The 1,153,433-nt window shown below is 40.7% G+C and overlaps 1 protein-coding gene across 2 annotated transcripts; it reads right to left on the bottom strand.

Annotated features, from left to right (window-relative positions):
* Nucleotides 1–468,148: 468,148 nt before the first annotated feature.
* aPKC (protein kinase C iota type) lies at nucleotides 468,149–1,019,720 on the bottom strand. 2 transcript variants are annotated; one of them, XM_067138622.2, is made up of 13 exons: nucleotides 1,019,606–1,019,720; nucleotides 1,007,566–1,007,845; nucleotides 882,455–882,505; nucleotides 815,059–815,144; nucleotides 806,798–806,978; nucleotides 806,615–806,713; nucleotides 798,847–799,019; nucleotides 775,454–775,688; nucleotides 766,304–766,484; nucleotides 757,908–758,026; nucleotides 746,722–746,891; nucleotides 672,542–672,657; nucleotides 468,149–471,466 (listed from the first exon to the last, which is right to left on the bottom strand). In XM_067138622.2, the coding sequence occupies exons 2-13, from the start codon at nucleotides 1,007,717–1,007,719 to the stop codon at nucleotides 471,379–471,381; spliced, it is 1,653 nt and encodes a 550-aa protein (XP_066994723.2). In that variant the 5' UTR covers nucleotides 1,007,720–1,007,845; nucleotides 1,019,606–1,019,720; the 3' UTR covers nucleotides 468,149–471,378. The 2 variants fall into 2 exon arrangements, with proteins under 2 accessions (XP_066994723.2, XP_068081793.1); XM_068225692.1 differs by lacking the exon at nucleotides 672,542–672,657 and adding an exon at nucleotides 672,278–672,393.
* Nucleotides 1,019,721–1,153,433: the final 133,713 nt, after the last annotated feature.

Here is a 1,153,433-nt window from a genome sequence, read left to right as displayed (position 1 = left end):
AGTAGGATCACTTGGTATTCACAGTCAATAAATTACAGCAAGTTATTTACGCTTACATGAAGGCACCGCAAATAAATAATGGACCACTAAACATTTAGGGAAATAAACGTTAAATTCTGCAAATGAACCGACCTTTGGTAGAATGTTATGAAATTAATGCTGCAAGTTGATCTAACATGGTGGAATCTGCCACCATCAACAATGAAGTGTATCACGATTGGTTTGTCCAGGTTAAGTAACAAGCGGCAAATGGAACTATGTTAAAAGGCGAGTTCATTTGGCTCATGTAAATACTGAAGCGTTTAGCCTATTATTTTTGTAATGTTTTGTCCAGAGCTATCACAGGAATTTAAGTTATATTATGGCAGAATATGTAATTTCTCACATTTCATTTCATTTCATTGTAAACACAGCCTTTTTGATTTTCGTTCAGCCACTGAAGGTAATTATGTGGCAAAGTTATATAAATTAAAAGTGTAATAATATCCAACTGAAAGAGTGTTCATGGTTCTTTTTTAAGGCATATCTTTAACAGTTTTGGAAACTTGTGAGCTTTGCAATTCAAGTGTAGATAGATACACATACATGTGAGTTGTCTCAGACTATTGCAATCAGTTAATTAGTTAATTAATTATTCAATTGACCTGTCTTCAAGAAGGAACCCATATCCAGAAACGCACGGCTTGGACACTGTAGCGCATGGAAGTGTGAGATGGGTTTGCGTTCCCCATGTTGCCAATAAACCAAATATTTGGAGCACATCGGGCTCATTAAAAATGGGGTTCGAACTGTGTACCTGCTACGTCATTGCAGACCCTACATCGGCGGTGCTGAGCCTCACGCCCAATACGTGCGGTTGTATTTGAAAAACTTCAATCGTTCCGTGGACTCGAGCAATAAGGTCCTCCACTGCAGTTTCAGGATTGTAATACACCATAATCTTCACACTACATACGTGGAGCTGCCCTGCTTAGTCGTCTCTCGATGGCCGCGAACGTGGAATGATGTGGGGTACGTCTGTTTGGAAAACGTCCCGCATACAATCTTGCCGCAGCTCTACCATTGCAATCTGCTTTGCCGTATGCAAGCACATTGTCAGTCATTTCCGCTGCTGTGTACTGGTTCATGTCGCACTGCTGCACTGGACTGGCAGACTACAGTACACAAGTAACGGAGTAAGATGTGCACCAAGCACTGTGTGGAGGAATGTAGCGCATGCGCAGGAATCTTATTAGGCTGGAGTCGTTCATCCGCAGTACACAGATGGCTAAAGGTCATTAAGACAGCAACTCGGAACATATTGACACAACCGTTCTCAGACGTCAACGCTCTCCAACGCCCAAACCGTGCATTTCGGGACAAGGGCTTCTTCTTAATGAAAACCGATCAGTCCGCCATCGCGCACAACATACTAAGCCTTGTCGGTGTTCCATATGGACACCCTGCAGAATGTTAAAACAACGGCTGAGCCATGTCTCATTTTCATTCCTTTCTTTGTAGTAATATGAGAATTTTGGCTAATGACATCTATGATTATCAGTAAAGCCCGGATTTTTATGCAGTGACAGGTTAGATTGCAAACTAATTTATTTAGCAGGGAGTGTCGGCCACCCGCTCTTCGATAATGTAGCAAGAGTAACATAAACCATAGGGGTTCTGATGGACTGTACCCCTAATATTTATGCAAACCCGATATCTTAATCGTTGTGAAGGTAGACTATACTTGCTACTCGCTTCAATAAATTTGCATTCTAATCTATTAATGCATAAAAATCCGGGCTCTAATTATCAGAAATTTATTCTTCTTTTGTATTGTAATACCTGAAGCCATCTCCTTTCTGTTTTGATTCAATTAATTTATAACTATGAGGTTCTTCAGTCTGTTGAAACTAAACTAACTTTGGGTAAATAAATTTGTAAACGATATGAAATAGAAAACAAATGGTAACAGAATTATACCAGAAAAATAAACAGCTTAATAAAATTAGGATGCCATGTTTCGTTCTTGAAAGAACATCATCAGATTTAGACATGTAGAAATATTTACATAAAGTTCCGTTTAAATCATTAGAAAATTTAAAATTTGGATCTTCTCTTAATGAACTCCTCATTTCTCTCCACTCTGTCATAGAATGCAAGTTGTTGCAATACCGTCACTCTGTTGTTGGCGCGAGTCCAGCTGGCTAGTCAATCCGTTAACCTTCCGCCAAGCCACACCCCTCGCCGTGGCTGGGTCATTGACACGCTGAACTTGAAGTTCAGATTTTTTATTTTTTGTGCTGCCCTCCTTTATTCTTTCGCTTCACCCTCTTTGGGGTACGTTGAGTCCATCATTTCCCTAGGTATTGCTCTTTTCTCAATGCCCAGTATTTATTAATTCTTTCCGATCTTCATTTCCTCTCGTTTTCCGACCTAATCGGTTTGGCTTTTAATCTAGGGTCTTGGAACCTTTCATTTTCGACTTTAGTTATTACTTTAACTGTTCGAATGAATAGTGAATTTTCTGTAAATTCTACTAGGTCTTTTTCAGTTTCATTAAACTAGTTACGTTTTCTTTTGAGGTTACGGAAGAAGTCATTTATTTGGTTAATATATTACAGTTCATTCTGAGAAGATGACCGTAAAACTATATTCTCCTAATTCGCATAGTATCTGAGAGTTTTCCTATTTTCTTCTACAGTGTCTCATTGTTGATGTATAAATTATATTATTATCCTGAAATGTTTGTCCTATGAGCTTTCTTAAGATTCTTTTGATCGATTTCATCCTTCTGGCCTTTGAAATTCATAGTTTGTGTTTCTGCTGCATATAGTGCTTCTGTTTTAATATCTGTAGTATAATGTTTAATTTTGGACCCCCATGAAAGGGATTTCTTGTTGAATGTATCTTTTGTTATTTGGAAGACCAGTTCAACTTTATTTTTTCTAGATTCCATTGCATTCCACAGCATCCTTCCTCCGAGATAATTAATTTTTTTAATATTCTAATATCTTGTTCTTGACTTTCAGCTCCTATTATTATTATTATTATTATTATTATTATTATTATTATTATTATTATTATTATTATTATTATTATTATTATTATTATTATTATTATTATTATTATTATTATTATTATTATTGTATGAAAATTGTTTTCTTAACTATGCAGGGTACAAAATGAGCATTTAATGGGCTACATCTTGAGGTATGACAGACGATATCCTCATCATACAGTAGCATCGAGCGCAAGGGAGATTGAGATTATCACGGACCAGCTCACGAGAGCCAGCGGGAAGTGTGGAATGGAGATCAAGTTTGGTAAGACAAAGGTACTGGTGGTGGATCGGGCACACCTGAAACAAATAGGATGCTTTGAGGTGGTGAACAGATTCGTTTATCTCGCTGCCCTAATAATGACACTCAATGTGACAGCGAAGATCGGGAAAGACAGGGACATCAATAACAAGAACAAACTCAGGATAGTAAATGTTCTTCTTTACTCCATCGCCACATCGCCGAAACCTTGACAGGAGGAAGATTGAAGTGATGGAAATATGGGTGTACTGCCTTGTTCTAGGAGTATCGTTGCTCGAGCACCGGACGGGCGCTTCTGACCTAGAATAACTCAGAATCAAGAATAGGCTCATGAAGAAGATTAGCCAGGCCCATTTGACACCTTTTGGCCACATATCAAGGAGGACTGAAGACACGGAGAGAAACTGATCGTGGAGGGCAAAGTTCAAGGAGCGACGAGCTCTAGCAAGGTGGATTGACCAGATGAAGGAGTTGAATGGGAGGTCTCTAAATCAAGCATCGCATCTAGCGCAGTATAGAAGAGAGTTTATACCGGCGATTTTACGTTATGCCATTTTACGTTTACGTTAACTTTTTTGGAACCTAATAGTTATAAAGAAAGATATTCTAATAGATTTTCTATCCCTGTGTCTTTTAACAGGCAAACACTAAAGGGATATAGGATATATTGAAATAAGCAGGCAAGGAAATCAATTGAAGAAAATATTTCGGATAATACTAAAAATTCTCGTTCATATTTGACACTTTGTTAAAAAATTAAAATCTTTCGAAATACCAATAATCACTAGGTTTTTCTGCATCATTCAAAAAACAATACAAGGATTAATTATTTTTAAAGGTCCGCCACTTTTCTCTTAAATAGTTTACCACCAACTGTGGGTGGGGTGCGGACACGATAATACACCCACGATATCCTCTGCCTGTCGTAAGAGGCGAATAAAAGGGGCGATCAAGGGATGATGTAATCAGAACCATTAGACTACTTGTGATTAGTAACACCTTGCGAGAAAGACCATGGATCTGCGTTACCTAGGATTAGTACCCTTATGTGAGGAACACCAGAGTCTGTGCGTTTTCTGTGGTTAGTACCCTCGTGTTTATCCCATGTACCCCACCGTGGCGGCGGGAAGGTTACTCGGCTGCGCGTACTAATGTCCATGCGAGAAAAGGTGCCGTACGCTGAGATGGAATGTGTCAGTTCCTCTGTATTCAGAATGGGTCTGACTTAGATATGAGTATTACCACCTTATGAAGAACACCATGGTTCTTCTTTACCAGTGATCAGTACTATTATGAGGGACCGGTGACCTGGATTTTGGGCCCCTTTTTATAAGAAGCATGATCATGGAAAAGAAGGCATTGTGAATTGAATCCACTGATTGTTTTGGACTCATTATTAGTTTTATATTTTAGTTGTGGACATATTTTGAAGTTATAATTACCGTTTCATTTCGTTGAATCTCGTACCTTTAGGAGCAGATGGCCTAGCTGTTAGGCCCCTTTGAACTATAAAAATAATCAAATAGCTCACTTTCCTTGAAGGAAATATTCGCTGCATATTAAATGTTTAACTATCCAGAATAAGAATTGGCTTATCCCGTTAACTCACGGTTTCATTCACAGACAGCATACAGATGAAAAAACAAGGGAAATACACGAACCCCACTCGGTGATGGGAAGGGTTCATGATTTAACAAAACAAACTTCAAAGGGGACGTGATTGGCTGTTTGTTTACATTTGTGAACGGATTGTGGGCGAGACATGCAACACCGATCTTCACAAATCTTGCATTCTAAGATAGGGAGGAGAGAAATGCGGACTTCATTAAGATAACTCTTAAATGTCAAGTTTTTAAAGGATTTAACTAGAAATAAACGCAAATGTTTAGCCGTCCTTCCGTTCTACTGGACCGGTTTGTTTAATCTTTGCTTTATTCCCTCCGGAATTATCTGCCCGTGAATCATACAACATTGATAGGTCTCTAAGTTCAGCCTACTTATAGTTATCATGAAATCAAATAAAATCACTCCAATAATTGCAGGCGAAGGCTTGCTTTGACCCGCAATACATTCTGTACTTAGAAGGTTGCTGAACGATTAACATTTTCATTAATATTCTGGTATAGATTTTCATCTTTATTAATGTCATTGCATGCAGCCAATTTAAATTAGTACCTGTCAGAGAGTATACACTCCCTCTGATCACGGAAGAATACTATTCCCTGCCAGAAAATATTTGATTTTCTAACCCTTCCCACCTTCTAAATATATTCAACAGATGGCAGAGCGTTCCTAACAACTTACATGCTGCTATGAGAAAAAAGTCTACGTACAAACAGACCCCATTATGACATACGCCTTAGACATTATCTAGGAACACCTATCGGAAGATAACCTAGCTACACTAGAAAGAGTGAAGGCCATGTACCTTTAAAAATGTTCTCTGCCTGGCAAAAAATGGTCCTTCGATACTAACCTATATGGAGGAACTTCTACGACACAACACCAAGCTTTACATCATGAACTGCAGGATTTAAAAAAAAAGTGAATATATGGATAGATCTTTACCAAACAGGCGGCATGATTACGTGAGAATGGATGTATTCTGACTACGAAGTGAGGCAAACCATAAGGCCTTTCTTAATAAATGTTCATAAAACCATTGGAAAGGGCAGGCTGGCACATATAGACAAGTTCTACGACCCATTTATAACGAATGTTGCGTTGCAGCACGGGTCCTGTAGTAGAACTTTAATTCGTTTTCGTGTATAATTCTGTCACCATAAGTTTTCTCTTTCAGATGCTTGTTATGACAATGCTACCAACGTAACGAACTAAGTTTACTCCACAAGGAAATGTAAACCACGACCTTCTTTTTCTGGTGGTTTTGGTTATCATCATAAGCACGCCAAAAATGGGTAATTTTGACTTTGTAAAAAAGAAAGTATGCTTCGTGAACGAGATTCATAAGAGGAAATATTAAAAAATCCTATTTGTGAAACTCACAACCTGACGTTTAACCCCGTTTATCAACATACTATTGCCTGCTGTCCATCTCACAACATTATCGAGGTCACGTTGCAGTTGCTCACAATCTTGTAACTTATTTATTACTCTATAGAGAATAACATCATCCGCAAAAAACTTATCTCTGATTCCACTTCTTTATTCATATCATTTATATATATAAGAAAATATAAAGGTCCGATAATACTGCCTTGAGGAATTCCCCTCTTAATTATTACAGGGTCAGATAAAGGTTCGTCTACTCTAATTCTCTGAGATCTACTTTCTAGAAATGTAGCCACCCATTCATTCACACTTTTTCTAGTCCAACTGCACTCATTTTTGCTAGTAGTCGCTCATGATCTACCCTACCAAATGCTTCAGATACACTGACTGACAGAGCAAATGCAACACCAAGAAGGAGTGGTCAGAACTTTATGCCAATTGCAGGGTAGACTGACGTCACTGAGGTATGCTCATGATGTGAAATGCGCCGCTGTGCTGCGCAAGTAGCGAACGATAAATGGGACACGGCGTTGGCGAATGGCCCACTTCGTACCGTGATTTCTCAGCCGACAGTCATTGTAGAACGTGTTGTCGTGTGCCACAGGACACGTGTATAGCTAAGAATGCCAGGCCGCCGTCAACGGAGGCAGTTCCAGCAGACAGACGACTTTATGAGGGGTATGGTGATCGGGCTGAGAAGGGCAGGTTGGTCGCTTCGTCAAATCGCAGCCGATACCCATAGGGATGTGTCCACGGTGCAGCGCCTGTGGCGAAGATGGTTGACGCAGAGACATGTGGCACGTGCGAGGGGTCCAGGCGCAGCCCGAGTGACGTCAGCACGCGAGGATCGGTGCATCCGCCGCCAAGCGGTGGCAGCCCCGCACGCCACGTCAACCGCCATTCTTCAGCATGTGCAAGACACTCTGGCTGTTCCAATATCGACCAGAACAATTTCCCGTCGATTGGTTGAAGGAGGCCTGCACTCCCGGCGTCCGCTCAGAAGACTACCATTGAATCCACAGCATAGACGTGCACGCCTGGCATGGTGCCGGGCTAGAGCGACTTGGATGAGGGAATGGTGGAACGTCGTGTTCTCCGATGAGTCACGCTTCTGTTCTGTCAGTGATAGTCACCGCAGACGAGTGTGGCGTCGGCGTGGAGAAAGGTCAAATCCGGCAGTAACTGTGGAGCGCCCTACCGCTAGACAACGCGGCATCATCGTTTGGGGCGCTATTGCGTATGATTCCACGTCACCTCTAGTGCGTATTCAAGGCACGTTAAATGCCCACCGCTACGTGCAGCATGTGCTGCGGCCGGTGGCACTCCCGTACCTTCAGGGGCTGCCCAATGCTCTGTTTCAGCAGGATAATGCCCGCCCACACACTGCTCGCATCTCCCAACAGGCTCTACGAGGTGTACAGATGCTTCCGTGGCCAGCGTACTCTCCGGATGTCTCACCAATCGAACACGTGTGGGATCTCATTGGACGCCGTTTGCAAACTCTGCCCCAGCCTCGTACGGACGACCAACTGTGGCAAATGGTTGACACAGAATGGAGAACCATCCCTCAGGACACCATCCGCACTCTTATTGACTCTGTACCTCGACGTGTTTCTGCGTGCATCGCCGCTCGCGGTGGTCCTATATCCTACTGAGTCGATGCCGTGCGCCTTGTGTAACCTGCATATCGGTTTGCAATAAACATCAATTTTTCTTCCGTGCCGTCTCTGTTTTTTCCCCAACTTTCATCCCTTTCGAACCACTCCTTCTTGGTGTTGCATTTGCTCTGTCAGTCAGTGTAGATCAATCACGATACAGTCCGTTTCCCCTTCTGAATTCAAGATATCAACTATATCTTTCTGGAATCTTACAAGTTGAGCTTCGGTGGAATAACCTTTCTTAAACCCGAACTGCCTTCTATCGAACCAGTTATTAATTTTGCAATCTTGCCTAATATAATCAGAAAGAATGCTTTTCCAAATCTCATACGCAATGCATGTCAAACTAACTGGCCTGTCACTTTCAGCTTTACGTCTATCGCCCGTTCCTTTGTACGCAGGGGCTGCTACAGCAACTCCTCATTCATTTGGTACAGATTCTTCATGCAGACAATAATCAAATACGTACTTCAGATATGGCAGTATATCCTAACCCATTATCTTTAGTATAATGCCATAAATATTATCAAATCCAGCTGCTTTTCTAGTTTTCAAATTTTGTACTTTATTGTAAATATCGTTGTTATCATAGGTAAATTTGAATACGTCTTTAGTACTATTTACCTACTCTATCTGTAACCAACAATCTTTACATACTGTTGACTGAATACTTCTGCCTTCTGAAGATCTCGCGCACACACTCGCCTTGTTCATTAATTATTCCAGTAATGTCCTTGTTGGAAGCTATTTTTGTTTTAAAGTACCTATACCTTGTAACCTTCCAGGTTTTACCACCCGTATATAAATTATTTATATAGACCAAATTACGTGATATCATACGATATCAAAAGATCTGCCAACGAGAATATTTAATTGACATCTGTAAATTTTATAACAGGCGATTGTTAAGCTATATAATATTGAAATCATTTATTATTTATATTATTACAGCATATTTTATTATTTACATAATATTTTAATTATGTTCTGTATTTTGGTCTATACTAGAAACCTACAATTGTATCATTTCACCCCATACTTTGTATAAGGAAGTGTTATTCTTGGAAGCCTGGGAAATTAGTATGAGTCAGTGGGTTTACCGCGAGCTTGTTTAATTAGACTGACACACTGCGCGAGGGGCTTGTGACGTGGAGATGTACACCTTGTGGGCACCTCTACCGCTCTGAAGAGAGAGGATGGAAAACATAGAATGGCTCGGAAGCAGTGAAGAAAGGAGATTGGATAGGAAGCAGAGACCCGGTGGCAGGGGAATGAGCCTATAAAATATCGGACTTAGCTATCATAGAAGAACAAAAACTGGAAGGAGAACTAGAACTAGAACAAGAACGGAGTTATTATGTTGTCGGAACGGAAATTATCATTGTGGAACTGACTTATGTATTTCACTATGTACCGGCAGTATTTCTGGGAACTTCATTGTTTATAGTGGTACACAGTACAGCGATACTGTGATACTGCCGAAACACGGTCATACTATATTATTCACGATTATGTGGACAAAGAACTTTATTTAGTTCGAGTCTACTACAGGCAGTACCGACTGTGTATTCTTACAGCGAAACAGTTTAGTTGGTGTGGATATTCAAATTAACATGGAAAAATTCATGATTCTGGATTTTCTCCAACCGAGATCATTTATAATCGTACTTCACTGACGTAGGGCCGATATCTAGCTTACAGACAAGACACATAGGGAGTGATAGGCCCAATAATCCTAAATGGATTACCCCAAGGAAGGAAGGAAGGATGTCCATGGAGCAGATCTACTGCGGTGAAAAGGGGAACGAGTAACCATGGAAACTCGAGGACATCATCTGAAGCAAATTGGTGAGCCGACGTTAGATAATGCAAGCGACGATACATTCCTTTAACTTCACATTAAATTTTTCAAGCTGAAAAGGAACTTTTCCAATTCATCTAATTTCTTTTTAGTTTTAATAAATTCAGTTAAAACTGAATTTGAATTAATCTCCTTTCTTGTAGCGATACTTAATGGTTAATATTTCATATCCCACCCCTGTGATTTTTAATCTGAGTCTCCATGTTATTAAAAATAAATGTTGTATTACAGTTCCTTTTAAACTCTAAAGCTGGCGCCTAATTGATAGATTCAATTTCCTAGTGTTTTTCTTCATTGTATCCTTAATTCCAGAGCCATTTCTAAGTCTACATACAGTACTCCCTTCATTCATACCATCCTTTGAGAATAAAATAACATACGAAATGACACCAAATACACTGACTGACAGAGCAAATGCAACACCAAGAAGGAGTGGTCAGAACTTCATGCCAATTGCAGGGTAGACTGACGTCACTGAGGTATGCTCATGATGTGAAATGCGCCGCTGTGCTGCGCACGTAGCGGACGATAAATGGGACACGGCGTTGGCGAATGGCCCACTTCGTACCGTGATTTCTCAGCCGACAGTCATTGTAGAACGTGTTGTCGTGTGCCACAGGACACGTGTAGAGCTAAGAATGCCAGGCCGCCGTCAACGGAGGCATTTCCAGCAGACAGACGACTTTACGAGGGGTATGGTGATCGGGCTGAGAAGGGCAGGTTGGTCGCTTCGTCAAATCGCAGCCGATACCCATAGGGATGTGTCCAGGGTGCAGCGCCTGTGGCGAAGATGGTTGGCGCAGGGACATGTGGCACGTGCGAGGGGTCCAGGCGCAGCCCGAGTGACGTCAGCACGCGAGGATCGGCGCATCCGCCGCCAAGCGGTGGCAGCCCCGCACGCCACGTCAACCGCCATTCTTCAGCATGTGCAAGACACCCTGGCTGTTCCAATATCGACCAGAACAATTTCCCGTCGATTGGTTGAAGGAGGCCTGCACTCCCGGCGTCCGCTCAGAAGACTACCATTGACTCCACAGCATAGACGTGCACGCCTGGCATGGTGCGGGGCTGGAGCGACTTGGATGAGGGAATGGCGGAACGTCGTGTTCTCCGATGAGTCACGCTTCTGTTCTGTCAGTGATAGTCACCGCAGACGAGTGTGGCGTCGGCGTGGAGAAAGGTCAAATCCGGCAGTAACTGTGGAGCGCCCTACCGCTAGACAACGCGGCATCATGGTTTGGGGCGCTATTGCATATGATTCCACGTCACCTCTAGTGCGTATTCAAGGCACGTTAAATGCCCACCGCTACGTGCAGCATGTGCTGCGGCCGGTGGCACTCCCGTACCTTCAGGGGCTGCCCAATGCTCTGTTTCAGCAGGATAATGCCCGGCAAAAAACTGCTCGCATCTCCCAACAGGCTCTACGAGGTGTACAGATGCTTCCGTGGCCAGCGTACTCTCCGGATTTCTCACCAATCGAACACGTGTGGGATCTCACTGGACGCCGTTTGCAAACTCTGCCCCAGCCTCGTACGGACGACCAACTATGGCAAATGGTTGACAGAGAATGGAGAACCATCCCTCAGGACACCATCCGCACTCTTATTGACTCCGTACCTTGACGCGTTTCGGCGTGCATCGCCGCTCGCGGTGGTCCTACATCCTACTGAGTCGATGCCGTGCGCATTGTGTAACCTGCATATCGGTTTGAAATAAACATCAATTATTCGTCCGTGCCGTCTCTGTGTTTTCCCCAATTTTCATCCCTTTCGAACCACTCCTTCTTGGTGTTGCATTTGCTCTGTCAGTCAGTGTATAACAACCAATTATTACATAGATAAGTGAGCCACAGTGCTTATTTATTTTCTTTATTATATGCTATGTGCACAGTTACATAAATGTCACTGTTGAAGATGTTGAAAAGGAGTTACAAATATAGTTCCTTTTTTGACTAAAATGTTTATTAAGCCTACTGTCAAATTTGCTTGCCATCATGTTATCCTTAACTGACTTCTTTGATAGTGAGTGAAATATCTCTTCTTTCAGACATTGGACACCGCTGTGTAAAACTTAAGGACGAAAGAAACATTCGCATGTTGTGTCACTGCCAAGTAACATAGCTCAGTGAAACTTGAACCGCACATAGGAAGAACTGCTACAGTATGGTTCGGTAAGCAAATGAAATGAATATGTGATGATACGAACAGAAATTACACTTTTATACAGAGAGAATAAATTACACTTGACAGGAGTTCCAATGGATCAAATATGAAAAAATAACAAGTTTCAGATTTGTATATGACGTTCAAAATGATTTATACATAATATTTTATATTTGTTATTTGAAAAACATGTGTAATAATTAAATAATGTAGTCCGCATTAGAAAACACTGAAAATTGGAACAATCTCTATGAGACAGCAAGAGTGAGAATAGGAGATGAGTTGAGTGACGACATTTAATTAGGAAGAGGTGTAAGACAGGGCTGCTCTTTAACACCGACACTGTTCAACATCTACCTCGAAGAAATAATCAATGAAAGTTTTAATGGAGTTTGTGTTGGACGTAGGAGAGTAGAATGTATAAGATTTGCAGGTGATATGGTTGTGATGGGAGAAAGCGAACGTGAACTGATACAAATATTAGATAAACTCAACATGAAACTAGAAGAATATGGAATGAGAATTAATAAGAAGAAGACCAAAAGTATGATAATTGGAGGAAAAGGTAGAAGTTGTCATATTAGTATAGGGGGAGAAGAAATAGAGCAAGTCAGTAACTTCAAGTATTTGGGAAGCATGATCAGAGATGCTATGTATTGCATGACAGAAATTAAGAAAAGAATTGCCATATCAAAAGAAGGCTTTAAGAAAAAATCAAAATTATTTTGTGGATCACTAAACAAAGATTTGAGGAAAAGACTTGCTAAGTGTTACATTTGGAGCATGGCGCTGTATGGCGCAGAGACTTGGACATTGAGAAAGAAAGATGAGAGAAGATTGGAGGCAGTAGAGATGTGGGTATGGAGGAAAATAGAACAAGTGAAATGGGAAGACCGGGTAAGGAATGAGGAGGTATTACGAAGAGTTGGAGAAGAACGAAGTGTGTTGCAAATCATTAGAAGGAGAAAAATGAACTGGATCGGACATTGTTTGAGGAGGGACTGTTTACTGAAAGAAGGAATAGAAGGAATGGTGAAAGGCAAACGAGGAAGAGGAAAGAAAAAATATCAAATATTGGATAATATCCAAGGAAATAAATATTCGGACATGAAAAACTTGGCGCAGGACAGGCAACAGTGGAAGAGGTTCATCCCATGACAAGACCTGCCATAATGCAGAATACCTAGATGATGATGGTATGAATTTCGTTTTATACGAAGGAAAATTATCTTGTACTGGGAGCTTTATTTTTTTCTGGAGTTGGCTACATTGTAATAATATCGATTCTCATTTATTTACTTCATTTTCATGGTAACATGTGTTTATTTATATGCAGTGTACTACAAGTCTGCAAGTGTGCAATATTACTGCTCTGTGTATTTATTCCACTGTTTAAGTATATTTTTGTCGAACGTAAGATGTTAAAAACTCATCAAAATGCCTAGAAGTGCGAAGGTATGTAGGCAGCCTCGAAGATGAAGAAAGCTGTACGGGCTGTGTATTTCCAGTTGCTTTCAACAGGTGAAAGTCCTCAACATATGTTGTGCCCACGAGGAGAGACGAGTTGATGCAATTACCGGAAGGAAGAAGTTTTAGGCCCAAGCTACAAACATAGCGAATATTCTCATGTTCTAAAAAGCGTTATGGCTGTGATAAAACCAATATTCAGAGACTTGGCTAACCCTGAACTGCTCACAATATGTGTCCAGAGCGAGAGTCAAAATCCTAATGAATCTCTGAACAGTTTGATTTGGAATTGATTATCCAAATCCACATTTATTGTTATCAAAACCTTATACATGGGTATGTATGAAGCTATAGCAAGCTTCAACAATCTTGGACCTCATCCAGCACACCACTGTACTTCAGCCATGCAGCGACTGGACTCATCTAAATCTACCCAACAGTTTCTGCGTGAAAGGGTCACGAATTTATTAAAAATTAACATTAAAAACATTGGAATCCCCCGTAAGTCACTGCGACTCATGATGGTCCCCACGACATCACAAAAGATCTCCGGCTCCCCCTGCTGCAGCTCCGGCTCGGGTGTAGGCGACTCGTTGTCCGCCGTAGTCACCACGATGTCCTCCGCTGCCCAGCAGTAGTGTGGTGAACGCCACACGTCCGACTTCTTCATCCTGGTCCTCCTAAAAATAAACACCTGAAAGAGAAAAGCGAGCACTGAGAAGTAAACGAAATTAAATTATACTTTATAATTTTTGCTGGAACATTAATCCTTAGCCAGAGTTTACGATTTCAGGTATAAATGCAACTGAGAAGACTGATGAGGAATTCTTGAAGTAGGGCGTTTCATTCGTCCACCAGCGCCGTTGACAACTGCTGGATGGTCGTTGGTGCGTGTGGACGTGCTGCAATATGTCTTCCCAACTTTTCTCACACGTGCTCGGTGGGGTTTAAGTCGGGAGAACGGGCAGGCCAGTCCATTCGCCGAATATCCTCTCCTTCTAAGAGCTCCTCCACATGCTCTGTTCAATGCAGTCGTGCATTAGTCACGCATAAAAATAGAAAAATGAAGACAGGGGTGAATGCATCCCCGAAAAGACGCACATGGGGAAGGAGTACTTTGTCGCAATAACGATGACCGGTGAGTGTACCCCGGTCTAAGATTAGGAGGTCGGTGCTCTCATGCAACATTATGCCTCCCCACACTATAACACCTGGGCTACCAAAATGATCATGTTCGACAATGTTCCTGGGTGGATTACGTGTACCCACTCTCTCCAGATGGGTGTATTTCTAAAATCCTCGTCGGGCCATACCTGATGCTCTTGGCACCATCGCAAACGGTGCCGCTCATGTGCGAATGTCAACGGAGCACAAGGTAATCGTCATCGGACAAACAGGCCACCCCCATGCAGTCGCCGTTCCACTGTGGTGCCTTGCAGTCCTGTTAAATGTGGTTACCATTGCACCAGCTGTTTGACGTGAGTCTCTTCTTTCCTGTTGCACAATGTAGCGGTAATCCGCTGCTGTAGTTCGGGCCAGACCCATTCGGCGCTATCGTAGTTGATACCTTACCTTGCTTCATGTATCTCGTCTTTACGTTTTATACAGCAGCGTGTATTTTGAGATTAAAATAATTCAAAGAAAGGAATTCAGTGCGTGTTAAAAACGGTTCGTTCGTTCGTTCGTTCGTTCGTAATCTGTTTACCCTCCAGGGTCGGTTTTTCCCTCGGACTCAGCGAGGGATCCCACCTCTACCGCCTCAAAGGCAGTGTCCTGGAGATTCAGACCTTGGGTGGGGGATACAACTGGGGAAAATGACCAGTACCTCGCCCAGGCGGCCTCACCTGCTATGCTGAACAGGGGCCTTGTGGAGGGATGGGAAGATTGGAAAGGATAGGCAAGGATGAGGGAAGGAAGCGGCCGTGGCCTTAAGTTAGATACCATCCCAGCATTTGCCTGGAGAAGAAGTGGGAAACAACGGAAAACCACTTCTAGGATGGCTGAGGTGGGAATCGAACCCACCTCTGCTCAGTTGATCTCTCGAGGCTGAGTGGACCCCGTTCCAGTCCTCGTACCGCTTTTCAAATTTCGTGGCAGAGCCGAGAATCGAACCCGGACCTCCGGGGGTGGCAGCTAATCACGCTAACCACTACACTACAGAGCCGGGCGTTAAAAACGGTACTTGCAGAATTTAGAATGTAATGTTTCTCCCACCGAGAATGAATACAACGAAACAGCAATGGACATCATGGAGAAAGATATTGAAATTACTATAACTGGAATTATATTTGGCTTAAACACACTAGGATTACAGAAATTGGAATTCAGAAAGTTTACATCAGTTGGCTTTGCAGTATATCACAACAGTCATCTCCAGGTTCTTCAGACAGCACGTTGCGAAACATCGAGAAACTTCTTTCCATATTAACGGATGTTAAGGGTACGTACTTGCTTTTATTTTGCTATTTGCTTTACGTCGCACCGGCACAGTTAGGTCTTATGACGACGACGGGACAGGAAAGCCCTAGGAGTGGGAAGGAAGTGGCCGTGGCCTGAATAAAGGTACAGCCCAAGCATTTGCATGGTATGAAATTCGAAAACCACGGAAAACCATTTTCAGGGCTGCCACAGTGGGGTTCAAACCCACTATCTCCCTGATGCTAACTCACAGCTCCGTGCCCCTAACCGCACGGCCAACTCGCCCGGTTGATATATATTTGAAGCAAGTGAGTTTTTCCTCTTCAAAAAAACACTCAAATAAAAAATTTCTCCCTTCAATACTTCACTTATTTTGCACATCATGTGATCCCATTTTTCCATTTCATTTAATTTTGATATTCTCTCTTATTATAAAAGCGATGTTTAAGAGGTGATGGGTGAACGAATGATTCGAATTGAGAATGGGCAGTAAAAATATGGACGACAGAAGGTGAACATGCGAAACAAGCCGCTAAGACCTTAAAAAAGGCTTAAGAAGACCTAAAAGACAGAAAAAATGCCAAAAAGACAAACAAAACTCACCATTTTCTGGCCTACAATAACCCAGAAAGAACATTTATTATGTTGACCTCGTCTTCGGACATTCGAGAAAAAAGATTTTTCCTCAGCTTCTGAGCTCTACTGACCAGTCTCTCTGGAATTTGACTGAATCCTGCTAAAAATTTGTATAAAAAGTTGTCATTAAGATGCTTAATTCAAGAGACATTTTTCTAAATCACTTGTCGAATTATGAATGTAATTATTTAACGGCTTTGCAGCAACAATCAATGTTACATTTGGACAAGGTGGGAATTCCTAAAAAGGTTCTCCCGGAATTATATTTACGAACAATAAAGATTCAATTTTAAAAGCACCAATGAACATATTCCTGTCTTTTAAGTGGATATTTAAATTAATCCCGTGGTTTGGAGTATCGACTAAAAATATTTTCTTTTCAAGAACCACAATTTTAGAATATAAATTATAAAGTTTCCAAAGTCCGCCTCTGTGGTGTAGTGGTTAGTGTGATTAGCTGCAACCCCGGAGGCTCGGGTTCCATTCCCGGCTCTGCCACGAAATTTGAAAAGTGGTACGAGGGCTGGAACGTGGTCAACTCAGCCTTGGGAGGTCAACTGAGTAGAGGTGGGTTCGACTCCCCCCTCAGCCATCCTGGAAGTGGTTTTCCATGATTTCCCACTTCTCCTCCAGGCAAATGCCGGGATGGTACCTAACTTAAGGCCACGGCCGCTTCCTTCCCTCTTCCTTGTCTATCCCTTCCAATCTTCCTACCCCCACCAAGACCCCTGTTCAGCATAGCAGGTGAGGTCGCCTGGGAGAGGTACTGGTCATCCTCCCCAGTTGTTTCCCCAGACCCAGAGTCTGAAGCTACAGGACACTGCCCTTGCGGCGGTAGAGGTGAGGTCCCTCGCTGAGTCCAAGGGAAAAACCAACCCTGGAGGGTAAGAAGATTAAGAAAGAAAGAAAGAAAGAAAGAAAGAAAGAAAGAAAGAAAGAAAGAAAGAAAAGATTCCAAAGCAGTTTGCAATGAAGTGTAGGCTACAGTAAATGGTTGGCGTAAGCACAAATCTTTATTACGTTTTCACACTATCAGTTAATATCTACGGGTTTATGATACAGGAGAGCCGTGAGACGAGGACTCTTCGTGCTACAGACCTTATGAAAATAGATTTTTGAAATGTAGTGGTGGCAAAGAATGTTACTCATACGTTAGAGAGCATTACCCACCATTGATTCCTTTGTAAAGCAGCCCAATCTCAGAATCACATTGTCATTAATATGTAAACAAAGGGTATGACAATTCTTTGGACAAACTACGCGACGCGGGAATGACAGCGTAGAAATACTGAGCATTTTTGGAAATTTTCCCGGCAAGAGAGATCGTAGACAAGTTATCAATTGATGGTCGATCATTATCAAGATTGTAATTGGGTTGAACATCTGGCGGAGGACCGCATGGCTACTGACCAATAGCCTCCTCGAAGATCACGGTCCTCAGAATATTGAGATAAGTATAAGAGAGAGATGATCTAGGTACACGATAAATATTCAACAACTTTCTTTCTAAATCTGTTTACCCTCCAGGGCAGTGTGACTTTGGATCGGGTGAATACAACTGGAGAGGAGGACCAATACGTACCCCACGCCGTCGAACTTTGCTCATGTATGGAAACACCGATGCATTTACTTCTAAGACAGTCTGTACAGCAGAAACTACTCTTCTTTATTGTGCAACGGACGAAGTGACCATGATTTATAATGAGATGATACCGCATTGAACCGCAGACCTTGGACACGCTGTCTACGCCGGAGAGTCTTTGTTTGGTACCAGGAAACGGACCAATGAATCACTCACTCGGACCTAAGCACGTGTGGAAGTGCAAGCTGGCCTTGGCCAATGCAGTCTGATGCATGCGTTAGTGATGTGACGTCGCCAATATGTCGCCACACCGCTGCACTGTAGGGGGCTCTGAACGGGACACAACATGCAGCTTGACCTTGTTGTTAGCATCTCGTGAACAAAGGAAGAATAACTGAACTTCTAGAGAGTAGAGAATGCATTATAAACAGGGCCTGAATGTTGACGACCAAATCGATGCCGAAATATTTCCTATAAAAGACTTAAATTGTGCGAGAAAATACCCAAAAATATGAAGGAAAGTACATATTTACCGAAAACAGAAATTAAGCGCAGAGAATATTTTAGTTCTGTTTACAATCAGTTCTCTTTCTTTCTTTCTTTCTTTATTTTTTAATCTGTTTACAGTCCAGGGTTGGATTTTTCCTCGGACACAGCGAGGGATCCCACCTCTACCGCCTCAAGTGCAGAGTCCTGAAGCGTGAGACATTTGGTCAGTGATAAAACTGGGGAGGAGGACCAGTACCTCACCCAGGTGGCCTCACCTGCTATGCTCAACAGGGGCCTTATGGGGGTATGAGAATATTGGAAGCGATAGACAAGGGAGAGGGAAGGAAGAAAATAATAATGTTATTGGTTTTACGTCCCACTAACTACTGTTGATATTTGTGCTGACGCCGAGTTGCCGAAATTTCGTCGCGCAGGAGTTCTTTTACGTGCCAGTAAATTTACCGACACCTTCAAGTACCGCCGGACTGAGCCAGGATTGAAACTGCGAAGTTATAGTCAGAAGGCCAGCGCCTCAACCGTCTGAGCCATTCAGCTCTGCAGGGGAGGAAGCGACTGTGGTCTTAAGTTAGGTACCATCCAGGTATTTGCCTGGAAGAGAAGTTAGAAACCACGGAAAAACTTCGAGGATGGCGGAGGTGGAAATCGAACGCCCTCTATTCAGTTGAACTCCCAAGGCTGAGTGGACCCTGATCCAACCCTTTGTACCACTTTTAAAATTTCGTGGCAGAGCCTGAAATTGAAGCCGGGCCTCCGGGGGTGGCAGCTAATCACTAACTACTACACCACAGAGGCCGACTACGTTATGTTCTTACAAGCAAAATAACTGAACACCTATACGATTATGGAGTAAGTTCAGCCGTCATAAAGAGCAGAATTACACAGGCAAAGGTCGTGCTTACATCAAGGAATACCAAGCAAGTTAGCCGTGCGGTTAGGGTCGCGCAGCTGTGAGCTTGCATTCGGGAGATAGTGGGTTTGAACCACACTGTCGGCAGCCCTGAAGGTAGTTTTCCGTGGATTCCCATTTTTACACCAGGCAAATGCTGGGGCTGTACCCTAATGAAGGTAACGGCCACGTCCTTCTCGCTCATAGCCCTTTCGTAACCCATCATCGCCATAAGACCTATCTGTGTCGGTGCGACGTTAAACCAATTGTAAAAAAGTAATGACATTAATGCGCCTGGATGCCATGAAAAGTGTTATCTCAACAACTACACTGACCGGCAAATTTACTGGATCACGATAACGCATGCTAAATTGTGAAACGTTTGTTTTATTATCTTGATTATTTTCATGAAAAGAGTCTAAGTAAGGGTATCAATAACAGACGGATAGCATTGATATTTTTCATGAAAATAACCTCTCTTCCTTCTTCCTTTCTTAATCCGTTTACCCTCAAGGGTCTTTCCCTCGGACTCAGCGAGGGATACAACCTCTACCACCTCAGGGCAGAGTCCTGGAGCGGGAGACTTTGAGTCGTGTATATACAACTGGGGAGAAGGATCAGTGCCTCGCCCAGGCGGGTGCACCTGCTATGCTGAACAGGGGCCTTGTGGGGGGGGGGGGAGATAGGAAGGGCTAGACAAGGAATATTGAAGGAAGCGGCCGTGGCACAATCCCAGCCAAGATACTTGAATCTTGTCACTCGCGGCAGGTCGTCACGTCTGCCTGATTGGTTCAGATAGCTTGTGAATCTGACGTCGTATATTCAGTTTTCTTTTTATTTAAGTGCGGGCCTTATTGTGCCAGCCGATCCCATTATCTTGGGTTTACTATTTCAAAGCAAGAAATAATTCCAATGTTTTGTGTAATCCGGAAACTTGTCTAACCGGGATTTATTTTTTTCCCTTGCGATTCCCCTTTGAGCAAGTTTTACTGTATTGAACTTCACTAGAGAGGAATATAGATGGTTCTGCTGTTGAGAGTACTTCTTACATGACTGTAGGACGTGTCTCCAGGGTCTTCTGAGCAATGAGGGTGGAGATGACTCGGATGACCAAGACGCATTCTTATTAGAAATGTAAGCTGTCTTCGTGTTAACTTCAAAACCTTGAACGAGACTTGGTTCGAGGTAGTGAACTGAATATAATATATTCAGAGTTAAAAGGGATAAAATATACAACTATCTCCCGTAAAACAGATGATGAGTTAACGTGTCCTCTTGATTTTATTCGTGTCATCCCTTGTCAGGCTACAGAACAACTAAATGGAAAAATAATTAATTAACTGGTGCTTTTAATCTACAGTCGTGACTCATGATGTGACACGGGAATACATTTTAAAAGCTTTCGTAATGCGATATTCTGTATCTCAGTTGGTGAACGCGGAAAACAACACTGCAATAAAAAATAAACAAGAACTCTCCTAACGTCGTAGGAGTGCTACACATGATCTGTATTGTTTCCCAATATTGTTAAATAAATAGGGAAATACCAACTGTAAATTTGAAAAATTAATGCAAAACACACAAGGCATGTTTATCGAGATTACTGACTCGATGATAAGATCCTCCGTGGCCCAGGCGGCAACGTGTCGGCCTCTCACTCCTGGGTTCGAATGCTTCGAATGCCGGTCATTCCATGTCAGATTGTGCTGAATAAAGTACAGGCGGGACAGATTTTTATCCCGGTACTCCGGCATTTCCTTCCAGCAACACTCTCAAATATCATTTCATTTCATCTGTCAGGCATAAATCACTGCCCAAGAGGAGTGTGACAGACTTCGCAGTCGGCACATTTCCTATGCTCGCCGCTAGATGGGGGTTTCATTCATTCTATTTCTGACCCGGTCGAATGACTGGAAACAGGCTATCGAATTTATTGACCGAATGATAATTCTCCCTGTTAAACGGTCAATATGGTGTAGCATCGGGTTGAAATTCTCACGTACCTGTGTGACATTTTTAGTCTAGGAAATAATTATATTTCAGGAATACGATTAAAAACCCGGCGTAGGAACTCGAATTTTCTGACGCTGGAAAGATGTGCAGGGAAGGCACTATTAAAGGACTTCTGGAAGTAAAATAAGTCGCGGAGTGGTGTTCGGTGGATGCTACAAAGAAGTTTCGGTTTAGAGGAGATTTTTATTCTTTTCTTATTTTGGATGAACTCTCCCCGAATGAATGTTGTTGAAAAATGTATTTCTAGACCACATCGACTTGATGACATTTGGTCTTGGGTGTATCCAGCTCTCTTACGCTCAGCGTCCAACATTTCGGCCTTGTTCGATTCTCTTGGACTCAATGCTGCATGTCTTCGTTTGTGGTAGGCTTGGACCTTCTTTATATCCAGATATTTAAGAATGATGGAAATTATTTGCCTGCTTAGCTGAATGGTCGGTGTTGAGGCCTTCGGTTCAAAGAGTGCTGGGTTCGGTTCTCGGCATCGGCGCCGTAAAACTTATCTGTGTTGGTGCGACGTAAAGTAGATTGTAAAAAAAAGGAAAAGTTGATTCAAAGAACATTCAAGGTCAGATGGCGCAATAGTGAGCGGCGCAAACATATACAATACAATACAATACAATACAATACAATACAATACAATACAATCAATACTGATCTGCATTTAGGGCAGTCGCCCAGGTGGCAGACTCCCTATCTGTTGTTTTCCTAGCCTTTTCAAGTGATTTCAATGACATTGGAAATTTATTGAACATTTCCCTTGGTAAGTTATTCCAACCCCTAACTCCCCTTACTATATATGAATATTTGCTCCAATTTGGCCTCTTGAATTCCAACATTACCTTCATATTGTGATCTTTCCTACTTTAAAAGGCGCCACTCAAACGTGCTCGTCGAATTATGTCATTCCACGCCATCTCTCCGCTGACAGCTCTGAACATACCACTTAATCGAGCATCTTGCCTTCTTTCTCCCAGTTCTTCCCAGCCCAAACTTTGCAACATTTTTGTAACGTTACTCTTTTGTCGGAAATCACCCAGAACAAATCGAAGCATGAAGTGTTCAGTAAAATTAGTACAACTCGGGATCACGTCGTGAGAGCAGGAACCATGAGGTGTCGTTTGTTTTGTCTATGCAAAATATATCGATAGCTGCAATTTTATTTGAGATAAAACATGTCTGTAAATGTGAAAAAAAGTGAAATATTTCAGCATTTTGTAAAAATTTCCGTTCTTCTTCTTCTTCTTCTTCTTCTTCGTCTCTCACCACATTTTCCATACCTTTCGGATCACGGATGCGAACTATGTCCTTGAGCTGGTCGGAAAATGAACCCACGGCCTTGAAATAAGAGATAGACACACTACCTCTACACTACAGGACTGGATTATTTATTTATTTATTTATTTATTTACTAGCTGTAGTACCCGGCGTTGCCCGGATAGTTTTTGAATGTTTACCTTTAATATTTGTATTACCAGTTAGTTAAGTGTGAAGTGAATGCTTATAGAATTCTTTTTGAGATGTTGATTTTTCGACTTATCATGTAGTTTTAGAGTTATTTAGATGTATCTGACTTCAAGTTTTAGGTTATTCAATTATCGAGTAAACACTAATCTCGGTCATTTTACACTATTTACTTTTAAGCCCTTCTCAGCTCCTGCCTCGATTGAGGCTGAACGTGGACTTAAACGCTATCCACAGCGTCAGAGTTCGTATCAGCGACACAAAAAACTGATTTCGACATTAATATTGGTTATTTTCCTTATTTTTGCACGTCAGCCCCTCTCATTCCCCAACACCAGCGGGGGCTAGGTGTATCTGACCTCCTCAGTAATGTTTTCTATATAGTAAGTTAAGTTTGATTGAGAGACATGCTAGACCATACACACATACATCCTTAAACTCTGTCCCTTTGAACGTTTTCAATTTTTTGCCAGTTCTCATCCGCCTGCCGAGTACGACTAAGCTTTATCTTAAACGGCATCCAGAGTGTTACAGTTTATTTCAGCGACCTCGAAAACTATGGATTAGACACAAATTTCAGTCGTTTTCGGTTAATTTTACATTTCGCCCCTACTTTAGAGGCTAGGAGTCTCTTACCCCTAAGACAGTAGGTCCAGTACGCACGCATGCGTCCATTCTCTCGGTCATTTTCGAAATTTTGTTTTTCACTTTTTCTCACCGCTATGCAAAAGGAGGCAGAAATTGGACTTCCAAAAAAATTGGAGCGTTACTATTCATCTCAGCGACCCCGAAAAGAATGGATTCGACACTATTTTCGATTATTTCTACATCTCATCCCGTCCTAGGTGTGCTAGGGTTGTCATACCTCCACGCACTTTGTCTCCTGATAGTAAGTCATAAGTGACCAAGTTTGTTTGAAATTGTTCCCGTAGTCCCGAAACGTATGGATTCAACACTAATATCGGTCATTTTCAGTCTTAATTACATTTCGTCCCATTATCTAAGGCTTCTAGGGGTGTCTTTCCCCCTTAGTATTTTTTCAGGTAGTAGGTAATATTTGTATTAAGTTCTGCTGACAGTTATACTGGAACGTACAAAAAACATCCTTAATCTCGGTCATTTGGATATTTTCTGTTCTTGACTCCTTCTCACCCGCCTGGCAATTGGGGATCAACTTGGACTTAAACGACAACCGGAGTGTCACTCCTCATTTAAGCGACCCCTAAAACCATGGATGTGACATTATTTTCGATTATTTTATCTCCCTTCCTAACCACCCACCATAAAAGGGGCCTTAATTTGGAATTTAAAAGTCCAGAGTGCCACTATTCATCTCAGCTACCCCGAAAACTATGGATTCGACACTATTTTCGATAATTTTATATACCTCCCCCCCCCCCCTTCCCCGATAGGGGCTGAACTTGGTTTAAAAGATTCCGGAGTTACACTGCTCATTTCAGTGGCCCCGAAAAGTATGGATTGGACAATACATTCGATGATTTTTATATATCAGCCCCCTCGCCCCCTCCCGCTCCTAAGGGCGCCTGGGGTGTCTTATCCTCACGTGGTTTGTCTCATGATACTAAAATTCCGGACTGCCGCTATTAATCTCAGCGACCCCAAAAACTGTGGATTGGACACTAATTACGATTATTTTTATATATCACTCCCCCTTGCCCCCCACCCAAAAGGGGGATGAACTTGGAATTACACATTTCCCGGGATAACACTGTTCATCTAAGCGACCCCGAAAAGTATGGATTCGACACTATTTTCGTTTATTTTTATATATGACCGCCTTGCCCCCCGCCCTAATGGTTTCTGGGGTGTCTTACCCCCACGTGGTTTGTCTCCTGATACTAAAAATCCGGAGTGTCGCTATTCACTTTGGCGACCCCGAAAACTATGTATTCGACACTATTTTCGATTACATGTATATATCACTTCCACCTCGCCCCCACTTTAAAAAAATTGGAGTGTCACTATTCATCTCAGCAACCCCGAAAAGTATGTATTCGACACTACTTTGATGATTTTTATATCTCAAGCCCCCTCCCCTCCACCCCTAAGGGTTCCTGGGGTGTCCTATCCCCACGTGGTTTGTCTCCCGATATTAAAATTCCGGAGTGTTACTATTCACCTCGGCGACCCCGAAAACTGTATATTTGACACTAAATACGATTACTTTTATATCTCACCCCCCTTGCTCCCCGCCCCAAAGGGGGATGAACTTGGACTTAAAAAAAATCCCGGGGTGTCGCTATTCATCTAAGCGACTCCGAAAGTATGCATTCGACTCTACTTTCGATGATTTTTATATCCCACCCCTTCGCCCCCCGCCCCAATGGGTTCCTGGGGTGCCTTACCTCCACGTGGTTTGTCTCCTGATAGTAAAAATCCGGAGTGTCAGTATTCATCTCAGCGACCCCGAAGAGTACTCGACATTCTTTTCGATTATTTTTATATATCACTCCCCCCTTGTCCCCCACCCTAAAGCGGGGTTCAACTTCGAATTTAAAAATTCCCGGGATGTCACTATTCACCTAAGCGACCACGAAAAGTATGGACTTGACACTATTTTCGATTATGTGTATATATATCACTCCCCTCTCGCCCCCACCCCAAAGGGGGCCGAACTTGGACCTTAAAAAAGTTCCGAGTGTCACTATTCATCTCAGCGACCCAGAAAAGTATGGATTAGATACTATTTTCGTTATTTTTATTTATGACCCCCCTCGCCCCCCGCCACTAAGGGTTTCTGGGGTGTCTTACCTCCACGTGTTTTGTCTCCTGATACTAAAAATCCGGAGTGTCGCTATTCACTTTGGCGACCCCGAAAACTATGTATTTGACACTATTTTCGATTATTTGTATATATCACTCCCCCCTCGCCCCCACCCCAAAGGGGGCTGAACTTGGACTTTTAAAAAAATCGGAGTGTCACTATTCATCTCAGCGACCCCGAAAAATGTGGATTCGACACCATTTTCGTTTATTTTTATTTATGACGATAACCAGCTCAGAAAAAAGGAGAATACAAGCCTTTGAAATGTGGTGTTACAGAAGTATGCTGAATTGAGATGGATAGATTGAATCTCGAATGAAGAGATACTGAATGGAATTGGTGAGAGGATATTGTTGCGGCTAAATTTGACGAGAAGAAGGGATAGAATGATAGGAAAGATCTTAAGACACTCAGCTCTTGTTCAGTTGGTTTATGAAGGAAATGTAGGCGGTAAGAACAGTAGGGTAGGCTAAGGTATGAATATGACAAGCAGATTAGAGCAGATGTAGGATGCAATAGTTACGTCGAAATGAAAATGTTAGCACAGGATAGGGTGGCATGGAGAGCTGCATCCAACCAGTCCACGGAGTGATGACTGAAACAACAACAACATGTATTAAGTGTTAGTGTGATTGTGTACCGTAATATACATGTGTGTGTGACCAGGGAACCGGCTATGTTATTTTGTTGGCTGACTGTAATTTATAGTGTGCATCGGTATGCGGTAGTCCTAGGTGGTCGCCCATCCAGGTACTGACCACGCCAAATGTTGCTTTGGTATTGTAACGGGACTGTACCGGTGGTATTTCGCAGTGACTGACATATTTATCATTTATGTGAGTGTGCAGATGATAAATTTAGAAAATGGAGCATATTTTGAATGAGCAGCGTTTTATTAGCTGTAAACCCGCCTCGTCATTCGAGAACTAGTGCTTTATCTGTTTTGATGGCGTTTAAGGCGTATTTAGAGGCCGTGTAGTGAGTTGTAAGGAAGTGAAATTATCCAGGATTCACTGCTTGCTCGATCTGCATCCGATGGCTGCAGGTATAAAATGCTAAAGGGGACAAATTATTAAGTTACCTTACGACGGCTGATATTTCTCTTGCCTTTTTGTCAGAAGTAGAAAAGTGCATCCTTTTCGTAAGGCTCCAAACAAACCAGGCACGAAACATAAATAAATGAATGATATTCCACAAAGCATGGAGAATACGAATCCTTCATATAAGGACTCTTGGTAAAAAATGGTCATAGGATACAAGACAGATTCTATCGCTATCTAGCGGGACAGAGTAGTATGACACTCAAAGACTCTTAAGATCTCATAGTCAGGTATGTAAATAGAAGCAATTAATGGAGTCAAATCCAATGAAAGAAACAAGAATCAGACAAGGTTGGTTCAAATTTTTTCGGACCTACAGTTTGTACCGAGGGGCCCGGAACTTGAACGCGACAACGTACGTATTCCAAGTCACAAACTCCATTCCGCTCTATACCATATACTACTACTGCGCTACTAGATGTTTTCATTCCTTCCCTGAAGAGGGAGGCGGGCCTCCTAGATGGTGACACCGTCTCTCAGGCCAAGAGACTTGCATCGGAGAAGGCGAGAGGGTTGGCGGCCGTGGCCTGTACTAGAAACTGTCAGGGCATTCGCCTTAGTGCAGGAGAATGCAAAACCACGGAAAACTATTCTCAGGACAGCCGACGGTGGGACCAGCCTCTTCCCGTCTCCCGAATGGAGAGGCGTAGAGCCACTGAAGAGCCGGCTCCTCAGACAGGTTTTATGGCGGCGATGGGATGAGAAAGGGTTGGGAGATGGAAGAAAGCAGCCGTGGCCTTAATTAAGGTACAGCCCCAGCATTTGCCTGGTGCGAAATGGGAACCATGTCAAACTATTTTCATGGCTGCTAACAGTGGGATTCGAACCCACTATTTCCCAGATGCAAGTTCATAGCTACGCACTCCTAACCGCACGGTGATATTCTATTACATAAAATGATCTCCTCAGGCTTTAGCTAATAAAGGGTAATTAATTAGATACTGACCGTGTTAAAATTTTCTTTCTTTCTCTCTTTCTTTCTTTCTTTCTTTCTTTCTTTCTTTCTTTCTTTCTTTCTTTCTCCATTTACCCTTCAGGGCTGGTTTTTCCCTCGGACTCAGCGAGACATCCCATCTCTACCACCTCAAGGGCAGTGTCCTGGAGCTTGAGATTTTAGGTCTTGGTATACAACTGGGGAGGAGGACCAGTACCTCGCCCAAGTTCATTAATCTGCTATGCTGAACAGGGGCCTTGTGAGGGAATGGGGAGACTGGAACGGATAGACAAGGAAGAGGGAAGGAAGCGGTCATGGCCTTAAGTTAGGTACCATCCCGGAGGAGAAGTGGGAAACCACGGAAAACCACTTCGAGGATGGCTGAGGAAGAAATCGAACCCCCCTCTACTATGTTGACCTCCCGAGGCAGTGGACCCCGTTCCAGCCCTCGTACCACTTTTCAAATTACGTGGCAGAGTCTCCGGGGGTGGCAGCTAATCACACAAACCACTACAGCACAGAGACGGACCCGAGTTGAAATTCGAACCAAAACCATCAGCGCAAGACGTGAGCACATAATCAGCTGTGCCACACGGTCAAACAATGGTATAGCCTTTAGTTTGTACCACGTATTGACTTGCATAGAGTATACTTGAACGAGAACTATTCTACAAGCCTGCAATTTGGCAGCAGAATATGAAGAAAGGTATCGAATATTCTCTCCGATGGCAGCTGATCTGAGTGTCAATTCGAATCTCTAACGTCCTGTACCGACTATCTCAAGTGCACTTGCTGAATCGCTGTATAAAGAAAGCAAAGCAAGTTAAACAGTAGCATTACGTGACTGTTGATATCTTCATCGTAGTCACTGGATATTCAGTGTTATGTGTAATCCGAACCAGTGGGGCGTGGATTTTCATTTCAGTATGCAAGACACACGACTGACACGGTCCCTCAGCAGATGTACAGTCGCTCAAAAATGAAGAGAGTGTGATATTGTGCAAATTCCTCGCATGTACACTTTTCCCAGAAACCACTGAACCTATAGATAGAATGCTTGTTGTAGATATTCTGAGGGGCTTTATGTACAAGGGAGGTGAATTGTATTTTGATGGTAATAAAACTCTCTTAATGCGTCCACCCTCCAGCGTTGGTTTTTTCCCCCGGACTAAGCGAGGGATCCTACCTGTACTGCCTTAGGAATAGTTGCCTGGAGCGTGACACTTTGGGTCGGGATGATACAACTGGGGAATATGACCAGTACCTCGCCAAGGCGGCCTCACCTCCTATGCTAAACAGGGGCCTTGTCGGCGGACGGGAAGTTTGGAATGGGTAGACAAGGGAGAGGGAAGGAAGCGACCGTGGCCTTAAGTTAGATACCATCCCGGCGTTTGACTAGAGGAGAAGTGGGAACCCACGGGAAACCACTTCGAGGATGACTGAGGTAGGAATCGGACCCCCATCTACTCAGTTGACCTCCCAGGGCTGTGTGGACCCCGTTCCAGTCCTCGTATCACTTTCCAAATTTCGTGGCAGAGGCGGAAATCGAACCTGGGGCTCCAGAGGAGGCAGCTAATCACACTAACAACTACACCTCAGAGACAGGCAATAATAACAATTCTGATCAAATATTAAATACACTGACTGACAGTGACAATGCAACACCAAGGAGGAGTGGTTCGAAAGGGATGAAAGTTAGGGAAAAAACAGAGACGGCACGGACGAATAATTGATGTTTATTTCAAACCGATATGCAGGTTACACAATGCGCACGGCATTGACTCAGTAGGATGTAGGACCACCGCGAGCGGCGATGCACGCAGAAACACGTCGAGGTACAGAGTCAATAAGAGTGCGGATGGTGTCCTGAGGGATGGTTCTCCATTCTCTGTCAACCATTTACCACAGTTGGTCGTCCGTACGAGGCTGGGGCAGAGTTTGCAAACGGCGTCCAATGAGATCCCACACGTGTTCGATTGGTGAGAGATCCGGAGAGTACGCTGGCCACGGAAGCATCTGTACACCTCGTAGAGCCTGTTGGGAGATGCGAGCAGTGTGTGGGCGGGCATTATCCTGCTGAAACAGAGCATTGAGCAGCCCCTGAAGGTACGGGAGTGCCACCGGCCGCAGGACATGCTGCACGTAGCGGTGGGCATTTAACGTGCCTTGAATACGCACTAGAGGTGACGTGGAATCATACGCAATAGCGCCCCAAACCATGATGCCGCGTTGTCTAGCGGTAGGGCGCTCCACAGTTACTGCCGGATTTGACCTTTCTCCACGCCGACGCCACACTCGTCTGCGGTGACTATCACTGACAGAACAGAAGCGTGACTCATCGGAGAACACGACGTTCCGCCATTCCCTCATCCAAGTCGCTCTAGCCAGGCACCATGCCAGGCGTGCACGTCTATGCTGTGGAGTCAATGGTAGTCTTCTGAGCGGACGCCGGGAGTGCAGGCCTCCTTCAACCAATCGACGGGAAATTGTTCTGGTCGATATTGGAACAGCCAGGGTGTCTTGCACATGCTGAAGAATGGCGGTTGACGTGGCGTGCGGGGCTGCCACCGCTTGGCGGCGGATGCGCCGATCCTCGCGTGCTGACGTCACTCGGGCTGCGCCTGGACCCCTCGCATGTGCCACATGTCCCTGCGCCAACCATCTTCGCCACAGGCGCTGCACCGTGGACACATCCCTATGGGTATCGGCTGCGATTTGACGAAACGACCAACCTGCCCTTCTCAGTCCGATCACCACACCCCTCGTAAAGTCGTCTGTCTGCTGGAAATGCCTCCGTTGACGGCGACCTGGCATTCTTAGCTATACACGTGTCCTGTGGCACACGACAACACGTTCTACAATGACTGTCGGCTGAGAAATCACGGTACGAAGTGGGCCATTCGCCAAGGCCGTGTCCCATTTATCGTTCGCTACGTGCGCAGCACAGCGGCGCATTTCACATCATGAGCATACCTCAGTGACGTCAGTCTACCCTGCAATTGGCATAAAGTTCTGACCACTCCTTCTTGGTGTTGCATTTGCTCTGTCAGTCAGTGTACAAGGAACATCATCATTTCTTGAGCGACTGGTATATCTCATTTCTTCTTCTTCTTCTTCTGTCACTTTCCCACACTCTTATGGGGTCACTGATTCAAACCGTATTGAGCATGTGGACTCGCCTCTGATTTACGGAACGATGTCCTTCATAACGCCGGTAACGCGGTGTGGGGGTAGTGTGCCTGCCTCTTATTCGGAGGCCCTGGGTTCGATTCTCGGTCAGGAACTTTTACCTGGATTTGAGGGCTGGTTCGAGGTCACTCAGCCTCCGTGATTACAATTGAGGAGCTATCTGACGGTGAGATGGCGGCCCCGGTCTAGAAAGCCAAGAATAACGGCCAAGAGGACTCACACAGGACTCATCACAGGAAGAGAAAGTTTGGAAAGGAATTGCACAATGTAGTATAATCGGTCCGTTACTTTTCTTAATATACGCAAATGATTTAGGGAACAATATAACAGAAAAAATAAGATTGTATGCAGATGACATAATTGTTTATAGGGATATAAATAACACTGAGGATTGTTCAGAATTACAAAGGGACCTTGAACCTATCCAACAATGGGTTGAAGAGAATAACATGAAGGTTAATGGGGGAAAATCAACTGTTACAACATTTACAAACAGGAGCTTTAAAACTAAATTTGAATGTACTTTGGATGAGGTAGTTATCCCGAAAGATGACAAGTGCAAATACTTAGGTGTGAGATTTGAAAGTAATTTGCACCGGAAGGGTCATGTTGATGACATTGTTGGGCAAGCATACAGATCGTTACATGTCATAATGAGGCTACTTAAAGGATGCAACAAAGAATTAGAAGAAAAAAGTTACCTAAGTATGGTTCGTCCATTATTGGAATGTGCAAACAGTGTTTGGGATCCTCACCAAGAATACCTAATAAAAGAAATAGATAGTGTGCAGAGGAAAGCAGCAAGATTTTGTAACAGGGGATTTCAGGAGAAAGAGTAGTGTATCAGAAATGTTAAAGGAACTTGGGCGGAAAACTTTAAGAGAGAGAAGGGAGAAAACTAGACTCATAGGATTGTATAGAGCCTGTACAGGAGAAAAAGCATGGGGAGAAATCCGTGAGAGGCTTCAGTTGGAAAATAATTATATCGGCAGAAGTGACCACAAGTACAAAATTAGAAGGAATTTTAGCAGAAGCAATGGGGGTAAATTTTCATTCATTGGTAAGGGCGTGAAGGAGTGGAACTGTTTACCAGGGGTAGTGTTTGATCCTTTGTTGCTACTCTTACCACTACTCTTATACCTTCATATCTTCCACACAATATAAATAACATTTGTTTGAGCGCCAGTTGCTTTTTTAAGAAAAACAACAAAATTTGGTAGAGCATACCTCTTATATCAATTATCTCAAGGCGTGAGGTGATAAACTCACATATTTGGCAATATACAGGGATATGGATCAGGACAATATTAAATTACTGCTGCATTTTCCACAATTGAGGATTGTACATGGAACTGGAATCACTTATTATAATTAAAAATAAAACTGAGTTTATGACTAAATTTACGTCACAATGAACAATCATTGACGTCTTTTAATTTAACAAAAGAAATATATCGTGAGATTTGCGGTACAAAGAAAAGGAAAATTTAATCTGAACAAAAAAAGCTATTGGCATGAACTTGAAGTGAGATGTGATATCGCCGCTGATTACATTCTTCTTCATGTTATGAATGCATAACATGTCTGATGCTTTAATTACCTGCTGTCTGCATACACCGCTGTTGAACTTGAAATTCTTGGGAAACCTGTGAGCTGAAGTCGGGAGCCGTCTGCTGTTATCTTCTTATATAACAAGGAGTTGGCCTACATACCATGTACGCGTGTAGGGAGCTCCAATGTAATTACGTCCACTCAATATATTATAAATAATTGGAAAATATTATTGAGACATCTTGTGAAGTCCATCCTCACAAGAAGATGATGTTTCTTTATCAGCATAGTACCCGTCTCTGCTCGGATACAACCACCACTTGTAGACCTCCTCGATTATTACTTCTTCAAAACACAACTCTTAGCTCTGACCATCACACTAAGACCACTTCTTCCATTTGATACATCTGACTGTTACATATGATCTGCACGATATGAACTGAATACCATGAACTGAGTACTATGAACTGAGTACTATGAACTGAGTACTGTGAACTGAGTACCTCTCCCTACCGTAGCATCAACTTATATCACCTCGCGATGACGACTCATCTCCCCACTCACTGTTCATCCCTTCCACTTCCACATACAGTAGCTGGCGAATACTGACACTTGGTCGCAATCACGTGTCCACGCACTGATGTCATCAGTCACGCGTTGTCTAAGCGTACCCAAGCGGACCGAGAATGACTATGCCGAATGCGTCACCGGGAAATCTCCTTGCACAGTTAAACATAGCCTCGATTGCAAAATACTATGCCAGCTCATCTAGCCAAAGTTACAAGCCACAGCATGACAATATGAAACCAACAAATCTCACTTACTACAATACAGAATAATTACAAACATATTTCACTTAACCTATGATTAAATACAATAATATACGTGATACCTAATTATTACAGTCTAAGTGATGAGAAACAGAATATATAAAATCTAATGAATCTGGTTAATAATAATAATAATAATAATAATAATAATAATAATAATAATAATAATAATAATAAATACTGAATGGAATCTGTAACCCTGTTGTACGGTTACAGAACGCCTCCCTCATGAAATAATCGATTAAATGAATCGATTGATTCATGAAATATATATATAATCACCTGAAATCGAGTACACCATAGATACATGTATAAAAATGCCCTTTACAAATTGGTTACATGTTATCATCCATCTGGATGTTCGTTGTTACACATATAAAACATTGATCAATTATCATGTTCACTTTGATTATACAGTATTATTTACATACAGATTACATTTCTTTCTCACTTCTGTCGTTTCAAACGTTCATTGAGTGTTCAAAAGTAATTCTCGAAGACATTTCATTATATACACTGTCTCCAAGCACTGGAGTTTATTGCACTGCCATGCTTCACTTAATATCACAACACACGCTAATTTCACTGAAGTCCTGTTCGCAATGCCAGCTTCATAAAACATGGTGAATTAACATAATAATGAAAATCAATCAACAAACTCACATGATATATTTCTTAAGATTTCTTATATTGTATGTGCCTACGATATTTCCTTCCTTGTCTTCTAATGAATAAGCACATTTCCCAATCCGTTTCACTACGGTGAAGTATCCCTGATATAGCAAGAAAAACTTAGAAAATTGACCAGCTTCTGCTGATGACGGGAGTGGCACTCTGAGTAAAACCTTGTCACCAAGCTCAAATTCATCCAATTTAGTCTTACAAAAATCATCATGCACAATCTTACCGTGTTATCCTTCTTAGGTATAATAACAAGTGGATTTAAATTAGGACTACATGATGGTTCAATTATATTATAATCTAGCATAATGTCAATCTGCTCTTCAACAGCGCCAGCGTATTTTAACGGAATGGGATATTTCGGTCCTACAAAAGTTGAGTTATCAATAACATTAAATTTGTGTTCGTAAAGATGTGTTCTACCAGGCCGGTCACTAAAAACATCACTATGTGATATCAATAATTCACACAATTCGTCCTTCTGACTTTCCGCTAAATTACATTTCTCCACTGTCTCATACAATTCATTTCTAGAATCTCTCTGTATAGACACATGGCAGACATCAAAATTTTTTCTAATATTAGGAATTTCACAAGATCCTTCCGTACTAGAACACACTTTATTCGCACTAATTTCTGACACAACATCATATGGTAAACTGACTTCCCTGCTACTCTTTCCCCAAATAAGATTGACATTACACAGATCAAAATTTAATTTAGCCTTGTGACACGTTAACCAGTCGGTACCTAAAATAACGGCATAAACTAAATTAGGCACAACTAAGCATGGTTGGAAAATACATTCTCCACTTATGTTAATGGGGACAGCTATTTGTTTATTCACTCTTTGAGACTTGTTTCCAACAGCTGTTACGATGAACGTATTCCTCACTGGAATTTCCGCTACCTCATACTTCTCTCTCAAAACTTCCTCATACAGCTTGGAATTTACACATGACTTCTCACTACCAGAGTCCAACAAAATCTTAACTTTTCTGCCCCATATCAGCAGTTCAATCGTCGGTGTAACAGTAACACTACTTAAATTATCCTCATTACATAATATAAGATCACTTAACAAATCTTGCCTTATATCTAAATTTAAATTACACTTATAAAATTTATTGTCTACGATTAAGTCGTCACTTAAAACATTTGAATTATTGCTACTTAGGTCACAATCATGTTCACTTACAACTATAGGCTGGTCGACATTGTCATACTTATCTACCTTATACGTGAACTCACCATTTACGGACTGTCTCAGTGACCTGTTTATACAGTCCGTTGCGCGTTTAAAGTACTTGGTTCGGTTACGACTTGTTGGTTACACACCTCAGTCGGCCTCCCCTGTTGCCTATTTCCTCTAGCTTCATGATTATTATTCTTATTATGGCCTGTATTCTCCCGCCTCCCAGCTTCTGGTTGATTACCATAATCACGCCTCCCAGTCCTGAAATTTTCCGAACTATTTTGATAATTTCTCTCCCTGTGGAAATTATTATTAGGTCTCTCCTGATATTCTCTTCTGTAGTTACGATTATTCATAGGCCTGTCCTGATTATTAGATTGGTTACCCCTTCCTTCTACATTCCTATTTAGTGTCCTACTATTATTCAAGCTACTACCTAAAGCATCAAAACTTTCCAACAAAATCTCCATTTCCTTAATAGTCTCCACTCTTTGCATACAAACAGCTTCTCTTATTCTATCGGGATAGTGCTTAGCCATAAGTCTAACTATATCAGCCTCAGGTCCAATACATTCTAAATTTCTCCACACCAAAACATGAGCTAAAAAATATTCTGTCATTCTTACACCCTCGTTAGAATTATACCTGCCAAACATAACTCTCTCTCTCTCTCTCTCTACTCTGAACACCTTCACTCCAAAATTTAGCCATGAATTTCTCCTTAAATTCAGTTAGTCTAGACATCGAGCTTTTATATACTTGAAACCAAGACTTAGTCTCTCCTACGAAAGCATTCGATAAGATCTCCAATACAGTTTCCCAGCTAATAATATTGTCTCTTAATTGAACAGCAAATTTCTTCTCTACTACTCTCATAAATTCCATCGGGTTAAATTCTTTCCCAGAAAACTTAGGTAAATCATGATCTCTAGTGATTAAACCATTATTTACAATTATCTCACGTACATTCTTACTATCACGCACTTCTTGCTGGAGTACTCTCTGGCAACTCAGAAATTTTTCTTCCACTGTTTCCTCAGTCTTTTCTTGAATTTTTCTTAATTCCTCCAACTTTTTTTCCGATTCTCTCACCTTCTGTGATAATGATTTCTGCTCACTCCCTAGATCACCTACTTCTCCAAGTTTTCTTTCCACAAGTTCTACTCTACTAATACATTTCCTAGTTTCTTGCCCCACTGTATTGGTTATCTTTTCAAACCTTTCTTCTACTAACTCATTGATTTCTCCTTTATTAGACTCGATCTTGGCGCCTAATTCATCAATCTGTTTGATGCATGTCTCACTAATTTGCTCTATTTCCGTATGGAGATTGCTCCGACCCAATTCCATCTCAGCTCTGATGTCACTACACTCCCTATTTACCTTACTTTCTAAATTATTAATTTGCTTACTTATTTCTAACACCTTATGATCTATCTTATTACTAACATCATCAATCTTCTTATTAATACTATTTATGACATTACTCTGAGCTTCAATTTCCCCCCTCATAATATTATTCTGAGATTCAATTTTCTCACTCATAATATTATTCTGAGATTCAATTTTCTCACTCATAATATTATTCTGAGATTCAATTTTCTCACTCATAATATTATTCTGAGATTCAATTTTCTCACTCATAATATTACTCTGAGATTCAATTTTCTCACTAATGATATTATTCTGCTCAGTCATTTTGGACATCAGCAAATTAAATAAACCCAGGTCAATCACCCCTTTACTTTGATCTTGCGTGACAGCGTTTTCCTCACTTTCTACTATTTTCTGACTTTCAGCAGGTCCCAACTTAGTCACCAACTTCCTATTTATGTTACCACCTTGGATTTCCTTGGACACAATAGCCTCAGCCTCATCACCTGACTGCATATTGCTATCCTTGTCCATCTTCGGTTTCCTACTAATTTTTCGCGATCTCAAAGCTATTTCCCCTTGCACTTCCTTTGACATTACCCCTTAAATACAAACTTCAACAAAATGACCTTCCTAACATTACTCGGTGAATTTAACATGTGCGTACTCATTAAAAGAACTGATCCATGTATATTGCCATTCAGAAACACTTTTTCTGAACCTTTCGAGTCCCACGTTGCTGGCGACACGTTGTAGCTACTCTTACCACTACTCTTATACCTTCATATCTTCCACACAATATAAATAACATTTGTTTGAGCGCCAGTTGCTTTTTTAAGAAAAACAACAAAATTCGGTAGAGCATACCTCTTATATCAATTATCTCAAGGCGTGAGGTGATAAACTCACATATTTGGCAATATACAGGGATATGGATCAGGACAATATTAAATTACTGCTGCATTTTCCACAATTGAGGATTGTACATGGAACTGGAATCACTTATTATAATTAAAAATAAAACTGAGTTTATGACTAAATTTACGTCACAATGAACAATCATTGACGTCTTTTAATTTAACAAAAGAAATATATCGTGAGATTTGCGGTACAAAGAAAAGGAAAATTTAATCTGAACAAAAAAAGCTATTGGCATGAACTTGAAGTGAGATGTGATATCGCCGCTGATTACATTCTTCTTCATGTTATGAATGCATAACATGTCTGATGCTTTAATTACCTGTTGTCTGCATACACCGCTGTTGAACTTGAAATTCTTGGGAAAACCTGTGAGCTGAAGTCGGGAGCCGTCTGCTGTTATCTTCTTATATAACAAGGAGTTGGCCTACATACCATGTACGCGTGTAGGGAGCTCCAATGTAATTACGTCCACTCAATATATTATAAATAATTGGAAAATATTATTGAGACATCTTGTGAAGTCCATCCTCACAAGAAGATGATGTTTCTTTATCAGCATAGTACCCGTCTCTGCTCGGATACAACCACCACTTGTAGACCTCCTCGATTATTACTTCTTCAAAACACAACTCTTAGCTCTGACCATCACACTAAGACCACTTCTTCCATTTGATACATCTGACTGTTACATATGATCTGCACGATATGAACTGAATACCATGAACTGAGTACTATGAACTGAGTACTATGAACTGAGTACTGTGAACTGAGTACCTCTCCCTACCGTAGCATCAACTTATATCACCTCGCGATGACGACTCATCTCCCCACTCACTGTTCATCCCTTCCACTTCCACATACAGTAGCTGGCGAATACTGACACTTGGTCGCAATCACGTGTCCACGCACTGATGTCATCAGTCACGCGTTGTCTAAGCGTACCCAAGCGGACCGAGAATGACTATGCCGAATGCGTCACCGGGAAATCTCCTTGCACAGTTAAACATAGCCTCGATTGCAAAATACTATGCCAGCTCATCTAGCCAAAGTTACAAGCCACAGCATGACAATATGAAACCAACAAATCTCACTTACTACAATACAGAATAATTACAAACATATTTCACTTAACCTATGATTAAATACAATAATATACGTGATACCTAATTATTACAGTCTAAGTGATGAGAAACAGAATATATAAAATCTAATGAATCTGGTTAATAATAATAATAATAATAATAATAATAATAATAATAATAATAATAATAATAATAATAATAATAAATACTGAATGGAATCTGTAACCCTGTTGTACGGTTACACCTTTTCCAAAATCTATACAGATATTCAAGAAGAGAATAAACAGCAACAGAGAAAATAAATGAAATGTTAGAGGGCATTCGACCAGTGCAGGTTATTGTAAATAAAAAATGTGTGTGAATAAATTAATTCCATCCTCTTGTCTATGGAGTTTGGACAGCCGAAGTAGGGGGTTGCCTGTAGGGGTGAAGTACAATGGGGACTTCAAGGGCCCTGGGACCGCTACGGTAGCTGTGAAGGCCCTTCGGGAACTCTGAAAAGTGGTGGCAAAAGGGCTCTTGTTAAGACGCAGCAGGTCGTTATGCTACTTAAGCTCCAAAATGGGTAAAAAGTAAATAAGTAAATAAATGCAATGTCAATTTTAATCTTATACCAGTTGCATAGTATTATTTGAAGTAATTTCACATACTGTATATGAGTTGACTATGTTTGTAAGTACAGGAGATATTATAAGTAGAATTTTGTAAACAATATAAATTTATTAAGGATGAGCTGTGTGTTTAATAGAAAAAAATGTTAGCGTAAATTGTACAATATTGTATTCTAGGAAAATTTTCCTCTTCTCCTGTTAATTTAAAATTTAGTGCTTGACAATAATGTATTTTAGTGTACCATTTTCCACCGAGATAGACACATCATTTGCAAATAAAGAGATTTTGATTTTGATTTGATCGTGCTGACCACACAACATCTCATAATTTGCTGGCCTTCTGACTGAGCAGCAGTCGCTTGATAGGTCATGGGCCTTCTGGGCTGCTGCGCTATGGGGTTTGCTTGTTTTCTTCATGACGCCAACCGTATGTCAAGGGAAGTATTCACTATATCGTGTTTTTGTCGTAGTTCTTAGTGTGGTGTGTCAACCACAAACCAGAGGAATTAAGCATATGCAGTTAGAAACCCTACTCGGCTAGGAATTAAACCCGGGACTCACCTAAACGGAGACCGTGAAGCTCACAATTCAGACAAGGAGTCGGGTACGGAACCTACAATTCCTGTCGTCAGCTCTGAAAATAAATGTAAAGAAAACTCTTAAATAATTTTCTAACGAGTTTCTAATCGCTTTCATATCTTCAATATTACCCCAGACCCTATTTCTCCGGCCACATATATGAAAACAACATTACTCGGTAAAAGGCAATACTGCATCTGCCTGCCAGTGTTTGTTCATTTGCTTTCAATGCAATCATCCACCTCATTCCAATATATTCTAAAAAAATAATGAATATTTATCTGTAAACATGGATGGATATTGAAATTTCAAAATGAATAACGTTTACTTTCCCAACCAATCAGAATATTTATGATTCGCAGCCACTGTTGACCATTTTGTGACATCTGCGTCCGTTCGCCCAGCGAATGCACGTTTAACGTTTTGCTTTTATCCTCAAAACTATGAAATTGTTTTGAACTGAACTTGCCAAGTATCTGTTATTGTAGATAAATGAGCAGTTAAACAATATTGGCATAATTGTTTACTGAAAGGTTGTGGAAGAAGAATCGTTTATAATATGAAATATTGAACATTTAAACATTTAAAATATAAATGTTCTATTTTCTTAAAAGAGTTTTCGGTTTCCAATAGCGTCCTCTTTGATTTTGTAAGGTTTCCATAAACAGCAGGAGATTTAAAAGGCCATGTGTAAGCGAACACTAAGTCCAGAAGAACGCAATAGATAAACGGCAGGGATTTTAAGACAACAATATCCTCTTTCGTCCGCCTCTGTGGTGTAGTGGTAAGCGTGATTAGCTGTCACCCACGGAGGCCCGGGTTCGATTCCCGGCTCTGCCACGACATTTGAGAAGTGGTTCGAGGGCTGGAACGCGGTCCACGTAGCCTCTGGAGGTCAACTGAGTAGAGGTGGGTTCATTCCCACCTCAGCCATCTTCCAATTGGTTTACCGTGGTTTCACACTTCTCCTCTGGGCAAATGCCGGGATGGTATCTAACTTAAGGTCACGGCCGCCTCCTTCCCTCTTCCTGGTCTATATCTTCAAATCTTCCCACCCCCCATAAGGCCCCTCATCAGCATAGCAGGTGAGTCCTCCTGGGAGAAGGGGGAAGTACCGGTCCTCCTACACAGTTTCATCCCTAGGCCCAAAGTCCCACTCTCCAGGACACTGCCCTTGAAGCCAGAGAGTACTGGGAGCGCAAGGAAGTGTAGCGAGATGTGCAGCCCAGGAGTTCTATCGCGTCTGTGGAGCTTGTGGACGGATGTGGATTTCTCGTAGACAAATACTGTCTTGACATCGAATTTCATCTTGTTAATTTCTTAAATTCATTAAATCTTGTGGCTATGGCTCCAAACAATCCCTACGTTTTTTAATTTGCTAGTCGTTGTGACATACTGTAGAGAAACTTGAGCACTGAAAGATGAGGAACCTTTAAGATGTGGTGCTGGCAACGTTCGAAAAGATGAGCAATGTGGATATACTCGAGCGAGTCGACGAGAAGCGACAAATAATGAATAAAATCAACAAAAGTAGAACAACATGCAACAAGGTAATTTAATCACTGAAATATTTAAGGACAAAATACCTGGAACACGCCCATGTGGAAGACCATGAAACACATTTTTTCAGTTGCACTGCTCTAATAAATTTTGATGAAGTTAAAATAACAGGCAAGGTAGATGAATTTAGAGAAGACAAACCGGTTGTAAGACTGATTACATGATGGTGGTTGTTTAGTGTCACGCTAGCACTAATAACAACGCCGCGGTGTGAAAAGTAGCAGCTAGTGATGGGATAATCGAATACAAATTAATCGCTTATTCGAATATTTTATTTTATTCCATTATTCTATTCTACTTCCCACACGATTCGTGTTCATGCTACCATGACAATAGGAAAATAGCTGCTCAATTAATATGGCATATTATTGTGCAATTTTTCTCTTTTAAGAGCAAAAATATACACCTACTTTTCAATGGCATTTATTCACTGAAATTAATAAAATTTCTAAGGTATTGATGTATTAAATAAACTCACCGAGTTTCGTCTTAAAATCATGATTATGTTTTGAAAAATGTGTACCTAAGATATACTGAATACAGGTGTCTCTGCAGCCTATTGTGTAAGCCGTAATATACTACAGTCAACAGGTATACGCATGAATTCTTCCACATTAGTGGACAGTACATGTTACAATATGTATAGTAAGTTCCAGATCACAAGATGCTACAGAACCAAACTTAATGCTCAGGAATCACTATATAAATTTCAATACGTTCACGATCAGGTACACTTAGTTTCCCAATAGTGAAACATCTGCACAGTTCAAAAACCTTAGGGGAACATCTTTTGTAACGTCAGGTATGTGAACGTTAATTTGGTAGATAGGTTTCCAATGGTCGTACAGCATACCTTGATACCTTAGCTACTCAGGGTATGTCAAATCGAAGTTATACTCCATCTGCAGGCGTAGCTATGCATTAAAATGTCAGGTGGCCCCTTAAAACAAAGTGAACAGTGGTGCGTCCGTGTGTCGTTGTGAGGTACACAGAATACTGCGGTCATCTGAGCACGTTGTACGTAAACCAGCACATCCCATGAGACATCTTAACGAGGTTAAAGTTGCAAGGGCCGTCACTTTGATCCAGGAAGGACGGACTTTTCGTCGTGTTGCTGTGGATCTCAATGTCTCTCCGTCAGTTATACACCGCTTGCGGAATCGCTACAATGAGACAGGCCAGTTCACAAGGAGGGTTGGACAAGGATGACCGATATCTGACTATCTGTGCGTTGCGGCGTCGTTCAGCAACTGCCAGATAACTGCAACAAAACCTCGGGAGGGTCACTGGAGTCACGGTGTCTGAGCAGACAGTAGGGAACAGGATAAGAGAAGTGTCCTTACGACCCATACGTCCTGTTCGAGTACCCCGTTTAACGCAGCAACATCGCACAGCTCTCCTTCTGTTTGCCCGTACCCACGTCAATTGGCAACTTCGCCAATGGAGAACTGTGCTGTTCACAGACGAGCCCAGATTTCCCCTGACACATCGTGATGGACGTCAACGTGTATGGAGACGCCGTGGTGAGCAGTACATGCCAAATGTTGTCCAGGAAGACGACCGATTCGGACAAGGTTCTGAGATGGTGTGGAGTGGCATCAGTATTGATGGCCGTACGGATCTTCTGATACATGTGATTTTCATCCTTAGCAATGTGATTGCATGCAGCTATGTTTGTCATGCCAGAGCGTATAGACTTCCTCTGATCACGGAAGAATACTCTTCAGTGCTAGATACTCTTTGATTCTCTAACCTTCCCCAGCTTCCAAATACATTCAACAGATGGCAGAGCGTTCCTAGTCACTAGACAGCAGATTTTAGGCAAATGCCTATTTTTTTCCTTAACATATACATGTGTCACCTTTTAAATTTACACGTTTCATGAAAGTTTAGGTCTATTTAAAGCAGGTTTATAATTCCTAAAAATGCCTATTTTGATGTTAGCGCCTATTTTCAGTGCCAATTTTCCAGTTTTACTAGTTTATCCTTCGTTATATTTCAATTTCCGTTTTAATTTTGATATTTTACACTATTCATAATAATGGCCTACTGTGCCACCAGTGATTCTTACGAACCTGTATAAAACGCTGGAAGGAGAGTCAGCAATTCCTTCTTCCTTCGCAGACTTGATAATCCCAGCAATTAGTGACACAAAACGAACGTCCCAATCTCTTTACCTTTATAAATATAACCTACTCAAATCTTGGAATTTCATCTTTCACTAGAACAACAGATGCACATCTGTTACGTGTGTACTGTTGGTCTTTAGAGCTCAACGTGTTCATTTGAAGGAAACGTAATGCCGAATATAAAATGATGTAAAGTATCATTAATTCGACACTGGCTCCTTGAATTCCCCGAATACTCGACAGAGTTGTAATGCTTTCTTAAAATCGGCTCAGTTATGTATTTCTGCCTATTATCCATCTTATTGCGTAAATATAACAGTTACGGAGCCTATTTTAGGCGCCTAAAAGATTACCCTTTAGAGCCTAAATATCCGCTGTCCACTAATAACTTACAAGTTGCTAAGAGAAAAGAGTCTACGTACTAACAGATCCCAACATGACATACGCCTTAAACACCTACCGACGGATAACCTAGATACACTAGAAAGAGTGAAGGCCGTATATCTTAAAAAAGTTCTCTGCCTGGCTAAAAATGCTTCTTCGAGATTAACATATGAGCTCACAAGACAATCGTTGTATATAAGAGAACTGCAGTTAAAAATACCATTTGCATTCTACGACACAATACCCAGCTTTGCATCAAGAACTGCAGGTTAAAAAAACGAATATATAGATAGATTTTGACGAAACATACAAGTTGATGAATTCTGAAGACGAACTGCGGCATACCATAACGCGCTTCATATTATAGCTACTGCAAAGGGCTGGCAATGCTATAGACTACGACTGGCGTATCAAGACGAGTTATCTGACCTATTTGTAGCGAATGTTGCGGAGCAGCGCGGCTCCTCTGGTATAATTCAACTTGATCGGTTACGAGTATATCAACAGTGCAGGGGTGTGTCTCACATCCACTAGCAGTCAGGTGTGGCTTTCCAGCTGATGAGCCCGTTGCCATACAAAGGAGACAACCTTGATATGTCACAACTGACGAAATTTAAAAAGCTTTGGAATTTTCAATTTTTCTGAAATTGTATTCGCGATGGGTTTAAAAAAAATATGGTAGTATGTTGGGAACTTAGTTTTTTAATAAAAGCCAAAGCATGGCATTTCTGGCATTCCAAGGTGCAGTTCCTTACCAGTGCACTCTCACTATATGTTAGAGATGAATAGGATGAATTAGAGACCATGACACTATGGCATGTAGCAACCGTCAGCGTTATCTGTCTGTATTTAGTTGTGCCAGGCTGAGTAGCTCAGACGGTTGAAGCGCTGGCCTTCCGACCCTAAGTTGGAAGGTCGATCCTGGCTCAGTCCGGTGGTATCGAAATTCCGGCACCTTGGCGTCCCCAAAAACCGTCAAAAGTGGTTGATGGGAAGTAAAAATGCAATAACATTATTATTTCACGTAATTAGAGGTTAGTGTGATTAACTGCCACCCTCGGAGGCCCGGGTTCGATTCCCGACTCTGTCATAAAATTTTGAAAAGTGGTAGGACGACTGGAATGCGATCCACTCAGCCTCGAGAGGTCAACTGAGTAGGGGGAGTCTATCCCTTCTCAACCATCCTTGAAGTGGTTTTCCGTGGTTTCCCACTTCTCCTCCAAGCAACTGCAGGGATGGTGGTGCCTAACTTAAGGCCATGGTCGCCTGGGAGAAGTACAGGTCCTCTTCCCCAGTTGTATTCCCAACCCAAAGTCTCAGGCTCCAGGACACTGCTCTTGAGGTGGTAGAGGTGGGTTCCCTCGCTGAGTCCGAGAGAAAAACCAACCCTGGAGAGTAAACATACTAAGCTACGAACCTACTACGCTGACGTAGTGGGGGAGAGGTGATACTCCCACGTGGGGCATCCCAGGTGGCGGAAAGGAGCATCCTGACCGGCTTGCCGGCGGACTTGAGCGAAATAAAATAGCTCTCGTGGACCAAACACACAACCCCCTGTGGGAAGGGGACGCAGGCGAAGAATACATCCATGGTAACCCCTGCCTGTTGTAAGAGGTGGCTAAAAGGTGCGACCAAGGGATGATCGAATTATAACCATGAGACTACTTGTAATTAGTACCATCACGCAGGGAACACCATGGGTGGCTTTTACTTCCGCGTAGTACCACTATGTTAGGTACACAATAGGTTTGTGATTAGTAGCGACCGTGTGTGAATCCGGGTGTGTTTTACAGTACCTGTGATTAGTACCACTACATGAGCGACACCATGGGTCTGGCTTGCCTATGATCACCTCAGGGGCTCTGAACTTTGGAGCGTGGGTTGGCGACCACGAGGCCCTTAGCTGAGTCCTAGAATTGCTTCCACTTACTTGTGCCAGGCTCCTCACTTTCATCTATCCTATCCGACCTCCCTTGGTCAACTCTTGTTCTTTTCCGACCCCGAAGCTATTAGGTTCGCGAGGGCTAGGGAGTCTTTCATTTTCTCCCCCTGTGGGTGGGGGCGGTAGAATAACACCCACGGTATCCTCTGCCTGTCGTAAAAGATGAGTAAAAGAGGCCCCAGGGGCTCTGAACTTTGGAGCGTGGGTTGGCGACCACGGGGCCCTTAGCTGAGTCCTGGTATTGCTTACACTTACTTGTGCCAGGCTCCTCACTTTCATCTATCCTATCCGACCTCTCTTGGTCAACTCTTGTTCTTTTCCGACCCCGACGCTATTAGGTTTGCGAGGGCTAGGGAGTCTTTCATTTTCACGCCCTTCGTGGCCCTTGTCTTTCTTTGGCCGATAGCTTCTTTTTTCGAAGTGTCGGACCCCTTGCCTTTTTTTTCCTTCTGATTAGTGTTATATAGAGGATGGTTGCCTAGTTGTACTTCATCTTAAAACAATAATCACCACCACCACCTTGCCTATGATTAGTACACACAAGCTGAGGAACACCACGGGATAGTACAAGCCTCCGTGATTAGTACCACTGCATGAGCGACACCATGGGTCTGGCTTGCCTATGATTAGTACACACAGTCTGAGGAACACCACGGGATAGTACAAGCCTCCGTGATTAGTACCACTGCATGAGCGACACCATGGGTCTGCCTTGCCTATGATTAGTGCACACAGTCTGAGGAACACCACGGTATAGTACAAGTTCCCTGTGATTAGTATTACTGCATAAGCGACGCCATGGGTCTGCCTTGCCTATGATTAGTGCACACAGTCTGAGGAACACCACGGGATAGTACAAGCCCCTGTGATTAGTACACACAGGCTGAGGAACACCATAGGTCTGTGTTACATGTGCGCATTACATTACCTGTGAGGAGTACCGTACTGTGTGGAATACCGCGAGTCTACACTACTTTTGATTAGTACCGCAACATGACAAATGCCATGGTTCTACTTTCGTAGCGGTAAGTACCATTATGAGCGGCCAATGACCTGGATTTTGGATCCCTTTAAACCACAAGCATCATCGATCCAGTATTGCGCTTTAGAAGCAGTCCCTTGGCCAGTAATACTATTGTTTAACGCTAGTTTCTGGGAATGTGGGGCACTGTGGATCGGATCCACTGATTGTTTTAAATTCATATCCATCCATTCATTCCTCGTCATCACGTTTTGAATTCTGTTCAGTGGATGATTTTGGAGTTTTTAATTGTCATTACATTTTGTCTCATTTCGTACCATTAGGAGCCGATGACCTAGATGTTAGGCCCCTTTAAGCAACAAGCATCATCATCATCATCATCAAATGTATTAAGAAAGAAGGAAAGAAGGATTTAACGTATTTAGTTCTAACTAGCTGATGTACCCGTGCTTCGCTACGGGATTCTCAGAAAGACTGACTTGGTGGTTTTCCTTACTTAATCCAACATAGGTCATTACAAAAACGTCAGTAGGGATGTAGCGATTGAAAGCAATGTTATCATATAAAATACTCGATCAAATGAAACACCCCAAACTTTCTCACTTTCAACGAACAGTACTACGGTGCCGATCTAAGAGTCCGAAGTTCCAGAGCTGGAATAACCAGGTCGCAGACTGCCGTGAACACTCCTCTGTCATTATTCCGTTAAACATGCACACTACTCATTCCAATCAGTGCCTCCGAGTAGGGATTGAATAGCTCGAATACTATGATGAACGAATGTGTTACGAACCAGATATATCAGAAAATGTGTGAACCAGAGGAATGGCATGCTACTTCCCGCCAATATACAGGCAGGCTGTTTCAGTCGGTACGACCAGGCGAGTTGGCCGTGTGGTTAGGGGCGCGCAGCTGTGAGATTGATATATAGGTATAGATTTATCTATACGACCACTAATGACATAAATAACTTATTTCAGGATTACATTTCAGGCCTTCCCCTAAACTACCATTTCACTCAGCGTGAATAAAATAATTTATAGCCTAGATTGTAGTGGATCATCACCCGACATTACATGACGATTTTCATTAAATTCTCTTCAGCCTTTTCCTCTTGATGCGTGTACATACATACATATAGACGGACAGACAGAAATTACGGGAAAGTAAAAAAAATGCATTTCCTTGTTACTGTAGACATGACAGATACAGAAATACCATTCATTTCAAATTCTGAGCAATGTACAGGCAAAACACTTATTTTATATATAGATTACATTTCAGGCCTTCCCCTAAACTACCATTTCACTCAGTGTGAATTACATTATTGATAGCCTAGATTATAGTGACCTATTCCCAGACTTTGCATACCAATTTTCGAGAAGATACGACCACTAATACAATAGATGTTTGACAATTAAATTTTAGGCCTTCCCCTAAACTACCATTTTTCTCAGCGTGCATAGCCTATATTGTAGCGACTTATTTCCAATGTTTATCTACTGATTTTCATTAAGGCACGACCACTAATAACATAAATATTTGAGAATTAAATTTCAGGCCTTCCCCTGAACTATCATTTCACTCAGCGTGATCAAAATAATTTATAGCCTAGATTGTAGCGGTTAATCACCCGACTTTACATTCCGATTTTCATTAAATTCTCTTCAGCCGTTTTCTCGTGATGCGTGTACAGACAGACAGACAGACAGAAATTACGGAGAAGTAAAAAATGCATTTTCTTGCTACTGTGAACATGACCGATACAGAAATACCATTATTTTCAAATTATAAGCAATGTACAGACAAAACTCTTATTTTATATACAGGGTGAAGCGAAATTCGCGCACTCAGGCGTCGCATCGCGACTGCTCACATGCCAGCAATAAAAAAATGTCTCTCACAAAAGTTCGTCCTTCGAGCATATCCGGCAGAAAAAGGGCGTTGAAAAGTGGCAATCTGGCAACACTGTAACCATATGTAGGGTAACTACCTCTGTCAGCACGTATTCTTCGTGCTGTACAGTTGGTGCAGTGGTTACAGTTTTGGGTTAGCATTCAGGAGGTCGAGGGATCGATCCTGGGTTGAAGCGTATTTTTTTTATTTCATAAATGTAGTCCAGGTGGTATGGTATCTGGCAACTTAATCGTCAACAGCCATTGCAGCGGGTCCTCTAGAAACCCTTTGCACTTACATGCTACGATCCTACAAATGGACGAACAATCGTTTCCCTTGGTCAGCTTTGAAAGACGTCCTTTCCACGTCGTGGGCGTGAATTTATTCGCACAAATTCATATACTAAATGCGAAACCTGTTTTCTTTCTACCGTCCTCCAACGATCTCATAGATTAGTAGCAACTGTTATTCTTGCCTCGTTCAAGTCCATTGTATTTCGTAAGGGCTTACGTTACCAGTAGGCCTAGCAAGGTATTTGTTGTGTTCAGCGTTACAAAATGTTGTAAATGTAGGATACATGAGACCTAAGGTACGGTGTCTTACTGTATTACAGTATGTAATATCCGATGGAAATTAGTAAACAAAAAATTGCGCCTTAACCCAGGATCGAACCCTCTACCACCTGCATGCCAACCCAAAACCCTATCCAATGCACCAACTGCTCCGCACGGATATATCATGCTGACAGAGGTACTTACCGTACATGTGGTTACAGTGTTGCCAGATTGCCACTATTCAACGTCCTTTCTCTGCCTGATATACTCGCAGGACGAACTTTTGTGAAAGACATTTTTTATTGCTGGCATGTAGGGAGTCGCACTGCGACGCCCGAGTGCGCGAATTTCGCTTCATTCTGTATATGGATTACATTTCAGGCCTTCCCCTAAACTACAATTTCACTCAGTGTGAATAACATTATTGATAACCTAGATTATAGCAACCTATTCCCCGACTTTGCATACTAATTTTCGTGAAGATAAGACCACTAATACAATAAATATTTGACAATTAAATTTTAGGCCTTCCCCTAAACTACCATTATTCTCAGCGTGTATAGCCTATATTGTGGCGACTTATTTCCCATCTTTGTCTACCGATTTTCATTAAGACACGACCACTAATAACATACATATTTGAGAATTAAATTTCAGGCCTTCCCTAAACTACTATTTCGCTCAGCGCGATTAAAATAATTTATAGCCTAGATAGTAGCGGTTCAACACCCGACTGTACATTCCGATTTTCATTAAATCCTCTTCAGCCGTTTTCTCCTGATGCGTGTACAGACAGACAGACAGACAGAAATTACGGAAAAGTAAAAAATGCATTTTCTTGTTACTGTGAACATGAACGATACAAAAATAGCATTCTTTTCAAATTCTGAGCAATGTACAGACAAAACTCTTATTTTATATATATAGATTACATTTCAGGCCTTCCCCTAAACTAACATTTCACTTAATGTGAATAACATTATTGATAGCCTAGATTATAGCGACCTATTCCCCGACTTCGCACACCAATTTTCGTGAAGATACGACCACTAATACAATAAATATTTGACAATTAAATTTTAGGCCTACCCCTAAACTACCATGTTTCTCAGCGTGTATAGCCTATATTGTAGCGACTTATTTCACATGTTTGTCTACCGATTTTCATTAAGACACGACCACTAATAACATAAATATTTGAGAATTAAATTTCAGGCTTCCCCTAAACTACCATTTCACTCAGCGTGATTAAAATAATTTATAGCCTAGATTGTAGCGGTTCATCACCCGACTTTACATTCCGATTTTCATTAAATTCTCTTCAACCGTTTTCTCGTGATGCGTGTACATACATACAGACAGACAGACAGACAGACAGAAATTACGGAAATGTAAAAAATGCATTTTCTTGTTATTGTGAACATGACCGATACAAAAATAGCATTCTTTTCAAATTCTGAGCAATGTACAGACAAAACTCTTATTTTATATATATAGATGTCAGAAACACACACTGCTTCAGTGTAGTAACGTACTTGTCAACTTGCATCGTGGCACAGTGGAGTTTCGTTTGGTCCTAAGACGTGAAAAGAATCGGGGTGATATTTAGCAAAGTGTGTCTGTGTTCCGTTGACATTAGATCAAACAATGAAGCCACATGGCGGTATGAACTTCAAAGGAGGGGTACAATGGTGTCCCACCACCGCACTAGACTACATTGTCTGGGAAAATGATATTCCAACTGATGAACGCGCTGCCGCACTGGGGTGAAACGGTGGTAATTTCGCGATGGAAGAAGCCTAAGTGCTCGAACACTTTTAATTATTTTATATATATTATTATTCCAAACCTGTCACAAGGAAGGGCATTTCGAGAAACGCCGAAATGTGCCATTATAAAATTGTTTTAAGTTCTTATATGCTGCGGAGACCTTACTGATGTACAGGATAGGCACCATGGATGACGTAGGTGAAGCTTTGTCTGACCCTGTAATAGTTGAGAGGGGAGTTCCTCAGGGCAGTGTTATCGGACCTTTATGTTTTCCTACATATATAAATGATATGAGTAAAGGAGTGGAATCGGAGGTAAGGCTTTTTGCGGATGATGTTATTCTCTATAGAATGATAAATAAGTTACAAGATTGTGAGCAACTGCAACGTGACCTCGAAAATATTGTGAGATGGACAGCAGGGAATGGTATGTTGATAAACGGGGCTAAAAGTCAGGTTGTGAGTTTCACAAATAGGAAAAGTCCTCTCAGTTTTAATTACTGCGTTGATGGGGTGAAAGTTCCTTTTGGGGATCATTGTAAGTATCTAGGTGTTAATATAAGGAAAGATCTTCACTGGGGTTATCACATAAATGGGACTGTAAATAAAGGGTACCGATCTCTGCACATGGTTATGAGGGTGTTTAGGGGTTGTAGTAAGGATGTAAAGGAGAGGGCATATAAGTCTCTGGTAAGACCCCAACTAGAGTATGGTTCCAGTGTATGGGACCCTCACCAGGATTACCTGATTCAAGAACTGGAAAAAATCCAAAGAAAAGCAGCTCGATTTGTTCTGAGTGATTTCCGACAAAAGAGTAGCGTTACAAAAATGTTGCAATGTTTGGGTTGGGAAGAATTGAGAGAAAGAAGAAGAGCTGCTCGACTAAGTGGTATGTTCCGAGCTGTCAGCGGAGAGATGGCGTGGAATGACATTAGTAGACGAATAGGTTTGAATGGCGTCTATAAAAGTAGGAAAGATCACAATATGAAGATAAAGTTGGAATTGAAGAGGACAAACTGGGGCAAATATTCATTTATAGGAAGGGGAGTTAGGGATTGGAATAACTTACCAAGGGAGATGTTCAATAAATTTCCAATTTCTTTGAAATCATTTCGGAAAAAGCTAGGAAAGCAACAGATAGGGAATCTGCCACCTGGGCGACTGCCCTAAATGCAGATCAGTATTGATTGATTGATTTGATTGAACTGCCCCAACAGTTGGAACCGGCTAACACAAGCATGCGACGTAGGCGGCTGAAGTTTTACCGACACTTTCTGAGAATGGACAACGAAGTTCTTCTCACTCATCAAAAGCTGCAAGACTGGAAGTATGTGACTGTTGTCTCAGATCGCCCCAAAGTTTGTAAAGTGGTAAAATACTGGCCACCACCGTTTCCTTCCAGAACTGGCACTGTACGGTGTGACTTGAGCCGTCGCCTAGTCTCACAGACCCATTTATATTTAAAAAAATATTATTCTAAGTTATGATTGACTGATAAGGCCTTGTAATAATACTCAATACGGCTTAGCTATGGTGATACTGCTACACAGCCGAAAGCAACGGGAAACTACACTCTTAACTAAGTCCCGAGGACATACAGGTCTCTGTGTATGAATAGAACGCTGGAGGTAGATCAAGGTATAAATATGACAAGCACATTAGATGAGATGTAGGATGCAGTAGTTACGTAGAAATGAACAGCTTAGCACAGGACAGGGTGGAATGGAGGGCTGTATCAAACCAGTCTATGGACTGATGACTCAAACAACAACAACAAGAACAAGAGCAAAACAGTTTTACGTATTTTAATAGTTTAAATGGTTAATAAATAATAAGTAAAATTATACATCAAAAACTTGTACGACATTTTACAGATGCACTTAAAATTCTAAAAGTGTAAAATTATGTAATGGTAGTCAATATGACATAAAAAATACTAGTGTATATCATCTGAAATTATTTTTATCAAACTGTGTTCTAAAATAAGGGCTGCCTGGCCGAGGCGGTAAAGGCGTGCTCGGTTCGCCCGGAAGGACGTAGTAAAATTTAAGAAACGAGATTTCTACTTCCGGAGGTGCATATGGCCCTGAGGTTCACTCAGCCTGCACAAAAAATGAGTACCAAGTTAATTCCTGGGGGAAAAGGTGGCCGGGCGTAGAGCTAACGACTCCACCCCACCCCATCACGTGCCGCGGTTAACAATGGTAGAAGCCTTTACCTTCCACTCCTGCAAGGGCCTTCATGGCCTGTACAGGTGACTTCGTCTTTTTATTTTCTAAAATATCGAAACACCGAATGCAAGATATTTCCTTCATAAATAATCAATCTGGGCTTGAAATTCTATTATTGAATTTGCTATTCATAAAGTATTTGGAAACCTGATACCCCGGCATGAAAACTCGGCAAAACTTAAGGCATAAAATCCTACAATATTTGCAATAGCCTTACTCCTATCCGGCACATGAATCACATTATCTTTCTCTTCGTTGTCTGATTCGTCAGGGTTTTATTCTAAATCGCTTTTACAGCCTCCTTCCAGTAACACACTTATACACTCACTTTCTGGTTCACTGGCCATAGTTCACTAAATAAAGTATCGTTTCTATACATAGTTTACGCCCCCCATTGGAGCACTTTAATCAGTCATATACATTAAAGTCTAATAGTATGAAATAAAGTCAGCCTTTCCGCTTCTTCTTCTGCTCCCTAAATTGTTCATCCTGTCTGACCTGTCTGACCTGGCTGCCCCTTGCTTTTCAGTAATGGTGTATTTCCTTCGTTCAAATGTTACAGTATGATTTTGTATCGTAAGTGTTTGCTCCTTAGAATTCTCTTCTCTTTTCTTCTCTTTTCTTCTCTTCTCTTCTCTTCTTACAATTATTTGGAGCACTGATAAATTTAATTCTTCCAAATCATTCATGATCTCTGTGAAACAAGCGTTCTCTGTTTTGTTTTTCCGGAAGTAACTAAATAACTGCTTCACTAGTCGGGTTTCTGGCAGTCTAAATACATGACAAGAAAGGCAATTCTTATTTCCCGCATTGTATCTATTATTGAATAGCTTTCACGATATAGCCAACGGCCGTAGCCATGTTGTAACACCGGATCCCGTGAGATCTCCGAAGTTAAGCAACATTGGGCGTGGTCAGGAGTTGGATGGGTTGCCACGCGCTGTTGGTGGGGGTAAGGGAATGGAGGAGCGGAAAGGAACTGGCCACCCTACCGCACGTAAACTCCGGCTCAGGAACACCTCTGCGGAGGTCGGACCTGCCTTCGGGCAGAATAACCCTTACTTTACCTTTAACGATATACCACTTCAAATAAAATTTCATTAATATAAATGATCGCACTAAACTCACCAAGAAGTAAGCAATGAACATTGGAAACATTATTTTTAATACCCCAATGCCCGTAGACGTAATTTTATAGTAATGTGTGTGCACTTAGATGTATAACACGAACACTGTCGCCAAGTCTGACAACTCGAAATGGCTGTTACTGTATTTCCGGTTCTATAAATGATCACGATGCCTTTGCTGGCGAGATGTAGTGTTTACAGTGCACTATGTCTTCTGGTATGGGCTATATCAAATTTATTACTTTCATTGACCTGTCTCAGTCTCATCCTTGGCTTTGACAATATGAAAGTGACTGAGGTATGAGTGTTGCTATTAATACCATTCCTTATGCGGCCAGTCCCTGTTATGAATGGTGTGGAAATATCGCTCAAAGGGTCCGTTGGTGCATGCATTTCAGTGGGCTTGGCAGACTGATATGTAATAGCAACTGCTGGTTCGGTGAGGAATGCAACGGAAAACTACCTCACTCCTCATTTCCCTAGTACGCCTCTTCAGTAATGCCTAGGCTATTTATGACAGGTGTTGGCGGAGCTGCAGAGGATCAAACCAGCCTTCGGGCTGAATACCCAACATACATACATACATACATACATACATACAAATGATCACGCAACCCGGGAGTGCGAATTTAAACTAGGTAAGGGAACAGGAAGGTACACAGTGAAACGGGTTTGCAAACCCCCATCATTCGCTCACAAGGTAAGAACACATATGGCAGTGGTAAAAGGCAGTATATATTACGTAACCAAAAATACCACATGTAAAACATTTCCTTAAAATCACTCTGGGTTTGAAATTCTATGAAACTGCTTGGAAATTGGATACCCCGGCATGTAAATTCAGCATGACTTAAGACATAAAAATATTCTACAAAATTTACAACAGCCTCTTTCACAGGAAAGGATGGAAAAACTAATATCAGGTCTCAAGAGGTATTTGGAACGAAAGCGAGAATCCAAATAAAACTAGTCATAAGCGCTTGCTTGTGGGCTTAACTCATTAATAATAAATGATTTCTAATTTTATTCCTCACCCAAAACATTTGTATACTTTTGTTAACGCACTAACAGGGTGAAAATGGCAAGTTATTTTGAGATTATCAAAATAAATGAAATAATTTATGATACACAGTACTACGTTCAATGCTTGGATGGCTTTCAATGGAGAGAGATAAAACTTCCGGACGTACTGTACGAGAAACAACAGTCCAGACGAAGAACCCATTCACAGGAACAAACTCACTGAGCCATTGCGATGCTCCACAGTTATTCACTTAAACGAAGCATTTCTGTTCTCAACTGCGTTACTTTTCCTCTGATATATGGTATAAATATTTTCAATTTAAAATTTATTCTGTCCCGTATGTTCCGGAACGAGGAACTACATCCCAATCGAAACTTCCTATCTGTTATTGCAGTGTTTACGGACGAAAACTTCCCCTGGCTCGTTGAAGCTCTCTATCTCTGGCGCCAGACACAGCAAAACTCAAACTCCAGCAATAAAGGGCCGTCTCATTTTCTGTGAAAAAGGAATCAGTATTCATAGCTGGGGTGAGATGGCATCCACCCTATCTATTTGTCCCTCAGGTCTCTGCCTTCCATTTATTTTATTCATTGTAAATATCAGCGTACGCCGCTGTGGTATAGTGGTTAGTGTGATTAGCTGCTCCCTCCCCCACTGGAGACCCGGGTTCGGTTCCCGTCTCTGCTACGATATTTTAAAAGTGGTACAATGGGCTGGAACGTGGTTCAGTCAGTCATCCTCGAAGTTGTTTCTGTGGTTTCTCCACAAGGTAAATGCCGGGATGAACTTAAGGCCACGGCCGCTTCCTTCCCTCTTCCTTGTCTATTCCTTTCAATCTTCCCATCCTCCTACAAGGCCCCTGTTCAGCATAGTAGGTGAGGCCATCTGGGCGATATACTGGTCCCTGCTTCTCAGGTGTATCCCCTGGCCTAAAGTCTCACGCTCCAGGACACTGCCCTTGGAACTGTGGAGGTGGGGTTCCTCGCCGAGTCCGATGAAAAACCAACCCTGGAGGACAAAGACATTAAGAAATAAAGAAAGACTGTTATTCTTCCTTGTGCAGCGGTCATGTGCACAGGAAAACCAAGATAAATAAATACAGTAAATAAATTGATGAATGAAATTTTTGACCCATAAAGATGTACCTCCCATTTTACCTTCTGCTTTTCATATTATATAGAAATGTGCACTGTTGCTACTGTCTAGGAAGAACCTACTAAAAATGCAATGATATCATGGTGGTGTTTCCACACTACAGGAGTTTTAAGAGGGTGAAGCCTTCTCTTGCACCGCCTCACACAGACATATATGCAGTCAGACATACGGAAATGTACTGGTCCAACTTAATAAATGTACGCCTGGATTAGGACGCTAGAGCGTCGCGCTGGCGCCGTTTGAACAAGTAGAGAACGGAAACTTGTCCCGGCGGAAAGTCGGGACATGCTGGAAGCCAATTACCAGAGCGGGAAGCAGCCTTACCCCTTGTTCGTGGCCCTGTTGTCGTGTCGAACGCTGTACAGGACGGAGCATAAATTGTGCAACGACAAATACACATTACTTTATTGGAGTGACTCTGGAGCAGTAGTGCAGAGCATTTCTGCTTGCTATGATCTTCTGCGAAAGCTGTAAAGGGGCCTTAAAATGATTAGAAATTGATAATACCGAACTACCGGGCGAGATAGCTGTGCGGTTAGGGGCTCGCAGCTGTGAGCTTTCATCCGGGAGGTAGTGGATACAAATTCTACCATCGACAACGCTGAAGATGATTTTCCGCACTTTCCCCATTTTCACACCAGGCAAATGCTGGGCTGTATCTTAATTAAGGCCGCGGCTGCTTCCTTCCCACTCCTAGGCCTTTCCTTTCCCATAGCCGCCGTAAGACCTATCTGTGTCGGTCAGACATAAAGCAAATTGTAAAAATTTATTTATTTATTTATTTATTTATTTATTTATTTATTTATTTATTTATTTATTTATTTATTTATTTATTTATTTATTTATTTATTTATGTATTTATTTATCTTGCCGGGATGAGTGGCTCAGACTGTTGAGGCGCTTGCCTTCTGACCCCAACTTGGCCGGTTCGATCCGGGCTCAGTCCGGTATTTGGTACTGAAATACGTCAGCCTCGCGTCGGAAAATTACTGGCATGTAAAAGAACTCCTGCCGGGCGAGTTGGCTGTGCGGTCGTGGCCGTGCAGCTGTGAGCTTGAATCCGGGAGATAGTGGGTTCGTGTCCCACTGTCGGCAGCCCTGAAGATGGTTTTCCGTGGTTTCCCATTTTCACACCAGGCAAATGCTGGGGCTTTACCTTAATTACGGCCACCGCCCCTTCTTTCCCACTCCTAGCCCTTTCCTATCGCTATCGTCGCCATAAGACCTATCTGTGTCGGTGCGACGTAAAACCAATAGCAAAGAAAAGAACTCCTAAAGGACGAAATTCCGGCACTTCGGCGTCTCCGAAAATCAGAAAAGTAGTTATTGGGATGTAAAATCAATAACCGTATTTATTTATTTATTTATTTATTTATTTATTTATTTATTTATTTATTTATTTATTTATTTATTTATTTATTTATTTATTTATTTATTTATTTATTTATTTATTTATTTTTACAATTCTGCTTTACATCACACGAACACAGGTAGGTCTTACGGCGATGATGGGATAGGAAAGGGTTAGGAATGCAACCATAGACTTGATTAAGTTGCAGGACCAAATTTGCCTGGTGTGAAAATGGGAAAACACAGAAAACCATCTTCAGGGCTGCCGACAGTGTGGTTCGAACTCACTGTCTCACGAACGAAAGCTGATAAGTACGTGACGCAGACCGCGAAGCCACTCTCTCGGTCATTCAATTATTTTGAGGTAAATATGTCTTATGGCTGGAGGTCTTCTGGAAGTTTGCGCCACGAAATTAACGCTACAGAATGAGGGACGCAATGTTACCTAGCAACGATGCAGGCTGCGATGTGAGGAACCGTTAGATGGCCAAGACTAAGAGAGGTATAGAAGACTCTTCTATCACAGAGGCCTCATCTCAATATACTCTAGAGCAACGGTTCTCAACCCGGGGAGGGGTTAGAGATTTTCAGAGGAGGAGTGATGAGCATTGAAAAAGACACGAATTTGATAAACAGTATAATGTTGTGACAAAGACAATATTTTACTACAAAAACTTATCTTCGTTAACGCTAAACCGTTCACGTAGAAGAAAAGGTTTTCCTAAAATTATTATACTTAATAGAACGTTGCGACCAGAAATTGGTATTTATGAATTGCGTTATGAAATGTGTTAAAATTATTAAAACGGGAAAATTTTTATCAAGTATAGTAAAATTTGTAGCATTTAAAGAAAAATGTTCACAATTTTTTCTAAGTGTATAAGTAATGTAATGAAATGACATAAATGAAAATCATCATCATCATCATCATCTGTTTACCCTCCAGGTTCGGTTTTTCCCTCGGACTTAGCGAGGGATCCCACCTCTACCGCCTCAAGGGCAGTGTCCTGGAGCTTCAGACTCTTGGTCGGGGGATACAACTAGGGAGAATGACCAGTAACTCGCCCAGGCGGCCCCACCTGCTATGCTGAACAGGGGCCTTGTGGAGGGATGGGAAGATTGGAAGGGATAGGCAAGGAAGAGGGAAGGAAGCGGCCGTGGCCTTAAGTTAGGTACCATCCCGGCATTCGCCTGGAGGAGAAGTGGGAAACCACGGAAAACCACTTCCAGGATGGCTGAGGTGGGAATCGAACCCACCTCTACTCAGTTGACCTCCCGAGGCTGAGTGGACCCCGTTCCAGCCCTCGTACCACTTTTCAAATTTCGTGGCAGAGCCGGGAATCGAACCCGGGCCTCCGGGGGTGGCAGCTAATCACGCTAACCACTACACCACAGAGGCGGACATAAATGAAAATACACTAAAAAATCTATTGATAATTATGAATGCATGACAAATTTACAAGAAATAATCTTAACATTTTTATTTCATTTACAAATTGTGTTGTTCAGTTTCCATCAACACACCTACTGTATGCGAATCTCAGTTTTCTACAATGGCTTACATCAAATCAAAATACCCAGCACGGCTAGATGTTGAAAGTGATTTGAGGTGTGCAATATCACAGTTCGAACCAAACATTAAAAAACTTGTGAAAAAAAGCGCCAGCCCTCTCATTAATCATTCATTCTGTTCTTACAAAATCAAATCAAATGGTGTACTTTGGAAAATCCTCTGTAATATACTTACTGTCATTTCTTTTATTCTCTTGTTGTATTGTTATTTGTGTCATTCATGACTTTATTTGGAATGTGAGTGCATTGTAATTACTACTTAAAAATATGTAATATTATGTATTAAGCACTCATAATTATTAATATAATAATAAAATCATTATAATTTTTTGAGATATTAAACCTGTCAAAGATTAGTTTTGTTAGTCAATAATTCATGAGGAGGACGTGAAATAATTAACGGGTGCAAAGGGGCGCACAAAGTGTAGACCTACAGCTGTAGAGATCTGATTATTTCATTCCTGGTCATTTCACAGGCTCTAGTAAGTTTCCTCCCTTCGACTCACTGACGCCTACAATAGTGAACTCCAAATTCCATACAGTTGTCTCCCGAATTCGATTCGTTAGATGCAAATAAATTAACGGTTATCAATTGGAGTATCATTCATTGATAGACATATTTAATATCACTTGATTTTCAAAGAAGTTTGATCCCGTCGTTGATGGGAGATGCCTGTGCATGATTATATTTTCGTTGTCCAGTTATTGAGTATACGACTATGAACTATGAAGTCGAAGTCACCTAGACAATATTTCTGTCCATGGACTCATGATCGGAGCTCGAGGCACAATCCCTGAATCTTGTACACGTATGGGATTCTCTCGGTCTCAGCCGGACACGACTTCACGACATCGCTATCGTCGCAATACGAGGCTCAGTAACCATAATCCGCAATCATCTATATAACATTTGAAGAACCATGCATCATGCCACATTCCAAATTCGTTCCAAGCGTATTCCTGAGCCTTGTGATGGTTATTTCTATCTGGAACACTAGCAAACTTAGAAGACAAAATACTGTGTAGTCAACATACTTTGTCCTTGTGGCAGCCTCCTCAGGGGAGAAGTTGTATTAATAAATTAATCAGATTATCATAAAATAGGCTATATATTACGTGTGTACTCAACTTACGTTACTTATCTGGTGATATCTTCCGAATGTCTAGTAATATAAGCATCTGGTGTCCAAATAACGTTTGGCGACTTTGTATCCATTGTAAGTGTAGCACGTCTTTTAAAAAATGTGCATTTAGACTATTTTTCGGAGATTTGGCACCAAATATAATGATTTATATCATAAAAGGTGATATTAGCGCATTTGATTCTCTTTCTGATCAGGCCATCATGAATGTCATCCTATCCTTTGACACGGATCAAAAAATCCAATGTAAAAACCAAGGATTAGGTTAATGTCCATCTCTTTGATGTAGTGGTTAGTATAATTAGCTGCCACGCCCGGAGGCCAGGGTTCGATACCTGTCTCTGCCACGAAATATGAAAAGTGGTACGAGCGCTGGAACAGGGTCCATTCAGCCTCGGATGGTCAACTGAGTAGATGAGTGTTCGATTACCACCTCAGCCATTCTGCTATTCCGTGGATTCCCACTTCTCTCCAGGCAAATGCTGGGATGGTTCCTAAATTAAGACTGCTTCTTTCCCTTTTCCTTGTCTACCACTTCCAATCTTCCCTTCCTCCTCAAGGTGCCTGTTCAGCAGGTGAGGTCGCCTGGGTGAGGTACTCGTCATCCTCCACAGTTATTTCCCACGACCCAAAGTCTCAGGCTCCAGGACACTGCCCTTGAGGCGGTAGAGGTGGGATTCCTCGCTGATTCTAAGGGACAACCAACCTTGGAGAGTAAACCGATTAACAAGGAAATAAAGAATCAGATTAATGTTAAACACGTACAGACAGATGTACAAATCCTTTAAAACTTTGCTAGGATGACCTCCATAACTACTCTCCACACAGCTAGTTAGTTTTTGGACTTAAAAATTCAACCTATCGTTACTGATTTTCCCTTTTCTCTATATCGGAAAATGTTACAAAAGATTAGCCAAAAAATGTAAATCAATAATAGAATAATAGAATAATAGGCAATGGCAACGGTAAATGGTCAGGGCATAAGCAGACAAACAAAAATGGTATGTGACTCATTGAAATCTGCAACAACCATGACTTTTTTCAAATCTACATTTTTCAAGAAAAAACCCATCTAAAATCAAAACGTTAATCTCTCCTAATCCACTATTAGACGAATACCAACTGGAGCCAAAACACAGTAGAAATAATGAATCTCGAAATTCTTAAAGGACTAGAGCTAGATTCAGATCATTACCCCACAAAATTCTCTTTGGACACCATTACAGAAGAGAGAAAGTTCGCTCACAAAACTCCACACCGTAAATACGATGTACAAAAGGTAAAAGGCAATGACCAGTTTAGAAAAGCAACACAAAAATTGAATCCACAAAACTGGCAACAACTTCAAACAGGGTTTGTAGAAATTGCGGAAAACAGAGCACCACAATCCAAGACATTGAAACACGCATGGTGGACAGATGAGTGTGATCAACTCATGAAACTCAGACAGAATTGGTTGGCTAAATCGGTCATGCAATAAAAATCCAAAACCTAGGCATGGCCTCAAAGATGTCAGAAAAATGCTCACCAAATTTATGAGAAAGATTCGTAAACACCACGAGGACACAAAATTACAAGAAATAGAATCTGACTTCAGGAAACACAATTCATGAAACATTACAGAACATTCAAACAAAAATTAGCCAAGTATTCCCCTCCGTCGCTCCAATTCAGGAATGTGTCCCCGTTTTTTACCATCAAGGTAATTTGCCCCAGACTAATCAGCCGATCCCAGGCGTGCTCAGTACCCCCTGGATCTTGATGGGGAACATATAACTAAATACGGACATGGTGAGGGCAATTAAAACTACAAATAAAGCACGGCAAAACATGACGTCAGTTTTGGAGGAAAATCTGTTTATTAAAATATACAAGATAAATATTTTAAAATAGCAAAAGTATCAAATAATCCAGATTTCCATGACTCAGATGGTTGTTTCCTTTTCAGCTGGATAAAGTCCATCTTGAGAATCAGAATATATTACAAATTTATAATGTATGCCGACACACACACTTAACAAATCAAATCTTGAAGTTTCATTCAACACATAGGCTTGCGTGCGTGTACGAATATAACTGGCAAGATACTATCTAATATATTATACCTTATCTTCACTACAATTCTACTGAAATGTGGTTATGTAATTATTACAGCTGGTGGATTACTATTATTTTCCCTACTCCACGAGACGGAGAATAAAAGTGTCCTTAATTAGGCCTACTGAAAAATACAAGCCAGTCATATTAAATATCAAACTAACCTATCCCCTTTTGCAACATCAAACACGTTCACACTCACAAAATTACATTAAAAACTCTGTACTCATCTGTTTTGTTGACTTATGGCCGCCCGTCCTCAGGAGACAGCCGACCCCATCTTGCTTTTAGCCATATCGAAGATGATGCTGCCTTCAGAAAAGACTTGGATCAGTCCTTTTGTCTCCATCGAGAGGTAGAAAGGTGGTGTCGTATTTTCCGTTGCTGCTTCTGCTTCGTGATGTCGTCTAAAACATGTAGAAAGTAGGTCAAGATCAACCTGCCGGTTACTAGAATACTACAGCCGGGGGGTAAATTCCACTGACCGTGAAACCACTTCCCATTCAGTAGCGGAACCGTTTCTTTTATCTAATCCCGAAACTAGGTCAAATATTTCCCATTTTATAAACGTCTGAACTGGAAATTGTAAAGATTATGCCCTCAGAAAACTATTTACACAGGCAGGCTACTATTCAGTTTGAAATGATTAAATGGAACTGTTCTCTCTTTGGTAATCGTAAGTTAAATGCCGTTCTCCCAATATTAGAAAACTTGAATAGATTAAATTTAGACTGAGCGTCTTCCAATGAAATTTCTCAAGTCCCCACACGATCACTCGCGTAAAAAAAAAACTTCTTCTTACTATGTTACCTGCCTAGAATATTGCCGAATAATAGGGTAACTAACTGACGCGGTCATCGTTTTTATTAACTCGCCCTCGAAGACGCCGTCGTATCCTCGATTGGGACCATCTCCTCCCTAGACCAATGCCTAGCCATATTGATGGTGGCTCTATCGTTTCATTGGCTCAACACATCGCGTACCTGACGCTTACTTCAAACATCTCTCATAAGCGACCCTAGCCTCTCGCCGGGCATCCGAAATGTTGTCCGTTGGAGTTCTATTGTTCTCCCTTGTTCGACTTTGTGTGCGTCATGTCGAAATTCCACCTTCCAAACTTAGCTGGTGAGCAAACAAACCCGAGCTCCAAAGTCCCTGCAGATATTGCGACATGTGCTGTTGAATGTAGACGTTTCCTGCCAGTTACTAGTACTTAATAAAATGAAATATTCTCTGCACATTCGAATAAATGACTTATTAATTAAATGAGCACTTCAATAAGGGCTCAAATGAACTTTGAGAAATGGCTCACAACGTCCGGCTCCATAGCTAAATGGTTATCTTGCTGTCCTTTGGTCACAGAGGCCCCGAGTTTGGTTCCCAGAAGAATCGGGAATTTTAACCATCATTGGTTAATTTCGCTGGCACGGGGGCTGGGTTTATGTGTCGTCTTCATCATCATGTCATTCTCATCACGAGGTACAGGTTGCCTACGGGCGTCAAATCAAGAGACCTCCACCTGGCGAGCCGAACATGTGCTCGGACAGTCCCGGCACTAAAAGCCATACGCCATTTCATTTCAATGGTTCACAACAACGCTGAAGACTGTGAAATTCTTGGGAAATACATTTTCAAATTATTAAATTTTGAAAAACTCCAAGAAAAATTCAAATTCTACTCAGCACAATGGAACGCTGACTCAGAACCACCCAGTGTACAGGAAATTAAAGAGATAGTTCACTCATTGAATCATGACAAAGCATCAAGAGACGATCAAATTAATGCAGAACTATGGAAAATGCAGGAGATAATCTCATCACAAAACGCAAAGAAGTTATGAATGAAATCTGGCGAACTGAAAAAATCCCTGCAGAGTGGAAGATGATGATCATACATCCACTGTACCGAAAAGGAAGCAAGACAGACCGCAAAAATTATCGTTGAATTTCACTGCTGTCAATAACCTATAAAATTCTACCCAAAGCTCTCTTGAAGCGTGCAGAATGTCAACTGGATCCAGAATTCGGCGAATATCGAGGTGGATTCAGAAAAGGAAGATCATGCGTAGAGCAAATTATAAATCTAAAAATCTCTATGAAATATTTCCCCTTAATTTGGACTTGATCAGAAAACAACCAACATTATCAAAGGAATACTCACGGAAACCGAATCCAATGTGAAGTTTATGGGAGAATTGAGCACAGAATTTCAAATACACATAGGAGTACGACAAGGCGATAGGTTACCCCCGTTGCTCTTTAAAAGTGCTCTTCAGAAAGTTGTACGGGAATTGAGAAAAGCTGATGCACCAACCCACCGACTGGGGCCAAAAGTGAAGGGCATACAGTAGAATTAGACTGCTTAGCATTTGCTGATGACATGGCACTAATTGCGCAAGATATATCTGACGTTCATAAACAACTTGAACTACTACAAGAACAAACAGCGAAAATTGGATTACAAATCTCGTTTGAAAAAACAAAATTTATGACCGACATCAAAATTGCATCAAATGAACTTCTAATCGGCAATAACATGATGTTTACAGTAAATGAATGGATTACAGCCAACTTTAATGAAATATATTGAATCGAGTCTTCAGAAATGGAGATTTCTTTTCAGTTAACAAAAAAATATATACAGCAAAATGAGCCTCTCCTGGAACTTGAAAGTCCGATATTATACAACTGTTATCAAACATGAAGCACTCTATGCTTCAGAGACACTATATCTTCTACCCAAAACACTAAAATACCAAATAGAAGGGACAGAACGTAAAATAATAAGAACACAGAAATATATTTAAAAATCCCAAAATACACAGACACAATACGAATGCGAATAATTCAATTCATGGGACACTTAGTAAGAATGGAGCCGAACAGACTAAGGCACAAAATACGTACATTCATAAAGAACAAGACTACGAGACCGAAGTGCTACAAGCTAACAGAAAAAGACCTGAAGGCATTAGGATCACCAAACCTACTTGACCGGAATGAAATCAGGAAAACCACTCACACACGGGGTTTCGTGGAGGAATAGAAGCCTACACAACATACATGGTCAGAGCAACGAAAACTGAACCAATCGTTGCGCATGAAGGAATACTGCTGTTGGTTTAGTGCAACGTACTGAACACAGAGTGCTAAGCGATAAGCTGATGGTAAATTGTGGAAAATACATACATTCTTTCACGTTGTCATGGTAACGGAAGTATTTTACCTTGTAGAATATGTTTCTTCATTAAGATTTCACTTCTAAATCAGCAATTACCTCATCGTAAAGGTAGAAAGGGAAGGGTGGAAAAATTCCGTCCAGAAAAGCTGATACAACTCCAAAGCGCTGTGTTGAGGATAATACATCTTGTATGTGCGGCGAAGATATAAAATCCACACCACTGTGAACGACAGCCAGTCAACATTTTCGAGGTCTCATATCCCACGCAAGTCAGCTGTCGTCAGGCACCTCTCAGCTTCTTCTATAGGACCCACTTATCGCAGACTTCGCAGCTCCCTTCTTGGATAAGAAAAATGAGGAAGGAGAAGAATGAAAGAGCGGGCGAGGGAGAGAGAAGTGTCACACATCGTTATCCCAGATATCTCTGGGCGTTCCTCCACAACTATAATACACTTTTATTAATATTTTTCTACATTTATTGATTTTAGGAACAATGTTTGTTCCGAAATAAAACTCCATTCACAGATATAACGGTGTTTACTTCAACTTAAAGTTAAATGAATCGGTTAGTTTTAAAACCCCGTAAGTCACATTTTTCGACAATTTCTTTTTTTGTGACAAAATTAATGGTGAAGTGTAGATACATCATTTTGTGTAGAACCCCCGTATGTCTGCTGTATACAATGGCCCTGAAGGGATCTTCGGTTTGGTTTCAAAACTTCGTAAGTCATTGCCTTGCGGGGTTTCCCAAGGAAACAGTGTTTTACCGCAAGAGTGTGCTGCCAGCATCATCTGTTGGTAACACGAATTTCGATAATCACGGAGAACACATTGTTTTGCGTTTGTAATAGAAGCATTTCCAATTGTTGTCCAAGCATGTGTTTTCCAGACGATATTAGTGTCAAAAAGAAAAAAAAGGAATTAGAAATACACATTTATACAAGTGTAACAAAATACAAATAGAAGAGTGAAACAAAGTTCATATGTGGGCTACAATGACAAAGAAGTGTATGCACGAAATACTAGTGCACCTTGCAGGTAGCGTGATATTTAACCTAATATTTGCACACTAATGATTCATAATGTAAGTGCAAATAACTTCTCTAACCATTCTAATTTGTCTTCTGGAATATTGTATATAACTGAAGCACCAATAACAAGAAGTGAATCGGGAATTTTCATTTAAGAAGCATACTCCATGCGTCACTATGTATTAAAATATTATATATTTTCTTGTACAATTTGGGCGGAATTTATTGGTATTTTAAATGCTTCGTGCATGAATAAATCAGATATACACATCAGTAAATTATATTTGGTTTTCCTTTAAGACAATAATATAGTGTTGTTCATTTGGATTTAAGATCCCATAAGTCACAGAGTTGCAAACTGATCTACAGGCAAAGTTAATAACGAACAAAACTTCATATCCTACTTCCATGATGTCTTTCTGTGAGTATTAATCCTCAGAGACAAAACAGTTCACAAATAGTTTCTAGTTTATTCACCAGTCACTTTTATCTGTTTTCTCACAAGTTTACATTTCTGACTTGCGGTGTTTCAAAAACCAACCGATTCAAATACGTCAACACAAGAATTCTGTGGGTGGTTCACTCTTCATATCTATATATATAATATTAGAAGGTGTAACACAATATCACACAAGGAAATCAAAAGAAGAATAGCTCTTACTAAACAGGCGTTTCACAATGAAATAAATCTTTTAAGAAATGCCCATATAAGTTTAAAAACTAGGAAACGCTTTTGCAAAATCTTTTGTCTGGAGTGTACTACCTTACGGTTGTGAGAGCTGGACTGTTGGGGGTAAAGGAAAGAGATTCATTCAAGGAACTGAAATGTGTATTTGTAGGAAAATGACGAGGATATGTTGGACTGAAGAAAAACGATTACTAGGAAAATATTATTCATTAAGTAATTTATTTCCGTAAAATAGTGATTTATTCGAATAATACTATGCTTAGGTGGTTACAGTAACTGTATTCGCCGGTAGATGGCTCTATGAAAGTTGTTTTCGCTAATCTTCCTATCCCACCAAGATAGAGGGACTGAAGGAAAAGACGAATCGAGATATTCTAAAGGAAAACGATGGACAGCGGAGGCTGATAAAGGATATGCAAAAGAGGAAGATAAAAATTGTAGGTCATATCCTGAGATATAATTACTACCCAGTAAACGTTCTCGAAGGAAAAAAATACTAGGAAATAAAGGAAGAGGAAGAACAAGGAAGACCTACTTCGAGGATGTGAGAAATTTGATGGGATGTAAAGACTACAAGGAAGTGAAGAGAACAGCAGGACTGAGAGGAGAATGGTTGCAGAGACAAGTGTATGATGATGATGCTTATGATGAACACAATATTGTGAGATAACCTCAATACTAACACCTATGTGTTATACAACAAAAGAAAGTTCTGCACCTCAGGATTACTAGGAAAATATTATTTATTTCATTAAGTCGTTTATTTCCGTAAAATAGTGATTTATTCGAATATTACTATGCGTAGCTGGTTGCAGTAACTGTATTCGCCGTTAGATGGCTCTATGAAAGTTGTCTTCGCTGATCTTCCTATCCCATCACGATAGAGGGCCCTGTGAAAGTTATCTATGCAGATCTTTCTATTTTAGTCCGATAGAGAGCTCTGTGAAATCAAGTCATCACCAGAATGTTAGTTGTTGCTTCATGTTGATTCTAAAAACCGGGAACAGAAAGAAATCCATCTCAGGATATTCTGTGTTTCAGAAAGTCCCTTATTATTTAACTTGCATTGAATTATTCACTGTAGGGTTACAAAATGAAATCTGTACGCTCTGCTAAGCACGACATTTCGCTGCGGAAATGGTAAATAGATATTTTAATTCGTGATGCCACAGTGGTTTGGTTTATTCTCTACAGTTTCAAGTAAACAACGTATTTAAAGGTATGATGCTACATGATAATGATTTCATGAACCATATAAGGCAGTATAACAGTATAACAGTGAATTTCACATATACTGCCAATCAATCAATCAATCAATCAATCAATCAATCAATCAATCAATCAATCAATCAATCAATCAATCAATCAATCAATCAATCAATCAATCAAACCTGATCTGCATTTAGGGCAGTCACCCAGGTGGCAGATTCCCTATCTGTTGTTTTCCTAGCATTTTCCTAAATGATTTCAAAGAAATTGGAAATTTATTGAACATCTCCCCTAGTAAGTCATTCCAATGCCTAACTCCATTTCCTGTAAATGAATATTTGCCTCAATTTGTCCTCTTGAATTCCAACTTTATTTTCATATTGTGATCTTTCCTACTTTTAAAGACACCTCCCAGACTTCTTCGTCTACTAATGACATCCCACGCCATCTCTCCGCTGACACCACGGAATATACCACCTAGTCGACAGATCGTCTCCTTTCTCCCAAGTTTTCCCCGCCCAAAGTTTGCAACATTTTTGTAACGCTACTCTTTTGTCGTAAATCACCCAGAACAAATCGAGCTGCTTTTCTTTGGAATTTCTTCCAGTTCTCGAATCAAATAATCCTGACGAGGGTCCCATACACTGGAACCATACTCTAGTTGGGGTCTTACCAGAGACTTATATGCCCTCTCCTTTAAATTCTTACTACAAACCCTAAAAACCCTCATAACCATGTGCACAGATTTATACCGTTTATTTACAATCATATTTATGTGATTACCCCAATGATGACCTTTCCTTAACACCTAGATACTTACAGTGATCCCCATAAGGAACATTCACCCCTTGAACGCAGTAATTAAAACTGAGAGGACTTTTACTATTTGTGAAACTCATAACCTGACTATTGATGATCATACCATTGCCTGCTGTCCATCTCACAACATTATTGAGGTCATTTTGCAGTCACAATCTTGTAACTTACTTATTACTCTGTACATAATAACATCATCTGCAGAAAGCCTTATGTCTGATTCCACTTCTTTACTCAGATCATTTATATATATAAGAAAACACAAAGGTCCAATAATACTGCCTTGAGGAATTCCCCACTAGGCAGTATTATTGGACTTTTATATTTTCGCAGCTATTGGTGAGACAGGCCACTAGTAACACGTGATTGCTACCATTTCTCCCTGTGAGTCAATGATAGAATGTCTACCTCCGGATCATAAGATATTGGACTCAAACTCGGCAGAGGTACTGGGAATTTTAGAGAGCCTAGAAATCTCCATTCACCACACCACATATCGTACGCTGTTAGCATGAAAATGATCTCTGGTAACACGTTCGGGGTTCACGTGACAAAATTAATCAAAACTCAGGAAAATTGCATTAATTATGATGTGATTAAATGTGTTCAAATGGTACCGGCTTTTTACGGAGGGCCATCCATCACTGTGACTCTTCCAACAGTGGTAGAGAATCGGACCATGGATCTCAAGATCCTGGATTCAAAACCGACAAAGGAATCAGCAGACATCTTTTACAGAGTGCTGAAGGCGCATTTTCTATACTTCAAAACTTTTGACTCCCTCTTCAAGGTTTGAAACTCTGATCTTTGGATCTGGTGGTGAGGTGGTCAGTTGATAATGTTTCTCTATAAGCTTGTTAATAATGATATAGATGATGTGGAAACATCTTATCAACTTCTATTATACCCACCTAGAAAACCGACAAGTAAATTTATGAACTTGTTTTTCTTGCCAAGAGTTAATACAAATAAACATTATAATAAATTGATATTGATTTATTTCAGGATAAAAAAGTCTGACTTGTTTAATTTTTGTTGACATTTATTACAGGTAAATTTAACGATGCCATGTTGTCTGTTTTTGTTGCTTTTGTTGGACTAATTTACTTCCCTTCTGTTTTATTCTCACCGGAAGTACATGACGGTGAATCGTGAGACATTCATAGGTCGCTAAGTTCATCCAGCTTTGAGTAGTCATTAAAAATCATTAAATTATCACTCCAATAATCGCCGTACATTTACTACTTAGCAGGTTGCTAAGCGACTGACACTTTCATAAATATTCTGAAAATACTCAAAACCGACACAGTATGTTTTTGCTTGTAAACCTAATTTATTCGCTCGGGAAACATAATTAATATACGCAAAACTGTTTGTTATGTCTTTACAGGAAATGTTATTTCATGGTGGTCTATTCTATTTTTATTTCATGATGAAACATGGGGTGTAACGTGAGCTAACCACGTTTGAAGCGCGGTTCCAACACCAGCAATTCCATTAACCCACAATCAATCATTGTGCAGCCCTACCAGGACGCCTGACAAGTGTTTACGTGGGTGTCCATTGTTAGTGATCGGAGGTGGAAGCAAATTGCTTCCGTATCCGCTCCTCGCATTAGTTAATAAGGAAACCACATTTCTTAGCACAATGATACAAATCAGTTTAATATTTTGTTATTAACATTTAAGACCATATTATGGGAGAGCGTCTCTGTTTCTTAGGGTTAGGCTCAGGTTTCGATACCTGATTTGTAGAAGAATTCTCATTTTCGTCTCTGGGTACGAACATTATGTTGTGAGAGAGTGAAGCTTGTAAAAATAGCAAAGTAATGCGGGCAAAATGGTCGTCAGTCTACTACTACTACTACGGCTTGTTTGTCAATCGCTTGTCTTGTTTCTCTACGGGGTGGGGTATGAGGTGAGATGAATCTGTCGCGGCGGGTTTTGATGATCGGATGCCCTCATCAGAGGAGTTAATGAGACGAAATGAATGACGTGATATATTATAGTAGGGAGAGGGTGAAACCCGGTGCCGGCACATAGCCTACTCCTGTCGAATAGCACCAAGGGTCTGCTCGAGGTTTAACGTCCCCATCCGACGGAAGAATCACTATCAACACCGTCATATGCCCTCACTCCATATGAGCACTGCTGAGAGGTTTGGAATTTAATCCAGGCTTTTCGCACGCTGTCTAGTGATTACAAATTATATACCACAATCTTCCCTACCCTGCTGTCCAACGTTCTGATGGTGAACATTTTATCGACCAATGGGACTCGAACCGGCTAACCACAGTATTAAACCGTTTAGACTTCAATGCCTTAACGATCAATGACCACAAGGCGGGCTAACTTCTATTATTATTATTGCTCCGGGAATTCTGTGGAAAGCAGAGGTGAAAGAAGATGTGGACATGAATGGGTGGATAGAGAAAAGATTAAATAGAAACTTAGAATAAAATTTTGGAATATATAAGATTAAATAGCAACTTATAATACAATTTTGGAATATATAAGATTAAATAGCAACTTAAAATACAATTTTGGAATATATAAGACTAGATAGCAACTTAAAATACAATTTTGGAATATATAAGATTAAATAGCAACTTAAAATACAATTTTGGAATATATAAGATTAAATAGCAACTTAAAATACAATTTTGGAATATATAAGATTAAATAGCAACTTAAAATACAATTTTGGAATATATTTATTTTCTCCATTTTTTGTTTTTCTTTTCAAACTTTACACTTTGGTAAGCAAATAACAAAATCAGGTACCAGGTCTAGCTCGTAAGCTTGAGTACCAATATTTAAAAAAATCTCGAATAATCAGATAACAAATATTTAACAACTTGAGCTTGAAGCTCCCTAGTTACAACATTTACAACCCAAACTCAAGGAGACGGGACTCCCAAGTTTTACATCAGTAGAAAGAGCGTCTTTGCTCCACACAGTTACTCACTAGGAGACTATTCTCCAAAGTTTTAACGTTCGAGGCTTATCAAACATTGAACAAAAGAAACGGTAAACACTGTCTTCATTGCTCAACAGCCTGATTGACCTCGACACAAAATGAAAAATAGAAGTTGACATTAACAGGGGTAACAAGTACCCATTCTACGTGGCCTTTGTTAACAAGAGGTTAAAGTTACTGGCCAAAAACCAAAAAATGTTAGGAGGCGTACACTTGGGACTCCTTGAAACTCACATGAAAATACTTAAAACCCTATGTGGGCTTATGGCCGGAAGTTACAGAGGCTAAGCCATACTACAGAGAGCAAGTTTACAAAATTAAGAGAATGAATAACAAATTTATCTTGAATTTTAATTGTCCATCCTCTCATCAGAGGGAGTACCAAGTTTGACAGTAGCCTCCGTCGAAAAATGTCCAAGTTTGACGACCAAGTTCTAGTTGGCCTTGTGAAAGGCACTTAATTTAAATCCACGGGGCGGATGTACCTCCGGTACAATTCTTCTTCTTATTCTTCTTATTCTTCTCCTTCTTGTTATTATTAATATTTTTTAGTTCTGTTTGAGCCTACTATGGACCACGTGGTTCTTATCTCTAGCAGCTTTCTTCTTTGACCAGTTCTCATTCATTCTTGCACTGTGAATGTCTTTTCGCTCCTGAGTCCATTTCACACCTCCTCCCGGACGTACTGTTTTTTCTGTTAGTGAATGGAGAGAGTTTGATGTTTTGATCAATGTTCTGTACCGATTGTCTGTCTGTCAGGTCAACAGCCCAGGGGCTGGTTGGATCCTCAAATAGCACCACCAAGGGTTATGCGGTTATAAGGAAACCCAAAAACCAATGGCAGCACCTAAATGAGGCGTACTAGGTAAGATGAGGCGTGAAGTAGTTTGCCATTCCTTTCCTCACTGGGTCAGAAAGTACTATTGCAGCACGACTGACCCTGTGAGCAGCACCTTTCATAACACTCAGATGCACTAGTCGTGCTCTGAATGTCATTACTCAGCACTACCCATACCCCAGCAGCTTCCATATTGTCACAGCCATGGATGTTAACTGGGACTTCGGTGGAAGTTACACTTTACTCTGGCCCGTGCCAAGAGATGGATGCAAAAGTACTGTATCCATCAAGAAATGACAGCAGGCACTGTCATAAATTTCACTGGGAGCAATGTCCAATTATTATTATTATTATTATTATTATTATTATTATTATTATTATTATTATTATTATTATTATTATTATTATTATTATACCGGAGATACACCCGCTCCCTGCATTCAGAAATAGCGCCTTGTAGAAGGCCCTCTAGCTCAGGGTAGCTGAAATTCGTTTCGGAGATAGTGTAAACATTTCTCAACAGATGTCTCCAATGTCAACCTATGTTATGCCCTATGGGGTGAAGATGGACTAATAAAATTCAAAATAAATTTTGTATGTTAAGGTTTCCTAAACTGAATTATTTATACTTTGTTTTCCGTATGGTAAAGTTTAAACACTTCTATCTCTTCCCGTCAACTTAAGATGTTGGCCAATTAAAAATGTTGTACATTTATCGTTCTGCCAATCAAAACCTTCTGGTATTTATTTTATTATCCAATGAGAATTGGGGATGTGTCAGAGCCTTAGCCCAGAGTTTTCTGGAACTTTCCTCTCTGCTATAAAAGCCGAGAGTTGGTGGGCCATGATGTCTTTGTAATCGCTCCAGTCTACAGTCTAGTGTGTGTTCATAACGGAGGCGAGGGTGCCTTGTCCAACTTCGGGAGGTCCACCAGCTCAAGGTAATGGCAGTTTCAGCTCAACTATGTGATAGTTCTTTAAAGATAGCTCGAGGGGAAGGTTTCCAATCTTTAGTTATGTAACTTTATTTTCTAAAATGTAAAACTTCAAACTTTAAATGTAAATTTCAAACTAGCCGAAAGAACTTAGACTAAATCAGGGAATAGAGATTGAGGTACACTCTCGTATTCCCTCTCAACTTAATTTTGAGGTAACTATGATTCTGTAACCTTTAAAATCTATCTTGTACAGTAATTTCTCCAACAATTTTTTTCTCCATCTAGTCACCTCCGTAGACTCTGTAACGTCGGGCCATAAGCCCAAATGGGGTTTTATGCATTTAATGTAAATTTTAAGGAGCACAAGTGTTCACCACCTCGCCATTTTGATTGTTGGGCAAGTAAATTTAACCTTTCATTTTTACCAAAGGCCTTGTAGAATAGATACTGGTTAACTGGTTACCCCTGTTAAACTCTATTCCATTTATTTCATGTTAAAGGTATCAGACTGTTGAGCAGTTAAGACAATGAACTCTATTTAATCCTGTTAAATGTAGGCTGTGCCTATGATAGGCCTGGAAAGTATAAATTGATAGAGCAAAGAACCTCTTACTATTGGTGTAAAAGCAAGTGGGAGATTCGTCTCCTTGACTATTGATTGAAAGGAGCACTAGTGTTCAGGTAAAAATTGTAATTAGGAGCTCCAAGCTCAGCCTGTAAAATTGTTGTCTGATTATTCTAGACATGTTAAGAGATAAATTTCTGTAATTGATTGTTAATTAATTGGCAAAGTATTAAAATTTGAAAAAACGGACAGGTTTAGAAAGGAAATAAAACTGCCAGTTTAAAATGTTTTAATTCAATCTTTCGATTTTCGTATATCAAGCTATTCAAGCTCGCACCTACTTTCACCACTCTGCTCCACAAAAAACACGGTAACAAATATTATAATTATTGCTTATTTTCTAAGCAAAAGGGTGGCGATTGACTTATTGACTTAATTCCTCTCGTTCCCACTGGAGCATAGGGCATCCGTGAAACGTGTCCATTGTGGTCGTCGACTTGCCATTTCTGTTTTGGGCCAAAGTTCGCCATCAAGGTATCCATCCTGTTTCGTTTCACTTCCGTTTCTTTAATAATAGGATTTAAGATGTGCCCACAGCACCCGAGCTTGGTGGTGGTGCTGCCACCTGAGCCTCCAAACCTGCCGTAGGGGTTGTCTCCCTTCGCCCTTGAAGATCGCTCTTCACCACAAGGCAGTGGTTTCCCCCATTTCTTCAACCCCGAGGCAAAAGGGTTGCCTCGTCTGCCAGATTTGCCGTTCCAAAGGTCTCCTTCTCCGCCGCATCTGCCATTGAGGAACTTCACCAGATCCCCGTTAGCCATCACTTTTCAGGGTTCCTGAAGGGCCTTCACAGCTACCGTACTGGTCCTGGGGCACACACAGTCTCCGCTGTACATCACCCCTACAGGCAATCCCCTACTTCATGCCGTTGCCCACCTCCCACGACGTGGGCGAGGGGTTGGACTTATGGGAGGCAAAGGGGTGGCGAAACTCACCCGAATTACTTCATGAACTGATTCTCACACTGATTTTACTACTGGTTCACTCTGAACAGCATAATACTTTCATCTGTTTCGCTGTTCTTCAACTTGTAAAATCTTGGCACACCTTATAACCTAGAATTTTATTTTTATCGTAAAGTAATTCGGTACTCTGGAAGAAGTCATCATTCTGAATGTTCAAAATCGTGCCCATCATGGTCAGAATCGATTCCCTCTTGAACTGCAGTAAATGTTCGGTACTTGCGATGTTTTCTTCACATTCACTTCATTCAATGTTCACAGATTCAGGAGATACTTCAAAAGAATCGTCACGATTTCTTTCATTGCACACAGCTACAAAATAATTAGCTACTTCATTCATTTCACTTCTCTGACTTGTGAACCATGTGCATCCCTTGCTCCTACTAAAGAATAATGAAGTTGCTCGCCTCGGTAGCAAAAGCAACTGTTTTACGGTTTTCAGATTATTTAAAAACAACAAAAGCAATTAAATGCAAACATACATTAACCCCAGATTAACTCTGACGGTTAGCTGTTTACTGCTATAACGGCACTTGGTGCAATGAGGATACCGTCAGATTGTCCTTGACAAGAAGAGTTTGCTGTGTGAGAAAACTAACCCCCTACTATATTTTGGAAGTACACGAAAGAGCAAGACGAAAATTATCTCTTTCTTTTTCTTTAACTCCGTACTGATGACCTAGGACAAGAATGATAATCTTAGAACGACAATCTTTTTTTGCTATGTGCTTTACGTCGCACCGACACAGATAGGTCTTATGGGGACGATGGGATAGGGAAGACTTGGAGTGGGAAGGAAGCGGCCGTGGCCTTTATTAAGGTACAGTGTGAAAATGGTTTGAAAATTGGAAACCACGGAAAAACATCTTCATGGCTGCCGACGGTAGGATTCGAACCCACTATCTCCCGGATACAAGCTCACAGCTGCGCGACTCTAACCGCACGGCCAACTCGCCCGGTAGAACGACGGTTTACATAAACTTCAATCATGTGCTCGTACACATTATATGTATAGAAACAACAGAAGTGTGACAGGAATATTCCGGCTAACATTCAAATCTTTTTTTTTTCCTTCGAGGAAATGGTGCTGGTAGTACCTACCGACGTGTACACCCCCCTCCCCTCCGAAGTTCTGCTTATACTTCTTCCTCTTAATCTGTTTACCATCCAGGGTCGGTTTTTCCCTCGGACTCAGCGAGGGATCGCACCTCTAGCGCCTCAAGGGCAGTGTCCTGGAGTTTCAGACTTTGGGTCGGGGGATACAATTGGGGATAATGACCAGTACCTCGCCCAGGCGGCCTCACCTGCTATGCTGAACAGGGGCCTTGTGGGGAGATGGAAAGATGGGACAGGCAAGGAGGAGGGAAGGAAGAGGCCGTGGCCTTAAGTTAGGTACTATCCCGGCATTTTCCTGGAGGAGAAGTGGGAAACCACGGAAAACCACTTCCAGGATGGCTGAGGCGGGAATCGATCCCATCTCTACTCAGGCTGAGTGGACCCCGTTCCAGCCCTCGTACCACTTTTCAAATTTTGTGGCAGAGCCGGGAATCGAACCCGGACCTCCGGGGGTGGCAGCTAATCACGCTAACCACGACACAACGGAGGCGGACGGTTTTGCTTATACACTGCTCAAAAAATTAGAGGAACAAGAATTTGATTGGGTATACCAGGTAAGTAGTCCATGATTAAAATATATACAGATTGTTGCTCTTAAACCTCCGATATGTGTTAAGAATGTAAGGAACCCTCAACGTTTCGTTGGAAAGCCATGGCTTTGTGTCAATAGTCAAATGTTTCGTGCTATGCCTCAGAGTGAAATGGACGAACAACGTCATCTAATGAGTGTAAGACAAGAGTACGTCTCTGTGGTGTAGTGGTTAGTGTGATTAGCTGCCACCCCAGCAGGCCTGTGTTCGATTCCCGGCACTGCCACGAAATTTGAAAAGTGGTTCGAGGGTTGGAACGGGATCCACTCAGCCTCGGGAGGTCAAATGAGTAGAGGTGGGTTCGATTCCCACCTCAGCCATCCTGCAAGTGGTTTTCCGTGGTTTCCCACTTCTCCTCCAGGCAAATGCCGGGATGGTACCTAACGTAAGGCCTCGGCCTCCCTTCCAATCACCCTATCCCCCACCATGGCTCCTGTTCAGCATAGCAGGTGAGGCCGCCTGGGTGAGGTACTGGTCATCCACCCCAGCTGTATCTCCCGATCCAATGTCTCACGCTCCAGCACACTGCCCGTGAGGCGGTAGAGGTGGGATCCCTCGCTGAGTCTGAGGGAGAAACCAACCCTGGAGGGTAAAGAGATTAAGAAAGAATGAAAGAATGTTGGACTCTTCGTGCACTGTCTACAGAGCTTAATGTGGCTTCACCTTTCGTTGGGAGGGTTTGGAAATGATTTAGTGAAACTGCTATATACACACGAAAGCCAGGACAAGAGAAAAACGGAAATCATCGGTGAGAGAAGACCGATATGTGGTGAATTATTCTCTCTATATCATTTAAGAGCAGCAACTAACTGCAGTGTCATTGACCAAACAATAATCAACAAACTCCAAGAGGCAGGTTTAACACCAAGAAGACATCATCAGGTCCCTCCATTAACTGTTCGGTACAATAGATTGACGTCGATTTGCTGAGGACAATGGGAACTGGGAGCTGTGTCACTGGCGCAGTGTATTGTTTACGGACGAGTCCCGCTTTCGTCTAACATGGTGTGACGAACGTATACGTCCACGAAATGGACAGATTTGGCTACTGCTCAGTCATGATGGGGGTGGCATCACAATTGATGGCCTATCGGACCTTCATATAATCAGAGGCCGACTTAATGCTCAAAGGTATATCGACGAGATTGTACTGGATAATGTTATGCCCATTGCAGTTGTAATGGGTCCCCAGCTTAGCCTGAAACATGACAAAGGGAGAGCGCATTCAGTAGCAGCCACCTTGGAAACTCTACAGGACTTTGCGATTCAATCATTAGATTGGCCTGCTCTGAGACCTGACCTCCATCCCATTGAGCATTTATGGGATATGCTGAACAGATAACTTCGAGCCCGTACTATAGCACCTCAGACTCTTGAACAACTTCCAGAGGTCCTTATTGAGGAGTGGGATAAAATTCCACAAGAAGCTGTTCGCAGACTTGTCAGGAGTATGCCTTGAAGATATGAGACAGTAATACGGGCACATGGAAGGTCTAACAGATATTGAAGTGTTTCTTTTTGTGCTCTATGTGAATAAAATGAAGGTATTATCACTTTGGTTTACTACATTGTGTTGAATTTATGGTCATAGAACCAACATTTGTGGTAAGTAAACAAGACTTTCCTGATAAAATACATGTTTCAATCCAACCATTCCGGTTTTTATAATGTTGTCCCTATAATATTTTGAGCAGTGTATTTTAATTAAAATAGCAGTTTCCCGCTGGCTCCGCCCGCTTTGTACAAAATATGGCGTTGTTCGTTACTATCCTCACGGATGTATTTGCAAAGTTTCGAGTTAATGAAATAAAGCACATGATCTGCTGTGGTAACAGAATGCAATATTGTCAACAAAACACTTGAAAATACATCACACAAAGAAATTGAATTAAAAGTTCCTTGGAACAACAGTACGCGCCGAACTGTTAAAAAGTCCTTCAAAGATCTTCGTCATGGAGACGAAAGATATGATTGCTTCAATGATAAAAAAATGTTGAAGAAATGAGACGTCAAATTCAATGTGCACTCATAACTTTCCTCAGAATTAACAAATTTGAATAGTTAAGAGCTGAAATGAAAGAGATTGATACACTGAGTGTTCTTAGGTCAAAACAAACTCCGTACCTCAAATAGAACCGAATATATAATTGCTTCAAAGAGACAAAAAATTGAAAAAATCAAATAATTTGAGGAAGGCGGAAGTTATTTATAGTATCTGATGACAAATCTGTGCATGAATACCTTTCAGTTAAAAAAAAGAATGAAGGAAATCGACCGGATAGAATGGCCGGACTGACTGACTTTAGTTTTCATCATTATTTTAAATATATAGATATATTAAAATCAAAAGACAAAACTGTGATATCAGTGACATCAGACACAGTTTAATGTCAACAATGAAGCTGCTTTCTCTGCAATGTGGGGTTTAATGTCTGATAGTTTAAATATTAAGTCACTCCAGACGACAAGATTAATCCCCAATTTTCCCGGAGATATCTGAGGTGGGACAATACGGTTGCATGCAATAATTAGAGGGGAGCACCATGAAACATTTCAGAGCTTCTGAGTTCTGAATAATCTATCATGACATATAACCAAAATTTCATAAAGTTGTAATTGCGACAACTGTAATTGTAATAGAGTATCAGCTCAAAGACCTACCAAAGAATAATCTTCTTCTATCATAAGTGTGGTTTTGGTTTATGATTCATGGATAGAGGCATGATATTTTCGCATTAACAATAAGCGCGACAAGAAATATTTTGAAGTAATTTTTATATATCATATGAATCCGGTTAAGAAATTACAGCGAATTAAAGCTACAAAGCTAGTATAAAGCGAAATTTTACATTTTTTACGTTAAGTGCGAAAATACAGCGATATTCTTGGAAAATAATGATCTTGAAATTTAATTCCAGTATCACGTGTATGAAGGGAAGCAGAAGACAGAAAAAGAATTTCTCATTTCGACAGAAGTATCTCTTCGTATTATTATTCTATAAAATCCCTTAATCGTATGGCCATACAGGGTGAAAGTGTAATTTGTTATTAATCATGATTAGGGATAGTTCTAATTAAGATTACATCAGGAATAATGAATGACTTTCAATACTGTCTCTCTTTATACAGGGTGGCCCACTTAAACGTTTCACCGCAGATACATCTGGAACAGCAAGAGATATTGAAAAATGACTCTCACAGGCATAAAGGCAGGGAAGGGGCTAATTAAAGTAAATACTATGAGCCAGTCTAAAACGTAGGAAAATTGTATTTTCAACATCAACTTACTGTTTTTTAATAGACACCCTATATTATTTCGTAACCAATCGTTTATATGAAAAATCACATAAGCAATGGCGTTTGTTTCATCGCAATAGGTCAATTACATCCCGAGATATTGCAACGTGAAGTTGACGCCTGAGATAAACGAAACGCGCAGCAGTTGCACATCCCGAGAGTCAAGCGCGCACCTCACGGTCCTCTTACTCGCGATGAGATTGCCGTCCTGCAATGCGACAGGCACTGTACTTAATCCTATTTGCACTGTTATCAAGAGGGATGAAAATAAGAGAATTTCGTTACAGTAACTTTGCTGTACGATTTATGTACATTCTGAAGTAGTACAGTACAGAGTATTGCAATGTACTGTGTAGGTAAATAAAACACGCAAGAGAGAAACCGTTATTTACATATCCTTTTGCTGTGGCAGGAAACCCTTCTCTTATTTTCATCCCTCTTGATAGCAGTGCAAATAGCATTAAGTATAGCGCCTGGCGCATTGTAGTACGGCAATCATATCGCGAGTAAGAGGACCGTGAGGTTCGCGCTTGACTCTCGGGATGTGCAACTGCTGCGCGTTATCTCAAGCGTCAACTTCACGTTGCAATATCTCGGGATGTAATTGACCTATTGCGATGAAACAAACGCCATTACTTATGTGAATTTTCATGTTAACGATTGCGCACGAAATAATACAGGATGTCTATTTAAAAAAACGTAAGTTGATGTTGAAAATACTATTTTCCTACATTTTTGACTGGCTCATAGTATTTACTTTAATTAGCCCCTTCCCTGCCTTCATGCCTGTGAAAGTCATTTTTCAATATCTCTTGTTGTTCCAGATATATCTGCGGTGAAACGTTTAAGTGGGCCACCCTGTATATCTATTTTCCACATAAATAATTCACAAATCTCACGATTACCCATGGTTTTCTTATCCACATGTTATTTTCGTCCAACGCCGAGGAATACTCCCTTGTCTTCAAGTGCAGTTGTTACAAAGGTGATTTGATGACGTTGAAGGTCTCCTTACATCTGGACGAAATCTGCCATAGAAGGGATTTGCTCGAAGATTTCAAAGTACGATTCTTGAATTCGCATCTCCATTATTTTAATAATTCTTTCTGTTTTATCACGAACACAGAAATTTGAGTAAATGGTAGTGTATTCCAGTTCCCCCGGACCTCCTTCAAAATTGCTGCCGTCCTCCGGGAGGCCTCGGTCCCCACTGTAGGCTGTTCATTTATAAATTTCGTGGTGTTCAGTTGAAGTCAACTGTAATATCAGTGAAATTCAAAATCATATGACATATGACGTCCTCTGAGGATCAATAGTCGAGTGCCACCTTCTGAATTCTAAGCAGATGACGTCACATTTTTGAAGGACGAGAAAAGTTCCATTCCAGATTCCATGTCATATGATGTCAGCATGTCAGCCACTGATCGCCCAACAATGATCCGATTTATTCTGCCATCTGTGTCATTTCGCAACAACATCGAAATTGACGCGCATTCAGCCTAAATGACGTATTTTTAAAGAGGCCACACGAGGTGACTTTTGTTGGTCTTTATCTATCACTATAATAATAATAATAATAATAATAATAATAATAATAATAATAATAATAATAATAATAATAATAATAATAATAATTGTACCGCGAGGGTACATCCACCCCGTTCATACAAATGAAACTCCTTGAAAAATGCCATCTTCAATATAAACTGGCAACAACTTGTGCAAAAGGTTTGGACTTTTCTTCACAGATATCTCTACAAAAACTGATGTTATGCCCTCTAGTGTGAAGAGGAACGATTAAGACTACAAAGTAATTTGTTATTTTTAAAGTTTTCTAAACTGAGTTGATTTGTCTTTGTTTTTTGTGTATCACAGATGTCAGCACTTCGATCTCTTTCCGCCAACTTCAAAATTAACCAATAAGAAATTTTGTATGTGTATTTTTCCACCAATTATGTTCAACTTCAACTTATTTGATTATCCACTAAAAATTGGGGATGTGTCGGGCCTTAGTCCATATCTCTCTAGAACCTTCCTCTCGGGTATAAAAGCTGGGACCTCCTTTAGCTACTTTGTCTTCTTGATCGTCCAATTTACTGAGTGTGTGCTAATAGTGGGGGCGGAGGCATCTCGCCCTTAATGGAGCGGTCCAGCGCAGTAAGATAATGGCAGCCATTTAATAACTAGGTGATAACCTCTAAAAGCTAGCTCAAGAGGAAGGTTTTCTCTTTAATAATGTAACTTTAAATTTCTAATCCTCTAAAATGTAATTTCCTGCTGTAAATTTCAAAGAAGCCTAAAAGCACTTAGCTTAAATACGGGAATAGAGAGTGTGACACCCTCTAGAGTTCCCTATCAAATTGACCTCGAGGTGACTGTGATTTTGTAACCGTTTTCCTGTCTGTAACTTAAATTTTATCTTTCTGGTCACCTCAGTAGTATAGGATGAGCCTCTGTAACGTCGGGCAGTGAGTCCAACTAGGGTTTTAAACTTCTAAGTGTAAGTTTCAAGGAGTACAAGTGTCTGCCTCCGCGTCATTTTGATTTTTGGGCCAGTAACTTTAACCTGTGTTTTTCTTCCCACAAAGGCCCGGAAGAATGAGTACTCGATACTCCTGTAAAACGTAGTAATTTGTGTTAAGTGGTTAGACCGTGAGAGTTTAAGGCAGTGAATTCTGTTTAATGTAGGTTGTGCCTCGAGAGGCCTGGAAAGTGTAAATTTTCGTGTGAACAAAGATGCTCCACTTGTAAATGTAAGAGGTTGCCTTGAGGAGGCAATGAGAGTATAAGGTTATGAGCGAATCCATAGAGCATTGACGTTCTTTCTAGTTTTGATGGAGCAATGGCGCTCAAGTAACATATCGTCCCTGCTCTGGCAAACTAACGAATATGAAAATTGTCAAAAGGTTAGGAGAGCTGAAAGAAGTTGTGATTACTCATGTCAAATCAATTTTTATATTTAATTATTGGTTTTATGTGTTAGGCATACAGAATGAGCTGCAGATGTGAGACTTTGTCAGAGGGTAGACAATATACAAATAACAAAATCTAGACCAGAACTTCAGAACTACAGATTCCTTAGTTTGTCAGTTTCGCTAGTTTTCCAGAGCAGGGACGATTTGTAAAATTGGGAGCTTCACGCTCAGGTGATTAATTGAAAACTTTTGTGGATTTTCTGATTTCTCCTCATTTGTATTTAAACTACTGTCCTTAAATCTTGTTCTGTCGCTAAGCGACGTGTTTTGTTAATAGTTGGCATTTGAAAAAGAAACAAGCCAAAATAAATTAACTATAATTTTAAAGCTTTTAATTAATCATTTGATTACAGTAGATAGACCCATTCATGCTCCGCACCTTCTTTCACCTATGTCCACCATGGAATCTCCGTAACATTAATAATAATAATCATTCTTACCGTGATTTTGTGGACAAGAGAGGTGGAAGAACGTGCCAGGTTGTTTGGGTGGACAGAGAAATGATCAGAGCATAAGTTAAAGCACTAAATTTTGAAATTTTATTTCTTTCCTTTTTATTTTAAAATTTGGTAATTTGGAAATCTGGATGAAGAACACTAATATAAAGATGCGCTCGTCTTGTCTTAAAGTAAAAATCAGGTACAATAGAGAAGATTATGTACACAATAGTTAACACGGAATGAGCATTGTAGCTCTGAACGTACACTATTATTATTATTATTATTATTATTATTATTATTATTATTATTATTATTATTATTATTATTATTATTATTATTATGTCCGGCTCCATGGCTAAATGGTTAGCGTGCTGGCCTTTGGCCACAGGGGTTCCGGGTTCTATTCCCGGCAGGGTCGGGAATTTTAACCTTAATTGGTTAATTTCGCTGGTCCGGGGGCTGGGTGTATGTCTTGTCTTCATCATCATTTCATCCTCATCACGACGCGCAGGTCACCTACGGGAGTCAAATCAAAAGACCTGTATCTGGCGAGCCGAACTTGTTCTCGGACACTCCGGGCACTAAAAGCCATACGCCATTTCATTTCATTTCATTATTATTATTATTATTATTATTATTATTATTATTATTATTATTATTATTCGTTTAGGCCTACGATGGACCACGTGGTTCTTAACTCTGGTGAGCTCTTTTCTTCCTCTTAGCCCAGTATTCCTTCATTCTAGCGCTATGGATGTCTTTTCTTTCTTGAGTCCATTTCACTCCTACTCCTGGACGCAGTGATTTAGTTATTAGTGACTGGAGAGAGTCAGATGTCTTGAATAACTTTATGAACTTATCACGGTTGTAAATGTCAATGTGATCAATGTTTAGGTATTGTAGGTCTTTCCGCACTAAATTCGTCCGTTTAGCATTTGTTGCTTTCCCTCTAGATATAGTGTTGAAGATCCTTGAAGTGAGTCTCTGGCTGTCCATCCTGACTACGTGACCATAGAACATTAGTCTTCTCTTCCTCATAGCTGTTGTAATGCTCTTTATTTTACTGTACAGTTCCTTGTTGTGCCTGATTCTGTAGCCATCTCCTTCTTTAATGGGACCCATAATACTTCTGAGGATCTTTCGCTCTTTCCGTTCCAGTTTTCTGAGTTGTCCTTTTCGGGTCATGTTTAGGCATTCTGAGGCGTACAGTACAGATGGTCTTACTACGGTGTTGTAGTGTCTAAGTTTAAGATTCAAGGAAAGGGATTTAGACTTGTATATGTTCTTACAAGCCGGCCCCGTGGTGTAGGGGTAGCGTGCCTGCCTCTTACCCGGAGGCCCCGGGTACGTTTCCCGGCCAGGTCAGGGATTTTTACCTGAACCTGAGGGCTGGTTCGAGGTCCACTCAGCCTACGTGATTAGAATTGAGGAGCTATCTGACAGTGAGATAGCGGCCCCCGTCTAGAAAGCCAAGAATAACGGCCGAGAAGATTCGTCGTGCTGACCACACGACACCTCGTAATCTGCAGGCCTTCGGGCTGAGCAGAGGTCGCTTGGTAGGCCAAGGCCCTTCAAGGGTTGTAGTGCCATGGTGTTTGGGGTTTGGTTTTGGTTTGGTATATGCTCTTACAAAGATGATAGGCTCTTTCTAATTTAGTGCATCTACTCTTCATTGCAAGGTCCTCATTAACATTTCGGGTTATCCATTCTCCAAGATATTTGAATGAGTTGGCCTTGTGTATTATTTTGTCCCCCAAAGAAATTAATCTGGGTGTTTCTCTGATGTTGGTCAGGAATTCTGTTTTATTGACAGCGATCTTTAGCCCTACTTTAGCTGCTGTGCGTTCGAGGCAGAATGGCTGGTACGTAGCTTCTTCCATACTTGAACCTAAGAGTGTGAGATCATCTGCGAAGGCTAAGCAAGTAACTATTAACTTGTCTTTTTTGTAGCCGATTTTTAATCCAGAGTTGTCAGCTAGTGTGTTCCTTCATTCCCGAATGACCTTCTCCAGCAGACAGTTAAACAGGATAGGGGAGAAACCATCTCCTTGTCTTACACCTGCTTTGATCTCGAAGCTTTTTGATAATATCCCTCTGAATTTGACTTTGGATATGGTGTTCGTTAGAGTAGCCTTCACAAGATTCAAAGTCTTCTTATCCAGTCCCATTTCAGTCAACGTCTCAAAGAGGGACTGTCTGTCTACCGAGTCGTAAGCCTTATGGAAGTCAACGAAAATTGCTCAATAGGGTGAGGTGCCGAGGTTTTTGTAGGTAAAGATAGTTTTGAGGTTCAGAATCTGCTCTGTGCATGATCTTGACTTCCTAAATCCAGCTTGGTACTCTCCTATGCAGGAATCTAATTGTGCCTCCATTCTTTTAAGCAATGCTTTGGAGAAGATTTTGTAAGTCACTGATAGGAGAGAGACCCCTCTATAGTTGTTAGGGTCTAACTTGTCTCCTTTCTTGTGCAGCGCGTGGATGATAGCTGAAGTCCAATCCCTTGGTAGTGTTTCTGTTCTCCAGATGTCAGTTATGATTCTATGGATACTGTCAATTGACTCTTCATCTGCAGGTTTCCATAATTCTGCAATGATGCCACCTTCGCCTGCTGCTCTGTTAGACTTCCCTATTTTACAAGAGCGTATTTTCTCCACTCACTTACATTCTAGGAGAGTGAGCTCCAGAATTTGCCTCAGTCCAGCCCCTCAGAGACACAAGCTTCTTAAAAAATTACGCCAGATAAACTTCAAAAACTGTGATCACAGTCACTTCTGCTCAACACTCATTTACACATTTGTCTATCAGTAACTACAGATTACATAGGAGCAATGCATACCCATACTAAATGGCCTTAATGAAAAAATAAAAGATTTCAGACGATCGGCCATGAACAAAACTCTTTCACTCCTTTTGAAAAACACTTCAAATTCTAAATGGGCTTATGGCCCAAAGTTGCAGAGGCTAAACGTTTACTACAGAGGGCTGACTAGATTCAAAATGTGAAGTATTTAAAGGTTTATAAAATCTTAATCACCCCATACCAAGTTGAACGGGAATTAACAGAGGGTGAACACTCTTTATTCCATAAATTACATGTTTCGCAGCGGGGATTTGAACAAAATCCTCACACTTGCCGGAAATTTACATTTAAACATACATTTTAGAACCTTACATTAATCAGTGCAGTTTGAAAGCTTCCCCTCAAGTTATCTCCCTGGAGCTATCACAATTTAAGACATTTCTGCCATTGCCTTCCGAATGCGTGCCTGAAGCCCCGGCCTAATTATTACGCCGTACACACACTACACCGGAGCGATGAAGACAGCCATAAAGCGCCCAGGTTTTATAGCAACTCAGAGGGGAAAGTTCCAGAACTCTCTTGAGCTAGACAGAGTGCCTGTACACACACCCAATTTCAATTGACTAGAGAAATATACACACAATTCCTGATTGGTTAATAAGTATGAAACAAGGAAACCGCAAGAGTGTTGACAACCTTAGCACATGAAAAAAAACAATTTACTAAAACTTAAGGTTTACAAACATTGACAATTCCCTTAAAAGGCCGATAGTAGAGACATCTTAAGGTTAAATGTCCAAGTATCTTGAATTATATTAATTCAGGATTCACAGGACAGATGGCCTTCCCTCTCCTCTTTCTGGTCCAGTGATGAAATCAATAGCAAACTGTCCCACTTCCGGCCATACCTCTTAAAACTGATTATGACACCACCATCAGTTTTTGTGGCTTTGCTATAACGTCATAAACTCTGGTCGTGCTATTTGAGGATCTAACCAGCCTTCGGGATGACGACTTAACAGACAACCTTTCCCAAGAACAGGACGCACATCGTGTGTTCACCGTTATCGGTTACAGTTTCTTTCCTTTGGATAAGAGTGTGAAACGCAAAGTCAGTGCAATCTATCACTGTTACTTCCCTTAAAAGGACAGGAACTATTTGACGTGTGATCACTGTGATTTCCTCTGGGAAGAAACTAGTTAACGTGTGGCAATTTCTACTGATCACGTTTACTTTCCCCGCCATGGAAAGTAGTTATCGTATGATCACCGCAATCTATCCTTAGTATAGGAACTTGTTAAAGTGTAGTCACTGCGATCGATTACCGTTACATTCCCTTACGGGAGGAACTATACAGTGAGTGCCGAAAAGTCATGGAAAGACACTCAATGTGATGTTCATAACGAGTTGCTCCTCCGCGAGCCTTCAAAACGGCAGCAAGGCGGCGGGATCTGGACTCACGTATCTTTGGTCTGCTACTCTCAATTGGTCTTGTGTAATTTGTGCGGGGTTCATAGAGCGTACACTAGTATCGACAGTATCGACTGGATTAAGATCGGGGGATCTGGGGGGCCAATCCATGGAGTGCTCCTCCAACCACCTGCGTGCCACCATACAGCGGTGACATGGCGCATTGTTCTCTTGAAACATGGCATCACCATCACGGTACTCCAGGGCCAAAAGGGGATGCAGATGGCCTGAAGGACTGTCCACATAACGTGCACCTATCAACGCTCCATGGAGCAGGACAATGGGGCCTAATTGCGACCTTGAGAACGCCGCCCAAACCAGAACTGAGCCACCTCCCGCCTAGACACAGCCTCGGAAACCACAATTCGCGTGTAATCCCCGCAATGCTATGACCCATGCGTCGTGCGCCGATGATCATCCCACGTTCAAAGTCGGTTAACTCGCGACGTATTGCCATCTTCACGACACTGGTGTCTGCGACAGACTGCTCAGCTACGCCGCAGCTAGCCGCAACACTCAAGGATTATGCACGGCACATGTTGTAATGGGACACCTCTTCCAGTGACCTTCTGTTTCCTTTCAGAATGACTACTGTAGAGTTTGTGTTCTCAGCTCGATAGAACTCCTCACAGTTAAGATCAAGTTAACTGCACTTACTTCCCAGATGAGAGAGCTCCTTATATTGTGCTTGGCTGCAGAATTCAGGGGACAAGACTCGCTCAAGTGTTCCCGTAACTCGACTCACTAGACAGGGAGTTATTTTTGTCCACGTGAAAGTTACGGTGTGAAAGTGCAACAGGAAGTAGGATCACAAAACATTTCAAAAAGCATCAATTTTCCGGGCGTATCATCATACTGAACAAAATATCGGAGGTCAATACCGAAGTCCATTATGAGTTTTATTGAATTTTAACGGCACTCAGATTTATTGCTACAATAACAGAGTTAAGCTTTTGTTGTCACTGCACTTGTTAATTGGCTTTTCATTCTATACACGGGGAAATTGACAAAACAGCACTTCATCAAATAAAACGCAGGCTGTTGGAGAGATGTCATTGGTTGATGCACAAGTGAAACCTAAAAATGAGTTGAATTATGATCAGGTGTGTAGGTTCCACTTTGAACCATTCCACACAATGTGCATGGAAACCTTTCAACAGTGAACATTTGAATGAGGGGCATACGCCTAATTCATTTTAACAGCCCTTAACTGCCTTTGTAATATGCCAGCTCTAGATAACAAGGAAGCGCATTGATATCGGTAATGAAATAAGTACAGTCAAATCGAACGAACAAGTCATAGTTCTTAATAACTCGCAGAGGTTCTCAGCCACTGAAAGTTCGGTAAATACTTTCTCTACCAGACAAGGCCCAGTCCCAGGAAGTGTACTCCTAAATACGTTCCCATTTCTTTTAAATTCATACTTCTAACTAAGGTAAGTATTAATAATTAAGTATGGTGTTATCTTGAAAGTACTAGTTAACTATGGAAACGAAGTGATATGCTGACAAATGAATGAATTCATTATCAGTCAATGAATCAATGACATTATTTAGCGTGTGTTGGTTTCTATATCGCGTAGAGGAATGGGAAACTATGGTACAAACGATTGAAGTAAGTACGGTAATCCAATCTACGACTAATACGAAATCTGTATAGGTTGGAATAAACAGACTGAGCGAAATACGCTTGAAAGGAATCAGTCAATACTCATTCCAGACAATAAATTGCTATATTGTATCGCAGTGGAAAAAGCGCCACCTATAAGTAATCATTTGATACACACTTATGGAATTGTGGCTAATATCCCAGAGAATAAATCACTACATTGTATCATAGTGCAAAATGCAGGGTAGTACCTACGAAGACTTTAGTTCCGTACATCTGTGGGAAGACTGATCATATTCCTTTCCATCTTCTATTTTTGCAAGCCGCCTTAAGTCGCGCCGACACAGAGCGATCTTATGGGAGTTGGAAAGATTGAGGAGTGGTAATATCGCAGCCGTGGTTTTAAGTAAGGTACAGTCCCAGGTATGACGGAAAACCATCTTCAGGGCTGATGACAGTGGGGTTCGAACCCCCCTATCTCCGGAATGCAAGCTCACAGCTGCGTGATCCTAACCGCATGACCAACTTGATCCGTACAGTAGTATATTCAGTACACAGGAAAAGTGCTTACCTCAAAGTTAATGCTACCATTTTGAAGACTGAGCTCGATAGCTGCAGTCGCTTAAGTGCGGCCAGTATCCAGTAATCGGGAGATAGTGGGTTCGAGCCCCACTGTCGGCAGCCCTGAAGATGGTTTTCCGTGGTTTCCCATTTTCACACCAGGCAAATGCCGGGGCTGTACCTTAATTAAGGCCACGGCCGCTTCCCTCCACTTCCTAGGCCTTTCCTATCCCATCGTCAGAAGACCTATCTGTGTCGGTGCGACGTAAAGCAAATAGCAAAAAAAAAAAAAAAACCATTTTGAAGGTTGAATACAATTCCTTAACTTGAAATTTCTCCTTTGAATTCCAGCTTTCAGCTTTGCAAACAGAAAATGAAACTGACATTCAAAAATAATTCCTTAAATCTTCTCCAGCTTCTGCTCTTTCCTCATTGACTGGATGGATTCAAATAAGACAATTTTTCCTTGTTTTTATTTCTTCGCCAACGGCCATAGCCGTGTTGAAACGCCGGATCCCGTGAGAACTCCGAAGTTAAGCAACATTGGGCTTGGTCAGGAGTTGGATGGGTTGCCACGCGCTGTTGGTAGGGGGTAAGGGAATGGAGGAGTGGAAAGGAACTGGCCAACCTACCGCACGTAAACTCCGGCTCAAGCGCTCTCTGCGGAGGGTCGAACCTGCCTTCGGGCAGAATAACCCTTACCTACCTTTATTTCTTCAGTGACGGAATAACCGGAGTGCAGTAAGTTTCGTCGATCCATTTTGTATCATTGAAATTTTGTTAATTACATTTTTTAAATTATACGTAATACAAATTCACCCCTTTAATACGCATTGGACGGAGTGAAACTTCAGTAGCCACAAACAAGTCCACTTCTTTCATCGAACTCCTTGCAAGTGGGCTGACAAACGGCGGCCATTTTGCCGCTCACTGTGTAAGCAAATCAATTTCTTAAGGCGGCCACAGTAAATATTCCGACGCCGTAAAATCCGCCAAACGTTTCTTAACTGCGTCAAGTAAGTCAGGAAATTAGGAGGTACTGAAACTCATCTGCTGTGCCGGCGTGTGCAGAGTGGGTCTCGGCTTCGTCCGTGGTCCGACAACTCTGCACTCCGATCGGCCAAGCGAGCAGAACAAGGGTGGCAACGGCTCTACCGTGGCTCTAGGACACTGCATTCGGGAGACAGAGAGGGGCTGGTCTGTCCTGTCTCCTGCACTAAGGCGAATGCTGGGACAGTTCCTAGTATAAGCCACGGCCGCCACCCCTGTCACCTTCTCCAGAAATCTCATCGAATTCAAATCTCCTGGACTGAGAGTCGGCGTCACCATCTAAGTGACCTACCTCACCCTTTGGGAGACGAATGAAAACATATAGTAGTAGTAGTAATTTGCTCTCTCACTCTGTCACTGTTTTCTCAACTAAGTGCAACGCATGCGCTTGTATCACTCGCTCGCAGGACTTGTGACCAGTACAGCGTAGTATACTCGCTTGGTTGCTGGAATTTCGCCCTGAAAACATCTTTTAATATGCTACTGTATAAAGTTCTCTTTAAATGTTCACCGATTAAGCTGGTATTAGACAAGACATTCTTGAGGAAAGATAGGGAAGAAAATCTAGCAACGCTCGACAACCAGCCAATACACAGTGTAGGCTAGCCCACTGAAGTTTAGTAAACTGGGGTTGCAAAGCCTATAAGCCCTTCTCAAAATTTATTATAACATTCCTTTTTTTGATAAGTTGGTAGATACACCCTAATGTTGGTGATGTATATTTTAGCCATACTAAACCGCTCAGTATGTCGCTCATATGGTCCCACGCGCTCTTCCAATTTCCTCATCATTACGAGGCCATCAGTTGCATTTCCTCTATCTGATTAGTGTGCTAATCATCCTGCCGTAACCTCCTTCCATCAGCGTGCTGTAACAGCTTCAACCAAACAGAGGTTTAAACAGTCTAGCACTAATTACAAGTTCTAAAATATAATATTTTAATTACCAAGTAGCCCTTCAAGGAAATAATAATAATAATAATAATAATAATAATAATAATAATAATAATAATAATAATAATAATAATAATAATAATAATAATAATAATAATAATAATAATAATAATAATAATAATAATTGTACCGGGCGGTACACCTCTACGCCGTACATTTAAATCTTGCGCCAATAAAACCTCCTCTACAGGAGAAACACTGAACTTGAAATTAAACCTACTTAAACTTTTACTCAGAAGATGTCACTACTTTAATTTTGTGATTGTGAAGCCTCCAGGACTGTGTGAATTACAACATGTTTTGGTTACCATTTATCAAGAATTTTTGACTTCCTACAACAGATGTCACTACAAAAACTATGATCATGCACTCTGGGGCGATGTGAAAGAACTTTTTTGAAGAAATTTTGTATTCATAAGTTTTCTCCTTACTAAATTCTGTTCATTCATTTGTGGGTTGGCAATATTTATCTTTTCTTTCAGCCAGTTTTGAATTTAGCCAATCCAGAATTTGTATAATTAATTTCTAACCAATCACTGGTTTCTTCTTCGATTTGATGTGTAACTTTAAGCTAACCAATAAAAGTGAGAGGGTGTGGCTTGATTATTCATGAAAGGTCTCGAACTTTGCCCGAGGGTTTATAAACTGCGGATTTTCATGTCTCTTGGCCATTTGATCAACATATGAGTGTGTGTATGTGAAGCAGGAGGCGGGTGGTGCCTCTTTCATCAGGCAGCAGTTCTTCAGCAAGGTAATGGCCGTTTAACATCTTTATTTCTTGCTAGCTAAGCAGTTTAACCCGCGAGAAAGGTCCGAAACTTTTACCATGTAACCTACTTTTCTATAAATGTAATTTTCTGCCGGCTTATGTAAAAACTTAATAAAATCTTTAACTGTAATCCGGGGATACAGACTGAATTACCCTCTCGAGCTCCCCTTCATCTTGGTTTGAGGTACCCGTTTGTTTCTGCAATGTATTAAAGTTATCTCCATTCGGGCTACCTCAGTATATTGGGATTAGCCCCTGTTTCATTGGCCAAGTGCCCCATAGGTCTTTATATTTTTTTGTGAAGCTCAATCTCCGACTCCATTCCTGTTGTACTCGGGCCGTTTATTGAACCTGTTCTTTTTCAGTAAGGCCCCGTAGGTTGGGTACTAGGTACCTCTGTGTAATAAGTTTCTATTTGTAAATAGTGCCTTGTAAGGCTAGTGACTATTAGATTTTCACATTGTGTTGCCTTGAATAGGCTGGGAACACTGAGAGCAGGTCAGCTCTTTTCAAGTGTTGTCAAATTGCCTCTGCGAGGCCTGAAACGGTAATTTGGGGAGCTTGGGGGATTTCTGCCCTTCGTGTAAAATTGTAATGTTTTATAAAATTGAGCTAGAAGCTCAAAATGGTAAAACTAAAGGGCTTGTAGCCCAAGAGAGTTAAAATTCTTGGATCCTTCTAAGTTTTGGTTTTAGATTGCTATGCCCTTGTAATTTCACTTTTTGTTGTCTGGAAAATATAACCTTTGTTAAAATTTTAAATTAACTTTGACTCTGTAGTTAGACCCATTCATCCCGGCACCTTCTTTCACATTTGCTGTTCCACAGATATCCCGGAATAATAATAATAATAATAATAATAATAATAATAATAATAATAATAATAATAATAATAATAATAATAATAATAATAATAATAATAATAATAATAATAATAATAAAATAGCTAGTGGACACGTGTTGTTCCGCAGCATTAGATAAAAATAGGTCAGATAACTCGTCTTGATCTGCCTGTCGTAGTCATATTGTTTTACCTCCCCTTTTCAACAGTTTCATGAATATTTAATACCGATAATGTAGTTTATAACACTTCTTGCCATACAGTGTTAAATGTGTTTCGACCATTTAGCCGTATCTGGATCTTAACGTTTTCAAACGATCTTTCCCGAGATAGTGCAACAATGGCCGCGGCTGAATACTGGTTCGGGTTACCAGACACCCACTTTATCAAGAGGTTGTCCCTGCGCTTTATTAGTGGTCATACAGAAGGCTAGTTGAGCTGATACCTTCCCATCAGTCCATACTTCGATGTGTTCTATTAGCAGTATGTAAGTTATTAGGGAAGGTCTGCCATCTTTTGAGTATATTCAGAAGCTAGGGAAGGCCAGAGAATCAAAGAATATATAGCACAGAATGATCCATGATCAGAGGAAATGTATACTCTCTGACTCCACAGGTATAATCAAACATGGCTGCATGTAATAACATTACTAAGGATGAATTTCATAATATTATATATCAGAATATTAATGCAAGTGTTAGTCGCTTAGCAACCTGCTAAGTACGGAATGTATTGCGGGTTAGCGTAACCCTTCGCCTGCAATTTTGGAGTGATAAAGTGCGCGGCCGAGCAACGGGACAAGCGCCAACTTGAGAAAAGTAGGAATTTTCTGCGGAACATTGAAACTGAGGCCTCTTCTGATTCCTAGACTTTCTGGTCGCGTGAAGTAGAGTGAAACAATGGGACACGTGCACAGTCTGTCCTAGTTGGATGCAGCATGAGCTGAAGTGTTTTCAGCCATTTACAATTGCCTCTCCTACAGATTTGCTCAGCGGCGCTTGTCCCGTTGTTCGCCCTCAGAATTCATTTAATGATTTGATTTTATAATTACTCAATGTTGGCTGAACTTAACAGACCTATAGATGTCTCATGATTCACCGGCAGGTAATTACGGAGAAAATAACACAAAAATGAAGCAAATCGGTCCAGGAGAACGCAGGGATGGATTAGCCAAAGCTGGTTTTAGTAAACTCATTTAATGTATAGATAATAATAATAATTTCTTACAATTGACTTTACGTCGCACCGACACAGATAGGTCTTACGCCGACGAGGGGACAGGAAAGTGCTGGGAGTGGGAAGGAAGCGGCCGTGGCCTTATTTTACACAGCCTGGTGTGAAAATGCGAAACCACGAGAAACCATATTCAGGGCTGCCGACAGTGGAGTTCGATCCCACTCTCCCGAATGAAGACTCACAGCTTGGCGTCCCTGACCGCAGGGCCAACTCACTCGGCAATAATAATAATAATAATAATAATAATAATGTAATGGTTATAGCGTCCGCCATGCCTACTTGTTACGGGCCCGGCTCGTCACCGTATTAGGCCCACCCCGTTACTTCATCCGTGCCAATCACGAGCAGCACTTAAGTGCTAGGCCAGCCCCACTCGCTTACACCCGCGGTCCCGTAGCAGAGGAGTATGGAAATGACTCCACGATTAATATGGAGTCTTCAATTTCGCGAGGTTCCTGGATCCATCGAGCATTCGGACTATTCTAGAAGGGCCAGCGCATGTATATAACAGAGAAACGATCTGCCTGCAGTGAGTGACAGTTAGTTAGTGAGTGAGTGAGTGAGTGAGTGAGAGTGAGATTGAGTTCGCTGGTGTGAGTTAGCGAAGAGCTCAGTCAGTGATAGCCTGGGCTGAGGTGTCAGCCTCATGGAGTATCTGCCTGTTGGAGCCGAGGACTCGTTCCTGTTTCCTTGACGTCGTGTGTGTGAGTCTCTTGGGCCGGCTGCTGGAGAAGAATCTTGGGTGTTCTGGAGCAGCGGAAAGGGAACAGTGGGTGACAACAAGTGCAGACTGCGAACGGAGTTCGACGGATTGAGTGAACAGCGTATACTACCCCGACCTGCGAGAGTGGCGTGTAGGCTGTGGACCGTGACAGCACTAACGAGTGTAACTGAATGGCTGAGTGAATGTAATGTGAATAATCGATGACTCCGTGTGTATGTCATTGTAGATAGAACCTGAGAAACTAAGAGAGAGAGATAGAGAGAGAGAGAGAGAGCGGGAACCGTGTAAGTGTACTTGTGTAAGTTGTAAGCTGGGCAATCGTGTGCGTGCGTGTGTAAATATGTAACTGTAGTGCTTAGTTAATAAATCGTAGAAGTAGGACGCTACCAGGTTCTGTACTAATTTATTTAATTTACCCCGCCAACACGTTACAACTGGCGTCAGAAGTGGATAACCTCTTACGTTAAAACTGGTATCAGAATAGAGTACCTGGTAGCGAATTTTGTAGTCGGCAGAAATTTTTACTAGCGAAATGAATTCCGAACAGCTCCAGATTTTTCTAAGTAAGTTCAGTGACCTTGAAAATAAAATCTTATCCAGCTATGGCGAACTCGTTAGTGAACTGAGGTCTGAACGGAATTCTAACACGGACCAACTGAAAACAGACTTAAGTGAACGGAAAAGTGAGCAGTTAAAGTCAGGAGACGAAGTGCGCTCTCTTGAAACCGAGGTCGATAATGATGATGTGCGGGATGACAACGGAGCGGACGAGAAGTGGTCCGAAGGGATGCTCGTGGTTGTGGAGTCCGGAGTTCGAGGCCCAGCGGTGGAAGTGAGTGCCCTGCATGCGGAAACGATGGCTGTGGAGAAGCGAATGAATCCTGCTAGCAGCGACGGCGGCTCCACCATCGTTAAGTTGGAAACCATACACGACGACGGGATTACTTCCAAGAGAACATGCCGGACCCAGTTCGAGACCGGATCGAAGTCCAAGAAGAGTGCCGAATACCCGATCGCCGGACTACGTGTACAGAAGATGATAGTTCAACGCAGCCCCCACCCAAGTTCGACCTACGAGGAGGTTGTGGGAGTGCTCGGCGTACGCTGCGGTGTCCACCAACCGAGAGCCGCCTACCGAGCCCAGCTGCAGGAGAGGACTCAGCGCACAGATATAACGCCGCGGATGATCGACGACAAGGTCGAGGGACTAGGCGATGGGATTGTGGAAGAGTTGTCCCGAGGTGACACCAAGCTCGAGGCGGCTGACGCCTGTGATAAACTACGTGGCGCTGAAATCCGTCCTGGGAGGACGATCGGCAGGAAACAGAAATGCGAAAAGGCTCTGACGAAGGCCCATGAGACAGAGGCAGCGATTGTATCGGCACGGCTGGAGGGACCCCTACTAGGAGACGGAGCACCAATGGAAGACGAACCGATGACCAATGAACGAGGATGCCACCTGACCAGGACACTTGTTCCGGCACGAAGCTGCGTGCCAGTACGAACATCAAATTCCGCACCCCGGAAGAAAAGGAAATTCAACAGGGCCAAATCTGGGACGAGCAAACCAGTCCCGGGCATCACAGCAGAGGACTACGAAGGAGCTCATGTCCTGAAAGTGGACGCGGGTGTGGAGGAAAGGAAAACCACTGAAGTTCCGGCTGCCACGCGAAGACGTGCTGATCGTTATCAACGAGAACGAGGACACCGTCACCCGCACACAGCGGATCCCCCATGGGAAGGTGGTGGCCAACCGAACAAACCGTCTTACAGTGCATCGTGGAGCAGCTCGGGACGAGCAGCCTTAAGGAGGGGGCAATGTAATGGTTATAGCGTCTGCCATGCCAACTTGCTAAGGACCCGTCTCGTACCGTATTCAGCCCACCCCGTTAATTCATCCGTGCCAATCACGAGCAGCACTTAAGTGCTAGGCCAGCCCCACTCGCTTACACCCGCGGTCCCGTAGCAGAGGAGTATGGAAATGACTCCACGATTAATATGGAGTCTTCAATTTCGCGAGGTTCCTGGATGCATCGAGCATCCGAACTATTGTATAAGGGCCAGCGCAGGTTTATAAGAGAGGAACGATCTGCCTGCAGTGAGTGACAGTTAGTTAGTGAGTGAGTAAGTGAGTGAGAGTGAGATTGAGTTCGCTGGTGTGAGTTAGCGAAGAGCTCAGCCTGGGCTGAGGTGTCAGCCTCATGGACTATCTGCCTGTTGGAGCCGAGGACTCGTTCCTGTTTCCTTGACGTCGTGTGTGTGAGTCTCTTGGGCCGGCTGCTGGAGAAGAATCTTGGGTGTTCTGGAGCAGCGAAAAGGGAACAGTGGGTGACAACAAGTGCAGACTGCGAGCGGAGTTCGACGGATTGAGTGAACAGCGGATACTATCCCGACCTGCGAGACTGGCGTGTAAGCTGTGGACCGTGACAGCGCTAACGAGTGTGACTGAATGGCTGAGTGAGTGTAGTGTAAATAATCGATGACTCCGTGTGTGTGTCATTGTAGATGGAACCTGAGAAACTAAGAGAGAGAGCGAACCGTGTAAGTGTACTTGTGTAAGTTGTAAGCTGGGCAATCGTGTGCGTGCGTGTGTAAATATGTAACTGTAGTGCTTAGTTGATGAATCTTAGAAATAGGACGCTACCAGGTTCTGTACTCATTTATTTACTTATTTACCCCGCCAACACGTTACAATAATCCGACTCCGTTCGATGTATTTTCTTTATTTAATCCCTTATCGTCCAGATTTGGTTTTCCTCTGGACTCATCGAGGGATCCCATCTCTACCGCCTCATGGGCAGTGTCCAGGAGCGTGAGAATTTGGGTCGGGATACAGCTGGTGAGGAGTGCCAGTACCTAGCCCGGTGGCCTCATCTGCTATGCTAAACACGGACCTAGTGGGGGATGGGAAGACTGGAAGGGATAGACAAGGAGGAGGGAAGGAAGTGGCCGTGGCCTTAAGTTAGGTACCGTTCCGGCATTTGCCTGGAGAAGAAGTAGGAAACCAAGGAAAACCACTTCGAGGATGGCTGAGGTGAGAATCGAACCTCCTCTACTCAGCTGAGTGGACCCTGTTCCAGATCTCGTACCACGTTTCGAATTTCGTGGCGGGACGAGGAATCGAACCCGGGCCACCGGAGATGGCAGCTAATCAGCTACTCACACTAACCACTACACTACGAAGGCGGACATACTCCGACTCTTTGGCTGAATGGTCAGCGTTGAGGCGTTCGGTTCAGAGGGTTGTGAATTTGATTCCCGGCCGAGTTAGGGATTTTAATCGCTCATGATTAATCCTTGTGAATCGGGGACTGTGTATTTGTGTTTGTCCCAACACTTTCCTCTTCATATTCAGACAATACACTACACTATCAACCACCATAGAAGCACGCAATAGTGATTACACATCTCGATATAGGGTTGGCATCATGAAGGGCACTCGTCCGTAAAACAGGGATAATGTCATATGTGTAACACAGTTCGCACCCGCAATCCCACAGATGTGGGGAAAAGCGGTGTAATAATAATCATAATAATAGTAAACTGGTTCGGGTAAGAAGACACCCACTTTATCAAGAGTTTGTCCCTTCGCTTTATTAATGGTCACACAGATGGCTAGCTGACTTGACACCTTCCCGTCAGTGCATACGTCGCTGTTTTCTATCAGCGGTATGTAAGTTATTAGGGAAGGTCTGCCACCTGTTGAGTATGTTCACAAGCTAGGGAAGTTCAGAGAATGAAAGAGTATATAGCACAGAATAATATTATTCTTACAATTGATTTTACGTCAGACCGACACAGATAGGTCTTATGCCGATGATGGGACAGGAAAGGGCTAGGGGTGGGAAGGAAGCGGTCGTGGTATTATTTAACATACAGCCTGGTGTCTTTATGAAGCGGAAACACTGACAAGGGTGGAAGACTCACTCCTTGAAAGAAGAGAAGAAAAATTCCTTCGAAAATGTTGTTTCAGAAAGACCATATTTTCCGGTTGAGATTGAACCAGAAACAGAACAAAAACATCGACAAAATTACGATAAGGAAAGAGAAACTCTCGTTTTATGGACACACTGAAGGGATCCCTGCAAGGAAAATGAAGAACGCAGCATGGGTAGTTTACACAGGTGCATAAGGACCTTGAAGAAGTAGGCCTATATCAACGAGGAAGAGACACAGGACAGAACAACATTTAGAAGTTAGCGGGGATGAAGTCACTGACCAAGGCACGGAACATTTTGGCGCGAGAACGACAAAGGAGAGTGTAAAGAGGACATTTTCCTACGCGATGGAAGGTAGGTAGATTGTGTTAAGGTGGCCCACAAATGGCCGAAGACCGTAACGATGAATTAACAATCGTCCGGCCTCAGTTAATGGTTTGTAGGCGTTTTATCTGACGCCATTTAAGTTGTCTATGTGTCATTTTCGTAGTTCCGTGTTATTCCACCAGATGGCAGAGAAACCGAAACTGTGTTGGGTGATCTATGGATGTTTGAAAAAATTTTGTAAGATAAACATAGAGCTAGGATTCGTATGTAATTACGTATTGCATTCCTTTACGTGTAGACAAATGGAAATGAAGAATGTCAGCAAACTCTGGTTCTGATATTGTTACACCTTTATACCTGTATTTTTACACATTCTTAGTAAATTTATTAGATTATAGAGATCGGAGAGTCATCTTCCAATTGCACAAGAACCAAAATGCACTAATAGGGCAGAGAGAAAAGAAAATTAAAATCACCAAAGGAATAAGGCAAGGATGCACTCTGACACCGTTACTTTTTAATATATACATTTATGAAATAATGTTTAAGAGTTCGCATCTGAATGCACACATGGGATGCAAATCAATGGTGAAAATATAAAAGAATACGCTTTGCTGACGACATTGCTCTGATTGCAGAAAATGAACAAGATCTAGAGATCTCTCTGAGGAAATTGAATGACCTCTTAAGAAGCATCAGTAACATGAAAATAAACAAATCAAAAACCAAGATAATGTTGTGCATAAGTGACGGAAATCAGACTAAAAATGTCTGCTTGGATGGAGAAACAGTGAAACAGTTCATATACTTGGGAAATCTCACCTCGTCAGATGGAAGATATAAAAATGAATGATGTCCGCTCTCGTACTGCTCAGGCTAAAGAAGCCTTCAATACGAAGAAAAGTCTACTAACATCAAAGGCTACTTTACTTTCAGTGAGGAAATAATTTACTAAAAGCTTTGTTTGGAGAACTGCATCGTACGGCCTCAGAAACCTGGACTCTGTTGAAGAGGGACAAGGCAAGGATAAGAGCTTTTGAAATGTGGTGTTGGCGTCGAGAACTATGGACAAGTAAGGTAACAAATAATGTAGTTTGGAATAAAGTGGGATAGAAACGCTCATTGTTACCAATTACTGAAAATCAACGGAACAGTTGGGTTGGTCATCTATTGTGACATTCATCGTGGTGCATCTCACTGATCGAAGGAAAAGTGGAAAGGAGAACAAAAAGAGGTCAACCAAGGGAAGAATTTCTAGATGACATAAAAAGAAGGTGCTCCTACCAACTAATTAAACACCTGGCCCAAGAGCGGAAATCTTTGGGAGAAGATCATGGTGCCCACCAACCTTCGGGTTAAGGAGACAAAGAAGAAGAAAAAGTTATATTGCATACTTTACCTATTATGTGAAAAAAATGTGACATTTTTGTACATATCTAGGTAATTATTAAAAAATAAAAATTGTGTCAGATGGTTTAATTTTCAGACTATAGTAAAATAATTGGCAAATTTCATTTCATATAGAATATATTTCAATTGCTAACATTGGTTTTAAAATTCCTTTAAATTGGAATTTCTAACCCTTTTTCTGTGACATAATTATAATACTGTATATCCGAGTGCCTCAACTGCGTACAAGAGCACTGATCATGTCTCAGAATTGGGATGACCGAGCTCGACAGCTGCAGTCGCTTAAGTGCGGCCAGTATCCAGTATTCGGGAGATAGTAGGTTCGAACCCCACTGTCGGCAGCCCTGAAAATGGTTTTCCGTGGTTTCCCACTTTCACACCAAGCAAATGCTGGGGCTGTACCTTAATTAAGGCCACGGCCGCTTCCTTCCCACTCCTAGCCCTTCCCTGTCCCATCGTCGCCATAAGACCTATCTGTGTCGGTGCGACGTAAAGCAACTAGCAAAAAAAAAAAAAAAAAAAGAACTGGGATATCTAGGTGCCAAACTCCATGCAGCCTTGAAACGAAATCCAGGTTATTCAAGCTCTCACTTTGATATTAAGTTACATAAATATCCGGCCTTAGTGATCAGAGACATTTTACATGCTGACCTCATGTTGCATGTAGTGCCGAAGGGACTTTCTTCTGCGCATCGAAATTTTGCTTTGAACCCATGACCCCGGGATGCGGTGGTCGACATACCATCACCGATCCACGTGTCAATATTAGTCCTTACAAAAGCCAGGCATTATGCGTGGCCTTCATACCCGCAGGTTGGTGGAGTTGATCCCCGCACATCCGGCACTGTTTGAAGGTAGATAATCTGGCATGTAAAAGAACTCCTCCCGAACAAATTCAGTCTCCTCGGTGCCTTCGAAAACTGGAACAGCAGTTGGTGGGATATAGAACCAATAGCATTATTATTGTTCTTATAAAAGGAAACAATTATTGTGATTCTTCTCGTTTTTATGCTAACTCTTATCCATGCATATTCCAGCGCCTGTTCGGTACAATCTTCACCACCCATCAGATGAGGCGGAGCGCACACTTAAATGGACAAGGGACACGACCCATGGGATGCGACAACAAGAGGATGCAGCACGTGCAATCAAGAGGAAGCCCGCACACTTATCGGTCAAGGCATCGACTGTCCCATGTGTCAGCGGGCATGTCCCGTTGAGGTATCGCCTGCTGCTTTTCATAGGACGTGTCCCATCACTTCGCACGTGAGTTTGGTGTACTGATGTAAATCTGTGCAGCTCAATAGAGGCAACTACTATAAATTTTATAGCGGAAGTGGAGAAACATGAAGTGCTGTATAATTACAGATTAAAGGATTATTCAAGTAGGTCCTTATGTTAAAATATTTGGCGATAAATAGGAGAAGCATGAGTGTTATCAATAATCTTTCAGCTGGTAGATTAGGACCCTCAAATTTGGTATATTTCTTCTCAAGTAGTGGTTTTACCATATGCAGTAACTCTTGAAACTTCTCCCTGGTCATTCTATAAAATATATGAAATTAAATTTCTTAAGTTTCTTAGCCAACACGAAATCAGCATTCCCTTGCCAGTTCACATTATATGAATTGGTCCAAAATCCTTTTTTCTTCTAGTCACCCATTTTCTTCGTAATTCTCGAAGTAATAACAAGTCTTCCAAATCATTAAATGACACCTTAACTAATGACCCACAGATGTGCATGTACTTGGCCCATGGGACACGCGTCAGGACAAGTTACTTCAGTTGTATTCCCTGTCCCATTTCGCATGCCCAACAAGTGTGCGCTCTGACTGGATGCAGTCCTTTCCTGTCCTCTTTGGACATTCATCTCTTCAGCGCACAGTGCATCAACTCGCTTTAAAACCAGGACCAAAAAAGAGCGTGTTCCGACCTTAGTCCCGTGCACTGGTGCATGCGTGTCCAATTTGATTTGATTTGAATGCATAGTTTTCGGGGTCGCTGAGATGAATTGTGACACTCTGGCCGTTTAAGACAAAGTTCAGTCCCAGTCGGCAGAGGGGGTGAGAACGAGTGAAGAAAAGAAAATGTCGAAAGTGACCGAGTTTACGGACGTACGTGTAAATGTTCAAGCACACCTCTCAACCAAACATGGTACATACATGAATTACCTGGAAGAAATTACTAGAGGGGTGCCATTCATCTAGCACCGCTAGCGGCGGAGTTGAGTTATAAAAAATACGGAAACAGGAGTGAAATATTAACATAATAAACCCGGATGTCTTTGAAGTCCATGTTCGGCCTGCAATGGCATGAGGATGAGAAGAAGAGAGAAGGAGACCAACCCAAACTTATGAAAAATACTTTTTTTTTTTTTTTGCTAGGGGCTTTACGGCGCACCGACACAGACAGGTCTTATGGCGACGATGGGATAGGAAAGGCCTAGGAGTTGGAAGGAAGCGGCCGTGGCCTTAATTAAGGTACAGCCCCAGCATTTGCCTGGTGTGAAAATGGGAAACCACGGAAAACCATCTTCAGGGCTGCCGATAGTGGGGCTCGAACCTACTATCTCCCGGATGCAAGCTCACAGCCGCGCGCCTCTACGCGCACGGCCAACTCGCCCGGTATGAAAACTACTAATGTATGTATGATTCTTCCAGCATAGCCCTCATACAGTGTTGGTACACATTTGACTTACTATCTGAAATAAATACTGTTGGAGGAAAACACCCCTAGCACTCCTAGGGGAGGAGGTGAAATATAAAAATAAACAAAAACTACTGATATCAGAGTTGAATCCTTTGTTTACGAGGTCGCTGAGTTGAACTGTGTCACTCTGGATGCTGGTTAGGCCATACATCAGGCGCAATCAGAATGGAGGTTGAGAAGATGTGAAAATTAATGTAAAAATAACCGAGATTATGTATGTATGTATGTGAGTATGTTCCAAAATAGCTCTCAACGAAAGTGCGTACACGTATGACTTACTATCTGAAAAATGTACTGTCGGGGGTAAATACTCCTAGCACTCCTAGGGAATGGAGGGTGAAATATAAAAATAAACGAACACGACTGATATAAATGTCGAATACATTTTACGAGGTCGCTGAGTTTAATTGTAACACTCTGGATGCTGGTTAAATCCTACTTCAGCCGCAATCAGATTGGTGGTTAAGAAGGGGTGAAAATGAATGTAAAAATGACAGAGATTCTGGACGTATGTGAGTATGTTCCAGAATAGCTCTCAACGAAACTTGGTATACATATGACCATCAGGAGAAAAGAAAAACGTGTACGGATGGAACATCCCGAGCCCCGCTACGGTTGGGGAATGGGAGAGGATGAAATGTAAAAATAATGGAAAATAACCTACATTACTGTAATGTCGTCCGACTCATTGGCTGAATGGTTAGCCTAGCAGCCTTCAGTTCAGTGGGTCCTGGTTTTGATCCCTGGCCGGGCAGGGTATTTTAATCGCTTGTGATTAATTATTCTAGTTCGGGGACTGGGAGTTTGTGTTTGTCCCAACACTTCTTCATAATCTGGCAACATACTACACTACCAACCACGACAGGAACACGCAATAGTGATTATGTTCCCCCATATATGATTGGTCTCAGGAAGGGCATCCTGTCGTAAAACAGGGCCAAATCCACATGTACGACGCAGTTCGTTTCCTCAGACCCACAGATGTGGGAAAGATGGTAGAAAAACCCATATTAATGTATTAATATTTAAATATTAAAAGTCCACGTTCAGCCTCCATTGAGACGGGGGTCTGAGATGGGCTCAAATAAACATTAAAAAATAACCGGGCAACGCCGGGTACTACAACTAGTAAGTAAAATAAGACTCATTTTGTAAGAAGGATGCAGTGTGTCCTACAATGCGCCTTGCCTCAAATTTATGTAATGTTGTTAAACAATCACGAGATTTTGTTGTATTCATTAGTCTATGATGACCTGAATAAATGGCCATCTGATTTGTTAACCATAATGGTATTAAAACATGATTACTCGCGGTACATAATCAACTTAATATAAACAAGTTACGCATCCAGGTTACATATAATCCTCTACACGTAATTAAATATCGCCAGGAGTATGCAGGACGTAATTTATCATGTTAATTATATGAAGTGATATTATTACTGTTAATGCCTTTACAAGCACATTATTCTTTTCATTTAAATATCCGCTTAACTTCCAGGGTTGGTGTTCACTCGAACTCAGCGAGGTACACCACCACCGCCTCAAGGGCAGTGTCCTGGAGCGTGAGACTTTGGATGGAGGGATACGACTCGGGTGGAGGACCAGTACCTCGCCCAGGTGGCCTCGCAATCTACGCTGAACAGCGGCTTTATGACAGATTGGCAGTCATAGGCAAGTATAAGAGGAATGGAAGCGGCCGTAGACTGAAGTTAGGTACCATCCCGCCATTTGCCTGGAAAAGAAGAGGGGAAACCACGGAAAAATACTTCAATCAATCAATCAATCAATCAATCAATCAATCAATCAATCAATCAATCAATCAATCAATCAATCAATCAATCACTACTGATCTGCATTTAGGGCAGTCGCCCAGGTGGCAGATTCCCTATCTGTTGTTTTCCTAGCCTTTTCTTAAATGATTTCAAAGAAATTGGAAATTTATTGAACATCTCCCTTGGTAAGTTGTTCCAATCCCTAACTCCCCTTCCTATAAACGAGCATTTGCCCCAATTTGTCCTCTTGAATTCCAACTTTATCTTCATATTGTGATCTTTCCCACTTTTAAAGACACCACTCAAACTTATTCGTCTACTGATGCCATTCCACGCCATCTCTCCACTGACAACACAGAACCCTATTCCTTTCCAATCTGCACCTCCTTCTTAGTCTCTTTATTTCTCTGTTAAAATAGAGTGGGTCTTTGACATTCCTTGCCACTTTTAAAAGTACAAACCTTTTTTCACATTTCTCAGCAATTGCTTTAAACCAATCCCAGAGCCTGTACATATTTATTTGCCGAATTCCACCGATCATAGTTACTTTTTTTAAACTCCCTCATGCCTAATTATCAGCCATACGCTACTGCCAAATAGTCTTACTTTTAAGACCTTCCTTTCTATCACGTTTATTTTAAACAACGACAGAAACAGGTTCATGATAACTAATACCATCTATTACTTATGTTTTCTATAGATCTCATGTGGTTAACCAGTATCACGTCCAAAACATTCTTCCCTCTAATTCGTTCCATCACTTTCCTAATGAGCTGTCCTTCCCATATTAACTTATTTGCCATTTGTTGGTCATGCTTCCTGTCACTCGCATTGCCTTCCCAATTGACATTTGGTAAATTGAGATCACCCGCTACAATCACGTTCCTCTCCATATCGTTTCCCACATAGCTGATTAGCTTATAAAATACAGCAATTCCGAATCAGCGTCAGTACTACAATTCCCCGGCCTGTACACTCCAAAAACATCAAGTTGCCTATTATCTTTAGAAATGAGCCTCACACCTAGAATTTCAGGTATGTTTTCTTTAAATTTTTCATAGCTTACACATTCTTCTTTCACCAAAATGAATTCTTCCTCTCCCATCATTCCTATCCTGTCTCTGAGATACACACTCCAGGTCCGGGAGAAAATTTCCGCATGCATTATAGCACTTCTCAGACATGATTCAACTCCTATTACAATCTATGGTAAATATATATGTATTAAATTACTTAATTCCAATCCTTTCTTTACAATACTTCTACAGTTGAGCACTAACAGTTTTATGTCATCCCTACTTGACTTCCAGATCCCTGTACCCTTATCACCGCTCCCTATATGAATGCACCTTGTAAACTAATGTCTTAACTTATACGTACCACTGCGGTTAAGTAAAGGATGGCTGAGGATGGCTGAGGTGGGAATCGAACGCCCCTCTACTCAGCTGACCTTTCGATGCTGAGTGAACCATGTTCTAGTCCTCATACCATTTTTCAAATATCGTGGCTGAGCCTGGAATCGTACCCGGACCTCCAGGGCTGGTAGTTAATCACACTAATAAACTGCATCTTAGAAGTGGACTCAGGGGTATTATTACGGAGAATTGTGTTCATTAACCCGTTGCAAATCACACGTTTCCACTCAATGTATTATCAAAGAGCCATTACATTATTATTATTGTTACGGGGTATCCGTGGAACGCAGAGGTGAAAGAAGGTGCTGGGGTGAATGGGTCTAACTACAAAATCAAAATTAATTTAAAACTTAAACTGAAGGTTATATTTTCAGAATTTCAAACATAACAATTTTTTTAAATGGCAATATTACAGGTACAAGTAGCAATCATTAAACAAGATTGGGGAAAACCCAAAATTCAGAACCATATCACTTTGGGCTTTAAGCCCCTAATTTTACAATTTTACGAAAGGAAGAGGTATTATTTAATGAGGGGCAGAAATCCCCTAATTCAATTACACTTGCTCCCTAAATCACAATATCTAGCCTCCCAGATGCACACTTTACAGTTGCAAAACTTGGAAAGGAGCTAACAGGCTCTCAGTTTCTTACTGCCTACTTAAGGCAAAATCAACTTACAAACACTGGCCTCTCAAGGCACAACTTGCGATATGAAAACTGATTTATACAGGGGTATTTAATACCCAAACTACGGGAGCCTTCATAGAAAAAGAACACGTTAAATAACTAGCCCTAAACACAAAATGAATAGAGGCACACTGTGCTCCAATACAATGAACTCTAAAAAACCTAAAGAGCCCTAGGCCGAAGGAAACAGGGGCCAATCCCAAGCTACTGAGGTGACTCGAATAGAAATTACTTTAACACATTACAGAAGGAAAACAGTTACGAAACGTAGTCACCTCAAACCAAGATGAAGGGGAGCTCGAGAGGGTACATCACTCTTTATCCCCGATTTACAGTTAAAGATTTTATGAAATTTTTACATTAGCCGGCAGAAAGTTACATTTTTAGAAAAGTAGGTTGCATTGTTAACTATTCGGACCTTTCCCTCGGGTTAAACTGCGAAGTTAGCAAGAAAGAAAGATGTTATGTTGCCATTACCTTGTAGATGTACTGCTGACCGATGAAAGAGGCCGCCCGCCTCCTGCTTGACACACACACTCAGTAAGATGTAGATCAATTGGCCAAGAAACGTGAAAAGCCGCAGTTTATAAACCCTCAGGGAAGATACGAGATCATTCAGCCACACCCTCTAAATTTAATTGGTCAAATTCAAAGTTACACTTCAGGATCGAACAAGAAACCTGCGAGAGGTAGAAAATTAATTACAGAAATTAGGGATTGGCTAGATTCAAAACTGGCGGAAAAGAAAGGGAAATAAACAAATGAGCAATCAATCAGTAAAAAACTTATGAATACAAAACTTCTTTGAATTATTTACACCTCGCACCAGGTTGCCTGATTATAGTTTTTAGTAGTGTCATCTGTGGAAGAATGTCCAAACTTCTTGATGGATAGCAAACAAAACTTAGTAGAAATTCAGTCAGTTCAGGAAACTTCACAATAACAAAATTACAATATATTTCTGTGGTCACATCTTTCGATTAAAGTTCCAAGTTGGTGTAGTTTCAGTTTCACTCTTTCACAATAGAGGAGTTCATTTAGGTGCTAGTTTTGAATGCACGGCGTACAATTATTATTACTATTATGTTAGTATTATTTTATTACTACCGTGGTTCCTTGGCTTACAGAGGATTGGGAAGCCCTGGGTTTAATGGTTGGGTAGGGTATCACTTAAAGCATACATTTACTTTAACAAATATTTGAAATTTTAATTCTCTTCTTTCTTAAATTTCGGAGAGCGTAATTTAATGACATAACAAGGAACAGCTGAAATATAACTTGGGTATATTTACATTGACAATGATGTAGTCAGCTCCAACAATGCATTGGACTTAGAAGTCCTTAATTAGGTACAAAATTAATTAGTAGAAACTTCCAGTCGTTTACTTACATAATTGTTCCTGAGAGGTACAATGTTATGAAAGAGCATAGGTGCTCCGAACAAGTACAATACTATAGGAATCTCAGCTCTATGATACCATAGAGGCTAGCCTCAATCAAGCAATCAGTTGCTACTTACAATCTCAGCACAATCGGTAAATCTTAGGGTGATCTCACTTCATAGTGTTCATACGCAGTTTGCCCTACGGTGGGCTTATCTATTACGAAGTATCACAATCAGGTTAAGTATTGTTCCTCACGGAAATCTAAATGTAGACACGGTTACACGAGGAACCATAAGGAAGAAGCAAGGGCATAATTACCCATACCGCAAGGCCTATAGAATAAAAAGGAAATGTTACACAAAATAGGTTATTAACAAAAGGCACGGAGGCGAAACACCAGCACGCCTTAACGAACATTCAGGAAGAGAAGAGAACATAAGTGGGGTTCAAGTCCCAATGATACGGAGGCTATTCCCATACTGAAAAGCGTTGCTGAAAGGGGAAATTTTAAATGCCGACACATGATTCCAAAATGTATAGGTTGAAAACTTCAGTCACCTAGCTCAGAAGTAGAAGGGGAGAGACCCGAGGGTCACCACTCGTGCTCCCTCACATTAAATATTTTCCCAGTAGAGAAAATAAATAGATTGAAGACCGCATAGAAGGTCCTTTATTTCAGCCCAAAAAGAAAAGAGTATATGTTAGATATTAAGAAAACTGTTGAAACATTCCCCTCGAAATACACGCCAGCACAATCACATGTTTGGGTAAATTCTGCCAATCATGTGATAGAGAGGTTACGTTAGAAGAGTATCAACAACTACGGAACAAAATACAATAACCCGAAAAGAAATGTTTACCAACTACAACACATGAAATGTATTGTGAAATTAATTTAGACTTAGTCCTGCAGATATCGCTAGAAAGTATATGCTAGAAACATCTAAGCATCGGAGAAAAACGTTTTAGAAAGTTTTTAAAAGTTCGAGTTCACTGACCTAGAGAAGGCGCGCAGTTTAAATAGCCGAAGAAGGTGTACCCCTGGTACAAGTATTATTGTTCCAGGAATTCCGTGGTTTACAGACGTGTGAGAAGCGGCTACGGTGAATGGGTGGACAAGGAATTAACTAAAGCATAACGTAGCACAACAAATTTTGAAATTTTATTTCTTTCCTTTGTTTTAAATGAAAGTTTGATAAATAGAAGATTTGAATAAACAATAACAGTTTGTGATCAGCAGCTCCAAAAACAATGACTTAAAGTCCAAAAATCAGGTACAAAACTTGAGAGAATTCGAAATGCAAATTTTACATCGAAAAGAGCTGGATTGCTCCTGACAGTTACCAAATTTGAAAGAGCAGGATTTACTCCTATCCTTCACACAACAGAGGAGTGTGAACTCCCACTATATAATCGTCCAGCCTCTCAGAGGCATCAGTTTCTAATTACGCACTTCAAACCTACGGGTTGGTCTTAATAATTAACACAAGGTAGACCCGAGGTGGGCTTGTCTCATGCTCAACAATTTATCACTTCCTGCTCCTCCAGGGAACTTCACACTAGAAACCATTCCACACACCACAATCAATTTACAGGTGCGAGAGAGCCCATATTAAATGACCTTAATGTAAAAACGAAAAAGATATTTGTAACCGGCCATAAACAAAATCAAAAAGTGGCAAAACACCTGCACTCCTTCTAGAAAACTTAAAACCCTACGTGGGCTTATGGCCCAATGATACAGAAGCTAAGCCTATACTACAGCGAGGTGACTGAGAAACGTTAACTACCAAGATAGAGTTAAGGATTCTAAAGGTTTACAAGCCTTAGTCACTCCACACCAAATTGAATGGGAATCAACAGAGGGTAATCACTCTTTGTTCCCTTACATTACATATTTCCCAGTAATGAATAGAACCGTGTCCTCAGAATAGCCGAACATTCTACATGTACACCGCCAGATTTGGAATTTTACATGAAAATAATAGAGGTTGAAATATTCCCCTCAATCTATCTTCATGTTAAGGAAATTCGGCCATTACCTTGTTTTTCCGGGCCTTCCGGACGCCGCACGTAGCCCCTGTGTACACGCTGCACTCAAATAACTGGAGCAATGAAGAAGACGATATGTCCCTAAAGTACCCAGCTTTTATAGTATTTTTGACGGAAGATTCCAGAATTCTTTACTGATAGGCTGGATTCCTGTACATTCCCCATTTATAATTGGCTAGAGAAAATATTTACAACATTCTGCTTGGCAGATGGATATTGGAGAACGAACCAACAGAAGTGTTGAAAACATAAAACAATATTAAGAACCAGGTTGAAAACCTCCAAATTACAAATTTATTTAGGGATTAATTGTAGTTTACCCCACAAGGTGGAGCAATTACAGTTAATGTAGAGACATCTAACAGTTGAAACCCAAACTATCTTGCATAACATCAGTTCAAGGTAGATTACTTAGATGGCCGTATAGAAAGAACTGGCCGGAGAACGTGTAACCACGTTACAATTATGATTCCTTAACGTGCCTTCAATTTCTTTGGATGAAAGAGGTACCGCGGCTGAAGTGCCAAACTTTTGCCCTGAAGGAGTTTTGAGTGTATTATTATTTTTAAAAGTCATGATGAATTGGATTACAAATACCTCTTAATTATATTGTGGTTTCTTTTGTTTGGTTCACAAGAAACACCGATATCATGGGGGAATCGAATTCGTGCGCACAGTCCACAGAAAATTTCAATATAAAACTTACTGATCATTCTTGAAGTTGCACGTCGATCTGCACAAAACAAACTTACCTCTCCGCAGTTTAACATGGACATTCCATCTGTCTTCTCCTTGGGTGGGCGTGCGTACGTCCGGGACGAGGATTTTACCATTACCTCGGAGCGAGGTCATACTTCTGCTATTTTGTGTGAAAGTTGCATCATTCACCTTTCTCTGACAGCGAGGGATCCTATAATTTGGATGACCATGTGGATAAAAGGATTAACAAACTGTACCAAATTACCAACACCACCAAAAGAAACGTAAAAATTAAAAATAAGAACGGACAGAAAATAATAAATATTTCATTTTGGGAATATTAGGTAGTGTAATGCTTATAATAATATGCTGACGCCCTGAATCCAATTGTGTCAGGCTCCTCACTGTCATCTATCCTATCCACCTCCCTGGGTCACTCTTGTTCTTTTCCGACCCCGACGGTATTATGTTTGCGAATCCTAGGGAGTCTTTCATCTTCACGCCCTTCGTGGCCCTTGTCTTCCTTTAACCGATATCTTCAATTTTCGAAGTATCGGATCTCTTCCATTTTTCTCTCCGATTGGTGTTATTAGAGGATGGTTGCCCAGTTGTACTTCCACTTAAAACAATAATCACCACCACCACCTTCGAACCTGCGACCAGGAACCTCTTCAGAGCAATAAAAATTACTGGATTGGCAACTGTCAATCCATAGTAAAAACACTCAAGATAGAGAGGCTGTATTAGAAATATAGTTCATTCCAGGACGTCCAGAATCAAGGAGAAAGAAGTTGACGAGTTAACAGTGGAGGGTATCCATGATCTACTCAGTATACATCCGCCAACTTTGATAAAATTATTCGGGTGTTTAGCAATTTCTACCGCCTCGCGAATGATTCTAGGTATGAAATTCTTCTCTTTATAAATAATTTTTTAATGTCACTTCTGTCGGAATTTTGTCCCACAGGAATTCTTTTATGTCTCTATAAATCTAGCGACTCGAGGCTGGGCTATTTATTTAAGTATTTCAAACACGACGGGAGTGAGCCGAAATCCAACCCACCAACTTGAGGTCAGCAGGGCAGAGCTCTACCGCGTGGCAATAATAATGCCGGGCTGAGTGGCTCAGACGGTTGAGACTTTAGCCTTCTGACCCAAGCTTAGCAGGTATGTTCCTGAAGATGCACAAATACATGGCCTCGTGTTAGTAGAATTACTAGCAAGTAAAAGATCTCCTGCGGGGCTAAATTCCGCCACACCTTGGCGTCTCCGAAAACCGTAACTTTTTTTTTTGCTAGTTGCTTTACGTCGCACCGACACTGATAGGTCTTATGGCGACGATGGGACAGGAAAGGACTAGGAGTGGGAAGGAAGCGGCCGTGGCCTTAATTAAGGTACAGCCCAGTATTTGCCTGGTGTGAAAATGGGAAACCATGGAAAACCATTTTCAGGGCTGCCGACAGTGGGGTTCGAACCTACTATCTCCCGAATACTGGATACTGGCCGCACTTAAGCGAATGCAGCTATCGAGCTCGGTGAAAATCGTAACAGTAGTTATGTATGTTCAGTCCGTCAGCGATGTCACTGGTGGGATCCTCAACAGCTCTGCCATCAGCTGTCATAGATGGCCTAGGCATCACTGAAGAGGCGTACTAGGGAAATGAGGAGTGAGGTAGTTTCCCGTTGCTTTCCTCACCGAGCCAGAGTTGCTATTACATATCAGTCTGCCAAGCCCACTGAAATGCATACACCAACTGACCCTATGAGCAACATTTTCACACCATTCATAGGGACTGGCTGCATAAAGATTGGCATTACTAGTATCGCTCATACCTCAGTCACTTTCATATTGTCAAAGCCAAGGATAAGACAGGGACAGATCAATGAAAGTAACAAAATTGCTCTAGCCTATACCAGAAGACATAGTGCACTGTAAACACTAGGTCCTGCCAGCAAAGGCATTAACAGTAGTTAGTGAGACGTAAAGCCAATGACATTTATTATGGTAAAAATGGGAAAATAAAAATTGTAAAACGCGTTTTAGGTTTAGGGCAACAATGTAATAATAATAATAGTTCGGCTCCATGGCTAAATGGTTAGCGTTCTGGCCTTTGGTCATACGGGTCGCGGGTTCGATTCCCGAGAATGTGGGGAATTTTAACAATCATTGGTTAATTTCCCTGGCACGGGGGCTGGGTGTGTGCGTTGTCTTCAGCATCATTTCATTCTCATCACGACGCGTAGGTCGCCTACGGGTGTCAAATCAAAATACCTGCAACTGGCGAGCCGTACCCGTCCTGTGATCTCCCGGTACTAAAAGTCATACGCCATTTCATTTCATTTTCAATGTAATAATAGCATGCTACAACCTTGTAGTCAAGAATAACATGAAACAAAACTCCACTAGCTTCGTACTGCGCTGCATACGCAAGGGAGAATTTGGGCCAGAACCTACCATAAAATTCACTTCAGTAAAGATTTACATCGCGGAATGGAACAACTAAGTAACCATTTAGGTTCTTCAAGCATTCTTTCAGTAATCCCTCTTCCACACCATTCATTATCATCCTCCGAAGTGAGATATTGAAAAGAATACTCTCTTATTATTTACATCGGGAGTTATCCACGGTTTTACGTCATGCCATTATTTTTGAAGGTAGGGAGTAATTCACTCATCAATGTCTTGTAGTGGAAAGACTGGGTACTTCGGTGGAATATAATAATAATAATAATAATAATAATAATAATAATAATAATAATAATAACAATTGTCCTGGAGGGTACTAGTTACTAGCCCTCTCTTGTCCTCCAACCTCAACGCTTGTTATTGCTTATGTTGTTATGCGGCCACTCTCTTACTAGGGCAGCAGGAGGCACGTGGGTGCAGACAGAGTTCGTAGTCATAGTAACGCTGCTCGATGAGCCGCTTTAGTAAACAGCTCTGTTTGTGTGCATGGCCCCGCATCTTCAACATCAAGCTTTCACAAATAATACAGGCATAATATAATACAAGAGAACCCACACTGCTCCGGAACATTCGTTATAAACAGGTCAGATAACTCGTCTTCATATGCCTGTGGTAGTTATATTGTTCTACCTGCCCTTTTCAATAGTTTTAAGAATATTTAATACTGGTATATAGGAACTGATTCGTTCGTTATGTAGTTTATAACAGTTTCTTGCATACACTATGCTTCGACCATTCGGCCGTATCCGGATGTTTTAACAGCGCAGGTGGAGGAGCTCTTCGAACGAGAGGATATTCGGCGAATGGAGGGTTGGGTTGCGTATGATCCTGTATTTCCTTTTATCAATCAATCACTACTGATCTGCATTTAGGGCAGTCGCCCAGGTGGCAGATTCCTTATCTGTTGTTTTCCTAGCCTTTTCTTAAATGATTGCAAAGACATTGGAAATTTATTGAACATCTCCCTTAGTAAGTTACTCCAATCCCTAACTCCCCTTCCTATAAACGAGTATTTGCCCCAATTTGTCCTCTTGAATTCGAACTTTATCTTCATATTGTGATCTTTCCTACTTTTAAATACAACAGTCAAACTTATTCGTCTACTGATGTCCTCCCACGCCATCTCTCCTCTGACAGTTTGGAACATACCACTTAATCGAGCAGCTCGTCTCCTTTCTCCCAAGTCTTCCCAGCCCAAACTTTGCAACATATTTGTAATGCTATTCTTTTGTCGGAAATCACCCAGAACAAATCGAGCTGCTCTTCTTTGGATTTTTTCCAGTTCTTGTATCAAGTAATCCTTTTTGAGGGTCCCATACACTGGAAACATACTCTAGTTGGGGTCTTACCCGAGACTTCTTCTTTACCATGCGATAAAGAGGTCATTAACTTCTGTGAGGTTGTAAAATTACTGATTTAGAAGTTGGCCTAAGTATTCTTATTCAATTGTTTTACGCATCTGCCCAATAAGCGCAGCATGGTATTGATACCATGTAAAACTATTGAAAATCAATAATTTTCGATTTTAGAGACTACGGAAAAACCTCTTCAGCGGAATGAAACTGGGAGTCAACTCGAAAATATCTGTACCAGTCCTTCGACTCGAAGACACTGATCAATGAATTACTCTGTACCTTCAAAAATAATGGTATGATGTAAAACCGTGGATAACCAGCAGTAGAAATGATAAGAGAATATTGTTTTCAACGTCTTATTTTAGAGGATGATGATGAATGGTGTAAAGAAAGAGTTGAGGGAAGAATGTTCGAAGAATTTAAACGGTGTTCTAGTTGAACCTTTCAATGATGGAAATCTTTACTTATGAGAATTTTATGGTAGATTCTGGGCCAAATTCTCCCTCGCGTATCCATTGCATTACAAAGCCAGTGGCGTTTTTCATTTGACTAAGCATAAAGGGCGTTTCTCGATTTTTATCTTCCCATTTTTACCATCATAAATGCTACAGACATTAGGTCTCATTAACTACTTGTACGGTTTTCGGAGACGCCGAGATGCCGGAATTCAGCCCCTCTGGAGTTTTTTACGTGCCAGTAAATCTACTAACACGAGGCTGACGTATTTGAGCACCTTCACGATCAAACCTGACAAGCATGGGTCAGAAAGCCAGTGCCTCAACCGTGTGAGCTACTCAGCCCGGCATTATTATTATTATTGTACCGGGAGGTACATCTCAAGCCCGTGTATTTAATGAAGCGCCTTCAAGAACGCTACCTAGCACATTAAAATTGAAACAACTAGTGCAAGAAGTTGGTACGTTGATCAAAAGATGTCACTACTAAAGTAGTGTAAAGTAGTAATGTGTTATTTTAAAGGTTCGTAAACTGACTGGATTTTTTTTATATCACAGGTTACAACAGCGATTTCCAGAAGTTTGGACTTTTTGCCATACATGTCTATATTAAAGAACTGATGTCATGCACACTGGTGCAAAGTGGAATAACTAGAAATTTAAAGAAAATTTGTGTTTATAGGTTTTCTGAACTGAATTGACTTTCCTTATTTTTATACTTAAAGGTTTGCAACACTTCTTACTCATCCCGCCAGCTTAGGAGTCTGGTCAATCATAATTTTTGTGTATTTAATTTTCAGCCAATCATAGGATTCTTGTAACTTTTTATCTGCCTAATAAAAATCAGATGACGTGTCCGGATTTAGTTCAGAGCCTTCTCGAACCTTCCACTCGGGTATAAAAGCTGACGCCTTTTCGAGCTAACTTGCCTTATTGATTGTCGTATTAGTGAGTGCGTGTGTCAAGAGAGGAGGCGGGGGTCCTCATTTTTCGGCAGGCAGAACACCATCCCAGGTAATGGCCACCATATTTCTATCTCAGTAGTTATCTCCGCAAGCTGACCCGAGGCGAATTTTCCCTATCCTTCGTAATGTAATTGTAAATTTTCTAAAATGTAAGCCTTTCTTTCTGCTCATGTAAAAGTTCAAGTTAATCAAAAGTACTTAACTGAAAACCGGGGATAGAGAGTGCGTTACGCTCTTGAGTTCCACTTCAATTAATCCTGAGGTGACTACGATTTTGTAACCGTTTCTGCTTGTAAATTGTAACTTAACTTTTATTCTAGTCACCTCAGTAGTGCGGGATTAGCCTCTGCATCGTCGGGCCACTAGCCCAAGTAGGGTTTTAATGTTTGATTTCAAGGAGCGCAAGTTTCAGCCTCCATACATTTTTGAGTTTGGGCCAGTAATTTAACCTGTTCTTTCTTTCTCGAAGGCGCGGTAGTATGGGTAATCGATATCCCTGTATTGTTTCTTAAATCCAACTGCTACAGTCTTGTCAAATGTAGGTTGTGCCTAGAAAGGCCAGAACTTGTGAAGTATTATGCAAAAGGTAAAAGTTAAAAGTTGCCTTCAGTAGGCCGTAAGTGTTTCGGAGTGTCGTCTCCTTGGTAGAATTGTAGAGCACCGGGCTAGTTGGCCGTGCGGTTAGGAGCGCGCAGCTGTGAGCTCGCATCCGGGAGACAGTGGGTTTGTACCCCACTGTCGGCAGCCCTGAAGATGGTTTTCCATTTTCACACCAGGCAAATGCTGGGGCTGTACCTTAATTAAAGCCACGGCCGCTTCCTTCCCATTCCTAGGCCTTTCCTCTCCAATCGTCGCCATAAGACCTATCTGTGTCCGTGCGACGTAAAGCAGCTAGCAAAAAATTATGTAGAGCATTTAGGTTATTTTCTAGTAATGTAATAGATATTTGTGTAATACTGTGTGGTGGCTTTTGAAGGCAGTAACTTGTAACCGTTGGAGCAAAGTCGTCTTGAAAATTGTGTCTTGAATATCCGTAAAAGAAATTGGGAGATTCATCTCCTGGCCCATTTGTCTGAATGCTAGATTAGTGATGTAGCGACGTCTGTAAATAGGGAGCTCAAATTGTAAAGAACCTTTTCAAGGTTTTCTCTTTTTCTACTCTGTACCTGAAAGCTATTGTTTCACCTCTTGTTGTTTGTTAAAATTTAACATCTGAAAAGAAATATAACCTTTATTTTAAAGTTGTAAATTAATCTTTGTCTATCATAGATAGACCCATTTCCACCAGCACTTTCTTTCACCTCTGCGTTCCCCGGAACACTTATTATTACTATTATTATTATCATTATTATTAGAGCTGCCCTATGCATAAAAGAATTCGTACGGTAGCATTATCTGTGTGTGATTACGGTAAGTGTGTGCATGAAGCCCGTCTGCTTGCTCTCGTTGTCCCCCAGTACCAGCCACCGCGAGCGGAACACGTACTGCCTGCTCCCTTGAGCAACGAGTTGTTTGTCTATCGTCTAGACAGTCTTACTACTATATGACTAAATATCCGAAGCAAAATTGTTGTATCTCATTTTTCAATTAGTTTAGAATTTTCTTTTTCCTACACAGGATGTCCCAGGAGCAATGGTCAATATTCAGGGATATGACAGAAACGATAATTTGAAGCGAAAACTTAATTTTGGCATATGCCGTATTCCGAATGGTTTCCTAGATTTAAAACATTTCCTTTTTTTTTTTTTTTTTTTTTTTTGGTAGTTGCTTTACGTCGCACCGACACAGATAGGTCTTATGGCGACGATGGGACAGGAAATGGCTAGGAGTGGGAAGGAAGCGGCCGTGGCCTTAATTAAGGTACAGCCCCAGCATTTGCCTGGTGTGAAAATGGGAAACCACGGAAAACCATTTTCAGGGCTGCCGATAGTGGGGTTCGAACCTACTATCTCCCGAATACTGGATACTGGCCGCAATTAAGCGACTGCAGCTATCGAGCTCGGTAAACATTTCCTTTTGGGCTAGTGGCGCGCATGTATGTTTCTTAACCAACCAACCTCTTTGACGTTCTATTCTAGCCCAACCCACCTCGTCGCTTTCAACCTCTTTGCTCGCGATGTCTTTCTGCCATTAAACTAGCCTGTGGAAAGCGCAGTTGTCCATGGTGTGTTGTGAATGAAGTAGTGCGAGGGATTGAGAGAAGTATCAGTTAACTGTGTTTGTACATGTGCTGGCTAAAATGCCACACATTTACACTAATGGTGTATGTTTACGGCTTCTGCGATGGTAGTGCCCCTACTGCTGTCGAGGAACACCGTCCGTGCTTTCCGACACGTCGTATTCCTGCTCGCAGACTGTTTACCAGAGTTTTCAGCTCATTACGTGAAACAGGTATTCTTCCAAGATCCCATTTTTCTTCTGAACGTATAGCTCGACAACGTGTGCGGGAACAGCAAACACGTGTATGGAGAACATTACATGCGGAAAACTTGTACCCATTTCAAAACGTCAAAGAGACTGGGTGGGTAGAACACATGCGTGCACGCCACTAGCCCAGAAACAAATATACGTTGAATGTGTTCTGTCTGGGAAACCATTTGGAATAGACTATGTCCATATAAAGTTTTTGCTTTAAATTACCTTTCCTATCATGACTCTGAAGATTGACTATTCTTCCGGGGACATCCTGTATATTTTGAAGGCCTTCTCTTAGACTCAAGCAATGTTTTATATCGGGTGCTCCAAAAATGCACGGCATTATTTCAGGGTTGGATTCCTCAAATAAAGCGAAGGAGAAAAGTCTATATATCATAGGTCTAGAAACGTGTATTTTACGAAATATAAGACATTTAAGTGGGCTAGAACCTCACGTGGTGTGGGCTGTCTTGTATGTACTGATGTACTCCGTTCATTATTTTACAAGAGGTACTGCCCACCTCCTGCCACACCACAGGCTTATGTTTGATGCTGCATGGAGTTACGAACACACTCGAATATGTCCGGTGGTGTATGTACCGCTTGAAAGGACCTAACAATTCTGCCGTGAAGTTTTGTTTCATCCTCCACAACAGTCACGTACACCAAAGACTTAGCTTAAACCAACACAAAGAAGTCCAACGGGTTCAGATCAGGTGATCGAGGAGCCCCATGTTCATATTGTACCCTATCTGGGGATAGGAACAACCTAGGACGATGCCTCCATATCCTGTCTAAACATCCGACTAAAGCTCATGTGGTTAGAGAGCGGGTTAGGTTGATGCGGGTAGCCTAAAAGTCGAAGTTTAAACTTATCTCTAAGTATCATGACGGGAATAATGGAGGTTTTGTCGAATGAAGAATACTAATATAAGGTAAGATAAATTTATTACATAAATAATCCGAACCATCAACAATAATAAAAAATCAAATTAAAAGGCCTCAAAACGGCACCAATATGAAATTAAATCCAACAAATTATCATGTTAAAATATAAATCAATAAATGTCAGCGCAAAACGAAAATGAAAAGGTAAATTCAAAATTACAGAATTAAATACTTGAAAGTTTCAATACGAATCAACGTGTTAGTCGAAAGTTCTTGTTTACATGAAGTAGCATCGTCATAAAATCGCAACTTGACGGATTTATATAATTTGGGAGGATTGGCTCGATACGTGTATCTACACGTAATCGAATTCAGTTTATATAGTGTCATGACTTTATAAAACACGAATAAATACTAATGGCTTCCCTACTCTATATTTACAACAACCATGACGGAATAAATAATCAAAGTATTTACACTGGATCAGGTGGTTGAAAAGCTTACATACTGCGCTGACTCGACATGTGAATCCCGGTTCACCAAAGATCTAGTCGGAACTAGAATAACCTTAATAATCAACTCAGCACTCGGGCTGTTCCCCATTAACAACAAGATATCAAACAAAATCACAATAAACCACACAAATTCACACTACTGTAAAGAAACGAATCAAGATAATTCAAAGTACATAAAGAAAACAACGGGCAACATTCCCGTCCATCATACTGCATCGGAGCACAAGCTAGCACCCTTCTTTAACTCCAGATTTCCTGCTTGACAATCAGTTGTAAATAATATAAGAACACAATACTACTCTCAAGGCTTGGTTGCTGTTTTGACAATGTTATTGCGCGGAAGCTACTCTTCACTTCACAACTGGGCTATAATTCTGCCTGATAAACTGACCTTGATAGCGAGCAAATATTTCAACAACCTCTGGCAAGCTCACATTCAGACATACACATTGCAGGCATGCTAACATTTTTCTCAACACATGTATAATATCTCTTGGCCTGACACTTCATTCACATCTTTAATTCTCAATAATATTTCTCCATAACAAATCACAGGCCGATTCTCGCTTCACATATTTCTCATAATATTTCCAAGCAAGCACATTGCCCGCACCATTGCCTTCATATATATTTCAGCATGCATTAAACTCACATATTTATCCTGCATTTTCATCAACCTTTCCATTATAAATTAGGATTAGATTCCCTGCTTAACGATTGTCCAAAACAGTTTCCAATCCATTATAAAAGATCCTTTTATAATTCAACGGCGTATATGTAGCTCCACACGTCTTGCAGCACCTGAAATTTCATGCAAACAATCACCCTATCTGAATGTAACTTCTGAAAATATAAATAAAAATTTAGTCCCAACGCTGCGAGTGTATGACTCTTGATGTTGATGATTTCAGCTATCTAATCCGTCTAACTGTATAAAATACACAGGAATAACACTAAACATAAATTCACATAAATAAAGATCGAAATAAAACCTATCACCTCCCTCGGTTTCATATCTAACTAATTATAATGCAATAAAAAGAAAGAGAAAACATGCAACCCAAACCTGTCCATATTTACAATTACAAACATATAAAATAAAATCAAGCCATCTGGCTGAAATTAATACTAAGAAAAATTCCTGTTCTAAACCTCACTAGTATTTGACGTATTTCACAAAACATGCCACTTAAATATCATATGCGACTTATTTTGGCAACTCCCAGGACGTCTTTAGCGAGTTACATTCTCGCTACCATAGAACTTTACTCCATTACTAACACACTTTTCACACGTGGATCCATCTTCTCTCTTCAATTGGTGAAGCCATCCTCTTGAAGCTGGTCCCTGTATAACAGCAACACATAAATATATAGTCAGTCATTCTTCACCGCTCTCCGTGCACGTTGCACCGAAATAAACCCCACTGTAGGCTGTAATAGAAAGGCAACGTGAATAACTTAGCACAAACAACTAATTCACAATCAAAAGTAAATGTTAGGGGTTCAATCACTGCCCATAGTAGCGGCCCGCGGATCGAATGGAATACGTACAGTCTCTCTCGAACGCGACCGGACCGATGGTAATGTACGGAAAAGCGTCTCTCGCTCTATTGCCAGACTGCGGCAGAAAATATAGTTTGCACAGTTAATGCACGAATATGTGCCATACCGCAGTTGGCAACTTAACATACTCAGTTTAAACGACACAGTTCACAAGTAAATTGCACTGTTCTGGTATATACGAACGTACAAAGTCAAACTTCTGCCCACGTGGCAGAAACTGCGCGTCTCGCGTACATAGAAGTTCACTACTCAACGACACACAGCAAAAGGAAGGACCATGTGGTGCGCTGAAGTACTTTTGCCTACGCCTTTAAGGCTCAGCCAATCAGAACTATTGTTTCATACAATGTCTTTCTAATCCACTGGCATTATTATCAAATGCACTCCTATAAGACAGATAACGGCTCAGGTAACTTTCCTGAATTTATTCATGAATATGTCTAGTTCTTTGACCTGTGGAAAAGCTTCAAATAACAGAACTGACCACTCTCTCTTGGTGAACACACCACACGTAGAACAATGTTCGTCATTCTGAAGTTCCACTCTGCGCTGTCCAATATTCAATGCAGCCACGACCTTGATTTCTTATTGGCTCAGCTCACCTCGCGGCTTAACGTTTCTTACACGTGCGGACAATGCTAACTTGAATTAAACCTGGAAGCTTCTCACGGTCAATGGAAAGTTTCTAGCAAGTGTCTAACGCCTCTCTGTCTCCTGAACTTCCGGTCTCAGCTGCAACCTGCAACTCCTGTAATATCCAACTTCAGTTTAGTTCATGACATTCTTTAATATGCTAAATGAGCCGTCAGGATACGGCGCAATACATACCTTTCTCCTTCTCTATATCTCAGGAATCGAACCTTAAAAAAGTATGTCACCAATTTTTGAAACATTATGTATAAATCTATACAGAGTGTTTTGAACTACAAATACTTTTCGCCGCTTAGTGGTAGAGTCCTGAAAAGATTTGACCTATTTTAAAAATGAAAACAATGAAGTTAAAAATTCGACGTTTTTAGTTCTGGTAGGAGTTGATGTTGAACGACTTAGGGCTTTGCTGAAACATTGCGATATTCTCCAGTGTGAAAGCTTACGTTTCTTTTATGTAGTGCAGTGCAGTGCAGTAGTAAGTTTAAATTGCGACTTAGACATTGCGCATGCACACTTCTTGAAGCGATGTACAGCGGGTGGTATAAACCGGGAGGCAAACGAAAGCTTCTGTACTTCCTACCTCACAAACATCGCACTCTTACTTCAAGCTCCACCATCCGACAAATCATTCTTTTTTTTTTTTACAAGCGCCAAGTGGTGAGACACAAACAATAGTTTATATCGCGCAAGACTATATTAAAGTTGCTCAGAAACAGCTATACACCTTCCGCACCACAATCACTTTTGGGTTAATAGTTCACTTCCAGAGAAGATTATCATATTCACTTGAGCCGTGTCAAGTCTTTATGGTCTCAGACCGTGGTTAGCCGGTTCGAATCGCGTTGGTGAAGACATTTTCGCCATCAAAATGCTGAGTGGAAGAGTAGGTGAGGTGGTGGTATACAATTTAGGACCTCGCATGGAGAAGGGTGAAAGTGCCAGAAACATATTTTCTAGTAAAAGCCGATTATAAAGTTTCCTTGCAAACTGGCACTTTCTCCCTTCTCTACCACAGGAGACAAGACATTTGAGGTTCAAGTACACTACATCAGATACATTCTAAATAATTACATAACAATATGTAGCTTTTAAAATTTTCATTTTATAAAATTAAGTGGCTCAGAAATTTGAAATTAGATGAGTTTCAATATGCTTATGGTACCGCGTAAAATCAAAGACAACATCAAAGTTGTGGGATATTTCGTTTACTTGTAATGTAAGTTTATTGTTAAATACTTACTGATTATGGTAAAATACTCAGTGACCAGACCTTAACGCACACGGATCTGCGTGAACAAACAACTAAACAATGGACAGCACAGCGCGAGACGCTGGCACATTCACCCTTCCTACAAAACTCAACTGGGCACATTGGACTGTAGCTTTACTTGTTGAAGGTCCTTCTTGTTCTTAATCTGCTTACCCTCCAGGGTTGGTTTTTCCCTCGGACTCAGCGAGGGATCCCACCTCTACCGCCTCAAGGGTAGTGTCCTGGAGCGTGAGACCAGTACCTCGCCCAGGCGGCCCCACCTGCTATGCTGAACAGGGGCCTTGTTGGAGGATGGGAAGATTGGAAGGGATAGACAAGGAAGAGTTAAGGAAGCGGCCTTAAATTAGGTACCAACCCGGCATTTGCCTGGAGGAGAAGTGGGAAACCACGGAAAACCACTTCCAGGACGGCCGAGGTTGGAATCGAACCCACCTCTATTCATTTGACCTCCCGAGGCTGAATGGACCCCGTTCCAGCCCACGTACCACTTTTCAAATTTCGTGGCAGAACCTGGAATCGAACCTGGCCCTCCGGGGGTGGCAGCTAAGCACACTAACCACTACACCACAGAGGCGGACGTTGATCAAAATAATTACCTCAGGCGCATGCACCGTTTAGCACCGTATGCGGCATGGCTATTATATCCCTCTATTAAAAAGAAAAACATATTGTCCATATTTTGGTACTTTCAACCATTTACATTGTTGGTCCTCAATTTCTAATCACTAGACTGCGTCTCACAAGCCTAGATTCAATTATAAACCTCCTCACAGTGTCCAAATGGAGACAAGGCATATGGTGGTGATTCATTCGTCGGATGTCCGGCTCCATGGCTAAATGGTTAGCGTGCTCGCCTGTGGTCACAGGGGCCCGGGTTCGATTCCCGGCAGGATCGGGAATTTTAACCATAACTGGTTAGTTTCGCTGGAACGGGGACAGGGTGTATGTGACGTCCTCATCATCATTTCATCCTCATAACGATACGCAGGTCGTCTGCGGGAGTCAAATCAAAAGACCTGCATCTGGCGAGCCGAACATGTCCTCGGACACTCCCGGCACTAAAAGCCATGCGCCATTTCATTTTCATTCGTCGGATGGAGATGTTAAGCCTTGCGCTGCTAGTACAATTGGGCACGCAGTATCACAGTCTCCCTATGTCATGGTTGCCAGTGCCACACACCGAGACGCGCTGACCACACTATATCTAACAATCACTTCAGCCGCGAGTTAGATAGCTTCTCTCCATTTAGCTGAACTACCTTCATGGTCGGCTGTTGAAGACAGGTACGACTGGTAGTTTAGCTACGTTAATGGTAACTAAAGATACTTAGCGAACCTTTCACAGCGTATAAACCGACTTCATTTGTCAAAGTGAGTCTCTAGCCGAATTATTTACAGAAATTGACGAATTTTATGACTATTGCTTTCCTAACGCCAATATTAAGTACATGATCACAATATGAAGATAAAGTTGGAATTCAAGAGGAAAAACTGGGGTAAATATTCGTTTATGGGATGGGAAGTTAGGGATTGGAATAACTTACCAAGGGAGATGTTCAATAAATTTCCAATTTCTTTGCAATCATTTAAGAAAAGGCTAGGTAAACAACCGACAGGGAATCTGCCACCTGGGCGACTGCCCTAAATGCAGATCGGTAGTGATTGATTGATTCCAGTCCTTCTTATTAATCAAAACCAAACCGCACGGCGCAACAGACCCGAAGGTCCATGGCCTACGAAGTGACCGCTGCTCAGCCCGAAGGCCTGTACATTACGAGGTGTCGTGTGGTCAGCACGACGAATCCTCTCGGCCGTTGTTCTTGGCTTCCTAGGCCGGGGCCGCCATCTCACCGTCAGACATCTCCTCAATTGTAATCGCATATGCTGAGTGAACCTCGAACCAGCCCTCATATGCAGGTAAAAATCCCTGACTTGGCCGGGAATCAACCCGGGATCTTCCGGGTAAGAGGCAGGCAAGCTACCTCTACACCGCTGGGCGGGTATTCTTCATCTTATTGGTTAGGCACAAACAAAGAAAGTTTTATATTATTCGAATTTCAAATTATATCAGAGGATTTGTGTTGATTAACAACGAGCTTTAACTGAATCATCACCACCACTACCTAGCCAGACGAAATGCAAAAGAGGGATGTTACTATTTATACTGTATTTTAGCCTCGTCGTGCCTATCATCAGATAACCTCGTTTGAGCAAAAAGACTGTTGAGTACTTGTCCCAAGTGTTTGTAATGTAAGCGTCAGGATGAACAACAGATGTATTCAAACAATTATTGTTCATTTACTGAGCTGAGAATGAGAGAAGTGCAGCACTGCAATCCACCCGGCGTAGCACGTACTAAATCTCAAGGCTTTCGGCATCTAAAGTCAGACAAATAGTCCTCTAGATGTGCGCCGGGGTATGCGAGAAATGTGGGCAAGAATGTTTCATTTCCACAAATCACGGATCCAAGGATTACAGATAAATAACAGCTCTATTTTATGATCCCGCGACACAGTGTGACGTCAGCTTTACCCCCAACTGACAGGCATTCAAAGTCAAATGAGCTCCCGTACCCGGTGCGCAGACTTACGGATGATAAAAATCATATAAAAATGATGTGCAACGATACCTTAAGCAGCAGAAAGGAGAGTGTTGCTTGCTAGAAACTCAGCAACCCGCCCCAAGAAGTATTATTATATAGCAGAATTAAAACCGAGACTGTGTAGATCAGCTAAATGCGACCATATGCTGTGTTCCTATTGGCCGGACAATGTTCGCGATGTATTCCTAAGACAAGCCTCGTATTGTCTCCGACAGAGCTCGCATCGTGTTCAAATACAGGACTGCCATATTTGCTACAAGTTAGAGAACCATATCCAGGCCAATGGTTTTGTCACTAACCTACCGTAACCTATCCAGTCCAATAGTGGTGTCACGCAGGATACTAGAGGCCTAAGGATCGCTTGGCGGCTCTAACCTGGGGGCTTACGGCTGCAGACCAACTTTACTTGTCCAGTCACTAGCCGGACCTAACCCATCCAGCGCAATGGTATTGTCACTAAGAATGCATAAGTTGGCAAGCCTGCAGAATGTTACGTGACGTCGCAGGAACCACGTCATATTGGATCTCTAACCTCACTTTCGGAGACATAGTACGTGTTTTACCGAGCTAAGCTATCAAACGTCATAGGATTGTTCCAGGAAATGTGTTTGCTATCATGGCTCCCCTCAACTAGCAAAAAATTGTCAGTGCGACGTAAAGCAACTTGCAAGAAAGAAAAAAGGGAACTAGCAAAATATGCATGCGTCTCCCGTCGTCGCCACATGACCTGCCTGAATCGGAGCGATGTAGAAAAAGTCGAAAAGAAAGGAGTCATTTTACAGGTCGATAATCTACCATCAGGAGGATGGCTTATTACTCAAAGACGACCGGGCTGAGCCTCGACCGAATCCACCACGTTGGGTTCAGAAAGCGAGCGATCTGTCGTCTAAAAATGAGCCCGACAAATGTGTGTGAATCCGGAATGTTAATCTGTATTAATACAGGGTGGTAGGAAACAACGTGAACGAAGTTTTTTAAGCGTTAGACGGTAGGTCATACTGATAAATAATTTTAAAAAAATTTATTTATCACACTGTTGTCAATAATCACTACAATCACTACATTTTATGAGCTGCTGAAGTTAGCCAATCAGGTCACATCGCGGGCGATTTCATATGGACTTTGTGCGGCACTGTGGCTAAATCTCCACATGATTTAAGAACGACTTGAGAGGCATCAAACACAACCACACTGTGGGTGTCACGGTAACGTGCTTACTTTGGTGCGATCCTCTCTGCTGCATGCAGAGCTTACTGTACAGTAAAGTCTAAGCTTGGATTTACCGAGCTCGATAGCTGCAGTCGGTTAAGTGCGGCCAGTATCCAGTATTCAGGAGATAGTGGGTTCGAACTCCACTGTCAGCAGTCCTGAAGATTGTTTTCCGTGCTTTCCCATTTTCACACCACTCCTAGCCCTTTCCTATCCCACCGTCGCCATAAGACCTATCTGTGTCGGCGGCGACTTAAAGCAATTTGTAAATAAAAAAGGAAAACGCTTGGATTTGAAAGATACTGACAGTTCTTGATACAGAGGTGTGAAAATCATGAGACCCAACAGTAATTTTTGGACATTTCAACCGTCGCATTAATTATTACATGCCTGCCCATAAAAATATTTTTGTACTGTAGCGGAACTCTTTTACGTGTTTTTTGTTGTCTCAAGTAAATTACAGAACATAAGTTATATTTTATTTCAATTACATCAGTGGTGATATTATAGTCAATATCAAGTTCCAATATTGAGGATTTTTAATCTTGAGCGAAATTAGATAAAATGGAATTACATGAAGTGGTTCTGTGATATTTTGCGTAACTTGAGCGCTGATATAATTCACCGCGCTTTGTAATATTTACTATCCAAACTCTTAGAAACTGATGCAGGATTATCAGCGGACCAAACAGAGGTATTTAATCTCAACGTAATATTTGTAAAAATACGAATAATGCAGTATTCCACAAAGTTTAGGAAGTTGGTTGAGTATTTCATTGAAGGATAGGGAATCCTAAAGAACAAATTAGAAAGACAAGCGAGGGAAAAACTAAAAATAAGGTAATTTAATTTCTTGTCTTCTGCTTTGATCTGATAACTGTAGATATCTTTGGTGAGGTGATAGGCAATTTTCATCTTATTGACTATTACTATTACTATTATTATATTTGGGAGGAAGACGGACGAGTTTTTCTGTAAGTGGAAAATCCTATTACATTTTGAAATACACCTGGTTTTCATTGCAAACCCTAGTTTTCTTAAAAGTCAACAGATTTCAAGACCTAATATTTTTTGGTATCTCATCCCTTACTGTCCTTCCAGTCCTCCATTTACATGTCATGTTTTAAATATCTTTAAATGTTGTTTTGTTAGAACAGGGGACGGATACGTCCAGCGTGTATGAAACAAAAAAGAGGAAATGGATGAAGTGTGAGTGGTGTGGGTCCATTTAAACCGAGAAGTGAACAATTTGTTACGGAGTTAATGGGGTGAGATATGGAGGGAGTGTTAAAATGCTCTGGTTGACTCATTCCATGGCCCTGGAAGTACAAGTGTGTGTAATGCATGAAATGTGTCAACATACAGCCATACGTAGCCTTCAACTGGGGAATATTTTCTCCCCATCGCGCTCCCGATCCTTGACTCTAAAAGAGGTTTGTATCGTCAGCAGTGAATACGCGAACAAATCATGTGTGCATCCTTCAGGAATTATCCATAGTTTTGTCCCACTCCTCAAAAGTATTGCATCACACACGCAGACATACTCTATGTAGAAATTGAAATCCACCTCCAACTCTCATAGTATTTCATCGTAAGACACTTCGCTTTCATCATTTTTATATGACCTTAGCCGGTAATTTTTTCTGCCCCCATGGTTTCCGTTAAATGAGTAGGGCAGCGAAAATGTTGCAAAACTTGTGGATGGGAAGACTTGGGAATAAGGATATGAGATGCTCGAATAAGTGGTACGTCCCGAGCTGTCAGTGAAGAGTTGGCGTGAATGTTTTTAGTTTTCATTATTATTATTACTACTAACAAATACATACCAATTGGCAATGATCACTTACAGCAGTGTGATAATAAAGGAAACTTAGAACATAATTACCTCAAATCAACAATAACAACAACCAGAGTACAACAAGAAATACCATGGAAAGAAAATATTATAGAAATACTACTAGTTTAACATTCTAAATCCAGCATCATCACATACGAATTCACATAGCACTTAAGTATTTCCAGTGCTTAACACTACGGCTTAAAATTCTATAGGATGAGCTCACTACTAGCTTAGCATTATAACACCGTCTTATACAATTCACGCGTATCTTAAGTATTTCAAAATTTTACACTATGGCTTACAACAAGAACAACAACAATAACATAGGTACCGAGCTCGATAGCTGCAGTCGCTTAAGTGCGGCCAGTATCCAGTATTCGGGAGATAGTAGGTTCGAACCCCACTGTCGGCGGCCATGAAGATGGTTTTCCGTGGTTTACCATTTTCACACCAGGAAAAATGCTGGGGCTGTACCTTAATTAAAGTCACGGCCGCTTCCTTCCCACTCCTAGCCCCTTCCTGTCCCATCGTCGACATAAGACCTATCTGTGTCAGTGCGACGTAAAGCAACTAGCAATAACATAGGTTGAGCTTAACATTACAACATCGTCATATACAAATTCACATGTACCTTAAATGCTACAATTTATGGTGGGTTGAGCGTTGCAGTGAAATATAACAGCATTACATGGAACTTTACACACAGTTTACAGAATGCTGGAGTCTATTCTTGAAGCATTTTGCATTTTGGGGAAAAGGCTCTAAGACAGCTGCAGGTGATGCATTGCAATCATCAATTCCCCGATTTACAAATACATTTTTACCATAGTTAGTTTACTGCGAGTCCGCCTCTGTGGTGTAGTGGTTAGTGTGATTAGTTGCCACCCCCGGAGGCCCGGGTTCGATTCCTGGATCTGCCACGAAATTTGAAAAGTGGTATGAGGGCTGGAACGGGGTCCACTCAGCCTCGGGAGGTCAACTGAGTAGAGGTGGGTTCCATTCCCACCTCAGCCACCCTGGAAGTGGTTTTCCGTGGTTTCCCTCTTCTCCTCCAGGCAAATGCCGGAATGGTACCTAATTTAAGGCCACGGCCGCTTCCTTCCCTCTTCCATCCCTTCCAATGTTCCTCCCCCCGCAAGACCCTGTTCAGCATAGCAGGTGAGGCCGCCTGAGCGAGGGACTGGTCATCCTCCCCAGTTGTATCCCCCGATCCAGAGTCTGGAGCTTCATGACACTGTCTTTGAGGGGGTAGAGGTGGGATCACTCGCTGAGTCCGAGGGAAAAACCAGCCCTGGAGGGTAAACAGATGGAGAAGAAGTTTTCTGCGATCTACCTTTTACTGTATGCAGATGATCGGTCCTATTTATCTAACGGGGCTTTTCTAGTCGACTTTTTAACTGTCCCCAAACTGGCTTATTAGTGTAGGCTAGTAGCTTTACGTCGCACCGACACAAATAGGTCTTACGGTGACGATTGGATAGGAAAGGCCTAGGGGTTAGAAGGAAGCGGCCGTGGCCTTAAGTTAGGTACAGCCTCAGCATTTGCCTTGTTTGAAAATGGGAAACTACAGAAAACCATCTTCACGGCTGCCGACAGTGGAATTCGAACCCACTATCTCTCGGATGCAAGCTCACAGCCGCGCGCCTCTAACCGCACGGCCAACTCGCCCGGTTGAATAAGTTTGAGTGAAACTTTTGAAGGCAGGAAAGATCATAATATTAAGATAAATGAGGAACCCAAGAGAACAAATTAGGGCAAATATTCATTTATATGACGAGGAGTGAGGAAATGGAATAATACATCAAGGGAATTGTTCCATAAATCTCAAAGTTCTTTGAAAACGTTTAACAACGAACTAATAAAGAAAGAAAGAAAGAAAGAAAGAAAGAAAGAAAGAAAGAAAGAAAGATATCTATATATATAAAATTGGATGTTGGTATGTTTGAAGCTAATAGACTTAAAAACTACTGGACCGATTTCGCTGAAATTTTCACAGTTTGTTCTTATTATATCTGAGAGGGATTATGAGTTTGAACGAAATCTGATTGGTAGTTTGGCACTAAGGGGTGAAAAATAAAATAGGGGGAAGATAAGCAAACCGCAAGACAAGTCCGATTAGCGGGTTGCCTAACCAACAGTATGTGAAGATTATATGGTGTTCCTTAAAACTTATTTCTGCTTTTATGAAATAGTGTGCGAGCAAGTCAACGTCTGTCGGGTTGTGCTAGTAATGTATGAAGTGGAACTGTACAGTAGTGTAGTTAGATACGGCACTGAACATCTGCCAGCATACAATAACAAAACTTTCTGAATGCAAGTAGAAGAGTTTATTGTAGATACTTACCAGATGGCTACATTGCGTTATGTGGGCGAGTCAGTACTATCTATCGAATGATACTTGAATGATATCGATTCCCTGATAGACGGCATGGTAAGCCCTGAGCTGAGTATAATATGTTCATCTTAGTATTACTGAAATAAAAATTAAATGAACATAGCATGAAGTAAAATATTCTACTTTACAAGATCGAAAGTGTTTCACGAACTCGTTTCGAAATTCCAAATTTTCAAGAACAAATACATGTAAATTCGAAATTTGAAACATCTCAAAGCATACTGTTAACTTCACTTTCGACCCTTCTAACGTAAATATATTTTATAATATTTCATTTTTCCTCCTCCCCAGTTGTATCTCCCCGACGCAAAGTCTCACGTTCGAAGACACTGCCCTTGAAGCGGTAGAGGTGCGATCACTCGCTGAGTCCGAGGGAAAAGCCAGCCCTGGAGGGTATACACATTAAGAAAGAAAGAAAGAAAGAAAGAAAGAAAGAAAGAAAGAAAGAAAGAAAGAAAGAAAGAAAGAAAGATTTAATTTCTCTACTCTAGTAGCTTTATACCCAATAACAACAATAACATGGGTTCGGTTCCAGATGTGGACTTTGCCCAGCTTTAAATCCAGATGCCCTTCTTGGGTCCATCCTATTTGGAGGGTTGAATTCACTGTTGCGCTGTTTGGAAATGAGGAAGTGTGTTTTAAATAAATAGTCAGTCACCGAGGCTATACCAGGCGAATTGGCCGTGCGGTTAGGGGCGTACGGGAGATAGCGGTTTCGAACCCCACTGCACGCAGCCCTGAAGATGGTTTTCCGTGGTTTCCCATTTTCACACCAGAAAAAGCTGGGGCTGTACCTTAATTAAGACCACGGCCGCTTCCTTCACACTCTCAGCCCTTTCCTACCCCATCGTTGCCATAAGACCTATCCGTGTCGATGCGACGTAGAACAAACTGTGAAAAAAAGAGGCTAGATATGAATACAAACTTCGTGTAGGCCGGGAATCGGACCTAGTAATCTCCGACGCAAATAAATACATTGGGACCACTCAACCAAAGAGCTGGACGTTAGATTATTATTAATATTTGTAAAAATGTCGTCCCCCTCTGTGGTGTAGTGGTTAGCGTGATTAGCTGCCACCTCCGGAGGCCAGGGTGCGATTCCCGGACCTCCGCGAAATTTGAAATTGGTACGAGGGTTCCAACGGGGTACACTCAGCCACGGAAGGTCAACCGAGTAGAGGGGGTTTGTAATCCCACCTCAGAGATCCTCGAAGTGATTTTCCGTGGTTTCCCATTTCTCCTCCAGCAAATGCTGGGATGGTACCTAACTAAAAGCCACGACCACTCCCTTCTATCTTCCTTACCTAGCCCTTCCAATGTTCCCATCGCCACACAAGGCCCCTGCTCAGCATAGCAGGTGATGCTGCCTGGGCGAGATATTGGTCCTGCTTCCCAGTTGTATCCCCGACCCAAAGCCTCACGCTCCAGGACATTGTCCTTGAGGCGGTAGAGGTCGGATCCCTAGCTGAGGCCGAGGGAAAAATCAACCCTGAGGGTTAAACGGATTAAGAAAGAAACAAACAAACAAACAAACAAAGATTAGGCTACTTTTCTTCTTCTTCTGAGTTGACCACGAAATGGCCCTCAGATCCAAATAAAAATACCAAACCTCGCCGGGAAATGAAGCCTGGGACTCCGAAGAGGAAGCACGCACTCTACCCCTAGACTTTGAGGCGTCGACTCCCACTGATACGGATACAATGCTTACAGAGAACGTCATATTATAAAATGCATTTAGCGAATCCTAACACGTCCATCCAATTCATAAGGATTCGCCTAACCGTTTGGAGGCTATTCGTTAGGGAACGTGCAATGTTCTTATAGTGTGTTTTTAGTAGAGAGGAAACGAAAAATGCAGAACACGCCTCGAAGTAAGTGCAAAGTCTATCTGAGATCGAGTTGCCAATCCCGTGGTTCCTGAAGAGCTTCCAGGCTGCAGAGTCATATCGATGTCATATCGATGTCCTCATCCTGGTAGAGATGATCTCCGCGGAAATTACGAACCATTGCCCCTCCCCCCACTGTAATATGCTTAGTGATAAGAGCAAACTCACTGCTCAAGGAAGTCCCAATACTGAAAGTGGCAGGACAATTTAAACTTAGACTACTGTCGAAGGTTATCGGTAAACAGTGTTTCATAAATACAACATTTCACTCGCACTGAAATCCCAGGTATCTGCAGTTACTTTTATATAGAATAAAATAGGGCGGGGTTTGTGATATACTTGTTCAGGAGTAGAGGTATGAGAATTTCCAGGGTCGGTTTTCCCTCAGACTCAGCGAGGTGTCCCACCTCTACCACCTCAAGGGCAATGTCCTGGAGCGTGAGGCTTTGCTTGGGGGGGAGGGGTGTTAAAACTGGAAAGGAGGACCAGTACCTCACCAAGGTGGCGTTACCTACTTTCCTGAACTGGGGCCTTGCGGGGGAATGGGAGGAAAGGAAGGGATAGACTCGGAAGAGGGAAGGAATCGACCGTGGCCTTAAGTTAGGTACCATCCCAGCATTTGCCTGGAGGAGAAGTAGGGAAACCACGGAAAACCATTCCCTTACCACTTTTCAAATTTCGTGACAGAGCCTCAAGGGCAGTGTCCTGGAGCTTCAGACTCTGGGTCGCGGGATACAACTGGGGAGGATGACCAGTGCCTCGCCCAGGCAGCCTCACTTGCTATGCTGAACAGGGTCCTTGCGGGGGGATGGAAAGACTGAAAGGGATAGACAAGGAAGAGGGAAGGAAGCGGCCGTGGCCTTAAGTTAGGTATCATCCCGGCATTTGCCTGGAGGAGAAGTGGGAAACCACTGACAACCACTTCCAGGATGGGTGAGGTGGGAATCGAACCCACCTCTACTCAGTTGACCTCCCGAGGCTGAGTGGACCCCGTTCCAGCCCTCGTACCAGTTTTCAAATTTCGTGGCAGAGCCGGGAATCGAACCCGGGGCTCCGGGGGTGGCAGCTAATCACACTAACCACTACACCACAGAGGTGGATTTATTTATTTATTTATTTATTTATTTATTTATTTATTTATTTATTTATTTATTTATTTATTTATTTATATAATTTGTGAAGGTACACAGGCCTGAGTCCAATAATTTTCCGTCATGACGTGTGAGATTAAAACTCGAAATACCTCAATACAAGAATAACAGCATTTGTAAACATAATAATAATAATAATAATAATAATAATAATAATAATAATAATAATAATAATAATAATAATAATAATAATAATAATAATAATAATAATAATAATAAGGATAAGAATAAACCGATTAATAAGAACACAATTTAAAATTAAAACTACAAATGACAATCACAATAATGTAAGTAGTAAATTGGCTATAGAAAATAGGTCTTCATTAAATGTCATCCAAAATTGTGCTACAAAAGTTGGGGCCATAATTACAAGGACATGTATGGGTTAGAATTCTAATAGTTGCATCTGTTTGATGGGGTCCGGAAAGTCGATCCCTGACTAGAAACATAACGCCAGATGGGCAAAGAAGAGGAGCTAGGCCTACCAAACACTGTCAAATAGCGTAAAATGGAATATTTAGTTTACATCATGCGAAACGAAGAGCGTAATCCAGGGGAAAATATTTGGGAGAAGAGGCCCAGAAATGTCCTGGCTCGAGAACCTACGACAATTGTTCAGACTGTTATACGCTGCAAGTTTCATTCCCCACATTGAAGGGGTGAGGTGGTCCACCTAGAAAGTAATACCTTCTGTGGCCATTTCATCCACTGAGCTCTCCTTGGAGCTCTCAACAAGAATAGGATCGCCATAATGATCGTTAACATCCGGACTGTACAGGGCTCAAGAGAGAGGAGGAGGAACAGGTGGATGACCTAGCCCTAATCTAGTAGAGACATTTTACTACATACTTCTTCATTATATAAACATGACCTTTTTATTTTTAAAACATTCTGCCACATAAAGTGACCGCGTTAAAGTAAACGGAGGATGCTGGCGAACATTCCGTAAAATTTGAAACAAAATTCATTGTGTACATCAAGGAAAAATGACACTTAATACAATAATGGCAACAAAAAGTTATTTTCTAGGAACTAACTGAGGCAGTTTGAGATTACCTTCTATGCATATTCTATCTGCAGACTGAACCCAAGACCTTAATGGGTTCAGTAAGAAGAATTAGCTTCCTCTTTTGCGAAAATATCCTATATTTTTCTGGAGTTTTTCTCCTCTGTCCTGCCGGCATTTCCACGCTCCTAATTGTCCTATCAGCAGCCGTAATTACGCCCTTCTTACATCACTACAATTGAAAAATAGAGTATTTAGTCCCAACCTTTTAAACATTTTACTGTGTTACTTTTTTGAAGGCTATAATAGAATCATACACCAAAATGCAACGTTTCCTGGCCCTCGAAAAGGTTTTACCCTAGAGCAGATTACATACTTACATTCTCGTTTAGATTCTGTATTTGACCATGGAGTAAGTTCTTCAACAAGTCAGAGAAAAATAACACTTTATACATCAAAAGGTAAGTTTTCGGTATCAATGTCATTTTTCCAGTTCGCATTTACGCCACGCCTATTTTCATTGTATTTAACGGTGTTTTTAAAAGTTGTCATAAATTTTATAACGTCATCTATTATATCACTGGAAAGTGGGGAGTCCCTATATTTATGATGTACCAAAAAAAGGCGAAAATTGGTAATATTCTAGATTTTTACCATTCCGGAGCCTCTTACAACCTACAGTTTTATTCACCCTTGTAGCCTATGACCTATTTTTTCTGGATGTTTCTACAATGTTCATATTCACAAACATTTAAAAAAATTCTGGACAACCATGCAACGTAATAAATAACAATATTGCTCTCTCTTGGCGTTTTACCAAATTTTTAAAAAAAATTCTGTTTTTTTTTTTTTTTTCTGTCCTGGGTCCTGCTGGCATTTCCACATTGTCCTATCAGCAGTCTTAATTACGTCCTTCTTACATGACTGTAATTAACCACACCCTGAAAAATACAATATTTAGCCCCATGCTTTTAAACATTTTACTGTGTTACTTTTTTGAAGGCTATAATAGAATCATACACCAAAATGCAACGTTTCTTTCGGTGTTGTTGCTTTTTTTCGTTGTTTTTTCTTTCACTCTTTATTTATTTATTTATTTATTTATTTATTTATTTATTTATTTATTTATTTATTTATTTATTTATTTATTTATTTATTTATTTCACCGGGCGAGTTGGCCGTGCGGTTAGGGGCGCGCAGCTATGAGCTTGCATCCGGGAGGATAGTGGGTTCGAATCCCACTGTCGGCAGCCCCGAACGGTTTCCCATTTTCACACCAGGCAAATGCTGGGACTGTACCTTAATTAAGGATACGGTCGCTTCCTTCACACTCCTAGGCCTTTCCTATCCCATCGTCACCATAATATCTACCTGTGACGGTGCGACGTAAGCAAATAGCAATTTCTTTATTTCTTCCACGTCATGCCTGTTTTAAGCTTAGGGTTTTCTTGGAAACTGCCGTGCACTTTAGGTTCCATCATTAGCGGGTTACACTCTCGAATATCGTCCCACGGATTTCCCATTCTTTGTAAAGTCCTTTTCACTTCTGAGAAGTAGGCCCTCCTTGACTTTTCTATAAAGTGGATAAGGATCCTGTTTGTCAATCTCACTCGGTTCATTCGTCCCACGTGACCAAAGAAATGAAAATCTCTTCCTTCAAATCAAATCAGATATTTCTTTCGCGTGTGTGTAGAGTTTGTGGTTGTGCCGTCTTCTCTATTCACGGTTTTCTTTTACCACGCTCAAGATTTTCCTCAGAATCTTTATTTCTTTGACTTCCATTTTCTCCATTAGACTTTTACTTTGCATCACAAGGCACCCCGCAGTGTAGAGGGCCCCTGGTAGGATGACTTGTAACGTCTGTGCTTGGCATTTAGGAATATTGATCCCTTGTTGTAGAAGCCCTTGGTTAACTGATATACCATTTCCCATCCCCTGTTCCGTGACGCGACGACTTCCTTCTCGGAGAAGTTGGGCTCCATCCACTCACCTAGGTATTGGAAATTGTCCGTTCGCTTTATCTCCCCTTGTCTCTGGGCGCCAGCTCTATATTTGAGATAAACACTGCTCAAATGAGACCTTGAGGCCAGCCTTTGGCTGGAATTATTTGATCTTCTTTATTATTATTACTATTATTATTATTATTATTATTATTATTATTATTATTATCGTCTTTGTGTGGGTCACAGAGGTGAAAGAAGGTGAGGGCATAAATATTATATATATATATATATATATATATAATTGCGTGTGGCTATTTCTAGCCGAGTGCAGCCCTCGTAAGGCAGACCCTCCGATGAGGGTGGGCGGCATCTGCCATGTGTAGATAACTGCGTCTTATTGTGGTGAAGGATAGTGTTATGTGTGGTGTGTGAGTTGTAGGGATGTTGGGGACAGCACAAACACCCAGTCCCCGGGCCATTGGAATTATCCAATGGAGGTTAAAATCCCCGACCCGGCCGGGAATCGAATCCGGGACCCTCTGAACCGAAGGCCTGTACGCTTACCATTCAGCCAACGAGTCAGACGCGGGCATGAATGGGTCGATATAAGACAGTCAGAAGATTAATTTAAAACTTTAAATTAGAGCTATATTTCTTTCTCTGTTAATTTTTTGTTTCTTTTCAGATGTTAAATTTTAACAAACCATTCGATAAGCGAAAACAAGATTTCAGGTACAACAGTGAGATATAGAAGTAATATATTAAATGACAAGAGCACCTTTGCTCCAGGAGACTACTCTCCAAACATTACACCATTCCAGCCTTCGAAATACACCATCCAACATTTACAGTAACGCCTTTACCTTAATAGAAAGAGCATCTATGCTCTATAAAATGTACATTTAGGAACCTATTTCCAGAAACGTCCGGCCTATCAAAGGCACAACCTACATTTTACAAATTCAAGTAGTATCATCTGTCTTGTCCGCCTCTGTGGTGTAGTGGTTAGCAGATTAAGAAAGAAAGAAAGAAAGAAAGAAAGAAAGAAAGAAAGAAAGAAAGAAAGAAAGAATAATAATAATAATAATAGTAATAATAATAATAATAATAATAATAATAATAATAATAATGACCTAATTGGGATAAAATGAATGGTGAAGACGTCATGAACACCCAGTCTCCAAGCCAGGGGAATTAAAAGTACAGGCGGTTGATTGTGAGAATTGAACCAGGGCCATCAGACCAATCGCAAGCATTCTATCCATTTAGCCACAAAGCCGGGCTTTTACTAAGGACTTTATTTTGCTAAACCTTAGGCTACCATCTCCACTGATCAGGGGTTGAGCATCGACAGTAACAGAGGCCAGGGCAGTAGGTTGTGAAGCAGCCTTGACAACACCAGGCTACTCCGTTGGCTATTGGCTGCAACTGAAAAAGCTTGAAACTTCACGTCACTAAACCAACCATCGAAAAGGGATAACATAAGCCTTGTGGTAACCCACGTCTTGATCCCAGCATACGCCACTGATACCTGACCATTTGACCGTTGAATACATTATTTCGGCAGTTGTTTAAGTTTAGTTGATCTACTAAATGTTACAAAATAAGAAGTCATACAGTCTTACACATCCGCCTTTGTAGAAGTATGTGCCTCTCGAGCTGTTCAGATTAGGAATGCAGTCTTTAGAGATCTATAAAACTTAATTTTGTGAATAGTATGTAATAATAAAAAAAGTAATGAAAATATTACACTCTCGCCCTTACTGAACTAAAGTACGGATATACACCAGACTTTTTCAATTGTTGAAGTTTACATTACGAGCATGCCATTTCCAGGTGACGTGTCTGACACATTTCGCCTCTGGGAAGTGACTGTTGCACCAGCTGTCAATCCTCCACTGCTACCGTAATTTCCGCAGGCGCCATAAATGATCCACGCTTCTTCCTGTACAGGATGTTCGAAAATTCCCATTACAAAGTCCTAGGGTTTGGACTGAGTAAACAACATTTTGAATAGGAATCCAATTTCTGTTCTACAGGTGCAATCATTTTACACTTCGTGTTATTTTTTTTGCTAGGGGCTTTACGTCGCACCGACACAGATAGGTCTTATGGCGACGATGGGATAGGAAAGGCCTAGGAGTTGGAAGGAAGTGGCCGTGGCCTTAATTAAGGTACAGCCCCAGCATTTGCCTGGTGTGAAAATGGGAAACCACGGAAAACCATCTTCAGGGCTGCCGATAGTGGGATTCAAACCTACTATCTCCCGGATGCAAGCTCACAGCCGTGCGCCTCTATGCGCACGGCCAACTCGCCCAGTACACTTAGTGTTAAAAAATGCGCCAACTTTCTTTTATTTTCTCAGGAAAAGGCACATGAGCCGAGGCTCTTAACGGTGCAATACAAGGATAAAATATTGGCGGAGTTTACAAATTCTTCACAATACAGTAATACTGTAGCTTATTTCTAAATACGGTCCAGCCTGAGAGAAGAGGAAACACGTACAAACATATAAGACCACTGCACATTGCCTGCTATGTAAAATTTACTACTAATTTTCTTCTATCCATTGATTATATACTTTTTGTTTAAATTTTGAAGTTGTTGCTGCCTCTTGTATATGTTTAAGGAGAGCACTATACACCTTCACAGAGTAGTTCCATCATGAGTTACTTACTAGATTTTACACATTCTAGACTCTCCCACCATTCGGGTGTTATATGAGTGTATGCCAGAATGTGTGGTACGGATAGTGTTTGTATGACGCAAATTGTGGTTAATCTATATACACTGACTGACAGAGCAAATGCAACACCAAGAAGGAGTGGTCAGAACTTTATGCCAATTGCAGGGTAGACTGACGTCACTGAGGTATGCTCATGATATGAAATGCGCCGCTGTGCTGCGCACGTAGCGAACGATAAATGGGACACGGCGTTGGCGAATGGCCCACTTCGTACCGTGATTTCTCAGCCGACTGTCATTGTAGAACGTGTTGTCGTGTGCCACAGGACACGTGTATAGCTAAGAATGCCAGGCCGCCGTCAACGGAGGCATTTCCAGCAGACAGACGACTTTACGAGGGGTATGGTGATCGGGCTGAGAAGGGCAGGTTGGTCGCTTCGTCAAATCGCAGCCGATACCCATAGGGATGTGTCCACGGTGCAGCGCCTGTGGCGAAGATGGTTGGCGCAGGGACATGTGGCACGTGCGAGGGGTCCAGGCGCAGCCCGAGTGACGTCAGCACGCGAGGATCGGCGCATCCGCCGCCAAGCGGTGGCAGCCCCGCACGCCACGTCAACCGCCATTCTTCAGCATGTGCAAGACACCCTGGCTGTTCCAATATCGACCAGAACAATTTCCCGTCGATTGGTTGAAGGAGGCCTGCACTCCCGGCGTCCGCTCAGAAGACTACCATTGACTCCACAGCATAGACGTGCACGCCTGGCATGGTGCCGGGCTAGAGCGACTTGGATGAGGGAATGACGGAACGTCGTGTTCTCCGATGAGTCACGCTTCTGTTCTGTCAGTGATAGTCACCGCAGACGAGTGTGGCGTCGGCGTGAAGAAAGGTCAAATCCGGCATTAAATGTGGAGCACCCTACCGCTAGACAACGCGGCATCATGGTTTGGGGCGCTATTGCGTATGATTCCACGTCACCTCTAGTGCGTATTCAAGGCACGTTAAATGCCCACCGCTACGTGCAGTATGTGCTGCGGCCGGTGGCACTCCCGTACCTTCAGGGGCTGCCCAATGCTCTGTTTCAGCAGGATAATGCCCGCCCACACACTGCTCGCATCTCCCAACAGGCTCTACGAGGTGTACAGATGCTTCCGTGGCCAGCGTACTCTCCGGATCTCTCACCAATCGAACACGTGTGGGATCTCATTGGACGCCGTTTGCAAACTCTGCCCCAGCCTCGTACGGACGACCAACTGCGGCAAATGGTTGACAGAGAATAGAGAACCATCCCTCAGGACACCATCCGCACTCTTATTGACACTGTACCTCGACGTGTTTCTGCGTGCATCGCCGCTCGCGGTGGTCCTACATCCTACTGAGTCGATGCCGTGCGCATTGTGTAACCTGCATATCGGTTTGAAATAAACATCAATTATTCGTCCGTGCCGTCTCTGTTTTTTCCCCAACTTTCATCCCTTTCGAACCACTCCTTCTTGGTGTTGCATTTGCTCTGTCAGTCAGTGTATATAAAATAAGAGTTTTGTCTGTACATTGCTCAGAATTTGAAATGAATGGTATTTCTGTATCGGTCATGTCCACAGCAACAAGTAAATGCACTTTTAACTTTTCCCTAATGTCTGTCTGTCTGTCTGTCTGTCTGTCTGTCTGTCTGTCTGTCTGTCTGTCTGTCTGTCTGTCTGTCTGTCTCGTTGGGTGAACGGTCAGCGTACTGGCCTTCGGTTCAGAGGGTCCCGGGTTCGATCCCGCCACGTTGGGGATTTTAACTTTAACTGGTTAATTCCAGTCGCACAGGGGCTGGGTGTATGTGTTGTCTTCATCGTAATTTCATCCTCATGACGATGTACATCAAAACAAATAAATCCAATCAGTTTAGGAAACTTTAAAATAACATATTACTCAGTTATACATCAGTGACATCTTCTGATTAATGTCCCAACTTTATGCAATAGCTGTTTCAAGAGTTGTTCCATAGATAGCGCTTCTTTTAAATGTTCGGCGTTGAGGTTCAGTATTCATAGAGGTTGGAGGCGGTCAGATATTTCAATTCTTCCGCCAGAGGTATCTGATTGTAGGCTTGGCTTAGATCTAAGATGGTGAAGAACTTAGCCATACGAAACCAGGAAAGTCATGAATGACAGTCGGGAAGGGGTAATGATTGTAGAACAATCTTAAGATATAACGCCCTGTAATCAATTACCGACCTGAAGCTTCATTGTGCTTATGGAACCAGAAATGTAGGTGAAGGATACACCGACTTGGAGGGTCGAATAATACCATCACTTCAGATAATATTACCTATAATTTTCTTGAGTGCCTCAATTTTAGGTGGATATTGCCCATAAGGTGGAAATCTTAGAGAAATTGAATCCGTAACTCCTACCTTGTATTCAGTTAAGTCAGTCGCCCCAAGATTTTCCGAAATTATGTCGGAAAATGACTGACATTATTCACGAATGCAGTTAACCTGATCCTCTGGTAGATGCAGAAGGTCTAATGTCATCTCACTCTGAAAAGGCGAAATAAGCGAACATGAAGCAGAATTACATGTCAAAATGGGTATATGAATATTATTGTCAAACTTGAATGTGCATGACTTCAATGAAGATCAAGCACCCGACCAGAGTTAACCATCAAATAGGGTCGTAATATTAAAAGGCATGACAAGGTTTTAGCAACAAACAACTTTATTTTCCAGGTAAATTTGGAGATACGAGTTTTCGCGTGGATAAATCCTAAGAATTCCAACGGGGAAGAGTTAGCCATAACACGTTTTACAGTAGAAGAAACACATTCAGGAAATGAACGAAAGAACTTTAACTTAGAATACCGTGCTTCAGAAATAATAGAATCTAAGAGGGCAGTAACAGTTTCATTGTTTATTTCAGTTTTGAGGAATGGAACAAATCCTAGCGTATCAGATGCAATTTGCAAGCATTCCTTTGGATCGTCAAAGATGGTCTTAGATGGTCTTCCTTCCTGATTGTGTGAAATAGTAGCATCGGATTTAAGCTGGTCTGAGCCTGGAGAGGACTCAGCCGGTCAGCTGCAGTTACTAGAGGTTGAACGCGGAGGAGTACAACTCTGTAATTTACAGGTGTGTAAATGATCCACGTTTGAAACAGCCTGAAGGAGACGAAGGCCCATTTGTTTTCAATAGAGGACACTTGTTTCTTAAGTGGTCCACCGGCCCACACTCATAGCATCTGCGGGGAGTGAAACTTTGACGAGGAGGTGACCGAGATTAGATGAAGGTGGTGGCTCGCGAGCGACTCTCAGAGCATCGGCATATTTTACTCCTTCCGCAGACACGCACATGGCCTCAAGATCGCTAAACGTTTGCGGACGGGAAGCAAAACACTAATATGATCTATATAGGACGAAATCCGTTCAAACATAGTTTGTACACTTCGACTCTCAGAATAGTGCATGCAGTCAGCCCTTGCACTCGGAAGTAATATATATGAATTAGAGGTGGCAGGGCTCTCGTAGGGATAAAGGTCGCCTAGACCGTCAAATAGAAAGACCTCCACCTGGCGAGCCGAACCCGTCCTGTGATATCCCGGCGCTAAAAGCCATACGACATTTCATTTTTTATTTATGTATGTATATTTATCTATGTATGTATGTATGTATGAATGTATGTATGTATGTATGTATGTATGTATGTATGTATGTATGTATGTATGTACGTATGTATGTATGTATGTATGTATGTATGTATGTATGTATGTATGTATGTATGTATGTATGTATGTATGTATGTATGTATGTATGTATGTATGTATGTATGTATGTATGTATGTATGTATGTATGTATGTATGTATGCACGCGCATCAGGAGAAAACGGCTGAAGAAAATTTAATGAAAATCGGTATGTAATGTCAGGGATGAGCTACTACAATCAAGGCTATAAATCACTGAGTGAAATGGTAGCTTAAGGGTAAGTCTAAAATTTAATTCTCAGATATTTATGTTATTAGTGGTCCTATCGATAAATACGACATAACTAAAGTAATATAGATTTAAATTTCCTATCACTTATGTCTTATATATGTAGTTTTACCGTATCGGCTATGATTACACAATATTCCTGAATTTGTATTTCTGTTGCTAGGTCCTTAGCAACGCCGAACCACGAGAAAATGGTTTAAGAGAATTTAATGAAAATCAGTTTATACGGTATAGTTGGGGAATAAGAAACTACAGTCTAAGCTGCAAATAATTTTATTAACCCTGGATGAAATTGTAGTTTAGGGGAAGGCGCCTAAAATGTTATTGTTAAATACCCATGATATTGGCAATATCGAAAAGTACTACATAACAAACGTTATAGAGATTACAATTTCCGATCACTTACGCGTTTTGTTTTTTTTTTACTTTTATCGTACCGACTACGATAAGAGTGGTATTTCAGAGTTGGAAGACAACTAAATGTGAAGGCCTACAATATCGAAAGCACATAACATTGATCAACAATAGCATCACGTTGACCAATGTTTGTTGTGATGTTCTTTGTCTCTTATGCTGCCACTCAACGCCGATAGATGGGATTACTGCTGCGTACCGAGTATAACAGCCTGCCTGAATATTAACGGAAAATAGCTGGGGAGTTAGAAAACTTTCTTTAGTATGTCATTCCTCTGGTTCATGCATTTCCTGGTACGTAACACACGGGTTCATCATAGTATTCCAGCTATTCGATCCCTACTCTGACGCGCTGTTTTGAATGGGCAGTGTGCACACTTAAGGCAGAGGCTCACTTAGTAGTAGTAGTAGTAGTAGTAGTAGTAGTAGTAGTAGTGGTAGTAGTAGTATGGCCTGGTCTAGAATCACAATTTAGGTCTATTCCAAATTATAGCACCACAATTCACTAAATAACTCAAACTTCAACTCTGAAAAGAGCCGTTTATTAAGAAGAGCTTCTTGCTCTTCACTTTAAATTCTACATTCATTTTATTCCAAATTAGCAGTGAAGAGGAGTTTTCTCTTCTGGCTTGGAGGACAAATTTGCCTCCAAGCCAGATAGACTTTTCCGCCGCCGGTGTAGTGAATTGAGATTTTCCGACTCATCGGGTACTCCTAGGAAACATATTAGTAAAAGGGCATATTTTTTGCCCGGGGACTCTCCACTATTCGACGCCCCTGCCGAAAAAATACAAAGAGTGTTCACGGATCACGGCTGTCTGCGGCCTGGTCATTCCAGCTCTGGAACTGTTAGATCCGCAGCGAAGTACTGTTCGATAAAGGTGAGAACATCAGAAGACAAAAGTAAGTTTTGCTATATATCTAAATGCCATGATAATAAAAGCGATTACTATTATTCCGCTTTAATCACTGTAACAGTATTAGTCAATGTAACATACTCCTTTATTCGCTAAATTAAGATACATCCGCATTCAAAGTCAATATCTTTTCTATAAAGAAGTATGCATTTTTAGCGCAAACAGTTACGCCGCCAGCGCCACGTGTCTAGCTGTGTAACTACCCCGATTACAATGCGTGGATCCGTTTGTCAAGGCCAGTAAGGAGCTAGCTAGAGCGACGCATCAAGTCGGTCGTGGTTCGAGCTTAATGTTGTCGTCAGCTCCCGCTTGTAGCGCTGTGCCAGCATACAGCGAGCCACCTGGTGATGAATGAGCGTACCACTACAGCTCCAATGGTAAAGCATTCTTAAATTCAAATCTTCATTATTGTAGAATTCTTCCTCGCGAGTAGTCGAGATTTTCTTCTGAAGACGCAGAGCAAAGTTCGCTGCGAAACATAAAGATTTTCACCTTATTTTCTTGACACGGCATACGCCCAAAAAGCCTACATCGTATCAATACAACAACGTGTTACGAACAGACTAGTACTGGAAATGCAGCATTAAATCCCTAATTAAGAGTAATTTCGATGCACCAATCGGTTGCTGTGACATTTCTGCTCGTGCGCAGTACATCGCTGTGTCAGTACGTGTGAGTGAATGAGAGGAGCCGACGTGTTTAGTGACCAGTTGAACGCATCAAAAAATGGTGCCCACGATAAAACACCGCAAGTTCATTGTCGAGTGTTATCCGAAGTACGATTCCTGGAGAACCTCCGCGGAACTGTTTGTGCAAGAGTTTAAGAATGGAAGTGTTTTGGCAAAACGTACGGTAACGTCTGCAATGTAAAAATGGCGTGAAACGAATAAAAATAAAAACCGTAACTATCGGAAAAAGTTCGAACACCAGAAAACATTGCTCAGGTGAAGGAAATCCTGGAACGAAGTCCGTCAAAATCTCAACGCCGTTTATCGGTGCAAGTGGGAATTAAGCGTTCGTCATGTCGAAACGTTATCAAAAAGGAGGTGCATCTGTATCCTTACAAATTTACTGTTGTGCGTGCCTTAAAGCGTCCAGACCAACCTTCACGTGTTGAGTTCAGCCGTTAGTTTCGGAGTGAAGTAGAATCGGGATTCTTCAGCATCTACTGTGATATTCATTAACAAGTGCTAATTCCGTGTCATTCCTATTGTAAATATTTCCCGGCCCAGTTTTATTTTACCCACCAGGTATAAGAGGAATTAACGCCATGCACAGCTCCAGGCTGCCGGCTCGACGCTCATGGTCTCTCACCGACAATGCGCATGTTCTGTTCCGTACCTCGATGCTCGCTGGCAGGTAGATACGGTAAGTAAGGCCGGAAAAGACGATCTCAGTTAACCCAGAAGGGCACGAGATCCATTTTTCGTCAGGAAGTATAAATATTTAAGAACGAGCCTTACACTTCTGAAACGGCACGTAGCTGCGAGGTTGACTCAGGATACACTGGACAAGAGTACCAGGTTCAATCCTGGGGTCAAACGTGACCGGGTATAGAGCAGACCAATTATTTCTGAGGTTACGAATAGTGGAAGGCTGTACCTTCTACTCCTCCAAGGGGCTTCATGATCAATATTCAACCCTCTAACCTTCCAGCATTTGAAATGTGGCACCGGTATGAGACAATCACAGGATCGCTGACTGGGTACTACCCACAGGGACATCTTCGAATATTACAAACTAACCTTAAATTATCAAGCAGGAAGGATAAGAGAGAAGATAAAATTTAATAAAAGGATCTGAATGAGAACCTTTTAGTAAAACACAGATTTATTGAAATGAAAGGCTAAACTTTGGCAAAATAACACTCCTACACAAATAAACAACAATTCGCACTGTACATGCATACGCCATTCATTATCACATTTTACACAATTATTTGTTTTAAGTCACTCCATACGTCATCATCTGTTACGAATTCATCAACCTATGTTATGAAATTAATGTGTCTTCTATGTCAACTATGACCATGAAAAACCAACAATCTCATCTATGAATTCAAAATTCATCCAAGTTAATTGAGTTCATATTACATCTCATTATCATTTATCAACATTACATTACTCCACTAATTCCTTTTACCTAATTCATCTCGGTTTTCATTATGTTTGGTTGACACCATATTTCAAAAATAATAATAATATTAATACAGTTGACCATCATTACATCCATCAATTTCATCAGAGACACCATTGAAATCCAAAAGAAATAAATTCAAAATACATCCATCTATTCATGAATTCATTAATCTGTATCCACTTTCCATAGTTTCAAAATTATTCAATTATTAAATTATAAAATCGGATTATAATTATTAAATTATTTAAAGTTACAATATTTTCCATCATGAAATCGTGAAGCTGTTTGAAATTATTAAATCCTAACATTTGTGATATCATTCATTAACTCCACAATTTACTAAATGAAAATCATTAAATCATTAATGATCATAAAGTCTGAGGTCATTGCACCATTAAAATAATTAAATCTGAAATCATTAAAATTATTCAATCATCCAATTTGTTAAATCATTACACTATTAAGTCCGCAAATTTGTTAGTTCATTAAGTTATTTAATCCTCCATTCTTTTGTTAACTCATTCTCAACTTTATTAAGTCCTCTAAAATTTCGTTAACTCATTCCTTTATATTTGCTTCCTCCTCTCATCTATGTACATTTAACACAGAACGTGACCGAATCGATAGTTACCCCTGACACGAATAAATTTAACCTACTATTTTGATTCATCATTAAAAGGAAAAATATTTCGCATACGCACAATCAGCTGTTTCACTAATTACGTTAAATAAACACAAACTCTGTAGCAAAGGACCTACAATAAATTGAACATCCACCAAACTTATTCTACACTGAATCTATGACAATTAGACAGAACCATATTGCCGCAAACATATCAACTATAAGTGAAATGAATTCACACATCAACCAAAAATTTGCAACTGCAAACCAGAATTTGCATTGCCAAATACATGGTAAAACACATATCACATATGCAACAAACACAACATCAGTCAAGTACATAATTACCAGGAAAATCATGTTCATTGACCTGGCCTGGCATCGATCTGCGACCCACAACATCGCAACATTACAGAGACCTATCATTCCCTCTATTACAATGGACTGTCACGAAATGTATCTAGCATTTTAATTTCAATGTGCTGTTCCTAAATCTCTCAAGCAGAATTGTATAATAAATGGCATTAATCCTTTCATTTTTAAGACCCTAATCAACGCAGTTTGAAACTCCTTTAATATACATGTCCAGCCGGTAAACGATCATGTTATCTCCGAGCGCAACTCATATGTTTATTCCACTGACACGGCAATCTTCTCGTCAACACAAAATGAATATCTCTCCGTCCTAATTAAATCCATATGTTTCTCTTAAATCGTCTTTCGTATAACTCAGCCTCTCTGGGCGATCATTAACAATTATTTCTAAGCATTCAAGGCTTTCAATGCACATTATTACTTCCATACATCACATATTTAATCGCACTCTCCTCACAGGATCCACTACATATTAAGATACACTTATATCACTTTGCCGGCACTATATTCACATATTACGCTCCACAATATCATCGGTTCGTTTCCTGCTGCTGGTGTTTGTATCTTAAAGATTTTACTTCGAAGCTAATCTCACTAAATCTCAATGAATTATATGATAGAATATCTATTCCCTCACAGCACATTTTCATCTACTGGTTAAAAATACGTGTCACTTACTGATGAAATAAACTCTAAAATTTCACAGTAATGTGCATGGATGGCCAATGGTTAGTATCTTCACGATGTCAATGAATTTTCTCTCAACGATCATGCATCATGCCACAACTATCCTATCCTATTCCCATGATTATAAAACACATACTGATTGCCATCTATATTCCTTAAGATATTTACACACACACGGATATCGTATCAGAAGATCACACACTAGAAAAATCATATTTCCACACACGCATCTTATTACTATAGAAGATCGTATTTCCACACACATAATCTTATTATTAAAGAAGATCATATCACAACACATGCTTCTTATTCTATATAAATCACTCCCCCAGGGCATCAGTATAGAAAATTACTCCCTACATCTTGCTACCCTTGCTACAGTAAAAGAAATATAAACTTTCATGCAAGACAATTATTTACAAGTTAACAGCAAACAGTGCATAGGCGGAATATAATGAATCAGGTGGTACTTATCGAGTTCGATGACGCCCCATGTTCAGCTACACAGCACCTTGACCTCAGGTCGGCCCCATGATGTGGTTTATTCCATCATACTGGTGGCATTAACATGTGCACCAATGCCTTTCTCGATACCCATGTTCTTCACTCTTGCTGGCTTTAACATTTCACACGGCTTCACACGCATTATCACATTAAAATACACAGAAACATATACATGAGTAACTTATAAGTGCACATTAAACACTTATGCACAAAATAAAAGTACTCCGTCTCTGCAATACTCTGCGATTCTCAACACGTGGCACTGCAAAGCGTCCCGCGGCTCGATATCGTTCGGGTCTTTACTGCCTCGTCAAAAGTTGATATCGTGAGACTATCTCTCCAAATTCTATACTATTTCCACTCCCAGTATCTAAGAGAAAATAAAATTCATCGGATCCTGTTATGCCTTATCAATTGTTAAAGTTATCAGGCTGAGAAATGCTCAAGATTTTGTTCTACAGCGAACACCATGCGCCTTCCGTCCGACTCGTCCCGAATCACGCAGCAGAGTGTCTCTCCCGAGCAGGGCGTGGCTCCTTCCTTGCACGCTGGCCTCCTGGTACGGAGTTCAGGGAATCCCCTCATCAGTGGTGCAATATCCCGTCGTATATAGCTACATTTATTAGTCGCGGGAGTTCATTAGGAAATTATCGTCTTAAATTCTCATCTATGTAAGAACCTGAAATTAATTCTACATTATCCTCCGGCGAAAATTTGTCAATATAGGAGGGCTTCCATGCTGGCGTCCATATTTCTTTTCCCCATCACCTCGAGCATGCTGTGCTCTGATTCGCTACTCAGAAGTCCTACCAACTTAAATCTGAGTACCTCGATCACACTTCTCTCTCACTCTAGCGTGGAATATTCCACTCCTTCCATATTACGCCATCAAATGACCCTGACACGTGGACTCTAGCTTCAAGCTTGGGCAAGCGGAATTGCAACAAATATCTGGCCTCTCATGTAACTTTACTCCATTCTCCCCGTAACTTTCTATAATTTACAATATTCTATGCCAATGATATGAACCGTTCAGGTTCAGTATTGATGTGGCTTTGCATTAACTACTTGGGTCAGTTTATTAATACAGTTTCAGTGATAACTTGTCTATAAAGTCATGTTTTCTGTGGTACGGACATATTCCTTTTAAGAAATGAGTTTTTCAGCCTTACTTAAAAGGACAAACGTAAATGCGTGTACCTCCACACAACGCCATTTCAACCCCAGTTTGAAATAAGATTTCCTAGGAATTAAAAGTATTTTAAAAATACTTTGTTGAAATGTGGCAAACAAGCAGTTTTTTCCAGTCGCCTTTTGCCATAGACCTTGGGAATGCAGGCAGATTCCTCACCCCTTTGTAACTCGCCCGAATTCTTGCGGTATTAACGGTACCTGCGAGCAGTCAGTGTCGACTGGAAGTTTCCTCTAAGTCCACGCATTTTAACGCAGTATGACTGCTGAAAAGAAAGTTTTAACGCTGGAAGGACTTAAAGTGACTTACCAAGTTGAGAATTTAGTTTAAAAAACTGATGCGACCTTGTTAATTCCACAGTCCAAACGATTTGGAAGAGAAAGGATAAAATTTTTGCTGCAATTGATCAGAATGATTCGAAACTTGAACGGCTACGAAAACGTGAACGGAGCGACTGGACTGAAGCCTATTCAAGTTCGTTACTTATTTTTCATTTTCCTCCTCCTCTCACAAAAATGAATAATCCTTTTATAATATATTACAGTAGTTCTACCTGTTGTGATCAAATTTATATTATTTATTCATGGGTTTTACATTTTATTTGAGGGGGCCCGAATGTTTATTTTGGCAGGGAGGCCCGCATTACATTCGTTACGCCCCTGTCCACCTCCTTGTTTTGTTGACATTGGCAAACTGGCCAGTGCTTTGCTATAGTCAGAGGTGGCAGTAAGACCACGTAGGTCTGGTTATTATCCGTCATCCTCACTTGACCTCGCCTGTACCCTATATTAAAACTGCAAAGTTTTGCAAACATGTATGTATGCACTGCGATCTTCAACATTGATTTGCAATTCACTGCTCTTGTGGCACTGATCTTTGTGTAGCGTCTTCAGTGCTTGTAAATTGTGTCCTCTACCTTAAAAGTACAACTGCAAAGAGCAATGAATGTGACATTGAGTTTAACATTCATCCTACGCAGTATTTTTGTTCACATATTTTGTACACGACCGCTAAACTTTTTCGTAGGCAGTAACGAAATCAATTTCACTGTGGCACTATGCGAAGAACTAAGGCATAGTCCAAATAATGCACCGTCATCCTAGTAATAAAATATTCTATCTATATTCCAGTGAATTTTACAACAAAGGAAAGAAAATGTCTAGAAAATACTATTCTCCTTGATTCAGTGTATTTTAAATTAAATTCCCCTGTGAATGTTTCTATAGATATTTAACATCGCCATATGAAATACTGCTGTTAGGTGGTTTTGAAAGCAAAATACCTTAATCTGAAGTTACTTAGTGGGTTTTATAATGTCCTCTGCAGGGTGTTAGAGTAGCTTCTTGGTATATATCACTTCATCAACAAGAACCAATTGCTTCAATCAATCAATCAATCAATCAATCAATCAATCAATCAATCAATCAATCAATCAATCAATCAATCAATCAATCAATCAATCAATCAATCAATCAATCAATCAATCAGTTAGTCAATCAATCAATAAATCAGTTAATCAATCAATCAATATCTCAATCAATCAATCAAATAACCAACCAAGCAATCAATCAACGCATCAATCAATCTATCAATCAATCAATCAATCAATCAATCATTCAGTTAATCAATCAATCAATCAATCAAGCAAGCAAGCAATCAATCAAACAATCAGTCAATCAATAAACCAAGCAATCAATCAAACAAACAAACAACCAACCAATCAATCAATTAATATATCAATCAAACAATCAATCAAACAACCAATCAATCAAACAAACAAACAAACAAACAATCAACCAAGCAATTAATTAATTAAACAACCAATCAACCAATCAATCAACCAACCAATCAATTAATTAATCAATCAATCAATCAATCAATCAATCAAACATCAATAATGTGCATTTAGAGCTGTCACCCAGGTGGCAGGTTCCCTATTAATTTCTCTTCAAAAAATTTCAATGAACTTGGCAATTTATCGAACATTTCCCTTGATAATTTATTCCAATCCTTTACTCCTCGTTCCATAAATAAATATTTGCCCCAATTTGTCTTGAATTGCAAATTTATCTTGTAAAAGCTCCTCTCAAGCTCTCTACTTATGTCGTTCCACGCCAACTCACCACTGACTGCTCGAAACATACCACTTAGGGCCGGTTCTACCACCTACTGGTAAAGTAGCGCGTAATTTGCCCTTGGCGTAAAAGGATGTTTCCGTCCGACCACTCCCAGGTAGCGCTATCGGCAGGATAAATCGTCGTTACCCGGCGCGTAATTTATCGGCCACTTCGAGGGCCCGATAAGACTTTACCTGCCGGGCAAGTTCTGAGAGCTGAACATTATTAGCTGTATTTCTGGTGATATGCAACTCAAATTAGCTTAGTATACTGAAAAAAGCAGTATACTGTAACAGTGATCGAAATTGTATTGCAGGATTTTGAACATTAATGCTTCCGTTTAGTTGCAACGGTCACACCAGCCTCTCGCATCGGTAGCGCAGGGAACACATTTTATACGTCAAGCTTTCGTAAAGAAACTCTGAAAGGATGTAAAATCAAAATCTATTTGGAAATCATTTCAAATGGGCTTTAATTTTCTACTTTTTCAGTTTTCGGACACGAGCTATATATTACTGTATGTATCCTACCTAACCAAAGAGTTTTCGTAGCGTAGTGGTTAATACGTACGCTTCGTAATACGAAGTGTGGAGGTTCGAGTCTTTATTATGACGAATCTTTTTTATTTCCATTATTAGCGTTGTGTTAATCTGTATGCCTCTTTTCATACGTTCTTTTCACAATATTATGTCTACTAGGAAAATTGCTTTATATGTATGCTACCTATAGCAAGTGATGTTATGATTAATAGCACATAGGACTGTCGCCCAGGTAGCAGATTCCCTATTAGTTGTTTACATAGGCTTGTAAATTATTTCGAAGAAATTGGAAACTATTCCATTCCCGAATTCCTCTTCCTATGAATGGATATTTATCCCGATTAGTTCTTTACATTTACAGTACCTTCCAACTTTATCTTCATAAAGTTAAAAATTAAAATGAAATGCTTTATCAATAAATGGAAGCATCTGGAACTAAACGAGGTCACAGAACTGGTTGCAAATAGAGCATCGCGGAGATACTTAATCAATTCACAGAAGCCTTCAGATAGAATGCTCAAAGGTAATAAGTCCGTAAAGAAGATGTGTGTATATACGAGATGGAAGCGCGTAAAAGAGAGTTAAGAACAACGGCAGGGAACGAAAATACACTTTAAAATGTAAATTAGAAATACGATGAAAACCTGCGTACCTTCTATTACGGAGCGAGCGACTTGACCAGTCTACTACGAGAATACCTTTCAAAAACGCTGCCTTGCATGGCAGGTTATAACTGGCGTAAGAAAATGCAATCTCGAGATTTTAATCCCAATTAGTTATTGATATTGAAGATCATAGATTAAAATCACGAAAGCTTGACATGAATCGTTGTCCATAACTCTTAAGACTCCCCTTATTAGGCTTTTTGGTGATAATCAGCAGACGCAAGCACAGGGAAATAAGACAATCGAAATGGGTTTCATGCATCTGACGATAGATAGCACCACACTCGAAAGCGAGAAATCGCTGAAAATCAGTCTAGCCAACTTCGTATATCGGTGTCTAGCTCCGCGGAGGTGGTTGGACGCAAGCCAAAGTACCAGCCGATTTACACCTCTAGGTAGTTTACCTCCCGGGCAGCTGCCAGCCACTTTAGCAGCAGCTGGTAGAACCGGCCCTTAGTCGAGCATCTCTTCTTCTTACTCCCAAGTCTTTCCAGGCAAACGTTTGCAACATTTTAGTAACACTACTCCCTTGTCGTAAATCTCCCAGAACAAATCGCGCAGTTTTCCTTTGATTTCTTTCTACTTCTCGTATCAAATAGTCCTGGCGAGGGTCCTATACACTGGAGCCATAATCTAACTGCGGTCTTACCAGAGACTTATGGGTACGCCCACTCATTTACCTTCTTATTACTTTGTACAACCCCTAAATACTCTCATAACCATGTGAAGAGTTGTGTAACACCCTCGTTAATATGATTACCCCAATGAAGATCATCCCTTATGTTAACACGTATGTACTTACAGTATTCCCAATGAGGTTACTATCATCCAGTGTTGCCAACTTAGCGGATTTTCCGCTAAATTTGGCGGTATTAGAAGACAGTCGGCGGAGAAATATACCATTTAGCGGACAGCGCATTTTTTGGCGGAATTCTAGATTTATTATAGCGGAATTTAGCGTTTTATCCATTTTACTTTTTTTAATTTGTACTCCAGTCTGTCTCTGAGGTATTCCGTATTTCTTGTCAGGAGCTAGCAGTCACATGAGGAAAACATGTTATTTGATTTGATGTTATGAGATCGTGGTATCATAAATTTGTAATGCGTGGGGAAAGGGTACTTATCTCTTAGTTGACGAATAACGACAGATAATGAAACTGTGAGAGAGTAGCATTTATATTTATGCTATGATGGAAGACCGTTTAATGAACTGGCCTGTTCTGTGTGTGGCCCTTGAGGTAGAGGATTCACTTAGTTTGTACCCGGCACTAAAACGCCTACAAGTTTTAGCTCGCTGACTCGCAGGCAGGGGATTAATCCCAGTGAAACTCACAGATCAGGTGAGTGCATACATTTACTTTTATTATTATTATTATTATTATTATTATTATTATTATTATTATTATTATTATTATTATTATTATTGTACCGGGCGGTACACCTCTACACCGTTTATTTAAAAGTTGCGCCAGTTGAAACTCCTCTTCTGGAGGAAGGTTGAACTTTATCTATTCTATTAATTCTCTACTTTCTCCGGAGATGTCACCACGTGGAAAATTTTGAGTTTTTGAACTGTGTCACTTTTGATGTGTTTTTGTTTCGCTTGAAGTAAGAAGTGTGAACTTTCTCTTCTAGAGGACACTACTGAAGAATTACAATAGTGCAACCTAGTGCGAAATCAAAGAACTATTTTGTTGGAGAAATTTTTATTTCAAGAGGTTGTTCTTTGTTAAATTTCTTTCTGTCATGGTTTAAGTTGGCTGTATACCCCTCTTTTTCCCCTTATTTTGGATCTAGCCAATCCCGAATTTCTTTAATTAATTTTCCACCAAAAATGTGTTCCTTCTTCCTCTATGTAGGGGTTTCTTTTCCCTAGCCAATAAAAACTTTGAGGGAGGGTGTTTTATTTCCCCTAACGCCTAGAATCTTCCGCGAGAGGATATAAACTGCTGATTTTGGGGTCTCCGGGCCACTTCTGTTCCATCTTTCTGTGTATTAAGTACATAGGAGGAGGCGGGAAGCGCCTCTTTCTTCGTCAGCCGTTTAACACCAGGTAATGGCCCATTAATAACTTCTTTTCTGGCTAGGTAGGCAGTTTAACACTCGCGGCGGGTTCGAAGCATTTCCATCATGTAACCTTTTCCTAAAATGTAATTACTCTTTTCATCTTTTTCTTGTAAAGCTACATATTGGGATAGAGAGTGCTAACCCTCTCGAGCTCCCACTCACATTTGTTTTGAGGTGAACTTATTTTCTCAAACTATTCTTCGTTTATGTAATGTAAAGTGTTCTTCTCTAAGTCACCTCTGTAGTATGGGATTAGCCCTTGCGTTAGCGGCCCAGAGCCAGATTAGGTTTTAAAAAACAAAGTGTATTAGGAGTGCAAGATCGCCTCCTCTCAAATCGTTATTTTAGAGGTCATGTAATCAACCTTCTTTTCATGTAATAGACCTCTGTAGGTTGGGTATTTTACCCCTGTGAATACGTCCTTAGAGGACAGCTTGAAGGTAGAGTTTGGTGTGGCCTTTGAGAGGCTTAAATTTTAAGAGCGGATCGCTCTTTTGAAAATGGAGTGTCATATGCCTCGTGGAGGCTTTTCTGTGTAATTCGGAGCCAGGGGCTCCTAGGGATGAATGGGGTTTTCTGCCCCTCTGTTAAAACTTGTGTTTGTGGTAAAACTGAGCTGATCGCTGAAGTTAGGGCGTGAAGCCCAAAACCTGTAAATATTGTATCTCCCCTTGTTTTGCTACATTGTACCTGCCATGTCTGTTATTGCTTTGTTTTTGAAAAGAAAATATAACCTAGTTAAATTTTAAATTAATTTTACATTAACCTTGATTCCGTAGTTTGAAACCCATTCACGCTCGCACCTTCTTACGCCTCTACCTACCGCTAAAACACGGTAACAAGTGGTAGCAGAGCGTGGTTGAATGGGTCTCAATTTAGCCCCTTTTGACGGCTAAACATTGCTTTGATTCGAACTCTAACAATTTTCTCAGTTGCTGGAATTTTTTGAGTTTTTCAAAATTGTTCTGTCATCATGCCCGGCCCTCGCGATGTTCTCCTCCTTAACTACTTGCGCAAAGAGGAGTTGATATACGAGTTAACTATCAGAAATGTGCAATCTGGAGGCACGGTTGCAATCGACACCAACAAGCTTAGAGAGTCCCTTGATTTGCCCATTTCCATCCCCAATTTGGGAGAGAAAGAAATTGATGACTCTCTTTCCACGATCGTCGAGAACATTACTGGGCTAGCATCTGTAGTCAGCTTTTTTGATGAAAACGATCCGTCTCCTAATCAAATTAAGCGTGTGCAAGGCAGGCTGTATCACTTTGCAAATAGAGTTAATGATCTGTTGTCTCTAAAGGTGAATGACGTTCAGAGGAAGGACGCTAATACGCTCCTTGAAACTATTTCTGAATTGTCTAATAAGGTCACTCAATTGCTAACCGGCGAAGTTCCTCCCAAAACCGATCAACCCGCCACAGTGAACGTAGGTAGTGATGAAGAGCCTCCTCAGGGAGAAGTCAATAGGATAACCGTTGCTGCTCAAACTATCTCTGCCCCATCGAACAACGAATCTGAACGCCGTGCGTCTTTGGGTAACATCCGCTCTGAATTAACTTCTTTGCCATTGAAACCTTTAACGACTATGTCACCTGGGTTCAGTAGCTTGCCTCATCCATTGGCAATGTTGCTTAGAGGTATCTCTAAGTTTTCCGTCAACACCACCAACGATGTAATTTCATTTTTAAGATTTCTAGTGGAATTTCAGGATCATGCTCTTGTTTTTTCTCTTTCGCCATGTCAAATTTTGCAAATTATCTATCCGTATGCTATTGGTATTCTCTCTGATAAAATCGTAAGAGCCATTGCCGAGCAATCATCTATTGAGGATTTCCATGCCCATTTGCTAGCTAACTTCATCCCGGCTAGGGCCAGGTCCTCCCTGATTCAGAAGTACTATTACCGTGTACAGCGCTTGGATGAAAACTTGGCTGATTTCATACAAGATATCAAATTCTACACTAGGGTGTTTGCTCTGCACTTTCCTGAAGATCAGATTGTGCAGGCTATTGTAGAAGGTATTTCGCCATCCTACAGGTCATATTTGTGTTTCGCGGCGTGTCCGCAAACCTTTTCTGAACTTGAAGCATTGGCCGTCTCAGCGGAAGGAGTTAGATACGCCGATTCTTTGCGTGTCGCGAAAGAACCCCCGCCTTCCTTTAGTAACACTCGGCCTCCACCTCGCCGACCAGTCAATCCCCGTAAATGTTATGCTTGCGGGTCGCCTGACCATCTGCGCAACAAGTGTCCACTGATCAAGCCAAGTGGGACTAGGAATGGAGCTGGTTCATCACAAGGCTGCTTTAAATGTGGGGCTTTCTCACATATCGCCAAGAATTGCCCAAACTCTAATAGCACCCCCTCCTGCTCAACTTCTGGGGCAAATTCCACCTATGCCAATAATAAAAAGTGACTAGCGGCTTCGGCTGAGTCGACTAATCCTGCTTTCCAAGGCTCAGCCCCGGGCAAAAAGGTCGAGAATTCAGGGAATGAGCAATCTTCAAATTCTTTTTTTGAATGCCCCAGAGAGTGTCTTAGGATTGCGGCGGATACCCCCGCACCTGTTCCTTTTCTTAAGATTGAGTTAAATAACGAGCCTATAACAGCTCTCTTAGATTCAGGCAGCGTTTGTTCCATTATTTCGGCTGATTGGTATTCTAAATTGAAATCTGTTTGTAAACTCCCTGACTATGACTCATCTCCTGTTAAATATGTTTCGGCTAATTCATCTCCATTAGAAATTCTAGGTTCCTTACATGTCAAAATTCGTGTTTTTAAATTTACATGGAAAATCAAATTGTTTGTGGCCAAGCATTTGTCTTGCCCCATCATACTGGGAGCGGACTTCATGTCTCACACTGGTCTGGTGCTCGATCTTCAGAGTAAGTCGTGCACATTCAAATTTGCCTCTAATTGTAAAATCCCTCTATTAAAGTGTAATTCTGCATCATGTTCATCTATTTCGCCTACCCAGGATGAGATGTTGTTAGACCTTAGACATCTACCTGAGGAGCAGGCTGATAGTATTCGCAAATTGTGTCAGTCGTTTCCCGAGGTGTTCTCTGATACTCTTGGTGTTACTGACCTTATTGAATACAAAATTGAGGTCACGGATTCGATTCCTGTCCGTTTTCCACCGTATAGGCTATCTCCACCTAAAATGAAGGCTCTGAAGGAAATCATCGATCAGATGTTGAAGGACGGTATTATTAGGCCCTCTAAGTCAGCGTATTCTTCGCCTATTTTTCTAGTCCCGAAACCCCAAGGAGGCTTCAGGCCTGTCATTGATTACAGGGCTCTCAATCGGAAGGTGGTGTTGCAATCTGTGCCCCTTCCCGACCTTCATTCTTGTTTTTCATGGTTTCGTAAGGCCAAGTTCTTCACGATCTTGGATTTGAATCAGGCCTATAATCAAATTCCCCTTGCCGAAGAGTCTAAACACCTTACAGCGTTTGCCACGGACTGGAATTTATACGAATACAACCGCGTGCCTTTCGGGCTCCCCACGGGGGCAGCTGTGCTCACTAGGCTACTAGATAGGGTCTTCTCCGACATCAAATTCGAGTACTTATATCACTACTTAGATGATGTCGTAGTATTTTCAGAGACTTTTGAAAAACACCTAGATCATCTGCGAGAAGTTCTCGATCGCCTTCGTAAGGCTGGGTTAACTGTTAAGTTGTCCAAGGTTGCCTTCGCTAAGCCCTCTATGTCTTTCCTAGGGCATATTGTGTCACCCGATGGTGTAGCAGTTGATCATTCTAGAACACAGGCCATCCGTGATTTTAAACCTCCCAAGGACATTAAAGGTATCGCCAGGTTCATTGGTATGGTGAATTTCTTCAGAAAGTTCATTCCTAACTTTGCTAATAGAGCGGCGCCCTTAAACCTTCTTCGTAGGAAAGGCATCAAATTCGAGTGGGGACCTTCTCAACAAGCCGCTTTTGAAGACCTTAAATTAGCTCTTTGTAATGCCCCTGTACATGCTATGCCTGATTTCTCGAAGAAATTCATCGTCCAAACCGACGCGTCGTCGTCAGCAGTAGCTGCAGTCCTTCTTCAAGAGACTGAACTAGGGAGGCGACCCATCGCCTATGCGTCTAGGACATTGTCGGCTCAAGAAGCCAAGTATTCCATCTATGAGCTCGAAGGTTTGGCAGTCTTATTTGCCTTAGAAAAAATCCGTCTCTATCTGGAACACGTTAAATTCGACCTGGAGACAGATAATCAAGCCTTAAGCTGGGTCTTAGGTAGGCCGCGTCGTACTGGTCGTATAGCCCGTTGGGCCATCCGTATTTCTGCCTTCCAATTCGATGTACGACATATCAGAGGTACTGAAAATGTTGTTGCTGATGGACTCAGCCGTATGTTTTCTAACGACGTCGAGACCCATGAACCTGTCGACAGTTCATCACCTTCCGAGTCCATACTATCTGAGGTTAATGCCATCCTAACCGATGCTCCCATGCTCTTTAGGGATATCGAGAAATACCAACGTGAAGATCCGACGCTGGGTCCGATAATGGAAACCCTTTCTTCTGGGGAACATGTCGTCCCTTATGTTCTGAGGAATGGTGTTTTATGTTGCCCATCGAGGCATGATAAGATGATGAAGGTTGTCGTGCCAGCGGTTCTTGTGCCTATGATCTTCAAGTATTATCATGAGACCCCATTAGGAGGGCATCTTGGAATCTTTAAAACCCGAGAAAAAATTCGTGAAATGTTCATTTGGAAAGGTATGGACGGTGAAATCCGTGAACTTATAAAAGCTTGTAAATCTTGTTTGCTTAGTAAACCCACCATGTCCACTAAAGTAGGCCTTTTGTCTTCTCATCAAGCGTCGCGCCCCATGGAACGCCTGTATATTGATTATGTGGGACCCTTCCCCCAGTCAAAGGGTAACGCTAACAAGTTCATCTTTGTGTGCGTAGATGGTTTTACCAGATTTTCTTGGTTATTTCCGACTAAGCTGGCTACCGCTCAGTCTACCATTACCTGCTTAAATTCTATTTTTGCTTCTTTTGGTCCGTGTCAATATATTGTATCCGATAATGCTAAGGCTTTTACATCTAATTTATTTCGTAAATTCTGTTTTGACTTATCAATCTCTCATGTAACTACTTCTGCTTATTACCCTCAACCATCTCTGGCTGAACGGGTTAACCGTAATCTCAGGTCCGCACTTATTGCCTATCATCATGAAGATCCTTCCAGGTGGGACACGTCCCTGCATTGGATAGTTTTTGCTTTGAATTCGGCGGTTCATGAATCTCACAAATTTACTCCAGCTTCTTTGATGTTTAAGTTCGTTCCCAACACGCCGCTCTCTAACCTCTGGTCTCTGAATGACATTCTGCCCGAGACAATAGATCCGGACAACATTAAAGATCTTTGGAAGAAGGCTAAAGCCAATCTTAAAGTGTCTCATGAAAAGGTTAGGGAAAGGTATGATCGTGGACGGAGACCCACCACTTTGAAGGTAGGTGACCAGGTTATGGTCAAAAATTTTGTTCCCGCGGGCAAGCTTGCCCCCAGATTTCATGGGCCTTGTATCATTCTCGATTTTCTTACGCCGGTTACCTTATTGCTAAGTAATCCAGCCACCGAGAGGATATTTAGAGTTCACCTGTCCCAGGTGAAACCGGTGTAATTTCTGTGTTAACTTGCTTCATATTATTTTGAAAGGATATGAAGGTTATATTTTTTTTTTTGAGTTTCACTTTTAAGGCATTCTGCCCCTTCTGTAATATTTTGGTTTTAGATGTAAGCCTTGTGTAAAACCTGCCCCGACCCGTTAAACTGCCATCCTGTTCTTGCCACGGCCATTACCACGCTCCCGTCTCCTGCTCCACCTTACACTGTGGCTTCATAATAGTAAATGCCATGGATATCTACACGCCGCTGGCCCCTCAACCTCTCCACAAGCCAGTACCCTCAAAGAAAATGATTGTCCAACACAATTCTGCCGCCTAGCTTTAATGTTTCAGCGCCCCCGCAGCCGCGCAGCGCCGTGCAGCGACTGGGGAGGGGGATGGGCCCCCTCCTCTCCAGCGAGGACGACATGTGCACGGCGAGCCGGAGCTCTCCTCCCGGCCAAGGCTGATGTGCGGCGCACGACCTGCTACATGCCCGCAGCCTGTATCTGTTCACCGCGGGCGCGGCGTACTTCAACACCTCTGCTCCCCTCATAGTGCGGGCGAGCGGTATCTCAGGGTACTTGAGGGGTCCGAGCGGCCTCCGTTGGACGCAAGCTGCAACGGCCGGTCCGGCCATTCGACTCAATCTACATCAACTACATGGACAGTCACCATAAGCAATAACTACACTTGGGAATTCAACTACAATATTTGGTGGACATTGCAAAATTTTTCTTCACCTTTAAGTATTAAAAGTTTATCTTCAGAAATTCAAATTCTACAAACATAAAGACTTTCATTCACCTGCAACAACAACATTTTGAAACTGAATTAAGAAATCTTGTAAATGCTTCTGCTATCTATCTTCGTATCAACATCATTACTTGGACTTTGTTTCAAACGGATTTCATGTGTCACCCCTGGAGGAACTTTTGGGGGGGGGGAGGTCTGTACCGGGCGGTACACCTCTACACCGTTTATTTAAAAGTTGCGCCAGTTGAAACTCCTCTTCTGGAGGAAGGTTGAACTTTATCTATTCTATTAATTCTCTACTTTCTCCGAAGATGTCACCACGTGGAAAATTTTGAGTTTTTGAACTGTGTCACTTTTGATGTGTTTTTGTTTCGCTTGAAGTAAGAAGTGTGAACTTTCTCTTCTAGAGGACACTACTGAAGAATTACAATAGTGCAACCTAGTGCGAAATCAAAGAACTATTTTGTTGGAGAAATTTTTATTTCAAGAGGTTGTTCTTTGTTAAATTTCTTTCTGTCATGGTTTAAGTTGGCTGTATACCCCTCTTTTTCCCCTTATTTTGGATCTAGCCAATCCCGAATTTCTTTAATTAATTTTCCACCAATAATGTGTTCCTTCTTCCTCTATGTAGGGGTTTCTTTTCCCTAGCCAATAAAAACTTTGAGGGAGGGTGTTTTATTTCCCCTAACGCCTAGAATCTTCCGCGAGAGGATATAAACTGCTGATTTTGGGGTCTCCGGGCCACTTCTGTTCCATCTTTCTGTGTATTAAGTACATAGCAGGAGGCGGGAAGCGCCTCTTTCTTCGTCAGCCGTTCAACACCAGGTAATGGCCCATTAATAACTTCTTTTCTGGCTAGGTAGGCAGTTTAACACTCGCGGCGGGTTCGAAGCATTTCCATCATGTAACCTTTTCCTAAAATGTAATTACTCTTTTCATCTTTTTCTTGTAAAGCTACATATTGGGATAGAGAGTGCTAACCCTCTCGAGCTCCCACTCACATTTGTTTTGAGGTGAACTTATTTTCTCAAACTATTCTTCGTTTATGTAATGTAAAGTGTTCTTCTCTAAGTCACCTCTGTAGTATGGGATTAGCCCTTGCGTTAGCGGCCCAGAGCCAGATTAGGTTTTAAAAAACAAAGTGTATTAGGAGTGCAAGATCGCCTCCTCTCAAATCGTTATTTTAGAGGTCATGTAATCAACCTTCTTTTCATGTAATAGACCTCTGTAGGTTGGGTATTTTACCCCTGTGAATACGTCCTTAGAGGACAGCTTGAAGGTAGAGTTTGGTGTGGCCTTTGAGAGGCTTAAATTTTAAGAGCGGATCGCTCTTTTGAAAATGGAGTGTCATATGCCTCGTGGAGGCTTTTCTGTGTAATTCGGAGCCAGGGGCTCCTAGGGATGAATGGGGTTTTCTGCCCCTCTGTTAAAACTTGTGTTTGTGGTAAAACTGAGCTGATCGCTGAAGTTAGGGCGTGAAGCCCAAAACCTGTAAATATTGTATCTCCCCTTGTTTTGCTACATTGTACCTGCCATGTCTGTTATTGCTTTGTTTTTGAAAAGAAAATATAACCTAGTTAAATTTTAAATTAATTTTACATTAACCTTGATTCCGTAGTTTGAAACCCATTCACGCCCGCACCTTCTTACGCCTCTACCTACCGCTAAAACACGGTAACAATTATTATTATTATTCTTTTATCGATTTCGGCCAGCTGTGGATCACATAAATAACTCCTCTTGATTTAAATTTTCTTTCGCGCCAGTACTCCTTCATCCTCCTGCTTGCTGCTTCTTTCCTTTCAGCCGTCTATTGTTCTTTCTTCTTGGTCGCTGTTCCTGGCTCTAGGAAACCCTTAAATGTGTGTAACTATTTGTGAAGGTGGTTCTATTGTAGATGTCTTGATGTTTGATGTTCATATCTTGGAAATCTTTCTTCGTGTTAACAAACCATTTTTCAAAAGAGTTGCCTTTCCTATTGGGCTTATTGAAGTGGTTAAAGATTTTCTTAGCAAGTCTGTCATCAGGCATTCTTGAAATATGTCCAAAACATTTAACTCTTCGCTTTCGAATGACATCTGAAATTATTATTATTATTATTATTATTATTATTATTATTATTATTATTATTATTATTATTATTATTATTATTATTATTATTATTATTATTATTATTATTATTGCTAATTATTTGAGATCGGATTTCTTGGCGGAATTTTAGAGGATTTTAAGTAGTATTTAGCGGATCTTGAAAATATAAGTTGGCAACACTGCTATCATCCCATCAACACAATAATTAAAACTGTGAGGAATTTTCCTTTAGGTAAAACTACTTGACTTTACATCCCATTTACATTCTTACCATTGTCTGCTGTCCATCTCACAACATTGCTTAAGTCCCCCTGCAATCGCTCACAGTCCTACAACTCATTTACTACTCTATACAGTGTAACATCACCCACAAATATCCTTATCTGCGATTCCAGATCTTTACTCATACCATTTATATACATAATAAAACATAAAGGTCGAATAATTCCGAATTGCGGGACCTCCCTCTTAATCATTACGCGTTCAGATAATGCTTTACCTTCTCTAATTTTCTGAGTTCTATTTTCTAGAAGTGTAGCGACCTATTCAACCAGTCTTTTGTCTAGTCCAACAGCCTTCATTTTTGTGAGTAGTCTCTCATGATCTACCCTATCAAATGTCTTGTATAGGTCAATAACAATACAGTCCATTTGACCTCCTGAATCTAAAAGATCTGCTATACCTTGCTGGAATCCTACAAGTTGAGATTCACAGGAATAAGTTTTCCCAAACTCGAAGTGCCTCCTATGAAACCAGTTAGTATTTTCGCAAACGTGTCTAATTTAATGGAAGAGAATGATTTCCCAGCACTTACAAACATCACATGTCAAACTGACTGGCCTGTAATTATCCGCCTTATGTTTGCCAAATGTCGATTTTAAAAATTAGGGAGTTGTAGAATTAGGGTCACGAAATATCCATTATATTGGAGGACGTTAAGTTGTAAATCAGTACATATATTCAGGTTCCTTATTGTCCAATTCTGGTGGTTCCAAAGATGAAATGAAACGAAAGATCGAAGTAGAAAGTATGCAATGATCCGTCTGAAGAAAATTTGGAAAGATGATAACATCACCATAATTACAAAACAGGAGTTCGTTGAATCTCCAGTCTTCTAGGTCTTTTTGTTTGGTGGAGAGACGTGAACCATCCTAAAACCCAATCGTGCACTCATTGTTTCGAAATGTCGTTCTCGACGAAAATGTTGAGGGTTCCTTGGACACTTCATTCCATGAACTTGTCGATTCTGTACCAACTTCAAATAAATATTCGTCTGTCGCGCTCGGTCTCTGAATGGATCATACAATAGTTGGACATATAATGCGCCGAGAAGGTACTGTAGCCATCAAAAGTTGACTGTTGAGTACCAAGTCCAAGAAACCAGTACCAACACTGTGGATCGAGATGGTGAATGGGCCCTTACAGAGTTCTCTGCTTATAACGAGACTGACGGCTTTGGACAGAGAGGAATGGCATAGCATGTGTCACGAGCTAGATGGTTGAATTATGATAGTCACAACGCCTCAACAATGAGGCAAAGTTAATGAGGAAAAGATGCCAAAAGATATGGAAGGAGTACCAACCTGCAAAATCCAAACAAGAGCCGGCAAGAAGAAATTACGTCAAAACCGGGAAATTTCCACCCAGATCACATGTTCATGTTTGATATGTATTTTTACGTATCTTATAACATTTTAATAGCGTATTTTATTGATCATTTTAAGTTATTTTCTAGGCCAAAACATCTCTACTTGACAGCAAATGACATCCAAATGGAAGAATGTTGGCAGTATTCATATTCGCAGCTGCGTCACAGGACTTGCAGTGCATCATGGGATATGGCACGGTCATATGAATTGCCAACACGGACACCAGGTGCTCAATTTTAAGTTTGCAAGCAGAGATTAGTCGTTGCATGCGCTGCATCATGCAAGTAGAATGAGTGCGGCGCAGTTGACAATAAATGAGGATCATTATTAATAGCGCATGCCTGTTTCCTGTATTTTGCCCGCTCGGTGTATCAGCAATGGGCTGTTTAATATATTCTGACCTTGCCGCCATGACAACTACTTTGCCCAGTTTATGTATGAGCCGTCTTCTCTCCGTGGCAACTGATCCATCATTGCCTGACCTAAGAAAGAATATCTTGGCAAGCTATTTCACACAGTATGAATTAAACGTTCTCTCTGAGATGAAGGAGGTCATTAGTATGACAGGGTCTCCGAATTAACCTTCTAAGTGCTAAGTATTTCCAGATCAACAAACAAACTATGCTCATCTCTTTCCTCACCACAAGATTGGTCAATTGAAACTTTATTCTGCTCTCCCAGCAATTAGAGCTTCCTTGAATTGACGAAGAATAGTAAGTCCATGGTGCTACATGCCTCATGGACGTTGGCCTATCAACCGTCCACTGTTCAGCCTAAGAGGCTTACAGATCACGAGGTGACTACTGACCAGCGTGGTGAATCCCCGCGGTCGTGTTAGTTTTCTAGACCGGCGTCGCTAACTCCCGGTCGGTCGGTCAGTCGGTACTTACGAAACACATGATACAACTACAGTGAACAAATTTCACCTGTTTTGAAAACAGACTAATTAACAAATGTAAACTTTCGTGATCAAATATAACAAACATAACAAAAGAAAACAAGACCAGGTACACAGCCTACTAATAACAACTGTCCAAATCGAAAACCATGATAATATGTTCATAGCCGAGTCGTCGTGCGTCAAAATGGTGATATAACCATTTCACATAAAGTTATCTTTAAGTGACTGTTTACACCCCTCTCGAATGTGCTTTTATTTGATGTTTTATTAAGCTCTTGTCTCCTATTAATAGTGTTAAAGATTAGGAAAGGTCATTGAAGTATTGAGTGCTGAGTGTGAGGAATGTGGAGAAGATCCTTGATTCTAGTGGAGTGGTAAGGAACACGGAGAGAGAAGTGTGAGACAAGATGTTCCGAGCGGTAGTGCTCATTTAAGATCTTGTGGAGAAAACTCAGGTCGGGTACCTGTCGCCTGATGTGCATCGGTGATACATTTATTACCCTTAATTCCTGCTGCGTAGACAGATTTCTGAGATGGGTGTTTCTGATCCTAACAATTGCAGCAAAGAAGGGACTGCTTTGTCAAACTGGTTAATATTGGAGGGGGAGGCTGTTGTTCAAATTGGAGACCAGTAGTTCAAGAGAGGTTGAATAATCGTGAGGAAGAACTGCCGAAGAAATTTCTGTGAAGCGATAGAGACTGCCTAGTAATTTCATAGCCTTGGTTGTATATGTTTATATGTGATCCTTGAATTGTAATTTTGTATCGAATATTGCACCTAAGTCACGCTGTTGCGTAACTACGGCGATGGGCTTGTCGAGTAGGTAATATGATGTCGGTAGAGGAGATTTTCTCTTACCCGGAGGCCCCGGATTAGATTCCCGGCGAGGTCAGGGATTTTTACTTGGAGTTGAGGGCTGGTTCGAGGTCCACTCAGCCTACGTGATTAGACTTGAGTAGCTATCTGACGGTGAGATAGCGACCCCGGTCTAGAATTCCAAGAATAACGCCCGAGAGGATTCGACTTGCTGACCACAAGACACCTCGTAATCTGCAGGCCTTCGGCATAAGCAGCGGTCGCTTGGTAGGCCAAGGCCCTTCAAGGGCTGTAGTGCCATGGAGTTTGGTTTAGTTTGGAGAAGATTTTCGTAGTGTTATGGTCATGTGGCTGCATTTTTGTGGATTGGGGGTAAGTTTCCAAGTACGGCACCAGTTCGAGAGGACCTAAAGTGAGGACTGTAGAAGAGCTGCATCTGCTGGATTCCTGATCTCCCTAAATATCTTACAGTCGGCAGCAAAAAGTAATTTCCTGTTTTGTTGAGTTTGGACGGCAGATCGTCCATAAACAAGGAAAGCAGAAAAGGGCCAAGAGCACTACCTTTCAGGACATCGGAGGTGACTGGTAACAATGAGGATGATGTGCCTGATATTACCATTCTCTGAGAACGGTTATGTATGGTTGGTTAGTAGTAGTAGCGGCCTGCCCGTAAGGTCTTCCAGACGGTGTCCTCCCTAGAGGACGAAAAGAGTTTTTGTCATTTTCTCTCGATATTTGAAGTCAAAACCTAGACTCGAATACAAAATTACAGTTCATGGTTAAACTGTAAATTCTCACCAATAAGCAAGACTGATAGGCAATATCAAACTTAGGTGAGTGACTTTTAGCGCGCAGTTCACTGGCAAATGTTTTCAGGTTGAAGATAAGGCACGGACTCTCGAACTTCCATCCTGGGATATAGTCAGGGTGAGGGGATTGAGATGTAAGGGGGAAGCACGCTGGTAGATGGTTTTGGAGGGACAAAGGGTGCGGGAAGAGGCTTTATACCCGGCAGAGACCGTAGGATTAAAGGCATCTTCACAAATCCCTCTACGAACATGCCTCAGCCATGGCTGCATATAACGACATTAAATAGTAATTTATGACCTTGTTTGCCCTATTTTTAATTATATTTGAAGACTAAAAAATGTATTATAATGAAATGTAACATTTGAGACCAGGAATGTTGATTCAAATTCCAAAGGTGAAGTAACACGATCCTTTGGCTTACATCCCGCTTTTCGTGAGGTGAGCGAGTTCGTTTTCGCGCGGAAGACTTGAATGAGTGCGGTGCTACTGATCCGTAGTAGTAGTCTTTAGTAGTAATCTTCCTTTACTACTTTATGTACGCTATTAAACTTTGAAATAGTGTGTATTAATTTATCGGTGCGGTTGTGATTTGGACCCGCTTGTGGTGATAATTATATCCTCGTGATTTCTTTATCTGTGTTTAATAATACCAATACTAATGATAATAATAACGGTCCTGTGTTGTGGAGTTGAATCTGGCGAGTTGTACTCACAGTGCTTAAATTTTAAATGTCCTTCCTTTTATAATTTGCATACTTAATCTAAACATGCTTACATCTTAGAGTGGTTAATTATTCCTGCTCTTCCTGAATTCTGTGGACGCTATTTTCAAGAGCGGACGTCCTTCTTTTGACAGTAGATTAGAACTGAGAAGGCTAGGACCTCCGAAAACTAATTTAAATATTACACAGGTTCAGAATCCTTGTAAAAGTAAAGCTGGCTGCACCAGAAAATTCAGTCGCACATTATACAAACATGCAGACTTGTTGTGTGGCCGTGAGATAAGAAATGCTTTCTTTTGCTACGTGGGTTTGGCTATGAATTCTCGTGATCTCGCTGGACATTAACTGGTAGTAAACACAGTGCCTTAATTACCAAGTATTTCGTTCAGTCAGTCTATCAGCTTGCGTGCAGAAATTGGAAGTGTTTATGTTAGGAAGTTGATAAGTACTGAAATGTATCGCGTGGGTTTGTAGATCGTGAATGTTGTTATATGTGGATGTGTATACACAAGTATGCACGTTCATGAGAAGGAGAATTTGAATATATTAGTTCCAATGTACCATTCAAGTTAATGAGATATTTGTGTAGTGTCAACGTTAAATACAAAATACAACGATTTCACTTCACGTCCCACGACCTACGTTTACGATTTTCGGAGTAATGATTTCAAAGCAACTGAAATATTTAAAACAATTACATCTATATATATATAAAATAAGAGTTTTGTCTGTACATTGCTCAGAATTTAAAGAAGAATGGTATTTCTTTATCTGTCGAGTCCACAGGAAAAAGGTAATGTAATTTTTAATTGTCTGTCTGTCTGTCTGTCTGTCTGTCTGTCTGTCTGTCTGTCTGTCTGTCTGTCTGTCTGTCTGTCTGTCTGTCTGTCTGTCTGTCTGTCTGTCTGTCTGTCTGTCTGTCTGTCTGTCTGTCTGTCTGTCTGTCTGTCTGTCTGTCTGTCTGTCTGTCTGTCTGTCTGTCTGTGCATCACGAGAAAACAGCTGAAGAGAATTGAATGAAAAATCGGTATGTAAAGTTAGAGAAAAAGTTTCTGCAATCTGGGCTATAAATAATTTTATACACGCTGAGTAAAATGGTAGTTTAGGGGAAGGCCTGAACATTAATTCTAAAAAATGTACGTTATTAGTGGCCCTATCGGTAAATACTACATAGCCAAAGTTTTACAAAGTTTAATTTCCGATCATTGATTTCTTATTCGTTCTTTTTTTTTTTTTGCTAGAGGTTTTACGTCGCACCGACACAGATAGGTCTTATGGCGACGATGGGATAGGAAAGGCCTAGGTGTTGGAAGGAAGCGGCCGTGTCCTTAATTAAAGTACAACCCCAGCATTTGACTGGTGTGAAAATGGGAAATCACGGAAAACCATCTTGAGGACTTCCGACAGGGAGATTCGAACCCATTATCTGCCGGATAAAAGCTCACAGCAGCTCGCCCCTATCCGCACGGTCAACTCGGCCGGTCTTATAAGTTTTTACCGTGCCAGCTATGATAGCAGAGATATTCATGAATTTCAATTTTTGCTGCCTAGTCCATATCAACTCCCAGCCACGACAAAATGGGTGAAAACTATTTCATGTTTTTCCTTCTATGTTTGTACACGTTGCTTTACGTCGCACTGACACGGATAGGTCTTAAGGCGACAATGGGATAGGAAAGGGCTATGAGTGGGAAGGAAGCGGCCGTGCCCTTAATTAAGGTACAGGCACAGCATTTTCCTGGCGCGAAAATGGGAAATCAGGGCTGCCGACAGTGGGGTTCCAACCTACTATCTCCCGAATACAAGCTCACAGGTGCGTGCCCCTAACCGGACGAGCAGCTCGCTCGGTGAATGTAATGAAAATCCGTAAGTAATGTCGTGAAATAAGGCAGTACAGTATAGGCTATAAATAATTTTATTCACGCAGGAGGAAACGGTAGTTTAGGGGAAGCCGCCTAAAATTTAATTTTTAAACACCTATGAAAGTCCAAGAACCGGTAACTAGTTCTATACACTGTAAAGAGAGTCGATATGGAGATCGTATCGATAACGTTTGAAAGGGTTTGTACATCTGACAATATTGTTTTTAATATTTATATTATGCCTGGAAGGAGGAGATCATACCAAGGTCATCAGCAACAATTAAAAGAAAAATGAAACTGCAAAGGGCCCGAGGGAACAAGACTGTCCCTCAGAATGTGGGGAACAACGTGAGGGTACACTTGTTATGTGATTGCCCCGTGAACGACAGGTAGGCGTACCGCAGCAAGAATACAGGATGTATCAGAACTGCACGGACAAAAAACGCCAGAGATGCTCTTCGTGTTGTGGGGACATACAATCTGATTGGCGGAGAATGTGTTTCTTTCCGAGTAAATGAGGATACTTTGTTACTTCAGAGAGCCAGCCGCTGCCTGTTGCTGTGCGTCAGAGGAGGGAAGAGAAGGGAGGGGAAGTGGGAAGTGGGAGACAGAAGTAACGCTCGGTGCGAATGTACAAGTTTATCGTTCCTATCGCTTCCCAGCCCCAGTAGGCAGTGTACAGTTTGTTCTGCACAAATTGACTACAATGCAAACCCCGTAGAAAGAGAAGATGAACTTGTACTAAGAATACAGCCAGCTTTCCAGGTCTTTTGCGACGCACCACACATCCTACTACTACACCGTTGTGAACTGTGCATTCAAGTAGGAGGGGGCATATTGAACATCTACTGTAATCAAACCATTGGGCGTATTGCTTCCTTCGTTCAGCATTTCATTCCACTTACAATATTGTGAGAGAAGGAATACACAATCGTGAGGCGGAAGCGTTGCATCTTCGAGCATGTTAAATAACAAAGAACGTTACTGCCACCAACAGACGAGAGGAGAAACGATCTGGTGCAATCCTTGACTGACAAGTGTGTCTTAATTACAGGGTGTTCTATTTTTATTTTGCTTTTTTTTTTACGTCGCACCCATATAGATAGATCTTATGGCGACGATGGGATAGGAAAGTGCTGGGAATGGGAACGAAGCGGTCGTGGCCTTAATTAAGGTACAGCCCCTGCATTCGCCTGGTGTGAGAAGGGGAAACCACGGAAAACCAACTTCAGGGCTGCCGACAGTGGGGTTCAGACCCACTATCCTGGATGCAAGCTCACAGCTGCTCGCTCCTAACCGCATGGCCAACTCGCCCAGTACAGTGTGTTCTTGTACAGTGTGTGTAGGTACGGCTGTTTAATAAAGGAACTGTGGATATTGCCTGTAAGAGAGAATCCTGTTCGAGTCGAACCAGGAAACTTGTGCAAACGCACGGGGCATTACCTCTGTCTCCATCATAGACAACATCCCCTCCCTCCCCTTCTCTTCCCTGAAGCACGCCAACAGCTTATGCTCTGGCATAGCAAATACGGCGAGTATCTACTGTAATCTCTGTTGTCATTCGGCATGTTTTCCACAGAGGAATACTTTGACGTGCTCCCCATTTATGGGGAAGCAAGACATAACGCGTGTGAAGCACTACGACTGTACCAAGAACGGTATCCCGACAGGCGATACTCGGCTGCTAGGACATTCCTCCGTGTTGAAAGACGCCTAAGGATAACAGACGTTATTTCAAAGCAGCCATCAATCCGCGATAGGTCCGTTACGTCGGGTGAAACAAAAGAAGTCGTTCCGAAGGCAGCTCGTAATAATCCATACATCAGTATAAGGGCTATTGCACAACGCGTGAATACGAGCCAGCCGTCCGTCCGACGAATACTGCATGAACATAAATTTCACCTATACCATCTTGAGCTTCACCAAGAGCTCCATGGCCGGGATTTCGAAACTCGAATAGAGTTCTGCGATAGCTATTAGGCAGCCTGGTCAATGAGGCAGCATTCGTATAGCACATTTCGTTCTTGTATGAATCGCGCTTTCACAATAATGGGAACATCAGTCGCCACAGCATACACTATTAGAGTCCCGGCAAACCTCACTGGGTGCGGCAGGCCGCCCATCAAGTACGATGGGGAACGAATGTGCGGTGTGGAGTCTTCGGGGATTGCCTGATTGGACCTTGTTTCTTTGAAGGCCACTGGACGGGCTCAAGAGTCAGGAACTCCCACTGCTGCTGGAGGATGTGCCCTTTGACGATGTGGTTGCAACGGAATGGTGCTCTGCCACATTCGACTTTACGCGTTCGTAACCATCTGAACGAGGAACTTCCGGGGAAATGGATAGGACGAGGAGGCTCTGATTATTGCCCCGCCAGGTCATCGGATTTAACGTCGTTAGACTTCTTATTGAGGGAGCATTTGAAGAACGTCGTTTACCTTCATGCGCCGGGAAACCCCGACCAGCTCCGGACACTCATCACGGACGCCTGACGAGCAATTACACCTGGAATGCTTCAGCACGCAAGACGATCTATTGGACACCGGGTCCGAATGTGCATAAACCAAAAAGATCATCACATCGAGTATTTTGCTGCGATAAAACATTCCTTTTATTTCCGATCCATATAATTCAAAAAAGACCGAAATTATGGTATGCAACCGCCAACATATTGCAGTCGACATCAGAATTAGTGATATACCACTAAGGCAAGTAAATGTCTTTACCTATTTAGGAAGTAAAATCACTCCAGATGGCAAAAGTTCAGTCGACATAAAGAGCAGAATTGCCCAAGCAAAGATTGCTTATTACAAGAAAAGGATACTACTTACATCAAGGAATTTAAATGTGGAGACTAAGAAGACATTTATTAAGTGCTATGTATGGCTCAGAAACGTGGACTATTAGTTCAGGTGATAAGAAACGTCTGGAAGCATTTGAGATGTGGTGCTGGAGGAGGATGGAAAAGATCTCATGGACAGCAAAACGAATAGATGAAAAAAGATCCTTTTTAGCAACAATAAGAAAGAGAAGAGACCAATTAATTGACCATCTCTATAGGCACAATGGTTTCATGGAAGGAATGATTCAAGGTAAAAGAGGAAGAGGAAGACCTAGACTGCAATATGCAAGACAGATCAGAGATGACGTAGGAGCAGGCTCATATGTGGAAATGAAGAGATTAGCGGATTACAGAGAAGAGTGGAGAAGACGAATTGCTGCCAACCAATCTTAGGATTGAGAATTAAGAAGAAGATGTGTCCGTCCTGCTAACTAATCGGTTCTTATTAGGGCCAAAAACACATTCATTCACACATAATTTGCATTAGAGCAGGTATGAAGATACATTGCGTGCGGTACGTATTAAACAAATATTTAAAAAATAAGGATTCCTCGCTCCGAACTGGAACCGCCCATCTCACACGTGATCTATCACCGCCGCGGCTTTACCAACTACGCTACGGTTCCGCATTGTGCAGCTTATAGCAGGTAATAGTTTACTTTAGTCACAATATTAATTCAGTGTTTCACCGGCGTGTCATGTTCATATGATCTAGAAGGCAACGCATGCCTTGCAGTGTTTAATATTAGTTTGATATTACGGTGTACTATCATGGTGAGGCGGAAAATACCAAGATTGTATTGTCTGAGCATACCGGCAAGGCGGATGTTTTCAGGATGGAGTGAATATTGCGGGTTGCATAAAAGTACATTGGAGGGGGCGGCTAGATCACATGGTAGAGACAGACACCCTCTTATCTAACAGATTCTTTCCAGTTGCTCCCAACCATTCATAACATCCCGATCAGAGCTGCAGCGAAACTAACCCTTTTAGATCCACCCTCTACAATAATACTTTTGTTGTCAGTACAATTCGAACATGGAATTCGTTGCCCAGGGACCTAAGGGGCAGCCTATCTGAACCGATATTTAAAAAGAAATGTTGGCAGTGGTACTTGGACGGATCAAGTTGAGTGTAAATAGAAGAATTCTGTTTTCCTGTTCTGTTATTTCATTCTGTGTACCACTAAGTTTTACTAATGCTTTAGTACAATTTTCTTTATTCTGGATTATTTAAGATGTTTCTTTTCTCTTTCCTTTATGTGTTTTATAACTATGTGTAATGTTTTGTGTTTTAGTGTGTGTATGTGTGCGCGCGTGTGTGTGTGTGTGTGTGTGTGTGTGTGTGTGTGTGTGTGTGTAATATGTGTAATACATTGTTAAACTCCATGTAAATTATGAGACATGGTCTGGCAGATTAGCAGGCTTCATAGCCTGAGTCACGCCATGTAAATAATAATAATAATCTGTCTGTTAGGTCATCAGCCCAGAGGCTGGTTGGATCCTCAAATAGCACCACCAAAGGTTATGCGGTTATAAGGAAACCTCAAAAACTAATGGCAGCACCAAAATGAGGCGTACTAGGCAAGATGAATTATATATATATAATATATAATATATATTATATAATATAATCATAATAATTTATTATTATTATTATTATTATTATTATTATTATTATTATTATTATTATTATTATTATTATTATTATTATTATTATTATTACCGTGTTTTGGTGGATCAGCAGAGGTGAAAGAAGGTACGGGCTGGAATGGGTCTAACTACAAGTCCGAAAGATGAACTTACAATTTAAATAAAGGTTATATTTTCAATAGACAACAAAATTTAACAATTTTTACATAGAATTTGAAAACTTAACAAGTCAACAGCTATCCAATACTCAGGTACAAGACCAGAAAAGCAAGGATTTAGAGACAAATTAATGATATGGGCTTCAAGCCCCACCTTTTACAATCTCTGAGTTCTCAGCTCACAACCACAAAATACCAAAGGGCAGAAAACCCCTAAAGACATAGAGCACTTGCTCCCGCCTAGTAATATCAAGCTTCCTAGAGGCAACTTTCCAAATACCAGAAAGAGCTGACCGCTCTCAATCTTTCAAGCCTATCAAAGGCAACAACCAACATTACTATCAACTGCCCTCAAGGCACACCTATCAAGAAACAGGGGTATCTAGTACCCAGTCTACTGGGCCTTCGTGGAAAGGAACAGATTAATTAAATGGCCCCACAAAAAATCAAGATAAAGGGAGGCGTGTACTTGCACTCCTACATGAAAGCTTGTTAAAACCTAAGTGGCGTTAAGCCGATACACAGGGGCTATTCCCATACTATAGAGGTGACTCGTATAAGAAAAATTTTAACACATTAGGGGAGAGAAGAAAATCGCTTATGAAAACGTAGTCACCTCAAATCAAAATGAAGGGGAGCTCGAGAGGGTAAAGCACTCTCTATCCCCGATTTACAGTTAAAGTAATAAGAAAATGTTTACATAAGCCGGCACTAAGTTACATTTTTAAACAGGTAGGATACTTTGAAAAGGTTTAGAACCTTCCCCGGGGGTTTAACTGCTGTGCAAGAAAGAAATAAAGATGTTAAAAGGCCATTACCTTTGCTGAAGAGCTGCTGCTCGAAGGAAGAGGCGCAACCCGCCCTCTGCTATACCTCCATACACTAAGCTAGATGTTGTTGAAGTGGCGACGAGCCATGAAAATCAGCAGTTTTTAAACTCTCGTGCAAGATTCTAGACCTTTCATGAATAATTAAGACACACCCACAGGCGTTTATTGGTTGCCCAAAATTTACACACTAAAATTGGAGAAGAAGGACACTATTGGTCCAAAATTAATTAAAGAAATTCGGGATTGCCTAAGTTCAAAACTGGCGGAAAGAAAAATTAATATTGCCAACCCATAGATGAAAGAACAAAATTTAGTAAAGACCAAAACTTATGAATACAAAAGATCTTCAAGAAAAGTTCCTTTACTTCGCACCAGGGTGCATGATCATAGTTTGTGGTAGAGACATCTGTGAGAGAATGTCCAGACTTCTTTATCAATGAAAAACAAAACAAATCGAAATACACGCAGTGACATCTTCTGAGAAACAGTTGAGTTGATTCGGTTTTTAAAGTTCAGAGTTTCTCCAGTAGAGAAGTACTTTAAGGCGGAACATTCAAATGTGCGGCGTATAGGTGTACCAACCGGTACAATAAGAAGAAGAAGAAGAAGAAGAAGAAGAAGAAAAAGAAGAAGAAGAAGAAGAAGAATACTCTGTGTCCACCTCTGTGGTGTAGTGGTTAGTGTGAGTAGCTGCCACCCCCGGAGGCCCGGGTTTGATTCCTGGCTCTGCCACAAAATTTGAAAAGTGGTACGAGGGCTGGAAAGGGGTCCACTAAGCCTCGGAAGGTCAACTGAGTAGAGGGCGGTTCAATTCACACCTCAGCCATCCTGGAAGTGTTTTCCGTGGTTTTCCCCCACTTCTCCTCAAGGAAAATGCTGGGATGGTACCTAACTTAAGGCCGCGGCCGTTTCCTTCCCTCTTCCTTGTCTATCGCTTCCAATCTTCCCATCCCTCCTCAAGGCCCCTATTCAACATAGAAAGTGAGGCCGCCTGGAAGGGTACTGGTCATTCTCCCCAGTTTTATCCCCCGACCCAATGTCTCACGCTCCAGGACACTGCCCTTGAGACGGTAGAGGTTGGATCCCTCGCCGAGTCAGAGGAAATAAACCAACCGTGGAGGGTAAACTGATTAAGAAAGAAGAAGAAGAAATATCACAATTTACTTTGTTCTGGATTATTTATGATATATTTCTTTTCTCTCTCCATTATGTGTTTTATAATTATGTGTAAATTTTAGTGTTAGGTCTATAGTGTGTGTGTACGTGCGTGTGTTCGTGTGTGTGAGCGTGTGTGTGTGTGTGTGTGTGTGTGTGTGTGTGTGTGTGTGTGTGTGTGTGTGTGATATGTGTAATACATTGTTAAACTGTAGGTAAACTATAAGACATGGTTTGGAAGATTTTCGCTTCTTTTTTTGCTGTTTGTTTTACGTCATACCGACACATTAGGTATTATGGCGACGATGGGACAGGAAAGGCCTAGCAATGGGAAGGAAGCGGCCGTGTCCTTGATTAAGGTACAACCCCAGAGTTTGCCTGGTGTGAAAATGGGAAACCACGGAAGACCATCTTCAGGGCTGCCGACAGTGGGGTTCGAACCCACTATCTCCCGGATGCGACCTCAAAGCTGCGCTCTCCTAACCGTACGGCCAACTCGCCCGGTGTCCGGAAGATTAGCGGGCTTCATAACCTGAGTCCCGCCATGTAAATAAAGGCATAATAATAATAATAATAATAATAATAATAATAATAATAATAATAATAATAATAATAATAATAATAATAAAACTCTGTCCTTGAGGTGGTAGATGTGGGATCTCTCGCTGAGTCTGAGGGGGGGGGGGGGAACCAACCCTGGAAGGTAAACTCCTCAAGGACTGTGTCGTGGAGTGTGAGAACTTTTTCGGGGATACAACCAGAAAGGAGGACCAGAACCTGGTCCAGGCGGTCTCACCTGGTATGCTGAACAGTGGTCTTGTGGTGGGTGAAAAGATTGGAAGGGATAGACGAGGAAGAGGGATGGAAACGGCCATGGCTTTAACCTAGGTACCATCCCGACATTTGACTGGAAGAGAAGTGGGGAAACCACAGAAAATCACTTCGAGGATGACCGAGGTTGGAATCAAGCGGCCTCTACTCAGTTGGCTTCCCGAGGCTGAAATCTATATAAAATAAGAGTTGTGCCTGTACATTGCTCAGAATTTGGAAATAATGGTATTTCTGTATCGGTCATGTCCATACTAACAAGAAAATGCACTTTTTTAATTTTCCGTAATGTCTGTCTGTCTGTCTGTCTGTCTGTCTGTCTGTCTGTCTGTCTGTCTGTCTGTCTGTCTGTCTGTCTGTCTGTCTGTCTGTCTGTCTGTCTGTCTGTCTGTCTGTCTGTCTGTCTGTCTGTCTGTCTGTCTGTACACGCATCACGAGAAAACGGTTGAAGAGAACTTAATGAAAATCGGTATGTGAAGTCGGGGAATGGGCCTCTACAATCTAGGCTATAAATCATTTTATTCACACTGAGCGAAATGGTAGTTTAGGGGAAGGCCTAAAATTGAATTCTCAACTATTTATGTTATTAGTGGTCGTATTTTAAAGAAAATGGGTATGCAAAGTTGGGGAATACGTTGCTACAATCTAGGCTATCAATAATTGTATTCACACTGAGTGAAATGGTAGTTTAGGGGAAGGCCTAAAATTTAATTCTCAAATATTGTTATTAGTAGTCCTATCTTGATGAAAATCGGTATGCAAAATCAGGAAATATGTCGCTATAGTCTAGGTCGTAAATTATTTTATTCAAGCTGAGTGAAATGGTAGTTTAAGGGAAGGCCTAAAATGTAATTCTCAAATATTTCTTATTAGAGGTGTAATCGATGAATGTTACATAACTAGGGTTATATAGTTTTCAATTTCCTATTATTCGTGTCTTGTAGATTGTTACCGTACTGGCTATGATCACAAAGATATTCATGAATTTAGATTTTTGTTACTAAGTCCATATCAGCGCCGAGTAACGAGAAAATGGGTAAACAATATTTAATGAAAATCGGTATGTAAAGTCGGAGAATAAGAAACTACAGTTTACGGTATAAAATATTTTACAAATCACAGAGTCGAAAGAAAACTAAATGTGAAGGCCTACAATATAGAAAGCTCATAACATTGATCAACAATAACATTACATTGGCCATTGTTTGTCGTGATGTGCTTTGTGTCTTCTGTTGCCTCTCATCTCCCGTAGATAGGATTACTGCTGCGTACAGAGTATTTTTATTTGATTTACGTCGCACCAACATGGATAGGTTTTATGACGACGATGGGATAGGAAAGGGCTAGGAGTGCCTTAGGCCTTAATTAAGGTACAAGCCCAGCATTTGGCTGGTGTGAAAGTGGGAAACCACGGAATATCATCTTCAGCGCTGCCGACAATGGGGTTCGAATCCACTATCTCTCGGATGCAAGCTCACAGCTGCGCACCGCTAACCAGACGGTTAAGTCGCCCAGTCGTACAGAGTGTAACAGCCTGCCTGAATATTGATGGGAAATAGCTGGGGAGTTAGATAACTTTCTTCTTTAGCATGCCATTCGCCTGGTTTATAAATTTTCTGATACTACTGGTACGTAAGACACTGGATCATCATAGCATTCGGGCTATTCAATCCCTACTCTGAGACACAGATTGGAATGAACAGTGTGCATATTTAGCGGAATAATAGCAGATGAGTGTTCATGGCAATCTGCGGCCTGGTCATCCCAGCTCTGGAACTTTGGACTATTTAGATTGGCACCGCAATCAAACCGCAGCACTGTTCGTTAAAAGTAATAAAACTTGCGGCTTTCCATTTGATCGAGTATTTTATATCATAGCATTGCTTTTAATCGCTACATTCATACTTACGTTTTTGTAATGACCTATGTTGATTTCAGTTAGGAAAACCACAAAGTCAGTCTTTCTGAGAATCCCGTAGCGAAGCACGGGTACATCAGCTAGTATGTGAATAAAAATAGATTCGAACTACGGGTAAGGAAGATGTAATGGATGTCCTGAGTTACTCGAAACCAATAACTTAAATTTAGACAATGTGGGGGAGAATGTGAAAATAAATTGTTATATTCTCATCGTGCTGATGCCGTTTCTGTCATGGGAGGTTTTCCTTGGATCCCAATAATTTTAAGAGAAACGTTCGGTCCTGTATATTGAACCTGGTGTATTTGCTTGCCTTTCAAGCGTTTTCTAGATTTAAGCCTGGGTGAGGAACCGGGGTAGCCTAGGTGTTTGGAGGAGGAGGAGGTAAGAACGGTAGAGGTAGATCAGAACATGAATTATGGCACGATAAACTTAGAGTAAATAATGAAAAACGATATTATCACAGGATAGATTAGCATGCATGGCTGAATCAAACCGGTATATCAGCTGATGACCCGAACAATAATGCTCCGCCCTGTCACTAGCTTGACAGCCGTCAGCGCTTCCGCTTGAGCGCTAAGTGAGCAGCGAATCATCCTTGCCCCAGTTCTCCTCCGCCATCCTTGACGTAACAGTTAACGTAGAGGGACAGGTGTTCTATTAACTACCAGAGTCAAAAGTAAATTACATTGTCTTCCCTCGCGCACGCCGGGTTATGGGCAGCGAACTAGCTCGCGGCCAGGGAATTCGTTGCGATTTCACCAACTCATCTTCAAGTAATTATAACTTTGCCTCACGCACGACTTCGTAACATGCCTGTTTTAGCGTGATTTATATTAGATTCATGTAACGGCAAAGTTTTCCATTACACCTGCTACACGCTGTTACATACAGTACTACAGAATGTAGAGCTTACGGCGTGAACCGGTGATAAACATTTCATTCAGGAATCACTTAAATGCGTTCAGACAAGTGTTATTGACTTACTCGATGTTCAGGAACGATTGATAGTTCTTATTATAACTTCGATCATCTGAAATATTTAATTAAGATCGAATGTGGGATTGTGCCATGTCAATAATAAGAATAATAATAATAATCGTCATCGTCATCATTATCATCAGAAGAAGAAGAATTTTACATGTAATGATGCCTGCTTTCAGAAGCGTACCACGTATATGGATGTTATATCTTTCTGGCTATTACTTACGAGTATCAACGTTCCAGCTAATCCACAACAGACCTGGTTACTCAGTTTAAAATCATATGGATTTAACCATTTATTATACAGGTGAGGCCCCGAGCTTTCATTTTGGTTTCTACAGCCGTGTCCAATAGATGGAGAGTCAGTGATTTCCCTACCCTACAACACCCTTGGTAAGAGATCACTATGGTCGTCAAAAATGTCGACGTTACTAATACAGCAAGACGCAATGAACCTTTTACATCAGCAAAACATTTCTTTGTCCACCTCTGTGGTGTAGTGGTTAGCGTGATTAGCTGCCACCCCCGGAGGCCCGGGTTCGATTCCCGGCTCTGCCACGAAATTTGAAAAGTGGTACGAGGGCTGGAACGGGGTCCACTCAGCCTCGGGAGGTCAACTGAGTAGCGGTGGGTTCGATTCCCACCTCAGCCATCCTGGAAGTGGTTTTCCGTGGTTTCCCACTTCTCCTTCAGGCAAATGCCGATATGGTACCTAACTTAAGGCCACGGCCGCTTCCTTCCCTCTTCCTTGTCTATCCCTTCCAATCTTCCCATCCCTCCACAAGGCCCCTGTTCAGCATAGCAGGTGAGGCCGCCTGGGCGAGGTACTGGTCATACTCCCCAGTTGTATCCCCCGACCAAGAGTCTGAAGCTCCAGGACACTGCCCTTGAGGCGGTAGAGGTGGGATCCCTCGCTAAGTCCGAGGGAAAAACCGAACCTGGAGGGTAAACAGATGATGATGATGATGATGATGATGAAAACATTTCCTTGAGCATTTACCAAAAAATAAATATAATAAATATAATAATATAATAAATATAATAAAATATATAATTTTTATTGCAAGCTGTTTTAACTCTGTTATTACCAATACATAATTTCTACAAGAGTATTCAAAATTAACATAAATATATTTCATCTACAAAGGACATTCAAAGGCTTTTCTCAAACATACACTAAAAGAGATCACACTGAAACTCATACACTCTATGGTGTAGGTCCTTGATGCTACGAATAACGAACAATCACCTACAAACTCAGTATTTTTTTGGATATCCGTTGACTCGTCTAACATCTCTCAAAAGGATCGTGCCATTACTTAGTTTATTTTCCGAGTTGAACCGTGTTGTTATCTGTACATTACGTACAGTTTGCCGCCGTTTCGAACACATTGCAGTATTCTTTGTCAAGGCGACTGAAATACCTTCTCGATGTGAACTGTTGTGCGCCTACGCGTTATCTTCAGAACGGGTTGTGATTTATTGTGAAGAAGAAGTGTGTCTGTGACAATGCCCAAAGAAAAGTCAGCGGTCGAGTCGCCTTTGCGCTTAGGGGAGCGCAGCTGTGAGCTTGCATCCGGGAGATAGTGGGTTCGAGCCCCACTGTCGGCAACCCTCAAGATGGTTTTCCGTGGTTTCCCATTTTCACACCATGTAAATGCTGGGGCTGTACCTTAATTAAGGCCACGGTCTCTTCCTTCCCACTCCTAGACCTTTTCCATCCCGTAGTCACCATAATACCTATCTGCGACGGCGTGACGTAAAACAAGTTGTAATTGCAAATAAAACTCGTCGAAGTCCTACTGGCTGAAGCGGTGGTCACAGGGGATCCCAATTTCACTACGGATGGAAGGGTAGTCTTCTGTCAAGCTTGCTGTAAGGAGGTAAGTTCGTTTGTTCCTTTTACCTTTTTTGTGACTGAACTACGATCGCATTTCATTGTAGCATGTATAGGCCTATTAATTCACGTATTGTGAAAATAATTTTTGTTGCAATGCTGTCTTAGTCGTGAATTTTCAATCATTTATATTGCTAAAATGTAAATAAACATTTAATTACTGAACGAGGAGTTAGAACGCCGGTGGTCTTTTGTCACAAATTGGATGAAAATTAAAAATCGGCATTTTGAACTCTGATTCGTTTCCTGTAAAAATAGAGATTTACAACTGAAATACAGTATTTTCTTTTCTTTCTTTCTTTCTTTCTTTCTTTCTTTCTTTCTTTCTTTCTGTCTTTCTTTCTTAATCTGTTTACCCTCCAGGGTAGGTTTTTCCCTCGGACTCAGCGAAGGTTCCAACCTCTATCATCTCAAGGACAGTGTCCTAGAGTGTGAGACTTTGGATCGGGGGATACAACTGGGAAGGAAGACTAGAACCTCGCCCAGACAGCCTCACCTTTTATACTGAACAGGGGCCTTGTGAAGGCATTGGGAGACTGGAAGGGCAGACAAAGAAGAGGGAAGGAAGTGGCCGCGTCTTTAAGTTAGGTACCATCCCGGCCTTTTCCTTGAGGAGAAGTGGGAAACCACGGAAAACTACTTCGAGGATGTTTGAGGTGGGAATCGCTAGGGGCTTTACGTCGCGCCGACACGGATAGGTCTTATGGCGACGATGGGATAGGAAAGGCCTAGGAGTTGGAAGGAAGCGGCCGTGGCCTTAATTAAGGTACAGCCCCAGCATTTGCCTGGTGTGAAAATGGGAAACCATGGAAAACCATTTTCAGGGCTGCCGATAGTGGGATTCGAACCTACTATCTCCCGGATGCAAGCTCACAGCCGCGCGCCTCTACGCACACGGCCAACTCGCCCGGTAGGTGGGAATCGAACCCACCTCTACTCAGTTGACCTCCCAAGGCTGAGTGGACCCCATTCCAGCCCTCGCGCCACATTTCAAATTTCGTGGCAGAACCGGGAATCGTACCCGGGCCTCCGTGAGTGGCGGCTAATCAAGCTAACTACAACACCAAAGAATCGGACTACAACTGAAATGTCATTTAAAAAAATTGTGAATGATTTTCACCAGAGTTATGTGTAGGTTCTAGTGAAGTCTATTACGCTTCCGCTAAGCCTTCGCGAAACATAGGTTGAAGATCCAATTTGACGCAGCTAGAACGATGTCACAGAGGCTAGACATACAAAATGGCACGGCTTGGACGATGTCACAGCATGTTTTACCAGGCTGCAAGGAATCTTTACAAGACCAGGCCAGTGAAAAGATCGTTGATCAGGTCTGGTGAGGTCCACTTAGTAACCGTTCTCCTGGGAGGTGGGGGAAGGCAAGCAAAGAAATTCTGGGCTGCGTAAGCTCTAGTATTCCATCTAGAGTCTTGCTAAATTGTGACAGAAAGTAAGGTTATGGGCGCATGCCACGACAATTTCAAATCAGGCAGTTTTATAATTTTCAACGAGGGTCGCAGCCTTGTGGGCACACATGATACAGGATCTATTGTAGGCTAGAGAAAATAGTCTTCATGACAGCTGACCCGGCTGACCAAAGCCCGCGAATAGCAACATAAAATGTTCAGAAATCTGAGATTTACAGTGCCTCCGTTTTAATTCTTGTATATGCGTAATAATACTGCTAGGGGCAGCTTGGTGAGTCCCTGGCAAGCATATAGGTAGGATCTCTCCTCTAGACTAGTCAGGTATCGTGAACTCGACAGGAAACTGCCAGATTATCACTGAACATTTTTGAGGACATATTTCCATGTAAATGACGAATTCTCTTGTTCCTACTTTAAGATTTTGTTACTTCTAGAAACATCACCTCTAAACGTCTGTTTTCTTTTTTTATGAACCAAATGCGTGCTTATACTAAGCATTATTGCCATTTAGCCCAGCTGTAGTAATTTAAGATATAGGAACATAGTAATTTAAGTCAATTTTATTATTTTTCAAGATGAAATGTGAAATCGAAACGGGGACCCCTGTGGCCAAAGGCCAGCACGCCATAGAGCCATGGAGCCGGACACCAAACAGTTTAAACAATTAACAAGTAAACTTACTCTGGCGTAATTACTACACGAACGCGATCACTTCACTAGAAAATTAAGATCGAAAACTAACAGATAAACGAATTTCGCTGTGAATGAAAATATTAGCTACTAACATTGTTACAACAATACGGGAAGGGGGGACGAGAAAAGCAGTGTGGCGGAGTTAGACAGGCAGTCTCAACAAGCGCACGCTCTGACACTGTAGACAACAATAATGCGGGGTCTTCAAAGCAATGTAAAACCTACCCTTTTCTATTGTAGTACAACACAAGAACATAAGGATAACCGCTAATAAATTGCAGCTGCTCTGCAAGTACGACCCGACATTTTTCATAGCTTATTTCATTTATTTTCGGCTTTTATATTCATTTAGATATTTTTTTTGCCAACTACGATCCGAACCTCCGTCCTGGGCCACCAAGACAGGCCTCAGAAAAATGACTCGAAAAACTCGGTCTGGCTACGGCCCTGAGTAGTAATCAAACATGGCTGCATGCAACGACCTTTCTAAGGATAAAGGACACATACATCAGAAAATAAATGAAAGTGTTAATCCCTTAGCAATGTATTGCTGGCTAGGGTAAGCCTTCGCCACTGCAATGAAGCCACTTCATCTGGTTTTATTTCAACTGCTTCACCTACCTCACTTCGTAGCACCCTGGCTACTTTTATCGCCGCCTTACTTCATGGATTCTGCTGCAGGACTTTTATGGAACTCCTTGCTGACAGTGGCTACATTCCCGGAGGTTCGGTCAAAACTTTCCCTGACTTCTTCCTCTTCACTTTTAAATTCTGCATTCATTTTATTCCAAATTAGCAGTGAAGAGGATGTTTCTCCTCTGACTTGGAAAAAAAATTTGCCTCCAAGGAAGATTTTACCCCGCCAGTGTCGTGAATTGATATTTTCTGACTCCTCTGGTATTCCTATTAAATAGATGAGTAAGAGGGCATAGTTTTTGCCCTGGGACTCTACACTATTTGCCCCCCCCCCCGCAAAAAATTAAAGAGTGTTCACGGCTCACGACTGTCTGCGGCCTGGCATTGCAGCTCTTGAACTTTGGACTGTTAGATCGGCAGCGTAGTACTGTTCGTTAAAAGTGAGAAAATGTGTGGTTTCTAATTTGGTCGAGTATTTCATCTGATAGCATTGCTTTTAATCGTGACATTCCTACTGGCGTCATTGTACTGATCTATATTGATTTCAGTTGGAAAAACCACTAAGACAGCCTTTCTGAGGTTGTAAAAAGGGCAGGCGGAGAGTGAGTAGGTGCCATAATAATGAAAACTCCCTGACTTGATAGTGACCGATGGTGGGGAAGAAGACCTACCATTACAATGAAAATTCCCTAATCCAGTCTTCATATAAGACAAGATTTTTGGTGACTTCTCCATCGCGTTTCTAGGGTAACGTTAAGAGCTATGCAGTTTAATACAATCTTGCTCACATGTACACTACCTAATCTAGAATTCAGTAGAGAAGCACGGTACATCACCTAGTTACGAATAAATCATTTATTAAGTACCAGTATTAAATGTTGGAAAGGACAGGCAAAACAATATGACCACGAGAGACATCTGACCTGCCGCGGAGCAGTATGGTCCACTACTTTTTGTTCTGTGTTTAACTATTTTGCTGAAGTGTGAGTTTCATCTGCAGTTCTAGGCAGATGCCCCATTCTGAATCTTGTTTATACCCGGGTGTCCTTTAAATCCACGCCAAAATCTTATTCACCTTATCCAGGAGATTCATTTGAGCTATGCAAATGCATTTCTGATTCCGAGAGTGCAAATGGTCTGTGTGATGGAATGCGCTTGAGAAGTGCAGTTGGTTACCATAGGAACCTGCTATTAATTATAGAACAGGCTGTCAGCCACCGCCCTTTGACGTGGGTCCATCGCTTCATTAGCGCTGCGGTTCACAGACACAGCCGCCAACCAGGAAGTTTATACGACATGGCTTCCCTGATTGCTTCCCTAACGCCCTAGCTTATTGACTACCGTTGATCGTTTTCACCTTTCAAAGGTAATCCACAACAACTTTGGCTAAAAGTCCTCTGGAAGGTATGCATTGTTCACATAAACAATAGACTTGTATGTGAACTAGTTACTAGCATTACAGCTTTACTATGGGGTTAATAATAATAATAATAATAATAATAATAATAATAATAATAATAATAATAATAATGCCGTGCGCGTAGAGGTGCGCGGCTGTGAGCTTGCATCCGGGAGATAGTAGGTTCGAATCCTACTATCGGCAGCCCTGGAGATGGTTTTCCGTGGTTTCCCATTTTCACACCAGGCAAATGCTGGGGCTGTACCTTAATTAAGGCCACGGCTGCTTCCTTCCAACTCCTAGGCCTTTCCTATCCCATCGTCACCATAAGACCTATATGTGTCGGTGCGACGTAAAGCCCCTAGCAAAATAATAATAATAATAATAATAATAATAATAATAATAATAATAATAATAATTGTTACCGTGGTTTGGTGGACCAGCAGAGGTGAAAGAAGGTGCCGGGATGAATGGGTCTAACTACAAGGTCAAAGTTAATTTCAAATTTGAACAAAGGTTATATTTTCCAAAAAAACGACAAAATGTTAACAACTTTTCACTGGGTGAAATAACAATGATATAGTAATTTAGGGATATCTCGACACGCTAAGCAAAAACCTGTAATTTTGATAATGCTTTATTTGCAAAATAGTTCAATTTTTACCTGGTGAATTTGTAGACAGTTAGTGTATGTTTTCTATTATTTATGGCCAAAAATAAAACGTCATATCATTGTAAATTAGAAAATAAATAAACGATGCAAAAATGTCCACTTCTCCCGCACTTAGGGAGAACCTGACACTAGGTAGGACCTCGGAAGAGTTACACAGCTATTGTACACAGTGGGCACATATAAACTGTTCGTCGTTTCCATTTTCTACACACATCTCGTGGAACCATTTCCTGCATTCCCCACTACACTGGACCCATGCCTCATTTCGGTTGTCGTCATAGAAATAGCCATCACATACTGCGCAGTAATTCTCAGAGCAATTAAGACTGCTTGAGGAACTAGCTTCCCCACTACCAACACGCCGAGTTCTCGTTGTTTTGTTTAGATTTGAGGGATTCTGTTCATTTCCGCGTTTCCTCTTCCTTAACTTTTGTCGGTAATCCTGAGAAGTCATCATGGCGGATTCTTGCACTCTTCTTCCTCTTCCTTTTCCAGATAGGAGTCTTAATATCGGAACAGGAGATAACTCCTGGACTGAGCAACTCGGAGGTGTAAATGCAGGTGAGGCTTCATGTTCCTGTGATAATGTAGGACTACTGGCCTTAGTTTCAACAGCAATATCTTCTCCAACATGTACGTGATTTGAACCATTTTCGTCTTGCACAAGGTCGTATTCAAAAATGTCTTCTTGGAGGATATCGGGATTGTACGGATAAATGACAGTGTCGGGATCTCCCACGCTTGTCATGTCGACATCTCCCCGAGTTACATTGGCAGGCAAGAGGTGGCAGCACTTACCACGCTGAATGATTGGCGATTTGGAAATGACATGGCCGCTTCTCCAAAACGTGCTTTGTGCGCCTAACCTCAAACATTGCCTTGAAAAATATCGCATATCTACGTATTTCGTTCTACAACCTACTCATTATCTTATAGTACGTTACTTTTACATCATATATCACTTACATACTCACCTTCAACTATTCAGATGTCTTGTATTTATAGTGATAATCGTCTGCTACCAGGATCACCATGAGCACAATACCCTACGGTTCCAATATATGAAGTTACTAGTTCGACCTGTAGAGTACTGCGGTTACCAAGGGCGCTAAGCTTAAAAGTGTCGAGTTCTCCCTCATGTCGGGATCTCCCTAAGTTACCTTATATCAATTAGAAACAAGACTTAGAAAGATCCAAGATTTCAGAATTTTAACACTCTTGAGCTACAGCCCTAGTATGATAATTTTGAGCTCCTAGCTCAACTTTTACAGGCGAGCACAAATTGTTCAAAGGGCAGAAAGGCCCTAATCCCTGGAGCACTTGCTCCCAACTTCAAATATCAAGCCTCCCAGAGGCACAGTTACCACACTAGAAAAGAGCTGACACGCTCTCAGTTTTTCAAGCCTATTTAAGGCAATACCAGAAACTTACAATTATTTGCCATTAAGGCACAACTTACAAAAAAGAAACAGGGGTATCTTGTACCCAACCTACTGGGCCATAACAGAAAAGGACAGGTTAAGTAAATGGCCCGAAACACCAAATTGAATGGAAGCGTGTACTTGCACTCCTAACTATGCACTTTAAAAGATAAAAGGCACTAGGCCGGTGAAACAGGGGCTATTCCCAAACTATAGGGGTGACTCGTATAAGAATAAATACATTACGGAAAGGAAGAAAACCAGTTACAAAACGTAGTCACCTCAAACCAATATGAAGGGGAGCTCGAGAAGGTAAATCACTCTCTATCCCCGAATTACAGTTACAGATTTTATGAAATTTTCACATTAGCCGGCAGAATTTACATTTTAGAGAAGTTGGTTACATATAAAAGTTTCGGACCTATCCCTCGAGTTAAACTGCGGCAAGAAATAAAGATGTTAAACGGCCATGACCTTGTTGAAGAACTGCTGCCTGCTGAAAGGGGCACCTCCCGCCTCCTGCTTCACATACACACACTTAGTTAGATGTTGATCAAATGGCCAAGAGACGTGAAAATCCGCAGTTTATAAACCCTCGGGAAAGGTTCGAGACCTTTAATGAATAATCAAGCCACACCCTCTCAATTTTATTGGACCATACAAAATTTACACTCAAATTCGAAGAAGAAATCCAGGATTGGTCGGAAATTAATTACAAAAATTAGCGATTGGCTGGATTCAAAACTGGCGGAAAGAAAAGATAAATATTGCCAACCCACAAATGAATGAACGAAATTTAGTAAAGAAAAAACTTATGAATGCTAAAATTTCTGCAAACAAAGTTCTTTCACTTCGCACCAGGCTGCATGATCATAGTTTTGTAGTGACATCTGTTGTAGAAAGTCCAAACTTTTTGATAAATGGTAACCAAAACACGGTGAAATTCACACAGTCCTGGAGACTTCACAATCACAAAATTAAGGTAGTGACATCTTCTGAGTAAAAGTTTAAGGAGGTCTAGTTCCAAGTTCACTGTTCCTCCAGTAGAGGAAGTTTTATTGGCGCAAAATTTAAATGTGCGGAGTAGAGGTGTACCTACCGGTACAATAATAATAATAATAATAATAATAATAATAATAATAATAATAATAATAATAATAATAATAATAATAATAGTTCATCATGTGGGTTACTCTAGTCACGTCTTCGTTCGTGAAACATGGCCAACGGCTGAGTGGCCTAGTAGGAGGTCCTGTTGCTATGGAAAAATAGTGGGCATCTCGGACAAATTCTGTGTCATGGCCCTCTTTGTGCTCAGACGGCTAGTACTATACAATTCACCTGTGGTCCATAACCCGTTAGAGGAGAGATCCTCACTTGGACTATGTGCAAGTAGGATAGCATCCTGCTTCATGAATTTACCAGCTCAGAACATTTTATGCAAGCCTCGGACCTATGGGAGTAACGGAGTCCCACTCCCATTTGACAGGCGAGGGACTCCTTGGAAACAACTTGGCGAACGAAATGGAATTCGATCGGGAGATATCAATATTAATGGGGCTTATGGAAGAAAGAAAATAGAACCGGCTGAGTAAAAAAGAGGATGCATCTGGATGTGCTAGGAGTAACTGATATTCGGGTAAAGGGAGATAACGAGGAAGAGAGAGGAGATTATAAAGTGTACTTGACAGGTGATAGAAAGGGAAGGGCAGAGTATGGGGTAGGGCTGTTTATCAGGAATACCATTGCACGCAACATGGATTCTGTTAGGTACGTAAATGAGCGAATGATGGGGGTGGATTTGTCAGTTGGAGGAATTAAGACTAGAATTGTATCTGTGTATTCACCATGTGAGGGTGCAGATGAGGATGAAGTTGACAAGTTTTATGAAGCATTGAGTGACATCGTGGTAACGGTCAACAGCAAGGATAGAATAGTCCTAATGGGCGATTTCAATGCGAAAGTTGGAAATAGAACTGAAGGATACGAAAGGGTGATTAGTAAATGTGGGGAAGATATGGAAGCTAATAGGAATGGGAAGCGTTTGCCGGACTTCTGTGCTAGTATGGGTTTAGCAGTTACGAATACATTCTTCAAGCATAAGGCTATTCACCGCTACACATGGGAGGCTAGGGGTACCAGATCCATAATAGTCGATATCTTAACCGACTTCGAATTCAGAAAATCTGTTAGGAATGTACGAGTTTTCCGGGGATTTTTCGATGATTTATTTATATCGTGTCAGAAGCATGCATAAGTTTAAAATTAAAGATAAGGAAAAACATAAAACATAATATCAATACTCCAATGGCGAAGAGCCACATTAAACAATGTGAGCTCAAAACCTTGCAACATCAAGTGCATTTGGCTTCGCTTTAACCAGGTCTTCTGTTGTGCAGCTGAATGGGCATGAACTGCATTGCAGCAAATGGGCTGTGGTCTGCTCTTCTCCACATACACACAAGGTACTGTCCACTTCGAAACCCCATTTCTTCTGGTTTACCCTGCACCGCTTAACACCAGAGCGCAGTCTGTTCAGTGCTCTCCAATTCACCCAATCTGTAACATGGCCAGGAGGGAGTTCCTCTTTTGGGGTCATCCATTGACTGATCCTCGTATGTTGACTCCTGAAGCGCCATTCTTGAATTCTTGCTTGCTGCGCTGTTCCTGCAAGTGTTTCGGTTACTCTCAAGAAGCTTTTCCTAGACTTAAGCCGCTGGCGTGGTGGCTCATATCCAAACAAAGGGTGGGCTTCCGATGTCAACACCTTTCTCTTTTCTTTCTTGGCTGCCACTTCACGGCGAATATCGGGAGGTGCTATCCCTGCAAGGCAATACACTTTTTTTTCGATGATACAGACCACTATCTCATCTGTAATGATATAAATACCTATAGGCCTATTATAGAGAAAATGAAATCTGTCAGCAAACGTACGTGTAGAAAATCTCCAGGACGAGGAAATTAAACAGAAGTGCACGGATATGATTACTGAAAAGTTTCGAACAGTGGACAGTAACCAGGTTCGGGATATAGAAAGAGAATGGGTGGCATACATGGATGCTGTAGTAGAACCAGCATGCCAATGCCTAGGAACAACTGTGTGTAAGGATGGGAAAAAGCGAACATCTTGGTTGCATGATGAAGTGAGAGCAGCTTGTAAACGTAAACGAAGGCTTATCAGAAATGGCTCTAAACAAAGGCGGATGCAGCCAGGGAATTTTACGTAGATGAAAGAAACGTAGCGAAAGAAATAGTTGATGAATCTAAGAAAATATTCGTGGGCAGATTTTGATAATAACCTCGAAAGGCAAGGTCAAGCAGCAGGAAAACCTTTCTAGACAGTAATAAAGATTCTTAGGAAGGGAGGGGAAAAGAAAATGAACAGTGTTTTGGGTAATTCCGGTGAACTCAATAGATCTCAGGGGATCACTGGACAGGTGGAGGGAATATTTTGAACATCTTCTCAACGTAAAAGGAAATCTTCCCGTTGGCGTTGCAAACAACCAAGCTCATGGGGAAGAGGAAAATGACGTTGGTGAAATTACGCTTGAGGAAGTGGAAAGGATGGTAATTAAACTCCATTGCCATAAAGTAGGAGGAACAGACGAATTTAGGCCCGAAACGGTGAAGTATAGTGGGAAGGCAGGGATGAAATGGCTTTATAGAGTAGTAAGATTAGCATGGAGTGTTGGTAAGGTACCTTCGGATGGGATAAGAAGCAGTAATTGCACCTATCTAAATGCAAGGGAACAGTAAGGATTGCAACAACTATCGAGGTATCTCATTGATTAGTATACGAGGCAAAGTATTCACTGGCATCTTGGAAGGGAGGGTGCGATCAGTGGTTGAGAGGAAGTTGGCTGAAAACCAGTGCGTTTTCAGACCACAGAGGGGCTGTCTGGATCAAATTTTCAGTATGCGTCAGGTAATTGAAAAGTGCTACGATAGGAATAGACAGTTGTGTTTATATTTCGTAGATCTAGAGAGAGCATATGACAGGGTACCGAGGGAAAAGATGTTTGCCATATTGGGGGACTAGGGAATGAAATGTAGATTATTAAAATCAATCAAAGGCATTTATGTTGACAATTGGGCTTCACTGAGAATTGATTTTATCTGTATTATTATTATTATTATTATTATTATTATTATTATGATGATGATGATGATGATTATTGTTATTATTATTATTATTATTATTATTATTATTATTATTATTATTATTATTATTATGTTATCTGTGATATTGTTACTATTATTGTAAATATCAGTTTTATTCAATTCGATTTTACAATGCCTGTTGCTTGCAAGATTGTACTTAGATGTATGCATATATACGTATGTGTAGAATAACATTAAATACCTGTACAGTGAGAGTTTCGATGTATCAGATGTGGAAGTGACGTTGTTATATTGCTATACCACTGGTGATTCTGCCAAGTCATCGCCACTTCATGGCTACGTCATCGTACTTATTTAGATATGTGCTCAGAGAGTCGGCCGCCCCGGGCTATTTCACCACTGTATGTAATATTTGCCGCGTTGTGGGAGTATGTCATTGTTATTTCTGGAGATTACGTAGCTGTGTCAACCAACGTCTATATAAGGTAGCTCCATATTGTAGCGTCAGTCATTACTTAAACGGAAGCAGTACAGTGAAGAAGTCTACTAGATCAAGAGGCCTCAGAGGGTCAGTCAACGAGTGTGAACGAGAGATGGAGAAGACTCAGTGAGCTATTAATCATTGGTCATTGAGAGAGTGAGGCCAAAAGTTAGTTGGTCCGTCACTTAGTGGAAGACACGGACGCAAGGGCTTACCATGAAGTCAGAGAGGGCAACCCTGGACCTGCCAAGAGCTAATACCATATTGACTTACAAAGAAGTCAGATGAAATGGAGAAGAAGCAGTCACAAGGATGTATCACCAAGTTAGGCGTGACACTTCTACAGTAAACACCAGATCAATGGATTACGTCGTAATTACACTTAAAGTGTTGAAGGTACAGTCAAGTGAATCAGTGAGGGAAATATTTCGTATAAATTGTTAAATGTCCGGTCAAGAAGAATTCAAATTCATGCCTAGTTTCTTTCAGTTGCAATGTCATAATTTCATATTTTCATCTGTTTTATCGCAACAAGACTCACTATTTTTTGATATATTATTTAAAGAATATATATTGTTCTATCAAACGAATTCATAGTTTCATTTCATTGACGGTAAAATATCTTAACCTCAAAATGAATGGGGAAACCGAACGCCAATCTCCTTTTCCCAGAACTTATATGGTATGTTGTCAAAAGTAAGCTTATTACCCCACTCCCTAGAGATAGTCAAGAGTCTCATTCTATTATTGCTGCACTGAGTGGCAGTTGGCGCCCTTCAAATAACGTATGTGTAAGTAAGCAGGTAACAAGTAAGTGTGAGTACAAGGTCCGACGAGTGTGTATTTTATTTAATGAATGTTAATTTTCATAATTTCCATTTTAAATGCAGATATTCAGATTTTTCAAGTTAAATGCAATTTTATATAATATTTGTAAATTTAGTAAGCAATTCAGGAAAGTTACAGTGGGGTCATCTGATGTGAATGGAGGAGGATAGGTTACCTTGGAGAGTAATGGACTCTTTAAAAGTAGGAAGGATCACAATATGAAGATAAAGTTGGAATACAAGAGGAAAAATTGGGGCAAAAATTCATTTATAGGAAGAGGAGTTAGGGATTGGAATAAATTACCAAGGGACATGTTCAATAAATTTCCAATGTCATTGAAATCATTTAAGAAAAGGCTAGGAAAACAACAGATAGGAAATCTGCCGCCTGGGCGACTGCCCTAAATGCAGATCGGGATTGATTGATTGATTGATTGATTGATTGATTGATTGATTGATTGATTGATTGATTGATTGATTGATTGATTGATTGATTATGGAGAGTAAGAGATGTAGAGCGAGACCAAGACGACGATGGTTAAACTCAGTTTCTAACGATTTAAAGATAAGAGGTATAGAACTAAATGAGGCCACGGCTCTAGCTGCAATTAGAGAATTGTGGCAAAGGTTTAGTAAATTCACAGAGGCTTGCAGACTGAACGCTGAAAGGCGTAACTGCCTATAATGATAAGGGGTATGTATAATAATAGTAATAATAATAATAATAATAATAATAATAATAATAATAATAATAATAATAATAATAATAGTAAAATAAGAATTATTATTATTATTATTATTATTATTATTATTATTATTATTATTATTATTATTATTGTACCGGGCGGTACACCTCTACACCGTTTATTTAAAAGTTGCACCAGTTGAAACTCCTCTTCTGGAGGAAGGTTGAACTTTATCTACACTATTAATCTACTAATTTCTCAGAAGATGTCACTACCTGGAAATTTTTGAGTTTGTGAACTGTGTCATTTTTGATGTGTTTTTGTTTCGCTTGAAGTAAGAAGTATGAACTTTCTCGTCTAGAGGACACTACTGAAGAATTACTATAGTGCAACCTAGTGCGAAATCAAAGAACTATTTTGTTGGAGAAATTTTTATTTCAAGAGTTTGTTCTTTGTTAAATTTCTTTCTGTCATGGTTTAAGTTGGCTGTATACCCCTCTTTTTCCCCTTATTTTGGATCTAGCCAATCCCGAATTTCTTTAATTAATTTTCTACCAATAATGTGTTTCTTCTTCCTCTATGTAGGGGTTTCTTTTCCCTAGCCAATAAAAACTTTGAGGGAGGGTGTTTTATTTCCCCTAACGCCTAGAATCTTCCGCGAGAGGATATAAACTGCTGATTTTGGGGTCTCCGGGCCACTTCTGTTCCATCTTTCAGTGTATTAAGTACATAGCAGGAGGCGGGAAGCGCCTCTTTCCTCGGCAGCGATCTACTACCAGGTAATGGCCTATTAATAACTTCTTTTCTTGCTAGGTCGGCAGTTTAACTCTCGCGGCGGGTTCGAAGCGTTTTCCATCATGTAACCTTTTCCTAAAATGTAACTACTCTTTTCTTCTATTCTCGTGTAAAGCTACATAATGGGATAGAGAGTGCTAACCCTCTCGAGCTCCCACTCACATTTGTTTTGAGGTGAACTTATTTTCTCAAACTATTCTTCGTTTATGTAATGTAAAGTGTTCTTCTCTAAGTCACCTCTGTAGTATGGGATTAGCCCTTGCGTTAGCGGCCCAGAGCCAGATTAGGTTTTAAAAAAAACAAAGTGTATTAGGAGTGCAAGATCGCCTCCTCTCAAATTGTTATTTTAGAGGTCATGTAATCAACCTTCTTTTCATGTAATAGACCTCTGTAGGTTGGGTATTTTACCCCTGTGAATACGTCCTTAGAGGACAGCTTGAAGGTAGAGTTGGGTGTGGCCTTTGAGAGGCTTAAATTTTAAGAGCGGATCGCTCTTTTGGAAAATGGAGTGTCATATGCCTCGTGGAGGCTTTTCTGTGTAATTCGGAGCCAGGGGCTCCTAGGGATGAATGGGGTTTTCTGCCCCTCTGTTAAAACTTGTGTTTGTGGTAAAACTGAGCTGATCGCAGAAGTCAGGGCGTGAAGCCCAAAACCTGTAAATATTGTATCTCCCCTTGTTTTGCTACATTGTACCTGCCATGTCTGTTATTGCTTTGTTTTTGAAAAGAAAATATAACCTAGTTAAATTTTAAATTACTTTTACATTAACTTTGATTCCGTAGTTTGAAACCCATTCACGCCCGCACCTTCTTACGCCTCTACCTACCGCTAAAACACGGTAACAAGTGGTAGCAGAGCGTGGTTGAATGGGTCTCAATTTAGCCCCTTTTGACGGCTAAACATTGCTTTGATTCGAACTCTAACAATTGTCTCAGTTGCTGGAATTTTTTGAGTTTTTCAAAATTGTCTCTCATCATGCCCGGCCCTCGCGATGTTCTCCTCCTTAACTATTTGCGCAAAGAGGAGTTGATATACGAGTTAACTATCAGAAATGTGCAATCTGGAGGCACGGTTGCAATCGACACCAACAAGCTTAGAGAGTCCCTTGATTTGCCCATTTCCATCCCCAATTTGGGAGAGAAAGAAATTGATGATTCTCTTTCCACGATCGTTGAGAATATTACTGGGCTAGCATCTGTAGTTAGTTTTTTTGATGAAAATGATCCTTCTCCTAATCAAATTAAGCGTGTGCAAGGCAGGCTGTATCACTTTGCAAATAGAGTTAATGATCTGTTGTCTCTAAAGGTGAATGACGTTCAGAGGAAGGACGCTAATACGCTCCTTGAAACTATTTCTGAATTGTCTAATAAGGTCACTCAATTGCTAACCGGCGAAGTTCCTCCCAAAACCGATCAACCCGCCACAGTGAACGTAGGTAGTGATGAAGAGCCTCCTCAGGGAGAAGTCAATAGGATAACCGTTGCTGCTCAAACTATCTCTGCCCCATCGAACAACGAATCTGAACGCCGTGCGTCATTGAGTAACATCCGCTCTGAATTAACTTCTTTGCCCTTGAAACCTTTAACGACTATGTCACCTGGGTTCAGCAGCTTGCCTCATCCATTGGCAATGTTGCTTAGAGGTATCTCTAAGTTTTCCGTCAACACCACCAGTGACGTAATTTCATTTTTAAGATTTCTAGTGGAATTTCAGGATCATGCCCTTGTGTTTTCTCTTTCCCCATGTCAAATTTTGCAAATTATCTATCCTTATGCTATTGGTGTTCTATCTGACAAAATAGTTAGAGCCATTGCCGAGCAATCTTCTATTGAGGATTTCCATGCCCATTTGCTAGCTAACTTCATCCCGGCTAGGGCCAGGTCCTCCCTTATTCAGAAGTACTATTACCGTGTACAGCGCTTGGATGAAAACTTGGCTGATTTCATTCAAGATATCAAATTCTACACTAGGGTGTTTGCTCTGCACTTTCCTGAAGATCAGATTGTGCAGGCTATTGTAGAAGGTATTTCACCATCCTACAGGTCATATTTGTGTTTCGCGGCGTGCCCGCAAACCTTCTCTGAACTGGAAGCATTAGCCGTCTCTGCGGAAGGAGTTAGGTATGCCGATTCCTTGCGTGTGGCGAAAGAACCCCCGCCTTCCTTTAGTAACACTCGGCCTCCACCTCGCCGACCAGTCAATCCCCGTAAATGTTATGCTTGCGGGTCGCCTGAACATCTGCGAAATAAGTGTCCTCTGATCAAGTCAAGTGGGACAAGGAATGGAGCTGGTTCATCACAAGGCTGCTTTAAATGTGGGGCCTTCTCACATATCGCCAAGAATTGCCCAAACTCAAATAGCACCCCCTCCTGCTCAACTTCTGGTGCAAATTCCAGCTATGCCAATAATAAAAAGTGACTAGTGGCGTCGGCTGAGCCGACTAATCCATCTTCCCGAGACTCAGCCCCTAGTAAACAGGTTGTAAATGCAGAGAACGACCAGCCTTCAAATTCATCTTTTGAATGCCCTAAAGAGTGTCTTAGGATTGCGGCGGATACCCCCGCACCTGTTCCTTTTCTTAAGATTGAGTTAAATAACGAGCCTATAACAGCTCTCTTAGATTCAGGCAGTGTTTGTTCCATTATTTCGGCTGATTGGTATTCTAAATTGAAATCTGTTTGTAAACTCCCTGACTATGTCTCTTCTCCTGTTCAATACGTTTCGGCTAATTCATCTCCATTAGAAATTCTAGGTTCCTTACTGGTCAAAATTCGGATTTTCAAATTTACATGGAAAGTTAAATTGTTTGTGGCCAAGCAATTGTCTTGCCCCATTATATTGGGAGCTGACTTTATTTCTCACACTGGTCTTGTGCTCGATCTCCAGAGTAGGTCGTGCACATTCAAATTTGCGTCCAATTGTAGAATTCCCTTGTTAAAGTGTAATTCTGTATCATGTTCATCTATTTCGCCTACCCAGGATGAGATGTTGTTAGACCTTAGACATCTACCTGAGGAGCAGGCTGATAGTATTCGTAAATTATGTCAGTCGTTTCCCGAGGTGTTCTCTGATACTCTTGGTGTTACTGACCTTATTGAATACAAAATTGAGGTCACGGATTCGATTCCTGTCCGTTTTCCACCTTATAGGCTATCTCCACCTAAAATGAAGGCTCTAAAAGAAATCATCGATCAGATGTTGAAGGATGGTATTATTAGGCCCTCTAAGTCAGCGTATTCTTCGCCTATTTTTCTAGTCCCGAAACCCCAAGGAGGCTTCAGGCCTGTCATTGATTACAGGGCTCTCAATCGGAAGGTGGTGTTGCAATCTGTGCCCCTTCCCGACCTTCATTCTTGCTTTTCATGGTTTCGTAAGGCCAAGTTCTTCACCATCTTGGACTTGAATCAGGCCTATAATCAAATTCCCCTTGCCGAGGAGTCTAAACATCTTACAGCGTTTGCCACGGACTGGAATTTATATGAATACAACCGCGTGCCTTTCGGGCTCCCTACGGGAGCAGCTGTGCTCACTAGACTACTAGATAGGGTCTTCTCCGACATCAAATTTGAGTACTTATATCACTACTTGGATGATGTCGTCGTATTTTCAGAGACCTTTGAAGAACATCTAGATCATTTGCGAGAAGTTCTCAATCGCCTTCGTAAGGCTGGGTTAACTGTTAAGTTGTCCAAGGTTGCCTTTGCTAAGCCCTCTATGTCATTCCTAGGGCATATTGTGTCACCCGATGGAATAGCAGTCGATCATTCTAGAACACAGGCCATCCGTGATTTTAAACCTCCCAAGGACATCAAAGGTATCGCCAGGTTCATTGGTATGGTGAATTTCTTCAGGAAGTTCATTCCTAACTTTGCTAATAGAGCGGCGCCCTTAAACCTTCTTCGTAGGAAAGGCATCAAATTCGAGTGGGGACCTTCTCAACAAGCCGCTTTTGAAGATCTGAAATTAGCTCTCTGTAATGCCCCTGTACTTGCTATGCCTGATTTCTCGAAGAAATTCATCGTCCAAACCGACGCATCGTCGTCAGCAGTAGCTGCAGTTCTTCTTCAAGAGACTGAACTAGGGAGGCGACCCATCGCCTATGCGTCTAGGACATTGTCAGCTCAAGAAGCAAAGTACTCCATATATGAGCTTGAAGGTTTGGCAGTCTTATTCGCCTTAGATAGGTTCCGTCTCTATCTGGAACACGTCAAATTCGATCTGGAGACAGATAATCAAGCCTTAAGCTGGGTCTTAGGTAGGCCGCGTCGTACAGGTCGTATAGCCCGTTGGGCCATCCGTATTTCTGCCTTCCAATTCGATGTACGACATATCAGAGGTACTGAAAATGTTGTTGCCGATGGACTCAGCCGTATGTTTCATAACGACGTAGAGACCCACGAACCGGTCGATAGTTCATCACCTTCCGAGTCCATACTATCTGGTGTTAATGCCATCTTAACAGATGCTCCCATGCTTTTTAGGGATATTGAGAAATACCAACGTGAAGATCCGACGCTGGCTCCGATAATGGAAACCCTTTCTTCTGGGGAACATGCTGTCCCTTATGTTCTGAGGAATGGTGTTCTATGTTGCCCGTCGAGGCATGATAACTTGATGAAAGTTGTTGTTCCAGCGGTTCTTGTACCTATGATCTTCAAGTATTATCATGAGACCCCATTAGGAGGGCATCTTGGAATCTTTAAAACCCGTGAAAAAATTCGTGAAATGTTCATTTGGAAAGGTATGGACGGTGAAATCCGTGAACTTGTAAAAGCTTGTAAATCTTGTTTGATCAGTAAACCCACCATGTCCACTAAAGTAGGCCTTTTGTCTTCTCATCAAGCGTCGCGCCCCATGGAACGCCTGTATATCGATTATGTGGGACCCTTCCCCAAGTCAAAGGGTAATGCCAACAAGTTCATCTTTGTGTGTGTAGATGGTTTTACAAGATTTTCCTGGTTATTTCCGACTAAGCTGGCTACCGCTCAGTCCACTATTACTTGCCTAAATTCTATTTTTGCTTCTTTTGGTCCGTGCCAATACATTGTATCTGATAATGCTAAAGCTTTTACATCAAATCTGTTTCGTAAATTCTGTTTTGACTTGTCCATCTCTCATGTAACTACATCTGCTTATTACCCTCAACCATCTCTGGCTGAACGGGTTAACCGTAATCTCAGGTCCGCACTTATTGCCTATCATCATGAAGATCATTCTAGGTGGGACACGTCCCTGCATTGGTTAGCTTTTGCTTTGAATTCGGCGGTTCATGAATCTCACAAATTTACTCCAGCTTCTTTGATGTTTAAGTTCGTTCCCAACACGCCGCTCTCTAACCTCTGGTCTCTGAATGACATTCTGCCCGAGACAATAGATCCGGACAACATTAAAGATCTTTGGAAGAAGGCTAAAGCCAATCTTAAAGTGTCTCATGAAAAGGTTAGGGAAAGGTATGATCGTGGACGGAGACCCACCCCTTTGATGGTAGGCGACCAGGTTATGGTCAAAAATTTTGTTCCCGCGGGCAAGCTTGCCCCCAGATTTCATGGGCCTTGTATCATTCTCGATTTTCTTACGCCGGTTACCTTATTGCTAAGTAACCCAGCCACCGAGAGGATATTTAGAGTTCACCTGTCCCAGGTGAAACCGGTGTAATTTCTGTGTTAACTTGCTTCATATTATTTTGAAAGGATATGAAGGTTATATTTTTTTTGAGTTTCACTTTTAAGGCATTCTGCCCCTTCTGTAATATTTTGGTTTTAGATGTAAGCCTTGTGTAAAACCTGCCCCGACCCGTTAAACTGCCATCCTGTTCCTGCCACGGCCATTACCACGCTCCCGTCTCCTGCTCCACCTTACACTGTGGCTTCATAATAGTAAATGCCATGGATATCTACACGCCGCTGGCCCCTCAACCTCTCCACAAGCCTGTACCCTCAAAGAAAATGATTGTCCAACACAATTCTGCCGCCTAGCTTTAATGTTTCAGCGCCCCCGCAGCCGCGCAGCGCCGTGCAGCGACTGGGGAGGGGGATGGGCCCCCTCCTCTCCAGCGAGGACGACATGTGCATGGCGAGCCGGAGCTCACCTCCCGGCCAAGGCTGATGTGCGGCGCACGACCTGCTACATGCCCGCAGCCTGTATCTGTTCACCGCGGGCGCGGCGTACTTCAACACCTCTGCTCCCCTCATAGTGCGGGCGTGCGGTATCTCAGGGTACTTGAGGGGTCCGAGCGGCCTCCGTTGGACGCAAGCTGCAACGGCCGGTCTGGCCATCCGACTCAATCTACATCAACTACATGGACAGCCACCATAAGCAATAATTACATTTGGGAATTTAACAGCAATATCTGGTGGACATTGCAAATTTTTCCTTCACTTTTAAGTATTAAAAGCTTATCTTCAGAAATTCAACTTCTATAAACATAAAGACTTTACTTCTCCTGCAACAACAAAATTTTGGAACCGAACTAAGAAATTTCTCAAATACTTCTGCAAGTTATCTTAATCTCAACATCAAAACTTGGAACTTATTTTCAAACAAATGTTTATGTTTTTCTGTGTTACCCCTTGGAGGAACTTTTGGGGGGGGAGGTCTGTACCGGGCGGTACACCTCTACACCGTTTATTTAAAAGTTGCGCCAGTTGAAACTCCTCTTCTGGAGGAAGGTTGAACTTTATCTACACTATTAATCTACTAATTTCTCAGAAGATGTCACTACCTGGAAATTTTTGAGTTTGTGAACTGTGTCATTTTTGATGTGTTTTTGTTTCGCTTGAAGTAAGAAGTATGAACTTTCTCGTCTAGAGGACACTACTGAAGAATTACTATAGTGCAACCTAGTGCGAAATCAAAGAACTATTTTGTTGGAGAAATTTTTATTTCAAGAGTTTGTTCTTTGTTAAATTTCTTTCTGTCATGGTTTAAGTTGGCTGTATACCCCTCTTTTCCCCCTTATTTTGGATCTAGCCAATCCCGAATTTCTTTAATTAATTTTCTACCAATAATGTGTTTCTTCTTCCTCTATGTAGGGGTTTCTTTTCCCTAGCCAATAAAAACTTTGAGGGAGGGTGTTTTATTTCCCCTAACGCCTAGAATCTTCCGCGAGAGGATATAAACTGCTGATTTTGGGGTCTCCGGGCCACTTCTGTTCCATCTTTCAGTGTATTAAGTACATAGCAGGAGGCGGGAAGCGCCTCTTTCCTCGGCAGCGATCTACTACCAGGTAATGGCCTATTAATAACTTCTTTTCTTGCTAGGTCGGCAGTTTAACTCTCGCGGCGGGTTCGAAGCGTTTTCCATCATGTAACCTTTTCCTAAAATGTAACTACTCTTTTCTTCTATTCTCGTGTAAAGCTACATAATGGGATAGAGAGTGCTAACCCTCTCGAGCTCCCACTCACATTTGTTTTGAGGTGAACTTATTTTCTCAAACTATTCTTCGTTTATGTAATGTAAAGTGTTCTTCTCTAAGTCACCTCTGTAGTATGGGATTAGCCCTTGCGTTAGCGGCCCAGAGCCAGATTAGGTTTTAAAAAAAACAAAGTGTATTAGGAGTGCAAGATCGCCTCCTCTCAAATTGTTATTTTAGAGGTCATGTAATCAACCTTCTTTTCATGTAATAGACCTCTGTAGGTTGGGTATTTTACCCCTGTGAATACGTCCTTAGAGGACAGCTTGAAGGTAGAGTTGGGTGTGGCCTTTGAGAGGCTTAAATTTTAAGAGCGGATCGCTCTTTTGGAAAATGGAGTGTCATATGCCTCGTGGAGGCTTTTCTGTGTAATTCGGAGCCAGGGGCTCCTAGGGATGAATGGGGTTTTCTGCCCCTCTGTTAAAACTTGTGTTTGTGGTAAAACTGAGCTGATCGCAGAAGTCAGGGCGTGAAGCCCAAAACCTGTAAATATTGTATCTCCCCTTGTTTTGCTACATTGTACCTGCCATGTCTGTTATTGCTTTGTTTTTGAAAAGAAAATATAACCTAGTTAAATTTTAAATTACTTTTACATTAACTTTGATTCCGTAGTTTGAAACCCATTCACGCCCGCACCTTCTTACGCCTCTACCTACCGCTAAAACACGGTAACAATTATTATTGTTGTTACTGTGGTCTACAGTCGGTGGAGGAAAGAGTAAAGGGCAGAAGAGCTGGATGAATGAAATAAGAATTAACACATGAAGGAAACACTCTAATATATTTAGTGCATCACTTCTTGTTTCCCTTCTTTTCTTCATTAACAACAATAGTAAGCGATCGATCACTATGAATAACAATTGGTAACAGTATATAACTTTTACAAGGTTTGAAAAGCATGTAACAAGTCCCGCACCCTCAGAGCCTCTAAGTAATAAGTGATAACATGAATTCCATTTCACAAGGCTTACATGCCTCCAGGTACTGGTTTAAACGGAATCAAACACTCACTGCCCTTTCGTCAGTAAAAATAGGCAATAACAACACAACATACCAAAGAGAGAGAATGTCCCTGTTAAACAGTAGCAAAGTCAGGCGAAGACTTATTTAAATTCCGAAAGATCAGAAATGGAAATTTAGAAAATCGGCCAACACAAAATAGAAAAGGGATGCTAAAATCTACCAAGAGATCCCATGATATTACGTTACAATGAAGTCTAGTGGGGTGCGAGGCCCAGGGTAACACAGGATGGGCCTATGCTACCTTGTGACTACCAAGATGGGGAACCTATAGCGGAAATATGAAAATTAAAATGAAATAGATAGAGTCCTAGTCACAAGAGAAACGTTTGAAAGGGGGAAACGAGGGTTCACACCCATGCTTACTTTTAAAATATTACACCAATTAGGGCTATTAAACTTGTTTCTCGAAGAAAATAGAAAGACCTACATTATGCAGTAATAATCAGTAAAAGACATCCCTACATTAAACGGGCCAGGAAACGTCCCTACCCTAAACTCTCTATTCTATGATGGGTCTTTACTTTCCTTTCATAACTTCTTACCTGAGAACAGTATTGATTATGGTATTATAAACCACAGGTGTTAAAACTTGGGAGCAAATGTCCAGATAAGTGTCTCACATTACAACCATGCAACCATTTTTGATTTGCCATCATATTACCCTAAATACCTTAATACTATTTTTTTTTTTACAATTTATGATGAATTTTATGATATATTTGTAAGGGTTTTTTTTTTCATTTTGTCTCAAGAGTATGCTTTTTTCGGGCATTTAAGTTTAATTTTGTCAAGAAATCCCGATTAGTGCCACTATCTCGTTAACTGTCTTCATTTCCGTTGATCACATGTTCTCTGCACATTTTTGCCAATAATCCTTATGTTTTGTGCATATGATAATCGTCACTTTTTGTACACATTCAATATTTCAATATTTACCCGTATGAAATGGACCACTACAATCGCCCTTTATCGAGCGACTAGCCTACATGGTATGGGTCACGCAGCTGTGAGGTTGAATTCGGGAGATGGTGGGTGTGACCCCCAGGCGATGTTGACGATGGTTTCCGTTGTTTCCCATTTAAATCAGGTTTCAATATGCTACCTTAATAAATAAACAATAAAAATGTTTGCACTTTGCTTTACGTCGCAGTGACATAGACAGGTCTTATTGCAATGATGGGAAAGGCCTGGAAACCATATTCAGGGTTGCCGACCTTGGGCGTCAAACCCACCAACTCCAGAATTCAAGCTCACAGCCTCGTGATATAAACCACATAATCAACTCGCTCTGTGAGGTGTTCTACCTGGAGAACAATTCTCACTCGTGGCAGTAGATGATAGTGATTCAATGGACGGTGAAACTGTGTGTTGGCCCCTCCTAGTTCGGTTGTTATGTTACCTGATAACTGCAGAGTTTCAGTTTTGAAAACTTACATAGAGTGTTTGTTCATTGCAACTCAGGGAATGAAAATGAAAGGTAACAACTATGTACGAATTGCATCTGTGCAGCTATTTAGATAAAATGGATACAAACTAAAATAAAAATGCCGTGTATTGCAGTGTAATGACAACATAGTCCAGACAATCGCAGGAGATCGGGCATGCGCATATAGCATATAGGAAGAGTAATGTGGCGCTGTTGTCGATGTGAATTGTGCATTTGACGGTCATCCAGTGAGGAGTGTTGTTACCTTTGTGGCACTGAAGTGAAGAGTGTGGATTTCATCGCTCTAGAGAATTTTTCAAACGGTGATCAGCGTTAGTGGATGAGGTTGCCCGTGGTAAAAATGCACCAGAATGTTATCGAGGATTACGTGAAGTCTGTGGCGAGAATGCATTACCTTAGAGGACGGTTGCACGGTGGATCAAGGCGTTTCGTGCAGGTTCGTGAAACTGAGGATTTGCACCGTCCAATCCTCGAGATCACATTGACATCGTGAGTGGTCTCGTTTCCGTAGACCATCGATGAATCGTGCAGTAATTATCCGTAGAGGTTGGTCTCAGTCATCAAACGGTGTGGCACATACTGACGAAATGTCTTAACATGAGGAAAAGTGCGTCTCGGTATGCACTGGCTGGCATCCACCAGCACAGACACCGCAACGAAGAAGATGCATTTCTGCAGCGTATTGTCACCATTGATGAGACGTGGGCACGAGTTTATGAGACTGAACTAAAGCCTCAATCGAATGAATGGCAACACCCAGGTTTGCTGCGTCCTGAGAAATTTTGACAGGAACCCAGTCGGGAGAAGCTTATGCTGATTGTCGCGTCCGACTTCGAGGGTATTATTTTTACGCTTGCCATGCGGAGCAAATGTCCACATTTATTGCGAAACGATCGCCCTATCGTGTGCATGACAACTCAGGTTGTTATGCCGTCAACAATGGTGGCATTGGGCTATCTTGAAACATCCTCCGCACTCACCGGATATAAGTCCTGTTTTCGAAGTTGAAGGAACCCCTCCGAGGCCGCCGAATTCCCAACGCAGCATCTGTGCTCCGGGCAAAAGGCGCTCCCTCACTGTCGTCAACAGAGAACGCCTTTCCAGCGGTCTCCAACGGCTTCCCGACATTTGGCAATAGACTTTGCGGGTGGCTACACTGAAGGAATGTTATGCAATTGTTCTTAGTTTAATTTCGTGTGGCTATTTCTAACCGAGTGCAGCCCTTGTAAGGCAGACCCTCCGATGAGGGTGGGCGGCATCTGCCATTTGTAGATAACTGCGTGTTATTGTGGTGGAGGATAGTGTTATGTGTGGTGTGTGAGTTGCAGGGATGTTGGGGACAGCACAATCACCCAGCCCCCGGGCCATTGGAATTAACCAATTAAGGTTAAAATCCCCGACCCGGCCGGGAATCGAACCCTGGACCCTCTGAACCAAAGGCCAGAACGCTGACCAATCAGCCAACGAGTCGGACATTGTTCTTAGTTCATTAAATATTGCGTCCTATCAATATTGATACTGCTGTATTTACAGCTCTCGATTTCTAATATCTCACGTTGTAACGTTCCAGACGTTACAGTGTAATTATGTTAATTTTATTATGTGTAATTAATTCAGGAATTTAACGTCATGATATTTATTTTAGTATGTAATTGTATTATAATTCATGTTTAATCATTTGCTCACTATCATTTCATTACTTTGTAACTACGACTTATAAACGAGGGCTGAATATTCTAATATTCACTTAGATTCTTGCGACATTTGTTTAAAATTAACTTGCAGTAGATTTCCGCTATCTTGCCACATCACCGAGGAGGGAGGAAGGACAAATTTAGACACCAAGTTCTGGGAAAGCGAGCACGTGTTCACGCGTCCCAACGAAAGCTACCGTATTTCGACCAGAATTATTCAAACGGATCAACGCCTATATTTTGAAAGGAGCGTCATATTGCCATGGATACTGAGAGAATGGACCAATAGAAGAACAGTTAATATCAGAGTTAAGACCCGTCAACTCTAATATCTGGAGTGGGGAGAGACATGTCATCTGATTGGACCACGTGTAGCGACCTGTAATTAGCGCCAGTGAAGGTTATAAAAGGGCGTGCTGGAGCTCTTGGCAGGGGCTTGCATCTTGCATCTTGCATCTTGGATCTTCTACGTGACCGGCTATTTAATCTTCTTCGTTTGATTCTGCATTAGTATTCTACATTAATTACTTCATTACCACGACGTGGTACTTAGAAATTCTGAATGAGGGAAGTATAGCCACTCTCATCAGGAAGTATGTACAGCTCGGCGACAAGACCGGTTTGAACCAGTCTAAGTCAATAGGTAGTATTAATCTAGATAGAAATGAAACTTCAGAGAACATTTTCAGTAAAGTTGGAAGGATTCTTAATTGAGTATCCTCTCCAAATAACCCAAGGTGGTTCTGCTAACTATGACTTAGGGCTTATCTCCAATATACGGGATAAAGCATAATAGGGAGTGTTAGTTTTGAAGTCATCTTCCAATTAGTGGTGGGTGCAATTTACAAGGCAGGAATGGTACTTAGCTGCAGATGAAGAGATCTCAAAGACGACCGATGATGTTCCCGCTACAAGGATGGAAGCTTTCCAAGGACCAGCAGAACAAGACTACATGGTGAGCAAGCGAGTTAAAGATATTGCAAGTTTTCGCGAAGTAGAGTCATTCAATTTTTTGTTAAATTCATTTTCTATTTTTAATTCAGTTCTCGTTAAACCGTCGTCATTTATATTAAATATAATAAATAGTATTTTTCTTGTTCACTTTAATCAATCTGCCTTAATTAGCCTTTTGATTTTTAATTCTCCTACTTAATGATTAGTGTACTATCACCCCACCCCTGTGATAAGAGTCCGTCCAAGCTTGATTATAAATTTTTATCTTTAAGTCCTCAACTTAAAGATTGGCGCCCTTTGCTTGCTTGGTTGCATTTCTCGTTTGATGATTGTTCTCCGAGAGGGGAAGTCACATAAATGCCGCTCCAACGTGTGGCGAGAAAATCATTAAGTACGGAGCAGTTAATGACAGTAACGATATCAGAATTCGTATTATGGGCAAAATTTGGATATCCACGTTTCATTAAGAGTGTTTGATTGTGGGAAGGGTCATGGCTGATCAGACGAAAGAGGAGAGGATGTTGCGCAGTGGACGGGCGATAAAAGGCAATAACGTATTGAGTTCAGAGGAAGAGTTGTGTAGTCTTGTAGAGGAAATTGAAGATAGAAGTGTAAGTAGTATGGAGAGTGAAGGCAAGCAGAAAGAAGTCAGTATGGAGTCAGATGTTAGTAGGATGGGGGGCGAAGCGGAAGTAAACACTAACAATGAAAGTAATAATAATGATCAGTTAATGGGAATGATGCAGTTAATGTTAAGTAAGATAGAGGACAGTAAAAATGAGCTTAAAAGTGAATTAGAACAAACTAACACTAAAATTGAGAATATTAAATATGAACTTAAAGAACAGTTAGAGCAAACTAAAGCTGAATTAAGTAGGGAGATGAGGGAAAATAAGGAGGAAGCGAATCGGAGAATGGACGAACACAGTAGGCAGTTACGCGATCTGGTGGTAAAAAATGAACATTTTAATAAGCGATTAGAGGACCAGAAAAGCGAATATGTACGACAAGGGAAAGAGGTAGAAGAAAAGTTTGCGGAACAGAGAAGTGAATTCTTGGAATTAATGGGGAAGGAAAACAACTCTACTAGGGAGGAAGTAATGAGGCAGGTCACTAGTATTGATAAGAGAGTTGAGACTCAAAGAGGGGAAATACGGATATTTAAAGACCACGTCCAACAAGAGATTGACACGGTAAAGCTTAGAATAGAAGATGAGACTCGGGCAAGTGAAGAAAGGTTTGCGATAGCTGAAGAGAATAAGATTGAAATTAGGACATTGAAAGAGAAGCAGGTTAATTTGGAGAGAGAAATTGATAGGAGAGACAGAGATGTAGAATGCCGGATGGAGAAAGCAGAAAATAAGTTAAAACAGGTGGCAAAGGATAAACAGGTTTTCACGGGAAGGCAATGTCTAGGAAATAGCTACATTAGGGAAATTGAACTACCTAAATTTAATGGGAAACAAACGAACCCGCTAGATTTCCTTAAGATGATAGAAAAACGATTTGAAAAGCGTCTAGAGGAAGGGTCTATGGACTGGGAAGACGTTATGGAAAATATTGACCATGCTTTTGTAGGAGAAACTCGGTCTTGGTTCATGGTATATAGGCAGACGATGACGAACCTGAAAGAATTCAGAAATAAGTTTAGAGAGAAATTCTGGAATGAAGCGATACAAGCTCGGGAGAGAGAAAGGGTGGTATTTGGGAGGTACAAACAGCATGAGGGAGTTACTATGACCGAGTACTTCCTGGCACATGTCATGATTTGTCAGAACTTAGATGGTATAACCGAGGGGTCTGATGTAGTAAGACTACTTTTGAGACATTTTCCGGACAGGGTGAGAGAAGCGGCCTGCATGCAAAAAGTTGGAACTATTCAGGAGATGGAGAATCTACTAGGCAGTTTTGATGCGTTAGGTAACCTTAGGAGTAGAACGGAGAATATTCAGAACTTTAGTCATCACAACGGAATGAGACATAACGGTAGAACACAGAATCACGAAGCTCGCAATCAGTTCAGACCTCAGCAGAACAGCAGGAGCGGAGTACCTGAATAGAGGACAGGAAATCCCCAACGGAGGCCAGAGCAATGTACTAATGAGTCCAACGTCAATACACAAAGGGAACCTTTAAACTAACTAGAGGCTGTAATGTTAGGTCAGAATTCCAGCCTAGTACGAAGGTAGCGAAGTGTCTTGCCATGAAAGTGTTACCATATGACCTAGATGTTAAAGACGATTTGTTGTATGAACCCGAGCAGAATAATGGAGATTCAAGTAATAATGTAGTCAATCCCGTTGTTAAATTGAAAGTCTGGGGGGCGTGGGTTAAAGTTTTGATTGATTCTGGTAGCCAAATATCATGTATTAGTTCTCAGTGGTATGAGTCATTAGTGAAACAGGGTATTCAGTTGGAGGAAATGCCTGTTAAGTCTACGTTTATCATTACGGCTGTTGGAAAGAAGTCTAAGCAAATTTGTAAACAAGTAGCTGTCCCGATCTGCATTAATAATTTTATTAGCGTTCAGATATGTTTGGTAATTCCGCATTTGATATTTGATCTTATCTTGGGATCTGACTGGTTAACGTTAAAATTGGCTCAGTTAAATTACAATGATCTAGTGCTAAATTTGAGGTGGAATAATGAGGATATCAAGGTCAAGTTTGAGGAGGAAATTCAGAGGAAAACGGAAGTTAGTACAGTGTGGAGAATGAGAGAGGTTTCTAAAGTAAATGAAGAGGCTAGTGAGGGCCTGAAGTTGTGTCAGTTGTGGATTAATGAGGATAAAATATGTGGCTTGAAAGAAGCCGTAAGTAGTAATGAGTTAAATGAAATCCAGAAGGACAAGTTATTTGAAGTGTTATGTGAACACGTGGAGATTTTCTCCGAGAAACCTGGTGTTACCCATCTGTATGAACATTCTTTTTCTGTGCTGGATAAGACTCCATTCAGCGGACCGCGGTATCCGATACCACACAAATATGCAAAAGCCGTAGAGGATCAAATTCAAGCTATGTTAGCAGACGATGTGATTGAATTATCAAACAGTCAATATGTTAATCCCTTAATTGTTGTGCCTAAGTCTGATGGATCAATACGTTTGTGTATTGAATGCGAGAGCGTAGTGAGAGTGTTAGGTTTGCCTGAGGAACCACCTCGTAATGCTGAATTTTACGTCCGACTGGCACGGGAGAACCTGATTAAATCTGGAGATAAACGTAAAAGGCAACAGAAACGTAAGGTACTTGATAACTTTGAAGTAGGTGATATGGTTTTGGTGAGAGTTCCCATGTTGTCAAATAGTGAGGATAAGGTAACAAAGAAATTTTTTCTGTTATATCAAGGCCCTTATAAAGTACATAGAAAACTAGGACCCTGTGCTTACAAGTTAGCGGATGGCGAGAGCGTAATGAATGGCTCATATAACATTAGTAGTTTACGGAGATACCTGTCGTGTGAGGTGGCTGAACCGGATTGTGAGATATAGGTCAGTAACTCGGGGAAGTTGCTACTTGTTATGTCAGACTACGAGCGGGATGAGTTTACGTCTCAATTGTGGTGGTATTTCCTAGTTGTGTTTGTAAACAAGGGAGGTGTTTGTGTGGCGGTAGATTTACGCTTGTTCAAAGACGATCGATCATCTGTTTTCCGTATGTGAGGCCATGAAATTTTATATATTTGTTTTCTGAGATGTTACAGAAGGCTAATTAAAGCTGACGACGGCAAATAATTAATTTTCCCGTATGTGCATTTCTAACTTGCAATAATTTTACCGTGAGCTTAAATCACGTGTGTATTCGAGTGAAGTGTATTGCATCCTGCTTCAAGATAAAGTTGAAACACTCGAAAGAGTGATAAAAGTGTAAATTGTTTGTATTATTTGTTTTCTATGTTTCTAATGTAAAAGATTGGAAGAGAACGTGTTATTGCTATCTAGCAAAGAATGTCGGAGAGATGTGGGGAGTAAAAGGACAGATAGACACTCGGCAGAGTCTGTAATCTGAATTGTATATATATTATGTTATATTTTCTAGGATAATCTTGTTTTTTTTTACAAAAGTGAAAAGTTGCTCATGTTGGGCATAATTTAGCTATACCTCAAGATGAACTGAAATAACAGACAGTCGCAATGGTAAGCAGTCTAAGAGAGATATGATGGAAAGAGTGAGATATAATTAATTGTATGAAAATAATGTCGCTCGTTATGGGCAGGTAATAGAGGTATTTCAAGTCAATGTGGGAGTAAGTGTGTGAGTTCTCAACTCATGTGATATTTGTTAAGAACTCATGGGGGCGTATGTAACGTTCCAGACGTTACAGTGTAATTATGTTAATTTTATTATGTGTAATTAATTCAGGAATTTAACGTCATGATATTTATTTTAGTATGTAATTGTATTATAATTCATGTTTAATCATTTGCTCACTATCATTTCATTACTTTGTAACTACGACTTATAAACGAGGGCTGAATATTCTAATATTCACTTAGATTCTTGCGACATTTGTTTAAAATTAACTTGCAGTAGATTTCCGCTATCTTGCCACATCACCGAGGAGGGAGGAAGGACAAATTTAGACACCAAGTTCTGGGAAAGCGAGCACGTGTTCACGCGTCCCAACGAAAGCTACCGTATTTCGACCAGAATTATTCAAACGGATCAACGCCTATATTTTGAAAGGAGCGTCATATTGCCATGGATACTGAGAGAATGGACCAATAGAAGAACAGTTAATATCAGAGTTAAGACCCGTCAACTCTAATATCTGGAGTGGGGAGAGACATGTCATCTGATTGGACCACGTGTAGCGACCTGTAATTAGCGCCAGTGAAGGTTATAAAAGGGCGTGCTGGAGCTCTTGGCAGGGGCTTGCATCTTGCATCTTGCATCTTGGATCTTCTACGTGACCGGCTATTTAATCTTCTTCGTTTGATTCTGCATTAGTATTCTACATTAATTACTTCATTACCACGACGTGGTACTTAGAAATTCTGAATGAGGGAAGTATAGCCACTCTCATCAGGAAGTATGTACAGCTCGGCGACAAGACCGGTTTGAACCAGTCTAAGTCAATAGGTAGTATTAATCTAGATAGAAATGAAACTTCAGAGAACATTTTCAGTAAAGTTGGAAGGATTCTTAATTGAGTATCCTCTCCAAATAACCCAAGGTGGTTCTGCTAACTATGACTTAGGGCTTATCTCCAATATACGGGATAAAGCATAATAGGGAGTGTTAGTTTTGAAGTCATCTTCCAATTAGTGGTGGGTGCAATTTACAAGGCAGGAATGGTACTTAGCTGCAGATGAAGAGATCTCAAAGACGACCGATGATGTTCCCGCTACAAGGATGGAAGCTTTCCAAGGACCAGCAGAACAAGACTACATGGTGAGCAAGCGAGTTAAAGATATTGCAAGTTTTCGCGAAGTAGAGTCATTCAATTTTTTGTTAAATTCATTTTCTATTTTTAATTCAGTTCTCGTTAAACCGTCGTCATTTATATTAAATATAATAAATAGTATTTTTCTTGTTCACTTTAATCAATCTGCCTTAATTAGCCTTTTGATTTTTAATTCTCCTACTTAATGATTAGTGTACTATCACCCCACCCCTGTGATAAGAGTCCGTCCAAGCTTGATTATAAATTTTTATCTTTAAGTCCTCAACTTAAAGATTGGCGCCCTTTGCTTGCTTGGTTGCATTTCTCGTTTGATGATTGTTCTCCGAGAGGGGAAGTCACAACGTGAATTGCCTGGGATACGAACTACAGCCTCCGTCATGAGAAGCTAGTGATATATTTACTTAACTATCATACCTCATAGTATGGTATTATGCGTTACTCACTTCAACATCTGTACTACCGTAAAGGATCTGCCGTCCCTCCTATGGAGGGAGCAGACTCACCTGGCAATCTTCAGAGTGAAAGACTTGGAGTCACCAGGAGTATACGTTACACTACTTGATCCGATTGCTTTGGGACTTGACATGTCCTCGAGAGAGTTAGTAAGCTGTACCTCGAGCAAGCGCACTCGGCGACAGACAAAACAAACAGGCTTGAATATTCATGTTCAGTGAGGAGTTGAAGTGTTTTCGACATCTTTTTGCTTCCTCTTCATCCTCTCTTGCTACCCTACATGACAAGGGCTTCTCTCTAATTGGCCCAAAAGTCGGCCCTGGAGAGTACTTCCACAATACAGCCGACGTTCCAAAATATTTTAACATCGTATGGCAGAAATTCTCCGACAGTGTACCTTACTCGCTCGTATGAATAAAAGAAAGTGATTCACCTCTGTCAGCTCTTTCGAAAATTTAGTGATGTAAACGGTCTTCATGATATTTGTGCTCATGTTGCTGTGTCCAGTCTTCAAAAACCCTACCCTGGCTGTCTATGTAAGAACTCTTCAAATATGCCCACAGATTTTTTTTTTTTTTTTGCTAGGGGCTTTACGTCGCACCGACACAGATAGGTCTTATGGCGACGATGGGATAGGAAAGGCCTAGGAGTTGGAAGGAAGCGGCCGTGGCCTTTAATTAAGGTACAGCCCCAGCATTTGCCTGGTGTGAAAATGGGAAACCACGGAAAACCATCTTCAGGGCTGCCGATAGTGGGATTCGAACCTACTATCTCCCGGATGCAAGCTCACAGCCGCGCGCCTCTACGCGCACAGCCAACTCGCCCGGTTGCCCACAGATTGTTTGATTAAATGAATACTGTATTTGTTTTCTTGAGGTTGCTGTAGAAAATCACGTACCGCCGTACAGGACACTATGAATCATTTGGCGATGTTTGAAAGGGGCTACATTAAGGAACTGTGGAACGAGTGCATGACTTGTTCTGCACATGTCTTACATGAAAATTAAAACCTAAAACCTGTTTTCCAGTCTTTGACCGGGTCAGGAATGGAATGAATGAAGCCTCCTTCCAGCACCGAGGCTGGGAGTTGTGCCGGCTGCCGAGACCTGTCGCACTCCCCTGGGGCAATGATTAATGAATGATTAATGAAATAAACTGACATTGGAGAGTGTTGCTTCAGTGAAAGACGGCAGAGAAAACCAGAGTACCCGGAGAAAAACCTCTCCCGCCTCCGCTTTGCCCAGCACAAATCTCACATGGAGTGACCAGGACTTGAACCACGGAACCCAGCGGTGAGAGGCCAGCGCGCTGCTGCCTGAATCATGGAGGATCCTTTCACACTTTTATAATGCATTTTCTTAATTTTTAGGTCATTTAATAAAGGCATTTAAACATATTGGAGCGCATTTTAATATCCCTTACGTCATCAACACCTGGGCCTTACATATTACTAATACTATTTTCATTTCTTTTACGATTTGTTCTACGTCGCACCAACACAGATAATTCTTACGGCGACGATGGGGGAGGAAAGGGCTAGGAGTGGAAAGAAAGTGACCGTGGCCTTAATTGTTACAGCCCCAGCATTTTCTTGGTGTAAAAATGCGAAACCACGGGAAACCATCTACAGGGCTGCCGACAGTGGGGTTCGAACTCACTATCTGCCGGATGCAAGCTCACAGCTGCGTGCCCCTAACCGCACGATCAACTTCCCCGGTACTGTTTTTCTGACCGGGACACAATTTACCAACCCTGTTAGGCATTGGAACACGTTCTTACGGCGTCCTCCACAAATCTTCTTGCTCGGTATCGAACGGCTGTCTTCATTTTTCCAGTCTTCTTATGGAGCAGTGGACAGGTGACCTCGGTTGACCCCGCACTGTACAGTATTGTCGCTATGGTGCTTGTTGTCGTCACACGGGTTGCTATGGAGACAACATCCTCTCCCGCTCACCTTTGTCTTCCACCGCAATGCGGGCGCAACCTACGCGCTTCCCAACATTCCTAGCATAGCCCTCGATACAGCTTCATTATGGCGTATTTTACAAAACAATAGATATCAAACAAAATTTAACTCGGTCCGAATGTATGACAAAATCTAATTACGAGATTACCCAGGACAAATATTTGTAGATCACTAAACAGTGTGTTTCAATAGAATTCCTTTGAACAGATGACAGGACTTGGACTGTTTGATTCCATGATACAGCGACCACTTCATCCCTTATCATTATTATTACTAGTATTATTGAAAAATAAATTTGACAGATATTTAAAGGATATATACAATGCATAAAATTATTAGTAGAAGATTTTCAAAAGCTTCATTACTATTTTATTATTAATAATAATACTAATATAATATAATGAAATGTAGTAATACTATTACTATTTCCTTTTCGTTTCCTCTCTTTGGGGTACGCTGAATCAAACATTTGTCTGTGTGTTATTTTCTTAGTGCCCATTATTTCTACATTTTCTTCATTCTTTCTGATCTTCGCATCCTCTCGTCTTCCGAGATAATAGGTTTGGCTTTTAATGTAGATTTGTCTTGGAACCTTATATTTTCTAGTTTAATTATTACATTAGCTGTTCGAACGATTAGTGAATTTTCTGGAATGTTTAATTCTACTAGGTCTTTAAACCAGTTGGGTTTTGTTTTGCGGTTACGGAAAAAGTCAAAGATTTGTTTGGTTAGCCTATTGGAGTTCATTCCGAGAAGATACATACATACATACATACATACATACATACATACATACATACATTATCATTATAGACTGTTATGCCTTTCAGCGTTCAGTCTGCAAGCCTCTGAGAATTTACTAAACGTCGCCAACAATCCTCGATTTGCAACTAGTGTTGTGGCCTCATTTAGTTCTATACCTCTAATCTTTAAATCGTTAGAAACCGAGTCTAACCGTCGTCGTCTTGGTCTCCCTCTACTTCTCTTACCCTCCATAGCAGAGTCCATTATTCTCCTAGGTAACCTATCCTCCTCCATTCGCCTCATATGACCCCACCACCGAAGCCGGTTTCTGCGTACAGCTTCATCCATCGAGTTCATTCCTAAATTAGCCTTTATCTCCTCATTCCGAGTACCCTCCTGCCATTGTTCCCGCTTGTTTGTAGCAGCAATCATTCTTGCTACTTTCATGTCTGTTACTTCTAACTTATGAATAAGATATCCTGAGTCCACCCAGCTTTCGCTCCCGTAAAGCAAAGTTGGTCTGAAAACAGACCCATGTAAAGATAGTTTCGTCTGGCAGCTCACTTCCTTCTTACAGAATACTGTTGATCGCAACTGCGAGCTCACTGCATTACCTTTACTACACCTTGATTCAATCTCACTTACTATATTACCATCCTGGGAGAACACACAACCTAAATACTTGAAATTATCGACCTGTTCTAGCTTTGTATCAGATGACCGTAAAATAAAATATCCTTCTTTTCCGCATAGTATCTGAAAGTTTTCAATTTTATTGCAGACTGTTTAATTCTTGATGGACATTACCTTATCCTGAAAATTTGGTCTTGCGATCTTTCTTAAAATGTTCCTTTGTTTTAACTCGAGTTTCTCCATCTGGCCTATGGAATTCATGTTTAGTGTTTCTGCTGCATATAGTGCTTCTGATTTAATCACTGTTCTATAATGTTTGATTTAGGACCCCGTGAAAGGGATTTCTTGTTGTATGTATATTTTGTTAGTTAGAAGGCCGGTTCAAGTTTATTTTTCGTGGATACCATTGCTTTGCATTCCACATCATTCCAACTAATCCATTCCCCGAAATATTTTAATTATTTTACTATTTCAACCTTTTGTTCTTGGACTTCGAGGTATTTATTTGCGTGTTTGTAGTTTGTCATCACCATTATTATTATTATTATTATTATTATTATTATTATTATTATTATTATTATTATTATTATTATTATTATTATTATTATTACGGGTTGAGTGGCTAAGACGAGTCAGGTGCTGGCCTTCTGACCCACCTTCTCAAGTTCGATGCTTGTTCAGTCCGGTTGTATTTGAAGATGCTCAAGTACGTCAACCTCGTGTCGGTAGATTTATCGGCGAGACTAAATTCCGGCACCTCGATGTCTCGAAAACCGTAAATAAAGTAATCAGCGGAAAGTAAAAATCTATTATTATTATTATTATTATTATTATTATTATTATTATTATTATTATTATTATTATTATTATTATTATTATTATTATTATTATTATTATTATTATGCTAAGAACAGAACAAGAATGGCTAACCAGAGACCAGTGGTATCCGAACCCACAGCCTCCCGATTTCGCGTCGGTTGCTGTGGGTTCGGATCCCACTGGTGTCTGGTTGGTCATTTTTGTTCTGTACTTAACATCTCTTCAACACGTACTAAATGTACGTAACACGACTTAATAGGCTGGAAGTCGGTTTCGAGTACAATGCGGACGTGAAATTCAATATTTATTATTATTATTATTATTATTATTATTATTATTATTATTATTATTATTATTATTATTATTATTATTATTATTATTGTCGTGTTTTTCGGAACATAAGACGCACCCTGATATTTTGATAAAAATTTAAGGGAAAATGTAATTTCACTGTATTTTTAAACAACGTTTTACAGAAATGACCTGTAGGTAGTGATATGCTGTATCGGTTACAAATCAAAATTACGTATTGACTCCCTGCTGCCCCATTACAGTGGAATTTTGCGTATTTCATCATTTTAATTTGAATGCTAAGGCGTAAAGGGCCAACGGCCGTAGCCGTGTTGAAACACCGGATCCCGTGAGATCTCCGAAGTTAAGCAACATTGGGCGTGGTCAGGAGTTGGATGGGTTGCCACGCGCTGTTGGTGGGGGGTAAGGGAATGGAGGAGCGGAAAGGAACTGGCCACCCTACCGCACGTAAACTCCGGCTCAGGAAATCCTCTGCGGAGGTTCGGACCTGCCTTCGGACAGAATAACCCTTACCTTACAAGGCGTACAGGAAACTTTTCTGTACAACTGACATTGTGTTCGGTAAATTATCACTACTGGAACTTGTTACTGATTACAAAGTGAAAGATTTTCTTTCCACTCTTCTTTGAAAGTTATGTATAACGGTAGTCTAAGTCACAGCACTTTGTGTTTGCCTGGTACGATAAGGAGTTGCGAGCCGTCTTGTTAGGAATTCCCTGGCAACTCGCATTTCTGTCATACAAACGCAGGTTAACCATAGCCCCTGTTTCTCAACTGCTCAGAGTATTATAAGGAGAAGTTGAGCATTGCTGTAGCAAACCACGTATACTCAGTTTCTACATATGATAGACATTTCTTTCTTTCTTTCTCAATCGGTTTACTCTCCATGTTTGGCTTTTCCCTCGGACTCAGCGAGGGATCCCACCTCTACTGCCTCAAGGGCAGTGTCCTGGAGTTTGAGACTCGGGGTCGGGGGATACAACCGGGGAGGATGACCAGTGCCTCGCCCAGGCGGCCTCACCTGCTCTGCTGAACAGGGGCCTTGGTGGGGGATGGGAAGATTGGGAGGGATAGACAAGGAAGAGGGAAGGAAACGGCCGTGGCCTTAAGTTAGGTACCATCCCCACATTTGCCTGGAGGAGAAGTGGAAAAAAACGGGAAGCCACTTCCAGGATGGCTGTGGTGGGAATCGAACCCACCTCTACTCAGTTGACCTCCCAAGGCAGAGTGGACCCCGTTCAGCCCTCGTACCACTTTTCAAATTTCGTGGCAAAGCCGGGAATCGAACCCGGGCCTCCGGGGGTGACAGCTAATCACACTAACCACTACACCACAGAGGCGGACTATGATAGACATTCCGACCATAATTTAGGCAGTATTTTTGTAACAAAGTACGGTACTTCTCTTGCACATAAGTGCACAGCTCTACCAAACGTGCCACGTGAACGGTTGTGAGCGATATATTCGACTTTATGAAACTGTAAAAAAAAAATTATAAAATGAGTTCGTTGCTCGTTTGACATGAGCTGCATCCAGTAATCTGAGCGAGGAAATTACACACAGATTACTGTCACTCTATATTCTAATATTTTGTGAATTTACATAATAATTTACATCAAATTCCGATTAACAGCCTATTGTTCTTCCTGCCTATCCTTCAGTCAAAAACCTACTGCATTTGTCATTTGGTATTGACGTTAACCGTTCTGCCACAATATTTTCAGGCCGTGTATGTAAAATTACATTTCTGTCTGTACTTTTGAATATTAATTTGATATGTGTTTTTCCACCAAGTGGGACAAATATGTGACTTCGTTCTAAAAGGGCATTTAAGATTTGAATTTCTGCTTATAATTTTCCAACTATTTTTCAACTTTACAATGTTTATATAGCATTTGAAAAAAGTCCAGCTCCGTAAATGTACATCGGTAACCTAGCATTTTTGACAAGAGCTTATTTAATTACATGTTTAATATTTTTTGAAACTGTTCAGTCTGCCGAAAGTAATTTTGAATAAATATTTTTATAATCTATACGAAAAAGAAAACACACAATAATAGAATTATACCTGAAAAAGAAAGAAATGATGATATATTGTGGCTACTCCAACCACTACTCATATACCTTCATATCTTCCACACAATATAAATAACATTTGTTTGAGCGCCAGTTGCTTTTTTAAGAAAAACAACAAAATTCGGTAGAGCATACCTCTTATATCAATTATCTCAAGGCGTGAGGTGATAAACTCACATATCTGGCAATATACAGGGATATGGATCAGGAAAATATTAAATTACTGTTGCATTTTCACAATTGAGGATTGTACATGGAACTGGAATCACTTATTATAATTAAAATAAAACTGAGTTTGTGACTATAATTTACGTCACAATGAACAATCATTGACGTCTTTTAATTTAACAAAAGAAATATATCGTGAGATTTGCGGTACTAAATAAAAGGAAAATTTAATCTAAAAAAAAAAGCTATTGGCATGAACTTGAAGTGAGATGTGATATCGCCGCTGATTACATTCTTCTTCATGTTATGAATGCATAACATGTCTGATGTTTTAATTAACTGATGTCGGCATACACCGCTGTTGAACTTGAAATTCTTGGGAAAACCTCTGAGCTGAAGTCGGGAGCCGTCTGCTGTTATCTTCTTATATAACAAGGAGTTGGCCTACATACCATGTACGCGTGTAGGGAGCTCCAATATAATTACGTCCACTCAATATATTATCAGTAATTGGAAAATATTATTGAAACATCTTGTGAAGTCCATCCTCACAAGAAGATGATGTTTCTTTATCAGCATAGTACCCGTCTCTGCTCGGATACAACCACCACTTGTAGACTTCCTCGATTATTACTTCTTCAAACACAACTCTTAGCTCTGACCATCACTCGAAGACCACTTCTTCCATTTGATACATCTGACTGTTACATATGATCTGAACGATATGAACTGAACGATATGATCTGAATACCTCTCCCCACCGTAGCATCATCTTATATCACCTCGCGATGACGACTCATCTCCCTACTCACTGTCCATCCCTTCCACTTCAACATACAGTAGCTGGCGAATACTGACACTTGGTCGCAATCACGTGCCCACGCACTGATGTCATCAGTCAAGTGTTGTCTAAGCGTACCCAAGCGGCTTGAGAATGACTAAGCTGAATGCGTCACCGGAAAATCTACTTGCACAGTTAAACATAGCCTCGATTGCAAAATACTATGCCAGCTCATCCAGCCAAAGTTACAAGCCACAGCATGACAATATGAAACCAACAAATCTCACTTACTACAATACAGAATAATTACAAACAAATTTCACTTAACCTATGATTAAATACAATAATATACGTGATACCTAATTATTACAGTCTAAATGATGAGAAACAGAATATATAAAATCTAATGAATCGGGTTAATAATAATAATAATAATAATAATAATAATAATAATAATAATAATAATAATAATAATAATAATAATAATAATCATAAATACTGAATGGAATCTGTAACCCTGTTGTACGGTTACAATATACATATATAATTTGAAAGTGTAGCACAAAGTTGTGAGAAAACCACAGTATTACCGCCTATGTATTATACATCAAAAGAAGGTCGTCTTCTCAGGATTACTAGTAAAATAATGTTTCTTTCATTAAGTCCTTCATATGCGTAAAATAATCATTTACTCTAATAATATGATTATCAGGCCATTGCCGTTAACTGTATTCGCCGGTAGATGGCTCTATCAAAATTGTCTCAGCTTATCTTTCTATGCCCGATAGAGGGATCTGTGAAAGTTGTCTACGCAGATCTGTCTGTGTAAGTCCAATAGATGGCTCTGTGAACTTATTACCAGAATGCGAGTTCGCTCCATGTGGTTCTAATAAGCGATGTATGCCAAAAGTATAAATTAGAAGTCATTACAGGTGCTTCCAAGAATCAGGCAATTTATCTACCTAGGATTGGTTTGGTGCCTACACCCGTAATATTAAATGAAGCGTTTTGACAAACAGAGATAGAGAGCTAGAGAGAGGAGCATTTGTTCGTTCGTTCAGACCGCTCAGAAGTGAGAAGTTTGGCAACTCCTCGCTTACAGCGTATTTGTTCGTTCGTTCAGACCGCTCAGAAGTGTGAGGTTTGGCAACTCCTCGCTTGTGGCTCATTTGTTCGTCCAGACCACTAAGAAGTGAGAGTTTTGGCAACTCCTCGCTTGCGGCTCATTTGTCCGTTCGTTCAGACCGCTCAGAAGTGAGAGGTTTGGCAACTCCTCGCTTACGGCCCATTTGTTCCTTCGTTCAGACCTCTCAGAAGTGAGTGGTTTGGCAACTCTAAGCAACACGAGCTGGCCTGCAGGCTTATCTCCATGGCACACGCAGAGGACCTGCCCACGTTTCGATGGCAACCATACCCCTACTCCCTTCTCCCTCTAACAAATGTCAGAACGCTTCTTTCAGTATTACGACCATACTGACAGTAACCTGAATTTCAAATTCGAAGGGAGGCAGTTCCCTCTACGACTTGCTTTCGCAGTGACTATTAACAAAGCACAGAGTCAATGTTTTGACAAAATACGTATTTACTTATCTCGCTGCGTTTTCAACCGTTGTCAGTTATATGCAGGCTTTCGTAGAGTTAAAGCTGCGAGGGATACCAAATTATAAGTACACAATAGAGATGACTGAAAAATAACGTAGCTGTTACTTTGTCACAGTTACAGGCCTGTCACTGTTACAAATGCAATGAGGACAAAAAATAACAGGTTGCCGAATAACGACAACAGAACGACGTACTAGTGGAAACAGTAACTGTGAAGTGGGAACTGTCACTAGTAGCAGCTTACAGAAACAGAATGTGACCTTCAGAGTTCAGATAGTACGCATGTCTTCCAAGTGAGAGCGCTTTCGTAGGAAATTGCTTTAGGTCAAATACACTATAGTGTAAAATATACTCTATATGATCTTGTGTAAGTTGCTATTGCCATCTGGTAACTAAAGTGTAAACTGTTATGACATATTCAACTGCTGAGGGGTAATCGCTGACTCAGACATCACGCAGGGCTTCCTACATTAGAATATTATTATAAGTTTCACCCGTATAATTTTAGTATGCTAACTTTCTATATTGATATTAAAGACAACATGATATTAGTTCATTTTACTTACTGCGGTTAGGAGCGCGCAACTGTGAGCTCGCATCCGGAGATAGTGAGTTCGAACCCCACAGCCGGCAGCTCTGAAAATAGTTTTCCGTGGTTTTCCATTTTCACACCAGACAAATGCTGGGGCTGTACCTTTATTAAGGCCACGGCCGCTTCCTTCCCATTCCTAGGCCTTTCCAGCCCCATCGTCGCCATAAGACCTATCTGTGTCGGTGCGACGTAAAGTAACTAGCATTTTACATAATCGATCCTCTTTTACAGGTTTGTGTCGAGGTTTGACAGACAGATCATCATGTTTTCTTGTCTTCTATCCTTGATCGGGGCATTATCAATCTCACTCCTCTAGATTTCAGAAAAGACGCTATGTTGTCTTCTCATTTCCTCTGTTGCCTAACTCTCGTTAACTGTGTAGCAAATAGGAATGCGTGTTTGGCTGCACCGACTTTCAACAGTGTCGTGATGCGTGCGCGCATGTGCAAGTGAATGAATGGGACTTCGCAACACAGCTGTAAGGAGACAAGCTTGAAGCCATGAATAAACTGTGACCAATAAAAGGTGAGTAACGTTGGATATTACTTTTAACTCTTACTTTTCACAGTTAGTTTATTGTAGCAGTGACAGATGTAGCAGTTACACAAAAATAACCGTTTGTCACACCTCCAGTATCAGGATCAGTTCTCCGAAACTAAAAGGTATTTCACAAGAAACATAGTTTACAATGAAATACTAAAATCAGTCAATGAATAGGACAGTCAAATGCAATCATTTACAGTGAACTGTAGCCTACCTTATGAAAGTGATTCATGACTGTTAAAAGCATGCACATGTGTGCACATATGTATAGTCACAACGGAAGTTTAAAGTCAAATAAATGGTCTTCCGGAGTTCAGTACTTTTCCGTTACTTTTCTCACGCTTCCTTTATCATCAGTTTCATTTTTGGTCTTTCTTCGAAGCTGTTGCTGTGACAGGCCAATATGAAACTCCACAGCCTGTTTCCAGTCATTCGACCGGGTCAGGGATGGAATGAAGCTCAATCTAGTGGCGAGGATAGGAAATATGCCGGCTGCCGAAACCTGTCGCACTCCTCTGGGGAAATGATAATTGACTGACAGATGAAATGTTAAAGGAGAGAGTTGCTGGAATGAAAGATGACAGGGAAAACCAGAGTGCCCGGAGAAAAACCTGTCCCTCCTCCGCTTTTACCAGCACAGATCTGACAAGGAGCGGCTGGGTATTGAACCACGGTATCCAGCGGTGAGAGGCTGCGCGCTGCCGTCTGAGCCAAGGAGGCTTCACAGGCCAATAATACGGTATAATTCTATTGCCATATTTAACCTAACAGATATAAATTAACTGAACCGGAACTGAAAATAAATCACGTAATGTTTAATATTTACCGGATAAATTGGCTCTTTTTATATGTGTAACCTCGGCACTGTGTGGGGTAGAGTGGTTAGCTCTACACCCGGCTACTTTTGCTCCCAGGATTTTTTTTTGGGGGGGGGCTTTACGTCGCACCGACACAGATAGGTCTTATGGCGACGATGGGATAGGAAAGGCCTAGGAGTTGGAAGGAAGCAGCCGTGGCCTTAATTATGGTACAGCCCCAGCATTTGCCTGGTGTAAAAAATGGGAAACCACGGAAAACCATTTTCAGGGCTGCCGATAGTGGGATTCGAACCTACTATCTCCCGGATGCAAGCTCACAGCCTCCCAGGAATTAACCTGGTACTCATTTTTGGTGCAGACTGAGTGAACCTGAGGGCCATGTGCACCTCCGCAAGTAGAAATCTCGTTTCTTAAATTTTTCGCCTTCCTGACGGCTAATCGAACCCACGTCTTTCCGGGTGAACTGAGCTCGCCCTTACCGCCTCTTATATGTTGTAGGCCAGGATAAATTTATTTAATGTGTAGATGAACCGACATTGGTGTTCTTAGTACATCACCAAAGAAATAATGGCGTATGTCGGGTTCAGTTCAACTTTCCTTTTTAGCTGTCTGTTACAGTGTCACGGGGAAACGGATCAGGACAGGGATAGGGAGTGTTGGAGTTTAGGGTAAAGAGAAGTACCAAAGTATGCATTGAATAAAAAATATATCAGGGAACTCACAAAAGCTTTCCGCACACGAAAGGGTCAATATTTTATGTTCATGTTAGACTAATATTTTGAACAAGTGGCTAAATCAGCGGTCACAAGATATAGCCTTATGAGACATGTCCAAATACAGAGATGTTATAGCATAACACTCACCCCCTTTCCCACACTCCCACCCTGCCCGGACCGTAGCAGAGGTATCGGCAGCGAACTTATTCTGTTATTCTGTGCTGTTTGAAGATCGATTGAAGACATACTGCCTTCTGAAATGTCTGTCTCCAAACCACAAAATCATCAAGAATAGTTTGTAGTTAGGACGGAATTTCGAGGATTTCTTAAAAAAAAATTCTGCATTCAAAACGAGAACGTGAAATGTTTACTGAGCACTAAAATATTAATAGTTTACTGTCATTCATTAATTCATACGGGCAGATAGCCAGATGTCAGCCTTCATGTACAGTTAAGAGTGTCCACGTATGAGGAACTCTCTAAATTAAAAAAGAAATGATGTTAAGTTTCCCTTGATGGAAAATGAAATGCTCATAAATATGGCTTTCTTCCATTCTTAATCTGTTTACCGTCCTGGGTTGGTTTCCCTTCGGACTCAGCGAGGGATCACACCTCCACTGCATCAAGGGCACTGTCCTGTAGCGTGAGACTTTGGGTTGGGTTATACAACAGGCGGCCTTATCTGCTATGCTGAAAACGGGCCTTGTGAGGGGATGGAAGATCAATCAATCAATCAATCAATACTGATCAGCATTTAGGGCAGTTGCCCAGGTGGCATATTCCCTATCTCTTGTTTTCCTAGCCTTTTCTTAAATGATTTCCAAGGAATGGGAAATTTATTGAACATCTCCCTTGGTAAGTTATTCCAATCCCCAACTCCCCTTCCTGTAAATGAATATTTGCCCCAATTTGTCCCCGTGAATTCCAACATTATCTGCATATTGTGATCATTCCTACTTTTAAAGACGCCACTCAAATTTATTCGTCTACTAATGTCATTCCACGCCATCGCTCCGCTGACAGCTCGGAATATACCACTCACAAGGGGGCATTCCCTACTCGTCACCACCGATTTCGCTCAAATTTAGAGAACGTGCAGGGCTTGGCTAGAAATGAAAGTACCCGAAGTGGTAACTCCAGATGGCCAAGCATATAGAAAATAAAAATACAAATGTTGACGCGGCTCTCGCACCGTATAAGCCACTTTCGTTAGTGCGCACGCCGAGCAGTTGTTGGTGTAGCGGTAAGAACTCGGACTGCTACTTCGCTGGTCATGCGTTCGACTCCCCGTGTGGAGACTGTTTTTTTCTGTCAACTTTTATATTATTCATTTCCCTATTGCGCAACGAGGTGAATAATTTATTTTATTTATTTACACGCAAAAGGCATAAAAAAGGTAAAAAATTGGGATTTCATTGTCAGACTTTTTTCTACCTGTGCCAAGAAACTATTGTTTGTGTATAATCGCCAGGAGCAACCTTCACTTGTCAGGTGAAAACGAATCTTATTGTGAAACGATCCGCCTCTGTGGTGTAGTGGTTAGCGTGATTAGCTGCCACCCCCGGAGGCCCGGGTTCGATTCCCGGCTCTGCCACGAAAATTTGAAAATGGTACGAGGGCTGGAACGGGGTCCACTCAGCCTCGGGAGGTCAACTGAGTAGAGGTGGGTTCGATTCCCACCTCAGCCATCCTGGAAGTGGTTTTCCGTGGTTTCCCACTTCTCCAGGCGAATGCTGGGATGGTACCTAACTTAAGGCCACGGCCGCTTCCTTCCCTCTTCCTTGCCTATCCCTTCCAATCTTCTCATCCCTCCACAAGGACCCTGTTCAACATAGCAGGTGAGGCAGCCTGGGCGAGGTACTGGTCATACTCCCCAGTTGTATCCCCCGACCAAGAGTCTGAAGCTCCAGGACACTGCCCTTGAGGCGGTAGAGGTGGGATCCCTCGCTAAGTCCGAGGGAGAAACCGAACCTGGAGGGTAAACAGATGATGATGATGATGATGATGATTGTGAAACGACTATTCACGTTTATGGCACATTTCCAATGAGGGGAGATAACCAGTAAAGGAGAAAAAAGAAGAATTTCTGTTTGTGCGCTCATTAAAATAATGACGTCCTATATGCCTTTTGCATATAAATAAATAAAACAAATTATAATAAATGATAATATAAAAATTTAGAAAAATATTGTCCACACGGGGAGCCGAATCCTCGACCATCGAATTACTACTCCAAGCTTTTACCGCTACGCCAACAACTGCGCGGCGTGAGCGCTAACGTAAGTGGTTTATATGGTGCGAGAGCCGCGTCAACATTTATATTTTTATTTTCTATATGCTTGGCCATCTGGAGGTCCCACTTCGGGTACTTTCATTTCTAGCCAGGCCCTGCATGTTCAATGAATTTGAGCGAAATCGTTGGTGACGAGTAGGGAATGCCCCCTTGTCAGTCGACCAGGTCGTCTTCTTTTTCTCAGTTCTTCCCAGCCCAAACTTTACATTTTTGTAACGCTACTCTTTTGTCGGAAATCTCCCAGAACAAATCGAGCTGCTTTCCTTTAGAATTTTTTCCAGTTCTTGAATCAAGTAATCCTGGTGGGGGTCCCATACACTGGAACCCTACTCTAGTTGGGGTCTTACCAGAGACTTATATGCCCCCATCTTTAGAACCTTACTACAACCCCTGAATACCATGTGCGGAGATCTGTACCCTTTATTTACAATCCTATTTATTGGATTACCCCAATGAAGATCTTTCCTTATATTAACACATAATACTTACAATGATCCCCAAAAGGAACTTTTACCCCATCAACGTAGTAATTAAAACTGAGAGGACTTTTCCTATTTGTGGAACTCACAACCTGACTTCTAACCCCGTTTATCATCTTACCATTGCCTACTGTCCATCTCACAACGTGATCGAGGTCATGTTGCAGTTGCTCACAATCTTGTAACTTATTTATTACTCTATACAGTATAATATCATCTGCATAAAGCCTTACCTCTGATTACACTTATTTACTCAAATCATGTATATGTATAAGAAAACATTAAGGTTCAATAGTACTGCCTTGAGGAATTCCCCTCTTAATTATTACAGGGTCAGATAAAGCTTCACCTATCGAAAGGGATAGACAAGGAAGTGGCCGTGACCTTAAGTTAGGTAACATCCCTGTATTTTCCCGCAGAAGAAGTGGAAAAACCACGGAAAACCACTTCGAGGATGGCTGAGGTGGAAATAGAACACCTTCTACACAGTTAATCTCCCGAGGCTGAGTGGATCCCATTCCAGCCCTCGCACCACTTTTCAAATTTCGCGGCAGGGCCTGGAATGAAACCCGGGCCTCCAAGGGCGGCAGCTAATCACACTAACCCCGACACCACACAGGCGTAAAATATGTCTATGAATATGTTAAATTCAAATTGGTAACGATTACTTTATTAACATGCAACGAATCGTTTTCTAGAGCCGTCTGTATGGAATATGAAGGACCTATGAAACTACCATGAATAACATAACAGGGCCTCTCAGGGTGCATGCACTGTGCACTGTGCAAAAGACTACTTCGCTTGGTTGACCAGAGTGCATACCCCCACTCCTCGATTTGGAGCAATAGCGCTGTCTCTCTCTTTCCCCACGCCTGGCTCGCTCGCTCCCCCTGTCTCCCTCTTCATCACTTGCTCCGTAGGGCTCCAAATCCGAGCAGAGCTGAGCAGCATTGAGCCGAGCTTAGATGAGAGACGAAGCGTTGGTCCGAGCCGAGCCGAGTGGGACCGATGCACTGTGCAGAGGAACTCTGCGCCGCAGTTTGCATGCACGAGATATTGGGCGTTTGAGAGGCCCTGCTCTAGAATATGACGAAATAAGACCTCTTCGATAAAAGAGCCTTCTTTATATCTCTTAGTCATGACCACTCATCACTTTTTTAATTTTCTTTCCACAATCTGCTTTACGTCGCACAGACACAGATAGGTCTTAAAGGCAACGATGGGATAGAAAAGGACTAGGAGTCGGAAGCAAGTGGCCGTGGCCTTAATTAAAGTACAGCCAAAGCATTTGTCTTGTGTTGTAACGGTCACTCACCTAATTACAGCTGCCATCAACGTGAACTCCACTTGACTTCCTCTACTCGCCGCTATTAACACTCATCTAACCGCCCTTGTACTTTCGCTGCCGCCTCGTCTTGCGTCCGTCCTGCTGAACAGCTCACTGCATTCTGGCTCACCACTGGATTACGTCACCTGCTGCGTCACTGTCTGATGCTTCTCGATGTTTTGTGTGCTTCTTTCTTGAACTTTCTGTGGTGGTATAAATACCTGGCCCACTCACTCGATCTTGAGTCCAGCGCTGATACCGAGTGAGGTTGGAGGGTCGTCTAAGAAGTTCCCAGTGTTCTGCTGGGAAACTCCATTTCTCTTCTACGATATTGGGTGAGCAACAGAGTACTTTAATTATTATTATCACCATTATTGTTTATCTAATGGATTTTGAATTACCTTTGTTGCTACGGCCGGTTTCTTTTTAGTTTGACTTGAGTGTTATTTCCCCTCAAAATATGAACTTCACTTAATCGTAATTTCAAGAGTTTATGAATGATTGAACACTGGCCTGGACTCAACGACTTTTAACATGAACAGATCCTGCACTCCGCAACTCAAAGTGTTCAGGCGACTCCCACTGTTGTAATCCCGTGCTTGCCCCTTCCTACTGCCTTCTTTCTCCTCTTGTTCATTTTTTTTTGGAAACTGTGTTAATTTATTCCGAGGCTTGCAGTTTGCCATGTCAGTTTGAACTGCCTTACGTTATAGTTTGTAAATGGTCTAGGGATTTTCCTGTGATATACATTATTCACGATGATTGTTTCATTAATGTATCATATTACGAAATCCTAAGTTGTGATTTGAGGTTAACTTTCAAGTAGAAAGAATACACTGTCTTGATTAAGCTTTATCATTGTTCTTCTTATTCCTTCCACTGACCTCCCATTGGTCCCAGCATTTTTCTCTTTGGATGGCCTGTCAATGAATATTTATCAATTACTACGTCATTGCTTGTTCTCTACGAAATGTTGGAATATCAAAACAAGTTTGATTCCTTCTACACTCCTAATTCGTAAGTGTGAAAATGGAAAACTACGGAAAAGCATCTTCAGGACTGCCGACAGTGGAGTTTGAACCCACTATCTCCCGAATACAAGCTCACAGAAGCGCGCTCGTACCCACACGGCCAACTCGCTCGGTCATCAATGATTCACATCATAGCCTTCACGGTTGCTAGGTAACATCAAGTCACATTTTCAGATGACCCACAGCCTTGAGACCAAGTGAGCTGAGAAGTATGTTCCTGCTTTCTTCATCCGGCTGTCCATCGGTTGAGACACGTCTTCGGTTCTTCAGTGGGTCAAGTAAAACTCAATAATTATACTAATGAAATAAATGCAGGGCAGGACTAAGATACAAAATTGTGAATGTTGAATCAAGATGTTACAGTTGGACAAAGTTTATTACGAAAAAAAAACAACAACAGAAATTCCCCTTTTTACGAATCATAAACATGATACCGAAATAATCACTGCAATAATGTATCAAGTGATGGGTCTGTTCCTTATACAAATATGGTTCATTACAAGTTTTACGGTGACGTGACGTTTCTCTTGTGGAATTGTGAACTTTCTAGTCTGAACAGATATGAAAATTTTCGTTTCTAAACGTTCATTAAAAAAGGGCACGGCTTATCAAGGTTCGCGCTACAGAATTCCCTTAGAATTAGGGACACAAATACATAAACAGTCGTCCAGGTCCATAAATTGATCCTCCAAAATATTCACCGACTTCTAATATGCAAATGAATGAATTCAGAAACTCGCATCGCTTCTATAAGCATAGGACTTGTTTCCCTTGAAATAAAGACACTACTATGACAACAGTCCGCCTGTGTGGTGTAGTGGTTAGCGTGATTAGCTGCCACCCCCGGAGGTCCGGGTTCGATTCCCGGCTCTGCCACAAAATTTGAAAAGTGGTACGAGGGCTGGAACGGGGTCCACTCAGCCTCGGGAGGTCAACTGAGTAGAGGTGGGTTCGATTCCCACCTCAGCCATCCTGGAAGTGGTTTTCCGTGGTTTCCCACTTCTCCTCCAGGCAAATGCCGGGATGGTACCTAACTTAAGGCCACGGCCGCTTCCTTCCCTCTTCCTTGTCTATCCCTTCCAATCTTCCCCATCCCCCGCAAGGCCCCTGTTCAGCATAGCAGGTGAGGCCGCCTGGGCGAGGTACTGGTCATTCTCCCCAGTTGTATCCCCCGACCAAGAGTCTGAAGCTCCAGGACACTACCCTTGAGGCGGTAGAGGTGGGATCCCTCGCTGAGTCCGAGGGGAAAACCGAACCTGGAGGGTAAACAGATGATGATGATGATGACTATGGCAACAATTATAAAAACAAAACCAAACACACCAAAGAAATACACACATTAAACACTGCACCTGTATATACACATAAAAGAAAATGCACTTACCTTGAGGAAGTAGGTAACATCTGGGTCATTCAGCCATCCCTTGGGAATGAGGTCATTGGCCTCCAGCAAGAACACAGAGAGGCAGGGCCGTCACCGAGCTCGTACATTGCTACCCTGGCTGTTTACATGAAACATAAACAAGGGAATTCCTAACAGGGCGAGACTTCACACAGAGACCTTTATCTTATCTCCGTGGTTATTTCTCAAGCACTCGACAACTACTATAAGGCCCTTTCCTCCTTATCCTCTGGATGATCTTAGCTCTCAAACTACCGTAACTTCAGACAAGGCAATAATAACATTGAAGTATAATATTGCAGTGACTCAAACAACTCTAACGCCTATTCCTCATATAACCAACTACAAACCAAGCAAAGCTATATGCACTAAACATACACGTGCAAGGACTAAACTAACACATGGTTTGCATGGGCACATTAATTATTTATTTACATTAGAAATTCGTGAATCTCGCTATTCTATCCCATGCTTATATCTGTTCAGACTTATCTTATTCAGATGTTGTCGCTCGGCCCCATCTTAAAAATGATCTCTCTGCTGGTCCTGAGATGTATCCTGCTGCTCACAACGGTCCATGGTTGTCTCGTTCACCGGGTCCTTTTGGATTACAGTTGGAAAGTCTCGTTTCATCTACTTGATGTGCGGTTTCTCGTACGCAGGTTTTTCTGGAAGATATCTCTAGCTTAGAATTAAACACTGTAAAAGATAAAAACATGTTCACTACTTCCGCCTCTATCTAGTTCTCCCTTAGCGCTTTATTTGCTTATTGTCCAATAGCGCCCTTCTATGTCTAGTCACACGCCCTATCCTAGCATACAGCTTCGTATTTGCAATTTTGACCTCAATTAAATTATCCTCTCTCCTAGATAGTTCAGAGACTGCATAGGTCAATTGCGAGTACTAGTACACTGCCGTGGTACGACTCCGCTTCTATTGTTGTATAGATTCGTATTAAGTCACGCGCACAACCTTCTTTGTTGAACTCTGGATCAGAATAGCATGCATAAACAGACCACGCGTCTCAATGGATATGTGGGCGGAGCCCGGATCCTTTGAGACATTTTAGCCATTCGACCTATCCGGTCTTCAGTGCTGCTTTCGACAAGTATAAATCTAGACTGCATTGATGTGTGTGGTGGTCGTACCTTGAACGGAATCGGACTGTTCAGAATATGACCTGCACCCCTAGGGGTGGTTTACGTTAGTATGGACTTGGGTCTTTTGTAGCGAAGACCCTCAGTTTCATAACGTCCTAGAGTAGAGATGAGGGGATTGGGGTTAGAGTTGAGAGCAAAATAAAAAAAATTTGAGGATTTTTGAATCCTTGGATGGATTTCCTGAATGTTAAGGTCAGCGTGAATGTCTAGATTCCGTTCAAACCACAGAGCACAGTTTTGAAATCTCTGCATTTGTTGCAGGTGCGTTTTGGCTGCGATCCCCCAGACGGGACTGGCTACTCGAGGATTGGCCGAATGGAGGATTTGTATAACAGAAGCCTGTTTTTCAAGTTGAGCCCATTGTCGGCTTTCAAAAGTGGAACAATTTCATAAAGACAGCGTAATGCCTGGGCCGAAATTTTGGCAACATAATGTTTAAACGTTAGACCTCTGTCAAGGGAAATACCCACGTATTTAGTAACATCGGATCACCGAATCACTTCACCGAAAAAATTCAGTGGTTGAGGTTCGGTCCTTGAACGCTTGGGAAAGAGAGTAGCACAACTCTTATTGACATTAATTTTAATTCTCCACTGTCAAAGCCATGTTTCGATAGTGGAGAGAGCATCTTGGAGGTAGTTTTGGTCTCTATATGTCTTTTCACGAGAGTTTAATCCTGATGCAAACATGGTACGTCAACGCCTCCGCCAAAGAAAGAGTTGTGATTCGCTGAGCGTGTAGTACCGACCTCCACCCCGTCAACATCTCGTGTTTGGACGTACAGGACTGCGCATCGCATACGATAAGAGTGCGAAAATCTAAACTTCTGAATAAACGACTAAACCTGGATTCTGTTAACTTAGTTTATTAAACTCATTCACATTGCACTGCTTGTGGTCACTTCTGAGCAGTTTTCCTCTTTTGTGCTTCACTACACACGATGGTCCTGCCCCTTGCTCCATTTCTCTCACTATGAATAGTCGCTGACTGCTGCTGCAAGATGCAACACCCCGCTGTACAGCTTGGGACTTTCCCTCACTACGAGAAGACTTCCTGTATTACACCGCGCCTTATGCCTTCATTTCTCGTTATTTAATCACTGTTTTATATTTAAAAACACATATATACCGGTATATATGACAACCATATTTTAAATTGATTACGTACTCTTCCCAACTCTCTAAATGTAATAAACTAAAATGAAATAAAATTAATGCCACGTACTTCTTTCCTTCGAGCTCGCATTCAGTCGAGTGAGTGCGACGGTTGCTTCTCCAATGAAATGCGTCCATGTCCACGTGAAAAGACATATACAGTCACTCCCATAAATATTCGGCCACTGATAAAATCCGCGAAAAAGTGATGACAATAACGCGCCCATGAGCCGAATGTGAAACCAAATGTGTCCAAGTTATGAAAATGCATTTGGTTGCTTAGGCCGAAGAGGAATCACGGAACATTGATGTACAGTTTGCTGTAAAAGAAAGGACATTGCGCACATGGGTGAAATAAGACGCCTCAAATATATTCGGTCACCCGGAAAGGCCGGGATTGCCGTTGTGTTCATTGACAGAGACAGGGCAGATAGCGTTGCAAAACGTTCAGTTCAGGAGTGCAGTGCCACGAGATACGTCGTGCAGAAATCACTTGCTGCAGTGTTGCGGAATGGTATTAAACGGGATGCAAAAGACAACACAGTACCACTTTTGAAGAACGCCAGCTCGTGATATTCCATCGTGCTCGAGGTAAATCGCATAGAAAGATATCGCAGATGCTTAACATAACCAGAACAACAATTGGAGATATAATAAGAGGATGCAAAAATTAAGACAGAATTGATTCAATTCCCCAGACAGGCAGACCAAGAAGGCTGACACAACGAGAGGAGCGGTTGTGCTTCAGAATGGAAAACGATATCCGAAAATTAGTGCTTCGAAACTGGCAACAGCTGTTTTAGAGGAGTGTGGAAAGAAAGTGGGTACTGATACCGTGCGAAGAGCACCGCGAAGGAATGAGTTCGTTCGGAGAAGAGCTAGGTGGAAACCATACATTAGTGCAGTAAATAAAAACAAGCGGCTAGAGTTCGCAAAAACCTTCGTACGCAAACCCAGTACTTGGTGGGAGGATGCGTTATTTGTTGATGAGTCAAAGTTCAACGTCTTCGGGTCCGATGGAAAGCAATTTGTGTGGCGGAAACGTCACGAGGAACTGAGAACAAGCAATTTACAAGCAACGGTAAAAAAATTGTGGAGGAAGAGCAATCGTGTAGGGATGTGTAGCATCGAACGGGGTTGGTGCACTGAGTTTCATTGAAGCTACTTTGACAAAACAGGGGGTATTTGGCTATCCTCAAAAACAATTTGCGACAATTTGCGGAACAACTTGGTATACAGTGTACTTTCATGTTCTACCAAGATATCGTACTCAAGCACAAGTCGTAACTTGTCAGGGAGTGGCTGTTATACAACTGCCCGAAGGTCTTGAAACTCCACCACAATCACCCGACCTGAACCCCATCGAGAAGGTATGGAGTCGAATGAAGGCAGCTCTGCAATTGCGGCGGCCAAGTTCCTTCAGAGACTTAAAGAGGAGACTGCTACAAGAATGGGCGTCATTAAGCCCTGATTATATCAAGAAACTTATCGCCAGTATGCCGAATCGACTGGAATAGGTCCTAAAACATCAAGGTGGACCTACAAAGTACTGAATGTGTAACAATGTTGTGAATTATGCAAGTTTATGTTGCTTTTTGTATAGTGGCCGAATATTTTTGAGGTGGCACTGGAATTATTGCTTTTATTTAATGTACGATAGAGGGCGTACTAATGACTGCAGAAGATTTTGAATTACATCACAATGTTTGTAGAACGTGTTACTATGTTTTCCTACATGTTTCGTTGTATTAAACGTTATCTTTATTGTGTAAGAATAACTACCCAATAAAAGTGTGTGAAAAATCAAACTGACCGAATATTTATGGGAGTAACTGTAGGTGGTTGCCAAGAGACAGCGGAAATAGCAGTGTCATCTGCGTACATGTAGTTATTCACGCGCGGGCGACGGGGTATGTCGGCCATGTATAGGTTGAAAAGCACAGGAGAAATAACCCCTCCCTTGGGGACCCCAGCCTCAATAGGGCGGGGTCCGACAGGGAGCGGCCCACTTCAACCTGAAATTTCCTATCAGAAAGATAGCTGTGAAGGAGTTGGACCAAGTAGCCGGGGAAACCGTAGAGGTTGAGTTTATAAATGAGCCCTTGTCGAACGCTCGTGAAATATCTAGAAAACAGACTCCTGTGTGCCTCCTGTGATTGAAATTCTTGGTGATTTCCTCAGTGATTCTGATTAGCTGATGAGTAGTAGAGTGATCACTACGGAAACCAAATTGCTCATCATTAAGGAGGTGATTGTCATCAATCATTTTCTGGAGGCGGGTGAGAAGAATTGATTCGAATAATTTAGAAATGATGGATAGGAGAGAGATTGGTCTATAATTTTGTGGGAAGGTGGGGTCAGCGAGGGGTTCGAGTATCATAATAACCTTGGCTAATTTCCAGGGAGAGGGGAAATGGGCATACCTGAATATAGCATTGAAAAGTTTGGTGATAAAGGTTAACGCTTTTCTGGGGAGGTTATTAAGAAAGTTGGCAGAAATGTTGTCAATACCAGGGGATTTTCTGTTTTTCAATTTTCGGATGGCGGCCATGAGTTCAGAGGGAGTGACGAATTCACTGCCTGCTCGATCTGCAGCCGATGGCTGCTTATACTGCCTGCTCATTCCATATTCAAACGTGTAACACGACTTACAAACAAACTGCCGCTAGATCGCAGCACCAGACGTACCCAGTTATCGCGTGAATACAGCTAGATAAGCATTCAAGCAAAATTTTAAATCTGAAAGTAACAGAGAGAGTGATAGCTTCAGGACTTTTCGAGAAAGAGATTTCGACGAATAAGAAAACCTGTAAACTTTGTCTGTATGGTACTTCCCTACATTACTAAGTAGAGGTTTCACGAATTTCGCCACCACAGTTTCTGACACAAGTTCCTGGTGCTTATTGTTACTAACACACTTTAAAATCTTACAGTGGCACAAAGAGGGTAGAGCCGGGCTGAGTGGCTCAGACGGTTAAGGCGCTGGCCTTCTAACCCCAACTTGGCAAGTTCGATCCTGGCTCAGTCCGGTGGTATTTGAAGGTGCTCAAATACGACAGTCTCGTGTCGGTAGATTTACTGGCACGTAAAAGAACTCCTGCGGGACTAAATTCCGGCACCTCGGCGTCTCCGAAGACCGTAAAAGTAGTTAGTGGGACGTAAAACAAATAACATTATTATTATTTAAAGAGGGTAGAACATAGTTTTTATAGTCTGGAGCAGACTTGCAGATTTCTTGCAGTACGGTAGAGCTGCCTCAACAAATTCTGTAGCCCCATAATTAGGCCAATACATCGTTGCTGGGGATAGCGCAGGCCTCCTCTGTCAGACTGTCTGATTAAGTTCATCAATGGGGATGCATTAACTGGGGTGGAAACGTTACTCAAGCACGTGGTGCATTGCTTTTTCTTCGATTACACGCACTAAATAACCACACCCTAATGCATGGGAAGCGATTTCTAAAGTGACACACACTGACTCAGGGGGCTCACGAACATCTTCCGGTACATCAAGTACATACTCAGCGGGCATCACTGGTTCTGGTTCGTCAAGTCCGGGAGAGGATACTGACGCAGAAAATTTTGAATTTTGCTTATGGATAACGTTAGCACCATCGGTGGATATTAACATACCGGATTTCAGAATTCTCTTCATAGAATTCTGAGCAGCCCGCGAGTCAGTCATGTCATTGCACCCTCCGCCCATTCTTATAGAACTAAACATGGCTTCAACTGGATCTCCTGAAAAAGCCCGTGTCATGGAATGAAATACCACGGTATTCTGGTTTCCCTTTCTTTGATTTGCAGAAAGGCACGCAGCAGTACACCATTTTCACTGTAAACAAATACAGTACTACTAGTACCCTATTTCCCGCTATTGCATTCCGACAGTTCAGGTGCCGGTTGGTGCTGCCACCTGCTGTGGGTATTTGTAAACGAAGTGTTTCATTTAGTGCCATGTTAAAATGTTGCAATGAGCAGGCAGTATGAGCAGCCATCGGATGCAGATCGAGCAGGCAGTGGACGAATTTGAAGTCGGGAGATATATCGTGTTTTTCTAAATTTTCAATTTCCTCCTCAACGAGGTCTATGAAGTCATCATCTGAAGTATTTACGTTGGGAGTACAAGTGGTTTCAAAAGTGTCCGCAAAGTTGTTAGCTTTGCCGACGTCAGAATGGGCCAATCCTCGTATTCCGTGGAGGGTAGGTATGCCAGTCCGCTTCCTAGTGGATCTTCTAGCCATCCTGCGCAGTGAGTTATCGGCCACATTTAACTCGGCTAATCTGGATCTCCAAGCTCTGATTTTATGGTTTCTAATAATTATAGTCAAATTTCTAGATTGCCGGTTCCAGAGGGACTTTAAGTGCGGGACTCTGTACCGGTGCTATAATTTGCGGGTTCGGTTCTTGATTTTGATTTGTTCTAGGACTTCGGTGGGTAGAATTTCCATCCTTGTCTTGGCGAAGGAAGGTCCTAAGGCGAAAGATTCAGCAGCCGCAATAATGGTAGAGGTGATTACTGTAGTTAGAGTATCAATATCCTGGGGCCCTTTGATGCTTGGGGTTGCCGTGAATGTTGGATTGGATATGATCACGGAAGGATTGCCAGTTGATTTTGCGGAGGTGGATGGGAATGGGTATGTGTGTGTGTATGGGGCTTGAGGCTATGGTCATGAGCACGGGAAGATGGTCAGAGTTGAGAGCATTGATGGTGGATAATTTGTAGTAATGACAGATATTGGAGGATATGGCAATATCGGGGGTGTCTGGAGCAATATTTGGGTTATGGGAATAGTAGGTATGTCGATCCGCGCCGTGGGTGAGGAGGAGTTTGTTGTCACAGTGGTGTGAAAGTTGATTGCCTCTTGTATTGGAAGTGCGGCTGTTCCAGCGAGGTTTCTTAGCGTTGAAATCTCCAGCAAATACATGTTGTTGTCTGTGGCGAATAATTTTATCCAGATCAGCTGGGTCAAATATGGCTTTGGGCGATATATAGCAGGCAGAGAGGCTGACGGGACTTTTGTGTGTGGCTACTTCTACGGTGGTGGCTTCAAGAGCAGTAAGATAAGGGGGGGGGTAGGAATACGCTGGTGGGAAAGGGTATTTCGGATGAAGACGGCGCTACCACCGTGTTCACGGTTGGGACGGTCGTTGCGGTATGATTTAAAGTTGGTAATGTCGAAGGAGTGACGAGGTTTAAGCCAGGTTTCACAGAGGAGGGCGAAGTCTACCTTCAGATCCTTAAGTAGCTCACACAGTTCGACGTGTTGGCGCTGAACACCTTCAGCGTTCCAGAAGAGGACCCTCAGCTCTCTGGGGGATGCCCTGTGGTTGGTTGCATTGTTCATCTTGGAACCACTCAAAGACTGCTTCTAGGAGGGCTTGTTTTTTAGCAGCAGGTGTGGGGGCGGCAATTATGCGGGATAAAGTCTTCTTGATGACGTTTATTATACTTTTGAGGGAGGGATCAGAGATAAGTTTAAAGAGCTGAAGTATATCGGAAGAATTGCTAGTCAGGGAGGGGGTAGACGGTGCTTCCCTTTCTGATTAGGGGGCCGTGGAGTTTTGGAGAAAAGGAAAATCAGCGTAGATGAAATTAATACCGTTGGAGGGAGGGGAAGAGTCTGCTCGGGTATGTTGGGCGTTATTGGCGTTGTCGTACGTGACGTTTGTTTTGAGTTTGTATCTTACAGGGAGGGGGAGCTTTGGTACCTTTGCGGGCGGAAGGGAGTCTGGAGTTGTATGACAGGACAAGCTTGATGTAGTGGCTGCAACCCCGGTAGTTGGCAGCATGCTGATCTCCGCAGTTGGCGCTGCGTGGTGTTTGGGTGCGGTCTCCTCTCTTGGGGCAGTCATTGGAGGCGTGGTAAGCTCCGCAGATGACACACTTAGGAAGACAGTGGCAACCTCCAGAAAGGTGGCCAAACCTCTGGCATTTAAAACACTGTAAGGGCCATTGGGGCTGTTACATTTTTCAACCTTGATGTCGGTACGAAGCAGGTGATTTTTGTCAAATATGTTGAAGTCATCTGGGTATTTAATGTTGTAGGTGACCAGAAACAGTGGTAGTTTCCCCTTGGTTTTCTAAGAGGTCATTTGAGCCACGGAAGAGATGCGGAAACCTAGGTCACCAAGTTCTTCAGCGATGTCGGCTGGATCTTGAGTAATATGTAGGCCGCGGATGACGACTTTCCTAGTTTGTCTGTCGACCAGAAGGCGGGTGTGGTATTGCCCTTTACATTCAGTGATAAGGGCCTTCAGGGTTTCGAAATCCTCAAGGTTGTGGGTTTGAACCCTGACAACATCATGGAGTACTTTGAGTGCGTACTTGATATCATTGGCTTTGAGAAGTTCGGTGAATTGATTGATGTCTTTAACATCCTTGGCATATACTTCCTGCGACGACGCCTAGATAGGGGAATCACTGACAGAACGGCGCTAACTCTTTTTTTTTGAATGGGCTTCTGTTTCCACGGTATGTTATATAATGCCAACATTTGAATATTGGACATAATAGATATAATCGACTGGAGATACTAGATAAATCCAATCAATATTCTCTGTTGTTCCAGTTTTCTTTCATGTGGCTCCTACGCGTAATTACGCGTTAATCTTGCAAGCATTCCACTACTGTTTCTTCCCGCTTTTTCATACTTGCAGTCGGCATATATGTGGCTCGGTTAGCAGAGTTGGAGACTAATCTATGAAATCCCGCTCGCGTTCTCCCTTCGCTGGTCTACCCGTCCCCGTTGTGGCTGGTGGCCTAGTTCTAGCTTTCCTTCTTTCACATCCCCAAGTTAGTTTTAATATGTGCATGAGGTATTAACTGAATGACAATACCACGCAGTTGCGGTACGGTACACGTGTGACAATCACTAATATAAATAATGAAATGATGAAACAGCAAAATAAGTGAATACAGATTAACTAATATTGGCCTAATCAAATCAAATGAAATCAAAATCTCTTTATTTGCAAATGAGGTGTCTACCACGGTGGCAAATGGTACACTGAAATACATTACTGTCAAGCATTAAATTTTAAATTAACAAGAGAAACTTTTCTAGAATACAATAATATACAATTTACGCTAACAATTTTTTTCTATTAAACAAAAAGATCATCCTTAATAAATTTACATTGTTTACAACATTCTACTTATAAAATCTCCTATACTTACAAACATAGTCAACTCATATACAGTATGTGGAATTACTTCAAATAATACTATACAACTGGTATAAGATTAAATTTACATTGCATTTATTTACTTTTCTTTTACCATTTTGGAGCCTAAGTAGCATAACGACCTGCTGCGTCTTAACCAGAGCCTCTTTTGCCACCACTTTTCAGAGTTCCTGAAGGGCCTTCACAGCTACTGTAGCGGTCCCAGAACCCTCGAAGTCCACACTGTACGTCACCCCTACAGGCAGTCCCCTACTTTGGCTGTCCAAACTCCATGGACCAGGGGATGGAATTAATTTTTTCACACACGTTTTTTATTTACAATAGCCTGCACTGGTCGAATGCCCTCTAACATTTCATTTATTTTCCCTGTTGTTGATTATTCTCTACTAAACAGATTTTCGTTCCTTCTTTCTGTCTTTCTTTCCAGCTCTATTGTAAAACATTTTTTTTAATTAATATTCGTCCTAGAAATAAAATGACAGCTGAGGATTACAGACTAAACGTAAACAACTGGGAACTGGATAAATTACAGACACATGACTGTCGAAAATATAACTGCCTTCTGGATAAACTAAATGCATGTGACTGACGAACTCATCAATGTTTTCTGAATACACTTTGAATTACTTCCGAAGGGAATAATAGCGAGAAAAACGTGCGTCAAGAAAACACGGTTTCGAAACCAAGGATTAGCAATGGTGCAACAGGTTAATGACAATACACTGGAAGAGTTTTACCACGGTTTCGTAAAGCCTGATATTTATCGAGAATGGAGCAACCGAGCATCAGTCTCAGAGCTTTGAGAGAAGACTTGAGTGCTAAAACACCTGCATCGAGGTGCCAATCACAAAACAAAGAAACACTAATTTTCCACATAAAACTCTTCTCTCTTTATAATGCGGCTCTCAAATATTCATCTGAGCTAACACACCGCACTGTACGGTAATTCAGCGGAGAGAAGGGCTAATCCCTAACAAACAGCCGTTCAAGGGTGGACTCTCGACACGTAGGAGCAAGTGCTCGACTTGAAGTTCACAAAGGGAATTCAGGAGCTAATTAAATCTGGGACTAGAGAGCTGGTGCTTGAATAATCCACGTCCTAAGCTAACGTCTTAACTCCCAGAACAACCTGTTCTCCCAGCCCCATCTCATGTGTAACCACAAGCTTCGTGTAGCGAAGTAAGTGCTCTTCAGGTCCCAGCTGATTACTGGTACTAAAACTCAGAGGGACCTGGTTCGACACTCATCGCCTGTCTTAACTGCGAGATAGCTTCCCGTATCGTCGACTCCAGCAAGTCAAAAACACTCATGAAAGAAAAAAATCTCGGCACCTCAGCGTCTCTTAAAATCAGTACCAAACGAATAATAACAATTATTATTATTATTATTATTATTATTATTATTATTATTATTATTATTATTATTATTATTATTCCTAGAGCAATGTTGTTACTTTCATTGGTCTGTCTCTGTCTTACCCTTGGCTTTGACAATATGAAAGTGACTGAGGTATGAGCGATGCTAGTAATGCCATTCCTTCTGCAGCCAGTCCCTGCTATGAATGGTGTGAAAATATTGCTCATAGGGTCAGTTGGTGCATGCATTTCAGTGGACTTGGCAGACTGATATGTAATAGTAACGGCTGGCTCGATGAGGAAAGCAACGGGAAACTACCTCACTCCTCATTTCCCTAGTACGCCTCTTCAGTGATGCCTAGGCCATATGTGACAGCTGATGGCAGAGCTGTTGAGGATCCAACCAGCCTTAGGGATGAAGACTGAACATACATACTGTACATATTATTATTATTATTATTATTATTATTATTATTATTATTATTATTATTATTATTATTATTATTATTATTATTATTATTATTATTATTATTATTATTATTATTATTTTCTTAATCCTTTTAACCTCCAGCGTTCGTTTCTCCTTCGGACTCAGCGAGGGATCCCACGTCTACCGTCTCAAGGGAAGTGTCCTGGAGCGTGAGACTTTCGGTCTAGGGATACAACTGAAGAGGAGGACCAGTACCTCGCCCAGGCTGCCTCTCCTGCTATGCTGAACAGGGGCCTTGTGGCGGAGATGGGAAGACTGGAAGGGATAGACAAGGCAGAGGGAAGGAAGCGGCCGTGGCATGAAGTCAGGTACCATCCCGGCATTTTCATGGAGGGCGAAATTCCTTGAAAGTGACATATCCTTGAATGCCACTGGCCTCAGTTAGTATCAAACCCGTAATACTGGGGACGGTACGCTAAAGACTAATTACTGCTACTACGTCACAACGAGATCATGAATTTCTCCTCTTCTGTACGACTTTCCTTGGTATGGACTTGGTCTCTACCGACCTTAATAAAGTTTTTAAAGGCTAGACTTTACCTATCTTACATGGCTTTTGCGATTCTCTGGCTCATATCTTCATACCTCTGTAAGATGAAACTCATATCCTTTAGGTGACCATTGTTAAGGCTTTATGACGCAGTAAAACCTTAGATTGCGAGCAACTTGGTCTGCGACTGTTTTACAAGATGAGCAAATTTCTTTAATGAATTCTAACGAGTGAGGTTTCGCACTACTAGTAGAATTGATCTGCATGCAGAGGGTCATCGTGCTTCGCTCATATCCGTACGATCGCATGCGTACACTACTGTGCTCTGTGAAAGTTTACAGAGCGAATAATGTTTTACTGCAAATCACTACCACATTCTCGCCTTTCTATTCTCCCTACTTTCTCCCAATTTTCAAAAACCTTGGTGTAACGACCTTAAAGGATTTATAAGTTTAAGACATCAGCGTTCCTTCTTACAAAATATTGTATACTTCGATTCCATATTATCTCTATAAAAACCCATGGCACTATATCCATGAAGGGCCTTGCCCTACCACGCGACCGCTGCTCAGCCCGAAGCCCCGGAGATTACGAGGTGTCGTGTGGTCTCTCGGTCGTTATTCTTGGCTTTCTAAACCGGGACCACTATCTCACCGTCAGATAGCTCCTCAATTCTCATCTCGTATGCTGAGTGGACCTCCTCGAGCTAGCCCTCACATCCAGATAAAAATCCCTGACCTGGCCGGGAATCCAATCCGGGGCCTCCGGTTAAGAGGGTAGCACGCTATCCCTACACCACGGGGCCGGTGTATTATCTCTATAGCCTATTCAAATTAATGAAGGCCATTCAGGATAGAAAGAAGAGATGCAGCTCATCAACACTTTAGATCAAGCTCCATCATAATTCTGCATAGGAGCCTCCGTGGCTCAGACGGCAGTGCGTCGCGTTCTCATCGCTGAATACCGTGGTTCAAATCCCGGTCACTGCATGTGAGATTTGTGCTGGGCAAAGCGGAAGCGGGACAGGTTTCTCTCTGAGTACTACGATTTTCCCTGTCATCTCTCAATCCAGCAACACTCTTCATTCTCATTTCATAGCATCCCTCAGTCATTCATAAATCACGTTGGGAGTGGCGACCCCATCATATATATGCTGCCCACAACGAGGCTCGCGAGCCGCATGCGGCTCTTGAGTAAGAATCGTGCGGCTCTTGACACCAACCTTGAGTAAAATTAAATTATATAATTAGTGGAAACTAACAACGTCTGCGGCCGGCAGCAGTCAGTAGCAGCGATGTGCGGCTTAACATTATTAGCGCTTTAGATCAGTGGTGAGAGATGGGAGGTGAAGATAGTTCCGGGGCCTTCCGTTAGATAGTGCTTTGAGCGGGAGAGTGTGTCAGTGAGTCATTGTCGTGAGGTAAAGCAAGTCGCGTTCACGTGTAGGCAGTAGCGAGTGCTGATAAATTTCTTTGTGCAGTTCTTGTGTGCTGTTTCAGTACAGTTGTGGCCTGGTGTCCGAACAGTTACGATGCTGCCTAAGAAGCGTAAATATGAAGAGGAGAATCGAGCTTTTAATACGGACTGGGAGGAAGAATTCGTTTTTGTAGAAAGAAATGTTTAGCCAATGTGTCTTTGCTGTCAATTAACTTTTTGTCACAGTTTAAGGCCAGTAATCTAAAACGCTATCATGACACTAATCACAGCGGTTTCAACAAAGATTTTCCTGTCGGCTCTCAGTTAAGAAAAACCAAACTGAAATCACTAAAGGAAAAACTTCATGATCAGAGTAGGGTTATGTCAATTTTACCAAGGAAGCAGATTTGACAACCGAAGCTGGCTTCATATTGGCTTTCAATATTGCAAAACTAGCCTTACACAGAGGGGGAGTTTATTAAGAAGAACATGGCAGAATTCATTTCTGTTTTAGAACCCGAAAATGAGAAACTGCAGAAACTGACCAACGAAATGCCCGCTGCTAGACACACAATACAGAGGCGAGTTTCTGTCATTAGTGCAGATATTTTATATAATTTACGAAAAAATCCAAGTAAGTGCTCAGCAGTAAGTCTGGCTTTGGACGAGTCTACTGATATCTGCAAGTAGTTATAAAAGTTGTGAACTGTATTGGCTCATGTGCCAAAACACACCGACAGTTCAAATCTTTTTATAGAAAATATGAACAATAATGAGCTTCCTGATGATGTATCTTGGTACTGCTTAGTAAGATGGCTATCAATAAGCAATGTTCTTGGCAGATTTGTTTAATTACTTGATCCAATCAAACAGTTTATGGAAGAAAAAGGAAAATCACTTCCTGAACTTCATGGCCCCCAGTGGTTGTTAGATTTGACTTTTTTTTCAGATGTGGTCCAGCATTTAAAAAAGGCAAAACATATATTTAAGGAGAGAAAAACTTATTCCTGATTTGGCCCAGACTGTATTAAGCTTTCATAGCAAGTTAAAGCTTTATGGGTAAAACCTTCAGACTACAAAATTTTCTCACATCAAATGTTTGAATAAAATTACTGAAAGCCTTCCTGAAGTTCAGGTGGATACAGAAGATTACATGAGTAAAATGTATAGCCTTGCTGAAGAAATCAATAGCAGATTTAATGATTTGAGATCACTTAAACCTTCATTGTCATTCCTGGAAAATCCTTCTTCGGTTGATTTTGTGGGCGATGGCTGTCCTGTTTCACCACCAATAACAAAGGATACAGCAGCTGTAGAGTTGGAGCTACTAGAAATGCAAGAGGACAAAGGACTTAAATAACTCAAAGTGGCGTATCTACCATAGAATTTTGGAAGAATGTTCCAGAAGAAAAATACCCACTAACAAAAGAGTGAGCCAAGAGACTTATCTCAATCTTTGGGACTACTTATGTGTGTGAATCGCTGTACTCAACGCTTAAATTCATTAAATCTAAATATCGATCTGAACTAACTGTTGAACATTCAAGTGAACTTACGCGAACTGCGCTTACCTATTATCACCCAGATTTCAAAAAACTAACAGCAAAAATGAACACTCGAAAAGGCACTTCTCAAAAATAAAATCTCATTCCTTGATGTGTACCTGAACAATATGTTCTGTGTTGTGTAGAAAATAAATGTTCCTTCATTCGTTATAAAATGAAGAACGTGTCTTCATTTTATAAACAATTTTCTAAACATACTCCCAATTTTGTTTCCTAAATTTGCGGCTCCCAAAATTAAGGTTAGTTGCCACCCCTGCTATATATGATTCATTCGTTACATCCCTGATCCGGTCAATGACTGGAAAACAGGCTGTAGGTTTTCATTTTCATAATTCTGTATATTCAGCCTTCTCCGATATAAGACTTAACTCAACAACAACAAAACTGAGCATGAATACAGCACTCAGTAAATACGTTTCTAAGTGCCTTTCAGTCTATGGAAACAATTCGTGAAGTAGCCTTTTGTATACTCCGTTTGCGAATATATCTAGTGGTCAATAATCTCTAAGGGGCAGTCAAGTGAAAACCGAACACCAGCCATAACACACATTCCGCGCTAAATGTGGCAACACTGTTGTTACGTCATCGCTTTGGTAGGAGAACTGCACAGTGACAACACACAGGTGCATGCAGTTGCTGGGTTACATCTTTGTTGGTGCGCGGACTGGTCTAGTGTGTTCGTCCAGCTGTAGAAATGGGGGCAGGCAAAGCACAGCAGAGAAGTGTGGTTCGTTTCCTGGTGGCTGAGGGAGCAGGAGTCATGGCGAACACTGCATGTCCATGACGAGAGTGCACAAGTGGCATAGGGCGCACATCACTGCCCAGGAAGGACCGATCGAACCATTACCCCTGATGTGATAGCGCAGACTGATGGCCTTGTCCAGGAAAACCGACGAATCACTGAGGAAGAAGTGGAGTCGGTTTCATTCGGATAAAGAAGTGCCAGAGCGGGTGAGGACCTGGATCCGTCAGCGACCTACCACTTTCTACAAAACTGGAATTGATCGTCTCCTCTCCCAGTAGGAGCAAATTTATTGTATCGACGTTTTTGGTAATTACTTTTGAATGAAATGTCGTATGGCTTTTAGTGCCGGGATATCCCAGGACGGGTTCGGCTCGCCAGGTGCAGGTCTTTCTATTTGACTCCCGTAGGCGACCTGCGCGTCGTAATGAGGATGAAATGATGATGAAACCCAGTCCTCGTACCGTAGGAATGAACCAATTAAGGTTAAAATCCCCGACCCAGCCGGACCCAGCCGGGAATCGAACCCGGGACCCTCTGAACCGAAGGCCAGTACGCTGACCGTTCAGCCAACGAGTCGGACATTACTTTTGAATAAAACCATTGCATGGTCACGTTGTAAAGGATGTTCAGTTTTCTTTCGATTGCCCCTTATAGCATACGTACATGCATACGTACAACCATCTCCATTATAGACTTATGCCTTCCAGCGATCAGTCTGCAAGCCTCTGTGAAGGGATTACGCTTTATGTGCTAGCAAGCTTTAAGAATCCTAGTAAACTGTTTTACTTCGAATCATATTCCTAAGCTATAGTCAAGAAAACCAAACTGCTTCCTCGTCGTCATCAGCAGTTCCTTATTGCAAATGAGTTAACTCATCTGAATCTTCGAGTTGATTTTGACCGTTGATATTCTTGAGATTAATTAGCTGTAAATGATTTTGCATGTACTGTACTTTACTTCGTGCTTTTAGTTCGAAATATACCATTGTTTGCACGTATTCGAATTTTTAATGATTAATTAAGTGTACATATCTGATATTTTAGTTAAAGTTTCGCTTTCACTTTGGTTTGAAATCATTGTACAATGTACACAGTACATAAAAGGGCTCAACTTTTGTGGTGAAATGTAATTATTAAATTAATATTTAAATAAGAGTTTATGTGGAGCGAGTGAGTTGCAAGAGCGATACAGGTCATGCAGCTATGAGCATACATTCGGAAGGTTGTAGATTCGAGTCCAAGATTGTTTTCATTACTTTCCCATTTTTCACGCTAGGAAAATGCCTCACTGTTTCGTATCTAAGGTCTAGAAAGCCAAGAATAACGGCCGAGAGGATTCGTCGAGCTGACCACACGACACCTCGTAATCTGCAGGCCTTCGGGCTGAGCAGCGGTCGCTTGGTAGGCCAAGGCCCTTCAAGGGTTGTAGTGCCATGGGGTTTGGTTTGCTTTCGTATCTAAGGCTATTGCTACTGCATTTTAGTATCCCACGCTTACCGAAAGCCTGCTGAATTGGGGGAACTTTAAATTAAAATTCCACACCCGGTTTCCAGTCATTCGACCGGGTCGCTAATGAAATGAAGGAATGAATAATAGAGTAATCTTCTCTCCCAGTGAAACTGGGAAGAGTATATTCATTCATTGTACGCAGAATATAATACATGCAATTAGTTTATTTTGGTAACAAACAGTATTTAAAAAATAATAATAATAACTTCGTGTGGCTATTTCTAGCCGGGTGCAGCCCTTGTAAGGCAGACCCTCCGATGAGGGTGGGCGGCTCTGCCATATGTAGGTAACTGCGTGTTATTGTGGTGGAGGATAGTGTTATGTGTGGTGTGTGAGTTGCAGGAATGTTGGGGACAGCACAAACACCCAGCCCCCGGGCCATCGGAATTAACCAATGAAGGTTAAAATCCCCGACCCGGTCGGGAATCGAACTCGGGCCCCTCTGAACCGAAGGCCAGTACGCTGACCATTCAGCCAACAAGTCGGACACATTTCAAAAATACAACCTTATTACAACCTTAGCCTCCTGAGGCATTTCCTAGATCTTAACCATGTTACAGAGTCCAGGATAACTAATTTTATATACTCCTACTACATGTGAACTGACGAAAACAATGAACAAAATCCCCCCTCACCCTCAGTCACGGATGACCATCAACTAATGATTACAATCGCATGTAACTATTATTGTTAGATTTTATAAAATACATATTCCAGTGCGGCAGTAAAACCACCTGTTCTCTACGCCTCTGAGTGTCTCGTGATAACCCTCTCAGAAAACCAGAATTCAAAGAAAGGAAGATCCTGAGGAGAATAATGGAACCTGTAAGGAAGGAAGGAAGCACTTACACAATTCGTCACAACGATGAGCTAAACAAACATCAGAAAGACATCGTTACTTGAATAACAAAAAGGCGCCTGGTCTTCTATAGGCACCTAACCCACATGAACACCTGCAGACTTACCAAAAGGATAATCACTGTGGCATCCAGAAACAAGTGGATCTCTTCCGTCAAGTCGAATCTGGAACAACTGGGGATACCGCCCACAGTTTCGGCAAGCCGTCCAGTGGGGAATTTTTCCAACGTCACTTACGAATAAGAAGAACTCAGGAACAGGCAGACCTTTGTGCACGAAGGAAAGAAAGCTGGTTCACAGCCAGAAAATGAACGAATACCGGAAGAGGAGAAAAGAGAAGGCCCAAGTAACGGGAAGATACGAGCCCCGTGGTCGTCAGTAAGCCCAAACGGCAAAGAAGAAGACGAAGAACCGTATTCTATTTTTTTAAGAAACTGCCACATCACGTGATTACACTAGAATACTGCTACATTACATTATATAACCTTAGCACTTGACTTTAACAATGTCGTATAATCTATGATGTTCTTACTACAAGCTACATGAATCTACTGTTTTCATCCTGTTTTATATTTTTCCACATACTTCTTATAATATTATACAGTTTTGCTAATCTCGCTAGTATCTTCCATTCTCTGTTTAGTAACTTAGCAATAGTGTAAAGTTCAGATTCATTTTCTATTTTACCTATCTCCTTCGCATCCATACAATTCTCTCTGATCTTTCTTGTTTCCTTACAGTCTTTTAGTCGGTGAGATAACTCCGTATTATCATTGTATAAAATGCATATATTTTACTCACATTTTGTCTTATAACTTTGTTCGTATAAAGGGGAACACGGAAGGACCCCCCCCCCCGAAGAGTGCTACATAAGGCATTCGGGCGTTCCCTGGGCAACGGTGGTACACCGGCTGATTCTTCCACGAAGGCGCTGCTACACAGCAACAAGCAGATGATAGCAAGTACTAAGTCCACTAACAGTCCTTTTCAGGACCAACCAGAACACATGTCGATCAGACTTGGTAACAATCTCCGCATTTGTCACTTAAATATCGAATCCATATCACCACCAAAGAGTCAGTATCTGTCTCGCCTTATGCTGGAAAACAACGTGGATTTGATAGCACTACAGGAAACACATACCAGTGACAGTGAAGATCTCTACAGAAGAGGAAAAATAGGTGGTTACAATCAATGATGAACGTTATGGGATCGCTACTTACATTAGGTCCCAGTTAACTGGTTTTAAAGTTGTTTATGAAGACAACTCAACAGATATCTCTGTCCTGGCAGTGGAAATCTCAGGCATTACTGTTGTGAATATCTATAAACCACCAGGAGTTAGTTGGTCCAGCCGTTCATTAAAAGTTTTTGATCACCCTGTTCTGTACGTCGGAGATTTCAATAGTCACAGCCCACCATGGGGATACGAATTCGAAGATGACAGTGGGTCAAACCTAATTGATGGATTGAAGCAAACTCCCTACAACTCGTCCACAATGCTAAACATCCTGGCACATTTCATTCTGGCAGATGGCAAAAGGATTATTCTCCTGACCTGTGCATAGTGTCACAGTCAACTCCTGAGAATCAACACATGGTACAACGAAAGGTCATCAGTTCCGTTCCTCACAGTCAACACAGACCGGTTATTATTTACTATGGCACTGAGATCCCTCTTGTGTCTTCAGTACCACAACCCCGTTGGAATTTTCGACTACCAAAGTGAGATAAATTTCTTATATATACTCCCATCAGCCAATAAATTATCACTCTCATTTCTCCCTTTTCTTAACCTTCAGTATTTCAGTCCTGATATTCGAGAGTGTTGCTGAAATGAAAGATGTCAGGGAAATCCGCAGTACCCGGAGAAAAATCCTTCCCAACTCCGGTTTGTCCACCAGAAATCTCACAAGGTGTGACCGGAATTTGAACCACTGAACCCAGTGGTGAGAGGCAGGAGCACCCCCGGCTGAGCTACGGAGGCTGGCAACGTGTAAATGAAATATGTTTAGTTCGTTGTCTACACTTGGGTGCTTTCCTTGATTCCTTCCTCATTAGTTTCATAAGTATCGATATACTGTACTCACATTTATAAACCACGTACATTTTGATAGTTCATATAGTGTCTGTTATAACTCTGGCGTGTCGGTCACGAGACAATGATCACCACAAATTCCCGCGATAGATTCGATAATGATAAAGCTTTGACTTCGTATTTTGATACATGATTTTATCTCGAACTGTCACAGTGAACAATAGCGGTCACCGATGTCCCACAACGTACACAATGGGAAAAACGATGCGCTGAACTTTCATAGAGTCCGTGACAAATCTGTGTAATGATCTGGGGATCAGTTTATGTCCGCGCTCTCTGGATTAACTCGGGGCTCCGCTTTGTACGAGATAACACAAAAGCTGTAGGTGATGTATCACACAGGCATGTACATGAACATGATCCATGTCTCTGCAATCACGTTCAGTAGTGTGGCAGTTTCCTTTCTTCAAACAGTAGCTTTGCTTTCCATCAACAACAACAACAACAATAACAATAATAATAATCATCCATCATGGTAGTTCAAATCATAATTACTTTATTTGCAAATGAGATGTCTACCTCGGTGGCAAATGATACCAAAAATACACTAAATTTGAAATTAATAAGAATGTTAGGCCGCCTCTGTGGTGTAGTGGTTAGTGTGATTAGCTGCCACCCCGGAGGTCCGGGTTCGATTGCTGCTTTCTTCTGCACAGCATCTATTGCTTTTATTAGGTATTCCTAGTGAGGATCCCAAACACTGTTTGCATATTCCAATAATGGACGAACCATACTTAGGTAAAATTCTTTGTTGCATCCTGTAAGTAGCCTCAGTATGATATGTAACGATCTGTATGCTTTCCCAACAATTTCATCAGCATGACCCTTCCAGTACAAATTACTTTCAAATCTCACACCTAAGCATTTGCATTTACCAGTAGTGCTGTAGCACTCGGCGGGGGGGGGGGGGGGGGGGGGGAGGCAGAGCAATGCCCTGTCCGAGGATAAAATCGAGTTGGCAATACCTGGAGTTGACATTGCTTTGCTTGTATTGTTTACAAAATTCTACTCATAATATTCTGTACTTACACACATAATCAACTCATATACAGTATGTGGAATCACTTCAAATAATACTATACAACTGCTAGAAGATTTAAATTTACATTGGCTTTTTTAAACCCATTTTGATGCCTAACATTCATAACGATCTGGTGCGTCTTAACCAGAGCCCCTTTTGACACTGGTTTCAGAGTTCCTGAAGGGCCTGGCCAAGACGATTAAGGCGTGCTCGGTTCGCCCGGAAGGGCGTGGGTTCGAATCCCCGTCAGGAAGTCGTAAAATTTAAGAAACGATATTTCCACTTCCTGAGGTGCATATGGCCCTGAGGTTCACTCAGCCTACACCAAAAATGACTACCAGGTTAATTCTTGGGGGAAAAGGCGGCCGGGCGTAGAGCTAACCACTCTACCCAATTACGTGCCGAGGTTACGAAGGTAAAGGCTTCCACCCCTCCAAGGGCCTTCATAAGTATAACAGTTAAAGATTATTTGAGTTGATGATGAAAATATCTGATGGTAAACGCAACTATTTGATGCGTATAACTTTTCCTTAAGCAGAGGTTCCTTAAACATCGCTATGTACTGTAAGTTAATACGTAACAAGTTTTTTGAGCGATATATTGTTGAAAATGACTAAATCAATTATTGTTTTATCACGAAGATGTTGATATGTCCACACATCTCTAATTTATCAGCTTGCATATGAATGTAGGCTTACGGTACAAGGTTACGTATCAGGGTGCGTACCAAAACAGCCGCGAAAGTTAAACACACTTTAATGAATTATCATAGATTACAAAGACAACGTTCCTACGTAACATTTTTATAACAGAGAGTGGAAATAAAATTGATAATAAACAAATTCAATTTTAATTTTAACATTGATGCTTTCACGGCCCGTACTTGTAGACATGATATGGGCTTTTGGGCTTATGCCGTGTCGAGAAAATAAGGTAATATTCTTTACGTTTCGCAGAGAACTTTACTCCGCGTCTTCAGAAGAAAATCTCGACTGTTCATGAAGAAGTCTTCTACAATAATGAGGGTTTGAATTTACAGTTGGAGCTGTAGTGGTACGCTTGTTCGTCACCAGGTGGCTCGCTATCAAGGTCTGTCTAGGGAGGTCAAGTCACGAATGCTTCTTATGGAGCCGCCATATTCAGTCTGTAAGCGAGCGTAACCAAAGGCAAGTGTATTCGAATTTAGAGGATTTCGGTGCCGTACATTGAAATAAAAACAGAACATCAACTATTTTTCGTAAAGAATTTAATTGGGCATGTACTGTTCTTGTATATATAACTGTATAACACTTAAATTATATTAATACATTCACAGCTATTTGCATAGGAAGATAATTAGCAGAGCCTGAATTTTATTTTTTTAAATTTTTTTTAGAAACAAGAATCAACAGGAAAGCTCATGTCCTACTCTTTTACTTCCTTACAACTTGGTCTTATTGTGTTTCCTATTAATATCATTTGTCAAATACGTAATCTTATTGACAGAAACATAGAAATCTGTACAGTACCTGTGTCATATTATGATTAACGGTAGGTTACATGAAATACTGAACTTGAAGTACTATACTTAAAGTACTAAGAGACAGTTGGAATAAATTACCTTCAGCATTTTCTTTATTAAGTAAGTAATTACCGATACTGCGTTTCTAAGGGGTTATCCCAGTGTGTTGACAAACACTGAATGTCTCTTGAGTTGAGTGCATTAAATGATATATGGTAACTGTTGTTATCCATTCATGTGGTATTTCTTTGGGTTCTAAGGCAAAAATACCCTGCACATGTGCAACAAGAGTGATGTTCTTTGCTACTCGTAACTAGTTTGTTGATAACCCCTGCAGCTTATATAGTACCAAGTGGTGGTGGTGATTGTTGTTTTAAGAGGAAGTACAACTGGGCAACCATCGTCTATAAACACTAATCAGAAGAAAACAAATGGAAGGGGTCCAACACTTCGAAAAATGAAGGTATCGGCAAAAGAAAGGTGAAGGCCACAAAGTGCGTGGAAATGAAAAACCTCCTAGGCCTCGAATGCGCTAATGCCGTCGCGGTCGGAAAAGAACAAGTGTTGACCAGGGGAAGTCGGATGGGATAGAACAGTGTGACCGTGAGGCCACAAATGAAAGAACAGGTGTTGGTGCGGCTTGTGTCTGCTTGTCGGCGAGATGGGGTGCGCGCGACCTTGACAGGGGCGAGAACGAGTTTTTTTTTGTGCAGAGAGCGGCCGACTGGCTAACGGAATAAAAATAAAAAAATGAAGGTTGGTGACTGGAAGGAGGCCAGCGCGTGTCACCTATAATTGCGAGGAATGACATGAATGAAATATTTGTAATATCTTTGGTGGCGACGTGCATAATTTACGGAAGGCTCAAGGATTCAAGTAAAATAAACTGGATAAAAGAATAGCACATTTGGAGGATATAAATTAAAAACTGAAATTTTGGAATAATTTGCACGACCTTGTGGCTAAGATGGTGATGAAGTTGTAGATTCGTACAGGAGAAGAATTTAGCCCCTCAATTGACTTTACTTCCGTGTATGTGCACCAGACATGACATTTAAGTCATGTGATACGAATACTCGTTCTCACACACCCTCTGGCGTGTCTTGGACTATTACCTTCAGTCGCTCAGCGTGGAACGTCGCTTCACTCCTGTGCTCTACACGTCTGAAAATTGGATATAATTTAGAACAGTGCTGTGATCAGACGTCGAATGTGCAGAAGTTAATCCCTTAAGTACGTGTCATTTCTAAAATACTGTTACGTGTGTGCTTGGAGCCTACTCTAAAACATTTTGTGTAAGTTTCAGCTGTCTTACGAGTGGACGCGGAAGACGTGGACGTGAATAAATCCCAGAAGAGGACGGAATCTCACATCATGGATTACCAGTGCTTCACCATGAGGTTCTAAACCTTTGACCATCGTTGGCGGCGCCGGGATGCAGATTCTTTCTTCCTGGCATGGCTGATTGAGAACCCAGACTTCCAGACATGAAGATTCATCTATAAGTTAAGTCGATTACGTCTCATTTATATCTGTTCTATGTAGTTTTGTTCTATCCTTTTCTTTTCTTCGTAAGCTATTTTGACACTTTTTTATGGCAGTTTATTTGCTCGAATACGTCATATAACTGACACATGTGATTATTTAATGACCATGTGGCCATGAATTTGACAGTGAGGGTTCTGACAGAGTTATCCATGTGTTATCGACATCATCTTTGCTTATTGAGTAAATTTCGTCACGAATATGAACTAGTTTATGTTTGATGGATTTAATGGCAGGATATTTCGTCCGTATTTTCTATATTTTTCATTGTATTTGAACTTCTACTTGTACCTCGTGTCTGAGACAACGTGTCATCGGGATATTGAGTCCGAATTCTATGTGCGAATTTAATGTGAACATGTGCATTGGAAGCATGTGATAATTAATTGGGTGGAATTAATCATCGAGACATTTTTAAGTGGATATTATGTATTTGTAGGACGATGGTAGGTCCTGATATTTCACGGCTACATATTTGAGATTAAGATGCGACACGTTAAAGTCGTCATCGTGGTATATTGTACGTATAGAGTATATGGAATAATTGGCATGAATCTTCGCGATACTGAGCTTTTCACATGTTTATGGATTATTCGCGATAAATGCAGTGTAGCCTAATATTAGTGTCTTCAGATGAAGAAAATGAAAGTCCATGTTTATCGATGTACTTTTAATTCGTGGGAATATCCCAAATTTTCTCAAGTAATCCAGTAATTTCAATCTCAAGGTACAGATGGATGTTCGAGAAGGCCTTAGGTCTAAAGAACAAGTCTTCGACGAAATATCTAAATAATGTCTGATTCGTGATTATACCAGCTCATTCGTTGATGTTATTTTTACTCTCATGTGATAACTCAATCTTTCTGTAACTCAATAAATTTGTTAATAGGAGAGTAAAACGGTTGATCGACACTCGTCGACATGTACATAGTGTAGATATTTTCTTCTTAGTACTCACAGTCTTCTTACCAATTTCCGTAGTTAGCTGTAGAAGTAGTGATTTGTTAGTATTTAGAGGGTTATTTCTTTTATGTGTTCTATTCTGAAACATGTGACACTGATATTATCGATTGATAGTGGACAGGATCTCCACATGGATGGTATTATCCCCATTTATTTTACGTTTGCAAGCCCAAGAGGCGTTTTATTTGGTTTAATCATTGGTCAAATACTTAACGTTCAATATAAATTCTCACGAAAGGAGATGTGAGATGACGTGAACAGGTATATCCGACGTCTCGGATTAACTTAGAGAAAACCAAGGCAAATTCAACTTTTCATTTTATCGTTAAGATAACGACTGTAAATTTTATTATTTTGTCATAAGTGTTAACTTTTTGAATCTTGGTTATTTCTTTACTAAATTCGTTCTTACAATTACTGCATTTTTTCCAGATTATCGATGAAGGCTTGGCCCAGACCTCATTTTTCTGAATGAAAATTTTTAATTCAACTTTAAACAAATTACTTAATAACTTTGAAGACGATAAAAAAAATCTTTACAATGTAAATACTCTGTTAGAATGTCAGGGAAACAACTGTCGTGTACCATCCCATTTGTGTGTGCCTAGGTTTGTTACATCAAGAGCCAGATAGAATTCCTTAACGTAACGATCATAATCACAATCATAGATTTCAGGATGGCCAATATTGCATTTAATTGAATAAAAGTGTCATATTTGTTTTCTACTTGGAACGCACTCATTTGATGAACCCTATGATAATCCTGCCACATTCATTTATTTTATAAGCCTACAGCCACCGAACTGAGCACCCCTGGGGTGTCTCGTGTTCGATGACTGACTAGGACGGGCACAACAGGTGAGAGCCTAACACAAGTGAAAGAAATGTCAAGACTCAGCTAAGGGCCTCGTAGTCACAACCCAAATTGATTTTCCCCTGTGGGCGGGGGCAATAGAATAACACCCACGGTATCCCCTGCCCGTCATAAGAGTTGACTGAAAGGGGCGTCAGGAGCTCCTAACTAGGGAGCGTGGGTTGGCGACCACGGGGCTCTCAACTGAGTCCTAACGTTCATACATATAATAATAATAATAATAATAATAATAATAATAATAATACCGAGCTCGATAGCTGCAGTCGCTTAAGTGCGGCCAGTATCCAGTATTCGGGAGATAGTGGGTTCGAACCCCACTGTCGGCAGCCCTGAAGATGGTTTTCCGTGGTTTCCCATTTTCACACCAGGAAAATGCTGGGGCTGTACCTTAATTAAGGCCAAGGCCGCTTTCTTCCCATTCCTAGGCCTTTCCTATCCATTTGTCGTCATAAGACCTATCTGTGTCGGTGCGACGTAAAGCAAATAGCAAAATAATAATAATAATAATAATAATAATAATAATAATAATAATAATAATAATAATAATAATAATAATAATCTGTCTGTTAGGTCACCAGACCAGAGGATGGTTGGATCCTCAAATAGCACCACCAAAGGTTATGCGGTTATAAGGAAACCCCCAAAACCAATGGCAGCACCAAAATGAGGCGTACTAGGCAAGATGAGGAGTGAGGTAGTTTGCCATTGCTTTCCTCACTGGGTCAGAAAGTACTATTGCAGCACGACTGACCCTAGCGCCTTTCATAACACTCAGATGCACTAGTCATGTGCTGAATGTCATTACTCAGCACTACCCATACCCCAGCAACTTCCATATTGTCACAGCCATGGATGTTGACTGAGACTTCGGTGGAAGCTACACTTTACTCTGGCCTGTGTCAAGAGATGGATGCAAAAGTACTGTATCCATCAAGAAATGACAGCAGGCAACATAATAATAATAATAATAATAATAATAATAATAATAATAATAATAATAATAATAATAATAATAATAATAGTGGTTAAGAAAATTACAGCCATTGTTAGACACGATTCCTTAAGAAATAGAAATTCAGTCACTATTAAGTTGAGTTAACCTAGGTTAGGCTATTTTAGGGATTACATTAGGGTATTATGTTAGGCTACGGTACGTTAAATTACAGTAGTTGGTTAGTGCGAGTGTTGTGATCTTTAAGTATTTGTCCAGCCAGATAATGTACTCCATAGAGCATTTAAGGTGAATGAAATATAGCTGTAAATAACTACAGTACCGTAAAAGACTGTTATTAACAATTATTGTTGTAATGAGTGCAAGCTGGACACAAATTGTTGGTTTGAAGAGATAGGCCAACGAAATTAACCAATTATGGTTAAAATTCCTGACCTTGCCGGGAATCGAACCCGGGACCGCTATGACCAAAAGGCAAGCACGCTAATCGTTTAGCCATGGAGCCGGACGCATGAAAAGGAAATTTTCATAAACAACAATACTACTATTACACATTTCCTGTTACTTTTCTTGCTTGTTTTGAAAGATAGTTCCCTTTCTTTGGGAGGTTTCCTATCATATGTCAAAGACTTGGGTGGATTAGAAACGTTGAAAATTGTTGGGATGGAATTCCACTTGAGTAGTTTCCGTCCATCTGCCCTCTTTAGTTCAAATAGCGATTCTTCAAAATTATGCTAGAAGAAAATACATAATAAGACCTATAAATATAAAACATCGTTCATACAAACATATTACTGTATTATTCAGGAATAATACGAGTGTATAAGTTCACAAAAGCGCGCACAAGACGGAATTACCTGTAGATTACCATTTGTCATGCCTACAGTTTTGTACCCACTGAGCTCCCTTTGCTTAAATTTCGGGAAGCGAAACACTCTAATTCCGTCAGTTGTCTTATTTTGACAATTTGGAGCGGCGGAGTATCCCATTTTCTTTCAAAATACAAGTAATAACTCACATCATTACATCGTGCGCGCCCACATAACAACGATATTTGAGACCCAATATGGCCGCCACCGCAAAGGATTGTGGTAGCGTGACCAGACCTCCCTGGACAGACCTTGCTCGCTATATGCTGGCACAGCGCTCCAAGCGGGAGCTGACAACAACAATAAGCCTGAATCACGGCCGACTTGATGCGTCGCTCTAGCTTTCGAACTAAGATGTTCTATTACACCGTGTGTGCGTGAGAAGTAACAGAGAGGACATCACACGAATCAGGGACGTATGCGGTAGCAGATATAAATAGAAACTAATAAAACAAAATGCAAGGAAGACACCAGGACAGAGTAGAATAGACCTGAAGAATGGAAAGAATGTGGAGAAGACGAGGAGAAGAATAATGATGTGAGACGGTGTGGGAGGATGAGGGCATAGCCGGTGTACACACGCATGAAAGTATGACATTAACACATAATACATACCTTGGAATAAAGCAACTGGCGACGACGAATGTATGAATTTCAAAAACACCCAATGAAATAACAATATAGAAAGTAAAGTTCTCTGCGAAACGTCAAGAGTTTCATCTTATTTTCTTGACCCGGCACAAGCCCAAAAGCATGTCTACAAATTCAATTTTGTATCGTTCTATTATCAGTCAGATTTACCGATTCCCGAACGTCAAACGTGAGGACAGAAAGGATAATGGCAGCACCTTCACTCTCTACTCATGGCTTGCAAGGATCACAGCTATCTTTCATTTAAGGAACCTAGGCAATGAATGGAGTGAGCAAAGATCATGAATAAGAGCATTACTGCGAACATCTGATAAGTTTCTAACCATTAACATTCTATGTGATAAATAGCAAAATCAGTACAGAATCATACAGCGGAACAAACTCGGAGCACAAATTAGATCAGAGCAAATTAGGGATGAAATTATATGTGAAATTAAATCAGTGCAGGAGGTTGGAAACAGGGAGATCCAGGAAGACAGAAAAATCAATGCAGAATGACCACATCTCTGCCGTATCAATGCAGGATAACTAATAGAGCGACTGAAACGCTAGAATACGAGACAGTGTTACAGCTGAAGATGAAACTTAACATATCAACTCTCAAAGTATAATTCAGCCATGAAACTAACTGTAGTAAATGCTGCCCGTTAGGTCATCAGCCCGGAGACTGGCTGAATCCTCAAATAGCACCACTAAAGTTTATATAGGGAAACCTCAAAAGCCGATGGTGACACCAAAATGAGGCGTACTGGGCAGGACGGGGTGTGAGGTAGTTCCCTATTGCTTTCCTCACTGGAACAAAGAAGCTGTTGCAGCGCAACTGACGCTGCGAGTAACACCATTCAGCAGCTTCCATACTGTCACAGCCATGGATGAGATTGGGACCTATACGATGATGATGATGGTGTTTGTTGTTTAAAGCTACAGCTAGGTCATAGGCCCCTAATGGTACGACGTGCAACGAAATGATTAAAATCTAAAACGAATGATGATGAAGCAACGACCATGAATCCAAAACAATCAGTGGATCTGATTCACAATGCCTCATATTCTGAGATGATGTTCGTTGTCCAAAGGGTCCAAAATCCAGGTCGGCGGCCCTCATAATAGTACTAATCACTGGTAAAGTGGCTAGATCCGCTGTGTTCCTCATCACTAATCACAGGCCGCGTACAGTACCATAGGCCGAGCTGGAGGTAGTAGTGATTATTGCTCTAAGAGGGAGCACAAGACTGGGACTTCGGTAGAAGCTACATTTTGTTATGATCTTTGTCAAGAAACAGATGCAGAAGTGCTGCATCCATCAAGAAATGGCAAGTAAATGCTAACTTTTGAGTAAGTGAATAAAAACCTGATCTGATTAAAAACTGTTCTGATCAAATTAAACGCTGACTCTGAAAGAAAACAATATGAAGCAAGCACTGATCAAAACAGCAGCACTTTCAACAAAAAAAGCTATTTCTTCCAAACATTTCAAGTTTATCGACCTAATACAATAAAAAACTAACGTCTTATATAATCAAGCCGATATTCAGTACCGTTTATAACTGCAATTTGTGACTATTGCTCAGGAATGTGTTATAATAAAAAATCAATTCGATCAAAAGTTGTTTAAGTATTTAGAAAATATTTAAGAGTTCCTTTAAATAAACGACAAAATCAATATTTTAACTGTAAATAGAGTGTGTTGATTTAATATAAATGCATAACGAAAATTAATATTGTGATTGCTGTATAGAAGCTTTTCTTGACAATTAGCTAAATAAATAAATAAATAAATAAATAAATAAATAAATAAATAAATAAATAAATAAATAAATAAATAAATAAATAAATAAATAAATAAATAAATAAATAAATAAATAAATAAATAAATAAATAAATAAATAAATCTGTAAGTGGAAAAGATGTACTTATGATTGTTCCACCGTTACTCGGAGACAGAGAGAATGGCTGCATCACGCAGCTAACAGCTTGCATTCGGGAAATAGTAGGTTCGAATCCCACTGTCGGTATACCAGAAAATGGCTTTCCAAGGTTCCCAATTTTCACACCAGGTTAAATAATTGTTGGGCTGTATTTTAATTAAGGCCACGGTCGCTTCCTTTCCACTCCTAGGCCTTTCCTATCCCATCGTCGCCATAAGACCTAACTGTATCGCTACGACGGCGAGAAAATTGTAAAAAAAAAAGTAAAGTAGGAATGTCGTATATAGGGAAATCCTTCAATAAACATTTACCCCATTGAGCGTCTTGTCTTGTTGGGTTTCAGCTAGTTATTTTTAAAATTAATATGACAAATTGAACACTTATCAGAAGATAAATTAGCAAATGGTTTTAAAAATGTAACTCGTAAACAGCCAGAGATACTTAAAAAAGATTGGGTATGCGTTTAGGTGTATACTTATTAAACACCAGGCTATATATTACACTGCTGTGCAAAACTTAAGGGCGAAAGTAACTTTCGCATGTTGTGCCAAGTAACATAGCTCGATGAAACTTGAACCATACACAGGAAGAACTGCTACAGTATGGTACGGTGAGCAACTGAAAGGAATATGCGATGAGACGAACAGAAATCGCACTTTTATAGAGAGATAAAGTCACTGCGACTCATGATGGTCCACTGGATATCACAAAAAAAGGGACATGGGATATGGTTCAAACACCAGCCGGTCGGCAACTTCAGGATGGTCGTTGGTGCATGTCTACGTGCTGCAATACGTCTGCCCAACATGGCTTACACGTGCTCGATGGGGTTTAAGTCGGGAGAACGGGCAGGCCAGTCCATTCGCCGAATACCCTCTCGTTCCCATAGCACCTCCACTTGCGCTGTTCGATGCGGTCTGGATTACCATCCATAAAATTGAAGTCAGGGCCAAATTCATCCCTGAAAAAAGGCACAGCTGGAAGAAGTACACTGTCAAAATAACGTTGACTGGTGAGTGTACCCCGTTTAAAAATTTGGAGGGCGGTACGCCCATGCAACATTATGCCACTCCACACTATAACACTTGGGCAGTGTTCCTGGGTGCATTACGTGTTCCCGCCTTTCACCAGATGAGGCTACATGTAGAGTCACTACTCAGACTCAATCTGCTCTCATCTGAGAAGAGCACGCGACCCCACTCCTCGTCGCTCCAGACCTGATGCTGTTGGCACCATCGCAAACGGTGCCGCCGATGTGCGGGTGTCGTCATGCAAACAGACCACCCCCATGCAGTAACCGTCCCACTGTGGAGCGTGAGATTGGGTGCCTACCTGTCCTGTGCAATGCGGTTGCAATTGCACCCTCTGTTTGACGTGAGTCTCTCCTTGCCTGTTGCACAATGTAGCGGTTATCTGCTGCTGTAGTTGATCGTGGTCGACACCCTCCTCTCCTTCGGACAGCATTCCCTTTGGTTCGGACTGCTCTCCATGCACGCGAAACAATGCTGTGAGCAATACCAAACTCGTGGGCTACACTCCTCCTTCCAGTTTCCCGATGATTCTTCCCCGTGTGAAGTGATCCAGATGTTGTCTGCGGGCCAAGTTGTAACGAATAACACCACCAGAGTGCACCGTAACAGCTCCTGACTGACTCACATTGTCTTGTTCGGTTCCTTCAACTGCCTCGTTTTGTGGGGCCAGACCCATTTGGCGCTACAGTCGCGATGACCTCGTGCCAGGTTTCTATGCACGTGTGTGAGACCTCTGGCAACATGTTACCACACTTTCATTCATTCTCACCGAGTAGTAGTATATGCTATGTTGCTTTATCTACCTCGTGTTTCACAGCAGTTTATAAAGATTAACCAAACGAGGCACATGCAGTGAAAGAAAATGTAAAGGAAATCGGCAAATAAATATTGATCTTAACCGTTTAAAGTTCTTGCACCCCCAAGGACTGCAGACAGAGCAACGAGGAGAAGCAAATTGTTTTTAGATCTTAAGTAGATGTAAAACCATGTAATCGAAAATATATCACTATCTCCTCGATAACTCACAATAAGCGTCTTTACGGTTTCCATGTGCACCGCCTACCTAAGAGTAACATGCTCGCCCCTGAAGATGAGTATATTTAGTGAAAAAGAAAAGGCCTTTTAGTGAAGTACATAATATTAATAGTTTTAGAGATGTCGCCTCCGAAACATTTAGAAAATTAAGCGCGTACTACCCGTGTATGTTTGGGTACAGTCGGTTTATTTCCTTTTACACTGAATAAGTATCTGAACTGCAATTTTTTTTCTGGTTATTTACTAGCTTATGTGATATGCCATGACAGCCCATATTTTTGCTTCACATTCTTTTACAATCTCAGTATACACTTGAGGTTTTACGTTTGGAACTTTTCTTAATTATTTGCGTACTTGAATTGCTTTATCCGAAGAGGTTTGAATAATTATCCAGATAAGGCAGATAAGGCAGTTCCTCAGTATAAGCTCCTACACTCACCCACGGATTATGAGGAGTGCTAGGCTTTCCTGGGTAAACAGTGGTGTACACAATTCCAGTGCTTTATTGGAAACAACGGCACTCTAAGTGTTAAGACACTCTACTTAAGGGGATACGGAACGGTTAAAATGGACAAAAATATCATTTTTATTTTTATATTTTATGAATCTCTGAAGTCTGCTCTTTAAAATGATGCATAATACATTATATTTTAACCACTAAAAGTTGCCACAATTTAAATTTAAACTTTCGCTAACAATGAGAAAATCATATGTGTGGAAAGTTTTAACTGCAGTTTTCTCAGTTTCCAATTTTTTCAAATGTATGTTCCTTTTTCTAGGTGACTATTTATCACAGAGCTGTGTAATTTTCATCATGAATTTGTCTTATATTGGTTAACATTTTAACGGAGGGATTTTCTGATTTATAAAAAACTGTTTGAGATTTGGCTGTTTATTAAGAAAAAATAATTCGATTTATTGACTGTTAAAAAAATATGTATCTGAGTCCACTTAAGTGGAATTACAAAAACGCTCCGTCAGTATGTCAAGTAAGGCTTGAATAAAATGTGACATAAATTCCATTTTCATAACTTTGTTAGATCCTGAGAGAAAGGAACATGAATTAAACAAATTTAACATTGGTAAGATAGGCGGCTCCGTATCCCCTTAAAAACGTATAATTGCTTTGCAAACAAGCTAATTGTTTGAGTTAAGACATTCTACTGAAGCATTTGAAATTGCTTTTCAAACAACCTAATTGTTATCGAAATAACTAAGAGCACTCCTCTTCATACTGTTGAATCAATATTCTTATGCAATGTAATCCATGCTGAAGCATCTGCATTAATATTAAATTAACACTTTTTGGTACTGCACCTTGGCATTAGCAAGTGCCTCATGACTTAGCGCCGTGGACTTCCATCCCTTCGGAGTTTCTCAACTCCGCAAATATCTCCCTAATCCTTGGTGATGTAACTTTAATAGCTTCTAAGCTCTTTACGTAAATCCTTCCCTCCCACCATATTACCGCGAACCACATGAAGGTACATCAAATAAGATTAATTTGAATCTCATGGCGCCATACTTATCGAAGTTACTTTCCGTGATTCCTTATTTAACAGTTATTTCCAACTGCTTTGAGAGGGATTATATTTTATCAATATTGCATGTGTAAATCTCAGGTTTAGTGCTTTTAATTCTGCAAGACGAGCTACAATGACGTGCATTTTTCATGGAGTTCGATGGAACATGATGGCTCGTTTCAATAATCCTGCATTCATTATTCTTAGGTCGGGCGCAGCTGATCTACTACGCATAGATTTCACAGCCTATTTATTCATTTCATTTATGAATTTATTTACTGCGCTCTACAGGATGTCTAATCCTAATTACAGTCGGATTGTTTACATGTGTTTATATTTCAGTGTTTCAAATAGTCTAATAGCCTAATATCTTATATATTCTAATATTATATTTACAATGAGAAAGAAACAGTATTTCATAGCAAATTTAATTTAATCTTTACAAGGAAGAGTAAAATAAAAAAACATAATTTCATACCTAAACTACAGTATTATTTTCTTCTAGTTCTAACATTTATGAGATAGGGCTTGATGTAGAAGGTTTGAAGTGCAAGTTCTTTAGTGAGTTATCGCGGAGATGGTGAATTGTTGTAGAAACAGGTCTAGGGGTGTACAAAAGTCTAAAGAATTTGTTCATGTAAATAGCTTGATGCACCTTTATCATTAGCCTTCGTTCTTAGTTTGCTGATGTGTCCCTATACACAGCACAGCATAAAAATAATGTTTCTGGTTTTACGTAATGCTAACGACTTTGACGATATTCAAAGACTCCGAGGTAGCGTAATTTTGTCCAGAAAGATTTCCTTCACGTTCCAGTATATCTACCGTCAAGAGGATCACGTACTTTAGCACTTTCCAATACTACCGGACTGAACTGGAATCGAACCCGCGAATTTGGAAACAGAAGACAACCGCTGTACCGTCTGAACTGTTCACCTCAGCGGTGAAGGTGATCAAAACCATCCTCAATGAGGATAAGGGACCAGCACTCTAGCTGACGTATTTGAGCACCTTCAAATACCACCGGACTGGGCCAGGATCGAATGTGCCGAGTTGGGCTCAGAAGGCCAGTGCCTCGGCTGTCTGAGCCACTCAGCCGGGCCTTTCATCCAAAATCAACGTGGAGAGAGTAACATAATTTACATGATGTATTTTTGCAACCATAATTTATCAGGAGAGAGTTAGACTCATTGGCTGAATGATCAGCGTTGAGGCCTTCGATTCAGAGTGTCCCCGGTTCGATTCCCGACGGGATCGGGCATTTTAACCACGTCTGATTGATTCATCTTACTAGGGGACTGGGTGTTTGTGCTTGTTCCAACACTTTCCTCTTCATATTCACACAACATATTACATTACCAAGCACCAGAGAAACACGCAATAGTCATTATATTCCTCCACATAGGGTCAGCGTCAGGAAGGGCACCCGTCCGTAAAACAGGACTAAATTCGTATATGCAACACATATAGCATCCGCAACCCCTCAGATATGGTAAAAGTGATAGAAGAATAAGAAGAAGTATTTATCAAGGGAGAATCTGAAGCGGCGATTCTACTTGTTTTTCTGTTTGTTCCGAACTACTGCGTCAGTTAAGGGAGTACTACATTCGTGCAAAAATTATGCGTTGGGTTTTTGACATATCTTTGCGTTTCGTGACCACAAGACTGAACCCATAATTCTACGATGAGAAAAATATTTTTTAGTTTCTCAATATTTATTTCAAATCAACAAGCTACTTTTATTTTTGAGGGCAGTCATGTTGCGCTCCTAAGAGCCTCGATGTCGCGTGGGAAAGATCTCACCCGCGGCAAGCTCATGAAATACCGCGACACCTCGGCGGACTTCGAATGCCCGATAATTCTTTAAATTCACGGAATTCTGCGTAACGAGGGATTTTTGGCAATGCAGTAAATAAAGAAATAAATAATCTAAATTATTCTCAAACCCTACGTGAAGACAGAGCCCCCAGGGTAAAACATAAATGCAGTTAAGCCTAAGTACAAGTCAGCGTCAGATCAGTGAACTAGCTCCACGTGCCAAGGTCAATGGATGAAGAAAACGCGCGAAACGTCCGGGCAGAAATAATTTATTTCGCCTGTTGTGAGTGTGGTAAAATTATGAGATTAACATCTAAAATAATTACAAGCCTGTCCGGAATTCTGGGACAAGTCTCATAAAAATAGGTCTATTGGACGCGAAATTAGCAGATAACGCAATCAAACTTAGTAGTGTGTGTAGCGTCCCTCCTAAGACTATAAGAGGAACCCCCCCTTGCGTATTTTTTCAGTGTCGATCTGGTTTTTGAAGCGGCGGTAGCTTACGTCCGTCGTCAGCAGAAAATTGTACCAGATTGATCTACAAACAACTTAGTACATGTTCGTGGCTGAGGTCCACCCAGTCGGTTAGAAAGGGAAGGTGACAGAAAATTTCTGAACTATTGCCGACAAACTGTGAAAGTATAGGCGTCTGTTAAAGTACACAGCAAATGTTACTGTATCACCTCATGTGCGTTTGAAAGTGGTAAGAGAATTGGGAAGCTAGTCAGAGCACTTCTGATTTCGTTATCTGTTGAACACCTGGTGTGTTGTGGGAGACAGAAAGAGACAACTCTGGGAAGAAAGCAGACAGTCGCAGTTGACTGCAGAACAAGGGAGGTTCGTGGTACAAATCATAACGAGGAAAGTGCGCGATTTGTGTTGTAATTTAATATCGTGTGAAAAAGGCAGTGTTTGTAAGATTGATATGTTGGAGAATATGATGTTATTTGTACCAATGTACGGCTAAAGGCACGAGGTCATCTGGCGACGATGTAGCCAGAATACTGAGGATGACTCCATTTTGCAGGTCTGTCTATATTTGTATTATGTTGTAGTCAGATTTCATTGTTCTGTCCCAACAAATTTTTCAGGATGATTGTCGGGTTGATATTTGCAATTATCAGGCAAAAAGTGTTATAATTTTGGTCAGCGTGTGAAAATTTTAGTTTGTAAATTTCACGTCAAGAAACTGTAAAAATGCGACGTTTAAATCTGGTGTTAATGTTCTATGAGATATTGTCCAAAGCGAGGAAATTTAGGAAAGCTATAATTGTAAAATAGTCGTGGCGAATGTCTTAATTTCAAATATCAGTTGAATTCAGAATTTTTTTTTTTTTGCTATTTGTTTTACGTCGCACCGACACAGATAGGTCTTTTGGCGACGATGGGATAGGAAAGGTCTAGGAAGTGGAAGGAAGCGGCCGTGGCCTTAATTAAGGTACAGCCCCGGCATTTGCCTGGTGTGAAAATGGGAAACCACGGAAAACCATCTTCAGGGCTGCCGACAGTGGGGCTCGAACCCACTATCTCCCGATTACTGGATACTGGCCGCACTTAAGCGACTGCAGCTATCGAGCTCGGTCAGAAATGTTTGTCGATAATAATAATAATAACAATAATAATAATAATAATAATAATAATGTCTACCGCGGGATAAAGAAATTTTTCTATGTTAAAAGCGCATTTAACCGGTATATTTTACAAGGATCGCAGGCACTCAGAATATTTCAGTGAAATTCGATAGAGTTATATTTATTCATGGGAAGTAAAATTTTGGGACATCGTGTATATCAATGATACGGAAAATCTCGGTGTGTTCTTGGATTCTCGAGGTCCGAAAGTCGTAGTAATAGTAAAATAAAGAGGTGTATTTTATAATGGCTGTTGTTTTCACTAGAGGATTGAAAAATGAAAAGGGTCTTGGAAATATAAGAAAAAATGGATTGAGAGCGAAGAATTTATATATGTGGATGATGAAAGGCATAGGAATATTGAAGATGAAAGGAAGCCTGGATTTTAAGTGATACCGCTGGGATAAGGCGAGGAGAATGAGTTTGAGACAGGCTATGTTTGCCGAGGAAGTATTTGTGAAACGGACTGTATTTTGACAGGCTGTAGAGTATTCCGCTACCAATCCGAAATTTGAGACGACTACTGTGTGAGGCATCGTAGATTTCTAGTAAGATCCCAAGTGAAAACGACTCTAGTAAAAGGTTAAAAATCATGGTGGTAAAAGTCAAGTTACTAGTTACGTAAAGCCCGTATGAATATTCAGATAATGCGACCTCAAGGATAAAAGAGCATTTCGAATACATGGTTGGTGCTGTATTGAATTTCGTTTCACTGGATATGTCATTGATATAAATATTTGGAATTGACGGTAGGCGACTGGAGAGTTTCTAATGCGGTAGTGATGATTATTATTTTGAATACATCCACTAAATGGTAGACGTGTGTTGGGAATTATCATTGCTTCCCTAAAAACTTCATTGCACAGGCTGAGATTGTGTTTGAGTTGGAGAATTGTTCGTCACGTATATTTATTTTCGAGTTCACGTATTGTAACGAGATGGAGACTTACTGCATTTTCCGACTTGCATTCGTTTAATAGTAAGAGACGTGGTTCCATGTGTATTGAAATGTCAGAGTTGGTTTGAAATTGTTAGTTCGCTTGATATGCTAAGGGATGCGTAGTACGACCCATTTTTACGCCCGACCATAGAATTAGGATGTCACGTGTTATCCTTGGAGTTACTGATGATGCGATGTCCTAGTTCACGCCCGACGATAGAATTTGGAAGGTATCGTGTACATAGAGGTTAGTGTTAGGATGTACAGATTTTAAGTGAGCCCGACGATAGGTCTGGGATGTCAGCTGTACACACTCAAGTCTCCGATTAGATGTTTCTTTTGTTTTTGCGAAGTGACCTGGGCGAAGGTAGCCTCTACAGTAAAATATGAAATATGAAGAGGGTTAGATCGATAACAATGAGGCCAACTAGTGCGTAGCTCCAACAGCTGAAGGGTGTTGCTTGAGATAACGGGGCCGCTATCGGTGAATGAGGGTTGCCCAAATATTGGATATCGACCTGATGGAGATTAAATATTTTTACTGTAATTCTCCATGCGTGTTGAGTTTTAATGACTTCGGTATGTTATTTTATTTTACGGACTTAATTGTTTTGTCGTTCTGACGTCCGTTTCGTTTTGATAGTGTGCATATTGACACTCAGTGTATTAGTGTGAGACTTGAGTTGCGAATGCGGTTTCGATTCGTCAGCCAGTAATATTATTTTATTTTCAATCTTTGTCGTACTTTCATTTTATTCGTAGTTGAATTCGATTAAGTAATCACTTTATAGGTAGTGTGTTGGGACAGACAATAAGTAGATGGATCTGTAATGGTAGTCATTGTTTTTCAAAGGAAAGAATTCCTTAAAGTTGTAGTATTTTTCAATGTGGACTGGTAATTTTATTAAGCGTAACAAAACCATTTCTAACCTAAAAATCGGTTTGATAATAATACTTTTCAAGTTATTTACCACTTTTTTAATTAACTTCAGTGTTTGGCATTTCTTCTAAATGCGTGATGAATAAGTGTTTCCTGCATTTCGCAGTTTTGTTCCTTTAGAACGACGTAACGTAAGATCCTCGCGGATCATGTTGTTGTTGGTTCCTTCCGAACAGCTGTTTGGGTGATGCACATTTAGCATCGGGATTACCTTATCACTTAAGGGTGTCATGAATGACAAATACATGGTGGAATTTTATTTCAATTGTGAATGAGGCTGTTAACTCGTAGTGAACACCATGCTTTCCCATAATATTTCGTAGCCTATCCAAAGCAACTGATAGTCAATTTGGTTCGATTAAGGGTCCATTCGGCGGGTGTTCCGTATCCGAAAAGGGTATTCGACTGGTGGATAACCTTAATTGAGAGGAAATCAGGCGTTCTACTTGTTGAAAGTCAGATTTTTCACGGATCATGTGGATTAATTCTCAGTTTTCGTTTGGAGTAATAGGTGCCCGGTTTTCAGGTCTTTCCTTTTTCAGTTTTTCAGTTTCGCTGTCCACTAATGTACTAATTTCTCCGAAGCAACTCTTCGATATTGTGAGAAATAAATCAACGCTATGCAATGTGACTGCGTTTGAAACATTCAATAATAAATAATTTAAATTTTTTTATTTCATGGATTTATATTAAAAATAATAATGTTGTCGTGTCATTTCGATTTTAATAAAAGTTAGTAAGCACATATTTGCTCCTCATTTCAAGTAGTTAGGCTCTCTTCTGAACCCCATCGTTTGGTTAAGATCGTGACCGAATTTATTCCCGCAACGACCCATGATTTAAGAGTTCTATATTGTTCTACTGTAGCAGCCGTGGCCGACCAACGATGGAATGGCAAGTTCAAGGGTTCAAGACACCGGAAAGTCTGGGTCTGGCGACATGGCGGTGATTAAATGCGTGGTGACGGTCCTTTCGGAGCACTTGGACAGCTGACCTCATTTAAAACGACATTCATTTCTTTGATGTAGATGTTGGTTCTCACAGGGAACCTGAAATATTTGTCCTGAATGAGCAAATTAATAATTCCGATATAAGTGTTCCGTTATTAGAAATTACAACTTTTTATTTTATTTTTTTGTCGAATAATGGGCCTTTATACCTATCTATATAATCTGATGGCCAGTCAGGCATCAATTCTTGTAGAAGAGATCACGTCTCTCATAGTGCACTGGCACTGTCTGTGGTAAGATATCCATTTGCAACACTGTCACACTCCAAAATATTTGGGAGTTCTTGCGTTCAAAACCCGTTGTAAGAGTAAGATGAAATTCTCCACAAAAACAATTTTATTCCCAAATTGGCAAGGACGCAGTGGGGGTCTCATCCTCAAACAATCCGAACTTTAGCAATGGACCTGTGTTTTTCTGCTACTGAATATCTTTCCCCAGTCTGGTACAGTTCATCTCATACCAGACAGGTAAATACGGTTCTCAATGAAACCTGCAGGTTGATTACAGGTTGCTTAAAGCCTAATTTGTCAGATAAGCTCTATTAACTGGCTGGAATAGCGCCACTCTGTATACACAGAGAAGCAGCTTCCAACAAGGAGAGGCTTCAAGTGGAAATGAGCAGCGCCCACCCACTGCTTGGACATAGTCCTCCTCAGCAACGGCTGAGATCCCGGAAGAGCTTCCTGAGGACATCTGAGGTGCTTGCTGTCTTACCAGAGAAGGCATGGCTGGAGCTGTGGAAGAAGAGGACCCCTCACCTCCAATGTTGGATATCCGGTTGTGTGTGTCCTCCGCATCGCAAGCTCTGCGCCTACAAGCTCCGCAACCCGCCGTAGCACCGTAGTTTCTAGCAGCTACGAGGTGTCTTCGCTGCGCCTGACACGCTCACCGGTGACGTCAGCGAGCGATATATAAGGAGCTTCGTTCCGAGCTTCTCCAGGACTACCCCAATGTTCGACGACCAGACCACACCGCAAGTCAGACACGGAGGCATTCCTCTTAAAAACGTGTTTTGAACAGGTGGACAAATTGCTGGCCGTGAGGTTTCACCTCTGAACATTGCCTCATTATCCTGATCCCCGTAGCCACGTCGAGCCGCGAGTATAGCATTCTGCTACTCCCTTTAGTCCTCACCAATGCTCCGACGTCCACCTTAGCATTCTGCTATTTGAATAAATTAATGCAAGTTCCTAGCAAGTATAAACCTAGTACCAGCATTCTGCCTCTCTCTACAAGTTACGCTTGTAATTTCACAGAAGATAGTTTTCGGCTATCAGGACAATTTATTAGTGAAACAGACTATCTCCTCAAGATAGAACTAAGTGTATATAGAACTTCCGTATTGTATAATTGTATATATGCAACAGACATTCAATTTAAGATTTAATTTCAACATTAACTGCGTGCATTCAAACAAGTTTCAAGAAGAATTCAGTTTTATTTCTTATATGTATTGTATCAAATCATTGAAACAATAAACTTTATGTTGTGTCACTGTATACAACATATCCAGCAGCTGAGCACTTACCACCTGGACATAATGAAAGCTGGCTGCTGTGGAAGTTCCTGAACATGAGTGGGAAGATCCAGGTATAACTTGAAGAAATGGGGATTCAGAACAAGGGATATAAGATGTGAATGTGGACAAGGACAAACCACTAGCCACTTGCTTCAGCGCCCAACATCTTGCACTGTCCTACAAGTCACTGGGCATGTGTAATATGATCTCACATGTTATGTTTTGTGTGCTTCAAACTGGCTTGAACATTAACTGTAAATGTGTAGGTTTTCCAGTCGAGTATAATATAATACTGCCTGTGGCTACAAGTAGCCTATGCAGTTGCCTCAACTTCCTGGCCAGAGAAAGGGCGTAAACCTTTAGGTGGCCTGCCTCACCTCTTCAGGGCGAGGAATGAAAACTGTTCAAGAAGAAGGCCTGCACTATGGTCGGCGGATACAGAGTGGGTATCGGCCCACAAGCAGCTCTGCCGTGGCTCTACGCCTCTGTATTCGGGAGACGGAGAGGGGTTGGTCCCAACCGTCGGCTGTCCTGAGAAAGGTTTTTGCATTCTCCTGCACTAAGGCGAATGCCGGAACAGTTCCTAGTATAGGCCACGCCCACCAACCCCTCACCTTTTCTGAACATCTCCTTGGCATGAGAGACGGCGTTACCGTCTAGGAGGCCCGCCTCCCCCTTCAGGAACGGAATGAAAATGTTTTAGTAGTAGTAGTAACCTCCACCATATGCACTAGCCAGGCGTCTTGGTAGGTCTGCTGCTTACCAACTGATGACCCCAAATTGGCACACTGGAACAAAACGTTGGCAACTAAGAATGAGTTAAAAAAGCAAAGCAAAGTCTTCTCCGTACAGGCTATGAAGGCTCCTGGAGGAGTGGAAGGTAAAGGCTTCCACTATCCGTAACCTCAGCACTTGAATGGGTGGATTGGTTAGCTCTACGCCCGGCTGCCTTTGCCCCCAGGAATTAATCTGGTACTCATTTTTGGTGTACGCTGAGTGAACCTCAGGGCCATCTGCACTTCCGGAAGTGGAAATCTCGTTTCTTAAATTTTACTAACTCCCTTCCGGGTGAACCGAGCACGCCTTTACCACCTCAGCTAGGTAGCCCCTGAGAATGAGTTAGCTATAAAAAATACTGTTCAATAACGGACCATTTATATTGGAATTATTGCCTTTTCGTCACACTTCAATCTGAGAAAAAATTGCCAATTAGAGATTTGGCCCGTACTCTCAGTTTAATTTAGAGATGGGCGAAGTTGTTCTCTTCCTGGAACAGTTCCGGTTGTTCCTGTTCCGAAAAACGACTATATTCCAAAATAATAACATTCAAAAGTTTAGACTGTGGGTAATTAGAACAGATCAACGAACGTCATAAATGCTAATTCGAAAGTTGATTCCTCACTGCTAGGTTCATGCTTTAGTTTCAATGTCTCCAGAAAACGCTAAGACGTGTGGGATTTTTTTTACCGAGCTCGATAGCTGCAGTCCCTTAAGTGTGGCCAATATCAAGTATCTGGGAGATAGTGGGCTTGAACCCCACTGTCGGAAGCTCTGAAGATGGTTTAAGGTGGTTTTCCATTTTTACACCAGGCAAATGCTGGGGCTGTACCTTAATTAAGGCCACGGCCGCTTCCTTCCCACTCCTCGTCCTTTTCTATCTCATCGCCACCATAAGACCTGTCTGTGTCGGTGCGACTTAAAGCAAATTGTAAAAAGAAAGAAACGACATGGCTTTATCACAACAAATTAGGTAGCAATAAAATCTGAAAAGGAAACACCTTACCTTTTCAGGTTTGTTCTGTGTTAAATGTTTTGTTTTTCATGTTTTTTATATATTTAATTTTATTATAAATTTGTTTTGACAGGGGAAACTAACAGTTACCGGTTAACTAAGGTTTTTATCTGACAAAGGAAGGCAGGAACAAGAAAAATATGAAATAGTCCTAGTTCAGTAACATTTGGTATTTTGACATAGCCATATCTTTATATACTGGTATGTATATAGTCTTCTAATGAATAAATTGCAGTGGATAGCACAGCACAAACAGTCTTAAATCGCGGTAAAAGAAAGATTTGAAGATGCACGTGGTTTAACGCAGCGAAAATTCACACGAACAAAGATTTAAAAAATAAAAAATAAAAAAAGAATAAAAATCAGTTTGATGCAGATTCGCTGTCTGTCAAAATGTTGACTAGATGCGCGCGTTTTACAGCTCATATTTCATAATAATAATAATAATAATAATAATAATAATAATAATAATAATAATAATAATAATAATAATAATAATAATAATAGTGTTATTTGTTTTACGTCCCACTAACTACTCTTTTACGGTTTTCGGAGACGCCGAGGTGCCGGAATTTAATCCCGCAGGAGTTCTTTTACGTGCCAGTAAATCTACCGACACGAGGCTGACGTATTTGAGCACCTTCAAATACCACCGGACTGAGCCAGGATCGAACCTGCCAAGTTGGAGTCAGAAGGCCAGCGCCTTAACCGTCTGAGCCACTTAGCCCGGCACATATTTCATAGGTTCCCATCCCGTACACTTGATACTCCAGTGCTGTTCATTGCAACCAATGACAAGTTTAAAATAATAATAATAATAATAATAATAATAATATTTGTTTTTCGTCCCACTAACTACTTTTACGGTCTTCGGAGACGCCGAGGTGCCGGAATTTAGTCCCGCAGGAGTTATTTTACGTGCCAGTAAATCTACCGACACGAGGCTGTCGTATTTGAGCACCTTCAAATACCACCGGACTGAGCCAGGATCGAACCTGCCAAGTTGGGGTTAGAAGGCCAGCGCCTTAACCGTCTGAGCCACTCAGCCCGGCAATGACAAGTTTCAAAGAACCTCGAAACAATGTAGAGAACTAGCATTCAAGTTCGCCCTCAGTTGGAACAATCAGCCAACCAGCGGAACATGCTTGGATCTCAAATACCTAGACCAATCAAGCCATGTGGAGTTGTTCTTGGACCAATCCAGCTGTGCGCAGGTGGTACAGAACACTGTTATTTCGGAACAGGGTGTCGTTATACCAACCTCGTTATAGTGGCGGCGATATGGAAAACTGGTATTTCGGAACAGGATGTTGTTATGCTGTACCAACCTCGCTATAGTGGCGGCGATACGGAAATCTTGTATTTCGGAACAGGGTGTTGTTATGCTGTACCAACCTCGCTATAGTGGCGGCGATATGGAAAACTGGTATTTCGGAACAGGATGTTGTTTTACTGTACCAACCTCGCTATAGTGGCGGCGATATGGAAAACTGGTATTTCGGAACAGGATGTTGTTTTACTGTACCAACCTCGCTATAGTGGCGGCGATATGGAAAACTGGTATTTCGGAACAGGATGTTGTTTTACTGTACCAACCTCACTGGAGTGCAGGCGATACGGAAATCTTGTATTTTGGAACAGGGTGTTGTTTTACTGTACCAACCTCACTGGAGTGCAGGCGATACGGAAAACTGTTATTTCGGAAGAAGGTGTTGTTATAATAATCCCGCACGAGCGCAGGCGATACAGAACACGGCTTTTTCGGAACAGCATGTTCATTTAAAGATCAGTTCCGAGTCCGGAACAATTCCAAAATAACTGTGTGTTATTTTCTGCCCCCCTCTTTTATTATTGGCCTGATCCAATTAATCACGGACCGTTATTATATGGGTAGATTTGGCAATTGGAGGACTTAGGACGAGAATTGTCCCAGTGTATTTACCATGTGAGGATGCAGATGAGGATGAAGTTGACAAGTTTTATGAAGCATTGGGTGACATCGTAGTCCGGGTCAACAGCAAGGATAGGATAGTGCTAATGGGCGATTTCAATGCGAGAGTTGGAAATAGACCTGAAGGATACGAAAGGGTGATTGGTAAATATGGGGAAGAAATGGAAGCTAAAAGTAATGAAAGCGTTTAATGGGCGTCTGTGCTAGTATGGATTTAGCAGTTACGAATACATTCTTCAAGCATCAGGCTATTCACTGCTACACATGGGTGGCTAGGTGTAACAGATCCATAATAGACTATATCTTAACCGACTTTGAATTCTCGAAATCTGTTAGGAATGTATGGGTTATCTGGAGATTTTGTCGATGATACAGGCCACTATCTGATATGTAGTGAACTCAGTATATCAAAGCCTAGAGTAGAAAATGTGAAATCTGTCTGTAAACGAATACGGGTAGAAAATCTCCAAGACGAGAAAATTAGACAGAATTAAATGGAAATGATAAGTGAGAAGTTCCGAACAGTGGACAGTAAGCAGAGTCAGGATATAGAAAAAGAATGGGATGCATACAGAGATGCTTTTTTTTTTTTTTTTTTTTTTTTTTTTGCTAGTTGGTTTTACGTCGCACCAACACAGATAGATCTTATGGCGACGATGGGACAGGAAAGGGCTAGGAGTGGGACGGAAGCGGCCGTGGCCTTAATTAAGGTACAGCCCCAGCATTTGCCTGGTGTGAAAAAGGGAAACCACGGAAAACCATTTTCAGGGCTGCCGACAGTGGGGTTCGAACCTACTATCTCCCGAATACTGGATACTGGCCGCACTTAAACGACTGCAGCTATCGAGCTCAGTCATACAGAGATGCTTTAGTAGATACAGTAAGGGAATATATAGGAACAACTGTGTGTAAAGATGGTGAAAAGCGAACATCTTGGTGGAATATCGAAGTGAGAGCAGCTTGTAAACGTAAAAGGAAGGCTTATCAGAAATGGCTTCAAACAAGGGCTGATGCGGACAGAGAATTGTAATTAGATGAAAGAAACAGAACGAAACAAATAATTATTGAATGCAAAAAAAAGTCGTGGGAAGATTTTGGTAATAACCAATAGGTCAAGCAGCAGTAAACCGTTCTGGGAGACAGAAAGGAAATGAACTGTGTTTTTGGTCATTCAGGTAAACTCATAATAGATCCCAGGGAATCACTGGACGGGTGGAGGGAATATTTTGAAAATTTTCTCAACATAAAAGGAAATCTTCCTAGTGGTTTCGCGAACAACCGAGCGCAAGGGGAGGAGGAAAATTACGCTTGAGGAAGAGGAACGTTGGTAAATAAACTCCATTGTCTTAAAGCAGCAGGAATAGAAGAAATTAGACTTGAAATGGTGAAGTATAGTGGGAAGGCTAGGATGAAATTGCTTCATAGAGTAATACGATTAGCATGGAGTGTTGGTGAGGTACCTTTGGATTGGACAAAAACAGTAATTGCACCTATCTATAAATAAAGGAACTGGAAGGATTGCAACAAATATCGAGGTATCTCACTATTTAGCATACCAGGCAAAGTATGCACTGGCATCTTGGAAGGGAGGGTGCGATCAGTGGTTTAGAGGAAGTTAGATGAAAACCAGCGTGGTTTCACACCAAAGAGGGGCTGTCAGCATCAGATTTTCAGTATGCGCCAGGAAATTAAAAAATGCTACGACAGGAAGGGACAGTTATGTTTATGTTTCGTAGGTTTAGAGAAAGCATATGAGAGGCTACCGAAGGATAACATGTTCGCCATACTGGGGGCCATAGGATTAAAAGTAGATTATTAAAATCAATCAAAAGAATTTCTACTGACAATTGGGCTGCAGTGAGAGTTGGTGCTAGAGAGTTCAGGGTACTTACAGGTGTTAGACATGGCTGTAATATTTCACCTTTGTTGTCCGTAGTTTACTTGGATCGCCTACTGAAATGTATAAAGCGGCAGAGAGGGATTCACTCAGGTGGAAATGTAGTAAGCAGTCTGGTCTATGCTGTCGACCTGCCGAAAGCCTGCAGGAACATGAAAATAGGTGCAAGGTGTATGGTATGAAAATTATCCTATTGAAGACATTGATGTCAGTAGGTAAGAAATCCTGGAGAATTGAATGTCAGATTGGTGATACAAAGCTAGAAGAGGTCGATAATTTCAAGTATTTAGGTTGTGTGTTCTCCCAGGATGGTAATATAGTAAGTGAGATTGAATCAAGGTGTAGTAAAGCTAACGCAGTGAGCTCGCAGTTGCGATCAACAGTATTCTGTAAGAACGAAGTCAGCTCCCAGACGAAACTATCTTTACATCGGTCTGTTTTCAGACCAACTTTGCTTTACTGGAGCGAAAGCTGGGTGGACTCAGGATATCTTATTCATAAGTTAGAAGTAACATACATGAAAGTAGCAAGAATGATTGCTGGTAAAAACAGGTGGGAACAATGGTAGGGTGGGAACTGGGAATGAGCAGATAAAGGATAAATTAGGAAAGAACTCAGTGGATGAAGCTGTACGCATAAACCGGTTTCAGTGGAGGGTCATGTGAGGCGAATGGGGAAATATAGGTTACCTAGGAGAATAATGGACTCTGTTATGGAGGGTAAGAGAAGTAGAGGTAGACCAAGACGATGATGGTTAGACTCGGTTTCTAACGATTAAAAGATAAGAAGTATAGAACTAAACGAGGCCACATCACTAGTTACAAATAGAGGATTGTGCCCACGTTTAGTAAATTCACAGAGGCTTGCAGACTGAACGCTGAAAGGCATAACGGTCTATAATGATGTATGTGTATGTGTATGTTATTATCGGACGATATTTTCCCTACACCCTGTATTACTTAGTACCGGGTGTTTATACAGTACTGAAACTTAGGTCGTTAAAACGCCAATATCTTGATATATTCAAAAAATGTATGTTGGTAAAGTATCATCGTACAGCATGAAGTTTTGTTCGTGTTGTCAATATCTCGTTTCTTGTCTGGAATGTTTTATGTAGCTTAGAACTATCGATATATTTCTAAAGTACTTGCGTTTTAATCAGCCACCTGCTCCAAGCTACCCAACTGTTTTTCAGCAATTAAATCTAACACTACCGTTTTGGTTTACGGCAAAATTCTGATCACCATTAAAGTGAAGGGGTAAATACTGACCCGCATCACATGTATCACAGAACGAAAATTAGATCATCTAGTTCATGAAATTCTGAAACTTAGATGACAGAATGTTTCTGGTTAGAGTTCTAAACTGAAACATTATAACACTGGGTGCAACGCAGACATGTTAACTGATTATTCACCTAAGTTTCACTGAAATTTGTCTGGTCCAAATCAGATAGTTTCCTTATCAGTTACGTTACCTAACCAGAGTTCACCTCATCTCAATCCTTCAAACTAATCTCTAATTCGTGGAAGAACTGGGAGTCGAATGCAAGGCAGCCGGGCGGCAAATACAGGACGTCTCCCAAAATCTTTGCGCACTGGTTTTAAACCACAAAGCTTCTGCTCTGATCCTGTCATGGCACGTGAGGTAACACAGAGAATCACGAGGATCCGTCAGCAACATACACACATTAGTTGCGGTCCCATTGGGATTAATTTCCGTTTCTAATTGTACCATCAGAAATGCACGCTCCCAAACTCCCCCATACACTGCACATGTTTCATGCACGCAAGACTCCAATCTTGTGTACGCACATTCAGCGTCATCCCCTTCATTTGCAGATTTGCAGAGAAAGAGAATGCGTTATGAGCTAGAAGGGTTGTCCCTGAGCCCTCAGTAGGGAGTGCTAGGGGCACGCACAGTAAACTAGAACAGCAGTCATCCCTTATGAAATGGTAGACCAGTGCCGATCGGGGAACGCCACTTTCATCAATGTATGATCACAACGTGAATCAGGCATAGAACAGTACTCCAAAGCTTTGCCTCTTATAATAAGGTAAGGTAAGGGTTATTCTGCCCGAAGGCAGGTCCGAACCTCCACAGAGGTGTTCTTGAGCCGGAGTTTACGTGCGGTAGGGTGGCCAGTTCCTATCCGCTCCTCCATTCCCTTACCCCCAACCAACAGCGCGTGGCAACCCATCCAACTCCTGACCACGCCCAATGTTGCTTAACTTCTGAGATCTGACGGGATCCGGTGTTTCAACACGGCTACGGCCGTTGGCTCTTATAATAATAATAAATTTAGATGACCTGCAAATTTAACTTGAGACATTTCAACAGTCCATAATCAGACTGAACTCCTGAAGGTCTGCGAAATATATCGGCCAATATAATTATTTTTGGGAAAAAAATACAGAATTACACGACTTTCCACAAACAAGCACCAAAAGCCATGGACAGAGTGTTGATGGTGATTATTGTTTTAAGAGGAAGTAAAACTAGGCAACCATCCTCCATATAACACTAATCAGATAGGAAAGATGGAAGGGATCCGACACTTCGAAAAATGAAGGTATCGGCGAAAGAAAGACAAGGGCCACGAAGCGGGGTGAAAATGAAAGACTCCCTAGGCCTAATAACGTCGGGGTCGAAAAATAACAAGTGTTTACCAAGGGAGGTCGGATGGGATAGATGAAAGTAAGGAATCTGGCACATGTAAATGGAAGCAATGCCGGGACTCAGCTAAGTGCCCCATGGTCGCCAACCCATGCTCTCAAGTTCAGAGCACCTGGGGCCATTTTAGTCGCCTCTTACCACACGTAGGGGATACCGTGGATGTTATTCTACCGCTCCCGCACACAGGAGGATCATGGAGAGAAAATAGACTTGTGAGAAAATGAAACGAGTATCACAATTTAAATATCTTAGTGAGACAATTCAGGAAAATTGGCTCGAAACAAAAGCCAACGAAATTCGATACCAAAATATGGAAACTGCACATCGACTAACCCAAAATATATACAACAAAAAAGTTGATCTCTAAGTACACAAAAAGGAAAAGGAACGCAAAATCATATCACAGTTTACAAAACATGTAGAAAAGATGTAAATCTCTGTGTATACATGAACGTGAGTGGACGTGAGTGTAAATATGTTTGTCCAACCCTTGTCCCGTTTCCCTACGGGGTCGGGTGTGAGGTGAGATGAATTTGTCGTGGCGGTTTTTTATGACCGGATGCCCTTCCTGACGTCAACCTCATCAGAGGAGTTAATGGGAGATGAAATGAATGACGTGATATATGATAGTAGGGAGAGGGTGAAACCCGGTGCCGGCACATAGCCTACTCCTGTCGAATAGCACCAAGGGGTCTACTCAAGGCTTAACGTCTCCATCCGACGGACGATCACCATCAACAGCGTCATATACCCTCACTCCATATGAACACTGCGGAGAGGTTTGGAATTTAATTCAGGCTTTTGGCACGCATTCTAGTGATTAGAAATTGTATACCACCACCTCCCCTACCCTGCCGGCCAACATTCTGATGGTGAAAATTTTTCGACCAACGGGATTCGAACCGGCTAACCTCGGTGTTAGACCGTTTTTTAGACTTCAGCGCCTTAACGATCATGGCCACCAGGCGGGCTACGTGAGTGTAAATATGTGAATAATATAATTATTGCAAATATTACCTTAGTGGGCCTGTGGAGCCGCTAATGGCCATCCATAAAATTGTATGATTTGTGGTAAATAATAATTAAATAAATAATAAATAAAACATACCCCAGACCTAAAACTCCCAGAGGGACAATACCGACTTGGGGGAAAATAAGAAATCAAACAATGCGCAAATATTCCCAGTGACGTTAGAAAACACCAGTTAAGATTCTATGGACGTATTAAAAGACTGTACCCAGACACTTACAAAACAAATAGTCGAATTCTATGAAAAGAGGAGTAAAGCCAAAGCAAACACAATGAAATGGACTGGCGAAATAAAAACGCACCTTAAAACAAGGCAGAAATTATACCAGTAGAGATCCAAAACCTGGTAACCATAAGATCCAAAATTCACAAATAACAAGTTGACCAAAAGGAAAGATCAAAGAAGGAGACTGGAATAACCTGGTCTAGAGAGGATGGACGTCCACAGTAAAAGAATGAAAGGAATATAGACATAATGAAGGACAGATGCACGTCTCCAAGTAGTTCGCGTGGTCGTAACGGGCCTATTCTCACATATAATAATGCAAAAATTAGACATTATCAAGCTGTAATTAGACCTGAAGCATTGTATGCAGCAGACTGTTTAACACTTCGATAACCATCTTGAAAAACTTCCTATTAAATTGAGGAGGATTATCCGAAAAATTCTTGGTCCCAACCTCAAAATGGTGTTTACACACTTCGGAACAACTTAGCAACATACACCCACACCGAAAATATATCAAGCGTAATCGGAAAAGAAGAAAGCTAAATTTATACACACATCTCTTCAGCTTGCCAGCTGAAAGAATCTGTAAACGTGTGTTATCCTACTTCAAAAGTCGCAAAATGATTCCTCCTTGGTTGGTGGATATCGATAAGGAACTTTCAAAGTATGGAATCACAGGAACAGACATTCATCTCCGATCATTTTCGATAATTTTTAAGCCAATTATTTTTCACAAGTCCTGATACTTTATCATTTCTTCAAATCAAAATTTTCTCAGATTTTCTCTGCTTGATTTCCTCGTAGAAATCCTTAATCAAATTCAAACGGCACTTGACATGGCGCGCTACCACGCCGCAGCCCAGAGATGCATTAACAGCAAGACTCACGCTCAGCGATTTTTGTACCTCAAGATGGCAGAGCTGTTGCGCAAACGATTCTGTTGTCTACAAATTATGTCATGTTTACATGACGCGTATTTTTTGTCAAAATATCCACGTAATGGTTTTTACGTCCCACATTTACACTTTTGACTATCACCGAAGCGACGGAATTTTCCCCCGCATAGGTTCTTTTACATGTCTAGAAATGTACAGACAAAAGGTTTGGGGTTCAAATACCACCAACCTGAGCCGGAACCGAACTCACCAGCTAAACACTTATGAGTTACCTATTTCCGACCTGCCTCCAGCAACAAACCTCCATACGTTCTTCCCACATTACTCATAACAAGTGCATTTTAGGTATTCATACTGCGTTCCTGACAATTGTGACAGAGACTAACCGAACCTCTCTGTATTTCCACACAGTAGCGACGCCCGAGCGCTTCTTTGCTTGCACAAATCAGAATTCATTTAAAGAAAGGTCTAAAACACAAACGCATGGACCGGTTTAGATCCATATACGAAGGGCGTGCTGTATTGTTTTACACTTTATATTTTTCTGCCAAAATGAACTGCATTACACATCAGTTGTTACGTCCACCATCTCAAAATACTCTTCATGTAACTGTATGCACTTTTGCCATCGATGTATCAGTCTCTCCACACCATCCTGAAACCATTCTTTCGGAGTGCTGCGTACCCATGCCATGATAGCTGTGTCCAGTTCTGCAAAATCCGCAAAATGGCGAGGGCGACCACGCAGAGTTTTCTGTTCCCGAACATGTGATAATCACATTTCTTTGGCGGTGGACTGCCCCTATGCTTCCATTGCATCGATTGTTGTTTCGTTAGTGGCTCATGTTCATAAGCCTAGTCATGAAGTCGGCTGGATCTTGATCATGTCGTTGCAAAAGTTCTCTGCACACGTCCACACGCGTCTGCTTTCCGTCGGCAGACAAGAGTCTAGGCACCCACGTGGATGGCACTTTCCCGAACTGTAAGTGGCCGTGCACGATCCGCTGAGGGTGTTCCTGCTAATTCCCGTGGCTGCCTCCTTTTCCATAAATGTGATGCATTTGTTTCCTTGGATGGCCTGTTCGACCCGGGCAATGTCACACTGTCACATTCCTTTCAGAACTAGTTCCCTTGTCCATCGATGTGCGCCCTATTTTCTTATCTTCCACCCAGTTGTAAACTATTTTCCGTGACGGCGCATGTTCTCCACAAACTGCCACCAAGCACCGATAAATTTCTCCAGTGGTCATGCCTTCTTCCCGTAGGAACCAAGTCGTATAGGGCTGTCCTTGACGGTTGCTTCCCATGTTGTCTGCTTCTACGCTGTCAGTGTTGTTATGAATTGACTATGACGAGTGCATTCGTTGGCCCCTGTGCATGTGCTGCTACCAAGCGGTGGAACAAGACACTAGTTCCACGTCATTACCTTCAGAAGTGAAATGTGAACCATACGCGGACGTACAAAAAATAAAGTGTAACACAATATAGTCCGTCCCTCGTATATTAAAATACGTATTCTGTCTGCAATTCACGATAGATCTATTAACAGTCCATTTAGATTGTCCAATTACTTTATAGACAGTAATATGGACTGTCGAAGGCTGGCGTATGTACTACATTTCTTTCTCTTCTTCTTTTCTTTTTTTTTTACACTTGGCTGTACGTCGCACCGACACAGATAGGTCTTACGGCAACGATGGGATAGGAAATGGCTAGGAGTGGGAATGGAGCGGCCGTGGCATTAATTAAGATACACTTGCCTAGTGTGAAAATGGGAAACCATGAAAAACCATCTTAAGGGCTGCCGCCAGTGGGATTCGAACCCAATATCTCCCGAGTGTAAGTTCACAGCCATGCGCCCTTATCCGCACGGCCAGCTCACTCGGTTTACATACCAGTAATAATATGAAGAACTCAACTAGATCGTAGTCCTTTTTTTTTGTTCAAATTGAAGGACAGATATACATTCAGAAAGATATGCACAGCATACAGATTATGTTCTCCTCTAAATATAGTTTACATTTGTATCATTATAGGTAATACTACTACTACTACTACTACTACTACTAATAATAATAATAATAATAATAATAATAATAATAATAATAATAATAATATTAATAATGTCCCTCCTAAGAAACACGTGGCACCACCAGATCAGATACTTCCTTGCCGAAGAACTGAGAAGGAAGGGATTGAATGTAAATGAGGGGTTACACGGACTGGCCATAAGCGGTAGTTCGCAAAGAATTGACATTATAGCCTTTAAAGATAACAGTTCTCAAGGATTCATCTTAAATCCAACTATTATGTTGGAGCACTATAGCGTTCAGCCAGAGGAGGTCAATCTAGAAAAGATCAAAACATACAAACCCACCATCCCTTACTACAAATCTAAATACCACCTTCAGGAAATTGAAATAATAGGGATAATGGTCGGAGCTCGTGGTACCGTACCTCGTTACTTTTTCACCACTTGGAAGCGTTTCCAACTTCCAATGAAGCTCATCGCCGAAATTGTGACTCTCGTCCCCCGAGGTTCCATCATGATCCTGAGACACCACCTCTACAGCTACAGCTCTGAAATGCCGCACTAATTATACTGTTTCTTTATAATTTAGAGTTTTCTTCAATTAATAGAACTGTACCGAAAATTTGATATGTTTTACCTTGTTCTTTGTGGCAGCCTGTAAATACAGGAGGTTGTTCCTAAATAAATAGAAGTGTATATAAAATAATAATAATAATACTTCGCCTTAGCTACCGAATTGCAGATCATCTGAAATGATGCCATCTACGGGGCCTGCCCATCAATTTCGAAATTCCAACTGCATTGCCATCTACCAACAAAAGTAGGATAACGATTCCTATGGCTGAGTTAATTTAATTTTGTCGTGGGCGCTGAGAATTTCACCAGAGATCGTTAACACTTTGACATCCAAAAGTAGAAGAAATGAAAAATAAGTATCTTGAACTATTTGCCTGTTTTAATTCCTTTCAAATATGTGATATTATCAACGAATAAATTATCATGCATCCTCGTGGCATAACGCGAATATAAACCAAACCATTGCAAAAGAACACAACGCAAAACACAACGTGCAATGGTCTCAGTTGACTCACAAAATAAATGGTGTCATATTTTCCTTTGGGAAAATCAAGTTATCATAAATATGTATTTCAATAAATGAAAATCAAATTTATTTGCATCTAACGAATCGTTTTCTTTAGATATCTGTATATAGTACGGAGGATTCAGTGCGACGAAAGGGCCAAAAGCCGGATTGAGTGGCTCAGACGGTTAAGGCGCTGTCCTTCTAACGCCAACTTGGCAGGGTCGATCGTGGCTCAGACCGGTGGTATTTGAAGGTGCTCAAATGCGTCAGCCCCATGTCCGTAAATTTACTGACACGTAAAAGGCTCCCTCGGGGCTAAATTTCGGCACCTCGGCGTCTCCGAAAACCATACAAGTAATTAGTGGAACGTAAAGCAAATAACATTATTATTATTATCAACGTACGAAATGCACTTTGGGCCTACGAGACTACCACGAATGAAATAGTCAGCTCTCTAGGGTGTGATGAGATGAGGCCTCATTGATAAAAAGAGCCTTCTACACGTCTCGGAGTCATGGCCATCCATCAACACTTCACATCAGAACCTGCACGGTTGCTAAGAAACATCCCGTCCAACATTTTTTGCTGCAAATTTCCTGACGAAAATTTTCAGATAAATCCCAGTCATAAGACATATTTACGTCATAAATCCTGGCTGTCCAAGTAATCAACGCATGGAACTCCTAACGTAGTGTAGGTTCTTAGAAGTACCAGTCACATTTCAATGAATAAAAGAAAATAAGCATAACCTAGTATCACCATCAGAATCAAACACAGTTAAATTTTGTGACTATTTTCAGCCAAAATGATATAAAACTAAGATGCCTGGAAAGAAAATCCACGTCTCGGTAACATTTGAGAAGTCAGTTCTGACTTCTTGTATCATATTCATGAATCTGGCCATATGAATGTTTCTATTGCCTTCATTAGATACTGCAGAGAACCATCAGAACTCAACGTTGCTGTGCCAACATTCTATGATTTGAATAGATCTGAATTTGAAGATGTGCCCGTCCTAGTCAGTCATCGAACACGAGACACCCCAGGGGTGCTCAGTTCGGTGGCTGTAGGCTTATAAAATAAATGAATGTGGCAGGATTATCATAAGGTTCATCAAATGAGTGCATTCAAGTAGAAAACAAATATGACACTTTTATTCAATTAAATGCAGTATTGGCCATCCTGAATTCTATGATTATGATTATGATCGTTACGTTAAGGAATTTTTAATCTGGCTCTTGATGTAACAAACCTAGGCATACACAAATGGGATGGTACACGGCAGTTATTTCCCTGACATTCTAACAGAGTATTTACATTGTAAAAAATTTTTTTTTTATCGTCTTCAAAGTTATTAAGTTATTTGTTTAAAGTTGAATTAAAAATTTTCATTCAGAAAAATGAGGTCTGGGCCAAGCCTTCATCGATAATCTGGAAAAAACGCAGTAATTGTAAGAACGAATTTAGTAAAGAAATAACCAAGATTTAAAAAGTTAACACTTATGACAAAATAATAAAATTTACAGTCGTTATCTTAATGATAAAATGAAAAGTTGAATTTGCCTTGGTTTTCTCTAAGTTAATCCGAGACGTCGGATATACCTGTTCACGTCGTCTCACATCTCCTTTCGTGAGAATTTACATTGAACGTTAAGTATTTAACCAATGATTAAACTAAATAAAACGCCTCTTGGGCTTGCAAATGTAAATAAATGGGGATAATACCATCCATGTGGAGATCCTGTCCACTATCAATCGATAAGATCAGTGTCACATGTTTCAGAATAGAACACATAAAAGAAATAACCCTCTAAATACTAATAAATCACTACTTCTACAGCTAACTACGGAAATTGGTAAGAAGACTGTGAGTACTAAGAAGAAAATATCTACACTATGTACATGTCGACGAGTGTCGATCAACCGTTTTACTCTCCTATTAACAAATTTATTTAGTTACAGCAAGATTGAGTTATCACATGAGAGTAAAATTACATCAACGAATGAGCTGGTATAATCATGAATCAGACATTATTTAGATATTTCGTCGAAGACTTGTTCTTTAGACCTAAGGCCTTCTCGAACATTCATCTGTACCTTGAGATTGAAATTACTGGATTACTCGAGAAAATTTGGGATATTCCCACGAATTAAAAGTACATCGATAAACATGGACCTTCATTTTCTTCATCTGAAGACACTAATATTAGGCTACACGGCATTTATCGCGAATAATCAATAAACATGTGAAAAACTCAGTATCGCGAAGATTCATGCCACTTATTCCATATACTCAATACGTACAATATACCACAACAACGACTTTAACTTGCCGCATCTTAATCTCAAATATATAGCCGTGAAATATCAGGACCTACCATCGTCCTACAAATACACAATATCCACTTAAAAGTGTCTCGATGATTAATTACATCCAATTTATTATCACATGCTTCCAATGCACATGTTCACATTAAATTCTCACATAGAATTCGGACTCAATATCCCGATGACACGTTGTCTCAGACACGAGGTACAAGTAGAAGTTCAAAATACAAGGAAAATATAGAAAATACGGACGAAATATCCTACCATTAAATCCATCAAACATAAACTAATTCATATTCGTGACGAAATTTACTCAATAAGCAAAGATGGTGTCGATAACACATGGATAACTCTGTCAGAACCCTCACTGTCAAATTCATGGCCACATGGTCATTAAATAATCACATGTGTCAGTTATATGACGTATTCGAGCAAATAAACTGCCATAAAAAAGTGTCAAAATAGCTTACGAAGAAAAAGAAAGGATAGAACAAAACTACATAGAACAGATATAAATGAGACGTAATCGACTTAACTTATAGATGAATCTTCATGTCTGGAAGTCTGGGTTCTCAATCAGCCATGCCAGGAAGAAAGAATCTGCATCCCGGCGCCGCCAACGATGGTCAAAGGTTTAGAACCTCATGGTGAAGCACTGATAATCCATGAAGTGAGATTCCGTCCTCTTCTGGAATTTGTTCACGTCCACGTCTTCCGCGTCCACTCGTAAGACAGCTGAAACTTACACAAAATGTTTTAGAGTAGGCTCCAAGCACACACGTAACAGTATTTTAGAAATGACACGTACTTTAAGGGATTAATGTCTGCACATTCGACGTCTGATCACAGCACTGTTCTAAATTATATCCAATTTTCAGACGTGTAGAGCACAGGAGTGAAGCGACGTTCCACGCTGAGCGACTGAAGGTGATAGTCCAAGACACGCCAGAGGGTGTGTGAGAACGAGTATTCGTATCACATGACTTAAATGTCATGTCTGGTGCACACGCACGGAAGTAAAGTCAATTGAGGGGCTAAATTCTTCTACTGTACGAATCTACAACTTCATCACCATCTTAGCCACAAGGTCGTGCAAATTATTCCAAAATTTCAGTTTTTAATTTATATCCTCCAAATGTGCTATTCTTTTATCCAGTTTATTTTACTTTAGTCCCTGAGCCTTCCGTAATTATGTACGTCGTCACCAAAGATATTACAAATATTTCATTCATATCATTCCTCGCAATTACGAGTGACACGCGCTGGCCTCCTTCTTCCAGTCACCAACCTTCATTTTTTTATTTTTATTCCGTTAGCCAGTCGGCCGCTCTCTGCACGAAAAAAACTCGTTCTCGCCCCTGCCAAGGTCGCGCGCACCCCATCTCGCCGACAAGCAGACACAAGCCGCACCAACACCTGTTCACTCATTTGTGGCCTCACGGTCACATCCACCTCTTACTGGGACAAAAATTTTTAAGCAAGGTTAAAAATTTTTAAAATCGTATTCATTCCTTAAAATATGGTCCGTATGCTGTCTACTTCACTGTTTAATTTTCCATGGTATTTATAATTTCAGGCATCTGTCAGTTTTCTGAACGGTAATCATTCTGCACGGCACAAACTGGTATTTCTTCGATAGCCGACCTGGGTCTTTTCTTTTTTTTCTTTCTTCACTCTTCTGCTTTACGGTAGAGTCTTAGGTTCGAGGCATTGAATATAAATGTTCATAGGAGAGTAATGGTTTGATCTCTTCACATTTGAGTCTTTCTTCTGGCGCCCTGATTTTCAGGTTGATATTGTGGTGCTGAGGGATTTAATCTATCGTCATGAGGTGAATTCCGATGTTGCTGGAACTGTGGGCTCTCGGCTCCCATCACATCTGGATCGGTGTCTTGATTATGAATGGCGTCCTTCCATTTTGAGCCTTTTTCAGTTTCCTTCCTTAATTCTTCAATGTACCTCATGCTTTCTCGATGACGGTCCTCCATTTCATCTCTGAAATTCCGGTAGTTACGATCTGAATAATATCTAGGTCTATCATAGGGCCTATTCCGTCTGTGGTCCTGTGGTCGGTCCCGTGTCCTGTAATTTCCCCTTCTTCGGACATTCTTCGGATCTTCCATCCTGTCCTCTCTGGGTCTCATTCTTCTCTCTTCCCATCGACGATTGTACGCTCTGGGATAGTTTTTGTACTCTTTAGGTCCACTCTGATTTCCGTTTTCAGGCATTGGAGGCGAATTCCGGTTTTTCGGAATGTCTATTACGTTGACCTGATAAGTATTGCTCCTTTGAGTTTTCGGTACTGTTAAGACATTCATGGTGTGGTCGAGCTGTCTGAGAATAGTCTCAGCCTGCACGGCGGTCTGAACATTAGCAGCAATGAGTAAGCGCTGTACTTCCACAGGAAACTGCTTTGTTATCGCCTGGACCAACTCATTTTCAGATGGTGGAGTGTCGAGGTCTTTCATTCGTCGTACTTGATTACAGAAGTAATTAGCGTACTGCGTTTGCCCATCTGTGGAATATTTTCGTGAATACAAATCCAACCGTAGTGCTTGTTGCAGATCCGCTCCCCAGTATCTCTGTAGGAATAAGCGCTTGAAACCTTCATAGTCTTCAAACGTATAACGGAAAGCGTGGTACCAGTTGAGCACGTCTCCCTCTAAAAATTTCTCCGCTGTTCGCAGATGTTTTTCAGTAGGGATCTTCTGTTCACGAATATATTCATCAAGGTCCCTAATGAAATTTTTAGGCGTGACCCCGTTTAAGTTGTTGAATTTTCTAGGCCTGTCCTCGCTCATTCGGATAAAATTAATGATTTGAGGTACGCTTTGTGCCGGTGTAGTACTGGGATTTACTGTGGGTTGTTCAACGTGGGTAATATTCTGAGACGATTCAGCTATGGGCGATATTCCTTCTGTTACAGTAGATTTAGCCTGTACGACCTCTTCGACATTACTCTGTCGGTCCATTAATGATGTCACTAAGACCCTAGTGCTCCTATCCTGCAACTTCAAGAATCCTACTTCTTTTTCTAATTTTTGGAGGGCGTCTATATTTTCCTCCATCTTCTGTTTCCCGGACTTGACATCTCCGGCAAGATTAATAATTTGCTCGAGTATTTCCGACTTGTCTTTGTCAATCATGCTCTTGATATCATCGAACTGGAGTGAAATATCTTGTATCTCCATTTGGTTGACTGAGATACTGTCCTTTACGGAACGGAGATCATCGTCGACCTTCTCTTTTATTTTCTTCAAGTCTTCTGTGACCTCTCCTCTAAGATTTTTCACTTGTTCTGACATCTCTTCTTGTGCCGTGGAAATCTCTACCTTTATAACATCTATCTCCTTCCTCACTGATTCAATGTTATTTCTGACTAGGACTACATCACTCTGAAGAGCGGTGACCTTCCCGGTGATAACCTTATTATCCTCTTTAATCTGGCTCGTCAAAGTAACAACTTGTTCCAGGGTTTTTTTCTGATTTTCCCTGCACTCTAACACGATATTGTCAATCCGACAACTAGTTTCCTCCAGTTTTGCATATAGTTCGTCACGGCCCTTTTTCGCCTCTTCCTGTATCGCAGCACCCATAATGTTCATTTTCTGACTCAATCGTTCATTACTATCTTCCTGAATTTTCCTAAATTCCTCTTTATTCTCGTCTTGTGCTCTCCTATTCTCTTCCTGTGCTCTCCTATTCTCTTCCTGTGCTCTCCTATTCTCTTCCTGTGCTCTCCTACCCTCTTCCTGCATTTTTCTGAGTTCCTCTTTATTCTCCTCCTGTGCTCTTCTACTCTCTTCCTGCATTTTTCTGAATTCCTCTTTATTCTCCTCCTGTGCTCTCCTACTCTCTACTGTCATAGTCTCTAATAACTTCCTAATCTCCTCGAGATCCATTCTATTATTCATAAAGTGACCTGTGTCAGCAAACGCCGAAATGCAGAAACTTTCCCCCCAGACATGTTGATTGTGACAAGGCAAATTCAAGTTTCACGAAGAAAATTCCTAACCCTCATTTTTCCATGTGAAACACATAATCTTAAGTAAAATACTCTGAAAATTCCGCGTACTCTGTTAGAATTCTACCTAACTGGGATGGCATTAAATCTGAAATGAACCTGCCGAACCGTGAATAATTAATAATTTGAGCAAGTCAATTTAAACCACGTGGAGAAGCAATTAATCAAGTTCCACGATGGATTAAGCCACATTTTTAAGCCACAAATCGAGCCCCACGGATGGGAAAAGCCACTAAGATGTGCCCGTCCTAGTCAGTCATCGAACACGAGACACCCCAGGGGTGCTCAGTTCGGTGGCTGTAGGCTTATAAAATAAATGAATGTGGCAGGATTATCATAAGGTTCATCAAATGAGTGCATTCAAGTAGAAAACAAATATGACACTTTTATTCAATTAAATGCAGTATTGGCCATCCTGAATTCTATGATTATGATTATGATCGTTACGTTAAGGAATTTTTAATCTGGCTCTTGATGTAACAAACCTAGGCATACACAAATGGGATGGTACACGGCAGTTATTTCCCTGACATTCTAACAGAGTATTTACATTGTAAAAAATTTTTTTTTTATCGTCTTCAAAGTTATTAAGTTATTTGTTTAAAGTTGAATTAAAAATTTTCATTCAGAAAAATGAGGTCTGGGCCAAGCCTTCATCGATAATCTGGAAAAAACGCAGTAATTGTAAGAACGAATTTAGTAAAGAAATAACCAAGATTTAAAAAGTTAACACTTATGACAAAATAATAAAATTTACAGTCGTTATCTTAATGATAAAATGAAAAGTTGAATTTGCCTTGGTTTTCTCTAAGTTAATCCGAGACGTCGGATATACCTGTTCACGTCGTCTCACATCTCCTTTCGTGAGAATTTACATTGAACGTTAAGTATTTAACCAATGATTAAACTAAATAAAACGCCTCTTGGGCTTGCAAATGTAAATAAATGGGGATAATACCATCCATGTGGAGATCCTGTCCACTATCAATCGATAAGATCAGTGTCACATGTTTCAGAATAGAACACATAAAAGAAATAACCCTCTAAATACTAATAAATCACTACTTCTACAGCTAACTACGGAAATTGGTAAGAAGACTGTGAGTACTAAGAAGAAAATATCTACACTATGTACATGTCGACGAGTGTCGATCAACCGTTTTACTCTCCTATTAACAAATTTATTTAGTTACAGCAAGATTGAGTTATCACATGAGAGTAAAATTACATCAACGAATGAGCTGGTATAATCATGAATCAGACATTATTTAGATATTTCGTCGAAGACTTGTTCTTTAGACCTAAGGCCTTCTCGAACATTCATCTGTACCTTGAGATTGAAATTACTGGATTACTCGAGAAAATTTGGGATATTCCCACGAATTAAAAGTACATCGATAAACATGGACCTTCATTTTCTTCATCTGAAGACACTAATATTAGGCTACACGGCATTTATCGCGAATAATCAATAAACATGTGAAAAACTCAGTATCGCGAAGATTCATGCCACTTATTCCATATACTCAATACGTACAATATACCACAACAACGACTTTAACTTGCCGCATCTTAATCTCAAATATATAGCCGTGAAATATCAGGACCTACCATCGTCCTACAAATACACAATATCCACTTAAAAGTGTCTCGATGATTAATTACATCCAATTTATTATCACATGCTTCCAATGCACATGTTCACATTAAATTCTCACATAGAATTCGGACTCAATATCCCGATGACACGTTGTCTCAGACACGAGGTACAAGTAGAAGTTCAAAATACAAGGAAAATATAGAAAATACGGACGAAATATCCTACCATTAAATCCATCAAACATAAACTAATTCATATTCGTGACGAAATTTACTCAATAAGCAAAGATGGTGTCGATAACACATGGATAACTCTGTCAGAACCCTCACTGTCAAATTCATGGCCACATGGTCATTAAATAATCACATGTGTCAGTTATATGACGTATTCGAGCAAATAAACTGCCATAAAAAAGTGTCAAAATAGCTTACGAAGAAAAAGAAAGGATAGAACAAAACTACATAGAACAGATATAAATGAGACGTAATCGACTTAACTTATAGATGAATCTTCATGTCTGGAAGTCTGGGTTCTCAATCAGCCATGCCAGGAAGAAAGAATCTGCATCCCGGCGCCGCCAACGATGGTCAAAGGTTTAGAACCTCATGGTGAAGCACTGATAATCCATGAAGTGAGATTCCGTCCTCTTCTGGAATTTGTTCACGTCCACGTCTTCCGCGTCCACTCGTAAGACAGCTGAAACTTACACAAAATGTTTTAGAGTAGGCTCCAAGCACACACGTAACAGTATTTTAGAAATGACACGTACTTTAAGGGATTAATGTCTGCACATTCGACGTCTGATCACAGCACTGTTCTAAATTATATCCAATTTTCAGACGTGTAGAGCACAGGAGTGAAGCGACGTTCCACGCTGAGCGACTGAAGGTGATAGTCCAAGACACGCCAGAGGGTGTGTGAGAACGAGTATTCGTATCACATGACTTAAATGTCATGTCTGGTGCACACGCACGGAAGTAAAGTCAATTGAGGGGCTAAATTCTTCTACTGTACGAATCTACAACTTCATCACCATCTTAGCCACAAGGTCGTGCAAATTATTCCAAAATTTCAGTTTTTAATTTATATCCTCCAAATGTGCTATTCTTTTATCCAGTTTATTTTACTTTAGTCCCTGAGCCTTCCGTAATTATGTACGTCGTCACCAAAGATATTACAAATATTTCATTCATATCATTCCTCGCAATTACGAGTGACACGCGCTGGCCTCCTTCTTCCAGTCACCAACCTTCATTTTTTTATTTTTATTCCGTTAGCCAGTCGGCCGCTCTCTGCACGAAAAAAACTCGTTCTCGCCCCTGCCAAGGTCGCGCGCACCCCATCTCGCCGACAAGCAGACACAAGCCGCACCAACACCTGTTCACTCATTTGTGGCCTCACGGTCACAATACGGTACTTCAAAGTACACCGAGCACACAAAGAGTTAAGTAATCAGCAACAATGGCATCCAATACAAGGATTTCCGACTGCCCTTCAAAGATTGACGACCTCAGCCTGAATCGAATCCTTGAACTTGGAATCATCAGTCACAAAGGCAGCTATTACCTGAAGTGTCAATAACTTACACGTGCTTTCTCCCTAAGCACCTGGTTTCAGTGTATCTTGTACCATGGACCTAGGTTGTCTTGATTAATTCTGATATTTATGAATCAGGACAACAACTTCCTCTGCCACCTGCCGGTTGCCATGGAACTATTTCTAACTTATCGTTAATTTCTCGTAAAGAAGACATTCTAGTCCTTTTTTCCGCACCAAATTTGCCCGTCTTTGTTCGTGATTGGTATGTTATTCATCCCATTACATTTTCTTATGCTATGCTATCACAAGGCCGAACATTGCAAAGAATAGGATTGTACTTTCCCAATCCCATGTTCTCGCGTGGACAACTTTATGTATCTTTCTATATATCAAGGAAAGCGAAGAAACAAACTGTCAAGGAAGAACGTTCGTAAAAGTTATTGAGAAAAACATTTCTGGAGCATTTTTCAAGTAACTTACATTGTAAATAAAAATTATTTTGTGAAAAATAAATGTTTCCTAAATATTAGTGCACAGCATTTGATTTAGATAAATAAATACATAAAATAACTAAATTAGAACCTCCGTGGCTTGGGCGGCAGCGTTCCAGCCTCTCATTGCTGTGTTCCATGGTTCAAATCCCGGTCACTCCATGTGAGATTTGTGCTGGACAAAGCGGAGGCTGATAGGTTTTTCTCCGGGTACTCCGGTTTTCCATGTCATATTTCATTCCAGCAACACTTTTCAATATAATTTCATTTCATCTGCTTCGGCAGCTGGCACAAATCCTATTCTCGCCGCTAGATGGAGGCTTCATTCATTCCATTCCTGACCCGGTCGAATGACTGGAAACAGGCTGTGGATTTTCAATCCATAACTAAATTCAAAGTAAAATGTATAGCCTATAAGGTTTTATACAAACAAAAACGTTTCGCTAACATCTTTTAGCCTTCGTGCGGATGTGAGGGGAAAGAGCCGGGTTTCTACATGCGAGAATTCTCGTACGGGTACGCTAGTACATTCCCGTTGAAATATAACCGGGACTTTTAAAAAGCTATTAAGCCCACGAAAACTACATTTTCCCGCTGGGCAAAATCTTGCTTAGTCAGAGTTATGTACTTATTAGCTGTTTAGCTTTTGAATTCCCCTGTTCGGCTCCTTTAAGGACATTATTCTATGCATCTTATGAATACCAGGCGACCTGATATCAAGTTTTAAGTCTCTAAGAAGACTATAATTCATATCTCTAAAATTTCCCTCAACACTTTCTCTGGGTTAACAATAACAAAGGCTCGGAAGTTGGAGACCAATGAATTGCCTAAAAAGACTCGAAAATATCCGAGAAAGGACCTAAAAACTGGTTACAGGGAATTCAAAATGCGATCCAAATCCATTCATAATTTCAGTTTTAATCACATATTTAATTTTTGAATGCAAAATTGTGATGGAATGCAACATGCACTGCAAAAAAATATATGAGTTAAATACTTGTTCTTTCAGGCATTAAATAGTTTTAGATTAATAAAAATTAAAAAAGAAATTCTTTTTTTTTTTTTTTTTTTTGCAGAATTTAGAATTAAATATTTTTCTACCTATAATGAATACAGCCAAACTGCAGTGGACATTCTATAGATAGAAATTGAAATTAGTATAACATGAATCATATTTCGCTTATCCACACTAAAGTTACAGAAATTATTGGAATATCACAATAGTCATCTCCAGGTTCTTAGGTATAAAGGATCGTCGTCTTCAGACAGCACGTTGAGAAAGATCGAGAAACTTCTCTCCTCTACAACGGATGTTGATGCAACTGAGATCTTCCCCTTCAAAAACACCCGCATCAAAATTTTCTCCTTTCAATGTTTCACTTATCTTGCACATAATTTGATACCCCTGGCTTTCTTCAAGCGCTACTTTCATTTTTCAACAGAATTGAATGTCAGATTGGTGATACAAAGCTGGAACAGGTAACAATTTCAAGTATTTATGTTGTGTGTTCTCCCAGGATGGTAATATACTAAGTGAGTTTGAATCAAGGTGTAGTAAAGCTAACGCAGTGAGCTCGCAGTTGCGATCAACAGTATTCAGTAAGAAGGAAGTCAGCTCCTGGACGAAACCATCTTTACATCGGTCTGTTTTCAGAGCAACTTTGCTTTACGGGAGCGAAAACTGGGTGGACTCAGGATATCCCATTCATAAATTAGAAGTAACAGACCTGATAGTGGCGAGAATGATTGGTGGTACAAGCAGGTGGGAGCAATGGCAGGAGGGTACTCGGAATGAGGAGATAAAGGCTAATTTAGGAATAAACTCGATGGATGAAGCTGTACGCATAAACCGGCCTCGGTGGTGTGGTCATGTGAGGCGAATGGAGGAGGATAGGATACCCAGGAGTATAATGGACTGTGTTATATGGGGGTAAGAGAAGTGGAGGGAGACAAAGACGATCTTGATTAGACTAAGTTTCTAACGATTTAAAAATAAGAGGTATAGAACTAAATGAGGCCACAACACTAGTTACAAATAGAGGAGTGTGGCGACGTTTAGTAAATTCACAGAAGCTTGCAGACTGAACGTTGAAAGGCATAACGGTCTATAATGATAATGTATGTATGCATGTATTCATTCCTTTTACAATATGTTCTACGTTGCACCGACACAGATAGGTCTTATGGCGACAATGGTATAGGAAAGGGCTAGGAGTGGGAAGGAAGCAGCCATGGCCTTAATTAAGGTACAGTCCCAGCATTTGCCTGCTGTAAAAATGAAAAACCACCGTAAACCATCGTCAGCGATGAACCCACTATCTCCCGGATGCAAGCTCACAGCTACGCGCCCGCAACCGCACGGCCAACTCTCCCGGTCAAGATGGACGAACTAATGATGAGAATGGGCAATTAAAATGTAGCCCAATGAAGGTCAAGTTGTAAAACATAGCCGTTAAGACCTAAAACAGGCTAATAAAAGGGACCAATAAACCAACAAACGCCGAAAAAGGCTAAAAAGACACCATTTTCTGGCCTACAATGATTCAGAATGAATATATATTATGCGCGGTCTTGTCTTCGGACACTCAAGAGAAAAAGGATTCTTCCCCAACTTCCCAGCTGTAGTGATAACAATTATATAGACGTTCTAAAAACTGAGATTGGCGTCAGGAAGGGGATCCCGCCGCAAAAATATGCCGTAAAATACCATCTCACCTTATCTCCTACACCGTGTCAGGAAAAGGTAGAGATACACATTAAGAAATGTTTAATCCCACTCAGTTAGAAGACACGTTGTTTCGCATCTGAGCCCAATTTTGAACATCCCTAGGTTCGGGGATGTTCAAAATTGGGTTCCCCATACTACGAAAAACGTAAAATTAAGCAACTTCCTCAATTGTGCCGAAAGTTGAAAGGCAAAAGCGCCGAAGAGGTTTCAAATTTTGAATCTTGAATAGATCTATCACACTAAAACAAAAACGAATTTCGAAAATCACTTCCGGTCTAAATGCAGTTCCGGAAAACTGTCTAGAATCACTTGTGCCTTTACTCGTTTTCATTTATATTCAAATCCTAGCCAAATTAGCTTATTTACATAACTCTTTCTGCAATGTGTTCTTCGGTTCAATACCTTCAGGCCGTTTTCTTTTTGATTTTTTGAAAAATTTCCACACCAGATATAATGTAACCGTACAACAGGGTTACAGATTCCATTCAGAATTTATTCTTATTCTTATTATTCTTCTTCTTCTTCTTCTTCTTATTATTATTATTATTATTATTATTATTATTATTAACCCGATTCATTAGATTTTATATTCTGTTTCTCATCATTTAGACTGTAATAATTAGGTATCACGCATATCATTGTATTTAATCATAGGTTAAGTGAATATGTTTGTAATTATGCTGTATATTAGTAAGTGGGATTTGTTGGTTTGATATAGTCATTCTGTGGCTTGTAACTCTAGGCAGATGTGTTGGCAGAGTATTTTGCAATCGAGGCTATGTTTAACTGAGAATGTTATGTGCAAGTAGGTTTTCCGGTGACTCATGCTGCATAGTCACTGTAATCCGCTTGGGTACGCTTCTACGACACATGACTGATGACATCAGTGCGTGGGCACGTGATTGCGACCAAGTGTCAGTATTCGCCAGCTACTGTATGTTGAAGTGGAAGGGATGAACAGAGAGTAGGGAGATGAGTCGTCATCGCGAGGTTATAAAAGTCGATGCAACGGTGGTGAGAGGTATCATATCTATCAGATCATATGTATCAGTCAGATGTATCGAATGGAAGAAGTGGTCTTAGAGTGATGGTCAGAGCTAAGAGTAGTGTTTGAAAAAGTAATAATCGAGGAGGTCTACAAGTGGTGGTTGTATACGAGCAGAGACGGGTACTATGCTGATAAAGAAACATCATCTTCTTGTGAGGATGGACTTCACAAGATGTTTCAATAATATTTTCCAATTTCTTATAACATATTGAATGGACCTAATTACATTGGAGCTCCCTACACGCGTACATGGTATGTAGGCCAACTCCTTGTTATATAAGAAGATAACAGCAGACGGCTCCCGACTTCAGCTCATAGGTTTTCCCAAGAAGTTCAAGTTCAACAGCGGTGTATGCAGACATCAGGTAATTAAAGCATCAGACATGTTATGCATTCATAACATGAAGAAGAATGTAATCAGCGGCGATATCACATCTCACTTCAAGTTCATGCCAATAGCTTTTTTTTTTTTGTTTAGATTAAATTTTCTTTTTCATATTACCGCAAATCTCACTAGATATACTTTTGTTAAATTAAAAGACGTCAATGCTTGTTCATTGTGACGTAAATTATAGTCATAAACTCAGTTTTATTTTAATTATAATAAGTGATTCCAGTTCCATGTACAATCCTCAATTGTGGAAATGCAACAGTAATTTAATATTGTCCTGATCCATATCCCTGTATATTGCCAAATATGTGAGTTTATCACCTCACGCCTTGAGATAATTGATATAAGAGGTATGCTCTACCAAATTTTGTTGTTTTTATTTAAAAAGCAATTGGCGCTCAAACAAATGTTATGTATATTGTGTGAAGGAGATGAAGGTATAAGAGTAGTGGTTAGAGTAGCCACACACCGGGCGAGTTGGCCGTGCGCGTAGAGGCGCGCGGCTGTGAGCTTGCATCCGGGAGATAGTAGGTTCGAATCCCACTATCGGCAGCCCTGAAAATGGTTTTCCGTGGTTTCCCATTTTCACACCAGGCAAATGCTGGGGCTGTACCTTAATTAAGGCCACGGCCGCTTCCTTCCAATTCCTAGGCCTTTCCTATCCCATCGTCGCCATAAGACCTATCTGTGTCGGTGCGACGTAAAACCCCTAGCAAAAAAAAAAAGAGTAGCCACAATAGATATAAGTACTTAAGTGAAACTCTGAATTGACTTACATTAGCGCTCCTAGTGGTAGAAAAAGCAGACTGCTAATCTAATCGACCGGAAAACGACGATTAAGAAAAAGGATTGTAATTTTTGGGGGTACATAAAGAATATATTCTCATACTTTATTATATTTTATTTAAATTTCGTAGCTCATATCCCTAGGATGTTTTCAACATTGATTTGCTTGGCTGAAGGGACTTTTCACGGATCTTCTGTAGTTCAAGGTTTTACGGTGTCTGGAAGTACCTCATTAATTCCTGTCTATTTTCATATTTTTCCCTTACTTTAAACAGTAAATCGCTACACTTTGCCCCCCATTTATAAGTATAAATAAGTATAAATAAATTATCGGACTCGTTCCGGATTCTGCTGGTCTCCCAGCGACCACATAGAAAGTGGAGCCCAGTTCCGAGAATCGGCTCCGTATTGATCATAGCCCTGGGCACGAAGCGCGCTAGAGAAAAGCCCCTTTTTACGTGAATGACAGCTCGATCCTGGATATGTTACGAAAGATGCACTTGTAAAGCTGCCTTCTTTAGACTGATGGAAACAACTTTCGATTGGTGGAATTTACTTTAACTCGTTCAGTTCCTTGCTCCTTTATTTTCTCCCCGCTAGCAGAGGACAGATGGAAAACTTTCTTCTCCGTCAAAGTAATTATCTTGAAAGTGTTCGCTTTCTTTCACAGAACGGCTGGTGGTGATGTTTCAATTTAAGGTCTGGAAACTTTCTGGTCAGCGGAATAAAGCAATGTGATCAATGTTCTATTTCATTATCATCATCATCTGTTTACCCTCCAGGTTCGGTTTTTCCCTCGGACTTCGCGAGGGATCCCACCTCTACCGCCTCAAGGGCAGTGTCCTGGAGCTTCAGACTCTTGGTCGGGGGATACAACTGGGGAGTATGACCAGTACCTCGCCCAGGCGGCCTCACCTGCTATGCTGAACAGGGGCCTTGTGGAGGGATGGGAAGATTGGAAGGGATAGGCAAGGAAGAGGGAAGGAAGCGGCCGTGGCCTTAAGTTAGGTACCATCCCGGCATTCGCCTGGAGGAGAAGTGAGAAACCACGGAAAACCACTTCCAGGATGGCTGAGGTGGGAATCGAACCCACCTCTACTCAGTTGACCTCCCGAGGCTGAGTGGACCCCGCTCCAGCCCTCGTACCACTTTTCAAATTTCGTGGCAGAGCCGGGAATCGAACCCGGACCTCCGGGGGTGGCAGCTAATCACGCTAACCACTACACCACAGAGGCGGCATGTTCTATTTATTATTCTTATTCTTATGAGACATCGCCATGCCAGTATTTTGCCTTTAAAAACTTTCTTAACGTGCCTGTGTCATGAACTTCTACATTTTAACACAGACAAATAACAATGCACTGAGCCTTGACTAAATCCCCGTAATCACCAGCACAGAAGCCGAGTACCTCGCCTGCTTGAATACAGTTGATTTTCCTTTAACTGTTCTTAAGTGGAAGAGTTCAGGATAATGGTACGATTCTTTAAAATCATTTTTTAAGGAAAACTTACGACATTCCAGTCTATCTTAATCCTATGCATGAATTATATTTCGTTTTCGTTTGGTGAAGAAAATTTCAAGCTTCAATGTTCATCTTACGTTCAGTGTTTTAAATGTACCAGCAATTCTTAACTGGGGCTAATAGCTTAACACTCGTATGTGGTGTGGATTGCCATAACGTGGTATATATACGATTTTTCACGATTTCACGCTAAGCTTTTAACATTCAAAGACCGAACATTACTGCCTACTAACTAGGGCGCAAGTACAACTTGCACGACCATAAGTCGGTAATGTCTTTGAGGTTGAGCCACCGCCCTCTCAATCCTATATACTGCCTGCTCTTTGCCATGGGGTTAACATGCTTCTCAGCGTGAGCTCTTAGTGTCACGAACCTCCGCTAGGGGCGCCAACTAACGCACCCAAATTACCCCCGTACCGACGCTATTGTGTTCCAGTGCGTTTGCATCAAACATTTATTTGTGTATGTCTGGTTGTAAAATGATTAATTGTAGTATTCCTCTCTGTATATCAAAGCAGGAAATCCAAATTCTTCAGGTGTGAGGACTCCTATTATCTCCCCAAGTAAAGAACTTTGGGAAAATTGGCTTAACGCTATATCAAGGCAAGGATCAACCAAGGGTAATCAATAATCCATCCGATTATTCTTGTGTTTGTAGCCTGAATTTTAGAGATAGAGATAAAACTAAAAGAAAAATATATTGAAGTGAGAGCGTGCCTAGTCGGTCTTCGAAGTATCCCCATTACCTTCAAACCAGAAAGAAAGCTCCACGAAAGACCAGACAGCGACAAGGTATTTCTTCGGAAGAAATCCCTCGTGAAACAAGCTCTTCAACTGCAGGAAATACATTGGATGACGAGTACGAAATTCATTTGAACAACGATGTATCAATCCAAGTCAATATTCCAACGAGTAAGAATGACAGCAGTGATGAGAAAATCAGACATCAGAGGCTCCGATCAAGAATTCTGAGACTGCGATAACAGATGATGACTAACCACAATGAAGTTAAAAGACTACAGAGACAATTCGAAGAAAACCCAGAAATTGATCGTCTGAATAAAATAAAGGAAGCAGCCAAATATAAAGGAAAAACGACCTTTTTAAAAAAATCAAATCCATAATTTTCCCAAGAAAAAATCCGGGCAGTCAGAACAAATCACGCAGTACTATGTGGCGTGAGGAATTGTATCCCAAACGGTTACTAATATGGCAGGACTCCTCGTCTAGTGTCAGCTCCGTCACAAAGTACTCTGGACAGGTAGCTAAATGGAAAATATTGATAGTGTTTGTCTGGATTTCCCAATTAGTGAAGGAAAGACTTAGAGCTGATTGTAAAACTCTCAGACCAACAGAGAGGAGTGTAACAATGATCGCCGATTAAATGGTTAATTAGGTACGGCTCCTCTACGACCGAACCAGTGTCAAGTTCGTTTGCGTGGTCAATATTGAAGGTGTATGCGGCACAGATATTGTAAAATCTCCTGTTCTCGCGAATCAACTGTTGTGTTTCCTTGTAATCCAACTTTCAAAGAAGTTATCTAGTCCTGCTGCCTATTTTCTCGTTAAAGGCTTACAAGTCTCCGATCTATCCCTTTTAGTTCAGTAATGATTACTGTAATGCGTTTCGTCAAAACAATCCAGATTGTGTATATTTCCATTCACCAGCAAAAAAAAATACTTACAATGGTTGAATGATGATTTCGTCGAATACGTTCAAATAATTCGGTTGGAATCAAAACGTGAAAAACTGAAATGTCTGACTAATGAGACGGCAGATGCTGTCTCTCTAAGTATGAAATCTATAGTGGAATGTGTGTCTTATCTCTTACAAAATCGGTTATTTTTATGTTCTCACTAGATAATTTTCTGGAGACGCAATAGTATTTCTGTTTAGTTCAGTGAGATAGGGTGGTGGATTTAATTACATGACGAATGCATGCACTGCATTATGTGCTATAAAACGTATCCTGAAAACTGGTCATGAATAAACGGTCAGCGAAATAGTGATAGAAATATTTTTGCGTCCACTGCTGGTAAATAACAGTAAGAAAAGGACTGAAAAAGTGCTCCGTTACTCGTGTCGAGAAAATTCTGAAATTTGTTTGTACCATGCAGCATGGGATGATCCTAACATATGTACTGTAACTTGTAAGAATTTTATATTTTACGTTTCTATATCTTAAGCCAAGCTCAAATATGATATGTTAGTTTCTGTATGTGCATTATCTTCTCAATCAGTGACATGTTAAGGATTATTTTTTATTTTGTATTGGTGTTAAGGACCAACTCCCATTTAACCAATATGTGCTCTGGGTGCGGTAAGTGCTGCCATCTGCAATGTCGCTGTAAACGCAATTCTCGCGGCACAGAGCAGGCAGTATATAGAGATTGAGACGGCGGTGGGTTGAGCCAGAGGTACTCCTGAAGCCTGTGCTAATGTGATGGGGAGGGCCCACGTAAAATAAAGGGTGGTTGGCATGCGTGGATGTTGACGGGGTGGAAGGAATACCTTTGGTTGTAGGGCTATTTTTTCTTATGTTATGTAAAAAAAACAAGGCATCGCTGGTATATGTCTTTAATTGACTGTACAGTTGAAGGTGTGCCGTAAAACTACCTCTGTCCACAATCTGTGTCCATTTACACAGGTGAAAAGTTATATGTTGCCTGAGGGCAACAGTATGCAGTTACAGCTCATTAAGGGCCTTTCTCAACTTGGTCAACTGTCCAACCAGAGGGCCTCCAGATAGTAGAGTGACACATAGTCAGCGTGACATCCTCAGCCCTATTTGTTTTACCAGATATGGGGCTTTCTCTTCAGAACACCACTCTGTTGGTCTTACCAGTCTGAGCAACTTGGTTCCAGTTCCCAGTCCAGGATTAAAACAGCCGAGTGCGCCGGAAACCGAACATGAGCACTCCATGTAAGAGGCATTCAACACATACACCACGAGGATGGCTTCCCAAACAACTACGGAGATGAGATAATTATTAAAAGATAACACACCTCCTTTCTTTTTCCTTTTTTCTTTTTCACTTTAATACTAGAGGACCCGCACTACTCCACAGAATTCGTTATAAATAGGTCACATAACTTGTCTTGATATGCGTGTTGTAGTCATATTGTTTCGCCTGCGCTTTTCAATAGTTTTATGAACATTTAGTAGCGATACATAATAATTTATTCATTAGCAATGTAGTTTATAACACTTCTCTCCATACAATATTCAGTGTGCTTCGACCAATCGACTACGACTACTAAATGTTCTCATTCTTCCCCTGAAGGTACAGGCGGGCCTCCTAGAAGGTGACGCTGTCTCTCAGGCCAGCAGATTTGTATCGGAGAAGGAGGTGTGCGGAGAAGATGAGAGGTTTAGCGACCGTGGCCTATACTAGGAACTGTTCCGACATTCGCCTTAGTGCAGGAGAATGGAAAACCACGGAAAACCATTTTCAGGACAGCCGACGATGGGTACCAGGCTCTCCCTGTCTCCCGAATACAAAGCCGTAGAGCCACGGTAGAGCCGTGGCCACCCCTCCTCTGCTCGGTTGGCCGGTCAGAGTGCAGAGCTGTTGGACCACGGACCAGCCGCAGCCACCTGAGAGCTGACACCCACTGTGCATCCACCGACCATTCGATGGCCCCGGAGCATTTTTCAGGTCAGCTTGGTGTCCTGAGCTCGTGCCTTTCCCGTGGCGTAATCCACGTACAAAACTAGCCTGACACTCTCTGGCAACGAGTTGTAATTATCCAGCCCGGTCCGCAAGCGCGTTTGACCGTTCCGGTATTTCATCCACATTCCTCCCAACCTCTACCCAACTAATTCTTCCCACAATGCCTCAAAAGCCAAGATCCCTGAACAAGCCCGGTGGATCGAGTAGCCGAGCCCGTGTTCAACCCTCAACCAGAAACTACCCAACCAGAAGCTACACAGCCCTCAATACAAACTCCACTAAAGAAACCCAGGTATCCCCTCCCCTAAACCACTCTTCTCAAAATTCTAGCCGATCCCCGCCGCCAGCACCTTCTTCCAAATCCGACACCACATCAAAACTTAACTCTAAAATAGAGGACCACAATTTTGAATACCCATTTACATATACAGGAAATAACTCAATGTTCCTAATCTCACCAAAATGAAGAATAATTATCATTCCTCTTAGCGTCGTCGGACCTGTGCCCCTGAATCGGTTGCCCTTGGTTCACGAACTAGGACGTGACTACAGTAACCCACACTATGAACCATAGATAAGTTGTAAATAAATACGGTTATTTTGTCTATGTTATCTTTCATATGTTTAACTCTTAATTTATCCATGCCATTTTTGTCCATTTTTTCTATTATGTTTGCTGTATCTTCTATACTTGCTAGTGGAAGGTAAAATTATGAAAGTCTCTCTGTATTAGGTAATGATCTTTTTTGTACCCTACATTCATGAGCTACCTTTTCTACCTGTTCTGAAATTGTTTTTGAAAAGTTATCAACTATATTTTCTAGTGGGTCTTGCCTTTTTAAATTATATTGTAAATTTCATTTTAGTCTTTAGCATATCATTTAATATTTCCCAAGTATTCTTCCTGTCTGCTCTACAACTTTTAAATTGCTATCTGCAGTACTTTATGTTTTCTTTACTAATATCAGCTATTATACCATTTCTCATTATTTCATATGCTCTTCTTAATATTTTCCTTATTTTGTGGATTTACATTTGATGCATATGATGGTTTCCCTTTTGCACACCAGGCAAATGCTGGGGATGTACCTTAATTAAGGCCACGGCCGCTTCCTTCCAACTCCTAGGCCTCTCCTATCCCATCGTCGCTATAAGACCTTTCTGTGTCGGTGCGACGTAAAGCAACTAGCAAAAAATAATAGTAATAATAATTTTTAGAATGTCATTAAAAGAATGGCATTGCTGAAAATGTTCTACTATGTATTCCCGTTTTTAATTCAAACGTGTTCGCTATATGCTGAGATATCACATCTAAGAGAAGAACTCTTTTGTATATCGATCAAATCCCGGCTGGACTTAGCTGATACAACCGGAGCTTGCTGGTGCTTCACAGAAAACGCTCTGCCTCTGATATACAAAAAGGAGAAGGAGCTGACTGTATCCGATGCTACAGTACAACGATCGCTTGCTACTGCCATCTCGAAGGTATTGTCTCCACTTGAGTATTTCCTTTATGGCAGCGCTACCAACTGAGTCAATGGCAAACTCTTCCACTACGACGACAAAAGAAAAAGGGATGGCACAGTGTTGTTTGTCGTCCGTATAACGTCCGGATTAAATAGGATGAGAGAATGGAATGCCTTGTACGACAAAGGGACGTTACTGTATAGCCTCCTTTGCGAATCATTAGTTTTACAAAAGGGCAAAATACGTTACTAACCTTCACTGCATCGTAATCAAAGAGTCAGTTTCATATGTCTACGACTTACAGAAAGATATTAAATTTAAAGTTTAGTTTAATTTCAATCCGTGGGCAATAACAGGAGGGTAAAAATGATAATCCCCGTCTAGTATTCATAGGATTATTATTATTATTATTATTATTATTATTATTATTATTATTATTATTATTACTATTATTATTATTATTATTAACAAATACATCGCAACTGGGAAATATCCCGGTGGCAACGGTGTGATAATAAAGCTAAGTTAAAACATAATTACACAACAACAACAACAACAATAACTATTACTATTACTATTACAACAACAACAAGAGTAGAATAAGCAATTCCATGGAAAGAAAATATTACAACAAATACTACTAGTTTAACATGTGATTATGATGGTGATGATGATTACCATGATGATTACCATGATGATGATGATGATGGTGATATACTATCTGTTCAGTAATCGTCATTGATGGTCCTTTTTTAATTCTGGCACAAATACCATCGAAGGAAGATTAACTGCAGCAGAAGATACAAATCACACCTCAAATAGCAACAATAGTCAGTTTAATGTTATTTAGGTCGTTCTCATTCAACTTGAACCAAGGAAATATAAAAATAAGATATAATGAAAATGTTAAATCGATTAGAAATGATAGAGGGAGAGTATGACATCACTAAGAACTTTTATAACAAGAAACGCTTATCTAATTTCTTAATATAAGACCCTACAACACAGTGGAGAAACCAGAATGTCTTTTCGCAAGTGAATGTCTAATTTTGAACTACAGTTCAGTTAACCTGGAAGTACTAAAGAGAAGAATCATGAGAAAAATATTAGGTCCAATGAAAACAACAGAACACGGAAAATAAAACAGAAACAATAAGAAGACATTGATATTTTCTGGACATATCTACAGAATTTCGTATGAAAAGAGGAAGTAAATGAAAGGGATTAGATGAACTTTCAACAATTAACCATTAATCACCAAATATGGAAATATCGCTCAAGTAGACAAATTTAAGTATCTACAGTAGGTGAAGTTATTGAACCAACAGGGTTAAATCAGCAAGCTAACAAAGAATTGAAAACTTCAAAGAGCTTACAAAATTACTTGGAACAGTTACAATAAAAGAACTATATCAAAAAAGGCAAACTTTCGACATTATAATACAACAGTTAAAACAGAAGCAATTTATGCATCTGAAACTATTATAATTGGTGGTAGATCTCGAATAAAGATGATCGAAAAACAAGAAAGAAATATCCTCAGGAAAATCTTAGGACCAAAGTGCAAAAATGGAATTTGGATGAAAACGAAATCACATGAAATCTATCAAGTTACAGGAAAAATCGCAGATATAATCAGGAAACAACGATTACAATTTTATGGCAACATATAGAATGGATAATAAGAGGCTCACAATGAAAATATTAAACGTAGCCTTATCAATGAAAAATCACAATAATTGACTGAAGGAAATCAGTGAAGACCTAAATGAAATTGGAAGTAATTCAAGATAGAATAAAATACACAATGCACAAACACGAATTTTCTGTAAAGCCCATGGAGGATGGAGTGAACAACGTAAAAAGGAACACAGCGAGAGGATGAAGAGATATTGGGAAGAGAAGAAGAAAAATCAAAAAGTGCTAAAACGTTCAAAGGCGCTCCTTAGTTGGGCATAACCACGGCTAAATTGTTAGCGTGCTGGCCTTTGGCCACAGGGATCCCCGGTTCGATTCCAGGCAGGGTAGGGAATTTTAACCATCATTGGTTAATTTCGCTGGCACGGCGGCTGTGTGTATGTATTGTCTCCAACATCATTTCATCCTCATCACGACGCGAAGGTCTCCTCCGGGTGTCAAATCGGAAGACATGCACATGGCGAGCCGAACATGTCTTCGGACACTCCCGGCAATAAAATCCATACGCCATTTCATTTCTTAGTTGGGCATAACGAATCAAAAAGGAAAGGATGCCAAATGACACCGAGAAGTGAAAAATTATTTGTCCGTAACTGACTTTTACGATGGGTGTGATAGGGGAGTGGAGTGGTAATTATTGTTTATTAAAAGAGAGTGCTACAGTAATCAGAGAGGAAAAAGGGAAAGGTCCAATCCTCCAAAAAACGAAGGTATCTGGAAAAGAAAAGGAAGGGGTACGAAGGAAGCAAAAATGAATAACTCCCTCGTGCTCAAATACTTAATACTGACGAGATCACATGAGTTTATTGTTTGCTTTACGTGACATGACGCAGATAGGTCTTATGGCGGCGATAGAAGAGGAAAGACCTAGGAGTGTGAAGGAAGCAGCTGTGGCCTTAATTAAGGTACAGCCCCAGCATTAGCCTGGTGTAAAAATGGGAAACTATGGAAGAACATCTTCAGGCCTGCCGACAGAGAGGTTCGAACCCGCTATCTCCCGGATGAAAGCCTACAGCTGTGCGACCCTAAGCGCACGGCCAACTCGCCCGGTCGGGTCGGAAGAAAACAAGAGTTGGCATAGGTAGGTCTGATAGACAAGGGAGAGTGGTATAAGAAAAGAGAAACGCTGCCAGACTCAACTAGGGCGCCCTGATCACCACCAACGCTCCCAAGTTGCCTCTTGCGACAGGCAGGGGATTCTGTGGATTATACTACACCCATCCACAACAGCTACAATAATCACATACTTCACCATTGAAGAAATACATTAAATGACAGTAAGACAGGAGACATATTTCATTTAAAAAATACTATACCGAGCGTAAAAACAGGCTACATCTTGAAACGAAGCGGTCGAATACGCCAGGTGGTCGTCAAGCCCCGTACTATCCACTTATAAGTGCCCCACATGCAACAGTGATGAATGGGATGCCTATCCGTTGCTTTACAAAGGAGCGCTAGTATTATTCTTTTCTGATATGAAACAAATAGCAGACATTTTGCTACAAACGTTTGGTAAAAGGATTAATTTTTAAATACGCCAATGATGCTGAAAATAACATTTAATAACTTATTATTTTATACAGATGTAGACAGTCCACTTTACCGAAGGCCTTGTATGTTCATTGAACGATCCATTAGCTCTTAAGCGGACCGATGACTGAAATTTCGTGATTTCCTTAGAAAAATTCGCAATTAGGCCTATTGTTAAAAACATCAATTCTTCTATTATAAAAAATGGCAAAATATTTCAAGTTCCGCCAATTTTAAGGGCCCGGACTTATCAATGGGATGCCGTGTGTGTGTCTCTGCCACACCCACCTCATCCTGAAGGCACTTTATCGTGTATTTTGGCAGTAATATTCCGTTTGAATTTGCCTCCAAGGTTTGACAATTGACGGTGGTATGGTGTCAGCGCTTTCTGATGTCCCACTGTGTACCTCATGATTTTTAAACAATAACAGATCTACTCAAAACTTCAGATGCATTTTTCTCATCTTCCATGTTTTTTCAGTGCTTTACTTCCTGCGAAAATCTCCATTTGCTGCAGTTCTTCTCTGATTGATATGAAGCATTCTGGAGTTATAATAATATATACAACTAACAAAATATACTAATAAGGAATGTTATTAATTGATTGGAAGCAATGTTACATGCATTTGGTTACGACTGTACCATTACGTTACATTAGCGGCCGTCAATGTAATGGATACAGTGGACAAAGATGGCGGACAGTAGCTTCAGGTGCAAGTACACAGAGTAGTGATCTAATAAATCGATATCGCCCGGCCGCAAGGGAAAAGAATTTCAAGAGTTAAATAATGGCGGACGGAAAAATTTGAAAAAGAACGATTCTTGACTACTTTGTGAAGATCAAGTTACAAGTTGAAGGGAAGTTGCACGGCGTATAGAAAGATTATAAAAAGTATCAACTCAACGTCAAATACGAAAATATTAGTATATTAACAGAATAGAAGACTATATCTGTAAGAACATAGTACGGAAAAAGACTAGATTTGAAAGAGATATTCGTCATTGTGAGATCTGAATTCAGAAACGGAAAGGAAGCTTCAGCTGAATTACACGTTGCCGAAATTAATACCATAGCGGCATAATTTATTGCTTCCAGGAAGGAGGCAATATCTGTTTAAGCAAAAGAAAGAGCAAGGAATAGGCCAGATTAGAAAAATCTATAAATTTAAAGAAAAGAATATTTTCGTCCAACTCGAATTTCTAAAAAACAAATATTGTGAATTGAATTGCCTATTATTCACCAGTATACTATGTATTCTACTATGTATTTGTTCTTTTATGATTGCATGATGACTGGTGACAAGATGGACTCAGATTAAACAGAAGGAATGTTTTGCTCAAGACTGATTAGCTCAAGCCAAGACCCAAGATGAAGCCGCAGATGACGTAGTCTTCGGATCGCAGTGGTTGCCTACTCCGAGATGCCGTAGTCCAGCAGAGATCCAGTGGCAAAATCCCGTTACGAGATAAGTATTATGAGTTGCATCGTAATGAATTTCAAATCAATTAATGAAAAATATTTATAGGTGTACAGGAGTGCTAGATATAAGAGATCAAGTGCCAATGAAAGGATATATGAATATAAATGCCAATTATTAGCCGATGAAATGTGCTATTTTATGCTATATAACTGCAGTGCTTATGTGATAATTTTAAGGTTATTGGAAGCTAGATCTGATTGAGTATTTGTGCATGTTTTGTGCCAATTAATACGTATAGACCGTGAAGCGTTTAACCAGTTATGGATGTATAAATATAAGCGAGATATAAGACGTAACCTAGAACTTCAGGTCAATATGTATACCAATCATGGCCAGTATGATAATAATATGGTAAAGAAGTGTTTGAAATATTATGAAGTTGCAGTGTATAAGAGAATAATCAGGATAGTGAATATTGCGTCCGTAACACAGAGGTTATTTTAGTGGAATTGAATGATGATATATCTTAAATATGGAGGAATATATATATACAGAGGAAATGAAGTGTTAATGTGGCATGTTATAAGTAGAATGAGGAGATATGTTTCTGTTCGTTATTTAAGAATGGGATAGATAACTGAAATGCGAATTTCTGTGTTACATATTATATTTAGATTTGGGTTAGCACTGCAAGTAAAGAAGATAGGCCATGTTGAGTTGAATGCATGTCTCGAGCCAAGCAGTATGTGTTTCGTTATAACTTTCGGAGGATGATAGGGAGAGGTTACGTGTTTGTTATGCATTACGTTATATATATATATTTGGGAATAGAATGAAATCTCGCACATTTACGTATTTGAAGGTCAGCACGTTAGCGCTTACACGGAGTACGGTTTGCTTTATCGAAATTATGGCACAGCGAAGAAATATTTGGGAGTATGTAAATATTTTGGCACATGACTAGGACTGTATGGTACGATTTTCGCAGATTAGAATGACGTACCGTCAAATCTATGGCACTCCGTACTAGTTTTATTTGGTTTGTGTTGTACATATGGTGATGTACTGATTTAATTTATTCATTTGGGTTATGATAGGAATATTGGTAACTGTATGGGTGTTTTGAACCCATAATTAAACATGCTAATGCTTATCTCGTAACGTGGTGAGTCACAAACAAGAATCCAAACATGTGTTTAAATAAATTTTTGGTCAAATAGACCGAAATATAAAATGAAACTTAACTTATGCCCCAATGAAAGGCCCAAACAACATTAAATGAAAAATATTCCACTCCTCCTTGATTTAATAAAGTTCTGATCCCTATTTTTCCCCTTATATGAATTTAATCATGGAAGATATGGTGTAATTTGATTATTAACAAATATGTAAGCAAATATGTTGAGGATATAAAGTTCTTTCAAATATGTTTATCCCGGAAACCAAGCATTTTGAGAATGATACTTATAATAGTATGATTTTCCTTTCCTTATTGCCAGTGAATATATATTATTCAATTTTATTATACGTTAGCATGCTAATAATAGATATAGATTTGATTTTGCTTTTCTATTCTTTATGTAGGTAGTAGTAGGATAGTTTACGGAATTATTGAGTTAGCTTACGCTGAATATTAGATGAGGATCGGATAATTTCTTTTGACAGAAGGATATGATATGAATGTTTCAACGGTCGGCGACTCTTCAACGGAATCCGCGATTTATTTAATGCATATAGGAACAAAGAAGCGAATTTTTACCCTGAGAAATGATTATATGCCATATGTTGGAACTTATGTTCATAAATACTATTCCAGTTTGGAATCTTTGTATGACTTGCGACCCGATACTTAGAATTTAGTGGCCGGAGCAATATTTAAATATGTGAATACTCAGTTAATATTCCAGTAACATAAGATAGAGGCATCGGGAAAGGTTACACTGATGTTAAGGCATACGACAGTATATTATTTTTCTATAGTTTCTGTAGAAATTAGCAAACAAAAATTCAAAAATGTTTAGTCTGATAGATATTTGAGGGTAAATTCATTTTTATGTAAGTTATGTTTATAAAAGTATGTAAACACCATTGTCAAATTTTGAAGTTATAGAAACCAAAATTATGTCCCAGGGAACTTTTTTCAATAACTCATAAGCTAACTAAATATCAAAAGATGATAACTGAAGAATATTGCATCAACCCACTGCTTTGAAATTTGGTGTAATAGGTAATACTTACTTCGTGAATGTGCTCACAAAATTTCATTCTGATATCTGCAAAATTTCAGTTATCGGTCCCGTTAATTGCAACTCTGTTTGGTGAAATACCTGTATAGAAGGCAAGCAGCTATTCGGAAACTCTTCCGCATGCCGTCTGCGAGCTTCGGTTGCACTCCGACCAGATTCTCCACAGATTAAATTTATCGTTGCTGAACACACAACCCATTATCGATTTGTTGACAGCAATTGAAATACTACTGTACCAGCCTACATTACGTTTGATAACGAGGCTTACTAACGCAACGGGACGCATTAGACGGATAGCGCTGAGGAACATGTAGCGAGCCCTCTTCGTGTTCTGACGTCATATTCCCGCAGGCAGTAATACCCCTGTGAAAATCAGTCATCAGGCAACCCTTTTCTTTACTAGTGCATGCGGGACACTTATAAGTAGAACGTACGGCGCTTGAGAGCCACTTGGTATTAGCGGAAGATTTTTAACAATTATGGCGTACAATTAATTTCCGTACTCCTAGTAACTTAGGTGGCATGTATAATTTTCAAACACAGACATATGCAGAAATTCAAATCAAGATAGGAGCACATTATCTATTTTACAAAATGGCGTCAGAATGCAACAAAATATTGTAGAATCGTTGAACAAATATAATTGTTCCGGGGTTATCTGTGGAACGCAGAGGTGAAAGAAGGTGCTGGTGGGAATGAGTCTATCTACGATAGTCAAAGATTAATTCAAAATTTCAAAACAAAGGTTATATTTCTTTTCAGAAATTAAATTTTAACAAACAACATTTCAGGTACAGGTAGTTAGGTACAAAATAGAAAAACGCGAAAAGCCAGAAAAAAACTAGTTTCAATTTGAGCTTCAAGCTCACAATTTACCAAGGTCCCAGCATCAACAATTGTTGCATTAGACAGATAGAAACGGAGAGATATCTCCCACAACACAATTTTCAAGAGCACTTTGCTCCAACGGTTACAATTTACGGCCTTCCAAAGGCACCACTCAATATTACACAATTATCTATTACATTACCAGAAAAGAGCATACAGGCTCTACAACTTCAAAAGGAGACTGTGCTCCCAACCCTTACAGCCTGATTCAGGCAACTTGTAAGTTACTTTAGAGATTAGAGCTTCTTTGCTCAATAAAATTAGATTTCTATGCCTCTCTAGGCACAACCTACAATTTAAAACTCCAGATTAATTACCCTTTATATTACACAGGGGCATCTAGTACCCATACCACCGGTCCTTCATGAAAAGGAACAGGTTACATTACTGGCCCAAAAACAAAATGTATGGAGGGGTACACTTGCACTCCTCGAAATCAGAAATTAAAACCCTACTTGGGCTTGTAGCCCGACATTCCCACTCTTAGATCTCAGATAAATAAATTAGTAAGGACGGCCAGGGCTAGGATCCTCTCGAACCACTATGCAGACCCTGGTATTTTACTTCTAAAACGGATCATGAGGACCAAGAAGCCGCGGACTCGTCTGAAGTACCGCGGCCCTTGGATCACTTCTGAATTGTTTTAATCAGAAAACAACATACCTTTCGGCCTTTTACAAATTATTAAACCCACTATCCATTAAATACCTCCAAAATAATCCTCTTTAAGGGGCCGTTTGTTAAGAAGGTTTTTATTTTATCAGCATAGCTCTCAGACTCATTATTTGATTTTTCCTCCCCAAGCGATGAGGGGGTTTCTTTTCTGACGGGAGGCAAATACCGCCTCTCAGCCAAATCGTTTTTCCCCCGCCAGTGTAGCAGTCCAGTGACTTTCTGCCTCGTCGGCATACTCCGAAACAGATGAGTAGAGGGGCAAATTTTTCACCCCGTGGCTCCCATAGACTTGCTCTCAACAAAAAAAAAAAAAATAATAAAAAGAGCTTCGAGAGGCCGATGTATCTGGAAGGGACGGGCCCATTATATAAGGTGACGGACAAGTGCGCATGGGTCGGTCAGTGAGTGAGCGAAGAGTGCAGCCAGTCTGTTGGAGCTGAGGATTCTTTCTGCCGTCTGACGTGTGTGTGTCTCTCTTGGACTGGCTTGCGTGTTCCGGTGTAGCGTGGAAGAAGACACTGGGTGTCCACAACGGGCTTTGAACTGAGTTCTACAGGAGTGTGGACAGTGAACATCTTCCTGAACTACAAGACAGCGCCAACGAGTGTGAATGAGTGGGAATGTATGCTAATGACCAGAGTCTGTATTAGTGTAAATAAACAGTGAGATCTAAGAGAGAGATCGCGAACTGTGTAAATGTGTGTCCTGTTCTACGAGTGTAAGTGTGTTCTCGCAAAGCCTATGTGTTTCTAGAATAAGCAACTAGATAATACATTTCAGAAGTAGAACGCTACCAGTTTCTGTACTCATTTCTTTACATCGCCAACCTGTTACAATGCCTTCGTTAATTGCTTTTAATGAAAATATTTCGGAGACAGGTAACTTATTTGACATCTGGTACTTATTTATAGTTAAAATGATAATGTAAAAATGCATTGTTACCTCCTGTATTTTATATTGGGAAATAGGTTTTTATTTTATATTCTTCTCAATCTGCTTACCTTCCAGGCTTGGTTGTTCCCACCTCTGCCACCTCAAGAACAGTGTCCTGGAGTGTGAGACTTTGGGTCTGGGGATACAACAGGTGACGAGGACCAGCGTCTCGCCCAGGCGGCCTCACCTGCTGTGCTGAACAGGGGCCTTGTGGGGGCATAGGAAGATTTTATTTGCTAGGGGCTTTACGTCGCACCGACACAGATAGGTCATATGGCGACGATGGGATAGGAAAGGCCTAGGAGTTGGAAGGAAGCGGCCGCGGCCTTAATTAAGGTACAGTCCCAGAATTTGCCTGGTGTGAAAATGGGACACCACGGAAAACCATTTTCAGGGCTGCCGATAGTGGGATTCGAACCTACTATCTCCCGGATGCAACCTCACAGCCGCGCGCCTCTACACGCACGGCCAACTCGCCCGGTCATAGGAAGATTGGAAGCGATAGAGAAGGAAGAGGGAAGGAAGCGGCCGTGGCTTTAAGTTAGGTACCATCTCGGCATTTGCCTGAAGTAGAAGTGGGAAACCACGGAAAACCACTTCCAGGATGGCTGAAGTGGGAATTCAAACTCCCTCTACTCAGTTGACTTCCCGAGGTAGAGTGGACCCCGCTCCATCTCACGTACCACTTTTCAAATTTTGTGGAAGATCCGGAAATCGAACCCGGGCCTCCGGGGATGGCAGCTAATCATCTTAACCACTACACCACAGAGGCGGGCATTTTGTTACATTAGGACAATAAATTATTAGTATGTTGGATGAATATTTTTAAGTACAATGACCGAGAGACCATAGAGGCTGTTCAAGTTAAATGAGAAAGACCCGGGTCAGCAATGTTAGGGTATTCGAGGTTAGGCTTTCAACCTCATCCCCCTCCCCCTCCTACTCCCCCCTACTCCTCCCATGGACCCTTTTATGAGTCTTCTCTCTCTCGTTGCTCGTCATTTCAAAAGTAATTTTCCTCATCAATAGGCGCTCATGACCACACAGTTTCCCTCCTTATAAAATCAATCTTGGAATACATTCTTCTTCTTCTTCTCCTTCGTATTCTTCTTCTTCCAAACGTCATCTCGTATCCGCAGGGGTCTGCTATTTTAATTTTGGAACGCCAGTTTGCACGATTAAGTGGTGTCCGATAATATCATTGGTATTACAGAATCATTACCGGTACTTGCGACCAAGTTTACCGACCGGACTGTCTTAAAATGTCAGAACCCGGATCCTAAAATCGCGGATTCGAATGCGAAAGAGGAAACTTCATTTGACACTCCATGTCGTATGATGTCGGCTAGTAAAATGTCTCTGATAACTCATTTACTGCTTACCTGATTTTTAAAAAATATCCACCATGGAGTGCCTCAGGGAGATCCGGTCTACTCTGCCATCTGGTGGAGTGCAACGGAACGTCGAAATTGACGCGCAGACAGCCTAGATGAAGCCAGATCAAGAAGCCTGCAAACGTTAGATGTAGCCGTATTATTATTATTATTATTATTATTATTATTATTATTATTATTATTATTATTATTATTATTATTATTATTATTATTATTATTATTATTATTATTATTATTATTATTATTATTATTATTATTACAACGGCCGTAAAGGCTGAGCCTGGGGCAGTGTTCAAGTCACTCTGCTCCGTCCAGAGTGTCCCAGGTTCAAATCTATATATGAAGGGTACACGGGAAAAAAGGGGAATGTCGGTGTAAAACAAAAAATGAATTAACACTACCCATATACATATTTAATGGTCAGGAGAATAGTTTAAGACAATGTACAACCAAGTAAAGGGAATTGTCACGGAAATATAACAAGTTTAAGAATACAGGGGAATGTCACCACAAACCAAGAAACAAAGGGGTAATGTCAGTTTGGTTTGTGGCAATAGCGGTGGATTTCCAAAAGAATTTATGCATACTACACCTTTCCACCTACCATTATTTCACTAATCTTTTCAATAACGGGGGTTAAATGCATAAATCATGTATGGTGGTAGGAAGTATATGTTCCAGCCAGCTACTCAGGGTAAAAATATCAACTTAGTCCATAAAAATGTGTTAATATAATCGTAGGTTCCGTTCAAGAGTAAAGACATTCGCATATCAATCATTCAACCCCCCATAATCCAGCAATTAACCATGATATCGTCCATATCATCTCATAGATTATTACCATTAGCATTTATATTATGACTACATATCATTACCTATTTTCAGAAAGAAAACGCAGAAATTATCCTAATTCTAGTTTAGTAGCATGCTAATATGATATCAAATAAAATAAAATCGAATTGAGGGCTGTAGAGAAAATAAAATAAAGTTAAGTTACATATTTAACTTGAATGCATGAATTATTTCAATTAACATAGTTGAAATTGGATATACTATATCCTTTCATTCATAGCATGTCATTAATACTTTGTTGAATCATTTCAGTTCATCACTTTTGCATAAAAATAGTTCATGGGGTAAATGGGGATTGATCCTTTATTTCAGAAGGGAGTAGGAATTCTTCATATTTAGTTTGGATTTTTGTATTTACTTTTTCGAGATACGAGATAATCAATAAGTTTCCTGAGTGTGGTATTATAACCTTCCAATGTATGCCAGGATGAGATTGGTGAACACATTGGAAGTTTATGTCGAGAAATAATGTCAATGAAACCTTATGTCCGGTTATCACACCTCCAGATGAATTAGAGAGCAGTTGATTTGTCTAATTACGTGAACGGCATCGCTGAATTGAAGATATCAGCGGATTGATAACAAGCTCTAAACCCCGTGGTATCTTGGAAATGTTGGTAGACAGTTAAACATTGTAAAACATAGGGCAGGATTATATGAATAATACGTATTCTTCAAGTAAAGTTTTCGAAATGCATGAACGGCAGTATATCTGCGACAGAATGTTACTGAGGGCCATGAAATATGTAAATAATAAATTCATATGAGAGGGCCATACCTTGTACATCTAGTCTCGCACGATCCAACGATCGAGATGAAGAAAAGAAACTGTCGATTACTAACCTAAATACGAGGCGGCAATTATTAAATAAGTTCCTTTGCTAGTACAGCTGATTTGTACGAGATCGTCTTGCATTATGTGTCAAATGTTTCCAATTGTCAAGAACATATGGGAGCTAGAAGCTGAGAAGAATTCTGAAAAGCAAACCGTCTGCAATTATTATGTTGTAGTAGAATCTGTTTTGTCTCTGAAGAAGTTGACACTCTCAATCTGCATCTCAGAAAGATCGGAAGCAAGAATTCATAGGGAAAAGATTGTATTGAAAGGAAATATTATAGAGATATTGGCATATTATAAACATATAATATTGTAAAACAAGATATCTTGTTATTGAATGAAAAAGGCAAGTGTATCATTTGAACTGTAAAAATTGTATTAAGGTGTATAACCTTGTTCTAATTGATATCTCTGAGTTTCAGGTAATATGGAACCGTCAGCAATTAAATATTCAGATGAAATGAATACACGTATCAACATGAACAACTAAAATAGAGGGACCTCAAAGGATCTGACCAGAAATGTGATGGACAATACTTGATAATGTTATTGAGTGAGAGCTGAACTCGGAAGGTGACACCGTCGTGGAGCAACAACCCAGGATGAGTACTTGAATATCTTATATATTCCGCCACGTAATTGCTTATTGTAGTTGTAGAGTAGTACTTATTTTGTTGTCGATTTGACATGAATAATTTTAACTTGAAAGCGACCGTTATTTGTAGGACATTGCGTTGTAATACTTATGATCGTTACGTCTAGTGTGCTGAGCCAGACTACGTTGTGATAATATGCGATGGTTGTGAAAGATTTCTTTAATATTTGTTAGCAAGGTTTTACGGAAAGACTTTTCGACATGGATGTTATTGGTATCGCAATGGTGTTATGGTATTGAACGTTAATTTAACCTGTAGCTCAGAATACCTCGGAGGAGCTCGGTATTTTGCGACGTGCGATTCTGTGGTCTTAAAAAATGTTATGTGCTTGTGTGGAAATACAGTGTTTTGATAATAGAAGTGTGATACTATTGTGGTGATATGAAGTTAATGCGGCAACGTATTTAGTAATTTTACGTAATTGCCTGAATAGATTGTTCTTTAGTATTGTGAATTCGCTGTGCATGACGAGTTGTGCGATGTAATAAGGTGTTAGTTACGGTAGGATCTTTGAAAGTATTTACGTGGATAGAGAGATGTGATGATTATAGACGTGTCATTATACTAGACTTAACTAAAGTTGGCGTCTGACAGGTAAGGTTGGAGGGAGGAGCACTGCACGTGCCATTTCACGATGTTGCCACATTCCAGCATTCCTTTCTACATGCTCTTACCCCTCGCTTCCGGCTCACTTGTTTCCTCCTTCAATCTGACCACTGTGATCTCTTGTAGACTACCTGGCCAGGCGGTGTCGTCCCATTTGCGATCACTCTTATACAAACAATCAGGTTCTTATCAGTGACAGTGACAGGTTTGGCAACTCCCAGCAAGACGAGCCTCCCAGAAGTTTTATCTCCATGACAACCGCAGTCGCCCCACCCTCGTTTCCATGGCAACCACACAGCCACTCCCTTTATCCCGCCTCGGCAGCAAGTAAACGGACCTCCCTCTACGAAATGTCACAAGCCATCTCTTATTATTAGCAGTATAGGATTACGAATTTTATGATGATGTTATGTGAAGGTCCTGATGATGGTATCGACGGTAGGAAATATGTTGGTCATGCGTGAATTTTGATGTTGTCGTGATGAATAATTTATTTAGGTACGAGGCCGTATTTTAGAATAATGTTATAGGATGTTGCACTCACGAACACTAGTAGTTGGTCGTCACATTTATCCTATTTAAATACAAGATTGACCAGAGCGCACGATATTAAAGGGATGTTTAGGATCTTCGCAAGATAATCGGTAACGTAAAGATATTGAGGTCATGTCGTAAAGGAAATATGATCTTCTTTGGTAAGTAAATCATTTCTTTGCTAGTTGGATTTTGTAGATCATTTGAGTTGACGCCTAGTGCTAATGTAGTATTCCAGGTCAAACGTCGCAGTGGTATCCGGAGGCGCAGAATCAACGTAGTTAGACAAGGGTATTGTAGACGTAGCAATGTCTTTTGATGTCTTTTATCTAGGCTCAGTCACCGATGAATGTATGGGAGGATCGAGTCTGTCTTTTTAAATGCATGATTTTGATGGATGTCATATTATGTTACGATCCTGTGTCTTTCAAACATTTCTATTGCATTTATGGTGATTTTATGAAGTTAGAATAACGGTATTTTTCAAGTTGCTAGATAGATAGATACCGACATATAATGCGGTGATTTTAAAAGAGAAAATGACGGAATATTATGAGATATTTGGGTAGAAAATAGCATTCTGAAGTGGATGATCCTATAATTCCCAATGATTTATTTTAGAAAAATGCAAGGTTGATAACTGATCTTTCACTGTAAGCCTTCAGCAGAGGGACACTTTGTCTCTTTTGTTTTTTCGATTGATGATGTTATAACTTATTTGTAACAAGAGCTTGAAGTTAGGTGTTTATTTTCTATTTAACATAATATTTTCCTTCCTATATCCGTTTGAGTTGCCATTAATTTGCTCTTAATGTAATTGATACTTCTGAAGTTATTTAAAAATCATTAAAGGGAAAATCCTTCCATAAATAAAATATTTTACGGAGTTCTCATTTAAAGTAGCGTAGGAACACTAGATTAGTTATTTAATTTAAGATAAGATTAAATGATGGTCAATGTATCTTAACGAATATGCCAATATTCTCGATCTCTTAATATTCTATTGCGAGATATTCACGTAATTTAGGCAGAAATGATGATTACATTCTTCGTTAAAAGCCACGATGATAACAGTCCACTTAATTAACCTGTGACCCAACTCGTCGGACTTGCACGTCTCTTGAGTGGAGCCTTCATGGATCTCCGACTGCATTGCTTCGCCGCGGCCTAACCCAACACTGAGATACAGAATTAAGATTTACAAAATGGTCACAGGAATTGCCGTCAGGGCACAGTATCAAATTGTCATCACACTTTAAATTACTATATCTATTATAATATTAAGTAAATATCGTCTACATACCAGTAGAAATCAAATATTTTATCAGTAAGTGCCATTAATAGAATAACCAATCAGTTCAAACTATGAAAGTCGTGCTGTACGATTATATATATTTATGTGCTACTGTAATTAACATAAACTCTTATATCATTTACCGCTGTGCCAATACTACGTTGTAATTCAATTCACCAATCTACATTCACATTGTGAAACATTCGTTCTGTAAGGCGATGTTCCTTAATATCCCTATATCTGCTCCATAAAGTATGTGATATTCAATTAACCCAGCATAATCTCTCATGTTATACTACCAATCGACCTTTAAACACCTGGACTGTATCTCTATATTCATACGAGCATGACCTCACCTCGCTGCTTGCGTCTTATTTATCATACAATAACCGTAACTAACACATAAATCCGTAACATCATCTTCCAACCATTTCTCACACAATGAACAATTAATATTCTCCAATACTATCATTACTTCATAATTCCCACATATCTCTTCTTATAAACTCATTTTCATACATAAATTCTCAACTCATTTCTTCTGAACAACCTCTTTGTTACGGTTTACTAATCCATCGACGACATTTTCTTCTTATTAACCGCGAATTCCCAATATTAATCCATTACTTCTTATAATACAGTCATAATGGCCATGTCTGCCGATTAGGTCTCTTCAATATCCAGATTTTACTCTGTAATTCATAGACTCTGTTCTTGATCTCGCCTAGTTCAACGCTAAATGATCTTTCCGAGTAGATTGGTACATAAACATCTATATACACATTCCATATATGTTTACAATAACCTAAAATCATCTTACGAGTGTGGTATAACTATTACTTAAATTGGCACACGCTTGCGGTTAACTTCTTAAAATTTAGCACTGACATTCATATTCATATTCATATTCATATTCATATTCATATTCATATTCACATTCATATTCATATTCATATAATTTAATAATTCATATAATTTCATATAATTTTATAATTTAATTGTAGGCAATTCTGCACTCCTACAATTACAGTATATTTCAACAACTACAAATAACTTGGAACTGGAAATTTATTACTTATCTTGTCTCGATTGGGTCAACTGCTGGCTCCTGCTCGTTCGTTATGCCATCTCGGAGAGATCAGCTTCGGTCTCCGTATACGTCACAGCCGGGCATCGGTCTCGGCAGTCTGGCTTGAGTCATACACTTCACCAGTTTAAGCGTGTTTCATCATATCGCCGGTGTCTATGCAAGCAGAAGACAACATTATTTGGGCAGAATACATAGCTAGATTTTCCATGATAAGCCTTCTAGCAAGTATGAATGGCTATTAGTATTTCTTAATACTTCGAAATTGTGCTCTAAATATATATATATATTTCCAATAAAGCTTATTCTTCTTAAAAAATATCGTCTGCTGAACGTTGACTTATGCTTCTAAATAATATCTTTGCTGTTTTGACGGTATGCGGCCACTTATTATAATGCAACTGGCCCTTTTCCCCTCAATCTTTTACTGGTCCGTAGCTTTCCTTAACTTCAATATTTTTAAACGAAAGTGTATGCGTTTTCCTCTTGTCTCGGCTTATTTTACAGGTGTAAATAACTAAATTCTCCGCTCGAGTGTATATTATCTCTCGGCTTTCTTCTCACACGTTGATAATACTCTTCTTGGCTCGCAGTAAAATTACTATCTTTTTAAATGCGATCTTCTCCTACAAAGTAGTTAAGAATTAGAATGATTTCAATTATTTTTTTAAGAACCACAGTTGTTCTGTCTAAGAAACTCTTTTCTTTTTTCGCCGGTCTTTATAAGTCTGCGCCTTCTAATTACGATCAACGTGCCTCTTGGATACATACTTGCGCTGTCTGAAGCTGCTCCGCGCCATTTTATCCGCTACATCTCCATGTTAATGATCATCTCAACTGTAACGTAATGGTACAATACCTAATTTATCCACTAACGACGTGATTACCGTAGACGGCTGTCACTGTTCTCCTTCAATATACATGTTTTGTCTAGTGGACACTCGGTATTCTATACATACCCAGGGACAGTTGCACATAAAGCAGCAGAGGAAGTGTGTTCTATGTTACATCATTTTATATTTTGTGAAGTTGGGGACGAGATAAAACACTTGACAATCTTCTGTGATTCTGCATGTGGACAGAACAAGAACTGGACTGTTTTCAGATTTCTCCACTTTATAGTACATCATGCCAAACGCCTCGAGTCTGTGAAAATAGTATTTCCAATTCGTGGGCACTCGTACTTGGAGTGCGATAGAAATTTGCAGCTGAAACGCCAGAAGACTGGGCGGATCATTTTAGAAGTGCCAGAAATAAGCCATTCCATGTAATCAAAGTTGATCAACCAATGATTCGTCTGTGGACCAAGTTTTTTATTCCCTTGTACAGAAAAGTAAGCCTTTTTAAAACAAGACCTATAAAGCAACTTGTCATCTCCATTGAGCATCCACGATTCATGGAATACAGATACAGTTACAATGGCCATTGGGAACGACCTGTTATAAATGCTCCAAAATCAACTCCACACTTCCCAGAAACACCAGTTGGTGAGTTTGTTCTTTCAGAGGCATGTTATGAACCTAAGTGCAAGAGTTAGTGTACATGAAGTTGCTCTATATTCGCAAACATGCTGGCAAGATTTAGATTTTAAATATGTAATTTATTTTTATTTCAGGTTTACATCCAGTCTCTACAGAAAAATTCTCTGATCTGCGCGTCCTTAGATCATTTTGTGGACCAGAGGGAAGCCTGATACACTTCCTCACTATTAATTGAAAGGTTATTTGTTAGAGATTTAGATTTTAAATATGTAATTTATTTCTATTTCAGGTTTACATCCAATCTCTACAGAAAAATTCTCTGATCTGCGCGTCCTTAGATCATTTTGTGGACCAGAGGGAAGCCTGATACACTTCCTCACTATTAATTGAAAGGTTATTTGTTAGGTTTTGTTAAAAGTGATATTCCCATTTAGTTTCATGACAAACGTGTATTTACTTCATTTTCCTTTTTTTTTCAATTATAAAACGTAATTCTATATTTTCATTACTAACTATTTACAATACCAATACATTACGCTAACGTTACATAATATAATACTTTATGTATATGTGTTATTGTAGACAGTATTAAAGGTTGAAACTTTCAAATTTAATTATCTCAGTTTGTAGAAGATATGACATCCCACCTTTTTCCCGTGTACCCTTCATATATTAAATGAAAAATTTCAACATAATGGAGTATGTTAACATGAAGGGCAACTTAGTATTAACTCTCCTTCCTAGTCTCAACCTCAACCTGGATGCTCCGCTGAATAACAAGATGACAAAAATATGTATACAGGAATAAATAAAAATATTGTAATTGAAAATAAAAATCCACAGTCTGTTCCTAATCGTTCGGCCGGGTCAGGAATGGAATGAACGAAGCCCAGCGTTGTTACCTCCGAAAATCGAAAAACCGTACATCATCATCATTATCTGTTTACCCTCCAGGTTTGGTATTTCCCTCGGACTTAGAGAGGGATCCCACCTCTACCGCATCCAGGGCAGTGTCCTGGAGCTTCAGACTCTTGGTCGGGGGATACAACTGGGGAGTATGGCCAGTACCTCGGCCAGGCGGCCTCACCTGCTATGCTGAACAGGGGCCTTGTGGAGGGATGGGAAGATTGGAAGGGATAGGCAAGGAAGAGGGAAGGAAGTGGCCGTGGCCTTAAGTTAGGTACCATCCCGGCATTCGCCTGGAGGAGAAGTGGAAAACCACGGAAAACCACTTCCAGGATGGCTGAGGTGGGAATCGAACCCACCTCTACTCAGTTGACCTCCCGAGGCTGAGTAGACCCCGTTCCAGCCCTCATACCACTTTTCAAATTTCGTGGCAGAGCCGGGAATCAAACCCGGGCCTCCGGGGGTGGCAGATAATCACGCTAACCACTACACCACAGAAGCGGACTAAAACCGTATATGAAATTCAAAATAAACTGCAATCTTTATCGTAAAACCGTGCAATGCTAATATCCACCCAAGTACACTAAAATTCAATAGAATGCGTTCAATAATAGCAAGTAATAATAACATCAAATAGAAATATTTAACTGAAACATATTACTAGAAGTAAGAAAATGCAACATAATACACTTTGCCCTTTCCTCACATGTTGGATCAGGACACAGCCACTTCTTATACGGTCTATACCCTCCCCGACTGCCTGTACTTTTTTCTTCTGGGTGTTTTAACACAAAGTTTTACTTTCTTTTGGATGTCGAAGGACCTGATTTATTTTTGGAATCAGAAGTTAACTGCAACTTTACTTATTTAACATTCAAAATTAAAACCAAAGAAAACAATATATATTTAATTAATACATAGTACGCTAACCGACAAGAAACTTAAGCACTGCACTGTCACGCAAAATAATTTCTGTAAGCACATCACAATATTATTCATAAATTTGGCGAAATCACGTTAACCGTAAGATATACAACCAGACGCTGCACTGTTACATGTTTGATGTTACACCACACTTTACACTGGTTAAGAAACGATTGACGGAGTTCGGTGTGGGCTCATTCAAGAGTGTGACTGTGAGCAAATATACGACTACGAGACCCACAGTTGATACAGTTTGAAGTAGGGTAATCCCGGCCGCAGAGTGAGACAGAAAAATCCCACGTGTCAGACTATTCAGGCGCTTCACTGGTTTATCTGAAACCAGCTCAAAGGTAAATCACAATATTCAAAGTTTGGGAGTCGCCTGAAGAAATGGAGGCCCCATCATACATGTCCAGAAAATGAGGTATGTTCAGACAGGAGAATCTGAACAAAACCTGAACATATCCACTAATAAGAAATTTTAATTAAAAAACTTCGCAGAACCGTATAAAACGGGCATACGGTTTGACATTCGAACCGTACACCTTATGTAGAGGGTTAAAGACCATAAATTTACGGTTCAAACCGTACGGTTGGTAACGCTGATGAAGCCTCCATCTAGCGGCGAGATTAGGAATTGTGCTGACTGCCGAAGCATGTCGCACTTCTGGTTAAAGACTGACATATGAAATGAAGTGATACTGGAGAGTGTTGCTGGAATTAAGGATGACATGGAAAACCAGAGTACCCGGAGAAAAGCCTGTCCCGCCTCCGCTTTCTGCGGCACAAATCTCACAGGGAGTGACCGGGATTTGAACCATGGAACCCAGCTGTGAGAGTCCGGCGGGCTGCTGCCTGAACCATGTAGGCTCGATAATAATGTTATTACTGAAATAAAAAGTATATTGACCTTTAAAGGTCATCAGTGGAATTGCACTTTCCGCCTGCTCGCTTATGATACTAAAACTCACAATGAGCAATCATGATTAGAAACTGCCACACGTAACATCTGGGGCAATGTGGAACAGGTGGAATCATGATGGAGTCCTTAAAAGATACATGAAATATAACTATCGAGGACATGATGAAGGATACTGAGAGATATAGGAATACTGGAGATAAGCCCAATACCCAGAGGGGGTCTCCGCTATATTTGATGAGCACTAAAAGGGCAGTAACGGACGGAAATGGGGGGTGATAGTAACGATCGTGACATTAAGAGCTTATCTCTTTCTTCTGTGGCTGCGGGCAAAATGGTTTATTGGCTCTGTTATGATTGTTATGACCAGACTTCGGATCGTGTTAGGGTGGTCTTTATGGTGGGCATAATTCTAAGTGTCTCCCCCAGGGGGTCCTGTGACGATTATCTCGTAAAGGGGGTTCAAATCGTAGAACACTGCACAGGCAGAAATGATAAGACAGCATGCTCAATCAGACTCTTTTCGTAAGGGATTTTACGGACCTTCCCCATGAATAACTGAGGTGATCAGAAAGGGCACATAAGACAAAACAATATTTGAGGAAAATGGAGATGAATATTTGTTTCTATTATTTCTCTGGTTTGTATTTCTTTAGCATGTTGTGGTATTTATTATTGTTTCACATTATTTTAATTGGATCTGAATTATTCAGATGAAATGTTACCGGGGTGTTAATATTGAAAACATTCCTTAGTACACTAAGTAGGAGTCCCCATGCTGCGTAAAACGTGAGATTAAGCAATTTACTCAATTGAACCGAACGTTGAAGGACTAAAGGGTCCAGAAAAGTTTCAAATTGTGAGTCATGGTGAGCTCTGTCAAATAAATTTCGAAAATCACCTCCAGCCTAATTGCTTTTACAACAAACACTATGAAGAGAGTGTTACAGAATAATATCAGCCGACCTAATGTACTTTGGGAAAACCTAAAGGGCTAAGTTTACCGTACTATACGAGAACGGAAGGCCGAAATAACACGCTCAGTACAGTCTATAACCGAAGTGGGATTACAGAACATTGCAAATAATTTGTTTAAACGATCTGAGGCATGTTTTACTGCGAAGGTAATTTTCAGCACTGCACGATGAGTAATAGCGGAAAGGAGCCTAATACCTTTATTATTTAATGAACACTTTCAAGATTATCATAAATTCATGTCTATGAATAGTATAGATTGATTGTGCAACTATTTCTCTACATTGTAACATCTGGGGCAATGTGGAACAGGTGGAAACTTGATGGAGTCCTTAAAAGATACACGAAATATAACTATCGAGGACATGATGAAGGATACTGAGAGACATAGGAATACTGGAGATAAGCCCAATGTTCCCTGCTTTGACTAGCGGCGTAACCGCTAGGTAAACACACCCCGTGCCTGCGCCCCAAATTCCCTCAGTCGACTTTGCCCTGTTATGTTGTGCGGAGTGTACCCTCGTGGGGAACGTGACAATAATCATAATCATAAAATACACGTTTCTAACTATAGCTCGAGTTTTTTAAATATTGAATTTGGATTCCTAATATGGGATGGTAGAGGTTCCCAATATGTACTGAATTTCTAAGGTAAATAAATAACTACAAGTACAGACAGTTACACAGAATAATGCATTTATTTTACACTATCGATGGGTGTACAGATCCAACACTCTAGGTTCAAAACCCGACAAGGTTAAATTTCCTTGTTGTTAGTGTTTGAGCATTCTTATATTCTTTTGTCCATTTTTTCCACACACATTTCACAGAGGAATCTGGCCAAATTATCACTTGCAGAAGCAGTATGAGCCCACTTCAGACATTACCTACACCTTATGCAGGTTTCCTAGAAAAGACCTGCACAATAGAGACACTCGCATCTCCGGCATCCTCACTTTCGTTTCTTCACTCGTCCTCCGACTCCAGAAGCACAATGTCATAGTCTTCTACGGATGATGGAGATTCAACCACAAGCTTTTTCGTCATCTTATTTGTTTGCGTTGCTTCTGTTTCTGTTTTTAAATTCCGTTTCTGTGAAGTCAGTTTTAAAGCTCATTTGACTTTCGGTGGCGGCATTCTTCGATTTCTACATCATGAGTTGAGCTTTGTACGGTGAACTTGTAATATCCCAAGATGTTCCAGCTCTGGACGAACTTGGGTCTCCCAATGTGTTCGTCCGTTGGTATTTGAGTATATATATTACACCCTTCCGGGCCTCGAATGGAAGACCCGCGCATGAGAATGCCTCCACATAACTGGGTAAACACCCACGGATGAGACTAGAGTAAGGGGGGCTCGACTTGGCTAACGAGCTTCGAACCGATCCCCTTCCTACTTTCTGTGCTGGCCGCGGCAGCTCGAGCACTTGGGGAGTGGTTACGTTCGAAAGAAAGAAAAAAATATTTAAGATGGAGCCTTAAGTAATATGAAAGTAGGATTTTCTGGGTTCAACCGTCTACTGGATACTGATTAACACTGCTACAAATGACAAGAAGCGTATAATTGGGGATTTACAAAGACTAATTTATTCAAAATATGGCATAATAAATATAGATACAACCCTATACAATGAATTCTCCGCATACAGGAGGAAAAGAAATTGTTAACACTTTAAAATTCGACTCGCCTATGGGCATCGTCTGCACAAAGGTATAACTGAGGTTTTGCGACCACTACCGTCTATCTTTCCCTCATTAGTTCATACCTTTGTTGATTTTTAAAAATATATTTCTGTCGATCACACCGTGAGATGTGCTGATGTCCCTACACCTATTAGTTTTGTTCTTAGCACGTAATTAACCGGTTCCTTCCCTATAGGATTACCATATTAAAGGATATATTTACATAATACATAGACAAAACACACATACCATTAGCTAAAATCCCCCCCCCCGGACGTCCCTTACCTGTCACCAAGACAAGACAACGTTGAACAATGGCTCTGTTTGAACTCAAAATGAAAGCACATTAACACTACACACACACAGATATATACACTTCATGCATAAAGGAGGCTATTCCTGTAACAAAAACATGGTCATCAGTATCTTCTGCCTCAGCCCATCTGACCTGGGCTCGAACATATGACTCCGACTGAGAGGTGCATCCCTGAAAGAAAAATCCCTAACTAGCTACGGTCTCATATCACCGGATATTGGGGGTAGATCCATGTTCATTTATTAATTACTTTTTGAATCACCGTGATATTATCGTTGACAGAAGAGTCTTAGGTGAACTAGTTAACAACAACAAGCAATTACGGGGAAGATCCACAGCCTCAAGCCTTAACTATAATAGCCCAGCGGGCCGTTCTGTCGCGAAGGGCGAGAAGCGAACACACACACAAAAAAAGAAGGGGACGGTCATTCACTGTCCTGCAACCATCACTCATTCATTAGCTACGCCGGATTCTTGACTCCTCTCAATTACAATGGCCAGCCCTCCTTTTCGGAGACACATATCTCTGGCCTACTTCATTTGTTTATTCATCTTATCGCAGAATTCCCAAGAAAATACTCATTTATTCCATACATTCTCCTCGTAGAGCGATCACTTCCGAATCATCTCATCATAAAACTATCTGGGCATTCGGCCCTCTCATTACGTCTCATATCACGTATCTTCTTACCTTGGGCATAGTACTCTCAATTCCTCTTCGCTCACCGCTCAAGGTTATGCACATATTTATATTTTTACCATCCATAAGACTCTGGCTTCCCTGGATCTCAGCCGGTTGCATACCAAAAAATTCCATACATTTCTGGTTAAATAATCAAGAATCACGGGAAACTCGCGAACTGTCCCTCACTATTATACCTAAAATAACATATTTTATGCACCTCTCTCTCGGTCAGGATTTCTTCTTTCTTGTTGTACATGCACTTATTATTTATGTGTAAATTACGCATGCATCGTCTGACTGACCCATGAGTTTTCCCCAGCAAATACGTTAGCCATGTTGGACATTAACTAGCAACCTCTGGGCATGATTTTCCTTGCTCATCTATTACTGTTCCAGCCACCCCTAGGGGAACTCAAATATTCTCCTATCCTTGTCTCCCTTACTTGCTAGGATATACTACATATTACTAAGAATAACCCCTCACTATAAACTAATTATTAAGAAGGAAACACATGGGTTGTCCGGGGAGTTAGCTTCCCTTGAAGTTACGTTAACATGATCAAGAACAATCAAATTTCCATATTAGGACATGCATTATTTTACAACATTTAGGTATTACAGAGGAAAGCTCATCCTATTACCGGTTCTACATGAACGTGCTAAGAAATTTATTTTATGACATCACTTATCTATTTGGTGGCCGTGGTTTTTCCTTCCACGGGAGACCCATGGCGGAGTTTACTGCTGCCTGGCCTCGGCACTGGAAACGGGCGTGTTGTCCATCACTCCTGGTCCATATAAGTCTGACATCCTGGAGATCTCGTTCACAGCTGAAATCGCAGAGTAATCCACATGTATAACACTTCACCACTCGTCATACGCTTTCTGTTCACCGCGACACGAACACAGAGTTTACACCACAAAAGAGCAGGTCATGCTAATCACAGCGAGCGCGTTCACAGCATGAATCGGGTAGCTCACAACACTTGAGCACCCTGACTTAGAGTAGCAATTTGGGTGATACCAATTTACTAATATCACGGACTCATTTAGGCCAGCATTGTACATAGCCAAACCCACTACTCGTTTATAAATTATGCTCGCAGCTTATTTAATGACACGCGGCACAGAGACATCCGCCTAGGCTCGCTTGGCTTCCCGTCCGCACTTCACAAAGGCTTCGTATTTCACGGCCGCGACAGACACAATAGCACTGTCTTAATATGCGGTCAGTAGCGTTCTGACTGTAAAAACTATAGCACAACGGGACACACTGTCCCCTCTCAACGACCCGCTAAGAACTGTCTTCAGCGAGGGTCAGCTCAGCTTTTATGGTATACGCACCGGAAGATAATGGGCGTAAACGATTCACGGTTCATTAAGGACAGCAGCTCCTTTCATACCGGGAATTCAGAACATTTAAATGGTGCACATTGTAACCTTCTCTTTGCTCTCTTATTTGAACCAGGCATGTTCTCCCGACGATCGGCAGATTCTCCGTAATTCGCTTCCCGCTTTTAATTATTCCATGAGCGTCATCTGGGGGGGTGGAGTCAATTTTTCAGCGCGACTCTTAGCTTGGGGGACGCTTTCTCGTTCACATGTGTTTGCAATCTGTTAAATCTGGACATCTGGTGACCTCCTTTCTTCCCCTGAATGAAGTATTACATATTTTTAGTCTGGGATATGCAGAAAATTCAGCTCTATTCATTGGTGTGTCTCACATAATTTTCCCATGTCTGGATCAAAATATCTAATTATCTTTACGCGCCAAAATTCGACGTTGGCACCCGTGAAACGTGCATAAAAAACCGGAAGTTCCTTCTGTTAGTTTGGATCCCTGCCAGGATAGGCCACACCTCAGGGCGTGTTTGACTACTCCAGCATCGCGTCATCTCTCCAACTCTCTCTGCAAGTTGAGAGGGTCTTTTCGCGGGGGCTTGGCTCTTGCTCAGTCTTCCCTTTGTTTTCCAGGCGCTCTTTCGCGGGTTCCGTTCTGGCCGGGCCCCGTCGATCCCCATCGCCCATACTACTACCAATGACGCGACCTTTAGAAGTGATTTTAATGAGGTAGAAAGGCACCTATAATTCCAATGAGCTGTACAGGACACTGTACGGTTTCAATATATTGTTACAATTAAAACTCCATCTGTTCCATTTCTCTAATTTATTTCAGGATGACCTAATAAATTCACACACACACATATTTAAACTCAAACAATTCTAACCAGTTATGAATGGCCACACACTAATTAACAGTATATTTACAAATCTCTCCTCTGTACCCAAACCCCGGATTCCCGGCCGGTTGCTACCTGGGAACGTGTATAATCCTTCCTTTTACCTTCCCCACCTCCAGTCATCTCCTACAGCTGTGCGTAGACAGCTGGATTTGAACACAGTGTCCCTGGCTATACAACCCACTGTTCGTCGGTTCGACTCCAGTGATAGTCCGATACTTCACACAATCACAGCTCAACAGTTTTTTTTTTTTGCTAGTTGCTTTACGTCGCACCGACATAGATTGGTCTTATGGCGACGATGGGGATAGGAAAGGCCTAGGAGTGGGAAGGAAGCGGCCGTGGCCTTAATCAAGTTACAGTCCCAGCATTTGCGTGGTATGGAAATGGAAAAGCACGGAAAACCATATTCAGGGCTGCCGACAGTGGGATTCGAACCCACTATCTCCCGCTTTCAAGCTCACAGCCGCGCGCCTCTGACCGCACGGCCAACTCTCCCGGTCTGTACAGTATCCAACAGCAGGACGATACTCACGACAGCAAATATCAACACACGTCCAATTATCCTCACACTCACGTTAACTGCTTCAATCGCTGATTCACGGCTGTCCTCACACAGTACTCACAGTCTTTCGTTCTGTCGCCTCCACTTCACACACTCACTGGTCTCTCCGACACCACAACAACAGCTCCTGGTTCTGACCTAGGTGGGACACTAGCGACAGCCAATACCTCTGTCGTCCTCAGTCCAGCCACCGAACCCCAGCTCACTGAGTGTCACACTGGCTCCACATCGAAGCCCAACTGTCGCTCACTCTAGCACTGACTCCCACACGGAGTCCAAATCTGACTCCCAGTCCAACTCTGACTGACTGTCCGCGGCTAGCCTCCCTTTTTATAGCTCGCGTGATTTGATCCAGAAATGTCACGATGTCACTGGAGGCAGAACATTCCCGTTGAATCTCAAAGAAACTCACAGGTAAGCTGGCCGCTGAGAAAAATACACGAAAGAGCCGGCCCCAACGCACAGGCCAGCTGGGAGATCAGAGGTCGTCTGAGTCACCAACCCCTTCCTGGAACTACCACGGGGCTGGCACGTAACAATATATATAATGTAGATACATTTTATTATTATTATTATTATTATTATTATTATTATTATTATTATTATTATTATTATTATTATTATTATTATTATTTAGCTAGTGGTCAGTTATTTTGCACACTGAATAAGCGGAAATCATTCTAATAACATTCGTATCAAAAGAAACAACGTGAGCTTCCTAATATGGGGTAGCCAATAAAACGTCCTCCTAACTACCCCATTATAGGGAACTTGCCATGTTGGGTTACTCAAGCTTCTAACTAAAGTAGAATTGCAGTTAGGCGAAGATATAAAGTGTTCTTACCGTCACTCAAGAAGGAGTTTGTTGCGAACAATAATGACCTTCCTAGGGGTGTAGGGAAAGACGCCTGTATCAACAAATTATCTCGAGGAGCGAACTTTTGTCTTCAATTCACTATAGCGATCTCAAATGCAAGAATGCGGGAGCATACTGGCAGAACGGGTCTCAGCATGCACTTTCGTAGTTCGTTAAGTCTCAACGTGATTTCAGTACCTATCGGCTGAGATATGTAAGTGCCCCATATTAAGAACCATACCATATTGTATACATCCTCAGCATTTTGAATAATGCTATATTATTTCGAGAGGTTATTGTATTCTCTGGTTAGCCCGCGCTGGTAGCCATGAACGTGAAGTCGTTGAAGCCTAATCGGTCTGACACCGTGGTTATCCGGTTCGAGTCCCGTTGGTCGAAAACATTTCACGATCAGAATGTTGGCCGACAGGGTAGGGGAGATTATGGTAAAAAATTTCTAATCACTAGATTGCGTTCCAAAAGCCTGGATTAAATTTAGGACAAACGAAAACAGTGCTCATATGGAGTGAGGGAATATGACGCTGTTGATGGTGATTCGTCCGTCGGATGGAGATGATAAGCCTTGAGCAAACTCGTTGGTGTTATTCGACAGGAGTAGGGTTCACCCTCTCCCTACTATCCTATATCAGGTCATTCATTTCATCTCATTAACTCCTCTGATGAGGTTGACGTCAGGAAGGGCATCCGGTCATAAAACCCGCCATGAGAGATACATCTCACCTCATACCCGACCCCGTAGAGAAACGGGATAACGGTTGGACGAACAACAACATTTTATTCTGTGGTTACTTAATGTCTTAATTAGCCGGTAGTAACGGAACACCCTCTCCGCCCAAAAGTGTGAACCGGGGTACCACTGTAGTCTTGTTTTGTTAGTTGTCACCTGGCTTCCCACACTCTAATGGAAGCCTGGTTGAGGATTGTGTTGCACATGTGGACTTTGTCCTGATTTATGGCCGATGTCTTCTTTCCGCCAATCCTATGTTGAGTGTTGGATTTACTATTACGTATTGCCATGGTTATTGTTAGTGTAGTGCCTTGTGTGCATTGAGAATAACAAAAACACCCAGTCCCAGAGCCAGAGTAATTAATCAGAGACGACTAGAAATCCAGAAAACGATCTCCGAGCAAGAGGAATTAATCAGAGACGAATAAAAATCCCAACAACGATCCCCGAGCCAGAGGAATTAATCAGAGACGACTAAAAATCCAGGAAACGATCCCCGAGCTAGAGGAATTAATCAGAGACGACTAGAAATCCAGAAAACGATCTCCGAGCAAGAGGAATTAATCAGAGACGAATAAAAATCCCAACAACGATCCCCGAGCCAGAGGAATTAATCAGAGACGACTAAAAATCCAGGAAACGATCTCCGAGCTACAGGAATTAACCAGAGACGAATAAAAATCCCGAAAACGATCCCCGAACCAGAGGAATTAATCAGAGACGAATAAAAATCCCAAAAACTATCCCCGACCCAGAGGAATTAATCAGAGACGATTAAAAATCCCGAAAACGATCCCCGAACCAGAGAAATTAATCAGAGACGACTAAGAATCCAGAAAACTATCTCCGAGCTAGAGGAAGTAATCAAAGACGAATAAAAATTCCGAAAATGATCCCCGAGCCAGACGAATTAATCAGAGACGAATAAAAATCCAGAAAACTATCTCCGAGCTAGAGGAATTAATCAGAGACGAATAAAAATCCCGAAAACGATCCCCCAACCAGAGGAATTAATCAGAGACGATTAAAAATCCAGAAAACTATCTCCGAGCTAGAGGAATTAATCATAGACGAATAAAAATCCCGAAAAAACTCCCCGAGCCAGAGAAATTAATCAGAGACGACTAAAAATCCAGAAAACTATCTCCGAGCTAGAGGAATTAATTAAAGACGAATAAAAATCCCGAAAACGATCCCCGAGGCACATGAATTAATCAGAAACGACTAAAAATCCAGAAAACTATCTCCGAGCTAGAGGAATTAATCAGAGACGAATAAAAATCCCGAAAACTATCCCCGAACCAGAGAAATTAATCAGAGACGACTAAGAATCCAGAAAACTATCTCCGAGCTAGAGGAAGTAATCAAACACGAATAAAAATCCCGAAAATGATCCCCGAGCCAGACGAATTAATCAGAGACGAATAAAAATCCAGAAAACTATCTCCGAGCTAGAGGAATTAATCAGAGACGAATAAAAATCCCGAAAACGATCCCCCAACCAGAGGAATTAATCAGAGACGATTAAAAATCCAGAAAACGATCTCTGAGCTAGATGAATTAATCGGAGACGACTAAAAATCCAGAAAACTATCTCCGAGCTAGAGGAATTAATCATAGACGAATAAAAATCCCGAAAACGATCCCCGAACCAGAGAAATTAATCAGAGACGACTAAAAATCCAGAAAACTATCTCCGAGCTAGAGGAATTAATTAAAGACGAATAAAAATCCCGAAAACGATCCCCGAGGCACATGAATTAATCAGAGACGACTAAAAATCCAGAAAACTATCTCCGAGCTAGAGGAATTAATCAGAGACGAATAAAAATCCCGAAAAAATCCCCGAGCCAGAGGAATTAATCAGAGACGAATAACAATTCCGGAAACTATCGTCAATCGAACCCAGGACACCCTGAAATGAAGACCAAGGCGCTGGTTGTTCAGCAACAATGTACAAACTAAATTGCGAGAGTTGTAAACAGGTATTACCTTGTGGTTATTATGCTGCGAACTGGCTTAGCTTCTAAACTGACAGTTCGCAAACTAAGTGACCAACGCTTGACCTGTTTTGCCAGCGCTCTACTAATGATGATGTAATTTGGCTTCGGTACATTACTTCCAAAATGCAATGCCTCGAAAAGCACATGAATATAAACACATGTTGTAAACAAATGCAAAATAAAATGAATACAGGCAGTGCACACCATTAATTGAATCTAAAACGAGAAATTGTAATTATCTATGTAAATATTTTAAATGTTCATCAATCACTCAGTCATCAATGATCTGCACTTAGTGCTGTCGCCCAGGTGGCAGATTCCCTATCAATTATTTACCCAGCTTTGTCTTAATAACTTTCAAAGAACGTGGGAATGTATCGAACAGTTCGCTTGATAATGTATCACAATCCTTTACACTTCGTCCTATAAATTAATATTTGCTCCAATTTGTCCTTTTTAATTAAAACTTCATCTTCATTTATTGTGATCATTCCTACTTTTAAAGACATCACTAAAACATATTCGTCTACTGATGTCATTCCACGCTAAATCACCACTGAGAGCTCGGAACATACCACTTAGTCGAGCAGCTCGTCTCCTTATTCCAAAGTCTTCCCAGCCCAAAGTTTGCTACTTTTCGTAACACTACTCCTTCGTCAGAAATCGCCCAGAATAAACCGCGCTGCTTTCCTTTGAATTTTTTCCAGTTTTCGCATTAAGTAGTCCTGATGAGGGTCCCATACACTGGAGCCATACTCTAGTTGGGGTCTTAGCAGAGGCTTATACTCCCTGTCCTTTACTTCCCTACCACAACCCCTAAGTAATCGCATAACCATGTGAAGAGATCTGAAACCTTCCTTAACAACCTCGTTAATATGATTACCGCAATGAAGATCACCCAGGTACTTACAGTGTCCCATGAGGTACTATAACCCCATAAAAACAATAATTAAAACTGAGAGGACGTTTCTTCCTGGTGAAATTTACAACTTGACTTGTCATTCCATTTACATTCACATCTACCATTATCCACTACGTCTAGGTGTCCCTGCAAACGCTCACATCCCTGCAACACATTCACTACTCTATACAGCATAACATCACCCGCAAATACCCTTATCTGTGATTCCAGTTCAGTATTCATATCATTTTGTCCCTACACTTCAAATTGTTGTATCCTACTTTGTTCGATCTAAAATTAGGTATACAAAAGTCGAAAGCAAGTTTAGTTCAATTTTTGTTTGTCCGTCATTAGGTCACGAGAAAACAACTAAACAAATTTCACGAAACACTATATTTGAGTTCAGGGAGAGCCAGATTGAGCATTAGGTCACCATAACATGACGCTACTCTAGGACTTCTATTCATGTGAAAACTTTGGAAATATGCAAGACCTTGTGCACTAAAAATACTGAAATATGGCATAAACCAATCAAAACGTATCATGTTCACCTCCGAACAAAATTGAGTTTCATGCATCTTACAGGTGAATCTTTCACGGTGTGTAGACTTATTTAGTTGATTTTCCGGGTTGAACTGTGTTGTTGTTGTTGTTGTTGTTGTTTACTGTGCATTACGTACAGTTTAGAATACATTGCAGTATTCTTTGTCAAGGCGACTGAAATACCCCTACTCGATCCGAGGTAATCAGTCTCCCAGGCAGCAATCACACTACAACACTGGTTCCTGACCTTGGTCTTTTATATCCTAGCCTTTTTGGCTGACGTAAGATACGAAACCTTTACGGGGAGGACATTCTTAAAGCTACAGGCAGTTCGACATCGTTCGAAAGAAGATGAGTAACTACCTGGCCTTTCTGAAACGCTGCAGGGACAACAGCATTATACCAGCATGTGTGAAACGAAAATATCACACCAAAACCGACGGTCAGACCGTATTCTCCACGAAATCAGCATTAAACTCCTCAGGGAAGGGACCAGATACACCAGACAGACTCTGGATCATCTCAACAATAAACTGAAAATGGAACAATTACTCACCGTTTCTACATACAGGAAAATAAGAACTCCTACCAACCGCATTAAGAACAAACTCCACATACTAGTAAAAAATTCCAGTATTCAAGCCGAAATACAGAAGAAGCTGATATCCTCGGACCCGATACCTCCTAAATTGTATGGCCACCCAAAAATCGATAAAGAAGGCATATCTCTGCGACCTATCGCGAGCGCTATAGGATCTCCGACGCACGATATCGCCCGTTACCTAGCCGGACTACTCCAGCCACATACAGGACACACTGAAACCTACGTGAAGGACTTCTGACATTTCATCCAGCTCCTTAAGGCCTAATCAATTGAAAGCACAGACTTGTTAGTAAGTTTTGATGTCACGTCGCTTTCCAGCAAAGTGCCGCTACAGAAGTATTTCCGCAATTAGACCAGAAACTTCCAGAAGACCTGTCAACACTAGCTAAAGAATGCCTAAATGCCACTTATTTCTACTTCAACGGGGAGTTCTACGAACAGACAGAAGGGGCCGCGATGGGGTCGCCGCTCTCTCCAATAATAGCAAACACGTATATAGAACACTTCGAAAAGAAAGCCTTAGCCACATCTACCCTAAAACCGAAATGTTTTCTCCGTTATGTGGATGACACGTTCGTGATATGGCCTCACGGGAGCAATAAACTGCAGCTGTTTCTCGACCATCTCAACTCTATTCACGTAAAAACTCAGTTCACCATAGAAATCGAAGTAAACGGAAGACTACCGTTCCTGGATGTCCTAGTAAAACGCAACATCAATGGGACTCTGAGTCACGCAGTATACAGGAAACCCACACACAGACAGACAGGTACCTGCACGCCTCTTCTCATCGCCACTTATCACAAAAGCAGGCTATTCTAACATCACTGGTTAAAGGTGCCATAGCGATATCAGACGCAGAACACCTTGAAGAAGAGAAAGTACACCTCACGAGAACCCTCAGGGGAAATGGCTACTCGCTCAATAACATCCGACAAGTCTTTAGAAAATCATAAGAGAACAAAGAAAAGGCCGCCGTAGAAGAAAACAACGGGAAAGAAGAACTGACCCGCCAGAAAACAGCGATACTGCCATACATTAAAAAGCAGTACAGACGGGATCGGCAAGATACTGGACAAATACGGCATAAAAACGATCTATAAACCTCACCAGAAGCTAGTCCGTTATCTACCACCAGTAAAAGACACAATAAAATTATTACAGGCTCCTGGAGTATATCACATTGAATGTAGCTGCGGAGCGTGTTATATTGGTGAAACAAAACGTCTGATCTCCACCCGCCTAAAAGAACATATCTGTCACACCAAGAACCAAAACACAGATATTTCAGCGGTAGCCAAGCATTCCTACGAAACAAGGCACGGAATATCATTTGACAAGACCAAGATCCTAGCAGCTGTATCTTGGAATCTGGAAAGGAAAATCCGCGAGGCTATCGAAATCAAGATACATCCGAAAAATATGGATTTAGAAGAAGGATATAAAATCAGTAATTCTTGGATGCCTATCATTCATAGTTTAAGACATACAGACCACAACATTAACAAGTAGGCCAGACTTCAAATTACGTAACAGCGCGGGCAAGCCCCACGACCTGCTGTGACACATACCTTCCAGAATTGTCACGGGAACAGCCAGGGGGGTTACGTCAGCCAGAAAGGCTAGGATATAAAAGACCAAGGTCAGGAACCACCCTTGTAATGTGATTGCTGCCTGGGAGACTAATTGCCTCGGATCGACTAGGGGTATTTCAGTCGCTTTTAAAAAGAATACTGCAATGTATTCGAAACGTCGGCAAACTGTACATAGTGCACAGGTAACAACAACACGGCTCAACCCGGGAAATTAACTAAATGAGTTTCATGCAGTTTCAGGGAGTGTTTTTCGTGCTCTACATGTTCCGCATTTAGATTGTATCTATCTGTATCTATTTTATGTATCTAGAATGTGAGAAAACTTAGTCACCCCACATTAATTTAGAGGAAGATTAACGAGGGTAACCACTTGTGCTTACACTTTTATTTCCGCGGAGCAGAGCGGAGAAATAAGCGTGAGGGGTAAATGGCTGGACAATGACTAACCAGACTTCTTTTTTACAAGTTGCTTTACGTCACACCGACACAGATAGGTCTTATGGCCACAAAGGGGCAGGAAAAGGCTAGGAATGAGAAGGAGGCGGTCGTAGCATCGATTAAGATACAGTCCGATCATTTGCTGGTGTGGAAATGGGAAACCACGGAAAACCATCCTCACTGTTGCCGGCAGTGGGGCTGCAACCGCTATCTCCCGGATGCAAGCTCACGGCCAACCCGCCCGATCTAACCAGACTTTAAGTACTGTTAACAAATCACATTTGAAGTTTATTTCTCTTCCTTCGCTGTATTAAAATTTTGAAGGTAATTAGAGAGATGCCTTTCATTCTGTTACAAGGAGCTGCGAAGCTCGAGAAACAAAGTTAGTTAATTCGGAAGCTGTACAACATCTGGACTTCGTAGGCTCAAAGTATTTACCATAATTCACGTTTCTAGCCCTTCAGTCAAGAAACTCAATTTTGGAAACATTCTAGGGATATGAGCTACGAATTTTAGGTAAATAAAATATAATAAAGTATGAGAATATATTCTTTATTAATTCCTGAAAATGGCAATAATTTTCTTAATCATCGTTATCCGGCCGATTAGAACAGCAGTTTGCCTTTTTCTACCACTACGAGCGCTAAGGTGAGTAAATGCATTGTTTCACTTAAGCACATTTTTTAAATATCAAAAAACGCCTGAGGGTACTGAACCACGGTACACACTAGAGAAAGAATGAAGTATATAAGTTAATTTGGCTAGGATTAGAACTAAAAAGAAAACGAGTAAAGAAAGAAGAGATTTTAGGCGGTCTCACTGACAAGTGGAGCCGCGCACAAATTGAGTAACATGTGAAAGCAACAAACAATTTGCGAAAAATAATCTCTTTATATAAAATTGGATGTTGGTACATTTGCGATTAATATACTCAAATACTACTGGACCGATTTCGCTGAAAATTTCACAATTTCTTCTTATTACTTATGAGAGGGATTATGAATGGTTTGAACGAAATCGAATAGGTACTTTCATTATTGTGAGTAATTTTATGTAATTTTATTAAATTGCAAAGCTGCACCACGATTGGATCGACTTGACGGACAGAATGTCGCTAGGCGACAGCAGCTTACGCTATATCGTGATAGTCCGGTAATAAATGCTGTATACAGGAGGATGGGAACACGCCGCCATGTTTTATAAAGTACCTTTCTTAATAGGAGGTTCATTCTTATTGTTATTTGGAAATAGCAATCCAACATGCCGTGATCGAGATGTACATTCATGTCATAGGATCAACATTGATAGGTCTGCCCAGTTTGAAGAATGTAGCTGTGTATTAGATGTGTAAAATATTTAAGAAACTGTGATAAATATAGAAATCAACAGTGGAATGACACGAGCAACGAAGAACAACTGGGGGTTCTCAACGAGGAAAGGCGAATCTATGTCATTTATCTATAGTTCTATATATATATATAAATGTCATTGTATGTGGATATGTATGCATTACATTTCTGAAACCACTGGAACGATTTCAACGAGACTTGTTACACTTGTGACTTACCGTACTATCAGGAGACAAACCTCGTGAGGGAAAGACACCACAAGCAGTTTTGATTATTCTTTGTTTTTGGTGCGTCAAAGTTTGCAACACTTCTATCTCTACCCGCCAACTTTGGATGTTGGCCAATAGAAAATTGTGTTTATTTATGTTTCAGCCAATTAGATCTGTCTTGTATTTATTTAATTACTTATTACGAATTGGGGGGGGGGGTGTCGGGCCTTAGCCCAGAGCTCTCCAGAACCTTCCTCTCGGGTATAAAAGCTGGCACATGTTTCGACCAGGGAGTCTTATTAATCGCTCCTGTCTAGTATAAGTATAACACGTCAAGGTAAAACATAAAGTAGAAATCTAGAGAGAAATGTACAATATAGAAATACGGAAATAAAAAAATAAAAAAATGATGTAAGGTAAAAGTGAATACATAAATTAAAAAATTAAAATTAAACTAGGATGTCCAGTTGCTGCAGCCACTGAATACCCATTGTTGAAGCTATCAGGAGGTCGTCAACAATTCCGTGGAAGGCTCTATGTAGGCATCTGAAGGTGATGTGTGGCATTGTCTGGAATTTTTGACCACAGTCACAGCTTGGAGAGTGTCACAGGCCCCAAGAATGCATCGCAGAGCCACTTTTTCCATGCGCAGTACGCACTCTGATTAGTGGGACCCCAAACACTCCGCGGGAGACGTAATCTGGACCGGGGTTGCGTAGGGTCAAAGATCGATCACCATTCGTGGGGGCCTTAGCAGTCTATTCCTCATTCCAAGTTCGCAGTCCACAGTGGTTTTCTTTCATCAATTTTTGAGCCAGCAGCAGAGGAGGGTGTCTGGATTTTAGTCGGGTTGACGCGATTCTTTGGATGTCTTGTGTAAGTGAGGTACTGGCCTGTATTTTACTTGCTTCTCGGATGAGATTGTTCATACAGCGTACATCTGGAGGAAGGATGTGGCTAAGAACTGGAAGCCAGTGCAGTGGGGTTGTTTTGATGACACCGCTGATAATCCGCATTGTCTGATTCAGGACGGTGTTAACTGACTAATGTTAGCAACTGATAAAATGACAACGAGGCGAGGTATCGAATTATTATTTTCCAATCCTTTATCAGTATGACCAACCTTCTAACGCTCAAATACCCGTTTCACGTTTTCTCGACCACCCTGTATGTGTGTCATACAACAGGTTTCTGTAGACTAAATTTATTTATTTATTTATTTATTTATTTATTTATTTATTTATTTATTTATTTATTTATTTATTTATTTATTTATTTATTTTATTGAATTTAGCAGTGGCGAAGTTAGGGCTCTGGCCCTCTCTTACACTTAGCCAGGTAAATTATAGACAACACATATATAAAAGAAATGCTATGAAATCAAGAGTAAATAATCTAAAAATTAAAGATTTGCAGAACATAATATGAAGAAAAAAGCAAACCAGAACAAATGAAAGAATAAAATAAAGTAAAATAAAATAAACTCGGAGAATAAAGGTAAAAAGAAAGAGACAAAGTCGTAATGAAAAAGTAAGATACAAAATGAAAAATATAATCAATGCATAAAGAGAACACGATACGTAACAAAGTAGTGGAAATATACGTATAGCCATAAAAAGTTATCTATGTAGATGAGTTGTGAGTTTCACGAATAGGAAAAGTCCTCTCAATATTAATTACTGCGTTGATGAGGTGAAAAGTCGTATTGGGGGTCATTGTAAGTATCTAGATCTTAATATATGGAAAGATCTTCATTGGGGAAATCAAATAAATGGGATTGTAAATAAAGGGTACAAATCTCTGCACATGGTTATGAGGGCGTTTAGGGGTTGTAGTAACGATGTAAAGGAGAGGGTATATACGTCTCTGGTAAGACCCCAAATACAGTATGGTTCCTGTGTATGGGACCCTCACCAGGATTACATGATTCAAGAACTGGAAAAAATCCAAATAAAAGGAGCTCGGTTTGTTCGGAATGATTTCTGACAAAAGAGTAGCGTTACTAAAAAGTTGCGAAGTTTTGGCTGGGAAGATTTGAGAGAAAGAAGACGAGCTGCTCGACTAAGTGGTATGTTCCGAGCTGTCAGTGGAGAGATGGCGTGGAATGACATTACTAGACGAATAAGTTTGAGTGGTGTCTTTAAAAGTAGGAAAGATCACAATATGAAAATATAGTTGGAATTCAAGAGGACAAACGGGAGCAAACATTCGTTTATAAGAAGAGGAGTTTGGGGCTGAAATAAATGACCAAGGATGATGGTCAATACATTTCCAATTTCTTTGAAATCATTTAATTAAAGGCTAGGAAAACAACAGATAGGGAATCTGCCACCCGGGCGACTGCCCAAAATGCAGATCAGGATTGATTGATTGATTGATTGATTGATTGATTGATTGATTGATTGATTGATTGATTGATTGATTGATTGATTGATTGATTGATTGATTGATTGATTGATTGATTGATTGATTGATTGATTGATTGATTGATTGATTGATTGATTGATTGATTGATTGATTGATTGATTGATTGATTGATTGATTGATTGATTGATTGATTGATTGATTGATTGATTGATTGATTGATTGATTGATTGATTGATTGATTGATTGATTGATTGATTGATTGATTGATTGATTGATTGATTGATTGATTGATTGATTGATTGATTTAAAAGCAAAACATTATGTATATTTACACTATAACAAAATTATAATAATTAATAACCTCATATTAATCAAAAGGAACAACAGCTTTTTTCAGCTGCACAGTAAAATTCCATTGTTACTAGCCTACCTACCACAATCACACAACCTATCATACGTCATCAATCACACGAAACAACCAGTGGGATTCAACAGATAATCTTTACATGCAGTCTTAAATTTTGATATTGAGTTAGAGTTCCTGACAGCAGCTTGAAGTGAATTCCAAAGTCGTGACCCATCCACAACGAAGGATCTATGATACATTGAAGAGTGGTTGACGAGAATAGCGAGGGAGTTACAATAATGAAATTAGGATTTAAAAAATGGAATTTTGAAGAAATTTATTTGGGTAAATATTCCTTCACAGTTTGATATATCAAAGTAAGTATATACAACTTCCGCCGCCTCTCGGGTTTCAGCCAGGAAAGTGCTGTGTACCTGGGGCTTACGTGAGCATCACAACTCAAGTTAAAAGCAAATCGAACACCAGAGTTCAATGCTCGTTGAAGCTTCATAGTTTGTTCTAGAGTTGCATCAACGAGGTCGCAATAGTCAAGTATTGGTAGTATCAAAGTTTGGAGAAGTTTTATCTTTACGTCATGTGGCAAAATGTCTTTATGTCGTTTCAGAGGGTGTAGCGTCGCGTACATTTTTCTACAAGTATTTCTTACTTGTGCATACCAATCAAGAATTTTAGTCAGCGTCACACCTAGGTCCTTCACTTATCTACTGAACGGGATTACGGTTGCATTTCATGTCACCGGAGGAATAGCATCATCTTTATTATGACGTTAAATAATTTCGGAGAACCGATTATAATTGTTTGAGTTTCTTGGGGGTTGAGGAGGCGAACTTCTTATCGGGTACGTCGACACTCGAGATCTCGCCGTGACTGAATCACTGGGTCTCTAATTAATGACGCTAAATAAAATGAGAATTAAAAACCCACTGAATATGAATCCTAAACCTACAGAGGATTGAAAACGGAGAGACAGGGAATACAAACATAATACGATGACGATGAAAATGGAAATGGTTGAAAAATAAACTACAGCCCGCAGCAATTCTCAAGTATGTTATTTTTCTTTTTTGTAATTTGCTTTACGGGCACAGATAGGTCCTATGGCGGCGAAGGAATAGAAAAGATCTGGGGGTGGGAAGGAAGCGGACGTGGCCTCAATTAAGGTACAGACCCAGCATTTTCTTGGTGTGAAAATGGAAAACCACGGAATCTCAAGTATGGATGAGCACGGTGAGCACTCTCAACAATACAACTGTAGCCTAGAAAAGCTTTTCCCAGAATGGTGCGCTCATTCTTCAGCTGGGCTGTTAACAAACGGACAACGACTTTGTACGTAATGAGCGTAGGTTTTCGTGACTCATTGTATTAACGTAAAGCAATAAATGAATACTGGATTAAAGCCACTATATATATTTACTTAATGAAGCCGAGCTTTCAGCCAAATTGCATTGGCCTTCATCAGGGCATGTAAAGTTCTGCCTCCGACAGTGATCAAAGAAATTCGAAGGAACGTGGAAGTCATGACCGTACTATCCACGGCCTCCTTGACAGATTGAGGCTATCAAATACATGGAGACCTGCACTGCAGAAATGCATGAATAACACCAACATGGCACAGCGGGAGGCACTCAGAGGGCGGTGAATCAGTAACTTCCCTCCCAGCCACCACAGCACAGCGTAACGATCCTTGAGTTCATTAGCAAAGGTCAATTCCGCGTCAGCCTTATACATATTTTTGGGGCCAGTTTTATTTTTCCGACCGGGTATTACTGTTAATTTTGTGTTCATTAGACATACATTGGCCAGTATTAAAGTTTAGGCCGCCTCGCTCAGAGGACGTGGAGTATGCCTACAAGTCATCACAGCCCCCTTCCTTGAACAATGCATTTTTACGACCGCTTTATACTCGAAATAGAAGAGATGTCAAGTACAGAACAAAATTGGCCAACCGGATACCAGCGAAAATTCAATATTCATTGAAATGGCACACAGAGAGCCTCCGTAGCAGCCTCTCACCACTGGGTTGTCCGGCTCGATGGCTAAATGGTTAGCGTGCTGGCATTTGGTCACAGGGAATTGAACTGAACATTTTCTCTACCTTTGCACGCCTAATACATGTGCTACCAACCTCCTCTTCATCTGGTTATTTTTAACCAAAAGGCTTGAAGGATTTTACTCTGGATTCACGTGCTATATAAAAATATATAAACGTTGATTATAAATAGCAACGGAAACAAAATGTCCCGTCTTAGTAATTCCATTATTGTGAGCGTCGATAATGAGCAGAATTATAATTAAGTTAATGAGAAGAGGTTGGCAATTCAGGTGGAGCAAAACAATGATTGCATAATCAAAATTTGAAGCTCGCCCGGTGTATTTTTGCCCAATTTACTGGTACGGCTTTAGACGATCTATATTGACACTTGAGCTCGCACCTAATTGGCTGGGAGATGTGACTTTTCGCAGAAGCAATTACAGTTGATGTGCATAAACCAATCAGAATGAAATCCAACCTGATTGCAGCGAATCCCCTTTGGTGATGGAACGTACGTTGGTGAATGCGATTGAAAATATATAACGTGGAAGTACAACGGCCGTGGGTTGGCGGTGGTGGAACTAATGAGAGTGAACAGTAATCCTGTCCAGAGCTCTGGAGTGGACGTCCAGCTAGGAGAAGAGTTACTTTACTATCGGACACACGGAAAACAGCTAAATTTCATAGAGCTTAGCGTGCTGGCCTTTGGCCAGAAGGGGTCCCGGGTTCGATTCCCGACAGGGTCGGGAATTTTAACCATGTTTGGTTAATTTCGCTGGCACGGGAGCTGGGTGTATGTGTCGTCTTCATCATCATTTCATCCTCATCATGACGCGCAGGTCACCTGCGGCTTTCAAATAAAAAAACCTGCACCTGGCGAACCGAAACATGTCCTTGGACACTCCCGGCACTAAAAGCCACACGCCAATTCATTTCATTGCATAGAGCTGTGTGGAGAGATCGAGAATAACAATACAAACGCAGTAATTTCCAGTAGGTTACTATAACCTGAATTTTTTTTTTTTTTTTTTTTTTTTGCTAGTGGCTTTACGTCGCACCGACACAGATAGGCCTTATGGCGACGATGGGAGAGGAAAGGGCTAGGACTGGGAAGGAAGTGGCCGTAGCCGTGGCCGTGGCCGTGGTCGTGGCCCCAGCATTTGCCTGGTGTGAAAATGGGAAATCACGGAAAACCATCTTCAGGGCTGCCGACAGTGGGGTTCGAACCCACTATATCCCGAATACTGGATACTGGCCGCACTTAAGCGGCTACCGCTATCGATCTCGGTATAACCTGAATTCAAAGCCACTCTTTTGAAAAGATTCTTTCTTTCTTTCTTTCTTTCTTTCTTTCTTTCTTTCTTTCTTTCTTAAGCCGTTTAACCTGCAGGGTTGGGATTTTTCCCTCGGACTCGGCCAGGGATCACACCTCTACCGCCTGAAGGGCAGTGCCCTGGAGAGTGAGAATTTTGCTCGGGGATACAACTGGGACGAGGACCAGTACTTCACCCAGGTGGCCTCACCTGCTATGCTGAACAGGGAGCTTGTTGGAGGGGTGGGAAAACTGGAAGTACAGATGAGGAGGAGGCAAGGAAGCTGCCGTGGCCTTAAGTTTGGTACAATCCCGGCATTTGCCAGGAGGGGAAGAAGGAAACCACCGAATATCACTTCGAGGATGGGTGAGGTAGAAATCCAACTCCCTTTATTCAGTTGACCCCGAGGCTTTGTGGATCTATTTGATTCAATCATCCAATAACCCGCTGACGAGTGTTGGACAATTGAATGGCATTACATTAGTTCACTCTCATACATCTCTCTCATTTGTGCTCTTTAGTTGCGTTTGGTATTGTTAAAGCAGACGTTCCCACTCGGATGAGCATGAAGTGTTCAAACCTGGCGAGTCTTGCGACCTACTGAGCCTCAGTGCGGAGCCAGACAGCAAGAGACGTCTGGACACGGGAAGCATTTTTGTCAAGGATTCAACTAGTAGTAAAGTTATTTTGAACTGACCTGACTCAACAACCAGCTGCTTGTAGCGCACTTGTATAGTCATTTTGAGTGACTCTGCCAAAACCGATCAAAAACATTCTGTGAGCAAGTGAATGCATAGTAGCTTTCGAACAAATTGAAAAAATGAGATTTAAAGTTTTATATCAAACTTGAGAGTTAAGAAATCAGCAGATATTTTTGAATGCAATAGAAAAGAATAAAATTGTGTATAACGTAATCCATCCAGAGGCTATCAAAATAGATAGCAATAACAGAGCCCATTCTCGAATTAAAGAAAGAACAGACACAACTTTATACATAGTGCTTCAGTTCTTTCATGTTTTATCTAACTATTCAATGTATCTTGATCTTATTATTTTTTAAATCTTTTAATCCGTTTACTATCCCGGGTTGTTTTTTCCTCGGACTCAGCGAGGGATCCCACCTCTCTCACCCCCAAGGGCAGTGCCCTGGAGAGTGATAATTTTGCTCGGGGGATACAACTGGGGCGAGGACCAGTACCTCCCCAGGTGCTATGCTGAACAAGGAGCTTGTTGGAGGTGTGGGAAAACTGGAGGTACAGATGAGGAGGAGGCAAGGAAGCGGCCGTGGCCTTAAGTTAGGTACCATCCGGGCATTTGCCTGAAGGGGAAGTGGGAAACCACGGAAATCCACTTAGAGGATGACTGAGGTGGGAATTGAACCCTCCCCCCCCCCTTCTAGTCATTAGTCGCCCAGAGCCCGAGTTAACTCCATTCCAGTCCTCGTACGACTGTTCAAATTTCGTCGCAAAGCCGGGGATCGAACCCGGGCCTACGGGGGTGGCAGCTAATCACACCAACCACTACACCACAAAGGCGGACTCAGTGTATGTTATTAATTGTACAAAATACATAGAAAGGTAAACTACGTTATATCTTTTAAAGAATGCTGGTTAACTTATCGATTTACAGTATGAGTATTGTGCCCTTTGAATCTGACATCTTACACCACACTTCAAATGACAAAAACAAGGAGGGTTTAAAGTCCTTTACGTCTCTGTGATATTGACCCTACAGGACGAGTTCCCCGTGCGGTTAGGGTTGCGCAGCTGTAAGTTTGCAATCGGGAGATAGTAGGTTCGTATCCCACTGTCGGCAGCCCTGAAGATGGTTTCCCGTGGTTTCCCATTTTCACACCAGGCAAATTCTGGGGCTGTACCTTAATTAAGGCCAGGACCGCTTCCTTCCCATTCCTAGGCCTTTCCTATACCATCGTCGCCATGAGACCTATCTGTGTCGGTGCGATGTAAAGCAAAATAGCATACATAATAGTTAAGTACAGTAGCAGAAGTGATGATGAACTTACGATAGCAAGCAAACTGTACTTGATTTCAAGTTCTGACAGAAGATGCAGCGCACATCCAATTAATAAGAGAAAGCAGAGATTGGGTGAATTCCATCATTTATACCAAGAAGTGTCAACGGCCGTAGCCGTGTTGAAACACCGGATCCCGTGAGATCTCCGAAGTTAAGCAACATTGGGTGTGGTCAGGAGTTGGATGGGTTGCCACGCGCTGGAGGAGCGGAAAGGAACTGGCCACCCTACCGCACATAAACTCCGGCTCAGGAACACCTCTGCGGAGGTTCGGACCTGCCTTCAGGCAGAATAACCCCTACCTACCATGAAGTGAAGAAAGACCCACAGAAATTTCACGACTATTGAAGAATGTCAATGCAGACATTTCAGTGTCCGACTCCTTGGCTGAATGGCCAACGTTGATCCCTTCGGTTCAGTAAATCCCAGGTTCGATTCCCAGCCGGGTTGGAGATTTTAATGGCGACATTAATTCTGCTGACTCGGGGACTGGTTGTTTGCGTTTGTCCCAACACTCTCCTCTTCACACTACCAACTACCACCGAAACACGCAATAGTAATTACATCCCTCCACATAGGGTTGACGTCAGGAAAGGCATCCATCCGTAAAACAGGATCAGTCCACATGTGTGATACGGTTCGCATCCGCGGCTCCAAAAGTTGTGGCAAAAGGCGGTAGAAGAAGAAGAAGAAGAAGAATGCAGACATATATTTGCTGAAAGGAATTGAAGACAATATGAGACCACGGAAGTACAGCAACTATCATGTCAATCATATTTCCATTGAAGAAGAACTGGTCATTACAATAACGTAAGCAGTAGTAATATAATATTATTCTCCACTTCAATAAAGCAATCTGTACTTCATCGAAAGATTAAATTTACAGAGTATAAAGATAATATTCAACAAGTAGCCTACTCATTTAATCTGGATATTTTACCTTCAATGAACGCAGGCCGATAATATTATGAGTAGACGGCCGTGGCCTTGAGCAACCAATCACAGAACAGCGCTCAAGAAACACATCGCTCCAAAATCAAACCGATTTGATTCTTGAGGGAGGAGCGGAGAGAAGAGGGATGTGTGAAGTGCCGGCATGAACACCACTATTGAAATATATGGGTTTGTTTTGCATCTCTCAGCTTCCTGTGTGAAGACACAGGAGTGATGAGCGCTGAGCGAGGAGTAATCCACTCGGCACGTTCGTACCCTAACACGTTATATTTTTCGGAGATGGAGAGGGGAAGTAATGAGAGCATAACGTAAAGGATGAAAGTGATACAATAAAGCTAATGACAGGGAATACAGAAGTATTGACGACAGTGTCCTATTTAATAAGGAAACGGGAGCTATACTCAAATAATAGCACAAACCACGCCTAAGACGACCGCACAACCTTAATGATATGGAATTTGGAGGTACTAAGAAGCGCCCTAAACCAAATGCCAATGAATATTATAGACACGGACATTGTAACACTTAGTAGAGACGTTTTTAACCGATCCATTATCAGTACAAGGATACTACACAACACACAGTCTGGCATAGAAAAGGGGCAAAAGGACGACCCAGTGGAGGAATATCTTACTTCGTAAAACAGAAACTAACTCCAATGAGAACTACATATAGAACACCGCAGTTTTTCTGGTCAAAGCCACGTTTACGTCAGTTACATGTGCATCTTTTCAGTATCTGAAGACACCATAATAGACTCACATAAAGAAGCAGTGCACATTATAGGAAAGAATGAACTCCTCGTCATAGCAGGTGATATAAACTGTCGCATAGACGTGCCAAATCAGGAAATACAACTGTTGAGAGAATACCTAGAATCTGAAGGACTTATGCTAATAAACAAGCCAACAGAACCGACGTACATCTGCCACAACGGGCACAGTATCATACATCTTGTCTTCTTAAACCAGAAAATCACCGTAAAATCTTTAAACTTAATAGATGATTCACCAACGACCCCTATCAGAAAACATCTACTTATCAAGATAATTGCAACCCTGAAACACTTTGGGCCGAAGAGCCAACAGGTGAAGACAAAATAAAAAAGAGTAACCATTCTAGCAGCCTTCCAGAAAATCACTCCAACGTTGGAAATTATTCAAAAAGATATAACCAAAGGCAACATAAATGAGCCATCCCAGGAGATAAAACACGTTATATGAATTGGAATGGTAAACGATTGAACACAGGACGAGGAAAGCAAATTCATGGTTTGATCAAGAATGCTATAATATTCGGAAAGATACTCTTATAGCGCTCCACAAAGCAAGATGTTCACGCAAAGAAAGCGAATTATATATTTATGAGATGAAGAGAATGATACATAAGGCTTTATTAAAAGAAAAAAGAGAAAACATATAGATGAAGAAGGAGAGTTACCCGTCGAAAAGGCAAAATTAAATCCATTTGTAGTTCTAAAACCAAGAAAGCCGCACTTCCCTCATGATATTGCCATAGAAGACTGAGAAGAGCATTTTAGGAAAGTACTGAACAAGGACAACTTATCTCTAACTACAACAGATAATATCGTACGTGGAGAACAAAAACTCTTTCAGGACTTCACCGAAGAGAAAGAGAAAGCTTGCGACTTGTATCATGTTGTGACGTGTACTAAAAGACAGATCGGACTAACCAAATTCTGTTCAATGTAATTAGAGATGTAAACGTATATTAATGACTATTGGCTGCAATAAAATCTGTTTCCCTTCTTTGATTGACCTCAGATAACAGAGAACGGTACTTAAATGGCTGAGAAAATACGGCAAGAAACTGTTTGACTAGCTAGTGACGAATAAACGTGATATTTCATTAATAGATAAAAACACATAGAAATAAATTCTGACCTTTCGTCATTATTACAACAGTTGTGTTCGGTCATGCTCTAACATATCGAAGGCTGTTGGCGACACCAAGGAATGGAAAGAGCTAGGGTGGGAAGGAAGCGGCCGTTGCCTTAATTAAGTTACAGTTTCTGCACTTGCTTGGTGTTAAAATAGCAAACCGTCCGCCTCTGTGGTGCAGTCGTTAGTGCCATTAGCTGCCACCCCCGGAGGCCGGGTTCGATTTCCGGCTCTGCCACGAAATTTAAAATGTGGCACGGGATCCACTCAGCCTCCGGAGGTCACCTGAGTAAAGGTGGGTTCGATTCCCTCTTCAGTCATTCTCGAAGTAGTTTCTCGTGGTTTCCCATTTCTCTTCCAGGCAAATGCCGGGACGGTATCTAACTTAAGGCCACGGCTGCTTCCTTCCCTCTTCCTTGCTTATCCCTTCCAAACTTCCCATCCCCCACAAGACCCCTCTTAAGCATAGCAGGAGAGGCCGCCTGGGTGAGCTACTGGTCCTCCTCTCCAGTTGTAACACCCGACCCAAAGTTTCACGCACCAGGACACTGCCTTTGAGGTGGTACAGGTTGGATTCCTCGCTAAGTCCGGGGGAAAACCAACCCTGGACGGTAAACAGATTAAGAAAGAAAGAGTTTTGAACCCACCACCTCCCGAATGCAACGTAACAGCAACTCGCTCTGTCAGTCATGCTCCACTCTTGAATAAGTGGATCTAAATCTTCGCGAAACGTGAGGCTTTCTTGCACTATGCTACGTTTCGCGCGTCATAGATTCAAAACACTGCAGTATCATCTATACTGCCGGGCTGAGTGGTAGAAACACTGGCCCTGTGAACCAAAGTTGGCGGGTTCGATACCGGTTCAGAGCAGTGGCTTTTTGAAGTTGCTGAGATTATTGTATAAGGGGCAATCAAACTCGATAATAATAATAATAATTGAAATAATAAAACAGACATGGGGAAAACCTCAGATCCGTTTGAAATCAAAACGGGAGTAAGAGGAGATGGACTCTTCCCTTTACTCCTATTGCGTCATTGGAAAAGTGATACAAGAATGGTTCAATCAGAAATTTGTTCTCAAAATCGACCGACCAATCACTGAGGCAGCGAAAAATGAGCGACAGATTGCCTAGCATTTGCAGATGACCTAGAAATCTTAACTCGTGACATATCAATAGCCCAAAATCACATTGAACTCCTGAAAGAAACTGCGAAGAAAGTTGACTTTGTAACTGTTTCCTCCTCTTCAAAACACTTGGGGAGATGAAAGTTATTATCTTGGGACACATGAATATTAAATAAAATATTTGTGACTTGCCCGCAAATTGCCACGCAAATAGAAACAATTAACATTCCATGGTTCCCCATTTCTCTATGTAATGTTTGGGCGCCATGGTTACAGTTTTAAACAAAACTGTAAACCAAAATTTATATTTACTAGCATAGAGACTTATACTTAGATCACAGGGGTAGGATTTTAAATAATTAACCATTAAGTATCGCTTAAGAAAGAAAATTAACGCAATATAAAATACAAATGAATTTATTATACAAAAAAATGAGATGAATCGGAAAAGTTTCCTTAAAGCGTGGAGGAATTTATAATTTAATTTACTGAATTTACTATTGCTTGCTTTATCTAATTGAAGCTCACCAATTGCAGCTTCCGTTGAAGTCATCTGGTTTCCGTGGTTACTCGTTCTCTTCTTCTCGATGTAGACTTTGCTCCATGGACATCCTTCCTTCCTTCTCTGATATGGTACGGGCTATCTGGACTAACAATCCCTATTTGCCTAGTCTTTAAATTAGACATTGGCCCTATACTTGTAAAAACTGATCAGCGTTGATCGTATGCGGAGAAAATTCAGAGATATGAATTTTTCCATATTAGTAGAAATCTCAATCCAACTGAGCTATACTATTTATACGGTACAGACTTGTACCAAAATTCCGTAGACTTGAACTTAAACATAGTTCTTCGTCCACAATATTTACTGAATATAACCCAAGCCGTAAGCTTGTTTCGTTTCACGCAGATCCGATAACATAACCGAAGCGATAACACATTGTACAAAAATACTTATGTCGCGGAGCGACCACACACTGTTTCAAAAATCAAATCACGTCGTACACAGTAGATGTTCACAGCAGAAGTAGTAGTGATGGAGTATCTCGTAGTTAGGTTGTAAGGTTGTAAGGTCGTAAGGTCGTTAGGTCCCGTTCTCGTGTTGAGAATCAGTATATATCCGGGCTCACCCCCACTCTTGGTAACAGTCCAATCTCAAAACTCATATACAACGAAGTATCTGATTCGATAGATCGAAGCATCAACTCCCCTTCTCTTCCTCGACAAGTCCAGAAGGCGTGGCGATGATATAGCTGACCAGCTTAGCAAGCCTCGCGCACGGGTCGCTGTTTACTAGCCTTGGTCATAAAATAAATCCATGACTCACGCAAAATCCCAAGCTTCAAGAATAACCCTCCGTATACACAAACATGAGATGAAATGAAAACAACTATGTCTCAACATATTGACCGTATTTACAACATAATGAATTCTTATCCTACATAATATAATAATTTAAATAATAAAACGATGTTATCATATATGCAATATGATTCCAAAAAAAGCCTTGATTACAAATGATTGACGTTGAATAAATATGTTATTACAAATAATTGCCGATGGCGGATAAACTTGATATCAAATGATATCGCGTAAAATGATATTATATTAAATTAGTAGGGCTGGAGAAGCCTGGACGGTTACAACTTCGAGATATCTTTTCAAAAAACAATACACGACCTGCAACAAACAAGTGGCAAATTAAAATGAGTATCAAAATGTAAATATCTTGGTGACGCCATTCAGAAAAATGAAATCGAAACGAAAACCCAAAAATATCTACAACAAAAAATATATCCCCAAGCACACAAAACTAAGGCATTACAATACAGTCATTAAACCAGAATTCTTTTATGGATCGGAAACGCTAATTTTGAACAGGAAAGCAGACATTGAAATCGATAAAAAGGAACGCAAAATCATAAGAATAATTATATGCCCAAAATTCGCAGATGGACAGTACCAACCCAGAACCAAATATAAAATCAAAGAATACACAAAAATTAGACATTAGAACGCGCAGTTTAAGATTTTATGGACATATTAAACGATGGACCCAGGGCATACTAACAAAACGAATAGTGTATTTCAATGAGAACAGGACTATATCCAAAAGAGACGCAAGGATATGGAATGGCGAAGTCAAAACTGATCTGAAACAGGCAGAAATTACAGCAGCAGATGTCCAAAACAGGGTAAACTCCAGACCGAAAATTCACAAATGGCAAGTTGACCAAGAAGAAAAACCAAAGAGGAAGACTGGAACAACCTGGTCTGAAGACAAAAATGAAGCCACTCTAAAATAATAAAAAATATGTGGGCACAAAGGAAGACGAAATGACTCCACTACTTTACGTAGTCGTAATTGGGTTATTCAAAATGTATAATAATAATAAGAAGAATAAGAATAAGAATAAGAATAAGAATATGTTCTTCAAGTTCGGTCACCTTCCATTTATTTTAGTGGACGTCGGAATGATGGTATTATAATCAGGAAAGTCGAACGATCAGTAGATCTAAAACCATAGCAGACGTTATTTCTCAGCATTAAGTGTCTGAAATGTCAACCTGCTGTGCCAAGAGCAGAACCCAGCACGTAGAGCGTAAAATACGAGCAGGTAAGCAGTCGGTCACCGTGAAATGAGTTCTAGGAGCAGATCACGACGTGGTCATGAACCTCACCCGGCTAGCGGCCTGGCCTACCTCAACATGGTCCACTGCGAGGACAGAGTATTTTTACCTGTGAGACAGGTCGTTCATCCTGTTTACGTTTTCTATAGTCTGTCAGCCAGCCGAGCTAATACAGAACGAGGTAACTTGGATACCGTCCATCTATAGCCTGATGATTCAAAACGCCGTTATTTTCGTGGCGTCAATCTGGCGGGCAATTCTCGGATATACGAGAATTTAACCCATGAATATTCACATGCTAGCACTTTCTACCTGAAAATTATTTTAAAACAATTGGCGGTAGACTGTCATTACTGTAACGGCAGCAGAGTTTTCAGAGTTTCGTAGACTTACTTATCTATACTAATGCTATAAAGAGAAAAAGATTTGTATATTTGTAATGGATAAACTCAAAAACTACTGAACCAATTTTTAAAATTATTTCACCTATAGAAAGCTACATTACCAGTGAATAACATGGTCTGTGTTTTATTTTCAAACAATTAGATATATCTACGAAAATTGAAACAATGTAACCCCAGGTGCCAATAATTTGCCTATAAAAGTCATTATAGGCTAATATAGACGAAATATGGAATTTGTCGCACAAGGACGAGACAAAGCTCAATTTAAGCCCCATGACGCGAAGAACAAAATTCGGTAAGACCCCGAAAATCGTGCTTTAAGGACCGAAAACCAACCGTTATGGAGATACGGGCACTGCACTACGAATCGGATGAAAAAATATCCAGCCGTAACCATGGCAACGTCAGCTGAAGCATTCTACAATAGAATACAAGCCTGGGTTCGAAGTAGGCACGCGCATAAGAGATTCTGCTAAACATAAGACTGTCTGGAAAAAAGCACTGTTGAGAAAGCCACCCCAATGGGTGGAGGGGCGAAGGGGGTGACACATAAAAATAATCGAAAATATTGTCGAATTCATACGTTTCGGGGTCGCTGAGATGAACAGTGACATTCTGCATGTCGTTTAAGTCCAAGCTCGGCACAACGGGTGAGAAGCGGTGAAAAAACTCCAAAATGGCCCAGATTTATGTGTGTGCACCTCTCTGGGCGGGGGTGGAAACGGGGTGAAGTATCAGTCAGCGTCACAATAAACATATCTACAGAAATTTATTTCGCACATAATTAGCAGCTAATAAAATACCTAAAAGCAAACTATCAATAAAATGCCCGGGCAGCACCGAGTAATGCAGCTAGTCTGTATAAAAGTGAAGCTGTGTGTGTGTGTTTTTTATCGAATGAACTCAAAATCTACTGGACCGATTTCGCTGAAATATTCACCATTTGTTCTTATTACTCCTGAGACTATTTAGGAAGTGGTTTGAACGAAATCCGATAGGTAGTTTTTTATTATGAGTAATGTTACGTAATGTATTTAACTCCAAAGCCGTGGATCGACTTGATGGACAGCAGCTTACTCTATATCACTATAGTCCTGTAGGAAAAGCTGTATATAGAAGGATGGGAACACGCCGCCATGTTTTATACATTGCCTTTCTTGCTAGGAGGTTCATGACCGTGCCTGTTATTTGGAAATACCAATCCAACATGCCGTGATCGAGATGTACTGTGCATCAGATGTGAAGAAATATTTAAGAAACTGTGAAAAATGTAGAATATCAACGGTGGAATGACATGAGTTATCACCCTGTACTAAAGAAGAGCAACTGAGGGTTTGGGGGCCGAGCCCCCAACGAGCAAACGCGTGTCTGTATAATAACCTAACCCCATGGCACTAAAGTCCTGAATGACCTTGGCCTACCAAGCGACCGCTGCTCAGCCCGAAGGCCTGCAGATTACGAGGTGTCGTGTCGTCAGCACGACGAATCGTCTCGGCCGCTATTCTGGGCTTTCTAGACCAGGACCGCTATATCAGATAGCTCCTCAATTATAATCACGAAGACTGAGTGGACCTCGAACCAGCCCTCAGATCCAGGTAAAAATCCCTGACCTGGCCGAGAATCGAACCGGGGTCTCCGAGTAAGAGGCAGAAACGCTACCCCTACACCTACTGCATATAATATAAAAATACGAAGGGCGTACTATATTGTTTTACACTCAGTTTACACCCAGTTGTTTTCCGTGAAGGCGCATATTCTCCACAAACTGCCACCAAACGCCGAAGAATTTCTGCAGTAGTTACGCCTTCTATCCATGGGAGCCAAGTCGTATAGCGCTGTCCCTGACGGTTGCTTTCCATGTTGTCTGCTCCTGCGCTGACAGTGTTGTTATGAAATGGCTATGAAGAGTGCATTCGTTTGCCCCTGTGTGTGTGCTGCTACCAAACGGTGGAACAAGGCACTAGTTACACGTCACCACCTTCAACAGTGAAATGTGAACCATACAAAACATAAAGTGTAAAACAATATAGTATGCACCTCGTATTAGGCCCATGTAGGCTATGAATATAATTTCACATCTCCTCCTAAACCATTGGAGTAATTTCAACCAAAACATGGTACACTCATACTATCTTTTTTTTTTTTTTTTTGCTAGTTGCTTTACATCGCACTGACACAGATAGGTCTTACGGCGACGATGGGACAGGGGCGGACTAGGAGTGGGAGTGGGAAGGAAGCGGCCGTGGCCTTAATTAAGGTACAACCCCAGCATTTGCCTGGTGTGAAAATGAGAAACCACGGAAAACCATCTTCAGGGCTGCCGACAGTGGGGTTCGAACCTACTATCTCCCGAATACTGGATACTGGCCGCACTTAAGCGACTGCAGCTATCGAGCTCGGTACATATAAAAATAATCATATCTATAATGTTAAGGGTCACTGAGACGAACAGTGACACTCCAGATGTCGTTTAATTCCAAGTTCAGCCCCCAACGGGATAGGGGTGAGAAAGGGAGAAAAAAGTCCAAAAACGACCGAGATTATGGACATATATGTGTGTGTATAGCTCTTAACGAAGATAGATCAAATGTGACTTAGGGTTATTCGGATCAAAATAAGCATTTTGTGTACTGCGCACTCAGGAAATGCATGTCAAGAGTCATTGCGAGCCAGAAGTTTGTGGGTTGGGCTCTGACTTCGAGCACGAGTTAACTATACTAATAGATCTATCACCATATTCCACCAATACTAGCTTCAATAAGCTGAAGTAGGAGACAGTTTTTGGTAATTTACCTTGATGGAATATTGGAGATGTAATTTTTATGACATTGTGTCTACTCGATTGAGAATACTTTAGTGCCTCGTTTGTAGGCGTGGGAAGGGGGCCTAGCACACTATCTACCATGACAGTTAACACATTCTATTGACAACATTATGAACTGTTAACATTTTAGTACAATCAAATACAGTAGAGACAATACACGACACTTATGGATTTCGCCTTGCTAATATGGGAGACAATTCGACGGTGGCGCTCCTAGTGACTTGACCTGAACAAATCGCGCTAAATTCAAATATCAATGGAAATGTATATACGGAAATGGATAAATAAATTAGTCTAGAAAGAAAGTGGTATTGAGATATTAACTTCGAACTTGCTAAAGCAATTCTGGATAAATGAATGAAGAATTATTTAAAAGGTTATTATTCAAAGACTGAAATTAGACATATAAACAAGGTGTGAAATGGACTGCTGTGAAATGGCTTGATCTTTCATTTATGCATTACTTTTTTAGCTTTAGCATACCTGCCTGAAATCTTACGGTTGGATTTGTCTTTTTTCCTCATTTAAAAACATTGTATCATCACATTAAGACATTTGTCAATAAAAATATCGGCACATTCCTTACACATATGATGCAATGAATTAACATTTAATAGCTGGACAATTTTCCTCTTAACATGAAGCCTACTAACAGAAAGAAAATCTATAAAATCCCGGCTTTAATCTGAGAAGAGGGATAAAAGAAAGAAAAGTTTGAAAATGTTGTCGATAGTGATACTTTGAGGAATATTTACGTACAATTAGAGTAAAAATGTAACATACCCTTGGCTGTATAGTCGAGGATTTTTAAAATCGCTGGCCTGGAAATGATCTGAACAGATCTTATAATTCTTATACAAGCGTAACGTCCCTTCTTTCTTGTACACTTTATCCAAATCGCTTCTGTGACATTTCAAAACCCACAGATCACACCTACAACAACACATCGGTATCGAAGGTTAACTGCTGCACTATACAATAAAATATGCGTATTATATTTTAAGCCCTTTAAAACATGGGTCGAGCAGGTCAGAAGATTATGAAGTACTATAAAAATCTCTGTCACTGGAAGAATATATATGCAAACACAATTACTTACATGTTCTTGTCACGAGGGAACCTGAAGAACGACCGCGCATTTTTCTCTACTTCGTAATTACTGCAGCCAAACACAGCACATACCTTTCCCCTCATGTTGAGAGGAGATATCAAGGAATGACACACGCTACTATTTAATTATGTCAACTCACTGAAAACGCATAAATAACACCAAAAACTTCACACAAAAATACACGTGCTCTTATGACAGAATCAGTACCGTTCAGGTCTATCCGCTAGAGTGCGCTCCAATAGCTGTCCCTCGATATCTCGCTCAGTGTCGCGTATTGTCTCTACTGTATTTAGTACAATGTTTTAGATGGCGCTATTTGAATCACCTTTCGCGGGCTATTTGAATGAGCATTTTTCAACGGGATATTAATATGTTCCGTATGGAAATAATTGTTTCTTTTACTTCAGTCTTTAATACTACAAAACACTAACAAGACTATTTCCTGCATAACATGTTCTTAGGTGAGCTTAAATTCATGCATCCGTGTTTATCTGGAAAAGTCTTGGAAAAGCAGTGATTATTCTTGTTAAGCATTACTTATGTATTACACATTCATTAACACCACCCGTATGAAGAATACAATATATTCATTATTAGTACGTCTTATTATTTCTAACATGGTGAGGAAATCATGATCTCAATGAACTATCTGAATCAATAGGAAATCCAGGACCGTCAACCTCTCCTACTGATGAAGCCAGTACATCTGCAAACAAAAACGCTCCCGTTGTACGCCTCTCTGATGCATTGCACCCATCACAACGAGAAACGTGTTCAGATAGTACTAGGTCTAAGCCAGTATTAAAATTCAGTGTGTAGGTTCTGCATGACGCTGTACTTGGAGCCAGAAACAGTCAAGATAGGCTAGTTACCGTCAGGCTAGTGTTGGAGCAGGTGAAAGAAAGCAGTTTACTTGCGATAAATATGTTTAGTGATCTGGGAATGGCAGGAAAACGCTTATGTGATGAAAGTTATATTTCAACGTGTTTATGTTACTAAGTTGTACGCACCTTAAGTGCTAGAAACTGGATGATCCAAGTTGCCCCATCTGTGATCCTATTTATCCCACAATATTGTAAAAGTGATTTTTTGCAATAGGTGTAATGTTTATATTTTTGCTTGTAAATAAATTGATCTTTCGCACTAATTATTGCATCATTTGTTGCCCGAAACTATAGAATACTAGATTGTATTTTGCCAGTACAGAAATTTGCTTTTTACATGCACTTCCATTCACTTAAGTCTGAAATGATTCAAATAGCTCCACCTTACCCTATGGAAAAAAACCACTGTGGGGGCATGCCAGCCCAGGCACCCCCAAGGAGATGGGGTCGAATGTAAAAGTAATCGAAACGACCTATGTTAGTATCGAACCCATAGTTTTGGGGATCGCTGAGATGAAGGGTGTTACTGTGGATGCCGTTTAAGTCAATGTTCAGCCCTAATCGGCACAGGGGTTGAAAAGGTTTTAAAAAGAAAATGTACAAAAATGACTGAGATGGACTTACGTATGTGTATGTGCGAGCATAGCTCTCAACCAAACTTGGCAGACATTAAATGACTTAATCTCTGAAAAAATACTGCTGGGATAAGGCACCCTTAGCGCCCCTAGGTGTGAATAAGGCCTAGCCAAATAAGCACCCGCGGATCAACTGAGGGAATGCGAATATGGTCAACGGCCTCGACGGCAGAAGACGATATATCCCAATGGCGGAGAGGGCGGATGAACTTACTGAACACAAACCATCTAGCAGCGTCTGTACCTCATGTTAGAGGCGGCTGTGAAAGGCGTCTGTACCCCATGTTAGGGGCGGCCTCATTAAAATCCTGGCAGTAGGTATAAAATGCAACCCATCATTGATGGAGGAAATGAATAATAGAAATGAGCCTCGGAAAAGGACGCTACCCGAGGGTCGTCGGGGCACGCTTGGAGCTGGTGCTGAGCGTGACAGCAGGCAAGCCACCAGTGACATGATGCTGATCAGGCGGGCACATGTCGGGTCACCCGAAAATTCTACAGCCGACAATTCAGCTAGGAGAACTCAACAGCTACCTACTCCTCCTGCCGAAGATGTTTCAGAAGTTCAGCTGACCACCAAGGCAGGTAAACCGAGGCAGCGCTTGAAATGGACAGATGATATGAATAAATTCATAATGCGCTCCTACTTTATAACTACGAACTTAGAGAAAGACCTTACAACGTACAGGAGAGATATGCACAGGTTGTTTGTGGACAAATTCCCCCAGTACTCCTTTGTCACAGAACAAAGAGTTGCAGACCAAAGACGTGCAATAGTAACCAACAACAGACTTCCTGCCACAATAATTCAAAACCTTAAGGAAGAAGCTGCTAAAATTCTAGCTACGAGGCCGAGCAGTGAAGACAACTCCATCTCAATGCCTCAAATTCATCAGGATGATTCTGGAAGAAAAGAACCACAGGAAGATAAATCTGTGGAAATAAGAGAAACTGGTGATTTCTCAGGTGCTGATGAAGCACGTCGTGCCGAAGACATGTTTAAAGAGGCGATGGCGGAGTTCGTGGGTCTCAAAATGAACTATAGACCAAAACTTCCCAAAATTCGAGGAACACCAATGAGCAAAAACCTTATGAGTACTGTAAATAACATCCTACAGCAGTATATAGAAGAATCCAGTAGCATAGAGGAAACAAACACCCTCGTTTATTGCGCAGCAGTAACTGTGGTTAGGATGAACAACCAAAATCTAATACCCATCTCCAGAAGCTCTTGTAAGAACGCAGATTCAGAATACATTCCACCATGGCAACGTCGATTACAAAGTGATATCCAAGAGCTAAGAAAAACCATTGGTCAACTTTCTGCATACCTCTGTAACAAAACGAAAACGAAAACTAACAGAAACTTGAGGAATGTGTTCAGGAAAATCAACACCCACACAAATGAACCCGAGCACAGAGAAAAGGTCAAAGAATACATTGACACCCAAAAACAAAAGTTGTGTGCAAAAGCAGCAAGGCTCAGGAGGTACAAAGAGTCTCGAGCTAGGAAAATGCAAAACAACCTTTTCTCCAAGAATGAGGGCCAATTCTACAGAACGCTCAAGCAAAATCGGCAAACTAAGGCAGAAGAACCTCCAAGTATGCAGGACACGGAAGACTTTTGGAAACGTATTTGGTGTACCAACACAGTCCACAATACAAACAAAACATGGATTAAGGAAGAGAAAAACAACAATGGTTATGCAGAAATGAGTTTTGATACCATAGAAGAAAGTCATGTGAGTAATGCTGTCAGGAGAACTCAAAGTTGGAAAGCACCAGGTACAGACAAAATACAAAATTTTTGGTATAAACATTTCACTTGCGTCCACAAGAAAATAGCCCAACAATTCACTTATCTCATGCATCATCCTGAAGAGTGTCCTGAATTCCTTACATCAGGAATTACATACCTCCTACCTAAGGAAGGTGGAAATGCAGAAGATCCATCAGCTTACAGACCAATAACTTGTCTACAAACGATCTACAAACTTTTTACATCCATACTCACAGAAGAAATGTATAAACATATCAGCAACCATAACATTCTGACTGAGGAGCAGAAAGGATGCAAAAAGTCATCACTAGGGTGCAAAGAACAGATAATCATAGACTCCGTTGTAACACAACAGGCAATACACTCACAAAGGAACCTGTACACAGCGTATATAGATTATCAGAAAGCATTTGACTCAGTCCCCCACTCATGGTTAAAAGAAGTACTTCATTTGTACAAGATCAGTCCTGCCATAATTCATTTTCTTGAAGTTACTATGAACAATTGGAAGACAATGCTCTGCACTAAGACAGAAAATAAATGTATCATGTCCGACACAATTAAAATTGAACGTGGTATATTTCAAGGAGATTCATTAAGTCCTCTGTGGTTTTGCCTTGCAATGAATCCCCTATCCAATCTTCTAAAAGCTACTGGTTTTGGATTTGATATTAAATATAACAATGGGAAACACAGAATATCTCATTTGTTTTATATGGATGATCTGAAAGTGTATGCCCACAACGAGACACAAATGAACGCCCTGCTGAATATAATAGACTCTTACTCATCTGATGTGGGAATGACGTTGGGAGTAAAGAAATGCAAGCTGCTAACAATTGAACGTGGTCGGTACACAAACTCCCAACCATATGAACTCCATACCGGATCTTTAATTGAGGGAATGACACAAACAGAAACATACAAGTACCTTGGATTTGCTCAGAATACAACTCTGGAACACAAGAAAATCAAACAGGAACTCACTGATAAATATACATCGAGGTTGCATCAGATTTTGCGCAGCTACCTAAATGCCAAGAACAAAATTAAAGCAATAAACACGTACGCTATTCCAACCCTTGTTTATTCATTCGGAATTCTGAAATGGTCTGCTACAGAAATAGACAGCATACAAAGAAAAACGAGAACTTTGCTCACCACCTATAGATTACATCATCCCAATTCATGCATGGAAAGGGTCACTCTCCCACGAAAATCGGGAGGCCGAGGAGTACTGGATCTTCAAGTCATGCTCCTGAATCAGATAAAGAACCTACGGAGATACTTCCATAAAAAGCAAGAAAACAGCCTTCTCCATAAAGCTGTAGTACTTACTGACAAGTACACTGTTCTGTATCCATACAATGCCTCTGACCCACATACAAATCACCAAGTATCCCTGCAGGAGAAAGAAAGGACATGGCGAGAGAAGACCCTCCACGGAAAATACTACAGCAATCTAAACCAACAGAGCATAGACAAGAATGCGTCATGTATGTGGTTACAAAGTGGGCGTTTATTTGGGGAGACAGAGGGATTTGCAGTTGCTATACAAGACCAAGTAATAGCTACAAACAATTACAAGAAGTACATCATCAAAGACACCAGTGTACTCTCCGACAAATGCAGACGATGCTCCATTCATCTCGAGACCATCGACCATATCACTGCGGGCTGCCCAGTACTTGCCCCCGTAGAATACACGAGACGACACAATCATGTCTCGGGAATCATACACCAGGCACTTGCTCAGGAAAACCAATTAATTCAGGAGCGTATCCCTTATTACAAGTACCATCCAAGACCATTCCTGGAGAACGAGTCGATTAAGCTTTATTGGGACACTGCTGTAGTGACAGACAAAACAGTCAACCATAACAGGCCAGACATCATACTGGTAAACAAGAAAACTGGGACGACTTTCATTATTGACATCGCTATCCCCAATGACACCAACATTGACAGGAAGTACAGTGAAAAAATCTCCAAGTACAAAGAACTTGCAGAAGAGATAAAGAGGATCTGGAAGATGAAACTGGTACGAATAGTTCCTGTGATTCTGTCAGTCAACGGCCTCATTCCACACACACTTCACAAGAGTCTGCGAGAACTGGGTCTTCCACCGAACATCTACAAAATTATGCAACATTCTGTCCTCCTGTCAACATGCAACATTGTGCGATCATTCCTCTCGCAAGAATGAAGATCCCGTGATCTACAGTTTTGTATATACCTGTACATCAACGTTTGTATTATAATGTGTAAATAGTTTAATTATGTAAGGCACTTGGTGCATCCCGTGCCCCATTACTACCCATATTTCCTGTGGAGAAGTGTTTGAATAATAATAATAGACAAATTCAAATACCTGGGTGAGATCACCATGAAAAATGGACTGGACAAAGAAGCACTTCAGGAGCGAGAACGCAAACTGGAAATAGCCTACCAAACATCCCGCACAATCTACAACAAAAAATGCCTTTCCCAAAACACCAAGATACGTGACTATGAAACAGTTCTGAAACCAGTAGTTCTATATACAGCCGAAACCCTGTCTCTAAATGCCAACAAAGGACTCCTTGAAGAACTGGAGAAAAGAGAACGCAAAATTGTGAGAGGAATCTTGGGATCAAAGTACAGAAATGGAATCCATCAAAAGAGATCCAACAAGGAAGTCTACAGCAAAATAGAGAAAATTACCGACACAATCAGAAAAAGACGGGCACGATTTTACGGTCATCTGAAAAGAATGGACGGAAGAAAGTTAACTAAAGAAATCTTTCACTTTTTGACTCAAACCCCAAAACCACAATTCCCTGGTTTAGAAATACCAAAGAAGACCTGCAAATGCTACATATCTCAGCTGAAGACGCCCCTAACAGAGATCTCTTCCGCAAGAAAATATTGACGAACGGGCTAAACCGAGACGAGCAACCGAAGAGAAGACACAGTGCCCCTTGGACAGAGGAGCGTAAGCAGGCCTACTCACAAAGAATGAGGGGAATTTGGATTCTAAAGAAGGCCAAGTTCAGTGTCAAATGCAACAAGACTTAACGTGGTCCTTGATGGCCCCAGCGAATTATATATATATATAATAATACAAGACGACCAATATTAATATAGAATCCATAGTTTTCGGGGTCACTGATATGAATACGAACATCCGGATGATATTTAAGTGCAAGTTTAGTCCCCATCGACATACGGGATGAGAAGAGAAGAAAAAAGAAAATATCGGAAGTGACAGAGGTTACGGATGGATGTGTGTCTTTTCCAACATAGCTCTTAACCAAACTTGATACACATACAATTTACTGTCTGGAAAAATTAATGTAGGCGTAAGAAACCCCTTAGCACCTCTAAAGGAATGGGTTGACATGTAAAAATTTCAGGAAATGACCGATATCAGTGTCGAATCCACAGGTTTTGTGTTATCTGAGATCAACTGTGACACCGTGGATGCCATTTGAGTCAAAGTTCATTTCCAGTAGGGATGAAGATTAGAAGTGGTGAAAAAGAATGTCGAAAATGACCGAGATTTTGGATGTACATGTGCATGTTCCAGCATAGCTCTCAATCAAATATCTTCAAACCAGGTACACATACGACGTATTATTTAAGAAAGAAGCCCGTGGGGTGAGACACCCCTTACGGGCGGTGGTGGAAAGGAGGGTCAAATACAAAAATAATAGAAAACCACCAATATTAATGCAGAATCCACAGTTTTCGAGATCACTCAGACGAATACTGGTAATCAGTTGTCGTTTAAGTTAAAAATTCAGTTCCCATCGGCATGTGAGTTCAGAAGGGGTGAAAGAGAAAATATACAAAATTTCTGATATTACGGATGTATGCGTGTATGTTCTTGAATAGCTCTCAACTAACTTTGGCACAAATATGACTTATTATATGAAAATTCCCTGTGGGGTTAAAAGGCACTAAGCACCCCCAGGGGTGCGTGTAATATGAACATAATCGAGAGAGATTAATATTAATGTCGAACACATAGTTTGCGACGTCGCTGAGTTGAACTGTGACATTCTGGATGCCGGATAAGTCATACTTCAGTCGCAGTCGAAATGGAGATGAATGAATTTAAAAATTACCAAGATTATGGATGTATGTGGGTACGTTCCGCTATACCTCTTAACCAAACTTGGTTCACTTATGATTTGCTATCTGGAAACAAATACTAAGGGGATAAAACACACCTAGCACCCCTAGGGCTGGAAGTTCAATATAAAAAATAATCGAAAACGACTTATATTTGTGTCGAATCCATAGTTATCGGGGACATTCCAGTTATCGTTCAAGTCAAAGTTCAGTCCCCATAGGCATGGTGGTTGAGAAGAAAAAATGCCCAGAAAGGCCAAGGTGACTGTCTTAACGACAGTTGGTATCGTGTACACCGTATCTATAGCCTGACGTGTAAATACATACATATAGGCCTACTTTCTTTTGAATGGATCAAATACTTCCCAGCCAATTCGGATTTCCACGAGGACAAAATTTTAGCCGAAAATACAATAATCTAAAACTTGAAATCAAACACATATAAATAACTTTAAACCTACACATTAGGTCGCAAAATATCAGCCATCGTCTCAATAAGGAATTTACAAAAATTCACTTTACAAATAATTAACGACAATACAAATACTAAAGTTAAACATTCAAACATTATCCGGGCAACACCGGATACTGCAGCTAGTTAGGAATAAAAGACAAATATTACGGGGATAATAAATTTTATTCGATAGAACGCGGTACACTTGGAATGTTGGTAAAACTCGGTGTAGTACGGATCTGTGATATGAGACATAAAATATGAATTCGATAACCGGGCGCTCTCGGGAAACACGTATCATATTGACTTCCCTCCCTCCTCCCTTCACTATCTACTCATTCTGTACGCCGCTTTCCCGCCATTAGCTCTTTCGCTATTGTTACCAAGTTTACACCTCTTCTTTACAATTGACTTCTCAATTTTTGCAAGGTTCTAATGTGTATGAATTGCCCAGTGCACTGGAATATTTGCTTGGCACAACATTCAAATTAAAATGGTTTGAGAAAATCAAATGCCTTTTAATTTCTTTGGATGTCCATATTAAAATCGGCCATCATGAAGATTGGCACATTAATATCAAACTCGTCATCAATCATTAAACTTGATTGAGAGTAACGCATGGGTGTACTAAAGAGAAACGTGTTCATATCACCAGAATTGATGGAAGGGTGAATATATACGGAGGCTAATACATTAAAACTACGAGAGCTCTTTTTTTTCAAACTGCGTTCGGCCATAAAAAAGACACATTGACTTAACAAAATGATCTTATCAGTAAAATTTTAGTAGTTTCATACTTATTTTTCCAAATAATCGCCAAAACGGTATAGGCATTTGTGGTATCGTGACACCAGTTTTCCGATCTGAAAAGAAGGCTGCCGCCAGTGAGGAAATGTGCGTCTGGACAGTTGTAGCAGAGCGAGGTCGACGTCAGACTACCAAACCACTGGCCCGTGTTCGATTCTTGGGCGTGCTTTTCTTTTGTTTTCATTCACTACTTCTTTCAGTGAATCTGCTAATATTCTGATAATCAGGATGGTTTTCTTTGCCCTCTTTCGAAGTAAAACGTCGGGAGGTGTGATTAATAATCTTCACCTAATGTTCAATATTTTTGCGACTTGCCTCTTGTAGAAACGTTCATGAGATGATTTTATCGAAAACACACAAACGTTAATAACTCTAGTATTATTAACTTTGGACCCCATAGTATGTAAATAAAACATGTTTCTAGACGATCTTTCGATGTATGGTATACCGGCAGATACACCTCAACGCCGCGCATTCAAAATTAGCGCCTAAAGAAACTCCTCTATCAATCAAAAGTGAAACTAATAACACAACAAGTTGGAACTTTATTCCGAACATGTCTCCACTGAAATATTAAGTAATTTGGTTATTGTGCAGTTTCCTAAACTGACTGAATTTCTCCTTGTTTTATTTTGATATACATCAAGAAGTTTGGACATTCTTCCACAGATGACACTACCAAAAAGCTATGATCATGCACCGTGGTGCAAGGTGCAAGAACTTATAACTTAAAGAAGTTTTGTATTCCTAAGTTTTCCATAACTGATCTATGTTCATTTATTTTTGGGTTGGCAACCCTCCTTTTTTCTTTCCGCCAGTTTTGAATCTGGCCAATCAAAAATTTCTGTAATTAATTTTCAACCTATCACAGGCTTCTTGTTCGATTCTGAGTGTAACTTTGAGATTAACGAATTAAATTGAGAGGGTGTGGCTGGTTTAGTCTTGAATGATCTCTAACCTTCCCTGAGGGTTTATAAACTGCGGCTTTTCACGCTTCTTGGCCAATTGATCGTCGTCTATCTGAGTGTGTGTTTAAGCAGGAGGCGGGCGGCCTCTTTCGTCGGCAGCAGAACATCTATAAGAAAATGGCCACATAAATTACATCTTTCTTGTTGTAGCTACATCCGCAGCTTAATCCGAGGGGAAAGGTTCGAATCTTTAGTTATGTAACCTACTTTTCTAAAATGTAATGTAACTTTATTCCGGCTAATATAAAAATGTCAAAATCTTTTACTGTAAACCGGGGATAGAGAGTGATGTACCCTCTCGAGCTACCCTTCACCTTGGTTTGAGGTGACTACGTTTTGTAACTGTTTTTTCTTCCTTTCTGTGATGCATTAATTGAACCTTTATTTGTGTCACCTCAGTAGCTTGGGCCAAGAGCCCCGTTAGGATTTTATTCTTCATTATCTAGGAGTGCAAGTGTACGCCTCCATTCATTTTGTGTTCGAGCCGTTTTTTTAACCTGATCTTTTTCGTAAAGGCCCTGTAGGTTGGGTACTAGATACCCCTGTATTAAACCTTGTTCTTTGTAATTCTGCGAGTGTAACTTTTGAGGTAATATTGCCTTGAGCAGGCTGTAAGAAATGGAGAACCTGTTTGCTCTTTTCAAAGTTTGTAATTGTGAAGGGTGCCTCTGGAAGGCTTGACATTTGTAATTGAGGGAGCAAGTGCTCTTGAATTAGGGGATTTCTGCCCTTAACTAACGGATTTCTTATTTTAATTGAAGTTCTGTAAACGGAATCCGGTATCACTGGCATTGTAAAATAGGGGCTTGAAGCCCAAAATTGTGAAAGTTCTGAATCTTGTATTTTCCTAGTCTTGTTTCAAGATTGCTTTGTACCTGATATATTGTCATGACCACTCAGTGAAAAATATTGTTAAGTTTGTTTTTGGAAAAGAAATATAACCGTTTAAAGTTTTAACTCAACTTTGATATTGTAGATAGACCCATTCACCCCGGCACCTTCTATAACCTCTTTCTGCTCCACGGGTAACCACAGAACATATAGCATTGAAAATATGGTTTTCCATCATCAATTTTGACCTCGATTTTTTCAAAAACTAGGGAGTGTCCAGCATAACTCCGAAACACGTTTCTCCTTGTTTTCAATATAGAACGTCCCTGCAAAATTTTAACAATATCGGTGAGGCACATGTCAGCTCAGTTCTGCTAAAAGTTTAAAAAAAGATATTTTCTTAGGATATTGCGTCTCTGGTATCCAAGCTCTATATATTTTCACTACATGAAAGCTACCGGCATTGAGTCGACATATGAGGATTTCCGGGAAGAAAACATGTTGATGAATTAATAAATTACTGACTCATTTCTAGTGCAACTTAACATAATTATGTACAGGTAAATACAATTACAAAATATGTCATTAGATTTGCTGAAATCTTGAAACCCTTGTAATGGACAATACACTTTTCCGAGCTGTACTGCTATTGAACTAAATCCTCGATAATACGTACTTTCTCATTGTGACGTAATGACGAAGGTTGTCTCGCACTATGGCTGACTGGTCAAAGCCATGGCCTTCGGGTATCGAGGTCCTGGTTTCGGTTCCCTGCAGGTCCGTGGTATTTTAAGCATGGATAATTTGTTTCCTTGGATCGAGGACAGGTGTTTGTACTGTTCTCAACTTTTCTACAACGCAGAAGCGGCAGACTCAGCCCACCTCGATGGAGAATCAATCTTAAACCGGCTGTACAACGTTAGTGTTTTCTTCTCTTCACATTCTTCTTCTTCTTGCAGTTCTTCCCACACCTGTGCGGTCGCGGGCGCGAGCTCGGTCGGACATGTGTAACTGGCCCTGTTTTAAGTCAGGATGCCCTTCCTGACTCCAAACCTTTGGAGGGATGTAATCACTATTGTGTGTTTCTGTGGTAGTTGGTAGTGCGGTGTGTTGTCTGAATATTAAGAGCAAAGTTTTGGGACAAACACAAAGATCCAATCCACGAGCCAGAAGAATTAATTAGAAGCGATGGAAATCCCCGACCCGGCCGAGAATTGAACCCGGGACCCTCAGTAATGAAGGCCCCAGTGTTGACCATTCAGCCAAGGAGTCAGACCTGTAGAAGGTTAGTATTAATCACCAGAAATTGTTGTTAGGAATCTGACGTTGATCCTGAAACCTCTCACATGTAACCGTTCGAGTATAAGTATAATTATAGGTTCAGAGAAATGTTGTAGATGTGCCTCGGCTTTATTCAACGGTGATCCATGAGATTCCACTTGCGGGCGTGCAAGTTCAATCAGGCACCGATTACAATTCATGGCAATCATTAGCACGTCATCATTGTCATTATGGGAATCTGTGCCTTTTAATTATCTGAGGCTATTCTAACTCTTAATATATAAATGACAATACTGAGGATCGATTTTAATTGGAAGGATGTTCCGTTTTAATCAAATCAATTCATTGATAAAATATGATTAGCAATAATAATAAATAAAATCTTGCAACATGGATGGATAAGTAAAATGCTGAACACAGTAATCTACACAGTTAAAAATAAATACTTGTGTACTTTTGTTTGGTTGTCATTTCTCACTCGTAAGGCCCTACAGTTTTATATAATCAAACAAATGTGTTGGCAAACTAATCTAACATTAAGTTAAACAAAGCAAAAGAATCGTTTTTGCCAACATGAAAATATGTACAATTGACAGTATAATTGTTTAAATTATTTATTTTGTCCGCCGCAGAAACATAAAGAAAATATTTATTCGTTCATATCTATTCATTTATAAATCAAAACCTTGTCCTTTAATATTCTATTAATGTAATATTATAATCGTCGCGTAGATCAACGAATTCTAACTAACAACTGGAGTGTTCACTACGAAAATGTGTGCAACGTTGTGGAACCTAAACTAAAACAATCATGGGCGTTCAAAATAAGATCCGCAGCTAATCTGAGATAAATAATCGCCAGAACTGTGAAATAAAGAACCCCAGTGTCCTCAGATCGCTGCAACTAAAATAAAGTAGACATTCAAAACTACATAATATCATCATAAACAATCATGATTTGAGATTATTAAGACACCGTGGCATCTCGATGCGTCCATAAGCTTTCTTCCAAAGATCTGAAATTCTACTAATATCTACAAGATGTGTGTACTACAACAACTGCTATTCTACAGGAAATACTAAACTGTAAATTACATGATATGACCCTAACTTCATTTCCAATCATTATATGACTCGTAAGTGTCATTTGTATAACACTGTCGAAGATCTTCCTATCATATTTATATATTCATTCATATAACATTCATTCAATAACCACATCTCGAATTAATATTATTGATGACTATTCACATGTCCAATAAGAAAATATTCTTCGGAAAAAATATCTTTGAAACATAATTATCAAATTCAAAACGCTTGTCTATTCCTCCAAATCATTTTAATATTCGCATGATGGGCATTTATTCCATTACCTTCACTATCAACATTATTGGGATTCTTCGAAGACGACATTACATTACAACTAATGCTTATTTTCCAACAAAATATTACAACATAACCATCGCGCATAACACCATTTCAATTACTTCGACGACCATATCATTCAACCATGTCATATCATTACATCTATGTATCATACTTATTCAAAATCCTTCTTTTAAATACACAAGCTCAGAATTGCCGAGGAAGACTATCTCGGTTCCAAACTTCACCATCTACATCAACGCGGTTTAATAAAGTATATGAAACATTGCTTTACAAGGAAACTTCTAATCTCGACACACATAACAAATATTTTATTATCATCCCATTAAGAACTATCCGCGTAGTGATTGGTACATTAAATTAGTTAGGAAGACCGTAATTCAAAAACGATCAATTAATTCCTAGTAAAATTCCCGTATCATAATCCATGGTTGTGTGCTCGAAACCAGATGAAATAGCGCATTATAAATTATGATTCCAATTACGCCAGTATTTAAGAGGATTATCGCATTCCACGAATATCATAAGATGCTTAGAGGTGATCTTACAGCGTCGCTCAAGTTGTATTTACATATAACACCTCACACTTATAAACGTGAGGGGGAATCTATAACTACGCAATGTACAATTCTAACAAAATAGGAAAAAGGACTAATTTTTGGTACTCATCGTATTTGACGAATTCTTGAAGACACGGCTCCATCATTCTGGTTGTTGGAATATTATCATTTTGTTTGTTTCAACGGTTTCAACTCATCTTCCCGACCCTTCAGGATTCCAACCCGGTTTAGGCCTGCATGACCATACTGGCGGATATATCAGTATAACAATTTTCCGTCCAACTTGACATCATGAAACCTGAAACTTATATAATAAGATTAGTAGAGTATCACAGATATATTAATGTTTTGATACAACGTTCGCCTTGTGGTTTTTCTATTAAAAGCTATGCTTTATATCTTTACAATTTACTTTTCTTATTAGCATATAATAACTATACAGATTCAATCAGTCTGCAGCCAGCTTTCATCTCACTCATGTATTTCACTGACGATGCTCATTCTTCTTCTCCCATTGTTTTTAATAAAAACAAAACCCTACTCTATACTAACAATAATATAATTGCGTGAGTTTTTATACTTGAGAATAAATCATTGCCATACAACCTCCTTTTTAATATTTCTGACGTTCGAGGAACATTCTCCTTGACATAAATTACTCTCACGATCAGGAATGCTAACAATGGTGTGCACCTAACAATTCATATCGTTTTCATCAATTGTGTCTTATCGATCGTTTCATAAACGAATTCTCGATCACTTGTTCATAGTATTCAGATAATGTATGAGTAGTGCAAATGAAGGTGAACTTGACATGTATCATTCACAATATTAAATTCAGTCCATGGCCTCCGTCGTATAAAGTAAACGTTGCGCATAAGACATCAGTTTACTCTCCCGTCGAATATAGTCCTTTTCATCCAACAGTAGTTGATTGCACTTCCATACTGAACTTCTGGACGTGAATTTGTTAGATACCACGGGGTTCTGAGCTTATGAATTCTCATATATTTAATTTTATTAAAGCTTACCACTCAATCGAGAGCGTTACTTCGAATTATCAAGGTATCTGGACGTAAATTGACTGGACGTATATTTTCACATGATTTCAAACAGCTTCCATACTGTCACAAACTTCAATGATTCCTTCATCTTCGACACAGAATCCATTGAAAGGTTACACACAGCAGCGTCAATTAGCCCCTAAAATATTTAGGCAGCATACTATCAGCGGGAGCCTCCGTGGCTCAGACGGCAGCGCGTCGGCTTCTCACCGCTGGATACCGTGGTTGAAATCCCGGTCACTCCATGTGAGATTTGTGCTGGACAAAACGGAGGCGGGACAGGTTTTTCTCCGGGCACTCCGGTTTTCCCTGTCATCTTTCATTCCAGCAACACTCTCCATTCTCATTTCATAGCATCTATCATTCATTAATAAATCACTTTGGGAGTGGCGACCCCATCGTACTAACAGCCTATATATCTGCTTCATTCATTCCATCCCTGACTCGGTCAATGACTGGAAAACAGGTTGTAGGTTTTCATTTTCATTTTCACTATCAGCGGGTCAGATAAAGGAGAGTCCCTCCTCATGTTCAAGAGAACGAAGAGGTTTGGCTGCACCGATTGTTCGAATAGTTGTAGGACGAGTTCGGGAGACTCTCCATCATCAGCAGCTCTGAAGATGTTTTTCAATTGTTTGAAGAAGCTGTCTTCTCTGTTAGCCAGTGCTCCTTGATTCGTCACCAGTGTTGCTCTTTTCTTCCATTCGTCCACATCTTTTCCGTCTTCATCTTCGACCTTTCTTGAAAACGCTGGATGATTTTATTAATTTCCTCCTGATTGGTTGCGTTCTTGTATATCTTCATAAGTGATCTCCCTCTCCTGTAGGTACTTTTCCGCCTCCTTGGTAAAGATCTGGTTCGATAATCGTTTGGGCTTCATTCTTAACAAGTGGCCAAAAAACGCAATTCTCCATGTCCACATGACATCAGAGATCTTTTGGACATGAGTACACAGCTCATGATTATGCCCAAGTCTACACTTATTGTTCTTAATTGGGCCAAGAATTTTCCAAAAGTCTTTCATTCTTTAATTTCCATTTTTTCTATCAGTCCTTTCTTCTTCATAGAAAGGCATTCCGCTACATATAAAGCCTCTGGTCTTGTGACAGTGCAATAATGCTTGAGTTTTGCGTTCAAGGACGTGGACTTTTTGTTGCAAATGTATTTGGTCAGTTGAGAAGCCATTTCCAATTATTATGCATGCGCGACGAGAAATGTATTTTTTCAGGGATGTTTAGTTCTATCCACTCACCAATATATTTGAAGTTATCTGCCTGTTTGATTGCCCCTTGTTTATTTTAGGCTCTCTTGGTGATGGCTAGATGTTAGTTATTATTATTATTATTATTATTATTATTATTATTATTATTATTATTATTATTATTATTCCGTGCCCTGTAGGTAAGATCATGTTTAATGGTGCTGCGCCTTATGTCGGGTTATACAGAAGAACTGTACTTCGTTTGTGGCTTCCGGGGAATAATAGTGGTTTAATTTTTGGCGCCAGAAGTGTATTAGTGTTACCTTGTGATTTTGTACTTCTATAACAGTGTTTTTGAGGTAATATTTAATATGAATTTTGTGTGCCATAAATATTCGCCATCATGGTAATTGCGACAATTATTCCATAGATAACGCTATCTAGATGTATCTCCATATATCTGAATAACACTTTTGATCGACTGCCCCATTTTGTTTTCCATGCCATTACATCCATAGAAACCACGAATAAGATATTATGCACTATTATTTCTATTCTCGGCGTTACCTAGGTCACACAGCCGGCTTCTATTGTCAGCCATCTTTAAGACAGGCAATGCGACACTTCTGTACTGGACAGCATACTACATTATTACCTAATCAGTTCACGTGGGGATTTAGTTCCGAACTAAGTAAGAGCTAAGCATAACCCTGCGTGAGACACTGGGAAAGGGCTCGCAATTGCTAATAGAGGAAGTTTCCTGTAGATATACAGGACAGGTGCGAATAAAAAATTGAAATGGCTTATGACTTTTAGTGCCGGGAATCGAACCCGGGACCCCTGTGACCAAAGGCCAGCGCGCTAATCATTTAGCCATAGAACCTAACTGGTGCGAATAAGATCTAGTCAAATAAGCACTCGCGGATCACCTGAGGTGAATAGAACTGTGGTCAACGGCTTCGATGGCAGAATAGGACTTGTGTCTCAATGGCAGAGAGGGCGGAAGAACCAAAAAAGAAATCCACTTCGCGTCTGACTTGGATCGGGCGGCAAAGTGGTCAGCGTCTGTTTACCTAGAAGGTACGGCTGTACAAATTACGTTCCAGAAACCTGCAATCCCTGGTCCTAAACTCTCAGTGGAAACACTGAACTAATCCTTGATTACAAACAATTATGATTCGTGAGAGTAATTACAAAATTACCCCAGGTGGTAACCAATTCACACTTCCATGGACGGCATTCAGGTTGTCGGATTCTGAGGGACCTGGGCTACCACGATCACAGAGAAAGAGTTCTCTGGCAAACTACCATCAAGGAAACCCACATACATCGGGACCTTCAACATTAACACGTTACTACTACCAGGCAAACTACACACCTTAACATCAGAACTAGATCGACAAAGGATACATATACTGGCTCTTCGTGAAATACGCCTTACACATGAAAGCATATTACACTATGGTAATTGCCGTATTTTCAAAAGTAAAACAGATAAACGAGTAGGAAGAGGTGGCTCCCTCTCTTGGGTATAGCTTTTGTAGTTCACAAAAGCATAGTTGATTCGATAAAAGAATTCCCTCCCATAAGTAATAGAGTAATGACGATGCACGTACAATGTGCGAACAAAAATACACACTAATTAATGTACATGCCCCCACGAACATTGAAAATGACAAGGACTTGCAGAAGGTAGAACAATTCTGGTCTAAACTCGAAAAAATCTTGGTAACAGTCCCCAGAGAAACAAAGATATTACTAGGTGATTTCATTGCACAGATTGGTAGGGATAAAGAACACGAAAAGACCGTAGGCAAATGCCCAGCTACCGGGCGAGTTGGCTGAGTGGTTAAGGGCGCGCAGCTGTGGGCTTGCATCCGGGACTTAGTGGGTACGAACTCCACTGTCGGCAGCCCTGAAGATGGTTTTCCTTGGTTTCCCATTTACACACCAAGAAAATTCTGGGACTGCACCTTACTTAAGGCCACGGCCGCTTCCTTCCCATTCCTAGACCTTCCCTATCCTATCGTCGCCATAAGACCTATCTGTGTCGGTGCGACGTAAAGCAGCCTGTTAAAAAAGCAAATACCCAGCTCATAAATTCACCAACAAAAATGGCATGAGATTTATTGAACTGTGTCAACAAAACAACCTGAAGGAAATGTCCACCTCTCTGAGGACGCATCCCCGAAAGCAGAAGACCTGGAGATCACTTTTACAATCACTTGGAGAATATCAGATCGACCATGTGCAATCACACATCCTTTACAGAAAGAAATTCAAGATGTCAAAGTTCGAAGAGGAGCTAATATTGATTCTGACCACTATTTAGTGCGTATCACTGTGAAATTTACCCCGAAAAGAATCCACTACAAGAAATCTCTTCTTCAAAAGTTCTAACGAAAAAGATAAAGGAAACTAACATAAAAGAAGAATGGGAAAAGGAAAAGGCGGACACCTGGCAACAGTTCCATGACAAGATCATTAAGAGAGTTAAAGAGACAGTTCCATTGAAGAAGAACACTAAACACCCATGGTGGGACTCTGCATGCGAAGAAGCACTGGAAAAGCGAAGAGAGCTTTTCAGAAATATAACTGTAAGAAGTCACTCGAGAATCAAAAACACTACCCTCAGACAAGGAAGGAAGTGCCAAAAGTAATCGGACAAACGAAGAGGAGATACATGAAGGACCAATGTGAATCTATAGAAAAAGATTTCCGAGATCACAATATGCGAGACTTCTACAGGACTTTCGCAGCAAGAATCCGAGGATACACCCCACAGTATTTATGCTTCCTAAAACAAGACGGAAACCTCACGCTGTCTAACCAGGATAATAGTAAGGAGTTAGCTCGATATTTCTCTGAATTACTCAATTACCAGGAGCTAACATTACGATGGCCCAGAGAAACTCCTGTACACGTAAACACTGAATCCAGAGACACATCTTCAGACTCAAAAATAACAGGGCGTCTGGAGAAGATGGCATAGTTGCAGAACTCTCAAAGAATATAGGCCCAAATACACTTGAGGAGCTCACACTGATAATCATGGACATCTGGAAAAAGAGAAAAGCTACCTGAAGAATGGAAATATGCACTTATCCATCCATTACACAAGAAAGGTGAGAGAACAGAGGGATTTCTCTCGTTCAAGTCACCTACAAGATTCTCTCCGCGTGTCTGCTTCAAAGAGTACAAGAACAGCTTGAACACAAAATTGGGAAAATTTCAAGCCGGTTTCCGACCAGGGCGTTCCTGTGCTAAACAATTTTTTAACTTGAAAACGATATTCAAATATTTAGCAACCCGAAACTCTCCGATGACTTCAAGAAAGCGTACGATTCGCTCGATCGACAATCTCTCTTTAACATTTTAGAAGAACAAGGACTTGATCCAAAGACATGAAATGAAATGGCGTATGGCTTTTAGTGCTGGGAGTGTCCGAGGACAAGTTCGGCTCGCCAGATTCAGGTCTTTTGATTTGACACCCAAAGGCGTCCTGCCCGTCGTGATGAGGATGAAATGATGATAAAGACGACACATACACCCAGCCCCCGTGCCAGCGAAATTAACCAATTATGGTTAAAATTCCCCACCCTACCGGGAATCGAACCCGTGACACCTGTGACCAAAGGCCAGCACACTAACCATTTAGCCATGGAAAGAAAATGAGATGTCTACAAATACAGATCTATAAACCCAATTCTGAATATATCTGTGAGATAAGTGGACAATAAATCATCTTGGGCCGTTACGGATAAAGAACAAGCAGTTCTCTCTCTTCAGCTTTGTATAAGTTAAAGCAATACATCTGATATGATTTTCATTACGAATACACTAACCAGTTGTATTCCTCAGTAATGCAACGAATCCTTTCCACTCGCAACCAATGTTCCCTTAAAACAAGAAGTAACTTTTGTCGCCTCACATGCTCTGCATAGAGCGACCCTATAGAGCTAAGTTTGTTGTTCTGTGTTCTGGCAATACAAACGGGATGTCAAAAGTTTATAGCACAGATGTGCTGCGTCACCATCAAGTCTCTAGCCTACTGTCTTCCAAGCACTTCTTCCAAGTTCGCTGAACTAGTTTCTCTACATGATATTCACTGCAGACAGTCACTGGGGCTGTATTCTTGTTCGATAAGTCAGAAGAAATGCGACCTCGCACTTATATCGACTAAAATTAACAATCCGATGAGAAAGGGGTCATGAGAGCTCAGTGACGTCCCCTCTAGCTTTATACCAAGACAGCCGCGGTTTGAACTCTGGCCAATGCCTACAAGATATTTTAAAATTCAGCGTTTAAATACTCATCAACCAATGAAGGATTATTTCAGGTCTTGGAATTTATGATGTATGGTTCTTTCTTGTCCGCCTCTGTGGTGTAGTGGTTAGCGTGATTAGCTGCCACCCCCGGAGGCCCGGGTTCGATTCCCGGCTCTGCCACGAAATTTGAAAAGTGGTATGAGGGCTGGAACGGGGTCCACTCAGCCTCGGGAGGTCAACTGAGTAGAGGTGGGTTCGATTCCCACCTCAGCCATCCTGGAAGTGGTTTTCCGTGGTTTCCCACTTCTCCTCCAGGCGAATGCCGGGATGGTACTTACCATAAGGCCACGGCCGCTTCCTCCCCTCTTCCTTGCCTATCCCTTCCAATCTTCCCATCCCTCCACAAGGCCCCTGTTCAGCGTAGCAGGTGAGGCCGCCTGGGCGTGGTACTGGTCATTCTCCCCAGTTGTATCCCCCGACCAAGAGTCTGAAGCTCCAGGACACTGCCCTTGAGGCGGTAGAGGTGGGATCCCTCGTTGTGTCCGAGGGAAAAGCCGACCCTGGAGGGTAAACAGATGATGATGATGATGATGATGATGATGGTTCTTTCTTTCTTTCTTCCTTAATCCGTTTACAGTCCAGGGTTGGTTTTTCCTCGAACTTAGCGAGGGATCTCACTTCTACCGCCTCGAGGGCAGTGTCCTTGAGCGTGAAACTTGTTCCTCAGGGCAGTGTTATCGGACCTTTATGTTTTCTTATATTAATAAATGATATGAGTAAAGGAGTGGAATCGGAGGTAAGGCTTTTTGCGGATGATGTTATTCTCTATAGAGTGATAAATAAGTTACAAGATTGTGAGCAACTGCAACGTGACCTCGAAAATGTTGTGAGATGGACAGCAGGCAATGGTATGTTGATAAACGGGGTTAAAAGTCAGGTTGTGAGTTTCACAAATAGGAAAAGTCCTCTCAGTTTTAATTACTGCGTTGATGGGGTGAAAGTTCCTTTTGGGGATCATTGTAAGTATCTAGGTGTTAATATAAGGAAAGATCTTCACTGGGGTAATCACATAAATGGGATTGTAAATAAAGGGTACCGATCTCTGCACATGGTTATGAGGGTGTTTAGGGGTTGTAGTAAGGATGTAAAGGAGAGTCCATATAAGTCTCTGGTAAGACCCCAACTAGAGTATGGTTCCAGTGTATGGGACCCTCACCAGGATTACCTGATTCAAGAACTGGAAAAAATCCATTCGATTTGTTCTGGGTGATTTCCGACAAAAGAGTAGCGTTACTAAAATGTTGCAATGTTTGGGTTGGGAAGAACTGAGAGAAAGAAGAAGAGCTGCTCGACTAAGTGGTATGTTCCGAGCTGTCAGCGGAGAGATGGCGTGGATTGACATTAGTAGACGAATAGGTTTGAATGGCGTCTATAAAAGTAGGAAAGATCACAATATGATGATAAAGTTGGAATTCAAGAGGACAAACTGGGGCAAATATTCATTTATAGGAAGGGGAGTTAGGGATTGGAATAACTTACCAAGGGAGATGTTCAATAAATTTCCAATTTCTTTGAAATCATTTCGGAAAAGGCTAGGAAAGCAACAGATAGGGAATCTGCCACCTGGGCGACTGCCGTAAATGCAGATCTGTATTGATTGATTGATTGAACTTTGGGTCAGGGATACAACCTGGAAGAAAGACCAGTACCTTGCCCAGGTGGCCTCACCTTCTATCCTGAACTGGGACCTTAGGGCGGGGGGGGGGAATTGGAAGTGATAGATAAGAAAGAAGGAAGGAAGGAAGGAAGGAAGGAAGGAAGGAAGAAAGCGACCGTGGCCTTAAGTAAGGTGCTATCCCGGGAATTGCATGGAGGAGAAATGGAAAACCACGGAAAACCACGCCCAGGACAGGTGAGGTGGGAATCGAAACCCCCTCTACTCAGTTGACCTCCTGAGGCTAAGTGGACCCCGTTCCAGCTCTCGTACCATTTTTCAAATTCGTGGCAGAACCGCCAATCGAACCCGGAGCTACGGTGATAGCAACTAATCACACTAACCACTACACCGCAGAGGCGAACTATGATATATATTCATAAAATAAATTACATCGATAGACTAAGCGCTTTCAAGTTTCAATCGTCCTGGGGACTTTTCGTAATTCCGAAATTCCTAAAACTTCCTTCTACTGGTGTAGCGCTGAAAAAAAGAAATACTTGATCAGGATAGCATTTAAATAATTATATAGCATTTATTAGCTGAACCATAATCAGCAAAGACAAAATAGGGCATTTTTTGTTTGCCGGGCTAAAGAACTCAACGGTAGGGTGCAGGAATTCAGATTCTAGGTTGCTGGGTTCATTTCCAGCCAGACCGGTAATATTTGGTCCCGTGGTGTAGAGGTAGCGTGCCTGCCTCTTACGCGGAATCCCCGGGTTCGATTCCCGGACACGTCACGGATTTTTAGCTGCATCTAAGGGCTGTTCGAGGTCCACTCAGCCTACGTTATTACAACTGAGGAGCTATCTGACAGAGATGGCGGCCCCGGTCTAGAAAGCCAAGAATAACGGCCGAGAGGATTCGTCGTGTTCACCACACGACACCTGATAATCTGCAGGCCTTCGGACTGAGCAGCGGTCGCTTGGTAGATCCTTCGGGGCTGTTGTGTCATGTGGTTTGGTTTGATCCTTTAATATTTGACGGAGCTCAAATACGCTGGCCGCGTGTTCATAGATTTACTAACACTCAAAATAACTCTCGTGTGTGGGGCGAGGGGGAGGGCACCTTGAGGAATCTGGAACATCGGTGTCCAGAAAGCTCAAAACAAATAGTGGAATGCAATAGCAATAAGGTGCTGCTTGGCCGAGGCGGTAAAGGCATGCTCGGTTCACCCGAAAGGGCGTGGGTTTCGAATCCCCCTCAGGAAGTCGAAAAATTTAAGAAACGAGTTTTTCACTTCCAGAAGTGCACATGGCACTGAGATTCACTCAGCCTTCAGCAAAAATGAGTACCAGGTTGATTCCTGGGGGCAAAGGTGGGCGGGCGTAGAGCTAACCACTCTACACCATGAAGTGCCGAGGTTACGGATAGTGCATTTACCTTCCACCCATCCAAGAGCCTTCATGGTCTGTACGGAGGTGACTGACTGAATAACAATAACATTATTATTATTATTATTATTATTATTATTATTATTATTATTATCTTCTTATCCACTCTTAATCCGTTTACCGTCCAGGGTTGGGTTTTTCTCGGACTCAGCGAGATGGTGGTGGTGGTGGTGGTGATTATTGTTTTAAGAGGAAGTACAACTAGGCAACCATCCTCTATATAACACTAATCAGAAGGTAAACTGGAAGGGATCCGACAATTCGAAAAATGAAGATATCGGTGAAAGAAAGACAAGGGCCACCAAGGACTCAGCGAGAGATCCCACTTCTACCGCCTGAAGAGCACTGTCCTGGAGCATGAGACATTGGGTCGGGGGCTACAGCTGGTGACGAAGACACTACTTCTCCCAGACATTGGGTCGGGGGCTACAGCTGGTGACGAGGACACTACTTCGCCCAGACATTGAGTCGGAGGCTACAGCTGGTGACGAGGACACTACTTCGCCCAGACATTGAGTCGGGGGCTACAGCTGGTGACGAGGACACTACTTCGCCCAGACATTGGGTCGGAGGCTACAGCTGGTGACGAGGACACTACTTCGCCCAGACATTGGGTCGGAGGCTACAGCTGGTGACGAGGACACTACTTCGCCCAGACATTGAGTCGGAGGCTACAGCTGGTGAGGACACTACATCGCCCAGGCGGCCTCACCTGTCACGCTGGGTGAATGGAAAGCTCGGAAGGGATAGGCAAGGAAGCGTCTGTGGCCTTAAGTTAGGCACCATCCCGACATTTACCTTGAGGAGAAGTGAGGAAAGCATGGAAAACCACTTCGAGAATGGCTGAGGTGAGAATCGAACCCCATCTACTCCCGAGGCGGATAGACCCCGTTCCAGTTCCCCTACAACTTTTAAAATTTCATGGCAGAGCCGCGAATTGAACCTGGGCCTCCGGAGGTGGCAGCTAATCACACTGAGCACTGAACCACAGAGGCGGACTTTTGCCATTGTAAGCGAACAAACAGACTCAGAGAGAGGCAAAATATTTTACGCATTGATCTTAGAGTTGTCTGAAACATTAAGCGGACTTGGCAGCCGAGTATGGTCACTGGCTTCTCACTAATTTGGTCGTGGGTCGAATACCGTCCACTACATGTGACACTTTTGTAAAGGAAAATTCATATTCATGTAATCGAATCCATAGTTTTCGGGGTCGCTGAGATGAATAGTAATACTCCCGATTTTTTAAACTCAAAGTGTAGCCCCCTTTATCATGAGGGGTAGGGGGAGTGAGATATAAAAATAATCGAAAAAAGTGTCGAATCAATAGTTTTCTGGGTCGCTCAGATGAATAGTAACATTCCGGATTTTTTATGTTCAAGTTCAGCCCCCTTTGGTGTAGGGGATGAAAAAAGGGGTGAAAAAATAATTGTCCGCCTCTGTGGTGTAGTGGTTAGTGTGATTAGCTGCCACCCCAGGAGGCCCGGGTTCGATTCTCGGCTCTGCCACGAAATTTGAAAAGTGGTACGAGGGATGGAACGGGGTCCACTCCCACTTTTATCCGCCGACCCTGTGTCTGAAGCTCCAGAACACTATCCTTAAGGTGGTAGAGGTGGGATCCCTCGCTGAGTCCGAGGGAAAAACCAAGCCTGGAGGGTAAACAAATAAAGAAAAAGAAGAAAGAGAATAGAAGCTTTCGAAATGTGCTGTTGCACAAAAATGCTGAAGGTTAGATCGATATATCGAATCACGAATGAAGAGATGTTGAATCGAATTGGTAAGAGGGAATAGATTTGGTTAAATTTTACTAGAAGAAGAGAGAGAGTGATAGGACGAAACCTAGGACTTGCGCAGTTAGTTTTTGAATGAAGTGTAGGCGGTAATAACGGTAGGTGTAGACCAAAGTAGGAATATGACGAGCAGAACGGAGCAGATGTAGGATGCAGCATTTAGGTAGAAATGAAAAGGTTAGCATAGGATAGGGTGGCATGGAGGGCTGCCTGAAACCAATCTATGGACTGATGACTCAAACAAGATTATGGCTAGTTATTTCGACTGTCCGAGACAGGCTTATGTACTCGTAACAGATAACCGTATAATTTCATATAGATAGATCAATATTCTATTAAGCGTTGACCAACTTCTCTGAGATATCGTTAAGTACAAATCCTAATCCCTCTCTTTTCTGCAAGCTCATGCTAAAGTGCATGAAAGTTAATTTTATTTGAGACATCGTTGTGGTTTCAGCAAGTCTGCCACGCAGAGTTTGATCACAACACGAAGGAACTGATGCATTTTATCATGCCAAATAAACCAGAATTGGAAATAATATTTTCTGTGTGAAGTTCGGTTAAACAAAATATCATTATCAGCCATGCCACTAGCAGTTTCTTTTATCGGTTCCATTAAAATGGTAATGTCATCACGGCTTCCTTTGTTCAGTCGATTAAAATGCAAATGCTTTCGAACTCGTATTGCTGAGTATTAGCGTAGAGCACTTCCCAATATCCTTTTCCAATACGATTTGCTTTATACTATGGAGAAATGCAAAATTTTAGGAATCAAATATTTCAATACTTATTTGACGTTCATTCTGAGCGCGCGTGTTGTGTGTGTGTGTGTGTGTGTGTGTGTGTGTGTGTGTGTGTGTGTGTGTGTGTGTGTTCAGTATTTATTGCGCTTAGATGCCTCTTTAGAGCTACTACTACTAAAGTTTACAACCCTTGGCTGCAGCACTCCAAAGGCTCCGGATTTGTGCCATTCTCTTCAGTTCTACATAAGATTGGCATTCCTGCTCCTCCACCAGCAATGTGAGCCTTCCCGTAAAATTTCTTCCTTCTACAGAGCCTTCCAGAATGAAGGCTAGTAAACACTCATGTCTGACTCAGCAGCCCCGTCCAATGTCGTTTGCTGCAGCCCAACTAATGTGTACATGGTTATAGGGGTGCTATCCTCCTGCTGGCGTACTGTATGGTACTAATGTTCTGTGAGTACATTTTGCACACGATTCTTAACCCTAACGAAATTTTATATCATCCGTTCGCAAAACATGACGCCCTGAAATCATGTAGCAACGTCCTTTTACCATGTAACTATGTTAATGTGTCGTGCCACGTGACCGGGTGTAATGAAAAGGGGAATCACTGCATAAAACTAGGTAACAGTGCAGTAATGAATGTCTTAAAAACCAAACCGGATGGCGCATGAACTCTGCTCTCATCGTACTACCAGAATGCTTCCAGCAATGTAGCGTAGCGGATGTGGTTAGGTGTTCGCCTAGCAATCGACGAAATGTGCCAGCGGCGGTTGGAATCCTGCATCGTTCAAATATTTTGCATCGATATGATGTTTGAATACGTGAACACAGGCCTACGTTTGCCACATTAAAACAGTAGAATGACTGTATTCTTCATCTTGTGCCCTGCGCATACTCCGCTGGTTAGGGCCTGAATGTACTGTAATCTCTGCCGTCATTCGGCATGTTTTCCACAGAGGAATACGTTGACATGCTCCTCATTTGTGGGGAAGCAAGACAAAACCCGTACGAGGCACTACGTCTGTACCAGGAGCGGTATCCCGACAGGCAACACCCGGCTGCTACGGCATTCCGCCGTGTTGACAGCCGCGTAAGGACAGCAGACGTGATTTCCAACCAGCCACCAGTCCGCGATAGGCCCGTTACATCGAGTGAAACAGAAGAGAGCGTTCCGGAGGCAGCTCGAATAATCCACACATCAGTACAAGGGCAATTGAACGACAGGTGAACACCAGCCGTCCGTCTAGCGAATACTACATGAACATAAATTTCACCCATACCATCTTGAGCTACACCAAGAGTTTCCTGGGCGCGATTTCGAAACTCGAATGCTATTGGGCCAGCTGGACAATGATGCAGCATTTGTTTCGCATATCATGTTCTCGGACGAATCGCGTTTCCACAATAATATGAACGTTAATCGCCACAACATGCACTATTGGAGTCCGGATAATCCTTACTGGGTGCGACAGGCGGCTCATCAAGTACGATGGGGAGTGAATGTTTGGTGTGGAATCTTGGGGGATCGCCTGATTGGAGGTTATTTCATTGAGAGCCATTGGATGGGCCCACGCTACCTGCACTTTCTGCATCAGTAACTCCCAATGCTGCTAGAGGATGTGCCCTTGTGTGGCTTGATGATGCGTTTGTAACAGGGTGGACCTCCACCACATTCGACTTTGCCCGTTCGTAGCTATCCGAACGAGGAACTGCGAGGGAAATGGATGGTACGAGGAAGCCTTGTTTCTTGGCCCACCAGATCACCGTATTTAACGCCGTTAGACTTCTTATCGGGACATTTGAATAACGTCGTTTATACTCAAGCGCTGGAAAACCCCGACCAGCTCCGGCACCTCATCACGGATGCCTGTCGAGCAATTACACCTGGAATGCTTCAGCGCACAAGACGATCTATAGGACACCGGGCCCGAATGTGCATAAACCAAAACGGTCATCACATCGAACATTTGCAGCGATAAAATATTGTCAGGGCAGTTGTGTTCCTATAATTTCCGGCCTGTATGTGTTCGTCCTGTTAACAAATCGGCCATTCTTACGGCCACAAACACATTCAATCACACATAATTTGCATGAAAGCGGGTATTGAACCTACATTGCGTGCGGTAAACATTAAACAAATATTTAAAAAATTTGTAGTCTTCGCCCCGGACTCGAACTTCCCACAAGACATGCAAGTCCGCTCCGCCACGCCTTTACCAACTACACTACGGTTTAATCAATCACACTAGACAGCTTGTAGTAAGTATTAGGTTTACTGCGGTCACAATATCAATTTAGAGTTTCGCCGGCGTATCAGGTTCATATTATCTAGAAGTCTTCCAGTGTTTAATACGAGTATAACATCTTCGTGAGGTGGTAAATACCAAGATATCCGGTTGTGTTGTCTGGGCATACCGGCAGGGCAGATGTTTTCAGGACGGAAAAAATATTGTGGTTTGCATAAAACTACACTGGAAAGGCTGCTAAATCACGCTTTATGTCCAATCTATGTATTTCTTCTTTTCTTCTTATTCATTGACAAGCTCTTTCCAACACTTCCTCATTAGTAACTCTAACTGTGCAAGGAATTTTCAGTGTTCGTCTATAGCATCATTGTACAAAGGCTTCTACCCTCATCCTCTCAGCCAGCCCTAGTGCCCAGGTCTCACTTCCGTGCATCTTATATTCATGTATCTTAACTGATTGTTTCCTCAGTTTTAAGCTGATATTTTTAGATATGAAGAGCTTTCTCTACATTTGTCAGGTTAATTCTACTGACGTCCGCCTCTGTGGTGTAGTGGTTAGCGTGATTAGCTGCCACCCCCAGAGGTCCTGGTTCAATTCTCGGCTCTGCCACGAAATTTGAAAAGTAGTACGAGGGCTGGACCGGGGTACACTCTGCCTCGGGAGGTCAGCTGAGTAGAGGTGGGTTCGATTCCCACCTCAGCCGTCCTGGAAGTGGTTTTCCGTGGTTTCCCACTTCTCCTCCAGGCAAATGCCGGGATGGTACTCAACTTAAGGCCACGGCCGCTTCCTTCCCTCTTCCTTGCTTGTCCCATCCAATCTTCCCATCCCTCAACAAGGCCCCTGTTCAGCATATCAGGTGAGGCCGCCTGGGTGAGGTACTGGTCATTCTCCATAGTTGTATCCACCGACCCAAAGTCTGAAGCTCCAGGACACTGCCCTTGAGGCGGTAGAGGTGGGACCCCTCGCTGAGTCAGAGGGAAAACCCGACCCTGGAGTGTAAACAGATTAAGAAAGAAAGAAATTCTACTGACCAGATATCTCATATTTCGGTTATCAGCATTTATCTTGCTTCCTAAATAAGAAAACGCTTCAGCGTTACTGAGCTAGTTCCCATGCAGAGCTACTTTTATTTGTCTATGTTGCTTACTTATCACCATTACTTCTGCTTTGTCTGAATTTATTTTTCATCTTATATCCATATGTGAAAGTACTGTCCATTACTTCGAGCATTGTCGTTAATTGTTCTTCACTCTTCCCTATTATTGCTAAGTCGAATTGGATCTATTCTCCCTGCTTGAATTTTAACACTACCTCTTTTTCCTAGCTTCTCCCTTCTTTCATCTAAAGCTTTCTGGATGTATCTGTTGAATAGTACTGATGATGGGGCACATCCTTGTCTTACACTCTGTCTTATGTTCCCTACTTGTTTTTTCCCACCGCAGTTTATCACCGCCACTTCTTCTTTGCAGAGACTCCAGATAACTCACCTGTCTTTATAATTCACCCCTGTTTCTTTTAGCATTTGAAATAACTGACACCATTCTACTTTATCAAATGCTTTCTCTAGATCAACAAAAGCAACATAGGTTTCTTTACGAGTTTTTTTTTTTACATCGTTATGCCCTACTTAGGAGCTCGATTGAACCAGCTTAGCTGATGTGTTGGCCTTCTTCTCCTCCCAAAATCTCTTCATCCTCTCGCTGAGCTTTTTCCTTCGTTCTTATGTCCAAGTTATAGAGGCTCTGATGTTGGGTTTGTCTTCAAACTGGTGATTTCGACTTTGGTTCTGAATTTGCATCTGTCCTGTACAATGTCTTCCGAGATGTTGATTTCCTGAAGAACTGTTTCAATTTCACGAAGCCAGCTGTTCTTCGTTTTAGATGAAAGAGGCCTGTTACTCTTCATTCTGATAATGTGTCCATAGAATTTCAGTCGTCCTTTCCGAAAAGTGTGAGATATTTTTTCAGAATGACAGTATATTTCCTGGGATGATTTTTTTCCCTCGATATTCCCTCTATACAATTCTGGCCAAAAATTTGTTTTAAATCTTTCCTTTCCTGTTTCTCTATGTCTTTGGTTAGATACCCACCACCAATGATTAAGGTTTCTCCAGGTATGATTACTGTATTATAGTGTCTAAGTTTTGCTTTCCGAGATATTGATGTTTTTCTGTACCTGTTCCAAGTGATCCTGTAAGCTTTCTGTGACTTGGAAATTCTTTCTTTCTTTTTACTTCGCGGTTTAAACCAGAAGGCTGAATAATTTCTACCAATTAATATCTGAATTGGTTAACCAGAAAGATTTTGCCGAATTTATTTATGATAGATTGTCCATCTAAATATCGCGAAGCTCTTTCCATGCATTGAGTTTTCGCATATGAGATCTTAAGTCCCGTTCGGATGGGAATTTCATGTAATTTTTCAATGGAATGAATTGCTTATTATTATTATTATTATTATTATTATTATTATTATTATTATTATTATTATTGAATTCGTTAAAAATTGAACCTGATGATCGTACATACATACATACATACATTTATTGAACATAACAGGCGACTTCGCCCCAATACATGTTCACATGCAATAATAATAATAATAATAATAATAATAATAATAATAATAATAATAATAATAATAACGATAAAATGAATAATAAATAATAATAATAATAAAATGGATAATAATAATAATAATAATAATAATAATAATAATTGTTACCGAGTTTTTGTGGTAGTTAAGCATGAAAGAAGGTGCTGGGTGGTGAATAGGTCTCAAGCTACTAAAGAGAAATTAAATTTTAAAATTTAACAAGGTTATATTTTCTTTTCAAAATTAGGTAACAACAAATAGAACAGGTACTTAGTAGCCGAAATACAACTTGAAATGTACAATTACAGGGATTAAAGAATTTGGGCTTCGAGCCCTGAAAACACAATTCTTGAGCAACTAGCTCAACTTTACGATATACCAATTTCAACAAAAGGGGCAGAAGACCCCACTCGAACCCTGGAGCCCTTGCTCCAAATTACACAGCAAAGCCTCCTCGAGGCATACAACTCTCAGTTTTAGAAAAGAGCCACTCGCTCTTAAAGTTAAGCCTCTCCCAGGCCACACCAAACTCAACTTTCAAATTGTCCTCAAAGGACATATACACAGGGGTAAAATACCCAACCTACTGAGGTCTATTAGGTGAGAAACGATTAATACGTGACCTCTAAAATACAACTTGAGAGGAGGCGAACTTGCACTCCTAATACACTTTGCATTTAAAACCTAATCTGGCTCTGGGCCACTAACGCAAGGGCTAATCCCATACTACAGAGGTGACTTAGAGAAGAACACTTTACATTACATAAACGAAGAAAAGTTTGAGAAAATAAGTTCACCTCAAAACAAATGTGAGTGGGAGCTCGAGAGGGTTAGCACTCTCTATCCCAATATGTAGCTTTACAAGAAAAAGAAGAAAAGAGTAGTTACATTTTAGGAAAAGGTTACATGATGGAAAACGCTTCGAACCCGCCGCGAGAGTTAAACTGCCGACCTAGCAAGAAAAGAAGATATTAATAGGCCATTACCTGGTAGTAGATCGCTGCCGGGGAAAGAGGCGCTTCCCGCCTCCTGCTATGTACTTAATACACTGAAAGATGGAACAGAAGTGGCCCGGAGAGCCCAAAATCAGCAGTTTATATCCTCTCGCGGAAGATTCTAGGCGTTAGGGGAAATAAAACACCCTCCCACAAGATCTTTATTGGTTCGGGAAAAGAAACCCCTACATAGAGGAAAAAGAAACACATTATTGGTGGAAAATTAATTAAAGAAATTCGGGATTGGCTAGATCCAAACTAAGGGGAAAAAGAGGGGTATACAGCCAACTTAAACAATAACAGAAAGAAATTTAACAAGGAACAAACTCTTGAAATAAAAATTTCTCCAACAAAATAGTTCTTTAACTCCGCACTAGGTCGCACTATTGTTGATCTTCAGTAGTGTCCTCTAGAAGAGAAAGTTCCCACTTCTTACTTCAAGCGAAACAAAAACACATCAAAAGTGACACAGTTCACAAACTCAAAATTTTCCACGTGGTGACATCTTCTGAGAAAGTAGAGAATTAATAGAATAGATAAAGTTCAACCTTCCTCCAGAAGAGGAGTTTCAACTGGCGCAACTTTTAAATAAACAGAGTAGAGGCGTACCGCCCGGTACAGACCTCCCCCCCCAAAAGTTCCTCCAAGGGGTAACACAGAAGAACATAAGCTTTGTTTCCAAAATAAGGTCCAAGTTTTGATGTTGATATTAAGATTAATTGCGGAAGCATTTATAAGATTTTAGTAATTTGGTTGGTTGCAATTTCAAAATTTTGTTGTTGCCGGTGCAGTAAAGTTTTTCTGTTGTAGTAGTTGAATTTCTGAAGATAAACCTTTAATGCTTAAAAGTGAAGAAAAGTTTTGCAATGTCCACCAAATATTGTTGTTAAATTCCCAAATGTAATTATTGCTTATGGTGACTGTCCATGTAGTTGATGTAGATTGAGTCGGATGGCCAGACCGGCCGTTGCAGCTTGCGTCCAACGGAGGCCGCTCGGACCCCTCAAGTACCCTGAGATACCGCTCGCCCGCACTATGAGGGGAGCAGAGGTGTTGAAGTACGCCGCGCCCGCGGTGAACAGATACAGGCTGCGGGCATGTAGCAGGTCGTGCGCCGCACATCAGCCTTGGCCGGGAGGTGAGCTCCGGCTCGCCGTGCACATGTCGTCCTCGCTGGAGAGGAGGGGGCCCATCCCCCTCCCCAGTCGCTGCACGGCGCTGCGCGGCTGCGGGGGCGCTGAAACATTAAAGCTAGGCGGCAGAATTGTGTTGGACAATCATTTCCTTTGAGGGTACAGGCTTGTGGAGAGGTTGAGGGGCCAGCGGCGTGTAGATATCCATGGCATTTACTATTATGAAGCCACAGTGTAAGGTGGAGCAGGAGACGGGAGCGTGGTAATGGCCGTGGCAAAGACAGGATGGCAGTTTAATGGGTCGGGGCAGGTTTCACAAACATGCTTACATCTAAAACCAAAATATTACAGAAGGGGCAGAATGCCTTAAAAGTGAAACTCAAAAAAAAGAAAAAATATAACCTTCCTATCCTTTCAAAATAATATGAAGCAAGTTAACACAGAAATTACACCGGTTTCACCTGGGACAGGTGAACCCTAAATATCCTCTCGGTGGCTGGATTACTTAACAATAAGGTAACCGGCGTAAGAAAATCGAGAATGATACAAGGCCCATGAAATCTGGGGGCAAGCTTGCCCGCGGGAACAAAATTTTTGACCATAACCTGGTCGCCTACCTTCAAAGGGGTGGGTCTCCGTCCACGATCATACCTTTCCCTAACCTTTTCATGAGACACTTTAAGATTGGCTTTAGCCTTCTTCCAAAGATCTTTAATGTTATCCGGATCTATTGTCTCGGGTAGAATGTCATTCAAAGACCAGAGGTTAGAGAGCGGCGAGTTGGGAACAAACTTGAACATCAAAGAAGCTGGAGTAAACTTGTGAGATTCATGAACCGCTGAATTCAAAGCAAAAGCTAACCAATGCAGGGACGTGTCCCACCTGGAAGGATCTTCATGATGATAGGCAATGAGTGCGGACCTGAGATTACGGTTAACCCGTTCAGCCAGAGAAGGTTGAGGGTAATAAGCAGAAGTAGTTACATGAGAGATGGACAAGTCAAAACAGAATTTACGAAATAAATTTGATGTAAAAGCCTTAGCATTATCAGATACAATATATTGACACGGACCAAAAGAAGCAAAAATAGAATTTAAGCAAGTAATAGTAGACTGAGCGGTAGCCAGCTTAGTCGGGAATAACCACGAAAATCTTGTAAAACCATCTACACATACAAAGATGAATTTGTTGGCATTACCCTTTGACTGGGGGAAGGGTCCCACATAATCGATATACAGGCGTTCCATGGGGCGCGACGCTTGATGAGAAGACAAAAGGCCTACTTTAGTGGACATGGTGGGTTTACTGATCAAACAAGATTTACAAGCTTTTACAAGTTCCCGAATTTCACCGTCCATACCTTTCCATATGAACATTTCACGAATCTTTTCACGAGTTTTAAAGATTCCAAGATGCCCCCCCAATGGGGCCTCATGATAGTATTTGAAGATCATAGGTACAAGAACCGCTGGAACAACAACTTTCATCAACTTATCATGCCTCGAAGGGCAACATAGAACACCATTCCTCAGAACATAAGGGACAGCATGTTCCCCAGAAGAAAGGGTTTCCATTATCGGAGCCAGCGTCGGATCTTCACGTTGGTATTTCTCAATATCCCTAAAAAGCATGGGAGCATCTGTTAAGATGGCATTAACACCAGATAGTATGGACTCGGAAGGTGATGAACTGTCGACCGGTTCGTGGGTCTCTACGTCGTTATGAAACATACGGCTGAGTCCATCGGCAACAACATTTTCAGTACCTCTGATATGCCGTACATCGAATTGGAAGGCAGAAATACGGATGGCCCAACGGGCTATACGACCTGTACGACGCGGCCTACCTAAGACCCAGCTTAAGGCTTGATTATCTGTCTCCAGGTCGAATTTGACATGTTCCAGATAGAGACGGAACCTTTCTAAGGCGAATAAGACTGCCAACCCTTCGAGCTCATAGATGGAATACTTGGCTTCTTGAACCGATAGAGTCCTAGATGCATAGGCGATGGGACGCCTCCCTAGTTCAGTCTCTTGAAGAAGGACTGCAGCTACAGCTGACGACGACGCGTCCGTTTGGACGATGAATTTCTTCGAGAAATCAGGCATAGCAAGTACAGGGGCATTACAGAGAGCTAATTTTAGATCTTCAAAAGCGGCTTGTTGAGAAGGTCCCCACTCGAATTTGATGCCTTTCCTACGAAGAAGGTTTAAGGGCGCCGCTCTATTAGCAAAGTTAGGAATGAACTTCCTGAAGAAATTCACCATACCAATGAATCTAGCGATACCTTTGATGTCCTTAGGAGGTTTAAAATCACGGATGGCCTGTGTTCTAGAATGATCGACAGCTACCCCATCGGGTGACACAATATGCCCTAGGAATGACATTGAGGGCTTAGCAAAGGCAACCTTGGACAACTTAACAGTTAACCCAGCCTTACGAAGGCGATCGAGAACTTCTCGCAGATGATCTAGATGTTCTTCAAAGGTCTCGGAAAATACGACGACATCATCCAAGTAGTGATATAAGTACTCAAATTTGATGTCGGAAAAGACCCTATCTAGTAGCCTAGTGAGCACAGCTGCCCCCGTGGGGAGCCCGAAAGGCACGCGGTTGTATTCATATAAATTCCAGTCCGTGGCAAACGCTGTAAGATGTTTAGACTCTTCGGCAAGGGGAATTTGATTATAGGCCTGATTCAAGTCCAAGATGGTGAAGAACTTGGCCTTACGAAACCATGAAAAGCAAGAATGAAGGTCGGGAAGGGGCACAGATTGCAACACCACCTTCCGATTGAGAGCCCTGTAATCAATGACAGGCCTGAAGCCTCCTTGGGGTTTCGGGACTAGAAAAATAGGCGAAGAATACGCTGACTTAGAGGGCCTAATAATACCATCCTTCAACATCTGATCGATGATTTCTTTCAGAGCCTTCATTTTAGGTGGAGATAGCCTATACGGTGGAAAACGGACAGGAATCGAGTCCGTGACCTCAATTTTGTATTCAATAAGGTCAGTAACACCAAGAGTATCAGAGAACACCTCGGGAAACGACTGACACAGTTTGCGAATACTATCAGCCTGCTCCTCAGGTAGATGTCTAAGGTCTAACAACATCTCATCCTGGGTAGGCGAAATAGATGAACATGATACAGAATTACACTTTAAGAGTGGGATTTTATAACTAGAAGCAAATTTGAATGTGCACGACCTAGACCGAAGATCGAGCACAAGACCAGTGTGAGAAATAAAGTCAGCTCCCAATATAATGGGGCAAGACAATTGCTTGGCCACAAACAATTTAACTTTCCATGTAAACTTAAAAATACGAATTTTGACCAGTAAGGAACCTAGAATTTCTAATGGAGATGAATTAGCCGAAACGTATTGAACAGGAGAAGAGACATAGTCAGGGAGTTTACAAACAGATTTCAATTTAGAATACCAATCAGCCGAAATAATGGAACAAACACTGCCTGAATCTAAGAGAGCTGTTACAGGCTCGTTATTTAACTCAATCTTAAGAAAAGGAACAGGTGCGGGGGTATCCGCCGCAATCCTAAGGCACTCTTTAGGGCATTCAAAAGATGAATTTGAAGGCTGGTCGATCTCTGCATTTACAACCTGTTTACTAGGGGCTGAGTCTCGGGAAGATGGATTAGTCGGCTCAGCCGACGCCACTAGTCACTTTTTATTATTGGCATAGCTGGAATTTGCACCAGAAGTTGAGCAGGAGGGGGTGCTATTTGAGTTTGGGCAATTCTTGGCGATATGTGAGAAGGCCCCACACTTAAAACAGCCTTGTGATGACTCTGCTCCATTCCTTGTCCCACTTGACTTGATCAGAGGACACTTATTCCGCAGATGGTCAGGCGACCCACAAGCATAACATTTACGGGGATTGACTGATCGGCGAGGTGGAGGCCGAGTATTACTAAAGGAAGGCGGGGGTTCTTTCGCCACACGCAAGGAATCGGCATACCTAACTCCTTCCGCAGAGACGGCTAATGCTTCCAGTTCAGAGAAGGTTTGCGGGCACGCCGCGAAACACAAATATGACCTGTAGGGTGGTGAAATCCCTTCGACAATAGCTTGCACGATCTGATCCTCAGGGAAGTGGAGAGCAAACACCCTAGTATAAAACTTAATATCTTGGATGAAGTCTGCCAGGTTTTCATCCAAGCGCTGTACCCGATAATAGTATTTCTGAATAAGGGAGGACCTGGCCCTAGCCGGGATGAAGTTAGCTAGCAAATGGGCATGGAAATCCTCAATAGAAGATTGCTCGGCGATGGCTCTAACTATTTTGTCAGATAGGACACCAATAGCATAAGGATAGATAATTTGCAAAATTTGACATGGGGAAAGAGAAAACACAAGGGCATGATCCTGAAATTCCACTAGAAATCTTAAAAATGAAATTACGTCACTGGTGGTGTTGACGGAAAACTTAGAGATACTTCTAAGCAACATTGCCAATGGATGAGGCAAGCTGCTGAACCCAGGTGACATAGTCGTTAAAGGTTTCAATGGCAAAGAAGTTAATTCAGAGCGGATGTTACTCAATGACGCACGGCGTTAAGATTCGTTGTTCGATGGGGCAGAGATAGTTTGAGCAGCAACGGTTATCCTATTGACTTCTCCCTGAGGAGGAGGCTCTTCATCACTACCTACGTTCACTGTGGCGGGTTGATCAGTTTTGGGAGGAACTTCGCCGGTTAGCAATTGAGTGACCTTATTAGACAATTCAGAAATAGTTTCAAGGAGCGTATTAGCGTCCTTCCTCTGAACGTCATTCACCTTTAGAGACAACAGATCATTAACTCTATTTGCAAAGTGATACAGCCTGCCTTGCACACGCTTAATTTGATTAGGAGATGGATCGTTTTCATCAAAAAAACTGACTACCGATGCTAGCCCAGTAATATTCTCGACGATCGTGGAAAGAGAGTCATCAATTTCTTTCTCTCCCAAATTGGGGATGGAAATGGGCAAATCAAGGGACTCTCTAAGCTTGTTGGTGTCGATTGCAACCGTGCCTCCAGATTGCACATTTCTGATAGTTAACTCATATATCAACTCCTCTTTGCGCAAGTAGTTAAGGAGGAGAACATCGCGAGGGCCGGGCATGATGACAGAACAATTTTGAAAAACTCAAAAAATTCCAGCAACTGAGAAAATTGTTAGAGTTCGAATCAAAGCAATGTTTAGCCGTCAAAAGGGGCTAAATTGAGACCCATTCAACCACGCTCTGCTACCACTTGTTACCGAGTTTTTGTGGTAGTTAAGCATGAAAGAAGGTGCTGGGTGGTGAATAGGTCTCAAGCTACTAAAGAGAAATTAAATTTTAAAATTTAACAAGGTTATATTTTCTTTTCAAAATTAGGTAACAACAAATAGAACAGGTACTTAGTAGCCGAAATACAACTTGAAATGTACAATTACAGGGATTAAAGAATTTGGGCTTCGAGCCCTGAAAACACAATTCTTGAGCAACTAGCTCAACTTTACGATATACCAATTTCAACAAAAGGGGCAGAAGACCCCACTCGAACCCTGGAGCCCTTGCTCCAAATTACACAGCAAAGCCTCCTCGAGGCATACAACTCTCAGTTTTAGAAAAGAGCCACTCGCTCTTAAAGTTAAGCCTCTCCCAGGCCACACCAAACTCAACTTTCAAATTGTCCTCAAAGGACATATACACAGGGGTAAAATACCCAACCTACTGAGGTCTATTAGGTGAGAAACGATTAATACGTGACCTCTAAAATACAACTTGAGAGGAGGCGAACTTGCACTCCTAATACACTTTGCATTTAAAACCTAATCTGGCTCTGGGCCACTAACGCAAGGGCTAATCCCATACTACAGAGGTGACTTAGAGAAGAACACTTTACATTACATAAACGAAGAAAAGTTTGAGAAAATAAGTTCACCTCAAAACAAATGTGAGTGGGAGCTCGAGAGGGTTAGCACTCTCTATCCCAATATGTAGCTTTACAAGAAAAAGAAGAAAAGAGTAGTTACATTTTAGGAAAAGGTTACATGATGGAAAACGCTTCGAACCCGCCGCGAGAGTTAAACTGCCGACCTAGCAAGAAAAGAAGATATTAATAGGCCATTACCTGGTAGTAGATCGCTGCCGGGGAAAGAGGCGCTTCCCGCCTCCTGCTATGTACTTAATACACTGAAAGATGGAACAGAAGTGGCCCGGAGAGCCCAAAATCAGCAGTTTATATCCTCTCGCGGAAGATTCTAGGCGTTAGGGGAAATAAAACACCCTCCCACAAGATCTTTATTGGTTCGGGAAAAGAAACCCCTACATAGAGGAAAAAGAAACACATTATTGGTGGAAAATTAATTAAAGAAATTCGGGATTGGCTAGATCCAAACTAAGGGGAAAAAGAGGGGTATACAGCCAACTTAAACAATAACAGAAAGAAATTTAACAAGGAACAAACTCTTGAAATAAAAATTTCTCCAACAAAATAGTTCTTTAACTCCGCACTAGGTCGCACTATTGTTGATCTTCAGTAGTGTCCTCTAGAAGAGAAAGTTCCCACTTCTTACTTCAAGCGAAACAAAAACACATCAAAAGTGACACAGTTCACAAACTCAAAATTTTCCACGTGGTGACATCTTCTGAGAAAGTAGAGAATTAATAGAATAGATAAAGTTCAACCTTCCTCCAGAAGAGGAGTTTCAACTGGCGCAACTTTTAAATAAACAGAGTAGAGGTGTACCGCCCGGTACAATAATAATAATAATAATAAGGATAATAATAATAAGAATAATTAGCAGTCATTAGCTGAAGCAGTTCACTCACTCAGTGTTCATCCAGTGTCCTTATTATGCTCTGTACTTGCGTCACATTCTTGTTACTGACCTACACCTGATCAATAATCAAACAACAACACTCAGCATTTCAGCACTTGCATTCCAGCTAACTTTAAAACAAACAGACCATGCAATCCTGTCCTCTTACCCAACTCCACCTAACTAAGTACTCAGTCCCTATATTCCCTAATCCATTAGAATTTTAACATACTATCCCCTTCCCTTATACAGATAACTATTCCACCCCCCTATTCCCCTGCCCACCCTCTAACTCACTCTCCTTCATTTTACTCTCGCAGGCCTTTTTTGTCGCACAAAAATACCTGTTCAATTCACCCCCTTTTTCCCATTGTTTAATAATCCATCTCAGTATTGCGTTCTCATCCCCTCTCCCCAATATTTCCCGATGCTCGGCACTCAATAATCCATGTCTTAACCCCCTCGTTACCTCACAGTCTCTTAGCAAGTGAAACTCATCATTCCCATCTCCACAAAGTACACACCTTGTCTTATCCCTCCCCTGTAACCAGCCTGTATTCCTTGGCAAACCTAAAAGCCACCACATCATCCCATATCGTTTTGACCTATCGACGTATCTAATATTCAACCCTGCTATCTCCTCTATTTTCGCCAAAACAGTCAGCGAATTTCTTAGTCTGCTTTCCCCCAATAATTTCTGCCTATGGATATCTCTAATTCTCCTTTCCAGTATATTCATCCCTCTCACTTCTGTCTTTGACCAAACCTCCCCCCACAGGTGTCCTAGTCCTATCCTCTCCAAATATCCCTTTATTTTTTCTAACCATCCACCCTTATACATGCTCTTAAATTGCTGTACATATGCTGCCTGTAATACTCTCCCACCTTCCTGTCTTTTTAAATTCATCCAGTATCTAACTATTCTTTTCACACCCTCTCTGATGATCATACGTAACTTAGTCTTTATCTCCTCGTTAAATCAAGAACGCTTGCATATTTATGCCATTGTTGACGTGAGTTTAACTTCGAGAATTTTAAATTCATTGGCCAGGAATGGAAATGTGGCCACCATGGTTAGAAACCAGGGATGTTACGGTATCTGTCGGCCAACTTGTCTCACAGCAGTCTCGTTAGGAATACGCTCATTCAGTTGTTCCCATCTGATCGCACCAGCAGTCATTTCGGCTGTTCTTATATCCATTACCTTCAGCTTATGCATAATATGGCGCTTACTCTCTCTTGTGCAGCAACGTCGGCTTGAAAACAGTGTTCTACGGAATTTAAAAGAAATACAGTACTTCTGTTCTCTTTCTTACATTAGAGTAGTACCCAAGTTTTCCTTTCTTTCTTTTTTTTTTTCTTCTCTCTCTCCTTCTTTCTTTCTTAATCCGTTTATTTTCCAGGGTTGGTTTTTCCCTCGGACTCAGCGAGAGATCCTAACCCTACCTCCTCAAGGACAGTGTCCTGGAGCGTGAGAATTTGGGTCGGGATACAACTGGGCAGGAGGACCAACACCTCGCCCCACCGTCCTCGCCTGCTATGCTGAACAGGAGGCTTGTGGGGGATGGGATGATTGGAAATGATAGGTAAGGAAGACGAAGGAAGTGGTCGTGGCCTTAACTTACATACCATTCTGTCATTTACCTGAAGGAGAAGTGGGAAACCACGGAAAACCACTTAGAGGATGGCTGAGGTGGGAATCGAACCCACTCTACTCAACTGACTTCCCGAGGCTGAGTGGACCCCGTTCCAGCCCTCGTGCCACTTTACACGTTTCGTGTCAGAGCCGAGAATCGAACCTGGACCTCTGGGGGTGGCAGCTAATCACACTAACCACTGCGCCACAGAAGGCTATTTATTTAACGATATGTATACGTGAAAAGACATTTGTCGCCATGATTTTTAGTGGTTCTCAAGCTGAACATTTCGAGCAACCTGTTTCCTAAATTGGCGCAAATATTCGTTTATAGGAAGGGGAGTTAAGGATTGGAATAACTTACCAAGGGAGATGTTCAATAAATTTCCAATTTCTTTGCAATCATTTAAGAAAAGGCTAGGAAAACAACAGATAGGGAATCTGCCAACTGGGCGACTGCCCTAAATGCATATCAGTAGTGATTGATTGATTGATTGATTGATTGATTGATTGATTGATTGATTGATTGATTGATTGATTGATTGATTGATTGATTGATTGATTGATTGATTGATTGATTGATTGATTGATTGATTGATTGATTGATTGATTGATTGATTGATTGATTGATTGATTGATTGATTGATTGATTGATTGATTGATTGATTGATTGATTGATTGATTGATTGATTGATTGATTGATTGATTGATTGATTGATTGATTGATTGATTGATTGATTGATTGATTGATTGACCAAAGCCTTCGACTTTTTAAGCAGGACGAAGCTGCTACAAAAGTTAGAAAACATGATGGGAGAAAACCATGTCATCACTGAAACGATTAACAATATTCTGGCCTAGAAAAAAATAGAAATCAAGGATCGAGTCTCAACATCAAGAGAAATAGTACAAACAAACGGAGTACTACAGGGAGACCCGATGGGCCCTATCTTATTCAATATTGCTACGACAGACATCACGAAAATATTAGGGAAAATCACCTCGGTCTCACTGTACTTATATGCAGATGACATGGTCATAAGCTCACCAAACAAGGTCGAACTACAAGAAACGCTGAACAACGTACATACTTGGGCGAAGGAAAACGAACTGAAAATTAACCAGACGGTATACATGGTATTCAGTAAAGTAGGGAAAACTGCAGCCACAGATAGAATGACACTGGACGGGGAAGAAATAGAGCTAGTAAACTCGTTCAACTAGCTTGGAATCACCCTGCAGACAACATGCAACTCATTCAGGAAACACGTCAAAGAAAGATCAACTGCCGCAATTAGGGGAATCTACAGGGTAAAGAATATTACCTCCCTATCACTACAAACAGCCATAGCCCTTTTTCTACGCGAAAATAAGCCCAGTCCTAACATACGCTCTGAAAGTAATGTGGGAAAACTTATCCCTGACAGACTTAAAGACCATAGAGAAAGTGAAAGCCCGATATTTTAAAATAGAATTAGGAGTAGCCAAACCGGCCCCATCAAGACTTGTTTACGAACTAGCAAAAGAGACATTCTATATAGAGGACCTACGACCCCAGTTATTCCTGCCATACACCAAGCCAGCGAAGACACTTATCGAGATTATAGAGAAGAAACGACGAGAAATACCCCTAGACTTCTATGCAACAGACGCTATGATATGTGTAATAAGAGGCAAAAGTCTATTGTTGAGTATAGCAAGACATAACCGTGTACACTTAAAATGAACCACGCAGTTAAATGAATACAATAGGGAGAAATGAGAACGCATAAAACTGTTTGAATACTATATATTGAATATTATAATTAGATACTATTATACAGAATAAGCTCCTAAAGAAATGTAATATATGTCATATATGTACCAATTTGGCCATTCGGCTGCAATATTTTTTTTCTAAATATATTACAAAATTTAAAGTTTTCAATTAATCTTCCATCTATTCTATATCCACCAATTCATGCCCACACCTTCCTTCACCTCTGCATTCTACGGACTCCCCGGAACTAATTAGGGCCCGGATGTTTATGACCTAAAAATGTGAAATAAGTAAGCATTTATTACCTAAAATGTATTAAAATATGACGATAAATGACTTAAACGTTTTTTGGTCACATTTTCTAAAACTTCAAAATCTTGCCGCTGTATATATTGACATTAAATTTAATATACTGTTACAATCTGAAACATTCAATGATAATAAATAATTAATAATTTTAATTTTAATATTAAGTTTTCAAATAGTAACAATCTTCTATTTTTACGCAACACTGACTTGTAACGGGGAGGAGACATCACAGGATGTCATTGGGGCATATTTGAAATAAGTCAAATCATTAGAGTTCAGTTGAGGCTCACTATTCTGACGCTTTATACGCATCTGTCTCTTTCTATATATCCCAGCCTACTATTTCACATAAATAAATATATCTAAGAAAGAAAATACCGGCCTACGAAAGGTTGAAGAGGTAATTTACGCTAATTTAGGTGTGCTGATTTCAAATACGTAAGCCGTTCTTGCCTATCACGTACAGTTTTTTACTATTTGAAATCCAAATTAGGCATATTGTTGTAATTTCGTTAGAAAACACCATAATAGAGAATATATGCCGTTTTAATGGGACATAATCAAATTGCAATGAATATACAAAAAAGTAACATGTTCATTGCTAGAATGTATTAATCTCACTACAAACACTATTGTACGCAGAACTTTGATGTGAATGAGCGCTGTGTTGATTTGTGTTTGTGTTCCTCAGTAGTGTTATCTCGCACTAGACACTAACAGTAATCTGACATCATGGAGACGTCCAGTCGCCCCTGATGCCTTCGTTTCGCTTCTTTTGGATCCTGATGGAACCGCTCGCCATGTTCCTCGCTGAATGCTTCTAAAGTTTCAGAAAAATAATCCAGATGACTGTGCAGGAAATATAATTTTAAGCTCATGCGACATCCCAATTTCTGGAAGTTGTAGAGCATGATTTCCACAATCTGTTGGTAACTGACATCTTTAACATTACCCAGGAATTTGCTACACACATCCTTAGATGATTCCCGTGTCTGAAGCTGTGTTCCTTTCATCGTCGTACTGAGTGTTGGATCCTTCATAAGCTTCCGATATCTGGGGCCGTCAAAAACACCTTAATTTGGCTTCCGACAGTCCTGGAAATTTCTGACAGAGATACCGAAAGCAGGGGCTCCCTCTATCCAAACTCTTCACGTACTACTTCATAATTCCCAATTTAATATGTAAAGGGGGAATAACACACTTTGAGGATCAATTAATGGACGACTTACAATGTTATTTTCTCCAGACACGAACTGTTTCCTCTTGGGCCACTCAGACACTAACCAGTGATGGTCCCTGTCCCTAGAGTCCCACTCAGACAGAAAACACGGGAACTTTGTACATCCTCCGTGCTGCCCTTATATGATACCGCACACTTTTAAATCATAGCACAGCAACCATCAGAGTTCATTGTAGTTCAGTTTCTGCAACACCATAGATAAATTGTGATAGTTTTCACTAAGAGATGTTGAATGGGAGACTGGCACTGAAGCAAGTTTATTTCCATCGTGCAGAAGAGCACCTTTGATACTTCTTTTATTGGTATTAATAAATAGACGCCAATCCTTTACTTGGTAAATAGTTCCAAGACGATGAATCAAGCCAGGGGTATCACAGCAAAATACAAGTTCGTCTTCATGAACAAATAACTGCCGGAATTCTTCCTCCCGATTTCTGTAGCAATATGAATTTGTGCCAGGAAGAAAAAAAAATTCTCTCTTTTAATCTTGATCCTAAAAGTTCACTCTTTTCTTTAGTGAGGCCTAGGTCACGCACCAAATCATTTAAGTCACACTGATTTTGATTATTGCGACATAGTTTACAACAACCTAGCAGTAGACTGGGGAAGGAAATTACAGTGCGCTCAGAATGCCTGTGTAAGATTTATCTGTGGACTTCGTTACGCTGACCATGTCACACCGTCTTACACGCGGCTCGGGTGGCTTCGCCTGCAAGAACGACGCACACTTCATACTCTTTGCTTCTTGCATACTATTCTTAAAAGTTCTCAACCAGCCTATCTCCGTGATCGAATGAAGCTCCTCTCCACAGACCATAAAAAAAAACCCGATCTTGCAGCACCATGTGTTTATCCCTTCCTGTACACAGAACAGCAATCTACACGAAATCATTCACCGTTACCGCAGCCCGACAATGGAATCTCTTACCAGTGGACGTCAGAAGCATGTCCAGCAGCTTAGCTTTTAAACATGCCTGTGTCGAAATACTAGGTAAACATGTATGAATCATCAAATTATGACCTGAAAACACCTACACCTACCGCCTCTTCATCATCATTTCCCTCTTCCTTTCACAGATATTATTCTTCTTCCTCTTCTTCTACTTCTTACTAATCCTTCTCTTCACCTCTCAACTGAAGGCGATATTTCGGTGTACTGTAGAAATGTATATATTTTCTAAACTTTTTCTTAAGTAGTTGTTATAGTAGTCATTATTCATAATGATATTCTTAGTACTCATTATTCATAATTATATTCTGCACTTTACGTACGATTTATATTATATAGATGATATGATCTTTTTTCTTAAAGTGTGGTTACTTTTGTTAATGGTATTACTGTTACTATTGTCCATATTATCATATTATTGTCATCAGTAGTTATTATTAAGTGTTCTAGGTTAAGACTGGTTAAGTGTAAGAAAAGGAGTACATCCCTAACTTTGCCAGGATAAATAAAACATATTACTATTACTATTGCTAGCAGCTTAAGTCGCACCGACACAGATAGGTCTTATGGCGACGATGGGACAGGGAAGGGCTAGGAGTGGGAAGGAAGCGGCCGTGGCCTTAATTAAGGTACAGCCCCAGCATTTGCCTGGTGTGAAAATGGGAAACCACGGAAAACCATCTTCAGGGCTGCCGACAGTGGGGCTCGAACCCACGATCTCCCGGATGCAAGCTCACAGCCGCGCGCCTCTACGCGCACGGCCAACTCGCCCGGTACTATTACTATTACTATTACTATTACTATTACAAAGACGTGGAGTTTTATCCTCAACATCCGGTACAGATTTAACATCATAACCATCCTCTGCTCTTGAAAATGAAGAAGACACACTCTCTGTTAACTGTATTGGTGGTTTTACGACAGGAATATCGGATCCATGTGATACAGGGGTTATGGTAGATGGAAGGCAGGGATACACAATGTGATTTTTGTTTTTCGTATTGAATCCGGACACTTTATATACACAAAAATAACATTCCTCAAAATGATTTCTTTGTTCCCGCCCAGCCATTGGGATTCCGATTGGCATTGACGCCAACAACCCATTGTACCATTGCTGCAGGTTTTCTACATACGTTTTACACACAATATGGGGTGCAAAATTCTTGTCCTGATCACCCAACTTCATGTTGAAATATGCTAAGTGCAGGCTTTTTATAAATGGCGTAATATTTCGCTTCTAGCCTTATAGTGGTCATATACAGTATATAACAGAAAGAGTTGGGATTGTTCACACATTTTTGCCTTCGAACATCATTGCCACTTGCTATTTTAACACAAACTAGCTCACTTATTCACTCAATCGACTTCAAGTGCACGTTGCAACTTGTAGACAAAGACATGACACGCGTTCTCAGATTCTCCTCTCAGACTACGGAGAAACGCGATCTTGGTGTTTTAACCTTGTCTGACATTGCGCATGCGCGAACTGCAACTGTTCTAATTGTTTTCTCCGGTGCTCCTCTATGATTTACCTGCTCCCCTTCAAAACAGAGCACATACAATATTTTCTCTCAGACATGTCCATACCTGCATTCCACACAAACCTCATTTACAACATGAGAGGGACTTGTGACAAATCTACGTGATACAAAACAACTGGTATATTTTTTTTCATAAGGACACTAAATGTAACGTATATCACATACAATTACTTTTGCTGGAAAATCTTTGTAGGCCGTTGTAATTCTAAGAAATTTCAGATAACAATTAGATGTGAAAAATCAGTCTTTGAGACGACAAAAAGCGGGTATGCAAAATGGAATTTAAAAAAATAGAAATATGACCAAGAAAATAAAATTTATAGGGAAATATGACCATAATATGAAAAAATACCGGAAAATGACAAAACAGGTTAAAAGAGCCAAAATATGACTTTATGACCCGTGAAAATTGCATAATTTTAGTCACCGCAGATAAAATCCTGCTTAACATGCATTTTCCATGGAAATAATATAAAAATTAAAATATGATACGTCATAAACATCCGGCCCCCTAATAATAATAATAATAATAATAATAATAATAATAATAATAATAATAATAATAATAATTGTACCGGGAAGTACATCTTAACTCCGCACTCAAAAGAAGCGCCTTACAGAACTCATTCTTCGCCAGGCAGTTCAACCTCCAAGGTAAGGGCCACCTGTCTTATTTTTCTGTAGCTACCTCCGCAGACTTACGCGAGGGGAAGGTTCTAATTTCTAACTATGTAACCTCCTGTTTTTTTATGTAAACCCTCTTTCGGCTAATGTAAAATTTCATAAGATCTTAAACTGTAAATGGCTGGATAGAGAGTGCGTTACCCTCTCGAGTTCCCCTTCAACTTAGTTTGAGATGACTGTGATTTTGTAACCTTTTCTCTTTTCTGTAAAGTGTTAAATTAACCTCCATTCTAGTTACCTCTGTAGCTTGGGATTAGCCTCTGCATCATAGGGCCGAGAGCCCAATTAGGGTTTTAATTTTCTAGGAGTGCAAGTGTACGCCTCCATTCATTTTGTGTTCGGGCCAGTAATTTAACCTGTTCTTCTTTCCACGAAGGCCCAGTAGTTAGGGTAATAGATACCCCTGTGTACAAATTTTAAATGTTAGGTTGGGCCTAGAGAGGCCGGAAGGTGTTAGATTTTGTGGAATATTGCCTTGAGTAGGCGGTAAGAGCGCCGTCTCCATGATTAATGCTGGAGAGCATGTAAGCTCTTTTCTTAAATTTCTCTAACATTGAGGGGTGCCTCTGGAAGGCTATAGATTTGTAACCTTTTGAGCAAAGTGCTCTTGAATTGGGAGATTTCTGTCCCTGTCTAAATAACACCACATTTGCGAAATTGTAAATTTGTAAACTAGGGGCATAAAGCCTAAAAATTGTTAAATTCTCTATTCTTGGGTTTTCCAATTCTTAAAATTGTCATTGTACCTGTGAAAAGTTGTTAAGTTTGTGATTTAAAGAGAAATATAACCTTTATTTTTAAAGTTTAATTTGATCTTTCATATAGTAGATAGACCCATTCCACCCAGCACCTTTTTTCACCTCTTTCTGCTTCACGGAAACTCCGTAATAATAATAATAATAATAATAATAATAATAATAATAATAATAATAATAATAATAATAATAATAATAATAATATCTATGGTGAATATATCATGAGGCATGCCCTCGACAGTTGGGAAGGAGGATTTTCGATTGCTGGGAAGAGAATTAATAACCTCCGTTTTGCAGACGACACCAGACTTGTAGCCAGCAGTGTACAGGAGCTTGTCGAGATAATTGATCGTGTACAACAGGAAAGTCACAAACTTGGCATGGAAATTAATTGGACCAAGACAAAACTAATGATTGTCAACAAAGGTGCAGAGATTCAACTGCCACAGCACCTGAACAATATCCAAAGAGTCTGTCACTTTCCTTATCTTGGTTCAATAATCGAGGATAAAAGTAGCTGCGAAAAAGAAATCAAACGTCGCATCATTCTAGGACGTACAGCTATGGAAAAATTAAAGAAGATCTGGCAAGATAGAGGAATGTATATGAATACGAAGAAAAGATAAGTCCATTCGCTTGTGTTCTCGATCTTCCTGTATGGATGTGAAACTTGGATCATAAAAGCTAAAGACAGGAACGGAATCAACGCCTTTGAAATGTGGTGTTGGAGAAGGATGTTGCGAATACCGTGGACAGCCAGGCGAACAAATGATTCTGTCATCCTGGAAATTGGAATACGAGAAAGTTTATGCCAAGTTGTGTACCAGAGAATCCTGCAATTCTTTGGTCACATTATGAGAAGAGAGGATGACAACCTGGAAATATGAATTGTCCAAGGAAAAGTTTCTGGTACAAGGACAAGAGGACGAGTAGCAAAAAGATGCGTTGATCAAGTAAGAGAGATCGTGGACTTACCATGGAGAGTTACTGTCCGGAAAACTCAAGTACGAACAGAATGGTATCAGCTTATAAAAGGAACAACAAAGTCCTTGGGTCACGATACTCAGTCATGAGTGGAACGACTGGAGAGAGAAAATAATAATAATAATAATAATAATAATAATAATAATAATAATAATAATAATAATAATAATAATAATGGTGTTAAGGCTCATGAACGAGTTTTCTAAGATTTTTGGAGACGCCCCGAGTCGTCGAAATTTTGCCTCATAGGAGCTCTTCTACGCGCCAATAAATTTACCGACACGAAGCTGACGTATTTGAGAACCTTCAAATAACACCGAACTGAACCAAGCTGGAACCTGCCAACTTGGGATTAGAATATCAACTGTCTACCGTGAGAGCCACTCAACCTGGTAGTCAACATAATAAAATACAAAGTGTTCTAGACTCCAAAAATATTTTTATCGGGCTGTGAAATGGCACAACAATCTTTCACTGGAATATAGCCACCTTCTTCAGAAGGCTGCAGGACATAAACTACAAGGATGTAATAAATCTTCACTGCCATAAAACAGCTCCACGTTACGAGTCCCAGTGGCACCTTAAGGGAGCGACAAATATATCTGGCACAATCAGAAGAAGCAGTATAGTGCGGAAAGTGTTACGAAGATTTAAATCACCTATAACACTTGCGAGGTAGCAATTCGGAGCATACATATTTGGGAGTCAACCGTACACTAATCCGAGTTCAATTATTGTCGAGTGTCAGTAGAGGAGCCTACTACAGTATTTTGATATGTATGTATCATGATTTTCTTTCATCTTTCCTCGCTGGCTTCCCCTGGGACTACATTGAACTTATTTTCCAGCAACCTCAGTAATACCTGGAATAAGCTAAAGAAAGAAAGAAAGAAAGAAAGAAAGAAAGAAAGAAAGAAAGAAAGAAAGAAAGATAAAACTTATTTTATGTTTTCACGAATTTCCGTCTTCCTATTTTCCTCATCTCGTTCCTGAGGTATTCTTATTCAACATTTGTATTTACTCATTTGGCACTCGCGGAGGCATGAACCCAGTATACTCAATTTTAGTTAATGATAACTAGAAGACCGGGCGAGTTGGTCGTGCAGTTAGAGGCGCGCGGCTGTGAGCTTGCTTCCGGCAGATAGTGGTTTCGAATCCCACTGTCGGCAGCCATAAAAATGGTTTTCCGTGGTTTCCCCATTTTCACACCAGGCAAATGCTGGGGCTGTACCTTAAATAATACCACAGCCGCTTCCTCCCAACTCCTAAGCCTTTCCTATCACATCGTCGACATAAGACCTATCTGTGTCGATGTGACGTAAAGCCACTAGCAAAAAAAATGTTAACCAGAAGGCGGATTTTGTCATATTTGCATGTTTTTTTAGTTTCAAGGTATATGTCCATTAGAAGTAAATTCGACTAAGTTTTATAGTACATATAAATGCATACATAATTAATGCGCGCATATTCTTGACATAAGTACTTATAAATTCAAAATTGAAAGTTTTTATTATTATTTTGTATAAAAAATATATATCGGTAGAAGAACGCAAATAAATGATATATAAAAATTCCAGTCGCCACCGGAAGCTACTACAATGCATTGCTGTTGACAGCCGACAGTAGGTACCATTCTTTTTTTTCTTACAATCTGATTTACGTTGCACCGACACAGATACAGTAGGTCTTATGGCGACGAAGTTAACAGTGTCACCAAGAGCTTGACAATAGGTACTTTTTTGTCGGTAGCATTTTGATATTCGATTCGAATGTTGGAATAATATAAAAATAATGTTTTACGATATGTGAAATAGTAGAGAGGAGAGATCCTTCCTCGATACTTGGCCTCGAACAACCTGCCCACCCCAAAACAATGTTCTTATCTGTTTTTTGACAAGTTCAATTCTTTGTACCACTCTTTAAATTTCGTGGCGGAGCCCGGAATCGAAACTGGCCCTTCAGGAATGGAAACTAATCACACTAACCACTACACCACAGAGGCGGCCATCTTGAGAAATATTTGATAAATATACATGTTCCTTTTCCTTTTTAGAAGATGTAGGAATATTTAAGGAATAAATAACTTTTTTAAGCACAATGCAGTAAAACCTTACGTAAAGCGGCCAGCAGTCAGGAGTGCATGTGGCAGCTAAACTAAATGTATGCAAGTTTGGAATCGGAGGACAGGTCTCCGGCTCCATGGCTAAATGCTGACCTTTGGTCCAGGGATCCCGGGTTCGATTCCTGGCTGGGTCGAGTATTTTAGCCTTCATTGATCAATTCCTATAGCTCGAGGGCACTTGATTTGCATAGAATCTTTCCGTGCATTTCTATATTTACACCAGCACACCTTTTTATTTGCTAGGGGCTTTACGTCGCACCGACACAGATAGGTCTTATGGCGACGATGGGATAGGAAAGGTCTAGGAGTTGGAAGGAAGCGGCCGTGGCCTTAATTAAGGTACAGCCCCAGCATTTGCCTGGTGTGAAAATGGGAAACAACGAAAACCATTTTCAGGGCTGCCTATAGTGGGATTCGAACCTACTATCTCACGGATGCAAGCTCACACAGCACACCTTTCAAAACATTTCATAAGTGTATTCAGATGCGGTCCTGTATTCTCGCCCTACTGTCAATAAGCGAAAAAATAGTCCACCCTATTCAAATATTATCCCGGCCATTAAAAATCTTTAAATGAGTTCACATACCGTCGGCTTATTCAGTCATGTCAGCCCATTCACTGTCCTGGTAATTTACAACTTTGTTTACTGGCAGGCCAAGGAGAAGAGGAGATGAGGAAGGACGCCTATTATTGTTCCCCAGAAAAAAGACACTTCAGTACTATTTAGATGGCTAGATGTGAAAAAGTAAGTTTGACTGTCTCAGGGATGAGCAAAATCAATCAATCAATACTGATCTGCATTTAGGGCAGTCGCCCAGGTGGCAGATTCCCTATCTGTTGCTTTCCTAGCCTTTTCCGAAATGATTTCAAAGAAATTGGAAATTTATTGAACATCTCCCTTGGTAAGTTATTCCAATCCCTAACTCCCCTTCCTATAAATGAATATTTGCCCCAGTTTGTCCTCTTGAATTCCAACTTTATCTTCATATTGTGATCTTTCCTACTTTTATAGACGCCATTCAAACCTATTCGTCTACTAATGTCATTCCACGCCATCTCTCCGCTGACAGCTCGGAACATACCACTTAGTCGAGCAGCTCTTCTTCTTTCTCTCAATTCTTCCCAACCCAAACATTGCAACATTTTTGTAACGCTACTCTTTTGTCGGAAATCACCCAGAACAAATCGAGCTGCTTTTCTTTGGATTTTTTCCAGTTCTTGAATCAGGTAATCCTGGTGAGGGTCCCATACACTGGAACCATACTCTAGTTGGGGTCTTACCAGAGACTTATATGCACTCTCCTTTACATCCTTACTACAACCCCTAAACATCCTCATAACCATGTGCAGAGATCGGTACCATTTATTTACAATCCCATTTATGTGATTACCCCAGTGAAGATCTTTCCTGATATTAACACCTAGATACTTACAATGATCCCCAAAAGGAACTTTCACCCCATCAACGCAGTAATTAAAACTGAGAGGACTTTTCCTATTTGTAAAACTCACAACCTGACTTTTAGCCCCGTTTATCAACATACCATTGCCTGCTGTCCATCTCACAATATTTTCGAGGTCACGTTGCAGTTGCTCACAATCTTGTAACTTATTTATCACTCTATAGAGAATAACATCATCCGCAAAAAGCCTTACCTCCGATTCCACTCCTTTACTCATATCATTTATATATATAAGAAAACATAAAGGTCCGATAACACTGCCCTGAGGAACTCCCCTCTCAACTATTACAGGGTCAGACAAAGCTTCACCTACTCTAACTCTCTGAGATCTAGAAATATAGCAACCCATTCAGTCACTCTTTTGTCTAGTCCAATTGCACTCATTTTTGCCAGTAGTCTCCCATGATCCACCCTATGAAATGCTTTAGACATGTCAATCGCGATACAGTCCATTTGACCTCCAGAATCCAACATATCTGCTATATCTTGCTGGAATCCTACAAGTTGAGCTTCAGTGGAATAACCTTTCCTAAAACCGAATTGCCTTCTATCGAACCAGTTATTAATTTCACAAACATGTCTAATATAATCAGAAAGAATGCCTTCCCAAAGCTTACATACAATGCATGTCAAACTTACTGGCCTGTAATTTTCAGCTTTATGTCTATCACCCTTTCCTTTATACACAGGGGCTACTATAGCAACTCTCCATTCATCTGGTATAGCTCCTTCGGCCAAACAATAATCAAATGAGTACTTCAGATATGGTACTATATCCCAACCCATTGTCTTTAGTATATCCCCAGAAATCTGATCAATTCCAGCCGCTTTTCTAGTTTTCAACTTTTGTATCTTATTGTAAATGTCATTGTTATCATACGTAAATTTTATTACTTCTTTGGCCTTAGTCCCTTCCTCTATCTCGACATTATCCTTGTAACCAACAATCTTTACATACTGCTGACTGAATACTTCTGCCTTTTGAAGATCCTCACATACACACTCCCCTTGTTCATTAATTATTCCTGGAATGTCCTTCTTGGAACCTGTTTCTGCCTTAAAATACCTGTACATACCCTTCCATTTTTCACTAAAATTTGTATGACTGCCAATTATGCTTGCCATCATGTTATCCTTAGCTGCCTTCTTTGCTAGATTCAATTTTCTAGTAAGTTCCTTCAATTTCTCCTTACTTACTTACAAAGTCGTGTACAAAGAGCTAGAACCCATTACAGATACTATGCGTAAGAGGAGACTGGGATTCTTTGGACATATCGTGAGGATGCAGGACTCGAGACTTCTGAAACAACTAGTACAACACAATCTCGTCTCAAAAAATACCACAACAGGATGTAAATGGATCAGAGAAGTAAGAGAGGATATGAAGGAAATAGGCCTTACAACAGAAGACACCAAAAATAAGATAAAATTGAATACAAAACTCAAGAATACAAACCTCCGCTTTACCCTTACACAAAACAAACCAACAACATGCACATTTTCAACTGAGGAAAGGGCACGAAGATCGGAGCGTCTGAAGAAATACTGGGAGGACCGCAACAATCCCTTCAAAGAGACCTGAACGACGGACTGACTAAAGTGATCCTATGTGGTCATAAACGAAGAAGAAGAAGAATAAGGTGGGTCTTTACCATTCCTTACCACCCTTAAAGGTAGAAACCTGTTTTCGCATTCCTCAACAATTTCTTTAAACCCATCCCAGAGTCTGTTTACATTTTTATTTACCGTTTTCCACCGATCATAGTTACTTTTTGGAAACTGCCTTATGCCTGCTTTATCAGCCATATGGTACTGCCTAACAGTCCTACTTTTAAGACCTTCCTTTCTATCACATTCATTTTTAACTACCACAAAAACAGCTTCATGATCACTAATACCATCTATTACTTCAGTTTCCCTATAGAGCTCATCTGGTTTTATCAGCACCACATCCAAAATATTTTTCCCTCTGGTTGGTTCCATCACTTTCTGAATCAGCTGTCCTTCCCATATTAACTTATTTGCCATTTGTTGGTCATGCTTCCTGTTGTTCGCATTTCCTTCCCAATTGACATCTGGCAAATTCAGATCTCCCGCTACAATCACATTTCTTTCCATGTCGTTTCCCACATAGCTCACTATCCTATCAAATAATTCCGAATCCGCATCAGTGCTACCCTTTCCCGATCTGTACACTCCAAATATATCAAGTTGCCTATTATCTTTAGAAATGAGCCTTACACCTAGAATTTCATGTGTCTCATCTTTAACTTTTTCGTAGCTTACAAATTCTTCTTTCACCACTGTATGGAATATGTCTGGCAGCTGACAGCGATGTGAGGTGACCGTTTAGAGGAGAGGATATCAACACTGGCCTTAGGGGTAAATTGATCGGTTCCAGAAAAGAAAAGGTTATTTAAACATTCTGTCAGGCGCGGAACGAGATCGGGGTCAATCAATCAATCAAGCAAGCAAGCAAGCAAGCAAGCAAGCAAGCAATCAATCAATCAATCAATCAATCAATCAATCAATCAATCAATCAATCAATCAATCATTACTGATCTGCATTTAGGGCATTCGCCCAGATGGCAGATTCCCTATCTTTTGTTTTCCTAGCCTTTTCCTAAATGATTTCAAAGAAATTGGAAATTTATTGAACATCTCTCTTGGTAAGTTATTCCAATCCCTAACTCCCCTTCCTATAAATCAATATTTGCCCCAGTTTTACCTCTTGAATTCCAACTTTATCTTCATTTTGTGATCTTTCCTAATTTTATAAACGCCACTCAAACTTATTCGTCTACTAATGTCATTCCACGCCATCTCTCCGCTGACAGTTCGGAACGGCGTATCATATTGATCACAGAATATTTTCATTTAATTTTAAACTTGTTTTGAACAAACTGATAGGCACTTACGTGGAGATACCTGTAAATGTCGTTCAGTTACATTTTAAAACCAAACATTTGGTTTTTGAACACAGAATAATCAAAATTACTGAAGATTACAAACATTTATTGACCGTCGTTGACACAGTCACTGTCATCTTGTCTAATTTTCTCATTTCTTCGCGAGTCTCAACGTTATCAAACCGGAGGCACCACATGATGAATTTGAAATGTTTGATGTTCTTTACAAGGCAGATTTTTTCAATACCATCCCCATCACTTCCTCACAGATCTTCTAAGCTTTGCCAGTTACTTTTGTTAACTCCAGCTAACAGCAAGAGACCAATAAATGCATTTAGTTCAATAATATCTATTGGCTTCTTGTTCCTGTAACGCTGAAATGCATTTTTAATTCTCTTGATATATTGATTTGTGTTCTGAACAGTGAGATACAACATACCTTTATCTATGAGGCACTCAAAAAGTGTTATGGCTACTATTGCAGCACCTATTGCTCCAGGCACTTTTCGAATACTATTGTAGCTCCTGAAGAGAACGCTTTGCGATGGAGGGAATTGAATCAATTTTGTCTCTTTTTTCTTTTTTCCTCATGGCGCAACAGCCCCAAAGGGCCATGGCCTACCAGGCGACCGCTGCTCAGCCCGAATGCCTGCTGATTATGAGGTGTGTGTGGTCATCATGACGAATCCTCTCAGCCGTTATTCTTGGCTTCCTAGACACATTTGTCTCTTTATACCGTCCTAAAAAGTAACTATCATTTCCCTCGGATACTTTCTCACCACTGCCACTGTCTTCTTCCCCCATCTCTGAATCTTCCTGGCGAATTTCAACTTCATCATCACAATTTGTATCTTCTTATCTTCAAAATTATCTTCCATTTTCTTTGTTTTCCTCTTCAAACAGAAGTTTTTGGATTTATTCAATAAATTGTGGGTTGAGAAGACTGTACCTCCTACTGAAGTTTGCCGTGATCAAGTATATCTAATCTAAAATATGAAAAGACCTATAAAATTACAAATTCATGCGCGGGGTATCAAATTGTATGGAAAATAATGCTCAAACTACTCCAAAAGAAAACAAGCACATTCTAAAGCAGTGTTGTATTACTCACCATGTCAGTCACTACTGATCTGTATTTAGGGCAGTCACCCAGGTGGCAGATTCTCTATCTGTTGTTTTCCTAGCCATTTCTTAAATGATTGCAAAGAAATTGGAAATTTATTGAACATCTCCCTTGTTAAGTTATTCCCATCCCTATCTCCCCTTCCTATAAATGAATATTTGCCCTAATTAGTCCTCTTGAATTTCCACTTTATCATACCGTGATCTTTCCTACTTTTAAAGACACCACTCAAATTTATTTGTCTACAAATGCCATTGCACGCCATCTCTCAACTGAGAGCTCGGAACATACCACTTAGTCGAGCAGCTCATCTCCTTTCTCCCAAGTCATACCAGACCAAACTTTTCAACATTTTTTTAACGCTACTGTTTTGTTGGAAATCGCCCAGAACAAATCGAGCTGTTTCAGGTGACCAAATAAACATACAGTCGCAATGAAATGGGAACGGGCGCAGTGTATCAAATTGATCACTTGGCGGACATATTTACAACATAGCAGTCAGTCACATTCTCCAGCCCTTGACAATTGAGAGAGGTGAGTGACAGGAACGTATTAGCGAGAAGGAACCATTGCTTCCGATTGTTGACAAACAATCGACAGAGAATTTCGACCTGTATCAATCTGATCGGCCGCACCCGACGAAATATTGTGACCGCTTAGTGAAGAAGGCCACTTAGGTAGGTTCCATAGTATTCCAAAATTCGTAAGTTTCTTTCCCGTTTGTATAACTTTTTGAAGGTTTTCATTAAGAAGGAATATGTGTAATAGAATGCTGACAGGTATTTTATAGTATTTTAAGTGTTCTATTTCGTGCTTCGGCTGACGGCTAAAGATCCAGTGTAGACCTACGTGTACTATCGCGGTGGATGGACCAGATCAAGAAAATCACTAAATTGTGATATGAGTTAGGATATAAGAAGGCAGTAACAGAGGAGAAATTTAGGCGCAGAGATTCTTCGGTAAACAGACGAGAAGATGACTTTTGGTGTTATTACTTAAGCCTATTATTATTTTGTTTATTGCATGGTTTACAATCACATCACAATAAAAGTATTTTAAAACTATTTACACATCTGAACACATCATGTCATAATGTCATAATATTGGTATCTCTTATATAATTAACACCGTTTTGAGTAGGCATCAGGGACTCGGCTGGATCTCCTGAGAAGGCTGTTAGTGGGCATTCTTGGATAATATTCTGAACAGTTTGTCTTTCAGCACCACAACTACACTCGGGAGATGGAATTTCCTTCCATTTATAAAGGGAGTCTGCACATCTGCCACAATTAGTTCTGATTCGGTTTAGAGTACACAAATTTTTCTGGCGAGCTCAAAACCTGGTGGCTTAGATGTGATGCATGGCATAGCTTGCTGTTCTGGTGTTGCAGAGGTCTTCCATAATTGCTTCCAGCTGTCAATCATGTTGAAATTACTTTCAGCAAGCTTCCTTGCAATATTCAATGGAGGGTGGCGAGAGCGAAATATATTCCTGTTAATAACAGGGATGTCAAGATGTACAGGAAGGGAAGAATTGTTGCATATATTATTGTACACCTTGATAAGTCCTTGTTTTCTTCTCACGGATGGAGGTGGTATGTGACTTAATGACGGCAGCCAGTATGTTGGAGTACATATGATTGTCGCTGATATTAAACGCATGGTTTGGTTGAGCTGAGTATCAACAAGCTTAACATGAGCGCTGTTTATCCAGATTGGTGCACACCGGGCGAGTTGGCCGTGCGCGTAGAGGCGCGCGGCTGTGAGCTTGCATCCGGGAGATAGTAGGTTCGAATCCCACTATCGGCAGCCCTGAAGATGGTTTTCCGTGGTTTCCCATTTTCACACCAGGCAAATGCTGGGGCTGTACCTTAATTAAGGCCACGGCCGCTTCCTTCCAACTCGTAGGCCTTTCCTATCCCATCGTCGCCATAAGACCTATCTGTGTCGGTGCGACGTAAAGCCCCTAGCAAAAAAAAAAAAAAAAAAAAGATTGGTGCACAATATTCAGCTACGGATAAACTAGTCCAAGGGCAGAAGTCCGAAGTGTAGAAGCTGTTGACCCCCACGTAGTGCCACACAGTTTCTGCAGGATATTATTTCTGGTTCTGAGCTTGGCGGCAGTTCTGCTAAGATGTTCTTTGAACCTTTGAGTCCTATCTAGAATTACTCCTAGAAATTTTGGGTACTTGGTATGTGAGAGTAATCTGCCATCAAAGTGAACTTTCAGTTCCCTGCGCTTGGCTGTAACCTCCAGGCACGAAGGTATCGCCCCATAGTAGATAGATCTCTGGTTAGAATATCCTCGGTAACTTGGAAGTCTATGTGGCTAACAGCAAGGGCCCAGTCATCTGCGTACCAAACTTCCAAGATGTGGTCTCTGGCATATCTGCTATATATAAACAGAACAAAAGGGTAGCCAGCACTGAACCATGTGGGAGACCATTATTAAAGAACTCGGCCATAAACAAAATGCTAGGAGGCGGAACACTTGCACTCCTTTTGAATTACTTAAGAACCTATCTGGGCGTATGGCCCAAAATTACAGAGGCTAAGCCTATACTACAGAGGGTGACTAGATGGAAAAAATATTAAGTTCCAAAATAAGGTTGAGATTTAAAGTTTTAGGAAGTCATAGACACCCTCATACCAAGCTGAATGGAAATTAATAGAGGGTGAACACTCTTTATTATCTTTTACATCTTTCCCAGCAGGGATTTGAATGAAGTCCTTAGTCTTGCATGAAAAATTTACATTTAAAAGATAATATTAAATTTTAGAATTTACGTTAAGAATGAATGAACTATGTAACCACTCCTCAAGTAACTATCACCTATTTAAAAGATGTCTTCCATTACCTTGGGCTGGTGGGCCTTCGGACGGCGAGCAAGGCTGCCTCTACAAAAGTATGCACTCTAGACTGGATCAATGAAAAAGACAACATGGCCCAAAAGCCCACAGCTTTTATGGCGGAGGGAAAAGTTCCAGAACCTGTACACACCCTCAGTTTTGATTGGTTACGAAATTAAATACAAAAATCTTTGATTGGTTAATAATTTAACAAGGAAGAGATAGAAATGCTAGTAACCTTAGCACACCAAGAATCAACCCATAAACACTTCAGTTTTATCCAACTTAACAAATTAATTGTCAGTGGGGGGGGGGGGCACATAAGTCGACAGTAGAGACATCTGAAGATTAAATTTCAAAGTTCTTCCAATAAACAATTACGGGTTTACACCACAGGTGGCCTTCTGAAAGGTGTTCACTTCAAATGCCCGGGGAAGGTGTACCTCCGGTACAATTATTATTATTATTATTATTATTATTATTATTATTATTATTATTATTATTATTATTATTATTATTATTATTATTATTATTATTATTATTATTATTATTATTATTATTACCGTGGTTTGGTAGATCGCAGAGAGGTGAAAGAAGGTGTGGGCTTGAATGGGTCTAACTACGACATCAGAAATCGGATTAAAACTTTAAATAAAGGTTATGTTTCTTTTAGAATTTCAAATTTAACACATTTTTTCAATGAGTGAACAACATGACAGGTACAAATAGCAATCTTGAAACAATAACTGGAAAACCCAAGATTAGGGAATTTTACAGATTGGGGCTTGAAGCCCTTAGTTTACAATTCTGAGATACCGGATCCAGTTTACAAAATTTTGCAAAATCTCAATGTTTAGACAACAATCATAATACACCAATTTAAGAGCTCTTGCTCCAACAACTTTACCGCCTTCCAGAGGCGCACCTCAATATGCAGTCGAATTTAGAAAAACACAAAAGAGCTTACATGCTCTCCAACATTAACAGCCCGTTCAAGGCAACGTTACACAAAACCTTACTATCTCTGGCCTCTCTAGGCACAATTAACAAAATTTATTTTACATAGGGCTATTTATTACCCAACCTACTGGGTCTTTGTGGAAAAAAGGAACAGGTTAAAAAAATGGCCCGAACAAAAACTGAATGGAGGCGTACACTTGCACTCCTAAATAATGAAGTATTAAAATCCTAACAGGGCTCTCGGCCCGATCACACAGGGGCTAATCCCAAGCTACTGAGGTGACTCGAATGAAAGTTAATTTAATACATTACAGGAAAGAAAACAGTTACGAAATCGCAGTCACCTCAAAACAAGTTGAAGGGGAACTCGAGAGGGTAACGCATTCGCTATACCCGATTTACAGTTAAAGACTTTATGAAAATTTTACATTAGCCGAACGAAAATTAACATTTTTAGAAAAGGTTGGTTACGTAGTTAGAAATCGGACCTTCCCCTCGGATACATTTGCAGGGACGGCTAAAAAGATATAATATTGGTGGCCATTACCTGACTGTTGTTCTGTCTGCCGATGAACGAGGCGCCCCGCCTCCTGTCTTAACACACACGCTCAGAAAGACGACGATCAATGAGACAAGGTAGCCAGGAAAGCCTCCGCTTATATACCCGCGGGGACGGTTCTAGAGGATTCTGGACTAATCCGGACACACCCTCTCAATTTTATTGGCAAATTCAGAGGTTACAAACAAGAAGCCTATGATAGGATCAAAAATAATTGCAGAAAATTCTTATTGGCCAGATTCAAAACTGGCGGAATGAGAAAGAAGTGTTGCAAACTTTGAAAAAACAAATGAAAGTTAATTTACATGAGAAAACTCATAAACACAAAATTTCTTTCAATAACATTATTTTACCTTGCACCAGAATGCATGACCACAGTTTTTGGTAGTGACATCTATAGAGAAATGTCCAAACTTCTTGATGTACAGCAAAAACAAAAACAAAATAAATCCAAACAGTTTAGGAAACTTCACAATAACACAATTACTCCATACTTCAATGGTGACATCTTCAGGTCAATGTCCCAACTTCATACGGTCGGTGTTTCACGTTTTGTTCGATAGAGGCTTTCATTATTCTATGTCAACAGCCTTGAACTTAGGAAATCCCAGAAACCTTCGTCTTCTACAATATTAGATGTCTCTACCACCGATTCAGTTGCTCCCTCTTCTGGACTAACGATTAACTACTGGATAGATTATTAATTATTTTTATTGTTGGCTAACCGTTTTTTTCTTTCTGAGGATTGTTTCGTTTATGTACCGAAGTAGTCAACACTTCTGTTTGTTCTTCATCGATTGTAATCATCCTATCAGATACTTGGGAATATGTTCTCTAGCCATTTTTTTTCTTGCTAGTTGTTTTAAGTCGCACCGACACAGGTAGGTCTTACGGCGACGATGGGACAGGAAAGGGCTAGGAGTGGGAAGGAAGCGGCCGTGGCCTTAATTAAGATACAGCCCCAGCATTTGCCTGGTGTGAAAATGGGAAACCACGGAAAACCATTTTCAGGGCTGCGGACAGAGGGGTTCGAACCTACTATATCCCAAATACTGGATACTGGTCGCACTTAAGCGACTGCAGCTATCGAGCTCGGTCTCTAGCCAATTAAAACAGAGGGTGCGTAAAGAAATCCAGCCTATCAGCAAGGAGTTCTGGAAGCTTCCCGTTAGTGTACTACAAAAGCAGGGCACTTTAGGGCCGTCTTGTCTGAATCGCTCCAGGCTACAGAGTGCGACTTGACGGAGACCGAAGGGAGGCAGGGTTTTAACCATTTCTATAAGGAGTCCTGGTGTTTCGCCTCCTTGCCTTTAGTTCCCCGGCCGGTTATGCGCAACCTTTACTTTTTACCATTAAGACCTCGTAGTATGGACAATTATGCCCCTGTTTACTTATTTCAGTGTGTAAATATTCCCTTGTGTTAGTTCCCCGGCCGGTTATGCGCAACCTTTACTTTTTACCATTAAGACCTCGTAGTATGGACAATTATGCCCCTGTTTACTTATTTCAGTGTGTAAATATTCCCTTGTGTTAGTTCCCCGGCCGGTTTTGCACAACCTTTACTTTTTACCATTAAGACCTCGTAGTATGGACAATTATGCCCCTGTTTACTTATTTCAGTGTGTAAATATTCCCTTGTGTTAGTTCCCCGGCTGGTTATGCACAACCTTTACTTTTTACCATTAAGACCTCGTAGTATGGACAATTATGCCCCTGTTTACTTATTTCAGTGTGTAAATATTCCCTTGTGTTAGTTCCCCGGCCGGTTATGCGCAACCTTTACTTTTTACCATTAAGACCTCGTAGTATGGACAATTATGCCCCTGTTTACTTATTTCAGTGTGTAAATATTCCCTTGTGTTAGTTCCCCGGCCGGTTATGCGCAACCTTTACTTTTTACCATTAAGACCTCGTAGTATGGACAATTATGCCCCTGTTTACTTATTTCAGTGTGTAAATATTCCCTTGTGTTAGTTCCCCGGCCGGTTATGCACAACCTTTACTTTTTACCATTAAGACCTCGTAGTATGGACAATTATGCCCCTGTTTACTTATTTCAGTGTGTAAATATTCCCTTGTGTTAGTTCCCCGGCTGGTTATGCACAACCTTTACTTTTTACCATTAAGACCTCGTAGTATGGACAATTATGCCCCTGTTTACTTATTTCAGTGTGTAAATATTCCCTTGCGTTAGTTCCCCGGCCGGTTATGCACAACCATTACTTTTTACCATTAAGACCTCGTAGTATGGACAATTATGCCCCTGTTTACTTATTTCAGTGTGTAAATATTCCCTTGCGTTAGTTCCCCGGCCGGTTATGCACAACCTTTACTTTTTACCATTAAGACCTCGTAGTATGGACAATTATGCCCCTGTTTACTTATTTCAGTGTGTAAATATTCCCTTGTGTTAGTTCCCCGACCGGTTATGCACAACCTTTACTTTTTACCATTAAGACCTCGTAGTATGGACAATTATGCCCCTGTTTACTTATTTCAGTGTGTAAATATTCCCTTGTGTTAGTTCCCCGGCCGGTTATGCACAACCTTTACTTTTTACCATTAAGACCTCGTAGTATGGACAATTATGCCCCTGTTTACTTATTTCAGTGTGTAAATATTCCCTTGCGTTAGTTCCCCGGCCGGTTATGCACAACCTTTACTTTTTACCATTAAGACCTCGTAGTATGGACAATTATGCCCCTGTTTACTTATTTCAGTGTGTAAATATTCCCTTGCGTTAGTTCCCCGGCCGGTTATGCACAACCTTTACTTTTTACCATTAAGACCTCGTAGTATGGACAATTATGCCCCTGTTTACTTATTTCAGTGTGTAAATATTCCCTTGTGTTAGTTCCCTTTTGGAACAGTGACTAATGTAAATGTTGAGCAAGAGGTAAGCCCACATCAGGGCAAATGTGTATGAATACTGTAATGTGAGGCCAACCGACAGGTTTTCAGGTGGAATTGTAGTGCGCTATAAGAAGCTGATGCCTCTGCGAGACTAGACTATGGTATATTTGGAGCGCAGACTCCTGTGTAGTGTAAATGATAGGAGCAAATCCTGCTCTAGTAAAATATTGTACCGGTTAAGAGCAATAATGCTAAATTACTAGTTTTGTACCTGATTTTCGGATTTCTAAGTCCCCGATATTGTTAGAGCTGACGTGCTCTGATATGGGCTATATCAAATTTGTTACTTTCATGCCCTGTCTCAGTCTCATCCTTGGCTTTGACCATATGAAAGTGACTGAGGTATGAGCGATGCTAGTAATACCATTCCTTACGCAGCCAGTCCTTGTTATGAATGGTGTGAGAATATCGCTCATAGGGTCGGTTGGTGCATGCGTTTCAGTGGGCTTGGCAGACTGATATGTAATAGCAACTGCTGGCTCGGTGAGGAAAGCAACGGAAAACTACCTCACTCCTCATTTCCCTAGTACGCCTCTTCAGTGATGCCTAGGCTATTTATGACAGCTCTTGGCGGAGCTGCAGAGGATCAAACCAGCCTTCGGGCTGAATACCCAACATACAACATACATATTGTCTGTTATTCATGCTGATTTTCTATCTCTCACTTTTAAACTGGGAAAAAGGAAAGGGGAAAGTAAAATTTACAAATTTGTTGTGTTAAGTTCTGCTCTAGTTAATTCCTTGTCCAGCCATTCAAACCAGGCACTTCTTATCCCTCTACGGAAATCCCGGAGCAATCATTATTAGTTTGGTTCGTTTTGGCCTAATGGTGACCACAGGGCCCGTCTTAATTCTTTTCTTCTGCTTTTTCTTGACCCAGTACGCTTTCACTTCCTGGTCTTGTGCCTGCTTCCTTCCATCCGTCGACTGAGGGTGGCCCCTGTGCTCTTTTTACTTGTTGTGGGCTGTAGTTACACGTCTTCCTGCTCTCGTACCTCAGTTCTTTCCCGTTTCGTCAGTACTCCATCACTCTCAGGCTCTCCCTGCTCGTTGTTCTTTCGATAAGTTCCTGTGCGTTCTCTCCGCTTTTTATTGGATAGATGATTCACCTCTGCAATTTTCGTTCTGTACACTTCTCAGTCATCTCTCTACATCCCTCATTTTCTTCTCAAACTTGAAGGACTTCTTTCATCCAAGGAACTTTCTATTCGCTCTATAAATTCTGTTCTTCTGAAAGAGAGAATATAACCTTTCTGGTTACATTCTACTGTGAAGGCTGCTCTTCATTGATTGTCACTGGCATTAATAAATATCTGTACGAGATCCGTATTTTTCATTCAGCAGTTTGCTTTACGTCGCACCGACACATATAGGTCAATTATGTTTGTTTATGATGTCCTATTAAATACATAATTTACGATTTTCGGAGACGTCGAGGTGCCGGAATTTACTTCCGCGGGAGTTCTTTTACGTGCCAGTAAATCCACCGATACGTGGCTGACGTATTTGAGTACCTTCAAATACCACCGGACTCAGCCAATATCGAACCTGCTAAGTTGGGTTCGGAAGGCCAGCGCCTCAATCGTCTGAGTTACTCAGCCCGGGGAAACAGTTAGGTCTTATAGCGACGATGTGACAGGAGGTGGCTAGGAGTCGGAAGGAAGCGGCCGTGGTCTTAATTAAGATACGGCCCCAGCTTTTACGTGGTGTGAAAATGGGAAACCACGGAAAATCCTCTTCAAGGCTGCCGACAGTGGGGAATTATCATTCAAGATAGCTTCAGTTACTAGGAGAGAAGTGTGCGACAGGCTTTCTATACACATACGTGACTACTGAATCCTTCTTGAGGTCACAACTCAAGAAATGAATTTAAATCAAACCAAATCATGATCAATGATCTGCATTTAGTGCTGTCGCCCAGGTGACAGATTCCCCTAGACGAAGATTCAGTGATGCCTTTAAAAGTAGGAAAGATCATAATATGAAGATAAAATTGGAATTCAAGAGGACAAACTAGGACAAAAATTCATTTGTAGAACGGTCCGACTCATTGACTGAATGATCAGCGTTGACGCCTTCGGTTCGGAGGGTCCCTGGTTCGATTCCCCGGCCGAACTGGGAATTTTAATCGCCATTGATTAATTCTTCCGGCTGGGGACTGGGTGTTTGTGTTCGTCCCAACACTTTCCTCTTCATATTCAGACAACACACTACACTACCAACTACCACAGAAATACGATATAGTGATTATTACATCTCTCCATATAGGGTTTGCGTCAGAAAGGGCATCCGGCCTTAAAACATGGCCAAATCCACATGTGCGACACAGTTCGCACCCGCGACCCCACAGGTGTGGCTTGTGACATTATGCACTCAGAGATCACTCATAACTCTATATTCTCGGGAACTGATTAAGATGTTTCTATGGTTAAATATTCTGGTTATCCTGGCCTTTCCTAAGCAATGAAAACAATGAATTAATTGTAATTTAATTGTGAAAAAATGTGAACGATGTAATCCAACCCCAATACGTATGGCATTCAAGTGTTTGATCACACTGACAACAATCCCATAGGCACAGTTCTTGAAACACCCTTGTGTCTCTGATGAACATAATTATTTAATGCCAGGTTATTTTTACTTTAGTTTTGAGGATAAAACATGATATTATTGTTGTTATTAATAATAATAGGAATAACAATTCACCCTATGGGGAAAAAGCTCAGGATTTATTTAAAATTCAAAGGCTTTGTAAAGGTGGAAGAAATGGTCATAATGAGAAGGAATATTTTATACCACGTTCCTGGAATTCTCTCCCGACTGAAATTAGAGACATAAGCAACCTAAAGCTATTCAGAAGAATGTGCTGGAAATTTTACCTACACTCAGATTGATTTACTCTTAGAAGTACCCTTAAATTTTAGATTATTAAGTTAAATGAATAAAATGTCAATGTAAGGTTAGAAACATTATAGTTTATATTTTTCGAGATATAGCTTTAATAATAGTAAATATTATAAATTAATTTTAAAATGTTAAAATGATTTTTATGATGCTTTACATTTCATACAAATTACATTTCACATTAACTTTAAATTATAATTATTTTTTAAGTAGTTATAATGTTCAGTATATTATGTTTATGCAGGTGCATAATTATATGGTTTGGCATAATAGCAGGCTTCATAGCCTGAGCCCCGCCATGTACAGAAAGACATAAATAAAAAAAATAATAAATAAATAAATAGTCCGCCTCTGTGGTGTAGTGGTTAGCGTGATTAGCTGCCACCCCCGGAGGTCCGGGTTCGATTCCCGGCTCTGCCACGAAATTTGAAAAGTGGTACGAGGGCTGGAACGGGGTCCACTCAGCCTCGGGAGGTCAACTGAGTAGAGGTGGGTTCGATTCCCACCTCAGCCATCCTGGAAGTGGTTTTCCGTGGTTTCCCACTTCTCCTCCAGGCGAATGCCGGGATGGTACCTAACTTAAGGCCACGGCCGCTTCCTTCCCTCTTCCTTGCCTATCCCTTCCAATCTTCCCATCCCTCCACTAGGCCCCTGTTCAGCATAGCAGGTGAGGCCGCCTGGGCGAAGTACTGGTCATACTCCCCAGTTGTATCCCCCGACCAAGAGTCTGAAGCTCCAGGACACTGCTCTTGAGGCGGTAGAGGTGGGATCCCTCGCTAAGTCCGAGGGAAAAACCGAACCTGGAGGGTAAACAGATGATGATGATGATGATGAAATAAATAAATAAAAAAATAAATGGTAGTTCGCGAAAAGAAAAGAAAAGTAAAAGAAAGCACGTTTTCCACCGTGACTAAAACAATGGAGTTGCACACAGTCGTTAAAATGCTTCAGTAGTCGGCGACTGTTTTCAATGCTTTTACTCTATATTCTTGCTAGAAGAAAATTTGGTTTTAGATAAGAAGATCCCAGAATGAGGGCACGGGAGAGCCTAAAAACTCGCAGAAAAGCAGGGAAAAGTAAGAAGACTACCATTCAGTTTCCGTTTTCCCCTGATTAGCTTCCTCCAATTATTTGTGTACCGGAGGTACACCCGCCGGCTCATTTAAAATAAGCGCCTTTTAGAAGGCCATCTATAACGTAAACCTTGAAACTGCTAGTGGATGAAGTTCGAACGTTTTTCGACAGATGTCTCTACTATCAACTTGGGTGTGCCCTCTGGGGCGAGGATGAAGAATTAATATGTGTAAGTAATTTTGTGTGTCAAGGTTACCTAAACTGATTTGTTTGTAAATTGTTTTTGGTGTTCTAAAGTTATCAACACTTCTATCTCTTCCCGCCAACTTGATATTTTAGCCAATAAGAAATTTTGTACATTTATTTAAGTAACCAATCAGAAATTCTTTATGTTTATTAAATTAACCAATAGGAATTGTGGGTGTGTCAGGGTTTCGGCCCAGAGAAATCTGGAACCTTCCTCTCCGCTATAAAAGCTGGGACATTTCGGGTCACGTTTCATTTGTGATCGCTCCAGTCATGAGGTTCAACGTGTGTTCGTAACGGAGGCAGAGAGAAGGGCTGCCACGTCCATCTTCGGGAGATCCACCAGCTCAAGGTAATGGCAGACTCTGTTTAACCATGTAATAGTCTTTGAAAGCTAGCTCAAGGGGAAGGTTTTAAATTTATTTCGCAATATAACTTTTATTTCTCAAATTCTCAGACAAGTCTAAAGAATTGAACCGAACTTGTGGAATAAAGAGCGATGTGACGATCATTTTGTAATCTTTAAAATCTATCTCTTAATTGTATAAACCTTCTCTCCACCTAGTCACCTCCGTAGTATAGGCTTTAATCCCACATAGGGTTTTAATGATGTTCTGGTGAATTCCAAAAGAGTGCAAGAGTTCACCTCCTAACACTTTGCTTTCGGCCAGTAACTTTAACCTTTTGTTTTTAAATAAGGCCACGTAGAATCAGCTACCTTCTACTTTTTTTCATTTTCGGTCTAGGTAAATCAGATTGTTGAGCGATTAAGACCAGTGTCGACTACTTGATTCTGTTTAATGAAGGTAGGTGCCTTAATAGGCTTGGAAGTTGTAATTTTGGAGGATAGCCTCCTAGGAAGTAACTGTGTAGAGCAATGGCGCTCTTACTACTGATGTAAAATTTGGAGCTCCGTCTCCTCGAGTGTGGATTGAAGGGAGCAGCAGTGCTCTTGTTAATGTTGTAACTAGCGAGCTTCAAGTTCAGGTTCTTAAATGGTTGTTATCTGATTTTTCTAATATTGTGTCCGGCTCCATGGCTAAATGGTTAGCGGGCTGGCCTTTGGTCACAGGGGTTCCGGGTTCGATTCCCGGCAGGGTCAGGAATTTTAACCATCATCGGTTAATTTGGCTGCCACGGGGGCTGGCTGTATGTGTCGTATTCATTATCATTTCATTCTCATCAGGACGCGCAGGTCGCCTACGGGTGTCAAATCAAAGGACCTGCAACTGGCGAGCCGAACTTGTCCTCGGACACTCCCGGCACTAATAAACGCCATACGCCATTTCATTTCTTCTAATATTGTTACAAAAGCTCACGAGCTCGACCTTGTGCCTGCTTTTTGTTATTTGTTTAGCAAAGTATAAAGTTTGAAAAGAAAAGAAAAAAACGGAGGAAAGAAATATATTCCAAAATTGTAAAGTTTTAAATTGCTATTTAATCTCTTCTCTATCCACCCATTCATGCCCACATCTTCTTTCACCTCTATGTTCCACAACCGAGCTCGATAGCTGTAGTCGCTTAAGTGCGGCCAGTATCCAGTATTCGGGAGATAGTAGTTTCGAACCCCACTGTCGGCAGCCCTGAAAATGGTTTTCCGTGGTTTCCCATTTTCACACCAGGCAAATGCTGGGGCTGTACCTTAATTAAGGCCACGGCCGCTTCCTTCCCACTCCTAGCCCTTCCATGTCCCATCGTCGCCATAAGACGGTGCGACGTAAAGCAACTAGCAGAAAAAGAAATATGTTCCACCAAACCATGCCAATAATTTGAATGGCTATAAAATTAATACTTTTGTGGAGTGTGTTGTTCAATATTATACAATTTTATACAAATACAATAATTTCCGTGTGCAGGAAGCGTTCATTTTATTTATTTACTTTTTTTTTTTTTTTTTTTTACAAAATTCACTCCTTTGCTTCTTTAAGACATTTTACTACGATACATGAATATAACGTATTTTTATTTGGGACAACTCCCCTACCATTATTATTTTTCTTTGGATTGTGAGGAATATTCTTCATTTACATGTCTTTGAAATGGAAGCACTGACTCTGTCTTTTATTTTTATACGTCATGTTAACCCATTTAATTTATCTCCCATTTCCCATAATTATATTAAGAAAAAGCGTGGTATGATATTTTAGTAAAATACTATGTCTTTAAATGAAACACGAATCGCCTTATTTTCTTAGTGAATGTTACCTTCCTTCATCCTGATTTCTTGCGTCCAAATTTGATATCCGTGCATATACCGTATACGTGCGAAATATATCAGCGCTTGTAAAGTTAGTAATGTAGAGTAATATAATAGGGCCTATATAGGCAAAAATAAGGGTCATTCTTTGTTTTACAATGGTCGGGCATAATGCCATATGACAATAAGGTCCTGGTCGAGACGACTGACATTTCAGCTATCCTTCGCACACAGGAATTAAAAAGAATCAGGAAAATTTGACCCTCAGTGAATTAACATACGAGCCCGTGTTGTTCCCCTCTCTACCGCATATTCAAGGTCCAGCCATTGGGGCGTGTGGGATGGCGGGGAAGCAAGTACCTTCACCTCTGTAGGTGTTTGGTTCATGTTAAATCACCCGTCATTCGCTGTGTCTACCTGCCCTCACTCCTCAGGTGTGTCCATGTGTTGTGCTTCCGCATGAATCTAACGAATAAGAGCGTGTAAGCTGGTATGGACGGTTCTGAGGGCTGTACTGATTTCCTTGTCTGAAATTATTTCTGGCCACGAGATTTTAATGAGCACTAGTGTACCAGAGGAGGTGCTAGGAATTGCATTAAGGCGAATACTATTACTTTGTGTTTCCAAAACACAGGCTTTTTCATTCTGTGCATTTATTCAAAAGTATAATTTTCATTCTCATTCAATCAATAACTCATATTAGCACATACAGAAAATATTAAAGAATGATTTTGTTTTTTAATTTAATAGATATTTAGACCTGTTGACACTTGGCAATACAATTAACTGTTCAATATTCTTGACTGAAACGAGAGCTTCTGCACAATTGACAGCTGACACACATTAAACCACCGTCGTGTGAACCACTCCAGAGCACTCTGTGAAACACCGTAGCGCGCGTCAGAGCTTGTAGCGTACTCTGTCAAACACTGTAGCGCGCATTAGAGCTTGTAGCGTACTCTGTGAAACACTGTAGCGGGCATTAGAGCTTGTAGCGTACTCTGTGAAACACTGTAGCGGGCATTAGAGCTTGTAGCGTACTCTGTGAAACACCGTAGCGCGCGTCAGAGCTTGTAGCGTACTCTGTGAAACACCGTAGCGCGCGTCAGAGCTTGTAGCGTACTCTGTCAAACACTGTAGCGCGCATTAGAGCTTGTAGCGTACTCTGTGAAACACTGTAGCGCGCATTAGAGCTTGTAACGTACTCTGTGAAACACTGTAGCGCGCATTATAGCTTGTAGCGTACTCTGTGAAACACTGTAGCGCGCATTATAGCTTGTAGCGTACTCTGTGAAACACTGTAGCGCGCATTATAGCTTGTAGCATACTCTGTGAAACACTGTAGCGCGCATTATAGCTTGTAGCGTACTCTGTGAAACACTGTAGCGCGCGTCAGAGCTTGTAGCGTACTCTGTCAAACACTGTAGCGCGCGTTAGAGCTCGTAGCGTACTCTGTGAAACACTGTACGCGCGTTAGAGTTTGTAGCGTACTCTGTGAAACACTGTAGCGCGCATTAGAGCTTGTAGCGTACTCTGTGAAACACTGTAGCGCGCATTAGAGCTTGTAGCGTACTCTGTGAAACACTGTAGCGGGCATTAGAGCTCGTAGCGTACTCTGTGAAACACTGTACGCGCGTTAGAGTTTGTAGCGTACTCTGTGAAACACTGTAGCGCGCGTCAGAGCTTGTAGAGTACTCTGTGAAACACTGTAGCGCGCGTCAGAGCTTGTAGCGTACTCTGTGAAACACTGTAGCGGGCATTAGAGCTCGTAGCGTACTCTGTGAAACACTGTAGCGCGCATTAGAGCTTGTAGCGTACTCTGTGAAACACTGTAGCGCGCGTCAGAGCTTGTAGAGTACTCTGTGAAACACTGTAGCGCGCGTCAGAGCTTGTAGCGTACTCTGTGAAACACTGTAGCGCGCGTCAGAGCTTGTAGAGTACTCTGTGAAACACTGTAGCGCGCGTCAGAGCTTGTAGAGTACTCTGTGAAACACTGTAGCGCGCATTAGAGCTTGTAGCGTACTCTGTGAAACACTGTAGCGCGCATTAGAGCTTGTAACGTGCTCTGTGAAACTCTGTAGCCCGCATTAGCGCTTGTAGCGTACTCTGTGAAACACTGTAGTGCGCATTAGAGCTTGTAGCGTACTCTGTGAAACACTGTAGCGCGCATTAGAGCTTGTAACGTGCTCTGTGAAACTCTGTAGCCCGCATTAGCGCTTGTAGCGTACTCTGTGAAACACTGTAGCGCGCATTAGAGCTTGTAACGTACTCTGTGAAACACTGTACGCGCGTTAGAGCTTGTAACGTACTCTGTGAAACTCTGTAGCCCGCATTAGCGCTTGTAGCGTACTCTGTGAAACACTGTAGCGGGCGTTAGAGCTCGTAGCGTATTCTGTGAAACACTGTAGCGCGCATTAGAGCTTGTAACGTGCTCTGCGAGACACTGTACGCGCGTTAGAGCTTGTAGCGTACTCTGTGAAACACTGTAGCGCGCATTAGAGCTCGTAGCGTATTCTGTGAAACACTGTAGCGCGCATTAGAGCTTGTAACGTACTCTGTGAAACACTGTACGCGCGTTAGAGCTTGTAGCGTACTCTGTGAAACACTGTAGCGGGCGTTAGAGCTTGTAGCGTACTCTGTGAAACACTGTAGCGGGCGTTAGAGCTTGTAACGTGCTCTGCGAGACACTGTAGCGCGCGTTAGAGCTTGTAGCGTATTCTCGGCCTACAGGCCTACGACAGCTCTGCATTCCGACGGACCAACCGAGCAGAGGAGGTGTGGTCACGGCTCTACCGTGGCTCTACACTTCTGCATTCGGGAGACGGAGAGGGGCTGGACCCCACCGTCGGCTGTCCTGAGAATGGTTCTTCCGTGGTTTTCCGTTCTCCAGAACTAAGGCGAATGCCGGAATAATTTCTAGTATAGGTCACGTCCGCCAAACCCCCAACTTCTCCACACATCTCTATCAAAACCACAATCTCCTGGCCTGAGAGACGGCGTACCGTCTGAGAGGCCCGCCTCCCCCTTCAGGGGAGGAATGAAAACAATTTAATAGTAGTCCGTTGTAGCATGACCATGTTGTACAACGTACGTTGCAGCGCGCGATGCAAAACAACGGGCGTTGATCGTGTACCTCGTCGATATAAGGACTAGTTCAGCTATAACCGGCGCACTGACATGCTTGTGTGACCGCAGATGTAACATCATAGTTACACTATTAAGTTTTCAGTGATGGTATGTTGGGAAACGGCTAGGATTTGAAAAAGTGGCAGCCATGGCCTTAGTTAACGTACAGCCCAATTATTCACCCGGATTGAAAATGAGAAACCCCCTTCAAAGCTGTCGACAGTGGGGTCCGAACCCACCATCAACCGAATGCAAGGTCACGGCCATAAAACCTATACCATTAGCCATCTTCTTGCTCAGTCTTACCATACGAACCATCGTGGCCAATCCTCACAAAAAAAAAAAAAAAAGTGCAAACCGTATATTTGAGTGGAGAGACGCGTTAGGTAAGAACTTTTCCGTGTATGCTTTGATGAGACGCGCTCTGACGACTTTACGGGAGTAATAAACCCATACAAAGTTATATCGCTCCTCTATTCCCGTCTTCAAACTTTGTTAGTTTTACCTGGCTTTGAATACAGCCTCCTACCAAGAAAAACTTCATTAAATCAATGTCTTTTGTATGGCTCCCCTCCGTATATCGGTGGATGGGTTTATCAACAAAATCGATCAGACGTTCTTGGCATACAAACGAATATGATAAGCTCAGATGTACGAAAAATGTCAGGGGATCATTAGCTAACTAAATAATATAGAAATATGCGGCACACTAGCTGAAGAGAACCGCTTTGCAGGGTTTTGTGTAGATCGTTGTGGTTCTGTCCATATATTACAGAAGACGTGCATTAAAATACCACTCCTTTTCTGTTCCTTTTCTTATTTTTATTCCTTTTTTTCGGGGTACATACATTTCTTAGCTAAGTCATTTCATAACAATACATTCTTATACACTACATTTGATGTCATGTTGTCTGAAGCATGCATAAAGAGATTTTCTGCTTGTCACACACGGGAGAAAGCAAACAGGCATCCTTCAAATTAACTCCGTAATTATTGTGGAACGTTTGACCTGAGCCTTATTGATAGTCACACTATTAAGCTAATCTCAATGGAAATTGTAATACTTTGAAACAAAATGATAAATCATATTAGATCAATGGAATTCTTGGTATGAAAACCGACTTTACTTTTTTCTTTGCCGTCTAGGATTACCGCGCTGCCTCAATGATATTGTTAAGGAGTTGTTTCAGTAAGTATCTGCTTTATATTCAAGAATTACAGAAAATACTCACAGATATACACAATCAGCAAACTATGATGGTTCTAGGATCACAATAGACCTGCGAGATGAATCAATGATGTATATAAAATCAAGGAATGCACATCACAGCATTCTGGAGTGCATTCTCACTCCAATCCTTCCAGTAGATTCTCACACATTTTAATACATTCAATGACGACGTCAGCCACTTTAAAGCCCCACATCTCCTACACCACCACAGCTGCAGACAAGCAACCACCATAGTGCATGACGTGAGACTCGTAGTTACTACTACACAAAAGCATCAGTGGTCTGCGGTGGGTAGTTTTGGTCGCAAGGTGAAATATACGAAGACATACGTCTATTTATATGTATAGACAGCTACTTTGAACACCCACATCTACCACACCATCACAGCTACCAACACACTACCACTATAGTGTATACGATGGGAGACTTGAGGCTACTAGCATACAAAGTCACCAGTGGTCTACGGTGGGTATTTGTAGCTCCAATTTGAAATATACGGATACACGTGTCTATTTTTATATATAATGGTCCACTTTCAAACCCCACGTCTGCCACACCACCACACCTACATACACAAAACCACTGCAGTGTACGATGGGGGACTCGGGGTTACTACCACAAACAAACACCAGTGGTCTGCGGCGGGTACTTGTTGCACCAAGGTCAATTATATGGACACGCACGTCTATTTTATATGTGCCTATAGTCGGTCATTTTCAACCTCCGCATCTAACGCACGACTACAATTTTTCAAACTTTTTTTTTTTGCAAGTTGCTTTACGTCGCACCGACACAGATAGGTCCTACGGCGACGATGGACGGGAAAGGGCTAGGAGTTGGAAGGAAGCGTCCGTGGCCTTATTAAAGTACAGCCTAGCATTTGCCTGGTGTGAAAATGGGAAACCACGGAAAACCATCTTCGGGGCTGCCGACGACTACAATTAACGATACGCAACAACTACAATGAACGTCGGGAGACTCCAGGCTACTACCGCACACAAACATCAGTGGTCTGCGGTGGGTAGTTTTGGATGCAAGGTGAAATACACGGGCACACACGTCTATTTTCATCTATACAAGAAGTCGTAAGACCGTGTGTCTGTATATTGACTGTTTTGGTGAAATTTCCGTACAGTTTTCTGTTTCAGGTGTAATAGTGACCAGCTGAATATTTTTCACCTTTGGTGTTTGTCTGTTTGAATTCTTATAACTTGAAAACTACTGGATATATTTCTACCAGACTTGATTTTTAGAATCCACCTGGCCTTGGATAGGTTTTAGGGCCAATATTATTCCTGAATAAATACATTTACTGGGGGTTTATGCGAAACCACGATTTTGCACTCCCACAAATTATAGGTATCCAAAATTAATGGAAATCTACCCTCCTTGATGAAAATCAATTTCTAAAACTTATTTCTCATGTGCATCATTTCGATATGAGGGTTAATAAGGGAGGTATATTTTTAATGGACGGTTTTTCAGCACCAAGCCCCAACGGACTTAACTCAAAAGTGGATGCGTATAAAACGTATTTCTTATAACTTGAAAACTACTGAAGGTACGTCAATCAAAATTTATATTTAGCATCCACCGTCCAAAAGTAGGTGTTAAGGTCCATTCCATTTCAAGTTGACGGAATGGACTGGGGGTTTATAGGGAATCGAAACAGTGATTTTCTTCTCCCACAATATATACAAAACGAGCCTGACTGGAAATCGACCAACCTTGATGGAAATCCATTTCTCAAACTTGTTTCACATGTGCATGCTCAGCGGACATAGCCCGAAAGGTGTTGTACGTGGAGCAGATTCCTTATCTGTATAAATAAAATCGTAACGACCGTGTGCCTGTACATTGACTATTTTGTCGAAATTTTCGTACAGCTATCCGTTTACGGGGTAATAATGGCCATCTGCATATTTTTAGCTTCAGTTTCCTGAAAGTCCTCATTTTTTCTCCCTCCCCCCAAAGTCAAGATTACACCGGGCGAGTTGGCCGTGCATTTAGGGGCGTGCAGCTGTGAGCTCGCATTCGGGAGATAGTAGGTTCGAACCCCACAGTCGGCAGCCCTGAAGATGATTTTCCGTGGTTTCTCATTTTCACACCAGGCAAATGCTGGGGCTGTACCTTAATTAAAGCCACGGCCAATTCCTTCCCATTCCTAGGCCTTTCCTGTCCCATCGTCGCCATGAGACCTATCTGTGTCAGTGCGACGTAACGAAAATGGCAAAAGAAAAAATCAAGATTGCGGCACAATTTGCCAGACGAGCTAGAAAATTGAAATTTGGCAAAATTATACGTTTTAGCCTGTAACTGACGGAAAACTTCCAAGATATTTAAATTTTTCATTTTTATCTCCGAAGAATATCGAAATATGGAGGCAATTTTAATGACGGTGCAGACCTTCATTTCGAGGTGTTTCCTGGCTAAACAGTAAGTCCTATCACAAAACGGACCGCACAGTCTCAGTTCAATTGGAGTGAACTACAACTTTGGTCCTATGACCTTTTCTCGCATTTCTATCCCTTCTATGTTACATTTGTCTCTATTTATCGACTGTAAGTAAACATTTTGCACTTTTTACACACATAATTCATACTTCGAATCACGTATAGGAAAGATAGAATCATCAAATTCTACGCGAACATTGCCCCATCCAGTAGCCACGCGTGAGCCTAATGCTACGTTTGTAGCTGTCACATAATTATCCGAAAAGTAATGCACTGTGAGACAATCTTACCCATATTTCACCCTATTCAACGTTTCGAACTTAATCTGACTCATGAAAAGATGAGATACGAGAATATATTTTAGGAACAGCATTTTGGATCGCTAAATTCAGCGTCTTATGGTACAATCCGTTTGTCGATATGACGTAACGTTTAGCAGCAGTTAATGTGTAAATGAAGATCTGCAATATTGTAAACATGCGTATACTTTCGTATGTTGATCTATATATATTCATTTATGTCGATTTGTAGCGATCGCGAAAGGGTGTGTCTGTTTTTGCAATCAGTACTCCTCACATCGACTTTGAATGGCAGTAGGAATGGGGTCCTTCTCCAACTCCTGTGTAACTGGCATTAGTAAGGATGGCCTACGTTTGTGATGAATAATTCCCCTGTCGATTTGACTTGCAGAAAGCAAGGGAGCATGAAATTTTGCTCAAAACTCCTCTACTCGATTGTGTTGGGCTGTAGGCAAGGGTGTCCACCAGTATAAACAAATGTATCGGTCTCAAATATGACTGGCATTAGGCATAGTGGCTTGCTATTTTAATGGAAACTCACAATTTCGGTGTGATAGGCAGTAAGCTGGCTGGCAGTAGGAAAAGGGGTCTGTCATTATAATGACAACACAACTAAATTTTCAATGGCAGTAGGGAAGTTGCCTGCCAAAATAACAAAATCTCCTCAACTGTAATCTGCCTAGAAGTAGGAAAGGGGGCCTGCCATTGTAACGAAAACTCCCCAAATAGATTGTGACCGCACAGTAGGCAATTGGGGCCTACCATTATAGTGTAAAACTCCCAATTCGATTGTTAATAGCAGTAGGCAAGTGAGCCTGCCATTGTCATCACAACTCCGCCTTTACATTGCCTATGCTGTTTGTTGGATAACGCTAAGAGACATGCAATTTAAAATATCTTATTCACTGCAGGTACAGTAATTTACTTCGATATGCTTATACAATATAGAATACCGTTGCGAAAACGGGTATATTTGCTAGTATATATAGATTTAACCAACTGAATCCTTGTGTCTTATCTTATTAATGCTGAAAACTTTTCTTAACGAAGTTGGGATCCCCATACCACGAAAAAAAGTAAAATTAAACAATTTCCTCAACTGTGCCGAAGGTTGAAGGGCTAAATGACCCGAAAGACTTCAATTACTGAGTTTTGGACAGCTCTATCAAACTAAAAAAAAAAAAAAATCGAAAAATCACTTCAGGCCTAAATACAGTTCCAGAAAACCAGCCTAAAATCGCTTGTTCCTTTACTCGCTTCATTTTTTATTCAAATCCTAACCAAATTAACTTATGTAAATAATTCTTTCTGTAATGTGTTCCTTGGTTCAATACCCTGAGGCGTTTTTTGATTTTTTGAAAAAATGTCCACACCGAATGTAGTTACAAGGGAATTGGTGAAACTCTGCAATGTCTCGCATTGGCGCTCGTAGTGGTGCTTAAGTGAAACTCTGCAATGGCTCACATTAGCGCTCGTAGCGGTACTTAGGTGAAACTCTGCAATGTCTCGCATTGGCGCTCATAGTGGTGCTTAAGTGAAACTCTGCAATGGCTCACATTAGCGCTCCTAGCGGTACTTAAGTGAAACTCTGCAATGTCTCGCATTAGCGCTCGTAGTGGCGCTTAATTGAAACTCTGCATGTCTCGCATTAGCGCTCGTAGTGGTGCTTAAGTGAAATTCTGCAATGGCTCACATTAGCGCTCGTAGCGGTGCTTAGGTGAAACTCTGCAAAGTCTCGCATTAGCGCTCGTAGTGGTGCTTAATTGAAACTCTGCAATGACACACATTAGCGCTCGTAGTGGTACTTAAGTGAAACAATGCAGGCTCACATTAGCGCTCGTAGCGGTGTTTAGGTGAAATTCTGCAATGGCTCACATTAGCGCCCGTAGTGGTGCTTAAGTGAAACTGTGCAATGTCTCGCATTAGCGCTCGTAGTGGTGCTCAAGTGAAACTCTGCAATGGCTCATATTAGCGCTCGTAGTGGTGCTTAAGTGAAACTCTGCAATGGCTCACATTAGCGCCCGTAGTGGCACTTAGCGCTCGTAGTGGTGCTTAATTGAAACAGTGCATTCTCACATTTGCGCTCGTAGAGGTAGAAAAACGCAAACTACTAATCTAATCGACCGAATAACGATGATTACGAAAAGGATTGTAATTTTATGAATAAATAAAGAATATCTTCTCATACTTTATTTACCTAAAATTCGTAGCTCATAGCCCTAGGATGTTTTCAACATCGAGTTGCTTGCCTGAAGGGCTAGAACTATGGATGGGGGTTGTGCCGTAGATTTTCCTGGGCTTCGCACACGTACACACAGACAAACCCTTCCGGATATTATGGACTGAATGTAGCTCTTCATGTCTGGGACCGAAAATGGCTTCCTACCCCACGAACTCAAAACGGCTAATTGACTTGTGTTCTCTACCTATCCTATGTTCGTTGCCTAGCGACAGTAAATCTATACATTTAATCTTGGTGACAGCACGTTGGATTACCGTATCCCAAGACGCGTTTTCCAACCGTTTTTTGTTCATAACTCATCAACGAAAGCGAAAATGAAAAATCCGGCTTGGAGGTGCATTCGGACCCCTTTCCATCTACCTATGTTCAAAATTCCAGATGTGTGCGTGGCGTAGATTTGGCTGGACATCGGGCACACAGACAGACAGACAGACAGACAGATATGCAGACAGACAGACAGACAGACAGACAGACAGACAGACAGACAGACAGACAGACAGACAGACAGACAGACAGACAGACAGACAGACACTCCCTTTTATTGTTACAGATTATTTATTTAATTCTGAAATCAAGAAGACTGGAATTTCCTCATCAGGTGCCAGCTGAACCAAGCTTTCAAGCTGTATTTTCTTTATACTTTCGCTTCTATCAAGACATTGTTTACAGAAATATATATTACCAAAATCTGAAGCACTACAGTCCAATGAACACTTTGACGACGTTTCAAAAGGTTTCTTAAATTTTATTTTTTATAACTCTTAGGTTCTTCAAATTGCCGAAACTAATTTTGAATAATAAGTTTAATATTTTGATAAGTATTATCTTTGGAAAATATTATATTTGGATAAGTATTATATCTGGTTAAGTATTACATTTTGAAAAGTATTATTTTTGGATAAGGATTGTATTTGGAAACGTATTATACAGGATGTAACTGGGAAATCTCTGGGGATTCATTAGAGGATCTGACAACAAGCAGAACATTAAAGCATTGTGTGTGGTCTACATAACACAGACCACGTTACTATGCAGGTTGGTTGGTCATTTGTGTAGGGCACACAGGCCACTTTTACGTTTCGTCCCTATTCAAGTCTGTGTGTATTTGTTTTGCATTCAAGGCCACGTGATGTCGGTTGTTTAGCAGAGTAAACACTTCCACTCAGGTCATAAGCTAGAGTGGAGTGATGCGTGTTGTCAGTTATTATTGAGTGCACGTACAGTACGAATCGTGATACAATGGGGTACGCGAATCAGGAGATGGAAGACATGCACCTTCTCTAAGGACGGGTTCAGTGTAACGCAAATGAAGCACGGCGTTTGTATGCGGAACACTTTCCTCATAGACGTTTACCGAACAACAAGACGTTCCAAAGAATACATGAGCGTCTTAGCGAAACAGGCTCGTTTAGCAGACGTGTTGCTGATAATGGACGACCTAGGAGCACAAGAACACCTGGCACAGAGGAACGAGTTCTCAACCATATTGAGGAAAATAGCAGGAGCAGCACCAGGGAATTAGCGCCAAGGGTGGATGTGAGTCATATGACAGGGAGGAGGGTTCTTCGAGTACAGCTCCTTTATCCAAATCACCTACAAAGTGTCCAAGGTCTTAGTGCAGCTGACTTTCCACCCAGAGCAGCATTTTGTACCTGGTTATGACAGATGTGTGTTCAGGAGCAACATTTCCTCTCAGCTACTCTGTTTACCTATGAAGCGAAGTTTACCAGAAATGGAGTGCGGAACTTTCACAATTCTCATGTCTTGGCGTATGAATATCCCGGAGAAGTTGTGCAAACCAGGCATCAACAACAGTTCAGAATTAATGTTTGGGCTGCAGTAATAGGTGACACATTAATTGATCCTTTCATTCTACCGGGAAAATTGACAGGAGCGTCATACTGCTCCTTTTTAACAAATGATTTACATGGTTTGTAGGAAGACGTTCCACTGGATTTAATTCAGCGCATGTGGTTCATGCATGATGGAGCACCGCGTCATTTTTCTCTTGCTGCTAGAGCAATTATACATCAGTGATACGAAAACAAATCTATAGGGCGTCAGGAACCGACACCGTAGCCTGCTCGTTCTCCCGATCTCAATCCTTTACACTTCTACTTATGGGGTCATTTAAAGGCCATTTTGTATGCCAGACCTATTCATAATATGGTAATGCTGAGTCAGCAAATAGAGCAATGCTGTCAGCAGATAAGACAGACGCCCGGAAAACGGGAACGAGTGTGACAGTCAATGATGCGGCGCAGAGACGCCTGCATTGCAGCTCGTAGTAGCCATTTTGAGCACCTTCTGTAGAGAACTGTACGTAGTAAATTACACTTTATCAACACAAATGACCAACCTGCATAGTGAAGTGATCTGTGTTATGTGCACTGCAAATAATGCCTTTAACACGGAAACGAAAGAAAATAAAGTATATGTTTACATGACGTGTTCTGCTTGTTGTCAGGTCCTCTATCAAATCCCCGGAGCTTTCCCACATATTTAGTTACATCCCGTATTCGGATTAGTATTATATTTCGACGAATATTATATTGGGATAATTATTATATTTGGAAAAGTATTATATTTCGAATAGTATTATATTTGTTTAAGTACCATATTTGAATAAGTTTTACATTTGGACAAGTGTTATATTTGGATAAATATTATACTGGGAAAGTATTATATTTGATTAAGTATTCTATTTGGACACGTATTATATTTGGATAAGTACTATATTTGGACAAGTATTATATTTGGAAAAGTATTATATTTGGAATAGGATTATATTTGGAAAAATATTATGTTTGTATAAGTATTATACTTGGGTAAGAATTATATTTGGATAAGTGCCCGCCTGGAGGCCATGATCGTTAAGGCGCTGAAGTCTAAACGGTCTGACATCGAGGTTAGCCGGTTCGAGTACCGTTGGTCGAAAAAAATTTCACCATCAGAATGTTGGCTGGCAGGGTAGGGGAGGTGGTGGTATAAAATTTCTAATCACTAGATTGCGTGCCAAAAGCCTGGATTAAATTCCAAACCTCTCCGCAGTGCTCATATGGAGTGAGGGCATATGGCACTGTTGATGGTGATTCGTCCGTCGGATGGAGACGTTAAGCCTTGAGCAGACCCTTTGGTGCTATTGAACAGGAGTAGGCTATGTGTCGGCACCGGGTTTCACCAACTCCCTACTATCATATACCACGTCATTCATTTCATCTCATTAAATCCTCTGATGAGGTTGACGTCAGGAAGGGCATCCAGTCATAAAAATCCGCCACGACAGATTCATCTCACCTCATACCCGTCCCCGTGGGGAAACGGGACAAGGGTTGGACAAACAAACATTATATTGGGATAAGTATTGTAATGGGAAAATTATTATATTTAGAAAAGTATTATTTCTGGATAAGTATTATATTTGGAAAAGTATTTTATTTTGATAAGTACTATATTTGGACAAGTATTTGGATAAGTATTATATTGGGTGAGAGTATTATATTTGGATAAGAATTATATTTGGAAAAGTATTATATATTGTATAAGTATTATACTTGGACAAGTATTACATTTGGTTAAATATTTGATAGGGTGGATCATGGGAGACTACTGGCAAAAATGAGTGCAATTGGACTAGACAAAAGAGTGACTGAATGGGTTGCTATATTTCTAGAAAATAGATCTCAGAGAATTAGAGTAGGTGAAGCTTTATCTGACCCTGTAATAATTAAGAGGGGAATTCCTCAAGGCAGTATTATCGGACCTTTGTGTTTTCTTATATATATAAATGATATGAGTAAAGGAGTGGAATCGGAGGTAAGGCTTTTTGCGGATGATGTTATTCTCTATAGAGTGATAAATAAGTTACAAGATTGTGAGCAACTGCAATGTGACCTCGAAAATGTTGTGAGATGGACAGCAGGCAATGGTATGTTGATAAACGGGGTTAGAAGTCAGGTTGTGAGTTTTACAAGTAGGAAAAGTCCTCTCAGTTTTAATTACTGCATTGATGGGGTGAAAGTTCCTTTTGGGGATCATTGTAAGTATCTAGGTGTTAATATAAGGAAAGATCTTCATTGGGGTAATCACATAAATGGGATTGTAAATAAAGGGTACAGATCTCTGCACATGGTTATGAGGGTGTTTAAGGGTTGTAGTAAGGATGTAAAGGAGAGGGCATATAAGTCTCTGGTAAGACCCCAACTAGAGTATGGTTCCAGTGTATGGGACCCTCACCAGGATTACCTGATTCAAGAACTGGAAAAAATCCAAAGAAAAGCAGCTCGATTTGTTCTGGGCGATTTCCGACAAAAGAGTAGCGTTACAAAAATGTTGCAATGTTTGGGTTAGGAAGAACTGAGAGAAAGAAGAAGAGCTGCTCGACTAAGTGGTATGTTCCGGGCTGTCAGCGGAGAGATGGCGTGGAATGACATTAGTAGACGAATAAGTTTGAATGGCGTTTATAAAAGTAGGAAAGATCACAATATGAAGATAAAGTTGGAATTCAAGAGGACAAACTGGGGCAAATATTCATTCATAGGAAGGGGAGTTAGGGATTGGAATAACTTACCAAGAGAGATGTTCAATAAATTTCCAATTTCTTTGAAATCATTTAGGAAAAGGCTAGGAAAACAACAAATAGGGAATCTGCCACCTGGGCGACTGCCCTAAATGCAGATCAGTATTGATTGATTGATTGATTGATTGATTGATTGATTGATTGATTGATTGATTGATTGATTGATTGATTGATATTAGTAGCATAATAAGCGGGTTCGGGCGCCACCTCCACCTCGGGCTCCCAGAGGCCACCTCCACCTCAGCCAGAGGCCTCCCAGATGCCTCCTCCACCTCCACCTCAGCCAGAGGCCTCCCAGAGGTCTCCTCCACCTCCCGCGGGAAATTTGAATTTGTAAACAAAGCCACGTGCTTTTTGACAGCTGTCATCGACAACAACGCATCGCTAACCTCAGTACTGCCATCTTGATGGGCCTAAACCTCAGTAGTACCAACTTAACCTCACTAGCGTGTAGTAAACAAAGCCACGTGCTTTTTGACAACCACGTGCTTTTTTGACAGCTGTCATCCGCCATCTTTGAGCACTGTGCTGCCCTCTTTCGTCACCTGTCATCGGCAGTGCTGCCATCATGACGGGTCTAAACCTTAGTGCGACCAACTTAACCTAACTAGCGCGAGGTAAACAAAGCTACGTGCAGCTGTCATCCGCCATCTTTAATCTATAGAGCACAGTGCTGCCCTCTTTAGCTACTTACCTTTGAAATGTGGTGGCGGATAATTTGAAAAATGCTTTTCTCAAGCAGCCATCTTTAATCCAGAGAGAACAGTGCTGCCCTCTATGTGGTGGCGGCAAATTGAAAAATTCCACGTGCTCTTGTTTGAAAACAAACTCACGTGCTTTTTTGACAGCTGTCATCTGCCATCTTTAATCTATAGAGCACAGTGCTGCCCTCTTTAGTTTGAAATGTGGTGGTGGTAAATTCCACGTGCTTTTTTGACAGCTGTCATCCGCCATCTTTAATCAACAGAGCACTGTGCTACTATCATGCGGGCAATTTCATCACCTGTCATCCGCCATCTTTAATCCACAGAACACCGTGCTGCCCTCTTTATGGCTACTACCTTAAGCACGTAGTAGCGGGCAATTTGAAAAGTTCTGTTAGCTATCATCCACCATCTTTAATTAAGAGAGCACTGTGCTGCCATCTTTAGCTAGATACCTTTGAAATGTGGTGGCGGCAAATTGAAAAATTCCACGTGCTCTTGTTTGGAAACAAACTCACGTGCTTTTTTGACAGCTACCATCCGCCATCTTTAATCAAAAGAGCATAGTGCTGCCCTCTTTAGTTTGAAATGTGGTGGCGGCAAATTCCACATGCTCTTGTTTGGTAAACATAGCCACGTGCTTTTTTGACAGTTATCATCCGCCATCTTTAATCCAGAGAGCACCGTGCTGCCCTCTTTATCGCAGTAGATGTAAATTCGTCACCTGTCATACGCAGTGCTGCTATCTTTAGCTAGATACCTTTGAAATGTGGTGGTGGATAATTTAAAAAGAAAAATTCTACAGCAGTCCTCTCTCGACGCTAATTGCATAAGATGGCGGCTATACATGACTCCTTAAGGGTGCTTACGCAAGATGGCTGCTATACACAGGTTCTTATGAGACGCCCTTGGGATGCTTGCGCAAGATGACAGTTATACAAGGCTCCTTATGAGACGCCCTAGTGATGCTTGCGCAGATGGCGGTTGCTCTTATGAGGCGGCTTAAGGGTCCTTGCACAAGATGACTAGAGACGCCCTAAGGATGCTTGCGCAAAATGGCGGACGCAAGATGGCGGCTATACACGACTCCTTATGAGACGCCTTAAGGGTGCTTGCGCAAGATGGCTGCGGCTCTTAGCTTAGAGGCTAACGTGTCATGCTAGTTCGATTCATTAAATTTGGGGCTTAAATGCAAAATGTTAAATATCTCGAAAACGGTGCATCGTAGAGCAAAACGGACAAAATTTTTCCGCCCAATACCTCGGTTCGCAGTACGAGGAACATGATAGCATAAGTCTAATGATGAGATCGACGGTTCGGTTCCTACTTAGGCCCTATGGCATTCACTCTGTTTTAGCTTGTATTGAAGCGAGTCTTCGTAACATGAACAGGTCTAGCTATGGTAGAGAGTATAACGTACCGTGCAGGTTCGATTCATTAAATTTGGAGGCTTAAATGCAAAATGTTAAATATCTCGAAAACGATGCATCGTAGAGCAAAACGGACAAAATTTTTCCGCCTAATACGTAGGTTCGTAGTATCAGGAACAAGAAAAAACATAGTCTAATGATGAGATCAACGGTTCGATTCCTACTTAAGCCCTTTGGCATTCGCAGCTATCTATTTCTACAAGATGGTGGCTGCTCTTATGAGAAACAAGATGCCTTGAGACGTCCTAGGGATGCTTACGCAAGATGGCAGACACAAAATGGTGACTATACATAGCTCCTTATGAGACGGCCTAGGGGTGCTCGCACAAGATGGCGGCTACTCTTATGAAGAAAGCTAGCTTAGAGGCTACTGCGCAAGATAACAGCTGCTGTTATGCATGTGGTGGAGGGCAATTTGAAATTCTATGTGCTTAATCAACAGAGCACCTTGCTGCCCTCTTTAGCTGAAATGTGGTGGTGGATAATTTGAAAAATTCTTTTGACAGCTATCATCTTTAAAAACAATGGCGACTATACATAGGCTGTTAAGGCCTTATCATTCTCCTCCTCCTCCCCCTCCTCCACCTCCTTCTCTACCTCCTCCTCCGCCTCTTATGTCAAGGCATAGCTTTATATCGAACAAGTTTAAACCTGCATCGCGAAGGCAAGCGCGTGCAGCGATAACATTATTGTGCATGTTTAGACTTTCGAAACATAAGAAGAGTAGAATCAAACGCTGTACTCGATACGACATGTGATCAGAACATTGATTGATGCGTTCAGAAAACAAAATAAGTGATCAAGACTAGAATCGAACAATGTACTCAATACATCATGTGTTTAGAATATGTCAGGGGATACGCTTGTTCTAAGAAGATCAGATTGAAACATAACAAGACTAGAACAGAACACTGTAATCGATGTTGTTAACTTCAACATGTGATCAGAACATTGATTGATGTGTTCAGAACACAAAATAAGTGATCATGACTAGAATCGAACACTGTACTCGATACAACATGTGATCAGAACATTGATCGATGTGTTCAGAACACGAAATAAGTGATCAAGACTAGAATCGAACACTGTACTCAATACAACATGTATTTAGAACATGTTAGGGGGTACCCTTGTTCTAAGAAGATCAGAATGAAACATAACAAGACTAGAATCGAACACTGTAATCGATGTTGTTAACCTCAAGATATGATCAGAACATTGTTTGATGTGTTCAGAGCAAAAGTACAATTTTGATGATTTGCGCAGCTAACTCGCTCGGTAAACGATGTGGCCAAAGTATAACTTCAAATTATTTACCTTCCATCATTCGTCTTGTGTGTAAAAATCAGTCGAACAAGTTATCGCATAAACATAGCTGAAAAAAAATCGTGATAGGGTATGGAACCCAGGGGTTACATCTTGTCAGAAGAGCAAAAAGGATGAAAGGACTCTTCCTCCTCCTTACCGCACATTCCTTGGCTAAAGGGCTAATGGGCTAAAGGGCTAATGGGCTAAAGGGCTAATGGGCTAAAGGGCTAATGGGCTAAAGGGCTAAAGGGCTAAAGGTGCAACAACCTCGTCGATCGCTATCAGCAAGAACGCTTGTACTTTGTAGAAAATTAATCTTTATTTGTAAATGGTTTCATGTTCAGAACAAGGAATGGAAAATCCCCGAGGTGCGATGAGTTACGTTTTTCGAACTAGTGTTTGGAACACTGAACTTTTCAAGATGATAGCAGAGAGTTTAGCAATGTCCTGTTGTTGGATTTTAAATTCCGCGCTACAACATGCATAAGGTGACAGCCTTGAGGTTTACCGCCGTAAAGATGGCAAGAGTGAGGTTAACAATGTTCTGCTGTTGGATTTTAAATTCCGCGCTATAACATGCATAAGGTGGCAGCCTTGAGGTTTACCGCCGTAAAGATGGCAGCAGTGAGGTTAGCGACGCTCTATTGTCCTTCAAAGTGAGGTTAGGGTTCGTCAAGAAGACAGCTGTCAAAAAAGCACGTGGCTATGTTTACCAAACAAGAGCACGTGGCTGTGACGTCACGGTCACGTAGTATGCCGAATCAGCATGCAAAGTTTAATGTCTACAACTACGTAGTAAGCATTCTGCTATGTTCACAAGATTTTTTACACATAACTATTCTTTATGCTTTAAGTTCATTCACATAGGCTATGCTAAGATAGCAGCACAAACACATGCGAACTTTGTACATTCTAATGGAATAAGTTTAGTACTATGTGCATCATGGATACATGATGTGTGCACGCATTTAAACTTGACTATACGTAATGCTGCTGCTTTGTTTACAAGATTTTTATACATTGCTATTCTTTATGCTTTAAGTTCGTGCACACACAAGCGATAGTCCTACGCTCTGGCAGGAGAAGTTTAGTACGACAGTCGATGCATACATTATCGATAGGTGATGTGTACACGCTTTAGAACATAGCTCATCTTTATGCTTTAAGTTCGTGCACATGGGTTTAGGATACACAAAAGCGATTGCTACATGCTCTAGCGGAAGAAGTCTAGTACGATAGTCGATGCATGTAAAATCGATAGGTTATGCTAAGATAGCAGCACACTTACATGATTTTAGCACAATCTAGTGGAAAAAGTTTAGTATGATAGTCGTTTCGTGCAAAATCATTAGGTAATGTGTAAACGCTTTGAAACAAGGCTATTCTTTGTACTTTAAGTTCATGCGTACAGGTTATGCTAAGATAGCAGCACAATCTAGCGCAGGAAGTTTAGTACGAGACATGCAAAATCGATAGTTGATGTGTACACGCTTTGAAGCACGGCTATTCTTCGTACTTTAAGTTCATGCGTATAGGTTAGGCTAAGATAGCAGCACAGTCTAGCGTAAGAAGTTTAGTACGAGAGTCGATGCATGCAAAATCGATAGGTGATGTGTACACACTTTGAAACATAGCTATTCTTTGTACTTTAAGTTCATGTGTATGAGTTATGCTAAGATAGCAGCACAACCTAGCGGAAGAAGTTTTGTACGAGAGTCGATACATGTAAAGTCGATAGGTAATGTGTACACGCTTTGAAACATGGCTATTCTTTGTACCTTAAAGTCATGCGTATAGGTTATGCTAAGATAGCAGCACAATCTAGCGGAAGAAGTTTAGTATGATATTCGATACATATATTATCGATAGGTAATGTGTACACGCTTTGAAACAAGGCTATTCTTTGTACTTTAAGTTCATGCGTCTTAGTTATGCTCGCGATAGTCGATGCATGTAAAATCGATAGGTTATGCTAAGATAGCAGCACACTTACACGATTTTAGCACAATCTCGTGGAAGAAGTTTAGTACGAGAGTCGATGCTTGCAAAATCATTAGGTAATGTGTACACGCTTTGAAACAAGGCTATTCTTTGTACTTTAAGTTCATGCGTCTTAGTTATGCTAAGATAGCAGCACAATCTATCTGAAGAAGTTTTGCACGAGAGTCGATACATGCAAAATCGATAGTTGATGCGTACACGCTTTGAAACATGACTATTCATTGTACTTTAAGTTCATGGGTATAGGTTATGCTAAGATAGCAGCACAATCTAGCGGAAGAAATTTAGTACGATATTTGATGCATGCAAAATCAATAAGTAATGTGTACCCGCTTTGAAACATGGCTATTCTTTGTACTTTAAGTTCATGTGTATAAGTTATGCTAAGATAGCAGCACAACCTAGCGGAAGAAGTTTAGTACGATATTTGTTGCATGCAAAGTCGATAGGTAATGTGTACACGCTTTGAAACATGGCTATTCTTTGTACCTTAAGGTCATGCGTATAGGTTACGCTAAGATAGCAGCACAATCTAGCGGAAGAAGTTTAGTACGAGAGTCGATGCTTGCAAAATCGATAGGTAATGTGTACACGTTTTGAGACATAGCTATTCTTTGTTCTTTAAGTTCATGCGTCTTAGTTATGCTGAGATAGCAGCACAATCTACCTGCAGAATTTTAGTACGAGAGTCGATACATGCAAATTCGATAGTTGATGTGTACACGCTTTGAAACATGACTATTCATTGTACTTTAAGTTCATGGGTATAGGTTATGCTAAGATAGCAGCACAATCTAGCGGAAGAAATTTAGTACGATATTTGATGCATGCAAAATCAATAAGTAATGTGTACCCGCTTTGAAACATGGCTATTCTTTGTACTTTAAGTTCATGTGTATAAGTTATGCTAAGATAGCAGGACAACCTAGCGGAAGAAGTTTAGTACGATATTTGTTGCATGCAAAGTCGATAGGTAATGTGTACACGCTTTGAAACATGGCTATTCTTTTTACCTTAAGGTCACGCGTATAGGTTATGCTAAGATAGCAGCACAATCTAGCGGAAGAAGTTTAGTACAAGAGTCGATGTGTGCAAAATCGATAGGTGATGTGTACACGCTTTGAAACATGGCTACTCATTGTACTTTAATTTTATGGGTATAGGTTATGCTAAGATAGCAGCACGATCTAGCGGGTGAAGTTTAGTTCGATGGTCGATGCATGTAAAATCGATAGGTCATGTGTACACGCTTTGAAACATAGCAATTCATACTCCTGCTCTGTTCCCAAGACTTTTAAGCATAGCTAACCCTAATACTGCTCTTAACGACGTCGAGCTAAGGATTGATTACGTGACCGTGACGTCACGACCACGTGCTCTTGTTTGGTAAACATAGCCACGTGCTTTTTTGACAGCTGTCTTCTTGACGAACCCTAACCTCACTTTGAAGGACAATAGAGCGTCGCTAACCTCACTGCTGCCATCTTTACGGCGGTAAACCTCAAGGCTGCCACCTTATGCATGTTATAGCGCGGAATTTAAAATCAACAACAGAACATTGTTAACCTCACTCTTGCCATCTTTACGGCGGTAAACCTCAAGGCTGTCACCTTATGCATGTTGTAGCGCGGAATTTAAAATCCAACAACAGAACATTGCTAAACTCTCTGCTATCATCTTGAAAAGTTCAGTGTTCCAAACACTAGTTCGAAAAACGTAACTCATCGCACCTCGGGGATTTTATTACGTAAGACGTAACCCCTAGGTTCCATTCCTTGTTCTGAACATGAAACCATTTACAAATAAAGATTAATTTTCTACAAAGTACAAGCGTTCTTGCTGATAGCGATCGACGAGGTTGTTGCACCTTTAGCCCTTTAGCCCTTTAGCCCATTAGCCCTTTAGCCCATTAGCCCTTTAGCCCATTAGCCCTTTAGCCCATTAGCCCTTTAGCCAAGGAATGTGCGGTAAGGAGGAGGAAGAGTCCTTTCATCCTTTTTGCTCTTCTGACAAGATGTAACCCCTGGGTTCCATACCCTATCACGATTTTTTTTCAGCTATGTTTATGCGATAACTTGTTCGACTGATTTTTACACACAAGACGAATGATGGAAGGTAAATAATTTGAAGTTATACTTTGGCCACATCGTTTACCGAGCGAGTTAGCTGCGCAAATCATCAAAATTGTACTTTTGCTCTGAACACATCAAACAATGTTCTGATCATATCTTGAGGTTAACAACATCGATTACAGTGTTCGATTCTAGTCTTGTTATGTTTCATTCTGATCTTCTTAGAACAAGGGTACCCCCTAACATGTTCTAAATACATGTTGTATTGAGTACAGTGTTCGATTCTAGTCTTGATCACTTATTTCGTGTTCTGAACACATCGATCAATGTTCTGATCACATGTTGTATCGAGTACAGTGTTCGATTCTAGTCATGATCACTTATTTTGTGTTCTGAACACATCAATCAATGTTCTGATCACATGTTGAAGTTAACAACATCGATTACAGTGTTCTGTTCTAGTCTTGTTATGTTTCAATCTGATCTTCTTAGAACAAGCGTATCCCCTGACATATTCTAAACACATGATGTATTGAGTACATTGTTCGATTCTAGTCTTGATCACTTATTTTGTTTTCTGAACGCATCAATCAATGTTCTGATCACATGTCGTATCGAGTACAGCGTTTGATTCTACTCTTCTTATGTTTCGAAAGTCTAAACATGCACAATAATGTTATCGCTGCACGCGCTTGCCTTCGCGATGCAGGTTTAAACTTGTTCGATATAAAGCTATGCCTTGACATAAGAGGCGGAGGAGGAGGTAGAGAAGGAGGTGGAGGAGGGGGAGGAGGAGGAGAATGATAAGGCCTTAACAGCCTATGTATAGTCGCCATTGTTTTTAAAGATGATAGCTGTCAAAAGAATTTTTCAAATTATCCACCACCACATTTCAGCTAAAGAGGGCAGCAGGGTGCTCTGTTGATTAAGCACATAGAATTTCAATTGCCCTCCACCACATGCATAACAGCAGCTGTTATCTTGCGCAGTAGCCTCTAAGCTAGCTTTCTTCATAAGAGTAGCCGCCATCTTGTGCGAGCACCCCTAGGCCGTCTCATAAGGAGCTATGTATAGTCACCATTTTGTGTCTGCCATCTTGCGTAAGCATCCCTAGGACGTCTCAAGGCATCTTGTTTCTCATAAGAGCAGCCACCATCTTGTAGAAATAGATAGCTGCGAATGCCAAAGGGCTTAAGTAGGAATCGAACCGTTGATCTCATCATTAGACTATGTTTTTTCTTGTTCCTGATACTACGAACCTACGTATTAGGCGGAAAAATTTTGTCCGTTTTGCTCTACGATGCATCGTTTTCGAGATATTTAACATTTTGCATTTAAGCCTCCAAATTTAATGAATCGAACCTGCACGGTACGTTATACTCTCTACCATAGCTAGACCTGTTCATGTTACGAAGACTCGCTTCAATACAAGCTAAAACAGAGTGAATGCCATAGGGCCTAAGTAGGAACCGAACCGTCGATCTCATCATTAGACTTATGCTATCATGTTCCTCGTACTGCGAACCGAGGTATTGGGCGGAAAAAGTTTGTCCGTTTTGCTCTACGATGCACCGTTTTCGAGATATTTAACATTTTGCATTTAAGCCCCAAATTTAATGAATCGAACTAGCATGACACGTTAGCCTCTAAGCTAAGAGCCGCAGCCATCTTGCGCAAGCACCCTTAAGGCGTCTCATAAGGAGTCGTGTATAGCCGCCATCTTGCGTCCGCCATTTTGCGCAAGCATCCTTAGGGCGTCTCTAGTCATCTTGTGCAAGGACCCTTAAGCCGCCTCATAAGAGCAACCGCCATCTTGCGCAAGCATCACTAGGGCGTCTCATAAGGAGCCTTGTATAACTGTCATCTTGCGCAAGCATCCCAAGGGCGTCTCATAAGAACCTGTGTATAGCAGCCATCTTGCGTAAGCACCCTTAAGGAGTCATGTATAGCCGCCATCTTATGCAATTAGCGTCGAGAGAGGACTGCTGTAGAATTTTTCTTTTTAAATTATCCACCACCACATTTCAAAGGTATCTAGCTAAAGATAGCAGCACTGCGTATGACAGGTGACGAATTTACATCTACTGCGATAAAGAGGGCAGCACGGTGCTCAAAGATGGCGGATGATAGCTGTCAAAAAAGCACGTAGCTATGTTTACCAAACAAGAGCATGTGGAATTTGCCGCCACCACATTTCAAACTAAAGAGGGCAGCACTATGCTCTGTTGATTAAAGATGGCGGATGGTAGCTGACAAAAAAGCACGTGAGTTTGTTTCCAAACAAGAGCACGTGGAATTTTTCAATTTGCCGCCACCACATTTCAAAGGTATCTAGCTAAAGATGGCAGCACGGTGCTCTCTTGATTAAAGATGGTAGATGATAGCTAACAGAACTTTTCAAATTGCCCGCTACTACATGCTTAAGGTAGTAGCCATAAAGAGGGCAGCACGGTGTTCTGTAGATTAAAGATGGCGGGTGATAGGTGATGAAATTGCCCGCATGATAGCAGCACGGTGCTCTGTTGATTAAAGATGGCGGATGACAGCTGTCAAAAAAGCACATGGCTTTGTTTCCAAACAAGAGCACGTGGAATTTGCCGCCACCACATTTCAACTAAAGATGGCAGCACGGTGCTCTCTTGATTAAAGATGGTGGATGATAGCTAACAGAACTTTTCAAATTGCCCGCTACTACATGCTTAAGGTAGTAGCCATAAAGAGGGCAGCACGGTGTTCTGTAGATTAAAGATGGCGGGTGATAGGTGATGAAATTGCCCGCATGATAGCAGCACGGTGCTCTGTTGATTAAAGATGGCGGATGACAGCTGTCAAAAAGCACATGGCTTTGTTTCCAAACAAGAGCACGTGGAATTTACCGCCACCACGTTTCAAACTAAAGAGGGCAGCACTGTGCTCTATAGATTAAAGATGGCAGATGACAGCTGTCAAAAAAGCACGTGAGTTTGTTTTCAAACAAGAGCACGTGGAATTTTTCAATTTGCCGCCACCACATAGAGGGCAGCACTGTTCTCTCTGGATTAAAGATGGCTGCTGTCACGTGGAATTGCCTGCCACCACAGGTATCTAGCTAAAGAGGGCAGCACGGTGCACAAAGATGGCTGCTGTCAAAAAAGCATTTTTCAAATTATCCGCCACCACATTTCAAAGGTAAGTAGCTAAAGAGGGCAGCACTGTGCTCTCTGGATTAAAGATGGCGGATGACAGCTGTCAAAAAACACGTGGCTTTGTTTATCTCGCGCTAGCGAGGTTAAGTTGGTAGCACTAAGGTTTAGACCCGTCAAGATGGTAGCACTGCCGATGACAGGTGACGAATTTTGCAGCTACTGCGATATAGAGGGCAGCACAGTGCTTTGTGGTTTAAAGATGGCGGATGACAGCTGTCAAAAAAGCACGTGGCTGTCAAAAAGCACGTGGCTTTGTTTACCTCGCGCTAGTGAGGTTAAGTTGGTACCACTAAGGTTTAGGTCCGTCAAGATGGCAGTACTGAGGTTAGCGATGCGTTGTTGTCTGTCAAAAAGCACGTGGCTTTGTTTACAAATCTGTCAAAAAGCACGTGGCTGTCAAAAAACACGTGGCTTTGTTTACCTCATGCTAGTTAGGTTAAGTTGGCACTACTGAGGTTTAGGCCCGTCAAGATGGCAGTACTGAGGTTAGCGATTCGTTGTTGTCGATGACAGCTGTCAAAAAGCACGTGGCTTTGTTTACAAATCTGTCAAAAAGCACGTGGCTGTCAAAAAACACGTGGCTTTGTTTATCTCGAGCTAGTTAGGTTAAGTTGGCACTACTGAGGTTTAGGCCCGTCAAGATGGCAGTACTGAGGTTAGCGATGCGTTGTTGTCGATGACAGCTGTAAAAAAGCACGTGGCTTTGTTTACAAATTCAAATTTCCCGCGGGAGGTGGAGGAGGCATCTGGGAGGCCTCTGGCTGAGGTGGAGGTGGCATCTGGGAGGCCTCTGGCTGAGGTGGAGGTGGCCTCTGGGAGCCTGAGGTGGAGGTGGCCGCCGAACCCGCCTATTATACTACTGATATTATATTGGGGAAAATATTATATTTGGATAAGTATTATATTTGGATAAGTATTACATTGGGAAAAGTATTATATTTGTATAAGTATTACATTTGGACAAGTATTATATTTGGTTACGTATTATAATGGGAAAAGTATATTTGAATAAGTATTATATTTAGAAAACTATTATACTTGGACATGTATTGTGTTAGGATAAGTATTATATTGGGAAAGTATTATATTTGGATAAATATTATATTTGGATAAGAATTACATTGGAAAAGTATTATATTTGGATAAGAATTATATTTGGACAAGTATTTTATTTGGACAAGTATTATATTTGGACATGTACTATATTTGGAAAAGCATTACACTCTTACAATACGTTTCCTTTTGCGGTTGTTTATACTTGGGGTGTTCAAAAATGATTGACTGTACAGTTTTTCGTGTTCACAGGAACCATTTACTGAACAAACGAATAAAAATTATATTACAGGTAGGCCTATTCCCCGCCAATGCCTATGCACTTTTTCCATCGTTCTGGGAGATTCCGGATTTGCGCAGCAAACCATTTATTGGGGGTATCTCGGTCCCACTGGTGGAGAATTGCATGAAGTTCTTCATTTGTGGTGAACTTCTTACCTAGCATGACCTGACCCCTTTCACTGCGTCGAATAGGGTATAGTCGTCAGGAGCCAGATCTGGCGAATATAGAGTATGTGGCAGCAAAGTAAACGCTAGTTCACGCGCGGTGGCAATGGTCTGGCGATTGGCATGTGGCCGGCGTTGTCGTGTTGGAGCAGAACGCCACGGCCCCATTTTCCGTGGTGGCGTTGTTGGTGCAGTGAATTACAGTACCGATCATTGTTGACTGTGGTCTTGGAGGGAGCTAATACACCAGCGGTATCCCTTTCTGATCCCAAGACACAGTCGCCATTTTCCTTCTGCACGAATAGACCTGGCCGTGTCTTCTTGGGACGAGGGCTCCCAGTATGTTTCCACTCCATAGACCGGCGTTTCTTTTCTGCAGTTTCGTGGAAGAACCATGACTCGTCGACGGTGACCAGACGCTCAAAGAACTCCGCTGGATCTGCACTGTACTGTTGGCACATCTCACCACGCTTCTGTTTCTGAGCAGTGGTGAGGGAATGGGGCACCCACTGTGCACACACATTTTTCTTCACAACCTCATGGATGATGGTGTGTCGGGTTCCCCGTGATAGATCTGTTGCCTTCTCTAGTTCATCAAACGTGATACACCTGTTCCCCATCATCAGGTTATTGATGCGCTGGACATTGTTAGGATTTTGTGCAGTAGCTGGACGCCCTGTACTTTTGCGTTTTTCAGCACAGTTCCTGCCGTCTCTGCACTCTGATACCCAACGAAACACGGATGTGCGGCTTGGTGCTGTTTCCCCACATATGGCTACTACGCTCTTGTGCAGGTCTGAAGCAGTCACTCCTTCCCTCTAGGGAAATCGCATTGTCCTTCGTTGCCCATGCTTGTCTGCTTCCATGTTATCTTATCGATGTCCACCAGCGTACTCGCAAGCCGGAACAAGTGCTGCTGCAATGCACCACCCATGGGAAGCAACAACATCTGGTGGCGGTAGACAGTACTATAGTCTATCACAATACATTTCGTTAGGAGGGAGTACCAATCAATACTAAACGCACTAAATAATTGTATTACTCAAAATTCGTTTCAGCACACTGAAGAACCTAACAATTATAAATTAACCTAGTTGAAACTTAAATGAAATTGCTTCAAATATTACAAAATTTTCCAGAAGTTGTAAACTAGGACGAAACCTTGGAAAGGGCTAAAAAATGCCGTGCACATTATAACGGGCACACAGTTACGGGGGTTTATCGACTGAATAATAGCAATACGACTCAATAATCAATTTAGTAATTGGAACCTTGATATTACTTTTAACATAAGTTGAATGTGTTATATTAAAAATAGGGCAATTGGAGTTAATAGGCTAATATTTGATAAGTTTCACTATACAAGTTGAGATCAAAGTAGCTTTCTTCGAGCATTTGTGGTCGGTTTACAAATTCGTTCTTGTAAGAACACATATCTCTGTCCTATACAAGTTTACTGCACTCAAATGATCTCCGGGGTGAAAACTCAATTTCCTACGTGTAATTATCAGCGAGTTAGCGGGTGGGAAAAGGTACCATTTACCGTGAAGATAAAATTCACTGAGTCGACAAGTATTAGACGTCGATAAAAAAAAACCCACAAAAATTATCGCAGGGCAGTCACCCTCACGCTAAATAGGTAAACATGGCAAGTATATATTTTTAAATTTGGTTTTGAACGTAATTTTCAAGAAAAAGGACGGAGAAAAGCCTAAAAGGCTGTTACATCCCACAAACTCCGCGTGCAACGTCCGAAAAATTGAGACCTATTTTCTCACTAAAATATAGCTACCCTCTAACAGAATCATACATCCATATATATTGCTATTTGGTTTTTTTTTACGTCGCATCGACACAGATAGATCTTACGGCGACGATAGGATAGCAAAGGCTTAGGAAGTGGAAGGAAGCGGCCGTGGCCTTAATTAAGGTAGAGCCCCGGCATTTGCCTGGTGTGAAAATGGGAAACCACGACGTAAATATTAAAACAGCACGTGAAACAAGTATACAAAGGGCGGCGTTTGAACAACGATGCCAATAAGGTTTGAAAAATTCACGCCCGAGTTCTTGTTACTCATTGAAATTTTTCAAACCTTATTGACATCGTTGTTCAAACATCGTCCTTTGTACACTTGTTTCATGTGCTGTTTTCATATTTACGTTTTGCACATCTGATCGGGAAGTTAAGGGGAACGCGCTAACTATACGCTGCCTGGCTGCTGGCGCAGCTCGACGCAGCCCGGTTGGTTCACGTCCGCTGCTTTGCTCCTCCCTACCTCCCCGCACACCCCGATACTCCCACGGCACTTCTAATTTTACGACTATTTATTTGTTCAATTTTGGCGTTTAAATTTGCGCTGGGGATATGCAGTTTTTACCTTAGCATTCTACTGCCTCCCACGAATATTCCTACCCAATTTCAACCGAATCCGAGTGTAACACATGTATGTGTTCCCTCGTTAGAAATTTGTCTCTTCTATTAAATTGTATAAATAGTGTTCAAAAGACGCCTGCCTCACTTGTGGTTTTGATATAACTTTACTTCACCGAATAAGGACGTAGTGCTTTGTTTTTAATTCTTATAAGAGAGGTAACGGGACCAAATTCAGTATAGTTCTAAAACAAGAACAAAAGAGAAAAAAATTGTTAAATGTTTGTATTATTTTTTTAAAATAAGCCTACGAAATATAATTTTAAAAAACATTGTTTTAGCTCTTTTGGACAAAACTCCAAAAGACAAACAGGGTTTTTAGTAGAAGTGGTGGGATTTGGCACCATGTTGTTCATGTGATTTGTATCATGAAATAGGGTCTACAGTTTGAACAAATTTTGTAAAGAAATGAACAACGTATGTTTTGTAATTTTTTGGGGGAAACCATCCCTCTCAACAATTTCGGGGAATAAATCTACAAACAACATTGTTTTCATTGTAGACGCCCTCTTTATTACATCAGAACAAAATACAATGTACAAAACCAATGAATACATAAAAATAGTACAATCATATTAAAAGCAAACATACACATCACTGTCATCCTCGAGTATAAACTTCTCATCAAAAAGAAAAAGTGTAACTAGCTTATAATATTAAACATAAAACATTCTTCTAAATTATGCTTGTAAAATCTAGATGAGGTTAAATAATATATAAATTCATATATCATTTCAACTAGTGCTGATTCTACATCATGCTTGAGAAGATCTTTGGGATCCAAAACATACAATAAGAGAGAGAAAGAGAGATTGCTCTATGTTCTACTACTGGCGATAATCAAGTTGTTCTCCCTCTCTTGCTAAATTATGTTCACAAACATATGCTGATACAGTCAGAGATGCAAAATACTCTTCTTAATACTGTAATAATTTATTGATGTACGGAAAGGCATAGGTCAGGAGTGCCGAGGCTTTCTAAAGCTTACTAGTATATTTATTTTGTCCACGATGTGTTTGAAGTTCATTGTGTCTACAAAGTTTTTTAGTTTTTGTTGCTGCATTTGTTTGGACGAAGAGGATTTAGTAGTTGTTTTTAAGCGTTTTGTTTGATAGCTGTACCAGCCACTCCAGTAAGTCCTACAAAAAATCATAACAAAGAATATCAGTTGCATTTTTCAAACTCGCCACAAACACATCATGGTGCAAACATATCCCTGGACAACAGAAAACCAAATATTAAGATGGATAGGATATCATGTAATACCAATGTTTTAGGAATAATATTTATACATTCTTCTTTGTTTTCAGAAAAATGTTCAATTCCTTCTTGCCTTTTCATCTTTGGATCTGGAGGGGTTAAACTGACCACAGTATTTGCTTCCTCAGTTCATTTTAACATGATCATTCTAAAATAGTGCACAAACATAAGAAAATCATTTCCTCGCGCCTAGAATAACATTTTCCGATGCTAGGTGCTCTCACAGATAACAAATTATTATAATTACAATTATACTACAATAATTTTCTTCAAATTATACATTTTAAAATAATACAGTGATGATATAAAGATTTATATTACATGGGCAAAAATCTCAGAGTAATAGTTTCAGTGACTTCGCTTGACGAAATTACTTCTTAATACTTTCTTGACTTTCCAAGGAATACTTTATTATTATTATTATTATTATTCTTTCTCTCAACAAGCGTGGAATGATTAAAAACAACAGAGCACTCTCCTTTACAGACATTCACACAATATTCTCTCACTGTCTTCTTATTCATCAACTTCCCCTTATTTTTTAAACTTGAATTAAGCACTTCTTTTCTCGTTATCCTTACTCTTCTCGTCCTCATTCTCCTTCTTTATCACTACTTTTTCCCAGTCATTTCATATTAAAGATTGAAGAAACACTATTTAGGCCTCAGCAAAATATCCACAATCAGACCGCAATCAAGAGAAACAATTCCCTCTTCACACCTCTTCACTCACGTTCCTACTTACTTATACTAAAGTTATATTGTAATATTAATAATCATAATGATGAGAATAATCATAATAACGATGATAATCATAATGATGATGACTTCCTCGCATGGATAGTGTGTTATGTATATATGTATATAGTTTATTCTTAATTTCTTTTTTGGAATAGCGTCACTAGTAGAGTACCATACTGCTAACAAATTCTAAAGACATATGAATAAAGACTATTAACAAATTTTGAACGTCAGTTTTCTCTCCCGTTCTGTTACACCAGCACACTCTAGTGAATCCATGTCACGAATGGATGATCAGATTGATTGAATTAGGGCAGAATATTCAGTACCACGCAGCCAAACATACAATTCACCCTTAATCGGATAAAATTACGATGTATTATTATTTACAACATTAAACACAACGAAACTAGTACTTTCTTACAAAGAATTTGCTTATCAATTGATTTTGAAATTACGGATGATGTGGTCGGGAAACCGCACATCTTTCGTATGCATTGCTTTGAATATCACACAAAAAACTATAGAGTTCAACAAAACCTTTACATAAAAAATATAACCAATCAGAATGTCGTAATCTCTTCATATAATTCAGAGAAGAGGTACGATTAATGAGACACAAATGAAAATTTCACTATGCTTTGAAATAAATACTCTCACATTTTGTTATACTGTTTCCTGTGAACAAATTGCAGAATATACCTTAAGAAAAATTTCTCAAAAATTATAGAGTGAATCGGAGAAGACAATAACTTATATAATAAGAAAACCTACTGACGCAGAAAATATTCATGGGCAGTGCTACCAACTGAAGCGAAACACCGCTATGCAGAACATAATTTGGTAGAAAGTGTGGTGAAATTTGCGTACTGAAAGAAAAAGGGACACTATCCTTAAATAGGTCCTGTCTTTAAGAAAAATTAAATATCATTTATGGAGTGTTTCAAGTTAATTCAAAACTGTTTGAGCAAAGTGCGTTTCTTCAAACGCTGCTACGTAGTGTAGTTATTATATAGTTGCGTACTAAACACGGAAACGTTGAAAAAAAGTTGTCTGCAATGGGCGATACGAAAAACAGGAGAAGAAACTTACACTACAAAGCAATATATAACTGAAAAAACATAGAGCAGGATTTTAAAATAAACAGAACAGTTGTTCTTGTTAAACCTGCCCAATATCTGATAAATATATCAAGAAATATACGAATTTATTTGAGAAAAAAAAAATGAAAACGGAAATATTTACTTCGTCTGATAGGTTTCTAAGTTTCACCTTCACTTATCATTTTCATCTGTATTTTACTGGCAGTATTCAAAGAGTTTATCTCAATCTGAGAAATAATTTATGGTGTAACAAGAACAATATCAATGCGAACGAATGCCGTTACTATATTCACATCAGCTTTAACATTTCACTCGCAAACCTCCTCGTGAACCTTAGTCTGGTAGGGGAATTTTGTTAGGGCCGTAGCCACATTTGAAGTCTTTTCTCGTTCAGAGGCAGGGTTAGCAGCACTGTATCATAGGCCTTCAGAGTAAGTGAGCAGTAAATGGTACGTAAGGATGCTCTAATGTAGCGGGAGACAGAACATTTGCTGCAAGATGCCTCCACGTCCACTGCCGGAGTTGGACCTCCTTATCTCCCGGGTTGGCGATCCCTCCAACGAGTCGCTGTCATTTTCGTTGTCGTGCAGAGGACAGGGGCCCAAGTCGTGATGTCACACACAGTCTTCCAACGACATGAGCAACGGATTCACATATTCGAAGCCCTCGAACTCGGTTTGATCAATCTTCTCAATCACCCGTCTGTAACACAGAACAAAGAAGCGACATTAACAATTTGTGCCGAAAAAAATAACTCACGTAACAAAACCACTTTTGTTTCACGGTAGGACACATGCAATAATGAAATTTCAAGTCATTTAAATAATAAGAAAACATCGCCCAGGTCTAGAAGTTAGCATTCCCCTACTCAACGAGTGCCTGGGTTAACAAGTTCTCTTGTACCTTACACGAATTTGTAAGTAAGTAACTAAGTAAGTAAGTAAGTAATTTAAGTGAGTAATTAATAATAATAATAATAATAATAATAATAATAATAATAATAATAATAACATCTTGCTAGGAACAAGAAAGGCATGGTAGAAAAATTGCAAATTAAACCATGAGCTGTACACTCATGTCCAGAAGATCTCTGATGTCATGCGGAGAAGGAGAATTGCATTTTATGGCTTTTGCTAAGAACGAAACCAACATGATTATCGAACCAGATCTTTACCTATTTTAAAGATAGAAAGACGAATCTGGCAGTAAGCGACTAATGCCAAGTGGGCAAAACTTGTCAGAAAAAAAAACTTCAAGAATTGGACCTTGCTCCCAGCGACATCTATGACAGGAATAGGAACAGAACGTTGATCAGAACATCAAACTCTCCAGTCACTAACAAAAAAAAAAAAAAAAAAAAAAACACAGTACGTTCGGGAGGAGAAAGCTGCTCGAGATAAAAACCACGTGGTCCATAGCAGGCCCAAACGGAACTTTTAAAAAAACAACAACATAATGTGGCCTAAACTACGGAGTGCAAGCACTTTAATTTCACGCCATCTAGTTGTCTGCTCGTCAATTTCGACGTTCAGTTTCACTCCAGGTCTACTAGATGGCAGAGTAAATGGAATCTCTCTTGGGCGTCCATGGCTGATTTTTTAATTAATTTTGTCGGGTGCAGACATCGTACGACGTGGAGTCCGCCGTTCAAAAATCCTACAACCTCTGCCGGGTTTGAACCCCCTATCTTGGAATCCGGAGGCTGATACTATACCACTGATCCACAGAAGTTGGTGTATTTACAATCTTAAGTTAACAGTAAATAATTGTATAGTGCAATCTACTGTATGATGCAGCTCTAAAACGTTGGAAACACTTACGTTGGTGTGAATTTGTATGCGATAGTGATGTATTTAAAACTATTGGGCTGACGCGTCTTTTAATTGAAACACCACCTTTCTGAATCTCCTTAATTTCTATCGGTACTTTTTACGTCCTTACGGCTGAGTAGTTAGTAAGTCTTCTTCTTAATCTGTTTACCCTCCACAGTAGGTTTTTCCCTCGGACTCAGCGAGGGATCCCACCTCTACCACCTCAAGGGCAGTATCCTGGAGCGTGAGACATTGGGTTGGGGATACAACTGGGGAGGATGACCAGTACCTCGCCCAGGCGGCCTCACCTGCTATGCTGAACAGGGGCCTTGTGGGGGGATGGGATGATTGGAAGGGATAGACAAGGAAGAGAGAAGGAAGCGGCCGTGGCCTTAAGTTAGGTACCATCCCAGCATTTGCCTGGAGGAGAAGTGGGAAACCACGGAAAACTACTTCCAGGATGGCTGAGGAGGGAATCGAACACCATTCTACTCAGTTGACCTCCCGAGGCTGAGTGGACCCCGTTCCAGCCCTCGTACCACTTTTCAAATTTCGTGGCAGAGCCGGGAATCGAACCCGGACCTCCGGGGGTGGCAGCTAATCACACTAACCACTACACCACAGAGGCGGACAGTTAGTAAGTAATGTTATTGTTATTTTTATGTCCTAGTAACTACTTATTTGACAGTTTTCGGAGACGCTGAAGTACCGGAATTTTGTCCCACAAGAGTTCTTTTACATGTCAGTAAATCTACCGACACGAGGCGAACGTATTTCAGCACCTTGAAATACCAAGATCGAATCAATCCGGGCGAGTTGGCCGTGCGGTTAGGAGCGCGCGGCCGTGAGCTTGCATCCGGGAGATAGTGGGTTCGAATCCGACTGTCGGTAGCCCTTAAGATGGTTTTACGTGGTTTCCCATTTTCACACCAGGCAAATGCTGGGGCTCCACCTTAATTAAGGCCACGGCCGCTTCTTTCCAACTCCTAGGACTTTCCTATCCTATCGCCGCCCTAAGACCTATCTGTGCCGGTGCGACGTAAAGCCACTAGCAAAAAAAAAAAGAAAAAGATCGAACCTGCCAAGTTGGGGCCAGAAGGTCAGCGCCTCAACCGTCTGAGCCACTCAGCCCGGCAGTAAGTATAAATAAATAAATAAATAAATAAATAAATAAATAAATAAATAAATAAATAAATAAATAAATAACACTACTTCTAACGGGCCGGAAAGCCTGCAGATAATGAAATTCCATGGAATTACCGTATTGATATCCGCAGCTGTATGTTTAAATGAGAGAGATATCGATCCCGGAGCTTGCACATGAAAGGGAGCTAGCTTATCCTATCACCACGCGGCTGGTCATAAAAGTAAAGGAAGAAAGAAAAAAACTTTTTCTCCACGTTCTGGCAGACATTTTATTCTAAATGAAACAGACAAACAGACGCAATTCGTGCGTTAGCCTACAGACCAGTAAGTAATTATAAGCCCTTTGCTTCGCAGAGCGTAATAAAAAAAAGGGCTTTTCCTTGTCACCTGTACAGCTGTCCGTCCATTGAAACATTTCATTCACGTGATTACACTCCGCATTACGCAAAAGGAAGGCTTACATATTTAGTTTACGCTCGCTGGAACCCAGCTCGTATCCTCCTTCCCTTTGCACATCATTAGCTTTAAGGTGGGTTATCTGACAAAACAGACTAACAGCTTAATAACAGGAGTTCAAAACCACGCAACCATCCAAGCCTTTGTCAAATAATTTAGTAACAAGTTGCAAGCACTTATCGTTTGCTCTTCTGTCATATATTCTGTTTACGCTGGCTCAAAGACAGTGCCATGGCATTGCACAGCATGTTCACTTTACCCTTACTTCTTCTTCATTATTAATGAGGAGATGACTGGATGTACAGCCTCAAACAAAATTTAAGGTCATTCCATCCCCTAGTAACTCACAAATAAATTATTGAAGAAAAAACACAAACAATAATTTACGTTATATGGAAGAACTGCAAAGGGAAACACTATGTCAACTGTATGACAAAGCTTAGCTGAGTGGATTAAACGGTCTCTTTGTAACTCATATATGAAGTTTTGATGAATAAACACAAGCAATGCCAGGCTGAGTTGCTCAGACGGTTGAGGTGCTGGCCTTCTGACCCCAACTTTGTAGGTTCGATCCTGGCTCAGTCCGGTAGTATTTGAAGGTGCTGAAATACGTCAGCCACGTGTCGGTAGATTTACTGGCACGTAACAAATCTCCTGCGGGACTAAATTCCGGCACCTCGGGGTCTCCGAAAACCGTAAAAAAAGTAGTTAGTGGAACGTAAAGCCAATAACATTATTATTAACACAAGCAATAATTTACGACAGCTACAAGAACAGCAAAGGGGTCCGCCTCCGTGGCGTAACGGTTATTAGCTGTCGTCCTCGAGCCGGGTTCGATTCCCGGTACTGGCAAAAATTTAAAAACGGCTGCGGGGCTGGTATGTGGCTGAAATGGTACATGCAGCTCACCTCCATTGGGGGTGTGCCTGAAAAGAGCTGTACCACCTCCGTACGAGGACACAAGTTTGTCCGACTCGTTGACTGAATGGTCAACGCACTGGCCTACGGTTCAGAGGGCCCCGAGTTCGATTCCAGGCCGGGTCGGGAATTTTAACCTTCATTGGTTAATTCCAATGGCCCCAATGTCCCCAACATCTCTGCAACTCTCACACTACACGTGACACTATACTCCACCACAATAACACGCAGTTAGCTACACATGGAAGATGCCGCCCACCCTCATCGGAGGGTATGCTTTACAAGGGCTCCACTCGGCTAGGAATAGCCACACGAAATTATTATTATTATTATTATTATTATTATTATTATTATTATTATTACTACTACTACTACTACTACTACTACTACTACTACTACTACTGTAAAGGGAACAAATATGCCAACTTTATGATAAAGGTTAGCTGAGTGGCTTAAACGGCCTCTTGTAACTCACATATAAAGTTTTGTTGAATAAACACAAGCAATAATTTGTTAGATGGAAGAAGTGCAAAGGGAAAAAATATGCCAACTTTATGATAAAGCCTATCTGAGTCGCTTAGACCGTAAAATGATGTTCCTTTGAGATCTAAGTTCACGGGTTCGATCCCGGCTCAGTCCGGTGGTCCCTTAAAGTGCTGGAATATTTCAGGCTCATGTTGGTAGAACTTCAACAGGACGAAATTCATTAACTCGGCGTCTCCGAAAACCGCAAAAGTAGTTTGTGAGACGTAAACGCATTATGAAATTTACAGCTAGAGTCGAAACCGTTTATTGCGACATCCCTTATTACGACATATCGTATAAAACGGTGTAATTTTATCACATTTTCAGAAAATGTATCGGCTGTAACGCCCAATGTTGGTTTTTGTTTGTTACGCGTTTGGGGATTGGTGAGAACAACACAAAGCTTATTTTGCACTCTTGTTTTCAGTAGAGTGTAGATTTCAAATCAGTCAGCCTGTTAAATAGTCAAGGCAAGCATCGCTATGAAGATGACTCAAAAGAAAGGGTAAATGTTTGATATTGAAGAAAAGTCGCAGATTATATGGCGATTACTAACTTAGGAAACAAACGTGAACATCGCGAAAAAACTGGGTGTAACAAACTCGAGGTTTTCTACAATTTGGAAGAACAGAATGTAAATACAGTGCTTATTTCTTGAAGTTTTAACTTATCTGTTAACTATACAAGTCAGCAGCCTAATACATATATATGCCTTTTCAGCAAAAAAAAAAAAAAAAAAAAAAAAAAAGAAAAAAAAGACCGCTTTGTGCGACTATCGCCTATAACAACCGGTAAATGGCGGTCTCTTCACAGTTGTTATAACCGGTTACCACTGTCAAAATTTGTTATTCAAAATATAAATGTTAGGAATTCTAACTCTTTCCTACGAGCTAGTAAGCTCAAAGGTAGGGGATCAACACGTGACTGGGGGCGTCATACACTCACTGACTCACCAAGGCGACCGCGATTCAGAACCCGCTCAACGTATGTGGATTTTTTAAAATTAACTTTTCTGGTCGGATTCCATGTAAAACTGAAGGACCTGTTGCTATAGTGTTGTTGTTTTTAAGTCCCACTAACTACCTTATGACGGATTTCGGTGACGCCGAGGTGCCGAAATTTTGTCCAGCAGGAGTTATTTTACGTGACAGTAAATCTACCGACACGAGGCTGTTGTATTTGTGCAGCTTCAAATACCACCGGACTGAACCAGGATCGAAACTGCCAAGTTGGGGTCAGAAGGCCAGCGCCTTAACCGTCTGAGCCACTCAGCCCGGCACGAACTTACTTACTACTTACTACACGAGTCAGGCATGTGTTGGAATAATGGGTTCTCAATGATTTTGGCATTAATTGCATTACTTGTGGTCCAGCCCTCTTTCTTACCATCATCCCGCTTCGACCTCGAGTTCTCTTCCCACCCCAATGGTACCGACACAGAGGTTTTCTAAACCTCGCCTTTCTTTAGCCGATACCCTCATATTTCGAGAAGCAGACCTCAGTGACGCAGTCTTCTGATTTTTGTCCTTTTCCCAAGATTATTATTATTATTGTTGTTGCTGTAGTTAACGTAGGACCTATTTCCGTGTTTTGTTGCATATGACCCTCCGTAAGTTATTGGAATGTCGTGATCGTTGATAGTACGGGTAGCTCCGAAGGTGCTGGATTTGCGATCAATGTTTATAGGAGCTTTCCTCTTTCGTTTGTTGCGTACTGCTTAATCCGTAAATAACGGAATCTTTTTCAAGGACAGCCTGTATAGTAACAGAGTTCCCAATACAGTCAGTCATTGTGGTGAACATAGTGAAAATATCGATTGGACGTGGCAGAAGATGTGTGTGGAGCAACATCTCGTTTAGGAAATCAACAGGCAACTGCCACACTTAGTATGTCCTTTTAGCGCCGTCTTGGCAACTATGGTAGCTGACATCGGGGAATCAACTAGCCTTCTGGCCGAGGACTTCACATCCATAGACCAATCTCTCCCTCTCTGACGTCAGTCTAGTTTTAAAATCTTGAAAGTTGGAGGTCCGCCTCTGTGGTGCAATGGTTAGTGTGATTAGCTGGCACCCCCGGAGCTATGGGTTCGATTCCCACCTCAGCCATCCTCGAAGTGGTTTCCCACTTCCCCTCCAGGCAAATAGCTGGATGGTACCTAACTCAAGGCCACGGCCGCTTCCATGCCTATTCCTTCCAATATTCCCATACCCCACTAATGTCCCTGTTCAACATAGTAGGCGAGGCCGCCAGGACGAAGTACTGATCCTCCTCTTCAGTTGTATGCCATAACCCAAAGTCTCACGCTCCGGGACACTGCCCTTGAGGCGGTAGAGGTGGAATTCTTCGGTGAGTCCGAGGGAAAAACCAATCCTCGAGGGTAAACGGATTAAGAAGAGGAAGAAGTCATTTAAACAGAAAATGTATAATCTCTCGAGTGACTGGGGTTAACTTTTCATGGGAGAGCTAAGTTTCAATCCAGCCTGCTTACCGAGCTCAGGACACACCTTACGAGTTTAGATTCTGTTGTGTTTAACTACTCAGAAGGACACATATTCTACTTTGTCTTAGAAGATAATTTTCCATCATTAAAATTAATCCACTTTTCTGTACAGTTTTGTCGCTTTTCTGCTTGCCTGTTGTACATGATGTAAACCGTCGTTTGTTCATCCCTAATTAAGGCACATCAACAGTGCAAGTCAACGGCTCAGAGGTCGTATTTACTTTCTCCGCACCGCTTTGTATGTCTTTCTCATTTCATTCTGTTTATCTCACTGCGTTGGTTGACTTGCGCTACCTCTCTTTGTTCTAAGTTCCTCTCTTGTCTTTATTGCATGCGTGCTCCAACTTCCGCACCTGACAAATGTCAGCTAAGTTCGTACAATACAACTACTGCCAAGTCTGCTGACTGCACTAAAATACGTATGTATACAGACCTAATCTGAGCTATACGCTAGAGGACCTGCTTGCCGGAACAGTTACCAATAGCGATCTTTGGTTCAGAGTACGTCGGGTTCGATTCCCGGGGATTATAATAGCGACTGATTAATAATTCCCGCTCGGGGACTGGGTATTCGTGTTTGTTTCAACACTCTCCTCTTCACATTCAGACGGCACACCACACTACAAGCCACCACAGAAACACGCAATAGTGAAGACATCCCTCCCCATAGGTTTGGCGTCAGGAAGGGTGTCCGGTGGTAAAACTGGGCCAAATCCACATGCACGGCGCAGTTCGCACCCGCGACCCCACAGCTATAGAAATAGCGGTAGAAGCAGAATCGATTCTATTTACGCTGTCAACATGCCAATTCCGTTTTAACCTGCCAGATGACGAAGATCACATTTTGATACTGAAAACAGTTCATAGCAGACAATGTGCGGGTCCCGATACTACAAAAAAAGTAAAATTAAGCAATTTCTTCAATTGTGCCCACAGTTGAAGGGCTAAAGGGCGAGGAAAGGTTTCAAATTGTGAGTCTTGGATGGCTCTATCAAACTCAAAGAACAAATTTTGGAAAATCACTACCGGCCTAAATGCAGTTCCGGAAAAAGCCTAAAATCGCTCGTTCCTTTACTCGTTTTGTTTTTATTTAAATCCTAGCCAAATAAACTTATTTACATAATTCTTTCTGTAATGTGTTCCTTGGTTCAATACCATCGGGCATTTTTTATTTTTTGAAAAGTTTCCACACTCATTGTAGTTATTTATAAGGGCTTAAGTGAAACTCTGCACTGACTCACATTAGCGCTCGTAGTGGTAGAACTGGAGAACTGCTAATCTAATCGACCGGATAACCATGATTAAGAAAAGGATTGTAATTTTTAGGAAAAAATAAAGAATACATTCTCTTATTTTAGTATATTGAGCTAAAATTCGTAGCTCATATCCCTAGGATGTTTTCAGTATTTAGTTGCTTGTCTGAAGGACTAGAACTGTGTTTTTTTTTTACTTTTTTAAAAAAATTACTGATTTAGACGTAGAGAAAAGGTTTCCTCTGTACTGTACAAATTTAAAAATTAATATATTTTCTTGCTTACACCTCATTTCTGAGAGGCATGCCGTGAAATGAGCATCAAACGGTGGGTTTCAGCCGATGTCACCTTAGCGCGCTTGCTATGGGGCCATCCTGTCAGCTCGGAGGTCTGCATTTTAATCCATTCCCTGGAGAAGATTATTTCTTCTATTGGCACTCTTAAGCCTGACCGCCTCGCTAACTTCAGCACCTGATAAAATGGTAATCGTGAGAGATATCGATTTATTTAAAAAATAATTTATTATGTTTTAGTATGACCAAACCATTTAGCCCTCATTATCACGGTTCACGCTATTTCCCACCATCCTGTATAGGAGTTAAATAAGCTGATATTAGAGCGTGAACTATTGGACTTCATATTCTTACTGTTTGGCTTAAGGAACAAAATACGAAGAAATGGAAATATGAGGGCTAAGGATAAGAATGTAAAAAAAAAAAAATGACTACAGACCTCAGAAACCTAATATCGACGTGATTAATAGAGACATGGACCTCAACAAGTGCGATGGGATAGTAAAATGAAAAGAGCCAAATACAAATCACTGGGAGAAAAATCAAATTCCGCAAGACCTCAGCGATTACCTTTCACTATTCTCCGAATTTGTAAGCCCCTGGGGGAAGTGAAGAGACTGCACATGTCTATGACGATAGTTTCTTAAAATGGTAATAATAATAACAATAATAATAACAATAATAATAATCTTTCTTTCTTAATCTGTTCACCCTCCAGGGTTGGTTTTTCTCTCGGACTCAGCGAGAGATACCACCTCTACCCCTTCAAGGGAAGTGTGTTGGAGCTTGAGACTTTGGGTCGGGGGATGAAACCGGGGAGGAGGACCAGTAACTCACCCACGCGGCCACACCTGCTATGCTGAATAGGGGAATTGGGGAGGATGGGAAGATTGGGAGGGGTAGATAAGGAAGGGTAAGGAAGCGGCCGTGGCCCTAAGTTAGGAGGAGGAAAAGTGAAAAGTGGAAAACCACGGAAAAACTTCAAGGATGGCTGAGGAAGAAATCGAACCCCCTTCCTCTACTCAGTTGACCTCGCGAGGATGAGTGGACCTCGTTCCAGCCCTCGTGCCATTTTTCAAATTTCGTGGCAGAGCCGGGAATCGAACCCGGTCCTCTGGGAGTGGCAGCTAATCACAACCACTATACCACAGAGGCGGATAATAATAAAAATCATGGCGTGTGGCCTGATGCAGGTGTTTCTAGTTGACGCCGTTTAGGCGACCTGCGCGTCTGCGAAGATGGGGAAAGACGAGGGCTGGAAAGATGAATTCTAATGATGAGGACGGCACACACACCCAGCGCCCCGACCGGGTGGGAATCGAGCCCGAGACCTCCGGGAGCAAAGGTCAACACGTTAACCATTTACCCATAAAGCTGGACTAGTGACTCTCGGCATATGAATGACTCTGTGGTTAATCCCGTCACCGACTAGGCTGAGAGTTCCGCAGCTATACTCAGGATCTTAGTCTTGTAACGCACGAAGTTGCTTCGTGTTTGTGTAGCTCCACAGTGAATTGTTTTACGGCCCCTGAGAGCACCAGCAAGACTTCTGCCAGAGCTTCATTTCCCAAGACAAGACTAGACCTCATCCCGTTCGCTACGATTACATTACACGCGACCCAATGAAAATTTCCAATTAAGTCGTCAGTGTAAGCGGAGATGAGACGAGACGAGACGAGATCTTTCCCGATTGATGAAATAACGTTTGAATGTCTGCGAGCAGTAATACGATCCTCCGCCAAACAATGCCTTATTAACGATCGAGTGACTCGACGTTTCTGTAGATCAAATAACGTATCTCCTCCTACATGTAAACAATTTCAACTAACTCTCTCGGTGCATTACAAAAATATATCACATTTCTTCTCATAGTGATTATAAATAAAACACAGATTTTGCTCCAAGAATAGATTTCCTAATGTAAAGGCATTTCAAGATAGGTATCAGGTAATCAATTATACTGGCATTATCAAAAAATATACTAATGATTAAAATTCATGATTCCCGAGTTTGAGCATTAGCCATGCACATGTCCACAATTAAGGAGGCCCTATTATTATTATTATTATTATTATTATTATTATTATTATTATTATTATTATTATTATTATTATTATTATTCTCGTGTCAGATACATCAAAAAAGAAAACAGTTACAATAATGTCAAGTAACATTTAAATAATCTTGGACCAATACAACGCTACTTCGAGTCCTCTCTTCGTAGCTCGATGCAGGTCATCTTGCGTGCACAAAGATGGACACAGCGGACACTGAAGCATATGCTGGATGGTTTGATCTTCTCCGCAGTCATCCTAAAGACTTTACACCTGTTACCCTTTTGTGTCATCTATATAAATTACTGGAAAGGATGATCCTAAATAGCATTCAACCCATGATTGACCCTCTCCTCGTACCACAACAAGCTGGATTTCGTCTGGGTAAGAGCTGCACTGAATAACTACTGAATCTTACACAATTCGTTGAGGATGGCTTTGAAAGACACAAGGTGACAGGTGTACTCTTTGTAGATTCGACTGCAGCGTATGACACCGTCAACCATCAACTTCTGTTAGTTGAAGTCTACAATCTGACCAAGGTGGCCCAATGAGAAAGAGGTACATGGCAGAACACCGTAAGAGGAATTTGTGTAAGCCTCTACTGTGTAGAAATGGGACATGGAACTGAAATTATTGGAACTGTTATTAAAAGGAACTACTTCACAACACAATCTGTTAAATGTCGGTTAAAATCTAATCACAACAGACCGGATTTTATGCAGTACTGTAGGTTAGAATGCAGGCTGACTGAAGCGGGTAACACGTATTGCCTAATCTGCACAACGGTTATGCTATGAGCCTTGTATAAACATTAGGGGTTCGGCCCATCGGAACCCCTAACATTTATGTTACTCTCACTGCATTACGAATGAGCGGCCTGGACGACGTCTCCTAATAACCGAATTAGTTTGCATTCTAACCTACTACCGCACACAAATCCAGGGTCGCATTATTATTATTATTATTATTATTATTATTATTATTATTATTATTATTATTACGTCCCACTAGCTAGTTTGACAGTTTTCGGAGATGCCGAAGTGCCGCCGGAATTTTACCCCACAGGAGTTATTTAACATGCTCATAAATCTACAAATATAATGTTGTGCACACGTGACGGAAATCAGACTACAAATGTCTGCTTGGACGGAGAAAGATTTAGCCAAGTGAAACAGTTCAAATACTTGGGAAGTCTCATCTCGTCAGGTGGAAGATGTGAAAATGATGTCCGCTCTCGTACTGCTCAGGCCAAGAAAGCCTTCAATAATGAGAGAAGTCTACTAACATCAAGAGCTATCTCACTTTCAGTGAGGAAACATTCAATAAAAGCTTTGTTTGGAGCATTGCAACCTGGACTCTGTTGAAGAGGGACAAGACAAGAATAAGAGCATTTGAAATGTGGTGTTGGCGTCGAATCTTACGAATACCATAGAGAAGTAAGGTAACAAATGACGAAGTTTTGAAGAGAATCGCTCATTATTACCAACTACTGAAAATCGACGGAGTAGCTGGGTTGGTCATCTATTGCGACATTCACCCTGGTGCATCTCACTGATCGAAGGAAAAATGGGCGACAAAAAAGAGGTATACCAAGAACAGAATTTCTAAATGACATAAAAAGAAGACCCCCAGCAGCTAATTAAACACATGGCTCAAGAGCTGAAGTCATTGGGAGAAGATCATGCTACCCCCCAACCTTCGGGTTGAGGAGACAAAGAAATACCATCAGACTGAGCCGGGATCTAACCCGCTAACATGAGCTCAGAAGGCCAACGGTCTACCGCCTGAGCTGCCCATCCCGAATGTATTGTAAAAGAGAAGGTTTTCGGAATACAGCACCATTTCAAATAAACTATTCGATTTTGAAGAAGGAACTATTTCTAATTTTAATGACGAATTAACGCTTGTCATTAAAAGAAGCAATAACCAGTCAATCAATGGTTGGTCTGTCAGAAGCTGGAATATATAGAGTTCCTAAACTCTGTTTCCCAGTGCAAAACTGTTTGTACAGTCATCAAATCTCAGCAACCTATAACAGGAAACATGAGGGGCTGACGGTTTCAGACGGCCATCTGACGCCAACGTGGCAGGTTCGATCCTGGCTCAGTCCGGTGGTATTTGAAAGTGCTCAAATACGTCAGCCTCGTGTCGGCAGATTTACTGGCACGTAAAAGAACTCCTGCGAGACTAAATTCCGACACCTCGGCGTCTCCGAAAATTGTAAAAGTACTTAGTGGGCCATAAAGCAAATAACATTATTAACAGGAAGGATATATAAGTGGTACAAATTTTTAGTATACACTGCAAAATCCATGAACTTACCAGCCTTTATTTCTCGTCTATTGGAATACTTTACAGGTAGGACCCAGTCCTCGATGCTTGTGTGACCACATGATTTCTGCAAATCTCCCGGTGTTATGCGAATATCTTCTGTATATACTACATTATTCTCCACCTAATCACATTAACTCATTAACCTCACTGCCTCTTGCCTTCATTTTGGATAATAATAAATAATATGGTCTATCCCCCTAACTACTTTTACGGTTTTCGGAGACACCAAGGTGCTGCATTTTTTGTTGCACAGGAGTTCTTTTACTTGTCAGTAAATCTGCTGACGTGAGACTGATGTAATTGAATACCTTCATGTACCATCAGACTATGACAGGATCGAACCTACCAAGATGGGCACAAAAGACCAGCCCTGTACCGTCTGAGCTACTCTAGCCGGCCTTCACTTTGTAAACTGCGTGAACAGTTTGCACAACTCTTTCTGAATTGTTTGCTTTAAACATGTTGGCCAGTGAAAAATGTTGTTTCATAAGGGTAGCTACGTATGTGGCATGGGTCTCTCTTCCCGTATAATTAACCGAAAATCATAAAGTAGACACTTTGTTCTGCGTATTTACAGGGAATGGGTACAAACTCCAAGGCAGTTAACTGACGATGGTACAGGGTACGTAATCACACAAATATCTCAAAATCACCAGTCTTGTGGCATGCGACTTTTCCACGGTGCCACTCAATTACAGGAGAAAAGCAGGTAGAAAGTTTGGAGTGGCGAGGACTTGGACGATATCCACCGCACACGAGATGACAAGCAGTCATCCCCTCGCCATCCATCTTATGAGGGAGAGTGATATGTCCTATCGTTTTTAACCGTAAAATGTTTACTCCAGTTATTTAACTCTTCTCGAAATTAATTTTATTTTTAATAACTCTTTTAGTCTAAATTAAGCTTCTAGCCATTTAACTATGCTTGTTAGCCGCTAATTTTACTGCAAGTTTGATCTTAGCTTTTAACTTTTTATAATACATATGAGTTCACTTGAAAATCAAAATCTTGTCGATTTTTTAAAATTCCTATTTTCTTCATTTTACGTAAAATAAGGTAGTATGAATCAGATCCCCCGATTATTACAAATTATACATATATACATCCAAGTCAGCGGGCACATTTTAATTTAACATTTCATTTTGTACCATTGGAAGACGATGACCTATATGTTAGGCCGTTTAACACAACAATCATACGAATTCCACTAGCGGCTATTCTTGAAATAATTCTATGAAAAACAAAACCCAAATCCCATGTCTCTCCAGCCCTAATGGACTTTGGCCTATCCAGCGAAGGCCTCTACACGATGGCTCTGAAATTGTACCTACTTCACGAGCAAATGCGTATTTTACATATATATTCATTCGCTAGGATCGTGTTACGTATTTATTGCACTTCTTTATAATTTATGACAAGTATAAGAGATTCCTTCCATGTTAAAGAAAAAAATATTTGCGTGCCAGTAGTGATTTTACTTCAAAGTTTTAATATTATGTAATAGATTCCATTTACTTCGATGGATGGCCAAACGGAACCACGACTAGAGAACACGTTGCGTATATATATTTTTTCTTTCATAAAACGTACGCACACACTGGAAATAATATGAGACGCGATTCACTGGTAACTGAAGAGTCTCTTGACATATTGAAAGGAATTGAAGAAATACTACCAGAAAGTTGGAGACCTTCCATAAACGTCTCTCCACGTGTGCCAATCTCACATAACTGTCAAGACTGGATTCGCATTTATCAAACAGGGAGATAAAATTATATCTTTCTAAGCAATCTAAAGACTGCCTTCACAGTCAAGTTCCCTAACATTTTACTGAAAAGCCTAGAGATATGCAAAATCCAAACTTCATTCCATTTGCAGTGGCATCTCTTCGAGAAAAAGTAGAAGGAAGACGACCCGCGGGAAGGCCACGAAGAAAATGGATAGATTTACGAGTAGTTAAGAACGATGTACTGCTTAGAGGTTATTATTATTATTATTGGGACAAGTTGGTGGAGGAGGAATGGTACAAGGACAGGATGAGATGGAGGAGGCTCATATACCACACTCGGGAAACTGGAGATGGTTTCGGATAATGATGATGATGAGAAATAGTATGTGCCCACTTCAGACATTACCTACACCTTATGCAGGTTTTCTAGAGAAGGCCTGCGCAATAGAGACACTCGCATCTTCGTCATCCTCACTTTCGTTTCCCCACTCGTCCTCCGACTCCAGAAGCACGATGCCCTAGTCTACGGAGGATGAAGATTCAACCACAAGCTTGTTTGTCCTTTTACTTGTTTGCGTTGTTTTTGTTTCTTTTATTGAATTCTGTTTCTGTAAAATCAGTTTTAAAGCTCGTTTGTCCTTCGGCAGTGCGGTGGCGCCATTCTTGGATTTCTACGTCATGAGTTGAGCTTTGTACGATGAACTTGTAATATCTCACGATGTTCCAGCTCTGGACAAACTTGGGTCTCCCGATGTGTTCGACTGCTCGTTCATCGTTGGTATTTAAGTATATACATAATATGTAACGGTTCAAATCCCGTTACAAGCATTCATCTGTATTATTATTGTATTATTATTATTATTATTATTATTATTAGTTGATTCAATTCTATAATCTGATTTCGCTATGTATTAATTAGTTATCGCTTGCTTCATTGTAGTTAATTTATTGTGTATATATATGCGTGTGTATATTAGTATTAAAACCATGTAGAGTGAGAGTTGCTCCCTAATATCAGATACGGATATGTTTTGTGAAACCTTTTGACATTGCAACATACGGTGTAATACTGTTACAGTAACCGTCGAGTCATCGCTCTGTCATTGTATGCTTGTAGCAATGAGATAATATTTAGGGAGTTCCAAATTTGCCTGAGGCTATTTCAACACAGTCTGTAACATTTGTAGCTGGATGGGAGCGATATCATAGCTGTTTTGAGAGATGACGTGGGTGTGACAACTTGTGTCTATATAAAAGGCTGTATCCATAAGCGGCAGTTAGTTGGAAGGAGTCAGTTGGACAGTTCAGTTGGTTGGAAGCAGTTGGTTGGAAGGAATTGAATGGAGAAACTTGCCATGAAGTCAATTAGAGTCAACTGGAAGGAGACGGGTGGAGAACCGATATACGGATACTTAATCGTCAGTGGTTAAATGGATTATATGCTCGGAGTGTGTTTCGTGTATCTGTTCGGTCGAGTTCTTGTGTCAGTTCAGTGACAGCCGAATAGTGAGTCGTCGTAATGCAGACTAACAGTTATTAGTGAATTACTTCGAAAGTTGATTGTGAAGTGTGAATATAATTTTAAGCCATGCTATATCTCGTTTGTGAAACTAAAAGGATACATCAGCAAATTAGGTTTGAGATACCTACAGCTGATACCAATTCAAAGGAATACGTCGTAATAACACTCAAAAGTGTTCAAGGTACAGTCAAGTGAAACAGTGAGGGATAAACTTCTTGTAAAACTTTTAAATGTCCGGTCAGGAGAATTTCGAATTTAATGCCTAGACTTTCTTTCAGTTGTAATTTCAGAATTTTATATTATTTATATTATCGCAGCAAACCTCTCCATTTATAAATCAAATACAATTAACTGTTTTATTTCACTGGTAGATCAGATATCCTCAAATTTTAATTGGGAAACCTAACGACAAAGTCATCTTCCGAGAACCTAAATGTTATGTTGTCAAAGTAAGCTTATTACATCACATCCTACAGATATTCAACATTCTCATTCTATTATCGTTACATTTATGTGTAGCTGCCGCCCATCAACAATTGTATGTGTAAGTAATCAGGTAAGTACTTAGTGAGAGTACATAGTCCGACGATTGAGTATTTTATTTCACGAATATTTTAATTCAGTTTCATTTTTTAATTAATGAGAAAAGCAAAGTGTTTTGTATATCCGCGCAGGACTCTACCAATGACGAGAGGATTTCTGAAATAGGTTGAGTGTTTCGCGATATCACCCTTCACAAACATATAAACTTCTTTCTCTGTATTCTAAATTACCGAAAGTCAAAATATTTAAAACGGAAGGAATGGTTTTTGAAGATTTAGGAAATACACGCACGCTCATATTCTGCTCAATACTGCCCAGAAATTGTAAGTGACCATCACAAGCAGTTGTGTGAGAAAATGAACAAAAAACAAAGAGAGCTTTGAAAATATTCGAATGCGTATAGCAACAGCTGCGTTCTCACGACAGCAATCACTAGCAAAAATAATAAACTAATTTGTCTGTGCACAGTAGGTGGTCTCCTTGAGCAGCTGCAGTAGAGTTCAGTGACTAGGACGGGCTTGTGATAAGCACGCCTTGCCTTGCACTGCCACTTCATTGCTTCTAAGATACATTAACATAATTACATCTAGGTTGTGTTAGGTCATAAGGCGACTGGTACATACACTATATAAACAACGTTTGCAGAGCTGGTGTCACTGACCTTAGGCTTACAAGAACACAGGCATTTTCTTATCTTCAGGCATGCATACATGTTTGTGTGGAGAGCCAGTGTTCTCTAAGCTACTGCTTCATTTAGCGGGGTAGACACTTTGATCATCACCGCCATGTACTTAGTGCACGTTAAGTTTTGTCTGGTAGCCCACGGTGATGTGATATGTGAAAATTAGCCGTCTGGACTTGAGGTGGGTTAAACAAAGCACGTTTACGATAACCAAAGGAGGGATTTTAGTGCTGCGTTCTAGACTGAACGAGCAATGTGCTAATCCCTTCGTGGCCGAGTTGGGAATTGAATGTTGTCGAGATGGGTGGATAGCCGTTAGACGACGGCGGACGATGGTACTACTTCACAACATGAAATAACACGCTGGGATCTGAAATTTAGCGATAACTCAGATTTGTTCGAAATGAGGGTAGCATAACTTCAACTCCTACATCACACAGTCCCGGTGGTGGTGGTGGTGGTGGTGGTGGTGGTGGTGGTGGTGGTGGTGGTGGTTGAAATAGTAACTGAGCTCAAAAAGTGAATTAAAATGCAGGGGTCAGAAATGTAGCACCAACTCAAATTTGCCCGAAATGAGTTTTGTAAAACTCATCACGTACTTGAGAGGTCTAAACCAGGGCCTCTCAGGGTGCATGCACTGTGCACGGTGCAAAAGACGACTTCGCTTGGTGGCCCAGAGTCCAGAACCCCACTCCTCGATTTGGAACAATAGCGCTATCTCTCTCTTTCCCCACGTCTGTCTCGCTCGCTCCCCCTGTCTCCCTCTTCCTCACTTGCTCCGTAGCGTTCCAAATCCGAGCCGAGTTGAGCCGAGCTTAGCCGAGTAGAACCGATGCACAGTGGACGGAGCTCTTGCACCCCGATTTGCACGCGTGAGATTTTGGGCGTTTGAGAGGCCCTGCTCTAAACCATCCAAGTGTGATATCCTTCTCTTCTCAAAAGATGAGGTGGTGTAAAGGGACTTATTCTAACATGAACTGAAGTTTTCAGAGCTCTGACGTCAAATAACGCAGGAATCTGAAACAGGATTTGCTGCCATGCACGCTATGCGAGAAAAGTCTGCAAACCACAACATTATAGGTTATACAAATACTTATTTCGCACTTATACTCGATATTTTTTCGAATTCCAGATTCATTTTATCAATTCTACCGTGATATTTAACCCATGGTGCACTAAGAACAGCACTCGAATGACCGCAATTCTCATAAACTCATAATTTGTTAATTTTCTTCATTCCTTCGAACGCACATTTTGCGTGTATCCCCTCAAAATCCTGACCCTTAGCAATAATTTTACATCAAAATCTGGAAACTTCGGCTCCACTCTACCAGAATGCATTCCGACCTGCCTCAAGTATCACGAAGTTAAGAGCCTAATAGGAGGGTGCAACATTGATTGATATCAACTCGTCTCCCCTCGTGCGCCCACGATGATTGATTACGCCCCAACTTAATATTTCACCGTCTGATATTAATCGTAACGATATACCAACATGGCAGCGGATGAATGACCGCATACTTGTCTTGCCTCCTTTAAGGATTACTTGTGATAATGATGATGCTTGTAGTTTAAAGGGGCCTAACATCGAGGTCATCGGCCCCTAATGTTACGAAATGAAATGGCAACCAAAAATCAAAATCATCCACTGACCAAAATAAGAAAATGTCATGAAGAATGAATAGATGGACATGAACCCTAAAAACACAAAAAAATAAACAAAGAAATAAAAAACAGTGGATCCGACGCAAAAAAGATCATAAATAATACTATTACCGACCAAGGGAGCACTTATAAAGCATAATCCTGAATCGAGGATGCTTGATGTCTAAAGGGGTCCAAAATCCATGTCTAAGGCCCCACAGAATGGTACATGTCGCGAGTAAAGTAGAACCATGGTATTTGTCATGTTGGGGTACTAATCAAAAGTAGCGAAGACTCACGGTGGTCCACACAAGATGGTACTACTCACAAGTATTGCACTTCGTACAGGGAACGCAGACCTATGGTGTTTCTCACACAATGGCGCCACTCATAGCCAACGCAAACCGATAAGGTTCCTCACCTAGGTGTACTAGTCACGGGTACCGGTATTCCCGTGGTGTTCCTCACATAGTGGGTACTCATCACAGGCAACGCAGACCCACGGTGCCGCTCATATAGTGGTCCAACTCACATGCAACGCCCAGACCTGCGGTGTTGCTCACATGGGTACAACGCATGGGTACTGGAAACCAACAGACCAGCCTCTTTGCTGCTACTAATCACAAACCCATTTCGTACCGGTACCTAATATAGTGGCACTACTCGCGAGTACAGGCAACCCATGGTGTTCCCCGCGTGATGGTACGAATCAAAATTAGTTTCATGGTTGTAATTCAATCATCCCATGGTCGCCCCTTTTAGTCGCCTCTCACGACAGGCAGGGGATACCGTGGGTGTATTATTCGTCTGCGTCCCCCACCCACATGCGGTAAAGAGAGAGAGCCGTCAGTTCGAAAAATGAAGTAAAGGACGAAGAAAGACAAGGGCACGAAGGGCGTGAAAATGAAAGACTCCCTAGGCCTCCAATGCTCTAATACCGTTGGATTCCGAAAAGAACAAAAGTTGACCAAGGGAGGTCGGACAGGATAGACGAAAGTGAGGAGCCTGGCACAAGTAAGTGGAAGCAATGCCAAGACTCAGCTAAGGGCCCCGTGGTCGCCAATCCACACTCCCAAGTTGAGAGCGCCTTGAGCCCCTTTTAGTTGCCTCTTACGACAGACAGGGGATACTGTGGGTGTGTTCTTCATCTGCGTCCCCCACCCACAGGGGATAGTGTGTTTGGTCCGCCAGAGGTATTTTATTTCCCTCAAGTCCGCCGGCAAGCCGGTTAGGACCCCCCTATCCGCCACCTGGGACACGCCACGTGGGAGTATCACCTCTCCCCCTGCTACGCCAGCGTAGTAGGTTCGTGGAAGGATTACTTGTTCTAAGGATACCCTTTCATCTCTTCAGTATTCGTACATCTTGTGGGAGATGTAAAACTATTTTGCTCACAAACTTGGCATAAACCTCCATTAAACCAAAAATAAGATATATTTTGTTATAATCATAATGTAAACTCGGATAAAACTCTGGTGAGGTAACAGTATTTACAGTGGAATGTATGCTACGGTACGGGCTAAAGCAAAATTTGTTACATTCATAGACTTGTCGCAGTCCCATCTTTTGCTTTAATAATATTAATAATAATAAGAAGAAGAAAAAACGTCTCAACAATTCTCTATTTGTAACTAGATCTGTAGCCATGTTTAATTCCAACGTTCTTATCATTAACTCATTAGAAACAGTCTAACCATCATCGTCTTGGCCTCCCTCTACTTCTCTTACCCTCCATGACAGAGTCCATTATTCTCCTAGGTAATCTATCCTCCTCCATTCCCCATTCCTAACTTAGCCTTTATCTCCTCATACTGAGTCTCCACGTGACATATTTACCACCTGTTTGTATCAGCGATCATTCTCGCCAATTTTATGTCTTGTTACTTGTAACTCTCGAATAAGATATCCGGAGTTCATCCAGCTTTCACTCCTGTGCAGGAAAGTTGGTCTGAAAACAGATCGGTGTAAAGATATTTTCGTCGAGGAGCTAATTTCTTTTTTACAGAATACTGTCAGGTCAGGGATTTGTCTCTCGATCTGAGGGCTGGTTCGAGGTCCACTCAGCATACGTGATCAGGAGTGAGGAGCTATTTGACGGTGAGATGGCGGCCCCGGTCTCGAAAGCCCAGAATAACGGCCGAGATGATGCGTCGTGCTGACCACACGACCCCCTCGTAATCAGTAGGCCTTCGGGCTGAGCAGCGGTCGCTGGGCAGACCAAGGCCCATTTAAGGGCGTTAAATGCGGTGGCGTTTGGTTTTCTTTTGTTTTTTGTTGATGACAACTGCGAACTCATTGGATTAGAGAATACAAATCCGAAATACCTGTTCAAGATTTGAATTCCAAACCTTTCATTCAATTCTCTTAGGTTTCTTCCCTACTGACATCACTCTAGTCTTGGAGTTGCTATTTCATATCATACTCACTGCACCTATTTTCAAGTACCAGGCTTTCTGTCATTAAAACTAGAGTACTGAGCAGTGTTGCCAACTTATGTCCTCACCTTCTCGATGTTTTCGTCACTAATGGCGGTCTTCCACTGCGGGGGTTGTCAGAAACACTTTCCCGGCCTCCTCCAAAACGGGCGAACCAGTCGCACAAACACCTCAAGGACAGTGCTTGATCTTCATAAACATGTACCAGCATCGCATGCGTTTCTTTCGGTGTCCTGCCAAGCTTAAAACAAAACTGTACTTGGATCTTTTGGTCGTTCATGTTCCTGTTCGCCGTTCAGAACCAAAGCACTAAATACGCACTGTGTCAAACATGTCTTACACGGAACAGACAGGATGCTCAACTGAACAACGTTGGGAGCAGGTGGTCAAAACCTGCGGCTACACAGGTGTATCGCCAGTGTTGCCGGATCGACCGTTCTGACTTCATTCGCCTAACTTTATTGTCACAGGTTGTAGGTCTTATAGCGACGAAGGGATTGAAAGGGGGAAGGAAGCGGCCGTGGCATTATTATTATTATTATTATTATTATTATTATTATTATTATTATTATTATTATTATTATCCAGTGTTAAAATGACACAAGTAGAAATACTATGTTTTTGTCCTTTGCTCCCGTATTGTTGCTCAAGAATAATTCCGGAATATGAGCACTTCACAAAGTAGCATGCAACGTAAGAATGTTTTCAAATCAGAAAGGCAGTATAACCTTCTTCGAAGAGCTGACCTAAATACGTCTAATGTTTTTTTAAATTCAAAAATTGCCAATTTACTGGACTCCTTAGTGACATCTCAATATATCACCGGTTACAAAATTAAGTATACAATTAAAATCTCTAACACATTCTGTGGTCACGAAATAATAATGATACTCTAACAACCATGCTGAATTAATATACGTCAGTCTGAATGATTCATGACACGGTTGTGATAGAATGCTTCTGTGTTAGCGGATTCTTTTTTCCCCCGTGTAACCATGAATAATAGCGCAATAACTATTCTCAATATAAAATGTCATTTGCACGTTTCAAATATATATTACAGCTATTATGGGATTGGGAATTGTACAGGTTACATTCCTACAGCAATATTATTGGACTCATTTGCTATCGAGAGACTACAGTATGCTATATCTAATAACAGCCCAATTAATCAAAAGCATACATAACGCGCGCACTTTTTAATACAATCTAATATAACATGTTTCTGTAACTGTTTTAAATGAAATATAACCATATGTGGCTATAATCATTAATGACAGAGGTTTAAAACACATAACGCATGAAGCATTTAGGCAGGTTTGTTTACCAAAAGACCTTTTGACACGGAACCCTCATCTCCATCATGGCAGTATTTTCGGGTTTATCCCATGAGATAATAATATTTAGAATTTTTTGGTTCGTTTTTTAAATAATATGGATTCAGCTACCAAATTGCACAACGTCTGGGTGGTATTATTGTCAATTTCGAAATTCCGATTTTTGCCACCAGAAATCTTTAACATAACAACAATGTTGCCAGTGGCCTACGGAGAGGCCTGGTGCAGGTATTTGTAACTGACTCCCATGGGCAACCTGCGCGTCTGTGTAGTGGTGGTGGTGGTGGTGGTGGTGTTTTTAATTGCTTTACGTCGCACCGACACAGATAGGTCTTACGGCGACGTTGGGATAGGAAAGGTCTAGGAGTGGGAAGGAAGCGGCTGTGGCCTTAAGGTACAGCCCCAGCATTTGCCTGGTGTGAAAATGAGGTACCACGCAAAACCATCTTCAGGGCTGCCGACAGTGGGGTTCGAACCCACTCTCCCCCATATGCAAGCCTACAGCTGCGCGCCCGTAACCGCACGGCCAACTCGCCCGTTGAGTATAGTAGTAGTAGTAGTAGTAGTAGCTTAGTTGTTTAGTTTTGCCCATATATCGAGCGCGTTAGAACTTGTTCATATCGGGCGAGTTAGCCGTGCGGTTAGGGCCGCGCAACTGTGAGCTTGCACCCGGGGGATAGTGGGTTCGAACCCAACTGTCGGCAGCTCTTAAGATGGTTTTGGGTGATTTTTCATTTTCACTCCAGTCTAATGCTGATGCTGTACCTTAATTAAGGCCACGGCCGCTTCCTTCCCACTCCTAGGCCTTTCCTATCCCATCGTCGCCAGTGCGACGTAAAGCAAATTGTAAAAACAAAAAACTTTTCCATTCGCTTGATGACTTTCGCCTTCCTATTCTTCCAAAATCTCTTCATCAACTCACTGAGTTGTGCCTTCCGTACCAGTCCTGCTACTAGTTTTGACCACAAATGTGTGTTTATTTACTGAGGTCGTGATGTCTTCCCTGATGTTCAATTTATTGAGGCCCCCCTCTTGTTTCTTCCAGTCAATTTATTCTCCTATTCTGGGAATTTATTACATTGAATAACCTTTTTGTGAGTCTTAATATCCATCCTAAATATGTGTTAAAAATATTTGAACGTCTCCTCAGTACAGTATTGATGAAACTATCTGTGTAACTAAAGAGGTCTGCAAATGGCCTTTTGATCCAAGTTCCATTTTTTTTCTATGGGGCCGAAACTTTTCCTAATAATTTTATGTTCTTGTTTTCCAGGATCTGCAATTTTAGAATGACCTCTGAAAGTTAATGTTTCTGATTCATATACAGTAGAGCTTCCGGTAGAATAACTGTTTTGCAATCTTGCAATTTTCTATTACATGACATTATTCGTTTATTGTAGTGATGCCTTGTCAGTCCAAATGTCCTCTGAAGTTTCGAGGCCTTTTCTGACGTAATAGCTTCTCAAGTAGGACGCCACAGTTCGTTTCTCAGGCAGTGCATGAGAGTGTTTCGATTTGGAAAGTAATGATTCTCTGAGATTATGCATAAAACAGCTGCAGACCGCGAGGCTTTTGACTGCACGACTCACAATCATGTGAAATGACAAAATTGCTTGCTTCGGTTTAGTGAAGTGCTCAGTTTAGTTTCCAGATGCGTAATTGGCTTTAGTTCCCAGGATGAGAAGACTGAAGACGCTGTCTAATTTCTGGAGTCTATATCGGGCTGTGCGGAGGCCCTGCGGGAAGGCGTCTCCAAGGCCGTGACTTTGGCACGGAAGTCTGATGCAGCCTGCACCGCATAATCCCCTGCTTTGTTTAGATAATAAACAGCTGCAAGCGAGCTTCATTAACGAGGAACTTGTTGGGCTAGGTCACTAACTCAGCAGGGGTAACCGACCTAGCCAACCACGCACGATGCAGACTGCGGATCAGAGAGCAATGGCACAGCTTGCAAAATTATTTCTGGAACAGATTTGGAACACGCTCCGGGAGAACAGGTAATAATAATAATAATAATAATAATAATAATAATAATAATAATAATAATAATAATAATAATAATAATTTCCTCTTCTCCGGGCGTGACAGCCAAGAAGTATTGTCTCTGATTTCTCGTTGAGGCGGCCGAAGTTCGAAACCCGGCTAATACTTGTAGGATTTCTTGAACTTAAAATAAACGTCCCTGTAGTTTGGATTCCGGGTAAAACTGGAGATTTGATGGCTATGATAACGAAATCATCAGCCGCGCAAAACCGAGAGTTTGCTTGTTCTCCTTTCTCCTTTTATAGTCGAGATTCCACAGTCTGCTAGGCCTAGCTCCTTCTTCTTTTTTCTTATTTTTCTACAGTAATAGCTGTAATAGCTTGGTATTATGCCACTACAGTGTGTCTGTTCTAGATTCAATCCATTTCACCCACATACCACTATATCTTCCTAATGTCTTCCATCTATATTTCCCTTGCTTAGTTTCCCTCCAATCAGTTCGATCTTCTTTTACTGCCTTTCTTCCCTTCTCGCTTCGTTTTATTCCTATTTCGTAACTGTACCAAAAGATCATTCGCCATTGTTTTAGGATTATCGTAGAAATTTCCCGTTTTGTTGGCTCGACGTCAATTTGATTTCTGTATTAACCAATCTGTCTAGTCCGAAGGAAGAATTATTTCTCCAAGATATTATTATTATTATTATTATTATTATTATTATTATTATTATTATTATTATTATTATTATTATTGCCAACTAAGGAGCGCGCTTGAACTTATTAGCATTTTTTCTTTTCTTTTCCCATTATCTCTTCATCCTCTCCCTGTGTTCCCTTTTACGTCCGGGTCGAATATTGAACATTTAGACCAGTGGTTCTCAAACTGGGGTACGCCTGAGACTTTTAGTGTGGTACGCAATACAGCCTTCAGAAAGAAAAAAAATTGAAGACCAATTGAAATATTGAAATAAGTAAGAAGAAAGTTAAATATGTATGGAGCCATAGTTCGCTTGAATGTTTCACTTGGCTTACGACACACCAGAAAACTGTGTCACGACATTAGGCACACCATCCCATTGAAATTCTGATAGTTAGCAATTAAGATAGAAACTGTTTCATCCTTATTAATCTGATGTATGTATGTATGTATGTATGTATGTATGTATGTTCAGTCTTCAGCCCTAAGGCTGGTTGTATCCTCAACAGCTCTGCCATCAGCTGTCATAGATGGCCTAGGCATCACTGAAGAGGCGTACTAGGGAAACGAGGAGTGAGGTAGTTTCCCGTTGCTTTCCTCACCGAGCCAGAAGTTGCTATTACATATCAGTCTGCCAAACCCACTGAAATGCATGCACCAACCGACCCTATGAGCAACATTTTCACACCATTCATAACAGGGACTGGCTGCAGAAGGAATGGCATTACTAGCATCGCTCATACCTCAGTCACTTTCATATTGTCAAAGCCAAGGATAAGACTGAGACAGATCGATGAAAGTAACAAAATTGCTCTAGCCCATACCAGAAGACATAGTGCACAATAAACACTAGCTCCCGCCAGCAAAGTGTTATTTTATTACCAGTTTTATACTAGATACAGACACAAACTCTTAAATTTATTGTGATGTGTTATAAAAATGTATTTAATTTACCAATCTTGTCATATTTACGATGTTCATTTAAAAGAATGTTTTATAATAAATTAAAATTGACTCAATAATTAACCAGGTTCTCATATTTTTAAACCTATAATTTATTGATTTGTTTTTCGTGGGGGTACATTGAACTTTATGCCCTGAGCAAGGGTCACAATCTCATAATAGGTTGGCAACTTCTGAGATTAGACAAATACTTCAACTTCTTGTCGGTGGAATTACTGGAACGCAGTAGCGGCGCGTTCCATATGTTCAGTGGTTCAGTGAACCCCCTAGAAATAGATAAGACCAGGTAAAATGGTTTATCGGAGCCTATTCCTTAAATTTGCTCTGTATATCAGGGCGCGTAGCAGTATTTTTGACATCAACACTTGGTTGCTGTCCGGAACCAACGAATAGGTTCAATTTCAGGACTGAAGGCGCAGAGCCGTGAGACGTAAGGAGGGTGCGCAAGGCGAGGGGTTATGAGAAGCAGGGAAAACATAGCCCAGGAATCGCTGGCAACAGGACCAGCGATAGACACGAGTTACATCGAGCAGTTCCGAAATTGGTCGAAGCATTGCCAGAGCGCGCGGTTAAAATTTGCAGTACGTCGTAGGTTTTGAAGGGATTTTAATTTGGCGATTTTGCCATTCTGATGTAATTAACCGCAATGAGCCAGAATATTTTGCTAACTACGGTTTGTATAGCATCAATAGGCGTACGTAGCCTAAGATCATGTAATTAAATAAAACTTTTCATTAGTAATACGTGTTTTATGAAAAGTAAACAGCAAAATACATCAAAACACAATAATAACAGTAGTCTGTCTACCACGTTCTTGAAGAAGTTATTCCTACGTAAGCAACGTCTTTAAAATGAAGGGGAATTGGATCAGCTTAAAGTACTGTAACTGCACCTCATATTCTCTGCCTTTCATTCTTCATTGTTTCGAGCTGTAACCGCAAAGTCGCGTTTCTAATCAAGCAATGTCACTATTTTACATCTATGTAAACATCAAGTAACAATAATAATCTGAACACGTTATGTTCCACAGCAGTGAACCTCCAGACGTTTTAGCCACTGCTGGAACGTTAAAAAATGACTGTAGGACAAAATCTGGAACCTAGGCACATCAGAAAACCACACAAGTAGTTTTTTAAATGCTATTTATTCGGAGCGTCGACCTAGACAGATTTTTTGCCCCTACTTTTCACCACATGTTATAAACCTGCGTGTATTTGGAAATTGCGGAAGTGTAAAGTGTTGAATGTGAGGAAAGGAACATTAAGGACGACACAAACACCCAGTCCCCAGGCCAGGGATATTAATCATTTACAATTTAAAACCCCTGACCCGGCCGGGAATCGAACCCGCGCCGCCGGATGACAGGCGGACGCGTTGCGCCCTACACCGCGAGGCCGGAGACACAAGTAGTTAGTGCGACGTAAAACCATTAACAGTACTATCAGCTGAGACAAACTATAAAAATATATTCTTAAAAGATACCGTACTGCCACAGCTATAAACTAGAAGGGCGACCAGCAGAAGATACCTATTGCTCTGGACTATGTTCAGAGACAGATGAAATGCAAAGATACTGCATCAATCAAGAAATATCATCAGACGGATCTTCCCATGAGCCCGTGCAATTTGACGATCGAGTCAGACTCCAGGTTGAATATTTAACAGATAAATAGGCAAGAAGTCAGAGAGGGTAGAACTTTATTACCCTAGAAACATTATTATTATTATTATTATTATTATTATTATTATTACTACAGTCCTACCAATATTTTAAGGACACCTGGATATTTCATGAACATGATTCCTGTCCTTAAGCGTTTGGTCTCAGACATAAGATTTTTTACAGGGAACTGATGCATATTTAGAGAAACATTTGCTGAAGTTTTCATTAAAACATAACTCTTTGTTTTTAAGTTATTAATGTTTTTGTTTATAGTGACTGAAAAAAAATAGATATTTTTAATAGTTGAGTTGAACTGGACAGTACAATATCGGGATTAAATTAATATTTTTTGTTGTGGAGAAACACAAATACTAAGGTTATAGGAGGATATTCTCGCTACAATGTAAAGTTGCGTCCACACTTGTATCAGATCGCCGTATCTGTATCATGACCAGGGAAGATACAGATACAGGAGCGTATCCCCGTATCATCACCTCGTGTGTTACGGATGCTCAGAGCACCCGTCACTCTTCCCTTCGCCCCTACCGTATTCACCGACCTTCCGACTTCGTTCAGATTAGCATGAACGTTTGTTTGGAGATCTTCCGATTTGAAGAAGAATGGAATCAGAGTGCTCTAGGGAAAAAGTTTCAACAACTGACAAGTTATTATCAACAAAAGACAATTCTGTGGAACCCAAAGGATCCGCACTATTGTCATCGGAATCGGTTGAAAAAGAATTGACACATGGGAGGAAATCGCGAATGGCGATTGATTGGGAAACCTATCGAATATTGAAAAAAATCTTCTCGCGGTTCTTAGAAGATCTAGCAGCAGCCAAATCTAGTTGGAGAGACACTGTTACTGTATTGGAGCCAACACACAAGAGATGAAACAAGACCGATGGGTGAAAAACTGACAGATACGCGTAGATGATACGGATACGTGATATAGAATGGGAAGCCTTGTCAAAACGCAGATCATAATCGCGTATCAATTCTTGATACAAATACGCTGATCTAATACAAGTGTGGACGCACCTTAATACACAAACGATCTCGGTAGCCTGAGGGGTTTCCTGTCTAGCTAAGGTCAAAGAATGTTTGTTTAATGACTTCTTTCTGTGGTTTAATTGCGAGCTATAAAACGGGGGATTTTTGTAATGGGAACATATTCTGTTGCTCTATTACACACAAATATTCTACAGGTATCTGTGTTTTCTGTAACAAAAATTCTTTATGTAATCACCTCAAGCATTAACCCTTTCAGACCTGAAAGAAAACTGGAGGTGTGAATTTTTGTTTGTACGTCAAGAACTGACTAAAATGCTCCTCAATACACATATTAATAGTTTATTTTACAAAAGAAAAACTAACATCCGAAAAACAGGACCCACACGATTGTGCGTATCAAAATTCAAAACCTCGTTGTATCACGTACGATGGTGTAGCTTCAAAATTTACGTTCACTAACCAATGTACACACTTCATTGAATATATTCCGGTATTCAGTAAAACTTCTAGATTAATATAAACGCAGTAAATAAATACTTACTTTCGGCACTAAAGCTTCCTGCCATCTCGCCGATCAACTGTGCTTTTTAAACTCTTCTTCCTTCGCCTTGGCGGTCAAGCGCATACTAAAATCAATTGAAATACACGCCACGTGTCCTGCACAATCACTGCAGTCCGGTGTAGCGCCGAAAAAACATCAAATACGGTCAGGGATAACTAAAATACGAACCCGCACAATTGTGCGTACTCGGTCTGAAAGGGTTAAAATAGCTATTTTCTTTCCAGTTATTAAAAACAAGAGTTAGTGGCTTCAAAACAATAATATTTTAATGAAAATTTCAGATGTTCCTCTAAATATGTACTAGTTCCCTGTAAAAATTGTAAGCCTGAGACCAAAAAATTAAGGACAGGAATAATGTTAGTGTCAAACTTTTGGCACGACCTGTATGATTACGAGAAGCTACTGTCACCGTTGGAGACGTAAGTTTTCATTCTTATCCAAGTCAAGCCAGGCCGGGCTAAGTTTTTGTCGTATCCAACCGAGGCCAGGCGCAGCGAACTGGCAGCTACATCAACCGATAATGAAGACGGAGCTCGGTTCTTCGACGCACGAAGCAGAAATAGTACGAAGCTAAAGGGATTCAGGGGTAACACATTCAAGTGAAAACCATCTATCTATAGTACAGCATATTCAAATGTTAAAAATGTGCGAGTTTACTAACTCACAAACTAGAGAAAGAAACCACACCGATTTTTGGTGCTGAATAATAATAATAATAATAATAATAATAATAATAATAATAATAATAATAATAATAATAATAAAGCTCGTGTCCTTGTCCTATGATGGTGCAACTCTCTTCAGGCACATCCCCAATAGAAATGAGCTGCATACACCATTATTTTAATCACATACCATTTCTAACCACTAGATTGCGTGCCAAACGCCTGGACTCAATTCCAAATCTCTCCGCAGTGTCCACATGGAGGGTACACGACGCTGTTGATGGTGGTTCCTCCGTCGGATGGCGACGTTAAGCCTCGAACAGACTCCTTGGTGTTATTCGACAAGAGTAGGTTATGTGCTGACACCGGGTTACACCCTCTACTTATACTATATCATCATCATCATCATCTTTCTTTACATCTTTACATCTCCATGATACTCGCTCAGTGTCCACCGAACAACCACATACCATCGATCATTTACTATCACCGCTTCGGGATGGTGGAATGCTCTTCCCAAAGACATCAAGGATGCTGCATCAAAAAGTATATTTAGACCTCCTACCAGCAGTTCCTCGTTAAGTGCTTCCAGCAAGGTACAGTACCTGTATGAGTGGAACGAGTGATTGTGTGTGAAAATGATATGAGATTATTGCACAATAAATTAAATATTGGTTTAATATGATAATTTAAATTAAATTAAAAACATCCACATTGTATTTACGAAGTAGAAGTAGCCTTAAAATAGCTAGTAGTAAGTACAGTATTTAATTTAGATCTAGTCATGCAAGGATACAATTAGTTAAATTTCATTTAATATTTTTATTAAGCTTACTAGTATTTTTACATTCGTATTTCTTTCGTTGTGTATTGACATTTTTTTTCAAACCTGTATTATGTAGGCAGTTACTTTTTCTTTCTTTCTTCTTTGCGTGTATATATTCATATTTTTGTCTTAAAAATTAGTGTTATTTGTAGTTCTTGGTATTTTAAGTTAATCAATGGAATAATAACAATATGTGTGTGTGTGGTTAAGTGTAAGAAAGGGCCAAGAGCCCTAACTTCGCCACAGAAAATAAAGGTTTTATCTATCTATCTATCTATCTATCTATCTATCTATCTATCTATCTATCTATCTATCTATCTATCATCATCATCATCTCCGCATACCTAGATACGCAGATTGCCCAGGGACGTCACATAAAAATGCATGCACCAGACGAGCCGAACATGTCCTCGGACACTCCCGGCAATAAAAGTCATAAATAACTACATACCAGCCCTCCCGCCATTCTTGAATTTCTGGCAATATCTGGAATCGTACCCGGGCCCATGGGACGCCAGCTAATAGAGCTGATCATTCAATGCGAAGGCGAATTTAACTTTTATTCTTCAATTCTCTTTACGTTGCTCCGACCCAGACAGGTACAGACGCAGTATATGCTTGGTGAGAAAATGGGGAACCACGAACATCCATTATCAGGTCTGCCGACAGAAAGGGTTCGAACCCAATATTCCCCTAATGAAAGCTCAAAGCTGCGCGGTCCTAACTGAACGGCCAACTCGCTCTGTCAATAATAATAATAATAATAATAATAATAATAATAATAATAATAATAATAATAATAATAATAATAATAAATCGTTTGATAGGATAATGAACTCAAAGCAACGCCTTGTCGCTGAAACTATTTCTCTCTTTTTCCAGCCGCTCTCATCATTACTGCGTAACTCTCACAGCCTTCTTAGCTTCACCAATGGATCATTTTCGGCCTTCATTTCTGTTCATCTCCAGGATCATTCTTTGTAATATTCCTTCCCAAAAGTCACCAGGCATTAAACCATGATCTACAAACTTAAATGTCTCATTTTAATGATTTCAAAACCAAATTTATTACTGTAATGGGTTTTATTTAGCCGGCCCCGTGGTGTAGGGGTAGCGTGCCTGCCTCTTACCCGGAGGCCACGGGTTCGATTCCCGGCCAGGTCAGGGATTTTTACCTGGACCTGAGGGCTGGTTCGGGGTCCACTCAGCCTACGTGATTAGGAGCTATCTGACGGTGAGATAGGGGCCCCGGTCTAGAAAGCCAAGAATAATGGCCGAGAGGATTCGTCGTGTTGATGACACGACACCTCGTAATCTGCAGGCCTTCGGACTGAGCAGCGGCCTCCCCCTGTGGGTGGGGGCGGTAGAATAACACCCACGGTATCCCCTGCCTGTCGTAAGAGGCTACTAAAAGGGCCCCAAAGGGCTCTGAAATTTGGAGCGTGGGTTGGCGACCACGGGGCCCTTAGCTGAGTCCTAGCATTGCTTCCCCTTACTTGTACCAGGCTCCTCACTTTCATCTATCCTATCCGACCCCGCTTGGTCAACTCTTGTTCTTTTCCGACCCCGACGGTATTACGTATGGAGGCCTAGGGAGTCCTATTTTCATGCCCTGCGTGGCCCTTGTCTTCCTTTGGTCGATACCTTAATTTTTCGAAGTGTCGGACCCCTTCCATTTTTTATTTCTGATTAGTGTTATATAGAGGATGGTTGCCTAGTTGTACTTCCTCTCAAAACAATAATCACCACCACCACCTGAGCAGCGGCCGCTTGGTAGGCCAAGGCCCTTCAAGGGCTGTAGTACCATGGGGTTTGGGGTTTATGGTTTTATTTATTTATTTATGTATTTAGTTAGTTATTCCTTTTTAGTGTGATTAGCTGCCTCCCCCGGAGGCCCGGGTTCGATTCCCTGCTCCCGCCACGGAATTTGAAAAATGGTACGAGGGCTGGAACGGGGCCCAGTTCTCCTCCAGGCAAATGCCAGCATAGTACCTAACTTAAGGCCACGACCGCTACCTTCCCTATTCCTTGTCTGTGTCTTCCAATCTTCCCCCCCCCCCCCCCCAACAAGGCGCCTGTTCAGCATACCAGGTAAAGCCATGTGGGCGATATACTGGTCCTCCTTCTCAGTTGTATCCCCGACCCAAAAGCCTCACGCTCCAGGACACTGCCCTTGAGGCGCTAGAGGTGGAATCGCTCTCTGAGTCCGAGAGAAAAACCAATCCTGGAGGGTAAACGGATTAAGTAAGACAGATGATGATGATGATGATGATTGTTTAAAGGGCTCAATATCTAGGTCATCGGCCCCAATAAGAAAGAAACAAATAAAAATAATGAGTATGTCAAATACTCAATTTCAATATCATCACCGTTCCCCGAACAAAGTACAGGACAACAGACTCCGTTTTCAAAAATATACACTAGAGTATGCTAATAACTCAAAAGGGGAAGTAATCCGCGAAGACTGTTGTCACACACCACCACTTAAAATAAATGATCCATGAGATTTCTGTAGAATGTGTCTGAACATCCTCTGTAACACGAGAGGCATTACGGATGCTAAAGGTCAAGCCAAATGTCAAATTCTAAAAGACGCCCACATTTCGAGGTTTTACCACATTCGTATTCCTCCCATCGACAGATACTTTTTGACCTGCCAAGAACGTGCAGTGGAAACAGACTTTTTTGCGGAAGATAACCGGTATAACGTACAGTGTTTCACGTGTTTCCATGGCAAATGGAACGGAAACATAAAAAAATAACGATATGCCAATATTACGAGCTTAATGTTGAGTGTAATGTAAGAAAAGTTGCAGTTAAACTTAAGTTCAAAAACAGAAACAGTAACACGACTGTGGTAAGTTGAGATTATGCGTCTTTCAAGACCATGAGCAGGCCAGACTAGCCATTGCTTCAGAACTATCCTGGTCGGTTGAAGAAAGCGAAATGGGTGAGATTAAGGAGAATTCAGCCTGCGGAGGAAAACAAGTCGTTACAGAGAAGCGGCACTGCACACAAGAATGGAAGAGTAGCAGTTCTTTAGAACTTGCTTTACGCAGCACCGACACAGATAGGTCTTATGGCGACGATGGGACAGGGAAGGGCTAGGAGTGGGAAGGAAGCGGCCGTGGCCTTAATTAAGGTACAGCCCCAGCATTTGCCTGGTGTGAAAATGGGAAACCACGGAAAACCATTTTCAGGGCTGCCGACAGTGGGGTTCGAACCTACTATCTCCCGAATACTGGATACTGGCCGCACTTAAGCGACTGCCGCTATCGAGCTCGGTACAGACAGGTCTTACGGCGACGATGGGACAGGAAAGGGCTAGGAGAGGGAAGGAAGCGGCAGCGATCTTAATTAAGGTACAGACTCACCATTTAGCTGGTGCGAAAATTTGAAAACACAGAAAACCACACTCAGAGCTGCCGACAGTGGGGATCGAACCCACTACATCCCGGAATGAACAGGAAATAACAACACGATTCAACCAGGAAGAAGAACCAAGTAACTATACACGCCGTGCACGCTTCATTTCCAAGATAAACCTTTAAGGGGAGGTAGATGGTAAATGACCCTAGAGGCAGATATGGCTGGATGAAGCAAGAACAAAATGGCCAGGCGAAGAGGAATTCCGAATAGGAGAAGATCCAGAAGGAATTCTCTATGGAGTGCGGGAGTGGAGAAATTATTATTGCTATTATTTATTTTTGTTATTAATTTGGGTGAGTGTGGAACAGCGCCGGAGAGGCGGTGGGGGAACTATGGCGAGAAAACACTTTTCCCTTAACTTGATGCTCATGAACCAACAGCACCCTAGCTCAGGAATTGTGGAATAAAGGCTCTCAATATTACCACTCCTGAAACATGGCGAGGAATTCTAAGATTGCTAAGGAATTAATGCAATTAATTAATTAAATTGAAGTGGGATTAAAACAACGGGTAGGAAGCAGATTTATATACTCAAGAGAATCTTCCTAATAAGTTATCCGTGAAATGTTGATAAGCAAGAAACCCTCCATGAAAGACGGATAGAAAGTGCGTGTTAAAACCCTACAAAGTTCATTCGAAGAGAGTGTGGTAAACATCAACAACAAAGTCTGAGAAACAAGATGATGAGGAAAGAGAAATAAGCCCACAGCTAAAGATAGCAGGAGATGGTAATTACAGGGGGTGGATTATTTACAATTCTCTAACAATTTAGAAAACATACCAGTATCTTCAAAAACACTCTCAGGGAACTTCCCAAGAGCCGAAAAAGAAAATATTTACACGCCAAACGTCACGCGTGGGAAGGGGATAGGGCATTTTGTAACGGGTTAATTACCGAACATAACAAAACTCTAAAAAATTCTTAAATTATCCTAGCCGGACAAGGTGTCTACTGTGCAACCAGACGACCTGCAGGTACTGGAGTGTCACGTGATCAGTCACACTGGTGGGAAACTATTTAAATGTTGTAAAGGACTAAAGATTAATTTTGTTAGTGCTTTAACGTCATCGAAAGTTTTCAGCGACACAAGGGTGGGAAAGGGCTAGGAACAGAGTCAGCATTCGCCTGGTGTGAAAAGTTGAAACCACGGAAAACCATCACTTCCCCACTCCATTCTCAGACGTAAACAAATAGCCTGCCTCGTCACCGTTTGAAATAGTTGTTAAATCATTAACCCTTCCCCACACAAGCTAGCGTTCGTGTATTTCCGTTTTTAGAATGACAAATCCTCAGGTTCAAAAATGGAAATGATTTACGATTACAATTTATGTCCGGCTTCAGGGATAAATGATTAATCTGTTGACCTTTGGCCTTAAGGGTCCCGGGTTCGATTCTCGGTCGGGTCCTGCATTTTAATCTTCATTGGTTAAACCGATGGTTTGGGGACTGCGATTGTGTATGCGGAATTCTGCATATACAGGCCGCATCCAGACAGAAGCGCACGTGTCCTACCAGGAGTCAACTCAAAAGACCTGCACTAGGCCTGTCCGAAGGCAACAATTTGTGAAAATAATGTCACATCATTATTGTTAACTTGTAACATTACTGTACTTTAACATTTTGTTAGATTATTTGACTATGTTTATAATATCGTGTGCCGAACTGTGATATTCGTTTGATATCAATTAGGTTTATATTATGCCTTTGCTGGCGGGACCTAATGTTTACAGTGCACTATGTTTTCTGGTATGGGCTAGAGCAATATTGTTACTTTCATTGATCTGTCTCTGTCTTATCCTTGGCTTTGACAAAATAAAAGTGACTGAGGTATGAGTGGTGCTCGTAATGCCATTCCTTCTGCAGCCAGTCCCTGCTATGAATGGTGTGAAAATGTTGCTCATAGGGTCGGTTGGTGCACGCATTTCAGGGGGCTTGGCAGACTGATATGTAACAGCAACTTCTGACTCGGTGAGGAAAGCAACGGGAAACTACCTAACTCCTCATTTCCCTAGTACGCCTCTTCAGTGATGCCTAGGCCATCTATGACAGCTGATGGCGGAGCTGTTGAGGATCCAACCAGCCTTCGGGCTGAGGACTAAACATACAGGTTTATATTAGTGACTGCATCTTAATATGTACTTTACAGTGTGTTATGTGTTTGAGACATCAGTCCATAGACTGCTTTGATGCAGCTCTCCATGTCACCCTATCATGTGCTAACCTTTTCATTTCTTCATAACTGATGCATCCCACATCTGCTTGACGTATTCATACTTTGATCTACCCCTACCGTTCTTACCCTCTACACCTCCCTCAAAAACCGACCGAATAAGTTTTGGGTATCTTAAGATTTGTCCCATCATTTTAACTCTTCTTCTCGTCAAATGCAGCCAAATCGATCTCCTCCCACTAATTCGATTTAGTATACCTTCAGTCGTCATTCGATCTATCCACATCACCTTCAGCATTCTTCTGTAACACCACATTTCAAAAGCTTCTATTCTCCTTCTTCCTGAACTAGTTATCGTCCATGTTTCACTTCCATACAATGCCACGCTCCAGATGAAAGTCTTCAAAACCACCTTTCTAATTCCCATATCAATGTTTCTTTTCTTAAGAAAGCTCTTCATTGTTTGTGCTAGTCTGCATTTTATGTCCTCCTTACTTTCGCCGTCGTTAGTTATTTTACTACCCAAGTAACAGTATTCATCTACTTGCTTTAAGACTTCATTTCCATATCTAATATTACCTGCAACGCCTGATTTCGTACGACTGCGCTCTATTACTTTTGTTTTGGACTTAATTATTTTCATCTTGTACTCCTTACCCAAGACACCGTCCATACCATTGTGTTATATCAATTAGAAATGTATCAAGACGAAATTTTTAACCACACCATGCTTCTAAATTCTTGTGCAGGTCCATATCTACACAGTGTGGAGGTAATATGTTTTCTTGAGGTTTAATCTTACAAACGGGCCGAGTTTTACTATTGGACTGACATCTCAAACGTGCGGTCGGTGTGAGTTGATCAACTTCGGGACGAGACAGGCTGTGCCTTCAAAAACGCCGATGTGCTGGAATTTTGTTCTTCCACAAGAGTTCTTTGACGTGCCGGTAAATCTAAGTACAAGAGGTGGGCATAAGTTATTAGAACAACTTAAAATACCACAGCACCGCTGCGGGATGGAACACATCAAATTTGGGCTCAGAAAGCAAGCGATCATGTCTGAGCCATTCAGCACGTTAATTATATTATGTCTTAATTAGGGGAGATTTCTTGTTTAGAATAGAACACTCCCTACCCTCCCCCAGTTTCGGATCACCTGATACATGCATATTGCAACATTAAATATTTACAATTCAACTTGTTAAGTTGGATTTCAAGAGGACAAATTGGGGCAAATATTCGTTTATAGGAAGGGGAGTTAGGGATTGGAATAACTTACCAAGGGAGATGTTCAATAATTTTCCAATTTCTTTGAAATCATTTAAGAAAAGGCTAGGAAAACAACAGATAGGGAATCTGCCACCTGGGCGACTGCCCTAAATGCAGATCAGTAGTGATTGATATATTAAAGAATGACTGAGTGCCTACATTCAATTCGCAGGCAGTTTAATAGTTAACTTACGAAAAAAGAATGACGACACTACAGTACAACAATTTATCTATTATTACATTTAATATTATATTTAAACGTACAAGTTATTATGTCTCTTATTCTTCCTTATTTTCGTTAATTTTTGTTTTATTTTTTCTTATTTCCTTTTGCCACTTACTTTTTAGAATACAAAAATTTTTATATTACTTCCCGGTGCAATTCAATCCTTATTCAATAATTTAACACTTGTGTAGAATTCTTTCTCCTTTTTCTATTTTTTCCTTTATACTCTCTTTCTCCGCCTCCGTCTCCCAACAAACTGTCAACAAATTCACCTCTTCCATTATTTCCCCATAAAGTAAACAACGGTCTCCGACCGTTATTCTCATACAGTCCCATTAACCACCACACCATACCTCTTACTTCTCTGTTTGGGAAGCCTTTCATTCTTAACTGCCATTTTTTTCAATAATTTCACAGAAGATTTATTGTTTACTAGCTGTTACCCACGGCTTCGCTGGCGATGATTTCGTAATTTGATAAAAATTAATTGTCCCTCGGTACTGCACTAAGACATTATCTGAAAATCCCTCACGTATTAAAACTCACCGAAAAATTGTATTTCATTTACCCAAGAACCTCTCTATAAACCACGTTTGTGGCACTGCCTTTTGGGTCCAAGATGACCAAGCTACTGGCAGAGCCAAATCTGGAACGTGCGACATGGAACTCTATATGTGAGAAGCAACCCAAGTCGAGAAAAGAAAGGGTTTCTTACTTTCTCAAAGAAATTCCAAATACCAATTTTCACGTCTGAAATATCTTAGTTTTTGAGATATAAGTATCTTAAAGAGAATTCAACTCCTTCACTTATTTTCGATCTCCAGTTTAAACTGATTTTATTTTTAAAGGAGATTACAAATACCAATTTTCACACCTGTAACATGTTAAGTTTATGAGATATACTGTAGATATACTCATTTTAAAAACTGCCCCACTCCTTGGTTGAGTGGTCAGCGTTGAGGCCTTCGGTTCAGAGGGTTCCGGGTTCGATCCCGGGTTTGGTCGGGGATTTTAATCGCGTGCTGGCTTGGGGACAGGTTATTTGTCTTCTCCCAACACTCTCCTCTTCATATTCACTCAACCACAATACGAACACGCAATAGTAATAACATCCCAACACATAGGATTGCCGCCGAGAAGGGCATCCAGCCGTAAAACAAGGTCAAATCCACATGTGCGACACAGTTCCCACCCGCAACCCCACAGGTGTGGTAAAAGCGGTAGTAGAAGAAGAAGATACTCATTTCAAAAATTCACCCGCAATTTTTTTCTTTTCACCCCGTTAAGTGGATTTTCAAAAAAAAAAATTAAAGGAGATTCCAAGTACCAATTTTAACGTCTGTAACATTTTAGGTTTTTGTGATATATTGTAGATAATGTCGCTGCTGTAGAATCCTGTAGTTGAGGTTACCATGGTTTTGGCAGTTCATTTCTTTATCAGATGCTTACAGCAGGGGTAGTGTGGTGCCAATATCTCCATAACGGTTGGTTTTAGGGCCTTAAAACATGGTTTTCGGGCCCGTAGCGCTTACCGAGTTTTGTTCTTTGCGTCAAGGGACTTAAATTGAGCATTGTCTCATCCTTGTACGACAAATTCGATATTTCGTCTATATGAGCCTATTATTTTTATATCTCCCCCCGTCGCCCACCCCCTCGAATTGTTTTGAAAACTAAGTACAGTCAATGTCATTCAGGGATAATGAATATTTACATTAGTAAAATGATCTTTAGTACCGATCCAGCAGTTCCTGTGATTAGCCATTACATACAAACAAAGTTTACCTCTTTATATATTATAGTATAGATAAACAGAGCCTAATATTTGAGATGATGTAACCGATGTTGACCGGGCGAGTTGGCCGTGCGGTTAGAGACGCGACTGTGAACTTGCATCCGGGAGATAGTGGGTTCGAATTCCACTGTCGGCAGCTCTGAAGATGGTTTTCCGTGGTTTTCCCATTTTCACACCGGGCAAACGCTGAGGCTGTACCTTAATTAAGGCCATGGCCGCTTCCTTCCAACTCCTAGGCCTTTCCTATCCCATCGTCGCCATAAGACCTATCTGTGTCGGTGCGACATAAAGCCACTAGCCAAAAAAAAAAAAATATAGAGAAAAAACTGATGTTGACTGAGCTCTAATCACGCTATGAGACTCCACCAGTATCTCGATAAATGCTCCGCGAGTGCCATCTTTCGGCTCGGTCGAAGGCTCAGACATGGCCTTACTCCACTTTATGAGCTGTTGGCGTAGGTCAGGCCCGTTCACCGTGAATATTTTAGTCAACTGTTTACGGCAGGCAGCCCCTGTGCCAGGAATGTGCAGCTCGGCAAATCAAGTGCACGACCTTCTTCTACGCAGGTGTATAAAGATTGTTAACGAGCCGTCTTTATTCGTGGCACACCATTAACAGGAACACAACTGTTCTCCCACTTTACAGCTTCCACTGAGCAGAGATGTTGACGTGATGACAAAATGAACAGACTGGACAAATCGTAAAAAATGAGACATAAAAATTTTTTCAGTCTGTCAAACACACAAAATTCAAAAAAATTATAACACTTTAAACATACCTGTAAAAATACACACTATTTTACAAAGAATGGCATATTTCGTTCAACAAGAACATCTTCAGTTGCGCACCTGCGTGATTGTTCAATTGGTAGAAGTGTTATAGTAAATTAATGAATAAAGAAATTTTGTGAATGCTGCAGTTAAGTTGGTAAACTGTCAACCTGTGCGAAATTCGCTCAGACAGCCTGTCTCATCTCGAAGTTGACCGACTCACACCGAACGTACGTTTTGGATGTTAATCCATTAGTAAGACTCACCACATTTGTAAGAGTAAACCTTGCTCTCACTCTGTGCAAGAAGATCCTCCGGGATGCACCGTATTAACATAATTAACAAAATATTGTACTTATCTGGATTGCCAAAGCTTAGTTCATTGTCTCCAAACACGGTGATGGTTGAGTTGTTCTAAAATCATTATTTGTTAATCCTTGTTCAATTTTTTTGCTAGTGGCTTTACGTCGCATCGACACAGATAGGTCTTGTGGCGACGGTGGGATAGGAAAGGGCTAGGAGTTGGAAGGAAGCAGCCGTGGCCTTAGTTAAGGTACAGCCCCAGCATTTGCCTGTATGAAAATAGGAAACCGCGGACAACAATCGTCAGGGCTGCCGACAGTGACCTTTGAACCCACTATCTCCCGGATGCAAGCTCACAGCTGCGTGCCCCTAACCGCGCGACCAACTCGCCCGGTACTTGTTAATATTATCACCTAATTCTCTATCACTGACAAGTTTACGCAACGTAAACAATACTGTAGGTATATACGCATGATTTAAGTGATCTGATAGAATCTGAGGATGTTTTTGTACAACGAAACATGTCATTCTTTGTATAATGTACTTTTTACAGGTATGTTTGTAGTGTTATAATTTATACTGAAATTTTGTGTGTTTGACAGACTGTAAAGTTTTTATGTCATATTCGACTAAGTCGACACTGAAAACTATGGCTTCCTTCTCAACAAAAAGAAATCGTACTAGAAAGCGCTGATCTTTTTTCAAAATACAGTGGTAGCCAAACGAAGAACCGGAAATATTATTATAGGCTCTAGTGAAATACGTACGTGGCCAGAAAGCGAAGATCTAGCTCCTCTCATATTATGTGTTGCTCCCTACTTCATTATAATTCTCCGCGAAGTCTAGCCAAGACAAAGCATTGTACCACTTCTTCCCACTGCAGTTGATATCAGCCATACTGCCCTAACATAGGCTGTAAGACAGCGAGGCTGGACGAACAGAGCACGTCAACACCCTAGGTATCAGCAGCGGCGATTAGGAATTAGACAACAAAAAAGTACCGGGATCCGGGTAATACAGCGGGGGGAGGGGGGAGAAAACAAAATGTTTAAAAGGCCACAAAATGGTAGGTTTCTTATGCTATTTCTACAGAGAGGTAAAGATGGACAATTTACCAACTTAACTGCAGTATTCACAGTTTTTTTGTTTGTTTTGAGATTTTGATCAACACTATAACACTTTTACCACCGGAACAATTACATATAATATGAGCAACTAAGGTTTTGTGCCATCAGATACCAATCGCGCTTCTACAAGCTTCTGCGCGAGTATCCGCTACTTGCTGTGGCGCTGCGTCGAATGACATTTTGTGCCTATTTCCGATATGGCCCTGAGGTTCACTCAGCCTACACCAAAAATGAGTACCAGGTTAATTCCTGGGGGCAAAGGCGGCCGGGCGTAGAGCTAACCACTCTACCCCATCACGTGCCGAGGTTAACAACGGTGGAAGCCTTTACCTTCCACTCCTCCAAGGGCCTTCATGGCCTGTACGGAGGTGACTTTGCTTTTGCCTATTTCCGATAAACATTTTCTTAATATTTAAAGAAATTAAAGGACATAATTTGGTAACAGGAAACAGGGTTTGTATAAAATGACTAATAATTCCTAGTTCTTTTTTTTTGCTAGGGGCTTTACGTCGCGCCGACACAGATAGGTCTTATGGCGACGATGGAATAGGAAAGGCCTAGGAGTTGGAAGTAAACGGCCGTGGCCTTAATTAAGGTACAGCCCCAGCATTTGCCTGGTGTGAAAATGGGAAACCACGGAAAACCATTTTCAGGGCTGCCGATAGTGGGATTCGAACCTACTATCTCCCGGATGCAAATTCCTAGTTTTAGGTGGCTAAAAATAGAGTAAAGATAATGCCCCTAACTCGCCGCGACTGCTAGGAATCCTTTACTAATAACGAAATAATGTTTACATCATCTTCAATCCTTCCATTATCATTAATTGCGATTCCTTAAATTGCCTACTTGTTCTAGTTATATTCCCGTTGGGTTAACCCTTGACTGGAGTTGTGGGGTCTTTACGGATACCCGTGAGTTTGTACAACCCTGGCCCTCCCTTCGTATTCCGTTCTGTTTATCGCCGTTCACTGTACCTGTTACTTCGTGCATGGTCAACTGCTACTTGGAGTTGTAGCGTTTAGTAAATATTGCTTTTCTCAGGAACTTGATTTAAATATTGTGTGGTGCCGTTTACGACCCCACAACAGCGTTTGTGTGACGGAGTTTGTCTCGACTTAAATTTTTGTAAGTGCTCACATTCATTCGAAGTGCGTGTTCGGAACTTTTTCTTCGTGTAAGCCTTGCTATGGCTTCTACATCTCGCCCTGGCGGGTCAGTGTGTGATCCTAGGATCGCAGTGTTTTAGAGGAAGATGCCGAAGGAAATGAGGACAGCGATCTCTCAGATGAAAATGATCCAGATTACAATTCCGAGCACGACACGGATTCGGAACAAGAAGAAGATGAGAAAGACGAAGAGGTATAATAATAATAATAATAATAATAATAATAATAATAATAATAATAATAATAGTAATAATAATGTTATTTGTTTTACGTCCCACTAACTACTCTTTTACGGTTTTCGAAGACGCCGAGGTGCCGGAATTTAGTCCCGCAGGAGTTCTTTTACGTGCCAGTAAATCTACCGACACGAGAAGACGAAGAGGGAAGTTTCACGGACAACCTAGACGTCCATAACCAGCCGTCATCTTTCTCTGGTAGGAACAGATAGAAGTGGTCAGCTACCGAACCCAAAAGGCAAGTGAGACGTCAAAGTCAGGACATTATCGTCAAACTTCCAACCCTTAAGTGGTTGTGATAATGATGTAAATGACTGGTAAATTCAGAAGTTTTATGAGTTTTGTATACTATAATATTTAAATATACCTTTGAATTAGCTTTGGAGCAATGAACATTTAAAATTTGTTTTCATTTAAGTTTAATTCATCGGACTGCGATTTTCTTCTAAAATCAGTGACGGTAAAACAATAGTGCATTTTCTCACATTCAGTAATCAGTAATGATATTAATTTCTCATTGTAGGTAATGAAAGAGGTATAAGGAAATATAATCGACATGTATTTATTTTTGAATCTTAAATAAAGGGTGTTTGAAGTCATCCATTCTATGGTATCATTTTCGACCCCACAACGCCATTTACGTACCAAAGTTTTCACAACACCAGTCGAGGGTTAATTACACAGGGTTTATGAGGTCTTCCTGGGATTATCTTTTGATTTCCTGATTTGTAACCATATTTCTCTTATTACGAATTCCGAGTTCACTATTTCCAAACGTCTCTGGAGGTATGTCCTTGATCTGGTAAACAGTACAGTGTCATCTGCATATATTAACTCACATATTGTTTCATTTTCCTGTTGTCAATAAAGAAATTCAACACTTCTGGTCCAGCTTCTTCGAAGACTTCGTCCATTAAAATTAAAAAATAAATAGGGTTATCCATACGGTAAATTTTAATTCTTCCGAGCAATTATGTCCTGTTCTGACGTAGGATTAGCTTGGTCATAGCTAAGGCGGCGAATGCACGAACCAAACAAACAGATTTTTATATAAAAATATTAATATTCTGCCATTAAGCATAGTTTTAATTTATCAATCCTTTGTTATTAGAATGATAATGTGTGGGTATTATTAAATTATGAGATGACCGTTATATTTTTCGGTAAAAATCGACTGTAATAGTTAAAATACTTCGATTTTTTTGCTTCAGACTGATGTACAGTATCACCTCTAGATATCCTGTCTTTCAACACATCTAGTTTGGTCATATGGAAACAAAGCTGACAGCTTACAGAGACGCGGCGATGCTGAGTAACATTGTATGTCATTGAGTGGAGATGTTTACTACAGCCATATATCCTTTCACACTTCAGTAACAAACGGCGTGACAGAACATTCAAGTTACGCCTGAAAGCTCTGCTTCATGGCACATCACAACAGTGATGAGGGAGATCGCTACACAGGGGCTACACGAACCGCACTCTTCGTACAAGTTGCGAAGAAATCTTTCAGTCTTCGATATGTCCATTATTAAAAGTACTTTCGATATCAGAAGACATGGTGATAAGAGAACAAGGACAGTATATTTATCATCTCCTTTTCAGAAAGTATTACACCAGAGGAGCAATTCCTCCCCCAAAACGAGTGCATTTATTCACCGAGGGTAGAACGAGCTGATACACTAATGTAAGATGTAACGAATAAGTATTACTATATACTTATTAAAATATTCAGATATAATTTATTGCATTACACTTTTACCAACGTTTGAATTTTACAACTGCGTAGTTCTAAGAATGTTCTCGTCCAGGATTTGAACGTAGAATTTACTATCGGGCTGGTATGTTGTCTTATTAGTTGTAGAACGAGTTCTCTGAAACTGGAGAAATTTTACCTTTTGTGACATGAACAACGCGTAGTCAGTCACAAGTGAGGGAATTCAAACGAGATAACAATTTTACGCGCTTGGTAACATCGCACTATAGCTTTGTAAACTCCAGTTTTATGGGGAATCTAAACCACAGAGACGTTGCCCTTCATTTCACATGCCCTACAAGCATTAATTTGGATATGAGCCACACCTGGCGAAGTCAGTGATGATGTTAATGAGCTACCATAGCCAGTATCAAGATGGACGTGTGCGTCCACTGAACGACAACCGGCCATTTATCACGAACTGGGCATATACTGGGACTGTCGCGAGTCCGCACAAGTATCATGCTTCACTGATCTTTAGTTATGTATTTACGTAACGTATTATTCTCATTCTGAAAATAATATGAGCAAGATGCAAATAACACTTAACAAATCCTTAAAAAAAGTAAACTAAAAATAAATATAAAGAAAACAACATTCATTATAGTAGACAAAAAGAAATCTACAGCTAGAAAACACTTACAATTAAATAACACACCGATAGCACAAGTCACAAAGTTCTCCTATTTGGAAAGTGTAATTACCCCTAATAACAAATCACTTTCAGAAATCAAGAAAAGAATAGTGGTAGCAAAACAAGCCTTACGAAATAAGAAAAACGTATTGCTAAACAACCGTCTCAGTTTGGAGGCAAGGAAATCATTTCTCAAGACCTTTGTTTGGAGTGTGCTACCGTATGGGTCCGAAACCTTAGGGAAACAGGAAGAAACAAAACTAGAGGCTGCTGAAATATGGTAAGGAGACATATCGTACTAAAGTTTGTGTAATTTTTACGTTCTAAAATTTTGGACTTAAAAATCCCTCCGAATTCAAAAAATTCTGCAATCAAAAATTCCATACGCAGGCTTCTTAATATAGCTGTGATACATCTACCATACAAATTTGGTTACATTTCGCAGAATATTATTACGGTATTCTTAGGAGACTTTGGAGGAGGAAAGCCTGTGGGAAGGCCACGTAACAGATGGGAAGATGGTGTACATCAGGACGCAGCACACATCCTCAAGATCCGGAATTGGAGAGTAGCTGCACGAGATCGACAAGTTTGGCGGAGAGCAACTGGGGAGGCCATGACCCGAAAACGGGCCGTCGCGCCATAGGTAAGTAAGGTAACATTATTACGGGAGAAAAATTGCATTTAAATGAGAAATTACAATTGGCAAACAAAGCATTATTACAGTGATAAATTGTTTGAATTCAGCGGAATAACTTCGTGACAAAAAAGGAACTCAATCCTTTCAATTTCAGTCATTAAAAAATTTCACCAAAATGACAAAAATACCGATTTTTATCTCCGGAGTGTCGCCTTAGAAAAAGGAGATAGCGAAATTAGCCCACGTAACGAAAATTTATAGCTAATAGCTAAACTGAACATTTTTAAGCAAAAGACTTCAAAATAGCTAGAACTAGCTATAAAATGGCTAAAACCGAGCTCGATAGCTGCAGTCGCTTAAGTGCGGCCAGTATCCAGTATTCGGGAGATAGTAGGTTCGAACCTCACTGTCGGCAGCCCTGAAGATGGTTTTCCGTGGTTTCCCCATTTTCACACCAAGAGAATGCTGGGGCTGTACCTTAATCAAGGCCACGGCCGCTTCCTTCCCACTCCTAGCCCTTCCCTGTCCCAGCGTCGCCATAAGACCTATCTGTGTCGGTGCGACGTAAAACAACTAGCAAAAAAATGGCTAAATTGGTAACACCGAACGTAACCTACATCGCAGGGAGTGAAGTTCCGCTTTACAGCGAGTTAAACTTTTCACACGCATGACAATTCGCGTGCACATTCTTTAGTATATAATTAATAGTCGAATAGTAATCGAATAATAATTAAGTCATACACAAGTATTAGCCGAACAGTAGAGAATACAGTTTGGGAAGCCCTGAAGGGGCAGACGACGGCGCATCAGCCACGCCACCAAGTGTCCGGCCTCTTCTTCTCCACTCGGCTTGCAACGAGCCGTGACAATTCGTCTCTCCTTTGAAGAAAAGGGACTGCAGTAATTGTGCTCTTTGCGAGTTGCTCTTCCGTGTTATTGGCCAATTGGGAGGGGGATTCACCCACGCGCCGTCTGTCTGGACACGTGGGCGCTCCTCACAGGGTGATATAAACCGTCTTGTCTTTGACAGGCAACGTCGACTATCTGCGTGACAAGGTGATGAGAATGACTTCATCAAAACAACGCTGTTTGTATAGTCCGCTACACACGTTCAGTTTGGTGTGTCAATTCGATGTGGTTAACTCCAAAACTTGGTCGTGCTTGTGTTTCGGAAATTGCAACTTAATGTTTTCGGACGATGAGTTATTAGTGATGTATGGTGCAGTGGCTTGTGTAATTGTGAAAAGAAGGCGTCAATTCAAGCGGAATGTGTGGGTTAAAGACTGGCTTTTAAAACTCCCATGTTAACCTTTTAAAAGAGCTTCGGTTTCTTCCCAAGGATTGGCCTAATTATTTGCGGATGAACGAAGAAACATATCTAGATCTGCTGTCCCGTGTTTCTCTGTTGATAAAGGACACTGATAACGAAGATTTGGACAATATTGGCACGTCTTATACCGTCAGGAATAACAATTGATCGAAGTACCATAGTTTAGGTACATACCCGTCGTCTGCACTCATTCCACTAACCAAACTGTCTGTTTTACACAGTTCTTTACGAAATGCAATTTTCAAATTGTTTATCTTCTTTGCCATTAGTGTTTTGTTGGCAAGAGGATCGATCTCTTTAACTTTTTGTACGAGCTTGTTATAAGCTGCCTCACGTTTCACTTTATGATAATCTTTAGAGGTAAATACATGTAAATAAAAAACTACTTTAGCAAAGCCTGGTGTCACTTGAAAAAGGGCTATCAATGTATTGAGTACGCACACGGCAAAAAAAAAATACGCGGGACACTTGCCAATCACTGGTGCGCATGCGTAGAACAGCTGATTTGAGGAACTGAACTGACACTCCCACACACACGATCAATTCGACTTGCCGTCAAGCCGATGTGTCAAGCAAAAATGATGAATTTCCATCATGCTATCAGTTCAAATTCCTGACTTGAGCACACATCGTTTGAACGAACTTTTGCATACACATGGTCAATTCGGCTTGTCCGTTCGGCTTGTTCACATCGAATTGACAAGCCGAATTCAACGTGTGTAGCGGGCTTATCATGCTCGAGTTCAAGAGAGTCGACATGTACATCCTGTATTGAAATTTTCAGTAAGCGGCAACGTTTTTGTTCCTTCAGACAATGAAATGTTGTGTGCGGGCAAAATTTAGGAAATCACCTTATTTGTAAATCTGAAACATATTACGAGTTTTTTTTTGGTTTTCCTGGAAAATGACCCAGATAGTGGCAATATAAATGTCGTTAGCTGAGGTCGTTCGGGTCACGCGCGCCTGCGCAGGACATACGGCGCGATAAGTACTTTAGGATTATGTATTAATCTGTATCAGTTTTATTAAAATGTTTTGTTTACGATTTATAATATAACTTTAAACACTTGAATACTATATACTGGACTGTGTAATATAGAAAAGAACAACATTAAATAATACGTGGATCAGGAGCGAGGCTTCGACCTGGGCTTATACCAGACAGCACTGTACGGTCAGCGCTGCCAATCCGTGCTCTCGATCAGACGTCGCTTCGCCGTTCCCATAGCCGACAACACCGCAGTTTTCCTCACCCGTCTAATTCAACACTGTCAACAATCACACCCTTACATTTCAACATTTAAATAAGTAAAGCAGTACCACGATTTCTATACCAAAAGACTATTAACAAAGGGACATTTTAAGATGAAGTCCCCTAATAACCCTCATCTAAAATGCAAAATCGAATGCTGTAAGAGAAGTGGACAAAGGCAAGGGACTACGGACTACCCACCGCACTATGTCAGGGTATAAGAGCCAAAGAGGCTTACAGGCTACCTTCAACCTTATCAGGAGGTCTGCAGCCTACTAGCCACCACAAGCCGAAAGCAAAGCACTCATAGAGCAGTCGTCAACAAGATAAGGGTAAAAGCCTGCAAAATTACTTGCTCTCTTAATTTCATAAGCTGGTTCTTCCAGTCAACGCTTTATATCTTATCGCAGGCCGCAATTTACGGACAAGATAGGCAATAACTACCGGCCACAAAACAGCAGCACAGGCACCCAAACTTTTCCAATCAACAGAAGCTTGGTTCTACTGTATTCCAGAACGATGCAGTCGGTGATGTGCTCAAGACATTCACAGCTTTCAAATATGAATATTAATGCATGTTTCACATTAGGACAGAAGACTAGTTCCATTCACAACGTTCGCAGCTGGCATTGATACAAGATCGGTCCAAATTTTCTTTAAAAGTTTCCCACAACTTACCTCTAGTTTAGAGTTAAATAATTATGAAGGAAGTCACAAACTACCACACTAAATGCACACAGCGTGTCTTAATGGTCATCTGGTTAATGTGTGTTGCACAAGGGTATAGTTTCTGCTTTACTCGACAGCAAGTGTTCCATGTACACCCAGAGAATCAGGTCATCTCAAATTAGAAAGGAACAGTTCTATCGTTCAATATTCCATCGTGAAAACAATCAGTTTGCTTGGCTTTTCTTTGACTGATTCTCCCTTTCTTCAAGAATACTGTTCGAACTTCGCCAAGCATGGTTCTTTTTTTTTTACGTCGCTCCGACATAAATAGGTCTTATGGCGACCATGGGATAGGAAAGGCCTAAGAACGGGAAGGAAGCGCCCGTGGCCTTAATTAAGGTACAACCCCAGCATTTGCCTGGTGTAAAAATGGGAAACCGCGAAAAGCATGGTTCTAGGTTTCTGTGTGCGTAATGCAATCCAGATGTTGAGAAAGAGCCGTATTTACCTACGAAAATTTTCTGTTGGGGCTGGGCTGATTGGCACAGACGGTTGAGGCGCTGGCCTTCTGACCCCAACTTGGCAAGTTCGATCCCGGCTCAGCCCGGTGGTATTTGAAAGTGCTCAGATATGTCAGTCTCGTGTCGGTAGATTTACTACCACGATAAAGAACGCCTGCGGGACTAACTTCCGGCACCTCGGCATCTCCGAAAACCTTAAAAATAGTTAGTGGGACGTAAAGCCAATACCATTACTTTGTTGGGATACCCAAACATTTTATTGAATTGTGAGGATGATCTTCACTTATGAAAGAACATTTCTCTTGGCACACACGTGGTCAGCGTAACGACATCTCACCCGAATTGCTCGGCTTTCTTGCCCCTCCAATCAAGCAGCTCATTATTTTTTTATATTTTTTTGACAGCTTGCTTTACGTCGCACCGACATAGGCAGGTCTTATGGTGACAATGGGATAGGAAAGGGCCAGGAGTGGGAAGGAAGCAGCCGTGGCCTTAATTTGCCTGGTGTGAAAATGGGAAACCACGGAAAAATGCATCCTCAGGGTTGCCGACAGTGGGGTTCGAACACACTATCTCCCGGATGCAAGCTCACGGCTGCGCGCCACTAACAGCATGGCCAACTCGCCCGATAGCTCATTAATTAGAGTTACAAGGGCGCGTGAACACTGTTCGGCCCTCAGACCAGGATTAAAGTCATTGAACTTCCCCAGAATCGAATATGGGGTCTCTGAATAAAAGGCAGACGAGCTACCTCGTACTATCCGGGACTAAGTAAATATCATGGCAGTATCTTATTTAACATGCCAATGAACCTAACCTAATGCGAGTGTTAAATTATTACACTTTGGCAAACTTTCACCGCACAATAATAAAATAGGATAAAAATTGGAACAGGTAAACATATAAGTAGTCAAAAAGGTAGTCACATCGAAGCCTGTAATTTCTCCGAAGTTAAGCAACATGGGCCTGTTGGCTATAGGAAAGGATACCTGAATGAATAGATCGCAAACGTTCAGGTTTCGATAATGCAGTTAATAATAATAATAATAATAATAATAATAATAATAATAGTTTTACGTCCCACTAACCACTTTTATGGTTTTCTGAGACGCCAACGTTCCGGAATTTAGTGCCGCGGGAGTTCTCTTACGTGCCAGTAATCTACCGACACGATGCTGATGTATTTGAGCACCTTCAAATATCACCGGACTGAGCAAGGATCGAACCTGCCAAGTTGAGGTCAGAAGACCAGCGCCTCAACAGTCTGAGTCACTCACACGCTTTTCCGCGTTCTTCTTCTTTACCTTTTATTATTCGTCTTTTCCCATTCATGCGGCGTCGACGTTTCCGACAAGTCGTTTCCGTTTCCCTCGGTCCCAGACGGCATTTGCTCTTAACTTCTTTTCCCTGAGATCCTCCCACACACAATCCATAAATCTTCTTCTGGGCCTACTTCTCTCCCTCCTACCTTCCATCTCAATGTCAAACATTCTCCTTCCCACATAATGTTCATTCCAGCGCTTAATGTGGCCATACCAGAGCAATCGCCTTTCTTTTACTGTGGGCTTTTTTTTTGTCTTCAGACCAGGTTGTTCCAGTCTTATTTGGTCTTTCCTCTTAGTCAACTTGCCATTTATGAATTTTGGACCTGAAGATTACCCTCTTTTGGATATCTGCTGATGTAATTCCTGCCTGTTACAAATCGTTTTTAATTTCGCCAATCCATTTCATTATGTCTGTTTTAGCCTTACGACAATTTCCCTAGAATTCAACTATTTGTTTGGTAAGACTGTCTGGATGCATTCTTTTAATATGAGTTATGACCACAGAACCTTAGCTTGCGTTTTCTAATGACACTGTGAATATTTGTGTATTGTTTGTTTTCCTGCCTTTTCTATGTTGTATTGTCCGTTGGTGAGTTTGGAAGCTGGAATTTTTCTTATGATCTTATGATCTTGCGTTCCTTTTCCTCAGTGTTTTCAATGTCTGCGCTCCTATTCAAAATTAACGTCTCTGATCTATGACTGCAGTGTGAATGCTCAGTTTTGTATGCTTGGAGATACATTTTTTGTTATAGATATCTTGGGTTAGTCGATGTGCAGTGTCCATCTTTTTGAAATCAACAAATGTGCAGACTAAATTTCTGCTACAAATTCTCTGATGTCTTAGGATTAGCTTTAGGTTCAAGATTTGCTGTGGACACGATCGGCCAGGTCTGAATACTGCCTAATATTCTCTGATTTGTGGTTCTAGTTATTATTATTATTATTATTATTATTATTATTATTATTATTATTATTACGTATACACATACAATAAATCACTCAATCAATTCACTAACCAGCAGGTTCTAATTCCCGACACAGTGTCCCTAAACAGCTTATTGAACGTCGCCTCTCCCAGTAGCTTCACAGAAAGCGCACTCCCTCTGTAACCTAATTACCGCACTGTGCCCCACACGCATGAGCCACGCTGCCCATATTTCAATGCTAGCTGATGCAAAATTTAACCACCATTCACCACATTTCATATGAAAACAAAAGGTCTGATTCTGTCGGAATTCAATATGGATTCGGCAATGCAAATAACAAAGCCAGTCGTGCGCTAAAACATCACGAAATGTCTGATCAAACGAGAGAGAGAGAGAGAGAGAGAGAGAGAGAGAGAGAAACCGCAAAACCACGAAACATTTACCACTAAAGCTGCTACATGGGATCAGGAGAAGATCCAATCTTTAACATTAAGTTCGTAGGTTCGATGCTGGCGGTGATGGACGATGCTTCAAGACGTGGTGGTAGGGATTACTGTTTCATGAGGAAATACAACGGGGTAATCATAATTTGTTGACACTATTAACAGGAAAAAATCGAAGAGCTACAAACACCCCCGCCCCACTCCAAAGGCGGAAGGCATCAATGAAAGAAAGAGTGGGGTCATTAAGGGCATAAAAATGGCCGCGGATTCTGAAGAGAATAAGGGTAATCCAACGGAGGTCGGATAGGAAAAGAAGAAATGAAGAGTCTGACACATGTAAACAATAATAATAATGATAATAATAATAATAATAATAATAATAATAATAATAATCCGGGAGATAGTAGGTTCGAATCCCACTATCGGCAGCCCTGAAAATGGTTTTCCGTGGTTTCCCATTTTCACACCAGGCAAATGCTGGGGCTGTACCTTAATTAAGGCCACGGCCGCTTCCTTCCAACTCCTAGGCCTTTCCTATCCCATCGTCGCCATAAGACCTATCTGTGTCGGTGCGACGTAAAGCCCCTAGCAAATAATAATAATAATAATAATAATAATAATAATAATAATAATAATAATAATAATAATAATAATATGGACAATGAAGACCAAGTATGGTGACATAAAGAGAGTCCAAAAATTCAAACATCTAGGAGAGATTTTGTCTCCTAACAACAACGAGAAGCCAGCTACCGAAGAAAGAGCAAGGAGGATGGATGCCAGGAAACTGAGAAGTCCAAATCCCTCTCATATCAAGCCAAACTCAGACAGTATAATACCGTGGTGAAACCCAAACGCCTCTATGCAGTAGAGACAATTGCCAGAAAGGGGATTACCGAAATAAAAAAGAAAGAGCGTAAATTTCTGAGGAAAATTCTGGGACCCAAGAAAGCAACAAGAGATGAGTTTGCCTTCCGTTTGAGATCAAATCAAAAGCTGTATGAAAAATGCGAGAACATATCAACCTCGATAGGAAAAAGGGCTACTGACTTTCTATGGACAACTGAAGAATGGGACCGGAACGCCTAGCAGATAAGATTCTCATATTCCACGAAAGAAGAAAGACCCAAGTACCATGGCTGAAAGAAGTTCATCAGGATCTCAAAAATGTGGCATTAAGGAGGGAGATACTACAAACAGAACAGTGTTCAGAAGGAAAATTGCGGAGGTGACGGATCTGTTCGTAGAGAAACACATGAGGACAAGAAGGATGTTCTCGGATGAGGAACGAGCAAAAGCGAGCCACAGAATGAAGGAGTATTAGCGTAAAAACAAAGAACATCAACAGTCAAGGAGGATGTGTAATCGTAACCTATAGGAGGTTTAAACTATCATAAATAAATATAATAATAATAATAATAATAATAATAATAATAATAATAATAATAATAATAATAATAATGGTAATAATAATAGAACAGATATAGCTTTTATAGATAAAAAACAAGAAACCCTGCTTCATAATTGACATAGTCTGCCTTAATCCTCACAACCTCCAATCAACACGTACAGAGAAGATATCCAAGCACACAGATCTGGCCACAGTAATAAAAACAATGTGGAATGTTATCATCATTTCAGTGGTGATTGAATGTAATGGTATTATACCAAATACACTACAGAGGAGCATTGGACCACTTAATCTCCACCCTCTCACTTACAGAGAATTGCAAAAGGCAGCAATCCTGGCCTCCTACCATATAGTAAGGAAGTTTATTGGTATGAAACACCCGCGATATCCAGAGGACTAATGAAAACAATCTACTAATAATTTTAGCTATTTATGTATTATAAATATCCTATAAATATCTGCCAAATTTATTTTTAACATTGAATGTACGGAGCATATGTGCGTATATACTGAACAGTAGGCCTACTTCTTCGATGTGCATTTTGTACGGAAGAAGCACATAAAACCAAATGTAGAATTGTCAATTATCTTCTATATAAATAAAATCGTAACGACTGTGTCTGTACATTGACTATTTTGGCGAAATCTCCCTACAGTTATCTGTTTCAAGTGTAATAATGACCATCTGCTTATTTGTTAGCTTCAGTTTCCTTATAGTCCTCGTTATCAACCGCCCCCCCCCCCCCTCCCCCAACGCATGATTGAGGCACAATCTGCCAGACAAACTAGAAAATTGAAATTTCGCAAAGTTATATGTCTTAGCCTGTAAACGACGGAAAGCTTCTAAGATCACTAAACATTTCATTTTACCCCCGAAAAAAATCAGAATATTGAGGCAATTTTAATGACGGCGCGAACCTTCATTTCGAGGTATTTCGCAACTAAACGGTAAGTCGTGTCACAAAACGGATGGCACAATCTCCAGTCAATTTGGAGTGAACTACAACTTTGGTCCCATGACGTTTCGTCGTATCTCTATTCCTATTTTTCTCTATTTCTCGATTATACCTACATTTTGCTCTTTGTACACGCATAATTCGTAGTTCGAATCACTTATATGAAAGGTAAAATCATCTAATTCTACACGAGCATGGCCCACCCAGTATCCATACGTGAACCAAATTCTATGTTTGTAGCTGTCATATTAGTACCGAAAAGTGAGAAATCCTTACCCAAATTTCACCCTATTCAACGTTTCTAACTCAGTTTCACCGATAAATAGATGAGAAAGGGGAAAATATCCTAATACCAGCCATTTAGAACGCTAAATAAGGAGTCTTGTAGTACCATCCGTTAGCCGACACGATGTATCGTTTAGCAGCAATTAATCTGTAAATGAAGGTTTGCAATATTGTCAACGTGCATATAATTCGTATGCCGATCTATATGTGTATATTCACTGAAGTCTATTTGTAGCGATGTAGAAATGGTGTGTTTGCCAACATAATTAATATTTTAGATCGATAGTGACTCTCAGGAGGGCGTCTGCGCTCGAAAGAAAGTTCTCTGCCAAATGTAGCAAGACTTAACGTGGTCCACGATGGCCCTAGCGAATAAATAATAATAATAATAATAATAATAATAATAATAATAATAATAATAATAATAAATTTAGTCCGACTCTTTGGATGAATGGTCAGCGTACTGGCCTTCGGTTCAGATGGTCCCGGGTTCGATTCCAGGCCGGGTCGGGAATTTTAATCGCTTCTGATTAATTCTTCTGGCTCGGGGACTGTGTGTAGGTGTCCGTCCCAACACTCTCCTAATCATATTCAAACAATATAACACCCTACCAACCACCACAGAAACACGCAACAGTGATTACATCCCTCCATACAGGGTTGGCGTCAAGAAGGGCATCCGGCCGTAAAACAGGATCAAATTGACAAGTGCGACTCAGTTCGCACCCGCGAGCCTACAGGAGTGGGAAAAAGCGGTAGCAAAAGAATAATAATAAATTTACGTCCACACTGATTTCTTTCACGGATTTCGGAAATGCCGAGGTGCCGGAAATTTCCCCGCAGGAGTTCTTTTACGTGACAATAAATCTACCACCACGATGCTTGCGTAGAGCACCTTCAAATACCACCGGACTGGGCCGGGACCGAACCCGCCAATCTGAGTTCAGAAGGCCAGCGTTCAGCCCGGCATGTAAATGAAACCAATGTCAGGCTCAGCCAGGGACTCTGTGGTCACCAACTCACGTTGCCAAGCTGTAGGATCAAAGGATAATCACGTGACTAGGAGGTAATAATATTCTAGTAATTCAATCATTCAATCACAGGATAAGTTGAAGGCACTATGTTACAAATATTAAATCTAATATTTCATGTTTCAAATTTCGAAACCTCACTTTTCAGGACGAAGTATATTTTAGAACAGTTTTAATTTAAAACATGTAACCCCCCACCCCACCCATGGCGCAACAGTCTCGAAGGGACATGGCCTACCAAGCGACCGCTCTTGAGTCCGAAGTCCTGCAGATTACGTGTCGTGTGGTCAGCACGACGGATTCTCTCGGCCGTTATTCTTAGCTTTCTAGACAGGGGCCGCTATCTCACCGTCAGATAGCTCCTCAATTGTAATCACATAGGCTGTGTGGACCTCGAACCACCCCTCAGGTGCAGGTAAAAATCCCTGACCAGGCCGGGAATCGAATCCGAAGGGGCAGGCATACTACTCCTACAGCGCGGGGCTGGCTAATTTAAAACATAGAGAATGTGTTAAAACGTGTTAATGGTAGTGGGTTTTTTTTACAGTCTTCAGGAATATCAGACCTCAGTGTTTAGGAAGTTTGAATTTATTTCATTGTAAGTTTTTCATCTGTGTTTGATAAAATGAAATATGATGCAAGCATACATGAAAACGAAGTGAAATATCGATACAGTTAGCATCAGGTCTGTAAGGATGAAAACGACGTAAGGAGATTTTTTTTAGAGTGGCGCCCCAGATCCTCCCCTCCGCCCGTTAGAGGAGAAAAAATATTCATTTCAGCCGGCTGAAACTAGGAATTATAAGAAATATTTCAAAAAGCAATTAGTACAAGCCTTGTTGTCTTATCAGCTGTTTCTTCCTTTATTTTCTTCAAATATTCACAAAGTTATTAGCGGATATAGAAGATGATGTTCCTCGCGGCTAACTGATTTGTAAAGCGCCACAGCAAGTAGTGGAGACATTGCAGGAAGGGCAGCAGGTTTTTTTTTTCATTTTTTTAAGGTCATGGACACAGGTATGGTTCACCTGCTTGTCGCGCTCATCGTCAGTCGGGCAGTCTCGTTAGTGTCTGTCAGTTTTTTACTGTGTAGTCAAATATTAAATGATTTTTAATTGTATAATATTGCTCCTTTGATGAAAGTCCTATTGTATATTATTGAATTAAAGTCTCAACAAACTGTTATTGCCGCACTCAAGTTGGTAAACCGTCAATCTTTACCTCTCACTTTAAATTCACTCAGAGAGCATCAAAATTTTACCATTTTGCAGCTTTTTTTTCAGGTCGCTGTGTCGGACAAACCCGAGTACATTTTGTCCTCCTCCCCGCACTCCTAATTCCTACCGCTACTGTTTATATGCTAGCTAAGTTCTCCCATTTCTCCCCGATCTAACAGTGTTATACTCTATGAACGATGTAGCTTTAGCTAAAATAACCACCGAGTAGAAACTGAAGTAGGCTTATGAAGAGGTGCAATGGTTAGAATATCGATAGCAACCCCACGAGACGTCCAGTCGTGCAACAAACAATGGGCTGCCACCCTCGTTCTCCCCCACCACCACACCAATTACCGCAGTCACCTCTGACTCAGCACTACCAACTCTCAAATCACTTGTTGAGAACAACGGAAAGGTCACAGCCACTTGAGTTAAGGTCACGACTGACGTGGATTGCTTCTGTTCTCGCAAGTTACAAGGTGTGTGTGTGTGTGTGTGTGTGTGTGTGTGTGTGTGTGTGTGTGTGTGTGTGTGTGTGTGTGTGTGTGTGTGTGTTTATGCTACTTAGGTTCCAAAATGGGTAAAATATAAATAACCGGGCGAGTTGGCCGTGCGCGTAGAGGCGCGCGGCTGTGAGCTTGCATCCGGGAGATAGTAGGTTCGAATCCCACTATCGGCAGCCCTGAAGATGGTTTTCCGTGGTTTCCCATTTTCACACCAGGCAAATGCTGGGGCTGTACCTTAATTAAGGCCACGGCCGCTTCCTTCCAACTCCTAGGCCTTTCCAATCCCATCGTCGCCATAAGACCTATCTGTGTCGGTGCGACGTAAAGCCCATAGCAAAAAAAAAAAAAATAAATAAATATGTAAATAAATTCAGTGTTAATTTTAATCTTATACCAGTTGTATAGTATTATTAGAAGTAATTTCACATACCGTACTGTGTATGAGTTGACTATGTTTGTAAGATATTTTAAGTAGAATTTTGTAAACAATATAAATTTATTAAGGTGTGTGTTTAATAGAAAAAATTATTAGCGTAAATTGTATAATATTGTATTCTAGGAAAATTTTCTTCGTCTCCTGTTAATTTAAAATTTAGTGCTTGACAATAATGTATTTTAGTGTACCATTTGCCACCGAGGTAGACACCTCATTTGCAAATAAAGAGATTTTGATTTTTGATTTTGAGAAAGGTACAAAACTGGGACTACATAAATAATTCCTTGTTTGTGCGCTCGAGTCAAAACTACGGGCAGATTAAGCATGAAATTCACATATGCTTGACAGATTCAAGTAATTACATGTAACAAGATTTAACAGCTTCAGTTTAGATAATAATCCCGTATTGACTATAAAATCCGGTAGCGAATATTTAACTTAAATATATTTAAATAGTCGGCCTATTCAATACATATATATATATATATAAGTTAATCTTATATTCGCTACTAGATTCAGGTCAGGCTACCATATAGTAATAATAATAATAATAATAATAATAATAATAATAATAATAATAATAATAATAATAAAATACAAGACCAAGTAACAGTTACAAAAAAAATACAAAAAAGTACATCATCAAAGACACCAGCGTGCTCTCCGACTAATGCAGACGATGCTCCGTTCATCTCAAGACCAACGACCATATCACTGCAGGCTGCCCAGTACTTACCTCCGTAGAATACACGAGACGGCACAATCATGTCTCGGGAATTATATACCAGGCACTTGCTCAGGAAAACCAATTAACTCAGGAGAGTATCACTTATTAAAAGTACCATCCAACACCACTCCTGGAGAACGAGTCGATTAAGCTTTATTGAGATACTGCTGTAATGACAGACAAAACAGTCAACCATAACACACCAGACATGAGATGAAAACCTACAACCTGTTTTCCAGTCAGTGACCGGGTCAGGGATGAAAAGAATGAAGCCCTATCTTGCGGCGAGGATAGGAATTGTGCCGGCTGCCAAAGCCAATCGCACTCCTCCGGGGCAATGATTAATGACTGACAGATGAAATGAAATGATAGTGGAGAGTGTAGCTGGAATGAAATATGACAGGGAAAACCGGAGTACCCGGAGAAAAACCTGCCCACCTCCAGCACAAATCTCACATGGAGTGACCGGGATTTGAACCACGAAACCCAGCGGTGAGACGCCGGCGCGCTGCCGCCTGAGCCTCGGATGCTCCGCCTTGTTTAATATGCCTTCAATTTGTTCATTTTTAGAAAACATTTAAATATCTGAGTATTTTGCCCCACTCCTTGGCTGAATGGTCAGCGTAGAGGCCTTCGGTTCAGAGGGTCCGGGTTCGATTCCCAGGCAGGTCGGGGATGTTAATCGCATCAGATTAATTCTTCTGACTCGGGAAGAAGGGGTTTGTGTTTGTCCCAACACCTTCCTCTTTATATTCAGGAAACACGCCTCACTACATTACCAACCACCACAGAAACACCCAATAGTGATTATATCCCTCCATATAGGGTTGTCGTCAGGAAGGACATTCAGCCGTAAAAGAGAGCCAAATCCAAGTTCGCATCCACGACCCTGCAGATGTGGGGAAAAAGCGATAGGAGAAGAAGATTTAAATATCTGAATTTTATAGTAAAAGGTGGTTCCTTAACATGGTACGAGTGCACATAAATATATTTAAATGCCAATCAATTACACAGGGACTCGTTTCCACAAATCAGTGCACAGAAGACGAGAGCCTCACCAGGTCAGGTTAACTACTTTTACGTTATTTAAAGACGCCGAGGTGCCAGTATTTTGCTCTGCAGGAGTTCCTTTAAGTGTCGTTAAATCTGCCGAAGCGACAAAGGCGTACTAGAGCACCTTTAAATATTACTGGACTGAGCTGAGATGGAATCCGCCGAGCTGAGCTCACTGCTCTACCGTCTGAGCCACTCAGCATGACGCCATTTTTAGCGACAAAATAACGACCCTAACAGAAATACGCCACAGAGGAGAACACAAATATGAGTTCAAGTTTTTATCTTGGAATGATCACATCGACTAATATCCCTTAAAACTCCAATAAATTAACTACAGAATGTAATTTTTACGCTTCAGCTATTCTGTTATCTACAGTGGCTTGCTTTTCAAGGAATCCTGCCTCGAATCTTCCCGCGTTAGGGAAGCTACTGCTTCAAGTATTTTGGAAGAACTAACTTGATTTCCTAATGAAGACATAAACACGGAATTTGGGAGGTCTATAAAATAAAGAGGGCCATAAAAAAGCTAGTCTTAAAGGGTAATTCAATGTTATGCGAACGAATGGTTAATAAATAATCTAAAAATCTCTTAGCAGCAGTAAAAAGAAAGTGTGATGAAAGCACGAAGGAGGGTGTAGATAAAAATAGGGTAGTATTCTGGAGACTTACTGGTTAGTGCAGTAATAAGGGGATTTTAAACTTAATATAGGATTATATGAAGTCCTTCCGTTACAGGCGGAGTGGTGTGACCAGTCTTTGGTTGATGACAATTATCCGAGCAGTTAACAGGCTATAAAGACTAACTGGGGAGATTCACACAAAATTCAGGAGTGTTATCACTGGCTCTAGTATGAATTATAAGGGGAAGTCAAATGAAAACCGAACACCCGCTACAATGTGACCTCGGAATGGCTTTATTCGAAAGTAATTACCAAAAGCATCAATACATTTATCCCACTCGGAGACGAGACGACCAATTCCAGTTTTGTAGAAAGAGGTAGGCTGCTGACGTATCCACAATCGCACCCACTCTTGCACTCCCTCGCCGACGATCACGAGTGTCTTTCTTCAGGTCGCCAAAAATTTGAAAATCACAAGAGAAAAGATCCGGGGTGTAAGGAGGATGGTGAAGTGTTTCCAAACCAAATCGCTGCAGCGTAGCCTTCGCCAGATTGCACGTATGAGGGCGAGCATTCATAATGTAACAGGATGACTCCGTCCGACAGCATTCTAGGGCGTTTTTACTTTGACACGTCACAGTTTTTGCAGTGTCTCTTCATAGTGCTGCGCCAGTAGAAAACGGACCAAACTTCTCTACCCTTCTTTGCTTGCCTCCATTTCTACAGCTGGACGAACACACTAGACCAACAAAGACATAACCCAACAACTGCGTGTTACTACGCAGGTACCACAACGATAGTAATATCGATACGTAACATCAGTGTTGCCACCTTTCACGCGGAATGTATGTTATGGCGGGTGTTCGGTTTTTATTTTACTAACCCTTATGAAAGAATGCCTATATAATGTTCCATGTCTTGTGGCGTTCATGCGTTTTTAAATAATTCGACAGATCTCATATATGTTCTCCCTCCCACCAGACCAATGACATCTACAGCAAGGCATAAAGAACACCCAAATACTGAATATCCTCTTCAGAACCAAGACCAAAAGAAATGAAAAAGCCGAACTCGTGTCTGCACGGTTTAGGTTACGCAGCAGTCATTCGGGAGAGAGCGGGTTCGAACCCCACTGTCGGCAGCCTTGATGATGGTTTTCCGTGTTCTCCCATTTTGACACGAGACAAATGCTGGGGCTGTGCCTTAAGACCACGGACACCTTCCCAGTCCTAGTCCTTGCCCATCCGTGTCGGTGGGACGTAATAAATAAATAAATAAATAAATAAATAAATAAATAAATAAATAAATAAATAAATAAATAAAATCACATGTCCTTCTTTCATTATGGATAATGATATAAGCAGCTCAGCTTTTCAAGTAGAAATATGTTTGTAAGATGTTATTCCTGATGATGTATGTGTGTGTACCCTAATAGTTGTAATGAATTGCAATATTTCGGTATATTATTGAAACTGTACATTAAATATTTTGCATGACGTGAAAATGAGGAGGCCTCAATAACCATCTTCAAGGTTCACGACAGTGGGGTTCGAACACACAATTTATCGAATGCAAGTCACAGTTACGAGCCATAAACAGCGTTGTTAACTCGCTTGGTGCATTGAACGTAACCATCAAACATGAGGCTGGCGAAGAAAAATACTTTGGGAGGTCGTACACTATAATCCAAAACATTAATTTCTGCCAGTATGGGCCTCCTCTCTTTAATGTATATAAATGATAGGAGTAAAGAAGTGGAATCAGAGATAAGGCTCTTTGCGGATAGGATAGTGAGCAATTGCAAAAAGACCTCGAGAAAAGAAGTAAATTACATTTTTTAGAACAACAACTTGGCCACCGTCCTCCGTCATGGGAATTAGGAGCATCAGGAGGAGGAGAATAAGAACGAGCTGAGTGAGTCAGATAGTGTACGTGTTGGCGTTCTAAGCCCAAATTCACGGGTTCATTTCCAATTCAGTTCAAAGATAACTGAACATGCTCAAATATTCCAGTCTCATGTCGGTAGATTTACCGCGACATAAAAGAACTTCTGCGGACAAAATTCCGGCAACCTGATGTCTCTAAAAACTAGGAAAGTTATTAGTGGTAAGCAAAACCAATACCATTGTTATTAAAAGGGATAAGAATGCATCGTTGAGTTTGGACAAATCATCGTGTAGTCTCTAAGATGCCGTTTCATGGTTAGTCTGATTATTTTATGGTATCTTGAAAAGTCTGTTGCTGGGAGTTAACCCAATTTTGCGCACCAAGGGAATCCGGCACCCGGTACGGGATCTCCAGCCCCCTCTGATACGTTAGCTTGCCAAATCCGCCGAAGTGGTGTTTTTTTTTTTACTGGAGCTCATTTTCTGCCTACTGTAACTCCAGGGCCCCGTTGAGACTGAAGTTAACCTTGTTATCATTCGCGCTAGCTTGTGATTCCCCGACATCAGCACTCAGTTACCACGGGTTATAGCTTAGTCGATGAATACAGTCGTACTTCGATATCTCGAACCTCCATTCGAATTTCCAGTATCTCGAAGTAACTTAAATTTCCCAGCCGTTCGTCCTATTCTTCACGTGTATTTATTTCTCTATTACTTGAAATTCGGTTACACGAACTTCTCGAAGGAAACATTTTCTCCCTTGAAGCAAAAAATATTCTGTAACTCTAATTTTGTGCAACATCAAGTTAGCAATACGGTATTTCTGGTCTGTGAGGAACAGTTAACACGTAAATAAACGGTTACAGTGATGCTGAAAGCTAATATGACGGGAACTGAAAAACTTCAACTTCTGATGATCGGAAAATTGGCGAAGCCTCGCTGTTTACCGGGTGTGAATTAATTATCGGTCACGTACGAAAGCAACTCGCGAAGCCGCGGATGACAAGCTCCGTGGTATTGAGGAGAAGTTTGAATGTGAAGTGAGGAAAGGTTAACAGTAAGAAACAAAAGAGACTAACGGATTTTTTTCCCTTAGGTGTTAACCGAGGTATGTTTCTTGTTTTACAGCTATTTGCTTTACGTCGCACCGACACAGATATGTCTTATGGCGACGATGGGATAGGAAAGGCCTAGGAATTGGAGGGAAGCGGCAGTGGCCTTAATTAAGGTACAGCCTCGGCATTTGCCTGGTGTGAAAATGGGAAACCACGGAAAACCATCTTCAGGGCTGCCGACAGTGGGGCTCGAACACACTATCTCCCGATTACTGGATACTGGCCGCACTTAAGCGACTGCAGCTACCGAGCTCGGTCTCTTGTTTAACAACTGTATCTACTGTATCCTGTCTTCTAAAATAAGCGTTATAATTAAATCTATGTCGTAAAATAGAGTCTGTTTCTATATATTTGAATACTGTTAAAAATAACGTATTCAGTATAAGCTCGTGGATAGATATGATTAAATTATATGCTATACATGCTCAAAAACGATATTCTCTATATCTCGAAATAAAATGTAGCTCCCGAGGTTATTCAAATTATGGAGGTTACACTGTAGGCTATATCTGAAAGGCACGAGAAGTCGCTATCTCGAGGATACGTTTATCTACACAGTAAGCAATTCAGAAAATCTTCGTACATCAGTGATGGCCAGGAACCTGGCAGACCATGAATGCCTTTAGGGTAGATCGCAACCTTTGTGTTTCTGGAAAAAATACTGATAGATTCATGTGAAAAGTAGATTTACTCATTTAGAGTCCAAATAGTAAAAAGTGTACATTTAATTGTGTCGCGGTGGGAAGTTTTAGGAAGGGCAGATAGAAAAGTGGAAAGTAAAGAGTTGATGATTTTTCAAGAAGTTTAATTCGGCAACCATCCACCCTTCCTTAACATTAATCACTGGAAAAATGTTAAGAGGTCCGAACCTTTGAGGAATTAAGATATAAGCAAAAAGCTCCATACCTTCATTTTCTCCGCCGTTCCGTGCATTAAAATTACTGTCCACCTCTCTCTTTATTCGAAGCTTTGCATATCCTTAGTGTAGTGAACTTGATCTGCTTCTATATTAATGTTTTCCACTTCCGTGCGTGTATTTTGTTAGGTGCCCTTAGATATGATAAAAAAACAAAACTCCAGTGCGTGAATGGAAGAGTTTCCAAAACTGAGCAGTTTCTGGAGACCGGTCAAGTTACATGCACTCCAAGTTCAGTCGTTTTGACTTACTTTAGGACTTACGAACTGTCCACTCATAGCCATATGCACTTATTTTGTGCGCAATAGTATTTTATAGTCTTTATTCTGTTTCTGTTTCAGAGAGTGAAATATAATTGCTTACTTTTACCACAGAGGATGATGTCACAGTTTAATGGAGAGAGAGAGAGAGAGAGAGAGAGAGAGAGAGAGAGAGAGAGAGAGAGAGAGAGAGAGAGGACGATGATGGCGATGATGCTCGTTGCTTAAAGGGGCCCGACATCTAGGTCATCGTACTCTACTGGTACGAAATGTAATGACAATTTAAAAGTTCAAAATTCAATCACTGGCCACAACTCAAACCGTGACGATGAAGAATGAATGGATAATAATGAATTTGAAACAATCAGCAGATCCAATTCACAACACTGAAAGTTAAAAATAATTCCAAAATAGATCCACCGACTAGAATTCAAATAGACGACGACGACCAATGATTATGAACCCGCAATGCCGCACCTTCCCAGATACTATCTTAAAACACTAGTTTTACTGATCAAGGGACTGCTTTCAAAAAAAACAATCCTGAATCGATGATACTTGTCTAAAGGGGTCCAAAATCCAGGTCAACGGCCGATCATAATGGTACTTATCGCGAGTAAAGTAGAACCATTGTATTTCTCATGCTGCGGTATTAATCACAGATATTGTAAACCCACAGTGATCACTCTCTGTTGCGACTAATCACAAACCTATTGTATACCTAACACAGTGGTACTACTCGCAAGTAAAAGCAACCCATGGTGTTCGCCGTGTTATGGGACTATGTACTAATCACAAGTAATTTCATGGTTCTAATTGCATCATCCCTTGGTCAACCCATTTCTCATCTCTTACAACAGGCAGGGGATACCGTGGGTGTGTGTTACAAGGAGATTCCCACATTCCCACAAAGAATGATACAGGCATTGTTCGAAGCCTCGTGTTGAACAATCGATACACCGTATGCACTTCCCTCAAAATATTTCTTATTAAGAAAGTTTCCACACATTATTTCCCTCATGCAGACGGGTTTCGAGTTTATCTACAGTTAATTCATCTTCCTCGGAGTTATTTGCCTTCCAGTGGAAGCAAAAGAAATTCAAATACGGACAGGTTAAAACAATTTCGCTTCTTTAAACACGCACTAAATTCACATTCATTTCAACATTTTGTTTGGAAAGGAAATTTCCCACAGCAAGAATCTTTCTGTCGTAAAAAATGACCAACTTTCTATTGTAAATTATACTGTGTTATCAACCGACCACCAGCCCTAGGAAGAAAACTGAATTAATTACCAGCCTGGCCAGTGAAATACTTATTTGCCTACCGTACAATTAGCGAGGAACAGGACCGAAAACTTCAGCTCTACTTAACATGGGATTTCATAATTTGTGGAATTTTTTGGTGAGATACTAACAATAACGTATGTTCTAAACCAGTGGTTCTCAAAGTGTGGTAAGCGTACCCCTAGTGACACGCATGAGACGTCTTGTGGGGTACATAAGCAGCCTTCAGGAAATAATTCAAATACGGAAATAAATAAGAAGAAACATAAATACGCATATATGGAGCCACTTTTCGTTTGAAAGTTTCACCTGTGTCACGGCATGCAGGCACATACATCCCATTGAAAGTTTGATGGTTGGCAATGTCTGAATTCCAGAATTAAGATCGAAAATATTTAATCTTCATTTATTAAAATGATGATACTGAGGCAAAAAATATAGCGTTTTGTGAAACTTTCGTACAAACAAGATATCCCGTGTTACTGTATTATTATTGTATTGTACTTCATAGCCGCTCCGCGGTTTAGGGGTACAGCGCCTGCCTCTTACGCGGAGGGCCGGGATTCGATTCCAGGCACGATCAGGGATTATTACCTGGATCTGACGGCTGGTTCGAGGTCTACTCAGCCTATGTGATTACAATTGAGGAGCTATATGACTGAGATGGCGGCCCTGGTCAAGAAAGCCAAGAATAACGGCCGAGAGGATTCGTCGTACTGCCCAAATGATACCTCATAATTTGCAGGCCTTCGAGCTCAGCAGCAGTCGCTTAGTAGGCCAAGGCCCTGGGGTTTATTACACTTGATACAGACACAAACTCTGAAATTTCTTGTGATGTATTATAATAATGTATTTAATTTCACAATCTCGTCTTATTTACGATGGGTATATAAAAGAACCGTTTATAATAAATTAAATTGCCTTAATAATTATCCAGGCACTCGTATTTTTAAACCTATCAATTAGCGATTTTTTGTGGGGTTCAGTGAACTTTTAGCCATGAATGAGGGGTACAATCTCGCAACAAAATGAGAACCTCTGCTCTACACGATGCTTTTGACATTTTCCCATGTAGACAGACAGGAGGAACAGTTATATAGATATATTTCGCGCAATACGAAGGAAAGTAACCAATTAAACTAAGTTTGTATACACTGTATGTTGACTCCCAGCCGGACGGGAGTAGGCTCTACAACAGCTCTAACATCAGCTGTCCTAATAGCCCATGTGTCTCTGAGGAGGCCTACTAGGGCTAGTATCCAGTTACTTTCCTCACTAGCAAGACTGTGCTGTTACTATGCCCACTGAAATGCACACACAGATTATACCTATCAATAACCCTTTCACACTATTCATGACAGGGATTGGGCGAATAAGGGAAGTAGATACTAGCTATTAAATAAAGAAATAAATGTGCTAAATGGATTAAAGCAACATATATATATATTATTTAGCAAAGCTAATATTTTTGCCAAAATATATTGGCCTTCATCAGGGCACGTGAAGGTCTACCTCCGACAGTGAACAAAGAAATTCTTCGTAGGAACGTGGAAGGCATGCCCGTACTATCCACGGCCTTCCGCACTAACTGGACTCAGGGATCGTCGCGCTGTACTCTGGTGGTTGGGAGGGAAGTTACTCATTCACCACTCTCCATCGACAGTTTCTTGACTGCATCGCGCTGTGCCATGGTGGTTTTATGCATGTATTTCTGGAGTACAGGTCTCCATGTACACTGACTGACAGAGCAAATGCAACACCAAGAAGGAGTGGTCAGAACTTTATGCCAATTGCAGGGTAGACTGACGTCACTGAGGTATGCTCATGATGTGAAATGCGCCGCTGTGCTGCGCACGTAGCGAACGATAAATGGGACACGGCGTTGGCGAATGGCCCATTTCGTACCGTGATTTCTCAGCCGACAGTCATTGTAGAACGTGTTGTCGTGTGCCACAGGACACGTGTATAGCTAAGAATGCCAGGCCGCCGTCAACGGAGGCATTTCCAGCAGACAGACGACTTTACGAGGGGTATGGTGATCGGGCTGAGAAGGGCAGGTTGGTCGCTTCGTCAAATCGCAGCCGATACCCATAGGGATGTGTCCACGGTGCAGCGCCTGTAGCGAAGATGGTTGGCGCAGGGACATGTGGCACGTGCGAGGGGTCCAGGCGCAGCCCGAGTGACGTCAGCACGCGAGGATCGGCGCATCCGCCGCCAAGCGGTGGCAGCCCCGCACGCCACGTCAACCGCCATTCTTCAGCATGTGCAAGACACCCTGGCTGTTCCAATATCGACCAGAACAATTTCCCGTCGATTGGTTGAAGGAGGCCTGCACTCCCGGCGGCCGCTCAGAAGACTACCATTGACTCCACAGCATAGACGTGCACGCCTGGCATGGTGCCGGGCTAGAGCGACTTGGATGAGGGAATGGCGGAACGTCGTGTTCTCCGATGAGTCACGCTTCTGTTCTGTCAGTGATAGTCACCGCAGACGAGTGTGGTGTCGGCGTGGAGAAAGGTCAAATCCGGCAGTAACTGTGGAGCGCCCTACCGCTAGACAACGCGGCATCATGGTTTGGGGCGCTATTGCGTATGATTCCACGTCACCTCTAGTGCGTATTCAAGGCACGTTAAATGCCCACCGCTACGTGCAGCATGTGCTGCGGCCGGTGGCACTCCCGTACCTTCAGGGGCTGCCCAATGCTCCGTTTCAGCAGGATAATGCCCGCCCACACACTGCTCGCATCTCCCAACAGGCTCTACGAGGTGTACAGATGCTTCCGTGGCCAGCGTACTCTTCGGATCTCTCACCAATCGAACACGTGTGGGATCTCATTGGACGCCGTTTGCAAACTCTGCCCCAGCCTCGTACGGACGACCAACTGTGGCAAATGGTTGACAGAGAATGGAGAACCATCCCTCAGGACACCATCCGCACTCTTATTGACTCTGTACCTCGACGTGTTTCTGCGTGCATCGCCGCTCGCGGTGGTCCTACATCCTACTGAGTCGATGCCGTGCGCATTGGGTAACCTGCATATCGGTTTGAAATAAACATCAATTATTGGTCCGTGCCGTCTCTGTTTTTTCCCCAACTTTCATCCCTTTCAAACCACTCCTTCTTGGTGTTGCATTTGCTCTGTCAGTCAGTGCATTTGATAACTTGAAGCCGTCTTCCCTGTTTATGTTATTTAGGCCTAATAATAATAATAATAATAATAATAATAATAATAATAATAATAATAATAATAATAATAGACTACTGTTATTGGCTTTACACCGCACTAATTACTTTTCGGTTTTGGATAAGCCGAGGTGCCGGAATTTTATCTCTAAGGAGTTCTTTTACGTGTCAGTAAATCTACTGACACGAGGCTGAAACATTTGAGCACCTTCAAATACCCTGGTCTGAGATTGGATCGAAACCCACAACTTAGGCTGTACAGCCTGAGGAGTCGAAGACCTAAATGTCAGGCCCCTTTGAACAACACGCAACATCATCTCTACTGTCTGACCCTCCCGGCCCGGTACTCCTATATCTCATTGGACGTTAAGGAAACAGTATTACTCTTATTGACTTACAAGGAGTGAACACACCCCCTCTGAGGCACCCGTAATTCCTCGTGATTACGGGATATTATACTGTGCAATGTATTATGAAAGATAAAAAGGATGAGGCATTTTTGCCCGTAAGTTATTTTAATAACTACATAACATTTTCTTTTCCATAAATATATTTGTAGGGAGGAAGCACAATGGCGGGAACAGCCATCGCTTCGTTGCCTTCCTTCGTTTTCCATCTTCTGTGTTGCTGTGGTACAAGCCTCGTGTAGTCCTTCACTCTGTGAACCGTCGGCACCTCATTTCTGTAGTGAAGTCATCTACAGTATTTATTTGTTGTGTGTGTGTGTGTTTTTAGGCTTTAAATCAGTGCGTACTTGCCTTGTGTTGAGTGAGAGTTATGCGATAAGCCTAGGTGTGCGATTTCTTTCTTTCACATTAATACTGTGATCTTTCGTAGAGTCATCTACAGTATTTATTTATTGCGTCGGTTTTTCTAGCATTTATTACCTGGAGAAATTTATTAAATGGAATTAAGTGCATCCCTCACCACGAACCCACAAACATTATTTGTCTATTTTCTCCCCAATTTGCCTTACATTTTAACGCTGAGGATCTGTACAAACCAAAAATATCCCCTGTAAATCCCCCGTCCTCTTAACTTCATAAACATAATTTGTAGCTTAGTTTCTTCCGATTTTTGTCTTGAACTTATTTCACAAATTTTATGTGCCACCGTTTTCCCGTGACGGTGTTGAGCAGAGCCGTTCGATATGGCAACCCTGTTGTCATAAGAGCAATACTGTTTTATTAACATGGAACCACCGGGCGAGTTGTCCGAGCGGTTAGGAGCGCGCAGCTGTGAGCTCGCACGCGGGAGATAGCGGGTTCGAACCCCACTGTCGACAGCCCTGAAGATGGCTCTCCGTAGTTTCCTATTTTCTCTGTGTCGGTGTAAAGTAAAGCAACTAGCAAAAAAAATTAACATGGAACCAACTCAACCACCCAGGCATGTATCAGGCAAAGGCAAGTGGAAACAGAGTGGACTGCATTAACCATCCACACTTCTGACAAAAATAGCTACACTGTGTTCATCCGTCATTGATCACAAAATAAAATCTGTGACGTGGCAGGTATATAAAAAGGTCCAGGTGAGAGCCCCATGCTCCGGTACGTCAACCACGGTTACCACTTAGGGCCGGTATTATAATAGAGGTTTAAACTGTTGGTTCAGTTTAACCTTCGGTTTATCTGTTAGTTGCGTATTATAAAACGCAATCTTAAGTTTAACTAGAGATTAGTTTTACTGCCACTGAACTACCATTTAAAATGGAGTTTAAGGATACATAATCTTCCAACATGGCAGAACGAATGTATGTCGAAGATATTTTTGAGGTGTTTGAAGAAATACTAAGCGATGATGAAGAAGTGGTTCAAATAGCATTGCGCTTTAATGCCGCCGGTAGTATGTTTATTACAATGGGAGATATCGAAGGAATTCATAGGGCCACTGTGACAGATGTTATAGCTTCTCTTGCTCCAAAGAAAACAAAATTACCAACAGAGGAAAATGACATGTCAGTAAGTAACAAACAGTTTTACAAAATTGTTTAGTTTCCCGGAGCGATTGGTGCCACTGACTGTACCAGCATCAAAATACAGTCCCCTGGAAGAGATTCTGCAGAACAATACAGGAACATGCAGGGGTTATTTTCATTAAACGTGCAGGTTGTAGCTGATTCAAATCTTTGTAGACGTATCTTAAAGGTAGACGTCTTCACATTTCCGTACTTTACTTGCAAATCTTTACCTGATCTGGCTATGCCGCCACTATAAGAATTTAATTCATCAGCAAGTTTCTTCCAGGCCAATTCTTTTTCTTTACATGTCGTAGCGTCTTGCCTTTGCACTCAATAATTCCACTGTATTTCTATACTCACTGTACAAGCAACTCCTTTCCTTACAAGTAAAATTAGGACAGCGTTTATTATTTTCATCAGCCATTTTTCGTAGAAGAAATAAACAAAACATTATCGACAGTCATCTTTCCTCGCAAGTCACTGCTACCAAGATCGTATATTTCCTTCTTCACCTCAGTTTAACTTAGGCCGGTTATTATAAGACTCAACATAGGTTTAAACTCCAGTTAGAGTTTAACTCAATCTTCAGTTTAAACCTTCATTATAATACCGGCCCTTATCCGTGGTAAAACGGATAGCTTGCCGTGGTCAAGTTGAATTCCTGTTCCATCAAGCCCGATTTCGAAATTTGTGACGTTTTACCGCAGTTAAAAGGTAACCGGTCGTGAGCGGGCGGTGTACGTACGCTACATAATCTCACGAGTAAGTCGAATCTTGGATGGCACAGGAGGGGGGAAGACCTGAGAGATCAATCCAGATGAGCCTGGGCAAACACACTACAGTCTTTCAAGCGGAAGTGAAGCTATCACAACATGTGTTGAAGAAAATATGAAAATGAACGATACGAATACTTTCATTTTTACGGACAGCCAAGCGGCCATTAAGGCACTAGAGGCAGTCCGGATAATATCCAGAATTGTCTGGTATTGCCATTCACTTCTCCTGAAGCTCTCAAAGTCCAACATTCTCAAAATAATATGGGTACCAGGGCATGCAGGTATAGAAGGAAAAAGGCAGATAAACTGGCCAGGAAAGGGACAGAAACACATTTTGTAGGCCCAGAACCTGTATGCGTTATTTCATATGGACAAGCCCGACACTACATAGGAAAATGGGCACAAAAGAAACAAATGGAGAACTGGAAAAATACTCCAGGATGCAGGCTTGCAAAGGAACTGATAAAGGGACCAAACAAGAAGCATACTAAAGAACTGTTGAAACTAAGCAGAGAAAATATAAGATGGGTAGTAGGATTGTTGATAGGACACTGCCATCTGAAAAAATATCGACATAGAATTGGAGCAATAAGAGATAATATATGTAGGAAATGCAATGAAGCAGAGGAATTAGCTGAACACATATGTTTCGAATGTGAGGCGCTGGGTAGAATTAGACTCTTCACTCTAGGACTACCAGGTGAAGAGAGAGAAAAAATCCAAGAAGACCCAATAGGAACAACCTGCAGGTTTGTGAAGGGAGCAAGTATATCTAGGTGGGAATGAAGGAAAAACATGGTAGCAAAAGATCTTAGAGGGAGACGCTAATTAGGAACTAATATTTAGAGGCCCCATGAAGAGAAGAAGAAGAAGAATTCGAATCTTACGTGCATCCAAAGTGTCGTGATCAGATTCTAAAGTTCACCGGTCGGGAGTGAGCAACATAACCTCACAGTGAAGATGATGAACAGAAACAGATTGTGGCGTCCTTGTTACAATTAATAGGTGACCTACTCGAGTTCCCAACTCATAGAAATAATCCTGTTTCGCCAAGAAGTAATCTAAGTCAGTGAGAATTTCAGTTTAAAATGCAGTAAAATTTGGCGTTCTCGTTCGCCCTTCCTTTTACATATCGGCTGATACTGATAACTTAACCTAACGGAACAAAATTCATTCATTTTCGAAAATAAAGGCCTGTAATAGGAGATATGATTAAAATGACTACAATGATGCTGACGAGGAGAAAAATGATTATAAAACTTTTTTCATAACAATGTAAAATAATATTCGTCCTAGAAATCAAACGACAGCTGAAGATTCCTCACAACACGTAAACAACTGGGAACTGGATAAATTAGAGACAAGTGATTGTCGAACTCATCACTGTCTTCTCAATACTACTTTGAATTACTTCTGAAGTGAACAGCCAGAAAAACGAGCATCAAGAAAGCGAAGTTTCGAAACCAAGGCTTAGCAATGGTACAACAGGTTAATGACAATACCACGGTAAGAGTTTTACCACGGTTTCGTAGCGCCTGATATTTACGGAGAATGGTGCACCCGGGCGAACACCAACGAAGAATGTAAACTGATTTGCAGAACATAATGTCCCTGTGGATACTCGCAGCTGGCGGGCTGTTGCGAATGGCTCATAAAGCACTTAGTGCTGGCTCATTAACTATGGAGAGACAACACTACGGGGAGTGATCGTCCAGGCAACACGTGTCTAACAATTGCCGTACTTCCACAACACGGAATTTTAATATTAACATCCACACTGGTCACAAGTTCATTTAGTTTCGAGTGGCGATGGTGACTTTTCTTTTTATGATTTCTCTTTTTATCGGTTAAAGAATAGCAAAACGTTTGCAAGATTATTACAAAAACCTGCAATACTTCCACAAAATAACCTAACCCGCAGGTGAGTAAATTCAATGTCGTCAAAAAGGTTTTAATAATAATGTTATTGATTTTATGTCCCACTAACTACATTTACAGATTTCGGAGAGACCGAGGTGCCGGAATTTAGTCTCGCAGGAGTTCTTTGACGTGCCAGTAAATCTACAGACACGAGACTATCGTTCACGCCACTTTGCTGCCTATTACTCCCAAGTTATGAATGAGAAATACTCGCTGAATAATAACGTGCAAAGGAAAATGAGCCTTACCGGGCCGCACCGTACGAGTGTATGTTTGCATGATGTATTTACGCACTTCTACAGTATATTATATTTAAGGTCAGTTTTCCTTTAGGCATAAACATAGGAAAATTAGTACAACGAAAATTGTTCTGTCAGATTGCATATCCATATCCATAAGGGAATCAGAGTTATAAACAGTTAAATTTCCCAGTACAAGATAATGAGACAACTGCACTGCAGAATGCTGTGAACTGTAATGACCAAACAGCCAGAATATATTACCGGGAAGCCAAGACACTCGGCTGGAAATGGGGTACAAGAATTCCAGACTGTTGCCAACAGTTCGATAAGGCACCGATCTATCACGTCTGAAAACCCGATATCTTTCTCTAAGGTACAGAGAGACGCACCCTCGTCTTTGTCAGCACATCACAATGAAACATGGCGGTGATCAAGCACCGAACGTATATTAACATTCCGCCACAAGAACTAGTCGATACGCCAGGATCAAAGAAAAAAAACCAATAACTCTTTCTTTACCCTCCCTCTAATCCAATGAAGACGAAGAAATGCTCTGCCCTGTTCTTCAAAAGAGACTGCACTCCATCTGAAAGGACAAACACACGCGGTGAAGCATAGTGAGACTGTTGCTGGGGGAAGTTATCCTTTCAAGGAATTCGGTAGATCGAACGTGTATGTGTTAGATGGTGAATGATTTGCTTTAGGGCTAGAAAGTTATCCACTCCCGTGTATCTGTGTGCGAAACCTGCCTAATAAACCCGTTAGGAACTCCAGTCCTACCCCATACTCCGTCCTTTCCTTTCTGACACCCGTCAAGTACACTTTATAATCTCCTGCCAGGCGTCACATTTGTACTTTTAAAGGACAGACCTGTTTCCTGCTCAAGTTTTCCGGGTTTGTAGGCCGAGGTCCAGAAAGGATGTTGTCCCCCCGACATTTTACCATTAATCCTGTTCCTTTTTCCGACGAGACTAAAGGGTTATTGCAGTAGACTCTTGGCTATCCGGCCTACTTAGTACTATAATATAATAAAACACTTCTTCAAAGCTTTAGCAAGTAGCTCCTGCTAGAACGCTATGTGGTCTTTCAAAATGTTTTATGCATATGTTGTACTTCTGGCACATGGCGAGCCACAATTATTATAAGGTACAGTACAGTACTGTTAATACGTATGTATTGAATAAATTACCGGAAAAATATCTTGAACAAACGACAAATAGAAGCCCACTTCCAGCGCTCACAAACAATAAACACACGTACAGAGCAGCTCTGTTGGGAACTCTGTGTTCTTTGTTTCGGAAGAAGTTTCCCAAAGTGCGTACAATGGTAACTTGTTTTGTGCGCTCCGTTGTGTTTTAATTTAAGATTTCGAAATGGATGATAAACGAAAATAGTTGTAGTGACTGGATGAGAAACTAAGTGCTATAATGCGACTAGATTCTGGGGTAGCAGCCTAAACTATTGCTTTGGAGTTAGGGCAGGAAAAAGTACAGTTGGAGACTGGAAGAAATATCGAGCAGAAATTGCTGTCCAAGGTAGTGGAAGAGGAATGAAAGTACGAAAAAGGATACTGAAAAGTTGAGAAAGCATTATTTTTGTGGCATGAACATTTTAACAGGAAAAGGCATGTCCGTTACAAGATGGCACGGCTGGGGTCGGAAGAAAGTACTTACAGAACTCCGGCACGTCAAAGGGCTGCCCAGAAGCGAGTGGGATGGGAAGAGAAGAAAGCAGAGTTGCCTGCCTTCTTTCAGTAGTGCTGCTAATAATAACACCAGCTATGTTCTCAAACTAACCAGCACAATATAAAACAAGGCAAGATATGGCAACACAGCGCGTCACTCCACGCAGACTTTACAAGAAACTGCCTGCCAGAACTCTCAAATTTTCAGTGGATACTGAAGGGTTTTCACTGGTGCGGCCTGAGTCAAAGATAACTTTCTCCTAGTCTATTGAAGCCGTCACTGGCGGGGTACAAGGCAAGGAACATCAAAGACGCGCTGCACCGAAACGTAAGAGAAGCAAATACGGTGAGTTCGTCAATTTTAATCGCGCGCCCGGAAGAAACAAAGTACAGTAGGCTACTCTCATTTATTCGAAAAGAAAAATGTTCTCCGCCAATTCGATTACCCCCACCATTCGTAACATAACACGAAGAACATCCCCAATTCTTTGTCGTTATATTTGTGAACCACCTTCTATGTGATATGTTTTACGACCTGATTCCCTTCCTGACGCCACCCAGTAAAACACACCTGTTTGCATCCTGTTCAAACTATCCAATATTAACCACAGACAGAAAGCGGACAGAAAAGTTTTCTTTGTGTGTGTATGTGCCATGAAAACGCAATATTGCACCGCTGAGTCCAAGAACGTTTCTGAATATATTCAATAATTAAAACCTACTAAAATGTTCTCCCAGTTGTGAGCCAAGAAGAAACAATTTGCATTTAGGTACAAGCAAGAACCGAGAGAAAATTGACTTTGCTGGTTAATTTACATAAATAATGAAGAAGTTACAGCCTGAAGCTCCGCCGTAATGTAAAGGGTGAAATAAATTCTAAAGTTCAAAAGAACACATCAGCCGCTACGTAGTTCATTACACACGGAAAATGAGGAAGTGACACAATGACTATAAATGCAAAAATATATAAGTTCAGCGTATTAATTTTGATCAACGCAGAGCGTAAAGGAAATTCGACACTGGAAATAAATTTGCTGCATTCAAAATTTCTCATCAGTACTCCCAGTCATTTCGTTAAGGACGATAAAGATTCAGAGAATAGAAAACTAATAATAAGGGGTGATCAAACGTTTGCGTATGAGGGCGTTGCTACAGCGGACATGCAACGTAGCGCGACTCTGATGCGGGTATGTAAACACGGACATGTAGGCAAAGGGAGTGGTGTAGCAGTCGTGCCGTGCCGAGGTGCGTGCGTTAAATGCGACCACGTGTACTATGGCGACGTAATTACCAAATGCGTCCAAACAGGACCAACGCGTTGTTATTCTATTAATGGCTGCCGAAGGACAAACACAGGTGGATATCCAACGAAGAATGAGGGTGTATGTGGCAGCATATCTGGCGAAAACCACCGTTGTGGGTCGCGTTTCGACAAAAGACGCCGGTCCATCCGGGAGGCCGCTAAGGTCGTCACGCAGAGGGTAAGTCAACTCAAGTGAGAGACACTCGAGCACCCACCCACGCCTTCGGTCCCCTCAAAAAGGCTTTGAAGGGTTGACGCTTCCTGTCGGAGGAGGATGTGCAGCAGGCGATTACGGACTTCTTCACGCAGCAGGACACGGCATTTTACCACACGGGAATCTTCAACCTGGTGCGTCGGTGTGATGAGTGCCTCAAAACTCTTGGCGATTTTGCCTCATTAGCATCCCGATTCCGGACTGTACTGCCATCGAACGGAAACTTTTGATCGCCCTTATAAGAAGGAGAAGAAGACATATGTTCACTGCCAAAAGTATGTTTCCAGTACAAGCTCCCACAAGTATCTGCTCTACTGCATACTGCAAGTGTTCATCACTCTTTGTAGGGTACTCAGTAATACCAGACACAAAGAAACTTTATGGGAAGAAATTCCTCCTAAGGTAGAACCTCCGTGGCTCAGGTGGCAGCCTCTCACTCTGGTTTCTGTCGTTCAAATCCCGGTCACTCCATGTCAGATTTATGATGGACAAAGCGGAGGCGGGAAAGGTTTTTCTCCTAATATTCCCATACCTGCCAACTTTTAGAAACCAAAAATAGGAAGATATTTTAATTCTTGGATTTCATCACATATATTTCACCACGGTCTACGTGAAAAAAGGTCAGGATAAAAGGCATACTTATCTACAGTTACAATGCAAATTGACCATTAAATTTAAAATCTTTAACTAAGAAAACATAAAAATAGTTACAAGAAAATGTACCTAATCACTCTCATTTATGACATTTACTTACGAATAATATTTGTCACACCGACACACGCAACAAAATGCATAATACTGTATTTTCTCGCGTAATTAACACACTTTTTTGACGAAAAATACAGACGAAAACTTCGGATGCGATTCAAGGAATTCGGATATTTACAAATTATTTACAATTAATTTACAAGATACATCAAATATAATCCAAACACAATTGGTTCAGCCCATTTGCAGTTATCGTCATTTGGCATAAAATTCCGGCGTGAGATTTTTTCTGAAAAGTCAAATAGGGTACATTAGATAAGTTAGACACGTGGGTTTGAAGTACGGTACCGACACTGGAAAATATTCTTCCCATTACGAGCTGACAATACGACCTGAATGACATACCGAAAAAAAACCCTGTCCAACACGAGAAGGGCCGGGCATCGAAGGAGGGACCCTGCTACATTACTCCAAACCGTTCGTATCCAATCTTGTACGAGTGACGTGTCCATCCACCCTTTTTCTTGAATACGAACGTGGATCACTCGCGGAAATTTTGCTTTAGGCATTGTTTTTCGTTTTAGAACAAAGTAAGGTGCAAGCTTTCTGCCATCAGCTATACAGCAAGCATTGCAGTACATCGTCGTTTTTTTGGTTTTTTTTGCTTCCGGTAGCGCGTGCGATAACACTGTATGTTCCTTTCTTATCGACTGTTCGACTTTATGGTATATGGAAACTGATTGGCGTCTGACCTGCGATTCCTATAAGGGAGATAAAATATTCCTTCACTTTACGCTTTTCAATCACAAAGCGCTGAAAATGGTTGAAATCATTCGTCACTTTTTGGCATAATGTTGTTCTTCATCGAAGAGAAAGTCCATTTCTCTTCATAAAATTAATTCAGCCTCGGCTAACCTTTAAATACGAGACAATGATTCCACGTGCCGCGGCTATTTCTCATTCTTTAAAATGCAGCATTTTGTGATAAACGGCTTATCCAACATTGCGTAACAAAACCATATAGTTAAGCAGATAATCCTCTACTTGCGGAAACATGCCGCTTTTTGGTCCGCGAAATGCTTTGTGAGACTTGTTGGCCACTTGAAGTGCACTTCTGTTACCGCGGTAGCGCATGTTTCATTTGGACACTGAAAACTTGCTGCCCGCTGCTCTATTCCGTTATATTTCGGCGTAACTGATCACCGCAAGTTCGTATGATGCAGTACTGTACCAGTTTCTTAGAGTACTGTGGACTGACAAACAGTTTTGAGATCACAGAATGTCCCGTACGCGAAACACTCGTAAAACTAGTGCAGTGGGATTTCCTGCCGGCTAATACAGCACGTTGCCCTGTATTTGGAATGCGCGCTTTCGCAATAGGAAGCCTGCTACCTGAGTACTTGGCGGCATCTTTATTTCGAAACGCATCCGGAGCTGAGTAATGGATCTTCGAAGTTGTGGGTGCGTCAAATTCCACTTTGGACCCAAAAATATTGGGATGTGTAAATTATGCAAGGGCGTCGATTACGGTACGCGAGAAAATACGGTAGTTTCCTTTAATAGCCGGTAAAATGTACAGAAATTTATAGGCATCTCTTAACTCTTGGAGATAACGTTTGTCATATTTTTTGGCCATAACGAGAAAAGAAAATACCAGAAACTGTCATAAAAATGCAAGGAAAAACACGTGGCCTACAACTCCGACGAAACTACGCACAGAAACGATGTTAACAGCGCGCGAACAACACAATAACAAACTCATTGTTTCGTCCCGATTAACTGAGTCGTTAGCGCGCGCTAGCCTCTTGCTTGCAGGACGATTGCCGCCCCGAATCCCCAGCTTAAAGCTCACACGCTGCTGTGGTGAGCGGGAAACACGATACACGAAGGCGAAATAAAGCATCAAATACGCTTGAAAATTAAGTTTCGTAAATTACACAAGCACATAAGAATAAATATTTTTTTTCTAGGGGAAGAGTATTGGCCGTACTAGAGGTTATATTAGTCAAAAATCGGAAGAAGTAAAAATAAATCGGAAAATCGGAAGACGAGTTAAAAACCGGAAAGTTTCCGGGTAAATCGGAAGGGTTGGTAGGTATGTTCCGGTTTTCCCTGTCATTTTTCATTCCAGCGACACACTACAATATTTCATTTCATCTGTCAGTCATTAATCATTGCCCCAGAGGATTGCGACAGGCTACGGCACCCGGCACAGTTCTTATCCTCGCCGCTAGATGAGGGTTTATTCATTCGTTCATTCCATTCCTGACCAGGCCGAATGACTAGAAACAGGCAGTGGTTTTTTTTTTTTCATTTTCAAAACTTCAAACAAAAACTGCTACAATGGTCTCAAAGTACGTGGGAAATTTAACCAGTGATAACATCTCAGAAGTTTTCCGTCAAGCACAGATATACCTTCACCACAATCAGCGAACTCTCCTTCTAGAAATTACTACGCTAGAGTTCTGAAAACAAAGACTCCGTTCTTCTACACACTATTTAAACCAATGGAGTTAGTTAATAACAGAGATATCACAAAGACAAGCATATATATTATTTCAGTAGTAAAAATCCCTTTTGTGGCGCTCACAATTAACCGATCGTGACAAATGAACATTGAAAAGAAAGATAATAGGCATTAGCAGTGACGAATTACACTCTCATTTCATAAATATCGATCATTTATTTTTTAAATGACCGTTAAAAATTGTACGAAGTGTGCGATTTGCAAATGGTGTTGCTGTCGGAAAATACGCGCCATCATCGCTGTCCATTTCACATTTTGGCCGCTGGGACGCCTGTTTTAAGTCATTATAATATGCTGTAATTATCAGTTAAGAAAAGAATGATAGTAAAACAAAAAAATTACTTCCGGAACATTCGTCTGTATAATAATACACTTGCATTTGCTTCCGTTCAAGTGGGTACCACAAATGTTAAAAAAATCAAAGATTGCATTAAGTGGCAAGTAAGGCGGTCTAGTATTGTACTGATTTGTGTATTTCTTGGTTCAAAGGGGCTACTCCACAACATATTTTGACATGCGAGATTTTTTGCACGGGTCCACTAGTTCTTCAAATTCGCATCGGTCATACCAATAAATTTAACAAATCTCTTGTTTGTACGGCATCACGCATTTTTAATTGCTTTAATCTGCATTGCTTCACAAATACTGTACCTTACAAAAAAAGTCCTTAACATCTTTCTGCCTCGAGGGAGAAAACAAAGGGCAACTCAAGATAGTTTGCTGAGAGCACGAGAACTTGTCTTTTTCAGTCAATAGTAGGATATTCTTAAAACTATTTTTATGGATTATATTTTTCTTCTTCTTTCTTTCGTTTCGGCCAACTGCGGACCACGTTAACTCGATACCAGCTGCTTCTGGGCTTTGATCTGCGCCTAGTAATCCTTCATTATTTCACTCTGCAACCTTCTTCTCTCTTCCGTCCAGGGTGTTTGGGTCCACAAACTAACTTTTATTGGAAACTCTTTGTGTTCTTCATTTTCGACTTGTAAGTTTCTCTGTTGCTTATTTCCGATCCTTGTATTCCCATTTCTGTCAGGTCCTTCTTCACTTCCTGATACCAGCGTACCACAGTTTTCCTGGTCTCAATAAACCTTACTATCTGGTTGGTCAGTCTTTCCGGATCCATTCTGTAGATGTGTCCAAAGAACGTGGCTTCTCCTCTTCCGGATGATGTCTGAGATCTTTTCTATCTTGCGGTACAGTTCTTGGTTTGCTTTCTTTCTGTACGATCCATCCTCTGTTCTTTGGGCTCCCAGTGTCTTGCTTAGATATTTCGCTCCATCAGTTCAAACATCTTGAACAATCCTACCTTTATTAGGTTAAAACATTCAGCTGCATATAAGGCTTCTATTCTTGTAGACAAAAATATGTAATTTTAATAATGCTTTGATTTCAAAATTACTTAAGAACTTATGTTTTAATTTAAACCAATTTGGTATCTGCATAAGCACAGTCTTATTATAAATCTGTTTTGTATTTACTACAGTCAATACATTAATGAGAAAGTATATTAATAGACCTGCGTCCCATTGCATGTAGACGTAACATATAGATGCTTTACAGCTTCAGTGGCATATAAACTCTCAATACATTCAATCTACCCCATCCCTCCCTCTCTCTCCCTCTGAAAAATATCGCAGAGAAAAATGTATTACTGTTCAATAAATGTCATAAAATGAGAACTTTTCTAACAAACATTCAAATATGCCACACAGCAGCATCAAAAAAAGATCTCTAAAGTCAGATTTCCTTTGCAGACAAGGATGAGCTGGATTTGCCAGGGTGAGTGGCTCAGACGGTCGAGGCGGTGGCCTTCTGACGCCAACATGGCAGGTTCGTTCCTGGCTCAGTTCGGTGGTATTTGAAGGGACTCAAATATGTCAGCCTCGTGTCGGCAGATTTATTGGCGCGTAAAAGATCTCCTGCAGGACTAAATTCCGGCAACTCGGGTTCCACGAAAATAAGACAATTGCCGAGAGATGAGGAATTCCGAAAATGTGTCAGCTTCCTCAAAACGGGAAAGGTATTATCTTATTTAAAGAAAACCTTTCAGCGAACAGTTGGATAACACACCATGATGGCTTGTCTTTCAGCGACTGGCGTGATGCTCTAAAGAAGACCGCTAACGTCGCAGCCGTTCGAGCCGCGCCAGGCAGATCTCAGGACAATTGCCACAACGAGATAGAAACCCTTTCTCATGTCCTAGGATACTGTCCGTACGGCGAAACCCTGCGACTTACTAGACACCACGTGATACGAAGTTCGATTGCTCAGTCATTGCGAGACGCTGGTTACACAACGCACGATGAGGTCCGTGGATTGTCGGAGAACGTCAGTACTTTTAGGATTGATATGATAGCCTTCAAAAATAACAACAATTGATATATTATTGATCCTACGGTTCGGTTTGAATAGCACGCTAGGCAGCCCAGTGAAGTACACGAGGAAAAGAAAAGCATCTACGACTCGACTACCCCTTCTACCGACGTGAATATGGATTGCATAACATCGAGGTTATAGGCCTCATAATCGGCGCAAAAGGAACAATTCCTAAGTTCTTCGAAGAATTCCGCTCAAGATTCAAACTATCAGATTTGTTGATGAAAAATATCGTTCTCAAAGCCTAGAAAGGTGCATTATCCATACTGAGAAATCATTTATATAATCATAAATGTATTTAATATACATCGTCCTCATGGGCAACCTCCTTATGGAGGAAGCGTTTATTCCCTGAATAAATGTGTATAAACAAATAACATTATTATTATTGTTATTATTATTATTATTATTATTATTATTATTATTATTATTATTATTATTATGAGCTGCATCTGAAAATGATTGTACATCGAAAATGTTGACAAAGATTTAATGATAGAAGAAACCAGCAGGGGTGGTGCGTGGTATTGTTGCAGTGTTACACAACTCCCAATAATTTTGCACATCATTTGCCGTCTTTTCTTCTAATACTTCAGTTTAATAACCCTAACATATATTCGAAAATACGTTAAAATCAACCATCTTTGGTCGTTCGCTGTACTAATGCTTCGTAACGGAACAATAAACGCCGCCGCCTCCGAATCAAATTCAAGGAGTTCGCTTTCCTACGGCAATTCCCTAGCGGACAGCGCGGCGCAGTATACCTCAGCAGGGACGAGCCCAAGCCTGTATAGCGTCAGGTAGCATGCCCGCCAGTATCGGTCTCGGGGAGTTGCACGCCTAGCAAGTCCAATTCCAAATGTCCCCGGTAGATTGCGCCACTCTGCGGAGATTACTTAATTCCTACTTTTTCTCCTCTCGCAAAGGCAATTTCATTTCCATTTTTTAAATTTACAATTTTTGTTTTACGTTGCCACCGACGCAGATAGGTCGTACAGCGACGATGGGATAGTAAAGTGCTAGGAGTTTGAAGGAAGCGACCGTGGCCTTAAATAAGGCACAGGCACAGCTTTTTCCTGGTGTGAAAATGGGAAAACGCGGAAAATCATCTTTAGGGCTTCCGACAGTGGTGTTCGAACACACTATCCCCGGAATGCAAGCTCACAGCTACGCGAACTTAAACGTGTGGCCAACTTGCAAGGTAATTTTTTTCCACGCCATACCAGACCACCCACAATATTACCAACATCTTGCTTCAATGAAAAACAGGAGGACAAATTTTCAATTCAAGTGAGCTAAGAATAACTGTGCCAGGCTGAGTGGCTGACACAGATGAGGCGCTGGCCTTCTAATCCGAACGTGGCAGGTTCGATCCAGGCTCGGTCCGGTGGTATTTGAAGGTGCTCAAATACGTCACCTCGTGTCAGTAGATGTACTGGCATGTAAACCGAACTCCTGTGGGACTAAATTCCGGCACCTCGGCGTCTCCAAAAATGTAGAAAAGTCGTTAGTGGGACGTAAAGTCAATAACATTATTATGATTAAGAGCAACTGTAGTTACAGTGTATAATTAGCCTATTATTTCCTGGATTGTAATTTCCAGATATATTTCAGTTTTAGTAGGAATGTAGTTCATTACGTAATGATAATAGAGTTTCTTGTTATTTCTGTAAGCTATAAAAAAATGTGACACTGAAAATCTTGGTGTAACACCCAGCTTCAGATACCAACAGCCGCCACAGGGTTTCCTGTCCTTAGGGGCCCCGTATTTTGAATGTGAGATGAAAGAAGTGTCCAATACAAAGTGCTTATATTTTGAAGTATCTATCCAGTATATACCTAAAGTAATACTTTGAAACCTACGTTCATTCTCTGCAGTATTTTTATAGACTGTCTTGAAAAGAAGACATTTAGGAGTAAATTAGTACACTATTTACTTTGTATTCATGGAACACCCACAAGCTCTAGGGCATCCGCCAAGTACTTCATTTCAAATTCATGACTCGGCAATTGAGGGGTTTGCCTTTATACAGAATTCTTATTGTCCCGGGAGCCTCGCCACTCGCTCCACTGCTCTAGCAGATAGCTCACGTAGCCGTTATCAACCAACCCTACCGAGATGTTATCTTTCTGTCGGCACAAAATATGAGTGGAGTGGCTGAAAACATTCCGCCCTTATCTGACAGCTCTTAAATTCATATCATGAAGTCAGACACGTGAGCGACCAATGTCATTATATTCCACTTCAGACAGACAGAGTTAACAACTGCTACGAAGAGCGAGGGAGCTCCTATAACCTAGCGACGTGAATTCTCATAAAACAGAAACACAGAAGCTTTTAGAGCCACTTCATTCACTCAGGATCGTCCACACAATAGATTAATTAATTCATTATTTTCAAAATGCAAGATGTATTACCCGGTACTGCCCGGGTACTATTTTGAATGTTCACCTTTAGGAACTATATTACCTGTTAATTATGTGTGAAGTAAATTTTGTAGATTATTTAATGGTGACGTTGACTGATATTTTGCGAATTATTTGTGTTTAATTTTAAGTACTAGTTTTAGACTATATCGTTTCGCGTTAAACTTTTTCCTTGTGATTGTGTGGGAAGTAACTGATAGTATGTATTTACGCGTCACGTCACGATTCCAACTGCGACTGGGACTGTCGCCAATCAGCCTTGCAGCCCCGAAAACACTAATCACGGTCATTTTGGACATTTTATTTTCACCCCTTCTCACCCTCCATGCGGATGGAGGGTGAACTTAGAAGGCATTCCTAGTGTATCACTTCATCTCAGCGACCCCGAAAACTATGAAATTAATATCGGTCGTTTCCGATTATCTTAACGTATCACTCCCTCTCCTAGCAGTGTTGCCAACCCATAAATCTTTCCTCCGCCAAATTCCGCTAAATTTCGAACTGAAGCAAAATAGCATATACCAGCAGTTTTAATTAAAGAGAACTCAACACTCACCAGTTTCAGAACAGGAGTTCATCATCTTCTCATTCCCGCACCATATGCTCTGAAGCAGATGTGCTGGGTTGAGGTCCTGTGGTTTCATATGAAGCCGCATGGTATCATTCTTTTTCAAAGTATATGCTGGTAGTTCACAGCAGCAAAGCACATACAGAAATTTTCAAATCTATTTCGAAAGTTATTTTCACTTTCATGACTGTTTTCATTGTTTCTGATAACTGCGGAAAGAAATGACGTCAAACAATTTCGCATTTATATTGCATTGCCAATAGATGCACTGTCGGTGTTTGGGATCACTCGGAAGCTCAACCAACTGATCTTTTAAAAGTTTAATTATTTAACCACTCTTTACGAAATATCTGACTACTTTTTAACCTATTCTTTTGACATATTGGCATACCGAATAGAACCTGATGTCAAAAGAAGCACGTTATCAAACACGATACTACCCGGCCCATCAAGAGTACAGTAACGATTGTAACAAATCCTGACTGAGGCTGTGGGCCAGAGCTGATCCAGAAAACGAGTCGTAGAGTATGCAGCGTAAGTTCAATACAACGGGAATAAGTAGACTATTATGCCCTACTTTTTCTCCTGGTGATAAAAGGTGATATTGTTACCACTGAAAACCGCTAAATAAAGTTTGAAAATCCGTCAAAAAGATCGCTGTCCGCATAGATGTGCCTTACCCCCACATTTTTTTTTTTTTTTTTTTAGATAGTAAGTTAGTAAGTCATATGCATACCAAGTTTGGCTGATAGCTATGCTGGAACATACACACTTACATCCATAATCACGGTCATTTCGGACATTTTCTTTTTTCATCCCTTTTAACCCCACATGCCGACTGGGGCTGAACTTTGACTTAAAGGTCATCTAGATGTCATTATTCACCCCAACTATCCCAAAAACTATGAATTCGATACTAATATTGGTCATTTCCCATTGCTTTTAAATGTCACCCCTTCCTCGCCCCTAGGGTTGCTACGCTTGTCTTGCCCCGACAGTATTTTTTCCAGATAGTAAGTCATATATATACCAAGTTAGGCTGAAATTGTTCGATGCGTTCCAGATCTATGATCGATAAGGCATACACACACATATATATAAGTTGACTGAACTTAGACACCTAGCAATGCTCGATGGTTCATCTGCAGATAATTCCGGAAAGAATAAAAAAGTTAAGCAAATTGGTCCAGTAGAACGACGGGACGAACTGGACAAAACTTTTTCAGTAACTGGTCAATTCTTGTTCTTTAGCGTTCCGACTGTATTAGGTTCGCGGGGCCTAGGGAGGCTTCATTTTCACGCTATTCGTGGATCTTTTCCTTCCTTGGCCGACATCATTTTTCGAAGTGTTGGAACCGGTCCATTCTCCCCTCTGATTAGTATTACTTTATCTTCAAACAACAATTACCAACACCAACACCACCTCTTCCGTCTCTCAGCCTGAAGGTATTTTCTCCCGCTCAAGGACAACACAATGGAGTTCTGTCCAGTCAGCCGAGAATGACAAACACACTAGGGAATGAGTTTGCGCAGTGTTAAATCATATCGTGTTAGATTATGCATGCACAGTGGTGAGCGCACTTTTTGGTCTGTGTAGCTAATGGGCAGAGGAATCGTCGAGATAGGCACGGCAATCTATCACTAGGAAGGGAGAATCCCGTCGCTCTCATAAATCGATAAAGACAGGGAGGCAACTCTCGATCCTCGGATGATGGATTGATTCATAACAGTTTCCACATACCCAGTCAGTTCGATGTCTGCTTGCTCACATACACACTGATGGGAGGACGAGCCGAACTAAACTTTTACATGCAAGAATTTATTACATTATGAAGAATGTTCCACTACAAACATCAATTCCGCCATTCTTTCACCCGCCGGCCATCTCCCAACAACCAACTTCCAATATCAGAATTCATATGTTAAAGGAGGGTTTAACTTTCGGAAAACTCATCATTCAAAAATTTACAGGTTGATGCATCGACAACTTGGCTATACCATATTCCTTCCTACAGCTCTTCAAAAGTACAGTACAACCAGTTTCAGGAGTTATTACCGCACGAGCATGCCGCAAACCATTATCAGGCGGTGAGGTGTTTAGAAAAGGCTGATTGTATTTTAAACTAACTGCTACCAAGGCTTCACTTTACAAGCTCGCGCTATCGTGGTCATCGACACACATTCTGGGTCATTAAATAAGTCGTATGGACTGCTTTCAAGACACCAGTATCTGTTCAAATTTTAAACGCTGCGAATGGGCGAGGTCCCAAGTTGTTTATTATTATTAATAATAATAATAATAATAATAATAATAATAATAATAATAATAATAATAATAATAATAATAATAATGATTTACAAGTCAGTTTACTGATTCCGCGCGTAGGAGAGGATTGAAATTTTATGGTTACGTCTATAGAATGGAAAATAATAGATTTACTAAAGAAACTATTAAATATAGTCACTTCAAAGAAGGACAAGATCAGCTGGTTTGAAGAAATTAAGCAGGATTTACAAGAAATAAACGCTAGAGACGATACTATAAACATCGCAAATTCCGTGCAATTCTGGTGGAAAATCAAACATTCGTGCAAGAAGCTTAAATAAACCACTGGAAAAGAGGCACAAGAACGGAAAAAAACACAACAGCGAAATCATAAAGGGATTCTGGGAGGAGAAGGACCTAGGACCTAGGGAATGTTTTCATTCCACCTAGAAGGTAACGCCTTCTCTCTGGCCAGGAGATTTGGCGTGTTTGGAGGAATGATGGGGTTTGAGAGAGGGGGGATGGAGCTTTGATTCGGTGAAGGAGTGGGGACGGGATTTCGACCTCTTGGCTAAGTGTTTATTGATTTTTTCAGTTTGTAGAGTAAAGTTACAATTCACAAATTTTGTGTTCACTGTGGAGGTCCGCGAGCTTAGAGCCTAACGTTAGCCGGAACCAAAACAATGAGGTGGCCATAGGGAAAAAGTCTCAAGCGTGGGATTGCAACACTGCCATACAACGTACTGTATAGCGATAAATACGCAACAAACAAAAGTCAATCATAGAGGTTGTCGATATAATGATAGCTAGCACCTTCTGGTATTTCTGATCCTCCACCCGCACCATGTGTCTGTTGAGCAGTTTGCATATACCTTAGGGGCACAGTCACTTACAAGTCTACATATAATTTAAAGTGTCTTATAGAAAAGTGGGTGCTCTAAGAGTTCATTCGAGAAGGTTGGAATCTAATCGATTATTTACACTTTTTATTTATCTGTTTCCATCTAATACGATTCATATCGTAAAATGAAATTCTCAAAAACGGAAAAAGAAACAATACCGAACCAAAAGAACTGAAATCTTAGTAAAATTAAACATATAAAAAATTAAAACATTAAAAGAACTGTTTAAAACATTTTCTAAAGGCTTATAATACCGAATGAGCGGATAGTGTTTGAGAAACAAACCAAAGGGGACGCAGAGAAAATGTTAGCCTAAGGGCTCCATAGGATTTCATAGGATGTCCTATCTGGAAAAGCTCCCAAGATGGAAAGCAAACACTCTATTAGAAAGAACACCTCATGGACCATCCATCATCAGGCAGACGCAATCACCAAACAATCACTTATTTAGGAGAACTGCTGACTGAGCTATCCCAGACTAACACCTTGCCCGCCTCCAGTCCTCCCCTTCTCTAGACTAAAAAAGGCGATTTATCGCCACACAGGCAGTAAATCTGCGTTATTCCGCGTCTGGAATGCGCAGGCTGGAGTTGGCAGGGTAATGGATGCCTCACTTCCAACCCCACAGAATCTATTACAATTTATGAGCAAACACAGCCGCTGGAAATAACACAATACATTACAATTTCAATCCTAGGAGCCAAACCAATCCTTGAATTGTTTACTAGAGCCAATGAGCAGATTAAATTAAAATTTTATTCTCAATTTTCCCTCGGGGCTAGCGCAATAGCTAACAGGTAGCGAATGGATGTATTGCAAACAATGGGGAATGCATCTCTTGGTTTAAAAAAAGGTATCTGAGTAAAGTATACCTTAGTTAATCTAGGATTTGTCACAATGTATATTTTATAATAATAATAATAATAATAATAATAATAATAATAATAATAATAATACGTACGTATGAGTAAACAAAATGGAAAGGAAGTTTCATATGACAAAAAATAGGTACAATAAGAAATCTCTATCCTGGAACTTGAAAGTAAGACATTATCAAACAGTGGCCGAGCCAGAAATTTTATATGCAGCAGGAAGTTTTAAACTTACAAGAATTGGGGATCTTGAAAAATTAGAAATAGTTGAAAGAAGTTTGTGAAAAATACTGGGACCTATAAGAAATAACAATGCCGAATTTAAACTACGATCAAACAGACAGATATATCTGAAAGCTGAAAACTGACAACTGTAATGAGGGAAAGAAGATTCCAGTGTTTTTGGACACATTTGTAGAATGAATAACAATAGACTAACTGAACAAATCTTCAAATTGAACAGTTACAAATCCAAGCCAACGTAGTTCATTGAAATTGAAAGGGATATGAAAAACGCTGGAATTAAAACACGAAAGAAAACAGAACACGTTTCAGAGAAGTAATATGAAAGGCAGAATTTCATGAGGGAAAGAAATTAACAACTGAAAGAAAACTGACTCAAGAGGAAAAGGAACAAAATTGTCGGAAAATGAAGGAAGTTTGGTAACGAAGAAAGTTAAATACAAAGAAAAGTAACCAAAGTTGATTTATCGTACACTCAAAAGGGTTATTCGAAGAAGAAGAAGAAGAAGAAAAAGAAGAGTAATACTGGTATTCCGAACGAGTTGTTGAGTGATTTAGGTTACGGAGAAGTCAGCTTGCAGTGGGCAGTCCTGAAGATCGTTTTCAATAATTTCCCATCTTTACACCACGTAAATGCTGGGACTGTATCTTAAGTAAGGCTGTGATTACTTCCTTCCCGCTCCTAGGCCTTTCCTCTGCCATCGTCACCATAAGACCTATCAGAGTCGGTGGGACGTACTCTTGTATCATGGTTTATTAACGAGCATTCACATACACTGAAATTTCAAAATCAACACATCTATGGTAACGAACTATTAACAAATATGAATATTCATCTTCTACCGCGTTTCCCACAATTGTGGGGTCGCGGGTGTGAAATGTGTTGCACATCCGGATTTGGCGCTGTTTTACGGCCGGATGCCCCTCCTAACGCCAACCCTATGTGGAGAGGGATGTAATCACTATTGCGTGTTTCTGTGGTGTGTTCTCTGAATATAAAGAGCAGAGTTTTGGGACAGACACAAACAGCCAGTCCCCGATCCAGAAGAATTAAGCAGACGCGATAAAAATCCCAAGACTCGGCCGGGAATATAACGCGGGAACCACTGGACTGAAGGCGTCAACGCTGAACATTCAGCGAAGGAGTCGGACACTAACAAACTTGACATCATTTGATATAAACATGGCTTAGAGCTGGAGGTCATCCGAAATAAAATGGTGTCGTGTAACAAACTGTGTAACGCGATGTAACCTAGCAACAGCACCTTGAGAGCTGCACAGGCCGTGGATCTGTATGTCATGGTCGTCCATCACAGCCTACACTACTGCTAGGTAACATTGCGTCACAAAGTTTCCAAAAGGGAAATTTCTTGTAATTTTGTCTGTTCACTTTTTAAGTAGAGCTAATATGTATGTAGATCTTTTGGAAGTTTGTGAAAAATGAAATAATCGTGAATATCTCAGTTATTATTCCCCATACGAGCATTAAAGAATATAAATATTTTGCACAACTTTCTTTATGTTTTTTGATACAGCTAATATTTATATACAAATTTGACATTTCATGTTTTGACCTCATTAATACAGCTATGCCACTATAATAATCAAGTAATACATAGCCTAGTGTACAACCCGACTACCGCTGAACTTGAGTAGTAAGTTTTGAGAAATTCTGTCGTTTTCCTGTGATGTCGTAACAAACAAAATTGGTCTGAAGATATTTTACAAAAACGAAGTACGAGACACAAATCTGATGTGAACAGACACAATTGTAACATTGCTCATACATATCTTCTTCTTATTCTTCTACCGCTTTTCGCACATGTGCGGGGTAGCACATGTTGATGTGGTGCTCTTTTACGGTCAGATGCCCTTCCTGACGCCAACTCTATATGGAGGGATGTAATCACTAATGCGTGTTACTGTGGTGGTTGGTAGTATAGTATGTTGTCTGAATATGAAGAGGAATGTGTCGCGACAAACACAAACACCAGTTCCCGAGTCAGAAGAATTAATAAGACGCGATTTAACTCCCCGTCCCGAACCCGGGACCCTCAGAACCGCAGGCCTCAACGGTGACCATTCAGCCAATGAGTCGCAAAATTTTGTTAATACAGATACACCCTTTTAAATGGGAAACTGCAAAAATGTTGTTAAATGCAATAAGGTAAGGTGTAAATAACAGGAAGTTAATAATAATAATAATGCTATTGCATTTACGTCCCACTAACTACTTTTACGGTGTTCGGAGACGCCGAGTTGCCGGAATTTAGTCCCGCTGGAGCTCTTACTTGTCAGTAAATCTACCGACACGAGACTGACGTATTTGAGCACCTTCAAATACCACTGGACTATCCAGGATCGAACCTGCCAAGTTGGGGTCAGAAGGCCAGGGCCTCAGCCGTCTAATCACTCAGGCCGACGATAGGAAGCTCATGCGGAGAAATATTAAATACCTACGACAAATTATGAAAACTTTGGGAGTACATTTCGTATTATCGAGATTCGATGGTGCTACTTTCTTCACTTAAAACAGTTTTGGCCTCGCGCCTGTAACATTCGGGATGTGATATAGAGGAGAGACGGTAGTTTTAATTTAACAGGGAACCTCCCCAACTGTCTCCGTTGAAGTAAATTTGTGTGTACGGAGCTGACAGTTGGTATTCCAGAGAATGTCCTAATGAAACATTGTTACGCCATCACATAACAGTGTATACATGGCATTGCCACTGGGAGCTGCTGCTATATCAACGAAGAGCCAGAGACTTCCTACCTGATGACAGTCCTGGGAATCCCAGATGCTCAAGGCATGCCTACCTTAGTCTGCAATTAGGCTGAGTGACAACGGGGGTAGGGGGCTATACTCCAATTTACGATGTCATGTAATATGACTCTCAAAAGCACAGTTCACTAAATATTACTCTTAATAAGTCTGAGAGACGAAGAAAACACTTTCTAGCAGATATTTACGTCAACAATTCTCACATTACGCAGAACTCTCATTCCCCGTCTCCTAACTTCCAGCCAGTGAAGGATTATTATTATTATTATTATTATTATTATTATTATTATTATTATTATTATTATTATTGTTATTCCCCTGCCTGGTGACTATAAGGGGTATATAAAATGCAATGGCTCCCTGAAAACCACGGGTCCCTAAGCTGAGTTTGGTACTGTTTTCACTTCTTTTTGTGAGGTTCCTCACGTTTAACCCTCCAATACAGTCCTCCCTTATCAATTTGTGTTCTCTTCAAACAGCGGCGGTATTAGATTTGCAAGGCCTAGGCCAACGATGGCGAACCTATGGCACGCCACACAACATACCAACATATTTTAATGTTTTTGTATGTAATAAATAGATCGAAAATTTTACAATATAGCATAGGCCTATTTCAACATTACACTTTAATAAAGAAGTATGTCACAATTAATTGTTTGGCCATATTTTTAATAACTTTTACTAGTTTAAAGCAAAACTATACCTTATTCTTGAACTTTACCTGTTTTTTAATGTAATGTGATATTTGCAAATTAAAACTATGAAACATTCAGACGCAAGTATTTATATGTGATGCAATACCTAAATGAAGTCAAATAAGGAGTTTCATGATGATTTTAAAGGAAAATAACCGATGGCACATTAGACACTAAGAAGTAATAAACAAGACTAACTGACACGCTAGTCGGTAAAGGTCTGCCTTCCCTGGAATAGGAAATCTTTTGTTTTCATACCATTCGTGGTCATTATTGTTCTTTCGCCGATGTCGAATAGGCAGACCTCTCCCATATTTTTCTCCGATTACCTGAGAGGATGGAGGAGTTGAAATTCCACTTAAAACAACAGTCAACACAACCACTTGGCATAATGGCCAGCATAGTGAGCTTCGGTTCAGAGGGTCCCGGGTCGATTCTAGCTGAGCTGCATATTTTAACAACGTCTGGTTCATTCCTCCGGCTTGAGTGTTTAAATACATACCCCTTTATTTATACACAATACAACACACCGTCAACCACAAAAGAAAAACGGAACAGTTAAATAAATCCTTCCACTTAGGAATGGTGTCAGGATAGATATCTAGCCGCAAAAATGAGCTAAACCCACGCATACGAGTACGATCGCACCAAGTATCTCAGTAGAGTGTGAAAAATACAGCGAGGAAAGAAAGATTTTTATTTATATGGGAATAAGCCCATTAAGATTACGCAAAGTACTTGCCTTTCTATGCGCCCATACTTCTTTAATCTTTTACTGTGGGTTTCCTTTCTGTCTTCGGACCAGGTTGTTCCAGTCTTCTTCTTTGGTCTTTCCACTTGGTCAACTTGCTATTTGCGAATTTTGGAGCTGAAGATTACCCAGTTTTGGGCATCAGCCGGTGTAATTCCTGCCTGTTTCAAATCGGTTTTAATTTCGCCAATCCATTTCATTGTGTCAGTTTTTAGCGCAACTCCTATTTTCATAGAATTTTACTATTTGGTTGGTAAGTCTGTCTGGATGCATTCTTTTAATATGACCACAGTCCATAGAATTTTAGCCTGTATTTTTTTAATGTCACTGTGAATATTTGTGTATTGTTTGATTTCCTGTCTGCCTCTAAGTTGGTATTGTCTATTGGTGAGTTTTGGGCCTAGAATTTTTCTTATAATTTTGCGTTCCTTTTTCTCAATATTTTCATTATTATTATTATTATTATTATTATTATTATTATTATTATTATTATTAGTTTTACGCCCCGTCAATTGCTACATAAATTAAGAGACTTTTGCTATGACAGAACAGTCCTAGAAGCCAACGATGATTCAGAATTGTCGCATTAAATTATCCGAAAATACCATCAACTTATTCTGTAGATGAACCGCATATCTTGGGAACAGAAAGACAATGACTAAACCACTGACGCACTGATGTCGGCCTTAATAGCGAACTTCCTTCAGATCATGCGAGGTATTTCTGCGGTCACTAGAGGCACCTTACTCCATTTGGACAGGGATTTATGACCGCATATCCTTCCTCGCACCACGTAATTTTTCAGATCAAAATTTCAACCTGGGGTGGATCGGAAGTGGAACCTTGGCCATCGCAATGGAAAGGCAGTAGGAAAGCAGCTATGGTAATCACACACCGTCGGCATTATCTTTATTATTATTATTATTATTATTGTTATTATTATTATTATTATTATTATTATTATTATTATTATTATTATTATTATTATTATTATTATTTCTAAATAGTAAATCAAGAAATTGCATCCTATGAAGATGACAAAAAGGAGATTCTATGTTGTTATTTTCTAGTGTACAAACGAAAAACTTACTCACGAAAGATATCCTACACACGACCAAATATCATCGAAAATTCCCAAATTTGCCCAACGGTAGTTAATTTTAATACAGAGCAACTTAGTCACTAGTGTTGATGGAGTCCTTGACCATAATCCAGACAGAGATATTTACAGTCTCCTGTTTCTCAATGCGATCTTAAAGCCGCGTGTCGACAGACTGCAAAGCAACGAGTGCCATGAATATGCACGACGATGCCACAACATGGCAATGAAAATATGCTTCAACATCTCCAAGACACTTGACATCAACACCGACTCCTACATCAAAAGGAATACACAAGATGTGTGGCTTGACAGGACTCCGACTTAAGTGTCATCGCGATATTTTGTTTCACTCCGCGACATAGCATATTCTCGAATACTTCTCAATCTGCCACGGATACAGAGCCAAATGTTGCAATGAGACACGATACAACAAAACGAAACAGTTGATTTACATCACTTATTCGATTAATTTACCATTCGTTAGCTTAGGTTGCAGCCAGATCGTAGCCCCCTGTGGGTCGGGGCGGTAGAATAACACCCTGCGTGTCATAAGAGGCGACTAAAAGGGGCCTCAGCGGCTCTCAACGTGGGCTGGCAACCGCGGCGCCCTTACCTGACCCCTGGCATTGCTTCGACTTGTGGCAGGTTCCCCATTTTCATCCATCGTTTCCGATCTCCCTTGGTCAACTCTTGTTCCTTTTACACCCTGACGCTATTAGAGCACTCGAGGCCCAGGGAGTCTTTCATTTTCACGCCCTTCGTGGCCTTGTCTATCTTTGGCCGATTTTTCATTTTTCGAAGTGTCCGATCCCTTCTTATTATTTTCTCTCTCTTATGGATGGTTACCTAGTTGTACTTCCTCTTAAAACAGTAACCGCCAACACCACCAGCACGCAGAGCGTACTTTGAAATGTAAAAAACAAGCCCCTGTGGTTTGGATACCACACAAAAACTGGAGATCTCGTGATAATCACATAAAACTGCAAAATTCATTATAAGGGGAGCTGTGAACAATGGGCGCAATAAATACACCAATAAACGAATAAATAAAACATGGTGTCAAACTTTTCTACGGGAAAACAAAAGATCACAGATACGTCTCACATGTCCCTCGGTCAAGGCCACCCATCAACGGTTGATAATTTCACATGACCGCCAGCCGTAACCTACACGGTTGCTAGATAACATTGTCTGGCCATCCATTCATACCTTACATCATAGCCTGCACGGTTGCTAGGCAACATTGCTTGGCCATCCATTCATACCTTACATCACAGCCTGCACGGTTGCTAGGCAACATTGCCTGGCCATCCATTCATATCTTACATCACAGCCTCCACGGTTGCTAGGTTACACATTTTGTTCCATGACACTATTTGGTTACATAAATTTTCGGACGACCCCTAAGACGACGTATTTATGTGAACAATAAAACTATCAGAATGGTGCATAAATCTAGAAATGGCTGATCATTTTCAACCCTTCCAGAGATTAAGAAGGTAATTCGTAATTGCTTCTATTTTGACACACGTATAATCGTAAAAGATGGTCGTATTTTGAGTACAGGAAATTAAATCAAAATCAGTATAATGTAATAGAAAAGGGATCTGTTGCAAAATGAGTACGAACGCCTTCGAATTCCACGGTCGTGTTCAACCTGGCAGAGGAAGTCGAGTTCTGCATTTCTGCAAGTGTATTACATATTTAAAACAGGACAAAGACAATTTTATACAGACTGAAATGAGAGCATACTTTATTTGGGAAACCGTCTTCTGGAGAGTTGTAAATAAAAGAAGTGACCATGCAGGAAAAATGAATTCTACACTCGTCGCAGAAAAACAAATTTTCAGTGGCAGTTGTCTTGACAGAGACATTCTCTTTCTGCACTTTCGTAGTAAAATGCTTGATTCCAAGACACAAACAGCCTTGTTTCTACGATAATATGAAAATCAACAGTATGATGGTGCTTCTGCCCTGGATCAGTGGAGTAGTGTTGGTCGAACGTATTTGAATTTCAGAACAGTAGAAGTTCGTCCGGAATTCCACGCCAGAGGACGCTGGTACGAAAAAGTATGTGATGAACTGAACATACGTTACTGGATATCAAATAGAAACAATTATTATTCTAATTTGTAATGAATACTACTTGAGGCTTTTCATTTCTTGTCATTGCAATATTAATCCTTTATTTAAAGCCTACCTGACAAGTCGTATGGTATGACAAGAAAAGCAATGGCGTGCGCTGTGTAGCCTAATCCTCAGTCAGCGAGCCCTGATGGGATACGTCGTACTCTCCCACAACCACTAATTGCGATCACAAATTGAGCCGCCAGAGGGGGCTGGTCCCGTGATGAACTGTGCTGTATCATCTATCGATCGTACTCCCCAACAAATATACGTACCAGCTCTTAAACTGCTTAATCGACACAGGCATGCTTCTTTATTATCAGATCACGGGCAGGCTATGAACACATTAGGCCCGATTCCCTCCGAGGGATATACCACATCCGTTGTATTTACGAAAATGAACCAAAGCGAATGTTATAATGCAATGATACGAGCGATGTATCTAACGTAGATCCAAGTCTTACCCAGATCTGTATTTGTTCAGCAATTATGGAAACACCTATCAGGAGACTCTTTTAATTCTGTCACTAAATAATTATACATTTCTTTCTATACCAACAATCGGTAACTGACTTATCCAGTAGTTTGTACCATCGTATTGGAGATGAAGGGATTCGGGGAGTTTATCAAAGTCTTCATTTTGAATGTACATTTGTCTTCGAAAGCTTAAAATGTGGGAGAATCCTGGAATTGACAAACCTGCTCTGATTGGGGTAATCCTAGACATGATTTTCACACCGAGTTTTAACAATTCCTCTTCAATAACATAGTTTGGGATCACAGGACAGACGTTGGATAATATAATACGCTTGTTTTTTGTCGTATTTCCAGTGATACATTGTTTATTAAGATCTTAGGGTTTGTCAATATCAGATCGACATTTTTCTTACTAGATAGAAAGATGCATATCCTTCCGTTCGATATACGTGAAACAAACCGAATGTTGCTAGGGGTTGTAAGTTTACCTATAGCTAGCACATAATCCTTGTTACTGATCCCGTCATGAGATTCGATTACAATAGCTTGTTCTTTGGAGGGGTACGACTGTATTGCAGCAGAATAGCTTAACCTTGAATTACGTTCGTTACTAGGCCTACTTGTGACGGTTGTCATTTGGTTACCTGATGCACTGTTAGGATGTGGAGGGTTATTTACGGTGGTGTTATTATTATTTGTTGGCTTACTTTGTGTCTGTTGAGGAAATAAATCATTGATTTTTTCATTCATTGAATTCGATAGGTGCCGACCACTATCAACAGAGGTGGCCATTTTGAGTGGGTCAACAAAGGGTTTTAGGTTATCTGTATAGTTCTTCACTTCTCACAAAGACCATGGAAATAATGTCAGGTATCTTACTTACAAGAATGTAGTAGGTGATCTAAATATTTACTTCTAATCACTCATGTAACGATTACGAACCTCTTATATAGCAAAACTTGAGCGAAGTAATTACCCGCGAACATCATCAGTCACTGTCTTGTCATTCAATTCTGTTCACCCATTTTCTCGTAGTTCGGCATTAATATGGACTTAGCAACAAAAATTCACAGTTCTAGCCCTTCAGGCAAGTAACTCAATGTTGAAAACATTCTAAGCATATGAGCTACGAATTTTAGGTAAGAAAAATATAATAAAATATAAGAATATATTCTTTGTTTATTCCTAAAAATTATAATCATTTTGTTAATCATCGTTGTCCGGCAGATTAGATTAGCAGTTTGCCTTATTCTACCACCGCGATCGCCAATGTGAGTCAAGCCCTTGTAATTAGGCTATATTCGGTGTGGACATCTTTCACAAAATCAAAAAAAAAAAAGCCTGAGGGTACTGAACCAAGGAACATATTACAGAAATAAGTTAATTTGGCTAGGATTTGAATAAAAAAGAAAACGAGTAAGGAAACAATCGATTTTGGGGTTTATTTCTAGAACTGCATTTAGCCGGAGTTTCAATTTTTTTTTAAATTTAGTGCCGCCTCTGTGGTGTAGTGGTTAGCGTGATTAGCTGCCACCCCCGGAGGTCCGGGTTCGATTCCCGGCTCTGCCACGAAATTTGAAAAGTGGTACGAGGGCTGGAACGGGGTCCACTCAGCCTCGGGAGGTCAACTAAGTAGAGGTGGGTTCGATTCCCACCTCAGCCATCCTCGAAATGGTTGTCCGTGGTTTCCCACTTCACCTCCAGGCGAATGCCGGGATGGTACCTAACTTAAGGCCACGGCCGCTTCCTTCCCTCATCCTTGCCTATCCCTTCCAATCTTCCCATCCGCCTACAAGGCCCCTGTTCACCATAGCAGGTGAGGCCGCCTGGGCGAGGTACTGGTCATACTCCCCAGTTGTATCCCCCGACCAATAGTCTGAAGCTCTAGGACACTGCCCTTGAGGCGGTAGAGGTGGGATCCCTCGCTGAGTCCGAGGGAAAAGCCGAACCTGGAGAGTAAACAGATGATGATGATGATGAAAAAAATTTAGTTTAATAGAGCTATCCAAGGAAACAATGTGAAACCTTTCCGGGCTCTTTAGCCCTTCAACTTTCCTTAATTTTACTGTGTCCACTAAGAAAATTAAAATCGAAATTCATAAATATCTCTGTTGTTATAGCCGTTACGATAAAAATGTGCAGGACATAAAATATAGGAAATTTAATTTTATATAACTTTAGTTATGTAGTATTTATCGATAGGACCACTAACAACATATTTTTGAGAACTGAATTTTAGGCCTTCCCTTAACTAAAATTATATCAAGCGTGAACAAAAATATATTATATACAGGGTGAAGCGACTCCTCGCATGCCAGCAATAAAAAACATATTTCTCACAAAAGTTCGTCCTGCGAGTATATCCTGCAGAAAAAGAACGTTGAAGAGTGGCAATCTGGCAACACTGTAACCACATGTAGCAGTCGTGCTGTACAGTTGGTGCAGTGGATAGAGTTTTGGATTAGCATGCAGGAGGTCGAGGGGTCGATCCTGGGTTGAGGCATATGTTTTTTATTTCGTAAATGTAGTCCAGCAGCGATTGCAACGGGTCCTCTAGATACCATTTGCACTTACATACTACGATCGTAGAAATGGACGAACATTCGTTTTCATTGGTCGGCTTTGAAAGACGCCATTTCCACGTCGTGGGCGTGAATTTATTCGCACCACTTCATCTACTAGATGCGTTACAACGTATTCAGCGTTACTAAATTTTGTAAAAGTAGGATACATGTGACCTAAGAAACTGTGTCTTACTGTATTAGAGTATGTAATGTCCGATGAAAATTAGCAAATAAAAAAGCGCCTCAACCCAGGATCGAACCCTCGACCTACTGCATGCCAACCCAAAACACCAGCCACTGCACCAACTGTACAGCACGACTAATATGTGCTGACAGAGGTAGTTACCCTACATGTGGTTACAGTGTTGCCAGATTGCCACCCTTCAACGTTCTTTTTCTGCCAGATATACTCGCAAGACGAACTTTTGTGAGATACATTTTTTTTTTATTGCTGGCATGTCAGGAGTCGCGCTGCGACGCCCGAGTACGTGAATTTCGCTTAACTCTGTATGTCGCCTAGATTGAAGTGCCTTATTCCTCGATTTTATATACCGATTTTCATTAAATTATCTTCAGCCATTTTCTTGTGATGCGCGTACAGACAGACAGACAGACAGACAGACAGACAGACAGACAGACAGACAGACAGACAGACAGAGATAACAGAAGATTAAAAATGCAATTCCTTGTTACTGTGGACACTACCGGTACAGAAATACCATTTTTGTAAAAAAAAAATCTGAGCAATGTACAGACAAAACTCTTATTTCATATATCGGATGCACTCATATTTGTTGATAATATTTCAAGTGTGATGTATTTACATGCTGCACAAAGCCAATCCTTCTGTTCCGAGGTCGTATTCTACTTGAATTCTACTGGTATTTGAGGAATGCTGTCGCTGTTACATGTGACGAGAGATTAAAGAGGCCAGTTTAGTGTCATGTTCGCAGACGGGTTTCACTCGTTCAATTCTCGAGGATATTAACAGGGTGTTAACTGAGTTTAATTGCTATTTAATGTTTGTGTGACCAACAGAGTAACTATTCACAGCCTTGCAAGTGATGAGAAGCTGTGATAAATCCTCCTCTGTCGTAATTCCACTTGGAGAACCCAATGAATCAAATATTTAAGACTACATTTTCTTCGCTTAAAATACACATTATGTTTACGTTGCGAAAATATCTCCAATATTGAAGAAGAAACGTAAAATAATGATTAACAAGGTTTTAGCAAGATCAATGCTAACCGCCGCCAGCTACATCTAATCACTCGCTCGCCAGCTCGGATAGGCGGCAGAGGTAGTGTAATGCATGTCTCTGAAACGTGGTCTCTATGAAGGACAGTTTGGAAGAAGAAATATGAGAGGAATTTTGGGCCAGCAGAAGAAAAGCGTGGAGAGAAAGATACAATATGAACTATGAGCCTGTTTAACAAACCGATATTGTAACAAATCATTAAGATCACGATGCTAGGATGGGCTGGACATGTACAACGCGCCAACGACAGTAAGAAGATATTTAGTATGCTGCCAGATGGATATCAAAAGGATAGATCAAAGTTGAGATGCGTTAAAGCAAAGCAATCTCCATACAGACCAAAGGCCCTTGGAGGGATGGAAGATAAAGGCTTCCACTATCCGTAACCTCGGCACTCGGTGGGGTAGAGTGGTTAGCTCTAGACCCGGCCGCATTTGTCCCCAGAAATTAACCTGGTACTCATTTTTGGCGTAGGCTTAGTAAACCTCAGGGCCAAGTGCACCTCTGGAAGTGGAAATCTCGTTTCTTAATTTGACTACTTCCTGACGGGGAATCGAAACCACATCCTTCCGGGTGAGCCGAGCACGCTTCTACCGCCTCGTCCAGGCAGCCCCATGAGATGCGTTACGACATCAGAATGCTGGGAATCCCCCAACAACTGTATGACGCACTTCACAAGCTGTATCATGAGAAAAGCGCTGTATAGAGATTTGAAGGATCCATACTCATAACATCTTCACTGTTTCCTAGGCTAGGGTGGTAATGTAACTGTACACCGGGAAAACCCAGAAATTTTAAAGAAAAATCTCATGAAGCTACAGCCCTGATTGGCCTTGGCCTACCAAGTGACTGCTACTCAGCCTGAACGCCTGTAGATTACGATGTCACGGAAAGTCAGAGTAAAGAATGCTCTCGCAGTTATTATTCTTGGCTTTCTGCACAGAGGTCGCTATCTCAACGTCAAATAGCTCCTCAGATGCTGTCACGTAGGTTGAGTGAACCTCGACCCCACTTTCAGATCCAAGAAAAAATTCCCTGACCTAGTCGGGAATAGAATGCGGTGGCTGGATAATAATATATATACAGTGGACATTGTTTATCGCTTTTAAGGACGTATTGGATATAACTGCGAAAGACAACGGTTCCGTCTAAATCATATATAAACACTGTATTTAAAAAATCGTTTAGTACGACATCTATATAAGTGTTCTGTCTGCACATTGCTTAGCATTTAAAAATAATTGTATTTCTGTATCGGTCATGTGCACAATAACAAGGAAATGCACTTTTTAGTTTTCTGTATTTTTTTGCAAAGGGCTTTACGTCGCACCGACACAGATAGGTCTTATGGCGACGATGGGATAGGAAAGGGCCAGGAGTTGAAAGGAAGCGGCCGTGGCCTTAATTAAGGTACAGCCCCAGCATTTTCCTGGTGTGAAAATGGGAACCACGGAAAACCATCTTCAGGGCTGCCGACAGTGGTATTCGAACCTACTATCTCCCGTATCCAAGCTCACAGCCGCGCGCCTCTACCCTCATGGCCAACCCGCAATGTCTGTCTGTCTGTCTGTCTGTCTGTCTGTCTGTCTGTCTGTCTGTCTGTCTGTCTGTCTGTCTGTATGTATGTATGTATGTATGTACACGGATCACGACAAAACGACTGAAGAGACTTTAATGACAATCGGTATGTAAAGTCGGAGAATAAGTTGCTGCAATATAGGCCATAAATAAATTTATTTGCGTGGAATGAAATGGTAATATAGTATAAACGACGTAATTTTATCACATTTTTGGAGAAATGCATCGACTATAATGTGCAAAGTTGAGTTTTGTTTATAAGCATTTGGGGATTGCTGACAACAATGCAAATCTTATTTTAAAATCCTTATTTTCAGTAGATTGTGATTGTGAATAGTCGCAAAAGAAAGGAAAAGTGTTTAATAATGAAGAAAAGTCACACATAATATGCCGATTACAAAATCAGGATAAAAACGTCAGCATTGCGAAGGAATTGGGAGTATCACACTCAACGATTTCTACGATTTGGAAGGACCAAGACCGTGTGCGACATTACTGATCAATTTACATTGTTGCTACTTCTTTCCATACTAAGTTTTTTTTTTTTTAATTTGCAGGCATAGGCTATTATGTGCTCTACGTACTGTGCAAACATTAGAAGAAATAGTGTATTCTAAATAGAGCAAAGCAAAGTCATGGAGGCGTAGAAGGTAAAGGCTTTCCACTATCCGTAACCCCGGCACTCGGCGGGGTAGAGTGGTTAGCTAGGCCCGGCCGCCTTTGTCCTCAGGAATTAACCTGGTACTCATTTTTGGAGTAGGCTAAGCGAACCTCAGGGCCATGTGCACCTCCGGAAGTGGAAACCTCGTTTCTTAGTGTATTCTAAATACAGTATAAATATGTCTTGAAGTTTTAACTTTATTCCGTTTATTAACCATATAAGTGTGCAGCCTAAACCTTGTAGATAATACATTTTTACTATAAAAAAGACCGGTTTGTGCGAGTATTGCTTATAACGACCGTTAATTGGCGGTCACTTCTGAGTCGTTGTAACCGGTTTAACGTCCCACTAGTCTTCGGGGACGAAACTATGGAAAAGGGCTAGGATTACCGGGCGAGTTGGCCGTGCGCGTAGAGGCGCGCGGCTGTGAGCTTGCATCCGGGAGATAGTAGGTTCGAATCCCACTATCGGCAGCCCTGAAGATGGTTTTCCGTGGTTTCCCATTTTCACACCAGGCAAATGCTGGGGCTGTACCTTAATTAAGGCCACGGCCGCTTCCTTCCAACTCCTAGGCCTTTCCCATCCCATCGTCGCCATAAGACCTATCTGTGTCGGTGCGACGTAAAGCCCCTAGCAAAAAAAAAAAAAAAGGGCTAGGATTGGGAAGTTAGCGGCCGTGACCTTGTTTAACGTACAGGCCCAGCATGTGTCTGGTGTGAAAATGGGAAACCACGAACAAGCATATTAATGGCTGCCGAAGGTGGAATTCGAACCTACCTTCTCCTGAATGCAAGCTCACAGCTATAGACTCTAATCGCACGACCAAAAAGCTCGGTTATAATAATAATAATAATAATAATAATAATAATAATAATAATAATAATAATAATAATAATAGCGGGCGAGTTGGCCGTGCAGTTAGGGGCGCGCAGCTGTGAGTTGGCATCCGAGAGACAGTAGGTTCGAATCCCACTGTCAGCAGCCCTGAAAATGGTTTTCCGTGGTTTCCCATTTTCACACCAGGCAAATGCTGGGTCTGTACCTTAATTAAGGCCACGACCAATTCCTTCCCATTCCTAGGCCTTTCCTATCCCATCGTCGCCATAAGACCTATCTGTGTCGGTGCGACGTAAGGACGTAAAGCAAATACAATATAATAATAATAATAATAATAATAATAATAATAATAATAATAATAATAATAATAGTCTAATAATGGATCTAACACATGTGATAAGTGGTTCAGGGAGGTCCGGAAGGATCTGGAAAAATTGTACTAAATCGTGAAGACATTCTTAACAGAACTAAGTACCGACAACAGAACAGCGGGTAAACAGGCTGTCAGAGAGAGAGAATGCAACGATACGGGGCAGCAAAGCTTCCAAAAATGTGTAAATGGTGCTTATTGTGGTCTCTGATGGTCATAAACATCTAAAGAAGAAGAAGAATCGTATGGCCTCAGATACCATGTGCAGACATTTCGATCTGACGCCATCTGGCTGTCTGCTCGTCAATTTCGACGTTCTGTTTTACTCTAGGCCTACTAGATGGCAGACCGAGTAAACCGAAACTCTCTTGGGCGTCTATGGCTGAGATTTAATGAATTTTGTCGGGTGAACACCAAATGTGTCACCAGAGGTCTTCTACATGGCGACATCATCCGACATGGAGTGCCGAATGGACTTTCTTCCGCCCTTCAAACATCCAACTGCCTCTGCCGCGTTTGAACCCGCTATCTTGGGATCCGGAGGCCGACACACTACTACTGATCCCCAGGGGTATCATAATCGTCATAATACGTCAATAACTAACGATAACCCTGCGATCAAAGCTCACAATCACAGCTGTGAAGAGAGTCGTATTACACTACCGGTTATGTTGTTCCTCAATTGTATTTCTGCGTTTCTTTCATTTTGCAAACAAGGTTACACTTGGAACGAATTTCTGCTCAATAGACCCAAGACGAAATACTGCCTCCAACATCCGCCTACACTCGGACTGACGTGGTGACAGACGGGCAGAATGAGATGACGATAAACAAAGAGCCTAGCAACGCGCAGAAAGAATATTACCACGCTGTCTTCGTCTTCTCCCTCTGGCGTTAAGATAAACAGTCAAACTCGCCTTTCCGAACTGACCATGAGTGTGTACGCAAGCTAGAATCAACACGAGCGAAATAAAATAAAAACTAACTCTCATCGCTCTATGTTGTGTCTCAAATGAGACGCGGACTATAAATATGTAAGTAAGTCTAAACACCATGACAAAGATAAAATGCAGCCATCATTAAGAATCATTATTTAGCAGTTACAGGTCTGAAATAAATGTAGACATAGAAATTAAAATCGGTGCGACGTAAAGCAAATAGTAAACAAACTAATAATAATAATAATAATAATAATAATAATAATAATAATAATAATGTTAATTGCTTTACGTCCCATTAATTACTTTTAGCCGGGCTGAGTGGCTTGGCTCTGACCTCAACTTGGCAGGTTCGATCCTGGCTCAGTCCGGTGGTATTTGAAGGTGCTCAGATACGTCAGGCTCGTGTAGGTAGATTTACTGACACGTAAAAGAACTCCCGCGGGACTAAATTCCGGCATCTCGGCGTCTCCGAAGACCGAAAAGTAGTTAGTGGGACGTAAAGCAAATAGCATTATTATTATTATTATTATTATTATTAACTACTTTTACGGTTTTCGGAGAAGCCGAGATGTCGGAATTTAGTCCCGCATGAGTTCTTTTACGTGCCAGTAAATCTACCGACACAGGGCTGGCCACAGGACTGAGCCAGGATTGGGTGAGAAGGAAGTCGCCTCAACCGTCTGAGCCACTCAGCCCGGCAATAATAAACTACCATTTGATTTTAGGTTGCCCAGATAAATTTAAGTCAAAAAGATTAAAGCAGATATTCAGTCACAAAACACCACAAATCTAAAGAAATATGGCCTCTCCAAGGATGTATCTGCTCTATACCTCTTTCAAACAAATAGTTCACACTGTATTTGTAAGTACAGACTATACCTGTATCTTCCAAAATGGGATAGAACATGTCTGTTACTTGCATCGGTCCCGGCCTTACCTTTGACAATTTAAAATTGACTGAGCTAAGAGCGATGGGTAGTAATACCATCCCTTTCACACGAGTCCTAAGGACACGCTTTTATAAATCGATTTTTGTGTATTTGAGGCCAAAAAGCTTGCTAACGTATGCAATCCATATTCTGAAAAAGAAATCTTTAAAGAATAATAATAATAATAATACAAAATATACAAAAATCGATTTTTTTTTTCTTTTTTAAATCCACAATTCTAGCTCGTCAGGTATGCAACTCAATTTGGAAACATCCTAGAGATATGAGCTACGAATTGTAGGTAAATAAAATATAATGAGGTATGACAATTTATTATTTATTTATTCCTAAAAATTACAATCCTTTTCTTTATCATCATTATCCGGTCGATTAGATCACGGCCGACTGGACACCTCGCTGTAAGGAGCTAGCTAGAGCGACGCATCTAGTCGGCCGTGATTAGATTAGCAGTTTGCCGTTTTCTTCCACTACGAGCGCTAATGTGAGTCAATGCATTGTTTCACTTAAGCACCACTACGAGCGCTACTTCTTTGAAGTTTTCTCTTGCAGAATATCGCTTGCATACGTTAGCAAGCTTTATTGGCCTTAAATACACAAAAATCGATGTTTTTAAAATGTATTCTTAGGACGTGTGTGAAAGGAATGGTATAACTACACTCGGTGTCGACATTCTTTAAAAAAAAACGCCCGAGGGTGTTGAACCAACATTACAGAAAGAATTACGCAAAATAATTTAATTGGGCTAAGATTTGAATTGAAAAGAAAACGAGTAAAGAAACAAGCCATTTTGGGCTGTGTTTTTTCCGAAACGGCTTTTAGGGAGGAAATAATTTTCGAAATTTCATTTTCTTGTAGTTTGATAGAGCTATCCAAGACTCACAATTTATAACCTTTCCGGGCCCTTTAGCCCTTCAACTTTCGCCACAATTGAGGAAATTGTTTAATTTGACGTTTTTCGTAGTATGGGGACCCCCTATTTTGCTAAGAATTTTTTTCAATATTAATAATTCACGCACACGTTTCCTTAAGATGAATGGTGTGGAGGTGTTGCATATCGGCGAGTTAAGTAGACTGGTAATGTGTGACGGTTCCATCTAGATCGATGAGAAATGAGCCAGAAATTACCTCATTGTTAACTTCCCTAGTCTGCCTCCTTAGTCATGTCTAGACTTCCGCTATCATTTCTGTCTTGTTGGATGTATTTCGGCACAGGCCAGAGAAAAATAAAGCTGCCACTGAAGTCTCAGTCAGATTTATGGCAACAGCTGTATCAGTGGTGCATGGCCAATGCGTCTGGACAGTATGAAAGGAGTTGATCTTAAGGCTGATCGTGCAAGCTAGCTCAGTGAGGGAAACAATGGGGAACTACCTCATTACTGCCTCGACATCGAATTTTCCGGATATTTCGCGATTTGGAATTCCAGCTAACCTATGAACTGAAGACTTAACTGATACAGCTCAGTGTTGACAACACATGTCGTACTACGTCCCTACATACCAATCAAAATATCCCTATATTCACTCAAAGTGAACAAGCAAAATGGAGGGTTATTTCATGAGACATTCACCTCAAGTAACACGAGATTTGTTACTTTTGTTAAAGTTAATAAGGGGCTCATACCGCAACTTAGTCATATTTGACATAACGTTGCTAAATAGATTTGTTCAGAACAGAAATACCATATTTTCTACGTTAACTTTTAACTTAGGGTCATTCCTATGGTTCGGAAATTTAAGACCTAAATATGTACAAAATATGCGAGAAAAACTGTCCGAAATATGACCTAAAAAGTTAAAATATAACATGCATTTTGGGGATTAGTAGAAATTATTTGAGTATTACCAACATTAAATCTCCTGGCCTGAGAGACGGCGTTACCGTCTAGGCGGCCCGCCTCCCCCTTCAGGGGAGGAGAAAAAACTTGATTAGTAGCAGTTGTGCTTTTTAGTATCTGTCGGCCTATGCCTTTCTCGGAATCATGTGTGTTAAACCTGCTACCTAGCCCATTTGTTTCGGGAAAACACAGAGAAATATATCTACTACAGTATTTCGAAAACCTGTGTTTAAAACTCTACCTTCTTGAAACCGACGCCTCAATTTCAATTTTTTAAAAAGCTCAAAATATAACTAAATATGACCCTATTACACTAAAATTAGCAAAATATGACCAAAGGAATAAAAATAGTCGAGATATGCATTTATATGCAAGACAAAATTGCTTCAAACAGGGCCGGGAACCCATCATTCACACTTATTTTTCAGATTTCCGGTAAAATGAGATCAGGAAAGACATATGACTTCGCCTTAATTGTGATTATGTTGAAAATCGGACAAGTACTTCTCGAAAACAAATTCCTTTTGAAAAATCAAATGATAATAAATATGTCTTTCAATAAAAGGTGTGACGTGATGTTACCTAGCAACCGTGCAGGTTGTTACGTTAAGTACTGATGGATGGCCATGACATACACATCTATGCTCTGTGCAGCTCTCAAGGTACTGTTGCTAGGTAACATCACCTCACACATTTTGTTACATGACACTATTTCGGTACCCACATTTTCGCATGACGCCCAGCTGTAAGACATAGTTATATCAATAATGGAATCTGTTCAAATGTGCTTCATTTGTCAATTGTTCGATTGAATCACAAACCAGCCGGCCAAAAGACGCGCTGAGCTGTTGATCAAATTCGTTCCAGGGAGGAGCTGAACATCCCATTCTGTCCTCAACATTTATCATCATTCATCTATCGGCGAGCTTACAGGCAATGGAACAGAACACGGGAAGAATCGCTATCAGCCAAGAGACATCAATACAACAATATCCCCCAGGACGCCCATGGATTTCCAAGTGGCACCCCCAACGAAGATATATAACTTCAATCATTCGTATGTTTAACCACAACAGTTCCTGAAGCCATCTATTTCAGGGGGTTGGAACACTTGCTCGGAGTGATATATACACGAAGTGACACTTACACTAAGCCCTTCATTCTTGGTGACTCAGAAGATTTGCATGGTGTGGTACTAGCACGGAGTCTCAGTTTTCATATACTCCGGTATTACTACACTTCTCATAGCCTCGACTGAAGAACTGGCCTACTCCCTTGGTGTAAACTGTTTCTCTGTTTCCCTCGCTATTTTTTTTACTACACTTCTTCTCACATTATTCGCCGCTTCATCCGGAATGCAAACACGAATTCCTCGCCTCTTGTTATTCTTCCTTTATGTTTACCTTCCCTGAAATCTATGCACTGACAATAAGTCACTTGAATATTTTTTTAATTTGTTTTACGTCGCACCGACACAGATAGGTCTTATGGCGACGATGGGACAGGAAAGGCCTAGGAGTGGGAAGGAAACGGTCGTGGCCTTAATTAAGAAACAGTCCCAGCATTTGCTTGGTGTGAAAATGGGACACCACTAAAAAGCACCTTCAGGGCTGCCCACAGTGGGGTTCGAACCCACTATCTCCCAAATACAAGCTCACAGTTGCGCGCCCCTAACCGCACGGCCAACTCGCCCGTTAAGTCAGTTGTAAAAATGTTCTCTAGGCTGGACCTGTGCCGCGGCTCCTAATTACATCTGACTGTAGATCTTTTGGGGATCCCACAAGCCTTCGGGCTCAAGTCTGACGGTATAATTTTACCTTATATTTTAAAGCCATTACAACGACACTGTTTTTTAATGTAAGGCGGAAGATAAGCTCCTTGCTGATGTCTGGTACGTCCTATAAATGCACACTGCCACAGTAGCACAACCAGAAAAGACAAAAATGATTTGAATCTCATATTTCAATTACATCCTCTTCGTAATAAATTAACTGCCACAACTGGTAGTGCGGTGGAACTCAATCGTCCATTTCCTCCAAAGGAAGGGAGGTGTGGAGAATTATCTAATTGACCGTACGGATTCTGGGAGAGAATGGTACAGACAGTGAAAAGCTGTTTGAAGAAAGCCTTAGGAAGCAGGCGGTTCGATGATGAAGAAATTTACACAGTTCTGGTCAGAATTGAAGCAACAATCAACAGTAGACCCTTGACGTATGTGGAAAACGATCCTCAGCATCGTGCGCTGACACCAGCACATTTTCTTATTGGTGATAACACAACAAGGCTACCAGACAGAAAGACCAATGTTGAAGATAGTAACAAAACAAAAGAAGAAATGAATCAGATGTGGATAGAAAAACAGTCTGCACTGAACACATTTCGGAAGCAGTGGAGGAACGAGTATCTATTGGATCTAAATCGTTTCCATGAAGTTCAGCAATGGAACCAAAATCGTCCACTTCTTCAACAAGGAGATCTGGCGCTGCTAAGCGACGATAAACTACCAAGGCAAATTTGGAAGATAGCTAGAATCTCCAAACTCATCATGGGACGAGATGGGAAGATCAGGTCCTGTGAGCTGACTGACAAAGAGGGGAGAGTGTTCTGAAGACCCATTCAACTGGTACATCCATTGGAGTTGAGCAACCGTGATACGGCTCAAGGTGGGGAGTGTGGAGAATTATCTAATTGACCGTACCTGTTCGCTACACAGGTAAGGAGTTTGAGCCTCCATGGACGTTAACATACTCTTGCTATCTACTTAATATGGACTCCATCAAAGTAATAGTATAGTAGTCATGGTGATGTTTTGATGATATAGTAGCAGAGGATGATTCTTTGTAAGAATAAATCAGTAACCTATGACATTTCAGTGTTCTTATGAAGTAAAACATTACAGGAGGTTGTTTATTCGGTAGTAGCAACGGTAACTCCAGTTAATGGAGTATGATGAATAAAAATCTACTTATTACTAGTCCACTTCAAAATACGGCAGCAAAAAGGATTAATCGTATATGAACGTTTTTTTTTGGGGGGGGGGGAAACCGACAGAATAAAATAAAATCAACTGAATTACTTCAAGTGAAATATTCTTGAGTAGAGCATGTTTGACAATATGTGTAAAATCTGCAGAAGGTGCTGGACAAAAACGACGTGGAATCGGCAGGGGGCGGGCGATTGTGGTTGACCGCCGGACCAATTTGTAACCCCAGCAGAGACCCTCCCACCAATGCCACAAGCTATTGATTACCCAGCATGCAGTAACGCGGCCAGCTTCTGAAATAGTCACCTCGGTCCTTAACTCAATTTACATCCCCTGCCACACGGTAAAATAACCTGGCGTGTCAATCATTTCGCTCGGCTCAAAACAAGCCGTCCTATATAGACAATGCACATATTATTTAAAAATAGTCGGGCTGGTCATGTTTCGCAGACGTTCTCTGAATGTAAAATGGCATCAGCAAGGCTCCGTAGCTATGAAACTGTGCCTTCAATGAGCTCTTATCGTGGAAAGCCAAGCAGAGTGGATGCTGAGGCCAACATCGAGGGTTTTCGATCCCGACTTAGTCTCGTGATGTTTGAAGATGCCTCCTATCCAGGGTTTTGCAGTTATGCATAGAATACGATAACAGTTATTTACACAACAGCAACGGAAAATAATCGTTTACGTTACATCCCGAATTTCGAAAGGAATGACTTATCAGTTTAGAGGCTGCTGCGATTCCATATCACAATAACGAATTTACTCATTTAAAATTAAATGAATTTAATTCTGTATAATTTTGAGTCGTCGCGACGCCGGGCTGAGTGGCAAAGACGGTTGAGGCGCTGGTCTAACCCCAACTTTGGAGGTTCGATCCTGGATCAATCCGGTGGTATTTGAAGGTGCTCAAATACGTCAGCCTCGTGTCGGCAGACTTACTGGAACGTCAGAGAACTCCATCGGGATACAATCCTGCATATCGACCTGAAAATGCGAAAAGTGTCCTCCAGGTGGGTGCGAACGTGACACAGCAGTTTCTTCGTGAAAACAACTTCTAAGTGATTTCTCATGCTTCCTACCCACCTGACCTGGCTCCTCGAGAATTTTGACTGATTCCAAGAATGAAAGACACATTCCGTGGCCGCGCATTAACTAGCCATGCCGCTATTGCATCAGCAGATTTCCAGTCGTCGAAACAGACCTCTAAAGAAGCGTTCGCAACGGCTATTATTATTATTAGGCTATTATTATTATGATTATTATTATTATTATTATTATTATTATTATTATTGTATAATACCAATGGAATCAAATCAACTCTGAAGAAAGATAATTTCTGTGCAGCAATGAAGATTTCGGGGACTGGTTTCCAAAGAAGAAACGAAGAGCTTGTTGAAGAGGTTATTCTACAGGAGCCATTAACCAGTTATATTCCGCGGGAAGTACGATGAGTTGCCGCGTACTGAAGGAACACGTTCTTACCTGTTACTGACAGAAAATCACTAACTGCTACCGCCATGAAGTTTTCAATATCACCGTAGGTAAACAGGTACTGAAGTGCACAACATTTTCCTGACGTGCTACTTAGGGACAAATCTCTGCTGATAAAATACGGTATTGTTCACCTATTTCATACATATTTACCTCAAACACACGAGAGGATAACACGTATGTTCCACGTCAATAATCCTTACAGTTTCACAGGTCCACTGCTATGTGTCTAAGTGTTTTCTGAGTAGTGAGTTGCCTAGGTTCGTTTCCCGGCTTTATTACCGTCTGAAAGAAGATTTCCGAGAAGAGTGACCGGTGTGAGAAGTGGGTTTGACTCTCACTCATTCTCCACGTAACTACCTGCTGTTTTTATGACCAGTTCAAACCAATGCTAGGATGATTGATACATATCAAACTTACCATGATCAAGCGAGTTGGCCGTGCGGGTTAGGGGCGCGCAGCTGTGAGCTTGCACCCGGGAGATAGTGGGTTCAAACGCCAACCAATGCTAAGCGCTGAAGATGGTTTTCCATGGTTTCCCATTTCCACACCAGGTAAATGCTGGAGCTGTATCTTAATTACGGCCACGGCCACTTCCTTCCAACTCCTAGACCCTTTCTAACCCATTGTCGCCATAAGATCTACCTGTGTGTCAGTGCGACGTAAAGCAGATTGTAATAATAATAATAATAATAATAATAATAATAATAATAATAATAATAATAATAATAATAATAATAATAATAATAATAATAATAATAATAATAATTTAGTGCGCTATTGTTAGCCTGGTGTAGAGTTAGGAGCGCCTGCAGAGTACAGAAAGGCCTGCTCCCACCTAGTGGAATGGAATGGAATCGAACCGAACAGAATTTGTTTTTTAACCTGTGTTTAAATGGGAGATAGAGATGGCGATCGCCACGAGTCGAATCGAATCGAACCGAACGGAACAGGATTCTCTGCCAAGAATATTTTTCGACTAGCGGAGCGGAATCGAACAGTATTGTCAAGATTTATGTAACTTCGTAGACGGTCAAGTAGAGATCTTTCGGACGACCATTTGGCGGCAAATGTGTATCAGTTTCAGCTGGAAAGTCACCTGTTTCTTGGGTACGGTCTGGAACGTTCTGTTTTGTGAGAGTTTATTTCAGTCATTAATACTAGACACGGAAAACTTATCAGTTTAGTTCAAAAAATATAATTGCCTCTACTGCAGGGCCCACAAGCATTACTGCAACAACATAAAAATAATGCCTGGGAGGAAAAAGGCAAGACTATGAATAACGAAACTTATTAAAATACGGTATTCAATTTTGTGGTAGGTTACTGTAGTCTATATACAATTTATTTCATAATTTTTGTTGACTTCATCACAAAGTCATGTTATGCTTGAGTCGAAATACAGTATATCAGTACGATAATTGACCTCACATCTCACATGGGATGTATCTATAAGTGTTATACAGTGAACGATTTCGTAAGTGGCATTCCCTAGGTTTCAAACTGTCGTATATATACGAAATTGAACAGCTGTGGACAATAAATACACTTGATGGTCTTTAATTAATGTTACAGAGGGTAGGCCGTGCGGTTAGGATAGAGTAGGTGTGAGTTTTCATTCGGGAGATAGTGGGTTCGAAACCCAATGCAGGCAGCCCTGAAGATGGTTTTCCGTAGTGTCGCTATTTTCACACCAGGCAAATGCTGGGCCTGTACCTTAATTAAGGCGACGGTCCTAGTTCTTTTCCTATCCCATCGTCACCATAAGAGCTACCTGTGTAGGTGCGACGTAAAACAAATTGTAAAAAAGATAAATCTACTGCATTAAAGTAGTTTTAAAAATGATCACGGACTCGTATTGCATCTGAGGTAACATTTCCTACTGTAAAACTGAACTTTTCTGTTAAATTCTACCATCTGAAATAATTGTTGAAATTGCAATACAGTAACTCTAAAGTAGGCCTACCGTCGAGACTTACATTCATCGCGCAATACACATCCAAATAAGTTTGAATACTCTCCGTTTGGCTCTCTTGTTAATTTCATCCACCCAGAAACTTCTCCGATCGCTCGTAATTTTCTGCCTCCTCACACCTTCTATCTGAAGTTTCCCGTAGAATCCCGTTCGATTCTGTTCCGCTAGATGTGAGCGGTAATGGAAACTTCGGCTGTTCGGTTCGGTTCGATTCGATTCCACTAGGTGGGAGCGAGCCTTATAAAGTAGTAGAGAGTACTCTTGTGTAAGCTGGGAAGTGAACCCGGCACCTGAAGTCAGCCATGGGGCGGGTGTAGGTGTATATCATTAGTGTACAATTATACTGTAAAATTAAAAAGCGTAACACCATGTTTATTCCTTATGTGAAACAATAAAAATAATTTCCAAGTGCTGACCTTGGAAATGGTAGCATGTCATATCGCTTTCATTTGAGTACAATGCACTTTTACTCCATTTCTTTGAAAAGTAGACAATGGCAGACACAGTGGAGAACACTGTCACCAATACAAGGCCAGGTTCCTCGAAAATGTCGACCAGACGGCGACGAGGTCAGCCTAACCACAAACTTCTGGGAACACTCCGTGACGTGGTGTAGCAGTTCACAGAATCCTGCAGTGTCAGCCGGTCTATCACGTGGTAGACCAGACCAGAAGACGCCACACAAAAAGAGGTCACCAGCATCAAGTCAGAGTTTGAAAATTAACTTCTTTTTTTGTTTTTTACGTTTTGTTTTAAGTCGTACCGACACAGATACGTCTTATGGCAACCATGGGATAAGAAAGGGATAGGAGTGCGAAGGAAGTTACAGTGGCTTAGTGTCAATATGGGAAACCACGGAAAACCATCTTCAGGGCTGCCGACAACGGGGTTCGAACCAGGTATCATCCGAATGCAAGATCACAGCTGCGCGGCCCTAACAACACGACCAAATCCCTTGGCCAAAATTAGCTAATGTAACAAATAAATCAGAATTCTTTTATCGCAAACAATACATCAATTTTAGAAACAAAGAAAACTATCTTTCACTATTTCTGGGAGTAATTACACTTTCACGGGTCAATAATTAGCACTTTTTCGGTATAGAAAATGTTTTTCTCTTCAATCTATTCGGAAATAAATATCTACACTACTTCAAAAGATGTGTTAGTATGTACGTCGCTTGCTATGTCCCATCGATTCCATGTCTTTTTTCCTATTACAATCTGTCTAATGCATTTTGCCTTCTGCAATTGACTACCCTTTTTTGCCTTCTATATTTTGCCTACTCCAATTTTTCACTCATTTTCCGCAATTATTATCTTTACCATTAAACGTTCGGATTTTAAGGCAAAGTCATGTTTTCTTTCCTGATCTCATTTTAATGGAAAGACGAAAAATAAGTGTGAAGGAATTTTTATTTTGCTCATTTTAGTGATATAGGGTCATATTTAGTTACATTTCGAGCTTCTTAAAATTGAGATTGGGGCGTCGGTTTCAAGAAGGTACAGTTTCAAACACAAGATTTCGAAATGCTATGGTAGATAAATTTCTCTTTCTTTTCCCGAAACAAATAGGCTAGGTAACAGGTTTGGCAGACATGATTCGAGAAAGAGATGATGTACATAGGCCGACAGAGAATGCTAATACTTCGTTTTCTTGTTCTGTTTTAGAAAATCCGAGTGAAAATTGAGCCTCAAAGCTTTGATACTGAATGATTGTAACGTTTTAACATACTGTAGCTCTGTCAGTTTGCACAGTTAAATATGTATTATCGTTAATCAAGTTTGAAAATGAAAATTATCAGCCTGTTTTCTAGTCATTCGACCGGGTCAGAAATGGAATGTATGAAGCCCCATCTAGCAGTGAGGTTAGGAATTGTGCCGGCTGCCGAAGCCTGTCGCACTCTTATGGGGCAATGGTTAATGACTGACAGATGAAATGAAATTATATTGGAGAGTGTCGCTGGAATGAAAGATGACAAAGAAAACCGGAATACCTGGAGAAAACGTAACCCTCCTCCATTTTTATCTCCTATTTGCTTTACGTCGCACCGACACAGATAGGTCTTACAGCGACGATGGGACAGGAAAGGCCTAGGAATGGGAAGGAATCGGCCGTGGCCTTAATTAAGGTACAGCCCCAGCATTCGCCTGGTGTGAAAACGGGAAACCACGGAAAACCATCTTCAGGGCTGCCGACAGTGGAATTCGAACCCACTATCTCCCGGATGCGAGCTCACAGCCGCGCGTTCCTAACCGCACGGCCAACTTGCCCGGTCTCCTTCACTTTGTCCAGCATAAATCGTACATGGGGTGACCGGGATTCGAACCACGGAACCCAGCGGTGAGAGGCCAGCGCGCTGCCGCCTAAGCCACGGAGGCTATCGCTAATCGCGTTTAATGTTGACAATACTCTAATACTTGCTAGTAATAATTAAAAGGCATAAGTTATATTTTAAATTTTTAGGACATATTTGGCTAGTTTTAAGGTCATAATTGGCTAGTTTTAAGGTCATAATTGGCTCGTTTTTAGGTCATATTTAGCTATTTTATGGCATATTAAGATAGGTCATACTTGGCTAGTTTTAAGTCATATTTAGCTACTTTAGGGCATATTTAGATAGTTTCAGGGCATATTTAGCTATTTTATGGCATATTTAGGTCATACTTGGCTAGTTTTAAGTCATATTTAGCTAGTTTTAGGGCATATTTAGCTAATTTTTAGGTCATAATTGGCTAGTGTTATCTCATAATTGCTAGTTTTAGGTCATATTTAGCTAATTGTAGGCCACATTTAGCTAGTTTAGGGCATATTTAGATAGTTTTAGGTCATAATCGGCTAGTTTTACGGAATATTTAGCTAGTTTTAGGTAATGTTTAGCTAGTTTAGGGCATGTTAAGCTAGTTTCGGTCATATTTAGCTAGTTTTAGGTCATATTTGGCTAGTTTTAGAGTATATTTAGCTAGTCTCAGGGCATATTTGTTTGCATATTTTGTACATCTTTAGGTCTTAAACTTCCGAACTTAACTTATATGAACTTTAGCATAGTAGTGTATTTTATTGCGACGAAACTTCCGGTTTCAAACTTAACCACAGGGCGTAATGCTCGATTAGAACTAAAAACACATTCATTGATTGAGTTTCGAACTATAGCCACCTTGGTAAGAGACCAGTGACATAGCCGCTCCGCTTTGACAAGTACAGGTAAATGTAGCATACACGAAAATTAATGTTTTAACAGAAAGTAAAGACACCGAATTTGTAATTCCTTTCCTAACTATCTAAACCTTTTAGAACATCTCAAACTAATATTAAATATTACATTTAAAAAATTATGGTTAACTTTCTAGCACACTCTCTTCTTCTTCTTCTACCGCTTTTCCTACATTTGTGGGGTCGCGGGTGCGAACTATGTCGTAAGTAGATATTTGTCCATGTTTTACGGCTGGATGCCCTTCCTGACGCCAACCCTATGTGGAGGGATGTAATCAATATTGCGTGTTTTTTGTGATAGTTGGTAGTCTGGTGTGTTGTTTTGGAGCAAACAAACACATACGCCCAGTGTCTGAGCCAGAAGAAGTAATTAGACGCGATTAAAATCCCCGACCAGACTAGGAATTGAACCCGGGAGCCTCTGAAACGAAGGCGTCACTGCTGACCAATCAGCGAAGGGGTCGGACAACTTTCTAGCACACATTCCTCTAGAAAAATGGTGTATTTTTCCTGCTGTACTATAAAATTAGATAAAGAATTATTTAATGAAATAGATTAGTTCAAAAGTTCGAACAAGTCAACATGTTTTCAAGGGGAACAAAATTAAAACTACTCTCCTACGGTCCAAAATAAACACCTTTACAAGGTTTCATGGAATATATAACATCATAATGAAGAAATATTACATTTTCTCAATTAAAATAGTATTCCAAATAAACAATAAATCACCATCCTATGTTATGTTTGAATCACTGAGGGTAATATAATATTTGAGACATAAATCTTTCGCCGCTGTGATGTTTACTTGTTACACATGACAAGGTAGGAACGAAATTCGACTTGGCAAGCAACATGAGCAATATATCAGAGCCGCACAGTTTAGCTAAGCAGTAAATAATGAAAGAATGTTGTGCTTCTTAGAGTATCAAATATATTGCAGTATCTTCTCGACTTATCGTGTAGTTTAAGACATCGATGTACGGGGAAAGGTAACATTCCTTCATCTCATACACATCAAATTCATGTGTAGGTAATGGGGTTTAAAGGTCGTGGAGTGGAACGTATAATGTCCCATGTAACCAAATTTTACAAAAGTCTTGCCCAGAAACATTTCTGAAGTTCAAAACATGTCTTATGCCTATTGCTCACGGTAAGATGTTTCGTAAAATTTGTTGTACAATTTTATAAAAATTTGGTGAAAACAAGTTGTGTTACTCACGGTAAAATTATTTTATAAAATCCGGGGAAGCATCAGGATGGCCATCTATGAACTCACTTCTGAACTATGACGTGTATGTCCTGCCATCTATCGATAAATTTTAAACCAAGAATCAGCTGTTCAACTTAGTGTATTTAAGAGTATGGCTCCAACAAACAAAGCAAAACTTGCTGCTTTAGCTGCAATTATATGTTGCACAGTGGTAAAAAGGAAGAAAAGAAATGCCAGGAAATGCTGGATACGGAATTGGATCAAAAGAAGAGAAGAAGGTAGAGGATTACTGTCCTTGCTCGAAAATTAGTTGAGGTTAGAATTCGGCGATTGTGTTTTCTGCCCCTCTTCTTGCATTTCTGTTGTGGTAAAGTGGTGTTTTAACTTCGTACAGACAAAGATATTTCTGGTATTCGTCCAGTAAAGCACTAACAACTTCCTTAATCCGCCCGCATCCTGCTATTTTAGAAAGAAGTGTTTGTTTACAATCGAGCTTCACAATCTTCTCACGACGTAGCGCCAGGCATCATCGTGATGTCAGCTTCGCTGATTGGTTCGTTCCATAAAATTAATTTTACGGAATAGAACATGTCCTATTTTATGAAAAGTTTTATCAAATGTTTTATAAAACTTTAATTTGACCGTGAGCAACAGAAATTTTATAAAATTAAATTATTGTACAATAAATTTGACAGAAAATTTTACCGCGAGCAACAGGCATTAGCAGCAAACGTACGGGTCATCATACTACGAAAAACGTATAATAAAGCAATTTCCTCATTTGTGCCGAACGTTGAAGGGTTAAAGGGCCCTGAAAGGTTTCAAATTGTGAGTCTTGTATAGCACTATCAAACTAAAATACAAATTTCGAAAATCGCTTTCGGCCTAAATGCAGTTCCAGAGAAGCAGCCTAAAGTAGCTTACTCGTCTTCTTTTTTTATTCAAATTCTAGCGAAATTATTTCTGTAATGTGCTCCTTGGTTCAATACCCTCAGCCTCTTTTTGATTATTTAAAAAATGTCCACACTGAATGTAGCTATAAGGTTTTAAGTGAAACTCTACATTGACTTATATTAGCGCTCGTAGTAGTATGTATGTATTATGTATGTTGGGTATTCAGCCCGAAGGCTGGTTTGATCCTCCACAGCTCCACCAAAGGCTATCATAGGCGTCACTGAAGAGGCGTACTAGGGAAATGAGGAGTGACGTAGTTTCCCGTTGCTTTCCTCACCGAGCCAGAATTTGCCATCACATATCAGTCTGCCAAGCCCACTGAAATGCATGCACCAACCGACCCTATGGGCGATATTTTCACACCAATCATAACAGGAACTGCCTGCATAAGGAATGGTATTACTAGCATCGCTCATACCTCGGTCACTTTCACATTGTCAAAGCCAAGGATGAGACTGAGACAGGTCAATGAAAGTAACAAATTGCTCTAGCCCATACCAGAAGACATAGCGCATTGTGAACACTACATCTTGCCAGCAAGGGGTCCTCGTAGTAGTGCTTAAGTGAAACAATGCACTGACATTAGCATTCCCAGTGGTAGAAAAAGGCAAGCTGCTTATATAATCAACTGAACAACGATGACTAACAAAAGGATTGTAATTTTTAGGAATAAATAAAGAATATATTTCCATACTTTATTATATTTACCTACAATTCGTAGCTCATCATCCATGTTTCAATTCTATACAACGCTTCTATCTATCTCATTTGTTCAATTGACTTGGACATTTATCGCGCACTGATCTTTTGAAAATCAGATCAGGCTACACTCAAAGTTCTGGCTGCTAAACAAAACCGAAAGTGTTTATTCTTCTCCCTTATAACAACAATTATTATCACTACTATCATACACCAATCTGGGCCATATTGAGCTGTGTAGTAACCCATTTCGTGTTTAGGCATACTTTGCCAAGCATTGAGCAAGTGGTTCCACGAAAAGTAACCACTGGGTGGGCCAGACTGACGCTAGGACGGGGCTCGCGTGATAACGACTGGGCACTGACCTTTGAGAATATATGACCTTGATTCAAATGGAAATGTTATTCAGTTCACCAGAGCCTTAATTTCCTCTGTTCTGAAAAGGAAAGTTCTAACAAAATACTATGTATCTAGACAAAAACATCTTCAATACATTCCTTCCCAAAGGAAAACAAAATCCTTGAATGCAGTATATTCTTTCGTCGGAGGAAGTTTAAATAGAAGTACGTAACCCTATAAAGAAAAAGTTCGTTTCCGTCCGCAGTAAGCAATCTCCCGCAATGGGGCGATCGTACGTTTCCTTATCACGGACTGCCACAAGTATACGGCCCACATACATATGAAGTAGCCAGGGTAGCAGGACACTTCCCAATGCATATGCAGTTTACTGATGAAGTCAAAGAACAAAATAACAGGGGAAAAGGGATACTCTGATATGTAAAACACAGCTCCATTATAGAAGTTCTGCAGGAGGTCTGCGTTTAAACACGATAAAGATGAAAGTAATGGTCATAAGCAAACATGTCATTCAACCTGTTAACTTGACAGTAGTTGGCACAGGACATCAAGTCCAACGCTTTAAACATCTCGTCAGCATACTTGATCACAGCTGGGACAATGATGTTGAAATTAGGTTCCGGATTGAACAGGCAAGGACTGCATTCAAAAGAATGAGCAAACTTCTCTGTAACAGAGACATTAAGATCAATCTCCGTCTTCGTTTACTTCGGTGTTATGTATTTTTTGTCTTATTTTATGGTGTCGAGACTTGGGCCCTAACAGAGAACACCACCAAAAAACTTCCATCTCTTGAGATGGGGTGCTACGGACAACCGCTCAGAATATCATGGGTTGATAGAATACGTCCCACTGAAGTACTCCAACGCCTGAACAAAGAGCTACTGGCCATGCACATCCAAAAGATGAAATTTGAGCACCTTGGTCATATCATTCGAAATGATGAATATAGACTCCTTCAGCTTGAGGGAAGGAGAAGTAGCGGAAAAAAGGAGAATTGCTTGTCTGTGGAATCTACGAGAATCGTATGGACTCAGTACCCTCAAAACATTTCCGAGTTGCTGAGAACAAGAAACAGATCGCCCTGATGACAGCCGACATACAATGAGGATTTGGTTCGAGAAGGAGAAGGAGAAGGAGAAGAAGTGTAGCACAAACGGGGAAAAGTAACGAGAGAAGGCAGGAATTTAAAATTAATCAAGATAACGTGGAATTATGTCAATAAATTAGTTGTATCTACATATACAGTCGAAACAGTTTATAGCGACATCGCTTATAACGACGTACTGGATACAACGGCGAAATCTAACGGTCCCGTCTAAATCCTATATGAACACTGTATTTAAAAACTCGCTTAGTACGACATCGCTTTTTACGACATATCGTATAAAACGATGTATTTAGATCACATTTTCAAAAATGGTTTTTTTTTGCTATTTGTTTTACGTCGCACCGACAGAGAATGGTCTTATGGCGACGATAGGATAGGAAAGGCTTAGGGACGGGAAGAAGCGGCCGTGGCCTTAATTAATTAATTTACCTGGTGTGAAAATGGGACACCACGGAAAGCCATCTTCAGGGCTGCTCACAGTGGAGTCGAACCCACTATCTCCCGGATGCAAGCTCACAGCTGCGCGCCCCTAACCGCACGGTCAACTCGCCCGGTTCAGAGAAATGTATCGGCTATAACGTCTAATGTTGATGTTTGTTACGTATTTGGGGATTGCTGAACATAATGTAACGCTTATTATTGTAGATTGCAACAGTCTGTCTGTTTAATAGTCATCGCTGTGAAGACGTCACAAAAGGAAAGGTAAACTGTTTAATTTTGTGGAAAAGTCACACATAATATGGCGATTAGAAATTGAGAAACAAACGTCAGTAGCGCGAAGGATTTGTGTGTATCACACTGAATGATTTCTATAATTTCGAAGGTCAGAGAGAAAATCGTGTGTCTTTTTCGGAGAAAAGGATTTACAAAATTAAGTGTGCCACAATATTTGAGCACAGAAATATTGATGAATCTTAACTTAAGGTTTAAGCAGCAAAGAACAAATAATGTACCGATCAATGGACCTGCTCTTCAAGTGAAAGCCACTGAAATTCTTCGCAGCGCCACTCCACAAATACTGGTCTGTAAATACAGAACTTCTTTCACTTACATTTTCTGAAGATTTAACTTAATTCTGTTAGTTAACCACGTAAATGGCCAGCCTAAAACTTACAGATATGACCATTTTAGTAACAAACCCAAAAAACCCGGTTTGTGCATCTATCGGCTATAACGACCGTTGATTCGGTGTCGTTATAACCGATAAATGAATGTTTCTCTTTTTGTCCTGAATGGACTCAAAACCTACTGGACCGATTTTGCTGAAATTTCTTTGAACGAAATCCGACAGGTATTTTTTTTGTTGTGATGAGTAATTTTATACCGTTTAAGTCTATGTCCTGCCCCCATCGCCAAGGAGAGTAAGAAGTTCAAAAGAACATTTTCAAAATGACCGACATTATGGATGTATATGTGGATATTCCAGATCAGTTCTCGACCAGACTTGGTACACGTACAACTAGACGTCGGATTTTTAGGCTGTAATAGGTTAAAATGCAAACCAAATTAGGTAATAGGAAGTGTCGTGCAAACCGTTCTTCCATAATGTAAATTCTAGGAGTTCTAGAGGCCGTACCCCTAACATCTACCCATGTGCTTCTCGCAGTTTTTCGGCCGAACGTACGTCACGGGCTAAGAGAATTCTCTTTTTGATGGACCTCGTGTTTCCTTGATTGCTGCCACAATCTGGTGGCGAAATTATAAGTCTTAAAACGGTGTAGTCATGGAACAAATAGTATAAGGGAACTGATGCTCTATCATCATCTTTTCTATAAACCTCCATAACAAAATAATATCGGAAATGTCGAGGTATTCCTTGGAGCCCCAGTGCAGATGTCAACATGGCGCGGCGCATGCAGTTGCTAATAGATTTGAATATTTGTGATGAATTATGTTCAGACCGGTTAACAGATGTACCTAGAGACAGTGAATTGCATATTTCTAATTACGTGTGTGATTCTGACAGTGCTTTTGGTCCTTCTACGTTAAATCACGGACAACAATCTTGTGTGTTGAAATGCAGCAGTGACTCAGATGCACTCAAGTGGAGTATATATAGCACTCTTGTAGTATATAGTAGGTACAGATACAACCAGCGGCTTCTCAGAAGATAATCCAGTTCGTAATTTAAAAGTGTGAGATCGATATTTAGGATAGTTGTCGCGTTACACGAGTTTGAGTGCAGCAGTATAAATTTGTTCTTGCGAAGTTAGTGTCTTGGTGAATGCAAACTGTATCCCAGTGCGGATAATTTTGCTGATCATTTGTAAATAATGAAGTTTATTGATTTTCACTCAGGTATACCGTTATTTTTGCTTGTGGTTATGTGACATAGATATAGGAGAATGGTGATACATAAAGAGCGTTGAGACCATAAAACTGTAAATCTGACCTAATATATTGAAACTTGAAAATAGGCCAATGAATACGATACGAAAATGAGCCAAACTGCTTATTACATTTTCGCCGTTTCTACACCTCACTTACCATCCTGGGAGAACACACATGCTCGATACCTGAAATTTTCTACCTGTTCCGGCTTTGTAGTCTCCTTTTCAATACCCGCGCAGGGCTCAAACTGTGCCTAAAAATTCGGACTCCGTATATCACTTATTATCTGAAAAAAAAAAATAGCTCTGTGGTGTTAAGACACCCCTAGCACTCGTAGAGGAGGGGTTGACATGAAAACAGTATCCAAAACGACCGATATTATTGTCGAATCAACAGTTCTCGGGATCTTCTTCTTATTATTATTCTACTTCAAGACGTCGTCTCCGTACGGAGGTTGACGATTCACACGGACCTCCTCCGATGTACAACAATGCCATCTTCGGATATCCCTCAACCACGAGTTTCTTCGTCTTCCAATAGTTCCCATGAATTTTTCCTTCAATAATTAATTGTAGTAACTGGTATTTCTCGCCTCTCATAATATGACCCAAGTATCTTGTTTTTCGTTGTTTTATAACAAGCAATAGTTCTCTTTGCTTTTTCATCCAGCGAAGGACCTCAATATTCGAAAATTTCAGTATCCATGGTATACGTAGAATACATGTGTACAAATACTTTTCAAATGTCTCAATTCGTTTCTCAGTAGTTGGGTCCAAGGTTCAACTTTCACACCCGTAGAAGAGGACAGAGAATCTGTAACAGAAGATCATTCTGATTCTCTGATTCTTTGATCGTTTGAAGAATTTTCTCATATCAATGAATTGTTTCCGGGTTTGTTCTATTCTGGATTTAACCTCTTTCATAGAGTCACGTTGACTGTCCAAAATAGTGCCTAAATATTTGAAGGAGAATACTTGCTTTATTATTGTGATGGTTATTGGGGTTTTCCTTTTAGAGAATACTTGGTTTTGGAAGGGTTAAAATAAATAGGCCGCATTCCTCACTGCATTGAACTAGGTGGTTGATCATGCGTTGAAGGCCAGGTAGCTCTTCTGCTATGACGACAGTGTCATCCGCATATCTAATGTTGTTAATAACTTTTCCATTCATCGCGATCCCTCCATAATGATCCGCCAATGCTTCCTTGAAGATTGCCTTAGAATAAATACTGAACAGAAGAGGAGATAGTACACAACGTTAACGGGATCTCTCAGTTGAATTGTGAAACTCTGAATGTCATTCACGTCGAAGTTCACCTTTCATAACAATCGTTTGTAAGATGTCAGTCAATAATAATGAAATCTACAAAAATTCACTTCACACGTAATTGTCGCATGAAGCTGGCGTATCTCGGTACCTTCGAATACCATCCGATTGAGTCGGGATCGAACCTACTACCTTGGCCTCAGAAAGTTAGTGTTCTACCATCTGGCCCACTCGAGCTTGCAAAATCAAGCATTCTTATGCTATTTAGAAAGGCCTAATATATTTTGAATCAAACAGAAGCGATCCGATATCAGCACGCATTTGTTTTGAAAGTTGAATTAAACAGTCGATTAGATTTACCTTAGTCCAGCTGACTGCTGACGCGCGACCAATGCTACTTGTCTCTCGCTGAATAAACAAGCAGATTGGAATGAGACGTGGCCGGATGGCGACAGTAACCTGGCTAGGTAGGGTGTAGGTGAGACATAATTAACGACCCCAGACAGCACACCCTCGCTTAAAGGGGATATGCCAGCTCGGTAATTCAATCGGACATACAGGTCCTCCATCCTACCATTAATGTTTGTAAAACACCCTTTGGTCCGTACAGAAAAATACAGTATTTTGCACATGTACAATGAGTTCTTGGTTCAAGGTACATTAGACTAGGCTGTAATCGTTCACGTTTGTTGGATCATATACTGAGAGGGGTAAAGTGACAGGGAAAGATTCAAAGAGGTGGAAATGTAATAAGCTGTCTTGCCTATGCCGACGACTTTGTCTTAATGGCAGATTGTGCCGAAAGCCTGCAACCTAACATCTTGAAACTTGAAAATAGGTGCAATAAGTTTGATATGAAAAATTAGCTTTTCCAAGACTAAATGATGTCAGTAGGTGAGAAACCTAAGAAACTTGAATGTCAGGTTGGGAATACAAAGCTGGTATTAGTAGATCATTTCAAGTATCTAGTGTGTGTGTTCTCCTAGGATGGTAGTAAAGTAAGTGAAATGTTATTTCTGACAGATAGTGGTGGTGTTTATTGTTTTAAGAGGAAGTACAACGAGGCAACCATCCCTTATATAACAACTAACAAGAAACAAAAAAATGGAAGGGATTCGACACTTCAGAAAATGAAGACAACAGCCAAAGAAAGATAAGGGCCACGAAGGGCGTGAAAATGAAAGACTCCCTAGGCCTCGGAAACCTAATGTCGTCAGGGTAGAAAAAGAACAAGAGTTGACCAAGGGAGGTCGGATAGAATAGATGAAAGTAGAGAGCCTGGCACAAGCGCCAGGACTCAGCTAAGGGCCCCGTGGTTGCCAACCGACGTTCCAGTGCAGTAAGTGAGATGTTATTTCAGACCTATAGAACGTTCAGTAATATGTATTTATTGGGTACTGCACTAAATGTTACTGTGTAAAAGGAGCAAAAATTCCAAGTCCTACCGAACTCGACAGCTGCAGTCGCTTAAGTGCGGCCAGTATCCAGTAATCGGGAGATAGTGGGTTCGAGCCCCACTGTCGGCAGCCTTGAAGATGGTTTTCCGTGGTTTTCCATTTTCACACCAGGCAAATGACAAGGCTGTACCTTAAATAAGGCCACGGGCGCTTCCTTCCGACTCCTAGCCCTTTCCTATCCCATCGTCGCCATAAGACATCTATGTCGGTGCGACGCAAAGCAAATAGCAAAAAAAAAAAAAAAAATCCAAGTCCTTTTCAAATTATATTAAATACGGCTTGATGGAGACTCGAACCTGTGCACCTAACAATACGGAGCCAGCGTTTCAATCACTGCATTACGACAAAATTTCTCTCAATGACGACGGCTTATAACGGGTGTTCGAAAATTGAAAAGCTAAAAATCTCGAAACTTTTAGTCTTTTGGAGCGAAATTACCATACAGGTGTTGATTTTGCACCCATGCAGATAAGCCTCACGAAACTGGACAAAATCGGTGTTTGTCATACTGTAAGACTCCTCTTCAGAGCAATATTCTCTACCGAGCTCGGTAGCTACAGTCGCTTAAGTGCGGGAGATAGTGGGTTCGATCTCCACTGTCGGGAGCCCTGAAGATGGTTTTCAGTGGTCTCCCATTTTCATACAAGGCAAACGCTGGGGCTGTGCCTTAATCAAGGCCATGGCCGTTTCTTTCCTACTCCTAGCCCTTTCCTATCCCATCATCGCCATAAGACCTACCTGTGTCGGTGCGACGTAAAACAACTTTTAAAACAGAAAGAGAGAGCAGTTCTCTCATAAACGTGCGCCGGACCAACGTCAAAAGGGTTACGTGCCAGATGCGACCAGGCCATTATCGTGCCAATAGCGACCGAGTGGATAAGCATCGTGCCGCATGCATCCCATCAACCACTTACAATTGATCTGCATTAAGGACTGTTACCAAGTGGCAGATTCCTTATAATTAGCTAACTTGGTCTGACACCGTTGTTAGCAGGTTCGAGTGCCGTTGGTCGAAAGAAAAATATAATAATGTTGCTGGCTTTACGTCCCAGTAACTACTTTTATGGTTTAAGGAGACGCCGAGGTGCCAGAATTTAGTCCCGCCGGACTTATTTTACGTGCCAGTAAATCCACCGACACAAAGCTGACGTATTACCGGACTGAGCCAGGATCGAACCTGCCAAGTTGGAGTCGGAAGACCAGCATCTCAACCGTCTGAGCCACTTAGCCTGGATGAAAAAAAAATTCACCAACAGAATGTTGGCCGGCAGGGTAGGAAAGTTGGTGGTAGACAGTTTCTAATCACTAGATTGCATGCCAAAAGCCTGGATTCAAATCCAAATCTTTTTGCAGTGTTCAAATGGTGTGAAAGGATATGATGCTGTTGATGGTGATTCGGCAGTCGGATGGCGACGTAAAGCATTGAGCAGACCCCTTGATATTATTCGAAAGGAGTAGGCTACGTGCCGAAACCGGGTTTCATCTCTCCCTTCTTCATTATCATAATCCTACATCCAGACGCCCAGGTCGCCCACAGACGTCAGGTAGAAAGACCTGCACCAGGCAAGCCGAACACGTCCTCGGACACTCCTGGTACTAATAGGACACGATAAGTAAGTAGGCCTAAGTCGGAAGTAATTTCAGAGAATTAGGATTTTTTATTTTATTTTGCTAGTGGCATTACGTCTCACCGACAGAGAGAGGTGTTAAGGCGACGATGGGATAGGAAAGGGCTAGGAATAGGAAGGAAGCGGTCCTGGTCTTAATTAAAGTACAGCCCCAGCATTTGCCTGGTGTGAAAATGGGAAACCACGGAAAACCATCTTCAGGGCTTCCGACAGTGGGATTCGAACCCACTAGCTCCCGGATGCAAGCTGAGGGCCGCGCGCCTCTAACCGCATGGTCAACTCGCCCGATGGGAAAAGACGTAAATGCATCACCATGTTTCGCGTTGTAAAAGAGTTTCCTCCAGAAGTGGTATGTAAAGTAGGGACAGTAGCTGCTTATAGGACTTATTGAAATGAAATGGCTTTGCACTTCGTTTAGCTTACCTTATCTTGGGTGATGACACAACTTATCAAATGACAATTTGCTTGTCAACGCCGGTCGCATCCGGCACGGTCGCATCTGGCACGCCACCGTCAAAAGACAGTAGTATAGGCTACCCGCTGAACTTTCCTGACAACACCCTGTAGAACGGGCATGTATATTCCGTAGGGGGAGGAAACTTCGTATTGTATGTGATGGCGTAGCTGCTGTTTATACACGAGAGTATATATCTAATAATCTATATAAATAAAATATTTTGTCTGTCCATTGGTCAGACTTAAAAAAAAAGTATACCCGTGTATATACAGAATGTACTTGTGATTATGGAATGATAGAAGGAAAAAATGGAATGGCGTATGGCTTTTAGTGCCGGGAGTGTCCGAGGACATGTTTGGCTCGCCATGTGCAGGTCTTTTGATTTGACGCCCGTAGGCGAACTGCGCATCATAATGAGGATGAAATGATGAAGACGACACATACACCCAAGCCCCCGTGCCTGCGAAATTAACCAATGATGGTTAAAATTCCCGACCATGCGGGGAATCGAACCCGGGACGCCTGTGACCAAAGGCCAGAACACTAACCATTTAGCCATGGAGCCGGACATGATACGAGGTAGCTTTCAATGTCCGGAATGTTCCGAATGATAGCTAGCTAGGAACTTTAATATTATTGATTTCCTTAACAAAATTCTATATCAAATATCTTACTACCGAGCTCGATAGCTGCAGTCGCTTAAGTGCGGCCAGCATCCAGTATTCGGGAGATAGTAGGTTCGAACCCCACTGTCGGCAGCTCTGAAAATGGTTTTCCGTGGTTTCCCATTTTCTCACCAGGCAAATGCCGGGGCTGTACCTTAATTAAGGCCACGGCCGCTTCTTTCCCATTCCTAGCCCTTTCCTGTCCCATCGTCGCCATAAGACCTATCTGTGTCGGTGCGACGTAAAGCAACTAGCAAAAAAAGTATCTTACTAAAAAGACAAGCAAATAAGGGAAATGAAGAAAATGGGGCTTTAGAAAACAAATCCATTTACATTCTTTAAGTTATTAGTGTGGGCCTTGACGTTGCTATGGTAATGTTTGTACTCATTTCAGCTGTAGGACAGTAATTTTTATTTCTTTACTTTCTTTTCATCATGAAAAGCCGAAAATCAAACAGGTTCCTTCTTGCGGGGTCATCTTACAAACCTAAATTTACGATGCATCAAAGAATCGCAAAATGACCTACTGGCAAGAACAATAACTCACAGTCAGAAGCACACCGGGCAACGCGTGAGACAGTTCATGGCACACCATTGTCATGCCTATATTGAGAATTGTGGAAGACTTTTCGAACATTTCCTGAAAGTGATACTGATATCGTAATGTAATAAATGTAATGTAATAAATCAACATTATATGCATTAATAATTATACTTTTAAAAGGCTCATGTCAAAGAAAGTGTTCCCAGACATCAGTTCCGCTACGAAAATAGACTCCTTTTCACCCCAAGTTTGAAATTAAGTCACAGCATTCTGCATAATGAATACTATATTAATGAGGCATTGTATTATATCATGGACATCATCGCATATCCACCAGCCAACAACAAGACTCATATCCAGGGTAGGAACGAGATACTTGCCTCAAACGTTAAGTACCAGTTCAGTCTCTTAAACTGCTGATGAGTTCCTCCGTAATACTGTAGATGTCCGGCTCATCACGCAATCTTATGCCTGGCTGCTAGTGTTTTAATACGGACCATGTCTACGCTACGTGCAGGAGGTCACTATTATTAAAACGGAAATGACATTCCAGTTAATGGAGAGGAGGAAGGGCATAAAACTGCCGTGCAGGGAAGTAATTTCAAGTCCAGGCCAGTGTAATTGTACGCCAGGCCATAGCAGACCAGCAATACTTTACTAATTGACACGACGTGGGGGAGATAGAACAATCGCCCAGTTTAACAGCTAGCATGGCGGAACAAAGACATCAGGATATAATCTGCCAGCTGCGTACCTTACCGACGCTCATTTTCTCATTATTTATTGACAACAAAACGGAAGTATTCCGAGGAGCGAAAGTAAATGTTTCCGATATTCCTAACCTAAGCTCTAAGCAGGGAAGAAAAGTTATCTCCATGCCGTAAATTGTCCCCAGAAAGTAATTAATTTCTGCAGCGTAGACTGAGTGGGAAAAAATCTAAGTCATATGGGTACTCCATTCCCACATCAGCCCATTCCTTCATCAGCTGTCGTGGTTAAGATTATGTGATAGACGTTACGTACCATGCTGCTTCTCTTCTGCAAAATACTGCACACAGGTAAACCATATTACCTCAGAATAGATTTCAACTACCTCTCCCCCTCAGATAGAGCAACCTCAACGTCATCAATACGACCTCTGTTGTCCATCCCCACTCATCACTGCAGTCCATATAACAACTCATTTGTACCGGGTACTATACGTTCCTGGAATTCTATCCCGGCTGAAATTAAAGACATAAGTAACCTAAAGCTATTTAACAGAAGGTACTGGAAGTTGTACCTGAATGCGTTGATGGGATGAAAGTTCCTTTTGGGGATCATTGTAAGTATCCAGGTGTTAATATAAGGAGAAAATCTTAATTGGGGTAATCACATAAATGGAATTGTAAATAAAGGGTACAGATCTCTGCAGATGGTTATGAGGGTATTTAGGTGTTGTAGAAAGGATGTAAAGGAGAAGACCCCAACTAGATTATGGTTCCAGTGTATGGGATCCCCACCAAGATTGCTTGATTCAAGAACTGGAAAAAATCCAAAGAAAAACAGCTCGATTGTTCTGGGAGATTTCAGACAAAACAGTAGCGTTACAAAAATGTTGCAAAGTTTGGGCTGGGAAGACTTGGGAGAAAGGAGACGAGCTGTTCGACTAAGTGGTTATGTTCCGAGCTATCAGTTGAGCGATGGCGAGGAATAACATTAGTAGACGAGTAAGTTTGAGGGAGATGTTCAATAAATTTCCAATTTCTTTGCAATCATTTAAGAAAGGGCTAGGAAACAACAGACAGTTAATCTGCCCTAAATGCAGATCAGTGGTGATTGATTGATTGATTGATTGATTGATTGGACTGATTAATGACACTAACGACCATCTCAAAAGTTATCTTAAATAAATATTATGTAAATGTAACATTAGTAACATTATAGTTTAAATTTTTCTAGATTTTGTTTCTAATCGTAGAAAGTATTGTACATTCTTTTAATAAATTTAAACTTAGCTTTTTATGATAAATTAAAATTCAATTATATATATTAAATTTACTTTAAATTTTATATAGCTATAATGCTAAATATATTATGTGTGTGCAGATGTGTAATTATATGGTTTGGCATAAAAGCCGGCTTCATAGCCTGATCCCCGACATGTACAAAAAGTCATTAATATCTTTTTTTTTTAAATACAAGCCATGAAGGTCTGTAGAGTGCAGAAAGGTAAAGGCTCTCACTATCTGTAACCTCAGCACTTGGTGGCGTATAGTGGTCAGCCGCATTTGCCCCCAGAAAAAAAAACCTTTTACTCGCTTTCAGTGTAGGCTGAGGGAACTTCAGTGCCATGTTCACCTCGGGAAGTGGAAATCCCGTTTCTTAAATTTTTCTAATTCCTGGCAGGGAATCGAACCCACGTCCCTCCGGGAGAATTGAGCACACCTTTATCCCGTCGGCCAGGCAGCCCTGAAGATGAGGGGAACCTAATGAAATGCGCATTTCTGAAAGTGACAGCACCATTTCTAAATTCGAACTTTAGTATCTAATTTGCCATTTAACTGTGGGCACCACTGACGTTCATTTTCATTTATTTAATTTTAAGTTATTAACAGCATTTTTTAAAATCGCCAACAGGTCATCCAACAGAGTTCCAGCTTGTGTTTCATCTGGTAGAGAAAATCAGAATGTCGAAATTGACACGCAGGTTGAAGAGATGTTAAGAACAAACCCATAACGTCCCGATTTCGCGCCGGTTGCTCTTAAAACTCAAAATCTCTCCAACACGTACTATACGTACGGAGCACGATTAAATAGGTTGAAAGTTTATTTGGATTACAATGCGGTCATGGACATTCAATATTCATTGACACGGCCCATAACGGGCGACTTGCACGCACTCTACAGTGTGACTGATAACAGATGGCTCCTTTCCAACCAAACAAATATGGTCTAGTTCACCACAGCCCTATTGATAAAGCAACCGACGCGAAATCGGGAGGTTGTGGGTTCGGATCCCACTGGTGTCCAGTTGGCCAGTTATGTTCAGTACTAAACATATCTTCAACATGCACTATATGTACGGAACACGATCAATTAGCCTGAAAGTGTTTTCGCTAACTAAAGTCAATTTTAACTGGAGGAACATATTACAGAAGGAATGATGTAAATACGTTAATTTGGCTAGGATTTGAATCAAAAAGAAAACGAGTAAAGAAACAGCGGATTTTTCCTGAACTGCATTTAGGTCGGAAGTGATTTTCAAACATTTGATCTTTTAAAAGTTTTATAGAGCTATCTAAGTCTCACAATTTGAAACCTTTCCGGGCACTTTAGCCCTTCAACTTTCGGCACAATTGAGGAAATAGCTTAATTTTACATTTTTCGTAGCACTTCGCTAAGAAATTTTCAACATTTAAAAAGTGCTATTCTAATGAAGCTATAGTTTTCAGATTTATTGCGGATACACAGCGAGTATAGACATTTTCCCGAAAACAAATCCTGCCACTAGAGATAATTTTCTTATAGTATTATAAACTATTTTCAGGTCACAAACGGAGATGTGAGTGATGAAAGGCCATGAGCTGCTGGACAGAGCAGCAAAACAAAGAGAAGACAAGAGTCTCCTGGAGTTGAAAGGGAGCGAACGTCAACATACGGTGAGGAGAGGCAGAGAAAACAGCACCGCCCTCTTTAGAAGATGACTCTTACTAGCTAGAACGTAAAAGTGCTGCAAAAATGAAGAGCAGCAGCGGCAAATAAAAATACTCCGAGAAATTGGCTCAAGAGAAGAAAGCGCTTAATGACATGTCAGAGATCTGCTCGGTAGCTTTAGCTGAAGGACTCTATGTATTGTCGTGGTAACGAAAAAGAAAAGAACAAGCTGGACAACAAATGTTGCCACGTGGAAACTAAAAATCCACAGTTCTAGTCCTTCAGGCAAGCAACTCAATGTTGAAAACATCCTAGGGACATGAGCCACAGATTTTAGGTATATAAAATAAAGTATGAGAATATATTCTTTATTTATTCCTGAAATTTACAATCCTTTTCTTAATCATCGTTATCCGGTCGATTAGACCACGGCCGACTGGATCCCTCGCTGAGCTCCTGCCAGTTAGAGTGACGCATCAAGTCGGCCGTGATTAGAAGAGCAGTTTGCCTTTTTCTTCCACTACGAGCGCTACTGTGAGTCAATGCAGAGTTTCAGTTAAACACTTAGAACTATATTCGGTGTGGACATTTTTTTTAAAAAAACTGAGGTTATTGAATCAAGGCACACATTATAGAAAAAAATTATGTAAATAATTCAATTTGGCTATGATTTCAATAAAAAAAGAAAACGAGTGAATCATGTCCCTAGGAAGTTTTCAACTTTTAGTTGCTTGCTAGAAGGGCTAACTGTGGATTTTTCCTTTTCTCAAAAGCAGTTGCTATGATGGGATATGAATGTTACAGCTCTGTGTATTTGGAACCTGTCTGGTTACTGTGGAATCCATGTTATTATAGTCTATGCTCACGTAAATTATTGTTGAGGACCTTGAAATAAAACACCAATGAGTGAGGAAACTACAGGACTAATCACACACACACAAACACACACAGAGGTCGGTCAGCTCCCCCAGTCCAAGCAATTCCTAGAGAGACTACTGCTCCTTGGAGCTTAGGAAGTGTTACGGTTGTCAGTACCTAAATCTGGTAGTTCACAGTTTCACACCCTTCCCAGACCGCTCAGGGAGGAGGGTGGCAGGGGGTTAAATTGGTATGAGTTTCTCCAACAGCAGCGGGATTTGTTAATTACGACAGAGAGGGTGGGCAAGGCACGAATGACCAACATTCCGAGCCACCACCAGACGCTATATGTACTTTACGAGTCACCCAAGCTCTTTTTCAACTGCAAGCACAAGAATATTACGCAGCAGCCAAGAATTAAGAGACATCACCCTGGCATAATTCCTTTATTACTCTCCAGAGCCAAGGATATGCACATGGAAATGGGTAGTTACTATCCCCTCACCCTCCCACAAAGCCAGATACGTAAAACGCTTACCAGGCTCGTATTAAACTTGGGTTTAGCACTGCCTTCGCAGTGAACAAGGAAGCGAGCCACAACAATGTTTGCTGATAAAGTTATATAGCCTTCAATAATGTATTCAAACTTCCACTCAACACACAGTGTTGCTTTCAAACAATCAACGTGTCGCCGAGTTTACTTGTCCCTACGTTTAACAATAATACACACTGCATTCAAATGCTGAAATAATACCGAACACACAGTTAGACTTGCGGGGAGAGGTATCTTCTTCTTGATGATCATGATGCTCGTTGTTTAAGGGGGCCTAACATCTAGATCATCGACCCCTAATGGTACGAGATAAGACGAAATGTAATGACAATTTAAAATTCCAAAATTCATCCACTGACTAGAATTTGAAAAGGCAACGATGAACCACGATTATGAAATTAAAACAGTCAGTAGATCCGACCCGCAATGTCCCACCTTCCATAAAATATTGCATTAGTTCCGAAACTTCAAAGTTACTGAAAAAATGAAAATCCACAGCCAGTTTCCAGCCATTCGATCGGGTCAGGAATGAAATGAATGAACACCCCCATCTAGCGGCGAGGATAGGAACTGTGCCGGCTGCCGAAGCCTGTCGCACTCCTCTGGCTGGGACTGACAGATAACTTTTAATTTTAATTTCGTGTGGCTATTTCTAGTCAAGTTCAGCCCTTGTAAGGCAGACCCTCCGATGAGGGTGGGCGGCATCTGCCATGTGCAGGTAACTGCGTGTTATTGCGCTGGAGGATAGTGTTATGTGTTGTGTGCGAGTTGCAGGGATGTTGGGGACAGCACAAACACCCGGTCCCCGAGCCAAGGGAATTAACCATTTAAGGTTAAAATCTCCGACGCGGCCGGAAATCGAACTCGGGGCCCTCTGAACCTAAGAGCACTGCGCTGACCATTCAGCCAGGTGAAATGTAATGATACTGGAGTGTGTTGCTGGTAAATACCCGGAGAGGAACCTTTCCCACCTCCGCTTTGCCCAGCACAAATCTCGAAGTTATTATAGAACTTAAAGTAAGACAAATGTTAAAAAAATATATGGGAAACATATAATGTATCATATCCTATTGAAAATATAATGGCGTGCTGGCTGGTCATGTGTTGTATTAAGACGAATACAAACCCCCAGTCCTCGAGTCAGAGGAATTAGTCATACGCAGTTAAAATTCTTGGCCCGGCGGAAATCGAACCCAGAGCCTTCTGAACCGAAGACCACTACGCTGATCATTCAGCCAAGAAATCATAATAATGTACTACTACTGCCTCAGGTACCATGGGCGGGCATTTTGATTTGGCACCTTTTATGCTGCATGCATGTCAATTTCAACGTTTCATTTCCAACTGCCAAATGACAGAAACCAGTACTTTATTCGGGCAACCTATGGTCGAGTATTAATTATTTTTGTCGCTTAAACACCGTGTGTGTCACTAGAGATACATATATATATTTTTTTACTTGCCTGCACCGTACGAGTTAGTGCGTCCAGTAAACTTCCTTCCACCCTTATAAAATCTATCTCCGCCGGGCTTTAAACCGTAATATTGGGATCAAGAGGCCGACAGTCTGCCACTTAATTTACCTGATTTACCTGTTTTATAATATTACTAGTACATACGCCTGTCTTCGATAGTCGAAATTACTATCTACGAGGGTCGAGTCATAAGTTATGGCAACTATTTTTTTCTCGCGAACAGGAGACATCACGGAAAATCTAAGATATGCATTTGAAAATATAGGGCATGTACTTAATGAATAGTGCCTGAAGACAAATTCTGACTTCAGGAGATTCTCGTAGGAAAGTAACAGAACTCTGGCCATTGGTAAACATTGTTTTATTATAGTATAGACAGCAAATATACAAGACTACGTACGAAGGACAGATCTCCACTGGTTACAGATCTTCGAAATAATCACACAAGTTTTCCACTGTGCGTTGCCAGCGGTGGGGCAGGGGCTGAATACCATTCGCTGCATGTGTATTGCTAACGTGTGACACCTCTCGACGAAATGCTGTTACGATGTCCTCCTTGTTAGCAAACCGTTGTCCACGTAATGGCTTCTTGACTTTGGAGATTAGAGCATAGTCACATGGGCTCAGATCAGGCGAATAAGGCGGGTGTGGAAAAAGGATCGTTGCTCCTGCTTGTTGACTTCCATTTTGTAACGCTCTCACTCACACACTGAACTTGGGGGCATGCTTAGACCCACACTGTTGTTTACATACACCATCTAGTGGCATCACACGCAAGTACATACCGTACGTTTCCAAATGCATTTCTTAAATTTTCCGCGTTGTCTCCTGTTCGCGAGAAAAAAAGGTAGATCTTATTCATACGGTAAAAGGAACAGACATGAAAGTCGACACGATTGTCGGTACAAACTAATGGGAATAATGGTAGAAGGGTACTCGGAATGAGGAGATGAAAGTTAAGATAGAAATGAACTCGATGGATGTAGCTGTACGCATAAACCGGCTTCGATGCATTGACTCACATTAGCGCTCGTAGTAGTGCTTAAGTCAAACAATGCACTGACTCACATTAGAGCTCGTAGTAGTGCTGAAGTCAAACAATGCATTGACTCACATTAGCGCTCGTAGTAGTGCTTAAGTCAAACAATGCATTGACTCACATTAGCGCTCATAGTAGTGCTTAAGTCAAACAATGCACTGACTCACATTAGCGCTCGTAGTGGTGCTTAAGTCAAACAATGCACTGACTCACATTAGCGCTCGTAGTGGTGCTTAAGTCAAACAATGCACTGACTCACATTAGCGCTCGTAGTGGTGCTTAAGTCAAACAACGCACTGACTCACATTAGCGCTCGTAGTGGCGCTTAAATCAAACAATGCACTGACTCACATTAGCGCTCGTAGTAGTGCTTAAATCAAACAATGCATTGACTCGCATTAGCGCTCGTAGTAGTGCTTAAGTCAAACAATGCACTGACTCACATTAGCGCTCGTAGTAGTTTACAAAAGAGAAATGCTAATATAGTCGACCGAATAACGATGTACGATGTAATGAAAGTTACACTTTCGGGGCTTTATACGGCATTCGAATTGAATCAATACAGGTATTGTAGTATTGTAGTTTCAGCTCGGAGTTGTTCTTTGACATCTGTGGACCTGCGTACGCTTGAGAAAGCTACGTGGATCATCATCAACAGCGTCATATTCCCTCCCTCCATATGGGCACTGCCGAGAGGTTTGGAATTCAATGCTAGCTTTTGGCACGGAATTCTAGTGATTATAAATTTTATAACACCATCTCCCCTACCCTAACGGCCAAAATTCTGATGGTAAAAATACTCTCAACGAATGGGACTCGCACCGGCTATCCACTGTACCATACCATACAGACTGCACGTGTTAACGACCATGGCCACCTGATGCGCTGCTCTATCTCGTGCTTATCGATAGAGATAAATCCCAGAATGGAAAAAAAATCATTCATTTAACTTTTTTCTTGTTAGTGGCTTTACGTCGCACCGACACAGATAGGTCTTATGGCGACGATGGGATAGGAAAGGCCCAGGAGTGGCTGTAATTAAGGTACAGCCCCAGCATTTGCCTGGTGTGAAAATAGTGGAAAACCACCTTCAGGGCTGCCGACAGTGGGATTCGAACCCACTATCTCCCGGATGCAAGCTCACAGCCGCGCGCCTCTAACCGTACGGCCAACTCACCTGGTCATTCATTTCAATGAAGGGTAGTATTTTTCACTGAACAGTTCAGGTATATTGGTCATCATTACATTGTTCTTGTAACCCATAACTGGTACCAATTTGTCTCTCAAATATATCTGTGTAAGGCAACAGAAGGCAGGACGTACGCAGTTCGACATCATGCCAATAGATATAGCTGTGTACCTACGTCATGAGACGACGACTTCGCTGATAGAAACGTATTTTTCTTTTAAAAAGTCGTGAGAGATTCAATGTACTCTCCTTGTAAAGAACTAAAACCAGTACCAATTTCAGCTGTTGAAACCTCGTTTTCTCAATATCGCTGTGAATGACAGACCGAATTAGGGGTGTTATATAATACATCGATTATGTAACATTATCTTTCTGCACTGGCAATATTAAGAAAAAAAGCTCAACAATAATAAACCAACTGTGATTCATACCTGAAGCGAAGTACACTGGTACCACTAGTTACACTGGATTGGAAGGCGGACGACACAGTGGGACAATAGCTATCAAGAAATGTATATTTTCTCTTTACCCACATGCTGACAGAAAGAAATAATAACAAGAGAAAGTCAGAAGAAAAGATCTAGCGCCCTTATTTCACAGCGGAGATTTACGAAAGTATTAAAAAGGAGAGCTACTATTCATACATTCATATTTATAAAAAAATGAAAGCAAAATTCCTTGTTAGCATCCAGAACAAAACGTGAAGCTGAGGAGCGGTTATATAAAAACTCTAATATGGAATGCTTGTCCTATTGAAGCTCGTCCTACTAAACAGTCAGAGAATGTTTCCTAACAACGAGAAGTGGAAATACATCCGGTGTGTATTGTGCGAACAGGACGGCACGTATACAAAATATCTTCGTTATTGGTATTGAAATGGAATGTGCAGCCCCACGAGGGTCGTTCATTGCCTGCTTCCTACCTTCTCGTTTCGTTGTTCTCTGCCAATTAATTCAATGCTATTTGAAGCATTAAAATATCCGAGGAATTCGACTTCATTGCATTTTAATATAATTATTGAAAGTTATCCTACAGAGGCAACACGGATATAAGTATGCATACAGACTTACAAAATATGGTATGGTAGTCTCTGCATTTAATGAACCTCCGTGGCTCAGGCGGCAGCGCGTCGGCTTCTCACCGCTGGGTTCCGTGGTTCAAATCCCGGTCACTCCATGTGAGATTTGTGCTGGACAAAGCGGAGGCGGGACAGGTTTTTCTCCGGGTACTCCGGTTTTCCCTGTCATCTTTTATTTCAGCAACACTCTCCAATATCGTTTCATTTCACCTGTCAGTCATTAATCACTGCCCCAGAGAGTGCGACAGGCTTCGGTAGCCTGCACAATTCCTATCCTCGCCGCAAGATGGGGCTTCATTTATTTATCACTAATCACTGAGTGCCCCATTAGGTGGCAGATAAGCTTCCAGCTTTGAGTAATCATATTACAAATACGATCTTAACTTTGTAACTATATGTGAGTCAGTCATAATTCGATGGCTGTTATAATGTCAATTGAAATGCATAAATAGAACTCTACGAGACTAGAGGACCATCTGCTATGTATGTATGTATGTATGTATGTATGTATGTACACTGCCGGCCAAAACATGTGTGCCCGCACGAATATATTTAATGATTGCTTAATGACTGAATATACTACTGTAACCAAGTTTCGAAGGTTTTCGGGCAACGACGACGAGGTTATGTTCGACGTTCAGCATCGGGAAAAGATGCATCCTACTATATAACACCTACAGTGAAATATGGAGGGGCTCTGTTATGGTTTGGGGTTGTTTCACATTCAGTGGAGTTGGTCGAATGCACCGAATTCAAGCAACACTGGATAAAAACGGCTACCATTCCATCGTTTCTCGTTATGCTCTCATTATGTCTGGACAGCAACGTGGGTTTGTCCTCCATCAAGACACACGTCTCCCTATTGCATGAATTATCTGCAAAACAAACAAAAATTTAAGGAATTCTTTTAATGGAATGGCCCCCGCAATCCCCGGAATTAAATCCAATTGAGCTGCTGTGGGAGGAGTTGGATCGGCAAAACCGAAAAGAGTGTCCTCCTTCAGGGGAAAACGTGTGGGATATCTTGCAGAATGCCTGGCAAAGTACGAGGACGGTTTGAAAAGTTCTCGGAATCACCGCTAGATGTCAGTGCTACAGCAACGAGGTTCCCGTGCAATACTCACACATCCTTTGTGAGTGAACACGTGGCGCGTCAGTGCTCTAGCTGCAGGAGTGTGGTAGTGACGACTCTTTGTTGTTGTTCCCGCGTAGTGATTTGTGACAATGGAAAAAAATGAGATTCGAGCAGTGATTAAATACTTTGTAAAGAAAGGTATGAAAGCAAAGGAAATTCATGCCGACTTTCAGAACACACTGGGGGACTCTGCTCCTTCATTTTCAACTGTTGCCAAGTGGACCGGCGAGTTTAAATTTGGTCGGGAGAGCTTGGATGATGATCCGCTCAGTGGACGGCCAAAAAGTGTTACGACCCCAGAATTTATCGCAAAAGTGCATAAAATGATCATGGAGGATTGTCGACTGAAAGTGCGGGAGATTGCTGAAGCTGTAGGGATGTCTTCTGAATGGGTATATTATATTTTAACCGAAGAATTGGGTATGAAAAAAATATCCACAAGATGGGTGCCGCGGCTCTTGACATTGGACAATAAACGCACCAGACTGGAAATGCCCGAACAAAGTGTGGCCCGTTTTCAGTGCAACCAACAAGATTTTTTGCGCCGGTTTGTGACTACAGATGAAACTTGGGTCCACTACTATACCCCAGAGACAAAACAGCAGTCAAAGCAGTGGAAACATGCTGATTCACCACCACCAAAGAAAGCAAAGGCAGTGCGTTCGGCCGGAAAGGTCATGGCCTCAGTTTTCTGGGATGCAAAAGGCATTCTGCTGATAGGTTATCTTCCTACTGGCCAAACAATTACGGGACAATATTATGCAAACCTCCTAGACCAACTACAGGAAAAGATACGCGAAACAAGGCCTGGTTTGGCAAGGAAAAATGTCATCTTTCATCAGGACAAGGCTCCGCCGCACACAAGTGTTATTGCCATGGCAAAACTTCATGAATTGGGGTACGAATTGTTGCCACATCCACCTTATTCACCTGATTTGGCACCATCAGACTTTCATCTATTCCCCAAGCTGAAAATTTTCCTCGGTGGACGGAGATTTTCTACAAGGGATGAACTGACAGCCGAATTGGAGAGGTATTTTGCAGACCTGGAGGAATCTCATTTTCGAGATGGGATCAAGGAATTGGAACATAGCTGGACCAAATGCATTAGTCTACAGGGAGACTATGTTGAAAAATAAAAGCAGTTCCACCGAGGTAAGATACTTAATTCTAGTACACTCCGAGAACTTTTCAAATCACCTACGTATACCTGCATCATTGTCAGAAAAACTTGTTCTGAGAATTCCGAGAATAGTTGAAAGTGTACTTGCAGCAAATGTGTACAGATTGTCTATTTCTTGCTGAGATGTAATGTAAAAACGTAGTTTTGTTGTAAAATATTAATTTTAGAATATATATTTGTCAATTCCTTGCAGAGGTATGTTGTTTTCTTTTAATCTTAGTCCATTCTTTAACAGTTCAATGCTCGTCCGGAAACTGTTGGCCGGCAGTGTACGTATGTGTGTACGTATGTGAAGCAAAGTTCCAGCCAAATTAAGTACGTCATGTAGTAGAGAGAAAAGTTTAAATGTAGCCTTACTGTATCTGAGAACGAACCGAATACATTCACCTAGATATTTCATATAAGCTACTAGAGTTATCGCCCTCCTTTATGCTACATCTGCCGCACGGGTTCAAAGGAAGGAACACGCTAAAGTCGGAGAAAAGTTTTCCTTGATCCCGATTCTTTCCCTTCCTAACAAGGCTACACGAGTTTCCATATCCTAGCGAGGAGGCTCCAAACAATATTATTAGCGTAAAGTTTGATTGGTTGCGAGGGGTGGGGGGCGGCGATACGTATCCAAGGCGACCCCGCTGCTCACCATAGCGACCAAAGGACGTCACACAGCATAGCGGGGATAACAAATACTACGAGCGTGCACCGGTCTGTCTTCTTATCATATTCGACACGTGTCACCTCAAAGGCTAAAACTTTCTTTTCAGTATTTTTCCTCTTGTTACGCACCTCTCCGAGAATGTCTATTCAACTAATGTACACAAAGGCAAATTTTAATTATGACCATATTGTGTGGAAGGAGCATAAATATCTGTCAAATAATATTTATTTCCTTTCCTAGACTTTTTGTAATTTTCTTGGGGGTGAATGGTCCTCATGTACGTTCTGGCCGGATACCCTTCCAATGTACAGGGATGTACTGTAGTCACTATTACATGTTTCTGTGGCGGCTGGCTGGTAGTGTGATGTCGATGTGTAACAATAACTCCTTCGGTTCTGAGGGTTTTGATTCCAGACCTGGTCGGTGATTTTAGCCGCTTGTGGTTAATTCGTTTGCCTCCGAGAGAGGATATTTTTGCATTAATCTTAATTCACTCTCACCGGGCGAGTTGGCCGTGCAGTTAGGGGCGCGCAGTTGCGAGTTCGCACCCGGGAGATAGAGGGTTCGAACTCCACTGTCGGCAGCCCTTAAATTTGATTTCCTTGGCTTCCCATTTTCACACCTGGCAAATGCTGGGGCTGTACCTAAAATAAGGCGACGGCCGCTTCCTCCCCTCCCCTAGGCCTTTCCTATCCCATCGTTGCCATAAGACCTATCTGTGTAGGTGCGACGTAAAGCAAACCTATAAAAAAAATAGTAACAAACCCAGCTCCTTGGCCGAATGGTCGGCATTGGAGCCTTCAGTTCTGAAGGTCTCTCGTTCGATTCTTCTACACACGGTCGGTGATTTTAGCCTTCTTCATCTTCTTCTTCTTCTTCTTCTTCTTCTTCAAGTGCCATATCCGGTTGCCCAGACGTCGGCGATAACTCTGGAGAAAGTTTTTCTGTCTTCTGCTAGTCGGAAGAGTCTCTCAGTTGTCTCAATACCGGTCCACTGCTTGAAGTTGTGTAACCATGTTATCTCTGGTCTACCAACTCGCCGTTTGCCCTCTATTTTACCTTGGAGAATGAGTTTTATGAGGCCATATTTGTTTCCTCTTAATATGTGGCCTAGATAAGCTGTTTTGCGAACTTTTATAGTTGTTATTAATTCTTGCTTTGTCCTAGCTCTCCTTAGGACTTCATCGTTTGTTATCATATCTGTCCAGGGTACTCTAAGCATTCTTCTGTGCAACCACATTTCAAAGGCGGCAAGTCGTTTGATACTTGCGGCTTTTAAGGTCCATGTTTCTGCTCCATATAACAGTACTGACCAGATGTAGCACTTCATTAATCTCTGTCTGAGCTTCATATTTAGATTATTATTACAGAACAAAGAGCTCATCCTGCGAAATGCAGCTCTAGCGTTCTCAATTCTGCATCTGATTTCCTTATCTGGATCCATACTCTCTGTTATTATGCTGCCGAGGTACTTGAACTGGTGGACTTGTTCTATTTTACGGTTGTTTAATGACAAGGTGACATTTGCATTACTATTTCTGCTAAATACCATTAACTTAGTTTTTTCTTGTATTTTGTATTTCTTGTATTTCTTATATTGAGACCATACTGTAAACCTCTGACATGGATTCTGTTCAGGAGTTCTTGAAGGCCTTCTATAGTGTTGCACAGAATCAGAGTGTCATATGCATATCTCATATGATTTTAGCCGCATGTGATTAATTCACTTGCCTCGGAGAGAGGATGTTTTTGTATTAATCTTACCTCATTCCTCTTCTGTCACACTACCAACCATGGCAGAAACACACAATAGACATCTACATGGGGTTGACGTCAGGAGAGTCATTCGGTCCTAAAACACATGCGTGATCCACATCCAGCTTGTGGAAAAAGCGGAACAAGAAGAAGCAGTTTAGACACTTAACCTTCAACCTCAGTGGCCAGGCCTCAACTTTTGGCAAGAATTTTCACCAGAACCAGTGTGCGGTAGAAGGCAGGCCATCAGGTTTTATATCCCAGAGTCACGACTTAAATTGAGATGCTGAGATAAAAAACGGGATACGTCACCGAACAAATGTTTTGAGATACATCAATTTTGTATACAATTCCGTATAATACTATTCCTACACCTTATTTTTAACCCTACATGCTCATTAGGAAGATTAAATTCGTATACCAAAATATATCGTGCTCGGTTCACCCGGAAGGACGTCGGTTCCATTCCCCGTCAGAAGTCGAAAAATTTTAAAAACGAGATTTCCACTTCCGGAGGTGCATATGACCCTGAGGTTCACCCAGCCTACACAAAAAATGAGTAGGAGGTTAATTCCTGGGGACAAAGGTGGCCGGGCGTAGAGCTAACCACTCTACCCCACCAAGTGCCGATATTACGGATAGTGGAAGCCTTTACCTTCCACCCCTCCAGGGGCTTCATGGCCTGTACGGAGATGGCTTTGCTTGCTACCAAAATATGTAATAATATAATAAAAACACACACTAGGAAATTGATACAGAAAATGACTGACACGTCCCGTTCTTTAATTAAACAAGACTCATTTTACCAAAAATAAAGTTTAACTCAAAAATTAGTACAATTTTATAGCAAAATGTGTTTTTAATCATTTAGGCTTTGAATACGTATTCGAAAGAATTGTATAAACTTGCGTCATATAACAAAACAAACATATCAAATCGACGCTGTCATGGGAAGACAAGTCAATAACTTACCAGCTTGTAACACACAAGAGATAATACAAAAGGTTTTCTTACTAAAGGTCCCAGATTATTTAGTCAAACAAGTATGTTCATATTTGATTTAGAGGCCAGATTTCACTTCTGATCACTGTCCCAAACTTCACTTTCGCACTACACAAAATTTCAACTCTAATTTACACAGGGAAGGAATTCCTGAACAAGTTCCATTATAGCATCAACAGTTGCGGAATCATATAAAGATAAGAAACAGTAATAACTCATATATCAAAAAAATGATGCCATGGTACTGTACATGCTGTCAGAAATGTGACAGGTAGGAAAGTGCTTTATTCCAAATTAGAAAATTCATCTACATCAGGAATGGAAAACCTTTACTGACTAACGAGTCAGTTAATGTCATGTTTGTTATTTTTTACTGTCTAGTGTGCGAGATAGCCATGCGGTTACGGGCGCGGCTGTCAGCTTGCATCCAGGAGATAGTGGGTTCGAATCCCACTGTCGGCAGCCCTGAAGATGATTTTCCGCGGTTTCCCATTTTTCACACCAGGCAAATGCTGGGGCTGTACCTTAATTAAGGCCACGGCCGGTTCCTTCCAACTCCTAGGCCTTTCCTATCCCATCGTCGCCATAAGACCTATCTGTGTCGGTGCGACGTAAAGCCACTAGCAAAAAAGTTATTTTCCTTTAGAATCGTCATGAAATCAATCATCCCAAGGTATTCGTTTACATTATACATAAATCTCCATTCGACTGAGTGTTTTTCATGATTTTATTTTGCAAACACCAGAGAAAACTACATTTTTAAGAACAGGTAAATTTTCGCTAACGGTTCTCATACCACGCGAGATGTCAAAATTTCCGGTTTTTTGTTTTGATTGCATTTATATGAAAGATCATGCCTTTCTTAGTAGATCTGTAAAGTTTCAGAGCTAAATTCGGCATTTTGGCAGAGATATACTGTAGCGTATTACGTGAGACAATGTGCACATCTGCAGTACGAAGTGTTGAACTTTCAAAGCTATCTTCCCGAAAGTTTGCTTTTTCGAGGGAAAACGCAATATCTGTGGAACTATTTGAGAAAACTGCATGAAACTTGGCATAAATGTCCCTATCAATGATCTCTACAGGATGAAGCACGTTCATGATGTTACGTTTTAAAATAACTAATACTTGGAAAATTAAACGAAAAACTGTTAAATTTTAAAATTTTTAACTGTAATTTCCATTATAACATTTATAGTGCTTCATCCTTTAGATTTAAGCATTTTCTTTACAGGAAAACAGAATCAATCAATCAATCAATCAATCAAAGTCGTGTTTCTTGTGATTTATAAAGTTAAAACAGTCACATTTTTTTTACCAACTCATGCAAATGCTGTTCCCATTCATTTATGAAGTGGAAGCTCTATGTGTCTGCTACAGCTATGTCAGTTTTCTTAACTCTATGTTGCATACTAGTGAAGATATGTGACGTACTTCTTTATTAAAGCGTAATATTAAAATATCCTACGTTGCTAGATTTCCGATCTGTTTATTACGTGTTAAAACATTCAAATATATTAGTATGGTGTCTGGCGTGCCATGCGAGCCACTTCGTGACACGGGCGTCATAGGTTCACCATCCCTGATCTAGATCATTCAATATTTTTTTCTTTTCAAGATTAATGTTCGTACAAGTGCCGATTGCGACACATATTGTATCCTGTTGCATCAGATTGGGACGTTTCTAGAAACTCTCAAATGAACTTTGCATCAGCGAGAAAAGAGGAATAACATGAAATATGATTGGTTAATCGTCTTCCGCATTCTTATTAGGTATGCAATTTTGATGAGATAATTTTCTGTTTCCCCTACTCGTTCGCGGTAAGTGGTATTCCTAGCTCATGTGGATTTTCTGTGACTGCTGGTTCAGAGAATGACATTGTACATGATTATACATGATTTGGAGAAGTTGATTCTTGCACCTGAGGCCTAGGAAAATGTATCCAATATTTGTTTGACTTCTTCTACCGCTGGGGAGCGCCGTAGTGAAGTTGGCATCAGGAAGGGTATGCAGGCGTTAAACAGAGCCAAGGCCTCATGTGCTGTAAAGTTAGCATCCGTGACTCGACAAGGGTGTGGGAAAGGCGGTAGTAGTAGTAGTACTAAATCTACCGACACGAAGCTGGCGTACTGAGCTGGAATCGAACGTGTCAACCTGGGCTCAGAAAACAAGCCCTCTACCATCTGCGTCACTCAGCCTAGCTGTAACTTACTTGGAGCTTGTTCTGGAGCGAATATCTAGGCAATGAATAAATAATTTTATGTACATCTCAAGAATTGTATCATTGCTGTCTGAGCCCCTCTTTCAGACGGTGACAAGGCTTGCAGTTGTGGAAATGTATTTTATATTAACAAATCACTGAAAAAGTTGGGATTGAGAAATGAACATATATGAGACCCTCCACGGCTCAGACGACAGCACGCTGGTCTCTCACCGCTGGTTTCCGTGGTTCAAATCCCGGTCACTAATCCATGTGAGATTTGTCTGGGCAAAGTGGTGGCGGGACAGGTTTTCCTACGGGTATTCCGGTTTTCCCTGTCATCACTCATTCCAGCAAACAAACTCCAACACCATTACATGTAATCTGTCAGTCAATGAGCATTGCTTCAGAGAAGTGCGACAGGCTTCTGCAGTCGGCACAATTAACATCCTCGCCGCTAGATGGGGGCTTCATCCATTGTATTCCCGATCCGGTCAAATGTCAGGAAATAGGCTGCAGATTTTCATTTTCAAGTGAACGGAAGACGAAGAAGCAGTTAGATTCACGCTTGATACGGTCTGGTCAATTTTACGACGCCAAAAGTAACAATGAAAATGAACTTGCCAAATTGTCGTCCAAGAGAACTGCCAGAAATGAAATAAAGAATATACTGCAGCGTGCAGACGTTTGCGGTAGTGACAAAGGTGCGACAAACAACTCCGTGTCGGAAAAACAAGAAGAAGAGGTGAAGCTTTCACGGTGTGTAGAATTATTTAGTTTATTTTCCGCGTTGAACCGCGTTGTTGTTTTCTGTACATTACATACAGGTTGCCGACGTTTCGAATACATTGCAGTATTCTTTATCAAGACGACTGAAATACCCCTACTCAACCCGAGGTAATCAGTCTCCCAGGCAGCAATGGAATAGGTTTCGGAGGCGTTTCTGACAACTGGAGTATCACTGTGACGAACTTGAATACCTATAAACACGCAGCTCACTTTCATTAAATGGCAAAGGTTGTACCTTATGCCTGGGGGACTGATTACCACGGATCGAGTAGGGGTATGTCAATCGCCTTGACAAAGAATACTGCAATGTATTCTAAACTGTACGTAATGTACAGAAAACAACAACACGGTTCAACCCGTAAAATAAACTAAATAAAGAAGACTCATCTTTGTCATCAGTGAGCAACTGCAGAAAGACCTCGACAATGTTGTGAGATGGACAACACACAATGGTATGATGATGAACTGGGTTAAAAGTCATGTTGGGAGTTTCATCAATACGATAAGTCCTCTCAGTTTTAATAACTGCGTTGATGGGGTGAAAGTGTCAAGGGGATCATTGTAAGTACATACTGTAGGGGTTAATATAAGGAAAGGTCTTCATTGGGGTAATCACATAAATGGGACTGTAGATAAAGAGTACAGATCTCTGTACATGATTATGATGAAATTTAGGGGTTATAGTAATGATGTAAAGGAGAGGGAATATAAGTCTCTCGTAAGACCCCAACTAGAGTATGGCTCCAGTGTATAGGACACTCATCAAGATTACTTGATTCGGGAACTGGAAAAAAATCGGAAGGAAAAAAGCAGCTCGATTTATTCTGGATGATTTCCGTCAAAAGAATAGCGTTACAAAAATGCCGCAAAGACGAGGCTGGGAAGACTTGGGAGAAAGGAGACGAGCTCATCAACTAAGTAGTATGTTCCGAGCTGTGAGTGGAGAGATGGCGTCGAATGACATTAGTAGACGAATAAGTCTGAGTGATATATTAAAAAGTAGGAAAGATCACAATATGAAAATACAGTCGGAATTCAAGAGGACAAATTGGGGCAAACATTCGTTTATAGGAAGAGGAGTTAGGGATTGGAATTATTCACCAATTCTTTACAATCATTTAAGAAAAGGCTAGGAAAACAACAGATAGGGAATCTGCCACCTGGGCGACGGCCCTAAATGCAGATGAATGCTGATATATTGATTGATTGACGGATTGACTGATTTTGAAGGATTTTTTTTTGAAAGTTTAGGAACATGACAGAAATCTCTTCTAACCACAGCTGCGCCGGTTAAATGTCCCGATATTTCCAGTGAGAAATATGGGCACTACAGTTTAAGTGTTTCCTTCCTCGAGCGGAAGATGCTTCTATTCACTGTAAAAAATGACAAATGTGGATAAGAAAATGTACTGGAAGACTAATGGACTCTCATTCAATGCATGGACTCGGTTTGTTATCAAGATAAAAATTATAGGCATTCAAAAATGCTTGTAGTTGGGACACGATATTTTTCATGAGCCCATTCTAGCCTACTTTATATGTTATTCCCGAAAGAGAGAGAACCCAGAAACATCAGCTCGGCACAAGCAGTGCCGTTAAGAATGAAACACAGCGTGTCGTTACTGTATTTTAAATGCTCCAGGATCTTTTTAATGGCTGCAATTTGGAAGGCAGTGCTTATCGTGTACTAACTGGCCCTATCAACTTTATTTATGTACAACACTGGTCTCGGAGGAGCACAGCGGCAGCAGACGCCGCTGTCATTAGCGCCTACGAGAACGGCCGGCGCCTCAAGGCGTCTCGTCTCGTCGCGACGCATCTCGCCTCGCCTCCCCGTGTTATCGACGCCGGCCGCCGTGGCGCTCTTCATTGTTCACGGTGTTTTATTATGCGCCTAGCTACACATATAAACACACAAGCTGCAGTGATACATGACATTTCCTCTCCCACAATAAACAGTGCTATGGGTCGTCATGTGTGAACTTGGAAGACCGCGTGCAATACTGTCGTTGCCTCCTCTTATACGGGAGAAAGTAGACATGTCTAGAGTTGAATTAAAGAACCATTTGTGTTTTTTTTTTGTTTTTTGCTAGGGGCTTTACGTCGCACCGACACAGATAGGTATTATGGCGACGATGGGATAGGAAAGGCCTAGGAGTTGGAAGGAAGCGGCCGTGGCCTTAATTAAGGTACAGCCCCAGCATTTGCCTGGTGTGAAAATGGGAAACCACGGAAAACCATTTTCAGGGCTGTCGATAGTGGAATTCGAACCTACTATCTCCCGGATGCAAGCTCACAGCCGCGCGCCTCTACACGCACGGCCAACTCGCCCGGTAGAACCATTTGTAGCAGTGTGAGAATTGTCTCGATATTTCAATGGTGAAAATATTTCTTAGCAAAGCAGTGATCCCCATACTACGAACAAAATACAATTAAGCGATTTCCTCAATTGTGCCGAAAGTTGAGGGGCTAAGGGGCCCGGAAAGGTCTCAAATTATGAATCTTGGATAGCTATATCAAACTTTTTAAAAAGTCGATAAACACTTCCGGCCCAAATGCAGTTCTGAAAAAAAACAGCCTAAAATCGCTTGTTTCTTTACTCGGCTTCCTTTTTTTTTTTTTTACTCAAATCCTACCTAAATTAACTTATTTACACAATTTTTCTGTAATGTGTTGTTTGGTTCAATACCCTGAGGCATTCTTTTTTGCTTTTCTTGAAAAATGTCCACCCGAATGTAGGGATTAAGAGGAACTCTGCATTGGCTTACATTAGCGCTCGTAGTGGTCATTAAGTGTAACAATGTATTAACTCACACTAGCGCTCGTAGTGGTAGTAAAAACAAACTGCTAACCTAATCGACCGGATAATGGTGACTAAGAAAAGGATTATTAGGAATAAATAAAAAATATAAGCTCATACCTGATTATATTTTATTTACATAAAATTCATAGCTCATATCTCTAAGAGGTTTTCACCATTGAGGTGCTTGCTTTAAGGGCTAGAACTGTAGATTTTTTTTTACAAGTTCCTTTCCGACGCACCGACACAGGTAGGTCTTATGACGACGAATGGATAGAAATGGGCTAGGAGTGGGAAGGAAGCGGCCGTGGCCTTAATTAAGGTACAGACCCAGCATTTGCCTGGTATAAAACCATCTTTAGGGTGCCGACAAGAGGGTTCGCTAGGGGCTTTACGTCGCACCGACACAGATAGGTCTTATGGCGACGATGGGATAGGCCTAGGAGTTGGAAGGAAGCGACCATGGCCTTAATTAAGGTACAGCCCCAGCATTTGCCTGGTGTGAAAATGGGAAACCACGGAAAACCATCTTCAGGGCTGCCGATCGACAGTGTGGCCGCAAGAGTGGTTCACACAGCAGAGTTCTGGTTTCTGAGCCTAAGTTGGCGGTTTCGTCCCCGACTCTGCCGGTGCTCAAGTACGTCGGCCTCGTATCGCTACATTAACCAGCACTAAAGAAATTCTACGGAACACAACACTGCGGAAATCGTAAAAATGTAGTTACTGGGAAGTAAGATTAATCACATTCTTCTTCATCTTCTTCTTCTTTAGTAGTAGTAGTAGTAGTAGTAGTATTGTACGCGCACTTTTTAGTGATAGATTTTTGTACTCGGTTGAGGAGTAAGAAGGGAGCACTGCCGGTTCCGGTAATACTGCCAACTGAATGGAAATAAAATCTGAATTGAATCGATAATATGATCGATCGATCTGAATTTTCTAAACCTTTATTATCTTACGCCAACAACTGTCTCACACACACAATATATAACACTATATAACATTTCCCGATGCGAAACGTGTTCCCAGCATGAATTCTATAGTTTGGCTTTGCTGTGTAAACAACAACAGTACGAATACGTAAAGTGTATGCCAGATGTCGCACAACGATTCTTAGTTTTTGTTTCAAAGGTTGCCAATTCGAATCTCGAAGTCGACCGATTCAGTACTAGGGTGTAAATCTATCGCTGAATAGTAGTAGTAGTAGTAGTAGTAGTAGTAGTAGTAGTAGTAGTAGTAGTAGTAGTAAATTCTCCCAATATTGGAAGATGATAAGCCAAAAACTGAATCAGTTCTTCTGCGGGTTCTCCTTGTTCTAATAAGCTTTCATTATTTCCGAGAAGGCTTGTTTACGTTCTTCCGACCACTTTGGTCTGTATCGTTTTTGTTGCGGTTGCTCTCACGTAGCTTCCCAATTGTTTACTTCGTGTCTGAAGATGTATTTGAGGTCCTTTCCAAGTTCGTTAAGCCAGGCTGTTGAGTTCTTAAATGAGGTTACATAATTATTATCCTTTTTATCAATCGATTTTCTGGTAGTCTCGTGAGATGACTGAAGAATTTCATTCGTCTTTTTCTAATGTCAATTTCGATGTTGAGAACTTTCTTGTTGTTCTGATTGATTGTAACCTGCAACCGTCTTGGTTGTATCTTGCTCCTAAGATTTTCCTAATAACATTCCTCTCTTCTTTTTTGATTTATCCAAGTTCTTGTTTTCTGTTGAGTGCCAGTATTTCACTTGCGTAAAGGACTGTTGGTTTTATGACTGTGTTGTAATGCCGAATTTTGTATGTCTTGACATGGTTATTTGTTGTAAATGTTTTAGACAAACCCTAATGATTTTTTTTTAATTTTTTGGAGACGAGTTTGTTGTGAAATCTTTTCAAGGCCTGTCAGTTCGATCAACTTTTTGAGGTACTTAAAGGGACCCTATCAATTGTAAAATATTTTGTTCTCAGGCTTTTGATATCTGTATTTTACGATAAGAATTTAGTTTTCTCAAACGATATCTGTAGACCCACCTTTTCTGCACTTTCTTTAAGTATCTCGCGCTGTTTAATGGCAGTCTCCTCATCCTCTATTAGTACCACCAGATCATCTGCAAAAGCGAGGTATGGTATGTAGAGGTCTTCTGTGGGAAAGCCCAGTCGGACTGGTTCCAAAACTCACATTGCTTGTGTTCTTTCTCCCATTCTTCTTCTTATTATTATTCTTTCTTCCTCCGTTATGGTCTTCTAGGAACCACGTGACAATTTCAATGCTTCATCCTTGTTGTTCCATCTTCTTCCTCCTATGCTCCTTCATCTGCTCACTATGCCTTCTTGTCCTTTCCTAGGACCATTTTGAGCCTGTTTTCTTTCCCTCCCGACATTGGAATCCTCCCATTTTTAACACTTTCTAAAAATCTCTCTCTCTCTCTCTCTCTCTCTCTCTCTCTCTCTCTCTGAGGCTTCTTCTTCCTTTATGGTGTTTCTTTCCAAATCTTTCTTGACTTCATGAATTCAGATTGTTGTTGACTTCTTGTTCCAAAAATATTTGAAGATCTGTTTGGTTAACCTGCTGTCATCCATTCTCTATAAAAGTCCAAAAGATATCAATCTCCTCTTCCTCACTGTATCGGTTATGTTTTCTATGTTCCGGTATATTTAATCATTACTTCTTGATTTCCAGAGTTCAGTAGTTCTTAGCGGACCGAGTATTTTCCGTATAATTTTTTTCCAGTACTTCTAATTTGTTCAGTAATTCAGTACTCGCGTGTAAGTATCCCGGTTTGACTACTGTGTTGTAGTGTTGTATTTTGAGGCTTTTAGATAGACACTTTTTGGTGCAGGCCTACATATTACTAGTTATACCGTATGCTCTTTCCATCTTGTGTATACTTTCTTCTACATCGGATTTTATCCAAATCGTTTTCTTGAATGTTTTTTTCCCAAAAAATTGAATTTCTTTACTTTCCTTATTCGAACAATTTCTGTTATTAGAAATTCCGGAGCATTTGTTATATTTGTCATAATTTTTTTACAGAAATTCTTAAACTTGTTCTGTTGGGTATCTCGTCCATATTATTATTATTATTATTATTATTATTATTATTATTATTATTATTATTATTATTAGACGACCACGAGATTTCAGCTGTCTTCTCTGGGCTCTGATCTTTGCCCAGTCCTCTTTTCTTTCCTCCGTCCACGTCTTTCTCGTCTTCAACTTCGGCCTTTTTTGAAAACCCTGGTGGTCGTTTAGGTTCCTCCTGAGTGGCTTGCGTTCTTGTATATCTTCGCAAGTGATCCCCATCTCCTGTAGGTCCCTCTCCACCACCTTGAACCAAGTTGGCTGGGTCTTCTTACCTTTACAATAGGCAAAGAACTGGTTCGATAATCGCGTGGGTTTCAATCTAAGCAAGTGGCCATAAAATACAATTCTCCTTCTCAGCATGACATCAGAGATCTTCTGGACATGAGTGTACAGTTCATGGTTATGTCGATGTCTATATTCATTTTTGTCTTTAATTCGGCCAAGAATTTTCCTTAAGATCTTTCTCTCTTTAATTTCCAATTTTTCTATCAGGCCTTTCTTGTCCATAGCAAGGCATTTCGCTGCGTACAAAGCCGCTGGTCTTAAGGCAGTGCAGTAATGTCTGAGTTTTGCGTTGTTATTATTATTATTATTTCTTTTGATTCGTTGTGCCCAACTGTGGAACGCGTTTAAACTTATTTTACACAATGTTTCTTCTTCTTTTCTTCCCAATATCTCTTCATTTTTTCGCTGTGTTCCTTTCTGCGTGTTTCTGTCCAGCCTGTATTTTTTCTTGTTTGTTTCTCTGCAAATTTATGTTTGTTTACTAAGCTTCTAAATTTCATTCTATCTTGAATGGTTTCGTCCTCAATACCCATTTCTTGTAGATCTTCATGAATTTCTGCTAACCAATTGTTGCGGATTTTCAGGGTTAGAGCTAATTTAGAATTTTCTTTGTCAGCCTGTTGTTATCCATTCTGTGTAGGTGTGCGTAGAATTTTAGTCGTCTCTTTCTGACGGTATCTGTGATTTTTTCTGTGAATTGAAAAATTTCGTGTGGTTTCTTTTTCATCCAAATTCCATTTTCGAGCATTGGTCCTAGGATTTTTCTGAGAGTTTCCTCTCTTGTTTCTGAATGCTTTTCATTATTATTATTATTCTGAGATATAGAAGAGAAATTAGGCAGAAATCTTGATGATTACTTCTCTGCAACATCTTAAAAACAAAATCTCTACCCAGTAACACCGAGACGAAGATACTACCACACGACAGACTGCTCTTTACAGCTTTGAAGCTTGGCCAGCGAAGGAGGGCGAATCTAATAAGCTGGATATATTTGAGAGAAAAAAATATGGAATGTAATGGGATCCGTCGGAGAAAATGAGATTTTGAAGCAAAAGGGAAATGATGAGATATACGGAAACATGAAAGTAATCAGAATTGCGTGTCTAATTGAGATGATATGAATACAGTGCGTCCACAATGTCAAAATGTCAGGAAGTTCAATACCTAGTAAAGGAAGGATTTCCAGAACAAGATGTAGCAGGATCAGGATTAACTAGGACTGGATACAGTTAACGAAGGACCGTAAGATAAAAGGATAATACTGTAGGGCAGCTTGTGACCATATGGTTGATGAGGGCTGGACATGTACCTACATATTTTATGCCAAAGGTGATGGATAATTTTCGTAAATTTAATTAATTATTTTGGACAGTTTCCGGTGGTCACAGATCACGCCCTTGAGGATTACACCATTAAAAAAAGCCATCATCCTGCTAAGAGAAGTACACGAGGGTAATAAACACGATCTCCGACGCCTCCCTAGTGAAACAATAACAGCAAGATGAAAAAAGCTCTTGAAGTTTCACTTTCTCTGTAATCCGAGTCGATGTTCGGCGACTACGATACGATGTAAGAGTATTAACCATGTCTCGGAGAGATTGAAAGAGTAGTGAGAAACAAAACCCGGATTTATCAAAGAATAAGAGTAATCAGGTGGAGAGGTCCATTACGGATATTGTCTGAAGACAAGACAGATGCTGTAGCAGGCGCCACAGATCCGCCAGACTCCAGTGCGCCACGCCGCGGTTCAGTCAGGTGAGCATTTCCACTCACCTAAAAATATAACCTACGAATGGTAAGCCACAGTTACTAAACTAATTAGAGAGATGCGCATGCGTGCTTACTGCATGGAAAAACTCGCTGAATCACACAACAAGGTGAAGGTAACTTTAACGTCTTCCAGTCTATCAAACACTAACGTGAAACAGAAACTGCCACTTCGAGAGCTTTCTTAATCTTGATAACACGCCAACGAGTTTCGAATCTGAGGTCACGGTTGCACAGATGATTTCAATTCAGAAACATACTTCTTGCAATACCGACTCTGGTTTTTAACATGGATATGTTTCGGGGCTGGGGTCAAACTGTAAATAGTGTCATCAACTTTCCGTAAACAGAAAACTGACACCGTTGTAACCAGCCAACCAATGTTCGTCACCTCCCTCACTTTATTACCGTGTGCCAGAACTCTGCCTTCTATATGCAACAGGTACAATTAGCGCTGTTACCACTGCCTTTGACTAGCGTTTCGTCTAAATCACAGCAAACCACATTACACATGGTAACCTGTGGGTGGGGGCGGTAGAATAACACGCCTGCCGTAAGAGGCGACTAATAGGGGCCCAGGAGCTCTGTACTTTACGTGGGTTGGCGACGGGGTCCTTAGCTGAGTCCTGGCATTGCTTCCACTTACTTGTGCCAGGCTCCTCACTTTCATCTATCCTATCCGACCTCCCTTGGTCTACTCTTGTTCTTTTCCGACCCCGACGCTATTAGGATTGCGAGGGCTAGAAAGTCTTTCATTTTCACGCTCTTCGTGGCCCTTGTCTTCCTTTGGCCGATATCTTCGATGTCGGATCCCTTCCAATTATATAGAGGATGGTTGCCCAGTTGTACTTCCTCTTAAAACAATAGTCACCACCACCACCTTACACATGATAATGTCACCGAAGGCAGCAGAATTTTTCTCTAACACGTATCTAGCGAATATACCGTATATGGTGTTCTTCAGGGTTCAGTGCCGGGCCCGATTTTATTTCTAAACTGTGTGAATGATATAGGATCCCTAAAAAATATAAGGTTAACTATCTCTTTTTGCATATGATACAAATTGTTTTACGTAGGAATTTCTGTTAAAGAACTTGAAGTAAAAATGCACTATGACATTAGTTTATTACCAACTTGGCTTGGAAAGACCAACTACATAATTTTTCACTAGCCCTCACATATAACTCATCTTCATCGTAGATTAACATTTCTTGATCATCCTTTACCAAGAGTGCAATTTACTAAATTTCTAGTTTTGAAAATAGATGAAATGCTTGGCTGGAACGAGCAAGTTAAAACTATATGCAAATACTCCAGCAATTGGAATGCTTCACAGACGCAGATATAAATTCAATCATATGTTTTAAATATCTATTTATCATGCTCTCGCTGAAAATCAAATAATTTATATGATTCATATTTGGGGATTTTGCAATAAGGAACTCTTTGAGAAAGTTGTCATTTTGTAAAATTGAACAGTAAAGATACTTTATAATTTACCGCCTTTAACGCCTACGGATTATTTGAATGAGAAATGCAGATTTCTTCCATCCTATATGTGAGGTGACACAGCCTCTGTTATGCTGGCATATACAATTAAGTATACAAACACTATCTGTATCATAAATTCTCGCATACACTCATTCAACACCCGAGGAGCTGAGAGAGTAAAAACTAGTAAGTATGGTTGTAACTAATCTGTGAAGGTGTACAATGCTCTCATTAAACATATATAACAGGTAGCAACCATTTCAAAATTTAAACAAGCAACTCAATGTTGAAAACATCCTCGGGATATGAACTACCTACAAATTTTAGATAAACATAATAAAGAATGAGAATATATTATTTATCCTAAAAATTACAATCCTTTTCTTAATTACCGTTATCCGGTCGATTGGATTACCAGTTTGCATTTTCCCCGCTACAAGCGCTAATGTGACTCAGTGCAGAGTTTCACTTAAGCCCTTATAACTACTTTCGGTGTGGACATTTGTCAAAACTCAAAAAAATAAAATTTTTTTTTTAAAAAAGCCTGAGGGTATTGAATAAAGGAACAGCTGCAGAAAGAATTATGTAAATAAGTTAATTTGGCTAGGATTTGAATCAAAAAGAAAACGAGTAAAGAAACAAGCGATTTTAGGCTGCATTTCCGGGCCCTTTAGCACTTCAACGTTCGGCACAATGAGGAAATTCCTTAATTTTACGTTTTTCGTAGCATCGGAACCCCTACTTTGTCCGCAAAGAAATGTATTCAACTTCTTCTTATTCTTATTCTTCAGCTTTTCCCACACCTGTGGGCTCGCGGGTGCAAACTGTGTCAGACATATGGATTTGGCCCTGTTTTACGGCCGGATGCCCTTCCTGATACCAACCGTATATGGAGGGATGTAATCACTATTGCGTGTTTCTGTGGTGGTTCTTAGTATACCGTGTTGTGTGAATATGAAGAGGAAAGTGTAGGGAAGAACACTAACACCCAGTCCCCGGGCCGGAAGAATTAATCAGAGGCGATTAAAATCCCCGACGCGGCCGGGCATTGAACCCGGGACCCTCTGAACCGAAGGCTTCAACGATGACCATTCAGCTAATGAGTCGGACAAAGAAATGTATTCAACATTAAAATTAAATAATCAATGCAGAGAAGAAATTGAGCAGTAAATTTACATGCCAAGCAATGTACATAAAGGTTTCCTTTTCTTTCAGGCTCTACCGTATTTGGAAATAAGGAGTTATATTGTGAATAATTGGTAAACTCCGCCAATATTTTATCCTTGTATTGCGCCGTATTGCCCTTTCTTGAATAAATAATAAATAAATCTGCGACCAATTTGTTGGACGTAGATCTTGACATGTAGGGCCATCTTGTTACATGGCGTGGAAATGTTGTGCACTGGATCAGCTGTCATATTGTTGGATGTTCCCTTTCTTCGATTTATCGGAACTCTTTATCTCCCCAGTGGATGGAGTGAAAGGATGCCCCTCTGTAAGAGGCTACTAAGAGGGGGACAACTAACGAATCTGTACTCACAGCAGCCCGTCGAGCGCCCAGTATGGTTCTGCGGAGGCGACGTGATGTCCGCTCGTTAAACAACTGTAATCTTCCCGTGAGGTGGTTTACGCGGGTGGTAATATCCTCTCTGCGATATTGAAGATCCACCCTCCACACTGCTGACCTAGGAAACCCGAATTCGCGTGTAATTTCCGCAATGCTATGGCCCATGCGTCGTGCGCCAATGATCATCCCACGCGCAAAGTCTGTTAACTCGCAACGTGCTGCCGTCTTTACGACACTGGCGTCTGTGACAGACTGCTCCGCTACACCGCAGCTAGCAGCTGTGCTCAGGGGTCATACACGGCACATTTTCTAATGGGACAGCCCTTCCCGTGATATTGGCCATTCAGCGTATATCTTTTAGTTTTCTGACAAAGAATTAGTTAAGTTAAAATTGCATGCGCTATTCAGCCGAGCTTTGCATCCAATAAGAAAATGGGAGTTTTGTTCTTGAATTTATTCCTTTGCTTCCAAGTTTACAGCATAAACTACGAATATTGTTAGAAATACAATGGTGGTACATTGCGCGCCTTATTTTCGGGACTAGCAGAAACAACCTGTGCTGAACTAGATCCCTATGGTGCCACAATTCTTGCCAGCATCTTGCACAGGAGTTAATCAACTGCTGCATACTCATTCGCCGCCTTCCCAATTTATGGCTCGTAAAGTCTTAAGAGGGAGAAGGCCTGGAACCTCTTTAAACACCACGACGAGATAAAATTTAATTTTAAACTTTATTGTTTTACATAAGTAACACATCTCTACACTACCGCTATAACCTGCCCCTGAAGTAAGCAGCTTTCATTACCCCTTTACCCTTCATTGTTGTCTCTGGGTCGCAGTAGGTTAGGCTGTAAAATGTGAACTGTCTCCTCCATGACAAGAAGTTCTGCAAGGCAGATTAGTCTGTTCGCTGTCTTAAGCAGACACTTTATTAAATGAAACCCTGCATTCAAGGATATATCTTGCAGACTAGTAGTTTGTTGCTCTTAAGCGCACACTTTATTAAACGAAACCCTGTCCTTTGCGGATATATCTTCAGTTAGACTGTTTTAGCAAGAAAATGTGTAGCAAAATATGAAAATTAAGTATTCTCTCAGGTTTCATAAAATTGAAGATTACCTATTGCAATTAATAAATGGAATGCATTATATTTTCATTACAGCTCTCTCTGTGGATCAGTGGTGAAGTGCCAGTTTCCGAATCCTAAGATCACGAGTTCAAACCCGGCAGAGGTAGTCGGATTTCTGAGGGACTGATAAACTTCATTCGTCACTCCAAGTTGTTCGATGTCAGAATGTAAAATTAAAAAAATAAAACAAATCCCTGTGACACATTTCGAGTTTACCGGCAAAATAAACCCAGCCATAGATCGCTGAAGAAAGATCAGGTTAACTCTGTCATCTGGTAGAGAAGAACGGAACGTCGAAATTGACGGGCAGGCAACCTAAATGGCATCCATGTAAAATAGCTCCAAACGCTCAGGTCATGCGATTTATTTTTATTATTATTTATTGTTTCACTTATCACTACGTGGAATCGAGTACATTTACTGTACGAGAAGGGTTATGAAGCTGTAAGGTTACATTTGGAAGGAGGTGATTCTAATCCCTCCGTCGTCAGCCTTCAAGATGATTTGGTTTCAAACTGTAACTCCCCTCCTCTTCTTCTTATTCTTTCTAATACATTTCTGCTTATGCAGGTCGTTCATAACTCCCTACTGATACTTCAAATTCAAACAACGCTTCTCTGAATGAACCTGCAAGTAGCACTTCGCACGATAAAATTACCCCAGGTATTAATATAACGAAAGATCTTCATTGGGGTAATCACATAAATGGGATTGTAAATAAAGGGTACAGATCTCTGCACATGGTTATGGGGGTATATAGGGGTTGTAGTAAGGATGTAAAGGAGAGGGTATGTAAGTCTGTGATAAGACCCCAACTAGAGTATTGTTCCAGTGTATGGGACCCTCACCAGGATTACTTGATTCGAGATCTGGAAAAAATCCAAAGAAAAACAGCTCGATTTGTTCTGGGTGATTTCCGACAAAAGAGTAGCGTTACGAAAACCTTGCAAAGTTTGGTCTGGGAAGGCTTGGGAGAAAGGAGACGAGCTGCTCGACTGAGTGGTATGTTCCGAGCTGTCAGTGGAGGGATGGTGTGGAATGACTAACTCCCCTTCCTTTAAACGAATATTTGCCCCAATTTGTCCTAAGGTACAGCACTAACATCTGTCTGGTGTGAAAATTTGTCTACCTCTGCCGAGTTGAGTGGTTCAGACGCTGGATTCGCTGGCATTATGACCCCAACTTGGCAGGTTCGATCCTGGTTCAAAACCATGGTATTCGATGGTGCTCAAATTCGTCAGCCCCGTGTCGGTAGATTTACTGGTACGTAAAAGAACTCCTGTGGGTCAAAATTTCGGCACGTCGGCGTCTCCGAAAAGCGTAAAAGTAGTCAGTGGGACGTAAAGCCAATAAAATATTACTATTATTAAAATTACCAACCACGGACATCCATATTCTGGACTGTGTATCTGTCACATCTCGAATGCAAGCTTACGACCCGTGCCACGTAGCAACCTGTAAGCTAGGCTGTTGCTGCTGAAGAATATCAACGTTATATGCAATACTCCAGGTCGGACAGCAACTTGCATGCGTACTAGACAAGTTCATCCTAGGGTAAGGTTGCATAGGGGAAACCATATTAAAAGTTACATGTTTAGTTCCCTTTCATATTACGAGGTCACATGCCTGCAAGTGCTTCAACAGGCAGTTATTCTTATGTTTATGTCGGCAAAGAAAACCGTTCTATTATGGTTTCTTAAGGTGCTTGGAACAGTTGCCAACATTCGTACTCGTATAAGAAGCCGCGCATATTGCCGTCCATCTCTTCGGGAATGCCACTTTATTGCTGCATATTACTGTGCCACACTACGTTATATTTTGAAGAAATTCCTGAGTGACTGCGCTGTAGAAATGTGAATAGAACCAACTACAACAATAAAAGTTTTTATGATGGCACATTATTGCCATCTAATCGCACATAGAACACTCAAATTGTACACATGCATTATTTAGCTCTTCTTTAACCCGAAACAAAAATAATGGCATGATGTAAGCATTCATTTCTAGAAAAAAAATCATGTGTAAAATATTATTAATGTATTTTTCTCTAAAGGTGCACTTTTCGCTGAATGTGGCCCGGAGAAAGCAGTTAAACTTCATACATATGTATAGACGTAGATTTACATACTAGGCGAGATATTATAACACTTTCTTTAACAACTTGGTCATAAAAAATATTAAACTTGAACCACCATATTTTGATATATTTGTTTGTATCTGATATTTTTTCTGATCAACATTATACTTATTTTCAATAATTTTTCACCTGTTGTATAGCTACTATCCCTGTGGATACCCTCAACAAATATTACTTCAAATCGTTCTACGGTTTCAGACAAAAGTGTACGTTTAGAGAAAAATACATTTTAAAAATAATATTTTGCACATGAAAATAAAATTGTTTTTGGGGGGAAATGAATGCATAAGTCATGACACATTTTTCTTCTGTATTATGTGTAAAAGTTGAGTGTTCTATGTGTAATAGGATGGGGTCCGGCTCCATGGCTAAATGGTTAGAGTGCTGGCCTTCTGTCACAGGAGTCCCGGGTTCGATTCCCAGCAGGGTCGGGAATTTTAATCATCATTGGTTAATTTCCCTGGCACGGGGGCTGGGTGTATGTGTTGCCTTCATCATCATTGCATCCTCATCACGACGCGCAGGTCGCCTATGGGAGTCAAATAAAAGGACCTGCACCTGGCGAGCCGAACCCGCCCTGGGATCTCCCGGCACTAAAAGCCATACGACATTTCAATAGGATGGGAATAAGGGGGCATCACATATACATGCATGAATTGTTGTCGTTAGTTCTATTTCAAACTCTACCCTGTGTCCTTAAGTAATATTTTAACTTACTTTCCGTACATTTTGTATGAATCCCTATGCGATATCTTGTACATATCATATATACTTGAATCAGCAGGAATTTTCTTTCTTTTCCTCTTTCTTTAAAAAAAAATGACGTTACGTCACACCGCCACTGATAGTCTTATGGCGACGATGGAATAGGAAAGGGCTAGGAGTGGGAAGGAAGCGCCCGTGACCTTAATTACGGCACAACCCCAACATGTGCTGGTGTGAAAATGGGAAACCACGAAAACCATCTTACATTTAACACGACCACCAGCTGATTTCTTCTGGCCAACTCAACACCAGCTACTGTTAGAACGACGAGTATTAAACAGTAAAATAATACCAACTCTACTCTCAAAATCAAGAAATCGGTCTCAGCAATCAGGGGAATGTGAGGGAAGGATTAAAAATCGCGATTTTCCAGCTGAGATCGCGAGATTTGGTACGACGGTAAGACCTAATGTAATATGGGTGCTTTCCTGCCAAACAACGAACAAAACTCAAGGTTTCATTTAATGGACAAGTAGTCACTATACTCTTGTGATGTAACCGAGACGATATCCTCTTTAGACCCAAAGCCCACGTTTGTGGACTGCTAAAATGACCATCTCTGGAACTAGTTGGCATTTGTATAAGGAAAATTTACAATTAAATTTGTGTACAAATTTGTACATAGTTGTGTACCATGTTTTTTTACCTAATGTTGACGTAAGTAGACAATGTTATTTGCTTTACGTCCCACTAACTACTTTTACGGTGTTCGGAGACGCCGAGGTACCGGAATTTAGTTCCGCAGGAGTTCTTTTAAATGCCAGTAAATCTACCGACACGAGGCTGACGTATTTACGTATCTGAGCACTTTCAAATACCACGGACTGAGCCAGGATCGAACCTGCCAAGTATGGGTCAGAAGGCCAGCGCCTAAACCGTCTTATCCACTCAGCTCGGCAGAGGTAGACAAATTAATAATACAGGATTATTTCAAGACCCAAAAATCACCTGTTTAGAGAAGTGCAATTTTAAAATAAACGAGAGTAAAATTCAATTTTATTGCAGGACCAAACAGTCTCCCTGTGGGGCCAACTCTTTACACATGAAATAGCCATCATTGTTCAATAAAACATATTTCTTGATTTAGAGTTAAGACCTGCAATGAGCAAGTAGGTGGTTTACAAGGCGAACATCACTCACGTTACCCCACTATTTTCCCCTCAGTAAGGACTGTATAAACATAGCATACGGATTGATTCTCCACTCGTCAGGACATATAACAGGAACAGTAGACGATAAGTGTCTGCCTTCTTCTCAGCCCAGTTCGAAGTCCACCAAAGATGTAACAGAATATACATGATGTAGGCTTTTTGGGCTTATGCCGTGTCACAAGAAGACGCAGACCAAAGTTCTCTGCGAATCGTAAAGAATTTCACCTTCTTTTCTTGACGCGGCATAAGCCCGAAACGCCTACATCATGTCTATAAGTACGGGCAGTGAACGAGTCAACGGTAACATGTAGCAGAATGAGATGAACATCATTGAGAACATAAATATCCTAAATAATTTTAAAAAATGCGAATTGCATTGAAGTAAAAGACTGAAGTATGTCTGTCCTTGCACTTGGACATTGGGTGTGAAGAAGATATAGAGCCTGCCAGCAAGACTTTGCGACTATAGTCACTGAAATCCGCTAAGTAGTGTAATGGACGTGGCTGTAATTCTCAGGCTCAGTCGACAATGTTGCTGAGTGACGCACGCTATCCATCCACTGTGGCCTTTCCAGTCTGGATAGGCGGGCGATATGTCGGTAAATCTCCCCTAACCTGCCGTAATGGGGCGCGCCGATTAAGCCGAATTACAGTACAGTCTCGCCGCGTCGGGTAGTCAGGTGCGGGAGAACGGTCGATACTACAGAGCAACTACTCAAGCGAGATCATTCCTTCTCGTGCGAGCGAAGTGGATAACTTCCTAGCTGTTTCTCTGCTACTCCAGTAGCATACACCTTATGAATGGCGGGTGACAATAACGGAGCAATGTTTCCATTCAGGCTGCTTGTTCCTCCCCGATCTTCCTTGATCTAGTCAACAAGTTGTCGAACTTTGCGGGCTACTCCACTACATAAATTCATCGTCAGTGCCCCCTTTCCGTAACAGACCCAAACACATATTCAGAAAAGACATACATACAACCGACGACGAAGGTTAATACCATTTTTAAAGCAAATTTAACATTTACATCTATCTCTCTCTACAAAAATTAAATTAAAAAAAGAAATGATGCCTGCTGCTTGCTTTCTGAAACATCACGTCTAACACACTGGATGAAAGTTCATGAAATTTCTTACAAATAGTCTCAGAGGGAACTGTCACATGGCGAACTGCCTTTTGCTTTAAAGTACTGACCTAAAAATGTGGTATTTTTAACAATCGCGTAGTTTGAAATCATATAGTGTCTCTTTAGTTCTCGTTCGATTTTGAAAACCGAAAAGGTAATTAGAAGGATGTACAAGCAATTTCTCACTTGATCATGCCTAAATTACTCCACCAATTGAGCTGATATTTGGTATGGAAATACCACGGATATTCTGTTCAAATACAAACCTGCTCTGAATTTTCAATAATAATTAACATTTTTCTAAATGGTAGTTATCAATGGAGGTATTTAATGAACTATTCATGTCTTATCCAATAGAACCCAAAAATTGGAAATGGTTAGTCCCATCGCCAAATCATGCCTGGCATTGCAGAACTCAAAAGTCGGTATTCTACAAATAGGCCATACGCATTTTCTTTCTAATGGTTTTCCGGGTTTACCTGCTAAAGCATGCGTTCCAGAGCACCCGTCGCATGAGCGGTGTTTCGCCCGTTCTTGGCAGCTCCTGCCAATTCAGACCGTACACCGGAATATGCGAAGGTTGTTGCTTAAAAATTAGCCGTCAATATGGGCGCAAACAGGAATCAAATGGCATCTCCAACTATCAGCCTATCAATGACGGTTATGTTCTGTAGGTTTAAAATTTAAAAATATGTAACTTTAATAGCAACTTTGCATTATTAAATTTGAATAAACATTGTATTATAATGACATTCGCCCGAGTCCGAAATCAGCGTTGAGGTCTTCGGTTCAGAAGGTCCCAGGTTCGATTACCGGCCGGGTTCTTGTTTGATTAATTCTGCTGGCTCGGGGACTGGGTATTTGTGTTTGTCCCAACACTCTCCTCTTCATATTCAGACAACACACCACACTACCAACCTCCACAGAAACACGCGATAATGCTTACATCGCTCCACACAGGGTTGGCGACAGGAAGGGCATCCTGCCATAAAACAGGTCCAGTTCAATATGAGCAACACCGTTCGCACCCGCGATCACGTACGTGTCGGATAAAGCGGTAGTAGAAGAAGAAGAATTATACTGTAGTGCTGTTCAATAACAGCTATTGACCTGAATGCTCAGAAACTCCGTAATGTGATGGAAGGGATTGATTTAGAGATACCAATTTTCAAATGTTTCGTTTAAATCAACTCTATTTCTGTGTTTCGAAACAGTTTCTATGACAACACTAAAACCATATTCCATCAAAAATGATTTTGGAAATACGAGGACCTTCTTAACCACTCCCCATAATAAAGGATACTCATGAAAGATCTATTTCTGTAACCAAAACTCTAGAAAAGATTTCCTAAATTTTACATTCAGCCCTCTTCCTACCCTATGTTGCCTTGTCTCGTAGCGGCCCCTAAAGTAACCCTATCACCCACTTCGGGAACCCACGGTCTAGTTTTATCAGGCAAGGGTTAAATTAACCTTGCCACTTATCTTTGTCCTTTCATTTCGTTTCCCTATAAAAAAGATAATTACTACCACAGCTTTATCCTAAGGGCATTCTGGAGAGCCGTGGTAGGTGCCTACTATGAGGCAATCAGGTGAGTGTTGTTATTTTCTCTTGCACCTTACATTCGGTTCATATTGGTAAAAAAAAATTCATTCCACGTAACTTAAACGCTGTAAAGAATGTTCCATTGCTCCTCTAAGCTTGCGAAGCATTCTTTCGACCCACACACACTCCTACTTCACCTAAACCTCTTCACCTAAACCTCTACGTTGCACAGACATAGATAGGTCTTATGGCGACGATGGGATAGGAAAGGCATAGGAGTTGGAAGGAAGCGGTCGTAGCCTTAGTTAAGGTACAGCCCCAGCATTTGCCTGGTGTGAAAATGGGAAACTACAGAAAACCATCTTCAGGGCTGCCGACAGTGGGATTCGAACCCACTATCTCCCGGATTCAAGCTCACAGCCGCGCGCCTCTATCCACACGGCCAACTCGCCCGGTTTACCTAAACCTCTCATCTCAAAATCTTAAAAGATCTTTATTTTTTTATTTATTATTATTTTTTTTTTGCTTTACGTCGCACCGACACAGATAGGTCTTATGGCGACGATGGGAAAGGGAAGGGCTAGGAGTGGGAAGGAAGCGGCCGTGGCCTTAATTAAGGTACAGTCCCAGCATTTGCCTGGTGTGAAAATGGGAAACCATGGAAAACCATCTTCAGGGCTGCCGACAGTGGGGTTCGACTTAAATCTTTATCCGACGTTCCCCTTATCCTACATTTTTCGCATTTAATCTCTGTAGTTGCTATTTAAATTTGTTATATTATTAGTGTAAAATCGGCTGTATCTAATAATTCATCAAAGAAGATCATTAGTGCTAGTGTAAAGTCAAAAGTAAGAGTTGTATACGACGGACACTGAATTTGTGATTTTCTGCTGGATTTAGAATGTTAAACTAGTAGTATTTCGTGTCACATTTTCTTTCCATGGAGTTAATTGTTGTACTCTTGCTGCTGTTGTTTTTCTTGTTACTGGGTAATTATGATACCTTTACTTTATTATTACACTACTGTAAATGACCATTGCCACCGGGATATTTCCCATTTGCGATGCATTTGTTAATAATAAATAAATAACAAAATTAATAAAACTCGTCAGGCCGAGTGACCTAGACGGTAGATTCTGGATTTCTGAGCCCAAGTCAGCAGATTCGATCCAGGTTCAGTCCAGTGGTATTTGAAGGTGCTCTAATATGTCAGCCTCGAGTCGATAAATTTGCCAGCCTATTAAAAGAAACTCCTGCGGGACAAAATTCCTGCAACTTAATATCTCCAAAAACTGTAAAACTAGTTACTGAGACGTACAAACAATACCATGAGTTTGTGCGACGTTACACACCCAGCGGAGAAAAATACACAGTTCTAGCCTTTCAAGCAAGCAACTCAATGTTAGGGAAATAAAATATAAAGTATGAGAATATATTTTTGATTCCTAAAAATTACAATCCTTTTCTTAATCATCGTTATCAGGTCGATTAGATTAGCATTTTCCCTTATTAATCACTATGAGCGGTAATGTGAGTCAATGCAGAGTTTCACTTAAGCACCACCAAGAGCGGTAATGTAAGTCAATGCAGAGTTTCACTTAAGCACCACCAAGAGCGGTAATGTGAGTCAATGCAATGTTTCACTTAAGCACCAACAAGAGCGGTAATGTAAGTCAATGCAGAGTTTCACTTAAGCACCACCAAGAGCGGTAATGTAAGTCAATGCAGAGTTTCACTTAAGCACCACCAAGAGCGGTAATGTAAGTCAATGCAGAGTTTCACTTAAGCACCACCAAGAGCGGTAATGTAAGTCAATGCAGAGTTTCACTTAAGCACCAACAAGAGCGGTAATGTAAGTCAATGCAGAGTTTCACTTAAGCACCACCAAGAGCGGTAATGTGAGTCAATGCAATGTTTCACTTAAGCAACAACAAGAGCGGTAATGTAAGTCAATGCAGAGTTTCACTTAAGCACCACCAAGAGCGGTAATGTAAGTCAATGCAGAGTTTCATTTAAGCCTTTATAACTGCATTTCGTGTGGACATTTAACAAAAAACAAATCAAAAATGCCTGACGGCACTGAAGCAAGGAACACATTACAGAAAGAATTATGTAAATAACTTCATTTGGCTAGGATTTGAATCAAAAAGAAAACGAGTAAAGAAACACGCGATTTTAGGAACTGCATTTAGGGCGGAAGTGATTTGTTGTTTTTTAGTTTGATAGAATTATCCAAAACTCACAACTTGAAACATTTCCCGGCCCTTTAGCCCTTCAACCTTCGGCACAATTGAGGAAATTGCTTAATTTTACGTTTTTCGTAATATGGGGACGCCTACTTGCTAAGAAATATTTTCAAAATTAAAGAAGAAGAGTAGCAGGTTAGTTCCCAGTATGAAATGCGAGAAAACACAGTGCTCATCACTCTAATCTCATGTTACGGATAATCTATGCTTTCCACTAATCCGTGGGTTTCCATGGTATATAACGTGGCAACACTAGCCTACGGCTCCCAAATCTTGTCGGCAGTTACCAGAGCAGCTAAATCGGGCCAGCCTGTATATTTCAATATATTTCTGGCCGCTAATAATGCAACAGACCTTAAGCTATTAACAGCTGGAACATTACCATGAGGACATCAAACAGCAGCTTAGAGTCCGGATTCCAACTTTATTCCCCCCCCCCCCCCACCAAAAAGCAACTCATTACATTACTGCGTTACTGTGAGCCGGGACAGCACAGAGCGAACAAGATTTTGTGCTCGCATCCAATTAAGACAGGATATACCGGAGCAGGAGGTGAATCATGGGATCGCCTGCCTTCCATCCGGTATATAACGAGAGTACACATACGGGACGAACTTGCGCCTATACAAACAAACTCCAGGTTAGTTTAATCCTTTCCTTTCGGTGTGTGAAAATCACTGGGCGTTTGATCGGCTTTGGGAACTCGAAATAGGCTGTTGCGTTATAAACGCGCTTCATATTGTTTACAGAGCCACACACGATGACACGAATTATTAACGAACGGATTTAATTCAACATTTATTTAGGAAGTGATGTTGATTCCTTAACAGTGAAACATGTATGGTACAAGCAGAAAATGTATGAACATTTTAATATCAACCAATTTGAATTGTTCAAGTACGGCTGACGTCGCAATGCAAGAAAGAGCGGCTGGCTTCCGAAGATCCGAGGTTTGATTCCCCGCAGCGACGTTGCTGATTTTTGCCTCAACGGGATATGCAATAAGATAACCATCCCCAGCCTCTAGCAGCGACACAGGCTGCTTTCCAGTGATTTCCATACACTTGCTAGAGGAAAATAGTACGAAGGTACCATTCATCAACGTACTATTTTACCTAATGCCAAACTATAATAATAATAATAATAATAATAATAATAATAATAATAATAATAATAATAATAATAATAATAATCAGAGAAACCTTGAGACAACTTCATGTTTGCCAGCGAATGCCTCTCGATGAATTACAAGATGGAGAAGCTGGAGATCCTAGAATGAAGAATATTACGGAAAATCTTGGGCCCAATCCAGACTGAAACCGGCTGGAAACTTCGGAACAACAATCAAGTCTACAAAAATGTGGAGAGAATTTCAGAGACCATGAAAAAGAGAATGGGCAAAACCACATAAACCAAAAAGTTATTCGACTACCTGTGGAAAAAGGAGACAACGACGGCATAGATTAAGGAAGATCTAGAGACGTCCAACATCCAGGAAGCTCAGCTGTCAAGACAGAAATATATTTCGAACGATGATTCAAAATGTGGAAGGGTTTCAAGTCGAAAGAACTGCAAAGACGGGAAGAGCCTGGATGGAAGAACAGAAGAAACAGCATAGCGCCCATATGAAGGAGTACTGGAGGAAGAGGAAACTTCAGACAAAGAAAAAATGAATTGTAGCGTGATCCTACGTGGCCAATTCAAAAGTATATAAAATGTAATAATAATAATAATAATAATAATAATAATAATAATAATAATATGGATATGATTGGGAAAGGTGGGCTTGAAGGTATCGGAGAGAGTGAAAGAAAGACGCTCAGAAATATTCTAGGCCCAAATATTTAAAAAATGGAGAGAGCAGACTCAAATCTAACAAAGAAATGTATCGAAAAACAGAAGGATTGGTTGAAATGACGAGGAAGAAAAGTGTACAGTTCTATGGATACTTGATGAGGATGGACAATAACAGGCAGACGAACAGAATCTTTGGATTCTTCAGGAAAAGGAAGACTTTTTTACAACTTTTTTTTTACAAGTTGCTTTACGTCGCACCGACACAGATCGGTCATATGGCGACGATGGGATATGAAAGAGCTAGGAGTGGTAAGGAAATGGCCGTGGCCTTAATTAAGGTATAACCCCAGCATTTGCCTGTATGAAAATGCGAAACCACGGAAAATCATCTTTAGGGCTGCCGAAAATGGTGTTCGAACCCACTCCCACCTAGCAAATGCGCGACCCTAACCGCACGATAAACTCACTCGGTGGAGCTGAAATCGTTTCCAGATGTGAGGTTGGACTTAACGAAGATGGGTGTTAAGGAAGGTGATATAATGAACAGGAATTGATTTAGAGAAATCGTCAACACGTTTCGCGGTTTCTAGGAGACTGGGAAGGCACTAGTAAGAAAAGGAAGTTCCTATGCAGAGAAAGGGAATAGGAGAAAGTATGAAAAAATACTGGCTGAGAGTGAAGGATATAATGCACGGATTGGCAAACGTGGTCCAAAGATGGCCGAAACGAAACCAATAATAACAATAAAATTTATGGAGTATGGATGAAAAGAAATCTCCTGAAATGTATTGCCATACTGAAAAAATCTCAGACACTATCAGAAACAGGAGGTTGAAGTTCTATGGTTACATTTTCAGAATGAACAATGATAGACAGACCAAAAGAACTCTAAATCTTGCCCTCACAATGAAAGTCAAGAACAACTAGCTAAATGAAATAGAATCAGATCTTCAGGAAATCAACATCAACCAGGAAACTGTGAAGAACCATCGTTTCGCGGAGCCAAAAGCTAGAACTAATAAAACCTGGACAGAGGAACGTAAGAAGAATTTCAGTGAGAGGATGAAGAGATTTTCGGAAGAGAAGAAAGCAAAATCATCAGCTAAATAAGTTCAAGCGTGCTCCTCAGTTGGACATAAAGATGTGAATAATAATAATAATAATAATAATAATAATAATAATAATAATAATAATAATAATAAATTTAATTTAATTTAATTTAATTTCGTGTGGCTATTTCTAGCCGAGTGCAGCCCTTGTAAGGCAGATCCTCCGATGAGGATGGGCGGCATCTGCCGTGTAGGTAACTGCGTATTATTGTGGTGGAGGATAGTGTTATGTGTGGTGTGTGAGTTGCAGGAATGTTGGGGACAGTACAAACACCCAGCCCCCGGGCCATTGGAATTAACCAATGAAGGTTAAAATCCCCGACCCGGCCGGGAATCGAACCCGGGACCCTCTGAATCGAAGGCCAGTACGCTGACCATTCAGCCAACGAGTCGGAAATAATAATAATAATAATAATAATAATAATAATAATAATAATAATAATAATAATAATAATAATAATGCCTTTTCCCTTCCTCCGCGTATACCAGTTATATAATAACAATACTGCAATAATATTAATGTTAGTTTCACGTTCCAGTAACTACCTTTAACCCTTTGAGCCCCATGAAAAGAAGTTAAAGTTGAAAATTTATTTTATTCACAAGATGACTATACAAGAGCTACACAGATTCATAAAGCACACTCAGTTTGTTCGTCACAAATATAGGGTGTCCATACCAGGCGTGGTTTCATCAGGAAACCACTGGGAAGATAATGCACTTTTTCACTTCTTGTGATACTCGCCAAAGCAGTTTCTTTCATTGTTCAGGCACAAACCTACATCACATACAAGACATGCCCATTTGGTTCGGTGGGAATTTGATGTAGTACTGCAATAAGCACAGCGTCGTGATTTACATTTAGTTGGCATGTGGTTAGCTTTGTCAAATCGCATTTCTGGTGCCACGTACTTCTTGAATTTGTTCTCCACCCGTGGGGTTTTCTTGCCTCTAGTTGGAGTTGATCCGGCCCCAATCATTCCCGCAACCACTGACATTCGGAAATTTTTCAGAGTTAGTGTGGCACCACCTTTACTTCTCTCCTTGAACAGGATGTAAGCATTCACAATGCATACATCAACGAAGTGCCAGAATATGCGCAACCTCCATCTCTTACCTTTACGGTTTACTTCATATACCGACTTCAGCATATCAGCCTTGTCCACAAACCCCATGTTCGAGTTATAATCTGAAACCATCACCGGACAATTGACAGTAACTGTTGTTCCATCTTTCATTTCTCGTGAAACGGTAGTTTGCTGCGACGGGTCATGAAAGTTTGAAAGAAAAAGGATTCCTTTCTTGTCCTTCCAAATAAGTGTCACAATGCCACTACTAGTATATCTAAAATCAGAAGCACCACGTTCCACTTTTTTTCGTTTACTAAATCTTTTGGCATTTGTACTTTCCCTTCCTCACCGTACCACAAACATAAACTTTTTTCCTTGCAGATTTGTATTAGTGCTACGCAGGTGAAATAATTGTCAAAGTAGGCCTGGTGGTTACGTCCCTCGAGCTTGACAGTGACCCACTGGTTTCAGGTTGAAACCACGTATATTTCACATAGAAATAGAAAATATTTCTATAATTATAAACTGAAATACACACAAACTTGTTAATTAGGATTTTAGTAACAAGAAAATGAACAAATATTTACGGTTCACTACCACACAAGTTGTTATTTATAATCGTAATGAAGAGCAAGTAGGCAAGACGCCGTTACATGAATACCTCCATGAACTAAACACTGTGCGCCAACTGCCAAAAAACTTCAGCTCCCTTAGATACGTGAAACAGACAGCAGATGGCTCCAGTTAACAGAGAGGCAACCCGGTTTCTTATGAAAACCAGCAGGAAGCCAGGCAAGTGAACTTCTAAACATGGTTTCACTGCGAAACCACTAGTACAGAAAGGGTTAAGGTAATCGAAGTAATGTGTGCGAGAGAGAATGTGACACATGAACTGGTCGCCGCCCCACCTCTACCTGCTTCCCGCCGCTCACTCATGTCTACGCGGTGCTTATATGAACAAACTGTGGCACCCCAAAACACTTGTCTCGATCACGTTCTGAGCTATTACAACACACACCAAGCCAGTCAGTGCTGCCACTTTTTTGGCTGTTTCGCCCGATATTTGCAGTGCTGACAACTCTATTTTTGTGATAACTGAAGCTACTTCTTTTCAGTTTCGACTCAGGTAATTTAAAACTCTTATATTATTCAGTCTGCTGAAACTAAATTTGAATAAAAAATGTTTAAAATAGTGTCCCTGAAAAAGTACAGATTTGCCACAAAGTTTAGAGATACACATAATTTGAACACAGAGGACGCTGTCGCTGTATTGTAAGGTTAAATAACAATGCTTTTAGCAGTTAACTAACAATGGGATACCAGTATTTGTTTCGCCCAAACAAGGCGTTTCCACGACGACGGGCATTTCTTCTAGAACATTTGATAGATTTTTAAGCAAACAAAAAAATGTTGACTCTCTGACTGCAAATTTACTAAATAACTAACAATTGTGATGCAAGTTTGATTTTTTGCTGGATTGTTTCTAACATTCAAATTAGTACGGATGAAATATGACTTGAAAAATGATTTTGCAAAATGCCGAGCATTATCTGAGTTTTGTTTTTTCTAGACAAGGTTGGGGGAAATCACGGTATAAGTTGTTTGATATAACTTTCCTACAGAAGCACCTAGCACATGCAGAACTTATCTCTCCTACAGAGCGGATCCCAAGGAACGCAGTGTACTACATGATTCCATTAAAATGTTTTATCAAACGACGTATACCACGATTTCCCCCTAAAAAACAAAACTCAGAAAAAGGTTAGCCATTTGCAAAATACTTTTTCAAGGCATATTTTAAGCTGACGAATTTAAAATATAGAGTATTAGAAACAATCCAGGAATAAATCACACTTGCATCGCAGTTAGTTATTCAGTAATTTTGCATTTTATTGTCAAAAATGTCAAAACTTTTCCCTTAGTTACAAGTACATAAAATTTTCTAGAAGGAGTACCGATCGCCGTGGAAACGCCTTGTTTGGGCGAAACAAATACTCGTGTCCCAATGTTAGTTAGCAGCTAAAACACTGTCATTTAATCTAATAATATAGCGACAGCGTCCCCTCTGTTCAAATTACAGTGTGTCCCTAAACTTTCTGGCAAAACTGTAAATGCATGGTAACAGAATCATACTTGAAAAAGAAACAACTTACTTAAAATAGAATAAGACGTTTCGTTCTTGAAATAACATCAGGTTGTATCGAATCACACTCAAAAATATTTAAGTTCAAATTCTGTTAAAATCTTTAAAAACTTGAAATTTGGAACAAGACAATGAAGTCCTCACCTCTCTCCACTGTAGCATGGATACGTTTAAAAAAGAAATTAAACTTACATGTTTACACATTTTGAAAATATTTTTGAGTGCGTTTTGATAGAATCTCATGATGTTATTTTACGAGCGAAACATGTGGTTATATTTGAATTAAGCTGTTTTCTTTTTTTCAGGTAGTTCATAAATTTGTTTATTCAAAATTCCTTTCAGAAGACTGAAGAACATAAGAGTTATAAAAGAAAAATAAAAAACTCCATTTTTAACAACCACAAGCTGAATTATTTGACAAGTCAAGATTTCTGAAACATGCGGCGGTACGCCCTAGATCAGAGGTTCTGAAACTATTATGAAATTGTACCCCCTCACTCATGGCTAAAAGTTCAATGTACCTCCACGAAAAAATCGCAAAATGACAGGTTTAAAAAATGAGTACCTGCCTAATTATTAACACATTTTAATTGATTATAACTCATTCTTTCAAATCATCATCATCATAATACACTTGTCGCTGCAACCAATCTCGTCTCAATCCTGCTGTTCTTTTTACTTCCTTGTAGTTTTTACATCCTATCAAGTTTCCCACCTCCGCGAAGTATGTCTTTCTTGGTCTTCTTCTTCCTTTCTTTCCTAGTATTTTTCCACTAGGAAGTCATTATGTCTCAGGACATGACCCACAGTATTACCTTCCTTCTTGGCATATCCTTTAATCAGTCTCCCTTCTTCATTGATTTCCTTTAGAACATCACGATTCGTCTTTTCTTCAGTCCAGCATGTCCTTGTCATTTTCGCACAAATCCACATTTAAGTTGTATCCAATGAATCTCATTTTTATTTTGTTCAAGAGTCCAGCTCTCACAACGGTAAAGCAGTGAACTCCAGACAAAGGATTTTACAAAAGCGTTTCTTGCTTTTAATCTTATATGGGTATTTGTTTAAAAAAAACTTTATTTTATTCCTTTAAATGCATATCGTAAACAAGACGAGATTGTGAAATTAAATACATATTTATTACACCACAAGAAATATAAGTTTCTGTCTGTAACAAGTATAATACATCGATAACTAAGTAACACAGGACCGGGCGAGATGGCCGTGCGGTTAGGAGCGCGCAGCTGTGAGCTTGCATCCGGGAGATAGTGGGTTCGAACCCCACTGTCGGCAGCCCTGAAGATGGTTTTCCGTGGTTTCCCATTTTCACACCAGGCACATATTGGAGCTGTACCTTAATTGAGGCCACGGCCACTTCCTTCCCATTCCTAAGCCGTCCCTATCCCATCGTCGCCATAAGACCTATCTGTGTCGGTGCGGCGTAAAACAAATAACAAAAAAAGTAACACAGGATACTCTGTATTAAGTTTCTCAAAAAGCTAGATTTTAGTCTCAATATAAAAAAATAAGCAAGGATGAAAAATTTATGATCTTAATTGCAATACCATCAAATTGTCAGTGGGATGGGTTTGAGCATGGCGTGACATAGTTTTCTGATGTGTCGTAGCCCAGGTGAAACTTTCAAGCGAAGCATGGCTCCATATATACATATTTACCTTTCATCCTAATTATTTCCATATTTCCATTTCTTCCCTGAAAGCTACTCGCGTACCCCACTAAAAGTCTCAGGCGTACCCCTAAGGTCTAGATGAATGTATGTGGTATCCTTACGAAGGTGGAGGTTGAATCTGTTGGTACACAGTAAGTGATATATAGAGGGAGATAAATGACTCACCCTGTTCAGCAGAGCCCGTATTTTAACATGGCAAGGAATATGAATTTAATCTCTGATCGACATCCGTTTTGTTTGCCGATGTGCACACATGAATCATTTACAGAGTGACCGGTGGACGCCACAATGAATTACTGGTGACAGCTGGGGAGGGAAGTACCACATCATTTATGATAATATTCCACGAGGACTGGCGCACACGCTTATTTCCATTTGAATGACGCTACACTAACAGCAAGACGAGCACTTCAGAGTGTACGATTATCTTCCAAGTACAACTAGATTAGCAAAGCTCAGCTACTGTGTGAAGAAATTTTTAGTTGACGCTATTTAGGCTGCCTGGGGGTACATTTCTATTTAACTGGCCCAGTGGCTGAGCATTAATTGAATCATGACTTGTTAAAAGGGCTTGAGTCCAGGTTTTAGCGATTCTGAGTTAAGTATCAATACAAGGTCTACAGACCTCAATACACAATGTTATGTTAAAACAACTTCAGTCCTGGAATCCTACAGCATAACATTGAAGATGCTCTTCTGAGATGAAGTGTTAATAGGATTTTAAAAAACAACAATATCACTGGAAACCATGAAACGTTCTGTCCCGCATTCTGAGAAGATAAGCTTTAAAGCTACAGAGTGCATGGAGTTCAAACACTCTGCAACAATGAAAGCTTGTGCAGTTACTTCTCCATACATCAGCGGTCCTGTTTGTCATACCTTCAGACTTGCACAGCCAGGAGTACAAAGACTTCAGCATACCCACAGGGTAGTGTTTCCATCAACACAAAAAAACTAGCCGATATTCAACAGGCGCTACCGTACATTCCTTGTGGTGCAGAAGAAGACACATTTTACCAGGTGGAACAATGAAGACAGAGGGGGGTGATATTAGGGATGTAGACTAGTGAAATAATATTGTCACGCTCATCACTTCTCAAGTAGTTAGCCTTTGATGTCTTAATACCTTGCAAATTACAACATTTTGTACTAACCTATTAAGTACTTTTACCATTTGTCACATGTCTGTAAAAAGTATGTCTATGTCACCTCAATGGTATTAATATTAAAAAACAGGCGTGATGAAACTATATACATGTGTATGGTTTCAAACTATCTCAGATACTAACAATATTCAAGAATGAATTGTTAAAAGGACTTGAGTCCATGTACTTTCAACACCTTAATCTGTATGTAAAATTGCACTAAAATTAAAAAACTTATATCCTACATGTTATACATTACAGGTTGAATCATGAGAATAGTGCAATTTGCAAGGGCAAAATTAACCGGTTGATAAATAACGTTCTTTTATGTATGAATATTGAATTTGCATTGTAATCGATCGTGTTACGTACGTTTAGTACGTGTTGAAAAGATGCTATGTACGGAACAAAAATGGCCAACCAGACACCAGTGGGATCCGAACCCACAACCTCCCGATTTCGCGTCGGTTGCTCTACCAATTGATCTATGGTGGCCTAGGCCATCTTGGTTCTGTTGGAAAGGATCTGAGGGACAGGTCTGGTACTACTACCATCACACTGTAGAGTGCGTTTAAGTTGCCCTTTGAGGGCCAAGTGAATGAATATTGAATTTGCACGACCGCACTATAATCGAAACCAACTTTAAACCTATTAGGTCGCGTTACGTTTAACGTTTAAGGTTAAAAGTCGGTTTCGATTCTTTTATGTACATTAAGGTTCTATGGACTTACGCTCTTTTAATAAGTCATGATTCAATTACTTTAGTCTGGTAAACATCAAATGTATTACCCGATAGCATTTACATACCGACATTGTACAAAATGGAATGCCAAATGGGACTTTTTCCACCCTTCAAAAATCAAATTACGTCAGCCAGATTTGAACCTGTGATCTGGGGATTCGGAGACCGACACACTACCAATGATCCACACAGGGAGCTACCTACACTATATTAGCAGAGGTGATGTTATGGTTTTAAATCCACGAATACTATTCATTTCTGTGTGCTCTGTTCCCACCTGCTGCTATTCTTTGACGGAAAAAGCGTCCAAGGAGCAGAGAAGGATACGAACCGAATGAATGATGAAGTTCCGAGAAAATAAGAAAAGACTGGTCAAAAAAAACCTAAAGTTTTACGCGGTCCACACTTCAGCAATATATTTTGTAAATATATATTTTTTGGCTTTCGGTCTTGCGACCATGCAGCCACCACACACACATATACATGAATAAAGCAATGAATGGGATACATAAGAGAAGCATGCGATAAACAAATAAACGACTGAAAGTGAAAACACTTAGAAACATATTAAATAAATATTTAACACTTTCTGATGGTCCCAGAAACATTCACATGGTCAAATTTGTTTCACAGAGATACTGAACTAGAACTACAGTACCGGTCAAAAGTTTAGGAGCACATAAATAAATCACGAAATGTCATCTAGAACCTAAAATTGTGCCACTAGACTTCTGTAATTTTCTTTCTGAACTCTCACATCTAATAGGATATATGTCGCCTGATTTCATTGAGTTAGTCCAAATACTGTAGAAGTTATCAATTTTTAACTTTTGGAAGGTCACACCAAAATTCAAAAATTTTGGTAATTTAATGTAATACTTTAATTGGTTGCAGGTATAACCACCAAGATTCTTTTTGTAGACATAGCAACAGGTGGGGGCCATTTTAGTATAAATATAAAAATTCCGTAAATATGCGGCACAGTTTTTTACGTGTTTAATTTTTTTTTTTCGAACCAGGGCCAAAATGTTTGATTTGTCTTTGCATTTGTCATGTATGACCCAAGGACTCAGGACGAGCCATCGGCGTAAAACTTATCCGCCCAGATAGCTTCACTTGCACTCTGCGGATGGTATCCAAGTACACATTTCTGATGCCGATAGCTCACACTGAGACCTGTGACAGAAACAAGGAAAAATTGACCATTTTTGCGCTGGTTTGAACAAAAAGTCAACGCACAAAAATCGGTGCCGCATTTTTTTCAGAATTTTTATATTTACACTAAAATGACCCCCAACTACTGCTAAGTCTATAAAAGAATCTTGGTGGTGATACTTGAAACCAGTTAGAGTATATAGTACATAATATTTCCAAAAATATTGACTTTCTGATGTGACCTTCCAACAGTTAAACATGTATAACTTATACAATGCTTGGCGTAAATCACTGAAATCAGGCGACCCATATCATATTAGATGCGAGAACTCAGCAAAAAAATACAGAGGTCTAGTAGCACAATTTTAAGTTCCAGATGGAACTTCATGATTTTTTTAATGTGGCGCTAACTTTTGACCGGTGCTGTAAATAGACTTCGCGCTTAAAGGGGATAGTAGCACTGTAACACTGGTAGGGAGGGTGATTCGAAGTTCGTGTAGCCTTTTATACAGGCGATTTTGAGCAACTTGATGGTGTTTACAAGCCAATATTATGTGGTTCAGATCTGCAACACTTCACGGATCACAATCGCACGCGGGAGAGTTCAACACACTGATTCTATGTAAATGGCTGGGGTAACAGCAGTGTCCCAGACGCATGCGGATGATGGATGTAAGGTGGCGTCTCTGAAGACGTAAATATTGAAACCAGTGTCTTGTAGGAATTGCTGGTTGGATGATTGCATAATGTCCTCCTCTTTGAGTCTGTGAATCTGTCCACTCAGCCGACGACTTTACGACAGATCGTTGACGTAGTGATGGAAGGAAGTCCATATAGGGAAGCTGGATTCCGTCAAACGGACCTTCAGTAATACTCAGTTTTTGCAAGATGGTCAGCTCGTTCATTGTGTTGTATTCCTGTGTGTCCTTTTATCCATAAGAAGTGTATCGTGATTCCAGCGTTTCTCGCACATCTTACCATACGTAGGATGTCATAAATATATATGGGGGGGGGGGGGGGGTTTATAGACTGCTGTGGATGTTATAGTCGCTGATGAGCGCTACGAGAATAGCAAAGAATAAGGATTTTAGAAAACCTCTGGGTAATTCCATACTGTACAGCTGAACGTATGGCGATCATTTCACTTCGGCAATATCAGTCTTGTTATAGTGAGAGAGAGAAACGCGTAGAATCTCGATGACTCCTCGAAAGCTTAAAAACATACTTGCACTTAACATATTGACGTCATTTCAGTACGGCGTGAAGGACACGAAGAGCTAATAATTTATCTTCGAGGCACTTCACCTAGTCGGTCAATTTCAAATGCAACAAGCTGCAGTTGATATACTCTTAAACATTTTTACTAGCTAGATAAACACATCTGTTTTCAAATTTTTTGCCCTAGTATGAGGAACTGTCAGAGCGCTTAATTTGCCGGTATTTTACAGAAATATAACAGAAGCATTCGCATAACTGAGCAGATGTAAGATAAATATAGTCGCAGCGCTGTAAACAGCCAATGTATCAATGTTACTACGCAACATACTAAAATATGTACCAGCCAGGTCGTATTCCCATGTGAGAACACATCGCTTGAAATTGCTTCTGTTTATACATGTACAGTAAATGTTCGTCCAAGTGAAAGAACTGGTAAAGGTCACACAACTTTGCATCGAACAATCGATCACTGTGTGCATTTTCTCAGAATACATCAGTATTCAATTAAAATTACTACAATATATACAAAGTGAAGTCTGCCCGTTTTCTCCGCCAGTTTGAAATCGCTATCTCAGGAAGTAGTGAACAGATTTTATTCAAGTTTTCACCAACGGGTAGTGTGTCTATCGAGGAACATTTGTGTGTATAATTAATTAATACATATATGTTGTATAAATATTTGCTTAAAATTTTTGCCCTAACTGTCACAAATTTTGTTTCCTTTTTCTACAAGACAAAGTCATGGTTTATATGAAGCAAGCAAGTCGTATAGTTTAGAATTTGACCGCTGGCGCTGCCTCAAAGACGAGATCGCATCATATGAGTTTCGTATCTTGCAGTGAATGATCGAGCTGAGCAGTAATGTAAGGCCACCCGTGCGAGGCCGGGACGGGTCAGCTGATGATGATGATGCTTGGTGTTTAAAGGGGCCTAACATCTAGGTCATCGGCCCCAAATGGTACGACATGAGACGAAATTTAATGTAAAAGTCCAAAATCCTCCACTGATCAGAATTCAAAACGTGAGGGCGAAGAATGAATGGATGGAAATGAATTTAAAACAATCAGTGGATCCGACCCACAGTGCCTCACAGTCACAGAAACTGACGTAAAACAAGAGTATTACTGACCAAGGAACTGTTTCTGTAGCATATTACTGAATCGATGACGCTTACAGTATAAAGGGATCCAAAATCCAAGTTATCCGCCCCTCATAACGGTACTTATCGCTAGGAAAGTAGAACCATGGTATTTGTCATGTTGCGATACTAATCAAAAGTAGCGGTATTCCACACATTAGGCGGGTCAGCTAGTACAAAATAAAGCATAATTCAAAACTTACAAATCCATTCATAGCATTTTCATAATCTTATTCTATTGTTCCCTGTTCAATGTTGTCTTAAAATAATCAATTATTCCGAAACATCTGGGTCTTCTTAAAAGGGGATCGACCGATGGGGACCTAACACTCGCGTATTCTATCCTCACTAGTATTATGTCCATAATATCCCTACGGAATAATCTCAGGACAAAATTAACTTCAATTCTTACTTCCCAATATTTGTCATGTTGCGATACTAATCAAAAGTAGCGGTATTCCACACATTAGGCGGGTCAGCTAGTACAAAATAAAGCATAATTCAAAACTTACAAATCCATTCATAGCATTTTCATAATCTTATTCTATCGTTCCCTGTTAAATGTTGTCTTAAAATAATCAATTATTCCGAAACATCTGGGTCTTCTTAAAAGGGGATCGACCGATGGGGACCTAACACTCGCGTATTCTATCCTCACTAGTATTATGTCCATAATATCCCTACGGAATAATCTCAGGACAAAATTAACTTCAATTCTTACTTCCCAATATTTGGATAACACAATCGTATTATGCAAGAGCTCATTTATTACTGGGCCAAATACGAATTCTCAGTTCTCTCCCAGCGTTATTTAAGACGTTCAAGGATATTTACCAGTAAATCCAACCTAATTGCCCCACTGTGTTTAAACGGATCCTCAGTACGTATACAAAAGCGGGCAGAGTTTTCCTACATGTACCACGGTAGTAGTATTACAAAATTCGGGCATATTAAATCGGCCTAAAATTAAAATAATCACAGTATATTGTCACACTGATACACAATTTCAATTTCTTACGGTTTCTTTACAGATTATGTGTACAACCCGATTAGCGACATCAAAATCATTTGAAAGTTTTTTAGCGCAATTTATGTATGGGCCAAATAATTTATTTTCTGTAAAAGATATACTCACGAGAAACAAAGTAACGTTTTTATACTTGCCAAGTTAAATTTCCATAATCGCATTATAGTAAGAAAATTAGTCACTTTCCACAGGATCTTATGATTTATAGTCTACGTTTTCTGTTGAAAGTGAATCTCTGAACTAAATAGATAAATTAGCGCTTTTTTCACCCTTTGTTAGCAGTGTCCGTTTAAACAATTCGCAAGTAAAAATACGCCGTAGTTAATCTATAACTTTTACTGGGCATTCCACCTTCACTACAAGCCTTCATATCATGTGGCAGCCTACAGACTGTTAAACCAAAACCTTCACACGTACACCGTATGAATGAAATAAAGATTAACAAAATAAACAAAAAAAAAGAGGGGCAAAAAAAAACAGGAACTGTAACCCACAGCCCACACTCATTTCACCTTAGCATTACTGCTACCCTCAACACCTCAAAAAAATTAAAAAACAGCAGCTTTGTGAAGATTATTTCACAGTAATTTTAGTTTGCAATAAAATATAATTCAAACCCAAGAACTATTTTGAATAAAAAGTTGTCAAATTCCGCTCAACATTCAAGAAAACTATTTCAACATTCAATATTTGATATGGAACGTACAGTGAATGTTCCAGGATGTTCCAAACCTTCTCAATAATATTACAGGTAACAATGATTCAAAGTGTTGTCTCCTTAATCCATAAATAGCAATAGAAAGCCGATGTTTCATCCTCTTCTGTCTCCCATAGCAGAAAGGGAAATATTTAAATGCCACTACACGATATAATATCGCACAATATTTTATCAACAGCATGAACTACATATAGCAAAGTCCATAGCTTCATGATACAAGATACAAAAAATTCAAAACACTCTTGTATTTCACAATGAAAGCTAATAACAAATTATTATCTCTACAAGTCTAATGTAAATAAGCATACGTAATATACTAGAATAATTCAGAGAAATGTGCCATCAGTAAAATGACAGCATGCGACAGAAGAGTTAATAAAAATGTATAAACTTGTCTAAATTTAGCATAAGGGGAGTTCGCTACCAGCTGAACTAAATGCTGGAGTTTATGTCTTCTAGTAACAAAGCAGGATCACACCACGGATCGTAAAGATGACAGAGCCATGCTAAAAATAAGCTAAAACACTATATTTTACCAAGTTCCCCGCAAAGTGGACGGGAAAACACTATACAAAAATAACACTATACAAAAACATCTCTACGGCTATTATAATTATTCCTAGCGAAAACGAATTACTAGGAGTTTTATTCAGACTGCAACCACTCACATCTTCACGGGGAACTAGGTGAAAAAACTGTATGTATACCATAGCAATAGCATAAACAATACCGAACAATATCGTGTAGAGCCCAAAAACTTAAGAATACCCTAAGTAAATATTTTATAATGTACTGTTCCCCATACCAGACACATGGTGTACCATTAAGAATGCTCCTGCGCATTCCAAAGTTGAATAACATTAGTTTTAAATCTTCTGATGGCAATAATTACAAATGCTGAATGACACTACAATATTTATGGTATCTCGATAAGGCGTACAAAACATTCAACTAAATTACATCATGCACCAGTAACACTGAGTGAAATCGGAATTTAGCTCATAGGAATCTTAGTAAGAGCTGGGAACCTTATCTATGGGGGAGGATTGCGGGCGAAGGAACTATCCATAAAATATCTCTTAAGATGGATCTTAAGCTTCAAACGGGGCTTATTTCTCTGCTATCAATGAATAGATAAACCTCCAGATGAACAAGAAGTTAAAATAAGATCTGATAGGGTTTGAAATGAGCGCATGTTAACTAGTAGAAAATGGGGCAGCATCTAGCATCCATTTCTTAGCAGAGGAACAAGACAGGAAATGTGCGCGCTATATCCACGTCATCAATTTTTTATAAAGGAACTAAGAATGTAATGTAATTCAGCTGTGCCGAGAAATCCGCATATCAATCTCTCTCTCTCTCTCTCTCTCTCTCTCTCTCTCTCTCTCTCTCTCTCTCTCTCTCTCTCTCTCTCACACACACACACACACACACACACCGTGGGGGGATATGTGAACGAATCGTATCCATGAAACTTCATTATAATGTTTGTCCTAAATGGAAGGTAATAATTGCGTTTACGCATATTTAAAGTAAAATTAGTGGTAAATTAATAAATACCGTTATTACCAGAGAAATATACTGTATACATACATTCATTGCTACAATTACGACTATGAATTCCAATACGTCATAGCGCTTCAGTATGTATTTTGCTCATCTAACACTTTTGTTTGTGAAGTCTTTGCTCACGTAACTTCTTTGAATTTCTTTATTTTGCTTGATGTTACTTAGTGGGGCACTTGTTGACTTGCGCCTATAAATTCACAATTATTTATTTATTTTCCACCTAGTCGAGACAATGATTGCTTAAGGCAGTTTTTAATGGTCAAAAGTGGTACATGTTTCGTATATTATCAACATCTTCAGCCACATAACTGTCAACACTGACACTGCCAATCTTAATTTTAAGGACACTTTCTCTAAAGCATTACTTTGTCAATTTATATATTTTTCATCTAAACAGTGTTATGTGGCTGAAGATGTTGATAATATACGAAACATGTACAACTTTTGACCATTAAAAATTGCCTTAAGCAATCATTGTATCGACTAGGTGAAAAATAAATAAATACTTAATTGTGAATCTACTGAAGTGCGATACGGACCATGAAGCTGATTTTATTGTGCCTATAACTCATTAATTAATATAATTATCGGTCCAGGGATCATGGTACTTTTCTTGAAAGAAAAATCATTTTCGTGTTACGATAAACTTTTCACCTCCATTCTCCCGTCTGGAACTGCCCGCGCTAGTCATGATGGACAAAGATCTTGAAAATTCACAGACAAAGCACTTCCATTAGTCGGTGCTGGACCTCGGGAAAGAAATAATAGACGGCACGATGAAGCGGAATGTTACAGAAGAGCGTCGTGTCTACAGCGAAATAGACGTCACAGTTACGCATCAATATTTCTCTAGTGAAACGAAAATCCACAGCCTGTTTCCAGTCATTCGACCGGGTCAGGAATGGAATTAATGAAGGCTGCATCTAGCGGTGAGGATAGGAATTGTATCGGCTGCCGAAGCCTGTCGCACTCCTCTGGGGAAATGATTAATGAATAACAGATGAAAATGAAATGAAATGAAATGATAGTGGAGAGTGTTGCTGGAATGAATTAAGACAGGGAAAACCGGAGTACCCAGAGAAAAACCAGTCCCGCCTCAGCTTTGTCCGCACAAATCTCACATGGAGTGACCGGGATTTGAACCGCGGAACCCAGAGGTGACAGGCCGGAGCACTGCCGCCTGAACCACGGACGCTCTACTTCACTAGTAATGATGGCATTTATTAATTTTCAGCGAATCCTACTGTTGATTTGCGTGAGAGCAATTATTTCCCTCCAGTTAGGACAAAAATTACAATGAAATTTCTTGGATACGATTCACGTTCACATAACCCACCGTGGGTTTCAACCATTGTCACCGCAGCGCGATCCTGTCAGCTCGGAGGTCCGTGCCGTGTTCACATCCCTCCCCCTGTTGAAGTATTCCCTTCGATTGGTGCTTTCAAGGCACGTGCAGGTTCAGCAACATCGCCTAAGAAGTGATCTGATTGGCTAACTTCAGAGAGCGAGATATCGAATTATGCTTTCCAAATTATTCATCAGTACGGTATGGCGTCCGACTCCATGGCTAAATGGTTAGCGTGCTGGCCTTTGGTCACAGGGGTCCCGGGTTCTATTCCCGCTGGCACGGGGGCTGGGTGTATGTGTCGTCTTCATCATAATTTCATCCTCATCACGACGCGCAGGTCGTCTACGGGAGTCAGCTCAAAAGACCTGCATCTGGCGAGCCGAACTTGTCCTCGGACATTCCCGGCACTAAAAGCGATAAGCCATTTCATTTCAATAGTATGGCAAACCATTTAATATTCATATATCTAGGGGCCTTAGTTTTTGGTGAAATAAAACTGTTGATTTCGGTGTTAAAACTGACACTATTTCGGTAGGTATTTCGTGAAATAAATTGTTATACTGATCGATGTTTCCTGCGAAATCTTCCTTGTAGTAGCGTATGGGGTAAATGTAACTAACTTTTTGATAAGGGGTTTTAAAGTAAACCCTTGTAATGTATGATTATTATTAAATCTTAGAAAAACCAAATATGCAAATTGTTATAGAAATAAATATATAAATCGCTGATAATTTGAAATGAAGTTAGGTGATCTGCCCTGTGATATACATTTATACATAACCTACATTTTTAGATTTTGAATTACTTGTCTCCAAAGTACAAACTAAGCATGGTTTCAACAGTAACAGCATGCAGAGTTGTGCGACAGTCAGGAAGTGTCTTTGTGCAAGCAGAGAAGCTCCTCTCGCTGACCACATTAGATGTCGGAAATCATAATGCTTGCGAACACTTGGATGCAAATTCACGGTGGTCTTTTATAAAACCTCCTAAAACTTTGCTAACACTGTCTTCTTTCACTTCCTCAACCAGATGTGCTTTCATTGCATTTTGCAAAGTCATATAGCTCTGGAAGATGTTCATGGATATGCTCTTTTTCCCCGGTCGGGGATGAGTATCTCAGATGGTTAAAGCGCTGGCTTTCTGACCCCAATTTGGCAGGTTCGATCCTGGCTCAGTACGGTGGTATTTGAAGGAGTTGAAATATGTCAGCCTCGTGTCAGTAGTTTACTGGCACGTAAAATAACTCCTGCGGGACAACATTCTGGTATCTCGGCGTCTCCGGAAAACGTAAAAGTGGTTAGTGGGACATAAAAACAATAACATTATTACTACTCAAACAGGCGATTTATTTACAATAGGCCTACCAATACCGTCATATTTTACAGTAAAGACAGTATTATTTACCTTTCCTTTTATATTCATTCTCTTCCTAATCCAGGATTATCCTATTTTTCTAGAGGAATGTTGGCTTGCATGAATGCTTTTTTTGTGTCTATTACAAATTGCTCTCTATAATTTTTCAACACCTTTATGATCTGTAAAGTGTCGTCGATTGTTATTTGCCGCTTAGAATTATGTTCATTTGCTTCATTCTGATTCTCTGCAGTGTATATCGCACGTTTCCACTTTACGAATAGTACCGGTACACTATTGGTACATTAGAATCTTTCTTGCAGCATCAAATATAGTACGCGAACCTTTTCTTGAGCCCTGAACTCCATAGTGCTGAATGGGAACTAGGGCTCAAGAAAAAGTTCGCGTACTATACATAGAACCCCTCACTGTTGTATTCCTAGGCCCTCGAATAACCTGTTGTGACTTCAGTTTTCGGCATTTTTATACTTAATTGCTGGACATTTGTCGGTAAATGTTTGTAAGTAACGAACTCTCATTGCGCACTGCTGTATCTATGACCGGTCTTGTATCTTGTTACGACCACAGCGCTATTTGCTGTAATCGATAACAGATATTGATTTTTATCGACTGCTTTACAGATCACGGAATTAAATACACATACTTTCGACACACAGTGCGTACCGTTCGACACACAGATCACGGAATTAAATACACATACTTTCGACACACAGTGCGTACCGTTCGACACACAGTGCGTACCGCTTTGTGTGCATTTGTGAGGAGAATATACTGAGCCCAATTGGCTCATATCATTGTCTTTAAAAATATTAGAAATTAAAAAAATGGCATATGAGGGAATAGCCGCAGTTACATTATAGGCCGGATGTGTGGCGCCATTTCGCTTGCCCAGGTTTAAAGATAGTTCCACGTGTCAAGGTCATCTTATGATGAAATGGAAAGCATTGGAATATTCCATGAGGTGTGATGACAAAAGTCACCAGATTTAAGTTGGCAACATTTTCAGGCAGCGAATCGCAGCAGAGCAGGTTTTGGAATGATGGGGGTAAATTAAAGATGGGTGCCACATAAATGACTTCTAAAATAATTAAATCCACCAGGGGATAAGGTGAAAACAAGATTAAACCATTTTGAGAACAATAATTAAAGACGGCGTATTTGCAACAACTTATTGGAATAAATAATTGCAGGCATATGTGACGGGACGTTACATCATTGTTAATGGGGTTCCCCGAGCTCTATCCAGGATCCGGCGTGCATGGAGAGGACGCGAGCCGCTAAGAACAGACACTCTGCTACGGAAATTTGAACGTGTCGGACGTACGTGTATGTGGTTCACGAGAACCCTAATCTAGAGCATTTCCTATCAAATAACTAGCTGTCGAAGATACTACGGGTCCGATAGACTTTGCATTTAACCCAATAATGACCGAAATTTTTGTAAATTCAAGAAGGTGAATTTTTACAACATTAACTGAAAATTAGGATCGGAGCGAGATCAAACAAGGACGCATCGCAGTGCCACGTGTAAACTCGCGGAAAGCAGAGACAAAGTGTATATTACAATTGTGAATAAGTATATGTGCTAGAATAATTTAACTATATTTGTGTTTTTTTTATATGTATTTTAGTGTAGTAAGGAGTGATGAGCGTGTGATTTCATGAAAGCAACGAGAGTGAAGACCATGGTTGTGAAGAATGGTATGGGTTCAGGTTTTGAGGCCGTTAGCATGATGGCTTAAGTACATCATGGGGCCGACCTGAAACCATGAGGCCGTGGAGCTGAGCATGGAGCGTCGCCGAGTCGATAAGTACCCTGATTCATTATCTAGCATGTGCATGATTAGCTGTTAACTGTAAATAAATTAATGCATGATTATTCGTTTATTTTCCTTTTTAAGTACTGTAGCAAGGATAGTTAGGTTTTTTTTTAGGTTTATTTTATGCTGATGCCTAGGGGGGTGTACATATTGTGATATTAGCGTGTGTTAAAATATGGTCTTCGCGAGTGTGGAAATAATGTGTGTAAATAATGATTTTCCATTACGGGTGTGAAACATGGTTTTTTTTTTTCTCAGTGCGTGATCTTCTAGCAAATATTAGCGTGTGCGTGTGTGAATATTTAATGACGTAGGAGGCATCAGTAAGGATTAGTTAGAGGGAATAGATAGATTAACCTGGCATGTCGCATGAAAAGTTCGTCAAGAAAATTTTCACTGACCCAAGTTTCGAACCCGGACTGTCTGGCACATTACAGTGTGATTTTGGAAAATATATGTCATCAGTAAGTAACGTGCACCGTTAATCAATGAGAAATTTTGTGCTATAGGGAATAATTGTCATCCTAAAATTTTTCCGAGAAGTAGTTAGCTAGTGTTGAAATAGGGACCTCTAAGACACAAAATGCCGACCGCAAGAGTCGAACCAATGATTGTGTAGCGCCATATATATATGTAGATACCGGCATAATGATATACGTGTTCCTGATAATGGAGTGAGAAATGTAGAATAATACGTGAAATATGAAATGAATAAAATATATTGAGAGTATTATATAATTAGTAACTGTTCGCACAGGCGCATGATATTGTGGAGGAACATATGGCTTCATTTAGAGTAGAGAGAGAGAGAATTTAAGTGGGTGCGAACATGTTAGAATGCCGTGTCAATGAAATGAGTCGGACGTGAGATAAGGCAGCAGACCAGGACGGCGCGTTGTGTATTAGAGAGGCTATGGCAGCTGTAGTAAGGTCTTATAAGTAACAAAATATCGCATTCATCCGTAAGAAAAATTCTGTTTGTGGAACTCAGGACAGCACAATTGGATTAAATAATGATAGCTAGATTTCGTGACAGATCATTGCGGCAAGTGTAATGATAGGTCACTGTAATGATGCCATGTTGAGGGTCGGAGTTCGTTGTCCGGCCGAGTCAGTGGATAAGGATTTCCCCTGTGACTATATGATTGAAATTATGTTGTGTTTGTTTATGTTATATGTTCTTCAATATGTGGGCAATGCAAATTTTGATTTTGCAGTTGCAATATTTCTTGTGATGTTGAATTTAGTTCATGTGGTTGTATGTACTTGCGACAATGAGGTTCTGACCCTTGTCTGTAGAATCAGTGTAGGTTAAGATGTATTTAACATTATAGTATAGGGTTTCTTGCTACAGGGTAGGCATATGTTTTGTGTATGATAAAACAGCTAATTAAGCATATGTGAGATATTTATCATTTTAATGAATCGGTAAATTAATTTAATTTATTTATGTCAGGGTTACTTTTCGATTTCGTGCGTGCGTTCCATATTATCAGCATTATATGAGGAAGGATGGTACTGAGAAAGAATAAGTTAAATAGTTTCGGACTCAAATAATAATAGGGACTATTTTTTTATATAAAATTTGTGATGAATAATTTTATGATATATAAAATTTTGGATTGAATTACCAAATCTAACAAACGTGATTGGATAAATTTATGATTTTCAAGGTAACAATTATACCGACATTGATAACTGCGAATTTGTAAATTATAATGAATTTAATGGATTTAATTAATTAAAGATGAGTTGTGAATTACACGGCGGATGTTGCTTAATGAATTTACACAGCCTCATACATTTCATTTTGAAGAGTGTATTTAAATAAATAATTTGGTATCTAGTAAATGGTAACTACAAGGTTTGTAATATGGTGAGGAAATAACTTAAAGGTATGGAGAGCAAATATGAATTTGTTATTCAAAGAATGAACGGAAGAAGTTTTGGTTGTATTAACATTTTAAAAAGGTACTTTGACAAATTAACAAAGGTCATGATGATAGATTATTATAATATTTTATTACTGAAAATTTTGAAATATGGTGGTACCAAAATATGAGTGGAATGGAATTGGATTAAAAATTTTGAAGTACTGAAGTAGAGTTGATGAATAAGATGAAAGGGAATTGTAATAAAGATGAAGTAATGTGTTTAGAAGGATTTGAAATCTATGAGTCATGAGGTTGATATTTTATAGTCGAGGGTGATAGAGGTTGTGAACAATATTTGGTCCGAAGAGTTTATTGTTTGTATAGAAGTATATTGCTTTGCCAAAGTTTAGCTTTTTCAATAAATTTTGCATTCGTAAATGTTCTCATTCGGATTTTATTTAATTATTTTATTTCTTCTCTTTATCCTTCCCGCTTGATTAATTTAAGGTTAGTTTATAATATCTGAAGATATCTCTGAGGGTAGTACCCAGTCAGCGACCCTGGGATGTCTCGAGCCGGCGCCACATTTCAAAGGCAGGAAGGGTAAAGGGTTGAATACAGCGCTATCAAGTAAATGAGAAGGAAACTACAATAGTCAAGTTCTCAGAAGCATTTAAACATTTATTGGAGAGCTCTTCCGGTGCCATTTCGAATTTTTCGCTCCAAGTGGTGTATATTTCGTGATTGTTTGCGCAATTCGCGCAATAAATCAAATTTCGCGATATTTCGCGAGTTCATTTTGCTAAAATACGGTGTTTTTAGTACCTGGGAAGGCATATATAGACAAGAAAGAAGATATATAAAAATCTCGTGCATATCGTTATTACCAAAAAATACGGCCCCTACATATATCCCGTTCACGTTGATTCCAACCATTCTGTATATTCACTCAAAAAAAGAATGTTCCACGCATTCAATATTTTATTCGACTCAATTATCACGCCCCATTCAGCTACAAACCCTGTACATACCCACAACAAACATTATAAGTTCATTTTTAAGAGAAATGTGTATCTCCGAGGAATCTACACAATACCATCCGCTCATACATTTTTAGGAAATGAATGTACTTGTTGTAAGCCTACCAATTAAACTAACACGACGAAACGACATGATAGTTGGGGTATTAACATAAATGGGATTGTAAATAAAGGGTACAGATCTCTGCACAAGGTTATGAGGGTATTTAGGGGTTGCAGTAAGGATGTAAAGACGATGGCATACAAGTCTCTGGTAAGAACCCAACTAGAGTATGGTTCCAGTGTATGGGACCCTCACCAGGATTACTTGATTCAAGAATTGGATGAAATCCAAAGAAAAGCAGCTCGATTTGTTCTGGGTGATTTCTGACAACAGAATAGCGTTACAAATATGTTGCAAAGTTTGTGCTGCTATGGCTTGGGAGAAATGAGACGAGTTATTCGACTAAGTGGTATGTTCCGAGCTGTCAGTGGAGAGATGGTGTGGAATGACAATACACGAATAAGTTTGAGTGATGTCTTTAAAAGTGGGAAAGATCACAATACGAAGATAAAATTGGAATTCAAGAGGACAAATTGGGGCAAATATTCGTTTATAAGAAGTGGAGTTTCCAATTTCTTTGCAGTCATTTAAGTAAAGGCTACGAAAACAACAGATAAGGAATCTGCCACCGGGGCGACTGCCCTAAATGCAGATCAGTAGTAATTGATGAAGTTCTGAAAGGACCCGGTAAATGAACAATTTGTAACATGCACTCTACGACACGCTTGGATTCGTTCTATGTGCGCCTTGGATCCTGAAAATTCACTTTCCATTGCATGATGTAACTCAGTCGTAAAATATTAATTATGCATTATTAGAAACTATTGATTCCACTAGAAAATGCATTCTGAAAACAGGATATGAGGAGAATAAGTAAGGCTTATCATTATTCAGATGATCATCAAATGATGCAACATAAGAAAATAAAAATTATCCCATTGTGATTAAAATTCTTATAATGGCACCTGGCAACAAAACAATCATTCTCACAGTTTTATACTCTGCGAGGTATAGTGACTTGCTATGATCACCCCCATATTACACTATAACAGCATATAGGACCACATTTATTACAATTCCAGTGTATGGTATGAGGAAACTTATCATCTAATCATACTGCACGACAGAGATACAACTTCAGGGACTTCCAGAGCTATTTTTAGGTGCTACTTTGCTTTTCCTCTACACTGTTACAGAATCTACTAAATCTTCCAATCCTTGTTTTCAAATAGCCTGTGTACTAGAAAACTGATGTAACTATTTCATGACAGTGCCCTATTTTCACTCCATTTATCTTTCAAATAAATTAGCATGGTGACATATCTAGAGCGAAAAAAGTTGAAGTTCTCAAAGAGAAGGAAATGCAGCCCTTCGGACGTATTTATAACTATTACGACAGATACTACATTCCAAAGAGCACATGCCGATCTTGAGAATTTTGCACAATTGTTTAATATTCAGTTAGAATAATGATGATTCCATCGCAGTATTTTGTTTATAGCAGAGCCAAGAACTGTATTTATCGCACCATGAAACGAAGTTCTAATGAAGCGGCTGAACTTCAAAACGTGTGAGACAAAATGATTCACTGCAAGGCGACATCATTTTCACTTCAAGGTCAAGACTTTTGTTATAAAGACCATCTAGTAGGGTTAAATTTATAGCTAGACAACAGTGCAAAACATACTACCCGCTACAATGTGAATAAATGGGTCATACGCTGACAGGTAAGTGAAGTCTGAATTTTCTAACAAAGAAACAGAGAACTGTGACAAATGGGTCACTAAATTATGGGAACAAGCATGTGGCTGCTATAACAAATCATCATCAACATCATCATCATCATTATACACTATTATGCCCTTCAGCGTTCAGTCTGCAAGCCTCTGTGAATTTACTAAACGTCGCCACAATCCTTGATTTGCAACTAGTGTTGTGGCCTCATTTAGTTCTATACCTCTTATCTTTAAATCGTTAGAAACTGAGTCCAACCATCGTCGTCTTAGTCTACCTCTAATTCTCTTACCCTCCATAGCAGAGTCCATTATTCTCCTAGGTAACCTATCCTCCTCCATTCGCCTCACATGACCCCACCACCGAAGCCGGTTTATGCGTACAGCTTCATCCATCGAATTCATTCCTAAATTAGCCTTTATATCCTCATTTCGAGTACCCTCCTGTCATTGTTCGCACCTGTTGTACCAGCAATCATTCTTGCTACTTACATGTCTGTTACTTCTAACTTATGAGTAAGATATCCTTAGTCCACCCAGCTTTCGCTCCCATAAAGCAAAGTTGGTCTGAAAACAGACCGATGTAAATATAGTTTCGTCTGGGAGCTGACTTCCTTCTTACAGAATACTGTTGATCGCAACTGCGAGCTCACTCCATTAGCTTTACTACACCTTGATTCAATCTCACTTACTATATTACCATCCTGGGAGAACACAGGACCTGAATACTTGAAATTATCGACCTGTTCTTGCTTTGTATCACCAATCTGACATTCAATTCTGTTGAATTTCTTACCTACTGACATCAATTTAGTCTTCGAGAGGCTAATTTTCATACCATACTCATTGCACCTACTTTCAAGTTCCAGGATATTGGACTGCAGGCTTTCGGCGCAATCTGCCATTAAGACCAAGTCGTCAGCATAGGCCAGGCTGCTTACTACATTTTTACCTAACTGAATCCCTCCCTGCCAATTTATACCTTTCAGCAGATGATCCATGTAAACTACGAACAGCAAAGGTGAAAGATTACAGCCTTGTCTAACACCTGTAAGTACCCTGAACCAAGAACTCATTCTACCATCAATTCTCACTGAAGCCCAATTGTCAACATAAATGCCTTTGGTTGATTTTAATAATCTACCTTTAATTCCATAGTCCCCCAGTATGGCGAACATCTTTTCCCTCGGTACCCTGTCATATGCTTTCTCTAGATCTACGAAACATAAACACAACTGCCTATTCCTCTCGTAGCATTTTTCAATTACCTGGCGAATACTGGAAATCTGATCCTGTATTCAATAAATCGCTTTTAAGCAACAATCTTACAAAAAGTACTAACTCTGTTCCTAGGTACAGTATATCCCTTTTAGAGGATACGACCCCTACACACAGCTATACGACACAGAGGAAGCATACTCCTTCACAAAGAAAGGGAAAATTATAAATACGATACAGAGATGGAATTTCCGAGAGGCATGTAACAGAAAATAAGGAGAAAAGGAGTGAGAAATTAAGGTATGCACGTTCATTTACTGATTCACGTACAGTACAATAAGTAGTCCTTGATCTTCGCGCGACCTACAAGCCTCTTATGTATGGTGAAATAATTGCAAGTGTAAAATATATGCAATTAAAAGTAAAATCATGTAATTTATTATTGGTTTACTGTAGCCTAACGTACAATTAAACTGTAGGTTCTAAATGTTGCCTGAAAATGGCAGGCAGGGATTCACTTAGGTGGAAACGTAGTAAGCAGTTTGGCCTGTGCTGACGACTTGGTCTTAATGGCAGACTGTGCCGAAAGCCTGCAGTCTAATATCTTGGAACTTGAAAATAGGTGCAATGAGTATGGTATGAAAATTAGCCTCTCGAAGACTAAATTGATGTCAGTAGGTAAGAAATTCAACAGAATTGAATGTCAGATTGGTGACACAAAGCAAGAACAGGTCGATAATTTCAAGTATTTAGGTCCTGTGTTCTCCCAGGATGGTAATATAGTAAGTGAGACTGAATCAAGGTGTACTAAAGCTAATGCAGTGAGCTCGCAGTTGCGATCGGCAGTATTCTGTAAGAAGGAAGTCAGCTCCCAGAAGAAACTATCTTTACATCGCTCTGTTTTCAGACCAACTTTGCTTTACGGGAGCGAACGCTGGCTCGACTCAGGATATCTTATTCATAAGGTGATAAAAACAGGTGGGACCAATGGCAGGAGGGTACTCGGAATGAGGAGATAAATGCTAATTTAGGAATGAACTCGATGGATGAAGCTGAACGCATAATCCGGCTTCGGTGGTGGGGTCATGTGAGCCGAATGGATGACGATAGGTTACCTAGGAGAATAATGGACTCTGTTATGGAGGGTAAGAGAAGTAGAGGGAGACCAAGACGACGATGGTTAGACTCGGTTTCTAACGATTTAAAGATAAGAGGTATAGAACTAAATGAGGCCACAACACTAGTTGCAAATCGAGGATTGTGGCGACGTTTAGTAAATTCTCAGAGGCTTGCAGACTGAACGCTGAAAGGCATAACAGTCTATAATGATAATGTATGTATGTATGTATGTATGTATGTATGTATGTCTAAGAATCAGCCTTCGTCTACCGGTTCGTTCTCAACGACGTGGTGTTTGCCGGCATTAAGGATTGCTTATCAAGTGGTTTGGCGTTTGCCCATACATGGTATACAGGTGTAAAAGTGAATAACCGAGATGGCCATGAATTACAAAAAGAGGAAGAATGAAATACAAAACAAATCACAAAAATACAAATGAATGGAAAGAGAGGCCGGAGAAGACCAATATTTGGCGAGCTGATTGGCTCAGATCGCAGAGTCCAAGTAGGCTGATTCAATCCTGACTCAGTCTGGTGCTGTTCGAAGGTGCTCAGATACACCAGTTTTGCGCAGATAGATTTACCAACGTAAAAGAACACCTATATGAAACAATTCGGTACCTCGCTGTCTCAGAAAATCGTAAATTAGTAAGTGGGACGGAAAAGCAATATTAGTATTATTTAAAGAGCAGAGGATATGTAACGAATGAAAGAACTATCCCTATCGCGAACTAACTCTATCTAGGTAAGATAAAATAATTAATATCATCATCAAATTAGATGTATCAAACATCGTTTTAACCAGCCAGAGAAACAGACAAGACATTATTTTGAGTTTATGTCGAATGAAAGATGTTGCTTTTAGTATCATAATTAAATATTTTAGAAATTTTCCACCAATGACAGAATCATTATTAACGGAACATTGTGTGTCTTATCAGTGCCATTTGATGCAGTACTTTTTTTTTAATTCAACCCCTTATCCAAAGAACTACCATCAAGGAACTATACTTCTGAATGCCCCGCAATTATGAATTTAAAGTCATATCCATGATGTGCAGTAGGCTATCATGCTAAAGTATATTTTTTCAAAAAGTAGTACTCACGTGTCGTCAGGAGTCAAATGAACCGGCTCATCAGTGAACTCTGGCGGGAAGTTGGCGAGGTCACGATCCGACTCCAGGCGAGGTTTGTATGGCGGCCCCACTTGTTTCTGTTCAAGCTGCGGACCAACAAGATGCAAGGCTACACTACAGGGCAGAGCTACACTATGCTAAAGTCTACAACAAGTCTACTGGATGCAAGCTCGGACCAGCGGAGAAACTGGGGGTAAGCGAACGTTCCTTCGCCCAAAAGGACGAGTCACTTACGCATCATCCGGGGTCAACTGGACTGGCTCCAAGGTGAACTGGGGGTCAAAATTGTCCAGATCCAACTCTGACTCCAGAGGGGGGCGGAAAGGGGGAGGGATTTGTTTCTGGTTGAGCTGTAAGAACAGACAGAAAGTAAGGTTGATATGCTGACACCCTGACACAAAAGGAAGGGAAAAATGAGATAATTCTGGCCCATACACTTCAAGAAGGAAGGTAAACAGCAATTGTTACCAAGTAATCACAAAATCAACAGCCATTTTACAGGACGAAGAAGAAAAGCCTCGGCATCTGCATGGATCAGGGTTGGTCTGCGAGGCATCTGTTTATCCAATGGTAAACTATACTCTGACTCGGAGAGCGGGAGACTTCTTCGAAACAGCACTGCAGTACACAACACCAAACTACATTTTAAAAGATTACAAAATTATTTTGAAAAAGAAAAACTAACAAAATTATACTCTCTGACCCTACCTTCCATCAGTTTCACAGAGACGTAAATAACGCATAACGCACACACAAAAATATTAGTCAGGTCTTAGTCATTCACAATAAACGCTATGTGATAGGACTGTGTTTGTAAGGGAGCCGTTGTAGCTAGTGCTCTTACGTAGCTACTGTGGCGAAATTCTTCACGAGCATGAATAGCCTTAGTTAAACATAACATGATCATTATTAATAAATGTGAGAACATTCCACGCACATTATTTGCACTCAGTACCTTTCAAGTGCAACTAGTTGGTACATTTTCTAACTTGAGACGATATTGGCAACCAACCTTCTGTCCGACTTCCTCCGACATATTTTCTCACTTCATCATGTGTCCGACTCGTTGGCTGAACGGTCAGCGTACTGGCCTTCGGTTCAGAGGGTTCCGGGTTCGATTCCGGGCGGGGTCGGGGATTTTAACCTTAATTGGTTAATTCCAATGGCACGGGGGCTGGGTGTATGTGTTGCCTTCATCATCATTTCATCCTCATCATGACGCGCAGGTCGCCTACGGGAGTCAAATAGAAAGACCTGCACCTGGCGAGCCGAACCCGTTCTAGGATATCCCGGCACTAAAAGCCATACGACATTTCATTTTTACTTCACCATGTCTCACTCTCTGGGACACGGAGAAACCCGAATTGCTGCACCGCTGGCATTGTTTCCCCAATTCAAAGGCTGCTTGGATACTCATCATTAGCTGCCAACAGTGCCTTAGCCCTATTAAAGAGGTGTACTAGGGAAATAAGGAGTTGAGTAGTTTTCCGTTGCTTTTCTCAGCGAGCCAGAAGGAGCTGTTAAACATCAGTCTGCCAAGCCTACGGAAATGCACATACTAACCAACTATCTCACACCACTCATCACAAGCATTGCCTGCATAAGGAATGGTGTTCGTGCCTCGTCAATGCCGAGAGGAGGACAAGACAGGAAAATGGAAGTAACAAAATCTAGTCCATAGCAGGACACACAGTACAATGCGGATTATTCACCTCACCACAGATTGATCTAGGCAATAGAGTCCATAGTACCGGGCGAGTTGGCCGTGCGCGCAGAGGCGCGCGGCTGTGAGCTTGCATCCGGGAGATAGTAGGTTCGAATCCCACTATCGGCAGCCCTGAAAATGGTTTTCCGTGGTTTCCCATTTTACACCAGGCAAATGCTGGGGCTGTACCTTAATTAAGGCCACGGTCGCTTCCTTCCAACTCCTAGGCCTTTCCTATCCCATCGTCGCCATAAGACCTATCTGTGTCGGTGCGACGTAAAGCCCATAGCAAAAAAAAAAAAAAGAGTCCATAGTCTGACGTAAAATGCAGCTGAAATGGCTTAATGATTTAGTTTACACGGGTTTCTGTAAGAGTTATGCCTGATTCTAGTCAGACATGACGGAAAATGAAAGAAACAGACATATATTTGGATAGGGTTGCTCCAGGGACCCCAGAAATATTTTATGTAAGCTGAACAAAGTCCTTTTTAACTATTGTTTAGAGGGATCGATAATATGATTATTAAGTAGCCATTAATGCAAATGCACATTAATCAAGTCATTTAGATTTACATTTTTTTTTTTTTTTTTTTTGCTTTACGTCGCACCGACAAAGATAGGTTTTATGGCGACGATGGGATAAGAAATGGCTAGGAATGGGAAGGAAGCGGCGTGGCCTTAATTAAGGTACAGCCCCAGCATTTCCCAGGTGTAAAAATGGGAAACCACGGAAAACCATCTTCAGGGCTGCAGACAGTGGGATTCGAACCCACTATCTCCCAGATGCAAGCGCGCTCCTAACCGCATGGCCAACTCGCCGGGTTTTAGATAAATTTTGAGATTAGAAATCAAGAGAAATAATCAAGCTCATGATAACTTTTAAGTATCAAAATAACAAAAAATGATACTTAAAGAGTCTTCTTAGACTGTACCATTTAAATACGAGGGCAAGTCAATAAGTATCTGCAATCAATTTTTATAATTTATTACTAAAAGAGTACACACTTTTTATTGATATAATTTTTCAACATAGTCACCCTGCTTTTCAATGCACATGATCCACCGTTTCACATGATTTTTAATACCCCCTCTGCAAAAAAGGTTTTTGGTTTCTCAGCAAGCCACGTATGCACCGCTTCCTTCACCTGTTGATCGAAGCTGAATCGACGTCCTCTTACAGCATTTTTAAGTGGACCGCGTCATCAACAGTCACTCCTCTGTTATTCATATCACGCACTTGTTCATATCGGCATCAATTACGGCTGCAAATGGATGCCCGGATCTTCCCTCATCCTTCACGCTCGTGCGACCCATTTTGAACTGTTCAATCCACTGGTAAACACTTCGCTGTGGCAAAACATTGTCCCCGTATTGTTCTGAAAGTCTTCTATGAACTTCCGCTCCTGGTACACCCTCAGACCACAAAAAACCTATTACGGAACACTGTTCTGCCTTGGTGCAAACAGAGAGTTCTTTACGACGCAACAGCGCAAGCTGTACTGATCTGATAACTCTGTGGCTTGGTTCTAAAAGGGCCAATGTCATTTTTAATCGAGATATTAACTGATACAAACGTGTTTTATCCTGGCTCGCAGCATGTTAAAAGGGCCAATGTCTCGGTTAAGTACAAAACGAACATTTAACGTTTAATTAAATAAGCCCTTGGCAATAATGTTAGATTACCAATAAAGATTAGAGACCTGGAAATTTTTAAAAAATATGATAGAAAAAATTAGCGTTTAATAAGGTGACTTCCACAAAGAAAGTATAAAGTTATTTAAAGTTGGTTGTTGAAGAAAATAATTGGAAAACTATAAGCAAAACTTCAAATGCTCATAGCTCAAAAACAGGTTTTTTTGACATTGGCCCTTTTAGAACCAAGCCAGAGAACTATGGAAGTGTGCAAGTGACTGGGTCGAACTGCAGGCATCTCTCACTCAGAGTCCATTCCCTTCCAAACACGGATGCGTTCTCTCGCACTACTTATCTCTCTTCCCCAATGCTTATGTAGTTAAAACAATGCCCCTACAGGTATAGTCAGTTTCGTAACTGATGAAAACATAAATAACAGTAATACAGTTTCCATTTTTTTAACGCTTGTACCTAAAACACAAAGAATTACGCAAATTTGTGAGCTGTTCCCCTATTCGTAAGTACGATTCTTTCAAAATATGAAAGTTGCTATTCGGTTCATGGTCTAAATTTATTTTGTACTGCTGCAACAAAATTAGAAAATGCCAGGCATTACAGTCCGACTATCAAACATAAAATTCCTCATTTTTAGTATAATGAAAAAACTTTGAAATGAGAATATTTTAAAATTGTCAGTTCCTTCAAAATAACAAAATATTCAACACATACAGTTGCTATATTAAGTTTTATAATTTATACTATATTTAGTTTTGTTTCACCTATTCGGAATATGTCGGAAAATATAGTCCGACTTAGAAACAATCTTAATAATTTATTAAGGAGCGCTCGAAAGAGCATTACTTAACCTAGTAAAAAAACATTTACAAATTAGCAATTTTTATATTCTCAGTTCAAAACTTTAGAGTTTTCCCTACTATATTCGCTAATTGATTTCACCCTTTTCGGATATTCCGTTATATGATATAAACTGCACTTCTGATCACAAAGGGTGCAAACGCACTCATTGTTTGGTTTTTGAAAGGTGGTATTCCTGCAAATACAGTGATGAAAGCCTGGTAACAACATGCCTTTGCTCTTGAACTTCTTTAATCCAGTTTCTGTCACATATAGCACTTGCGCTGTAGAACTCCTCTTCTATCTCTTCTCTCTACGCCTCTCTCTGTTGTTGAAGCTTCTGGCTTGATCTAGTAGCTGGCAAAGAGTGTTTTAATCGTATGTCTTCTATGAAGAAAGTTTCCCTCATAAGAACATAAACTAGCCTAGAAGGGGATGCCTTGCTCGCACCCATAACTCTCTTCATGAAATACGCCTTCACCTTCTCAATTTCCGTTAAGTCACTAAATGACAGCTTTTCCCATATTATTTCAATACCATGGGTGACTATTGCCTCTATTGCACTGTGAAAGAGTTTCATCGCCGTATCAGTTGACAGCTGAGTTATATTTCTTATTTTATAAGTGGCTCTGATGGCCGCTGAGGATTTTTCCTGAATATGTATCCCGAAGGAACTTCCTGTCGGTTGAATGGTGATTCCTAAGTACTTGTATTTCTTAACAACTTGGTTTAAAAGTTAATCGATAGATGGCAGCACATACACATCTTAGTTCAGAAGTGATTCAAAGATGGCCATCCTGATGCTTCACGGATTTTATAAAATAATTTTACAGTGAGCAACACAACTTGTTTTCACCAAATTTTTATAAAATTAATCGTACAACAAATTTTACGAAACATTTTACCGTGAGCAATAGGTATTAGACCAAAGCTCATCGATGCTGGGCAGGAGAGTTCCAACCCGTGCACGCGTGAACATCAAACATGCACACCGCATTGCACACTGTCCAATGTGCATGGCGTGTGCATCTCTGGTCTAGAGATTGCTTATCTGTTTTGAATATCAGGAAAATGTTCCGAAATAAACTACAGTGAGAGCAGTGAACCGGGTTGGACATGAATTAGAAACAGTAAGTCAATACATTATTCCTTCTAACATTATATTGTCTTTTGCTGCTCCTAATCTGAATACCATTTGGACAGTTTTCTCCTTATTTATATTAAGATGGTTCACCTCAGACCATTTCTCTAGTTCAGCTATTGCTGTTTGCACTTCTTCTTTGTTTGATGATCCAATCATCATGTCATCTGCATACATGATCAAAGTAGCCCTCGAATAATCGTTTATAATTGATTTGACATCTGCCGTTAGTATATTAAACAGAGTAGGACTGATAGGATCAGCCTGCATGACACCGTTGGTTTGCCTTATTTTCCTTGATCTTATAATCGTTGTTACTAATTTCAATGTAATTGTATCTCACGATGTTTTGTATTATCAAGGTGATTGGGTGGCTTTCCCCTGTAACGTCTCTCAACTTTTCAATTAGCGTTCTTCTGTTTACTAGGTCAAAGGCTTTTCTGTAATCTATGAATGCTGCATAGTACTTTCCCTCGGGATGTCGCAATGCTTCTTCTACATCCTGCATTAGAAGTTTCGCAATCTTAAAATTCTTAAATATGCAAGCAAATATGTCCTAAAAACTAACCAGATATGACCTAAAACAGATAAAACATAGGTAGCAAGTATTACTAAAATTAAACGTGCCAAAAAGTTATTAGCGATAATATAAGAGAAACATTTAATCATTTAACTATAGTAGGTAGTGAAAACTTTACATATTCATGATAACAGCCCAGAGGCGCAGTTCTCGCTATACTGTACTTTCCTAAAAGAGAACCGAGGATGAATTATTAGCATACTTTTTGTATCTGTCGGTGTACGTTTGTACAGCATCTCTTTCTCGGAATCATGTCTTCTAAACCTTCTGCCTATATATTTCGGGAAAAGAAAGCAAAATACACCCACTACAGTATTTCAAATCCTGTGTTTGAAATTCAATGCGGATAACGTGTACCTTGTTAAAAACGACGCATCAATTTAAATAGAAATGCTCAAAATATAACCAAGTATGACCAAATGAGCAAAATATAGCCAAAGCAATAAAACGGCTGAAATATGCTTTTATGTGCGACATAAGGATGCTTTAAACAAGGTCAGAGACCGATCATTCATAATTATTTTTCAGATTTCCGGGGAAAATTACCTTAGGAAAGAAATATATTTTCCTTTAACATCCGAACCTTACCTATAAGATTCACATCTCCTCTTAGTGCGTTTTAGAACAAAAAGGTCGTTGCTGTCGGAACGGGTTCAACAAAACCCTCCTTCCTTAGGCTAAAGCTCAAGATAAAATTTTCTGTCACATTTATTGTACAATAATTTAATTTTTATAAAATTTCTGTTGCTCACGGTCAAATTCAAGTTTTATAAAACCTTTGATAAAACTTTTCGTAAAATAGGACATGTTCTATTCCGTAAAATTAATTTTACGAAACGAACCAATCAGCGAAGCTGACATCACGATGATGCTGGCGCTACGTCGTGAGAAGATTGTGAAGCTCGACTGTAAACGAACACTTCTTTCTAAAATGGCAGTATCCGGGTGGACTAAGGAAGCTGTTAGTGTTTTACTGACGAATACCAGAAACATCCTTGTTTGTACGAGGTTAAAACGCCACTTTACCACAATAGAAATGCAAGAAGAGAGGCAAAAAACACAATCGCCGAATTCCTATATGAATGCTGGTCTTTTAACCTCAACTAATTTTCGACCAAGGACAGCAATTCTGTATCTTCTTCTCTTCTTTTGATCCAATTCCGAGTCCAGCATTTCCTGGTATTTCTTTTCTTCCTTTCTACCACTGTACAACATAAAATTGCAACTAAATCAGCAAGGTTTGCTTTGTTTGTTGGAGCCATACCCTCAAACATACTGAGAGTTCTTCTTGGTTTAAAAGTTTATCGATAGATGGCAGCACATACACATCTTAGTTCAGAAGTGATTCAAAGATGGCCATCCTGATGCTTCACGGATTTTATAAAATAATTTTACCGTGAGCAACACAACTTGTTTTCACCAAGTGTTTATAAAATTAATCACACAACAAATTTTACGAAACATTTTACCGTGAGCAATAGGCATTAGGCTAAAGCTCATCGATGCTGGGCAGGAGAGTTCCAACCCGTGCACGCGTGAACATCGAACATGCACACCGCATTGCACACTGTCCAATGTGCATGGCGTGTGCATCTCTGGTCTAGAAAATGCTTATATGTTTTGAATATCAGGAAAATGTTCCGAAATAAACTACAGTGAGAGCAGTGAACCGGGTTGGACATGAATTAGAAACAGTAAGTCAATACATTATTCGTTATGTGATTGTGGTTCTCCACAGACAACAGCTTATCTTCTCCGATGTAAACTGTGTCCAACTACTTGTACTATGGAAGACCTCACGCAAGCAACACCTGAGTCCCTGAAAGTGGTTAACTATTGGTCAGCAACCATATAAGCGTGTTCTTCTACCAAGTTCTGTGGTCTTCATAAACTCTTCCATTGTAGTTCGTCATTTCTAAAGACAATCTTCACATTAAGGAACCAACGCAGCATCTACAGTACTTTTACAAACACCGTGCTCGACAGGAAGTCACCTATATAGTCCAGATTATCACATAGGGACCTTTTTTAAATGTTATGATTGTTATGTTGTTATATATTTGTCTTTTGGTCGTACAGTTTGTATGTTTATAAATATAGTGCTTCTGATGCGACAAATAATAAATACATTATCTATATGCATTTGCTGGCAGGACCTATTGTTTACAGTGTACTGGGTCTTCTGGTATGGGCTAGAGCAATTTTGTTACTCTCATAGATCTGTCTCTGTCTTATCCTTGGCTTTGACGATATGAAAGTGACTGAGGTATGAGCGATGCTAGTAATGCCATTCCTTGTGCAGCCAGTCCCTGGTTTGAATGGTGTGAAAACGTTGCCCATAGGGTCGGTTGGTGCATTTCAGTGGGCTTGGCAGACTGATATGTAATAGCATCTTCTGGCTCGGTGAGGAAAGCAACGTGAAACTACCTCACTCCTCATTTCCCTAGTACGCCTCTTCCGTGATGCTTAGGCCATCGATGACAGCTGATGGCAGAGCTGTTGAGGATCCAACCAGCCTTAGGGCTGAAGACTGAACATACATACATACATACATACATACATACATACATACATACATACATACATACATATATACAAACATACATAGGTAAAGAGTTGATTTCCTTCTTATTTGTTCGTGTAAGGTACTCTGAACATAAAGATTGTTAAACAATATAAAAATATACTGTTTCACTATTTTTGGCACAGCTTTTCATCACTCAATATGTAAAGTACGAAGGTCGATCAAATATATACGGGATTTTTGTTCCTGAACATCAACAGTTGGTAGGGCTGGCCCCGCGATCCTGCTATGCTTAGGCGGGACCGTTAAGAATGGGGAGAGCGTGTTAGGTATTTCCCGCTGATTCGTCAGTAATGCTCACAATGTCGGTGAAACAGGTGTACCCCTAAACTGCGCAACGCATAATTATAAAATTATTGCTCGTGAAAAAGTTACAACGGCGGAAATTTGCCAGAAATTGACTGCACAGTTCGGTGATCAAACATTGTCAAGGACGCGTGTGTCAGCCTGGCATAAAAAGTTCAAGGAAGGACGAGAACGTGCGAAAAATCAGCAGCTTATTTATTTATTTATTTATTTATTTATTTATTTATTTATTTATTTATTTATTTATTTATTTATTTATTTATTTATTTATTTATTTATTTATTCACGAAGCACAAGATACAGCTACACTGAGCAAATTTCACTTGCACTGTACACAGACGATTTAACAAACGTAAACTTTCACAATAAAATATAACAAACATAACAAAATATAACAAGATCAGGTACACAGCCTACTAATAACAACTGACCAAATCGAAAACCATGAGAATGTCCATGTTCATAGCCAAGTCGTCGTGGGTCAAGATCGACGGGCATGAGCGACACACAATCAATACTGCTTACTACTGCGAGCTGTTGAACAAGGCGAGGGTTGCATATCGCCGCAAAAGACGAGACCAACCGATTCGACAGGTCATTCTCCTCCACGACAATGCGCGGCCCCATACTGCAGCTCTGTCTCCAAGCTACAGGAAATTCACTGAAGTACACTTGATCATCCTCCTTACATCCCGGACGTATCACCCTGCGATTTCCATTTGTTTGGACCGCTTAAAGAAGCTGTAAGAGGGCAACGATTTGAAGATGACGAGATTCTGGAAGACTTCGAGCGCAACTGGCTGGTGACACGAGCCTGTTCTTTTTATGAAAAGGGCATCAAACTAGCTGCCCATACACTGTGACAAATGCATTTCCAAAGCAGGATACTATGTGGAAAAATAAATTGTAATTGTCTTATATTGTTCAATAAATGAATTTAAATAAAAAATACAATCCCGTTTATATTTGATCCCCCCTCGTACTGTAGAAATTACAATAGCGTAGACACGTATTTTTAACAAGTATGAAAGTGTAAGGTTGGTCAGAAACAATGTGAGCCGACTATATGAGTGTTAAGAGTGTTGGTCACACTGATCAATAATATGAAATAAATAATTCGATATTTCGCACCGCTGTCATCTTATCAGCTGCTCAAGTTAGCAAATCAGATCACTTCGCGGGCGAATTCAAATTGGCTTTGCGGGTTGTGTTGATAAATCTGTACGTGGCTTAAGACCGCCATGAGAGCCCCAGTCGAAGAATAAAACTTCGCTAGAGGAGGGGTTTGACTATAGACATCCGAGCTGACAGGATCGCGGCGCCAAGCAAGTACCCACGGTGACACTGGTGTGTTTCTGATCTTGATTCCTCGGCATGGCTCTCAAGCCGTTCTTTTTTTCCTTTTTTAATTGACTTTACGTCGCACCGACATAGATAGGTCTTATGGCGACGATGAGATAGGAAAGACCTAAGAGTGGGAGGGAAGTGGCCATGCCCTTAATTAAGGTACAGCCCCAGCATTTACCTGGTGTGAAAAAGGGAAACCACGGAAAATCATCTTCAGGGCTGCCGACAATGGCGCTCGAACCCACTATATCCCGGATGCAAGCTCTGTAAGTCTACTAGAGACGTGACTAGGTGAAGGGGAGGAGTTTACATGCAGAGGGTTTGTGATGAAGAATAAGACAAAAAGGGGTGACGGGCAAGAAACCCAAGTGGTAGCGTGGTCTTAATAAAGGAAGAGATGAGTGACAGAATACATCGAAATTGAGATAGAGGATGTGATTTGGATCAGATTTAACATGGCGGAAGGAGGAGAATGTTACGTTTGGCCTTCCTACAGGCCTATAACCTTCCAAAAAATTCGTCCTACACGAATGACAATTTTTTCGAGGATCTTAGGCCTAGGAATGGGAAGGAAGTTTTCTTTTCTTTTTTTTTTTTTTTGCTAGGGGCTTTACGTCGCACCGCCACAGATAGGTCTTATGGCGACGAAGGGATAGGAAAGGCCTAGGAGTTGGAAGGAAGCGGCCGTGGCCTTAATTAAGGTACAGCCCCAGCATTTGCCTGGTGTGAAAATGGGAAAGAACGGAAAACCATCTTCAGGGCTGTCGACAGTGGGGCTCGAACCCACTATCTCCCGGGAGAAAGCTCACAGCTGCGCGCCTCTAACCGCCCGGCCAACTCGCCCGGTCAAGCTATTCTTAAGTCACGCACACATTTAGCAACATTGCCGCGCAAAGCCCATTTGATTGGCTAAATTGAGCAGCTGATAAAATAACAACGGTGTAAGATGTCGAATTATTTCTTTCAAATTCTATATCAGCACGTCCAACCCTCTTACGCCCATATATCCGGTTCGCGCTGTTTTCGACCACCCTGTATATACGTCCTACAGAAACATTTTCGTTCTCAACCAGAGAAATGGACCGTTGTATCTTCAGCCTTTACTACAATGAAACGTAAATGGAAAGAAAGGCGCAGTTAAGCTTGCAACTACTTCTGTCTGATCATGACATATCTGCAGCACTCAGAAAATAAAATAACATACTTAGGAATACAGAATGGTATCTCAAAAACAAAACTGGCACAAGTAATTTCTCTCAGCGTAAATTTTTAACCACAAAACAAAATAATTCCCACGTGGGGCCTTCCTGCTGGTGACAGGTCAAAATTTCTTAGAAGAATTCCAAATTTCACTTAAAAGACACTGTCCAGACATCACTAACATGAAGCACTGCACCAGGCAAAAATGCTTACTGAATACCATATGAAATTTAACAGAATGGTCTCTAAACATGCTAACAAGGTTTCTACTCTAGCTGCAGGCTAATTTACTCATTAAAAAGGGTTACAAATATGAGTCACTCATCATCATCATCATCTTGACCATATGTTAACATAGATGACTCTGGTTAACCTTACTTCATGAAACACAACGTATTTGCCTTGTATATGAGAAAGATGATACTTGAACACACTACTAGGGAAATTAACTCTTGAAGGGACACTCTGGTCATCACATGTAGTACTTAAGGGGATATACATGTAGGATTGATTTCAACACATCCTTCATAATAAAACATGTCCTTCTATTACCGAAGAATTATACACAACTCGTATCAACATATCAGGGCACATATTTCCTCAAAGACTTCCTGTTCAACTTATTTACTGGCCTACCACTTATCTACATTCTGTCACTTACCTACTGGCCGGTATAACATGTATTTCATCGAAGATATTACAACCACTTATCTATTGGCCTGTATAACATATATTTCATCAAAGATATCATTTGAAACATCATAAAGGCATGTATTGTATCGAAGAATGCTGGGATAAGCACTAGCCTCCTGCTACAACCTACAACAAGGTTCTACACTGAATTAACACTATAATAACCTCCCGAGTGATCACACTACAACATCATGGCAAGAAGAAAACATAAGCCTAACCTGAAAAGTACTTAATGAACATGACATAGCTGAAAACAGGTTTAGAACGTACAAATCTTGGTCGTAAATTATTGAATTAGATATTAAATTTAAGACACTTTAAACAACAGCACAGCTAATACTCTGTCCTATCCATCTTCACTCTGACTCAACCAGTTGACCACTCAATACCTAGCCTACGCTCGGACACCCAAACTGACCATTCCAAAAGGTAGAAACATGCAAAAACACACAATGAAATCCATATACAAATCATACTGCCCACATGTTCTAACTAAAATGAAAACCCAATGGCCTTGACTTGGCACAGATATCAAAGTGATAATGAACACAGACAATTTTAAAAAGTGTGCACTTACAGCTGTGAAATATAGTAAACATGGGTTACTCACATTGCATTAATGCCCTCAGGGATCTATCATGCAGATAGCTACATGTGTCTCTGATGCAGACTTGCTTTAGCCTGGGATTTTAGCACATCACAACATTTACCTTCACACTTGTTGCATGGAAATTACCTTGGTGGATACATAAACCGGCCTCGAAACTTCATCATTATTTAGCTGACTACACAATCACATGACACTTCAAATATATTTAGGCTGGTTTACCATTAAAAGGAAAACAACACAGAATTTGCTATATTTTTCACAAGACTTCCTACTTCCGTGGTAACCAGGAGAAATGGATCACTTCCGTGTCTTAAAATGTTTTGTTTTACGATCATTTCCAGTCTTTATAACCTCCAAGTGTACTTTTACTTCTACATTTAAAATATCGTGGAGATCATCAATGTTATTTTCCATTCTTTCACTGCGTGCTTCTCTATTGGATAAGTTGGATATTTTACCGCAATTATATTACTGCAGACTATAAATACCACCAAAAGAATACACTAATCACTCGTTCCTACAGAACGCTTATACAGGGGTCCTGTGTTCTGTTTAAGCAATCAGTGAATAACTATAACAGATGTACACACCGATATACGTTTTATTAGTAACAAATTGCACATAAACGGTGTATAAAAGTTATACACTTTTTATTAATAAGACAAATAAATATGCTCACCGGGAATTGCATTGAATTCATTTTCAATTATTTTCCAGGTCTCCAGCTTCTTCTTTACAGTAACTCCGTCCGTCTTCTTGTTTTCAACATCCTTATATTTGACAACTAATTCAGTCAAGATGTCGGTCTCAAAATCGGTATAATTTGCACATCTCTTCCTTTTATTTTCTTCCGTTTGGAACCGTTTGCTTATAATACGTGTACTTTTGATACGCGTATATTCGTTTTTCCCACCAAGACAACTGCCGAACGAAATACCCATGAGCGCGTTCAGTATCGTGTTTTCGTATGATCACTGATTAAATCTCACGCTAACTAAACAGTACTAAGTAATCAATGATTACGGTTGGTGCACCGCAATCTTCTTAAACGAAGGTTAAAATGTAAACAGACATTAAGTAATCTATGATTAGCAGCTCGTTAATCGAGATTGATGCACTCGGCCATCTATCTACCGTACTTAACTGTAATGAAACAGAAGTATTAGTCAAAGAACGCAACATTAAAGTATCTAAATTACACAATGATTAAAACAGTTAAAACGAACACCTCTGGAGTAAAAATGGCATCGGATTAATGGATCAGGAGCAGCAGCCGTGTGGAAATGTAAATGGACTGAAAAGCAACAGACGAAATAAACATGCAGTATCACATATTTTAATACATTATTCCGAGAAAATGAAGCACAATAACAAAGGGATATTTCATCTTGTTCAATAATAATAATAATAATAATAATAACTTGAAGGTATTGGGGAGACTGACTGTAATCAATCTCAATGTTACAACTAAGGTATTGAGCCTTAGGGGTTGCCTCAAGATATTTTGTGGCTGTTATTTTACTGTTTTTAAGCTACCCCTCCTACTTCCTCCAGACTTGGGACCGGCAACAACAACTACTGAGCTACTCAATCCACTCAGCAGGTACCGACACCATCAGAAAAGACGATTAAAGTTTTATGGCCATAATCTCAGAATGAACAATGACAGGCTCACCAAAAGGATTCTCAACCTTGCTCTATCAATGAAAGCCATGAACAACGGGCTTAGTGAAATAGAAAAAAGACCTTCCGGAAATTGGCATCCCACAGGAAATAGTTCAAGATCGACTCCAGTTTTAAAAAAAGCAGTCAACAACCATCATTTTACTGAGAAAATGAATGCCAGCACCAATAAATCATGGACTGAAGAACGAAGGAATATGTTGAGTACCCAGATGAAGAATTTTAGGGAGAAGAAAAAATCAGCATTAGCTAAACAAGTTCTATCGCGCTCCAAAGATGGACATAACACTTATAAAAAAAGGTCTGGAAGACGCGAGGACCTTGAAATTACCTGAGTAATCTCAGCAATAAATAGGACTAAATTATGAAAAACGCCTAAGTCCAAAAAGCAATGTGATGATGATGATGGTGATGGTGATGATGATGGATAAAGACTATATGGATTCGCAGACATTGCAGTGTACAGTGAGTGGTTCAGGTCCACGTTGATGAGTTCGATCTTCAGTCGTGTGGTATTTGAAGGTGCTTAAATGCGCCAGCCTCGTGTCGGTATATTTACCTCCTCGTAAAGGAACATCTGTTTGACAAATATCCGGTACCTCGGCGTCTCCGAAAATCGTAAAAGTGTTAAGTGGGACGTAAAACCAATACCAATGTTCCTTTGCATTCTGTTTAGTGATCAATTATAAGGAAGCAGATCTTACACGTTGCTTTACGTCGCACAGATAGGTCTTACGGCGACGATAAGATAGGAAAGGGCTAGGAGTGGGAAGGAAGCGGCCGTGGCCTTAAGGTACAGCCCTACCATTTGCTTGTTGTGAAAATGGAAAATCACAAAAACAATTTTCAGGGCTGCCGACAGTGGGATTCGAACCCACTATCTTCAGAATGCTATATACTGGCCGCACTTGAGCGACTGCAGCTATTGAGCTCGGTAGAAACAGATCTTGTACGGATACGAAATTGTCATATTTACACTCATAAATGTCACTCGACAGGGATCAGAACGGTAATTTGTGAGAAGTTACTCCGTGCCCTTCGCTTCCCGAAGGTGGTGGTGGTGGTGGTATTATTATTATTATTATTATTATCATCATCATCATCATCATCATCATCATCATCATTGCTGATGTCATTTACATAGTAGCAGACTCTGGGAAGGAATTAAATAGAATGTTGAATGTTCTGTATGATACACTGAAACATTGCAACAGTAAGAAAACCAAAATTTTAGTAGTGAGCAAAGATGGCAGGGGGACTAATACGTACGTAAGAATAGGAAATTCCAAAGTAGAAAAAGTGCAACATTTCTGTTACTTACGGAAGCATTATAAATGAGGACAATAGATGCGCCAAAGAAATTAAAAGAAGAATTGCTCTTGCTAAACAGGCTTCAAAAGAAGTATTTTAACAAATACCCACGTAAGTTTAGAAATAAGAAAGGCTTTTGTAAAATCCTTCGTCTGGAGTGTATTACTTTATGGCTGTGAGAGTTCGACTATTGGGGAACAAAAAGAAAGAGAGATTCACTGGAAGCAACTGGAATGTGGATTTGAAGGAAAATGATGAGGACATTCTGGACTCGTATAAAAGACGAATCGAGATGTTCTAAAGGAAATCGATGAACAGCGGAGACTGATAAAGAATAACGAAAGAAGGAAGCTAAACCTTGTAGGCCATATACAGAGACACAATGACTTCCTAGTACATTTCTTTGAAGGAAAAATATAGGAAAGAAAGAAAGAAAGAAAGAAAGAAAGAAAGAAAGAAAGAAAGAAAGAAAGAAAGAGGAAGACCAACGAGGACATACTTCCAAGATATAAGAAACTTGACGGGATGTAAAGACAACAAGGAAGTGAAGAGAACAGCAGGATTGAGACGGGAATGGTTGCAGCGGCAAGGCTTGGCCTTTAGTGTGTTATTAGACCTGTTTTATATGGTGGCAAATTTAGATATGGAGACAATCCGGAGAAAATACGGACAAAAAAACAAATTAATAAGTGGTTTGAATTCTGAGCATTTCTGTACACTTGCTGCTGCTATTTTGATTATAGTAGTGAGCGCACCGTTCTGTAAAATTTTGCTGTTTTCATATTTCGAATAACTGGGGTATTCGTGCGTAGTACAGTCGGTCATTCTACACGCGAACGAAATCATTCTAAAGGTCTCATTTCAGAAAATATTTTCTTAATTCCGCCTCTGTGGTGTAGTGGTTAGCGTGATTAGCTGCCACCCCCGGAGGGCCGGGCTCGATTCCTGGCCCTGGCACGAAATTTGAAAAGTGGTACGAGGGCTGGAACGGGGTCCACTCAGTCTCGGTAGGTCAACTGAGTAGAGGACGGTTCGATTCCCACCTCAGTCATCCTCGAAGTGGTTTTCTGTGGTTTCCCGAGATGGTAACTAACTTACGACCACGGCCGCTTCCTTCCCTCTCCCTTATCTATACCTTCCGATCTTCCCATCCCCACACAGCACCCCTATTCAGCATAGGAGGTGAGGCCTCCTGGGCAAGTTATAAGCCCCCGACCCAAATTCTCACTCTCCAGGACACTGCCCTTAAGGCGGCAGAGGGGGGTATCCCTCGCTGAGTCCGAAGGAAAAACCAACCCCGCTGGGTAATCGGATTAAGAAAGAAGGAAAGTAATTTCTTAAATTCACTATATCTGGTGATTCTGATGTAAAATCAACAGAGAAAGGCAGATTGTTTCAACATTGATTTGTAAATTACGAAGGGACTGCGTAAAGGGCGGTAAAGGCGTGCTTGGTTCACCCGGAAGAATGTGGGTTCGATTCCATCAGGCGAAAAATTTAAGACACGAGATTTCTACATCCGCAAGTGCAGAAGGTCCTGAGGTTCACTTATACCAAAAATGAGCACAAGGTTAATTCCCGGGGGCAGGGACGGCCGACCATAGAGTTAAAAACTCTACCCCACCAAATGCCCAGGTTACGAAAACCGGAAGCCTTTACCTTCAACCCTTCCAAGGGCATTCATGGCCTGTAGGGAGATAACTTTTTTCTTCGTAAATTATGAAGATAATAAATACGGGTATTTTTATGGCCCTGTCTAGTCTGGCTCTGGGCATAAACACTACAGACAGACCTTAGTCGTGAATAGTTATTTGCCGAGAGAAGCGTGTTGATGATTGCTGTTGGTTTTCAGGGGAGTGAGTGTGTATTTTAAATAGATTTATAGAGTCGTGCCCCTCTTGGTGTGTTGGCAGAATGTCATGTAGTTAAGCCGACAGCATCTTTACGACTTTCAGGTCAAGTAAATACTCCCATGGTGTTGATGGTATTTTGGTAACAAAAGTCATTAAGATTAATTCGAGGTTAGAACTGCAAGCAGAACTTTGTTTCGTGCATCATCAACTTCTTTAGGGAGACGAAATGGACACTTAATCACGAGTAAGAGGTACGAGTTCTCATCTTGCTCTAAGTATGGAGGTCCTACATGAATCTTTCCTACTTTGTATGGTTGAATAAATCACGCTATAAATGTCATCTTGTGATTTGTTGCGGGTGGACATCAAAGAAGAGCCAGTCCTTTGACATCGTCTGAAGGAAATTGCACCGTAAATACGAAATATTTCTACAGCAACACACGTAATTCTTCAGTAAATTACGTTCTTGGTAATTGTGCATACCCACGTGAGGAAACTGCACATATATTAGCGATACAGTTATAGAAATGCTGGTGGATTTTGCTGCAAACTCTGAAAAATAATAATAAAATAAGAAGAAATACTAGACCCACAATTAGGAGAGTATCAAGCAGGATTTAGAAAGGGAAGGTCATGTTCAGAACAAATCTTAAATCTAAAGCACATAATAGCTATGAGGAAGATCAGAAACTGTAAATTTGTAATCACCTTTGTACACTTTAAAAAGGCCTATGATTCAATTGATAGAAATACTCTATTTGATATTTTAAAGCAATTTGGACTTGATAATAAAACAATTGAAATAATTAAAGCAACATTGATTAACACAACATCCAAAGTAATTTTTTGGGAGAACTCTCAAAACCATTTGAAATAAGATCAGGTGAATGACAGGGAGATGGTTTGCCACCTCTACTCTTCAATTGTGCATTAGAAAAGGTAGTTCGAGAATGGAGGAAAGCCATCAATACTAAAGGTGTTCAACTAGGAAGAAATCCAAATAAAACCATTATATGTTTAGTTTTCGCAGATGACATGGCGGTAATTACAGACTCATTAGATAATGCTCAAGAACAAATACGAGAATTACAGAAACAAGCGGCCAAAATAGGATTGCAAATATCGTTTGAATAAACAAAGTTCATGGCAAACATCATTAATGCCCCTCAAAATATCACAATCAACAATAACATAATATCTCGGACAGATTGCTTTAAATACCTGGGAGAATGGATAACAAACAACACAAAAGAAACGGTAGCTATTGATATAAGAGTAAACAAAATGGAAAGGATGTTTCATATGACAAAAAATATATACAATAAGAAATCTCTATCCTGAAACTTGAAATTAAGAGATTATCAAATAGTGGCCCAGCCAGAAACTGTATATGCAGCAGAAACCCTTAAACTTACAAGAATTGGGATCTTGAAAATTGAGAAAAAAATTGAAAGAAGAATTTTGAGAAAAATACTGGGACCTATAAGAAACAACAACGCTGAATTTAGACTACGATCAAACCGAGAGCTGTATTTAAAAGTTGAAAAAACTGACCACTGTAATGAGGAAAAGAAGACTCCAGGTTTTTTTAAATTTTTTTTTACGCATTTATAGAATGAATAACAATAGTCTAACTATACAAGCCTTCCTTATTGAACAGTTACAAATCCAAGCCAACGTGGTTCACTGAAATTGAAAAGGATATGAAAATTTTTTTTGCTAGGGGCTTTACGTCGCACCGACACAGATAGGTCTTATGGCGACGATGGGATAGGAAAGGCCTAGGAGTTGGAAGGAAGCGGCCGTGGCCTTAATTAAGGTACAGCCCCAGCATTTGCCTGGTGTGAAAATGGGAAACCACGGAAAACCATCTTCAGGGCTGCCGATAGTGGGATTCGAACCTACTATCTCCCGGATGCAAGCTCACAGCCGCGCGCCTCTACGCGCACGGCCAACTCGCCCGGTAAGGATATGAAAAACGCTGGAATTGAAATAGATACGATAGAAAGCAGGACACGTTTCAGAGAAGTAGCATGAAAGGCAGGATTGCAGGAGAGAAAGAAATTAACAACTAGAAGAAAAAGGACTCAAGAGGAAAAGAATAAACATTCTCAGAAAATGAAGGAAGTTTGGAAACGAAGAAAGTTAAATGCAAAGTAAAGTAACCAAAGTTGATTTATCGTACCCCCTAAAGGGTTATCCGAATAATAATAATAATAATAATAATAATAATAATAATAATAATAATAATAATAATAATAATTGCAATCGGTCTTGCGATCTAGCTGTTGTTGATGAAACTCGTTGGTCTAAGATTCTATGAAGTGAGTCTGCAGCATCGGCTGCGATAAAGGGGTATCCCCTAGCACACATGGCACTACACCAATCAATCAATCAATCATTGATTTGCATTTAAGGCTGTCGCCCAGGTAGTATATTCCCTAACAATTGCTTACCAAGTCTTTTCATAAATTATTTCGAAGAATTTGGAAATGTATTGAACATTCCCGTTGATAAATTATTCCAATCCCTAACTCCCCCTCCTACAGAAGACTATCTGTATTCTTTTTTTCTTTTTTTCTGCTGGCTTAACGTCGCACTAACACATCGAAGATTTCTGGCGACGGAAGGACGGGAAAGGGCTAGGATTGGGAAGGTACCGACCCTGGCCTTACTTAAGATACAGCCCCACATACTGTCTCATGTAAAAATGAGAAACAATGGAAAACCATCTCCAGCCCTGCCGAAGGTAGGCGTGATAAAATGAGGATTTCAAACGCTTCAACACTGAGCAATGTTTATACAATGTTGCGCTAGATCGCGCGGCGAGCCAACCGCTAGTTGTTCTGTAACCTCAGCCTTATTCCCAAGTCTTCCCAGTCCAAAGTTTGCAACATTTCTGTGGCGCTGCTCTTCTGTCGAAAATCACCCGAAACAAATAGTGCTGCTTTTGTTTGGGCCTTTTCCAGTTCTCGAATCAAGTAATCCTGGTGTGGGTCCCATACACTGGAAGCACACTCCAATTGAGATCTTACCTCTATATCAGGGCCATCCAGCCATTGCGCTCCGAGAGCGCGCCCGCGCTCGGGGAGCACTGGGCAATCAGACTAGCGCTCCTTCCCCTACCACCACTACAGTGTGGCAGCGAGGAGACCTGAGACAGACGATGTTCAGACTAGCGCTGTTAACGGAGCGGTTGTTTACGGAGCGGAGGCTCCGGACGCTTTCAATCGTTTGCCTCCGGAGAACCTCCGATTGAATTGCAAGCGCGTAGTTTGAACTTGGTACGGGAGAAATGGAAGAGCATTTTCTCAGGAATTGAAAACTTGTCGCTACTATTGTGCGAAACTAGGCCCCTCAGTTAATACCTTTACTATTTATCGATATTACACATAGCATTCTTACGTACAAACATAATTATGTATTTTCTTAAATATAAACATGTTATAATTTAGGCCTTGTCCGTGACTGTAAATTACTTCGTTATGAAATAATTAATACTATTATCATTGCATGCCGGGCTGAGTGGCTCGGACGTTTGAGGCATTGGCTTTCTGACCCCAACTTCGCAGGTTCGATTCTGGCTCAGTCCGGTGATATTTGAAGATGCTCAAATTCGTCTGCCTCGTGTTGGTAGATTTAATTACACGTAAAAGAACTCCTGCGTAACCAAATTCTGGCATCACGGCGTCCCCGAAAACCTTATAAGTAGTTAGTGGGACGTAAAGCCAATATTATTATTATTATTATTATTATTATTATTATTATTATTATTATTATTATTATTATTATTATTACTAGCTGATGTACCCGTGCTTCGCTACGGGATTCTCAGAAAGACTGACTTGGTGGTTTTCCTATCTGAATTCAACATAGGTCATTACAAAAACGTCAGTAGGAATGTAGCGATTGAAAGCAATGTTGTCATATAAAATACTTGATCAAATGAAAAACCGCACACTTTTTCACTTTCAACGAACAGTACTACGGTGCAGATCTAAGAGTCCAAAGTTCCAGAACTGGAATAACCAAGTCGCAGACTGCCGTGACCACTCTTCTGTCATTATTTCGTTAAATATGCACACTACTCATTCCAATCAGTGGCTCAGAGTAGGGATTTTATAGCTCGAATACAATGATGAACCAGTGTGTTACGTACCAGATATATCAGAAAATGTATGAACCAGAAGAAAGTTATCTTACACCCCAGCTACTTCCCACCAATATACAGGCAGGCTGTTACAGTCGGTACGACCAAGCGAGTTGGCCGTGTGGTTAGGGGCGCGCAGCTGTGAGATTGCATCCGGGAGATAGTGGATTCGAACCCCATTGCCGGCAACGCTGAAGATGGTATTCGGGAGATGATGGGTTCGAGCCCCACTGTCGGCAGCCCTGACGATGGTTCTCCGTGGTTTCCCATTTTCACTCCAGGCAAATGCCGGGACTGTACCTTAATTAAAGCCACGGCCGCTTCCTTCCACTTCCTAGACCTTTCCTATCCCATCGTCGCATAAGATCTATCCGTGTTGGTGCGACGTAAAACAACTAGCAAAGAAAAAAAAACATTGAATGAGAAGCGCGTAGTGTGAACTTCATACGGGAGGAATGAACGAGCATTTTCACAGGAATTTATGACTTGTCGCTGTTTTTGCGCGAAACTGCACTCCTTCTTTAACTTTTTTTAATGCTATTTGTTCGGGGCGTCGACCTATGAAGATCCTTTGCCCCTATTTGCACCATATATGAGGAAACCTGCGTGTATTATGTAAATGGCGGTAGGGTAAAGTGTTGAATGCGAGGAAAGGAACGTTAAGGATGACACAAATACCCAGTCCCCAGGCCAGGGATATTAATAATTTACAATTAAAAAACTGACCTGGCCGGGAATCGAACCCCGGGCCGCCGGGTGACAGGCGGACGCGTTGCCACCTACACCGCAAGACCAGTGGTCAGGAGTCATTTGTGCCATGTTTTACAGAGCAGCATTTACAGATTTGAACCGCTTGAACTCCTCCCTCCGCTCGTAAATAATCATCCCTTACTTCTGCCACGTCTTTCACGTGTTTTACATATGTCCAGAAATTAAAAAGGAATTCAAATTTAACTTGAAATTACTGTATTCTAGCGCCAATATAATGGGAATATTTCCATAATAATGATAATAATAATGAACGAACCACTGTGTAAGTTCTGCACAGGTAGGGCCTGTACTTTTCTGAGGAACAACTGAACCTATGAAGATATATTGTTTGTTGTATCTACAGGGTTTATACCTACAGGTATATGGGGTATGTATTATATGTCGATATAATTGCTTTTTCTTGATAACAAATTAAAGGATGCATTAATTATTCTGAATGACTATACGTTCTTTGTTAAGGGGTATTGTATGGAATATCGGTGATATAGATCAATTTTTGTTTTATGTAGGTAACGATTTTTATAGGGCGCCTACATTCATGGGCGTAAGTTTGAAATTACAGCCCACTAAGTCCTTACACTCGGAGCTACTGTTGCGAATAGAGCTGGGAACGGAGCAGTTGCTCCTATGATCGCAATCGGTAGTGCGAGTGAGCGCTCCCTCCGTTATTCTCCGGTAGTAAACTGTTGCTGGGAAACCAATCGGTGCTTCGGCACGCGAGCGGAGGGCGAGCGGAGGACGGAGCAACAGTACTGAATGTGTGCCTCGCTTGCCGTTCCATCCGTGGTGCGCAACGGATGTGCTAGCGACATAGTAAATACTGCTTTATAAGTATGACGAAGGAGAATATAGGAAATATATACATTCTCATTTATCGTTCGTGTTTCATTTGTCGATTACTTTTGTAAAAATTTGCTTTACGTCATGCCGTCTTATGACGACGATGTGATAGGAACGGCTAAGGAGAGTAATTTCTAGGCGTGAAAATGGAAAACGACGTAAAACCATCTTCAGAGCTGCCGACAGTGGGGTTCGAACCCACTTTCATCCGGAAGATAGTGGGATCGAATCCCACTGTCGGCAGCCTTGAAGATGGTTTTCCGTGGTTTCCCACTTCTCCTCCAGGAAAATGCCGGGATGGTACCTAACTGAAGGCCACGGCCGCTTCGTTCCCACTCCCAAACCTTCCCTATCCCATCGTCGCCATAAGACTTATCTGTGTCGGTGCGACATAAAACAAAACCCAAAGTCTCACGCTCCAGGACACTGTCCTTGAGGCGGTATAGGTGGGATCCCTCTCTGCGTCCGAGGGAACACCCAACCCTGGAGGGTAAATTGATGGAAGGATTATTATTATTATTATTATTATTATTATTATTATTATTATTATTATTATTATTGTACTCCCATAACCACTTCTGTGGTTTTCTGTGACGTTAAGGTGCTGACATTTTGTCCCACAGGAGTTCTTTCATGTGCCGGTACAGTAGCGGCGATTAGGGAGGGGGGGCGAGAGGGGACAGTCGCCCCCCTACTTTGTGGAGAAAACTTTGCATTTGTATTCCATTTTAGCTGGATGAAACAAGGTATTATAGGAATTATTAAAACAAGCAATTTGTACAAACCCTGTTGTCTTATCAGCTAATTATGTGCTTTAATTAATAACGAAATTATTAGCGGAAATACGCAACAAAGTCGTTCACGCGGTTAACCGATTTGTATAGCGCCACAGCGAGTACTGTAGTGGAGACTTTGTATGTGCTGTGAGGAAGGGTACGCGTGCATTCGTTAGTCTGGCAGTCTATTTAGTGTCAGTTAGTTTTGTTTTTTTAGTTTGTAGTCAAATACTAAATGATTTTAATTATATAATCACGCCGTACGTCTATTTAATTGTAATACATGTGTAATATTGTTCCTCTCGTGAAAGTTTTATTGTATAGTATTGAATCAAAATCTCAAATAAATATTATCAACACAGGTGTTGGTAGGCTGAGAATCTTTACCTCTCTGTCGAAATTCCATTTAGTAGCTTTTTTTTAAGTTTTAATGTATAACGTATATACCCCCCCCCCCCCGCTATATGTCTTTACATTCCCCCCCCCCCTACTTCTAATTCCCAATCGCCGCTACTGCCGGTACACCTGACCACCTTCAGGTACCGCCGAGCAAAGTCGGAATTGAAACCGCAAGCTTGAGGTCAGAAGGCCAGCGCTCTACCGTCTGAACTACTCAGCCCGGTACAGCATATAACCAGTTTCAATCAGTTCGTACTCTTCAGTAAAAATTGAAATGGCGTATGACTTTTAGTGCCGAGAGTGTCTGAGGACAAGTTCGGCTCACTAGATGCAGGTCCTTTGATTTGACGTCTTTAGGTGATCTGCGCGTTGTGATGTGGATGAAATGATGATGAAGACGACACATACACCCAGTTCCAGCGCCAGCGAAATTAGCCAATTAAGGTCAAAATTCCCGAACCTGCCGGGAATCGAACCCGGGACCCCTGTGACCAAAGGCCAGCACGCTAACCATTTAGCCATGGAGACGGATGTACTATTCCGTAATAAATGAGCTACGAGTATAATTAATGTAAGAACATCGTATATAATACATGTTTACATGCAATGGAATATAATTACCACTTAAACTATTTTACTACCAGTATTAATAATATTGTTAACGCATTTGCAACAGTATAATATATGCCAATATTCAATCTACAGTATTCTATCCACCTGCACCTATTGCAAACTGAACGTCAGCAGATCAAAATCTGTTATTCATAACGTAACAAATAATGCGGCGATCTTGAAACGACTACATCATTTGAATGACAAACGTAGGGGAACACATGCATCTGTGGAATTAGTACTGAAATATAAATTGTAATTCCTCCTAAGATCACCGTTGCAACATTGCCCACATCAAAGCATTTGAATTTTCCGCCAGTGAATTCAATCGGAGGACTACCGGAGGTCTCCGGAGGAGCGCTGTAATCGTATTATCCGATTCAATCAACAGGAGGTCCGCCTCCTCTTCACAGCGCTAGTTCAGACCGCGCTGACCAGATACGTACGTACAGTCTTGCGTCCGACGGCTTTTGTGGGTTTGTTGACATCATATTGATAGGGCTATTTTGCCGTAAAAATATACCGCATCTACAAATCGAAAGGTACTCCGATGTATGGAATATGCAGGAAATGAAATCAAGTGCTAAGTAAAGAATACAGTAATGTGATTTATTCAAAACTGAAATTTGAACATATCTGAGAGGAAAATTCAACAACGTTTTACCGATATGAACAGATAGTACAGACATTGAGTGACTTTTGGTCAGTCGTTTTCACGAGCTTTTACTTTTGGAGCAAACAATTGAGTAGGCCTACAATATATCTGGACACAGCTATTCTTAAACAATTGCGCAAGTTTCTATCGCTTATTGTTGCACGATGTTTACTTTTGGTAAACTTAAGAACCGAAAGGAACACTCAAAAATGCACGTTGAGCCGAACATTGACAGAACTTTACATGCATGTTTATACAAAAGGGGGTATTCTTCTTGCGGAAAGCCGCTGCAAAATTCTTTTAAACTTCGTGACATTACAAAGCGGTCTTTAAGACGAATATTACACTGCAGTTTAAGCAACTCTAATTGAAATAGCTGTGGAGCACTGTCTGCACTACGAGAAAATGGTCGAATAAATACATCTAACACCGCTTGGAGTTCTGTATTCTGAAAATCTCTTTTCAAACTCTTTTTGTAATTGGCGAATTACCTGCAAATACTCATCAAAGTCGACACCGTATTTCACTGTTTCAAGCAATGGAAAATGTCCTGTGTTCCTTGCACGCAACTGGTTCTCCCACAAAATTAATTTTCTTTCGAACGCTTGAATTTTTCCACCAAATCGGAGATATTGTGCTTGTCGCCCTGAAGCGAAGTGTTCAAAGTATTCAGATGGGCATTAAAGTCACTTAAACGGGCCAAGTCCGCCACCCACTTAGGATCACGCAAAAGAATTTCGGGCCACCCTTTCATGTCATAAAAGGTATCTATTGCATTCCGCAAGCAAAAAGCTCTATGAAGCACTTCGCGTGGCTCAGCCATCTTACTTCTGCATGGTACGGGATATCCGGATACTACGCTTCGATGTCATCCAAGAACTCTGATTTTTTTCATTTGTTACTTGCTTTACGACGCACCGACACAGATAGGTCTTACGGCGACGATGGGACAAGAAAGGCCCAGGAATGGGATGGAAGCGGCCGTGGCCTTAATTAAGGTATAATTAAGGTACAACCCCAGCATTTGCCTGGTGTGAAAACGGGAAACCACAAAAAAACCATCTTCAGGGCTGCCAACAGTGGGGTTCGAACCCATTGTCTCGCTATTGCGAGCTCACAGCTGCGCGCCCCTAACCGCACGGCCAACTCGCCCAATCCTCTTTGAATTGACGGTGCGTGAGTTCATGGGAGCGAAGAAAATTTACCATTCGCACAACTGTTCCCATTATGTCTTTAAGCTTGGCGACTTTTGCACAGATTGCCTCCTGGTGTATAAAGCACTGGATCGCCGCCATTAGGGTACTACTGCTCTCAACCATGTTTAATTTTACATAGCTGAGGAACCCCGTGCGTAGACCACGTAAAGCAGGAGCTCCATCCGTCGTTACACTCGTCAACCGCTCCCATGTTCATCCCATTGACTCAAAGACACCCTCCACTGCTTGGAAAATATCGAAACCGATAGTGGTGTCTTTGAGAGCTACCAAGTCTAGGAAATCCTCGGTAACCCGAAGATCGTCATCCACCCCTCAAATTAAAATAACGAGCTGAGCTTTGTCCGCAATGTCGGTTGATTCGTCGAGGGCGATGGAAAAGGATACAAACTTTGCTGCCTTCTCCATTAATTGCTGTTCCATATCAACGGCCATGTCGTCTATTCTGCGAGCCACAGTTTGTGGAGAAAGAGAGATTTTATCAAATTTCTCAACTAGCTCCATAGGACAAATACATGCCGCCGCATCCATTAGGCACTCCTTGATTACATTCCCTTCCGTGAAGGGTTTCCCAGCTTTGGCAATTCGCGGCGAACATTTGTAGCTTGTTCGTAAAATGGGTCCACCAACCTCGCTCTCCTCAATCATCTGTCAGACAAAAATACGGCAAGTCACAATTTTAGTATTTTTTAGATAATTCAATCATTTCTTCATTCCCGTTTGTAAATAAGCATTTAAAAATTAAAACAATAATATTTACAGAACAGTGCTGCTTGAAATTTTCTTTCAATTCTTCCAACTTCGATTGGCGACTGGCGTCTGTCAAATCACCGTAATCATCCCTGTGTTTGGCACTGTAGTGCCGTTCCAAATTGTGCTTTTTTAAAACACATTAAATCTCGGTGGCACACTAAAAATTTGGCATGCCCTTTATAAGCTGTACAGAAAAATGAAATTTCCCATTCTGCTTTGAAGGCTGCTGCTTCACCACTCCTTTTTTGTATGATGTTCAGCCATGACAACTGCGAAACTGATTTAGTTATTTAGTTACACGCTGTTAACAAAGCGCATTGGACTAGACTACAGTGACACTACACTATATGTATAGAGTCACTGTAGACTAGACTACGACTGATAGATCGACTGCTCTCTTCGGCGCGGCGGGCAGACCGCTCGCTCAGCCAGCCAAGCTTCTCCCACCACTCCCTTCCCCAAAGCGCTCGGAGCACTGGCTTGGAGCGCGGCCAGAGCGCTAGCGCTCGGGGAGCGCTGTTTGGATGGCCCTGCTCTATATCCTAGCTAGCTGATGTACCCGTACTTCGCTACGGGATTCTCAGAACGACTGTCTTTGTGGTTATCCTAACTGAAGTCAACACAGGTCATTACAAATGTGTCAGTAGGAACGTAGCGATTAAAAGCAATGTTATCGTATAAGATACTCGATCAAATGTAAACCGCACATTTTCTCACTTTTAACGAACAGAACTACGGTGCCGATCTGACAGTCCAAAGTTCCAGTGCTGGAATGACCAGGCCGCAGACAGCCGCGAACACTCCTCTGCCATTCTTGCTTAAGTAAGCACACTGCTCATTCCAATCAGTGTAGGAATTGAATAACTTGAATGCTATGATGAACCAGTGTGTTAAGTACCAGTAGTATAAGAAAATTTATCAATCAGAAATATGGCATGCCAGCTACTTCCCGCCAATATTCATGCAGGCTGTTACACTAGGCACGACCGGGCGAGTTGGCCGTGTGGTTAGGGACGCGCAGCTGTGAGCTTGCATCCGGGAGATAGTGGATTTAAACCCACTGTCGGCAGCCCTGAATATGGTATTCCGTGATTTTCCATTTTCACACGAGGCAAATGCCCAGGCTGTACCTTACGGCCAAGACCGCTTCCTTCACACTCCTATTCCATCGTCGCCATAATACCTATCTCTGTCGGAGCGACGTAACGCTTTTTTTTTAAATACTCGGTACGCAGCAGTAATAGTATCTATCGGAGATGAGTGGCAACGGAAGACACAAAGCACATCACAACAAACAATGGTCACTGTAATGTTAGTGTTGATCAATTTTATGAGCTTTCTATATTGTAGGCCTCCACATTTTGTTTTCTTTCGACTTTGTGATATTAGGGCGTCTTATAAAATTATTTATAGCATAGACTGTAGTTCCTTATTCTCCGACTTCACATGCCGATTTTCATTAAATTCCGTTTACCCATTTTGTCGTGACTCGGCACTGATATGGAATTAGTAACAAAAATCCAAATTCATGAATATCTTTGTGATCATAGCCGGTACGGTAAAACTGTATAAGACAAATGGTCGGAAATTTAATACTATATAACTTGATTTATGTAGTATTTATCCATAGGATCACTAATAACAAATATTTGAGAACCAAATTTTAGGCCTTCCCCTAAATTACCATTTCACTCAGCGTGAATAAAATTATTTATTGCCTTGATGGTAGCGACTTATTCCCCGACTTTGCATACCGATTTTCATTAATATAGAACGACTAATAACATAAATATTTGAGAATTAAATTTTAGGCTTTCCCCTAAACTAGCATTTTACTCAGCGTGAATAAAATTAGTTATTGACTTGATTGTAGCGACTTATTCCTCGACTTTGCATACCGATTTCCATTAATATAGAATGACTAATAACAAATATTTGAGAATTAAATTTTAGGCTTTCCCCTAAACTACCATTTCACTCAGCGTGAATAAAATTATTTATGGCCTAGATTGTAGCGACTTATTCCCCGACTTTGCATACCGATTTTCATTAAATTTTCTTCAACCGTATCTCATGACGCCTATACATACATACATACATACATACATACATACATACATACATACATACATACATACATACAGGAATTACGGAAAATTAAAATTAAAATTAATAAGTGCATTTCCTTGTTACTGTGGACGCGGCCGATACAGAAATACCATTCCTTTTAAATTCTGAGTAATATACAGACAAAACTCTTTTATATATATATATATATATATATATATATATATATATATACACACACACACACTACAACCTCTAAATCTCCTCATAACCATGTGCAGAGATATGTACGTTTTATTTACAACATCGATAATGTGATGTGGATTTGTATACTACATTTTATATAGCGAACCTTAATTAAGGACACGGCCGCTTCTTTCCCGCTCCCTATCCCATCGTCGCCATGAAACTTCTGTGTCGGTGCGACGTAAAGCAAATTGTAATATATATACTAGCATGTGCCCGCGGCTTTGCCCGCGTTTAGTAATTCAACCGTTAGATGTTTCTAAACTATTTATTTAAAAGCAAATTAAAACATTATATTTATTAACTCACATCGTTTTGACGTAAATTGCATGAAATGCGTTATTTTATTTTTATTATATTGTTACTTCCAATGCTTAAGATACCAGCTTGATGGATGGTACAGATAATATTAAAACATTGTAAAAGACCATGTTATATAATACAAAATATATTGTTTCCTTAGAGCTTCGGAATAAAATATAATAATGTCCTTCCTTTTGGAGGTAAGATGTATACTGTATTGCGTTTGCCTTTCGAACTCTTGAACAATCCACGTACAGTTGACAATGGCAAAAGCACCGTTTTCGAAGATGGAGTCCTACAACTTTAAGCGATTGTCCTATGTCAAAATTTCAGATCTCTGTGTGTAGCAGATTTGATTGGGCTTCGCATACATCCACACAAACACTTCCGAATATTACGGGCTGATGGCTCCTCGTGTCGCGGGCCGAAAATGGCTTCTTATTGAATGGACTTACAGTCCGAAGAATACTACATCTCCCGCGGCATGCTCAGTCATGATGGGGGCTTCAATAATATTCGTCATCAGTTTCAGAGCCGATGTTCATTGCAGAGGGAAGGATTCATATTCCTGAGAAGAAATCTCTGTAGTGTAGTTGACAGCCTCATCTGTATGACATGTGTCCATAGACTTTCAATTTATAGGAAACCGGATAATTCTTGGGCTTCATGTCTTGGAGCAAGAAATGTTTTCAGACACAGCCATGCGTCTTAGGTGAAAACCTGTGCTCACCTATTACACACATTTTAGATCTTTGTTTGCCGTGGATTTGACTGGGCATCGCACACGTGAAGACATACATATAGACAGACATCATGGATTGAAGGAGAATGGCTTCCTATTCCACGGACTTACAATGGCATGATTTATGTATTATTCCTTGTTTATTATTATCGTCTATCTTGTGTCATATATGTTTCCTCAAAATGTATAAGTGTCCAACCCTTGTCCATGGGGTTTGGGTATGAAGTGAGATGAATCTTCGTAGCGAATTTTTACGACCGGATGACTTTCATGACGTCAACCTAATGAGATGAGTTAATGAGATGAAATGAATGACATTATATATGATAGTAAGAATGAAGAGGATGAAACCCGGCGCCGGCACATAGCCCACTCCTCTAGAACAGCTCAAGACTTTACATCGCGATCCGACGGACGAATCACCATCAACAGCGTCACACCATACAAGACCAAAATCGGTTTCCTACGCCCCACAGTGGGTAATTTCTAGCATCCAGCCGGCCAAAAATAATATTTTCAACCCTTGTCTTTGGTGCGCATTTTCTGTGAGTCGTGTTTATAAGACTCTTGGGTACAGTAATTAAGTATTGAAAAGTCGCGCTGTCTGATTATCTATTCTCACCGAAGGCCTAAAGTGGCTCTCCTTCGTTAGGGCATCATATTCTGGCGAGGTGAGCGCGCAGTTATTATTATGTGAGGGTTCAGTAAAGACATCAGAACTAAATATTTCTTTAGCTTACAATGTGATTATATTATATGAAGGTATGTATTTTTATGTAGTATGTAGCATTTTCTGAAAATTACTCTATTGTTGCCCGAAATATGCACTTAAAATTCAAGTACACGGTGTCCAAGCGCTATCTAATCATACAAATATTTGAGTTGACTTTCAAAATGGATTGCCTTTGATTTCCGCAATGAAAGTCTTTTAGATGAGTTATATATACTTCACTGAATAGAAAACTGTGACTTTTTGCTGCGACCAGGTGCGACCGTGAGAGTAATTAATTATTTTCAGAAGCCATGTACTATGTAACCCGGAGGTCGGTTTTCGAACTGTTGAGGAACAGCAGGGAATATAAGCGGAACGATGATAATGTGAATGGTGTAATTGAACATTTAGGCTTCGAGGATTGTTCCGAGGATATATCCAAGTCAGTAAGGAAATCTGTCAGTATTTTGTGTGCTAAAATTCGATCACGCTGGACAAAATATGGTAGAAAAAGGGACAAATTGCTGAAGTACAATAAAAGTTGGTTCGAGCAGAGAATGAGCCTTGCAGAAGGACGTGCATCACAAAAATGTCAGGATGAGCTTGCCATTAGCCTACTATAGCTCATTCCATGTTAAGTAAAGAGTATTGCTCTTATGACAACAGGGTTGCCATATTGAACGGCTCCGCTCAACCCCATCACGGGAAAACGGCGGCACATAAATTTGTGAAATTCAGTATGCAAGTTCAAAACAAAAGGCCAAAGAAACTAAGCTAAAAATTACATTTATGAACTGTAGGGGACGTGGGGTTTACAGGGGCCACTTTCGGTTTGTACAGAATCAGAGGTAAATTACGGCACATAAGAAACTTCAGCACTGAAATATAAGGCAAATTGGGAGAGAAAATAGACAAATAATTGTTATGAACTTGAAGGGCGGGTGATGTATTTAATTGCATTTAATAAATTTATCCAGACAATAAAAGCTAGAAAACAGACGCAGTAAATAAATACTGCAGATGACTACAAAAGATCACAGTATTAATTTTAAAAAAATAAATCACACATGTAGGCTTATCGCATAACTCTCATTCAACACAATACATTTACGCACTGATTTAAAGCCTAGAATACACACGCAATAAATAAATAAATAAATAAATAAATAAATAAATAAATAAATAAATACTGTAGATGACTTCATTACAGAAGTGCAGGGAGGAAACGCGTCTATTGTTTGATATCCGAAGGAACGTGCTGGCAATACCAATGATGGAAACCGTTAGAAGATTCTTCAGATAGGCTTCCACTTCTGCGGATGTTACTGGAGTAGACATAAATTTAATAAACCATCTACGTGCCATCGTAGAAAAACTTTCGTGTAGGTATGCCATTGATAAAGTAACATTTGGCATGTACGCAACGGAAACTATACAATTGTACTTACAAAAATATAAATCGTACTACATGCCTGTAACTTTGCACAAACTCTTGGGTCATGACACTGTATTATACCCATTGGACACCTCTCCGAGGAAGCCCAGGAATAAAGATAATAGGAAACCTTCCAGAGAGACACAAATACTGACCTTTTCCATAGGCTTCTCATATCAACGGACCCTTATATTACCAGCTTAGGAAAATCAAGGAGGAGAAAGTTGATTCCGCTTTCACGAGAAGTGCTCGACTTACTGTCCGAGCCTCGTGTATCTGGTTCTGCCGAAGGAGTAATGAAAGTGACGATATCGATTCTGATGTAACTGCATCTAATGAATAAATTGTTTGGCAAGTACATGTATTTCTGTATCTGTTTTAAATATTCTAAACAGCATGTTCCACTATTAACATCTATTTAATTTCTTAAAGCTATAACGAAAAATGATTAAAATTACAAAGGTTACTCATTCTATTCCTGGCGTAGTAATTTGTTCTTTGTACTTGATTGACCACACACTTAATTATCTCGAATAATAGCAGTTACATACTAAGTTTTATGTAAATCGGTCCATTAGTTTCCGAGATACGATTTTTGGCCGGCTAGAATCCCGAAATTACGCACTGTGCGCCCTGGACTTAAAATGGCTCCTTGAATATTGTGTTCTCTGCCTATCTTATGTACGTTGCCTAGCAACAGCGACTCTATGCATTTGATCTTGGTGACAGCACGTTGAGTTGTCATATCCCAATGCATGTTTTCCGATGGTTTTTCGTTCATAACTCACCAACAAAATCGAAAATGAAAATTCCGGCTTCGAGGTGCATTCGGACCCCTTTCCATCTACCTATGTTCAAAATTTCAGATCTCTGCGTGCTGTAGATTTTGCTGGCCATCGCGCACAGACAGACACAGACAAACACTTCCTTTTATAATATTACAGATATCCACAGTTCTAGTCCTTCAGGCAAGCAACTCAAGGTTGAAAACATCCCAGCGATATGAGCTACGAATTTTAGGTAAATAAAATATAATAAAATATAATAAAGTATGAGAATATATTCTTTATGTATTCCTAAAACTTACAATCCTTCTCTTAATCATCGTTATTCGGTCGATTAGATTACAAGTTTGACTTTTTCTACCACTACGAGCGCTAATGTGAGTCAATTCACTTTTTCACTTAAGCACCACTACGAGCGCTAATGTAAGTCAATGTAGAGTTTCACTTAAGCCCTTATAACTACGTTCAGTGTGGACATTTTTCAAAAAATAAAAAAAAATCGCCTGAGCATATTGAACCAATGAACACATTACAGAAATAATTATGTAAATAAGTTAATTTGGCTAGGATTTGAATCGAAAAGAAAACGAGTAAAGAAACGAGCGATATTAGGCTGTTTTTCTGAACTGCATTTAGGCCGGAAGTATTTTTCGAAATTTGTTTTTAAGTTTGATAGAGCTGTCCAAGACTCACAATTTGAAACCTTTCCGGGAACTTTATCCCTTCAAATTTCAGCACAATTGAGGAAATTGCTTAATTTTACGTTTTTTGTAGTATGGGGACCCCTACTTTGTCTGCTCAGAAATGTTTTCAAAATTAAAAATTCAGATGTATCTGGGAATCGCGAAAGCGTACATTTTGAATTCTACAGTTACTATAACTTACCGTACTGTACATCATTGAATAAATCAAAAAGTTGTGAACGAGAGAACTCCAACAGTTGAAATAAACCAAGTTCGACAGTTAAAATTCCACATGAACATTTTGCTCCAATCAATTTAACCGGCATAATACTCAATGGCAAGGAAATGAAATAGATTTTAATCCGAGCAGATTGAGCAGAATAGAATCCCAGTGAAATTGACATTCTCATACAAGAGTGAGAGTTTGCAGCACCATTTATAAGTCAGCCAGAATACTAAAAGCTATTGATAGGAAAACTTTCTAGTCTACATCTCCCGTTTACGATGTTGAAGTTCCAATGACCAGGCTATAAATGGATTTGGGAATTACAGAGGAAGGAGGCCAAAGTTGCTAGTTCAACAGCAATAAACAGAAACTTCAAGACGTGTCCTATTACCACAAAATGAGTACTGTGCTTAATGGTAAAACTAGTCAGTATTAACGTGTGGCTGTTAGCTGGTTTCATCTGGTCTAGGGACTAATTGGCGCGTCACTTTCTTCACGATCGGTAGCACCAGACCTCAACCGGCCATTACGTCCTCGAATGGAAAATAATTCTTCTAGAACACGTTTCCAGATGGATGGAATCTGCTACAAAACGTTTGGAATTTAAACGATTGCATTACTTAACGCTACCACAGTTCGTTCATAGTCCCAATATTATTATTACTTCTTCGATTTTGGCCTACTTTGGACCATGGTAAACGATTGACTTGCTGGTTAGTCTTTTTTCGCTGATGTTCCTCTTCCTCCCCTCTGACCACATGTTCTTGGACTTTTCATTTTAATTTTCCTGGAACCCCTTGAATTTATCAAGTTTAGGTCGAAACATGTCTTTATTAAAGATTTCTTTCGGACTAATGCCAACTTCCTCCATGTCTTTTCTTGTTTCTTCTACCCATTTAGTAGTTGCTTTTAATTTGATGATGTAGTTAAAGATTTTCTTTGTTAGTCGACTCTCGCTCTTTCTTGTGACGTCCCCGCGAAGCTTCAGTCCCCTCTTACGTATGGTGTCTGTGATCTTCTCTGTCTGCCTGTACAGATCATCATTTCTCCTATTCCTCCGTGTACCATGCTTTCTTTTTTTTCGGGTCCTAAGATCTTTCTCAAGATTTTCTTTCTTTCTTCTCTACCTCATCCATTTCCCCTTTCTTATTCAGTAGCAGATCTTTGCTCTGCTTCGTTATCAAGCCCATTCGGCTGGATCCATTCACCAAGATTTTTAAATTTATCTGGCCTCTTGAATTTCCCATACTTCGATTCTAGATGCTTTTAGTTATTATATTATTATTATTTTATTATTATTATTATTATTATTATTATTATTATTATTATTATTATTATTATTATTATTATTGTCGTTTTCTGAAGTGTTATCACACTGCCTTTCCACAGTTTGGAACACACACTGCGGGTGATTTCAGGGTTCTGAATGGCGAAAAAAAAATGGTTCGAAGCTGAAAACACAATTTCAGAATTTACATTATTTACGTGAAGTGCACGTCCGCCTCTGTGGTGTAGTGGTTAGAGTGATTAGCTGCCACCCCCAGAGGCCCGGGTTCGATTCCCGGCTCTGCCACGAAATTTGAAAAGTGGTACGAGGGCTGGAACGGGGTCCACTCAGCCTCGGGAGGTCAACTGAGTAGAGGTGGGTTCGAATCCCGCCTCAGCCATCCTGGAAGTGGTTTTCCGTGGTTTTCCACTTCTCCTTCAGGCAAATGCCGGGATGGTACCTGACTTAAGGCCACCACCGCTTCCTTCCCTCTTCCTTGTCTATTCCTTACAATCTTCCCATAGGCCTCTGTTCAGCATAGCAGGTGAGACCGCCTGGGCGAGGTACTGGTCATCCTCCCAAGTTGTACCCCCCACCCAGAGTCTGAAGCTCCAGGACACTGTCCTTGAGGCGGTAGAGGTGGGATCCCTCGCTGAGTCCGAAGGAAAAACAGACCCTGGATAATGAACAGATAAAGAAGAGAAGAAGAAGAAGAAGAAGTGCACAAAGGCATGCGCGTTCAAGAGTCGGAAGAGGGTAAAACTATACTTACGATGGCATTAAAATGCCACGCAGCGAACTTCAAACCACCAGACCTTGCAAGCATTCCAACCAAGCTGTCTAACTATGCGTGTGATTCCTCAACATCGCGATATCCAAAACGGTACAAGTAGAAAGCAGAAAGATGTAGAACACTATAAAGCTAAAGTCGAACCTCAATATCTCGAACCTCCATTACGCTAATTTCCAGTACCTCGAAAGAACTTCAACTTCCCTGCCGTCTGTTCTGTTCTTCAAGTGTATTTATTTCTCTGTTACTCGAAATGCGATTACACGAATTTCTCAACTTCTCGAACCAAACGTTTCTTCCACAGACGCTGAAATTATTATGTAACACGAATTCTGTACAACATTAACTGTGCAATAAGGTATTTAATGTTGTGTGTTAGTGTTCCTTAACGTGTATCTGCCTACTCGTGGTGCGTTGACCATTCTATTCCCGGATCGTCACTAGACCAGGCGTTAAATGCGCTGACTATTCTTCCATTCTACATACACAGTCAGTTGAATACAAATGAAGATGTCTTTACAAAAATAACTGCTGTTGAAAAATATGTGGAAGAAAAGAGGCTTGAGAATGAAAAACATATTCCTCTACTGTAAGTATTCAGTCTTCAACGACTTGCTATAATACAGTAAGTGTTGTAATGAAAGTTACAAAATACTTGGAGTTTGTTTTCATGTTGTTCAATAGACTTGGGAGAAAGGAGACGAACTGCTCGACTAAGGGGTATGTTCCGAGCTGTCAGCGAAGAGATGGCGTGGGAGGACATCAGTAGACGAATACGTTTGGATGGTGTCTTTAAAAGTAGGAAAGATCACAATATGAAGATAAAGTTGGAATTCAAGAGGACAAATTGGGGCAAATATTCGTTTATAGGAAGGGGAGTTAGGGATTGGAATAACTTACCAAGGGAGGCGTTTAATAAATTTCCAATTTCTTTGCAATCATTTAAGAAAAGGCTAGGAAAACAACAGATAGGGAATCTGCCACCTGGGCGACTGCCCTAAATGCAGATCAGTAGTGACTGATAGTGATTGAACACTCATGACAGTATCAATCCGTAGTTACACGTGATTCGAAAGCATGCATACCTCAAAGGCGGGAATTCTCTACATCTCGAAATTTCGATAAATCGAAATAAAATTCAGCTCCCGACGTGATTCGAGATATCGAGGTTCGACTATATATATCCTTATACGCGAGTCTCCACTGTAACCCTGGCTGGAGCCTGAACTGCACTTCAGTTACGGAATGTACCGTACATCCCCAAGGCCGTATCATATTGAAATAACCCAGAGATGATCTACAACCGTCCTTAAAATTTACGGCTGAGAACACTTCCACGCTCAAAGGAGCTTGCACAATGGCATGGTGAACACACAAGACATCGTAATTTAAACATGTCAAGCAAAATACGAAAATTCCTTTAATATAGCGATGAAGTATGTGCAGCTATCTTCAAAACAACATTGATTTGTTTCAACTCCGTTCCTCAAGGCTAAGAACACGCGAGAAAAGTGTTGCTATCACAGCGTACAGGCTGAGCCTGGCAGTGTTTCCACTTGTGTCAGATTTCTCCAGGTATAATTTCCGCTCAATATCCCGCATTGAACGCCCTTAATATCTTCGTTCTTGGGGCAGCATTAAACCTGCGACGCTTGAGCGTTCTTTTTCTTTCTTGAGGAATATCGAAGGACAGCTAAATCCTGTTTCTTTACGTCTTAAAAGAACAATCACCTCCATCACCATTTCTTTGTTTCTTTTATCTCACTTCATTTAAATGTAAACCTTTCCAGGTCGTAATCATAAGCGATTTTAAAATTAAAGTGATTAGAGACGCACATGCGATGAGCGCGTGCAATCGTGTACGCAGTATCCTTTACCTTCTAATTCTACAAACCGATAGACTGGCTGGACTGAATGGCTCGGACGGTAGAGTGCTGAAAGCGACTCGACTCAGTCTACTGATATTTGAAAGCGGTCAAGTACGCCTGGAAGTAGAATTATCATCAAATGACCTGTTTTTATTATTCAACTGCCTAACCTATAAACGCTTGCCTTTTTTCCTCATTTCTCGTAGAAAAAATTCAACTTAAGTAAATAGGATTCATCGCATTAAAATATTTCTCTTCCCTGGTTGCCGGTGTTTTTCCAACTGGGTAAATGTAAATCCACAGGTTTCCAGTCATTCGACCGCGTCAGGAATGGAATGAATGAAGCCCCCATCTAGCGGCGAGGATAGGAACTGTGCAGGCTGCCGAAGCCTGTCGCACTCCTCTGAGGCAATGATTAATGACTGACAGATGAAATGAAATTATATTGGAGAGTGTTGCTGGAATGAAAGATGACAGAGAAAACCGGAGTACCCGGAGAAAAATCTGTCCCGCCCCCGCTTTGTCCCGCACAAATCTCACAAGGAGGAGCAGGGATTTGAACCACGGAACGCAGCGGTGAGAGGCCGGCGCGCTGCCGACTGAGCCACAGAGGCTCTCTCTTTCCAACTGGGTATGAACGAAAAAGACTTAATTCCAAGAGTTGAGTAAAAAAATACAGCAGAAGACGGACACACTATCGCATAAACCAAGAAGTAATTACTACCATTAAAAAATATTATCCCGCAGGTAAAAATAGTAAACCGCCATGTCGCTTCTGTAGACTGTCAAGTATTAGAAATTTCTTCAAAATATGAATGTAAAACGAGCATCCTGTCACACTAGAAGCTCTTACATTTTCGAGATTAGCCGAAACATGTTCATTTTAAATTTTTAACATATATATTTTTTTTAAGTTAAACATTATAATGGATACCGGTTTTTTCTGAATATTTCATAGTTTACCATGTTTCTACAGATTTTCATGTGTTTACAGACTTCTCTGCTTCATTTTTCGAAAAATATCGCCATCTGTCACAGCGCGGTTAAAGTAGAAGAATGAATGAACAGCAGCCATTGCAGACATGACTTAGAATACAGCAGGCAAGACATCTCCATTCTTCCTCTATTCAACAAGAACTAGATAAAAAAAGACAATGACACCTTTCACTGAGACAAGTTTTCTGCCAGAGAAGAAAAAATTAGTCTTAAGTGTTTTACCATACCCAATTGATAAGCCAATGCTGCCAGTTCCAATTCTGCATAAAATGAGAATGAATGGGCTGAAACGATAATAGGCAGCCATCAAGCAAAGGAAAGTAATGTAATTTTGTTTTTGTTTAATTCGAATAAACAAAATAAGTTAAGTAACCTGTCCTCAAACTGGGTGAGCCAAAATTCAATATTCGATAGTAAAAGAAACGAAAGAAGAAAAGGCTTCCAGCAACCTCGGCACTTGATGGGGCAGAGTGGTTAGCTCTACGCCCGGCCGCCTTTGCCCCCAGCAATTAACCCGGTACTCAGTTTTGGTGTAGGCTGAGTGAACCTCAGGGCCATGTGTACCTCTGGAAGTGGAAATCTCGTTTCTTAAATGTTACGACTTCCTGACGAGGATTCGAACCCACGTCCTTTCGGGTGAACCGAATACGCATTTTCCGCCTCGGCCAGGCAACCCCTAAAAGGAAAGAGAGAAGTGCGATTAAATACGAGAATATATCAAGAAAATATAGAAAGAAAAATTTACTGTAGAAACTGAACGACGTAAGAAAGAACTGTCTAGTCAACGTGGAATATCCTGAAACATTCCCCACCGGGCGAGCTGGCCGTGCGGTTAGAGGCGCGAGGCTGTGACCATGCATCCGGGAGATAAAGGGTTCGAATCACACTGTCGGTAGCCCTGAATATGGTTTTCCGTGGTTTCCCATTTTGACACCAGGAAAATACTAGGACTGTACCTTAGTTAAGACCAAGGTGCGACATAAAGCCACTAACAAAAAACATTCCCGCTAAAATATTCCCCATGACATACAAGCAAATGACATGCTGATAATTCATATCTGGAAGGGCCTTAATAAAAATTACTAGTAAACTGCTCGATTACCTTCACAAAGAAATACCAAATAGCAGAGAGCCTTTTGTAGCTAGTAGCCACATCCTTACGGCTTTACGAGCGCTAATTTCCAGCTGACACTTTGTATTACAGTACATCATAAAAGGTGGAAGTGCCTTGTGAATCACGGTCTTCACTTTTTAACCAGGGTACACTCTAATTAAATCTTTTATGTCCTTAACTTTACTCATGAATCTCTTCCTTTTATAAATATATTTCTCCCTTCCTTTCCTTGGCGTCTACTTCCTTTGCCCTTAACACCCTACAATGGCAGTGTACATTCTTATGAAAGCTGTGATGGATCACCTCCGATAAGTCTGGAAATATATGCAGAGCATCAAGAGTACTTGCGGCATACACATGGTGATAATTACAGCAGCCACGGAAAGATAACGTCCGGAATGTCGAAACGTGTGACGGAAACTTATCACTTCAGTGGCTGTTACGTACAAAGTTTTATTTCATTAGAGAATGGGAAGGAGAGGGAGGGAGAGAAAGAACAATTCAGGGTTGGGGCACAGAATGAAGGGGTGAACTTCAATTGCCTTGACTTTGCAGATAATCTGGCTATCTTTGCTAATAGTGTCGAGTCAGCAAGTATCAGTATTATTTGTGAAACTGCTATGACGACGGGCTTGCAGATCTCTTTTGAAAAAAAAAAAAAAAAAAATTAGGACAAACGTCGAACCAGCGCCAAACTCATGAACACGACAGGAGGGAAGGTAAAAAAAAGCCAAGAGCTTCAAATATCTCAGTGAACAGGAGGCAATCAAGGCAAAAATCAGAAATATTGAATTAGCGTACCAGTTGACGAAAGACGCGTACAATAAGAAATCATTAAGTCTGAGAACAAAACTAAGGCACTATAACTCCGTGATCAAACCAGAAGGAATGTACGCTGTTGAGACCTTCGATTTAACAAGTAGAGGACTCCTGGAACAACTGGAGAAGAAACAAAGGAACACCCTAAGGAAGATTCTGGGATCTATATATGTTGGTGGACAACGAAGATTAAGACCTAACAAACAGTTATACAAACAGACTGAGGGAATTATATAGTCGACGAAGCAGAGACGAATACAATTTTATGGACATCTCCTGCCTATGAATCAAGAAAGGTCGACTCAAATACTCGTTACGCATTTCGAAGGGGAAAAAAAATTGTTCCCAGGTGGTTTATGGAGATACATGCTGATATGGAGAGAATGGGAATTAGTCATGAAGACCAGTGTTGCCAATCCATAAATCTTTTCTCCGCTAAATGTTAGTTAAATATCCGCTAAATTCCACTAAATTTCGAACTGAAGCAAAATAGCATATACCAGCGGTATTAATTAAAGAGAACTCAACACTCACCAGTTTCAGAACAGGAGTTCATCATCTTCTCATTCCCGCACTATATGCTCTGAAGCATATGTGCTGGGTTGAGGTCCTGTGGTTTCATATGAAGCCGCATGGTATCATTCTTTTTCAAAGTATATGCTGGTAGTTCACAGCAGCAAAGCACATACGGAAATTCTCGAATCTATTTCGAAAGTTATTTTCACTTTCATTACTGTTTTCATTGTTTCTGATAAGTGCGGAAAGAAATGACGTCAAAAAATTTCGCATTTATATTGCATTGCCAATAGATGCACTGTCGGTGTTTGGGATCGCTCGGAAGCTCAACCAACTGATCTTTTAAAGTTTAGTTATTTAACCACTCTTTACGAAATATCTGACTACTTTTTAACCTATTCTTTCGACATATTGACGTACCAAAAAAGAACCTGATGTCAAAAGAAACACGTTATCAAACACGACACTACCCGGCTCATCGAGAGTACAGTAACGATTGTAACAAATCCTGACTGAGGCTGTGCGCCAGAGCTGATCCAGAAAACGAGTCGTAGAGTATGCAGCATAAGTTCTATACAACGGGAATAAGTAGACAACTTTTTTTTTTTTACTAGGGGTTTTACGTCGCACCGACACAGATAGGTCTTATGGCGACGATGGGATAGGAATTGCCTAGGAGTTGGAAGGAAGCGGCCGTGGCCTTAATTAAGGTACAGCCCCAGCATTTGCCTGGTGTGAAAATGGGAAACCACGGAAAACCATCTTCAGGGCTGCCGATAGTGGGATTCGAACCTACTATCTCCCGGATGCAAGCTCACAGCCGCGCGCCTCTACGCGCACGGCCAACTCACCCGGTAAGTAGACTATTATGCAGTACTAAGTTCTATATTACTTTTTCTCCTGGTGATTAAAGATGATATTGTTACCACTGAAAACCGCTAAATAAAGTTTGAAAATTCGTCAAAAAATTCGCTGTCCGCTAAATGAAAAATTTATCCGCTGTTCTATTTAAAAATCCGCCAAATTTGGCGGAAAATCCGCTGAGTTGGCAACACTGATGAAGACATCCAAGAGGAACAACTTTCGACAGTGAGTTTCAGACTTCACAGGCTTCAGAGAAGGAGAAAAGAAATCTTCAAAAGTGGATTTTTTTTTTTTTTGAAGAAAGAAGAAAGCAAATAAGCCAACGAATGAAGCTATATTGGCAGAAGATCAAAGCCAGCAACCTGCTAAGTACAGAGTGCATTGCGGGTTAGGGTAAGCCTTCGCCTGCAATTATTGGAGTGATCATTTAATTATTTGGTTTTATCATTACTCAAAATTGGCTGAAGAGACCTATCAATGTCTCATGATTCACCTGCAGGTAATTTCGGAGAGAATAAAACAAGAATGAAGCGAATCGGTCTAGTGGAACGGACGGACGAATTTGCCAAAACTGATTTTAATAAACTCTCTTAATACATAGATCATTTTGATTCGTCGCAACGCAAATCGCCCACGTCTGATCCGCGCACTGACGCTTGCTTTTTTGTTCATTTCTTGCAATAAAAGATATGAGGTGTGCGCATGGGGTTATGTTGTAATAAAACAAACAGTAATGTTTGTAAACATGGTCCTCTGGAGCTGGATTAATGAAGGTAATGCGAACTTTATGATACATGCGATATTCATCTGCTGGAGATGGGTTAAGCAATTAACCGATGCATGAGTCAGCATTGTGATGGCGGCAGATTACTTGAGTGGTAATGCAGAGACGCCATTTTTTGTGTAGATGAGTGCGGAACACGGTGTTGCAATGAGGCGGAGAGTTTGGTGTTTTCTGATTCATGATCACTCTGACTATCCTGTTTATATTACTGTGAAGCGGAGTTCAACCAATCAGAGATGATTTTTTATAAAACAGGGTGGAAAGAAATTGCGGTACGATACAGTGTCATATTGCGTTATAGGATGAAGTAAGATATATTTCAATTTAAGATAAATCGGTAATTTGAAGAAAAAGAAACGGGCAGTAAATTCTACGTAAAATCAAGCATTCTTCGGTTTTTCAACACCATTTTTCCACGCAATAGGGACGAAATGATATGCCCATTCTGTAAACCAACTAATTAGTCCAGATCAGTCTCATGACAGACCAATAAAACTAGTGATGCGCAATACACTCGCTCGAGACTCTCCCAAAACTGACGTCACAGATTTCGAGACTCTCGCGAGAATCTCGAGACCGATTCTCCTCTGCCTCCGTGCGACCTCCCAGTAACTACGAGCGTAAACTTCATAATACACTGACTGACAGAGCAAATGCAACACCAAGAAGGAGTGGTTCGAAAGGGATGAAAGTTGGGGAAAAAACAGAGACGGCACGGACGAATAATTGATGTTTATTTCAAACCGATATGCAGGTTACACAATGCGCACGGCATCGACTCAGTAGGATGTAGGACCACAGCGAGCGGCGATGCACGCAGAAACACGTCGAGGTACAGAGTCAATAAGAGTGCGGATGGTGTCCTGAGGGATGGTTCTCCATTCTCTGTCAACCATTTGCCACAGTTGGTCGTCTGTACGAGGCTGGGGCAGAGTTTGCAAACGGCGTCCAATGAGATCCCACACGTGTTCGATTGGTGAGAGATCCGGAGAGTACGCTGGCCACGGAAGCATCTGTACACCTCGTAGAGCCTGTTGGGAGATGCGAGCAGTGTGTGGGCGGGCATTATCCTGCTGAAACAGAGCATTGGGCAGCCCCTGAAGGTACGGGAGTGCCACCGGCCGCAGCACATGCTGCACGTAGCGGTGGGCATTTAACGTACCTTGAATACGCACTAGAGGTGACGTGGAATCATACGCAATAACGCCCCAAACCATGATGCCGCGTTGTCTAGCGGTAGGGCGCTCCACAGTTACGGCCGGATTTGACCTTTCTCCACGCCGACGCCACACTCGTCTGCGGTGGCTATCAATGACAGAACAGAAGCGTGACTCATCGGAGAACACGACGTTCCGCCATTCCCTCATCCAAGTCGCTCTAGCCGGCACCATGCCAGGCGTGCACGTCTATGCTGTGGAGTCAATGGTAGTCTTCTGAGCGGCCGCCGGAAGTGCAGGCCTCCTTCAACCAATCGACGGGAAATTGTTCTGGTCGATATTGGAACAGCCAGGGTGTCTTGCACATGCTGAAGAATGGCGGTTGACGTGGCGTGCGGGGCTGCCACCGCTTAGCGGCGGATGCGCCGATCCTCGCGTGCTGACGTCACTCGGGCTGCGCCTGGACCCCTCGCACGTGCCACATGTCCCTGCGCCAACCATCTTCGCCACAGGCACCGTGGACACATCCCTATGGGTATCGGCTGCGATTTGACGAAGCGACCAACCTGCCCTTCTCAGCCCGATCACCATACCCCTCGTAAAGTCGTCTGTCTGCTGGAAATGCCTCCGTTGACGGCGGCCTGGCATTCTTAGCTATACACGTGTCCTGTGGCACACGACAACACGTTCTACAATGACTGTCGGCTGAGAAATCACGGTACGAAGTGGGCCATTCGCCAACGCCATGTCCCATTTATCGTTCGCTACGTGCGCAGCACAGCGGCGCATTTCACATCATGAGCATACCTCAGTGACGTCAGTCTACCCTGCAATTGGCGTAAAGTTCTGACCACTCCTTCTTGGTGTTGCATTTGCTCTGTCAGTCAGTGTATTTGAGCAGTTATTGCGTACAATAACGTTCTCATATAGAAACGTGTGTGCAGATAATCGCCCGGTAAAGTACTACATGTTCAAGTATGTGCTCCTTAATAGGAGGGCGAATCAAAAAGTAAGTTACACTTCCAAGTTATGGCCATTTATGAAACCACCTACACATAGACAACACGGCTATGACAACATACAATGGAGGGTCACTTTTCCACATAGTCCCCAAGAGACTGTAAACATTTCTGGGAATATGGTCAACCAACTTTTCGATCACCTCCAGCACTATGTAACCACTTAGAAACAGCTGCTTTCACCACCTCATCGTTTCGGAATCGTCGTCCACTGAGATCCTTTTTCAGCTTACCGAACACATGGTAATCGCACGGCGCTAAGTCTAGACTGTATGCAGGATGTTCCTATGTCTCCCACTCGAATCGCTGCAGTAGTTCGGACGTTTGGCGGGCCGTATCAGGTGTTGCGTTATCGTGCAACACAATCACACCGGCGCTCAATTTTCCCGCTGCTTTTCTTTAATTGCCTTACGCAACCAATTCAACGTTTGACAATACGAAGCAAAGTTGATTGTCGTGCCTTTCGGCATAAATTCCACGTGCACCACACCCTTCATGCCAAAGAACACTGTCGCCATTACCTTCCCTGCAGAAGGTTGCACCTTGGCCTCCTTTCGTGGTGGTGATGTGGTGTGCACCCATTCAATTGATGTTCTCTTTGTTTCGGGGGTGAAGTGGTGGACCTACGTTTCATTCCCTATGATGATTCGCCGCAGAAACTCCTTGCCCTCCACAGAATATCGTTGCAAAAATGCCAGTGACTATTGGAAAAGTTGTCCCTTGTGAACATCGGTTAGCAGACATGGGACCCATCTCTGACACAGTTTACGAAATCCAAGGTGCTGGTGAACAACGGAGAACACACTGCCATACGAAATGTTCAGCATGCTGGCAATTTCCCGCCGTGTTATTCTCCCTAATGATCCCATCCACACGGTCAACATTTGCAACGATACTGGACGTTGCGGGTCTGCCTTCGCGATATTCGCCCGTGAGATCCGTGCGTCCGGTATTAAATTGCTTACACCACTTTACAATACCTGGGCGAGAAATTGCACGCCCACCATATACAGCAGTGATTTCACGATGAATGTCCCTGCGTTTTGCACATAGAAATCTGATCGTTTCACGCACCTCCAATTTCGAGTAAACATCCAGTTGACGCGCCATTGAGTCTCGCCCGCTCTGCACACACAACACGACGGGATACCACAGCAACCTTCCTACCGGACCTGTCAGCAGTTACTGTAGCATGCTCCGCATTGTTCACGGTCACGACACACAGAGTACTCTCGCGGCGAGCTAGTGTAACTTACTTTTTGATTCGCCTTCGTACCATTATTGAAAGTGAAAAGAATATCTTTTAAACGGTTCACAAGTTATTTGAGGTGAACATCTTAGCTGAATAACCCTGTATACCTCGCAATTGTTGTCGGCAGGGTGGCTTCTTGTGATTCAGACCGGGCCGGAGATGTTCTCTGTGACGATTCCCCTGTAGTGATATTATGTGTTTTTACGTGCCGGATCATCCCAGAAGTATTTCTCCTGACGTATTTTACTTATTTTGAACAAACAACACAGCGAGCTGTGATATCTGGCATCTCTTCAAAATAATCTCACGTCCACGACTTAGTTGCGTTTCAGACATCGTCTTAAAGTTGTCACGTACAATTAGATACAATTATACATTGCACCGTCATACACGGAAGTGCCCAATTATGACGCGAATATTCTATAACATTGTAAGGAATTATTTTCTTCGTCACCGTTATATCGGTAAACACAAGCATTGGCCAAATGGATATTGAATGTGGGGTCTGATAAATTGTGGGTGATAAGGATGTACACCTACAGTAGCTTCTGGTTTGTTTTTGTACATTTTTTCTGCTAGTGGCTTTACGTCCCACCGACACAGACAGGTCTTATGGCGACGATGGGACAGGAAAGAGCTAGGAGGGGGAAGGAAACGGCCGTGCCTTTAATTAAGGTACAGCCCTAGTATTTGCCTGGTGTGAAAATGGGAAACCACAGATAACCATCTTCAGGGCTGCCGATATTGGGATTCGATCCCACTATCTCCCAGATGCAAGCTCACAGCTGCGCGCCCCTAACCGCACGGCCAACTCGCCCGGTAATTCCTGTACTTAGCCTGCTCATTCGTGTACTTATGGCTGCATGCAATGCCAGAATGCGTATCCCTTATAATTATCTTATACGTATTGATTCAAAATAGACCTCGGTAGAAATGAATGATATGAACACCCTAGTCGCTTGTTGACACGTATTTAGGGAATGGAGAAGGCTAGCTATTTGCACACTCGGCACAAACAACATTGAACTCAGGTTACCTGTAGGCCTACGACATGCTGTTTGGTGCACAAAGCGGGGACAACGCTCTCGAGATTTCTCGAAATTTCTCGCGCTAGTCTCGAGAAATCTCGAGACCCAATCTCAGACTGCTCACCACACCAAATACCACCACTACGCCACAATCCTGAAGTCTTATATGCCACAGAATACTTGGCCCTCACTCACCACGGGGAGTTAGAAAGGATCCAGATAAAAGAGGAAATTCTTAGGAAATATCCTCAAACTACGTCGAAATTCTTAGCGTAAATATCGCCTGAGATTAAGCGCAAAACTGTACTCAAAATATTAAAAGTTATCGCTTTCTACAGGGAAGCGCCCCCTTATGTTTCAACGTTTAAATGCGTGTTCGGTCCACCCGCAAGGACGTGGATTTGATTCCTCGTCAGGAAGTTGAAAATTTTAAGACACGATATTTCCAGTTCCGAGGGGTACATTATATGGCCGTAAGATTCACTCAACCTACACCAAAAATGAGTACCGAGTTTTTCTTCTTTTTACAAGTTGTTTTTACGTCGCACCGATACAGATAGGTCTTACGCTGACGATGGGACAGGAAAGGGCTAGGAGTGGCAAGGAATCGGCTGTGACCTTAATTAAGGCACAGCCTAATGAGAAAATGAGAAACCACGGAAAACAATCTTCAAGGCTGCCGACAGCGGGGTTCGAACCCACTATCTCCCGAATACTGAATACTGGCCGCACTTAAGCAATTGCAGCTATTGAGCTCGGTACCAAGTTAATTTCTGGGGGCAAAGACGGCCGGGCGTCTCACCAAGTGTCGAGGTTACGGATAGTGGAAGCCTTTACCTTCCACCCCTCCAAGAGCCATCATGGCCTGTATTGAGATAGGCCTAATCGAATACTTTTAATAATAGAATAACTCCATCCGATTATTAAAAAAGATCCGGTGCAACGTAGTCTGAAGAGCGAAGACCCGCATTCTCCACAAAGATGAAGGAGTACTGGAAATCCAGACTGACGAGTGTTAACTGTAGTCATACGTGGCCGAAACGACATGTTAGTAATAATAATAATAATAATAATAATAATAATAATAATAATAATAATAATAATACCCCTTCCATTACTCTCGGTGTGAAGAGATACCGGAATTCTGGAATTCTGTCTTCTTAAAAATCACTCTATTGATTTCGACTTAACGCCACTGTAATTGTATCAGATACAGATCAGATTGGGATCAGATACAGAGAACGAAAAATTATCTACAATCTGTATAAAAATCAGTCTGCAGTGATATGAATTGAGGGCTTTGAAAAAGAAGCAGCAATCCAGAAAGGAGTGAGGCAAGGTTGCAGTATGTCGTCCCCCCCCCCCCCCTCCTTTTCAATGTTTACATGGAACAGGCAGTAAAGGAAATCAAAGAGGAATTTGGAAAGGGAATCACAATCCAAGGAGAGGAAATCAAAACCTTGAGATTTGCCGATGATATTGTTATTCTATCTGAGAATGCAGAAGATCTCAACAAGCTGTTAAATGGTATGGACGAAGTCTTGGGTAAGGAGTACAAGATGAAAATAAATAAGTCCAAAACAAAAGTAACGGAGTGCAGTCGAACGAAGACCGGTGATGTAGGAAATATTAGATTAGGAAATGAAGTCTTGAAGGAAGTAGATGAATATTGTTACTTGGGTAGTAAAATAACTAACGATGGCAGAAGTAAGGACGACATAAAATGCAGACTAGCACAAGCAAGGAAGAGCTTTCTTAAGAAAAGAAATTTGCTCACTTCAAATATTGATATCGGAATTAAAAAGATGTTTTTCAAGACTTTCGTGTGGAGCGTGGCATTGTATGGAAGTGAAACATGGACGATAACTAGCTCAGAAAGAAAAAGAATAGACGCTTTTGAAATGTGGTGTTACAGAAGAATGCTGAAGGTGAGATGGATAGATCGAATCACGAATGAAGAGATACTGAATCGAATTGTTGAGAGGAGATCGATTTGGCTCAATTTGACGAGAAGAAGAGATAGAATGATAGGACACATCTTAAGACACCCAGGACTTGTTTAGTTGGTTTTTGAAGGAAGTGTAGGTGGTAAGAACGGTAGGGGTAGACCAAGGTATGAATATGACAAGCAGATTAGAGCAGATGTAGGATGCAATAGTTATGTAGAAATGAAAAGGTTAGCACAGGATAGAGTGGCATGGAGAGCTGCATCAAACCAGTCTATGGACTGATGACTCAAACAACAACCACCCTTAATCAAAGACCAACTTAAAATCGACAGTCATGTAATACCAAACAAAAGACCACACTACTCAAAAATACACCTGGAAGTAAAGAAATTCCTTCCAAGACACATATGAACCAAAGGCTTTCAATCTAAAAATGGATCATAATTTTGAAGTTTTAACCAATGGCAGTGATTAACATAAAATCCCGAGAACAATATTGCTAGGAATGTAATACGTCAGCCAGCGGAGCAATTTGTATATATTTAAAAAACGTTCTTTAAAACAGTAATAAATACGAGTTATATTCAAAGGAAGAGGCATGGCAGGCAATCTACTGCGGTGATAAATGATGCTTTTAAAAGTTGGAAATTTTAGTTCAGAAGCACCATTATAATTATTCATTTCGCCCAGCAAATATAATGACTGCAGGTAATGTCAGAGGCGGGTCGAATTATGGACACTTAGGATCATCATATAACAAAGTTTGGAAGTAGTTCACAAATTTAAGGCTAAGTACAACTTAACGAGGGTGAAACAGGGCTTCAGAGTTTCTGGGAGAATTATGGTGTAACTTACAACGAGGTCATGAAATGAGTACATAACAAGACAAGGATAGAATAGTTGCTTCTGAAGTAAGTATCTAAACTGTCGCAAACATAGGCGTTCCCTTCCTGAAACAAAATGTATCATTATTTCGTAATTTCGCAACAATTATATATAGGAAATGATGATGATGATGATGATGACGAATTTGTTTGTTAATGGTAATTTTAATACAGACACACGGAACCGAAAAATACTTTCCTCCCAGTGGCGGCGATAAGGACCCCGCAGAACCCGCGCGGCGGGGAGCTTAGCTTGTGAGGGACCCATCACTGTTTCTTACTTCAGTAGCTGAAGAATGATTTTTATGGTACAGCACACAGCACAGTTTTATTTGCATTACAGACGGTTACTCCTAACTTAGACGGTCGTAGTGCAGAACTTTTTTCATCAATAGGAGTACGGTAGTTATTTCTGAAAGAATGTGAGTTGCCCAACCTGTTCCAGTAATAACCACCCCTTGCTGCCACTCGCAACAATCAACAAGACTTTTGAAGTAATCAGCCAGTTCTGAGAACCCAGTAGTCGGTGAATATGCGATAATAAAGACATCCTCATTATCTGAACTCTAAATAGTGAAGTTTGGAGCCTGTTTATAACTCTCGGCAGTCAGTGTAGCTAAGTAGTAAATTATTTGGTCCTAGGAACGAGATTATTTCTTAATATTGTGAAAGTCAGCGTGTTTTGGTTACTATAATTGGAATATCCCTTTATATTTGTGTGTGTGTGTGTGTGTTCGTACCATATAAGTGTATTATTTTTATTCCTTCGGATTTGAAAACTAAATTGTGTAACATTATTATTATTATTATTATTATTATTATTATTATTATTATTATGCGTGAATGGTCCCTTTCGGAACACACGAAGCTTTATTTATGATTTCGTTTGCGGAGGATCCAGGATGCTTTCATCTGTTGACTAAAGATCCTCTTCCTTTCTTCCGTCCACTTGGTACCTGCTCTTTTTGGTACTTCATTCTCTGGAGTAACTTCCCAATTGTCAATTTTCTTTCTACATATATTTCGATTCAAAATGTCTTCACAGAGAATTTGTGCATTCTTCGTGTCTGCTTTTGTTTGTTGTATCCAAGGAAAATTCTTCAGTTTGTCAACTCTTTCAAGAACTTGGTGGGTTAGTCTAGTTTCTGGAAGCCTCTTAACATGTCCATAAAATTTTAGCCTTTTTTTCCTGAGGTCTGCCACAATATTAGATAATTGTTCTGTGAATTTCCGGGTTTGGAGCCGGTACCCTTCTCCCGTGTGTCTTGGTCCTAAAATTTTCCTCATGATTTTTCGCTCTTCTTTTAGGATATTTTCCAGTTCGCCCTTTCTATGAAGCGTTAGAGTTTCCCCTGCATATAAAGCCTCCGGTTTGATTACAGTATTGTAATGTTTAATCTTAACGTGGAGAGACATACATTTTTTGTTGTAGATTTCTCTTGTTCTCCCATAAGCTCTTCTGGGTTTTTGGACACGGTTATTTTGGGCTATTTTCTCTTGTCCGGTTGGTTCGAGAATTTCGCCCAGGTATTTGAAGTGAGGGACTCTGTTGATTTGTCCGTGTTTTGTATTGAGACTATGGATGTCTAGTTTTGCACAGAAAAATTCAGTTTTCTGGAAGGAGATATGAAGTCCAACCTTTCTGGCACATTCTTGGAGAATTTCAACTTGCTTTATTGCTGTGACTTCATCGCTGGACAAAAGGGCCAGGTCATCCGCGAAGGCTAAGCATGGAATTTCAAGCTTGTTTTTTCGTGTCCCGATGTTTACTGGGTTCCAGCTATTTTGTGCTTTCAGTTCGTTTTCCCATTCCCTCATCACCTTATCTAGTACGAGGTTGAAGAGGAGGGTTGATAGACCATCTCCTTGCCGGACACCAGTTTTTATCAGGAATTTGTCTGAGATTTCTCCCATGAATTTCACTCTTGACTTCGTGTCAGTGAGGGTCTGTTTGGTCAAGTTTAGCGTTTTGGAGTCTAGTCCCTGTTCTTTCAGGATGCTGAACAGAGATTGACGATCAACTGAATCATAAGCCTTCTTGAAATCTACAAAGGTACAGATGATTGGAAGGTTTCTGAGGGCCCTGAATTTTAGAGCGGTTTTGAGGTTGAAGATCTGTTCAGTGCATGATCTGTGAGGGCGGAACCCAGCTTGATATTCACCAATTTTATGCTCTAGTTGTTCTTGTATTCTTTTCAACAGGCATGCAGAGAAAATTTTGTAGTCGACTTCAAGGAGGGAGATTCCCCTATAGTTGTTCACATCAGTTTTGTCTCCTTTTTTGTGAAGTGGGTGAATCAAGGCATATTTCCAGTCTTCTGGGAGTTTTTCATTTTTCCAGATTTTCTGTATGATTTCTGTAAGTTCCTTCAGTGAATTTGGACCAAGATTCTTAAGGAATTCTGCAACAATCCCGTCTCTTCCTGAGGTTCTGTTGTTCTTTAGTCGTTTAATGTGGCTCTGAATTTCTTCCTGGTTTGGTGGAGGTGATTCTGGGTGAGTGAAACTGGATGCTTCTTCAAGAAATCTTTTAGTGGGTTCGGGGCAGTTAAGAAGTTCTGAGAAGTACCGTGCAAGTTCTTGGCAGTTTTCTTTATTAGTAAGAGCCAATTTTCCGTCTTGTTTCCTAAAACATAAGTTCTGTGGAATGTATCCTCGGATTTTTTTCTGTGAATGTTCTGTAGAAATCCCTTGTGTTGTGGTTTCTAAAATTTTCTTCAATTGACTCCAGTTGTTCTTTCAGGTGCTTTCTTTTCTCTTGCCTGATGGTTTTGGATACTTGTTTTCTGGTCTCATAACATTCTCGTTGAGTTTTCTGGGATTTTCTACTGTTGTGTTTCTGAAACGCTGATTTTCTTATCTCTAGGGCTTGGTTGCATGTTGAGTTCCACCAGGGGTGTTTTGCATTCCTTTTTAAGGGTACCATTTCTCGTGCCTTCTGTATGATTTTGGTGTGGAATTCTTCCCATGTTTTCGCTGGTTGATTTTCCCATGCTTCTTTTAGATCCGTAACAGGAATCTGTTTTATGTCAAATTTCTGTTGTTGGATTTTCTTGGGGTGGTATTTTCTTGGAGTAAATTTTACTTTAACTCTTGTGAGATAGTGATCAGAGTCGATGTTTGCTCCTCTTCTCACTTGTACATCATGTACCTCTTTCTGTAGCTGATACGAGATAGCTACATGATCAATCTGAAATTCCCCAATGGATTCAATGGGGGACCTCCAGGTTTTTTGTTTCTTGGGATGCTTCCTGAGGGATGTGGACATGATTTTAAGGTTGCACTGTTGACATAGCTCAATGAGCCTTGAGCCGTTTTTGTTCGTAAATTTGTGCGCCGGGTAGAGTCCGACAGTTTTCCTGTGTTCCTTTTCTCGGCCGATTTGTGCATTGAAATCGCCTAAGAGGATTTTGACGTCATCCTTTGGAATTTTTGACATCACTTTTTCAAGTCTGTTCCAAAATTTGTCCACGTTTTGGGGATTCTTCTTGTTGTCTATATTTGTAGGGGCGTGTGCATTTATTAATGTATATTTTTTATTGGCACACTGAATCCTCATGGTCAATAGGCGATTGCTGATGGAATTAACTTCTTGGATCGAGTTCAGTATACTTTTATGTACTACGAAGCTCATGCCAAATAAAGGGGTCCTATTTAGAATCTTTTGGTCTGTTTTGCTTTTGAATATATGGTAATTTCCACAATCCAAGGTAGCATCATCAGTAAATCGAGTTTCCTGCAGGGCAAGGATAAGAATTTTTTTGCCGATCAAGTTCTGTGACTAAATTTAGTAATTTTCCTGGTTGTATCAAAGTGTTGATATTGCATGTACCAATGTACGTGGGGGTTTTGTGGGATAGTTTACCAGAGAGCTCCGACTCTCTCCCATGTTTTCGTGGTTGTCCAGGCTCCCCAGAATCCGAAAGCCTGGTTGCCGTCTCAATGCGACGGGTGGATTGGATACCACCTGAGGTAATGTTGTTAGTACGCTCACGAATCATGTTTGGCTTGTAATAGGAAATCCAGCAGTGCTGGGTGCTTAGAACCAGGGATTGTTAGTTCCTGGAGCTTGGTATTGCCGCCGCACCTACAAGGTGACAGAAGCGGACCAGGAAGCCGGTGGATACCACTCAGACGCACCTGGATTTTAAACAGGCTTTTTATTACTATCCCAAAAAGCAAGGGTGCCTCATCCGCCAGTTCCGCCGTACCAATGATCTTCATCTCCGCCTTCACTGCCGTTGAGGTATTATTATTATTATTATTATTATTATTATTATTATTATTATTATTATTATTATTATTATTATTATTATTATCGTCGTTGCTGTTCTTTGTAATAATATACAACCTTGTACTACGAAATAAACTTGTAACTCTCCTTATCAAGAAACGAGGGGCCCATTTCAAATAATTGCGGGGCGGCCCCGAGCTTCTTAGCGTTGCTATTGTTTACTCAAACGAAACGTAGTCACCGTAAATACTTCCTAATGATGATAAAAGAGGGCAGGTCTGAAGATGATAACTGCTACGCAAAACAGAGACGGCTGGAATAACGAAAGAGAAACCAACGATCACTTCTGTGCGAAACAAAGAAGAAGAAGATTAATAATAATAAGAAGAAGAAGAAGAAGAAGAAGAAGAAGAAGAAGAAGAAGAAGAAATAAAACATTCTTCCCATGCGGCCCCAACTGGGCCTAGCATTGCTATTGCATACTTCTGCCAAACTCTATTCTTTCATCGTTCGTGTCTGACCTTTCTTTAACTCTTGTTCGGTTCTTAATTTGAACGTATTAAGTTTGTAAGGTCTCCATCATCCTGCCTTTCATGGTCACTCTCTTAGCTGTTAAGTTCATTCCTGGAATGATGAGGACTCGCACCTTTCAGTTAAGAAATTTTACCACTTTACTCCTTAGAAGAAATATTAATCCCTGCCACTATCAACCACCACTGAACAAAAACAACAATAATAATAATAATAATAATAATAATAATAATAATAATAATAACTGTTTTGTCAACCGACATTTCCATCACGCTAACAAGTTGAAGATAGTGGGGAGATCGATCGAAGTCTGTCTCAGGGATACAACTAAGGTACTGAGCCTTAGAGGTTGCCTCAGGACGTTTCCTGGCTGTTATTTTACGACAATCCTCTCCAACAACAAACAAGAAGCACTCCAGTCCGTAGAAAAACAAGTCTGCACATTTCATGTGAAAAGACAAAGTGTATGGAGGGTACAAAATCAGGATTTAACAACCATCCTCTATTCACTAGATATGGGAAAATCTCCCAAGTAGATAAACTGAAATACCTAGGCAAAATTATACAACCAAACGGGATAAATCAGCAAGCAAAGAAAAAATTACAAAATTATAAAAAGCACACAAAATTGTTTGGAGCAGATACAACAAAAAATCTATATCGCAAAACGCAAAATTACGACAAAACAACACATTTGTCCAACCAGAAGCCCTTTATGCATCAGAAACTCTGATCATTGGTGGCAGATCACAAATTAAAAACATCGAAAAACAAGAGAGGAAAATTCTCAGGAAAATTTTAGGACCTAAATGCGAAAATGGTATTTGGATGAAAAAGGAAATCACAGGAAATACATCAAGTAACAGAAAAAATCACAGACATCATTAGAAAAAGAAGATTAAAATTCTATGGTCACCTGGTCAGGATGGATAACAATAGACTAACAAAAAAAAATACTAAATCTCGCAGTCTCTCTAAAAAATCACAACAACTGGCATATAGAAACATTGATTTTCAGAAAATGTGTATAAATGAAGAAATATTGCAAGAGAGAAAAATTTCAGAAATCTAATAAACAAACACAAATTTCCTGTCAACGTAAAAGACAAGCTACAGGATGGCCGGAAGAACGTGAAAGAAGCTCAGAGAAAGATGAAGAGATTTTGGGAAGACAAGAAGAAATGTTGGGCTAAATAAGTTCACACACGCTCGCTAGTTGGGCATAATGAATCAAATAATAATAATAATAATAATAATAATAATAATAATAATAATAATAATAATAATAATAATAATGACTTTCATGGTTTTAGAAGATACTGAGGGGCTGGGTATTTCATCCCACAGGAATTCCTCTACAAGCCAATAAATCTACTGTTTAACGCAAGATTATAGCAGGGTTATGTATTTTCCACTCTGCTTCTGAATATTGCACTGGAGAGGGTCAAACTTATGAGAAAGATGCAAGGAACAATATTAACTCAAATGGTTCGAGACCTTGCATATGCAGATGATGAAGGTGTCATCTATAGTTCATTCCATTTCAAGAAAACAGTATTGCTCTTATGACAACAGGGTTGCCACATCGAACAGCTCTTCTCAACACCAACACGGGGAAACAGCGGCAAATAAATTTGAGAAATTCAGTATTAAAGTTCAAGACAAAATGTAGAAGAAACTAAGCTGCAAATGATGTTACGAACTAAAGGGGATGGGGAGTCTACAGGGGTTATTTTTAATTTGTACAGAATCAGAGGTGAACTAGGGCACATAAAAACCTTAGTAATGAAGTGTAAGGCAAACTGGGGAGAAAATAGAAAAATAATATTTTTATGGGCTCGAGGGGTGAGGGATGCATTTAATTGCATTTAGTAAATTTCCCCAGGCAACGCGGGGTACTACTGTGCTGTCATATCACTCACAAAAAACAATGGTAAAAATTAAATGCGGTCGTGAAAAAGTGGTAAAATTAAAATGCGCATAAGAAAGAACATCTAAATAACAAAACCAAGCACAAATAAAACACACGGCAATTTGTTTTATCAGTACAAGTTATGCCATGATGTATCACTGCAACCACAACACCAGTATCTTCAGTAACAACTTCTGTAGAGTACAAAAATAATAGAACACACATAAATATTATGCAATATACAACAAACTCTCACTCAACACAAGACAAGTATGCAGTGATTTGAAGCTTAAAAACACACACAACAAATAAACACTGTAGATGACTTCACCATAGAAGTGAGCTGCCGGCAGTTCACAGAGTGAGGGACTACACGATGCTTGTACCAGAGCAACACAGAAGAAGGAAAATTAAGGAAGGGAACAAAGTGATGGCTGTTCCTGCCATTGTGCTTCCTCCCTACGAACATATTTATGAAAAAGAAAATGTTATGTAGTTATTTTAATAACTAACAGACAAACATACCTCATCCTTTTTATTTGTCTTTCATAATACATTACGAAGTACAGTATAATACCCTTTAATCACGAGGAATTATGGGTGTCTCAAAGTGGGTGTGTTCACTCCTTGTAGGTCCATAAGAGACATACTGTTTTCTTAATGTGAAATGAGCTATAGGAGAAGACAGGATATTGCAGGAAAATTTAGGAAAATATAACAACATGGAAATGAGATAGGATTTAAGATTTATAAGTTAAAAACTATGTTATTGACTAGGAGGATATATAGAGAACAGAATACAGCTGTGGAACAAAAATGTTAATGATTACAAATGCTGTCACAGCTTTATACATCTTGAACTTAACAGATGCATAAAAGGATAGTTGCTGGTAATAGAAGTTACTTTGTCCTAAGCAAAGTATTCAAAAGCAAGAAGTCTTAACAGAACCTCGAAGTTGATAGTGCATTGTAGTTTGGTGAGGCCTGTAGTGATGTATGGTACAGAGATCTGGACAATGCCATACATGGTTGAGAAACTGTTACGGAGATGGGAAAGCAATGGAGAAGTAATGGAACAAATTAGGGAACTATACAGTACACCCGATATTGTGCCAGAAAATAGAAATAACAGACTGTGGTTGTTCGGCCAGGTCATAAGAATGCCAGAGGATACGATGGCCAAGAAGTTTTTTAAGGTGAAACCAAGAGGAATGAGGGGCAGACCTACAACCAGGTGGCTGAAAAGTGTGCAAAAGGGTCTGTGGAGAATGGAATTAGAACATAGCAATATAAAGCAAGGTGTAAAACATTTCTCCTTATACATGATGTTGCTTCAAAAACAATTTGATTGTCAGTATATACAGTATGCTCTGCCACAGCAAAACTTTCTGACTGGCAAAGACATAACTGGCTGTGATATTCTGTAACCCTCACTGCTACCTTCCTATACTCCATTTTAATTGTTATATGTCTTTTTCAGGTACGATGATGATGATCATCATCATTGACATCTACAGTTGCATGGGTGAGGCATACAAGCTCCCTGTTCATGAACCGCTGTCCTCTCATGATCTTCTTCTAATCTTGTCCTCTCTCCTCAACATCCTTCTTTACCAGATTGGTCCATTTTCCTCTGGGCCTGCCCAGTGGTTTTTTCCTTCTACTTCTCTTTCATATTCGCTTCTTGCAGTCATGCTTGCACTCATCCTTTTTACATGGCCATACCACTTCAGTCTTGCTTTCTGGATCCTCTGTAGTAGGGAGTCTCCTATTCCCACCTTCTCTCGGACTTTTTCATTCCTGAACTTGTCCTTTCTGGTCTGTATCATGGTGTGTAGGAACTTCATTTTTTCAGCTTGGAGTTTTGAGTTGTCTTGTCTCATTAACGTGGTAGTTTCCAAGCTATACGTAAGGATGGGTGTATGATAGATTTGCCTTGCTAATTCGACTGTCCACCTCATATTTTGCAAGGTTGTCTTTTGATACTGTACTACCGAAGTACTTTAACATTGGAAAACTGTCCAGTTTGGTGTCATTTATTCTGATTTGTGGTTTATCATCTCACATCTGTAACTTCATCACCACTGTCTTAGACTTGTTAATATTTAAATCATCTCTCTTAAACTTTTGACTCCATTTCTGCAGCTTTCTCCCCACATCATTTTCAGTTTCACCCCAGTTCACCACATCATCTGCAAAGATGAAAGCTTGCAAGTCCTGCCGCTCCTTCCTGTTTAGTGCCTTTATTATGGCATCCATCACAGTGATTTGGAAAATTGGTTAAACGTTTTCTTTTATGAAGTATTTACTAAATGAAGCTATCACGGATGCTGCTTCTAGTCCATAGGTCAAGACTGTTACTAGGCAGTATTTATGTAATGTAACCTTAGCAACCAAGGGAAGAACCACCATCCCCACAGGAGGAAACAAACTTGACCAACTTTCATTTAATTCCTTTTACTTTGTACAGAGCAATACTAACACTACTAATGTTATTGGTTTTATATTCCACCAACTATTAATACAGATTTTAAAGATGGCAAAGTGCCAGAATTTTGTGGTGCAGGAGTCTTTTATTTTTGTGTGTGCCTGTAAGTCTGCTGACACAAGGCTGATGTATTTGAGTACCAATGGACATAGCCCGGACTGAACCTGCCAACTAGGGCTCCACCATCTGAGGTAATCAGTCAGGCCATACACAGCACAGGGCCTCCAAGAATGACCATCTCTCTGAGGTTACAGCCGTGTTCTTCACTAATCTTAACGATCTTCCAAATTTCCAAGTTTCTTCCTTAATGGTAAGTCTTGGCCGTGGAACCTCTATAGGATTCCAGTCTCTAGTCATCTTTTCAACAGCTCCATATGGTTTCATTAACAAGCATTCAATACAACTCCATTCCCTCCATTTAATTTTTACTTCTATAGGTGGTCAATTCACAGTACATACACGGGCATAACGTCAGGGCCCACAGACTCCTCGCAATTTTTTTTTTAAGAATTGGCTTTAAGTTGCACTGTCACAGATAGGTGTAATACCAATATAGCTGGAAAATTTATAATGTCCAATAACATACCAACTATATTGGTATTATAAATTTACTCATTCGGGACAAATATCTCAGGTTCACTATGGGAACCATCAACATCTTTATCAACAGATAGGTGTTACGGCAACGATGGGATAGGAAAGGGCTAGGAGTGGAAAAGAAGCAACCGTCACCTTAATTAAGGTACAGCCCCAGCATTTACCTGGTGTGAAAGTGGGAAAGTACGGAAAACCATATTCAGGGCTGCCGACAGTGGGAGTCGACCCACTATCTCCCAGATGCAAGTTCACAGCTGTGAGCCCCTAACCGCACGGCCAACTTGCCCGGTCCTCGCAAAAAAAAAAAAAAACCACACAGAAATAGTAAGGGTGTTTTTGTAGAATCAGTCGAAATAGTTTGTTTTATAATCTGACATAGAGGAACAATTGCCAGTGGTGTATTGTTGGCATTTGGCATTTCAGTGGCTTAAACTATGGGGGCAGTCAAATAAAAATCTATTAAACAAAATTTTTACCTGTTGGGATCAAATTTATATTAGTTATTCATGGGTTTTACATTTTATTCGAGGGGGCCCGAATGTTTATTTTGGCAGGTATTGCATTTGCCACGCCACCGAGTACATATTGGTAGAGTTGTAATGCTGCTTGTATTCTATTTTGAGCCACTAGATATAAAATTCATGGTTTCCGTACTGAAAGCTATAATAATTTTGTGTGGCTATTTCTAGCAGGGTGCAGCCCTTGTAAGGCAGACCCTCTGATGGGCGGCACTTGCCACGTGTAGGAAACTATATGTTATTGTGGTGGAGGATAGTGTTATGTATGGTGTGTGAGTTGCAGGGATGTTGAGGACAGCACAAACACCCAGCCCCTGAGCCATTCAAATTAACCAATGAAGGTTAAAATCCTCGTCCCGGCTGGGAATCGAACCTGGGACCTCTGAAGTGATGACCAGTACGCTGACCATTCAGCCGACAAGTCGGATAGCTAACTTGGTTATATAATAATTTTTGCAAAGTTTTCCTCCTATTAAAACAATATATATTTGTATTATGAGTTTGTTAATGATGTGGAAGAGGCATACCTTCCTACATGTAGGTATTTGATACTGTCGACTGAGCAATTGGCCGTGTGGTTAGGGACACACAGCTGTGAGCTTGCATTCGAGAGATTGGGCTTCGAACCCCATTGTCGCCGGTCCTGAAGCTGGTTTTCCGTGGTTTTCCATTTTCACACCAGGCAAATGCTGAGGTTGTACCTTAATTAAGGTGATGGCTGCTTCGTTCCCACTCCTAGCCCTTTTCTATCCCATCGTCATCATACGACCTATCTGTGTTGATGCGACATAAAGCAACTTGTAAATATATATATATATATATATATATACCGTATTGTTGATGATGCCTATGTTGTTTGCACCATGTTGGAGGTGAATCTTTTCAGATTTTCTGCCCACTGCCATATAAATGTAAAATATCTATTTCCACCAGACTCAAGGACATAAGAAATTTACACATGTGTAGAGTGCCTACACCTGTTCTTTTCAATAGGAGTTAAAATTACAACTTCTTTCTTGGAAAGCACATTACATGAGTAGAAATTCACACACATTAAGACTTGAAGAAGGAGTAGCCAATAAATGCTGTTACAAACTTGCAGCAATAAAGTTGTATTAAGACAGCCAGATCTGGCAATGAAGGGTAAGTGGCAGCAGTGAGTGCCATTTAATGACTCACCTATCAGCATTGAGTGCACAGCTGCAGTGAAAACAGTCAGCTATAAACTACATGTGTGTGTGTGGACTCTGCTTCACAGCAATAAAATTACCCATAAAGTATATTTTGTTTATATATTTAAATAAGATGGACATAAAAATGTCAGCATTGACATCTTCATTACATACTCAGTATAAATAAGATTACTTGAAGTTCACACCAAGCATAATGTAAATCTCCTACATGCTAGGTCATACAGACCATCAGACCTAGGTGTCAAAAAAGTGGTCGCACTTGAACAGCCAATATATCCCATGTTCCACTTCAGATCCCAGTGCTGTTATACGATGCATGCTCTTGTAGATGCACAGTAGAAGCGCTGAAAACTACGCTTAACTAGGTTATTTAAGAAGGAGTCATTTGATATCTGCTTCTCATGGAACAGCGGTATAACGCACACTTAATTATTCACAGGCTGCGAGTTCGAGCCTTGTTCAAGTTATCATTTATATATTGTGCCATCATTCTTCAGCGATATCAAATAATATAAATGTTATGTTTGGAACAATACAACTGCATAATATTAGTACCTTCTTGTCATATTATTACATTACCATATACTATAAAACAACAATCATAATTATAAAGCTGGATTTCCCACCTAATCACTACCTTTTTATTTATTTTAATTTTGTTGAGTACACAACACACTCCCGACCAGCACGCAAGCGACCAGCTGGATAAAACAAGAGATTATTCCAAGACACCTTATTACAAGTTTCCAACAGATAACAATTTATGTAAAAATGGAATGTTCTCACCATATTACTGTACTCCAAAACATTGGACATTAAACTCACAAGACAATCTGATTTTGACCAGTAATCAACTACATTAGAAGATTTTAATTCATTTTATTCGTTTCACCAAAGTTTGCATCTTTTATTTAAACATGCAAAATATTTAGTTTTAATATAGAAACGTACAATTCATTAAGACCACACCAGTGACACTTCACAAATTAACTTTTAGATACAATTTTAGACCTTTATAACCCTAAACTGAGGCAAGTTTTATTAGAAATGGTATCTTTTAAACTTTGAAATAAGTCATGTTTAAACTTAGAATTACGTAGTAGTAGTAGTAGTAGTAGTAGTAGTAGTAGTAGTAGTAGTAGTAGTAGTAGTAGTAGTAGACCGAGCGAGTTGGCCACGCGGTTAGGATCGTGCAGCTGTGAGCTTGCATCCGGGAGATAGTGGGTTCGAACCCCACTGTCGCCAGCACTGAAGATGGTTTTCCTTTGTTTCCCATTTTCACACCAGGCAAATGCTGGGGTTGTAACTTAATTAAGGCCACGGCCGCTTCCTTCCCATTCCCAAGTCTTTCCTATCCCACTGATGTCATAATACCTATCTGTGTCGATGCGACATTAAGCAAATAGCAAAAAAAAAAAAATTTTTTTTTAATTAAGTGGTGTTTTAACATTATTGTATGTTATTTTACCAAATTAAGGTTTTTCAGCAGCTAAGGATAACCTATAATACAGGCCGAAACCAGTACTCCAAAATGTATTAAATACATCAAAATAAATTTAAAAAGTATTGCGTAGTTGGGAAATCCAGCTTTATAATTGTAACTGTTGGAACTATCAATATGGGGCTAATGAAGCTAATAAACTATGATACTGTACTACAAAGCAAAGCAAAGTTATCTCCGTACAGGCCATGAAGGCCCTTGGAAGGGTGGAAGGTAAAGGCTTCCACAATCCTTAACCTCGGCACTTGATGGAGTAGAGCAGTAGCTCTAAGCACGGCCACCTCTGCCCCCCCAGGAATTAACCTGGTACTCACGTTTTGGTGAAGTATGATGTTTAAAGAAGGAGTCATTCAATATCTGCTTCTCATGGAACAATGGCATAGACACTTAAGGATTCAAAGGTTGCAAGTTCAATCCTTGTACAAGTTATCATTTTTATTATGTTATCATTCTTAAGCAATATAAATAACACAAATGTGTACTAGTGTTGGACTTTTCTTCTTTGTATATTATTGCATTTTTATTATCATGTAATGAAAGAGAATGAAAAGGAGCGATCAGGATTTGAATCTGTTGAGCTACAATGGGATTTACTGTACTTTGTACTGATGCAATTCAATACATTTGCAGATTATATTCTGAATATTTAATAATGCTATTCAAATGGGTTTATTTTATGACAATATTATTTTGTAGTTTTAGTAGCAGAGATGTAAAGGAATTATCTACAAGACTCATTTGTGTGCCAGTTTTGACGTATGGATCAGAAACGTGAATACAAGCAGTGGAAATGAAGTTTCAAAGGTTTAACAAGAATGGACAGAGTAAGAAATGTGAGAGTTCAGGAAATGGAAAATGAGGTACCCCTACAGGAATAGATAGAAAAACCAAGCTCAATAGCTGCAGTCACTTAAGTGCAGCCAGTATCCAGTATTCACTGTCAGCAGCCCTGAAGAGGGTTTTCCGTGGTTTCCCATTTTTACACCAGGCAAATGCTGGGGCTGTACCTTAATTAAGACCACGGCCGCTTTCTTCCCACTTCCAGCCATTTCCTCTCCCATCATCATCATAAGACCTATTTGTGTCAGTGTGACGTTAAGCAAAAAAAAAAAAAAAAAAAAAATAGAAAAATCAAGGCTGCAGTGGTATGGACATGTTAAGAGAATGGGAGAAGAGAGGATACCAAGAAAGATGTTAGAAATGGAGTGAAGGGAAGGAGACCTAGAGGAAAACCAAGGGATAGATGGCTGAAAGCTGTAAAGAAGAGCAAAGAGGCAAGAGGAGAGTACAGGACGAGAGTGAGAGAAGATAAGTGGTGGATGGACAGAAAACGATGGAGACACTTATGCTCCAAGCAGATCCAGCCTGTGGTTGGAAACTGCTCCAGATGATGATGATGATGATGATGATGATGATGATGATGAAGAATAGCAGTAGTTCTTAACTTATAACCAAAGCAAAGATTAATCAATTATTTTGTGGATACAGTTACTCTCTCAAAGCAGGTCTTCAGAAAAATTTACAGCTCTGAGGTCGAGTTTATGAAGTACATTTTCTTTTAAATCTTTGGAATTTATGCCTGCAAATAATATATCATAGTACAGGAAATTAGGTAATAAGGCTCTAGATGTAATTCTATTATTCATTTTAAAGTTCAAGAAGTTGGAAACATCCACGTTGATGGTGAAAATCTACCACGAGTAGAGAAATTTAAATATCTTGGCTCCACAATCTCTGACGATGGCCGACTTACTGACGAGGTCAACACAAGGACACACGCAGCTTGGATGAAGTGGCGAATAACAACGGGCGTCGCCTGGAACCGCCAGATGGAGAACCATCTGAAATCTAAGATCTACCGGACTGTTATCCGTCCATTGCTCTCTACAGCACTGAGTGTTGGTCTGCCACGAAGGAGGTAGAATGTTGACTTAGCATCATGGACACAAAGATGCTTAGGTGGACACCTGGCATCACCAGACTGGATCATATTTCAAACGATGATATTAGGAAAAGTTTTGGTGTTGCACCGATCCAGAAGAAAATGCAGGAAAACTGTCTGCGCTGGTTTGGACATGTCTTGCGTGCAGAAGACAATACACTGGCAAAGTCACCGTATATATTGGAAGTTGCTGGAAAGAGGCCCAAGGGACGACCAAGACAACGATGGACCGATACAGTGCACAACAACCTGAAAGCTATAAGACTACATTCAGACATGGCCCCAGACCGAATTAAATAGAGACAATGAATCCACACAGTGGACGCTGCCACCAGGTGGGACAGTTTTTCTTTTTTTCGCTATTGGCTTTACGTCGCACCGACATAGAAAGGTCTTAGGGTGATGATGGGACAGGAAAGGGCTAGGACAGGGAAGGAAGCGGCCGTGGCCTTAATTAAGGTACAGCCCCACCATTCGCCTGGTGTGGAAATGGAAAACCACGGAAAACCATCTTTAGGGCTGCCGACAGTGGGGTTCGAACCCACTATCTCCCGAACACTGGATACTGGCCGCACTTAAGCAACTGCAGCTATCAAGCTCGGTCCAGGTGGGACAAACGCTAAAGAAGAAGAATGAGAAGAAGAATTCTAAAAATCTATATTTGAGCCGCTGAGAGCCAAAGTGGTCTAAGTCAATTTTTTCTCATTCTGAGAAATTAAAGGTTTCATGTTTCGTTTCATGTAAATTCAGGCTTTACAAGAATTCGTGATTCATTTGACAAAATATGCAGATGATATATTAAAATTATATCTAATAAAGACATTTTAGTTATTTGTTCCTTAAACTGCTTTTTATTGTTCCTAAAATTTGGAGTACCACTTTTCCTGTCAGCAGTTTACTCATAGCAAAAGGTAAAGTGTTACAAATCAAGAATTGTACTACTCTTCCGATAAATGTTTTGGTGAAGTTGAGTAAAAGGAAAATGTATAGATTGTGTTTTAACTTCTAATATGGCAATGTATTTATAACGTAATTGTTAACGAAACATAATGTTGTACAGTAGATGTGAAACTGCACGTTCGGCTTCCATTTCAACTTTTTCTCTCACAGATTGAGTTAAAATAATAGCTCTGTTGTTAAATGCTAGCTACGCAATCTGGTCTAATATTTCAGCAGTACGGACACTCATGAACTATAAATAAATTGTTTTGCCAAATGTCAAAATTTCTGAAAATTAAATTATCATGCTGAAATTTAAACAGACTTTACAATGGAAGATGCCAGTTTACTCAATTTCACATCTACATCATCTTCCTCTTGTAATGAGTCGACACAATCAGGTCCATACTCCACAGCCCAATTCATAGTTGTCAGTTGATTGAAGAATGTGTGGTGTACCAGAGGGATGTATGGCTGAAGGGGTCATCATGTCTCTCTTCTTAGCCTCGGTGACAGGTCGCACAGCGTAGTTGAGAGGCATGAGCTGAACACCAGACAAACAAGGTTGGCCACGAACACGATGTGAAGGAACAAAGTCCAAAGTTTTGAAAGAGATTCCTTCATCGAGAGATTCTGTGTAGACAATGAGATGAAGAGAGTCTTTCTGAAAAAGAAGCCATCGAACATGAAGCCAACGGAACTTTTCACGTTGCGCGTTCATATTTCTAAATGTTACACTTTTCTCTACGTTTTTTGTTGAGACAAAGTCATTCAGAGTCATTCTATATAAATGGCAAAGGGTTGTTTTCTTCTTGCCTTTTGAATGGTATTACACCAATCATCTGGAGTGAAAATTTGAGCAGTTCTTGATTTTCTCTTGATAACTCTGAAATCCTGATCATTTGGAAGAAAGGAGTGTCCTGATAGCATGAACTTATGGTCAACTACTTGGATTTCATTTCTTGATTTCTTTACAATCTCTATCCACATTAGTACAAGTTTGGAATTCCGATTTTGACCAGTTGCTGAGTCACTGTATGCTATCACATGATGAGCATCATGGGCATGGAGTTCAACATGCTTTAGAAGGCAGGAACCTACTTCTTGGGAGCCTTCTGATGGCAATAACTTTAATAACACCTGAATATTAAAAATCTAAATAAAGAAAACAATACCGATACTTACTAGCACAGTTACAAGGACTTTTTCATTTTAGAACCTAAATAACAACAATAATGAACACAGAACAACACAAGCACGTGGCCGTGATGCTTGACTTATACCACTATCCCTGTAAATGTGCTCCACTCTGGCATGATGGGAAGAATGCATCTAGCATTCTCAAGCATCTCCCATGGGAGTTATCATTATACCACTTCTTCACAATAAATTTTCATGCGTTATAAGTGCACTGAGTGGTATTACTAAAAAAACTGACATTTCTTGACTTTGACCACTTTGGCTCTCAGCAGCTCATTTGTATCATTGTGAATACTTTGCCATTATTTTCAGATCCAGGTAGAGGCTAACACTCTATGAGATAACTAACGGTGCCATTTCTGCCCGAGATTTTGCAGTTGATTGTTTGACTTGGCTCCACAAAGTGGTCAAGGAATGGAAGAAAGTGTAATACAGGCTGTGACTGAACTTAGTTTTTCGGCATCCAAAGCAGCTATGCATTTTCACATTTCAGAAAGGACAGCTTGGAGATGGAGACAAATTATAATTGGAAGAAAGGAGTGTCCTGATAGCATGAATTTATTGTCAGTAAATCTGGCATCATGTTGTGGTGATAAAATTTTCATTCTACCACTCCCAGCTCTTTGAACCTTTGTAGAAACACCATTCCATGAAGACCTGAATTTTCAACACTTTGATTTTGTTCTGTTTTGAATTATCAAACTAAAAAATTTTAGTGCAAGAGGTTCGGAAGCTCACTATTAGCACTTACTGTTTTTTTCCGTCTGTTATCTTTTATTTTATTTTATTAGCTTTTGCACATTTTTTGCATTCAATTAAGTTTTATATTAGCCCTTTGTTCACTGAATTTGTCTGAGTGAGTTATTTATTGCTCCATCTAGTGATGTAAATATTGTATATTGTTATTGTTTTTATTTCCGTCTGTCACTTTTGTTTTTCATTTGTTCCTTCATTGTGTTTTTAGCACATTTTTAGCTTATATTATGTAGATTACTTTAATCCCCCCCTTTATTTCACTGAAGATGGCTCAAACGAGTCGAAACATGTTTGAATTTTATTGAACCCTGCACTAGTTGAGTGTGTCTCATGTTGGAGTGGATATCTCATCATGGAGTTGCAGAAGTCCATCACATTTGCAGAAAATTTAACCAGCATGAATATAAACAGTTGCTGGAACATTAGACATGCTAGGTTTTTGTATTCCAATGGAATTCTTCATCTTTCAGCAGGATAAGCATCCAGTCCATACAACCCCATTGATTCAAAACTGGATTGCGAGAAGAGAGTGTACAGAATTGAGAGCTTGGCCTCATTGCTTTCTGGAACTGAAACAACTGAGAATTTGTAGGTAAAAGAAAAGAAGCAAACACAAAAAAGAAAGGCCCAATCCCCTTCCAAAACGTCCTGATGATTTTTGGAAGCTCACTTAGGATGCCTGGAATGCCATGGTTGAGAACAGTCATTATTTGAAAAGACTAATTCATTCCCTGCCCACTTGACTGCATGATATGAATGAGTGGGAGGAATACAGACTAAATATTAAATCATGGCTTTTTTTTAATTGTTTGATTTTTCTAAGGCATATGCCATTAAGTTTCTATGAGACCATCGCCAGCTACATGTAACACTGCATGTCTACAAAGAGTAGCAAAAGGACCCAAAGAGGACTTACATTCAAGACATCAGCCACTTTTTTAATTATCTGATATTATAGCCATGCATGGTATAGACACGACACCTGTCAGACAATCTTGGCTTTTCAAGTTTAAATTCCAGGTGCAGCTGTCCTCCAGCCCTGTTTTGATTCTGCGCAACTTCCCACAGTGTGGTTATTCAGTGATCCAGTTTTTGTCCAGAGCTCAAAACTTCTAAAAAATATAAGCAGAATATTCTTGACTGTATACAGCTCTGCTGAATGGGATATATTCCGTGAAACATGCAATAAAATGTCCTGCTTAGCTGTGTTGAAATAGTGAATTTTATGAGATACGCAAATTTAGAAAATGTTGAGTACGGTCAGATAATAGTCTTATGCAACTCCACAAGAACTAGAAAGACCTGCAGAAACGCCTACTGCAACAGAAGAACAGAATAGAAAAAACAAGAATAGATGCCGTGTATTCCAGCGACATATCTGCAAAGAACACTCAGCAGTGACATGTGTTTGGTGTGGTACGGAAAGTCAAGAATCAAGTGATGATGCAGAATGGATGTAAATTGTTAAACATCCAATTTTTGTATTGTTAAAACACCTTTTGACATTATTTACAAGTTGGTTCGAAGTTATTTACTATTTTTGTAACATTAAAAATAGTTTTTCCTTAATTTGTGCCAGTTTTTCCAGACCCGGTCTAAAACACAGTGCGCGCTTCCTCACGGAGTTATTTTTACGCGCCCTCTCCAGGGTTAAAGACAAAATGACTATGATCCTGCTAACCCTAGCCTACAGTGTACAAGGAATGATGCAAAGAAACTTATACTCCCAATGGATGTTCACATTTTTAAATTTCAAAACTGAACAGATTCTCAACCCTTGACGAGTACAGTAGAACCTCGATTATGTGTTCCCGGAAACTGTTTTTTCCCATATTATTCATTCAAATTATGTGGTCCCGCGAGCACCCTAATTAAATCATGTTGTAAAAATCCTGCATTATCCATTCCTCAAAGAAACGACTTCCCAGATCGACTGTCCAGAAATTTCAGTCCCATCAATGCTAAATCCTCAATCACGCATTTTTTCAGAAACTGCATCTCACGAAAGGATGGCTACGGCATACTTACGGATCTTGGTGTTAACGTCCCATCATTACGGTAATTTGAGGAAGTACTGTACTGGAAAAGTGATCGGCAATAAACTTGCATACGGGACCATCTTAGCATCGCATTCGGGTGGTGTTGTTTAGAGATTCCTCGGAAATCATAAAGCAGAGAGGGCCCGTTTCGAGAGCTCTACTTGAAGACGGAACGAGTTTCATCAAATGTTCATACTTGCAAAACGTCTACATTATGTCCAGGGTTAGATGTTTACTTTTATTACTTTTTCGAGTGTAACACGGAACAAGTTTTCGGCACTTCCCTCAGAGCACCATATAGTCACTGGGCTTTCAGGCAGCAATCGAAACTGCTCCTTCTTAAGTAGGGTAACACAAATTTAGTATTTTAATATTACCCAGTGGGGAAGTGTGCTAGTATCCATTGTTACCACTGGTAACAGTTTGAAAATATAAAAATTTAATATTCTTTTAATACTAATATTCAGTATTCTTGTTTCTTCACCTGGACGTTCCGCGAGAACTCTACTGCAGTAGATCGTCACCGTCAAAGCTGAGCGAGAGACTGTTACCACTCCGTAAAGTGGTTACGCTTTGAATCTCTTCTAACAGCTAGACGAGTATTACTGCACCTGCACCAAGCAAGGCCCCTTTCCCCTCGACACATAGATGTATCCTGCAATGTTCTCCGGTCGTGTTACGACAATGGAAAGTGAAAACAAAAGCTTATAGCGTCAGTGCTGAGCTGTACTGTCCGTTCTTTCCGCCGAGCTCAACAGTACATTATTTTGTTGTTATTGTTTTCTATTATAATACAATGTGACTTTTCTTGTTAGTGTGAATTTATGTTAGGTAAGGATAGCCTATAGAACTGCACAATGCATTAAACATTAAAATGAGTGCTGTCACTTCCACCTCAAAAATAAGTGAGTTCATGGGCCCACAATATTCATGTATAATAGAAAGCATAATAAACACGCCATTTTCGTTAAGAACTTTTGAAGAAAAGAAAAACATAATTGAAAAAGGTAGACCCACGGCTTCTTTTAAAAATTTAGTCAAGGAATCGAAAAGAACACTACGATATTTTCATGACTCGTGGTACACAGATCTGGATTGGTTACGTGATTGTGCATAAAACTGTATTGTTGGCCGTGTGTTCCACTTTCCTCAGCAAAGGATGCTTGGAATAAAAATGGTGAGGACAATTTATATAGTTTGAGTTTTAAAGAGACACCATGAGGTGTCTCAAGCACACATCGCCGCTGTTGCCGATATGATTCAGTTTGGGGGGTCCAGAATAGAGTACAGCTCACAGAAAGAAAATTAACGAGCGTAATGAGCTAGTAAAAATAACAGTTATTTAATAGATACTGGATTACCTTTCAGTAGTCATCGAGAAACTGAAAAATCATATATATATATATATATATATATGTTGATTCCCAAAGGGAACCTGTCCTCAGGACAAATATTTCAGGTTCCCTTTGGAAATCAACATCTATATCATCTGATGGCCAGGCAGGCATCAATTTTTGGTAATGAGAGAAAGTCTCTCATAGTGCATTGGCACTGCTGGTGGCTCCAAGTGGCCACGCAGTGGCCTCCATGGTAGACACTAGCCATGCATCTTGGTGGGTGTGCTATTTGCCAACAGATGAGCCCAACTTAGCACACTGGGGCAAAACACTGGCAACCAGGAATTAGTTAGTTGAAAAATTTATTATGTCCAATAACGGACCATTTATATTGGTATTGTAAGTTTACTCATTCAGGACAAATATTTCAGGTTCCCTTTGGGAATCAACATCTATATCATCAAACTAAAGAATCTGATAACAGAGGTAATTACAGGGAGTTCTTTCTTTCCTTCTTTCTTAATCTGTGGAGTCAGGCAACTACAGAATATACAAAGGTAAATCAGCAATTCCAATCCTTAACACATCATTGCAATTTGGCACTAGGTTTGCAGTAAGAAAAAATATCACATCTCCCTCTAAAAAAATGTAAGTCAGGAAATAAAGCATATTCACCAATCAATGCTCATGCACCTACAAATAATTACAACCAAAAGGACCCAGAAAAGGTGCAAGAATTCTGGGTCCTACTAGAAGAAACAGTAGTCCAGATTTCTGAACATCATGTCAAAATTCTGATGGGAGAATTCAATGCACAAATAGGCAAAGAAAAGAAGTACAAAGCAAAGCCACCATAGGACTCTACCCAGCCCATAAAAGAACCAATAAAAATGGAGAAAGATTAATCAACTTTTGTGAGACTTATGACCTTCAGGAAATAGGCATCACATATGACATTGTGTTAGACAGATATAATTTCAGGAAATTAGCCGACAATCATCACTTTACACACAATCCAAGCACTACTACCAACAAAACATGGTAGAAGGTTGCAAAAAAAAGCCATAGCGAGAAGAGATTTAGGGAGAAGAAAAAGGCAATGAAATCAGCTAAATAAGTTCAGTCACACTACTTAGTCGGGCATAACGAAGAAATAATAATAATAATAATAATAATAATAATAATAATAATAATAATAATAATAATAATAATAATAATAATAATAATAATAATATCAGCAACATTCACACACGTGGAAGACAAATGCAATACCCATCAGCGAGTGATTACCTATAATGATGAATGATGTGTGTAACAATGGAACTTGACCTCTCTAATCAATATGCAGAACATTTAGGGTCCACAGATTGATATTGTCCTAACATTATGTCTACCTATAGTCGACTATGAAACCTCCCAAAATCATGATTTAAAAAAAATCAATATAGAGGAATTATTTATTTCAAATGTAGGCTTCATTTCATCAAACATTGTCAGAGATAGTAGGTTCGAATCCCACTATCGGCAGCCCTGAAAATGGTTTTCCGTGGTTTCCCATTTTCACACCAGGCAAATGCTGGGGCTGTACCTTTAATTAAGGCCACGGCCGCTTCCTTCCAACTCCTAGGCCTTTCCTATCCCATTGTCGCCATACGACCTATCTGTGTCTGTGCGACGTAAAGCCCATAGCAAAAAAAAAAAACCAATGTCAGATGGATTTGATCCACTATGGTTCTGAGCCCCTCATATGATTAATATATTCGATTTAAACTCTTAGAATAGGATCTCGAGTAAGCCTGCAAATTGTTATCAGAAAAAAACGAATTTAATGAAAAATCATTAAAATGTACAATTCCATGATGATAGGAGCCTTCTGCAATTAAGCTGTAAGGAAGATAAGCTGAGTTAATATCTGCACATATTTTATGAACTACATAGTCAGAAGAAGTACATATAAATACTAGTCTATCATGAAAGAATGATACAAAGTTTACTGTTTATAAAAATTAAAAAAAAAGATATTTTGACAGAAAGAAAGTCTGCATGCTTACCAGTTCCCAGTCAATACTCTTGAAGAAGGGATGGTTGGCAATGTCGAGGAATCCAGTCTCACGATGACAGCCTAACCGGTCTGCGGGGTTCTTGTTGAGGAATCCCTTGAGCACAGATGCAGCTTTGACAGATAGGGAACGTGGAATACGAATCGTTTTCTCCAGAATCACTGAAAAATAATGATGACAAAATGTAGAGTTACAAATCTGAAAAAATATGCCATTGCTGAAGGCATAGTTTTAATAGTATGGAGTTGTGGCAGCTTAACTCTAGAAAAGAGAACAAGTTATTACTTTTTCTTTGCTAGTGGCTTTACGTTGCACCGACACAGATAGGTCTTATGGCGACAATGGAACAGGAAGGAGCTAAGAGTGGGAAGGAAGTGGCCGTGGCCTTAATTAAGGTGTGAAAATGGTAAACCATGGAAAACCATCTTCAGGGCTGCCAACAGTGGGGTTCGAACCCACTATCTCCCGAATATTGGACATTGGCCGCAACAAGTTATTACTAAGCTGAAGACTTGAAAATATTAAAATTATTATTTAAGACAAGTAGCAAAGCAGTAAACTTGCCTGCTTTGAAAAATCAGTAATTTTGTTAATCAGTGATCATGGCTTCAAGTTAAACCTCAGCAAGAATCGTGACACTTAACCAGCATTGTGAGGTCCGAGGGACCGCACATGTTTAAGGCGGAAAAGGTCTTCAGTTTCTGAAAAATGATATTAGACTAACAATGCTGTGTTATGTTATTATTCATTTGTCGGAATTTCACTAAGAAATAACTCCGTAAGGTAGTTATTAATAAGTTTTTGAATTATCATGTAGCTAATGTCTACTTCAAGAAAGTATGTCAAAAATATTCTAATGAACTACTTAAAGACACACAAAACATTTCTAACTGTGTAATCGCAATATCAACAGAGATTCCAACAATGAAATTATGAAATGATTTATTCAAAAATATAATTATGTGAAAACCAGCAGATCTTACATTTTAGGTACTTCCGTAATGTTTTTCACATGGTCGTTCATGCAGACACTTGAAAAATTAAAATAGATCCTACTCATAACTCCATTCACCTCAATCGAAAGCTAAAACATAGTTTAATTTGAAGATCATCTGTAAGTCTGAACTTGAGCTGTGGTCACTTTGTATGCACTCAGTACCATCACTGGTCCATTCATCCAATATCACTAACGCATGTTCAAAACTCTGATGGTCTGGGTTTAGGGATAGCAGAAAACTACCTATAGTAAATATTCATTTGTAAATCAGGGAATTACCATTGGAATGCATTAACTGCAGCTGTCTTAGAGCCTTTTCCCAAAACTGGAAGATGCTTCAAGAATAGACTCCAACATTTTGTGAATTGTGTGTAATTTTCTATGTGATAGTGTTGTGTTTTAATGCAATGCTCAACTCAATGTAAATTGTAGTAATAAAGTAGAGAAAGTGATCCAGGACCATAAGGATGGGCTGTGATCAAATACTGTCTGAGGCACTGAAGGCCTTAGGGAAGGGTGGAATAGTTAGAATTACAACTCTGATCAATAGAATATATGACAGGTATCTGGCCTGAAGATCTCCTTAAGACCATATTGGTTTCTTTACCAAAGAAATACAACGCCAATCAATAGGACAATTAGTTTTAAATGTCATATCACCAAGGCTGTGACCAGAATAGTGCTAAGAAGAATGGAAAAGAAAATAGAGGAGAATACAGGAGAAAATCAGTTTGGATTCAGGAAAGGAAGAGGGACCAGAGATGCAATTGGGTGTCTGCAGATGATGTCAGAAAGGTTTTTTAAAGTAAATGCAGATGAAGATTCTGAAGGATACTGGTATAGATTGGAAAAAGAGAAAGTTGATAAAGCAACTGTATTTGTGCCAGAAAGTGGTAGTTCAAGTAGAAGACGATCAAACTGTAGAGACCGTACTGGAAGAGTGGTGAGACAGGGTTGTTGTATGTCACTGACACTTTTCAATATGTATGCTGAAAAACTAATCAATAAGGCCTTGGAAAAATCAAAAGGACTTGTAGTGGGAGGAGAAAGAAAAAAATGATCAAATACGCTGATGACTTGCCTGTGCTAGCAGAAAGGCAAGAAGAAGAGCTCCAGGTAATGATAGAGAATATTGTAAATGTGGATAAAGAATTTGGAATGAAACTGAACATTGGCAAGACCAAAGTGATGAAAATAGGAAAAGGAGACGACACAATTAATATATCAATAGATGGAATAGTATTAGAACAGGTTCAATCATTCCAGTATTTGGGAAGCTTGATAACTTCCAGCAGAAGTTGTACTGAGCAAGTGATACACAGAATATCCATGCAAAAGAGGCTTTTCGGAGAGTGAAAGGTTTGCTGACAGCTAGAAGCACACCTATCAAACTTAGGAAGAGATTCGCCAAATGTTTTGTGTGGGTGTGATGTCTTATGGTTCTGAAACGTGGACTGTCAAGACAGAAAGAACAAAAATATTTAGAAAGTTTTGAAATGTGGTTATGGAGAAAGTGAAATGAACCAATAGAGTAAGAAATGAGGAGGTGCTGAGCAGGGAAGGAGAGGAAAACATCTTGGATTGGTCACATATTATGTAGAAATTGTCCACGACAGGGAATCATGGAGGGAAAAGTTCAAAGGAAAAGAGGGAGAGTACGAAGAAAGTTTGGAATGCTGACAGATGTGAAGATAGGAAGAAGTTACAAGCAAATGTGAAGGAAGATGCTCAGGACAGAGAGAAATGGAGGACAACCAGTAGATAACTGCCTAAGGCACGATTTACTGAAAGAAGAATTTGTATACGAACATGCTGTATTTAAATGCTAAGATAATAATAACTGGAAGATGTACAGGATGAACAAACCGAGGAGACTGTGAATAGACCATAAGATAATTCCGATACACAAAGAACCCAATACCCTCACTGCGGTGGATATTTTCAAGGAACAAGAGGTGTAAACATTCACATTAGTCACTCTCATCCACAAATACATTGAACTACATTGTTAACCAATTTCAGTCAATGCATATCCCAATCAGCATCAATATCCTTTTCAAGAGGAGACTACTTTCCAGTCAGAATTAAAGGAATGGAAGAACAAATTCATTCAGTTCTCCAGTGTAAACGATTCTGATTTCGACACACTCGTGTGGGAGTTATCGGAATTTCTGAGTAACTCTATCCATATCTTACCTGGTCCAAAACACCCTGCTACGAAATATTACGAAGCCAGAAGGAAACAACGTCTCGGACATCAAGGTAAAACATATAGCAAGTCCTCGAATCCACAACGTGGGACCAAGAGAGAACGCCAAGAAAAAAAATGTAAATATGACTATCAGCTCACTCAGTTTCAGTTCTACAATCAACGAAGGAAAGCCGTGCGGAGGGTACCGAATACAAAATCCGAATCCTGCAACGTTGATATTTCCAAAATATCTGCCACTTACTCCGATCTATTATCCATTGAAAATTCCAATATAAGGCATGATTACAGCTCCAAAATCAGTGACATAAACCGTGTGGAGCTAGATGAAATGTACAGGCCCAGAATCACAAAAGAAGAAATCTCCGCAACAACATGTTGAATCACAGTAGATACCGCTCCTGGTCCCGACCGTGTCTTAGTACGTGTCATCAGGGAAGACACAGTATCTGAAATCACAACAATCATTGCGACTCGAATGCTTTCAACAGGAAAAATAGCCCAGAGTCTATAGAGTGCTAGAACCGTGTTGATACATAAGAAAGGCGATGTCGAATGTCTGTCAAACTGGAGACCGGTAACGATCTGTTCGGTAGTTAGACGTGTCATTGAAAGGGTATTGGATCAGCATTTGCGCTCCTTTGTAACTTTCAGTGAACACCAAAGAGGCTTTAACGACCAGCCAGGATGCCTTATAAATACTTCCATTCTGTCTGGCTCCATGGCTAAATGGTTAGCGTGCTGGCCTTTGGTCACAGGGGTTCCGGGTTCGATTCCCGGTAGGGTCGGGAATTTTCACCATCATTGGTTAATTTCGCTGGCACAGGGGCTGGGTGTATGTGTTGTCTTCGTCAGCATTTCATCCTCATCACGACGTGCAGGTCGCCTACGGTGTCAATTCAAAAGACCTGCACCTGGCGAGCCGAACATGTCCTCGGACACTCCCGGCACTAAAAGCCATACGCCATTTCATTTTTACTTCCATTCTCAGAGGACTCCTCAAGACAGCAAAGACAGATAAGCAAGACGTTAGCATGATTTTTTTAGACATATCCAAAGCCTTCGACAACATCGGACATCAGCACCTAAATCTAACACTAGCTGCCGAGCCAATTTCATCTAAACTGAAGGAACTAATCATCAATCTACAGACTAACAATACAACACAGATCAAAACTACCAAAGGTAAAACGAAGCCAATTCACTTGCTAAGAGGACTTATGCAGGGATCACCACTATTGCCAGCATTCTATAACCAGACCACAGATTCCATTTTTGATGAGATAACAGAACAAAACCTACTACAAGCATATGGCAAATCAGTTTCTGCAGAATTGCCCCCTCTTAGTATTATAGGTTTCGCCGACGACACAGTCATTGTTGGCAAAATCAAGGAAGCAGCTCTTAACTTGACACGCATCGCTATCACTTCGTTCCAGGAAATCGGTCTACAGATAAATAAATGCCAATAAATGTGTGGGCATATGGATTGAAAAGGGGAAACTCATGGACAGAGTGCTTGATATTCATGACAATTTTAAGATCAGTACTATGAAAGAAAGAGAAGAAATTCGATATCTCGGCATCACTTTTAACGAAACACTCACCTTTGATCATGGGCGCCCATGCCCGGAGACAATGCGGGGCCGCGGCCCTCCCCTAGCTCTCAGGGAAAGCAAAAATCTAATGTAGTCAGGTGTCTTTCTTTCAATAAAATGATTTAAAAGTTGGTATTACTTGGATGTGGTAGTACCGCCCTCCACACCCAGGTAGGGAATACTGTGGGTGTTATTCTACCGCAGAATACAAGTCGCCATTCATCTTCCAAAATATTAAAAGTACTACAAATCCCAGGTCTAGACCCCACCCTACAAAGTTCCATATGGGCACCCATGCCTTTGACGCAAACTCTTCTCTAAAAACCTTGCACAAGAAGTTAGATGTGCTTACAGCCTCACCTTTGTTAAAGGCAGATCAAAAGTTCATTATTTTGAACAAAGCAGTCAGCCCTACTCTCGTATATGCTTTTCAGACCGCCAAAATTAGACAAGTACCGCTTAGCTTCCAGAAAACCGGTGACAAAATGGTAAAGAGCTCCCTAACTCAAATTTTGCAATTACCCACGGATACAAACGATAGTGCTCTGTATTCTGATTTATGATTCAAAGGCCTCAGCCTTTTCAAAGCAACTTGGGAAGTACATCTGCAACAAATAAGCGCATGCAACGCCCTTCACCGAGCCAGCAATAGCTACATTTTGAAGATACGTGATCTGACATCTGAAACGACGCATAGTCTACAGCCCCTCAACATCATAGATATTAACCGATTCTCCAATAAAGGCAGTGACCTTCCAAATCAAAGAAAAATACGCCAAGAACTAAAAAGTCGTAAAATGACAACTTGGTACTCTTTGCCTCAGAAGGGGATCGGTGCAGAGTTATATAAAGAATACGCTCCAGCCAATAATTGGATTAGGCATCACCCGAGACTTTCTTGTAGCGAATGGCGAGAGGCAATCAAGATGACATCAAATGTTTCTGCAGTACGAACTATCCCGGGCAGAACTCAGGGCATAAACCTCTGTCGCAGATGCGTCAGAGAGAAAGAAACACTGGCTCACGTTCTGGGTTCTTGCACCTACAGCGAAGTATTGAGAAACTTACGTCGCCACAAGATAAGATCGCAGAGGAACTCCATAGCAAAATCTTCCGTGTACATCAAGAACTCCACGGTTTGTCTACAACAGGGAGTACAAGACAAACTGACATAATTGCCTTTAAAGATAACAACAAGGAAGGCTTCATTATCGATCAGACCATCCGATTCGAACACCATATAGACCAGTCTACTGAAGTTCATCTTGAAAAGCAGAACATTTACGTGCCCACCATCCTGTTCTGCAAAGATAATACCAGCTGAATGAAGTAGAGATTATCAGCCTAATGGTTGGCGCTCGTGGCACAATACCTGCCTTGTTCACAGAATTCTGGAAGAAGTTCAACCTTCCTATGAACAGCATTGAAAGAATATTTACCCCACCACCATACGTGGATCTGTACACATCCTGAAATCTTACCTCTTCAGACCTCAATATTTTAAAAAATCCGTATCACCGCTATATGTTTATATGATAAAACATTCTCTATCCCGTTACTGCGGGAAGTCGTTGATTCGTTCAATAAATGTATAATACAAGCTAATATGTCTATCATAATCGACAACATATAACGTGTCCCTGCAAAGGAGAAGCTAAGTATGGCCATGCGTCGGAACATAAACAACTGTGTAAGTGCGACCCCATATGGAGGCGCACGTATGTGTACAATTTGTAATTACCGATAAAACCTCATACGGGGTCGCAATATTTGACCTAATATACATAAGTTAATCTAATATGTCACAAATGTATCCTCATTTCAGCGATCACTTGCCTGGTTAAGCCTGTGAAAGTTTTGGCACCAGGGAGTAACTCAATGTTATTAGCTCATGGCACTAGACGGCAATCCCATGAATTTTTGTCTGACACTTAACGTGTTAAAATACGTTGAACCTTCCTTGGGAAATCCTCTAGGCAACAGTAACAAACCACATAAGAATCTGCCCAGTAGTTCTCAAGTTATAATGGGACGCCAATACATACATACACTGAGGTTTGTATATGTAGATATGTATAACTTAATAGGTGCCGTTTTCTCCTCCTGCATTTGTTCCGAGTATAATGACTCTTACCATCTGCAGAAGAAGTTTTCTTGTGTTTTTTTTTCTTTTTTCCTCTCCACACAGAAAGACTTAAAATCGCTCAAACATGGCCTCTCCAATGAAAGTGGATGTCCACATCCAATGAATCATTTTATTAATTTCACGTCCCACTAACTACTTCTGCATTTAAAAAATTCTTTTTGGGAAAGCCAAGGTGACAGGAAACCTAGCACTGTGAGGCTGGCATATCTGAGGACCTTCAAGAACCAGCGGACTGAGCCTGGATGAAACCTAGTAACTTGAGCTCAGAAAGCAGTGCTCTATGACTAAGGTCACTCAGTTGCTTTACGTCGCACTGACACAGATAGGTCTTATGGCGACGATGGGATAGGAAAGGCCTAGGAGTTGGAAGGAAGTGGCAGGCATTTGCCTGGTGTGAAAATGGGAAACCACGGAAAACCATCTTCAGGGCTGCCGAAAGTGGGGCTCGAACCCACGATCTCCCGGATGCAAGCTCACAGCCGCGCGCCTCTACGCGCACGGCCAACTCGCCCAGTAAAGGTCATAATACCAATATAATGATCCATTATTGGACATTATAAATTTTCCAGCTAACTCATTCTTGGTTGCCTGCGTTTCGCCCTCGTGTGCTAAGTTAGGCTCATCAGTTGGGACTTAGCACATCACCCAAGACGCAAGGCTAGTGCATACCGTGGAGGCCACTGCATAGGCTACTTGAAGCCACCAGCAGTGCCAATGCACTTTGAGCGCTATGTCTCATTTCCAAAAATTGATGCCTACCTGGCCATCAGATAATACAGATGTTGATTCCCATAGGGAATTTAAAATATTTGTCTTGAATGAGTAAATTTATAATACCAATACAGTAGAAGTCCGCTATAGCGAGTACGGTATATAACGAGAACTCCGTTATAGCGACGACTTTTTTCTGTCCCTTCAAAATTCCTATATTAACTGTGTATCGTCCTTCGGTTACAGCGAGAACCCTATCACTGGCGCATCCGTTATTACGAGCGATTAAGCGCGCGCGATTTTTTCCGTTACCAATACTTATACACCCCAGCGATGATATTGCATGCGATAGATTACCTTCGGCATCGTTTCCTCGTTATGTGCACTAGCGATTTATCTCGTCTACATTCGAAGGCGATGTCGGAGTCGATTAGTAATACCCGTTGACAGCTGTTCTGTAAACAAAATTCTAAATGAAAGAGAACATATTTTCGTAATAAATGCGTAAATAACGTGTCCGAAAACGGTTGTTAACTCGTTAAAAATTAAGGCTGACTAAACTACCGCTTAATTTTGAGACTAAATACTGCAATTAAGTAAGAATGGGAAAAACCTCGAGATACGGCAGAGTGCTTAATTGATTTCAGAGGTTAGTTTATATTTTGTTGCGTCTGGTTAAATTACGGAAAGGCTATTATGAAAATTTATAGCGAGAAAGTTATAATTTCTCTACTGGCGCTTGAAGTGTGTTTTCATCATACGTATAGTACGGTTAAGTTAGGATACGTGGCGCTGTTTGAATAAGAAAACTGAAACGTTTGCAACAAAATGCGATCGATCATCTTCGGTACGGTATAGTTTTCTCACTTTGTGCATTTGCGATCTCTCTCGTTGACATTCAAAGGCGATGTTGGAGTTGATTAACACCCATCAACTGCTGTTCTCTAAAGAAAATTCGAAATGAAAGAGGATAACACGTTTTCGTATTAAATGCGTAAATAACGTGGCCGATAGCAGTTAACTCGTTAAAAATAAAGACTGAAGTAAATGATATCTTCATTTTAATGTTATATACGGAAATTAAGTAAGAATGTGATACACCTCAAGATATGGCAGAGTACATCACTGATTTTAGAGGGTATTTCATATCTTCTCACGTCTAGTTACGGCTATTTACATGTAAATTTTTTGCGTAGAGGTTATTTCTCTACATGCGTTTCAAGTATGTTTTCATGGTAGGCTACATATACGGTTAGGTTAGGAGACGCTGTTTGAAGAAGAAAGCTGAGATGTTTGCCACAGAAATCTCTGGAGTGATACCGTACTTTTCCGAATCCAAGACTTTTTTTCTCAGAATCTCATGCGAAAACTTACGGGATGTTGCATTCGCGGCCTAACAGTAAGTTAATTGATACAACTGGCAACTACCGCGGTAACCACGCTGCATCTTTTCACACGCGCACAGAACTCGTTGACAATAAAGAACCGCCTCTTTACTACACATCGCTAGCCGCGACAACCGGTTGTGCAGTGCCTGTGTGCTTCTCAAATCTGCAGAATGGCATCAAAACATGCGACCCTTCGAATTCATAGAAAAGCCATGGCTACTCAGTGGCAGAGTCATAACGCGCCTATTGTACTTGACTCTTAGTAAAATTAAGGTTTATAGACAGCAGGAATATTTTCGTGATGGATAGTCGTATTGTAAAGACACGTGGAAAAGGTATTGTCGGCAAATTTTCAACAGGTTCTAGTCGATATTATGATGCCAATTTCAAGTTAATGTTTATTAAACACTCAAAAATGTAAACTAATTGTGCAGCCGCAAGAAAATACGGCATAGGCCTAAAAGGCCAATATTTGGCATTAGCGTGAAGACAAAGAGCTAAAAAAATATGTACCGGTACTGTACAAAAAATGCATTCAGTGGTCCGCAACAAGGTCACTTTAAAGAAGTTGAAGATGAAATTGTGAGGTATGTGCACGAAAAACGCAAGCGCGGAATGGCCATACCGTGGCGCAATAAACTCGTTCGTTGACTTTCAACGTTCGCGATTAGGCCTATACATCGCTAGCCGCTGAATTTGGCCAAACCCGACTAGCGAGACGTGCGTGTAGCGGCAGCCGGTTATATCTGACGCTGCGTAAAAGTAACAGTTATATACACAGCAAGAATAATTTCCTGATGGATCGTTGTATTGTAGAGGAGCATGGAACAGGTATTGCCGGAAAATGTTCAATGAGTTCTCTTCGGTATTATGATGCCAATGTTAAGTTAATGGTCCTTAAACCCGCGAAAATAAAGAAGAATTGTGCAGCCGCAAAAAAAAGAAAAGAAAAGAAGAAGAAATACGGCGTGACGAAAGTCAATGTTTGGCGTCTAAAAATAGTCTAAAATGCGTAGGCCTACTGTACAACAAGGCATTCATATGATTTTACAAACTTCTTTTTGAGCCTGATTTAAATTTTTTGAAGGGAAAAGTAGGGTTCATCTTGGATTCGGAGAAATACGGGACTATATTTTTTTCACAATGAAATTAAACATACACTTTCATGTAGTATCTGATTACGAAAAATAACAAACAAGTAAGCCGTAGTGTGGATATCATCTGCGGAAACACAAGTTTTGAACAAAATGATTGCTGTTTCATACTGATTTTAATGTGCATAAAGGGTTTTCTGACTTTTATACAAAATCGGATGTAATGACAATCCGTTCTAGCGAGTAAATTTTTCGCTGTTATGAATTCTCGCTATAACGGACTTCTACTGTATACTGGTCCGTTATTGGACATTATAAATTTTCCAGCTAACTCATTCTTGGTTGCCTGCGTTTCGCCCTCGTGTGCTAAGTTAGGCTCATCAGTTGGGACTTAGCACACCACCCAAGACGCAAGGCTAGTGCATACCGTGGAGGCCACTGCATACGCTACTTGATGTCTTGGGTGGTGTGCTAAGTCCCAACTGATGAGCCTAACTTAGCACACGAGGGTGAAACACAGGCAACCAAGAATGAGTTAGCTGGAAAATTTATAATGTCCAATAACGGAACATTATATTGGTATTATAAATTTACTCATTCAGGACAAATATTTTAAATTCCCTATGGGAATCAACATCTGTATTATCGGTCAAGGTCAATCAGTCTGGCTTCCTATAATGAAGCTGGGAAGCAGATATAGAAGAGTTTGGGCCAAAAAGGAATGTAACTGGGAGAACTGAGATTATCCAGAAGTATCTGAAGAGGTCATTTGTCCACTGCTCATCAGAATTTTCATTTTTATTCCAGCCTGTTCTTTCTTTTTCTCCCCCTGCCCATATTAAACTATCAAGCTTATCTTTTGAAAATGTTCTCCTCTCCCCCTTCTTAACTTTGGTGTACAAAATTTGCAGAGAAATGTTACTATGTAATCATCCCGACGGAGTGAAAAATGTCATAAGTGGTAATACAATACTGTATTAGGTATACAAGACGCAGTTCTATCCAGAAGCCACAATCATTAAAAACAAGGATACCTTGGAAGAGGTAGTCTTCTGTATTCTGGTCCGGGTTCTCAGAGGCACCAGCAATATCAAACGGACTGCGTCCAGCGAGCATTTCATAGAGGAGAACTCCAAGGGCCCACCAGTCCACACTGCAAAGAATACAAAGAGTGTAAAAGATCTTTCTTTGTCCTTGGCAGGCACTCTGAGACATACGGTAGCAATATCTACCCTTTCACCTTATGGAGTGTGTTTGGTAAGTCACATTATATGAGGACTCATGACCAAGAAACCTTATTTTGTTCTTGTTATTTCATTTCAAAGTCTACAATAATTTTGGTCATCAGCCCAATGAACTTGTGAGTAAGCAAACTTCAATGAAAGAAACATGTTTTCCTTTAAAAAGTACAAAAATTGTGGTCATTAATTGTTCATTGTATTTTTCTGATGATGATGATTGTTGTTTTAAGGGGCCTAACATCTAGGTCATCAGCCCCTGTGTATTTTTCTTGTAAAGAGATAACAGTCTACAGTACCTAACAGTACCTAACAAAAGACGATTAGTGAAAATCAGTTAATGAAATCCTAGTCCTACATTTATTTTATGAATTGGTCTGCAAAGTATCTTGTGGCTTACTCGTGTTAATATACACACTATTAAGAACAACCTTTGAAATATTGAATAAAGTTTAAGAGTTATAATTTTTCAAACATTTTGAGAACCTATAAAAATACTCTGTCGAGATAATGGATTGTGTACAACAGGAAATTCACAATCTTGGCATGGAAATTAATTGGAACAAGACAAAACTAATGATTGTCAACAAAGGTGCAGAGATTCAGCTGCCACAGCACCTCAACAATCTCCAAGAGTCTGTCAGTTTTCTTATCTTGGTTCAATAATTGAGGATACAGGTAACTGCGAAGAAAAAAAAAAAAAAAATCACACATCGCATCATTCTAGGACGTACAGCTATGGCAAAATTAAAGATGATCTGGCAAGATAGAGCAATATCTATGAATACAAAGAAAAGATTAGTCCACTCGCTTGTGTTCTCGATTTTCCTGTAAGGATGCAAAACTTGGACCATATAAGCCTTTGAAATGTGGTGTTGAAGAAGGATGTTGCGAATACCGTGGACAGCCAGGCGAACAAATTATTCTGTCATCCGAAAAATTGGAATAGAAGAAAGTCTATGCCATGTTGTATACTAGAGAATTCTGCAATTCTTTGGTCACATTATGAGAAGAGAGGATGACAACCTGGAAAAATTAATTGTCCAAGGAAAAGTTTCTGGCACAAGGTCACATGAATGGGTTGCAAAAAGATGGGTTGATCATGTAATTCCAGAGGAGTGGCTACAAAAGGCGTCTGTCTCCATGTTAGGAGCGGACTAAGTTTGAACCTGGCAGTAGGTATAAAATGCCTTTTGGTGTGGTGAGCCCATCGCAACAATAGCCTATATGCATAAAGCAGATATGGTACCTCGGAAAAGGTACGACACATTATGGTAACAACTACAGGCAACACAAACTCATGGCGCTCTTCACATAATTAAACTACTCTCAGGTAACGTAGACCCATGGTTTTCACATGTAGTGGTACTTACCATGGGCGCCAGTCAACCCGCAGTGTTTCTCACAGACAGCGTAGACCCATGGTGTTTGTTATCAAGTGGTACTACTCATAGGTTGCACAGATCCATTCTGAACACAGGGGAACCGACATATGCCAGCTCAGCGTTAGGGCACATGGCCGCTACCCTGCTTTGGTGGAATACACACGATGGTACTAATCACAAGTAGCCTCATAGTTCTAATGTCATCATCCCTTGGTCGCCCCTTCTGGTCGCCTCTTACAACAGGCAGGGGATACTATGGGTGTATTCTTTGTCTGAGTACCTCACCCACAGGGTGTAGATTCATATTTAGTGAGTTTTTAATTAATATATTGTTTGTGTCAAAAACCACTTTAATACTTCCTCATCAATCTGTATGAAGAATGAGTATTTAAACTAGTTGTTCATAGTGGTAATGGATGTAATAGTGAAGGAGGTAAAGGAAACACAATATGGGGACAAGTAATATTTGCAGATGACAATGTGTTGAACGGATCAAACGGGAAGAAAGTACAAGATTTAGTGGACATACTGAGCGAGTACCTATATTCAGGTAGGTAGGGGAGGGTACATGTGGGTATATGCTGTACGCACTCTGCTTAACTCCACACATTAGCGTACGCCCTCTGAATTCTTGCATATACCTTCTACTTTGGATTCTTTTATTGTAATTTCTCCACTCTGTCCATGAGTTTTCCCTCTTCAACTATGCTCTTAGTCGTGAACATCAGAGGTTCAGCTTGATGAATAACATATCAGATATCATCAGTTATTAAAGATCACCACTGTTCATTGCTCATGTAAGGTTCCATTGTAATGAAGATAAAGTTGAAATTCAAGAGGACAAATCGGGGCAAATATTAATTTATAGAAGTAAAATCTATGCTCTTTGCTGATGATATTGTAGTTTGGGGAGATAATGAAGAGGAAGTACAGACACAAGTTGATTTATGGAATGAGGAGATAAGAAATTTTGAAATGAAGATTAGTACTACAAAAAGTAAGATTTTGATCATGACGAGAGGCAACAGAAAATCCAGGGGAGTGATAAAAATAGGAAATGAACCTCTTGACGTAGTGAAAAATTTTTAATATTTAGGAAGGGTGATGTCACAAGATGGAAATTTGGATGGAGAAATTGATTTAAGAATACAGCAGTCTGCAAGTTTCTACCAGTGTGTGAAAGACATTCTATGGAACAAAGATGTGCCAATGAAGTTCAAGAAGGTTTTATACTCGTCCTATTATAAACCTAAACTGGACATTGACTAAGCGGAACCAAAGTAAGATACAAGCAGCTGAAATGAGGTTCTTGAGGAGCATACAGGGAAAGACAAGATGAGATAGAATATGAAATGAGGAAATAAGAAGCATGGAAGTGTCTAAACTTCAAGAAGAGATTGGTATAGCAAAGCTAAAATGTTTTGAACATATGATGAGAATGCCAGGAGAGAGAATACCAAGGAGAACATTCATGGATACAGAGACTGGAAAGAGGCCTAGGGGACGGCCTAGAATGAGATGGAGGAGCTCTGTTGTGGACTGTATTGCAAATAGAGGGGTCGATAGCAATAAACTACTAGAAGAGGAATGTTGGAGAGCTTTGGTACACTACCCTACCCAGAGAAAATCTGGAAAAGGGAATGGAAGAAGAAGAAGGAAGGGGAGTTAGGGATTGGAATAATTTACCAAGGGAGATGTTCAATAAATTTCCAAATTCTTTGCAATCATTTAAGAAAAGGCTAGGAAAAAAACAGATAGGGAATCTGCCACATGGGCGACTAAATGCAGATCAGTAGTGTCTTGATACGTCTCCAGCCTTATATTCATACATTCAAATGCATCACCACTTCACCAATTTCAGTCTCAGAAATACATGAAGACGTGGCTACAAAACCATAGTACTGCAACATACACCAATTCAAGAGTTCGAACCAGTGAAAAATACGATCGCAAATCTAAACAGTAGGTCCAGTAGAAAACTACTGTGTAAGCAAAGTAAGATTTTCAAACTAGTTCATTGAAGTAAGGATTTCTTCTTTGTCATCATGAAGTATCTTCTATTTACCTGATTTACGCAAAACTGAGGGCAGTTTGTTGTTTCTGATTTCATTTGATTTGATTTAATTAAAATGTTCTTCCCTCAGTAAATATTTATTAATTTGATATAGTTACTACTCAGCTGATTTCCCTAGCATTATCACAGATAAGCATCCCTTTCTTTTAACTTGTGTTAATGTGCCCCATGCTTCCCATTATTCTTATTGTGTTTGCTGAGACACTAGTCCCTTTCAAGATTACGAGATTGGCGCCTCAATTTTGAAACAGTAGGTTATTTAACTTTTTTTTTTTTTTTTGGTCACACTCTACGACAATGAATTATTTGGAGCTTAAAACCAGCCATGTGGCAGAGAATGACTTTGACCATCTACTTCAGCGCGACAACACTACAATCGACTCCAACTGAAACTCAAAGGTGCAACTTTCAACATACTCGCAACCACCGAAAGATGCGGATGCCTGTCCACTTACTGGATTTTAATTTCGTCTTCATTAGTCAGTGATTTCATGACCTTTTTAGCATCCATATCATGCTAATCAACTTCACACGATTATATTCCTAATCAGTACATAGGCTATCACACGACAAATATTCGCTACACTGCATTACTAAACAAAGAAAACATTTCTAAATTCTGAATGGAATGCGAAACACAACCACGAAGAGGCTTTCTGGGTTATTCAGCAATGTGTATGTTTAGTCCTCAGCCCGTAGGCTGGTTGGATCCTCAACAGTTCCGCCATCAGCTGTCATAGATGGCCTAGGCATCACTGAAGAGGCGTACTAGGGAAATGAGGAGTGAGGTAGTTTCCCGTTGCTTTCCTCACCAATCCAGAAGTTGCTATTACATATCAGTCTGCCAAGCCCACTGAAATGCATGCACCAACTGACCCTATGAGCAATATTTTCACACCATTCATAGCAGGGACTGGCTGCAGAAGGAATGGCATTACTAGCATCACTCATACCTCAGTCACTTTCATTTTGTCAAAGCCAAGGATAAAGCTGAGACAGATCAATGAAAGTAACAAAATTGCTCTAGCCCATATATCAATGAAAAACAGAAAGCAAAATTTAACTTTCCTGAGGCTAACGGCTTGCTTCCCGAAGATGTTATTTACCCTGTAAAGTTCATGAATTCAAGGCCATTTCCAGTTTTCACGCAACTTTTCCCTACCTGCCTCCTGTGGCAAGGGCTCTAATCTGCGTTGAAAATCATGTTCCTTTCAGAATGGATGACAAAGAACATTTTCAGGGCTAGGAAAAATGAGATCATATTAAGCGGCAATAGCAAAAACTTTGTGACATGATGACATATTTCTATACAGATTTAATACAATGTGAATCGGGACTTCGAATTTCCGAAGTGCTAAGCGGGAAATCATCTTAATGAGTAACACAGTAACGATGTTTCACTGTACTTCTCGCGTCTGATTAAATTCCGGGAAGGGTATTTCCACGTAAATTTATAGCAAAAAGGTTATCATTACACTACTTCGGCGTGAAATATATTTTCATGATTCATATGAGGTTAAGTTAGATTAGGTGATGCTGTTTGAATTAGGAAACTGAAACATTTGCCGTGTGATACCACTCCAGTTTTTCAGAATGAAATTGAACATATGCTTTCACATTGTCTCAGAATTTAGGAAATAACAAACGTGTAAACTGTAGGATGAAAATACGTTAAAATGCAAATTTTGACAAACTGACTGCCATTGCGTACTGATTTTAATGTGCACAATGTTTTTAACAGACTTTTATGAAAAAAATCAACTATAACAAGCAAAATTTTTGCAGTTATGAATTCTCACTCTTACGGACTTCACTGTCAATACAGTATGAAAATAAGCTTGGAGAGAATTTCGACAAAGGTGTTGACTACAGGCGAAAGAGAACGGAAAGAGGGACAAGACTTCAAAATTGTGGACAGCTTCATGTAATTAGGAAGTGAACTGATACAGGATTTGATATGGGGATCAGTAAAAGAATAAAATAGGGAAATTAATTTTACCAGAGTGCGGCGAACTTGACCTGGAACAAGGAAGTGTAAATAGGTGATGTATAAGATATATTAATGCCCCATACTGACATATGAAGTCGAGGCCTGTGTTGTGGTGCCGGTATTGGAATCCCGTGCGGCGCAGCTTGTATCCCGTTCTCACCGGCAGAGCTGGTCAGGCAACCAGCTGACACTCCACATCACTGCTCGAGACCATATATAAGCGAGTGGACCGGGAGAGAAAGCAGTCAGTCGTCCAAGGGCTAGCTACACCTTACTTCAAAAGTGCGGAGGATGCTCTGTATAAGCAACTTATTGAACAGGTGGACAGAAGCTAGCTCGTGAGGTTTCTACCTCTACCTCGCCGATATCTCTCCAAACTTTACATTCTCAAATGTTCGGCTCTTGAATGAGCACTTCAACTTTGCAAGTCAGTTGTTATGCAACATTTCTCCCTCAGTGAGTCTTCGTTCAGTTTGTGTACTGGTAAAGTGTAAATATTGTATACTGTATATCTCAAATGTTGTAGTGATCTGTTTATGTGACAAAAACGTCCGTCCGTTCTATGAAAAGACGTTTCTTCAGCAGGAGCTGGACTTTGAGTTTAATGTGCAAGTGGTACATATTTTGCAATACTGTATCATTGCATTTTTCCTTTAATAAAATTTTGTTTGTGTGTGTGAAATAACTCTCTTAATATATAACAGCCTGGACACTGATAAGAAGACAGCAGATAACATCCAGGCCACTCGGCCTCTGCCACTGCACTCTTCAGTAGCCCAGCTCCACTCCTTTCAACAACTGCGCCAACACACTGCTCAAGGTCTCCACGGTTCCATATCGAACTGGGAAACATAACATTGGGTCAAACACGACCACACTGTTTGCTTCAGAACCATCCGAGTTATGCCTGTTGAATACCACAGACTACGAGAACAAGTTTTATTCGTCCCAAGGACAACACATGTTTTGCAGTTTCTTTTTAACAAGACTAAAGATACATTTTATGATATGTATGTCTCAAGCTGGACTATTTTCTTGTGTATCTAGACTTAACAACTGAGTTACCATCTCAGATTTTATAGAATTTTACTCTATGGTCAGACGCACCATACTCTCATCATCTTGTACCACAATTTTAACTTGTTACAATTTAACACTTGTCATTGTACTGTAGGTGCTTGTCTTGCATTTTTTTTTTTTTTTTATTAGTTGTGATTTGCTCAACTGATTCACTGGCTGATGATGACACGTAATGAGCATCAAAACTAGTACCAATCTTTATAAACGATATGCGACCTGACTCACATCAATAAATTGTCATTGTATTGAAAAGGTGGATCCTTAACATTTTCAATTTACTGTCAACTGTCTGAGCTACTCAGCCCAGGAGGAAGAAAATCAGAGTACAAAAGCTTTCAGACAGAATTAAGAGAAATAAACTGAGATAGTTTGGTCATGCTAAGAGGATGGAAGAGGAAGGATACCAAAGCAGATAATGGAAACGCAAAGACTGGAGAAAGAAAAACAAGATGTAGACCCAGATTAGGTTAATAGATCTCAATCAAGAACAGCATAATAAGAAGGAATATGGATAAGAACACAGTCAAGGAGCAGCAATGGCGGTTGGAGAGAAGAAAATGGAAAGCTGCCATTAACACATCGACCAGGATGGAACTGAATCAACGATGACAACGACTATTATTAATATAAGAAGATGTACAATATTAGAAGGATCCACCTTTCAATACTCCGTTGTAAGTTGAACAAAAAAGAAGTCACAACTTGTTTATTGGGACCGGTTTCGACACATTACAAGTGTCATCATCAGCCAAATAGTAAAGTAGGGCAAGATATAAAGATCTTAAAACAACTAACACATTGAACACAGGCAAAAAATTAACATTGATTCAAATCGTAGCAATTCAGTTAATGTCCAAAACACAATGATTGCAGTCAAGAGAGTAAACAGAACTAGGCAGGTCTTGTAGGCATTTGTTTCTCAGGCCGAAGAGTAAAAGGTGACGTAATTGAAGTCTTAGGAAAACAGTGTAGGATTTAAATTTCGTCAAATTCAAAGTAGATATATAAGTTTGAAAATAATTTAAAACATTAAAAAGAATAAAGTCAAATAAAAATATATTAAAAATAGGAAGAAATAATAAAAGAAAATTGCAATGTGAGGTTCAACTCGAAACAACTTGCCGTAGTAATTGATAGATGAATGGGAGATGATAAATAGAAAAAAGGTTGGGGAACGTTTATTAGAGGGTGGTAGTGGTGGTGGTGGTGATTATTGCTATTAGAGGAAGTACAAATAGGTAAATATCTTCTATATAACACTACACCGAGGAAAAAAGACAGGAAGAGGTCCGACACTTCGAAAAATGAAGATATCGGTAAAAGGAAGATAAGGGCCACGAAGGGCGTGAAAATGAAAGACTCCCTAGCCCTCGCAAACCTAATAGCGTCGGGGTCGGAAAAGAACAAGAGTTGACCAAGAGAGGTCGGACAGGATAGATGAAAGTGAGGAGCCTGGCACAAGTAAGTGGAAGCAATGCCTACATCTTGTTTTTCTTCCTATGTCCTAGGCCTTTCTTCAAGCTGCTGCACATGTAGGAAGAATATTGTATTTATAGGAATTTATATGCAAAACCCAAAACAATTTTTCACAAATAAGAAACAGGGGAAGTGAGAGAGGATAAAAGTAAAGCAGAGAAATTAAATGAAAACAAAATGATCTCACCTGAAACCATAGTCTTCCCCTCGAAGAATTTCAGGTGCAATGTAGTTGGGTGTACCACAAAACGTGGAGGTAGTGTCACCCGGCCTGATGCCTTCTTTGCACATACCATAGTCAGTCAGCTTGATGTGGCCTTCATGATCCAGCAAAACGTTGTCCAGTTTCAGGTCTCGATAGATAATACCTGTAAATTGATATCACTCATTAAAAATACAGATCTTCAAACCCAATTAGTGATCTCACCATTGCACTGAATTTCTCTCCTCTCAAATGATATCACAACAGTATATAAAGTATTTTGATTTAGTGCTTCATAGACCATAAATACTGGATTTTGACCCACTAAGGCATACATACAGAAAGAATTCCCCCAGTATTACATTTGAGACGTAAAAAATTGGATGTTCTTGCAGTAATGTTTATTCTGGGCAAACTTGTAGATTCACAGGGACTGGTATCAATGAGGATGAAAAGAATATCTGCCCCAATCAGACAGATTAGCAACTGTTGAGCATGCCATACTTTTGGATCATGATGTCAAATTTGATGACGTTCTAGCTATTACCCACATGGAGCGTAGTTGGTTTATGATAGTTTAATACACATTTGAAAACTGCAACAACAAAAAACAAAAAAATCATAATTTCAATGAGGACAGCTAAAAACTGGTTGCTATCCAATAAGTTGCTATCCAGTCAGTATATTCAATACATCCTAGGCCTTTCTTCAAGCTGCTGCACATGTAGGAAGAATGCCCTCCTTACAAAGTAATCTGTGTCAACTTACTCAAACCACCTCAGCCTCAATTCTCTCACCTTCCCCAATACTGGGGCACCTCCAGGGGTGTTCTGCACAGTTTCATTCCTCACATGGTCGTGTCACGAGATTCCAAGTAACTATCTGAGGAACTGCATCTTGGCTGTGCGGAGCATCTGCTCACATCTCTTCGTCACAAGCTACCATTACAAGTCGTCCATTTCATGACCGTATCGATGAATATAATCAAGAAGTTAGTAAAATAACCACCTAATCAATACTTTATTATTGCCTCAGGCAAAATTGAATATAAATTAGCACTTACAGGACATGTTTCGACCACTTAGTGGTCCTCTTCAGCTGTATAAAGAAAGAATTGAGAAGAAAAAGCATTAAGACAATAAGCACAAATAATAAAAGTTCTTTGGAGACTCCTTTGTTAAAAAATGGAGGTCATCAGAACAGGACATCTTGCCTCTCGTTCTTGTTTGGAAAAGATGTTTATTCTGCGCTATCTAGAGGGTTTGTCTTTGAACGCGACCTGGTGAAGTCAGACTGTATTACATCATTACTTCACCAGGTCGCGCTCAAAGACAAACCCTCTAGACAGCGCAGAATAAACACATTTTCCAAACAAGAACGAGAGGCAAGATGTCCTATTCTGATGACCTCCATTTTTTAACAAAGGAGTCTCCAAAGAACTTTTATTATTTGTTTTGTGCTTATTGTCCTAATGTTTTTTCTTCTCAATTCTTTCTTTATACAGCTGAAGAGGACCACTAAGTGGTCGAAACATGTACTGTAAGTGCTAATTTATATTCAATTTTTGCCAGAGGCAATAATAAAGTATCGATTAGGTGGTTATTTTACTAACTTCTTGACAAGCTACCATTACACAAGACAAAAGAGTGGTTGAATGGGTGGCTACGTTTCTCTGAGAATTCGAGTAGATGAAGCCTTAACTGATCTTGTAATAATTAAGAAGGGGGAATTTATGTTGTCTTATATATATATAAATGATATGAGTAAAGTGGAATCACAGATAAGGCTATTTGCAGATGATGTTATACTGTGTAGAGTAGTAAATGCGTTGCAGCATTGTGAACCATTGCAGGGGGACTTAAACATTGTAGTAAGATGGACAGCAGACAATGGCATGAATATAAATGGGATGAAAAGTCAAGTTGTAAGTTTCACCAAGAGGAAAGTCCTCTCAGTTTTAATTATTGCATTGATGGGGTGACAGTACCTCATGTGGAACAATGTAAGTATCTATGTGTTAATATAAGGAATGATCTTCATTGGGGTAATCATATTAATGAAGTAGTTAAGAAAGGCTACAGATCTCTTCACATGGTTATGAGAGTATTTAGGGGTTGTAGTAAGGATGTAAAGGAGAGAGTGTATAAGTCTGTGGTAAGACCGCAGTTAGAGTATGGCTCCAGTGTATGGGACCTTCACTGGGACTACCTGGTACGAGAAGTGGAAAAAATTCAAAAGAAAGCAGCATGATTTATTCTAAGTGATTTCTGACAGAGGAATAGCGTTACGAAAATATTGCAAACTTTGGGCTGGGAAGACTTGGGAGTAAGGACACGAGATGTTCAACTATGTGGTATTTTTCAACCTGTCAGTGGAGAATTGACGTGGAATGACATAAGTAGAAGAATACGCTTGAGTGGAGCTTTCAAAAGTGGGAAAGATCATAGTATGAAGAATAAGTTGGAATTCAGGAGGACAGATTGGGGCAAATATTCATTTATAGGATGAGAGGAGTAAGGGATTAAATTATCAAGAGAAATGCTTGATAAATTTCCAAGTTTGTTGAAAATATTTAAGAAAAAGCTAGGTGAACAGTGAAACCTCATTAGTGTGTTCCTCACAAACAAGTTTTCCCACTTAGCATGCCGTTAATTAGAAACCCTGATTCTCATCGTATTAAATCTATATAAAAATACCTCACTTAACACGTCACAAATTTTCACTATTACCGCTTAGTACAATCACATTTTTCCTAGCCCTGAAAATGTTATTTGTCATCCCTTGTGATATAAACGTGATTTCCAATTCTCAACAAGAATTCAAAAACTTCACATTCTGCACAACAATCAACTATGCAGCCCATCAACATGGCTTGGTTACTCAATACACCAACTGCCAAATTATCCGCTTACGCTGATACAGTGTTTAGTAGACTCTTCTTCCGAGAGTATCAACTATACATTTTGTTACTCAGACATTGTACATACCTGTATATTTTTATATATGTGTCAATTTACTTTGTGTTCATTCTTATTGCCATAGCACTCGGTCCACAACCGTTATGTATCTCCAAGACCTACTGAATTCCATGAGTCTATAAATTTTAACAACACAGAGCACCTTATTTGTACTTTTGTTCCAGAATTCTTAGCATGTATAATGTACTTGTATTAAGAATTACTCACCTACATCACACATAATATTTCATTTTCATTTGCAACATTTCAACCACACTTCATATTGTAAAACTATATTTTTCCTAAGACTCTTACTGCTAGAAAACATGTTTTAGGATTTTGCCATATATTTTGTGTATGTTTTAAAACGGCTGATGATGACCCCGAGAGGGGTTAAAACTAGCCCCATGTAATGTAAATACTGTAAACAGAACTTAGTATTGTGCATTATTTATATTTTAACTTGGATAAGATCCACCGCAACAGTTGTGTGATAATGGAAAAAGGCCTTAAATTCTTGAACTTCACAGGATAAGTTGCATGTTCAGGGAACAAGCTGGTAGCCTCAGGAATGTTCAATTTTGCTTGCCGATTAGCAGCAAGATTACTGAATAACACAGCGAGTCTATTTGTGCTTGTATTTCACATTCAATTCAGAAGTTAGAAATTTATTTTGTGTTGAGTGGTACAGTGAAGTTTTTTCTTGTGATACTGTAACCTATCAGCCGATATAGTTGGGATGGACAGTTAGGAACACGCATCGATTATATAATAACAGACCAAGAATGGGGAAGATACGTCATGAATATGAAGATAAAAACCAGTGAAAGTATGGAAGGTGATCACAGATTACTAATTGTGGAATGAAAACAAGTAAAAATTCCTAAAATTGTATTGAAGAAGAAACCAAAGATCAGGATTTCAAAATTGGAGAAGGAGGATACAAGAATGGCATTCCACGATTGTATAAAAAGGAAATTGCCTAACGCAGAAATAAGAAGTGGAGAAGAAGAGTGGGACAGACATCTGCGGAAGCAGCAATTGAGGTATGCGGGAAAACAAAAGCAAAGGTTAAGGGAAAGAAGACACAGTGGTGGAAAGACAAAGTAAAAAAAGAAATTAAAGAAAGGAACAAGGTAAAGAAAGAAATAGATAAGGAAAAACAAAAAATGTATCAGAGGGATGAGATTAAGATAGATAGGTTACATGTGGAACACAAAAGATTGAAACTACAAGTACAGAGGAGCAAACGGAGAAATGCTGGAGAGAGTTTACCAACAAAATTGAGCAAGGTAGTCGAGGAAATTGGAAACTGTTATAAAGAGTAATAAAATCGAAAAGAATAAATCAAGAAAAAATCAAGGCATTAGAGAGAGAAGATGGATCTATAGTACATGACGAAAAGGGTCTTCAGAAGCTGATGGCAAAGTATTTTGAAAAACTTTATAATGAGGATGACTGCTCGGAGGAAGAAGGAGATAAGAAAATGGAAATAATAGGTGGAGAAAAAGAAGAGAACCCGATAACATGGTGGGCTTGAAGGGGCAGTGAAGCATTGGAATGCCATATGGAAGGATGAAAGGATACCTGAAGATTGGCAACAAGGAAGCATTGTACCACTGTTCAAGAAAGAAAACAGGAAGAGATGTGAAAATTATAGAGGTAAAACCATACTATCACGCGGGCTAACAATAATGGAGAAAGTCATAGACAAAAGACTGAAGGATATAATAGAAACACAGAGGAAGAATAATATGGCTTTAGACCAAATAGATCAACAATAGACTTGATATTTACAGTGTGAACGATAATGGAAGAACATCTGGAAAAGAACAAGGAAATCATATTCATATTTTTGGATTTGGAAAAAGCTTATGATGCAGTTAAGAGAAAACTGTTGGGAATGCCTACTGAAAAGGAATGTACCAAAATCATTAATTAAACAAGATAAAAATGTTGTATCATGAGAGTAAAAGCAGTGTACAAGTGGGGAGTGGTGACTCAAACATTTTGTACAAAAAAGGGGTCTCAAGCAAGGAAGTGCACTGTTGCCATTATTATACTGATGGATGAAATCATGAAACGTGTAAAACAGAGTATCAGTAGTGATGAAGTGAATGCTTTGGTATTTGCAGATGATGTGGTGATTTGGGGAAAGGGAGAAAAGGAAGTACAAAGGAGACACAGGATGAGAAAGTACCCAAGAGAACAAAATTAACATTATATAAACAGTATTTCATACCAACTGTAACATACGGAATAGAAACGCTGGTAACTAACAAGAGACAAGACAGTAAGATCCAAGCAGTAGAAATTCAATTTCTAAGAACATCGGTTAAAAAGACAAGAAGAAATAGAATTCAAAATATTAAAAACAGAGAAGAGCTGAGTATAGAACTCTTAGTACAGAAGATACAGAAAGCAAGAATGAGATGGTTCGGAAATGTAAAAAGAATGGGTAGCAAGAAAGGAATTGGAAAGTGAAGTTAAGGGAAAGAGACCGGTTGGAAGACTGAGAAGAAGACGGATGGATCAGATATGGAAGGACATTACAGGAACTGGATTGGATGTGGCTGAAGTAATGGAGCAGGAAAAGTGGAAGGACAGAAAGGAGTGGAGGAGGCTTGTAAACCACACGCGGGCGACTGGAGTGGGACGTTGATGATGATGATGATGATGATGATGATGATGATGATGATGGTGGTGGTGGTGGTGGTGGTGACGACGGTAGCCTATATTAGGAATATAATTGTGTAAAATTGACTAGCATGGTGCATATTTGTCTTGTGATAGCCTAGGTATGGAAACAGAAAAAGTGAAATTCCTTTCTAACAAAGACAACATTAAAATCTTTCAGAGCGTGGACTGGCATCTGCATCTTTAAGCGCCCAGAGGTCATGAATGTTGAACTCGCACCTTCGAATTTTGACTCGACCGTTCGATTTGGTCCTTGGTCGAAGTTTTTCAAAATGGCAGTCAATGGCCCGATTCCTTTCGGTCGCACATGGCCGAATCAAATCAAAATCAAAATCAAAATCTCTTTATTTGCAAATGAGGTGTCTACCTCGGTGGCAAATGGTACACTAAAATACATTATTGTCAAGCACTAAATATTAAATTAACAAGAGAAGAAAATTTTTCCTATAATACAATATTATACAATTTATGCTAACAATGTTTTCTATTAAACACACAGCTCATCCTTAAAAAATTTATATTGTTTACAAAATTCTAATTATAATATCTCCTGTACTACTTACAAAATATAGTCAACTGATATACAGTATGTGGAATTGCTTCAAATGATACTATAAAACTGGTATAACATTAATATTTACATTGCATTTATTTATTTACTATGTTTTTTTTACCCGTTCTGGATCCTAAGTAGCATAACGACCTGCTGCATCTTAACCAGAGCCCCTTTTGCCACCACTTTTCAGAGTTCCTGAAGGGCCTTCACAGCTACCGTAGCGGTCCCAGGGCCCTCGAAGTCCCCACTGTACTTCACCCCTACAGGCAGTCCCCTACTTTGGCTGTCCAAACTCCTTAGACCAGGGGATGGAATTAATTTATTCACACACATTTTTTTTTTTTTTACAATAACCTGCACCGGTCGAATGCCCTCTAACACTTCATTTATTTTCTCTGTTGCTGTTTATTCTCTTCTTGAATATCTGTACAGATTTTGGAAAAGGATCAAACACTACCCCTGGTAAACTGTTCCACTCCTTCACACCCTTCCCAATGAATGAAAATTTACCCCAATCGCTTCTGCTAAAATTCCTTCTAATTTTATATTTGTGGTCAGTCCTGCCGATATAATTATTTTCCAACTGAAGCCTCTCACGGATATCTCCCCATGCTTCTTCTCCTGTATAGGCTCTATATAATCCTGTAAGTCTAGTTTTCTCCCTTCTCTTACTTAAAGTTTCCCACCCAAGTTCCTTTAACATTTCTGATACACTACTCTTTCTCCTGAAATCCCCTGTTACAAATCTTGCTGCTTTCCTCTGCACACTATCTATTTCTAATATAACCTCCAATTCATTGTCTAAGATTGAGACCAGAAAATAATGTTTCATAACTCACTGCTCTGAAATAAAAGGCTTCTGCTAACATCTGTTTAAGAAAAATTGTGATGAGCAATAATACTTTGATATTTTTATTGGCTCACGTCCATGTGTTGTTTGGTGTTTTTCACATCGTTCAGTGCACTTTTATAAGCCCCAGCAGAGAACGTTTTTGTATTTGTTCTCTCATGTTTTCGCACCTTTTAATACCTACTTTCCTCTCATCTTGAGAAATGGCAGATTTAGTTTTCACTGTACTCACGGATGCACGACGTAAAATGCCTTCATGTATGTTTTCTTGCTTAGAACATTTGCTTTTGTTGTCCCCTGCAGAAATAGGAGTTAAACAACTGATAGGCAATCTAACCTAAATGCAACTGACTGACTGACTGATTTGATTGATTGATTGATTGATTGATTGATTGATTGATTGATTGATTGATTGATTGATTGATTGATTGATTGATTGATTGATTGATTGATTGATTGATTGATTGATTGATTGATTGAAATGTCATAGTATGCTACTGGACAGTTTCAGTAGAAACCTGTGACATAGCATCATTTCAAATAATCTGTACCAACTCCTTGCTGAGTCACTGCAAGTATATTCCAAAAACTTTCTGCATAACAATTTGCTACATAGCATACCAGCTTCCTTCTATCTTTATTGTCAGTAGAGTTCCATGGCATTTAAATCTTGTACACTCTTTAAGAGGACTAATGTGTGACTTTTTTTTTCTTGTTTTTACAAGTTGCCTTACTTGTGATATTAGTTTGATTTTCCAAATTGATATCATATAGTTTACAATTACAAAATTAGATGTTCCCACCTAATCAATACTGTATATAGTGTTGAATATATTTATTTATATTTAAAATGTATACATATGCAAGACTAGTTTCAATCCATGGATAATCTCAGGTGCCAAATCTCATCGTTAACAATTAAAATAGCACATTCACTGTTTTTTGAAGCCCCTTTTCATCACGACATTGATGTACAATATCAACGGAAATGAACTGCGCACTTGTCGTTAGATTTTAAAACTGTGAATTTATGATAGAACTTTGAGAAGAGTGGCTTTCAAAGCAGCGTGACTGGTACAAGCAGCCTTTTTCTTGTTTTGACGTCGCACCGACGCAGATAGTTCTTATGGCGACGATGGGACAGGAAGGGGCTAGGTGTGGGAAGGAAGCGGCCCAAGCATTTGCCTAGTGTGAAAATGGGAAACCACGGAAAACCATCTTCAGGGCTGCCGTCAGTGGGGTTCAAACCCACTATCTCCTGAATATACTGGATCCTGGCTACAGCAATCAAGCTCAGTCACAAGCAGCCTTTTGATGCCTCATTTATGGAGACACTGATGTAGCAAATCAACAGAAATGAATTACGAATTTGGCATTTGATTTTAAGACTGTGAATACATGATAGAACTTTGAGAAGACTGACTTTTAACAACAGCGAATGTGCTATTTTCTTTGTTAGTGATGTGATATAGCAGCTGAGGATGATCCAGGATCAAAACTAGTGTTGCATATGTATTCATTTTAAATATAAATAAATATATTCAACTCTATATAGAGTACTAATTAGGTGGCAACGTCCAATTTTGTTATTGTAAGTTGTCCGGCTCCATGGCTAAATGGATGGCATGCTGGCCTTTGGTCACAGGGGTCCCAGGTTCGATTTCCAGCATGGTCGGAAATTTTAACCATTGTTGGTCAATTTCGCTGGCATGGGGGCTGGGTGTATGTCTTGTCTTCATCATCATTTCATCCTTATCGCAACGTGCCAGTCGCCTACGGGTGTCAAATCGAAAGACGTGCACCTGGCGAGCCGAACATGTCCTTGGACACTCCCGGCACTAAAAGCCATACGCCATTTCATTATAAGTTGCTTTACATCGCACCAACACAGACAGGTCTTATGGCGACAAAGAGAGAGGAAAGGGTTAGGAGTGGGGAGAAAGTGGCCGTGGGCTTAATTAAGGTACAGCCCCAACATTTGTGGCACACCATACAGGGTAGTACTGTGTAGATTTCTACAAGATAGACAAAAGGTAATGAACATTTGCACAACACCTGCTTGATTTTAGACTTGCCTTTATCGTGAAGGAAGTTCAATGCAAGACTAATTTCAGCAGCATAGAAACGGGCATGCTCTTCAGGCAACCGTCGTTGCCGCTGCATGTGAAACATGAGGTCTCCACCACGAACAAATTCGATTACAAAGAACAATCTACTAGGTGTCTGGAAACATGAATGTAGGCCCACCAGGAAAGGATGATTGGAGGCTGTTTCAAACACGTGCTTCTCCGTCTGGACCCAGTCAATATCCTACAAAGGAAGAATGGAACAAAAATTAGTACAGATTACCCAACACAAAATCATTCATCATTCAGTTCTAGGGAATATAGCTTTTAAAATCATTAAGCTATTTTGAATTTATACATAAATTTTGTAGCATTTAAGATTTTCTTGTAGCAAAATTTGAATATAACATTGTTCAATCACAAAATCTAGAGCAGTTATTTATAATTACTACCACAAAACTAAACAATAATATGAAACACCATTAAATACTACAAAAAAAACTAAAAAGAAAGGAATGAAAACCTCAATATACGCGCACGATTAGAAAAGAGGAGTATTTACTGTCAAGATTCAAAATTACATATTTTGATGGGGTCAGGAAAAGAACCTATTTTTCAACTTTCTATGGACTAACCTCCACTTTAAAAATGCATAAAATAAAAGCTTGCTACATGATTGTAACCAAATTTTAACACTATGTAGCTTCAAATGTCCTTAACAAGCTTCTGAAGTTATAGACTTTTAAATTTATTAATAAAAATCTGCTCTCAATTTAGTGGAGAAACATTTTCTCGATACCAGAAACTCAGACGAAGTCATACTAAAGTGTTGCTGCAAGTTCTCCAATGTTCTTATAAAGAACAATTATGGAAAGTTGGAGGATCAATGCATTGATTTTACATCAAATTTTATTTGATAATGAAAGAGAATGAGCACTGTTCAGTTAACACAGCAAAGATCGGACTGGCTATAAAATGCTGTGTTGCCACATTCAGCATTGATACAGCACTACATTCTGTACTCCTGTCAGTAATACAACACACACTCCTTATAAAGGTACAGTAAATAAATTTATAATGCAATTATATTAAACATTACCCATCATAATTTTTACATAAGGGCCATCAATTGTTATTTGGTTTCTTAAGAGCATATTTGTATATCACATTTCCATTACATATTTACAGTTTTTATGAAATTCTCCTACTCACAAAATAGCTTATATTTAAATGATGAATTGCTATCTTTGAATATATCAGAACTGCCTACACTTACGTATTATAAACAACTCCATGCAAGGAATTTCATCAAGAAATTCATCCTTCCCCAGCAATAATCTTCAATTTTCTGGGTATGCTGAATAAATTTCTTCCACAACTCGATAGTTAAAGGTCATTCACAGATTCACAGATTTAATTCGCACAACATAGAAAAAAAATTGGAGGAGAATATAACAACAGAAATTGGGAATATTACCGAACAAGAAATTGGGAAAATTACCGAGTAAGAACTTACCCGTGTGAACCGTACTTTATTAAACGATATCAGAACTGTGTGGCAGTAGACGGACATCAATTCCAACATCGCCTATAACAAGGCAACTACTGTGTAGACTAATTAATTAATTAGTTAATGTGTCTTGGTAGCACTGTAATATACACAGTGGAAGCATACAAAGAACTGATTCCCGCCCGACAACGTAGCTAGTGCCCAGCAAGTGATGCTTCGATCTTGACTGGCGTGTTTCAAGCCCACAAGTGACTAGTGCCAGGCAAGCGAGGTTTCTCCCGGCCCCACCTGTAAGCGAACACACTGTATCATCATCATGAATTCCTTCCAGCGAGCCGAGTAGGATGTTTAAGAACGATTTGCCTCCATTTATTATGGTCTTGGTACGCTTCTTTTCTCTCTAGGGCATCCCTCTCATCTCTAAGTCTTCTCTTCTCTGATCTGACCACCTTTTTCTAGGGCATCCAATTGGTCATCGTCCCAGAATGATCTTTTCAAAATACTTCCTTGGTGTTCGAGTCACCTGCATTCGTTTAAATGTGTCCTAGCCACTTCAGCCTTGCAGCACTCAGCCTTTCTTCCATGGTCACGCTGACCTGCAGATCTCTTCGTATCTGATCCTTCCTTGTTTTCTGTACAGCTGATATAAGGAACTACATTTCAACAGTTTGCAGTTGACTTACTTCTCTATTATGTAGATGCTCATATAATGGGAAAAACATGTCCCTATAATTAATATGACAAGGTATATTTCTTAATCAGGGGCTGCCTGGCCGAGGCGGTAGAGGCGTGCTCGGTTCGCCCAGAAGGACGTGGGTTCGAATCCCCGTCAGGAAGTCGTAAAATTTAAGAAACGAGATTTCCACTTCCGGAGATGTATATGGCCCTGAGATTCACTCAGCCTACACCAAAAATGAATACCAGGTTAATTCCTGGGGGCAAAGGCGGCCGGGCGTAGAGCTAACCACTCTACCCCATCACGAACCGAGGTTAACAATGGTGGAAGCCTTTACCTTCCACTCCTCCAAGAGCCTTCATGGCCTGTATGGAGGTGACTTTGCTTTGCTTTGCTATATTTCTTAACTCTTAGAGTGCCGGGGAGCGCTATCGCATTCCTCTGTAGCCTAGCAAAAAGTGCCAGGAGCGCGATCGCGCTCCGTGTTGCAGCTATCTACGTAAGTCGTAATAGTTTGCACATATCTGACAGATGGGAGCTCCAGTAGGCATCACTCTGTAGTAGATACTACATAGTTTCTAAATCTACCACCAGAATCTCTGTGCGACATGTTGTGTTGATGTTATGATTTTTTTATATTTCAGCTGTTTGGCGCGTACCTGTAGACCATGTGTTCGTAATAATGGCGGCTAGTTCTCGTATTGTGTTTGAAATCGATGACGATTTGGTACAGTATATTGATTACTTGAGTGATGATTCTGATTATATTGAGTCAGGCGATGATTCAGATGATACTGAGAGTAATAATAATGCTGGTAACGTTTCAAACAATGACGATAGTGGTTATGTTATCCGACTTACTCGTGTGACAGTGATGCATGTAATTTCCGATAAAGACGGTAATGATAGTGACAGGAATAATGATGGAATTGACAGTGACAGTAATGACAATGATGACCAGATTCCCGATTTCCGTAAAATTCAGTTCGATCACGACGTGCAATTTTAGCCCTCTCCTGCATTCGTTGAGACGCCCGGCCCTAAACGTGCACCCCCTCCCGATGCTAGACCAAATCAGTATTTTAATCCATTTTCACAAGAACTATTACTCTTAAAACACTGATATTTTACAAACTAGTAAACAATGCATCAGTATGCATGGGAATAACAAATTTAGGTGAGTACGATGAAAATATTAGGATGTACTGAGATCCAAATTTGAATTTTAAAATTTTTCCAAAATTGCATGAACAAATTAAATTTTTTCCTCGGAAGTATGGATTATTTTCGTGATGTTAATGTAATGAGTGAAGAGAGAGATCATTTAGCTACAAGAAAATGTAAACTACAATGAGATATCTTGAAAAGTGAGGATAGGATATGCTTTTATCTTCGGTGCTGCATAATAGGCATTTTCTCTCTGGCATTCTTAGCAACCACGGCAGTAAGGGAGCCGGCACTAAGAGGGTTAATCACAAGAACTCACTTTGTATTGAAGAGGTGGAAATTAATAAACACTTGTAACATTCTTTGTCTTAAGTGGTATGATCCAAGTTGTCAGTGGAGAGATGGTGTGGAATGACATCAGCAGACAAATAAGTTTGAGTGGTATCTTTTATAAAGTAGGCAAATGTGCATTTATATGAAGGGGAGTTAGGGATTGGAATAAGTTACCAAGAGAGATGTTCAATAAATTTCCAATTTCTTTGCAATCATTTAAGAATAGGCTAGGAAAACAACAGATAGGGAATCTACCACCTGGGCAATTGCCCGAAATGCAAATCAGTGGTGACTGATTAGTAACTTGTAGTCATTTTTAAGATGTGAATATTTTCCCAGTTACTTACCTTCACATCCTTTATTTATAATAAAAGAATATCGTAAAAAATGATTGATAACACATGCAAGCTTAAAGTAAATACAAAATTTTAATATTCCACCTTCTCAATACTAAAAAATCATGTGATGTTTTTACAAAAACATTACAATGACATTAAAAGGGTACTAGTTTCGGTCCACTGTGGACCATCATCAGCCTAGCCAAATTACAACAGTAAAAGACATAGTGATAAAAATAGTATGGAGAAATGAGAGGATCTAAAAGGATGGGATGGTGGTGGAATGACAGATAAAAGTGAAAAAACCGTATTTGCAAATAATGATAAAAGTAACAGAAGTGTTCACAATGACAAGTAAAATCTTGTGAAGTCACGTAAAAACTCTTGATGAGATAGTCAGGTTGGCAGTTGCTCCTCTGTTGCACGATTGACATATATAACTACGTATATGCTTCTAGAAAGTTGTAGATGTGAGTTCCACTTTTGCGTAGAGGGAAGAATTGTCCAATGAGACTAGCACCAGATTAAAATTGACAAAATTGAACCTGTTCTATGGTGGAATTAAAGGCTTTCTGTGTTGAACAGAAGTCTCAGTTCAATCGGGACCGCAATGAACCTGGGGAAAGAAGATGGTATTAACGCGGTAATCAGATAGAGAACAAGCGAGGCACCGGAAAATATAAACGATGACTCACCTTGCGCTGCGTGGAACAAATTTGCTGGATTGAATGCAACTTACGGAGTGAGCGTAGCGCGGAGTAGATCAGCAGAAAAGGGGTAGGTGAATACGGAGGGGAGGAATGACGTAAGTAGTGGAGGGTGGGAGGGATGGGAAGGTTCAAGGCGGAGTGGACGGGAGAGGAAGTGAAGGTGTTTGTACTGTCGGGGGACCCTTGATTGACTTAAAGAAAGAATTTTGAACGACCGATTTGTTTTTTCTGTAATAAGTAATGAAAAGGTCAAATAAAATATTGGGTTTCTCAGTTATTTCGTTAAGGTTATAGTTGGCATTAAAGTATTGATCTAAATGAATGTAAAAGTTCTCTATTATATTGAGTAGAGGTCCTTTCTTAGCTATTTTGAGAATGTCCATGTCTGTTTCAATATTCGTGAATTTGTGGTTATAGTCGACCATATGTTGGCCGATAGCTGAAAATTTGTTGTATCTGACTGCATTGAAATGTTCTAAATATCTAATGTTGAAGCTCCGGCCGGTTTGCCCCACATAAGAAATATTAGAGCATGTATTACATTTAATCCTGTAGACGCCTGATTTTGTGTACCTATTTATTTTATTAACACGTGATGTGTTATGTAAGATTTGTGTGTTGTTGTTGTTGGTTTTAAAGGCTATTTTCATACCTTTTTTCTTTAAAACGTTGGTGATCTTGTGAATTCCATTGACGTAAGTGAAGATGGAAAAAGAGTCATGTTTAGGTGGTTCTTTTTTAAGTGTGGTTTTGGGGCGAAATTTATGTTTGTTAATGATGTTTTCTATGAAATGGCTATTGAAGCCATTGAATCTGGCGATGTAGCGGATAGTATTCAATTCGGTATGAAGATCATTTTTATTCATAGGAACGTTGAATGCTCTATGTACAAGACTGTTATATGTTGCTTTTTTGTGGGGGAGGGGGTGAGCTGAATCTTGTCGGATTGTGACGGCCGATTGGGTGGGCTTTCTGTAGATCTTGTAGGTTAAAGATTCCTGTTGTCTAGTGATTGTAATATCCAGAAAATTGATTTTTTGATCTACTTCTGACTCCAATGTGAATTTAATATGCGGATCGATGTTATTAAGTGTTTGGAGTGTGGTGTGAGCATCTTCCAAGTTCTCGTTGATAACTACTAGGACATCGTCGACGTACCTAGCCCAAAGGAGAATATTGTCGAATTTATTGTCGATTTTAGTGTTCTCGAGAAAGTCCAGATAGATTTCTGCGAGAATGCCTGATGCAGGTGAACCCATTGCCAGACTGTTTTGTTGATAGATGGTATCATTAAACGTAAAAAGGTTCTTATTTACGACTAATTTCAACAATGTAATGAAATCTTGAATTTCCAATTTACTCAAATGACTGTTTTTGTATAAGTTACTTTTGATGATGGGAATTAATTTAGAAATTGGAATGCTTGGGTACATGTTTACGATATCAAAGGAGTGAAGTGAGTAATGAGGTTGCATATTAAATTTATTAAGTTTGTCTATTAATTCAAAGGTATTTCTAACCGATTTATTGGATGAAAAACGGTAATTTTTGCTTAGGAAATTTTGAATAAATTGTGCGGTTTTATATAAAGGGCTCGGTCTAAAATTGATGATTGGACGAATGGGAGCACCTGCCTTATGAATTTTTTGGAAGAGCTCTAGCCGTAGGAAGCCCAGGGTTCATACTTATAAGCTGGCTTTTTTCATGTTCAGTGAGTAGGAAGGAGGAGTTTTTTAAAGTTTGTTTAAGGAGTCTTTGGACTTTTTGTGTGGGGTCTTTTTTAATTATGGAAAAGGAACTATCTTTAAAGAAATCTGATGTTTTACTGATGTATTCATTCTTATCAATGATTACGGTCGTGTTGCCTTTATCGGCCTTGGTCACGATAAGGTCGTTGTCCTTAATTTTTTTGTTTAGGGTGTGCAGGAGCTTCAGATCGGTCAGTACATTCCTGTTATTAGAATTGACGGGAAAATTAGGTGAATTATTGCGAAAAAGGATGTTATTAAGTTTCTTTTTGATGTCATATCTTAATTCATCTTGTGTGTCTAAAGGCGTTTTAGAGATAGCTAATTCCGATTCTGTTATCATTGTAATAAGTGAATTGGTTGTGTTCAAATCGGGCCAGTTATGTTTGGGTCCCTTGGCTAAAATTCCTTCTTCATTTGGATTTAGGGGAGTATTGGATAGGTTAATTACGGGTGGATGAAAATGGTTACGATCGTCTGCTGGTCTACTATTGCGTCTAATTTGATAATCTTGCGATTTGGATCTCTTTAATTTCTCCAATTTATTATCCAAAATATGTTGTTTCTTGGTTAAGTCTATAAATAATTTATCTTCAACTGATTGGAAGAAGATTGTCCAATGCGCTTTAGATAACAATTTTGTTGCCGCAAGGTGAGACTCGTATAGTTTGAGGTTAAGGAATGATTTTTTCCTATAAAGAAACTTGATTTCATCTTTCAACCAAATTTTATTAGTCTTAGTTTGAGTTTTGGAAGTTTGTGACGTGATACGATGTTTCTTTTTGTTGTGTCTTAAGAAATTTGGCGTTAAATCAAACCAAATGCACTGTTTGAGAAAATCTATGTCTTTGCCTAATTTGGCTATTTTCAACTTAACGCCTAGATATTGAAAGGCTTTGTGTTTAGCTTGGTTAGCGTCATCATTAAAAGTCAAAAGTCAAAAGTCAAAATCAGGCGTCTACAGGATTAAATGTAATACATGCTTTAATATTTCTTATGTGGGGCAAACCGGCCGGAGCTTCAACATTAGATATTTAGAACATTTCAATGCAGTCAGATACAACAAATTTTCAGCTATCGGCCAACATATGGTCGACTATAACCACAAATTCACGAATATTGAAACAGACATGGACATTCTCAAAATAGCTAAGAAAGGACCTCTACTCATTATAATAGAGAACTTTTACATTCATTTAGATCAATACTTTAATGCCAACTATAACCTTAACGAAATAACTGAGAAACCCAATATTTTATTTGACCTTTTCATTACTTATTACAGAAAAAACAAATCGGTCGTTCAAAATTCTTTCTTTAAGTCAATCAAGGGTCCCCCGACAGTACAAACACCTTCACTTCCTCTCCCGTCCACCCCGCCTTGAACCTTCCCATCCCTCCCACCCTCCACTACTTACGTCATTCCTCCCCTCCGTATTCACCTACCCCTTTTCTGCTGATCTACTCCGCGCTACGCTCACTCCGTAAGTTGCATTCAATCCAGCAAGTTTGTTCCACGCAGCGCAAGGTGAGTCATCGTTTATATTTTCCGGTGCCTCGCTTGTTCTCTATCTGATTACCGCGTTAATACCATCTTCTTTCCCCAGGTTCATTGGGGTCCCGATTGAACTGAGACTTCTGTTCAACACAGAAAGCCTTTAATTCCACCATAGAACAGGTTCAATTTTGTCAATTTTAATCTGGTGCTAGTCTCATTGGACAATTCTTCCCTCTACGCAAAAGTGGAACTCACATCTACAACTTTCTAGAAGCATATACGTAGTTATATATGTCAATCGTGCAACAGAGGAGCAACTGCCAACCTGACTATCTCATCAAGAGTTTTTACGTGACTTCACAAGATTTTACTTGTCATTGTGAACACTTCTGTTACTTTTATCATTATTTGCAAATACGGTTTTTTCACTTTTATCTGTCATTCCACCACCATCCCATCCTTTTAGATCCTCTCATTTCTCCATACTATTTTTATCACTATGTCTTTTACTGTTGTAATTTGGCTAGGCTGATGATGGTCCACAGTGGACCGAAACTAGTACCCTTTTAATGTCATTGTAATGTTTTTGTAAAAACATCACATGATTTTTTAGTATTGAGAAGGTGGAATATTAAAATTTTGTATTTACTTTAAGCATAGTCTCAACTCAATACGGAACCTAACAATGAAGTTTATTACTTTTAACACATGCAAGAATGTTCAATATCATAACACAGGACATAAACTGCAAATTCATGCTGTCCATTCAATCTCTTTGTCAGGAAGACTTTTTTCAGCAAAGATGAAACTATACATTAAATAGCTCCAAACTTTTTAATGACAAATTAAGGAATTAAAGTATCTGAAAGATCCTTAAAGTCCTACGCTTGAATCTTTGAGTGTTGTCCGCTCTATCTGTTCTATCTATCCGCGAAGTTAGTGTCTTGGCAGATATAAACTGTATGGCGGTGCAAATAATTTTGCTGCTAATTTCTAAATAATTATGTATTGATTTGGTTAGGTGACCCTTGACACTGGTATGGGAGAATATTGATATATAAAGAGCCCTGAAACCATAAAGCCGTAAATCTGACCTCAGCCTGACTGGCTCCTGCCCTCAATTAATGGAACGAAGGAACAAAGGTCAATACGTTGGTAGTTGTCACAAGAGAAAATCCTCATAAACCTGTGACTGCAGGGGTTTTGGTGCCAGCTGTCAGGCCTAATTATTGTAATGGTTATAACGTCCGCCATGCCAAGTCGCTACGCGCCGAGCTCGTCACGAATTGCCCCACCCCCTTACGCTCGAGCGCGCCAATCGCGAGCAATACTTAAGTGCTGGGCGGGCCCTTCTCTCTTCTGTCCGTGGTCGCGCCGCATGGGACGACGGAAATTACTCGACGATTAACCTGGAGTCTTCCATGTCACGAGGTTCCTGGAGACATCTAGCATCCGGACTATTCTGGAAGGCCCAGAGCAGGTATATAAAGAGAGGAGTAACATGAAGTTACAGTCAGTGAGAGTTAGATGGAGTTAGTGAGTAAGAGTGAGTGAGAGCAAGATTGAGTTCGCTGGAGCGCAGTCAGTGATGGCCTGGGAGAGTGCAGCCTGGTGGAGCCGAGGAATCGTTCCTGTTCCCCTGACGTCGTGTGTGTGTGCGCATCCCTTGTGGCTGGCTGCTGGAGAGGAACCTTGGGTGTTCTGGAGTGGCGAAGAAGGGAACAATGTGTGACGACGTGTGTAGACTGTGAACGGGGTTTGACGGGTTGAGTGAACAGCGGATACTATCCTGACCTGCGAGACTGACGTGTAGGCTGCGGACCGTGATAGCGCTAACGAGTGTGACTGAGTGGCTGAGTGAGTGTAGTATAAATAATCAGGGACTCTGTGTGTGCGTGTCATTGTAGATGGGACATGAGGAACTAAGAGAGAGAGCGTGAATAGTGTGTGTAACCGTGTACGTGTGTAAGTTGTAATCTCAGCTATTGTCTGTGTGAGTGTAAATCTGCAATTGTAGTGCTAAGTTAATAAATCATAGAAATAGGTTGCTGCCAGGTGCTGTACTCAATTATCCATTTATTTACCCCACCAAAACACGTTACAGTATTATGTTAACACATCTACCCATTTCAATACCTTGGGTGTAATATACTGTAGTTAAATATTTAAATTATCCACTCACCGGTGGTCCATAACCCGTTAGAGGAGAGATCCTCACTTGGACTATGTGCAAGAAGGGTAGCATCATGCTTCATGAATTTACCGAGCTCAGAACATTTTAAGCAAGCCTCGGACCTATGGGAGTAACGGAGTCCCGCTCCCATTTGACAGACGAGGGACTCCTTGGAAACAACTTGGCGAACGAAATGAAATTCGATGGGGAGCTATCAATATTAATGGGGCTTATGGAAGAAGGAAAGTAGAACTGGCTGAGTCAGCAAAGAGGATGCATTTGGATGTGCTAGGAGTAAGTGATATTCAGGTAAGGGGAGATAACGAGGAAGAGATAGGAGATTATAAAGTGTACTTGACGAGTGTTAGAAAGGGAAGGGCAGAGCTCTTTATCAGGAATACCATTGCATGCAACATAGTTTCTGTTAGGCACGTAAATGAGCAAATGATGTGGGTGGATTTGTCAGTTGGAGGAATTACGACTAGAAATGTCTCAGTGTATTCACCATGTGAGGGTGCAGATGAGGATGAAGTTGACAAGTTTTATGAAGCATTGAGTGACATGGTGGTCAGGGTCAACAGCAAGGATAGAATAGTGCTAATGGGCGATTTCAATGCGAGAGTTGGGAATAGAACTGAAGGATACGAAAGGGTGATTGGTAAATGTGGGGAAGATATGGAAGCTAATGGGAATGGGACGTGTTTGCTGGACTTCTGTGCTAGTATGGGTTTAGCTGTTACGAATACATTCTTCAAGCATAAGGCTATTCACCGCTACACGTGGGAGGCTAGGGGTACCAGATCCATAATAGACTATATCTTAACAGACTTCAAATTCAGGAAATCTGTTAGGAATGTAAGAGCTTTCCGCGGATTTTTCGATGATACAGACCACTATCTGATCTGTAGTGAACTAAGTATCTCGAGACCTAGGGTAGAGAAAATGAAATCTGTCTGCAAACGAATAAGCGTAGAAAATCTCCAGGACGAGGAAATCAGACAGAAGTACATGGATATGATTAGTGAGAAGTTTCGAACAGTAGACAGTAAGCAGGTTCAGGATATAGAAAGTGAATGGGTGGCATACAAGAATGCTGTAGTAGAAACAGCAAGGGAATGCCTAGGAACAACTGTGTGTAAAGATGGGAAAAGGTGAGCATCTTGGTGGAATGATGAAGTGAGAGCAGCTTGTAAAAGTAAAAAGAAGGCTTATCAGAAATGGCTCCAAACAAGGGCCGAGGCAGACAGGGATTTGTAGGTAGATGAAAGAAACAGAGCGAAACAAATAGTTGTTGAATCCAAAAATAAGTCCTGTGAAGATTTTGGTAACAACCTGGAAAGGCTAGGTCAAGCAGCAGGGAAACCTTTCTGGACAGTAATAAAGAATCTTAGGCAGGGAGGGAAAAAGGAAATGAACAGTGTTTTGAGTAATTCAGATAAACTCACAATAGATCCCAGGGAATCACTGGAGAGGTGGAGGGAATATTTTGAACATCTTCTCAATGTAAAAGGAATTCATCCTGGTGGTGTTGCGAACAGCCAAGCTCATGGGGAGGAGGAAAATGATGATGGTGAAATTATGCTTGAGGAAGTGGAAAGGATGGTAAATAAACTCCATTGTCATAAAGCAGCAGGAATAGATGAAATTAGACCTGAAATAATGAAGTATAGTGAGAAGGCAGGGATGAAATGGCTTCATGGAGTAGTAAAATTAGCATGGAGTGTTGGTAAGGTATCTTCAGATTGGACAAAAGCAGTAATTGCACATATCTATAAGCAAGGGAACAGGAAGGATTGCAACAACTATCGAGGTATCTCATTGATTAATATACCAGGCAAAGTATTCACTGGCATCTTGGAAGGGAGGGTGTGATCAGTCGTTGAGAGGAAGTTGGATGAAAACCAGTGTGGTTTCAGACCACAGAGAGGCTGTCAGGATCAGATTTTCAGTATGCACCAGGTAATTGAAAAATGCTACAAGAGGAATAGGCAGTTGTGTTTATGTTTCGTAGATCTAGAGAAAGCATATGACAGGGTACCGAGGTAAAAGATGTTTGCCATACTGGGGGACTATGGAATTAAAGGTAGATTATTAAAATCAATCAAAGGTATTTATGGTGACAATTGGGCTTCAGTGAGAATTGATAGAAGAATGAGTTCTTGGTTCAGGGTACGTACAGGGGTTAGACAAGGCTGTAATCTTTCACCTTTGCTGTTCGTAGTTTACATGAATCATCTGCTGAAAGGTATAAAATGGCAGGGAGGGATTCAGTTAGGTGGAAATGTAGTAAGCAGTCTGGCCTATGCTGACGACCTGGTCTTAATGGCAGACTGTGCCGAAAGCCTGCAGTCTAATATCTTGGAACTTGAAAATAGGTGCAAGGAGTATGGTATGAAAATTAGCCTCTCGAAGACTAAATTGATGTCAGTAGGTAAGAAATTCAGAATTGAATGTCAGATTGGTGAAACAAAGCTAGAACAGGTCAATAATTTCAAGTATTCAAGTGTTGCTGCTTTCTGATGGCAGATTGTTGTTTAATACGAGGTGTACCAGTACCACCCTTCTGACATCTCGTGTAACCTATTCCTTTCAACATTGGTCTCAGGTAGGCGAATATAACTTCTCAGATTTTTATTTACTGGAGTGATTATTGATATGTTCATTATCTTCTGTAAGATAATATTTACAAACAAGTTCACATCCTTTTTCTTTCGACAGGAGCCTTCACATTCTGACACACCGGTGACACAGAAAAGAAAGATTTAGAATGGCACTTGATCCCGAAAAAATTGCTCATTATTTGGAACAAAGTTGAAGGACCTGCATAAGCAGAAACGTATCAGGACGGAGAAGATGATGATGATGATGATGATGATGATGATGTTTTCCCAGGATGGTAATATAGTAAGTGAGATTGAATCAAGGTGTCGTAAAGCTAATGCAGTGAGCTCGCAGTTGCGATCAGCAGTATTCTGTAAGAAGGAAGTCAGCTCCCAGACGAAACTATCTTTACATCGGTCGGTTTTCAGACCAACTTTGCTTTACGGGAGCGAAAGCTGGGTGGACTCAGGATATCTTACTCATAAGTTAGAAGTAACAGACATGAAAGTAGCAAGAATGATTGTTGGTACAAACAGGTGGGGACAATGGCAGGAGGGTACTCGGAATGAGGAGATAAAGGCTAAATTAGGAATGAACTCGATGGATGAAGCTGTACGCATAAACCGGCTTCGGTGGTGGGGTCATGTGAGGCGAATGGAGGAGGATAGGTTACCTAGGATAATAATGGACTCTGCTGTGGAGGTAAGAGAAGTAGAGGTAGACCAAGACGACGATGGTTAGACTCGGTTTCTTAGCATTTAAAGATAAGAGGTATAGAACTAAATGAGGCCACAACACTAGTTGCAAATCGAGGATTGTGGCGACGTTTAATAAATTCACAGAGGCTTGCAGACTGAACGCTTAAAGGCATAACAGTCTATAATGATAATGTATGTATGTATGTATGTATGTTCCATTCATATCGCTTCGGGTCATCCTGTGTTCGGATTGTTGTCTAACTTATATTTTTAAACCGGAATCGCTTGCACGGTTATGGTCAATAAGCCTAAAGTGTTGCTGCTTTCCGATGGCAGATTGTTGTTTAATACGAGGTGTACCAGTACCACCCTTCTGACATCTCGTGTAACCTATTCCTTTCAACATTGGTCTCAGGTAGGCGAATATAACTTCTCAGATTTTTATTTACTGGAGTGATTATTGATATGTTCATTATCTTCTGTAAGATAATATTTACAAACAAGTTCACATCCTTTTTCTTTCGACAGGAGCCTTCACATTCTGACACACCGGTGACACAGAAAAGAAAGATTTAGAACGGCACTTGATCCCGAAAAAATTGCTCATTATTTGGAACAAAGTTGAAGGACCTGCATAAGCAGAAACGTATCAGGACGGAGAAGATGATGATGATGATGATGATGATGATGATGATGATGATGATGATGATTTGGAACAAAGTGATAACAGTGACGGTGATTTCTCTTCAGTGTCTGTTAATGACCCCACGTACAACCTCGTCTGTTGTGGTATTATCTTGTTACTAAACATAATAACGAATATTCCCCAAAACAGATCAATGAACGAGAAACTAACATTACTTCTGAGGTCATTTCTGGGTCACGCACTTGTTGAATCGGAAAACTGTTGCAGAGGTAAATATTGGAATGTCTCCTCAATAATAAGGCACACAACAAGTGCTCCAGCATTGTTTTGGATTTCATAGCAGGGACTAACCAAAGTCAAAATCGCCAGGTCGCCGGTGACCCAAACTGATAATAAATAAAGTCAGCATCAGGTCACCGTTGGGCCGATACGACGTAAAATTAAGTCATCAAAATTCACTGCCACAAGAAACGTGTTAATTAATGATAAATTAACTACTGAGAGATCAAAAATGCAAAAGTTATGTCAGCTGTTTTGTTAAATTAACAAACTTTCTTTTATTATTCGATGCTTCACATCTATAAGACATAAATAATTTCTTTTTATAATAAATCCATTTTAGCCCACTTCTTAAATTTTATTTCTAGTAGTAATTAGATTTCCTTATGCTACCCGCCGATTTATGTCAACAAGTGACTGAAGAGCCCGGAACCCCTGAGATTAGAAGAGTCTACTTCAGTAAGAGCCAGAGGCAGGTGTAAGCAAGGATGCAATACCAACAGACTCAGTGCACAATATCCCACCAGAGAGGGAACTTACAAGGATTCAAATGATCAAGGAACAGGGCAATAAACACTCTTTAACTGGGTTAACTCATAGCAGATCATGAGGATGCGCTGACCAGGTGGAAGAATAATTTTACAGTCCTCTTCAAAGAGATTGGAAAGATATCTGCCAATGTGTTGTTGTTCTTATTCTTATTATTTTTCTTCATATTGGCCTTTATACCAGTTACTTGGGCTTGACACTACACGTGGATTAGGCTCTGTTTTACGGTTGGATGTCCTTCCTGGCGCCACTCTGTTTGGAGGGATGCATTCTGTGTTGTATGGTTTCCATTTTTACACCAGGAAAATGCTGGGGCTGTACCTCTATTGCATGCTTCTGTGATGGTTCGTAGAGTGTTGTTTTCTGTGTAGATTCAGATGTACTAAGACGATACCCAGTCTCCAAGGTAGAGGAATTAACCACATGCGGTTAAAATCTCTGGCCCGGCTAGGAATCGAACCTGGATCCTTTGAACTGGGGGGAAGGGGGTACTACGCTAGCCATTTAGTCAAAGAGCTAGGCATCTCTATTAATGTCTCCCAACTGAAAATTCACTGGGGAAACATTCAGTGTGGGAACTGTATTCTTGTTGAGAAGAGTCTCTGGTAAGACCCCAATTAGAGTACATTTCTAGTGTAAGGGGACCCACACCAGGACTGCTTGATATGAGAACTGGAAAAGATCCACAGGAAAGCAGCACAATTTGTCCCCCACGCACAAGGGTTGCCAGAAATTTAAGAATGGTAGGAGGGCTAGTATGTGGTTAAAATGGTACAAGGATACAAGCAGCTCACTTCCAGGGTGAGGGGGTGTGCCTGACAAGAACTACATCACCTTGGGATGAGGACACAAGTTTACTTTAACCTAAAGCTCTCTAGATGATTAAAAGTTTCAATTATCTTCATAGTGTGTTAGTTTGCATCTGGAAGATAGTAGGTTCAAATGCCACTGTTGGAAGCATGAAAATGGTTTTCCACAGTTTCTCATTTTCACACTAAGGCAGTACCTTAATTTAGACCATGGTTGCTTCCTTCCCAGTCCTAGCCATGTCCAGTCCCACAGTAACCATAAAACCTGCCTGAGTGCTGGCAGCATCTTGTAAGGGCCCCTTGCCAGGGTTATGGTGAAGTCCGTAACGGCAGCTCTGGCGGAAAAGAACACCTTCAGAATGGTCCATGGCCACTTAAGCATTCTGATACTCAATATGCTGCCTTGTAGATGAAGCAAAGAGCTATTAAAGGCCAATGAAGTTCATCCTGACAGAAAACCCTCAACTGACACATAGTAAGTGGAAAAGGAGGAATTGCTTTCAACAATAATAGAAAAGGCCTCAGAAGAATGCTGGTTTATTCCCCCATCCAGCCTACACTTTTGTTATCGAGCTTCAAAACTTCATTCTCCTTTCCAGATTTGGACACAGCAACATTATAGGAAGTTACTTTCCATACTGAACACTATCAGTCTACTTCATCTGACAAGAAAATTCCCCCTTTGCATTCATATCAAGAGTTGAATGTCACAAAAATTTGCTTAGCTGTACACTGTTGTTTCATTTATTTACAAAAAAAATGAAAGATCCCTTTGTCTTGGGATAACTTTTCAAGTGATATTTTATGTATAACACATCTTTTACATCATGAGATGTCAACTAGTGACAATGAAGAAAAAAACCAAAGATTCGTTACCTTTCATCTTGTCAAGGACAACTTGTTTTTTAATATAGAAGTGGTTAATTGTGTTTTACTTATGTAACCTGTGTCTTTGTGCATATTTTAACTGTAAATCAAGATTACAGCTAACACAAATGTAATAGACTGATATAACTTGAAAACAATAATAAATAATGCAAGTATTGAGCTTGAATTATTATTATTATTATTATTATTATTATTATTATTATTATTATTATTATTATTATTATTATTATTATTATTGTTGTTGTTGTTGTTGTACCGGGAGGTACACCTCAACGCCGCGCATTCAAAATTTCCACCTAAATGAACTCCTCTATTGGGAAAACAGTGAAACTGAAACTGCACCAACTTGGAACTTTAATCAGAAGATGTCACCACTAAAATATTGAGTAATTTTGTTATTGTGAAGTTTCCTAAACTGACTGAATTTCTCCTGGTTTTGTTTGCCATTCATCAAGAAGTTTAGACTTTCTTCCATAGATGACACTACAAAAACTATGATCATGCACCCTGGTGCAAAGTGTAAGAAGTTATAATTTAAAAAAGTTTTGTATTTCTAGGTTTTTGTAACTGATTGATGTTCATTTATTTTTGGGTTGGCAATATTTCATTTTTCTTTCCGCCAGTTTTGAATCTATGGTTCATGGTGTGGGTTACTGTAGTCACGTCCTAGTTCATGAACAATGGGCAACGGCTGAGTGGCCTAGTAAGCGGTCCTGAGAGTCAGGATACCAGTTGCTATGAAATGGGAGTGGGCATCTCGGACATATTCTGAGTCATGGCCCTCCTTGTGCTCAGGCGGCTAGGACTATACAATTCACCAGTGGTCCATAACCCGTTAGAGGAGAGATCCTCACTGGGACTATGTGCAAGTAGGGTAGCATCCTGCTTCATGAATTTACCGAGCTCAGAACATTTTAAGCAGGCCTCGGACCAATGGGAATAACGGAGTCCCACTCCCATTTGACAGGCGAGGGACTCCTTGGAAACAACTTAGCGAACAAAATGGAATTCAATGGGGAGCTATCAAGATTAAGGGGGCTTATGGATATTCGAGTAAGGGGAGATAACGAGGAAGAGATCGGATTATAAAGTGTACTTGATGGGTGTTAGTCTAATGTCTAAGTAACATTTACGTACACACACACACAAGTAGACACTCTCGAACACCTTTAATATTTCTAATTAATTTAATTTACCTCTTACAGATAGTTATCAGGTGTCATAGACCGGAAGAGGGCCACCTACAACATCTGTTTTTACACACCAGTGTATCCTGCTTTTTTCAAGATTAACAACTTCAGCAGCACACACTCATCTTCAAACCAGAACACTTTAACATATTTTAAAAAGTAAGCTACACAGTGCTTGGACTCTATGTAAACATTATATAATGATGCAAATTGCCCCATATGAACTCAGCATGTATACGCAATGAAACAAATGGCCCATATGAGCTCAACATATACCTTCATGAATGTTTACACTTTTCATTTGAATCATTAATAGACGTTTGCATCTTCGAGTGTACTTTTACCTTGTGTGCAATTAATGTGTTTTACATGGTTCATACTTAATATGTCAATCAACACAGTTTTTAAGTTACCTGTTTTACTATTATTATGAGCGTAATATGTTTCATTATGTATATGTCAATCTAACTTCCGATACATCTTTCTTCACTTGACAAGGTATAAAGCCTAACACAACATCATGAGAGCTTATACAGCTGTATTCAAGCATATTATCTTTTCACAACTGACGAATTGATTTAAGAATTTGTTTTATCTGTATAACTTGAAAGGTGATAGTACAAATGTACATAGCAATGTGTTTTACCAGATAATGTAAACTTTTAATGTGTTTCAAATAGTTATCTTTTTATTATTAGTCTTCTAACAAACTGAAATATACGAACAGGATAACCACTCGAAAACATGACTAAATGTCATTCAATACAAAATTGTTTTAAATTTGGCAAGGTATTACTATTGAGAATGTGTAGTCTAATGTAAATGTATGACAGCTGAAGATGACTTTGTGAGGAGTCGAAACTGGTTCTGTTTTTTAAAAAAAATTAATAAATAAGTATTGATCAGGTGGATCTCTCTTTCTTTCTATGATATATGATAGATATCAGTACGGAACATAATGAAATTAATTAAACAAGATATCTGCACAACCTTGTGTCCTCACTTCCTAACTGTATCCAGGCAGTATTCAAGTCCAGAGGCAGTTACACGGTATTAAAAATGATTCTTGTAATGATATCTCCAGGAGTGGCTAACTTTTTGTCCAGTGAACGTATTATAGAAATATTTAGTACTCTTTTAGAAGAAGTATTTAGAGGTCCTCATCACTATCTATAGAGATATAAAAACATTTCAAATCAGTAAATAAACAAGTTTAAATTTGCAATGATATCTATATATATATAAAGTAGCTTGTCCTGACTGACTGACTGACTGATTCATCATCGCCGAGCCAAAACTACTGGACATAAAGAAATGAAATTTTGGGGATATATTCATATTAAGATGTAGGTGATCGCTAAGAAAGGATTTTTGGATATTCCGTCGCTAAGGGGGTGAAAAGGGGGGTAGAATTTTAAAATGACTGTGTTTATATCTCAAAACTTTAAAAGTTTAGAGATGTGAAAATTGGTATTTAGAATCTTCTTTAAAAATAAGGAAACACGTATTTTTTTGTTTTCAGACAATCGCAATAGGAGGGGTGAAAAGGGTGAAAAGGGGGTTGAATGCCTAATCAGGATACCGGTGCTTATATCTCAGAAACTGAAGACATTACAGACCTGAAAATTGGTACTTTTGATCTCTTTTAAAAATAAAGAAACACATATTTTTTTGTTTTTGGAAAATCCAGTTAATGGGGGGGGGGGTGAAAAGGGGTGATTTTTTAAAATGAGTGTATCTATATCTCAAAACTTTTAAAGTGTATGGATATAAACATTGGTATTTAGAATCTCCTTTAAAAATAAAAAAACACGTATTCTTTTGTTTTCGGAAAATCCCAATAGGAAGGGTGTAAAAGGGTGAATAATGGGTTGAATGCCTTTAATGAGGCTACTTATATTTCAGAACCTGAAGATATTACAGACCTGAAAATTGGTATTTGGGATCTACTTTAAAAGTAAAGAAACACACGTATTTTTTCGTTTTTGGAAAATTCAAATATTGGGGGGTGAAAAGGGGGGTGTTAATTTTTTAAAATGAGTGTGTCTACATCTTAAAACTTTAAAATTTACAGATGTAAAAATTGGTAGTTAGAATCTCCTCTAAAAATAAAGGAACACGTAATTTTTTGTTTCCTGTAAATTCCAATAGGAGGGGTGTAAAAGGGTGAAAAATGGGTTGAATGCCTTTAATGAGGATACTTATATTTCAGAACCTGAAGATATTACAGAACTGAAAATTTGTATATGGGACCTCCTTTAAAAATAAAGAAACATGTATTTTTTAGTTTTTGGAAAATCTAATTAATGGCGGTTAAACAGGAGGGACAAATTGGGGTGAATTTTTTGGAAGGCTATATCTACAGAATATCTTGGAAACGTAAAATGTTACAGACGTAAAAAGTGGGTGTTTGGAATCTCCTGTAAATGTAAAGAAACATAGGTGATTTGTTTTTGGAAACTCCACTTAAGGGGAACTCAAAGGGGGTGAAATTTTAAAATGAGAATTTTTACAGTATATCTAAGAAAACTTAACATGTTACAGAAGTGAAAACGAATCGTGTATTTTTAGTTTTCGGAAATACCACTTGGGTAGTGGGGGGTGGGTAAAAGTGACTGAAAATGATGTTGAATTCTTTTAATTAGGCTACTGATATCTCAAAAATGAAGATGTTACAGACGTGAAATTTGATATTTGCAATCTGCATTAAAAGTAAAGAAAGACGTATTCTCGGAAAATACAATAAAGGGGGGGGGGAGTGAAAGAATTGAAAATTTAATTGACATAATTGTATGAGAATGCATACATCTAATAAAAACTAAAGTTGTTACAGACGTGAAAATTCGTATTTAGATCTCCTTTAAAAACAAAGAAAAACGCGTTTTGGTGGGGAAACCATCTTGGAGGGTGGGAGTGTAAAGGAGTTGAATTCCTTTCATGGGGACACATAAATCAAAAACTGAAGAAGTTAGAGTCGTGATAATTGGTATTTAGAAGATCTTTTACTATTAAAGAAACAAGTATTTTTTGCGGGAAAATTCACTTGGGGGGGGGGAGGGGAAGAGTAGTGTGAAATGAAGTGAAAAAAGTGAATTATTTTTATGGGGATACTTATATCTCAAAACTGAAGGCAATAGACGTGAACATTGGTGTTTGGAATCTCCTTTAAACCTAAAGAATCAAGCCTTCTTTTAAATTTCTTTTTGGGGGACGGGGATGGCGGTAAATAAACTTAACGGCGGTGGGGTGTAGAAGGAGGTGAGACCAATTGATTTTACTGTTCTTAATGTACTTATAAGTATCCTCCGTTGCTCAGGCGGCAACGCGCCGGCCTCTCACAGCTGGGTTCCGTGGTTCAAATCCCCGTCACTCCATGCAGTGGCGGCCGGTCAGTACGTGCTACCGGGCTCCAGCACGTAGCTTGGAACTGCAAGGAATATTATTTATGTACAGTACAATTATCCTGGTGCCTTTTCGTTGTTTTGAGTACGATATGAATTTGTGTTTTGTGAAAATCAGGACGAGATCCGTCGAACACCTAGCGCCGTTCTCCCGGGGAACAAGGCTCGTGCTCATGTGAAGTGAGCACTTGCCTGTAGCCTGAAGGAAGCAATACGCAGGCGCAGCCAAGCTTGCAACACTCCCCCTAGCCGGCAGAGTATACCGTAATCCGGGATCAACTTTCACTGATCCCGTTTATAGTTACTTCCTCTCCCGCAAGGGGGTAGAATTACTCGATGTCTCCTGCTACCCGGAGCGCAGCGAGGGATCCAGTCGACCGTGCTTATGTTGAACGTGGTAAGCGAATCTGCCACTAGAGAGTAGCATCGTCTGGGTTCGAAAGTAAAGCGTAACTGGAGGCAATCTCACACATACATATTAAAATATCCATCTTCCTTTTGTGTCAAAAATAAGGAATTCGTAGGTGAGTCAAAGAATCTTTGACTGACCCTAAATGTTATCCCGCATTACAATGTAATTTACTCTGGTGAAATGAAATATCGTATGGCTCTTAGTGCCGGAAGTATCCGAGGACATGTTCGACTCGCCAGATGCAGATCTTTTGATTTGACTCCCGTAGGCGACCTGCGAGTCGTGATGAGGATGAAATGATGATGACGACAACACGTACACCCAATGATTGTTAAAATTCCAGACCCTGCCGGGAATCGAACCCGGGATCCCTATGACCAAAGGCCAGCGCGCTAACCATTTAGCCATTGTTAAAATTCCAGACCCTGCCGGGAATCGAACCCGGGATCCCTATGACCAAAGGCCAGCGCGCTAACCATTTAGCCATGGAGCCGGACATTTACTCTGGTAATAGGGGAGGTCTCAATGAATCAGTTGGCAGCTCTTTCAGTTGCTTTGTGCGGTTTTTAATCTCGCGGTTATATTACTGGTGCATGTTTTTTTCTGTCATTGTGTTAGTGCTAAAGTTTATACGAAGATTTATCAAATTATTTATCCACTGCAGTGTATATAAAGTGAAATTAAATTAGTGTTCTTAGTGGGGATCTATATTCCCACGATTCTATTTGCACTTATGTAAGTTGCGCCATTAGGTTAGTAAAAACTATATTTCTCCAATGAGTTGTCGAAGAATTCATCTGCTTCCAATTTAATGTTGTTTTTGTTTGTTCTGAGTTATAAATTGTGAGAAAAGTTGTATTATTATTATTATTGTTATTGTTGTTATTATTATTATTATTATTAGTAGTAGTAGTAGTAGTAGTAGTAGTAGTAGTAGTAGTAGCAGTAGTAGTATTATCACCAAGTTTGAAGTATGCGTTGTTCATCATGGCAATATGCATATTTAAAACAGCGTATTTAGCTTGTTTTTTGTAGCACGTAGGACGATTTTTTCACGAGCCGCCACTGACTCCATGTGACATTCGTGCTAGAAAAAGCGGAGGCGGGACAGGTTTTTCTCCCGATACTCCGGTTTTCCCTGTCATCAGCCATTCCAGCAACACATAATAATAATAATAATAATAATAATAATAATAATAATAATAATAATAATAATAATAATCATAATGTTCCGGACCGTTGTCAAATGTGCGGACCGCGCTGGAAACGGCTCCTGGATGGGTAATGACTAAGAATGTAGTCCGGCCGCGGGTTCAGTGCCGCCAAAGCACCCAATATGACACCAAGCCGGATCTCCTGAAGGATTTTATACATATTAAAATGATTATAGGAAAAAATGGCAAAGATTTACGGACCCAACTGACCGGGAGAAATACCTGAGCCTAGCCCGGGGAGTACGAAATCAATTGCTGGAAAGGAAGATTGAAAAATGGGAGGAAACGTGGCGTAATCTAATAGAAAACGAGTCAGATCGGGAATTTTGGTGGATTCTCGCAGAAAACGAGTCAGATCGCGAATTTCGGCGGATTATATGTCTAAAACAATAAGCATTCAATTATAAATTTCAGTATAATACCGTAGCGAAGCACGGGCATCTTGCTAGTCATTTATACAGTAATTAAGAAAATATTGAACTCGTACAATACAGAAAATCTCTAACTAAAAGTATTCACAAATTTGTTGTACAAAGCCAAATGTTTTCTCCTTCCTCCTCACCTCATCATCTGTGACAAGAGCTTTCTTGATAACTTTCATTGCATATATCCGACGTGTCTTCTTTAATTCCACCATGAGCACCTTAGCATAGCTGCCACGTCCGATCACTCGGATTAGCTCGAAGTCGCACAGAGAATATTGCCGTTGTGAACCTGGTTCAAGGGATTCTTCAACTGTGGACAGTTGATGAAATATATACATTTTATTGATTATAATATAGATGCATATTCTTTTATAATCCCTGTAAAAGAAAGTTAAAAAATACTATTAAAATCAATCAGCAACAAGGTATTTAGTTACGATCTTCAATTTAAGTTTTCATACTTTTAATAATTATTAAACTGTCATTTGTTATTAAATCACATGCAAGTACTGTACTTTGGATAGGAATACAGGAACTGAACTAATTTAAAGGGGAAAGAAGACAAGTAAATGTAACACATTATTATCCTAATGTTTGAATCATAGTGTGTGTTGAAAACTTCAATATCTTAAGAGTTCGCTGTGGCATGTACAGACATCATTCTGAAAGACCATCATTTACCACCGGCAGTACACGTCATTCTCAGGTCGTCATGTGCCACCAGCGATACACACTTATGTAATGATCTTTCTGCTCTGTTGACATGTTTTCCAGGGAATTCTATTCATGATACACGCTTCCTGGAGGCGTCAGAGTATAGTGTGACTATCTGTTGCATTGGCGATAATAATGGGACATACAGAAATGAGAAATAACTCCCAAAACCATCCAAAATGGTCAAAAAACAGGAGAAGTGGACAAATCTCTCCAGGCTTACCAACAATGTTAAGAATTACCAGATGAATCAATACTCCTGTCTTTCAAAGTAGACTTCACTGCATTATTTATTGGGACCTGCAAAATGTGACATTTATATCCTAACACTAAGGAAACACTTAAACTCTAACTCTGGAACTAGTAATGCAACATATACGACACCTTACTGTCAGAATGACCGAGCTGATAAAAATGAGAAGAAAAATATGCTATTCAACTGAATCGTCATCTGAAGCACAGTGTGAGGAGCAGGCAGAGTTGTTAACAGGGTCTTAATTGAATGCCATGTAATTAATATTACAATAATGCACCACATTATTTCTGAAACAGAACAGTCATTTGATATCCCTTCTCTATCAATTAGTATTACGTACATATCCAGGTTTCTTATCATCAATAAAAAAATTTATATATAAAAAAGACATTTCAAAAGAATAAAAGGGACACACTGCAAAAAAACAATTCAAATATTACTTTGTGGAAATGCTGCATTACCGAAAAAATTAAAAAGATCAAATTCATATCAGAATTAAAGAATGTAATAAAAAAGAAAATTTATATCACTTATCTGGCAATAGAGGAAACAAGCAGTGTTGAAGGGCTTAAGACAACTGGAACTGTTGTAAATAGATCTCTATACACAATTTTAAGTATTGCATAATATTTATAGATTTGTAAGCAGAAAAAATATAATTTGTAAAAATGTTATTAAAAATGTTTGCACAAGCAGAAGAGAGAAAGTATTATTAAAAGTATAGAGAAAATAACTCACAATTACGAGCAAAACATGTTCTACTTAGAAAAGGAATAACAATTATGGTTAGAAAATTCTTACTTGTTATTTTAATAATTCTGTTTAAAGAAAAGCTGTTGAATACTGAGGAAGATTTTTTTATGTAGTAGTACATATCTAAATATATTTTAAATTTTGATAATATTCTACCAATACAGCACATTTCTGCACATGAGCAACGACATTTAGTGTACTGTTATATGAAATACTAGACAGTTTAAAACAGCGGAAGATAACTTAGTAATCTTGAAGTTCTCTTAAACATAAATTTATTCACAAATATTTACACATTACATTGAAAGTAACAGTGAATGCATAAATCCCACGTGAGATGGTAAGCAATTTATTCTGACATACTGTGCTCTATACCAAAAATTAAAAAGAACTGTGGTAGAAAACATATTCTTTTTAGATCATAGGACCAAAAATCTTTCTGGTGATACAGAGAAAAAAACTCTCATTAGCTATTCGAATATAAGGACCATAAAAATAAACTAAAAAGTAACAACAATGACAATTTTAAAAAAGAATAATTTTATATTGTATAAGTTAAAAATCAAGCAACCTACACAAATTATATAGAAATTAAAATGTAGACTTTATTAAAATACCAAAGTGCTGGGGAACTGATGCTATTCGACAGGAGTAGGCTGTATGGCAGCACGGAGTTTCACCCTCTCCATTCCTACTACCATACAGTATATCAGATCATTCATTTTATCTCATTAACTCCTCCAAAGAGGTTGATGCCAGGAAGGCCATCCAGTCATAAAAAATCACTATGAAGATTCATCTCACTTCATACCCAATCCCGTAGAGAAACAGGACAAGGGTTGGGCAAGACCAAAATGCTGGGGATAAAAGTCCAATAAAGAATAACTGAAAATAAATGTAGCAAAAAATATAAAGTTCAGATGGGTTTCCAAACAATAGTATAAACCAAAAGGAATTAATGTCATTGGAAAATTAATTCTTCCAATGTGAACCGCATCTAAGAAAATACCAGCTTCCAAAACCAATCTTAACAACCGATGAATGACATAATTATATGACCACAACAGAATCAACTGTGGAGAAGTCATACAATGAAGAAAACAGATTCAGATTAAAGGTCATACATTTCAAATATCAAACTAACAGTATTGGAATACAATTCCTCCCACATCAGTATTTATTATTATTTACATTTTATGGTATTCATTGGACCACTCTAGCCAATTTTATACAAAGAATTTTTCAGTTTCATGTCAGCCCAGTACTTCTTCATTCTCTCGGATCTTATCTTTCTTTCTTCATCAGAAATCATCCTTCCTATTGTCGATTTGTTGATTTTGTTTTGCAGTCTGGTTTGTTTGTCTGTGAGTTTCCTGATTTTGTCAGTTTTGTTTCTTAGGTCTTCCACTGTAATTTGTAGTGCATCCATATCTTCCTTGATTTCTGTAATCCACTAAATGTTGCACTTACTATTCCATAATTTTTCTATTAGTCTCCTGATGGTCCTGTTCTCTGGTGTCATGATTAGATGTCCAAAAAATAAAATGTGTTTCTTCCTGATTATGCTCATTACTGGTTCTATTTCCTTATAGACTGTTTCATTAGAAGCTACTCTCCAGTGCCCATCTTCTTGGTACGATCTCTTGATGCACGTTCTAATGATTCTTCTCTCTACCTTGAGTATTTTGTCTATTTGTGCAGTGTTTGTTGTTTTGAGGATGGTTTCACTTGCATATGTTATTTCTGGTTGAGAGACTGTTTTGTAGTATTTTAATTTTGTTGCTATTGACAGGCCCTTTTTGTTATAGGTATTCTTGGTGACATTGTATTCAGGTCAATTTGTTTATTCTGTTATGCCATGTTGGCTTCTTGTTGAGGTTATATGTTATGATTTCTTCCAGACATTTAAATTTATCTACAATTTTGATTTCTTGGTTTCCTATGGCAATTTTGTTTATGAGTGGTGGATCAGTTAACATGATTACTGTCTTTTCAAAAGATATTCCAAGACTAATTTTCTGTGCTCTTTCCTGTAGTGATATATAACTTGTCTGGTTTCCTGAATATTGTTGGACAAGAGAGCATGGTCATCAGTATACTTAAGTACAGGATTTTTAACTTGTTCATTCTGGAATTCAGGAGGATTTGTTTGGGATTTTTACATCCGAGAAGCATCCACTTTCCCTTATATTATTCATTGCTGAGACATCTGTAAAATATGACACCTTCAGTATCAAGTATTTCCTTTTCTCTACACCATCTCCACAATCTGTCAACAACCGTCAACTTCTTCCTACTATGTTCGGACAACGGACTACTGGTATTTTACATACCCTTTTAAAAGAGTTTAAGTCATATATCAGAGGAGATCTGCTCAGTATGTGGTGGCAGAAGTGGTTTTGGCAATTTATTAGTCACCCTGGGCATCTCAAGGTGTTCGTCCCTTTCAGGAATAGACTAGTTCTTACTATGTACAATATATATACTGCAGTTAGTATTTTAAAAAACCAAGAAACGAGACCTGCAAAGAATACTATGAGACAAAGAAATATCAGGAAATAAAAATCACAAAGCAAAGAAACTTAAATTTAAGAAAAATCATGTAAATAAATTGTACAAATTAAATTAGCTTTGCCTATTTAAATCTAATTTGTCCATTTTGGCTTCTCCACTTTCCTTAAGAGTCTCATTAACTTAATGAGCATTCTGAAAATATAAATATTAAATATCCGTGGAAGTAAAGAAAATACACCTTTGATAATAATTATCTAAAGCCTAAACAATAAATCCCCTCCTGTATAAAACTGAAGCCCATAATTTTATCAATGGAAATTATTTCACCATTGCATAGAAATTTCAACATATTGTGAGGTTACATTTGCAGATCTAAAAGTGCCTGTAGAGAGGATGTATCACTGATTTACGAGCAAGACACATTAAGTCAAAAAACATATGAGCAAAACACGTCTGAAAGTTTTTACTGTCCTTCACTGCAAAAATCTGTTCTCAAAAATAAGAAAGTTTCTATTTAAAATTATGTAAAGTGTATTTAGAATAGTGCTGTGTGGTTGAAACTATGTGTATTTTATCTGAATGAAATTCCTCTCAATGATTATTAAATGATGATGATGATGATGATGACTGTTGTTTAAAGGGGCCTAACATCAAGGTCATCAGCCACAATATACATATAATCCTTTATTTAGGAAAGTGTCTCAAGACACAGCATTGTACAATTTTTATGTCTTGGAATATAAATGTTTCCTTAAAAAAAGCACAGACCCACACATTACCACCTCGGCAATCCTGGCTAGGTAGCATTCCTTGACGGCACAACTCAACCATAACACTTCGCCTAATTCAATCACACATCATAGTGTTAATAATATATTCATAATGTTCTTACTGCTTTGAAACATATTTTAGGATTTCATCAAATATTGTGCATTGTATAAATATGGCTGATGATGATCCCGAGTAGGGTTGAAACTAGTCCCATGTAATGTAAATACATGCACTGTAAATATAATTATGTATTGAATAGCTGGAAAACTTTTCTGTTTATAATTTTTTATGTAATCTCAGTTCAATACGGACCAACAACATGAAATTCATAACCCTTGCTGAAATTCAAATACCGGGCAATCATGGGTTGATATTTTCATCTAAAAAATCATGTAGTGTCAGGAAGGAAATCCGGCCTTAAATCCATGGCAAAAAAAAAAAAAAAAAAAAAAATGTGCCTGAGTGGCTCCAGCAAACCCTGAAATACCTGTGATGAGCTGAAAAAAAGTAGTAGCCAACAGTGGTTATGAAGGTGAAATATAAATATTAGTAAGAAAGATTTCTGATTTGCAGCTCTGGAGTGAAGTAAGATGAGTATGCATGTAGACTATGTCTCAAGATCCTGATTGATCACTGTAATGCTGTGAAAGCAACAGTGTGGACAATATCTCTGTGGATTTTGAGTCTGTTTCAGAAGTTGACTAAGAAAGATGTAAGTGTGTCTGGCTCCAAACATAAATCCCACAACTTCAAGATTTCTCAGGTGTATTTATTACGATAGTTGGCAATACATCAACTGTGTACATTCTTTTTCTCTTTGTCACCTTCTACTGGCTGCGTTGCATCAGTCTCATAACTGATAGTTGGTTGGATTATATACCAGTTCCTATTTCATCATTGAAGGCAATCGAATCCGACAGTTGTGTGAATTATATACCGGTACCTGTTTTGTCATCACAGGCAACGATGTCTATTCGAAGAGTGCTGCCAGTAGCTGCTAGAATCTTTCAATCCCTTGGTCAAGATGGAACAAATGCTGTGGTGTCCGGCATTAATGTACCTGAGTTCCATTGTGCTTGCAATGTCCCAGGATGTGGGGGAGAGTTTCGATCTCATAATGACAGCGTCAGCTTAGCAAAGAGATAAAAATTAGAAAAATTCAGAAACCTCTTATGACTTAATGGACATCACATGTGAAAAAAAGTGGAAAAAAATATCCAGAAGACAGTGAGAAAATGTCAAAAATTCAACATCAAAAAACTCCTGACTTATGTGCTTTGCTTGTAAATCATAGATGAGTATAGACAGGGTCATTTTTTTAAGACATACAATGGATACAATATGTAATAATAATTAAAGAATATTATATTCAATAAAACTGCACAACAAATCAGAGAGTATGTTTCTAACAGTATTATGAATTAAAATATGGACAATGGCAATAAGGACAAAATTCTGCAATGTGTAATAAGTTACAGAGACTTAATAAACACAGAAATAGAGATATGACTAATGCCAACAAAAACTATAGTATTAAACCTAAATGAAAAGTAGCACACTGTATGTAGCAAAACATGTAACAGGATAAATATGATGTAAGGTTAAAGTGGGAAGAGAAGGCAACAGAAACAGAAGACAAGGACGCATGAAAACACAGGGCCAGGACAATCTCTTCATCAATCTCAATTCTTCTACTGTACATCCATTTCTTCTTGGTCCGTGACAAGCTCCTTTCTGTGTTCCAGTTTCATAGTAGGCAAGCTTCAACACTCACCGAGGGATCAATTTGACAGATCTGTAGTTTTGATGTGGAAAGTGTAGGGTAAGATGAAAGCTGGATAAACACAGGATGGGGAAAGAGACAAACATATAAAGATGAATACAGGAGGTAAAGGATAAAAAACACATGACAAGCACAAGAGAAAATAAAGAGACCAATTGGTCAATACAAGTACAAGAAAGGAACATACAAGTAACAAATTAAGTCATATACAAGATGTAGGAGTCCGGATCATTGTCTGAATGGTCAACACAGTGCCTTTTGGTACATAGGGTCCCAACTTCGATTTTAACGGCACAGGATTAATTTCTCTACCTCAGGAGATTAGGTGATTGTGTTTGCCGTAATACACATTTTCGCTGACATGCAACACATCACACTACAAATCATGACAGGAACACAGAAAGGTGAATATATCCCTCCACATAGGATTAGTGTCAGTCAAGAAAGGCAACCGACAGTAAAACTGGGCTAAATCCATACAAAATGCCCACCCTGTGTGTTGGAAAAAGCCCAAGTAGAAGAAGTAGAAGAAGAAGAAACAAGAAACAAGGTGTTTCACGAGAAAGAGTAAATATGTTAGGAAGAAGCATGGACTATTTTGAGCATAAAAAATACGTGTCTAATTTGCAATGTGTTCCGGTGTAGGTTTGTGCATCATTAGACAATAAAGATATTGAAAAGGTGAACCATTCATTTATAATTATTACTATTGCGATCACAATTCAATACAGGTCATATATGAAGTTTATAACTTATAATTACCATACAAGGAGTAGTAATTCCACATACACTGAACACTGGACACATTTATATGACCTTTCTGTACATCGAGTCCATGCTTTCTGCCTCCCAACGTATTTGCTATTCTTTCTGAAACACCTTATATAGAAAGACATTCATTTCCTGTTTTTCTACATATGACATGATTGTTCACTCATCTGTACCTTTCTGTTACTTATGAATGAGAAAGTAAACAGAAGAGAGGATTTTCTTGTAATAAAACAAAAAATTCAATTCATATTGTACAATAAATAGGCTTATAAGTTGGATATAACTCCTCTTAATGTGGATGCTACTACAGGGAGTTTTGGTATCGAAATAATGTTGGTCTCACCTTTGGTAGGATCCTCAACAGGCACAGATTCTGACGATAGGTCCAGAGGAGGTTCCGGGAATGCCTTCAAGTCTGGCAGGAGCTCTGAAGTAGGAGTACCTGCACAGTATGCGACATACAATCACAGAATTCTGTAGGGTGTGCTCGAAGTTAAGAACCAAATATATCGCAACAGACACATACTGATAGTCGGAGTCTCGCCGTTGTGCTCCTCCTTGACGATAGGCTCCACCTGCTCATTGCTACACGGTTTCTGCACCAGCTTGTGACACTTCTTATGCACCAGCAGCTTGCACTGTATACACTTGAAGCCCTGTCGACCCAGTCCCCAGATACGATCTTGGCAGAAGGCACAGAATGCTCGCTGTAACAAAGAGGAATTGGATACTACTATTTAGCTTTTGTATGTGCAAATACAATATCAACACTTTAATAGCAATAAACTTCATGTACTTGATGTTATATGGCAAGAGTAGCTTGTAGATCTAAAATCAGATTAAGGGCTAACAAGAAAACAAGTGATGTAAGAGACATGCATTTACTATCACCACTATCTATAGATATTATATTAGTATTTGGACGGTTAATGCACGGAGTCTTCATGAATAGCGACCTAAAACTGCATACCAAACTCATGGAGTACAAAGCTGTTGTAATTTCCACGCTGCTCTATAGCCGTGAAACTTGGACACTATATCACCATGATATCAGAAAACTTGAGCACTTCCACCAACAGAAAATGAGATGCATCTTGAATATTAAGTGGGAGGACTATGTGACCAACAGGGCAGTTCTCAATAAAGTGCAGCTAAATAGCATTGAGGCAACAACTGAGATGGTTAGGCCATGTTCACCGCATGGATGATACCAGGTTTCCCCGCCAAATTCTGTATGGTGAACTTTGCTCCGGCAGTAGGCCTCACGGAGCCCCTCTTAAGCGTTTTAAGGACCAGCTGAAACACATCATGAAGACAACTGGTATAAATATACAGGCATGGGAAGAATGTGCTGTGGACTGCTCACTGTGGCGGAACACTACATCCACTGCTGTCAACTTGTTTGAAAGAGAACGCTGCAGACATCAATAGGCCAGGCGACAAGCAAGAAAACTCCATCAATTACAGCCCCGTCCTCCTGCATCCATCCAGTTTGATTTGTGTGGACGTATGTTTTATGCAGGATTGGTCTGTTTAGTCATCGCAAATACATCCATAAACCTAGCTGAACTGCTCAATGGATGCAGGAAGAAGTTATATATATCGAGTTACAGCCGACAACGAGTACTTGGTAGGTAGTGTCTCTGTATATTTGAGTGAGCTAATCTCAAGAATCCCAAACAAAGTGTTTTCATAGTTGAATAGAGCATTCATTGAGGAAGGTTTAGGTTGAACGAAATATTTTTACAGCATTACATAGGCTAAAAAATTCTTTGTTTAGAGTGTACTACTTTGCGGTTGTGAGAGCTGGACTATTGGAAGAAAAAAGAAAGAGATTCATCGGAAGCAACTGGAATGTGGATTTGGAGGAAAATGACAAGGGTATGCTGGGCTGTTAAAAAAGAAGAATCGAGACGTTCTAAAGGAAATCAATGAACAACGGAGACTGATAAAGGATATGGAAAGAAGGAAGATAAAACTGAGACATAATGACTTCCTAGTAAACGTCTTTGAATGAAAAATACTAGGAAAGAAAGGAAGAGGAAGACCAAGGAAGACGTACTTCGAGGATGTGAGAAACTTGATGGGGTGTAAAGACTACAAGGAAGTGAAGAGAACAACAGGATTGAGTAGGGAATGGCTGCAGCGGCAAGGATTAGCCGAAAGTGTATGATGATGAGGCCATCAAAAATTGTAGATACAGTACAACTGTGAACGAGCTACGAGAAACCAACGAGGCGTCCTGTGCGGTATCACACCGGCAGCTCTGACAGCCGTAGCTGCTGCTACTAGTGTACTATGAAGTAATATACCCTCATTTGAGCTATGGAATAGTTATCTGGGATTGTGTTGCAAATGAATATTTTGAACGACTTTTTATTCTACAAAAGAAAACTCTAAGGATCATCTTTCGCAATCCGAATCGAAGTACTTCCAAACATTATTTCATGACTCATAATATTATGATATTTTCTTCCAAATATAAGTCTATTCTGTTTATTAAGCACAACAAAACATTGACTAGAAGTAACAGTGAAGTTCACGATTATAACACAAGAATTAGGAATGATTACCACATGAGTTTCCACCACACTAAAAAGATGGATCATAGCCAAAATGTAAAGGGTTAACAAACTGCCTACGGATATAAAAAAGTCTCAAAAATCATTAAACGATATTTTAATAAACAGCTGCTTGTATTGCAGGAGACAAGTCAGGCAGGAGCTGCCGGAACAGTCAGATCTACTTAGCAATACTTTGACGAACAATACCCTTCTCAAAGGCTAATAATCACATCTACAAGTAAGAATATTCACACACGACTGTTCGTAACGTCAATGACACAGCTCAACAATTAAACAGTAGCCTAAATCTGGAATTGTGACACCGCTTTACGCGACAACCAACGATCATTTTTTTAAATTTACAACATTTGAATCACAACACTCAACATATCTAATTTATTCTTAAATATCCAGCTGTTGTTTATAACTAATGGACATTGTTTTTATCAAGTTCAGATGCAGAACAATTGGGATTAATGTACCCAAAGAAGATTACAATCTTTACTCAAGACTGTTACTATCCCAATGACCTGCAAATTCTTAATTTTCATTTTAATTTTTTTTTTAAGTTTCCATTTTCATTGTTAATTTTTACGAGTATAGACAATATCAATACTCAATACTCTTAGTGTGTACTGTGGCAATTTTTTTATATTACAACTGTAACATGTTAAGATGTTTATGATGCTTGTTGTTTTAAAGGGCCTGACATGGAAGGTCATCGGCCCCTTAAGATGTTTATAATGTGTAATGTATTTTGCAGTGTAATCCTTGTATGAATAGATAATGATTCAGACATTTGACCTTACGGTTACCTACAGGCTGACGATGCCCTTAACAAGGGGCGAAACATACCCCTGAGAAGTGTATGCAGTATTACGTAGATTTCACCCAAGTAGCGCGTGACTTGTATTGAAGAGATGGTGATAATAGAATAAATTACTTTTGTGATAATCTGCTTATAGCTGTTTGCATTGCATAAATGAACTGTAAATCGCATAGTTTTCATTTGTACATAAATTAGAATATATGTTTTGTGTTGTATATAGGGTATAGCTTGATGTCTGACAACTGTAAAGTTCTACAGACAATAAATAAAAATTGAATTTAATTAATTAGTCTACGACAAACGGGAGCCAAGCAGTGGCGATTTTACTGAAGGATTTCGTCCAACACACGTCAAGTAGGAGTGAAAGAACTTTTAAGCATAAAAAGCTCTGCATAGTAGTAGTTCGCGACGATATTTACCAACCTGTAGAAGGCAGCCCTAATTAAGCGCTTTTATGTTACCGCAAAATCAATCACTACTGACCAGCATTTAGGCCATGGCCCAGGTGGCAGATTCCCTATCTGTTGGTTTCCTAGCCTTTTCATAAATGATTGCAAAGGAAATGGAAATTTATTGAACATCTCCCTTGGTAAGTTATTCCAATCCCTAACTCCCCGTCCTATGAACGAATATTTGCCCCAATTTGTCCTCTTGAATTGCAACTTAACTTCATATTGTGATCTTTCCTGCTTTTAAAGACACCGCTCTCCGATGTACGTCTTTCAACAATGGGAAATGTTGGCGCGGTACCGTAACAAGTCGCGTAGCTGATCACTGTTTTCAGTTCTAGACGAACCGGTTTACAACAATGGCAAGTTGTAGCGCACAGAACTAACAACTGCCATTGTCAGTTTCTCGTATGTGCCGCACTCGTGAAGTAAAGACATCAATCAAATGTCTTCTGATGCCGACAAGTACCTCAGTTTCAGAATTGTTAGGTTATGATATTTTTACACTCACACTACATCTTAAATACTACTATGTCCTTAGTTAACACCGTTTTGACACTCTCCGTATCTAATTATAATAGTTTAGCTGGGTGAATCCGATCATACGAGGCTATAAGAAGACTTTTGGGACTAACTCGAAAATCACCACATTTCGAACAATTTGTGATTTTTCTATCTCACGTGCATGTCGTTTCCCACAAAAACAAAGTAAACTTTACTATCAACAACTTCCGTTCTCAAACAATGTTATTTCATATGTATCAACGCTGCCAACAAAACAAAAATATCTAACTTTTTTTTGTGTGTGTGGAGACATTCTTAAGTGAATCTTTACGGTTGGAATTTGACTTGACAGCTACATTTTGCTGGACGAGACTACTAATAATGTTACTTGCTTTACGTCCCACTAACTACTTTTTACGGTTTTCGGAGATGCCGAGGTGCCCGAATTTAGTCCCACAGGAATTCTTTTACGTACCAGTAAATCTACCGAAACGAGGCTGACGTATTTGAGCACCTTCAAATACCATTCTCAGATGTCGAAAAAGAGATCAATCAGTAATCCAATATATCAACGATTAAAACCGTAATAATGTGCTAGCACAGTTTGTGCACACTTCATTAATAATAATAATAATAATAATAATATAGATTCTACCGGAAGCTCTGTATGAATCAGAAACCTTAACTTTACGAGGTCATTGATATTGAAAAACAAGAACGTAAAAGTGTTAGAAACATTTTCGGCCCCATAGAAGAAAATAGAATTTGGATGAAAAGACGAACTGCAGACCTCTATAGTTACACATATAACTTCATCAATACTGTACGGAGGAGACGTTTGAATTTTTTGGACACATTTTAAAGATGGATAATGATAGACTCACAAAAATATTATTCATTGTAATCAATAAATTTCCAAATTCTTTGCAATCATGTAGGAAAAGGCTACGAAAACAACAGATAGGAAATCTGCCACCTGGGCGACTGCCCTAAATGCAGATCAGTATTGATTGATTGATTGATTGATTGATTGATTGATTGATTGATTGATTGATTGATTGATTGATTGATTGAATAAATTCCCAAAACAGGAAAATAAACTGGCTGGAGGAAACAAGATGGGACCTGAAGGAATTGAACATCAGGGAAGACGTCATGAAAAATCGTGAAGTCTTCTGGACCTCAGTAAATAAACACTAGCAGCAGCAGGCCTGGTACAGAGTGGTCAGGAGAACGGAAGAGGGAATACAGCGAATTCATTAACAGATTTTGGAAGAATGGGAAGACGAAAGTCATCAAGCCAATGAACAAGTTCCAACGCGCTCTATGAATGGGCGTAGCGAAATAGAAGAAAGGAAGAAGAATCCTCTTTTTGTAGGAAAGTTTACGGTGGCGAAATCATAGACCTACTTTTATTTCAGTACTCTCTTTATCCTCCTTTTCTATTTTCACGATTAGGTAATATGAAGGTAGAAGGCGCGGTATAGTCTATTTATTACCATAAATGATGATGATAATGAGTAAATTATCCTTAACGTTCAGAGTATATCATTTTACCGTTTGAAAATCGTGCGCTGTAAATTTGTTTGGTAATCGGTCTCTCCTGCTTCTTCTTCTTATTCTTCTTCTGTGGGTCGCGGGTGCGAACTGCGTCGCACATGTGGCTTTGGCACTGTTTTACGGCCGGATGCCGTTCCTGACGCCAACCCTATATGGAGGGATGTAATCACTATTGAGCGTTTCTGTAGTGATTGGTAGTGTAGTGTTTTGTCTGAATATGAAGAGGAAACAAACACGAACACCCACTCCTCGGGCCACAAGAATTAATCAGACGCGATTAAAAGCCCCGACCCGGCCGGGAATCCAACCCGGGGCTCTCTGAACCAAAGGAGTCAACGGCCAATGAGTCGGACGTGTCTGGGATTTGTCCGTAATTCAAATAGTTTGTATAACACTACTTTTGGAGTTAAGTGTATTGTAGGCTAGTATCTTTACAAAGTCCGGCTCCATGCCTAAACGGTTAGCTTGCTGGCCTTTGGCCACAGGGGTCCCGGGTTCGATTCCTGGCAGGGTCGGGAATTTTAACCATCATTGGTTAATTTCGCCGGCACGAGGACTGGGTGTATGTGTCGTCTTCATTATCATTTCATCCTCATTACGACGCGCAGGTTGCCTACGAGCGTCAAATCAAAAGACCTGCACCTGGCGAGCCGAACATGTCCTCGGACACTCCCGGCACTAAAGGCGCCATTTCCCTTTCATCTTTAAAAACTAAGACTGTAATGAGATTTGATACATTGGTATAAATGTTTAACATACTTTTCAAAACTCAAAACAGTGATGGGATTCCCACGTTGGTAGGTTAATTTCGTTCTATATGCAAAATACATCAGTAATCGGATTCACCCTACCTTGTGACGCGAAACTGATCACCAAGGAAAGAATAGGTGAAAATATGAACAAAAGATAAATTTGCGGATCTAACATCATCAAAGTTTATTAGTAAAAAAAATACATTTACATTACGAACTAACTGCAGTGCATTGAGTTTATTTTTAAAGCCAAACGTTTGATCAGATTCACCCCATTTTATGCCACAGTTTGCAGTGAAAGCATCAACCTTAAAATTATAAACCATATTCTGAGCCTATTTGGGGGACATTTTTCAGGGCTACGGCCACTCCTGATCTAAACCTTGCTCCAATAATTAGATACACACTCTCCAGAACAGGCTTATGTTTTGTTTATTTCTTAAACTGGATCAGAGTTCAAACAGTAAACAGATCTACGCAAGATTATTCCACGATGCTCCAAGGCACTAAAATACAACAACAACAACAGACTTCGGTGGCGCAAGCACACAATCGTTGTCCTTCTGTTCCCAAATTAGTGGGTCCGATCCCAGGTGAGGTCGGTGGCATTTGAAGGTGTTTAAATGTGACAACTGTGCTCCGTTTGCTTCCGAACTTTAAATGAAATCTTCTAAGACAAAATTCCGACACATTAAGATCTTAATCCCTTAAAATGTATAGCAACTGAAAGATCAATCAATCACTACTGATCTGCATTTAGGGCAGTCGCCCAGGTGGCAGATTTCCTATCTATTGTTTTCCTAACCTTTTCTTAAATGATTGCAAAGGAATTGGAAATTTATTTAACATCTCCCTTGGTAAGTTATTCCAATCCCTAACGCCCCTTCCTGTAAACGAATATTTGCCCCAATTTGTCCTCTTGAATTCCAACTTTATCTTCATATTGTGATCTTTCCTACTTTTAAAGACACCACTCAAACTTATTCGTCTACTGATGTCATTCCACGCCATCTCTCCACAGACAGCTCGGAACATACCACTTAGTCGATCAGCTCGTCTCCTTTCTCCCAAATCTTCCCATCCCAAAGTTTGCAACATTTTTGTAACACTACTCTTTTGTCGGAAATCACCCAGAACAAATAAGGCTGCTTTTCTTTGGGTTTTTTTTTGCCTACTGTCTATCTCACAACATTAATGAGGTCACCCTGCAGCCGCTCACAATCTTGTAACTTATTTATTACTGTGTACAGAATAACATCATCTGCAAAAAGCCTTATCTCTGATTCCACTTCTTTACACATATCATTGAGATATATATATATAAGAAAACATAAAGGTCCAATAATACTGCCTTCTGCTGGTTTACTTATGTACTGTACGTTTCAATGATTTTGTACTGTTACTTTTTTCTTGTAAATATTTGTTCGTGACGTCGACCTATGAAGAACTTTTGCCACTACTTGCACCGTTTGAGAGGAACCTACGTGTAAGTGGAATTGCGGAAGTGTAGAATTTTGGATTTGAGGCAAGGGACGTTAAGACGACACAAACATCCAGTTCGCAGGTCAGGGATATTAATCAATTACAATTAAAAACCCCTGGCCCGGCCGGGGATCCAACCCGGGGCCGCTATTGTTACGTTAATGACAATTTGTTCTAGTTTAGTTACTTTCGAAACAATCTATGTCGTATTCCCTGCAACGCTGGTTGTATGCTTTAAACAAAGCTCAGAATACTTCAACTTCGTATCATTAAAACTTGACTCACAATTAGAGCCAAGTAAACAAAGACTTCGATATCATGCAAGTTTCAAAGAATCTTAGCATCCCGTATATTACAGTTTGATCTATGCTTAACGTTTTCGAAAGAACACGCATTGTAACAGTATTCTAATATAAATAACATGCTATCGTACAAAATCAGCATGGTAAGTTGAAGTTATAAATATTAACTACTGCACAAAGAAATCTGAATGGAAGTTTGAAAAACACAAAAGTACGTTTTTAAGAAAATTCTTCACAATTTCAAGGCAATACAAGCAGATATGAAAATGAATGTGATGAGGTTCAAATATTTGTTTTTTATAAAGATCAGTTACTTAGTATCAATAATTACGTAAGAATACTCACTCGGTTGAACCGCTTGGCCTGGAAGATGTGACCATTGACTCGATAGAGTTTCCGCCATCGTCGAGCACCCCTCCTGTAGATACTCCCTACAACAGAAGAACAACAAGGGGTCACTCACTATTTTAAAATATAATACGAAATACACACACTCACTCAAAATTCTGAACAATTCTGAAATACAAGGGTTGAGGCAAACGTCAGGGCAACTATTTTTCTTCACAAGAAATGCGGGATCTACCAGACAAATGGAAATGGGACGCGTAAGGTGCTGTACACTGTATGAAGAATGCCGAGTAGATTTACCAGGTGTAGGATATAAAGTGAGGAATCTGTCAGCCACGAAATCTTTGTGCTACATAATGTTTATTCTCAGAGACTACAGTAGCCTTAACAGTAAACCCTCGAAGTAGTTCCTTAGGTCGTTCACTAAACGTTGCCAACGATGCAGGAGACGTCGGACACCAGCCGCCTTACCATGTGTGAATTTTGCAATCTCATGTTTCACAGTCTTGGTAATGTCCTCTCGTGTTCCAAACCGTCCACCACGCAATGCTTGTTCAGTTTGGGGATGAGGTCAAAATCGCACGGAGAAAGATTAGGTGAGTAGGGCGGAGGTACCAGCACTTCCCATCCCCACAGCTGAAACTGTCTCCGTACAGCCTCTGCTGCATGCGGTGTGGCGTTGTCATAGAGAAGGATGCCAATGTTGAGAAGAAATGGCCGTATCTCCCTTTTAATGGCATGACTTAACTGTCTCCGCAGGAAGGTTCCTGTAGTACGTTGCTGCCACCGTCGTCTCATGTGGAACAAAGTGACACACAATCACGCCTCTGACGTCGTAAGGCAGAATGGCCATCAGCTTTACGAGGGAAGGGTTTTGTCGGAACTTCTGTCTTCGAGATAATCCTGCATGTCACCATTCTGCAGACTGGCGATTGGGCTCTGGTTCATACGAAGTGCCCCAAAATTCATCCGCGGTCACTATTCTTTCAAGCATTTGTTTGCCTTTCTGTCGGTAGTGGTCAGAGCATATGGGATACCGTGTCCATGTCCACCGTGATGCAATTTAACGCAGAATAAGCTCTTCCCGTAAAATTCTGTGGATGGTTCGTTTTTCAGTGCCTGTTTCCGCTTGTAACTCAAGTAGTGTCCATCTTCTGTCCACATCCATGCACGGGGTAATTACTGCACGTGATACCTCCGTCCGGACACTAACACGTCACTGCTTGTTTCACATCCGTGCTGAAATACAGCTGCCCATCTCCCAACGGTTCAGTACGGAAGGACATTATTCCACACAGCTTCCACAAGCTCTGTATGACATTCCTTGGCATTGCGACCCCGGCGAACGGCCAGTTTCATGTACACACGCTATGCTTGTTATCCATTCTGCAAGGAGCCTGGCTCACTACTGCAGTCCCATCGCCCCTGTGGGTGGTACCTCTCCAGAGCAGCGCCATCTCGTGTTGTTTCCAGGTAAGTACTACGAGTGCCACGCATTCCAGAACATATGGCCATTATGTAGTAGGACCGTGCAAATGTGAGAAAAAAGCATTGAAAATAATTTCCCTTTGGGAATAATCGAAACATCATAAATATGGCTTTCAACAACATTTGTGACGTGATGTTACCTAGCAACCGTGCAGGCTGTGATGTAACGTACTGATAGATGGGCATGACATACAGATCATCGGCCTGTACAACTCTTAAGGTACTGTTGCTAGGTAACATCGCGCCACACATTTTGTTCCATGACATTATTACATTACAAAAATGTCCGGATGACCCCCGAACTCTAAGACATATTTAGATCAAGACAGCTGCCATGATTTATGCACCAACCCTCGTATTTCTGCACTGAAAGAGTAACGAAACTGTAAATGAGTTGAACTGGAAGTACGTTATCTTGGATGCACATTTTATTCTATCTACATCCAAAGCAGATGCACACTCACTAACCATATTTAGTACCATTCTCCTATCAGTGTGGGAAGAGAACAAATACTTAACAACTGTACTGTAACGATGGCAGCAGTAATCTGGCAGACCAATTACGGACTTTATGATCGCCACACACTAAGTTGAAAGATCCAGAGTAGTGGAAGGCAATACACCACCTTAATTATGTCTGAAGTAACAAGCCACAGACGACATTGCAACGTGCCTGAGCGCCTACTGCACAGTCCTCGCGATATAAAGTACTTTCCAACATGCTCTTCATTGTACGTACATGAATGCATTCACGTATCGCTCTATCCGCATGCGCTGACTTGGTATCATTTATGAATGGAATGCGTTGGAATGCTTTATCGTATCGCTTAATGGACTGGTATGGAGGAATGCCTTTTTCCTCTATGGCACTTTAGTAACACAGTATATAAATACATTCATTACTTGATTGATGTTCGACTCCATGGCTAAATGGTTAGACTGCTGTCCTTTGGCTAACTCTTAGATTCCCGGCGATGTTGGAGATTTTTACCTTCATAATTCCGATGGCTCGGGGGCTGGATGTGTCCGCAGTCTTCAGCATTAGAATTCATCATAGATCTGCACCAGACCCCTTCAGAGGTCACATGCAATTAATCATTTGTTTGATTACCTTAATAATTATGTTTGCGAAAATAGCGAATCCTCTTCATCTTCAATGGATGAAGATTGTAAAAAAGTCGCTGTCACTTTCCATAAGGTAACCTCAATAAGGCGTGTAATAAAATGCATCACACGGAAGAAACGTCAGGAGGCAGTGATTCAGTTCTCCGCGCATGTCACTGAAATGTACGACTCAGTGCATGCTTAAAACCAACCTCCAACTATCAGCGATTGGTGCCAAGAGTTATTTGGAAAGGAGGACTGTAAGTCAAGGACGAATACCTACATTAATGCACGTTTGACTGGGTTGGAAAGCATTTCTCACGTTGCTCATGATCAAAAGAGACCCTTTACTCGTACAGGGACTGTGTTGAAAAAAAAACTATAGCAATTCTGTCCGGGATGGTTTTGTTCACGTAGAGAGTCCAGTACGTTACCCAGAATCGAAGGCCAATGCCTTAATTTATCTCGATGCAGTTATTCTAATCCAACGGGACCAGTCTCCCATCCACATGTCCCAACTGATTCAAGAATAGTTCACATATCGATTAGCAACCTTGCGAAACTTACTTCAATCCTAAATCGAGAATGTGTGGGCAGCATTATAACAGGCATTAGCCGTTGAATGGTGTAGCACCCCACTAGCAACAAATGGAAGCCACAGCGGATGGATGAGAGAACGTAGTAGATGGCGAAAAACACGCTGCCATACTGGCCGATTCTCCACCACAAGAGGATGGTTACCTAGTTGTATTACCTCTTAAAATAATCACCACCACCACCTCTCTATCAGGTGCAAGGCGCTCTTTAAGGCTCTAAGGATCAGCCTACCTTTAAATCCCCAAATTAGCTATATTCTGCTCTCATTAGTGCATTATTTCGATATTTCAAATACTGCATGTCTGTGCTGACAACCAATAGCTATTCAGCTCATCTCAGCCCGCTGCGCGCACAAGAAGTAACAACTACTTGGAGGGCGGAGTGAAGATGGCATCTCGCTAACATGAGCGTTTGGGCTTGCCTAAGGAGCTACCGGTTGTTGTGGTGGGAGAAAGCCACAATACTTGTTGTCCAATGGCAGATTGCTGGTAACTACTGCATTCTATGGGTGTTTGAGAGAACTAAAACAGCACAGCGCAGTGCATAATGAAACATAAGGGATACAGGGTTATCAACGATGTTTAATACAAGATAGCCTTGTTTTCCGATATGTAAAATTATTGAACATGTGACAAAGCTGAGTCCGCCTCTGTGGTGTAGTGGTTAGCGTGATTAGCTGCCACCCCCGGAGGCCCGGGTTCGATTCCCGGCTCTGCCACGAAATTTGAAAAGTGGTATGAGGGCTGGAACGGGGTCCACTCAGCCTCGGGAGGTCAACTGAGTAGAGGTGGGTTCGATTCCTACCTCAGCCATCCTGGAAGTGGTTTTCCGTGGTTTCCCACTTATCCTCCAGGCGAATGCCGGGATGGTACCTAACATAAGGCCACGGCCGCTTCCTTCCCTCTTCCTTGTCTATCCCTTCCGATCTTCCCATCCCTCCACAAGGCCCCTGTTCAGCATAGCAGGTGAGGCCGCCTGGGCGAGGTACTGGTCGTTCTCCCCAGTTGTATCCCCGACCAAGAGTCTGAAGCTCCGGGACACTGCCCTTGAGGCGGTAGAGGTGGGATCCCTCGCTGTGTCCGAGGGAAAAGCCGACCCTGGAGGGTAAACAGATGATGATGATGATGATGATGATGATGATGATGATGATGTTGATGATGATGACAAAGCTGAACAGGATCCAGACGGGAAAAAAACGCGCATATGATATGACAGTCTCATTGGATGTTATTTTAAAATACATAACTACATCTGTATAGTTGGGCCCACGAGAGTTGAAGTCTGACATTTGAGCGGCGAAAGCAGTAAATACGAAGTACGCTACGTTGCCATAGTCACCTCATTCTGCGGCATATCATCCTTCCATACAGACTGAAAATTTAATCAAATACGTTTTCCTCATGCAATTCAATAAACTTTGACCAGTTCCTAAGCTCGTGCTAATAATTCCGGCATTTAAGACAGAACACGTTATTGCCGACAAATATGTGATTTTATATTCACTAAACTGACAATAACCTCAACGAATGCACATGTTAAATAGAGAATAGAACTGTAAAACTAGCTACCGATTTACTCACAAAAAATAAACTAACACCGAAAATAATCTTCAGGAAACAATCATTTAAATTATTACATAAACCAGCAACAGCTAACACTGTACTACTCCGAATAATATCACAATAGTGACTGAGAGCAAGCCAACCCACGTGGCTATAGCTTCTTAAAATGTGGCATTTCTGTTATCGTTGCCATAGCAACAGATCATTTTCGAGCAGCGTTAGTCAACTTTTTCTCGCCGATAGCGCTAAACGTTAGCCTTAAACTCTCGTGGGCCCAACTATAGATTGAATCGACCCATCCCGTAAAATCTAGCTTCTGAAAGTAATTTTCGAGGAACTGCGTAAGCTACTTTGGGGATTCATTAAACCTCAGCCTACCCTGCAAAATATTTTAATGACCCATTTTCTAATACCGCTATTTAAATTATTTACAGTGTTCGCTTTCGTTGATATGAAAAAGTTACATTTTTCGGTCTCAATCTTTATATGTTTAGCGCTCTATTTTCAAATCTTCAATGCCCTAAAACAAAACAATTTAAACGTAAACGTTGGTATTTTTACAAACATGTAAATATCACGCCTCGATTCTTTTTTTTTTTCTATTTGCTTTACGTCGCGCCGACACAGATATGTCTTATGGCGACGATGGGATAGGAAAGACCTAGGAAGTGGGAGGGAGCGGCCGTGGCCTTAATTAAGGTGCGGCCCCGGCATTTGCCTGGTGTGAAAGTGGGAAACCACTGAAAACCATCTTCAGGGCTGCCGACAGCGGGGCTCGAACCCACTATCTCAGGATTACTGGATACTGGCCGCACTTAAGCGACTGCAGCTATCGAGCGCGGTACGCCTCGATTTAGAGAATACAAAACAAAGAGTACTGCAGTGCCTCCATACCAGGGCAGTATTGGCAACGTGTCAACGGCGCTTCCGCCGACTGAACTGATGCTGTGATATATAACCAATACATGAACGAGAAGGGACAGAAAGATTTGTTCCCACGAAAGTAAAGCAGAACATGATCCATTACGAACTGCTTAGCGGTAGCTTTGAGAAACAAGCGTTCACGACGTGACAAACCAACAGGATAACTGACTTCCCATCCTTCGTCCTTTGTAGGAAACATTAGAAACACGTTCGAGTTTCAAGGAATCTCAGCAACTCATAACATAAACAGGTATTTGACTTTTAAGCTTGATATTTTTGCGATTACAGCAATAAAAAATATTATAAAATATAGACCAAGTTGAAAAGACCATGATCAAATAGTCCAAGTTGCAAAGTTTGGGCTGGGAAGACTTGGGAGAAAGAAGACGAGCTGCTCGACTAAGTAGTATGTTCCGAGCAGTCAGTGGAGAGATAGCGTGGAATTACATTAGTAGACGAATAAGTTTGAGTGGTGTCTTTAAAAATAGGAAATATCACAATCTGAAGATAAAGTTGGAATTCAAGAGGACAAATTGGAGCAAATATTCGTTTATAGGAAGGGGAAATAGGGATTGGAATAACTTAACGAAGGGAGATGTTCAATAAATCTCCAATTCCTTTGAAATCATTCAAGAAACGGCTAGGAAAACAACAGATAGGGTATCTGCCTCCTGGGCGACTGCCCTAAATGCAGATCAGTGATGTATTGATTGATTGATTGATTGATTGATTGATTGATAAATTGATTAATTGACTGTTTGAAGTCAGTGCTCTTCCAAATCTGCAGTGTTTCTCTTTAGGAAGGCACCGAAGTTTCGCAGGGAAAACTTCATACTTGTTCAATAAAAACGATTTTAAGAGTGAATAAAGATAGTGTATAAAGCTGGTATACAAATAACTTTACCTACAAAACGATTCGCAATTCCCTTTACATTAAATACTTCTTTCCCTGTATTTCTTTTTTTTTTTTTTTTTAGGCTAGAGGTTTGACGTCATTAGCCCGGCTCCTTGGCTGAATGGTCATCGTTCTGACCTTCACTTCCGGGCTGCCGGTGGTAGGGAAGGTTCGAACCCACCATCTCCCGAATACAGGAACCAACCATGGAACCACGGAACCAACTCGCTCGGTGATTTGAAAAGAACCGACACAGAGGAAGAGGAGATAATTACGATATTATCTAGAATTGCATTACCTGGTCATGTTGTGGCGAGCTTTATGCATGCAGATATTGCTATAAGATGCAGTATGAACAGTTCCAAACATTGTTTGACATAGATATGTCTTATGACTGGGGGTTATCTGAAATTAGCGACACAAAATTTGTGACGCGATGTTATCTAGCAGAAGTGCAGGACGTATGAAATTAGTGATACTAAATGTGAGACGCGATGTTACCTAGCAGAAGTGCAGGCCGTATGAAGTTAGTGATACTAAATGTGAGACGCGATGTTACCTAGCAGAAGTGCAGGACGTATGAAGTTAGTGATACTAAATGTGAGACGCGATGTTACCTAGCAGAAGTGCAGGACGTATGAAGATAGTGATACTAAATGTGAAACGCGATGTTACCTAGCAACGGTGCAGACCGTATGAAATTAGTGATACTAAATGTGAAACGCGATGTTACCTAGCAACGGTGCAGGACGTATGAAATTAGTGATACTAAATGTGAGACGCGATGTTACCTAGCAACGGTGCAGGACGTATGAAGTTAGTGATACTAAATGTGAGACGCGATGTTACCTAGCAGAAGTGCAGGACGTATGAAATTAGTGATACTAAATGTGAGACGCGATGTTACCTAGCAGAAGTGCAGGACGTATGAAGTTAGTGATACTAAATGTGAGACGCGATGTTACCTAGCAGAAGTGCAGGACGTATGAAGATAGTGATACTAAATGTGAAACGCGATGTTACCTAGCAACGGTGCAGACCGTATGAAATTAGTGATACTAAATGTGAAACGCGATGTTACCTAGCAGAAGTGCAGGACGTATGAAATTAGTGATACTAAATGTGAGACGCGATGTTACCTAGCAACGGTGCAGGACGTATGAAGTTAGTGATACTAAATGTGAAACGCGATGTTACCTAGCAACGGTGCAGGACGTATGAAGTTAGTGATACTAAATGTGAAACGCGATGTTACCTAGCAACGGTGCAGGACGTATGAAGTTAGTGATACTAAATGTGAGACGCGATGTTACCTAGCAACCAGCTGCCTCTGTGGATCAGCGGTAGAGTGTCGGGCTCCGGATCCCAAGATAGCGGTTTCAAACCCGGCAGAGGTAGTCGAATTTTTGAAGGGCGGAAAAAAGTCCATTCGACACTCCATGTCGTACGATGTCGGCATGTAAAAGATCTCTGGCCTCACATTTGGTGTTTACCCGACAAAATTCATTAAATCTCAGCCATAGACGCCCAAGAGAGTTTCGGTTTACTCGGTCTGCCACCTAGTGGGGGCCTACAGTAAAACGGAACGTCGAAATTGACGAGCAGACAGCCAGATGGCGTCAAATTGAAATGTCTGCACACGGTAGCCATACGATTATTATTATTATTATTATTATTATTATTATTATTATTATTATTATTATTATTATTATTACCTAGCAACCGTCCAGGCCGTATGAAATTAGTGATACTAAATGTGAGACGCGATGTTACCTAGCAACCGTACAGGCCGTATGAAATTAGTGATACTCAATGTGAGACGCGATGTTACCTAGCAACCGTACAGGCCGTATGAAATTAGTGATACTCAATGTGAGACGCGATGTTACCTAGCAACCGTACAGGCCGTATGAAATTAGTGATACTTAATATGAGACGCGATGTTACCTAGCAACCGTACAGGCCGTATGACATTAGTGATGCTTAATATGAGACGCGATGTTATCTAGCAAAAGTGCAGGCCGTATGATATTAGTGATGCTTAATATGAGACGCGATGTTATCTAGCAAAAGTGCAGGCCGTATGATATTAGTGATACTAAATGTGAGACGCGATGTTACCTAGCAACCGTGAAGGCCGTATGAAATTAGTGATACTAAATGTGAGACGCGATGTTACCTAGCAACCGTACAGGCCGTATGAAATTAGTGATACTAAATGTGAGACGCGATGTTACCTAGCAACCGTACAGGCCGTATGAAATTAGTGATACTAAATGTGAGACGCGATGTTACCTAGCAACCGTACAGGCCGTATGAAATTAGTGATACTAAATGTGAGACGCGATGTTACCTAGCAACCGTACAGGCCGTATGAAATTAGTGATACTCAATGTGAGACGCGATGTTACCCAGCAACCGTACTGTGATGTTAAGTACAGATGGATGGCCATGGCTGAGAGACATCTAGTAGGCTCAGGCCTCATCTCATCATTCGTGGTAGTTTCATGTGCCCTAAGTTAGTTTTCCTCTTTCCATGCACTGAAACCTACACTTGTCGACTCCAAACTCCACACAAATATCCCTCCAAATCGATTCGTTAGATGCAAATACATCAATCGTTGTAAATTTGAGTTTCAATTTTTGAAATAAATATTTATGATCTTTTGAACTTCCCAAATGAAAATTTAATATCATTTTTCAAGATATGAATATCTCATCACAGACTGAATTAACACTGGCTAATGACACTGAAATTGTTTTACTTCCAGGGCCACATTATTTATGTATTTATTTATTTACTACGACCCACTCGGGCTTTGCACGGGAGCCAATTTGGTTTTATGTTGATAGGCATTGTAAGATTTCCTGGCACACGACATTATAGCAGTCGCTTTTCCAACTCATGTATGTACCTAGACCAATGAGACGTTTCTCCGAGTTGTCTGATCACATGCCTGTTAGCTAATTTTCTTCCCGTACGATATTTAAGCCATTCTTGCGCTTTCACTACAACAAGAACTCTTAAACCAATAAAACTACACATAGTAAAGAATTTTTAAATATTAATAAGAATACCGTGGTGAGTAAAATTTCATTAAGGATGATTTGATTGTATCAAGTCTACGTTTGTTGAGTATTCAGTCCGAAGGCTGGTTGGATCCTCAACAGCTACATCGTCAGCTGTCATAGATGGCCTAAGCGCCACGGAAGAGGCGTACCAGGTAAATGAAGAGTGAGGTAGTTTCCTTTGTTTTCCTCACCGAGTCAGGAATTAGTACGTCAGTCTGCTAAACCCACCGATATGCATGCACCAACTGACACCGCGTCACCAAAATAATGGGCAAACTATTACTTTTATCAGAAAAAAGGAAATACGTTCGGAATTGAGAACTGAAGTTGCTGTAAAATTTCGTATTCATTTTCTTCTTACCTGCTGTAGAAAGGTTTGCCGGGAGACTACGTTTTGTGACGTGTACGACTTTGTTAATGAACTATGAAGCAGAATATGTGACATCTCCGTGAGGCTGTCATCAGGTGTTCTGCGTAAGAATTGGCATCGCTCATACCTCAGACACTTTCATATCGACAGAGACAGGGGTGAGACTGAGACAGGTCAATGAAAGTAACAAATTTGTTCCAGCCCCTACCAGAAATCAAAACCCACTGTAAACGCTATGTCTCGTCACTAAATGCAGACTATTTGATCAATCTCAAAATATGTTTGTTAATTTAAAGGTTGATATTATACTTCAAACTATAATATAAAACACCTAGGCCATCTATAACAACTGACGGTGGAGCTGTTGAATACACAATCTGTAATCCTTTTACAGATAGGCATATTCTGGCATAGTCGGCCCTGTAGTACGCACCCAGAGGCCCTGGGTTCGATTCCCAGCCAGGTCAGAGATATTTACCTCGGTCTGAAGGCTGGTCAGAGGTCCATCTAGCTTACACTGAGGAGCTATCTGACGGTGAGATGGAGGCCCCGGTCTAGAACACCAAGAATAACGGCCGAGAGGGTTCATCGGGTTGCGCAGCGGTCGACTGGAAGGCCAAGGCCCTTCAAGGCTGTAACGCAGTGGGGTTTGTTTATATGCCCAACAATTCTTCCTCGTATACTAATCTTGGTGGTCTATTGTTGACGGTGGAGGCAATGTAAGCCAATAAAGTGGATTTTAAATCATTGGTTTCCCATATACAGAAACCACAATATTCTCATTAAACTGAGTGTGTAGAACGAGGTCAGGAACTATAAGACAATAAAACATTATTTCACAAGATCTGTGTACTCATTCCTGCAGAAGTTAATTCATTTAATTTCTATTCTGTGCTGACTAATGACAAATTTCCATCACTGGCATTTGATACATAATATCTACCTACATACTGTAGCTTGCAGTTTCCCTTTCGCCTAGACGAAACAAAACATAACGCATGATCTGGCCCCTGATGAATTTTTAAAATTAAATTTGGGCCTAAGTTAACAAACCCTGCGTTGAATCCTCACTCTTCGACAAACAGAGGAATAATGAAATTGAAATATCTCACGGTATAACTCCACTTACCTAAACCACATTTTTCATGATACATTATCCAAGGCACTGTCCATGTTACACACCACTATGGAAATATTGCGATATATTCCTTATACAGACTCCGCTGTACTTTCAATATAACATCCATCACACATACTGAGTGGATTACAAACTCCAATATACTCTGGAACATGACGATAAATTTCACGGAGTCTATTTCATTAAAATGATTTGTTTTCTCCATGGGGCAGCACAAAATTCCTAAATTATAGCACGGCAGCGCTTGGTCAATGGTGCAGCTCTCGATAAAACAACGTCCTGCCTCCACAACAGAGTTGTGCGCAAGTTTGCAGCGTACTTTTTAGCGAGTTACGACTTTCAGGACAACCTAACGAGAAACGACCTACTTAAAGAAATACCGCATTTAAATATAAAACATTTTTATAAACTAGTGACATCTTAAGGAACGTCCACGCCTTAACTGTCACTTAACATGAAGAATAGTTATAGTTGCTGGTGTTATATTTGTTTTCGTTCACGAAAAGGGCTTGGAAAAATTCATTCCAGTAACACTCTCCAATACACTTTCAGATCTTCATTGGAGTAATCACATAAATGGGATTGTAAATAAAGGCTACAGATCTCTGTACATGGTTAAGAGTATACTTAGGGGTTGTAGTAAGGATGTACACGGGAGGGCATGTAAGACCCCAACTAGAGTATGGTTTCAGTGTAGGCCTACGGGACCCTCACCAGGATTACCTGATTCAAGGACTGGACAAAAAAAATCCAAAGAAGAGCAGCTCGATTTGTTCTGGGTGATTTCCGACAAAAGAGTAGCGTTACAAAAACGTTGCAAACTTTGGGCTGGGAACAGTTAGGAGAAAGGAGACGAGCTGCTCGACTAAGTGGTATGTTCCGAGCTGTCAGTGGAGAGATGGCGTAGAATGACATTAGTAGACGAATAAGTTGGAGTGGTGTCTTTAAAAGAAGGAAAGATCACAATATGAAGATAAAGTTGGAATTCAAGAGGACAAATTGGGGCAAATATTCGTTTATAAGAAGGGGAGTTAGGGATTGGAATAACTTACCAAGGGAGACGTTCCATAAATTTCCAACTTTTTGCGACCATTTAAGAAAAGGCTAGGAAAATAACAGATAGGGAATCTGCCACATGGGCGACTGCCCAAAATGCATTTCAGTAGTGATTGAAATCTGCACAAACCGGTATTTCATTTCATTTCATTTCATTTCATTTCATGTGTCAGTCATTACTAATTAATCATTGCCCCAGAGGAGTGCGACAGGCTACGGCAGCCGGCACAATTCCTATCCTCGCAGCTAGATGGGGCATCTTTCATTCCATACCTGACCTGGTCGAGTGCCTGGAAACAGGCTGTGGATTTTCATTTTCAAGGCTTTTCATGCAGGTTAGCTGGAGGGAAGTGTAAACTTTAAATGGGGAAAATCACCGTTAAAAACATTACTGATGATGGATATTTCCTCAAACTGAAATGTGAAAGTAGGCTCTCTGTGGTTAATTGTGCACCTTTGCGTTAAGTAAATCATTCAAAACTCGTCACGTTTTGACTTTCGATTGAAATGTTTAAAAAAATTAATGATTATGCATTTCTTTTAAAATGAAAGAAATATTTAAAATAAATTATCTATTGCGCATTGAGTGATTAGCTGGCTTTACACTCGGATCTCAGAGGTGCGCCTTCCGGTTGATCCCGCGTTGGAATTTTCACTTAAAAACGTGGCGTCAGAAAGAGTGCAAAGCCCCGGCTAAAACCAAAATAAGCATGAGTGGCTGCAGTTGGGATAAGATGAAGAAAGTTTGGCTGAATGGTCAGCGTCCTGGCCTTCAGTTCAGAGGGCCCGGGTTCGATTCTGTTCCGGGCCGAGGATTTTATGTGCTTCAGGCTTGTGAACTAGGCGTTTGTGTTCGTTTAATACACTTATCTTGATCTACGTACAACACATCACATTACTAACCAAAGAGTGAATACATCCCTCCATGACCGGGCGAGTTGGCCGTGCGCGTAGAGGCGCGCGGCTGTGAGCTTGCATCCGGGAGATAGTAGGTTCGAATCCCACTATCGGCAGCCCTGAAGATGGTTTTCCGTGGTTTCCCATTTTCACACCAGGCAAATGCTGGGGTTGTACCTTAATTAAGGCCACGGCCGCTTTCTTCCAACTCCTAGGCCTTTCCTATCCCATCGTCGCCATAAGACCTATCTGTGTCGGTGCGACGTAAAGCCCCTAGCAAAAAAAAGAAATCATCCCCCCATGCACGGCTGGCATCAGCAATGACACGCGGCCAACTCCACACCAAGTATCAATCCCAATAAACTGGGAAAAAGGTCAGGAAGTATAAGGAGACTGCCATGCGAGTTGACTACGCGGTATGGATCACATAGCTGTGACACTGCATTCGGGAGATAGTGGGTTCGAACCCCACTATCGGCAGCTCAGAAGGTGGTCTTCCATGGTTTCCAATTTTCACACCAGGCTGTATAGTTATTAAGCCTACGGACGCTTCGTTTCCATCCTCTCCCATCGTTGCCAGAAGACTTATCTGTGTCGGCGCGAAGTAAAAATAAATGTTCTTTTAACTTAGATACAGAGTGTATCAGAACTACACCGACAAAAATTAATCAGGTAAGCTCTTCGTTTTATGTTATGAACGATGCAATCGAATTAGCGGAGAAAACGTTTCTTTTCGAAAAAATAAGGTTACTTTGTTACTTTAGTGCGCGTGATTCAAATTGACGAACTCGTCTTATTTGCTATGCCAGAGAGCCAGCCACTGCCTGTTGCTGTGCGTTAGAGGAGGAAAGGGAAGGAAAAATGAGAATGGTACGCTTCGGTGCGAGAGCACCAAGTTTTTTGTTCGTTTCGAATAGTCGCGTCCTAGCCACAGCACAAATTGACTACAATGTGAACCCCGTAGAAAGAGAAGATAACTTGTAACAAAAATTCAGGCATTTTTGCAGGTCGTTCGTGACACACCACACATCCTACTACTACACCACTGTGAACTGCGCATCGAAGTAGGAGGGGGCATATTGAACATCTATTGCAATCAAACCATTGGGCGTATTGTTTCCTTCGTTCAGTATTTCATTCCATTTACAATGTTGTCAGTGAAGGAATACACAATCGTGGGACGGCAGTGTTGGATCTTCGGGCATGTTAAATGATGAAGAACGTTACTGCGACCAACAGACCAGAGGAGAAACGATCGGGTGCATTCCTTGACTGACAAGTGTGTTCTGGTACTGTGTGTGCAGTTACGACCGTTTAATACACGAACCGTGGATATTGCCTGTAAGAAACAAGTACAATCCTGTGCGAGTCGAACGAGGAAACTTGTGCATTATCACTGTCTCCATCATACACCCCACTTCTCCTCCCTCCCCTTCTCTTCTTTGAAACACGGCAACGGTTGTGCTCTGGCATAGCAAATACAGCGAGTTCGTCAATTGAATCGCGCGTCCGGAATTAACAACCCAACCTCATTTTCTCGCAAAGAAAATATTTTTTCCGTCAGTCCGAATGCACCATCATTTTTAACATGAAGAGCAACCCGGGTGTTTTTTTTTGGTCGGTGTGGTTCTGCTACACCCAGCATATGAGAGACAGTATTCGGGGCAATTCGTAGCGAATGTTATCATTTCAACCCGCGCTAAAGCAAAATGTACATATTCCTCCGTATATTACACAGGCAAGAAATCTTTGTGATAATGTGCTCTTTTTCTATCGGTGGTGCTTGTAATCCGGCACTCAGGAAACATTTATCGACCGATCATTCTTTGTGCCAGGAATTGTACTCTACATCAAATGATCAGTATTGTTCCATGCAGCACAAGTAGCAATCACTCCTGGCGAGTGTAGCGATTGTCTTTAGAGTGATGACTAAAGAGACCAATCCTCTGTCGTAATACTAATATATCAATTCTACTTCAGCTACTTCTTACAGCACAACCTGACGGTTTCTTCTCTGATTTTCTCGCAGTGTTACACAATCTCGTTTATCGGACACTGCGTTCATCGCTGTTGTTGGCCCTAGTGGACTCACGTCACACCCTTCCAGTGGTAGAAATCAGTTTAGCACTTCTTATATATAATAATAATGTTATTGTTTTTATGTTCCATTAATTACTTTTTTGACGGTTTTTCGAAGACGTCGACGTGCCGGAATTTCGTCCCGTAGGAGTTAACACTTCTTCACCTGTATCTGGGCGCTGGTGAGAACAACTGAGGACCTATATGGCGGCGAGATAGCGGTCCCGGTCTAGAAAGCTAAGCTGAAGAGAATGACCACGTGTCAACTTGTAATCTATTGGCCTTCGGACCGACTTCGGACGCTTGGTATGCTTAATTTCACAAGCGTTGTAGCGCCATAGCGTTTGTCCTTCACCACGTTTAGTTTCATACACACAGTATGGCCAATGCATACAGAGGGGTCCGGCAAAATGTAGACACTCTTTTATAGTTAACTAGCTGTAGTACCCGGCGTTGCCCGGATAGTTTCTGAATGTTTACCTTTAAGATTTGTATTACCAGTTAGTTATGTATGAAGTGAATGTTTATAGAATTCCTTTTTGACTTTCAGATTGATATGTTACGATCTATTATGTAGTTTTAGAATTATTTAGATGTGTTTGATTTCAAGTTTTAGATTATTTAATTTTCGAGTAAAACTTGGTCCTTATGGAAGCTCGAATCCACTGGTAAGTATGTGATCCTGTAAAAAATTAGTAAGTGATAACTACAGCCCGGATTTCCATGCAAATCCATGTTTTTAAATAACCTGGTTACAATTCTCAAATGCCTTAGCTGGCAGGACCTAGTGTTTACAGTGCACTATCTCTTCTGGTATGGGCTAGAGCAATGTTGTTACTTTCATTGATCTGTCGCTGTCTTATCCATGGCTTTGGCAATATGAAAGTGACTAAGGTATGAGCGATGCTAGTAATGCCATTCCTTCTGCAGCCAGTCCCTGTTATGGATAGTGTGAAAATATTGCTCATAGGGTCGGTTGGTGCATGCATCTCAGTGGGCTTGGCAGACTGATATGTAATAGGAACTTCTGGCTCGGTGAGGAAAGCAACGGGAAACCACATCACTACTCATTTACCTAGTACGCCTCTTCAGTGATGCCTAGGCCATCTATGACAGCTGATGACAGAGCTGTTGAGGATCCAACCAGCCTTAGGGGTGAAGACTGAACATACATACATGCATACATACACAATTCTCAAACTTTGCAACTATTCGTTTTAAGGCTTAACGACTTCAAATAACCGTTCTTTTTCCTTGCATGTTTGCATGTTTTGGTCTTTTTAGGACAAAATTAATGCATATGCATATTTTGAAGATTTTCGTTTTAATAGAGAATATTTGGACGTTTATTATTGCATGATATGACTTTTCTTATGACTTTGGCGCATATATAGCCTACTGTTAACTTGCTTTTATGAATGTTGGTTTGCAGAATTTGGGGCCCTTTTTCCACGTTATAAAGTATGTCTATTATTGAGAGACGGAGAGAATGTATTCCTGGCATCGTATGTGACAACCAAATTTAGTACACAATCCAGTTAACACTAACTATATGACAGTGTCATTGACAGTTGAAATCCTGTACATCGTATCTAACATAGTGCGACGGCTAAATACATAGTTATCACTTGAGCCCGGATTTCCATGCACTATAAAATCTCAGAATATGCTTGCATTCACACAACTATAATATAGCAAAACATGCACGATAAACTGGAAAATATGCGCTATCAAAATTCAGATTCTTTTGAAACATTGTACAATAACTAATTTCTCCAGATAGTCTTGACCTAAGTTCATCCCTTTATCTGTCAGCACAGAAAATGATCTTTCTACGTCACAAGAAGTGACAGGTCATACCTGCCAAGGTATAATTCTTTGCCGTGCAGAAATGAAAAGAGCAGACAATGGAGATCTATTTCCTTGTTCAGAATTCAAATGGCGGATAAGAGAATGGCAGGCGTTCTAACCGATGAGAGGGGTAATCATGCCATACCCAGCAGACGAACATCTGCTGAGAGACCTATGCAGAAGAAAGGCGAGTGTGGTGTGACAATGACGATAGATAACATCTCCCACTTCACGCCGGCGCTCGCTCTGGTAATGGCTGCCGAGAGCTAATCTCTTTCACGAGTTAATAAACCCTCAACTCCATTACCGAGTGGCGGGAACAGTAATCGTTAGAGCGGTCCGCAGTCACCACATCCGCAGTATCTGTCAGGCTTCACTTAAAATACTTCTTATTACACTCCATTTCTATTAAAGTATCGATATCGTCCAACATACAAGTGTGAAAATCCTCGAGCGAAAGCATTAAATAAAACTTAATACTGATGGACAATAATAATAATAATAATAATAATAATGATAATAATAATCAAACCAAACCCTATGGCGCAACGAGGTCACGGCCTATTATGCGACGCTGATCAGCACGAAGGCCTACAGATTACGAGGTGTCGTGTTGTCGGCACGACGAATCCTCTCGGCCGTTATTCTTGGCTTTTTTTGACCAGGGCCACTATTTCACCATTAGACAGCTCCTGAATTACAATCACGTAGCGTGAGTGAACCTCGAACCAGTCCTCAGATACAGGTAAAAAAGTCCCTGAGTAGTCCCGGAATCGAACCTGAGACCTCCGGGTAAAAGGCAAGTACGCTAAACCTGCACCACGGGGCCAGAGCCATATTATTATTATTATTATTATTATTATTATTATTATTATTATTATTACTGTTACGAAGTTACCCGTGGAGCACAAAGAGGTTAAAGAAGGTGCCGGGGTGAATGGGTCTAACTACAATATCAAGAATTGATTTAAAACTTTAACATAGGTTATATTTCTTTTAGGACTTCAAACTTAATTTATCATAACAATGAAAGATCAGGTACAATGACAAACTTTAAACAAGACATGGAAAATCCGAAATTTAGTGATTTTACAAATCCTGGGCTTCACGCCCCACGCTTTACAATTTCTGAGCTCCTAGCTCAAATTTATTCAGGGGCAGAAATCCATTAATTCACGAGCACTTGCTCTCCAAAATACAAAACTCTAGCCTTCCAGAGGCACTCTTTACTATTACAAAATTTGAGAAAGAGCTAACAGGCTCTCGGTTCCATACTGCCTACTCAAGGCAACATTACATCAATCTCGGGTCTCTCAAACCACCATTTACAAAAGGAACTTATTTTTACAGGGGTATTAAATACCCAACGTACTGGGCCTTCGTGGAATAAGAATAACAGGTTAAATTAATGGCCCGAACACAAAATGAATGGAGGCGTATACTTGCACTCCTAAATATGAACACAAAAAAAAAAAAACCTAAGGGGCTCTAGGTCGATGAAACAGGGGCTATTCCCAAACTACTGAGGTGACTCGTATAGGATTTACTTTAACACATTATGGACGGAAAAACAGTTACAACGTAGTCACCTCAAACCAAGATGAAGGGGAGCTCGAGAGGGTACATCACTCACTATCCCCGATTTAAAGTCAAAGCTTTATGCAATTTTTACATTAGCCGAAGATGATTTATATTTTAGAAAAGTTTGTTACATAACAAAAGATTCGGACCTTTCCCTCCGGTTAAACGGCGGAGGTAGCAAGAAAGAAAGAAAGAAAGAAAGAAAGAAAGAAAGAAAGAAAGAAAGAAGTTATGTGGCCATTACCTTGTAGATGTTCTGTTGACCGATGAAAGAGGCCGCCCGCCTCCTGCTTTGACACACACACACTCAGTAAGATGACGATCAATTGGCCAAGAAACGTGAAAAGTCACAGTTTATAAACCCTCAGCGAAGGTTCGAGATCATTCAAGACTAAACCAGCCACACCCTCTCAATTTAATTAGTCAATTTCAAAGTTACACTCAGAATCGAACAAGAAGCCTGTGATAGGTTGAAAATTACAGAAATTTTTCATTGGCCAGATTCAAAACTGGCGGAAAGGGAAAGGAATTATTGCCAACCCAAAAATGAATGAACATCATTCAGTTAAAATAAACTAGAAATATAAAACTTCTTTAAATTGTAAGTTCTTGCACTTTGCACCAGGGTGCATGATCATAGATTCCTGGTAGTGTCATCTGTAGAGAAATGTCCAAACTTGTTGATGTATAGCAAACAAAACAAGGAGAAATTCAGTCAGTTTAGGAAACTTCACAATAACAAAATTACTCAATATTTTAGTGGTGACATCTTCTGATTAAAGTTCCAAGTAGGTGTAGTTTCCGTTTTACTGTTTTACCAATAGAGGAGTTCATTTAGGCGCTAGTTTTGAATGCGCGGCGTTGAGGTGTACCTCCCGGTACAATTATTATTATTATTATTATTATTATTATTATTATTATTATTATTATTATTATTATTATTATTATTATTATTATTATTATCGTTATAAGGGCAAGATGAGTAGACGGAGACCAAGACGACGATGGTTACACTCAGTTTCCAACGATTTAAAAGATATAGAACAACACGATGCCGCAGAACTAGTTACAAATAGAGGATTGTGACGGCGATTAGTAAATTCACACAGGCTTGCAGACTGAACGCTGAAAGGCTAAACAGTCTATAATGAATTTGTATATAATAATAATAATAATAATAATAGCCTTCGAGGCTCAGGCGGCAGCGCGTCGGCCACTCACGCTGGGTTCCGTGATTCAAACCCCGGTGCTGTACAAAGCGGAGGCGGGACAGGTTTTTCTCCAGGTACTCCGGTTTTCCCCGTCATCTTTCATTCCAGCAACACTCTCCACTATGATTTCATTTCATCTGTCAGTCATTAATCATTGTCCCAGAGGAGTGCGACAGGCTTCGGCAGCCGGCACAATTCCTATCCTCACCGCTAGATAGGGCTTCATTGATTCCATCCTCGACCCGGTCACTGACTGGAAAACAGGTTGTGGGTTTCCAATAATAATAATAATAATAATAATAATAATAATAATAATAATAATAATAATAATAATAATAATAATAATAATAATAATAATAATAATAGTATCGTCGTCGCCGTCGTATGGCCTCGGCTACCGAGTTATAGAAATTCTGAAGTTTTGCTATCTAGACGGCCTGCCTACCAATTTGAACATTCCGATGATGTGGCTGTCTGGAAACGAAAGAGGAATTCTATTGGATAGTTTAATTGAGTGGGGTGACAGTGAGTGTGTCACCACAGATCGATAGCATGCCAACAACTATGATATTGAGTGCTAATATGTTTGACTGCCAAATTAAAAATCGACTACCTCCGTCAGGAACGAACCAGCGAACTTTGAATCATAATGCACCGACGGAGAATAATAATAATAATAATAATAATAATAATAATAATAATAATAATAATAATAATAATAAGATAGGAAAGAAAGTTTCTCGGAAATATTTTGAGTCCTAAAAAAAGTGTCCGAGGGTCTTGCCTTCCACCTGAGGTCAAACAAGGAACAGTCAACGAGATCACCACCGTTACGAAAAAATAAAATACGAAGGCTAACCTTTTATGGTAACCTGAAGATAATGAACACGGAGGGATTGGTGCATACATTACTCACTTTCCAGGAATAATGGAAATCTCATCCCCGCTGACTGAAGGTGGTGCACAAATACATGCGGGTAAATGATCAATCAGTCACTACTGATCTGCATTTAGGGCAGTCGCCCAGGTGGCAGATTCCCTATCTGTTGTTTTCCTAGCCTTTTCTTAAATGATTTCAAAGAAATTGGAAATTTATTGAACACCTCCCTTGGTAAGTTATTCCAATCCCTAACTCCCTTTCCTATAAATGAATATTCGCCCCAATTTGTCCTCTTGAATTCCAACTTTATCTTCATATTGTGATCTTTCCTACTGTTAAAGACGCCACTCAACGTTATTTGTCTACTAATATCATTCCACGCCATCTCTCCGCTGACAGCTCGGAACATACCACTTAAAACAGAACCGATGTATGGCTTTTCAGGCGTTTGCTCTATTAACCAGCGTTTCGTCTTAGGTCTGACACTAGACTCATCAGAGTGGGATGTGGATGTAAGTCCAGAAGACATAAGGAGAGGGCCAACTTTGGGGGGAAAAATTGAAGGTTTGAGGGATGATCCAGAGAAAGAACCTACAAAAGGCGGAACATTTCAGTGGAAGAACGACTGAAAATACGCGTGAGGTTGAGAAACATGTACACAAAACAGTGGAAGCTTAAGAAAGAGTGTCAGGTAGAGGTAGCTGGTGTAACCGTAGTCCACAGTTGGCTGTATCGATGTAAAAATATTAAATAATAAAGCCTACTGAAGCAAGTTAAATTCAATTTCTGTATTCACGTAAGAATACGCCGAAGATAACATGCCGAGGACAGAGCTCGTAGAAATAATGTGGTGCTAGCATCCAGCCCGGTTTTAAGCATTGTACTCATTAACGTGATGAGCTCATACTGGATTAAATGAGGCAAATCAGATTCAGTACATTACATGGTAGGTTGAGATAGCTTAATTAAGTCAGTTAAACTCGCTTAACTCATCTAACTATTTTGATTATCATCTCCATTTAGGTAATTCAACAAATAATTTAGCAGATTAAATCAGATTAGAACAATTATTACATTGCATGACCTTGCCAACGACTGGTGGCAAACTTATTGCTGCTTTCTGAGTAGACAAATACACCCGTCAGCGTTTACTCCTATCCCAATTACGTATCGGTTTTAAAGTATTTGCCTACCTGGTGGGCATGATCGTTAAGGAGTAATGTCGTTATATAAGATCATTCCGGCCCGGTTTCATCAAGGGAGGTTAAATATTCTCTAACCCTGGGTTTATTAATTTTGCATTAATATTTTAACTCGTTCTCGTGAGTCACGCGTTTTACCGAGCAGAGGGTTAACTAACAACGTATTAACCCACGCCGGAAACAGCTACCTTACCAATCAAGGAGGCTGCGACTGAAAATTAGAGGTTATGAACACACTTCCTTTGTTTCTCTGAAAGCAATGATAAAATGGAAAGAAATGGAAGAGGTTAAGAAGAGAAACTGAAGCACTAATAAGACCAAGTACCAAATCGTTATAGAATCCAAAATGATGTTAAAAATAGAGCCACACGGAAAGAACTTCCAGGGAAATTTTATAGCATTACCCACTTGACAGTGCGAACATGCAAACAACTTAAACAGTTCAACAAAAATATTAATGATATAATAGCTGCAGACACTTTAGAGACCATTATGCTGACGGTAACTGTTGATACCCCAATATTATCTCCGACCATTACAGTGTATGAAACGACACTGTAGCGTAAAACCTTAATGTAATTATTACCTGCAGTATAGTAAAAGAAGGCTGTTTGTGTCTGTTATGTATTCTAACCTTTCGCGAATTTCATTGACGTCCTTACTGACGCCGGTTGTCCTCATAAATTGTTCCTCGGACAGATTTTGAAAATAGTTGCTCCTAATAGGTCCATTTTTGTTTGCAATCAACACATCATTTACAGCAGCCATTTTGCTTTAAGCTTCAGGTTAACAGTTTAACCCAGGTGAAAGGAGGGGTTAACTTACCTCCGACCTTAGCATGGAGTTAAAACTAACCTTCCTTGATAAAACAGAATGAAGAGTCAAATTCAGAGTTAAAACTGTGTAACCCGGGGTTAAGGTTTAACCCACGTTGATGAAATCGGGCCTCCATGTTAAGAAAACAGTACTGCTCTTATGGACCAACAAGGAACGAACACACCTCCTCTTAAACATCCATAATTACTAAGGTATATTGTAATGTACTTCGAAAGAAAGAAAGAAAGAAAGAAAGAAAGAAAGAAAGAAAGAAAGAAAGAAAAGTCATTATTACCCATGTGTTATTAAAATAACTATTGAAGCTGTTCTATTTATAAATACATTCGCAGGGAGGTAGCACAGTAACGAGAACAGCCACTGCTTTGTTGCCTTTTTAAATGTTTCTTCTGAGCCGCACTGGTACATGTAACGCGTAATCCGTTACTCTGTGAAACCTGGCAGCTTATTACTGTTGTATAGAAGTCGTCTATTTTTGTGTTGGGTATGTTTCTTAGTCTTTGTATTAGTCCGTACTTTTCTTGCGCGGAGTGAGTGTTATGTGATTAGCCTACGTGTGCGATTTCTTTCCTTAATACAGCGTTTTGTTTACTTTACGGATGAGGCCGAGGAAGAAACAAAAGTATGCTTAATTTGCAGCTTATTTTCTTCTCCCTTTTGTGCTGAACTTAAAAACCGAGTTTCATCAATATATGTAACACCGTTTCCCCGCGATGTTGTTGAACAGAGCTGTTCGATATGGCAACGCTGTTGCCACAAGAGCAATACTGTTTTCTTAACATAGCCTGACAGCGTGGTAGGCCGGTTCGAGTTCCGTTGGTTGAAAAAACATTTTCCTGTCACAATATTGAAGACGGTGTAAGAGAGGAGGTGGTATACAGTACAATTCCTAATGACTAGATTGCTTGCTAACAGCCTGGGTTCAATCCCAGACCTCCGCAAAGCTCTTATGACTCTGTTGATAGTGATTCGTCCATCAGTAGGGGACGTTCAACATTCGCGAGACCCCTTGATGTTCTCCGACAGGAGTAGGCTATGCGTCGTCACCGGGTCTCGCTCTCTTTCCACCTCATCACACCATACAACACGTAACATGCAATTGCCTCGAACTGAACGATTCCGTCACAGAATGCAAAAATGACACGCGCTGCAACATATGTGGTAATCGTCACCACCAATCTGTATGTACGGTTCCACGGGAGCAGGCGAAGTGCGTGAATTACCTCGACAATCACGCAGGTTCGTATCCTGGCTGCCCCTTCCTTACGCAGGCTATTAGGGCGCACTACGCCAGACGTCAGCTTCTATCAAGACTGCCACCACAATCTAAACCTCCCCCGTCTTTCCTAAGCCTCAAAATAAACAACCCTACACCCCCTAACGCAACGAACCACATCCCTCAGCCTCACTCTACTATAGACACTCTAAAGTCTCTACTTTCCCTCCTAACAAACACCTGCTAACACAGACAACACCCCCCCCCCGCCCCTTTACAACTCTGCATGCCATAACTCAAACTAGTTTTCTTTTACCGCGCGAGTTGGCCGTGCGCGTAGAGGCGCGCGGCTGTGAGCTTGCATCCGGGAGATAGTAGGTTCGAATCCCACTATCGGCAGCCCTGAAAATGGTTTTCCGTGGTTTCCAATTTTCACACCAGGCAAATGCTAGGCCTTTCCTATCCCATCGTCGCCATAAGACCTATCTGTGTCGGTGCGACGTAAAGCCCCTAGCAAAAAAAAAGTTTTCTTTTATTCAAATCCTAGCCAAATTAACTTATTTGCATAATAATTTGTGCGCTATTAAATAAATAAATAATAATTATTTCTGTAATGTTTTCCTTTGTTCAATACCCTGAGGAGTTTCTTTTTATTTTGTGAAAAATATCCACACCGAATGTTGTTATAACTGCTTAAGGGAAAAACTGCATTGAATCGCATTAGCGCTCGTAGTGGTAGAAAAAGGCAAACTGCTAATCTAATCGCCCGGATAAAGATGATTAAAAAAGGATAGTCATTTTTTGACTAAATAAAGAATATATTATCATAATTTATTATATTTTATTTACCTAAATTTCGTAGCTCATATCCCTAGGATGTTTTCAACATTAATTTGCTTGCTTGAAGGGCTAGAACTTTGGATTTTATAAGTCGCTGTAACACAGAAAATGCTTTCGACGAAAAAACGATGACATAGGTCTAGGACTGAGAAGGAAGCGGCCGTAGCCTTAATTAAGGCACAGCCCCAGCATTTACCTGATACGAAAATGGGAAACCACGAAAAACCATCTTCACGACTGTCGACGGTGGGGTTCGGCCCGACCATCCTCTGAATGCAAGCTCACAGCTTGCGTAGCCAACTCTAGGATAGGAAATAGACGCACATTTTAAGAAATGACACCGTTTCTTCCGCATTATAGAACGAATATATTACGGATACCTACGGTAGCAGACGAACTTTTTGAATTGCATTGCACCCTTCACATCTTATCGCTGTCCTACTAAGGCATGTTCAAAATATCTGTTTTGAGATAACTAACATTTTCCGAACAAACATTAAGACATAATTCTCGGAGTGTGAACAAACTACAATTCAAAACAGAACTAGACAGAACAAAAACAATGCGCTAGATCCTCATCTTCTTTCGCTTCACCCTCTTTGGGATAAGTTGAATCAATAATTTCCCTGTGCGTTGTTCTTTCCTTATTGCCCAGTATTTCATCATTCTTTCTGATCTTCGTTTTCTCTTGTTTTCGAAAATAATAGCTTTGGCTTGGAACCTTGCATCTTCATTTTTAGTTATTACTTTAGCCGTTCGGTCGAATAGTGAATTTTCTGTAATTTTTAATTCTACTAAGTCTTTTTCAGTTTCTCTAAACCACTTGGGTTTTGTTTTGCGGTTCATTTTAAGAAAATGACCGCAAGCATTTTCCCTCCTTTTACGCACAGTATCTGAGAGGGTTTTTTCAATTTTCTTATACGGTGTATAATTATTGATGTATCTTATTATCCTGAAATTTTGGTCCTATATCTTTCTTAAATGCCTTTGCTGGCGGGACCTAATGTTTACAGTGCGCTAAGTCTTCTGGTATGGGCTAGAGCAATTTTGTTACTTCCATTCATCTGTCTCTGTCTTATCCTTGGCTTTGACACTATGAAAGTGACTGAGGTATGAGCGATGCTAGTAATGCCATTCCTTCTGCAGCCAGTCCCTGTTATGAATGGTGTGAAAATGTTGCTCATAGGGTCGGTTGTTGCATGCATTTCAGTGGGCTTGACAGACTGATATGTAATAGCAACGTCTGGCTTGGTGAGGAAAGCAACGGGAAACTACCTCACTCCTAATTTTGCTAGTAGGCCTCTTCAGTGATGCCTAGGCCATCTATGACAGCTGATGGCAGAGCTGTTGAGGATCCAACCAGCCTTAGGGCTGAAGACTGAACATACATACATCTTTCTTAAACTGTTCCTTTCTTTTAGCTCGAGTTTGATGATGATGATGCTTGTTGTTTTAATGGGCCTAACATCTAGGTCATCGGCCCCGATGGTACGTAATGAGACGAAATGCAATGAAAAAAATAAAATCCAAAATCCTCCACTGACCAGAATTCAAAGCGTGAGGACGAAAAATGAACGGATGGATATGAATTTAAAACAATCAGTGGAGCCGACTCGCAATGCCTCAGTCACAGAAACTGACGGAAAACAATAGTAATACTGACCAAGGGACTGCTTCTATAGCTCAATACTGAATTGGTGATGCTTGCAAGCTAAAGGGGTCCAACATATAGGTTATCGGCCTCTCATAATGGTACTTATCGCTTGGAAACTAGAACCATGGCATTTGTCATGGTGCGGTACTAATCAAAAGTATCGTAGACTCACGGTATTCCCACATTATGGTACTACTCACAGGTTATGAAATTCGCACATGTAATACAGACCTATGGTGTTCCGCACATAGCGGCGCCATTTACAGGCAACGCAAACCCATGGTTTTCATCACATAAGTGTACTAACCACAGGGACCCGTACTATATATAGTGGGTACTAATCATAGGCAAGCCAGAACCCTGGTGTCGCTCATATAGTGCTACTAATCATAGGTACCGTAAAAGCCTGACCGCGCGGTGCTCCTGCGTGCTACTAATCACAAACTTATTTGGTACCTAACATAGTGGTACTACGCGCAAGTAATAGCGAACCATGGTGTTCCCCGCGTGGTGGTAAATGAAATGTCGTATGGCTTTTAGTGCCGGGATATCCCAGGACGGGTTCGACTCGCCAGGTGCAGGTCTTTATATTTGACTCCCGTAGGCGACCTGCGCGTCGTGATGAGGATGAAATGATGATGAAGACAATACATACACCCAGCCCCCGTGCCATTGGAATTAACCAATTAAGGTTAAAATCCCCGACCCGGCCGGGAATCGAACCCGGGACCCTTCAGCCAACGAGTCGGACCCCGAGTGGTGGTACTAATCACAAGTAGTTTCATGGTTCTAATCCAATCATCCCTTGGTCGCCCCTTTTAGTCGCCTCTTACGACAGACAGAGGATACCGTGGGTGTATTCTTCGTCTGCGTCCCCCACCCACAGGGCGTTGTGTGTGTTTGGTCCGCGAGAGGTATTTTATTTCCCTCAAGTCCGCCGGCAAGCCGGTTAGGACCCCCCTATCCGCCACCTGGGACGCGCCACGTGGGTGTATCACATCTCCCCTTCCTACGCCAGCGTAGTAGGTTCGTGGTAGCTCGAGTTTCTCCATTTGTCCTTTGAAATTCAGGTTTAGTGTTTCTGCTGCGTATAATGCTTCTGGTTTAATCACTATTTCATAATGTTTAATTTTGGACCTGCATGAAAGGGATTTCTTATTGAATGTATCATTTGTTAGTTGGGCAAGGCCAGTTCAAGTTCATTCTTCCTGGATTCTATTGCTCTGCATTCCACAGAATTCCATCTAATCCATTCTGCGAGATATTTGAATTCTTTTACTATTTCAATATTTTCTTCTTGGATTTTGAGGTATTTATGTGGGTGTTTGCTCTTTGTCATGATTTTTTTCGAAGGAGATAGAAGACCTATTTTAGCTGCTTGTAACTCTAGTTCAAAGATTGCTCCCTTGCTTCCTCCATTATTTCAGCAAACTAGGCCACATCATCTGCAAAAGCAGTATAATTGATTTTAAGGTTCTTCTTTTTGCAACCCAGTGTAATTCCACTTTTTATATTTTCGTTCCATTCTCTACCTGCTTTCTCAAGCGCACAGTTGAACAAGAACAGCGAGAGCCCATCCCCTGTCGTACTCCCGTCCTTATTTCGAAGATGTTTCTTTATATATCAAAATTTCTTTCTTCAGATGTCTTGGTTCAGAATTAGGGCAGTGACATGTCTCTATCAACGACTCTTTCACAGCTAGTGCATGCCATTACTTGCGAGGGAAATGAGGGATTATACCATTCATTGGATAGTTCTAGCTCAAAAGAGTATATCTTTATTTCATCAAGCGTGATGATAAAATCAAGGAAACCACGATGTTATTGATGTAAAGTACCAAACAGTGAAATGCAAGAGCGTATAGCTACCTTTTCTTAACGTATGCAACCCGATGAAGCACTTCTTGAATTTCGCCGTGTAACACTGTAGTCTGGATTGTACCAAGCTCTACAGCTTAATTTCCTCACGGTCACTATATACCTCTAACAATGACAATCAACTCAACGTAACATGCTTGGATTCGAGGACAATTCCACGGCAAATCCTCCACGCCTAACATAACTCTGTCCGTCGTTATTGTCACGGGGACCGGTATAAAATTATTCCGCCTTGGTAACAAGCGAAGTCTATCGTGGGCTGTATGAGTCATTCATTCCTTATTTGTATTTTTACAACTGAAAGTAATCGCTCCAGCATAGCTTGGCGAATGTATCCTTTAAATTGTAACATACTGCTACAACAGAGAAAAAATATCCTAAACTAATAATAATAATAATAATTCGTTTTAGGCCCCCACTAACTAATTTGCGGTTTTTGCAGACGCAGAGGTACCGAAAAATCCCGATTGAGTTCTTCAATCTGCCAGCAAATCTACTTTCAGGAGGCCGACGTATTTCAGCACCTTTTAATACCAGCGGATTGAGCCGCGATCGAACCTGCCAAATTGAGCTCAGAAGACCAGCGCTCATATCACCTGATCTATCCAGCCCCGCTAGCCTGCAATTAACGAAAAATATAACGCATTGAATTTCTACCGCAGTGTTAGAACTTCCGAGACAATATTTTGAAATAATAACAAAAAAGAATACGACAGTAAATCCTTTTGGTTTTGTAATACCAAAGCTAATTCCTCGTATTACATTAACACAATTTGCGATACATTTTTTTAAAATAAACAACACAGTGACGAACAATGTTAGTTCATTCGCAGCTCTTCTTCCACAACTTAGAATAAATAAAAATGACATTCTGTATTATCTTGGTTAAATTTACGAGTCTGAAGAAAGGCTTTTAGACCGCTATGGGTGATGATATCCATAGGCCTATTGATTTCCTCAATTTACAAACAAATATTTGTCAAACTTTGCTCTCTTTACTATTTTATTTGCAGCAATTTCCTGTTACACTTTCCGTATGCTGAGTGTTCCTACACACATTATATATTCCCTGTAATGTAAGCGTACACACTAAGGGTTCAACCTTACTCTTTCTTTCCTATTAATACTGAAAGTAGTGATTTTTAGTTATTTTCTAAGTGCTGGGATCGATTCAGTGTCGCTAACCATACAGTTTAGGGACACAACTTGCTGATACAACGTCTGACAGTTACTGTCAATCTGGCACGTTGGCACTACACAGTCATGGTTCGTTGTTTTTTCGAGACTTGCGAGAGTTTGGCATTGCCACCGCCGTATTATGAATATCACTAGTGTTACATTTGCAGTTTACGTACAGTAAACAATGTTTTCTCTCTCTGTAGGATTGTAAATCTGTTTGACTAATACCAGGTAAGTAGAATTGTGGCATTTTCGAATAATGTATTTAATAACGTAGTTGATGTTAAATGATGAACGCAGCATTTTATTAATACGGTTTTATTTCATTCAATTCGTATGTAGAGAATGCAATTAGGATGTATATGAAGCAAGAAAAACCTGCAAGAACTCTACCGGAAAGGAAACCAAGAATACCTCTTTTATAAAGATCAGTTCAGTTGAAACGGAAGGAAATTTCTTTATCAACCTAACCTAACCTAACCTAACCTTGTCTTGTCTTGTCACGACTTTGGTACGGTTTGGAGATATAGCCTTTGTGTACTCTTATTGACTTACGGCATATGTGCATGTAATATTTTTGCTTGTGTGTATTATTTCAGCGTGGTTTCACCTAAGTCCGAGAAGTAATAGAAAATTTCAAGAAGGGAGCTGAATTATTTACGCCAGGTAAACACCAAAGAATACGGTTATAGTAATGCCTTTATCAAAATAAAGGCAGAAAAATTGAGTGAGGGTGAGAGTGAATATTTCCTTAATTCCTCATTAATCTTGAAACCCGACTTAATTATGAAAATCACCGAGCTCGATAGCTGCAGTCGCTTAAGTGCGGCCAGTATACAGTATTCGGGAGATAGTAGGTTCGAACTCCACTGTCGGCAGCCCTGAAAATGGTTTTCCGTGGTTTCCCATTTTCACACCATGCAAATGCTGGGGCTGTACCTTAATTAAGGCCACGGCCGCTTCCTTCCCACTCCTAGCCCTTTCCTGTCCCATCGTCGCCGTAAGACCTATCTGTGTCGGTGCGACGTAGAACTACCAAATAATAATAATAATAATAATTATTATTATTATTATTATTATTATTATTATTATTAAAATATTAATTGGGTAAGGGAACCTCCCTTATTGATGCTTACATTAGGTCAGTTTCTTGATGGTTATGTCTCGTAATTTCAGTATCTAACTAGTCACGTTGACAGCAGTTATGAACCATTGAAAAAAGAGAACAAGGCGGTGTTATTTGCTTTCTAGTGCAGAGACTTTCATGAGGAGTACTTAACACGCGACAGGGCCGGATTTACAGTAGGCCTACCACAAAAGAGCCCTTAAAACAAAGCCTAACACCTTCCCCGCTCCTTCGTTATTCGCACTTAAAACAGCAACAGCCCATCTCCAGTCTCATACCATCTACGCTTCATCTTTATTCATATCGCCATCGTATCTTCGTCCGAAGCTCCGCTATCTAAAACCGAACTCGCATCACTAATTCATGCAGAGGCCTAACCATGACACAGCTGAGCGGTCACGAACGGGGAGGTATAGAAGCAGGATTTTTTTAAGGCGAGACAAGCTATGAATTATTAAGTTAAAGTCAACAAGACTTTACTCAATTTGTCCATATTGCTCCCTTAAGTGTATCCAAGCATATGGAATAACAAAGTGCTCTTCTTAGTTTGTGCATTTGAGTTCAAGTTACAATTCCGCAACAAACAAGAAGAGAAATCCTCCCAATGAACTTCTCTCTTGAACAACCTTTTGAAGACTTAAATTTATATTCCAGATACAATATTAATAAAGAAAGTCAACCACTGTTACTATTTTTGTTAGAAATTCTGTGTATGTACGTTGAATCCTCAGCTTGAAGGTTAATTGTATCCCCACTAAATCTCCCACTGTCTGTCAACGAAATCTTCAGCGTTGCTTTATTCACTGAGGCAGACGGTGGGGTTACCAATAAGTCTGCCAAGTCCTATTTAAATGCTAACCAAGCAGGTAGAGAGGTAAGGAGGAACAAGCTAGCCGTGATAGCGGAGTACGTACTAGCCGGGTTGGAACACTTGTACGGAGTCGTTCACTCTAACAGTTCTTGGCGAGTCAGAAGTAGGATGGTGACATTTGCACGGAGTGACACTAGCACGGAGTCTCAATATGCATACACTGCCTACCTCTTCGGCGTAAAATGTTGAAATCATACGCTATTTCTCATTTCATTCGCCGCTTCATGTGGAATGCAAACAGCACTTGCCTCGCTTAAAACTATATTACTTTTTCTTGTTACTCTACCTTTATATTGAAGCTTCTTGAAATCTGCGCACCGCCAACAAGTCAGTTGATCTTTATTGGTATAGTCCACAGTGTACTGATGTCCGTTGTAAATCAACAAAGGGTCCCCTTGGTGGTCTTGGTAAACTCCTTAGCTGTAGAACAATTATCACCAGTTCAACACGGAACACTAGTTGTCACCAAGTATCAACTGCAGCAGTGAACTCTCAAGGGATCTATCTATCTATCTATCTATCTATCTATCTATTTAAATCAGTGGCGTATATAAGGGCTACCAAGGCTATCAGTGAAGCCCAAATCTCAATTGAGAATGATGGAAGTCTAAAGCACATTGCAATGTAATCATCTGAAACATTGTTCCATTTACAGAACTTGAAAGCAGTGAGAAAAAACGTCGCACATATTTCTGAGAGCAAGGCATCGGAGACTGATATTGCAGCCCAGACTCTCGCCCCTCTCTCCACGACCCACCACACGCGGCTTGCTGCTAGGTATCGGATAGGAGCGTGACCGGCGGAGGATAGGTGTGCTAGGCTTCGTCCGTCAGACCGCCACTGCTATCAACCATGCGTTACTCATCTAAATACAGTACTTCCTCACCTAATACTTCTGACTTAATAAGAGAGTAGCCTAGATAAGAGAGTGTGCGAATTCCTCGGACCCCTTTACTTCTACATCCTTGTAGGAAGAGACTGCAGGGCTGCTGTTAGAGGAGGAATATAGTTTTATTTTTATTGGTAGATCTGCTAAAATAAAGTGCCATCTTTCAGGTTTAGTGTTTTCGTTTGTTGGTTGGAATCGAACCAGTGATCATGGGTCGGATACCACCACTGATCTCCCGAGGAAGCTAATTAACCAATGAACAATGGGTACGACCGCTGAAAAATTCAACATTTTTATTTAATAGTGCCGGTAATAATAATAATAATAATAATAATAATAATAATAATAATAATAATAATAATAATAATAATAATAATAATAATAATAATAATAATAATAATAATAGGGTATGGCATCAATATAGGCTTGGTATTGACCTTATGGGGATAAAATGAATAGCGAAGACGTCATAAACACCCATTCCCCAAGCCAAGGGAATGACCAGTATGAAGGGGTTGATTCTGGAAACTGAACCGGGGCCATCGGACCAAAGGCAAACATTCTATCCATTCAGCCACAAAGCCGGACTTTCATTTGCTAAACCTTAGGCTACCATCTCCACTGATCAGTGGTTGAGCATTGGCAGTAGCAGAGGCCGGGGCAGTAGCCTGTAAAGCAGCCTTGACAACACAGCAGGCTTCTACGTTGGCTACTGGCTGCAGCTCAAAACGCTGAAGGCTTGACGTTCACTAAACCAACCATCGAAAAGAGGTAACCTAAGTCTAGTGGTAGTCCATGTCTTAATCCCAGCATACGCCAATGGTATCTTTATCTATCTACGGCATCTACCGTTTTACCGGATAGAGCTTCACCTCATTTGCTCCTGAATTGCAACCCTTCTTGGTCCTCCGTGCAAGTGTCACTGTTTGACACACCCATGCTTAGTAATTTCCTGGAATGTTTGGCGTTCCGTGCAGTGTCAACAAGTATCATAACTTCGTACGAGCTTTCCGCTTACTCACTTTCGTCGCCAGGCTTCATCGTACTCATCAGTACAGCCAGGCCACTACTTTTTCAAGAGAGCATTGTCATTAGTATGTTTAAGTAGGCTACACCCTAAGAGCACTTTCAGCCAGTCACTTACCAGTGCTACCTCTCTTCCAGCCTCTAATTTCAGGTACCAACAGGAACCATGGCAGACAGCACGGTTATCTCCCCGTTAGAAAAGGTGAAGTTCCTCTCCGCCATCACCGCGAGGAACTTCAGGTTACAGGCTGTTCACACTGACACGGAGCTACTTGTGTCTGAACTACGATAAGCAGGTACAGACGGACGTTCTTCATATTATATTTCATATTATGATATTTCCTACCTTTTAAAACACCACTCAAACTTATTCGTCTACTAATGTCATTCCACGCCATCTCTCCACTGGCACTTCGGAACATACCACTTAATCGAGCAGCTCGTCTCCTTTCTCCCCAGTCTTCCCAGCCCAAACTTTGCAACATGTTCGTAACGATAACATTTTGTCGGAAATCACCCAGAACAAATAGTGCTGCTTTCTTTTTTGGAATTTTACCAGTTCTCGTATCAAGTAATCCTGGTTTGAGTACCATACATTGGAACCATACTCTAGCTGGGGTCTTATCAGAAACTTATAACTACCGAGTTTGATAGCTGCAGTCGCTTAACTGTGGCCAGTATCCAGTAATCGGGAGATAGAGGGTTCGAGCCCCATTGTCGGCAGCCCTGAAGATGGTTTTCCGTGGTTTCCCATTTTCACACCAGGCTAATGCCGGGGCTGTACCTTAATTGAGGCCACGGCCGCTTCCTTCCACTTCCTAGGCCTTTCCTATCCCATTGTCGCCGTAAGACCTATCTGTGTCGGTGCGATGTAAAGCAAAAAAACCCTTACTAACGGTTTTGGAGACGCCGAGTAGCCGGAATTTAGCACCACAGGAGTTCTTTTACGTGCCAGTAAATCTAGCGACACGAGGCTGACATTTGAAACCTTACTAAAACTCATAAAATCCTCATAACTATATAAAGATATCTGTAACCTTTATTTATAACCACGTTTATGTGATTACCCCAATGAAAATATTTCCTCATATTAACGCCTATTTACTTACAGTCATCCCCAGAAGGTACATTCACCCAATCAATGCAGTAATTAAAACTCAGAGGACTCTTGTACTTGTGAAACTCACAACCTGACTTCTTACCCCGTTTAACATCATACTATTGCCTGCTGTCCATCTCACAACACTGCCAAGGTCTTTCTTTGCTTTCCTTTCCAATGTTTCCCATTATCTTCCTCTTATAAAATAAGACGCTTGCGTTAACCGGCACGATGGGGTGGCAGATTTCGCGCCCCTCCTTCCCCCGCCCCCCAACAACCTTAATTTAAAAAAATAATGTTTGAGCATCTTATTTCTTAAAGTACCAGGTGCATGCATAATTTTTGCCGGTTTTTGTGGTAAGGAAAATACGTAATTTTCAAGGGAAATTCATTTTTTGTTTATTCAAAATATTGGCCATCGGCTTCTACACACTTCGCCCATATTTCGGGTAAGTTATGAATATCATACCAGAAAAACTGCTTGTCTTTTGCGACAAAAGATTCGTCGTGCCATTTTCCAACCTCCTCGAAATTGCTGAAGTGCTGCTCTGCGAGCGCGTTCCCGATTGATGCGAAGAGCTGATAGACGGCGCCAGGTCGGGAGAGTACGGCGGGTGCGGAAGGATGTCCCATCCAAGCGATTTCAAGGTGTCTTTAACTGGTTTTGCTGTATGAGATAGCGCACTGTCGTGTAATAAAATCACTTTGCTATCTCTTCTGGCCCATTCCGGTCGTCTTCCGATCAATGCGTGATTTAAATTTATCATTTGTTGGCGATAGCGTTGAGCACGAGATAGACCATCATCCAGTAACGCCTGCAATTGTTCGTCTTCGCACTTTTGTGGTCTACCAGAGCACGCACTCTCATATTGAAAACACCACGTTGAAATTGTCGAAACCATGTCTCACATCTTCTAAATGATGGAGCGTGTTCATCATATGTTTCTACCAGGAAACTATGACTTTCCGCAGCCTTTTCCTTTTGATTGAATAAGAACAGCAGTGCGTGCCGCAAATATTCTTTTTCAGACACAAACGTCGACATGATCAGTGAACGATACAACACAGACGCTGGTGTTTGGCGGACTCAATTTGTGTGTTGGTAGGTGAATGTCAGACGAACAATTTGTGTGTTGGTAGGTGAATGTCAGACGAACAAACTGACGTATGTGTCAACTTCATACGCTGCGTACTGTTCGCTGGTGCTATCTCTTAGTGAAACCAGAAAAGACTTATGCACACACCTGGTAGTTGTCTGCATTACTGTAGTTGTAGTTCCTCTTTACACAATAATTACCACTATCACCCCCTCTGTATGACTGCGTGTTTATGAATGAAATGCTCATTAACTGACAGTACAAGAGTGTGTCTGTAGATACTATTCCCTTCATAATTGTTGGAACGGCAGTCTGTTTTATCTGGCCAGCTTGGGTACTGTTGTATATACACTAGATGTTAACAGTTGACAAAAAGGTACGGACGAGACTCGCCACAATTATGGCATGCGTTTGAAAAACACAAGGAAGATAACATGTATTCAAAAATACTAAGAAAATGCCAAGCATAAAATCAAAACGAAAATACATAATTATTAGCCTACACTTCTCAATACAGTTAAATTTCTCTAAATGAACTTGTTGGTAACATTTTACGCACCTGGAGACTTTCGTAGAACACACTGTTGCAAATCATCACGTTCACCTTGGAACACTATCATGGTGATTTCAAATTACAGAAATAATCAATCGTAGGAGTTGGAGTTATAGCACTGAATCTTCTTTCCTCGTGATTTAGCAACAAAACCTGTCAACCTAATTCGATCTTGTTGAAATATAATGATGGTAGGTACAGTCGTCCTTCTCACTATGCTGTTTCACCGACGATGAAAATAAACTGAATGGGAATCAGGTATTCAAGAATGTAATCCACAAAGGATATTATTTTCACTACAATTACAAGCCTGTAATGGCATGGCAGAACTGAATGCTTAAAAAGCAAATATCTACTATATACAGTAAAGATTCAACAAAACCAGAAACTCCAATGGTTCTTCAGTTATATGATAGAAATACAACAAATTAAAGGATCAATTAGGATTACTAATTGAAACATTAGATGGAATATAATCGAACACATAAACACTAATGAGAAACCGTTAGAAAGAAATAAGAAAATATAGGACTTAAAACTGCATCTAGTTTACTGTGCCATCTAGCTACAGCTACTTCAACAGAAAAGTTCAGTACACACGTGATTGTTAACTGTATTCTTGCTGTCACCTTAGATACGAGATGTGGTCTTTTGGAGTCAAATTGTAGAATTATTCACAATACCGTGTGGCATAGGCTAACCTACACTCGTGTCTGTATTTTGTTGGGAAGTGAAGGCGACGTTAGGCCGACTGCGTGAACATGGACGATGTACCAGGTAAGCTGATCCGTTAACTGGCATATTTCAATAACGAGGGTACCGCCAAGTGTAAGAAAACCGATTTGCCAGAAATTTCGCTCAGTGAAAGAGGGCTCGGAATAAGTGAACATATGTTTCGGCTTATCCGTAGACACTCAACCGTTTCCGAGAAAGTAACGGTCGAAGTTTTTTCGACGTGCTTTACGTGCCTATCAGCCCGGTGGCTTTCGCCGCGACCTCACACTTTTGCGCCCGGTGTTCAAATCCCGACGAATATATTTTTGTTTCACTTAGGCCCTATTTACTTTTGTCCACTGACGATTATTATACGAATGATTATTTAATGTCTTTTAAAATATCGTTGATTTTTTGTCTATTAATGTTCTGTCTGGTAAATGAATTTTAAAACATCAAGTAGAGGACATCATAATGCCGTCTCATTGGTAAAACTCTATCCATATATTCGCTTTTTTATCCTGCAGTTCTTGATGTAAAGCTTGGTATTGTGTCGTTGAAGGCAATGGTATTTTTCATCACAGTTCTTCTATTTAGAACGGTTGTCTTGTGAGCTCATATGTTAGTCTCGGAGGCATCTTTTTTGCCAGGCAGAGAACTTTCAAAATACATAGCTTTCACTCTTTCTACTGTAGCCAGGTAATCCTTCGATAGGTGTTCCCAAATAATGTCTAAGGCGTATGTCATGATGGGGTCTGTTTGTATGCCTACATATTTTTCTAACAGAATGTACGTTATTAGGAACGCTTTGCCATCTGTTGAATATATTTGGAAGCTGGAAAGGTTAGAAAATCAAAGAGTATCTACATAGCAGGGAATAGTATTCCGTGATTACAGGAAGTGCATACTCTCTGGCTTGACAGGAAGTAATCACACATGGCTGCATGCAATGACTCGTTACTACCGATGAAAATCACATATATCAGAATATCAATGAAAGTGTTGGTCGCTTAGCAACCTGATTTGATTTTAGGATTACTCGAAGTTTATTTATTTATTCAGGATCAGCAACAGCATAACGCCGAATTACGAAGATCCGAGCTATGTAAAATAGATATGAATCTAAAATGAAAGATATATAAATATTTACAAAGAACACAAATATACTCAATAAAACTGTACAATCATATATGATACACATTTACATAAACAACGATATTAACAAAGAAAAATACATTTACAGTAAATACAGGAGCAGAACGGGAAAGAACAAGAAGGAAAATTAAGTTAGCCTATATTAGAAATATCATGACAGAAGGAAGGAAACGTTACGAAGATGTCTTGAACTTGAAGACCTATCTATGTCTCATGATTCACCGGCAGGTAATTCCGCAGAGAAGAACACAAAAATGAAGTACATTGGTCCAGTAGAACGGACGGACGGATTTGCCAAAGCAGTTTTAATTAACTATTTTAATGTATAGATTGTTACTAGACGCGATATAATAAAAATCCACGGATTGATTCATAAAAAATTGCAAGCGACAGGTTTTGGAAAAATTATCCGTTATGCGTGGTTTGTCGCAAACTTATTGCCAACACGTGGAATCTTCAGTAATGTTAACGACGTTTCTCTCCCGAGTGACATTCTCACGCCGAAATGTAACTGCGGCAAACGTGATTTCGCGGGATACTCGTGGTGTGTGAAATGTGTATGTTTCGAATATTTTTATGATCGGTATCATCCAAGGAAATGCACCGTAACTCCCTGAAGCGTTAATAGTAAGAATGAACTTAGAAAATATTGTAGTCCCTGAAAAATACCATACTTACCAACACTTCCTGTGAAACCCCGTTGTGATTCTACAGTCAACATAACACCCTTTGTATCCCCTAATTTGAGGAAACATTGATGTAGCAATCGTCAATGGACATCTTCTATATACAGTAATCCGTTTCAGGTGTAATAATGGCCACCTGCATATTTTTTAACTTTGGTGTCTGTCTGTCTGTCTGTCTGTCTGTCTGTCTGTCCGTCTGTTTGTTCGTCTTTCCATAACTTGAAAACTAATGGACATATTTCCACCAAACTTCATATTTAGAATCCACCTGTCCTTGGGTAGGTTCGAGGGCAAATACTGTTTCTAAATCCCTGGGGTTTATACGAAACCGAAACCGTGATTTTGTACTCCCTCAAAATATACACAACCTATCTACCTGCCTTAATGGAAATTAATTTATAAACTTTTTTCCTCATGTGCAACATTTCGATACCAGGATTAATAAGGGAGATATCATTAACGGGCCGTTTTTCGGTACAAGTCCCACCGGACTTAACTCAAGAGCGGGTGTGTGTAAAGCGTATTTCTTAAAACTTGAAAACTACCGCAGATATTTGAACCAAACTTTATATTTAGCATCCACCTGTCCAAGGGTAGGTTTTAAGGTCAATGCCATTTAAAATTCCAGGAATGGACTGGGGTTTTATAGGGAACCGAATGGTGATTTTACTCTCCCACAATACACTGTATATAGTACAAGACCAAACGGACTGGAAATCGACCAAACTTGATGGAAATCCATTTCAATTTTTTTTGCTCATGTGCTTTTCTTCCGACAGGAGGATTAATAAGGGAGATATCATGAAAGGTCGGGTGAGGGGTAAAAATGACTGAAACTGGGGTTGAAATATTTTCATTCGGATACTGATATCTCAAAAACTGAAGATGTTACAGACGTGAAAATTGGTACTTGGAATCCCCTTTTAAAATAAAGAAATGCATATTTTTGTTTTCGGAAATCCAATTAAAGGGGGGAGGGAGAATTGAAAAATTAGTTGAATTATTTGTATGAAGATACCTCAAAAGAAAAATGTTGCAGACGTGAAACTTGGTATTTGGAATCTGCTTCAAAAGTAAAGAAACACGCATTTCTTTGATTTTGGAAAATCCAATGAACGGGGGTGAAAGAATTAAAAACTTAATTGAATTAATTGTATGCGAATACTTACATCTAATAAAAACTAAAGTTGTTACAGACGTGAAAATTGACATTCTGATCTGCTTTAGAAACAAACAAAAATGTGGGGGGAAACCATTTGGGGGGCGGCGGGGGTGAAACGGAGTTGAATTCCTTTTATGAGGGCACACATCTCAAGATGTTACAGTCGTGATAGTTGGCATTTAGAAGATCCTTTACTAATAAAGAAACAAGTATATTTTTCCGGAAAATTCACTTAACGGGGGGAGTGTGAAAGGAAGTGAAAAAAGATAATTATGTTTATGGGGATACTTATATCTCAAAACTGAAGATAACAGAGGTGAACACTGGTATTTGGAATCTCCTTTAAACATAAAGAAACACGCCTTTTTTTCTGGGGGGCGGGGGAGGGGGTAAATCAACTTAACGGCAGTGGGACGAAAAAGGAGTTGAGACCAATTGATTTTACTGTTCATAATGTACTTGTTTCTGATCATAAACCGATCATTTTTAATCTTTCCTGGGCTCGTCTTCAAGAGCAATCTTTTTCTTTGAGAACTTAAAGTTAGATTACAGTAGATTCTCCTGGCATATAAATAAAAATTTTAACACGCTTGAAATAAACGATAGGAATGATATTTACCGTGCAATTGTTCACCTCTATAATAAGGTCAATAATGCACGGAAGTACATCATTCGTATCGTCAGAAATCCCGCGCACTTGCCTACGCGCGACAATGGCGCTGGTCACATTGTCAGCAATGACAATGGTAGCAGATGTAATTTACCGCCAAGTAGCGGTCTTGCATCTTGCTGCAGGGTCCAGAAAATCAATAATAATAATAATAATAATAATAATAATAATAATAATAATAATAATAATAATAATAATAATAATAAATACGGCTTATACGGCTTACGGCTAAAAACCTACGCATATTCAGAGAAATCGAAGTAACTCGATGTTAATGGTCTTTAAATCGAATCACCAGTCAATTGTATTAATCAACAAACATGTCAGGCATTACAGTACACATGAAACAATGACAATAGCATTAAGAGTAGTTCTGAAAATTTATAAAACGAATACTAACCTTTATTGATGTAGCTATAATGAGGCATCCCATGTTATCCAAGACAATACTGGGATATACCTTACTTTAAGTCCCACATCACCTACCATAATTCTAGACCTAATAAGTTACAATACTGTACACACATGCACAGAAACTGTGTCCCGATATAAACAAAACATGGCGTTCCCCCGCCTCATCGCCGCACTGCTGCAGGTAGACAGGCCACTACAAGACTGTTGTGACTAAAATGGGCACTGTGGTGTAGTATAGCAATGCACACACTATCTTCAGCACTCCCTGTTCACTGTACTGAAGTGGCCTTCAACACTACCCCTTCACTCCCTCATCTCCTCTTCAGTACTGGAGTGGCCTACAATACTACCCCTTCACTCCTCTTCAGTACTGGAGTGGCCTACAATACTACCCCTTCACTCCTTTTCAGTACTGGAGTGGCCTACAATACTACCCCTTCACTCCTCTTCAGTACTGGAGTGGCCTACAATACTACCCCTTCACTCCTCTTCAGTACTGGAGTGGCCTACAATACTACCCCTTCACTCCTCTTCAGTACTGGAGTGGCCTACAATACTACCCCTTCACTCCTCTTCAGTACTGGAGTGGCCTACAATACTACCCCTTCACTCCTCTTCAGTACTGGAGTGGCCTACAATACTACCCCTTCACTCCTCTTCAGTACTGGAGTGGCCTACAATACTACCCCTTCACTCCTCTTCAGTACTGGAGTGGCCTACAATACTACCCCTTCACTCCTCTTCAGTACTGGAGTGGCCCTCAACACTACTCCTTCACTCCTCTTCAGTACTGGAGTGGCCTACAATACTACCCCTTCACTCCTCTTCAGTACTGGAGTGGCCTACAATACTACCCCTTCACTCCTATTCAGTACTGGAGTGGCCTACAATACTACCCCTTCACTCCTCTTCAGTACTGGAGTGGCCCTCAACACTACTCCTTCACTCCTCTTCAGTACTGGAGTGGCCTACAATACTACTACTTCACTCCTCTTCAGTACTGGAGTGGCCCTCAACACTACTACTTCACTCCTCTTCAGTACTGGAGTGGCCTACAATACTACTACTTCACTCCTCTTCAGTACTGGAGTGGCCTACAATACTACTACTTCACTCCTCTTCAGTACTGGAGTGGCCTACAATACTACCCCTTCACTCCTCTTCAGTACTGGAGTGGCCTACAATACTACCCCTTCACACCTTTTCAGTACTGGAGTGGCCTACAATACTACCCCTTCACTCCTCTTCAGTACTGGAGTGGCCTACAATACTACCCCTTCACTCCTCTTCAGTACTGGAGTGGCCTACAATACTACCCCTTCACTCCTCTTCAGTACTGGAGTGGCCTACAATACTACCCCTTCACTCCTCTTCAGTACTGGAGTGGCCTACAATACTACCCCTTCACTCCTCTTCAGTACTGGAGTGGCCTACAATACTACCCCTTCACTCCTCTTCAGTACTGGAGTGGCCTACAATACTACCCCTTCACTCCTCTTCAGTACTGGAGTGGCCTACAATACTACCCCTTCACTCCTCTTCAGTACTGGAGTGGCCCTCAACACTACTACTTCACTCCTCTTCAGTACTGGAGTGGCCTACAATACTACCCCTTCACTCCTCTTCAGTACTGGAGTGGCCCTCAACACTACTACTTCACTCCCTTCCCTCCTCTTCAGTACTGGAGTGGCCTTCAACACTACTCCTTCACTCCTCTTCAGTACTGGAGTGGCCTTCAACACTACTCCTTCACTCCTCTTCAGTACTGGAGTGGCCTACAATACTACCCCTTCACTCCTCTTCAGTACTGGAGTGGCCTACAATACTACCCCTTCACTCCTCTTCAGTACTGGAGTGGCCCTCAACACTACTACTTCACTCCCTTCCCTCCTCTTCAGTACTGGAGTGGCCTTCAACACTACTTCTTCACTTCCTACCCTCCTTTTCAGTACTGGAGTGTTGATTGTTTATGTCGGGATACCATTTCTGTGCATGCGTATACCAACTCAACGACACCCAGCCACCATAGTGACACTAGTTATCTGACAGGCTTCAACACACAAAGTAAGTACGCGAGGGTGATCAACAACTGACTGATTTTAGTTAACTGAGGTGTGCTTTACTTCTGAAGGGATGATAACAGTACGTTTCTTCTAATTCTACAAAAGATAACCCGTCAGCGGCGGGTACAAATACTGGTTAACAAATAAAACAAAGGGGATGTTTTCGGTGAGTTTTCTTCAAATTACGGCACAGTGCTAGGGTGCACTTACACAAAACAGTTTGCCCTCTCTGAGTTGACATCTTGAGTTGCAAATGCATTTCTTCGAGATATTCCTCACTCTGGTGAACTGGATCTACTTCAGATGGGTTCAATTGGGTTTGAATCCCAGGGGTATCCAATAAATTCATACCCCTTCCTTTTAGGACTGATGCGGATCATTTTAAAAAATACAGAAGACATTTCTGAAGGATGTTGCTAGATGATGTCCGGTGAGGTTCCAGTTCGCATAATGTATCTTCTCTACGTCGTTCTAGCAGGAAAATTCACTTGGGCCGCAAAGACTCGGACAAAAAATATTGTCCTATAAGTTCGAAAAAATAGCATGAACCAGTCGTACAGGCGCACCGAGGTTCCTGTCAATCGCGTGAATATGTAGCACCTAAAACTCTTCTAATGATGATTAAATTATGTATAGAAATAATTTTTGGACAGTAATTCTACTACAGCGATGAAATTGTTCATAACAAGAGTTAAGAAGACATGAAAAAAGTGTTTCAAAGAGGACAAATCAAAATGTAGTTTTCTAAATAAAGTGATTAATTTTCGTGTTTTCTATTCTTTGGTCTAACTTAAGACAGTTATAAAAACATTCTAACAGTCTTCACTATTGAGAAATAATCTATATCCCTTTCACCTGTGCCCATTTTCAGTTGTCTATTTTATGGAAACACTTTATCTGTTCAATGAAGCGTTAAAAATGCACTTACATAACTTTCAATAATTCGTCTTCTTTTTTCTTTTAGAAAGAAAATATAGCACTTTTATACATCTAAAACTTTTCTTATTGAGGTAAGTACACGGTGAATACTTGGGTCCGCTGTATGAAATTCCATCCAGATTACGTCTCTTTTCTTCACTCTGTCCTGCATTAGTTTCTCCCAGGGGTATGCGAATGATAGCCCTCTCTTCAATACATATTTAACAGTAATAACATACAAGAGTGTATTAATTCATAAAAACTAATCTAATAGCACGCATGGGAACTTTTTTTGTGCTTTGAAATTGTAGAACTCTTAGAGGAAAATGAAGATATTTAAACCACCTAGTTCATTACGAATTGATCATAATACTCCGAATAAAATCATTAGGTTATTTTTAACAACACTATTCAAACATAACTGACACAACTTTTGCAAGTATAGGGCACAAGTGTAAAACTCATTGCCCTAGAGGTTCTCAACGTGGAACTGTGGATTGTCGATCATGGGATTCCCAGCTGAGCCTAGTACTGCTTCCACTCACATGTGTTTAGCTCCTCACTATAACCTTCTCGGTCGGATCTCTCTCAGTTATCTGCTGTTCTCTTCCGATTCCAACGGTATTAGTATGCGACGCCTCGGGAGTCCTTCATTTTCACGCCCTTTGAGACCATTCTATTACCGATACCTCGATTATTGATTCTTTAAATCTCCTATGATTATTTCATGCTTACTCCTTTCCTTCTTTCTTTTTAAATCCGTTTAACCTCCAGGATTGGTTTCTCCCTCGGACTCAGCGAAGGATCCCACCCCTACCGCCTCAAGGGCAGTGTCCTGGAGCGTGAGACTTTGAGTCGTGGAATGTAACTGGGGAGGAGGACCAGTATCTCACCCAAGCGGCCTCATCTGCTAAGCTGAACAGGGGCCTTGTAGGGGGTTGGGAGACTGGAATGGATAGACAAGGACGAGGGAAAGAAGTGGCCGTGGCCTAAAGTTAGATACCATCCGGGCATTTGCCTGGAGGAGAAATGTGTGGGGGGGGGGGTACCACGGAAAATCACTTCGAGGATGGCTGAGGTGGGATTCGAACCCCCTCTATTCAGTTAACCTCACGAGACTGAGTGAACCGAGTTCCAGCCCTCGTACCACTTTTCAAATTTCGTGGCAGAGCCGGGAATCGAACCCGGGCCTCCTGGGGTAGCAGCTAATCACACTAACCACTACACCACAGAGGCAGTCCTTCTCATTTCATTTCATACAATAATCATCACCATCAACACTTCAGAAAATAGATATATATCGAAAAGCAGTGGGATGTTGCCAATTTCTGTTCCAGATAACACGGCAGGTGGATCAGACGACGGTGGGTGGCTCTGGGAAGCACTTGGCATGGACGCCATCCTGATCGTACTGACCACGATGAACCTGCTGACTGTAGTATACCTATACTGGACCTCATCTGGCGCCACAAGACGCATAGCCGAAGAAGAAGCAGCCACAGCAATGGAGCAGGAGAATGGTTCTGGGTGCATTTTCACAAGGCTGCTGAAAATTATAGGAAATGTCGGCGACAGAGGGGATGGGCACGACGTCAAGGCTGACGTAAAAACAGATGAAACAGATTCGAGTGAAAGTCTCAAGGACGAACTTGACGACAAGAAATGTGATGAAACAGGGGAGAATGATGAGAGCACAGAAAATTTTGACAGTTCCACTGCGGATATCGAATTCAATAAAGAGAAGGGCCTTCACCATCGTCAACCAGCGGAAGAGTCGAAGTAGAACGAACAAAGGTACCACAGTAACTCCAGGACAGGTTATTTATACATATGTAATTAGGAACTCCCAGAAGAGGTAAATTTTGTATCCTGTTATTTCATTAAAAAAACATAAAATTCCACAAACTTTTCTTGGATTAATTATTTGCACTGTATAGAAACGAATAAAATTCCGCCCGGAATGACAAAACATGTACATTTGTTTTTTAGGCATTCGTAGCGAATTCTTTTACCGTACGCCAATCACAATCCTTCAGTACAACACGGCTAACCAAATAAACGACTGATAACCAACAATAAAGATGCTTCGTAGAACATCGTGATCTCATGGCTCACTGATCTCGTCACTCGCTTTATGAATCAGCCTGTGCTAATCAAAGACCAGTACATTTTAAATACAGTATCTATTTAGGTAATTAGAATATTTTAGATTTTGAGATGAAATGGACTGTATCATAATTGCCCTGTCCAAGGCTGTTTGACAGGAAGATCACGGCAGACTACTGACGGAAATGAAGGCTATTGGACTAGACAATGAGTGAATGAATGGGTGGCTCAAGATAAGGTAACTCAAAGAATTAAGAGGAGGTGAAGCATTATCTCATTGTGTAATGTTTAAGAGAGGTCATCCAAAGTAGTATTATTGAACCTTTATGTTATACAGAGGCCTCTGCTGGCGGGACCTAGTGTTTACAGTACACAAGTCCTCTGGTATAGGCTAGAGCAATTTTGTTCCAGTCATTGATCTGTCTTATCCTTGGCTTTAACAATATGAAAGTGACTGAGGTATAAGCGATGCTAATAATGCCGTTCCTTATACAGCCACTCCCTGTTATGAATAGGGTGAAAATGTTGCTCATAGGGTCGGTTGTTGCATGCATTTCAGTGGGCTTGGCAGACTGGTATGTAATAGCAACTTTTGGCTCGGTGAGGACAGCAACGGGAAACTACCTCGCTCATCATTTCCCTTTCAGTGATGCCTAGGCCATCTATGACACCCGATGGTGGAGCTGTTGAGGATCCGACCAGTCTTCGGGCTGAGGACTGAAAACACACACGCGCGCGTTATACAGGGTTGTTCAGCTTCGCCCACTTCAAATAACTCGCAAACCGTTCAAGATATCGACATTCTGTTTTCACTTTCAGTCGTGGTACCAGGAGGCTGATAATCGGAATTACATCACTTTTTCATGGCGTCAATGTCATTTGAGATAATGGTACTAAATTCGTTTTTTCAAATGGAACTACACTGTCTTGTAAACATAGCCTTAAACCTATGAACATTGCAAAATCAGGACCACGATTATTTTGAAAACTGGATAACTACTTCTCGAGAAAATATAATGTATTCAAACGTGCTTCATTTGCCAGCTGGGAACTGCCTTGTTCGATTCGCGCTACACGTAGAACATGAGTTCGCTGCTGATAGAGTTGCTTCATCTTTTTCTGACAGACAGCTATTCTCTCTACTGTGTTCATAAATAAACTGTGACAAAATGTATGGTTTAACACCTTCAATATCGCCGTACGTAACGCCATTTTGTCCCATGAAACAAAAATCATAGGCCTGCATACACAAAGAAGAGAAGGTTAGGTGAACTTATGCTTCTTAACAATAATCACCATCACCACCGCTATCAATATATACTAACTTATGCCTTTCAACATCTCCTCCTTCTTCGCGAATTCTGAGAAATCTCTAAGATCTGTCACTTGCAAGTAAACGCTAGTAGTAGGTTTAACTAATAACTTAACATTTCAGACGTATCGTGATTACAGTGGAACATCCACACCTGGAATCCCTTGTTGCATGAGGCGGATAACTGTAGTCGCTTGTTACGTCACGTCATGTGGTTTTGATATCGTGTCAGTATAAAAAAGACTCTCATTCGTCCTACGTTTTAAGAGCTAGTCTTCATTCTTAATCATTAGAGGGCATTTCTTAATTATTTCAGTTAAAATATAATAAGCAGAGTACAGATATGCAAGTGTTCTGGCTCCCGTTTGAGGATACTTACGAAATTCAAATTTGCCAGAATAATCCGAAGATAGCGAGTTCGAATTCCTGATGGAGACAGTAAGGGAAGTATAAACAGTAAAAATGGCAGGGGTAGACCACGGTATGGAGGTGACAAATATATTGGAGTAGATGGAGGGTGTAGTAGTTACGTAGAAATGAAAAGGTTAGCACAGGATAGGGCGGCATGGAGGGCTACATCAAACTAGTCGAAGAACTGATGACCCAGTCACCATTCGCTGTTGTAGCCATGGACTTCCAGTGTTTCCCTGAATCAGTCGTCAAAGATCTGCATTTAGGCAACACCTCCTAGATATATAAGGCCTCACAACTGTTCTGGGAATATACTGTGACGTCAAAATCGGGAGGCAAGCTTGAACCTTTTCAGTAATAACACAGCAATGAGTTTGGCCATGTAACGCTGAAATTAGAAGAGTTTTAATTCGTTTAATGGTGCCAATTGTTAATACCGTTGTACGTAATGGTACTGATGTGTTGCGTACTCAACTTTAAGGAGAATTTCGGCAGTGATAACGAAGTGCATGCATTAAGTTTACGAAAGACGAGGTTATGCGGCAGATATGTTTACGTGCAATTCCAAGACAAGACTACAGATTTACTAATAACTCAATGGTGAGTAACTATTATTATTACATTCTCACACAATCATAATGAGTATAGGCCTTTGACGTATTTAACTACACGCAACAGCTGGTGATATGTAGGCATATTTACTCTTTAATGATATAAGGTTATGTTAGATCACAATCATGGGATACATTATTTCAACGGTATTATTATTATTATTATTATTAATTATTATTATTATTATTATTATTATTATTATTATTATTATTATTATTATTATTATTATTATTATTATTATACGCATTAAAACATACCACCTACAGGAGCTGCTGGTGTAGGCCGATTCACTCTGTAAATGCACGAATTTCGCTCACGGTGATACATTATTTTACAGGTATGCCACAGACATTTCAAAGTCGGTGATATTTTATGGGAAGTAACTGGTACTGATCCTGCCAGAATGTGACTATAAATATGATGGGCAGTTGGAAAAGATATAAGCCACTGCTGTCTCTGACAATCATGGTCTTGGAAGAGGAGTAGTTAAAAGAACCAGGCAAAAATGTAGAATAGAAAGGAGCAATAAACAGAGCCATTGAAGATAGTACATATCTCATACACAGAATTTCAACACAGCTGAAAAGTACAATAAACACGTTGTTACCTGATGGTTGTTGTACTGTGATGAAGGGAACGTAATTTTTCTGTACGTCGATACATCAAGGCAACCATACCGCATGGCATATGTAATCATCTTATAAGACATGGCCTTTATTATAAACGGGTTTTATTAAAGTAAAAATAGTTCTAATGTATATGTGGACAAAATTTCTAATATAAATGCGGTATATTCTTTAGTTACAAAACATCATAGCTGCATCACAAGGAATGAGTGTAACAATGTGTAGAAAGATTCAATAAATAAGTTAATTCTAGTCCTTTTTGGTGAATTGGACACCGAGGATGATGTCCCCACAGTTAATTTAATAGCCATTCTTAGTTCATAAAGGAGTATGTGCATGATTTTCTTGTTATTTGTTCAACCTTCTGTCTGATATCTCCTCATGTTTACAAATTTATGGCCGACCCCGTGGTGAGGGGATATAATGCCTGCCTCTTACCCGGAGGCCCCGGTTCGATTCCAGGCCAAGTCAGGGATTTTTACCTAGATCTGAGGGCTGGTTTGAGGTCCACTCAGCCTGCGTGTTTACATTTGCGAGCTATCTGACGGCGAGATAGCGGCCCAGGTCTAGAAAGCCAAGAATAACGGCTGAAAGGATTCGTCATGCGGAACCCAAGACACCTCGTAATCTGCAGGCCTTCGGGCTGAGCAGGATCAAGGCCAAGCCCTTCAGGGCTGTTGCGCCGTGCGATTTTTACAAATTTATGAGACAGTAGCAATTTAATGTTGCCACAATATGTCAATACTTTTAAAAGAGTAGGCTCCAGTCCGAATGGTAGTCCAATATTAGGTTAGAAACTTACATACTTTCTGGAATACATAAAGGTTTCGAACAGAATTACAAATTAGTAACATCGATGGTAGGTGAAATTCTCATTAAACCATACATGAACTTCAAGAGAGGAAACATTGTAGGCTCATGTGCAAATACTGCCAGTGATGCTACATCAGCTTAGATGTTAGGCCTATGCTAATATTATACGTGCTAGTTTTCTTTTAAGATCACGTAATATCTATTTAAATTGAAATATGTTTGTAACATTCTGTTGTGATGTTAGCAATTCGGCCTAAGTGAGTTAACATTGCAAAATGCTGTCGTGTTTTACAACTGTCTGCTGTTTATCTTTAATGGCAGAGTCACTAAAATACGGTAATAACGACAGTATAATTCAATATCCTTCAAATTTGAAACGCTATTTGTTAGTAAATAAATTATTCCATTGGCAAAAAATATTAAATTCATGTCTGTGTTTAACTATGTTCCGCGTTTCTCTGCATTGCCATCGCCTCCGTAGCGTGACGTCACTACGCTGTTGTTAGGCCTTATTATCTAGGAGGTGTTGATTTAGGGCGGTCGCCCAGGTGGCAGATTCCCTATCAATTGTTTACCTCATACTTGCATTTATTTATAATTGTTTACCTAACTTTTTCATAAGGGGGGATGTCCGGTTGAGGTCAAAATTTTAATTTTGTTGTTGTTTTACGTCGCTTATTATGTTTTCTTCAATGTATGTGGATATGGGAACTGGAAGCTAATGAAAATAAATAATGTATCAGTGCGTAGGTACTTCCACGCCACCCTTTATGTCAAACAAGATTCGACGCTTCATGTAATCTATACATACAATCCTATCACTTATTGAACCATTCCCATGGTCTATCTTACTCCAAACTTTCATTCTCTATGTTGTGAAGTACACTTTCTTATCTCCAGATGGCTCTAGTATCGCAAAATATGGCAAAACGTAAAATACTAATGAAAGTTTCAACCAATTAGTATGGAACACATGCTCTAAAACCACATTTTGTGGCATAAATGTGTTGAACATTGCTGTGTATGATGCTGTACTCTGGTATAATGAAGGGAACCATAGTAGGATTCATGTGTTGCAGAAGGCTGAACTAGAGCCAGGAGTACACACAATAAAAATCTTGCACGACATTGATCAAAGACGGATAGCGGAAGCAGAGTCAAACATACAGTAACTGCAACAAAAAGCAAGGCAGGACAGAAGATCTAAAAGGAAGAGCCAGGAAGCCAACGAGGAATATGCATATGGTGGACACTGAGACTTTCTACCATCTGTAGAAGATGATTGTGTTTTAGAAGTAAGAGGCAACTCTAAATGCGTTTTTCCATACCTTATATTTTCAAGCTTTTATGTTCCTTTTTCCCAGGAACTACCCAGTGCAAATGCATGGAATTTTCAGGGTTTCATTATAACTCATGCCTCGAATGTCCTCTAAAATGGATTTAAAAAGAATCTTACCAGCTGATATATGGTTCATAACCCACTCTAAAATCGAGTGCAAAAACAGTCCAAGATTGAACAAATTAACAATTTAAAAAATAAACATCTTGCATCAAAGGGGCTAGTGGTCAGGACTTATCAAGGCGACGGAAGATAACAACATTAAAACCAAAGGAATTGCGCCATGGGTAACAGAGAAAAAGGAACATGTTTTTTCAAATTACAAAAAAAAAAAAAAAAAAAAAAAGTCGAAAATTTTGATAAACCTATACAATATTTTTATTTAACATTTATTTTAAATAGTGTATTATATACGTGTTATGCACATAAAATTTGAAAGAGTTATGATTAAAACTGAGATAACAGGAATTATTTTAATATATTCATGCTTTTTGGGTTACATCCCCCCTCAAAAATATTTTCAACGAACTTGGAAATTTATCGAACATTTCCCTTGATAATTTATTCGAATCCCTTATTCCTCGTCCTATAAATTAATATTTGCCCCAATCTGCCCTCTTGAGTTCCAACTTTATCTCCATATTATGATCTTCTCTACTGTTAAAAGCTCCACTCAAGCTTATTCTTCTACTTATGTCATTCCACGCCAACTCACCACTGACAGCTCGAAACATACCACATAGTCGAGCATCTTGTCTCCTTACTCCCTAATCTTCCCAGCATAAAGTTTTAGTATAACAGTACTCCATCGTCGGAAATCACTCAGAACAAATCGTGACTGCTATCCTTTAAATTGTTCCAGTTCTCGTTTCAAGTAATCCTGGTGAGGGTCCCATACACTGGAGCCATACTCTGTAACTGCGGTCTTACCAGAAACTAATACGCCTTCTCCTTTACATTCTTACTTAAAGAAACCATGGCGCAAAAGCCCCGAAGGACCATGGCCTACCAACCGACTGCTGCTCAGTCCGAGGGCCTGCAGGCTGTGATGTGTAGTGTGGTTAGCACGATGAGACCACTCGGCCGTTATTCTTGGCTTTCTAGACCGAGGCCATCATCTCACCGTCAAAAAGCTCTTCAATTGTAATCACGCAGGCTAAGTGGACCTCGAACCAGCCCTCAAATCCAGGTAAAAATCCCTGACCTGGCCGGGAATCAAACCCGGGGCCTAGGGGTAAGAGGTAGGCACGCTACACCTACACCGCGGGATTGGCACTACATCCTTACTGCAACCCCTAAATACTCTCATAACCATGTGATGAGATCTGTAACTTCTGTTAACTACCTCGTTAATATGCAATTCGAACTACAAGGACGGGACTTTTCAATTAAGAAATCATCGCGCATTGGCCTCTAAATGTGACCGCCTTAGAGTCACCCCCTAGATCTCAGACACCCCGTACTGTTGATGGAAATGAACAAGCGTTGCGCAAAGGAGGATTGCATGGAGACACACAAGTAAATGAAAACAGTACCATATTCAGGTAAGGGCCTCGTCGTTGGCTCACAAATTCAGAGCCCGTGGCAAGACAGTTGAGATTTGAACTTGGGACCTCCTCATTTAAGACATGAGAGGCTGCAGCTATTTAATTTCGAGATAAAAAACTTACATTAAGAATACCTCGGTTAGAAGGCAGAATTAGAAATTGAGGCGTCTGCCAACTTCTACTTGTGTAAGCTCCTCACTTTTATCATTATAGTCGTACTGAGTGGCTCAGACGATTGAGGCGCTGTCCTTCTGACCACAACTTGGCAATAATTTCAGAAAAGGCTAGGGAAAATACAGATAGGAATCTGCCAACTGGGCGACAGCAGATTAGTGATTGACTGATTGATTCATTTGTTTTAGAGATTTTTAACCCACCTTGCTATTTACTGATACTTGGGATTTTCTTTTGTTAGGAGCCCTGCCGTGAATGCTGTAACTGTTCTTGTCAGTAGACGTAGTAGAATGCCAGATAAAAATTGTGTTGCAGTGCTTTTGAAATGTAGTTAAGGTCTACTACATGGAAACGCTTTTATACGACTGGCGAAAGTGACGATAAAGATAATGTTAATATATTTAATTATTCATACTGAACTTAGTGCTCTTCTGTTTTGACGTGAACTCCATTTTATCATCATCCTCTACAAACCAGAAATACTGACCTACGCCTGAACTTGGTTTTAAATTATGAGCAAAGAGCACAAGTTAATCATAAATAAACACAAATGCACTCTCACTGCTATTTAAATGAAAGTTAGGTGTATAATGTTAACTGCAGTTTATCGTGCTTTAAATTATTTTTAAACACATGCAATTATAAATTGCCTCAAGATAAAAATAATGTGAAACATTGCGAAATGCAATAACTTAAAGCACGAACGTTGAAAAGTAACTGTGAATAAAATGCAGGTCGATGTTTGATCAGTCAAAAAACAATTAACTGCGTTTTTTAAAAATCACAGTGCGCATTTACTATTTGCCAGGTGGCAGACAAATACTCACGAGATCCAATGCAGAATTGAGCAGGCCAGAACTTCTTTCCAGAGACTTAGGAAAATTTTGACAAGCCGTGACCTTTCCATTTCACTACGGTCACGACTGCTCCGGTGCTACGTTTTCAGCATTCTGTTGTACGGCGTTGAGGCATGACTTTGACTTTGACTTTAATTTATTGAATTATTGATCATGATTTACATGCCACTGAGACTGAAAAGCCCCTTTATGCAGCGTCTTCTTATAATACAATGCAGATCAGTAACTACATTTTATAATATTAAAGTATTAAACTAAACAAGAAACTTTAAAAAAAATGAAAATACAGATACCAAATCCAGTAAGGTTAAGACATACATTATATAATAAGTAAGAAAGTAAATCATTAAGCCCTTCTGTTATTTTGGACTGTGAATAAAATGCAGGTCGATGTTTGATCAGTCAAAAAACAATTAACTGCGTTTTTGGACACTAACTGAGACCATGTGCAAGAGATTGCAAGCATTTGAAATGTGGACGTACCGAAGGATGCTGAAGATACCTTGGACAGCTAAAATGACCAATATAGACGTTTTGCACCGAATGAACAAAGAACCAGAAATTCTCACTACCATCAAGAGAAGGAAACTAGAATACTTTGGTCATATGATGCGGAACTCTAAATACCACCTTCTGCAAGTAATACTCCAAGGGAAAATTAATGGAAAACGTGATCCGGGGAGAAGTAGGACATCATGGCTCGGCAACGTGAGCCAGTGGTTTGGGGTGACAAAGCTTACTCTGTTCAGAACAGCTATGAACAAACAACAGATCGCCAAAGTTCTGCGAGGACATGGTATATGAAGAAGAAGAAGAAGAAGAAGAAGAAGAAGAAGCAGAAGAAGAAGAAGAAGAAGAAGAAGAAGAAGAAGAAGAAGAAGAAGAAGAACAAGACAAATACAGAAGGGATGTGAACACACCTTCACACAAATAAGTTGTGGTAAAGGACAGAATATACTTAGCCATCAAATAGTTATTCACGCAACATACATAGAGAATGGAAGAAAAATCCTCGCCAGGAGGGGAATTCAAACACGGCCCTCCAATCTGTCAGGATTAGTAAGAATGCTGCGGCGACACCGGTGTGTTCATGTTTGAGGCTGATTTCTCAGCATGGCTCTCAAGCCGGTACTAAGCTACGAGCACAGTTGGCAGCACCACCTCACAAAGCTCAATTGAATTCGCCTGCGAAGTGATCTGATTGGCTAACTTCAGCAGATGATAACATGACAACGGTGCGATATATCGAATTATTTCTTTCAAATTGTTTAACAGTATTGTTTAACAGAATTTGTAAGCTACGAAAAAGTTAAAGATGACAAGCACGAAATTCTAGGGGTAAGGCTCATTTCTACAGATAATAGGCAACTAGATGTCTTTGGAGTGTACAGACCAGGAAAGGGTAGCGCATATGCTGATTCATAATTATTTTATAAGATAATCAGCTATGTGGGAAACGATAAGGAAAGGAACGTGATCGTAGCGGGTGATCTCAATTTACCAAATGTCAATTGGGAAGGTAATGCGAACGACAGGAAGAATGACCAACAAATGGCAAATAAGTTAATATGGGAAGGGACCTGATTCAGAAAGTGATGGAACCAACTCGAGGGAAGAATATTCTGGATGTGGTGCTGGTAAAACCAGATGAGCTCTATAGAGAAACCGAAGTAATAGATGGTATTAGCGTTCACGAAGCTGTTTTTGTGGTAATTAAAAATAAATGTTAAAGAAGAGATTAAAATTAGGACTGTTAGGCAGTACCATATGGCTGATAAAACAGGCATGAGGGAGTTTTTAATAACCAACTATGATCGGTGGAAAACGGTAAATATAAATGTAAACAGACTTTGGGATGGGTTTAAAGCAATTGTTGAGGAATGTGAAAATAGGTTTGTACCTTTAAAGGTGGTAAGGAATGGTAAAGATCCACTATATTATAACAAGGAAGTAAAGATACTAAGAAGGAGGTGCAGGTTGGAAAGAAATAGAGTTAGAAATGGCTGTGGAAGTAAGGAGAAATTGAAGGAACTTACTAGAAAATTGAATCTAGCAAAGAAGTCAGCTAAGGATAACATGATGGCAAGCATAATTGGTGGCCACACTAATTTTAGTGAAAAATGGAAGAGTATGTATAGGTACTTTAAGGCAGAAACAGGTTCCAAGAAGGACATTCCAGGAATAATTAATGAACAAGGGGAGTGTGTATGCGAGGATCTTCAAAAGGCAGAAGTATTCAGTCAGCAGTATGTAAAGATTGTTGGTTACAAGGATAATGTCCAGATAGAGGAGGTGACTAATACTAAAGATGTATTAAAATTTACCTATGAAAGCAATGACATTTACAGTTATATACAAAAGTTGAAAACTAGAAAGCTGCAGGAATTGATAAGGTTTCGGGGGATATACTAAAGACAATGGGTTGGGATATAGTACCATATCTGATTGATTTTTGTTTGCATGAAGGAACTTTACCAAATGAATGGAGAGTTGCTATAGCAGCCCCTGTATATAAAGGAAAGGGTGATAGACATGAAGCTGAAAATTACAGGCCAGTCAGTTTGACATGCATTGTATGTAAGCTTTGAGAAAACATTCTTTCTGATTATATAAGACATGTTTGCAAAATTAATAATTTGTTTGACAGAAGGCAGTTTGGGTTTAGGAAAGGTTATTCCACTGAAGCCCAACTTGTAGGATTCCAGCAAGATATAGCAGATATCTGGATTCAGGAGGTCAGTTGGACTGTATTGCGATTGACTTATCTAAGGCATTTGATAGGGTAGATCATGGGAAACTACTGGCAAAAATGAGTGCAATTGGACTTGACAAAAGAGTGACTGAATGGGTGGCTCTAATTCTAGAAAGTAGAACTCAGAGAATTAGAGTAGGTGAGGCTTTATCTGTCCCTGTAAAAATTAAGAGGGGGAATTCCTCAAGGCAGTATTATTGGACCTTTATGTTTTCTTATATATATCAATGATATGTATAAAGAAGTGGAATCAGAGATAAGGCTTTTCGCAGATGATGTTATTCTGTACAGGGTAATAAATAAGTTACAAGATTGTGAGCAACTGCAAAATGACCTCGATAATGTTGTGAGACGGACAGTAGGCAATGGTATGATGATAAATGGGGAGCAATGGTATGATGATAAATGGGGATAAAAGTCAGGTTGTGAGTTTCACAAATAGGAAAAGTCCTCTCAGTTTTAATTACTGCGTTGATGGGGTGAAAGTTCCCTTTGCGGATCATTGTAAATACCTAGGTATAAATATAAGGAAAGATCTTCATTGGGGTAATCACATAAATATGATTGTAAATAAAGGGTACAGATCTCTGCACATGGTTATGAGAGTATTTAGGGGTTGTAGTAAGGATGTAAAAGAGAGAGCATATTTGTCTCTGGTGAGACCTCAACTTGAGTATGGTTCCAATGTATGGGACCCTTACCAGGATTACTTGATTCAGGAACTGGAAAAAATCCAAAGAAAAGCAGCTCGATTTGTTCTGGGCGATTTCCGACAAAAGAGTAGCGTTACAAAAATGTTGCAAAGTTTGGGCTGGGGAAACTTGGTAGAAAGGAGACGAGCTGCTCAACTAAGTGGTATGTTCCGAGCTGTCAGCGGAGAGATGGCGTGGGAGGACATCAGTAGACGAATAAGTTTGGATGATGTTTTTAAAATTAGTAATGATCACAATATGAAGATAAAGTTGGAATTCAAGAGGACAAATTGGGGCAAATATTCGTTTATAGGAAGGGGAGTTAGGGATTGGAATAACTTATCAAGGGAGATGTTCAATAAATCTCCAGTTTCTTTGCAATCATTTAAGAGAAGGCTAGGAAAACAACAGATAGGGAATCTGCCACCTGGGCGATTGCCCTAAATGCAGATCAGTAGTGATTGATTGATTGATTGATTGATTGATTGATTGATTGATTGATTGATATGACCAACCCTCTAACGCCCATTTACCCGGTTTACATTGGTTTTGAACAACAACATGCAGAATTCTGTTAATTTCACATCAGACATCTTAAAATATCTCAACATTATAACGTAAATGTTAAGCATGCAAAATGCTATTTTTAAGTACCTTGTATCTGTAGTTGTTGAGCCATCAAAACTGGAACTTACCGCTATTAAGTTAGCGAAAGGTGTACCTCTCTCTTTAGATCCAGGAACTCCCATCTTGAAAGCGTGGGTTGGAGACCACGGAACCCCTAGCTCAGTGTGGCAATGCTCCCACTTACCTGTACCAGTCCCCCCACTTTCATCACTACTATCCGTCCTTTTTTGGTCAAGTTCTTTTCTCTTCCGACCCCGATAATATTAATTTTCCGAGGCCTTAGTAGTCTTTCATTTTCACGTCTTTCGAGGATATTCCCTTTCTTGTGCCGATATCTTTATTCTTCGAACTATCGGACATCTCTTTCTTTTCTAATTATACTCCGCACGGCTTTACTTCTAAATTGGCAGTGCTAAGAGAAGATGGTTCCTCTTAAAACAATCATCACCACCACCACTATCTTTATATCGGTATTTTTATACCTCAAGTAACGTTTCCACATATCCTTCCTGAATCGCACCATGTAACGCAATATTGTGACAAAATTGCAATACTAACGCCTATGTGTTATACACCAAAAGAATTGTCTCCATCTTAGGATTACTAGAAAAATATTTTTATTAAGTACCTTACTTACGTAAAATACGATTTACTCAAATGATACAATGATTAGGTCACGGCCGACTTGATGCGTCGCTCCAGGTAGCTGCTCAGCGAAGAATCCAGTCGGCCGTGATTAGGACATTGAAGTTTACTGTAATAGCCGGTAGATTACTCTATGAAAGTTGTCTCGCGCTGATCTTTCTATCTAGCACGATAGAGAGCTCTGTGAAAGTCGTCTATGCTGATCTTTCTATTTTAGTCCCATATATGGCTCCGTGAAATCAGGAAACCACCAGAATGCCGGAATGGTAGTTGCATCATGTTGGTTCTAATAAGCGAGAAACAAAAAGAAATTCATCTCACGATATTGTGACATATTCTGACTATATTAGACAAGCTTGCGAAATTAATAACTGGTTTGATAGAAGGCAGCTTGGGTTTAGGAAAATTTATTCCACTGAAGCTCAATTCGTAGGATTCCAGCAAGATATAGTAGATATCCTGGATTCAGGAGGTCAAATGGACTGTCTCGCGATTGACCTATCTAAGTCATTTGATAGGGTAGATCATGGGAGACTACTGGCAAAAATGAATACAATTGGACTAGAGAAAGAGTGACTGAACGGGTGGCTATATTTCTAGAAAACAGAACTCAGAGGATTAGAGTAGGCGAAGCTTTATCTGTCCCTGTAATAATTAAGAAGGGAATTCCTCAAGGCAGTATTAATGGACCTTTATGTTTTCTTATGTATCTTATATAAATCATATGTGTAAAGAAGTGTAATCAGAGATAAGGCTGTTTGCAGATTATGTTATTCTGTACACAGTAATAAATAATGTAATGGTTATATAGTCCGCCATGCCAACTTGCTACGGGCCGAGCTCGTCACCCATCGCCACACCCCCCTTACGCCCGACCGCGCCAATCACGAGCAACACTTAAGTGCTGGGCCGGCCCTTGTCTCTTCTATCCGTGGTCGCGCCGCATGGGACGACGGAAATGACTCGACTATTAGCCTGGAGTCTTCCACCTCGCGAGGTTCCTCGATCCATGGAGCATCCGGACTATTCTAGAAGGGCCAGCGCAGGTATATAAGAGTTAGTGGGACTTAGTGAGTTAGTGAGTGAGAGCGAGATTGAGTTCGATGGTAAGAGTTAGCGAAGAGCGCAGTCAGTGATAGACTGGGCTGAGATGTCAGCCTGATGGAGTATCTGCCTGTTGGAGCCGAGGACTCGTTCCTATTTCCCTGACGTCGTGTGTGAGTCCCTTGAGGCCGGCTGCTGGAGAAGAACCTTGGGTGTTCTGGAGCAGCGCGAAGGAAACAATGGGTGCCGACGTGTGCAGACTGCGGAGCTCGACGGATTGAGTGAACAGCGGATACTATCCCGACCTGCGAGACTGACGTGTAGGCTGTGGACCGTGACAGTGCCAACGAGAGTGGCTGAGTGAGTGTAAATAATCGATGACTCTGTGTGTGTGTGTGTGTCATTGTAGATGGAACATGAGAAACTAAGAGAGAGCGCGAACCATGTAAGTGTACTTGTGTAAGGTGTAAGCTCGGCTATCGTGTGTGTGTATGTAAATCTGTAATTGTAGTGCTTAGTTAATAAATCTTAGAAATAGGACGCTACCAGGTTATGTACTCATTTATTTACTTATTCACCCCGCCAACACGTTACAATAAGTTACAAGACTGTGAACAACTGCAAAATGACCTCCATAACGTTGTGATATAGACAGTAGGCAATGGTATGATGACAAACGGGATTAAAAGTCCGGTTGTGAGTTTCACGAATAGGAAAAGTCCTCTGAGCTTTAATTACCGCGTTGATGGGGTGAAAGTACCTAGAAGTTAATATAAGGAAAGATATTCATTGGGGTAATCACATAAATATGATTGTAAATAAAGGGTACAGATCTCCGCACATGATTATGAGGGTATTGAGGGGTTGTAGTACGGATGTAAAGGAGAGGGCATATAAGTCTCTGGTAAGACCCCAACTAGAGTACGGTTCCAGCGTATGGGACCCTCAACAGGATTACTTGATTCAAGAACTGAAAAAAAAATCCAAAGAAAAGCAGCTCGGTTTGTTCTGAGTGATTTCTGACAAAAGAGTTACAAAAATATTGCAAAGTTTGGGTTGGGAAGACTTGGGAGAAAGGAAACGAGCTGCTAGACTAAGTGGTATATTTCGTGGTGTCAGTGGACTGATGGCGTGGAATGACATTAGTAGACGAAAAAGTTTGAGTGGTGTCTTTAAAAGTAGGAAAGATCACAATATGAAGTTAAAGCCGGAATTCAAGAGGACAAATTGGGGCAAATATTCGTTTATAGGAAGGAGAGTTAGGGATAGGAATATCTTACCGGGAGATGTTCATTAAATTTCCAATTTTTTTGCAATCATTTAAGAAAATGCTAGGAAAGCAACTGATGCAGAATCTGCCACCTGGGCTACTGCCCTAAATGCAGATTGATTGACAGATTCTATTTCAAAAGTCCCTTATTACGAAACATCTTGAATTATTCAGTGTAGGGTTATTAAATGAAATAAGTACGCACTGCCAATCACGACATTTCGCTGCGGAAAAGGTAAATGGACATTTTAATTCGTGATGCCACAATGGTTTGGTTAATTTTCTACAACCTCAAGTGAACGACATACTTAAACGTATGATGTTACATGAACAGTCCAATGTCCTTTACGTTCTTCTCTGCTAACCGCAGCCACATCCCAGGGTCCTGACTGTTTTGAGATTTAGGGGATGATTCGTAGGCGAATTTCAGATTTACTGTCTACTGAAAATTGCCGAGCATTATACGACTAGCTTAATGAGATCAGAATTCGTTGTGAAAATTTTATACATTTCTAAGGTTCAAATATTCCGAATGCATAGTCACAACGTAAGTGTAATTTTAAAGACAGATAATGGTCTTCTGGAGTTCAGTACTATTTGCGTTATTTTTCCTCATTTTTAAATTTAGTTGCCGACCCCGTGGTGTAGGGGTAGCGTGCCTGCCTCTTACCCGGAGGCCCCGGGTTCGATTCCCGGCCAGGTCAGGGATTTTTACCTGGACCTGAGGGCTGGTTCGAGGTCCACTCAGCTTACGTGATTAGAATTGAGGAGCTATCTGACGGTGAGATAGCGGCCCCGGTCTAGAAAGCCAAGAATAACGGCCGAGAGGATTCGTCGTGCTGACCACACGACACCTCGTAACCTGCAGGCCTTCGGGCTGAGCAGCGGTCGCTTGGTAGGCCAAGGCCCTTCAAGGGCTGTAGTGCCATGGCGTTTGGTTTGGTTTGGTTTGGTTTTTTTTAAAAAATTTAGTCTTTGTTCGCAGCAATCGCTGCGACAGGCCACTAGTCGAAATAAATTTTTCTGCATGTGCCGCAGTAGAATCCGGGAAAAGGTTGCTTGATGAAAAATAATCTACAACCACAATAACCGTCACTGTTAACAACTAAAATATGCAAAAAACAAGATGGAGGTAGCCCAAGTGAAATACAGATTGGTAGACACATTGTCACTTCGAGCGTAGACCTCCCTCATTGCACCCTCAGCTCTGCCTGGGGTTAACCAATAACGTCCGTTAATCAAGGCTTCATACAACCGATGAAGTTCAATGAAGAGCTAAAGTGCACTCACACTTCTATTGAACTAACACTCTTTATGGAAGGATATAACGTAATGAATTTAGTACTCGGTAACTACGTGGTGAACAATTCAAAAATATGTCTTCTCTGTAACATAATGTTCTTCCTATTCATAATACTACTCTCCTTCCCAATTACTTCTCTGCTTTGGCAGTCAGCATGCCCAGCTCTTAATCTGCAGGTCATATGATCAATCACTGGTCTGTCTCTCCTTAGGAGATTGGGAGTACAGAGTGTAGAGCATGGGGCACCTGATCTGAGCCTGACCGGGTTGCTGGCCTTCGGGTCTCGAGGTCCCTCTTTAGATTCACGGATGGGTCATGGGATTTTAACAGTACGGGTCTAACTCTCTAGGCTCGGAGTCAGCGTGCTTGTGTCGTCGCTAACATAGCTCATCGAAGGGTCTCCTTAACAAGCATTGCATCTGGCTGTAACAGCAATACGAAATTGTTATTTTATTAAAGTGCGTCCACACAAAGAATTTGTCAACTTTGTTAATAAACACGGTTAATCAACAATGTTCATGAATATTCTTTACTGTTGATAAACAAGATAGCGTGTTTCCAAACTTTTCGGCCATGTTTATAAACAAAATATCTATAACTTTTTCGAATGAAAATTTTCATTAACTTTCCGCGTTTCCGCAAACATTTGGGTTCGCATGTGGGTGAAGACGAAATTAGAGCATGCAAATTCGCCGCGCGGAATATGTGCTTCGGTATTTATTCTAAAAATTGACTATCAAATCACAAGCGAAAGTTATAATATACAGTATTTTAAATTTTGCATTATATTCTTTTAGCTATGTTCTAATGTAGTTTCGTTTCCTTTACTCCTTCAACTGAGCACTCTACGGAGATGTTTCTTGAGGATATGACGTAACTTAGGTGTAATGATGTAAGAAATAAACGAAAGCAAACAAACAAAAAACAAAAATGTAGTGTGGAAAATCTGCGAACTCCATTCAGCTACTGGGAACTGTCGTACCTGTTTACTGCTAAACTTCAATCTCCCGACTTCTACAATATCAAGACGTCCACTTACTACATTACTAGCCATCAATGACAAATATGACAAACCCATATATTCAGAGAGATTTATTGGAAAATTTAGTATTAACAAGGCAAGCAGCACGCAATACAAACAGCAGCATGACATATTGTTCAATAATCGACGGAAAAAAAATCAGGAACAAACTTGTCTATCACGCAGATCAGCAAATACAGAAGCAATAGTTGGAAAACAAGCAGCATTAATTATGGATATCTCCCTTTAACTAACTAGGAACAACAATATATTAGGTGCACACATCACGAAATAATTTCATACAAACCTGAAAATAAAATATACTCAGTGCTATCTAAATACAGGTGGAGGATAAGTAACTCCTCAATGTTAAAATTTTCTTGTACGAAGACACTATAACAAGTCGAAACACATGATAAGCGGTGAACCCATCGCTCTCAATCCTTACATAGTTTTCTTTTGAGGCTTCTTTCTGAGTGAACCAATATGAACATTTGAAGAAAATGTTTACTTCTTCAGAGCAAGGTAAATATAATTTTATGCAGTGCATCTATCAGTAAAGCGATCTAATACACTGTATATTGACGTTAGAAGCCAGAACATATTTGTTTTTGCTGATTTGTTTCTCGTTTCATAAACGAGTGTAGAACACAGCTACCAAAAATCACCCCTCTCAACCTGAGAATAAAGCTATTCCTTTCTACATCTTACCCACAGACTGAATGGTTAAAGGAACTTTCTCGATTTCAATCAAACCTTAGCAACTTAATCCCCAGACGAGACACGCATTCAGCACCGAAGATACTACAATACCCATGACCAATATTCCTTCATTGAAAGAACAACTCAGGTAAGGAAATTCTCAAATCCAAATCTTCTAAATATTTTGTCAATATTTTCTATGTTGTATTGTTTTTAACTAGTTCAGAACTAAGTAATTTGAAAATCGACATTTGGATCAGTAAGAGTGATACATGGCAAGTGCTAACACTTTGAATGTAAGGAAGACTGCAAAATACACTGACAGGCAAAATTAGTGGATCACTTACATTTTCAAACGAAAAATCATGTTAGATTCTGTAACATTTGTCTTATTATTTGCATTGATTATTTTCATAAAATGAACCTCCGGGGCTCAGGAGGCAGCGCGCCGGCCTCTCACCGCTGGGTTCCGTCGTTCAAATCCCAGTCACTCCATGTGAGATTTGTGCTGGACAAAGCGGAGGCGGACAGGATTTTCTCTGGATAGTCCGGTTTTCCCTGACATCATTAATTTCAGCAACACACTTTCCAATATCATTTCATCCGTCAGTCATTAAGCGTTACCCCAGAGGAGTGCGACAAGCTTCGGCAACCGGCACAATTGGTGTCCTTGGCGCCAGATGGGGGCTTCATTCATTTCATTTCTGACCCGGTCGAATGTCTGTAAACAGGCTGCAGATTTTCATTTTCATGAAAAAAATTATCTGAGTAATGTTATCTATCTGTTATTGCTACCCTTAGTTACTTACATATATTTTCATGAAAACAATCAATATAAATAAAACAAATTTTTCTCAATCTGAAATGCTTTTTCCTCTGAAAATTCAAGTGATCCATTAATTTTGCCGGTCAGTATATTTTCTTTCTTGTAAAATCAAGATTATATTAATCGACGTGTTCGGATGACTGATATTTGGATCTTTTTTTCTTCTTTTCATTTCCTAACAGGAAAATAACTTGTCAAAACAAGAGCGTCGCTAATTCAGGCATTACTTTCTTGTTTTCATAATTCGTACACATTTCTGAAACAGTAACTGCCAATCAATAACAATATTATTTGAACGACACAGATCAATCAGCACATTCTTTTTAGACCATGTTTGTAGTGCTAATGCATTATTTTCCGTCTAGATTATTCTAGCCTCTACTCATTTTGGAGTTGTCCTTGTTCTACCTGGACACTTGTTCTTACTCAAATGACATCGTTATTCCAACTGCTGCTCTCTTCCGATGCCGGTGGTATTTGGTTTGGGAGGCGCTTTCAATTTCGCACCCTTTGTAATCCTCCCCTTTCTTTTCCCGAAACGGGGGAGGTAGTCGAGTGGAACTGTCACTATCTTCTTCCCACGGCAGCCGCGGCTCGAATTCCAGCCAGTGGACATAGGAATTTTAAAATAAAGTGCCACACCCCAACAGTTCAGATCCCACGTTGAGATCAAGTCACGTAAAACTATGAATTTGCTTCTTTTTCTTTTACACGGACTAAATTTTCAGATTTTCTTCGACCATATTTGTAGTGCTAGTGCATTCCATTTCATCTAGATTTCTCTAACTCCTATTTTACTTCTGATTAGAGTCAAAAGGCGATGACTGCCAGGATGTTGGCTAGTTCCCTTTTAAGGGGACACTATAGTGAAATTTCATGAATATCAAGAAAAATATCGAAATTGGGTTTCGGACACTAAAAAGTACTCTGACGTTTGCTTATCACAAACTACTTATTTTTTAAATGTCGCCAGTTTTGAAGTCCTTAACGCCTCCTTTAAACAGCGCTGCGCCGGCATTTAATTCTCCCATTCTCTAATGGACACGCCCCAATAAAGGAGGAAAAGGAGCTCAGGTGAAAGGAAAGAGCTGAGGAAAAAGAATAAGGTGATGGAAATATCAATGGAGGAGAGAAGAAAGAAGTCTGAAGGGAACACTTACTCCAAAGTGAGGGAACTTGCCTAAATTTTTATTTTGCATTTTACGGCTTAGCAATATCTTAATGTTTTCTTTCATAAATGAGCCCTTATCATGCAATTTTTTGTCTAATGTAGGTGAAATTTTACACAATAGTAGTTAGATAGTTGGTGCATAAATGATAACGCCCATTTTACGGTGAAAGGTGATTCAAAATTATTTTTCACTTACGAAATATGGTGTGTACATATATTTAAAAAAATCTACGTGCCAATATATTTCTCAAACAACAAACTCTGACCCTGCGACTTGTTAGCGTAACTACCAGCAGATTTGTGAAAAATTTGGTGCTAAATGAAAACACATTGTGATGCCAGGGCCTTCTTTTAACGATGCTGATAAAATGAAAGTAAAAAATTCCCATTCAAAAGGTTTTATAAGTACAATATTGAAAGTTGGCAACATTACTATATAAGAGGAGATATACCTCAGATGAAACAATGGTAAAAATTCATTGAAAAATACAGAAGTTAGAAACTTCACTATAGTGTCCAATTGCCACCAATCGCCAATTCATTTCAGGATTCTTAGAAAGCTAGTACTATGGCATCGAGTAAAAACTGAAAAAAGAAGTTAAAAATCTATTATTTTCTAAATTTTCCAGTGCAAAATATGGAGAACGGAAAATTTCTCGAATAAATTTTTTCAATTTTAGGCAAACGATTAACCCAGGAAGTAGTGTCTTCTTCCTCTTCTTCTTCTTATCCTTGTTGTACCATATTCTCATTGGATGTCGGCTGTCGTCAGGGCGATCTGGTTCTTGTTCTCAGCAACTCGGAAAAGAGTGGGGTTACTGAGCCAATACCATTCTCGTAGATTCCGAAGCCAAGATGATATTTTTCTTCCACTACTTCTCCTTCCTTCAATTTTACCTTCTAAGATAAGCTGAAGGAGTCTACATTTATCATTTCGAATGGTATGGCCAAAGTACTCAAGTTTGATGTTATGCATCACCTCTAACTCTCATTGTTCAGACATTGCAGTATTTCAGTGTTACGTATTCTGTCAACCCATGATATTCCGAGCACGTGCCGGTTGCACTACATCTCAAAAGATCGAACTTTTTTGGTGATGTTCTCTGTTAGGGTCCAAGTCTCGGCACCATAAAATAAGAAAGAAAATACATAACACCGAAATAAATGGAGACGGATATTGATCTTAAAGTCCCTGTTACAGAGATGTTTGCTCATTCTCTTGAATGCAGTCCTTGCCTGTTCAATCCGGGACCTATTTTCAACAGCATTGTTCCAGAGCTGCCGAGATACTTGCTCCAATGATGTGCCAGCTACTGTCAAGTTAACAGGTTGAATGACATACTTGCTTATGACCATTACGCTGGTCCTTTTCGTGTTTAAACGCAGACCTGCTGCAGCACTGTGTTCAACCACACAGTTTAGTAATGTCTACCAAAGATAAATTTCGAATGGTTACATTAGGGAGTTACTTATCACAGAGAAAGGTTACAAAAGCGAAATGTTATACAGCGAAAGAGATAGAGACAAGAGAGTTGGGATCCCAACACCAGGAGGCGATAGACACCCATACACACATGGCTGTGCTTTACTTACTGTCTTCCCCCTGGCAAGGCATCCCCGGGGCTGACGGGACATTGGGGAAAACTGAAACAAAACAAGAAAAGGTTTGTCACTCACAGTACCAACTTCACAGCAAGGCGATTCTCTTCAGATCGTCTCAAAGAAGGAGAATAGATCGAAGCTTTACGGCAAGCAACAACCAGGCTGAATGAAGACAAATGAAAAGAAAATATCACTCAATAGCACTTCACCATGAGTTACTGACTGCAATCAGCGATATTCATGTGTTACCAACAATTTATGTGGCATTATTTAAGTGGTAGTCTTTAGTGCAGCTGTACCACTGTGCTGAAACTTTTCGCACACTGCTTCACAAGTTCCTTTTATTCTGACAAAAAAAAAGAAGAAATGTTATAAAGCAACTACATAACTGAACTTCCGCTTTTTAATTTAATGTAGTTTTATTTATTTATGTATTTATTTATTTTATTTTATTTATTACAGTTTATATTGCCAAGATTACAGCTACACAAATTTCCTTAAATTCTTATTTATTTGTTAATGATCAAAGGTATGTTATTTGTTCATTTGATGGACAGGATTTTTTTATACTTTAACACTTTTGTTATTAATAAAATAAATGTTTATATTACGCTATGTACCGACGATCTGAAAATGAAGGCCAGGGTACCACAATGCCTTCCTTGTTTAACAGTCTCTAAGGCATTGTAAATCTCATCTCCTTAATTTCAGTTCGGTTTTCTTGAGGAATTCAGTCTCTAAGATCAAATGTAATATCACATTTTTGCCGTGTTTGATGTACATTCTCTCCTTGCACAACAAGTCTACGTTTCCCAGAAACTCAACAATACGACTCTACGGGATGGTATTAGGATGTGGTGATCGTGGACTCTCACATTTAGTCCTTTTTTAGTTTATTTTCCGGGTTGAACCGTGTTGTTGTTTTCTGTACAGTTTGCCGACGTTTCGAATACATTGTAGTATTTTTTTGTCAAGGCGACTGACATACCCCTGCCTGGGAGACTGATTACCTCGCTTCAACCCGAAAAATAAACTAAATAATTCTACACACCGTGGAAGCTTCGCCTCTAAAAATTCAGTCCTTATGTCAATCTCTCTCTGTAAACTGGCTGAGTCGAAAAGGAACGTCGTCTTCAAGTTTCTCGAGACCCGTTAAGGATGTTGGAACATTTTCATTTTCCTAAGAAGTATTAAGGGGCTCGTGACAAAATATGCGTCTCTTTTACGTAACATTATTAATAATGGAAACATCGATACAATTTTTGTTATTAATGTTGAAAACCTTTTCTAGCAAAGTGGGGGTCCCCATACTACGGAAAACGTAACATTAAGCAATTTCCTCAATTGTGTCGCAGGTTGAAGGGCTAAAGGGCTCAGAAAGGTTTCAAATTGTGAATATTGTATAGCCCTGTATGAAAACCTACAACCTGTTTTCCAGTCATTGACCGGGTCAGGGATGTACTGAATGAAACATATATAGGCTGTTATTACAATGGGGTCGCCACTTCCAAGGTGATTTATTAATGAGTGATACATGCTATGAAATGATAATAGAGAGTGTTGCTGGAATGAAAGATGACAGGGAAAACCGGATCAAACTAAAAAACAAATTTTGAAAATCACTTCCGGCCTAAATGCAGTTCCAGAAAAACAGCCTAAAATCGCTTGTGTCTTTACTTGTTTTCTTTTTCTTATTCAAATCCTTGCCAAATTAACGTATTTACATAATTATTTCTGTAATGTGTTCCTTGGTTCAATACCCCGAGGCGATTTTTGATTTTTGAAAAATGTCTACACCGAATGTAGTTGTAAAGGTTTAAGTGAAACTCTGCACTTTAGCGCTCGTAGTGGTAGACAAAGGCAAACTGCTAATCTAACCGACAGGATAACGATGATTAAGGAAAGGACTGTAATTTTTAGAAATAAATAAAGAATATATTCTCATACTTTATTGTATTTTATTTACCTAAAATTCGTAGCTCATATCCTTAGGATGTTTTCAACATTGATTTGCTTGTCTGAAGGGAAATTTCTTAATGGACTGTATAGGTTTCATCCGGTGAACGACAGTGTTAAATTAGGCTAATTCAGTAGTTTACTTATTTGTAACCTAAAATAATTCGTTTGAGTGCAAATCAGAATTCTGAACTATACTCTTTCAAACGTATATAGAGCCATATTGCCCTTTCAAGTGAGCGCACACACAATGTTACGAGCATACTCAACAAAGAAGGCAATGTGGAATATAAGAGGATGAACAAAACAACAAGGCAAAGAGATTTCAAGTTTATATCATCGTAAGGTAACGAAGTACATAAAATTGATTAAGACACACACTCAAAAGAATTGATAAAAATCATACTCTAAAATTAACAATTTAAAATTGAAAATACAACTGCTCATACAAAATAATATAAACACAAAAGGTTATGACGCTTAATGAAGCTAGAGTATAACGATTTATGGTACAAAAAACAGTATTCAGTTTTCCTTTTGACCTCTCTTTTAAGCACTCGGTCACCTGTCAATTTGTTTCCTAAAACATTTCTCACACTCACTGGTTTTATTTTTAAATTACCCACTACGACAGGTCATCATCATCATCATCATCATCATCATCATCATCATCATCATCATCATCAACTGAAGATATTTAGACGTCCGGCTCCTTGGCTAAACTGTCAACAGACTGGTCTTCGGTTCAGAGGATTCTTGATTCGAAACCTGGCCTAGTCGAGGATTTTTACTGTGTGGTTGTCCGGCTCCATGCCTAAATGATTAACGTGCTGGTCTTTGGTCACAGGGGTCCCGGGTTCGATTCCCGACAGGGTCGGGAATTTTAATCATCATTGGTTAATCTGGCTGGCACTGGGGCTCGGTGTGTGTGTCGTCTCCATCATCATTTCATCCCCATCACAACGCGCAGGTCGCCTACGGGTATCAAATCAAAAGGGCTGCACCTGGCGAGCCGAACATGTCCTCGGACACTCCCGGCACTAAAAGCTATACGCCATTTCATTTCACTGTGTGGTTAATTCCTCTGGCTCGGGGACTGAGTACTTGTGTTCATCTCAATATATTTCTATTGATATACACACAACACACCAGACTACTAACCAGCACTGAAACACGCAAGATTATATACACTCCCCATATACGATTGGCGTCAGGAAGGGCATCCGAACGCAAACTGGGCCGAATCAGTATCACATGCCGATCCCTAGAAATCGGTGAAAAGGCGAGAAGAAGAGAATATGAATAAGAAGAAGCGGTTTATTCCATTTTATCCCGCTGAAACTAGGAATTATAGGAGTTATTAAAACAAGCAATTTATACAAGCCCTGTTGTCTTATCAGCTAATTCATTATTTCCTTTATTTTAATTAATTGTTAACAAAATTACTAGCGGAAATACGCACAAAATATTGTTCGTTATTTAGCCGTGAAGCTAATGCATGGTCAAAGGAAGAGTTTTCAAATATCCAATCTTTTCGCACGGCAGTTCCAAAATATGGTAAATAGAAGCCTCAGCAGCAGCATGAACTTTGCAAACTTCGGTAATGCAAGAATTTACAGCTAGATAAACAGCATGCTGTGCACACTGACCAACATAATACTCTTGTAAAAAAACAAAATCTTGAAATTTGAGTACGTATGCGATTTCTCAAAGAAACAACCCATGAAATTCTATCCGTCATAAAGCCTATGAAATCAGACTAAAGCAGGTGATTTGTGAAGTACTAAAATCGGCAACATTCGTGGCGATAATACCAGCAACCTCAGCATCTGTAAAAATAACGTTTTCTTCCATAGAGACGATAAAGTCATATGGCCGTTCAACGCAGACACAAGAACGTTTATGCGGTTTGGCATTAATGTCAGTTGAAAAGCCCTTTCTTCAGAAGTTTCGCAAGTGGCCCGACTACAACCTCATTGACATCATGAAGTAATGTTCATCCCAAATTAGACGTCTCTATGTCTCATACAGAGAGATGAGATTTTAAAATATGTAATTTAATACTGTGTGTATTACGAAGCTGTGTGGTAGCCTAGATCTTCAGACCAGTATACGCCAATGATATAATTGATGCACAGAGGGAACCATTCAACAGTGAGTAATAATAAAAAATAACATCTTGTGTAACTTGAGCTAAGTAAGCAGATGGTAATACCACACTAAGTGCAGCAATTCATCATTCTTATAACTCCGTTCACTTCACAAATTATTTTAACGGATTTGTGGCCCACAAAGAACTTTGGTAATTCCACTAACAAGGGAAACAACAACACATCCGTCAGCGGATTTCGTTTATAATCTTAAGTCTATAAATTACGTACAGCTATATCTCCAGATAAGTGAGCCCTCACGGAACTCACGGTTGAAATTTTGCTAGTTCCTTCCGACCATCAGACGTTTTGTAAAGTATAGAATCATCACTGAGAGCAGCGGTATTGCTATTAGCTGGAAGCAGCAAGTCCTGTGTTCAATCCTAGAACGTCAGTCAGTGCTGTCTGGTTTTGGACTTCAGTCCAAAAACTAAAATCCATTGATCTAGGTGGACTAAATGACTCCTTCACTCCGTAAAGACAAGTGGGAAGTGTCCTGGCATTCGATACGTGCAGAGGAAGTTCCTCTGCATCTCCAACTACGTCAGGCCTAGCCAACTTGTCCATAGTGTGATGTACCCAGGGGCGTTTCATCTTAAGGATCACATGAGCACGTGAACTCTTGACATTTACACGTTACTGTATGATGAGAACAAGATTTATGTACGGTAAGAACGTATTTACGAAGTTGTGATTCCCGATTCACTTTCTGTTTCCATTTGAATCACGCGCCACGCCAGCCGACAACAACTCCGTTTTGAATTACAAACTTCGGTGTACTGCATAGCTAGAAGTTGAAGATGCAATGCTGTGGGTATAGCGAATATGATCACAGTTTACTGCACTGCTTGCCCGCTATGCATCCGATAGCTGCTTCATACCGAGAAGACAGTGGATTACGGACCGCTAACGCGCTTCCAATGCCTTCTCTAAAAGTTCTTTTCAAATCCCAAAGAGGCAGCACGTTTTGCTTAGTCCGTGCCAGTGGTTAATTAACTAACCGCATGGCGCTGTTGATAGTCGCACGTGTAACATAATATTGTTTATGCTCGACGATGCTGAAATATAAATATTATATGCCAGAAAACTGAATCTTAATGAGGCTCATAGTTCAAGTTTCATTACGATACAGGTTCTCCACCAATCAGAGTTCACATTTTCATTATGGCACAACTGTTTGACCAATTTGGCAAGGATAACATCGCATCCGCGCTCAACGCACTAGCTTCGCATTTGTTTCCAAAATCAAACATGTCGGACACACATATTAACATCAATGCACCTTCTACTTCCAATATTCCACAACCACACGGCACATTCCCGAAAATTCACTTCACCAAATGTACAATAAACAATTTGTATTTGAAATAAAGCCAGCTTATGATAATCTTGTATCAGAGCTTTGAAAACATGTGACATTCTCAAGGTCTCTGATCCACTCACGGAAAATCAATAACCCAGCGCATGCGCTCTGTTCAGTAAACTCAACTATAATGCGACATCTTGACAGAAATTTATGAGAGTTATAATTATCGTCGAGCATAAACAGTCGTATGCAACTCGCCTATAATGGTAATTAAGACACTCGTATGAAAATTTTTACACGTGTCTTAATTATTGCCCTTATAGGCGTGTTGCATATTGTACTATTAATGAACCAAAAAGGCGACACAATATAGGCTGAATTCCTGTTAACGTACTGACCGACTGAGGAGCAACTTAGACCTATACATCGGATTTTCTTATCTACTGTCTGCTCTATGTGAACATCGAAAGATTTTAAGCACGCGATGCCACTGGATGTACCTTTTCCCATCGCGACTTATTAACCCTCATCTCAGTACCACAAACACAAAAATATACTACATGCAGTATCAAAATTGATTTAACAACTGAAAAATGCTGAAACAATCTGAAAAAAAGATAGTGACGAAAAGAAGACAGTATCCCTTGGAGAGAGGAACGCTAGCAGGTCCAATCAAAAAGAGTGACGGAATTCTGAGTTCAAAAGAAAGCAAAGTTTACTGCCAAATGTAACAATACTTAACGTGGTCCTCGATGACCCCAGCGAATAAATAATAATAATAATAATAATAATAATAATAATAATAATCACATTCAGAGATAGATACTATGTCAATAAGAGGAGGGATTGTGGTTTCATGTTATCTACCATAATCCTAAAACCAGACGTGTTATTGTGACCGGGTCAAGCTCAAGGAAAATCCTTAATCCAGATCCGTTAAACTGGAGCAACGTTCTTTTATCAATCAGATTCAGGCCTGAAAATTCAAATTCACACAAATATTTGAAGCAAAGTAAGAATAGAGTATTTCACTGCATTTTTTAATATTTGTACAAGAAGAAAGATCGCGCCAGGGAAATGAGTCATCCACAGGGGTCATGTTTGTTTTCCCTGCGGTTTTATTTGTACCCCGGTTTGTCTGAAACGGAAAGTAAGACTTTGAACAGGCGTTTAGCGATTGTCATGCTGTCCATGCCTATTCCACATCAGTGGTTCTCAAAGTGTGGTACACGTACCACTAGGGGCACGCGCGGTCGTCTCAAGGGGTACCAAAACTTACCGTAGCCTATTACGCAATGAAAATACCAGGAACAGTTCTGCGACCATTGCTGACCGCTCAGTTTTGGACGTCTGCAAACTTTGTTGCGAAGGAGTTACGAGGTTTCCCTTGCCCTGGGACATTTGAATCAGCCATTTAAGAAAGGGCAAATGTCCCTAAAGATGAGTCGATTCTTGAATGACTTCTTTGCTTCTAGAAAGGACAAGCTGTCTGCTCTTTGGTCAAACAGTTGAGTACACATTCACTTGTTTGCTAACTTCGATTACCAAGATTATGGCATCGGTTAACGCAGTTTCTGAGTGTTGTGGTGGTAGTAAAAAGCATAAGAAAGGCGTAAGAACTTCACTGCATGGTGGCGAAATTTTATAAGAGGGGAGGGCTGTTGGATGAATCTCGAAGGAGAGGAGTGCCTACCATCTAAAAAAATCGTTTCCAGCCAGCAACATTCACGGACTTGCTTTACTCTGTCAAAGATCCAATAATTAATAATTAAGAGGGGAATTACTCAAGGCAGTATTATTAGACCTTTATGTTCTCTTATATATAAATGATATGACTAAAGAAGTGGAATCAGAGGTAAGGCTTTTTGCGAATGATGTTATTCTGAATAGAGTAATAAATAAGTTACCAGATTGTGAGCAACCGCAACATGACCTCGATAATGTTGTGAGATGGACAGTAGCCAATGGTATGATGAAATGTCGTATGGCTTTTAGTGCCGGGATATCCCAGGACGGGTTCGGCTCGCCAGGTGGAGGTCTTTCTATTTGACTCCCGTAGGCGACCTGCGCGTCGTGATGAGGATGAAATGATGATGAAGACAACACATACACCCAGCCCCCGTGCCACTGGAATTAACCAATTAAGGTTAAAATCCCCGACCCAGCCGGGAATCGAACCCGGGACCCTCTGAACCGAAGGCCAGTACGCTGACCGTTCAGCCAACGAGTCGGACAATGATATGATGATAAACGGGGTTAAAAGTCAGGTTGTAAGTTTCACAAATAGGAAAAGTCCTATCACTTTCAATTACTGCGTTGATGTGGTGAAAGTTCCTTTTGGGGATCATTGTATCTAGGTGTTAATACAAGGAAAGATTTCATTTGGGTAACCACATAAATGGGATTGTAAATAAAGGGTACCGATCTCTGCACATGGTTATGAGGGTGTTTAGGGGTTGTAGTAAGGATGTAAAGGAGAGGGCATATAAGTCTCTGGTAAAACCCAAACTAGAGTATGGTTCCAGTGTATGGGACCCTCTACAGGATTACTTGATTCAAGAACTGGAAAAAAATCCATAGAAAAGCAGCTCGATTTGTTCTGGAAGATTTCTGACAAAAGAGTAGCGTTACAAAAATGTCGCAAATTTTGGGCTGGGAAGAATTGGGAGAAAGACGAGCTGCTCGACTAAGTGGTATGTTCCGAGCTATCAGCGGAGAGATGGCGTGGAATTACATCAGTAGACGAATAAGTTTGAGTGGCGTCTTTAAAAATAGGAAAGATCACAATATGAAATTCAAGAGGACAAATTGGGGCAAATATTCATTTATAGGAAGGGGGGTTAGGGATTGGAATAACTTACCAAGGGAGGTGTTCAATAAATTTCCAATTTCTTTGAAATCATTTAAGAAAAGGCTAGGAAAACAACAGATAGGGAATCTGCCAGCTGAACGACTGCCCTAAATGCAGATCAGTATTGATTGATTGATTGATTGATTGATTGATTGATTGATTGATTGAATGAATGATCCAGAAAGCGTACGGTCAAAAGAGTTAATCAACGGCCGTATTGAACTCACCTTCCTTTTGAAACTACACACCAACGTCCAACTTCCTGACGAACTAGGCAACGAAGAACCAATTCCTACTGACGGAATAAGATGGATGACCTAAAGCGTCTAGAAGTGCACATTCTGGGGAAGTATAAAGACTTTTTCAACGAAATACTTGCGTGGCCAACTACTGACGATGATTTTGACTGACTTATCATTCAAATTATTATTATTATTATTATTATTATTATTATTATTATTATTATTATTATTATTATTATTATTATTATTATTATTGTTGTAGAACAACGCCACAGTGTGTCCAAATTATCTGAGTAAACAATATAAGTTTTTGCTGCATTATAGAAAGCACATGCCCATTTTATCTGCCTATTTCTATAAAGTCCTTCATCTTTACTCCACAGTTTATCAAGTAACCTAACCACAACCATTAACGCTAACGGTCAAAACACATATATTTAACGTAAATAGCAAGACTGGCTTTTAAAATAGTTTTTCGCTCCTCCTGAAAAGTTCCATTTCTGGACATCTGCCTTTTCTTAAATGACTGATTCAATTATATACAATGCATTATTGTTGTTATTGGGGAACAGGATGGCGTAGCGTCTTAGCTGCTTGTCTGTCACACCGGCGACCGTGCTTTGATTTTCGAGTCTTGCTGCGACTGAAAATCCCATGGTGTTAGGAAGGGCATGTGACCTGAAATCCCCGGCCACGACTCTTTCATGTCTCAGTACGTGCGGAGACCCTGAGCAAGCGGGATAAGCTGCGGAAGATGATGATGATGACTACTACAAAAATGTTTTCATTCCTTCACTGGGGCTCTTAGACGGTGACGCCATCCCTCTGGCCAGGAGATTTGTTACGGTGAAGGAGATGCTCGGAGAAGGTGCGGGGATTGGCGGTCGTGACCTATACTAGGAACTGTCCCAGCATTCGCCTTAGTGCAGGAGAATGGAAAACCATTCTCAGGACAGCCGAGAGTGGGGACCAGCTACTCTCCGTCTTCCGAATGTATAGGCGTAGAGCCGCGGCCACCCCTTTCCTGCTCGGTTGGTCGGTCGGAGTGCACAGCTGTCCGACCATCCGAAGTCCACTCTGCATTGTTAGGCATCTAGCAACAATCATTGTATGTATGTTCAGTCTTCAGCCCTAAGGCTGGTTGGATCCTCAACAGCTCTGCCATCAGCTGGCATAGATGGCCTAAAGAGCATCCAGAGTTAAGAAAAGACTACAGGCCTTATGGGCCTGCTGTCTTCCAATCGCTCACTCACCGCGGCTCGGACACTGCTTGTAAAATACAGTGATGACATAAAATTATACGTCGCTTGGTACAGCTGCCGGATTATCTCCAGTCATTAATGAAATTATAGTCATGAAATTTCGTTTTGCCATAACGTTTCTAAGGATAACAGCCCACTGACTGTATCATTAGAAACAGAGAAAGAGTTTGACCATGTAGGGATGCGAACTAATTATTAATAATAATAATAATAATAATAATAATAATAATATTAATAATAATAATAATAATAATAATAATAATAATAATAATAATAAAACATGCGTGTCCAGAAACCGAAATTATTGTCTCGTTTTTATATCTAATAAAGTTTCATTAACGTTGTTGCTTTAAAGGGAGCGCAGTGCTGAGTCTACTAGCCCCCAGAAACATTTCACTATTAAGGAAAATACTGTGCGGTTACAACACAGGAAGCTGACGGCGAGATATCTCAATCTCGGTGATGTATCCTTCAGCTCACTCCAGATAAATTTACTCGTAAGTGACAACAGATGCAATGGCTTCATGTTTATCACAAAATACGATAACTTAAATATTCTTCCGCAACACAGAATGCTGAATGACCTATTCTTATGATTTCTTAAAATCAAGTAGTTCGGGGTTGCTGTTTACGGAAGTGAGGATTGTGTTCCGAGTTGGCGGTTCATCTCTTAAGTAGAATTTATGAACAATGCGCTGTATTCCACTTCTGACAAAATGGAATTACCGCGAATTAGCTTTTTCTTTTCCCGCTTCTTGCTGGGAAGCTGGAGTGGCCCTTCGCTGGCTTCCTTCCTTATTTTGAAGAAGTAAGACCTCGAAATTCCTAAAAACTTTGCGGTTTCACCTACTACCCAGCTTACGCTTTGTCCTGGATGCTTTGTTTTCAAATATGAAAATGTATTAAGCACCATTTGCCGTTCCTTTCTCCCGACAACTTCACCACTTCTCCTTTGCACATGTTCAGCCATAATTTAAATTTATTACTCGCTGATTGATTATATAAAATACTAAACAGACAAAAACAATACACCATACACACAACCAAAAGCAATGCAATACACGGTAAACGAAACACAAACAAAACACTATGCGGCCCAGAAAGACGATCACTTCAATCTGCGGAATATCTCCCTTACATAAGCAATCACTGTAATGAGTGACACGCAAAACGGGAAACACGCCGCGCTGACCTCACCAATGATGATTCGCAGTAGTTACGCTGAGTTATTACACGTGTTGACTATTGAACACACTTCCACACTACACGCTCAAATGTGGCGCGCGATGCGACAAGCATGGCCGGCTGTTCCCTGTACTGAACCGCATATACATTATCTTTCATTTTATCCTTTTAAATATCAAAATGATTTTACGTCTTCTTCAGTATTGTATGGCACAACCAATGCTTGTTTCATAAGAAAAAAATATACATTTTGATATGAATTCATTATAATTCTTATATACATGTAGAACTAAAGTGGGTGACACCAATAGAAGTAAAAGCCCTTAAGACCTGTAGTCTTTTCTTAACGCTGGATGCTCTATAGGCATCAATGAAGAGGCGTACTAGGGAAATGAGGAGTGAGGTAGTTTCCCGTTGCTTTCCTCACCGAGCCAGAAGTTGCTATTACATATCAGTCTGCCAAGCTCACTGAAATGCATGCACCAACCGACCCTATGAGTAACATTTTCACACCATTCATAGCAGGGACTGGCTGCAGAAGAAATGGTATTACTAGCATCGCTCATACTTCAGTCACTTTCATATTGTCAAAGCCAAGGATAGAGACAGATCAATGAAAGTAACAAAATTGCTCTAGCCCATACCAGAAGACGCAGAACACAGGTCCTGCCAGCAAAGGCATCAACAATCATTATTGTTGTTTAACTGTTAATTACTCGTACTTCGGAGGTACGAAGGAAAACAATTGGATTTTGGGGGTGTGCCAACCAAACCGTCTAAATACCACTGCTCTAGATACATGATTTAAACACTGGCACTTCGGCGAGACCATTAAGAACATTATGAATGTAACATTTCACGATACAGCTTATGGAATTTTCGTTTTACTGCCCACGCAGTACGGCACTACACACCTTCTAAGGACATAAGATTAAAAACATGAACAGGAATTAAAAGTGTGGTTTAAAATACGATCTCATTGTGGGGAGAAGTGTCATCTTAAATTAACCGGCTTATTCTCTCCTTGTACCACAGCCACTCTGCAAGGGACCACAATGGCAGTCGGGATAATTACAAGGCGGGAGGGGAAAAAAAAGAGGAGTATTCTTTTCGTAATCCTCCTTCCTACCTCCAGTAACGCACCGGTAGTTAAGTAGAGCACAGGAAAATCCACTACTCTCAGAATGCACTGACAAAAATAAAAAAAGCAGTGAGACATAATCCTGCATGTAAATCTTATAATACAAACCAAATCTGAATTGTTCTGCTAATAACAGGGGATAGAGAAGAATTCCCGGGTTATATGTTTAAAGCAAGAAGTAGACAAACTGCGGAGCTATAATGAAAAATCGTTTGGAAGAGCGATATTGTAAAACTGAGCCGTTTCTGCTAGTATGAGTCAGATTTTTTACTTCGACACTACACGAGACTATTTTATCCAATAGCGATGAATAATGAATGCCTCTTGCCATTATGTGGGTGGGAGCGGTACAATACATTCACGGTATCATCCCCTACGTATCGTAAAAGAGGATTAAAAGGGATACCAGGGACTCTCAACTTGGTGACCACGGTTACTTTAGCCGAGTTTGACATTGCTTCCACTTTGCTATGTCAAGTTCCTCACTTTCGTCCCTCATATCCGACAAATTGCTCCCCCTGTGTGTGGGGGCGGTAGAATAACATCCACGATATCCCCTGCCAGTCGTAAGAGGCGGCTAAAAGGGGCCCCGGAGGTAATTAACTTGGGAGCGTCGGGTGGCGACCACGGGGCCCTTATCTGTGTCCTGGCATTGCTTCCACTTTGTGCCAGAATCCTCACCTTCAAGTCTCCTATCCGATCTACCTTCGTCAACTCTTGTTCTTTTCCGACCCTGACGGTATTAGAGCATTCCACCCCTAGTGTATCTTCCATTTTCACGCCCTTCGTGGCCCTTCTTTTCAGGCTAATACCTCCATTTTTCGAAGTGTTGGGTCCCTTTTTTCTTTCATCTTTTCTTCTGATTTTCTTTTCTTATTCTTTACTTCTTTTTTGTTTTATTTTCTATTTATGGACGACACACACGCCCAGTCCCCGAGCCAGAGGAATTGACCAATTAAGGTTAAAATCCCCGACCCGGCCAGGAATCGAACTCGGGGTCCCTTCAACCAAAGGCCAGCACGCTAACCATTTAGCCATGAAGCCGGGCAGCTTCCACTTACTTGTACCAGAGTCCTCACCTTCATCTCTCCTATCCGACCCTCCTTAGTCAACTCTCGGTCTTTTCCGACCCCGACGGTATTAGAACATTCTAGGCCTAGAGTGTCCATTTTCACGCCCTTCCTGACCCTTGTCTTTTCTTGGCTTATAACTATTTTTCGAAGTGTCGGATCCCTTCCCCTTTTCCCCTCTGATTTATGTTAATAAAAGAGAGATGTTCTAAAGGTAATCAATGAGCAACGGAGACTGATAAAGAATACGAGAAGAAGGAAGTTAAAAACTTATAGGTCATATCCTGAGACATAATGACTTCCTAGTAAACGTCTTTGAAGGAAAAGTACTAGGAAAGAAAGGAAGAGAAAGACCAAGGAAGACATACTTCGAGGATGTGACGAAGTTGACGGGATTTAAAGACTAGAAGGAAGTGAAGGGAACTGAGAGGAGAATGGTTGCAGCGACAAGTGTATGATGATGATGATGATGATGATGATGATATTGATTTCTAACAGCAATGAAATTACAAACACTCTGAACATCCTTAGGCGTGTCGTTTAACAGGAAAACGGATTTTCAGCCTACCCCGATTTACGACAGAAGATACAGCCATTTCTGTGCGCTTGAGCTAATCTGGTTTCATCAACAACATCTTCGACAACCTACAGGACTGTTATGAACAATGTATGAGACACAAGGGTGTACCGACGTACCTGTTGCCGTCGTCACCCTACATGTTATCATAACGAATCTCGATGTTTAGTTTGTATTTTCAGTACTGTTTGTTTTCCCGCATACAGTATACAATTGATTTACGCGTTTTAATTTTTAATATTTTTCAATTCTGTAACTGATAACGAGACGAGCAAAATGTAATTATCTGTGTGTTTGAGTCATCAGTCCATAGACTGGTTTGATGCAGCTCTCCATGCCACCCTATCTTGTGCTAACCTTTTCATTTCTACGTAACTATTGCATCCTACATCTGCTCTAATCTGCTTGTCATATTCATATCTTGGTCTACCCCTACCGTTCTTACCCCCTACACTTCCTTCAAAAACCAACTGAACAAGTCCTGGGCGTCTTAAGATGTGTCCTATCATTCTATCTCTTCTTCTCTTCAAATTTAGCCAAATCGATCTCCTCTCACCAATTCGATTCAGTATCTCTTCATTCGTGATTCGATCTATCCATCTCACCTTCAGCATTCTTCTGTAACACCACATTTCAAAAGCTTCTATTCTCTTTCTTTCTGAGCCAGTTATCGTCCATGTTTCACTTCCATACAATGCCACGCTCCACACGAAAGTCTTCAAAAACATCTTTCTAATTCCGATATCAATGTTTGAAGTGAGCAAATTTCTTTTCTTAAGAAAGCTCTTCCTTGCTTGTGCTAGTCTGCATTTTATGTCCTCCTTACTTCTGCCATCGTTAGTTATTTTACTACCCAAGTAACAATATTCATCTACTTCCTTTAAGACTTCATTTCCTAATCTAATATTTCCTGCATCACCTGCCTTCGTTCGACTGCACTCCATTACTTTTGTTTTGGACTTATTTATTATCATCTTGTACTCCTTACCCAAGACTTCATCCATACCATTCAGCAACTTCTCGAGATCTTCTGCAGTCTCAGATAAAATAACAAGGTTTTGATTTCCTCTCCTTGGACTGTGATTCCCTTTCCAAATTTCTCTTTGATTTCCTTTACTGCCTGTTCTATGTAAACATTGAAAAGGAGAGGGGACAAACTGCAGCCTTGCCTCACTCCTTTCTGGATTGCTGCTTCTTTTTCAAAGCCCTCGATTCTTATCACTGCAGACTGATTTTTATACAGATTGTAGATAATTCTTCGTTCTCGGTATCTGATCCCTATCATCTTCAGAATCATAAATAGCTTGGTCCAATCAACATTATCGAATGCCTTTTCTAGATCGACGAATGCCATGTACGTGGGCTTGTCCTTCTTGATTCGATCCTCTAAGATCAGACGTAAAGTCAGGATAGCTTCACGTGTTCCTACATTTCTTCTGAAGCCAAATTGATCTTCTCCCAACTCAGCTTCAACTTGTTTTTCCATTCTTCTGTAAATAATACGTGTTAAAATTTTGCAGGCATGAGATACTAAACTAATGGTGCGGTAGTTTTCACACCTGTCAGCACCGGCTTTCTTGGGAATAGGTATAACAACATTCTGCTGAAAATCGGATGGGACTTCTCCTGTCTCATACATCTTGCACACTAAATGAAATAACCTTGCCATGCTGGTTTCTCCTAAGGCAGTCAGTAATTCGGAGGGAATGTCATCAATTCCAGGTGCCTTGTTCCTATTGAGGTCACTCACAGCTCTGTCAAACTCTGACCTCAAAATTGGGTCTCCCTTTTCATCAGCATCAACAGCCTCTTCATGTTCCAGAACCAAATTATCTACATCTTTACCTTGATACAACTGTTGGATATGCTCCTGCCATCTTTCTGCTTTGTCTTCTTTCCCTAGAAGTGGTTTTCCATCTGAGCTCTTAATATTCATACACCTAGATTTCCTTTCTCCAAAGGTTTCCTTGATTTACCTGTATGCAGCATCTACCTTTCCCAGGACCATACAGCCTTCAACATCCTTGCATTTCTCCTTCAGCCATTCTTCCTTAGCTGCCTTGCACTTTCTATCCACTTCATTCTTTAATCGCCTGTATTCTTTTCTGCCCTCTTCATTTCTAGCATTCTTGTATTTTCGTCGTTCATCAATCAGGTCTAGTATCTCCCGAGTTATCCACTGATTCTTAGTTGATCTTTTCTTCCTTCCTAACATTTCTTCAGCAGCCCTACTGACTTCATTTTTCATGACTCTCCACTCTTCCTCTATAGTGTTTCCTTCAGCCTTTTCATTTAGTCCTTGTGCAACATGTTCCTTGAAACAATCCCTCACATTCTTTTCTTTCAACTTGTCTAGATCCCATCTTTTTGCATTCTTTCCTTTCTTCAATTTCTTCAACTTCAGATGGCATTTCATGACCAACAAGTTGTGGTCAGAGTCCACGTCTGCTCCTGGGAAAGTTTTGCAATCCAACACCTGGTTTCTGAATCTCTGCCTAATCATAATGAAGTCTATTTGATACCTTCCAGTGTCTCCAGGTCTCGTCCACGTATACAGCCGTCGTTTGTGGTGTTTGAACCAAGTATTGGCAAGGACTAAATTATGATCAGTGCAGAATTCAACCAGACGACTTCCTCTTTCGTTCCTTCGTCCCAATCCAAATTCTCCTACTGTACTACCTTCTCTTCCTTGGCCTACCACTGCATTCCAGTCTCCCATCACAATTAGATTCTCGTCACCTTTTACATATTGTATTAAATTTTCTATCTCCTCATATATTCTTTCGATTTCTTCATCATCCGCTGAACTAGTAGGCATATAGACCTGCACTATTGTGGTGGGCATTGGTTTGGTGTCTATCTTGACGACAATAATTCTTTCACTATGCTGGTCGTAGTAGCTTACCCGCTGCCCTATTTTCTTATTCATTATTAAACCAACTCCTGCATTTCCTCTGTTTGATTTTGTGTTGATAATTCGGTAGTCACCTGACCAAAAATCTTGTTCTTCCTGCCAACGTACTTCACTTATGCCAACTACATCTAACTTTAGCCTATCCATCTCCCTTTTCAGATTCTCTAACCTACCACAACGATTCAAACTTCTAACATTCCACGCTCCGACTCGCAGAATGTCAGTATCCATCTTCCTGATGATCGTCCCCTCTCGTGTAGTCCCCACCCGGAGATCCGAATGGGGGACTAGTTTACCTCCGGAATATTTTACCCGGGAGGAAGCCATCATCAGTACATCATTCATACAGAGAGAGCTGCATGTCCTCGGGAGTTAGTTACGGCTGTAGTTTCCCGTTGCTTTCAGCCGTGTAGCAGTATCAACACAGCTAAGCCATGTTGAGTATTATTACAAGGCCGTATCAGTCAATCATCCAGACTGCCGCCCTTGCAACTTATTTCACGGAAGGGGTTAATCACAAGACTAGCACATCTATGCATATCTAAAAAGAATAGGCCAGCTTTGCTGGTTTTATCACTCAACACATAAATAGCAAAAAATATGGAAATAGCTCGTCTTTGCTTATAACAATTTGTAATGGGGTGATCTCACTGTCTGTGGCAAGCTAGCATTAGGCAAACACTGTGTGAGTACGCCTACAAGATCAGCACAAGACAAATAACAAGCGACGCTTAGTTCAGCATACCGAGTGTAACACAATGCAATTTATCCCACGAAAGACAAATTACAACGCTTGTTACATACGTAGTGGCCGTATGAAAGTATACTATCACGTTTATTATATTAACAGGAATCCAGAGTAAGGTTAATACGCCTACACTAAATACCATGTCATTAGCTTAATGCCAAATGCCTATACAAATAAAATTAACATTTTGTCTCCACAGTTCAAATGTTTGCCTCATACTTATTTCGGATTACTTACACAAAAGTCGAAAGTGAGGTCAGTGTTGAAAACATTTCTTAGCAAACAAAATAGGAGTCCCCATACTACGAAAAACATAAAACTAAGTCATTTACTCAATTGTGCCGAAAGTTGAAGGGCTAAAGGCACCGGAAAGGTTTCAAATTGTGAGTCTTGGACAGCTCTATCAAACTAAAAAACAAATTTCGAAAATCACTTCCGGCCAAAATGCAGTTCGGAAAAACAGCGTAAAACCGCTTGTTTTTTACTCGTTTTCTTTTTTATTCAAATCCTTGCCAAATTAACTTATTTACATAATTCTTTCAGTAATGTATTCCTTGGTTCAATACCCTCAAGCGTTTTTTAATTTTTGAAAAATGCCCACACCGAATGTAGTTATAAGGGCAAAAGTGAAACAATGCACTGCCGCACGTTAGATCTCGCAGTGGTAGAAAAAGGCAAACTGCTAACCTAATCGACCGGATAACGATGATTAAGAAATTGATTGTAATTTTTAAGAATAAATAAAGAATATATTCTCATACATTATTATATTTAATTAGTATTGTGACTGAAGACCTCCACTCTATAACAGATATAAAAGCTCGAATTGCCTTAGCCTAGGAAAGCTTCAACAAGAAGGAAAACCTGCTTTGTGGCCCGCTAGAGAAAGATCTGAGGAAGAGACTTGCAAGGTGTTACGTATGGAGTATAGTTCTGTACGGTGCTGAAACATGGACATTAAAGAAGGAAGAACAGAGAAGAATAGAGGCATTTGAAATGTGGATTTGGCAAAGAATTGAAGGAGTAAAGTGGGAAGATAAAATATCAAATGAGGAAGTTCTGAAGAGAGTAGGAGAAGTGACGAGCATACTGACCGTAATCCAAAATAGGAAGAAAAATTGGATAGGGCATAATCTAAGACACAACACTTTACTACGAGTAGCAATTGAAGGGATGATAAAAGGAAAACAAGGAAGGGGAAAGAGACGATACCAGTTATTAGACAGCATTAGAAATAGAAAGGAAGATTACGCAGAAGTGAAGAAAAGGGCACAAGATCGAGAGATATGGAGGTCACAGCCATGGCTGGATCTGCCGGATGGCAGAACAACCTATGGTGATGATGATTATATTTAATTTACCTAAAATTTGTAGCTCATATCCCTAGAGCGTTTTCAACACTGAGTTACTTGCCTGAAGGACTAGAAATGTGGACATTTTCATTATGTGCTCAAGGTGGAGGACACGAGAATAAGTGTGTTGCTCCACTGAGAAGTGTATGTTACTTACAATTAACTACAGCTGTCGAAAGTTACGAAGAGCCTGGTTTGAATAGCTCAACTGCGAGTTTTCATCCTCTAACTGTACTTGTCTAAGGAAAAATAGTCATAGACAACGAGCGATTAGTATTCACTGGAATGTTACTGGAACCCAGCCTCTCAGTAAATTAAATGGAAGAAATTTCTCTCTTGCTCTAGAGAGCATTCAGACGTCCTTAACCCAGTTATTACTAAAAGCTCTAGCTCCAAGGAAACGAGAAGGGTCGTGATATTTTTCTCATCGATCGAAGGCAGCCTCGCTACATACGATCTGCATAGAGATGAGTTTCTGCAGGGCACGGCACCTCCTGCCTACCTCAGTTCCTTCTAGTGGAGCAACTTGACTTTAATCATATAATGGAGAAAGATTAAGGTGCTTAATGAAAGAATTCGAGATGAAAGGGATTTCTGCTGTCGAGTCATTAACTGAAATCTTAATGAGTCATCGCCTTAATCACTTACTTCACGAAAAGTAAGTACTGAAAAAGTTTCCACATCATTGTATAATTTCTAAATATGGACAAAAAACAATCTAGCAATAAATTACTGAAACATAAGTATGTCTGTCTGCCTCTTGCCAGTTCTTGATGGACGCAGTAATTTTGTTATCCATTTCGTAGAATGGGACTGAGAAATATGTAGCTTCCAAAGAAGTCTCAGGCTCGCTTACGGCAACGGCAGTGCGGAACTGCTGAAGTATGGGTGGTGTTGAGTAATGGAATTCGAAGCGCGACTGGTACGCCGAATATTATGAAAGGTTAATTCGTGTTGTAGTAGCTGGTTCTGTCTCCATGAGGGAAGCGTTGGGAAACTACCCTACACCTCATCATGCCTAGTACGCCTCATTATAGCGCTGCCGTCGGTTTTTGGTGTTTTCTTATAACCTCATAACCTCCGATGGTGCTATCTTAGGATCGATCGGGCTAAGACTTTACATACTTGGTTTCACCAAAAGGTAACGTCCTCTGTTTTAATTATTGTGTTTATCGGATGATAGTACCTCATGGGAAACACTGTAAGTGTCTAGGTGTTAATATAAGGAACGATCTTCATTGGCGAAATCATATTAACGAGGCTGTTAAGAAAGGTTACAGATCTCTTCACATGGTTATGAGAGTATTTAGGGTTGTAGTAAGGATGTATAGTTGAAACAGTTACTTGAAGTTAATTACACGTAGGACTGTAGGTCCCTTTCACTGCCACAACAACTTAAACGATTAGTATGAGATAATCTAAATAAAAGCAATGGAAAACGTATAAAGGAACTTACGTCACATTTTCATAATGAAAATAAATTACCTACGATTTCGTAATTTTTAATACAGTAGAAGCTCGATATAACGCTGCTGATAAATAAAAAATGACCTATACAGCGATAGAAGATTGGGGGAAAATAATAGGGCATAAGAGAACACAGTTTTATATCTAAAATACACACATTCGACATTCCACTCTTCACACGATCATGTTCAACGTATCGTTCGCAAAATACGCTTTTCTTTGTGACATCACAGTAATATTTTTTGGCTATATGACAAAGATAGGCCTTCGGGGCTGCCGACAGTTGAGTTCGAACCCACGACCTCCCGAAAGCACACACACAGTTGTGCGATCCAAACCGCACGGTCAAATCGCCCGGTCCACCATCATAGGACGAGTCTATATAACTAAGTTACGTTCAAGGGCAACTTATTCCAAATGTATCTTACGAGGTAGAAAGTAATTCAGCGGATGATAAGAACGTCTTGGATGGAACCAATATACAACGACAGTTAAATGCTTCATCAACAATAAGACTAATATAACAACTATTAATGCTATTTAGATAAGCATTAGTAAGGACACGTGTGTGTGTGTGTGTGTGTGTGTGTGTGTGTGTTACAGGGGCGTAGCCAGGTGGAGGATTAGAACTAGTGATGGCAAAACTTTTCGAAATATTGATATATCGGTTTTTCGATACATCGGTATTAAAATATCAATGCCCATAAAATATCGGTCTTCAAAATATCGATATATCGCCGATATATATGTTTTTTTAAATATTGGTGCTATTATCCATTATTGTAAGTCTAGCTTTATATCTAACACAATGATTAAAGGATTCGTTAGGTTTAATAAGTCTTGACACAGATCAGAAAACAAGTTTAAAACAATGACCAAGTAACATGACCTTTTCACTACAATGGCATATTATAAACACATTTACAGCCGAAAAATGTTCTGATACATAGAAAACATGTTATTCTCAACTTCTTCCTCAGCACTGCAATTCCATTTGTTCGTGGAAAAAAAAAAAAGACATGGTGATGATCTTAGGTCACTTTCCAATACCTCTTAGGTCGGCCATTTAGAAAAAGCAGCTTGTTTAACATTTTGCCATGTAATCGGTTTCTCTTTTCCGTGATGCTGTTACCGGCCTTTGAAAACAGTCTCTCTGCTGGGACAGAGGTCGCTACAATGCTCAAGTATTGCCTGGCTAACGTGTATAGCTATGCATACAAGGTATGCACGATGAATAAGTTGTGATATTATCACTGTATTTACCGAAGTGAATTGAGAAATGAAAATGCAAATCTCGTAACTGTACCACGCAAACATTGAAAGGGTCTGAAAAAGAATCAGATCGTAGCCAAAAGTATTAAATTAGACAGAAATACCGATATTTTGGGCACAAAATATCGATTTCGACAATATATCGGACCTCAAAATATCTGTCAATATATCGATATTTCCATCTCAAAATATCGACATTTGTTTGCCATCTCCAGTTAGAACAAGACCGACTACAATATATCAGACCGTAATATCAAAACCAAGATGGTGGACGTCGTGGGCGCAGTAGCTGCCGACTGATGAAGGTTAGGGTAGCACGCAATAACTTCATTTCGACGATAAACCAACTCACGATTTTCGAAGATGTCGGAATTTAGTGCCGCAGGAGTTGTTTTACCTGCCAGTAAATTTACCGACACGAGGCTGACGTATTTGAGCACCTTCAAATACTACCGGACTGAGTCGGAATCAAACCCGCCAAGTTGGGGTCAGAAGGCCAGAGCTTCAACCGTCTGAGCCACTCAGTCCGGCGTCACATTAAATTATTGTGCTGATACCACTGAAAGAGCTACACAATATCTGGTTCAATCAGCCAGAAATTACGAAAAGATCACGTACATATTTTGCAAACGGTGGTAGGTAATCTAACATGATAAATGTAACATCATAGGGAAAATCACTGTTGCACCGATGAAAACGCTTCGCGAACAACTACTCATCACATGTGATCAACTAGAATCACACATATTGTGCTAGAATAGATGGACAACCCCACAGCAAAAGAGAACAACAAGCTGATTATTTCGAAACTTCACTTAGTCAAATAACGTTTTCTCTTAGATTACACTTCGCTGGATAGATGGGAATACATTATAAAACTGTTAAAATGATATTTATAACATCATTTGGAATGTTTAAAAATAATTTAAGGTTCGAAATTCCTCAATTTATTCACTCCCATAAGAACTCTGAAACATAACGTGTTGCCTTAGTTTCGAAGTGGTGGACAATGTCTAATGTTCAGCATTCGATGAAAATGAAGTACACCCGAAATGATTACGCCAGCTCAATGAACAGCCCCGGTGATGTTAAACCTTCCTTACTGGAAACTCTTAAATCGTATGTTGACATATGATATAGTAGCACTTCCAACCATGATGGTAACTTAGAAATGAACTGTTCAAACACTAAAGATATAATAGGATTTTCCCCATTGAAGAACATGAGTAAAACAACTCTATTGACTCTAAACAATGATGTCTTTAACCTAGATGGACGAGCTAAAATTTGGTGTAGACTGCTTTCTTATTCATTCGGAGTAATTTCATGTAAGTTGACAATAAGTATTAGTTTCTTTGTAGAATATAAGTGTGTGAGTGTATTTATATGGGTCAGTGGTCACTAAGATCTGTAATTATACGCAGTCATGTGAGAATATGTTTGTTTTTGATCGTGTTGTGAACCGGATTTAAATCGAACTATGGCAATGCCTCTCATACATCTATTCTTAAGTTCGCTAAGGAATGAAACATTAAGAGAGAAGTGGATCAGGAACATAGGCCTACATCGTGAATATTTCTACAAAACAGTAGTGTGCATATGTCATCTGACAGTAAGTTTGAGATTAGGGTAAACTATTTTTCTAATTCTAAATGGTGGACCTATTCGTATTCTTCTACAAAAAAAACAACAACATTTAGATAGTGATAATTGATATGGTGTCTATGTGTTTCAAAGTGTCGTGCGATTTACATGCAATTGTATTTTGAAAGAATCTGTGTTTGCCTGCGGGAACAGTTTGCTAGATCTTGGTGTATAATGAAACTTATAGTGTGACAGATGGAGCAATCTGTACACTGTTACACAGAAGAAATAGTGACTTGCAGGGATGGTGGTGGTGGTGATTATTGTTTTAAGAGGAAGTACAACTAGGCAACCATCCTCTATATAACACTAATCACAGAGAAAGAATGGAAGGGGTCCGACACTTCAAAAAATGAAGGTATTGGCCGAAGGAAGACAAGGGGCACGAAGGGCATGAAAATGAAAGACTCCCTAGGAATCCATACGTAATACCGTTGGGGCCTGAAAAGAACAAGTGTTGACCAAGGGAGGTCGGATAGGATAGATGAAAGTGAGGATCCTGGCACAAGTGGGCCAGGACTCAGCTGAGGGCCCCGTGGTCGCCAACCCACGCTCCAAAGTTCAGAGCCCCTGGGGCCCCTTTTAATCGCCCCTTACAACAGGCAGGGGATACCGTGGGTGTTATTCTACCGCCCCCACCCACAGGGGGGACTTGCAGGGATTAACTTTGTTTGTAACTCAGGTTTTTTTTTTGGACCAATACCTTCCGATTCATGCTGTGGATATCTGCTATCAAGCAGTCTACACCAAATTTTAGCTCGTCCATCTAGGTTAAAGACATCATTGTTTAGAGTCAATAGAGTTGTTTTACTCATGTTCTTCAATGGGGAAAATCCTATTATATCTTTAGTGTTTGAACAGTTCATTTCTAAGTTACCATCATGGTTGGAAGTGCTACTATATCATATGTCAACATACGATTTAAGAGTTTCCAGTAAGGAAGGTTTAACATCACCGGGGCTGTTCATTGAGCTGGCGTAATCATTTCGGGTGTACTTCATTTTCATCGAATGCTGAACATTAGACATTGTCCACCACTTCGAAACTAAGGCAACACGTTATGTTTCAGAGTTCTTATGGGAGTGAATAAATTGAGGAATTTCGAACCTTAAATTATTTTTAAACATTCCAAATGATGTTATAAATATCATTTTAACAGTTTTATAATGTATTCCCATCTATCCAGCGAAGTGTAATCTAAGAGAAAACGTTATTTGACTAAGTGAAGTTTCGAAATAATCAGCTTGTTGTTCTCTTTTGCTGTGGGGTTGTCCATCTATTCTAGCACAATATGTGTGATTCTAGTTGATCACATGTGATGAGTAGTTGTTCGCGAAGCGTTTTCATCGGTACAACAGTGATTTTCCCTATGATGTTACATTTATCATGTTAGATTACCTACCACCGTTTGCAAAATATGTACGTGATCTTTTCGTAATTTCTGGCTGATTGAACCAGATATTGTGTAGCTCTTTCAGTGGTATCAGCACAATAATTTAATGTGACGCCGGACTGAGTGGCTCAGACGGTTGAAGCTCTGGCCTTCTGACCCCAACTTGGCGGGTTTGATTCCGACTCAGTCCGGTAGTATTTGAAGGTGCTCAAATACGTCAGCCTCGTGTCGGTAAATTTACTGGCAGGTAAAACAACTCCTGCGGCACTAAATTCCGACATCTTCGAAAATCGTGAGTTGGTTTATCGTCGAAATGAAGTTATTGCGTGCTACCCTAACCTTCATCAGTCGGCAGCTACAGCGCCCACGACGTCCACCATCTTGGTTTTGATATTACGGTCTGATATATTGTAGTCGGTCTTGGTTAGAACCCCCCTCCCGCCAACAATGGAATGTTTACAGGATGTATTTTCTAAGGAGCCTCGAAAATTGGATTTTAGATTGTAAACTATACATAAAATTCGCTGTAAAACGGTTGGCAATAGATCGTATTGTTCTCGATCTCTATTTTATTGTAAGACTAGCAAATATACCCGTGCTTCGCTACGGTATTCTACATTGTTATACGGATATCGAAGTAAATTATTGTACATTAAGTGAATAAGAATTTTTTAATTGCATGTCTCTTGGCGTTATCCGAGAAAAAGTATAAGGAGGTCCGCAGACGTTGTTTCCAATGTAAAGTGCGAGTTGCAGAGTTGTGATGATAACGACAGGTCCATTTGTCTACCGCAATTCACGTCAGTCACATTTTAATGGGTAAATTTGTTTATAATCGGGGGCACCCTTGCAAGGGGGCACCTATACCTAATTATAAAGAGAAACAGTAAAAAGAGTTTTGAAAAAATGCACGCTCCCTTGCCTTCTGCTAGTCAAATCAAGAAGGGAATTATACATTACAATGGTACACAGGCGTTGGGGAAGGATGCCATTCCTATTGCTAATTAAAGTGGATGTGGGGAGTACTGATTAAAACAGCAGACGCCCTCCTGCTGACAGTCGCTATTGATTTGTAAAGTATTAATTACAATGTCAGACACACCCCTTCTAGATCGCTACAAGTCGACTTAAATTTATAAATGTAGATCGACATACGGAAGTATATGCATGTTTACCTCCATTTACAGAATAACTGCTGCTAAACGGTGCATTCATATTGAAAAACGGATAGTATGAAAAGACGCCTCTGGCCTCATTTAGCGATCTAAATGGCTGGCCCTATGATATTTCCTCGTATCTCATCTATTTAAAGGTTATATTGTTTTAGAAACGTTGAATAGGGTGAAATTTGTGTAACGTTTTCACACAGTGAATTACTTTTCAGATACTTATGCGACAGCTTCAAACATAGAATTTGGCTGGGTGGGCCAATATTCGTGTAGAATTTGATGATCCCATCTTCCTATAAGTGAATCAAACCATCAATTATACGCGTACTAAGTGCAAAATTTAGATAAATCCAGAAATAGAGCCAAATTTAACATAAGGGATAGAGATACGACAAAAAGTCATAAGACGAAAGTTGTAGATCACTCCAAATTGAACCGAGATTGAGCCATCCGTTTTGTGATACGACTTACCGTTTACCCACCAAATACCTCGAAAGGAAGGTCTGCACCATCATTAAAATTGCCTCCATATATTGATATTTTCCGGGGGTAAAAATAAAATGTTTAAACTTCTCGTAAATTTTCCGTCAGTTACAGGCTAAAAGCTATAATTTTGCCAAACTTCAATTTTCTAACTCGTCTGGGAGATTGTGCTGCCATTTTGATATGGGGGAGGGGGTTAAAAATTAGGACTTTCAGGGAACTTTATAGCCCATGAAACCTATAGGTTATCGTTCTGGATAAATATCACCGACTGTGTTCTTATGCAGATTTGAAACTCCCAGCGTGTCCCCCTCAGAGTTTGAGAATTTTAGATTTTCCTAGGGATCCTGAAGTTATAAGCTTGTCTGGTACCAAGTTTTAAGTTTCTAGGATGCCTAGAATGGTCTCATTAATTCACGTGTATTTTCATTTTTATGCCTTAATTTATATATATACAGTATATATAGATCGCGCCAAACTGACTTCTATTCATTAATACGGATTATATTTCACCCGCTTCTGTAGTGGTTCTAGGGGCGTCTTACTCCTACAGTATGTTTTGCAGATAGTAAGTCATACTTGAAAATCATACTGGAGCATACACACGTCTATTATCTTGGTCATTTTTGACAATTTATTGTTTCACCCTTTCTCGCCCCCTATGCTAAGGAGGCTGAAGTTGGACTTTAAAAACCCGGAATGTTACTATTCATCTCAGCGACCCGGAGAACTATGGATTAGGCAGTATATTCGATTATTATTATATCTCACTCCCCCATCCCCCCACCCTAAGGGGGATTAAACTTTGAGTTTAAAAAAATCGGGAGTCTCACTATTCATCTCAGCGACCCCGACAACTATGGATTCGACACTAATTTCGATTATTTTCATATATCACTCTCCCATCTGCCCCACCACGAAGAGGGCTGAAATTGGACTTCAAAAAATTCCGGAGTGTCACCATTCATCTCAGCGACCCCAAAAAGTATGGATTCGACAATACATTCGATGATTTGTATATCTGATCCCCCTCGCCCTCCACCCCTAAGGTTTCCTGGGCTGTCTTACCCCCCACGTGGTTTGTCTTCTGATACTAAAAATCCGGAGTGTATAATTCACCTCGACGACCCCGAAAACTATGTATTGACACTATTTTCTTTTAATTTTATATATCACTCCCCCCTCGAGCCCCACCCAAATGAGAGCTGAACTTTGACTTTTAAAAAATCGGAAGTGTCACTATTCACCTCAGCGACCCCAAAAACTATGGATTCGAAACTATTTTCGATTACTTTTTTACCTGACACCCCTAATCCCCCAAGCCTAATGGGGCTTTAGGTGGCTTACCCCCACAGTGCTCGTCTCCAGATAGCAAATAATCAGTGAACAAAATTTGATTGAAATTACTCCGGTGGTTTAGGAGGAGATGTGTCATTTACATACAAATATGCATCCATTTTTAAGATATAGTATAGACTAGTATAGAAGTATAGATTTTGTAGTGTACTGCAAACTAAATATCAGCTTTATTAACACTTTTATCATTGTCCTTATAATGACAAGTCATGGATGCGCGCATCACACACGCACCTTCATTGTGTGTGTGTGTTTTTTTTTACAAGTTGCTTTACATCGCACCGACACAGATAGGTCTTATGGCGACGATGCGAGAGGAAAGGGTCTGGGAGTGGGATGGAACTGACCGTGGCCTAAATTAGCGTACATCCCCGGCATTTGCCTGGTGTAAAAAATGAGAAACCACGGAAAACCATCTTCAGGGCTGCCCGCAGTAGTGTTCGAACCCATTATCTTCCGAATACTGGAAACTAGATGCAATTAAGTGACTGCAACTATCAAACTCCGTGACTGTGTTCTATCAGGATTTTTTAATTATAACACCCCACCACCGCCGATGCAATGTTGTGTTATAATAAATTAAGATTTTAACTATACATGTTTTTAGCATGCGTTAGTATTAATCGATCTTAGAATATGGGAAATTTTATTTTGAAATGCCGAGCTAGCTGACGAAGAGAGACAGAGAGCATCTTTCGAAACATGTACGAGTAATAATTATATAAACTTGCGAATTTTATAATAAATATTGACAGAGCGGACACAACAACTAACCGTGGTATCAGTAACGGCGGTTGGGAAAAAAAGTGCGGGGGCAAACAAATGCGCAGACAACAAACAGTACACGGGTTTGTGAGATATAGTGGATGGGTGGAGGGGGAGGGAAGAGAGAGAGATATACATCAAAACTGAAAAGAAGAAAAAACCTATATACAAAATGGTAAGATTTTTCATGCTCTCTGAGCGAATTTCGACAGAGAGTTAAACGTGTTCACCTTCTTAAGATTTTTGAGATTTTGATTCAATACTCTGCAATTAAACTTTCACCATTTATTGCAATTAAATAGAAGCACGGCGTGATTAAATAATAATAAAATTAGTATTTGACCACGCACTAAGAAACTGACAGACAGTAAAGAGACTGCCAGACTTACGAATGCGCGCGGCAAGCGGGCGAATCATACCTCAGTATCCATGATCTCAGCAAAAACGTATACCCTTGCTACCGTCCACTGCTTGCTGTGGCGCTATACAAATCGGTTAGCTGGGACGAACGACATTTTGTGCGTATTTCCGCTAATAATTTTTTTAATAATAAAAGAAAATAAAAGGAAAGAATTAGCCGATAAGACAACAGGGCTTGTACAAAATGCTTTTTTTTAATAATTCCTAGTTTCGGCCGGCTAATATGGAAATACAATGTATTTTTTCTCCACAAAATGGGGAGACGACTGCCCCCTCCCCCACCCACCCTCATCACCGCTACTACGTGGTATTTTTCAAGAGTTTACTCAATACGGGCCGGCCCCGCGGTGTAGGGGTAGCGTGCCTGCCTCTTACCGCAGGCCCCAGGCTCAATTCCCGGTCAGGTCAGGGATTTTTACCTCTATTTGATGGCTGATTCGAGGACCACTCAGCCTACGTCATTACAATTGAGGAGATATCTGACGGTGAGATGGCGCCCTCGGTCTAGAGAGCCAAGAATAGCGGTGGACCACACGACACATCATCTGCAGGCCTTCGGGCTGAGCAGCGGTCGGTTGGTAAGCCATGGCCCTCTGGTGCTGTTACGCCATGGACACATCCAAAACCAAAAATGGTTAAATTTATAGTTTCTACTGTAGATGGATTCCAGCGCCCCCACCCACAGATGGTATACAAGGCTGTGATAATGGTTACTTCTAGGAACGTATTGTTGAAATATTGGCGACATGCGAGCTGAGGTCACATCCTTCCTGTACCAGCACTGTTGTACAGTACGGAGATCCGTACCGTGTAGTGCTATAAGCAGCCACATGTGCTCCCATCGATCGCACCACACTGCAGCCACGCCCGGCCCGCTGACCCGGCCTAGCGCGACCCTTACCCGACCTTGACCCACCACTCTCATCACCATCGAAAGAAAAACCCACATGATCTATTCCTTAACACTGTGGGGAAGCGAGTGGGAGTGAACACTCAATCATCCAACTGCAGTCTATGATAGTCATAAAAACTTCTCTAACAGCACGCGGTGCACAGCAGCGAGGCAACGTATCCAGCCAATTAAAAGCTTTTAAGGCCGCCACACACAGAAGGCTAAGATAAGTTACGTTAAGCTATGCTATGCTAAGCAATGCCAAGCTATGTTGTGCAAAGCTAAGTAAAATAAACTATGCTAGGCCGATGTAGTGATGGGAATATCGAATATTTTAAACTATCGGTACACTACCGATTGTTTAGCGTGACAATCGAATGAATAGTATTTATTCGGTTTGAAATTGGTTAGAAAGTAGTAATATGCGTTTTGTACTGCGGTGCTTGACTCCAAGTAACCAGTAATACACTGACTGACAGAGCAAATGCAACACCAAGAAGGAGTGGTCAGAACTTTATGCCAACTGCAGGGTAGACTGACGTCACTGAGGTATGCTCATGATGTGAAATGCGCCGCTGTGCTGCGCACGTAGCGAACGATAAATGGGACACGGCGTTGGCGAATGGCCCACTTCGTACCGTGATTTCTCAGCCGACAGTCATTGTAGAGCGTGTTGTCGTGTGCCACAGGACACGTGTATAGCTAAGAATGCCAGGCCGCCGTCAACGGAGGCATTTCCAGCAGACAGACGACTTTACGAGGGGTATGGTGATCGGGCTGAGAAGGGCAGGTTGGTCGCTTCGTCAAATCGCAGCCGATACCCATAGGGATGTGTCCACGGTGCAGCGCCTGTGGCGAAGATGGTTGGCGCAGGGACATGTGGCACGTGCGAGGGGTCCAGGCGCAGCCCGAGTGACGTCAGCACGCGAGGATCGGCGCATCCGCCGCCAAGCGGTGGCAGCCCCGCACGCCACGTCAACCGCCATTCTTCAGCATGTGCAAGACACACTGGCTGTTCCAATATCGACCAGAACAATTTCCCGTCGATTGGTTGAAGGAGGCCTGCACTCCCGGCGTCCGCTCAGAAGACTACCATTGACTCCACAGCATAGACGTGCACGCCTGGCATGGTGCCGGGCTAGAGCGACTTGGATGAGGGAATGGCGGAACGTCGTGTTCTCCGATGAGTCACGCTTCTGTTCTGTCAGTGATAGTCACCGCAGACGAGTGTGGCGTCGGCGTGGATAAAGGTCAAATCCGGCAGTAACTGTGGAACGCCCTACCGCTAGACAACGCGGCATCATGGTTTGGGGCGCTATTGCGTATGATTCCACGTCACCTCTAGTGCGTATTCAAGGCACGTTAAATGCCCACCGCTACGTGCAGCATGTGCTGCGGCCGGTGGCACTCCCGTACCTTCAGGGGCTGCCCAATGCTCTGTTTCAGCAGGATAGCCTAATGCCCGCCCACACACTGCTCGCATCTCCCAACAGGCTCTACGAGGTGTACAGATGCTTCCGTGGCCAGCGTACTCTCCGGATCTCTCACCAATCGAACACGTGTGGGATCTCATTGGACGCCGTTTGCAAACTCTGCTCCAGCCTCGTACGGACGACCAACTGTGGCAAATGGTTGACAGAGAATGGAGAACCATCCCTCAGGACACCATCCGCACTCTTATTGACTCTGTACCTCGACGTGTTTCTGCGTGCATCGCCGCTCGCGGTGGTCCTACATCCTACTGAGTCGATGCCGTGCGCATTGTGTAACCTGCATATCGGTTTGAAATAAACATCAATTATTCTTCCGTGCCGACTCTGTTTTTTCCCCAACTTTCATCCCTTTCGAACCACTCCTCCTTGGTGTTGCATTTGCTCTGTCAGTCAGTGTACGTCATGTGTTAGTAACTGCATAGATCGAATGTGAAATGTGGATTGTTGTATTATGTACTACTGATTTGTTTGTCTTGTTGGTAGTGATATGAGCGGAAATATAGAGACTAGTAACAAACGTAACCCAATGTTCCTGTGAGCTGATTGAAAACTGAAACACGTTGTCTATAAAATAAGATAAAATTTCCCGATTTAGGTCATTGTGGTCATTATGTTTCATTTTAAATTAAATGCATTTTTGTTTCCCTAAGCACAAGTTAATGAATGTATGATCGTCTGTTCATAAAATAACAAGTGTTACGTAACTGCAGACGAAGGTTAGGTTTACACCTTATTGTAATGACACCACATATTAAAACAAAGTGAATACAGCAAAATAAAATAAATGAAAAGACGACGTATTTTCCTAGGACCAAGTAATACTGCATATATTAATTTAAAAATAATTCCATTCAGTTAAGGTTATTGTTCAATCATTAGAGGTTCATGGTCACTACACGGAAAGTATTTATAAAACTATAACATAATTATCTATTTATAACGATCACAATAATACACTTTCATTTATCATTATACAAATTTCAGTCAGTCGGTTGTAACGGTAGCGGACGACTATCGAATAATTCGGTAGTTTTCATTCGATAGTCCTGTCACTAGGCCGATGGCGGATTAATTGAAGAGGGGGCTCTTTTCCTGGCCACCGCCGTGGAAGATGAAGAAAGAGAAAGGAAGAGAAAGAAGAGTCTGTATACGTGAACTGGAGAGAGAATAATTCACGGCGAATATCATCAATTGATTCATACATTGCATGTAAATGAAAAATTAAAAAGAAACATTTTCGTCCAAATCAGGAACAGCTATATGAATTTATCCGTATTACTAAGGCGATAATTTTTTTAAAAAATGAATAAGAAGTACCCAAATTATATAATGTAGGGTAAAAATATATGTAAAAGCAATAAATGACATGTACAATCAATTTCCAGAGTTTCATTTATTAACTGCCAACAGTTGCCTTTCATTATTATCTCTCTTTAATAATTTGACACAGAAGTATTTTTCTGCCTCTCTTTAATCAGTAATATATCCTTTGGTTTGCCTTCCATGATAATTAAGAAGTACAAACACAATTAAGCAATACAATAGCTGCTGTACTGAGGTAATTCACGAAATCCACACACACACACACACACACACACACACACACAACGGCCGTTTGTTAGAAGCCGGGCAAAAAAAAAGTGATTGTCCGCATGCGCGAAGCCAGTAACAGCTACGAAAATCGTCTCCTTGGCGATCTGTAAACAGCTTGGCATTGCTTAGGATAGCGTAGCTCAGCATAGCAGGCTGTGGGTGCCATTCTACGTAGCATCATTGGAGCCAACGAGCTAGAAAGAGGACTTCAAGCTTATTAATTGGAGCGATATTTTCCGTTGGGTTGCATAACATAACGTAGCTTAGCATAGCTTAGCTTTCTGTGTGTGTGGTGGCCTTTACGTAATAAAATGGCTTGAAAGGGCTTCAAGAATAAAAACATCGCTCCGTAAGAACTACCGAGCAAATAAAAAACGCGGCACGGGTCGTGGAGCTGCAAGCTTTCATTCAAGAGATTCTGGGTTCTTACTACACCGTCGACTGCCTTGAAGATTTCTCTTTGATTCATCAATTTCACATGAAGCAAATGCCAGGGCTGTATCTTAAGTAAGGTCAAACTCAGCTACCGTCCCAGTCCTAGTCCTCTCCCATCCTAGCGTCACTGCGTTAGTATGACATTAAATCACTACATATACACACACCATTACAGACAAGCTTTCAGCGTTCAGTCTGCAAGTCTCTGTCCCTTAACTAAGCGCCCCCACAATCCTCTATTTGCAACTAGCTCTATGGCCTCGTTTAGATCGCTAGCAAATAAATAAATAAATAAATAAATAAATAAATAAATAAATAAATAAATAAATAAATAAATAAATAAATAAATAAATAAATAAATAAATAAATAAATAAATAAATAAATAAATCACAAGAGGTAGGACCTCCGTGACACATGTGGCAGCACGCTGGCCTCTCACAGCTGTATCCCGTGGTTCAAATCCCGGTCAATCCATGTGAGATTTGTGCTGGGGAAAGCGGAGGTGGGATAGGTTTTCCTCCGGATACTCCGGTTCTCTCTGTCATATTTCATTCCAGCAACACTCTCCCGTATCATTTCATTTCATCTTTCAGTCATTAATCATTGCTCCAGAGGAATGAAACAGGCTTCGGCAACCGGCACAATTCCTATCATCGCCGCTAGATCAATCAATACTGATCTGCATTTAGGGCAGTCGCCCAGGTGGCAGATTCCCTATCTGTTGTTTTCCTAGCCTTTTCGTGAATGATTTCAAAGAAATTGGAAATTTATTGAACATCTCCCTTGGTAAGTTATTCCAATCCCTAACTCCCCTTCCTATAAATGAATATTTGGCCCAATTTATCCTCTTGAATTCCAATTTTATCTTCATATTGTGATCTTTCCTACTTTTAAAGACACCACTCAAACTTATTCCTCTACTAGTGTCAATCCACGCCATCTCTCCACTGATAGTTCGGAACATACCACTTAGTCGAGCAGCTCGTCTTCTTTCTCCCAACTCTTCCCAGCCCAAACTTCGCAACATTTTTGTAACGCTGCTCTTTTGTCGGAAATCACTCCCAAAAAATCGAGCTGTTTTTCTTTGGATTTTTTTCGAGTTCTTGAATCAAGTAATCCTGGTGAGGGTCCCATACACTGGAACCATACTCTATTTGGGGTCTCTCCTTTACATCCTTACTACAACCCCTAAATACCCTCATAACCATGTGCAGAGATCTGTACCCTTTACTGTATTTACAATCTCATTTATATGACTACCCGAATGAAGATCGTTCCTTAACACCTGGGTACTTACAGTGATCCCCGTAAGCAACGTTTACCCCATCAACGCGGTAATTAAAACTGAGAGGGCTTTTCCTATTTGTGAAACTCACAACCTGACTTTTAACCCCAATGTATCATCATACCATTGACTGTCCATCTCACAACATTATCGAGGTCATGCTGCAGTTGCTCACAATCTTGTAACTTATTTATTACTGCATACAGAATAACATCATCTGCAAAAAGCCTTACCTCTGATTCCACTTCTTTACTCATATCATTTATACATACAAGAAAACATAACGGTCCAATAATACTGCCTAGACGAATTCCCTTCTTAATTATTACAGGGACAAATAAAGCTTCGCTAACTCTAATTCTCAGAGATCTATTTTCTAGAAATATAGCAACCCATTCAGTCACTTTTGTCTAGTCCAATTGCACTCATTTTTGCCAGTAGTCCCCCATGATCTACCCTATCAAATGCCTTACACAGGTCAATCGCGATACAGTCCATTTGACCTCCTGAATCCAAGATATCTGCTATATCTTGCTGGAATCCTACAAAATGAGCTTCAGTGGATATATATATATTTTTTTTTCCAAGCTGCTTTACGTCGCATCGACACAGATACGTCTTATGGCGACGATGGGATAGGAAAGGGTTAGGAGTGGGAAGGAAGCGTCCGTGGCCTTAATTAAGGTACAGTGAAAATGGGAAACCACGAAAAACCATCTTCAGGGCTGCCGACAGTGGGGTTCGAACCCACTATGTGTCGAATACTGGATACTGGCCGCACTTAAGCGACTGCAGCTATCGAGCTCGGTCTTCAGTGGAATAACGTTTCCTAAACCCGTACTACCTTCTATCGAACCAGTTATTAATTTCGCAAACATGTCTAATATAATCAGAAAGAATGCTTTCCCGAAGCTTACATAAGGGGACTTCATTCATTCCATTCCTGGCCCTATCGAATGAGCGGAAACAGGCTGTGGATTTTCATTTATCATCATAAGAACTACCGAATCAAAATGTTTTATTACTACTGCACAGGCACACGCATGAAGGTTAATAAATAACGTAACTAGATTTATGCCCTACTAACTACATTTACTGTTTTCAGAGAAGTTCGCTTACGTGCCGTTAAATATATCGCAGGAGGCTAACTTATTGTTGTTGGTTGCAGAGTGGGCTTCGGCTGGTCCGTCAGCTCTGTACTCCGACCGACCGACCAAGCAGAAAAGGGGTGGGCGCGGCTCTACCGTGGCTCTACGCCTCTGCATTCGGGAGACGAGGAGGGTCTAGTCCGTACCGTCGGCTGTCCTGAGAATGTCTTTCCCCTGCACTAAGGCGAATGCCGGGACATTTTTAAGTTTAGGCCACGGCCACCACCCCTCTCACCTTCTCCGCACATCTCCTTCACGGTAACAAATCTCCTGGCCTGAGAGACGGCGTCACCGTCTAGGAGGGAATAATGAAAATATTGTAGTAGTAGTAGTTATTGTTACGTCCCTGCCCTGTGGTAGCACCTTTCGGTACTTCTTGGAAGGGACCAGCGAGTCAGGTGACCGGGAAGTTCCCAGCCAGCCTGGAGGTCATGACTGGCATTTCCGTGTACTGTTCTTGTCGGCTGACATAACTGTGAGTTTCTTGAAGATAGAACGAGAATAGTCCGTCTCTGGCTACATCACGAACATTCTGATGCACATCGCCCGAGCTATAAAAAGGGAGGCTAGCCGCGAAGAGTCAGCTGGCGTTAGATTCGGAGTCATAGTCGGACTCGGTGGTGGAGACAGTGTGTGTTGGTGTTCGGTGGCTGGGCTGAAAGCGACAGAAGTGTTGGCTGTCGCTAGTGCCATCGAGGTCTGAACGGGGAGCTGTGGTTGGTGTGTCGGCGAGTTCAGTGAGGAGCTGGACTGGAGACGGCGTACGGAGAGTACACTTCATTAAAAATACGACATGGTTCCGTTCTCATCAGATTCTATGAAAACTACTCTGAAATATTTTTAAATGCATAAAAATGTATGTTCATTTCTGTTTAAATATTGGAAATCTGGAAGTTTCTGACTTTCTCTTTTCTCTCTTTCTAAGTATAGAATAAGATGTTTCTTTTTCAGGTAATATACCGTTAGCATGTGTTTTCTTTTGTGGGTAGTGTTGTATGTCCGTCGCTCCCTTCTCGATCCGCCAGCCAGCTACACGCGTGCCAGTGTGTTATTGTTCGAGCCTCGACGCGCAGCCCTCAGTGCGCGTGCCTGGAACGTCGTGTGTGCTATAAAAAGGAGCTCCTAGCCTGTCCAAACGCCCACTGACCCCGGTGTCCAGCTCCAGAATACACCCTACGTCGAGCACGGAGGCTACTCCTCTTGAAAATGTGCTTCGGCCAGGTGGACTGAGTTTCTGGCAGTAAGAGGTCTCACCTCGGGTCACCGCTCCTCTTGCCTGTTCCGCTGTCCATGCCCAGTCTTACCATTATATGCCACTATCATTCCCTAGCTAATGCGAGCTCCCATTATCAACTTAGTTTCGCTAAGTAGGAACTCTTCAGTCATTGAACTTACGTTAATGAACTCAGACACTTCAACAAGGAAGGACTCTCTGAGATATTTACGTCAGTGCTTCTGATAGTCATTGAACTTACGTTAATGAACTCAGACACTTCAACAAGGAAGGACTCTCTGAGATATTTACGTCAGTGCTTCTGATAGTTTTCGACTATCAAGAACTTTTCATGTCACAAGGACTATCTTTCCGAAATAGTAGTGAATGTGAATACTCCAACATGTATATAGTGTACAAAGACAGACTCTTTCTCCAAATTCATAGTTCATTTTGCTTCGAGATAACTTTCAGTTTTTTTTACATGTGAAGCAAATAAAGAAGTTGTGTTTTTTGTAAACCCAACCTTGTTTACAACAGGTAGTTTATAAAGTTATTACTCAAATTTAGTTTCAGCAGACGGAAGAACCTAACAGTAATAAATAGAAGGCGGGTTCTTATGCAATAAAAACGGCCATATATGCACTTAGGCCTATATATGCTCCATTGCATACTCTGCAAAATGCTTGTTTTTCCTCTACGTATAAGGTTGATACTTGAAATATTCACCGCTGAAGTAAAATACTTGTATCTGCTTTTTCTTTTGGTATGGTTTCTAGTGCTTAGTGGTCTTCATACAACGAAGAAATTAAAGTTTAGGGTATACAGTAGTTCCAACATAGCGGCGGCTCCGACAAGCTTGCAATGCAGTGAAGAGGCTTACCAACGTCGGCGCATTATCCACAGATGCTGAATAACACGAAAGATGAATGACAAAAATGAAAGGCAGGTTAGAGCTAGAAACTACTGGTCTGGATGGGTTAGGTCCAGCTAGTGGAAAAAACCATAGGAACAAAGAAAACGGTGGCATTACTTGGTTCCAGGCTGTCTCTGTCGCAATTCGTCTATGTAAGTAAGAATACTTATTTTGGGGCAGGCAGGTTGGTCTCTGCCAAGCGTCGAGGAAGGAACTGTCCTTTCTACTATTTTTCTATGATTCTAACATCCGAACAGAATTACAAAAAGCCACCAACAAAAATTTACCTGTAGTCAAAATGTAAGGATGTATTCGGTCCGAAGGAGGGTCCGAACCTCCGCAGAGGTGTGCCTGGCCAGTTCCTCTCCGCTCCTTCATTCCCTTAACAACAGCGCGCGACAACCCATCCAAATCTTAACCACGCCCAATGATGCTTAACTTCGGAGATCTCACGGGAACCGGTGTTTCAACACGGCTACTACCGTTGGCTGCCTATAGTCAAGCTCTTGTTAATACTGTCGATCGTCAACAATAATGTATTGTAAAGGCTTCTGGCGACGAATGGAATTTTCTACATATTCATTTCTTTGCATTGCTGAACCAATTTGAATATGTTTTATCTTTTGTTTTTGTTCTATACAAATTAATATTACTAATAATAAATCATAATAATAATTGCAATTATGCACTTATATGCACGTATGTCAAGAATATGAGCGTTTTACGTACATATGCATGTATATAACTTTATTCACACCGAATAACATGGTAGTTCAGGGGGAGGGGCCTATAATTTAATTTTAAATACCTATGTTATAATGCAATTTAATGAAATTTTATTCACAACGTGTTCCAGACTTCATCTAGAATTCTGTATACAAATATATATATAAATATAATTATGGCATATTATATCTTGAAACAAACAAAACATCCAAGTATGACAAAATTCGCCCTCAATTTATAAATTAACTGAGTAGAAATTAAAAAAGAAATGGCTCCAGAAGATACCAAAATGTAAACCGTACGTCGTGAATACATAATCCAGTGAGGATCTATAAAACAGAACAACCAAGATGAAGTATTTTCTCCTCCTACAGTGAAGCATACATAGAGGAAAGTAAACGTCTTTCTACATTTACAGATGAGCCGCAGAATTGGAAGATAAATTCATAAAGCATGGATAATATTTCAGATGCAATATCCCCACTTATTGGCACTAATAAAAACATTATGGCTTCCTCAGGTGAGATGATGGCACCACAGTGCTTTATGGGCTCCATATCGAGCATTCGATAGCAAACTAGAGGACTATTTTAAAAAGTCTTACTCCAGTTTATGTCTAATGAAAGTTGTTTTACTGCCCTGAACGAGACGCAGCGGAACCATAAAACAAGGACTAGCTGGTCGGCATGGCGTCTGCTGTTGCTCGCCCACACTTATAGCCCGTTTGAATTGAAGAGGCATATTAATACAGAGCATCATCATTCATCATCATCAGCTTGTAAAGGCATTGTCCTTTTAGGGTCAGCATGAGGACTGCATTCCAACCTGTTCGTCATGTGTTGATGTAGGAAATTCTCGGCCAATCTCGTTGTTCCCCTTATCCAGAAACAACTTCACCCTCAATGCTAGACTGGAGAAAAGTAGGCTATCAAGTCTGAATGTATGCCCAAGAAATATGGCTCTTCTTCTTTTTATACGCAACTAAACTCTGTTTCACAGCACTTCATTAAGAACTGCTGTGCTGTATTTTTTAGCAATCACTTTTTTTTTTACAAGTTCCTTTACGTCGCACCCACACAGACAGGTCTTATGGCGATGATGGGACAGGGAAGGGCTAGGAGTGAGAAGGAAGCGACCATGGTCTCAATTTAGCTACAGTCCCTGCATTTGCCTGGTGTGAAAATGGGAAACCACGGAAAACCATCTTCAATGCTACCGACAGTGGGGTTCAACCCAATATCTCCCGAATACTGGATACCGGCCGCACTTAAGCGATTGCAATTCTTGTTCGTTTCCAACCCTGACGGTATTAGAGCACTCGAGGTCTAGGGAGTCCTTTTCACGCCCTTCATGGCCCTTCCATTTTTTAAACCGACACCTTCATTTTTCGGAGTGCCGGACTATTTCCATTTTTTCCTTCTGATTAATGTTAATAAAGGCTGGTTGCCCAGTTCTACTTCCTCTTAAAACAATAATATTCCTGCCACCTCGAATCCTGATTCATACAATTTGCATGTCTCACGTCCGCCTCTGTGGTGTAGTGGTTGGCGTGATTAGCTGCCACCCCCGGAGGCTCGGGTTCTATTCTCGGCTCTGCCATAAAATTTGAAAAGTGGTCCGAGGGCTGGAACGGGGTCCATTCAGTCTCAGGAGATCAACTGAGTAGAGCGGGGGTTCCATTCCCACCTCAGCCATCCTCAAAGTGGTTTTCCGTGGTTTCCCACTTCTACTCCAGGCAAATGCCATTGGCGATTCCTTCTCTCTTCCAATCTTCCCATTCCTCAGCAAGGCCCCTGTTCAGTATAGCAGGTGAAACGGCCTGGGTGAGGTACTGGTCCTTCTCCCCAGTTGTATCACCGACCCCCAAGTCTTGCACTCCAGGACACTGCACTTGAGGCGGTAGCGGTGGGATCCCTCGCTGAGTCCGAGGGAACAACCAACCATGGAGGGCAAACAGATTAAGAAGAAGAAGATCGTCGTCTCACAACCGTATGAGAACAAAGACTAATATGATTTCAGGTTCGATCCTGACTCAGTACGGTGGCATTTGGTGGTGCTGAAGCACGTCAACCTCGTGTCGGTAGATTTATTGGCACGTAACAAGATCTCCTGCGGGACTAAATTCCGACACCTCGATGTCTCCGAAAACCGTAACAAAGTAGTGAGTGAGACGTAAAGCCAATAACATTATTAATATGATTTCAGTTCCATGCGAAGGAATTTTCATTTAACGTCATTTTGGCTAACGGGATATCAGTTTCAACGCTCCATTTTACTTCTCTACATGGCAGACAAACTGGCACTTTTTCATTAATTTCGTCGGGCGAACACTAAAAGTGTCACCAGAGAACTTCTGGTGCGACACCGAGCGATATGGAGTGCCGAATGGAAGTTTTCTTTGTCCTTCAAATATTCCATTGCCTCTGCCGGGTTTGAACACAGCTTCTTGGGATCCTAACGCCGACAATTTACTTATAATTTTGAAACGAAACGTAAAAGAAATAATGTACTTTGTGGTGTAATGAACAATGGTGTGCCAGAAAAGGTGTAACTAGAGGAATGATTTTTACCCATTAATTCATGTTCAATTTCGCGAAAAGAAAACAATTGTTCGCGTTATTTCGCGAAATAGGGCTGACTCCATCGCTTTAACCCTTTAAAATGTTTAATCCGTGTGATCTGTGAATGATTTATGTGAAAGATAGATCCATATTGAAGCAATATTGATAATCATTTATAATATAACCCTAACCAAGATTGCATAACAAATTACCCTTTCGCCCTACATGGTCGTAGCTTTCACCCTTGTATGGCCATACTATTAAGGGATTGTAGTATAAAATATTATTACGAAAAGATACTTATGTCGAAATGAGAAATCCTTATTCTGTTTTCTGTTTCCCTTCATACACGTGATAATAGACTACAGTTGCAGGATTGTTATTTTCTATGAATTTCGTTGTATTTTTGCACTTATCGTGAAATAAGTAAATTCCGCTTTAATTCGCTGTAATTCGCGAAAACAAAATCAAGAATTTCTTGACCAGAATCATATGATTCATTAAGATATTTGAAAATTGCTTCAGAATATTTGTTGTCGCGTTTGTCGTTAATGCCTCTAGGTATAACCCTTCTGTATAGAAGGATCAAAATTCGACGCTTGTTAAAAGCTAGAATCCTTCCTTCAATACACAACCTCGTGCTTGCCGGCTGTGCCATCAGATTTAAAGAGCAAAGCAGGATATTATCAGCTTTCTCAGAGAGAGAGAGAGAGAGAGAGAGATAATGCTACCCAAAGGTTGGTGAATCATGGTGTCCATACCAGAAAGCTGTGTCTGAGGGATCTGTACAGCAGTATACTCATAAGAACACTATTGACCCTGTTATAATGGAGGCAATAAAGCCAGTATTCAAAAATCTTGTTCAGACAGAGTTGCTAAGGAGGTGTGTCGGTGGTTACACCCAAAATAATAATGAATCGTTCAACTCCAAAATTTGGTAAATATGTCCAAAAATTGGATTTGCTGGGAGAAAAACTGTTGAGATAGTAGTTAGTGATGCCATAATGACCTTCAATGATGGGATGAATGCTAAATTTCAAGTGATGGAGAAGCCAGAAGGAGGGCTTAGTTTATGCGACAGGAGCTTTTGAACTAAATTCTACACTTAGGTAAGTTTGAAGCTCGTTCCCCAAAAACTTTATTTTCACACAGCGTTTACATGATAACTCAAATACTATTCATGATATCTCAATGAAATTTTGCATCATTGTGTATTTTACTAAAATCAACAACATACACCAAAATATTTTGTATAGCAAGCATACTTACCACAAGAGAATACTTTTTACCCAACAAAAGTAAAAAAAATATACATTTATTAGAGTAAGAATATGAAAGAAAAAAAATCCTGAATATGTGTATCCATTATGTTTGTGTATGTTGTAGCCGTGAATGTTACTAACAGCTCAAATGAACATTCATGTACATGTTTTAAATTGTGGGGTACTTATCATGTAAACGCTGTCCAACCGTATAAAAAAAAGCTGAACGTTTGGTGGTATAACAATGCATGACCGCAAGCATATTATACAATGTGTTTTGTGCATAATAATGAGTGAACTGTGTTTAAAAATCCTGCAAAGTTTTATTTCTTTGCAACGTGTAGTTTATGAGATTTTTTTTCTTTTACTCTGTAGAAATTGTCGTGTGAAAGGGTTATTTGATTGGTGCTGACCAAATTTATAATGTAATTGTCACTGTGCCACCCCCCCCCCCCTCTTAATCAACGGCAGTCGAAGCGTTCCGTATTTTCATTATTGTAATCTGGTCTCCCTATGCTAACATCACTCTTAGTTTAAACTCTGAAAACCGCAGCTAATTACTCAAGGAATTCGCAGATACGAGTAACGAGCTTACTGTATCAATCCTTCGCCAACTCAATAGCAGAGAATTACAATCGAACCCACGGTCGTGCGTACAAGAAGCGAGCATGATAACTACTCGACTATTACCGCCGACTGTAGAGAAATGAAAAGTGACGAGGAAATGGTAAAAAGAAACCAGCTTTTATTCAATTTTCAGAGAACAACATAGTGCTCACTTGATTCAAGTTCCTGCCTTTCAGTTGAAGTAGTAATCCGATTATATACAGGTGACAAAGGAGTGAATTCTCTACAAGGAACAGTAAGCTAGAACAAAAGTTAATGCTTACTATCCGATTACTTCATCTCCATAGACAGCTTTCGTTCGCACTCTGAACTCAAATAATGCCAAGTCAGGGATAGTACAATGAAGTAAATCACTGGAGAGGAAACACAATAGGATGGAATACAGAATATAGGAACTGGGCGGTTACAAGTGAAATAACACATACTCCTGAAAATGTGACATAAGAAATGTATGGTACTAAAAATTATATTATTATAAAGGGCACATAAAAGGGGCAAATACTACCGAAGCTCGAAACTACCCACGCCAGAAGTATAATAATAAAAGGAAGAGTGTGTTTAGATGTAGATGGAAGGGGAATGAAATGCACCTCCAAGCCGAATTTTTAATTTTCGCTTCGTCGGTGAGTTAAGAACGAAAAACCGGCGGAAAACACGTGCTATCACTAGGATTAAAGGTATAGATTCACTGTCGCTAGACAATGTACTTAAGATAGGTGATGCTTCAATGGTGTATATTTAAACCGTGTGGATATGATCAATGATTTATGTATGATATGACGCAATGCCAATGGCTTATCCTTCCAGGACGATATTGATTATATAACAAGGAAATCTTTTAGATTTCTGGGTTTTCTTAAGAGAAATTGTAGGGATTTTGTTTCTATTCGAACCCTGAAAACTCTATACTTCCTATATTAGGTCAGGGTTAGAATATGGTACCGAGATATGGATTCCATTCCAACAATATTTAATTGACTCACTAGAGTGAGTGCAGATAAAATTTATGAAGTGGGTGAGTTACAGCACTGCCTTCGTGAGGTACAGGCCGTACTGTAGGAAGCGCGCCAAGCCGATCGTCTGATCCATTAGGGCGACCTAGATGAATGTTATGAATGGTACTTGTGGATCTAAAACATAGTAACTCAGAGCATTCTATGGATAACTGTGCCCGTTGAATGACATTTCTTTATTTTTAAGTACATTGTAGGTCTGCACTCTAAATTGATCACATCAGGATTTACATAAACAGCTCTTACTGAGATAATGAGACCTCGTAGTTTAGGTTAGGTATGTTATTTTCATGTGGTGAGTAATCCGAATTCAAGAAACGTAATGCTTCTCGTGGAATTTAATCACTGAGTTGTTACCGCATTGTACATTTTTATGGAAATATTATGTTAATTATTTAAATAAATTGCCACATTGCCAGAATGTTGAGCACATCATGACGAATAACCAACTATACAAGTGACTGTACACCAATATTCTCATTTCATTCAAATGAGGGTAGGAAAAACTTATGGAAGATGAAAATCCCAGCCGAAAATGTAACTATTACGAAGAATATAGGAGTATGTTTCACTTAGTTTCCCGAGCTTGAGGATAAGTTCTGCTTTTGACTTTCTTCTTCTTAGGTAGACATATGGTAGTGCGTTCTATTATTGACAAAGTACAATCCTAAAAGTAACATAGATGATCAGTAACCAAGTGAGCCTACATTTGTGTTATTTATTAGGTTAGGTAATGTTGAGAACCTGTAATAAAGGCGGAATCAAGTTCAAAATACAGTATATAACTAACTGCAGTTTATAAACCCCAACCTTCTATTAAATGATTCGTTATACGTACACTTTAAACAATTTAAATTAAACTATTGCTAGTAGACAATATTTCGGTATATCAAGCAATGCAACTTAATTCCTTCCAGGATAGTGCCAAGAGTTCCAAGAAAAGAAACTCATGAAAGCTGCACTGTATTTAATGATCATGTATAGGTATGTTTTTGTGTACGTTCGTTGTGGCTATATTTTCATTAATGCACACTTTATTATGATTTTTTTGGTATACAGACGAGTAGGCCTACATCAATCATTATGAATTGACCATTTTCATCACATCTGAAGTCTCCGTCTCCCGATACCGGTAGACCCAACTTACGAGATATCAAACGATTACAGATGTTAATGATCCAACCTGTTTTTCAGAATATTTCTCAACTACAATACATAGTCGTATGGAGTGCTTGCAATACACGGATCGGACAGAAGAGACTGTCCTGACGTCATCCAAGCTACACTACGGCCTGTACATTACGAAGGCAGTGGTTACAGGGGCTTCGGAATTAAGATGACATCTTCATTATGTGATGAGTTTTGCCAACAGCTGCAAATGGAGAATTTATTGCTGCGTCGCAAATGTGCTATCGCAGTGTTATCAATAAAATGCATACCAAATACAATCGATTGTCCCGAGCTCCTGCAGCTAATACCACTTCATGTGCCGGTACGAAACACAAGACACAGAATCACCTGTCATGAGATCAAGTATAGAACTGAACACCACATGAGTTCGTGGTTAATTCAATCACTGCAGACACTGAACAGTGTTGGGGAATCTGTGGATTACTTTTTTACAGATATAAAGACAATTAGAAAGACAGTATAACATACGGCAAAATGTTAATTTTTGAACATTATAGTTTGTGATTATTTCTAAATAATATGTAATTATATGTAAATAATAATAGCCTCAATGGCTCAGGCGGTAGCGCGCCGGCCTCTCATCGCTGGATACCGTGGTTCAAATCCCGGTCACTATGTGAGATTTCTGCTGGACAAAGCGGCGGCAGGACAGGTTTTTCTCCGGATACTCCGGCTTTTCCTGTCATCTTTCATTCCATAAACACTCTCCATTAACATTTCATTGTATCTGTCAGTCATTTATCATTGCCCCAGAGGAATGCGACAGGCTTCGGCAGCCGGCACATTGCCTATCCTCGCCGCTAGATGGGAACTTCATTCATTCCATTCCTGACCCGGTCAGATGACTGAAAATAGTCTGTGGATTTTCATTTTCATGTAAATAGTAAGTTAGTTGTAGGAAATAGATTATAGGTGTAGTACACTATATGTAATTGGAACAGCCTGTTGGTGCTTAATAAATCTATCTATCTACCTGTCAAGGAGCCATTTTAAGTCCATAGCTTAGGAACCCATTTTCGGTCCCCGACACGAGGAGTCATATTCAGTAGGAAATGAAATGAAATGTCGTATGGCTTTTAGTGGCGGGAGTGTCCGAGGACAAGTTCGGCTCGCCAGGTGCAGGTCTTTTGATTTGACACCCGTAGGGGACCTGCGCGTCGTGATGGGGATGAAATGATGATGAAGACGACGCATACACCCAGCCCCGTGTCAGCGAAATTAACCAATGATGGTTAAAATTCCCGACCCGGCCGGAAATAGAACCCCAGACCCCTGCGACCAAAGGCCAGCACGCTATCCATTTAGTCATGGAGCCGGACATATTCAGTAGGTAATATCTGGAACTGTTTGTCTGTGTGTACATGTGCGATGCCCAGCCAAATCTATGGCAAGCAGAGGCACATTCTTAGATGAATCTATATACAGGTTATTACTTTTTATCGTTCCAATTATTTATTCTATGGGTTAAGCTCAATATTTTTCCGATTGTCATTTCATTCACTTCAAATTTATACGCATAGCTGTGTCAAAGAGCAATTCTTGCTCCGAAAAATGGAGCTGTGGATGTCATCAACAAGCAACTTCTAAAGAATTACCCAGTAATGTACAAGTCTATCGACACGACATGTAATACTGTACAGATGAGGCTGTCAGCTACTAGTGATGGGACATTCGATTCATTTTACTGAATCGATTCATTTGATTCCGTTCACGTTACTGAATCGATACAGTGATCCGATTCACGGCTCACTGGTCACCGCTCCTACTGCATCTGTGTAGTTTGTGCTGGTAAGACAGCAGCAACAGCATTCAGTGCTCGCAGCTGCCATCTGGTCTTCGTACTATGAACTACTTTCTTAGAAAAAAAATGCTAGTCACTCTAATACATCGAAGGTTTCCGGCGACGCAGGGTGGGAAAGGTTAGGATTAGGAAGGTAGCAGCCATGACCTGAATTAAGGTACAGTCCCAGCATTTCCTGGTGTGAAAATGGGGAAACTACGGAAAAACCATCTTAACGGCTGCCGACGGTGGGATTCGAACCCACCATCCCCCGAATGCAAGCGCATAGCCACGCGATATTAACCGCACGACAACTCGCTCAGTCATTTTTTTTTAAAAAAGTATTTTTCTATCAGCTGAGGATTTTTTTTAATAGTCATATTTTGTATAGGCTACCCGAGATGTACAGTAGCCCGCTGGTTTTCTGATTCAACATACTGTTATTGCGTCTGTCCACATATGATTGAAGTCTTGTGCAACGATGTGACATATGAACTGAGAGAATACTGAGCCGTTCTTCCCAATATAAAACAGGTACTTTTGAGTGGTCATGAGCATGACTCATAGTCATAGGGCAGGCTAGAGTCAAGTTTAATTGTCAAATGTCAACTAAGTTATAATACTAAGATTCATTAAACTAATAAATAGTATAACCTAATAGCCTACCTACTTACTAGCTACTTCAGAATTACGTTGTGACTACCTTTTTAACACCGCAAATAAATCCATCTATTATTTAAACCTCCCTGTAAGAAGAGGACAGTGAATGCAAATGGGTATTATTTTCAAATGAGCTGAGCTCGAGAGTCCATTATAGCATACGATTCTTTCAGTGTAGCATTGTAGCATGGCTCACTGTATGCCTCGCTGCAGTGAGCCGATAAGGAGCCGTGTGTATCTTGTGTCTCACTGAGCCGCGCTCGTTCGCGATTCTTTCGATGTGCCATGATTCACTGATTCACTGTCTCGCTGCAGCGGAAGCTCGGCTCCCCGGCAATGTCCAGTGAGTGCGCCACTCAGCACTGTCCGCTGGGAGTAAGCTGAATCATGTGCCGTGAGCTCGCCGTTCCTGTGAATCGATTCACTCGGACACTTGAATGAATCGATACACTGCTTCGAATCATACATTCAGTAGCCAACACTATCAGCTACACGACAGAGCTTCTGAACAACTTGGAATCATCTGGAGTACCTTCGAACATCGTCAAGCCGAACATTGTCGCACCGATTATCCTTCTCAGGAATGTGAATCCTCCTTCCCTTTGCAACGGAACACGACTCTCAGTCAAGAAACTATATATATTTTGTTTTTGCTATTGGCTTTACGTCGCACCGACACAGATAGGTCTTATGGCGACGATGGCACAGGAAAGGGCTAGGACTGGGAAGGAAGCGGCCGTGGCCTTAATTAATGTACAGCCCCAGCATTTGCTTGGGGTTGAAAATGGGAAACCACGGAAAACCATCTTCAGGGCTACCGACAGTGGGATTCGAACCCACTATCTCCCGAATACTGGATACTGGCCGCACTTAAGTGACTGCAGCTATCGAGCTCGGTAGTCAAGAAACTGATGCCGAATATTATTGAAGACACCATCAAGATGGACATACCGTGGGCGATGTAGTATTCATTCCTGGGATTCAAAACGTCACTTCGGATATAACGTTTCAATTTAGACGTCTGCAGTTCCCCGTATCTTTGAGTTTCCCTATATGCATCAACAAGGCACAAGGACAATGGCTTGAAGTTGTAGGACTCAATCTTCGGAAATTGTGCTTCTCTCACGATCAACTGTACGTGGGTTGTTCAAGAGTTGGAAATGCAAACACTTTATAAATCTTCCAAATGGAAGGACACTTAATATAGTGTATTCGAAAGCTCTAGAAAGAAAAATCTGTTTGTTTTTATACAATATGGTCTTTTATATTGTTTTAATATTATCTGTAACATCCACCAACCCGGTATCTAAATCGTTGAAAGTAACAATAGCCTATATTTAAAAAAGTGTAATTCATGCAATTTATGTAAAAACTATGTGTGTTAATACAAATAATGTTTTCTTGCTTTTAAATAAAAAAAAAACATCTAACGACAGAATTAATAAACGTACCCGAAGCTGTGAATGCATACTAATAATAATAATAATAATAATAATAATAATAATAATAATAATAATAATAATAATAATAATAATAATAGTTACCGCATGAGCCAGCCCCGCGATGTAGGAGTGGTGTGCCAACCTCTTACTTGGAGGCTCTGGTTTCGATTTCTGAGTCGTCCAGGGAAATAAATCCTGGACCGAAGGCTGGAAATAAGTTAACTCAGCCTCGTGAAACTAACGGAGGAGTGACTGATAGAAGAGGCAACGGGTCCCGTCAAGAAACCGAAGCAATGCAGCAGAGGATGTCGAAGCGGTGACCACGGACCAATGCAATATCTGCAGGCCATTCGGATGGGCAGCAGTCATATGACACGATTATATCTTATAAAAAAAATACCGGACCAGGGTACTTTCTTTTGCTAGTGGCTTTACGTCGCACCGACACAGATAGGTCTTATGGCGACGATGCGATAGGAAAGGCGTAGGAGTTGGAAGGAAGCGGCCGTGGCCTTAATTAAGGTACAGCCCGAGCATCTGCCTGGTGTAAAAATGGGAAACCACGGAAAACCATCTTCAGGGCTACCGACAGTGGGATTCGAATCCACTATCTCCCGGATGCAAGCTCACAGTCGCACGCCTATACGCGCACGGCCAACTTGCCCGGTGGGCCAGGGTCTCTCAGAAGTTAAGAATCCTAGGTTAGATTATTTTATCCAAACTATTACTTTTGTTATTGTTAACATACTTTTTCTTCCTCTTCTTCTTATTATTATTCTGTAAGAGTGTATTAGGTTAAGACTTATTAACTGCAAGCAAGGGAGTTCATCCCTAACTTTACGAAGATAAATAAAACATCTTAACTTCTGCAACCAACTTCGCTACTCAACCGGCCAATATACAAGTGGGATATACTACCTTATTCTTGTTAGAACAGTCGCTGAACCGTTGGGCAACTCTCACGAAATGTAATTTTGATCTCTACTGAAAAGAGCAAATTGCAAGCACTAACTCAATTTACTGCCTCCTTCGTCCACACTCGCTTCGCTTATTCTTGGTTATTACATGCAGCTTTCGTCAGATTAAATTATGATTTATCCCCAGCGGGAGTACAGCAGTTTCCCCAATAACAAGTAGCCAGGGAATTTCAGAAAGCTGTGCATTGTACTTATATAAATGCTACAGCTAAAATGGGAAATCCGTCAATAAACGACCTTATTAGGGAATTCTCGCTGTAACAAAGCTAGCGCTCTCTCTCTCTCTCTCTCGTTGATTTTAGTCTGACCAGTGTAATTCACTTCAAAGTAGAATGTACTGATTACTGTTAATTAATTTCTATTGTAACGTTTACAACAAGTTCAAATCTGACCTCGAAACTGTTAGTTGTATCCTTGCTGTCGACTGCAGTCTGATAATCTAAGACAGAACATGACAGATTTGGTAGGAGTGAATTAAATGGCCCCTCGCTTTGTTCCTATTGGCTGTTTCTCACTGAGTTACCAGCGTGTGCTGCTGAAGTAGCATGCTAAATTCGTATTTTGTTATTTGTTAAAGTAACTACAGTAACAAATATGCAATTACTGGCCGTTTAGACAGAAATTCAGTCAATGCTTCTTCGAACACGGTGAAGCTGAAGCGGTTGGACACACATTCTACTAAAAATCCTATACCAAAACCGTAACACAAAATCCAAACACAAGTAGTCTATGAAAAACTGACAGAAAAGATCAAGATGACGATGATGATGATGATGATGATTGTTGTTTAAAGGGGCCTAATATCTAGGTCGTCGGCCCCTAATGGTAAGAGAAAAGACTTCCTTAAATTCATTCACCGACCAGAATTCAAAACATGAAGATCAAGAATAAATGAATGAATGTGAATTCAAAATAATCAGTGGATCCAACTCACAATACTGAAAGTAAAAAAGAAAAATCCAAATCCGTCCACTGACTAAAATTTTTTGTTGTACACATTGTGTTTAATAAATTAATTAATGTAAAAAAAACAACGATGATGAACAGTGAGCATGAACTGGAAACCAACAGCGGATCCGACCCGCAATAAACTAACTTAAAACAATGGTATAAACTGAACAAGGGACTGCTTCCAACGTAAAATCCTAAATCGTTGATTCGTGTTGTGTAAAGTGATCCACAATCCAGGTACTAATCTCTGGTACAGTAGAACCATGATGTTCCTCATGTAGCGGTATTAAACACGAGTTACGTAGACTTACGGTGTTCCTCACATAATAGCACCACTCATAGGTAACGAAGACCCATGGTGTTCTTCACATAATGGTACTAATCGAAAGTAAAGTCGACCCATGGTGTTCCTCGATTGACGGTACTGATCACGGGTAATCTCAATGTTCAAAATCCATCAGCCCTTAATCGCCCCTTTCAGTTGCCTCTTTCGACACGCAGAGGACACCGTGGGTGTATTCTTCATCTGCGTTCCTCACTCACAGTGGCTGACAGAAAAGAATTACGCTTATGAGGATGTATAAAGTTGTCTTTCTCATTCCTTACACCCACTTCATCTGCCGCAAAGAAGCATTTCTATTTGAACTATTTGCATTTAAATGGGTTGGAAACGTTGACAGGCACGTCCAGTTAGAATACGATAAGAAGAACAAGAAGACAAAAGACGAGATGTGGCAACAAGTTCAAATTATACAATCAAACTATTTCTCGTTTGAAGATGTCATTATGTTGCACGAAACACACAAGAGGCTGCGAATGACACTGAAGATTCTCCCTCTTTGAAGGTGACGACGCTGTGTAATAACACCGTTGAGTCAACAGATGGCACAGAAGCGGAAAGGAGATACGTAATGCAAATCTCACAAATTAAAGCTCATCTCACACAAAGAGATCTGCGCCATCCACAAGAGCACCATTGAATATACCACTCAAGTGTAGAGAATAAATGTTCGCGAGACATGTTTGCATCATGTAATGCAATTATATACAGTATCACTACGGAAACTTCCTCTTCACGCATTTTAAAAATTACTTTGAATATTCGTCACAATACAGGGTCACTCAAAATTCCGCTCACATTTGACGAGGCAATACTTCACGGAATATTGCAGGCAGAGAGGTAGTAATTGACACATGATTGGCCAGACATGGAGTTTTATTGACACCAAAATAAAGTGCACAAAATGACAAACAGATGGCGTTGGACAGCAGCACGTCAGGTACAAATGGCCACACATGCTTGACATGACACGGGGTTTTACTGACACCAACAACGAGTGCACAAACAGACCAACAGATGGCGCTGGACAGCAACAGTCAGTGATGCCACACGAGACCGGTGTACGGTATAAAATGAGCTGTCGTGAAAGAGGGTGTGAGATGCGCCTGCAATCGCGACATGGCATGCTTGGCGTCCCCAGTCCCCCGTGATTATTGGTTGTGGGGTTACGTGAAGTCGCAAGTCTACCACGATCGTCCGGCCTCGTTAGGGATGCTAGAAGACAACATCCGATGGCAATTTCTCACCATACCTACGGATATGCTGTACAGTGCTGCTCACAACATTGCCCCTCGAATACAGGTATTGATGAAGGACGGCCGACATCCTCAGCATGTGTTATAAAGAACATCGTCTTTGCTAAACCTCGATTGTTATGCTAATTATTGGTTGTATATTGTATGAAGCGCCGTCTTTAGATTATTTTGTGTACTTTATTTTGGTGTCAATAAAACTTCATGTCATGCCAATCATGTGTGTCACTTAATACCTGTCTAGCTCCAACATTCCGTGAAGCACTGCCTCGTCAAATGTTAACGGAATTTGGCTCATCCTGTATATTGGCCGACTTAAAAGTCTAACTTCAAAAATTAAACTAGACAATAATGAGATATGGCTTTTGAACAAACTAATAAGAAAGTTGTGCTTAACGAAGAGGAACCAGACTGCAAGCAAAAAGCAAATTTGTACGTAAATTCTGCATTACTCAAGAATAGATATCAAATAGTTTAGTCACATTCTCGAGATTCAGCATTTATGTCTATTCCTTTTTCCGCCTGGTTTCCTTCACATTCTTTCTTTCTTCGGCCGGCCAAATGCGAACTAATGTTCAATACAACGCAGAGGCCGAGGAGATCCTTTCACGGAGCATGAAGGCCGGGATCGAGCAATTCACAAGAGATCCAGCGTCCGCCTCTTCTCATCAGGGATTCTGGTGGGGTCTGTGCTGGCTACACATACAGCTCAGCTTGATTGATATAGATACAGGCAACGTGCGGGCGTGATATACAGCCTCTCAGGATTAGGGGGCACTGCCACTGGCTTTGCTCGCGCTGGCTCTTAGATCTACAAGCCACTTTCCGAATACCAGACGCAGAGCTCATTTTAACAGTTCACGCGAGTGCAATGAATTATTCGGTAATGATGTCGTTGTGCACGGTTCAATCAGTCAACTCCCTAGAAAAACTTCCTCTAGAAATGTTTACGCAACGAAACCGTAAAGAAAAAAACGTCAAAATACGGGACCAGAATCCAAGATTGGTACCTTAGGATCTCGCAGCATTTGCTAAATAATGAACTTTTTCCAAGGTAGAACCTTAACCTGGTCAACTAAGTTTCACCTGAACATTACTGGTGATGGTGGTGATTGTTTTAAGAGGAGGTACAACTAGGCAATCATCCTCTATTAACACCAATCAGAGGGAGAAAATGGAAGGGACCTGACACTTCGAAAAATGAAGGTATCGGCCAGAGGATAATGATAACAATGACATTTACAGTAAGATACAAAAGTTGAAAACTAGAAAAGCGGCTGGAATTGATAAGATTTCTGGGAATATGCTAAAGACAATGGGTTGGGATATAGTACCATATCTAAAATACTTATTTGATTATTGTTTGGTTGAAGGAGAGTTGCTATAGTAGCCCCTGTGTATAAAGGAAAGGGTGATAGACATAAAGCTGAAAATTACAGGCCTGTCAGTTTGACATGTATTGCATGTAAGCTTTGGGAAAGCATTATTTTTGATTATATTAGACATGTTTGCGAAATTAATAACTTGTTTGACAGAAGCCAGTTTGTGTTTACGAAAGGGTATTCCACTGGAGCTCAGCAAGTTATAGCATATATCCTGGATTCAGGAGGCCAAATAGACTGTATTGCGATTGACCTATCTAACGAATTTGATAGGGTAGATCATGGAAGACTACTGGCAAAAATGAGTGCAACTGGACTAGAAAAAAGAGTGAGTGAATGACTGGCTATATTTCTAGAAAATAGAACTCAGAGAATTAGAGTAGGCGAAGCTTTATCTGACCCTGTAATAATTAAGAGGGGAATTCCTCAAGGCAGTATTATTGGACCTATATGTTTTCTTATATATATCAATGGTATGTGTAAAGAAGTGGAATAAGAGATAAGGCTGTTTGCAGATGATGTTATTCTGTACAGAGCAATAAATAAGTTACAAGATTGTGAGCGGCTGCAGGGTGAGTTCGATAGTGTTGTGAGATGGACGGTGGGCAATGGTATGATGATAAACGGGTTTAAAAGTCAGGTTACGAGTTTCACAAATAGGAAAAGTCCTCTCAGTTTTAATTACTGCGTTGATGGGGTGAAAGTTCATTTTGGGGATCATTGTAGTACATGGGTGTTAATATAAGAAAAGTCCGACCCGTTGGCTGAATGGTCAGCGTATTGGCCTCCGGTTCAGAGGGTCCCGGGTCAGGGATTTTAACCTTCATTGGTTAATGCCAATGGCCCGGCGGCTGGGTGTTTGTGCTGTCTCCAACATCCCTGCAGCTCACACACCACACATAACACTATCCTCCACCACAACAACACGTAGTTACCTACATATGGCAGATGCTGCCCGCCCTCATCGGAGGGTCTGCCTTACAAGGGCTGTACTCGGCTAGAAATACTTTTTTTTTTGCCAGTTGTTTTACGTCGCACCGACACAGATAGGTCTTATGGCGACGATGGGACAGGGAAGGGCTAGGAGTGGGAAGGAAGCGGCCGTGGCCTTAATTAAGGTACAGCCCCAGCATTTGCCTGGTGTGAAAATGGGAAACCACGGAACACCATTTTCAGGGCTGCCGACAGTGAGGTTCGAACCTACTATCTCCCGAATACTGGATACTGGCCGCACTTAACGGCTAGAAATAGCCATACGAAAGTAAAATATAAGAAAAAGACCTCCATTGGGGTAATCACATAAATATGATTGTTAATAAAGGGTACAGATCTCTGCACATGATTATGAGGGTATTTAGGGGCTGTAGTAAGGATGTAAAGGTGAGGGTCTCTGATAAGACCCAAACTAGAGTATGGTTCTAGTGTATGGGACCCTCGCCAGGATTACCTGATTCAAGAACTGAAAAAAATCCAGAGAAAAGCAGCTCGGTTTGTTCTGGGTGATTTCCGACAAAAGAGTTACAAAAATATTGCAAAGTTTGGGCTGGGCTCGGGAGAAAGGAAACGAGCTGCTCGACTAAGTGGTATACTCCGTGGTGTCAGTGGACAGATGGCGTGGAATGACATTAGTAGACGAATAAGTTTGAGTGGTGTCTTTAAAAATAGGAAAGGTCACAATATGAAGATAAAGTTGGAATCAAGGGGACAAATTGGGGCAAATTTTCGTTTATAGGAAGGGGAGTTAGGGATTGGAATAACTTACCAAGGGAAATGTTCAATAATTTTCCAATTTCTTTGCCATCATTTAAGAAAAGGCTAGGAAATCATCAGATTGGGAATCTGCCACCTGGGCGACTGCCCTAAATGCAGATCAGTAGTGATTGATTGATTGATTGATTGATTGATTGATTGATTGATTGATTGATTGTAGCTTTATATTACGGATCCGAGTCTCCCTTACTACGCATTTTGAGTATCAGGTCGGATCGGGAACGATGTAGCAACGGACTCCTACTTACTGAAGGCAGAAGGCCCAGTAGCGGCTGAAACTGGGAATTATATGAATTATTAAACCAAGCAATTTGTACAAGCCTTATTGTCTTATCAGCTAAATCTTTTCTTTAATTATCAACAAAATTATTAGCGAAAATACTCAACAGGTGTCTGATTTGTATAACGCCACAGCAAGTAGTGGAGACTCTGCATGTGATGTGAGGAAGGGAAGCAGAGGCAAAGTCAAGGATATTGAGGTATGATTCACCCGCATCCCGTGCACATTCGTCAATCCGGCAGTCTCTTTAGTGTCTGTTAGTTTCTTAGTGTGTAGCAAATACTAAGTGATTTTTAATTGTATAATCGCGTCGTACTTCTACATGTGCAAATATCATTCCTTTGGTGAACGTTTTATTGCAATCAACGAATCAAAATCTCAAAACGATATTATTACCGCACTTACGTTACTAAACAGTCAACCTTTACCTCTCAGTTGAAATTCGCTCAGAGAGCACTGAAAAAACATGTTGTAGCTTTCTTTTCTTTCAGTTTTGATATATATATCCCCCTGCCATCGTCCGCTATATCCCAAAACCCGGATATTTTTTGTTGTCTGTACCTGTCCCCCCCCCCCCCCCAACCAACACCCAGACTTGTAATTTACAATCGCCGCTACTGGGAAGGCCCGCGGGCTTCTTACCGTGGTACACTTCCTTGTGGAGTGCGTGGACATGGCCCATCTGCACCATAGTCTAAAACTTCCGAGTACCATATCCCTCATCCTACGAGACGACGAGCAGTCAGCAGACCTCGTCATCCATTTTATGAGGGATAATGGCCTATTTAATCGTGTATAGTGTTTTCTATAAGTTTTTATTTTACTGTTTACTACGTTTTATCCCATCGACTGTTTTAGTTTGAGTTTGTGTATTTTAATGTGTTATTTTAACATTAATTTGAATGATACAAATGGCGGTACTTCAAGGCAATGCGAATTTTTCTTTCTTCTTTTTTTTTTTTTTGCTTTACGTCGCACCGACACAGATAGGTCTTACGGCTGCGATGGGACAGGAAAGGCCTAGGACTGGGAAGGAAGCGGCGGTGGCCTTATTTAAGGTACATCCCGGTGTGACAATGGGAAACCACGAAAAATCATCTTCAGGGCTGCCCACAGTGGGGTTCGAACCCACTATCTCCCGAATACTGGATACTGGCCGCACTTAAGCGACTGCAGCTATCGAGCTCGGTGACCTAGATGGTAGGCCCCTTTAAAAACAAGCATGATCATTATTATTATCATCATCATCATCATCGAGTATAGCTGCCTCTGTGGATCCGTGGTAGAGTGTCGGCCTCCGGTTCCCAAGATAGCGGGTTCAAACCCGGCAGAGGTAGTCGGATGTTTGAAGGGCGGAAAAAAGTCCATTCGACACTTCATGTCGTACGATGTCGGCATGTAAAAGATCTCTATATTCATAAAATCTCAGCCATAGACGCCCAAGAGAGTTTCGGTTTACTCGGTCTGCCATCTAGTGGGCCTAGAGTAAAACGGAACGTCGAAATTGACGAGCAGACAGCCAGATGGCGTCAAATCGAAATGTCTGCACACGGTAGCTGCGGCCATACGATTATTATTATTATTAAATTAAATTAGAAAGTGGCACCCCAGTAGTCATAAACAGTGGCGCCAGGATTGACACACGTCACAGCCGGATGTATCTGGCTGATAGCGTTCTCTAGTAGCACATGGTACAGCTAGCTATCTCTTTCTGTCATCATGACGTCACGTTGATGGATTGCTTTCTTTGCATGGCTGAATCCGATGATTAGACCTGGGAGTTCGCTTGCCAGTTTATCTCATCATCTTTTTCATCCCCTTTGACTACTATGGAGGTTGATCAAATGATCGCTTATTAGCAGCTTCGTAAATATATGTTTAACACGTTAGTAATCGCTAAAATAACCTGTGAAGAGTTCAAATATATGTCATCCTTTTAGTCAGCCTTTGAGCTGAATAGAGAGTGATTCATATGCAATACAGTAAACAGTTTCGAAAGAAAAAGAAAGGTACAACTCTGCAAGCATACGACTGCTTGACCAATCCAGAACGCGATTAGTACCGCACTAACGTGCATGTACCTGAGAAGCACAGTTCAACCAACACACCAGATAATATATAAATATTTATTTATTTATTTATTTATTATAATCCCTTTACGTTCAAGGGTTGGGTTTATCCGGACTCATCGAGTGATCCCATCTCTGCCGCCTCAAGGGGAGCGTGAGTCATTTGGTCGGGAATACAGCTGGGAAGGAGAACGAATACCTCGCTCACGCGGTCTCACTTGCTATGCTGAACAGGGTCCTTGTGGGAGATAGGGAGATTGGAAGGGATAGACAAAGAGAGAAGGAAGCGGCCGTGGCCGTAAGTTAGGTACCATCCCGGTATTTGCCTAGAGAACAAGTGGGAAAGCGCGGAAAACCACTTCGAGCATGGCTGAGGTGAGAATCGGATCCCCCTCTACTCAGTTGACCTTCCCAGACTGAGTGGACCATGTTCCAGTCCTCGTACCACTTTTCAAATTTCGTGGCGGAGCCGGGGATCGAACCGAGGCCTCCGGAGATGGCAGCTAATCACACTAACCACTACATCACAGAGGCATATTTTGTTATTTTCCACGTGGAGTTAACTGGCAAAGAAAAAGAAAGTGGCTTACACGGTTAATTAACAGAATAAAGTGAAAACTTTAAAAAACATGCGTGAAATGAGTCCTGCACTTGCAGGACAGTATTTATTGACTGGAGCTGAGAGGAATCTTTCTTCTAACGTTTACAAAGTGCGAACATGAATAATATGCCAGAAAAATATACAATAATAAGTGAGGAAATAAGTAGCAACAACGTAAATTGATCAATAATGTCGCACACGGTCTTGGCTAATAAATGATATGTTACTGTATAGGCTTTTGGGCTTATGCCGTGTCAAGAAAATAAGGTGAAATTCTTTACGTTTCGCAGAGAACTGTGCTCTGCGTCATCAGAAGAACATCTCAACTGCCCACGAGAAAGGCTTCTTAAACAATGAAATTAGACGTTATAATAGAAGTGGAAATTGTACGTTAATTCGTCACCAGATGGCTCCCAGGACGTGGCACAGCGCTAGCGTTCGAAGCGGAAGCTGACCGAACCATCACAATCAGTCTAAGAGGGTCACATAACATGTTTCTCATGTAAGACTAGTCAGCTAGGATATTTTTAATAGTAAAAACGTATTAAGGAACAACAAAGGAAACGGCAAGTCTAAGGCTTTATCTAATTTTCACCCGGTGATTGTTTTATAAATGGACAAATCTAATATTTTTGTTAGAACTTACCGTTTTCAGAATGGTATCACATTACTTTTGATATGATATGTTCTCTCTGTTCTTCCAAATTGTAGTAGTTAGTTAGTTAGTTAGTTAGTTAGTTAGTTAGTTAGTTAGTTAGTTAGTTAGTTAGTTAGTTAGTTAGTTCCATGTGACAGAGGGATGTCAAAGCACTAGAAAACGGAATACACAATATATAGCTCAGCTTAAAGCAGAAGACCAGCGTTGTACACGTAAGACCCTTGAACTCCCAAGATGTTCTTCCGCAGAATTCATATATCCATATTTGCCAGAGCGCAGTAAAATGACTAAAATATAACGCGAAGGGAACCGTTGAAACTACGAGCCAACATAGAGTACGGAAGGGGAACATGTACAAACATTACGAAGGCACTTCGGGACGAGTGAACGAGGCTAGCACTAGCTACAGTATATAATCACCACAGCTGGCCGGAGTAAAACATGATAATCCTTTTCGGTGACATGGCTAGACACTCTTGCCATGCGAACCATTATCAAACACGACTTGATCTATCTGTTCCAATATAATGGAAAGACAGCAAAAAACATAAAACTGTCGATAACACAGCACGATCATAAATTTCAACGAATAAAATCCAAAGTAATAAGTAATAAGTTTTTACTATTAAAAATATTCAAACTGACTAGTCTTACATGGGAAACATGAGATAAACGATCCTAACTGTGTTTTGGCGACACCTTCTTGCACCTTTTCTCAATGTCAGCACCTTTCAGCAGTTTCTACCGCCGCATATTTTTGGTTCTTTGCTGCGTTTTATCCCATAAAATCCAACAAATGAAACGGAAAGTCTAAGGCTTTATCTAATTTTCACCAGGAGACTGTCTTATAAATGGACAATACTCCTAATATTATTGTTAGAATTTACGGTTTTCAGGATGGTATCACATTATTTTCCCTTCAACGCAGACATGTCAGGTGAAAGCTTTCAGGTTAGTTTGAGAATGAATGATCTCGCATTAGGCAAAATAGTCCACAAATTAGTTTGCATTCTATCGCACTGCAGTTAGGTGAAAGCTTTCGAACAGGAAGAAAAGGGGGGAGGTGAAGTCAAATTGATCAAATAGCAATCCCACAAATCAGAATCACTGACCGGTATAGTGGGGAGCGAATTTAAACTGTTGTCATTTTAGTCCTATCTGTGTCGGTGCGACGTAAATCACAAATTATTTTTTAAAAATTGCAAAATAATTGTGCTTTGGGACTGTTTTTTGCAGCCATGTTAATAAGTGTGTGAATGTGTGTCCTAATTGGTTTTGATACAGTTTTTAATGAATAGGTTATTTAATGTTAAATTTTCCCCTTTTTCCGCACCTATAAAACTACATTATTACGACTTTTTGTCCCAAATTTTGCACCTAAAATTCCTAATGGGTAGACTTAAGGGAGAGGTAGTAGAGGCACAAACACTCTTTACTGATTCTCGCAACGTACACATCCTACCGCGTAATTCCATGACTATCACTGCAGTCAAGCGTACCACCCGGCAGGTCTTGGTTCGATTCCCTGCTCAGTCACGAAATGTTAAATCTCGGCATGAGGGTTGGCGCACTCAGTCTGGTGAGGACATTAGAGGTGAAAACAAGCACTGTCGATATCATGATCACAGCCACGGGACCTGCAGTTTTACATGGAATCCGAACCACAGGGGATATGACCCAATGCAGCAGAAATAATATAGGGCCGTCCGCGAGATATCAAGAGACTGCATTTAGAGCTCTGTGTAGCGGTGTGACCTGGAGTTACTTAGCTCGTCATAAGAGCACATGCATTAATTTGTGAAGTTTTGGGTGTTATTTTATCGCTTGGAGTAAGATAAAACCGGTAAATAATAGTGTGTGTCATTCATTTATATCTCGTCTCACCATGAGAGAAAGATATGCATTGTGTTTGACTGTAAGAATTACGAAGTGCAGAAGAATTCGCGGTCTTTCTTCAGTTTACCTCATGACAAGAAAATTTAAGTAGATATTGTGTTTACACATATATTCTTCCAGTGACAAGGAGATGCGCGAACCATATAATGTTATTTTATTGTCTATTCACCGGGCGAGTTGGCCGTGCGCGTAGAGGCGCGTGGCTGTGAGCTTGCATCCGGGAGATAGTAGGTTCGAATCCCACTATCGGCAGCCCTGAAGATGGTTTTCCGTGGTTTCCCATTTTCACACCAGGCAAATGCTGGAGCTGTACCTTAATTAAGGCCACGGCCGCTTCCTTCCAACTCCTAGCCCTTTCCTATCCCATCGTCGCCATAAGACCTATCTGCGTCGGTGCGACATAAAGCCCCTAGCAAAAAAAAAAAAAAAAAATGTCTATTGCAGTAGTTAACCTTCAATACCGACGCGTCGTTGTAGGTATGTGATCTGCGGGTTTTCAAATGTCAGAAGTGATTCGGATAAGAGATACGAAAAAAGAAAGGGATGTTACGCTTAAAAAAGAATTACAAGATCTGTTCAAATAATCTCCAGATTCTTACTCAAAACATAACTATCGATAACATTTTCATGCTTTTCTTTCTTTTATCCCCCTCCTCAGATTAATGCAGAGGTCTGTACCAACACAGAATCTCCCAAATAATAAAACATCAAATGCTACCCCACCCCGTTCTAAGAGAAAAAACAGGAATGTGCCGATCTGTTTATAGACAAGTGTCATTGTGAGGCAGGAATGCTAAATCAAAATAAAAGTAATGCATGAATGAAAGATTAAGCCCTTTCGCAGTAGAGCATTTTATATCTTGAATATATGTCTAATTTTAGTCTTTATATACACTACTGTCCAAAAGTTAAGCATAATCACTAAACGAGGCCATAACGCCTGATAGGAATTCAGACGGATTGCTGAACAAACGGAAGCTGACTCACACACCATATGTCACCCAATGTGTCCAAAAAACAGTGTCAAAAAGGTTGTGATAGCTAAGGTACACCTTTGACAAAAACTAACAAAACTTGGCAATGTCTTCCACAACAAAATATGCTCTTAATAGGGTGTATGGTTACTCCTAACGGCCACACATGCTTCGCAGCGACGTGGCATGCTCTCTATCACATGGTCCAAGAGCTATTGTGGCAGTCGATCCCATTTCTCCGAAAGGGCAATGCAAAGGTCTTGGAGGGTCCTTGGCGGAGGCTGACGTAATGCAATTCGCCTCCCCAATGCATCCCAGGCATGTTCTATAGGATTCAGATCCGTATACCTCGCTGGCCAGCCCATGCGACGAATGTCCTCCCCAGCCAGAAATTCATCCACCAGAGCAGCGCGGTGCGGTCAGGCATTATAGTCCATTAAGAGGAAGTCTGGACCAACCGCACCTCTGAAGAGTCGAACATGTGGTCTCAGTACCTCATCCCTGTATCTCTGAGCGTTAACAGTGTTCCTCGGACCAACCATGAAGATGTGCAGGTCCGTACGGCCATTCAATATGATGCCTCACACAATGACGCCATCACCACCACCATACTGGCCCCGTTTCACGTTCCTGTGGTTGCATCGGCTACCCGGTTCTCTCCAGATTAATGTGCGAAGGGAATCGTTCTGAAAACTGAAGCGGGGTTCATCTGTGAAGAGCACATGCCTCCATTCATTCATGGTCCAGTTTCGACGTTGACGGCTCCAAAGTAAACGGGCCCGTCTCTCTGCTGGAGTGAGCGGGACGCACACCACTGGACGTCGAGCAAACAGCCCTACTGTTCTGAGCCTCCGGTATACAGTTTGCCGGGAAACGGCAACCCCTGAGACGACTGCAAGCTCCGCCGACAATTGTCTTGTAGGTGCACTCCGATTTCGTCGGGCGGTTAAGACCAGATATCGGTCCTGCTGTGGGGTGGTTACCCTTGATCGACCTGGTACCGGCCTAAGACTAACATATCCTGTGCCTCGAAATCGTCTCCAAAAGCCTGGAAATGACACTTTGTAGCACATTCACGGATACGGTGACTTTGGTCTGTGTCTGGCCTGCTTCCAGGCGGCCTAGTATTCTACCATGCAAAACGGGGTCCAAACGGCGTCGTTGTCCAATTATGTTGTCACGTTCACCACGAGGCTACACTCCGCACACTCTAACAGGGCAAACGTGACTGAAGGAATATGGGGCGCAGGCACTGGCCGTATTTACCTTGCGGCTACACCGCTAGTCAAAGCAGGGAATACTCCTTTCCTAGTCAAAGCAGGGAACACTCCTTTTCTATACAGAGCGAACACGTAAGGTTGGTAGGTGCATATGTCGTGCGATTTGCGGTCTATTTCCTGTTGCCCTGCATACTCGTAACGTATGCTTAACTTTTGGACACTAGTGTAATAAGCTGCTAATTACAATCTGAGCCTTCGCTTCTTAATTGACTCCATCAATCTTTCACTTTCTTGGTATGTTTCTCTACTTCCTCGTAACCTATACTGACCATCCACGATTTTGGACCCATTATCTTGCTCACGATTCTCCGTTCAAATTTCTCGGCTTCTCTTAGTATCCGACATTCCTGTTATTCGGGGACAGTCGCTAACATATTATTATTATTATTATTATTATTATTATTACTAGCTGTTATACTCGTGCTTCGCTACGGAATTCTCAGAAGGACTGTAGTTATTAAATACAATGTTATCATATAAAATACCCGAACAAATGAAGAACTGCACATTTCTTTCACTTTTAACGAACATTATTACGCTGCCGATCTAACAGTCCAAAGTTCCAGAGCTGGAATGACCAGGAAGCAGACAACCGCGAACACTCCTCTGTCATTATTCCGTCAAATGTGCACACTGCTCGTTCTAATCAGTGCCTAAGCGTAGGGATTGAATAGCTTGAATGCTACGATGACCCAGTGTATTATGTACCAGCAGTATCAGAAAATTTATGAACCAGAGAAATGGCATACTAAAGAAGAGAGAGTTCTAACTCCCCAGGTACTTCCGCCAATATTCAGGCAGGCTGTTATACTCCGTACGTAGCAATAATCCCATCTATCGCAGATGAGTGGCAACAGAAGACACAAAGCCCATCACAACAAACAATGGTCAATGTAATGCTTTTGTTGATCAATTTTATGAGCTTCCTATATTGCAGGCCTTGACATTCAGTTTTCTTCCGTGTCTGTGATATTAGGGCATTTCATAAAATTGTTTATAGCGTAGATTGTTGTTCCTTATTCTCCGACTTTGCAAACTGAATTGTATTAAAGTCTGTTCATCCATTTTCCCATGACTCGCCGCTGATATGGAATTAGCAACAAAATGTCAAATTCATGAATATCTCTTATCATAGTCTGTACGATAAAATGTATAAGACATAAATGATCGGAATTGTAATACGATATAGTATTTATCGATAGGACCACTAATAACAAATATCTGAGAGTTAAATTTTAGGCCTTGCCCTAAACTAACATTTCACTCTTCGTAAATAAAATTATTTATAGCCGAGATTGTAGCGACTTATTTCCCGACTTTACATACCGGTTTTTATGAAATTCTTTTCAGCCGTGTTCTCGTGATGCGCGTACAAACAGACAGACATTACGGAAACTTAAAAAGTGCATTTCCTTGTTACTGTGGACACGACCGATAAAGAAATACAATTATTTTTAAATTCTGAGCAATGTACAGACACAACTTTTATTTCATATATATGTATTATTATTATTATTATTATTATTATTATTATTATTATTATTATTATTATTATTCGGTTCGGAGCTTTAATTTTCCTCCAGTGGATAGAAAAAATATTTACCAATAATCCAGATCCCTCAGATGGAACTTAAATAGCAGATCCCTGTGCTAGTGTAAGTACAAAGAATAGTGGCGTCCTACTTACGGCTGAAGACGTGAAGCTTCGTTTAATTACAACAAGAGCGAACTTTATAGCAATAATAAAGAAAAAAGTACACTGACGCCCAAGCTCTGTGCAAGTTGTGTGTACACCATTGTCTTAGTTTAGAAGACGTTTACTGCACTTCACAAACCTGGCTAGCGGCGATAAATTAACGGACCTCATGCTGTTCCTTTAATCTTGCCCTAGTTCTTAGGCGTGATGCATGATCCCCAAGCAAGTACATCCCACTTCCTCCATTCTACAGGAGTGAACTCGTTAAATTTAAAGCAGCTGACCTCCACCTAAGTTCCACGAACAGAGGTAATTAGATACCGTCCAGCGCATCCAAGAAAGTGCAAGAACCGTTCTTCGTCCGCCAACTTGATGAAAATTAGTGTACAGTCTCGGTTTTGGCTTAAAATACAGCAGAGCTTGTTTACAAAACACTTGATTCAAGGAGCTTAATAATAATAATAATAATAATAATAATCGAAATGTCTACAACAGAAAGGAATTTTAGTTCCCCGACGGAATCCTATATAATTAATGAATTATATATTTTCGATAACTCAAAGTTCTATTGCTGGAATTCTTTGATATCTCGAAGGATATTTCAAGCCAAGACCGACTCCAATCCTCAGACCTTGCTACTCTCGATCGTTCAAAGATGGCGAATCGAGTAGCCGGAATTGTTGGAAATCTGGGTTTGTTTTGGTTTATTATTATGGTATGTAGTCTGTGTAATTTTATGAAAGTTGACGATAAATGTTAGTTTCTTTGTAGAATATAAGTGTGCGAGAGTATTTATACGAGTCAGTGGACATATAGGATTTGTAATTATATACAGTAATGTGAGAATGTGCTTGTTTTGATCGTGTTTTTACCCATTAAAGAACATGAGTGCACTAGGTGGACCAAGTTTTAGTCTAACTATGACAATGCCTCTCATACAACTATTCTTAAGTTTCATACGGAATAGAACATTAAGAGAGAAATGGACTAGGAATACACATCGTGATTATTTTGAAGTCCATGAGAAAACTGTAGCGTGCATACATCATTTTGAGATTAAGTCTGAGGTTAGGGAAGCCATTTCTCTACTTCCAAACTATTCGTGTGCCTCCAAAAATATTAATTTAGATAGAATATAACAGATATTGTGTTATTCAGTCAGTGTCTATGTGCTGCAAAATGTCGAGTGATTTAGATGCAAGTGTATTTTACAATAATCTGCGCTTTGCCTGCAGAAATGTTTGGCTGGATCTTGGAGAATAGCAAAATTTATAAGTGTGACAGATGGGGCAATTTGTATACTGTTATACAGAAGATACCTCGTTTAGGCTTAGTGACTTGAGGGATTAGCTGGGTTTGTAACGTAGGGTTTTACACTACCAACACCTTCAGATTCATGCTGTTGTTATCTGTTATCAAGCAGACAGCGCCGAACTGAAGCTCGTCCATGTGGTTAAATATCAATGTTTTTTTTTTTGCTAGGGGCTTTACGTCACACCGACACAGATAGGTCTTATAGCGACGATGGGATAGGAAAGGCCTAGGAGTTGGAAGGAAGCGGCCGTGGCCTTAATTAAGGTACAGTCCCAGCATTTGCCTGGTGTGAAAATGGGAAACCACGGAAAACCATCTTCAGGGCTGCCGACAGTGGGATTCGAACCTACTGTCTCCCGGATGCAAGCTCACAGCCGCGCGCCTCTACGCGCACGGCCAACTCGCCCGGTAATATCAATGTTTAGTCAATAGAGTTTTGCACTCACGTTCTTTAATGGGTAAAAACTGTTCATTACTAAGCTTACTGTCATTGTGTGAAGTGCTGTTATGCCATATGTCAACATTATGTCAGAATTACCAGGGCCGTTCACTGGGTTAAGTTAACATAATCATTTCGGGTGTACTTGGGCTGAGAGACTCAGACGGTCAAGGCGCTGGCTTTCTGACCCCAAGTTGGCAGATTCGATCTTTGCTAAGTCCGGTGGTATTTGAAGCTGTTCAAATACGTCAGCCTTGCGTCGGTAGATTTACTGGCACGTAAAAGAACTACTGCAGGACTAAATTTTGGCATTTCGACGTCTCCGAAAACTGTAAAAATGTCGTTAATGGGGCGTAAAGCCAATAACATTATTATTTCGGGTGTACTTCCCATTCAATGGGCGCTGAATTTAAGAAATTGTCCACCGCTTCAACGGCAACAAATTATGTTTCACAGTTCTCGTGAGAACGAATACATCGAGGAATTTCGCACCTTAATTTATTTTATGATGTTAGAAATATCATTTTAACAGTTTTATCATGTATTTTCATCTGTCCAGCGAAGTGAAATCTAAGAGAAAACGTTATTTGACGAATTGAAATTTCTAAATAATCACCTTGTTGGTCTCTTTTCTAGTAGAATATGTTATTCTAGTTGATTATATGTGGCGCGGACTTGTTGGCGAAGCGTTTTCATACGTGTTAAATTACCGCCGTTTATATAATATGTACGTGATATTTTCGTATTAGCCAATACCAGCAATATGGCTACTTCGGCCGCCATGTTTTTTTTTAAAATATATATTACGGTCTGAGGATTGGAGTCGGTCTCGTTCAAGCCCAGGTGAAAAATTTGTTTTCGTAACTCGATGTAATTTTTCGAGCATTATTATGATTATGGTTATTTTTGTCACTGTACACGGAACTAACGTTCCTCTCTTTGGTACTTCTTTCCTTATAATAAGTCTCTATGTACTGATTTTATAACTGAGAGACGAGATGCTCGACTATGTGGCATGTTTCGAGCTGAGTTGGTGTGGAATCTTGAGTGGCTTTTAAAATAAAGTAGGAAATATCACAATTGTGAAGATGAAATTGGAATTCAAGAGGACAGATTGAGGCAAATATTCATTTATAGGACGAGGGGTAGCGGACTGGAATAAATTATCGAGGGAAATGTTTGATACATTTCCAAATTCGTTGAAAATATTCAAAATGCAGATCATTGATTGATTGATTGATTGATTGATTGATTGACCGATTGATTGATTGTAGTATATGAAGGACATCACGCTTATGTGTACTTGATTATCTCCTGATAAAATTAGTTCCTGTAGGAGAAACCTGCTAGGGACTTTACGTCGCACCGACACAGATAGGTCTTATGGCAACGATGGAATAGGAAAGGCCTAGGAGTTGGAAGGAAGCGGCCGTGGCCTTAATTAAGGCACAGCTCCAGCATTTGCCTGGTGTGAAAATGGGAAACCTCGGAAAACCATCTTCAGGGCTGCCGATAGTGGGATTCGAACCTACTATCTCCCGGATGCAGGAGAAACCTGAACGTATATTCTCTCCTTTTACAAAATTAAACACACACTACATTTTATTCACTGTATTGTTTCACTAGCCGTATGATCTTTGTGATCTTGAGTTTCCACATATCACAGTAGCTTAAAACCCTCACAACCCCCAGAGCAAGCGATTTTACGGTACGAGGTTTACAGTCTTCGCTTGATGAGGACGCATATGGTGCTGTTAATCTGTTAGGGAATGTTGTAGAGAAAACACGGTTACAGAGAAAACAACGCTCCGGCCTTCACAACTCTAGCTCTCCATCTTAGTTCTAGTCATCCAAGTACTGGTTCAACCTCCACCGTCATCCTCTCAACTCGTGAATATTCGTGTAGGAGTTTCGCGGTATGGGTACTTCTTCTGTACGCTTCAATTCGAACCACCCATCCATTTCCATTCACATATTCGTATTTACTGGTCCAAAGCCCGGATGAGAAAGGAAGAGGGTTGGCATCAGGCATAAAGCCGGTCGTAAAAATTCTTGCCACATTTGAATATAGATTGCTGGCAGCTCCGTACTTCTGTTTATAAACAAATACTCGAGAGAGAGAGTTGTATATTTCTATTTTTTTAAATATTCTAGTTGTAAAGTTTCTTGTAATTTGTATTGCTTTCTGTGAGAGTATCACTCCGTGATTAGAAAATGCATTCAGTCTCTTCCCACTGACATAAGTTAAAAGCAAAAAAGAAAAGAAGTAAAAGTGTCAATACCGGTATTAAAAAATGACATGATTTTAGAAAAATGCCATTTTCTGAGTTTCGCATTTTCACACGTATAAAATGTACTACGTGCTGCAGATCTGATTTGATCAGATCTTGTAAATTCACATGCATGATCCTCAGTACTTTATCCATAAACATATGTATTACTTTTAGGATTGCAGTTCTGGTTTGCCTGTAAAAAACAAACTTTTTAAAGAATTTTACAAAAAATAAACTTCCATGGGGAAAAACATTCTACCTTCGTAGTAAATAATCCAATCTCAAAAATGATTCACTGTTTCATTTATAAAAGAATAAGGTACTATCTTATTACAGAAAAATGTGCTTATCTGGATCGGTCTGGCACGCTTGATATGAAAAATATTTGAATAATTTGCATATAAATATTGAAAAAAAAAGTAATACAGGGTTATTACAAATGATTTGAGCGATTCCAAAGCTCTACAAAAACTTCATTATTTGACATATTGTTACAAGGCTTTGCACTCACACAGAAAAACTCAGTTTTTTCTGACATTTACAAAAGTTCGATATGTGCGCCTTTAGTGATTCTGCAGACATCAAGCCTACAATTCATTTCATCCCACACTCGGCGCAGCATGTCCTTATCAATGGATTCGAAAGTACGGTTGATGCGAGTTCGCAGTTCTGGCAGGTTTGTTGGGAGAGGAGGTGTAAACACTTGAGTCTTTGACGTAACCCCACACAAAGAAATCGCATGGGGTTAGGTCAGGAGAGCGTGCAAGCCATGACATGAATTGCTGATCATCAGCTCCACCACGACCGACCCATCGGTTTGGTAATCTCCTGTTTAAGAACTGATGAACATCACCATGGAAGTGCGGTGGAGCACCATCCTGTTGGAAGATGAAGTTCGCGCTGTCCTCCAGTTACGGCACGAGCCAATTAACCAGCATGTCCAGATACACGTGTCCAGTAATGGATCTTTCGCAGAAGAAAAAGGGGCCGTACAATTTAAACCGTGAGAATGCACAAAACACATTAACCTTCGGTGAATTTCGAATGTGCTGCACGATAGCGTGAGGATTCTCCACCCCCCAGATTCTCACATTGTGTCTGTTCACTGCACCATTAATAAAAAATGTTGCTTCATCACTGAAGACAAGTTTCGTACCAAACTCATCCTCTTCCATACACTGTTGCAACCGCGGCGAAAATTCAAGGCGTTTGACTTTGTCATCGGGAATCAGGGCTTGTAGCAATTGTAAGCAGTAAGGCTTCTGCTTTGATCTTTTCCGTAAGATTTTCCAAACGGTCGGCTGTGGTATGTTCAGCTCTCTGCTTGCTCTTCAGTCACTGCAGGCCGACCCGTTGATTTTCCCTTACAGAGGCAATCTGAAGCTTTAAACTGCACATACCATCGCCGAATGGAGTCAGCAGTTGGCAGTTCTTTGTGGTACTTGGTCCTGAAGTGTCGTTGCACTGTTATGACAGACTGATGAGAGTGTATTTCAAGCACAAAAAACGCTTTCTCGGCTCCTGACACCATCTTGTCTTACTGCGCACTGCTGCTGCGCTCTCGTGGTAGAAATCTGAAGTGCGACTTCAGCATATCAAAACTTTTTGAATATTTCTACATGACTGTTGAGTTTCGCGACCATATGTCAATTTGTGGAGGGAGCTACAGTGAATTCATGAAATCGCTTCAATCATTTGTAATAACCCTGTATCTATGAAACTAGCACAGCTACCTGGTTGAACTTTGGTACAGATGTTCATACTAAAATAAAATATTAAGATGGTATTAGAATTAGAAATCTCAGTCTCAGTGTCCCTTAAGTACACAAATATGCAACAAAAATAATAATGTAGCAGCAAGATGAAGATAGCAAGACGTGACATGAGGTTAACAATGCTGCACTTAATCTGCTGAAATCTAGGTCGTAACTAGCAAGGGAGAAAGACACAGTTGGAGACACAGGCCAGGGAAACTGAAAGAGACAAAGATTAATGATGTATTTATCCCAGCCAGGATCAGGCCCATAGGGGACTCCTTGCCGCTAACGAGAGGCGGAAAGAAAACTACAAGAACAAAGAGCTGCCATTAGGGCGAAAATCAGAGAAGCAACTGCAAGCTAAGGCAGAGCTCAAGTCCTACAGTAAGTAAGTTTATGAAGACAGTACATGTCTACGGATGAGCCACCAGAAAGTCGGATCAATATATGTATAAACAAAATCGTAACGACCGTGTGTCTGTATATTGATAATTTTGACAAAGTTTCTACATATTTACCCGTTTCAGGTGTAATAACATCTATCTACAGATTTTTTTTAAAGCTTTGGTGTCTGTCTGATTTCTGTTTGAGTCCTTATTTCTTATGACCTGAGATCTACTAGACGTATTTCAACCGAACTTAATACTTCCAATCCACCTACACAAAGGTAGGTTTTGGGGTTCATACCACTTTAAAATCCCTTAGTGTAATGCGGGTTTATAAGAAAACCAAAACAGTGATTTTATTCTTCAACAAAATATCCATGATCAACCTTAATCGAAATCTATTTCTAAAACTGTTTAATGTTGAAAACTTTTTCTTGGCAAAGTAGGCGCCCCAGACCACGAAAAGCGTAAAATTAAGCTTTTTCCTCAATTGTGCGGAAAGTTGAAGGGCTAAAGGGCCCGGACAGGTTTCAAATTTTGAGTCTTAGATAGCTCTATAAAAGTTGAAAAACCAATTTGAAAATCACTTCTGGCCTAAATGCAATTCCGGAAAAACAGCCTAATCGCCTGTTTCTTTCTTTTTTTTAGTTCACATCCTGGCAAAATTAAATTATTTACATAAATCTTTCTGTAATGTGTTCATTGGTTCAATACCCTCAGGCCTTTTTCTATTTTTTGAAAAAACGTCCACACAGAATGTAGTTATAAGGGCTATAGTGAAACTGTGCATTGGCTCACATTAGCGCTCGCAGTGGTAGAAAAAGGCAAACTGCTAATCTAATCCACGGCCGACTTGATGCATCGCTCTAGCTAGCGCAGCGAGGGATCCAGTCGGCCGTGCCTAATCGACCGGATAATGATGATTAAGAAAATGATTGTAATATTTAGGAATAAATTAATAATATGTTCTCATACTTTACCTAAAATTCGTAGCTCATATCCCTAAATGCTTTCAACATTGAGTTGCTTGCCTGAAGGGATTTTTCTTATGTATACTTTCTCGATAAGAGGAATGATAAGGAATATTTTATTGACGGAATGTTTTACATTCTGTCGCCGCGGACATCGCCAGCAACAGATGACATGTCAGATCGGTCATGCGAAACGTCCACTTCCAAATTATAGTACGCGAAACTTTTGAGCCCTGAGCTCCATAGTGCTGAATGGGAACTAGGGCCCAAGAAAAGGTTCGCGTACCTTAGTTCATGTCTATATACTGCCTGCTCTGTGCCGCGAGAATTGCGTTTACAGCGACATTGCAGACGGCAGCACTTACCGCACCCAGAGCACATGTTGGTTAAATAAGAGTTCGTCCGTAACACCAATATGAAATGAAAAATAATCCTTAACATGTTCGCAGTTGAGAAGATAATGTACATACAGAAAGTGACATTTCACATTTAAGATTGGCTTAAAATATAGAAACGTAAAATACCGTATATAAAATCTTACCTGTTACAGTAGATGTATTAGGATCATCTCACTGCTGCATGGTACATAAACATTTCAGAATTTTCTCAACACGAGTAACGGAGCACCTTTCCAGTCCTTTTCTTACTGTTATATACCAGCAGTGGACGAAAAAATGTTTCTATTTCACTGACCCTTTGTTCACAACCAGATTTCAGGATACGTTTTATAGCACATACTGTACTGCAGTGCGTGTGTCCATCAGCCATTATATCCACCACCCAATCTCACTGTGCTAAATAGAGCGTCTCCAGAAAGTCATCTAGCGAGAACTTAAAAAAACGAATTTTGTAACAGATAAGACACACATTCCACTATCGTTTTCACAGTTAGCGAGACAGTATCTGCCATCTCATTAGTCAGACACTTCATTTTTGCATGTTTTGATTCCAACTGAATTATTTTAACGCACTCGATGAAACCATCATTCAACCATTGTAGTATTTTATCTGCTGGTGAATAGAAATGCTCACAATCTGGATTGTTTTGCCGAATGTGCTGAGTTCTGTCAATAATGTCGTGTGGAATGTGGGAAAAAAAAAGGAAGTTGATTCCATGATTCCGCGTCAGAAATGTCTAAACTTGTGTTTATAAACGGGCATGGTTTTAATTCATGAAGCGAATAGCAGCAAAAACGCTGGGGAAATATTTGTACAGTAGACTATTCATCTGTTCCAAATTCCTCTATTCGAAGTGTTTTTTCGTAATACCGAACAGCTTGAATGTCAAGTCTCTCCGGGGGCGATAAACTTATTTCACATTCTTGGAGGTGATGATGCCCTTGCTGTCATTTCTTTGTCTAGGAACTGGGATCTCACCCTTTTTTTTTATCAAATGGTAATAGTCAAAACTGAAATAAAGTTTACGACTGGACTCACATGGATGAGTCACACAGATTCTCACTTTTCCCTTTCCACAATGTTTAAACATAGAAACATTGGTTCTATGATTGCCCGTCATCCAATATATTTCCTGCGGTTGAAGAGCTTGTTTCATCATAGATCTGTTCCCAAGGAATATCTTGTCGCTGTCTGGTCTGTCTTTTCTTTTCTTGAAAGTAATGGGTGTGGTTCGAAAACCGACTAGGCTCACTGTCTGGCTTCAATGCCTTTTTCTTTTAGTTTTATTTTGTATCTCCATCTCTAAAATTCAGGCTACAAACACGGGACTAATCGGATAGTAGCCACTGATTACTCTTGGTTAATCCTTGTATTGATATAGCGTTAAGCCAATTTCCCGAAAGTTCCTTAATTGGGGGATTTCGCGAAACCTCACACTTGAAGAATTTTGATTCCTTGTTATGATATACAGAGAGGAACACAACAATTCATCATTAAACAACCATAGACATACACATACATACTTGACGCAAACGCAAGGGAACACAACAACGTGGGTACAGAGATAAACTGGGTGCGTTAGCTAACGCCCTAGCGGAAGTTTGTGACACTAAGAGCTCACGCTGAGCAGCATGTTAACTGCATAGGATAAATCAGGCAGTATATAGGATTGATGGTTGATAAACAGCCGACATCAGTCACTGTATACTGTAATTTATTTACTATCCTCAGAAATTATGATACTGATGATGATTATTACTGAAAAGAATCAAAATTCGTTTCAGGAACAACATCCTTCAAAAGCTGGGTGGTACTACATGCGGATCAACTGCTGCAACACTTCGTTTCTCTGCACTGGGACTAGTCTATAGTACAGCAGAATATTGTGCTCCAGTCTGGCTGAATAGCAACCATACCAGCAAACTCGACATCCAGCTCAATACTACAAGGCGTACAATCACAGGTTGTCTAAAAACTACACCAACATTTTGGCTTCCAACTTTAAGTCACATTCATCCACCTGCACTGAGAAGACAGCATACTTTGTTACATGAATATAAGAAAATAATGGATCACCCGGACCTTCCAATTCATGACTACATTCCAAGTGCAATATCTGGCAGGTTAAAATCCAGACATCCAGCAATTAAATCTGCTGTTGAACTTTTCAATACGGGCTTCAATATCAATGATCATTGGGAAGAAAAATGGATCCAACATGCACCACCAGACATTATAACTGTTTTAAATACCCGAACTAAACTAGTTGATTTTGATCTGCCTCGACGTACGTGGAAAATTGCCAAGAGGATTCGTACAAACCACGGAGTATATAATGACTTCCTCTACAAATGGAGCAAAATTTCTGATCCATCTTGTGTTTGTGGAGCGACTCCCCAGACCACCGAACACATTGTGCAGCAGTGTAGTATTACGTAATACTCGGGAGATCTGAAGGACCTTCTATCGCTGACTCCAGATGCTGTTAACTGGATAGACAAATTGACTCTCACTGTATAAGTGCATACATTGTCATTGCATACTCTGTTTCATGTCTAATAGTAATAATGCTCTAGTTATTTTAGTATATCATTTATATATTGTTGTATATTCCAATGTCCTGCCAAACGCTAAATAATAAATACTGAAAAGAAAATCCACGGGGTGTTTCCAGGCTTTCGGCCGGGTCAGGAATGGAATGAATGGAACCCCCATCTAACGGCGAGGATAGGAAACCTGCCGGCTGCCGAAGCCTGTCGCACTCTTCTGGGGCAATGATAAATGACTGACAGTTGAGAAATGAAATGTTCATGGAGAGTGTTGCAGGGAAAACCGGAGTACCCGAAAAAAACCTGTCTCGCCACCGCTTTGTCCATCAAAAATCTCACATGGAGTGACCGGGATTTGAACCACGGTATCCAGTGGTGAGATGCCGGCGCGCTGCCGCCTGAGCCACGGAGGCCGATTATTATTATTATTATTATTATTATTATTATTATTATTATTATTATTGTTTAAAGGGCTAAAACCTAGGTCATCGGCCCCTAATGGTACGAGATGCAACGAAATGAAACAGTCATTAAAAGTTCAAAATGTATCATAAGACTAAAATATAAAACGAATGATGAAGAAATGACTGTGAATATAAAACAATCAGTGGATCCAATTCATAATGCCTCCTTTTCTGAGACAATGCTTCTTATACAAAGGGGTCCAAAATCCAGGTCGCCGGCCCCTCATTACAGTACCAATCACTGGTAAAGCAGAACCATTGTGTTCCTCCTATAATGGTACTAATCACAGGCAACTTAGACTCATGGTATTCTTCGCATAAGGGCACCACTCGCAAGCAACGCAGATCCATGGTGTTACTCACGTAGTGGTACTAATAACAGCCAACGTAGACCCGTGGTGTTCCTCGCATAACGGCACCATTCCTAGGCAACGCAAATCCATGGTGTTCCTCGCGTAATGGTAGGCTACTAATCACAAGTAGGTTTATGGTTCTTGGTTCATGCGCCCATGAACGTATGATTTATTGGCAATTCTCGCTATTTTCGGTACTTTTCTTCTTGTTTGAATTTAAGTTTGATGTTGCGCTTACCTTTAATTATGTTATGTTTAGTTATTTTTCGTTGATTTATAACAAGTTTCCCTTGGCGTGCACTCATGTTACAGGTCATACGATCACTGTTTGCTTATTTCTTCCTTTCGCTTCGCTATCCTACGTCATTTTTTCGTCGCCTGTTGATTGGTCACATTACCTTCACATGACTGGTTGCGTCACCGGTAACTTGTCTCCTTCTGGTACCGAGAATGTGTTCTTCCGCGTCTTTCTATTTTTTCATTGGTTATTTCTGTTTTTTCCCTTGCCTTTATTATATTATTAATTGTATTGAAATTATGAATATTCTTTCTGGACTTCTCTTTTTTCATTATTTTGTATTTTTTGGTAAGGTTTCTCATGTACTTTTTAGTAATTATTATTGTTAGTCTTGCAGCACTACTTTTTGTTGAATCTGGAATATTCTGCAGTGCTTCTTAAGGACTGCTACTCAACATGCTCCACTCCGCTCTGCTCTGCACTCTGCACTAGACTCCGAACCTGGACTCCGTTCCAAGGCTCGACTTGAGGATTCGGCGTGAGGACTTGGCTCCTCACTTTGCTTCGGGCAGCCCGCTAGAACTGTCAATTCGCCGCAACGTCCATGGGGACTACACACCCAGCCTGCAAGCCTCGCCGCGTGTTTGGAAGCGGCATTTCTCATGACATGTAATCACTTCGCCCTGCTTGGGGCCGTTGACACGGGCTTGCCCTCCTGTATAAACAAAACTATGTCAAGCCGAGTACCTTCTACTTCGCACCAGCTGGCCTGTTCAGCAATTCAACTATATTAAATTTCATTAATGCGAGCCTGGAGTTAGCATTCTGCTTTACTTTTATGGACACTTTTAATCTACGTTTGTCGGCATGTCTGATCTAGAAGATGACATTTCCTACTGAGCTGGTTTGCCTAAAAGGATTTGAATTTTACACTCAGTGTTGGACTATTAATCTGACAGCTGAATGTTTTCATTATTGTTAATGTTATCTCCCCGGTGGAGAATTTAATGTTGCAAGTCTGCCTCAAGTTCGTTATTAAATTTCGTGTCCTTTTCAATCTACTGTTAAAGCAACCCATGTTTTTTTCTATTTAGCTTCGTCATTTGATGGTTTTGAATATTCATTTACTACTATGTAAAGTTTCAATACTGGTTTGGCTTGCGCCAGCCTTTCACATTTAATGCAATATTCAGATAATTCTGAATTTTCTCAGTTTCAATTTATAATCACTATCATGTGCACGGCCGGTGGTCAGTTCTGCTCAAGGCTAAGTGTACGTCACTTGAATTTCGTATTTAATCATGGATCAAATTATTCAAATAATTTATTGGTTTTTTTTTTCTGAAAGATTATAATAAATGTTGTTGTTGACTGCTGATCCTTTATCTTTCATTCCCGTAAAACTGGGAATTACTCCTTGTTCTTTCCTGGTTTTACCAGTTCTAATTTAATTATCCCTTGTTAGCCGCTTGTAGACGCCTCTTACGATAGGCAGGGGATACCATGGGTGTATTCTTCGCCTGCGTTCCCCACACACAGGGAGTTCAGAGAGTATCGAAATAGATTGGGACCAGCGATATTAAAAATGGTTAGTTTAGATCCGTTGTAACAGTTAACAGCACATAAATTCGACAGGGAAGTCTTAATATATCACCAATACCAAGCATAGCTAACCGTTTCTCCTTTACCCAATGGGTAATACTAATTCATCCATGTCAATAAAAAAGTAACAACAACAACGAAGCTCGATATTAAATGCACTGGCTTCAAAGCCTCCACGGAAGACTTGGTTAAATAATATTGAACTGAGACGTAAAATGTAGTATATTAAAACATTTTTTACAACATTCATAAAAAAGTTTCTACGTCTAGACCGGGATTGTCTGCGACATGACGGCAATAACCGAGGCAGAATCCCACCCCCCTCCCAATAGCCCCAGACGAGTAGTCCTCGTACACACAACAGGCAACTTCCAATTGGATTATCATATACATGTTCCAACAATGGCGCACGGAATGAACTGGACAAGGATGGATTAAAATAAAGTTGTGCGTCGAAAAATTGGTCACGGTAGGATTAATCGACGGGCTGTTGTAATTCTACGAGCATGAGCAGCAAATAGTCTTTCCAAAACTTTCAGATATGTTATATAGGAGTAGAATTAAGGCTTAATATGTCTGATATATTTCTATAATTCAATTACAGAAATATAAAAGCTAAGCTTTAGCTATATACAGATACATTTAGCAAAATAAACAGACTGCAGGGTAGCAGTTCTCTTTTCAGTCTCTTCATACACCTGTACACGTGCTTGTTGCACTGTGCTACGGTTTTGCGTCAATACTTCATTTCGTTCATTGAACAAATCAGTTGCACAGCTTATTATAAAGAAATCACTTGAAGAGTTCTGAGGAAGAAGGACGTATGGGCTTAAAGTTTTTTGAGAAAAGTGACATGAATGTTTTTCATGTGACAATTTTCTTGTTGTTCCTAAAAAATATTTCTGTTTCTAAATGGTTACAATGTTATTGGTTCATTTAATACATTACGACGGGAGAAGAGCTCCCAAAATTATTTTAAATGCAAGTTTTAACTACAAGCGTTATAGGCCCATTTTGTACAGAATTATTTTTGACATAATGTTCAGAAGAAACACAATAAGATCACTTGATGAATTGTAAGTAATAATAAAACGAAAGCAGTACATATTAACATGTAAGTTACTACCAGGTTTACTGTTTCTGTCACTGTTTTTCAACCCTGGCTTTTAACGGAGTAACAGAATTGAAAAGGCAACATTCATGTTTCTCATTATATCCTCTAGACCTTGTTTTGGAAAGCCGGGCTGAGTGACTCAGACGGTTGAGGCGCTGGCCTTCTGACCGCATCTTGGCAGGTTCGATCCTGGCTCAGTCCGGTGGTTAGTGGGACGTAAAGCAAATATAATTATTATTAGGATTAGTACATTATCATTTCTGTAGAACCATTAGCGTTTTGTTCTGAAGACACGTGGTTTCACCTTTCTTTCTTTCTTTCTTTCTTTCTTTCTTTCTTTCTTTTCTTGCTGGAAGAGAAGAAGACAAGTTCCAAGTTGCTTTACTTCGCTCCGACATAGATAGGTCTTGTGGCGACGATGGGAAAGGGCTAGGAGTGGGAAAGCTGTGACCTTAATTAAGGTACAGCCCCAGTATTTGCGTGGTGTGATAATGGAAAATTACGGAAAACCATATTCAGGGCAGCCGACAGTGGGGTTCGAACCCACTACCTCCCGAGGAAAAGAGAAAAGCCTGTATGCTCTCTGGAAGTTAATATTTGGCTGATGAGATTGATTCCAATTTGAGGGTAACTTTCTATGGATTATCGCTTCATCAAAGTAAAAATAAACCACCTCAATTCAGGCCGTAAAGACTCTTGAAGGTAAAGGCTTCCCCTTTCTGTAACCCCAAGCACGAACCCCTCCACTCCAGCCCCACACCCCTCCCGAAGAATAACCCGGTCCTCATTTGTGATGTGGACTTCAGGACCACGTGTAGCTTCCAGAAGTGGAAATATTGTTCCTCAAAATTTTCCACTTCTTGACGGTGAATCGAACCCACTGCGTACGCCTTTACTGCCTCGGCTAGGCAGCTCCAAAGCCGGTTAATAACTATCCTTCCCCCTCACTCAATATCCAACTAGTTAGTGATTTGTATTTTTATACTAAACTATGCCCTCAATAAATACACACTAAATGACACTTTTTTGGGGGAATATGTGTAGATAGGATCACTTAAAATAGTCTAAGAGCATATCGTTGAGTTACCAAATCCTGGATTTCCAACCCGAATAATAAATACTATGGTATTAGAAAAGCAACAAAGCAAGATATTTCGCTGCCAATAAAGGAACCGTTTCTTTAACATCCATACAACAGAGTTTATTTCAAACACAGTTATTTCTGTAAAGACCAATAGTTCACTGTTTTATTTTTAATGGAGCCCTAAAACCAGTGGCAGTTATTTTAGTTCTCGACAGCAGTGCGCCGATATCAACGTCTGCAAGCCATCCGCAATATTGGAATGCTGCAAGAGTAGCATACACGAAAGCTGACAATAGCTAACACAGCCCGCAGAAAACTATTTCGGAATTTGCGAGAATTGTGACCAACCTTTTTTCAACCACCATTGCTCCTTTACCTTAGAAAATTACTGACCTTAAATTATAATATCACAAGTTTCATCTTCCAATGAAAGAGATGCGTCAATAAGTGATACAAGGATAGTTCAGACGGAAGTCTCAAGCAAAAATGAAATTATTCTTATTCTCAACATGGGAAAAATATCGGGCAGTGGCGCCAGTTTGATTGCTGTAGATCATTACGCTGTTGGATTCTGAAGAAGGCACCGAATAATCTATATAAATAAAATTGTTCGTGTCTGTTTGTCTGTTCCACCATCACGTCGAAACGGCTGGATAGATCTCAACCAAACTTCATATTTAGAGTATACTCATCCCGGGGAAGGTTTCGATATGCATATCATTTTAAAATCTTTGAATACACGGGGGGTTTATAGGAAAACCAGAATGGTTTTTCCACCATCACGTCGAAACGGCTGGATAGATCTCAACCAAACTTCATATTTAGAGTATACTCCTCCCGGGGAAGGTTTCGATATGCATATCATTTTAAAATCTTTGAATACACGGGGGGTTTATAGGAAAACCAGAATGGTTTTCCACCATCACGTCGAAACGGCTGGATAGATCTCAACCAAATTTCATATTTAGAGTATACTCATCCCGGGGAAGGTTTCGATTTGCATATCATTTTAAAATCTTTGAATAGACGGGGGTTTATAGGAAAACCAGAATGGTTTTTCCACCATCACGTCGAAACTGCTCGATAGATCTCAACTAAACTTCGTATTTAGAGTATACTCCTTCCGGGGAAGGTTTCGATATGCATACCATTTTAAAATCTTTGAATACACGGGGGGTTTATGGGAAAACCAGAATGGTTTTTCCACCATCACGTCGAAACGGCTGGATAGATCTCAACCAAACTTCATATTTAGAGTATACTCCTCCCGGGGAAGGTTTCGATATGCATATCATTTTAAAATCTTTGAATACACGGGGGGTTTATAGGAAAACCAGAATGGTTTTCCACCATCACGTCGAAACGGCTGGATAGATCTCAACCAAATTTCATATTTAGAGTATACTCATCCCGGGGAAGGTTTCGATATGCATATCATTTTAAAATCTTTGAATACACGGGGGTTTATAGGAAAACCAGAATGGTTTTTCCACCATCACGTCGAAACGGCTGGATAGATCTCAACCAAAATTCATATTTAGAGTATACTCATCCCGGGGAAGGTTTCGATATGCATATCATTTTAAAATCTTTGAATAGACGGGGGTTTATAGGAAAACCAGATTGGTTTTTCCACCATCACGTCGAAACGGCTCGATAGATCTCAACTAAACTTCATATGATATGCAAGATGGCGGAACGCTGTTAGTGCTGTGTGTGTGTGCTCCCAGTTTTCGATCATTAGCAGGTGTAGTAAAGGCGTAATTCGTTACGAAAATAGTGAATTTCAACTTTAAAAAGTGTGTGTTCTTACTTCACATCATCATTCTGTGCTGTACAGTTGATTTTTGCAAATATAAACAAAATTTAAGTATGGGAAGAGACAAGAGGAATGCGGCCAGCCGGGGAACCAGGACCGAGACGGGACCTGTAGCCGGCAGCGGAAGTGAGGCGACCCTAGCGGACAGCATTGTTCAGCAGGTAAGAGAAGCCCTACAGTCGAAAGACATTCTCTCGGCTATCGTTGAGGCAATTACTGAAAGTGTCACAAAGGCCGTGGCTGAACAACTTAAGGCCACCCTGGACTTCAACACTGAGATTATCAATGAACTTAAAATTGATATTAAAAATAGGGAAATTGAACTGAAAGCAGTGCAGGATGAACTCAAAAGGAGTACTGATGCTTTGGAGCAATACCAACGTAGAGGAAGTGTGCGTGTGTTCGGAATTCCCGAATCACCTAATGAGAATACGGACGAACTTTCAGTCAGGTTGTTTAAAGATAAACTTGGCCTTGACATTGCCGTGCAGGATATTGATAGGTCTCACCGAATTGGCAGGCCGGGGCTGGGAGTGAAACGCCCTATAATAGTGAAATTCGTAAGCTATAGGAAAAGGGAGGAAGTCTTCCGTAACAAGCGCAGGTTAGCAGGCACTGGAATCACTATCAGGGAGGACCTGACTGCGGCTCGCACTCTCATATTAAAGGCGGCTGTAGATAAATTTGGAGTGAGAAATGTCTGGACCATACAGGGACGCATTGTTGTAAAAAGAGGGGAAACCAGACACAACATAACAACAATGGATGAACTGAACGCTCTCAAATAAATGAGCAATACCATAGTGTAGTATCTCACCATGTGTATGTAGATTCTACTGTGAAATAGCTTTCTAGTTCCTCAACTATTTTTTCATTTGTAACAAATTCGTAAAATAGTCGTATAGCATTCACCAGTTCTACCCACACGTACAAACTCTTTCTCTTCTACTTATTTCTGAAATTCTCGCCGGCAGGTGCACTTAAAGCCTGGAGCACAGCACCTTAGCTAAATGCTACTCTAGACTAACTCTTCAACTGTATATTAGTGTAATTTTATTAGTATCCTTATTTAATTATTATTATTATTACTTATTTTTCTATTGAAATGTTCAAACATATGCTATGTGAATTTAATTATCTGCGTGTGTCTGTCAGTGTGTGTGTGCTATCAGTGTTTGTTCCAGGAATGAGTCACCTACTCTTTAAACATGTCAGCAGCTGGTGTCCTTAAAACTACTGTTACGGTAGATGAGGCATTCCTGAGTGTCATTGATCCGAGTGTATTCCAAGACAAAAATAACCCTGGTGTACCTTCACCAACTGTCCCCAACCCTCAGCCTACTGAACTGTTATTGAAACAATCTCTGTCTCAGTTCTCGCGAAGTCTACAGTGTTGCCATATCAATTCTCTCTTACTCCTCAGTCACATAGATGAAGTTCGTTCGATAATATCAACCTGTAACATGCATATTATGTGTATTACTGAAACCTGGTTATCCGATAAAATTAGCTCTAACCTTGTAAATCTAGAAGGATATACTCTCTATCGGCATGATCGCACTGCCAGACGTGGTGGAGGTGTAGCAGTTTATTGTAGAGATGATATTAAATGTAGAATAATTATCAGATCATCATCTGGCATCACTCCACATACAGAATATATGTTTGCTGAGACCATAATTAACCGTCAAAAAGTATTGGTAGGAGTTGTCTATAAACCACCGAATGTTACTAATATCTCTGACCTTGAATCTGACCTTCTCAAACTAGTACCAACCTACGAGCATATACTACTTCTTGGTGACTTTAACTCAAATATCTTAGCCCCGACTGGCAAATCAGAACGAATCAGCAACCTACTTACCTCCGTCGACATGACGATCTTACCGCTTGATGCAACGAATCATGTTCATACACTTAAATACACAAGCCATACTGGAATTGACCTCCTAGTTACAAATAACCCGCATAAAGTTCTGAAGTACGGTCAATTTCCTGTACCTGGCATATCAACTCATGACTTAATTTACCTGTGCTACTCTCTACGTGTACCAAAATACAGAGCTAAATACATTAGTTATAGGGATCTGAAAAATATCGATCTACAACAACTCCAAAATGATGCGTACAGTTTACCTTGGGAAGATATAAAGCAGGTGCAGGACACAGACATGAAAGTGAGAAGATTTAACTCTCTACTCATAGGACTATATGACAAACATGCTCCAGTTAGGCAAGCTACAGTCACTCGCTCGCCTGCACCTTGGTTAACAAACGATATAAAAGCAACAATGGCTCGCCGTGACGCAATGTTCCGCCGATACAAGGAAACAAATAATGAATTAGATTTCGAACAATATCGTCTTTTACGTAACAGAACAAAGCAATTAATTCGCAATAGCAAATTTAATCACATTAAAAATGTAACACGGAATTTAAATGCACGTGAAACCTGGAATGAACTTCGAGCTATGGGTGTTGGAAAATGCAAAGAGCCACATATGCCAACTATATCTCTCGATACACTTAACTCTCACTTCGTAACTAACCCAATAAAGGAATCTCAACCTCAAAATCATATCAATCTAAATAAAATAATCAGTGACTTTACAGAAAACGAAAATAATTTCTCTTTTCACTCTGTCAGTGTAAATGATGTAAAGCGTATTTTAAATTCAGTTAAGTCACAAGCTAAAGGAGCAGATAACATCCCAATAGGCTTTATAAAAAACATTATTGGCGCGGTCCTACCAATTAACCCACATTGTAAACCATTGTCTCACCACCGGGACGTTTCCAACTGCATGGAAGGATGCTCTAGTAACCCCAATATTAAAGCATACCGGTACCACAGCAAATGCGCCATCTGATTACCGGCCTATTTCGATTCTTCCCCCTCTCTCGAAAGTTCTTGAACGAGTTGTATACGAGCAGCTAGTAGAATTCTTAACCAGGCATTCTCTTTTTGACCCATTGCAATCTGGCTTCAGAAAGGGACACAGTACTACGACTGCACTTCTTCGGGTAACAGATGACATAAGACTAGCAATGGACAAACGGCAGGTGACGATACTGACACTCCTTGACTTTAGTAGTGCGTTCGACACGGTAAATATAGACATACTATTATCCAAGCTACGCTCTCTGCATATCGGCCCGATAGCCCTTAATTTTTTTAAGTCGTACCTTACAAATCGTCGCCAGTGCGTAGTGGTAAACAATCAAAGATCCCAATGGGCTATAAAATCATCCGGTGTCCCTCAAGGGTCTGTTCTAGGGCCCTTACTGTTCGTCTTGCATATTAATGACATATCTTCCACACTTCAGTATTGCAACTACCACTTATATGCTGATGATATGCAGATATACAAACACACCAGCACAAACAATTTACATGAAACAGTTCAGCACATTAATTCGGATATTGAAAGGCTTACCGCCTATGCTAAAAACAACCACTTACTCCTAAATCCTCGTAAAACACAAAGTATTATCATAGGAAACTCTAAATTATTACATGTAATAAGCAATATCAATCCTCCTCCAATCATAATCAATGACATTGCTGTACCGTACCTTAAAAATGTAACTAATCTTGGAATCTCCATCAATGAGAATCTGACCTGGAATGAACACGTAACAAATGTATGTAGAAAGGTTCATGCAGCTCTATATCCCCTGAAACGTCACAAGAATTCTTTTCCTCAAAAACTTAAATTAAAATTAATCCAAGCACTACTATTCCCAATTTTAGACTACTGTGATACAGTACTAGTCAATCTAAATGCTGAACAAGCTTTGAGACTTCAGCGAGCACAAAACTCATGCATACGATATGCCTTCCAACTGCGACATGACACTCATGTTACACCATATTTCAAAACATTGGAATGGCTACGCATAAATGAACGAAGGAATTATCACCTAATGGCACTTGTTTACCAAGTGCTCTCGACGAACACTCCTACTTACCTCTCTTCTAATTTTCGTTTCCTTTCCTCATTCCATGAAATTAGTACCCGTTCTGGTTCCTTACTTGAAATTCCACTAAGTCGAACCAATTCCTACAATCAATCCTTTTTAGTTACCGCATCGAGACTCTGGAATACACTCCCAATGGACATTCGGCACCTTACTTCCTCTCATAAATTCAAATCTGCCTGCAGAAAGTTTTTCCTGGTAACATAAAACTGAGTTGTGTGAGTCATTGTGTGTATGTTGTGTGAATGGGTTTTCTTCATTTACTATTATTATTATTATTAATATTAATATTGTTATTATTATTAATATTGTTATGATTATTATTATTAGTAATTATCACATTAATTGCTGTACTGATATGTAGGCCTAACTTACCGGTAGTCTTAGAATTATCTGTTTGTAGTATTATTTCTTTTTAGAATTTCTATGTCTTACTTTTATGTTTACATTTTTAAATTCTGTTTATAGTGGTTAAGTGTAAGAGAGGGCCGTGAGCCCTAACTTCGCCACAAATGTAAGTCAGGAATAAATAAAATAAATAAATAAATATTTAGAGTATACTCATCCCGGGGAAGGTTTCAAATTTTAAAATCTTTGAATAGACGGGGGGTTTATAGGAAAACCAGAATGGTTTTCCTCCATTTTCTCTTATACTATTGATTTTCTCTAAACTTCGTTTACCGTACGTGAAACGTCTCTTCATTATAAACAACTTTCGTTATGTTCATAATTTACCTTACTCTTTACATGACGGAGAAATTTACAATTTTCTGCTGGTACCATGCTCTGCATTGAGTGACCGACAGACCGACAACGAACCTACAGGTTACCATGGCAACGTCTCTGACTGCATGCCAGCAGGGAAGTAACGTATTGCCATTTTCCTCATCATGCTTTTAAATTCGTGGTTGTTCCTTGGGTAGAAGGCAAGAGAGGCGTCAATCGGCCTATCTGCGGGATATTGGCGGAATATCGTTGGATGTTATAACCGCCTTCGAATAGATTAAGTAATAACACCATTAGTCATCTTCTTATTATTTGTTTACCTAGGACTCAATGGACCTAAATTTCTCCTCTGTTACCGCTTTATTATATCCATAACTCACACTAGCATAATTTATTGAGGGGCATTTGATTCACTTGGCATTTACATATTTGTCGTTATCCGGCTGTCCTCAGTTATAATCCATTTTCTATTACTTTCAACTTTCTTAACTGTATTATTTTCTTCCTTAATTACGCCGTATGTACGCGAGTGCTACAAACTACTGGGTGTATTTCCACCAATACTCATATTTAGAATACACCTGTCCTTGATAGGTTTTAGGGCAAATATTGTTTCTAAATCCCTGAACTGACTGGGGGTTTATACGAAACCGAAACAGTGATTTTGCACTTCCACAAAATATACACAACCAACGTTAATTTAAATCTACCTGCCTTAATAGAAATTGATTTCTAAACCTTTTTTCTCATGTGGATCATTTCGATACGAGGATGAATAAGGGAGATATCATTAACGGACCGCTTTTTTTGTACAAGACCCATCGGACTTAACTCACGAGCGGGTGCGTGTAAAGCGTATTCCTTACAACTTGAAAACTACTGAAGACATTCGAACCAAAATTCATATTTAGCATCCACCTGTCCAAAGGTAGGTTTTAAACGTAAATAACATTTCATGTTCCGGAATGGACTGGCGGTTTATAGGGAACCGAAATGGTGATTTTACTCTTCCACAATATATACCAACCTGACTGGAAATCGACCAAATGTGATGAATTCCACCTCTAAACCTTTTTTTCATGTGCATTTTTTCGTCAGGAGGATTAATAAGGGAGATATCATGAATGGTCAGTTTTGCAGGTTAAGTCCAGCGGACATAGCCAAAAAGGTGTTTTACATGGAGCAGATTCCTTATCTATATAAATCAAATCGTAACGACTGTGTGCCTCTACACTGACTATTTTGGCGAAATTTTTGTACAGATTTCCGTTTAAGGGGTAATAATGACCATCTGCATAATTTTTGGTTTAGTTTCCTGAAAGTCCTAATTTTTACCCGCCTCGCCCAAAATCCAGATTGCAGCATAATCTACCAGAAGAAAAAGAAGATAATTGAAATTTGACAAAATTATACGTTTTAGCCTGTAACGAACGGAAAACATTCAAGATCATTAAATTTTTCACTTTTTATCCCCGAAGAATATCGAAATATGCAGGCAATTTTAATGATGGCGCAGACCTTCGGAAATTCCTATCACATAACAGATTGCACAATCTCCGTTCAATTTGGAATGATCTACAACCTTGGTCTTATTACTTTTTGCCGTATCTGTATCCCTTTTACGTTTGATTTTTCTCTATTAATGGATGTTAAGTCAATTTGGAATTTTCACATGCATAATTCATACCTTCTATTACTTATATGAAATACAGAATCATCAAACTCTTCACGAAAATTGGCCCACCCAGTAGCCATATATGAGCCAAATGCTATGTATGTAGCTGTCACATAATTATCCGAAAATTAATGTAATGTGAGATAATCTTACAAGAACGTTACCCTGTTCCACGTTTCTAACTCAATCTGACCCAAGAATAGATGACATATCATAGGACCAGCCATTTAGGCCACTAAATCCTTTGTCGTTTAGTAGCAGTTAATCTGTAAATGAAGGTCTTCAATATTGTAAACACGCATATAGGCCTACTTTCGTATGTCGATCTATATATATTCACTGATGTCGATTTGTAGCGATCGAGAAAGGGTAGGTCTGCTATTGTAATCAGTACTCCCCACACCGACTTTGACTGGCAGTATGAAAGGGTTCCTTCTCCAACTCCTGTGTAACTGTCATTAGTAAGGAAGGTCTACAATTGTAATGAATAGTTCACTTCTCGATTTGACTTGCAGAAGGCAAGTGAGCATGCAGTTTTGTTTAAAACTCCCCTACCCGATTGTGTTTGGTAGTAGGCAAGGGTGCCCGCCATTATAAAGAAATGTCCTGATCTAAAATGTGACTGGCATTAGGCATAGTGGCCTGCTATTTTGATGGAAACTCACCAACTTGGTGTGACTGGCAGTAAGCTGGCTGGAAGTAGGAAAATGGGCCTGGCATTATAATGATAACTACACAACTCAATTTCCAGTGATAGTAGGGTAATTGCCTGCCATTATAAAAAAAACTGTAATCTGTCTGGAAGTAGGAAAGGGGGCTGCCATTTTAACGAAAACTCCCCAAATCGATTCTGTCCGCATAGTAGGCAATGGGGCCTGCAATTATAATGTAAACTTCCCAACTCGATTGTGAATGGCAGTAGGCAAGTGAGCCTGCCGTTATATCACAAATCCATAACAAACACTTTACATTGGAAACAACGTACGGGGACCTCCCCATGCTCTTTCTCGGATAACGCTAAGAGACATGCAATTTTAAAACAATCTTATTTACTGCATGCACACTATTTACTTCGATATTCGAATACAATGTAGAATACCGTAGCGAAGCACGGGTACATTCGCTAGTTAGAAATAAGAAACACCAGATTTATGTGGAATAACCTTTAGTTCATTGAGGTCTTTGCCACAATCGTGCGATGTTATGACACACTATATTGAAATCTTCTCTCTATATAGAAATGAAAGGCGACTCACTCACTCTCACTCACTCAACACTAATTCTCACACATCCCACCATGCTAGAGGTGAAGTAATTAGGAGAAGTATTTATTCCGATGTTTAGTGATCAAGGGGGTGAAATTAGGGTAACTACCCTAAACACAAAATCACTAAGTAACCCACTTCCTATGTAGATGGAGATCTGAAATTTGGCAAACGTGTTTCTCATAAGTTAATTAAGGAAATTAAAGATGTTTTATTACATCTGTTTATTAAGTAGGTAAAATAAAACCAAACCAAACCAAACCCCATGGCACTACAGCCCATGAAGGGCCTTGGCCTACCAAGCGACCGCTGCTCAGCCCGTAGACCTGCAGATTACGAGGTATCGTGTGGTTGGCACGACGAATCCTCTCGGCCGTTATTCTTTGCTTTCTGGACCGGAGCCGCTATCTCACCGTCAGATAGCTCCTCAATTCTAATCACGTAGGCTGAGTGGACCTCGAACCAGCTCTCAGATCCAGGTAAAAATCCCTGACCTGGCCGGGAATCGAACCCGGGGCCTCCGGGTAATAGGCAGGCACGCTACCCTATACCACGGGGCCGGCAAGTAGGTAAAATAGAGTTGGGGAAATATGGTTAACTGCCCTAATTACAATATTTAATTCTCACACTTCTCATGAACCTACAGTTTGGCACATTGCTTCTCGTAAACTAATGATGAAAAGTGAAGATGTTTCTTTGCGATGTTTCGTGATTAAAGGGGTGAAATTGTCTAAAACTGTCTAAAACAGTAAAATTTAATCGCACATTTCCCACAAAGGTAAAGTCGTAATACTGAAAGAAGCGTTCTAACAGTTCCTGGAGGAAGGTCCGATTACTGCCTGCCAGGGTGTGGTGAAGGGAGTGGTGGATATGGTTGCCATGGAAACATGGGCTGACCCACTGCGGTTACCATGGAGATAAGCCTGCTGGCCGGCTCGTGTTGCTTGGAAATGCCAAACGTTTCACTTCTGAGCTACTTACTGCAGAAAACAGAGGTCCGAACGAAAGAACAAGTGAGCCGGAAGCGAAGGGAAGAAGAAAGGAATGTAGAAATGTGGCAACACGGAACACTGCTCCTCCTTCCAGCCCCATCTCTCAAAACGCGTCTTTTAATATTACCGGTATAAAGAGCTGAAATTTGGCAAAGCTCTATGTTATAAGCTAATTTGGAAAAGTGAGGATATTTTATTCCGATGTTTTGCGATTAAGAAATAAAAAGACAACACATTATCCCGTGCGGAGATCAAGAATTCAGGTAATGTATTACAAAATGACAATGTTACCCTTCTCTATTATTGCTTCGAGATGGCAGTCTCCAATTTACAACGGACGAGGCACAATATCGTCACTATAATCAAGTAACATACGTTTGCAAATGTTTAAGTGTGGTGCTAAATAATTTTAAAGTGGATAACCTTAATTAAGCATATTTTACTCCATCATTCCAAATATGTCAAGATATATTATTCCTTTACCCCCCGAAACAACAGGCAACTATTACCATCACGGCCTACGCAAGAAACTTGCAAGGTTATGTGGCTAATGCCTGGTTTTGATTTATCGACATGCAAAACATAAGATTAACCAAGAAAATCAGTTTGCTCTTGTTTATAGGAAGAAACGTCAAGGATATCGGCCCCAGACCAGGATATATCACCGTGCAATGTTCTTTCGAGTTTTCCACAACTATAACCGCAATATTACGATTTAAATAACCTCCTGTGGGTGGAGGACGCAGATTAAGAATATACCCACGGTACCCCCTGCCTGTCGTAAGAGGCGACTAAAAGGGGCGACCAAGAGATGATGGATTTGGAACCATGAGATTAAATAATACCATCACGAGAGGAACTCCATGGGTTTACGTTGCCTGTGATTTGTACCCCTACATGAGGAACACCATGGTTCTACTTTACCAGCGATCAGTACCATTATGAGGGGGGCAGTGACCTGTATTTTGGATACAGTCCCTTGTTCAGTTTATATCATTGTTTTAAGTTATTTTTATAGGAAGGTGGGATATTGCGGATCGGATCCTCTGATTGTTGTAAGTTCATAATCATTGTTCAACATCGTCTTTTTGAATACTAGTCAGTGGATTGATTTTGGAATTATTTTAACTCTCAATGTTGTGAGTTGGATCCGCTGATTATTTTACATTCACATTCATTCGTTTATTCATCATCATTATCATGTTTTGAATTCTGGTCAGCGGAAGAATTTTGGAATTTTAAATGTCATTACTTTTTGTATCATCTCGTACAATTAGGGGCCGATGGCCTAGATGTTAGGTCCCTTTAAACAACAACAATCATCATCATCATCATCATCATCATCATCATCATCATCACGATTTAAATATCAAAACGTGCAACTAAATTGACAACCTAGATGTTCACTAAAATCTTTCATAGGACAGTGATCAGATATTCCAGAAAAATGACTCATTTATGAACAGCATCGTTGAAGCGAACATCGCAGAGAAAATCAGAGGTACAGTAGTTAGGGATACAAATGTATCAGGAGGTTCTTGAATGTTGCATAGTGAGTAAATGATACAATCACGATCACAATTACACAAAAATCCAGTCGTTGACAGCAGATTCGAGCTGTAATGTGGAACACGGAATATTATGCTCTACTTCAAAATTAAACGAAACGAAATGTCTTGATAAAAAACACATTCTTGGAAACTTAAGAATAAGAATATACCGTGATTTCGATAAAATCATAAAATTAGATACACTACTCTCAACACGCGAATCAATTATGTACGGAATTCACATGTTAACTTAACATTAACAAGCTCACAATATCGCATGTTACTCACACATTGCGTGTGATGGTATGTCTCTCTCTACAGCTCGTAGAACAGCTTTGTACTTGTAAATGTTTGAAAAACTTGATAAAATAGCATGATTATCGCCATAGGACTTAAGGTGAGACCCTACCGAGTTTTTAAACCAAAATTGAGGTTTAAAACCTCAGAGCACATGACAATATATTTTTTCCGTAAGCCTTCATTATTGAATGTCCTGCTGAGGTATTTAAAAATCCCTCAGCAAAGCCACGCCCACTTCCTCGTTGAATATCTTTGGAATTTCATGTACTTCATATTTCCGCTTTTGAATTTCCGGCGATTCTTGGCTTACTAGCCCGTTCTGTCTCCTGTGGACAGTTTCTGTACTTATGTACTCAGAGGAACATTATAAATAGTCAAATTAACCCTTTACGTACGACGAATCATACCGAACATTAAATGTCCTCCGCATGTGCTTTGTAATTTTGTTTGAGTTTCCTGAGGAAATTCCAAGCTTCAAAATTCAGCATGGGTTCAGTGTGTCAGATTTACCAATACTTCTCAACTGGAACCAATACCTTAACACTCGTATGTGATGTGGCTTAGCACTATGAAGTATATAAATAATTTTTTCGTGAAAACTATCCTAACCCCCTAGTAGTAGTGCCCCCGCTAAAATCATTGATCCTGAAACAGGAGCCTCAACATTCAAAGACTTTTACGTCGCACCGACACACATAGGTCTTATCGCGACGATGGGATGGGAAAGACCTAGAAGCGGCCGTGGCCTTAATTAAAATACAGCCCCAGCATTCACCTGTATGAAAAATGGAAAAACACGGAAAACCATCTTCAAGGTTGCCGACAGTGGGGTTCGAACTCACTATCTCTCAGATGCAGGCTCACAACTGCGCGCCCTTAACCGCATGGCCAACTCGCCCGGTACATTCGAAGATTGGTCATTACTGCTAGTGATACGCATTTTTATCTGTAAGGGACTACAATGTTAAAAACTGTTGCTAAAGCGAGGAAAAGGGCCAAGGATGCAGCTACTGTAATTTTACACAAAATTAGCTTTTCTCTAAACTTCATTTTTCAGTATTCAAAATGTTAAAAGTGCCTGATTCTCTTCAAACATGGCATACTTATACTACCAAGTGAGATGAACAAACATTGGTATATATTTTGAAGAAAGAATGTAAAAAGGTGAGAAAAAGTTCTTTAATCAGTAATGTGGTTCTTCAAATAATAATACCAATAATTATTCACATACTCCTAAGAACTACCTACAACAAAAAGTTTTTAAAAAAATATCAAAAAATGGTATGCAAGGGATGTTTTGAATTTTTAAATTTATTTTTATAAAATGTATTATAATTCTGAAACTACGGCACCAATATGTTCCAAATTTTATAATAATCTTAACTTTGGCAGCATAAATGACCTCTCAAAATACGGTGAATATCGAACGAAAATTTCAAAACTCACAAAACGAATTACAACCAGCTTCGATTAAAACCAGAGCAGACCATTTTAAACAAGAGGCAAAATACAGATCTACTTCAGGAAACAAATCACATGCTCTAGATTAGAGACGGAGCAGAAAATAACATAGCACAAGCTCATTTGTGCTTATTATGCAGAACTACTTTAATAAGGAGCAAATTTTAGTAATGACAATGGCTCTTTCTTCCAGGAGTGTCCAACACATGGTGCCAATTTTATGGATTCGATCTTGACCGCAATAACCGCATTTTGAATGGTTGGAAAACATCTTGGTACTCCAATTGTTTGGTACGATAATATCTCTGCAGAATCTGTATCCACCTCAAAAAATTAACTCGATATTAGAAACGGGGTCGATTACCTAGATGTCAGGCCCCTTCAAACAAGTCCAGTAGTGCTCCAATTCCCTGCTACATGCCAGAGTAATTTCCATATCAAAAATGATTTTTTTTTTTTTTTTTTTTTACAATTGGCTTTACGTCGCACCGACACAGATAGGTCTCATAGCGACGACAGGATAGAAAAGGGCTAGGAGTGGGAAGGAGGCAGCCGTGGCCTTAATTACGGTACAGCCCCAGCATATGCCTGGTGTTAAAGTAGTAAGCCACGGAAAACCATCTTCAGGGCTGCCGACAATGAGGTGTTCGAACCCATTACTGTATCTCCCGAATCCAAGCTTACAGCTGCGCGACCCTAACAGCGCGGCTAACTCGCCCGCTTCAGGAAGCTATCAGTCGAGTAGTTGAGTGTATATGATTATTATATTTTTCTAACTGAACAAGCATGTGAGATTTGACATTAGAAAACCCCTACATGACAGGGCTCTAGCTCACCTCCCATTTCGCGTCCATGGCTCTAATTTCAGTCTCATCCTAAGGTAGCAGGATTCAGTGGAGAACTGACCTATAATCCCACTCTTGGCAATTCTAGATGCCGGTTATCGTAGTTCTGTCCACTTCAATTCCAGGTGATTGTTCCCGCGATTAACACAGTACTAGATATAGTTCAGAGAAGGAAGGCAAGGTTTGAGATAAATAATTTGAATCCTAGAAGGCCGGGCTGAGTGGCCCAGACGCTTAAGGCGCTGGCCTTCTGACCAGAACTTGGCAAGTTCGATCCTCGTGTACGTAGATTTACTGCAGGTAAAATAACTCCTGCGGGAGAAAATTTCGGCATATCGGCATCTCCGAAAGCCGTCCAAAGTAGTTAGTGGGACGTAAAAATTAACATTTACACAAATTACTCCTAGACGTGCTGTGAAGATAAACGATAAACTTGTCTGGGAATCGCTAGACGGGAGAAGGAAAAAAACAGACTCTTAAACATACAAAAGTAGGCTAGATAATTCGTGTAAAGTAAGAAAAAGGCAACAGAGAAAAATAAATTGCAAACATTCGCCTGTAACCCAGGAAACCTTGATACATTACGTCAGGGCCTCTCAAACATTCAACATCTCTCACGTGCAAACCGTGGCGCAGAGGTTGCTTGCACTGTGCATCGGTCCAACTCGGCTCAATTCGGATCATCGTTTTGTCTCGGGGCGACTCGGCTAAGCTCGGTTCAAATCGGCTCGGAAGGTGGAGCGCTAAAGAGCAAGTGGGGAAGGGGAAGACAGGAGGAGTGAGCGAGACAGGCGTAGGAAAAAAGAGAGACCGAGCTATTGCTCAAAATTGCGGAGTTGGGAGGGGGGGTCTGCACTCAGGTCAAACTAGCGAATTCGTCTGTTTGCACCTTGCACTGCGCAATGCACCATTGCATGCAGCCTGAGAGGCCTTGCACTTCATGAGTGTGGTAGGTGAACAGACAGAGCCTATAAAGTATCCGAGTTGTATTTTCTTACAGCGAATGCAGAAAGGTCAGAAAAATCCTATATAAGAGCTCAAACTTAAGTAGCCAAAAGAACAGCCCAGATACCCCAACTTTCGCTCCCTGATGCACCCTTTGTACGGATCGTTACAGATATAGTCGCGGCTCATATTTTTAACATCCTCATGATCGTTAAGGCGTCGAGTCTGAAAGGTCTGACACCATGGTTAGCCGGTTCGAGTCCTATTGGTGAAAAAAATAACCATCAGAATGTTGCCGGCAGGGTCGGAGAGATGGTAGAATACAACTTCTAATCACTACCTTGCGTGCCAAAAGTCTGGATTCAGTTCCGAACCCCTGCGTAGAGTTCATATGGAGTGAGGGCATATGATGGGGACATTAAGCCTTGAACAGACCCCTTCGTGCTATTCGATCAGAATAAGCTATGTGCCGGCACCGGGTTTCACCCCCTCCTTTCCTACTGTAATTAATTTCATTCCATTAACTCCTCTGAAGAGGTATACATCAGGAAGGGCAACCGGCAGTAAAAATCCGCAGGCAAGCAATTAAATGCTGAAAACATCCCAGGAATAAGAGCTACGAATTTTAGGTAAATAAAATATAATAAAATATCAGAATACATTCTTTATTTATTCACAACAATTACAATTCTTTTCTTAATCATCGTTTTCCGGTCGATTGGATTAGCCACAGCCACAGCCGACTTGATGCGTCGCTCTAGCGCAGCGAAGGATCCAGTCGGCCGTGGATTAGCAGTTTGCCTTTTTTTCTACCACTACGAGCGCTAATGTGAGTCAATGCATTGTTTCACTAAAGCATCACTACGAGCGCTAATGTGAGTCAATGCATTGTTTCACTAAAGCATCACTACGAGCGCTAATGTCAGTCAATGCATTGTTTCACTAAAGCATCACTACGAGAGCTAATGTGAGTCAATGCATTGTTTCACTAAAGCATCACTACGAGAGCTAATGTGAGTCAATGCATTGTTTCACTAAAGCATCACTACGAGCGCTAATGTGAGTCAATGCATTGTTTCACTAAAGCATCACTACGAGAGCTAATGTGAGTCAACGCCGAGTTTCACTTAAACCCATATAACCACATTCGGTGTGGATATTTTTTTTAAAAAAAAAATCAAGAAACGCCTTAAGGTATTGAACCAAGGAACACATTACAGAAAGAATTCTGAAAATAAGTTAATTTGGCTAGGATTTGAATAAAAAAGAAAACGAGTAAAGAAACAAGCGATTTTACGCTGTTTTTTTCGGAACTGCATTTAGGCCGGAAGTGATCTTCAATTTTAAAAAATAGTTTTATAGAGCTATCCAGGACTCATAATTTGAAACCTTTCCGGGCCCTTTAGCCCTTCAACTTTCGGCATAACTGAGGAAATAGTTTAAGTGTACGTTTTTCGTAGTATGGGGACATTAAAACTAGCTGCAAAGTTTCATCTCACTTCATACATGACCCCGTAAAGAAACGGGACAAGGGTTCGATGTAAATTAATTCAGTTCCTAATGTTAGGTTCACACTCAATTATCAGATCGACTAAGGAGACAAATTCCACGCCATTTTATTCACGGGAGTAAACATTAAAATAAATAAATAAATAAATAAATAAATAAATAAATAAATAAATAAATAAATAAATAAATAAAACAAAAGGTTACTAGCCAAGGCGCCAAAATGTTCGCTTGGTTCAGTCGCTAGGACATTGATCTGATACCTCGTTAGAAAGTCGAGACATTAAGAAATGATACATCCCTTTGTGAGGATTTAGCCCACAAGAATTACAATCATGATGGCCATAGCAAGCGGTCACTGTTAACGTACCAAGCAGTCGACTCGAATGTTAGAGTCATCAGAAAATAAAATACGTACAGTGGCAGTATGTACTCAGGTCCACAATTCTACTTCATCACGTGAACTTCAATATGAAACGAACAGAACGCTCTGACTATGCTCGGATATCGACAGTCGAAAAACGCGCACGCTCCGTAATTTAATTTAGCCCGCTGCTGTGTGTGTGTGTACACAACGAACGTGCTTCCGTCCTAGTCCCATGCCCTGAGGAGCGTATGCTTTTGTCTGATTAAATCCTACCAGACTATTTCTGACCGCAGGTAGCCATTAAAATTAATCACAAAATACCGCATGCAAAGAATATCAAATAGAGCAACTGAATTCTATCTTCGTAACAATGTTCTGTGAACATACAGTCTACACGTTAGTCCACTTGAGTGTCCCTAACAGAAGCGAAGTCATTTTAACGTAACCTTTACTGTTTCAAAACGCAACCAGTCTCAAATTACTTCCACAGCTAGCGATTTTAGGAACACAAAATCACTTGACAAACGAAGACATATACTATGCGTACACCGAGAGCAAAGAAAGAAAGAAAGAAAGAAAGAAAAGAAAGAAAGAAAGAAAGAAAGAAAGAAAGAAACCATAGATAAATTATTGGGGGCGCATTGGCACAGCGGTCAAGCCACTTCATTCGTATCTTGACGGTTCTGGATTCGGATCCCCGAGACTGCTGATGGGATTTTGTATAAGACCAGAGTATGACAGCATGAAAGGTCTCATCTCAACACTGTGAATTCGTTAATTTGACAAATATAAAACTATTGAATCGAAACTAAAATATAACTAATTTAACATTTAAATATTTTTTTCTCTGAAATTATTTCCATTTTCGTATCTAATTGTAAGACTATTACAGTAATTTGTACTCTTATGTCCGATTCCTTGGCTGAATAGTCAGTATGCTGTCCATCAGTTCAGGATTCGATTCCAGGACAGGCCGGGGATTTTAATCGTTTCAGAGTAATTCTTCTGGCCCAAGATCTGGGTGTTTGTGTCTGTCCCGACACTCTCCTCTTCGTATTAAAACAATACAACAGACTATTTACAATCAGATTTACGTTGCACCGACACATAGGTCTTATGGCGACGATGGGATTGGAAATGACTAGGAGTGAGAAGGAAGCGACCGTGGCCTTAAGTAAGATAAAGCCCCAGCATTTGCCTAGTGTGAAAATGGGGAAACCACGGAAAACATCTTCAGGGCTGCCGACAGTGGGGTTCGAACCCACTGTCACCCGAATAAAAGTTCACAGTTGCGCGCCCCTGACCGCACGACCAACTTGCTACGTGTTCTGGTGTATTCCTCTGGATACACCCATGGGTTCCGCGGCCATTTCCCAGCTTTGTATTAACTGGAGAAGATTAATTAATGGATACAGTAGGGGTATTTTCTGGAATCTATTGATTAAAAGAAATATATTCTCTCGTAATATCTAAGAGTTTATAATTTTTAAATATTTTTCAAACATTTGTCTACTTCATACTCCTTTTACACATACTTGTTTAAGTGTGTGGGTAAATGTAAATTCGCATTTTTTATAACATTAGCGAGTGATTATTTTCTCTGTCTGAAGTCAGAGTAGGAAAGAAAAAATTTGAATATTGTCCGGAATTAACTCTATCTTGAGGGAGAAAGGAGGAAAAAAAATGTTACATAACATGTTGAAATAATCCACCGAATACATACATACATGCATACATATCCCACAACAGAGATTTATTTAGAAAGTGGTGGCAAACACATTTGTAAGGAATATACCTTACCTCCTGAAGCCGGAATACACATACAGTCTGAACAGCCCATCTTTGACATACTGTTTTGATAACGGTGAATATTTATATAGTGAAAATGTTTACTAAAAACACAGCTTTGTGAAATCCTCCCGGCCGTTCTACTGGGCGGGTTTGCTTGATTTTATTTTTATTCTCTTCGGAATTACCTGCCGATGAATTATCAGGGCATTGACAAGTCTCCAAGTTCAGCCAACATTGAGTAATCCTAAAATCAAATCACTAAATAACCACTCCAATAACTGCAGGTAAACTTACCCTAGCCCGCAATACATTCTGTATTTAGCAGCTTGCTAAGCGATTAACACTTCCATTAATATTCTGATATGTACGTGATTTTTATCCTTAATAACGTGACTGTATGCATCCATGTTTGATTACTACCTGCCAAGCCGGAGAGTAGCCTATACACTTCCTCTGATCATGGAAGAATAGTATTCTCTGCTCGATTCTCTGACCTTCCCCGACTTCTAAATAGACACAGCACATGGCAGAACCAAATACACTATAAAGAATACGTGCCACTTTGCAAGACATTGACTGCCAGCGCACCTAGCGGGACGGCCTTAAAACGGAGTGTAGTAGTACACGATACACTATGAAATATGGCGAAAGTGTCAGGTTCCAAGCCGTCTATAATTTAAAAGTGGTTACAGGACTTTCCCCATTTCACATCGAATGGTAAAATTAATACTGTGACGTTTTGCAGCAAAGACGTGAGTGGAATTTGTTTTATATTTCCCCCTAACGAGTTATTATCAATTTAGCAAAATAAACATGGTATTTTGATTAATACCTATTAAAATACCTGAAATTGAAACTACCTATAAGTATTTTTTAATCTATTTGAGAGTCTAATTTAGGCAGCTAGAATAACATTTGAACACCTAAAAATCCGAGGTCTAGTAATCATTACTGCATGTTTCTGTGATGGTTGGAAGTGAAAGTGTTGCCTGAATATGAAGAGAAACGTGTTGGAATGAACACCAACACCCAGTCCCCCGAGCCAGAAGAATCAGACACGATTAAAATCCCCGATCCGGCCGGGAATCGAATCAGCCACCTTCGGAAGTGAAAGCCTCAACTCTGACCATTCAGCTAACGATTCGGACAAAACGATATTCTTATTGAGTTTCAATTTTCTGTTAGTTGCTTTACGTCGCACCGACATAGATGTATCTTATGGCGACGATGGGATAGGAAAGGTCTACGAGTTGGAAGTGGCCGTAGCCTTAATTAAGGTACAGCTCCAGCATTCGCCTGGTGTGAAAATGGGAAACCACGGAAAAGCATCTTCAGGGCTGCCGACAGTTGGATTAGAACCCACTATCTCCCGGATGCAATCTCACAGCCGCGTGCCCCTAACCACACGGCCAACTCGCCGGTTTGAGTGTCATTATTTCTATTAATTTTAACATGCAACTTGTGTAGTTTCAATCTTGCCGCCTGATGTGTAAGGTCGGGCCGCCAGGGGCGCCACTGTCAACATGTCTCTCAGTTTAGTACGGGAGAATATGGAAGTGTCCAGTATTGTCTATAGTGTATTTGGCAGAACGTTTCCCAATAACTTACATCTGCTAAGAGAAAACAGTCGACCCGAACCAGTCACGGCCAGTTGAATGTTGCACTATCTCGGACAAGATCGTTTGAAAATGTTAAGATCCAGATACGCCTGAATGGTCGAAGCACAGTGAATATTTCATAGAAACAAGTGTTATAAAATACATTCCGAATGAATCAGTTATTGTGTACCGATATTAAATGTTCATAAATCTACTGAAAAGGGCAGGCAAAACAATACGACTACGACAGGCAGATCAAGACGAGTGTTCTCACCTACTGTATTCACAACGAATTCTGCGGAGAAGAGCTTTAGGATTTTGACAAGGCTATAACCATATTCCGAATGTTTATATCATGTTTGTAAATAGTAATTACTGTTACGAAGACAAGATTGAAAGCCTGCTTTCTATGTTGCCAGACTTGATTTGTATAAATAAAGCCAAATCATCCTAACAATATATAAGTGGCTGTTAAAAAATCAATGGAGACTTTGTAAAACAAGATACAACGAATCAATGAATAAAATTTGGTGACAAATGTACAATTTAAATGCAATACAGGTAACTATTGACGTTTCAACTCCTGCGAGCTAGTGCTGGTCCTTCACGGCTCAAGTGCCACTCACACTGTAAGGAGACTCAGCTGTCAAACGTGTCATGCCCACTACGTTCACAGATATATTGTAAATCGACTGGTAATGAGCAGCTATAGCTGAAGCCGGAAGCTCGTGGCCGCCGCCATGTTACGTCACTACAATGTTCAAAAATTACTGATGAGATTATGTTAATAAGACGATAAACAATGTGTGTCCATTAGGTTTATATCTAAACCATGAATGCTTAAACTTAAAAACCGGTAACGTTTATATTTCATACAATTCATGTTATTTGCTTTGCGTCCCACTAACTACTTTTTCGCGAATTTTAGAAACGCCAAGGTGTTCTTTTAGGTGCCAGTAAATCTACCGACACGAGCCCGACGTATTTGAGCACCTTCAAATACCACCGGACTGAGCCAAGATCGAACCTGCCAAGCTGGGATCACATGGCCTGCGCCTCAACCGTCTGAGTCACTCAGCCCGGCACTTCACACACTTGAGATGTGACTTTACTAAATTGTGTTATGTTTCATGCCTGCTCTCAGACCACGTATTTTCTCACTACAATACATCTCACAGTGAGACCTCTTCACGCAAAGAGGTGTCACATATTTTTCATATTTATAGTAAGTCTAAAAGGCGACTTCTCGAATATAAAGTCCCAAAGGCAATGGGCCAGATATTCCGGCATTCTCCGGAAAATGGTCTTTGAACAATTTTCAAGTGCCTGATATCAACTAAACGTTAGCCCATTGAAAAGCGAGCGCGTGAATGTCAGGTAGGCTGTTGATTTTTTGTATATGAAAGTTATGACAGTCGTTAGGGGTTGTAGTACGGATCTGAAGATGAGTGCGTAAAAGTCGCTGATGAGACGCGAATTAGAGTCCTGTTCCTGCGTATGGGACCTTCATTAGCATTAGCTCATTCGAGAACTGGAAAATATTTTTGAAAAAGCACTTTTGTTCTGGGCGAGTGTTTTTTTTTGCTAGTTGCTTTACGTCGCACTGACACACACAGACTGGTCTTACGGCGACGATGGGGCAGGAAAGGGCTAGGAATGGGAAGGAAGCGGCCGTGGCCTTAATTAAGGTACAGCCCCAGCATTTTCCTGGTGTGAAAATGAATGGGAAACCACGGAAAACCATTTTCAGGGCTGCCGACAGTGGGGTTCGAATCTACTATCTCCCGAATACTGGATACTGGCCACACTTAAGCGACTGCAGCTATCGAGCTCGGTTTCTGGGCGAGTTTCATCAGAAAGGTAGCGTTATGAATTTGTAGCAAACTTTGGGCTGGGAAGAATTCAGAGTAATGAGACGAGCTGTTCGACTACGCGGTATGTTCTGAGCTGTCAGCGGAGAGACGGTGTGGAATAAAATTAGTAGACTAATACGATGGAATCGAGTTTATAAAATAGGACAGACCATACTACAGAGATAAAGTTAGAATTCAAGAGCAGAAATCGGATCAAATATGTCTTTATAGGAAGAGGAGTTAGGGATTAGAATAATTTTCCAAGGAAGATGCTCGATAAATTTTCAAATTCTTTGAAATCTTTTAAGAAAGGGCTATGTAGACAACTGGTAGGTAATCTGCCAGTTGGGCTACAGTCCTAAATGAAGATCAGAGGTGACTGATACTGATTGAATCAGCTGGTTTGAGGACTACTGCACTCATGTGCTTGTCCTAACTCCAACATACTGTATTTTAATCTGCGTATTGTTTTAAATATTACACAATAATCTTTACTCAAGGCTGACTAAACGTATAGAACAAAACCATATAACCAATACAAATTGATGTCGCAAAAGCGTTCAACAAATACATCAGAGGACAAAATAATACACACCCACACAATCACGGCAGAGAGAAGAGGCACTCGCCACATCGATAGGCAGGCTGAATATCCGATCACATTTCCGGAATGGCGATCACTGCCTGTTTACAAAACACGCGGGGGCTCGAAATAATTCAAATCAAACACAATTTATTCACACAATATCACCTCGCAGTACCTCACAACTTAGTGTTACAGGTTATTTAGTCCTTCATAGTACATAGTGTACTGTGTGATGAATAAGGGGGAAAACAATCTGTCTACATATTCGACATACTATTTCATTAAATAAAGCTATATTTCTCATTATAGAGGTACGTGTTGGACTGAAATGGATGCAATATAGAGATGGGCACTATCGACTGAAAACCACTATCGACTAGTCGGGCGATAGTCCCTTCAAACTATCGACTGAATAGTCGAATGTTTTCTGTCGAACAAAAGTATTCATTACTTCCTGTTGAGAAGACTGAACAGTCGAATGATTTCAGTCGAAAGAAAGTATTCATATAACGCAAGTAGTCAGTCCATGAAAAACATTCGAATGTTTCCAGTCGAAACTCTCCGTATCAAAAGTGGAGAATCGTACTTCTACGAATTCGACTGATTTTAACGCAATTTACCAATAAATCGAAATCACGTGTATAGACACCCATTAGAACAAAATTAATGTTATATTGAGTGACTTACAAATGTATTCAAAGGGACCCACATTCGCAGCCGAGGAGTCACACCAATCCACATTAGGAATAAGAAGCTGCGCCACCTGGATATCCCAGGTCCGTATTCCATTCACTGACAGCGGATACCGTATCCTTAATGCAGTTTTCCATGGGGTTTTCTACATTCATTCCTGGCAAATGCCACAATAGTACTGTACCTTGGGCGCATACCCCAATCCTAGACTTATATAATCACACTATCGAGGAATTCACAGTTGCGCAGGTTAAAATCCGATTTACGCACTCGTCCGGACGCGGCGCTAATAAATAGGGAGATGCCCTTAATACGAATCAGCATCATAGGAATGGTCTTTCTTGGTGCTAAATGGACAGTGAAACGTAGAAAGACGACAATGAGGCTCTATTCCCGAACAGTGCTAACAATAATAATATGTAAAATTTGTTGCTATAGTACACAATCAAGATATATATGAGACGGTGGTGGTGGTGGTGGTGATTATTGTTTTAAGAGGAAGTACAACTAGGCAACCATCCTCTATATAACACTAATCAGAGGGAAAAATAGAGAAGGGATCCGGCACTTCGAAAAATGAAGATATCGGTCAAAGAAAGACAAGGGCCACGAAGGGCGTGAAAATGAAAGACTCCCTAATAGCGTCGGGCCGGAAAAGAACAATAGTTGACCAAGGGAGGTCGGATAGGATAGATGAAAGTGAGGAGCCTGACACAAGTAAGTGGAAGCAATGCCAGGACTCAGCTGAGGACCCCGTGGTCGCCAACCCACGCTCCAAAGTTCAGAGCCCCTGAGGCCCCTTTAAGTCGCCTCTTACGACAGGCAGGGGATACCGTGGGTGTTATTCTACTGCCCCCACCCACAGGGGGAATATATATGGGACTAGCCAAACACACTACTACTGTATTTTATAGATTATTATTATAGTTATGCAGATTATTTTATAGTTATGCCTTATTTATGAATAACGTAATTAATATAAACAAATATGCAACGAAATAAAGAGCACATAAACGACAAGAGAAAATCGCCACATTAAGTATGTACCTATAAAGTTAACATATTACATATCCGAAATGATCATAAACCGATAGTTCCAGTCGCTTCCGCGTTGCTGTGACGGGAGTACGACTGAATTCAGTCGACTTGTTTTGTGCTGACTGGACAGTGAAACGTGGAGAGATCCGTGACGGCTGACGGGAATGCGACTGAATTCAGTCGACTTGTTTTGTGCTGACTGGAGAGCAAAGCGTGGAGAGATCCGTGACGGGGACTGCGACTGAATTCAGTCGACTTGTTTTTTAAAGTAGTCGACTGTTACGATAGTTTAAACTATCGACTAGTTCGATAGTTATCAGTCGATAGTGCCCATCTCTAATGCAATACGTATCTGATAAAGAAACAGCACAATGAGGAGATAACGCAGAATCTTAAGTACACTAATGTTCTATTTGTTGATTATCGCCTTGTTTTCTATGCCGTGGCTCGGACTATAGAGCCTGCTATTATGGCGTGGCTCGGACTATAGAGCCTGCTATTATGGCGTGGCTCGGGCTATAGAACCTCCTATTATGGCGTGGCTCGGACTATAGAGCCTGCTATTATGGCGTGGCTCGGACTATAGAGCCTCCTATTATGGCGTGGCTCGGGCTATACAGCCTGCTATTATGCCCAACCATATACACTGTTGAATTTGTGTATACATGAGAATACACAGAAAGTGAGTTAAACTCATTATAGAGGTGTGATACATTTAAAGTAGGCCTATACAATTTGCATAGTTAAGATAACTCAGATGTTCATAGTAGCTTGTGTAAATACTGTACAAGTTTGTGCTTAAATAAGGAAAATGAAGCAGCCTGTCGAATATGTTTAGGAAGTGCAGAGTAGTAAGATACAGATTTGTTGCAATATTTACTTGAGTTACTTAAGTCAATGTGAATTTTATTGATAACTCTACTATCGTATGAATGAATGTCAGAATTTGTCACACAAAGTATTGGAGTGAACTAAATTATTTCTCAATTTATAGACCATCACAGCTGAAGCTTTCTGACGTAAAGACTCAAGTGGAAGAATATCACAATATTTGTACAGATAACCTGTAGGCGTCAATGGAAGTAGCTCAACAAGTACTTTTAATGCTCTCTTGCATAGAATTTCAACAGTCTGAAATAGCTCTTTGCTGCAACATGCCCAAATAAGTACCATATAAAGTATATTACTTTGAATAAGAGAGTGATGAAGATTCTTTAGTAGAATGTTGCGAAGTTCGCGCTGGGAAGACTTCGGAGAAAGGAGACGAGCTGCTAGACTAAGTGATAAGTTGGAATTCAAGAGAAGAAATAGGGCAAATATTCGTTTATAGGAAGAGGAGTTAGGGATTAGAATAATTTACCAAAGGAGATTTTCAATACATTTCCGAATTCTTTGCAATTATTTAAGAAGAGGTAGGTAAAAGAGAGATAAAGAACCTGCCACCTGGACGATTGCCCTAAATGCAAATCAGTAGTGACTGATTGATGATTGATTGTATACTATACTACTCAGAATTAGATGCTTTCTTTCCCCCCGGATAAACCGTGTATTTCCGACACCACAGCACAAATTAACTCACATTACCGTTCTACTATACTCCTAAGTTGTTAGTAATATTCAGAAACATTCCTCACACTTCTTGATAAATCGTCCTCACAAGAAAATGGCATTGTCTCTCCCTTCGTTCGCTACGTCCTCCACGGCTTAATACGACAGCCTCTTCAGAGCTTATCACTTCACAGAGTTGAATTGAATTTTAATTTCGTAATGGAACATAAATTCGTTCGCTCAGTTTATATGCAGGTCTACCTACAAGGAAACAAGAACTCGAAGAAACTCTGGAGCGGGGTTGTAATATAAATTAGATCGCTATGTTGTATTTCTGGTCCATGAAGTGAATGAGTTACCAAGCCGAGACTTCATTAGCTCTTTAACCGCTGAGGATAGAAAATTGCTACTCCCATTCTGCATAATAACAAAACCTCAGCAACTATCAATTTTCTTCACTCGCATAAATTCATAACCATCACACCGTAGTCAAAAGCTCGTTGTTGCCAACTTCTGAAAACATGGAAACTAAATAAACCGACGATCCAAGTTTGGTGTGAGCCGGCTGAGTTTTGCAAACAAGTTCTATCTTCAATATAACTTGAATAAAATTAATTTTGCTGGGCATGAATAACTAAAAGATGTGGAAGAGCTTACAACCGCAAGCAGAATAGCCTTCTGTTTTCATGCATCGCAAATTACAGTATGGATCTTCTTACTGTACTACAATGTTACTTCATACGATAAACTGTTGAGAACTACCCGAAGGCCTAAAGAGGGTTTCTGTTCGCATCTCGAGAATATTTGCTAAAGGGAACGCCAGAGAATGACAAATGGCATTACACATTTCTTGAAACAAAATGTGATAGTCTGAAAATTTTAAATCTCCGAGTACATGTGAGAACGAAGAGAACGAGTAGGCTACATTCTCACAAAGTATGACTAGACAATAGAGGAAAGTAGCCTAATGTGATGATTATGATGCTTGTTTTTAAAGGGGTTTAACATCTAGATCATCGGTCCTTAATGGCACGAAATGTAATGGCAAATTAAAAGTCCAAAATTCACCCACTGACCAGAATTCAAAACGTGATGATGAAGAAGGAATGGATGAATGTGAATTTAAAATAATCAGCGGATCCAACTCACAATACTGAACGTTAAAAATAATTCCAAAATCCATCCACTGACTAGAATTCAAAAAACCGAAATTCATCGACGAATGAGTAATGTATATGGTGAAACTTTCATGAGTTACAGCGAAGTGCGGCAATGGTGCAGGAACTTTGAAGCAGGACGTAGAGACGTTCATGATGCAGGTGGTCACGGAAGAAAGAGTGTCAACCTTGTTCAGCAAGTGGTTCAGGTGATTCGAGAAAATTGCATTGCACATCTCAGCATGAAGAAATCGAATGGCAGCATGCATTTCACATTTGGCGGAAGACATACTACACCCTCCTATGTGTGTAGGCAAAGATGTCAGTATCAACAAATTATCTCGAGGAGCAAAATTCTTTGTTCTATTGATTATAGCGAACTCTTGCGCAAGAATACGGGAGTGTACTGGCAGAACGCATTTCATGACGCGCTTTTGTAGTTAAGTCTCAGCACGATTTAAGTACCTCTTGGCTAAGATATTAAAGTACCCCATAATAAGGATAACTTCCTCTAGATCAGGGTCTCTCAGAGTGCATGCGCCCGTGCACTACACGGCGCAAGGTGCAGGAGACGACTTCACTAGGTTGACCAGAGTGCAAACTCCCACTCCACTTCCCCTACACCTGTCTCACCCATTCGGGCTGTCTTCGCCTTCTCTACCTTCCCCACTGATTCTCACCTAATTGGGAAATGTTTATGTGCGGTGAGCGGTGACACTGTTGTATGGGACAATGTTAACGGTGTTCAAACACTCTTCTTTCAATTTGATTTGAGCAGACAATGTATCTTCTCTAGCTCTTATTTTCCTTTATCTTTGCAATGATACCAGTTATGTCTGGGACAAGGGACAGACTGAGAGCAATTCTGAGAGTCTTCTTTAAATTACAATCATAAATAGGCTTACACGCACGCAATCTAGTTTTCGTACAAGTCAAAACAGGAAAAAATACCTTTCTTCGATAAATTCTCGTAAAATTTCAGTAGAATTTGAGCAAAGCCTTTGTATTGGAAAATAGATCTTCTTGATTAACTTATCATATAATTATTGTCGACATATTAAGCATTTGGCTTTATCGTCACGACTGAGAAAAAATACGAAAGTTCCCAGTTCGATTGAAATGGATTTTCGGAAGTCTTTGAATTTCGAAACAGGTTGCTCCATTATTATGATTTTATCTGGCGCTTCTATTTCACTGATAAGCAAGCCGTCTATCACCGAACGCTTCGTCCCCCTCAGCACATTACACCATCCGAGTCAAGCCGAGTTGTGCCGAGTCGGACCGATGCACAGTGCACGGAGCTCTTGCGCCTCGATTTGCACGCGTGAGATTTTGGGCGTTTGAGAGGCCCTGCTCTAGACTAAAATTTTGTTTAGGAAGCATTTCTGAATTCTGCTTAATTTACGCAAGCGAAAGGTAGGAATGATCATAGTATGATGATATATTTGGAATTCAAGAGAACGAATTGGAGCAAATATTCGTTTATAGGACGAGGAGTAGAGGACTGGAATAAATTATCAAGGGAAATGTTTGATAAATTTCCAAGTTCTTTGAACTTGCCACCGAGGCGACAGCCCTAAATGCAGATCATTAATAATTGACTAATTTAATGACGCCGCTTCGAGTTGTTGCAACCGCAGTGTAGTGTAGTGTAGTGTAGAGGTCGCCTCTTGTACCCAAGATTATCATGTAGGTTCCCGACTCAGACACTTGACGTTAACAAGAAAGTGGCATACCCGAATAGAAGATGATTTATTTATTTATTTATTTATTTATTTATTTATTTATTTATTTATTTATTTATTTATTTATTTATTTATTTATTTGGAAAACCAAAACGGCGAGAAGCCGAATAACAGATTTCCATAATGAAAAATATGCGTTCTATTTACAATGGAGTAGCACAATGCAAACATACAAAAAAATTGTGAAAGAACAATGCGGAAAAATCATCTAATGATAAAAGTAGGGGAAGAAAATTTCAAACTAACAACATAACTGTAGAGATATGACAATTAACAATAAAACAAATGCGAAAGAAAAGAACGAGGAAAATTAAAGATTGAAAGTAAAACGAAGATAGCTAGGCACAGTAACATAAGTAGCCATATGACACATAGGTAACGGTATAGTACAATAAAAAAATTACATTAAGTACAATAGAGGGGACAGCAACGAGAAGAGAAAAATGAATATGAAGAAAATGAGCTAAATTAAGGAAGGATCGATTAAAGGAGACATACGAAGAAAAAACGCCCAAGTTCCTGTCAGAAGATAAAGAGCACGTTAAACAACCCAGAAACCAAACCAAACCCCATGGCACTACAGCCCTTGAAGGGCCTTGGCCTACCAAGAGACTGCTGCTCAGCCCGAAGGCCTGCAGGTGTCGTGTGGTCAGCAGGACGAATCCTCTCGGTCGTTATTCTTGACTTTTTAGAAGGGGGCCACTATCTCACCGTCATGTAGGCTGAGTGGACCTCGAACCATCCCTCAGGTCCAGGTAAAAATCCCTGACCTGGCCGGGAATCGAACCCGGGGCCTCCGGGTGAGAGGCAGGCACGCTACCCCTACACCACGGGGCCGGCATTTTAAACAACCCATAATCACAGCAAATTTCCGGCCCTATGTCGTCTCACATTACAGCAGTTAAAGGTCATTAAAGATGTCAGCCGCGACTGAACTGGTCGTGAGTGAATGTAACCGCCAGTACGCTGTTAGAAGCTTCGGGGAATGCTAATTTTTCATTTAACACATCGTGTTGGTGTCTGTGATGAGTGTCTCATGAAGGATTCCATATACAAACGAACCAGAAATACAAGCACACCGACACTGCATTTTCAAGAGAAAAATTATTCAATTTATTATACATACAGCATGCATAATGCAGAACTTTCTACGCAAAGGTCACATAGTCGACTTGTAACGCCGAAGCTATTAACAGAGATGACATTTTAATTATAAAGTTCTCTTTTGCTGTTGACTCCCAAAATAACTATTCTGTCCGCATTTAAATTGAACAGCTGTGAACACTTCAAATTATTTTAAATCGCGTTATAACAACATTAACATATTGTTTGTACAACGCTACCGCATTTAATCTCATTCATTATGGTCCTGTAAATATGCATACATTAATCCATCAATAATGTATTAAGATTAATATTTAAAAACTCCCTTTGGTCTGTTTTGCTAGTTACATAACCATAATTTACTCACTGATTACATCACAAATAATTGCATACTTACACAACATGCAAGAATCACATTATATGTATGAGCAGCGATTCATTACCAACCAAACCACACAACACGCATCATTACATCGGATTGTAATTAGATCAAGTTGAAATTGTTCGCGCTGTTTCCTATCTTTCCGTTAGTTATTCATATTCTTACCCCTAGCCAGTAGAAAGCTCGACCTCTTGTATTGTAAGTCGTAGTGTTAAGCAATGGAAATACTTAAGTTGTGAGTGAATTTGTGTATGATGATGCTGGATTTAGAATGTTAAACTAGCAGTATTTCTTTAAATATATTCATTCCACGGAATTGCTAGTAGTAGTAGTAGTAGTAGTAGTAGTAGTAGTAGTAGTAGTAGTAGTAGTAGTAGTAGTAGTAGTAGTAGTAGTAGGGTAATCATGTTTCAACTTTCAATAATTTAAGTGATCATTGACACCGGGATATTTCCCTACTGCGATGTATTTGTTAATAATAATAATAATAATAATAATAATAATAATAATAATAATAATAATAATAATAATAATGTGACACGGTGTGGGAAGAGGGGCGGGGCATAACTGGTGCACACACGTTATGAAAGTATGTCACTTAAAACAGAGCCTGGAATGAACTACCTGGTGATGAGGAACGCACGAATTTGGAAAACACCAAAACAAAATAACAGCAGTGAAAGGGCAGGGAAGAGAATTTCCTACGTAAATCCTTAATGGCTGGAAACTAATTTTTCCGGTTTACCTGAAAAACCCAGAAAACGCTCTATAATATTCAAATTCTTATTTTTAAAAAATTGCCAAAACACAAACTTTTTGATCACACTGTATGTAGATATTTCACTAAAAAGTACGAAACGTTTGCTGTCAATCCTAAGTCTGTAGTAATGGGAAGGAAATGTTCTCACGGAATTTGCTCAATTTACTAACTTCCCCTATCAAGTTCTTTCTGCGGAAGACATGCATCTCAGTTTTTGCTCAATTTGCATATCTGAAATCGGGGTCATTTAGACTTTTCATCAATTTACCATTCCCGGTAATTTCTAGTGAGGACTTCAAATAAACTTCCAGTATATTTATAAATGATAGATGTGGTCTGTTCAGGTAGAGCTCAATAATTTCCTGATAAACTTATCTCTGATTCAGCTATCTCCTCAGCGAACAAGAGATTCCTAAGAAGAGATAAACACGCTAACACACTATAATCCAGATGTACCTCAATAAAACACGTTTCTTTAAATAATCAATAATTCATAAAAGTAATAATCCTTGACAAATATTATGATGATGATGATAATACCAACTTCAAATATAAGTTAACAAGTGCCAGAATTAAATAATGAAAAATAGTTTCTTAACGTGTATATCAACTGAAGCGCGTATTTTGCTCTTAGAGCATTAAAATTGGCCATAAAACAAACCAGGACGATGTTTTAATAATACTAATAATAGTAATCATAATAATAATGAAAATCCACAGCCTGTTTCCAGTCATTCGACCGGGTCAGGAATGGAATTAATGAAGCCCCCATCTACCGGCAAGGATAGGAATTGTGCCGCACTCCTCTTGGGCGATGATTAATGAATGACAGATGAAATGAAATGAAGTGAAATTATATTGGACAGTGTTGCTGGAATGAAACATGACAGGGAAAACCGGAGTACCCTGAGAAGAAACTGTCCCGCCTTCGCTTTGTTCAGCACCAATCTCACATGGAGTGACCGGGATTTGAACCACGGAACCCAGCGGTGAGAGGCCGGCGCGCTGACGCCTGAGCCACGGAAGCTCTTCAATAATAATAATAATAATAATAATAATAATAATAATTTTTTACGGCTCCCGCAGACGCTGAGGTGTCAGAAATTTGTCCCGCAGGTGATCTTCCAGCGCTCTATCGTATATGCCGCTTATCCCAACGATTTGTGAGAATAATTTGGTACGTTGAAAGTTAAATATGGCTCAAACACTCGCCGCTGTATCCATGCTTTCAAAATCCAGTCCTTCCTAACGGACGCTACGTCCCCTCGCGGCCATCCCAGCATTTTTTTGGAGTTGATGAGTTTCCAAACCGCACGCCTCTACAGTTCCTGAGTATTCAGTGATGTAACACTCAGCTGCACACAAAAGAAGCTCGCAATGTGAGCCACACCAAGACAGGGAGTTGCCTTATCAGCAAAGATGGCTGAGTGAGCATTGCCAAGGCTACTCTAGTGCAATCGGCGGCGTTTGTAGCGGGGCAGGACTGGGCAGGAATGGAAATCAGGGCTTCTGGATTAGAGGCAGGCACACTAAACCTACACCATGTGGTCACTTCCTGCGCGTGGGGGTGGTAGAGTATCCACGGTATGCCCTGCATGTCATAGGAGGCGACTAAAAGGGGCTCTCAACTCGGAAGATTGGATTGGCGAACACGGGGAACTTAGCTGAGTTCTGGCATTGATTTCATTTACTTGGCAGACTCCTCACTTTCATCTACCCTATCCGAACACCTTCGGTCGATTTTGGTTGTTTTTCGACCCCAAAAGTATTAGGTATCGAGGCCTAGGAAGTATTTCACGCCTTTTGTGGCGTTCGTCTTTCATTTGCCAATACTTTCTTTTTTCGAATTTGCGGACCCCTTTCATTTTTCCCCAATAGAGAATAGTTGCCAACTTGTACTTCCTCTTACAACAATAATCACTTTGACTTTTCTACGACAACATAACCAACCATCCGTCCAGTCCTTAGCTTGATGACCAAACTATGTTACTTGTTTAACGTCGCATAAACTTTCACCGACGTTGGGAACAGAGTGGGCACGAGTAGGAGAGTAGAGGTGCGGTCTACAGTAAGGTACAGGCACATATTTGTCTGGTGTGAAAATGGAAGAACACGGAAAACTATCTTCAGATCTGCCGATTCTGATGCTCCCAAATGTTACAGGCATATGACCCGTACCGCAAAGACAAATCTCTCGGTAACAAAGAAAGTGAGCTATATGCTATACCAAATGTATTAGTTTTCCCTGGATCTTGAAGTGATAAGAACTATGTCAGATATGTCTTTCTAATATGATGATAATAAAGATTGTGGCACGTTATCTCACAACGAGAATTCAGACATTCTGCGATTACAAGACAACTGACATGCAGAAATCAAGTGTCGATTGCGTACAATTTGTTTCTAATTACTGCATGCTTACCGGATTCTTGATGATGATGATGATGTTTGTTGTTTAAAGGGGCCCAACATCTAGGTCATCGGCCCCTAATGGTACGAAATGAGACGACGTGTAATGACAATTTAAAAGTCCAAAATCATCCACTGACCAGAATTCAAAACGTGATGAAGAATGAATCGATGAATATGAAGTTAAAACAATCAGTGGATCCGACCCGCAATGCTCCACATTCCTAGAAACTAGTGTTAAACTATAGAATTACTGACCAAGGGACTGCTTCCAAAGGACAATACTGAATCGATGATGCTTCTTGTCTGAAGGGGTCCAAAATCCAGGTCATCGGCCCCTCATAATGGTACTTATCGCTAGCAAAGTAGAACCATGGCAATTGCCATGTTGCGATATTAATCAAAAGTAGCGCAGACTCGCAGTATTCCGACATTATGGTACTACTCATAGGTAATGTAATGCGCACTTGTAACACACACCTATGGTGTTTTTAACATTTCAGCGCCATTTACAGTCAGCGCAAACCTATGGTGTTCCTCACATAGGTGTAATAATCACAGGGACTCGTACTATACCGTGGTGCTCCTCATATAGTGGGTACTAATCATAGGCAAGAGAGACCCATGGCGTCGCTCACCCATGGTGTCGCTCATATGGTGGTAAGAATCACAGATAGTGTAAAACCCACCCGAACTCACTCACTGTCGCTACTAATCACAAATTTACTGACAGTGGTACTACGCGCAAGTAAAAGCGACCCATGGTGTTCCCTGCGTGATGGTACTAATTACAAGTAGTCTCATGGTTCTAATTCGATCATGCCTTGGTCGCCCCCCTTACGACAGATAGAGGATACCGTGGGTGTATTCTTCGCTTGCGCCCCCCCCCCACCCACAGGGGGTCCGGATTCTTGAATGGTATTTGTATGAGCAAGTCACTCTGTCACGGTGAGGTGTCCTTACTATGCTTCATCTGATGAGAAATACTGAAGGTAATGATTTATAGTTATTTTCTAACTACTGGATTCGATTCTATGTCGCTGCTAATATTTTTATGGAACACTTTGAGTCTACTGCATTAACAACAGCGTCATTGAAACCTAAGTGCTGCTATCGTTACGTGGATGACATATTTTTCGGTCTGGCTACATGGAAAGGAAACTTTAAATGAATTTATGGAGCACTTAATTTCCATTAACAGTAAGTTCACAATGAAAGTAGAAAATGAAGGTAAATTACCTTATATTGATGTGTTAGTATGAAGAAGAACGATGGTACATTAGGCTATGCAATGTACAAGAAACCTACACATTCTGAAAGATACCTTCTTAAGTCCTCACATCACCACCCGTGCCAAAAAGCAGCTCTCCTTCGAACGTTGTTTACTATGGCGAATAACGTTGCAGACGCTGACAACCACTCAAGTGCATTAAGAGAACTGACAACATCCATGAAGAAAAACGGCTGTACGTCAGGAGACATAGCACGAGCTGTGATCAAGGAGCCTAACTGGGATAGTACCAACCAGGACTACAGTAAAAAGAAGAAAGTATTCCTTCCTTATGTGGCAGGTATAACTGACAAGAATAGGGCGCATTATTAAGAAGTACAATATAATTTCAGTTTTCACTACAGACCGGAAACTCAAATCCCTGTTTCGACCAGTCAAAGAAAAACCACATCTTGAAACACCGGGCGTGTATGAAGTTCCATGTGGTTGTGGCTGCCCATATATTGGCGTGACAAAAAGGCTTGTTAGCACCAGGGTGAAAGAGCACATCAGATCGGTAAAGAATGTCGCTCTTTCATCCTCCACGGAGAACGCTATAAGCCAGTCTGCCATAGCAGAACATTTCTACAGTACAGACCATGAAATCCTCTTTGACCAGGCGAAGGTCATCGCGTCTGTAAAATGCTTCTATGCTCGACTTGTGAGGGAAGCCATAGCGATAAAGCTGCGCCCAAATAACATCAACAGGGAAGGCGGAAGTTATCAAATACATGGAGATCTGTACTGCAGAAATACATGCATAACATCACCATGGCACAGCGGGACGCACTCAAACTGTCGACAGAGGGCGGTGAATCAGTAACTTCCGTCCCAACCACCACAGCACAGCGCCACGATCCTTCAGTCCAGTTAGTGGGGGGCCGTGGATAGTACGGGCATGACTTCCACGTTCCTTCGAAGAATTTCTTTTGCTCACTTTCGAAGGCAAAACTTCACATGCCCTGATGAAGGCCAATGCAATTTGGCTGAAAGCTCGGCTTTATTATTAAATAAAAATACATATATTGGCTTTAATCCAGTTCATTTATTTCTTTATGATAATACATACATCATCATTGTAGACCTTTCAACGTTCAGTCTGCAAGCGTCTGTGAATTTACTAAACGTCGCCACAATCCTCTATTTGCAACTAGTTCCGTGGTCTCGTTGAGTCAGAAACTGATTCAAACCATCGCCGTAAGCCTCATTAATATTGATAGCTCCCCATCGAATTCCATTTCGTTTGCCAAGCTGTTTCCAAGGAGTCCCTCGCCTGTCCGTTATTCCCACTGGTCCGAAGCTTGCTTAAAACGTTCTGAGCGTGTTCAGTGAAAATTCTGTGAAGCAAGATGCTACCCTGCTTACACATAGTCCAAGTGAGGATCTCTCCTCTAACGGGTTAGGGACCACCAGTGGATTGTATAGTCCTAGTTGTCCGAGCACAAGGAGGGCCACAACTCAGAATATTATCGGATGCCCACTACCATTCCGTAGCGACTGGTATCCCGACTCTCAGGACCACTTGCCAGGCCACTCAGCCGTTGTGCATGACTCAGGAACTAGAACGTGGCTACAGTAATCCAAATAAATAAATAAATAAATAAATAAATAAATAAATAAATAAATAAATAAATAAATAAATAAATAAATAAATAAATAAATAAATAAATAAATAAATAAATAAATAAATAAATAAATAAATAAATAAATAAATAAATAAATAAATAAATAAATAAATAAATAAATAAATAAATAAATAAATAAATAAATAAATAAATAAATAAATAAATAAATAAATAAATAAATAAATAAATAAGTTAATTAAATAAATAAATAAATAAATAAATAAATAAATAATGACCAGCTAACTACTTTTACCCTTTTTGCACACTCCTTACCGCCGGAATTTTGTCCTGTAGAAGTTATTTACGTGTTGGTAAAACATAAGGATGATGGTCTAAGCCGGGATCGAACCCACCAACTAGGCTTCAAAAGGCCAGGGCTCTATCATCAGAGCTCCTCAGACTGGCAAGTCAGCGTGTATCGTATGTAGGACTATGAATGAATCTATCTATAGAAATGCAAACATTCCCCTCAGTAAATAATGCAGAAGAGTGAAACTGTGACATGACATTTTGCACGTTGGGAGGTTTCGTATTAGCCATTCACGATATCGATCGACCGGAGTGAACACGCACACCTATTTGCACTGCAAAGTTGACGACTGCGCTCTGAAACAGAGTCAGAACTAATTAAATAACCCTAATATTAGCTCAGTTTTAAAACTGGAATATTTGAAAGATTCGTTCTCTGATATAACGACACAAAGTGGACTAGACAAAAGAGTGGTTCAATGGATGGCTACATTTCTAGAAAACAGAACTCGGATAATTAGAGTGGGTGGAGCGTTATCTGATCCTGTAATTATTAAAAGTGGGTCCCGCAGGGCAGTGTTGTTGGGCCTTTGTATTTCCTTATGTACATAAATGAATAAGATCTGAATTTACATATAAGGATATTTGAGGATGATGTTATGCTGTGTAGAGTAGTAAATGAGTTGTGAGTCTGTGAGCGACTGCAGGGGGACTTAGACAATGTAGTGATATGGACAGCAGGCAATGGTATGAATGTAAGTGGGATGAAAAGTCAAGTTGTACGTTTCACCAACAAGGAAAGTCGTTTCAATTTTAATTATTGTGTTGACGGGGAGGTAGTACCTCATTGGGAACAATGTAAGTACTTAGGTGTTAATTTAAGGAATAATCTTTATTGCGGTAATCATATTAACGAGTAGTTAAGAAAGGTTACAGATCTCTTCACATGGTTAAGGGGTTGTAGTAAAGATCTAAAGGAGAGGGCTTATAAGTCTCTGGTAAGACCCTCACCAGGACTAATTGATAGAACTGGAAATTTTGTTAAAGGAAGCAGCACGATTTGTTCTGGGTGATTTCCTACAAAGGAGTAGCGTTACAAAAATGCTGCAAACTTTGGGATGAGAAGACTTGAGAGTAAGGAGACGACATGAACAACTACGTGGTATGTTTCGAACTGTCAGTGGAGAGTTTGCGTGAAATGACATAATTAGAAGAATAAGCTTGAGTTGAGCTTTCAGAGTAGGAAAGATCGTAATATGAAGATATAGCTGGAGTTCAAGACGGCAGATTGGGGGCAAATATTAATTTATAGGACGAGGAGTAAGAGACTGGAATAACTGACCAAGGGAAATGTTCGACAAGTTTCCAACTTCGCTGATGATATTTAAGAAAGAACTAGGTAAACTATTGGTACGGAGTCGGCTACCTGGGCGACAGTCCTAAATGCTAATCATTGATGACTGACTGACTGATTGATTTATAAATTACAAATGAAGTAATTGACAAGAATATATAATAAAATAAGGATTTCCGGAATTCAACCACAGTTTGTGATTTAACGTCGGGCACAGACTCGCGCATACAAAGCCAGGAACACCACAGACGATCTCGGAGAATACCGCATTACCCAACATAAGCGGAACAATGTCGAACGAGGGGAGCTGGTTTCAAAAACCCCCTTTCAATCGAACATGTAGGCTATGTAGTTGTATCATCTACGACAGGAAATCAAAATTTTCATTGGTGGCCAGCCTAGCTCAGAAGGAAGGATGTTGGCCATATAGAGGGAGACATCGACCGGAAGTGGTAAGATGTAGGCCTACTCAATTCAACCGGATGGACGTCGGTTCGATTCTCCTCCAGGAACTCATGAGATATAAGGACAACAGCCATCAACTATATTACTTGTGATGTCAGGGTACAGTCACCTGCTCTGTGCTTGCTTGTAGCAAACGAAGTGGCCTTAGATGGGTAGAAGACAACTGTTAAGATGAATACCGCATCAATTCCTGGGGACACAAGTGACTAGACATACGACAAGCCGCTCTATCCAACTTAATGGGTAGTGGCAGAATTTACCTTCTACTTACCGAGCAAGGGACCGCGCGGTTTGAGCAACGTAGCTATCAGCTTATATTCGGGATATAGTCGGTTCGAACCCCCCCTTTCTTCAGCCCCGGAGATGGATTCCGTGAAGAACACAATCTTCTACCCATCTAAGGCCACTTCGTTTGCTACAAGCAAGCACAGAGCAGGTGACTGTACCCTGACATCACAAGTAATTTAGTTGATGGCTGTTGGTCAAATTCTAACTCAAAAGTATCGTACACACATAATAATCTGTACGAGCGAACTGTTTAAGTACTATATTCACCAACAGAATCTACTAGTTTACTTTAAAATGCCAGCGCTCTGGATTCGCTTCCCCGCCAGTTCAAGGTATTTAGTTCTGGACTGAGGGCTAGAACGGGGTTCACACGAGCTTTGGATACGAGAGTCGGCGAACCCGGGCACGAAAGTCAAGCAATATGACCGAAGATGTGGTCATGGTGGCCATGAAGCACTCCAATACCTGCGGGCCACCTGGTTTGGGTAAAATTTCACTTTCAATAGCAGACTTATAATTTACAGTGACTACGTAATAAAGCGATATTATCTTATTAATAAATTGACATAACCCATTTCTCGGCTGCAGAGCCGATATGGGCTGAGAGACACAGACGCAACCAAGAGCGCCGTATTCGACAGGTTCGAGCCCATATGTAGTATTTTTACAGGCACGTAGTGTACAAGAACTGCAGTGACTTCTTCGAAAATCGTAAGAGTAGTTAGTAAGACTTAAAGCCTATATAAAAATAATCCAGCCGCAATAGACACAGTAGTGAAATAGTGTTAAAACCTGAAGTAGATAAATCAAGCATACTCCAGCTACTTCGGCCACAATCACCAAAAGAACCGGTAGTATGGAAAAGCTAATTGGATAGAGCAAGAGACCCAGAGGAAGCGTTCCAATCAGATGGATGGACCAGCTGTAGCCCCTGTCTTCATCCACACGACAGCAGATCGGCACACATGGAAGTACCACATGAGGTCACCACGCCCTGTCAGGGGCTAATTATCGAGGAGGAGATAGAATCGACTCCGCTACCTTGGGCTGGAAATCCAGCACTCTACTGACTGCTTCAGTCCATCGATAGCGCCTTAACGCTTTGTACATGTAAAATCTAGAGAACAATAATACGGCGTGCCTAGCGTGCGCTCGGATAGTCTGCACGGAGAGTCTCCCCGGTTTTAAGCTGCTCCCCTGTACAGCAGAGAACAACAAATACCTGTAAAAATAGCATAACGTAAAATTCACTACTTCAAGCACATACTGTATTGGTGAGGCCGAGTACGTCCATTGCCCTCGGTTCTTCCGGGCTGGTGTAACAACAGGGGCTCCCAGCAGCATACGGCGTCCATACGCGTCGCATCACAGCCGCACTGACAACACCACACACCTGCGAGCGACTGTGTTATCTCTTAAGTAAGCACACTGATAACGGTCGTTGTATCAGCGTGAGTCAATTCAGTTCGAAGGTTCCAAGAGATTCACTAAAGATAGACCTTGATTAAAGAGGATTGCGGTGGTCTTCGCAGACAAGTTCACTGTTATTGAATAAGTCTAACATTATATAATGTATATAAAACAATTAGACATACCTTCAACGTTATGAAGGTTTGACGTCAACACAAGGTACTCACAAAAGAAATTCAGACAGCGGAAATTGTACAATTAATTAACCAATCGCAAAGTGGTCAAGAAAAGGAAGATTGTTCGTTTATAATAATAATAATAATAATAATAATAATAATAATAATAATAATAATCATAATAATAATAATTCAAATTCAATATACGTTTAAAATATGTACACCATTTTTATTTTCCTTACGGATTGTATGCTTTGTTTTCGATAAGATTCTTGCTTATTTTTAACACACTTTAGTATTTGTATTATTTCATAAGAAGCACTTGGTTTCAATATTATTACGCGTTAGCCCCTTTCGGTACTTCCAGGAAGGGGCTAGTGACTCAGACAACCGGGATCTCCCAGCCGGATTGTGGGGTGGGGCCCGCCGTACCATGCATTGTTCTCGTAGGCCGGCTTACCTGTGAGTGTCATGGAGACTCAACGGGAATGTTCCGCCTCTAGCACCTCGCAAATGTTCTGAATCCTATCAGCCGAGCTATAAAAAGGAAGGCTAGCCGCGGACAGTCGGTCAGTGTTAGGCTTCGTTGTTGAGTCAACGTTAGTGCTGGACTCGGAGTCAGTGTTGGACTCCGTGGTGGAGTCAGTGTGAGACAATGTGTGTTGGAGTTCGGTGGCTGGACTGAGGATCGCCGCGAGTCAGCGAGAGAACCAGCTATCGTGAGTGAGAGGGTAAATGGACCTGTGTTAATATTCGCGGTTGTGAGTATAGTCGAGTTGTTGAATACGGTCGAGCGCTTGCTGTTTGGTTGCTCACTCCACAAGACTGTGTGTATTACTGGATTGTCACTGGAGCCGAATCAAGCAGCAGTCTTCGTGTGTTCTGTAGCCCATAGTCCTAAGTTCACATCCAGAGGTCTACGCACAGCCGCTGTATGAGGTAACTGAAATTGGGAAAGTGAAAGTAAGCATTAGTCGTCCCCAGGTATAGCAACGGACCGGAACGCCTACTGCGCCATAAGGAAGAGAGACTTGTAAATATACAGTAATTACTGAATGTGGCCATTCATAGCTGAATAGACTTGTGAGGGGTATATATATATATATATACTGTGTGTGTGTGTGTGTGTGTGGGCATTTATTGCGGCATCCTGAAATGAGTTTTTTTTATTTTTTTGCTAGTTGCTTTTACGTCGCACCGACACAGACAGGTCTTGTGGCGACGATGGGAGAGGAAAGGGCTAGGAGTGGGAAGGAAGCGGCCGTGGCCTTAATTAAGGTACAGCCACAGCATTTGCCTGGTGTGAAAATGGAAAACCACGGAAAACCATTTTCAGGGCTGCCGACAGTGGGGTTCGAACCTACTATCTCCCGAATACTGGATACTGGCCGCACTTAAGCGACTGCAGCTATCGAGCTCGGTCATCCTGAAATGAATTAGGATAATAAAACAGACGCTGTTTTATTCGTAACAATATGAGGAATTTTGAGACACGAATCCGGACTGAAGAAATGCTTGTTTGTTATAAGGTGCTTGGCGAATTGCGATTGTGAACTTATGTAATTTCCACGATGTAATATGCTCTTTCGTCGTGATTTTAAAATTTCACCCTGTCTGACTTAAGTAAACGGAGTTGCAGTCAACGTACTGTAATTTACATAAACCACTTTTACTTTCTTTACTTATGGTATGCTTTGTTTCGATAATTTTGAAAAATAACAATTAAATTGAAAGGATACTGAATAACCCGGCCTTTGTAGAAGATTTTTTTACCTTTTCAGAAACTGGAGCGTAGTATGGTAAAACTATCCACTGTGTCCTCTCATGATGGAGATATGAGTACAGTGAAATAACATATTTCTTCTGTTTTTGAGTTACTATTCTGTCAATGAGGTTCGCCTTGTAGTAATTATTCACAGCAATTTCTTAAAGAATTTGCAGCCTTTTACTGAAATATGACTGATTTTGGGGTATAGGAAGAAGTCTACGGATCATGATAGGGTTAGCAGGGGACTTTATTGGAAGGGGTGGCATGAATTAGATGGAATTATCAAATCGCAGAAGTCGAGTAATTTGTGATAAAAACTTACCGAAAATGAGTGAATATAACATCGCTGCTGCAACCATTAAATATTTAAACAAATAATAATATTATAATTAATAATAATAATAATTTCGAATTCATATCATTCTCCCACAACAGTAAATTCGTTCACTGACCTAGCATAAAATGAATGAAGCATTACCCTCCTCCAGAATACAAGAAGCAAATTAATTATTAATTAGAATTGCAGATTGCCTGAAGAATGGTACGGCGGATGGTATAAGCCGAGGAGCATATAAAGCTACTAACTACCTCACAAACATCGCAGTATACTTCAAGCTCCCACAAATAAATAAATAAATAAATAAATAAATAAATAAATAAATAAATAAATAAATAAATAAATAAATAAATAACGAAACGCGGAGGATATTTATCCCTACCTTCCGTAAGTTTATTTGTACTTATCTCACAAACATCCTGTATAGAAATTTTATTGATTGTAGATTAGCTGTGTGGTATGTCTTCAGATTATCAATGTGACCTCCAGTTACGTTTCACGCCTGCCGTCGTTGAAGCAGTGTACGAATGTTGAAACTTACTGATCATGAAAATATATTATTATTATTATTATTATTATTATTATTATTATTATTATTATTATTATTATTATTATTATTTGTCATTTCAACTATTAAGGTTTTTAAGAGATGCTAGAATGTAGGAATTTTGAAAATTGCTTTTTTAGCTCGGTAATAAATAAATCTAATGGTGAAACTCATAAATATCAATCATGCACGGGGATTCGATCCCGCAACCTAGATTGCAGAAGGTCTGTCAAGTCGTCAGCCCGAAGGATCCTGAAGAAGCACCAACAAAGCTTATGCAGTTATGGGGAAACCGGAAAATCTGATGGCGGGGCTAGAGTGAGGCGTAGTAGGCACTTCTTTCCTCACCGAGCCAAAAGCTGCTATTACAACACAACTGACTCAATAAGTAACGCATTTCATGGTATCCTGAAGCACTACACAGCACCACGCATATAATTCCTGGCACGTGAGCTTATATACTAACGGCACAACCTTACTTTTTCCCCTGTTAATAGTGAAGGCACTGATTTAAAGTTATTTTCTAACTGTTGGGTTCGATTCAGTGTTGCTAACCATACAGTTTAGGGACCCTAATTGCCCATACGACATCTTACAGTTACTGTTGAATCTTGCACGTTGGTGCTTTGCAGTCATTTTTTTTCAAATATTTAATATTTTTTGTGACATGCGGTATTTAGGTATTGTCACTACCGTATTGTGAAAAATCAGTAAAGCGTATCTTCTGTTTCCGTAGGACTGTAAATCTGTTTGGGTAATACCAGGTGAGTAGAATTGTGGCATGTTCGAGTACTGAGTTTAATAACGTACTTGGAGTGAAATGGCGAATACAGCATTTTACTGATACGGTCTTATTCGTCCATTCTGTATGTATGTAATTCAACTAAGATATGTTAAAGAAGTAAGAAAAATCTGCAATAACCTCCTCTATAAAGATCAGTTCAGATGAAATGAAATGGAATTTCGTTATCAGCCTAAAATTTCAAGAAGAGAGCTGAATTATTTACATCAGGCAAACACAGAAGAATGAGGTTATAGTGTGTATAACAAAATAAAGTCACAAATAGGTAACATTAAACTGAATGAGGGTGAGAGAGAGTTGAGTTTGAAAACCCACTTAACTATGAATACCTTGTTTGACCTCCATTATTGTTAATTTGAGTTTCGTTTGTTGATGGTTATGTCTCGTGATTTCAATATGTATCTAGTGAAGTTGGCAGCAGTGATGAGCCATTAAAGAAAAAGAGAATAGGGCGGCGATATTCGACTTTTAGCGTTACGTCACGACTGGCTATACCTCAGCAGATACTATACCGTCACAACCATAATTTAGACAAGACTGCAGTTGGAGCTATAGTTTGTTCTGGCCTGTGCCAAGAGACAGTGTAAAAATATTGCAAACATCAAGAAATAGCAACAGAATACGAGAGCTTACAAGCTAGTTTGACCAAGGTGAACAGAGAAATAAATCAATAATGGGACGTACCATATGTAGCGTGTCCTGTCAGTGGTCCCATCATATGATACAACAGGGCATCATTGTAGAGGGATGCGAAGTTTCCTATACCAATCCATAGACTATTATCGCGCTGATCCATGCTGGTCTTGAGGTTCGCAAGAATATTCTTGACAGGATCCATGTCACTTTTGTATTCTCAGTTTTTCAACAGCACTGGAATAACGTTATCAGTGTAGAAGAGACGATCCGATCTGTGAACTCTCCAATTTTGTTGATGTTGTTACCACTTCTTATCTATATTACAGTCCTAAGAAGAAAACCAAGAATATTACGCGTGCTTTGTTAACTAACAGCATTCTAGCATTTGCATGAATCTTCAACCCTGACTGAGTTGAACATAAACCTTTTCTATCGAGCTCGCTTCCTAGCGCATTTCCTTCTCTCGCAAACCACATCCAGAGACAACGAGGGGGAAAGTAAGGCAACTTCATTTTACGACCATAATTTGTCAGGTGCGAAACTTGGCGGTCGTTGTGTTTGGTCTCCGTTCAATGTTTACTTTAGAGAGACTGCGAGTGAATGTATTCGTGCAAAAATATCAAGCAAGCAAGAAGCAAAGTAATCTCCGTAGAGCCATGAAGGCAATTGGAGGAGTGGAAGGTAAAGGCTTCCACTATCCGTAACCTTGGCACTTGGTGGGGTAGAGTGGTTAGCTCTACGCCCGGCCGCCTTTGCCCCCAGGAATTAATCTGATACTCGATTTTAGTGTAGGCTGAGTGAACCTCAGGACCATTTGCATCTCCGAAAGTGGAAATCTCGTTTCTGAAATTTTTCGATTTCCTGACGGGGAATCGGACCAGATCGTTCCGGGCGAAATGAGCACAGCTTTATCGCCGCGGCCAGGCAGCCCCTTGTAAAATAACACTTCGTTATTTATGGATGTTGCGGTTTTATTTTATTTAATGTTTCTTTCCTTCTTACTTTCGTAATCCGTTTAACCTCTAGGGTTTATTTTTCCCTCGGACTCTCCGAGGGTCCCCACCTCCACCTCCTCAAGGAGAGGAGGACAAGTGCCTCGCCCAGGCGGCCTCACCTGCTATGCTGAACAGGTGCCTTGTGGGGGGATATGGGAAGGTTGGAAGGGATAGACAAGGAAGAGGGAAGGAAGCAACCGTGCCCTTAAGTTAGGTACCATCCCGGCATTTTCCTGGAGGAGAAGTGGAAAATCACGAAAGTCAACTTCGAGGGTGGCTGAGGAGGTAATCGATCCCCCCCTCTACTCAGCTGACCTCCCGAGGCTGAGTGTACCCCGTTCCAGCCCTCGTATCACTTTTCAAATTTCGCGGCAGAGCCGAGAATCGAACCCGAGCCACCGGGTGTGGCAGCTAATCACTCCAATCATTATTTAATGTATTTATTTATTTATTTACGACATTTAGTGCTGTGTGTGTCCGAGAACATGTTCGACTCACCTGGTCCATGGGCGACCTGCGCATCTACGTACGAGACGGGAGACGGTGATAAAGACGTAGGGAACCCGGTGTCGGCCCCTAGCTTACTCTTGTCCAATAACATCAATTGGTCTCTTCATCCGTCCGACGTATCACCATTAACAGCGTCATATGCCCTCACTCCATAACAATACAGTCGAGAAGTTTGGGAGTGAATCCAGGCTTTTGGCACGCAATCTAGTGATTGAAAATTGCATACCATCATCTCTCTTACCCTGCCGGCCAATATTTCGATGGTGAGTTTTTCTTTCCGCCAACGGGACTCGAACCAGCTAACCACGGTCTCGGACTTGACGCCGTAACGGCCATCACCACAACGCGAGCATGATCTCTGCACACCGAAGATGGGGGGTTTCTCAACATACCCGTGATTAAGACGTCGTGGGGCTGTTTGAAAATAAATCATTTCGATCACAGATTTCATTTAAAAAACATTATGACCGAGAGAGTGGCTCCACGATTTCGGTCATGTAGGAGACTGTGGGTTCGAACTCCACTGTCGGCAGTCCAGGAGATGATTTTCCGTGGTTTCCCATTTTCACCCCTGGCAAATATTGGGACTGTACCTTAATTAATGCCATGGCCGCTTCCTTCGCACTCCTAGCCATTTCCTACCTCATCGTCACCATAATACCTTCCTGTGTCGGTGCAACGTAAAGCAAATTATAAATACAATCGAACTTCGATATCTCGAATCTCCTTTACTCGAATTTTCAGTATCTTGAAGTAACTTAAAATTCGATTACACGAATTTCTCGATTTCTCGAAGCAAACATTTCCTCGCTTGAGCCAAAATATACTGTGCAACTCGAATGTTGTGCAATACGGGATTTGTGGTTTGTGAGGAACAGTTAACAAGTAGATAAAGAGTTACAGTGAAGCTGGGAACTAATATGACGGGGACCGAAAAACTCGAAATTCTAGTGATCGGAAAATATGCAAAGCCTCGCTGTTTCTCGGGTGTCGATTAATTAGCGGTCACGTACGAAAGCAAGCCCAGAAGTCGCGGATGACAAGCTCCATTTACGAGACTTGGCTGCGTGGTATTGACGAGAAGTTTCAACGTGAAGAGAGGAAAAGTGAACCGTAACAAATAGAAGAGACTAACGGATTTTTTTCCAAAGGTGTTAACGCAGCTATGTTTCTTGTTTCACTGCTGTATGTACTGTATCTAAAAAGTTACTGTCATAAATAATTAAAGTGATGCCGTGAAACATTCTTTGTGTATTTTAAGTACTGTTAAACCCCGTAGATACACATGATTCAATTATGTGCTATACGTGCTCAAAAACGGTATTCCCTATATCCCGAAATTTCGATAACTCGAAATAATATTTATCTCCGGAGGTGATTCCATATATCGAGCTTCCACTGTAATTTAAAAAAAAAAAATGTTACTTGCCCCATTCGGATCTGGGCGGAAATTTCGAGATATAAGACTCGTTCTTATCCTAGTTCTAACCGATTCCCTTAACCACGGCCTGTTGGACGGCGTTTTTCATACTCCATGTGTACATACAGCCGGCCCCATCGTGTAGGTGTAGCGTACCTGTCCAGGTTCGATTCCTGTCTTGGTCATCGACTTTTACCTGGTACTGAGGGCTGGCTCGAGGTCCACTCAGCTTATGTGATTGTAATCAAGGAACTATCTGACAGTGATATAGCGGCCCCGGTCTAGAAACCTGAGAGGACTCTCTGTGCTAACCATACGACAACTCGTGATCTGCAGACCTTCGAGCGGAGCAACAGTCGCTTGGTAGGCCATGGCCCTTCGGCGTTGTTGAGCCATAGGCTGTGTTTATTTGTCTGTCTACATACACGCTAGTAAGACCATCAATTCAGTGAATCAGAGGTGTGTATTGGAAAAGATAACATTTAATTATCCTCACAGATACATGCTTATTAGAGGAGCGGATTAGCGCACCATACATGCGCTTGCAAATGGAAGAGTTAAAGTGTATCAGAGATACTGTAGATAGTGATGAGGGGAAGAGTTAAGTATATCACAGATATGTGCTCGTATGCCCGGAAGTAACACGCTCCAAATGAGGCTTGTATAACCTGCAGCAATAACCAGTGGACTGTATGCCCGTAATTTAGAGCTAAATTAAGCGTGTACTCGCGCAGCATTCGACCACACATTATTGGCATTCACAATACACACACGCGTACAATTCGAAGAAAGAAATTCGTTCGGGAGAACAGAATTAACAGGAATCCGTCGTCAACAAATATGAAGTTGATCTCCAGATCAATAAGCTAATTTCATTTACTCAAAATTTTCCTCCTTCCACCGTCCAACCTATTTTCTTCGGGCACGACTGGGTGCTGAGAAGTCAGTACGATGGGCCCCACATGCATAAAAAGTTGACTTAATCAAAATTAAGTGTACATTGTAAAAGTTCTTACAGCTTAACCCAGGTATTTCTGGGGTCATTGAAGCCCCTCTGGCTCTTTTTGGACTAGGCCTGGAATTTAAGAACAAACGCCCTTTATGATATCCTGATTCTTCAGGTGTAAATTTCACCCCACGACCCAAGGGGATTCAAACTGTGGTAATTTGCGCCGAACTCCAACATCTTATAATCACTGACCAATGGTAAATTTTTAACAAATTTAGGGCCTTGGCCTGTCAAGACGATTACTGCCCAGACAGCTAGCCTGCAGATACGGGGGTGAACGTGTTCAACGCAACGAGATTTTCAATAATTTTGCTTTACGTCGCACCGACACAGATAGGTCTTACGGCGCTGATGGGATAGGAAAGGGCTAGGAGTGGGAAGGAAGCGACCGTGGCCTTAATTAAAGCACAACCCTAGCATTTGCCTAGTGTGAAAATGTGAAACCGCGAACCGCTCAGCCAACTCACCCGGTGGTAACGACATTCTCAGCAGTACTGCTTGACGTTCGCTGCGTCTTGAACCACACTGTAACTCAAATACTGGTCTCACTAAGCTCAGTGAACACCGTTCTAGTCTTTAAAGTTCCTGGACTGGTCGGGAGTCGAACGCAGGACCTCTGAGTAAGAGGCAGACATGTTACCCGCACACCTTGGGGCTGGTAAAATGTAACACATGCCAAATCGTACTATGTTGGTATGAAATATACATCTGGCTATACATTCAATGTTTGCTTGCAAAATAAATAATTAAACCTCAGCAACAAGTTGCCCAACAGGGTTCCAGTCTCTCCACCACCTGGTAGGAAGAACGGAACGTCGAAACTGATAGACTGGCAGCCTAAGGGCGTCAAACCAAAATGCCTGCACACGGTTTTACTTGAGCTCAAAAATTATCCACTAGGACTGCGTAAACATTAAGGAGCTGTACTCATCTGGAAAATACCTCCATTGGCAAGTCTATCGAATTATCGACTAAAAGCTGCACTGACGCTTGAAACAGGCATGAAACCTTTAGGACACCTGTAGACTAAATTTTGCAAAATGTTTATAATTCACCTGGGTTGATGGCCTCAATTGGAACACGCAAAGAAACCATTCAAATACACAATAAGAATGTATTACGTAGATTATAGCTGCCTCTGTGGATCCGTGGTAGAGTGTCGGCCTCCGGATCCCAAGATAGCGGGTTCAAACCCGGCAGAGGTAGTCGGATTTTTGAAGGGCGGTAGAAAGTCCATTCGATACTCCATGTCGTACGATGTCGGCATGTAAAAGATCTCTGGTGACACATTTGGTGTTTACCAGACAAAATTCATTAAAACTCAGCCATAGACGCCCAAGAGAGATCCGGTTTACTCTGTCTGCCATCTAGTGGGCCTAGAGTAAAACGGAACGTCGAAATTGACGAGCAGAGAGCCAGATGGCGTCAAATCGAAATGTCTGCACACGGTAGCTGAGGCCATACGATTATTATTATTATTATTATTATTATTATTACGTAGATTATCAAACTGAACTTTAACCAGTCTGTTGGCTTTAAGTCAGGAACTGTGATCAGACCACCTGAGATAACTTATAACATGTGACTTTCTCACCTAAAGGGAAACAGTTACGATGATCTTCAAAGAATGGATTGAGAGGAAGGAATAGGCCCAATCGTATACCTAACTGTTTATAAACAAGCCCTCTGGGACCTGAGATGTACCACAGAGATGTAAGGGAACTATCTATAAGATTAATTTTGTGCCAATTTTGACGTATGGATCAGAAACGTGGGTGATGAAGGTGAGGAATAAAAGTAGAATGCAAGCAGTGGAAATGAAGTTTCACAGGTGTCGAGTAGGTTTAACAAGAATGGGCAGGGCAAGAAATGAGAAAGTTCAGAAAAAGGCAAATGAGGTAGGTACAGGAAATGATAGTAAAATCAAGGTTGTAGTGGCATGAGCATGTTAAGAAAATGGGAGAAGAGAGGATACCAAGAAAGATGTTAGAAATGGAGTTGAAGGGAAGGAGACCTAGAGGAAGACCGAGGGACAGATGGTTGAAATATGTAGAGAATAGCATCGAGGCAAGAGAAGTGGTGGATGGACAGACAACGATGGAGATGCTTATGTTCCAAGCAGACCCAGCCTGTGGTTGGAAACTGCTACAGATGATGATGATGATGATGATGATGATGATGATGATGCTCTGGGACCTCGAGAAAAATAAGGAAAATTATTAAAAGCAGACACGAACGGGATACAATAAACAGTCGCCTCTCAATCACCGAATCTTTTTTCACAAATTTATTGCACACATCGCAGGAAAATCTAGAAAGCATAAGGACACGGAGAATGTACTGAGCGGGTTCTTAAACGGAAGAATCAGTGGTGCCGCATCCAGTCTTCCGTAAGAGATTATGTTACGTCTTGTTCTTGAATACACACTTTGCCATTTAACAAGTACAGCCCTATTACGTCAAGAAATTGACCATTTAGGGCGATTTGTAGCGAATGGAATCATTTAAACATGTTCTAGGCCAGGGATGGCGAACCTATGCCACGCGTGTCACTAGGTGACACGCGGACACGGTTTCGGTGGCACGCCACATGAACATCATATTTTATATATACGTCTCGTACTACAGACAGTGCATATCTTACAGTGTTTCACGTGTAAGAAATAAATATCGAAAATGTAAATACTAGTTTCATTCGGACGTGCAATACGGCAACACTGCTATACTGATAGGTCCGAAAGTCAAGTGAGATAGTGTCGTTTTCTAGTGGTTTTGTATACGGACATCGCAAATATGTTTTCGGTGCCGAAAAAAACAAAACAGAAACTGAACAAAGGTGGTGACCGTATTTTTCAAGAACACTGACCAAGGGAATTCGGACTGTTAAAAATATATGTTGCCTGTGTTCGAAAACAGTTGTATCCCCCATATTTAATGTAAAGCGCAATTTTGAGACTGGTCATTCAAATGTTTGTTCCATTTCAAATGAAGAAAGAGGAGATTTCATTTCACAAAAAATCCAACATTACACAAACAAACTAGTTCTTTTGTATCATCTTTCCGGTCCAGGAATAATATCAGTGCGGCTTTTTCTATCTGTCTCACTGCATAGTTCAGCATGCATGGGAAACAGATTTCTGACGGTGAGTTGTTGAAAGAAAATTTCTTATTGACGTCCGACACATCATTTGAAAACTTCCCTAACAAACAACTAATAATTAACAAGATTAAAGGAATCCCAGCCAGCTGAACTACTGTCAAGGATATAGAATAATAAAAATGGGTGAAGAAGTTTCGGAGCAGTTGAAAGCTAATTTGGATAACTCCCACATATATGCAGTATGTTTTGATGAAAGCATGAATGTGACCTTACAAACAAGGATAGCTGTTTTTGTTTTTTTTAGATTTCCTTATGGAAATGTGATAAGGGAGAAATTAGTTTAATTGCTGAGCGTACAAACTACAACATGGGAAGATAATGAAGCTAATGGAGGAAGTATTTACAAGATATATTGCACCCGTTTTGCAAATATTTATAATAAATAAATGGCTCAATAAATAAATAAATAAATAATTAAATAAATAAATAAATAAATAAATAAATAAATAAATAAATAAATAAATAAATAAATAAATAAATAAATAAATAAATAAATAAATAAATAAATAAATAAATAAATAAATAACGTATTATGAAACATAATCGGGAAATTGAAAGGAAGTTGCGAGGGGGGGGGGGTGTATGTTGTAGATATCTCGTAATGGAAATGGAAAACAACAAGTGGCACAGTCAACAGATGAGAATAATAAACCAGAGTTAAAATGGCACACTAGTTGGAAAAGGTTCGCCATCCCTGTTCTAGGCTATAAAAATACACCCGTCTGTTGGGAAAGTATAGAAAATCCTCTGTATATTGACTACCACAGACTATTTAGCTAGGCTCCAATCACCAATCCGGCCCCCCAGAAGATGGTTTTCCGTGGTTTCCCCTTTTTCACACCAGGAAAATGCTGAGATTGTATCTTAATTAAGGCCACGGCCGCTTCCTTCCCACTCATAGCCCTTTTCTATACCACTGTCGCCATAAGACCTAGGTATGCAGGTGCGACGTTAAGCCAATTGTAAAAAAAAAAGACCCATCCGGTATAAAAATACTGGAAACTGCAATCAATCAAAAGCTGTCCATCGCCACAATATTATCGTTTTCATGTTATCACTTTCATTTTATCGCACCTACGCGCACTTGCTTTTTTAAAATGCAAACTAATAGGAACAGCGCACTGAACAACTTCATTAAAACATTCGAGCAAAGACCGCACAATGAATAGGGCGTTACTGCCTTACTCTGATGAAGCTGACAGCGGCCATATTTGGACACTGTGGCCCAAAGACTTTAAACGAAAAATTAAAACAGTATATCTCTGAAGGAAGTTTTCTTCACTAAAGTCCGGCTCCATGGCTAAATGGTTTGCGTGCTGACCTTTGGTCACAGGGGTCCCAGGTTCGAATCCCGGCAGGGTCGAGAATTTTAACCGTAATTGGTTAATTCTGCTGACACAGGGGCTGGGCGTGTCTGTCGTCTTCATCATCATCATCATCATCATCACGACGCACAGGTCACCTATGGGAGTCAAATCAAAAGACCTGCACCTGGCGAACCGAACTTCTACTCGGACACTCACGGCACTAAAACAATTGTTTCTCTTCATGGAAAGGTCAAGATACATAAAACTAGAACTCCAAACTCTCTCTAGGTAAATTCTGGAGCTCTCGTTATGTCACAGATTATGTACCCCTACCTTTCGGTTGTGATTCTGAAGGAGAACATGGGGAACTTCAGCCTATATCTTTTGTGTCAGGAAGTGGGCAGTCTTAAGGTATTATGCCTTAACATAAGGAGTGAAACGCTTCCTAACAGACAGAAGTGAGAGGAATGGTGTGGTGGCCAATGGGAATTTATAAAAATAAGGGCCAGAGAGAGAACGAAAATCAGTGTCTACTGTGTGGAGAAAGAATGGAAGAAGCGCATACATTATGAGTTTGTAGGGCAACCGAAGCAATGAGAGTAAAATTCTGGGAAGCGGATATAAAATAAAAATAGAGAGAGATAACTACATTGGCCTAAAGAGAGAATTACATCGGGAAGAATAGCAAATATTTTTGTATTTAAAAAATGTGGGGAAAAAGTAAATTACAATCTTCAAAATAAATACAAACGAGAGTAATGAAGGATAAGAGGCCAGCGTAACCTAGAATAATGAATATAACTACTAGTAAGTTACATATAACATCAAATGTAATAATATATAAATTGTTGTATTGTCGTGTCACTATCTTCTATTCATAATTCAGCCTATAAGTAAGGCATATTGTTAATGGTAGGGTATTCCGAAGGATTTGTGATACAAAAGTATGCATTAAATAAACTAAGGAAAGATACATGTTGTCCTAGACAATATAGCATTGTTAACGTCTAGGACAAAATAAATTAGTTAGTGTAGTAATAGTCAAATAATTATAAGAGGAAAATGTAATACATGTATCAAACTTTAGTGAATTACAATATATTAGCTTCAGGCTATCCGAAACTGGGGGGTGGGAGTGCTCTATTATGCCGTAACTTCATTTTACAAAACCGTTAGTTAAGGTTAAAACTGAGTATCAAGGTAATCACGATGTTTAGAATATTAACACGAAATTTAAAAAAAGCCGCGATCGAGTCCTGTCAGTATCTCCACGTGGTCAAATTAGTTACAGTAGAGTCAGAGAATGAAATGTTAAGTGTGATTGATGCAAGAACACCCACTATTTAACTGCTAGCCCCTGGTGTAGGGGTAAGGTGCCTCCCTATTACCCGCCGACTCTGGTTTAATTCCCGACCAATTTTCAATCCAGGCTGAGGGCTGGAAACCCTCGTGAGAGCAAACGATTAGTTCTCTGGTAAGAGAGACAGCGAACCACATCAAAACGCCAAGTGATACGGCTGAGGATATCATCATACTGATCACGTCGTATTCCAGTGTTTACATCAGGCCTGCACAGCGTACTGCCCGCAATGCTGTTTATTTTGTCCGATCTAACTGACTGAAGCTGTTGAAATATTCGGGGCAATATGAAATGAGAGTGCCCAGCGTTGAATTAAATGTTTACTAAATCTTTACAAAGTTCACGAAGTTTACAAAGTTCAAGCTACTTATGTCACAATAATGTTTCTTTCAACTCGACAATAATTTGTTTTTGGAGTAGTTCTCAATGTTGTATTTAATAACAAACAATTTTAAAAACTATCACCGAAATTTTATTTGCGCTAGTATCGCTGCGGGCAATCCAAAGTTACTTTTCGCTGATCACAGCCGCCTTGATGTCTACGAGCGAGAAGGAATCGTGTTTTCACAACGTTGCCAGCTCAGTGGTTGGCTGTAGTGGTTTTATTACATAAGTGTTATTATATCCTACATTTTTGACAGATTTTCATGAGCATTCACCTTGACGTGATATCAATTTAGGGACCATATTAGTACCAGCCACTTCAAACACTATACCAAACTTTGATATAATGGTAACAAAGGAATACAATGTGTCATATTGAACTGTTAAGGGTACGTGTGATTTTCTCAGTGAAATTATTAGTCTAATTAGACCATATCACCGCCACTATTTTCAATTACCTCAACATATTATTGCTCGCGACATCTATGTTCAAATGTCAAAGACGAGCAATTTGAACGAGAGTAACGCAGCCCGTTCACTACTGCCCACTACAATCCAATGTAGTGCTGTCCGTATATTCGTTAGGTTTCTGTTGAGCAATTTTGCAGTTACTATATCTGCTTGTAAATCATTTTATCATTATTTTAATTGTAATTCCCTAAACATTCAATATATTTATTGATCAGTATTTATTGAAGCCTCCGCGGCTCAGGCGGCAGCGCGCCGGCCTCTCACCACTGGATACCGTGGTTCAAATCCCGGTCACTCCATGTGAGATTTGTGCTGGACAAAGCGGAGAGAGGACAGGTTTTTCTCCGGATACTCCGGTTTTCCCTGTCATCTTTCATTCCAGCAACACTCTCCATTAACATTACATCTGTCAGTCATTTGTCATTGTCCCAGAGGAGTGCGACAGGCTTCGGCAGTCGGCACATTTCCTATCCTCGCCGCTAGATGAGGCTTCATTCATTCCATTCCTGACCCGGTCAGATGACTGGAAACAGGCTGTGGATTTTCATTAATCGGTATTTATTGTAGATCTACTACGAAATTTACGTTAACTTCAGTGAAGTAGTCTAAAATTCTAGGTCTGAAACAACTTCTCCCTTGTTCAGAGGTTCCGAATTCGATTTAGTCGTCAAAGGAGACCAAGTCGAGCGGGCCTGCCGTAGGTCATCTGCCTAGGCAGCAATAGCTTTAGCAGCTGCGCCATGGGTTTGTTTGTTTGTTTGTTTTTTGTTTGTTTTGTACTTAAGGCAAAAATCTTGTATTTGTACGTAATTTCTGACACCGCGACCATAGCTACGTGTTCTCTAGTTCTACGTGGAATCCGAGCCACGCGGTCATGAATTATTATTTTAAAAATACCTCATTCATTGTCCGTGATTCGAACCGCAACTACCTTGATGAGACGTCCGTAACTATAGCACTCGGCTATCACGTTCACCCGCACCTAGTTACACTTCAGAAAAGGAATATGAAATTGTTAGACGATATCCACTTCATACGAAAATACTCTCAATTCTTAATGAAAGGGGCGGATCGAGGACGAGACAGTTGGAACATACGGAGAGAAGGACGGCTGATAGTGATATATGGTTGCACGAACAGAACGTTGCCTTAGAATTATAGAAAGGAGGAAGAGTACTGGTCTAAGAAAAAATATAATTATGATCAGAAAAACGTTCACTTGTTCAGTTAATTTTTTTAAAATTTCGGAATGTAAGCTAAGAAGGAAACGGGATGAATGCTCAATACTTGGATAACCAAGGCCTTTGACTGCCCCTCGATGAACACAAATGCCAGAATGAAGTTACGCCAGCAAAATTGAACGACAGATGTTATATCGAATATTTAAGAGAAAAAAACTAGGGAAAAAATACTCTATTCTCGGAAAGACGTTATCACAGATAAGTGTACATAAGGATATGAAAGACACCAACACGATACACTCTTATATCTTGCCGTTTCGTTGAAAAGAAAAAAAGCCAGCTCAATACAAGGAAAACACTTTCTTCCTATGTTCTTCAAGATTATTCACACACTATCACTTATTCCTCACTTTTCACTCACACGAGTTGGAGCTCACGGCACTTCAGCTAACAGAAAACTGACTAGGCGCGTCAGGTTGTTTCGCTTATCGCTAAACGGACCCTATTATCAGTTGCCATCGAGATACCACCGCTATTTTCAATTATCTCAACATATTACTGCTCTCGATATCTACAGTATGTTAAATTGTCAAAAACACACTATTACAACTAGAACTAACGAAGCCCGTTCGTTATTGACAGTGATGACAATCCAATAGTGTCTGTCCGTACAGTTTTGTCTGCTACATTGGGGCGATTGAAACGCTGGTAATTTCACGACAGCAAAAGCCTCAAGAGCTTGAAAATAAAAATCCACAGCCCGTTTCCAGTCATTCGACCGGGCCAGAAATGGAATGAATGAAGCCGCCATCTAGCGGCGAGGATAGGAATAGTGCCGGCTGCCGAAGCCTGTCGCACTCCTCTGGGGCAATGATTAGTGAATGACGGATGAAATTAAATGATATTGGGGAGTGTTGCTGGAGTGAATTATGACAGGGAAAACCGCAGTACCCGGAGAAAAACCTGCCCCTCCTCCGCTTTGTCCAGCACAAATCTCGCATGGAGTGACCGGGATTTGAACCACGGAACCCAGCTGTGTGATGCTAGGAAACGAGTATTTGGTTGATTTGATCTTTAAGCAAGCGAAAAAAGGTTGACTTGTTTGGTAATAGGCCCTAACATGCAAAATTCTTGAACAAATATGATGCATTTTTTATTTATTGATGGATTGTTTATAACACACTATATTTTTAATTAACAGGCTGAAATATGCCTTGAAATTTTTTTTCGCAAACTCTAGGTATTTTCTGAGTTTTTTTAGACAAGGGGAATATTATAAAAGACAAAAGCATTTGTATGTTTGTATATTTGTTTGTAATGGATAAACTCTAAAACTACTGTCCGGCTCCATGGCCAAATGGTTAGCGTGCTGGCCTTAGGTCACAGGAGTCCCGGGTTAGATTCCCGGCAGGGTCAGGAATTTTAACCATCATTGGTCAATTTCGCTGGCGCGGGGCTAGGTGTATGTGTAGTCTTCATTATAATTTCATCCTCATCATCACGCGTAGGTCGCCTACGGATGTCAAATCAAAAGACCTGCACCTGGCGAGCAGAATATGTCCTCGGACACTCCCGGCATTAAAAGCCATTTCATTACAAAAACTACTGAACATTTAAAAAAAGAACTTCACCTGTAGAAAAATAGAATGCCAGTGAGTAGCATGGACTATATTTGATTTTCAAAACAATTAGAGATCCGTACGGTAGTTGAAATAATATAACCCAAGTTAACACAAATTTGCCACACGAAATTATTTATAGCCAAAAACTAGCGCGAGAGAAGTAAACTACACCAGGCGAGAGAAGAAGACCATGGCCGTTTCCTTTCCACGCGTAGTCCTTCCCTGTCTCATCGTAGCCATAATTCCTATCTGTGTCGTTGCGACGTAAAACCAACTGTAAAAAAATATTCTACTATTTTGCTTTACGTCGCACCGACACAGATAGGTTTTATGGCGACGATGGGACGGGAATGGTCTAGGAATGAGATGGAAGCGGCCGTGGCCTTAATTAAGGTGCAGCCCCAGCGGTTTGCCTGGTGTGAAAATGGGAAACCACGGAAAGCCGTCTTCAGGGCTGCCGGCAGTGGGATTCGAAACCACTATCACCCGGGTACGAGCTCGCAGCTGCGCGGCCCTAACTCCACGGCTAGCTCAGCCGGTACAATTAAATAGAAGTACGGCATGGTCATGCAATTAAAAGTTATTTAGTACTTTAATACACACTAAGGAACTAACAGACACTGAAGAGGCTGCCAGACTGACGAATGCGTGCGTCATACGGGTGAATTATAACTCAGTGTCCACGACCTTGGCAAAAACATTATACCCCTACTACCCTTCCGCACAGCACATGCAAAGTCTCCACTACTTGCCGTAGCGCTATACAAATCGGTTAGCCGCGACGAACGGCATTTGGTGCTTATTTCCGCCAAACATTATGTTAATAAAATTAAAGAAAATAAAGGAAAGAATTAGCAGATAAGACACAAAGACTTGTACAGATAACGTTTCTTTTAAAACTAATTGGCTGTGAGTTTGCATCCGGGAGATCGTGGGTTCGAATCCCACTGTGGGCAGCCCTGAAGATGGTTTTCCGTGGTTTCCCATTTTCACACCACGCAAATGCTGGTGCTGTACCTTAATTAAGGTCATGGCCGCTTCCTTCCAACTCCTAGGCCTTTCCTATCCCATCGTCGCCATAAGTCCTATCTGTGTCGGTGCGACGTAAAGCACTTAGCAAAAAAAAAAAAAAAAACAATTTCCTAGTTCCAGGTGGCTAAAGTAAATATGTAATGTTTACTCCACACAGTGGCGAGGGGCGGGGACGACGTTCCCTTCTCGCCCCACCCCCTAATAGCCGCAACTGTTTGGTAACACGCCAAAGATGCAGAAAAGGAAATTTAATAACGTGTTAATTTATACACGTGTAGACATTCCACGCGATAAAAGAGTTGCTTGTATGAAACAAACACGGTACTGTTCGGTGAAATACTCGTGTAGACGGCATATGTCTGTTTGGAGCTTCGGTTGCATTCCGACCTGGCAGTCCAGTTAAAAGTAATGTATGTGTATTCATCGCTGCTGAACACACTAGCCATTGTCGATAAGCAGACAGTAAATATAATGCGGCTGTACCATACACCAGCCTAGAAGTATGCGGTCGAAAACGATGTTTACTAATGCAAGGGGTGCATTCGACCGGGAACGCTGAGTAACATGCTGCGAGTGTGACTCTGTTGCTTATCTCTTCATATTCTGACGTAACCTACCCGCAGGCAGTAGTTCCCCTGTTAGAATTAGGTGGTAGACACCCCACACATCACTTATGCATGCGGGACATTTATAAGTAGAAAGTACGGCGTTCGGGAGCCACCTGGTATATATATATATGCAAAATTACGATATTCATTAATACCTTTTTTAACTTGTCTACATAGTACTCTCCTATGACAGTAGGTAATGACAGTTTGATCTTTTCAACAGGGTCTTCCTCTTCCAACTCAGCTCCTAAGATGCCAGGTGAATGAGATAACGCTGGCTTGCCGCCTTCTTTGCACATGTTACCGTTAAAAGAACTTATCCCTTACTGTATAGTAACTGCACACCTTATTTGCGTATCGAATATTCAATATGATGCATACTAAAGCTGTAACAGTCGAAGCATTCAGCCTATTACTGTTTTGTGTTTTAATCGATAAAATTCTCTCAGCGGCTATATAAGAATGCAGCAGAGCCAAGCAAATCACAGCAACTGATCTAACATGTCTAAATCTTAATTCTCCATCAATTTACACTATTCCAGAAATGTGGGGGTTGTAGGTTTGACAATCCCTCTTCCTCGTAATCAGAAAAGTAGTTCGCATGATGTTCCATTCATCTAGTGCGTTAATAGGACCTACTTTTGTTTCATATTTCTTGATCATGTAACTTAACTGTACACGAGACCGTTCATCAGATGCACCTAAAGCAATCGTATCTTGGAAAAAAATTAATAAGGAGAGTTCACTCCTTTGAACAGGAAGTTTCTTTCACAGTTTCTTCGAAAGCTATTTGGTAGAACTGTATACACTTACTACTAATGCTACTACTAAATGTGTTCATTCCTCCCCTGAAGGGATGGGGCGGGTCTCGTAGACGGTGACGCCGACTCTCAGGCCAAGAGATGTGTATCGGACAATGAGATGTGAGGAGAAGGTGAGAGAGTTCGCGGCCGTAGCCAATACTAGGAACTGTTCCGACATTCGCCTTAGTGCAGGAGAATGGAAAACCACGGAAAACCATTCTCAGGACAGCCGACGTTGGGGACCAGCTCCTCTCCATCTCCCGAATACAGAGGCGTAGAGCCATAGCAGAGCCGTGGCCACCCCTCCTCTGTTCGGTTGGTCGGTCGGAGTAGAGAGCTGTCGGACCACGGACCAGCCGTGGCCACTTGTAGGCCGAGACCCACTCTGTATCCGCCGACCGAGAAATGGACTACTACAACTAAAATGTTTTCATTCCTCCCCTGAAGGGGAGAGGCGGGCCTCATAGACGGTGACGCCCTTTCTCAGGCCGGGAGATTTGTCGGATGTTATCTTTTAGCGTCCCAATGAGGTCGGACGATCACGGTATACTTGCGACTTCAGGTGACCCCACAACCAAAAACGTAAGGATTGAGGTCGGGGGACCTGGGACGCCAACGATGACACGCCTTCTCTCACGACAGCTCCTTTTATACTGTTCACGAATCTCATGCGGCATCACTAACGTGTTGCTGTCCAGCGCCATATGTTGGCCTGTTTGTGCACTCGTTGTTGGTATCAATAAAACAGCATGTCACGCCGATAATGTGTGTCAAGTATTACCTCTCTCACTCCAATATTCCATGAAGTATTGACTCGGCAAATGTCAACGGATTCTGGCTCACACTGTACTTCAGTTTGATGCTGATTCTTCAGCAGGGGCCCTAATTCAGATTTCACTCAGAGGCAACATATTAGTGGGATGCTTTCGATTACATATAAGTAATCCTTCTCCCCTATTTTTTAAAACTTCTTGATATTGGCAGCAATAACCCCAAGAATCTTTCAGATCCATGTCTGCTCAAGATGATATGATGAAAATGTCCAAACGCCTACAGTGGAAAGTGAATGGGAGAGTCCCTTTCTGATATAATGCAGCACAGTCTGAATGATGTAACCACACAGATATATAGACTCCCATTATTTCGTTTTCTGAACACAGCATTGTTGTTGTTGTTGTTGATGATGATGATAATGATGATGCTTATGCTTGTTGTTTAATGGGGCCTAACATCTAGATCATCGGTCCCTAATGGTACGAAATGCAATGACAATTTAAAAGTCCAAAATTCATCCACTGACCAGAATTTAAAACGTTATGATGAAGAATGAAAGGATAAATACGAATTTAAAATAATCAGCACAGCAACTCACAATACTGAAAGTTAAAGGTAATTTCAAAATCGACCCACTGGTTAGAATTGAAAAACATGACGATGAACAATGATTATGAACTTAAAACAGTCAGTGGATCAGACCCGCAATGCCTCACCTTCCAGGAAACAATATCGAAAAATTCGTATTACAGACCAAGTGACTGCTTACAGAGCACAATTCTAAATCGACGATTATTGTTGTCCAAAGCGGTCCAAAATCCAGATCAACGGCCCCTCATAATGGTACTTGTCGCTAGTAAAGTAGAACCGTGGCATTTCTCAATTTGAGGTACTAATCAACAGTAGCGTAGACTCACGGTGTTCCAAGTGTTATCGTACTACTCACAAGTACTGTACGTCGCACAGGTAACGCAGACATATGGTGTTTCTCACATAATGGCACCACTTGCAGGCAATGCAAACCCATGGTTTTTCCTCACACAGGTGTACTAATCATAGGAACTTGCACTATCCCGTGGTGTTCCTCACATAGTGGGTACTAATCACAGGCAAAGCAGACCCGCAGTGGCGTTCATATAGTGCTACTAATCAAGGCAATGCCCAGACCCGTGGTGTTTCTCACAATAGTACCTACTAATCATAGGACAGGGCGAGTTGGCCGTGCGTGTAGAGGCGCGCGGCTGTGAGCTTGCATCCGGGAGATAGGAGGTTCGAATCCCACTATCGGCAGCCCTGAAAATGGTTTTCTGTGGTTTCCCATTTTCACACCTTAATTAAGGCCACGGCCGCTTCCTTCCAATTCCTAGGCCTTTCCTATCCCATCGTCGCCATAAGACCTATCTGTGTCGGTGCGACGTAAAGCCCCTAGCAAAAAAAAAAAAACTAATCATAGGCAACGTAAGCCCGTGGTGTTCCGCATATATTGCTACTGATCACAAACCTATTGTGTACTTAACATAGTGGACTACTCGCAAGTAAAGCCAACCCATGGTTTTTGCCGAGTGATTGTACTAATAAAAAGTGGTTTCGTGGTTCTAATTCAATCATCCATTGGTCGCCCATTTTAGTCGCCTCTTACGGCAGGTAGGGGATACTGTGGGTGTATTCTTAATCTGCGTTCCTCACTCACAGGGGTGAACATAAAATTAAGAGTAATTTTAATATGTTAGGAAATCGCTATACATATTAAGAAACAATCACAAAATCCTTATAATTTGGCCTATTTTGCAAAAATAAATAAATAAATGCAAATAAATAAATAAATAAATCCCTCAAGACCTATAAGACATCAAATATCCCTAATGTAGGGATTTTACCCTACACCTTGCAACACTGTTAATGATAACGATAAAGAAAACAGAACAATATATTCACTGCCGTAAGAGAGATCCAAGAAATGTTGAAGGGAACGAGGAAATCAACTCTCTCACTGTTCCTTGCTTCTTCCGAGTAGGGTTTGCAAGGGGGGTCGTTAAGACCTGTCATCTCCCCCATCAGTCAGCCGTCAGCGCTGATGACCGTATCTCCGCCTTGTTGAGTGGCTCGTATGAATATTAAGGGGATGTGTACAATCGCTCCACACCACAGCAAACCAACCCAACCAAGCGTATTGATTTCACAAGCCAGCCTCTTAATATGCAAAAGCTGTCATAGGAGTTTCAGACAAGGCGGCACACTTGAAATGTCCAACGATGCGGAATACTCGTGAGCCAAGTGAAGGCACATAACGCACTTTCTGACACGATGACAATGTAAGACATTCGGAATATAACTGGGAGATTATTACATTCTAGATATTTCCGTAACATTTTTCTCATGTGTCTGCCACACCACAACAATCAAAATGTAAACACTAGCCACGGGAAAATGTGATTTTTCAGGATGGTCCAAAATTATACACATGCTAGTTCCAAGGTATTACTATTTGTTGTTGTTGTTGATGATGATGATGGTTGTTTAAAGGGGCCTAACATCTAGCTCATCGGCCCCTAATGGTACGAAGTGAAACGACAATAAAGTCCAAAATCAACCACTGACCAGAATTCAAAACGTGATGACGAAAAATGAATGGGTGAACATGAATTTAAAACAATCAGCGATCCGACCCGCAATGCCCCACATTCCCAGAAACTATCGTAAAGCAATAGTATTACTGACCAAGGGACTGCTTCTCAAGCACAATCCTGAATCGATGATGCGTCTTGTCTCCAGGGTCCAAAATCCAGGTCAAGGGCCCCTATAATGGTACTTATCGCTAGGAAAGTAGAACTATGGTATTTGTTATGTTGCAGTACTGATCAAAAGTAGCGTAGACTCGCGGTATTCCACACATTCTGGTACTACTCACACGTGACGTAATGCGCACATATAACGCACATTGTGGCGCCATTTACCGGCATAAGTGCAATAATCACAGGGACTCGTACTATCCCGTGGTGTTCCTCACATAGCGGGTACTACGCATAGGCAACAAAGACCCACGGTGTCGCTCATATACTTGGTGCTAATCACAGGCAACGCCCAGACCCGGTGTGTTTCCCACCTAATGGTACTAAATACAGGCAACGAAAGCCCGTGGTGTGCCGCGTACAGTGCTACTAATCATAGGCAAAGCAGAACCACGATGTCGGTCATATAGTGGTACGAATCACAGGACACGCGCAGACCCACGGTGTGGCTCATATAGTGGTACTAATCACAGGCAACGCCCAGACCAGGCGTGTTTCTCACATAATGGTACTAACTACAGACAATGAAAGCCCGTGGTGTGCCTCGTACAGTTCTACTAATCACGGGTACTGTAAATTCCACCCTGATTCATGCTCTGTTGCTACTAATCACAAACCTATTGTGTACCTACCATAGTGGTACTACTCGCAAAAAAGGTGACCCATGGTGTTCCCCGTGTGATGGTACAAATTACAAGTAGTCTCATGGTACTAATTCTATGATCCCGTGGTCGCCCCTCTTAGTCGCCTCTCACAAAAGGCAGGGGATTCCGTGGGTGTATACTTCGTCTGCGTCCCCCACCCAAGGGGGTTTACTAAATATGGTCTGCTTCCGTAGCCGCCGCCGTCGGAGGCCTGGTTTCGATTCCCGGTACTGCTAGAGATTTAAGATTGGCAGGAGGGCTGGTAAGTGGTTAAAAAATGGGAGACGTCCGTGTAATTTGGATCACTTAACTTTAAATGCCCATAACTCTATTGACCTTAATGAAAACAGACAGTGCATGAAATTACTAGGCGAAAATAAAGGTTAATATTATTTTTAGGATTTGTTTCAAAGTAATATTTATTCTAAAATTTGTTGTGTAACTTGTAACGTGTTTGCAATTGTAAGTTATATACTGTATTTATTATGCAATAATAATCAATAAAATACGACACTATGGATTGCAATCGTCCCTTTTGTCATGTAGGACACCGATAAAACAATTCATCCGGAATTTTGGCGCAATTTGCATACACCCAATTTTTGCAACTATTGCACTGAATTCTGTCATCATCATTGTTCAGGGGATATCCGTGGAGCAGAAAGTGGTGAAAGAAGGTGCTGGTTTTGAATGGGTCTAACTACGATATAAAAAGTTAATTTAAAAATTTAAAAAAAAGGTTATAATTCTCTTTAAATCACAAACTTAACAAATTTTTCATTGCGTGAAATCAACAAAATCTCAGATACAATGCCAATTTTGCTACAAGGGTGGAACACCCCAGAATAGGGAATTTAACAATTTTGTGCTTAAAGCCCCTAGTTCACACAATTACAATTTCAAAGTGGTATTATTTCGACAAGGATAGAAATCTCCCGAATTCAAGAGCACTTTTCTCCAACAAATTTATTGCCTTCCAAAGGCACTCCTCAATATTACAGTAAACTAGAAAAGAGCTTACATGCTCTCTAACATTCACAGGTTAAATAAATGGCCCGAACACAAACTAAATGGAAGCGTACGCTTGCGCTCCTAGATAATGAAGTATTAAAACCCTAACAGGGCTCTCGCCCCGATGACACAGGGGCTAATCCCAAGCTACTGAGGTAACTCGAATGAAAATTAATTCAATATATTACAGGAAAGAAAAACAGTACTAAATCGTAGTCACCTCAAACCAAGTTGAAGGGGAACTCGAGAGGGTAACGCACTCTCTATCCCCGATTTACAGTTTTAAGGAATTATGAAATTTTACATGAAAAGGAAGAAGTTTACATCGAACGGTTACATACTTGGAAATTCGGTCCTTCCTCTCATGTAAGTCGGCGGAGGTGGCAACAGAGATATAAAACTGATGGCCCTTACCTGGGCTGATGAACTGCCCGGCGAAGAATGAGGCGCCCCGCCTCCTGTCTTAACACGCACTCATAGAAATTCGGCGATCAAATGACAAGGTAGCAAGAAAAACCGCAGCTTATATACCCGAAGGGAAGGTTCGAGAGGATTCTGGACTAATCCGGACACACCATCACCGTTTTTATTGGACAATTCAAAAGGCTACAAGAAGCCTGTGATAGGCTGAAAAATAGTTACAGAAATTTCTAATTGGTCAGATTCAAAGCTGGCGGAATGAAAAAGAAGTGTCGCCAACCCAAAAATAAATGAACATTGATTCAGTTATGAAACCCTAAACACCAAACTTCTTTAAATTACAAGTTCTTCCACCTTGCAACCAGAGTGCTTGACCAGAGTTTTTTGTAATGACATCCATGGAGGAAAGTTTAAACTTCTTGAAGTACACCAAAACAAAACAAAATAAATCCAACCAGTTTAGGAAACTTAGAAATGACAAACTTCTCAATTATTCAGTAGCGACATCTTCGTATTACTGTCCCAACTTCCTGCAGAAGCAGTTTCGTGTTTTGTTGGATAGATAGAGTTCATTAAGGCGCTTCATTTGAATGAGCGGAGTTGAGGTGTACCTCCGGGCACAATAATAATTGTCACATACAATGCCATCAGCGAACTCCTCAACTGTAATTACGTAGGCTGTTGGACCTGAAACCAGCCCTCAGATACACGTAAAAATCACTGACCTAGTCGGGAATCGAACCCGGGGCCTCCGGTTAAGAGGCAGACACGCTTCCCCTACACCGCGGCTCCGGACTCAAATTATAAAACAAATTTATTTTAGAATCATCAGTAAAACTATGAAGGAACGTAAATATGGAAATTGTTTCAACAGTCTCGGGCAGTCCAAATTACACGACATGCAAAGATTTAATCAAAAACTAAATAATATGAGAAATAGTTAAAATTTTAGAATGAAACTGTGTTAAAACAGGTATATATTTCATCATCAGTACTTGTAAAACATGAACTCCCTCTTGGCTGAAATACCTACCTCACAGTCCACTTACTTGTCTTCGTATGAGTTGACAAGGGATGTGAGTATTGAAATTATTTTCCTCTCCCCGCTTCAACCTTAAGTCCATTAACAAAACAACTTCCAGGTAGAAAACGTCCCTCGGTTGTCATGCTGACCTTGTCTCAGATAGGGTGTGACCAAATTAGCAAATACCAAAAATATTATTTCGTCTTTTTTCTTCCGCGTTTTCCCACACCTGTGGGGTGGCGGGTGCGAACTGCGCCGCACATGTGGATTTGACCCTGTTTTACGGCCGGATGCCCTACCTAACGCCAACCCTATATGGAGGGATGTAATCACCATTGCGTGTTACTGTGGTGGTTGGTAGTATGGTGTGTTGTCTGAATATGAGCAGGAAAGTGTTGGGACATACACAAAACACCCATTCCCCGAGTCACAAGAATTAATCAAGGCTATTACAATCCCTGATCCGGCCGGGAATAGAACCCGGGGCCCTCTGAACCGAAGGGCAGTACGATAACCATTCAGCGAACGAGTCGGAAAAATACCAAACATATTATCGGTCCAAATTACACGCAAATCCAAATTATATGGACTTCCCCTGCAGGCAGCCTCCCTCCAATGCGGGTGTACTTAAAAAGAGCTTCACCACCGCGCTGTGAGCACACAAGTGTAGTTACTTAACTACTATGGTTCATGCGGAAGAACCTGGGTTCGATTCCCCGCCTCAGGAAGTCGAAAATTTTAAGGAACGAGATTTCAACTTCCGGACGTACATATGGTCCTGAGCTTCACTCATCCTACACCGAAATTGAGTACCAGGTTAATTCCTGGGGGCTAAGGCGGTCGCGCGTGGAGCTGACCACCCTACCCAAGTGCTGAGGTTACGGATAGTGGAAGCCTTTACCTTCCACCCCTCTCAGGGCCTTCAAGGTCTGCACGAAGATGACTTTTTGACTGTTTAAGAAACTAGAACATGTACTTCACCCCGCCACGTTTGATTTTTTGTTTTACAGAGAAATGTATAAACATGAAAACAAATCAGAAACTTGACAGGCCGTAACTCAGAGAGAAAGTAATTTCAACTTCTCCATTTTTTCGAGCAAATTATCTTTCTTAAATGTAATTTAAAAAGTTATTTTTTTCAATACTGGACCTTTTACGACTTTCAAAGTCGGTAGCAAACTCTCTCTTCCGCTCCTTACATTTAAACGGAACCCTTTCAAAGCCGGTAATGAGCAAACACACGGGCAAGCCATTATCGTATGGCATGCTGCAGTAATGGCAGTCAGCTGGTATAGCGGAAAGTGCAGTGCAATTTACTGCCGGATAAAACCTAACTCCCACGGGAGAACATACCCCAGTGCCTAGAACCGTCCCCATGGAACAGACTACTGAGCAACCCCGAGACCACGGGCCTCGCGGGAGTACATGGATAGGTCACTACAGCAGTGGAGAAATGATGTTAACCACGACCTCATGAGCTGCTTCGTGCTCGGGGAAATTTGCACCAACAATCCCCTAACTGCTCTAGCAAGTCTGGTAAAAACAAATCAGTAGAGCTACGTGCACAGGTGGGAGGGGAGATTCAATAATAAATGTTGGTATTACACGGATATTTTGAATATGCATTTTGTATGGATTAAAACCACATTTTGGTTTTCCGTGGTTTCCCATTTTCACACCAGGCAAATGCTGGGGCTGTGCCTTAATTAAGGCCACGGCCGCTTCCTTCCAACTCCTAGGCCTTTCCTATCCCATCGTCGCCATAAGACCTATCTGTGTCGGTGCGACGTAAAGCCCCTAGCAAAAAAAAAAAACCACATTTGTTGTTGTTGTGTGGATTATCAGTCCATAGAGTGTTTTGATGCATCCTCCATGCCACCCTATCCTGTGCTACCCTGTTCATTTATACGTAACTACTATATCCTGCATCCAGGGCCGGTGACAAGGGGGACCAGAGGGGGCAAATGCCCAAGGGCTCAGGTTCCCGGGACCAAAAATGAATTAAAAATAAAAATTTAAAAGTCAAATAAATTTAAATGCCAATAAGAATTCAAAATTTTGTTGTATTCAAAGTGAAAAAACAAATCAAGGTTGAGCGTGTGTCAGTGTGCAGCGTTGTTGTTGTTGTTGTTGTTGTTATCAATTTCATACCAAGGTTGTACTATATTCTTTCGCAATGACCCCAAAAATATGCACTAATTTTGTAGCAAAGTGGCAGAAAGGTTACTCCACAAATGTACCACAATGCTTGCTTCGAAAGATACAGCAAAAATACACCAACTTTACACAGGAACTAAATAAATTTTAAACCATTATATTTGTGGCTCAAATAAAAAGAAAGTTGCACAAATTTTGCACCAAAATGACACCAAGGTGAATCCACAAATGCACCCAAATCCTTGGTGTACTTTGAAGCAATTTTGAAGCAAATTTGGTTCAGCAGTGGTGTTAAAATAAAGAAGGTTGAAAGAAAATCCTTGGTGTATTTTTGGACCGAACTTAGTACAGTAATTAACTGATTACTGCACCACGTTTGGACCGGTAAAAATTTTGTACCAATTTTCGGTGCAAACTCCGCCACCAAGTGCTGATAGTCAGGTAAGTCTTGGTTATAAAATAACCTGCAAGTTCGCAGGGGGTACCGAGTGTGATTTGGGGCCCGGTCCCATCAGCTGCACAGGGCCCTGAGAATCCTGCCACCAGGCCTCCCTATATCTACTCTAACCTGTGTGTATTTACATCTTGTTCTACTCCTGCCGATTATACCGCCTACACTTACCTCGAAGCTAACTGAACGAGTCCTGGGTGTCTTAGGATGTGCCCTATCATTCTATCTCATATTAACGTCAAATCTCGTTCTCCTTTCACCAATTTAATTCAGTATCTCTTCATGTGTGATTCAATCTACTCACCTCACTTTCAACATTCTCTTGTAACACCACATCTATCTTTCTGAGCTAGTTTTCGACAAGGTTCCACTTCCATACAATTCCACGGTCGAAACGAAAGTCTTCAAAAACATATTCATAATTCCTAATTTCTAATTCGAAGTGAGCAAATTTCTGTTCTTCAGAAAGGCCTTCCTTGCTTATGATAGTCTGCATTTTATATCCTTCTTACTTCTGCCATCGTTAGTTATTCCTACTACGCAAATAACAATGTTCATCTACTTCCTTTCAGACTTCATTTCCTGATCTAGTAATTTCATTAGACTGCACTTCATTACCTTTGTTTCTGGATGTATTTTCATCGTGTACTCTTTCTCCAAGACTGTGTCCATACCACTCATCAATTTCTCTACATCTTCTGCAGACTCAGATAGAATAACGGTATCATCAACAAATCTCTAAGTTTTCGTTTCTTCTCCTTGGATTGTCATTCCCTTTGCAAATTCCTCTTTGATTTCTTTTACTGCCTCTTCTATGTAAATACTGAAAAGGAGAGAGAACAAACTGCAGCCTTGCCTCACTCCTTTCTGGATTGCTGCTGGTTTCAAGTTAACGTTTAACAGAACACAGTCTTTCTTATAGAACAATGCTCTCAACTTAAAAACTACGACAGCATATAAAATGCTACGAATGTTTGACCCTTCTCTATGGTGTTGAGACATGGACTTCGAAACAGGCACACATTTTTTTTTTTGCTAATTGCTTTACGTCGCACCGACGATGGGACAGGAAAGGGCTAGGAGTGGGAAGGAATAGACCGTGACCTTAATTAAGGTACAGCCCCAGCATTTTCCTGGTGTGAAAATGGGAAACTACGGAAAACCATCTTCAGGGCTGCCGACAGTGGGATTCGAATCTACTATCTCCCGAATACTGGATGCTGGCCGCATTTAAGCGACTGCAGCTATCGAGCTCGGTGGGCACACATTTCAGAAGATGGAACGTTTCGAAATGTGGCTACATAAAACAATGTTGAAATTTCCAGGCTTGAACATGTAAACAACGAAAATATTTTACAAAAGCATTCACAGCAAAACGGAACTCCTGGTTGTCATCAAATTTGAAAGACAATCTAAGAACGACACGTAGCCTACTTCGTGGCTACAAATGCAAGATGCTGCATCGTATTTTGAGGGACAAACTCAAAGGACAAAACTCGTTACTAACAGTGTCATCTTCAAATGAGAATAATGTTATATGTTTATAATTAAACTCTAAGGTTCTCATGGACAGAATTCGCGTCGATTACAGACATTCTGAGGACTTGTAGAATACTGTGCATTTTTATTTCCAACTTCACCTCTTTGTGCAAAATTACCTTTAATACAATATGATTAAGATGCTCGAATGTCAATACTGTGATGAAGTACACTACCTTGTATCTCGTCTGATTTTTGTTAACACTCCTACCTCCAATAAACAACAGCAATATTCGAATTCCTTTCCTTGAAATCGTACTGATGTTATCCTCGGATGGTTACGAACAGGACGTCGACGGTGGTCCAGTTCGGAAACATATAACAAAATATCTCACGTCCTTTTAAACATTTGCACTTAAGAGATGTCTGAGTGCTGGAGATTTCCACTTGAAAGGAGTTCCTTAGCGTCCATGTAAATCTTTTTCCTTTCATTTGCATTGCGCAGACAAAACCTGCACAATGGCACCAAATTACCTGATGCTCGCGGCGCTTCTAAGGCTGATTCTCCACGAGCAGGTAAAACGCCGCTGTTCGCCCGCCTGACCGCTCAAACTTTTTGCATATTCTACACGAGCGGTTGAATTGACGCCTGTAAACAGCGCCAAAAACGCCGGCGACAAACGCAGCCATTCTCCACCAGCGATAAACCTGCCATACTATAATGATGGATGTCGTACGAATAGGTTGTGTTGTCGGAGCTGTTCAACTACAGTTATTAGCAATATTAAGAAATGAACCTAGTAAGAAAAGACGTTGGTGGACTCACCCTGCGTTATCGAATCGGCTCACCACTGGACAATTTAAGTTAGAGGCTCACTTAGTAGTAGTAGTAGTAGTAGTAGTAGTAGTAGTAGTAGTAGTAGTAGTATGACCTGGTTTAGGATTACAATTTGCTGGGGCTGTACTTTAATTAAGGCCACGGCCGCTTCCTTCCCACTCCTAGCCCTTTCCTGTCCCATCGTCGCCATAAGACCTATCTGTGTCGGTGCGACGTAAAGCAACTTGCAAAACAAAAACAAAAGCAAAGAATTACAGTTTAGGCCTACTCGGAATTATAGAACCACAATTCACTAAATAATTCAAAATTCAACCCTGAAAAGAGCCGTTTCGTAAGAACTTCTGCTTCACTTTTATTAAATCTATATTCATTTTATTCCAAATTGGCAGTGAAGAGGGGCTTTCTCCTCTGGCTTTGAGGAAGAATTTGCCTCCAAGTCAGATAGTTTCTTCCCCCGCCAGTGTAGTGAATTGAGATTTTCCGATTCATCGTGTATTCCTAGCCTAAAGTGTGATGTTGCTCCACTGGGAGGGCTGGTTGCTGTTGATCTTGAAGACTTGATTGAAAATCAAGAGGATTTAATCGTAAAGGTGTTGTAGCTGGATCTGCATAACAAGTCTGTAGGGCAGAATTAATGATCTGGAACTCTCCACTATTCGACCCTGCCCCATCCCCGCCGAAAAAAAGACGAAGAGTGTTCATAGATCACGGCTGTCTGCGGCTTGGTCATTCAGGCTCTGAAAATTTGGATTGTTTGATGGGCAGCGTAGTACTGTTCGTTAAAAGTGAGAAAATGCGTGGTTTTTCATCTGATCGAGTATTTCATATGAATGCATTGCTTTTAATCGCGCCATTCCTACTGACATCATTGTAATGACCTATGTTCATTTCAGTTGGGAAAATGACTAAGACAGTCTTTCTGAGGATGTAAAAAGGCAGTGTCTGCCATTATAATCTAAACTCCCCAACCTGATTGTGACTGATGGTAGGCAAGCGGGCCTATCGTTACAATGAGTATTCCCTAACCCAGTCTTCATATGAGAAAAGACGTTTGGTGACTTTCCCGTCGCGTTTCTAGGGTAACGTTAGGAGCTATGGAATTTGATACAATCTTGCTCACAACGTGTACACTACCTAACCTATACTTCTGTATACAATGTAGAATTCCGTAGCGAAGCACGGGTACATCAGCTAGTAAAGAATATACTACACTTCAGGCAGTTCCTATCGTGCGACAGAGGCGGGTGAACTGCTCACTGCCGCCACGTGGAGTATGACTCGCTGTTCTACCGCTAGCGGGAATGACGCCTCTGCTGGCGTTAGACCCGCCTGCCCGCTCATGGACGCGTCCACCCGCGGCGTGCAAACCGCCCGTGTAGACAACTCTACAAATACCCCATAGTTCTGTTCCGCACGCGGGTTTGTAGCGGGCGAACAGCGGCGTTTTACCTGCTCGTGGAGAATCAGCCTAAGGCTGATTCTCCACGAGCAGGTAAAACGCCGCTGTTCGCCCGCCTGAACGCTCAAACTTTTTGCCTATTCTACACGAGCGGTTGAATTGACGCCTGTAAACAGCGCCAAAAACGCCGGCGACACGCGCGGCCATTCTCCACCAGCGATAAACCCGCCATACTGTAATGATGGATGTCGTACAAATAGGTTGTGTTGTCGGAGCTGTTAAACTACAGTTATTAGCAATATTAAAAAGTAAACCTGGTAAGAAAAGACGTTGGTGGACTCACCCTGCGTTATCGAGTCGACTCACCACTGGACAATTTCATTTAAAGTTGTGCGAACACAGGAACTATCCGGAAATGTTTTTCCAATATTATAGAATGTCAGTTGCTTCATTCGATGAGCTTTTTGAACTTATTAAGTTGCGTATTACTAAACTAGTGAAGTGGTAGTTTAGGGGAAGTCCTGAAATTTAATCCTCAAATATTTATATTTTTAGTGGTCTTATCAATAAATATTACATAAATCAAGTTATATAGAATTAAATTTCCTATCATTTATATCTCTTACATGTTTACCGTACCGGCTATGATAACAGAGACATTCATGAATTTACATTTTTGTTGCTAAGTCCATATCAACGCCGAACCAGGAGAAAATGGGTTAACAGAATATGATGAAAATCGGTACATAGAGTCGGGGAATAAGAAACTACAGTCTAAGCTGTAAACAATTTTATTCACCCTGGATGAAACTGCAGTTTAGGAAAAGGCACCTAAAATGTATTTTTTAATACCTACAATAAGTTATTGGTCCTATCGAAAAGTACTCCATAACAAAAGTTAGAGATAATGCAATTTCCGATCATTTATGTTTTATTGCCAAAGACCGTAGCCGTGTTGAAACACCGGATTCCGTGACATCTCCGAAGTTAAGCAACATCGGGCGTGGTCAATATTGGGATGGGTTGCCACACTGGATCCCGTGAGATCTCCTAAGTCATTGGGCGTGGTCAAGCTCCGGCTCAGACACACCTCTGGGGAGGTTCGGACCTGCCTTCGAGCAGAATACACCCTTACCTTTATGTTTTATTCAGTTTCACCACACCGACTATGATAAGAGTGGTATTTCAGAGTCGGAAGAAAACTAAATGTGAAGGCCTACAATATCGAAAGCGCATAACATTCGTCAACAATAACATTATATTGACCATTGTTTGTTGTGATGTTCTTTGTCTCTTATGCTGCCGCTTAACTCCGATATATGGGATTACTGCTGCGTACAGAGTATAACAGCCTGACTGAATATTGGCGGGAAATAGCTGGGGAGTTAGAAAAAGTTCATCTTTAGTATTCCATTCCTCTGGTTCATACATTTCCTGATACTGCTGGTACGTAACAACTGGTTCATCATAGTATTCCAGCTATTCCATCCCTACACTGACGCGCTGTTTTGAAAGAGCAGTGTGCACATTTAACGCAGAGGCACACTTAGTAGTAGTAGTAGTAGTAGTAGTAGTATGACCTGGTCTAGAATTACAATTTAGGTCTACTCCAAATTATAGCACCATACTTCACTAAATAATTCAAAATTCAACCCTGAAAAAAGCCGTTTCTTAAGAAAAGCTTCTTCCGCTTCACTTTTATTAAATCTATATTCATTTTATTCCAAATTAGCCGTGAAGAGGGGCTTTCTCCCTGGCTTTGAGGAAGAATTTGCCTCCAAGTGAGATAGTTTCTTCCCCTGCCAGTGTAGTGAATTGAGATTTTCCGATTCATTGTGTATTGCTAGGAAACAGAGTAGTAAAAGGGCATAGCTTTTGCCCTGGGACTCTCCACTATTCGACTCTGCCAACCTCCCCGCCCCCGAAAAAAAGACGAAGAGTGTTCACGGATTACGGTTGTCGGCGGCTTGGTCACTCCAGCTCTGAAAATTTGGATTGTTAGATCGCCAGCGCAGTACTGTTCATTAAAAGTGAGAAAATGCGTGGTTTTTCATTTGATCGAGTATTTCATATCAAAAGATTGCTTTTTAATCGTGTCATTCCTACTGACATCATTGTAAAGACTTATGTTAATTTCAGTAGGGAAAATGACTAAGACAGTCTTTCTGAGGATGTAAAAAAGGCAGGTGGAGATTGAGTGTCTGCCATTATAATGCCCCCCCCCCCCAACTTGATTTTGACTGACGGTAGGCAAGCGGGCCTATTGTTACAATGGATATTCCCTAATGCAGTCTTCATATTAGAAAAGACGTTCGGTGACTTTCCCGTCACGTTTCTAGGGTAACGTTAAGAGCTATGGAACTTAATACAATCTTGCTCACAACATGTACACTACCCAACCTAGAATTATGTAGAATTCCGTAGCGAAGCACAGGTACATCAGCTAGCAAAGAATATACTACACTTCAGGCAGTTCCTATCGTGCGACAGAGGCGGGTGAACTGCTCATTGCCGCCTCGTGGAGTATGATCCGCTGTTCTACCGCTAGCGGAAATGACGCCTCTGCTGGCGTTAGACCCGCCTGCCCGCTCATGAACGCGTCCACCCGCGGTGTGCAAACCGCCCGTGTAGACAGCTCTACAAATACCCCATAGTTCTGTTCCACAAGCGGGTTTCTAGCGGGCGAACAGCGGCGTTTTACCTGCTCGTGGAGAATCAGCCTAAGTGAGTTTCATTGTGGTACCTCTAAGACAAGGAGTCTATCAATTTACAACAAGATATCTTTCTTCGTCACTATATGAAGTTCAAGTGGCAAGTCGCATCTCTCTTCGCCATGATGTGAGCCTAGGATGATCGAACTGGATATCAGTATTGAATTAAACAAATAACCATCTTTATACACTACTGAGAAAGTTAAAATTATGAGGAGTCTTTTCATTTAATATATGCCCGTTAACATCCCAACTCCATAAGGAACTCATGCATTATGAGACGTGTCTGGCAGACAAATAATCTTTAAGACGAATTCCTTAACCATTCTAATAATAAGCATACATTGGTCAGCACACTTTTACAATACTCGATACTTTACACACAAAGTTGTCATTGTTAGGGGAGTGATTCAGTGAAATATATTATTATGATCCCAAATACTGTATTTTATTTATTATTTTACTAATGTTAGGGTATGAAATTGCAATGGCAAAGAGAGTCTTCCGAGATAAAAAGCCTCTGCTGAGGAACAAACATATACCGTAGATATTCAAATTCGGAAGCCCTTTGGAAAAAAACTTTGTATGGAGCGCGGTTCTGAAATATGGACATTAGGAGAGCAGGAAAAGAAAATTGAAATGTGGATCTGAACAAAAATCCAGACGATAAGTTGGACGGATATGAAGAGCAATACCGAAGTCTTAGAGAGGAGAAAAACTGTGTTTGTTAACTGAAGCTGAAAAATGCAAAATTAAATTTATTGGTCACATTCTGCGGCATGAGAATTTTCTTTGTAACACCCTTGAAGGAAGAAATGCCGGGAAAAGAGGAAAAGGACGATGAATGCATGACCTACGCTGAGTTGAAAAGACTGGCTCAAGATAGACATTTATGGCTGAGGCGACAAGGCTAGGCCTTTAGAATATGGTGATGCTGAGGGTCTGAAAAAGAGTATTAGAATTCCAGTGTTTCTTGTTGTGATGTAAACAAAACAGAAAAGTGATAGCATGTGCCTTCACAGAAGATCTTGCCAAGATCAGTATCTTTTTCTTCTTCTTCTTCTTCTTTTTTTTTTTTTTTTTTGCTTTACGTCGCACCGACACAGGTAGGTCTTGTGGCGACGATGGGACAGGGAAGGGCTAGGAGTGGGAAGGAAGCGGCCGTGGCCTTAATTAAGGTACAGCCCCAGCATTTGCCTGCTGTGAAAATGGGAAACCACGGAAAACCATTTTCAGGGCTGCCGACAGTGGGGTTCGAACCTACTATCTCCCGAACACTGGATACTGGCCGCACTTAAGCGACTGCAGCTATCGAGCTCGGTATCAGTTTCTTTGATGTGTGGTTTTAAAAGCACATGGAAAAAAAATTGGAGTCACAGTGTTCCAAAAGCAGTAGTTCTCAAAAGAAAAGGAATACAACTGAAAATTTTAAATATATTTAAAAAAGATAAAATGGAGTAGTTTCGACCATACTAGGCTAAACAGAAAATTCGACAGCTCATTGTTGTTGATAAAGTAGAAGAGAAAGAAACGTAGCCCTGGCCGGAGTACAATACCTTGGCTAGACTATTTGCTATCAGGATTTAGGAGACAACTGCATCACTTCTCTATGCTTCACCGAATGAGCTGGCTAAGCGGTTCAGATCATGTAGAAGTGAGATTGCATTCGGGAGATCGTGGGTTCGAACATCATTGTTGGCAGGCCTGAAGATAGTTTGCCGTACTTTCCCGTTTTCACACCGAGCAAATGCTGGGGCTGTACATTACTTAGGCTAACGCAACGGTCGCTTTCTCGCCAGTCCTTGCCTTGTCCATTCCATCGTTACCGTAAGTCTGTGCGATGTAAACGAAACAGCAATAGGCAAAATCATCGCTGCCCGTTTCAAACACCAAAGAACAGTGTTGACTACCAACGAATATGCTGTAGAACAGCGGTGCTCAACTTAGTTTGCGGGCAGGCCGAATGACAGCTTCATAAACGAACCGTGGATCACATTATTCTCTATTCTCTAACACCCCTCCCCAACCTTCCCGTCAGTCCTTAACATACAAATACATCTAAACACCCAGGTGCCCTCTTCTTCAACCACCAACGAATTAGCCAACTTCTCAACAACACAAACTGACACGCAATACAATACAAAAGAAATTGAGAAAAGTAAACAACAGTTCGTAACTTTGGATACACTTACCTAAAAATGAGAGACGTGCGCCTCACGGCACGGCACACTGTCCACTTTTTTTTTTTTCGCTTGGAAGGGGATATTTTCGTTCACAAATACGTTATTAAAACGACATTAAATAAGTTAGTTCAAAACAGGGTCTCTCAAACGTCCAAAAACTCACGCATGCAAAACGAGGCTCAGAGGTTTCATGCACAATGCACCGGTCCGACTCGGCTCCGTTCGGACCAGCGTCTTGTCTCGTGGCGACTCGGCTAAGCTCGGTCCAACTCGGCTCGGTTGTGGAACGCTGCTGAGAGAGAGACAGGCGTAGGGAAAGGGAGAGACAGAGCTATTGCTCAAAATCGAGGAGAGGGGGTCTGCACTCTGGTCAACCTAGCGCAGTCATCTTATGCACACTGCGCCGCGCAATGCACCGGTGCACGCCGAGACGCCCTCGTTCACAGTAATGTGGTAAACCACAATGAAACTCCGAAGCACTTTCCGGGTGTAAACTGGTCATTTCTTGTGAATGTCCCAAGATAACTGTACCTATATAATCTCCCGTGGAATGCAACAGGTCCTTCACTTTCCGGGGAAGTCTGCAGCTGTAATTCTAACCCTCTACTGCATACTGTTGCCGTTGGGCGAAGTATAACTGTTACCTGTAAAAATGGATACAGATTTTGTTTGCTAGTGGCTCCACGTCGCACCGACACAGATAGGTCTTATGGCGACGATGGGATAGAAAAGGCCTAGGAGGGAAGGAAGCGGCCGCGGCCTTAATTAAGGTACAGCCCCAGCATTTGTCTGGTGTGAAAATGCGAAACCACGGAAAATCATCTTCAGGGCTGCCGACAGTGAGGTTCGAATCCACTATCTCCCGAATGCGAGTTCACAGCTGCGCGTCCCTAACCGCACGGCTAACTCGCCCGGTGGGATACAGATTCTGGACAGAGGTAGTTTTACGGCACACCTTCATCTGTACAGTCAATCGAACACATACACTATTGATGCCGTACTTTTTTTTTTTTTTACTTAACTGATGACAAAAGAGCCTTACAAACGAAGGTACTCGTTCCACCCCGTCAACATCCACGCGTACCACGTGTACCTCAACCTCAAAGACATTACCGATCCACGGTCGTGCAAGTATACTTGCGTCTTGCAATACATACCCATGGCCAGTCGGCAGTAATGTTCGTTCTTTGAATGTTGAAAGCTTGGCGTAAAATCGTAAAAAATGGTATATACCCCATTATGGCAAAGCACATCAACTACGAGTGTTAAGCTATTAGCCCTAGTTAAGAATTGCTGGTATATCTAAAACACTAAATGGAAGTTGATCATCAAAGCTTGAAATTTTCTTCACCAAAGGCAAACGAAAAATAATTCATGCACTAGAGAGCTAAGAAACGAATGGATAAAGACTAATCCTTACCTAATTTTAAAGTGGGAATAATCATGCATCTTAGAACATCCCACAGCGCGGTGAATGAAACATCACGTCAAGAAGAAAACTACGAAAAATTAAGAGATTTTTATTATGGTTTATCTCGTTTGTCCGTAAATTACAACGACGTTTTTAGTACCGCTAACTGTTTTTTCGGTATCTACGAAAATATAAACGGAAACTGAGTCCGGCTCGCGCGCCGTATTGTGGGTACCCCTGCTGTAGAAGAAACTTTTCGGGCTGGTAGTGTGTGGTCGAATTGGGTTTCTTGTTTCCCGTGTTCCACCGGAAATTACGCCCGGTATTTTCAAGGTCACCAGTGATCAACCACAGTCCGCATGCCCGGAAAATTTCTTCGATATTCATCTAGACGCCAGTCGTGAAAGCCTAAGCTGCTATGTTTATCACCAACATTTGAAAAGAGAAAGAAATAATAAATAGTGTTACTGATTGTTATTAATAAAGGGTACATATCTCTGCACATGGTTCTGATGGTATTTAGGGGTTGTAGTAAGGATGTAAAGGGGAGGGCATATAAGTCTCTGGTAAAACCCCAACTAGAGTATGGTTCCAGTGTATGGGACCCTCGCCAAGATTACTTGATTCAAGAACTGGAAAAAAAAAAAAAATCCAAAGATAAGCAGCTCGATTTGTTCTGGGTGATTTTCGACAAAAGAGTAGCGTTACAAAACTGTTGCAAAGTTTGGGATGGAAAGACTTGGGAGAAAGGAGACGAGCTGCTCGACTAAGTGGTATGTTCCGAGCTGTCAGTGGAGAGATGGCGTGGAATGACATCAGTAGACGAATATGTTTGAGTGATGTCTGTAAAAGTAGGAAAGATCACAATATGAAGATAAAGCTGGAATTCAAGAGGACAGATTGAGGCAAATATTCGTTTATAGGTAGGGGAGTTAAGGATTGGAATAACTTACCAAGGAAGATGTTCAATACATTTCCAATTTCTTTGCGATCATTTAAGGAAAGGCTAGGAAAACAACAGATAGGGAATCTGCCACGTGGGCGACTGACCTAAATGACATCAGTATCGACTGATTGATTGACTGATTGATTTTCCCACCAACTACTTTCACGATTTTCGGAGACGTCGAGGTGCCGGAATTTTGTTCCTTAAGAGCAGGAAAAATCTATTGTTAAATAACTACATAGGAATTGAAACCAGGAAGAAATTTGTTAAAAACTTTGTTTGGAGTGTGCTAACTTACGGATGTCAGACCTGGACTTTGGGAAAACGAGCACAATCAAGACTAGAATGACAGGGACGAGTTGGACAGAAAAGAAAACTAATATTCAAATCTTGAATGACGTTAATAAGAAACGGACCTTAATTTATTCAATAGAGCAGAGGAAAACTAAAATTGTTGGACACGTCCTACGACATGACACCTTTTACCAGAATGTCTTGGAAGGCAAGGTCCTAGGAAAGAAGTCGAGAGGAATATCGCGTCTCTCATACCTTAGGAACATAATCACTCAGCTGGGTTTTGCTTCCTATATCACGATGAAAATGACTGCTGAAGACCGTGGGATGTGGCTACGTGACAAGGCTTAGCCTGTAGATAATGGATGGATGGAAGATTTTTTTAATATGTCAGTAAATCTACTGACGTATTTGAGCACCTTCAAATATTACCAGACTGAGGCAGGATCGAAGCTGCGAAGTTAGGCTCAGAAGACCAGGACTCTACCGTGCGAGCTACTCAGCCTCGGAAAGAAAGAAAGAAAGAAAGAAAGAAAGAAAGAAAGAAAGAAAGAAAGAAAGAAAGAAAGAACGAAGACAACGACGACCACGAAAGCGACTCATTCGAAAAGTGCAATGCAAAATCAAAACAACAAAAGCAGAGCAAGTATGAGTGTACAACCATTCATCAATTAACATAGACATAAGAACAGCACAAAACCTGTGTTCCAACAGTTACGTTGAGATATGAGGTTCATATTTCTGGTGGAAATATTACTCCTTGGAGTGTTCGAAAGTAGGAAGAAAGATGGGGGAAGGAAATCACTCCCTAGAGCTGAAGAGGCGTGTTCACATTACGAGTTTTGCTTGTCACCAACCAGGAGATAAATCCTGAAGCTGTGATGGAGCACGCTGCCTTGCGCATCGCATGTTATTCCCAACGCCTTGCCTTTCCTTTCTTTTATGCACAGTGCCATTTTTACCGGGTCAACTCAAAAATTGACAGAAAATTAATGCTGGTAAGGGTAAAAGATTTCCTTTCCAATAGGAATAAGTCTACTCTCAAAAAATAAATAAAAAGAAAATATACTTATTCTTCTAAAAGTACAATATAACATTAACAACAAACACAAAACGTAAATTTGAAATAACTGATTATAAAATTTAACTCGATAAATTGACTCTCTCGCCGTAATCATTAATGCACAAATTTTATACCCTACTGAGGTTTTTAAAAGCCAAAGTGGATAGTTAGTACACGACATTTCACGGCAAAGGCGATCGCAGATATCGGAAGTAAATCTCGAAAAATGACACACAAGATGAAACATATAAAATGAATGAACAAATTCCTTCTCAACATAAATTTGCAAACTTTCCAAAAAACATCCACAAACAACTCAACGTTGAAAACATCCTAGGGATATGAGCTACGAATTTTAGGTAAATAAAATATAATACAGTATAAACATATTCTTTATTTATTTCTAAAAATTACAACCCTTTTCTTAATCATCGTTATTCGGCCGATTAGATTAGAAGTGTGCATTTTTCTACCACTACGAGAACTAATGTGAGTCAATGTGAGTTTCACTTAAGCCCTTATAACTACATTTGGTGCGGACATGTTTCTAAAAATAAAAAAAAAATGCCTGAGGATATTGAACCAAGGAACACATTACAGAAATCATTATGGAAGTAAGTTAATTGGGGTAGGATTTGGATCAAAAAGAAAACTAGTAGAGAAACAAGCGATTTTAGGCTGTTTATTCCGGGACTGCATTTACGCCGGAAGTTATTTTCGAAATTATGTTCTTTTAGTTTGGCACAGCTATTCAGCACTCACTCCGTCCTACTTTGTCCGCTGAGAAATGTTGTCAACACTAACATATTAGGCCTACATCCTGGAAAGTTTAGACTTAAGAGAATGAATCAGGAGTTGATCGTACAGACAGATTTTCAACAAGTGACTTGTAAAAGGTTCACGAATGGTGTGTTTTGTGGCCATCCGTAAACAAAAAAAATTCAAAATTCTCACTTCCACCGACTATTATTATTATTATTTTTTTTTTGCTAGGGGCTTTACGTCGCACCGACACAGATAGGTCTTATGGCGACGATGGGATAGGAAAGGCCTAGGAGTTGGAAGGAAGCGGCCGTGGCCTTAATTAAGGTACAGCCCCAGCATTTGCCTGGTGTGAAAATGGGAAACCACGGAAAACCATTTTCAGGGCTGCCGATAGTGGGATTCGAACCTACTATCTCCCGGATGCAAGCTCACAGCCGCGCGCCTCTACGCGCACGGCCAACTCGCCCGGTCCGACTATTATTGAACCATAAGTTCCAGCTATTCAAATTGTCCGTCAGCTCTATTGATGTGTTCCGTACTTCAATTTCATGAACTATCTGACGTAAGAAGTTTCAGTTTTAAGGAACAAATGTCCTTCGTGTTCATCACACACGCCGTCTGGTATTCAACCAACTGGAATAATTGATTTTATTGCTCCCCTCCTAAAGAACCTATCATCCAATCACCTCTTGTTTTTCTTTTCCATGTAGTATGTTCTACCTAATAATGTTATTGGCTGGCTTTACTTCCAACTAAATACTTTTTTACGGTTTTCGGAGACGCCGAGGTGCCTAATTTAGTCCCGCAGGAGTTTTTTTTACGAGCCAGTAAGTTTACCGACACGAGGCTGAGGTATTTGAGCAGCTTCAAATACCACCGGACTGAGCCAGGGTCGAACCTGCTAAGTTGGTGTCAGAAGGCCCAGCACTTCAACCGTCTGAGCCACTCAGCCCGGCTATGTTTTGGGTTTTGCTGGGTTCTGTATCTCGTCTGGCAGCAGTGTACTTGTGTTGAGCATCTGAGAGAAGGGTTCCACTGAAGAAAGTGTTGACGGAGGTGGGGTTTTTTTCGAAAGAAAGAAAGAAAGAAAGAAAGAAAGAAGGAAAGAAAGAAAAGAAAGGAAAGAAAGAAAGAAAGAAAGAAAGAAAGAAAGAAAGAAAGAAAGAAAGAAAGAAAGAAAGAAAGAAAGAAAGAAAGAAAGAAAGAAAGAAAGAAAGAAAGAAAGAAAGAAAGAAATAAATAAATAAATAAATAAATAAATAAATAAATAAATAAATAAATAAATAAATAAATAAATAAATAAATAAATAAATAAATAAATAAATAAATAAATAAATAAATAAATAAATAAATAAATAAATAAATAAATAAATAAATAAATAACTGCATTTTGGAGATAGTACATTCGAACCCAACTGTCGGAAGCCCTGAAGATGGTTTTGCGTGGGGCTGGAGCTTTAACTTAATTAAGGCGATGATTGCTTCCTCGTCACACAGCACTTACCTGTCCCAACGTCGCCATAAGACCTATCTGTGTTGGTGTGACGTAATAAAATCGATAAAAAAGGAAAACATTAAAAGGGAATTCGAAAGGTGTTGACGCCGCACTTAGCTAATTAATCCTGGAGTGCATCCAACAGAAATACTCAACTCGAGCGTACATTCAGCTTATGAAGAGACAGGGCGTACAGTAAAAGCTATGTATAGAAAACACAGGGTAAAGTTTTGTCCTCGCCCTTGCGGCGGGTGGCAGTTTATTTCCACATCCACAGGAATTTCTATTAAAAGAAATTAGTGATTTTTAGAAGTCTGCCTCATATATTTTCACAATAGAATCAATTTCATAGGGAATAAAAAGTACTCCAATAGCCATCTCTCTCTCTCTCGTTCTGGGTCCGTTGGAACAAAATAAGATTGCAACGCACAACCGACAAACAGTACGTAATATCAGGCTGATGGTAGTTCAACAGAATACTGCAACTACACTTAAGAGTTTGATAACTGATGACATATTTACGCGGTGTGACATTTCAACTATGACCGAGTTTATTTAATTTTGTCGGCTGACAGAAAGTGCGCCACAATGACATTCAATGGTAAGATGTTACTACTGAAAACATTTTTTAGCAGAAAAAGTAGGGGTCCCTACTAAAACAAAACGAAAAAAAAGCAATTACTACAATTGTGCCGAAAGTTGACGGGCTAAATTGCCGAAAAGGATTGAAATTATGAGCCTTGTGAAAGTCCACACCGAATGTAGTTATAAAGGCTTAAGTGAAACAAAGCACTGACTTACATCAGCACTCGTAGAGGTGCGTAAGTGAAAGAATGCTTGTAGTGGCAGAAAAAGGCAAACTGCAAATCTAATCGACCGGATAACGATGATTAAAAAAAGGTTTGTAATTTTTAGGAATAAATAAAGAATATATTCTCATATTTTATTATATTTTATTTACCAAAATGTTGTAGCTCAAATCCGTAGGATGTTTTCAACATGGAGTTGCTTGCCTGAAAGGCCAGAGCAGTGGATTTTTAACCGCCCATGAAAAAGAATAATAATAATAATAATAATAATAATAATAATAATAATAATAATGCACCGTGACGTAAGGTAAGGTAAGGGTGTATTCTGCCCGAAGGCAGGTCCGAACCTCCGCAGAGGTGTACCTGAGCCGGAGTTTCTGCACAGTAGGGTGGCCAGTTCCTTTCCGCTCCTCCACTCCCTTACCCCCCCCCCCCCCCCGCGAACAACGCGTGTCAACCCATTCAAATCTTGACCACGCCCAATGTTGCTTAACTTCGGAGATTTAATACTAACAGTCTTAAGAGATCCTGATACTGACACTGGTCTCTAGCATTAAAATACCCTAAAGCGATAAACAACTGTGCCAAGACAGGATTCTGAAGGCTGGAAGCAGGAGATAGCCCTTAAATGCTTAACGAACTGCGCCAAACAGATGATTCTCATTTCCAGCGCTTTAAGAAAAAATCTAAAAATAACAATTGTTCTGTACCCGTCGCTGATGGGTTTGTTTTTGTAATGCCATCTAGCGGTTATGAGTGGCAGCAGAAGAGATAGAACCAAATCAGGTATGCTCTTCGTGTTGTGTTAAACACGATGGTGCAATCGGATTGGCGGAGAAAATGAGCTTACTTTTTTACTTCCAGGCGCGCGATTCAAATTGACGAACTCCCCATATTTGTTATGCCAGAGCAGAAGCCTCTGTCGTGTTTCAGGAAAGAGAAGGGAAGAGAAGATCCGAATACTTTAATATCAGCGAGTGTAAAACATATCGCCAATAACAACACACTTACCGACTACTGTTGTTAGTTCAGGTGTCCTTTGTCTCTTCTGTTACTACTCACCATCACTAGATGGCAAAACTGCGACAATCGCACAAAAATTACCCTTTTCAACTACTGGTACAACATCTACTACGCGGTAACAAAAAACAAGGTATGAGACAAGAATTTGAAGTGAACACACAAAATTTACCTCATATTAATCCCAAATAGAATGTAAAAAGAAACTAATTTATCGATGCAATATTAAATATGCTATAATAGTGTTAGCCACTGGCTCGCAAGATAAGTTATATCCGACCTGACCAGCCGGTCTACTCCAGTATGGGAACATCCAGCTTAACGCGAAGCATTCTCAACATTGTAGAAGTTGTAATATCTTCTGGTTCACTTCTGGTCGGAGGGAAGTTAGTGTGCGGCATAGTTCTGGAGCAAGTCAGATATTGCTATCGCTACTCCACTTTCGGAAATCCAAGAACTTCCAGCAGCCATTTATCCTTGCCGTCTTCCCATTACTACAGGTCCAGTCTTGGCGGTAGAAATACAGGGTGAACATAAAATGCTGGCCGATGATCACTGGTGGTGATCAGAGTGAACAGGACAATTAAAACTAGCATAGCAACAAAACTCCCTAACTCGGTATTAACATCAAAAGTCAGCTGGGGTAAAGTAAGGAAAAATAGCGAAATTTTAATCAAAAGTCAACCGGGGTAAAATAAGGTAATATTGCTCAATTTTCATCAAACGTCAACTGGGGAAAGTAAGAAATTATAGCACAATATTAATTAGAACTCAATTGAAGTAAAGCAATTAGCACAATTTTCGTGAAAAGTTTACTGGGGTAAAATAATTTTTGTCAGCCATACCTTATCAAGTGAACGTCTCAGTCTCCTTAGTTTCTGCTCGATAGAGCCTCCGTGTCTTAGACGACAGCGCGCCGACCTCTCACCGCTGGGTTCCGTGGTTCAAATCCCGGTCACTCCATGTGAGATTTGTGCTGTTCAAAGCGGAGGCGGGACAGCTTTTCCTCCGGCTAGTCCGGTTTTTCCCTGTCATCTTTCATTCCAGCAACACTCTCTAATATTACTTCATTTCCTCTGTCATTCATTTATCATTGCCCTAGAGGAGTGCGACAGGCTTCGGCAGCCTGCACAGTTCCTATCCTTGCCGCTAGGTTGGGCTTCATTCATTCATTCATTCCATTCCATTCCATTCCAGACCCGGTCGAATGAGTAGAAACAGGCTGTGGATTTTCATTTCATTTTCTCAGTTTGATAGTTTTGCTTTCAAACGAGGGTGCGAGTGAATGGAGTGCAGTATTAATGTAAACTCGACATCCGGTTTTCGGCAAAACTTTACGTTTCATGAACCCTGAAAACCGAACGAGTCCATTTTGCAACAAAACTGTGGTTTATAGACCTCGTGGAGAGTTCTTTTGGGTCGCAGACCTCTTCTAAAATAACATTACGTGGCATTCGGTTCTGAGGGAATTTCTGACGAGGTCCGAGATTTTAACCGCGTCTAGTTACTTTATCTGTCTCGGGGACTGCGCGATTGTGTTTGTCTCAAGTCACACTCCATATACATACAACACATGACTAAAGTGCGGATTTTTGTACAGTAACTAACTCCGTTTTTACGGGATGTCGACTAGCCCGCTCTTCCATAGTGTAGTGAGAGTAACATAAAATCTCGGGGCTATGACGGGCTCAACCCCTGGTGTTCATGCAAAGCACCTAGCGTAGCCGTTGTACAGGCCAGACTATACACTTCAGTAAGTATGCATTCTATCCTAGCACTGCATAACAATCCGGGTTCTGCAACATCACAATAACAAACAACAGAGAAATACGCAATACGTCTCTCCGTACGGGGTTAACATCGTGACGGGCATCCGGCCGTAAAGCAGGGCCAAGTTCAATTGTGCGACAGAGTTCCCACTGACGACTTCAACAGGGTGTGTAGGAAAATTGTAGAATAATAATAAAAATAAGAATGTATGGTTTAAAATCGTGTGTGCAGCCACTTGCACTCCAACTACGTCATTCTGCTTTACACTACTAGGTGGCAGATTCCTTATCTGTTGTTTTCCTAGCCTTTTCTTATATGATTGCAAAGAAATTAGAAATTAATTGAGCATCTCCCTTAGTAAGTAATTCCAATCCGTAACACTCGTTCCCATAAACGAATATTTGTCCCAATTCGTCCTCTTGAATTATTATTATTATTATTATTAATTATTTTACGTACCACTAACTACGTTTACGGTTCGGAGACGCCGAGGAGCCGGAATTTAGTCCCGCAGTAGTTATTTAACGTACCAGTAAATCTACCGACACGATGGTGTCGTATATGAGCACCTCCTAATACCACCGGACTGGGACAGGATCGAACCTGCCAAGTTGGCGTCAGAAGGCCAGCGCCTCAACCTCTTGAATTCCAACTTTATCTTCATATCAATGTATAAAGAATATAAACTCATCTGTCCACATTGAAGCTATGCTCATTGCAAAACCTTGACACATACAGCCCACTAAGGCCCGCAACTCTCCATAAACACAGAGCGCATCACTATACCAACCACTAGACTACAGATTCAAGTAACACGGAGTACCTCCCTCCACAACGGATTAGCATAAGCAAGGGCATCCATCCTTAAAAGACACTATGTCCACATTTGCGAAACAGCTCGTTCTTCCGATCTCACTCGAGCGGGCGAAAAACGGCGGTTTAAAAGGGAATTCGGTGATAGTCATTTAAGAAACTAAAATACGATTCGTCTCTGATTATGTCTGTAGATAGCGATTTGTGCTGCCTAAATATATCGTCTTGGCGGATATCTTGAGGAAATAAAAATAATCGTAAACCGTTCTGCTCCTCATAGGTCTTAGATGTGCCAAAACAGCTGCTGACCATTCAAACGTCTGCAGGTGTTGAAATCACGTGGCCACGATGAAATCCTCAGTCGCACTGTATGGCTTTCACGACCGAGTCGCTATCTCTCTTATCACACAGTTCCTCAGTTGGTCTCACGGGCTTAAGTAACTCTCGCTCCAGCCAACAGAGCAGTATTAAAATCCTTAGATTAGCTCGCGATCGAAGCAGGAGCCTCCCAAGTAATAGGCAAGCTCATTACCCCTACACAACAGGAATGAGCACATGAGCTCATTAAACGTACCATAAGCCCGTCACCATGGCTAAATTGTTAGCGCTCTGGCCTTTAGTCACAGGGGCCGCGGGTTCGATTCCCGGAAGTGTTAGGAATTTGAACCATGATTGGTAAATTCCGCTGGCACGAGGGCTGGGTGTATGTTTCCTCGTCATCATCATTTTATCCTCATTACGATGCGCGGGTAGCCTTACGGTCGTCAAATTCAATCCACGTGCATCTGCCGAGCCGAACTTGTCCTCGGAACTCCCGGCAGTTCATTTCATACCTATCATCAATCTACTACATTACATTTACAAAATAAACCACAAAAATAGAAAAATCAAATTCAAAATAACTGTTCCGCTAACAGGGACGCAAAATGATTGGACCAGGTGAACGGTGGGACAGTTATACTTTAATGTACTGTATCTTAACTCCTAATATGCTCCAGGCCTCGTGAAATGACAATGATGAATATGTCTCTCTCCCAAAGGCCTCGAATTCGATTACTGGTTGGTCCAAAGTTCCTTGGAGAAACTCAACAGTTGATGAACCGAATGAAATATGGATAAACAAAAGATACCATTCTATTGGTCTTAAAATTACCGACTCCCACACTTCAGCAGTATTAAGTAGTGAACTACTGTGCAGAAATTCGACGTTGCAATTCTAAGCAGAGTGCGTAATTCGACGTTGCAATTTTAAGCAGAGGAGGCTAGAGCGCTCTCAAGTGAACGACGCTGTGGGTACATAGCGGTGGGCAAAATGGTGCTCACGATAAAACATCGCCTGTTCTTTGTCGAGTGTTATGAGAAGCGCGACTTGTGGAAAAACTTTGCGCAAGAGTTTGAGACTGGTGGCCAAGTGCATGAACCTTGTTTACCGTAATCAGGGTTTACGATTCTTCCTAAACCTTGTTTAAATGAAACTGCGGAGCATCATTCCCGATTATTATTTAAATATCTGATTATTGTCGGTTAAACAGTCAAGTTCGAGCTGTTACCAGATATAAACAGTGATTAGCAGTGAAGGTAAAATATCTGCTAGATTTGGAGATGGGTTTGAAGATGAACTGCTACATATGGAATATCGGGAACAGAATGGAAATGCGCGCGAAGGTATAATGGTAGAGAGAGGTGATGCTTTTAAAGAACTTATTGAGATAAAATTTGTGGAAAGGTTTTATTTATCTAAACACTTTCTTTTCTTCTCGAACAATGCAAATGACCTAAAATTTCCAGCGAAGAGAAATCAGCCTGTTACCTGTTTCTGCTATCAACAGACTGCTCATTGCATCGAGGTATTACGCCACTGGTTCCTTTAACATAATTGTAGGTGATACTATTTATATGCAGGGGCTGCCTGGCCGAGGCAGTAAAGGCGTGCTCGGTTCGCCCGGAAGGGCGTGGGTTCGAATCCCCGTCAGGAAGTCGTCAAATTTAAGAAACGAGATTTCCACTTCAGGAGGTGCATATGGCCCTGAGGTTCACTCAGCCTACACCAAAAATGAGTACCAGGTTAATTCCTGCGGGCAAAGGCGGCCGGGCGTAGAGCTAACCACTCTACCCCATCACGTGCCGAGGATAACAATGGTGGAAGCCTTTACCTTCCACTCCTCCAAGAGCCTTCATGGCTTGTACGGAGGTGACTTTGCTTTGCTTTTTACTATTTATATGCTCTGAACAAGAGCAGCTCGGATTATACACGACGTGAGTAATATTATAGTTTCCGTATCCATGCCACAATATCAGTTTCAAAATCCGAAAAATTGGACGCCCTTTTTATCTTTTGTTCTTTCATGTTTCTAATAAGTAATGTCAACAAAGAATATTCCTCCTTCTAACAAAAGAAACACGAAATCACCGAAGCGTGTTCACTATTCTTCGCTAGCGAGTTAAAAATCATGCTAGTGCTTAATTCCACTCCCAGCTAAACATGCTTAACTAAACAGTGATTAAGAATGGTGCTCCACGCTTCCTCATAACCAAGCCTTAAATCTAAGCCATGTTTACGAACACACTGGTAAGCCGAATCTTAAACAAGATTGGTGCACTTGGCCATGGAAGTGTTTTGGCCAAATCTCCAGCGAAGTCCGCAATGCACAGCTTAGTGATAAAATGGCGAATAAAAACCGTAACTATCCGAAAAGGTTTCGAACACCAGAAAACATTGCTCGAGTGAAGGAAAACCTGGAACGAAGTCCGAGGAAATCTCAACACCGTTTACCTGTGCAACTAGGAATGAAGAGATCGTCGTGTCGAAACATTTATCAAAAAGAACCTGCATCTGTATCCTTACAAATTTACTGTTGTGCGTGCGTTAAAGCGGCCAGATGAACCTTCGCGTGTTGAGTTCTGCCGGTGGTGAGTGAAGTGGTGCCAGGACTTTTGGATACTCAGTTTTTCATTTCTTCAGATGAGGCCATATTTTTTTTGGACCAATTTGATTTTGCCGACCCGTTGTAAAGAGAAATGCGTTTTTAATACTAGCACTCCCTAGGAGAACATTTCAACTTGGAGTGAATTGTCATCGTTCAAGACATTCTCAATTCAAACGTAAAACTTCATTTCAATAGATAATAATCACTGCCACGCAACATTCTTAAAGCAGTGCCTCACAGAATTGCATATCATAAACAAGAAAACAAAATAAGAGTATCCGCAAAGAATTCTGTATTACAACCAAGACAAGTGTTCCGAGAATGTTGATGTCAGATTTACGATGCGAAGCTGTTCTGCTTTACGATACTGGGAATTACTTTCTACAGTTTGTTGCTACCGTTATTGAGGTACTTATCGCAAAGGGAACAAGTCTGTGTACTCTCTATTCACATAACACAATCGTCTGCGATGACAGTTGCGTTTTATTTCCGTCTCAGAAGTCACAACTATCACTAAACAACTTGTCGGACAAGGACGTGGATTCCAGCGCATTGAGAGGCAACTCTTATCAATATATCTAAACTACGTATGTTTTACGTGGTAGTTATTGTGTTAAAGAGGAAGAATAATTGGTCAACTATTCTCTCTTAATACTAATCAGATTAAAAAATGGAAGAAACCGAGTCAGAGACCGCGTGGTTTGGGTCATGCTGCTATCAGCTTACATTCAGGAGACAGTGGGATCGATTCGTACTGTCGGCAGCCCTGAAGATCGTTTCCCGCGGGTTCCTATTTCCACACCAGACCTATTTTTGATGATGCGAAGTACATCCGATTGTGAAAAAAGTTAAAAAGGGAAGAGATCTGACCATTCGAATAAAGAGGTTATCGGGTAAAGAAAGTAAAAAGTCACAAAAATGAAAGACTACCCAGGCCTCGCAAACAAAATACTGCCGAGGTCGGAAGAGAACAAGAGTTGACCAAGAAATATCAGATACGAAGGATGAAAGTGAAAAGTCTGGCACAAGTAGGTGGAAGCAAGGCCATACTCAGATAAGGATCCCTTGGTTACTAAATAACGCTCCAAAGATTGAGAGCTTTTCGGGGTTTACCTTCTGGTAGCCTCTTACGAGACGCAGAGGATATCGAGCATGTGTTCAACTGGCCTTACCCAAAGAGGGTTATGTATGTATGTATGTATGTATGCTGACGAGCAAGTGATTTCATGATAGCTCTGTTTTGGCATAATGGTGCAGTTCTAAGCTATGGGGTGAAATGGAATCCCCGGTGCATCCACCAACGTTCATCATCTGCGAACGATAAAGAAACCTGCCGTCAGATAATGCCCACACGTTTGTTGACCTTCTGCATCCTGCATCCAAAACCTACAGCAAGACAATGCGCCGATGCATCATCGGTCCAAAATGGTGGCCAGTTGGTTCGATGAACAGTGCACGGACGTAAGGATTCTTGCCTGGCCTCCAAGGACACCAGACCTCAATCCTTCTGAACACATCTAGAATGCTGCTGACAGGGATCTGTGCGCCTTGGGTCCAGGCTCCGTACGTTATGGGAGGCTGTAGAGAGGTCATCGCACAGCATGGCTCCCCAATGATTCTAGTATCTTGTGGAGTCCATGTCTCATCGAGTCGTCACCGTCATCAGCGCGAAAGGTGTTAAAACGCAACTTCAATTGCTGATTAGTGTATGTAGCCGGGCTCAGTAGTTCAGACGGATCAGGCGCTGGCCTTCTGAGTTCAACTTGGCAGATTCGATCCTGGGTCATTCCGGTGGTATTTGAAGGTGCTCAAATACGTTAGCCTCTTGTGGGTAGATTTGCTGACACGCAATGGAACTCCTGCGGGACAATATTCCGGCACCTCGACGTCTCCGAAAATCGCCAAAAATAGTTAGTGGGATGTAAAAACAATAACATTATCATGTATATAGGCAATTGGTCTAGGATTTAGCAGAGTAAAGTTTCCACCTTGTTTCTGATTCTGATACCCGGCTCTGCTATGATTCTAAGCCTGGGGTAAAAATCTGACTCCCGGCCTTTCAAGGAATGGTTCTCAATGGTTTAACTCACAGTGGCAAGTAGCACATAGGTCACATGTATTGGCCAGTATTCGAACTACGCCTGCCTTGATGAGAAGCCAGACTTTGCGATCATCCCCCTCTCCTTCCATTGCAACCTCCAATCCCTCGGAGGTATTACGGAAAAGTCTGAAACATCGACATCGGAATTTTAGCAGTAATAAGTTAGAATGTAAACTAATTTGGTCATTAAGAAGTATCGTGCAACCCGTTCTTCCGTAATGTAGCAATAGTAACATAAACTAAAGAAGTTCTATAGGCCGTACCCCTAGTATCTATGCAAATCTCACAGCATAACTGTTGTACATTACAGGGTATACTTGTTGTTCGGTTAAGGAAGTTTGCATTCTAAATTAGCAGCGCCTAAAAATCCGGATTCTGATAAATGCCGCAGAGTACTGTAATCAGAACAGTCAATTGGCTCTGATACTCTGTTTCTGGAGAGGATAATTGTAATTTCGTAATCCTTCTTTAACTGTCCACTCCAGCGATTATATTTAAAGCTCGCAATTTAGCGCTGAATAATAGCATGTGTTGTAACAGACGGACAAATAAAATGGAATTTCATTCAGTTCAGATTGCTTGACTTAATTAACTTTCAATTTCGCGAACTGTCCACGTGAAAGCTAATTTCACAGACAAAACGAGCCCCCGCCCAGATTAATCTTGTGCGGAACGGAGACTGCAGTCACCAGGGGACTAGTCTGGGAAATGATGTTGCTATGACACACACACAGAGGGTAGAAAGTTCTTCCGTCGTCCAGTCCATTCACAATATGCCGAATTTCCTTACAAAGGATGAATCCCTGAAACATAATTTTATTTATTGCATGCTACAGGATTTTCATCCCAGTTACAGCAAAATTGTTTGTGATATAAAGTAAAATAAAAAATAATTAGTACTTAATATTACCTAGCCTAATATAATGTAATATAATCTAATGTATTTCATCTAATCAAACCGATCGTGTTGTTATAGGCTTGGGGTTACAAGTTATGTTCCAATATAGATTAATAGGTATACTGTACATGTAGTGTATTATTATTATTATTATTATTATTATTATTATTATTATTATTATTATTATTATTATCTATATCACAATGTACCGAGGGAAAAGCTGTTCGCCATACTGGGGAACTATGGAATTCACGGTAGATTATTAAAAATCCATCAAAGGTATTTATGTTGACAATTGGGCTGCAGTGAGAATTGATGGCAGAATGAGTTCTGGGTTCAAAGTACTTACAGGGATTAGACAAGGTTGCAATCTCTCACCTGAGCTGTTCATAGTTTACACGGATCACCTGCTGAATGATAAATGGTGGGAGGGGCTCAGTTTGGTGGAAATGTAGTAAGCAGTCTCGCCTATGCTGATGACTTGGTGACAATGACAGATTGTGCCGGAAGCCTGCAGTCTAATATCTTGGAAACTGAAAATAGGTTTAAGGAGTATGGTATGAAAATTACACTTTCCAAGAATAAATTGGTGTCAGTAGGGAAGAAATACAGGAGAATTGAATGTCAGATTGGTGATACAAAACTGGGACAGGTAGATAATTTCAAGTATTGAGGATGTGTGTTCTCCCAAGATCGTAGTATAGTAAGTGAGAGTGGATCAAGCTGCAGTAAAGCTAATGCATTGAGCTCACAGTTACGATCAACAGTATTCTGTAAGAAGGAAGTGAGTTCTCGGACGAATCTCTTTACATCGGTCTGTTTCGAGACCAACTTTGCTTTACCGGAGTGAAAGCTGAGTGGACTCAGGATATGTTAGAAGCAACAGACATGAAGGTAGCGAGAATGATTGCTGGTACAAACAGGTGGGAATAATGGCAGGAGGGTACTCGGAATGAGGAGATAAAACAAGTTAGGAATGAATTCGATGGATGAACCTGTACGCATAAACCGGCTTCGGTGCTGGGGTCATGTGAGGCGAATGGAGGAGGATAGGTTACCTAGGAGAATAATGGACTCTGTTATGGAGGCTAGGAAAAGTACTCAGTTTCTAACGATTTCAAAATAGAGGATTGTCGCTGCGTTTAACAAATTCACATACACTTGCAGATTGAACGCTGAAAGTCATATATGTATGATGTTATTCAATAAGACGAGGGAACAGTAATAACGAATATTATGCTGTGTCTTCAAGTTTTTCACCCTGCTACAAAATAAATCTCGTTTAGTTGATGAACTTGTTCGAAGTTGAGAGAAATCTACGTAAAGTGTAAACAAGTGCATAACTGTATACACGGTGAATGTATGTATGTAATAAGATTTCACGTCTTGTGACCAAAATATCTGAAAAAGGTGTTTAAGACGGTAACTAATCCATGGACTGAGTTACATTTGTAGAGGTTGGAATTTCAGATATCGAGAACGGAAAATAGGTCATGCGTGTAAGGAATACGCACTGGCATTTATAGAGTTAACTATCCTTGGACACGCAAGAGCTTAGAGGAACGGTAAGGTTCTAGTTCCGGCACGACATCACATATTATCGAGTAGTCTTTACAGGACGTTTTCTGCAGAGTTTGGATGAACCAACACTATTTTGTGTAAAAGGGCAATCTTCTGAACACATATTTTAATTAAACAAGCACTTGTTCACAAAAGCTTACACATGGGACGAAAAGAGGTATCTCTAATTAAATATACACAGATGCAATAAAATGTACACCATGTTTTCAATTGCTAATATTCTGCAATGACGAGGGCAGATAATGAATCCACCTAAAACTGAAGAACAGGCCAGAAAAAAAGGGTAGGGCATGAATTTGCTCCCTGGTAATTAAGTTCCTCTTCTCTATCTATGCCGAGCGAGTTTGGCTGTTAGCCTGTATTCAGGAGACGGTTGGTTCGAACCTAATTGACGGCTGCCCTGAAGATGGCTTTGCACTGTTTGCCCTTTTCAAACCAGGAAAATTACGGGGCCGTACCTAAATTGAAGCCACGGCCGATTTGAAAGCTGTCCGGATTGGCGTGATATTAAAAAATATCTGTTTGTATTCAAGGTTGCACACATCTCGCGAAGACATTATGGAAAACACGGTGGTGAGACAGAAGGTTGAAGGAAGACAAACCACGGGTTTGCCGATTAAAAGCTCTGGTAGGGAAATAACACCACAAGTCATCGGAGATAACACAAGACGAAGGAGAGAGGTGTTTGCTCTCATATAATATAGGGCATTTCACCACAGTCTGTGAAAGGTTGAGGGTCTGCAACGTCTGTCGCAAGCAGCGGCAGTGGACGAACATGTGCTGTGTGTGTGTGTGTGTGTGTGTGTGTGTGTGTGTGTGTGTGTGTGTGTGTGTGTGTGTGCGTGCGTGCGCGTGTGTGTGTGTGTGTGTGTGTGACCTGCAGAGATGTACAGGGACTGTACTAACACACGGTTCCGACGCAATGCAATTAACAATCCGTGGTTTAAAATTCCTCACTCCAGCTAGGAATCGAATTCGTACCCCTTTAGACCACAAGCTGGTGCGGTACCACTCATCCAAAGAAGCAGACGGTGGCACAGTATAATTATATAACATTATTTATAGTTCTCTTCCCTATAGAACCACAAATAAAGAACAAAATATTTTCCTTCTATCATTTTATGTCAAGTCATGGGAAAACTTGCTCAGTATATATCTTACCGGCTACCTTTCCAGAACACGGATGGCAGAAAGATTTCCTTAGTTCTTTGTTCTCTTTTCCAGACCTATTCATTCAGAAAAACATATTTGATGAAACAAATTCAACAAAAATAACTTCTCAGCTGGGAAAGGATTAATTAAGGAGTAGATGAACTAAACATGTTACAATTTATGAATAATAATAATAATAATAATAATAATAATAATAATAATAACAAAAGACACCTCCGTACAAGCCACGAAGGCCCTTGGAAGAGTGGAAGGTAAAGGCTTCCACCATTGTTAACCGCGGCACGTGATGGGGTAGAGTGGTTAGCTCTACGCCAGGCCGCCTTTGCCCTCAGGAATTAACCTGATACTCATTTTTGGTGTAGGCTGAGTGAACCTCAGGGCCATGTGCACCTTCGGAAGTGGAAATCTCGTTTCTTAAATTTTACGACTTCCTACCGGACGTACCCAGCACGCCTTTACCGCCTCGGCCAGGTAGCCCATAAGAACAACAACAATAATAATAATAATAATAATAATAATAATAATAATAATAATCTTTTTTTCTTGTGACCACCATGCAGTATTTTGTCGTTTCGCCTGCGAAAACCGCTATGTGGTAATATTTTGGGAGAAATACTGACCCGACCCGCAGGACATATATCATCAAGAGCGATAGTTCTTTGACATCACTCACACAATATTGAACCTCAGATGACAGAACCTTACCGGGGAAAGTTCTAGGAAGAAATATTTCACATAGCGATTTTCGAGGGCGCAACGGCGATTGGTAAGACTGTTAGTCCCAGTTCGGCACGGTTGCTGTACGGAAATGTCCAAGCAGTATAGGAGGTTTCACGTAAATAAAAATGATGATGATGATGATGATGATGATGATGATGATGATGATACTTGTTTAAAGGGCCTAACATCTAGGTCATCGGTCCCTAATGGTACAAAATGAGACGAAATGAAATGATAAATTAAAAGCCCAAAAACATCCACTGACCACAATTCAAAACGTGAGGACGAAGAATGAATGTATGGATGGATATGAATTTAAAACGATCAGTGGAACCGACCCACAGTGCCTCACATGCACAGAAGCTGGCGTAGAACAATAGTATTACTGACCAAGGGACTGCTTCTATAACACAATACTGAATCGATGATACATGTAGTCGAAAGCGGTCCAAAATATAAGTCAGCGTCCCCTCACAATGGTAGGCTAGTTATCGCTAGGAAAATAGAACCATGGTATTTGTCCTGTTGCGGTACTAATCAAGAGTAGCGTAGACTCGCGGTATTCCCCACATTATGGTAGTACTACCAACAGGTAACGAAATTCGCACATATATTACAGACCTACGCTGTTTCGCACATTGCGGCGCCATTTACAGGCAACGCAAACCTATGGTGTTCATCACATAAGTGTACTAACACGTAACTTGTTCACGAGACCATACAAGGAAGCAGGCAACTCCTTATACGAAATTTATAGAAAACGTCAATAGACGACATACCAATACGCGAACCTTCTTTCAAGAGAGCCACACAGTGAAGTTCTTTTGATTAATTCTTGATTGGGAGTATTCCTAATGTACGGAATTATTCCAATCCGGGGTTGATCCATGCAGTCTGCCCTGCCAAGGTGGATTAGGAGGAATGATTCTCCTTCCAGAAGTCGGGAAATATTAGTATGAAACCTCCGATAAATCCTTGGGATACAGAATCAGATTAAAACAGTGTTTCCTAAACTGTAGGGCGCGAACGTAAAGAGGGAGGTGGAATTCTATGTCGGGCGAGGGAGGGGGTAGATATTTCGATTTGTTATTAGTGAAAATTCACAGTCAGTCATTCGTCTGGCCCAAGAATGGAATGAATGAAGACCCCATCTAGCGACGAGGATAGGAGCTGTGCCGGCTGCCTAAGCCTGTCGCATTACTCTGGGGTTATAATTAACGACTGACAGATGAAATGATGCTAGAATGAAACATGACAGGAAAAACCGGAGTAAGGCCTATTCGGGGGGAAACCTGCCCCGCCTCCGCTTTGACTAGCATAAATCTCATATGGAGTGACCGGGATCATGTAGGGGCTTGTAAAGTAAATGAAAAAACACGATTCCAAGGCACGTTAAAAGGAAACATCAGTCTGTCTTTGCGATCAACTTATTGCCATTAAAACGCTATGGACACAATATTATTCTCTCAGAAAAGTCTCTATAGGATCAGCCGCGTCTACGTGGACAACCCCGTCGCTGCCATGATAGTACATTGTTTTTATATTAAATTTTATATAGCGAAGAATCTGTAAGAACAGAATTAAAATCACTGCTGGTAGTAATTTCACATCACTGTCTTTACGGTACGCCAGCACGCTTCTTCTTGAAACTGGTGATTCGATTCTCCCGCTATGGTGTTACACAATACATAGTGGATGGCTTTGGAACTACGCCAGCTGCCACACGTCACTTGTCGGAAGATCCTGGAATTACTCGAGGAAAATTACGCAGAAATTCGGCAGTTCAATGAAAACTACTAATTCTTCGACAACCTACATATTGTACGCTTTAAAATGAGGAAGCATTCACTCAAATCCGCTGAGCCGTTTTCTTAAAATTTCCATTCTCGTATACGGCTAATCAAATTATATACAACCGAGGAAGTGTCTGTGAGGTTTGGGTCACGTAGCTATCAACATGGATTTGGGTTCGAAACCCACTGCCGGCAGACCTGAAGATGGTTTTCGGTGGTTTCCCATTTTCACACCAGGTACATGCCAGGCCTATACCTCAATTAAGGCCACAGCCGCTTCGTTCCAACTCCTAGCCTTTTCCTATCGTATAGCCACCATGAGATCTACTTGCGTCGGTGCAACGTAAAATAATAATAATAATAATAATAATAATAATAATAATAATAATATACATTTGTATGGTTGAATTCCTGATATACTATCAAACATATTTTCCTAATAAATCATATTCGTTTCCTTCCCAGTTTTTCCCATTCTAAACTTTGCAAATGGAACATCTCATTCTACATTTAGTTCAAATGTATTTCTTCATATAACCTGCTTCGCAGCCTACTGAACTCCACAAAATATTCATTACTCGCGTCTATATTTCCGTAATTCGTTTTTTGAACCTCGTACATTATTTCAAACGACGCAATGTTCGCTTCTGTGCGAGAAAATAGGTGATTTCAAAATCTCTGAACAAGTAATTTCTCATCTATCATGACTTCAATTTTGTATGCAATATTTTCACATTAAAATAACATTCCAATGTTCTCCAACCCTCCGCCAATGACGTGCACGGTTTTAACCAGTTTGTGTAGCTTCAAAGCATTTCGGCCACATGCAACACTCGTGTTTCCATATGAAATACAAACAAAGTAGTGATAACAGGAAGCGAGATTGTATTTCCTGTCATACGAGCAAGTAAACACGTTACGGTACTGGCAACCAAGAATAGTACGGTCGCTATTTTTTTTCGCTATTTTGCTTAACGTCGCACCGACACAGATATGTCTTATGGCGACGATGGGATAGGAAAGGTCTAGGAAGTGGAAGGAAACGGCCGTGGCCTTAATTAAGGTACAGCCCCGGCATTTGCCTGGAGTGAAAATGGGAAACCACGGAAAACCATCTTCAAGGCTGCCGACAGTGGGGCTGGAACCTACTGTCTCCCGATTACTGGATACTGGCCGCACTTAAGCGACTGCAGAGAATAGTGCGGAATTAATTGCCGTTATCAGTACGAGGTGTATCCGTGATGATGTTACATATTTTCAGGGATGATGGAAGGCGGCAAATGGATCAATTCGAGAGAAGGAACCATAGTCCGGAAACGATCGGGTCAAAAAATTATTAATAATCCAAGTTGTTTCACGTCCGTCCGTTCTAACGCCGGTGTGTCGGAATTGCACCCCGAAGTAGTTGTTTAATGTGCCGGAAGCCAACGACATGGGACTGTCACCTTTAAACACCTTCTGGACACAGGTAACTGCATTTGTGTATTGTATTTGTGGGGTTAGAAGATGAATTATTGTCTTGCACTGGACTCGAACTAATATTCAGTGTATTTTTCCTGCTCTGTTGCCTTTATGGTGCTGTTTCTTACTGACATTCTTAATTCGTGGCATATTTGCATGATTTACATACCACACATTCAACGAAAGACGTTCTAAGAGTTACAATTCACAACTTTCGGAGTATGTTTGTTTGTTTGTCCAACCCTTGTCCCGTTTCCCTACGGGGTCGGGTATGAGGTGAGATGAATTTGTCGTGGCGGTTTTTTTTTATGACCGGATGCCCTTCCTGACGTCAACCTCATCAGAGGAGTTAATGAGAGATGAAATGAATGACGTGATATATGATAGTAGGGAGAGGGTGAAACCCGGTGCCGGCACATAGCCTACTCCTGTCGAATAGCACCAAGGGGTCTGCTCAAGGCTTAACGTCCCCATCCGACGGACGAATCACCATCAACAGCGTCATATGCCCTCACTCCATATGAGCACTGCGGAGAGGTTTGGAATTTAATCCAGGCTTTTGGCACACAATCTAGTGATTAGAAATTGTATACCACCACCTCCCCTACCCTGCCGGCCAACATTCTGTTGGTGAAATTTTTTTCGACCAACGGGACTCGAACCGGCTAACCTCGGCGTTAGACCGTTTTTAGACTTCAGCGCCTTAACGATCATGGCCACCAGGCGGGCTTTTCGGAGTATGTTTACCTCACGTAATAACAAAAACAAACACGTTCCTTTTACTGCGCCCGTGTGAAGTCTTTTGTTCACGACACGCGGGAAGTACCAACTTCTGAAATGAGCCATCTCACAAGATCCTCGTGCAATTATGATTGATTGAATAAGTATGTCAATAGTGGAGTTTGAAAAATGGGGCGTGGCAAAAACAAGGTTTCACATTATTAATTTATTTGTGAAATCAAATGAAAATGCATATAAATCATACATATTCTTGTTCAGAAAGGCGCGCTTTTCAAATTAAGAGCATTTTTTTTCGTAATTCTATTCACGTACTTCTGGCCTTAAAAGCCACCGACCCGTTAATTGCGAAGCTGTTCGGACGACACCGCGGGTATTCGAAGGTGTACGAGAGAACTTTGTGCGACGATGCCATAGAGGGACGCAATTTCTAAATAAAGCAACTTCTGAAACTTTGCACGTAAACGGACTTCAATGAGTACAATTTTGCTTAAGTTTTGACTCGATCGTTTCCGGAATATGGTTCCTTATCTCAAATTCATCCATTTGCCATCCTCCATTATCCCTGAAACTGTGTAACATTATCACGGATACACTCTGTATCTTAATCCAGTGACGATGCAGAGAGTGAAAATGAGTCCGATGGTAACGTCAGTGAAAAAGGTGAAAAAATGGCACAGTATTCATTTGTAGAATACCGTACTGTTTTTAACAATGAAACAACACAAGCAAAATATTTTGTTTCCTCCAAGATGTTTTAGTCAAGCGGTAGTTATACTTGGGTTACTTGTTTGGTTCAAGATGAGACAGTTAATGGTTAACATGCAGGTCATTAAAGGTGCCTGTATGTTATACGAAATAACCAGGCTGAGTGGCTCAGAAGGTTGAGGCGCTGGCCTTCTGAGCCCACGTTGGCAAGTTCAATCCTGACTCAGTCCGGTGGTACCTCAAGGTGTTCAAATACGTCAGCCTTGTGTCTGTAGATTTACTGGCACATAAAAGAATTCCTGCGGGACTAAATTCTGGCACCTCGACATTCCCGAAAACCGAAAAATTAAAAAGAAAAACAGTTCTGACCAGTCCTTCCGGCCGTTCTACTGGATCGATTCGTTTAATTCTTTTTTATACTGTCCGGAATTACCTGTTTGTGAATCATCAGACATTGATAGGTCTGTAAGTTCAGTGAACTTTGAATAATCCTACACTCAAATCACCAAATGACTATACTTAGCGCGTTGCACCCTGTTACACATTAATAACGTTATTTGCTTCACGTCTCACTGGTTTTCGGAGACACCGAAGTGCCGGAATTTAGTCCCGCAGCAGTAAATCTACCGACACTAAAGTATTTGGGCACCTTCAAAAACCACCGGTTTGAGCCAGGATCGAACCTGCCAATTTGGGGTCAGAAGGCCAACGCCTCAACCGTCTGAGCCACTCATCCCAGCGTTGCAATATCTTTACGTAGAGGTATGGGCGATGCTGAGCGACTAAAATTGGTAAATTTGCAATTTCTGTTCAATTTGGTACACATATAACTTAATACTATCTGGAAAGAAGTACTGTGCGCGTAAGACATCCGTAAGGTGGGGGGGGTGTTGGGAGGGAGTGACATGAAGAAATAATCGAGAACGACCGACATTGGTGTCGAATCCATACTTTTCGGGGTGGCTATGATGAATAGTGACACTCCGGATGCCATTACGGCTCCACAGACATGGGATGAACAGGGGTGAAACAAAAAATATCCAAAAGGACCGAGATTAAGGATCTGTTCCAGCACAGCTCTCAACCAACCTTGGTACACATATGACTTATTACTATCTGGAGAAAAATAATGTGTGGATGAGACACCCCTACGCTTAGGTGTTGGGAGAGTGACATGCAAAATCATAGAAAACTACCAATACTGGTGTCGAATCAATAGATTTCGGGGTCACTGAGATGAACGTGACATTCTGGATGTCGTCTAAGTGCACATAATAATAATAATAATAATAATAATAATAATAATAATAATAATAATAATAATAATAATAATAATAATAATAATAATAATAATGTTATTTGCTTCATGTGGCACTAATTAATTTTACGGTTTTCGTAAACGCTGAGGAGCCGGAATTTAGTCTGACAGGAGTTCTTTTACGTGCCAGTAACTCTACCGGCACAAGGTTGACGTATTTGAGCACCTTCAAATACCACCGGATTGAGCCAGGATCGAACCTGCCAAGTTGGGGCCAGAAAGCCAGCGCCTCAACCACCTGAGTGACTCAGCGCGACAGCTCATTATCCATCGGCACGGAGTCACAAGCGATGAAACAGAAAATGACAGATATTAGTGTTGAATCCACACTTTTCGGGCTCGCTAGGCTGACTGGTGACAGTTATAAAGACAGTTGGAATTGTGCAAATCATATCTATAGTACGATGCAAAAATAGATACAGATATACCTTAATTTGTTATTTATTTCAAAGGATCAACTACTTCCTAGAACACCGCGGGCTGCAAAAGGGCAAACTTCCACGTGAAACGAAATAATCCAAAACTTTAAATTAAACACACAACGATCTCTAAAACAGTTAGTTCAGGGCCACCAAAGCCATGGCAGAACTTTGAATAAAGACCTAGGGGGATGATCATGATTATCCTTGTTGTTTAAAGGGGCCTAACATCTGGGTCATCGGCCTCTAATGGCACAAAATGTGATGACAATTTAAAATTCCAAAATTCATCCACTGACCAGAATTAAAAACTTCATGGTTAAGAATGAATGGATGAATAAGAATGCAAAATTATCAGCAGATCTAACGCACTATATTCAAAATTTTAAAAAATAATTCCAAAATCAATCCACTGACTAGTTCCCAGAACGTAACTTCAAACAATCCAAAGCACAATCCTGAATCAATGATGCTTGTTGTCTGAAGGTGTCCACATTCCAGGTTAACAGCCCCTCATAATGATACTTGTCGCTTGTAAAGTAGAACGATGGTATTTCTCATGTTGCGGTGCTAATCACAAGTAACATAGACTCACGGTGTTCCTCGCACTGTGTCACTGCTCGCAGGTAATGTACTAGTAACAGGTAACGCAGACCTATTGCGTTTCTCACATAATGGTGCCATTCATAGGCAACGCAAATCCACGGCGTTCCTCACATAGTGGTACAAATCACAGGGACTCGAATTATCCCGTGATGTTCCTCACATAGTGGGTACCAATAATAAGCAAAGCAGACACACGGTGTCCCTCATATAGTGTACTAACCAGGCAACGCCCAGACCAGTGCAGAGAGGGGAGCCTCCGTCGTATTGGCGGGTACTGTAAACCCATACTGATCCACACACAGCCTGATGGTATTCCTCACATAGTGGTACTAATCGCAAGAAAAGTCGACTTATATGTTCCTCGCGTCATGGTACTAATCACTAAAAATCTCATGGTCCAAAATTCAACATCCCCTAGTCGCACCTTTTAGTCGCCCCTTATGACAGGCAGGGGATACCGTGGGTGTACTCTACGTCTGCGTCCCCCACCCACAGGGGGTAAGACCTAGATTGGATAGCCTGCTATAAATCACCATCTCCACGTCATGTGATCATATGAAGCAAATTATTGGCTTAAAGGGGCCGAGAGTCTAGGATTTGTGTTGGCTATTTATGGAGCTCCGGCTATCAGTTCATTGATAAACTAACGATTCTTAATTGACCAACCAACTCTCAAGAAGCGATCGGGCTCTGAATGAGCGAGTAGTTCAAATCAGTCATTCCGTGCGTGAATGATCAACGCTAATATACAGAGAAGTAAACTGTACTAGAAAAATAAAAGGGGCTTTTACACGAACACAAGGAGTGTTAGAGATTAATATTCGTAACGTGCACAGGGATTCCTCCTCATTAGTAAAACCTCTGTTAAACAGGACAGACTGTCTGGGGAAGCAGCATGAGATACTAAAAGGATATATTACACTTTCGCGTGTAAGTAAGAAAAAAGCTATTTGGATAATATGTTATGTAGTTATCGCACGCCAGCTGTACTGGACAGGAAAGGAGATAACTAAAACACGCGTTCCGTGCTTGCTATGGCAAAGCAATGCAAGGCCACGGTCGAGTAAGCTGAAGCTTAAAAGTTTAATTTTATCGCGCAGAATAGTCTGAATATTCTCTTCCATGTAACATGCTTATCGCCAAACATTACGTCACACCTGTCCGCAATAACTCGAGCAAGGAGGATATTAAAATTATTTTTACGTTAAGAAAATTTGAGACATGAAGACGAGAATAAAATTCGTCAACATGTGCCTTCCCTCATATGTAGGCGATGTAGTGAATATAGACTGCTTGGCAAAATAATTGAAGCAGGCAGACGAAGCATTTGGTAAATTAAAAAAAAAAAAGAATTGCGGACATTCATCCCTACCTTCCGTAAGGTCATCTGTACTTATCTCCCAAACACCCAGTATAGATTGAGTATGGCATAGCTCATATTTGTCGTAGTCTCTTCGTATCACATCTCCTGTCCCTTGATCATTTTACTGTTGAGTAGGCTACCAAAACCCTTCCGTAGCGCCGCTAAGATCCTCCTCCCCCAACCCCGGCAGCGATTTCAAATGCGCTCCTCGTTCGCAGATGAAAATGAAAACCTACCACCTGTTTTCCAGTCATTGACCGGGTCAGGGATGTAGTGAATGAAGCAGATATAGGCTGTTAATACGATGGGGTCGCCACTCCCAAACTGATTTATTAATGAATGATAGATGCTATGAAATGAGAATGGAGAGTGTTGCTGGAATGAAAGATGACAGGGAAAACCGGAGTAGCCGGAGAAAAACCTGTCCCGCCTCCGGGGTGACCGGGATTTGAACCACGGTATCAAGCGGTGAGAGGCCGACGCGCTGCCGTCACGTTTCCAGATAAGAAATGAAAATCCACAGCCTGTTTCCAGTCATGCGACCGGATCAGGAATGGAATGAATGAAGCCCCATCTAGCGGCAAGGACGAGAATCGTGGAGAGTGTTGCTAGAATGAAAGATGACAGGGAAAACCGGAGTACCTGGAGAAAAAACTGTTCCGCCTCCACTTTGTCCAGCACAAATCTCACATGGAGTGACCGGGATTTGAACTACGGAACCCAGCAGTGAAACGCCGGTGCGCTACCACCTGAGCCACGGAGTCTCTTCGTTTCCTGATAAGGAAAGGTACGAATTTATTTCGTAGTACAGGGTTGTATATTATTACAATGAACAACAACGACGCAACGAGATGATTATTATTATTATTATTATTATTATTATTATTATTATTATTATTAATTGCATAATTTAGTTTTCAAATCCGAAGGAATTAAAATAATACAATTATACAGTAAGAACACACACACACACACACACACACACACAAGAAATGCGTTTTCCAATTATAGTAACCAAAACACGCTGACCTTCACAATATTAAGAAATAATCTCGTTCCTAGGACCAAGTAACTTACAACTCAACAGGACATCGCAACCCTACTTGGCAACACTGACTGCCCAGAGTTATAAACAGGCTCGAAAATTCAGTATTTAGAGTTTAGATATCGCATCTTCGCTGAGTTCTCAGAACTGGCTAATTACTTCAAAAGTCTTGTTGATTGTTGTGAGTGGCAGCAAGGGGTGGTTATTATTGGAACAGACTGGGAAACCCACATTCTTTCAGAAATAACTACCGTTCTCATATTGACGAATGAAGCTCTGCACTACGAGGGCCTAAGTTTGGAATCACCCTCTGTAGTACAAATAATACTGTGTTGTGTGCTGTAGCGTTATCAATATGCAATATCACTCTTCAGCTACTGAATTAAGAAACAGTCATGGGTCCCTCACAAGCCATGGACCCCCAGCCCCGCGGGATCGGCGGGGTCCTTACCACCGCCACCGAACCCCTTCTCTTTCTTTACGCATCCCGATCATTCTTCAACTCCTTCATTCTCCTTTTCCTCGTACAGACAATGTTACGAGAGACTCCTAACTCGTTCATTCGTCCTGTAAAACAACAAGCCGACTCCTTGTTCATTTCCGACACTGCATGGCATAATAGAGGAACTTTCGTAAGTGAAATTTGCTGTTTATATGAACTCCCAGACACGCGCTACGGGATTCTTGGTTGATGTTCCAAAGTTCCACAAGCACACACAATACAGCCTCGAGGCATGTAAACGTTATTTATACAGCAGACAGAAGAGCGGGTCTAATATCTACTGTTTGTGTCACCTTTGAGAATCCAGTTAAATTCACACAGCGGAAAGAACAGGATGCCGTGCGCAGTGACACGAAGCGAAGTCTAATTCCATACAAATGAAAGAAATTGATAAATGAATGGATTATACAGGGTGAACTGAAATTCGCGCACTCGTAATGTCAGCAATAAAAAAAAAATGTATCTCACAAAAGTTCGTCCTGCGAGTACATCCGGCAGAAAAAGAACGTTGAAGAGTGGCAATCTGGCAACACTGTGAACACATGAAGGGTAACTACCTCTGTCAGCACATATTAGTCGTGCTATACAGTTGGTGCATTTGATAGAGTTTTGAGTTAGCATGCATGAGGTCGAGGGGTCGATCCTTGGTTGAAGGTGTATGTTTTTATTGCATCTAGTAGATGAAATGGTGCGAATAAATTCACGGCCACGACGTGGAAAGGGCGTCTTTCAAAGCTGACCAATGAAAACGATTGTTCATCCCATTTCTAGGATCGTATTATGTAAGTGCAAATGGTTTCCAAAGGACCCGCTGCAATCGATGTTGACGATTAAGATGCAAGATACCATACTACCAGCACTCCATTTATGAAATAAAATAACTTCAATGTCCCGGCAGTCTGTCCTATTATTCACGTGTATTTATTTCTCTATTACTCGAAATTCGGTAACTCGAATTTCTCGACCTCTCGAAGCAAACATTTCCTCCCTCGAAGCAAAAAAGAAAAATCTGTTACTCGAATTCTGTACAACATCGACTGTGCGATACAGCATTTGTAGTTTGTGAGGGACAGTTAACACGTAATGAAAGGGTTACAGTTATGCTGGGAGCTAATACGACGGGAACCGAAAAACAAACTTCTAGTGATGGGAAAATCGGCGAAGTCTCGTTGTTTTTCGTGTGTGAATGCATTACCGGTTACGTACGAAGTCGTGGATGACAAGCTCCATTTACGAATGTTGGCTTCGTGGTTTCGAACCTACATACAGAGTCAGTCGAATATAGATGACAGACAGCAATAAATGTTGTTGAAAACTATATGGAAGACAAGAAGAAACAGAAGAGTCTAACGAAATTTTTCCAAATGTGTTAACGGAGGTTTCTTGTTTCACTATTGTATGTACTTTATACTATCTGCTAAAAAGTTACTTTAATAAAGGCCATAATTAAAGCGATGCCGTAAAATACGAGTTTTTAGTGTATTTTTAAATACTGTACCGGGCGAGTTGGCCGTGCGCGTAGAGGCCCGCGGCTGTGAGCTTGCATCCGGGAGATAATAGGTTCGAATCCCACTATCGGCAGCCCTGAAGATGGTTTCCCGTGGTTTCCCTTTTTCACACCAGGCAAATGCTGGGGCTGTACCTTAATTAAGGCCACGGTCGCTTCCTTCCAACTCCTAGGCCTTGCCTATCCCATCGTCGCCATAAGACCTATCTGTGTCGTAGCGACGTAAAACCCCTAGCAAAAAAAATACTGTAATCAGTATAAGCCTGTACATAGATATGATTCAATTATGCACTATATATGCCCCAAAAAAGATGTTCCCTATATCTCGAAATTTCGATAACTCGTAATAAAATTTAGATCGCGAGGTGATTCGAGATATTGAGGTCCCACTGTATATAAAGAACTTTATTAATATAATCCTACACGGAAATTAAAAAATTCAGACTTGAAGAGAACCAAAAGGTCCTGCCTCTCTTCTAGTTTGATAGTTCGAATGGGGTTTCACTACACTTGATGAACTCTTCAAGTATGAGAAATAATGAACCCGGGCGTGAAAAACCTGCAAGGCGGTTAAGTGAGTCGTCGAATGGCTTTATGTCATCCAAAATCTGCAGTGCAGAAGTTTCATGACAAGTTCTTTAAGAACCTAAGAAAAAAAAATGTGCCGAAGATCTATTACAATGTGTGTTCACCAAAAAAATAGGAAAATAGTCTATGGTTTAAACTACGCACTGCAAGATGTGGCAAGAAAGACATAAAGAACTTCATACGAGAGAGCATGAAATCCTACATAAATTATTTGGGAATGGATGAAGACAGTTTTACGTTCGTCGGACCAAGCGTACGCCATGGTAAGGCAGGCAGTATCAGCCGAAGGGCAATCGAAGCTCCTCCCTCGGACTAACCAATCGCTAAATTTAAAGTAAACTAAATACTGTACGAAACTGACAAAAATGTATGAATTGTATGGCTACAACACGGCTTCTAGCAACAAGAGAATGTTATTAAATTCTGCAACACAGTGCTTGAACTCAATGCATTCATTCTAGCATTATTGCACAGACACGGAACGCTATTCGTTTGTTTCTTAAATGAGTTTGAATTACGACTGTGTTTAAACCATACTCTGAAATAAGCAATTTGGTTGTAGCATTCAATCTAGCCAAATTTGGTTGTTATGTTTTCACTTTTACCATGTATGTATGTTCAGTCCGTCAGCGATTCCGCTGGTGGGATCCTCAACAGCTCTGCCATCAGCTGTCATATATGGCCTAGGCATCACTGAAGAGGCGTACTAGGGAAATGAGGAGTGAGGTAGTTTCCCGTTGCTTTCCTCACACTTTTACCATGCCTCTAACAGAATTTAAGAAACCAACAACGGGCGCTATTTTAGAGAACTCCGTAAATGACGTGGTAATGGGAAACACGCTGAACTAAAACCACCTAGAATTTTCAAGTAAACGAGTTCATCCACACTAAATAAGCAATTATACTCCAAAAGACACTACGTACAGAAATAGGCAATTATAGGCACTAAAAATAACTTAATTTTAATGCAAATACCTTATAACGAATTTATGTATTAAAAATTACTTCTTTGTGCCGAGGAAAAACATAAGTACGGTACGCAAATAGGTAAAATTCCAACCCTAATAATAACAACTAAGCTTAAAACAGTGTTGATAATAATAATCAGCGCCTTAAAAAAATTCCTCGATCGAACCAAAGTGGAAAATGATACAACATGAACTTAGAACTTTAATCGGAAGATGTCACTACTGAAATATTAAGTAATTTTGTTACTGTGTAGTATCCTAAACTGATTGGATTTCTCCTTGATTTCTTCTGCTATATATCAAGAAGTTCGGGCATTTTTCCACAGATGACACTACCAAAAAAAAAAAACTCTGATCATGCACTCTGGTGCGCTGAAAGAACTTATAACTTAAAGAAGTTTTGTATTTCTAGGTTGTCCATAACTGACTATGTTCATTTATTTTTGGGTTGGCAACACGTCTTTTTCTTTCCGCCAGGTTTGAATATAGCCAATCATAAATTTTTGTAATTAATTTTCAACCAATCCCGCATTTCTTATTCACTTTGAATTCACCATTAAAATTTGAGAGGGTGTGGCCGGTTTAGTCTTGAATTCTCTCGAACTTTCCCTGAAGGTAAATAAGTTGCGGCGCTTTTCGTGTTTCCTTGCCAATTGATCGTCGTCTTCCTAAGTGTGTGTGTGTTAAGGCAGGAGGCGGGGCGCCTCTTTCGTCGGCAGCCAGAACATCTATAAGGAAGCGGCCACATAAAATTCTACCTTTCTTTCTGTCTCCGCTACTTTATCTGAGGGGCAGGTCAGAATATTTAACTATGTAACCAACTTTTCTAAAATGTAACTTTTCCTTCGGCTAATGTAAAAACTTCATAAAATCTTTAATTGTAAATCGGGGATAGGGAGTGAGTTACCCTCTCGAGCTCCCCTCCATCTTGGTTTCAGGTGTCTGCGATTTTGCAACCTTTTTTTCTGTAATGTATTACAGTTATTTCCATGCGCGCCACCTCAAGTAGCTTGGGATTAGACCCAGTTTCTTCGGCCGAGAGCCCTGTAGGTTTTAATTTTTCCTTATCTGGGAAGCGCAGTGTACGCCTCCATTCAGTTTGTGTTCGGGCCGTTTATTTAACCTGTTGTTTTCCGTAAAGGCCCTGTAGGTTGGGTACTAGACACCCCTGTGTAAATACCAAGTCAAATTGTAAATTGTGGCTTGAAAGGCCACACATTGTAAACTTTGATGTAATGTTGCCTTGAGTGGGCAGTAAGAAACTGAGAGCCTGCTAGCTCTTGTTCAAAGTTTTCTAAGAGTAACGAGTGCCTCTGGAAGACTAGGTATTGTATTTTGGGAGCAAGTGCTCTTGAATTAGGGGATTTCTGCCCTTGACTAACCGAATCCTTGTTTTGAATTCAAGTTGCAAACTGGATGCGGTATCTGTGGAATTGTAAAACTAGGGGCTTCAAGCCCAAAATCTGTACCATTCACTAATCTTGGATTTTCCAGTCTGGTTTCAAGATTGCTTTTGTACCTGACATGTTGTTATGTTATGTTATGTTCACTAAGTGAAAATTTGTTAAGTTGTTGTTTTTTTGAAGAAATATCACCTTCAGTTCAAGTTTTAAATTAATTTTGATAGTGTAGATAGACCCTCACCCCGGTATCTTCTTTAATGTCTTTCTGCTCAACGGGTATCCTCGTAATAATAATAATAATAATAATAATAATAATAATAATAATAATAATAACAGTAATATCCGCAGGTCATATGGCTGGGAAGGGCAGCAGTCACCTTGGCAGTGAAAGCTCTTAATGGTCTACAAGTTACACCGGGTAGAGGAGGGGGTTCGTAAATGAAGTAACTTAGTTGCTTAGCCGAAAAGTGGCATGGTGCGTATTAAGAAAACGAAACTTCATGAGAGAACTCTGCAAAATATTTACAACGAAATCAAAGCTCAATAACAAAAATTCCTGTATGGTATTTGCTATGGTTCCATTAAGATATTTTCTGCTAGCTAAACCCACTCATGTTCTTGCAGACTCTCAAACCGGCCGTTTATTCTTTTCTCAGTGATGAAATACTGATATAAAGTTCAATGAAGTTCTTTCAGCTCCTGGCACATAAATATTCGACCAATGACGCCAGAAATAGCAAAAACAGCCAGTGCACGAAGAAATGAAAATATAAAGAGAAATAGCCTAAATAGCTTCTGAATATTATTTAGTTACGTATATGAACACAATGAACGTGAAGATTTTGTCATGCCTACTTTATATAATCTACTTATTTCGCTGAAGAATTCCTCTCAGCTTTGCGTTTGTATTTTGAATCTCTCCTCAGTTTTATCCTCTTGTTCTGTCATAAAAATGTTCCTTTACATTGTGTAACAGAAGCCAGCTTGGCTGTTCTAAGTTTGTACAGTGGATGTGTCTTGAAGACGAGACAAGCTCAGGAAACAGTAGCGGGGTGTTTTTCTACACAAACTGCCCCAGTTTCTCCTAAGTTGTCTGGACCGAGTCCAGGCGCACATTCAGGTCACCTTACGACTCCACGCTGTCGGATTTGTCAAGAAAGTTTCCGGGCTCACTTCAACAACATTACTGTATTACAACGTATGAAATCTCCAGAGAAGATTTATACTAGGACCACAGGAAGCAGAATATAATAATAAGGTCACAGGATTGATAAATGAAAGGAGAACATATTATGAAAACTGAAAATAAGAACTTTGAACGAAGAGGGAACAATTTATATAGAATGGGAACATAAGTGATTGACAGAATGGATAAGAAGTCCACAGTTCTAGCCCTACAGGCAAGCAATTCAATGTTGAAAACATCCGAGGAATATGAGCTACGACTTTTAGGTGAATAAAATATAATAAGGTATGAGAATATATTATTTATTTATTTATTCGTAAAAATTACAATCTTATTCTTAATTATCGTTATCCGGTCTATTAGATTAGCAGTCACCGAGCTCGATAGCTGCAGTCGCTTAAGTGCGGCCAGTATCCAGTATTCGGGAGATAGTAGGTTCGAACCGCACTGTCGGCAGCCCTGAAAATGGTTTTCCGTGGTTTCCCATTTTCACACCAGGCAAATGCTGGGGCTGTACACTAATTAAGGCCACGGCCGCTTCCTTGCCACTCCTAGCCCTTTCCTGTCCCGTCGTCGCCATAAGACCTGTCTGTGTCGGTGCGACGTAAAGCAACTACCAAAAAAAAAGATTAGCACTTTGCATTTTTCCACCACTACCAGCGCTAATGTGAGTAAATGCAGAGATTCACTTAAGCCCTTATGACTACATTCGGTGTGGATATGTTTCTAAAAATCAAAATAAAGCCTCAGGGTATTGAACAGAGGAACACATTACAGAAAGAATTATGTACATAGGTTAATTTGCTAGGACTTGAATCAAAAAGAAATCGAGTAAAGCAATAAGCGAATTTAGGCTCTTTTTCCGGAAATGCATTTGAGCCCGAAAGGGATTTTCGATTTTTCTTAGTTTGACAGAGCTATCCAAAAATCACAATCTGAAACATTTCCTGGCCCTTTAACCCTTTAACATTTGGCACAATTGAGGAAATTTGTCGAAATTCATACTCTTCTGTCCACTAGAGGCTTTATTCAATGTGTCCGTTCCTACATTGATATTGACTGTGCCAGTAATGCCGGTACAGCATTTATTTTGATAACGAAGTATTTCTATCGCTTGACAATTCATCAGCTGCATAACTTCCAAATGAAGTATACCGCGCTACTTGCGACCACAACAAGTTACACGTCACCTAGGCCCAGCTGATACTGTATTTCAATTGATATCTCCACTAATGATTGCGAACAAAAGAACTAACTACGGCAATGTATGTGTGTTTTAATGCTGCCTACAAAACTAACTAATTTTTATGACGAGCGTAATAATATTGTGGCATTTATTACACGTTTCAGTAAGCTGACGCAGTGAGTGAGTCGTGACTCACAGGTATCGGGAACTACACCAGGTAGGCCACGGCTGGTACGCGGTCCGACCAACCGGGCAAAAGACGGGTCTACCGTAACCCTACGCCTCTGTATACCGGAGACAGAGAGGAGCTTGTCCCCACCGTAGACTGTCCTGAAAATGGTTTTCTGTGGTTTTCCATTCTCATTATGGCGAATGTCTGGACAGTTCCTAGTATAGGCTACGGCCGCCAACCCTCTCACATTCTCCGTACATCTCCTTCATCGTGTCAAATCCCCCCGGCTTGAGGGACGGCGATACCGTCTAGGAGGCCCGCCTTCCCTGTCAGGGAATGAATGTAAACTTGTTTTAGTAGTAGTAGCTGTAATAGTAGTAGCGACGATTGGGGGGCGGGGGTAAAATATATAGACAACAAAAAGTACCCGGGTTGAGATATAGCGGTCAGGTGGGGGAGGGGGTACTTACATCAAAATTGGAAGAAAAAAAAGGGGGGCTACAAAATGATAAGGTTTGTTTATCCTCTCTGAGCGAATTTCGACAGAGGAGTGAAGATTGACAGTTTACCAACACTAGTCCGGTAATATTAGTTTTTGATATTTTGATATAACATTGTGAGCAAAGGAACACTATTACACATGTATTATAATTCAATAGAAGTGCGACATGATTATATAATTAAAATCATTTAATATTTGACTACTCACTAAGAAGCTAACAGACAGTAAAGAGACTGCCCGACTGAATCATACCTCAGTGTCCATGACCTATACCAGAGCCTCTCAAACGCCCAAAATCTCACGTGTGCAAATCGAAAAGCAAGAGCTCCGTGCATTGCGTATCGGTTCCACTCGGCTCGGCTTGGACCAACGCTTTGTCTCTGGGCTACTCGGCTAAGCTCGGCTCAACTCGGTTCGGACTTCGAGCTTTACGGAGCAAGTGAGGATGAGGGAGACAGGGGGAGCAAGCGAGACAGGCGTGGGGAAAGAGGGAGACAGCGCTATTGCTGCAAATCGAGGAGTGGGGGTGGGTCTGCTCTCTGGGTAACCAAGGGAAGTCGTCTTTTGCACAGTGCATGTACCACGCGCATGCACCCTGAGAGGCCCTGACCTAGACAAAAAAAGTATACCTATCCTATCCTTCCTCACAGCACATGCAAAGTCTCCACTACTTGCTGTGGCTCTATAGAAATCGGTTAGCCGCAACGAATTACATTTTGTACATATTTCCGCTAAACATTCTGTTAATAATTAAAGAAAATCATAGAAATATAATTAGTTGATTAGACAAGGGCTTGTGCAAAAGCCCGCTGAAATGGAATAAAAATGTAATGTTCTCTTCACAAAGTGTGTGTGTGGGGGTGGGGGGAACTGCCCAGCTCTCGCCCCCCTAATCACCGCTGGTGGTAGTAGCAACAGTAGTAGTACACCAGATATCCAGTCAACTATCAGCACGCTGTTGGACTAGGTCAGACACACATCGCTACGTCGCGCCAAGTACAAATTCTGCGGGTGCAAGTTACGAATCAACACTTGTGATATAACACTTCGTGAATATGTCATGTCGAGAACTTAATTATTTTGTACGCTAAGCTTATAATTCTTTTAAAGGGTTTAAAATGTAACAATTTCTTGGTGTGTTTAAATCAAGGCAGGGCTTGAAATGTTAGGACAGGGTAAATGGGTGTATATTCATGATACAGGTAAGTTCATAAACAATCTTCGAGAAATACGTATCATGAACTTCCCTACTGCAGACTAAGAATGTCAACTTTACTACTAGTTTCATGAGTTCTCAACAGATGTCTCTAGCTACTTGAACTGGTCTTCATCGCGCGCTAGTGGACACACGATGTTTATTCAACGATCTATCACGAACGTACCTCCCTTTACCGTAAATCTCTTATTTGTTCTTCGGGACAGAACTTGTAATTTTCAGTGATAATTATTTCTCCGAAGCAGTGCTCGAGAACTTCTGTATTCAAACGGTGTAAATAATTATCAAGTGTTTAATTAATTGTACAGATTACGTTTAGGAAATTGTGAACATTCTCTACTCTTCCGTAATAATTCTAGTCTTCTTTCGCGTGAACAGTCCTTCTAACGACGAATAGTCTTTGATTTATTAAAGAATATTGAAACTTAATTTACTTTTACGAGTCACATTAAAAAAAAGGACTTGCATTCTAGGGTGACACAGACGGTTATTTTTGTCTAACTGCTACATCTGTCACTGCTACAATAAAGTAACAGTTAAAAATAACATCCAACTTTACTCACCTTTTAATGGTCACGGCTTCAAGCTTGTCACCTTGCAGCTGTGTTGCGAAGTCCCATTCATTCACTCGCATCACTACACTGCTGAAAGTCGGTGCAGCAAAACACGCATTCCTACTTGCTATAAAGTTAACGAGAGGCAGACACCGGATGAAATAAGAATACAACATAGCGTCTTTTCTGAAATCTGAATGCCCCGATCAAGGATAGAAGACAAGAACATCTGATTATCTGTCTGCCAAACCGCTACAAGACGATCGATTATGTAAAATGAAGTAATGTTATGTTATTTTGTTATAATGAATTGTGTGAAACGAAGTAATAAAAACTTCAGTGGGTAAAGAGTCATTATCAGATGCGTTTCATTCCTGACAATCGTGAGTTTTTATTGTACTTGTTATGGATATTCAAACAGTAGTGTGTATTGCAATTGGGGGAACCTGTAATTGACACAACAATGCTTAAATAAACGATGAGAACTGTATATCTATCTAATTTATTAGTGACAATTCCCACCTCCCAGTTACTGTTTTCACTAGTACGTTATTCTATTGTCGTTACTCGGTAAACCTGTTATTCTTTTGTCCTCGTTACATTCGTAACAGTGACAGGCATGTAACTGTGACAAAGTAACTGCTACGATATTTTTCAGCCATCTCTATTTCATTTTCAACGTCTACGAACTTGTATGTTCTTACTCTACGCTCTTATTAATGAAATGATTTTGAACTTCGCCAACTTTAATCTTCTTCTTCTTCTTCTTCTTCTTCTTCTTCTGCTTCTTAGCGTGCCTGTCCGCCTCGGACGTTGGCGAACAACATGGCTATTCGGGCTTTATCCACGGAAATTCGGAATAGTTCTGCAGATGTTTTGTTGAACCAGGTTTTAAGGTTGTCGAGCCAGGAAATTCTTCTTCGCCCAGGATATCTTTTTCCTTCTATTTTCCCTTGCAGGATAAGTATAGTATATATAGTATATACCTACAGGGTCTCTCGTATAAACTCAGACCGAACGCAAGGTGTTTGAACTCTGGGCTACGGCAGCTGCAGTATGGGAGGAGCGCGCATAGTCCTTGACTTTGCAAGTGTTCGACCTGGCAAGCATCAGTCGCCAGTCAATCTCAGATGGTAACATGGTGAGACAGTTATCATTGAAACATCGTATTTTGTATGTAAAACTTATCAAAACTTGTGTTTATTTCGAAAATTGTGTTTCCTGTGTAACTTAGGTGTTATATATTCGTGACGTAGGAAAGTTCATGGTAGAGGTGCTCAGGCTGGGCATTTCGTCCGGCGGGCGGGCAGGCAGGCAGGTGATGAGCGTATGCATTTCAGCCAGAGTGACGCGGTTACGTCACAAGCATCAGCCGCCAGTCCGAATCTCAGCTGTTAATATGATGACACAGTTATCATTGCAACATCGTATTTTCGTATGTAAAAGTTCTGGTTTCATCTTAATGGTCGTGTGAATAGTCATAACTCTCGACACTGGTGTGAAGAAAATCCTAATGGTGTTCATGAAGTCGCTCATTATGATAGAAAGATTGGTGTTTGGTGTACTGTTAGTGCAAGACGAATAATTGTGGCCACACACAGAAATTACCCTGCAGTCACAGGAGATTTGCGGTCAATGCGGTAGCGGTGGGTCTCATTAGGTTAATCTTGGGGTATACCTAGTAACCTGCCTGGGCTCCTGCTCCTCAGCTCGCGTCGAAAACAATGTTTTTCTCTCGCGCGCATTATTTACAGACCGATACGATTAGCCATCATTGAGCACATTACAATGGTTATATGTCAGAATGTATAGGGAAAGTAAACATGGAATCGCCACCGGGTGTGTCTGAAGGAGAATAAAGAGTCAAGTCATGTTTCCTAAATCATACAATTCTGCCATTTAAAACAAAGTGCAGCATCAAACACGGCAAGGTATAATGTGTTGAAAGTTTCATTACATTGGATGACGGGTTTTTGAGTAACAATGTCTTAAAATTGACTCATGGCTGAAATACAATTAAAACGGGTATTTTTTGCGTCCCACCTGCGATAAAAAAATATTAATATGTTTACAAATTCAAATCTAACGTAAAGTGAAACTTAAAATGAAGTGAGGAAAAAGATAACATGATTGGAATTTCTGTAGGTCTACTAGTTATTTAATGAACAACCTCCAAACTAGAATACATATACTAATTTGGTGGACAGTAAATTATGTTTTAAAACGCTGATTCCATCACACTTTATTGAGAATGTTAATCGAGAACGAGCGACCAGCAGATCAGACAGGTTAACGGGGATATGCCGAGATTAAGTTAATAAGGCCAATCCCCTCCTTCAGTGACCGCAAATCTCCTGTGACTGCTAGGAAATTTCTATGATTGGGCGCAAGTTTGTCTCAGTGACCAGAAATATCCGGTGGCCGCAAATGTCCAGCAACCTTTCATACAACCTAGATCGTTAACTACCTTTCCTTATTCATCATTATCTGATCGATTGGATCACGGCCGACTGGATCTCTCGCTGCACTCCAGCTAGCTAGAGCGACGCATCAAGTCCGCCGTGATAGGGCCAGGAGTTTGCCTTTTTCTACCACTACGAGCGCTAATGTGAGTCAATGCACTGTTTCACTTAAGCACCGCGAGCGCTAATGTCAATCAATGTAGAGTTTCACTTAAGCTCTTATAACTACATTCGGTGTGAACGTACTTAAAAAATTAAAACATCTGGAGGTATTGAGCCAAGGAACGCATTACAGAAATAATTATGTAAATAAGTTAATTTTTGAATAAAAAAGGAAACCAGTGAAAAAACAAGCGATTTTAGGAACTGCATTTAGGCCGGAAGTGATTTTTCGAAATTTGTTTCTTTTTTAGTTCGATAGAGATATCTAAGTCTCATAATTTGAACCCTTTCCAGGCCCTGTAGTTCTTGAACGTTTGGCACCACTGAGGAAATGGTAAAATTTTACGGTTTTGTTAGCATGAGCTTCTGCTATGAAATGTTTCCAACATTAAAACATAATCGATGTTAACCTTCTAAACCACCAACACTATTGCCATGGAAAACTTAACATCTGTGTCATCAGCAGGTGTCAGGAGAAAATATTTTTACACTACAGATGGCACCAAAAAGGTTACAACACCAACGATTTGAGCGTTCTGTTCGTTCCCGGAAACAGTAAATCGTAGGCCCTAACCGCACTCACTATACCTCAACGATGTACAGAACATTTTCTTGTATAAATTAATAATTAATAAGAATAATAATAATCGTATGGCCTCAGCTACCGTTTGCAGACATTTCGATTTGACGCCATCTGGCTGTCTGCTCGTCAATTTCGACGTTCCGGTTTACTCTGTCTGCCATCTAGCGGACCTAGAGTAAACCGGATCTCTCTTGGGCGTCTATGGCTGAGATTTAATTAATTTTGTCGGATAAATACCAAATGTGTCACCAGAGATCTTTTACATGCCGATATCGTACGACATGGAGTGTCGAATGGATTTTTTTCCGCCCTTCAAAAATCCGACTAACCCTGCCGGGTTTGAACCCGCTATCTTGGGATCCAGAGGCCGACACTCTACCACGGATCCACAGAGGCAGCTAATTAATAACTTATTATACCGTAAGCACATACCTTACAAGTAAACACGACCGTAATGCACCCGGAATACTACATACTCTTTCATGTGGTAGGGTATATTCTCTCCGAACTATTTAAAAGTCATTAGCTGATACTTCGAAGGCAGTAGCAGCGATTGGGAATAAAAAGTGGTGGGGGCAAAAAAATGTATAGACAACAAAAGTGCTCCGGCCCGAGGGTTATACCAAATACTTTAATACGATAATACCGGACAGCTTGCTGTTTTCAGCGAGAAAACCGATAGTGCTGCTATCTACATGGCTTGGTGTGACCAACTCTTCAAAAACATATTGCCATCTGCATGATTCTTGGCGCACTGCCGTGTTGTTTATAATGTATCAGTGTTTGTCACTAAATAATCTTACATTGCAGTTATATTCCAAGAAAAGTGTTATGCGCTGAACAAATTACCCAGCAAGATAATGGGTGTGGGAAATGATAAGGACCGTAAGTATTACAAAAAGTAATGACCTTCCATCTGTGTTGAGGTTACATTCTATGCCCCTTATATTAAGAAATTCAATCAAATACCCTACTGAAATGTTAGTAGGACGTAAAACCAATAATATTAACAAATATGCAACTCTAGTATACTCAAGCTTGAGGGTCCATATTGTTAAACAGTGCCATAAATTTCACAATCGAAAACTTGCGGGTCTGTAGCGTAATGGTTATCGTGGTAGTCTTGAAATTGAAAATTCAAAGCCATGAGTTTCGAATCCAGTCACCTTTTCTTTTACTGTAAGAAAATAATAATAATTTTCTTTACGTCCCACTAAGTACTTTTACGGTTTTCGGAGACGCCGAGGTGCCGGAATATAATCCCGCAGGAATTCTTTTACATGCCAGTAAATCTACCTACACGAGGCTGGCATATTTGAGCACCTTCAAATACCACCGGACTGAGCCAGGATCGAACCTGCCAAATTGGATCAGAAGGCCATCGCACCAACCGTCTGAGCCACTCAGCCCGGCCTAAGAAAATTATTTCAGTGCATTATTGGCATAGGCTTGAGCACCAGTCCAATTAATTTAAAACGTGTGTATGGTAATTCTTCATGCATTAATTTGTGAAAGAGACTTTAGAAAATTCTGGACCTTTCATCCTTGTCATGAACATCGTAGTTCACTCACGTAACCCCAATATGTGTTATATATTATGTATTTTTGTCTTCAGAGGTAAAACAGAAAATTCAAAGAACGGCAAAAGCGAGATGTCAGCGTTAGGTTGAGTTGCTCTGTAGAGTTCGGAAAGATTGGCCGTACCGAAGAAGAAGAAAGAAGAAAGAAGTCAAAATAATGGACCAAACTACTGTTTCTAAATTACAGCTTCTTCTCTTTCCCAAAATCTTAATAAATCATGGATGTTGTTAGGTTATCTGTCCCCGTTGGCTCTTTGGCTGATTGATTAGCTCTTCGTGCCCCCCCCCCCCATTTATGATACCATCATTCTTGGAGTGTTGGACTTCTTCCATTTCCCTTCTAAAACCAAACCCCTTGGCACTACAGCCCTTGAAGGGCCTTGGCCTACCAAGCGACCGTTGCTCAGCCCGAAGGCCTGCAGATTACGAGGTGTCGTGTGGTCAGCACGACGAATCCTCTCGGCCGTTATTCTTGGCTTTCTAAACCGGGGCCGCTATCTCACCGTCAGATAGCTCCTCAGTTCTAATCATGTAGGCTGAGTGGACTTCGAACCAGCCCTCAGGTCCAGGCAAAAATCCCTGACCTGGCCGGAAATCAAACCCGGGGCCTCCGGGTGAGAGGCAGGCACGCTACCTCTACACCACGGGGCTGGCCCATTTCCCTTCTGATTAGTGTTAATAGAGGATGGCTGGCCAGTTGTACAACCTTTTAAAATAATCACCACCTCGGAATGGTCAGCGTACTGACCTTCGGTTCAGAGGGCCCTGGTACGATTCCCGGCTAAATCGGAGATTTTAATCGCCGATTCCTGTAGATCGAGGGCTACGGGTTTGTGTTCGTATTCATACGCATCTTCAAGTATATACAACACATCATGCAAAAAACAACCACAAAAACACTAGTGAGTACGGTGTATAACCCTCCACATATGATTCCTGTTATGAAAGGCATCCGGCCGGAAAACTAGGCTAAGTCCATACAACATCCTGCGCTAGGTAATTGAGAAAAGGTTAGAAAGAAGAGGAGAGTGTAGTTATTAAGTATTTCCCCAGAGGCTGGGTGGATCCTCAAACAGATTCTGCTTTATAATTTTTAAGACATAGCGAAAGGCACGGCTAACATAATGCTCGTTTGGAGGTTTATGAAGGAGGAATTTCATATTTTAAAATTTCATTCTTAATTATTGTGATTACTCAATTATTTTAACTAAAATATTTCCAATGAGTGTGGTGCATTCCGCTCAGCTGTAGCATAGACAAGTATGCAGTTCACACCAACACGCTAGATGTCACCACCATCGCTGTTCGCACTCCACTCAATGCTGTTGAGATACAGCTGTCCGGTATTGGTGTATTAAAGTATTTGGTTATACCAGCGGGGGTGGCGGGTGGTGTGTCATACAACAAAATTGAAAGATAAAAGCTATAAAATGGTAAGTTTTACATATTCTCTGAGCGAATTTGGATAGAGACATAAAAGTTGACAGTCTTCCAGCTTAAGTGCGGTAATAATGGCACTATATAATAAAAGTGTCACCAAGGGAACAATCGTTCAGCGCGGCTTTAGAACGATCTACCCACCAACATTAAATGTAGAAATGTAAATATAGTTACATGTTACGTTAATAAATAATAATAATAATCGTATGGCCTCAGCTACCGTGTGCAGACATTTCAATTTGACGCCATCTGGCTGTCTGGTCGTCAATTTCGACGTTCCGTTTTACTCTAGGCCCCCACTAGATGGCAGACCGAGTAAACCGAAACTCTCTTGCGCGTCTATGGCTGATATTTAATTAATTTTGTCGGGTGAACACCAAATGTGTCACCAGAGATCTTTTACATGCCGACATCATACGACATGGAGTGTCGAATGGACTTTTTTCCGCCCTTCAAAAATCCGACTAACTCTGCCGGGTTTGAACCCGCTATCTTGGGATCCGAAGGCCGACACTACCGCTGATCCACAGAGGCAGCTTACATGTTACGTTAGGAAGCACATACGGTGAGAAAATGCATGAGAACATGTGGAAAAATGAACGAGGGAGTGATAGGTTGTATAAATGAGAAATATGTATACATTAGGCTATACTTTACCTGTAGATAGTGTATATGACTGTTTTAGTTTACGATTTAGGTAATTATTTCAAAGGTCAGGGGACACTACCTGTAGGGGGCATGTCCTTTTCCCCTGGCCTTCCAATGATATTGTAAAGGTTTATGGTAAATAAATAAATAAATAAATAAATAAATAAATAAATAAATAAATAAATAAATAAATAAATAAATAAATAAATAAATAAATAAATAATGAATGAATTAATTAATTACACATATATTACAATTAAGCAGAAGTATTCGGATGCGCCATGAATTAATTTTTCGGTTTATTTTTGTCGGATGGATACTCGATTGAAATAAGCGAATAGATGAAACTTAAAAAAAATTAAAAAATAGAAGTACGCCTTTTTCCAAACGTATCTCCAATTGTTGAAACTAAATTCGTGTATTAACTGTCTTAGTAGTCTGCGTGGCTCAGGCGGCAGCGTGCCGCCCTCTCACCGCTGGGTTCCGTGGTTCAAATCCCGGTCACTCCATGTGTGGTTTGTGCTGTACAAAGCGAAGGCGGGACAGGTTTTTCTCCTAGTACTCCGGTTTTTCCTGTCATCTTTCATTCCAGCAACACTCCTCACTACCATTTCATTTCATCTGTCAGTCATTAATCATTGTCCCAGAGGAGTGCGACAGGCTTCGGCAGCCGGCACAATTCCTATCCTCGCCGCAAGATGGGGGGCTTCATTCATTCCATCCCTGACCCGGTCACTGACTGGAAAAAAAAAAATTTTTGCTAGTTGTTTTACGTCGCACCGACACAGATAGGTCTTACGGCGACGATGGGACAGGAAATGGCTAGGAGTGGGAAGGAAGCGGCCGTGGCCTTAATTAAGGTACAGCCCCAGCATTTGCCTGGTGTGAAAACGGGAAACCACGGAAAACCATTTTCAGGGCTGCCGACAGTGGGGTTCGAACCCACTATCTACCGAATACTGGATACTGGCCGCACTTAAGCGACTGCAGCTATCAAGCTCTGTACTGACTGGAAAACAGGTAGTAGATTTTTATTTTCACTGTCTTAATAACATCAGTTTTAATTCGATTATTTCGAAGGCATTCACTATTCAATTGCCTCATACATTCGAATGAGTTTCCGAATGAATAATCGAACAAATAATCGAATGGAAAATTCACTATTCGATTGCTTCATTGATTCTAATCGAGTTTCGGATGGATAATCAAAAAATTATCGAAAAAATAATTGAACGAAAAAAATATCCACTATTCATTCGAAACTCCATTCGAATGAATAATCGAAAAAATAATCGGATGGAGAAAAATTCACTACTGGATCGCCTCATTCATTCGAATCAATAAAAGAAAAATAATCTAATGGGAAATATAATCAAATAAGCTATTATTTTGTAGTTGTTTATCCCATCACTACGGCTCCCTTCGTCGCAGAGCATGCTGCACATTGCTCGCGGATCTCCACTACTTTTTTTTTTTGCTAGGGGCTTTACGTAGCACCGACACAGATAGGTCTTATGGCGACGATGGGATAGGAAAGGCCTAGGAGTTGGAAGGAAGCGGCCGTGGCCTTAATTAAGGTACAGCCCCAGCATTTGCCTGGTGTGATCTCCACTACTTGCTGTGGCGCTGTACAATTCGGTTAGCCGCGAGGAACGACATTTCATGCGTGTTTTCGGTAAGTAGCTATTTTTATTAATAATTAAAGGAAAGAGTTACCTGAAAAGTTACCAGGGTTTATACAAATTGTTTCTTTTTTCATAATTCCCAGTTTCGGACGGCTAAACCTCCACCTTGCGGCGAGCATAAGAATTGTGCCGGCTGCCGAAGCCAGTCACACTCCTCTGGGGCAATGATCAATGACTGACAGATGAAATGAAATTATAGTGGAGAATGTTGCTGGAATGAAAGATGACAGGGAAAACCTGAGTACCCGGAGGAAACCTGTCCCGCCTCCGCTTCGTCCAGCAAAAAATCTCACATGGAGTGACCAGAATTTCAACCACGGAAACCGCCGGTGAGAGGCTGGCGCGCTGTTCAGACGGCAAAAATGGAATAAAAATGTACTTGTTTCTCCACAAAGTGGGGGAAGAGGGCGACTGGCCGTAATGCGTCATACATACTGTAGATTATAACGACAATGCGATCCCTTGTACGCATTTATTGCACACGAACCGTGAGTTGAGAACAGATCTATTGCTGTGGAATAGTGATAGGATAATCGAATACAAAGTAATCGCTTCTTCGATTATATTTCTCATTTCATTATTTTTCGATTATTCATTCGAAACTTCATTCGAATCAATGAGACAATCGAATGATGAATTTTTTCATTCGATTATTTTTTCGATTATTCATTCGGACCTGCATTCGAATGAATGAGGCAATTGAATAGTGCATGCTTTCGAAATAATCGAATGATAAGGGATGTTATTAAGACAGTTAATTCACTCATTTAGTGTCAACATTTGGAGATACGTTTGGAAAAAGGCGTATTTTTATTTTTCATGAGAGTTTATCTATTCGCTTATTTCAATCGATTATCCATCCGACACATTCAAATCGAACAATTCATTCATGACGCATCCGAATATTCTATGCGATACAACTGAGTGATATTTGAAATTTATTGGATTACTTTATTCTACTATTTATTGGATTATCTAAATAATCGGATGGAGGTTATTCGAATTTTAAAAATATTTGATTATTCAAATAATCCGACGGAGGTTATTCGATTTTAGAAGTATTCGATTATTCATCGCTACTGTAGAATGACATGCCTGTGATTTAAATTCCAGAGAGAATGCCTTGCAAGTGGTACGAACTAACTGTGACACGGAATGTCCGGGATTACTTACCCGAAAATATGGCTACAAGCGACGGTTTCGTTTCATAAATATAGAAGCGCCACTTGAAATCAAACCCTTCGGCATTACAAAAACAAATGTTGGTCGGCTGCGTTTTACTTTTGAGGAAGTGTAGCAACGATAAGTTTCTCTGCAGTTCATCTCATTTCATACAGCATAGAGCCAAAATATCTCATGTCAAATATACCACTGCAACTCGTGTTACAATACATGGGCAATGTCTGAGTTCGTTACTGGAGGATATTTCCTCACATTACAGCACTCAAACAGAGAACGCATCCATGACACTCAACATAGCCTATCAGATAATCGGATTGCACTCTTTTTAAATGGCCTACATCACTTACTTGCATGCATCCACTAATGCGGACATGAAAACAAATCGCTGAAATTTTAGGCACAGCTCATTCGTACTCAGTGTTAGCATTAAAATGGCCATAAATACTGGGCATACCATAAAATGCAAGGTATTCTCTCTGGAATTTAAATCACAGGCATGTCATTCCACAGCAATACATCTATTTTGTTCTCAACTCATGGTTTCATGTGCAATAAATACGTACAAGGGATCGTATCCTCGTTATAATCTACAGTAAAATAACGCATTACGGGCACGATGGAACAAATGCTCGTGAAGGGGAGTAAATACCGTACTGCCAACAATGACAAGCATGTGCTCTTGCGATCTGAATAACGAAAAGTCAAAATTGCGAACCCTTGATTAAAAAAAAAATCGTTGATTATTTACGTGGAGTCCCGTCAACTTTGCTATGCTGCAGCTGAGAATACCCCATAGTTGCACGCTTCTTGACAGCGAGGCTCGCTCCATGAATGATTGCATAAAATGATTTTTTTTTGCTATTTGCTTTACGTCGCACCGACACAGATAGGTCTTATGGCGACGATGGGATAGGAAAGGCCTGGAATGGGAAGGAAGCGGCCGTGGGCTTAATTAAGTACAGCCCCAGCATTTGCCTGGTGTGAAAATGGGAAACCACGGAAAACCATCTTCAGGGCTGCCGACAGTGGAGTTCGAACCCGCTATCTCCCGTTTAGTGTATACTGGCCACACTTAAGCGACTGCATCTATCGAGCTCGGCTTGCATAAAATGAATTTCATTGCAAAGCCCGTATTGTCGTTAGTATACTTTTTTTTAACTGCAGCTGAAAGTTCCACCATTACAATACTAAATTATTATTTTTTGTTTAATTAGGAATTGACAAATGTCGGGACATGTTTCGTCCTTCTTGGAGGTCATCATCAGCCGAAATTCTTACAAGGTAAGTAAAACAGACAAAGACAAATACACATTAAAATACGATTCGGGTTACCGAATACGTCAAGTTAAACGCATGATAAAATTTGGAGAATGTTATTAAAATGCTGGAGCAGAATTGTTTTTTTAGTTCTGTTAAAATGAAGATAACATTGTTTAACACACGTAATAGTTCCAACAGAATACGATGGTCGAGCTCTTCTTGTCGGCGTGATGATGTGTTGTTGATGATTCTCGATTAGGTTATGAGGCAGACAGATTATTTGACTGTAAGTGTAGTCATGGAGAAAAATTGCGTCATGGTTGAATATTCCTAGAAGGTAAACGGCCTGCAACTGCAACTGCATTTAGACCGGAAGTGATTTGCGAAATTTCCTTTTATAGTTCGACAGAACTCACAATTTAAAAACTTTCCGTCCCGTTAGCCATGCAACTTTCGGCAGCACTGAGTAAATCGCTTAATTGTTTGCCAAGAAATATGTTTAACATCAAAATATGAAGGTAATATTCAAATGATAATAAAATGCAAAACAAATTTTATTTCCTGTGCAAATTTTAGGTGAATCCGATAAGAACTCTATCACAAGGAGCATTTTATGCATGGCAAAATGCTGAAAAACGTTTAAAAGCAATGGAATGTTTCAAGGAACTTACTTGCTTTAAAACTGCCGTGGACTGTAAATGACTCCCTCAGATGCCTTTCTCCTCTTACGCCCAGCATAGGCCTATTACAAGGTAAATACACTCATGTTCACAAAAAACAGAATACCTTGAAAGACTAGAGATAGGAAGTTTATATTCACAGGACATGTGCATTAGTATGTTCTGCAGGAACGATAAGCATTCCAGTCACCTAGGTTCAGCATGTGTTCTGTTGCCTAGTATGCATTGGGTCCTCCATGAGCACTGATGACTTGTTCCATGCGTGATGGAATGGCGTCCTGTGGTACAGCCATCCATGTTACATCTACCTGGTTCCACAGTTCATCCTTGGTGGTTGGCATTTGGTCAGAGCGCCGCACCCGTCATTTCACCATATCCCACACATTTTCGATTGGCGACAGGTCTGGTGATCGGGCGGACCAGGGTAACAGTCTGACATCCTGTGACATCAAGAAGTCACGTGTTCGTGTAGGAACATGTGGTCGCGCATTGTCCTGCTGAAATGTGGCGTATGGGGTGTCGTGCAGAAAGGGTATGGCTACAGGTCGCGGGATGTCATTCACGTAGGTCAAACTGGTCACAGTGCCCTGGACACGCACCAACTGTGATTTGTGGTTGTACCCAATAACAAACTACACCATAAGGCCTTGAATTGGGGTGTATGTCTTGTGCGAATGCATTCAATGTAGTGCCTCTCTCCCTTTCTGCGGCAAATAAAATGCGGACATCATTTTCAAACAAATAGAACCTGGATTAGTCCGAAAACACTATCTGCTGCCATTCCTGTTCCACGTGACGTCGTTCCATACACCATTGTTGTCTAGCAAATTTATGTACATTAGTCAAAGGTAGGCTGAGAGCTGGACGACGCGCCGGTAACCCAGACCGTAATAAACGGCAACGGATGGTCACTGCTGATAGTGTTACACTGTTCCACTGTTGAGCCACAGCCGAGGAGAACGCAGATGTGTCGTTCAATGCCATTCGGGTGAGGTGTCCATCTTCTCGGGGGATGGTCTACATGGTGCGACCAGACCCATCTCGTCGTGTTCTACGGGCTTCTGTGAAACATTCTGTGCACACCCGTAGCACTGCCGACACAGTTCGTCCCACACGAGCAGCGATTTCCCGGATGCATGCATCACGTTCTCTGATGCCAATAATGCGCCTCTTTCAAACACTCATTTGACGGTATGTTCCTCGCATATGTCTGCGAGGCATCCTGCACGTCTGCTCAAGTCACACTGATCCATGGTTCAAATGCTAATAATTTCTTCAGAACATGTCCTGTGAATATGAACTTCCTATCTGTAGTCTTTCAAGGTGTCCTGGATTTTATGAATATGAGTATATACTCTAGCGGTATTACTTTAATGGTAGTCCGACTGAGAGAAAGGGGGCGTGGAGTTATTCTGTATACGCCGCTACCCTTTTTAAGCGGCATTTAGAGATTTAAAATTGCGTTTTGGACAAACTCATTAAGGGATTAGAAAACGGGAAGAATTGAGAAAATATATTAAAGGTTAAAACTGAAAATTCGACATTTCAGTCACGGCCCCCTTCCTAGTGCTCGGAAGTTGAAGACCTATAAATCTCCTAAAAGTCTATAAAAAACTAAAAATATCAAAATAAGGACCTAGAAAGTGGCAGAAAGGACGTACACATGCGATCCAAATTAAATCATAATTTTAGTTTTAATTACATATTTAATGAAATCTTCTTCTTCTTCTACCGCTATGTTGCACATGTGGATTTGGCCCTGTTTTACGGCCGTATGCCCTTCCTGACGCCAACCTTATACGGCGGGGTGTAATCGCCATTACGTGTTTCTGTTGTGGTTGGTAGTGTTGTGTGTTGTCGCAATACGAAGCAGAAAGTGTTGGGACAAACAAAAACTGCAGTCCCCGAGCCAGAAGGATTAATCAGGAACAATTAAAATCCCCGACCCGTCCGGGAATCGAACCCGGGACTCTCTGAACTGAAGGGATTAACGAAGACTATTCAGTCAATGAGTAGGGCATTTATTGAAAAATTAAAGCCTACAACCTGTTTTCCAGTCATTGGTCGGGTCAGGAAAGGAATGATTAAAACATATATAGCCTATTATTATGATGGGGTCGCCGCTCCCAAAGTGATTTATTAATGAATGATAGGTGTTATGAAATGATAATGGAGAATGCTGCTGGAATGAGAGATGACAGGGAAAACCGGAGTACCCGGAGGGAAACCTGTCCCGCCTCCGCTTTGTCCAGCACAATTCTCACATGGAGTGACGGGGATTTGAACTACCGTATCCAGCGGTGAGAGGCAGCCGCGCGCTGCCGTCTGAGCCACGGAGGCCAGACATTTAATGAAGGAATGTAATGTTTAAAAATGGAAAATTCTGGTGGCGTGAAACATACAGTGCAAAAGGATTTGAGTGAAATACTTTTTCTATCACACGTAATTAAGAAAGAAATTCTGTGTTTGTTAAACAGCACTTGCAATGTTTAGAATGAAATATTTGTTTATTTGTTCCGCCTAGAAATTAATTCAGCTAACCCGCAACTGACATCCTGGAGATAGAAATGGAAATTAGTGTAACTGTAATCATATTTGGCTTAACCACACTAGGGTTACAAAAATTATAATTCGGGAACTTCACCTCAGTTGGCTTTGTAGTATATCACAATAGTCGTCTCCAGGTTCTTAGGTGTAAACGATCGACGGTTTTCAGACAGCACGTTGCAAAACTTCCTCCACATCAGCGGATGTTACGGGTTCATACTTGAAGCGAGTGACATCTACCTTTCCAAAAAACACTGACATCGAAATGTTTTCCTTTAAATATTTCAATTATCCTGCATATTTTTGATCGCCTGGTTTTTTCAAGCAGTAGATTTTTAATTCAATTTTCATGTCATCTCCCCTCTTGTCAGATATGGTTCAAATAACTGTATTTGCTAGAGAAAAAACGTTTAAGAAGTAATACATGAACTAATGATGAATTTGCTGTAAAACTGTGGTCGAAAGATGTACAGTAGTTGCAAAAAAGCTTAAAAAAGTAGCAATAAGCCAAAAACGCAGAAAGAAACAGAAAAGGACAAATAAAACCCATGACTGTCTGGTCTACAATGACCCAGATTGGACACGTATATAATGTTGGGTCTTGCCTTCGCACATTCGAAGAAAAAAGGACTTTTCCTCGACTTCCCAGCCCTAATTATGACAGTCATAAAATGAAGCCGATCAATGTTGATAATATGTCTGTGGAGTGATGTTTTATTTCAATCAGTTTCAAAATAAACTAAGAACATGAGGCTGTACCAAGAAACACAGCACAGAGACAGATCTTTATAATACTGGGAGTATATTTTTAGCAGTACATTACCGCACCCGCTCGGCTGCACGTGCCTGGTGAATATTACGTGGTAACACCGCACGCTGATAAACACTTACCTGCAAACAGAACAGAGAAAACACAATCAATAGGTGGCTATCAATCTCTGCCAGAGGGAGAGAAAACTGTGCCAGACGAATCGAAGGGAAATGTGCGCGCACACACACAAAAAGTGCTGAACTAGTAAAGTATGAAAAATATAGCATTTTCCCCGTAATCTCAATAGTTTACTCTCATGGTTAATTTATTGCATTCATTTCTTTCCCCCTGCCCGTCCTCCAGCACGCTTTTGTTCGCTGCACACAAGTATGGAATTCTCCGTTCCCTGGCACAATCTCCTCAGCTCCAAAAAGTGCACGAAGTGTATGAACTAAATTATCCTTCTCTTCCAACGCAGTGAGCAGGATCAACTGTGTTTGCCCTATTTCCTTTTCTCTCTCAACTACCAAAACAAATTTATGATCACGCTCACAGGAAATATCACTTATTCAGCGCAACACTGGAATGGATTCGTTTATACAAACAAGTAACATATACCAAAAAATGAAGTTCCGAGAAGGAAACCTGAATTTTAATTTCACCCATTTAAAATATTATATTTTCCAGCTTCTTACAGAGGTGTGGCAACACAAATTACGAGCCGAACGCCACAATTTACAAGTTGCTTTACGTCGCAGCGACTCAGATAGGTATTATTATTATTATTATTAACAAATACATCGCAACTGGGAAATATCCGGGTGACAATGATCACTTACAGCAGAGCGATAATAAAATAAACTTAAGACATAATTATCTAACAACAACAACAACAACAACAACAACAGTACAACAAACAGTTCCATGGAGAGAAAATATTCCAAGGAATACAAAAAGTTTAACATTCTAAATACAGTATGAAAGGATGTAACTCCATGGCGACGATGGGATAGGACAGGGCAACGATTGGGAAGGAAGCAGTCGTAGCCTTAATTAAGGTACAGCCCCAGTATTTGCCGGGGGTGAAAATGGGAAACAACATAAAACCATATTCAGGGCCACCGACAGTGGGGTTCGAATTGACTGTCTTCCGAATGCGACCACACAGCTACGCGCCCCTAAACATAAGTAATTCCGCAACTGAAAAGCCGTAAGTCCTTGAATACTTACATAACATTCGAAGTCAGTGCAATTAAATTACAATTTCCTTCTCTGAATTAATTTTTGATATAAAAGATAAAGGTAGGTATTTATAATAAGCAGAGGTACGGATTTGAACCAGTGCTCTCTCACTGTATGCGATTCAAAGACTGCTTTTAGTGGTGTCTCAGTGGCGTACTGCTTGGAGATGTGTAGCAGTCCAACTATGAGCTAGGGCAAAACGCTGATCGTTATACGACTGAATAACCCGAAATACAGTAGCTTGAATACTCAACTATTACATTGTGTGTGTTCTAAGATCCATTTGCAGAAATTTAAAAGGAAAAATCCTTATCGTGGACGACCAAGTACTATGTAAAGAGTATTTCATTCCAGTGATCTTCACTCATTCTTGGGACATATATACTGAAACTGTGGGAAAAATGATTATAACTTCAAAGTGAAGATATTAAAACGTAGTTAAAGTAAAATGTCAAGGATCGTAACGCATCATCATCAAAAATACCCATAAAATAAAATAAATCATTATGATAATAACGATGATGATTATGACCACGAAGATGATGCCGATGATCAATGTACTTTAAATCACTGAGATGTAAGTATTTTATTAAAATCCCCATTGTGCTCGGAGAAGGGGAAAGCGTTAATATTAGCGGAAACGTTCCGTGCAGGATGAGTGTCGGCAACAGGAAAAAAAGACTTGGGGAGAGGTGAAGTGGATTGCGAGCAACAAAGTGAGATGGTACAGGTTCGTGGACTGTGAGAACTAAAGTAAATATGTGCAGACTAGCTCACTTCTTAGATACTATGGTTAAGAAATGTGGTCTTAAACCTTCACGAATTCTGGAAAGAGAGAGAAAAGCAATACTATGTTTGTGTATATAAGGACAAAAATATATAGAACGCTTTTACACATGGCGTTGGCGACCTCGTAAATTGGTACAATCGAATATTTAACTGAGTCTGCAGCTCTGCTGAGCAACCTCTTGGTGTGCAGTTGGTCTTGAAAATACGATTTATCTAATGCAAGGCGTGATCAAAAAGTTTCCGTTTGAGGGCGTTGCTGCAACTGACATGAAACGTAGCGCGACTGCGATGCGGATATATGAGCTAGGGCATGTAGGAAAAGGAAACCCACCTCATACAACCCTCACTCCTCCTCGAAGTCGCCCGAAACTCCTGGCCAGAGAAAGGGCGTTACGCTTTAGGTGGCTCACACCTCCTCCTGCAGCGGGAACGAAAACTTTTGCAGATAGAAAAAGGGATTAGTGTGCCAGTCGTGTCGTGTCGAGGTGCGTGCGTTAAACGCGACCACATGAACTACGGTGTCATTAATACCAAATGCGTCCAAACAGGACCATCGAAGGACATCCATCGGAGAATGAAGCACCGAAGTGGAATGGTGCACCAAGTTCCGTGCGTGTCGCGTATCGACACAAGACGCCGGTCGAACTGGGAGGCCAGCCTCATCCATTACGGACAACAAGAAGCGGGCGGTGGACGAGGCCCTATAAACCTCATCTCTCCCCACGCGATTACCAAAGGCCTTGAAGGATCGACGCTTCCTGTCGGATGAGGATGTGCAGCAGGCGGTTAAGGACTTCTTCACGCAGTAGGACTTCAACCTGATGCGTCGGTGGGATGAGTGTCTCAATGCTCACGGCGATTTTAACTGACTGGTATCCGGATTCAGGACTTCACGGCAGCTGAACGAAACTTTTTGATCGCCCCTTTTAAATTTATTCTCTGGACAGAAAATGATGCAGATTTAAAAGTATTCTTAGTACAGAACAGTTCTGAGCAACAATCGCAACCAAGAACTACGTACAATAAACTTTATATAATAAGATAGCAGAATGATAAACGTGAAATTACATAGTTTGTTTGGTTCTTGCAACACAGTATTCGATTACACTAAATGAGGAAACTGCTATACACTTAAACGTAAACAAAACAATGCCACTGTAAATATATACCCATATTCTTTATTTTTTAATGCATCTACTACTTTTTCGTGGCTTTATTCCCAATTCATGTGGATATGGCTCAGCTTTACGGCCGAATGCCTATTCTAACACCAACCCTGTGCGGAGGGATGTAGTCATTGAATTAATCAGACGCAACCTAAATCTCTGGTCCGCCCAGGAATCAAACCCCTGACCCCTCTGAACGTAAAGCCGATAAGTAGACCATTCAATAGAGCCGGTATATTCCGATACTTTACCAGAAGATAGCTTTTACGATCACGTGCCATCCAGTGGATTTCTGAACGAACAACAAACGAATACTTCTCTATAAGACAACAGTAAAGTAGTATTTAAGCTATCTTGAATACACCACCTGAAACGATGTGTCATACACAGATACAACTAGTTCATTATCTCCCTTCTAGCAAGAAGACAGCTGAACAGTAAGACGTAGGTAATCTATGAGTCAGCAAACAGTACTTTGATGAATCTCTGGGAAAATGTTCTAATTTCAGCTTTGAGCAAACACAGTTATCTGATATTCTGAAAAGGAGTGGATAGGTTGAATTAGGTTAAAGGCAAATAGTGTGGGGATGTTTTTGGAATTATCGTTCGCATAAAAGGTTATGTCTTCAATCATGACGGTGATATAATCATGTCGTCTCCAAGGTAACTCTACATAATAACTGAAACTAAAGTGGAACATATGATCTTATCCATAATACTTGCCACTTCTGCCAATCATTTCTTCAAGGTCCGAATAGTAACATGTTATTTTTTCAAGTTTTCGGAAAGAAACCCGTCAATAAAAGGCGACATTTTACTTTTTTCTGCCAATTTATGGAAAGTAGACGAACAGTATACCGCGTATTCGTAACTTAATGTGCAACTTAATAATATATTCCTTCAAAGCTATCAGAAGCCGCCCGCGTCTTGGAGAATCGAGGGAATCCGAAGAATGAGGCTCAGTGTAACAATTGGGCGAAACGCTGGTAATTTTACGACCTAAAAAGCCTAAAGGACTCGAATACGTTTATAAAACCTTCCTTGTAAAATTCTATATCGAATTCTCCGAGGAGAGTCTATAAAGTAAACTTGTCTCCTCATCTCGACGTGCTGCAGCTCTTTTCAAGCACATCCCCAATGGAGGTGAGCTGCATGTACCTATGCAACCACATACCAGCCATTCTGTCATTCTTAAATTCCTGGCAGTACCTGAAATCGAACCCGGGCCCCCGAGGACGGCAACTAACAACACTAACCGTTACGCTACGAAGGCGGACAATGGAGTCTATGCTGAAGCGGACACTAATTTTGAAGAGATTTCACGAAGTAGATCTACTTGGGCACAAAATTAATACCATTTGGAAATTACTTCAAAAGAACTTTAATGTTACCTTGAGATTTTGGCATTTAAATTTTCAAACAGCAATTACAAGCCGTCATATAAGCCGTCGTTCATAGAAACGTAGCGTAGTGGTCAAGGTGCTGGGTCCGTATGTCAGATGCATGGGTTCGAGACATCAAACATTTTTTTCCTTCTTTCGCATTTCCTTATCTTGTGTGTACTATTTCTGACACGATATATCTTGTAGCAATGTGTGCGGTTCAACGGATAAATGGTTAGCGTGCTGCTCTCTGGGTCCCTGGGTCCCGGGTTCGATTTCCGAGCGAGTCGGGGATTTTGTCCTTAATTGGTTAATTCCTATGGCTGGAAGCCACGGTGTGTGTGATGCCTTTATCATTAGATTCACCGCAGGTAGGGCTCCATTTTCATAAAAACTCGAAGGTCGCCTATAGGGCGTCAACTTGTAAGACCTGCAACCGGCCTCTTTTGAGGGCACACGCCATTATTATTATTATTATTATTATTATTATTATTATTATTATTATTATTATTATTATTATTATTATTATACGTCCGCATCCTTGGCTGAATAATAAGTGTACTGTCCTTCGATTCAAAGGTCTCCGGGTTCGATTCCTGGTCGTACCAAGGATTTTAAACGCGCACAGTTAGTTCCCCTAGTTCGCGGACTGGGTGTTTGTGTTCGACTTAATGTACACCACGCTACCAACCACCTCTAGATCACTCAACAGTGAACACATTCCATCACACAAGGTTACGGTCAGGAAAGACATCCGGCCGTAAAAACTGAGCCAAATCCACACCAGGTGCTAATCCCAAATGGTGGAGAGAATGACCTGGTCGAAGAATTCTTATATTAAATATATATCTGCAATAAGAGTCAGTAAAATATTTCAAATAATACCACCGTGGTATTCGGTAATACGTAATCTCTCTGAAGAGGGAGTGGAGCCTAAAAGTTAGGAATCAAAAAAACTAAATGAAGTCCTAGATCACTTTCAGCACCAAGTGTATTTGTGGATTTATTTCTTAAAAAGGCATTTGAAGAAACTCACAACAATAAGTGGATAGGAAAGGAAATAAGTTTCTTTTTGGCGCTATTCGCTGGCACTGGGAGCTACACCTTTAAAATTAACTAAAAATAATGACAAAGATTTATATCTATTCTGTAATTGAAAATAAGTGAACATTTCCATTTGTTTTCTTTTTCCTCTACGCTTAACGTGAATTTATAAATTGCTACCTCTTCCAAACGATCGCGGATCCAATTCTTATTACTGAACATACAAGGGAAGTATTCTCTGAAGATTTTCCTAGTTATTTCAGATGTTCCTTAACCATATTCTTTGCATTTTCGTCCAACGAAGGATGATTATCTACCAGGACTTCTTTCTAGAAATATTATCCAACATCATTTACACATGAGTTCACTAAAAATTGTATTGCAGCTTTAGCAATTCTCCAGCTAACGTGATAACAAGGCTTTGAGACCATTCGCACTGTCACTGTAACAGATACAAGCGAAACTGAATCATTTCTACATTCGTCAGCTTTTCATCTAAAAAAAATCAACAGATTAGTGTACCTGAGTTCAGTTTCTAACTAGCATTTGATTAGAGAAGGTTTCAAACTACGGTTAGCAAGAAAGTCACCACAAATAACACACTGCGGCTTTGGAGAATCCTTGTCACCTGCATACGAACATCCAAATCTATCATTGCACTCTTTACAAACTGTTGACCATTAACCCATATCACTAGATGACATATTACTAAATGAGCTTGTCGCAGCACTCTCGATTTTTTGTTCCTATTACAAACGTCCACGTTTCAACTACTTATCCATTTTACGCTCGAACTGAACCGTTGCATCTGCCAGCCAGACTAAGCAGAGGCAGTCAATTCTTAAAAATGTCAAAATTCTGTGGTTGTGATTGGTTGTTACTTTTCAAGCCATTACGTTTAGATATGTACTGTTTGGTTGTTCATTTTCTGAGCTGCAGTTCAACCAATCCCTAGAGAATGTTTGTATTTAAGAAATAAACGGAGAAACGTGTCTTTTAAAATGTAACTCCAAGTGCAATTCAGCAAGTTTTAAGACCACCCTGTATGCTACCAGAAGGCAACATAGGTTCGGGTACGCGGCTTCCAGAGCTTTTAAAATCGTCGGAAAGACGTAAAAATAATGAATTAATAGCACATAATTCCAAATGTAAATATAACATAAAGATGGTTCAGTAATTAGGAATGCACGTGCTCTACGAAGAATACATTCCAAACCATTACTTAGCTCGGGTCGTTGTAGGCAAGTCTGCTCTTTATGACAGACTGAGCTTTCTACTGTCCGGTCTCTATTCAATCACACAAAGCCATAGAATGGCGACGTGAGTATGTTTACTCGTCCGTCTGTTCCTCTCCTCCGTCGCCTGGCATGCATCTGAATCGACAGTTCAGGTCTTCACGTTATGAAAGACTGAGGAAACTTAACTCTGTCACTAAATATCTAAACATAGTGTACACTTCACTTCAAATAACCAAAACCAGTAAGTCTAATCCTTATGAAAACATAGTCGTTATAGTTCCATATTTCTGCAGGTATCTTCACATGGTTATGTGGGTATTTAGGGGTTTCAGTAAGGGTGTAAAGATAGGGCATATACGAATCTGGTAAGACCCCAATTAGGGCATGGTTCCATTGTATGGGAACCTCACCAGGATTACTTGATAGAGAACCGGCAAAAATCCAAAGAAAAGCAGTTCGATTTTTTTCTGGGTGATTTCCAACAAAACAGTAGCGTTAAAAATGTTGCAAAGTTTGCGCTGGGAAGACTTGAGAGAATGGAGGCGAAGTGCTAGACTAAGTCGTATGTTCCGAGCGGTCAGTGGAGGGATGGCGTGGAGTGACATTAGTGGACAGATAAGTGAGTGGTGTCTTTAAGAGTACGAAAGATCACAATATGCAGATAAAGTCGGAATTCAAGAGGACAAATTGGAGCAAATATCCATTTATAGGAAAAGCAGATAGAGATTGGAATAATTTACCAAGGGAGATGCAATTATTTAAGAAGAGACTAGGTAAATAACAGATAAGGAATCTGCCACCTGGAAGACTGCCCTAAATGCAGATCAGTGGTGAATGATTGATTTGATGTATAATAATAATAATAATAATAATAATAATAATAATAATAATAATAATAGCATCGCAACTTTTTAAAACCTTGTGGGAAATGTTGGGGCAGCCCCAACAAACCATAGTTTAGAAGACGATGGTACACACAAACAATTCAGTGGCAAAATTTTCGACATATATAAACCCTCGCCTAGCACTAAAGATCGAAAGAGAGGTTACATTTTATGTTGATGGCTTATTTGTAACAGGGCTAGAGTACAATGCCACAACTTATCCTTTCAATTGCCGAACAAGACGATGGGTAGCTTGGATGAACCCCTTTGCAGCATACGGATAGACAACCCACCTAGCAGGAGAGTACAAAGGCAAGCATACTAACAGGCATTCCCCTATAAACCGGTAGAGTTAACAGTAATCGAGAATACCATCGCTTGCACACACTTTGATACAAGCACTGACAACACGGTTAAAAATAAAAAAAATAAAAAAAAAACTCCAGAAAAAGTAACTTCATACATGAGCTGAATTTCAATGAAAGAGTACTGTTCTGCTTGTTATCAAGCATCGCTACAACAAAGCTTAGTGAACTTTACCAGGAACAAGCAATGCTGCATGAATTTAAAACGACGAAAGTGAAGTACGTATGAGTGCGGAGGGAAAGAGTACGACATTATGTATAGTTTCCATACAGTAACTAGAAGTGCTTAGAAAAATGAAGTCAATACAAGAGAACAATGTCAGATTGGGGATAAAAAACTGGATCATATAGATCATTTCAAGTATTTAAGATGTGTGTTCTCACAGGATCGTAGTATAGTAAGTGAGATTGATTCAAGGTGCAGTAAAGCTAATGCAGTAAGCTCGCAGTTGCGATCAACAGTATTCTATAAGAAGGAAGTCAGCTCCCGGACGAAACTATCTTTACATCGGTCTGTTTTCAGACCAACTTTGCTTTGCGGGAGCGCAAGCTGGATGGACTCAGAATATCTTATTCGTAAGTTAGAAGCAACAGACACGAAAGTAGCGAGAATGATTGCTCGTACAAACCGGTGGGAACAATAGCAGGAGGCTGCTCGGAATGAGGAGATAAAGGCTAAGTTGCGAATGAACTCTATGGACGAAGCTGTATGCACAAACGGTCTTCGGTGGTGGGGTAATATGAGGCAAATTCAGGAGGATAGGAGAATAATGGACTCTTATGAAGGGTAAGAGAAGTAGAGGTAGAACAAGACGACGATGGTTAGACTCAGTTTCGAATTATTTAAAGACTAGCTGATGTATCTGTGCTTCGCTACGGAATTCTACATTGTATACAGCATTCTAGGTGAGGTAGTGTACACGTTGTGAGCAAGACTGTATTAAATTGCATAGCTCTTAACGTTACCCTAGAAACGCGACGCGTAAGTCACTAAAGGTCTTTTCTCATAAGAAGACGGGGTTAGGGAATTTTCATTGTAACGGTATACCGGCTTACCCACCATCAGTCACAATCAGGTTGAGGAGTTTTCATTATAATGGCAGACACTCACTACCTGCCTTTTTACACCCTCTGAGAGTCTTAGTAGTTTTCCCAACTGAAATGAACATAGGTCATTACAATGACGTCAGTAGGAATGACGCGATTAAAAGCATTGCTTTTATATGGAATACTCGATCAAATAAAAAGCCACACATTTTCTCACTTCTGACGAACAGTACTACGCTGACGATATAACAATCCAAAGCTCCAGAGCTGGAAGCCGTGATCCGTGAACACTCTTCGTCTTTTATCGGCGGCGGCGGGAGGAGACGGGGACGAATAGAGGGGAGTCCCGGGGCAGAAACTATGCTCTTTTACTAATCTGTTTCCCAGGAGTACCAGACGGGTCTGAAAATCTCAATTCACTACACTAGCGGCGGTAAATCTATGTGACTTGGAGGCAAATTCTCCTCCAAGCCAGAGGAGAAACCCCCTCTTCACTGCTAATTTGGAATAAAATGAATGTAGGATTTAATAAAAGCGAAGAGGAGGAAGCTTCTCTTAAAAATCGGCTTTTTTCAGAGTTGAATATTGAGTTATTTAATGAATTGTGCTGCTATAATTAGGAATAGGCCTAAATTGTAATTCTAGACCAGGTCACACTACTACTACTACTACTAAGTGAGCCTTTGCCTTAAATGTGCGTCAGAGTAGGGATCGAATAGCTGGAATACTATGATGAAGTAGTGTGTTAAGTATCAGCAGTATCAGGATATGTATGAACCAGAATGGCATGTTAAAGAAGAAAGTTTTCTAACTCCCCAGCTATTTCTCGCCAATATTAAGTCAGGCTATTATACTCGGTACGCAGCAGCAATCCCATCTATCGGAGTTGAGTGGCAGCATAAGAGACGAAGAACATTACAACAAACGACTGTCAATGTAATATTACTGTTGATCAATGTTATGCGCTTTCGATATTGTAGGGCTTCACATTTAGTTTTCTTCCGACTCTGAAATACCACTCTTATCACAGTTGGTACGGTAAAACTGAATAAAACATAAATGATCGGAAATTGTATTCTCTATAACTTTTATTATGTAACACTTTTCGATAGGACCAATAACATAGGTACTTAAAAATTAAATTATAGTTACCCTCCCTGAACTACAATTTTATCCAGGATGAATAAAATTGCTCATCACTTAGACTATGGTTTCTTATTCTCCGACTCTATATACCGATTTTCACTAAATTCTGTTAACCCATTTTCTCGTGGCTCGACGTTGATAGGGACTTGCAACAAAAAAAAAAATTCATGAATAGCTGTTATCATAGCCGGTGCAGTAAAAATGTGTAAGACATAAATTACCGGAAAATTAATTCTATATAACTTTAGTTATGTAGTATTTATCGATAGGGCCACTAATATAAATATTTGAGAATTAAATTTCAGGCTTTCCCCATAACTGCCATTTTACTCAGCGTGAATAAAATGATTTATAGCCTAGATTGTAGTGGTTCACCTCCCGACTTAACATACCAATTTTTATTAAAATCTCTTCAGCTGTTTTCTCGTGATGCGTGTACAGACATAAAGACAGACAGACAGACAGACAGACAGACAGACAGACAGACAGACATGACGGAAAAGTAAAAAATGCATATCCTTGTTTATGTGGACACGACCGATACACAAATACCACTCTTTTTCAATTCTGAGCAATGTACAGACAAAACTCTTATTTTATATGTATATAGATAAGAGATGGCGAACAAAAAGAGGCCACAGAACTAGTTACAAATAGAGGATTGTGGCGGCGTTTAGTAAATTCACAGAGGCTTGCAGACTGAACGCTGAAAGGTATAACAGTCTATAATATCTATAATATTGTATGTCAATTGTAATTTAGCGTGCAGTAACGTCATTAACAGGTATAAATGAAGAAGCAAACTTATGTTAATATGTCGAATCGTGATAATTGCCCCCGAATCTCTAGTTTAATGTCGAGTATGAAATACATGGGTGTGACCATCCATTTCAAAAACCGGAACAACACACTCACTGGTCGGGATCCGAACCACGAACGTCTTGTTGAGAATTCAGTGATGATTGCACATTTATAATTAAAATGCTATAATACTGGTTTTCTAAAAAAAATATAACATAAAAAATAGAGTCGAGAACTCTAACGGAGGAAGAGAGATGAGATGTTTCCAGTCCCTCAAAGAGCAAGAGAATCAAATATAGAGAAAAGGGAACGATGAAACGTGGGAACATGGAAGACTGTCTACGTCTTAATAACCTACGGGAGATAAAAAGGTAAAACATAACGAGAGCACCCTGAAGGAAATAAACCTCTAATAATGTTGGGTACAACCAAGATACTGTGATCACTTGCAAGTTTCACACGTTGCAAGTTCATGAGAGATACACAGGGTCTACGTTTGTGTTATTCTGTACCAATCACCTTGGTTCATTACACCAACGCAGATGATGTCCAAAGCGAGCACTGCCATGTATCATGCTGCAGTAGGAAATATTCTTTACACCCCACTCGGACATAGCACGAAAAGACTGTATGAGAGCTCGAGGAAAAGTAGTACGTGACATTAACTTTATTTCATTTTATTTTAGTTTCTTACATTCAGAGAGTTTGGAAGAGTAAGTAATCAAATTAAAATATGGTTATCATATATACTGGTATATATATGCGTGTGTGTTTAAAAAATATAAAAACGTTATTAAATAACTAGAAATGAAGGCACAAGGCGTGGTGTTATACAGGATGTCTTCTCGTAGTGAGGGAAAGTCCCAAGCTGTACAGCAAAGATATAAGGTGTTGCATCTTGCAGCAGTAGTCAGTGTCAGTATTCATAGTGAGGAGAAATGGAGCAAGAGGTAGGACCATCGCGTGTAGTGAAGCACAAAAGACGAAGACCGCTCAGAAGTGACCATAGGCAGTGCATTGTGAATGTGTTCAATAAACTAAGTGAACAGCATCCAGGTTTAGTCGTTTATTAAGAAGTTCAGATGTTCGCACTGTTGTCGTATGCGATGCGCAGCCCTGTATGCCCGAACAGGAGACGTTGACAGGCTGGAGGCAGGTACTTCACGCTCAGCGAATCACAACTCTTCCTTTGGCGGAGGTGTGGACGTACCATGTTTACATCAGGATTAAACTCTCGTAAAAAGACATATAGTGGGTCTCTTACGATAAACAACGGACTACTGTTTGCTATAACACTCTTTACTTTATTAGTCGTTACAACACAAGAGGGACACTGCAATAAATTGCCTTTTCATTTACTTCCATTTTTTTCACGGAAGTTAAAATACTCTCAACATTGACAATTTGTTAAACATAGTTATAATTGTTTTCTGGACTTACTGTAATTTCTAGGATTGCCAACATTGTTTTGAAGTAGAAAACATTCCCTTGCAGGCAAAGTCGGGGTCCCCATACCACAAAACGTAAAATTAATCAATTTCCTCAATTGTGCCGAAAGTTAAAGGGCTAAAGAGGCCGGAAAAGTTTAAAATTGTTGGTCTTGAATAGCTCTACCAAACTAAAAACAGTCGAAAATCCGTAAATGCAGTTCCGGAAAAGGCGTAAAATAGCTTTATTCTTTACACGATTTCGTTTTTATTCAAACCCCAGCAAAATTAACTTATTTAAATAATTCTTTCTATAATGTGTTCCTTGGTTCAATACCCTCAAGCGTATTTTTATTTTTTTAATGTACACACCGGGTGTAGTTATAAGGGCTTAAGTGAAACTCTGCATTGACTCACATTAGCCCTCGTAATGGGGTTTAAGTGAAACAATGCATTGACTCACATTAGCGCTCGTAGTGGTAGAAAAAGGCAAATTGCCAATCTAATCGACGATGATTAAGGAAGGTACTGTCATATTAAGGAATAAATAAAGCGTATATTCGCATACTTCATTATATTTTATTTACCTGAAATTCGTAGCTCATATCCCTAGGATGTTTTCAACAATGAGATGCATGCCTGAAGGGCTAGAACTGTAGATGTTTTACAGCTGTTTTGATAGTTTCTGTCTTGTGTTAATAGATTTCATCATGTCTCAAACAAGGAAGGTTTCTAAGAGAAGGAAGTACAAGGGAAATATATGTTATAGAACATATCCAGTGGCTTTTCAATGTGAGGTTACAGTGGATGGTGAAGGTGAGGGGAGAAAATTGAAGAGCTAAGCGAGATCGACCTCTTATTTGAATCAATTTAAAAGAATCGATGAACCTGACAGGAGTTCTATGTTCTGTATTTCAATATTACGACGATCTTCACCGCCTTGGAGAGGGAGCTGCTCAAATCCTACAGGCGAACACCCTTCTAACCCATGTTCCATATATGCTCAATTTCAATTTACACGTGTTGGCTCGTTCTCCTTTCCTACCCTGACATTCTCCGCGCAGCGAACGACACTGACGAGAAGATCGTTACGGAAGGCTGTGACGTATCATATCTCTGTCTCACTTCATTCGAGAACGCACAAGGCGGTTAGGAGGAAAGTGAAAGAGAGAGGAAGACAATTTTTTTCCAAATCCACCAAGTACACAAAAGTTGGCAGGACTGTAGGAACTAGGTGAGTAGAGGATGCAGGAGCCTAGTACTGTAGTTAAAAGGAATTTGATTTGCATATAGGCTACGGCTGAACTGACACGTGTCCATGAAAAGTGGGAGTAAGAAGAACTTATCAGTAATTAGAAAGTCAATATTTAAACAGTGCATTTGCGATGACGTTATGGCTATACTGATGATATTGTCACCTCCTTCGGTAACAGGGTCTTACATATGAAATGGCAGTGAAACTTTAGGGGACAGTGTAGTGAAATTTGATGAATTGGGTTTAGAACACAAAAAAATACCCTGATGCGTGCTCTATCAAAACAAGTTTTTATTTCTTAAATGCCGCCATTTTTGAAGTCCACAGCGCCCCCTTTAAATGGCGCTGCGCTGGCATTTAATTGTCTCATGCTCTACTGCACACGCCCCAACAAAGCAAGGCAAGGAGTTCAGGTGAAAGCAAGGAGCTGAGGAAAAAGAAGGAGGTGATGAAAATATCACTGGGGAGAGAAGAAGGACACACTTATTGTGCAGGGCAATGCTAAAGTGAGTGAATTTGCATACATGTTTATATTGCATTTTATGGCTTCGCAAAATCTCCACGTTTGTTTCATGGAGTCCCTTATCATACAGTTTTTATCTAATGTAAGTGAAATTTTACACAGTGGTGGTAAAATAGTTTATGCACAAGTGATAATGTCCATTATACGGTGGAAGGTGATTCAAAATTATTCTTGATTTATGAAATGTTGTGTGCACACATATATTTTAAAAAACATTTAATCATTACACTTTTTAAAATTCTACATCAGTATACTTGCCAAACAACAAACTTTGAAACTGTTTTTTTTTTTTTCGTAACTATCCAGCAACACTGTGCAAACTTTGCTGCCACATGGAGAAAAAATTAGATGCGAGGGACTTTTTAACGATGCTGATAAAATTAAAGTAAACAAATTGCTACTCAAAATATTTTATAAGTACAATATTGAAAGTTGGCAACATTACTATATCAGGGGAGATATACCTCAGAAAAAACGCTAAAAATTCATTGAAAAATATAGAAGTTTGAAATTTTACTATAGAGTCTCCTCAAAAAACCAGAAATGTCATTCATAAAACTTGGCTTCATTACATGCGACGTACTTCCCCCAACGAGAGTAACGTGCATCACCCCCCCCCCCCCTGTTCAGCTGAACGAGGCTCAATTCTGAACTCAGCTAAGAATTAAAGCCTGAAAGGAGTTACACTTAGCATGAAGTTGAAAAGTTATTAAAAATGTAACTGAAAATCCCTTTCTCGGCGTTAATATACCGATTCCTCCGTGGCGTCCTCTACATATGAACCCCAGGAGAATGCTGGAATGATTTCTAAAATAAAGCTTACTGTTAATCTCTCCAGAATTCTACCCCCAATCATTTTTGAAAACTTGTTTTACGTCGCTCCCCCACAGATAGGTGTTATGGCGACGACGGGATAGGAAATGGCTAGAAGTGGGAGAGAAGCGACCGTGGCCTTAACTGAGGTAATGGAAAACCACAGAAAAACATCTTCAGGGTTGTCGACAGCGGGATTCGAATCCGCACAGCCACTCGCACGGTAAATCCCCAATCAATTAAAAATCCGCAGTTCTAGCCCTTCAGAGAAGCAACTCAATGTTGAAAACGTACCAGGGATATGAGCTATGAATTTTATGTAAATAAAATATAATAAAGTATAAGAAGATATTCTTTATTTATTCCTAAAATTACAATCTTTTTCTTAATCATCGTTATCCGGTCGATTAGTTATCAGTTTGAATTTTTCTGCAACTACGAGCGCTAATGTGAGTCAATGCAGAGTTTACATAAACACTACATTCGATGTGGATATTTTTCGAAAATTAAAAACTCCGGAGGGTATTGAAGCAAGGAATATATTACAGACAGACTGATGTAAATAAGTTAATTTGGTTCGGATTTGAATGAAAAAGAAAACTAGTAAGGAAATAAGCGATATTAGGCTGTTTTTCCGGAACTGCATTTAGGCCGGAAGTGATTTGCAAAATTTGTTTTTTAGTCTGATAGGGCTATCCAAGACTCAAAATTTGAAACCTTTCTGTCCCTTTTAGCCCTTTAACTTTCGGCACAACTGAGGAAATTGCTTAATTTTACGTTTTTCGTAGCCTACTTTCACTGCTAAGAAATGTTTTGAATACTAAAATATACACACGAATACAGAATCATTGCCCCATAATTCAGCACGCAGACCACATACATTGTCGGTACCTGGACGGTTGACGACTTCCCATCGTAGGCCCGAAAAATTACTGTTACAAAACCCATGAACGTCACCTTTAACTCAGCGATGTCCCTATTTTTATCTGTGTAGGCGAGTTCCGCTCCGGATAATGTAGGAAGCACGGCGTAACTGTACATGACGCACAACACTACAACAAGTTCGTACACAGAGGGTGACACGCAATCTTTCCCCAGCTGATGCTGCTTCAGTTTGGATTCATTAAATGATGAAGATCTAAGCATAGATAATATCCAGACACAATTCAGAAATATATAGAACAGAAAGTAATACGCTGAATTACTGTGGTTTTCCAGGCAAAATAAAGCAAAGAAAAGTCATCTCCGTAAAAGTTGGAAGGGGTGCAAGGTAGAGGCTTGCACAGTCCGTAACCACGGCACTTGATGGGGTAGAGTGGTTAGCTTTACGCCCGGCCGCCTTTGCCCCCAGGAATTAACCTGGTACTAGTTTTTGGTTTAGGCTCGGTAAACCTCAAGGGGCAAGTGCACCTCCAGAAGTGAAATGTCGTTTCTTAGATTTTTCAACTTCTTGAAGGGGACTTGAACCCACGTCCTTCCGCGTGAAATGAGCACGCTTTTACCGCCTCTGCCAGATAGCCCCGATTCCAGACAAAGTACTCTTTTCTTAAAACTTCACTATCTGGTCGAATTACATGTGGTGTTGTCCTGAGACATTTCTAAGTCTCTCAAATTGAGGGTGAAAAAAGTTTTTTAACCGCCACTCTCTCTCATTTGCTGCCCCCTGAGGGTGGGGGCGGAATAATAACACCCACGGTATTCCCTTCCTGTAGTAAGTCGCGACTAAAAGGTGCCCCAGGGGCTCTGAACTTTGGAGCGTGGGTTGGAGAAGACGAGGCCCTCAGCTCATTCCTGGCATTGCTTCCCACTGTGCCAGGCTCCTCACTTTCATCTATCCTATCCCACCTCCCTTGATCAACTCCCGTTCTTTTACGGTATTAGAGCACTCGAGGCCTAGGGATTCTTTCTTTATCTTTCCTTGCCTGATACCTTCAATTGTTGAAGTGTCGGATCCTTTCCATCTCTTTTCAAATTAGTGGTACATAGAGGATGGTTGCCTAGTTGCACTTCCTCTTGAAACAATAATCCCCACTCCCACCTTTACACGTCAGCGCAACACTCATGTTTTTAGATCGGCTGCACTTCTTACCGACAGCCACAGGTCCCAGCGAAAATTCCTAGTAAAATCGCCGGGATTCGAATACGCAGACCACTGCGCGTCATTCTTATATTTAAACAGTCATTTAATATTTAAACAGGTGCCATGGTATTGAAATTTCATTCAACAGAAGTTCTTAAAGGTGTCGAAAGGCGAACAAGAAGGACTTTTCTCAATTGCATATCCTCAACTGCCCTCAATCTCAACCGGCATCCAATAAGATAGTTTACGAAAAGACTGCGGTTCTAAGGTCATCAATGGCACATCTCACGAAAACGAAATCCGAGACAAGTTAAAAAGAACTACCCACAACGAAGTTATTCCAGAAGTGGATCAAACAACAAATCCACTGACCATGGATGACAAACAGGCCTACATCTTTCTTTATAATGAAACTGATCAGTTTGATCAATGTTAACCATCGCTCCGTTCTGTTACTCAGGCAATGATGTATGGCATTTCTGCATCCGAGATTATTATTATTATTATTATTATTATTATTATTATTATTATTATTATTATTCATCGTTAGGGCCAATATGGACCGCGAGATCGCAACTGTTTCTCTTCTTGCGGAGTGTGCGTTATTCCAAGCATCAGAATGGACATGCTTCAGTCGAGTTGGGATTTCTTCTTGATGAACCTGTCTAAGTTTCTGTTTCAGTGATTCCATCCTTTTTAAATATCCTTATCCATCTCGAACAACCGCGGGGGAATCGTATTGAGACTTATGAACTAGGGAAACAAACGTTCACAGATTTTTTCAGCTGGTAAACTGGAGAGGTGAGGGTAAAAAGTTATCCTTTTCCGGATTACGCTTGATATCTATACGATGTGAGTGTGCATTTATAAGTTATTCCGAAGTCGGTAAACATCTTTGAGGTTGGGACCAAGAATTTTTCGGATAGTCCTCATTTCCTTAATTGCCAAGCAGGCTGCGTGTTCGAAATGATTATTAATGTTATTGTTTTATGCATCACTAACTACTTTTACGGTTTCCGGAGACGCCAAGGTGCAGGAATTTAGTCCCTCGGGAGTTCTTTAACGTGCCAGGCTGACGTACTGAGCACCTTCTAATACTACCAGACTGGCCAATATCGAACCTATCAAACTGAGGCCAGTAGGCCAGCGTCTGAACCGCCTGAGCCAGTAAGCCCGGTATTATTATTATTATTATACTTACAGCATACATTATTATAGACCGTTATGCCTTTCAGCGTTCAGTCTGCAAGCCTCTGTGACTCAACTACACGTCGCCACGATACTCTGTTTACAACTAGTGCTGTGGCCTCATTTAGTTCTATATCTCTTATCTTTAAATCGTTAGAAACTGAGTCTAATCAGCGTCATCTTTGTCTCCCTCTACTTCTCTTACCCTCCATAACAGAAGCATGTTTATGCGTACAGCTTCATCCATCGAGGTTTTTCTTAACTTAGCCTTTATCTCCTCATTCCGAGAACCTTCCTGCCATTGTTCCCACGTGTTTGCACCAGCAATCATTCTCGCTAATTTAATCTCTGGTACTTCTAACTTATGAATAAGATACCCTGAGTTCACCCAGCTTTCGCTCCCGTAAAGCAACGTTGGTCTTAAAACAGACCGGGAGCTGACTTCCTTCTTAATATGTTCTGAGCTCGGTAAATTCATGAAACATGATGCTACTCTTCTTACACATAGGATCTATCCTCTAACGACTTATGGAGCAACGGTGGGTTATATAGTCGTAGCCTCCTGAGCACAAGGAGGACCATGACTCAGAATATGTTCGAGATGCCCACTCCCCTTCCATAGCCACTGGTATCCCGTCTCTCAGAACCACTTACTAGGCCACTCAACCGTTGCCCGTCCTTCACGACCTAGGACGTGACTACAGTAACCCACACTGTGAAGAATTATTATTAATATCAAAGCGAAACGATCTAAATTAATTTGAACTACGTCTTATTTCAGACATGTTGAGATGGATTTAGTTAGTGGGACGTAAAAACCTTAATCAACTACTTCAGTAATAGGAACACTACAAATCACGCAAACGTGGACATTTCTATCAACAGATACCACCAAAAATAGGATATCACACCCAGATTCGTAAAGCCACGCACACTTGCCCGTGTATTTCTTCCCTCCAAACTAATCAGCATAACACCAACAAACAAAACTAACAAAACAGAGTAAAATAAACCGTGCTACACGTACAAAATTAAATTCAACACAATTCAACTTTTAAAATATATTTCGCGCAGTGAAACACGATAACGTAACATAACAAACAACAGAAGAACATGATCCGCCAACAGCATGCTACATTGGATACTCCATTCCTGTGCGTACATGGGCATTCGAGCAGAGGAAAAATGAGTCGGTTTCCTGCACAAACAGTAAAAAAAAGGAAATTCCTTTATAATTTTCCTCGGTCAACACATCCTAGCACATAGCGCAGATGTCTCGGATATCCGCAATGATTCGCAAACCAAGCCACGATTTGGCAGACCACTGGGAAATAGGTTAAGGATCATTGCAAATCATCATCATCATCATCATCATCATCATCATCTGTTTACCCTCCAGGTTCGGTTTTTCTCTCGGACTCAGCGAGGGATCCCACCTCTACCACCTCAAGGGCAGTGTCCCGGAGCTTCAGACTCTTGGTCGGGGGATGAAACTGGGGAGAATGACCAGTACCTCGCCCAGGCGGCATCACCTGCTATGCTGAACAGGGGCCTTGTGGAAGGATGGGAGGATTGGAAGGGATAGGAAAGGAAGAGGGAAGGAAGCGGCCGTGGCCTTAGGTACCATCCCGGTATTCGCCTGGAGGAGAAGTGGGAAACCACGGAAAAACACTTCCAGGATGGCTGAGGTGGGAATCGAACCCACCTCTACTCAGTTGACCTCCCGAGGCTGAGTGGACCCCGTTCCAGCCCTCGTACCACTTTTCAAGTTTCGTGGCAGAGCCGGGAATCGAACCCGGGCCTCCGGGGGTGGCAGCTAATCACGCTAACCACTACACCACAGAGGTGGACGGAATATTGCAAATACTGTATGTAAATGTTATAATATAAAAAGTTGTAGGGATTATTTTTAAGGGATCGCACCATCTCTGTTCTTCAGAACAATTTACTTGTGTTTGCAATATCTATCTGAGAAGTTGTATCACTGTTAAGACATACATACATCATTATAGACAGTTATGCCTTTCAGCGTTCAGTCTGGAAGACTCTGTGAATTTAGTAATCGCCGCCACAATTTGCTATTTGTAACTAGTTCCGTGGCCTTGTTTATTATATATCTCATCTTTAAATCATTGGAAACTGAGTCGAACCACCGTCGTCTTGGTCTCCTTCCACCCGTCTTACCCTCCATAACGGAATCCATTATTTTCCTAGGTAACCTATCCTCCTCCATTCGCCTAATATGATCCACCACCGAAATCGGTTTATGCATACAGCTTCACCCATCGAGTTAATTCCTAACTTAACCTTCATTTCCTCATGCGGAATACCCTCCTGTCATTGTTCCCACCTGTTTGTACCAGCAATCATTCTCGCTACTTTTATGTCTGTTACTCTTAGCTTATGAATAAGAGATCCTGAGTCCACCCAGCTTTCGCTCCCGTAAAGCAAAGTTGATCTGAAAACACGCCGATGTAACGATCGTTTAGTCGCTTAGTTTAGTTCCTTCTTACAGAATACAGTCGATCGCAACTGCGAGCTCACGGCATTAGATTTACTTCACCTTGATCCAATCTCACTTACTATACTACAATCCTGGGAGAACACACATCCTAAATACTTGAAATTATCTACCTCCTCCACCTTTGTATCACCAATCTGACATTCAATTCTGTTGAATTTCTTACCTACTGACATCACTTTAGTCTTCGAGAGGCTAATTTTCATACCATACTCATTGCACCTATTTTCAAGTTCCAAGATATTACACTGCAGGCTTTCGGCACAATCTGCCATTATGACCAAGTCGTCAGCATAGGCCAGACTGCTTATTACACTTCCGCCTAACTGAATCCCTCCCTACCACTTAATACCTTTCAGCAGATGATCCATGTAAACTACGAACAGCAAAGGTGAAATATTACTGCCTTGTCTAAACACCTGTAAGTATCTTGAACCAAGAAACTCATTCTACAGTCAATTCTCACCGCAGCCCAATTGTGAACATAAATGCCATAAATTGTATTAGTTTTGAAATAATTCTTGATTTACCAAAGCATAAATAAAAATGAAAAACCTGGCGTTTTGTGTTAACACATGTGAATCGAGGACTCAATTTAAAGTTTTAAGAAACACTGAGTAATTTATTAAACAGAAACACAAAAGAAGACCTTCAAATGCTACAAATAAGTGCAGAAGACGCCTTTGACAGAGCTCTATTCCGAAAGAAGATAGTACCGAACGGGCCAGCTGCCTCTGTGGATCAGTTGGTAGAGTGTCGGCCTCCGGATCCCAAGATAGTGGGTTCAAACCCGACAGAGGTAGTCGGATTTTTGAAGGGCGGAAAAAAGTCCATTAGACACTCCATGTCGTACGATGTCGGCATGTAAAAGATTTCTGGTGACACATTTGGTGTTTACCCGACAAAATTCATTAAATCTGCCATAGACGCCCAAGAGAGTTTCGGTTTACTCGGTCTGCCATCTAGTGGGAGCCTAGAGTAAAACGGAACGTCGAAATTGAAATGTCTGCACACGGTAGCTGAGGCCATACGAGTATTATATTATTATTACTGAACGGGCTAAACTGAGACGAACAACCGAAAAGAAGACACGGTGTCCCTTGGACAGAGGAACGCAAGCAGGCCCATTCAGAAAGAATGAGGGAATTCTGGACTCAAAAGAAAGCGAAGTTCACTTCCAAATGTAACGGGACTTAACGTGGTTTTCGATGGCCCCAGCAAATCAATCAATCAATCAATCAATCAATCAATCAATCAATCAATCAATCAATCAATCAATCAATCAATCAATCAATCAATCAATCAATCAATCAATCAATCGGTAAAAAACACGCGCCGCACTACTGTTCGCAAGCGCCCTGTTGTGACAAACACTTCACAAACAAGTTCAGAGTAATAAAGGGAATCACGACAAGCACACGAAGTGGTTAAGCAACTTGATAGTTACAAATACTCGCCACATATGCGACGTAAAGCAAAACGGATAACATTGGCTATTGTCCTTTCGGACATTAAATGGGCGTTAGCAGTTGTAGCAAACACACTTCCTGTGCAGCCATCACGATTTCGGTGTAACTTTCCCATACACCCCGTTTAACCGGGTTTTCCCAACCCCATGTTCGACTTTCCTCATGTTGGTTTACGCATTGTAAATGACTCATAGTGATTTCTTTTGGCGTGATAATGTCTACAAAATCAGGCTACATACATTTGAATCACCAAGCGAGTTGGCCGTGCGGTAAGGGGCGCGCAGGTGTGAGCTTGCATTTGAGTGATAGTGGGTTCGAACCTCCACTTGCGGCCACCCTGAAGATGGTTCTCCGTGGTTACCCATTTTCACAGCAGCCAAATGCTGTACCTTACTTAAGGCCACGGTCGCGTCCTTCCCACTTCTAGACCTTTCCTATCCCATTGTCGCCATAAGACCTAGCTGTGTCGTTGCGAAGTAAAGCAGACTGTAGGTCTCAGTTAAATATGTGGGCTGGGGGTGGCTTTAAAATGTTGTCACCGAGCTCGATAGCTGGAGTCGCTTAAGTGCGGCCAGTATGCAGTATTCGGGAGATAGTAGGTTCGAACCCCACTGTTGGCAGCTCTGAAAATGGTTTTCCGTGGTTTCCCATTTTCACACCAGGCAAATGCTGGGGCTGTACTTTAATTAAGGCCACGGCCGCTTCCTTCCCACTCCTAGCCCTTCCTTGTCCCATCGTCACCATAAGACCTATCTGTGTCGGTGCGACGTAAAGAAAATAGAAAAAAAATAAAGTTCTCTTTTGAGGTATATATGTTTTGAGATTAATAACGCGTAAATGAACAGACATATGAAGATAGTTATGACGTCTAAGGACAGAGTATTTGACGCTTATTTTTCCATAACAGAAGGGTCCCAAAATTAGAAGCTGGATTTTCTTTTTATATGTGATCATCTTATAATTTCGACCTCTCACGCGTTGTTCTATTCCCAAGAAATGTAGGAGAGATTTCTCAAAATAAAAGCCGCTTTCTTGTGGTTCGTATTATGTGTAAGACGGGAGGTTCCGTGGCTACGACCACCAAATCAAGAATCTCGTAAAAATTACTGAAGTCAATAAGCATGAGCATTCAAACCTCGAATCGGCCTTCCGAATCTTTTTTTTTTTTTTTGCTAGGGGCTTTACGTCGCACCGACACAGATAGGTCTTATGGCGACGATGGGATAGGAAAGGCCTAGGAGTTGGAAGGAAGCGGCCGTGGCCTTAATTAAGGTACAGCCCCAGCATTTGCCTGGTGTGAAAATGGGAAACCACGGAAAACCATTTTCAGGGCTGCCGATAGTGGGATTCGAACCTACTATCTCCCGGATGCAAGCTCACAGCCGCGCGCCTCTACGCGCACGGCCAACTCGCCCGGTCTTCCGAATCTTAACATATACCGTGAATGCACGTTCTAGCGACAATAGAGATATCGAAAAAAAAAAAAGCTGATTTATTTCCATTTCTATTCCGAATCCTTCCAACCCTGTTACCAGGCCAGTGTTATTTTTCAGTAGTTTATTAATAATACATTTCCGCGATGATGATGATGACGATGAAGATAAAAATTATTATTGGTGTTGCTTTATTGGGCCTAAAATCGACTTTAAAGAATTATCCAATTTAAAGCTATTTTGCTTGTTCAGTGACGCTGCTGAGTGGAAGATGTTAAGTTTAAAATGCAAATGACTGGAAATGGACGGCCGCTTTACTAATCCAGTCGTGGAAGCAGGAGACATCTGGCACGCAGTGGGAGCCTGTTAGAGGACATCAAACATTCACCGAGCTCCCTCTAAATAATGCAGCGCCTCCACGGACAACAATACGCCCACCCTCACTTATTAAACAGCCGTTATGACGGCCTCTTCCTTCGGTATTCATTGACTTTCTTACTTCCCTCTAGCATTCCTAAAGGCATTTCACTTTTTTCTGAAGGCACCTCCAATTCATTATCACCTACTTCTTTCTACAGTATCAGCGTTAGGGAGATGAAAGGCGTAGAACATTAAGAAACTGGTGCGAAAATAATTTATCAGACACATGCACATGATGTCTAAAAAAATATAATAATAATAATAATAATAATAATAATAATAATAATAATAATAATAATAATAATATGCTTTAACGTCTCTTTAATTTTTACACATGTTAAGAGACGCCGAGGTGTCAGAATTATGTCCCGGAGTAATTCTCTAAGAGCCGGGCTGAGTGGCTCAGACGGTTAAGGCGCTGGCCTTCTAACCCCAACTTGGCAGGTTCGATCCTGGCTCAGTCCGGTGGTATTTGAAGGTGCTCAAATACGACAGCCTCATGTCGGTAGATTTACTGGCACGTAAAAGAACTCCTGCGGGACTAAATTCCGGCACCTCGGCGTTACAAGCCAGCGACATAGATTTGTCCCACATAAAGAACGTCAGTGGTGATCGAACTCGGTAATCTGGAACAGGAGATCAACGATTAACAAAGAGTGCCTCTGTGGTGGGTATATGTAAAAGCAATAAAAATAATAAAATTACAGATAAATGTGAGCAAATTTGTAATGAAATTGAATGTCTAAATGTAAGGGCTCAGATATTAGAAACATGAAGTTTTGTCATAACGAAAATATATTTAAACGCCCAAGTTAAGATACAATGTTATTCTCACAAAATTTGAGATAAGGTTCTATTTGCTAGCGGCTTTACGTCGCACCGACACAGATACGTCATATGGCGACGATGGGATAGAAAAGGCGTAGGAGTTGGAAGGAAGCAGCCGTGGGCGTAATTAAAGTACAGTCTCAGCGTTTGCTGGGTGTGAAAATGGGAAACCACGCAAAACCATCTTCAGGGCTGCCGACATTTGGATTCGAACCCACTATCTCCCGGGTGCAAGCTCAACCGGGAATTGAGATAAGTCATCAGGAGTAAATGTAGTTTCAGTTCATAGAAAACATTTTGGCTCTCGCAAAATTCCTTTTAGTTAAACATTCGAAATGCAGGATAACAAAGTTAATTCATCTATACATAAAAATTGATAAAAATCTATGGAATATTTCTTTCCTTCGAAGTTCAAACTGTACCACGAAACATCAGTAATAAGTTGCATGGATACTGATGTAGGTTTCATTGCTTCATTTCAACGCCGAATTTCAAAATTAAGTCAATTTTCTTTTTACAGGATGCAAACGTATATTCATCATGGATTTTTATGTGTTTAGCGTTCAGTCTGCCACACCCTGTGAGTTAAACAAGCGCTTTCACTATCTTCTACTTGCAACTAGCCTTGCGGCTTCGTTTAATTGCACATCACTTACCTGTAGAGCACTAATAAAGAATCATCGTCAACTTGATCCCCTTATACCTCTAATACCCTCCCTGATCGTCGTGCCCATTATTTTCCTAAGTAGGCTATCCTCCTCCTATTGTCTGGCATTACCCCACTTCGGAAGCTATACCCCTGTGGGTGGGGGCGGTAGAATAACACACACGGTATCCCCTGCCTGTCGTAAGAGGCGAATAAAAAGTGCCCCAGGGCCTCTCAACTTGGGAGCGTGGGTTGCCGAACCATTACCTCAGCCCTGGAATTACTTTCACTCACTTGTGCCAGGCTCCTTACTATAATCTATCCTGTCCGACCTCCCTTGGTCAACTCTTATTTTTCTCCGACACCGACCCTATTAGAGCATTCGAGGGCCAGGAAGTCGCCGTTCATGGCACCAGCCTTTCTTTTTTGGCCGATATCTTCATTTTTCCAAGTGCCGGATCCCTATAGAAGATGGTTGCCTAGTTATACTTCGTCTTAAAACAATAATAACCACCACCACCACCACCACCTTCGAAGCTAGTTTTAAACAATAGGAATAACACTTAAGACTCTAAAAACTATTTCAGTACATAGAAAACAAAGCTGGAGGAGAAACGTTTAAAGTTCTCGCAGCAATTTTAATATACACTTTTAAGAGATGCACGATTAAAAATGAATTAATCTAAAAATGCAAATGAATAAATCTGTACACAATTTTTCCTCTGGAAGCTCTGCAATGAAAGTGCTCTAGGGTAACATGGTTAACACCGTGTTTTCTTACCGAATGTCTCAGCTATAAAGGTTAAAATGTGGGACGAAAATCTATTTTTGATCTCACAAGATCTTTCAGTAAAGTGGAAGGATTTGTTTTGTAGTTGCAAAGCTCTTCGGCCTAAGACTCCAAAAAAGTATTGGAAAAGTTCAAATAAACACCTCGGGTGTATTCATGTTTACTCACATGAAGGATTTGCAATATAAACTTTCGACGTTGTTGAATCCGTTAAGTGGGTAGGTAAGGGAATTTTATTTTTGTCACAAACTGCGTTCACTCAAGTCTGAGTGAGGAAATCAATTGATATGTTTACGTGAAAATTATAAGGACGTAGTTCTATCGACTTAATTCAGGAGCAGTAGAGATGTCAGTTTCTTTCGGCTTTTCGATTTTTCTACCGCACGAGACAATTTCCCCTATGGGGTATGCAACTTGTACCACTTCAAAGGTGGAGCTTTCCATACATACGTACTGGAAATTAAGGCTCCAGTATCAGTTTATTATTGTGACGATTAGATGATGTGATGTGATGATGATGATGATGGTTGTCTTATGAGACCAAATATCGAGGTCAACGGTCTCTAAATCATATTGTCAAAGAGCTGATTGACTTACAAATGAAATCATAGCCATAAGTTTACAAGAAATTCGCAGTACGAGCCCGCATATCAGTCCCCTCTGGCCCGGAGCATGCACTGATTCTGTTGGGAATGGTGTCAGAAAGCCGTGGTCTCCTTTCCTGAGGCAAGCTGGCCAACAACTCTTGTAATCCAGGATACTGGCAGTGGGACGCAGTTGACGTCCGAGCTGGTCCCAAACATGTTTTATCGGGGACCGGTCTGGGGATATTGCTGGCTCCACATCACGCGGACAGTTTATAGAGAAACGTGCCGTGTGTGGACGAGCACCATCCTGTTGAAAAATGGCACCACTATACTGTCGCATGAGAGGTAACCGGCGACGACGCAGGATGTCCGTGACGTATCGTTGTGCTGTCAGAGTTCCCTCAATCACTACCAGGCGTGACCTGAAGTCATACCCGATTGCTCGCCACACCATGACGCCAGGAGTAACACCTCTCCCCAGGTCGCCGCTCTACTCGCAGACAATAGTAATATGGGGAAGTGCAGAACCGCGATTCATCGATGAACACAATGCGACGCCGTTCATCAACAGTTCATGCTTTCCGGTCACGGCACCACTCCTAGGGGCAGACTACGCATGAGACGGCAATTCCCTAGCCCGACTGCTGCTAGTCGGTGCGGGATGACATAGAATGTTGCAGGGAGTCCATTACTTGTTCTCGGATGGCAGCCCAGATGTGGAGGGGTTACGATGTACTCGGTGGACAATACGGCGATTCCCCCTTGTGCTGGTCATTCGTGGTCGACCTGAACCTTGACGACGGGTAAGCTTGCCCTCATGTTCCCATGCTATCCAACATCGGGCCACTGTCATGTCTGAATGCACCACAAATCTGGACATTGCACGATTCGACCAGCCAACCAAATGGAAACCAACAATGACGCCCCTTTCAAAATCGGTCAGGTGCTGATAACGCAGTCTCACACAAGTACGCGGCATCTCTGTGTCCTTCACAGCGATCACTCAACAAAAAAGACAGACCACGCGTCTCAATGGATATGCGGGCTGGAGCCCGGATCCTTTGAGCCATTTAGCCCTTCGACCTTCCGGTCTTGAGTGCTGCTTTCGACAGATATTAACTAGACTGCATTGATGTGGATGGTGGTGGTACCTTGAACGGAATCGAACTGGTCAGAATATGACCTGCACCCCGGGGGGTGGTTTACATTAGGATGGCCTTAGGTCTCTTATGACGGAGACCCTCGGTTTCGTAATTTCCAAGAGTGGAGATGAGGGGGTTTGTGTTTGAGCTGAGAGCAGAATAAAATTTCTTTGCGGATTTTTGGATCCTGGGATAAATTTCTTGAATATTGAGGTCGGTGTGGATGTCACGATTCCGTTCAAACCATTGGGCACCTGCAATCATGCGAAGGGCACGATTTTGAAATCTCTGGACCTGTTGCAGGTGCGTTTTGGCTGCGATCCCCCAGACGGGACTGGCATACTCAAGGATTGGCCGAATGGAGGATTTGTATAACAGGAGTCTGTTTTCCAAGTTGAGTCCATTGTCGGCTTTCATGAGTGGAACAATTTCATGGAGGCGGCGATATGCCTGGGCCGAAATTTTGGCAACATGATGTTTAAATGTTAGCGCTCTATCAAGGGAAACACCCAGGTACTTAGTAACATCGGACCACCGAATTACTTCGCCGAAAAAATTCAGTGGTTGGGGGTCAGTTCTTGTTCGTTTTGAAAAGAGAGTAGCAAAACTCTTATTGACGTTGATTTTGATTCTCCACTGTCGGAGCCATGGTTCGATAGTGGAGAGAGCATCTTGTAGGTAATTTTGGACTCTGGGTGGTTGCCAAGAGACAGCAGAAATTGCAGTGTCGTCTGCATACATGTAGACATTCACGCGCGGTGGGCGGGGTATGTCAGCCATATATAAGTTGAAAAGCACTGGGGAGATGACTCCACCCTGGGGGACCCCAGCCTCGATAGGACGGGGGTCCGACAGGGAGTGTCCCACCTGAACCTGAAATTTCCTATCAGAAAGGTAGCTTTGAAGGAGTTGGACCAAGTAGCCGGGGATTCCGTAAAGCTTGAGTTTATAGATGATCTGAGGCTGTTCTCGTTCTTTATATACCCTACCAGCCCTGACAACACGAAATACGAACAACACTAATGCACTCTGGTGGCCGTTCGACCTGTCCTGTAGTGTCATTTCTTACAGTGTTATGGAATGGATTAAGGTTGTCTTTTGAAATAAGTCCTTAATTGACTTCTGTTCCTGAATATTACCACGTTTCTGTGCAGCAATGTCAAGCCATCACTCACAGACCAGGGTTTCGATGGGAATTGCCTCTGATTGTTCTATGTAGCGTAGTGCCACCTTCAACGCAGTGAGACCCTCACTATAAGAATTTAGCGCCGTCTCTACTAAAACATTTTCCTCCCTATCTTCTGCTGGTTCATTCAACATTTCAATGACTGATGCGTCTGTAAATCCATACCATTCATTTTTACTTTGCATCCATTCCGTAACTTCGATTTCACTTCCATCCTCACAACCGGATATCTGTGAGATAAGATCTGACAAGTTCGGTATGTCATCATCACTGCAGTCATCGCAGTTATTGTCATCGGAAACAGCACTTCCGAAAATCTTCTTCCATGATTTCGTGAGTGTTTCTGACTTTACTTCGTCCCTTATGGCCTGTTTACACGCGGACAGTAATTTAGTGGTAACTAAATTTTTAACTTAATTTTAAGTGACTTGCAGCGTGTGAACTGTGACTTTAGTGGTAAGTGGTAAGTAAACGATTAAGTAACAATTTAGTCAAGTGGAATAGAATCCAGTCTATTTTTCCTTTCAAGTAGACTTCTCACCAGCTGCGCGCGCACCCATCGGAGTAGTGAGGGAGCACTGTACTTGCAACTTACCACGTGCGAACAGGCGCAATTTAGTCAAGTTCATAAGTTGTGGGAAATGAAATGTCGTATGGCTTTTAGTGCCGGGATATCCCAGGACGGGTTTGGCTCGCCAGGTGCAGGTCTTTTGACGTGACGCCCGTAGGAGACCTGCGCGTCGTGATGAGGATGAAATGAAGACAACACATACACCCAGCCCCCGTGCCATTGGAATTAACCAATTAAGGTTAAAATCCCCGACCCAGCCGGGAATCGAACCCGGGACCCTCTGAACCGAAGGCCAGTACGCTGACCGTTCAGCCAACGACAAAGCTACGGAGCTGATCATCGTTGTGAGTTCCTCTTTTCTTTTGATCGTTCATTCTAATTGCCGACAACAATGGCTAGATGGACAGAAGCTTTTAAGCTTTTAAGTCACTGCAGAATTGAAACAATACTAATTATTGTGATAGGTTTTTGATGTGTAATCACTGAAATTTAAAAGCAATAAACCTTTGATAATAGTCGTTTTGCTAAACAATTTCTTATATGTAATATTATAACCAATATGTGTTTGTATTTTTCCTTACCTGTATGAAATCTTTCAGAGCAGTATATATATATATATATATAGCTTCATATACTTCCGGAATCATTAAAGATATACTGGCTTTGGAAACTCTGAAGAAATGATGAAGGCTTCGGACATTATTTCCCGTCGCGAGCATGTACAGCACAATATGCAGTTTCAGCTTTGCTGATAATGCACTACGCATGATGGTATCTGTCTTTTGTATCATTGGTTCAACTTTATGCAGTAACTCATTAAATGTTACTTGTGACATTCGCAAGGATAACATATATTCCTGTCGATCCTCCTCGGTTAATTCTTTAAAGAGAATTGTACTTTGCCCCGAGATTATTCCTTCTGTTAATCTATTTTCGCTCCCATTCTCTTTTTCTCCTAACTTTGGTCACCTCATCCTCAACTTCCTCTAAAATGTTATCTAACACGTTGTTGATGGCCGTCCATCTTATCTCCGATCTAGTTGACGACAGAGGAACGACTGATTCACGTGGCTTGAGTGACAAACTGCCATGTACCACTGTACTAAACGCTGTCTTAAGGCTTGTTTAAACGTAAGACAGCGTTTAGTACAGTGGTACATGACAGTTTGTCACTCAAGCCACGTTATTCAGTCGTTCCTGTGTCGTCAACTAGATCAGAGATAAGATGGACGGCCATCAACAACGTGTTAGATAACATTTTAGAGGAAGTTGAGGATGAGGTGACCAAAGTTAGGAGAAAAAGAGAATGGGAGCGAAAATAGATTAACAGAAGGAATAATCTCGGGGCAAAGTACAATTCTCTTTAAAGAATTAACCGAGGAGGATCGACAGGAATATGTGTTATCCTTGCGAATGTCACAAGTAACATTTAATGAGTTACTGCATAAAGTTGAACCAATGATACAAAAGACAGATACCATCATGCGTAGTGCATTATCAGCAAAGCTGAAACTGCATATTGTGCTGTACATGCTCGCGACGGGAAATAATGTCCGAAGCCTTCATCATTTCTTCAGTTTCCAAAGCCAGTATATCTTTAATGATTCCGGAAGTATATGAAGCTATATATATACACTGCTCTGAAAGATTTCATACAGGTGACGAAAAATACAAACACATATTGGTTACAATATTATATATGAGCAATTGTTTAGCAAAACGACTATTATCAAAGGTTTATTGCTTTTAAATTTCAATGAATACACAATCAAACACCTATCACAATAATTAGTATTGTTTCAATTCTGCAGTGACTTAAAAGCTTCTGTCCATCTAGCCATTGTTGTCGGCAATCAGAATGAACGATCAAAAGAAAAGAGGAACTCACAACGATGATCAGCTCCGTAGTTTTACCCACAACTTATGAACTTGACTAAATTGCGCTTGTTCGCACGTGGTAAGTTGCAAGTACAGTGCTCCCCCACTACTCCGATGGGTGCGCGCGCAGCTGGTGAGAAGTCTACTTGAAAGGAAAAATAGACTGGATTCTATTCCACTTGACTAAATTGTTACTTAATCGTTTACTTACCACTTACCACTAAAGACACAGTTCACACGCTGCAAGTCACTTAAAATTAAGTTAAAAATTTAGTTACCACTAAATTACTGTCCGCGTGTAAACAGGCCATTACGTTTAAACAAGCCTACGTGAGTTAAGTAGTAACTTACCACTTACTACTGTACTAAACACTGTCCACGTGTAAACCAGCCAATAATGCAAGTTAGGTACTAAAATGGGTTTTAAAAAAGAGCAATGTTAATTTAAATCTTATAGCAGTAGTATCAGTATGTATTATTTGAAGTGATTCCACATACTGCATATGAGTTGATTATGTAAGTGCATAAGATATTCTGAGTAGAATTTTTGTAAATAATATATTAATTTATTAAGGATGAGCCGTGCGTTTGATAGAAATTTTTTAAATGTAAATTGTATAATACTGCATTTTAGGTAAATGTCTATTTCTTTCTAATTTAAAATGTAGTTCTTGAGGGCAATGTATTTTTGTGTATCATTTGCCATCGAGATAGACACCTCATTTGCAAATAAAGTGATTTATGATTTGATCTGATGATCCTGCTAACCAATACACTACATTCTCATGGTTATCTGGCTGAGAAAATTTGTGATGTTTTCTTCATGTTCCGTTGTTTCCAGGAGTGAATCTAGCAGGCGGTGCCGTCATCTTATTTGGACATTCCAAAACTCCCTGATCTATAGGATAGGTTGTATCAAACTTATTATTTTAGGGCAGCATTCCCAAACTGTGCTCCGCGGACCCCTGGGGGGGTCACTCGCATAATAATGTAAGTTGTAAGTATTTGAAGAGTGAAATTTTATTGTACACACACAATTCATAGACCATTATACTAAATTTAGGATACTGGTATATATCTTCACTGTTGTGTAACTTACATACGGTATATGTACCTGTTGGCTTGGCCCATAGATAGTACATGTTAGTAGCAGAAAAAGAAATACCACAAGGTAGTGTATGTGATTTAATTGTGAGACACTTGGAATTACTAGTATCCACACTCAGACCATATTTCTGCCTCTCGCTGAGAAAATCTTTTGCTAGTTGTTTTTACGTCGCACCGACACAGATAGGTCTTATGGCGACGAAGGGACAGGAAAGGGCTAGGAGTGGGAAGGAAGCGGCCGTGGCCTTAATTAAGGTACAGCCCCAGCAATTGCCTGGCGTGAAAATGGGAAACCACGGAAAACCATCTTCAGGGCTGCCGATGAGAAAATCTCGTGGATCAGAAATCCTTTTTTATAAATTGCACATGAACTGCCCTCCCTTGGGGAAAATCAACTAGCCGAAGTCACTTGGCACAGGGAAAGTGAAAAATAAATTGAAGTATGACATGGGCGAAGAATCCAATGGAGTGGCCTTTTTTAGCTCCAGGAATTTCCATGAATGTATCACAACTCAACGTCTTTGATCGATATTCTGACCATGGACATCCCCTATACCCTACAATTTCTAGAAAGGAAATACTGAGTTTGACAGCATACTTGTGTGAGTGTAACTTTCTGCTCAACCACAAATGAAAACGAAGTACAGAAACAGAGGTGATATAAAGGTTGATTTTCTGTTCAAGTGACTACGCTTGTAAAACGCTTGGTCGTTCGAAAACGGTATCCTCCGTCCCACTGATCCAATAACCGTAAAAAAAAAGAAAAATCAAGTAAATTTCAACATCCAGACTGTTGTGACTATTACCCAAGTGTCACACTGTGTTATCATTTCTGTGCATTTATAAAGTAAAAAAATTCGTGTCCTCATCCCGAGGTGCTGCAGCTCAATTTAGGCACACCCCCAATGGAAGTGAGCTGCACGTACCATACCAGCCCTTCTGCCACTGTTAAATTTCTGCCAGTACTGGGAATCGAACCAGGGCCTTTGAGGACAGCAGCTAATAACACTATCCGTTACGCTACGGAGGCAGACATTTATAAAGTATATTTATGTAATTGAAGTTAAATTAAATTTCCAAAGAAAGTAAAATATTATACAGAGTGAAGCGTAATTCGCGCACTCGGGCGTCGCAGCGCGACTCCTCACATGCCAGCAATAAAAAAAAATGTCTCTTACAAAATTTCGTCTTGCGAGTATATCCGGCAGAAAAACGACGTTGAAGAGTAGCAATCTGGCAACACTGTAACCACATCTAGGGTAACTACCTCTGTCAGCAGAAGTTAGTCGTACTGTACAGTTGGTGCAGTGGGTAGAGTTTTTGGTTGGCATGCAGGCATCGATCCTGGGTTGAGGCGCATTTTTTATTTGCTAATTTCCATCCGACATTCATCATCATCATCATCATCATCATCATCATCATCTGTTTACCCTCCAGGTTCGGTTTTTCCCTCGGACTTAGCGAGGGATCCTACCTCTACCGCCTCAAGGGCAGTGTCCTGGAGCTTCGGACTCTTGGTCGGGGGATACAACTGGGGAGTATGACCAGTACCTCGCCCAGGCGGCCTCACCTGCTATGCTGAACAGGGGCCTTGTGGAGGGATGGGAAGATTGGAAGGGATAGGCAAGGAAGAGGGAAGGAAGCGGCCGTGGCCTTAAGTTAGGTACCATCCCGGCATTCGCCTGGAGGAGAAGTGGGAAACCACGGAAAACCACTTCGAGGATGACTCAGTTGACCTCCCAAGGCTGAGTGGACCCCGTTCCAGCCCTCGTACCACTTTTCAAATTTCGTGGCAGAGCCGGGAATCGAACCCGGGCCTCCGGGGGTGGTAGCTAATCACGCTAACCACTACATCACAGAGGCGGACCCATCTGACATTACCTATTGTAATACAGTAAGACACCGTTTCTGAGGTCACATGTATCCTACATTTACAACGTTTTGTAACGCTGAAATAACGTAACGTAACGTAAGGTCCTAACGAAATGTAATGGACCTGAACGAGGCAAGAAAAATAGTTGGTACTAATCTATAGGACCATTGGAGGAGGGTACAAAGAAAACAGGTTTCACATCTAGTAAATAAGTGGTGCGAATAAATTCACGCCCACGACGTGGAAAGTCAATCAATCAATCAATCAATACTGATCTGCATTTAGGGCAGCCGCCCAGGTGGCAGATTCCCTAGCTGTTGCTTTCCTAGCCTTTTCCTAAATGATTTCAAAGAAATTGGAAATTTATTGAACATCTCCCTTGGTAAGTTATTCCAATCCCTAACTCCCCTTCCTATAAATGAATATTTGCCCCAGTTTGTCCTCTTGAATTCCAACTTTATCTTCATATTGTGATCTTTCCTACTTTTATAAACGCCAAAGCTGACCAATGAAAACGATTGTTCATCCATTTCTAGGGTCTAGTATGTAAGAGCAAATGGTTTCTAGAGGACCCACTGCAATCGCTGTTGACGATTAAGATGCCAGATACCATACCACCTGGACTACATTTACGAAATAAAAAACATACGCCTCAACCCAGGATCGACCACTCGACCTCCTGAATGTTAACCCAAAACTCTATCCACTGCACCAACTGTACAGTACGACTAACTTCTGCTGACAGAGGTAGTTACCCTACATGTGGTTACAGTGTTGCCAATTGCTACTCCTCAACGTCGTTTTTCTGCCGGATGTACTCGCAAGACGAAATTTTGTAAGATACATTTTTTTATTGCTGGCATGTGAGGAGTCGCGCTGCGACGCCTGTTTGACCGAGATGAAAATGTTGTTTATTTTTCGATCAAAACTTTACCTCTGGAGGTCGCGTATGATAACCACACATAAAAACAATGAATTACACTTTCGGAGGACCACTTAAATGTTATTAAGGCAATACAGTATATAAAACATAAAAAGTACACAAGTCACATATATTCAGATGTACGTGAACTACAAAAGGCACTAGTACTGAACATACTTCTTGTACATATACAATAAAATTTTATTTACACATGCGGTACGTACTGACACAAATTAACACTCGAAATATTCTTTACACTTGTGTTCCTAATTGTTATTGTGCCAATGGTTTGGCTGCACCTGAAAGGTTAGCACTGTTGTGCTAGTATTTTGTGAGACTGCTGTCTCTACATGTTACTAGCGGCATGTCTGACGCGCTACTCCCTTTTCTCTCGCCAGTCACTTGCGCCAGAAAACAGTCCCGGAAGCCAAGTGCTGCCCTCTATTCACAATTTCAAGAAATATAAATAAAACACTACAATAATGTAAGTTACACAAATAAGTCATAAAATCACTCAAATATAACTGTTAATGCGATATGCAGTAACATACCGGCCCACTTAAAATGTGCTCACATTTTACAAATTAAATGCAATAACAATGAAATTAAATACCCTGAAAATAAAACAAGTAATGCATAAGTTCTGTCTCAAAAAAAAGAAAAACTGTCAAGGCAAAGATAAATACATATGCACAAATACACAAGAAAATATGGACAACGCACTACACTGAGGTCACTAGTCAATTGGGAGTGGGCATAATTTGCACACAGGTCTCCTATAAACTCCTGTGGGTGTACGGACATCAACGACTCTCACCAACCCGTCCTTGCCTGGAAATGTTTGCTCAATGATGCCTAGTCTCCAGTCCAATGGTGGAGTGTTGTCCTCCTTAATTAGGACAACAGTTCCTGTAGATACACTGGGCTGTGCTGACTTCCATCTCATGCGTTGCTGCAAGCTGCCCAGATAGTCGGATGACCACCTGTTCCAAAAATGTCCCTTCATTTTTTGAAGATGATTCCACCTGGAAAGCCTTGAAGTATTTGATAAGGTTAGGTCTGGTTCAGGTATGGCCATCATGGGTTCTCCTATCAGGAAATGTCCGGGTGAAAGATAAGAGGTGTCATTTGGGTCATTGTTCAGGAGAGTGATTGGACGTGAATTTAAAATGGATTCAATCTGACAGAGAAGAGTGGTCATTTCTTCGAATGTCAAGTGAGCGTGCTTGGTGATTCTAGTAAGGTGAAATTTCATAGATTTCACCCCAGCTTCCCAAAGACCTCCGAAATTTGGTGCTCGTGGAGGAATGAATTTCCAGGTAAATCCTTCTTGGATTCCAACATTATCAATTTCACGTTGGTGTTGCTCTGATTGGAATAATTTGTTAAGTTCTCGAAGTTGATTTCTGGCTCCGATGAATGATGAACCATTGTCACTGTGAAGTTGAAGTACCTTTCCTCTCCGGGCTATCATTCTCCTTAAGGCAGCAATGAAGGCTTCGGTGGTTAAATTGCTTACAAGTTCCAAGTGAATGGCCTTGGTGGCTAAGCAGACAAAAAGTGCAACGTAGCATTTTACTCTCGTGTTACTACGTGGAGAACCTTGTTTAATGAAGAAGGGTCCCGCAAAGTCTACACCGCTATATAGGAAAGGACGAGTGGGTTTAACTCTTTCAGCAGGCAGCTGGCCCATCAATTGCGATGAGCTCTCGGCCTTGAACCTGTAACATGTCACACATTTGCGAATGACACCTTTGACAGTTGTCCTGGCGTGAGGAATCCAATACTTCATTCTAAGTGATGCAACTAGTAGCTGTGTGCTAGCATGTAGTAATCTTAAGTGTTCGTCACGAATAATTAATTTCGTGACATGGTGATGCGCTGGTAGTATAATCTGATGTTTCTGGTCATATGCTGCGTCTGCATTACCCAATCGCCCGCCCACTCTGAGACACTCATCTTTATCAAGAAATGGAGCGAGAGATTTTAACTGACTTCTCTTGTCAACTTCTTTTTTCAGTTGAAGATATTGAATTTCCTTCTGAAATTCCTGGTGTTGAATATATCGTACACAGCAAAGTAGTGCATTGTTGCATTCTTCCGTGCTTAGATTTCCTGTAATCTTCGCATGTGAGTGCTGTAAATTGTAGATGAATCTTTTACAGTACGCAAAGACACGTTTCATTCTTGATAACGAGGAAAACCGTGTAGTGATGTCTTCATTATCGCAGCTGTTGATTGCACATGTAGTGGGTTTGGCTTCAAGTGCTTCTGAGGTACATTCTGCAGTACTGATTGGCCATAATTCTTCAGGCTGGCACAACCAGGACGGTCCATGCCACCAGAGGTCATGTGATTTTAATGCTTGAGGCTCGCTTCCTCGTGACAATATGTCAGCTGGATTCTCTTGTGTAGATACATGATGCCATGTGCAGTTTTCAGCCGTGTCCTGGATTTCAGAGACCCGGTTGGCGACGAATGTTTTCCACCTCGTCGACGGTGACGCAATCCATTGTAAGACAATTGTAGAGTCTGTCCACGCATGAATAGAACTTATATCCAGGTTGAGACTCGTGAACGTTCGCTTAAGTAATCTTGCTAACAGGAGAGCGCCGCACAATTCTAAGCGTGGAATTGACAATTGTTTAAGTGGGGCGACTCTTGATTTAGAACACATCAAATTGCATGAAATAAGCCCTTCTTCATCTGTGGTACGAATGTACACGCAAGCCCCGTAAGCACGTTCAGAGGCGTCGCAGAAACCATGTAATTCACAATTTACAACTTTAGTCTTACTTAAAATGTACCTGTCAATTTTGATGTCGTTAAGTTCTGGTAATTGCGAGTAAATAGCATTCCAAGTGTTAAGAAGCTGACTCGGCAGGTCTTGATCCCATTTTAATTGAAAGGTCCAGAGTTGTTGCATGAAGACCTTGCATGAGAGAATAACTGGACCCAATAAGCCCAGAGGGTCAAAAATTGCAGCAATAGTTGAGAGTACACTTCTCTTGGTTGCATGGGAAACCCTTTTAACAGTTATGTCGAATTGAAACTGGTCCGTAGAAGGGTGCCAGAGTATTCCCAATGTTCTTACTGTGTCTGCATTGTCGAGTTGAAGTGGTGATTTGGTTTTTCTATTTTCTTCTGGTATTTTTGACATGACCTTACTGCTGTTAGAACACCATTTCTTAAGTTCAAATCTCCCTCTTAACAGTAATGTCTCTAATTCTTGCTGTAAACGAATGGCTTCTGATTCAGTACTGGCTCCGGTTAGGAGGTCATCAACATAAAAATCCTTTCTAAGGACAGCTGCTGCTTGTGGAAATTCCTTTGACTCGTCATCGGCTAACTGTTTCAAACACCTCACAGCGAGAAAGGGAGCACTTGCCGTACCGTAAGTAACTGTCGTGAGTTCATAACACTGGAGAGGTTCGGTGCTAGTGTTTCTCCATAGTATTCGTTGTAGTTTCATGTCCTTGTTGTCAACTTGTATTTGTCGATACATTTTTGTAATATCTGCGACAAGAGCAATCTTGTGTGATCTGAAACGTAGTACAATAGAATGCAGGTCGTCTTGTACGGTAGGACCTACGAGTAACTTGTCATTCAAAGATACGCCACTGTCAGTCTTAGCAGACGCATCAAAGACAACACGAGTTTTAGTGCTGGTACTTGTTGGTTTGAATACGGCATGATGTGGCATGAAGTATCCTCCATCTTCAGTGCACGTGGGTACCGGTTTCATGTGGCCAAGTTTCAGATATTCATTCATGAATGCTGAATATTCTTCTCTTAATTTGGGATCACGATTAAGTTTCTTCTCAATACTGTAGAATCTCACTACTGCCTGAGGGTATGAATTCCCTAACTGCGATGAAGTCTGTTTAAGTGGCAGTCGAACTCGGAACCTTCCTGTAGCATCTCGCGTTGTGTTCTTAGTGAAGTGTTCTTCGCAATCTCTTTCTTCTTTAGTGATTGGTGGCATATTCAGTTCTTCTATTTCCCAGAATCTTTTAAGGTGTGTGTCTAATTGGTCTACCTGGATGAATAGTGATGTTGCATGTTCCCCTTGGTGTTGTATGGGTGCCTGGCCAGCTACTACCCAACCCAGTTTCGTATTCTGCAATGTTGGATACCCATCACGAGTTTTCTTGCCCTGCAATATAACCTTAAAGAATATGTCTGCACAGAGTAGCAAATCGATCTTGCTTGGAATGTGGAAATTTCTGTCGGCATATTTTATATTGGTGGGTAGATTCCATCTTGAAATGTCGATTTTTCTACTTGGCAAATTGTTTGTAATCTTTGGTAGCACTAAGCATGTGGCATCTACATTGAAAGGGCTGACCGCAGATTGCAAATGAACTGTAATGCAGTGTGAGGTTTGAACTCCTGCACCGTTAATTCCAGTTACTGGTGTAACAGGTTTTTGTTTTCTTAGACGTAATAATTGAGCTAGTTCTTCGCTCACGAAATTTGTCTGAGAACCTGAATCCAAAAGACATCTAGCCTCATGCATATTACCGTGAATGTCTTTAACCTTGACTATTGCTGTTGATATCAAGACTGTAGACAGATCGGATTCCTTGACAGCGCAGTGAGTAACATCTGTTAAACGGGTTGTGTGATTAGCTACTGCTTGGCGTGAGCTGTGTTCTCTCTCTGTTTCCCGTGAGCTAAGCATTGGCCTGCTGCGGTCACGTCTGGTGTCATCATGCAATAGTGAATTGTGATACTTTCCGCACATCTTGCACGAGCCTGATTGGCACTGATTGACATTATGATTACTGCCCAAGCAGTTAAAGCATAATTTGTAATCTCTCACAACATTATGTCTCTCATGGACATTGAGCCTTTTGAAGGACTCGCACTTAAATAGGTAATGTGAGCCCTTGCAGAGTACACATTGGTAATTAACACTAGCATGCACATTGCTTACTTGATGTTTGGGTGTAGATCTAATCGACTGTTTAATCTGTTGAACTTGAGTACCTGGCTTGATTGCCTCAAGTGCTAAACATCTCTTTTCTAAAAATGTCCACAACACCTCCAGAGATTCTAACTCAGAACCTGAAGTGTGTATTTCCCATGCCTTCCTAGTCGCTGGGTCTAGTTTGTTGATTAACAATTGTGACAATAATAAATCTTCAATTGAAACATCTAAGTCAAGGGCTTGTAATGCTTTTACATTGGCCTGACTTGTGTTTATAGCCTCTCTGAGAGAATTGGCATTCTCTTTCTGGATTGAGTCTTGCTCTAATATCCGTTTAATGTGGATTGACGAAATTAATTTGTTGTTTTGAAACCTGTCTATTAACCTTTGCCAAACTATGCTGTAGTTTTCAGCAGATAGAGGGAGACTTTGTGCAATTGAAAGAGGTTCGTTTCTTAGACTGCTAATTAGGTAGTGAAATTTCTGTATATCATGCAAATCTTGATTGTTATGGATCATAGATACAAAGGAATCGTGAAATCCTCTCCAGTCTTCGTACTCGCCTCCAAATGGTTTCAGTGTAATAGTAGGTAATTTGATGTGCGCCCCATTGTAATTATTGCTTACTGAGATATTCCCTTGACTGGAGTGTCTGGAAAGACCTGTTATTTCATGCTGGGTGATTATTCTGTCTATGTCGACCTTTATCTGATGATATGTGTCTTCAAATATTTCTCTATCTGCTTCGTATGTTTCTCCCTCCTCACTGATTTCTAGCTGGGATTGAATGTCCTCATACCTTTGTTTCAATTCCTCTAAACTTTCCCTACGAGAGATAATAGCCACAATTCCCTGCTCACTGTTAAACCCATCTACGAAGTTTTTAATACGTGTTACGCTGCCCTTTATTACACCTCGTTTGCGTATTAGAATTTTAATACTCTCCTCTGCCATAATGAAAGGATAGGAATAAAGATATGAATTGGATCTGACCTTGTAAGGTGTGGGAAGTAGTTGTTGTCATCAAGGAGCCATCTTGATATGGCTCAGGGTTGCTACTGCCAACAGTCCACAGGTTGTATTCCACAGCGCGGAAGATTTGACCGGCGCGGTTGGTAGCTCTGATTTAGCGGCGTGAGTTCGCGCGTAAATCAGCCATGTGGCGAATTGCGTCATAAATTGCACCACGATACATCACAATATATTATCGGCATAATCCAGTCACTGTAAATGCACTATGTTTGTTGTCACATAAAATGAAAGCTCGAAGTATCCGGCCCGGAGGACCAAAATGTTTGACCGAGATGAAAATGTTGTTTATTTTTCGATCAAAACTTTACCTCTGGAGGTCGCGTATGATAACCACACATAAAAACAATGAATTACACTTTCGGAGGACCACTTAAATGTTATTAAGGCAATACAATATATAAAACATAAAAAGTACACAAGTCACATATATTCAGATGTACGTGAACTACAAAAGGCACTAGTACTGAACGTACTTCTTGTACATATACAATAAAATTTTATTTACACACGCGGTACGTACTGACACAAATTAACACTCGAAATATAATTGTTATTGTGCCAATGGTTTGGCTGCACCTGAAAGGTTAGCACTGTTGTGCTAGTATTTTGTGAGACTGTTGTCTCTACATGTTACTAGTGGCATGTCTGACGCGCTACTCCCTTTTCTCGCCAGTCCCTGGCGCCAGAAAACAGTCCCGGAAGCCAAGTGCTGCCCTTTATTACACCTCGTTTGCGTATTAGAATTTTAATACTCTCCTCTGCCATAATGAAAGGATAGGAATAAAGATATGAATTGGATCTGACCTTGTAAGGTGTGGGAAGTAGTTGTTGTCATCAAGGAGCCATCTTGATATGGCTCAGGGTTGCTACTGCCAACAGTCCACAGGTTGTATTCCACAGCGCGGAAGATTTGACCGGCGCGGTTGGTAGCTCTGATTTAGCGGCGTGAGTTCGCGCGTTAATCAGCCATGTGGCGAATTGCGTCATAAATTGCACCACGATACATCACAATATATTATCGGCATAATCCAGTCACTGTAAATGCACTATGTTTGTTGTCACATAAAATGAAAGCTCGAAGTATCCGGCCCGTTAGGACCAAAATGTTTGACCGAGATGAAAATGTTGTTTATTTTTTGATCAAAACTTTACCTCTGGAGGTCGCGTATGATAACCACACATAAAAACAATGAATTACACTTTCGGAGGACCACTTAAGGCAATACAGTATATAAAACATAAAAAGTACACAAGTCACATATATTCAGATGTACGTGAACTACAAAAGGCACTAGTACTGAACATACTTCTTGTACATATACAATAAAATTTTATTTACACATGCGGTACGTACTGACACAAATTAACACTCGAAATATTCTTTACACTTGTGTTCCTAATTGTTATTGTGCCAATGGTTTGGCTGCACCTGAAAGGTTAGCACTGTTGTGCTAGTATTTTGTGAGACTGCTGTCTCTACATGTTACTAGCGGCATGTCTGACGCGCTACTCCCTTTTCTCTCGCCAGTCACTTGCGCCAGAAAACAGTCCCGGAAGCCAAGTGCTGCCCTCTATTCACAATTTCAAGAAATATAAATAAAACACTACAATAATGTAAGTTACACAAATAAGTCATAAAATCACTCAAATATAACTGTTAATGCGATATGCAGTAACAACGCCCGAGTGCGCGAATTACGCTTCACCCTGTATATAGAATATTATATGATTAAAACCAAACACAGTTTATTGCAAAATTCTGATTTAGTTTGTTGAATGCAGTGTTATGTTCTGTTGCAAAAGGGTTCTTGTGCATGCTTGCGATAGGCTCAGGGGGCCTCAGAGAGCAACGATTTAGAAAACCCTGCCTTGAGGGTTAAAAATAAAACACTATTCCATTACATACTAGTTCCTTTTCATATGAATGTGGCTCTGCACTGTTCAGCAATAGAACTGCTTTAATATGCAGACCTTTTCTCAAAAATTTTTTTAGTTTCAGGCACAACAAACACGTACGATGATATGGCGGGAATGAAATGTTGTAGAAAACTCATTTTAAATTTGCGAAAAGAAAAATTCAAACTACGCTCGGATTTTCGAGACACAAGTGTATTCGTAAAGGAGGATTTTGATTTTAGCATCAACCGAAATACTCCATAGAAAGCCGAGAAGTGTAGCACATTACCGACATGGAAACTGCGGCGACATCCGACTTGGGAGGAAAGAAGAAACGGCGGCGTGTTATACAACTCTGCCGACAGTTGGCAAACTTCTCACTGCTATCTGTTTCACAAAGTTCTACGTAATGAAACAGAGCAAACTTCTTCGGTCTCCATGCGCGGGGTGGCACAATCTACATGTTATTCTAGAGGACACAAAGTAGAACAAAGATATCTGCCTCAGAAAGTACACAAAAGAAATCTATTTCCAAATGGCTAGCTATAAAGGATGTTAGCCGACTCATTACATTCTCCGATGAACAAGAATTCTGCTCAGTAATTGGGTTCATTTAACTTGTATAACCTGTCCGTAACTTCTAAGGAAGGCATAGGAACTGGGAATTAACTGGTTACAAAAAACAGCATTTAAAGACAAATTTAGAATGAGGGGAAAAGTACTAGTGTTACATATTTTACTTTGAGTATAGTTATTCTCCGTAGAGCAAAGCCTCCGTGGCTTAGGCGGCAGCGCATCGGCGTCCCACCCTTGGGTTCATTGGTTGAAATCCCGGTCCCTCCATGTGGGATTTGTGCTGGACAAAGCAGAGGAGCGACAGGTTTATGTCCAGGTACTACGGTTTTCCCTGCAATCTTTCATTCCAGTAACACTCTCTATTATCATTTCTTTTCATTTGTCAGGAATTAATAATTACTCCAGAGGAGTGCGACACATATCGGCATCCGGCAAAGTTCCAATTCTCGCCGCTATATAGGGGCTTCATTCATTCCACTACGGACCCGGTCGCTTGAATGGAAACAAGCTGTGGAAATTATTATTTATTATTATTATTATTATTATTTTTCATAATCTATTTTGGCCAACTATGAATAACGTAAATAACTCTTTACGACTTCATTTTTTTTTGGCGCCAATCTTCCTTCATTTTCCTGCTTACAGCTTCTTTTTTCCAGCCGTCCAATGTTATTTCTTCTTGGTCGCTGTTTCTAGCTCTATGAACCCCTGAAAGTGGTTCCCTTGTTGATGTCTTGATCCATGTTGTTCATTACTTTCAGATCCTTCTTGGTGTTAAACTATTTGTCATAAGTGTTATCTTTCCAATTGGCCTTGCTGAAATGGTTTAAAAAATTCTTAGTGGGTCTGTCGTCGGCGATTCTTGAAATAAGTCCAAAGAATTTAACCCTTCGTTTGCGTGTTGTATCTGAAATCCTTCTTCCATGTTTTATATACTTCTTCGTCACTGCGTAATCGGCATGTGTCGGCAACGAATTTTTCAAAATCTGTCTGTTTCTTTCTTCTCGATTTCTTATTAATATTATTATTGCCCGTAGAGTGTGGACATTGTTGATTACCGCGTGAATTCTATAAATAAATAAATTACTTAACCTTCTGTAGTTGAGTGGTTGTTTGGCCACGTCTGGATCAAAAAGAGCGCAGGTTCAAATCCAGTAGAGATATCAGATTTTTAAAGGACGAAAGAAAGTCCATTTGGCATTCCATCTCGTACGATGTTGCCAAATAAACAAAATATCTGGTGGCACATTCGGAGCTTCCCTGGCAAAATTAATTAGAACCAATCAAGGGTTGAACATCATCGGTCATCACCAATAAGAGGCATCGGTGGATTCCAAGTTCACGTGCTTGATCCAGGCTAAGGTAATCGACTTCAGAACGGTGGTCAACATCCTGGACACTCGTATGATTGCTATAGGCATGTCACGGGGAGTCTTCACTGAAATGCTGCTATTTTTTAAAATAAAAATGAAAATTGAGCTTTCATTTTTAACCTTAAAATATCCCTTAATTTTCCGTCTTTCAATTTTCCCCTAAGGCCATTTTAAAAATTCTAAATGCCATATTTGATTGGTAGTGGTTTAGCGTTTATAGAGCAAGCCCACACCCCTTTCTCACGCTGTGCGTAAGAGGAGAGATACCGTCTATGGGAGCAGCCTAATTTACAATCCACGACAGTTTTAAAGCAAGTAGGTCTCTTAAAACTTGCAATTGCTTTTATCTGATGATGGTGATGACGATGATGATGATGATGCTTGTTGTTTAAAGGGGCCCAACATCGAGGTCATCGGCCCCTAATGGTACGAAATGAAATAACAAAAAAGTACAAATTCATCCACTGAACAAAATAAAATTAAAAAATGTCATGGATGGACATGGACCCAACAAAAAACAAAAAACAAACAAACAAACAAAAACAGCGGATCAGACTCAAAAAAGATCGTAAATAATGGTATTACTGACCAAGGGACCACTTATAAAGCACAATGATGCTTGATGTCTAAAGGGATGCAAAATCCATGTCTAAGGCCCCACAGAATGGCACATGTCGCGAGTAAAGTAGAACCATGCTATTTGTCATGTTGGGGTACTAATCAAAAGTAGCGAAGACTCACGGTGTTGCACACAAGATGGTACTACTCACAAGTATTGTACCTCGTACAGGGAACGCAGACCTATAGTGCTTCTCACACAATGGCGCCACTCACAGCCAACGCAAACCGATGAGGCTCCTCACCTAGGTGTACTAATCACGGGTGCCGGTATTCCCGTGTGCTCCTCACATAGTGGGCACCAATCACAGGCAACGCAGACCCGCGGTGTTGCTCACATGGGTACGACGCATGGGTACTGGAAACCCCCAGGCCAGCTTCTTTACTGCAACGAATCACAAACCTATTTCGTACCTAATTTAGTGGTACTACTTGCAAGTACAGGCAACCCATGGTGTTCCCCGCATGATGGTACGAATCAAAAGTAGTGTCATGGTTCTAATTCAAACACCCCCTTGGTCGCCCCATTTAGTCGCCTCTGACGACAGGCAGGGGATACCGTGGGTGTATTCTTCATCTGCTTTTATCTATCTTGAAACTTTTTCAGCTCTTTGACCACCGGTCGAGTTAGCCGCACGTTTAGGGGCGCACAGCTGTGAGGTTGCATCCGACAGACAGTGGGCTCGAACCCCACTGTCGGCAGTACTGACGGTGTGCTAGGGCTGTGCCTTAATTAAGACCACGGCCGCTTCCTTCCCATTCCTAGCCCTTTCCTCTCCCATCTTTGCCATAAGACGTATCTGTGTCGGTGCGACGTAAGGCAAATGGGAGAAAGAAAACGCTCTTTAACATGCATAAATTGCTCCTTGCGACAGACTTTTTACCGGATTCACCTGACAGTTTCAGAGAATGTTTGAATATGCAAGGAAATAAAAGTAGTTGTGCACTTTATTATCAGTTGTATATTATCTTCATATTTTTACTTCTGAAATAGCAGGAAACTAGATTTTTGCCTACTCACTGAATAATGAAAAACTGAAAAAAAATATCTCCAGTAGTTTATACGTGACTGAAAAACACGGATTTGTTCTTAAATATACGAGTACTTTTTACAAGTCTGCCAAATTGTAGCCCGAATAATGGAAAATGTGCCGCAAGGGGCATATAAGTAAGTAAACAGCAACAGGAGTCAAAATTGTTGGGCAGGCCGCCTAGATGATACCACTTCAGGAGTTCTATAGCTCAGCAGCAATAGCGGCTCCTCACCATCAGACTGGGAGGCAGCACGTCTGGGAAACATAATAGTACTGCAGTCAAGTACATCATAATAACATATGTTCGTAAGACCTATAGTATTGTAAGCCGTAATGTTAAGCACTGGATATACTTAAGCAGTGCGTGAATTTGTACATGACGATGCCGGATTTAGCACGTAAAAACTAGTAGTATCCTTGTAATATTTTCTTTCCATGGAATTGCTTGTTAATATCGTTGGGTAATTATGTTTTAACTTTCTTTTTTTTTTTTTTTTTTTTTGCTATTTGCTTTACATCACACCGATACAGATAGGTCTTATGGCAACGATGGGATAGGAAAGGCCTAGGAGTTGGAAGGAAACGGCCGTGGCCTAAATTATGGTACAGCCCCGGCATTTGCCTGGTGTGAAAATGGTAAACCACGGAAAACCATCTTCAAGGCTGCCGACAGTGGGACTCGAACCCACTATCTCCCGATTACTGGATACTGGCAGCACTTAAGCGACTGCAGCTATCGAGCTCGGTGTGTTTTAACTTTACCTTATTATCTCACTACTGTAAGTGACCAATGACACCGGGATATTTCCCTATTGCGATAAATTTGATAATAATAATAATAATAATAATAATAATAAACGCTAAATACAACACCTGAAATTTAATTTTATTTGCCTGAACAGACTGAAGTAGTGGTGGTTCTTAGCTAATCGTGACATTTACATCTATTGGAAAGATTTTACGTAGTTAATTCCAATTGCTTTTTAGTAGAAATGGATAACTTTATAAAATAGAAAACACTGTTTTTCCTTGTTTCATATTCTTTCAAAATAAATATATTGACTGCTAATACAGTAGGAAAATTCCGCGAGTTGCCATGTTTTAAAAATAAATGAATGGCAAACCTGGAATCAAACTGAAAAAGTCAATAAATTATTCATAATTAACGCGAATATCTTTGTACAGAAATTTTGTTGTCACGGCTTAGAGAACACGAAAATACACTCGCAGAAGTGAAAGCCAGCAAATGTTTCAATCAATGACATTAAGTTTCCTACAAGTGCATATGTCCCCATAAGAAAGGAGGATGAGGTTGAGGAACTGTTGAAATATGTAACAGTACGAAGGCTTTTGTAATCACTTCAAGGCATGGCGTGCTACAGTTGAAAATGAAGTTCACAATTAAGTCCAATGTTATGTACAGTAGCTTCACAGCTAAGTACTATACGTTCGTGAAGTATTTGGATATCAGATACTGTATGTCTACTGTAATAATGTTTTTGTAAGGGAACTGTGGCAACTATTGTGTTAAATGGCATCTGTTATTCTTTGAATACAGTTTTCCAATATATTTAGGCTCCATATCTCCATGTAATTGAAATCAATAAACGTAAAATTTATTTTCTCCATTAAATGCTTAAAGGGCGTTTTTCCAGGATATAAAAATTATAGTAGCAGACACTTAATATTTTTACAACAGGGTTATGTTATCTAAACGTATTTTCGGTAACGCATTCGAAGCAACGGAACAAGAACAAACATGCTATCACAAACTCTCTTGAAAAAATTGCAAACTGTTTCTCATTCCCGTTTAGGAATGAACAATTCATTAATTTTTGTTTAAATGTCAGAAGTTCCTAAAACATGTACTCCATGCACCACATATACACTACTGAAGTAATCAAGACTTACAAACATATGAAAAGACATTGATTTACAATTTACTCTGCACTGTTTAAAAGGAATTGTACGTGTCGCGCCTTTAATGATAAACTAATCTCCAAAATCTGTACATGTTAATAACCTGTTCACCGCAGTGTTCGAGTGATTTACAGAAGACAGATCAACGCATACATTCAGCACTAAAACCAGGAAAAATGGGAAGGACAAGACGGAACACTTTGTTTACAACGACCTAACATCGCTGACGATGTCTGATGAGAGATGCCGGGCTCTGTTTCCATGGTGTTTGTACCACATCTAGTTGAACTGATACAGAACACCTCCAGATTTTCTGTACTCCGACAACGAAGTTAAACACGCCAGGAAGCTTAATTTGGGACAAAAGGAATGAAAACGCTAAGTGGTAGAATTATTTAGTAGAGCTGACAGCATAGAGGAGAGACGCAATGAAAAAAAAAGGGAGTTCATTATCACCTATTCTTCTCCCAGTGTTGGACAGACTGCAGTATGAATAGTACACAGGCCTGTCATCGGCCAGTCAATAATTAATGAGCGCAGCACACTAACATGTACAGCCATCAGTCAAGGGTGGCAGTAACAATGCTGAACCATTTGAATTAACTCCACCACTCAAAAAGGGAGTGAGTGAAAAAAACGGTGGTTAAAAATATTGCTGAATGCAGAGCATTTTAAAACAATCAAATATTAGAATTGAATGGATCAGAGTGCGATAGAATTATGTCGCTAATGGGCTACATTCCTACCACCTTGAAAGAGTTCACAGTGTCTAACTGCACTTCAGTCATGTAGCAAGGTTAGCATAAACGCGAGGGGATCTGTAAAATATCGGAACCTTGCTGCTCAAATGACGTAACACTTGAAGCACAGAGCAAACAGTTTTAAAAACATTCTACGCTAATTAAGTTATGAAATCCCTACATCAAATGTTGCACCATTACATTACCATAAATCGCCTTTATTGATACGAGCACATTAAAATGTATTAATGACACATGTTTCGCTCCGCTTTCGAGACATCTTCCGTCATGAACAAAAACCCTTAAAAATATGGTAAGGACACGATTAAACCATTAGATAAAAGATCTATGCATCTTATAGCGTCACGTGTTGGTGTTTTGTCAGGTCTTGAGTCTTAAAACTTTTTTTTTTGCTAGGGGCTTTACGTCGCACCGACAGAGATAGGTCTTATGGCGACGAAGTCTTAAAACTAACAGGAACGTGAATATGATGCGAATCACAACGACCAAATGTGTCGCCCTATAGGATTCATCGGCTTTTTTTATCTAATGATTTTATCGTGCTTTACCACATGGCTTAGGGAGCGGTGATAAGGGAACAGGGAACTGGAAATCAAGTAGGGATGACATAAAATTGTTAGTGTTGAACTGTAGAAGTATTGTAAAGAAAGGAATAGAATTAAGTAATTTAATAGATATATATTTACCAGATATTGTAATAGGAGTTGAATCATGGCTGAGAAATGATATAATGGATGTAGAAATTTTCTCACGGCACTGGAGTGTGTATCGTAGAGATAGGATAGGAAAGGTGGGAGGGGGAGTTTTCATTCTGGTGAAAGAAGAATTTGTAAGCTACGAAAAAGTTAAAGATGAGACACATGAAATTCTAGGTGTAAGGCTCATTTCTAAAGATAATAGGCAACTTGATATATTTGGAGTGTACAGATCGGGAAAGGGTAGCAGTGATGCGGATTCGGAATTATTTGATAGGATAGTCAGCTATGTGGAAAACGACATGGAAAGAAATGTGATTGTAGCGGGAGATCTGAATTTGCCAGATATCAATTGGGAAGGAGATGCGAACGACAGGAAGCATGACCAACAAATGGCAAATAAGTTAATATGGGAAGGACAGCTGATTCAGAAAGTGATGGAACCAACCAGAGGGAAAAATATTTTGGATGTGGTGCTGATAAAACCAGATGAGCTCTATAGGGAAACTGAAGTAATAGATGGTATTAGTGATCATGAAGCTGTTTTTGTGGTAGTTAAAAATAAATGTGATAGAAAGGAAGGTCTTAAAAGTAGGACTGTTAGGCAGTACCATATGGCTGATAAAGCGGGCATGAGGCAGTTTCTAAAAAGTAACTATGATCGGTGGAAAACGGTAAATAAAAATGTAAACAAACTCTGGGATGGGTTTAAAGAAATTGTTGAGGAATGCGAAAACAGGTTTGTACCTTTAAGGGTGGTAAGGAATGGTAAAGACCCACCTTATTATAATAGAGAAATAAAGAGACTAAGAAGGAGGTGCAGACTGGAAAGAAATAGAGTTAGAAATGGCTGTGGAAGTAAGGAGAAATTGAAGGAACTTACTAGAAAATTGAATCTAGCAAAGAAGGCAGCTAAGGATAACATGATGGCAAGCATAATTGGCAGTCATACAAATTTTAGTGAAAAATGGAAGGGTATGTACAGGTATTTTAAGGCAGAAACAGGTTCCAAGAAGGACATTCCAGGAATAATTAATGAACAAGGGGAGTGTGTATGTGAGGATCTTCAAAAGGCAGAAGTATTCAGTCAGCAGTATGTAAAGATTGTTGGTTACAAGGATAATGTCGAGATAGAGGAAGAGACTAAGGCCAAAGAAGTAATAAAATTTACGTATGATAACAATGACATTTACAATAAGATACAAAAGTTGAAAACTAGAAAAGCGGCTGGAATTGATCAGATTTCTGGGGATATACTAAAGACAATGGGTTGGGATATAGTACCATATCTGAAGTACTTATTTGATTATTGTTTGGCCGAAGGAGCTATACCAGATGAATGGAGAGTTGCTATAGTAGCCCCTATAGTGTATAAAGGAAAGGGTGATAGACATAAAGCTGAAAATTAGAGGCCAGTAAGTTTGACATGCATTGTATGTAAGCTTTGGGAAGGCATTCTTTCTGATTATATTAGACATGTTTGTGAAATTAATAACTGGTTCGATAGATGGCAATTCGGTTTTAGGAAAGGTTATTCCACTGAAGCTCAACTTGTAGGATTCCAGCAAGATATAGCAGATATCTTGGATTCTGGAGGTCAAATGGACTGTATCGCGATTGACATGTCTAAAGCATTTGATAGGGTGGATCATGGGAGACTACTGGCAAAAATGAGTGCAACTGGACTAGACAAAAGAGTGACTGAATGGGTTGCTATATTTCTAGAAAATAGATCTCAGAGAATTAGAGTAGGTGAAGCTTTATCTGACCCTGTAATAATTAAGAGGGGAATTCCTCAAGGCAGTATTATCGGACCTTTGTTTTTTTATATATATAAATGATATGAGTAAAGGAGTAGAATCGGAGGTAAGGCTTTTTGCGAATGATGTTATTCTCTATAGAGTGATAAATAAGTTACAAGATTGTGAGCAACTGAAACATAACCTCGAAAATGTTGTGAGATGGACAGCAGGCAATGATATGTTGATAAACGGGGTTAAAAGTCAGGTTGTGAGTTTCACAAATAGGAAAAGTCCTCTCAGTTTTAATTACTGCGTTGATGGGGTGAAAGTTCCTTTTGGGGATCATTGTAAGTATCTAGGTGTTAATATAAGGAAAGATCTTCATTGGGGTAATCACATAAGCATGATTGTAAATAAAGGGTACAGTTCTCTGCACATGGTTATGAGGGTGTTTAGGGGATGTAGTAAGGATGTAAAGGAGAGGGCATATAAGTCTCTGGTAAGACCCCAACTAGAGTATGGTTCCAGTGTATGAGACCCTCACCAGGATTACCTGATTCAAGAACTGGAAAAAATCCAAAGAAATGCAGCTCGATTTGTTCTGGGTGATTTCCGACAAAAGAGTAGCGTTACAAAAATGTTGCAATGTTTGGGTTGGGAAGAATTGAGAGAAAGAAGAAGAGCTGCTCGACTAAGTGGTATGTTCCGAGCTGTCAGCGGAGAGATGGCGTGGAATGACATTAGTAGACGAATAGGTTTTAATGGCGTCTATAAAAGTAGGAAAGATCACAATATGAAGATAAAGTTGGAATTCAAGAGGACAAACTGGGGCAAATATTCATTTATAGGAAGGGGAGTTAGGGATTGGAATAACTTACCAAGGGAGATGTTCAATAAATTTCCAATTTCTTTGAAATCATTTCGGAAAAGGCTAGGAAAGCAACAGATAGGGAATCTGCCACCTGGGCGACTGCCCTAAATGCAGATCAGTATTGATTGATTGATATCTCGAGAGGGGGACAAAAGATGTATCATTAATATATCTTAATGTAGTCTTATCAACAAACGATTTGTAGTAATGTAAAACCTAGGTCACACTTGGCGATTTTATGGCAGCGAGTCAGCTAGCAACGAGTACTCGATGTTTAAATCGCTCAATTTGATTAAACAAGTCGTTACTCGCCGTAAGCCCAGCGAGAAGGAAAATCGCTGCGAGAAGAGTCGGACATGTTTAACTTTTCTCGCTCCTAGCTAGTCACGTGATCATCACGCAGCGACTCATCGTCTTGTGTGACAGCGTAATCGCTGAGACAGGATGTGCACAGTAGCTAGAAGTTTTAGCTTAAAATACCTTATAAATATACTTCCCAGTGTTATCATTTAAAATTAGTAATATAAAGTGGTCAGGTGATCAGATAATACCATTTCTGGAGGTTTTACGGAAGTATGAGGCCCAGTGGGACGTTTCGACCTGTGATTACATGAAAGGAGGTCGTAGAGACAGTGCTTATTCTAAAATTATCAGTGAATTAAACGAGTTGGGATTTACGGTTACGCTAGATGAGGCCAAGAAGAAGATAAAACACCTAAAAGACGCATACAGAGCTGACATCAGGCTGTCACCACTTTCCAAGCAGCGTAGTGTTATTTCCAATTTTGTCCCGCATGAGATCGCCATATGCAATTTCGTATTTTGCTTTACAATAAGTGGTGTAATCATTTCAAGCAAGTCATCGAATTTGTGAGGGCTCATTCTTAGAACATTGCGGTACACTTTCGGATCTTCTGCAGAAAGCTCTTGCATTAGTCTGTTGGAGGCTCCAAGCTGACCTCTCCTTTCTATCCAGTCTCTCACCCATTCTCGTTTTCTTGATTCTTTCGTCAACACTATCAATAATTCGCGACTGACCTCATGAACTGGAAGTTTCAACAAACGTCTTGTAACATTACACAGCAATCCAACAGACGACATCATTATAAAACACCACGAAAATTACACAAAACTCAGCAAACTAGTCTGCTGAAATACAGAAACACACTGTTATCGCTGCTTGTACCTCTATATACTACCTCGCTTGAGTCTTTGTAATGTGACATAAATTCTCGTAGCGATTTTACTATCAGCGAGAACTCGCAGCTGGAACTAGCAACGAGAATATCGCCAAGTGTGACCTAGGCTTAAAGGTGCAACATTTGATGTAAGGATTTCACAAGTTAATACTTAACGACGATACAGGCTCAAATATGGCATTTATAATGTATAGTTCTAGGCTAAGTTACCAACACCTAAATATATATACTTCATGGTATTAATGCCGACCTCCGTGGCGTAGTGAGTCTGTCATTTGTCTTCTACTTCTAAAATAGCTGGTTTGATAGCGGCAGAATTCGGCAGAATCTCAGGATATTTAAATAGAACAACTACAGGAGGTTAATTTCCAGTAGTTAACAGCATACCCCAGCATCGGGTAAGACCAAAATTACAAAAATTGGTTTTACGTCGCACTGACTCATTACATGTCTTATGGCGACGTTGGTGAGGACAGGTGTAGTACTGGCAAGGCAGCGAGTGTGGCCTTAATTACAATACATCCCCAGCATTTGCCTGGCGTAAGAAATGAAAAATAATATAAAACAATCTTCGGGGCTACCGACAACGGGATTCAAACAAATAAGTCAGGTTTACAACTGCACCATATCAAAATATGCTCTGTCAACCAAAACATAGAGAAAGCCACGGCAAGATATAAGAGCGCTATGAAGAGGATTAAAAAACTAATACAAGAGCCCATGATCTAAAAAAAACGACCAAGCGGCATGAATAGCAACTGCTCTTGCAGCCCACGACCTATCCCTCAGAAACGTCTTCCGTTCTCGCGTTTCAATCCGTATAGGTTGTAACTTGCGACCCCTAATAGGTATCTCTAAGCACAATTTCGTTCTCATTGCTTTTGCGCTTCGTGAGATATCGCATTACATGCAATATACGCAGTGGCGGCTGGTGCAGAAAATCAGTTGTGTGCTGTAACCCATCCCCCCTCCAAAAAATTAAAATATTTAGAAACATACTGGTATGTGGTTTTCAAGAGGCTCTCCACTGAGTTTTCCACGCTGAACATACACGCAAACAACGCCAACACATATACACATTCCTAATTAAAAAGACTATAAAACTATATAATTATACTCACAATAACTCCTGCATTGGCAAAGTATTCGCGAACTCAAACGCTTGGCGTGAGCGCGCAAAAGCAGAACTTCTCAATGTATTGAAATAAAACCAGCAACGTCATAATCCAAAATTGAATGTTATGTTTTTATAGTGACATTTGTTAACTAGACATTTTCAATTAAAGAAAATCACAGTATCATGTCCTTATTTTGACAACATAAAAAGTACAAATTTTATAGTTCATCGATTTACAAATATGGCTATGGAATAGGCAAGTTGGGAGTATGCTATCCTCTCTGTTTTTAAAAGACCTGGCGGGAACAGCTCTAAAGTATTTTGTTTTCCCGTTTGCTTTGAGCGATCCGCTCTTTACTACCGCTGAGTCAAGAGGGTGCCAGCTGCCACGTTCTCATTTCGGTCGTAATGTGTGACTAGTGCTGCCTCTCTGTGGTCCAACGAAGAATCGCTGTGGAGCCGGTCTTGGCTGTTGTTTCCACAGCCTATCGGAAAAGTTGGGCACGCATGCGCAAAAGGCAAAGCTCCTGGTTTCTGGCTAAAAGCTTAGAAATTCTCGCTGAGCTGTGATCGCACAGCCTTCCGCACGAGTTGGTTGTGAGGGGAGTTGACCCCCTCGTGTGTGCTTCTACAATTGTAGGGGGCTAACCTTGGTTACCCTCTTCAATTGAAGATCCTCTTCGCGGTGAGGGGGACTAGTAGCTCCTTTCTTGCGATGCCGAATGGAGCCCTATTGGGTAACCATTCGGCATACAAGGAGGAGGAAGCTAAAGCACCGCCCAACCCTAAGGTGTAACGCGACCCGTGCCGATGGGGTGCATGGCACATGGGAGATGTGTCTTGAACGGAGCCTTCGAGATACTTGGCGACCTCTCGAAGTAAGTAGCCTTACCCAGGTATGCGGGGCTCTGCCTGGGCGGACATATATTTCCCTAGCTACTCGTGGGACCTACATGAGTTCCGTAGCCACCCATAAACCGGAGAGCTCTTCTGGGGCCTCCGAGAGAAATACCAGCACAACAACAACCGAAGGGGACTCTTCGGAGATACCCTCGGACAGTACGACTTCAACAGTTAGAGGGCTCACTCAAGAGGTGGGCAATCTGCAGGTGAAGAAGAAGAAGAAACAGCGCTCTGGCGCTGAAAAGAGGAGGTACAAGAAGGCCTTAAAGGCCCGGGAGCAGGCCAAAGAAGGCCTAACTCCTGGGGCTGAGGGGACTTCTACTACCACAACAGCGACAACAGTGGAGGGATCCAATGGGCACAAGAGGCGGGACCCTGAAAAGGGCTCTGCTTCTAGGGCACAGAGGACCCCACCCACTAAGATGCCAGCGGGGAAACGACTTCTGTCGGGGGCAACCCCAGAAGAAGATCGGCAGACCCGCAAGAGACCCAAAGTGGAGTACGCCAGGATAGCTAAAGCTGGGATCAGGATGGCCATAGTACCTGTGGGATATCCTGACCAGCAGCTATCCGAGAAACAGGTGGAAGCTGTGGAAGAGGCTATCACCAATCTGATAGACGAGCTTCCGGAGCAGGGGCCCATTAAGCCTCAGTTCCTGGACTGCTATCTGTCAAGGGGTGCGGCCGTCATCATAGCGGAGAACAATGAAACTGTAGCATGGCTTTCTAGCCTTGTTACAGATATACAACCGTGGGAAGGAGCCAGGCTCACAATTGTGGGCATGGACAAACTCCTTTCCTACAAGAGAGTCATGGTCTGGATACCAGGACAACCAAAGGACAATAACGTCCTTTTGGGAAGAATGGCACGCCAGAACCATGGCTTAAATCCCGCCAGCTGGAGGGTCTACGACCGCAAGGAGGAGAAGAGAGGCGTCCGCCTTGTGGTCAGCATGGACTCCAGGGATGTGGAGAAAGTGGTGGGGAAGAAGATCTTCTGCGGGGTGCATGTGGCTACCTTCACATTAGTGGAGGGCAAGCGTGACAAGCAGAGGACCAACCCCACCACAGATAAAACCGAGACCAGCAGGGGCGAAGAGCTGGAGCCCGGACAGGAACCGGGGCCAGCCAAACCCCAGGATCCATCGCGGGAGACGGAGCTGCAAGTTCCGGAGACCGCATAAGGTAAAGTATTCTATGAAAGTAAAGAATGATTACTTTCATACAAGCAAATATACAACATTGTATAGCGGCCTCTAGGGTACTTAATAGAAGTATCCAGAAAGGCGGGTTTTCGGTCGCCCTGATACAAGAACCCTGGCTTAGACAGGGACATATCATGGGACTAAATTGTGCAGGTTTCACTCTATTCAGTGGAATAGCAGAGGAGAAGCCTAGAGCATGTATACTAGTTAAGGATCATAACGCTTGGGCTATACCGGGTTTCAGTACTAGAGACCTAGTAGCAGTCCTAATGAGATATGAAGAGGGCGGACAGCCAAGAGACTTGGTTGTCTGTTCTGCATATTTCCCAGGAGACTCTGAATCTCCACCTCCGCCGGAGGAGTTCAAGAGACTGGTGATATACTGTAGGAAACAAGGATTAAACCTCGTAGTAGGATGTGATGCCAATGCTCATCATAGCATTTGGGGAAGTAAAAATACAAACCGAAGGGGAGAGCACCTCATAGAATTTCTATGTACAACTGATCTTGAGATCATGAATATTGGTGATACCCC

The sequence above is a fragment of the Anabrus simplex genome, chromosome 1 (genome assembly GCF_040414725.1).
Source record: "Anabrus simplex isolate iqAnaSimp1 chromosome 1, ASM4041472v1, whole genome shotgun sequence".
Taxonomy (NCBI): domain Eukaryota; kingdom Metazoa; phylum Arthropoda; class Insecta; order Orthoptera; family Tettigoniidae; genus Anabrus; species Anabrus simplex.
This window is presented reverse-complemented; position numbering and strand designations above follow the sequence as displayed.

Coding starts and splice junctions, on each gene's coding strand:
- aPKC (XM_067138622.2), bottom strand. CDS start 1,007,719: ATGGATCCTGTCAAGAATATTCTTGCGAACCTCAAGACCAGCATGGAT. Junction 806,979..815,058: donor AGGCCAAGCGGTTCAACCGA/GTGAGTATTCTT, acceptor TCTTTGTTACAG/CGAGCATTCTGTGCCTTCTG. Junction 799,020..806,614: donor TGTTGAGGATCCTACCAAAG/GTGAGACCAACA, acceptor AACTGTCCACAG/TTGAAGAATCCCTTGAACCA.